Raw genomic sequence first — 1,127,558 nt, 5'->3', positions numbered from 1 at the left:
AAATAGGGAAGGAACTTTATCTATAAGGAAGTGCATACTTCGCTGTTAATGTGAAGCCACAAAATAAAAAAAAAAGAAGTGAACCACAGCGCTGGTAGCGCAGTTTAATAACCTTCGTACAAAACATCGACTCTGAATCATCGACTGAAATTACAGTTAATGTAAACTTTAAATAAGCATCTTTTTTTTTACTAAGTTAATCGTAACTCATTCTAAACTCAAAGTTCATAAAACTGTAATCAATTTATCCATCTGTTTTTTCATCCATTACCGCTTTTTTTTTTTATAACATTACTTTTTCAGCCAGTCTGAAATAAGATCTACAGTGATATATTTTGGAGAGTGTGCTCAAGAACTGTATGATCTAGTTCCCCCCTAGCCTTTTTACCATCGAACCGCGAGGCACCGTAAGGATCTGCATCCCTACGTGGTCGATACAACGCGGACGTGTACGAAGCGCTTCGCATCTTCGTTTCTGATCCGCACCGCTAGGATCTGGAATGCCCTTCCAGCTTCCATTTTCGCCAGTACGTACAAAATATACTAACGGTAATCTAGAGTCTATAAACATAAAAAAAAAACAAGATCGATGTTTCTAATATATTTTTTTATTTTTTTTGCTTAAAAGAGAATGGGGAATATTAACATAGGAAATGAAAATTTTTTAAACGATTCCCTAGATTGCTAACGAATATTTTTTTGTATGATGTGGATAGGGGGTTTTTAATTTTTTTATTAAATCATTTTTATCTATTGTTGATATTTCGACTATTTATCTCACAACTTAAAAAATTACTGTACAAGTCGTCCCGCGTGGCATGGTGCCAAGAACTCTCTCAATCTCTCAGAGGCTATCAACCTCAGTGTAATCGTTCATAAAAAAAGCTTGCATTTATACTTCATGAACCATGGACCGCTAAGGAAATAGAAACAAATATGAATTAATATCTTGTGACGTTAAATGCTGCTTAGAGTATTGTGACACGTGGGCACCGAGTAGTCTTCTCGTCGTATTCTACAGGCAAAGAATGTTTGCTTTATTTTACATATCGCAAAGCACTGCTAGTATTTCAGCCGAGTTGATTTTAAGTCGATGACGTATAAAAGTCATAAACCGTTTCATAGAGTTTATATATAATTAAATAATAATAATAATAATTGCTGTAGATAGTGACTATTATTAATAATTCTAGAACCAGAAACTAAGAGTTAATTTACCAGTAGAAATCTCTAGGAATGGTGTGGAATAGATTTGCGTTGAAAGTTGTTGGTTTTTAGGAAAAAAAAAAGTTAAATTAACTAACAGTACGTCATAGACAGATCGCTTTAGATTTTTTTTATTATATCATAGACAATTATAACGCTTAACTGATACAGAATTATCATTTGCTATTTATTTTTTTACCGAGAAGACCTACTGTTTATAATTTATAATCCTTGAATATAATTATACGTGTATACTTTATTTCAATATAAATGCTAACTATCGATAAATTTAAAAATGGTAATGTACCTTACTCATTATTATTTTTAAGACCAAACTAACAGGGTACAAAATCCTCGTTTATGTAACTGGAAAATTGCTTATTTTACAAAAAAAAATATACTAAAATTTGGATACGCATTAGACTAACGTATTTTTTGAAACACAAATTCCTTTTGGCTTCATACTATTTCTATTTTCTAACCATAAATAGTATAAGAGCCACGGATAAAATTCCCTCTTAATTAATTATTTAGGCTCTTTGACTATTATTACATTTTTTGTAATTAAAAATGAGCTTGATAATTTAATGCCATGCAACTTTGTTACATTGGCGTCTAATTTTAATTGTTATTTTTTATAACCATTTAATTTGTAAAATCATTGAATTCCAAACAGAACCCAACAGGAGCTTATTTTAAGAAATTTCTTATTTTGTAATAATTAAATTATTGTAATTTATATTTATAAATATTATTATAGGAAAAGAAAATTATCGTAAAAAATCATTTAAATGCTGGCAACGCGAACAAACTTAATACATTTTAGTCTATGGTCATGAAACTCTATAGTCTATTGCCCATGTAATCTATGCACAATGCAACAAATGGGCGACAGACCATTTTTCCCTCTTTTGTAAACCTATCCATAAATACTGGTCAATAATTCTATTACATATTTTATATGCAAAATTACTATATTTTTAGCAGTTTATAAAACTAATATTTATAACTATTAGGGGCACTGATCGAAACAAAAATTAAAATCGTCAGTGTTCAGCAATAATTGTATAAACCCCGTTTAAATTAAAGTAAAAATGCTTATTTAATTACATTTTATTGATGTTGAAAATTTATTTAAAATTCTTAATATCTGTTCCACGTAAAAATGGTTAATTTAACGAAAGCAATTCTAAACTTCATATCATAATAATTAATTGTTATAATTAACTTATTAGCATAAGAGAACGTAAGCCTGTTTATAAGACAAGACTTTATTTCTACCGTACTTTTTAAAATAAGATCTGTGTCTAGTAAAGTGTGTTTCATGAAAAGGTTCCGTAGTCTTTCAATACCACACATGTGACTAGTGTACCAATTAAAGTATTTTTAGTCATTCGCTAAGCCGTTTCACTGGCCTTTTTAATAATGTCATAAATAATTTTTGGATTACGCAGTAGTTAGTGTTGTAACTAATACCTTCTACTATTTTTATTTTAAAAACGTAAATGAAGAGTCAATTGGTAATACTGCATATTATATTTGTATAGTTGTAACTACTAATTGTTGAACGTATAAGCTGCACCGCGGTAACAGTTTCTGAATCAAATTGCCTTAATATATATTATTAAACCATTATAAGGTAAACTGAATGACTACAGAACCCTGAACACGGTAGACGCAAACACCAAGTATCGGAAAAAGTTATAGTCGGAAAAATGTAATAGGCCCGTTTTGACATTTGTGCAAGACCATAGAATGTAACTTGGAACGAAACTGAAAGAAACAAAAAAATTAAAATCAATTACATACAGTGTTTTAAAAAATACGTAAATTTTTTTGGGACGTTAAATAATATGAAAGAATATATCGCGAGTATTCTTTTTGCGCTTACTTCATAGTAGCATGCAATTTATAATTGTTGCGAAACGTTCCGAAAACAGTTACGTTCTCAGTCTTTTTTTTTTTTATACTAGAGCTGTAACCATTTTTTTACTGAATATCGAAATTAAATATGGTGTAGTTATCTTTACTGCAAAGAATAAGCTTGGTTCTCAAAATGGGTTCTAAATAATGAGTCTGAGTTGATGTGTCTGACCAAGCGGCACATGACTGAAGCGTCCCCGCGCGCACTGCGCAGTTTTTCGTTCCTCATCTTGTAAAGTTGACTGTGCGCCCGTTTACTATTACGTTAACTATGGCTTTTCTATTTTGGACATTAATTTAAACATAGTGATTTGACTCGATTTTTGTGTTTGTTGTTATATAGTACTAACTCTGTTTCAACATGTTGAAAAGTCGACGTATAATCAACAGCCAGTCACGCGTATTGGTTGTGGAGTTAAAGGAATACTTTGAACGAACGAACACTTTACAATACATAATAATATCAATCAAGTACTGATACAAACTTGAATTGATTTATCGTGAGTATCGAGTACAGAGTCTTATGGTTCCATAACTAGTTACGTCGCGATGACAAATGTCAAAACGGGCCTATTATATTTTTACGACTATAGACAGTTTTCGTCAAAGAGTATACAAACACTACGTTATCTCCACCGACAAAACCCTGATTGTCTAAACTATTTTCTTCCCAAAATTTTACTAAGTAGCCGTCCCACGATCGATTTTTCTGGCCAAAATCTGAAATGTTTTGTATTCTGTCATCCACTACTTGCTACCTCTTTCCATTACCTTGTGGAGACGTACATGTGGTTACGTCAAAATATTATGTTTCTGTATTAGTATTGTAAATTAATTAAATGATTGATTCCAATAACAATATTCATAAAAGGCAACTGTTATGCAGAATTTCGAAATTTTAAACGTTTTTAAGCTTTTCTAGTTGATAAGTATTCTAGTTTAAGTATTGTGTCACACTAAACTGTAACGTTATAGAAGAAAAGGAAATATTGCGTAAGAAAAGAAGTAATAGATAGAGCTCATAGTGACAAGGTTCGATGGACGTTAGCGTTCAAAAGTGATGGACTGGCGGCCCCCATTAAGTGTATGGTCGATATCGAACGATTAGCAAGGAGCCGCTAAATACAGTGCACAGACTCGTTTATATACTGATAGGACTTTTGTGTCCAGCACTAGACGTCATTTGGACGCTAATGACTCGTACCTTCCAAAGTGATAGACTGGCGTGGGCACACTAAATAAAATATAAAGAACTCAACGCGATTTTTTGCTGTCAGACTTCTTTAGATTTACATAGATTTCCAATTTTACTTCACATTATGTATTGATTGTCTTACAAAAATGGAAAGATGGAATATACCTAACTAAAAAGTCTAGCACTTGTCGCTTTCGTAATTCGTAATTCCTCATCATCATCACATCAACCGATAGACGTCCACTGCTGGACATAGGTCTTTTGTAGGGAGTTCCAAGTTCCACGGTTCTTAGCCGCTTGGATCCAGCGGCTACCTGCGACTCGCTTAATGTCGTCTGTCCACCTCGTTGGGGGCCGACCAACGCTGCGCTTACTAGTTCGGGGCTGCCATTCGAGCACCTTGGGACCCCAACGTCCATCCTTTATCTGACCTATGTGCCCGTAATTGTTAATTCGTAATTATCGTCCCAATATTCGCTTTAAAAAGATGAGCTCCGCATCACGCAGTGCTCTCGCTCATTTGTACACTATGAACAAAAATCTAACTCTCAGTTCGGGAGCGAATGGGAAGCATAAGAAAAACTTAGCTTTTGTGTAAAGTTGCGTACGAAATGCTTAAAGCTTAGTAAGACACAATATTTAATGGTCCTATCTTATGAATTATCTTATGTAGTTAATTATTGGCATGTCGATTGGCAGTATAATAAAAACAAATATGAATACTTACTTAATTAGATAATAAAATAAATTAATTTAGTTTGCTAAAAATTGGCCGAATAATCCATGAATTCGTGCCTTCTAATTGTTATGATAGATCAATAATTATTGATTATATGATGCTAAATGATTTTAAATTTACTAAGGTAGAATTTACACAGAAACTTGACGTGCATTCAGGTAGTGCATTATATCTATTGTATAGTAAAAATGTCTTACTGTACACACGGGTACGAAGTGGAACTCTTTTGGTTTATTCGAACATGTTTATAAGCTTGTATGGTATGGTTATTTTAATATAATTACCGTACCTTATTGTGGTCATTAAATGTGTCCATCAGCTCCGGTCCGAGCTCGGGTCTTAGGCTGGATGCTAAGTAGACGAGCAGTACGATGTAAGAAGTTAGAAGTACTTCTATACAGTAAGAAGACTTGCGGCCTCTTTTATGTGAAGCCAGTAAGGTAGTGCGTTTCTCTAGAATGGAAGAACATTTCATGTTTTGGCATCTCAAAGATCCATTTCATGGTCTGTTTCGAACTTGCCACGCAAACCACGCACAAACACATTTTATCCTTTTGATTTACTCACAGAATTAAGAACATACAGACACCGGTTACACTTATAATATTGAAGCATCAAAAACCACTCTGCTTTAGAATGGTTTCTCGAACAACCGGTTAGTCACTCCATACCATTTAGCGGATGAAAGTAATTATTTGGGAATGGAAAAAAGTTTGTGAGCTGCACGAGACGTTTAGTGAAAACGTTTTTGGACAAAATAATGGCTTAATGAGGATTGTGTTTGTTTTTAATTCAATGGATTTACTATTTTCCTTTACCTAAAGAAGTTTCACTTTAAAATTACTGACCCTGAATTAGGTTTACTTTCGATACACCCCAATGAAATCCTTTAATGACAGAGTCTACTCAAGCTACAATAGATACTTTATACATATTTACTTCAGTTTATTACTTCAAGAGTTTATGTAAGTTAAATCACATTTAATATCAATGTCTATACCTACTGTTAAATACTTACTAGTATAATTTAATCAATTTATCAGCATCATTTAGTAGAAAATTAGCGTCCCCTGTCACCATGAGAAAAATATTAAGATACTAAAGTTACGACCCAGGACACACAGATACATGCTCGACGGGCAAGCTTTGATATCTAAAAATGTTGAGCGTGTACCTATAAGTTAATGGGATATACGAAACAGATAATAAAAAATCAGAGAAGCCATTTACAAACAATGCAAAAGAGTATGTAATTATGAACATTTTACAAAGCTTTGAACTTGGACATCTCTTTGGAAGCTATTGAACAACCCACAGATTTAAGAACATACAGAAACACGACTAATATTGAAGCATCGAAAAACCAATCCACTTTAGAGTTGTTCCTCGAACAACCGGTTAGTCACTTCATAACATTTAGTAGATGCCAATGCACAGCATATAATAATGACTCAATGAGGATTCTGTATTTTTTTAATTCTGTGGAATAACCGTAAAAATCTAGCTTTCAATTTTTTTTGATAAAGTGACTAGTAAATCGCTTTTCTTTTGTGTCGATTAAAATTAAACTTCAAACATAAAATAATTTTTATTATATTTTATTTAATTAACATCTTGTAATAAAATCAAACCTATAGCCCAGAGTTTATTTAATTACACTATACTAAAATTTTGTTACTATTTATACATTACCTAAATATCTATAAAATGTTAAAACTAAGTATAACTGTTTCTATTTAAATAATAAACCTAAACTTAGTTTGTTTTATTTGATATTTTATCTTATAATGTGACTGGATAAAAGTTCGGGATCCGTATGACGTTATTGTGTAATGTGTAATAAATTACTGTAAATATTTGTCGCTGTGTCAATACGTCCACGTTACAACCGATAGTAAAACAGTTCTTCATGTTGCTATGTGTTTTATTGTTTACCTAATTACGTAAGTTCGCAAATTAGCGATAAGGCCGCCTTTTGTTTCCTACTAGGTACATTCTTCAAGTGTTTGTTATATTTTTTCGCAGAAGATGGTAGTAGCACAGAGCACACTGCTGCCCGCTCTCAGTTATATTCCCTCAGTCGCCTCGTACATCGTACATCGTACTCGCCCATAGTGGTAGGTCGTATGGTATCTTGTTATGGGGCAGAGCTGCTGATATAGAAACTATATTTATACTACAGAAAAGAGCTGTGCGATCGATATATAAACTTAGATCACGCGAACCCTTTCGTGCCAAATTTAAAGAAATACTTACTTCGAATTTACTTCGAAGAAGACTCTTCGAACAGTGCGTGTTAACTATGGGCCTTATAAGAAGGCTCACAGTCACTCAGCGGGCGATGGAGAGAGCTATGCTTGGAGTATCTCTACGTGATAAAATCAGAAATATGGAGATCCGTAGAAGAACCAGAGTTACCGCTCAACGAGTCGCGAAGCTGAAGTGGCAATGGGCGGGGCACATAGTTCGAAGGAGGGATGGACGTTAGGGTCCCAAGGTGCTGGAATGGCAGCCCGGCACTGGTAAAGGCAGCGTTGGTCAAGCCCCGACGAGGTGGACGGACGACATAAGGCGCGTCGCAGGTAGCTTCTAGATTCAAGCGGCACAAAACCGTGGAATTTGGAACTCCGTACAAAAGACCTATGTCCAGCAGTGGACGTCTATCGGTTGATATGATGGTGATGAGGTATACTTACAGTAGCCTCGCAATATATTTATAATAATACTAGCTGACCCGTGCGCCATCTGTTGGGCTGATTTGTGAATCTAAACCATCCAGGGTGCCACCCAAACGCATACCGAAAAATTCATTCTAATCGGTCCAGCCGTCTAGGAGGAGTTCAGTGACACATACACACGCACAAGAAATATATATATAAAGATAATCTTTATTAAACAAAACATAAGGTATATTATAAACAAAAAGTCGATATAAACAGTCGACTTACTAAAAATTGACATAAATTAGTGATATCTGCATATCGTCTTAGAAAAGTACAGAAATCCTTTGTGGGGATGGGTAAATGCTTTTATAATATGATACCGAATGTAATATTAGATCTACCTTTGCCTAAGTTTAAACAATATATTAAAACACATTTAACCAATCGTGGCTACTTAACGATTGACTGCTTGGAAGCAGGCCACTCCGCTCTCAGCTCTCACCTGGTATTTATAACAACCAGGATGGCTTACCGAACTCTTCAAGATATTGGGGTGGACAACGATCGCTTCCAAAGTGCTGGTGATAAAACTTACTTAACAGTCTTAACCAAACGAAACATCTAAAACTTTTGGCCACACGGAAATTTTAGAGCATAGTAATCCGCAGCTAAAATGCTAAGCTTGATGCAGTATCAACGAGGCAGTTTCATGCGCCCAGGGATCCGCCGGCGGCTAATACGCTCGACCGCAAGGAGCCCCTGGCGGCTCGGGCCGTCCGGACGATTATAAACCACATTTTGTTAATGATGAAGTTGACTTTTGTTTGAACAACTTATGACCATAGACAACTTGAATAATTTTTCTATTCATATGAACAATAAAATGACAAGTGCCAGAAGAAAAATATAAAATAATGCTTGTTTGAATCTGTGTCAGCACGGCATTTATTTCCCACCGAGACGGCGTGTGGAGCTGATGGTTTTCTGGATTTTATAATAAATAAGTACAGTGTTTTGTGTAATGACTAGGTTATTTTATGTTCATAAAGAAACAAGAAAGCTATTTTATTAATTGGATTTGTGAATATCGTTGTATTTTTATCGCTATAAAGGTCAAATACCAGCACCACGTTTTAGCCATTTTCATGCGATTTCGGTGCAAGTTGACGCATTCTTTACGATTTTTATATATAGATTTACAGAAAGTTGAAAACCGTTTGTATATTATTTTGTCGGTTTGTGAATGGGCAGCATTTATCATCCTTTTTTATGGCAGCACTGTTTAGATGTCAATGTCCAAGTCAATTGTCACTGTCAATCAATGTTTACGTTTTCATTTGTCCTATGGAGGGTAGAGGTAAGGAGAGTCATCTTATATGGGAGAAAAGTTGAAAAAGTGTCCAGTTGTTGCGCTAAATAACAGTTCAAAAATCCTCCACAATGGCGCTGGTGGATGCACAGGGTATGGTATGAATGTAGCAATCGTAGATGAATTGAAGTATGCAGAGTTAAATAATTTAATGTCATTATCGACTAAAGTAGTTAATTATTGAGAATTTCAACAACTTACGTTGTACAAAATATTGTGGTAAATATAACCTTACTTCCTTGTATCTCCATACTTCCTTGTTTATTTTTCAAGCCTACTCTAACAATATTTATATTTGGCGCTTCTTTTAAGAGTTACCCTGATGCAAATGTGGCGCCATCCTAATTTAATACATTTTGACGACACTTTTTCATATACACAGATGACTCTCCTTACCTCTACCCTCCATAATTTGTCCAAGTAATGTCAAGTGTCAACTGAATATGTCAACAATCAACATTTATCAAAATTGAGGCAGTAAATAGTAATGTTTTTAAAATTTATTTCGTAGAAAATTAGAGCAAAGAACATTTTTAAGTTATTACTATGTCTAAATCAGTTCACGTTGTAGACGGGGAGGCGTCTGAATCAGATACAGAAGTAGAAGTTGGCAAATCACCGGTAAGTAAATAAAACTCATAAGTTTTTTTTTTTTCTTGAACATCGAATTTATAGTAACTGCATAGTTTGAACCCAAAAAGATTAACTATTCTCCGTTGTGGATAGATCTACTTATTATTAAAGTTTGTATCGTTTAAAGTCCGTTTATTATCTACCTTACGTTAGATGCTGACAATCCGATTTGTTTTCAATTATATAAAAAAAAACCATAGAATTGATCTATTTTTATATAATAAACTAGCGGACCCCAGCGCCATCTGTCGGGCTAATTTGTGAATCTAAACCATCTTGGGTGCCACCCAAACAGACCAAAAAACTTATTCAAATGGGTCCAGCCGTTTAGGAGGAGTTCAGTGACATACACACGCACACAAGAAAGATATATATATATATGAAGATTCAATTAATATACCTTAAAATATTTTTTTACTTTATACTTTATATAAATAGGTGTTACTGCCAGTGTTTAATAAGAAAAAAAATAAACAAGGTTTCGTTTTTTAAAACTCATACTAATACTGTTTTCAGAATATGTCTCCTAGCTCAAAAGCATTTGTGATATCTGGAGAGGCACCTGAATCAGATGATGGTAAACATTTGGTATTTATCATTATAAGACCATTATTTGTCCTGTTGTGGCTGTTGTGGGCTCCCCACAAAATGAGAACGGATTAGGTTACACATCCTACGGAATTATGCCCTACGGAATCTTGTTATGTGGTAAAGCTGCTGATATCGAACGTGAATCCCTCCGTGAGAAGTTCAAAGAAATAGTTCCTTACTGTAGCTTCACAATATGTTTATAATGATATAGTATTTGTAAAACAACATATTAGTCTTTATAAATAAAAAGTGGATATAAACAGTCGACTTACAAGATACTGTCATAAATTAGTGACATCTGCATATCGTCTGCGAAAGGTACAGAAGTCATTTGTAGGATTGAGTATACGCTTTTATAAATACATAATAAATAAATAAATATACTACGGCAATACTCACATCGCCATCTAGATATATAGATAAACACCTAGACACTGAAAAACATTCATGTTCATCACACAAATATTGTCCAGTTTTTGGAATCAAACCCACGGCCTTCGACTCAGAAATCAGAGTCGCTGCCCACTGCGCCAATCGGCCGTCAATTAATAATATGATTCCTAAGGTAATTTTGGACCTACCAATGCATAAGTTTAAAGAATGTGTTAAAACACATTTATTACAGCGAGGTTATTATACAATTGATGAATTATTTAATGATTAGGTTGCTTGGAAGCATCCGGTTCCGCTTTCATCTCTCACAAGATAGAAAAATGAATGTTAAAATGTAAATTGTTGATGTTGGAAAAGAGCAACTGCTGATTTTCCCTTCCAGCTTCTTCTCGGTAGAATCTGCCTTCCGAACCGAATCTTTGCATAGTTCGAGTCCATGTAGGACTGATGTGTATCGATAATGCAGTCGTATTTATATCAAAATACCCACCAACACAATGTCTTGAACATAAGTTTAATTATTTTCCCACTTTATAAAATTTGCGTAACATTTTGTTACGGTTGAGCGTATCACCATAGCTCCCGTACAGATAATAAGCAAACTTTCTAATTTCCAGAGAGCAAGCTCCCATCGCCAGCGAGCGTTGAGCTGGATTCACCGCTGCACACCTCCATGTCCTCGTCACCATCGTCTCCAACGAAGCTGATACACAACTCCCTGCTGCATCAGAAGTTATGTGGGTTAAAGTGCTGAACGCTGTTGAATAAAGTTGAACGAGCTTTAAATAAAGCCAAAAATATCTTTATTCAAGTAGGCCCACCGGTGGAACTTTTGATGCGTACATAAGAATTACACGGTAGTGAGATGATGGCGATAACCACATTCGTAAACTTAAAACTAAAGCGTAAAGGGTTCCAAACGCGTCCTGGTCTAAGCAGAAGCCCACGACAAACTTAGCCGGGTGTTTTTTTTTTGTTATCACCATCTTACAATGGCAATTAAAAATTACTAGACGAGCAACCTGGTTGGAGCAATAATTCACACCCAAGCTTTTTTATCGATTACGTAGTCCTTTTTACTATAATAGGACTTTTCTGTAAGCTTACGTTTAATACAAACTTTGAACTTTATAAGAGACATCTCCGAGATGTCATTGGGTAGATTATTATATAAGTTAAACAGCTCTTGACTGAATAGTTCTTCTTCTTTCCCTGGACTTGTCTCCCTCCTTGATCGGCCGGGACCTTCCATTGTATGTGACTAAATAGTTAATATTTTGTTACTAGAAAAAAAATGAAATGCTTCAAAAATTGGGTGATACAGTCGTAAGATGGTAGCAGGCTAACCTGTGAGGCGTTTGGCAGTTATAATAAACCCTGTTGGGCAGCTACGCGACCTAATACCGGAACACTAAATAGCTTAGCGGTACGTCTTTGTAAAAAGTCACGGCAGAAGCCTCCCCCAAAAAGACATATAAAAGAATTTTATCTATTATATATGATTTTTCGATAACTGTAATTGATATCATTATCGATATCGTGTTCGTAATCGATAATTGTAATCGATGTTGTAATCGATGTTGCAATCTTAATCGTAATCGTAATCGCAGTCGCAATCGTAATCTAAATCAAAATCGTAATTTAAATCGATAATTTAAATTGATGTTATAATCGATATCATAGTCGCAATCGTTATCGCAGTCGCAATCGCAATCTTAATCGAAATCGTAATTTAAATCCATAATTGCAATCGATGTTGTAATCGATATCATAGTCGCAATCGTAATCGCAGTCGCAATCGTAATCTAAATCAAAATCGTAATTTAAATCGATGTTGTAATCGATATCATAGTCGCAATCGCAATCGCAATCATAATAGAAATCGTAATTTCAATCGATAACTGTGATCGATTTTGTAATCGATATCATAGTCGCAGTCGTAATCGCAGTCGCAATCGCAATCTTACTCAAAATCGTAATTTTAGTTGATTATTGTAATCGATATCATAGTCGCAATCGTAATCGCAGTCGCAATCGTAATCTAAATCAAAATCGTAATTTAAATCGATGTTGTAATCGATATGATAGTCGCAATCGCAATCGCAATCATAATCGAAATCGTAATTTCAATCGATAACTGTGATCGATTTTGTAATCGATATCATAGTCGCAGTCGTAATCGAATTCGTAATTTCAATCGATATCTTTGATCGATTTTGTAATCGGTATCATAGTCGCAGTCGTAATCGCAGTCGCAATCGCAATCTTAATCAAAATCGTAATTTTAATTGATTATTGTAATCGATATCATAGTCGCAATCTCAATCATAATCGAAATCGTAATTTCAATCGATAACTGTGATCGATATCATAGTCGCAATCGTAATCGTAATCGCAGTCGCAATCACAATCGTAATCGAAATCGTAATTTAAATCGATGTTGTAAACGATATCATAGTCTCAATCGTAATCGCAATCATAAACGTAATCGTAATTTCAATCGATAACTGTGATCGATATCATAGTCACAATCGTAATCGCAATCGTAATCGCAGTTGCAATCGCAATCTTAATCGAAATCGTAATTTAAATCGATGTTGTAATCGATATCATAGTCGCAATCGTAATCGCAGACGCAATCGCAATCATAATCGAAATCGTGATTTCAATCGATGTTGTAATCGACATCATAGTCGCAATCGTAATCGCAGTCGCAATCGCAATTATAATCGAAATCGTAATTTCAATCGATAATTGTAATCGATTTTGTAATCGATATCAAAGAAGCAATCGTAATCGCAGTCGCAATCGCCATCTTAATCAAAATCGTAATTTTAATTGATTATTGTAATCGATATCATAGTCGCAATCGATATCATAGTCGCAATCGTAATCGCAGTCGCAATCGCAATCATAATCGAAATCGTAATTTCAATCGATAACTGTGATCGATATCATAGTCGCAATCGTAATCGCAATCGTAATCGCAGTCGCAATCACAATCGTAATCGAAATCGTAATTTAAATCGATGTTGTAAACGATATCATAGTCGCAATCGTAATCGCAGTCGCAATCGCAATCTTAATCAAAGTCGTAATTTTAATCGATAATTGCAATCGATGTTGCAATCGATATCATAGTCGCAGTCGATATCGCAGTCGCAATCACATTCTTAATCGAAATCGTACTTTCAATTGATAATTGTAATCGATGTTGTCATCGATATCATAGTCGCAATCATAATCGCAGTCGCAATCGCAATCTTAATCGAAATCGTAATTTAAATCGATTTTGTAATCGATGTCATAGTCGCAATCGCAATAAAAATCGCAATAAATCGATAATTGTTATCGATGTTCTAATTGATATCAGTCACAATCATAATCGCAGTCGCAATCGCAATCTTAATCGAAATCGTAATTTAAATCGATGTTGTAATCGATGTTCTAATTGATATCATAGTGACAATCATAATCGCAGTCGCAATCGCAATCTTAATCGAAATCGTAATTTAAATCGATGTTGTAATCGATGTCATAGCCGCAATCATAATCGCAGTCGCAATCGCAATCTAAATTGAAATCGTAATTTAAATCGATAATTGTAATCGATGTTCTAATCGATATCATAGTCACAATCATAATTGCAGTCGCAATCGTAGTCTTAATCGAAATCGTTATTTAAATCGATAATTTTAATCGATGTTGTATTCGATATCACAATCGATATCATAGTCGCAATCGCAATCTTAATCGAAATCGTTATTACAATCGATAAATGTAATCGATGCTGTATTCGATATCACAATCGATATCATAATCGCAATCGTAATCGCAGTCGCAATCGCAATCATAATCGAAATCGTAATTTCAATCGATAACTGTGATCGATATCATAGTCGCAATCGTAATCGCAATCGTAATCGCAGTCGCAATCACAATCGTAATCGAAATCGTAATTTAAATCGATGTTGTAAACGATATCATAGTCGCAATCGTAATCGCAGTCGCAATCGCAATCTTAATCAAAGTCGTAATTTTAATCGATAATTGCAATCGATGTTGCAATCGATATCATAGTCGCAGTCGATATCGCAGTCGCAATCACAATTTTAATCGAAATCGTACTTTCAATCGATAATTGTAATCGATGTTGTCATCGATATCATAGTCGCAATCATAATCGCAGTCGCAATCGCAATCTTAATCGAAATCGTAATTTAAATTGATTTTGTAATCGATGTCATAGTCGCAATCGCAATAAAAATCGCAATAAATCGATAATTGTTATCGATGTTCTAATTGATATCAGTCACAATCATAATCGCAGTCGCAATCGCAATCTTAATCGAAATCGTAATTTAAATCGATGTTCTAATTGATATCATAGTGACAATCATAATCGCAGTCGCAATCGCAATCTTAATCGAAATCGTAATTTAAATCGATGTTGTAATCGATGTCATAGCCGCAATCATAATCGCAGTCGCAATCGCAATGTAAATTGAAATCGTAATTTAAATCGATAATTGTAATCGATGTTCTAATCGATATCATAGTCACAATCATAATTGCAGTCGCAATCGTAATCTTAATCGAAATCGTTATTTCAATCGATAATTTTAATCGATGTTGTATTCGATATCACAATCGATATCATAGTCGCAATCGCAATCTTAATCGAAATCGTTATTACAATCGATAAATGTAATCGATGTTGTATTCGATATCACAATCGATATCATAATCGCAATCGTAATCGCAGTCGCAATCGCAATCTTAATTGAAATCGTAATTTAAATCGATAATTGTAATCTATGTTCTAATCGATATCATAATCGATATCATAGTCGCAATCATAGTCGCAATCGTAATCGCAGTCGCAATCGCAATCTTATTCGAAATCGTACTTTCAATCGATAATTGTAATCGATTTTGTAATCGATACCATAGTCGCAATCGCAATCTTAATTGTAATCGATGTTCTAATCGATATCATAGTCACAATCATAATCGCCAGGTTGCTTCTTACATAGTCATAAATCACCATCTCACATGGTCATTTATAACTATGTAAGAAGCAACCCGGTTAGAGCAACAATAGTTATCGTTGACGCAGTCCGTAATAATAAAATGGGACTTTTCTATAAGCCTAAGTTGTATTTTTGTATTAAAACTTTGAACTTTGTAAGAAACATCTCCAAGATATCAACTGGTAGTTTATTGTAAAATTGTATACAATTTCCTTTAAATGAATTACTTATTTTATGTAGTCTGCTATATTGCACTGCAAGTTTATTTTTGCTTGTAACTTTTAGATATTGTAGTTTAAATTTTCAAATATATATTGGCTAAAGATATTGATTTATTTGTTTTAGGGGAATGTAATATCTCTCTCCGGGCAACAATAGACGGTCTCGCCAAGCACACCACAGACATATGCGTTGAGAAGCTGACCCATGCTGATAAAACTTTGCTTAGTGTGCAGGTACCCAAAGCATGTATTTACCAATCTAATGCCTTTTTTTCAGCAGTGTCGGAGCGGAGCACGAGAACACACAAAAAGTGTTAAATTCACATTCAAAAATGCTCTATTCATGTAGACCTTATCACAGGCACTTACGAAGCGTTCATACATTTAACATGTTACACTAATGTTAGTGTTGGTGATAACTTCATTCGTTAACTTGAAAGCTAGGAGGGCTCTATAGGTCTCACGGGTTTTGTAAAAAACCGTAATAAACGGAACAAGTTTATATTTTTTTATTCTATATTTATAAACTTTTTTCGTTTATTACGGTTTTTTACAAAACCCGTGAGACCTATTATTTCCTAGGAAAAAAGAAAAGCACTATTTGGTGTATAAATACGAATGTTCCCGTACACGACCTTTGGGAATTTGACGGTTATCCAGGACTAATACTAGCCTATGTTACTCTCTGTTCTTTCAACTGACTCCATGACAAAAATCTAGTTAATTGGTGGCTTGGTTAGGGTGTAACGGAAGAACATACAAATAAACTAACACACTTTCGCAATTATAATATTAGTTAGCGGTGATAGCCCAGTGGGAGGGGAGCTCGACTCCACTTTCGGGGGGCCGAGTTCGAATCCCAGCAAGCACCTCTAACTTGAGCTCTAAGAAGCGCCCGCAACAAACTTAGCCAGGTTTTTTTTTTGTTATTACTACTAAACTAAAGCTTATCTACAGGAAAGCATGCGGGCGACCAACGCTAGCCTATCGTTGGCGCGTGCGCGACTGAAGCAGATCCAAGCGGAGTTGGACAAGGCAAATTGCGCCAACGCTTTGCCCACAGTGAAGATAAAATAGTTAATTGTATACAACGTGTTACCGTATAACGAAATACTGTTGAAGGACGCAATAAGTATATTTCATAAGGAATCGCCCTGTAAAAATATTTAATCGATATCATATTAATTTTTCCATACAAACTAATTCAGAGCATTCTGTGTTTACTTATGACAACCCTATTGAAGTTCAAAGACTGACACGCGCATAGTACGTACGCTACGCGACGCGTGCCTAATTAAGTAACAGTAGTCACTAAATAAAAATTTTAAATCAAAAGAAGCATAGTTTTTTTCCATACAAACTAATTCAAAGCATTCTAAGTGTTTACTTATGACAACCCTATTGAAGATCAAAGACTGACACGTGCATAGTGCGAACGTACGTTAACAGGAGTCACTAGATAAAAATAATAAATCAAAAGAAGCATAGTTATTTTACCATACAAACTAATTCAAAGCATTCTAAGTGTTTACTTATGACAACCCTATTGAAGATCAAAGACTGACACGTGCATAGTGCGAACGTACGTTAACAGGAGTCACTAGATAAAAATAATAAATCAAAAGAAGCATAGTTATTTTACCATACAAACTAATTCAAAGCATTCTAAGTGTTTACTTATGACAACCCTATTGAAGATCAAAGACTGACACGTGCATAGTGCGAACGTACGTTAACAGGAGTCACTAGATAAAAATAATAAATCAAAAGAAGCATAGTTATTTTACCATACAAACTAATTCAAAGCATTCTAAGTGTTTACTTATGACAACCCTATTGAAGATCAAAGACTGACACGTGCATAGTGCGAACGTACGTTAACAGGAGTCACTAGATAAAAATAATAAATCAAAAGAAGCATAGTTATTTTACCATACAAACTAATTCAAAGCATTCTAAGTGTTTACTTATGACAACCCTATTGAAGATCAAAGACTGACACGTGCATAGTGCGAACGTACGTTAACAGGAGTCACTAGATAAAAATAATAAATCATAAGAAGCGTAGTTATTTTACCATACAAACTAATTCAAAGCATTCTAAGTGTTTACTTATGACAACCCTATTGAAGATCAAAGACTGACACGTGCATAGTGCGAACGTACGTTAACAGGAGTCACTAGATAAAAATAATAAATCATAAGAAGCGTAGTTATTTTACCATACAAACTAATTCAAAGCATTCTAAGTGTTTACTTATGACAACCCTATTGAAGGTCAAAGACTGACACGCGCATAGTGCGTACGTACGTTGACAGGAGTCACTAGATAAAAATAATAAATCAAAAGAAGCATAGTGATTTTTCCATACAAACTAATTCAAAGCATTCTAAGTGTTTACTTATGACAACCCTATTGAAGATCAAAGACTGACACGTGCATAGTGCGTACGTTCGGTTTCACAGATAAGTCTCAGAGACAGTAAATAATGTACCTCTAAAGCATCCGAAGTTATATTTCGGTTTTCATTTACACGTTGTATAAGTATATTGTTAAAACTTAATGTATATTTATGAATTAATAATATCGTTTACAGTGTTTTATTTACAACTCGTTTGGTCTAAGGTCCGTATAGTTATATTATAGAATTACTAGCTTGTTGCCCGCGCTATAGGATATTTTTTTTATTCCACTACAGGTCAACCCTCGACTGCAATCTCACCTGCAAGTGATGATGCAGTCTAAGATGGTAGCGGGCTAACCTGTTAGGGATTATGGTAGTCATACCCCCCGATCGGTTTGTACGCGACCTCGCACCGATACACTAAATCGCTTAGCGGGACGTCTTTGTCGGTAGGGTGGTAACTAGCCACGGCCGAAGCCTCCCACCAGACCAGACCAGAGAATATTCGTAAATTTAAAATTCCCTAATTGCCTCTATCGGGAATCGAACCCAGCACCTCTTCTTAAAGATGTATTGAAGATGTTGCTTTATAATGTGATCAAAGATAATAACGATAATGCTGTATCTTTACTTCCCTACTAATATTATAAATGTCAATGTAAGTTTGTTTGTTACGTTTTCACGCAAAAACTACTGAACCGATCCTCATGAAACTTTGTACACATATTCTTGGAAGTGTTAGAAGTAATATAGGATACTTTTTATCCCGTATTTAAGCTCGGTTCCTTTGGGAGAGGGGATGAGTGTTTGACGATTTTACACAATAACTCCGACGAATTATATCCGATTTAAATAATTATTTTTGTACTATAGAGGTTTAATTTTGCCCAAACTGTGGTTGGAGATAGAGGACAGAACTCCTCAGCGGACAGCAGCAAACCCCTCATTTAAGGCTTAGCGACACTGAATCCTTTAAATTTTTTTAAGATCTACAACTTCATTTAATGCCACATCAAAAAACAAAATCAAAAGCAGACGAAGTCGCGGGCAACAGCTAGTAACCCTATAATTGATTATTGTAACTAGACAGAATTTGTAATTCTAAAACACGTTTTTTTTATGAATGTTGTTACAATTGACTGCCGGTTGGCGCAGTAGGCAGCGACGCTGCTTTCTGCGTCTAAGGCCGTGGGTTCCCACAATGGAAAAATGTTTGTCTGATGACCATGAATGTTTTTCAGTGTCTAGGTGTTTATCTGTATATTACACCTACATATTAATATGCATGGAAATATTCATCAGCTATCTTAGTACCCATAACACAAGCTACGCTTACTTTGGGGCTAGAAGGCGATGTGTTGTAGTATATAAAAAAATTAAAAAAAAAACAATTAATTGCTGGCATGTTAGTTAGTTATGTTACTTAGTGAGTATTAGTACTTGACCATTCAATACTAGGATATGTAATAAGGCATTGTCGAGAGAGGTGTGAGAAAACTGTAGCAGTCGCGCTGAGTCTGAACTCCTCATGTCTCCTCCCGTAGGGTGAGAAAGAGACGGCTGCAGTTCAGACCAGCGGCGTGCACTTCATACATGCACAAGAGCACTGCATACCCTAAAATTTTCATATAACTGTCAACGAAGGAGGAGTTTGCCATTTTATGCAATTTTACTTCTTTACGCTTACCCTGCTCCGGATTCCTGTGCACGCCATTGGTCGAGACCTAGATCGCCGATTCGTATACTCCTGTTTTCTCATCCAAAACAGTAGTTGTCTGCCAGAGGCTATGAGTCGATTTGAAGGGTAAGTATAGTCTGTGGTTAAGAATCTTTTTTTTTTAAATAAAACAATAAAATGGAAAAGGTAAATGGTATTTATTTTACAAAGATAAGAAACGAACTTAGCTTAAAACTAATTTGCTAAGTACAATTTAACTTATAGTTATTTATACATCATAATCTCTCGCAAGTGTATCTCGGAACAGAGCTGTATGTGTTATATATAAGTGCGGGCAGCGAGACAAGCAAAAAAAAATATTAACAAATATCGTGCAAGTTTAAAGAACTGTAGTCCCAAATATCTTTTCAATCAGAATAGGTTGATTGCCTATTCTCGTACCGTCGATGCCGAAATTAGTATATGCCTTTTACATCAGTCTTGCAAAGTTTTCTACTAGATGGCGCTCCAGTCGCTGTAGACTGTAGCGTCATCTAGTAGAAAGAATACTAACTCTTCACGAAACTAAATTGATTGAGGTCTCAAACTTAAAATAGTTCTTTATTTTTCATTACGTTTACACGAAAGGAAAGAACTTTTTTTAGACCTATCCTAAGTAGCACCAGTATCTAAGTAAGTTATTTTTTTTTATTCTACTACAAGTTAGCCCTAGACTGCAATATCATCTGTAGTAAGTGATGATGCAATCTAAAATGGTAGCCGGCCTGTAAACCTCGTTTTGCGATAGCGTCGTACCGGGACGCTAAATCGCTAGGCAAGTCTTTGTCGGAACGATGGTAACGGCCGAAGTCTTCCACCCGACCCGAAAAAGCCTTGAATCCGACCCTTCATCTACCCTCGCCATTGCCAAAGTATGTTAACATTCTTTGCCTTGTCACGCTGCAGAAAAAAAAAAAAAAAAACGAATTGTAAGAATTAAAGCGGGAAATACTGACAGATTACAATATTATGTAACGTCATATTGATAAAAGTCAATAATCGATATGAAAATAATACATAATGTACAGAAGAATTGAAAGTTTATTGTTTTTTTTTTAAAGTCTCTTACTAAATTAATGATGTTTGAAAATACTGTGTCAAACTGCCCGTGCGTGTTAATCTTAGGATTTTTTTTTATTTAGTCCACATCAAATTGTTAACATTTGATAATCGTTACTATTACATATATACAATAGAAGCGTTTCCACGCAATATTAAAATTAAATATAATATTATATTGATTGCAATTTAACAGTACTATATTAATTATCTGTAAAAATATTTTCTCAAACGTGCTTGGAAATTAGGTCTAATTTATAATTAGAACATTATTTTGACAACCTCTTCGAGATAAATCGAAATTTGCTGCACTGGCCAAATACCAGTATATGGGAGCAGCGGCCGGTAAAAGTTATACGAAAATCCAAACGTTTAGCGGTCAAATAAATTAGGTAAACTAATAGTAAACTCATATCTATCGAGTAATTCAAAAATGGAACAATCTTTTACGCCGCAACACGGCAACCAAGGAGGCAACTTTTGCAAAACCATAATATCTGTCGTGGTTTAGCGGCCAAATAAACTGCACAGTAAACTCATAACTGTCATAACAATCGATGTTTAAAAATGGAACGATCTTTTATTCAGAAACACGGCACCATGGAGGTTTTATTTAAATTTCGAAGTGGCTTGTAAATGTTTTTGGAAAAAAAATAACTGAACACTTTTACGCGGGAATATTATCGTCGTTCGTTGCTCGTCATTGTGTTTGAAAAGTTATGTATACTTTTACATTGTATTTGACAAAACGAGTTCAAGTGAAGACATTTTTGAGAAAAGTACGATACAAGCATAGAATTGAGATCATACAAAATCCTTATTCAGCCATTATTGTATGCAGTGCATTGTGTCAAAAACAGTGAAAACGCCAGTCTTACTTTACACCCGCGGAATTTTATGGTGAACGTTTAGAACATTAGATGTTAAATAATTACTTTCAACTGTTAATTGCTGTGAAGTGACTAACCGTTTGTTCGAGAAACCATTCCAAAGTGGAGTGGTTTTTGTTCAATATTAGTCGTGTAAGTACACGGTTTCTGGTTTCTGTATGTTCTTTATTCTGTATGCACAAGCCTTGGCCATAACTAGCCATTAATGGACCTACGTAAGTGTGCCTTGGCCCACTTTTACACGTCCGGCCATTAAAGGCTACTATTAAACAATACACCAGTTAAATTTGTGTTTTGGCGGCAATAGGATGTCTTTAAAAACAGTATCTGTAAGTCTTTTGTAAGTTGCAATAAAGATATTAAAAAAAAAAGTTACAAGAATGAAATGGTTAGAACCCGTTGCTCTACGCGGAGTATGTCTGCGCGCCGAAACCCCACCCCCTCATGACGTCATCCAGCCAGCGCCGGAACATGGCGACGCGGGCGTACACCGCGGGGACATCCTTCTGACCGCAGCCAATACCCCACGCCACCAGGCCCGATAACTTGTAGCGGTCGTTACCGATGGGGCAAGCTAACGGGGCCCCGCCGTCGCCCTGGGGACAAATACCATTCACATTATAAAAAAATATATAGTTTTACATGACGGTACAGATTGCCCACCTAGTTTGCTATTTTATGTTACCATAAAAACCTAACATTAATTAACTATATCAAATTAAGAATAACTAAATTAAATGAATATGATTCTTTATTTTAACAAGAATAAAATAAAGAATCAGTAAAAATTTTAATAATTATTTTCATCCTTCCATTCTGTCTCCCCCTTCTGCTCTCCGACAAATACATTTTATTTCTTTCTTTCTTACCTGGCACGTATCTTTGCCCTCCTCCCCCCCTGCGCAGACGAAACTCCGGTGCAACTTGAAGGAGTTCCCCAGCCGCGTCTTGCGCAGAAGGTTGCTGCAGCGGTCAAACGGCACCATGTTCACCTCCACCTTCTTGAGGATCACGGCGTACCGGCCCTGGCGACCTGGGGACAGCAACGCAATTAAACCAGTACAAACAAGGCGTACCGGCCCTGGCGACCTGGGGACAGCAACGCAATTAAACCAGTACAAACAAGGCGTACCGGCCCTGGCGACCTGGGGACAGCAACGCAATTAAACCAGTACAAACAAGGCGTACCGGCCCTGGCGACCTGGGGACAGCAACGCAATTAAACCAGTACAAACAAGGCGTACCGGCCCTGGCGACCTGTGGACAGCAACGCAATTAAACCAGTACAAACACGGCGTACCGGCCTTGGCGACCTGGAGACAGCAGTGCAAACTATTGAACCATTACAAACACGGCGTACCCGCCCTGGCGACCTGGGTACAGCAGATCAAGTTATTAAACCTCTACAAACACGGCGTACCGGCCTTGGCGACCTGGAGACAGCGACGCAATTAAACCAGTACAAACACGGCGTACCGGGCCTGGCGACCTGGAGACAGCGACGCAATTAAACCAGTACAAACACGGCGTACCGGGCCTGGCGACCTGGAGACAGCGACGCAATTAAACCAGTACAAACACGGCATACCGGCCCTGGCGACTTGGAGACAGCGACGCAATTAAACCAGTACAAACACGGCGTACCGGCCCTAACGACCTGGAGACAGCGACGCAATTAAACCAGTACAAACACGGCGTACCGGGCCTGGCGACCTGGAGACAGCGACGCAATTAAACCAGTACGAACACGGCGTACCGGGCCTGGCGACCTGGAGACAGCGACGCAATTAAACCAGTACAAACACGGCGTACCGGGCCTGGCGACCTGGAGACAGCGACGCAATTAAACCAGTACGAACACGGCGTACCGGGCCTGGCGACCTGGAGACAGCGACGCAATAAAACCAGTACAAACACGGCGTACCGGGCCTGGCGACCTGGAGACAGCGACGCAATAAAACCAGTACAAACACGGCGTACCGGGCCTTGCGACCTGGAGACAGCGACGCAATTAAACCAGTACAAACACGGCGTACCCTGGGGACCTGGGGAAATAAACTATACAGTAAGCAGACATAAGAGGCAGACTAAGTCTGTTTTAGAAAGTTGATCTGTAGGGCTGAAATGCCCGTCCCTCGAGATAATTATCTCCACCCGTTACTCTTATTTTTTCCATTGAGATAGAGATAATGGGCAGACATAACTCGCTCGTGGCACGTATTAGTAAACACATAGTGGGGTGACCTCTAGACGGACAACATTATGAAGGTATCTTAAAACGCTGGTATGAGAAAGGCCTACAGGGTCGACAACTTTAGACAGTTAGTTGACTGATTGAACTTCTCGAGCTCATCAGATACATTCTTGCCCGACTTTTTGGCAGCACAGCTATTGTGGATGTTGGTACTTACCAAAGACATTCTTGCCCCACCCGTTGGCGATGCAGCCCCGGTAGTTGTCAAACTCCTCGTCCTGCTCCGGCAGGCACAATGTGCTGATGTGCTGGTCCAGCTCAAAGGGTGACTGAAGGTGCAAGAGGGCCAGATCATTCTTCAAGCTTTTGGGGTTGAAGTCTGGAAATTTCATCCTTACGATAATAATCCACAGCCAAATTAATATAAAAAGCGGTGATAGCTGGGATAGGACTTCGACTTCACACAAATGATGTGACTGCAATAATTTAAACATTAGAAGTAAGGATAGAGCTGTGGAACTGTGGAATGCGCATCCATTGAGCATACGACGATCCAAATCACTGGCGATATTTAAAAGTGCAGTTAAGGCCCATTATATTGTTAACGACTATTAATAGAATGCATATACTTACTCATTTATTGTATGTTATAGTATTTAAATATGCAAGTGTTGTTATTATATATATTAGTTTATTTTTATTTATTAATTATATTATTTAATTTTTATCTTTTTGTGTACACTAGTTTATGTATTAGCATGTAGTTATTCGCATGTATGTATTTTAATATTTGTACCACCAGCAGTCTATTCTCCTCTTCTTTTTTTTTCTAATTCCAAGGTTGCCTGGCAGAGATCGCTATTAAGCGATAAGGCCGCCTTTTGTATTACTACTTCTTTCGATATGTTTCTGTTTTTGTTATATTTTAAATATGTTAATGTTGTGGTATACAAATAAATAGTTTAATAATAATAATAATAAACTTACAGTGCAATATACTAGGTTACATCAAATTCATAATTCGTTTAAAGGAAATGGCATACAATTCTACAATAAACTACCCATTGACATCGTGGCATCTTCAAGATTTCAATGGGTAGCTTCTCTTAAAAAGTTCAAAGTTTGTATTAAACGTAAGCTTATAGAAAAGTCCTATTATAGTATAAAGGACTACGTAATCGATAAAAAAGCTTGGGTGTAAATTGTTGCTCTAACCAAGTTGCTCTTCTGGACCAGGACGCGTTTGGAACCCTCGTAGCTTTAGTTTTAAGTTTACGAATGTGATTATCGCCATCATCTCACTACCGTGTAATTCTCATGTACGCATCAAAAGTGCCACCTATGGGCCTACTTGAATTAAGATATTTTTACTTTGACTTTCGATTGGGCGAGTTCGAATCCCAGCTCGCACCTCTAACTTTTCTAAGTTATGTGCGTTTTTAGCAATTAAAATATCACTTGCTTCAACGGTAAAGGTAAACATCGTGTGGAAACCTGCAAGCCTGAGAGTTCTCCATAATGTTCTCCGAAGGTGTGTAGAGTCCACCAATCCGCACTGACTACGGCCTTAACCCCTTGCCATTGTGGGAGGAGACCCGTGCCCTCTAGTGGGCTGGTAAAGGGTTGATATGATGAAATTGCCGATTGGCGCAGTGGGCAGCGACCCTGCTTTCTGAGCCAAGGCTGTGGGTTCGATTCCCACAACTGGACACTGTTTGTGTGATGGACATGAAAGTTTTTCAGTGTCTGGGTGTTTATCTATCTTAATATATATAAATCTCCTGTCACGATGTTTGTCCGCGATGGACTCCTAAACTACTTAACCGTATTTAAATTAAATTGGCACACTGTGAGTAGTCTGGTCCAACTTAAGAGATAGGATAACTTAGATCTTTAATTATAGTCGCAATTTTATTTTATTGCAAATTATTTGGCTATAATTAATTGACAGTCTATTTGGCTATAATTAATACTACTATATATATCATTTAAGGCTTAGCGATACTGAATACTTTAAAAACAAAATCAAACGCAGCGAAGTCGCGGGCAACAGCTAGTATATTATAAGTATTTACGTAAGTCAAATTCAAAGTCAAAGACAAATATTTCTTTATTCAAATAGGCACATAGATGGCACTTTTGATGCGTACATTACACGTAAAATATGACATAGGAGTGTGTTGATGGCGATAAATGAATTCGTCAACTTAAAACTAAAGCTACGAGGGTTCCAAACGCGCCCTGGTCTAAGAACAAGCCCATAACAAACTTAGACGGTACTTATTTTTTTTTTGTTATCACCATCTCACATTGTCCTTTAAAAACTATTAAAGACGCAACCTGGTTAGAGCAATAATTTACAACCAAGCATTTTTATCGTTGACGTAGTCCTTTATACTATAATAGGACTTTTCTATAAGCTAACGTTTAATACATAGTCAAAGGCGTGTAAAGTCTACCTATCTGACTACAGCCTTAGACGAGAACCGTGCCCTGTAGTGGACCTAGGGTTCCCAGACGAATTGGCGGGATTCTCCCGAATTTTTGTATGTCCTCCCGACTCCCGACAAAGCAAATAATCTCCCGAAAAACAAGTTCGATAATTTTAAGTTCACATTTTCGTCAAACGAAACTTGCAAATAAAATAACACACAAAAAAAAATTACAAATACTTATTATAGCAAGAACAAAAACAATCGGAATCGTTTCTTTTCTTATGTGTCACAAATACCTACTATGTTTTTTTTTTTCTTGTATCTACAGTGCTACGCAAAAATATTTTTGTTTACTTAATATATTATATATAATTAATATTATTAACTTATTTTTTTTATTTCTCCCGACCAAAGCCCTAAAATCCCGAAATATCGGTTATTGCAGGGAGAATCTATCTGGCAACCCTAAGTGGACCTATGAAATGTTTAATGTGCCGAAATATCGGTTATTGATCCAATAACAGGAAGCATCGATCTGGCAACCCTAAGTGGACCTATGAAAAGTTTAAGGTATTTTATGGTATTTTTTACCTTCTCGTACGACGATGCCATCGACAATTCGCTCCTGTGACTTGAAACGTTCCTTGTTAGTCTGTGTGTCCCACTCACCAGCTCGCGCTACCAGAGTGCCAGGTTGGAATCTGTGGAAAAAACCATAAGTGGATTATGTACTTAGTATGGAGGGTAGAGGTAAGGAGAGTAATCTTATATGGGAGAAAAGTTGAAAAAGTGTCCAGTGTATGCGCTAAATAACAGTTCAAAAATCCTCCACAATGGCGCTGGTGGATGCACAGGGTATGGTATGAATGTAGCAATCGTAGATGAATTGAAGTATGCCGAGTTAAAAAATTTAATGTCATTATCGACTAAAGTAGTTAATTATTGAGAATTTCAACAACTTACGTTGTACAAAATATTGTGGTAAATATAACCTTACTTCCTTGTTTATTTTTCAAGCCTACTCTAACAATATTTATATTTGGCGCTTATTTTAAGAGTTACCTTGATGCAAATGTGGCGCCATCCTAATTTAATACATTTTGACGACACTTTTTCATATACACAGATGATCCTCCTTACCTCTACCCTCCATAGTACTTAGCTAAATTCTGCGTTTAGTCGCGAGGATTCCGCTATGATGGAGATAATACTGGCATTTTGGAAGTGAAACTTCTTTATCGACGTGTGGGAGAAATTTATAGCAATGTAATGAAATTGTAACGTTTTTCTGTTACGCGCCATCTTTATTTCTAAGTCACATTGTTCCGTTACGTGCCATATTTATTTCTAGTACGTTCAACACGTGGGTGTGTGATTATGGTTTTTTTCTTTTAAGTCATATATTTAGAGATTTTCCCAAAAATTTTGCCAATTTTTTTTTAAATTGTTGAATTTTTATTCACTATGCTATTAACAATTGATCCATTAGAAGATATTGGAAATAAATAATCCTAATTGATTATGATATTTGCCACTAGCTGGCGTATAAGTCAAGAAGCGTGGAGTATGTGACATATACTTACGACACATCCAAATTATTATTTTGAAATAGCGAAACTACACAGACGTCTGACGCAAGCGTTACTTCCGTCAGAAAAAAAAATCTTAGTTACTCCCTAGTCGCGCCTAAAGAAGTTTTACTTCAAAAAACGTGTGTGTACGTAACAAGATGAAAATCTTTTCAAAAATTTTATCTCACGCCTTATTACGCTGCGTTTGTAGAAAAAACGCCACTATAGTCGTAAAAATGTAATAGGCCCGTTTTGACATTTGTCATCGCGACGTAACTAGTTATGGAACCATAAGACTCTGTACTCGATACTCACGATAAATCAATTTAAGTTTGTATCAGTACTTGATTGATATTATTATGTATTGTAAAGTGTTCGTTCGTTCAAAGTATTCCTTTAACTTCACAACCAATACGCGTGACTGGCTGTTGATTATACGTCCACTTTTCAACATGTTGAAACAGAGTTAGTACTATATAACAACAAACACAAAAATCGAGTCAAATCACTGTTTAAATTAATGTCCAAAATAGAAGAGCCATAGTTAACGTAATAGTAAACAATATATATCAAACTTAAACGAGCGCACAGTCAACTTTACAAGATGAGGAACGAAAAACTGCGCAGTGCGCGCGGGGACGCTTCAGTCATGTGCCGCTTAGTCAGATACATCATCTCAGACTCATTATTTAGAACCCATTTTGAGAACCAAGCTTATTCTTGGCAGTAAAGATAACTACACAATATTTAATTTCGATATTCAGTAAAAAAATGGTTACAGCTCTAGTATAAAAAAAAAAAGACTGAGAACGTAACTGTTTTCGGAACGTTTCGCAACAATTATAAATTGCATGCTACTATGAAGTAAGCGCAAAAAGAATACTCGCGATATATTCTTTCATATTATTTAACGTCCCAAAAAAATTTACGTATTTTTTAAAACACTGTATGTAATTGATTTTTATTTTTTTGTTTCTTTCAGTTTCGTTCCGAGTTACATTCTATGGTCTTGCACAAATGTCAAAACGGGCCTATTAAAATTTGGGATTTTTGTACCATTGAATCAATTAAATCGCCGGAATGAGCCCGCAGACGTTGACAATTGAAAGTGTACACTGTCAAACCTTATAGCTAACTTCAGGGTGGCCGTTTTTTTTGTGACGGTGTGCGCGCGCATCGTTAAAAGTGAGCTGGCAGATGATGTATTCACCTTCGTCCTGTCAAAATCGTGTAACCATGTGCGCGCGCATTGTTACATCGTATAATTTCACTCCCATGATTTTTTCCTAACGCCGCTAAAGATGTATAACTTCAAAAAAAACCCTTATCGACCTTCGAGTTCAGCATAAGATGTTAAGATGCTTGAGTGTCGACCTTGCATCTGTAAGTGTGAACCCGAAGAATTGGACAGATCAAACGAGTCGCAGGGAGCCGCTGGACACAAGACCTTGATATTTGGAACTCGCTACAATAGACCTATGTCCAGCAGTGGACGTACATTTGTTGACATGATTACGATGATAAGATGTCATAACATAACTTTGACGTTCCATAATTAGAACTTTTTGTTTCATAAAATATCAAACGTACGGGAAAGTAAATTCACCACTGTCTTCTTCTTCTTCACTGTCGTCAGAATATTCCTCAGATTCTCCGTCATCGTCTTCGAACCTGTTGAATTGGACTTTCTTCAACTATGGCTATGTCGAAAAACTTTGTGAACATGACATTTTTTTACACGCTTTTTGACGTGACAACGTCTTATAATTCGATGAAGCCGGCTGCACGCACAAAAAAACATGACGTTTGCGGCGTTACCTCGCTCTGAGGCGTTCCATAGGCACAGTCGGCCTTTGCGTTCGACATCTGTCTCTCTCCTACTTGAGTGAGCGATGCGTCCGCGTGGACAGCTTCTATACAATAATACATTTACATGTTTTCGGCTAGGATGAAGTGCAGTGAAAAGTAAATGTGGTGTCAATTGTTTATAGCATCGATAATATCTATCAAACAAATAAAATTAAAATTTTCTTTTGAAAAATGCAACCATTCCACCAGTATTTTCTTACGACGTTGTCACGTTCAACTATTGTCAGTAAGCCGACTTTACAGACAACCAATTTTTATTAGCTTCACCTGTATGTATGTTTGTAACCGCCTCCTTTGGACCCTCTTCATACGGTCTAATTTCGAATACTTCTTCTACATGTTGTCTACAACCAGTACGGTCAGCAGAATAATTATTTTAATATAAGCTTTACACAACAAACAACTACTGACGCAGCTACAATTAAAATGTCGATGGGCCGCCATCTTGGCCTGATTTTCACCAAACATTATTATTATTTTTAATCTATCATTTATTCTTTTTCATTTTTTTTTAAATTCTTAACAATGCTTAAAAATAAAATAAAAAACTTTTAAATATAAAAGGCTTTTGAATGGCCAAGCAACCGGCGCTCAGGGCTCCAGAGTGAGGAACCTCCTCACAATACGCGCCGTTTCAAGGACTGCCTTCTGTTGACCCAACAACCAAGCGAAAGCTTCTTAAGATGTTGGTCGAAGCTTTTCGCGAGAAGACCATTGACTGAAACGACGATCGGAACAACAACGGTCGACTCAACATTCCACATGGTGGTAATCCCGTGAGCAAGGTCCAAGTATTTAGATAATTTTTCCTTTTCAGCTTTCACCAGATTATCGTCATGTGGAATAGTAATGTCAACAATTATTGCACGGCGCACTGATCGATCGACTAGCACTATATCAGGTCTATTAGCTGTAATATACCTGTCAGTGATAATCGTTCGATCCCAGTAGAGCAATGCACTGCTATTTTCAAGAACTGACGCCGGGTCGTACCTATAGTACGGCATCTCTAACTCGATAAGGCCAAACTGAAGAGCAAGTTGTTGACGAACTATCCTGGCTACTTGATTATTATTATTATTTAAATCTTTATTTGTACACCACTATGAAGATAGGAAAATAAAAGAACAATAGAAATACAAAGACAGAAGTAGAATACAAAAGGCGGCCTAACGCTTAGTAGCGATCTCTGCCAGGCAACCTTTGGATTAGGACAAGATGAGCGAGCGTGGACAGTCTATCTATGGTCAATATAGTAAAAGCAAGAAAAAATAAAGGAAACAGATTAAAAATCACCACCAAAATCTGATTTGTTAGTTTTTTTTTTTAATTTACAAGCGTAACTCACTTGCTAGCAATGTGCGCGCCCGTCAGCACAACTTGCGGGTGGATGAGTACGCCGACTCCGGCGTAGCTGCCGTTGGCTGCCAGCAACGCGACAACCCACGGGAATTCCCCGAACTGAGCTTCATTGCCCTGCAGCAAATTTAAAAATAGAAGCTTTTGTTTTATACTCTGCAGACCAGTCTGTGTATTATTTAAACAGATGGTATGCCGCGTTTCTCGTACCTAAGGGACAGGGTCCCTGTACTCTTGACCTTGGTAGTACCTGCGAAATTCAGAAGTTCGGTGTTCGGGAATGCAGCGTTTCACGCAATGGGTTCCGCTGGGTTTTAATGACGACTCTCACAATCGCACCCGCAATTCGATTAAATTACTGGCTAGTTTCCAGAAGGAATGCAAAAAAAACAAATTCAAAATACGTTTATTTCAATACACACACTTTTGAAACTTTAAGTCTGTCTGTTTGTAGTGACTTCCACCGGTTTGGAAGGCAGATTCTACCGAGAAAATACCGACAAGAAACTCAGTTGCTCTTTTACAACATTAACAATTTAAATTTGACATGTTAACATTCAATTTTCAATCTTGTGTGAGATTAGAGCGGAGCCGGATGCTTCCAAGCAACCTTGTCATTAAAAATTCATCAATCGTATAGTAACCTCGCGGTTATAAATGTGTTTTAACATATTCTTTAAACTTATGCATTGGTATGTCCAAAATTACCTTAGAAATCATATTATAAAAGCCACAAACGACTTCTGTACCTTTCGCAGACGATATGCAGATGACACTTATTTATGAATTTCTTGTGAGTCGATTGTTTATATCCAGTTTTTGTATATTAGATTAATATTTCGTCTTACAAATACTATATTATTGTAAAAATATACAGTAAGTATTTTATTTCTTTAAATTTTTCACCATGTCTTCAACTCAACTCGTGTAAGAATGCCCTTCCAGGACATTTCTACGCTTTCCTGATAGTTAGATTATCGCTTACATTGACTCAAGTGATACGGTAGTCCAAGCCATTTGGATCGCTGTACCCGTAGCCGTTCAGGAGCGGAGTATCCGACCACTACAGCGTGGTCTCTTACAGTTGTTCTAGCACGTTGCCTTCAGTGATCTGGAAATCCAGGCCGTAAGGATGCCTGTTCCCATAACACCTCATCTTACTCAAGCAGAACGTCTTTTTAGATATGCTGTACTATCAGATCTTCAACTGAACTTGAGTAAGAACCAGTACAGTTCCACGCTCTACTGATGGTTAGCTTATTACTTATAATGCCTCCAGTGATCTGGGAGTCCAGGATTGCTGTACCCGCAGCATTACAGGAGCACAGCATCCGACTAGAGAATTGGTTCCAGAAGAAACACACGCAACATGGTCTCTTACAGATGGTGTATCACTTATATTGCCTCCAGTATCTTGAAGTCTAGTCCATTAGGCTCTACCCACAGCCCTTCAGCTAGATTGGATACCACACGGGGCCGGGGCTCTATAAGGGCGTAATTGCAGCACCACTCCATGCTCTCTTACAGTTGTCTCTTACGTTGCATCTGGTGGTCTGGAAGTCCTGGCAATAAGAGTTCTTCCCAAAACTCTTCATCTTGCCTTGCAGCTTTGCTACACCGTCAGATCTTCAACTAAACTTGGGTAAGAACCAGTATAGTTCTACGCTCTCGTGATAGTTACTTACGTTGCCTCCTGTGATCTGGAAGTCCAGGCCGTTAGGGTTCCTGTACCCGCAGCCCTTCAGCTTGGTAGGGTCGGGCACCACAGGCGCGGGTTCCGGCAGGACGTCCTTGCAGCATCGCTCCACGCTCTCTTGACAATCGTCGTTAGCGCCGAATCTGGAAAACATTGGATTCCATGGACTAGGGGGGCAACCTCTTTGGAGATGTAGGATCCAAATGGATCAAATAATCGTGCCACATCTGACGGAATCTTAATAACCTTATATTATTTGATGGGATTCTAGCAATTCTAACTATAAAATTACGTTACATATAGTCCCGTGTCCCCGTTATCTATTCTCGCTAACGGGGCGTGCGATTTGAATATAACTTAAAAATGGGTGCAAATGCATCTCGGATAATTCCTTCAGGCGAATACTTGGTATCTACTCTCAGTAGGAGGTACCTAGTTGATTTGTTCGCGTGGAAGAGATAAGGTGGTGATGTCAATGTTTTTTATATTTTTATGTACTTTTGTTTGGTGTAGATATAACAACATTTCATCCAGTCACGACTGCTCTTGTTGCGGAGCCAGACTCCGAGGACGCGCGGCCGAGTGGACAATCGTACTCGCGTGGAAGCCACAGGTGTCACCGTGACTAACTCACCATACGCTCTCATCTCACGTGTGTGGATGTAGATGTAGTAAGAGCTGCTGTTTTGTAAGTAATTCTATTCGGGGTTCCCAGGCAGGGGCCATTTTAGAAATTATAATATCTGAGAAGTTGGATAATTATTACTTCGTTATTAATAATAAGTATTAAAATGCAATGACAAGTTCGGCTTAGCTATTATAACGATCTCGGTCGGCTCATATATAGCTTGCATTCTAGAGATGAATATAGAATATTTTTCAAATTCAAAAATACGGGAACATCGTTGAGGCAACAGTCAGCGCGATTTGTAAATGGTGCAAGGAGCATCTAGCGCAAAACAACACATATCTCGCCCGTTTCCACTTATGTGTTTTGAACCGTTCGGTCTGTTGTTCAGGTTGAAAGGTGGTTTGGCTCAGTGGGCAGCGACCCTGCTTTCTGAGTCCAATGCCGTGGGTTCGATTCCCACAACTGGAAAATGTTTGAATATTTTTCCGTGTCTTGGTGTTTATATGAATATTATGAGTATTTATGTATATTATTCATAAAAATATATACTTTGGGGCTAGATGGGTTAAATATATTTAAAAAAAATGACAAGCACTATATCGTTGTCTATAGTGCTTGCCACGCAGAACAGCAGCGAGCAAATGTCAACTTACCTCCGCGCTTTTAGAGTTGCTATTCCACTAACAGCGTTGAAAAATGAACCTGCTGTACACTACACTCCATTTTTTTTTATCTGCCTAATAACGTAAGCAATCTTTTCATTACTTTTTAGTGTAAAGTATATTTTAAAAACATAATTAAAAACAAACTTAATAAAAAAGAGATTTTCTAAATGTTACTGTGTTTTTATTATTTTAAGAAAAATAGACTACATTACAGTATAAAATAAAAGCAAACTTTTATGTTATTATGTTGTCGTTAACTTTACCTCACGTCCAAGACCCCCCAACCCGTTGTGCTGACGTTATTCTTGAACACGCCATTTAAATCCTTATCGCACAAGTAATACGGAACACATTGGCACTCCTCTCCGTTGCTGTTTGTGAACGTCGCGCCACTCTCTGTAGGCCTCACGGTTATCTGGAATAAAGATGGTGCACCATGAAAAAAGTGTGTGCGTACACGCACACCTTTAAGCGCGATTGAAGTTAAACTTTGATTATTATTTAAATGATGAAAGAGTAAAATGTTCCTGGGACTCCGCTATTTCATTTTATATTCTATTTAAAATTCATTACTATCACTTTTAAGTTTTATAAATATTTTCATTTGGTAAATAGAATAATTGAGAGTAAAAAATTAAAGGTTAGGTCAGCACATGTCAATGTAACCTTGTCATTAAATATTATAGAACGTCGCAATCGTCAGAAAATTTATTAATAACTAGCTTCTGCCCGCGACTTCGTCTGCGTTTGATTTTGTTTTTAGATGTGGCATTAAATCTAATTGTAGTTCTAAAAAAAATTAAAGTATTCTGTTTAGCTAAGCCTTAAATCAGGGGTTTGCTGCTGTCCGCTGAGGAGTTCTTTCCTCTATCTCCAGTTTGGGCAAAATTAAACACATATTATAACTGCTATAGTACAAAAATTATTGTTTAAATCGGTTATAATTTGTCAGAGTTATGGTGTAAGATCGTCAAACACTTTCATCCCCTCTCCCAAAGGAACCAAGCTTATTGTCGGTATAAAAAGTATCCTATATTACTTCTAACACTTCCAAGAATATGTGTACAAAGTTTTCGGAGGACAAACGAACGACGAACAAACTTATATTTACAATATTAGAAGGGATTTATTTATTACAAAAGTAACAAATATACATGTATATTTAATTTCCAAAAAACTTTGAAATTTAAAATATTTTTTGAAACTGTTGAATTTTTATTCACTTTGCTATTCACAATTGATCCGTTTGAAAATATTGGAAATAAATAATCCTAATTGATTATGATATTTGCCACTAGCTGGCGTATAAGTCAAGAAGCGTGGAGCATATGACATATACTTACGACTAATCCAAATTATTATTTTAAATAGCGGAAACTACACAGACGTCTGACGTAATCGTTACTTTCGTCCGAAAAAAGATCTCAGTTACACCCCCAGTCGCGCCTAAAGAAGTTTAAATTTGTATTAAAGAAAAACTGGTATGAATTTATTAAAGCCGCGCTGTTAAAGAATAGATTTATAAAAGGCGGTCGATGTCATCCTATCTCTTATGCATAATCGTTGCACGCGTTGAGCAAAGACGTTGACTTCACAATTAATCATTGTTAAGTACGTGTAACTACGTGTTACGTGTTACGTGTTACATGTAACGTGTAATTGTTAAAACTTAAACTTGTGGACTTAACAATTATTAATTGTATATGTAAAGTACAATTATTAATTGTTAAGTCAATATCTCCTGAGGATGCTCCGGTTTCACAGATTTCACATTATGTCCTTCGGCATTATGTCCCAAGGCATTTTATTATGAGGTAATGCTGCTGATATAGATTCTATTTTCGTCCTGCAGAAGAGGGCTGTTCGTACGATATATAAAACGGGCTCAAGAGAGTCATTAAGGGATAAATTTAAAGAAGTTAAAATAATGACGGTGCATGGTACAGATTTGATAATTTAATTTATATCCATAAAAATATAACAAAACGTAAAAAGAAAAAGGACTGTAACTATATAAATATAAGAAGAAAAAATAAACTCGTTGTGCAGTTTACTAGGCTAAATACAATTGCTCATTCATTTAAGGGCAATTGTATATTATTTATAACAAATTACCGAATGAAATCATTGAGATGTCTTCCAATAAGTTCAGAGTGTATAAGCTTACAGAAAAATCGTATTATAATGTTAAGAATTAGTTAAACGATAAAAAGCTCGGGTGTGAATTGCTCTAACTTCATAGCTTAATATCAATTTACTGTGAGATGGTGATAACAAAAAAAAAATATTTGGCAAAGTTTGTTGTGGGCTCTTAAACCAGGGCGGGTTGGAACCCTCGTAGCTTTAGGTTTAAGTTGGCGAACTAAGTTACCACCATCCTCTTACAATTGTGTAAACATATATGTATGAACGCTGCATAAGTGCCTGTGATAGGCCTACATGAATAAAAAAAAAAATATTTTTAAATTTGAAACGAAACGTGCGTCGAGGGTACATTGCCGAAGATATTTTAGGTGTGGAGTATAAAGATTGAAGAATTTATAAATTACACCATACAGATTATCCTGCTTTTCGCGGAGTGGAGCAAATTCAGCTTAATTTTCATAATATAACATGGATTTCCGCAAAGTAACGCCGGCTTCTATCCATTATCACAATGCCAGGTTGGACAGTGGTAAACATTTTGTCTCTGGTTGCGACACCACGTACTGGTAAAAATAAGTCATAGAGTATACTGGTAAAAAAAGTCATAGAGTATTATAGCAAATTAAGCTTGATTCAAACTTATTAAACCTCGTGGTTTTTGCGTCGGGGGTTAATCATCCATCTTTAAATAACTTACTTCCTCCAGTCTTGGTGGTTGATTGGAAGGGGTAGGTGGAGTGCCGAAGATATCCACCAGCAGTGCAGGGTCCACCGCGTTCTGTAGATGAGCCACCTCCACTGTCAGGAGGAAGAGTAATGGCAACAGCATCTGAAATAATTAATTGAGCATTATTATCTTATACAACGTAAATTAAAACCGATATAATACTTCACAGGTTTTATTTATTTATTTTATTGTACAGGAAAACTTACAGCTAATAACAGAAAATAAAAAATAGAGTGAAGTAATCAAGTATAGCCAATTACAAGTTTTTACAGATAGAGGTACATTATGTACCGTCTCTGAGACTTATCTGTGAAACCGAAACGCTAATATTTTGAGTAGCTACCATAGTTTTTACTAAAATAAATCAGATGCAGCCCTAACATCACATGTAAAATTGATATCAAGTAACACCTGTCACTAATTAGGTACGCGTCGCGTAGCGTAGGCACTATGCACGAGTCGGTCTTTGATCTTAAATAGGGTTGTCAAAAGTGAACACTTAGAATGTTTTTAATTATTTTTTATGGACAAATGAATATGCTTCTTTTGATTTAATATCTTTAAAGAAGAAATAAGAATGGCGGTAGTAGGTACTTCCCCGGATGAGCTCTGTCACAAACATCTCTACTACTACTCAAAGCGGTTACGAGCTAATCTGTTAGGGCTATAACAATGAGTTATGACTGTATTAGTGATACGGTTCGCAGTTCATATAGACTTAAAATCACTGCCTACCCTCTTCTCAATGTTCCAGTGGGAAGACACTGACCCCCAAGACACGGAATATCCTAGTTTCGGGGTCAAGGGTAATTTTAGAACAAACATTGTACTTTTTAGCAAATTAAAACTGTTATTATTATTATTATCTCTACAAAGAAATAAATAATAAATGAACTGTCAAAAAGAAAAAAAAAAAAAAACGGTGGGATCATTCATAATATAGATGCTTTGTGACCGGACCGTCACGTTTTAAAGTGCTGTCTGTGGTACGAGGGCAAACCAATTTCCTAACTCTGAGCGGATACTTAGAACTTCTAAATGGTAAAACGCAATAAGTAATAGTTCAACGCTGGAATCGAACATTACGATCGACGCTTACTCTCGACTATAGATGTTTCACATAAAAAAACACATTTGATACCTAACAACTTTGGCCCGACCTGGGATTCGAATCTAGGACCCCGTAATCGGCACAAACATGCACACCACTAGACCAAAGAGACAGTCTCATATACAATAACTACATAACATCATCCCGATCCCTATCCCTACTCCCTAGAGGGGATGAAAGTGTTTGACGATTTTACACCATAACTCGGACAAATTATAACCGATTTAAATAATTATTTTTGTGCTATAGGAGTTATAATATGTGTTTAATTTTGCCCAAACTGTGGTTGGAGATAGAGGACAGAACTCCTCAGCGGACAGTAGTAAGCCCCAAATTTAAGACTTAGCGATACCGAATACTTTAAATTTCCTTAGAACTACAACTAAATTTAATGCCACATCAAAAACAAAATCAGACGGAGACGAAGTCGCGGGCAACAGCTAGTGTAATATATTTGTATATTTTGCAATGTGAATCCATGACCTCGCAAGGTAGCTTTAATCTTCTTGAAACTGGTTTTCTCGTAATATTTATTATAATTGTGATATCTTATATCTTTAAACGAGCAATATCTTTAAACAGTTAGACGTCTTATATCTTAATATATATAAATCTCCTGTCACGATGTTTGTCCGCGATGGACTCCTAAACTACTTAACCGATTTTAAATTAAATTGGCACACCGTGAGCAGTCTGGTCCAACTTAAGAGATAGGATAGCTTAGATATTTAATTATAGTCGCAATTTTATTTTATTGCAAATTATTTGTCTATAATTAATTGACAGTCACATGTACTCATTTAAGGCTTAGCGATACTGAATACGATAAAAACAAAATCAGACGCAGACGAAGTCGCGGGCAACAGCTCGTTTATTATAAATATTAATTTTAGTTTCTAATTATTATTTCCATAGTTTCATTATTATAATTTTGTCCAAAAATATAACACTTACGTAAAGATATTTATGAAGGTTATATGAGCAATTCTTGTATATATATATAATAATTGGAATCTCGGAATCGGCTCCACCGATTTTCATGAAATTTATTTTTTATTTAATTTTATTTATACTCTTTATTTGTACACCACTCAAACAAAGAAACAAGACAAAAAAAGAACAAACAATTTAGTATATCGGGGGCGATAAATCGATCTAGGATTCATTTATATTGGAATCTAGGAATTTTTATTGGACATACGACTATTTTTTTAAATCGACTTATTCGTCGATGAAGTCGTGCAGGTCCGCTAGTTAATATTAACTGACTTGTCCTGCCTTATATAGTGACGTCAGGCTACGGATTGTGTAGTCTTAGATTCGATCCCAGCGTTGAGCGAACTATTAGTTATTGCATTTTACCATCATGACGGCCGATTGGCGCAGTTTGCAGCGACCCTGCTTTCTGAGTCCAAGGCCGTGGGTTCGATTCCCACAACTGGAAAATGTTTGTGTGATGAGCATGAATGTTTTTCAGTGTCTGGGTGTTTATATATATATATTAAAGTATTTATGTATATTATTCATAAAAATATTCATCAGTCATCTTAGTACCCATAACACAAGCTACGCTTACTTTGGGGCTAGGTGGCGATATGTGTATTGTCGTAGTATATTTATTTAAAAAAAAAAAAAAAAAAATCATGTTAGGTTGCCTTTTTAACAGTTTGAAGTGACAATGTGAGATGGTGATAACAAAAAAAAACAACCGACTAAGTTTGTTGTGAGCTTCTTCTTAGACCAGGGCGCGTTTGGAACCCTCGTAGCTTTAGTTTTAAGTTGAGGAATTTAGTTATCGCCATCAACGCACTTCTATGTTATATTTTACATGTAATGTACGCATCAAAAGTTCCATCTATGTGCCTATTTGAATAAAGAAATATTTGACTTTGACTTAACAGTTTTGATTAGTTTTTCCATTTTCTCAGTATCCACTCGGCCGTCAGGTATATAGGAAATTTGCACTGGACAGAAAACGCAGTAAAGAGTAATATTTGAACTTACATGGATGTTTATTAAAGGTATCGTTATAACTAAATATGGCTTAATGAAATAACGAGCAATAATATTTTTTCGTTACCTTTGCCTCCTTTGAAAGCGTACAATGACAGGTATAAATTAAAAATTTAAAAACCTCCTGCTTAAAGCATAGTGTATATTTTTTACTAGTTCATTTGGTGGCGGCCATCATGAACCGATTTTCGTCAAACGTAGCTAAGAACACTCCCGACAAAAAAAAAATCCGAAATCGGGTCATCCGTTCGGGAAATACGCTGCCACAGACACACTTAAATAAAGAACATATCCCCACATCCGTTTTATTTCTACTATTTCTCAGTAACACCTATAATATTATTTACTTATCTACTAATATCTTTGGAAAACCCCTAATTACATAAGCCGGTATGACTTGATCACGACAGAATAATGTACCTATCATACGAACATATAATATATAAGTATATTATATGTTCCGAGACCGGTGCATGACCTTTGTTTAACCAAGTTTTGGCCGAAAATAAATACATTCGGAGAAATCGCGATTTAAGGAAAATGCCTTATGTATCTTTTATTAAAGATCTGCTGTTCTTTAAGAATAGCTAGTTGTTGCCATTGACTTTGTCCGTATTAACTCAGGTTGTTTAAAAATCCAGCGGGAATTCTTATTCTATTTTATCCTTTAAAATACAAATACAGAAGTATTTGCATTTTTCATTTTTGATTTCTATGCTGTGTACAAAAATGATACTCATTCATTCATGCCCTATGCAAAACTAGCAGTTGCCTGCGACATCGTCTGCGTTTGATGTGGCATTCAATTTAGTTGTAGTTCTTAAAAAATTTAAAGTATTCAGTATCGCTAAGACTTAAATGAGGGGTTTGCTGCTGTCCGCTGAGGAGTTCTGTCCTCTATCTCCAACCACATTCATCAGATCTACACAAAGTTTAAGCATAATTATCTACATATTATATCCTCTATAGTACAATAATAATTATTTAAATCGGTTATAATTTATCGGAGTTATGGTGTAAAATCGTCAAACACTTTCATCCCCTCTCTCAAAGGAATTGAGCTTAATGTCGGAATAAAAAGTATCCTATATTACTTCTAACACTTCCAAGGATATGTGTACAAAGTTTCATGAGGATCGGTTACGTTGTTTTTGCGTGAAAGCGTAACAAACAAACTTACATTTGTGGAATGTAAACACTATATTACATACTAGCTGTTGCCCGCGACTTTGTCTGCGTTTGATTTTGTTTTTTTAATGAGGCATTCAATTAAGTTTTAGGTCTAAAAAAATCGCTAAGCCTTAAATGAGGGGTTTGCTGCTGTCCGCTCAGGAGTTCTGTCCTCTATCTCCAACCACATTCATCAGATCTACACAAAGTTTGGGCAAAATTAAATACATATTATAACCTCAATAGAACAAAAGTAGCCATCCATTGAATTGAATGGTGAAGAATCTTAATAATATCGTCCAACCTCTGATTAGGAGATACAGATAGTGCAACGATCAAAATTTTCATCCCATTTTCCACTGGCCATTGAGCCATACATAAATCACCAAATGCTGAAGCTTGACCCATGAAAGTCAGGAGAAAGAACAGAAAAATCAATTGTGGAAGTTACAATGTTGACAAAATCATTTGAATTATGATATATTCCTACACCTGCTGAATACGAGAGCAGGCTCTCGTATTCAGCCGTTTAAATTTTGCGATGCATTTTAAGTTAGTGATGTTTACTTCACTTTCATTGTACAGTCATGTTTCAGATAGAACTAGAACATTCGAATTTTTAACAATCGAATCATCCAGGTCATCAACATGAGCTCTTAGACTTTGACAATTGAAAGTGAAAAGTGACTAGAAAAATATGGCGCGTAACGAAAAAATGTGACGCGTAACCGAAACATGTTACACTACATTTTTTTCCAACCCCGATAAAGAACAACCCATTCTACGCCTTTATGCTTACCCTGGCCCAATTTCCTTTGCACCCCACGGAGCATACATCGATACTTTGGCTCTCATTATTTTATTAACCTATATTAAGTTATTAGTTGAAACCGGAACGCTTCGTTTTCGAGTAAACCATTGCCATATTTTTACTGAAAAAAAATTAGATACAGCCCCTAGCATCAATGTTTTTAGTGTCTGGGTGTTTATATGTATATTCTAAGTATTTATGTATATTATTCATAAAAATATTCATCAGTCGTCTTAGTACCCATAACACAAGCTAAGCTTACTTTGGAGCTAGATGGCGATGTTTGTATTGTCGAATATTTATTTATTATTATTTCTTTATTAATGAATCACAAAGTTTTATTACCCACTATACTTGCCATGTGACTAATTTGTAGGCGAGTTGATTGGAGAATAACTTGAGGTCATTACATGAACTCAAGTTATTACTACTACTATTACTAATCTACGCACCTACCTACCTATATAAGACAATAGTTTTACAACGTTTTCCTTGTATCGCTCTAGAGAGATAAATTAATAAAAGGAGATTTGTAGGTAAAACTAGCGTATGGAAACGGCTCTGTGAAACCGGTCAAGTGCAAATCGGACTCGCGCTCGAATGGTTCCGTACCATATGTAAAAATAGCACAAAATAAACAAAAATCAAATTTAAAGAGGCGAAATATAATAAAGGCGAAATTTTGTAAGTCTGACTGTATGTTACTTTTTGACCCCTCAATTTAGAAAGAAAGAAAATACATTTAATCATGTTAAGTGTTACAAACATTAATATAATATACTTAGTAATAATGTCTGTGTGTAACACCAGTTACATTTAATAACACACATTAGCTCAGAATTTGGCATGCATTTTATATGCCGCTGATTTTCTACTGAGACCCGACTTACGATACGGCAGATTAAATAGGCAACAGAAATACATCATCTGTGAAAATTCCAACTGCCTAACTATCACGGTTCATGAGATACAGCCTGGTGACAGGCAGACATACAGATGGATGGACGGAGTCTTAGTATTAGGGTCCCGTTTTACCCTTTTGGCGCGGAACCCTAAAAGGGGGTTTTAAAGTTGTTTGAAATGGTGGCATATTTCTTTTCATACGAGAGAATGTTTTGAATTAGTTTGTATGGAAAAACAAATATGCTTCTTTTAATTTAATATTTTTACAGGGATTCCTTATGAAATATACATATGTACCTTCAACAGTATTTCGTAATTCGGTTACACGTTGTATATATGTATATCTATATATGTGGATTACGTATATTATGACGTTATGTGTGATATACGGGGTTAACTTCCCGCTTTGTCTCGCTCACACTCATTTGGCTTATATGGGGCTTTTATTTTACTGCTCTCTCTCATAGAAATTTCAATGTATTTAGCAGAGACAATCCAGATTATTTAATAATTTAGTATGGAGATCAAATGCCAGATTGCGAGTTGAAGTTGGTGAAGATGACCAGCGAGTGAATTGAAAGAACTTCACGCGTTTTATTATTTGCGTTACAACTAGTTGACACTTGACAGATTAATTATTAATGATTAGTAACTAGCTAGGAGTTTATTATTGTTTTTTTTTTAGTTGAATAGTGAATTTTACTGGTTTGTTTGCTTACAAATTATAGTAAATATTGTTTAATATGAGTTCAAATTGTGTGCTAATTGTTTCTGTGGCGAAACAAAAAATAATTGGCGAACAGGTAATTTTTTTTAATTTTGAAAATTGATTGTTGTCTTTGCATATTTTTTTTCTAATGAAAAGAATGGTTGGAACGCGGCTGGTTTCGACATTATTTACCAGGCATCATAAGAATTAAAGAGAGCTGAACTCAAAGAAACACTTGGGATTTCTATGATTACTTTTTAATTTTGGCAAACATTGCATAGAAACTTCTTTATCATAATTCGCGTGCTGACCTTAATCGTAGTATTTTTCAAAGATTTGTTAATATTGTTTGTCATTTAGCACAACAAGAATGGTGACTTATATAGATCATGACGAGTTAAATTTGACCTTTAGGTAACTGGGCTTGCTCAAATTCAAAACCCTAGGCACGCCACTGTACATACAAAGCAAGAGAGTACAATTTGGTGGCCTTATCGCTACATAGCGATTTCTTCCAGGCAACCAAAGCGTAAAAGGAAAAAACATAGAAAAGAGGTAGGTGGTGAAATAAATAAGATTTAAAATTTCTACGCTTCCCGACTTATAAGCCAGCTAGTGGCAAATATCATAATCAATTAGGATTATTTATTTCAAATATTGTCAAACGGATCAATTGTGAATAGTAAAAGAGTTTAACAGTTTTAAAAAAATATATATACTAAATTGCAAATTGTTTTGAAAATCTCTAAATGAACTTGTTTCTTTATTAATTTTGTAATAAATAAATTATTAATAAATTTTCGGGCGATTGCGACATTCTATAATATTTAATGACAAGGTTATTTTGACATGTGCTGATCTAACCTTCAATTTTCTACTGACTCAATTATTCAACAATTGAAAATATTTCTAAAATGTGAAAGTGATATCTATTGATGAATTTTAAATAGAACATAAAATGAAATTTTCTTTGTTTATTTCAACTGTGTTTTTTTATTGATTTGCCTTGTGTGTATTTAAAGTGTATTTATTTGATTTGATTGAAAAGTTTAGCTAGTAAACGTTTAGAACATTAGAGGTAAAATTACTGGCCACTACTAAATGGTGATACTAACCGCCTGTTCGAGAAACACTACTAAAGTGGAGTGGTTTTTGTATGCTTCAATGTTAGTCGTGTACACGGTTTCTGTGTGTTCTGAATTCTGTGATAGACCTACTTTATAAGCACTTTTAAAACGTAAATTCGCCCGGTTCGTAAGGCAGATTTGCAGAATGACCTCAGAAGCTACTATCATTATGAACCCTTTACAGGACACGGGTCTTCTCTCAGAATGAGAAGGGTTTAGGCCGTTTTCCAACAAAGTCAAAAATATCTTTATTCAAGTAGGCCCATAGGTGGCACTTTTGATGCGTACATAAGAATTACACGGTAGTGAGATGATGGCGATAACCACATTCGTAAACTTAAAACTAAAGCTACGAGGGTTCCAAACGCGCCCTGGTCTAAGAAGCCCCAAACTTAGCCGGGTGTTTTTTTTTGTTATCACCATCTCACAATGTCATTTAAGACACTGGCCCCGTGCAGATTCTCAAGATTCTCACGCTTTTGAGAAAATTATGGAGATCTCTAGAGCACGCAGAACATGATACTTTCTTTCATCGTCAAAGCATGTGTCATTTGAAATCATCATCATCATATCAACCCATTACCGACCCACTACAGGTCTCCCCCCGCAATGAGAAGGGGTTAAGGCCGTAGTCCACCACGTGCCCACCACTGGCCCCGTGCGGATTGGTGGACTCCACAAACATTTGAGAACATTAAATGTAGAACTCTCAGGCATGCGGGTTTCCTTACGATGTTTTCCTTCACCGTTGAAGCAAGTGCTATTTTAATTACTTAAAACGCACATAACTTAGAAAAGTTTGAGGTGCGAACTCGGCCCCTGGGAAGTGAAGTCGAGTTTCTTACCAGGGTATGCATATAGTAGGGAAATTGCATAAATGGCAAAAATCCTCCTCCTACAAGAGTTATAATAAATCAATTTTAGGGTAAACACTGCTTTTGTGCATGTATGAAGTGCACGCCACTGCCACTGTGCTATGACCACTTATTTGTCATTTGAATTGCTTATATTAAATTATAACTTACATAAGTAGGTATCCGGGGCGGAAATACGGGAATGAATTTGTGTGGAGAATCCGGCCTAGGTATACTTTCCTTGGTAGGATTAAAAAATAATGTTTTTACTTGGGAGGTAGAATAAGATATTTCGTGATATTACATTGTTGGATTAAATAAATAGCAGGCATTAATTATTTTCTAATTTGTTCTGGCGAATTAAACTTAATACTGACTTTGTTCCATACAAATAAATGCTTTTAAAATTTAAAGTGTCTTTTAAATATACGGCTAAGGATCTCTCGTGTTTCTTTCAAACTTAAGTACCGCCTTCAGGTAACACGTATTAGAAAAAAAAAACCGTGCATTATTCTACTTACTTTTTTAAGTAAATATGTTTTGAGTTGTTGTCAAGATCAAATTGCTTGCTATTCAAAATTTAAAATAATGTCATAGTAAACCTCTTTACCACAGACAGTCTTAGTTTTGAGTTATTACGGGATAGATACTTTTTATCTTAGCCTCAAAAAATCATGTGCCAGTAATGATTAAGAAATATATGTAACCTTACGGAATGATTAAGTTATAATAATAAATAAATAAATAATAAATAAATATACTACGACAATACACACATCGCCACCTAGCCCCAAAGTAAGCATAGCTTGTGTTATGGGTACTAAGATGACTGATGAATATTTTTATGAATAATATACATAAATACTTAGAATATACATATAAACACCCAGACACTGAAAAACACTCATGCTCATCACACAAACATTTTCCAGTTGTGGGAATCGAACCCACGGCCTTGGGACTCAGAAAGCAGGGTCGCAGCAAACTGCGTCAATCGGCCGTAATGTACATAATTTGGAGATATGCAGTAGATATATATTGCTGAAATGCTAAAGGCTACAGGAACGTATTTCTTTTAGCCAGTACCATAGAAACAACGAATTTGGCCATCCATTTCCAAAATGGTAGAAACTGAAAAGGTAAGGTATATGTGTTGTGTCTTAATTTAAAAACTATCTGATACCTGCGACTGCTTCTGAATAATACATAAAACGCTTATTTTGTCCTTTATTAGCGGACTCATAGGTGATCAATACTTATACGATCGTCCGTCGATACGAGATTTGCGTTTATAAATGCTTCAATCGGTCAGTCAGTATTTTTCCTTGTACGTATCCATACAAAAATAGGTTACCACCTTACATAAAAAGTTCGAATTTCAAATCAGTTGTTCCTACTAGGACGGTATTAATTCGTCGAGACGATTATCTGTTTTACTTTAAACTAAATAAAAAAAGTCTATGATGCGCTCCCAAGGTCGCAATTTTAAAATAATGTATTTTTCCGTAGCAATTCACCTCCATTTAAATCCAAGCTTCGAGATTTAAAATTGACATAGCTCATAACTATTATTTTATTACGGAATAAATTAAGAAACACGATTAACGTCTTCGTAATAATTTGCAGAACCGGTTTTGTATATGACCAAACAAAACACCATTAAAAAAAAACACGTAAACTCACTGACCTTGAGAAAATCCTTTATGTGCAGTCACCTAAGCACTCAATTAAAAAAAATACACGACGATGGTTTATATCGAGTTCATATATTAAAATACAATTTCGTTATTATTTGTCTTTGACTGAGCGCGGGAAACGTGCACGCGTTCGCGCGTTTTTGTCTCGACTATGTAATAAGACCACAGAGTAGTATTTATAGTACACAGATGAGACATAGGTAAATTAATTTTATTTATTAGTACTGGCATATTTTAATTAATTAAAGGAGTGGTTTTATTTACTTTAGCTCGTGACCTGTGGATTAAAAATAAATATTCCTAGTTGATATCGGCTAGAGCTTCCAAGGCCATGTTCGATTCCCACAACTGAAAAAGCTTGCTAGTACTGTAATATTCATTTTAGCAGTGAATGAAATATGTATTTTGTTTTAATTTGTTTTACTGAATTTGAATACATTGTAAAACCCATATCGTTGTTAGTTACAAAAGAAAATAACATAATTATAAAAGTAAATAGCATTATTAACACAAGCTACGTGTTGGAGGACGTGGTTATAGGACTTGGAATAATACTAGTTTTCATTTATTTACTTATTCATTTATTTATTTATTTATTAGTAATCCAAAATCGTTACAAATTATTTTGGTTAAGGGTTTATCTTATTACTAAAATAAGGCCAAATCTATATCTTAATATATATAAATCTCCTGTCACGATGTTTGTCTGCGATGGACTCCTAAACTACTTAACCGATTTTAAATTAAATTGGCACACCGTGAGCAGTCTGGTCCAACTTAAGAGATAGGATAGCTTAGATCTTTAATTATAGTCGCAATTTTATTTTATTGCAAATTATTTGTCTTTAATTAATTGACAGTCACATGATACTACTATACTCATTTAAGGCTTAGCGATACTGAATACTTTAAAAACAAAATCAAACGCAGACGAAGTCGCGGGCAACAGCTAGTTACATATATAAACTGTGACAATAAAGCAACAACATATACAAGACAATCAGTTACGATATTCACAACAGCATGAATGAGTGTGAGTGGGTGTGAGTGTGCGTAAGTGTGTGCGTGTGTTCATAAGTGTGCAAATGTATGTGCTTAGGTGCGTGTGTTGGGTGCTTATGATATTGATTTGACATATAATCGAGACAGAGTTTCCCCCTTCAACTACTTGATACAGAATGAACGCTTTAGATTTTTTTTTTTGCTTTTTCGGAAGGACACTTGCCGATAACCACCGGTTGATACGGCGTCACCGGGGGAGTGGGGCGAGCGCGAAAGCTCGCCATGAGAAGAGCCCCAGGGCTCGACGACTTCGGGGGGAGTATGGGAGACGTCGACCCGAGGGTGCCTCCTGCGAGGACTCGGACCTCGGCTCGGTTCGACGTTAATCTGACTGTAACGCTTGAGAAGGTAATGCTTCTGCTTTTATACGGCTCAGGTACCGTTTACAATGTTGACAACAAAACGAACCAATAATATTTTATTACGATATTAGTTTCCGGTAAGTTATTTCACAAAATATATTGTTATTATTCTATTTGGAACCAAAGTTGTCTCTGCTGGCTTCTGTGAATACTGTTTCTTGCTAGCTGCTATGGCAAAGTCCGTACAACACTGCGGTGCGGCCACTTGCACTTGGTAGGCGAGACCATCTAATTCGTGGCTACTGACACTGAATACTCCGACTACTTACCGCCCGTGATGGGCGAGGCTGTCACCTTGCTGGCTACTCTGGCACCGCCCGTGATCACAACCCCGTCACCACGTGCATCTCTCTGACGTTTATTGACAGATCTGTGTCTGCTGGACACCAGGCACGTTGGTCCTGTTATACAAAGAGCTGGACTAATTTGACTACTAAAAGGATTGGTATATTATGTTGGATTTCTGGAGGATAAAGGAAAGCGTTCATTGCAACATCAAGAGTTTTCTCAAACACACCGCCTTGGTAAGATTTCAAATATTATTGCTCTGTCACAAAGATCTACTTACTACTAAATGCGTTTTGACGTTTATTACGACGTTAACATCAAAGGCGGTGAGTGTAGGCGTGCGTGTGTGCGTTTGTCAGTCTGTCTGTGGCATCATAGCTTCCGATAAGATTAACCGATTTTAATTTAGTTTTCTTTGTTTGAAAGATGAATTACTCTGGAGTGTTCTTAGCTATGTTAGATGAAAATCGATCCAAGATGGCCGACGCCGCAAAATGGCGGATTACATATTTTTTTCACGACTCGCTTAACTTTTGACGGCTGATTGGTGCCGTGGGCATTAACCCTGTTTATATAATATTTATTATAAGTATTTAATAGTCTTATTCATAAAAATATTCATCAGTTATTTTAGTACCCACGCCCAGCTACGCTTTCTTTAGGGCAAGACGTATGTGTGTGTAGTAGTCATATAATAATTTATTTATTTATTTAGTTTGCGTTGTTGTGATAAAGCTGTTCGCCCACAGTGTAATGTCTATAAGAGGGCCTGTCCGCACCGTGACTAGATGCCAAGCGAGCTGCCGAGCGCACTGTCGTAACGACCCGGACTGTCTCAAGCGGTGCTCGGTGTTTTCGCGCCGACTAGCAGAGAGTTAAGAAAAGAAAGAAGCAGAGAGAAAAGAGAAATCACAATTAGAACCACGTGTTGTATATAAACAGTGATTTCATTTTTGGACGGACGAAACCTGCCCGAAGCCCGCCCGCCCGCTTTTCAATTTTTATGTTTGTTGTGGTCTCTGAAACTTGATTTATAAGAACTTTAATATTTTTTTTACTATAGTTTATATACTGGTGTGTGAGAAACCAAAGAGTTCCGAGAGAATACGGGTCTAAAAAATGTTTTATTCAAATGTCTTTGTGTACGATAGGATGTTTAGGGTTATTTTCTTTTAAGTTTTTTTTTTCAGTATTCACGACAACTATTATTAAAAAGTATCAGGAACTAAGATCTAAGCTGCATGCGTCCAGAACAAGCATTACATTTTGATTTGCTCGAAAATGAATGATGAAGTTAGATCATTTTTTGACACCCTTTTTTTCTGGGTAAAAAAACCGCCAGAAGTATTCGTAAAAAATAATCAGGAACTCCTTCACCTACACCAGGTATTGTGTGTGAGCACCTCCAAAACTTCATTACAACGGCAAAACGCCTTTTTTTTTTTTTACGTGAGGAATCCTCATGGATACCAACGCACCCGGGGAGGTGCAATGGTTATGTCTGACTCTTACCGACTAAACCCCACGGTGTTCAAACACTTCGCCTGGTGACTGGGTTACGGGAACGCTTTCGCACACGACCGCGACAACGGCAAAACGCCGTATTAGTTTTTACGATTTGAGGGTAGGCAAGCATATTTAATTCACAGCTATTATGAATGCCTGCCAGGATATTGTCGGCACCAATGTATGCGATACGTCTCTTAGTACAGTAACAAAGTAGTCAGGAAATTTATATAACGAACTCACCGGCATGTTTGAACTTGCTCCGCGACCAAACCAGGAGCACGCACGTCTAACATTCCTAAGTTATGTGCGTTTTTAGCAATTAAAATATCACTTGGTGAAACGGTGAAGGAAAACATCCTGAGGAAACCTGTATAATGCATGCAATAATAGCTGAATGAGGTTTTATAGATATAAATTGCAAATTATATTTTTAAAAATGTTTTCCCGCGAAAACGCTCGCCGTGTCATGGCCGCACTCGTGACGTAATAGACAAATTGGAGCTCTATAGAAAGATGTTCTATAGCTAATCAATTATCTTGAGAAAAAACTTAGCAACTAATTGTTTGAAATCACAAAATACTTGATATACTTACGCAGAGATTTTCGAAGTTCAAGCGGTAGAAAATTATGTTTATATAGACGTGACGTCATAACTTTGAATTCGACGGTTCACCTGTCATGGCGGATTGCTAGATTTTGCAGTTTTATTAAATGAAAATTCCGCTTAAACCACCATTCTCACTTAAATTATAAATAAAAGAAAGTTTTCATAACTTATTAATCATATTTCATTAGATAAACACAATATTTTAGCGATTCTTACTGTCATCATGCGTATCGGAACATTTCGATACCGAAGCCAAAATAATCTTCGACGCCTATGTTTTAGGGGGAAATAAAACGAGATGTATAAATTCATTAAAATATTTATTTTATAATAACAGTGGGCAGCTTAAATTAATAATAATGTTGACTATTTGCTATTTTGTTTGTGAAAAAAAAAACCTGCATCGTGCAATAATGCGCCAATGCTTTTTATAATACAAGTAAATACTTTTTTGGCCTCCGCCAGAGAGGCGACTTCTACCACAACACAACAAAACAAATAGGAATTGAAGACTAGCTATTAAATAAATTTAATGAAATAAAATATGTAATTTGTTAAAATATGTATAAATTTAATTATGTTATGTAGTTTAATTATGTGAATGAATGTAATATGTATTTCTTTATTTTTTGGTAGTAGAATAAATGGCTTTTTTTATTTTTTTATTTATTAAATACTTTTTTGATTGTAAAGCGTTCCCGAAACACAAGCAGTCGCGGTTTTATCCGCACGGACACGTTGGGACACGCTATGGCGACTGACTGTTTTAATGTTAGTACAGTCTTTTAGCGAAATAGTGTAGTTTTACGTTATTTTTTTCACATGCTGGTGTGAAGACGCAGTTTAAAATGATTACGGGGTGACCTTTTAGGAGTTTGGCTGTTATAATAAATCCATACTCATTTTCGATTTTTACGCGACTTCTGTCAGTAGGGTGATAACTAGCAACGCCCGAAGACTCTAACCAGAGAAATGTTAAGTTGGAGTTGAAACGGTATTCGGTCCATAACTGAGCGGAGCACTTTAAGCGGATGGACGGACCGTTTCCGCTTACGCCTCCTAAAGGGGAACGCTACTGTACTGTGATAACGTTAGTACAGTCTTTTAGCGAAATAGTGTAGTTTTCCGTTTTTTTTCTCACATGCTGGTAAGTGAAGACGCAGTTTAAGATGGTTACGGGTTGACCTGTTATAATAAATCTATAGGTACTCCTTATCGATTCGTACGCGACTTTGAAAGGGATAATTGAAAGCTTGGCGGCAGGTCTCTGTCAGTAGGGTGATAACTAGCCACGCTCGAAGCCTCCAAACGAAACAAACCAGAGAAATGTTAAGTAGGATTTGAAACGGTATTGGGTCCATAAATGAGCTGGGCACTTAAGCGGGTAGACGGACCGTTTCCGCTTACGCCTCTGTTTGGGAAACGCTTTAGGCGGATAAACGATTAAACTGGTATCAGATATGCGAGCTTAAAGCATTGGAATTTGAGCTTTAGTTATGTGACATAAAACTTACTTTTCATAAGACAATGCTTCTCGTTGACCACTCGTTACTGACGCATTTTACACTTCAAACAACACTTTATACCACATCATATAACGTTCACATTTCAATGCTTTAATTTCAGTTGAGACTGTATTGAATCGAAATGTTGTAAAATACTACTTATGGTTTCTTTTGTCTAAATTTATGGTATACGAGTGGGCAACATGTTGACCACTCGTATACCATAACCAAATGCGTCGTACACTTGAAACAACACTTTATGCCACATGATATAACGCTCACATTTCAATGCTCTATTTTGAGTTGAGACAATATTAAAATTTATGAGTAAAAATTTATGTGCCAGTAGTAAACGGGCAACATGTTAACCACTCGTAAGCCACGCGTCGTACACCGAGAAAATTTGATATCACATGATATAAAACTCAAACTTCAATACTCTAATTTGAGTTGTGACAGTATTTAATAGAAATGTTGTAAGAAGGCAATAAAAGTCAGTTTCATTATTAAGAAAAATTAAGCTTAATTTTCTATAGTCCGCGGAAAGCAGGAGAATCTGTATGGTGTGATTTATAATTTCTTCTAACCTTATACTCCGCACCAAACAGATCCTCGGCAATGTAGGGTTCGTTTACTTAAAAATGAATGATAATAAAAAAGTGTCTTAACAATTATTCGTAGTAAAGTCAACATCTCCTGAGGATGCTCCGGTTTCGGAGCGAAACGTGCCGAAGATCTGTTTGGTGTGGAGTATGAGGATTGAAGAAATTATAAATTACATCATACAGATTCTCCTGCTTTTCGCGGACTATAGCAAATTAAGCTTATTTTCATAATATATCATGGATTTCCGCAAAGTAACGCCGGCTTCTATCCAATTAGTTTCATTAGTCGGAACTGAGACTTTGCTCTGGGACAATTATAAAACCTTGAACTAAGAGTCGATGCAAGTATAATTTTATGTCTACGCTTTAAACTGTTCGATTTTCTACCAGGACATAAGAAATTACGAGGAGTATTTTGTTTTTCATATACCTAATTATTGCTTGTACTTATAACTATTGTGCGAGCAGAGCCAGGAGAACATGCTTGTATTGTATATTAATCGTTAAGGAATTTAAGATAATGAGTATAGTTTTAAGTTTTTTGTCGCCATCGTCTCTCTACTGTGTACACATTTTGTATGTAATGAACGGCGCATCAAAAGTGCCATCTATGTGCCTATTTCATTAAAGAAATAATTTGACTTTGACTTTGAATAGAAATTTGCAATATTTGGAAAACGGTGATTTTTATAACGAAAGTCTTGTATCGTTCGTTTCCTATATTCAATCTATCTGTAATCTGTAGATAGGTTCCTTAGTAAAATTGTTATTTGTTAAAAAAATGGTATATTTAGTTTTAAACAATAACAACGTTGTTAAGAAATCAATCTGTAGATTACGGATGGATTTTATTCAGGTAGTGGGCATAAATCTATCCGAGCTCCAGAAACTCTAAGCGATATACAAAACTGTTCATCTAATTTAAGCACCTATTTTTAGATTTATTTTCTGCTGCATGAAACGAGCGCAATCGAATGAATTGATATCGCCGCCGCACCGCGCCGCTTACACTTGATATAGGAGTGCTTCTAATACACCAAATTTTTTTTTCAATGAATCATCTTATCAAACCATTATTGGCCCACTACAGGGAACAGTTAACCTCCCAAAGTGAGAAGTGATTAAGGCCGTAGTCCACCGGATTGGTGGACTCCACACGCCTTTGAGCACATTTTATGATTGAATTGAAATCGCCGCCGCATCGTGCCGCTTACACTTGATATAGGAATGCTTCTAATACACCAATTCACTGGGCTATCACCGCTTGAATACTTTGAACACTATGTTATATATAATAACTAGCGTACCCAGCCCGCTTCGCCGGACTAGATTTTGCTTTATTTTATTTAAACAATAAACTTACATCATTCAATTTTTTATTTAAGGCTCATAATTTTTTATTTAAATCATTTATTTCTCTCCGTATTCATTCTCTTCTCGAGCGGGTGAAGATCATTATCTACACTCATGTACACCCAACAATAGAATATCATCATAGTAAATAAAGGTGTATTTGACAGTTAAAAAATAGGAGTGCTCCGATCGTCACCAAACTTTACAGGATTACTCGCCAGGTCAATCCGGAGATTCCCTGAAAGTTTCATTGAAATCGGTCCAGCCGTCTCGGAGCCTATACGGAACATACCCACACACTTTCTCTTTTATATATATAGATATAAAGATATTGTATAATTGGGTTTTTATTTCTAGTTGATCTGATATTATATAATCTAAATGCGGAATAAAATTAACAGATTTTCATTAATGAAACCTGTCGGAAAGTCAAATTTATGCCCTCGGTTAAAAGATTATTTTACGTTTGAGAAACCGGTCCCAGATGAAACGAAAAGCAATTCGATTATATTATTATTTAAAGGATATATTTTAAGTAAATATTATTAAAAGTCTTTATAAGTTATACGGATGATATGATATAGGTCTATGCAAACATGTCAATATGGCCATGAGTGTCACTGATTGTTCTCGGATTATAAGTGTCATGCAACTTCCAAAAGCCCATTTTATTGGTGGACCAAGATGTCCTGCCAAATGGTTAGGGAAATACTGTTGCATATATTCACAGCAACACTTCGCGGGGCATTCATGGACTAGGATAACTTGAGTAGTAGGTGATTGGCGCAGTGGGCAGCGACCCTGCTTTCCGAGTCCAAGGTCGTGTGTTCGATTCCCACAACCGGAAAATGTTTGTGTGATGAACATGAATGGTTTTCAGTGTCTGGGTGTTTATCCTTATAAGTATTTAAAAAAAAAATTCGATAGCTATCTTAGTACCCATAACACAAGCTACGCTTACTTTGGAGCTAGATGGCGATGTGTGTAGTGTCGTAGTATATTTATTATTTATTACTATGGTATTCAAAACTTTTATTCATTCAGATCGACTGATTCTAGTGAGTCCCAATTTGCACTTATATCCTACTAAAAATTCTACTGACCACCTTTTAGTTAGCTCCATCATCAAAACCAGACCAGCAAAAAATAGGGATTCTATTTATAAAAACGTATACAATGGACATGGTAAGATAATACATCGCCTGAAGGAAAAACATAATGCTTGCATTCACGGGCAATATTAAATATTAATCTATAATTATTTATTTATATAACATATATGTGGTAAACATACCAAAAAAAAATAACTGCCACAAATATCATGCCTGTCTGATTTGGGTTCCTTTTTTTGCATGGGACGTGTCATGTGAGCATTCTCCTTTACATTTAAAATGAAGTTTTGTACAAATGAAATATATGAATACTTTTTTATTTTTTCGAGTATTTCGCTTTCTTACATATTATTTTAGTTTATTTGGATGCATAATTTAATAAAGGGATATCTCAAGATTTTTCCTATGAAGTCAACACCTAAAGATTTCAAATAAAAGTAATAAAATTACATCAATAATTGACACATTATTGCAAAACGCTTTTGAAATATAATTAATGCATAACACTTGACTACCAAGCACAGATTAAAAGTGTATTTTTTTACATATTTCATTGCAGTTTTTGTATACTTTATTAACATAAAAATTAAAAAAAAAAAACCTCGAACCTAGTGTTTCGTAAGTTGAACTGAAAAGCTGTGCATTAGAAATTTTTACTTCTTCAAAGAAATTCCAAAAAAAAAAAATTGCGTCCGTTAACCAAAACAAGGACAAAATTAGTTATTAATACTATAGAAACAAGACTGATTCAAATCTACAATTGTAATTGTGACAGCCACAGAATTGGGAACGTCCAGAACCCTCATTCAGCCATTATTGCATTGTGAAGGAAAACATCGCGTGGAAATCTGCACGCCTGAGAGTTCTCCATAACGTTCTCAAAGGCGTGTGATGTCCACCAATCCGCACTTTGCTAGCGTGGTGGGCTACGATCTGAACCCTTGCTGCCCGTGCCCTGTAGTGGGCTTCTAATGAGTTGTTATGACGTCATTGATGGACTGTCAAACACAATTGCCATAGCACAATAGGCCAAATAGTCAAGTGTTATTATAGTGTGTTAGGTTCAAAGATTTTCGTGTAAGAAGTGAAGTAGGGTCGCCTCATAATGTTTCGCTGCGTGCATCGCCCTTAAAGAATGCCTCTCTCCTGGGTATACCTGCAACGAACAAAATTCATAAAATTCTATAAATTTATTTTCGGAAAATTATTTCCTCGATACCTGCAACGAATAAAATTCTTTAAATTCTACAAATTTATTTTCAGAAAATTCTTCCCCTGAGTATAACTGCAACGAATAAAATTTATAAAATCCTATAAATTTATTTCCAGAAAATTCTTCCCCTGAGTATAACTGCAACGAATAATATTTATAAAATCCTATAAATTTATTTCCAGAAAATTCTTCCCCTGAGTATAACTGCAACGAATAAAAATCATAAAATTCCATAGATTTATTTTCAAAGAATTCAAAATTCATAAATATTCCAAGTAGGCCTAGTTTATGAGCCCTTTTGAAAAGTCAAGTCTGTCTGTTTGTAGTGACTCTACCAACGGTTCGGAAGGCAGATTCTATCGAGAAGAGCCGGCAAGAAACTCCTCCTTTTTCAACATCATTTTACAGTTTTATAAATTTAAAATGCATATAAAAAATTTCGGGACCGACAGGATTTGAACCTGCGACTCTCGGGCAATCGCGGCCTGAGCGCTTTCACCAATTAAGCTACGGCTCTCCTACCTTCGATGCCGAAATTAGTATATGTTTCATAAGTGCCTGTAATAAATTCTACATGAATAAAACATTTTTGAATTTGAATTTTTTGAATTTAACATAGTGAGGACTAACCTGAACGCGATGCGGTTTACCCAAACGCACAAGTTCGGAGAGCAACGCCGCGGTATGACAGAAGTGTACGTTTTCATCCGCTAAACCGTGAATTATTAGTAGTCTGCCTTCCCTGTAACAAATGAGCATGGTATTATCAACATTGACCGACACTTTTATGTAGTCAAAGTGCGAAGTGAATAAATGCGGACTATCCACAAGCCTATTTGCGTTATAAAGTAGCAAAGTATCATCATCATCGACAACCCATTAACGACCCGCTCGGGTCACCTCCCACAATGAGAAGGGGTTAAGGCCGTAGTCCACCACGCTGGCCCAGTGCGGATTGGTGGACTTTTGAGAACATGTAGAACTCTCAGGCGTGCAGGTTTCCTCACGATTTTTTCCTTCACCGTTAAAGCAAGTTATATTTGAATTGCTTAAAACGCACGTAACTTAAAAACGTTAGAGGCTGCGATTCGAACTAAGCCCCCCCGAAGGTGAAGTCGAAGTCCAACCCACTGGACACTGGGCTAGCACCGCTTCTAACAAATATTAAAATCAATCGCTAACACTGTCTATAATTCTTTATCTTTTAAGCTATTGCAAAGCTTCTATCGCGGGTCTTGAGCGCGGAGACCGAATCCAGAAATTCCGTAACGAAATTAAACTAACACCCCCCCACTCCGACCGGCACAGCGGTGATACTTTTTAGTTTTACTTTTTTGAAATATCACACTTGTCTCTTTAGTTCAGCAACTCGCCTCTAGGTGGCATTGGTTGTATCGGCGTTACTGCCCATGCGTAATCCCCCTCTTCACCCCGCAATCGTGGTAGCCCACATGCTCGTATTTTTCTTTGGTTAAACAATGCTTAAACAATGCAATATTAATAAACAGAATTTTTGTTTATTCATATTTAAAACACTGTTATTATTTTAAATATGACAGTAATTATAATTGAATAATTTGATAAAAATGCTATGCAATAGCTTTACCGCGGCAGTCCCCGAGTGCCACACGTCTTTTTCCGGCTCTGGCGCTGTTAAAAAACTACCCTTTAGCTTCTAAATTCAAATATAACTCTAATTGTTATTTGACGGCCGAGTGGCGCAGTGGGCAGCGACCCTGCTTTCTGAGTCCAAGGCTGTGGGTTCGATTCCCACAACTGGAAAATGTTTGTGTGATGAACATGAATGTTTTTCAGTGTCTGGGTGTATAATATAAGTATTTTATTCATAAAAAATATTCAGCAGCTATCTTAGTACCCATAACACAAGCTACGCTTACTTTGGGGCTAGATGGCGGTGTGTGTATTGTCGTAGTATATTTATCATTATCATTATCATTTAAGAAAATGTATCAACTTTGACCGACACTTACAGCTCGGTCAAAGTGAGAAATATTACCAAAACTCACTTGTCCGGGAAGAAGGGCGCATGCGCGAGCACGCTCGCCCTGCTGTACGCATGCGGGCCCCAAGCAGGTAGACCCATGTACCGCTCCGTGTACGCGGTGTCGTAGAGTCGCCAGCACGTCACCGGCGCGCCCGCCACGCACACTTTGAAGATGTTGGGTCGAGTCGCTAAACCTAGGAGCGAGAGGTAGCCGCCTGTGAAGGAAAATTTTGAGATTAAAGCTAAACTTCCGATCGTCATCGGCGCAACTTTTATTAGAAATTCAAACAGAACTACATTTATAATTGCGCTATGCCTGTTTTTATCTAAACCTAGGAAACACTTAAATCAAACACCTAATGATTTAGGTGACGCTTATAGAATAAAACCGTTTCACCAACTGACTGCAATCTCATCTAGTATTAAGTGGTGATGCAGTTTAAGAAGGTAGCGGGCTAACCTGTGTGGAAAGGCAATTTTACGGATAAAGGACATGCAACTATTGACCAAATATATGGAGATACACTGTCGATGATAATAATGAATAATGATCTCATTAAAAGGCAGCGCATCTTCCACAAGAAATATAGAGTGCATATAGGACCGAAGGAGACATGGGAGATAGAAGCCGCCAGCGAATATAGCATATTCTGCTATACGGATGGATCTAGGCGAGAATCCACAAAGCTCAGTGGGGCTGGAATCTACAGCAGCACCATTCCAGAAAAGGAACAAACAATTAGTCTACGCAAATATGCAAGTGTCTTCCAAGCCGAGACATATGCCATCATTGCATGTGCCAATAGCTTGTTAGAAACCCCAAATACATGGAACAAAGAAGTTATCATTTACAGTGACAGTCAAGCTGTACTAAAGGCCCTTGGAAGGAAGGATACCACTTCTTCGCTGGTGAAAGAATGTAAAAACACATTAAATTCACTAGCTGAGTTAACAAAAGTGTCCATTGCCTGGGTTCCTGGCCATAAAGGAAATCGGGGCAACGAAAAAGCAGATGAGCTAGCAAGAATGGGCGCAAGCATCCAATTTTACGGGCCTGACCCTTGTTTACCCATTCCATAAAACATCACAAAAAATTCAACGCAATACAGGCAATCGAAATTGTTTCCGAAGTCATTCGACATGAAGAAGACAAAACAACTAATGTCACAGAGCAGAACCAATATAGCACTGGTAGCAGGCATAACCACAGGACATTGCCTGTTAAATAGACACCTAACGGTAATGAGAATTGCAGAAGATCCATCCTGTCCAGAGTGTGGCGAGATGGAAACCAGTTTTCATTTCATAGCTGAGTGCCCCATGTACGCGATGGTAAGATGGGAACTACAAGGTAAGGACAGTTTTAGTGTAGAAGACCTAGCAAACCTCTCTATAGGGGATATCCTGAGGTTCACAAAAGAGACTGGTAGGTTTCAGGGGGCATGCTGCTGGGACACCAGTAAACCTGTGTCTCAACATGGGGAATAGGGTGGAATAGTCCTTACAGAGGACTGATCACCCGTCTGGCAATGGCAGGCGTCCCCTCTACAAATAATAAGAACCTGTTTAGGGAGTATGGTAGTCATACCCCTAATCGGTTTCTACGCGACATCGCATCGGAACTCTGTATCACTTAGCGGCTCATCTTTGTCGGTAGGGTGGTAAATAGCCACGGCAAAGTCTCCTACCAAAAAAAAAGCTCCCTCTGGAGACTTTTGAAGGTTTATTTATTTATTTGCTTTGAATACATTAGAAATGCATCCAACCATTTCTGGCGTGCAACAGTATATTGAAAGAGAGGTACATTCCATGAGTACACTTGATAATTTCTGAAAACTTGAAAACTGTATGTATTCTCACCGTAGCTCCAGCCATGTATGGCGACTCGCTCCATATCGATACAACCGGTCTCTTTCGCCAGCCACTGTAATACTTCTACCTGGTGGAAAAACATTAAACAAAGTATAACACGAACAATATCACACGCAGTGTTATGAAACGTTTGCCATTGAGATAAGGTTCAGTTTAGCTCGCACTGTCTCAGTCTAGGTAAGAATTACAAAAAGTAAAAGATCGCATCTGTAAAAGATTTAATCAGAAACATGTTTATTAATATTCAAAGTCTTTATTACAGTGTGTCGAAATTAGCAAAACTTTATTAGTACGTTTATTAGTACTGGGGGTCTTACCACAATCTTTAAAAGCAGTTTTATTTTAAAATGACCGTTTTTTACCGATTGCTTACATCTTGTCAAAATAATGTGCTGTTTGTTATGGAAAGAGTTCTTTGACAAGAGATCAAAAGAAAAAGCTTAAGATGTTGGTCGAAGCTTTTCGTGAGAAGACCATTGACTGAAACGACGGTCGGAATAAAAACTGTCGACTCAACATTATTACTATGCTGCCGAGTGGTGTAAAAAATCATATGAACATACGACAGTATGTTTAAAAATGCAGTAAAATCTTATTTTTTCATAACCAACATAACATTTTTATATACACATGTATATATATTTTAACATTATAACCTTATTAATAATTAAAATATATATAGACATTTATTTTGTAATGCAGTTATAATAATAAAATGTAATTAATATTGAAATGATTTGCAAACGCTGTGAAAACCTGTAATAAGCTGAACATTCACTTAGCTCACAACGTAAAAACTTGGACGAGAAAAAATTTATTAGCGGTTGGTTTTCCTAAATAAATAAATAAGTCCGCGAACATAAATACCTGGTCATCCAACTCGACCTGGCCCATCTTCCCTTTGATGGCGGCCTCCCACGCCCTGCCTCTGTGCTTCGACCCCCTGGAGTCCACCGAGACCACGTTGAAACCCCTCGCGGCCAGCATATGCATTCGGAGTTGTCGTATACCCTAACAAGTAATTTATTACCTTCTGTGAGACAATAACACAAGCAGTTGGCAAATCAAATGGCAGCACTGCTAAATGGCTACCAACACTTGTAACCTTAACCGGAGTGTGTAGCAAAAAAAAGGAACACTATGCATATATTATCAAAATTAAGCTTAATTTGCTATACTCCGCCAAAAGCAGGAGAATCTGTATGGTGTAATTTATAATTTGTTGTTAGACTGTTTAGAAGCAAGACGTTTTTGTCGCAAGACAATTTTGTAGCAAGACAATTCTGATAGCTTATGAAAACCATGGTAGTGTTTCATCCATAAGGAAGGCTTTTGAACGTTACTTGTTGTTTTTACAGCTAGACAATTTTGTCGTAAGCATATTATTCAGACATTATGTTGTAACTGTTTTCACAAGACCATTTTAAAGCAAGACAAATTTATTTCAACAAAATTTGTAACCTTGTGGCGGTCTCCACATTACATAACTAGATGGCGCTACTAAAATCCTGCATCGCGCTACCGAAGTGTTCACGAAGAATGCCTATATATACAACTTCCAAAAATGAATGTTCGGACCTCGGTCCCCGAGCACGATCACCGCTCGGAGGAAGATCTTCCTATTGTTACGGTCGAGCATATCACGATAGCTCCAGTACAACCTTAACCGGAGTGTGTAGCAAAAAAAAAAAAAGAACACTATGCATATATTATCAAAATTAAGCTTAATTTGCTATACTCCGCGAAAAGAAGGAGAATCTGTGTGGTGTAATTTATAATTTCTTCAATCCTTACACTCCACACCAAACAGATCTTCGGCAATGTACCCTCTACGCACGTTTCGCTCAGAAACCGGAGCATCCTCAGGAGATAAAATGACATTTTCTAAAAATGATCCAGCTAGATCGATTTATCGTCCCCGAAACCCCCTGTATACTAAATTTCATGAAAATCGTTAAAGCCGATTCCGAGATTCCAATTATTTATATACTAGAATTGGTCGTTTAAAGATATAATATAAATAGACAAATGTCGAGAAAAAATACAATTTTTAACACTCATGATATTTTTAAATCTCTTTTTATTGTTCAAACTAATTAAAAAATTGTTTAAAAAAGTTCTGTCTTGGACGTCCGTGTGTCTGTATGCGGATCTCGTATCTTGTGGTCACGATAACGAGCGAAATACTTCACTTATAGTTTTTTTTTTTTGTAGGCTTCAGTGTTTTGAGGAATAGAAGCCTATAACTTTTTACGGTTAAATTAGATGTAGTTTAATTATTATTTACAAATAATCTCAATTTTATTGTAATGAATGAGATTACGAGGCGTGCCCTTTTGGATCTTCCAATTTATTTTAAACTAGATGCGACTTCTTTTTCACGTACATCATCTATACGGACTGGAGGCTAGTTATGAAAATTAATTATTGATTAGTAATTAGTTACCGGGCTAGACAATTTTGTCGCAAGTAATTTTTGTCGCAAGACAATTTTGTCGAAAGAAAATTATGCATACATTTTGTTGTTAGACTGTTTAGAAGCAAGACATTTTAGTCGCAAGACAAATTTGTAGCAAGACAATTCTGATAGCTTATGAAAAACATGGTAAAGTGTAAAAGCCTCTATAAATAATGTTTTAAAACATTACTTGTAAATTTTACAGGTAAAGACAATTTTGTCGTAAGCAAATTATGCATACATTTTGTTGTTAGACTGTTTTGAAGCAAGACGTTTTTATCGCAAGACAATTTTGATAGCTTATGAAAAGCATGGTTATGTGTAAAAGCCTCTATAAATAATGTTTTGAAACATTACTTGTAAGTTTCACAGGGCAAGACAATTTTGTCGTAAGCAAATTATGCTTACATTTTGTTGTTAGACTGTTTAGAAGCATACGTTTTTGTCGCAAGACAATTTTGTAGCAAGACAATTCTGATAGCTTATGAAAACCATGGTAGTGTCATCCATAAGGAATGCTTTTGAACGTTACTTGTTGTTTTTACAGCTAGACAATTTTGTCGTAAGCATATTATTCAGACATTATGTTGTAACTGTTGTCACAAGACAATTTTAAAGCAAGACAATTTTGTTTCAAGATAATACAGTAAATACACTAATGTAAGTCAATTTTGTAGCACGACAGTCGCGTCGCAATACCTTGTAGCTGTTAGTAACTGTCTGCACCTCCGGCCCGCCATACACATGCAGTACGGTGGGGCGTCGCCCAGCGCCTGCGCACCGCCATAGCGTACAGTACGCCATGAGACCGCACGACAGTCGCGTCGACAGGATCTGAGGTGGTGGCACGTCTACGCCGCTCAGGGAACGTTCTGGAACGAAGTAACTGTAATTAGCGTTTCAATAGTATGTTTATGACGTCATCGCTAATTTAACACTGCGGCTGTGACTACCAAACACGCAAAAAATCGTCGTCGTCACTCATCAATCATCATCAATCATCATCAACCATCATCAATCATTGTCAATCATTGTCAATAGATATTATTCGTAAAGTTAGTAAGGAAAGATCGATAGATGTTTGTTACTCTGTCACGCAAGAACGATTGAACGGATTTTAATAAGAACCATTACTTTAACAATATAAATATTAGAAGCAAAAATAAACTCGTTGTGCAGTTTACTAGGCTACACAAAATTGCAAATTCATTCAAGGGCAATTGTTTATTATTTTATAACAAATTACCAAATGAAATCTTTGAGATATCTCTCAATAAGTTCAAAGTTTATATAAAACGTAAGCTTACAGAAAAATCCTAAACGATAAAAAAGCTTCATAGCTTAATATAAATTTACTGGAAGATGGTGATAACAAAAAAATAATTTTTATTTAAATAAATAAGTTTGTTGTGGGCTCTTCTTAGACCAGGGCGCGTTTGGAACCCTCGTAGCTTTAGATTTAAGTTGGCGAACGAAGTTATCACCATCCCGTTACAATTATGTAAACAAATATGTATGAACGCTTCATAAGTGCCTGTGATAGGCCTACATGAATAAATAAATTTTGAATTTGAACCTTACAGTGAAATAGGTTCATACAAATAAGCCGGGCGGCTCGCGGCATTTTTCTTGCTTTTAGCATTTCTATACCCGACGTAACTTATAAACGATAGGTCCAATTTGTATACTTTAAAAAGGAATTTGCAGGTACATTTACAACTATTTACTTGGATAGGGATTGATGTGATGAGCGGAATATCAACATCTTCCGATTGTACCCGTGTTTTGATTGACAAATTATAACAAAAACCGGTTATTGTGACTTAATCATAACAGTAAGACATATTGTCTCGCTGAATTTTTCATAGATAATAATGATTACTTTAAACATGCTATTGTAGTACATTATGTGTATTTATCATTAAACATTTTTGCAGCGCACGCCAGTAAAACTCCAAGTGACATCTTTAGCAAACATATTTCGGGCAATTTACACAAAACCATTATAAAATATACACTAAAAACTTCCGCATTAGTAATTAGAGAAAACCGTATGAAAATACCGTTTTGGTAGATTTTCAGTTTTCCCGACAGACTTTGTTTTATTAATATTATTTTCTCTGTTTAGTAAATTAGTCTTCTAAGTTGAATGTGTGTTTTCTTTCTTTCTTTTCTTTTATATCAATCAATCAATTAGTTTTTCTATTCGTTTGTTTTTTTTTAGTAGCACTAGGGATTTTTGCATTGACTTGCAATGACAGCAATTTTTTTTTTATTATTAGGTACTAGTTAAACAGTTAACATTATCTGTCATAGTCAGTGTTACTTGTATCTGCCTATCGCCCTATTGCTCCTTACAAGTGGATTACATATTCACCCCAGTTTTCTTTTCGTTTAGATTTAAGATCTATTGTTGTAATATTTAATTGTTTTATGTCACAAATAAATTTAAAAAAAAAAAATGCTGCTGCAAAAATGAGCAGCACATGTATTTTAATGGTGGTAAAATGTGTGGTTTTTGTTCGTGGAATACATTAGTATTTACCCCTCACAAGTAATGAAACTTCGCTGTCGTCGTCGCCGTCGCACGACCTGCTGTCCCACGAGCCGTTGAACGAGCGCGTGTCCGACGTCTCTGGAACACACGGAAGGTGCTAAGCACTTCTATTTTTTATGTTATGTGTCTTTTTGTGCGGGAGTGCGTGCGTACCTGTGTGCTTGCGTACGTGCGTGCATGCGTGTGAACGGATGAACTGATTTGGATGGTTAGATGGATGGATGTGTGGATGGTTGGATGGATGGATTGATTGATTGATTGATTGATTGATGGATCGATGGATGGATGGATGGATGGATGGATGGATTGATTGATGGATCGATGGATTGAGTAACCTGTTATAAGTTGTTACCTGAACACGCCCTTTCGACTAGGCTCCCGTGAGGTAGCAGCACCGTACTGGGTCCGTGGGTGACTCGGTACACCCGTGTGTTCGGTACGCTGCTGATGTTTGATGACGTAATAACCGCCATAGAGCATTCCTGGGGAAACAAACTAGTTAAGAGACCAAACCGACAGGTTATTACTAGTAAAACTTTATGAATATGCAAAAAAAATCTTGATAACAAAACCGACTTTGTTAAGAAACCGATTAGGTACCACACTCCCTAACAGGTAAGCCCGCTACCATTTTAGACTGCATCATCACTTACCAACAGGTGAGATTGCAGTTTAGGGCTAACTTGTAGAGGAATAAAGAAAAAAAAATCGGCCATACTCCCTAACAGGTTAGCCCGCTACCATCTTGACATACCACCAGGTGAGATTGCAATCAAGGAGTACATTGAAGTAAAATAAAAAAAAAACATTTTACCTACTATTAAAAGTCAGCTAATTAATGAAGTTTAATTCTCCTTTGTTATAAATAAACATACATATAAAAAATATACATACATTTCGATAAAATCACATATGAAAAAGTGGTCCCCCTTTAAGATTCTAAAAAAAAGTCCGCGACACATGTCTATCTTTTAAGGTTGACTTATACGCGGACGGAGTCGCGTGGAACCGCTAGTATACCTCATCCATATCCACGGTATGGGAGTGTCCCACCGTCGAAAGGAGTGTCACTTGGTGCGGCCTCGGTGGGTTGAACGGCGCTACGTACAGATGGCGCTCCAGGGGCGTCTCCCGGAGCCCTACGAAGTAAACTAGGCCTCTGGATTCGTCCACCTAAGGAAGAAGATTAAATTAAAAAAAAAAAAAAACTACGACAATACACACATCGCCATCTAGCCCCAAAGCGTAGCTTGATGGGTATTGAGATGACTGATAAATATTTTTCTTAAGAATATTATACATATAAACACCCAGACACTGAAAAACATTAATGTTCATCGCACAAACGTTTTCAAGTACTGGGAATCGAACCCACGGCCTTTGACTCAGATAGCAGGGTCCGCTGCCCACTGCGCCAATCGGACTTCAATTTTGAAACATTGTCATAAAGTGCACTATAGTCGTAAAAAAGTAACAGGCCCGTTTTGACATTTGTCATCGCGACGTAACTAGTTATGGACCATAACCATAAGACTCGGTACTCGATACTCACGATAAATCAATTTAAGTTTGTATCAGTACTTGATTGATATTATTATGTATTGTAAAGTGTTCGTTCGTTCAAAGTATTCCTTTAACTTCACAACCAATACGCGTGACTGGCTGTTGATTATACGTCCACTTTTCAACATGTTGAAACAGAGTTCGTACTATATAACAACAAACACAAAAATCGAGTCAAATCACTATGTTTAAATCAATGTCCAAATTAGAAGAGCCAAAGTTAACGTAATAGTAAACAGTATATATCAAACTTAAACGAGCGCACAGTCAACTTTACAAGATGGGGAACGAAAAACTGCGCAGTGCGCGCGGGGACGCTTCAGTCATGTGCGGCTTGGTCAGATAAATCAACTCAGACTCATTATTTAGAACCCAGTGTCGTCTATTCAAAATTTTATTTCCGGCTTTGAGAACCAAGCTCATTCTTTGCAGTAAAGATTACTACACAATATTTAATTTCGATATTCAGTAAAAAAAATTAGTTACAACTCTAGAATACAAAAAATAATGAGAACGTAACTGTTTTCGAAACGTTTCGCAACGTGTAAAGTAAGCGCAAAAAGAATACTCGCGATATATTCTTTCATATTATTTAACGTTCAAAAAGAATTTACGTATTTTTTAAAACACTGTATGTAATTCATATAGTATTATAGTACCTACCTGCCTACCTACTACCAATTTTAAACTTCCGATGTATCTACCTAATTATATTGAGGGAATTTTATTTATATGGAATTCAAATTCAAAATTCAAATTCAAAATTCATTTATTTCAAGTAGGCCTAATATAAGCACTTTTGAAACGTCAAGTATGCATGTTTGTGTGACTCTACCACCGGTTCGGAAAGCAGATTCTACCGAGAAGAGCCGGCAAGAAACTCAGTAGTTGCTCTTTTCCAACATCAACATTTACAATCATTTTGCTATCTTGCGGGAGATGAGAGCGAGGCTGGCTGCTTCCATTCTACCTTGTCATTGAGGAATTCATCAAATGTATAGTAACCTCGCTGTACTAGATGCGTTTTTACACATTTTTTAAATGTATGCATTGGTAGGTCAAGAATTTCCTTAGGAATCATGTTGTAAAAGCGTATACTCAACCCCACAAAGGAGTTCTGCACCTTTCGCAGACGATATGCAGATATCACTAATTTATGACCGTTTCTGGTAAGTCGATTGTTAATTTCAGCTTTTGATTTATAAAGAGTAATATTTTGCCTCACAAAGACTATATTATTATAAATGTATTGCGAAGCTACTGTAAGAATACCTATTTCTTTAAATTTTTCACGAAGCGATTCGCGTGATCCAAGTTTATATATTGATCGTACGGCTCTTTTCTGTAGTAAGTAAGTTTAGAATATCTTGATTGCTGTAGTAGGTAGGTGGGTGTTAATTAATTTCTTTAGATGTTACCTTTTGTCGACGGCACGGTGGTGTACGGTAAAATTCGTAAGAATTTATGATTACACCATAATAGTTTTAAGTCTACTTGTGAATTTTGGTTAATAAATTATTATTATTATTATTATTATTATAATTGATTTTTATTTTATCGTTTCTTTCAGCTTTTATTTATTTATTTATTTATTCGTAATCAACAGCGTTACAATAAAAATATATTTATAAATACTTTTACTTAAATCTAAGGCCTACGATCAAAAAAATAGCCGGCCCAAATTGGGCTAAAGTAGCAAAGGATAGAGAAAAATGGACATCGTTGAAGGAGGCCTTTACCCAATCTGGGGTTCTTGTAATAAACTAACATTCATAATAATAAATATTAAGTAAACGAAAAATAAAATACTAACTTTAAACTATCTTAGGTATGTCAATGTAAGTTACAGGAAATAAAAGGCTTTTTTATTTTATTTTATTTTTATAAATCTAAGGCCACAAAGATTACATAAACATAGCATTTTGAAATAGTCTCGGATTTAACATAAAAATAATTAAGTATTTTGAATTAACAAATATTTAAAAGAGTTAATAACATAAAAGTGTGAACACAAGACGTAAAGAAACAAAGAAAACTATTAAGGCTACTCTAATAATAATTTATTTCTATTTTGTTCCGAGTTACATTCTATGGTCTTGCACAAATGTCAAAACGGGCTTATTACATTTTTACGACTATAAATTCCGAACCTGCAATATCACCATCGTCATCGTCATATCAACCCACTACGGGGCACGGGTCTCCTGCACAGACAACTACCCCGTTTTAAGGTAATTCTGGACCTACCAATGCATAAGTTTAAAGAATGTGTTAAAACACATTTATTACAGCGAGGTTATTATACAATTGATGAATTTCTTAATGACAAGGTTGCTTGGATACATCCGGCTCCGCTTTCAGCTCTCACAAGATAGAAAAATGAATTTTAAAATGTAAAATGTAATATGTTGATATTGGAAAAGAGCAAATGCTGAGTTTCTTGCCGGCTTCTTCTCGGTAGAATGTGCCTTCAGAACCGGTGGTAGAGTCACTACACACAGACAGACTTGACGTTTCAAGAGTGCTTATATTAGGCCTACTTGAAATAAATGAATTTTGATTTTTTTTGAATTTTACCCATCGGGGTATGGTGGTGGTACATTTATTTGACCAATACCACAATTAAATTTTCTTACTCACATCCTGGGGTAGCTGGAAGATATCTCTTAAAGAAATAAACTTTCCTCTGTACACTTCATGTATCTTATGTTCACAATCACAATTTATGGTACATCCCTACTCTTCTAATATTATAAATGTCAATGTAAGTTTGTTTGTTACGCTTTCAAGCAAAAACTAACGTAACCGATCCTCATGAAACTTTGTACACATATTCTTGGTAGTGTTAGAAGTAATATAGGATACTTTTTATCCCGACATTAAGCTCGGTTCCTTTGGGAGAGGGGATGAAAGTGTTTGACGATTTTACACCATAACTCCGACAAATTATAACCGATTTAAATAATTATTTTTGTACTATAGAGGTTATAATATGTTTTTAATTTTGCCCAAACTGTGCTTGGAGATAGAGGACAGAACTCCTCAGCGGACAGCAGCAAAAACCCTCATTTAAGGCTTAGCGATACTGAATACTTTAATTTTTTTATAACTACACCTAAATTGAATGCCACATAAAAAAACAAAATCAAACGCAGACGACGTCGCGGGCAACAGCTGGTAAATAATAAATAAATAAATATGCGTCAGGCATTATAAATATATTAAAAAAAAAAAAAAACTTACCCAAATCTTCCTTCCCATGACCTCCCACTCTCCCGTTGTGATTGCTTCTTTACTTACTATACTGGGACCTATCGCGTTGGACTCGTCTTCCGTTAACATATCTATTAAGGCTGTGGAAAATAACATAATTCATCAAAATTTCCGAACCGGCGGTAGAGTCACTACAAACATACATACATACATGACGTTTCAAAAGTGCTCATAAAGTAAGCCTACTTGAAATAAATGAATTTTGAATTTTGTTTTTTTTTTTAAATCGATTTTTTTTTTTAAATAATACATCTTTTGGCGCGTTAGGGAGAAATGATAAGAGTAAATTTTTGCGACGCGCGCACACCGTCACGAAAAACCGACACCCTGAATTTAGCTATAAGGTTTAACACTACACTTTCAGTGATACTTTTTTTGGCGCGTTAGGGAAAAATGATCAGAGTAAATTTTAACGATGCGCGCGCACACCGTCACGAAAAACCGACACCCTGAAGTTAGCTATAATCAAACTTTAGTTTTTCAAAAAAAGTTTTGACGCTGTCAAATAGTGTGTACTTTCATGTCAAATTGTCAAAGTCTGCGGTCTCATTCTAAAATCTCAAATTTGAATGCGAGTTAAACTTGATTGTACGATAATTTATTTATTATTTATTTATTTCCAACTTACGACTAGTTTACAGGAATTTCCTCATGCACTAGCGTAGATACTGATGCCTACCTACACACTAAACTTTATCAGAGTAGCAAATGCACCACAAAGCAACCTTTGCGAGTTCAGTCAGAGTACAACAAAACAGATCCGTTCTCTCAGCTATGTCGTTTAGGGTGCGAATCGCGCGTGTCAGCGGCGCCTTGTTGAGCAAGTTGGTTTGTCCGCGCGGCACCGCCAGCAGTATAGTAATGAGATAACTAGATAATGCGTTATAATAAAACTTTAATTGTATTGAATACTAAATCTATTAATATATAAATAAATACTAAATACTAATTACTAAATACTAAAATATTATAAATACTAGAAAAAAGCACACTAACATTTTTCAGGCTTTTTCAAGAAACTTTAGAATAAGGCGAAAGATAAAATTTTATCTTGTCACTACTCCAATTAAGTCTAACTTTTAACGCGCGTGCATAATTACACACACTTTTTTTTTTTTTTTAAATATCACCCGGGGGAAGTTATAATGCAGTCTTAGATGGTTTGGGGCTAACCAGTTAGAGGTATGGCAGTTGTTTAAAACCAATAAAACTCCAGCAGGCCGATTCTGTATCTCAATTGACACCAAGTTGTCACCAAATAACCTGTTTAATCGATGTTTTACAACTTGGTTTATCATCATCGTCATCACATCAAACCATTAACGGCCCACTACAGGGCACGGGTCTCCTCCCACAATGAGAAGGGGTTAAGGCCGTAGTCCACCACGCTGGCCCAATGCGGAGTGGTGGACTCCGCACACCTTTGATAACATTATGAGATCTCAGGCATGCAGGTTTCCTGACGATGTTTTCCGTCACCCTTGAAGCAAGTGACATTTTAATTGCTTTTAACGCACATCATTCGAAAGAAGGTAAAAAATTTGAATGAAGGTATAAAGGTGAAAGTGTAGCCTGAGTTACAAGGTAGCATTATAGTAAAACGTAGAATGTTGAAGGAATAAAGGTGAAAGTGTAGCCTGAGTTACAAGGTAGCATTATAGTAAAACGTAGAATGTTGAAGGAATAAAGGTGAAAGTGTAGCCTGAGTTACAAGGTAGCATTATAGTAAAACGTAGAATATTGAAGGTATAAAGGTGAAAGTGTAGCCTGAGTTACAAGGTAGCATTATAGTAAAACGTAGAATATTGAAGGTATAAAGGTGAAAGTGTAGCCTGAGTTACAAGGTAGCATTATAGTAAAACGTAGAATATTGAAGGTATAAAGGTGAAAGTGTAGCCTGAGTTACAAGGTAGCATTATAGTAAAACGTAGAATATTGAAGGTATAAAGGTGAAAGTGTAGCCTGAGTTACAAGGTAGCATTATAGTAAAACGTAGAATGTATGCAAAAAGGTAGAATAGTAAAAAGTAATAAGGTAGCTAAGGTTGCTTAAAAGAGCAAGAAGAGCTACAAAGCGATAAGGCCGCCTTTTGTATACTTCTTCTGCCTGTGTTTCCTTTTATTCTTCTTCTGTATTTTTATTTGTATGCAAATAAAGAGTACAAATAAAATAAATAAATGAATAAGAAGTTAAAAATGTAGAACGAAGGTGAAAATTTAGAATGAAGGTAAGAAGATAGAATGAAGGTAGAAGGATAAAATGAAGGTTAAATGGTAGCACTCACATTCCGCTCTCTTCCCGGGCACAGAGCATGTTACGAGGTACAGATGTAGGTGGCCAGTCTCCTCGGACGCCCATATGAACTTGACGGTACCGGGGGAGGAAGGTAGAAAATGGAGGATATCGTGCACGTTCACCCAGGCGTCGGACGCTGTCTCCGTTATCAGAACTTGGATTTGCTGAAAAAGAGATAGATAGATAGATAAATTGACGGCCGATTGGCGCAGTTTGCAGCGACCCTGCTTTCTGAGTCCAAGGCCGTGGGTTCGATTCCCACAACTGGAAAATGTTTGTGCGATGAGCATGAATGTTTCTCAGTGTCTGGGTGTTTATATGTATATTGCTATTATTTATGTATATTATTCATAAAAATATTCAACAGTCATCTTAGTACCCATAACACAAGCTACGCTTACTTTGGGGCTAGATGGCGATGTGTGTATTGTCGTAGTATATTTATTTATTTATTTATTTAAATTCTTTATTGCACACAAAAGATAACATATATTGTAAACATAAATACTAGTGTATGGAATATTTGTAACGTTTTAAGTTTAACAGTGAAAGTATGCACGTATGCAATTTACCGGTCGATGCAGGATTCTCCTATTTGGGGTACCAAGCTCCTGGCTCCATAGGTCTCATCGGCGGTTTCAAGTATAGATGCTGGCAGCGATAGTCGAAGATAGTGGATGATAAGAAAGTGTTGAAGTCCCGAATTAACAACGACGTGCGCGCCGCGTTGTACGTTAGCGAGAATAGTCCGAAAGCGAATGACATTTGAAAGTTGATAGTTAGGTGGCGCTAGCGAACGTTTGGAATCGTGACATTTACACACACACCCACACAGACAGACACACACACACACCCACACAGACAGACACACACACACACACACACAAATACCAACACTCCCACACACGCAAAAACTCCCCTACACGAACGCACACACACGCCCACACGAACGCGCACACACCCACACGAACACACGCACACACGCATGAACACGTGCGCGCCGCGCCGCGTTTACGTCAGCGAGAATAGTCCGAAAGCGAATGACATTTGAAAGTTGATAGTTAGGTGGTGCTAGCGAACGTTTGGAATCGTGACATTTACATTCCTTTTCAGTGTTAGATAATAAGATGGAAAATAATAAATCAATATAAATAAAATAAAGATAAAGTATTTAGGCTGCATTTTGGAAACGTTTGATATACGGAACAACTAGTAAAATAAAAATGCGCAAAGAGATGAGTCAATGCTAAAAAAATTTACTCGGACGGGCTGAAAATAAAGAAGAAACAATAGGATCCACAGGCAAAACAAATCTCAGTCACCATCGAGTCAGCATTTCAGACTGATTCACCTTTCAAGCAAAAATAAACAATATCAATATCGGTTCGGACGCTACGCTACGTTGCCACCAGTGACGTGCACCTCATACATGCACCAAAGCACTGCATACCCTAAAATTTAAATGTAGCCCGTATAAGAGGAGGATTTTTTCCATTTTATGCAATTTTCCTGCTGTATGCACACCCTGGTATGAAACCCAGTGCACGCCACTGATTGCCACAGACCGATACACACACAGACACACACACACACTTATACACACACACCGCCACACACACATACAGACAGACACACACACCCATACGCAAACAGACACACGCACACCTACACACACATATATACCAACACTCCCACACACGCACACAAAAACTCCCCCACACGAACGCACCCACACGTCCACACGAACGCGCACACACCCACACGAACGCACACAGACACACTTACACGAACGCACACAAGCGCCCACTCAAACGCACGCACGCACGCCCTCACTAACACCCCGTCGTTATTGCTTCAGCGGTTGAAAACAATCAATATGCAATAAATAACTGGGAAATCATACTCGAAATTTTCGCTCAAACAGCGTCAACCATTCAGTTAGAAATATGGTCAAGAATAACATGTCGTTTTTGCGCTTTGAAGAACAACGAAGATTATGAATAGTCAAGACTCAAGAGTTATTTCAATCTCATTCATCCTGAGGCGTAGGTTTTAAGCCGCATATGCCTGTTATTACTTAACAATTATTCATTGTTAAGTCAACATCTCCTGAGGATGCTCCGGTTTTTGAATAATTGTTAAGTCAGTAATAATTTATTTCATTGTAAATTGGAGTATAAGGATTGAAGAAATTATAAATTACACCACACAGATTCTCCTGCTTTTCGCGGAGTATAGCAAATTAAGCTTAATTTTGATAATATATCACGGATTTCCGCAAAGTAACGCCTGCTTCTATCCAATGCTTTACGAATGCTCTAGTTTATGGTACCGACCTGAGTATTATTCACGCACACCGGCTCCTGGGTGTCTGCGGGGTTCATGTCCGCGGGCGCGTTGTCGTAGCTCGCGCGGGAGCTGAACTCGCTCACGGGCACCAACGCGAGCTCAAGATGCTGTTGCTTCCGGTCCAGCATCTGAACCCACACGCTGGACAACAAAAAAGCATTCTTTACTTTAAGTAAGCGACCTTCCTCGCTGTGTTTCGAGTCGTAATTCAGAAATTACGCAGTGACAACCAGCTGTGTTTACATCGAAATTAGGATCGCATTACTATAGCCTAAGTAGAAAGTTGTGTGAGTATCGACTAAAAATTTCGCAGTGACAACCACAACACCTGATGTGCTACATTGAAAATTGGATAACAAAAAAACATTCTTTACATTAAGTCGCCTACTTAATGTAAATCATGTTTGAAGAAAAAAACCTTCCTCGCTGTGTTTTAAGTCGTAATTAAAAAATTACGCAGTGACAACCAGCTGTGATAACATTGAAAATAGGACCATTTTACTATGGTCTAAAGTAGAAACTTGTGTGAATGCAGACTCAAAAATTACGCAGTGACAACCACAACACCAGCTGTGTTATTGAAAAAAATATCTTATTACTATTGTCTAAAATAGAAAGTTGTGTGTAAATATACCGATGTTGTGTGTGTCATGTGAATGTCTTTAGTTTGAGCCTATTTAAAAAAAAAAACTGGAAGTAGGAAGAATCATTTTATTATCTTTTCTAAATCACTGTAGGATAGATTCCTAAGCCAATGTTTAATAGCACTTCTACATTTATGGACAGTTGAAGGATATATATTTAAAGTAAAATTAATTTTGTTATATAGGGTACAGCTAGCATTGTGCAAGTAATATAAGCTTACTATTGACTGCAAGGCGTCCAGCCAACCCTGGCCAAATACTCCAGCCATGGGAAGGTCTCCTTGAGCGACTGGCGCAGGTCGTACCACCGGATATCCGTTACCTCCATGGAGTCGCTGCTTGAATCTGAAACTGCGGAATAGTACATTATGCCATATGTTTGGCTTCTTGCGCTCACGACCCAAGTCTACTACTTCGTAGATGATTTCTTCCAATATGACAAAAAACAACTGTGACATATGTATTTTATTTAGACATTGAACACGAATTTTCAATTTAATGTTTCTGATTTTTTTTTTTAATTTTTTTTTTACTCTCTATCATTTATTATTTTTCTTTTTTTTTAAATTATTAACAATGCTTAAAATAAATTAAAAAACACTATATTATAACACTATATTTTACTCTTATTTTTCTATCATTTATTATTTTTCTTTTTTTTTTTTAAATTATTAACAATGCTTAAAAATAAATTAAAAAACACTATTAAAAATTTATAAAAAAAACTTCCACCCTCCGCTTGCGGGGCTTTTGAATACCCAAGCATCCGGTGGTCAGGGCTCCAGAGTGAGGTACCTCCTCAAAATACGCGCCGTTTCAAGGACTACTGCCTTCTGTATCCGACCCTTGATCCAACGGTCGACTCAACACTCCACATGGCGGTAATCTCGTGAGCAAGGTCCAAGTATTTAGATACTTTTTCCTTTTCAGCTTTCACCAGATTATCGTCATGTGGAATAGTTATGTCAACAATTATTGCACGTCGCACTGATCGATCGACTAGCACTATATCAGGTCTTAGCTGTAATATACCTGTCAGTGATAATCGTTCGATCCCAGTAGAGCAATGCACTGCTATTTTCAAGAACTGACGCCGGGTCGTACCTATTTATTATTATTACCGCTATTGTGTGTACTGTATTAAAATTGTATCTTTTTTAAAATTGATTCTATGCGTTCATTGCAACCAATGGTTTGTACATTTGCACGCCAGCTAATAGCAATACACTGTGATTTCGTAATTGATATTAAAATGGCATCTATGTAAACGTGTGTATTATGCAAATAAAGAACTATCTATCTACTATTGCAGTTATATCCAAGTGGTTGACCAACGACAATAAGTTTTTTTTCCTAACTTACAATTGACGTTATATACAACGTGTAACCGAATTACGAAATAATGTTGTAGTATGCACAAGTATATTTCATAAGAAAAATATTAAATCAAAAGGAACATATTTATTTGAATTAAAAACATTCTAAGTGTTTACTTGTTGACCGACACGCGCATAATACCTACGCGACGCGACACGTACTTATGTACGCGTCGTAAAATATTCATCAGGCATCTTAGTGCCCATAACATAAGCTACGCTTACTTTGGGACTAGATGGCGATGTGTGTATTGTCTAAGTATATTAAGACGAAAGTAAATGGGAGGTTATACCTATTAAGCCAACAAGAGGGACATGTTTTGGTGGTTTTTAGTTTGGGTATGCCCCTTTAGAGGGGGTAGTTCCAAATAACCTCCGTCCTGCCCAAGAATCGGAAGTAGCAATAAAGCTACGCTAAAAACACGCCAAAAAAAACGTTTGTGTACTTATGTACACGCCGTAGAAGTTATACTTCTTTGGCGTTACAAGATAGAAATCTTTTCAAAAAGTTTTCTTGCGCCACATTCAATGAATTCACTCTGAATTAGCCCGTAGACTTTGACTATTGAAAGTGTACGCTGTCAAATCTTTTGACTATAGCTAACTTCAGGGTGTCGGTTTTTCGTGACCTTGTGCGCGCGCAACGCACAAATTTACTCGTATCAAAGTTCCTCGCTTCGGCTTCTTCTCGGTGGTATCTGCCTTCCGAACCGGTGGTACAGTCACTACACACAGACAGGCTTGAAGTTTCAAAAGTGCTTATATTAGGCCTACTTGTAAAAAAAAAAAATTAGAATTTTGTAAAATTTTATTATTTCGAATTTTTAATTTTTTGAATTTTGGATTTTCGAATTAAGAATTTTTTTACATTTGAATTTTTTGAATTTGGAATTTTTTGAATTTTGAAGTTTTAGTTTAAAAAAAAAAGGTTATACCTATTCGTTCTGAGTTGCCCTCCTGGTAGTAATCCAGCACGGTAGTGGGCGTGGCTTTCTGTAGCCTGAACGTCACCATTTTGAGTATCGACTTCGCGTTCGGAGTACCGGCCCGGGGAAACCTGACATGAATTTTCATTTAAAGGAAATAGTATACAATTTTACAATGAATTACCAGTTGATATCTTGGAGATGTCTCTGAAAAAGTTCAAAGTTTGTATTAAACGTAAGCCTACAGAAAACTCCTGTTATTAAGGACTACGTCAACGATAAAATTGCTTGGGTGTAAATTATTGATCTAACCAGGTTGCTTCTTTAATAGTTTTTAAATGTCAATGTGAGATGGTGATAAAAAAAATAAACCAACCGGCCAAGTTTTTTGTGGGCTTTTTCTTAGGCCAGGGCGCGTCTGGAACCCTCGTAGCTTTAGTTTTAAGTGGACGAATTTAGTTATAGCATATCATATTTTATATGTAATGTACGCATCAAAAGTGCCATCTATGTGCCTATTTGAATAAAGAAATATTTGACTTTGACTTTGACCAAGAATATCAGATCACTGCAGCGGCCAGCAAAAGAGGCATTGACCGTACCTGTAAACAGCGGCGTGCATAGAGGGTATGCACAGGGTATGCAGATGATATAAAATGAAGAAAATCTCCAGTACGAGTTATAAAAAACTTAAGGATATGCATTATAAAAGTTAAGGATAGGCATTGTAAGAGTTATAAAAAGCCTACCCTTAAGTATTTATAACTCGTACTGGGGATTTTCTTCATTTTATATCATCTGCATACCCTGTGCATACCCTCTATGCACGCGACTGCCTGTAAATAAGGGCCCAGGTCTAAGCCCAAGGACACATTAGACCTTAATGGTCTTATGTGTCCTTGGGCTAGACCTGGGCCCTGCCTAGTTTTGGCTAAGAATTATACCTATCTAGAATATCTATCTACATATATATACTCCTCCTAGACGGCTGAACCGATTTGAATGAATTTTTCGGTATGCGTTCGGGTGGCACCCTGGATGGTTTAGATTCACAAATCAGCCCGACAGATGGCGCTGGGGTCGGCTAGTATACTTATAATATAAAGATAAACACCCAGACACTGAAAAACATTCATGTTCATCAAACATTTTCCAGGTGTGGGAATCGAACCCACGGCCTTGGACTCAGAACGCAGGGTCGCTGCCCACTGCGCCACTCGGCCTTTGATCCTAACTTTTCTAGTATAGGAAAGTTTTATTATACTAATAGCGACCCTAATAACGATTTTATAAAAGTAGAATTAAAATAAAATAAAAAGTCAGATCTTTCATCTTTCTAAAATTCATTAACATTGTAAAAACATTGTTCGAGTAGGTAGTCAAACAGTTTTTTTTCTTAAATTTAGGTACAGATAATCCTTTTATATCGTCTGAGAGTTTTTTTGTATACACACACCGACATATTTAACGGAACACAAAAAAAAAGGTTTGATATCAGTATCATATAAGGTTGCTGGCTGGTTTATACGTCATTTAATTTAAAAACAAATATTTTCAAATTAAGAAAACAATGAACATCACATTTTATGCAATTGTTTTAATTTTATTCAAATACACTTTATCTGGAGCGAAATTCGAGTATTTCTTCCTTCTGAGTTTGATTTAAAATTTCATTGAAATATAGGAGTTTGGTCCATGCGAGTTGGCTTAGCTCAATAGATTTTAAGCAAACCGCCAGTAAACCAGTGACATACTACTAATTTATTTATTTATTTATTCATAAGACACACCAGCAAATAATTGTAACTAAATTCATAAAAGGAAAAAAAAAATTTTAGAATTACAAATTCTCTCTAGTGCCTTTAAAATCAATTACAGGTGTATACGGTATTATCGCTGTTATCTCCGGTCACATTATAAAAAAATAAAAACTAAAATAAGTAGTAGTAGTAGTTTAACTAAAAAAATTATAAAAATAAATAATTTAAATATGAATTAAGCTATTAAAACAGATTGATAAGTAATATTAAATTAAAATTAAAATTCATAATAAAGATATTATATATTTATATTTAGTAATTATTTTTTAGTAATAAATGAAAGGAGAAATTCAAGAAACTCAGGCAATAAACTGGCACAAAAATATAAAATCATTCTTCCTCTCTTACTCTCCATCTGCTCTCTTACTCTTTCTTACTCTTACCTAAATTCTTCAACTTCCCCGCTGGAGCTCTGTGAAGAAGGGAAGCTGAATATTTTCACTTCGCTCTCGTCCACCTCCTCGTAGACTATCCTAAATACGTCATCTGAAAAAAAAAAAAAATTGAACAGAAAAATATTCATATTAGCACATTACCGGCCCACTACAGGCCACGTGACTCCCTTCCACAATGAGAAGGGGTTAAGGTCGTATATTATCCACAATGAGAATGAATGACGTGACGTCATAACTTGGAATTCGACGTTTCACCTGTCATGGCGGATCGCTAGATTTTGAAGTTTTATATATATTGAAAATAAACACCAATCTCACATCAAATACGAGTATAAATAAAAATACTTTTTTACATAATACATTAATGATATATCATTAGATTCTTTGTAGTTTAAAAGAATTATACTAACCACGCCCTTCAGACTGGGCCCCAGGGCCCATTTTACTAAATTTCTATTACACGCGTAACTATACCTCTGTACCCCTAACGTGTGAAATAGAAATTAGTAAATGCTATGCACAATGTCACTCAATCTCGTTCTTCACTCGAAAAAAGGTCATACGGCCTGCAAAGTTTTCACTTGAGAAAATGACAAAAGTCAAAAAAGTTATCTTTTTTTTTCAACTCATAAATATTACCCAAGGACTTCGATAAGGCACGAACGAACTTACGAAGGCGGCTATCAGATTGGCGTTATTTTCATGGCACAAGGTCATGTTCTTTTTTTTTTTTTACTACAAGTTAGCCCTGGACTGCAAACTCTCCTGGTGGTAAATGACGATGCCGGAACCGGACCGGAACACTAAATCGCTTAGCGGTACGTCTTTAAAGGGTGGTAACTAGCCACGGCCGGAACCTCCCACCAGACAGACATGTTCATCAGGTAGCTCATAAGATCTCACCGTCACACTTGGGCTGCCACCAAATGCCGGTGTACCGGGAGAATTCCTCCTGAGTGACGTAGCAGGGCACTCCCGCTTGGCGAGGATCGTCCGCTAATCTGTAACAAAACATTTAACGGAAATACGAAATAATTTTGGGTGGAAACATAAGTAACATAAGTATATTTCACAAGGATTCACTCAGTATAAATATTTAAAACAAAAAACATAAATATTTTTCCATACAAACGAATTCAAAAAATTGTAAGTGTTTACTTATGACAGCTTTATTGAAGGTAAAAGACCGTCTTACGCTAAGCGTCGCGTACCTAATAAAGAGTCACATGATTTTTATTTTGCATGTGATGTTAGGACTGTATCTCATTTCTTTCATTAAACCTATCAAAAACTATTAGGTTTTCGGTTTCACAGAGACAGTACATAATACACCTCTAAAGCCTGTGAAGTATTATTTCGGTTTTCATTTACACGTTGTATATTATAAGTGTTAACGTATCTTCATAAAAAAAAAATCATCAGCTATCTTATTAACCACACAAGCTACGCTTACTTTGGGACTAGATGACTTTGTGTGTATTGTCATAGTTTGTATATTTATTTAGTTATTTTAAACATGTACATACCGCTCGTCGCGCCCTTTGCAAGCGTATGTGAGTCTGGCAGGCCTCCGCAGAGTGTCCCCCGCGAGCCACACGTCCCCCCGGGCCGCGTGCGCTACCAGCGAGGGCAGTGATGGGCACATGGCGGGCGTCAGCGGAGCACCCCAGCCCGTGCTGAGGGACCGGGGCACCAAGGGCGGTGACTGAAACAATCATGGGCAGCTATTGATAAAATGCCCCAGCATTTAGGCCGATTTGCGCACTGTGCAACACCCTGGTTTCTAAATCGAAGGCCGTGGGTTTGATTCCCACAACTGGAAAATGTTTGTGTGATGAACACGATAATTTTTCAGTGTCTGGGTATTTATCTGTATATTTATATTACACCGGCAACCACACCTTACAGACCGGAACACAGTAATGCTACTCGGTGGCAGAAATAAGCAAGGCGGTAGTGCGTGTGTATTGTTGTAGAAAAAAAAAGGTCTGTCACGAAAAGTAGTCGGACAATACTACATTGTATTGTCCGGCTACATTTGTAGACCAGGTCGCCTTTGGAACCCAAGCCACAATGCTTACATCTCGAAATAATATCCAAATAATATACTTCTAATGTCAAACCAGGGTGTAAAATTTTCCCTGTAGCCATGCTTTGGCAGGTTGACAAGTAAATGTTATCCCTCGGGATCGTGGGATAAGAACGTTGCCTCCTTCCTATGTTAAGTAGAAGCATAAAGCAGAAAGCAATTAGAAGAAGCCAGCAAGAAACTCAGCAGTTTCTCTTCAATCAGTAACTTATAATCAGTAAATATTTATTTTTATTCAATGCAAAAAGTTTGTTTCTTTTGTGAGAAATCTTGGCCCTCAATTTGGGCCCCCCAAACTAAATTATACAGGGCCCCTCGAAGGCACGCTTCTACATTGCACAGTGAGCAGCGGGTCGCTTCAACTGCGCCTATTGGCCGTAGAATAAAGAATATTTGAATACTTGATTGTAGCTTACCTGATTAGGGCCCTCCTCCGCCACAAAGAGCGAGGAAGCGCATGGGAACAGCACGCGCCCCGTCTTCGGGTGCAGTTCATACGACGCTATGCCCCAAGCTGCGACCCTCTGGCGTTCCCATAGCAGCTGCTCTTCCCGGGACCACTTTCCTGATGACACACCCAATGCTACGTTCGATTCGATGAGGGGCTTCCAATCTAATCTGCAGAAAGAATAGTAATTACGCATAGTCACAAATGATGACTTACGGATCCCAAACGAGGTTGCTTACTATGGGCTTCATAAGAAGGCTCAGAATCACTCAGCCGGTGATGGAGAGAGCAATATTGGGAGTATCTCTACATGATCAATTCAGGAATGAGGAGATCCCAGAGTTACCAACATAGCTCAGCGAGTCCCAAAGCTGAAGTGGAAATAGGGCACATAGCTCGGAGAACCGATGGACATTGGGGTTACGAGGTGCTGGAATGGTGACCCCCACAGGTCAGGTCACACAGCCCCCAACAAGGTGGGCAGACAACATCAAACAAGTTGCTGGGAGCCGCTGGAAGCAAGCGGCCAAGGACTGTGGAAAGACCTATGTACTTCAATCGGTTGAAGTGATGATGGTGAAGAACACATTTTTTCATTTAACAAATATTCCACAGTTAGACATAGACATATTTGAAGTATTTACAATGACTTGAAAGTTTATCATACAAAAACACTTTGAATTGCAAATAGTTTTCTTTATAAATTATTTATTTATACAAAGTCACAAGTTTTTCTGTCATATTTCAGCAAATTCTTGATGCGAAACAATTCACAAATGTGCATTGATTGATTCCTTTAAAAATAATTGATAAAATTTATTCTTGAATTTATTCTTATTTATTTATTCTTAAAATCCTTAAACTAGTTTTAGCAAGGGATTGTAACTAGCAAACCAGTTGCTGATTGTTTATTACTAAAATTCATAACTAATTACAGATTAAATAAACTGACTCATTGGCGTAAATCCAAAATCATAAGATTATATATGAATTTTTGATAATGTATTAAAATCTTATTCTCATCTCACATTTCATTTAATATATTATTTTTGAGTAATATAATTTAATACAGTCAAAATCTGTTATAACGACATCGAAGGGACTACTCATATTCAGTCGTAAAAACCGATAGTTGTAACAACCGGTGACAGGTATTAATAGGAAAGACAATACATGTATGTAATACGCGATTTTTCTTTGATATTGATTTGTTTTCTTTTTTGCGACATGTAACAATTTTCACAGTTAACTCATCAATATATTTTAGTGCGTCTTGTGTAAAGATAAGTAACGAACAGACTTAAGAGGTATGACGAAGCGGGCCTTGAGGCTAGGGCATGCATGTGCTTTGTTTCTAAGAATTATAAAAGACCCTAAACTTTGTTTACTTTTACGATAATAGCCATTGACCATTATACTGTGCCAGATGTGGATACTGTTACCTATTCGAATTGTTTACAATACAGCTGAACCGGTCGTTCTATAGATATAATTTTCCGAAAACATTAACCGAATGTGGTCGCTTAATGCGGTATGTCGTAGTAAACAATGTCGTAAATACCAATGTTTTCCGATAAGGCGGTCATATCATATTCAGCCAGGACCTTTGATTTTGGTCAATTTAACCTGTATGTTGTTCTAAACGATGTCGCCATAAACGGTTTTGACTGTATTTGTATTGGTAGTTGTCTTTAGTTACAAATATTGTTTTATATATATTATATATATTTATTTAAGTGTTAATATATTTATTCTATGGGTATATGTATATGTGCACCACCAAACTATTTTCTGTATTTGTTTTCTTCCCCTGCCTGGAAGAAATCACTATGAAGGGCTAGGATAAGGCGGCCAAATTGAATACTTTGTATTTTTCTTTTTTATGTACAATTTGTGGTGTCCAATAAAAGTATATTCATTCATTCATTCATTCATCTTAGATATTTTAATGAACCCTACCTTGAATTACTAGGTTGCTGTGATGGCGTAACGTCGGTGTAGAGGAGCGTGATCTCCCACCCGTTCTGGGGAGTTCTCAAGAAGTACACCCTCGTTTTTCCATTCCCGAGCTTTCTGAACGAAATTGCCATTGGTACCATAGTCGACAAAGAAGATAATTCCTTTCGTAAATCGTGCACAGCCTGACGGACCTCTGCCCAGCTGTATTTTTTGGGCGCGCGGTCATATTCACCAGCGGCAGCCCCATCACCGTCTTCCCTGAGCTCCATTTTTACGGTTTCCATACAAAATTTCGCTTCAACAATGCAATTTCATGACCGCCTCAGCCTCAAATACACTCGACAAAAAAAAACGATTTCAATACCTATACGTATGTTATACTTGATTAATATATTTTAACTACTTTCATTGTTACATGTATAATTCAGGTCGCATTATAATAAACTAATTACGTGATATAAAAATGAATAATTGCCTAAAAATCCTAAAATCTAGCCAACACACTGATTTTTGACTTTTGCCAAATGGCCACAGATGTTGTGAAATTTCCGCCCATTTCTGTCAGTGTCGCAGGTTTCAATAAAGTGTCAAACTAATGTCAAACACAGCTGTTACTGTCAAATAAATTAATTTGATTGCTTATCTGTATCAAAGGTAGCGTAGACTTGCGATGTTTTGGTGACTTGTATTATCTAAAAAAATTATACAATATTAACTAATGTCCTCATCTTGAGGCGAATAATATTTATTATAATTGGCTCACATTTAGGTTTGCAATAAATGTGTTAAACCAATAAAACTCGGTAGCCAAATTGTGAAATTTGCGACACTTAAATCGTTTGTCTATAAAATCAAATATACCGGATGTGACAACATTTTAAAATCAAAAATACTGCAGTTCCGGCAACAATTGCCGCCGGACTGTCAACCGAGAAAAACATGTCGCTGTCTTCATAATACACGGGATTTCTTATTTTCTTTTCATCGCATACCGTTTTTAAAATGGCACCAGTGTCTTGTGTGTTACGGACTTGTGGGATATTATTATATTTAATATTTCAAGTGAATGCAGCGGAAAGTTTCACTGTGGAACCATGGATAGTATCTTTAAAAGTGGAGGCGAAATCATGTATAGATGTTAGGTGTAAATACTTGTTATTAGTGAACGGCAGTGAGTTTTTAGGCCATTATTCTTGGAAACTAACATCTTCAGACGGTGTTAGGGGTAGTAGTTGTGATAATATATATTCGGATTACGAGTTAAGTGAGGTAGAAACTGCGCAGTTGTATACGCGAGTTCGACTCGCAGTGCCGAATTTCGTTGATAAAATCTACTTTTGTTTACGGCATAGTGAAAAGAAACATACTCCAGTTGGTGGAACGTGGGTTCATCAAGGAGGTGATTTATTTTTGCAGCCAAAAACCGATGCGTGGGAAGCTGTGAACGGGGACAAAAAGTAAGTATTTTGTTGCGTGCTTATACACTGTTTATGTCAATTAATGGCTCGTATATGATTAATTCTTTTGCAATTTCGTAATCATTTTTATTTCATTAGGAATTCTTAGATAATGTTAGTCACATTTATCTATGAAGGTAAGCAGTGAAGTAAATTAAGAGTCAATACAACAGTACCAACTAAGATGTATATTATAATATAATAATTAAAAAAATTATACTTTTCGCAATCCAATTATTGGATTATAAGCTTAATTAATGGAGAGCTTGAATGCTGTTTCAGTAAGGTGAATGGTTATTTTAGACAATTAAAATAATTCCACACACCTTGTTGATCCTACTGCCTGCCAACTACCTTAGTTGTGTAGTGGTAAGCATGCTCAGACAACAGATCACAAGCCCTGGATTCTATTCCCAGGTTTAGTAAAAGTGAAGCTTATCAAAATTAAGCTTAATTTGCTATACTCCGCGAAAAGCAGGAGAATCTGTGTGGTGTAATTTATAATTTCTTCAATCCTTATACCCCACACCAAACAGATCCTCGGCAATATACCCTCTACGCACGTTTCGCTCCGAAACCGGAGCATCATCAGGAGATGTTGACTTTACAATGAATAATTGTTAAGACTTGTTGTTGTTGTTGACTTAACAATTATTCTTCTTAGGGTTCTTCAGGGTTCTTAGTTCTAGACTCCCAGCATGCACCCGTAATTGTAGAAAATCTAAGTTTAGTGAAGCCAATAACTTCCCAACTTAAGGAAGTTAATAATTATAAATGTGAAAGTGTGGATGTTTGTTAATCAATCACGTATAAACGGCTGAACGGATTTGGATGATGTTTTGCATGCAGCTTTTGACATGGGAAAGAACATATGAAATGCGCGTGCAGACAGCTTTGTTATAATCCCCGCGCCAATAAAAAACCTAAATCCATGCGAACGAAGTCTCTAGTAAGTGATAGTTACAACTTAATAATAAATCCTTATGAAAAAGTATCTAAATATTTGGACCTTGCTCGAGAAATTACCGCCATGTGGAATGTTGAGTCGAGCCGTTATTGTCCCGATCGTCGTTTCAGTCAATGGTCATCTCGCGAAAAGCTTCGACCAACATCTTAAGAAGCTTTCGCTTGGTTGTTGGATCAAGGGTCGGATACAGAAGGCAGTAGTCCTTGAAATGGTGCATATTGTGAGGAGGTTCCTCACTTTGGAGCCCTGACCGCCGGTTGCTTGGGCATTCAAAAGCCCCGCAAGCGGAGGGTGGATGTTTCTTTTATAAATTTTTAATAGTGCTTTTTTATTTTTTTTAAGCATTGTTAAGAATTTAAAAAAAAAATGAAAAAGTATAAATGATAAACAATAAAATCTTTATTACACACCAAAAGGAAATATAAAATATTAGCGGTACCGCGCGACTTCGCCCGCGTTGAAGTCAACCTTAAAAAATAGACATACCTACTAAGTAATATCTAAGTAATATCGATTTTGCATGTCGTAGGTTAAAGTCAAGGCGTAAACCTCCCTTTGCGTGGGCTAGATGGAAGACAAGGTATTCGGCAAATAACTTTATCTCGTGCGTGCAGTTCTTTTAACAACAAATATTGTTACTATTACATTTTTCATGTCAAAATTGGCACGTTTAGAAAATTTATTATGACAAAATAAGTACTATAGCTTTAAAATTTTTGTTTTTAATTTTTGTTTTAATTGCATTATTATTGATATTAATCAAATTGCTTGAGGTACTTACTCCTAAGCAATTGTCGTTAATGTTATCGTGTTATATGTATCACCAAGTTGTGGAAACTTTATTGGTCTATGTGATACAAAAATACGGCATTACTTTTATGTATAATTATACTGTTTGTTTCCCTTGAAAAGCTAATAAAAAAAAATAATAAAATACTCTGTCGCGGACTTTCTTTTAGAACTTTTTAACGGGACAACTTTATCATATATGATTTTATCGAAAACAATCGTTTACGTGGCGCAACGGAAGCTCTCTATGCGGAAAAAAAACCCCGATATAGAAAGATGGTTCATTGGTGTTATGCTCCTATTGGTCTCAGCGATGATATATAGTCTATAGCCTACCTCGATAGATGGAAGTTATCCGACCCAATTATTTTTTTTCAAATCAGACCAGTATCTGAGATCATCGCGTTCAAGTAAACAAACAAACAAACTCTTCAGCTTTATCGTATAAGATATGAACCTAGATTGCCTCTGCAGATTTATTACAGGAGTTGCTCGCTCGCAATCGATGAGCCGTTTTCGTTTATCCAACTTTGTACCGTCAAAGTAAAATGGAAGTAATGTCATTCGTCTCAAAGTCGTAAATCGTTTACTTTTAATTTTTGTTTTACAACCCAGTTTTGCGGAAAGCCCGAGCTAAATAATTGTAAGCAAACTTTATCTTTAAAATAATTCAAATAAGATCTATGTTACTCCTTTGTTCAAGTATTTTTATACCCTAAAGCATTTTATACTGATGCGTTGAAAACAAATATATATACAACCTGTAACGGAATCGCGAAATACCGTTGAAGGATGTATTCAATTAGTATATTTCATAAGGAGTTACCAGAAGAAGCATATTTATTTTTCCGTACAAACTAATTCAAAACATTCTGAGTGTTAACTTATGACTACACTATTGAAGATAAAAGACCGAAACGAAAGTGCCTGGAGTCACTTAATTTTACCAAACTTTACAGGATTACTCGCCAGGTCAATCCGGAGATTCCCTGAAAGTTTCATTGAAATCGGTCCAGCCGTTTCGGAGCCTATACGGAACATACCCACACACTTTCTCTTTTTAAACGGTTTTATTTAGCTCACCCCGTTTGTTTTATTTATTATTCTTGGGTCAAATTTAGTAATTCAAATTTCACCCTCTTCCTGTCAACCGATTAATCTGAAATTTTGTATAAACTTTGGATTTTGGTGACAATACAATTATGTTTGTTCATTATCATTATAAATTCAAGATGGCCGCCGCTACAAAATGGCGGATAATTTATGTCTTATTAATCCCATCAATATGGGTATCAAATGAAAGGGCTCAACAAGCAGAATACAATATACTATAAAAAATTTAAATACAAGATGGCGGCCGCTACAAAATGGCGGATAACGTAGGTTTTATCGATCCCATCAATATGGGTATCAAATGAAAGGTCTTAACAAGTAGAATACAATTTACTATGCAAAATTGAAATCTAAGATGGCCGCCGCTACCAAATGGCTGATAACAATTTTTTATCAATCCCACCAATATGGGCATCAAATAAAAGGGCTTGACAAGAAGAATACAGTGCACTATACAACCTCAATATTTAAGATGGCGCAGCCACCAAATGGCGTATAATAATAAGATTTAATTTAAATCTTTGAAATTGAATCTGTAATTTAGGTATCTGATTAATCCAGCCTGAATCCACCACCCAAGTCAAGATTTTGTATCGTGTTGAGGACTGTGTGGCGTTAGGGTGGCTAAAAATGATACGTCGTTAGCGGTACACCACCCAAGTTAAGGTGAAAGGTTAAAACGCGCCGAGAACTGCATGGCATTAGGGTGGATAAAAATGATATGTCGTTAGCGTTTTCCCCTCAAGACTCAGGCGCGTCTTGTTGTACATAGCCTTGCCCCTTTATTGGACCTCTGGGGGGTCGACCGTTTAAATGTCCATTACTCGTGGGAACTAAAAACTAGAAAATAAAAATAGGTAAAAAAACTTTTTAAGTTAAACGGTTTTATGTTAAACATACATTGCAATGTTTAAGATAAATGTACTAAAAACCAAAAAATAATAAAATTGATACAGTCGTGGGAATTATAAACATATGCATAGACTAGACTAAAATAAAACCGTGGGGCACGTCAATTGTCTACAATCGTTGATTAAAATGTTTGTTTTGTAATGTTACACTATAATTAGGCAGTTGTTCAACCGACAACGATGGACGTGTGATAAGTAGGGCTAGAATGTGGAAACAAGCTAGCAAGCTCGATTATAAGCGAGTTTTAGGGTTTCATAGTGGTAAGCGAGTAGCACTTTTATCATATGTTTTGTCGATTAAAGAAAAACTACGAGCAGTGAAACGATTCCTCGCCAGCCAGCAGTGTGAATGTCCAACGATAAACTAGTTGAAACATCTCTTTTATTTACATGGAGTGTATAACTATTGGAATTTCCATGAGCAAGAAAAAAGTAAGTAATTTCCTCACCGTCTGCGGGCCAACTGCCTATTTTAACGACGAATTAAACGATTCTTCTATCGCACATTAAGTCGATAATTTGTAGACAATTGACGTGCCCCACGGTTTTATTTTAGTCTAGTCTATGCATATGTTTATAATTCCCACGACTGTATCTATTTTATTATTTTTTGGTTTTTAGTACATTTATCTTAAACATTGCAATGTATGTTTAACATAAAACCGTTTAACTTAAAAAGTTTTTTTTACCTATTTTTATATATATATAGATTGAAACAAAAGTATAACATATTTTGTAGGTTCCTCGCACCCTCACTCCTTATAGACGACAGGTTACTGCACGTTCCTCTTAAATGCCACTTAAATCCCTATCCCTACTCCCTACTAATATTATAAATGTCAACGTAGGTTAGGTTAGGTTAGGTTTTTAGAACTACAACTAAATTGGACGCTATGTCAAAAAACAAAATCAAACGCAGACGAAGTCGCGGGCAACAGCTAGTACTAAATTAAAACGACAGAAACTGACAGAAATCAGATAGGTACAGCCCTAACGGCTAAAAACGATAGCAAGGGTTAACCCAAAACCGATTAGCGTTTCGGTTACACAGATAAGTCTCAGAGACAGTAAATAATGTACCTAAAGCCTCTGAAGTATTATTTCGATTTTAATTATGGAGGGTAGAGGTAAGGAGAGTCATCTGTGTATATGAAAAAGTGTCATCAAAATGTATTAAATTAGGATGGCGCCACATTTGCATCAGGGTAACTCTTAAAAGAAGCGCCAAATATAAATATTGTTAGAGTAGGCTTGAAAAATAAACAAGGAAGTATGGAGATACAAGGAAGTAAGGTTATATTTACCACAATATTTTGTACAACGTAAGTTGTTGAAATTCTCAATAATTAACTACTTTAGTCGATAATGACATTAAATTTTTTAACTCTGCATACTTCAATTCATCTACGATTGCTACATTCATACCATACCCTGTGCATCCACCAGCGCCATTGTGGAGGATTTTTGAACTGTTATTTAGCGCAACAACTGGACACTTTTTCAACTTTTCTCCCATATAAGATGACTCTCCTTACCTCTACCCTCCATAATTTTAATTTACACGTTGTATATTCTTTGCGCAGTCCTATATTATCTGTCTAAGCTATGTATGACCTGCAGATAACGGGAGAGTGCCATTAGCCCTTCATTGCTTGCTATCTTATCATAACTTTCCCCCCCCTATTAATAGCGTTGACCATACTAAAATATATGATAATTATGTCCCGATAAGTCACTAATTGTTTTTAGTATACTTAGATGAATCAAAATTCAAATTAAAAATTCAAAAAATTTAATAATAAAACAAATGGGGAGGGGGTGGGTCGAGTCAATTCTCATCTAATCTAACGTTGGAGAAGGGGGGGTCTCGGCAAATATCACGCAATTTTTTTCCTGATAAAACAAATAAATTATACTATTTTGGTCCATTGGTCTGTTCACAATAAAAATCCAACGTGGTAAAGTAGGAAACCCACATTTTGAAATATCTCACGAGATATTGGGGAGGAGGGGGTTGAATAAAATCTCACGACATCTCACCAGGGGAGGAGGGAGGGACAGAAAACTTAAAAAAACACCTCACGTAATTTATGGACGCCTAAGGCCTAATATAAGCGTCGAGTTTTGAAACGTCATTGTAGTTACTCTACCACCGGTTCGGAAGGCAGTTTTAACCGAGAAGAAGCCGGCAAGAAACTCAGCAGTTAATAAACAGAATACATACAATAACCAAGCCAAAACCAAAAACAAAAACTCTTATTTAAACCACAAATTTGTAACGTGAAACGCTCATATACGGGACAGCCTGTATATATTTCATTTGCGTGCTTCTTCGAACTACGCAATGTGTTTTGATACTGTTTAAGTTGCAATATGCCCTACCCACAATATGTCTTCTCGCATACCTACATTGCGAGCATGATGACTGTTGTTGCGTTTTATTTTAGTATTTAAGTAGCACCTAATCTAGCACATAGCTCGGAGAATCGACGGACGTTGGGGTCTTATGGTGCTCGAATGGCGACCCCGCACCGGTAAGCGCAGCGTAGGTCGGCCCCAAACAGGTGGACAGATGACATCAGGCGAGTAGCTGGGAGCCGCTGGAGGCAAGCGGCCCAGGACCGTGTATTGTGTAACTCCCTACAAAAGACCTATGTCCAGCAGTGGACGTCGATTGGATGATGATGATGAATCTGTCATTTGAGAGGAACGTGCAGTACTCTGACGAGTCGACACTGCTTAAGGTTGCGAGGCACCAGTGGCGTGCAGTTCATAGATGCACAAAAGCACTGCATACCCTAAAATTGATATATAACTCGTATAAAAAGGGGTTTTTTGCTGTTTATGCAATTTTCCTGCTGTATGCATACCCTGTATGAAATAAATAATAAGTGAGTTAACAAAACTACAATATAATTTCCTTATATTTTATTGTTTTGTGGGCTACATAGTATATTTAGTTTATTTGTATCACTCATGCGGGGAAAGTAGTATCTTGACGCTCGCTGTTGCGGTTGAAAAAGAACCGTTTGCCCATTTTAAAATTTGAGTGCGACAAGTTTTAAACCACAACAGCGAGCGTCAAGATACTACTTTCCCCGCATGAGTAATACAAAATAGTATGTGCAACAAGTGCGACATCGATTACCCACTCAAGCGAGTGACCGCACTCGCTTCTCTCGTGCGTTCACTTGCGACAACTTGTCGCACTAGTTGCACAATATACTATTTACACATTTTCATATTTAAGTTGATGGTATACATACATATCTACCGGAAAGTTCTGTCCGTTTTAGAATGAAACAAAGGAATACATTTTTTAATACTTTATTGGATAATATAATTGTCATCATTATTTATGACTTCTTGCCAGCGTGATGGCAATTTTTATATGCCATTTTTATAAAATGTCTTATCCCGAGAGGCCAAAAATTGGACCAGTGCTTGTCTGATATCTTCTTCGTTCTTGAATTGTTTGCCCCGCAAGAAATTTTGTAAGGACAGAAACTAGGCAGATGATGCTAGGTCCGAGTAGCATGTTTTAGATTTCAGAATTTCCTCTAGCATGACCTTGACAGTATCGTCGTCGAACAAAGATGGTCGCCCAGAGCGTGGCTTATCAGAAAGATCGAAATCGCCTACATGAAATTTTTCGTATCCGAAACCATCTATCTGCATGTTCTATCATAAACTGTACCTTCACGAAACACTTTCAATAAATTTATATACGCTTCTGTAGCATCTCTTCTTCGTTCCCCTCTAATTCGTCCAAAATACAGTGGCGTAAATGAACTTTGTCGGTAGCCATGGGTACACGATCGCGTCTCACTAAATACTAACAAGATCTTAGTTTTAGTTCATCTGCGACGAAAATGTGCATACATTGTTAGCGATCAAAAGAGAGAGCCAAACATGTGTCACAAGAATATGCGCATACTTGTTGAAACTGATTGTAACCAGAGCGGACAGAACTTTCCAGTAGACCTATTATATATATAAACACTTAAATTTTTTTACACACCATATTTATATAAAAATCTTCACACATTACATTCATACTAACTCACATTCCTGGAAAAGCAAACAGCTCCTACAGGATAACATCGCTGTTTTTTCCGCATTTGTCTTCCAAAATCGTAGGCGTGGATAGACGTAGTTGAAGTTGAGTAGGTGGCGCTGCAATTAGGTTCTCGGTTTTTTTAAGATATTAAAACCGATAGTAACCGATGTAATGCAGACGAAGTAGCGCGGGTCAGCTAGTTTATTATATGTTATAAACATTTGCGTATATTAGTTTATGTATTAGTATTTAGTTATTCGTATGTATGTATTTTATATTCTGTACCTGTGCGTTCTCCACGTTTCTATTCTAAGGTTGCCTGGCAGAGATCGCTACTAAGCGATAAGGCCGCCTTTTGTATTCTGCTTCTATTTTATGTTTCTGTTTTCTTGTATAATTATTTTACTACATGCTGTGTAGAAATAAAGTGTAATAATTTTAGTCTATTTAAGGCAAAGGTGACTGACTGACTGACTGCCTGGGTCTGGGGACTGTTCTATCAACGCACAGCTCAAACTTGACGGATCGGGCTGAAATTTTGCACACAGATAGTTATTACAACGTAGGCATCCGCTTATAAAGGATTTCTGAAAATTCCAACCCTAAGAGGGTTAAATGGGGTATGCTTAGTTTGTATAAAATCCTTGATCTACCAATTTATTTTTCAAGTTACATCAATGAAACTTTGATTTTAGGCTTTTGATTGAAAATAAAGAAATACGTGTTTCACAATTTTTTTGAAAATTCCAACTACAAAGGCATCAAATAGGGGATCATACTATAAAAGTCATATAAATGAAAGTTTCTGATTTTTTAATTAATTTACTTTAATATTTTTCGATGTAACTATTTTCTGTATTTGTTTTCTTCGCCATTGGTTGCCTGGAAGAAATCGCTATGAAGCGATAAGACCGCCAAATCGTATACGTTGTTTCGTTATACTTTTCTTTTTTTATGTAGGTACTTTTTTTATCGTGCAATAAAAGTATATTCATTCATTCATTTTTCTATTAGCAGCAAGACTTTTTTTTTAATTTACCAAATCCAAAATTTAACTTAACGTGCGCGAAGCCGCGGGTAAAAGCAAGTAATAATGCTTTTGAATGTGGAACTCCCTGCAACACACTCTATTGTTGACGGCCGAGTGGCGCTGTGGGCAGTGACCCTGCTTTCCGAGTCCAAGGCCGTGGGTTCGATTCCCACAACTGGAGAGTGTTTGTGTGATGAACATGAATGTTTTTCAGTGTCTGGGTGTTTATCTGTATATTATAAGTATTTATGTGTATTATATTCATAAAAAAATAATTATCAGCTATCTCAGTACCCATAACACAAGCTACGCTTACTTTGGGGCTAGATGGCGATTTGTGTATTGTCGTAGTATATTTATTTATTTATTTATTTTATTGTTGATACCATTGTTGTTATAAATATTAGGGGTATTTCATTAACCCCAAGCTGTCCACACTCGCTGGGGTTTACTGGGTAGTGTGTCTCTCCATTAATTCCAACATACCCTTCCTCGGAACAGAGCAGAAAAAAATAAGAATATTGAAAGTATTGATTTCGATTTTTCAACTTAAATTTTTTGGTATACCATTGTCTCCATTTCAGCCATCAGTCTGTTTGCTCGTTTCGGTTTTTGTGATTTTTGTCCGCAATCGGGTTTGAAAGTTCAGAAAAGCTTGTAGAGAATTGATTCTGAAATAATACGTAGATACCGTTCACGGCGACACGCAATTTCTATACATATACTTGGTTCTTCATTTTTTACGAGCAAACGCGGCCGATTTGACCTTGCACTAAATTTTATTACGCAACCTAGTTTTTCTCTATCCTATTACTTTCCGAGAACTACCCTATAGTGTGTGTTACTCAGTATTTATATTGAATTAAGTGGTTAGGACATGGCCTTCCTTTCGGGGGACCCGAGCTCGATTCACACGCACGTAAAAGGTTTTTTTTTGGTAAGTTATTTTAATTACTTGAATCTTCTTTGAACCTTTAATAAACTACCAATTGACATCTTGGAGATGTCTCTTAAAAAGTTCAAAGTTTGTATTAAACGTAAGCTTATAGAAAAGTCCTATTATAGTATAAAGGACTACGTAATCGATAAAAAAGCTTGGGTGTAAATTATTGCTCTAACCATGGTTGCTCTTCCAATAATTTAAAATGACATTGTGAGATGGTGATAACAAAAAAAATAAAAAAGTTTAGTTGTAAAGTGTAAGGCTAAGTTTGTTGTGGGCTTCTTCTTAGACCAGGACGCGTTTGGAACCCTCGTAGCTTTAGTTTTAAGTTTACGAATGTGGTTATCGCCATCAACTCACTACCGTGTAATTCTTATGTACGCATCAAAAGTGCCACCTATGGGCCTACTTGAATAAAGATATTTTTGACTTTGACTTTGACTTAACTAATGGGCTATTATTCTTCTGATTGAAGTAATTATAAAACCAAATTAAAAGACATGAAAATAAAACAAGCAACACTCGGTTAAAGTATGTTTGTCAAAATATATTTTATACTAGCTGTTGACCGCGACTTCTTTTGCGTTTGATTTTGTTTTATGATGTGCCATTCAATTTAGTTGTAATTCTAAAAGAAATTAAAGTTTTCAGTATCGCTAAGCCTTAAATGAGGGGTTTGCTGCTGTCCGCTGAGGAGTTCTGTTCTCTATCTCCAACCACAGTTTGGGCAAAATTAAACACATATTATAACCTATATAGTACAAAATTTTTATTCAAATCGGTTAAAATTTGTTGGGGTTATGGTGAAAAATCATCAAACACTTTCAACCCCTCTCCCAAAGGAACCGAGCTTAATGTCGGGATAAAAAGTATCCTATATTACTTCTAACACTCCCAAGAATATGTGTACAAAGTTTCATGAGGATCGGTTTTTGTAGTTTCTGCGTGAAAGCGTAACAAACAAACTTACATTGACATTTATAATATTAAGTAGGGTAAAAACATCATATATGTCAATTAATGACTATAAAATTATAAACACAGACTCGAATTAAATAATAAAGTATTTATGCAAAGTAATTAACTTTAGTATGTCGGCCAGCGTGGTGGCCCCATAGTAAACCACGTGAAGAACCAACTGTTTGCTGTTAATGCAGAGATTCCAGACTGTCTTGTAGTGGAATTTGACCCAGTGTGCTTCCTTTCCAATCCTTGGGCATTGATAAGTTTATATGTATGAGAACCATAACTAGACCAGGGTCGATAATTTTTAAAACCAAAAATAAATAATAGTAGGATGGAACCCATTATTTATTTATTTATTTATTTATTTATTTATTTATTTATTTATTTATTTATTTATTTATTTATTTATTTATAAAAGGAGGGGAATATTATAAAAATGTTCCGAAAAGCTTATAGAGAGTTGCTTGTGAAATAATACGTAGATACCGTATGAGGTTATGTGAAAAAAGTGTTAATACAAAAGTTTTAGATCTTTTTATTAACTACAACTTTTCTATTTGACTTTTTTCGATAGGACTTCGAAATCGAGATGTCCGTTTTTTACCCTTAAAAACTCACCCCCATCCCCTTCCCGACCTCAGATCGCCCGTAAATTATTTTTCCTTTCATTTTTGCACGCCTCATAAGCGAAGCGTTGAGGTTGTACTCTACTCTCGACATTTCAAAAAAAGCAGTTTTCTCGAAACTGAAATTTATTTTTTGTTATTTATATTGCACTTACAGGTTAATTTGAGTACACTAATATCAAGTCAAATAATTTGTCAGGCACATAAAATACATTTCAATAACAATTTTTTTGTTTAACATAGTAAATAATAACATTAAACATAATCTTTTCTGGACGTCCGTGTATGGACGGGTGTATGTGGCATCAAAATTGGTCGAAAAAATTATCGTATCGGAATAATTTTTTTTTAATTATCTAAAGTAACACACGACATAATTTCTTAGTTAATACGAGCGTTCAATTCACTGTCGTTAAATTTCCATGTAATTATTCTAGCTAATATTAATTGTAACTTTCAATGTGCAATCATTATGACATTCCCGTGTCTTGTTTACAAAAAATGAATAATAATTAATATGAAAAAAAAAATTTGTAATGAGCATTGAAAGTTTCATTTAAAAAAAAATCAATTTTATTGTGAAAAAAAATGAGATTATGAGGCGTGCACTTTTGGATTTTCCAAATTTTATAATATTCCCCTCCTTTTATAGTGGGTTGCATCCTACTATTATTTTTTTCACTTTTTATTATTTTCAAAGGCTTCTACCCTGGTCTAAACCGTAATCATGAATCTGTAGCCAGCAGTGATGCCTCTATCACCAAACAAATATAGGTACCAACTGATGGTCTTAGGTCTACAGGTCATGAAGTCCCAGAACATGTCAGGATCTTTCAAATGGGCGGCTGGGTTTCTCTTCTGATTATGAATATAGTATTATGGAACGGAATAATTAAAAACTGAACTAAAAAAAAAACCTACATGAGATATTAATATTAAATACACAAAAAGTTTCAAATTACAATTTCTCTCTAGGCAGCCGTACATGCCCTAATAATTTGTTCCCGCGCCGAAATTTTCCTTCCAGTCGTCTGCGATTATATGGCATAGAGCCAACATTTATTATAATACTAGCTGCTGCCCGCGACTTCGTCTGCGTCTGATTTTGTTTTTTGATGTGGCGTTCAATTTAGATGTAGTTAAAAAAAAAAAAATTAAAGTATTCAGTGTCGCTAAGCGTTAAATGAGGGGTTTGCTGCCGTCCGCTGAGGAGTTCTGTCCTCTATCTCCAACCACATTCACATCTACACAAAGTTTGGGCAAAATAAAACACATATTAAAACCTCTATAGTACAAAAATAATTATTTAAATCGGTTATAATTTGTCGGGAGTTGTGGTGTAAAATCGTCAAACACTTTCATCCCCTCTCCCAAAGGAACCGAGCTTAATGTCGGGATAAAAAAGTAACCTATATTACTTCTAACACTTCCAAGAATATGTGTACAAAGTTTCATGAGGATCGGTTAGGTAGTTTTTGCGTGAAAGTGTAACAAACAAAGTTACATTGACATTTATAATATTAGTAGGGAGTAGGGATACTTCAAGCCGACCCACGTATAAACAGTTCGTACAAATCACTTACGATATTATGAGTTGATGGAGGCCGTTTATTATGCGGGTTTCGGCGACCTTCGTCCACCCTAGGGAGTACAGTTTCTTTCGTTATTGTAAAGGCTTGCACGTGACCTCGTTATATACCGGATCAGAAAATTCATAGGTTGGCAGGTCGGCCCCAATACTTAGCTCGAACGAGTTTGCTCTTCTAATTTATTTTCAAAGACACATAACTTAGAGAGATTCGAACTCGCCAGTAGGCTAGCTATTACAAAAGTCCTATTATAGTATAAAGGACTACGTAATCGATGAAAAAGCTTAGGTGTGAATTACTGCTCTAACCAGGTTGCCCTTCTAATAATTTTAAATGACATTGTGAGATGGTGATAACAAAAAAAAATAACACCCGGCTAAGTTTGTTGTGGGCTTATTCTTAGACGCGTTTGGAACCCTCGTAGCTTTAGTTTTAAGTTTACGAATATGGTTATCGCCATCATGTCACTACCGTGTATTACTCATGTGATGTACGCATCAAAAGTGCCACCTATGGGCCTACTTAAGTAAAGATATTTTTGACTTTGACTTTATGCAGCCACGTTTGTTTTTAAATGTTTATAGACGAGCGCTTGACTGCAATCACGCCTGATGGTAAGAGATGATGCAGCCTAAGGTGGAGCGCGCTTGCCTAGAAGATGCCTATTCACTCTTGATTTGAAGGTATTGGATAGTGTAGGTACTGAGGAAAATGGAAGCTGGAAGGGCATTCCAGATCCTAGCGGTGCGGATCAGAACCGAAGATGCGAAGCGCTTCGTACGCGTCCGCGGTATCAAAAAGTTTACAGGTTATATAGGTCGGCCCCAATATGCACTAAGTATATGTATATGGGCACAAAGATGACTGACGAATATTTTTATGAATAATATACATAAATGGGTGAATAGAATATACACCCAGACACCGAAAAACATTCATGCTCATCACACAAACATTTGGTACCTACCGTATTTTTTCCAAATAAAGTATTTGAATTTAAAACTTCATTTATACCGCCGGTAGATTGGTAATATACAATTTGTATTGAAAATGGAACGTCTCATGGACTCATTCGAACACATTCCATCAAAATATGCAATACGTCCTCCACCTCACCATTCCGCCTCTATGGCGAGACAAAACACTTTTCGGCGATCCTATTATGTGGCAGACATCTATAAAACTCATCATTGCCAGACATCTGGTTAGGAGACGCGAGGGATGTTACGCAAGCGCGTGTACAAACGCAATAAATAGCTCGCTCCATTCATTACTAGCACGTGTGACGCGTGTGTCGGCGCGCCAAATATTTCGCACTACAAAATGGAACCGAACCCCGTTATGCGCTAATCGTTTTTTTTTTTTTTTTGTTTAACGTGATAACGTCTTGCGAATCAATGAAAATCAAGCTTCTTTTGGTATACTCCGCGAAAAGCGGGAGAATCTGTACGGTGTAATTTGTAACTTGTAACTTTATCTTTATACTCCACACCAAACAGATCTACGGCAATGTACTCTATACGTACGACATCAGAGTGCCGAGTGTGAATATAAAGGTTGAAGAAATTATAAATGACCCAAAAATTCAAAAAATTCAAAATTCAAAATTTATTTATTTCAAGTAGGCCTAATATAAGCACTTTTGAAACGTCAAGGCTGTCTGTTTGTAGTGATTCTACCACCGGTTCGGAAGGCAGATTCTACCGAGAAGAAGCCGGCAAGAAACTCAGCAGTTGCTCTTTTCCAACATCAACAATTTACATTTTGCATTTTAACATTCATTTTTCTATCTTGTGTGAGCTGAAAGCGGAGCCGGAAGCTTCCAAGCAACCTTGTCATTAGGACCCAAGGCCGTGGGTTCGATTACCACAACTGGAAATTATTTGTGTGATGAACATGTTTTTTTTTCTGGGTGTTTATCTGTGAATTATAAGTATTTATGGATATTATTCATAAAAATATTAATCAGTCATCTTAGTACCCATAACATAAGCTACGCTTACTTTGGGGCTAGATGGCGACATGTGTATTTTCTTAGTATATTTATTTATTTATTATAAATTTCATCGTACAGATTCAGCTGCTTCACGCGGAGAGTTGAATATCATGGAATTCCGGAAAGTAACGCGTGCTTCTTTTGGATGTCTTATTAGTCGATGAACGCCATATGCACGCACGAAAAATCATGACTCATTGTCACGTTCCGCCTGAACCGGGCGTGCGAGTGGTGCCCTGTGTCCACCAACCTGAGGCGTAGATGTGAAGCCAAATGTGCATGTAATTAAACCGGTCAACGCCCGGCCGATGGAGTACTTCTATCATGTTTATTTCTGCCGCTAAGCAACAGTTTCGCAATGCTGTATCAGAAATGTATGCTGTGTAAGAAATAAGCATAGTAGAAGTACTCCACCCTACTAACCCTGTTAAAAAAGCTCTTTTTTTTTATTTATTTTTTTATTGGATCATTAAACTGGTAACAACCAATGACGTTATCATGAGAATAACATAAATACAAGAAAAAGACAGAGATTGAAACCTTCTAGAAATGACCACAGCATGCTTAATTTAGATAATCTAAAAGCTAATCAAATAAAGCAAAATTTAAAACTTAATACCTGCAATACTATACAATGAATAGTGAAGATATAAAATTCAAACGGAAAATAAATTAATTTAAGTTATGTGAGTAAATGTTTGACATGTTTTTTGAATGAGGTCAAAGAAGTACTAAAAATGTCACAGTTATTTCTGTAAGCATTTAAAAGTGAGCAAATTCGAAAGACACATGTCCTGCCTTGGTCCTCTACTTAAAAGCTCTACTTAAAAGCTTAGATACTACTATTTAAAAGCACTACTACTACTACTACTACTTTAAAGCTCTACGACTACTTAAAAGTTCTACGACTACTTAAAATATCTACGACTACTTAAAAGCTGTACTACTACTTAAAAGCTCTACTACTACTTTACTTGGCACCGAGTTTTAAAATGTAGGAAATATTTATTTCTTGCTTTTTAGTCGTTTCTGTTGTAAGCAAAGCCGTTTTTGCACGCCTCATAAGCGAAGCGTTGAGGTTGTGCTCTACTCTCGACATTTCAAAAAAAGCAGTTTTCTCGAAACTGAAATTGATTTTTTGTTATTTATATTGCACTTACAGGTTAATTTGAGTACACTAATATCAAGTCAAATAATTTGTCAGGCACATAAAATACATTTCAATAACAATTTTTTTGTTTAACATAGTAAATAATATCATTAAACATAATCTTTTCTGGACGTCCGTGTATGGACGGGTGTATGTGGCATCAAAATTGGTCGAAAAAATGATCGTATCGGAATATTTTTTTTTTAATTATCTAAAGTAACACACGACATAATTTCTTAGTTAATATGAGCGTTCAATTCACTGTCGTTAAATTTCCATGTAATTATTCTAGCTAATATTAATTGTAACTTTCAATGTGCAATCATTATGACATTCCCGTGTCGTGTTTACAAAAAATGAATAATAATTAATATGAAAAAAAAAATTGTAATGAGCATTGAGTTTCAGTAAAAAAAAAATTTCAATTTTATTGTGAAAGAAATGAGATTATGAGGCGTGCACTTTTGGATTTTCCAAATTTTCTTCTATTCTTTTATATTGCTGCCATACATGGGACTAACTTGGGAATATTTACCGTTACAGAATATTTTCAAATTGTTACAGAAATATTTTGTTCGTAGGTAAAATTTAAAAAATAAAAATTTAAACCTTATTTTAAACCTCCTTCCTTTTATTTAGAACTTTTGTGGTTATGCTTATGCTAATGCTAATTAAGTAGAAAACTATTTAGTTAACCTTAAAACCTTTAAAATGTTTTTATTTTTATGAAATTTTGTCCACAGATTAGAAACAGATATCCAACAACAGCTCCGAACACACAACGATCTCCAAGAAGCCAGTACAGATTGGACCGATTTATCTCACGACACTGATGTCAATTATCTACCCAATATCCCCAGACCAACTAGAGAAGAAAAAAACGATATAGAAGTCTATTTAAATAATAATTATGTACCACTTAGTCATATTAGCGATTTAAATAACGCAGAACTATTAAATTATAATGAAATACAGAAAATAGAAACGTTGGATCGAAAGAGAAGAGAAATTTCCTGGGAATTTATTGTTAAAAAGTGGAAAAATAAAATAGGAGATAGTAAGATTAACATAAACAATGTACAAGGTAATAATTATGGCACTAATAGAAATAAAGCTCAAGACATTGAATTTGTAACGTTTGATCGAAAGAAACGGGAAATAATAAAAGATTCAAAAGATAGCAAAGACGCCAATGATAATGATCAACTGGGTGATGTGTCAGAAAGTAATGTTAATAATTTTATCTCCAAAAATGTATTAGGTAGTGCACACATAGATAAAATTCTAGATAGAGAAAAACGTGAAATACTAAAAGACATAAAACCTGCAGATGGTAAAGATATAAAAGATAGCGAGAAATTAAGTGATGCTATACAAAAAGATGATAAGAATGATAGAAAAGTCATAGTACCAAATGCACAACTAAGCGATGTAGGGGATCTTGGTGATTTTACCATAGTACGAAATGGGGGAGTTCCAGTTTTAATAGATGGCTTGAGGATCGAGGATTCGGATAAGGAACCTAAGATAATTGAAGATGGTATTCCGAGCGTTTTAGCTGATTCCAATGTGGTACTCAGGTAACTTACAATATTTTTACACAATTACTTGCGCTTGCGCACATAGATCCTGCGCAATATACCGCATCCCATAACAAAAATTACAGAATCGATTCGGATTTATTTCCACAGGTTGTTCGGTGAAGGGCTGACACCCAGGACAGTGATCGCGTTCACCCACGACACGATGGCCTACGGGCAGCCCTGCAAGTTTCTACTCAAAGGAGAATATGTCGTATGTATTTTTACTTTACATGTTGGATGGGAGGGGGTTTACTAAACTTAAATACTTTTGCGAGTGTGCTTAGGAACTTCATAAACTTGTTACTCCAGCACCATTCTTCTACAGAACAGCGAGACGGCGTGAACGGTGGCATCCTTATGTGGTTGACATACAGGCAACACGCACGTAACGCTTTTCATATACGTTTCTGTTGCGGACTGCTAAAGTTTGGAACGCTCTTGCGGCTTCGGTGTTTCCTGATTCATACAACTTGAATGCTTTCAAGGCAAGAGTGAATTAGCATTTTCTGGGCAAGCGTGCCCCGCATCATTGCTTTACATCAGGCATGATAGTTGTCAAGCCTATCAAGTATATACAAAATACAAATGGAATAAAATAATAATAATAACTTTTACTGAACAATCTTGCAAAAACATAATATGATGGTTATCTTAACTGAAAACTTTTTTAAACTTAATTGACACTGGTTTCGAATGTTGTATAGAAGCAGGCGTTAGTTACTTCGCGGAAATCCATGATGTGTTATGAAAATTAAGCTTAATTTGCAATAGTCCGCAAAAAGCAGGAGAATCTACCTGTGCTCCACACCAAAGGAATCTTCGAAAATATGTTGACTTTACAATGAATAATTGTTGACTTAACAACTATTCATTGTAAAGTCAATATCTCCTGAGGATGCTCCGGTTTCGGAGCGAAACGTGCGTAGCGGGTACATTTGCCGAATATTGAAGAAATTATAAATTACACCATACAGATTCTCCTGCTTTTCGCGGACTATAGCAAATTAAGCTTAATTTCATAATATGACACTGGTTTCGTTAATTGACGTGTTTAGAGATTGCAACACGTTTCTATCTCACTGCCGGGCGCGGGTCTCCTGTCACAATGCCGTCAAATGGATTTTGGCCGTTGTCCACCATGTGTCGATCTCCAAGTGTAGATTGCTAGACTTGAGAATTATGAAAATTAAGCTTAATTTGCTATACTACGCGAACGGCAGGAGAATATGTATGGTGTAATTTATAATTTCTTCAATCCTTTAATGAAATTAATTTATACCATACAGATTCTCCTGCTGTTCGCGGAGTATAGCAATTAAGCTTAATTTTCATAATATATTATGGATTTCCACACAGTAACGCCTGCTCCTATCCAATAGACTTGAGAATATTATGGATCACAGAGATCCCCTACAATTTTTCTTTTCAGGCGAAGGAAGGATCTGTGACAGCAACATCGGCGCTTTTCGAAATAACAGCACCGACACCATTAATAGATTCCAAACTGTTCATATGCGCAAAGAACCTGAGGCCGGGAGTTGAAGAACCCGAGAACGACCAGGACAAATATTTGCACCAGGGCACTGAACATTGGAAGATGTTCGCCACGCATACCAAGCTATTGCCTTTGTGGGTGTCGCTGACATTAATTTTGACTTGCCTGACTTTCTCCGCGTTGTTCTCCGGTTTGAATTTGGGTTTAATGTCGCTGGACAGAACTGAGTTGAAGATCATTTCCAACACCGGGACAGAGCAGGAGAGGAGTTATGCGCGTGCCATCATGCCTGTACGAGATCACGGGAACTACTTGCTCTGCAGTATTCTATTAGGTAACCTATATTTACTCTAACCAGATATATTGTTACTTTCAGGGCTTGAAAACTGGTTATTTTTCATATCGGTAAAGGTTTATCTCAAAACATAATGAAAACTTTTGGTTTTTGTTTTAAGAAATCAATAAATTTTATTTAGCAAAATGCCTATAAAAACATTTTGTTTACATAGATTTAACATTAACTTAGTGTCACATATCTGGCCAGTTTGTAACCAAGTTCGCTGAAATGGGCAAATATTTGAGTCTATCTCAAATATTTTCCGTTTAAAGGAATGAAATCTCCTAACCGGTTAGTGACCAGTTTTCTTTTGAGGCCGTTGAGTGGGTTGATTGACCGCACGCGCTTCAGTGTGGGATATCAAACGTATTTGATAGAAGCGCGTTAGGTCGTGCAATATATCCAGTATCATCATCTCCTTAGTTTGATATAACGCTGTTTTATTCTAATTGCAGGAAATGTGGCTGTGAACTCCACGTTCACGATATTGCTGGATGAGTTAACATCTGGATTGTTCGCTGTGATATTTTCGACTCTAGCGATCGTGCTCCTGGGCGAGATTACGCCTCAGGCGATTTGCTCGCGCTACGGACTGATGGTGGGGGCGAAGAGTATAATGATCACCAAGGTGAGTCAATCATCAATCAATCAATCAATCAATCAGACAATCAAAACACTGTGATATTATCGACTCTAGGAAATAGCGCTTCAAGTGATTTGCTCGCGATACTGACTGATGGTGGGAGCGGAGAGCATAATGATCACCAAGGTGAGTCAATCATCAATCAATCAATCAGACAAACAAATCTCTGTGATATTATCGACTCTGAGACAACACGAGCAATTTGCGATATGGACTGATGTTGGGGGCGAAGTTAAATAAACACCTCGATGAGTCGATCATCAATCAATATAATATTAAGCTCTTTTCTGCAATTTATATTGCAGAAAAGAGCTGTACGGTCAATATATAAACTTAAATCACGCGAATCCCTCCGTGAGAAGTTTAAAGAAATAGGCATACTTACTGTAGCTTCACAATATATTTATAACAATATAGTATTTGTAAGACAACATATTAGTCTTTATAAACAAAAAGTGGACATAAACAGTCGACTTACAAGAAATGGTCATAAATTAGTGTCATCTGCATATCGTCTGCGTAAGGTACAGGGATCATTTGTGGGATTGAGTATACGCTTTTATAATATGATTCCTAAGGTGATTTTGGACCTGCCAATGCACAAGTTTAAAGAATTTGTTAAAACACATTTATTAGAGCGAGGTTACTATACAATTGATGAATTTTTTAATGACAAGGTTGCTTGGAAGCATCCGGCACCGCTTTCAGCTCTCACAAGATAGAAAAATGAATGTTAAAATACAAAATGTAAATTGTTGATGTTGGAAAAGAGCAACTGCTGAGTTTCTTGCCGGCTTCTTCTCGGTAGAATCTGCCTTCCGAACCGGTGGTAGAATCACTACAAACAGACAGACTTGACGTTTCAAAAGTGCTTATATTAGGCCTACTTGAAATAAATGAATTTTGAATTTTGAATTTTGAATTTTGAATAAGCCAACGCTGTTATATTTCAGTTTTGACGATCACGCTGTCACGCAGTGGCGTGCACTTCATACATTCGCAAAAGCACTGCTTACGTTAAAATTGATATGTAACTCGTATATGAGGAGGATATTTGCCATTTTATGCAATTTTCCTGCCGTATGCATACCACGGTGACATTACGGTTTTTTACAAATCACGTTGGAACAGTTTGTTATTCTGGTGTAAAAACTCCATCCAAAAAATCAAGTCACTTGGGTTTGGGTTGGTTAATTAGGGCGTGAAACAAGGACAGACAAACAAACACAGACACTTTTTAATTTATAATATTAGTATTGTTTTTAGGCAGTCATGGCGGTGACCGCACCCCTCGCGTTTCCGGTCAGCAAACTGTTGGACTACTTCCTAGGGGAGGAAATCGGCAGCGTTTACAATAGGGAACGACTCAAGGAACTGGTCAAGGTACGTATGCAGACGGACCCGGATCTAGGGGGGGGCGAACCGGGGTAGCTGCCCCGGTCGGCATTTTTAAGGGGGCGCCCGATCCATGTGTTTTAAAATAAAACTTGTTTCACTAATACGACTAACATTATACGCCGCGCTTACTGTCATAAATATTTTACCGCCATGCTTATTTCTGCCGCTAAGCAGTATCGCTGTGTTCCGATCTGAAGTTCCGATCAAGTGGATTAAAACAAAGCGGCAAATTGCAGGACTTGTTCATGCATGCCCTGCAAAGCGTAGAAGTCTAGTTACAACCTTGAATACTGAGAAAGAGTGTTGTCACTTTATGGCGTTCTCCACTAGCTCGCTAGTACACAGTGGCGTGCACTTCATACATGCACAAAATCACTGCCTACCCTATCAGTTTTTGTATCTTCTATAATCTATATATATAAAAGAGAAAGTGTGTGGGTATGTTCCGGATAGGCTCCGAAACGGCTGGACCGATTTCAATGAAACTTTCAGGGAATCTCCGGATTGACATGGTCAGTAATCATGTAAAGTTTGGTGACGATCGGAGCACTCCTATTTTTGAACTGTCAAACTGTCAAATACAGCTTTTATTTACTATGATGATATTCTATTGTTGGGTGTACATGGGTGTAGATAATGATCTTCACCCGCTCGAGAAGAGAATAGAAGAGAATGAATACGGGGAGAAATAAATGATTTTATGAGACTTAAATTAAAAATTTATTGATGTAAGTTTATTGTTTAAATAAAATAAAGGAAAATCTAGCCCGGCGAAGCGGGCTGGGTACGCTAGTAACTCATAAAAGGGAAGGTTTTTTCAATTTTATGCCATCGTCCTTCTTTATGCATACCCTTGTCAAAAACCCTGTGCACGCCACTGCTAGTACTGTGCCAAGTGTGATATTTTCTACCTAACTTAGGTACTTATTCGATCGTGTAAAAGTTATCTACGATATATATGAAATTGATAAAGCGCCATCTAGTTTCAATTTTAAATACTGGAAAACACTGTTGGCTCTAGATGGTGTTCTCTACTAAGTATTTACAGTGCCGAGTGTGCGATTCTCTACCTGCGTTTACTTATTCGATCGTGTGAAAGTTAACTACGATTATTTTGAAATCGAAAAGCGCCATCTAGTTTTAACTTTAAAAACTGGAAAACCCTTGTCACTAGATGGCGTTCTCCACTAGGTATTTACAATGCCAAGTGTGGTTTTTTCTACTTACGTTTACTTATTCGATCGTGTGAAAGTTAACTACGATTCTTATGGAATCGATTTCGATTTCATTGGCATTGTAAACACCTAATTCTAGTACGCGATAATCTAGTGAAAATAAGGTTCCCCGTATTTATTTAGTAACTAGATAGCACTTTTTGATTTCATAAAAATCGGAGTTAACTTTCACACGATCGCATATATATCGAGTAAATGCCTAGTAGACATCTAGTGACAACTGTATTGGAGTATTGTATTTGTATTATGTAGTAAACGTAGGAAGAAAATCTTATACTTGCCACTCAGTTTTGATTGCAGTAAAAGAATCATGCATATAAGTAAGTGCCCACTACAAAATAACATTTTGGCATGCATTCTTTATTAGCGGTTGGCCAGAATATTTTTAGCTAACAAAGCGGTCACAGGTGTCCCACCTCTTCAAGAGACCTGTTTTGACACTGTATGTATGTCTGTAATCATTTTGTTGCATACCACCGAAAGTTGTTAATATGGCATGGCTTCGCGGGAATAATGTTTGTGCCGAGCAATACTTGCTTTTGTACACAATAAATTAAATTTTATTTTATGAGGCATTTTTCATGAGTTTTCATTAATACGTAAGAGAATTTTAAATTATGGGAATTGATTATTTTTATCATAAAACAACCTTCTTATGAAGTTTCATCATCATCGTCATCAACAGCTCAAAAGCGTTCACTGCTGAACATAGGCCTTTCCAAGAGCGCGCCACCACACACGGTCTACCGCCTTTCTCATCCAGCCGCTTCCAGCCATTTTTTGAAGGTCATCTGTCCAGCGGGCTGGAACTCGTCCCACACTGCGCTTACCGATTCGCGGTCTCCACTCCAGAACACGTCTGCCCCAACGGCCATCGGTCCTGCCACATACAGGACCCAGCTACTGCCACTTCAACTTGCTTATCCTTTGCGCTATGTCGGTAACCCTGGTTCTCCTACGGATTTAGTCGTTGCGAATTTCATCCCGAAGAGAGACTCCCAATGAAATTTGTGGATCAGGTCGTCTGTCAGTGTCCACGTCTCCGCTCCATATGTCATTACAGGCGGGACGTACTCGTTGAAGACTTTCGTCTTTGGGCTTCAGTTTACCAAAAATTGCCCAGCGCTACTGAGATTACTGTTTAACAATTAATAGTCTTTGGATTGTCATTTTTAATTGTATCGTTAAATTTCACCTAGCACATGGTAAATATGGCTTCAAACGTCACTATTGTTTGATATTCGTGGTCTCGGTACTGATTAATAACTCGAGAACCCCAATATAGTTGAAAAAGACAGCAAAAGTTAAAGAAGGAAATTATGTTACAATAATCCAAATTTCATAGCTTAGTAATTAGTTTCGGTAACAACGTTGCGACTGTCATTTTACCATCATTTTATTAGTTACTGCCATATTGATTTTTGATTACTGTTACGAATGTTTCTGTACTAATGGCTGCAAGATTAATCTAAATTGACCCAAGTTTTTTGTCTCTGGTACGCCACAAAGGGAAAATGTTATGTATTCAAAGATATGCCAATTCATTGTTAGTAGATTTACGTAAAACCTTTACGTTGAGAGACGTCTCGAGTTATTAATCAAATTTTTTTTTTCTCGATCATCAGCGAAAGGCTATAAAAGTCCACTGCTGGAATAAAGACCTCTTCCAACGAGAGGGTTTGCTTATAATCACCACGTTGGGCAGACGGGTTGGTACGCAGTAGATGGCGTACGTCACCCGCGGAAAGAGAAGCGGTAGTGACAACTTATCTGCCGTCACCACACGGTACAGTCATATTTATCATAAAATACTCTCCGCGATCATAATAGTACGTGTATTATATAAAATGATGAACAAGTTTTTTTTACATCATGAGGCCATAGCCCCCCCTCCCCACATCCTTCCCCCACAGAGAAAAAGAAAAAAATACCGCCTATCTAAATAGTATATTGGTCAACAGTTAACCACAGATGTGAACGACCTCGACAAAGATGAGGTGAACATAATATCTGGGGCGTTGGAGTTGCGGAAGAAGAGTGTGTCCGACGTGATGACCAAACTGGAGGATGTGTTCATGCTGCCCATAACTTCGGTGCTGGACTTCGAGACCATGTCAGAGATCGTGAAATCTGGTGAGTTTTTGAATGTAACAGAAGGTCTCCCTTATTTATAAGTACCAGGGAACTATAATCTCAAAGACATGATGACGAAGCGGGACTGACCTTGACAACTACCAGGAGAACATTATCAATGGATCGTTAGAGTTGCGGCAGAAGAGTGTATCCGACGTGATGACCAAACTAGGGGATGGGTTCATGCTGCCCATAACTTCGGTGCTGGACTTCGAAACCATGTCCGAGATCGTGAAATCTGGTGAGTGTTTTTAGGTAACAGAAAGTCCCCTTAATTTATAAGTACCAGGGAACTATAATCTCAAAGGCATTAAAAGACATGATGACGAAGCGGGACTGACCTTGACAACTACCAGGAGAACATTATCAATGGAGCATTAGAGTTGCGTCAGAAGAGTGTATCCGACGTGATGACCAAACTAGGGGATGGGTTCATGCTGCCCATAACTTCGGTGCTGGACTTCGAGACCATGTCCGAGATCGTAAAATCTGGTGAGTGTTTGTAGGTAACAGAAGGTCTCCTTAATTTACAAGTACCAGGGAACTATAATTTCAAGGGCATTGAAAGACGTGATGACAAAGCGGAACTGACATTGACAACATGATATCGGGGCACGCCGAAATTTTGCTATCAAAGTGTAGTTGAAATTTTTTTTGCGCCTGAAAGCACTTGATTTATACAAGCATTTATTTATTTGTTAGTCAGCAAAACATTTATTTACGTAGTCGGTTTTTTTGATGTGAAACATCTATAGGCGAAGGGTAAACCTGATTTTTGGCGTGGCGAAACAGGCCGTGGCGACGCATCGCCACGCTATAATATGATTGAATTTTTGTATTTCATATGTAACAATAAAAATGAATATTAATTTTGTAATAACAGTCATTATTAACCGACAAAAAGGAGTGGTTATCCATTTGGTTGTATTTTTTTTTGGAACAAATGCTTTATTTCATTATACAATATCTGCAATAACTTACATGTTTCACATCTGCCTCCCGTGACGGCTCACACGTCTTTTTTGTTATAAATGCTTTTAAAAACATTTATAACAAAAACCGAAGATATAATTTTTTTTATCTACCCTCGCTTTTCTTTGAAGTGGGACAATTCAAAGACGAAAAATTTATTTTGTGCACTCGGGCATAATCTCCTATTTTCCGTCGTGAAAACTTCCCAGATACATGTTTTAATTTCTATCGTCGTTTAAACACAGTCTGCCTTCTATGTGGCTTTAACTTTAAAATGTCACTGCCATAAATATAGAATACTAATTCGGTAGGCTGGAGCCCTTCCAACGCTGCTAAAACGTAAACTATTTCGGTATATCACGGGTTAAGTTTTAACTCTGTACATCGACTGCAAAGTTTAAACTGCCCGACCAGTATAAAATTCAAAAATTCAAAGAAATGCCCATGGGTAGTAATAATCTCTAAAATCCGACTTGTGTCACAAGTTCATGATGTCAATGAATCACCTTTTTAATTTTGACGATGATTCTTGCTTATCGAAACAAAAAATTGTAATCATACAGATTTTTTTATACCTAAGTTTTTATTTTTTATCTGTAATATATAGATTTAGCAGTAAATAATTCTAGCAATATAATCCAATTGAATCGATATTTGAATTCATAAAAAAAAAAAAAAAAATTTATAGAATAAGGTTTAATTGATTTAGATCTAGAAGCGTTCATACATATATGTTACCATTGGATAGAAGCAGGCGTTACTTTGCGGGAATCCATGATATATTATCAAATTAAGCTTAATTTGCTATACTCCGCGAATATATATTTTTTGCGGAGTATAGCAAATTAAGCTTAATTTGATAATATATGTTACCATTAATGTTAAGTGATGGTGATAACTACTCACGCCCTTGAGAACATTACAACTTGGTTCAACTTTACCATTTATATCTGCAAGTGATATATATACACTATGGGCCTCATAAGAAGGCTCAGAGTCTCTCAACGGGCGATGGAGAGAGCTAAATATATATATTATAAGAACCAGAGTTACCGTATAGTATACTTAAGTGTCAATGGGCCGGGCACATAGTTCGGAGAAACGATGGACGTAGGTGTCCCAACGTGCTGGATTGGCAGCCCCACAGTGGTAAGAATACCGTTGGTCGACCACCAACGATGTGGACAGACGCCCTGTAATGAGCCGGTAATGCGTTGATACAATACAGATATATATATTTACTGTATAATATATATAAAGTAATTATGTACATATGCATAATATAATTATAAAATTCATCAGTTATCTTATTACTCATAACACAAGCTACGCTTACTTTGGGGCTACATGGTGATGTGTGAGACATGGTCGCTAACTATGGGCCTCATAAGAAGGCTCAGAGTCACTCAGCGGGCGATGGAGAGAGCTACGCTAGGAGTATCTCTACGTGATCAAATCAGAAATGAGGAGATCCGTAGAAGAACTAGAATTACCGACATAGCTCAGCGAGTCGCGAAGCTGAAGTGGCAATGGGCGGGGCACATAGCTCGGAGAACCGATAGACGTTGGAGTCTTAAGGTGCTGGAATGGCGACGCCGCACTGGTAAACGTAGCGTAGGTCGGCCCCCAACAAGGTGGACAGATGACATCAGGCGAGTCGCTGGGAGCCGCTGGAGGCAAGCGGCCCAGGACCGTGTATTGTGGAACTCCCTACAAAAGACCTATGTCCAGCAGTGGACGTCGATTGGTTGACATGATTATGATATAAATGAATTTTGTATTTTTAATTCACGTCCTAAAAGCAACTAAACGGATTATTTACCGCAGGAAACACCGCGAGGCGCGGCTAGTTGTAATATAAATCACAAAAATAGTTTACGCGACGGCAAGACGCCCTTGGACCGATTCCAAGAACATTTTACATGTATTTAGAGATTCGGCGTGAAACCGGATCACTCGGGAAGCTGTGTGATATGATAGCGTTAGCACTTGTCATCTTATCACTGATTGATAGTTGTAGTTATATGTCATCTACGTGTAAATATGTCATATAAATGAAATCCGAAATATCTCTTTACAGGCTTTAAAAGGCTTTACAGTAAATAACGTACCTAACGTTATGTCTGTCTCCAATTGAAGCCTAATAGTTTTTGAGTAATCCACTGCCAGAGTTTTTACTGAAATAAATTAAATATAGCCCTAGGAGCGCGTTCACATGGAACGTCCGTTTAAACGTATATGTTATCAGCGTATGTAGTTGTACGAGCGAGTTCACACAGAATACAGTATTCCGGATCTAGTATTTTTTTTATTTATTTATATCTCCGAAATATACAAAAAAAAATAGGTATTACATTTAAAAGGTGTAAAACATAAACTCTAAAAGAGTTTTACCGTTACACCCTGCGCCGCAAACATTGGTGTTGAATACGACACGCTAAATTCTAAAATTACATTTACGCTACTAACTAATGAGAATTAACTTATGCCAAATGGCGTTAAATAATAAGTACTTAACAAAAAATTGCAGCTTTATTTGGTAGAAATATAAGTACTTAGATAAAAAAAATTATAAGGAGAGTGCATACAATTTGTATAACAGTGCAATATAATAGGTTACATAAAATTCATAATTCGTTTAAAGGAAATTGCATACAAGTCTACAATAAACTACCAATTGTCATCTTGGAGATGTCTCTTAAAAAGTTCAAAGTTTGTATTAAACGTAAGCTTATAGTATAAAGGACTACGTAAACGATAAAAAAGCTTGGGTGTAAATTATTGCTCTAACCAGGTTGCTCATCTAATAATTTAAAATGACATTGTGAGATGGTGATAACAAAAAAAAAACACCCGGCTAAGTTTGTTGTGGGCTTCTTCTTAGACCAGGACGCGTTTGGAACCCTCGTAGCTTTAGTTTTAAGTTTACGAATGTGGTTATCGCCATCATCTCACTACCGTGTGGTTCTTATGTACGCATCAAAAGTGCCACCTGAGGGCCTACTTGAATAAAGATATTTTTGACCTTGACTTTGACTATACGCAGCAAGACTTTACAGTATACAGGTGGTTTCTTTTTTGATTAATATTTTGATTCCTAAGGTAATGAACTGCTTTGGTGATCATTTATAATTCTTATGCGTTATGAGTATTTCGTACGGTTAAGTTGGTGATAATATTCTTTTAGTTTGTTTTTTATATTTTTATGTAATACGAATAAGTGCACGCGGTAATCATGTTAGTACTTACATGTAGTAAGCAAAAAAAAAAGAAAAAGCTATGGTAGATATAAAATTTTATATCTTCGGTATTTATATACATGTTTCTACATGTCTTAGTAAACTATCCGACAAAATAAGCAGCAGTCCATTTTACAGGTCAGTTTAAACGTATATATTATTAGCGTATGGAGTTGTATGAGCCAGTTTACGGACATGACAGTATTCCGGATCCAGGGATAACTGCTATACTGATAAGTTTTATTGGTGCGCGGGGTGCGGTGTGCTGCTGTGTGCCATTTACAACGTCCATCCCCGTAGAAAGTAGACGATACACTGAAGAACGAAAATCCAGTACCGTCGGATCTGTTAAAATCGGTCCTGAAAATTCTGTGCGAATATCCTCCAGTAGCGACCAGTAAAAACGGTCCAGCTAATGCTGTGTGTGAGCATGACTGTTTTTCAGTGTCTGGGTGTTTAAATATATATTCTAAAGTATTTATGTATATTATTCATAAAAATATTCATCAGTCGCACAAACACAAGCTACGCTTACTTTGGGGCTAGGTGGGTGGTAGGTATTGTCCTAGTATATTTATTTATTTATAAAAAAAAAAAAAAATTATCACCACCAATAGCGACGGATCAGTTAAAATGGTTCCTGTAAAATCGGATGTTCTATGTGAACGAGCCCTTACATCGCGTCGCGTAGCGTAGGTACTTAGCGCGAGTCTGTCTTATATCTTCAGTAGAGTTGTCATATGTAAACACTTATTTATAATAAGTAGGAGGTCCCGAGTTCGATTCCCGGCGGCCATTTGGGAATTTAAAATTTCTGAATTTTCTCTGGTCTGGTCTGGTCGGAGGCTTTGGCCGTGGCTAGTAACCACCCTACCGACACAGACGTGCCGCTAAGCGATTTAGTGTTCCGGTGCGATGGCGCGTGGAAACCGATTAGGGGTATGACTACCATGCTCCCAAACAGGTGAGCCCGCTACCATCTTAGACTGCATCGTCACTGGTACCTGGTGGGAAACCAGGTGAAATTCCAGTCAAGGGCTAACTTGTAGTGCAAAAAAAAAACTTTCGAGGGAAAACCTAATAGTTTTGAGTATATCACTGCCATAGTTTAACTGCAAGAAATCAGATACAGCCCTAACATCACATGCAATATCAGATACAGCCCTAACATCACATGCAAAATCAGATACAGCCCTAACATCACATGCAATATCAGATACAGCCCTATCATCACATGCAATATCAGATACAGCCCTAACATCACATGCAATATCAGATACAGCCTTAACATCACATGCAAAATCAGATACATCCCTAACATCACATGCAATATCAGATAAAGCCCTATCATCACATGCAATATCAGATACAGCCCTAACATCACATTCAAAATCAGATACAGCCCTAACATCACATGCAATATCAGATACAGCCTTAAAATCACATGCAAACCCAGATACAGCCCTAACATCCCATGCAAAATCAGATACAGCCCTAACATCACATGCAATATCAGATACAGCCCTAACATCACATGCAAAATCAGATACAGCCCTAACAGCACATGCAAAATCAGATACAGCCCTAACATCACATGCAAAACCAACTACAGCCTTAACATCACATGCAAAACCATCGCTATATTTATGAGTGAACTCACGAATATAGCGATTTAGATTTTATCATATACACTATAGTTATATATATTATTAAAATTTACATAACATGCTGCATTGTCATATTAGGATAACTTTTTCCTGTAATGACAAAAATGTAAGATGGGAATAAATAAATAAACATCACATGCAATATCAGATACAGCCCTATCATCACATGCAAAATTAATATCCTATAAATATACCCTGTAGTGGGCCGGTAATGTGTTGATATGATGATGATGAAATGAATATAATAAAAAAAATATCAATAAAGTTTAGAAATCAAAATAGGTGGAGTGTTTAAAGAGAATAGGTAACAAATAAACAATAAAATAAATAAATAAATATACTACAACAATAAAAAAAAAACAAAATTCATTTATTTCAAGTAGGCCTAATATAAGCACGTCAAGTCTGTCTGTGTGTAGTGACTCTATCACCGGTTCGGAAGGCATATTCTACCGAGAAGAAGCCTGCAAGAAACTCGGCAGTTGCTCTTTACACACATCGCCATCTAGCCCAAAAGTAAGCGTAGCTTGTGTTATGGGTACTAAGATGACTGATGAATATTTTTGTGAATCATATATATAAATACTTATAAAATACAGATAAACACCCAGACACTGAAAAACATTAGTGTTCATCACAGAAACATTTTCTAGTAGTGGAAATCGAACTTACGGCCTTTAACTCAGAAAGAAAGGCTCGCTGCCCACTGCGGCGATCGGCCGTCAAATCAAATCAATCAAATATTTTATTTCAAAGTTTAGGTTTACAGTTAGGTACCTAACCTAACTGTACACTTTCTGAATATCATACAAATCTGTCATTATTTCAAATTTTAATATTTTTTATTAGTACATGTATTGGTTCAAACATTTGTAAATTAAGCTTTTAAAAAAAACAATGTTACGATGTTACAAAAATAATACATTACCAAAGTTTATTATTATTAAAATAAATTACCGAGTAAATTATACAAAAATCCTATATCTTTAAACGAGCAATTCTTGTATATATATAATTGGAATCTCGGAATCGGCGACGAGGTTCGTTCTACGAGGAAGTTAAGATCTTGAAGGTCACAAATCCTCCTTCTTCAACGGATCATTTACGGTTCAGGCTATTAAAATATGGAACGCCTTGCCGTTAGATATCCGTGAGGCACAATCGATTGGGACTTTCAAGAAACTAGTGAAGGATCATTATTTGTCTCTATCAGCCGAACATCGCTGTAGCGGATCATTTTAAGTGTGTAATTTTAATTATCTATGTCATCATCATCGTCATCATAGCGCGTCGCAGGTAGCCGTTGGATCCAAGCGGCTCAGAATCGTGGAACTTGGAACTCCCTACAAAAGACCTATGTCCAGCAGTGGACGTCTATCGGTTGATGTGATGATGATGATGATGAATTTTAATTATCTATGTATTTCATATTAATTGAGGATGTTATTTATTATCTATTTATATAGGTATTTATGTTACATATTTTATTTGTATTTATATGTAATATATTTATATATTTGTATAATTTTAAATATTATTTATTGCACCACCTACCTCTTTTCTATGTTTTTTTCCTTTTACGCCATTGGTTGCCTGGAAGAAATCGCTATGTAGCGATAAGGCCACCAAATTGTACTCTCTTGATATGTATTTATATCTCTGTAACTACTTTTTTTCTTTGGTGTACAATAAAAGTGTATACATTCATTCATCGGCTCCAACGATTTTCATGAAATTTAGTGTACAGGGGGCGATAAATCGATCTGGCTAGGATTCATTTATATTGGAATCTCGGGAAAAAAACGGCATAAAATATCCTTTTTGAGAGATTCTGATGCGTGCGATGCGTGGACGGTAAACGTTACGCCAAACGACGGAAGTATGAAGTATATCGGAATCGTCGTTACTTTTAAGTTCTATAAAACAGTCCGCGACAACATACGAATATTTTTTTAAGTCGGCTCATTCGCGGACGAAGTCGCGCGGGATCGCTATTCAAATCTAGCTATTAAAACATTTTTAGAAATACCAACTATGTAGATACTTTTCCATTTAGAAATGTGTTTGCTTCTTCTTAGACCACGGCGCGTTTGGAACCCTCGTACCTTTAGTTTTAAGTTGACGAATTTATTTATCGCCTTTAATAGTTTTAAAATATGACGTAGGAGTGAGTTCAGTGGCGTGCATAGAGGGTATGCACGGGGTATGCAGATGATATAAAATTAAGAAAATCTCCGGTATGAGTTATAAATACTGAAGGGTAGACTTTTTATAACTCATACAAAGCCTATCCTTAAGTTTTTTATAACTCCTACTGGAGATTTTCTTCATTTTGTATAATTTGCATACCCTGTGCATACCCTACCCTCTATGCACGCCACTGAGTGAGTTGATTCACTCCTATGTCATATTTTACATGTGATGTACACATCAAAGTGCCATCTATGTGCCTATTTTAATAAAGAAATATTTGACTTTGACTTTGACTTTTAAAAATAGCAGCCATCACACATATATAATCACATATATAATCCTTTACGGTGTGGTAACCTTTTTTACATAGACCCTCCTTTACATGATGAAGTTTTGTTGGCAACAAACATACGCAATGAAAATTGCTAAAATTAATGAAGATCGTTGTGACGTAACGAAACGTGACAAACGATGTTTTCGGACGCGAAGCTATTTTTCCGTGCAAATAAATTGCTTCATTTTCAGTTTGCAGCTAAATAGACAATTTAGCGGTTAGTCATAGTGTTACAGTGTTATGTAAACACTAACGTAAGACTAATGGCCGTTTTTACTAAACCTAGGAAACTTCTAAATCGAATGCCTTATGATTTGGCTGATCCTTACAGTAATAAAAGCGTTTCACGAACTCTTAGATGATGACTGTCGAAGTTAGGCGCCATTTTAAGTTACGACAGTGATTCGGCGGTGCGTAACGCTTAGGGAACTCTTAGACTAGTATCAGTATAAGAGGTGACAGATGAAAAAAAATACATATGTACTTATGTACACGCGTTAGAAGTTTATTTATTTATTTATTAGGGTTCACAAACAACAACACAGTATCACATTACACAATGGTATACAAAGTACAAATAATTACTCACTGAGGCGTCAACTGCGTAAACCACATATTACAAGAAAAATTTGTTAAGTGGGCTTATTCAAAATGTAATAAAACATTATTTTTGCGAAAATTTCTACAAAAATAGAAACAAAAAAAATGTTGAAAGTTATACTTCTTTAGCAACAAGATAAAAATCTTTTAAAAAAATGTATTATTCGTACAAATATTTATCAGTCATCTTAGAACCCATAAACACAAGCTTCGCTTAGTTACTTTGGGGAAAGGTCGCGATGTGTATATTGTTATAGTAAATTTATTATTTATTTATTTATTTACTATGCGCGTGTCGGTCTTTTATCTTGAATAGGGTTGTCATAAGTAAACACTTAGAATGTTTTGAATTTCTTTGTATGGAAAAATAAATATGCTTCGGTTGGTTTATTATTTTTACAGAGTGATTCCTTATTAAATATACTTATGCACCAAAGTAGAAGTCAAATATACTTGATACTTTAATTACTCCTTTGAAGCGTACATTACATGTAAAATATGACATAGGAGTGAATTGATGGCGATAACTAAATTCGTCAATTTAAAACTAAAGCTACGAGTGTTCCAAACGCGCCCTGGTCTAAGAAGAATCTCACAACATACTAAGCCGATTGTTTTTTTGTTATAACCATCTCACATTGTCATTTAAAACAATTTAAAAACAAACCTGGTTAGAGCAATAATTTACACCGAAGCATTTTTATCGTTGACGTAGTCCGTTATACTGTAATTTGACTTCTCTACAAGCTTATCTTTTTACAAACTTTCCACCATTCAACAGTATTTCGTCATTCGGTTACACGTTGTTATCGTGTGAATCGGTACGGTGCAATTTCTAAATTTATCAATATTTATATTCCACGCGAAACAGATCATCCGAAATGTACTCGTACGCACGTTTCGTTCGGACACCGGAACATCCTAAGAGATTATGACGTTACAATGAATCATTGCTAAGTTCATGGCAACGTTGTATATCACAAAATGCGTGCTGTCCAAAGACCACTCCTTTCTAGCTGCAGATATCCTACTAATTTATCTGTCGTATGGAAAAATTGCTTTTAATGTGCCAATGTTGTTTATTTTATTCAATGTTTCGCCAGGCTACTCCCGTATCCCGGTGTACGAGGGCACCCGCACCAACATAGTGACGGTGCTGTTCATCAAGGATTTGGCCTTCGTGGACCCAGACGACAACACCCCCCTCCGCACCCTCTGCCAGTACTACCAGAACCCGTGCAACTTCGTGTTCGAGGACGTCACTCTTGATGTCATGTTCAAGCAGTTCAAAGAAGGTGAGAGCGCTATACAGAAACTCCCGCCCTCCTTACCTACACTCGAAGCCTTATAACCGATTTAAATAATTATTTTGTCCTATAGAGGTTATAATATGTGTTTAATTTTGCCTAGATCTTGGTGTAGATCTCATGAATGCGGTTGGAGATACAGACAGAACTCCTCAGCGGACGGCAGCAAACCCCTCGTTTAAGGCTTAGCGATACTGAATACTTAAATTTTTTTTAGTTCTACAACTGAATTGAATGCCACAGCTAGTATTTTATATTTAAGGAAATCCTGTATTCTCCTGTGACAGGTCACAAGGGGCATATGGCGTTCGTGCACCGTATCAACAACGAAGGAGAAGGCGACCCATTCTACGAGACCATCGGCCTGGTCACCCTCGAGGACGTCATTGAAGAAATGATACAGGCGGAGATCATCGACGAGACGGACGTGTTCAGTGAGTCAAAATTAAAAGTCATTCGTTTATTTCAAGCAGGCCCAATGCAGGATAATTTTGACGTGAAAACGTCTTATATTTACAAGTCAACGTCTTATTCTATGGAGCCGGCTGCACGCACGAAGAAACATGACTCATGCGGCGTTCTTCTTCTTTTTCTGCTTGCGGCTCATGTTCGCCTGGTCCCTGGTGTCACGTCGACCGGCTACGATCTATTGCGACGCCGCTGTCTAGATCTCCGAGCAAGCGTTGGTCGCCGCCAAGAACAGGCGAACCTGAGCCGCAAGCAGAAGAGTATAAAAGAAAATTGCTCAATTGTATTTATGCGTACAAACAAATGTAACTTAATCAATTCAATTGACCTTCAAATAACTAGTGAAGGATCATTATTTGTCTCTATCAGCCGAACATCGCTGAAGCGGATCATTTTAAGTGTATAATTTTAATTATCTATGTATTTCATATAAATTGAGGATGTTATTTGTTATCTATTTATATAGGTATTTATGTTATATATCTTAATATATATAAATCTCCTGTCACGATGTTGGTCCGCGATGGACTCCTAAGCTACTTAACCGATTTTAAATTAAATTGGCACATCGTGAGCAGTCTGGTCTTAAGAGATAGGATAGCTTAGGTCTTTAATTATAGTCGCAATTTTATTTTATTGCAAATTATTTGTCTATAATTAATTGACAGTCACAATTATCTGTTAGTTCCAAAAGATTCTAACAGATGTCGATACTTTTCGACTGGATTGAGTAAGTGATCAATAGATGGCACTGCTATGGTAAACCAACAAACGTGTCATATAAGCTAGCTAGCTAGCTAGCTATCCCTATCCCTACTTAATATTAGAAATGTGAATGTAAGTTTGTTTGTTACGCTTTCACGCAAAAGCTACTTAACCGATCCTCATGAAACTTTGTACACATATTCTTGGAAGTGTTAGAAGTAATATAAACGTAATACTTTTTACCCGACATTAAGCTCGGTTTCTTTGAGAGAGGGGATGCCAGTGTTTGACGATTTTACACCATAACTCCGACAAATTATGACCGATTTTAATAATTATTTTTGTACTAAGTATAGAGGTTATAATATGTGTAATTTTGCCCAAACTTTGTGTAGATCTGAATGTGGGTGGAGATAGACGTCAGAACTCCTCAGCGGACAGCAGCAAACCTCTCATTTATAACTTAGCGATACTGAATACTATACATTTTTTAGAACTACAACTAAATTGTATGCCACAACAAAAAACAAAATTCAACGCAGACGAAGTCGCGGGCAATAGCTAGTATTATATATATATATATATATATTATAGTTATATTTAGATATATATATAATATATATATATTTTATTTATATATTTGTATAATTTTAAAAATTATTTATTGCACCACCTACCTCTTTTCTATGTTTTTTCCTTTTACGCCATTGGTTGCCTGGAAGAAATCGCTATGTAGCGATAAGGCCACCAAATTGTACTCTCTTGATATGTATTTATATCTCTGTAACTACTTTTTTTCTTTGGTGTACAATAAAAGTGTATTCATTCATTCATTCATTCATTCAATCAGGTTTTTCTTATGACGTTGTCACGTTCAACTATCGTCAGTACTATCACGGGTCATCAGATGATCAAGACAAAAAGTGATCTTTCACAAGATTTTTAAAGATTATAGTAACGTACTAGTGATTAAATTATCAAATTTCCAAAAACACCTTGTACATTTGTATGGTTACCAACCGGTATGGTATCTTTCCTCCGCAGTGGACAACCGGTCGAAACGTCGTCGCAACCGACCGCAGCACAAGTTGCAAGATTTCGCGGCGTTCGCCGAACGTCACGAGAATCAGCGCATACACATCTCGCCGCAACTCACGCTCGCCACATTCCAGTTCCTCAGCACCAGTGAGTATATTCACTAACTTACTGTATAACAAACTGTTATATCATTCATATGTGAAAAGTTTGTATAACTTGTAAATAATACGTCACATGCTTTAGAGGTACATTATATACTGTCTCTGAGGCTTATCTGTGAAACCGAAACGCTTGTAGTTCTTGAGTAAACCATTGCCATAGTTTTTACTGAAAGCAATCAGATACAGCCCTAACATCACGTGCAAAATTAAAATCATGTGACTCCTATCACTTTATTAGGTACGCCGCGCGTAGCGTAGGTACTATGCGCGTGTCGGTCTTTTATCTTCAATAGGGTTGTCACAAGTAAAAACTTATAGTGTTTTGAGTTAGTTTGTATGGGAAAATAAATATACTTCTTTCGATTTAATATGTTCACAGGGCGATTCCTTATGAAGTATACTTGTGCAATCTTCAACAGTATTTCGTAATTCGGTTTCACGTTGTATAACTGCTTGTAATGTCCTCGTAACCATATAAAACGTTTATATAGTAGATCGAAACTGCAACGTTTCCTACTAGATGACGCTACAGTCGCTATAAGACTGATTTTAACACATATACTAATTTTCGGCAGCGACAATAGGAGAGCCGTAGCTTAATTGGTGAAAGCGCTCAGGCCGCGATTGCCCGAGAGTCGCAGTTTCAAATCCTGTCGGTTCCGAAAATTTTTAAATGCATTTTTAATTTATAAAAATTGATAATTCCTCCAAGTGTGGGTAAAAACACTAATAAAAATATAAAAAAGCAATGTGTCATCTCTTGTTTTAAACGTGTCTCATTGTAATATGGACCTTTGAAAAAGTAGATCGAAACTGCAACGTTTCCTACTAGATGACGCTACAGTCGCTATAAGACTGATGTGACAGGCATATACTAATTTTCGGCAGTGACGGTACGAGAGCCGTAGATTAATTGGTGAAAGAGCTCAGGCCGCGATTGCCAGAGAGTCGCTGGTTAAAATCCTGTCGGTTCCGAAAATTTTTATATGCATTTTAAATTTATAAAAACATATAAAACGTCTTTGTAATTCACACGAAACCTTCTCGCAACCACACAAAAACGTAAAACGAAACGAAGACGAAATTAAAAATTATCCCTTTATTTATTCAAAGGAGATGTAGCCGTGACCGGAATCCAACGTCATCGTAACCACACAAAACCTCTTTGCGACTACACGAATCTTTAACAGAAACATATAAAAAGATCTTCGTAATTACACGAATTGAATGAATGCAGACACTTTAATTGTACACCAAAGAAAAAAAAAGATATAAACATATAGCGAGAGAGTACAATTTGGTGGCCTTATCGCTAAATAGCGATTCCTTCCAGGCAACCAAAGGCGTAAAAAGAAAAAAATATAGAAAAGAGGTAGGTAGTACAATCAATAAGATTTAAACATTACACAAATATATAAACAAAATATATAACTATAATACATACATGTATATATATCATAAACTTAACTTCGCTGAAACCACACAAAACGTAATCGTAGTCAACACAAACACAGACACTAAGCGTCCTCGCAACTAAACAAATTGTAATTCCAACAACGCGAAACGTCTTTCAACGATTTGGATGATACGTACAACCACTCGACACGTCCGCGCAACTACACAAAACGTCATCGAAACAACATAAACGTTCTTGCAACCTAACAAAACGTCATCGCAACCACAGAAAATTTCATTGGACAGAAGCAGGCGTTACTTTGCGGAATTCCATGATATATTATGAAAATTAAGCTTAATTTACTATACTCCGCGTTGTGTAATTTTTAATTTCTTCAATCCTCTTTTTTTTGTATGAAATATTATGAAAATTAAGCTATTTTTGCTATACTCCGCGAACAGCAGGAGAATCTGTATGGTGTAATTTATAATTTCTTCAATCCTTATACTCCACACCAAGCAGATCTTCGGCAATGTACCCTCTACGCACGTTTCGCTCCGAAACCGGAGCATCTTCAGGAGATGTTATTGTAATTCATTGTAAAGTGCATGGCCGAAGATCTGTTTGGTGTGGAGTATAAGGATTGAAGAAATTATAAATTACACCATACAGATTCTCCTGCTATTCGCGGACTATAGCAAATTAAGCTTAATTTTCATAATATTTCATACCTAAAACTTTACCATAATCGTGGTTAAACTATCGATTTTTTTGCAGGCGTGGACGCGTTCAAGCCGGACACTGTCTCGGAGACTGTCCTGCGACGGCTGCTCAGACAAGACGTGATCCAGTACATCAAGCTGAAAGGCAAGACCAAGAGAGAGCCCAGCACGTACGTGTTCCAGCAGGGGAAACCGGTGAGACTGCGTTTTTTTATTTCTACCTTATTATACAAAGAGTGTGGTGTGCTCAGTGTGAGACAGCTGTTTGTTTTAAATGTCATCTTACATCAGCATAAAAAGATACCTTATACAAATATCGAGTAGCCGCAAAAATAAAATTTGTAGCTCGCGTACCCCTAAATTTGTAACTACGCAAGCTACAAATTTAGGGGTACGCAAATTTGCCTTTACAAAACGGTTTTGCTACTTTCTGGGCCCCTACTTGTATGATTAGCTTAACGCAGAACTGTTCATTCATAACTTACCACTCATTCAGTGCAAAAATAAAGTGACATTGCTTGGCCATTCAAAAGCCCCGCAAGCGGAGGGTGGAAGTTTTTTTTTTTTTTTTATAAATTTTTAATAGTGTTTTTTAATTTTTTTTTTAAGCATTGTTAATAATTAAAAAAAAAAAAAAAAAAAAAAAAAGAATAAATGATAGAGAATGTAAAAAGTGACATCATTTTTGCTTAGTAAATCTTACAAACTTACATTTATGTCATTCTTACTTGAACCCTACCCCAATAATTTTATAACACAACACACCCAAAAACACGCGCGCACACACATACGCACGCACACACACACACACACACACTTTACTAACTATTATTTTTATTTCCTTTTTTTCTTTTAATTTACAATTAAAGCTACATAATAGTAATGTCTTAATTTCAATCTGTCTATGTATGTTCCGGGGGCGAGGGCTGGTTATCTTTAACACAGATAAAATCTAGCTAGGGTAGCCAGTTCGTCAACTTATTATATGTGCAATTTTGATGAAAGAAATAAACGATATTATTATTATTGTTATTATTTATTTAACAATCGATGGAACACAAGTTGACAGCCGATTGGCGCAGTTTGCAGCGACCATGCTTTCTGAGTCCAAGGCCGTGTGTTCGATTCCCACTACTGGAAAATGTTTGTGTGATGAGCATGATTGTTTTTCAGTGTCTGGGTGTTTATATGTGATAGCCGAGAAGACGGATTTATTTTGTTGCACTCTGAGTGAACTCACAAATATAGCGATTTGGATTTTATCATATACACTATAGTTATATATATATTATTAAAATTTACATAACATGCTGCATTGTCATATTAGGATAAATTTTTCCTGTAATGACAAAAATGTAAGATGGGAATAAATAAATAAATATTTATATTCTAAGTATTTATGTATATTATTCGTAAAAATATTCATCAGTCATCCTAGTACCCATAACACAAGCTACGCTTACTTTGGGGCTAGATGGCGATGTGTGTATTGTCGTAGTATATTTATTATTATTTCATGGGTCGTTGACCTTCTTCTTTGATGAGGCGACACTAATTTAATGTCTAAATTGACCAAAAATTGTTAGTTAGTTACCCCTTTTTCATTGTCAGGGGAGAGTCGTGCCCTATAGTGGGATGATGTTGATGATGATTCCCCAGGTGGACTACTTCGTGCTCATCCTGGAAGGGCGCGTGGAAGTGACGGTGGGCCGCGAGAACCTGGTCTTCGAAGCCGGACCCTTCACGTACTTTGGATCTCAGGCGCTCACACAAAATGTCGGAGTCGGTAAGTCTTATGAATTAATATAATACAGTAGCCTTAGTACCAATTCGGAGTCGTTTTATTAGTCGTAGTCGTAAAATGTATCTTATTCGCATGGAATTAACACAAACGCACGCTTTTTACAAAACACTTTTTCACAACGTGCAATAAGAATTTGTAATCCGCCATTTTTTGGCGGCGGCCATCTTGGACTTATTTTCATCAAAGGTAATGTAGCTAAGAAGTAAGCTAATGCTTTCGATTTACCTTTGAGCCAAAGAGAAATCAAACACACACACACACAACACTGCCGGGCCGACTGGCGCGGTGGGCAACGATCCTGCTTTCTGAGTCCAAGGCCGTGGGTTCGATTCCCACAACTGGAAAAATGTGAGATTGACCTGTGCTGATCTAACCTTCAATTTTCTACTCTCAATCCCTACTTCCCTACTAATATTATAAATGTGAATGTAAGTTTGTTTGTCACGCTTTCACGCGAAAACTACTAAACCGATCCTCATGAAACTTGTTACACATATTCTTGGAAGTGTTAGAAGTAATATAGGATACTTTTTTATCCCGACATTAAGCTCGGTTCCTTTTGGAGAGGGGATGAGTGTTTGACGATTTTACACCATAACTCCGATAAATTATAACCGATTTAAATAATTATTTTTGTACTATAGAGGTTATATATTTAATGTATTTAATGTTGCCTAAACTTTGTGTAGATCTGATGAATGTGGTTGGAGATAGAGGGCAGAACTCCTCAGCGGACAGCAGCAAACCCCTCATTTAAGGCTTAGCGATACTGAATACTTTCTTTTTTGTCAGAACTAGAACTAAATTGTATGCCACATCCAAAAACAAAATCAAACGCAGACAAAATCGCGGGCAACCGCTAGTTATTCTATATAACTAATGAAAATATTTGTAAAATGTGAAAGTGATATTAATTAATTTTAAATCTCGTATCTATATATATAAAAGAGAAAGTGTGTGGGTATGTTCCGTATAGGTTCAGAAACGGCTGGACCGATTTCAATGAAACTTTCAGGGAATCTCCGGATTGACCTGGCGAGTAATCCTGTAAAGTTTGGTGACGATCGGGGCACTCCTATTTTTGAACTGTCAAACTGTCAAATACAGCTTTTATTTACTATGATGATATTCTATTGTTGGGTGTTCATGGGTGTAGATAATGATCTTCACTTGCTCGAGAAGAGAATAGAAGAGAATGAATACGGAGAGAAATAAATGATTTAATATATTATGAGACCTAAATTAAAAATGTAATGATGTTAGTTTATTGTTTAAATAAAATAAAGCAAAATCTAGCCAGGCGAAGCGGGCTGGGTACGCTAGTATAATATAAAATGAAACAAAAGTAAATTTGGAAAATCCAAAAGTGCACGGACTCATAATGCTCATTTAATTATCAAATATTGAAAAAAGAAAAAAAAAATTAAAACAGCTGTACTAGGAAAGTGATGCACAGGCGCCGCTGATGGAATAAAATGTACATAATATCTATAGATATAGATATATCACCATCCATGTTAATTTTACATGGATATATATAGATATACAGTCTTGCAGTTTTCGTTTTTTATTAATTGCAATTAAACTACACTGAATTAATTAATTATTCGCATTCAGTGACCTACAATCGTCGATTATAATTTATTTTTTTAAATTTAACTTCAATAATGGATTTTTTCACAAGTGAGTGTTTTCGGGTTTCACACATGACGGACAGGAAATTTTTTTTGACCTATTTTGGTGTTTTTTTCCAATTCTATTGCAGTAAATCAATTTTTTAAAAGTATGGAATTAATCTCCATTAATTTATCTCGACAATAGTATGCAAAATATCTTGATTCCGTGAACTAACAAGGCTATAATAATTAAATAGCCGCCGAAATGAGGCGAAAAAAATTTTTCTTCGCATCATGAGTCGTGCAATAGTGAATATTAAATGAAATGGCGGAGTCCCAGGAACATTTCACTCTTTCATCAATAAATAATAATAAAAGGTTTTTTACACTTTTTTTATTTCTACATATAAGAAATTATAAATACGGATTTTCTTGCTTTTCGCGGAGTATAGCGTTAAGCTAATATATAATGTGCTTTTTTCCAGCGGAGTCCCCCACTCCATCGGCGATGGGCTCCCTCCAGAATATTAACATGGAGGCGATGCTGCGACACACCTTCGTGCCGGACTACTCCGTGAGGGCCATCACCGATGTCTACTACCTCACTGTTAAAAGGTGACAGACGACGTCCCGCGAGCGAACTTTCGAATGAAAAACAACACTAGGCTACTTTTAATGTATGGAGGGTAGAGGTAAGGAGAGTCATCTTATATGGGAGAAAAGTTGAAAAAGTGTCCAGTTGTTGCGCTAAATAACAGTTCAAAAATCCTCCACAATGGCGCTGGTGGATGCACAGGGTATGGTATGAATGAAGCAATCGTAGATGAATTGAAGTATGCCGAGTTAAAAAATTAGTGTCATTATCGACTAAAGTAGTTAATTATTGAGAATTTCAACAACTTACGTTGTACAAAATATTGTGGTAAATATAACCTTACTTCCTTGTATCTCCATACTTCCTTGTTTATTTTTCAAGCCTACTCTAACAATATTTATATTTGGCGCTTCTTTTAAGAGTTACCCTGATGCAAATGTGGCGCCATCCTAATTTAATACATTTTGACGACGCTTTTTCATATACACAGATGACTCTCCTTACCTCTACCCTCCATATTTTAAAGGATTGTACGCTACGCGTATACAACCCGTTCTTACCGCTCACTAGAAACTTACTTCATTCCATTATTTTCCTACCATTACTCTAAATCTGGTCTAGACAATAGCAGAGCTTGCGTTACGAGTGTACTGGTTGTAAACGTATGCCACGGCCGATAGTGGCGACGAACTACCGACGCGAATTAATTTTATAAATTTAAAATGCATATAAAAATTTTCGGAACCGACAGGATTTGAACCTGCGACTCTCGGGCATTCGCGGCCTACCCTCTACCTCTGTAGTGGAGCATCCTCAGGAGATGTTGACTATACTATGAATAATTGTTAAGTCAAAATCTCCTTGCTACGGTTTCGGAGCGAAACGTGCGTAGAGGGTACATTGCCGTGGATCTGTTTGGTGTGGAGTATAAGGATTGAAGAAATTATAAATTACACCATACAGAATCTCCTGCTGTTCGCGGAGTATAGTAAACTAACTGTCCCGGCGAACTTCGTACCGCGGATAATTTTTTTTCTTTTTATGAATGTTATATTCTAATAATTAATATCCTATTCCGGTTTAAGAAGAATCCAAAAAATCAAATATCATAAAAATTGGTCCAGCCGTTCTTGAGTTATAAATGGTGTCACTAACACAACTTTCTTTTATATATATATAAAAGAAAGTTGTGTTAAGTTGTGTTAGTTTAGTTTAGTTTAGTTATATTAAGCTTAATTTCCATAAAAAAAATCTTAACCGACTCTTACGAGATAAAGCAACAGAGCAATAGAATCAGCTTAGACCAGAGTTTCTCAAACATTTGCGGACTATAGCAAAAGCTGAATTTTCATTAAAAAATGATAACCGACTCATAGGTGATAAAGCAACAGAGCAATAAAATCAGTTTAGACCAGAGTTTCTCAAACATTCGCGAAGTGTAGCAAATTAATATATCATGGAATTCCGCAAAGTAACGCCTGCTTCTATCTACTTTTTTTTTTTAAATTTTTGTATTCTCCCTCCCTCAGGTCCCTGTACTTGGCGGCTAAAAGGGCGACACTGATGGAAAAGGGCGCCTTATCGAAGGGCGCTACCAACGAGCAATTCGACACCGAGGTCGATAAGGTATGAAGCAATACACGCTACCGGAATTCCGTTTTTACCCTTACCCTTTTTTTTGTTGACGGGGGGGGGGGGGGGGGGGGTGACTCGTCAGCCCAACTTAATTATATGGCTTTGAGGCATTTAGCACAGCTCTGGACTGTCATAGATTAATGATATTAAAGTAACACTTGCTGCTAGCCGCGACTTCGTCCGCTCTTATTTCTCCTTCTCAACGGGTTCCCTGGGCGTCTAACAATGCCAAAAAGAGGGGCATGCCGTGATGGTTGTTAGTTCGGGTATACCCCCTATAGAGGGGGGGGGGAGTCCCACATAACCTCCGTCCTGCCCAAGGGTCGGAGGCAGCAAAGCTTTTCCACCAGGCCAAAAAAAGAAAAGGGTCTCTGTACTTCCGGGAACCCCTGGCCTATCCTATAATATCCTACCTTTCCCAGCCCTTCAGTCCAAGATCAAGCGTAATCCAAGTGCCGTTTAACCTGACTAGATCCAGTACGACGTTAGCCCCTGAAGACGCCGATCTCATAACGGAAAATAAGGTGTATAATATCATTACATACTAGTTGTTGCCCGCGACTTCGCGTGTTAGTTCTCATGTGTATGCCTAAGTTATTCTTTGACCCCCGAACTAAAAATATAAAAAAATAGCTCATCTCTCGCTCTCAGAAAAACGTCAACAACTGTATCCCAAGGGAAGCCAATGCGTTATGTCAGAATATAGTATATCTCTGTGCCGAATTTCATCAGACAGTTTATATATATATAAACGGATATATATATATATATATATATATATATAATATATATATTTAGACGGATCTGTTTGCACAGAGATATACGGTACGGTATATATATATATATATATACAACGTGTAAATGAAACCCGAAATAATACTTCACACGCTTCAGAGGTACATTATGTACTGTCTCGTGAGTCTTATCCGTGAAAACGAAGCGCTAATAGTTTTTGAGTAAACCACTGCCATAGTTTTTACTGAAAGAAATTAGGTACAGCCCTAACCTCACATGCTTTTCAATAGGGTTGTCAGAAGTCAACTAATACGATGCAATAAAAAGCTGATCTGTTCTCGCTCTTTGAAAAACGAAAACAAGGTATAAAAAAGTAGCGTATGTGCTATGCCACATTATAGTATATCTCTGTGCCACATTTCAAACAGATCCGTATATATATATACAACGTGTGAAATAAAACTGAAATAATACTTTACACGTTTTAAAGGTACATTACTTACGTACTGTCTCTGAGACTTATCTGTGAAACCGAAACGCTAATGGATTTAACTGAAAGAAATTTGTTATAGCCCTAAGTAACATTTACTCTATTATAAAGGTACGCGTAGCGTAGGTACTATGCGCGTGTCGGTCTTTTATCTTCAATAGGCTTGTCATAAGTAAATACTTCGAATGTTTTTAATTAGTTTGTATGGAAAAATAAATATGTTTCTTTTGATTTAATATTGTTACAGGGTGATACCTTATGAGATATACTTATGCATTCTTCAATATTATTTCTTATATCTTAATATATATAAATCTCCTGTCACGATGTTTGTCCGCGATGGACTCCTAAACTACTAAACCGATTTTAAATTGAATTGGCACACCGTAAGCAGTATGGTCCAACTTAAGAGATAGGATAGCTTAGATCTTTAATTATAGTCGCAATTTTATTTTATTGCAAATTTTTTGTCTAAAAATAATATGGTATTATATATACTACTATACTCCTTTAAGGCTTAGCGATACTGAATAATTTAAAAGCAAAATCAAACGCAGACGAAGTCGCGGGCAACAGCTAGTATATATATATATATATATATATATAGCCTTCGTCACAGCTAGACTAATCTTGACAAAATTTTGGCATATAATGTATAAAATTACTATTAACAATAGGTATATATCTTATTGTCTTACATTTATAGCTGGAAAAAAGATGTACTACAGAATTGGATACATCCCGAAACAATAAACGATACAAAAGTAATTCAATTGAAATAAGTATATCTAAAAAGAACTCAATAATATCTCGAAATGATACCGGAACATTACCGTCTGCTTCCAAAAGTTTGCCAAATGTTCCAAGCGAATTGGCAAGCACGTCACATTATCTAAGACCTGATTGGCCCAAATTGTCCAAACGTTGGTCCCAAGAAACACTCAAAGCGCCGAGCGATACCGAACTCAACAAACCGAGAAAAAGTTCACTGATAATCGATGTTAATATTAAAACAAACGACGCTAGGAAGATGTCCGATCTAAAATCGGACTTGTCAATCAAAAGTATGACAGATTCTGATAAACCTGCCTCGAGAAGCAAGAAGAATTTCTACGCAAAGACCTACAAAAAGCTGATGAGCGATAGTCAAACTGGGCAATTGGTCGACGAGACGCCCAAGAACTGGGCCAATATTTCTGCGTCAGAATTGAAATATTTGCCGAGCACTTCGAAGAAATACCGTCCCAAGCTGAAGGAATCTGATACAAGTATCAAGCCAAGCAAAGAGAATTCCGCCACTTGCGATGAGGATAAGAATGGCAAGTTATCTTTGGAAATAAGAACTAAGTCTTTCGATTTCCTGTTTTGCTTTATAACCATCACATCCTCTTTTATATATGAGTTAACACAAATTCAAAAATTCTTTATTCATGTAGGCCTATAACAGGCACTTATGAAGCGTTCATATATATATGTTTACATAATGGTATGAGGATGGTGATAACTTCGTTCGCCAACTTAAACCTAAAGCTACGAGGGTTTCAAACGCGCCCTGGTCTAAGAAGAGCCCACAACAAACTTAGACAGTTTTTTTTTGTTATCATCATCTTACATTGTCATTTCAAACTATTGAAGAAGCAATCTGGTTAGAGTAATAATTTACAACCAAGCATTTTTATCGTTGACATAGTCCTTAATACCACAATAGGACTTTTCTATTAGCTTATGTTTAATACGTACACATCAAAAGTGCTATCTATGTGCATATTTGAATAAAGAAATATTCGACTTTGACTTTGAATATTACTAATAGAATTAAAATTGAGTTCAATTTGATCTATCGGTATAGAATATAGGATATAGAATAAATAAGTTATTGTAATTAGTTCAAATAATCAATATCTCTTAACATCTACAGATGGTGCAAGTAAAAAGGCTCAATTTAGAAATGAGAAGTCACTTCTAACCTTTCACGAACCATTCCAACTAAATTTTGGGAATTCATCTCAAGAATTAGTTGATAAAGCCAAAAACAAATTCAAAACTGATCCTAGCACTACAAAAGCCACTAAAAACTTGAATAAACGGCCCATACAATCTAAATCTAACATCGAATGTGCTTGCTACGATAAAGATAATGGTAGCGACAGTATAAAACAAAAAGAATATGACATAAAACCTATAATAGGTAATAGAAAGTCCCATACCAGGGAAAGGAAACAAAAGGACAGTGGTGAAGACGAAGATAAAAGAGAACTTTATAATAATGTTCCTAATTTTATTACAAGATACTATGAAAGTGATATTAAAGGACACGCTAAATATAGAGATGAAAACAGTAACCTAATGAATAAATTTGAACGCAATTCTAGGAATTTCTATAATTCTTGTTTCAATAGACAAAATAGAAACGAAATTGACCGCTATCGACAGCATTATGATGAAACTGATCGTAATAAACGAAATGATGAAACTAACCGTAATCAACGAGACGATGAAACAGAGCTAAGTCAACAACCATTCGATCAAGATAATGGTCATAAACAAAGTTATTATGAAACAACACCGAAATTCAACGATGTTAATAAAGAAAGTGATATCATACAAATTGATCGTAATGATAAAAATCTACCAAATTTCGATGATAAAAGTCACAATAAACATTACATCGCAGATTTTAATCGCAATAGACATAACACTGACATTTATCATAATAATCGACAATATAAAGAGGAAGTCGATCGTAAAGGACGAAATTACAATGTAATTAATAGCGATCGACACAACATCGATGAAGTTAATCGTACTCGACATGATATCGATGCGATTAGTCGATTGAATATGTCCGACGACGCAAGAAGGTTGACTTACTCGGAAGAAATGGTGATGGCACAGTTATCAAAGATAATAAGATTACTAGAGCGGAAAGATGCAACTTGAAACTTATGGGTCTTTTGAATATGCATGAATAAACTTTTATTGTACACCAAAGAAAAAAGCAGTAACAGAGATATAAACATATATACCAACAGAGAGAGAGAGATCGCTAAATAGCGATTCCTTTCAGGCAACCAAAGACGTAAAAGGAAAAAAAAAACCATAGAAAATATATGAATATGTTAGTACTTGTACTCTTCTCATATAAATAGACAGACTAAGCAAAAATACTCTAAAACAGTGGCGTGCATACGGTATGCACTAAGCGGGTAGATAATATAAAGTGATAAAAATCTTCAGTATGAGTAATAAAAAACTTAAGGATTGGCTTTGTAAGGGTTATAAAAAGCCTACCCTTATGTTTTTATAACTCGTACAGGATATTTTCTTCATTTTATATCATCTGCATACCCTGTGCATACCCTCTATGAACGCCACTGATAGAGTACTCCAGTTCTTACCCGCAATTTACGCGATGTCATCTTCCCATCTTTACAATGGCCGGCCGGGTCTTATTTTCCAATCCATTGGAAGCCAGTTGGTATCATCTTTTTTGTGGGTGTTCATACCGTACATTATATTTTTGGACGGCCGGTTGGCGCAGTTTGGAGCGACCCTGCTTTCGGTGTCCAAGGCTGTGGGTTCGATTCCCACTACTGGAAAATGTTTGTGTGATGTGCATGAATGTTTTTTAGTGTCTGGGTGTTTATAATAATAATAATAATAGGAAAATTTTATTAGGCATAGCCCATATACAGTGCACTTAACATTAAAAAAAGTAACATAAAAAAAAGCACAAATTAAATTAAAAATAATAAAATAATATGAATGATAATTAAATACGAAACAAGTATTAAAATAAATATATATGTTGTTTATATGTATGTTCTAAGTATTTATGTATATTATTCATAATAATATTCATCAGTCATCTCAGTACCCATAACACAAGCTACGCTTACTTTGGGGCTAGATGGCGATGTGTCTTCGTATATAAAATAGTATATAAATTATTTATTTATTTATATAAATAGAATTAGATTTATTTTAAATATAGTATCATAAATGTAACATTATGTATTGCGCTGAATAATAATGTTATATTATGTAATTTATTTCCAGCTGCTGGAATCTGTTGACGAAGACATTAGCATCAGCGGTGAACACAAGACTCCTTCGAGACAGGTATCTATACTCTATGACTTTTTTTACCAGTATACTCTATGACTTATTTTTACCGTACCATAGACAAAGCGTGTGCCACTATCCAACCTGGCAGTTTTATATCGTCCGTTAACAATATGATGTCTGTGGCAAGTAAACTTTTTTCCTTTCTTTCTTTTTAAAGAAGATCATATACGATTAGTTTTTTTTTTAATGTTTATAGATTAGCTCTTGACCACAATCTTACCTGATGTATGATTGCCTATGATAAAATAAACTATACAGTAAAATAAATAACACTAAAACTATATATAATAATGTTAACGGCACAGAAAATGAATGTGGAATCATACTTACAGTGTTACGTAATAATTCTTTAGACGACTCTTAGAAATATTATGTGATTTAGCATAACGAAGGAAGAACGAATGAATGAACGATTAAATTCGTTCGATTCACACAACTGGAAAATAATTGTGTAATGAATATTTTACAGTGTCTGGGTGTTTATCTGTATATTAAGAAAGAGAGAAATAAAAATCGTCTTTATTATCACACATTTGTGTAAAATGTTGTGGAGTTATTTTTTTTACGATTTTTTGAGGAATTTCAACATCACCATCTTAAAAAATTTGAAATAAAAAAAAAGAAAAACACTTTTTAGAATTTTTTTTTTTCAACTGAATTCTCATGAGTTGTACTTTTATGCATAAAATAATTATCTTCGTAGCTTCGATGAAAGTTATGAAACTGCTGGTCTAAAGTTAAAAATCTAAGTAATAATTCACGGGACTTAAATTTTTAAAAGAAACGTTTTAAAAATTTTAAAAGTGCGAAAAAACGTTGTCTGCCTCAGTCAACAAACCGAATCATTTACTACACCTTTCCAAATTCCCCTGTCGGTGTACGCCGCACGCGCATTTGTTAGCGCAGCGGCTTCTCCCAAGGCGGGAAGGTACAAAGGCGACCGTATCTAAGCGAATAGACCTTTTAAGACTAACAAAGATGTTATTCTATGTCCGCAGGTGTCACCGAACCCACCAGTGTCCGCGTCTCCGTTGACGCGCGCATCGTTCGCCTCGCGTATGTCGCCGGAACGCAACGGAGACGTTTTCGCCGCGCGAGCCGACGAACAGGAGAAACTGCTTAAACATTAACCGCAGATCGCGCGATCACGCTTGACCGGTCTGAAGTTGGCTCCGTGAGAGATTCGCGTACGTAAAAACAAAATTAAGGGAGTAAAATAATAAAAATCGTCCATCCATCCGGGCCAGTATTACTGTTTAAGCGTTAAAAAAAAAGTCGAATGACACGTTAAAAAAAACAGTTAATATTGGAATTATTTTTTATAAAAACTGATAAAAGAAAATATGGAGTAAAATAATCAAAAGGTAAAATAAACAATAGTTTCGTGAATCGCGTGACGGCATAAGAGAGCGTCATACCGTTCCACGTGACGGCACACGGGTTAGTATTGCTTTTTGCGGATGTACCACGTTATAAAAAGTCGGCTGACACGTGACGCCAAGCAGTGTTATAAAATGTTGATAAAAACAAATAAAGTAAAATAATAACAAAGAATTAAAAGTTTCGTTAATCGCATGACGGCATTAAAAAGCGTCATGCCCTTTTCCGAGACGGGATACGGGTCGATCTTAGTGCAAACACTCGTTTACAATTTTGTGAACTCCTACAAAATAACAAGGTTGTTTGGAAAAAGTATTCATGATTAAATTAACAACTCTAACAAAGTGTAATGACTTGATATTACATTACGCGTGTAAATATATGTCTGAATTATTGATTCAATATTTCAATGCTTTTTCTGTTGCCCTAGTAGTCCGTCCGTATTCGACCTAAAAGTGTAAACACGTCTGGTGTTTTGGTTGTCACCGCGTACTTTCTATAACATTTTGACAACCCTAACTAATTTTGATGACATGATTATTCACTAGTATATATCTTTTTCTGTTGCCCAAGTGATCCGTGACAGCATTCGAACTAAAAATGTAAACAACGCTGAGCTGTTGGTTGTCACTGCGTAATTTTTATAATGATTTTGTATAAACCCGTGTGTTATGGTTGTCAAGTGGTACTTTTATCGTAATAATACTGTAATACGTAGACGTATATCCCCCTTTCCATATCTCCAGTCACTGGCGACTAACTTCACACCGGCCAACTAAGATCGCGCGTACTTATACCATACCAATCTGTATTTGCCCCAGTTTCATTATCAAAAGAATCATCACACTCATTATTATGGTAAAAATATTGATTTCCATTGGCCGATACCCCGTATTGAATCGACCAATGAAACTGCGTCCTTAAACTAGTCAACCAATGGCCGCCCTTCGCCTTTTAACACGCGGCTCCCGTATTTCTGCGTCCTCTAGGACTGCGGTGAATATTCGTTACCTGTAAACGAGGGAAGCGTGCGAAATTAATATTACAATTATTACGTGCTGTAATATAGTTTTTATAATTTTCTGTTTAAATAGTAATTTATTTGCAGCATGCCTTATGTACTTAAAAGAAAGCTTAGGTTGGCCGCATACTGATACTACTAGCCGATTGATTCGATTTCTTGTTCGCTGCAACTGCAAGGCCAGTGTTTATATAATCCTTCGATAATATACTAGACGTGATGTCAAAAAGTGCCCGCAAAAAATAAGTTTTATGAGAAAACCTTTCACTCAGGAATTGGTGTCACCAAATCCAATGTTCGATTTGATTTAAAATTTGTTTCTTTGACGGCCGATTGGTGCAGTAGGCAGCGACCCTGCTTTCTACCGTGGCCGTGGGTTCGATTCCCACAACTGGACAATTTTTGTGTGATGAACATGAATGTTTTTCAGTGTCTGGGTGTTTATCTATATATTATAAGTATTTATGTATATTATTCATAAAAATTATTCATCAGTTATCTTCGTACCCATAACACAAGCTACGCTTACTTTGGGACTAGATGGCGATGTGTGAATTGTCGTAGTATATTTATTTTTTTATATTTAATTAAATTTTCCAAAAGGGTAATAAAAGTGACGAAATATGTTATTTTAAATCTTATTTCAAGTAAAATCCTTGATATTTTAAGTCATATTAAATATTTTTAACCACACAACAGTACCAATACTATAAAATTTATACGCTATCAATTATAGGGTTGTTTTGTGTATCGAAACACTGTAATGACAAAGTAATAAATAACTTATCAGCATTGTGTTAAAGCTCAAATTCGTTGTCACTTCTTTAAGCTATTGCCAGCCAGATATAACTACAACTATTTATAGTACAAACGAAAACCCGGACACTCTTCCTGTTATATTAATTTGTATGCATATTATTGATGGACGGTAAAGTTCACTAGCTAAATGTTAACAATTAGTTTTCACTTGTTTCTACGGTAAACAACTACATCTTGAGAATGCCTCAGGGTTCTAAGTAGCGTTCTCAAGGACCTGTGAATCGGCAGCGTGATGGATTACGCCCTAAACCCTTCTAGTTCAATCAAACAATCAAGTGTGCGTTAATTAATTTTATTAATTCGAAAAATGAATCAAACTATACCAGTGCGGCCAGCCTAAGCATACTTTTTTAGTTTAATGTTGATCGTTTTTCGTCTTTTTTTTTTATTATTGCTATTGCACGATTATTATGATTTTTTTTTATTTGTAAATTATTTAATCGCATGACAGTATCATTTTTTTTTATTTATCTCATGCCATTCAAACAAATGAATCCAATTATATTTAAACTACTATCTAATAAAACTATCTCATGATATATTAAAATTTATTACAAATTGTGGCACGTAAAAAGAGAGGCGATTACGAATATATCTTTTATTTTTGTAACCCCAGGTAAAATTTTCAATTACAGTAATAACGACCTCCATGCATCGGGGTCCACTTTTAACTGTCATTAACGTGTGATAATAATTGTAAGAGCCCACCGACACGATTTGAAGCGGCGTGGTGGGTATGCTCTAAAACCGTCTATATCAAATAGGAGGGCTATGTCCAGCAGTGGGTCGTTTTGATGATACGAACTGCGTGCACACAAGGATGCAAATTTCTACTAGCACTCTTTTTACGTGACACCTATTGAACTCACTATTCCTTAAAAGATTTTTATAAAAAGAATGTAGTATTTTGATACAGTCACATAATAAGGTACTTATACAGAGTGAATCGTAAATAATGGATAATCTCACAGAAATGACGTAAAACCTAGCTTATTGAGTTAAGTCTGTTAAAAGTAATATTAACATTAAATTACAACCTTGTAGTCGGTTAATTATTAAATCCCGAAGAAATTGTTTAAAAAATAAAATACTTTTGTAAACGGGGGAAATGATCGAACCCCCTACCTAGGGGGAGATCTGCTAATGTTGGATTTTTACCCACTAAAATCATCTCGCTACACATTGGGAGGCTCCAGATGCATGTAGAGCTTTTCATTGGAGAAAATAATCATCTACCTCATGTGCCGGGCCACAGCAATTTGTGTTACAGCAGCTTTGTCTAACCCCCTAAAGTAACACAGTGTTTTATCACAGTCAAACTAACAGCATCTTACAAACATAAAAGTTTATTAATATGGGGTGAAGATCTATATTATTTACGACACACGCTGTATATTAGTCAAACCTAGGTAATGTTAGTATATACCACTATAATATAAAAAACCGATTGTATATGACATTTCAAGTGCTAAGAGTATCTATGAGCAGAGTTAGAATTATTACCCCTTTCGTATGCCTGGTTTTTTTTGTTCTGTTAAAGCGACTGGCTCCCCGAATGGAGGCTATTCAAGAAATACATAATACCAGCGAACGAAGAAAACATAGATGCATAAGTATTGCTCAAAAATGGCAAACGAAAACATAGCCTCAGTGGGAGTGGCTTATGAATTGTGCCCCGCATGCAGTTAGTTCGCTAATAACCATGCTGTAAGATTAACTGCCGGCCAATCACGGCAGGTGTCGTGCTGCATTACATACAGTAGAACCAATCATGTATTTTGCGATTCAATTCACGGTGCGTGTCAATGGTGGCATCTCAAACGACAATTTTTAGTAAGAGCGAGATCTATGTTTTTTTGTTCGCAACATAATACTTACAATTATTTTACCGCCTCACAAAAATTACCGAATGGCCCCCTAACTTATTTCATTCTTATAAAATAACCGACCCGATTGTTGTGATAAATTATTGTTGCTCTGCAATAAATATAAGTAAAACAAAAACTGCATTGAATAAATAATTACCGGATTGCCCCCTACTTATTTTGTACTTATAAAATAACCGTCCTCGTATAATTTAATGAACCACTAAAATCCCCTACCATCTAACTTATTTATGTCTTAAAAATATGGCCGTCTAATAAATCCCAGCTCATTTATTCTGGTACCAACAAAATGTACAATCAAAGTCTCGATGGATCATATAAACATATATATGCCTAGTGTAAGAAATATACAAGGAATTAGAAGGAGATGCACTGTTTTCTATAGATGTAACATAGATTGCACGTAAATATAGCTTGTTTATAAAAAACGTTTCGGCGCGATTATATATATTTTATATTTTTTGTGAAAAACCACATTTTATTGATGAAACAGAAACAGAAAAGTGTAGCTTGTGTTATGGGTACTAAGATGCCTGATGAATATTTTGATGTATAATACACCTAAATACTTAGACGGACTCTATAATGTGCCACCTGAGTTACGCTTTATTTCTTTCATTACAGCAAGAATAGTGATTTTTCGGTCTTGCTGACTATAAATTATAATAGTAACCAACTAAGAGTTCCATTAATTTGCACTTGGCATATAAACCTTACTAACAAACAGCAATTAATAGTCGAATCTTCCTATAATAGTCCATGCTGATTTACTCTTAAGCCTAGCATTCGGAATGAGAAGACTGATTTCGAAGTCCGCTGGCCAGACGGACTCTTTTACGGACGGTCTCGATGGTTATAATAGTAGCCAAGTAAGAGTGACACTCAGACACTGAAAAAAATTCATGCTCATCACCCAAAAAAAAAATCGTTTATATAAATACTCTGTAAATAGTAAGACCTGTGAGAGACTAGCTGGTCAGACCACCGACAATATTGTCTTAGTAAAGTTATTTATTTATTTGTTTATCCAGGTCACAAGGGCAGGCATCGGGCATTTTGGTTACCAGTCTTAACAATTCTTGTATTTTTATGCGCAATGAGAGTTCTAGATTATTGAAACATTAAAATTACAACCGAGTAGTTTCTGTATTTTTCGGGTTTCTGCAAAACTACGTTAGAAGGAAAGTAAAAAAAAACAACTACTTTCATCGCAAAACCAACGCCACTTCAAAGTTTTGACGTCCATTTTATCACGACCTGTCAATAAACATAGATGATAAAACATGTATTATCGCGCCAAAACATTTTATTGCAAAGTTAGTTAAATAAAGCCAAAAATATTCTACATATACCTCTACTTTGATTAACCTCACAGTACTACTTTCATTCGTACTACTTAATACTATGATAAATTCTTTTTAATAACTTATTGATCGTTATATTTTGTATCGTGGTTTGGACACACAAGTTTACTTAAAACAAAACTAATTCGGGAATGTATCAAACCGCTCATTAGCCGGTTTCTTGCGCGTGCACACGGAGTCAAAGAAATGAAATAATGCGTGTCTTGATCGTTGCCAGTCGTACTGCTGAGTGCAAGATCGAACGCGAGCGGTCAATCAACTCAGTAAATGCTTACACTTAGTCCAACCGGCTTCCTTTTAACAAAATTATTTAGGAATGCTATATAAAACTGCTCGTAAACCGATTTCTTGCACATGTACACGGTGCCAGAGGAACTTAGAAAGAACACGTGTCCTGCTTGCTCTTCGCAGCGCTAATAAGTGCTAGATCGAACCGTAGCGGTCAATCAACTCAGTCAACGCCCACACTATTCAGGTTAAATAGAATAAAGGTTAAAAGTAAATCGAAGACCACAATACAATTAACTCTGTTCTTGATTTAATTGGTTATACTAAATCTATTTTTTTTTTTAATACTTGGCTTTACGGCTCTGTATTCTTGAACTTTGCGGCGCAAGTAAGATGTTATACTTCTTTTGTGACTAACACAAGAGAAATATAACATCTTACTTGCGTGCACACACGAGTTCTCTTGAATTTTTTTTGAAGTATTAAATACCTTTCAATATTACGTATAAAATGAAATGAAAGATGTATCAAATAAAAAACCATAGCAATGGCCTATGTATTTAAAAATAAAATAAATAGTTGTTAAATAAAGTACAACGACAATAATATACATATAAAAAAACCTAATTTATTTTTATCCTTTTTTTTTCTTTTTTTATATTCTGCTTTATTTTATATATGTAATAATATAGTTTATTGTGACATTTGTATTTAATTAATAAGAAAATAAAACGTTAGGAGTTTTGTTTTAATGTAATTTATAAAGTAAATTATTATAAATGATATGTAAACATAAATAGAATGTGATATACTTAGATCTGTTTTTTATAGAGTAGTTTGCGCATTGGCGATTTTGTTTAATGTTTTTAGATGAAAAAAGTGAGCCTCAATATAACACTCAGTATAAAAAATGTGGTGATGAAGAGACCTACGCTCTAGATATCTCCAAGTTTCAAGTGAGATCCGAATGAGGCACAATTAAAACAAAATTAAACCGCTAATGTGCATGTAGCGTTTTTTGAAACGCAGCGTTTTACCGCTTTTCATTATTTCGTGCACATTTAGAAGGGGCGGGGCACTTAAATTGTCATGTTTAAAAGATTTTAGCTTTTTATTTGTCTTGAATCGTTCGTGGAAATTATTTCCATTGTAATGTTTTTACTGATGTCTACTTAAATTCTTAAATGTTTGTATTTGTACAATACTTTTCTGACATTTGTTCACCGACTTAGTTTAGAGTTGCATTCTGACGACTTAATAAAAAATTCGCGTTGAGTGTGTACAACTGTCGATGTCACATTCTGTATCTGGTTGGAAAAGTCAATAACTCGTCAGCTGATCAAGTAAAATGACACTTAGTGTTTTATTTCAATTGATTAGCATCAAAACTAAAATTTGGTTTCCATCAGCTTTCACCGATCATTCTAAAAAGTGTCTCCTCCATCCCACGTCATATTGGCGAAGTGAGTTGTTTCAATTGGAACAAACGCGAGCCATATAATCGAAATTGTATACATTTTGCTAGATCAAAGCTCACGGGTGTCGTGTTTTAATCCCCCGTATTTATTGTAGGGTGTTTCTTAACACACCTATTTATCTTTCCGCTACTCAGGTGGAGGCGAGCACTACTCAGGTTAAACATGACTTTATTTTAACGGATGTCCCAGCCCGCTCTATGTGTACACAGCCTAACGTACTTAGAAGCATTTATGTTTTATTGTTGTTAAATGTGATTTTATATGGAAATCGAATATTATAATTGTAAGAAAAATGCTGTTTTATTTGATTATAATAAATTATGTTAGCATACATTTGCGTGGTTTTATTTATTTAATAGCATACACTCTTTGTGACGGTAGCTCAGTATACTGTTGTCACGACTCCTCACCCCGCTGATATCGTACGAGGCGATTAAGGGAGTGTAACGGAGAGTGGGCAGCAGGGCTCTGTGCTAATACTACCATCTACTGAGATCACCAACACGTCGGCCCAGCGTGGCGATTGTAGGAAAAATCCAATGGTGGGCTGTTATATGAGGTGGGGAAAAAAGTTGGCATTTTTTTTTAAATTGAAATTCGAATTTCTTCATTAGATTCACTCATCTTCACAGTACGAAAAACAAATAAAAATCGTTTTTCTAATTTGAATTTGGAATTATCTTTAAAACTTTTAATGATACCAAAACCGGCCAGATACAAATTATATGGCCAGAGGGATTTTGTTACAAGTTCATACATACTATAATGCGAAAAGACTTTTTTACATATTTTACATTTTATACCTTTGCGGTGATAGCATAGTGGTTAGGAATCCCGCCTCACTTTCGGGGGTATCAAGTTCGATTCAACACGCGCCTCTAACTACGAAGTTAAGTTCGTTTTGACGTGACAACGTCTTATAATTCGATGGAGCCGGCTGCAAGCACGAAAAAACATGACGTATGCGGCGTTACCTCGCTCTGAGGCGTTCCATTCAAGGCTTGAAGTGCAAGCGAGAGCGCGGAACGAGCGACAAAGAGGCACAGTCGGCCTCCGCGTTCGACATCTGTCTCTCTCCCACTTGAGTGAGCGATGCGTCCGCGTGGACAGCTTCTATACAATAATACATTAACATGTTTTCGGCAAGTATGAAGTGAATGTGGTGTCAATTGTTTATAGCAACGAAAATATCTATCAAACGAATAAAATTAAAATTTTCTTTTGAAAAATGCAACCATTCCATCAGTATTTTCTTACGACGTTGTCACGTTCAACTATCGTCAGTAAGCTGACTTTACAGACAACCATTGTTTTTTTTAATTAAACAATTAAATTTAAAAAGCATTCAGTGGTAGAGCTTTTTATGACAGAGCTCGTCCAGGGAGGTACTATGTTTATTTCTGCCGTTAAGAAGCATTGTTGCAATGCTGTGTTCCGGTCTGGCGTGGTTGCCGGTGTAATTACAGGTACATAAGATTTAACACCTTCGCCTCTAATTGATGGACACAGGGGGGCATGCAAGGAGCACGTCCTGCAAAATGTTGCTCTGGTTTTACATACCATCTAGTGGGCCATATGCTTGGTCAGTTATTTATTTCTAGAAAAAAAAAAAATAATATATAACTACGTGAAAAAACACACGCCTGAAAGTTCCTCATAATATATCTTATTGATTGCACCACCTACCTCTTTTCTATGTTTTTTCCTTTCACGCCTTTGGTTGCCTGGAAGAAATCGCTATGTAGCGATAAGGCCACCAAATTGTACTCTCTTGCTCTGTATTTATATCTCTGTAACAACTTTTTTTCTTTGGTGTACAATAAAAGTGTATTCATTCATTCATTCATTCATTCATAATGTTCTCAACTGAGTATGAAGTCTAGCAATCCACATTTGGCGTGTTTTTTTTTTTTATTTAACACACAAAACAGATCATGACAAAACATAAACATAAGAAAAACAACCAATAAAAATAAAAACTAGCCATTCTCCACCACATGCGTGTGTATATGCAGCCAATAGATGGGACGGACATACGTTCTTGGATATTTTCTTACAAAAAAAAAAAAAACTATTTACATATCATATAAATGAACGTATCGTATAAAACAACGAACGAAGTGTTGGACTACGGCCCTTCTTGTTCTGAGAGGAGACGTTATACACATGACCTGTGTATTTGTGGGGATGAACCGACATCGATTTTATGAAAATTATGCTTTATTTGCCATAGGTACTCCGCGAAAAGCAGGAGAATCTGAATGGTGTAATTTATAATTTCTTCAATCCTTATACTCCACACCAAACGTTTCGCTCCGACACCGGAGCATCAGGAGATCAGGTCACTGTAAAGGCATCAGGATGCCTTCCAGGACAATCCTCAGATGTTTTGTCTTACAATAATTCATGACATTGATTTTATTTTTTTACTTGAAAGGTGTATTAGCCGTAAGTGTTCTTGGTATGGAGGGTAGAGGTAAGGAGAGTCATCTGTGTATATGAAAAAGTGTCGTCAAAATGTATTAAATTAGGATGGCGCCACATTTGCATCAGGGTAACTCTTAAAAGAAGCGCCAAATATAAATATTGTTAGAGTAGGCTTGAAAAATAAACAAGGAAGTATGGAGCTACAAGGAAGTAAGGTTATATTTACCACAATATTTTGTACAACGTAAGTTGTTGAAATTCTCAATAATTAACTACTTTAGTCGATAATGACATTAAATTTTTTAACTCGGCATACTTCAATTCATGTACGATTGCTACATTCATACCATACCCTGTGCATCCACCAGCGCCATTGTGGAGGATTTTTGAACTGTTATTTAGCGCATACACTGGACACTTTTTCAACTTTTCTCCCATATAAGATGACTCTCCTTACCTCTACCCTCCATAGTTCTTGGTTATATTCGAAAAAAATCGGTCCAAGATGGCCGCCACGAAAAAATGGCGAATGACATTATTTTTAAATACCTACAGGTATTAAATAAAAAGGCTTGTCACGTAGTTTATAATCGCTTTATTTTTGAGATATTCGATATAAATTGCACTTATTCCGCTACAAACTTAGTTATAATTATTTACTACTTATTTTCTAATTTCTTCAAAATAGATCCACGTTTGTTTGATTTGTTGATATTTCGACGTCGTGGTATGTACCGTTGAACTATTTTTAAGAAATGTTGATTAACCACGAGAATCTTAGTTTAAACTCTTTAGTTATTTTCTAATATTACTTACAGCTTGTATTAGTATATTATAACGTTTATTACACACAGCCTAATGTTACATATTGTTACAGTAAATTTATAAAGTGGGTAAATAATTAAACTCTGATAAACAACCAATGTTCATGACATTGAGTTCGTGGGTATTACGATATACGACTGCATTATATATATATACACTCCAAGCCTAAATGGACTCGAACGATGCAAAGATACCTCCCGGTGTCTTAGTCGTTAATCAATATTTTAATTATTACAGCCATTGAATTTAGAACATACAGAATCCTCATTTAGCCATTAATGCATGCAGTGCATTGTGTCCAAAAATAGTAAAAACGCCCCGCGCACGCCTCACTTCACACCCGCGGAATGTTGCTAGCTCGCAAACTTTTTCCCATTTTATTGTGAACGTCTAGAACATTAGACGTAAAATAATTACTGTCAACTGTGTGTTCTTAATTCTGTTATTAGATCATCTAATTAATATTAATGAATTTATCAGTGTAGCCTGATCAGGAAAATGAAAAACTAGTTCTGGGGGCGCCACATTTGCATGTCAATACATTTGTCAGAGTAAGTGCATAGAAAAATATAGTTCCATTTTTATCCGCAATATTGAGAAGTTTTTTATATTAGTCACATCTACATATCGTCTGCGAAAGGTGCAGATGTCATTTGTGGGATTGAGTATACGCTTTTATAACATGATTCCTACAGTAATTTTGGACCTACCAATCCATAAGTTTAAAGAATGTGGTAAAACACATTTATTACAGCGAGGTTACTATACAATTGAATACTATGAATTTTTTAATGACAAGGTTGCTTGGAAGCATCCGGCTCTGCTTTCATCTTTCACAAGATAGAAAAATGAATTTTAAAATGTAAAATATAAATTGATGATATTGGAAAAGAGCAACTGCTGGGTTTCTTGTCGGCTTCTTTTCGGTTGAATCTGTCTTCCGAACCGGTGGTAGAGTCACTACAGACAGACCTGAGGTTTCAAAAGTGCTTATATTAGGCCTGCTTGAAATAAATGAATTTTGAATTTGAATAATTACAAGAATAATCCTAGGTATATAAAAAAAAAAAAAAAAATAAGATTCATGAAGAAAATTAAAAAATAACAACATAATAACACATACCACAGATTAAACTACTAACCGTAGGACAAAGAGCACAAACTATACTAAGTTAACACTAACCTATTTTGTTTTCCACGTTTTCGTCTGTCACCAATGATCATTGATAGGTACGTATTTGGTAAAATTTTAAAATAACGTTCATTTAACATTCATTTTTCTATCTTGTGAGAGATGAAAGCGGAGCCGGATGCTTCCAAGTATCCTTGTCATAAAGAAATTCATCAATAGTATAGTAACCTCGCTGTAATAAATATTTTTTAACATATGAATTGGTAAAATTATTGTTAGACTATAAGTACGTATCTATAAACATCTTGTCCCAAAGCAAGCGTCGCTTGTGTTATAGGTACTAAGATGAATGATGAATATTTTAATGAATAATAAACATAAATACCTACCTAATGTTACTTCTATTTATAAAATACACTTAACTTTATTTATATTCATAATTTATTTTTTAATTTAATATCACTAATATTTACGAATAATGAAAATGTTATTTTCATAAATAATGATGCAATGTGATAATCTATATACTCGTATATAAAAGAGAAAGTGTGTGGGTATGTTCCGTATAGGCTCCGAAACTGCTGGACCGATTTCAATGAAACTTTCAGGGAATCTCCGGATTGACCTGGCGAGTAATCCTGTAAAGTTTGGTAACGATCGGAGCACTCCTATTTTTGAACTGTCAAACTGTCAAATACAGCTTTTATTTACTAAGAAGTTTATTGTTTAAATAAAATAAAGCAAAATCTAGCCCGGCGAAGCGGGCTGGGTATGCTAGTGGTTTATAAAAATGTATATGCAAGATTTTCCACCTTAGTCTATTAAAGAGAATACGGTCCTATTTAACAACGATTTATTATGAAACGAATGAACGTCATATAATGACAATGTTAATTTTTCAATTGTCTTCGCGCCGGGCACGTTCCACTAAACAGATTTGCGTTTACGCTCAGAAAGACTTCTCCCAATTGTCCAGACTGTGGTGTAAGGGAAGTTGTTTATCACATTCTGATGGAATGTGTCCGTAGCGAGTTTCAGAATAAAATGTTTGACGATGTTAACATAAGTTTGTCAAATTCTGAGGCCGCGAAATATTTATATAATAGATTTAAGATTAATGTAGGTAGACGTAGAATAAGTTAGTTTGTTACGTAGTAATTGTAGACCCACAAGAGCTCACTTTAGTGACTCGGCTCTTTAAAAGAGATTTAAAAAAAAAGTTATTTTATACAAGTTCTAGTGTTTCATTGCAGAGCGCTGTAAAGCCTGATTTGAGATTTCTTTTTTCTAAATACGTTTACCTATTCAAACGCGTGATAAACAACTGAGTAGTCTTGGGCAGTTAGGTGAACTATGCGAACTAGTTCATTGAAAATCCCGCTCTTAATTATTTTTATATATATTAAAAAAATAAAAAATAAATATTTTATTACATTATTTTTTTTTTTTGTATTTCTTTTAGCGTCCACTTTACTAGACAGTGGCGCTATGTGACCAACCGAGTTATTTAATTTTACTGTGCGCGCCTTATTTCGATATCGATTCTAAAAAACTTCACTATGGTTGAAATTTATCAAATCATATTGAATCATAACAAAAAAAGAACTAATAGAGCGAACTAGTTCATCTTTGGATTATGAACTAAATTGAGCGCTCTCTGTGGTGACCGGTGAGGCCCAAGACTATAACTAAAATATTTTGTATTTTGACAACCAAATGTCAATGTAGGAAACACTATTGTCACTAGATGTCGCTACTAAACTCCTTTTTGTATGGATTGAAAGGACTCGATCTAGTGACAAAACTGTTTACAATTATTGTAACCAGAGGCAGTCTGTAGATACCATACAGATCGTAGTTGAATTTCATGTGATCGGATCTGTACTCGTAGGTAGTTAGTCTCACGTTAAAGTCTATTTTTTCTTACCTGACTTATAACATAAACAATCTTTTTGTTACTCTTTGGTGTAAAGTTTATTTTAAAACTGTTATGAATATAATAAAAACACACTGACTTAAAGAAAATCTATTAATAATTCGCTCATTTTTATTTATTTCACCGCACTTGTTTTCGTATAAGTACTTTTAAAACATACTTTACTCTAAAAAATAATAATTCGATTGTAACGTATTAGTTAGAAAAAAAATTAGTTTATAATATATATATTTTTTAATGAGGGGACGCCTCCAGACGGGTGATCAGTCTTATGTAAGGTCCATCCCACTCTATTCCCGATGTTTGAGCAAAGGAAAAAAAAAATGAGTTTAGACTCTCCAGTGAGTAAGTGAGTAAGCGAATGTTGTGTGAGAGAGAGCGCGATGCGCCGGGAGGGTTGCTAGGGCGGTGTCATGCTGCCGCCATACTCAGGGGATGCGCCACGGCCTGAACAATGAACATACAAACATACATATTGGTGCCAATGAGGAAAATCACTGACAATAATTAATACAGTTTGTTACGTTATTATAAAAATCAAGATAAATTTGCTATACTCCGCGTAAAGCAGGAGTCTTCTAAATTGAATTTAGAACATACAGAATCCTCATTTAGCCATTAATGCATGCAGTGCATTGTGTCTAAAAAAGCAGGAGTATCTGTATGGTTTAATTTATAATTTCTTCAATGCTTATACTCCACACCAAACAGATCTTCGGCAATGTACCCTCTACGCACGTTTCGCTCCGAAACCGGAGCATCCTCACGAGATGTTGACTTTACTTACTCTAATGAATAATTGTTAACAATTATTCATTGTTAAGTCAGATTCTCCTGCTTTTCACGTAGTATAGCAGATTAAGCTTAATTTTCATAATATATTTGATATGATTTCCGCAAAGTATCTGCTTCTATCCAATAAGTAACCGTTGTACCGATTAACCATGTCTTCAGTGTGATGTTATTTATAATTTTCGTTTTGTTTCATAATAATGCCTATTTTCGCTAACAAAAAACGAGGCAATATTTAAAAAAGCCGTCACAAGACACGGAAGACAAATTTTAACAGAATACAGCGCATTTTTTTCTTGTCCTTCACTCAAATTCCAAATTCAAATTCAAATTCATATATTTGCTTTAAACATGACAAAATATTATACATGTTTAGTCGCAGTCTACGCCATGCAAATCTTAAGGATTACATGTATGATAAAAAAAGCTTCGGTATGAATTGCTCTTACTTCATAGCTCAACATTAACCAGACTGTGGGATGGTGATAACAAAAAAAAATTGGCTAAGTTTGTTGTGGGCTCTTCTTAGACCAGGGCGCGTTTGGAACCCTCGTAGCTTTATATTATCGTGGTATGTACCCGTTGAACTATACTTAAGAAATGTTGATTAACCATGAAAATCTTAGTTCTAATCTTTAACTCCTAGATTTAGTTTTAAGTTAATCAAATGCAGTTATCACCATCACTAAGTTAGTGTAACATGTTCAATGTATGAACGCTTCATAAGTGCATGTAATAAGGTCTACATGAATAAAACATTTTCGAATTTGAAATTTGAATTTGAACTCACACTTTCTTACAACACTAACACTTTCTTGTCATTTACCGGTAAATTAAAACCGATATCAAGCCCATCTCTAGAGCCACTTACCTCGACCTCTACCGCGACCCCGACCCCTGCCCCTCCCGCGGCCGCGTCACCTTCGTCCATCACCCAAGCCCACCATGTCTATGAAAAAAACAATAATGTTCAAATTAAAATTATGAGATTATAAACCAATTAATCATCTCATAATTCTAAGCTATTGCATAGCTTCTATCGCGGGCCTTGAGCGTGGACACCGAATCCAGCAGTTCCGTAACGAAAATAACCTAACACCCCCAATCCGAAGGATGTAATGTAAAAGTAGTATATATACACTCAGCGTGATAGATAAGAATGTACACCGAATGACAAATCTGCACCTCAATGTTTATGAAAATACACAAAACAGAGCAAATACAATAACCGAGTGAAATTGTAAGTAACGACCTAGAACAGTCCCCGACCGTCATGTCGGAGGAAAATAGGAAGGAACACATAAAAAAAATATCCGACTGGCATATCGGCGATACTTTTTAGTTTTGCCATCTATCGATGAAAAGCAGAACTATTAATGACGTTTTTGAAATATCACGCTTGTCTTTTTAGTTTAGCAATTCGCCTCTAGGTGGCATTAGTTGTATCGGCGTTACTGCGCATGCGTAATCCCCTTCTTCGCCCCGCAATCGTGGTAGCCCACATGCTCGTATTTTTCTTTGGTTAAACTATGCTGTATAATTTGTGTACAAAGTGTTTTAAATATGACAATAATTATAATTGCATAAGTTGATAAAAAATGCTATGCAATAGCTTTACCGCGGCAGTCCCCGAGTGCCACACGTCTTTTTTATTTACTTGCATGCTTTAAATCCTCTTTATAAGATTCTGAAATGGTTAGCTAATTAAACATTAAAGCACCCAATGTCATAATAACCATCATATCGTCCAAATAGATGACACAATGTTGTACTGAATTGCATAATAAATCCTTTGTTTTTTTTTTCGATCCTTTCTGCGCAAAGGGTTCGAGGTTTCTGCCCAACCTTACTGGTCGATGCGAGGTAGATATTATCTGTGCAAGTTTCAAAAAGAGATCACTGACATTCTCGCGAATTTTTGTACCGTGCTAACTAGCCACTAGACCAGACCGCAGCAAATTCGGAAATCATATATTCCGAAATTGCCTCCACCAGATATCGAATCTCCGGATGAGACAACAACGCTCACTATTGCACCAGAGAGGTTGTCAAAACTAATTGATAGTATTGAAACTGTAGCGGTCTCCACATTACCGAACTAGATGGCGCCACAAAAATCCTGCAACGCGATAGCGAAGTTTTCAAAAAAAAATTGACTATATATACAACTTCCAAAAAATAATGTGATCTGGTGGGAGGTTTCGGCCGTGCCTAGGTAACACCTACCGACAAAGACGTGCCGCTAAGCAATTCCAGTACGATGTCGCGTAGAAACCGTTGAGGGGGATTAGGTTAGAGTGCTACCATTTTAGACTGCAGTCAAGGGCCAACTGGTAGTAGAAAAAAACCGTTACCTATATTGGTGGCAGTCTTCTCCAGGTAGGCCAGAGGTCCCTGGAGGGCGGCGCCCCCGTACCCCCCGCGACCTCCCGCCAGGAACATGCCCTGCGCCAGACTGTTCTGCATCTGTGGCATCACAATAAAATTAGAAATATATGAACTGCTTTCGTGACAAGCTGTAACTTAAAAGCGATTCTTTGTTAATGTCATCACACCTAATCCACTTACCAAGCAGACGACAGACCTGATGGCTAGTAAAAAACCATCGTGTAAAAACAGATCAACAAATGGCAGGGTATATATTGCCAGCCTGTGTCCATCAACCTTAGGCGAAGTTGTTAAGCCTCATGTCTGTAAATACATCCCGCTACCCAACCACCTATAACTTAAGTCACTGAGGGACATATCTTCTAGACTTCTAGCAGTGGCGTGCACTTCATACATGCGCAAAAGCACTGCTTACCCTAAAATTGAATAGGATTTTTGCCATTTTATGCCATTTTCCTGCCTTTTGCATACCCTGCTGCATATCCTACAAGTTAACTCAATTTAAAAAAAACACTAGGCTGCATAATAGACTTTTTTTACTTCATTCTTTCCCATCGGGAAAAGGCAAAGGTGTATCACTGGACAGCCAATAATACACTATCAACAGGTGTAAAAAAAAAACGAACCCGTTGCTAATTAAGGAGTGTTTTCACAAAACGATATCCACATTTTAAACATTATTCTTTTCCATAAACTTTGGAGAGGCGCTTCAAATAAAAAATATGATTTTCATTACAATTGAAATTTAATGATTTAGTATTGATAACTGAAAGTTACTTGATACACACTTCCTCATGTTTAGAAAGAATATCGCACTCCCGCCCCAAACGTCCTTGAGGATCCAGACGATCAAAAACAGACACACACAACGCCTGAACAGCGTCTTCGAAGGCGAAGACGAAGGTTTCAATTTCTGACGTCATCCGAACGGGGGACCTTAAATTTTTCAATAAACTACCGGTTGACATCATGGAGATGTCACCTAAGAAGTTCAAAGTTTGTATTAAACGTCAGCTTATAAAAAACTCCTATTATAGTAAAAAGGACTACGTCAACGATAAAAAAAACTTGGGTTTTGGAAACCTCGTTACTTTAGTTTTAAGTTTACTAACTACTACCGTGTTCAGCTTATACACTTGACTTTGAATTTTACAAAAAGCCCACTCGTCTGAAACGCCAAGACCCTAGCCAGGGCCCAAAATTGCAGTGTGCTTTGTGAAAATACTCCTTAATTTTTTGTTTTGAATTCAATAAATTTATCAATAAAATAAATAAATAAAACTCACCGTTTAAAGCTGTGCAGCTAAAATAATAAACTCTATAAATAAAATGTGCGGGGCAAATAAATAAAACAAAAAATGTAGTACAATAAAACTAAATGTATTCGCAAATCAAAGTTCAAAGAAAATTATAGTAAGTGACAAAAAGCTGTCTTTAAAAAGAAATAGATTCATTAAAAAAAAAGTGCATTAGCTTATTTGAAAAAAATTGAGAAAAAGATAAATAAAACAACTTTGCTGGGAATTGTACTGAGAAAAAAATTTACTTAAAGAAAATAAAACTTATCCTAAAAATACAAAGGTTTTACAACATATTTTATGTATTTAACAGACTAAAAAGCCCCTTTTTGAAACAGCTGTGCCTCAATCCGCAGTTATTTGACGGAAAATCAAAAAAAATAATTATTATACCTATATACAAACTAAGATAAAATAAAAGTCATCGTACAAATACTTATGCCCGTTTTCACTAAAGACAGACAATGCCGAAGTAAGTAAGGCGTTACTTCAAAGAAGATTCCTAGGCATATTGTTACTTTTCACCAATCGATTTTCTCTAGGCATCTCTTTTAAACCTAACTTGTCTATGGTTCTTGCCACGAGGTTTGGCATTTTGTGTTTGTATTATCATTTTTATTCCGCATGGATTTAAAGGTTATTAAAGAAAATCGAATTTATATTTGCTATCTGTCCAAGTATCAGTTTAAGGGTGTCCTAAATATTACATACGGTCGAATCGGTGTCGTAACTTTCAACGGCGCCGAACTTCGTTAGACATCACATAATATGAGTTTGTGAAACGTTTTTCTTTCTGTTGCTATCACCTAAATCTCTAGCCAAAACGATAACGTCTAAAACCTTTATGAATAATATACATAAATAGTTACTAAATACATAAAAACACCCAGAAACTGAAAACATTCATGTTCATGACAAGAAACATTTTGCAATTTGCACAGCCGATTGGCACAGTGCCATTCAGACACGCCGCTATACTGTATATATACGACGTGTAACAGAATTACGAAACAATATTGAAGGATGCACAAGTATACTTCATAAGGAATCACCCTGTAACAATATTAAATCAAAAGAAGTATATTTATTTTTCCATACAAACTAACTCAAAACACTATAAGTTTTTACTTGTGACAACCCTATCGAAGATAAAAGACCGACACGAGCATAGCACCTACGCTACGCGACGCGTACCTAATAAAGTGGCAGGAGTCACAAGATTTTATTTTTGCATGTTATGTTAGGGCTGTATCTGATTTTTTTCAGTAAAAATAGTTTTACTTAAAAAACTATTAGCGTTTCGGTTTCACAGATAAGTCTCAGACAGTACATAATGTACCTCTAAAGTCTATGAAGTATTATTTCGGTTTTCATTTACACGTTGTGTATATAAATATATATATATATATACTTCCCTACTAATATCATAAATGTGAATGTAAGTTTGTTTGTTACGCTTTCACGCAAAAACTACTTCGATCCTCATGAAACTTTGTACACATATTCTTGAAAGTGTTAGAAGTAATATAGGATACTTTTTATCGCGACATTAAGCTCGGTTCCTTAGGGAGAGGGGACGAGTGTTTGATGATCTTACACCATAACTCCGACAAATTAAAACCGATTTAAATCATTATTTTTGTATTATAGAGGTTATAATATGTGTTTAACGACAAATTAGGTGCTATGCTCGTGTCGGTCTTTTATCTTCGATAGGGTTGTCACAAGTAAAAACTTATAGTGTTTTGAGTTAGTTTGTATGGAAAAATAAATATACTTCTTTTGATTTAATATTGTTACAGGGTGATTCCTTATGAAGTATACTTGTGCATCCTTCAATATTGTTTCGTAATTCTGTTACACGTCGTATATATACAGTATAGCGGCGTGTCTGAATGGCACTGTGCCAATCGGCTGTGCAAATTGCAAAATGTTTCTTGTCATGAACATGAATGTTTTCAGTTTCTGGGTGTTTTTATGTATTTAGTAACTATTTATGTATATTATTCATAAAGGTTTTAGACGTTATCGTTTTGGCTAGAGATTTAGGTGATAGCAACAGAAAGAAAAACGTTTCACAAACTCATATTATGTGATGTCTAACGAAGTTCGGCGCCGTTGAAAGTTACGACACCGATTCGACCGTATGTAATATTTAGGACACCCTTAAACTGATACTTGGACAGATAGCAAATATAAATTCGATTTTCTTTAATAACCTTTAAATCCATGCGGAATAAAAATGATAATACAAACACAAAATGCCAAACCTCGTGGCAAGAACCATAGACAAGTTAGGTTTAAAAGAGATGCCTAGAGAAAATCGATTGGTGAAAAGTAACAATATGCCTAGGAATCTTCTTTGAAGTAACGCCTTACTTACTTCGGCATTGTCTGTCTTTAGTGAAAACGGGCATAAGTATTTGTACGATGACTTTTATTTTATCTTAGTTTGTATATAGGTATAATAATTATTTTTTTTGATTTTCCGTCAAATAACTGCGGATTGAGGCACAGCTGTTTCAAAAAGGGGCTTTTTAGTCTGTTAAATACATAAAATATGTTGTAAAACCTTTGTATTTTTAGGATAAGTTTTATTTTCTTTAAGTAAATTTTTTTCTCAGTACAATTCCCAGCAAAGTTGTTTTATTTATCTTTTTCTCAATTTTTTTCAAATAAAAAAACAAAATCGAACGCAGACGAAGTCGCGGGCAACAGCTAGTATATTATATATAATATATATGTAGCTATATATATTTATATATATATAGCTACATATATATATATATATATATATATATATATACTATATACTATATATATATACATATATATATATATACATATATATATATATATATATATATATATATATATATATATGTAGCTCTTATAGTAAAGTCCCCTGTACCCCAGGGTGGCTGGCCCTGGGTTACCGCCGCTGGACGTTCGCGGGGTATGCGGGCGGGAGCGGGGGCCGCGGTACCTGTTGTTGCTGCAGAGCCTGCTGTTGCAGAGCCGCCGCTTGCTGTGCTGCCGCCGCAGCAGCCATTTGCTGCACCTGATTGGATGACATGAGCATCATTTTACAGCTGTTTCTTTTTAAAGTCAAAGTCAAGGTCAAATTTTTCTTTATTCAAATAGGCACATTGATGGCACTTTTGATGCGCACATTACATGTAAAATATGACATAGGAGTGTGTTGATAGCGATAAATAAATTCGTCAACTTAAAACTAAAGCTACGTAGGTTCCAAACGCGTCCTGGTCTAAGAAGAAGCCTACAACAAACTTGGCCGGTTGTTATTTTTTTTTGTTATCACCATCTCACATTGTCATTTAAAAACTATTAAAGAAGCAACATGGTTAGAGCAATAATTTACACCCAAGCATTTTTATCGTTGACGTAGTCCTTAATACTATAATAGGAATTTTCTATAAGCTTACGTTTAAAACAAACTTTGAACTTTTCTTTCCAATTTAACCAATCAGATGGCCCATATGATCGCCATCAACCGATTAGCGGCCAACTACAGGGCATGTATCTGCTCTCAGAATAAGGAGAGGAGTTAAGGACGTAGTCCACCACGCTGGCTAATTGCGGATTGGTGGACTTCACTTGTAAGTCTTCTCATGGCGAGCTCTCGCGCTCCCCCCTCCCCCGGTGACGCCGTAGCAACCCCTCACGTGGTTATCGGAAAGTGACCATCCGAAATCGAATCGACACACCTCAGTCCTACGAGTACATGGACTCGAACGCTGCAAAGATACCTACCTCCCGGTGTCTTGGTCATTCATTACTAGTTTAAGTGAAAGACATTTCTAGTTTCTGGTTATTATGACTTATATGAAGCCCCTTAGAGTATATTCAATTCAATTCTATTCAAATTCAATTCAAATTCAAAATTTCTTTATTCATGTAGGCCTATCACAGGCACTTATGAAGCGTTCATACATATATGTTTACATAATTGTAAGGGGATGGTGGTAAATTCGTTCGCCAACTTAAACCTAAAGCTACGAGGGTTCAAATCGCGCCCTCGTCTAAGAAGAGCCTACAACAAACTTAGCCGGGTACATTTTTTTTGTTATCACCATCTCACGTTAAATTTATATTAAGCTAGAGCAATTCACACCCAAGCTTTTTTATCGTTTAAGTATTCCTTAATGTTAAAATAGGATTTTTCTCTTAATAGGATATACACGTATAAGGTATACACACCGTGAGTGGAGAGTTGAACTCAGTCTTTGGCGCCTGCTGGTGTTGAGGTACCGCCTGTTGGACTCCACACGGCGCCTGCATTGGCGACGCTGCCTGCTGCAACGCCGGCTGAGGGGTCTGCAGCACAGCACAATATTCTTTTAACCCCCGACGCAAAAACGACGGGGTCGTGTAAGTTTGATCGAGTATATGCTCTCATAATATGATTCCCAAGGTAATTTAGGACTTAACAATGCATGTTTAAACAATGTCTTAACACATTTAATAAATCGTGGTTACTGAACGATTGTTGAATTCCTGAACGATAAGGCTGCTTGCTCTCATCTGCCGCAGGATAGAAAATTCTAAAGATTGTAAACTGTAAAATGATGTTGAAAAAGAGCAATCTGCTGAGTTTTTTGCCGGCTCTTCTCGGTAGAATCTGCCTTGCGAACCGGTGGTTGAAACACTACAAACTAGGCCTACTAAAAATAAATGAATTTTGACGTATTTGTCTGTGGCATCATATTTCCCTAACGGCTATACCGATTTTGACTATATTTTTTTTATTTAAAACGTGAATTAGTTGGGAGTGTGCTAAGCTAGGTTTTTCAGAAAATCGGTCCAAGATGGCCGCCGCCACAAAATGGCGTATTAATACGATTTTTCAAATCATTTTATGATTATTTGTCGGGGTTTTTTTTAATTTGTTTCTGACGGCCGATTGGCGCAGTGGTCACCGACCCTGCTTTCTCATTCAACGGTTATTGGGTTCGAATCCCACAGCTGGAAATTGTTTGTGTGATGAACATGAATGTTTTTCAGTGACTAGGTGTTTATCTGTTTATGATAAGTAAAAGAAACCCCATATTTATACCCCATATTTACTGAAGTAAATGAATTAGTAGGCCTAATAAAAGCACTTCTGAAACGTCAAGACTGTCTGTTTATAGTGACTCTACCACCGGTTCGGAAGGCAGATTCTACCGAGAAGAAGCCGGCAAGAAAATAAGAAGAAAGGCAATATCAACAATTTACATTTTAACATTCATTTTACTATTTTGTGAGACATGAAAGCGGAGCCGGATGCTTCCAAGCACCTTGTCATTGAGAAATTCATCAATTGTAGGTATAGTAATATTCTTAAAACTTATGCATTGGCAGGTCCAAAATTACCTTAGGAATCATATTATAAAAGCGTATACTCAATCCCACAAATGACTTCTGTACCTTTCGCAGATGGTATGCAGATGTCACAAATTTATGACCATTTCTTGTAAGTCGACTGTTATAAACAGTCCAATTTTTGTTTATATAGACTAATATGTTGTCTTTTAAATACTATATTATTTTAAATAGATAGTAAATATATTATTATGAATATATTATTGTAAGTATACCTATTTCTTTAAACTTCTCACGGAGGGATTCGCTTCTTTTTGTTCTGGGTTCCTGTCATTTTGAAATCCGACCACAGATTACACATAATTTTGACCAGTCTTAACAAAGATAGGTACCTTTTCACCTTTAACCAAATATACATATATAGGCAGATGTGCTAACATAATTATTTAAATAAATGAATAAATAAATAAACTACGATAATACGCACGTCGCCATCTAGCCCTAAAGTAAGCGTAGCTTGTGTTGAAGATTGTCGATAGCCTAAGTCAATAAGAGATCAACAAATACTGAGTGAAAACCCAGTCACCGACTGATTGGCCGTTTCACTCCGAAACTAATATATTAAGTAGTTAGAAAGTAAGAAATTAGTACATAAATAGATATTAATTTGGTAACTACATAGTTTTACGCAATATAGATTATTTTATTGAGTATAAGATTGATAACAAAATTCAACTTGTAAATGTAAATATCATTGATTATAACACCGTGTTTATAAATAGTCGCAGAATAAGGTTCTTTTTCCTATGTACTAATAACAAGCAGTTCTTACTTTTCCATATGTCACCATACTGTAACTTACAAACTTGTATATTGTCGTCCTGCTCTTAAGTAACTACCTATATCTGTATCACCATATGTTTCTATATTGTCATCTCCTTTTGTATGGCCATCTTTGTCACATGAACTCCAATAAAGATACCGATATGCGCGCGCTTCTGTGAGCATAAAAACCCCGCATCACACGGCAAAATCACGGGGGCATCGCGCCATACCATCGGCGTCCACAGGACATCAGAGGTCTACCACGAGACCTACTAGACCCTTAAACGCTACCTCGCCGCTGGCTGATGGGCGCTTGCCAACTCACATTGGCAAGCTCGACCTCGCTGAGCGGCGGGCGCAAGCCCCACCAAAGAAATGCCAAGTCGCCGCAGCAACGCTGATCGCCGCGTCACAACGCAGGCTTGATCGAGCTGCCGCGACTCTTCCCCTAAACCTGACTCCGCGGACCCAATGGTCCTACCAAGTGACCCGTCTGTAGTAGCAGACGGCGGTGAACACCACCGAAAAGGGCAAACGCCCTGAACGGTTACCCCGAGCCCCAAACCTGGGACTCCGAGGAAGATTCGAGTCAAAATCACACACTTCACTCGCTGACTCTGAAGCGAACGCATCTCCGGTAAAACGACTACACCTTGTTGTTTTATTTTCACTACTGTGGATTGGACTCCTCTACGATCCTCCACAGCTTGTGTTATGCGTAGTAATTTTATTACTGATGAATATTTTTATGAAATCACGTCTTAGTCACCTGCAAGTCTGCGAGCAGGTTCTGCCACTGGCTGATCTTCTCGTAATGCCTCGCCAGTAACTCCTCCTTCCGCTGGAGCTCGCACTTCAGCTCATTGTTGTCTTCCTTTACGAGCAGCTCCGGCTTCATCGCCGACAGCAAGAACCTGTCGTTTTGCGAGGACGGTTAAGCTGGAGATAGGCTGGTCTCCGATCTTATATCTATAATAATATTGTAAAGCTGTGTAGGTGAGAGTTAAGCTATGGGTTTTGCTGTGGCTGTGGCAGTGGAATTAGTTCTGGGTGTAGCGATACGAGTGGCAGAGGTAGTGGGCGCTGGTAGGGCGTAGGAGAAAGCAATGGGAGTGGAAGTGGGTGTGGCTCTTGGTGATGTTGTGGGTGGGGCTGTGGATATGGAAGTTGGCGTGGAAGTAGGCGCTGGTAGGGCGTAGGAGTAAGCACTGGGAGTGGAAGTGGGTGTGGCTGTTGGTGAGATTGTGGGTGGGGCTGTGGGTGCGTAAGTTGGCGTGGAAGTGGGCGCTGGTAGGGCGTAGGAGTAAGCACTTGGAGTGGAAGTGGGTGTTGATGAGGTTGTGGGTGGAACTGTGGGTGGGGCTTTGGGTGTGGTGGTGCGTGGGTTGTTTCTAGTTACCACCCTACCGACAAAGACGTGCCGCTAAGCGATCTAGCGTTCCCTTACTATGTCGCTTAGATACTGATTACAGGTATGGTATGGTATATATTACATTTTATTAATATAACCGCCACACCCGTAACAGGCTAGCCCCAGTGGCGTGCATAGATGGTATGCACAGGGTATAAAATCTCCAGTACGAGTTATAAAATCTAAAGGGTAAACTTTTTTTTTAACTCTTTCAATGCGTATCCTTAAGTTTTTTATAACTCTACTGAATTTTTTTTTCATTTTATATCATCTGCCCACTTAGTGCATACCCTGTGTATACCCTGTATGCACGCCAACAGTTTGAAAAAGTTTGAAAAAGTTTCCGAGCTAGCAACATTCCGCGGGTGTGAAGTGAGACGTGCGCGGGGCGTTTTCACTGTTTTTGGAAGCATGCAATAATGGCTGCCTGAGGGTTCTGAATATTATTAGTTCTGTGGGATAAGTCAACCGTAGTATTTACCTTTTCTGCAAGAAGAACGCCTCCATCTGGCGTGCGAGGTCAATGAACCTCTCCACTTCTACTTTCACCTCCTCTTTCTCCACACATGGCGACGCCTCCTGCTTTGTCAGCACGTTCAAGCAAGCCTGTGGGGAATAGACAATTTTTTCCACTTAACTTCTAGATTTATTTTAATTATTCATTTAGTACCCAGATGGCCAGCGCTTTTTTGATAAATCAAATGAAAATACCAAGCAAATAAAAAATAATCATTTCGGATTTCCCACCTGATCTATTCTAACATTTAACCTCCGTATTCTAACGATATTCATTTCTTGAAAACACAAATAAAACGATGTTTACTAAAAAATAATAGCTAGATAGATTTGAAGCCCCCACACTAGACATACCAATCATTTAATTAAGACATTTCATGAAAATCGTTCTAGCCTTTTTCTAAATTCAGATTATACGTGTAACCGAATTACGAAATACCGTTGAAGTATGCATGAGTATATTTCATAAGGAATCACCCTGTAACAATATTAAATCTAAAGAAGCATATGATAAACGACTAAGACACTGGGAGGTATCTTTGCATCGTTCGAATCCATGTAGGATTGAGGTGCATCGAAATGTCATGAACATTGGTTGTTAATCAAATATAATTTTAATTGTTTTTTGGAAACTACTTATTAATTAAATAATAATTATAAAAAGTTTTGCTAAAAATCCTAATCAATTAAAAAAAATACCTGGCCAATATGAAAAAGTTACCCACTTTATATTAATTATTATTTATAATATTAATTTCTGTAACACATATTTATTTTTCATATAAACTAATTCATAACATTCTAAGTGTTTACTTATGAAAACCCTATTGAAGATAAAAGACCGAAAAGCGCATTGCAACGCGTACCTACTCATATAATAGATTAAGTAAGTAAACCTTAAAAGATCAATGTAGAAATTCATACTATAATAATAATAACAATTCTTTATTTGGTTACTATGACCCATTAACGCTTTAGCAGAAAAATTAAAAAACTTAAAAACATTAATAATCAAAAAGGAATAAAAACAAACACCATGTTGTCACGGACTGTTTTTTAGAATTTTGAAGAGTACCAATTCAGTTTTTACCGTTAACGCATCGACAGCATCGGAATTTCTCAAAAGGGATATTTTCTGCAGTTTTTGCAACATTTCTCATTGAGTTTTTCATTAATGTGGATCCCATCTATTTATTGACCCAAGTTATAATAACTTATCCAGAACATACTACAAATCTTTGCCGCTGCTACTGCCAGAAATCTGTCAAAGGAACCGTTTATATGGGATCCTACAACAAACGCCGCCGAAATCGCGGGCAACAGCCAGTTGAAACTGGTAGGTGGCGCTGCAATTAGTTTTAGGTTTTTTTTTTTTATATTAAGTTGAGATAGCTTATACATTAGAAAGAGAGATCTTGTTGCGTCCATATTTTTTTTCGTTTTGGGTGTACAAAATTATAAAGGTTACAAAATAAATAAGAAATTCTTTCTCTGTTAAATATTCTGTATAAACCTAATATAATGATGGTGTTAAATAAAAAGTCTCATCTCATTACAAATTCCGTGTTTTAATTAATAATACAAAGAAACATACTTATACAATTTTAAAGCTGTTTTGAACAGCAAACAACGAGTCTATGATCATTGCATGACGTTCCAAAAGAACCTGATAAAGGCTTTAAACTCGAAATAACTATATGATTCTGTATTGACTTAATTTAATCACTGTACAACTTTTCTTTTCATCTACATAAATATTCTATTTTTCTCACCTCCCTCAAATGCAAAGGAACTCTTTCATTAATATTAAGTCAAAAACCAGTTTAAAAATTAAAAAAAATAACTACATAGGTACCTACATATCAAAATTTATCATTAAACTTATTTATTTTTAAACACATTTCCCTTTTTTTTTCTTTTACACTTTTAAAATTATGTCGCAATAGGTACTTAGTATTTTAATTTTTTTTTTCAATATTTTTAATTATTATACTTCACACTTAAAAGTAATAAAACCGATCTTTTACGTTAAGAGACAGGTAAGAAATAAATTCGCTACAGTAATAATAATTATAAATGTACTTACACCTTTTTTTGTATTATAAAATACTTGATACAAAATTACAAGGTACACTAGCGACATCTATTGGTTGGTTAAGAAAATCGTATATCTATGTTTTTTATTATAATGAGGACTTCATTACGTCTACCCTTATTATTAATTAAATTTAGCTCTGTTTGTATTATTTAACTAATGGCAAGTTATTTTATTTTTAAACCATATATAATATAATAATAATAATTATAATAAAATCATATAGCCTAAGGTGCCGAGTGCTGCTTAAGAAGGTCGAAAACTTTAAAACTCTTAATAAACTATCTAAAAATTAAATAAATAGCTAAAAAAATCATCCTTGCAATGCTATACAAAGAAAGCAGGTAACTTTTTGAATGAACCGAAAGCGTGAAACTCGCGTCATCGTCACCGAACGCTTTCCATGAGCTATATATGTATACTGTGTGTATGCGTACATTGATTTTGTTTTCACTTCTATCGCCAGTGCCCTAAGAGTCCTAAGACTGCTTTGCGCGTTACCGCGGAATGGTAAAGGCGGTCAACCATTCAGCCAGATAATATATGGTCAAGGACACATCTTTTTTTTTTTCTGTGAAGAGCGCCATAGACAATTATTATAGGGCCGTCCGTCCACACACAGTCAATATAATTGTCAATATTTTTTTATTTTTTAGCAATAATTCTTGCACTCTTCAATGCACAGGCAATATTACCCATCGTTAATATTCTAATTATATTCAATAACATTGAGTTCGAGCCCAAGTTCTTTCTTCCTCATTTAGTAGCACTCAGCAGCTAAAGAAGTTTGCTAATTGTTAAGATAGATTGATTAAACTAGCAGGCAATATGAAAGCTCTTCGCACACCATACCGCCTCAACGGAAACTAGAAACCAACTTCACTTAAATTAGAGCATGAAAAGTGAGCTTAATGTCGTTTTTATAACTAATAATTGATGAACCAAGCAGTTAGCCATATAGCTATAAACAGAGCAACACTTCGTATGGAATGCAATAAACATATACAGCAAAGAGTTCCCCTCTGTCCATCAACCTGAGCCTTGGATGTAGACTTGTTCACGGGTAATCGAAATTTGAGTTGAAACAGTGTTGAGTGGATCGGTGAGCGAAGGCCGTAATAGTGAAGTGAAAAAACCTGACTAAAGATGGGTACATCTTTATTCATTAGATGAAATAAATAAAATCACCCTAATAGACATTTTGGGCCAACATAAATAAGTAACGAAAAACACAAATTTAAAATAAATGACTAATACTATATTTGTTATTTATTTAATTTATACAAATACTAAAATTCTTTCTTACAAATAGCATTTTGTCCTTTCGGTATGATCCGTGAACCGATGGAATAAATTAAAATACCATGTAGGTAAATAAATTGCGAATCGAAAGCACAAAATTAAGAGTGTGTCCACCTAGAGTCACACGGCAAATTCTTCTTGTTCACAAAGATTAGTTATTCCAATAGTGAAAGTATATTTGTGAGACCAATTCTCTGTCATGCATCTTAGTTGTGTTACGTAAACAATATTTTCGTTACATTTTGTATTAAATATTAAAAAAAAGCAACAAAAAATATCTATAAATATTTTATTTGTTTTCATTAATGAACTTGTTTTTTTTCTATTTCAGCATAATAAGACAAGTTAGAAAATATAGAGTATAATAAATTATTCGTTTTTGAAATACATCCCGTCGAGACATAACAAATTCTTTCAGGTGTATATCACACATACCCACAGATAGCTACACGGCTCTGTTGCCCAATTCACTAAACAGCTGTATAATATAATACAAAATATGCGACGAGTTGACAACTGTCGCTATCAAATCGGTCAACGGGGACGATGGTACTACATCAGTGAATTAGACAGCTGGTAGAAAAGCAAGGACGCTGCTTTATGTTTGTAGCTATACGGATCGGAGCTAATATGTGTGCATATCTTACCATATCTACTTATAATTTTACTATATGTTTATGTGGTGTACAATAAAAGTGTATTCATTCATTCATTTATTCATTTATTATTTCATTCATTCATTCATTCATCCATCCATCCATTCATTCGTTCATTCATCTCCGCTACACCATTTGGCATTCATATAATCGGTCACTTTCGTAGACTAGAATTGACCTCGCACACTGCTTAGCTGCCTAGGGCATGACTGAAAGCTAATGCTGAGACAAAGCTAAATTAAGCTTAGTTTAGAATAAAGGATAACATTGTAGTAAAATGATATGCTAGTAATACGATGAGTGAACCTCTCGTTTACATAGAGTTTACATTTCAATGCCGCAATTTAAGTTTAGTCGGTGTTGAGTTATCTCAACATGGACTGGTGTGCGAAGGTCATAAAACGTAGGAACGTGATTTATACAACGGGGGATCATAGCTACTAGATATATTTAGATCGTTATAGTGATTCGTTACAGAGTATTCATATGAGAACGTAAAGTTTCATACTAAGGAACACTGCTAGTTAAATCATCTGTTGTCGGCAATATGGCATTCAGACACTAATATTACTCAAATTGAATCATTGTGTTAAATGTGTTGATTTAAGTGCTCGATGCGTCGGCAACAAGTGATCACATACTGTCAAAAAAATTCAAAAGTTTGCTTTATATCCCATAACAAATAGCACATATTCCGAAGCTTTAATGTCATGAGAATCGGTGTTGAGTCAATATGGTGTGATGCTTTGATTTAAGTTACTGCAGCTGTGGTGATGGCTATAATGCCTCTACTCAAAATAAAGCATTATAATGTAAGCTTTATGTCACGTGTCGTAGAGTGCTGTTTAAAGTGTGCGACGCGTTGTCAGCAAATGGTTACGTCTCGTACTACTGGCACAAGGATATTGTAGTTTTCTTTATTTCACATGACATAAAGCTCATATTCCAATGCTTTAATTTAAGCGGAATCTGTGTTGAGTCGATATGGTGCATTGATATAATTAGTGATGGTTATACTGTACTAACTCTGTTCAAATTAAAGCATTGAAATGTAAGCTTTGTGTAATGTGTCGTAAAGTTTTGTTTCAAATGCGCGACGCGTCGCGTAGGCAACAAGTGGTCTCGTTGTATATTACTGGGAGAAGCATATTGAAAATTTAACTATATGGCAGATAACATAGAGCTAATTTTGCAATGATATAATTTCAGCGGAATCGGTGTTGAGTCTACATGGTGTGCGAAGGCCTTAAACTCGCAATCGAAACCGGTTTCGATTATCCACTCTGTAACGTCCTTCAGGATAAAATGCAATTTTATGCTTGTTTTAAGGCCCAAATTCGACCAAACTTCGACAGCAAACGCTTTTGCCAAAAAGTCTTAAGACATTACGGTATTTGGTTTGACGTCACAGATTTCGATACTCTAAAAGGACATAGGACATACTATGTGGTTTTACCTACCTACATATATAGTAAAACCACAAGCTATATAGGAAGATCCGTCAAGCTTGTATGGCCAACCTAAGAGAACGAAAAAAAGGCAAAAATAGTTTTTAAAAAAAACCAGTATTAAAAAAATTATTTCGTTTTCTTTCGTATTTTTTTCAAATTACAAGGTTTTTATATTATTTACAATCATACATTAAAAACAGAAAGAAAATAATTTTAATTTAATCATGTACCGACGTACTCTTAACCCTCTTATAAATAAAAACTCAGTCAAAATAAAGCTAAAGGTTTTTAAATCTAAATAAAAGTATGGCTGTATTTGATTAAAAACAAATTAAATAGACCTTTTAATTATTATTCTAATTAATCTCAACTTAAAATTATAATTACAAATAATGTGATGAAAACTAAATAATTCTTTTTGTTTAAAAAACAATAATATGCTCAGTCTCTCATACAAGTGGACACAAATGACATCACGCCGCGCAACGCATGTTGAGTTAAATCAAAGCAAAAAAGTTAAATTTAGAAGCTCATAGCTGTAGCGAGATGTTATACATATAACCTTTCAAAATAAATGTCCTATTTAACACACAAACAATTTTTCAAATCTTCCTAGTAGTTCCTGAGATCAGCACGTTCTATCGTTAACCTAAGCCTTTTTACGTCACACAACTGGTCTCCTCAGAGAGGTAGACCCACTACTCTGCTCCATTGCGGGTTGGTGGGTTTCGATGATCAAGAAATCGTAAGACAATTACCGTGATTGCCAGTTACGTTACCTTCCAAAGTGTAGGTTTAGAATCTCTATGTGTGGGGTTTGATGCAGACCAATAGATTAATAGGTATATTTTAGGTCGAATCAACCCTAAAATGTACATTATTGTATATCTCTGAAAAAGTTCTCTCAGCCCTCCAGAATTTGTAAATTCATGTACATCCATGGGTAATATTAAAGCACTACAAAGGTCTTATTTGTATTCCTCTCACCTACCAGTGAAAGCCTGGGGTCTGAGTCTTCTATTGCAATTGAGTCAGTAGACAATCAATGACAAAAAGTACTAAAAGAAAAAAAATATTTTAAAAAGTTGATAACTATTCACTGTAAAAAAACTCACTATTACCAAGCGAAAACTAAAAAACAACATTTCTTGCTGTGGGCACCAAACAAATTTTTTTTTATAGTCAAAATGTCTATTATATATATATTTTTTAATTCTTTATTTACTTGGGAGTCCATAGTTCCTAAGACAAAAATTAATAACAATCATTTCATAGTTCTCTTAGTTTTAAATCAACGAGCATCATAACTGCCTTTGAATAACGGTAAATGGTTTTCTTTGACAATCAATGGTATAGCAGACAGGGCCCAGCAGTGGAGACTGAGGTGGCGTACACTTCATACAATCACACAAGCACTGCCTACCCTGGAATATTTATAAAGCTTGTATAGGAGTAGGATTTTCCCATTTAATGCTATCTTCCTACTTTGTGCCTACCGCAGCCAAAAACCTTGTGCACACCACTGGGTGGGACATAAATAGGCTGAGGATAACAGCTAATATTAGTTTCATGACCAATGAGCTACACAATAAAAGAGCAAGTAAGTAATAGAATATGTGATTTGATTTTACAACATGCATTGTCGGGTTTCCCAAATGTACTTCCAGCATTAGGTGACGCACCTATATTCAAACAGTTGTAAATTTCAAATTAAATTTATTTGTCAACTGTACATCAATAAAAACTCTAACACTCACACATACAAATTGCGGACCATACCTTAATTATTAATTAATTATTTATTTATTTATGAACCTATACCTAATTAAATTAATGTAAATAAAAATCGGTGTTTTGATAAAACAAAATCATTTACACAATATAATTATCACGACTAATGTGCAAAATAATACTAGTTATTTGAAAATACTCAATTTATTTCTGGTAGCTATACCACGGTGACTGATATGGACTTCTGAAATATTGATTTGAGTTCATTTGTCCGTACATTGGTTGCATGTTATGCAAGACTTCTTGGTTAGGGTAGAATTCTGGCCTCCAAGGCATACGTTCAGGGTAATTCATATTGGTGGGGTTTTCGTGAAGCCTCTCTAAATTTTGTGGTGCATATGTCCTGTAATCTAAAGGTGTTTCCAGGAATATACTGTCGTTGTACTGTCCGATCGGTGAAGGTATACTGTTACTATTCTGCGGTGAAACGCTTTGAGGTTCTATATTAGGAGCTACTTTCTTTGGAATCGATTTCCTAGGAGCTTTAGGTGGTGGGGATGGTTCTAAAATTTTTGTCTTTGTCGAACTTGACATGAATTTGTGGAATTCACCTTGAAAAGCATTAGGGTTTTTGTCAATTGGAGGCATAACTGTAGGTACACGTAAATTTGTGTCAACTTGGAGACCAGAATAAGCTTTCGGTGGTGAATATTTTGGGGACTTCTGGGATTTTATCACCTCCGATGAACTAGATGTGACTGTAGAAGGCTTGTGTTCATCCATATGGGCATATAATTTTACTTGCCTAGACATCACCGGTTGTAAGGGCGAGCTGTACTCAAAACCTGTGTTACTCTTTGGCTGTCGAGGTTTCCGTGGTTTTTTCACTTTAAATTCATCTTCGACTTTTTCTTTTTTGATTGCAGGTTGCCGTTTTATAGGTTCCTTCTTTATTCTTTCTTTTTTCGGTTTTTCAATCTTCTCTGCCTCAAATTTTTCTTTTGGTTTACGTTTTTGTTTCTTTTGGTCTTTTTTTACGCCTTGTGTTGCATCTATTATAGTGATGCCTGTAACACATTTTGTTTCAATTTTCTGCAATGGTGAATCATTTAAAGGATCTTCACCAGGAATTGGGATTTGTTCAACTATTACAGCCTCTTCTACATGTGGTGGTGAATCCCAGCTAGAAAGAACTGCTGCCATGTCTTCTAGCTGCGTATTGGATAGAGCTTTTGATTGCATTTTTCTACGAATCTTTTTTGTCTGCGGTAGAGCTTCACTGGTTTCCGCTGGTTCTTTCTTAACACTTTTTTCTTTTAGCTCCTTTTTGATGCTCTCTTTACGTTTTTTCCTTGATTTTGTTGACCTTTTACTAGAAGCAACATAATCTGAATCTCTATCAGAATCTATGTAACCAATATCAGGTAAAGTTGCCTCAGATGGGTCCATTTCGTCTCCTTTCAGCCAAATATCTTCTAGGGCAGCCAATTGATTGTCATCGGGGTCCAGCGGCATCATGGGACGTTTCATTGATGTCATCATATCTAAATCCCCTTCAGCCATCGTCATTTCATCATCATCCATGACATCGTGACCAAGGATTGAAACTGCAATAGCTCCTTCTGATATGCTCTTGCTTGCCATTGCTCTTTTCAGATGCAATGGATGCCGCTTCTTCTTTTTCAAACCTTCCTCTTCTGCTTCTATGAAAGACTCTGGAAGCTCAGTGTTATTTTTATTGCAAAGTATGTCTTGACCTGAAGGATGTGGTGCTGGTACCATTTTCTCAGGCTGTTCTGGGTGGCAGCCTATATCTTGCCCTTTAAGCCATAATTCATAGCGGTCAGGTTGGAACCTCTTAACAAATGTGTCCATGGATATCTTCACCATATCATTGCTGCAGGTACATTGGTTAGCTCTCTTTCCATACTCTACCCATCGTGGTGCGGCAAAGTTTGTTGACTCGGCACAGTTAAAACCATGATTGAAGCCAGCGTGATAACCATATGGGAAGGTTATCATGATCTCCCCAGCTTCCTGAGTGATTTTACTGCACGGTACAGAGTATTGTTTCAATATCTGCGGGGATATAAGAGTCATTTTGTGACGTAGAAAAGCATGGCACGTTTTAGCGGATGTTGGGAAGAAGCCTGCTGCAATTCTCTCAAACCTCTTACCATGTTCAGGTGGAATTGCATACCAGGTTTTCGGATCTCCAAAATGAAGATAGTTTATCGAGTACAGATCCATATCTTCAGTGTGCCAAGCGAACGTGGTCTTCCACATACCGAAATACAGGTAAGCAGTATTCACTCCGTCAATTTCGATACCGTAGTCAGAGTTTACGAAGTCGAGAATCGTGCCGAGATGGTTTATGTTCCACTCCTTAACATCAGGGTCTGTGATGCTGCCGTTCACATCAGCGCCGTATATAGGTGCTACATACGTGACATTTTTCCAGTATTTCCTCTCGAGATCGTCGTAATTAGTGTGTCTGGGCGTGCAGTACTTCGCAGAGTTAGCTAGAACCGCGAACTGTTTCACAGTCATAGCCTTCTTCTGTATATTTATTTGTTGAAACAAACCTTGCTTGCCGGTCACAACTTGGCATATTGGCGAGGGTATCGTGATGTTCAGCTGCTCTAAATCGTAGCCACCCTTCCTCGGCACCCACTCCGGAGGAGGGATCACCTTCGCAAGACCTGCTTTATGTGCTCCCTTCGATTCCATATACTGTACGTATTTGTTAAAATCTTTGAACTCGTCCCACGTAGGGCGGAACGTTTGGATGGATACCCCACTCCCGGATGGTCCAGCATCGTCTCCGATTGACGACATTGTCGATATATTCAACGATCACACTATTTAGAGTCAACAAAGTTTCATCATCGAAACACAAGTTTCACACTAATGTCCACACCACCATATTTCGTGTAACGTATCTTTACTCTTTCACTATTAATTAGTTTAAATAAATGCCGACGCGCGTTTCAATTAAAATTCACCACGATGAAATAATCGTAACGAGAAAACATAATCAGTAAAATGGCCGACATGAATGAGAGATGCGCTTGCAACAGAATCTAGCGATCGAACTCGAAGACGCATAAATGAAATCGGGTCACGTACTCCAAACAGTTCTTGGGAATTCGGCATCAAAAGCTAGATTTAGCTTATGCAGCTTCTACTAGTACGGCAACACCGGCCACGATGTTTAGATCTGTCATGTTGGTATCATTACTTAATTTTGACAGATACACACAAACATAAAATAATACACAAGAGGTTAGGAAATGTTTCAATAATTTGGTATTAAAAGCAAAAATAACTGATGATTTCAGTTTTGCATACCTGAAATGATTCTTCAAATTCTTCAACCAAATTTCCACTGCCATTAGATGGAGTCGCCATCTTGAATGATTATTTTTTATCGATTTTTGTTGTCCTTTCGTTGTTGCTTTTCGTTTGACACTTGCGAATTAAAGTGTACGCACACACATAACACAATAGAAACTTGCAGCTTGCTTATGGCACACATAAATAATACTTAAAGCCGCGCTTGCGTAATCAATAAATTTTCAGGGCTGCCAAACTATATTAAAAAGTAAACACTATTTCTTGTCGCATAGGATCAAAACTTTGTATAAAATAATTATTGATTAACAAACAAACCAACTGAGATGTGCCTTGTAATAGTCGAAAAATTTAAAAATTATTATCAAAAAAAAATGCTATGGCATTCATTAAAATAAAAATCATTTAGTTACAACAAAAATTGCGCATAAAACAACATAGGGATATAAAAAATCTTTTTTTCTTGCATTTCGTTACTATACAATTGTTTATTGAGTAAAAAATTGTTTTAAATATAAATATGAACAAATATTTTTTGAAAAAAAGCTTTTTGGTTTTAATTACATATTTACAATGAAGTATGTAGTATTCTTGTGTTTATTTTCTAATACCGCTTAAGTTAATTATTGAGTAAGACTATTTGATGAACAATTTGTTGAACACTTATTACGTAACTTTGATTTAGGCCTTTGAATTTTCAAAATTTAGTTTTGAAATGCCAGTGTATTTTTTTTTGTTTCACTACAAGCTAGCCCTTGACTGCAATCTCACTAGCTGTAAAGTGATAATGCAGTCAACGAGGGTAACGGGCTAACCTGTTAGGGTATGGCAATTATATCAAACCCCACACCCCTAATCAATTTCTAGTTTTCTACGCAACATCGTCCCGGAACCCTAACGTCTTAGTCGGTAGGGTGGTAACTAACCACGGCCGAAACCTCCCACGAAACAAACCACCAGTTTTGATACGGAGGGAGAGAATGAACTTTTAGAATCGGCTGCGTAGACTCAGTTCGTAGTGAAACGTCCGTATTTACAGCCCTGACATATTATTACTAATACGTCAGCTGTCAGTGACCGAACTAAAAGATTGCAGACTCAATGTTTACATCACGTGACAGAAAACATGCGTACAAAGCAAGCACGCGTCATGTTTGTTTACAAGTTTATCATAAAAAATGCTAAGCACTTTTTGATAAACAAATTGTCGTTAAATAATAAAAACTTAAATTAACATATTTTAAAATGTGGTACACATTTTATAATTCATTATAGTGGTAGAGACGATATTAAACTATCTGGTATGTAATTAAATGGGGGACCTATTGATTACGGATACTAGATAAGGTTATGAGTCTACTATTACATGTGTTAGGCACAAATTAGCTTGTATTGATAGCTACTTAGAATACTCGTCGTTGATGTTCCCTAATCGCAAAAGTACCCTCTAGAAAACCTACACTTTAAATACCGCGTAAGTAGACTTTTTAAATTACGTTTTTTTTTCCTGTAACACCTATTTACCTGTATCAGCAAATAAATAAAATTGAATTAAATTAAGAATCGAGTAGGTAAGTAATTAAATATGTTTTTAGGTACCGCGTAAGTACGCTGCTACGTCTTCTTCTACATCCAGAAAATTAATTTTCTAAATGCATGATAGCTGTAATTCGAAATAACTTGTAATAAGAATATTATGTTGATCTTGAATTAGTGCACTATATTTTAAGTTATCTTCTACCTGTAGTTTTTCACCAAAACATCTTGCGCGGTTCTGGCTCAAACTGATCTGTATCATTAAAGATTAGTAGTTAGAAATGTTAATTATGTTTAATTTTGCATGAATAGTTCTAAACTGGTAAAATATTCACAAAATTACTTACGTGGTTTCTCTTAACAGTTATAAGTAGAACATCACACAACATAACAACAATGTCAGTTACGCGGTGAGGGGTGATCAACGACTCTTTCTGTTAGGAGTATTTGGAATATTTAAACATGTAAACTTGCTAAAAGTATGACGTGAGTTATACTGTCAAACACAGCTGATTAAAGGTGACTGATCGAAATGAAGGTCGCTGAAGTTTACACTTAAAAATAGAATTTCTATTATTGATAACGTAAATTTATTATAATTACACTTAAAAACTTTTGTTTTAATATATCAAATAAAGCCTTAAATATTTAAGAATACTACTAAAATCAGCTAAACTACAATACTCAAAATTGTTCAAGCTGTATTTAAAAAAAATGTTCTACCAACATAACAAAATTAATTATAATCTAATTTTAAAATGGAACAAGTCTTGGTTTAATATTTGTGTATTAATTAATAATACTATAACTCAATAAATATAAATAACCGATATTCATTTGTTTTACAAACTTGACAGAATAATATTAAAGGAACGTATCCTTTAATATTATAGTTTTCGTTCATTTAAGTAAGTTCATTAAGAGGTTAATTATTGTCAGTGAAATGAATTAAAGAGTACCTAGGTTTTTAAAAACAACAATACACTTGAATTTTATTTGCTGTTATCGATCTATTTATTGTTTTCGTAAGTGTTGCGGTTATTGCGGGTGCTTTACTCACCCATGAGAATACAAACACTATTTGTTACCTATGGTATGGTATATATATTATGCCGCACATTCTTGGCATTTGTTACAAACACCAAACAAGGGCCAATCATTGACCACAATCATTCAACACAAATAGGGATGCCGAACCTGCTTAGCGAACGAATATGCTTATATTTTTTTTTTTTTTTTTTTTTTTATACTCTTTATTTGTACACCACTCAAGCAAAGAAACAAGACAAAAAAAGAACAAACACATGAAGAATGAAGCAGGATACAAAAGGCGGCCTTATCGCTAAGTAGCGATCTCTGCCAGGCAACCTTAGGATTAGGAAAACTAAAAAGAAAACAAATAGGTGGGGTACACTATTTAGTACATACATACAAATATCTACATACTAATACATAAACCAGACTACACAAATAAAAAAAAAAAATTAAAAATACTATTGATAAATATAAAAAAAATAAATATACTAATACATATCCTAATATACCATAAATACTTAAATATGAGTTTGAGTAGATAAATAAATAATAATAAATAATAATAGTCGTCTTTACTGAGCGAGATAATGAGCCTTAACAGCATTTTTAAATATGCCCAATGACTTCGACTGTCTTATGATCAATGGGAGTGCATTCCACAATTCAGAAGCTTTGACAGTGAACGAATGCTTATAAAACTTCGTTTTGTGGAACGGCATGCTCAAAGTTTTGACTTTCTTTAGCGGATAGATTTGCAACTTTTTAAGTTATACTAGCCAAAAGTCAACTGCTCATAGCCTTTTAGAAAATGTTGCTTTTCCAGAAGCCGGCGTTAATGGCTCAAGAGTTCCCACGACAGCTATCCATGAGCTTCTTTATTTCTATAATTAAAGGCATGCGGCACGTTTCTATTGGTAGGGCTCTTAATAGCCACGGCTGAAACATCGCACCAGACGAGACCAGAGAAAATTCAGATATTAAAGTTATTATCGTAGTATTATCAGTTAAATTGCGCCTGCCGGGATCGAGCCTGGGATTTTCACTTAAAACCCCACCGCTCACCGCTACGCCAGAGAGGTCGTCAAAACATCGAGAAGTTTAACTTGAGCATATTGAAGTACCATTTCCAAAACAAAATTCACAAGTTACTCAAATTACTATGTGTGCCTATAATGCATATGTTATGACATAGTCCTCAGGTAACGAACATTAAAATATATACATACAAATGAATTGAGAACGTCCCTCCTTTTTTGTAGGCGGTATACAAGTCCGCAGCCTGAAAGCTTACGCGGACTACTGCCTAACAAGCGTTTGGTTACATCGAATTTATGAGTTTGTTAAATACTTTTTGATATGTGCACAAAAACCGTCACCGACGTCGAACACAAACTACAGGCAAACAACCATACGAGTTCGTGTTTGTTGTTTAGTGCTCGCTATTTGCCGTTGTTTGCCAAATGTTGAGGCAACAACGGCAAATAGCGAGCGAGATTTATACCATTTATACCACTAACCTCTATTATAGCATGGCATAATTTAATGGAGGTCAGTGAGTCTAGCGTTGTATCATAGAGGTCAGTGATTACAGCTATTTGCGATTACGACCATTCACAACTCATGAACTCAGTACAGTTTGTCAACTGTCTCGCAGTAACAAGTAACAACTCTGTGGTGAAAAGTGACAACTGACAATGTCAATTGCAAAGATGGCGGTAGCGGCTTAACCTCGTTGTATTGTTTTTACGCATTTTTAATAAATCTTAAAGCGAATATAATATTACTCACATTATTTAGTGATTGTGAATATAAATAAAGCATCAGCATGGCAGACGCGGCTGCCAGACAGCTGCAATACGAGTACAAAGCTGTAAGTTTTTGTATTATAACTTTTGTTGTTATTGTGCAATGTTACTCAACTTATCTTTTAAAATTTTACTTTTTCTTGTTTGGAGGACTATTTAGGTTGCAGGTAACAACTTAAATAGTACTCCAAAACAAGTAGGTTTTGTTTGTTGAACTAACATAATTAAAATTCAGAAATTTTTCATTCGTGTAGATGCATCTATATATGTTATATGCATCTATAAAGCCTAAATTTATATCTATTTATACCTAAATCTTTGCATTATTGTGTAGTTATAACTACATTCAATAACTTTAAACTAAAGCTAGGACGCTTGAAAAGGCGCCCTTATCTAAGAAGAGCATACAACAAACTTAGCTGCTTATTAAATCTCAAAGGTAAAGCATGTGACACTAAATTGTAGATTTTAATTCTGAAGTCTTCGAATTTCTTCATGACTATTTGTTGCCAATTTAATTTTATTACGGCTTGGCTAGTCTGCAATATGTCTGCTGTCTCATGAGAGGAGATCTATGCTCGGTTTGGGCTCGGTGTTCAAGGGTAATGGGTTCAAGATACATTTTACTAATGTATTATTTGTTTTACCTCACCACGCTTCGCTGTGGCACATTGTGATTGAATGGTTGAGAAAAATAGATAAAAACAATCCTTGATGCGTATTATATATCATGCTTTTTGAGTTTTGGAAGCGTACACAAACCATCATAACATTTATATAAAATAAATAAATAAATAAATATACTACGACAATACACACATCGCCACCTAGCCCCAAAGTAAGCGTAGCTTGTGTTATGGGTACTAAGATGACTGATGAATATTTTTATGAATTATATATACATAAATACTTAGAAAATACATATAAACACCCAGACACTGAAAAACACTTAATGCTCATCACACAAACATTTTCCAGTTGTGGGAATCGAACCCACGGCCTTGGACTCAGAAAGCAGGGTCGCTGCCCACTGCGCCAGTCGGCCGTCGACAGCTAGTATATAATAAATTATATAAATATAGATATGTGTTTTATCACTAAAGATGTCCCTCCTACTTCCAGAGGCAACCAGTATTATTTGGAAATTATAGATAGTTGCAATCATTGACTGCAAATCTTACATAGACTCTTCGGCACTTAAAGCATTTTGTGGCCAAGCTTGTCCAGGGAAGTCCCTACTACCCCCATGATTATTTAAGCTGCTAAGCTGCGTTCCAGTCCGTAGGGTGTCTTTTCATAGGATGTTTTCCTTGCATGGCATTCAAAGTGTTCGTCTGTTTATGTAACAAATTATGGTTTTTCACTAACCATTAGGTTACCACAGCTTGGTCCATCATTTATTACTATAAAAAAACCTTTAGGATGTTATCAACACTTATAATTACATAAAATTATATACATAATTTTAACGGCCCCACAATCTCCTCTAGGGCTAAAATTTTTCGAAATCTGATAGTAATTGACCTTAATTTAACAAACATGAAACTTTTATTAAATTTTAAGTCTTCATTTTTTTTCATTAGCACCCCCGTAACCGACTTTATGATTTAAACTTCATTCAATACATTCTTGTTTCTTGTTTCTGTGTCCAAATTTCTTGTCTAAAAGAGTTAAAATTCAAAATTTATTTTTTTATGATTTTTTCTAAGCATTAACGGCCCCGCTATACACTTCGGAGATTTAACACTTATAAAAAAGTTAGCCTATCCATTAAGTCAGTGTATCCTCTACAAGGATGCAAAATTTCAATTCAATCGGATGTATAGTTTAATAGTTTTAAAGGAACAACCGTAAAAAAACTCTATAGATTTATATATTGGTATAGATAAAATATTCAAAATTCATTTATTACAACCAAACCTATATGTATTTTTGTAATTCCAAGGTTGTCTGATTAAAGTGACTACCAATGGAACGCATATTGTACCAAGCCGGCAAGAAATTCAATGGTTGCTCTCTTTCTGTTTTGTGAGAGATGAAAGCAGAGCGGTGTGAAGAAACCTTGTCACAAAGCAATTAGTGAATTGTAAAACTTTGCAGTGATAAGTGTGTTTTAACACATTGTCTAAACATATTCATTTAGGTCCGAAATTACCTTTGGAATCAAGTTATAAAACATATTGTCAACTTCATGAATGGCTGTATATTTCAGAGACAATAATATGCTTATTACATATTTTTAAAAATTGCACTATCCCGTTTCCATAATCATTTTCTTTTTTCATCAAGGGTTGTCTGGGGGAGATCGCTTAAAGCGATAAGACTGCCTTTGCGCATTTTTATTCTTCTTGTGTTTATGTTTTCAATTTATATTATCTTTATCCCTTAATCGTGTGCAATAAAGAATTTATCTATCTGGCTTTTAACTACCTATCTATGCTTGTAGTGACTCTACCTAGATGAAGCCAGCGATTAACTTAGTAATGGCTGTGATACAGCGATTTAATGCGATTGCTGAACAGTATGTGAATTTTGTTGACAGAACTCAAATTTAGTTCTTCAAGCGGATGTGCGGCTCATAGAGCGGCGCGGTCGCGATGAGGCGACTGGGGAGGTACTGTCACTGTCTGGCAAACTGATTGGCACACGTATGGGTGACCGCGCTCAACGGACTAAGCCTGACAAAGCCGAGGAGAGGAAGGCCAAGTGAGTTTACTCCCTAGCTCTTTGAAATACAAAAATCTCCAAAAATCTTAGAACACGTTGTGCAAAATTCAAACTTCATTTATTTAAAGTAGGTCTAATATAAGCACTTTTGAAACGTCAAGTCTGTCTGTTTGTAGTAACTCTACCACCGCTACTCACCGGAAGGCAGATTCTACCGAGAAGAAGCCGGCAAGAAACTCAGCAGTTGCTCTTTTCCAACATCAACAATTTACTTTTTACATTTTAACATTCATTTTTCTATCTTGTGAGAGCTGAAAGCTAGCCGGATGCTTCCAAGTAACTTTGTCATGTGCACTCTACTCACTAATTTCAACACACTTGTTTTCAATATTCCTTATAAAATATACATATACATCCTTCAATATTATTTCGTAAGATAAGATACAGTTTTGACAACTGCCTGTTTTGTATAACTACCCGTGAGTAACAATAGTTGGAAAATTTGTTTTGTTTTTTTTTTTTTATTTCTGTAGAATGAAAATTTACTTTTTTTCCTTCATAGACGCCAAAAGCGCGATGAGGCCTCCTATGAGCTGTCGAAGTCCAAGTCCAGAGTAGCGTGGGCTGACGACACACCAGCCGGTGTGCTGTACCGACCGAGAGCCCAGCACACAAGACATGCTTACGAGTTGCTGCTGGCATTCATGCAGAGCGCACTCGGTGATCAGCCAAGGGACATCCTGTGTGGAGCTTGCGATGAGGTAAGTACATAAAGATGTTATATATTTATATATATTATGTATATATTTATTTAAATTATATATGTATTTGTATCTTTACATTTTGGTATTTATGTATATCTATCAACACTCTTGGCACTATCCCATTCTCTTGCTGTAAGTCCTATCAACAAAGGTTGGCTGTAAGAGATTGCTTGCAGCAATAAGGCCGCCTTTGCATGTCTACATTGTGTACTGTATACTCCTTACTGTTTCTTTTCCTGTATGTTATACGTACAATGAAGTATTTCTTCTTCTTCAAGATGAGTTTTGACATCAACCAAAGGATGTCCACTGCTCGACATATATTTACTCTTTACTCACCTGTCTTTGATTAAACAGTAATCAATGGATTGTTTTTAATATGAGACAAGTAAAAATGGAGTTTTCTCTGCAGCTTGAATGCTGAAATGCATTAAATTTATTTTAATAGCAGTAGCGGTAAAGCTTTTTTTATGACAGAGCATGTCCAGATAGTACTACATCCATGCTTATTTCAGTTCAGAGTTCCAAATTCAAAAATGTTTCATTCATGTAAACCTTATCACAGGCACTTATGAAGCGTTCACACATTTAACATGTTAACACTAATGTTAGATGGTGATAACTGCATTCGTTAAAACTTAAGCTAGGAGGGTTCCAAACGCGCCCTGTTCTAAGAAGAGCCTACAAGGAACTTAGACAGGTATATTTTTGTTATCACCATCTCATATTCACCAGTTAATTTTTAGCCATGAAGTTAGAGCAATTCATACCCAAGATTTTTTTATTATATACTAGCTGTCGCCCGCGACTTTGTCTGCGTTTGATTTTGTTTTAAATAGTTTTAGTTCTAAAAAAATTTAAGAATACCAATTCTTATAAAAAAAAAACTGGTGTAGTTTTTACACGCTTTATATTAGCTTCACTTGTATGTTTGTTTGTAACCGACTTCTTTGGGCGCGATTTTGACCCACTTTAAACGGTCAGATTTCTTTCAAACTTAGTAGACATAACGAGGACCGATGACAATACACTAATCTGAAAAGATTATTCCAATTTTCAATATAAAAAATAAGATTTTTTACTAATTACTACAGCGCCATCTAGACCCAAATGTAAAAAACCTATGGCGTTCGCGTACCTAACAAATTCCACAGAAAACTTTAAGCTACTAGATGGAAGAGGGCGTTAGCTATTACTTTTTAATGGCCTGTTTTAAATAATAATTAGAACTTGCATTTCGAGAGACGGGCACACTGAATAAAAAAAAAAATGGTGGCTTTAATGGTGGATGGGTTACCGATTAATTTTGCTCTAATAAAAATAATAGATCAAGAAAAACTAAAAAAAAATCGCTATTATGAATAAACTAAAAGAAAGAAATTAGTTTAGTTTTTTATACCAAGCGTGTTTTTTTAGTTTGTTTGAACTATTTAATTATTAAAAAGTAATTTTGCAATTCACATAGTAACAATATCTTAAAAGAACTGTCTGATCAGTCTTAGCTCCTTCTTTCACTTACAAAGAATAGTAATCGTTATAGGAAGACACAGAACAAGAACATTTTTTATTTAGTCCTAGCACTGAAGTCCTCATAAATGTGGCAGCACGTGTATGTATTCAGTATCGCTAAGCCTTAAACGAGGGGTTTGCTGCTGACAGCTGAGGAGTTCTGTCCTATATAACTTAATGTCGGGATAAAAAGTTTCCTATATTACTTCTAACATTTCCAAGAATATGTGTACAAAGTTTCATGAGGATCGGTTAAGTAGTTTTTGCGTGAAAGCGCAACAAACAAACTTACATTGACATTTATAATATTAAGTAGGGAAAGGGATTTGTAATCCTTAATATTATAATAGGATTTTTCTATTAGCTTGCGTTATATATAAACTTGAACTTATTGAGATATCCTTTACCTGATAGTCAGTGGCGTGCACTTCGTACATGCACAAAAGCACTGCATACCCTAAAAATTTTGTAATACTCATAAAGGGGAAGGATTTTTCAATTTTATGCCATTTTCCTTCTTTATGCATACCCTGGTTAAAAACCCTGTGCACGCCACTGCTGATAGTGTAATTAGAGGTACATAAAGATTGACACCCTCAGCACGGCTAGAATGGGCTGGAGACAATTATCTCCCCGGGGAAAGGGTAAAAAAATATTTTCTCCCACTGCTGTATTAACTCTCAGAGCACTGGCGCACTAGTGGAAATAGTATCCAAATAATAAATGTGTATTAATAAAGGGGGGGTAAAATTCTTCTATTCCCTGTTTCAGTGATATAGCAGGTGGGCACGTTAATTATACCCCTTGTCAGAGGATATAATCGGGGGATATAATTTTTAACTCCCGCCCGTGATAGCTCTGCAGTGGTAATAATATACAACGTGTAACGTAGAATTAAGAGATAATATTGAAGGATCAATAAAAACATTTCATAAGGTGAAGGTTTCATGCATAAGTATAATTAAAAATATGTGACTCCTGTCACTTTATTAGGTACGCGTCGCGTAGCGTAGGTACTATGCGCGTGTCGGTCTTTTATCTACAATAGGGTTGTCATAAGTATACATTTACAATGTTTTGAATTATTTTGGTAATGGCAAAAGAAAATAAGCATATTTATTTTTCCTATCGGAAGCAATTTGTATTACTCAAATTATTGTTGCACGCCTAATAAGCGAAGCGTTGAGGTGGGTATTACTGTAAGTTTACGTACACCGAGTGATTCTCCAACTTAAAATGTCACTTTTTTTTAATCTTGATTGCTTTTAGAAGTGAATATAAATAGAGAAAAAACACTATTTTTAACACTCATGATATTTTTAAATCTCTTTTATATTATTGAAACTAATTAAAAAATTGCTCAAAAAAGTTCTGTCTTGGACGTCCGTGTGTCTGTATGTGCGGATCCCGTATCTTGTGGTCACGATAACGAGCGAAATACTTCACTTATCTAGTTAGTTTTTTTTTATAGGCTTCAGTATTTTGAGGAACAGAAGCCTATTACTTTTCACGGTACAATTGATTATGTTTATTGTTATTAGGTACACAAAACAGGTAATAACTAAAAGTAGATCCAAATATAAGTAATAACAAGTTTTTTTCTAAGCTACAACCCAAAGTATGTGTACACAACTTGGAATTAAATTAAACAGAAAGTAAAGATAAAATTAAAGTTGAAACAAAAAAGAAACACTTAAAAAATTATATATATATAATTTCCCTAAAGATTATGTGGAATAGTGCTTAATAATTTGATTTTTAAAAATATTTAAAGTAATCATAAATAAATAAATAAATAAATATATTACGACAATAAACACGTCGCCATCTAGGCCCAAAGTAAGCGTAGCTTGTGTTATGGGTACTAAGATGACTGTTGAATATTTTTATAAATAAAATACATAAATACTTAGAATATACATATAAACACCCAGACACTGAAAAATATTCATGCTCATCACACGAACATTTTCCAGTTGTGGGAATCGAACCCACGGCCTTGGACTCAGAAAGCAGGATCGCTGCAAACATCATAATATTGTCATTTGTTAAAAATGAAAATATTATGATTACTTGATACTAAATCATTATAAAGGCGGCGCATGCGAACGATGGCATTGTAAAAGGAAGTATTGTTCTTGTACACACTTAGGGCAAATGGTTTAAATAAATGGTTTAAATTATATGTAGTTTAGGCGTAAATATGAAAACCTGGATAGCAGCTTCATTTTTGTGCCTTTTGGTGTAGAGACTTTGGGACCGTGGGGTCCGGAGGCAAGAGCCCTTTTCAAAGAATTATCGAAAAGGGTTATCGAGTCTACCGGTGATCCTAGAGCGGGCAGTTACCTTGGCCAACGAATTAGTTTGGCCATCCAGAGGGGAAATGCTGCCAGCATCTTAGGAACTGTGCCTCGCTGCGGTGGTTTCGAGGACGTTTTAGATTTTATTTAGTTTTTAAATAGTTTATTTTAGGTTATAGTTCTGTATTAATAAAAAGATAGATAAAAAAAAAAAAAAAAATTAATAACAATAAAAAAAAACGTTTAATTATTATTTACAAATAATCTCAATTTTATTGTAATCAATGAGATTATGAGGCGTGAACTTTTGGATTATCCAACCATTTTTAAATTTACAGGTCCTGGTGGTCCTTAAAAATGACAAACTAAAGGACCCAGAGAGGAAGAAAGAAATAGAAATGCTCCTGGGACCCATCCCCGATGAGAGATTTGCACTGTTAGTCAATTTGGGTAAGTCTATTATTTCAATACATATTAGCCCTTGACAGCCATCTCACCTGGTGTTAAGTTATGTGAGTTAAATATTCCATACAATTTTCATTGTCACAGTAAATATTTTCCCCCGGCCTTGATTGTTTAAAAACAATTTTATGTTTGTTGTCAAGAAAATCTCCAGTACGAGTTATCTTTATATATATATTTCTTGTGTGCGTTTGTATGTCACTGAACTCCTCCTAAACGGCCGGACCGATTGGAATGAATTTTTCGGTATGCGTTTGGGTGGCACCCTGGATGGTTTAGATTCACAAATCAGCCCGACAGATGGCGCTGGGGTCCGCTAGTAAATAATTAAGGCTAACGCTTTCTATAACTTTTACAATGCCTATCCCTAAATTTTTTGTAACTCGTACTGCAGGTTTTCTTCATTTTAATACTTATAAAATACATATAAACAGCCATACACTGAAAAACATTCCTGTTCATAACACAAAGATTTTCCAGTTGTGGGAATCGAACCCACGGCCTTAGACTCAGAAAGCAGGGTCGCTGCCCACTGCGCCAATCGGCCGTCAATAAATAGATTTGCATGGAATGTATTCAAATTTAAATTGACTATTGAATGGCTGCGCAAGTTAAATAAACTACGACTACGACAATACACAAATCGCCACCTAGCCCCAAAACTTGGGAACTTGACGAAAATTAGTCGCGACGCCATGTTACTTTGTTTTTTATAAATTAACGACTCGCTTAAATGACGTGAATAATACTTAAACGTTAAAGTTTGAATGCCGTCGATTGTGAGAACATGTTCAGTGACGATAAAACCACACACTCTAAAAAAAATTGGTTATTCCTAACAAGATAGTGATTGTTGTGATCAAGCATCTTGATTCCATACGAGCCTAACAAGAACATAGATACATCAAATAAGATGATAATGATTGTTTATCATAATGCAATGGACTGGGCAACTGTATTGCTCCTATTATTGTTACTTAACTAAGGCATATTCTTAACTGATTCAATTTACGTACTTGTTTAAGCTAAATAATTAAAAATGATCTAATCATACAAAGAAGTAAATAATAATAGAAACAACGTATTTATTTGTTAGAATCAATGAACATACCTACATTGTTAGCTCAATCTATAATGAACTTGCTGCTATAACTAATCAGCTTTTGTTATGTTTATTATCATAATTGTTATAATTTATATAACGTCAACTAAGAGAAAATCTCTCTTAGTTGGCTTTCTTTTTTTAGAGTGCATAAGACGATTCCCCTCAGCCTCCCCATAGGAAATGACATTCATACTAACCTACTTCTTTCGTTTAACTCGTTTATCTTTTATATATATATTTCTTGTGTGCGTGTGTATGTCACTGAACTCCTCCTAAACGGCTGGACCGATTTGAATGAATTTTTTGGTATGCGTTTGGGTGGCGCCCTGGATGGTTTAGATTCACAAATTAGCCCGACAGATGGCGCTGGGGCCAGCTAGTATTCTATAAATAACTGTTGTTCGCTTCTTCAAAAAATATTCAAAATTCATTTATTTCAACTTGCGGTTTGTTATGGGTACTAAGATGACTGATGAATATTTATATTAATAATATACATAAATACTTAGAATATACATATAATAGGTTTTTAGTTTAATTCGTATGATTCCGTCAACTGAAACAACTTAAATGTTTTGCTCTGCAACAACAAAGATTTATTTTGTTAGTTTTATTACATTACGTTACTATTCAATTTTTAGACAAATAAGTCAAAACACTCCTACCTGGAACGACATTTAAAGTTTATTTCTTAAGTAAATTCACAAATAGTTTTTTGATTTATTCCGTTATATCCGTTATTATAAGTCACGCACAATGACACATCGAAATTGTCTTTTTTTTGACCGCCATATATGTTACTGTTTTATCATAACTTTTGAACTGCTTTGCCGACGGCTTGGAGCGGGGGAAAATTTAAATAATAAGTGAGTTGAGATGTCTCTTATAACCTCCAGTGTCTAATAATGTTATATTATTATATATAAATATGATTGTTTAAGGAATTTAGTGCTAAAGATGACGATGAAATGGCCACGGCATTCTTAATCTCCCAGCAGATCAAATCAGGGAAAATACAGAATCATAAATTCCCAAATTGCAAAATTGGGACACTCTAATATTGAAACTCTAAAGAAATATACTTTCTTTACATACATATAAACACCCAGACACTGAAAAACATTCATGCTCACAAACATTTTCCAGTAGTGGGAATCGAACCCACGGCCTTGGACTCAGAAAGCAGGGTCGCTGCCCACTGCGCCAATCGGGCCGCTAGTTAAACCATTTTTTTCTTCTTAAACAGGTAAAAAGATAACAGACTTCACGATAAGCACCTCCACTGAAGGCAACGCTGAGATCGATGAGACATACGGCATTAACGTGCAGTTTGAAGAGTCGTCCGAGGAAGATGACGAGGATGCATATGGAGAGGTATGTGGTGGTGTTAAGGTTGATTTTCCCCCGCACTATCGTTGCCTATACAGCGTTCAATAGGTATACATTGGGGTAGGCACACTATACGAACTTAGTAAATATTTTAGGGTAGGCAATGCTTTTGTGCATGTATGAAGTGCACGCTACTGCCCATACTATATCGTATTTTACTCTCGTTGCCAATACTCAGCGGCGTGCACTAGGTATTTCACTGGCCTATACGAACTTTGTAAATATTTTAGGGCAGGCAATGCTTTTGTGTATGTATGATGTGCATGCTACTGCCCATACTATATCGTATTTTACTATCGTTGCCAATACTCAGCGGCGTGCACTAGGTACAAACTGGGGTAGGCACAAAAAGGCCTATACGAACTTTGTAAATATTTTAGGGCAGGCAATGCTTTTGTGCATGTATGAAGTGCATGCTACTGCCCATACTATATCGTATTTTACTATCGTTGCCAATACTCAGCGGCGTGCACTAGGTACACTCTGGGGTAGGCACAAAAAGGCCTATACGAACTTCGTAAATATTTTAGGGCAGGCAATGCTTTTGTGCATGTATGAAGTGCACGCTACTGCCCATACTATAACGTATTGTACTCTCGTTGCCAATACTCAGCGGCGTGCACTATGTATTTCACTGGCCTATACGAACTTCGTAAATATTTTAGGGCAGGCAATGCTTTTGTGAATGTATGAAGTGCACGCTACTATATCGTCGCCTTTCATGCTGTAATGCAATTAATTTATTTCAATATCAGAGGTAGTTGAGCTTTTTTGTGACAGAGCTCGTCCGGGGAAGTACTATAGACATGCTCATATACAGTGGCGTGCACTTCATACATGCGCAAAAGCACTGCCTACCCTAAAGTTGATACATAACTCGTATATGAGCAGAATTTTTGTCGTTTTATGCAATTTTCCTGTTGTATGCATACCCTGGTAAGGACCTGGTAAGGAACCCAGTGCACGCCACTGGTTATATAAGGCAGCTCTTGTTGTGCCAAATGACAAACATCAACTCATCTTTGAAAGACTCTACGGTTATGATATTTAAAGCCTTGCTTTTCGGCTTCTATGGTAGTACCGCCACTGACGTGGGCCATTAGCTTGCACCAAATATGACTGCCGACCGATGGACGTTGGGGTCTTAGGGTGCTGGACCGGTAAACGCAGCGTAGGTTGGCCGCCAACGCGTTGGACAGATGACATCAGGCGAGTCGCTGGGAGCCGCTGGAGGCAAGCGACCACGATTTCTGAGTCCAAGGCCGTGGGTTCGATTCCCACTACTGGAAAATGTTTGTATCACACAAAGGACCGTGGATTGTGGAACTAACTACAAAAGACCTTTGTCCAGCAGTGGACGTCCATTGGTTGAAAAGATAATGAAATTCGACGGCCTACTGCCGTAGTGCGCAGCGACCCTGCTCTCTGAGTCCAAGGCCGTGGGTTCGATTCCCACTACTGGAAAATGTTTGTATCACACAAAGGACTGTGGATTGTGGAACTAACTGCAAAAGGCCTATGTCCAGCATTGGACGTCCATTGGTTGAAATTATAATGAAATTTGACGGCCTACTGTCGTAGTGCGCACCGACCCTGCTTTCTGAGTCCAAGGCCGTGGGTTCGATTCCCACTACTGGACAATGTTTTTGTGATGAGCATGAATGTTTTTCAGTGTCTGGGTGTTTATATGTATATTATTAGTATTTATGTATATTATTCTTAAAAATATTCATCAGCTATCTAAGTACACATAACACAAGCTACGCTTACTTTGGGGCTAGATGGCGATGTGTGTATTGTCGTAGTATATTATTTATTTACTATACAACGTGTAAAAAATATGACTTCGTTTGTGACCAGGTTATTATTATTAAACTCTTTATTTGTATACCACAACATTTAAAATATAACAAAAACAGAAACATCGAAAGAAGTAGTAATACAAAAGGCGGCCTTATCGCTTAATAGCGATATCTGCCAGGCAACCTTAGAATTAGGAAAAATAAGAAGAGGAGAATAGACTGCTGGTGGTACAAATATTAAAATACATACATGCAAATAACTACATGCTAATACATAAACTAGTGTGCACAAATAGATAAAAAGTAAATAATATAATAAATAAATAAATATAAAAATAAACTAATATATATAATAACAACACTTACATAATTAAATACATTAACATACAGGTTCGCGAGGAGGAGAAAGAGGAAGGCGACGCATCAGACAATGAGGGTGGAAAAGAGAGTTCCGCAGAGGACAGCGACGGAGAGGGAAAGAAAAACGCCATACACGCCAATGTGAGTGCTACTCCAATGCAAAATTTACATTACATCCTGCTAAGTTTGTTATGGGCTTCTTAGACCAGGGTGCGTTTGGAACCCTCGTAGCTTTAGTTAAGTTTTAAGTTTACGAATGTGGTTATCGCCATCATCTCACTACCGTGTAATTCTCATGTACGCATCAAAAGTGCCACCTATGGGCCTACTTGAATAAAGATATTTTTGACTTTGAATTTGTACCAATAAAAAAATACTATAATAATAATAATAATTCTTTATTTGGTAACACATCTGCTCTTTTATATATAACAGATATAATTAAAAAAAAATAATAATCAAAAAACTTACATGAGATATTAAATATTTGAACAAAACAATAAATTATTTGACTTTGACTTTGAATATTAATAATAGGATTAAAATTTAGTTCAATTTGATCTATCGGTATAGAATAATAGGATATAGAATAAATTAGTTAAAATAATCAATATCTCTTAATATCTACAGATGCCACCAAGTATAGGCCATACTTGAATAAAAATATTTTTGACTTTGACTTTGACTTTGACTCAATTATTTCCAGTGGGCTGTAAACACTTTCAAAACGTCAAGTCTGTGCCTATAAAAAAAAAAACGTGTGTGCACTTATCTACACGCGTTACAAGTTATACTCCTTTGGCGTAACGAATTAAAAATTTAAAATCTTCTAGAAAATTTCATCTTTCGCCTTATTCTAACTTTGTAGAAAAAGGTATTTAATACATTGAAATTTTTATTATAACGCAATATCAGTTAGTTAAATAAAGTTTATTTAAATATAACAAAAAAAATTCTATACTAGCTCCTGCCCGCGACTTCGTCTGAGAGATCGGTATCCAAAATACATGTCCTTTTCCATAGCATTGGTGACATGCATACCAAGTTTCAAAGCTGTCTGCCCGCGGCTTAGCTAGTAAAACAATTTTCAATGTTCCCTCCGGAACTACTCGGGAGAAAAGAATCGGGATAAACAGTAGCCTGCTTTCTGAGTCCAAGGCCGTGGGTTCGACTCCCACAACTGGAAAATTTTTGTTTGATGAACATTAATGTTTTTCAGTGACTGGGTGTTTATATGTATATTATAAGTATTTTATGTATATTACCTATTCATAAATATTCATGTCTTTTTAGTAACCATAACACAAGCTACGCTTACTTTGGGGCTAGATGGCGATGTGTGTATTGTCGTAGTATATTTATTTATATATATAAACATAATACAGTTATGGAATATCTAAAAATAACTGTTTGAATCCAAAGTGTTTACTTATTCTCATTTTAATTTGCATTATTTTGGTTTCAGCTGTCCGAAGAACAGTCTCAAAAGCGTAGAGACACTATCCTACATCCGATGGACATAGATGCATACTGGCTTCAGCGGAGACTCTCAAGGCATTTCCCGGATGCTATGGTTTCACAGGTAAAATTTCTTTTATATTTTTTTTTTATTGAATACTAGGTTGTTTGGAAGCTTTATAAGATCCAATAATTATCCTACTAAAATTTTAAATATGAAAGTGTGGATGTCTGTTACTCAATCACGCCAAGACGGTTTAAAGGATTTGGATAAAATTTGGCACTATGAAAATTATGCTTAATTTACTATACTCCGCGAAAATCAGGAGAATCTGTATTGTGTTATTTATAATTACAAACGAAAGGCGAAAGATAATTTTTCTGTTAAGATTATTATTTTTGTTGTGTGCATAAGTGCACACACGTTTTTTTTTCTTTATTCTCCCTCGCGCAACTAACTTCAAAATTGGAATCTCTCTTCTCGGACACTTGTTTAATCAAACCAACTAAAAACAATTTTTTTTTCTGTTTTACAGGCGAAATCTTCGGAAGTTCTGCGCGCACTGTCCGACGCTGCGGACGACCGGGACCTGGAGAACAGACTAGTCTTGCTGCTGGGATACGACTGCTTCGAGCTAGTCAAAGTGCTCAACAAATATAGATATACCAGTGAGTATCTTTTTTTTCTCTCACTCTCTCTCTCTCTTGTCTATCTCAGATCAGTCTCTGGAATATTATCAGATGTGAGATATTTATTTGTAAATTGGGACATGCAAATCCTCATTTAAACAAATTCATTTATGTAATAACTAAAAAAAACATCAAATTGAACAAAATCAAAATAATCCAAATAGTCGGCTGAATATAATAAAAATGTCATTAATTTTACTGTATGGAATAATAAATTTATAAACATGGAAGGTCAATTGAAAAATAACATATAAATTACATTTATTACCTAAATAAATTATATTTTATTATACAAAAACTCCCTTACCGAGTAATAGCATTTATCAACCAACCAGTCACGTAATTTTGCCTTGCACAGCTCACTGTTTTCCTTCACCGTTAAAAATTTTCACTTGGCAACTCATATAAACTAAATTGTCTATGGTTCTTGCCACAAGCTGTGGTATTTTGTGTTTAAATATAAAAAAAAAATATTCTTTTTTTGTTTAAAGTATTATACTGCACGAAGCTGGCCTCGTCCCAGTCGGAGAGTGAGCGGGCCTCCATACGCGAGGAGATGGCTAAACAGCCGCACCTGCAGAAGATTCTGGCTCAACTGGACACTGGAAAAGGAGAGGACGAGGTATGGAACAAGTTTAATTAAAAAACCCACTGACCTTTCAGTCAGTCAGTTAATGGATAGAAAGTATATGGTTGTTAGTTATCTTCTATAGGTATATATATGTGTTGATTCTAATGAATACCTTCTATGGGCTCCACGAAAACAAGTAGTCTCATTTATTTATTTTTTATTTATCATTTATTTGCAGAAAACATGTCAATTATAGATGTTAAAAAAAAAATTATACAGAACAATGTTTAGCCCATTTAAAGGCATGCAAATCTTAACTTAAAAATAATTAATGACATTCAGAATTAGATTAATTACAATTAATTTCATTAAGGCTATATAATAATAATTATGTTTTCATTTATTTAGCTTAGTTTATTCAGAGATAAATCCGTTAAATGTTCGCACAGCAATAGGTACAGAGTATACACAATCACAGAAGTTAGAAATAGGCAGAAGATGATAAAAATTTGGAAAATCCAAAAGTGCACGACTCATAATGCTCATTTAATTATCAAATATTGAAAAAAAAAAAAAAAAGGAAAAAAAAATATATTTTATACAATACAAATATATTTTAAACAGCTGTACTAGGAAAGTGATGCACAGGCGCCCCTGGTGGAATAAAATGTACATAATATCTATAGATATAGATATATCACCATCCATGTTAATTTTACATTGATAAATATAGATATACAGTCTTGCAGTTTTCGTTTTTTATTAATTGCAATTAAACTACACTGAATTAATTAATCATTCGCATTCAGTGACCTACAATCGTCGATTAGAATTTAAAAAAAAAAATATTTAACCCAAATAATGGATTTTTTCACAAGTTAGAGTATTTTCGGGTTTCACACATGACGGACAGGAAATTTTTTTGACCTATTTTAGTGTTTTTTTCCAATTCTATTGCAGTAAATCAATTTTTAAAAGTATGGAATTAATCTCCATTAAACTATCTCGACAATAGTATGCAAAATATCTTGATTCCGTGAACTAACAAGGTTATAATAATAAAAATAGCCGCCGAAATGAGGCGAAAAAAATTTTTCCTCATTTTCGATCGTAAAGCACTCTCTGATGCTTCGCATCATGAGTCGTGCAACACCATCCTAAATAAGCAGGAGTATAGAGTGACAGTTACAAGCAAAGATGTGCGGTAATAGATGAACGTATGGCAGAGCGATAACGACAAGTGGCAAGCGACACAGGTGTTGCGTGGATTGACAGACTTCTCATGCCTTTGAGAACTCTCAGGCATGCACAGTTCCTCAAGATGTTCTCCTTCACCGTTAAATATTCTCGCCAGGCAACACATATAAGCTTAGTTGTCTATGGTTCTTGCCACAACGTGTGGTATTTTGTGTTTGTATTTTCATTTTAAATTTTTCGTATGGATTTGAGGTTATTACAAAAAACCGAATTTATATTTTTTTCATCTGTCAGTTTACTTACGAGTCTCCTAGAGTTCACGTTCCACCGAATCGGTGTCGTAACTTTACGACGGCGCCTAACGTCGTTGGGCATCGCATAAGAGTTCGTGAAACGTATTTTTTGTCAAGGAAGGTGATTCCTCTATCAAATAGGAGAATCCTAGGTTTAGAGAAAACAGGTATAAGTCTCCTAGAACATGTTACCATCGCTCTGCATGTTGGGCTTTCACTCCCTCTGTACTATAAGAGCTCAGCCCTGCAGATGATCATGAACATGTTAACTGAACGTGGTTTGTGTCCATAGACAATGGAGCAGTCGGAGCAGCCGCGCAAACGTCACAAGGCGGGCCAGGAGCCCACTACCTGGGGTGGAACTGTGGGCGGAGCGCGGAAGGTTCTCCAGCTGGAAGAGTTGGTGTTCGCAGCTGGCGCGCACTTCATGGCCAACAAGCGATGCCAGCTGCCACCTGGAAGCTTCCGAAAACAGCGGAAAGGTATGTGGAGTGTTCTAGAAGATGCAAGAACAGCCCACCAGCTGGGTGGAGCGCGCAAGATGCTGCAGCTAGATGAGTTGGTTTCATGACCAACAAGAGACGCAAGCTGCCGCCTGGGAGCTTCAGAAAGCAGCGGAAAGGTATGTGGAGTGCTCTGGAAGATGCTAGAACGGCCCAGCAGGTCTCCAGCTGGGTTAGAACCTTGGGCGGAGCGAAGGTGCTGCAGCTAGAAACTGCAGTGGAGGAGTTGGTTTCATGGCCTAATAGCGATGCCAGCTGCCACCTAGAAGTTTGCGGAAACAGCGAAAAGGTATGTGTAGTGTCCAGCAGGAGGCCAGCTCGGTTGGAACCTTGGGCAGATCGTCCAAGGTGCTCTAGGTGGAGGAGTTGGTTCATGGCCAACAAGCGATGCCAGCTGCCTCCTGGGAGCTTCGGGAATCAACGCAAAGGTTCGTGGAGTGGATGAGAAGATGCTAGAACTGTCAAGCAGATCGTCACTTAGGTTGAAACCTTAGACGGAGCGGCGACTTACTCCGCGTATAAGTCATCCCTTAAAGATAGTTAAGACCGCTAATTGCTTATAAGGCACAACTTTTAAAAATTTTAGAGGTGCTGCCTATGTTCCTTATGTGCTGTTAAAAGTAAGGTAGAATAATTAACCTTACCTTTAACAGCACATAAGGAACATGGTTACAACAACAATACTTAATTTTCCATTTTAATACCCACTTCGTTATGACTTTACGAACGACTTTAACAGATTGTTTTCTTAGACCAGTGCGCGTTTGGAACCCTCCTAACTTTTGTTTTAGGTCAACGAATGCAGTTATCACCATCACTTACATTAGTGTTATATGTTTAATTTATGAACGCTTCATAAGTGCCTGTGACAAGGTCTACATGAATAAAACATTTTTGAATTTTGAATTTTTCAGGTCTACATGAATAAAACATTTTTGAATTTTGAATTTTTCGAATACTTCCAGGTTACGAAGAAGTCCACGTGCCAGCATTGAAACCCAAACCGTTTGAAGATGACGAAACCTTGGTGGCGATAGAGAAGCTACCCAAATACGTACAGCCAGCCTTTGACGGGTTCAAAACTCTGAATAGGATACAGGTAAGTGAGACCGAAACTGTGAAATACCCTAACACTGTCCTCCGAATTTTTGGAATGACAAACAAAGGCTGCTTGGAAGCATCCGGCTCCACTTTCATCTCTCACAAAAGAGAAAAATAAATGTTAAAATGTTAATTGTTGATTTTGGAAACGAGCAACTGCTTGAGTTTCTTGCCGGCTTCTTGTCGCTAGAATCTGCCTTCCGAGCCGATGGTAGAGTATAGTATACAAACAGATAGACTTAACTTTTCAAAAGTGCTTATATTGGGCCTACTCGGAATAAATGAATTTTGAATTAAAAAGAACATTATTACCAGGTACTTAAAGTTTATAATTGCGAATGTGTTGATGGATACTTAACCATTTGTTTTGCGGACGGTGTTCTGCGTGTTGATTGAAAACGCAACTTATAAAACTTCAAAGTAATTCCGAGACTTCATTCTTCTTGCTTACGATTAACCGAGTAAAGAAAGTTCTAGACTCTGAAGTGGTTTAAAAGAGCCCGAGTCATTCTGCTCTGAGAGCGAAGCGAAGCAACATCTAGTTATTAAAAAAAATAACTTGTTCCAGAGTCGCATATCTAAAGCCGCATTAGAAACGGACGAGAACCTGTTAGTGTGCGCGCCCACCGGCGCTGGTAAGACGAACGTGGCGTTGCTTTGCGTGCTCCGCGAGGTCGGCAAGCACGTGAACGACGACGGCACTGTCAACGTGAACGACTTCAAGATGATCTATGTGGCGCCCATGAGATCGCTGGTGCAGGAGATGGTGAGAATCAGTTTCTTGCTTTTGTTTCTTTTTTTTCTTACCGAACTAGGCTCGAAATTCCGATTAGGTATCCACCAATGCTGCTGACTTAGTCAACTGTCGCGTCAGCCAGCAAAGTTTGTTAAATGGTGTCAGCAGCGTCTAGATTGTATCAAAAGTGCCTTATACGTTCTTATTTAAATAAATATTTATTTGACTTTCATCTCTCAGTTTCGTGTTTTTTTTTCTTAATGAACTTTAGGCACGAAATTATACCTGCAGCGGAATAATATGATGTTTCTTACTTAGTCAACTGTCGCGTCAGCTAGGACAGTTTGTTAAATGGTGTCAGCAGCGTCTAGATCTGTATCGGCCCTAAATATTATGAAAATTAAGCTTAATTTGCTATAGTCCGCGAAAAGCAGGATAATCTGTATGGTGTAATTTATAATTTATAGGAGATGTTGACTTTATTTTTGATTTGTTGATTGTTGGTGCGAAACGTGCGTAGAGGGTACATTGCCGAAGAACTGTTTGGTGTGGAGTATAAGGATTGAAGAAATTATAAATTACACCATACAGATTCTCCTGCTTTTCGCGTGGTATAGACAAAGTAACGCCTGCTTCTATCCAATATCGGCCGTAAAGTTTATCCACTACCCGACGGGTGAGCCATAGTTAAGTTAACATGGTTCGTTAATTATCAGAACTTACTACTATGTACCGATTTTGTATGTAATGAACGCGTCAAAAGTGCCATATATGTGCCTATTTGAATTAAGAAATATATGTGACAGTCAGCGAAGACGTTCTTTAAATGGTGCCAGCAGCGTCTATTTGTACCGGTCCTGAAGTTAATGTCTTTCTTACCAGCAGCCAGCCAGTGAGGTCCTTTAAAAGTTTGATGTGCGTTTAACTACACTGTGTTCAAAGTGCGCTCCCGATCTCTCAACTTTATTTTACACTAGCTGACCCGCGCAACTTTGTCTGCACCAAATCGGTTATTACAGGTTTCAACATCTTAAAAAAAACATAGAAACTTAAAAACATAGAACAGCGCCGCCAGGTCCAGTTTATTTCCAAACTATATTTTACGATTATGTCTTTTATCTCCGACAATATCATTAAAACTAGACAATACATGCTTGATAGTAAATACACTTTCGAATAGAAGAGAATTAATAAAATCGATTCAAATTTAACTTAGCTATGAAGTAAAATTGATAAAAAATTTCATCCCATTTCCCGGAGGAAACTTATTGTTTATCGGGATACGATACGTTGACCCTGAATATTAGCTACCACTATACCGAATTTAATTTAAATCCGATCAGTAGTTTTCACGTGATGCCCGGACAGAAAGACAAACAGACAAAATGAAATAAAAACTTGTTTTGGACTCAGTATCGATTGTAAAACATCCCCCGTTCAACGTTTTTAAAATATATTAAATGTACAGAAATCTTTCAGTTACAGTTTTATTATAAGTATAGATTATGCCAACAGGTAGGCAACTTCAGCAAGCGGCTGTCGGCGTACAACATGAAGGTGTCGGAATTGACAGGTGACCACCAGCTGACAAGAGAACAGATCGACGCGACGCAACTTATCGTCTGCACTCCAGAGAAATGGGACATCATCACAAGGAAAGGTGAGAGTTTTTGAAAGATTACAAAATTATAGGTCGATGCAAATGCAACATAATACCGGCCCAGAGTGGCGTGCACAGGGTTTTTGACCAGGGTATGCACAGAGAAGGCAGATGCCATAAAATGGAACAATCCTTCGCATTAATGAGTTATACAAAAATTTTAGGGTATGCAAAGCTTTTGTGCATGTATGAAGTGCACGCCACTGCCGGCCCATTACAGAGCACGGAAACTCATATGAGAAGTTCCGGTTTCTACACAACCCTAAATGGATATACTGTCTGTTAGTCCGGTCCAGATAATGAAAGTAAGAATGGAGTTGGCGTGTCTGTATCACCTTATATTATCAAAAAGGCCGAGGATAGAACAGGATGGAAGGCTGTAGTAAAAATCGCTACGAATAATAAATAATAATAAATAAATATACTATGACAATACACACATCGCCACCTAGCCCCAAAGTAAGCGTAGCTTGTGTTATGGGTACTAAAACGACTGATGAATATTTTTTTTATGAACAATATGCATAAATACTTAGAGTATACATATAAACACCCATTTACTCTCATCATTTTTCCTAATGCGCCAAAAGAGGTATAACTTTAGAAACATTTCCCATTTGTGGTGTGAAGGTTCCGCTTCATGGTTCATGTGTTGCCCACCAGGTGGCGAGAGGTCGTTCACGAATCTGGTGCGCCTGATCATCATCGACGAGATACATCTACTCCACGACGAGAGGGGACCAGTTCTCGAAGCCCTGGTGGCCAGGACCTTGCGCACTGTTGAACACACGCAAGAACAGGTATTTAAATTTAACTCACTCTGCAGGCCTAGCACAGACAGGAGATAAAAATCACATCCCCCGATTATATCTCCTGACAAGTAATATAAATAAATCCCTATCCCTACTAATATTATTGACGGCCGATTGGCGCAGTTTGCAGCGACCCTGCTTTCTGAGTCCAAGGCCGTGGGTTCGATTCCCACAACTGGAAAATGTTTGTGTGATGAGCATAAGTGTTTTTCAGTGTCTGGGTGTTTATATGTATTTTCTAAGTATTTATTTATATATAATTCCTAAAAATATTCATCAGTCATCTTAGTACCCATAACACAAGCTACGCTTACTTTGGGGCTAGATGGCGATGTGTGTATTGTCGTAGTATATTTATTTATTTATTTATTTATTATAAATGTGAATGTAAGTTTGTTTGTTACGCTTTCACGCAAAAACAACTCAACCGATCCTCATGAAACTTTGTACACATATTCTTGGAAGTGTTAGAAGTAATATAGGATACTTTTTATCCGGATCTTAAGCTCGGTTCCTTTGGGAGAGGGGATGAGTATTTGACGATTTTACACCATAACTCTGACAAATTATAACCGATTTAAATAATTATTTTTGTACTTCAGAGGTTATAATATGTGTTTAATTTTGCCCAAACTGTGGTTGGAGATAGATGCCAGAACTCCTCAGCGGACAGCAGCAAACCCCTAATTTTTTTTTTTAGAGCCACATAGAAAAACAAAATCAAACGCAGACGAAGTCGCGGGCAATAGCTAGCTAGCCATAGCTAGTATAAATATAAATAAACTACGACAATACACACATCTCCATCTAGCCCCAAAGTAAGCGCAGCTTGTGTTATGGCTACTAAGATGACTGATGAATATTTTTATGAATATAATACACATAAATACTTATAACATAAACACCCAAACAATGAAAAACATCAACGCTCATCACACAAACAGTTTTCAGTTGTGGGAATCGAACCCACGGCCTTGGACTCGGAAAGCAGGGTCGCTGCACACTGCGCCAACCGGCTGTAAAATATAATCCTCGTTTAATCCTGCTAAAGCACGGGAAAAGGGAAAAAGAGAAGTTCACCACCGTTTATTAATACACATATTATTTGCACTTGTGCGCCAGTGCTCTGAGAGTTGATAAAGCTGTGTGAGAAGATAAATTTATATCCTTCCCCCGGGAATATAATTGTCTCCTGCCCATGCTAGCCGTGCAGGGGATAAAAATCATATATCAAAAGAAGCATATTTATTCTTCCACACAAACTAATTTAACACATTCTAAGTGTTTACTTACGACAACCCTATTGGAGATAAAAGACCGACACGCGCATAGTACCTACGCTACGCGAAATTTTGCATGTGATTTTAAATTTTTATACTGATCTCTTTCAGTAAAAACTATGGCAGTGGTTTACTCAAAAACTATTAGCGTTTCGGTTTCGCAGATAAGTCTCAGAGGCAACAAATAATGTACAGCGGCGTGCACAGAGGGTATGCACAGGGCGTGCAGATGATACAAAATGAAGAAAATCTCCAGTACGAGTTGCAAAAAACTCAAGGATAGGCATTGTAAGAGTTTTAAAAAGCCTACCCTTAAGTTTTTAAAAACTCGTACTGGAGATTTACTTTATTTTATATCATCTGCATACCCTGTTCATACCCTCTATGCACGCCACTGATAATGTTCCTCTAAAGCCTGCGAAGTATTATTACGGTTTTTATTTACACGTTGTATATTTGCCCTAGGTGCGTTTGGTGGGACTCTCCGCCACGTTGCCGAACTATACAGACGTTGCGGCCTTCCTGAGGGTGAAGCCTGAAAAGGGACTTTTCTACTTTGACAACTCGTTCAGGTAACAGTTACTGTGTACTCTTATTATTATTTCATTGTAATATTTGTTTAATATCTTTATATATATATATATATATATATATATATCCGTGCCGCGAAACTACAGTTTTTTTAACGATCGATGCACCAGTGTCCGTGCCGTCTGCCGAAAGCGAGAAAAACACTCGCTGAAATATGTAATGTATTATTTGTTTTGTTTCTCATTTCTCAACCATTCCATAAAAATGTGCCACAGCGAAGCGTGGCAGGGTACAACTAGTATATATATATATATACGTATATATATATATATATATATATATACGTATATATATATATACAGGGTACAACTAGTATATATACATATTAATACATTACATATTTCAGCGAGTGTTTTTCTCGCTTTCGGCAGACGGCGCGGTCACTGGTGCATCGATCGTTAAAAAAAACTGTAGTTTCGCGGCACGGATATGTGACTGATGCGAAAAATAGATAAAACAATTCTTGATGCGGATTTTATATCATGCTAAAATTTCAGCTGGATCGGTGCAGAACTTTTAGAGTTTTTGAAGCGTACACAAACCAACATAACATTTTTATATATGTATATAGATTTCTTACACGCAGTATATCACTGAACTCCTCCTAGACGAATGGACCGATTTGAATGCATTTTTCGGCATGCATTTGGGTGCGTGCGTGCGGGTCATCTCCAAGCGGCCAATAGGCCGGTCGGGGGTACGGGCCTCGAGGCAACGCCTCCTTACCCGGGTCATATTCGCACGGCAGCTACGCTGCCCTGGTATTTGTTGTTTTAGCCTCTTTGTAGGGGCTAGGGCCCGCCATCATTGGCTTTGGGCCTGTTGGTTTGTCGTGTCCGTGAAATGACCCTTCGTCACTGTCAGCGAAGTCGTCGTCGGCGCGCGCGTGGATTTTATTAATTCCGATGGGCCTCGCGTCATCGATGTCACCATTTGTGCCTCCGCGTTGTCGCGCTGGCGGGGGTGCTTGGTGGAGCTCTCGAGGTAGTGGACGCCCTGTTATAGGTCTGTCCAGCGCTGGGGCTATTCCGTGGAGGTTTTCGCACGAGCCGTAGTCTGCGTGAGCGAACATGCGGAGTGCGATTGTGCGGACGAAAACCTCCATGGTAGGCGTCCTAGTGTCTCGATGGATGACGTCATTTCTGACGTACCTTGGAGCTCCTACAATCAGGCGCAGGCACTTGTTCTGCTGAACCTGTAGCCGGTCTTTTTGGTGGGCCGAGCAGAGGGCAAACCAGGCTGGGGCTGCGTTCGTTAGGCGTGAGCGCATATATGTTCCGTAGAATCTCAGTTTGGTCCTAATTGGCAGTCTGGAACTTAGGACTTGGTGCAACATCGACGCGGCTGCCTGTGCATGGTTCACTGCATGATTGACCACACTCACCATGCTAAATGTCGCGTTCATGTGGCACCCTAGGTAGCGAACTGAGGTCTGCCACGCTATGTCCTGGCCTCGGAGTTGGAGTTGACGCAGTGGCTTCCGCACGTCTTACCCACGTTGACAGCCATCCTCCATCTGTCCAGCCATTCTGGAAGCAGGCTCAGCAGACGTTGCATTCGGTTGATAGCGACGAGTTGGTGAAATGATGACGCAAAATATGCACTGTCATCCGCATAGAGCGACAATATTCGTCTTCCTCCCCATCGCGCAGGTGTCCGGCGAGAGTAGGGATGTCATTTGTATACACCGCGTACAAACACGGTGACAGGCAGCTGCCTTGCGGTACTCCGGCACGTATTGGACGCGGCTGGTATTCAGCGCCCTCTACGGAAACATAGAAGGTTCTAGCTTCCAGGATTGATGCCACTATTCGTACGATTGCGAGTGGCAAGGTTGTTTGGAGGAGCTTCGCCAGAAGGTCGTGATGAAACTTGTATGCTTGAGAGTTCTACATAATGTTCTCAAAGGTGTGTGGAGTCCACCAATCCGCACTGGGCCAGCGTGGTGGACTTGGGCCTAAATCCTTCTCACTGTGAGAAGAGATCCGTAACCTGTAGTTGGACCCGTGATGGGTTGATATGATGATGACGATGATGAAATTAATTATTATTTAAAAACTTAATTATTATGAATATAAAAATATACAATGTGTAACCAAATTACGAAATAATGTTGAAGGATGCATAAGTATATTTCATAAGGAATCAACCTGTAAAATATTATAACAAAAGAAGCATATTTATTTTTCCATACAAACGAACTCGAAATATTCTAAGTGTTTACTTGTGACAACCCTATTGAAGATAAAAGACGGACTCGTGCATAATACCTACGCTACACGACGCGCACGTGATAAAGTGACAGGAGACACTTGATTTTCATTTTGCATGTGATGATAGGGCTGTATCTGATTTCTTTCAGTGAAAACTATGGCAGTGGTTTACTCAAAAACTATTAGCGTTTCAGTTTCACAGATAAGTCTCAGAGACAGTATATAATGTACATCTAAAGCCTGTGAAGTATTATTTCGGTTTTTATTTACACGTTGTATATATATATATATATATATATATATATATTTCTTTCAACCTTATTTATGAGGGATATTGTTAAAGCACTTTAAAGAAAAATGTTTTATTTGTAGGCCGGTCGCCTTAGAGCAGCAGTACATCGGTGTAACGGAGAAGAAAGCGCTCAAGAGATTCCAGGTTATGAACGATATAGTCTACGAAAAGGCGATGGAACATGCTGGAAGGAATCAGGTACAGTCGCGGATAGATGGAATGTTAAAGGAGTGCCCAAAATTCAAAAATTAAAAATTCAATATTCTTGTATTTCAAGTAGGCCTAGTTTATAAGCACTTTTGAAACGTCAAGTCAGTGTTTGTAGTGACTCTACCACCGGTTCAGAAGGCAGATTCCACTGAGAAGAGCCGACAAGAAACTCAACAGATTGGCTCTTAGCTTCACCTATATGTTTGTAACCGACTCCTTTGGATTTGATTTTGACCCTCTTCAAACTGTCTGATTTCGTTCAAACTTTGTAGATATATCGATATCAAATCAATCAAATTAGTGTATTGACATCGGTGTCAATACACTAATTTGATTTGATTATTCCATTTGCAAAATAAGATTATTGTTAATCTATATAATTTTCATTTATGGTCGATAATGCAATAATGATGTTAATTTAAATTTATCTTTAGCAAATTTCTCTAATATTAACGAATTTGAATGGGTTACCAATTAATTTTGCTCTAATAAAAATTAATAGTTTATAAAACTAAAAAAAAATACGCTTCCATAAATCATAATAATAATGGTTATTATTGTAAATGTAACTCTTAGATAGTTGATGGAATATAAATAAATAAATATACTACGACATTACAGACAAGGCCATCTAGCCCCAAAGTAAGCGTAGATTGTGTTATGGTTACTAAGATAACTGATGGTTGGAGAAATCCAAAAAATTCAATATCATAAAAATTGGTCCAGCCTTTCTTGAGTTATAAATAGTGTAACTAACACAACTTTCTTTTATATATATAAATACTTAGCTATACTATAAAGTAACGTTTGTGAGTTTGTGACGTTGTAAATGGGAAATCTCTGGATCTACTGAACCGATTTTCAAAATTATTTCACCAATAGGAAGCTACGTTATTGCAAAGTGTCATAGGCATATTAACCTGTAAACTCAAAAGAACTTTTCGTGGGAGTGAATTAAGATATTTTTGACTTTGAAAGCAGCAGCGTTCTCTGTGCTACTAATACCATCTACAGCACTGTACCATTATATAATTAATATTATGATAGGCTATTAATGAATGATACATTATCACAGATTCTGGTCTTCGTGCATTCGCGTAAAGAAACGGGGAAAACTGCGCGCGCCATTCGAGATATGTGTCTTGAAAAGGATACGCTTGGACAGTTTCTCAGGTGAGATGTCATTATAGTTTAGTTTTCTCCCTGGTGGAAAACGTTCCGTTCCGTGGGTATATCTGTGTGTCTAACATCATTGTGTATCTTGAGTGAAAAATTTCATCAGGGTACATCTTAGAGTCAGAGGTTATCTGGATGTATTTATGGTTCAAACATCTGTGTCTAAGTGACAAATTTCACTAGGGTGCGGCAGTGCATAAGTTTGCCTAGTTGCATCTTTGAGTCAAACATCAGTGACTATCCAAGTGAAAAATTTCATTGTGGTGTGTCAGAGAGCCAGAATTTATCTAGTTGCATCTGTGGGTTAAACATCAGGGTCTTTCTAAGTGATGTATTTCGTCAGGTTGTGTCTGAGTGCCAAAGATTATCTAGTTGGTGCAACTAGATAATCTTTGGTCTGAGTGGCAAAGTTTATCTAGTTGCATCTGTGGGTCAAACATCAGTGTTTATCTAAGTGAAAAATTTCATCGAGGTGTGTCAGAGAGCCAAAGTTTATCTGGGTGTATACAGTGTCAAACGTAGGTGTGTATCTGAATGAAAAATGTCATCAGGTTGTGTCAGAGAGCCAAAGTTAACTTTGCCAGAGCCAAAGTTTATTCGGGTGTATCTTAGTGTCAAACATCAGCGAGTGACAAATTACATCAGGATGTCTGTGTGCCAAAGCTCATCTGTGTATCAAAAATATAGTCTGCATCTTATAATTGATAATTGATTTATTTGATTTGATTTGATTGATTGATGATTAATTATTTTATTAGTATAGATTTAAATTATATACTATGGAAGGGTTACACACCATCTTATTAAATATAATATAATCTTATCATAATTACAGGGAAGGTTCAGCGAGCGTTGAAGTACTCCGAACAGAAGCTGATCAAGTAAAGAATCCGGAGTTGCGTGAACTGCTGCCGTACGGTTTCGCCATACATCACGCGGGGATGAGTCGGGTGGACAGGACTCTAGTCGAAGATTTGTTCGCTGATAGGCATATACAGGTGAGAATTTTATATGGAAAATTAGCTATTCTTCCGCGTTTATTACGATTCTTCACAAATCCGGTTCCGGTTTTTACAGAATTTGTGAAAGACCGTAATAATCGCAAAAGAACGCCGGCAACAGTTAATACTACTGTTCAATAAATAACAATATGGCCATGAGAAAATCTAACAATGGTTTACAAAATATGTAATAGACAAGACTGTACGGGAGCTTTTGTGATGTGCTCGAACGTAACTACAGGAAGATCTTCCTCCAAGCGCATATTCGTGGTATTCGTTCGATCGTGCTAGTTCTTGTTATTAATTCGTTCGTGCTAGTTGGTGAAGTCGATCGTCCTTGTTTGTGGATACTTAACTTGTGCGATGCAGGATTTGGTGGCGCCATCTAGTTAAGCAATGTGTACCTTCACAAACCAATATTATTATCAATATTTTATTGGAGGTTTATTAAATAAAAAAGTACCCTACTTCTTTTTGTGGACCATTTTAGATTTTTCTATTAATTTGTTTTAAATGGCGATTACGATTTTTTTTTCCAGGTGCTGGTATCGACGGCAACTTTAGCATGGGGTGTGAACCTGCCCGCTCACACAGTCATCGTGAAGGGTACGCAGGTTTACAGCCCCGAAAAGGGAAGGTGGAGCGAATTGGGCGCGTTGGACGTGCTACAGATGCTGGGTAGAGCTGGTCGACCGCAGTACGACACTAAGGGAGAAGGTGAGCGATAATAAATCATGAAAAAGAAAAATAATATATGAAGCAATTTTCTACCGGAACAAATCGGTAAATTTTCCATTCGAAAATTATGTATTAAAATCTACTTATATACATTATGTATGTTATATATTTATATATTACGTATGTTTATTGAAATTTTCTATGTTAAGTCAAATTCAAATATTTCTTTATTCAAATAGGCACATAGATGGCACTTTTGATGCGTTATTATATACAAAATGTGTACATAGCAGTGAGTAGTGATGGCGATAACTACAATCGTAAACTTAAAACTAAAGCTACGAGGGTTCCAATCGCGCCCTGGTCTAAGAAGAAGCCCACAACAAACTTAGCCGGGTGTTTCTTTTTGTTATCACCATCTCACATTGTCATTAGAAAATATTTAAGAAGCAACCTGGTTAGAGCAATTGTTTACACCCAAGCTTTTTTATCGTTTACGTAATCCTTTATACTATAATAGGACTTTTCTATAAGCTTTCGCTTAATACAAACTTTGAACTTCACTTTTATTGTAAAATTGTATAAAATTTCCTTTAAATGAATTGCTTATTTTGTGTAGTCTAGTGTACTGCACTGCAAGTTTATTTTTGCTTCTAACGTTCAAATATGTATTTGTATCTATATTCTATATTGGTTATTATTTATATCTATCAAAACTCTTTTCACTATCCCGTTCTCTTGCTCTAAGTCCTGTCTACAAAGGTTGCCTGTAAGAGATCGCTTTGTATGTACATTGTGTACTGTATACTCCTTACTGTTTCTTTTCCTGTATGCTATACGTGCAATAAAGTGTTCCTTCTTCTTCTTCTTCTTGAATGGAGATAACGGAATCTTGTCCTCTCTTCTCCAGGTATCCTCATCACCAACCACTCCGAGCTGCAGTACTACCTGTCGCTGCTGAACCAACAGCTGCCCATCGAGTCCCAACTGGTGAGCAAGTTGCCCGACATGCTCAACGCGGAGATAGTGTTGGGCTCCGTGCAGAGCATTCGTGACGCGGTCACTTGGCTTGGTAACTATATATTTTTTTCAATTCTTAACATTGACTCGACAACGCCCTGGATTAAACTTGACGTTCCTTGCTGGCGTCGCTTGCGAGGTTCCAAGTTCGATTCCTAGCTTGGGAATAAGAGGAGAAACCATTATTTTAAATCCCTCCTCGTGAAATGAAATGTACAACACTGACATACATCTTTGAACTTCACTGTCAGTTTTGATTGGTTTTAAAGGAGAGCACGGGTCTCCTCCCACAATGTGAAGGGGTTAAGGCCGTAGTCCACCACGCTGGCCCAGTGCGGCTCGGTGGACTCCACAAACATTTGAGAACATTATGTAGGCATGCGGTTTTCTTCACGATGTTTACCTTCACCGTTGCAGCAAGTGATATTTTAATTACTCAAAACGCACATTACTTATTAAAGTTAGAGGGGATTCGAACTCGGCACCCCAAAAGTTCGAGCTCCTTTTAACCAATGCGCTATCACCGCTTCAAGTAAATAATATATAATAATAAATATCTATTCTAGTATAAATACATTAATACCGGTATTTTTATAGTTATTATGTAAATATAGTATGGTTCATGAAAGTTTTTTTTGTAACATACTTTATGCACCATCCACTTTCCACCTATTCATCGGCTTCGCACGCTCAGGTTGCATTTAAAAGATCACTTTTAGTGATAAGGCCGCCTTTGCACCCTGGCACTAAAGCCTTTGATTCGGTGGAAACTTGGGCTGTGTTTAGGTCACTGCAGAGATGCCGAATTGACTACCGGTATATCCAAGTGTTGCAGTGTTTGTACAAAAACGCCACTATGTCAGTTCGTATACAGGATCAGACTACGAGACCAATCCAATTGCAGCGAGGCGTGCGACAGGGAGATGTTATCTCCCCGAAACTATTTACCGCTGCGTTGGAGGACGTCTTTAAGCTTCTGGAATGGAACGGACTTGGCATCAACATTAACGGCGAGTACATCACTCAACTTCGGTTTGCCGACGATGTAGTCATAATGGCAGAGACTCTGGGAGACCTAAATACGATGCTCGATGGCCTCAGCAGAGCTTCTCAACAGGTTGGCCTACGAATGAACATGAGCAAGACGAAAATTATGTCTAATGCTCATGTTCCGCTTCAACCAGTAATCGTTGAGAACACTGCACTCGAAATTGTTGACGAATACGTATACCTAGGACACACGATCCAGTTAGGTAGGTCCAATTTCGAGAAGGAGGTGAACCGCCGAATCCAACTCGGATGGGCAGCGTTCGGGAAACTCCGTGCCATCTTTTCGTCAGAAATCCCTCAGTGCCTGAAGACGAAAGTCTTCGAACAGTGCGTGTTGCCAGTGATGACCTATGGCTCTGAAACATGGTCGTTAACTATGGGCCTCATAAGAAGGCTTAGAGTCACTCAGCGGGCGATGGAGAGAGCTATGCTCGGAGTATCTCTACGCGATCGAATCAGAAATGTGGAGATTCGTAGAAAAACCAAAGTTACCGACATAGCTCAACGAGTCGCGAAGCTTAAGTGGCAATGGGCCGGGCACATAGTTCGGAGAAAGGATGGGCGTTGGGGTCCCAAGGTGCTGGAATGGCAGCCCCGTACTGGTAAGCGCAGCGTTGGTCGACCCCCAACGAGGTGGACAGACGACATTAAGCGCGTCGCAGGTAGCCGTTGGATCCAAGCGGCTCAGAATCGTGGAACTTGGAACTCCCTACAAAAGACCTATGTCCAGCAGTGGACGTCTATCGGTTGATGTGATGATGATGATGATGACTAAGTACTATTACAGTTTTCCTTGTGTCTTTCCTATTGTGTTGTTTATATTTAAACATCGCGTAAAAAGTTATTACTTATCTATTAAGTTGGGTATTATGTAAAACATATATTAGAAATATCTATTCTAGTATAAATACATTTATACCGTTATTTTCGTAGTTAGTATGTAAATATAGTATGTATGTTCATGTAAGTTTTTTTTTTTGTAACATACTTTATGCATCCTCCACTTTCCACCTTTTTATCGGCTTCGCACGCTCAGGTTGCCTTTAAAAGACCACTTTTAGTGATAAGGCCGTCTTTGCACCCTGGCACTAAGTACTATTACTGTTTTCCCATTGTGTTGTGTTGCAATAAACTTTTTATGTTCTATTCTATTCTTAAGATGGCAATTAACTCTTTTTCAGGTTACACCTACTTGTACATAAGAATGCTTCGCCAACCTGCGTTGTACGGCGTGTCTCCGGAGAAACTGAAAGACGATAATTTACTGGAGCTACATCGAGCCGATCTGATCCACACAGCCGCGAGCTTGTTGGACAAGTGAGTTGCTTTCTGTACACAAAAAACAAATAATTAATGACTACAAATTTTTATCCTTTCCCGGGGATTTTTTTTATTTATTTGTTTTTTTTTTTTTTTTTTATTCAGTTAGTGCGGTTAACACCAATTACACTATATAATTTATATATAATGTCTTCTGCCCATGCTAGCCGTGCAGAAATGTGTAATCTTTGACATATTCTATTTTATCGTCTTCCACACAAATTGGGGTTTCAGGACCATTTGTCATAACTTCGGTCTTGGTTCTCACAAAAATTTTTATTTCTTTCGCAGGGCTGGACTGATAAAATACGAACGCAAATCCGGCCACTTCCAAGCGACCGAGCTGGGTCGTATCGCCTCGCACTTCTACTGCACCTACGAAACTATGCAGAGCTACAACCAACTGTTGAAGCCGACTCTGGCGGAAATAGAGCTGTTCAGAGTTTTCTCCCTCTCGTCGGAGTTCAAACACATCGCTGTGAGGGACGAGGAGAAATTGGAATTGCACAAATTGATGGAGAGGGTAAGATGTTTATGCATGCAACTCTTACTTTTCTAAGTTATAAGTCGCACTAGGCTAGCGTGGTGGCCTTATTCTTTGTGGGAGGAGACCCGTGCCCTGTAGTGGGCTGACTGTAACATGCCTTTGCATTCTTTTAAATTATAATAAATATTATGCTTTTATTTAAATGTTCGGGTACATCTTTACGTATTTCGGAACGTTTCTCTTATGTCAGTGGTGACAGTGACATGACCAGCTGTGATGAGACGTGACTTTTTCAAACTCAAACTGTTAACCGCTGTACTTATTGAAATAATTCTCTTAACATTCCCATGCTGGCAACTACGGAAGGATAAGAAGTTGCCTTGCCTTTAGACTACCTGTTAGCAGACATACTTACATCTGCGGCTGGCACAGCACTGAAACCTCTGACTGCCTGGAACTTGATGCTGGCCTACCACAAAAGGAGAGTGCGGTACCGAAATACAGTCGAGCTTAGACTGGCGTAGACCTACGCCTTGTATTTCATACTATTACATAGTTTCAAATATACTTGAATCTTTACAATTTTGCCGTTATTCTTTATTTTACCTTTAAGATTGAAGAATAACGTGACACGACACGGGTTAACATGACACGGGTTTGATATCAGTGGCGTGCACTTCATACATGCACAAAAGCACTGCATACCCTAAAATTTTTGTATGACTCATAAATGCGAAGGATTTTTCCATTTTATGGCACCTACCTTCTTTAAGCATACTCGGGTAAAAACCCCTGTCCACGCCACTGGTTGATATGATGAAGTATAAAGATGAATTAAACCTATAAAAATCAGAAGAGGGAAAATGATTGGCGGCCGTTATGTAAATTTTTTTTGTTAGAGGGACCTCTGCAATTTATACTGAAGCCAAAACAGTATTTTTTTTCCTTTTTTGTCTGTCTGTCTTTCTGTCTGCCTGTTTCTTGGCGTTACATTTTTTAAGTAGTTCATACCTTTATTTGCGAAATTTCAAGGGGGGGGGTGTTAGCCAGGTAGAGTAGCTTAGACTATTAGAAGAAGTATAATTACTATTACTTATATCCCAGTGAAACAAGTGGTTTCCACGGGATTTGTAAAAACCCGTGAGGAACGCGGGTATCAGCTAGTTGATTAATAAAAGTAGGATAGACGATCAAGAAGCATTCAAGTCACTTTAAAAGGACTACATCCATCACTTAAGAATTCTTTATCGCACACACAAAAACAAAAGATAAAATACAATAGATAAAATTTTAAAAATAATAAAATCTAGTTTAAGTGTGCAAAGGCATTTTTTTCGCTATAGCGATCTCTCCCAGACAACCTTTGGCGAAAGTTGTTGTAATAAGGAACGGGTTGGTGTGGCAATAAAAAATTATATATATTTATATAAAAATATAACAAACTAAACTACATGTTACGACTGATACGATTGATATTGCTTGCAGCAATAAGGCCGCCTTTGCATGTCTACATTGTGTACTGTATACTCCTTACTGTTTCTTTTCATGTATAGTGTAATAAAGTGTTTCTTCTTCTTCTTCCACGATTTCAAATAAATTGAGGGCCATTATCAGCTATTATTTCTTGTGGTACACCTCTGCGCGAGTGGAAGCTGTCTTTAACCGATAATTTCTGTTCTGTAGGTACCCATACCAATAAAGGAGAGCATAGAAGAACCATCGGCGAAAATCAATGTCCTACTTCAAGCTTACATATCTCAATTGAAACTGGAAGGGTTCGCCCTTATGGCTGACATGGTTTATGTGACCCAGTCAGCTTGTAGGCTGTTGAGGGCTATCTTCGAGATCGTTCTACATAGAGGTAAGGGCTATACAATTTTTGAGAAGTTTTACTTTTCTTCAAACGTGATAAAATTTATAGTCATACTATTACTACGTATAGGCGGTCGATTGGCGCAGTGGGCCCTGCTTTTTGAGTCAAAGGCCGTGGGTTCAATTCCCACAACTGGAAAATGTTTGTGCGATAAACATGAATATTTTAAAATTACGCGTGAGATTTTTCATAAATAAAACTGTTATTTGCTAAAATAAATAAAATAATAACAAAAAAAAACACAATCGACATATTAAAACTGAATTGAGGTTGACGCGTTGACAGTTTAATTTAATAATTAATTAGTTTAATTTAATTGATACTTTTTGAATGCTTAATTTTTCAGCTATTATTTCTGGTCTGAGAAGGCTTCGCCCTTTTTTAAAAATTCAAAAAATTAATTTTTGTTTATTAATATTAATTAATTTTTATTTATTGTTCAAAATATATTTTTTTCTTCTTTTCAAACTTGTTATTTGCTTGTAAAGACCCCGGTTTGTGCCCACATATATCGCCGCATTTGTAATACAAAATAGTATGTGCGACTAGTGCGACGTTGTCGATTACCAACTTGGCAACTGTCAATCGACAACTTGTCGCACTTGTTGCACAATATGCTATTATTTAAATTATCACGATGTAACATGGACCATAATTTTGTATATTATATACAAAGTATACACGGTCTTTCAATCAGAAGGCAGGGTCGCTGCAAACTGCGTCAATTGACCGTCAAATTTAGCTTTCTATCGGTTAGAAAATGGTTTAAATCGGTCCAGAAGTTTGGTAGCACATTCGGTACAAACAAAGTTCGGTAGAGGTTTAGAAGTATGGACAATTATAGACAGAATTTGATCCACAGGTTGGGCGCAACTAGTTGACAAAACTTTGGCGCTCTGCAAGATGGTAGATCGCCGCATGTGGCAGTCGATGTCGCCCCTCAGACAGTTCAAGAAGATGCCGGAAGAGGTAGGATTTTTTTTAAAAAAAAGAAGCCTATTTATTTCTTATTGGATATATTTAGAGGCACTAATGAGGTGGATAAAAGACCGACCGGGCTTAGATAGATAAGGCCTTTACCTTTACCTTTTAAGGCCTTTAGGTAAAGGTAAGAAATGTAAAAAAGGCGACACATTTGGCTAATTTTTCACTTAACAAATAATTATTCATTGTAAAGTCAACATCTCCTGAGGATGCTCCGGAAACGTGCGTAGAGGGTACATTGCCGAGGATCTGTTTGGTGTGGAGTATAAGGATTGAAGAAGTTATAAATTACACCATACAGATCTCCTGCTTTTCGCGGACTATAGCGAATTAAGCTTAATATTCCTAATACCTATTTATTTCCGACCAAAAATGGTACATAGATACAGTCACCGACAAAGAAGTACCGCTAAGCGATTTAGTGTTCCGATATCGCGTAGAAGCTAAAAAACTACCTCATAGAGCAATGTTTTTATTCCGTAAGTTCCGTAAGTTTTTTTTAATTTTGAGTATCCCCAATAAAATCGGTTTCCCTATGTTTTACTTATGTTTTAAAATTCACAAAATTATTGATTTCAAAAAAGATGGATGCGCCAAAACTGGGTGTAACATTATGAATTGTGCTGAAATTGAAGGTTGACATTCAACATGTAAATGAACCGAAATTATGAATTGTGTACTGTGTCCGAAAATTATCTGTAATACGGATAACCTAATTGTTTTGAGTAAACCGCTGCCATAGTTTTAACTGAAACAAATCGGAAGCAGCCCTAACATCACATGCAAAATTAAAATCATGTGACTCCTGTCACTTTATTAGGTACGCGTCGCGTAGCGTAGGGACTATGCGCGTGTCGGTCTTTTATCTTCATAGGGTTGTCATAAGTAAACACGTTGTAAGGAAAAAAAAATATGCTTCTTTTTATTTAATCTTTTTACACGGAGATTCTTTATGAGATATTCTTATGTATCCTTCAATATTATTTCATAATTCTGTTACACGTTGTATATCTTATATCTTTAAACGAGAAATTCTTGTATATATATAATTGGAATCTCGGCTCCAACGATTTTCATGAAATTTAGTAATTAAGTATACAGGGTTTCGGGGGCGATAAATCGATCTAGCTATGATTCATTTTTAGTAAATGACATTTTATTTGTGTTTTCCGGTAATAACCGATTTGGTGCAGACGAAGTTGCACGGGTCAGCTAGTTATACATTAATGTAAGGGGACAGCTACTGCATCCTTTATTTGAATGGCTAATCTCATGACGTTAAGTGGAGTCATTGTCTCTTCTTGATACGTGACCAATGAATGTGAGAATGCGAGCCTATACAGGTAATTTTTTTTATAGTCATAATCGACGGACCGAGCCGAGGGCATGCAAGGAGCACGTCTTGCAACATGCCGCCCTGTGCCCATCAATTTGAGGAGTAGGTTTAAAGTCTCATGTGCCTGTAATTACACCGGCAACCACGTCCTTCAGTCCGGAACACAGAAATGCAACAATGCTGCCAAGCGGCAGAAATAAGCATGGCGATAGTACTTACCCGGACGAGCACTGTCACAAAAATTTACTATTTCTAATTAATGCTATACTAACTTAGCATTAGAAATGCAACAATGCTGCTTAGCAGCAGAAATAAACATGGTGATAGTACTTACCCGGACGAGCACTGTCACAAAAATTTACTATTTCTAATTAATGCTATACTAACTTAGCATTAGAAATGCAACAATGCTGCTTAGCGGCAGAATTAAGCATGGCGATAGTACTTCCCCGGACGAGCTCTGTCACAAAAATCTACTATTACTAAATGCTATACTAACTTAGCATTAGAAATGCAACAATGCTGCTTAGCGGCAGAATTAAGCATGGCGATAGTACTTCCTCGGACGAGCTCTGTCACAAAAATTTACTATTACTAAATGCTATACTAACTTAGCATTAGAAATGCAACAATGCTGCTTAGCGGCAGAAATAAGCATGGCGATGGTACTTCCCCGGACGACCTCTGTCACAAAAATTTACTATTACTAAATGCTATACTGACTTAGCATTAGAAATGCAACAATGCTGCTTAGCGGCAGAAATAAGCATGGCGATAGTACTTCCCCGGACGAGCTCTGTCACAAAAATTTACTATTACTAAATGCTATACTAACTTAGCATTAGAAATGCAACAATGCTGCTTAGCGGCAGAAATAAACATGGTGATAGTACTTCCCCGGACGCGCTCTGTCACAAAAAGCTTTACCACTACCAAACGCTATACTGACTTACCTGCATTAGTTAGACCATGTTCTCTTCACCCGCAGGTGGTAAAAAAGTTAGAGAAGAAGAACTTCCCGTGGGAGAAACTGTACGAACTGGGGCCGAACGAGATCGGCGAGCTGGTCCGAGCACCGAAATTGGGCAAAATGATCCACAAATACGTCCACCAGTTCCCCAAGTTGGAGTTGAGCACGCACATACAACCTGTCACCCGATCCACGCTACGCGTTGAGCTGACTATCACGCCGGACTTCCAATGGGATGATAAGGTAAAGGAGACACTATAAATAAATAATAACAAATAGATAAATATACTAAGACACACATCGCCATCTAGCCCCAAATTAAGCGTTTTTTGTGATGACTGATGAATATTTTTATAAATAACTAGCGGAGCCCAGCGCCATCTGTCGGGCTAATTTGTGAATATAAACCATCCAGGGTGCCACCCAAACGTATACCAAAAAATTCATTCAAATCGGTCCAGCCGTCTAGGAAGAGTTCAGTGACATACACACGCATAAAAGAAATATATACATAAGATATACATAAATACTTGTAATATACAGAAAAATACCCAGACACTGGAAACCATTCTTCATCACACAAACATTTTCCAGCTGTGGGAATCTAACCCACAGCCTTGGATTCAGAAAGCAGGGTCGCTGCCCACGTCGTCAGTCGGTCATCAAATATAAATTCAAATTCAAAAATATTTTATTCAAGTATCCCACCCACAGGCACTTATACATGTTATATGTTAAAATTCGTGTTAGGTTAGGAGGGTTCCATACGCGCCCTAGTCTAAGAGCCCACAGCAAACTTAGCTGGGTTTTTTTTTGTTATCACCATCTCACAGTCGAATTCATATTCAGCTATAGCTTTTAAGTAGTAAGCAACATACCGAAGACTTTTTATCATTCATGTTATGGAATCCTTTATATTGTAATAAGATATTTTATATAAGCTAACGTTTTATATAAACTTTGAACTTATTGAAAGAAAGAAAGAAATAAAGAATTGTTTTATTTGCCTACATAATTGCTTATAAAAATAAAAGTAACAAAAATACGAACAGCAAGCTTGTGGACAAATAGGGTTCCGCCTCAGCGCGAAGCCGGTTTTCAGGGGGACCCTGCGTGATCACAGACTTGTTTCCGACCGCTTCATCCATGCCAAAACCTTAAATCTATACATAATAAAAATATAAATAATAATCTCTTAATAAAGTGCGATAAGGCCGCCAAATTGTGTACGTTGTTTTAAATTATTTAAAAAAATCTGTATGTTTATGTGGTGTACAATAAAAGTGTGTTTATTCAATATGCACTTATTCATACAATTACCTTTGAATGAATTACTATTAATACTGTATTTGAATAGCGCGGGCTCTCTCACCCACTCCCTCGCTCTCTGTCTGTCTCTCTCTCTCTCTCTCTCTCCCTCTCTCCATCTCTCTCTATCTCCCTCTATTCCTCTCTCCATCTCTCTCTTTCTCTGTCTCATAAAAATACAATTCCAATAGGCAGACTTATGTATCATTGTGAGCTATACACTGTTTTCCTTCCTCAGATCCACGGCCAGTCGGAAGCGTTCTGGATCCTGGTGGAAGACGTGGACTCCGAAGTCATCCTTCATCACGAGTACTTCCTGCTCAAACAGAAGTACTGCCGCGACGAGCATCACGTGAAGCTGTTCGTGCCTGTTTTCGAGCCTCTACCCCCACAGTACTTCTTGAGGGTAGTCTCAGACAGGTGAGCCACACATAGGATCCTTCTAGAATATTCTAGAAAGTTATAATAAACAACGTGTAAATGAAAACCGAAATAATACTTCACAGGCTTATTTACTTTATACTGAAAGAAAACCGATCCCTTTACAGATAAATTGATAGATCTTTATTTGCATAATAAACACGTTTACATAGATGTCATTTAAATATCAATTACGAAGTCACAGTGTATTACCATTAGCTGACGTGCAAATATAATAATGTTTGCAATTAACACATAAAAATATGCAATTTTAGAATAATTAGAGTAAAAAAAAAAATTAGCAAAATTCGTGTAATTTGTGTTCAAAGACAAAATAAAACACATAAATAAATAAATAAATAAACAAATATACTACAACAGTACATACATCGCCATCTAGCCCCAAAGTAAGCGTAGCTTGTGTTACGGGTACTAACTAGGATAGCTGATGACTTTCTTTTTTATGAATATAATACACATAAATACTTATAATATACAGAGTCTTCCGTAAGCAGTGCTTTTAAGATTTGCACGCAAGCGAAATTCCTTTACTGGAAACCAGTAAAACTGGCACACATAGGAGCTAAATATTGTGTAAGCACGCACACGATTATATCATTACACAGCAGAACTTCCTAGTGTGCTCGCGCACACTAGTAACAACGTATTCATTCAATCGCTGTGTTTCTATGCAAATTAAATTAAAATTTAATTAAAAAGCAATCAATTAAATTCTATAAACGTTAAATGCTATAAATTCATTATTTCCAAACTGAGTATGTTAAATACTATAAATTCATTATTTACAAACTGAGTATGTTAATAAATACTATAAATTCATTATTTCCAAACTGAGTATGTTAAATGCTTATAAATTCACTGTTATTTCCAGGTGGATAGCTGCTGAGACACAGCTGCCGGTCTCGTTCCGTCACCTCATCTTGCCGGAGAAGAACCTTCCGCCGACGGAACTGCTAGATCTTCAGCCCCTGCCGATATCAGCGCTGCGGAACTCCAAATTCGAGGAGTTGTACGCGGACACCTTCCCCCAGTTCAACCCGGTGCAGACCCAGGTGACTTGAACTAGGCCATCTCTTATATACAGCATTTTTTACAAAAGATTAGTCCTCTGAAAAGATAATTATGGGCACTCAGCTGTTAACTTGCGATCAACGTTCTCGCACTAGGTCCTATCGTCGGAGCGGTAATTCCATAAAATAAAGCATAATAGTAACTTAAAAAATTAAAATTTAAAAACCCATTACTTACCTATATAATGGTATATAGGTACTAGCTGTTGTCCGCGACTTCGTCTGCGTTTGATTTTGTTTTTTGATGTGCCATTCAATATAGTCGTATTCCTAAAAAAATTAAAGTATTCAGTATCGCTGAAGCTTTAAATGAGGGGTTTGCTGCTGTCCGCTGAGGAGTTCGACCTCTATCTCCAACCACATTCATCAGATCTACACTAAGTTTGGGCAACATTAAACACATATTATAACCTCTATAGTACAAAAATAATTATTTAAATCGGTTATAATTTGTCGGAGTTATGGTGTAAAATCGTCAAACACTTTCATCCCCTCTCCCAAAGGAACCGAGCTTAATGTCGAGATAAAAAGTATTTTATATTACTTCTAACACTTCCAAGAATATGTGTACTAAGTTTCAAGAGGATCGGTTAAGCAGTTTTGGCGTGAAAGCGTAACAAACAAACTTACATTGACATTTATAATATTAGTAGGGATAATAAAGATTTTTGTGAAGCTACATTCCAACACGTGGTGTGCCGCCAGGTGTTCAACGCGGTGTACAACTCGGACGACAACGTGTTCGTGGGCGCGCCGTCGGGCTCCGGCAAGTCGGTGGTGGCGGAGCTTGCGCTACTACGGCTGCTGGCGAGCAACGCGGCCGGCCGCGCCGTCTACCTGTTGCCCAAGGACGCGCTCGCGGACATCGTGTTCGCGGACTGGTACCACAAGTTCGGCACCAAGTTCAACCTGAAGGTGAAATTTATAATTGACACTTATTTCAATTTAATTAATCATTTTACATTATAAACATATAAATGTAATATTTCACAAAGCACTCAGGGCTACTGAAGACAGCGCCGCGCCACTCACGCATAAGTAGAAAGTAGAAGGAAAGTTAAAAGGCAGTAAAAAAAAATAAAAGCAATGTAACATAACCATATCACGACCATCGTGAGCTGGCACTTATTCAGAGCAAAAGTCGCATAAAGAAGGTCTCTGACATCATGTCATTAAAAAAAAAAACCTGGAGGTAATTTATTCATTCATTCATTCATCCATCCAGCCATTTATTTATTCTGGCTACCTAATAACTGCCGTTCTTCAATAAAGGAAACACGGTACACGATTTCTTACTATACTTGTCTTTATTACATACTTGTACAACATCTGGTGTCGAACTGACAATACATAAATCGACATGGAGTACCCATGTCGATTTATGTATATTCTTGGAATAACAGAACGATAGCGCGGATCTCAGAGAGTGATCACGCCATCTGTCGACAGAGTAGGTAAACTGTGCGAACACATTTACAATTACTATTTTAAAACTAAACAAGAAATGCAAAAAAACATATTAATGTAATACTTTAGACCCACTTAGAGACTGCCAAAACTTGCGAACAAAAAAACTAGATTGTCAGTTAGGATGAGAGAAAAACGATTAACACGTTGGCTGCTGAAAACACAACGTTTGTGTTTGAAAACTACGTAACGCGTGTGCGGCTCGAACACGCTAGGCGTGTTAAAATAAATGTACCTACAAGGATGCGGCCGAACACGCTGGGCGTGTTTTTCCGGCGTTCTGCGAGTGCGGCAAACACAAACGCTATGTTGTTTAAATATACTGTTAGAGCGGCCTTTACGCAACAAGTGTGTTATACGTTACCGCAAGTACGTTTTATTAAATATTAGTTAAACGTTAACGCAATTACGTTTTATTATATATTAGACAGTATACCTACTTAAAATTCGTTGTTTTGTGAGTTATCTAATCATTATACATGAGTGTTTTTCTTAATAATTCCCATGCCATCGAGAGAATCTACCATCACACGTATAACTAACAAGTTCATATAAAAAACATGTTTTCGACCAAATATTTGCAACAATAGTATAATACCATCGATCACTAAATAATACCCACCTAGATAATTGCATTGTTTTAAAATATTTTATAGGGACGCGAAATAGATATTGATATCGATATAGGATCGTCGTCCTATATTTTAGCATACTCTACAATGTTTTTCTGCAATAAAGGTATCCGCAACATAAGTTTGACGTCTATTTGTATATTTTTTAATATTTGTACGCCTGAGTTCGCCTGTACTATTTTCATTGGTATCGGTATCGTCAATAATTTATTTTATAAATATCGGTTTGCATTCCATTATACCGACAGAATTACAAAACGATGCATCCGCATCCTTATTTTTTCTTATCGTCTTAAATAAACGTTATCGGTGCGGCCAGCGGTACCAATAAACTACTCAGGAATGAGTTACTATTGTTTCGAATTTAAAAGTAAATTTAACAATGGTTCTGTATATTTAATGGAAGGATTATTATATTTAAAATGCATATTATTTTAAAATTTGCTTCTTTGTCGGCAATCCGCATTCGTATGTAAGTAGGTATTTAATACTGTTTTTTTACTTATTTATTTATCATGATTCGTAAATGACATTCACAAGTTACACACAGGTTGACGTTGCCGCGATTTTGAATATAGTAAAATAGTGTACCTACCAGATGTAAAGCCACTATATTTAAAGCTCTTTAGAAAATGATTATTTTTGAAAAAAAGAAAATCTGTGTTGACTACATTAAAGTTTTATTCTATTTTATCCAACAAAAAAATACAAATTGCTATTCAAATGCGACAAGTGTTGGGTTTTCATGTTGTTCAATAAATAAATGAGAAAATACGAGTGATGTAATAACACACCTGTTGCGTAAAGGCCGCATAGCTGTCGCGATAAGTTTAAACACGCCAGGCGTGTGGGGCCGCATGCTCGTAGCGCCTGTTTCGAATACGCTTCACCAGTGCTGAAAACACGCCTAGCGTGTAATCCTGCCGCACTCGTGTACCGTATTTGTTAATGTTAGGCAGCAGTCAACGTGTTAAGAGAGACATGCTATAACATAAAAAAAAACACATAATATGTGCCATCACATCTGTAAATATTTGTATATGTCTTCCAGGTGGTTCAGTTAACAGGCGAGACTGCGACAGATCACAAACTGCTCAACAAAGGACAGATTATCATCACTACAGCTGAGAAGTGGGATGTGCTTTCCAGAAGGTTAGTTATAGATAACATAGTTCCCTTAGTATTATCCACTACAGGTGTCATTCCCAAACAACTTCACCAGTCACTCAGCTTACTCGATTTACCGGAACTCACCTACATATCTCTCCAGAAAGCTGTAATCCTGAACACTTGCAGGATAGTCCGTAAATTCTTACAGGGTAGTGAAGAGCCTACACATCGAACTGGTGAACTCACGAACAATCACAATTGATGTCCAACCACAACCTTCTACACAGACATGACATTTCCCACAAACACAATCCTACACACATACAAACCCACAACCTTAATAATTCACTTAATTAATTATTGAGTAATTAAATAATTTTTTTTTTTTGGTGTGCACTTGACTTAGGTCCGTGCACACGATAATAAAACTGAGATTTCTTTGTTTGACAGGTGGAAAGTCCGCAAGAGCGTGCAGAGTGTATCGCTTTTCATAGTGGACGCGCTACAACTGCTGGGTGGGGAAGAAGGTCCCGTCTTGGAGGTTGTTTGTTCGAGGATGCGGTACATTGCTTCTCAGATTGGTAAGATTCCACGCTACACACCTTTGGAACCCACTGCCAGAACATATTAGACACTGCCGATCGGTGCACTCTTTTAAACACAATGTAAAGGAGCATTATTTATCGTTGGCATAGTATATTTATCACTGTTTACTTATTATAAATATATATATATATACTAGCGGACCCCTGCGCCATCTGTCGGGCTGATTTGTGAATCTAAACCATCCAGGATGCCACCCAAACGCATACTAAAAAAATCATTCAAATCGGTCCAGCCGTTTAGGAGGAGTTCAGTGACATACACACGCACACAAGAAATATATATATAAAGATATATTATTTTTATATAGATTATAAAAACTAGCTGACCCGTGCAACTTCGATGCACCAAATCGGTTATTACCGGAAAACACAAATAAAAGTGAATCCTAGCTAGATCGATTTATCGCCCCCGAAACCCCCTGTATACATAACAAAAAAAAACCGGCTTTGTTGTGGGCTTCTTCTCAGACGCGTTTGAAACCCTTGTAGCATTAGTTTTAAGTTTACGAATGTGGTTATCGCCATCAACTCACTTCTATGTTATATTTTACATGTAATGTACGCATCAAAAGTGCCATCTATAACTTATAATGTTATTTAATTATTTCCAAGGTCGACCGATCCGTATAGTGGCGCTGTCGCTACCGCTGGCGGACGCTCGCGACGTGTGGCAGTGGCTCGGCTGCAATGCGAACTGCGCGTTCAATTTCCACCCGAGCGTGCGGCCGCTACCACTCGAACTGCACGTGCAGGTAAATTTGAAACCGATACAAGCTTTATTTTTTCTTTTTTTTGAAGTTATACTTCTTTTGGCGCGTTAGTGAAAAATGGTGAGAGTAAATTTTTACGATGCGCACGCAAACCGTCACAAAAAACCGACACCATTAAGTTAGCTATATTCATCATTTTAACTTTTCTAAAAAAAGGTTTGAGAGTTAACTTTCAATAATTGAAACAATACGTTTTTTTTCTATTGTTAGTGTCGTTTCCTCTACAAACGTAGAATAACGCGTAAGATACAATTTTTGAAAACATTTTTATCTTGCTACGCCAAAGAAATATAACTTCTAACGCGTGTACATAAGTACTACTTATGTACACACGCGTTTTTTTTTTAAATAACTAAATACTCGTATGCCTTTGGTTGCCTGGAAGAGACCGCTATATAGCGATAAGGTCGCCATATTCTACGTTCTACCTTATTGTGCTATTGTATGTGTCTCTGTGAATTTTCTCTGTGGTATATGTCGGCGATACGCCAGGGTTTTCACGCTCGGTGTCCATTATAATAAAATAACTCACAAAATATCACGTAGTTTATTTTCGCACAATTGCTAGTATAGAACAGAGACGATTTACATAAATTAAACGCTTTTATAGTTTCCTTACAATGGCTAAAACGGATATAGCAAATACAACTTCTTTTGAAACAAACAAATAAAATTAGGTACTGCAAAATATTCCTTAATATTTATAATAAATGTTTAATCAATTTAAATTACTTAAAATGATTAATCATTTATATAATACAGAGATTTGTTCATTTAATTGCAACAAACATTAGTCAGTCTAAAGATGGCGCTGCAGGTCAGATTTAAAATGAATTAAAGAAAGACTTATTGCATAAAATAATAAAGTTTGATACAGAATAATGATATTAATTCTATAAGATATTAATTTGAACATTTTCGCAGTAAATAAAGTAGTTTAACAATAAATGGAACATCAAACATCTTTAAAACATTCAAACAGTCAAAACAGTGTCTATTAAATATCAGGCCCTAATAAGTAGCGGTTTCATGTTTACAAATAACTATTTGAATTTAAATCTGATATATTTCAGATATTTTTATAATAAAATATTCACTTTAACGATAAACTAAAACGTAAATATCAATAGTCGCCAATTATTGCCGACAGGTGGCGATTTGCGCCCATATATACAATAAATGTGTATTCATTCATTCATACTCTACGATAATACACACATCGCTTGTGTGTACACTGTAGAAATAAAAAAACTACTTTCTTCCCAGGGTTTCAACATCTCACACGCAGCGTCGCGTTTAGCAGCAATGACCAAGCCGATCTACAACAGCGTCATTCGCCACGCGGGCTCAAAACCTGCAGTGGTCTTCGTACCTTCCAGGAGACATGCTAGGCTTCTAGCGGCGGACTTGCTTGCCTTAGCCGCCGCTCACGGGAACCCCACGAAGTTCCTGCACGCCAGACCCGACCTGGTGCAGCCGTTCCTGAAGAAGATTCAGGACAAGGTAAGGCATTAAAGTCAAAGTCAATGTCGAATTTTTCTTTCGACGGCCGATTGGCGCAGTGGGCAGCGACCCTGCTTTCTGAGTCCAAGGCCGTGGGTTCGATTCCCACAACTGGAAAATGTTTGTGTGAAGAACATGAATGTTTTTCAGTGTCTGGGTGTATGTATATTATAAGCATTTATGTATATTATTCATAAAAATATTCATCAGTTATCTTAGTACCCGTAACACAAGCTACGCTTACTTTGGGACTAGATGGCGGTGTGTGTATTGTCGTAGTATATTTATTTATTTATTTATTTATTCTTTGTTCAAATAGGCACATAGATTGCACTTTTGATGCGTTGATTATGTACAAAATGTGAACATGAACAACAGTAGTGATGGCGATAACTACAATCGTAAACTTAAAACTAAAGCTAAGAGGGTTCCAAACGCGCCTTGGAGAGAAAAGAGAGGCCCACAACATACTTAGCCGGGTGATTTTTTTTCTAATCACCTCTCACATTGTCATTAGAAAATATTTAAGAAGCAACCTGGTTAGAGCAATTGTTCATCCCAAAGCTTTTTCATCGTTTACGTAATCCTTTATACTATAATAGGACTTCTCTATAAGCTTTCGCTTAATACAAACTTTGAACTTTTTTAGTGACATCCCCAAGATATCAACCGGTAATTTATTGTAAATTTGTATACAATATCGTTTAAATGAATTGCTTATTTTGTGTAGTCTAGTGTACTGCACTGCAAGTTTACATTTTCTTTTAAATTTTGATATATTTTTGTGAACATACATTAAATTTTCAAATATGTATTGGCTATAGACTGTCATTATTTTAACATCTTTAAATTTATCTCTCATTAACTTTCACACCCTGTAAAAATATTAAATTGAAAGAAGCATATTTATTTTTCCATACAAACGAATTCAATTTCAAATTCAAAATATGGTAGTTACTAAACACTTCTAGATGTTATGCTATGTTGTGTTTCACGCATATTTTGTCGTTCACATCGATGTCCAAATATTACGGTAAACTTAAAAGCATATTAAGTATAATGTCAGTATAGGTAATTAGGTATATATATCTAGTCAAATATTTTTGTGCACTAAAAAATCCTGTTAATTGACTGAATAAAAACTGCCCATTCAACTATGTACAAACTTTAAAGGCCTTAAAGACTTTAAAATATGTACCACAAATTGCTCGTATGCATCTTTATTGTGCTCCATTAAAATCACGAATTCAAAACATTCGTAAGTGTTTATTTATGACAACCCTATTGAAGATCAAATACCGACACGCGCATAGTACCAACGCTATGCGATGCGTAACTAATAAAGTGACGATGTTAATGCTGTATCCGATTTATTTCAGGTAAAAATAAGGCAGTGGTTTACTCAAAAACTATTAGGTTTTCGGTTTCACAGATGAGTCTCAGAGACAGTACATAATGTACCTCTATATCATGTGAAGTATTATTTCGGTATTCATTTACACGTTGTTTAATAGAAAAAAATTCAGTAGGTATGAGTTACAAAAACTTAAGGGTGGGCGTCGTACAAATTATAAGAAGCCTACCCTTAAGTATTCATAACTCGTACTGGAGTTTTTCTCTATTTTATATCATCTACCTGCTTAGCCACGCCTATATGGACTGGTAATGATTAGACTATAATACTATGTATAAAAAGGTTGACAATCCAGACACACTTTGAAAATGCTCGTTAACTGTACGAGTGCCTAGTAAAACGGTACGAACTTGCAGGGAAAGATTACCACTATTTTCACTCGATTCGTTACGTACGCACTATGCTCGAAATGCTCCAACATTTCGGCGCTCTCGTTTTTTTAATAATATGATTGCAAATTGACATATTTAATATAAGTTTAGCTAAGTTCCTAAATTATATTCAGACAAATGAACTAATATTTGTAAATGACTTAGTATACGTTTTGGCTAGCTGTAAGTATACTAAGGATATTCTATAAATAAATAAATAATCCAAGGTCACGGATAAAAACTTACCTCCTTTCCTAAACGGTCTCTAGAAGATGATGAACAGATGATTGTCTCTCGCAGATGTTACGTGAGACGCTCGCGGCAGGCGTGGCTTATCTCCACGAGGGGGTCTCCTCGGGAGACCGGCGTGCGGCGCAACAGTTGCTAGAGTCGGGTGCGGCGCAGTTGTGCGTCGTGGCAGCGGAGCTTGCGTTTGCGTTCGCGGCGCACGTCCACACCGTCATCATCGCGGACACGCACGTGTGAGTACCCTTAAGATTTTTTCTTCTTTCTTTTTTTATAGTAATAATTTGCGGACTAATAAGTGGAAAACCCATAGTCTATAAACGGAGCAGCACGTCACAGGGCATGCAGAGAGAAAATTGGAAAAGCCCAATTTGTATCATGTAGACCAATATTTAAAAGTTTAGGAATCTATTTGAACGGCCGATTGGCGCAGTGGGCAGCTAGTCCAAGATCTAGGGTTCGATTCCCACTATTGGAGAATGTTTCTGTAAAGACAGTGTCTGGGTGTTTATCTGTCTATATATATAAAAATGTTATGTTGGTTTGTGTACGCTTCAAAAACTCAAAAAGTTCGGCACCGATCGAGCTGAAATTTTATCATGATCAAGGATTGTTTTTATCTATTTTTTTCATCAGTCGCATATCCGCGACCGGGTAGCTACAGTTTTTTTTAACGATCGATGTACCAGTGACCGCGCCATCTGCCGAAAGCGAGGAAACACTCGCTGACATATGTAATGTATTCTTGGTTTTGTTTCTCATTTCTCAACCATTCCATAAAAATGTGCCACAGCGAAGCGTGGCAGGGTACAACTAGTATTTTATAAGTATGTATGTATATTATTCATAAAATTATGCATCAGTCATCTTAGTACCTATAACACAAGCTACGCTTATTTTGGGGCTAGATGGTGATGTGTGTATTGCCGTAGTATATTGATTTATTTGTTTATATATATTTTAGAATTAGCAACTATTGTTAAACCCAGATCTCTTTAGGAAGGTTACTTATTATCACCAAGGCGCACTCGATGCAAAGACAGATTAATATAAGTGCCATTGTTAGACTGTTGCGTCTAAAATGAGCCCGCGATCAACTGGCAATCTCGCCATGTTTAAATACTCTAGCGCCTAACATGACCTCGCAATAAGTCTCAAACATGCCATTTTTAAACTTTTACGCCTAAAATGTGGTCGCAATCAAGCCATTTTTAGAACCATTTTTAACCTTGGTCTTCTTGGAAACTCTCGCGTATCGCCTCGCAATCAAGTACCAGTTGTTCACATTGTGGAAACTCGCGCCTAAGATGACCTCCCAAAATCATGCCCTAGTCGGACTATTTTGCGAACCCTCACTAAGATGGTATAGCAACTCCTTGGATGAGGTCATCGAAAGCTAGATTTCTAAAGCATCTGTTACTTGACAGCTAGATTTCAAAAGCTCATCTCTCATTCCACAGCTACAACGGCAAACTCCATTGCTACGAGCAGTATCCGATCACAACAGTACTGCAGATGCTGGGGCGAGCGTGCCGACCGCTGGAGGACGAACACGCGGTCGGTGTGCTCATGTGCGCCGCGCATCACAAGACCTTCTTCACCAAGCTCCTCAACGACTGCCTTCCGCTAGAGGTGATGTTACAAACATGCACTCAAACGTACAACCACGCGTGTGTGTTCACGTACAAACGCGTACGCACACATACACTCACACACATACACACAAATGCATATACAGTTCTTCAAACAGCTGCTAAATAACTATGAGCATACGTCCTTATGCATTAAGGTAGCGAACAAAAATACTCATGTATATAAAGCCTTTAACAATACGTATTTTATCACGATATCAGATGGCAGACACACACACATGCGCATACACATACACACGCACTCACGTACACACACACACACACACACACACACACACAATAGCACGCACATTCATACGCATCCACAAACACGCGCACAAACACATACACACGCACACACATACACACTCGCTTACACATACCCACACACACACCCTTACACACACACAAACCTATACACATAGGCACACACAAACACACATATATACACACAACTCGCATACATACACAAACACACATACACGCGTGCACACCTTTATATATTGCATCTGCTTTGTTACTTGCCGGTTCCTACGCGTAGCTGCTCCATTGCAAACCTTAAGAAACGCACACAAATCACCACCAACACCTATTTGCAGCAAACTTTTCATAGACAATTCTCTACAACAGAGTCACTTGGACCACCGCCTGCACGACCACATAAACGCGGAGATAGTGACGAAGACCATAGAGAACAAACAGGACGCCGTCGACTACCTGACCTGGACGTTCCTGTACCGGCGGCTCACGCAAAATCCCAACTACTACAATCTACAGGGTGTTACGCATAGGTGAGTTTATTTATTTATTTGCTAGCTTTTCAAGGGAAACAAACAATACTATTACACACAAAAGTAATGCCGTATTTTTATATCACATAAACCAATGAAGTTTCCACAACTTAGTTATACATATAATACGATAACATTAACCACAATTGCTTCGGAATAAGTACCTACCAAGCGAAAATAATACAAAAAAAAAACAAAAAAATAAATTAAAACAAAAACTTTAAAGCTTATAATACTTATTTTGCCATAATAAATTTCCTAAAAGTGCCAATTTTGACATGAAAAATATCCGTCTCACAATATTTGCTGTTGAAAGCATTGCACGCACGAGATAAAAAGTTACTTGCCGAATACCTTGTCTTCAATCTGGCCCAAGCAAAGGGAGGTTTACGCCTTGCATTTAACCTACGACATGCAAAATCGATATTACTTAGAAGAAGTGGGGAGTCAACTAAATTATGTATTATTTTATATAACAACATTTGATCTCTTAAGAATACCCTGGACAGCCAAGCGCACAAATGTGTCTATCCTGGCGCAGCTAGGAGTTAGTGTTCGACTTTCGTCTATATGTTACCAACGTTTGCTTTCTTATTTCGGGCACATAATGCGGCGGGGGAATGATAGCCTGGAAAAAATTATAGTTACTGGCAACACCGAAGGCAAAAGACCTAGAGGCCGGTCCCCAACAAGATGGGCAGACCAGCTGAAAAAATCAAATTCAGACCGCTTCTATCAAATCGCAAAAATGGCGTCCAACAGAAGTCGATGGAGACAGTTTACCAACGCGAAGTTGAGATCTCACCAGGACCACGATCTTCAGTCATGAAGGAACGACCATAGAGAGAGAGAGATCTCTTAAATCGCGTCTTTTTACTAAATTAATTTCAGTTTCAGAGTTAGTTATAATTTTTTATTTAATTCCACTTAAAGTGGTGGGAAGTTGTGGGAATCGAACCCACGGCCTAGGACTCAGAAAGCAGGGTCGCTTCGCAATCATGTTCATCACACAAACGTTTTCCAATTGTACGCCCGGTGTGTGGGTATACTGTTTTGAATAATTTTCTAGGCCTTGTCAACTGCCTTTCTATGTGTAAACAATAAAAAATAATAATAAATAAATAATAAATAAATAAATATACTACTACAATACACACATCGCCATCTAGCCCCAAAGTAAGCATAGCTTGTGTTATGGGTACTAAGATAACTGATGAATAATTATATGAAATATATAGATAAACACCCAGACACTGAAAAACATTCATGTTCATCACGCAAACATTGTCCAGCTGTGGGAATCGAACCCACGGCCTTGGTTCAGAGAGCAGGGTCGCTGCCCACTGCGCCAATCGGCCGTCTCCAGTACGAGTTATAAATACTTAAGGGTAGGCTTTTTATAACTCTTAAAATGCCTATCCTTAAGTTTTTTTGTAACTTGTAATGAAGATTTTCTTCTTTTTATAGCATCTGAATACACTGTGCATACACTCTATGCACGCCACTGAGATATACCCCTAACAGATAAGTCCGTCACTATCTTAGAATCAAATCATTACCACCAGGGATGACTTGCTTAGTTAAATAAAAGGGCGGCGTGACCTTGAAGCTATTTTTTTTTTTTTTTTTGTCCACAGACACCTGTCAGATCATCTGTCAGAGCTGGTGGAGACGACGCTATCAGACCTGGAGCAGTCCAAGTGCATGGCCATCGAGGATGAGATGGACGTGCAACCGCTCAACCTTGGAATGATCGCCTCCTACTACTACATCAACTATACTACTATAGGTGAGCGGTGTTACTCAATAGGTTTTTTTTGTTTTAATATATACAACGTGTTACAGAATTACGAAATAATATTGAAGGACGCATAAGTATATTTCATAAGGAATCACCCTGTAAAATATTAAATCAACATAAGCATATTTATTTTTCATTACAAACGAATTCAAAGCATTCTAAGTTGTTACATATGACAACCCTATTGAAGATAAAAGACCGACACGCGGAAAAAACCTACGCTACGCGACGCGTAACTTAAAAAAGTGACAGGAGTTACATAATTTTAATTTTGCATGTGATGTTAGGGCTGAATTTGAATTCTTTCAGTAAAAACATTGGCGGTGATATACTCAAAAACTTTTAGATTATCGGTTCAACAGATAAGTCTCAGAGATATTACGTAATGTATCTCTAAATCCTGTGAAGTATTATTTCGGTTTTCATTTACACGTTGTATAGTAAATAAATAATATAATACGACAATACACACATCGCCACCTAGCCCCAATATAAGTGTAGCTTGTGGTACTAAGATGACGAATGAATCTTTTTATTAATAATATACATAAATACTAATCAAAAAAATACCACAATGTCTCGTTTACATTTCAAGCAAGAGAAATTACGTCTATATCTGACGGTATGTAATTGCAGTATTGAATTTATATTTTTTTTTCACAGAACTGTTCAGTCTTTCGCTGACGTCGAAGACCAAGATCCGCGGTCTGCTGGAGATCATATCCTCGGCGGCGGAGTACACCGACCTATGCATCAGGCACCGCGAGGAAAACATCATCAAGGCACTTGCTACAAAGTTAGTAACTAACTTTCAACAATTAATCTATACTGATATTATACAACGTGTAACGGAATTAAGAAAAACTGTTGAAGCTTGCAAAAGTATATTTCATACGGAATCACCCTGTAAAAATATTAAATCAAAAGAAGGCATATTTATTTTTCCATACAAACTATTTTAAAAATTTAAAATCCTCATTAAAAAAAAAATTTACATACGTTTTAAATTTATAAAATTAATAACTCCTCCAAATGTAGGTAAAAACACTAATAAAAATTGTAAAAATTCATACAAACTAATTCAAAACATTCGAAGTTTTTACTTTTGACAACCCTATTGAAGATATAAGACCGTCACGCGCATAGTACCTACGCCACGCGACGCGTACCTAATAAAGTGACAGGAGTCACCTGATTTTAATTTTACATGTGATGTTAGGGCTGTATCAGATTGCTTTCAGTAAAAACTATTACAGTGGTTTACTTAAAAACTATTAGAGTTTCGGTTTCACAGATAAGTCTCAGAGACAGTACATAATGTACCTCTAAAGTGTATGAAGTATCAACAATTATTCTATACTAATATTATACCTACACTTGGAAATATATTTTTATATGCATCTTAAATTTACTTATATTATAGAAAAGCGGTGATAGCCCAGTGTATAGGATTCGACTTGATTTTCGGGGGGGCGAGTTCGTAACCCAGCACGCACGTCTAACCTTTTTAAGTTATGTGCGTTTTTAGCAAATACATATCACTAGTAGTTGTCGGAGCGCGTCCGGGAAAGTACTATCGCCATGCTTACTTCTGCCGCTAAGCAGCATTGTTGCAATGCTGTGTTCCGGTCTGAAGGGCGTGGTTGCCGGTTTAATTAGGGCGGCATGTTGCAGGACAGGTGTGTGAAGTATTGCCCTGATTATAGGCTATAGTTTCCACTATAGCCTTTAATATGGGCAGGGACGGCCGATTGGCGCAGTTGGCAGCGACCCTGCTTTCTGAGTCCAAGGCCGTGGGTTCGATTTTCTATGTATATTATAAGTATTTATGTATTACTAGCTGTACCCTGCTACGCTTCGCTGTGGCTTCACGGATTTCAGCTCGATCGGTGCAGAACTTTTTGAGTTTTTGAAGCGTACACAAACCAACATAACATTTTTATATATGTATTATATATAGGTATTTATATATTATTCATAAAAATATTTATCAGCTTTCTTAGTACCCATAACACAAGCTACGCTTATTTTGGGGCTAGATGGCGATGTGTGCGTTGTCGTAATATATAAATTATATACATAAAAAAAAAAAAGAAACTAACCATCAAGTCGATTGCTTGGTCAGCCAAAAAAAAATCGCCTATTGGACAGCAGTAGATGCACAGTAGCAGTAGTAGTAGCAGTAGCACACTGTTGAGTAGCACAGCGCACGCTGCCGCTCGCTCTCTGTTACATTCCTTTAGTCACCTCGTAGTTCAATATAAATATTCTAAGGCAATACACACATCGCCATCTAATACAAAAGTAAGCGTAGCTCGAGTAAGGGGTACTAAAAAGACTGATGAAAATTTGAAATGAAAAATATACATGAAAACTTATAATGTAACAGATAAACATCCAGACACTGAAAAACAATCATGTTCATACAACCTATACTTTTTGAGCCTCAAATTTTGACAGGATACCCGCGCTACGATGGTAACGATTTTCGCGTCCTTCCAGAGTCCCCCACAAGCCGGCGACCCCCTCCGGCGGCACTGTGAAGTACAACGAGCCGCACGTCAAAGCGCACGTGCTGTTACAGGCGCACCTGTCGAGGATGCAGTTACCGGCTGAGTTGCAGGCCGACACCGCTCTCGTACTAGTCAAGGTGAGCTGATACGAGTGGGAGGGAGACAGAACTACATCTATTCAAAAACACAAATCTATTCCTCGGGAAGCGTACATTTTTCCAGGATAAAAAGAGTAGCCTGTGCAGAAATAAGCTCAAATATAATTTTTTTTTTTTGCGTTGTGAAGAACTTCGTAGATTATAAATCGATAAAGTTTTTTTCAACCTCAATATAAGCACATACATAATCAATCAACCAAATACACTATATTGTACACTAAATACAAAGAATTAAAAAAAAAAACACTATTAAAATAAAGAAGAAAAGGTACAATAGGCGGCCTTATCGCTTAAAAGCGATCTCTACCAGGCAACCTACCAAGTCAAATTGAGTACTTGAAGTTAAGAAGAAGGGTTAGGGTGTACACAAAATAATAATTAAATAACAAACTTAGATTACAAAAATAAATAAAGATAATAAATTAAATATACAAACTTTTCCATCTTACTTACATACGACTCTCCAATCTACAAGCGCTTCATCAAGTTTCAGTTAGGGTTGCCAGGAGTTGGAAATAGAAGCAAGAATTGTAAACGGCTCCTCAGAGAGGACTTTTGAATAAAGAACCATATATGAATTTCTATACGGAATATTCTTTTGTCCGGAAATGTGAGTCTAATTGAAGATTTCAGGTTTTTGTGTTCTGTAGAACAACATGCTGGCAGTATATTCTTCAGAAGAAAGATCATGCTTCCAGCTTTGAGTTTTTTTAATCAAGGAATTGTTTGTAACCTCAAAAATATTGTTTTTCTTCTTTCCAAGAGATCATTTGACAAGCCCACTGTTGAAATATAAATTGATTATGCAATTATAATAAATAAATATACTACGACAATACACACATCGCCATCTAGCCCCAAACTAAGCGCAGCTTGTGTTATGGGTACTAAGATGACTGATGAATACTTTTTTAAAGAATAATATACATAAATACTTATAATATATAGAAAAACACCCAGACACTGAAAAACATTCATGTTCATCACACAAATATTGTCCAGTTGTGGGAATCAAACCCACGGCCTTGGACTCAGAAAGTAGGTTCGCTGCCCACTGCGCCAATCGGCCGTCTAAAATAATAATTATAATATAATTGCATTAAGACTGAAATAATCCCAAATAGTGCCTTCTTTATTTGGGATTTTGGAACTCCCTTCAAAAGATCAACTTATGTCCATCAGTAGACGTCAATCGGTTGATATGATGACGATGACGATGATAAAAGAAGGCACAAAATCTTTTCTCTTCTCCCCTAAACTTTTTTTTTTTTTTTTTATAATAATGTGTTCCTTCCTTTTTTCCTGACTGTTCTAGGTCGGTTACTCAAATATGCTACGTGGATACCATTTTGGTTTTTTTTTTTTTTTTTTATGTAACTTCTACATTGTGCAGAGTCTACAAACGGTTACCTACTATAACTATCTTAACTATTAAGACCTTAGATTAATATTTTTAGTTATCAAATACGTTAAACTTTTTTTTTTATTATTATCTTTTTGTATTCGTTACATATATATATATAGATATATAGTTTTATTTTTTTATCCCCCTCCATTTTCTGTCTTTGTTTAATTACATAGTTATTAGTAGTATATATATTATTAGTATATTAGTGATTAGTAGTATGTACTTAAGTGTGTAAATTTATGTATTGTTTATTTTAATTGCGATTTCCCGTCTCTCATGTTTTGTTGTGTACTATCGGTAAGGTTACCTGGCAGAGATCACTTTTAGTGATAAGGTCGCCTTTTGCTTTTAATTTTTTGTTTAACTATATTTGTAATTTCTCCTTTATTACGCAATAAAGATGTTTAAATAAATAAATAAATAAATAGTTCACTTTGTTGCCTAAACTTTATGTGAATGCTTTTCTTATTTACAGGCTATTCGCCTCATCCAAGCTTGCGTGGACGTGGTCTCCAGCAGTGGTTGGCTATCCCCAGCTGTGGCTGCTATGGAGCTGGCTCAGATGGTCACACAGGCTATGTGGGCCAAGGATTCCTACTTGCGGCAACTGCCTCACTTCACACCGGACCTGGTGCAGCGGTGCTCCGATAAGGTAAACAACTTGGGGGTAACTCTTAATTTTGGTTTTAATGTGAGGATGCTTGCACGCCCTTTGTCTTTTATATTCTATTTTATTTTATCCTCAGACGCCACCATATTTAAACGAGCGATTCAACTTTCTTGGTAGCAATGTTCAATGGTATTTGAGGGCCAAGTATGTTCCTGCCAGTCACTCTATCTATCCGTATGGAAATTCTTTTACAGTCAAGGCGGTTATACTCTGGAATGGATTGCCAAGAGACATAAGACAGTCTAAATCATTAAGCATCTTCAAAAGTCGTTTAAAAGAATATTATTTATCTACGGAGTCATAAACTTATATATTTGCTCTGTATGTATTTGTATATATCTATATATATAAAAGAAAGTCGTGTTAGTTACACTACTTATAACTCAAGAACGGCTGTACCGATATGGCTTAAAATTGGTAGGTGGGTAGTTTAGAGCCAGGAGACGGACATAGGATACTGTTTATTCCGTTCGACAGTCCTTATATATATATCTATATTCTACATCTATAAAACAAAGTCGTGTTAGTTACACCATTTATAGAGAAAGGCTGGACCGATTTTCATTATTTTTGATTTCTTTGATTCCTGTTAATCCGGAATAGGAGAATAAGTATAAAAATACAATTTTTTTTTAAATTTAAAATCAAAACAATTATCTAGCCGTTCATTAGTAACAAAACACAATTGACAGCGCACGTCAAGTTGTCTATACATAATCGTAAAACTGTTGATGTGACCTATAGAGAGATTCCGGAGTAAGATGAGTTTTATGTATTGTACTTTAAAAAGACATTGAGATGTAAAATATACTAAGGCGAAATGAAATTCGCGGGGATAGCTAGTTATATATATTTATATATTATATATATATATATATGTATTATTCTTATATATAGTAGATGTAGTTATTGTTTTAACATATTTTTAAAATTGCACTATCCCGTTACCATACTCCTTTTCTTCTTTCACTAAGGGTTGTCTGGAGGAGATCGCTTAAAGCGATAAGACCGCCTTTGCGCATTTTTATTCTTCTTGTATTTATGTTTTCAATTTATCTCATCTTTATCCCTTAATTGTGTGCAATAAAGAATTTATCTATCTATCTTAGGATATTTTATTAGATATTTTTGTTAACAGATTGAAATTCAAAATTCATTTATTTTAGGCACAGTTTATGAGCGCTTTTGAAACGTCAAGTCAGTCTGTTTGTAGTTACTCTACCACCGGTTCGGAAGGCAGATTCCACCGAGAAGAGCCGGCAAGAAACTCGGCAGATTGCTCGTTTTAAAATTCAAAATTCATTTATTTCAAGTAGGCCTACTATAAGCACTTTTGAAACGTCAAGTCTGTCTGTTTGTAGTTACTCTACCACCGGTTCGGAAGGCAGATTCCACCGAGAAGAGCCGGCAAGAAACTCAGCAGATTGCTCGTTTTAAAATTCAAAATTCAAAATTCATTTATTTCAAGTAGGCCTAATATAAGCACTTTTGAAACGTCAAGTCTTGTATAGAAGCAGGCGTTACTTTGCGGAAATCCATGATATATTATCAAAATTAAGCTTAATTTGCTATACTCCGCGAAAAGCAGGAGAATCTGTGTGGTGTAATTTATAATTTCTTCAATCCTTATACTCCACACCAAACAGATCGTCGGCAATACACCCTCTACGCACGTTTCGCTCCGAAACCGGAGCATCATCAGGAGATGTTGACTTTACAATGATTAATTGTTACTTAACAATTAATCATTGTAAAGTATTGTAAATCATTGTAAATGTGCTCCGGTTTCGGAGCGAAACGTGCGTAGAGGGTGTATTGCCGAGGATCTGTTTGGTGTGGAGTATAAGGATTGAAGAAATTATAAATTACACCATACAGATTCTCCAGTTTTTCGCGGAGTATAGCAAATTAAGCTTAATTTTGATAAACGTCAAGTCTGTCTGTTTGTAGTGATTCTACCACTGGTTCGGAAGGCAGATTCTACCGAGAAGAAGCCGGCAAGAAACTCAGCAGTTGCTCTTTTCCAACATCAACAATTTACATTTTGCATTTTAACATTCATTTTTCTATCTTGTGAGAGCTGAAAGCGGAGCCGGATGCTTCCAAGCAACCTTGTCATTAAAAAAATCATCAATTGTATAGTAACCTCGCTGTAATAAATGTGTTTTAACAAATTCTTTAAACTTGTGCATTGGCAGGTCCAAAATCACCTTAGGAATCATATTATAAAAGCGTATACTCAATCCCACAAATGACCCCTGTACCTTTCGCAGACGATATGCAGATGACACTAATTTATGACCATTTCTTGTAAGTCGACTGTTGATGTCCACTTTTTGTTTATAAAGACTAATATGTTGTCTTACAAATACTATATTGTTATAAATATATTGTGAAGCTACAGTAAGTATGTCTATTTCTTTAAACTTCTCACGGAGGGATTCGCGTGATTTAAGTTTATATATTGACCGTACAGCTCTTTTTTGTGCAATATAAATATAGTTTCTATATCAGCTGCTTTACCCCATAACAAGATTCCATAGGACATAACACTATGAAAGTTCGCAAAATAAACTAGCCTAGCTATTTCAACGTCAGTAATCTGTCTAATTTTTTCAACATCATCTTACAGTTTACAATGTTTTATATCTTGTGAGAGATGAGAGCTGAGCCTGCATCCAGCAGTTCTGTTCTGTTACCTATTAAGAAAGAACGTGAACAGCGGATGGTATATAAACTAAGGTGCAGATATGGCCCAAATTTCGCGGAAATTGGCGTTGCTAAAAGATATAACATAATTTCATGGTAAATTTTACCACATACTTTTAGTTACGGAGTTAGCAAAGTTCGAAGAACAGAAGGTTAGCATATAGCTCATATTGTGGGTTAAGGTTTTAGTTTCGGATTAGCAGAGTTCGAGGAGTTGAAAATCGGTATATAACTCAAATTCTAGGTATTGGTAAAGTAACTGGAACCCTCGTAGCTTTAGGTTTAAGTTGGCGAACGAAGTTATCACCATCCCCTTAGTTATGCAAGAGATATATGCCTGGAAGAGATCGCTATTTAGCGATAAGGCCGCCAAATTGTACGTTCTACCTTATTGTGCTGTTGTATTTGTATCTCTGTAAATTTTCTCTGTGGTGTACAATAAAAGTGTATTCATTCATTCATTCATTCATTATGCAAAAATATATGTATGGACGCATCATAAGTGATAGACCTATATGAATAAAGAAATTTTGAATTTGATAAAACTTTAACCATTTTTGCAGAAGGTGGAGACAGTCTTCGACGTTATGGAACTCGAGGATGGAGCGAGAGCCAAACTTCTGCAGCTGTCACCAACGGAGATGGCCGATGTGGCCAGATTCTGCAACCGATATCCCAACGTTGAACTGACTTATGAGGTAAATATTGAGGAGTTTGCACCTGTTCCAGTATTAGTGCTTTATTCAGCCGCTAAGCAGCAATGGAAGGCACGAGAGCCCCAAAGAGGTGTGGAGGGCACTTTGGAGGGGCGTAGAGGCCGAGGACGACCTATAGTCGTATTTTTAATTAGACGAAGCCAACCGATAGCTAATGTCACTTTGTAAAATAATGTTGCCATATTTTAAGTAATAGTGATGCGTTATGTTTTCTTTCAATCAGATGAATGAACAATGTGTGTAAATAGTTAATCATTTCAAAACTATAGAAGACTATTATTTCTATTTTATAATAATATTGTATAAAAGTGCTCTGATATAAGTTACTAACTACAACCAGTTTTTTGTCGGCTTCTTACAAAACGCGGCGCGGCGACTAGTGCCAATGACTTTCGCAATTATGTAATAAGCGATGTTTTGTTATTTTCATTGCCTACCTATAATTGTTATATTTTATACATCTATAATTTCAACTACATGCTGTATTGAAAATAGGACATTCTTACAACTTTCCTCGCAATGTTTTCCTTACTGTTCAAAACACTCGGTATTCAGTATAGGTAGATACTATAGGAACATAGTCGTCGAAAACTCGTTGGTGTGTACAAAGCACGACTAAAATTCGAACCCCGTAACCGATATCGGCAGTTCGGCACACTAACTATCCACTAGTCAATCGAGGACATTTCATTCATTCAGAAGTTTTTTCAATGATTCACTTTTTCACATCACTATTTTTATTTCATCATAAACTGACGTTTACTGTGTTGTCAACACAGTAAACGTCAGTTGACTTCGTTTAATTAAAAATAAGACTATAGCGGTCGGTGGAGTGATGGAGTTGAGAGGGATATGAGGGTTCTGGGAGTTCGGAGCTGGAGAGAAGCAAATTCTGACCGCCTCGAATGCAGAAATATGCTTTACCAAGCCAAGGCCCACCCAGGGCTGTAGAGCTATGACGATGATGTGTTCCGCAGGATGATTACGTATCTCGCGACTGTCGTGTGCGTATCGCAAGACTGTCGCAAGCTTTTTTCTACATTTATTGCATGGAAAAGTGACGTTTGACAGCGGTGATTGCAAGATTTACGCCTGTCGCGAAATACGATATCATCCTGCCGGTCTGGAGGGTGCGGTTGCCGGAATTACAGGGGAATGAGGCGTAACACCTACGCATCAAATTGTTATACACAGGGTGGCATGTTATAAATAAATAAATAAATAAATATACTACGACAATACACACATCGCCATCTAGCCCCAAAGTAAGCGTAGCTTGTGTTATGGGTACTAAGATGACTGTTGAATAATATACATAAATACTTAGAATAATATATAATATATATATATATTATAGTTATATTTATATATATATATATATATATTTTATTTATATATTTGCATAATTTTAAATCTTATTTATTGCACCACCTACCTCTTTTCTATGTTTTTTCCTTCCACGCCATTGGTTGCCTGGAAGAAATCGCTATGTAGCGATAAGGCCTTAGTAATATTATTTTTATTTATGTAAAATCGCTGGTAGACCCAATAACTTGCTTGCACTGGATTTCTTACCAGTGTGTGCATGAAATGGCAAATATCCTCTTCCTATACTAGCAAAACCCCTAAAATATACCAATGTAAGTGTAGGCAGTGCTTTTGTGTCTGTATGAAGTGCACGCCACTGCGTGTTGCGGGACGTGCTCGTTGCATGCCCTGTGAAGTGTCGCTTTGTTTATCGACAGTGGTTTTCATACAAACGAATTCAAAACATTCTTACTTATGACAACCCTATCGAAGATAAAAGACCGACACGCGCATAGTACCTATGCTACGCGACGCGTACCTTATAAAGTGACAGGAGTCACATGGTTTTAATTTTGCATGTGATGTTGGGGCTGTATCTGATTTATTTCAGTTAAAACTATGACAGGGGCCTGTGAAGTATTATTTCGGTTTTCATTTCCACGTTGTATATTTATCACACAATATATATTTCCAGGTAAAGAACGAGCGCCGACTCCGCGCTGGTAAACCGATCGTCGTTGAAGTGTCGCTGGAAAGAGAAGACGAGATCGTGGGGCCCGTCATTGCGCCATTCTTCCCGCAGGTAAACAACATTTGAAAACCAGTTAAAAGTGCATGTAAAACGTGAGCTAATAGAAAAGTCCTGCTATAATATTCTCTCCTCTAACTTCATAGCTAAAAAAAATTTTTCTCTGTGAGATAGTGATCGCAAAAAAAAAACTAAGCTAAGTTAAGTTTGTTGTGGGCTCTTAGACCAGGGCGCGTTCGTAGCTTATAATAATCGTAACATATATATCGAAGCGGTGATGGTACAGTGGGTCGGAGCTCGACCTTGTTTTTGGGGTGGCCGAGTTCGAATCCCACCTCTAACATTTCTAAGTTATTTGCGTTTTAAGTATTTCAACGGTAAACCGCTTATTTTTTTTTTTTTTTTTTCACAGCGTAAAAATTTTAATTTCAATTTATTCAGCACAATTTATGTATTAAGAAGACCCCCACAACAAACTCAGCCGGGTAAATTTTTTTTTTTCACCACATCACAGTTAATTTATATTAAGCTACATTTTGGAGAGTTATTCGATTTGGTCAAACCATCTCCTTTATACCATCGAACTGCGAGGCACCGAAAGAATCTGCACCGTTACGTGGTTGAAATACCATCAACACGTACGAAGCGTTTTGCTTCTTCCTTTCTGATCCGCACCGCAAAGGCCTGGAATGCCCTCCCATCTTCCGTCTTCCCCGATACCTATAATCTGGGTGCCTTCAAATCAAGAGTGAATAGGCATCTTCTAGGCAAGCGCGCTTCATCTTAGGCTGCATCATCACTTACCATCAGGTGTGATTGCAGTCAAGCACTTGTCTATATATTTAAAAAAAAAAAAAAAGCTATGAAGCTAGAGCAATTCACACCCAAGCTTTTTTATCGTTTAGGTAATCCTTAATATTAGTTTAGATTATTAATAGGATTTTTCTATAAGCTTACGTTTTATCACACAAGACTTCACAACCACGGCAGGAAGTTCGCGAGAATTTAATTTTTAAATCCTTTATTCCAGAAACGCGAGGAGGGCTGGTGGGTGGTGATCGGCGATCCGAAGTCAAATACGCTGCTGTCAATCAAGCGCGTGTCCCTAGGCCGCTCGGCGAAGGTGCGATTGGACTTCGTGTGCGGCGCGCCCGGCCGCCATAACTACACCCTGTACTTCATGTCGGACGCTTACCTCGGCGCCGACCAAGAGTACAAGTTCAACGTGGACGTGGAGGACGCCGCGTCCGAGTCTAGCGATTCGGAATAACTGTGTATATTAATAATTAATAAAACAAAATAAAATAAATGTTTTTCAGTTGTGTTTGTCTCTTCATTGTCTTATATTTGTATCTTCATTGTCTTATGTTTGTATCTTCATTGTCTTGTGTTTGGCTCGTCGTAGCCCTAATGGCTAATCGCAGGCAAAGCTGCATATTAGTGTGCACTAGAGGAGGTCGGGCCATGTCCAATTCAAAACAAATTAGTTTTTTTGTGTTTCATTAAAATTATTGTCATTGATAAACGAGGAGAGCGTTTTGTAGGTCATAATTAGAGGTACTTAATAAATGAGAAGTTCATATTCTGAGTCTGGTAGTGCCGTAGTCCACCATAGATTACTAGAACCCGAAAATCTGGTGACCGTCGTTTTTTCATAGTGTTAACTTCCTCATTGCTTTAAATTGGGCCATTATTCTGTGATAATGCCGGATGTTGTCAAATGGGCTAAGAACTATACTAGTAATAAACATGATGACAGTAACAAAAAAATCATTAAAAAATTTAATTTATCTAATCATACATGATGAATGTTTTATAAAAAGCGTATTGATGTGAAACATCTATAGGCGGAGGGTATACCTGATTTTTGTATTTCGTATGTAACAATCATCATCATCATCATCTCAACCAATTGACGTCCACTGCTGCATAGGTCTTTAGTAGGGAGTTCCACAATGCACGGTCCTGGGCCGCTTGCCTCCAACGGCTCCCAGCTACTCGCCTGATGTCATCTGTCCACCTTGTTTGGGGCCGACCTACGCTGCGTTTACCGGTGCGGGGTCGCCATTCCAGCACCTTAAGACCCCAACGTCCATCGGTTCTCCGAGCTATGTGCCCCGCCCATTGCCACTTCAGCTTTCGCAACTCGCTGAGCTATGTCGGTAACTCTAGTTCTTCTACGGATCTCCTCATTTCTGATTTGATCACGTAGAGATACTCTCTCTCCATCGCCCGCTGAGTGACTCTGAGCCTTCTTATGAGGCCCATAGTTAGCGACCATGTCTCTGATCCGTAAGTCATCACTGGCAACACGCACTGTTCGAAGACTTTAGTTTTCAGGCACTGGGGGATTTTGGACGAGAAGATGTCACGAAGTTTCCCGAACGCTGCCCATCCGAGTTGGATTCGGCGGTTTACCTCTTTCTCGAAATTGGACCTACCTAACTGGATCGTGTGTCCTAGGTATATATACTCGTCTACAATTTCGAGTGCAGAGCTCCCAACAATTATTGGGTGGAGCGGAACATGAGCGTTAGACATAATTTTCGTCTTGCTCATGTTCATACGAAGGCCCACCTGTTGAGAAACTCTGCTGAGGTCATTGAGCATCGCTTCCAGAGTCTCTGCCATTACGACTACATCGTCGGCAAACCGAAGTTGAGTGATCTACTCAACGTTGATGTTGATGCCAAGCCCGTTCCAATCCAGAAGCTTAAAAACGTCCTCCAACGCAGCGGTAAACAGCTTCGGGGAGATAACATCTCCCTGTCGCACTCCTTGCTGCAGTTGGATCGGTTTCGTAGTCTGGTCCTGTATACGGACTGACATAGTGGCGTTTTTATACAAACACTTCAAAACTTCGGTGTACCGGTAGTCAATTCGGCATCTCTGCAGTGACCTTAACACAGCCCAGGTTTCCACCGAATCTAAAGGCTTTCTCATACGTAACAATAATATTTAATATTAATTTTGTAATAACACAGTCATTATTAGCCGACTTACAATAAGAAGTGGTTATCCATTTGGTTGTATTTTTTTTGACGTGACAACGTCTTATAAATTGGTTTGCCGGGTGACACTTCAAGAAACTGCGTTACGCTCCGCTCACGTTATGCGCTCACAATGAGAGCGAGTGAGAGGCACGCGCCCGCCTAAGAGCGAGAGAGACAGACATAAAAAGTGAAAGGCACGCGTCCCTTTGTAGTAAACGCTGTTTCATTGTACGCAAATGTATTGCAAGTTATTGTATGTATATTTGTATATAAATACGTATGTATGTGTAAAGGTAAAAATAAAATTTTGTTAATATGAAATTCAGTGCGAGATTCTTTGTATAAATTAATGTTTTAAATATAATTCTTTGTATAAATAAATGTTTTAAATTGTTACTATTATTTCATCCTTCTTCCTACTATACGAATGAATATTCACATTAAAATTATTTTACCACTCAAAGTCGTTGTCACGTAAAACTTTCGCCCGTATACCGACTTTACAGGCAACCAATTTTTATTTGTGAAACAAATTTGTAATGCTTTATCTTTTTATCATGCAATATCTGGAATAATTTACGGAAAACCATTTCGATGTTTCACATCTGCCAGGCATCCCGTGACGGCTCACACGTTTTTTATTTAGATTCGAAGTGAGATTGGTGTTTATTTTCGATAAATGAAAATGCAAAATCTAGCTATCCGCCATGACAGTTGAAACCCGGAATACAAAATTATGACGTCATCTCTGCGTATATCAAGTATTTTGTGATTTGAAACTGAAAAGTTGCTAAGTTTTATTGTTATCAATACCAAAACCAATAATCTTTAGCTAGGGAACAAAGAATGAGCTCAATTTGAAAATATTCGTTATCTTGCATTTTGTAAGGAATATTACATTAACCGTTCGTAGCGTAAAACTCTCATATACAGGACCTAAAACTGCTACAACCTGACAAAGTTATATTAAGGGTCTGTAAAACAAAGTGATGATATTCTCTTCACAGATTAATTTCTCAGATACACGACCTAGTATCTTTGCTCAGAACTATTAAGCTACCAAAGAGTACTCAAACAAAGCTTCTCCGAACTGTATAGCTACCAAAGAGTACTCAAACATCAAACATAGCATGATTCTGTCTAAGCCTCAGATGATTAATATGTTGGAGCTACTATAGTAGCTAATCTAGGCGTGTAAATACGTACCGTGCGTACGACCAATTACGGAGGAATCTTTCATCTAAAAAAAAGCCTTAGGTATTTTATTTTTCGTTCGCTGATTATATGATTCTCTATAACATCAAATTTTGAAGTATTTAAAAGCTAATCAGCAATGTAGGTGATAATCTTATACTAATATATGAAGCTGAAGTGTTTGTTTGTTAACTTGAACGCGATGATCTCAGGAAATACTGGTCCGATTTGAAAAATTGTTTCAGTGTTGCATAGCACATTTATCGAGAAAGGCTATAGGCTATATATAATCACGCTAAGACCATGAGGAGGATGCACCAATGAAGAATGTTTCAAAACCGGTTTTTTTTTCCTTTTGAGAGCTTCCGCTGCGTAAACGGTCAAAGTTTCGATAAAATCATCTATGACAAATTTGTTTTCCTTTAAAAGTCCAAAAAAAAAATTCAACAATAGCATATATGTACATCTTTTAACACTTAAACGTGGAAGAAGTCGAGAGGGACCGCTAGTGAGAGAATAAAATCCAGGTCAATAATGCAATAACAAATAATAACTATTGTAACAAAATAATAATGCATTAATTAGTTCACATGTCTACTCATTATGCTGACACATAAAACTATAAGTTAGCAAGTTAATTAGCTAATGATTACCTATTTACTCACTAGATACATACTAGCGACCCGACCCGTCTTCCTGCTAATTACAAAATTATTTAGAATTCAAACTGTTGGTAGTGAGGAAAGTTCATTTTAAATGTGTTATTGGCGACTGAACTGAGGTGAATTTTCGTCGCAGATTGCCCGACATTCGACATTCGGGGCGCTCTTATCGTAGAAACTATACCTAAACCATCTAATGTGTTACCAAATAACAATTATTTAAACAAGAAAAACTGTCTAAAATTTATAAACACAAAAATAATAATTACTAATTACAAACTGTCAATCAGTGAACGAGCTCTTTAGAAAAACAACTCATTCTGGAAATAATCTCTTCATAAACGCCTAGGTTTAATAGTTTATAGAATGACCTTGAACGGTCGCCTTTGCACCTCGTTTATTATCTTTAGCACAGAATTAAGAAAATACGGAGTCAATATTGAAGCATCAAAAACCACTCCACTTTCGTAGTGTTTCTCGAACAGGCTTCGTCGTTTCATTTATTTAGCATCTGACAGTAATTATATTACCTCAAATGTTCAAACGTTTACCATAAAATTAGGAAAATGGGATAAGTTTGTGAGCTTGCAACATTCAGCGGGTTTGAAGTGAGACGTGCTCGGGGCTTCTTCTCTGTTTTTGGACACCATGCACAGCGGTCAATCACATCATGCGTTTCGCAGTTGACAGTTATTATTTTACATCTAATTTTTAAACAATTTATTTTTATCAATGTTTTATTCTATTATTTTTAATGCCATAAACAAGAATTGAATTGAATATTTTAAACGTTTACCATAAAATGAAGAAAATGGGATAAGTTTGCGAGCTTGCAACATTCAGCGGGTTTGAAGTGAGACGTGCTCGAGACGTCGTCTCTGTTTTTGGACACTGACACTGCATGCAATGACGGCTAAATGAGGATTCTATATCTTTTATTATTCTGTGAAGTTTGGTTGCAATTTTACTGTATCGATATGACGATAATGTAAGCCGAGGTCAGAGAGGTTGATCTGCCGAGTTAATCGCGTACGTGTCGGTCACAGCGCTATCGTTCACGTACATGAGATAAGGATGTCAGCGCTCATGGCAATCGTAAATAATATCTCGAAATTATTACAATCTCAAGATGCAACTCACACAAGTATGTCTCTATCTTAAGATGATTATACGCGGCAAGATGATGAAAGGATTCAATAAGTACCTACTTAATATTCGCGTCCTTGTTATTTATTTATTTATTGTTATAAGTTACACAAAACAGGTAATAACAAAAAGTAGATCCAAATATAAGTAATAACAAGTTTTGTTCTAAGCTACAACCCATAGTATGAGTTTGACGGCCGCTTGGCGCAGTTTGCAGATACCCTGCTTTCTGAGTCCAAGGCCGTGGGTTCGATTCCCACTACTGGAAAATGTTTGTGATGAGCGTGAATATTTTTCAGTGTCTGGGTGTTTATATGTATATTCTAAGTATTTATGTATATTATTCATTAAAATATTCATCAGTCATCTTAGTACCCATAACACAAGCACAAGTTATTAAATTAAACAAAAAGTGAAGATAAAATAATTTATTATTAGTAACTAGTTATACCCTGCCGGCAACATGTGGAATGTTGAGTCGACCGTTATTGTTCCGATCGTCGTTTCAGTCAAAATGGTCTTCTCGCGAAAAGCTTCGACCAACATCTTAAAAAGCTTTCACTTGGTTGTTGGATCAAGGGTCGGATACAGAAGGCAGTAGTCCTTGAAACGGCGCGTATTGTGAGGAGGTTCCTCACTCTGGAGCCCTGACCGCCGGTTGGTTGGGCATACAAAAGCCCCGCAAGCGGAGGGTGAATGTTTTTTTTATTTTATTTTTAAGCAAATATGATAGAAAAAAAACGGGGTTAAACTCATCCAATTCCCTGTTCCCGTGATTTAGCAGGTGGACACGTTAGTTATATCCCTTGTCAGGCCCGCAGTGGCGTGCACTGGGTTTTTGACCAGGGTATGCATAAAGAAGGAAGGTGCGATAAAATGGAAAAATCCTTCGCATTTATCAGTCATACAAAAAGTTTAGGGTATGCAGTGCTTTTGTGCATGTATGGAGTGCACGCCACTGTGTCAGGGGGATATAATTTTTGTCTCCTGCCCGTGCTAGCCCTGCAGACCGAGCAGGGTTTGGGCGGTCGTCCACCATGCTGGCCAAGTGCAATTTGGTGGACTTCACACGCCTTTGGTGAACTCTCAGGCATGGGCACGCATACAACAAACACTACCTACACCGCTTCCACATCACCACTGACGATAAGTGCCCGTGTGACAACTCCACCAGCCAAACCCTTGAATGAATGAATTTCGGGAATGTCCCCGCTTCGGAAGACTCCGCCTGGACCATGAGTTCCTTCGCAGGCACCTTGGGGTGTCCCCCTATGAGCTGCGCTCTCTGATGCGAAAAAGATCTGCCTTGCGATCTTACACTGACATGGTAAACTCCATCCTGAGTGACCTCAAGCGATTTAACACTACTAGTAGATTTTAAATTTTTAGAAGTGTGTAAATTTTATAGTTTTAGTTTATCTATGTGTATAGGGAGAACAGCCTGGCCGATGTATCAAATCGAAGAAGCAGGGCTGTCCTTTTTTTTTTTTTTTTCAAAAATTGTATTTTATGAAACTGGTAATTACAAGCATATAAAATAAGATAAAGTAAGAAAACTAAATTAATAAAAAACTCTCAGGCATGCGGGCTTCCTCACGATGTTTGCCTGCATCGTGCAAGTGATATTTATTGGCACGAATTAAAAACGCACATAACTCTGAGCTGTTAGAAGTGCGTTCCCGGAATCGAACCGCTCGGCCGTCAACGATGATAGCCTTGGCTATCACCGCAGTGGGCACTGCTTTCTGAGTCCAAGATCGTGGGTTCGACTCCCACAACTGGAAAATGTTTGTGTGATGAACATGAATGTTTTTCAGTGTCTGGGTGTTTATCTGTATATTGTAAGTATTTATGTGTATTATATTCTTAAAAAAATTATTCATCAGCTATCTTAGTACCCATAACACAAGCTACGCTTACTTTGGGGCTAGATGGCGATGTGTGTATTATCGTAGTATATTTATATATATTTATTTATCATCGCGTATGGCATACAATATTATTGTAATAGATTCACTGACCTATTTTTCACCAGAGAGATTTTATGGTAGTAGACCTTTTTGTGACAGAGCTCATCCGGGGAAGAACTATCGCCAGTGGCGTGCACTTCATACATGCAGAAAAGCACTGCATACCCAAATTATTTTATATAAGTCATATTGGAGGGGAAAATTTCCATTTTATGCCATGTACCTGCTTTTTGCATACCCTGGTCAAAAGCCCTGTGAACGCCACTGAATGTCGGAAACCAAAAAACAACAATAGCCCCGTTTATTATTACATATATATTATGTGTATACTATTTCCACACGTGCGCCAGTGCTCTGAGACTTTATACAGCTGTGGGAGAATATAAATTTTTATCCTTTCCCCGGGGATATGATTGTCTCCTGGCCACGCTAGCCGTTCTGAGGAGAAAAGTGCCCTATAGTGGGCCGGTATTTTGTTGATAATATTTATGATGATGACGTAAGATGCATGTTTATGTACGTTTATTTAATCGTTACTTTGCGTAGGTACTTATACGACCCTGCTTTCTGAGTCCAAGGCCGTGGGTTCAAATCCCACAACTGGACAATATTTGTGTGATGAAAATAAATGTTTTTCAGTGTCTGGGTGTTTATCTATATATTATAAGTATTTATGTATATTATTCATAAAAAATATTTATCAGTTGTCTTAGTACCCATAACACAAGCTACGCTTACTTTGGGACTAGATGGCGATGGGTGTATTTATTTATTTATTTTATCAACAACATACAGAAATCGTGTACACTAATATTGAAGCATCCAAAACCTTTCCACTTTAGTAAAGATTTTCTCGAATAGGTAGTGAAGTCACTCCATAAAATTTAGTACTTGTTAGTAATTATTTGACACGATTAATACGGAGATGTGAGTTACGTCTGAGCTGGGTTGAGGTACAAAGCGTAACAAGATCTGCTGGCTCGCAATTGAAGTCGTTTTCGAGTATGGAAACTTGAACATCGGAGTGAAATGGTTCTTATTTCAATAACAAGCGCCTATTTATAAGTATTTGTGCGAAATACAACGAGTTATCTAAAAAGATACCTGGCATCGATGTCTTCCATGACTCACCTACTGCTTTTAGAAAAAAAACTCACCGAACACTTATCGGTGAGTTAAATTTTTTGTTAAATTAAGTTTACACGACGCTTTGTCAATGTTATGTGCACTTAATTCCCCGTTCTACCACAGAATAGCGAGACGCCGTGAGCAGTGGCATCCTTATGTGGTTGATATTCCATCAACACGCAACGTTTTTTATCCACGTTTCTGATACGTGCCGCTAAGATGTTGAACGCCCTCCCGGCAACTGTGTTTCCTGCCACGTATAATTTGAGTACCTTCAAGGCTAGAGTGAATGGCTTTTTCTAGGCAAGCGTGCTCCAACCTAGACCTCATCATTGCTTTCTAACGGGCATGATTGTCGTCAAGCGCTGGCCTATCGTCAACATAAAAAAAAAAAAAAAACTTGTAATTGACGTGCATATCAGTCCATGTTTTTGTGTGTGTGCTATGTTTAAAAACGTGTTATATGCATGTTGTTAGTGCATCTCATTGGCTCAAGTTCGCCTACAATTATTTAGCTCGGGCTTTTGATAGAATGTTTGCAAAACAAAAAGCAGAAGTACATGATTTGCAACTCTAGTATGACTGATATTAGGTCCATTTTAATTTGACGGTACAGTGTTTGATATGTGAAAACGACTCAATTGCGAGCGAAACGATCTTGTACTAAGGCTACGTAGGCACGGATTTTCAAGTATTAATCAGTAACTTCGTTGAAGTACTAATGTCAATCGCATTAGAGTCGCTAATCTTATACTTCTGATTTTTGTTTTATAAACGACAGATCGAATGCCAGAGCTACAGAATTTCAGGCGAAATTGAGCATTAAAACAATGTAAATAAGAACCACTTCAATCCGATGTTCAAGTACCATATTTGAAAACGACTGGTATATTGCGAGCGAGAGTAAATATTGTAAAACATACGCGCCGAGTTCAACATAACGTTCCCGGAAGCGTTTGTAGTACACCAAGTTCACCTTTAAGAACATTATGTAGGTCTCACAGGTATGCAGGTTTCCTAACGATGTTTTCCTTCACCGTTGAACCAAGTGATATTTTAATTACTTAAAACTCACATAACTTAGAAAAATCAATGGTGCTGGGAATCGAATTCGGCCCCCTGAAAGTATAGTTGAGCTAGTACCCAATGCGCTTACATAGGTTAGGTACCAATGGCAAACTGAAATAGGTAATAATTTACACAGAAAATATAAAATTTCAATCTCAGCTCCTATTTAAATCAAAAGCAAATAAAACACTGACACCGGTGGTTAATTAATATTTATTTGAAAATAACTGAAAAATAATAGTAACTAATCTACACTTAAAATAGAATTTTTGAACTTAATTTTTATTTCTTTAACACGCTAACAGCCAGTTACTTTGTATGCAACGGTGTTGCCAGGCTCTAGTTTCTACCACTTTTCTACTATACTGGTAGTTTTTAATCACCATATAAATTAAATTTGACTCCTCCTTTGATCACAGTGTTTTCTACTAAATTGGTAGGTAGGTAGGTATTAATTTGTAAGTCAAAATGGAGAATTTTGAAAATTTATTTTTGAGCATTGTTTAAGCAATTTTTTGTAGGTACTCGTCGAAGAGGAAGAGGGAGATTGAAAGGTCCTTGCCCTCGTTGTTGGTGATGAACTGTTTCAAGTCGGAGGTGTGGCCGGCCAGATCCCTGATGGTCTTGGCGTGGTCTTCAATGAACTCTTCCTCTAGGTACTGTGCGATCTGTTGAAAACATTCATAATTCATAATTTATTTATTGCATAAATGGTCTTATGAGCTAAAAGTTTGGGGCTTACAGTTTGCCATTTCAGGCGTGCAATTCAAGCAGTACTTACATAGCTTACAAACAGTTACATATTAAAAAATAAAATCGTATTGAAGCCATATTCATAAGTCATATTTTAACTAAAACAAAAAATTATATAATTTAAATATTGATGTCAATTGTTATGTAATTTTCTGAATTTATTTTTATTTTTAAATATTTTTTATTTATTTATTCATAGCCAACATTTCATTAACACAGCACTTTTGCTGTGTTAATGAAATCCCTCCTAAAGCGTTCAAGTGTTAAGTCACGCAAACCAAGAGGCAATTTGTTATACATTCTTACGCACATGGCATTACTCCTTTTGAGGTAGGAAGCAGAGTTGGGTTTATGTGTAAGTATTAGTCTGCTAACGTGCCTAGTATTCCTCGGGTTAAGGTTACCTGCTTTGATAAACAGATGGTCATATCGTTTGACACTCATTGATATACACATTATTTTGCTGAGTGTGGTGGTGTTCCGGGTGCCAAAATTGACTAGATTGGTGCCAGGGAAAAAGTTTATCTTTACCTTTCCACCGCGCTAATAATAATCGTTACTTTGTATTTTTTGTGGTAAAAATTCATCATACACTCAATCATCGAGACAACAATTTAAGGAGAGCACTGTCGCCTGTTATACAAGTTTTTACCTAAATCAGGGACAGTAGATTTAAAATTGCACCATTATATATTTATTACATACACACCAATATAAGTACGCATTTGGTTTTAAAATTATTATAATTGCTTTACTTTACTTTACTTGTACTTGTACCTATGATAAAAAATTGGTTGTCTGTAAAGTCGGGTTACTGACGATAGTTGAACGTGACAACGTCGTAAGAAAATACTGATATGGAATGGTTGCAGTTTTCAAAAGAAAATTTAAATTTTATTTGTTTGATAGATACTATCGTTGCTATAAACAATTGACACCACATTTTCACTGCATTTTATCCTTGCCGAAAACATGTAAATGTATTATTGTATAGAAGCTGTCCACGCGAACGCATCGCTCACTCAAGTAGGAGAGAGACAGACGTCGAACGCGGAGGCCGACTGTGCCTCTTTGTCGCTCGTTCCGCGCTCTCGCTTGCACTTCAAGCCTTGAATGGAACGCCTCAGAGCGAGGTAACGCCGCATACGTCATGTTTTTTAGTGCGTGCAGCCGGCTCCATGGAATTATAAGACGTTGTCACGTCAATAAATATTTAAAAAAATAAATATTAAATTGACGGATGCCCACCTAATGGTAAGTGGAAACCATCGCCTTTAAACCCTTCGCAGTGCTTGCAAGAAAAAAGTGACACCCTGTGTCAATCAGCTTGTGTACGATTGAAGTTTTTGTGTATTGTTAACACAAGGTTGGGATGAACGTGATAAGGAAACGAAAAGTAAGCAAGATAGGTGCAGTCGGGAGACCTGGGACATCCAGGGTCAACGGGCTGCCAAATTATCAAATGTCATGGGATCTCACCTCAGGGTCGTGAGTCTTGTGATTGTTTCTGGTGGCCTCCTGGTGGATGAAGAAGGCACGCTCCGCCAGCTCCTTCTGTATGTCGAGAGACCTAGCGAGGGATTCCAGCTCTTGTAGCTCGATGGTGTTGTTCCTTTCTTCAACGGCCTCCTGTGTACTACGGCTGTGGAAGTCCATGGTGCCACCTGGGAAGAATAAACGGTTTATTAGTGTAAAAGTAATTATTTTGCTCTTTGCGTGTGTGTATCTTCAATTTTATACCTTTTAGCAAGTTTTATAAATAAATTTAAGTTCATTTATTTGCATAAAACTTGACAGAATTGTATACATGTTTAATGCAAATCTTAAGTTATGTAGGTATATCGAAAAGGGTTATCGAGTCTTCCGGTGATCCTAGAGCGGGCAGTTACCTTGGCCAACGAATTAGTTTGGCCATCCAAAGGGGCAATGCTGCCAGCATCTCAGGAACTGTGCGTCGCTGCGGTGGTTTCGAGGACGTTTTAGATTTTATTTAGTTTTAAATAGTTTATTTTAGGTTATATTTATAATTAATATTTTTTTTACTACAATTGTTTTTAAGACTTTGTTATATTGTGTAGGTATATTAATTTGTTTATTTACCAACGTTGCTATCTCTACTAATTAACTTAAATTAAGGACTTTGGAGTCAGTAGTTGCTTCACTTCAGATCCATGTTACACCATTTGCCAACATAATGCGTTCCATGTTCGATACTCCCCCTCGTGTCCGCCATTGTGTTTGAAGTATAACGAAAATGAATATTATGGAGGGTAGAGGTAAGGAGAGTCATCTTATATGGGAGAAAAGTTTGAAAAAGTGTCCAGTGTATGCGCTAAATAACAGTTCAAAAATCCTCCACAATGGCGCTGGTGGATGCGCAGGGTATGGTATGAATGTAGCAATCGTAGATGAGTTGAAGTATGCCGAGTTAAAAAATTTAATGTCATTATCGACTAAAGTAGTTAATTATTGAGAATTTCAACAACTTACGTTGTACAAAATATTGTAGTAAATATAAATTCAAATTCAAATTCATTTATTTCAAGTAGGCCTACTTTATAAGCACTTTTGAAACGTCAAGTATGCATGTTTGTGTGACTCTACCACCGGTTCGGAAAGCAGATTCTACCGAGAAGAGCCGGCAAGAAACTCAGTAGTTGCTCTTTTCCAACATCAACATTTACAATCATTTTGCTATCTTGCGGGAGATGAGAGCGAGGCTGGCTGCTTCCATTCTACCTTGTCATTGAGGAATTCATCAAATGTATAGTAACCTCGCTGTACTAGATGCGTTTTTACACATTTTTAAATGTATGCATTGGTAGGTCAAGAATTTCCTTAGGAATCATGTTGTCATGTATAACCCTACTTCCTTGTTTATTTTTCAAGCCTACTCTAACAATATTTATATTTGGCGCTTCTTTTAAGAGTTACCTTGATGCAAATGTGGCGCCATCCTAATTTAATACATTTTGATGACACTTTTTCATATACACAGATGATCCTCCTTACCTCTACCCTCCATAATGAATATATAAAGTGACCAGGGTTAAAATTGTTGTGGGTAGATGAAAAAAAAAAACTTAATAAGTAAAAATAACAAAGACAGATATACCGAGTTATCCAACAGCTATCGAACTGTTCTATGATTCAGCCACAGGTTTTAGGAAAAAACTCACCGAACACTTATCGGTGGGTTACATTTTTTTGTTACTTTGCGGAAATCCATGATATATTATCAAAATTAAGCTTAATTTGGTATACTCCGCGAAAAGCAGGAGAATCTGTGTGGTGTAATTTATAATTTCTTCAATCCTTATACTCCACACCACACAGATCCTCGGCAATACACCCTCTACGCACGTTTCGCTCCGAAACCGGAGCATCATCAGGAGATGTTGACTTTACAATGACTGTTGACTTAACAATTATTCATTGTAAAGTCAACCACTGTGTGGTGTGGAGTATAAGGATTGAAGAAATTATAAATTACACCACACAGATTCTCCTGCTTTTCGCGGAGTATAGCAAATTAAGCTTAATTTTGATAATATTACATTTTTTTTTATAAAATTTAGTTTACATAACTCTTTGTCCATTCTATATGCGCTTGTAAGTTACTTGCATATCAGTCATGTCATAAAAAAAAGTAATATGTATTTTGGGATTGCTGTTAATAAATTAATAAATACAATAAAATCACGCACCTCTCTTAGTGACATGCTTTATAATCTCGACAGTTTTGGCCCAGGAGTCATCTGCTAGTTTCCTGAAAAGCTTGCTGAAGCCGGGTCTGTTTGTCTGATAGTTATTGTAGTACGCGGACGACAGCAGGAACTCGTATGACCTGCGCAGGTGCAAGTTTGCGTACGCCTGCATCTCGTTCGCAACGTTGCCTTGGCGACCGAAGTTGCCATAGACGGCGTTACAGCTAGGCAGCGCTGGTAGGTAGAAATAAAATATTAAATATTAAACCCACAATTACTACACTTCCCTATCCCTACTAATATTATAAATGTGAATGTAAGTTTGTTTGTTACGCTTTCACGCGCAAAACTACTAAACCGACCTTCATGAAACTTTTTATACATATTCTTGCAGGTATTAGAAATAATATATTACATAAGATAAAAATTTGTTTGTGAAAAATCTCTAAATCTCATATATGACTATAGGTGTAGACTATGTAGCAGTACGCTGCCTCCCAAAATTACGCGGGCGAAGCCGCAGGGCACGTTTAGTAATGTATAAAAATAATATTAACTTAAAAATAATATAATAGATTAAATATGAAACAAAATATATAAAATAAATAATTATCATCAAATAAAAATCATAAAAAATTAATAAAAGACAAGAAGGGAGCAGTGAAATATCCCTCATCAGTGATCTTTATTATAAAGATATTATCTGAAAGATAAATTTGGCAAGGCCTTATAAATTCTTTTGCATTGGCTTTGGAACCGTTGTACTCTGTAATGGCTTTCAAGATAAATGAAACGTACTATCACACAAAATCAAGGCATATATCGTCAGGTTGGACATTGCTCGGTCTAATTACAATGAAAACAATATCTTTCTGTCAAGGTAATGGTGTTGAACCCTTACCTAGGCTGCTGGTGGCCCGGCCACATTCCATGGAGACTTCGTTGTAGCACACATCCGCAGCGGCAGACGCAGCCAGGAGGCATGCAAAAGCGATCACAGCCTTCATCGTTCTACAACAATATATATCATTTAGTGCTATAGTCTCATAACTAGTATCAGGGGTCCTGTTGATAGTGTGGTAACTAACTAGCGAACAAAAAAAAGATAAGACAGTAAATATTTTTTTTTAATATATTATTTGAAGTGTTTTTGTGTATATTACAGTAATTTTCTTAAGTGGGTAAATAATCAAACTTTGACAAATGCATTATTAATTACTATTCAATACAAGCTGTTGCCCGCGGCTTCGTCCGCTTTTTTTGGTTTTGTCCCTAAATACCGCGCGAACCGTAATTTTTTTCGGGATGAAAAGTAATTAAATTTTTTAGCCATTTTGGATCAGTAGTTTTGGTGTATTGAATAGTTTGCAAGAAAGTATTTTAAATATGAAATGAAATTATTAAATATGAAATTATATTATTATTAACAAGTTTTCGATAGTTTCATGATAGAATTCTTTATAAATATGGTTGCATTGTCAATACTTCAGTCTTGTGGCAAACTCAGATGATGCAAATATACTAAGCTTACTAACTCAACATTGGAGCAGTTCATAAAACCCGCTCTGCTAAGAAAGGCCTTTACAAACCAGTCAAGATGTTTATAGGCTTATAGGTAAAGATAATGATAATATATCTTCAGTTACGGTAATTAACTAACTTTCAAAAAGGCTTCAAATACATATAAATAAACTCATTAGAACAAATTTGTTAATTTATTCAAGTTCTTTTGATCATAGGTTTTCCACAGTACATGGCAGTTCTTGCCACATAAAGTCACATGAAATCCTAAATAGGGTTTAACTGCATAGTATTATTTCGATTTTGTTTTGGCGACAAACCAGTTGTAGCTACTCTAAAAATACTCTTCGATACTTATAATAATATATAATAATAATACACGCAACAATGGAGAAACATATAATATTATCCTATTGATAGAAACTTTCTGGTCGCACCTAGTTTATAACCTCTGTGATTTTTAAAACTCGGGCAAATTGTTGACGGTAGTTGACAATGGTTAATTTATAAACGCTAAATTACTTTGGTGGCTATTCAAATTTCGAACACTACGTTTTTAAGGTCAATGGATTAATTAATCGACAAAGGACAAGTGACAAACAGCCGCAGTTATGAGAAAAATAAAAATAACTTACCTTAATTTAATGCGATGTTCGAAACAAAATATTCAGAATAGAATTGCAAATGTGATAGATAGCTCCGTCAAAAGTGCAGCCTTTACACACACTGGCGCAGAAGGCGACTTCCAATACGAAGAACCCGATGTAATAAACTCTCCGAAGAGACAAAACAAAGTATATTAGTGCTTTATCACTGCTTTTCCGCGTAGTTTACCGACTGACAGCGACCGAATACAAAGGTACTTTAATTTTATCTCCCCGTGAACTTCGCTACTAAACGCTGTGTGACCAGTTCTTGGAACTAATTTACCGAAAAGTGCACAGGAACAAAGGAAATTAGCATTAAACAAATATTAACGCACCACTCACTTTTTCCTTGTAAGATTGTGTTACAAATTTCAATTTCATACGCGGATGTATTTAAGAATTACCTCTGTTCTTTTGTATGTAAATACCATTAATGTGAGTAAACTTTGATAGCTGGTATAGAAATACGTCTTGCCTCCCTTCACCTCACCCCCTCAATGAGTTGCAAGTGACGTCGTCTAACCTACTCGCACTATCTGATAATGCTGAGGTTTTGTGTTCCAAGGGATTTCGACACAATTTATCACCGGTTCCAAATATTTTTTTTCCTTTATTTAATTATTGGAACCCATCTTATGAGTTGAAGAATGTAAATATCGTACAAAAAATCCTCCGAGGCGTTACAAAAACCCGTTTTGGCCGAAGAAATATTCCATAAAACGCTTGGAACACAAAACCTCGGGGGACTTTTGTACGGGAATCTTCCATCTCATTCTAACATCGTGTGTCATTTTCATTGTGAACCACTTGTCAACACGAGGTGGTATCGTTATCGCTGCGTAGTTCAATATTTTTAATTCAGAACATTCGCTGGTAGCCCTTGTCTTTCGTTATACTTCGTATTGATAGTCGCCTTCTGCGCCAGTGAGTGTAAAGGCTTCTTACAATATCTATCGTCTGTTCGTTGCAGTGCAAACTTGTTTCATCGTCAAAGTATCTGTGATTTTATTTTAGAAAAAGAAAAAAGGAAACATGAAGACCTTTTTGCTAATCATCGCGACCGTTTTGGCTGTCTGCTCATCAGCCTTCGCCACACAATGTAAGTTGTTTTTTTTTCTTTTGCTTTGTGCTTATGATAACAAAGGTTACGGCATGACTTTGATACCTCTACGTACGATAATTTAAAAAAAGCTACCTTTCTCCAAATGAAATAGATTCCGATTTTGATTAAGGCTCCACGTTTATTTATATTGATCTTTATAAAACAAATGAGAGTATTAACTAGAGTATTATTAAGTTCTTACTTACTTCTACCCTCTTTTAGCAGTTTTATTATTTAAAGGTTAAACAACAGTTAATTTAACTTGCCTACACCTATCCTATAATGACGATTATGTTTCTGAAGCATAAAATCAACAATAATAGAATAGCACTGCTTTAAGTGATGGTAGTAGAGGCAGAGAATCACTTTTGTTATGCAAAACATTAGTAACCCATATTCAGTCTAAATCAAAATATTAAGTCATCTAAACATAATCAAAAATTGAATGTTGTTCATACTTTTACCAGATGTGATAAAAGTTGAAACATTTAAACACTAGCAAATTATTATTGGGCTTAGAAGTTTGGTTGGTTTTGCAAGGTGTGAGGATATATAAAGGGTTATCTATGGTAATTAGGGCTTAAATATACATGTAAGTGTAATTGTAATTTTAATTGGAACACGCTGTAAATTTATTTCAATTAGACCTACTTTATAAGCACTTTTAAAACTTCAAGTCAGTTAATCGGTTGGGAAGGCAGATTCTACAGAAAAAAAAAACTGTCATGAAAATTGGCAGGTTGCTCTTTTCCAATATCATATTACAGGACAGTAATAGCATACTTTGTAGCTACCTAATAAATTACTATCTAGAACATAGTGCCAATTCTTAAATAACTGTGTGGTACATACCTAATTGCAAACGAAATAAAACCAATTACACCAGTATTAGTACTTCTAAAAATATATGCAATTTTTCAATGTCAGGTACCTAGTCTTAATTTAATCATAATAATAGCATTTATGAATGTCAGGCAAAGAACTTTTGAAATAACTATTACGATTATTATCAGTATTATCTCTCTCTCTCTCTCTCTCTCTCTCTCGCCCTTTAACTTGATATTCCTTAAAGTTCATTAAGACATGTAGAGTTTTTAGATCCACACATATCCTATCAATATTTTCTATTTATTTATTTGCATCAAGCAACAAGGCCTACCAAAAGTCTTAATATAAAAACTAAAAGATACTAACATAAAAAAAATACTATAAATACATCACAACAATCTAAAAATACCTACCATATATAAATAAATACCAATGAATAAAAACACAAACCTTTAATGGTATTTATTTATTTTTTACTCTTTAATGACTGTTATACACACACCCTAAAGTTCTGGGGCACGTGCAGACTTCCAGTAGACACCCTATTGCATAATATAAGTCATAGTATCATAGTATCAAAGTCTAATTATACCTCAACAATCTAAAAATACATAGCAAATAAAAATAAATACAAATTAAAAAAAACATTAGCCTAAGAAGTTTTTACTTTACTTGCTTATCTATGGCAACCATCTAAAAATATATAGCAAATACAAATATATAAAGATTAAAAAAAGTTTTTACTTTACTTTCTTATCTATGGCAACAGTAACAGCGTTTTTTTGCACTACAAGTTAGGCCCTGACTGCAATCTCACCTACTGTTAGTGATGATGGAGGCTTAGATGATAACGGACTGGACGGTAAAACGAATGCAACAGTAGTTATATTAAACCTGTACCCCTAATTGGTCACTACACAACATCATACCAGTACGCTAACTCAGTTAGAGGCATATCTTTGATGGTAGGATGGTAACTAAACAAAGATGAAGCCTTCCACAAACAAAGCTCTGGGATATATGTGGACTGTGAAGAGGCAGTGGAAACCCATTGCATGTCATCTCTAACGGTTCTGCACCTTATGCATAAACATAGTATAACAGCATATTATGTAGGTAAAAAAAGGCTGCTGTGCTTGGCATACTACAATCCCGATTATTACAACTTGAACTTAAATAGAAGTAAATAAATAAATAAACACATTAAGACAATATACACATCGCCATCTAGCCTCAAAGCAAGAGTAGCTTTTGTTATGGGTACTAAGATAACTGATGAATCTTTTTATGTATCTATATATTATTAGTATAAACACATATACTTATAATATATACATAAAAAGCAACATTGAAAAACAAGTTAATCATGCAAAAAAAATCCAGTTATGGGAATCAAACTGACAGCCTAGGACTCAGACAGCAATTGCCAATCGGCCGTCAAAAAAATTCAACTAGGTAATTCAAATTTCATTTATTTCAAGTAGGCCCAGTTTATAAGCACTTGAAATGCCAAGTCAGTCTGTTTGTAGTGACTCTACTACCGGTTCCGAAGGCAGATACTACCAAGATGAGCCGACAAGAAACTCGGCAGAATGCTTCTTTTCAACAATTTTTTACAGTTTACAAGCTTTAGAATTTTACCATCTTGTGAGAGATGAGCGGAGCGGCCTGCTCCAGAGAATCCTTATTGTTAAGAAATTCACCAATCGTACAGTAACCACTTGATAAAATGTAGTACATGTTTTCGTGGTAGAACTCTTTCGGGAAGTACTTTCGCCATGTCATAACTGCATAATATAAGTTGATGGACACCAGTGGCGTGCATAGACGGTATGCACAGGGTATGCAGTTGATATAAAATGAAGAAAATCTCCAGTACGGGTTATAAAAACTTAAGGGTAAGGATATGTTACTTGAATGCTCTGCATAGTGACTCTGTCTTTAGTTTGTAGACCATCTGCTGGATCCATCAATAATACTTTAAAAAAAAATACTAAATGTAAATTTAAAAAAAATGGAATTCGGTACAACAATCAAGAAGAACAGATTGCCTTTGCAAATCGCATTTTCTGTTCTATGTTTATATTGTTGTATGTGTTAACTTTGTATAAAATGTGTGTGTGTAATAATGTTTCCAAACAAACAAAACATTTATGATACATGGCTCCCAATCTTTATTATCACCACATATGGCTTAAATATTGTCCCAGTTGTAAAGAAATAAAAATTAATGTTGTGATTGGCAAAACAGTGATTTTGATTAAAGTACATGGTGAAGATTACACATTTTAGAGCATAAAAAAAATAAAAAAGCGTGTTTTTTAAACTTTATTTAAACTCTTATTTAATTTCTACTTTCTAGTTTGGTTTATTTATAAAAGCGTGTTTTAAATTTTTTTTAAACTGTTATTTAATCTACTAATTAAAAAAAATTTTAAAAAGGAATATTCTTATTAAATTAGTTTGTTGTCATCGGTTTTCAATATAATATCTATAAAGTTTGAACGTAATCATACTGTTTGAAGAGGGTCAAAACAGGTGAAGCTAATATGAGTTTCCATCGCTGTCGAGTCAACGATGAAGTACCTGGGACTCGTCCTCGACAGCCGATGGAAATTCGAGGAGCACTTTCGGCGCCTGGCCCCCAAACTCATCGGGGCTGCAGGGACGTTGAGTCGGCTCCTCCCTAACTAGGGCGGACCTGGCGTTGGCTGCCGCCGCCTGTACACAGGAGTGGTGCGGTCAATGGCTCTGTATGGAGCACCGATCTGGGCGGACGCTCTTGTCGCCCGCAATAGGACCCTGCTGCGAAGGCCGCAACGGGTCATGGCGGCAAGAGCGGTCAGAGCATACCGCACCATTTCGCATGAGGCGGCCTGCGCGTTGGCAGGGACACCCCCGTGGGACCTGGATGCGGAGGTGTTGGCTTGTGTGTGTGCACGAGCGAAGGGTGGAGGTCCGAATGCGGGGAGAACACCCTTCGCCGGAGAGGGTCACTGGGTGGCGGCGTTTAGCGCAGGCCGAGCTCTTTCGCCAATGGCGAGAGAGGCTCGAGTCACCCGGTGCAGGTCTGTGGACTATTGACGGGATTCGCCCCGTGCTTCAGCAGTGGGTGGAGAGAAGACACGGGGTGATGACCTTCCACCTTGCGCAGGTGCTTTCAGGACACGGGTGTTTCGGAAAGTACCTGTGCAAGATTGCCGGTAGGGAACCTACCGAGGAGTGCCACGGGTGCGGCTGCGCTGTGGACACGGCGCAACATACGCTTGCCGATTGCCCGAGCTGGGCGGAGCAGCGGGCCGCACTCGTGGCGGTAGTGGGACAAGACCTCTCCCTGCAAGCTGTGGTCAGGGCCATGGCCCGCAGTGAGACGTCTTGGGATGCGGTAGTCTCGTTCTGCGAAGACGTGATGACGCAGAAGGAGGCAGCGGAGCGGCTGAGAGAGGATGCCGTGGACTCCCAGCCGATCCGCCGCAGGAGAGTCGGGCGCAGGCGGCTTGCACAAGACCGCCGCCTGCCTCCATAAGGAGGACCTCCGGGCGATAGATGCGGGGACATTTACCGCCCGTGGGAGATAGGTCCTCGTGCTGGAAGGCGCACTCTGTGTTCAAAGTGCGCCTTTGGCGAATGAGGGGGCACGAAATGCCCCCGGAGAAGGGTCCGCTTTAGCGGACGCCGCTGGCTGGGTCGCGGTCGTGTGCGAAAGCGTTCCCGTAACCCAGTCACCAGGCGAAGTGTTTGAACACCGTGGGGTTTAGTCGGTAAGAGTCCGACATAACCATTGCACCTGGTCCGGGTCTGTTGGTATCCATGGGGATTCCCCACGTAAAAAAAAAAAAAAATATAAAGCGTCTAAGAGATAAGACTGCCTTTGGATGCATGCAATTTTTGTATTCTTTTAGTCTGTTCACTACTTTATTTTATAAAGTTATAAAGTTATAAAGTGTTAGTTATTTAATAAAATAAAGTCCGAAAGGGACTACCCCTTATGCGTTGATTACGAAAATTAAAATTACTTTGGCTGGCTCTATACCTTTTAAAATGTATTGAACCCAACGAAGGGTAAAATGCATGGCGATATCAATTTTGACGCTTTAATTCTACGGCAATCGACATCTGTTTAACCGATCGTGAAACATCAAAAAACATTGGCTGACTTTATCTTTTATGTATTTCAGCCAATGGTGGAAGAGTTGTTCCACCAATCAAAAAGCAATGAACCTCTACATTTTTGGCTTACGGTTGAAAAAAGCTTGGGTAACAAACAAACGGGCAGACTTTGCATACAAATCAAAATTTATTTATTTCACGTAGCCCTACATTAAATGCGCTTTTGTATTTATAAAATTGGTACGGATTTTTCGTATAAATTAAGTATGAAGCTATGTTTCTTGGGAAACCCGACAGAAACAAAGCCAATATTATATCCTATAGGTACATCGCTCGCTCGCTCGATGATTCTTATAAAAAAGTATGTAGGTAACAATCCCTTAATCCAGCCACTCGTCGTTTATCTCGGATCGTTTAGAAACACTTTTATCTGTTCTTATCTTGTAATACAATTTAAACATTATTGAAGGGTATTATAAGATATAGATAAAATAGGAAATCTTTTGCATGTGTTGCAAGCGAGCTTTATCTATAATTGGAAACTCAAAGGATTATTAAAAAGTTATATTGCCTAACGAGATAGAGAAATAGGGGTTTAAAGCAGGGCAGGAATCAAGCAGGAAGATCGCATAAAATTGAAAAATTCTCTTTCTATATAAGTTGTATGATTTTTTTGGGTAGGCAGTGTATTTGTGCTTCTATGACGCGCTCACACGATAAGGGGCGGGTGAACCAGGGTCAACGCAGTGTGACATCGTGTGGCAATGGCGGGCGAGTCATGGCTTTGTGACGTCACAAGATTAATGTCAGATTACTAATTTTATCCAAAATCTTCAGATAGCAGATTGAATTTGGTGGTGCTACCCTTAGGTATGCAGGGAATAGTTTAGTCGTAATTTTAAAGTTAAAAAAAACCAAATAATATGATATATTATGAAAATTAAGCTTAATTTGCTGTACTCCGCGAAAAGCAGTAGAATCTTTGTAATGTAATTTATAATTTCTTCAATCCTTATACTCCACACCAAACAGATCTTCGGCAATGTACCTCTACGCTCGTTTCGCTCCGAAACCGGAGCATTTTCAGGAGATGTTGACTTTACAATGAATTATTGTTAAGATTGTAAATTATCATTGTAAAGAAGATCTGTTTGGTGTAGAGGAGTATAAGGATTAAAGAAATTAAAAATTACATCACACAGATTCTCCGGCTTTTCGAGGAGTATAGCAAATTAAGCTTAATTTTCATAATATATGGATTTCCGCAAAGTAACGCCTGCTTCTATCCAATAAATATTATGATCTCAATAATAACCTACTCTGTCACAACAGTTTAAAACGGTTTTATACTTTAAATACCTATTTGTAATTGATGCGATTGGTTTGTTATCTGTTGTAAAACAAGCCTGAAGCGACGTGTTCTAGATAATGACCCAGTCCAGGTCACATGCGTGTTACCCACCATTTTATCTGAACAGTAGGTACTGCGCAAAATCGATGTGCCTATATTGATTTGTGGCTTGCATAACTTTGTTGTGAGAGAATAGAAAATGAGCTGATAAACGATGAATAAACCGATGGGTATGGCCTAACCACCTATTGGGCGGGTTAGGAGAGATAGCATTCAATTTTATAAATTTAAAGTGCATATAAAAAATTTCGGAACAGACACGATTTAAAAATAAATTTTATAAATTCAAATTCAGAAATGCTTTATTAATGTAGACCTTATCACAGGCACTTATGAAGCGTTCATACATTTAACATGTTAACACTAATGTCAGTGATGGTGATAACTGCATTCGTTAACTTTAAACTAAATCTAGGTGGGTTCCAAATGCGCGCTGGTCTAAGAAGAGCCCATTACACAGGTTTTTTTTTTTAAATATATACAGAGATGGCTTTCAATGGCTAACTTTCGGTGGGAGAAAAACACATTAATGCACAAAAATACAAAGAAAAATAAAAATATACTTTTGTATTACTAAAAAGCAAGAAGTATTTTTTTACAACATTTATAAGGTGCCAAGTAAAATGTATAATTCATTTATAATCCACACAAAATTAGAATTGCTAAGGGGCCGTCCATTGTTAACGTGACACTTGATAGGGGGGGGTCTCCCCCCCCCCATGTTTGTTTGGTTTGGCAAATATCACGGAAAGACTAAATGTTATAAAAAATATCACGTGATCAATGGACTGCCTCTAAGTAACTTAGCAATTATTTTCATCTTAAGACGTGCTGTCAGAACGAAATACAACGTTTAAATGAAAACCGAAATATTACTTTACATGCCTTAGAGGTACATTATTTACTGTATCTGAGACTTATTTGTATAACCGTAGCGCTAATAGTTTTTGAGCAAAGCACTGCCGTAGTTTTTCTAGTTTTTTTTTAGGTTCTTCTTAATCGCTATGAAGCGATAAGGCCGGCAAATTGTAGACATTGTTGCACGACTCATGATGCGAAGCATCAGAGAGTGCTTTACGATCTTACGATACGAAAAAAGAAAAAAAAAAATTTAAAACAGCTGTACTAGGAAAGTGATGCACAGGCGCCCCTGGTGGAATAAAATGTACATAATATCTATAGATATAGATATATCACCATCCATGTTAATTTTACATGGATATATACATACAGTCTTGCAGTTTTCGTTTTTTATTAATTGCAATTAAACTACACTGAATTTATTAATCATTCGCATTCAGTGACCTACAATCGTCGATTAAAATTTAAAAAAAAAAACTCAAAGAATGGATTTTTTCACAAGGGTTTCACACATGACGGACAGGAAATTTTTTTGACCTATTTTGGTGTTTTTTTCCAATTCTATTGCAGTAAATCAATTTTTTAAAAGTATGGAATTAATCTCCATTAAATTATCTCGACAATAGTATGCAAAATATCTTGATTCCGTGAACTAACAAGGCTATAATAATAAAAATAGCCGCCGAAATGAGGCGAAAAAAATTTTTCATCATGAGTCGTGCAAAAAACAGCGTAGCTTATGAAATTGACTTATGCATCCTTCAACAGTATTTCGTAATTCAGTTACACGTTCCGTTTTACGCAGGTAACGTGAACCCTGTCACCATCCCGAAGCAATGGATCACTATGTCGCACGGATGCCGTAACGCGGTGCGCAAGCAGGTCCAAATGGAGGTAGCTGCTTCTGTGCAGTACTTAGCTATGGGCGCGCACTTCTCCAAGGACTCTGTGAGTACCTCATCTAATATAGGTATATCAGTGGCGTGCACTCCATACATGCACAAAAGCACCTACCCTAAAATTTATATATAACTGGTATATGATCAGGATTTTTGCCGTTTTATGCAATTTCCCTGCTATACAGCATACCCTGGTAAGAAACCCAGTGCTACGGTAATATTGATTAAGATGTCGATTAAGATATCGATATCGATATAGTTATCGATTACGATATCGATTGTGAAGTTAAGAATACGATATCGATTGTAAAGTTAAGATTACGATATCGATCGTTATATCAATATCGATATCGATATTATCGGTATCGATTACGATATCGATTGTGAAGTTAAGATATCGATTGAGATATCGATATCGATACCGATATATTTATTGAGTACGATATCGATTTTAATATCGATTAAGATTTCGATATCGATATTGTTATCGATTACGATATCGATTGTGACATCGATTTTAATATCGATTAAGATAACGATATCGATTGTGAAGTGAAGATGTCGATTTCGTTTATAATATCCATGTGCCAGCTCGTGCTAACATACCCAGTGCCATTACGCCACTAGGTATGTTAGCAAGAGCTGGCACGAAACTTCATTCGCTTAGATACGGTCGCCTTTGTGTCTTGCCGCCTTGACGTTAGTTACACTATCCACAGGGTATGTTAGTCTTGCCGCCTTGACGTTAGTTACCCTACTTCATTAATAAGTTTTATACGTTCGGTATAAAATTTATTAATGTAGTGGTTTTTTTTTTTTTAAATGTTGAGAACGTAATTGGCTAAACATCTAGTTTAACATGCCTAGAATCGAACTTTTTTTTGAGGTTATACTTCTTTTGGCGCGTTAGGGAAAAATTATGAGAGTAAATTTTTGCGAAGCACACCGTCACGAAAAACCGACACCCTGAAGTTAGCTATAGTCAGGCTTGGTTTTAACGAGATTTATTGAATCCTTTTCTGCTATACAGGTAAATCGTCCAGGATTCGCTAAGATGTTCTTCGACGCCAGCTCCGAAGAGCGCGAACACGCTCTCAAGCTCATTGAGTACCTGCTGATGAGGGGAGAGCTCACCACCAACGTCACCTCCTTGATCACCATCAGGGTAAGAGGAATGGAATGTCTCTACCTATAATATCGTTATAAAGAGTCTATAGAAAGAAAGACATTTAAGATTTGCACAAATAATTGCTTTCAATTGTATACAAAAACATAACTAACGAAAAAAGCAAATTGTTAACAATTATTCATTGTAAAGTCAACATCTGAGGATACTCCGGTTTCGGAGCGAAACGTGCGTAGAGAAAAAACAATTATAGTATAAGAAGAATACCTCAGCGACAGTAATATAGCTTAATTTTCATAAAATACTAGCGTACCCAGCCCGCTTCGCCGGGCTAGATTTTGCTTTATTTTATTTAAACAATAAACTTACATCATTACATTTTTAATTTAAGTCTCATAATATATTAAATCATTTATTTCTATCGGTATTCATTCTCTTCTATTCTCTTCTCGAGCGGGTGAAGATCACTATCTACACCCATGTACACCAAACAATAGAATATCATCATAGTAAATAAAAGCTGTATTTGACAGTTTGACAGTTCAAAAATAGGAGTGCTCCGTAAGTCACCAAACTTTACAAGATTACTCGCCAGGTCAATCCGGTGATTCCCTGAAAGTTTCATTGAAATCGGTCCAGCCGTTTCGGAGCCTATACGGAACATACCCACACACTTTCTCTTTTATATATATAGATAGACGAACAGTAGGAATGTGGACAAATAGGGACGTCATTGCTTTCCATCATACACTAAAGCCTTCAAACGCAAGCCTATTTTAAAATACTTATTACCAGGTGCGAAATGAAAGTTGTTCCGAGATCATTACACAAATAGTCTTCTTCTTCTTCTGGGCAGTTTCCGCACGTAAGCGCTTCGCTTGTTGTACGTGAAATTTCCCAGTGTTGCTCGCTACTCCAGCCATCCAAGCTCGTTCCAGAATCCCAGCATGCCGCCCAGGTTGCTGAGGATTTCTGGGATAGTGGCTGATGATCCCAGGTAGATCTCGCGTTGCTCTGTCACGCCCGTGCACTCCAGCATCACGTGCGTAGGTGTTTCATTCTTCTCCATGCATGCTCTGCAAAGAGGACTGTCGGTGACACCTATAATGGAAAGATGTCTGTTTAAGGAGCTATGTCCTGTTATGATTCCCACCACCTTCCTAAGTTTGCTTCTATCCAGGCGGAGTAGTTTGTTAGTTAGTTGTTGGTTTAGGTTAGGGAAAGCTATTTTGGTTTGTTTACAATCTTTTGCATTGGCCCAAAGTTGGGAATGCACCCTTTGTGTTTGTTCATGTAGCCATGTTTTGTACTCACTGAACGGAATCGGTACGATCGGTTCTGGTCCTACTACCTTCAGTGTTGTGGCTTGGCGAGCTAGTGAGTCTGCCGCTTCGTTGCCTGGGTTCCCGTCATGCCCTTATAACAATAGTCTTATACAACGTGTAAATGAAAACCGAAATAATACTTCACAGGCTTTAGAGGTACATTATTTACTGTCCTTGAGACTTATCTGTGAAACCGAAAACCTAATAGATTTTGAGTAAAACACTGCCATAGTTTTTACGGAAAGAAATCACATACAGCTATTTAATATAATAATTTTTAATATACTTTGACAATACACACATCGCAATCTAGCCCCAAAGTAAGCGTAGCTTGTGTTATGGGTACTAAGATGACTGATGAATATTTTTATGAATATAATACACAAATACTTATAATATACATATAAACACCCAGACACTGAAAAACATTCATGTTCATCACACAAACACTCTCCAGTTGTGGGAATCGAACCCACGGCCTTAGACTCAGAAAGCAGGGTCGCTGCCCACTGCGCCACTCGGCCGTCGAATCTCGTAGTCTAGCTATTACATATCTCATGCAAAATTAAAATCATGTAACTTCGGTCTAAGTGCGCATCGCGTAGCGTAGGTACTTTGCGCGTGTCGGTCATTTATCTTCATAGGGTTGTCATAAACAAACATTTAGAATGCTTTCGTTTGTATGGAAAAATAAAAATGCTTCTTTTGATTTAATATTTATACAGGGTGAGTCCTTATGAAATATACTTACGCATCCTTCAATATTATTTCGTAATTCTGTTACACGTTGTATATAAATATACTAGACGATTCGGCAGACGTCGTCGACGCAACAGCAATTCCTATTTCGGGAGTTGTTTGCTTTTTAATTGTAACGGTGTAGGAAACCTGCATGTCCGAGAGTCTATAACCTTCTCAAAGGTAATCGACCAGAGTGATGGACTGCGGCCAAAACTCTCTTCATTCTGAGACCCTGTAGTGGGTCGATATTGATAATGATGACGATGCCATAATTTTCGTAATTGAATCCTTCGAATGTTTTTTTTTTTTTTTTTGCAGCCCCCAGAACACAAATTCTGGGCATCTGGCCAGGCAGCGCTCGAAGAGGCCCTGAAAATGGAGACCGAAGTAACCAAAGCCATCAGAAATGTCATCATCAAGTGCGAACAAGATCGTGAGGATAACGACAACAATGATTATCACGTGAGCATTTTTTTTGCCGCCATTTTTTTTAAATGTATTCTCTGTTAGCAATTCAAGAAGTTTGTTCGTTCGTTTTGCTACGTGACGCGTTACGGCCGCCAGTTTGTCTGGCATATGTCCCTTTTTCTCACGCATACGGTAGGCAAGCTCGTCCTCTCACTCTAACCCACAGCTATATTTTATAATTAATTAAAGAGTTTATTTATAAACAACCTTCCCTTACATTATCATTTTAAAATACATAAATTTTAGTAATAACTGGCTATGCTCAAGTTAAAAAAAAAACTGTATAAATGGTTCAACTTAGATTAGTTTTAGTTATCACTTATGTCTGGTGGATCGAGACGCACACGTATTTTTTTAAATATAGCGCGTATACGAGCAAGTCTAAGAATACAGAGCAAACAAGCGCGCAAACAAGAGCAAACAATTTGGGGTAAAAGTTTTGTATGATGCTCTATAACGTCAGAGTAAAAAGGAATTAATATCCTTGGTTTAAAGTTCAAATTTCTTCTACAGTGCTGTTGGCAATTAAGAAAAATCGCTACAAAGGTTTTGTTAACTTGATGTTTCACATAATAATCACGTCACAAATAGACTAGGTTTTTTTCATATTTTTAATCTGTTCCAATTTTTAATTTGACAGCTTGTCGACTACCTGACCGGCGACTTCCTTGAAGAACAATACAAGGGGCAACGCGACATTGCTGGCAAGGCCTCCACGCTCAAGAAGATGATGGACCGTCATGCCGCCTTGGGAGAGTTCATCTTCGACAAGAAACTCCTTGGCATGGACATCTAAGCCGAAAGCCCAGAGTCCAAGCATTAATAATTTAGTATGAAAACGAATACGTCACTTTTGTTATTATCGCTTTAAAAATAAATCATTCTTTTTTCAAATAGATTTTCTTTATTTTACATAGAACTGGGTAAAATCCAGATATGTAAATCCAGTCATTAAAAAAAACCAAATAGAAGAAGGTTTCTGAAATAGATGTTTTTGTGAGTAATTTTGCAGTACAAATCTTGCACATTTTATTTTATTTTTATCACTATAATTACAAAAGTCAATAGTAGTTTAGGCCTTGTCTAGAAGTTATGTAAAAATGTAGTATAGTTATAAGTATATTTAAATAAAACATTAATAATTTTTTCTCCTTTGTATTTTTTATTAACTATTTTGGTAAAAAAATATGTCAATTTACCCGCCGTTTTTCTTAATTTTTTTTATCCTTTCAATGAGGATATGAACATGTAATGTAAACCTTTTTTGGAAATAATAAAATCATACCTGCGTCACAATTTGCGTATTATTTTAAAAACCAAAAACTGTCTATTACTAAGGATTTTTCCTGTAATAATGGTTTGTCCCCCATACCAAGTAACAACCCGCAGCTGTTTTGAATCTTCTTCTTCTTTTACTTTTTTTGGCTTTTAGGTGTGCCGAATCGGCACGTTGTATTTTGCCAATGTCCCGTATACTTGGAAGATCCACAAAGGTTATCGACAACAAATAAACATTATATAAATATAGCCCTATACTTTTTATCTTGGTATTCCAAAATAAATCGTTCGTAATAGAGTATGGGTCTTTGGATAGTGTTATAATTCAAAGATTTTTTTTATTATAAATCATAACAGGATATATTTAGAGCTAAATTTTGTTAGATTGAATATATTAACATACAAATTCTCAATAGCGACTAAAAACTAACATAGAAAACTTTGGACATTTATTGGACGGGGAATATTGGGAGGAAGGACGTCGTAAAGCTTATGAAGGAGTTATGACTAGTATGTTAGTAAGTATATAATGTATTTTAAGTAATTAATGTACTTAAATACAGTATATACTTAAGTACATTATATACTTATTTACATTATTTAATTAAGTACATTATATACTTAAAGATATCGGATACTTACATTATATACTTAAGTTCATTATTTACTTAAATACATAATTAACTTATTTACTTTAGTACATTATTTACTCATTTATATTATAAACTTACATACATTATATACTTATTAACATTATATACTTACTTACATTATATACTTAAGTACATTATTTATTTAGGTACATTATATAATTAAATACATTATTGACTTATGTACATTATATACTTATTTACATTATATACTTAAATACATTATATACTTAAATACATTATATACTTATTTACATTATATACTTAAGTACATTATATACTTAAAGATATCATATACTTACATTATATACTTAAGTTCATTATTTACTTATGTACATTATATACTTATGTACATAATATACTTACATTATTTACTTAAATACATAATTAACTTATCTACTTTAGTACATTATTTACTCATTTATATTATAAACTTACATACATTATATACTTAAGTACATTATTTACTTAAATACATTATTAAATAACATACATAATTTACTTATTTACATTATTTTTTAAAAAACATTATTTATTTACTTACTTAAGTACATTATATACTTATTAACATTATATACTTACTTACATTATATACTTAAGTACATTATTTACTTAAATACATTATATACTTAAGTACATTATATACTTAAGGTCATTATTTACTCTTTTATATTATAAACTTACATACATTATATACCTAAGTACATTATTTACTTATAAACATTATTTAATAAAAAACATAATTTACTTATTTACCTTATTTTCTAAAAAACATTATTTATTTATTTACTGAAGTACATTATATACTTATTAACATTATATACTTAAGTACATTATTTACTTATTTACATTATATACTTAAGTACATTATTTATTTAAGTACATTATATAATTAAATATATTATTTACTTATGTACATTATTAACTTATTTATATTATATACTTACATACATTATATACTTAGGTACATTATTTACTCATTTACATTATATACTTATTTACATTATATACTTAAATACATTGTATACTTAAATACATTATATACTTACTTACATTATATACTTAAGTACATTATTTACTTAAGTATTTATATACTTAAAGATATTAGATACTTACATACATTATTTACCTAAGTAAATTATATACTTACACTATATACTTAAGTACATTATATACTTAAATACATTACATACTTAAGTACATTATATACTTATTTACATTATATACTTAAGTACATTATTTAATAAAATACATAATTTACTTATTTACCTTATTTTTTTAAAAACATTATTTATTTCAAGTCAAGTCAAGTCAAATATTTCTTTATTCAAATAGGCACATAGATGGCACTTTTGATGCGTTATTATATACAAAATGTGTACATTGCAGAGAGTAGTGATGGCGATAACTACAATCGTAAACTTAAAACTAAAGCTACGAGGGTTCCAATCGCGCCCTGGTCTAAGAAGAAGCCCACAACAAACTTAGCCGGGTGTTCTTTTTGTAATCACCATCTCACATTGTCATAAGAAAATATTTAAGAAGCAACCTGGTTAGAGCAATTGTTTACACCCAAGCTTTTTTATCGTTTACGTAATCCTTTATACTATAATAGGACTTTTCTATAAGCTTTCGCTTAATACAAACTTTGAACTTCTTTAGTGACATCCCCAAGATATCAACCGGTAATTTATTGTAAAATTGTATACAATTTCCTTTAAATGAATTGCTTATTTTGTGTAGTCTAGTGTACTGCACTGCAAGTTTACTTTTGCTTCTAACGTTCAAATTATTGCAGTCACATTTTCTTTTAAATTTTGATATATTTTTGTGAACATACATTAAATTTTCAAATATGTATTGGCTATAGTGTCATTATTTTAACATCTTTAAATGTATCTTTCAATGACTCTCTCGGACCCATTTTATAGATCGCACGAACAGCCTTCTTCTGCAGCACGAAAATAGTGCCAATATCAGCAGCATTACCCCATAATAAAATTCCATATGACATAATGCTGTGAAAGTAACTAAAATAGACTAGCCTAGCAGTTTCTATATCTGTCAGGTGGCGTATCTTCTTTACTGCATAGGCAGCAGAACTAAGCCTGTTCGATAAATTATTTACATGAGGGCCCCATTGTAGTCTAGCATCTAACGTTATTCCTAGAAATACTGTTGTATCCACCGAATTCAATTCCTCATTATTAAGTAGTATAGTGGTTTTTACATGTTTAACGTTATATATTAAATAAAACTAAGTGAATTTTATGCACTTAGTTTTATTTTCATTTAAAACCAAATTATTAGCTTCAAACCATTGTACTACTTTAGCGAGATAGTTGTTTACATCGTCTAAAGCTAATTCACGTCTCTTAATTTTGAACATAAGTGATGTATCATCAGCAAACAATACTATCCCGTGATTGTTCTTAACAAGGTAAGGCAGGTCATTAATGTAAATAAGGAATAGAAAAGGTCCTAATATAGAACCCTGTGGAACACCAATTTTCACAAATGACCCATTAGACCGCTTTCCATTAACGTCTACCATTTGCACCCTATCACGCAAGTAGTAACTAATCAAGTCGAGAGCTACACCCTGAATTCCCTAGTGGTGTAGTTTTCTGACTAACGTTTCATGTACAACACAATCAAACGCCTAAGACAAATGACAGAACACACCAAGTGCATCACGTGACTCCTCCCAAGCTTCAAATATATTATCTATTAGCTCAACACCAGCGTCGATAGTTGAGCGACCCCGTGTAAAACCAAATTGTTTAACGTGGAGTAAATCATACTTATGAAAATAGGAATGTAACTGATTTAAAATAAGTTTTTCAAAAATTTTACTGAAAGTGGGCAGTACTGATATTGGTCTGAAGTTAGTGGGGTCAGAAGTACTACCCGATTTAAACAAAGGAACTATTTAACTATGTTTCATTAAGTCAGGAAACACACCACAATCTATACAGTTATTAAATATTAACGCTAAATCGGGTGCAACGATATCAATTAGTGATTTAAGAACGTCAACGGAAATGCCCCACAAGTCATTTGTTCTTTTTATTATTTAATAATTTAAAGGCTTTAATAACGTCAGAGCCACTAACATGGCTGAATTTAAAAGCGTTTTTACACTCAGGCACGTTATTCTTCAATAGAGAGAAGATAGTGGAGATAGGAATGTTAGTAAAAAAGATTTCAAAAGCAGTAGCCACCTCGAAATCAGATGATAAGTCTTTATTATCTACATTGAGTTTAAAGTTATAATGCCGCGGTGGTACTCTTCCCGTCTCCTCATTAATTATTTTCCAAGTAGTATTGATTAGGTTATTGCTATTTTTTATTTTATTCTGTATGTATCGGGACTTTTCCAAGAAGCAATCGCGTTTAAAACTCCTGGAACACAATTTAACACAATCTCTAAACTCAGGATCAGTATTGTATTGACGTTCTGCACAAAGCTCGTACATTTTTTGCCTACTCTTATGCAGTTCAATTGATGCCCACTCACTAAAAACTAAAGCATCAGTCACCACAACCGACTTACTAGTGAATATAGAATTAAATAGTCGTTGAAACGTGTTGAAAAAACAGCTGTACATCTCATTAGGACTTGTCCCCGATTGTAAGAACGGGAGGTCTTTGACGAGGCTAGTTCTCATTTTCTCTATGCGGTTTGATGTCAATGGTACAAAAGTAATGTTATGTTTGGAGACATTTTTCTTCACATTTTCAAATTGAATAAATTGACCGCAATGAACAGAATCTAATTTATTAATTATGTGTTTACTTATTGGAATTATATTCGTAAAAATGTTATCCAAACATTTATTTACTTAAGTACATTATATAATTAAGTACATTATTTACTTATTTACATTATATACTAAAGTACATTATTTATCTAAGAACATTATATAATTAAATACATTATTTACTAATGTACATTATTAACTAATTTATATTATATACTTACATACATAATTTACATATGTGCATTATTTACTTAAATACTTTATTTACTTAAGTACATTATATAATTAAATACATTATTAACTTAAGTACATTATATAATTACTTACATTAATGTACTTTAGTATATGTACATTATAAAATAATAAAGTAATATACTTAAGTATATTATATACTTAAGTACATTATATACTTAAGTATATTATATACTTAAGTACATTATATACTTTGGTACATTATATACTTATGTACATTATATACTTAAGTACATTATATACTTACTTACATTATTTACTTAAGTACATTATATACTTCGGTACATTATATACTTATTTACATTATATACTTAAATACATTATAAACTTAAGTACATTATATACTTAAATACATTACATACTTAAGTACATTATTTACTTAAGTACATAATATACTTAATTAAGTACATTATTTACTTAAGTACATTATATGCTTAAGTACATTATTTACTTAAGTACATTATATACTTTAGTACATTATATACTTAAGTACATTATATACTTAAGTACATTATTTACTAAAGTACATTATATACTTATTTACATTATATACTTAAGTACTTTATATACTTAAGTACATTATTTACTTAATTACATTATATACTTACTAACATTATATACTTATTTAGATTATATACTTTAGTACATTATATACTTTGGTACATTATATACTTATGTACATTATATACCTAAGTACATTATTTACTTAAGTACATTATATACTTATGTACATTATATACTTAAGTACATTATATACTTACTTACATTATATACTTAAGTACATTATATACTTATTTACATTATATACTTAAGTACATTATTTACTTAAGTACATTGTATACTTAAGTACATCATATACTTATTTACATTATATACTTAAGTACATTATATACTTTGGTACATTATATACTTAAGTACATTATATACTTAATAAAATTATATACTTAAATACATAATAAACTTAAGTACATTATATACTTCAATAATTTACATACTAAAGTACATTATATACTTAAGTACATTATATACTTGAATACATTATATACTTATTTACATTATATACTTAAGTACATTATATACTTTGGTACATTATATACTTATGTACATTATATACCTAAGTACATTATATACTTAAGTACATTATTTACTTAATAACATTATATACTTACTTACATTATTTACTTATTTAGATTATATACTTAAGTACATTATTTACTAAAGTACATTATATACTTATTTACATTATATACTTAAGTACTTTATATACTTAAGTACATTATTTACTTAATTACATTATAAACTTACTAACATTATATACTTAAATACATTACATACTTAAGTACATTATTTACTTAAGTACATAATATACTTAATTAAGTACATTATTTACTTAAGTACATTATATGCTTAAGTACATTATTTACTAAAGTACATTATATACTTATTTACATTATATACTTAAGTACTTTATATACTTAAGTACATTATTTACTTAATTACATTATATACTTACTAACATTATATACTTATTTAGATTATATACTTTAGTACATTATATACTTTGGTACATTATATACTTATGTACATTATATACTTAAGTACATTATTTACTTAAGTACATTATATACTTATGTACATTATATACTTTGGTACATTATATACTTAAATACATTATATACTTAAGTACATTATTTACTTAAGTACATTGTATACTTAAGTACATTATATACTTATTTACATTATATACTTAAGTACATTATTTACTGAAGTACATTATTTACTTAAGTACATTATTTACTTAATTACATTATATACTTAAGTACATTATATACTAATGAACATTATATACTTATTTACATTATATACTTAAGTACATTATATACTTATTTACATTATATACTTAAGTACATTATATACTTAACAACATTATTTACTTAAGTACATTATATACTTATTTACATTATATACTTAAGTACATTATATACTTAAGTACATTATTTACTTAAGTACATTATTTACTTAATTACATTATATACTTAAGTACATTAAATACTTAAGAACATTATAAACTTATTTACATTATATACTTAAGTACATTATATACTTAAGTACATTATATACTTATGTACATTACTAGCTTTTGCCCGCGGCTTCGCTCACGTTAAGTTTTATTTTTGATTTGTTAAATTTACTACAAAGGGTTAAAAAAAGGTCTTGCTGCTTATAGAAAAATATGAACGGAAATTACTTAGAAAATCAGAAACTTTCATATAAATTTTGATCCCCTATGAAATACGTATTTCTTTATTATAAATCGAAAACCTAAAATCCAAGTTTAATTGATGTAGCTTGAAAAATAAATTGATAAATGAAGAATTTTTGATTTTGATGGAATTTAAAAAAATCCTTTCCTAGCGGACGCCTACGTTGTAATAACTATCTGCGTGCAAAATTTCAGCCCAATCCGTCAAGTGGTTCGAGCTGTGTGTTGATAGATCAGTCAATCAGTCAGTCAGTCAGTGACCTTTGCCTTTTATATATTTTGATAATATACAAGTTATCAGCTGCTCAATAAATATTTTACGCAAAAAGGGTAGGTTAGGTATACTTTCGAAAAATTGTGCAGTTATGCTGAAAATGCGTTTGGTGAAAATAATTGGTCATATACAATTACCAATCAAGTAATCGGTGAGTACTAAAGCAAAAATGATAACTTTTAGTTTTTTAATCGATGAAGTGCGTTTGAAATAAAAAAAAATATTTTCTTAGATTACGTTGACGAAACAGAGACAACTATTGCAATATCCTGTACAACCAATAGCTTGGGCATGGTAATTATTAATGATATTATCACTCGCGTTTAGATGTAATTAATGTTTTAAAAGATAAAATTTAATTTAAAAAAAAAATTAGGGATTTTTCATAAAATAAACTTCTTTCTAAAAATATAAGATAAAATTAAATTTATATTTAAAAAAAATGAATTAAAATAAAACGATAATTGTAAATAAGAAATGTGAATAATAAATGATTAAATGTAGATTAAAATTGTAGCTATATTTAATTAAAAATCGATTAAAATAATTTCTCAGCTTGAAATGACAGCTTAATTTATGTTATTTTTATTTATAAATAATAAAGACAAAAACAGGTTATATTGATAAAAAAAAAATCTATTTCAGTTTCATACTCTATATTTAATAATTTGGCAGAAGCCACGGGTGCATTAAAGCGTCTTTCATGCTCATTCGAAGGTTTTTTATCTGCTCTAATAATGACCCTGAAATCACTTCTAATGCAGATTTAAAATCTATAATCAAACAATTATTTTCATGAAGCATAATCCGTAATTTAGTAATAATTTCCCGGTTAGTTGTCGTACTGAACATGCATCGTCGGTCAATCTCTTTTTCTACATTGTCCATGAAATAAATTTGCAAAAATTGGGGATTTTCTTCAGGTACTGGGAGAAGTGAACCAATTTGATGGTATACTTGTCCTTGCACTTTAAATGTGGGCATAAAATGATTATATTTTACAATATTTGTTGCTCCAAACGATGTCATTTGAAAACAGGAGTTGTATTTTCTAATATGCTGAAGAAAATGTTTAGACTCCTTAGTAGTTCCAGATACGTAGGTAAGAAGAGGTTCTGGTGGTTCAACAAGTGGTGGTAAATGAACTTTTCCGTTGGAGCAACACAAACCGGCAGTTTCTTTTTGAAACTTCTTAGCGCGACAATGCGGACATACTACATTCATTGAACCAATGACCACATCGGGATGGATCTTGTAATCATATTTTTTATCGTAATTAAAGGCTGCTTTATTAAGATCGGTTTTAGTTCTTAACTGATTTTGTCTTAATCTTTGATCATCCAAACGTTGAGCTCGTTCGTCAGGTTTTTCGGCAGCTCTTGATGAAGACGCTCTTGATCGTAGGTCTGTAACTCGAACAACACGTTCACTATCTGTTTCATTAGCTCTCAAAGACGAAGCTCGAAGTCTGTTTGATTTTAACCTTTTTTTTTTGTTGCGGTGTTTCTGTAGTTCTTCTGGTTGCCTGTTGCTTCGTATTTCTCTTTGATCTTCCGATATTTGATTTTTTCCGTGGCATTGTAAATAATATTATTTGTGTAGCACCTGTTTTATCTATTTACATAAATAATTAATTAGTTAATCCTTTTCTATTTACAATTTAAATTAACTATTTATTATTATTAAAGTCTTGAGTATACTTACTAATTAAGAGTATTATTGACTTTCATTAAATTTCACTTACAATTAAAATTACAAATCAATTTTTTTTAGTACATGATCATGTTATTTTAAAATAATAATTATAAGTTATTTTTTATTTTATTGCTTTATTTTTATTTTCAATAACAAATGATATATTTGAAGTTAGCTGATTTGCTTTTTAAATAAATTATATTTTTTTGTTTTGTAAAGAAGGTTAGTTATTTCTTTTATTTTCTTATTTAATATAAGTTGTAAAATAACTCATTGAATTTTATGAGAAAACATTTTATTGCATTCATTGCCGCATATAAAATTGAGTTACATCAATGGACATAGCATGTTCGTGTTCTTCGTGGAAAAATACATGGTCATACCAATTTTTATGACAATCTGTTGAACGGGGCGGAAGTCTATACTTGACAGCGCCGCCTGGTGGGGAGTTACATCAATGGACATAGCATGTTCGTTTTCTCCGTGGAAAAATACATGGTCATACCAATTTTTATGACAATCGGTTGAACGGGGCGGAAGTCGATACTTGACAGCGCCGCCTGGTGGGGAGTTACATCAATGGACATAGCATGTTCGTTTTCTCCGTGGAAAAATACAAGGTCATACCAATTTTCATGACAATCGGTTGAACGGGGCGGAAGTCGATACTTGACAGCGCCGCCTGGTGGGGAGTTACATCAATGGGCATAGCATATAAACCTTCTCCGTGAAAAAATACATAAGCATACCAATTTTCATAATGATCGGTCAAATAGTTTCTGAGTTTATCGATGACATATATACAAACATCCTCTTTTATATATATAAGAATATACTTAAGTACATTATTTACTTAAGTACATTATTAACTTAATTACATTATATACTTACTTACATTATAAACTTAAGTACATTATATACTTAAGTACATAATATACTTTAATTACATACTTTAGTACATTATATACTTATTTACATTATAAACTTAAGTACAATAGATACTTACTTACATTATATGCTTAAGTACATTATTTACTTAAGTACATTATATACTTAAGTATATTATATTAATTACTTAAGTATATTATACTTAGGTACATTATTTACTAAAGTACATTATATACTTATTTACATTATATACTTAAGTACATTATATACTTATTTACATTACATACTTAAGTACATTATATACTTATTTAGATTATATACTTTAGTACATTATTTACTTAAGTACATCATATACTTAAGTACATTATATACTTAAGTACATTATTTACATTATATACTTAAATACATTACATAATTACTTTTTTTTATATACTTAAGAACATTATATACTTAATTACATTATATACTTAAGTACTTTATATACTTAAGAACATTATATACTTATTTACATTATATACTTTTTTACATTATATATTTAAGTACATTATATACTTATGTACATTATATACTTAAGTACATTATATACTTACTTACATTATATACTTAATTAGATTATATACTTAAGTACATTATTTACTTAATTACATTATAAACTTACTTACATTATATACTTATTTAGATTATATACTTTAGTACATTATAAACTAAAGTACATTATATACTTTGGTACATTATATACTTATGTACATTATATACTTAAGTACATTATTTACTTATTTACATTATATACTTAAGTACTTTATATACTTAAGTACATTATATACTTAAATACATTGTATACTTATTTACATTATATACTTTAGTACATTATTTACTTATTTACATTATATACTTAAGTACATTATTTACTTAATTACATTATATACTTAAGTACATTATATACTTATGTACATTATATTCTTAAGTACATTATATACTTAATAACATTATATACTTACTTACATTATATACTTATTTAGATTATATACTTTAGTACATTATATACTTAAGTACATTATATACTTTGGTACATTATATACTTATGTACATTATATACTTAAGTACATTATATACTTACTTACATTATATACTTAAGTACATTGTATACTTATTTACATTATATACTTTAGTACATTATTTACTTAAGTACATTATATACTTATTTACATTATATACTTAAGTACATTATTTACTTAAGTACATTATTTACTTAATTACATTATACACTTAAGTACATTATATACTTGAATACATTATATACTTATTTACATTATATACTTAAGTACATTATTTACTTAAGTACATTGTATACTTAAGTACATTATATACTTTGGTACATTATATACTTATGTACATTATATACTTAAGTACATTATATACTTACTTACATTATATACTTAAGTACATTGTATACTTATTTACATTATATACTTTAGTACATTATTTACTTAAGTACATTATATACTTATTTACATTATATACTTAAGTACATTATTTACTTAAGTACATTAGTTACTTAATTACATTATATACTTAAGTACATTATTTACTTAAGTACATTATTTACTTAATTACATTATATACTTACTTACATTATATACTTAAGTACATTATATACTTATTTACATTATATACTTAAGTACATTATTTACTTAAGTACATTATTTATTTAATTACATTATATACTTAAGTACATTATTTACTTAAGTACATTATTTACTTAATTACATTATATACTTACTTACATTATATACTTAAGTACATTATATACTTATTTACATTATATACTTAAATACATTATAAACTTAAGTACATTATATACTTCAATACATTACATACTTAAGTACATATTATACTTAAGTACAATATATACTTACTTACATTATATACTTACTAATAATATACTTAAGTACATTATTTACTTAAGTACATTATATTCTTTAGTACATTATATACTTAAGTACATTATATGCTTAAGTACATTATTTACTTAAGTACATTATATACTTTAGTACATTATATACTTAAGTACATTATTTACTTAAGTACATTATTTACTTAATTACATTATATACTTAAGTACATTATATACTTATTTACATTATATACTTAAGTACATTATTTACTTAAGTACATTGTATACTTAACTACATTATATACTTTGGTACATTATATACTTATGTACATTATATACTTAAGTACATTATATACTTACTTACATTATATACTTAAGTACATTGTATACTTATTTACATTATATACTTTAGTACATTATTTACTTAAGTACATTATATACTTAAGTACATTATTTACTTAAGTACATTATTTACTTAATTACATTATATACTTAAGTACATTATTTACTTAAGTACATTATTTACTTAAGTACATTATTTACTTAATTACATTATATACTTACTTACATTATATACTTAAGTACATTATATACTTATTTACATTATACACTTAAATACATTATAAACTTAAGTACATTATATACTTCAATACATTAATTACTTAAGTACATATTATACTTAAGTACAATATATACTTACTTACATTATATACTTACTAATAATATACTGAAGTACATTATTTACTTAAGTACATTATATACTTTAGTACATTATATACTTAAGTACATTATATGCTTAAGTACATTATTTACTTAAGTACATTATATACTTATGTACATTATATACTTAAGTACATTATATACTTACTTACATTATATACTTAAGTACATTGTATACTTATTTACATTATATACTTTAGTACATTATTTACTTAAGTACATTATATACTTATTTACATTATATACTTAAGTACATTATTTACTTAAGTACATTATTTACTTAATTACATTATATACTTAAGTACATTATATACTTGAATACATTATATACTTATTTACATTATATACTTAAGTACATTATAAACTTAAGTACATTTTATATTTTTTTACATTATATACTTACATACATTATAAACTTAAGTACATTATTTACATTATATACTTAAATACATTACATACTTACTTACATTATATACTTAAATACATTATATACTTATTTACATTATATACTTAAGTACATTATATACTTTGGTACATTATATACTTATGTACATTATATACTTAAGTACATTATATACTTATTTACATTATATAATTATTTCAAAAAAATTCAAAATTCAAAATTCATTTATTTCAAGTAGGCCTAATACAAGCACTTTTGAAACGTCAAGTCTGTCCGTGTGTAGTGACTCTACCACCGGTTCGGAAGGCAGATTCTACCGAGAAGAAGCCGGCAAGAAACTCAGCAGTTGCTCTTTTCCAACATCAAAAATTTACATTTTACATTTTAACATTCATTTTCTATCTTGTGGGAGATGAAAGTGGGGGCGGATGCTTCCAAGCAACCTTGTCATTAAGAAACTCATCAATTGTATAATAACCTCGCTGTAATAAATGTGTTTTAGCACATTCTTTAAACTTATGCATTGGTAGGTCCAAAATTACTTTAGGAATCATATTATAAAAGCGTATACTGAATCCCACAAATGACTTCTGCACCTTTCGCAGACGATACGCAGATGTCACTAATTTATGACCATTTCTTGTAAGTCGACTGTTTATATCCACTTTTTGTTTATAATGACTAATATGTTGTCTTTTTTTTTTTTTTTTTTTTTATTAACGATAGGCCAGCGTTTGACGACAATCATGCCCGTTAGAAAGCAATGATGAGGTCTAGGTTGGAGCACGCTTGCCTAGAAAAAGCCTATTCACTCTAGCCTTGAAGGTACTTAAATTATACGTGGCAGGAAACACAGTTACCGGGAGGGCGTTCCACATCTTAGCGGCACGTATCAGAAACGTGGATAAAAAACGTTTCGTGCGTGTTGATGGGATATCAACCACATAAGGATGCCACCGCTCTCGGCGTCTCGCTGTTCTGTGGTAAAACGGGGAAGGGGGAGCAAGATTGTGAAGTTCCTGAGCACACTCACCGAAATATATCCGGTAAAAAACCGATAAACAGGCAACATTGCGTCGGTGCTGGAGACTATGTAGTTTCGCCTGCGTTAACGAATTGTCGCCTATAATTCTCCTGGCGCGACGATCCACCGAATCCAAAGCTTCAAGTTGGTACTTGGCAGAGCCACCCCACAGGTGACTACAGTACTCCATGCAGGTTCGCACTTGAGCCTGGTACAGTGCGAGGCGTTGACCTGGCGTGAAGTACCGCCTAACCTTATTGAGGATACCAAGTTTTTTAGCTGCCACTTTGGCTTTGGACTCGATGCATTTGCCAAAATTGAGATTGGATGAGATGTTGACACCCAAGAGCTCAATATGGTCGCTAATTGGAACGGATACACCCCGGAAAGTGGGAGCCAAGGGGAAAGGGCTCTTTTTTGCGGAAAATAAACACGACTGCGTCTTGGCAGCATTGAACTTAACCAAATTGGCGTCACCCCAATCAGACACCTCTTTTAGAGTCAAGTTAATACGCTCCACCAAGGACTCTCTATGCTCAAGGATAACATTAGCACTGGCCCTAGGGCTGGACAAGTACCTCTCCGTAACGGTGCTGTCATCAGCGTACCCAAAAAGATTGGGATTCAAAAGATCGTTGATGTGCAGCAGAAAGAGAGTAGCGGAGAGGACAGATCCCTGAGGAACACCGGCATTGACAGCCATGAGGTCAGAAGAGTGGCCATCAACAACCACTCGAAAAGACCGTTCCCTCAAAAAATCAGATATCCAGCTGCAAAGGCCAGCAGGTATTCCGTAAGCAGAAAGCTTACTGAGAAGGCCGCCGTGCCAGACCCGATCAAAAGCCTTGGAGATATCCAGAGAGACAGCAAGTGCCTCACCGTGTTTCTCAATGGCTTCGCCCCTATACAAATACTATATTGTTATAAATATATTGTGAGGCTACCGTAAGTATACCAATTTCTTTAAATTTTTCCCGGAGGGATTCACGTGATTTAAGTTTATATATTGACCGTACAGCTCTTTTCTGCAATATGAATATAGTTTCAATATCAGCAGCTTTGCCCCATAATAAGATCCCGTAAGACATCACACTATGAAAGTACGCGAAGTAAACAAGTCTTGCTGTTTCTACGTCAGTAATCTGTCTAATTTTCCTGACGGCGTAGGCAAGGCCGAGCTTAGTTTACCTGCTAGTGTATCTATATGGGTACCCCACTGAAGCTTATAATCCAAGGTCATGCCCAGAAAAACTGTGGAATCTTCCATTTTTAGTGATTCTCCATTTATTATTATATTTTTATTAACTTTCTTTACATTTGGTAAAATAAATTCCACACACTTAGTTTTTTTTGCATTTTAAAGTAAATTATTGACAGTAAACCAGTGCGACACATGCGAAATAGCACGGCTTACATCGTCAGAGTTGTCTCTACCTCTATCAGTTTTAAAAATTAGAGATGTATCATCTGCAAACAGTACAATGTCACAGGTTTCACTGACATGGTGTGGTAGATCATTTATATACACCAAAAATAGAAAGGGACCCAAGATTGAACCCTGTGGGACACCCATTGACGTAGCCGACCCCTGCGACTTAATGTCTTTTATGCAAACCCTTTGGGTTCTGTCACTGAGATAAGAGGCAACCAAATTTAGTGCAACGTTTTTGATACCATAATGGGCTAGTTTAAGAAGCAAGGTTTTATGATCAACACAATCGAATGCTTTGGATAGATCACAAAAAACACCAATGGCATTCTGCGAACGTTCCCAGGCATCGTACACATGTTTTAAAAGTTAAGCGCCTGCATCCGTGGTGCTACGAACTTTAGTAAAACCGTACTGCTCCGGATGTAGTAAGTTATTTACATTGAAATGATTCAAAAGTTGATTTAATATAATTTTTTCAAAGACCTTACTAAGAGCTGGTAAGATTGAAATGGGTCTGTAATTGTTAATGTCGTTTTTATTGCCAGATTTAAATAGAGGTATAAGTTTACTATGTTTCATCAAATTTGGAAAAGTACCTCTATCAACACATTCATTAAAAAGTATGGCTAAGTAAGGGGCAATAACGTCTATAATGTTAGATATTACCATTACAGACATACCCCATAAATCACCGGTTTTTTTCTGTTTCAACAACTTAAAATTCTTTATTATATCATATGCAGATATATGTTTAAAATTAAATAAAACGTTGCACTCATTAACGTTGTTCCTAAATAAACTCGGAGCTGCAGTAGGTGAAGAATTAAGTGAATCAGTCAACAAAATAGGAACACTCTGAAAAAAGTTTTCAAAGGTACTTGCAACCTCACTGTCAGCGGTAACTTTATTATCATTAATAATTAATTCAAAGTTTACGTTGCGAGATTTAGCTTTCCCAGTTTCATTATTAACAATTTTCCAGGTTGTTTGTACTTTGTTATCCGATTTTATTATTTGATCCTTAAAGTATAGCGACTTAGCATGAAAGCAAACGTTCTTAAACGTTTTAAAGTACATTTTTACGTGTTTAAGGAAAGCTGGAGTATGGTTATATTGTTTTTCACTACAGAGCTCATACAAATTATCTCTACTTTTGTATATGCCAATAGTTGCCCAATCGCTAAACTTTATTTTTTTATTGAAATCTATATGTTTGAAATTGAATATTTTGTTAAATTCATTTTCTATAATATTAAAGAGCGTACCATAAATGCTGTCAGGATGACCGTTCTTAAAGACAAGGGCAGGAATTTTGGATGATATTTCACCTTTGAATCGCGTCAATTTGCTCTTAGTTATCGGCCTACACTTGACGATATGTTCATCTTTGTTTATATTATTCAAAACAGTAATTTGTTGGCCACAATGATCTGATCTTAAGTTGGTTATTATCGATTTACCTAAGATATCACAGTTGAGAAAAATATTATCTTAACATGATGCTGAGGTTGCTGTGATTCTAGTAGGTTCACTAAAAGCATAATTTAAATTAAAACATTTAAATAAGTTTAGCAACCTAATCGTTTATTTACATTATATACTTATTTACATTATATATTTAAGTACAATATTTACTTAAGTACATTATTTACTTAATTACATTATATACTTACTTACATTATATACTTATTTACATTATATACTTAAGTACGTTATTTACTTAATTACATTATATACTTAAGTACATCATATACTTCAATTACATACTTAAGTACATTATATACTTAAGTACAAAATATACTTACCTACATTATATACTTACTAATAATATACTTAAGTACATTATATACTTTAGTACATTATATACTTAAGTACATTATATGCTTAAGTACATTATTTACTTAAGTACATTATATACTTTAGTACATTATAAACTTAAGTACATTATTTACATTATATACTCAAATACATTACATACTTACTTACATTATATAATTAAATACATTATATACTTATTTACATTATATACTTAAGTACATTATATACTTTGGTACATTATATACTTATGTACATTATATACTTAAGTACATTATATACTTTGGTACATTATATACTTATGTACATTATATACTTGTTTAGATTATATACTTTAGTACATTATTTACTCAAGTACATTATATACTTAAGTACATTATTTACTAAAGTACATTATATACTTATTTACATTATATACTTAAGTACATTATTTACTTATTTACATTATATACTTAAGTACTTTATATACTTAAGTACATTATATACTTATGTACATTATATACTTAAGTACATTACATACTTAAGTACATTATATACTTTGGTACATTATATACTTATGTACATTATATACTTGTTTAGATTATATACTTTAGTACATTATTTACTTAAGTACATTATATACTTAAGTACATTATTTACTAAAGTACATTATATACTTATTTACATTATATACTTAAGTACATTATTTACTTAATTACATTATATACTTACTTACATTATATACTTAATTAGATTATATACTTAAGTACATTATTTACTTTGGTACATTATATACTTATGTACATTATATACTTGTTTAGATTATATACTTTAGTACATTATTTACTAAAGTACATTATATACTTATTTAGATTATATACTTATGTACATTATATACTTAAATACATTATTTACTTATTTACATTATATACTTAAGTACTTTATATACTTAAGTACATTATATACTTTGGTACATTATATACTTATGTACATTATATACTTGTTTAGATTATATACTTAAGTACATTATTTACTAAAGTACATTATATACTTATTTAGATTATATACTTATGTACATTATATACTTAAGTACATTATTTACTTATTTACATTATATACTTAAGTACTTTATATACTTAAGTACATTATATACTTATGTACATTATATACTTAAGTACATTATTTACTTAATTACATTATATACTTAAGTACATTATATACTTCAATTACATACTTAAGTACATTATATACTTAAGTACAATATATACTTACCTACATTATATACTTACTAATAATATACTTAAGTACATTATATACTTTAGTACATTATATACTTAAGTACATTATATGCTTAAGTACATTATTTACTTAAGTACATTATATACTTTAGTACATTATATACTTAAGTACATTATATACTTAAGTACATTATTTACTAAAGTACATTATATACTTATTTACATTATATACTTAAGTACATTATATACTTTGGTACATTATATACTTATGTACATAATATACTTGTTTAGATTATATACTTAAGTACATTATTTACTAAAGTACATTATATACTTATTTACATTATATACTTAAGTACATTATATACTTAAGTAAATTATTTACTAAAGTACATTATATACTTATTTACATTATATACTTAAGTACATTATTTACTTAATTACATTATATACTTACTTACATTATATACTTAATTAGATTATATACTTAAGTACATTATTTACTTAATTACATTATATACTTACTTACATTATATACTTATTTAGATTATATACTTAAGTACATTATTTACTTAAGTACATTATTTACTTATTTACATTATTTACTTATTTACATTATATACTTAAGTACTTTATATACTTAAGTACATTATATACTTATGTACATTATATACTTATGTACATTATATACTTAAGTACATTACATACTTAAGTACATTATATACTTTGGTACATTATATACTTATGTACATTATATACTTGTTTATATTATATACTTTAGTACATTAATTACTTAAGTACATTATATACTTAAGTACATTATTTACTAAAGTACATTATATACTTATTTACATTATATACTTAAGAACATTATTTACTTAATTACATTATATACTTACTTACATTATATACTTAATTAGATTATATACTTAAGTACATTATTTACTTTGGTACAATATATACTTATGTACATTATATACTTGTTTAGATTATATACTTTAGTACATTATTTACTTAAGTACATTATATACTTAAGTACATTATATACTTTGGTACATTATATACTTATGTACATAATATACTTGTTTAGATTATATACTTTAGTACATTATTTACTTAAGTACATTATATATTTAAGTACATTATTTACTAAAGTACATTATATACTTATTTAGATTATATACTTATGTACATTATAAACTTAAGTACATTATTTACATTATATACTTAAGTACTTTATATACTTAAGTACATTATATGCTTATGTACATTATATACTTAAGTACATTATATACTTAAGTACATTATATACTTTGGTACATTATATACTTATGTACATTATTTACTTAAGTACATTATATACTTAAGTACATTATAAACTTAAGTACATTATATACTTAAATACATTACATACTTAAGTACATTATTTACTTAAGCGCATAATATACATAAGTACATTATTTACTTAAGTACATTATATACTTAATTACATTATATACTTACTTACATTATATACTTATTTAGATTATATACTTATGTACATTATATACTTAAGTACATTATTTACTTAAGTACATTATTTACTTATTTACATTATATACTTAAGTACTTTATATACTTAAGTACATTATATACTTATGTACATTATATACTTAAGTACATTACATACTTAAGTACATTATATACTTTGGTACATTATATACTTATGTACATTATATACTTGTTTAGATTATATACTTTAGTACATTATTTACTTAAGTACATTATATACTTAAGTACATTATTTACTAAAGTACATTATATACTTATTTACATTATATACTTAAGTACATTATTTACTTAATTACATTATATACTTACTTACATTATATACTTAATTAGATTACATACTTAAGTACATTATTTACTTTGGTACAATATATACTTATGTACATTATATACTTGTTTAGATTATATACTTTAGTACATTATTTACTTAAGTACATTATATACTTAAGTACATTATATACTTTGGTACATTATATACATTATATACTTGTTTAGATTATATACTTTAGTACATTATTTACTTAAGTACATTATATACTTAAGTAAATTATTTACTAAAGTACATTATATACTTATTTAGATTATGTACTTATATACATTATATACTTAAGTACATTATTTACTTATTTACATTATATACTTAAGTACATTATATACTTAAGTACATTATATACTTCAATTACATACTTAAGTACATTATATACTTACTAATAATATACTTAAGTACATTATATACTTTAGTACATTATTTACTTAAGTACATTATATACTTTGGTACATTATATACTTATGTACATTATATACTTGTTTAGATTATATACTTTAGTACATTATTTACTTAAGTACATTATATACTTAAATACATTATTTACTAAAGTACATTATATACTTATTTAGATTATATACTTGTTTAGATTATATACTTTAGTACATTATTTACTTAAGTACATTATATACTTAAGTACATTATTTACTAAAGTACATTATATACTTATTAAGATTATATACTTATGTACATTATATACTTATGTACATTATATACTTAAGTACATTATTTACTTAAGTACATTATATACTTATTTACATTATATACTTATTAACATTATATACTTACATACATTATATACTTATTTACATTATATACTTATTTACATTATTTACTTATTTACATTATATACTTAAGTACTTTATATACTTAAGTACATTATATACTTATGTACATTATATACTTAAGTACATTATTTACTTAATTACATTATATACTTAAGTACATTATATACTTAAGTACAATATATACTTACCTACATTATATACTTACTAATAATATACTTAAGTACATTATATACTTTAGTACATTATATACTTAAGTACATTATATGCTTAAGTACATTATTTACTTAAGTACATTATTTACTTATTTACATTATATACTTAAGTACTTTATATACTTAAGTACATTACATACTTAAGTACATTATATACTTTGGTACATTATATACTTGTTTAGATTATATACTTTAGTACATTATTTACTTAAGTACATTATATACTTAAGTACATTATATACTTTGGTACATTATATACATTATATACTTGTTTAGATTATATACTTTAGTACATTATTTACTTAAGTACATTATATACTTAAGTAAATTATTTACTAAAGTACATTATATACTTATTTAGATTATGTACTTATATACATTATATACTTAAGTACATTATTTACTTATTTACATTATATACTTAAGTACATTATATACTTCAATTACATACTTAAGTACATTATATACTTACTAATAATATACTTAAGTACATTATATACTTTAGTACATTATTTACTTAAGTACATTATATACTTTGGTACATTATATACTTATGTACATTATATACTTGTTTAGATTATATACTTTAGTACATTATTTACTTAAGTACATTATATACTTAAATACATTATTTACTAAAGTACATTATATACTTATTTAGATTATATACTTGTTTAGATTATATACTTTAGTACATTATTTACTTAAGTACATTATATACTTAAGTACATTATTTACTAAAGTACATTATATACTTATTAAGATTATATACTTATGTACATTATATACTTATGTACATTGTATACTTAAGTACATTATTTACTTAAGTACATTATATACTTATTTACATTATATACTTATTTACATTATATACTTACATACATTATATACTTATTTACATTATATACTTATTTACATTATTTACTTATTTACATTATATACTTAAGTACTTTATATACTTAAGTACATTATATACTTATGTACATTATATACTTAAGTACATTATTTACTTAATTACATTATATACTTAAGTACATTATATACTTAAGTACAATATATACTTACCTACATTATATACTTACTAATAATATACTTAAGTACATTATATACTTTAGTACATTATATACTTAAGTACATTATATGCTTAAGTACATTATTTACTTAAGTACATTATTTACTTATTTACATTATATACTTAAGTACTTTATATACTTAAGGACATTATATACTTATGTACATTATATACTTAAGTACATTACATACTTAAGTACATTATATACTTTGGTACATTATATACTTATGTACATTATATACTTGTTTAGATTATATACTTTAGTACATTATTTACTTAAGTACATTATATACTTAAGTACATTATTTACTAAAGTACATTATATACTTATTTACATTATATACTTAAGTACATTATTTACTTAATTACATTATATACTTACTTACATTATATACTTAATTAGATTATATACTTAAGTACATTATTTACTTTGGTACATTATATACTTATGTACATTATATACTTGTTTAGATTATATACTTTAGTACATTATTTACTTAAGTACATTATATACTTAAGTACATTATATACTTTGGTACATTATATACTTATGTACATTATATACTTGTTTAGATTATATAATTTAGTACATTATTTACTTAAGTACATTATATACTTAAGTACATTATTTACTAAAGTACATTATATACTTATTTAGATTATATACTTATGTACATTATATACTTAAGTACATTATTTACTTATTTACATTATTTACTTATTTACATTATATTCTTAAGTACATTATATACTTATGTACATTATATACTTAAGTACATTATATACTTAAGTACATTATATACTTTGGTACATTATATACTTATGTACATTATTTACTTAAGTACATTATATACTAAAGTACATTATAAACTTAAGTACATTATATACTTAAATACATTACATACTTAAGTACATTATTTACTTAAGCGCATAATATACATATGTACATTATTTACTTAAGTACATTATATACTTAATTACATTATTTACTTAAGTACATTATATACTTAATTACATTATTTACTTAAGTACATTATATACTTAATTACATTATATACTTACTTACATTATATACTTATTTAGATTATATACTTATGTACATTATATACTTAAGTACATTATTTACTTAAGTACATTATTTACTTATTTACATTATATACTTAAGTACTTTATATACTTAAGTACATTATATACTTATGTACATTATATACTTAAGTACATTACATACTTAAGTACATTATATACTTTGGTACATTATATACTTATGTACATTATATACTTGTTTAGATTATATACTTTAGTACATTATTTACTTAAGTACATTATATACTTAAGTACATTATTTACTAAAGTACATTATATACTTATTTACATTATATACTTAAGTACATTATTTACTTAATTACATTATATACTTACTTACATTATAGACTTAATTCGATTATATACTTAAGTACATTATTTACTTTGGTACATTATATACTTGTTTAGATTATATACTTTAGTACATTATTTACTTAAGTACATTATATACTTAAGTACATTATTTACTAAAGTACATTATATACTTATTTAGATTATATACTTATGTACATTATATACTTAAGTACATTATTTACTTATTTACATTATATACTTAAGTACTTTATATACTTAAGTACATTATATACTTATGTACATTATATACTTAAGTACATTATATACTTAAGTACATTATATACTTTGGTACATTATATACTTATGTACATTATTTACTTAAGTACATTATATACTTAAGTACATTATAAACTTAAGTACATTATATACTTAAATACATAACATACTTAAGTACATTATTTACTTAAGCGCATAATATACATAAGTACATTATTTACTTAAGTACATTATATACTTATTTACATTATTTACTTAAGTACATTATATACTTACTTACATTATATACTTAATTAGATTATATACTTAAGTACATTATTTACTTAATTACATTATATACTTACTTACATTATATACTTATTTAGATTATATACTTATGTACATTATATACTTAAGTACATTATTTACTTAAGTACATTATTTACTTATTTACATTATATACTTAAGTACTTTATATACTTAAGTACATTATATACTTATTTACATTACATACTTAAGTACATTGTATACTTATTTACATTATATACTTAAGTACATTATATACTTAAGTACATTATAAACTTAAGTACATTTTATGTTTTTTTACATTATATACATACATACATTATAAACTTAAGTACATTATTTACATTATATACTTAAATACATTATATACTTATTTACATTATATACTTAAGTACATTATATACTTTGGTACATTATATACTTATGTACATTATATACTTAAGTACATTATATACTTTGGTACATTATATACTTATGTACATTATATACTTGTTTAGATTATATACTTTAGTTCATTATTTACTTAAGTACATTATATACTTAAGTTTATTATTTACTAAAGTACATTATATACTTATTTACATTATATACTTAAGTACATTATTTACTTATTTACATTATATACTTAAGTACTTTATATACTTAAGTACATTATTTACTTATTTACATTATATACTTAAGTACTTTATATACTTAAGTACATTATATACTTATGTACATTATATACTTAAGTACATTACATACTTAAGTACATTATATACTTTGGTACATTATATACTTATGTACATTATATACTTGTTTAGATTATATACTTTAGTACATTATTTACTTAAGTACATTATATACTTAAGTACATTATTTACTTAAGTACATTATATACTTAAGTACATTATTTACTTAATTACATTATATACTTACTTACATTATAGACTTAATTAGATTATATACTTTAGTACATTATTTACTTAAGTACATTATATACTTTGGTACATTATATACTTATGTACATTATATACTTGTTTAGATTATATACTTTAGTACATTATTTACTTAAGTACATTATATACTTTGGTACATTATATACTTATGTACATTATATACTTGTTTAGATTATATACTTTAGTACATTATTTACTTAAGTACATTATATACTTAAATACATTATTTACTAAAGTACATTATATACTTATTTAGATTATATACTTATGTACATTATATACTTAAGTACATTATTTACTTAAGTACATTATATACTTAAGTACATTATATACTTTGGTACATTATATACTTATGTACATTATATACTTGTTTAGATTATATACTTTAGTACATTATTTACTTAAGTACATTATATACTTAAGTACATTATTTACTAAAGTACATTATATACTTATTTAGATTATATACTTATGTACATTATATACTTAAGTACATTATTTACTTAAGTACATTATATACTTATTTACATTATATACTTATTTACATTATATACTTACATACATTATATACTTATTTACATTATATACTTATTTACATTATTTACTTATTTACATTATATACTTAAGTACTTTATATACTTAAGTACATTATATACTTATGTACATTATATACTTAAGTACATTATTTACTTAATTACATTATATACTTAAGTACATTATATACTTCAATTACATACTTAAGTACATTATATACTTAAGTACAATATATACTTACTAATAATATACTTAAGTACATTATATACTTTAGTACATTATTTACTTAAGTACATTATATACTTTGGTACATTATATACTTATGTACATTATATACTTATGTACATTATATACTTGTTTAGATTATATACTTTAGTACATTATTTACTTAAGTACATTATATACTTAAATACATTATTTACTAAAGTACATTATATACTTATTTAGATTATATACTTATGTACATTATATACTTAAGTACATTATTTACTTAAGTACATTATATACTTATTTACATTATATACTTTAGTACATTATTTACTTAAGTACATTATATACTTAAGTACATTATATACTTTGGTACATTATATACTTATGTACATTATATACTTGTTTAGATTATATACTTTAGTACATTATTTACTTAAGTACATTATATACTTAAGTACATTATTTACTAAAGTACATTATATACTTATTTACATTATATACTTAAGTACATTATATACTTAAGTAAATTATTTACTAAAGTACATTATATACTTATTTACATTATATACTTAAGTACATTATATACTTATTTACATTATATACTTAAGTACATTAAATACTTATTTACATTATATACTTACTTAGATTTTTTACTTTAGTACATTATTTACTTCAGTACATTATATACTTATTTACATTATATACTTAAGTACATTATTTACTTAAGTACATTATATACTTATTTACATTATATACTTAAGTACATTATATATTTAAGTACATTATTTACTAAAGTACATTATATACTTATTTACATTATATACTTACTTACATTATATACTTAAGTACATTATATACTTGTTTAGATTATATACTTTAGTACATTATTTACTTAAGTACATTATATACTTAAGTACATTATTTACTAAAGTACATTATATACTTATTTAGATTATATACTTATGTACATTATATACTTAAGTACATTATTTACTTAAGTACATTGTATACTTATTTACATTATATACTTATTTACATTATATACTTACATACATTATATACTTATTTACATTATATACTTATTTACATTATTTACTTATTTACATTATATACTTAAGTACTTTATATACTTAAGTACATTATATACTTATGTACATTATATACTTAAGTACATTATTTACTTAATTACATTATATACTTAAGTACATTATATACTTCAATTACATACTTAAGTACATTATATACTTAAGTACAATATATACTTACCTACATTATATACTTACTAATAATATACTTAAGTACATTATATACTTTAGTACATTATATACTTAAGTACATTATATGCTTAAGTACATTATTTACTTAAGTACATTATGTACATTATATACTTTAGTACATTATATACTTTAGTACATTATATACTTAAGTACATTATATACTTAAGTACATTATTTACTAAAGTACATTATATACTTTGGTACATTATATACTTATGTAGTATTATATACTTATTCCAAGGTGGCTAACCCGAGGATTAAACGAGTAGTCCGCAAATAGGGCTTCTTAAGCATTTTTTCATTTTTTTTTTTATTTTTTCTCTCTCTCCAGTGTGCTGTTTGACCGAGAATGTATAATTTTACGGTAACTATTTTTCATTTCACTGCAGATTTATGCTTTAAAATTGTTATTGTGAATTTTGTTTTGTTGACAACTGACTGACACCGACAGGCGTTTTATTTTATTTATTTTTTTCTTTATTCTTTCTCTTAGGGAACGGCAAAGGTATATCACCATACAGCCGGGTCTTCAGTGTTTGTTTTATATACAACTCGGATTTTGGAATTTGACATTAGACAGTTCGTTCGGAAACTCTATAGATCTTTTATTACTAGAGCACAGTCTATTGAGGCCTACAGCACTCTGGTCAGAAAATATTTTATATCCGTTAGTTTTATTGAGTTACTATTGTTTTGTTCTTTTTTTTTTTGTTACTTTCTGTGTAATTGTTTTTTTTCTGTTGTTTTCCATTATTTATTTTACAGCTGGCGGATTGGGAAAATTAGTTCGTATATAGTTTTAAAAGACACGTTGTCGTTGTTATTATAATATACATATATATATATTTTTTTAATATATATATATATATATTTTTTTTTTTTTTATTATTAAATTTTAATTTATTTTATTAGGTTTATATTGATTATATTAATACTTATTATTTTATTATGTCGTCTGATAGTCTAAATAGTGATCTTTTTCTGTCTATGTCTTCTAGTTCCAATAGTTTCCACAGTACATCTTTCCTTCCTCTTAATGTCTCCCTTGATTCTTATTTCTCAGATTGTCTGAAAACATTTAATGTTGTTCACATTAATGCACAAAGCATCCCGGCTCATTTTCCTGATATGCTTGCGTCTTTTGAATCCCGTAATTTGCATGCTATCTTGGTGTCTGAATCTTGGCTTAAAACTTCTTTACCTTCATCAGCCTTCTCTTTACCAGGTTTTCGACTAATTCGGAATGACCGTGTTGGCAGGGGAGGGGGTGGAGTTGCGATCTACTTGCGATCCTATATTCCTTTCTCTGTTGTTAGTTCGTCTTCTCAACCCCCTCTTCCTGATGCGGCTGAGCACTTACTGGTGGAAGTTCTCCTATCTCATACTAAAATCCTTCTTGGTGTATTCTATTGCCCTCCATCTATTTCCAATTACTTTCACTCTTTTGAAACCCTGTTAGAAAAAGTAATCCCCTCGTACAGCCATTCAATTATTATGGGAGACTTTAATACATGCTTACTTAAAGATGATTATCGTTCCAGGAATCTTCTGGCTACGATAGAATCCTGTAGTCTTTCGCTACTCCCCCTTGCTGCTACACATTATTCTCCCGGCTGTACTACCTCTCTTCTTGACTTAATTATAGTTTCTTCTCCAGATTTCGTCAATAAGCATGGTCAATGTCCTGCTGATGCATTTTCCTATCACGATTTGATTTATCTCTCCTATAATATACGTCCTCCTAAATCGAAAGCGAGAATTCTTCTGCGGCGTAACTTTGGAGGGATTGATAAGAGTCTTCTATGTGATGATGCCAGACATTTAGATTGGGCGGCTATCATGAATGTGGATTCCGTTGATCGCAAGGTCGAAATATTCAACACGCTGATTACACAGCTCTATGATAAGCATGCTCCGGTAAGACCAATTAAATTTAAGCACTTGCCAGCTCCGTGGTTATCAGAGGAGATTAAAATTCTAATGCATAAGAAGAACACGGCAAAATTTAATTATAAAATTAATGATTCCGATGCTAACCGTATAAAGTATCATAGGGCACGAAATCGCTGTAATACATTGTGTAGAGATGCCCAACGTCGCCACATCCATAAGTCAGTCGAGAACGGTGATACCGCTAAGACTTGGAAATTTCTTGAGTCACTTGGAGTTGGTAAATCATCCCCTAAGACTTCTATCAACATTGATATTGAACTCCTTAATAAACATTTCTCTACTTCTGATACAATTGATAGTGTCAATAAGGAGCGTACTCTTAGTATTCTTTCTTCGTCATCAACTCCAGACTTTTTATCTTTTACCTTCAAGACTTTCACTGAATGTGATGTTAAGAAGAGCATATTGTCCATCGCCTCGAATGCAGTCGGTACTGATAGCGTCAGCCGTAATATGATCGTTCCCATTCTTGATGTTGTTTCCCCTTTTCTTACCCATATTCTCAACTATTCCATCTTGACTAGCAAATTTCCTGAAGCTTGGAAGAATGCACAAGTCACCCCTCTGCCTAAAAAGGCCAATCCTGTTTCTTTCTCTGATTTCCGTCCCATTTCTATTTTACCGTTCCTTTCTAAAGTTCTTGAGAAGCTAGTTTACGAACAATTCCATCTTTTCCTTAATAAAAACTTACTTCTCAGTCCCTTGCAATCCGGCTTTCGTGCTGGTCATAGTACAGTTACAGCGCTAGTAAAAGTAACTGATGATATTCGGTGGGCGATGGATAATAAGGAACTCACAGTACTGATACTGCTAGACTTCAGTAATGCCTTTAACTCAGTTGATTATGATATCTTGTTGAGTATCCTGCGCTCCATTAACATATCTCCATCGGTGATAGATTGGTTTCGGAGTTACCTGTTTGGTCGTCGGCAACGCATTCGGATTGAGGAGACCTCTTCATCCTGGTGTGATGTTGCGGCCGGGGTACCTCAGGGCGGCGTGTTATCTCCCTTACTCTTTGCTATTTTTATTAATTCAATTTCCAAACGTATCTCTTCTCTCTATCACATGTATGCAGATGATATCCAAATCTATCGTCATTCAACCCTTGATAACCTTGGTTCTACTGTTGCTGCTATTAACACCGATCTTAATGAAATTTTTGAGTGGAGCAGGCAGTATGGACTTAAGGTTAATCCAGCAAAATCTCAGGCTATTATTATTGGAAGCCCTGGTATGCGGTCAAGGGTTGATTGGGGAAATCTACCTAGTGTTGATTTTAATGGTGTCATAATTCCGTTTTGTGCCTCTGTAAAGGACCTTGGCTTGCATCTTGATAAAGAGTTATCGTGGTCTGTGCAAGTCAGGGATTTGAGTAGAAGGACTTTTGGCACTTTTAGGTCGCTGTGCCGTCTGCGATCCATTCTTCCAATCCCGACTAAAGTTATGTTAGCACATTCTCTTTTTCTCTCTATTCTCGACTATGCGGACGCAAGCTATCTTAATTTGTCCGAGGACTATCTTAACAAACTTGAGCGTCTTTAAAATCTAGCTATTCGGTTCATATTTGGATTACGCAAATATGACCATGTATCTGAATTTCGTCAGAAGCTTAAGTGGCTCCCTATCCGCCGTCGCCGGGATCTTCATGTACTTTCACTTCTGTACTGTGTGTTATTTAATCCTAAGACTCCTTCTTATCTTAAGGAGAAGTTTAAATTTCTTGGAGTGCAGTCGGAACTTAGATCGAGTCGTGCGCTGACTTTGAGCATGCCGTTCCACAAAACGAAGTTTTATAAGCATTCGTTCACTGTCAAAGCTACTGAATTGTGGAATGCACTCCCATTGATCATAAGACAGTCGAAGTCATTGGGCATATTTAAAAATGCTGTTAAGGCTCATTATCTCGCTCAGTAAAGACGACTATTATTATTTATTATTATTTATTTATCTACTCAAACTCATATTTAAGTATTTATGGTATAATAGGATATGTATTAGTATATTTATTTTTTTTATATTTATCAATAGTATTTTTAATTTTTTTTTTTATTTGTGTAGTCTGGTTTATGTATTAGTATGTAGATATTTGTATGTATGTACTAAATAGTGTACCCCACCTATTTGTTTTCTTTTTAGTTTTCCTAATCCTAAGGTTGCCTGGCAGAGATCGCTACTTAGCGATAAGGCCGCCTTTTGTATCCTGCTTCATTCTTCATGTGTTTGTTCTTTTTTTGTCTTGTTTCTTTGCTTGAGTGGTGTACAAATAAAGAGTATAAATAAATAAAAAAATACTTGTTTAGATTATATACTTTAGTACATTATTTACTTAAGTACATTATATACTTAAGTACATTATTTACTAAAGTACATTATATACTTATTTACATTATATACTTAAGTACATTATTTACTTAATTACATTATATACTTACTTACATTATAGACTTCATTAGATTATATACTTAAGTACATTATTTACTTTGGTACATTATATACTTATGTACATTATATACTTGTTTAGATTATATACTTAAGTACATTATATGCTTAAGTACATTATTTACTTAAGTACATTATATACTTTAGTACATTATATACTTTAGTACATTATATACTTAAGTACATTATATACTTAAGTACATTATTTACTAAAGTACATTATATACTTATTTACATTATATACTTAAGTACATTATATACTTTGGTACATTATATACTTATGTACATTATATACTTGTTTAGATTATATACTTTAGTACATTATTTACTTAAGTACATTATATACTTAAGTACATTATTTACTAAAGTACATTATATACTTATTTACATTATATACTTAAGTACATTATATACTTAAGTAAATTATTTACTAAAGTACATTATATACTTATTTACATTATATACTTAAGTACATTATTTACTTAATTACATTATATACTTACTTACAATATATACTTAAGTACATTATATACTTATTTAGATTATATACTTAAGTACATTATTTACTTAAGTACATTATATACTTATTTACATTATATACTTATTTACATTATATACTTAAGTACATTATTTACTTAAGTACATTATATACTTATTTACATTATATACTTAAGTACATTAAATACTTATTTACATTATATACTTACTTAGATTTTTTACTTTAGTACATTATTTACTTCAGTACATTATATACTTATTTACATTATATACTTAAGTACATTATTTACTTAAGTACATTATATACTTATTTACATTATATACTTAAGTACATTATATATTTAAGTACATTATTTACTAAAGTACATTATATACTTATTTACATTATATACTTACTTACATTATATACTTAAGTACATTATAAACTTAAGTACATTATGTACTTAAATACATTACATACTTAAGTACATTATTTACTTAAGTGCATAATATACTTAAGTACATTACATACTTAAGTACATTATATACTTTGGTACATTATATACTTATGTACATTATATACTTGTTTAGATTATATACTTTAGTACATTATTTACTTAAGTACATTATATACTTAAGTACATTATTTACTAAAGTACATTATATACTTATTTACATTATATACTTAAGTACATTATTTACTTAATTACATTATATACTTACTTACATTATAGACTTAATTAGATTATATACTTAAGTACATTATTTACTTTGGTACATTATATACTTATGTACATTATATACTTGTTTAGATTATATACTTTAGTACATTATTTACTTAAGTACATTATATACTTAAGTACATTATTTACTAAAGTACATTATATACTTATTTACATTATATACTTAAGTACATTATTTACTTAATTACATTATATACTTACTTACATTATAGACTTCATTAGATTATATACTTAAGTACATTATTTACTTTGGTACATTATATACTTATGTACATTATATACTTGTTTAGATTATATACTTTAGTACATTATTTACTTAAGTACATTATATACTTTGGTACATTATATACTTATGTACATTATATACTTGTTTAGATTATATACTTTAGTACATTATTTACTTAAGTACATTATATACTTAAGTACATTATTTACTAAAGTACATTATATACTTATTTAGATTATATACTTATGTACATTATATACTTAAGTACATTATTTACTTATTTACATTATATACTTAAGTACTTTATATACTTAAGTACATTATATACTTATGTACATTATATACTTAAGTACATTATATACTTAAGTACATTATATACTTTGGTACATTATATACTTAAGTACATTATATACTTAAGTACATTATAAACTTAAGTACTGTATGCGCCAAGTTATATTAAGTTATTTAAGATTTTTATTTCGAATGAGTGGACTGTATTTTTTGCGGTAAATTGGTGTACAAAAGAAAGATACAAGGAATCAGAGCACAAGGAAGACAGCACTTACTTGACCTTATTTTTCATGGGTAGGAGCACGCCGTCCGTTGATCCAAATATTCCTCACGAAGTCCTCTCTTCTCGAACACCACCACTTATGTTATATTTCGGCACACACATAAATATAGGAATTATGCTTAAAAGGATCTCATTGAAACTTCTAAGGTATATTATGATATTTTATGGCTTATTTTCAGGCAGCCAGTAAACTCGTATTGCCCGTTACTTTTCGCAATCGGAAAGCAAGTCGTCCGCAAACGTCTTAATCGTTTGCTTCCGTTAATTTAAGTGACAGCTCTGCGTTCTAGTGTTTTTGAGGCGTATGAGGGCGCCAGTCTCTTCACGGAGAATCGTTCAGTGCTGTTTTAGGTTGGATATGGGAGAATAGGAACACCAATGAAATTTTAAATTATTATTTAAGACTTAATTATAACTTGGCGCAACCATCCACCCGCCCTTAAAGGGTCACCTTTAAGAAAAGCTCTCATAAGGTATGAGGTAGAATTGCCTCTTTTAAGAACGCGTATTGCGCATGGGCGTATTTCATATAAGTATGTGTATATTTACGAAAGTATATTAAAAAATATTAATTATTTGTAGAATTATTATAAAAGAGAATAAAGTCTTAACGTATGAGCTACTTAGTACTAAATTATGAAACTATAATTGTTACGCTTATTGCGTCGGAAGAGGGCATAAGCGAACGACCGGACGGACGTAAGTTCTCCCGGAAATTTTAACGGTCGCTACGCGTATGACGCCGTCTTTCGAGGGATGCACTTTCTCTACTACTGCTAGAGGCCAAGCCAGAGGCGGTACGTTGTCATTTATAACTACGACGACAGTTCCCGGCGTAATAGGTACGGAAGGCGTATTCCATTTCAAACGAACTTGCAATCCGTGCAAATATTCCATCCTCCAACGATTCCAAAACGATTGGACCATTTTATCTATTAACGAGTACCTGTCAACCAAGTTAATTTTGTCTGGATTGACATCAGGCGCAGGCAAGGAGAATAGAGGCGCAGTATGTAGGAAGTGACTTGGAGTAAGAGCCGAAGGTTCGGCAGGGTCAGAGCTTAGTATTGTTAGCGGACGCGAATTGAGAAGACATTCGACCTGAATGAGCACAGTGCAAAGTTCCTCATAAGAAAGGAGCTGTTGCCCTATGACCTTGAACAGGATCGTCTTAGTCACCTTGATCATACTTTCCCATGAACCTCCAAAGTGTGGGGAATTGGGACAGATGAATTTCCAAGTTATGCGATTTTCAGCGCATTCCTGCTCTAGCTTCGGGTAATATTCTTCTCTTAGAAATTTATAGAGGTCCCGAAGGTAAGAAGCAGCACCCTGGAAGTTTTTAGCATTGTCGCTATGCAGCACCTGAACAGGACCACGACGTGATAGGAATCTTTTAAACCCGGCGAGGAAACTGGGGGTGCTGAGTGAGGTAGCAACCTCAATGTGCGTAGATCTCGTAGTGAGACACGTGAACAGCACAATATAAGCTTTCTCGCTGTGTACGCCACGGCGGCGTACAGGAACGTATGGTATAGGACCTGCATAATCGCAGCCGGTGAAACTAAAGGCTTTCAACGCTGGACGTGTACGTATATCAGGAAGATCCGCCATCAGCGGAATGGTTGGACGCGGTTTAAATCTAAAGCAAGTATTGCACATATGTACTCTTTGCCTGACAATACGGCGTGCCGACAGAATCCAGTACCTCTGACGAAGCAGGGCCATTAGGAGTTCGGGTCCAGCATGTAAATGTTTAATGTGGTAATAATCAATGATTATATTTACCACGTGGCCATTGCGAGGCAATATAACCGGATGTATTTTTTCAAAGCTAAGTCCAGAGTTGGCGAGACGACCGCCAACGCGGATAAGTCCATCATCAATAAATGGTCTTAGGCGATTAAATGCCGGTGAACATGTTTTATTATTTTTAATAAGAGAATATTCTTCAGCAAAATGCTGATTTTGCAGAGCGCGAAGCATTCTATTCTCTGCGAAATTTAAGTCGTCAGCGGTAACTGCACTAGTGCCGCGACGAGGCAGTAATTTAGCAAATCTACAAATGTATACAATTATACGTAGAAGTTTGCTCCACGAAGAAAAACGGAGAGCAAGCTCGTGTAAGTCGTTCGGGAGTATAGGTTTACACACAGTGTGTATAAGAACCTTCTTCTCGGGTACGTCTTCAATAGACTCTCCCTCTAGAGTTTTGAGTGGCCACTGAGACGGATGCATTGATGCCCATGGTGGACCATGCAGCCACAGAGGGTGTGAGAGAAGCTTCTCAGGAGTTACACCTCTCGATAGAATATCAGCAGAGTTCTCAGTGCCAGGGCAATGATAAAAGTTGTCTGGTGAGATATTCTCAGTTATCTGTACAACGCGATTCGCGACAAAAGTCTGCCATCTATGCGGTGAACTTTTTATCCAATATAGGGCGACTTTGGAATCGAGAAATGCATATGTAGCCTTGATTGGGATACGCTCAGAGTAAGTGTCATGTACTGTACGAAGCAATTTCGACAGTAGGACGCCACCTAATAGTTCGAGACGAGCAATTGAATGAGGTTTCGTCGGCGAAACTTTACTTTTCGCACAAGCAAGACGCACAGTGTTACCAGTAGGGGAGCTAACGTGTAAATAAACGACAGCACCATAGGCTGCGAGACTAGCATCTGATAGTCCCAGGAGAGTGACCTCACAGTCTGTTGTCACGCCCACATGACGCGGTATGTGTAGCTTATTTAGAGCTGGCAACTCATCGCAAAACTGTCTCCACATCTTAATGATGTGTGGTGGAGCTACAGTGTCCCAATCAAGATTTAATTGCCAAAGCATTTTAATTAATATTTTGGCATACACGACTGTGGGAGCAACGAAGCCCATTATGTCCCACAGACGGGCAACAGTCGACAAGATGGAGCGCTTAGTGCATGTCACATCGTCGGGCACAGAAATTTTAAAATAGAAAGCGTCATTTCCAGTATACCAATGCAGACCAAGTATTTTATGGTGCATGGTTTTGTCAAACTCCACTTCAGTCGGAAGTTTGTGGGACGCAGGAAGGTTATCTAAGACCTCGCGAGAATTGCTGTTCCACTTAACTAATTCCCACTGTGCACCCTTAAAAAGATCGATCATCTGCAGCGACACAGTGACTGCCTCTAGTTCGCTGGGAAGCGAGAAAGCTACGTCATCCATATAAAGCGCGGGTAGCACAATGCTATTCGCTCGTGGATATTTTGCGCCGTCGTCATTCACCAGCTGTCTTACCGTGCGCAGTGCATGGAAGGGACTGGAAGTGAGACCGAAACAGACTCGATTGAACTGGTATAGCACAAGAGGGTCTTGTGGATTAAAGCGGTATAAGAAGCATTGATAGCGACGATCAGCTTCGCGCATAACGATTTGTAGAAACTGTTCTCGGCAGTCGGCTGTCATTGCCACTGCATGCAGACGAAAATTCAAAATTATTTTAAAAAGATCTCCCTGTAAATTTTGACCGGAATGTAGCAGATGGTTCAGTGCCTTTCCAGAACTAGAACGACAAGAAGCATCGACGACTAATCTCAGTCTCGTCGAGAGTTTGTCTTCACGTAAAATCCCCGTGTGTGGCATCACGTAAATCGGAACAGGATCTTTAGAATCATATGAAGGCGCGGGAGAAATATAATCTTTCGCGAGATAACCTTTTATGACGTCATCATATGCCGACCTCAATTTATTCGAAGCTTCAAGCTTTCTTTCGAGGCAGATGAAACGTTTCTTAGCTATGTCCAAAGAATTTCCTAGGGAATATAGATCCTCTTTAAATGGCAGGCCGACAACGTATCTGCCCGTATCGGGATCTCGGACAGTAGTCGAAGTGTAGAAGTCTTCGCATTCATTATCATCAGGATTCTGAATGGAAGCGGAAGGAAGTTCTTCAAGTTCCCAGAAACGCTTGACTAAAGAGTCAATAGCAGGAGGCTCTTGAACGAAACAACATGTCAAGGCCGTATGAGTATTTATAGTAGGTATCGTAGGCGCATTGCCCATGAACACCAGACCTAACACCGTGCGCAATGCAACGGGCACCGACGGGTCGCGACGTGACGTATGGACGTCGTCGGGGAGAAGCAAATGTGGAAATAGGGAAGCTCCTATTAAAGCATCAATTTTATCAGGTACGCCGTAACTCGCATCGGCAAGCGGAATACCTTTAAGGTGTGATAGGACTGCCGTATCTATCACAGCCGTAGGTAATTTGTCTGTCACTTTATCAACAACAAGTGGCGAGATATTAAAACTAACGTTATCATCAAAACGCGAATAAAACGTCAAGTCAACCGAGCTGGATTGTACAACCTTCTCAATTCCACCGAACCCCTTCACGATAGTACGTTCTGTGAATTTAGTTTGCAAACCCAAGCGATCACAACATTCTTTTGAGAGGAAATCGGCCTGCGAAGCAGAATCCAACAATATACGTATAACTTGCCGTTCACCATTACAGTCGTAAACAGCAACTTGTGCGGTAGCCAATAAGACAGTAGTTCGCTTGTCTTCGACACGATTCATTAAATTGCTATTATACACCTGCGTAGCGCTTGTAGACGGGCTTACGCGCGTAGCGCACAGTGCTACGTCGGCGCGATCATCCGCTACGGGCGATGACGCGGTAACGGTAGGTGCGTTCGGTGGCGGCATGACGGTATTCAACTGAGGCGCGCGGGAATGTTCCTCGCGCTGGTCAAAGTGCAGCCTTTTGTTATGTTTCTGACCACACGAACAGTGCGGGGAGACTTCACATTGCCCGACTTTATGTTTTATAGACAGGCAGTTCACACAGGCATTCTTCTCCTTGACGCACTTAAAACGTTCTTGAGGAGTTAATAATTTATTAAAGTCAACACATTTATATAAATGCGCATGTGTTATATTTCTACATAGACACTTGGACGTAGGCTTATCAACCGTGCTTATATAGGCCTGATACTTCGGCGCATTGCCAGAAGTCCCGTTATTCAAATGTTTTATATTTTTATTATGACGCGTATTGGAAGGGTTTGTGACATTCGTATTCGTACGCTCAAACACCTTCGCGCGTGTTGTGATAAATTCCACAAAGTCGTCGAAAGTAGGTATATTCTTGCCGCATTTAATTTCAAACGCGCGTACACTCTCAGTATCGACCCTTTGTGTAGCTATATGTAGTATGATAAGATCAGCTAGGTTCTCTAACTTTAGGTTTTTTAAAGCGCTTACTGCGCCAGCGAACCGGTCTATGAAATCTTCAAAGTTAGTCGCAGAGGGAGTCTGAAAACCCTTATAGCGAAATAATTCATGTAGGTACGCGGAAGTCAACATACGTTTATCATCGAACCTATTGACGAGTGTTTGTAAAATGAGCTGATAATTCTCAGCACACGGAGAAATTCCAGCGATTGCGCTTTTTGCCTTCCCTGTCAGCTTCGGTAACAGATAAAATAGCTTTTCTGCATCTGTGAGTGATGGATTATTATCTACTACTGACTTAAAGGTCGTATAAAACATCTGAAAAGATTTAATGTCACCATCGAATTCTAATATCGATATGGGAGCTAGCTTCGGCTTGGCTTTTAGCAGCGCGGAGGTCGCATTATGTATTTCTGGTGTCGTATTTAAAGTTGAGCATTTTGTATGAGTTCGTTTGACCCTATTATACAAAGTCTCAAAAGCATACAGACTTTTGTAATCAGGTTTTGCATCTGAATTTAAGTTTAATAAACGTGTATTATAATCGTCTACAATAGACTCGAACTTTAAACGCAATGAATCAATTTGTGAAGATTCGTCTAGAAAATGTTCTCTTTTTTCAACGTTCGTATGAACATCGGGTTCACGAGATAAGTCAAAGACATTTTGCATGATACCGAATATAGCTTCACGTTTAGCAATTAAGATAGACAGTTTAGTATCCTGAATCTCCTTATCACTTTCGCTAGTTTTAGAATCTACTTTAGGAGGCATTTTACTAAAGTGTAAGTGAGACAATTATCTAACGATCACGAAATACCTATATTTTTATGTGAGTATGATAGGTTAATAGCCAATCATATACTGGTAAATTAAGTAGGTCGCGCGGAGTGCGGATAATATGCGCAAGCGCGCTTCGTTCGATATTACGCGTGGTCGGGTTATATCGAATGTTCGATCGACCAGAGGTTCGTATAGACAAATCTCGACCTTATATGCTAGGTCTTACGACTCTTGAGTAAATGTTTCACAACCGAAGGTACTACAATAATTAATAATTGCAAGTTTTAAGATTTGTTTTAATTGTTAATTCAATTTAAATACACTAATATTTATCGAAATATACATAAATATGTGTAGATAATTAGTATGTCTAACTGGGGAAATAGCTAGCTCAATGCTATAATGCCGCTTATGCCAGTATTACGACAAAGAAAATAGATGACGCAATGACCTATTTTATTTAAAATTATATTATTTCAATTATTAGAGCCTATAGAAGTATTCTAACAAGGAAACTAATGCTTCAATACGTTAATATGAAGGAAATGCTGTAAATATCCGTCTCGACGGAACCAAATAAATATGTATGCGCCAAGTTATATTAAGTTATTTAAGATTTTTATTTCGAATGAGTGGACTGTATTTTTTGCGGTAAATTGGTGTACAAAAGAAAGATACAAGGAATCAGAGCACAAGGAAGACAGCACTTACTTGACCTTATTTTTCATGGGTAGGAGCACGCCGTCCGTTGATCCAAATATTCCTCACGAAGTCCTCTCTTCTCGAACACCACCACTTATGTTATATTTCGGCACACACATAAATATAGGAATTATGCTTAAAAGGATCTCATTGAAACTTCTAAGGTATATTATGATATTTTATGGCTTATTTTCAGGCAGCCAGTAAACTCGTATTGCCCGTTACTTTTCGCAATCGGAAAGCAAGTCGTCCGCAAACGTCTTAATCGTTTGCTTCCGTTAATTTAAGTGACAGCTCTGCGTTCTAGTGTTTTTGAGGCGTATGAGGGCGCCAGTCTCTTCACGGAGAATCGTTCAGTGCTGTTTTAGGTTGGATATGGGAGAATAGGAACACCAATGAAATTTTAAATTATTATTTAAGACTTAATTATAACTTGGCGCAACCAAGTACATTATATACTTAAATACATTACATACTTAAGTACATTATTTACTTAAGCGCATAATATACATAAGTACATTATTTACTTAAGTACATTATATACTTAATTACATTATTTACTTAAGTACATTATATACTTAATTACATTATATACTTACTTACATTATATACTTAAGTACTTTATATACTTAAGTACATTATATACTTATGTACATTACATACTTAAGTACATTACATACTTAAGTACATTATATACTTTGGTACATTATATACTTATGTACATTATATACTTGTTTAGATTACATACTTTAGTACATTATTTACTTAAGTACATTATATACTTAAGTACATTATTTACTAAAGTACATTATATACTTATTTACATTATATACTTAAGTACATTATTTACTTAATTACATTATATACTTACTTACATTATATACTTAAGTACTTTATATACTTAAGTACATTATATACTTAAGTACATTACATACTTAAGTACATTATATACTTTGGTACATTATATACTTATGTACATTATATACTTGTTTAGATTATATACTTTAGTACATTATTTACTTAAGTACATTACATACTTAAGTACATTATTTACTAAAGTACATTATATACTTATTTACATTATATACTTAAGTACATTATTTACTTAATTACATTATATACTTACTTACATTATAGACTTAATTAGATTATATACTTAAGTACATTATTTACTTTGGTACATTATATACTTATGTACATTATATACTTGTTTAGATTATATACTTTAGTACATTATTTACTTAAGTACATTATATACTTTGGTACATTATATACTTATGTACATTATATACTTGTTTAGATTATATACTTTAGTACATTATTTACTTAAGTACATTATTTACTAAAGTACATTATATACTTATTTACATTATATACTTATGTACATTATATACTTATGTACATTATATACTTAAGTACATTATATACTTATGTACATTATATACTTAAGTACATTATTTACTTATTTACATTATATACTTAAGTACTTTATATACTTAAGTACATTATATACTTATGTACATTATATACTTAAGTACATTATATACTTTGGTACATTATATACTTATGTACATTATTTACTTAAGTACATTATATACTTAAGTACATTATAAACTTAAGTACATTATATACTTAAATACATTACATACTTAAGTACATTATTTACTTAAGCGCATAATATACATAAGTACATTATTTACTTAAGTACATTATATACTTAATTACATTAATTACTTAAGTACATTATATACTTATTTACATTATATACTTAAGTACATTATATACTTTGGTACATTATATACTTATGTACATTATATACTTAAGTACATTATATACTTACTTACAATATATACTTAAGTACATTATATACTTATTTAGATTATATACTTAAGTACATTATATACTTATTTACATTATATACTTATTTATATTATATACTTAAGTACATTATTTACTTAAGTACATTATTTACTTATTTACATTATATACTTAAGTACATTAAATACTTATTTACATTATATACTTACTTAGATTATTTACTTTAGTACATTATTTACTTCAGTACATTATATACTTATTTACATTATATACTTAAGTACATTATATATTTAAGTACATTATTTACTAAAGTACATTATATACTTATTTACATTATATACTTACTTACATTATATACTTAAGTACATTATAAACTTAAGTACATTATATACTTAAATACATTACATACTTAAGTACATTATTTACTTAAGTGCATAATATACTTAAGTACATTATTTACTTAAGTACATTATATACTTAAGTACATTATTTACTTAAGTACATAATATACTTAAGTACATTATTTACTTAAGTACATTATATACTTATTGACATTATATACTTATTTACATTATATACTTACATACATTATATACTTACTTACATTATATACTTAAGTACATTAAATACTTATTTACATTATATACTTAAGTACATTATTTACTTAAGTACATTATATACTTATTTACATTATATACTTAAGTACATTATATATTTAAGTACATTATTTACTAAAGTACATTATATACTTATTTACATTATATACTTACTTACATTATATACTTAAGTACATTATAAACTTAAGTACATTATATACTTAAATACATTACATACTTAAGTACATTATTTACTTAAGTGCATAATATACTTAAGTACATTATTTACTTAAGTACATTATATACTTATTTAGATTATATACTTATGTACATTATATACTTAAGTACATTATTTACTTATTTACATTATATACTTAAGTACTTTATATACTTAAGTACATTATATACTTATGTACATTATATACTTAAGTACATTACATACTTAAGTACATTATATACTTTGGTACATTATATACTTAAGTACATTATATACTTGTTTAGATTATATACTTTAGTACATTATTTACTTAAGTACATTACATACTTACGTACATTATTTACTAAAGTACATTATATACTTATTTACATTATATACTTAAGTACATTATTTACTTAATTACATTATATACTTACTTACATTATAGACTTAATTAGATTATATACTTAAGTACATTATTTACTTTGGTACATTATATACTTATGTACATTATATACTTGTTTAGATTATATACTTTAGTACATTATTTACTTAAGTACATTATATACTTTGGTACATTATATACTTATGTACATTATATACTTGTTTAGATTATATACTTTAGTACATTATTTACTTAAGTACATTATTTACTAAAGTACATTATATACTTATTTACATTATATACTTATGTACATTATATACTTATGTACATTATATACTTAAGTACATTATATACTTATGTACATTATATACTTAAGTACATTATTTACTTATTTACATTATATACTTAAGTACTTTATATACTTAAGTACATTATATACTTATGTACATTATATACTTAAGTACATTATATACTTTGGTACATTATATACTTATGTACATTATTTACTTAAGTACATTATATACTTAAGTACATTATAAACTTAAGTACATTATATACTTAAATACATTACATACTTAAGTACATTATTTACTTAAGCGCATAATATACATAAGTACATTATTTACTTAAGTACATTATATACTTAATTACATTAATTACTTAAGTACATTATATACTTATTTACATTATATACTTAAGTACATTATATACTTTGGTACATTATATACTTATGTACATTATATACTTAAGTACATTATATACTTACTTACAATATATACTTAAGTACATTATATACTTATTTAGATTATATACTTAAGTACATTATTTACTTAAGTACATTATATACTTATTTACATTATATACTTATTTATATTATATACTTAAGTACATTATTTACTTAAGTACATTATTTACTTAAGTACATTATTTACTTATTTACATTATATACTTAAGTACATTAAATACTTATTTACATTATATACTTACTTAGATTATTTACTTTAGTACATTATTTACTTCAGTACATTATATACTTATTTACATTATATACTTAAGTACATTATATATTTAAGTACATTATTTACTAAAGTACATTATATACTTATTTACATTATATACTTACTTACATTATATACTTAAGTACATTATAAACTTAAGTACATTATATACTTAAATACATTACATACTTAAGTACATTATTTACTTAAGTGCATAATATACTTAAGTACATTATTTACTTAAGTACATTATATACTTAAGTACATTATTTACTTAAGTACATAATATACTTAAGTACATTATATACTTATTGACATTATATACTTATTTACATTATATACTTACATACATTATATACTTACTTACATTATATACTTAAGTACATTAAATACTTATTTACATTATATACTTAAGTACATTATTTACTTAAGTACATTATATACTTATTTACATTATATACTTAAGTACATTATATATTTAAGTACATTATTTACTAAAGTACATTATATACTTATTTACATTATATACTTACTTACATTATATACTTAAGTACATTATAAACTTAAGTACATTATATACTTAAATACATTACATACTTAAGTACATTATTTACTTAAGTGCATAATATACTTAAGTACATTATTAACTTAAGTACATTATATACTTATTTAGATTATATACTTATGTACATTATATACTTAAGTACATTATTTACTTATTTACATTATATACTTAAGTACTTTATATACTTAAGTACATTATATACTTATGTACATTATATACTTAAGTACATTATATACTTAAGTACATTATATACTTTGGTACATTATATACTTATGTACATTATATACTAAAGTACATTATATACTTGTTTAGATTATATACTTTAGTACATTATTTACTTAAGTACATTATATACTTAAGTACATTATTTACTAAAGTACATTATATACTTAATTACATTATTTACTTAAGTACATTATATACTTATTTACATTATATACTTAAGTACATTATATACTTTGGTACATTATATACTTATGTACATTATATACTTAAGTACATTATATACTTACTTACAATATATACTTAAGTACATTATATACTTATTTAGATTATATACTTAAGTACATTATTTACTTAAGTACATTATATACTTATTTACATTATATACTTATTTACATTATATACTTAAGTACTTTATATACTTAAGTACATTATATACTTATGTACATTATATACTTAAGTACATTATATACTTTGGTACATTATATACTTATGTACATTATTTACTTAAGTACATTATATACTTAAGTACATTATAAACTTAAGTACATTATATACTTAAATACATTACATACTTAAGTACATTATTTACTTAAGCGCATAATATACATAAGTACATTATTTACTTAAGTACATTATATACTTAATTACATTAATTACTTAAGTACATTATATACTTATTTACATTATATACTTAAGTACATTATATACTTTGGTACATTATATACTTATGTACATTATATACTTAAGTACATTATATACTTACTTACAATATATACTTAAGTACATTATATACTTATTTAGATTATATACTTAAGTACATTATTTACTTAAGTACATTATATACTTATTTACATTATATACTTATTTATATTATATACTTAAGTACATTATTTACTTAAGTACATTATTTACTTAAGTACATTATTTACTTATTTACATTATATACTTAAGTACATTAAATACTTATTTACATTATATACTTACTTAGATTATTTACTTTAGTACATTATTTACTTCAGTACATTATATACTTATTTACATTATATACTTAAGTACATTATATATTTAAGTACATTATTTACTAAAGTACATTATATACTTATTTACATTATATACTTACTTACATTATATACTTAAGTACATTATAAACTTAAGTACATTATATACTTAAATACATTACATACTTAAGTACATTATTTACTTAAGTGCATAATATACTTAAGTACATTATTTACTTAAGTACATTATATACTTAAGTACATTATTTACTTAAGTACATAATATACTTAAGTACATTATTTACTTAAGTACATTATATACTTATTGACATTATATACTTATTTACATTATATACTTACATACATTATATACTTACTTACATTATATACATAAGTACATTAAATACTTATTTACATTATATACTTAAGTACATTATTTACTTAAGTACATTATATACTTATTTACATTATATACTTAAGTACATTATATATTTAAGTACATTATTTACTAAAGTACATTATATACTTATTTACATTATATACTTACTTACATTATATACTTAAGTACATTATAAACTTAAGTACATTATATACTTAAATACATTACATACTTAAGTACATTATTTACTTAAGTGCATAATATACTTAAGTACATTATTAACTTAAGTACATTATATACTTATTTAGATTATATACTTATGTACATTATATACTTAAGTACATTATTTACTTATTTACATTATATACTTAAGTACTTTATATACTTAAGTACATTATATACTTATGTACATTATATACTTAAGTACATTATATACTTAAGTACATTATATACTTTGGTACATTATATACTTTGGTACATTATATACTTATGTACATTATATACTAAAGTACATTATATACTTGTTTAGATTATATACTTTAGTACATTATTTACTTAAGTACATTATATACTTAAGTACATTATTTACTAAAGTACATTATATACTTAATTACATTATTTACTTAAGTACATTATATACTTATTTACATTATATACTTAAGTACATTATATACTTTGGTACATTATATACTTATGTACATTATATACTTAAGTACATTATATACTTACTTACAATATATACTTAAGTACATTATATACTTATTTAGATTATATACTTAAGTACATTATTTACTTAAGTACATTATATACTTATTTACATTATATACTTATTTACATTATATACTTAAGTACATTATTTACTTAAGTACATTATATACTTATTTACATTATATACTTAAGTACATTAAATACTTATTTACATTATATACTTACTTAGATTATTTACTTTAGTACATTATTTACTTCAGTACATTATATACTTATTTACATTATATACTTAAGTACATTATTTACTTAAGTACATTATATACTTATTTACATTATATACTTAAGTACATTATATATTTAAGTACATTATTTACTAAAGTACATTATATACTTATTTACATTATATACTTACTTACATTATATACTTAAGTACATTATAAACTTAAGTACATTATATTCTTAAATACATTACATACTTAAGTACATTATTTACTTAAGTGCATAATATACTTAAGTACATTATTTACTTAAGTACATTATATACTTAAGTACATTATTTACTTAAGTACATAATATACTTAAGTACATTATTTACTTAAGTACATTATATACTTATTTACATTATATACTTATTTACATTATATACTTACATACATTATATACTTACTTACATTATATACTTAAGTACATTAAATACTTATTTACATTATAAACTTACTTAGATTATTTACTTTAGTACATTATTTACTTCAGTACATTATATACTTATTTACATTATATACTTAAGTACATTATTTACTTAAGTACATTATATACTTATTTACATTATATACTTACATACATTATATACTTACTTACATTATATACTTAAGAACATTATTTACTTATTTACATTATATACTTTAATACATTACATACTTACTTACATTATATACTACATTATATACTTAAGTACATTATATACTTCAGTACATTATAAACTTAAGTACATTATTTACATTATATACTTAAATACATTACATACTTACTTACATTATATAATTAAATACATTACATACTTACTTACATTATATACTTAAGTACATTATATACTTAAGTACATTATTTACTTAAGTACATTATATACTTAAGTACATTATTTACTTAAGTACATTATATACTTATTTACATGATATACTTAAGTACATTATATACTTTGGTACATTATATACTTTTATGTACATTTTATACTTAAGTACATTATATACTTTAGTGCATTATTTACTTAAGTACATTATATACTTATTTAGATTATATACTTTAGTACTTTATTTACTTAAGTACATTATATACTTATTTACATTACATACTTAAGTACATTGTATACTTATTTACATTATATACTTAAGTACATTATATACTTAAGTACATTATATACTTAAATACATTACATACTTACTTACATTATATAATTAAATACATTATATACTTATTTACATTATATACTTAAGTACATTATATACTTTGGTACATTATATACTTATGTACATTATATACTTAAGTACATTATATATTTACTTACATTATATACTTATTTACATTATATACTTAAGTACATTATTTACTTAAGTACATTATATACTTTGGTACATTATATACTTAAGTACATTATTTACTTAAGTACATTATATACTTATTTACATTATATACTTAAGTACATTATATACTTTGGTATATTATATACTTAAGTTCATTATTTACTTAAGTACATTATATACTTATTTGCATTATATACTTAAGTACATTATATACTTTGGTACATTATATACTTATGTACATTATACACTTAAGTACATTATATACTTACTTCCAATATATACTTAAGTACATTATATACTTATTTAGATTATATACTTTAGTACATTATTTACTTAAGTACATTATATACTTATTTACATTATATACTTATGTACATTATATACTTAAGTACATTATATACTTACTTAGATTATATACTTTAGTACATTATTTACTTCAGTACATTATATACTTATTTACATTATATACTTATTTACATTATATACTTACATACATTATATACTTACTTACATTATATACTTAAGTACATTAGATACTTATTTACATTATATACTTACTTAGATTATATACTTTAGTACATTATTTACTTCAGTACATTATATACTTAAGTATATTATATACTTATTTACATTATATACTTAAGAACATTATATACTTATTCACATTATATACTTTAATACATTACATACTTACATTATATACTGAAGTACATTATTTACTTAAGCACATTATATACCTAAGTACGTTATATACTTAAGTACATTATATACTTAATTACATTAATTACTTAAGTACATTATATACTTATTTACATTATATACTTAAGTACATTATATACTTTGGTACATTATATACTTATGTACATTATATACTTAAGTACATTATATACTTACTTACAATATATACTTAAGTACATTATATACTTATTTAGATTATATACTTAAGTACATTATTTACTTAAGTACATTATATACTTATTTACATTATATACTTATTTATATTATATACTTAAGTACATTATTTACTTAAGTACATTATTTACTTAAGTACATTATTTACTTATTTACATTATATACTTAAGTACATTAAATACTTATTTACATTATATACTTACTTAGATTATTTACTTTAGTACATTATTTACTTCAGTACATTATATACTTATTTACATTATATACTTAAGTACATTATATATTTAAGTACATTATTTACTAAAGTACATTATATACTTATTTACATTATATACTTACTTACATTATATACTTAAGTACATTATAAACTTAAGTACATTATATACTTAAATACATTACATACTTAAGTACATTATTTACTTAAGTGCATAATATACTTAAGTACATTATTTACTTAAGTACATTATATACTTAAGTACATTATTTACTTAAGTACATAATATACTTAAGTACATTATTTACTTAAGTACATTATATACTTATTGACATTATATACTTATTTACATTATATACTTACATACATTATATACTTACTTACATTATATACATAAGTACATTAAATACTTATTTACATTATATACTTAAGTACATTATTTACTTAAGTACATTATATACTTATTTACATTATATACTTAAGTACATTATATATTTAAGTACATTATTTACTAAAGTACATTATATACTTATTTACATTATATACTTACTTACATTATATACTTAAGAACATTATAAACTTAAGTACATTATATACTTAAATACATTACATACTTAAGTACATTATTTACTTAAGTGCATAATATACTTAAGTACATTATTAACTTAAGTACATTATATACTTATTTAGATTATATACTTATGTACATTATATACTTAAGTACATTATTTACTTATTTACATTATATACTTAAGTACTTTATATACTTAAGTACATTATATACTTATGTACATTATATACTTAAGTACATTATATACTTAAGTACATTATATACTTTGGTACATTATATACTTTGGTACATTATATACTTATGTACATTATATACTAAAGTACATTATATACTTGTTTAGATTATATACTTTAGTACATTATTTACTTAAGTACATTATATACTTAAGTACATTATTTACTAAAGTACATTATATACTTAATTACATTATTTACTTAAGTACATTATATACTTATTTACATTATATACTTAAGTACATTATATACTTTGGTACATTATATACTTATGTACATTATATACTTAAGTACATTATATACTTACTTACAATATATACTTAAGTACATTATATACTTATTTAGATTATATACTTAAGTACATTATTTACTTAAGTACATTATATACTTATTTACATTATATACTTATTTACATTATATACTTAAGTACATTATTTACTTAAGTACATTATATACTTATTTACATTATATACTTAAGTACATTAAATACTTATTTACATTTTATACTTACTTAGATTATTTACTTTAGTACATTATTTACTTCAGTACATTATATACTTATTTACATTATATACTTAAGTACATTATTTACTTAAGTACATTATATACTTATTTACATTATATACTTAAGTACATTATATATTTAAGTACATTATTTACTAAAGTACATTATATACTTATTTACATTATATACTTACTTACATTATATACTTAAGTACATTATAAACTTAAGTACATTATATTCTTAAATACATTACATACTTAAGTACATTATTTACTTAAGTGCATAATATACTTAAGTACATTATTTACTTAAGTACATTATATACTTAAGTACATTATTTACTTAAGTACATAATATACTTAAGTACATTATTTACTTAAGTACATTATATACTTATTTACATTATATACTTATTTACATTATATACTTACATACATTATATACTTATTTACATTATATACTTACATACATTATATACTTACTTACATTATATACTTAAGTACATTAAATACTTATTTACATTATAAACTTACTTAGATTATTTACTTTAGTACATTATTTACTTCAGTACATTATATACTTATTTACATTATATACTTAAGTACATTATTTACTTAAGTACATTATATACTTATTTACATTATATACTTACATACATTATATACTTACTTACATTATATACTTAAGAACATTATTTACTTATTTACATTATATACTTTAATACATTACATACTTACTTACATTATATACTACATTATATACTTAAGTACATTATATACTTCAGTACATTATAAACTTAAGTACATTATTTACATTATATACTTAAATACATTACATACTTACTTACATTATATAATTAAATACATTACATACTTACTTACATTATATACTTAAGTACATTATATACTTAAGTACATTATTTACTTAAGTACATTATATACTTAAGTACATTATTTACTTAAGTACATTATATACTTATTTACATGATATACTTAAGTACATTATATACTTTGGTACATTATATACTTTTATGTACATTTTATACTTAAGTACATTATATACTTTAGTGCATTATTTACTTAAGTACATTATATACTTATTTAGATTATATACTTTAGTACTTTATTTACTTAAGTACATTATATACTTATTTACATTACATACTTAAGTACATTGTATACTTATTTACATTATATACTTAAGTACATTATATACTTAAGTACATTATATACTTAAATACATTACATACTTACTTACATTATATAATTAAATACATTATATACTTATTTACATTATATACTTAAGTACATTATATACTTTGGTACATTATATACTTATGTACATTATATACTTAAGTACATTATATATTTACTTACATTATATACTTATTTACATTATATACTTAAGTACATTATTTACTTAAGTACATTATATACTTTGGTACATTATATACTTAAGTACATTATTTACTTAAGTACATTATATACTTATTTACATTATATACTTAAGTACATTATATACTTTGGTATATTATATACTTAAGTTCATTATTTACTTAAGTACATTATATACTTATTTGCATTATATACTTAAGTACATTATATACTTTGGTACATTATATACTTATGTACATTATACACTTAAGTACATTATATACTTACTTCCAATATATACTTAAGTACATTATATACTTATTTAGATTATATACTTTAGTACATTATTTACTTAAGTACATTATATACTTATTTACATTATATACTTATGTACATTATATACTTAAGTACATTATATACTTACTTAGATTATATACTTTAGTACATTATTTACTTCAGTACATTATATACTTATTTACATTATATACTTATTTACATTATATACTTACATACATTATATACTTACTTACATTATATACTTAAGTACATTAGATACTTATTTACATTATATACTTACTTAGATTATATACTTTAGTACATTATTTACTTCAGTACATTATATACTTAAGTATATTATATACTTATTTACATTATATACTTAAGAACATTATATACTTATTCACATTATATACTTTAATACATTACATACTTACATTATATACTGAAGTACATTATTTACTTAAGCACATTATATACCTAAGTACGTTATATACTTAAGTACATTATATGCTTTAGTACATTATTTACTTAAGAACATTATATACTTATTTACATTATATACTTACTTACATTATATACTTAAGTACATTATAAACTTAAGTACATTATATACTTAAATACATTACATACTTAAGTACATTATTTACTTAAGTGCATAATATACTTAAGTACATTATTTACTTAAGTACATTATATACTTAAGTACATTATTTACTTAAGTACATAATATACTTAAGTACATTATTTACTTAAGTACATTATATACTTATTTACATTATATACTTATTTACATTATATACTTACATACATTATATACTTACTTACATTATATACTTAAGTACATTAAATACTTATTTACATTATATACTTACTTAGATTATTTACTTTAGTACATTATTTACTTCAGTACATTATATACTTATTTACATTATATACTTAAGTACATTATTTACTTAAGTACATTATATACTTATTTACATTATATACTTACATACATTATATACTTACTTACATTATATACTTAAGAACATTATTTACTTATTTACATTATATACTTTAATACATTACATACTTACTTACATTATATACTACATTATATACTTAAGTACATTATATACTTCAGTACATTATAAACTTAAGTAAATTGTTTGGTTTTTTACATTATATACTTACATACATTATAAACTTAAGTACATTATTTACATTATATACTTAAATACATTACATACTTACTTACATTATATAATTAAATACATTACATACTTACTTACATTATATACTTAAGTACATTATATACTTAAGTACATTATTTACTTAAGTACATTATATACTTTAGTACATTATTTACTTAAGTACATTATATACTTATTTACATGATATACTTAAGTACATTATATACTTTGGTACATTATATACTTTTATGTACATTTTATACTTAAGTACATTATATACTTTAGTGCATTATTTACTTAAGTACATTATATACTTATTTAGATTATATACTTTAGTACTTTATTTACTTAAGTACATTATATACTTATTTACATTACATACTTAAGTACATTGTATACTTATTTACATTATATACTTAAGTACATTATATACTTAAGTACATTATATACTTAAATACATTACATACTTACTTACATTATATAATTAAATACATTATATACTTATTTACATTATATACTTAAGTACATTATATACTTTGGTACATTATATACTTATGTACATTATATACTTAAGTACATTATATACTTACTTACATTATATACTTATTTACATTATATACTTAAGTACATTATTTACTTAAGTACATTATATACTTTGGTACATTATATACTTAAGTACATTATTTACTTAAGTACATTATATACTTATTTACATTATATACTTAAGTACATTATATACTTTGGTATATTATATACTTAAGTACATTATATACTTATTTGCATTATAAACTTAAGTACATTATATACTTTGGTACATTATATACTTATGTACATTATACACTTAAGTACATTATATACTTACTTACAATATATACTTAAGTACATTATATACTTACTTAGATTATATACTTTAGTACATTATTTACTTCAGTACATTATATACTTATTTACATTATATACTTATTTACATTATATACTTACATACATTATATACTTACTTACATTATATACTTAAGTACATTAGATACTTATTTACATTATATACTTACTTAGATTATATACTTCAGTACATTATATACTTAAGTATATTATATACTTATTTACATTATATACTTATTTTCATTATTTACTTAATTACATTATATACTTAAGAACATTATATACTTATTCACATTATATACTTTAATACATTACATACTTACATTATATACTGAAGTACATTATTTACTTAAGCACATTATATACCTAAGTACGTTATATACTTAAGTACATTATATGCTTTCGACATTATTTACTTAAGTACATTATATACTTAAGTACATTATATACTGAAATACATTATATACTCAAGTACATTCTATACTTTAGTACATTAAATACTTATTTACATTATATACTTAAGTACATTATATACTTATTTACATTATATACTTAAGTACAATATTTACTTAAGCACATTATATGCCTAAGTACGTTATATACTTAAGTACATTATATGCTTTAGTACATTATTTACTTAAGTACATTATATACTTAAGTACATTAAATACTGAAATACATTATATATTTAAGTACATTTTATACTTTAGTACATTAAATACTTTAGTACATTAAATACTTATTTACATTATATACTTAAGTACATTATATACTTATTTACATTATATACTTAAGTACAATATTTACTTAAGTACATTATTTACCGTAAGTATATAATGTACTTAAGTATGTAATGTATTTAAGTATATAATGTAAATAAGTGTATAATGTACTTAAGTATATAATGTTAATAAGTATATAATGTACTTAAGTAAATAATGTACTTAAGTATATAATGTAAGTAAGTAAATAATGTACTTAAGTATACAATGTAAGTAAGTATAAAATGTACTTAAGTATATTATGTAAATAAGTATATAATGTACCAAAGTATATAATGTACTTAAGTATATAATGTAAATTAGTAAATAATGTATTTATGTAAATAATTAACTTAAGTAAATAATGTACTTAAGTATATTAAAAAAAAGTTTCATATATATATAACTTGAATCTCGGAATTGGCTCCAACGATTTTCATGAAATTCAGTATACAGGGGGTTTCGGGGGCGATAAATCGATCGAGCTAGGATTCATTTATATTGGAATCTCGGGCAAAAACTGCAAAAAATATCCTTTTTGAGAAATTCTGATGCGTGAGATGCGTGAACGGTAAACGTTACGCCAAACGACGGAAGTATGAAGTAAGTAAGTAAGTATATCGGAATTGTCGGAATTATTATTTCTTTAAAGTTCTTAAAACAGTCCGCGACAACATACGAAAATTTTCTTAAGTCGGCTCGGACGAAGTCTCGCGGGTCCGCTAGTTTTACTTAAGGGTACTAAATTATATTAAAATTACTTTAATTTTGTACACGCTCTGATATTGTTAAGCAAATGTGTTGATATGAAGTTTTCTAAACACACGATTAAGTACATTTATAGAAAGTTTTGTACAATTGCCTTCATTTGTTGTACATTTAACCGGTACAGTTTCAATCGATTTGGAGATCATCCACAAGCCATTCTGATACAATAACTTAACCTATAAATAATAATCTATGTATAACATCTTTATCTATATAGGTCACAACGAAAAAAAATGTTATTCTTGATTGATATCTATGAATTTCTTCTCAGCTTTATGCGATTACGTAAAGTTATGTCCAAGAAAATAATTACAAGTTACCCCTAAAAAAAATTGAAATGTTTTCTAGCCCAAAAATAAGCGTAGCTTGTGTTATGGGTACTAAGATAACTGATGAATATTTTTATGAATAACATACATAAATTCTTAAAATATACATATAATATAAACACACTGAAAAACATTCATGCTCATCAAACAGACATTTTACAGTAGTGGGAATCGAACCCACGGCCTTGGGCTCAGAAAGCAGGATCGCTGCAAACTGCGCCGATCGGCCGTCAATTATTTTGCCTATAATGTTCAAATCGTTTACCATCAAAAAGGGAAAATTGTAAGTGTGTGAACTAGCAACATTTCGCGGGTATGACTATGAAGTAAATATACTACGTCGCTGCAAACTGCGCCAATCGGCCGTCAATTATGGCTAAATGAGGGTTCTGCGTTAAATTAAGTTCATATATTCTTAATTATTACCATTTTGGGAAGAAATAAAAATTATGAAGACAACTAAATAAGTATATTTGTTGGTTTTCAATTTCTATTGATTAAGTACTAATTTTTACCAATATTTTCTCCGAGGTTGTTAAAAAAACACTTCTATTGAATCATAAAATTTATTTTGTTATATATATAGCCTTTAGATTGCATACAAAATTGCAAAAAACAATTATTGCAAATTGCTACATTTACTACATACAAACAGCAAGGCTAGCATGGGCAGCAGATACAAATTATATCCCCCGATTATTAACGTGTCCATCTGCTAAATCACGGGAACATGGAATAGGAGAAGTTTACCCCGGTTTATTATTACACATATATTATTTGGATATTATTTCCACTTGTGCGCCAGTGCTCTGAGAGTTGATAAAGCTGTGGGAGAAGATAAATTTACATCCTTTCCCCGGGGATATAACTGTCTCCTGCCCATGCTAGCCGTGCTGGAGAGTAATAACAGCCTCACCAGGGGGTAAAGCCAGGGTAAAAGTTACCAGGAACGCCATAGATCTCCTCGACATTCGGGACAGGGAGACGTCAACTCTAAGGGAGTCTTCTGTGAGGCAACGACCTTCATACAGGATGAAGGTCACAGTCGCACGATAAGTTCGTGCGACTGTGACCTTGAATAAGACCCCACGTCCGGATGACATCAGAAATCTGGGATCTCGTGTTCGCCTGCAAAGATCTTGTGCAGACATGGAACCAGTCTTTGTATCTAACTTGCTTAGCATTGTCAGCCATCAAATCAATAGTTCTGTGTACTTCACCAAGGCCACTTTAGCTTCCAACTCTATATGTCAAGAATTGCTATCTCAATATCCCACTTCTGATGTGATCACGTAGAGATAGATACTTTATCTGTCTATCGCCTTTTCGGTCATTCAGTCAATACTACGTGATTTATTAAGGACAGTTTAGCTTTGGTACTCAACATGTACTGATGCGGAATTCTTCAAATTTTCTCTCCTCTCTCTTTCTTCTTATTCCATTTTAGGTTTTATCATACTTTATGTATCTATCGCCTTTTCGGTCATGTCAATCGTACTAGGTGATACTTCAAGGCCATTACAGCATCGAAACTAGACATTATGCTGTAGGGAATTCGGCTACCTTTAAGGATACCGTCTTGTCACAAGAGATACTTTATCTATTCATCGCCTTTTTGGACATTCAGTCAATGGTACTACGTGATTCACCAAGTCACCTAAGGCATCGGAACTTGATAAGCTGTAAGGAATTCTGTTACTTTCAAGGACATATCTGATTTGATCGCTTGGAGATACTATATCTATCTACCGTCTTTCGGTCATTCAGTCAATACTACGTGATTAACCAAGGCAAATATAGCTTCGAAAATCTAAATGTGAGGAATTCTGCTACGTTAAGGATTCCGATTCTGATTAGATCACGTAGAGATACTTTATCTATCTATCGCTTTGAGTGTATGGGCTTTTTTGGCATACTTCCGGACCATATGTCCGATTTGTCTTCTCCACATAAACTCTTCATAGTTCAACGCATCCAGCTCAAAGACAATAGAGTTAAGGCAGACTATATTCGGCGTGGTGAGTCTTGATGTGACCTTTAAGACTGCATTTCTGCACGAAAGTTTGCCCGCAAACAGCACACGCGAATCTCCTGTCATTGTTATGAATCCGCATATGTTCTTTTAGAGTTTTCTTCCGCGCGTACGACTTCTTGCAAACGGAACACTCGAAGATCCTTTCCCCATTGTGTTTAACCATGTGCACCTTCAGTTCAACGTTGGTGAAACACTTGTAGGCGCATAACTGGCACTGGAAATCCCTCTCTTCCAAATGATCCCTTTTCATATGCCTCGAAAGCGTATACCTTCTCTCGAAAGCCTTATCGCACACGTTACATTTGTATCTCAATGGAGCAACACCGTGGATTTCGACTAGATGCTTCTGGCGTCTGAAATACTCAGTGAATCTTTCAGGACATTTTGGACATTTGAAGCGTTTAACCATTTTGTGGACGGTATCTACGTGGTTTTTATGTTTCTGCTGTGTCGTGTACACTTTCTTGCATATGTCACATGGGAAGGTGCCGCCAATATGCATGCTTTTAATGTGGACTTTCAAACGGTATTTTGTGACGAAGCCCGTACCGCACTGGCTGCAAACGCAGTTCCTGTAATGCACGTTCATATGCCGTTCTATCGAACCGAACGTTTCGAAGTTAAAACCGCAAACTTGGCACTCGTAAACGTTATTAGTGGACAGTTTGAAAGGTATCACCCGATCAGGATATTCTGCGTGAAACTTCTTGTTGTGCATCTTCGTCAGATGGGATTTCAGCTCGTTTATATTCTGCATCGACTCGTAACACAGGGAACAGTTCAAATCTGTTATATCGACATAAACGATCAGGCATTCGGCGCCGTATGTGCCGAGAACTTTCTTGATTTCCGACTTCTGGTGGCTTTTCTGTTGGTGATCTCTTAGCTTGTCCAAATTCTCGAATATGTTCCTGCAATAGAAGCACGGGAAGCCGGACTTGTTCCTGCTTTTGAACGGGGTGACGTTGGAATGTTCTAGAATTATCGATGCGTTTTGAATGTGCGCTACCTTCTCCGTGATGTAGATCTTCACGCCAGAACCTCTCTCCTGCTCTTCCTGGAGCAACGCCTCTATTGTTTTTGGTACGATCAGTTTACCTGAAACAGGTGACGTCGTTAATAAACCTATACAATGAGTAAGTAACTAGCACAACAACTTAGCCCGCTATCTCACCCGTATGGAAGCGGGCTAACCTGTTAGTGGTATGGAAGTTATTGTTAAACCCTACTTTTAGCAGTAGTTGAGCTTTTTATGACAGAGCTCGTCCGGGGAAGTACCTACTATCGCCATGCTTATTTCTGCCGCTAAGCAGCACTAAGCAGCATAAGCGGAACACAGCATTGTTGCAATGCTGTGTTCCGCAGGGTGATTACGTATCTCGCGACAGGCTTAAATCTTGCAATCTTGCGTCACTTTTATATATTTATTGTATGGAAAAGTGACGTTAAACAGCAGCGATTGCCAGAATTACGTCTGTCAGTTGCCAGTCTGACAGGCGTGGTTGCAGGTACATGAAGCTTAACACCTACGCCTCAAACTGATGGACACAGGGCGGAATGTAGCAGGGCGTGCTCCTTGCATGCCCTGTGAAGTTTTTCTCTGTTTATAGGCGACGGGTTTCCACTTACGTTTCATGTGGGCCATCTGCTCGGTCGATCAACTATTACTATTAAAAAAAATCTATTACCCTAATCGGTTTCTACGCGATGTATGGTATGGTTGTAACTAGCCCCGGCAGCCAAATTTGAGGAGGGTAAAGTCGTCGTCGTTCCCACGCATCTAGAGTTATTGATTACGTCACAAAGCTTTCCCAAAGGCATGATTCCTGTCAAAAACTACAAGCATCCATCCGCAACAAAATAAGAAGTGAATACCTCGTAACATATCCAAATGTGCGGCGTAACCTTGTAGCGGCGTGGAATACAGACTCATCCTAGTGGGCAGTCTGAACGTGCTGTGCCGAAACCTCTTCAAGAATTCTGCCTCTCGATCGATATCTTCCTCATCTCCCTCAAAATGTTGCGGCTCTGTTTGGATACATGATTTTTTTGTTATACTTCTTTTGGCGCGACGGAGAAAAATTATGAGAGTGATTTTTTACGATGCGCGCACACACCGACACCTGAATTCTACATCATAAAGTTAGTTCTAGGTGTCATAACTGGTGACATAAATCGCTAATTATGTTCTAGTTGTACATTCTAGTATTTTTATATTTAGAACACGTGTTTCGTAACAGTACAAACAGTGTGAATAAATAAAAATTATTACGTTAATAAAAGCTTTTTTATTTAAATAAAATCTTTTTGATTAACTTTAATATTTATCGTTAATCAATCAGTTTTTTTTTCCATACGCCAAAGGAGTATAAATTCCAAGGCGTGTACATAGGTACACACACTCTTTTTTTTATTCCACTACAAGTTAGCCCATTACTGCATTCTCACCTGCAGGGCTGGCACGGGCGGGAGATAAAGGAATATAATTAACGTGACCACCTGCTGAATCACTGGAACTGGTTTATTAATTAATACACATATATGATTTGGATATTATTTCCACTTGTGCGCCAGTGCTCTGGGAGTTGATAAATGAAATGAAATGAAATTTATTCGCTGAATATGAGCTTACATAGAGTCTTTTTATAATATAACATTCCTCCACATTCAACTATTAAGCATGCGAAATGTAAAATGCACAACAAGAACAATCATTACACATTTCTGCATAATCTTGTTGAGCAAGCATTGAAAGTTATTTATTAAATTATACAGGTAATATCAATGTTATCATAATAATGTCAAAATAATATCATTTTTAATCGAAGCCAGATACATATATGTATAGAAACATTTTGTACACAGCCAATGCGCCAGATTTTTCTTAAAAAAACGCGTAGGTTGATTTTTTAGACTTGCATCTAATTTATTGTATATTTTAACGCACATAGCAAACGGGAAATTCGCGGTTTGTTTTAATTTATATTTATTGTTGCACAGCCGAATTTTATTCCTCGTTTTAAAATGTTTAAAAATACTCCAGGTGGCGATGAACGAAGACTGATATTTCGTAGATATACAGACAAGGCAGAGTAAGGAGATTGTGTTTTTGAAATATTGGCCTACAGGAATCCGTTGGGTCTATAAGAAATATGCTTCTAATACACTTTTTTAGCAAAGCTGTGGGAGAAGATAAGTTTATATCCTTTCACCAGGGATATTGTCCTGCCCATGCTAGCCGAACTGGTGGTAAGAGATGATGCAGTCTAAGATGATAGCGTGCTGAAGCAAATCAAAAACAAATTGAAACGTTATTACATTCAGGGTACGTGCAAAAACTACTAGGCGGAAATTCATCCAGACCATTCCTACAAATTCCATTAATTATCACTATAGAAATATTTCTTTTGTTTTTTTTTTTTCCTTACATTATACATTAATTAATATATAATAATCAATATATATTTGTGCAACCCTCACAAGCGCAAAAATCTTCCATAATGAAGATTAGCGTAATGTAATTGAGATCTAAACAACCATGTATTTTTTATTTATAATAAACAGATTTAAATTTTAGTTTTTTTTTTTTTTTTTTGCTAATCGCTTAGCGGCACGTCTTTGTCGGTAGGATGGTTACTAGCCACGGCCAAAGCATTCCACCAGACCAGAGAAAATTCAGAAATTATAAATTCCTAAATGCCCATGCGAACCCGGGGCTCAAATTCACAGCGCTCACCGTTGCGCCAGGGATGGCTTCAATGTTGGCACTCATCAAAAAGTTGATTATTTATCATAATTTATCGTGCCAATGTTATATATGTTTAATGTTATAATGTTATACATTATAAATAAAGATTATAAAAAAAACTCATGTTTTTGCACGACTCATGATGCGAAACATCAGTGAGTGCTTTACGATCGAAACATTTTTTTCGCCTCATTTCGGCGGCTATTTTTATTATTATAGCCTTTTTAGTTCACGGAATCAAGATATTTTGCATACTATTGTCGAGATAATTTAATGGGGATTAATTCCATACTTTTAAAAAATTGATTTACTGCAATAGAATTGGAAAAAACACCAAAATAGGTCAAAAAAATTTCCTGTCCGTCATGTGTGAAACCCGAAAACACTCTAACTTGTGAAAAAATCCATTATTTAAGTAAAATTTTTTTTTTTTTAATTCTAATCGACGATTGTAGGTCACTGAATGCGAATGATTAATTAATTCAGTGTAGTTTAATTGCAATTAATAAAAAACGAAAACTGCAAGACCGTATATCTATATATATCCATGTAAAATTAACATGGATGGTGATATATCTATATCTATAGATATTATGTACATTTTATTCCACCAGGGGCGCCTGTGCATCACTTTCCTAGTACAGCTGTTTTAAATATTTTTTTATTTTTTTTATTTTGCACGACTCATGTGTTTTTTTTTCGTTATTTATTGACAAATAATTGGATAGCTATTTTATTAATGCGTCGTGCACTTTTGGATTTTCCAAATTTTCTTAAATTGCGAAGGTTTTAATTTCATGCTGTAAGTGCCCAGTTATTATTTCATGCGTGTTGATGTTTCCGTCAAGTTGGTAACTGGATACTATTACAATAGGTGTGATGACAGTAACAAAGAATCGCTGATACGATGAGATTAATTCCATACTTTTAAAAAATTTATTTTCACTAACTGCGAAATCTAGCGATCCGCCATGACAGTTGAAACGCCAAATTTATGACGTCACTACTATACGTAATTAATTACTAAACGTAATTTTGCACCGCTCGAACTTCAAACAATCAGTTGCTAAGTTTTTTGTTATCAATACCGTTATTAATAATGCTTTAGTACGGCCACGACACCCGGCGAGCGTTTTCGCGAAAAATTTGCAATTCATATCTGCCTAGACGGCCGACTGGCGCAGTGGGCAGCGACCCTGCTTTCTGAGTCCTAGGCCGTGGGTTCGATTCCCACAACTGGGAAAATGTTTTTGTGATGAACATGATTGTTTTTCAGTGTCTGGGTGTTTATCTATATATTATATGTATTATTTTCATAAAAATATTCAACAGCTATCTTAGTACCCATAACACAAGCTACGCTTACTTTGGGGCTAGATGGCGATGTGTGTATTGTCGTAGTATTTATTTAATTATTTATATCAACAACCTCACACAAAAAATATGTCAAACATGTACTTATATAGCCTAAATTTATTTATTTATTTTCCGTTTTACTTTTTTATCATCCCTTTTCTTTGTACAGGTATTAAGGTTTTAAACTTTACTTTGTAAGTTGATGAGCTTTTAGCTTTTAGATTATTTTATTTATAAGCATGCTGTGATCATTTCTAGATGGTGTCTATCTGTCTTTCTCTTTTATTTATGCTATTCTCATTATAATGTAATTTATTGTTACCAGTTTGATGATCCAATAAAATAAAAACCTTTAATTTCTGCAAAAATTTGATATTTATTGAATGCATTAGACACTTTCGAAAACCTTAGAGCGGTTCACCATCAGTTGTAAACTTATCTCAAATGTATCGAGATGACAGCTACCAGTTAGTAATTGCCAGAAAACTTACTGAATCGTTGGATTCATGTAATTTCCTGACAGTTCGATATCTGCTCTCCTAGTCTAACTTGTGGAATAATTAACTACATAGTTAATGTGTTTATCGCGGAGTTATCTTTTCCTTTCAATAGCATTATTTTTTTTATAGACGAGCGCTGGACTGCAATCACACCTGATGGTATGTGATGATGCAGCTTAAGGAGCGCGCTTGTCTAGAAGATGCCTTTTCACTCTTGATTTGAAGGTACTCATATTGTAGGTAATGGAAGCTGGAAAGGCATTCCAGATCCTAGCGGTGCAAATTAGATACGAAGATGCAAAGCGCTTCGTACGCGTCCGCGGTATATCGACCACGTAGGGATGCAGATCCTTACGGTGCCTCGCGGTTCGATGGTAAAAAGGCTAGGGGGGAAGTAGATCAAATAGTTCTTGAGCACACTCTCCTAAATATATCTTCTTATATATAAAAGAGAAAGTGTGTGAGTATGTACCGTATAGGCTCCGAAACGGCTGGACCGATTTCAATGAAACAAAGTAATCCTGTAAAGTTTGGTGACGATCGGAGCACTCCTATTTTTGAACTGTCAAACTGTCAAATACAGCTTTTATTTACTATGATGATATTCTATTGTTGGGTGTACATGGGTGTAGATAATGATCTTCACCCGCTCGAGAAGAGAATAGAAAATAATGAATACGGAGAGAAATAAATGAAAATGAATTAATATATTACGAGACTTAAATAAAAAATTTAATGATGTTAATTTATTGTTTTTATAAAATAAAGCAAAATCTAGCCCGGCGAAGCGGGCTGGGTACGCTAGTATCTTATAGAATACCGAAAGGCGGGTAACCTTGCAACTCTGAAGTTTTTTATTGGCTGGGTCACCGATGAGCCTTCTAGCATGGCGATCCACTGAATCCAAGGCAACAGTTAAACAGTACAAGCTTAACTTTCTCGAAGGGCTATCGACTCACCATTTTCATCCGCTTCTTCGTACGAAGTATAGTCACAGTCTATGATATTCTCCGCTGGCTCCAATTTAACCGCTTGCGGCTCCACCTTGATCTCGAGACCATGGAGGTCGCCCACTGGGAATTGGATCAAATAAAAAATACTTTAAAGCACACGAAAACCATATCCTCACTAATATTAAAACTGCAAAAGTGTCTTGGTTTGTTTGTCCTTCCGTCACGCCCCCAATAAACGACCAATAAACATGATTTTTTGGTATAGAGTCAGTTGAAAAGACGGAGAGTAACCGAGGCTACTTTTTGTCCCAGCAAAACGAACGGTTCCCATTTGATTTGTAAAAATAAAATGTAATAAACGCGTTCAACAGCTAGTACAAAACCAAAAACAAAGCACAAGTAATTATTATTTGTGTTACATCCTAGATTGCATCATTACCACCAGTAGCTTTAGTACAGGAATTGCACTCTTGCAATCGAGGTGTATTTGTCGAGTACGGAAATACTTGAACATCGGTGTAAAATGGATCTTATTATCAGTAATTGAAAATTCAAATTTGCCTACAATTCTTTAGCTCAGGCTTTTGTAAAACAAAAAAAATCACTAAAATATTGTATTTATGTGATGATATAAAGCGGTTATATCGCATTGGGTATGAGGTCGACTTCACTTTCAGGGGGCCGAGTTCCCTCTAACTCTTTTTAAGTTATGCGCGTTTTAAGAATTTAAAATATCAATTGCTTCAACGGTGAAGGAAAACATCGTGAGTAAACCTGCATGCCTGAGTGTTCTACATAATGTTCTCGAATGTGTGTGGAGTCTACCAATCCGGTCTGGGCCAGCGCGGTGGTGAACTACAGTCTTAACCCCTTCTCATCGTGGCCTTGAGGACCCACCAGTGCTCTGTAGTGGGCCAGTAAGGGGTTTATGTGATGATATGATTAACGTATTATGAATAACGAATTTTTATTTTTATTCTAAGTTAGATTGGTATTTATTGCAAACTCTAGCGACCCGCCATTACAGTTTAAACGCCGATTTCAAAATTATGACGTCACTTCTATATAAATATAATTTTTTTTTTTTAAATATAATGAACAATTTATATTAACCTTTATTTTCCACAAAAATAAGATAATTTTAGGATATAGTAGATACTTCCGAGCATCATAGGTGATAGGGTGGTATTTCTTAAATAGTCCTTATGCCTATTCTTGCACTAAGGTTACAGGTAAAGTAGCAGATGCATTGGCTAACTTAAAATAAAGTACCATTAATAAAAACTGTATCCTTCTCGTTGAGCGTGGCCAATAACTGCTGCTCCGTGTTGACAACCATTGTGCGAAAGTCATTGGCTTCCCGTAAGCGTTGCACGCAGGATGCACATATAAGTGTGCTCAGTATGTTATTAGTGGACAGCTAGAAGCAGACAAAATTTTAAAATCAACAAATAACGTCAACTCTTCTATTACTGCCAGTTTTAGTTGTTTACAGATTAATTTCAGATTTGGATAATCCATACTATTATTATAAATGCAAAAGTAACTCTGTCTGTCTGTTTGCATGTTTTTGTTACCTTTTCACAACAACTGTTGAGCGGGAACTAAGGTTGGCAAGGACACAGATTATATCCTGGTGATGGACATAGGCCATCTTTTATCCCAAACAATAATCTTGAAATGAATGAAATAGGGGAGGAAAGTTTGAAAGTCCTATGTTTTTGAAGTTAGACATGTGGAAATTGGCATTTAGTTAATCAGTTTTAAATAATAATATTATAAAACAGCTGTTGCCCGCTGCTTCGGATGCAGTTTTTTGGTTTACCATAAATCCTATGGGAACCATACATTTTCCCAGGATAAAGAGCAGCCTATGTGGTAATCCAGGGTATAATCCATCTCCATTCCAAAATTCAGTCAAATTTGTTTTGTAGTTTTTGCATGAAAGTTTAACAAACATCCATCCATCCATTCATCGTTACAAACTTTCACATTTATAATATTAGGAGGATTATTTGGGAAAATTCCCCCCTGGAGGTTAGTAAAATAGGATGCAAGTCCTATGTTTTCGAGGTTTGCAACCTCTTTTCATCTTGAGGCAGTGGCTATTCATGTCGCTAAGTCCCAGTTTCAATGGCCGCATATTAAAGATACAACAGAAAACTTATTATAGCAACCAGGAGAAAACGCAAAGACATATTAAACTCGGACATCGGAGACTTACTAAATAGACTATGTGTACTGGTGCCAATGCTTTTATTCACAAATCCTTAAACTAAATTTATATTTTTTATAATTGACAGATTTATGTACAACAAATATTACTTTTAGTCATAAATAGAAGAGTAATACACCAGTGATTATATGGTGTAAGGAAGAATATTGAAGAAGGAGGCTGGCAGACAATTATAATAACTTACATATAAATTAAAGCATTCCATAAATATATCAATGTAAACTTCTCGCGAGCCGTTCACATAGTATTCCTTCATAATATCTTTATGGTGACCGTTTAGTAAGCAAAATCGGCATTGTCCGTAAAGCGTGTTTTTTTTCTTATCCATTTTAATAATATTTAAGTTTTTGTTGATTGTTTTTATCTCGGATCTTCATCTGAAATATTGACAAGAAAAAATACTACAAAACACCAAATCACAGACAAATTATCTACTGACAGTTGACACACAAATTGGTTGTTGATCTGTGGCAATCTACAGTTTACCAAGAAAATAGTGCTCGGTAATCGAACGCGATAAAAGAATCGAAACAGTAGAGAAAATTCTGTTTTACACAATGCACTGTGTTTTTATCATAAATAGGGCAGGCCTAAAAATATTGCTGTCCTTCACAAAGAACGATGGCTTTAAATCTGTTAAATTAAATTAGTTTCAATCCTTTTGTGCACTGCACAATCTGAACCAGTTCCTATTCAAAAGTAGTACCATAAACCATAAATATAGCTCGGAACATTGAATTAAAACTGACAACCAATTCATTGATTTGATTTATTCCATGCTAGTATCACATTTTATTTCTTACAATAACAATATTACGTATTTTTATCCAACAAATCAACATAAGCACAATCTATCAAATCTTCCTCTTTTACACCGAGTTTATTTTGCAAATCTCTAGCTATATCTTGACCATCTTCTAAGCTCTGTTCTGGTCGTAGTACTACTTCCAACTCCATGAAGTTACCAAGGTTTTGAACTTTGTCTATGTGTATTCTTGTTTGACCAACCATGTACAGTCTTCTGTAAATAAAAGTAAAAAAAAATATCTTTATTTTAAGAGAAACGTTTTGTTACTTTATTAATTTATAACATTGGTGTGGCATTGCTTTATAGCTCTTAGGCCTGCCGTAACCACAGCCTGGTTTAGCTGCAGTCACTGTAAACTGCTTAAACTTTGGCTCTGATGTTTTTTAATATTATATATTGGGCAAAATGAGTAGATATCAGCCAATTGGAAGGGTTTTAATTGTTTTTCAACTGCTTGGAAGTTAAATATTTATCCTAGTAAAAAAATATAAATATTTGTCATTGTAAAGCTGACCTTGCCTGTTATGACTACATTAAACAATTAACAATAAAATCAGCTCAGGTTTCGTATTGCTGACGGCGATTTGGCAGTTGATTTTTTTGACACAGGAGACCTTCCTGTGTATAGTGAGCACAACATTATAACATTTTTGCAAATTACTTTTTTACACACAATGATTTGTGTTAACTCTTCTTTACGTAGTCTGTAAACCCTACCACTAGAGTGTTGGAAATTGTCATAGATCCGAATCGAATATTGACGTTTTTCGAATTTAAACATCTAATTTGGGTAAAATTATGTTGAAAATTAACAAAAAATTCTCGAAATTGTTCATGGTGGTGGTTTAAAGCACACCCACCCCCTTCTATCTTCCTCGTTCCCGTTCCGATTCGCCGCGGCAGCATAAGGAAATCAATACAAAAAAAATATCAAATCAGAACTTGTTTTCTGGTTCTGGTTCATTTCTTACCGCTCTTTAACAACTCGACCACGTGTCCCGCAGCACTTTTTCAGAATATCATCCAAATATTTTGACTTATCTCTATCATTGACAGAAAATTGAAACAAATCGTAATCGCACAGCTTCGGGCCTTCTTCATCATCACGATCATACCTATAATTGTGAATATAAATAATTTATTTATTGTGATTAATGTGTAGCAAAGTAGAAAGAGTTTAATTTCAAAAACTGCCTAGTTTGTATAGTGTATGGAGGGTAGAGGTAGTATAGTGGTTAGCATGTTCAGTGACGTAGTGACTACTACAGATCACGTAACGTCACTTTTTGTTTCGTTATTGTATGCAAAAGTCACGTTTGACAGCAGTGTTCGCGAGATTTACGCCTGTCACAAGCCTGTCATGAGAGACGTTATCACCCTTTCCTTATTTCACCTACCGGCGTTTAAACCAATTTTATGTTATTTGGATTTAGAATTTACTGTAAAACTTACGAAATTCAAGTTAAAAGTTCAAACTGCAGGAGTTTTTACCTCACGAGAGTTGCCGAGTCGTCTGCGTAGACCCTCATCTTCAATCGGCCTTTGTTTACTTTGTAAAACGTGTCATCTTGTTGGATTAAAGTTGGTGGAGAACCACTCAATTGCTGGGCAATCTTACAAATTGCATCAATATCATTCACTTTGGCTTTAATTTCAACGTTACGCATTTTTAAGTATTTAGCAAATTAGTCAATGCTTACCCCTTTCCACAATAAAAAAAAAATAGAAAATGAAACTCACACGACACATTAACCAACGATGAACCAATGAAATTTGAACACAGATAAATGCCCGAAATAAAGAATATGTTATAATGTTGGTAGCACCATAATAATGTCAAACCTAGCAATACGCAAAGATGATCTGAAATTTTGTAACATTAAGATTTTCAATGTAAACAGAGACTCTGTAAACTTTACAAGTACTCGATTTAATAGATTCCAACAAAATTACTGCACTACCTAAAAACTGTCAAAATCGGGAATTAAAAGTTTGTTGTTGTTTGGGTTTTTTCGATCCAAATTTATTAATTAAAATCATGGACATGGCGAATATTTCTAGTTGGGTTTTGAAGCCAGATGTCTGCCGGTGCTGTTTATCCGGAAGTGGGACCTGGGACCTAACGGCTGCTTATATAACAGATGCTGGCACGAAGGAAGTTTTCGCTAACATACTTCAGCATTGTTTTGGGGTTTCCGTGAGTATTGTCTAGATAACTTTTGTAGTTGACCAGTTTTTTCTTGTGACTTATTCCGCGTTTACTCATTTAGTTTTTTTTCTTATAATTATCTGATCTACAATAAATTTTGGCTGTTAGTATAACCTATCCAGTACAAAAAAAAATATTTAAACCATTCAATGTTTGACGGAGTTATGGTGTGAAATCGTCGATGAAAGTTCATTGCCTCTCCCAAAGGAAGTGAGCTGAATTTCAAGTTAAAAGGCACCCTATGTCCTACCTCATATAGTATTAACTGAAATTGTGCAAAGTTTCAATTGAATTCATTCTATAGTTTCTGTGTGATCCATGATGAAGACGGACAAAAATGAAGAAAATATCAGTTTTGGCTTCAGCATTAATTATATAGTGCCCTGCAGATTTTTTTTTTTTATTATAAGTATAAATAATACATACTGTAAAAGAATTATCAAAAGAAAGAAGTTTTAATGAATTTAGATGACTGGTGAATAATGATGTTCTTCGTAAAACTCCTTCTCCTTTATCATTGCCTAATTAATAAGGTAAAATCAGTATACTATTAATGGCAAAGATAGCATCAAATTTATTATGTAAACATTCTTCTTTTTGCTCTTATTTATTAACTTTTTAGTTTAGTTATAGTCAACATTTTAGTTATACAAAAATAGTTACCAACAAAGTAAAAGTAAGGACATTACATATTATGTTTGTGCAAGAACTGACAACTGTATTCCTAATACGTATTTATTTGTGATATTTAAATAAACTTCATATAACTAGATGATTAAACTTTCAATGTATTAAATAATCTTTTTCTATTATTTGATGAATAAATTTTTTGAAAGTTTTGTCATCTTGTTATGCCAAAGAAGCATAACTTCTAACGCGTGTACATAAGTAGACACACGTTTTTTTTATTTACCTATAGATATTCATGAAATAAACGATTATTTTTTAGCTTTCATATATAAATGAAGTGGACGCCAGTCGCCTGGTCTGCGATTTGTGTGTAAACCAACTTCGTGGTGCATCAAGTTTTCATGACCAAGTTGTCCGTGCCGATAAGTCGTTTTCACAATATTGGACTGTCAAGAAAGGTAATTTATAGAAAGATATTATAAATTTCCTCACAACAGAATATATTTTCATGTGTAAAGAAGCCAACTACTAGATTTAACGAAGAAGTTAGCTTGGGACAAATTGTGTGTATTTTATAATTTTCAGACAAAGATCTAAATATTAGAGAAAATGTAGATGACGCATATGTGAAAGAAAGCATCAGAGATAATTTGTATGATGGTAAGTGTTTATTACTAGTTATTTCTTGCAACTTTTTACGAGATTTTCAATGCAAAATTTTGCCTGGATTAGTTTTGTCTCGAAGCTGAAATGTTAGCAAAGGTTTGTTAATCCCCCAGTCAAGTCAGTCTGTTTGTTGTGACTCTACCACCGGTTCGGAAGGCAGATTACATCGCAAAGAGCCGGCAAGAAACTCAGCAGATTGCTCTTTTTCAACATAATTTTACAGTTTACAATCTTTAGTATTTTTTATCCTGTGAGAGACGAGAGCGGAGTGGTCTGCTTCCAAGCAGCCTTCGTAAAGTAACCACGATTTATAAAATTTGTTTTAAAACATTGTTTGAGCAGTGGTTGTTTGTTGAAGTGGTGATAGCACAGTGGGTAGGAGCTGGACTTCACTCTCGGGGCCGAGTTCGAATCCCAGCACACACCTCTAACTTTCCTAAGTTACATGCGTTTCTAAGAAATTAAAATATCACTTGTTTCAACGGTGAAGGAAAACATCGTGAGGAAACCTGCATGCCTGAGAGTTCTCCACAATGTTTATTTATTTATTTATTATTTATGTACCATAAATTGTGATTGTGAACATAAGATACATGAAGTGTACAAAGGAAAAAATGTTTTCGAAGAGATCGTGGAGTCCACCAATCCGCACTGGACCAGCGTGGACTTTTCCCCTTCTCATTGTGGGAGGCCACTCGTGCCCTACACTGGGCCGGTTTTTGACTTTGACTTTGATGATGATGAATTGAAATATTACGAGATTTAATGGTGAAGGAAACCCGTATGCATAATTTTTTTTTTAATATACAACGACAATACACCAGCTTTGCCAGAATGTTACTTTTGTAACATTTTACGTTACTTTTGACCCTTTCATGTGACCGCTATGTTATGCGACTGAGAATTTAACTTTTGTATTACTCTTAGGACTTATATTTAAATGTTTTTCACAAAAACGGAAATCATCGGACATTTGTCATTGACCGCACTTGACTTCGTCATTCATCCACTCGCGTGTATTTCTAAATCTCTTATCCTACTTACTCAGACGAGCCAGCGTCTTTTGGCGTTTTGGTTGTCAGTGCAATTAAGGTTTTTTTTTTTGGGAATTGGAAATCAAAAGGAAATTTCCCCCCCTTTCTCAATACTCTTTTTGGCTTTTGTGTAATAGAGTGCCATATTTATAGTTTTATTGTCGTTTACCATATCAAATAAAGTGATGTTAGTTTTCAGATGTCATATGTTTTTTGTTGACGGCCAATTGGCGCAGTGGGCGATTCCCAAGCTGGAAAATGTTTGTGTGATGAACAGGAATACGCTGCGGGGTCGCCATTCCAACACCTTAAGACCCCAACGTCTATCGGTTCTCCGAGCTATGTGGCCTGCCCATTAACACTTCAGCTTACTAGCTACTCGCTGAGCTATGTCGGCAACACTAGTTCTTCTACGGATCTCCTCATTTCTGATTTGATCACGTCGAGATACTTCAAGCATAGCTCTCTCTCCATCGCCCGCTGAGTTACTCTGAGCCTGATGATGCCCATAGTTAGCGATCACGTCTCAGATCCGTAAGTCATCACTGGCAACACGCACTGTTCGAAGATTTGACTGTAGATAGTCAAATAACTGGCAACACTGCAATAGAGACTTCGCCATCTAAAGTGAAACAATAACATCCTATTTTTGCCTGCAGATATAGACGGTTCATCCAGCCCACCATCAAGATCCGGTAAGAAGAATCTGAAAGAGAGAGACAAAATCAATTTGGAAGAAAAAAAGCCGAGAAGGAAAGATAACAATATGACTGCATATGATTCTGACACGCCCATAGCTACACTGAGTTCTAGTTCTATGGTTGAAGATGACGTCGACAAAAAGCAGGAAGTCAAGGAAAATAGCCTTAAAATGAATGAAGGTAAAGTCCAAATTAATGTAATACCCACAGAATTAGGAACATATAGAATATGTAACCTATGCTCTATGCCAGGCTACAATCTCTATGCTAAATTTCATCCAGTTACAGCCGGCGTGATTAAGTTACAAACATCCATCCGAAACTTCCCATTTATAATATTAGTATTTATTAGAATAAATTTGCACGTAAAGCATTAGTCATTATATTAAAAATATATGATTTAAATAATGTTATTGCCAAAACTTGGTTGTCCTCATGAGACACAATAAGCGGTGGGACTTCACCTCTATCTTTTCTAAGTTATGTGCGATTGAAGCAATTAAAATATCTCTAGCTTAAACGGTAAAGGAACTCATCGTGAGGAAACCTGCAAACCTGAGAATTCCTCCATAATGTTCTCAAAGATTGAAGTCCACCAATCCGCACTGGGCCAGCGTGGTGGAATACGACGTTAACCCCCTCTCATTGTAGGAGGAGACTCGTGCCCTGAATTGACACAAAATAGTGTCACATTAAGTCGTGAACAATATTGGAATAATTAGACTAGGAATTAAGTGTCTGCTTTAATAGTGACAATAGAATAGGCCTACTTCAAGTCAATTATATTAAATAGAAAAGTAGTCTTTCAGAATTAAATTCTTAAATAATTTTTCAGATTTTTCTTTGCAGATCATAGTGCAGTAAAGCTTAAAAATAATACCAAACAAGTTTCCGAACGAAGACGTGTAATCTTAACTTGCGGCATTGTTCTTGTAGAAACCACCGCTTGCCCATTCCGCCATCACAAAAGCTGGTTCCGATGCTTTTTCTGTACCGAAGATTTCATGGATATCGATTTATTGAGGAGTCATTATACCCAATCGCACCTAGATGTTGAAGCCGAAATAAAAAAAATAAAACGCTACCCGCGTTCCCTCCAAATCGAAATTTCGAATGTAGAATGCCGTCACTGTCATACAATTTTGACAGATGTCGAACAAATGGCACGGCATTTCGTCGAGAAACACGATAAAATTATATACAAGGAATGCATAGCCGATTACAAAGTTAACTCAAGCCCTTACGTGTGTCATTTGTGTAAAAAAGAGTTTCACGTGTTCAGGACGCTAACCACACATTTGAATGAGCACTACGCGAATTGCATTTGCGATGTCTGTGGTAAATCGTTCATTAATTCCAAACGTTTGATAGTTCACAAAAGAACTCATGAGAACGGCACGTACCCTTGTACAGCGTGCGGAAAAGTGCTCAAAACCAAAACATCACAGTCGAATCATATGGAGAGCGCGCATTCAAAACGCGTTATAAAATGTCAGATATGTTTTAAACCGATGAAACATTATAACGACCGGATCAAACATATGTCCGAGGTGCATGACATAACGCATAAATTCAAATGTCCATTCTGTGATCGGGTTTACAACATAAAACATTACCTAGCGACGCATGTAAGGCAAACTCACGGGCATAAAAATAAAAAGTGTAAAGTATGCAGTATGGCGTTCATCACTAATCATAGTTTAAAAAAACATATGTCGAAGCATACTGGAGAAAGGCCCTATAATTGTACTGTTTGTAGTAAATCGTATGCAAGGAGCTACACCCTACGGGAGCATATGAGGGCACATGAAAATGATAAAAGGTTAACAAGTTGTCAATAAGCAAATTCCTCGATTAAAAAAGAATTCTAGATTACTCCTTGGAAATTTCTTAACCTGCCTATAAAAGTCTCATCAGATTCGGTCCAGCCGTTCCTAAGATTCGTCCCGACAAGGGTACGAACTCAATTTTTCTCGCACAGATTAATAATGACGATTATCTTATGAATTGAATGAGAGCCAGTTATTTTGTAATCACAGCTATTTATGCTTAACTCATTTATTTGTTTAAAAATAAAACTGTTTAGTACATCAGGTATTTTTATTAGAGGTAATCGTAGAAATAGAAATAGAAAATATTTATTAGATTAGGTTTGACAGGAGCGACTGAATAGGCTGTACGGTCAATGATCTTTGCGTCCTGGGGCGAAGGTATGGAGGGTAGAGGTAAGGAGAGTCATCTTATATGAGAGAAAAGTTGAAAAAGTGTCCAGTTGTTGCGCTAAATAACAGTTCAAAAATCCTTCACAATGGCGCTGGTGGATGCACAGGGTATGGTATGAATGTAGCAATCGTAGATGAATTGAAGTATGCCGAGTTAAAAAATTTAATGTCATTATCGACTAAAGTAGTTAATTATTGAGAATTTCAACAACTTACGTTGTACAAAATATTGTGGTAAATATAACCTTACTTCCTTGTTTATTTTTCAAGCCTACTCTAACAATATTTATATTTGGCGCTTCTTTTAAGAGTTACCCTGATGATAATGTGGCGCCATCCTAATTTAATACATTTTGACGACACTTTTTCGTCGAAGGGGACAAATCCACTGACCTATATTATAACAGGTCAGTGGGACAAACCAAAGAACAACAACATTGATTATTTCGGGGGCTTTATAGAAGTTGACTAATGATAAAATTATGCAAAGAGAGATGATTTTACTTTGCACAGCACACATCGACTAATGTGCTCAAAGTTGCCATTTGACTGATATGATAACAAATCATCTACTCTCTCACAGATATTTCTGTTCTGATAGATAGATAGAAGAAATAAGTTAGAATCGTTAAAAAATATTTCAGAGCAAGCACTATTCATCCATATTTATTTGTCTGTGGTAGGTGGTTCTGATTGTGTCACTCAAATGTCAAATTTGTGTGTCAATAAAATATTTTTGGGATGTTTTGTTTTGCAAAAGTTTAAACAATTGGTAAATAATGAATGAAAACGAATACAAGACGAATTATGGTGAATGCAGGTGTTGTTTTTCAATGGGCAACCACAGACATCTGATGGAAGAGTACGAGTGGAACGGAACAAGAGAAGTTTATTTTCAAATATTTTTGGAGTGTTTTAATATGTTCGTAAGTAAAATTATTCAGGTAATTAACCTAATAATTGTATCTGTACATCATTTTAAAAACAATGCGAGGTCGTTGAATTGATACTTAATCTAATTATAGATTTCTTTTGATTTTTATTTAAAAAAATCAAAGGTTTAATTATTTGATCAATTAAATATTTGGGACACGAAAAATAAAGTAGCATAGAAAATGAAATTTCATTTATTTAAGAATGAAGCTACTAGTTATAGTTTTTCAATTATTTTATTAATATAAAAGTATTTTCTCCTATTCATTTATTTTTGGCTTGGTAGTTTATTTGCTTGGGTACAATTTAGTGTCTACAAATAATTTTTTCTGACTGTTATGTAAATAACAATAAAAAAAAAATTGAAATGATGTCTAACTAATATTATAAATACAAAAGTGTGTTTGTTTGTTAGTCCTTCGTTCACATTCTAACTAAGCAACCAATCACCATGAATTTTGGCATAGAGTAAGCTAAATCAACAAAGAGTAATATAGGCTACTTTATATCTCAAAAGATGGTTCCCACAGGATATTAAAGAAAACCTTAATAAAGTTGCACAAAGCAACATCTAGTCGCTGATATTTTTATTTGAATAAGGAATAATGTCTGAACTGTTAGACATAATTATAAGCTTACCATGGATTACGAAGAACCTTATTTACATAAATTTCAGTTACGCACGAACACTGATAAAAGTAACCTGATATGCACATCCTGTGTGCTGAGGTTACGTGATGCTGCCAGTTTCAAGAAGATGGTGCTGGACGCTGAGCGCAGCCTTGTGAGCTGTGAGATCAAAAAAGAAGTTACTAACACTGGTAAGATAATTATTTTTTAATAGATATACCCAGTAGTTTCAGCCAGCTGCTATACATTGGTGCACACATTGTAGAATTATTTAATATAGACTTTATTTTACATCAATAATCAAATCAAATCAAAAATACTTTATTGCACACAAGAAAAAAATAAATAAAAGAGACAAAAACAACAAAGGTACAATTAAATTTGTGTAACAAAGGCGGCCTTATCACTTATAGTGATTTCTTCCAGGCAACCATTTTGAGGAATTGGCTCACATATGAATCCTTATAGGCTATAGCGGTGCGCAAAACTCTAAGAATATACATACATATTAATAATAACAAAAATTACAAAAACAGTACATATATAAAATAAAATAAAATACTATATGGTGAAATAAATAATACTAAAATAATATATATAATAATGTTATCGGTACAGAAAGTAAATGTGGAATATAATAATCATACTTACAGTGTTAAATAATAATTCTTTAGACGAGTCTTAAAAATACTGTGTGATTTAGGGTAACGAATGTCACGTGGAAGATCATTTCACAATTTAACTGCCTTGATAGTAAATTACTCTGCTAATAATGCGCTACCCAATTAAAAAAGTAACAGTCCAGAAATATCTTTATTCAAGTAGACCCACACATGGCATTTCTGAAGCATATATTAAATAAAAAATATTGTGTACCTGGTAGTAAGATGATGGTAATGGAGAGCACAAAAGATCCTGGAGGGTGTGCATACGCTGAAGCGGGCCTCATTACAAGATGTTGGTGATAACTAATATTTGTAAACTTAAAGCTGAAGCTACTAGTAGTTAAGCAACTCCTGCTCAACCTGAGATAGGCAATTGTAAAAATGAGCCATGCATGTATGTGTTAGAATGTGTTAGAATATAGTCAGAGATGTCTGTAGTAAATTTGAGTATGGCATCTCTATTCAGTTGTGTAAATAATATTACATGAAGATTTAAAATACGAATGTATTTTAAATGGAAGCAAACTAATAGACAAATCAGTAATGTGTTCTATAATTGCGTTTAAAGATTTTTTTTATGGAATTGCCATCCTTTATTTATTTCCTAAGCAGGAAAGCTACACCTTTTATATTAAGTATTATTTTCCTGACAACTTTGATGTGAGAACTGTATATCTCTTACCTCTCTAGTCTTTACCCTAAGGGCCCTTTTAACATTTGCATAGCACATAGCAACAAAAATGCCTTTGTCTCAGATAGTACCGAGAACTCCCAAGCTTACACACAAATGTCCAGCTTTTGGGTACACAAGTAAGTTGGATATCTTCATGAAATAATAGAACTGTATTAGTATAAATAAATAATAGAACTAAACTGTACTAAGTTGAATAACAATTTTTCTACTAGCAACCTCTGTCCCAGTATCTAGGTGCTACCACCTGCTATAGCATTTCTTTTTGTTTGTAACACAGTTTCGCAAATGATTGTTGGTTTTGGATGTTCCAGATCCAATTGGCTTAAAATCGGCGACGATTCTTGAAGTGGATATAAAATGTGAACCAAATGAGAACTTTGAATCAAGTGACGCTGAGCAGAACTATGTGAACTCTGGTGACGACACTATGTCAGATGGTAAAGCAGGTATCAGGATTTATTTATAATTTTTGAAGTGAAACTTCTTTAGAATCGTTGTGATTTCAAACCGAATGCAACTGAAAAAACAACAGGTAAGATACACAAATACAAAAACATGTGTTTAATGCAAGTGTTTACGCCTGCGTATTAGAAAGTTTTAGTATAAGTGTGTTGATTGTTGATGAATTTTTAATTTGTGTATTTTCATCTCCGTGATAAATTAATTTTAAAATTATGCCAAAAACTAAAATAAAAAAAAACCGCACACGCACCACACTACAGAGATATATTGTATTGATTTGTGTTATAATAATTATTGAAGGAAAATTAGAACCGTTGTGATTTGAAATTCGATATAACACAATGTGACGCAATCAAGAAAGATACAAATTTATAGACAACACATGTATGGCAATGAGATAGAATACGTCACTCATTTTGTTTCGTATTTAATTTTATAATATCTAGATAAAGAAACAAACGCAGAAATGTATAGGACAGAGTGAGATTTTTAACTATTCTAGTTACCATGGAAACTAAATCTAATAGTTCTGATCATCTACATCCATCCCAATCTCTTGTAGGGTACTTTTCAGAAGTTAATAAATGCACAGGTTTTTTTTTTTTTTTTTAGTAATAGTTGATGGCTAGAAAAGCTACGAGGGTTCCAAACGCGTCCTGGTCTAAGAAGAAACCCACAACAAACTTAGCGGGGTGTTTTTTTTTGTTATCACCATCTCACAATGTCATTTTAAATTATTAGAAGAGCAAACTGGTTAGAGCAATAATTGACACCAAGCTGTTTTATCGATTACATAGTCCTTTATACTATAATAGGACTTTTCTATAAGCTTACGTTTAATACAAACTTTGAACTTTGCTTTGACCTGTTGCTAAGTTGTGCCACACTGTGTCCATCAACCTAAGCCATAAGTGTTGAGCCTCATGTCAGGACCTGTTTAGTAGTTTTTGCTTGAAAGCGTAACAAACAAACTTACATTGGCATTTATAATATTAGTTACTTAATTAACTTTTATTAATATTACATAATAAAATTTAAAAGAATTATGTCCTTATAAATTAGTTAATAATAAATAATATCTTTAGTGCACTTCAGATATTTATCTAACTTGTATTATAATATCAACAATCTATTCATTACTTTTTAGTGTAGACCATGTTCTAAAACTATTTTTAAAATGATCTTTACACTAAAATGTAATTTAAATATTGTTTTCATAAAGACTTGAGAAAAAATAGTGTATAATAATTAAAAAAATAATTTACGCATTATTATTATTATTATTATTATAGACTAAACAGCTTCTTTTTGATATTTGTCCAGTCTAAACTGATTCAGTGATACTGCAGTCACTACATTTTCAGGCAAGCCATTCCACATTAGTATAACTTATTTGCCATAAGCTGCTTGGAAGGATTAGACAATGCCTGCTGAATTCTAAGCTTTGAGACCATAACCTCTTAATCTGGGGATACTCTTTGTTTGAAAATATTTCCTCAAAATTTTGAATGTTGTAATACTCTTTCAAATTAAATATTTTAATTCATACTACTTATTTTGTCCACAGCTAAAGAAGAAGAATATAAAGAGGCAATACTGGCAACATTCTGCAAAATTAAAAACAACAACAGATCAGAGAAACTAGCATATATTTACAATGCTACTGTTATTATAGAAAACTCGAATGTCACACCGTTCAAACCTAAATACCAGACAGGATTTCCGTGTTTCTACTGTCCAATCATATTTGAAGACATATCCAAAATGAGGGAACATCAACTAAAGCACACCAAAACTGAACTAAAGATGATATTACGCACGCAGGGCGCTGAAAAGTTTATTGTCTATGTTGACGTCACAGACTTGAAATGTACAATATGCAATGTTGAAATCCCAAATTTAACAGAACTAAAAACGCATTTGATCAGAAAACACAATAAGAAAATGCAGGATTACCCAGACAGAGTAATTCCTTTTAAATTAACCCCAAAAACTTTTGAATGTCAAGTTTGTAAATGCAATTTTGAGACTTTTGGATCAATAGAACGACATATGAATGTCCATTACAGAAATTATATTTGTGAAGAATGTGGTACAGGCTACGCAACTAAGAGTCGTTTGAAGGCTCATTCTAAACAGCATATCGGAGGTAGTTTCCAATGTGAGACATGTAAAAAAGTCTATACAACACCTATGAAGTTAAAAAATCACGTTGACGTTGTACACAAAATGGTCAAAAGGTTCAAGTGTACAAAATGTGATGAACGGTTCACAGAGTATTTTAAAAGACAAAAACACATGGTGGAAAAACATGGCTTAGCGAAACTTGAGTACAAATGTAATGTGTGTGACAAGACATTTGACAGACGATACATTTTGTCAACACACATGAAACGTGATCACTTAGAACAAAGGGATTACCAGTGCGAAATGTGTTCATACACATGTTTTACTAGAAACGAACTAAAATTTCACATGATAAAACATAATGGTGAACGCATTTTTGAATGCTCGGTATGTAAAAAGTCATATGCAAGAAAGAAAACTCTCCGCGAGCATATGCGAATACATACCAATGACAGACGTTATGTTTGCAAAGTGTGTGGACAGGCATTTGTGCAGAACTGCAGTTTGAAAGGTCATATTAAGACACACCACTCTGAATTGCAAGTGTAATAGCTTTTATTTATTGCTATTAAGAGTTAGTGCAGTTTATACTTAAATGTTACTTTTTTATTTGTTTCATGTGGGTGAGAGTAAAGGAATTGTTATATAGTGATTTCTGTTTAAAGTGTGTTATTTTTCATAAAAACGTTATGTACTTCTAAAGTTGCAAGAGAAAATCCTATTGGAAAATTGAATTGTGGGTATTAATTTATGTTATTTAGTTTTGTAAATTACTTTCTCTGTATATTATTGACATTAGTAAGCTTTATTATTAATATTAAATTATATAGTTAATAACACGTTCTTTCCTTTTTCCTACCCCTACGATAAATAGATAATGCGCTTGGCACTCGTGTTGCAGTTAATAGGTTTAGCATTAAAATACTAGTTGATAATTTATCCGTTCCGAACAGCCAAAGAATGGTCGAAAATTTAATAAACCGTAAAACATCAGTTTCATCATATCCCTCGAGCTCGAATTAACAAATATTTATGAGAAAGCACTATCTTAGTGATGTGAATGTCCTGTGCGAAGTAAAATATAATATTGATATTTATACTTATGTGTTTTGTATTCAGTAGAGGTCAAAATTTGTCATTTGTTTCTGATAGATTTTCACGTCTGTGGAAACATGAAATTTTGGTTTAAAAGAGGAGAACCCAAAGCCTTAAAGTAAATTTTAAGAAAAAGTTCATGTCCGACGTCAGTTGTCAAGTTAGTGTCAAAAATAAGTAGGTTGGACGGTACCTAGGTTGTCAATTTTTGTTTTTGTTTTGCAATTTTACACAGACCCGAATAAAAAATCGCATCAATTTTTAAACAGCGATGAATGAAAACGATGATAAAATGAAATATGGTGAATGCAGGTGTTGCTTTACGATGGGTAACCATCGGGATCTGATGAAAGAGTACGAGTTTAACGGCATCCGAGAAGTGTACTATAAAATATTTCTGGAGTGCTTCAATGTATTCGTAAGTATTAATTTGATTTTCTTTAGAAACAAAATGAAAGAGTTCGTAGGTGTGTGAAGCTTTTTATCGATAACTAACTTTATTTTTCCGAGATACAAAGTCACCGCGCCGGTTCTTTAAAGCTATAGCAAAAAATCCCTTTGAACCCGCATTCCGTTGCTGCGTGAAAGGGTAATTGCTAAGCTGGTTTACCTAAGCTTAACTTAACAAATCGCACGATTTTTTTTACAGAAAAAGTATTTTTTTATTGACACCCATATAACCAAAATTATCTGGCTGATGCATTTTAAGTTTATCACATCCTGGCAAATACTTGTATCCTCTAATTAACGACGTTGGGTTTTGACAGTCGAATTTATGAAAACACTTAAATCATGTATTTCCTTGTATTTCACTGTTTTATTTGTGAACCTAATAATTAATAGCAATTTCTGTGATAGTGACTGCGCTCCGAGTTGAGCTTCTACCCAATGGGGTAGGAGCTAGGATGCAGGTTTTTTTCACAGCAAATTATATTTTTATTACTTAAAACGCACATAACTTTGAAAAGTTAGAGGTGCGTGCTGGGATTTTAACTCTGCCCCCCGAAAGGTTATGCTATCACCGCTTTTATTGATGATGACGCATTTATATTATAGTTATGCACAAAGATGAATAACAACAACCTCATATGCACGTCCTGCGTTCTGAGGTTGAGAGATGCGACCAGCTTCAAGAAAATGGTGATGGATGCTGAACGGAGCTTGTCAAACTGTAACGTGAAACATGAAGAAGCTGTTATTGGTAAGATTATTTTTTAATGGCGTTTACTTTTTTTATTTTTTAACTAGGTGTGCCCGCAGCTTCGCCCGCTTAATTTTGGGAGGCAGCATACTGCTTCACAGTCTACACCTATAGTCATATATGAGATTTTTTCACAATTTTTTTTTATCTTACATAATTTTTTTTTCAATAAAGAGTATACTATGTTATTTCTAATACCTCCAAGATAATATATCTATAAAAAGTTTCATGAAGATCGGTTTAGTAGTTTTCGTGTGAAAGCGTAACAAACTTACATTCATAATATTACTAGGGATAATTTTAATAAATAAATATACTACGACAATACACATATCGCCATCTAGCCCCAAAGTAAGCGTAGCTTGTGTTATGGGTAATAAGGTGACCGATGAACATTTTTATGAATAAAATAAATAAATATTTATAGCAAAAATATAAACACCCAGACACTGATAAACATTCATGTTCATCACACAAACATTTTCGAACCCACGGCCTTGGACTCAGAAAGCAGGGTAACTGACCACAGTGCCGATCGGCCGTCAACTAGCAACTCGTCCAGGCTCTTTGGACGTCAGGCTCACTGTTATAAATTATTTATCGGGGACTTATCTAGTCTACTAACAAAAGAACTCCAGAAGGCTTTATTATGTTACTAGCTGTTGCCCGCGACTTCGTCTGCGTTTGATTTTGTTTTTGGTGTGGCATTCAATTTGGTTGTAGTTCTAAAAAAATTTAATGTATTCAGTATCGCTAAGCCTTAAATTAGGGTTTTCTGGTTTCCGCTGAGGAGTTCTGTCCTCTATCTCCAACCACATTCATCAGATCAACACAAAGTTTGGGCAAAATTAAACACATATTATAACCTCAATAGTACAAAAATAATTATTTAAATCGGTTATAATTTGTCGGAGTTATGGTGTAAAATCGTCAAATACTTTCATCCCCTCTCCCAAAGGAACCGAGCTTAATGTCGGAATAAAATGTATCCTTTATTACTTCTAACACTTCCAAGAATATGCGTACAAAGTTTCATGATGATCGGTTAAGTAGCTATTGCGTGAAAGCGTAACAAACAAACTTACATTGACATTTATAATATTAGTAGGGATAAGACTAGCGGAACCGGCAGAAGTCACCCTGCCCGGTAAAGCAGCGCCACCTACCCGGTCAAATTTTATTTTCAATTCATCCAGGCACCTACTGAAATACACACAAAAAATTTCATCAAAATCGGTCCAGCTGCGTAAAAGGAATTTGGTGACAAACATACAGAATATTGGTTTCGTTTTGAGTATTTTTCTCACCGGTCAACCTTCCCTGGACATCCACGAATATTTCAAGACCTATATTAGCCATATCGGCCCAGCCGTTCTCGAGTTTTAGTGAGACTAACGAACAGCATTTCATTTTTATATATATAGATTAAATTAGAATTCAATTCAAAATTTCTTTATTCATGTAGGCCTATCGCAGGCATTTATGAAGCGTTCGTACATATGTTTACATAATTGTAAGGGGATGGTGACAACTTTGTTCGCCAACTTAAACCTAAAGCTACGAGGGTTCCAATTACATAGTTCTACTTGGCACTTTTGGCACTTGATATGTAAGCAGTGGCGTGCACTTCATACATGCACAAAAGCAATGCATACCCTAACATTTTCATATAACTGGCAACGGAGGAGCATTCTGTTTTACTTCTTAATGCTTACCCTGGTGAAAATTCCTGTACACGCCACTGTATGTAAGGTGTTGGAGGATAAGACCGTGTTTAGAACAGTTTTTCATTTTATAAATTTAAAAAGCATATAAAAATTTTCGGAACCTACAGGATTTGAACCCGCTACTCTCTGGCAATCGCGGCCTGAGCGCTTTTTTCCAATTAAGCTACGGCTCTCCTACCATCGATGCCGAAATTAGTATATGCCTTTCACATCAGTCTTATAGCGACTGTAGCGCCATCTAGTAGGAAACGTTGCAGTTTCGATCTACGTTTTCCAGGTCCATATTACAATGAGACACGTTTGGAGGAATTATCAATTTTATACATTTGAAAAGCATATAAAAATGTGTAAAAACTAGTGTTTCATTTTTACAGAATCCACAAACCCCTCATCGTCATTGCTCGAAGTGGAGATAAAATTTGAACAAAAGGACTTCAATACTGAATCTAACAATTTAGAGAGTGATAGGAACTTTGAAGACGACTCTATGTCAGAAGAGGAAGACCGTGGTAATTATGAATTTATTATACTATCCTCTGCACAGAATTTGGAACAAACAGAACCCGTGTAAACGACTAATATTGAAGCATCAAAAACCACTCCACTTTAGTAGTGTTTTACGAACAGATGGCTAGTCACTGAATACCATTTAGCAATTGACAGTAATTAGTCTAACTCTAATGTTCTAAACGTTCATCACCCACTTTCAGTGGCGTGCATAGAGGGTATGCAAAGGGTATGCAGATGACATAAAATAAAGAAAATCTCTTGTACGAGTTATAAAAAACTTAAGGATAGGCATTGTAAGAGTCAAATAAAAAGTCAAATATTTCTTTATTCAAAAATAGGCACATAGATGGCACTTTTGATGCGTACATTACATGTAAAATATGACATAGGAGTGAGTTGATGGCGATAAATAAATTCGTCAACTTTTAAACTAAAGCTACGAGGGTTCCAAACGCGCCCTGGTCTAAAAAGAAGCCCACAACAAACTTAGCCGGTTGTTAGTTTTTTTCGTTATCACCATCTCACATTGTCGTTTAAAAACTATTATATAACTCGTAGTAAAGATTTTCTTCATTTTATATCATCTGCATACCCTGTGCATATCCTCTTATCCACTGCCCACTTTAGTAGTGTTTCACGAACAGATGGTTAGACACTTCATACAATTTAGCAATTGACAGTACATAATTATTTTACTTCTAATGTTCTAAATGTTTACCATAAAATAGGAAAAAGTTTGTGAGCTAGCAACATTCTGAGGGTGGGCGGGGTTTAAAGGTGTTGGACACAATGCACTGCATACAATAATGGCTGAATGAGGGTTCTGTATGTTTTTAATTCTGTGATCATGTGTGTATGAAACTTTCCTTAGCAGTAAATATGATTATTATGATTTTTTTTAATCAAACCAGTATATCCCATAAAAATATTTAACGTCACTCTGTCACATTTAACGCCCTTTCAGTTTTATTTTTATTTGAATAAAAAAATTGCAGAATGTGGAGCATCGTCGCAAGGTTGCATTCTTTTCGGTATTCTTAAGATATTTTTCGGAGAGTTTGCTCAAGAAATGTTTAATCTGGTTCCCCCCTCATCTCTTTACCATCTTCATTTCTGATTGGCACCGCAAGAATCTAGAATGCCCTTCTAGTTTTCTCCAGTACCTACAATATGAGTACCTTCAAATTAAGGGTGAATAGGCATCTTCCTGGCAAGCGTGCTCCACTTTCGGCTGCATCATCACTTACTATCAGGTGTGATTGCAGGCAAGCGTTTATACTGTATTGTTTAAGTAGTATATACTTAAAAAAGCCTACTTGAAATAGAACTGTTTTAAATAAGTCCAAAAAGTTCTTGTATGGACCTGAACATTTACCATAGGTACATTTTTTTTTTTTATTTACCATACACAGCACATTTTAAATTTTTTTTCTATTATATTCAAAAAATTAGCCATATATATAGTTGTAGTCAATGTAGAAACCTTTCCAGTACCTTTCCAATTTAAATTTGAAAATAATTCTTTTATTGTCCACAGATATACTAGAAGAATCCACAGACTCCAAAGCACTACCGACATCATGCCAAATAAAAAAAAAAAATAGGTTAGAGAAACTAGCATACATTCACAATAGTACAGTCATCATAGAGAACTCAAACGTCACTCCGTTCAAACCCAAATACCAGAAGGGTTTCCCATGTTTCTACTGCACAATGGTATTCCAAGATTTATCAAAAATGAGGGTACATCAACAAAAGCATACGAAAACTGAACTCAAGACTGTATTATATACACAAGGAGCTGAGGCATTTATAGTCTATGTTGATATCACAGACTTAAAATGTACATTATGCAATGAAGAAATTCCAAATTTGACGGAGCTTAAATCACATTTGACCAAAAAACACAACAAGAAAATTCAAGATTACCCCGACAGAGTTGTCCCTTTTAAATTGACAACAAACGTTTTCGAATGTCAAATTTGTAAATGTGTGTTTGAAACGTTCGGTGCGATGGACCGCCATATGAACGTTCATTTCAGGAATTATGTGTGCAAGGAATGCGGTACAGGTTTTGTGACCAAAAGTCGTTTCAAGAAACATTCCCAACAGCATAACGAGGGCAGCTACCAATGTGAGACATGCAAGAAAATCTACACCACCCCCTTAAAGCTGAAATACCACATTGACAATGTTCACAGAATGGTTAAAAGGCACAAGTGTACGAAGTGCGATGAACGCTTTACAGAATATTTTCAACGACAGAAGCATATGGAAGATGCACATGGTGTGGCCAAGCTCGAGTATAAATGCAATGTATGCGACAAGATATTTGACAGGAAAACCAGAGTGTCCATGCATATGAAAAGGTACCATTTGGAGCAAAGGGATTATCAATGCGAGATGTGCTCGTACACATGTTTCACAAAAGCTGCATTAAAAATTCACATGATAAAACATAACGGGGAGCGGATATACGAGTGCTCTGTTTGTAAAAAATCATATGCGAGAAAGAGAACGCTGCTCGAGCATATGCGGATACATAATAATGATAGACGCTATGCATGCAAGGTGTGCGGGCAGACTTTTGTACAGAATTGCAGTTTGAAAGGTCATATAAAAACGCACCATCCTGAATTTCATATGCAATAAAGTTATAGTTTAATTTACTACTTATTAAATATTTATTACATTACTATGCTTTGCGGTTTAACAAAATTGAGCAAACCTGCAAAAATATTTTTGAGGTTATACTTTAGGAAAAAATCATGCGAGTGAAATTATACGATGTAATGATAATGCGCGCGCACATGGTAACACGATTTTAACAGCATGAAGGTAGTCGCGAAACCGAGTGAGAGGGGTATATAGTCCGGCAGCTCACTCTTTACGGTGCGCGCGCACACAGTCGCAAAAAATACTACGCCCTGAAGTTAGCTCTAGTCGTCATTTTAGTTTTCAAAAAAAGTGACAGTGTACACTTTCAATTCTCAAAATCAGCGGGACCATTCCGGTGATCTAATTGATTCAATTGTACAAAAATCTCAAATTTTCCGTTAACGAGATAACTAGATAATGCGTTATAATAAAACTCTCAATGTATTAAATACCTTTTTTCTATTATTAGTGTCGTTTTCTCTACAAACGTTGAATAAGGCTTAGGAAAAATTTTTTGAAAAGATTTTTATCTTGTCACGCCAAAGAAGTGTAACCTCTAACGCGTGTACATAAGTACGCACACGTTTTTTTGTATAGTACCGGGAGTTCGGATTATGGTCTAACATTTTTTTTAATTCTACTATAAGTGATTATCTAAGATAATGGGCTAACCTGATAGGGGTATGGAAGTTATATTAAACCCTCCTATTCGGTTTCTACTGGGCATCGTACCGGAACGCTAAATCGCTTAGCGGCACGTCTTTACCGCTGCGCCAGGAAGATCGTCGAAAGATTACAAAAAAATCGATATTATATACCGAAGTAGTTTGTACACTACGGTCTATCTATAACCATGCACATTATCTTACCGATAAAGATGGCGCAAGGAATATTTCTTGGACCATTGAATTGGAATCAATTAAAAAAATATCATCTCTTTTTTTGAATTACAATTGTGGTATTTGAGCTAGATTATACTCAAAAATGATTACATGCAAGTTATGCCACTACTCGATACTAGATGGCTCTGACTTTAAGAGAGAAATGGTAATGAGATTAAATATCGATTACAAGCATTTGACTTAGGATTTATTTATTTATTTGTGCTTTCTAGTCTTAGAGATAAAAGAGTTATAGTTTTTATGTACAGCTATTTTATAAGTGATATTTAAGTAGGTAAAATTTTATTAAACCATTTATATTTAAATACTCTTGTATTATTTTTACTTCTCATAAAAAAAAATTGAGTATTGGGAAATTGGAATTATATATAATGTTAATGTTAGTTTATATTCTGAGAATATTGCATATAATTTATTTAATAATTAATGAACCAACGAAAAATATATTTTTCTAGGGAAATAATAATTACAAACTAAATATAATATTTACAATAAATATAAGCCGTCTAACTGTCCACTTACGGGCATGGTTCCCAAAATGCTGGCGCTATTGCCCCTTTGAATTGCTAGAATTAGCCGTGGGGCTATGTCCTTTTACTTATATTTTAAACTTTATCAACAGTGTTCCCATATGCAACATCCAGGGCCGCGCCGGTGAACGAAACCTATAAAGCGTCTCTTTTATCACGTATCATCATGAATGAATTTTATTTTTATAATTTGTTATTTAAAAGGCACACTGCGCCTATTGTACCGACTTACTTATCGATACTCCAATACAACGAATATGTTGTGTAAGTGTATCAAAATAATTTTTCGCTGGAGGCGCCCCTGTGGTCTAAGCGACTGTGTGTGCAGTAAAATTGGCAGAAATATAAGCAGAAATATAGGCAGAAAAATTGGTTGCACGATAGATGCGTGACAAGACACCGAACGCTTAGGCCGATCGTGCTTATCTATGGCTCGTTCCACACTCTCGCCTGCACGATCGGCTCAGGCGTAACGTGTCATGCTTTTTCTTGCGTGCAGCCGGCGTATATATAAGACGTTATTACGTTAGACAATAAATTATTATTCGAGAGATTGAAGTTCATCTATTGTCTAATAGCTGGCGCTACTAATATATTATTCATTAACTTAGGCAAAAAGGTGTTAGTGTTAAAGGGCTTAGTGTTTACACTAGGTTATTCGCCTTGTCCGATTAATAGCATCGATTCGACCGATTATCAATTATAATCATTAATTTAAAAAGACTAAAACCTAAAGCCAAAAAAAAATGTCTTCTACGTCAAAAACATCATTAATCTGTGCATGCCAAAAAAAAAAAACAAAACAGAAAACACAGTAAAAAATCAAAACAAATTACACAAATGTTTTCATGAACATACGAAATAACGATTGTAAATTAAAATGGCAAATAATATAACTAATGCTTACGATGGTAAATGCAGGTTTTGTTTATCTAACGGCAAGCATAGAGACATAATGAAAGAATACAATTCGAATGGTGTTCGCGAAGTTTATCACGAGTTGTTTCAGGAATGTTTTAATTTATATGTAAGTAAACCCGTAAATGGCGTTATAAACTAGTGTTTTCTTCTCCCAGACACAGGAAACTTCTGTCATACCAAACGAATAAAATACTTAGGTCCTCTCCTCAAACTATTGGCTAAAGTCCCAAGTACAAGACTCTTCTGTAATATGAAAGGAATGTATAATTTGGATCCTTCACGCAGCTCTAGTGTGCGCTGGCGGATAGCTTAATCAGTAGCAATGTCAAATATTTCAAGGATTCTATGCTTGAAATATTCGACAATTATTTTCTCCTTGATTGCTTATTTTGTGATTTGTAGGTTGAAAGCGGGTAGGAGCTCGACTTCATTTTCGGGGGTCGAGTTTGAAAGCACCTCCCACTTTTCTGAGTTAAGTAGTTGCTGCAGAGTGCTTTTTTTAAGTAATTAAAATATCACTTGCTTCAACGGTGAAGGAAAAAATCGTGTGGAAAGTTCTATAATGACATATAATGTTCTCAAATGAGTGTGGAGTCCACCAATCCACACTGGTCCAGCGTGGTGTACTACAGCCTTAACCCCTCCTCATTGTGGGAGGTGACCGGTGCCCTGGAGTGGGCTGGTAATGGGTTGATAATGATATCATGATGAATAATTGACAAAACAACAGACAGAGCAACACTTCACGGGGCATGTAAGGAGCACATCCTGCAATGAGCCGTCCCTGTGTCCATCAACCTAAGGCATAGGTGTTACACCCCATGTGCCTGCAATTACACCAGCAACCACACCCTTCTAACTGGAACACAGCATTGCAACAATGCTGCTTGCCAGCAGTAATAGCCATGGCGTACTTCCCAGAAGGAGTTCCGTCGCAAAAACCTCTACTGCCACTAAAACAATTGTTGTGGTTAGAATATTTGACTTAATGTGTAAAGCAGTCTGTCCCAATAATAATCATTAGCTTGATATAATCATCATAATTCATTTATTTCAAGTAGGCCTAATATAAGCACTTTTGAAACTTCAAGTCTGTGTGTAGTGACTACCACCGGTTCGGAAGGCAGATTCTACCGAGAAGAAGCCAGCAAGAAACTCAGCAGTTGCTCTTTTCCAATATCACCAATTTACATTTTACATTTTAAAATTAATTTTTCTCTCTTGCTAGAGATGAAAGCGGAGCCGGGTGCTTCCAAGCAACCTTGTCATTAAGAAATTCATCAATTGTATAGTAACCTCGTGAACAAATGTGTTTTCACACATTCTTTAAATTTATGCATTGGTAGGTCCAAAATTACTTTAGGAATCATGTTATAAAAGCATATACTCAGTCCCACAAATGACTTCTGCACCTTTCGCATGTGATAAATTGAAGCATTAAACAAAATGTACTCTGTAGTGTATCGAAAACTTAGTCATCCTCTTATCCTAGAGTCATTACCTTGGAGGTTCGTAACTAGTCATTAAAATTGTATATGTAAAAGTAAAATAATGTAAAAGTCGTGAGAAAAAAATTGGTAGGATATTCAGTATTTTCAGTAACATCTTTATGCTCTAGGATATTGATTTGTTTACAATTTTCCTTATTCAAATTTGCCCAGAGAGTGAGTCACAGGTTTCCTATGCAGACCAGACCATCTCTCATGTCTATTGAAAGTGTCCTTTATACAAGTTTTTTATGTCTTGCATATGAGTTGCAAGTGTATATTATGCGAGTTTGGTATGTTTTGTATGTGAGTTGCATTATGTATCTCATGCAAATTGGAAGAGTACTCTAAGTGAGTCGAAACTGTCTATAATGCTTTTATGCAAGTTCTGTATGTCACGTATGTGAGTTGCATGTGTCTTTTATGTGAGTTTGGTATGTATGAATGCTTTATGTCTAGCATACCGTATGCTGGTTGATTTTATGCTAGTCTTGTATGTCTCGCATGCGAGTTGAAAGTGTTTTTTTTGCGAGTTCTGTACGCCTCGCATGTCAGTTACAAGTGTCTTAGATGCGAGTTTCGTATGTCCAGCATGTGAGATTCAGGTTTCTTTTATGCTAGTCTTGTTTGGCTTGCATGCGAGTTGAAAATGTCCTTTGTGCGAGTTCTGTATGTCGCGCACACGAGTTAAAGTGTCCTTTGTGCGAGTTCTATACGTCTCGCTTATCAGTTGCAAGTGCCTTATATGCGAGTTTCGTATGTCCCGGATGTAAGATTCTGATGTCTTTTATGTCTCGCATGCGAGTTGAAAGTCTCATTCATGCGAGTTTTTTATGTCTCGCATGCGAGTTGAAAATGTCTTTTATGCGAGTTCTGTATGTCGCGCATATCAGTTGCAATTGTCTTATACCGAACATAGAATAATATTATAAATTCGGTTATTCGGTGAAACCACTGTTTGGCTTACTTTTTGTTATCTTTCAGATATGCATAAATTCACCCAGAAATTCCCTCATATGCACCGGTTGCGTGCAGAGTTTACATGACGCGTGCAGCTTCCGTACGATGGTTGTGGCGTCTGAGAAACAACTGACGAACACGCTGGACGAAAAAGAGACGTTATTTGTCAACAGTAAGCTGACGCAATCCTTTTACATTCACAAAAAATAAATATTTGTGTGCATTTTGAATTAATGAAATTGATAATACCAATATTGTGGAAACACTAATAAAAATTATAAAGATTACGTTTCATAGATATTTTTCTTTTTTTATAGATCTTTAAATCTCACATCTCTTCAGTTTTCTACGCACAATTATTAAAATCTCGTCCGCATTACGAAAGGTTAGACTGGTAGAAAATGCCTCCAGCACGCCTACCGTGAGCAGGTGACAATTATTTCCCAGGGAAAAGCTTGATCAATTTTCTTCTCACACAGCTTTATATCAACTCTCAGAGCACTGACGCACAAGTGGAAGTTATATCCAAATAATGCATAATGTATATCCCCTGGCAGGGGATATAATCGAGGGATATAATTTTGGTCTCCTGCCTGTCCTAGCTGGGATTAAATTCCGCCTATGTAATTTACTTTTTAACAGTGTATTGAAGAATTAAAACAAGCAAACAAACTTTTAGTGGTATGCCTTAGACGGCCGACTGTCGCAGTGGGCAGTGACTCTGCTTTCTTTGTTCAAGGCCGTGGGTTCGATTCACATAGCTGGAAAAATGATTGTGTGATGAACATTTATGTTTTTCAGTGTCTGACTGTTTATTTATTATTCCTGATACTAGTGCGTTCAACCAAACGATTTATTCAGCTATATAATATTAGTGTATTGCGGTTGTCTACTGCCTTTCTATGTGCAATAAAATTATTTTTTATTATTCTATTATATATTCTGTTCCCCTATAAATAGGGCAACGATTCGCAGGAACGCGTCCTGGAACGTGCCGCGTTGTGTCCATAAACCTGAGTCGTAGGTTAAGCCTCATCCACCGGCAACCATGCCCTTCAGACCGGAACACAACATTGCAACAATGCGTCTTAGGGGCAGAAATAACAATGACGATAGTACCTTCGACCTTCCCGGACGAACAGCCAATAAGGCTTTACGAAAATTCGAAATTAAATTTATTATATTGTGTTCTATCAAACAAGACATTTGACACACTTTCATAATATTACTACCTTAAAAGAGATTCTTTTGCGTCTAAATTATTATATTACTTGCAGTGGGAGAAGCACGTGATATGGATGTACATGTAAAAGAAGAATTTGATGAAAACGATCTTGCAGAAAACAACTTTGAAGTTAAAGATGAACCAAATGATATGTGCACTGATGATAAAAGCACAGATGAATACGGTAATTCACGAGCTATTTAAAATAAAACGAAAATATAAAAAAAAAAAATAATAATATATTGCGAGTAGGTAATATAAACACTTAGAAAGTATATCGGTTTGTAATTTGTAGTGACTCCAACGCCGGTTTGGAAGGCAGATTCTAAAGAGAAGAAGCCGGCAAGAAACTCAGCAGTTGCTCTTTTCCAACATCGTTTTACAATTTAACAACCATTTTTCTGTCTTAATATTAATTAACTATGGGATGGTGATAATAAAAAAATAACTGGCTTTGTTGGTTGTGGGTCCTTCCAAGATAAGGGCGTGTTTGGAACCCTCCTAGCTTTAATTTTATGTTAACAAATGTAATTACATAACCATGTAGGTTTCAACACATGGTTTTATTTTTTAGATATATTTGAGACTTTGTCAGAAAGTGAAGATGATATAGTCGAGGGAGAAGCGGAGCTGCTGGGGCGATTTTCGCCCGATATTTTAAAACCATTACCCACCAAACAGACGCTGAGAAATAATCAATTTTTCAAGGAACTGGAAATTTTGAAAGGTAAAGCTAATACTCCATTACGACTATATTCTTCTATATTTTAACTAAAATATCATTTAGGTTATTATTATAAGTTAAAAATAGCATTCGCTTCTTTCTAAACGTTATTTGAGTCAGTATCATATATTATGAATATGTTTGGTCCTGAAAGATCTCCTTGGAGGCACCCTTTAAAATATTTTTCTGGTTTAAATATTTAATCTTGAAAATCTATCTCGCAGTCAAAATGAGAATTCTTATCTTCCTAAAGAACACTTTAAGTTATTAGGCGTAACTTGCACCAAATTTTTCGTTATGAATTTTAGAGAGTAACATATATCAGTCGCCAGTACTTTAATTACATAATAATACAGTAACAAACACAATTTCATAAACAATTTTTAAACTTTGAGTTTTGGAGTTTTTTTAAAAAAATAATTATCTATTCACAGATAAAGTAATAACAGCGCATTCAATAAAATCTTTAATAGAACCAGCACCCAAAAGTGAACCATCCAAAATATACATAACAGAGAAAGTGGCTCACGTTGTCAACGTGTCAACGATTCTAGAGCATTCAAACCTAACAGCTTTCAAGACAAAGAGGCGAGCTGGATATCCATGCTTCTACTGCAGTCGGATTTGCGACAGCTTCGACCAACTGCACGACCATCAAATGCACGAGAAATGCAGAAGAAACATCAAGAAAATACTCGACAAGATACCCGCGGAGAGTTTAGTGGTCTACGTCCACATAACAGAGATAAAATGCACGATATGCGATCAAACCATAACAAATCTAAACGAACTGAAGCTACATCTTAACCGGATACACAAGAAGAAACTCTACGCTGAATTCGGTGATAGGATTATACCGTTTAAGCTGACGAAACTGAACCAGTACGAGTGCTTCAACTGTGGCTTCAATTTCGAGACATTTGGGGCTATCGAGCGGCACATGAACACCCATTATAGGAACTACGTTTGCGACCAATGCGGAGCCGGCTACGTCACAAAGAACCGTCTGAAAGTGCACCTGAAATACTCGCACGTACGCGGAAACTTCCCGTGCGACGTCTGCAAGAAAACCTTTTACACGCAATACAAATACAAGTCGCACGTCGACGCTGTGCATAAGATGGTCAAGAAGAACAAATGCCCGAAGTGTCCCGAAAGGTTTTCGGACTATTTCGACCGCCACAAACACATGGTGGACGCCCATGGGGACCCACCATTGAGATATCGGTGCAATGTGTGCGATTCCTTGTTCAAACGCCGCTACGCTCTGTCCTGTCACATGAAACGCCGCCATTTGGATGTCAAAGACATCGAGTGCGGTTTGTGTTCTTACAAGTGCTACACCGGTACCGAGCTAAAAGCTCACATGGTTAAACACAACGGTGAGAGGACTTACGTGTGTGTTATTTGCAAGAAGTCTTACGCCAGAAAGAAGACATTGAAGGAGCATGCGCGTATACACAATAATGACAAGAGGTTTGTCTGTGTGGTGTGCGGACAGGCATTTGTGCAGAACTGCAGTCTGAAGGGCCACATGAAATCACATCACATCGATTATATGAATAAGAGAAGCTAATCGCGACATTTGAAGTAATACAGCTTTTGTGACAGAACTCTTGCGGTGAACTACTGCCATTGACATTTCAAGTAGTAGACCTTTTTGAGACGAAACTCTTCCGGCGAACTCTTGCCATTGCCATTTTAAGTGCCTAGTAGAACTTTTTGTGACGGAACTCTTCCGTGGAACTACTGCCATTGACATTTTAAGTAGTAGAACTTTTTGTGTCGGAACTCTTCCGGGGAACTACTGCCATTGACATTTTAAGTAGTAGAACTTTTTGTGTCGGAACTCTTCCGGGGAACTACTGCCATTGACATTTTAAGTAGTAGAACTTTTTGTGTCGGAACTCTTCCGGGGAACTACTGACATTGACATTTTAAGTAGTAGAACTTTTTGTGTCGGAACTCTTCCGGGGAACTACTGCCATTGACATTTTAAGTAGTAGAACTTTTTGTGACGGAACTCTTCCGTGGAACTACTGCCATTGACATTTTAAGTAGTAGATCTTTTTGTGACGGAACTCTTCCGTGGAACTACTGCCATTGACATTTTAAGTAGTATAACTTTTTGTGACGAAACTCTTCCGGGCAACTACTGCCATTGATCTTTAAATTATAAAATTTTTGTGACGAAACTCTTCCGGGGGAACTAATAACAAGCATTGATGTTTTCCTGTCTGTAGGGTGTTATTGTAACCTACGGGCCATAGAATCAAGAACATACAGAAACCTTGTACACAAACTAAATCGAAGCACCAAAAATCACTCTTTTACAAATAATGAAATAAAATATATATGAATGAACGCTTCATAAGTGCCTGTCATTTGTCTTCCGATTGGCGCTGTGGGCAGCGACCCTGCTTTCTGGGTCTAAAGCCGTGGGTTCGATTCCCACAACTTGAAAATGTTTGTGTGATAAACATGAATGTTTTTCAGTGTTTGGGTGTTTATCTGTATATTATAAGTTTTTATGGTTATTATTCATAAAAATATTCATCAGTCATCTCAGTACCCATAACACAAGCTACGTTTACTTTTAAGCTAGATGGCGGTTGTTCTAAACGTTTACCATACAATGGGTAAATGGGAAAAAGTTAGTGAGCTAGCAACATTCGCGGGTGTGAAGTGAGACGTGCGCGGGGCGTTTTCACTGTTTTTGGAAAAATTGCACTGCACGCAATAATGGCTGGAAGAGGGTTCTGTATGATCTTAATTCTGAGTTACAGGCACACTTGGATGGTTATTACTGGCCGCTTATTGCAATGCTGTGTTCCGGTGTGAGACTTTGGTTATTACTGGCCGCTTATTGCAATGCTGTGTTCCGGTGTGAGACTTAACACCTACGCCTTAGGTTGATGGACACAGGGCGACACTCAAGTGTTGCTGTGTTTATTAGCGATGGTTGTCCACTTACCATCAGGTAAACATTCTACTTGGTCCATCAATCAATAATTATTAAAAAAAAAAATGAGTGTGTGTACCTACTTATGTACACGCGTTAGAAGTTATACTTCTTTGGTGTACGGAAAAAAAATAACTAAAATGCAGTAGTGTTAGCGATAAATATTGAAATTATTCAAAAAGTTTTCATTTAAATATATTCACACTGTTCGTACTGTTACGAAAAACGTGTTCTAAATTTATAAATACTAGAATATACAACTTGAACGTAGTTATCGATTTTCATGCGAACTAACTTTACGATGTAGAATTCAGGTGTCGGTGTGCGCGCGCATCGTAAAAATTCACTCTCATCGTTTTTCTCCATCGCGCCAAAAGAAGTATAACTTCAATAAAACTCAAAGCAGACCGCCAGGCTTAGTACAAGTTATCTCGCTCGCAATCTAAGAGTCGTTTTCTCTTATCAAACTATACCGTCACAGTAAAATCGGCCTAATATAAATAATAAATATACTAAGACAATGCGCACATCGCCATCTAACCCCAAAGTAAGCGTAGCTTGTGTTATGGGTACTAAGGTGAATATTGTTATGATATATTCATCAGTCATCTAAGTACCCATAACACAAGCCAATATAACTAGTTTTAGAGTCGCAAGTAGAGACCCCTAGCTGAAGGGTTGCAGGCAAATTTGAACTTTAATACATTGTGAATGACATTTATTTTACTGTGATGAAGTTTCGATACTCGAAAACGACTCCTGGATAGCGCGCGAGCAAAATTCCGAACTAAGGGTACTGTTAAACAACTTGAAACACCTTACTCTATTATTTATACTGTAATCAATGAGGTAAAGAAATAAATAAAAAATAAAATCATCTTAATTTCTTTTATTTAATTATAAATCGACAATAATACAATTTGTAATACTACAAGTGCTAAATTGTGAAAATTTGATCACATGAATGTGAATGAATGAATGAATGAATACACTTTTAAAGTTTTATTCTACACCACACAAAGAAAATTCACAAAATAGAGCGTTAACACGTTGGCTGCTTAAAACACAACGTTTGTGTTTTAAAACTACGTAACGCGTGTGCGAATGGAACACGCTAGGCGTGTTAAAATAAATGTACCTACAAGGATGCGGCCGAACGCGCTGGGCGTGTTTTTCCGGCGTTCTGCGAGTGCGGCAAACACAAACGCTGTGTTGTTTAAATATACTGTTAGAGCGGCCTTTACGCAACAAGTGTGTTATACGTTACCGCAAGTACCTGCGTTTTATTAAATACTAGTTAAGTTAGAAGGTACAGTTTGGCGGCCTTATCGCTATATAGCGATCTCTTCCAGGCAACCAAAGGCGAAGAAGAAAATACTATAGAAGCTTCGTAGGTGGACAACATATATACAACGTGTAACAGAATTACGAAATAATATTGTAGGATACATAAGTATATTTCATAAGGAAGCACCCTGTTAAAATATTAAATTAAAAGAAGCATATTTATTTCCATACAAACGAATCCAGAACATTCTTTTACTTATGACAACCCTATTGAAGATAAAAGACCGACACGCGCATAGTACCTACGCTATGCGACGCGTACCTAATAAAGTGACAGTATTAAATTTAGCATGTGATGTTAGGGCTGTATCTGATTTATTTCAGTAAAAATTTTTACTTTACTCAAAACCTATTAGGTTTCCGATTTCACAGTTCAGTCTCAGAGACAGTACATAATGTACCTCAAAAGCCTGTGAAGTATTATTTACACGCTGTACATATGTTATATGTTTATTTATATGTTAATAATGTGCTTAAAATATTAAAAAAAATTAAATATTATCTCCATTTTTTTTTTATTGTCTTGCTTTAGCATAGGGCTCCCCAAGGTCTTCCATGCTTCGCGATCATGTTTTCCTTATCCATAGACGTCCTGCTCTCGCTCTTAAGTCTTCTTCTCATCTTCGGAATGATCTTCCCTTTTTTCTCTTACCGTCTCTAGGATACCACTCTGTTATATCTATGACCCACTTTTTTTTTTTTTGCTAAAGCAAGACAATCGTGCGACACTGGTCTTGATAAGTAAATACTCAGTAAGATAAGATTGTTGGAAAGAGATAACCGCAAGAGGTAATTATGTCTACCATTTTCTCGTCCTATTTTTCCGAGATAAGTCAAATAAATAGTATTTGTAGACATAATTATCTCGTTGCGCGCGTAGCAGTGATGCACGACGAATATGGACAGGAGACATTTTCCCCACCCAATGACAGAATGTTGCGTCTGCCACAGTTTTATCTACTCTCTGAGCATGTGAATGGTTGGATATATATATATATATATATATATAATCTACACTTAATATCTTAATAACATACCTATTACTAATACTAAATGGAGGTAAACTTCTCGTATTCCCTTAGCAGAACGGGTAGCTTAGCCAGCAAAAAAAAAAGGTTTACAAAGGTTATATCCTCATACGAAGGAAAAATTGTTTATGTACCTACTTAATTAAAATTAAGAAAAAATATAAAAACTATATTATTTTCATCATGAATTAAAAGGTTTTTTTATAATTGATAAAAAACTGCCAAAAGGACGGAAACAGGGAATAAGACAAGTTTATCCACGACGGATTATGGCAAGAAGAAAATACAGATTGGTTTAGTGCAGTACTCATACACAAATATTGGATAAAAACTGGCGTTACTTAGCGGAATTCTATTATACACCTACCTACAACGAACATTAAGCTTAAATTCCTATATCCCGCGAGAACCAAGATCTGTACGGTATAATTTAAATTTTCTTCAATCTTACACTGCACACCCAGTAGCGTGCACTTCATACAGGCACAAAAGCAATGCCTACCCCAATTTTTTTTTTTGTAAAACTCACAAATGCGAATGTTCCATTTTATGGCATCTTCCTTCCATATTTATATCCTGGTCAAAAACCCTGCACGCCACTGTCCGCATCCAACAGATCTTCCGCAATTCATGCGTGGGTATAACATATACTGCCATACCCAGTGGCGTGCATACAGGGTATGCACAGGGTATGTAAATTATATAAAATGAAGAAAACAAACAGTACGAGTTATAAAAAACTTAAGGATATGCATTATAAAAGTTAAGCATAGGCATTGTAAGAGTTATAAAAAGCCTACCCTTAAGTATTTATAACTCGTACTGGAGATTTTCTTCATTTTATATCATATGCATACCCTGTACATACCCTCTTCCTCCTCCTCCCCTCCTATGTTAGCCCGCTTCCATCTTAGACTGCATCAACATTTACCACGAGATAGCAGTCAAGCTAATTTGTCATCATCATCACCAGCCATTATACATCCACTGCTGGACAACATTATACACTCTCAGGCATGCAGCTTTCCTCGCGATGTTTTCCTTCACCGCTCTAAGATATTTAAGTTGCTTGAATTAAAAAAAAAATAACTTGTGTGTACTTATGTACTCGCTTTGAGGTTATAATTCTTTGGCGTGACAAGATAAAAAATCTTTTCATTTTGAAAGGCCTTAAAGGACTTGAATCCATGGCCGTAAAGTAAGATAAATTATAAAAAAAAAAAATCTTTTCAAAAATTTCATCTTTCGCCATATTCTACGTTAAAGTAGAAAAAAACTACACTAACAATAGAAAAAAAACGTATTTTAAATATATTCAAAGATTTATTATAACGCATTATCTAGTTAGCTCATTGTCAGACCACCAATTTTCACTGAACATTATAATTTGAGATTTTTGTACGATTTAATCAAATAAATCACCGGAATGACTGCCGCCCTCAGACTTAGACAATTGAAAGTGCATCTAACCTTTTTTGGAAAAACTGATGTCGGTTTTTTGTGACGGTGTGAGTAATAATTTACTCTCATAATTTTTCACAAACGCGCCAAAAGAAGTATAACTTCAAAAAAATCGCACACAATTCAAATATTGTATAGAAGCAGGCGTTACTTTGCGGAAATCCATGATATATTATCAAAATTAAGCTTAATTTGCTATACTCCGCGAAAAGCAGGAGAATCTGTGTGGTGTAATTTATAATTTCTTCAATCCTTATACCCCACACCACACAGATCCTCGGCAATACACACACTACGCACGTTTCGCTCTGAAACCGGAGCATCATCAGGAGATGTTGACTTTACAATGAATAATTGTTAATCTTAACTGCTTTTCGCGGAGTATAGCAAATTAAGCTTAATTTTGATAATAGCACACAATTCAATTGAAAATTTTGTGTGTGCCGGGGCTCGAACTCGAGTCTAAACGAAAGGATAGCCGAAGCCTTAGCAACTAGGCTATCACCGCTTATGGACATATGCCTCTATAATGCAGTGCCAAGTTTTTCTACTCCCAGCCTTCTGCATCCAAGGAACGCCGGCAACTATGCAAATAATTATTTTAGATTTCACGGATCTTATAAAAAAAGAAAACCTGATACTATATTGTTTAGACTTAAGATTTTTAGGAAATAAACATTATTATAACATAATATTATAAATATAACTTTCCAGTAGTCGTCGCACCATTTCGTCAGGGGCGCCCTACACTTGGCTAGAGTCGCCCGTCGGTCATTCGACAAACGTGACAAGCCCACCACTTCAGCTTGCTAGCTAAGATTCGCCTTTACTTTGGTTCTTTCCGAACTTTATTCCTCAAAGAAATTCAAAGCATATCTTTATAGCAAGCGGCTTAAACGTCGCCGTCAGTGTCAGACTTGAGGTTTAAAGCTGACTAACTTGTATTGAAATTTAAAAAAAATCAACACACTATTTGTCTGATGGAAAGAGCAACATCTCCGCAAGGATGCGGATACCAGAATAATATCATGTATTTTGGCCTCAAATAGGTTTACTGACTTTGTGATTAAAACTTTGATTTTTAATGAAATAGCCGTCAAGAGCGTAGTTGCACTGGTATTTAAAAAAAACCCGACCAAGTGCGACTTGGACTCTGTTATCTATAAAAACGGTAAAAAAAAATCACGTTTGTTAAGTTTGAGCTATGGAGGGTAGAGGTAAGGAGAGTCATCTGTGTAAATGAAAAAGTGTCGTCAAAATGTATTAAATTAGGATGGCGCCACATTTGCATCAGGGTAACTCTTAAAAGAAGCGCCAAATATAAATATTGTTAGAGTAGGCTTGAAAAATAAACAAGGGAGTATGGAATACAAGGAAGTAAGGTTATATTTACCACAATATTTTGTACAACGTAAGTTGTTGAAATTCTCAATAATTAACTACTTTAGTTGATAATGACATTAAATTTTTTAACTCGGCATACTTCAATTCATCTACGATTGCTACATTCATACTATACCCTGTGCATCCACCAGCGCCATTGTGGAGGATTTTTGAACTGTTATTTAGCGCATACACTGGACACTTTTTCAACTTTTCTCCCATATAAGATGACTCTCCTTACCTCTACCCTCCATAGTTTGAGCCTACCATTTGTTTTATTTTAATTGAACTATTTATTTTCAAAGTGAATATACCTATAAATTTACTGTGAATATCTATAGCGTTAAAGCGGAGAGCAGAGTGTTCGTAGAAGGGTCGCGTTATATCCTTTGGGTACTCAAACCTTAAAAAGCAAAACCCTCGTGTTTTTGAACATAATAATTGCTTTGACTCTACTCTTTGTAACTTAAATCTAATTGAAAAATAGAATATGATATATGGAGGTCAGAAGGACTTGCGAACAACTAAAAATAATGTGCAAAATCTTGCGAGGAGACGTCGTTGCTCCAGATCTAAAAAACTAACTGTGTTTTATAAGTGCCCCAAAAGACGAGAATATTCCTTCACCGAAAAAAAAAATTGTTTGTGGTCCCTTCTTGTAACACTGTTGCACGAACACGAAGCATGGCGTCTCTCAACGTGCTCTGGGACAACAATGCTCAATTGGCTTCCATGACGGGTGCACCGCATTGTTACGTGAATTGTTGCGGTACTCTGAGAATATTGAATGACCTTTATTTCAATATTAACAGAGCAACACTACACTACACTATATTAATATCATGTCTTTTGTAATGTTTAAATGTCATCTTTCATTCATTTGTGTTATATAGTTAACCATAAATTATGTAGTTCCATCTATTCAGTGTAAGTGGCCCTGCCATACAAAATCTTGAAGGTCAATGAGTCTAGCCCTGCGATTACTAACCCGCCTGCCGCTATTATATTCGATTTAACTAACTTCCTCGTTATGCTTCTTCCGCATATGATTCTGCCAATTGAGTTTCTGGACAAAAGCCTTCTCGCATCGATTGCATTTAAACGATCGATCGTCCATGTGAGCACGCATATGTTTCTTCAGAATTTTACTCCACGCGAAAGTTTTCTTGCACACCTCGCATTCAAAATTTCTTATCCCAGTGTGCGTCACCATGTGACTTTTTAAATAAATTTTATTGAAGAACGTCTTTTCGCATTCGTTACACTTGTAATGGCGTTCCATCAAATGATCTCTCTTGACATGCGTAGTCAACAGAGGTTGGCTTTTGAAAGTCCGGTCACAGACTGAACATCTGAGTTCGTTCAGAATGACGCCGGGAACGGTTTTTAGGTGTTCGGTCTTATGTGCGTATGACTTGAACGTTTTCTTACAGAAGCCACATCTGCTTGCGTGGTTCGACTTAACGTGGACCATGTATTCGTGGGCCCGTCTGCTCCTGTAAGTTTTGAAGCTCTTTTCGCACAAGCCGCATTTGAAAACTCCGGTTTTATGGCATTGTATGTGCGCGCTTAGCATCCTTTCTGTGATGAAAGCAGCGTTGCAGACATCGCAAATGTAGTTGGGGAAATGAGTATTCATATGCTCACGGAGAAGTTTGACCTTGTGGAAGGCGATCGCGCAAATGGCACAGACTTGCAATGGGTTATCGCTATCGAATACGAATGGTATTATGTGGTTGTTTATATCCCTGTGGATAAATTTGCCGTGATTCTCCAAATGCTCGAACAAATTGTCCCAAGATTCGACTCGATTATTACAAATTTTGCATAATAAGCCAGTTATATCTAGTTTTACAATGTAAGAGCGTAAACGTTCTTGTTTACACAGGCTTAAGAATTCATCGGTGGTATGAGTTGTTAATTTGTGCTCCTTTAAATCTTTAGGGTGGAAAAATTTTTGTGTGCATAATAAGCAGTCGTATCCGGTGTCGGTACATTTTCCGAAAGGCGTTGCGTTTGTATTCTCCAAAACCACAAGGATATTATCATGATGTTTTTCTTTTTCCATCTTGTGAAGTCTTATAACTCCTAAATTAGCTGAAGAATCTGCTTCTACCTTTGCTTGGTCTATTGCTTTATTATCGCTTTCTTTGTCGTTATCTTCGTCTTGCGTCATTAGTTTCTCTTCAATTTTGTCTCTATGTAATAATCTCTCGTGTATCTTTTTGCTCTTGCACGTATAGAATCTTTTATCGCAATAATCACACTGGAACGTACCAAAATTATGGCTTGCTTCATGCGAAGCTAGCAATCCCAAAGTAATAAAACCAGTGTCGCAGAATTTACAAACATAATTTTTGAAGTGGATATTCAGATGTTCGCGTAAATTTTTAAATTTGCAAAAAACCTCTGAGCAAATCGCACATTCATGTTTTTCGGTATTGAATCTGAATGGTATAATTCTGCTGCCCATATCCGTGTATATCTTTTTGCCATGACCCTCCAGGTGCTCAAACAATCCTTGGGGGGTACTTATTCCTTCATTACAGATGTTGCAAACTAAGTCTGTTACATCCAACTTCATTAGATAGTACCGCAAATTTTTTCTTTTACAAATTTCTTTAATTTCACTTTCATTATGGTCATTGAGTGTGTGTGCTTTCAACTCTTTTGGATTTAAGTACTGGTTCTTGCAAAAGCAACAAGCAAATGCAATATCACTGTGTCTTTGGAAAGGTGTTGCATTCGTGTTTTGTAATATGACTATGATATTGTTTTTGTGTTTTTCCATTTCTGACGTAATGGTTTTATTTTGATTAGAATTATTATCTTCCATTGTGTGACTTGTGCCAGTGAGGACTCCTTCATCTGAAAATAAGTTATTTGTTTAAGTTAAATAATCTTTCTTAACTTTATTCTTAGGTTTATCCATCTAGTATATTTTTTTATTTCTCTACAAGTTAGCCCTTGACTGCAATCTCACCTGGTGGTAAGTGATGATGCAGTCTCAGATGTAAGCGGGCCAACCTGTTAGGGAGTTTGGTAGTTATACCCCTAATCGGTTTCTACGCGACGTCGCACCGGACCTCTAAAACGCTTAGCGACACGTCTTAGTTGGTAGGGTGGTAACTAGCCACGGCCAAAGCCTCCCACTAGACAGTAACCTATAAGAGTTAACTTTGCCTAACTAACAAAATGTTTTAATGACATCGTTTTGAGCTAAGAAATTATATTATCTGTTTCTCTTTATTTCAAGCGTGCATATAACCAGTTACATCCGTAAATACAATTGCCAATTTATTCATGGGAGCTGACGTGTACATTAATAAGGGTACAGGTCCGAGAAAACTACCTTGTGGGACTCCAAATTCTCTTTCCTATAAAATTTATAAGCCGTGGATAGATACAACCATTCCTACTCCCTTTTTATATTCATTTCGGTCACATTTGCTTAAAGATTTTTTGTTTTTCTCATAATCTGATTATGTTTATGATATAATTATATTTTTGATTTGATATTTCTTATGGGCGATTCCTTATGAAATATACTTACGCATCTATAAAAAATTGAAGCTTAAGCTAAGCTTAGCTCGTGGGTGTAGTATCTTACACTTATATATCAAGCTGTAGAGTTTGTTTGTTTGTTTACTTGAACGTGATTATCTCAGGAACTGCTGGTCCTATATGAAAAATTATTTCAGTGTTGGATAGCCCATTTACCGAGGAAGACTAAAGGCTTTATATCATCACGCTTAGACCAATAGGAGCAAAGCACCAATGCAGAATGTTTCAAAATCTAGGTATTTTTCCTTTTGAGAGCTTTCGCTGCGTGCGCTGCGTAAACGGTTAAAGTTTCGATAAAATCATGTCTGACAAGCTGTTTCCCTTTAAAGGTTATAAAAAAAAGTCCGTAACAGCATATGTCTGTCTTTTAAGGTTTACTTATACGCGGACGAAGTCGTAAGGTACTGAGGGGCTTCAGAGTATTGATGGGGCTTCTGCAGCGCATCAAAAATATTTGCGGGACTTTTGTGCAATAAACAGGAAAAACTTTGCGATAGATTAAAAACAGTTATAGATATTGCAATAATTAAATTTTGTGTAAAAAAATATATATATAACAATAAGGTTTAATAATGCTTGGCTACGCAAAAAGAGTAAAAGAAACTACAGAATACCAGAGACAATAATTTATTTATTATTTTTACTAAATACACATCTGAAACATATAGGTATTATTATGGACAAACTTAATGTAATTCTTAGAGTATATTTCATAATTATTTACTTACGAACTAGTCAATTGTATTAATTTAATTATGCTATGTATGTGTCAGGAAGCAAAAAGTTCAATAGACAGCGACAGAATGAAATACCATCGACGTGTTAAAACTAGAGCAATATTAACTACGCAGAGTTATTTAAATCTATGTCATTATTTAATGCTATTTCAAAATAGGCAAGTAGCGCACATCCTTCGTACTCGGCGGTCGGAGCCCGACTGACGTTCACTAAAGTATAGTAAGTATGATCTACCCTCGCCATAAAATACCTACTATAGGTAAATAGAAAAATGATTGTAGAATTTTTTTACGGTTTCAGACATCGTTGCGAGTTCCTTACCACTTATTGATAAACGAGGTGTAGCGTTGGATTATTTCCGCAGTTTATTGCCACGTTCTGACATTTTTAAGAGCCGTCGGGTGACTCAACCAAAGAATAAGGAATATTAAGGAAGGCCCTAAGAAACTACAATCATTAAGCGAGTGAATTAGCCATTAACTACTGTCAACTGCTAAATGGTGTGAAGTAACTAACCGGCTGTTCGAGAAACACTTCTAAAGTGGAAAGGTTCTTTATGATTCAAGTTCTTGTTCTATATGTTCCTAATTCTGAGATTTCACTACACTGAAGACACCAAATCTCTGTGTTTCGACCGCAAATGGCCCTTCAAACTACAATTCTGTATGAACGCCAGACCGCAGTGCTCGCATTTGAAACGGCGATCGTCCTCGTGTATCCGCATGTGTTCCCTTAAAGTCTTCTTCCGCGCGTACGACTTCAAACAAACATCGCACTGGAAATCCCTGACGCCCGTATGCTTCAACATGTGGTTCTTAAGACACCTGCTCCCGTAAGACGTATAATCGCATAGCTGGCATTCGAACGGCCGCTCTTTCAAGTGATCCCGCCTCGTGTGAACTCTCAAAGCGTTCGCTGTCAGGTACACTTTGCCGCACAATTTACATTTGATCTCCTTAAGGCGTACGCCATGTTCGCTAGATATATGCTTCTCTTTATTCCTGTGGGTCTTGAACTTCTTGTTGCAATACCCGCATTTGCTCAGCATCTGCGAGTGTATGTGCACGGATGACTCGTGGGACTTCTTCTTGCCCATCGTATCGAAGACCTTCTCGCAGAACTTGCAAGTGAAAACGCCTTTCTTGTGAACTTGGAAGTGTATTTGGAACGATCTTTCGTTTATGAAGCCGGCGCCGCAGACATCGCAAACTCTGTTTCTGTAGTGCTTGTTCATATGTTCAGCGAGCTTCTTGAATTTGTTGAATTCCGCTTTACAAATTGTGCAGCGCAATTCGTCGCCTTCGAAATTGAAAGGCATTATATGATTGTTTATGTCCAAATGTATATCTAGGTTGTGCTCTTTTAGATGACGCATCATATCGTCTAGATTATCTATTTTTATCTTGCATTCGTTGCATTGTAAATTCGTTATATCGAGCTTCACGTGATAATCGTTCAGTGATTTGTCTCTCATAACGTTCGGTATTTCGGATTGGTGTGTTTGTCTTGTGTGCTCTTTTAGTTCGGCCGGTTTTAAGTAGAACTTCTTACAGAAGCAACATCCGTACCCAATGTCTTTCTGTGAACGTATGGGCGTAGCGTTCGTGTGATTGAACAGGGTCGTTATGTTATCCATATGCTTGCTCCTTTCAATTTTCTTGGCGTTGTTTGTACTTGCATTCTCGGGATCTGTTGAGAAAGGACAATTTTTTGAGTTTTTGGTGTTTACTTCCTTGGCTTTAACTTTATTATTTTTAGTGGTATGTCACGTTTTACTCTTTAGAGAGATCGTAGGTTTATGAAATAAGATCAGTTCCATGAATATTCTAACAGTATTCATCTCGTCGTTTATTAGGGCTTATCGTCTCCTGAGGATGCCCAGGCGTCGGAGCGTAACGAGCGAAGTGTTTTAGTAATGTGCTCTACATTGTGGAAGATCTTGTGTGGAGTGGATAGAGCTTGAAAAAATTCTTAAAACTTTAATTTAATTTTAACGCTAACACCGTACAGATTTTCCTGTTTTCGCGGATTATATCAAAGAATTCCGCAACACCTACTTCTATTAAATATTTAAAATATGAGGAATGCATACACATTTGTTATTGACCGGAGAGAAAAACTGTTAAATAAGTAAGTTGGAAAGTATAATCCTTTTCGCTTCATAGCAAGATAAGTGTATTTGGGAAATGAATTGATTGTATTTGAAATTTGTATCGAATGCGATCAGCTTTTGGATATGAAAATATAGCACTAAAATACATTAAAATAAATTTTATTGTGTAGATAGTCATAAAAAAATATAACAACAAAAACAAATGAATAGAAAAACATACAAAGAAGAAAGTAACGATAGAATCTATAATGTAGTAATGACAGATAGAATCGAATGTATTTAGAAATTCTGGTGATAGTGACCTTCGGCGTTATGCTTAGCCTGTGTACCATGCTTTGCGTTTCATATGATCTTTTCTAGTATGTTTTCTCAAAGCTTCCAGCGACGAGCAAGATTTATAGCATATCTGACAATTGATTTTACGAAACCTTCTACCGTGCACGCTCGCCATATGCTGTTCTTTATTGCGCTGCAATTTAAATTGTTTCTCGCAATAATCACAATTCTTAAGCGTCCGCGAATATACTTCAACCGCTGTCTTTATGTCGGCAGTATGGATATTTATTTCACTGTCCTCACGATTATAATCGCGTTTTGAATGCGAAACTAAATGTTCCCGATACGAAGTCTCGTTTATGAATCCAATTGCGCATTTCTCGCATACATAATTCCTATAATGGAAATGCATGTGTTCAGCAAGTTTATGGAACTCTCTAAATTCTTGTTGACAATTTGTGATAACACACTTCAGTACGTTGCCTTTGAAGTTGAACGGCATCAAATGGTTTTCAATATCCATATGCACGTCTTTGTTGTGGTCTCTGAGATGTCGCATCATGTCCTCTAAACTTGGCGTGCTGTATAAAACTTTGAGATTGCATAAATTACATCGCAATCCAGTTATATCAAGATTGACAACGTAATCGCTTAATGTTTTGCCGTCCATAACGTTATCGAAGTCTGCTGAGTGGAGAAATTTGGTATGCTTTTTTAGTTCTTTGGGGTTTCCGTAAAAGTTTTCGCAGAAATAACAGCCGTAGCCAATACTCTCGTCGTGAGTTCCTATAGGAGTTGCGTTTGTGTGCTTCAAGATTGTGGTAACATTGTCCAGGTGTTTTGATGTTTGTTTGCTCTTTTCATTATTTCTTTTTTGTCTCTGGTTATCTATAAAGAAAGTATAAATTAAGAACACAAGCACACGATAAATTTTGAAAAAAAAAAAACACAAAAATAATGTTTTTTGTATTGCTTAATTTTTATCCATCAAATTTTAGTTAGTTATACGCTTGAACAACACTACACAATGACTTTGTTCTTAGTTGAAATATTTGTTATATGTATTTTTCTGCTAATAAGCGTTTATAAGATCGTAGGTAATATTGTATTAAAAACGTATTATTGCACACAAATCAACGTGGAATAAACTAAATAAAAAATATTAAGAAAATTCACATCTACCTACATATTATAATATTTTCATGAGTTTACTCACAAAATATCCAACAGTATTTTTTTTTTGTCGTTAAGTTACAAGTGTATTTAAAAAAAACTCGAGTCGCACTAATATTCAACAACACATTTATCTGAGTGAATATATGTATATAAGATATACATGCATCAAAAATTAAGGACTCGTGTAAGACACAATCAAACGCATTCTATAAATCTTTATGGAATTTTTATAGAAATTCTAGATATAACAGATATAATTCCAATGTTTTTTATACGTATCTTATATACTAATATGGCTTCGTTTTAAGTGTAGATGAAATTCGAAAATATTCAAAATTCATTAATTTCAAGTAGGCACAGTTTATAAGCACTTTTGAAAACTTAAACGTCTGTTCTTAGTTACTCTACCACCGGTTCGAAGGGCAGATTCCACAAAGAAGAGCCAGCAAGGAACTCAGCAGATTGCTCTTTTTCAATTTATATAGCAGAAGCGTTTTTTTTTGTTTGTTTACTCGAACGTGATGATATCAGCAATCAGGTCTAATTTGAAAAATTCTTTCAGTGTTAGATATAAATATCGATGAAGGCTATAATATAATATCATCACGCTAGGACCAATATGAGCATAGCACCAATGAAGAATGTTTCAAAATCGGGGCTTTTTACTCTTTTTAGAGCTTCCGCTGCGTAAACGGTTAGTTTCGATAAAATCGTGTAAGACAAAGTTGTTCCGCTTTAAAAGTTCTAAAGAAAAGTATGCAACAGTTGCCAGTTGTTGCCAGTTGCCATAGTAATCCGTGACATAAAATGTAAATGTGTTCCTTCGAATGTCAAATGACTCATAACCGAAAAAGATATATCTGTGTCTAACTATTACCCGTAAAGTAAAGGCAGTTAATATTTAAATTACTGACGTCCAATTCGCTAATTTTCCGAACCTTTGCCAATGGGTAGTCTGCATAAACGTATAACTTGCCAGTGACAGCTGTACACTCACGTTGACAGGTCTCCTCTAGTTAGCAACTGTCAGACTAATAAAGATGGTATTGATAATAGAATGATTGAAAATAATTGGAAAACGCATCAAAATGACAACGATAATAAAATATTGTTTTCAGTTTTTTAATGTGTATATCATCTCAATAATTGTGAGGTACTCTAAGACACTCAATAAAAATATTAGTAGACCTAGTCTACTTTTATCATTTCCCATTTTCCAAGTATAAAATTAAGATTGATGAAGCTATTTTTATACCCTTAATGGAATATTATTCCGAAAATTTTTGGTTAAATGTCTATCATGTGAAAAACAGTTTACTTTTACCGTGGTTTCATAAAACCACACAACCCTTCTTTTAATAAAATCTTTTCGCCCAAATTTGGTGAAAGTATCAGTAAAAAATTTCTAAGAATTCGAAATCTTAATCTGTGAAAATAAAATAAAGCTATATTTCTGCTTCTTTAATTTAATTATCTTTCCAAAAACCAAACAAAACAGTAATAATCTAAGTGAAAACAATGCAATTATTTTGTTAAAAGACAGTAAATTCAAAAAAATCTAAATTCATTTATTTCAAGTAGGCCTAATTAGGCTCATAATTATGAGCACTTTTGGAAAGTCAAGTCGGTCTGTTTGCAGTGACTTGTACCACCGGTTCTGAAGGTAGATTCCACCGAGAAGAACCTAGCTGGCTCTTCTCGGTTGAATCTCGGATTCGGAAGTTTCGGTGGTCGAAACTCAGCAGATTGCTCTTTTTCAACATCATTTCACAGTTTCCAATCTATAGAATTTTCTATCTTGTGAGAGATAAGAGCGGAACCTGCTGTTAAACACTCTTTACGAAATTCATCAATCGTATAGTAACCACGATTTATTAAATGTGTTTTAACACAATGTTCAAATTATGCATTGGTAGGTCCTGAGGATCTTTTTGTATAGCAGTTATTTTAAGGTAGTTATGCCATTCATTAAGGTGATATAAGCGGTGATAGCGCATTGGGTAGGAGCTGGACTTCACTTTCAGAGGGCTGAGTTCGAAAGTTAGTGCCCCTCTAACTTTTCTAAGTTATGTGCGTTTTAAATCTATTAAAATATCATTTGCTTCAACGGTGAAGGAAAACATCATGAGGAAACCTGCATACCTGAGAGTTCTCGATAATGTACTCAAAGGTGTGTAGAGTCCACAAATCCGCATTTGGCCAGCTAAAACACGGGAACCAGGAATAGGAAGAGTTAAACCCTGTTTATTATTGCACATATATTGTTTGGATATTATATCCACTAGTGCGCCAGTGCTGTGAGAGTTGATAAAGCTGTAGGAGAAGATAAATTTTCATCCTTTTCCCGGGTAGATAATTATCTCTGTGCAGGGATAAAGAAAAAGATGGCCTAAGTTAATCTCCGTCCTTTCAACTAATTCTATTCCAAAAATAAAGTTCATTGAAGTAGAAAAAGAAGAAACACTTTATTGCACGTATAACATACAGGGAAAGAAACAGTAAGGATTATACAGTAATCAATGTAGACATGCAAAGACGGCCTTATTGCAAGCAATCTCAGGCAACCTTTTGATTGATTGCTCAGTCGTTGCTCAGCTCAAGGCGCTAAGCAACGACAAACGAACACAATTTCGCATTTATAATATTAAAGTAAGGGTCATAATCGTTTTGTATAGTTTATATGTTTCGTAACATAAATTCTATCGCTTTAAAACCTTCCCTTCGTCGTGTAAACGATTATGGTTGCGCAGCTCATACTTCCTCCCAAAATATTTGTTGCAAATCGCACATGGGTACTGTTTGTTGCCCGTGTGCGTAATCAAATGATTCTTCAGCTCGTTCAGTCGAAAGTACTTGTTGTTGCAATACTGGCACTCGTACTTTCTCTCCATTAAATGGTCGCGTTTTGTGTGCACCCTCAACGATTCCATGCTGGAGCAACCTTTACCACAAATTTTACATTTCACATCTCTCACGCGGACGTTATGAACGCTCGATATATGCTTCATCTTCTTGCTGGAATTTGTGAATCTCTCACCACAGTAGCTGCATTTGCACCTAAGGCTATTGGTGTGCACTCCAGATTCGTGAGTTTTCTTCCTGGAGTAAGTGTCGAACTCTTTCTTACAGAACGCACAGGGGAAAACTCCTTTTTTATGTATCCTGTAATGAACGACGAAAGATTTCTCATTGATGAATCCGGCAGCGCAAACATCGCAGACGTGATTTCTGTAATGGCTGTGCATGTGGAGAAAAACTCTGCGGAACGTGTTAAAATCTATCTTGCAAATGGCGCACTTCAATTCGTCGTTCTCGAAAATAAACGGCACGATGTGGTTGTCTATATCAACGTGGATAGTTTTTTTATGACTTTTAAGATGTTCCATCATTTCGGTCAGATCAGTTACGTGAAGAGTGCAAAGGTTGCATTTTAGACCTGTTATATCCAGTTTGACGATGTAATCGGACAATTTTTTGCCCCTCATAATGGTGTCCGAAACTCTTTGGTGTTTCGTTATATTATGCTTTTTAAGCTCAGCAGGTTCTCTGTAAAACTCAGCGCAAAAACAGCATCCGTATCTCGAATCTCTTTCGCAACGTATTGGTGTGGCATTCGTATTTTGTAAGATAGTTGTTATGTTATCCAAATGTTTGTTTCTTTCCTCTTTAATTGCTTTGAATGAATTTGTGTCTTTTGCGGGTAATTTTACTTTCACTTCCCCTCGGCCTATAAACAAAGGATACACATTTGATTATCCAGTGAAGTAAATTTATTGGTTTCTTTAAATCTCCAACGTGAAATTGAAGTAAATTTATTGATTTCTTTAAATCTCCAACATAAAATTGAAGTAAACTTATTAGTTTCTTTAAATCTCCAACGTGAAATTGAAGTAAACTTATTAGTTTCTTTAAATCTCCAACGTGAAATTTAGGAGTTCCAAACGTATAAAACTTTCAATTGCGATGACAAAAAATTTAAAAGAGACCCAATTTATGGATTTAGATCTTTACTAAAGAGTGTGATATGGTAATGAAAGAGATATAAAATGCTAAAGACAATTCCTTTATTTAAATAAATGCTTACAATAGAGTAAGAGAAAACAACATATAAGAATGCGAAGCGTACAAAATAATGCTTCATCGAATAATATATTTTATAAGTAATGAGGTATTGATTGCAATAATTCATCGATTTGTGTTACTACATTTCGACTCTGAAGTTAAGACGGAGTAAACTACTGTTAATATCCATGTTTCGACCGTAAATGTTTATTGAGACTACACTTTTGTATAAACGCCAGATCACAGTGCTCGCATTTGAAACGTCTGTCGTCGGCGTGGATTCGTATGTGCTCACGCAGAGTTGATTTCTTTCCGTACGACTTCAAACAAATATCACATTTGTAATCTCTTATACCAGTGTGCTTGACCGTATGTTCTCTCAACTCTTGAGCCCCGAAGAATCTGTATTCGCAGACTTTGCATTCGAAACGCCTCTCCTTCAAATGATCTCTCTTCATATGTATCCTCAAAGAATTCGCTGTCAGGCAAACCTTATCGCACACTTGGCATTTTATCTCACGCAAGTTCACTCCGTGCTCACTAGCTATATGTTTTTCCTTCCGCCAGTGCGTGCTGAAATGTTCATTGCAGTATCCACACCTGTATGTTTTATGTGCGTGCACGTGTATTGCCATTTCGTGTGATCTTTGCTTCCGTTTAGTGTCGAAAACCTTCTGGCACTGCTGACAAGGGAAGTAACCCTTGCTGTGACCGTGATAGTGCACAGTAAAAGTGCTGCGGTTGATGAAACCGGCGCCGCAAATATCACAGACGCAATTTCTGTAATGTCGGTTCATGTGCTCGAGTAGTTTCTTGAATTTGTTAAACATTACGTTACAGTACGCACATGTCAGATCGCCGCCTTCGAAGTTAAATGGCATTAAGTGGTTGTTTATATCTAAATGCATCGGTTTGTCGTGCTCTTTCAGATGTGTTAAAGCTTCGTCCAAAGTTTTTAGTTCCGCTACGCATATGCTACATCTGAGTTTCGTTATATCTAGTTTGACCAAATAATCGCCCAGACGTTTGCCATCCATGAATCTAGTCTTCATTTCAGTACCATGGCATTCTATCGTGTGTTCTTTGAGCTGGCTAGGTTCTTGATATACATCTGTGCAAAAACAGCAAGCGTAACCAAAGTCGTTCTTACACCGTATTGGGGTTGCGTTCGTGTAAGTGAACATTGTGTATATGTTGTCGCCGTGCTTTCTCATTTCCTCTTGTTTAACCTTATTTGGTGAACTTCTTTTCGCTCTCTTTGCCTCTGTCTCTTCTTTTTTTATTCCTATAAAGAAAGGAAATTTTGAGTCTATGCCCACTTTCATATGGTGGATCTAATTCGGACACCAAATAAAAAATGTTAAAAGCTTGTGAAGCTGTAAGAGAATGGGGTTCTTCTATGATTTCTTTTTTTATTCCTATAAAGAAAGGAAATTTTGAGTCTATGCTCTCTTTCATATAGAGGACCTCATTCGGAGACCAAATAAAAAAATGTTAAAAGCTTATGTAGCTGTAAGAGAATGGGGTTCTTCTATGATTTCTTTTTTTATTCCTATAAAGAAAGGACATTTTGAGTCTATACGCACTTTCATATGGTGGACCTTGTTCGGAGATCAAATAAAAAATGTGACAAGCTTATGTTACTGTGAGAGAATGGTGTTCTTCTTTGATTTCTTTTTTACTTCTATAAAGAGAGGAAATTTTGAGTCTAAGCCCACTTTCATATTGAGGACCTTATTCGGAGACCAAATTAAACAATGTTAAAAGCTTATGTGGCTGTAAGAGAATGGGGTTCTTCTTTGATTATCGAGAGCCTTAAAACTTCCAAAAACAAATGCTTTTGTGAAAAAGTCTTGATATATAAAGAAGAAATAGCGACAGCTTCTTGACCACCTTGCCAAGTCATCAATTGTTAGATAGACGATAAATTGACACACAAGTTCTGACAGCACTTTAGAGCATTGTGTTGAGCATTGGTGTCGCTTTAAGGTGCTTAATAGAAAAAGGTCAAGGACAATGCTGAGATGGATGGAAATTGGATGGATTTCTCCTTTATATTTTGTTATTTATGCCAGTTATTGGTGCTTATTCCGTTGTACACAAATCCCCAAAACCAAATTGACAGGTTTTAAAATGGTGTGATCCTTTACCAAAAAGAACATAATAAAAGGGACGTCAGTACATTTATCCCTGTCAATTTCGTTTAAGTAACATTTTATTATTACATTTATTATCACTTTAGTTTTAATACTAAATTGACATCTGTCATTTTATTTTAAATTACTATATTGAGACCTGTCAATTTAGCTCAAGTCACTACATTAAGATCTGGAAATCCTGATTAAATTGAGAGACTTTTCTGTCTAAATGTAGTGACAACCTTTTTATTATATTAATTGTAAAAAAGGATAGCACTATTTTAAGACCTGTCAATTTAGTTTAGAGATACGCTTGCAACGTTATCGGCATCATTGTCTCGGCTCCTTAAGAGAATTTCAATAAATATACGGTGTTTATTTTTTTTTGCACATTTAAGAAAATTAATAATTTATTAATGTTCCCAACTTATTTTACAATACGAGTATGCTGCTTTATATGTTATAACTATATTTTTTTAATAACATATATATGTATATATATCTATATAGATAGGTATCTTTTTTTGCTCGAATTTCTCGATTTCAGTGTGATCTAATAGAGTTATTAAAACCGAGTCGATAGTTTTGTCTTCATCATATCGACCCATTACCGACCCTCTACAGGGCACGGGTATCCTTCCACATTGAGAAGGGGCTAAGGCCGTAGTCTGTCACGCTTGCACAGTGCGGATTGGCGAACTCCACATACCTTGGAGAAAATTATGTAGAACTCTCTGGCATGCAAGTTTCCTCACAATGTTTTCCTTCACCGTCGAAGCAAGTGATTTTTATAGTTACTTAAAACGCACATAACTTTAAAAGTTATGAGGTGCGTGCTGGGATTCGAACTCGGCCCCCCGAAAGTGAAGTCGGGCTCCTACTCACTGCGTTATCACCGCTTCAGATTTGTCTTAACTAATGATAATGAAAAACTATATGCATAATATTAACATAATATATTATTATTAATGAAACTTTATAATTATATATTATACTAGTTGTACCCTGCCACGCTTCGCTGTGGCACATTTTTATGGAATGGTTGAGAAATGAGAAACAAAACCAAGAATACATTACATATGTAAGCGAGTGTTTTTCTCGCTTTCGCGGTCGCGGATATGTGACTAATGCAAAAATTAGATAAAAACAATCCTTGATGCGAATTGTATATCAGGCTAAAATTTCAGCTGGATCGGTGCAGAACTTTCTGAGTTTTTGCAGCGTACACAAACCAACATAACATTTTTTTATATATATATAGATATTATAAACAAAACAATAAAATATCTCTTTTTGTACTACAATTAAAACGACATTAACTCCTTAATTATAAATTAATTTCTAAGAATAAAGGCTGATTTGGCACGCATATACCTGTGCCAAAATGTATGTATGAAATTACTGTTTATCTAAAAAGGAAAAAGCACGTAGGCAATCGCATACTCATTTAATTATTATATATATTTTATTATCATCATCACGACCCATTATCGGCCCACTCCAGGGTAAGTCTCCGATCACAATGAGAAGAGGTTGAGGCCGTAGTCCACCACGCTGGCCCAGTGCGGATCGGTGGACATCACACACCTATGAGAATGTAGCGACACATATGTGCGCGTGGAGTGCATTTTGCTGATTACAACAAAATGTATTGCACGACGACACACCGCCAGGGAGTCCGCCCGTTCTCGCCACCATTGGCAGTCGTGTCAAATAAACAATACCAGTGCTATGACGTGTTTCATTTAGACACCCAGATAGGACATTGGTAAAAGAACATTATTTAGAACTCTCAGGCATGCGTGTTTCCTCACGATGTTTTCCTTCACCGTTGAAGCAAGTGATATTATAATTGCTTAAAACCAAAATTTCTCAGAAAAGTTAAAGGTTCGTGCACCATATTCGAACTCGGACCCCCGAAGGTGATGTCTGAGTCTTAACCACTGGGCTATCTCGCAGTACCTACTTAATTATAGCTAAATTGATAAGCCTTAAAGAAGGCTGATTTCCTTCTATTTCGTAGTTTAGTCAATCTTTAGTAAGCTGTATAAGTATGATCGACGAGTCAAGTGATATAACACGTACTGTCGCACACCGACGAAACCAAAAGTAAAATTAAGAAGAAAAAAAAAAGAATTAAATAAAAATGCTAAATAAACTAAAAAGTAAAAAAATAATGTTGGTATGAATAGAATAGTTATTATATTTCTCTATGGTCATAAATTGTTTTTTAATATTGTTTCTCAGGTGACTGCGCCATTACTGTTGCGGTTGTCAGTTGAGTTGTCAAATACGTGTTCTAAATATAAAAATACTATAATATACAACTTCAACATATTTATGTCACCTAGAACTAACTTTACGATGTAGAATTCAGGTGTCGGTGTGCGCGCGCATCGTAAAAATTCACTCTCATAATTTTTCTCCATCGCGCCAAAAATTCTACAACATTTTAAAGTCGGTACCAAATAAAATGTAAAAAAAAATCATAGTTAAAAAAACAAAAAGAAAACCAGAAATAAAGTTCACGCTTGATATTGTATATTTGGGATGGTCACATCTCCAGGTGCAAAGATAATAGATGGACTACAATTCTAACGAAATGGGATGGGTAAGACCAGGCTGTAAAAGGAATGTTGGCAGACCTAAGAAAAATCGCTGGGACGGAGTGGATGAAAGCTGCCCAAGACAGAAATGTGTGAAAAGATATGGAGCAGACTTTCACCCATCCTATGGGATCCATCCAACATAAGGACGAAAATACTAACACAACTTAAGAATTTATTGAAAATCAAAGTAACCAATTACTAACACAAGTAGTTTGTAAGGATTTAAACTTTTTTTGTAAATTTAGATGTATTAAATAAAGCTTTATTATTATTATAATGTATATTTGGAAGAACAAATTGATTTTACGAGTTGAATTCAAAATCCCGAATGTATCGAAGTTCCGGATTAAGATTTTTTTGACATCTCGTCCGGGGAAATACTAACGCCATGCTTACTTCTGCCGCCCAGACGAGCTGTCACAAAAAGCTGCATTACTACTATGGAGGGTAGAGGTAAGGAGAGTCATCTTATATGGGAGAAAAGTTGAAAAAGTGTCCAGTTGTTGCGCTAAATAACAGTTCAAAAATCCTCCACAATGGCGCTGGTGGATGCGCAGGGTATGGTATGAATGTAGCAATCGTAGATGAATTGAAGTATGCCGAGTTAAAAAATTTCATGTCATTATCGACTAAAGTAGTTAATTATTGAGAATTTCAACAACTTACGTTGTACAAAATATTGTGGTAAATATAACCTTACTTCCTTGTATCTCCATACTTCCTTGTTTATTTTTCAAGCCTACTCTAACAATATTTATATTTGGCGCTTCTTTTAAGAGTTACCCTGATGCAAATGTGGCGCCATCCTAATTTAATACATTTTGACGACACTTTTTCATATACACAGATGACTCTCCTTACCTCTACCCTCCATAATTACTACTAAAGACGTACGCGTCACTGATCATTTAACACAGAGTATACGCTCCAGATTAAACCTGCTCGCCATGTTTAGCACGCATGTGCCCGCGCCAACTGCACTTCTGCACAAACGCCTGCCCGCAGTAAACGCATTTAAAACGCCTGTCGTCCGCATGTATACGCATGTGCTCGCGCAACGTATTCCGCCTGCCGTACGACTTGAGGCAGACCTCGCATTGGAATATCCTATCCCCAGTATGCTTCACCATGTGTTTCCTGACATCGCTCTGCCTAAAGAACATCATGTCGCACACGCCGCATTTGTGTCGACGCTCCATCAAGTGGTCTCTTTTGGTGTGGTCCCTCAAAGCTCTTTGGGTGACGAAGGTTTTGTCGCACGCCAGACAGTTGAAGCTGACAGATCGCACACCGTGAACTCTTACCAAATGCTCCTCCTTCTTCGAGAATCTGTTAAACTTCTCGTTGCAATACCCACATTTGTTCAACATGTTCCGGTGAATGTGGACAAGTCTCTCGTGGGCTTTTTTCTTGCGACGCGTGTCGTAGGTCTTGGAACAGTAGTCGCACTTGTAGTAGCCCACCTCGTGACCTTTTATGTGGTTCAAAAGGATAGTCCTAGTAACGAAGCCGGCGCTGCAGTAATCGCAAATGAAATTCCTGAAATGCGCACTCATATGCTCCTGGAGGACTTTGAATTTGTTGAATAACGTGAAACATATTACGCAGCGGAGTTCTTCGCCGTGAAATTTGAAGGGCACGATGTAGTTCTTTATGTCCTTATGTATAACCTTTCCGTGGTCTTCTGTTAGATGGTCTATTAGACTTTCTATAGTGTCTAAATCGCGGAGGCATTCGGAACATTGCAATGACGTGATATCCAATTTAACCAATGATGAAGCTCCATATTTGCCTTTAATGAGACCGCATCTGGTTTTTGCGTCGTGCGCTTTTAAGTTGTGTTGCTTGAGGTCAGACGCATGGGGGTATTCCTCGCTGCAGTAACAGCATTTGTACCCGATGCCGCCTCGGCAGCGTATTGGCGTTGCGTTGGAGCAATCAATGAGAACGCCCAAGTTGCTCCCGAAATTGAGGAGTTCGGGGAACATTCTGTTATGGAAGTCACTAATTTCGACAACAGTTTCATCGGTCTCTTTGTGATTCTTTGTTTTTGTCTCACTGGTTTTGGCGCGGGTGCCTCGCCGTCCTACAAATAAACAGGACAGATTATTGTTTTTTTTTCTCTTTTTGCTCTTCCTTATTTACATGTTACTAGGCTGGCTGGTGTGCGTGCGAAGGTTATATACGTTTTATAAAAACCAGTTTTGTTCTCCACTTTTGTTTTACTGAGACTTTATCTAGTTTATATATTGGCATACATTTTTGGATATTCTTTTTGTAGTGATTTTACTCTTGAATAATAAATCCATAGAGCATATAGGACTTCTTGTTTTCTGTAAAGGTTTACGTTGTCGATGGTCAAGTAATGAGTTACATAATTGAATATTCGATATAACTCTGTTAAATATAAGGAATTTATCAGTGACGAAATACATTTTCACTAACGCATTGCACTGACGCCTATATTTTTTTGAAACTCTGTATTTATATGTCAGGTGTCGGATGTAAAATAAAATAACGATAAATATGAACAAAACCTTTATTTTTTTGAACATAAACCGATTGATTGTTACATTTAATCAACTTTAAATATTCTAGAACAAAAGTAATCAAAATACAATGCTAGTAAATACACATTTGTCGTCTGTAAAGTTCAGTTTGTTTTGAACGTAAGCGTATAGAAAAGTCCTATTACAGTACGTATAAACGACAACGTAAGTTTAACTCTTATTACAGTATAAGGGACTATGTTAGCGATAAAAAAGCTTGGGTGTGAATTATTGATCTAACTAGGTTGCTCTTCTAATGGTTTTAAATTACAATGTGAAATGGTGATAACAAAAAACAACAGACTAAGTTTGTTGTGGGCTTCTTCTTCAGGGCGTGTTGGAACCCACATAGCTTAAGTTTTAAGTTTACGAATATGGCTATTGCCATTGATCTCACTACCGTGTTCACACTTTTCATGTAATATACGCATCAAAAGTGCCATCTATGGGCCTACTTGAATAAAGATATTTTTGACTTTGACTTATGCGCTATTCGCCATGTTACGCCATGTAATACAATTCTTTACTTTTTACTTGTTTAAAATTTAAACATTGATTTTATTACTTATTGGTCAATAATAAGTTTTATGAAAGTAAAAAGGTATAATAAATAATAAATAAATAAATATACTACGACAATACACTCATCGCCATCTAGCCCCAAAGTAAGCGTAGCTTGTGTTATGGGTACTAAGATGACTGATGAATATTTTTTAATATATATATATTTTTTTATTGTTTAGTCGCGAGGATTCAGTGACGACGAAGAAAATAGGGCTGGCTGAAAACCAGTGCTGCGCTTTTTAGTACCTATGCAGTTATACTTTTTTTATACTTTAACAAATTTATGACACAAATGTAACATTTTACACAGTGTGACAATAAATTGTAAAATTTTTCTTCTTTTTTTTGTATACATAAATACTTATAATATACAGATAAACACCCAGACACTAAACATTCATGTTCATGACACAAACATTTTCCAGTTGTGGGAATCGAACCCATGGCCTCGGACTCAGAAAGCAGGGTCGCTGCACACTGCGTTAGTCGGCCGTCTACGAACGTAAAAAAATATCTATTTATTTTTTATGTACATTTATAAGGAAAGAATGCGTGACAATTCACACATTATATCGTGCGAAAGGTTTAGCACGACATCGGCTGCTTTTTACGACTCTTATTCTTTGGCGCGGATTGACGACCTCCCTGGCGCACTGCATACCCTAAAATTTATATATAACTCGTATAAGGCGTGCCGCTAAGCAATTTAACGTTTGGGTACAATTTCGCGTAGAAAACGATAATAACTGCCATAATCCACAGGTTAGCCCGCCATCTTGGACTGCATCACCACATTAATCAAGGGCTAAAATGAACTGGAATTTAAAACAAAACTACTGGTAGTTTTCGTAGCGGATATGGTATTGTAACCTTAGAACACGCTCGCAATTTGCTCGCTCGCAATCGAGCATTAAACTCTGGATCGTCAAAGTAAAATAGTCTTAAAGTCGCTCATTTTATAGTCGCACTTCGGACTTCTGTTTTACAAGCGTTCTGCCAAAAGCTCGAGCTAAAGAACTGTTGGCATTTTTGAACTTTAACGCTGTACAAATGAGATCCATTTTACTCAGATATTTAAGTATTTCCGTACTAGATAAGGACACCTCGATTGTGAGCGAGCCTCAAATCTGCTCTAACATTACTTTTATCTGAGTGGTCGATTAATGACAATAATTAATGGACAGCTCCAGAACGCGATGTGTCCGACATAACACGCAGCAACGTAACAGCGCTCAAACTTTTCGCTCGTGCTTAGCGAGCATGTGCCCACGCCAACTGCACTTCTGGACGAATCCCCTCCCGCATTGGTCGCAAGTGTAACGCCTGTCGTCCGCGTGTATACGCAAGTGCTGTCCCAGAGTTGTCTTCCTGCCGAAGCTCTTCCTACAGATGTCGCATTGAAAACTCTTCTCGCCGGTATGTTTCAGCATATGCGCCTTAAGTATCGTCGGCGTGAAGAAACTCGATTCGCATTCACTGCATTTGTACGGACGCAGGACTAAATGGTAGCATTCGACGTGTGTTTTCAGAGCGGCTGGACTGAAGTATTTCTTCTCGCATGCGTTGCACTCGTACGTCGGCCGTGCAACTCCGTGGACTTCGGACTCGTGCCTCCTCTTCTGCACCACATCGAGAAACTTCTCGTCGCAGTGCAGGCATTTGTTGCGCTTCTTTTTTCCCATATGCATGTATCTCTCGTGCTGTTTCTGGCGAAGGGATGTCGTGAACACGTCGGGGCAGTGCCGGCAAGGGAACTTCCCGGTTTGGTGGGTCAAACCGTGCGTTTGCAGCGACCTCTTATTTATGAAACCCCGGCCGCATATCTGGCACTCGTAGTTCGTGTAATGCTTCAAATGTATATGGTTGTTTAATAGTTTGAAAGTTGGAAACACTATCTCGCACACAACGCACTTTTGCGACTTCCCGTTAAATTTGAATGGCACTAAGTGGTCCTTTGAATCTCTATGTATAACGGCGTCGTGCTCTAAGCTTAGGTGTTCGAATGCACTCTCCAGTGTTGGTAGACCTTCGCCGCAGATTTCACAGATCAGATCTGTCACGTCGAGTTTAACGCTTCTGTCTGAGATAACTTTGACCGACATCGCGTCCGCGCCTAAAGCTTTTAAATGATGAAAGATTGTGTGCTCTTTCAAATCAGCTGGAAAATCATATTCTTTGTCACAGAAATAGCAAATGTATCCTTTCCTGACGTCTTTAAAAGGAGTAGCGTTTGTATATTTGGTAAGATTGTCTAAATTATCCTGTCGCTTTTTCACGTTAGACTCGACTCTTATGCGCGGACCATCTCTTTTTTTCTTTTCAGATTTTTTAGGTAGTACTAGCGGCATAACTGAAAAAAAAAACAAATAGAATAGGAGGATGATATTTAAGTGAAAAATATGATTTCCTAAAAGCAATCCTTCTAAATTTGATCTACAGTAAAATAGAAGTTTTATATATGCAATTGCAAAAAATAACAAATGATCTTGAAACTATTCATTTTACGAATGGAACTTCAAGGTCATTTAGAAAATGCCTGATATTAAAGCTATTTTGTGTTTAAAACGATATTCAAGGTTATGGAAACTCAGACTATTTAGGAGTCGTTCAGAAAGCTCTAGATTCGTTAGTCGAAAAAAGAGACATATCTTCGCTGTGAATGTTTAGTTTTGTATTTTATCATAGCGTTTCTGGAAAAAGAGATCAGTTGCCGAATTGCAGTTCAAAATGATAATGGAGGGTTCCCACTACGAAAGGGATGACTTCCCAGCTTTGGAACTATTAGTGTTTGAAATATATCTACGATTACTTGGACGGATCAGAGGTTTTTTTTTAAACGATGTTACTAACGGGCTACGGCTTTGCTTTGAAACATCCGATCGGATGTATGAAGTGAGAAATCGCCGTGCATGTAAAAGTGGAAGTAAATTTTTAAAGAAATAGAATTAACAATAAAAAAATGAGATACTTACCATCTATTCATATTGTTCCAATATATTCACTTCTATAAACATTCAAATAGTACAAATTTATGTTATTTTAAATCAAAACACTAAACATATCCTATAAACAAGTAAGAACTGACAAGATGGTAAATATAAACTTATGTCACTTCTAAATCTTAAAAAAAGCTGTTTAGAAGTCACATAGGTACAACAAGTCAGTAAAACTATTATAACAGAAATCCCAAACATGTAAGTTAAACTGTTAAGCACTTATGGTTTTTTTTTTGACCACTTCCCCGTTGCATACCGCTTCCACCCACTCTCATCTCTCAAAATATAGAAAAAAACATAACTTTGTTAAACTGTAAAAGTTATGTATTAACGGAAATGAGTGTAAACATACGAAGGAGGTCTTTCCAAACCTAAACACACGACTAACAACCAAACTACTAAAACTAAGTCGGAAAAAACTAAGTACGGTAGTAGTAGTAAGCATGATAACAGGGCATTGCTCGCTAAACAAACACCTTTTAATTTTAGGTATAATCGACAGTCCTCTGTGCGTGCATGGAGGCAGATGAAACATCGACTCAAGAACTGATCCAATGTAGAGTAGCAGAACAACGCACAGCACACCTTGGCTCCCCAGCATCACTCCCTGAAGCACTTGGCGACCTGGGCGGCCTGCTAAGCTTCTGGAGTGAGCTTGGCTAGCTAGAGTGACCCAGCGGGGAGCCGTACCAGTGGCACTACGTACAACGGGAGAACCTCCCGTTGTACGTAGTGCCACTGGCACTGGACGGCCAACCGAGTACGGAGACAAGCCCAGGGAGAGAAGAAGAAGAAGAAAAAGAAACTGTAAAATGATGTTGAAAAAGAGCAATCTACTGAGTTTCTTTCCGGCTCTGCTCGGTAGAATCTGCCTTCCGAACACAAGCGGAGCTAAAGTTAATACAAGCCGAACCCTCTTGGACTCAGAAAACAGGGTAGCTGCACACTGCGCCAGTAGGCCGTCAAAGTATAAAACGAAAGCTTTTAATATTTTCAAAAACGATTTTTACGCTCAAAATTTATTGAAGTGATAGTTTACATAATATGACATGTAAAACAAAATAGAGTGAAATTTATTTCTAGGCGTTAGTCTCGCACAACGCTTGTTTTATAAAACAAATTACGAAATAGTGTTGAAGGATGCATAAGTGTATTTCATAAAGAATCACCCTGAAGAAAATATGAAATCAGAAGAAGCATATTTATTTTTCCATACAAACTTATTCAAAACATTCTAAGTGTTTACTTATGACAACCCTATTGAAGATAAAAGACCGACACGCGCATAGTTGCTGCCATATGCGACGCGTACCTAATTTTCCATGTGAGAAAAAACGATGGCAGTGGTTTACTTAAAAACTATTAGCTTTTCGGTTTCACAGATAAGTCTCAGAGGCAGTAAATAATGTACCTCTAAAGCGTGTGGGGCAATATTTCGGTTTTCATTTAAACTTTGTATAAGGGGGCGTTCATAAAATACGTCAGATGTTTAAGGGAGGGAGGGGGTCGAGTCAAATCTCATCTTATCTTACGATGGCGAGAGGGGGGGTCTCAAAAATATTACGCTATTTTTCTTTCCTGCTTGAAACAAAAAAAAAGTATACTATTTTGGTCCATTGGTCTTTTTAAAATAACAATCCAACATGTTAACGTAAAAAACCCACATTTTGAAAAACCTCACGTGTAATTGGGGGATGGGGTTGAATAAAATCTCACGACATCTGACCAGGGGGGGAGGGAGGGAGTCACAGAAAATTAAAAAAAAACACCTCACGTTATTTATGGACGCCCTCTAATGCATTATGTATTGTATTGTAGACGGCAGATCAGAATACAGTTTCCACCACCCATTCTTCTCCCGCTGGTGTCGTACGATGCGACTAAGGAAATATAACGGAGAATGGGCAGCAGCCTCCTCAGTGCTACTACTACCACATACTGCGTACACCCTTCCGTTGAGAGAGAGGCCTTTAGTCCAGCATGACATGATTTTGAGACCTGAGAAAAAGTAAAAAAAAAAAAAGGCACTCACTCGCCAGTGCCTGTCTGATGGTCGTCCTGGGGACACGGTAGACGATCGAGGCTTTGGTCTGCGAGAGTTTTCCGCTCTTCACAGCTTCTATGCACTTCTTGAAGTCATCCTCGGTGTAACGTCTACCACTCTTTGGCTGTATAGTTGATTCTTGTTTCACATCAGGCTCGTTTGAGGTTTCCCTCTCAACTTTGATTTCTGGAATAGATTTTTTATATGCTTGGAGTATCGCTACGTGATCAAATCAAAAATGAGGAGTTCTGTAGAGCGAAGCTAAAGTGGCAATGGGCACATAGCTAAAGTGGCAATGGGCACATAGCACCGATGGACGTTGGGGTCCCAACTTCCCAAGGTGCTGAAATGGCGACCTCGCACCGGTGAACGCAGCAGACCCCCGACGAGGTGAACCAAGTAACACAAGTTCGCGAAGCTAGTGGCAATAGACGTAGCACACAGCTCGAAGAACCGATGCACGTTTGGGTCCCAAGTTGATGGAATGGCGACCTCGCACTGGTAAACGCAGCGTTGACAGACCCTCGACGAGGTGGACGGATGACATCAAGCGAGGGTCGCCGCTGTCACATTTCATTTCACGGTTGACATGATGACGATGATGAAAATAACTACTGCCTACGTTTTTTAAGTCTTTTTTTTTTTAGAAATCCTGTGGGAACAATTTGTTGTCCTTGGATAAAACTCCCTCAAGACTCTCTGTCTTTTCAACTAACTCTATACCAAAAATCAAATCGGTTGGTTGCTTAGTTAGAACGAAATAGAAAGGACAAACCAACAAACATATTGATAATAAGTTAGGATTGACAGACTAAGCAGCACGCCTTTAGCCTTAGAATATGATATGCTCCCTCGCAATCGAGGTAACGTTTTGAGTATAAAACTAATCCAAGTAAAATGGACTCTATATAAATATACTACGACAATACTCACATCGCCATCTAGCCCCAAAGTAAGCGTAGCTTGTGTTATGGGCACTAAGATAGCTGTTAAATATTTTTATGAATGTAATACACATAAATAATCTTAACATACAGATAAACACCCAGACACTGAAAATAATAATGTTCATCACACAAACATTGTCCAGTTGTGGGAAACGAACCCACGACCTAGGACTAAGAAAGCAGGGTCGCCGCCCGCTGCGCCAGTCGACCGTCGAAAAAAATTACGTAAAAGAATAATCTGAAGAGATTTAAGGCTTTGAAGAAAAACTAGATAATGTGATTTAACACATAAGAGATAAAATAAGAATTTTTAAGGTCCGAAAAACGTTTAAATAAACAAGTTTTTAAAATGTTTGACGACGGTGCTCGACTTATGTTATTGCATCCCACAGTTTGATTGCAGTAACCGTAAAAAAATCTGAACATAACTTCGAGTTATGTTTAGGAAAGGCAAGTATATCTGCATGAAAGGGACGTTGTGTATAACCTTGTGAGCTTAGTAGATTAAAAAACTCTTGAAGGTATTTTGGAGAATTCGTATCATTAACAATCCGTTCACATTTATAGTAGAAGTAAGATTCTACTTAATAATGTCAATTGTCAGATTGTTTTGCACTCTAGTGTATCACCATTGAAACACAAAAAACCAATTCAGGTTGTCTTATACTAGACTCTATTGCACGGCATTAAGGTTCAATTTAGATTGATCGTATGAAGTTTAGGCATATATTAGGGCTCTTGAAGTAGTGCAACTTCTGTAAGAAATTCTTACATCTATTAAGTGTTTACTTAAAGTCCATCAATATTTCCCCGTCCAATAACTTACCTACAATGTTCTTAGCTTTTTCATTATCCTCGTCTTCAAGGTATTCTATGCTCAGATATTCAGTCTCAATCTCTGCATCCGACTCCTCTTCCTCTTTCACATTCTTACTGGCTTCTGGAAATCAGTGGATGCTTTAAACACAGTGACTTTTTATCCTTGTTAAACAGTGACCCAGTTAATCTATCCAATGTCTACTATTTATTAGTAAAAAAATAAACATTAGGAAAAGAGTTTGGTAAATAAGAAACACCCCATATCGAGAACCATCGGCGCGGTGCGACGGCGGTATCAATTCAACCAATTGCGCTCTTTCATTAGTGTTTTTTGATATTAAGTTTAATTTGAATTAACAGGTTATTATGACTTCAGAATGCTTGGGTCTTCATTAGCGATTTAATTGCGACTGCTTACCTTACTAATTACATGGATCTTAGAAATATGTTATATATATATATATTTTTTTTTAATAAATAACATAGGTATAAATAAAATACATAATCCTATATAAAACGATTAGAAAAAACGTCCTAATAGGTAATTATTTTTGACCAGTAGCTTCCAATTTTGTAAACCCAAATATGAGATTAATATTATAATTTTTTACCACTGGTGTATGAAACTTGTTTGAATATTGCTTATATATACTGTAGAACAAATAGACTAAATGGCCTGTCAATGTTCGACGATAGAAATATTTATATACTGTAGAATAAAAATAAAGTAGGAAATCTGTGACACAAAAATTCAAAATTAATTTATTTCAAGTAGGCCTGACATAAGCACTTTTGAAAAGTCAAGTATGCCTGTTTATAGTGACTCTACCACCGGTTCGGAAGGCCGTTTCTACCGAGAAGAAGCGGGCAAAACTCGGCAGTTGCTCTTTTCCACATCATTTTACTATTAAACAATCATTGTTCTATCTTGTGTGAGTTCAAAGCGCTTCCGAACAATCAACGCTACCAAATTAAAAAAAAAACCATAAAAGAGGCCACATTATAATGGGTTTTACGCAACCTAACTTTAGATATTTGTAACGAACTTTAGAAATTATAATTATAGTAATTCATTATTCAATCATTAGTAATGCAATCTTACTTAATAGAATAACTAAACACTGAACTGAACTGATTTTTAATACATTTTTATAAGTCAAATCTAGCTGTGCCCGCAGCTGCGTCTGTGTGAATCTCTGATTCATCATGTAGTCATAACATACAAACTTTGTCTGGCATGCAATCTTTCTTTGCACTAAGTTAAAAGTCAAAAGTCAAAAATTTCTTTATTCAAGTTGGCCCATAGGTAGCACTTTGGATGAGTACATTACATGAGAATTACAAGGTAATGAGATGATGATGGCGATACCCATATTCGTAAACTTAAAACTAAAGCTACAGCCGGGTGTTTTTTTTTGTTATCACGATCTCACATTGTCATTTAAAATTATTAGAATAACAACCTGGTTAGAGCAATATTTCACAGCAAGCAGTCAACTGCTTAACAAGGATTGCGGTATAAAGTTGGTGCAGTGGTTGAGCTATCATACATCATGGGTACAAAGCAAGTCACATTTCCTCATTATAATATTAGTGTTGTCTGTTGATTAAAAAAGGCAACTAAGTTAATAATAAGCCAGTACAGAAATGTACATCCAACTTAGAATCTTCAACTTTTTTTGATATCTTTATATAATAATTATACATGCCATCAAAATCTTTACCATTTTTAAAGTTTTCCTTTAGTATCTGATCAGATTTAAGGATCTCCTTCTTGAAGCTTACAGCATCACGGAGACGGACCACACAGTTGTCACAAATAAACTCTGTCTCTTCAAAACGCTGCTCCCACTAAAAAAAAGTTAGTTGCAGAAGTCTGTTGCCATAGGATAGAAGTTCTGAATTTTTTATACAAGGGGAGCAAATGGTACTATCTTTATTAACCCATTACATAATGGCCTAGTGGTAAGCATGCTCATCTACATATCACAAGGTCCTGGGTTTGAAACCTGGGTCAGACCAAAAATTTTTTGTGTACTTCCCGTTAAAGAATTTGTTGTACCACCCTGCAGGGCTAGCAAAGGCAGGAGATAAAAAACCATCCCCCGATTATATCACCCAGCCACACGATAAAGTGCAGGAACATGGAATACGACAAGTTTACCCCCGTTTATTATTACAAATGTATTATTTAGATACTATTTCCACTTGTGCACCAATGTTCTGAGAGTTGATAAAGCTGTGGGAGTAGATACATTTTTATCTTAACCCGGTGAGATAATGTCTCCTGCCCATACTAAATGTGCTGACAGGGGATATAATTAATGTGCCCACCTGCTTAAGGGTGGGAACTTGGAATATATAAATAAATACACTACGACAATACACACATTGCCATCTAGTCCCAAAGTAAGTAAGCTTGTGTTATGGGTACTAAGATAACTGATGAATAATTTATATGAATTATATACATAAATACTTATAAAATATAGATAAACACCCAGACACTTCAGTGTCTCATGTTCATCACACAAATATTGTCCAGTTGTGGACTCAGAAAGCAGGGTCACTGCCCACTGCACAATCGGCCGTCAATAGGTGAAGTTTACCCCCATTCATTATTACAAATATATTTTTTGGCGCCAGTGCTCTGAGAGTTGATAAAGCTGTGGGAGACGATAAATTTTTATCATTTCCCTGGGGAGATGATTGTCTCCTACTCATGCTAGCCGTGCTGGAGTTAGGAAATTGGCTGTCAACCCCGTGAGAGAACACATTGAGCCGTCGTACCCAGTTATTATCACTTGTTATGATAGTCGTTAAAGTCTAACAACACGCATTTGAGCGGTATGGTGGATCTATGCTCTTAAACAGTCTCTCTTGTCAGAGGCTTATGCCAAGCAGTAAACCGTTAATAGGCTGCGGATAATAATATCAGCTCACTACGAGGCACGGGTCTCCACTCGGAATGAGAAGAGTTTTGGCCGTCATTACACTACGTTGGCCTAGAGCGAATTGGTAAGCTTCGCACGCCAACATTATGGAGAACTCTTAAGTATGTTTTTTATTATAAGCCTGGATACTCACTGGCAATCCGAAGCATTCATTTAACATTTCGCCATAAACTTCTCTCTCGTCGTCATTGAAGTACTCAGTCCACAAATCCTTTAGATCAATCTCTTCTAAACAGCATCTGCATAGCCTCCTGGGGCCACGCTTTTTAATTTTCCCCATATTAATTACTTTGCCATTAAAATTAGATAGTAAATACGATTTAATGCATTATTTCAGGATATCTTAGAAGATGAAAGTTGGTTGAAAGTAGAAAACAAAGCGCAGCGGCGTCCACAGACACTTAGTGTCGACACAGAATAACATTTAAATACTTTAATCTGTATTTGGGACTAGGGTGGCGCTGAGTGCTAACAACAGGCTTCGAGCTTCGGGCTAATATTTTCAAAGATCGATGTTTTCTTTATCGATATTTTTTACAGATTTTTTTTTTAAATTAACTGACATACCTACCTATGATATGGAATGATACTGTATTGTATAGCATCGCATATTTTTATTTATCATTCATATATATAATATTATTTATATGTAACAGACAAAAATGATTACTATGGGTAATCCTTTCCTATCGATCTTTTTCTTTTTAAGATATAAAATTACGTAGTGAGTACAATAATTTGATTCATCTCTCAAGGTTCATTCTGCTTTTGCAATGTAATCGCACAAAACTGGATTTGTTACATGGTTACGTAACATTACAAATCTTTGAATTTCTTGGCTTTTCTCTTCTATAACATGCATATATAGCATATTTGTAATCCTTCCTTTTGAATCACTCCATCTATTGCTGAAAACTGCATAAAAATTGGTTGGGAACTAACCCAACCAATTTTATATATATAATAGTTTATAGTTTAACAGGATATCAATTTGATATTTTTCTGTTCGATTGTAATTGTAAATGCAATAGTGTTATCTATGTTCGCTTACAAATATATTCAGAACTACATTATTAAGAACTTATTTATTTATATTATACAGAAAACGTGTACTCAACTAATATTAAAGTAACAAAAACTAGTCCGCTTTAATAGTGTTTATCGAACAGGCGGTTAGTCACTACATTCCATTTAGCAGTTGACAGTTATTATTTTACCTCTAATGTTCTAAAGTTTACCATAAAATGGGAAAAATTTGTGAGATGGCAACATTTCGCGGGTGTGAAGTATAACGTGTTGTACCTACCGTACCTTTTTCACTGTTTTGGACACGCATTATTGCATCCAGTCATTAATGCACTGCATGCAATAATGACTGGATGAGGATGCTGTATGATCTTAATTGTGTTTTTAGAACTTATTCACCCACATTTGACGGCAGATTGGCGCAGTTTGCAGCAACCCTGCTTTCTGAGCCCAAGGCCGTGGGTTCGATTCCCACAACTGGAATATGTTTGTGTGATGAGCATGAATGTTTTTGAGTGTCTGGGTGTTTATATGTATGTTCTAAGTATTTATGCATATTATTCATAAAAATATTCATCAGTCGTCTTAGTGCCCATAACACTAGCTTACTTTGGGGCTAGATGGCGGTGTGTGTATTGTCGAAGTATATTTATAATTATTATTAATTTATGCTACTATAGCAGGTATCAATGGTACCTACCATTGATACCTGCTATAGTAGCGCTTTGTTTTATGGGAGGTCGCCGGTTCGATCCTGGCTGTGACAATTTGGGATTAGCTACCACCCTACAGACAAAAAACGGACGCCATTCGTCCGAAACCGATTAGGGATTACGATGGGTTGCAATATATCAGCTTTTGCCTTTTTTTGTGGTAAAAAACTAATATATGGTATAGGTTTCCAATCAACAATTTCAGTATCAATGTTTCAGTAGTTTTTTCGTTTCTTCGCTTTCGCATTTATAATATTAGTAGGATTTTTTTTATATTACATATGTAAAAGAATAAAACAAGCATTTTCAATTTTTACATTGTATATTATTAAAAAATAAATGTCAAGAAATATTTTACACAATTATGTTAAACCAAATAACCACTAAATGATAAAAATTTAACCAAGCATAACTTAGAAATTCTACACGTACCTACATGAAACACTTTCGTGACACTTTTGTGAGAAAGAATTACAAAATGGAATATAAATATTTTTTTTGTAAACATATATGGATGCAAAACACGGGCTGGGGTAAATCTATCTTGATCAAAAGCATTATGTTCAACAATTGTGATGACCTTTCTAGCGCAGTGGTCACCTTTGTTCTATTTGACTATTTAGGAATTTATATTTTCTTTATTTTCAGGCCTTAAAGAACTTGGATCCAAGGCCATAAAAAAAAATATATTATTTCAGCATTTCCTCTGTAGGCCGATTGTATATCTCAGGTGAAAATGTAGCCAGCCATTGCGAAAAGTTGCCACCAAATAACCTGCTAAATACATAAGTTTCCAACGCCAGCTTAATTTTAGCAATGTTTGTTACAATTTAATTTGAACAATAACAAAAAAAGCTGAATTCCTTTCAACTCAGTTGGTAGATGAAATTACGCAATTTATAATAGTTTGGCCGTTATTAAATGGCAAGTTTCTGTAGTGGCTTGCTAAATTTGTTGTCAACTCAGATACAGAATAGCCCTGGTGGTCTGACGGCTGCGGCCCTGCCTAGTTACCACCCTACCGACAAAGATGTGTCGCCAAGCGTTATAGCGTTGCGGTACAATGTCGAGTAGATACAATTTGGAGTGCTATATCTAAACAGGTTAGCCCGCTGCCATCTTAGACTGCATCTCTTCCATTTGAGATTGCAGTTTCAGGTTTTAGTAGAATTAAAAAAATATATGGTAATATGTATTTTATCTGGATAAAAAACTGCAGTGACATCTAATAGGAAGCATTGAAGATCTGGTTTTAAGATGATATGACCCCTCAGGATACGGTCGATGGATCTGTAATCAGGCTTATAGACTAATGGGCAGTAATTTTATTAAAAAATATTCAATTCACATAAAACCTACATCTAAGTAAATCTTAATATATATAAATCTCCTGTCACGATGTTTGTCGCGATGGACTCCTAAACTACTTAACCGATTTTTAATTAAATTGGCACACCGTGAGCAGTCTGCTCCAACTTTAGAGATAGGATAGCTTAGATCTTTAATTATAGTCGCAATTTTATTTTATTGCAAATTATTTGTCTTTAATTAATTGACAGTCACATGTTATACATATATATACTACTATACTCATTTAAAGGCTTAACGATTCTGAATACTTTAAAAACAAAATCAAACGCAGACGAAGTCGCGGGCAACAGCTAGTAAAATTATAGAAATACATTACAAAAATCAATTCAAGAAAAAAAAAAAGCAAAATTATTGGCCGCCACAACATACAAAATTTCACCATCATTTGGTGAGAGGTAAAAGACCTCTGGAGGGTATACATCGTGTAACAGAATTACGAAATACTGATGGGTGCATATCAGTATATTTCGCAAGGATATTAAATCATATTTATTTTCCCATGCAAACATGACAACCCTAATGACGGTAAAACACTGACACGCGCATAGTACCACGCAACGCGTACCTAATAAAGTGACAGGAGTCACTTGATTTTACTTTTGCATGTGATATTAGGGCTGTATCTGATTTCTTTCAGTAAAACTATTGCAATAGTTTACTCAAAAACTATTGCCATTTCAGATTCACAGATAAGTCTCAGAGACAGTAAATAATGTACCTCAAAGCCTCTGAAGTATTATTTCGGTTTTCATTTACACTTTGTATAATCCACATTCCTTGAATGGAGTGGGTGAAAGCAGCACAAGACAGAAAGGTACGGAAAAATATGGAGGAGGCCTTCACCCATCCTATAGGTACCATTTTATATAAGAACTAACACAAAGTTGAGAATTTATTTAAAAATCACACAAACCAATAGTTTACACAAGTAGTTTGTAAGGATTATTTTAAATTTTTTCAAAACAAATGAAGCTTCATTCTTAATATTGATGATGTAATAAGAGAAAATAATTACAATTAGCAAAAGTTGTTTCAAAAAACATTTAATAAACTATTTTTAATGATAATTTAAATAACATTACAATTTACAGTGTAACCTTAATATAACAACTTCCTAGATATAGCATTAACAAATTCTTCGTTATCAATACCCTTGTCCATAAGACTCAATGCAATACATATGTTTACATTGGGAACATTTTTTGGGATTGTTGTATACAGTCAAGTATATATACATTTAAGAAGGTATAATGTTGGATAGGTATTTTTTTTACTTTGTTGTATAATAAAGTAAAATTTATATTTTTTTTGTATATTTATTACCTGGATAGCAGCTTCATTTTTGTGCCTTTTGGAGTAGAGACTTTGGGACCGTGGGGTCCGGAGGCAAGAGCCCTTTTCAAAGAATTATCGAAAAGGGTTATCGAGTCTACCGGTGATCCTAGAGCGGGCAGTTACCTTGGCCAACGAATTAGTATGGCCATCCAAAGGGGCAATGCTGCCAGCATCTTAGAAACTGTTCCTCGCTGCGGTGGTTTTGAGGTCGTTTTAGATTTTATTTAGTTTTAAATAGTTTATTTTAGGTTATATTTATATTTTAAATAAACAATATTTTTTATTTATAATAAATAAATATACTACGACACTAAACACATCGCCATCTAGCCCCAAAGTAAGCGTAGCTTGTGTTATGGGTACTAGGATGACAGATGAATATTTTTATGAATAATATACATAAATACTTAGAATATACATATAAACACCCAGACACTGGAAAACATTCGTGCTCATCACACAAACATTTACCTGTAGTGGGAATCGAACCCACGGCCTTGGACTCAGAAACCAGGGTCGCCGCCCACTGCGCCAATCGGCCGTCAATTGAGTGGGTAAGTTAAAATATTGTACAACAAAGTCAGTTCGAGTCAAGCTTACTAGCTTATACAGTTTAATTTATGTATCTAGACAAATTAGGGTACAACTTGTTATAGTAAATTTTCGACTATCAAAAAAAGTGTGAAAAAACTAACGAATTTTGTCAACCCAAAAACAATGTTGAGGTGAATAATTTTACTTCATTATATCAAATTTTAGGCCAACCTTAATTCAAAATTCAAAATTTATTTATAAGCACTTTTGAAACGTCAAGTATGTCTGTTTGTAGTGACTCCGCCACAATCTCGACTACATTATAAGAAATCTTGATATCCCTACTAATATTATAAATGTCAATGTAAGTTTGTTTGCTACGCTTTCACGCAAAAACTACTAAACCGATCATCATGAAACTCTGTACACATATTCTTGGAAGTGTTAGAAGTAATATAGGATATTTTTATCCCGACATTAAGCTCGGTTCCTTTCGGAGAGAAGATGAAAGCGTTTGACGTATTTTAAACCATAACTTCGACACATTATAACAGATTTAAATATTTTTTTTGTACTATAGAGGTTATAATATGTGTTTCATTTTTCCCAAACTTTGTTTAGATCTGATGAATGTGGTTGGAGATAGAGGACAGAACTCCTCAGCGGACATCAGCAAACCCCTCATTTAAGGCTTAGCGATACTGAATACTATAATTTTTTTTAGAACTACAACTAAATTGAATGCCACATCCAAAAACAAAATCAAACGCAGACGAATTCGCCGGCAATAGCTAGAAATGAATATATCAAGGTTGCACTGTATAATGTTTACTTACACAAAGTAAACAGTATTTTTTAGGTCATAAATTCTAAAATTCATGTTCCAACTTCTAATGATTATTTTCATGATTATCCAAAATGTGTTTCTTTAGAGCCTGCATTCTTGAAAAACTTTCTCCGCACTCACCGCACACAAACTTCCTCTCCCGGGTGTGCGTTACCAGGTGACTCTTCAGTTCGTACTGCATCAGAAACATTTTGGGGCAGAACTGGCATTTGTATTTCTTCTCGCCGTGGTGACGCTTGCGCATGTGAGCCAGGAAATAGGCCCTCCACGTGAACACTTTGCCACACAGTTCACATGTGTACGTCTTCACCTTGTCCGCGTGTTTCTCACAAACGTGCGCGTGCCGTTGCAATGGCCCTATAAACTTCTCCGGGCAGTACAAACATTTCGTGGTGCACTTCGGCTCGTGCACCAAAGAGTAATGCTTCGACACATACTTCTCCAAACTGAACACCTTATCGCACATCTTGCATGGAAAACAGCCAGTTTTGTGCACGAGCAAATGTTTCTCCAGTCTGCTAGTGGACAGGAATGTGTCACCGCAAGCATAGCAGATGTGATTGCTGTAGTGCAGATTCATATGTGCATCGAGTAGAGCGAAGTTGTTGAACGCCTTGTTACACAAGACACATTTTAGGTCTGATGTCAACGGGTACGGTATAACTTTGGTGTAGGCCTCATCGAATCCAACTTTATGCTTTTCGGCGAAATGCACGAACATTTCATTCCAATCGGGCAATCTTACGTAGCATTCTGTGCAGTGCAAGCGGTGCACATCCATCTTTATAACTTCATTCGACCATTGAGGCTTCATATAATGTTCGATGCCGTCGATTCTTTCATCACAGTGTACGGTGTTGGTGTGTTGTCGCAGATCGTCTGGCTCTTCAAAGATTTGGCCATCGGTGGAGCAATAGAAACAATAGTATCTATTTGCTTTCGTTTTGAACGGTATAGCATTGGTGTATTTGAGGATTTTTTGTATGTCTTCAATCAGATTGTAGTGCTTCTCGTTCAACGCTTCTTTGGCTTTGTTAACTGTAAATTATAGATTAGGAAAATTTGTTAAGATGCAGCATGTTAATATGTAAGAACAGGTAAGTACAACTCTAATTGTATGGGACTCGAAGCGATTTTTCTAAAATTCAGTAAGAATGGGGCGATAAATTCCGTCGAAGCAAGTGATGTTTTAATTTCTTAAAACGCACAGAACTTAAAAAAGTTAGAGGTGCGTGCTGGGATTCGAACTCGCCCACCCCGTAAGTTGAACCGAAGCCCTACTCAATGATCTTTCACCGCTTCTATTATATAATAGTAATCTCATGCCATAATTTCTTAGAAACCAGAAATTACTATTAAACACCACCTCAACAAAAAAAATCGTTAAAACTAATGCACGCCTTGTTAAAAAATATCCGCAGGGTGATTACGTATCTCACAACACGCTTCTTGCAATTTTTGGTATCGAACGTATCTTTAGTTTTTTTTTTTGTATGCTCTAAGTAAGCAACCAATCAGATTGATTTTTTAAGTTGTACTTCTTTTGGAGCGTTAGGGAAAAATGGTGAGAGTAATTTTTTACGATGCGCGCTCACACCGTCACAAAAAACCGACACCATGAAGTTAGCTACAGTCATCATTTAAGTTTTTCTAAAAAAAGGTTTGACAGTACGTTTTTTCTATTGATAGTGTCGTTTATTCTACAAACGTAGAATAAGGCGAAAGACAAAATTTTTTGTAAAGATTTTTATCTTGTTACGCCAAAGAAGCTATAACTTGTAACGCGTTACGCGTGTACATAAGTACACACACGTTTTGATTTCAATGCACTAAATAAGCAACCAATCAAATTGATTTTTGTTTTTTTTTGTATCCACTAATCAATTTGTTTTTTTTTTTTGCTTTTTTTGTATGCACTAAGCAACAATTCAACTTTATTTCTTGCATAGAGCCAGTTTAAGAGACGTCGAGTAGCATAGGCGTCCAACGAAAACAACGGTCCCCAAGGGATGGTTGGGTGAACCTGGAACTCACCCCCCTTTTTCTCCGATTCCGCTTCGTGGAACTTGGCAAGCACCGTGGCCACTGGCACCCCGTAGTTCGAGCTGGCCTCTGCGCAGGTCAGCTCACCGCTGCAGACCTTCCTAACAGCTTCTAGCAGGTTGCTTCTTGAATACTGTTTGTATGTTTTATTCCTTTCGCTCTTCTTTTTCTTCGGAGGGTATTTCCGTTTGCGTGGCTCCGGCGACGACGCTTGTGAACTCGAAGGTATTTCTATCGAGTGATATAATATGTTTAGTAAAATTAAATAAAGAAATATGGAATTGACAACGTGTAACCGAATTACGAAATGCTGTTGAAGGGTGCATACGTACATTTCATAAGGAATCTATATATATAAAAGAGAAGGTGGGTATGTTCCGTATAGGCTCCGGAACAGCTGGACTGATTTCAATGAAACTTTCAGGGATTGACCTGGCGAGTAATCCTGTAAAGTTTGGTGACGATAGGAGCACCCCTATTTTTGAACTGTCAAACTGTCAAATACAGCTTTTATTTACTATGATGATATTCTATTGGGTGTACATGGGTGTAGATAATGATCTTCATCCGCTCGAGAAGAGAATAGAAGAGAATGAATACGGAGAGAAATAAATGATTTAATATATTATGAGACTTAAATTAAAAATTTAATGATGTAAGTTAATTGTTTAAATAAAATAAAGCAAAATCTAGCCCGGCGAAGCGGGCTGGGTACGCTAGTGACCCTATAAAAATATATATTTTTCCATACATATTAATTCTAAACATTTTAAGTGTTCACTTGTGACAACCCTATTGAAGATAAAAGATCGGCAGGCGCATAGTACCTACGCTACGCGACGAGTACCTAATAAAGTGACAGGAGTCACTTGATTTTGACTTTGCATGTGATATTAGGGCTGTATCTGATTTATTTTAGTAAAAACTATGGCAGTGGTTTACTCAAAAACTATTAGGTTTTCGGTTTCGATACACCGGCACTGAGATAAATCTCAGAGCAAGTAAATAATGGGCTTCTAAGCATGTGAAGTAATATTTTGGTTTTTTATTTACACTTTGTATAAAACGTAACGTTATAGAAAAATCTTATTTGAATATTAAGGATTACTTAATTGATAAAAAAGCTTGGTTATGAATGCTCTTACCTCATAGGTGAATGTTAATTACCTGTGAGATGGTGATAACAAAAAAAATACTACTACCATCTACTGCGAATACCAGCCCGTCTGCCCCGCGTTGTTATTATGGGCAAACCAGTTGGGGGAGGCATTTTTGCACGTTTTCACTAAACCTTGGAAACGGTTAAATCGGATGCCTTATGATTTGGATGATGCGTAGAGAAAAAACACGTTTCACCAACTCTTAGATGATGACTTACGTCGTTAGGCGCAATCTCAACTTTTGACACAGATTCGGCGGCGCGTAATGTTTACGGAACTCGTAAAATTGACAGATAAAAATAACGTTTTTTTTTTTTAACTTTAAAAAACGAAAAATGAATACTTTGATAATACAAACATATTATTCCACACCTTGTGAGTTATTTATTTTCGCTTTTAACGTTCAAATTATTGCAGTCACATTTTCTCTGAGACTTTGATACTATATATTTTGGGAACATATATTACATTTTCAAATATGTATTTATATACTGCGACAACGCACACATCGCCACCTAGCCCCAAAGTAAGCGTAGCTTGTGTTATGGGTACTCAGATGACTGATGAATATTTTTATGATTAATATACATAAATACTTATAATATATAAACACCCAGACACAGAAAAACATTCATGCTCATCACACAAACATTTTCCAGTTGTGGGAATCGTACCCACGGCCCTGGACTCCGACAGCAGCCAACTGCGCCGATGCGACTGTCATTATTTTAACACATAGAGTATTAGTAATAATAAAAAGTGTAAGAACCTTCTGGAACATATTCATCTTCGTCAAGGTACTCCACGGGAATGTCACGTTCCTCCTCCTTTATTACTTCAAAATAAACACCTGCACGGAAACAATAGTATTATAGTAATTGTCATAGGGCGAAATCAAAAAAAAAAAACATAAAAAAAAAAAATTAATCATCCATGTAAATGAATAGGTGAATGAATGAATATACTTTTATTGAACACAACAAAAATTACTTACATAAACAGAAAATAATTCTAATAAAAAATAACCTACTTTTTTATACAACTAAAAAGCAAGAAATAATAACTCAAATCGCTATAGCTGTCACTATAATATTTCCCCCAATTTCTCCAGAATCCGTTCAGGGGATCACGACCTGATGACAACGTATACCGTCTCAAACAGAAAAATTTTTTTTTTCAAATCGGTTTATAAATGACAGAGTTCTGAGCTGACAAACATAAAAAAAACAGAATTGAGAACCTCCGTCTTTTTTGTAAGTAGGTTAAAAAGCAACAACAAAACAATCTAATCTCTTCTATTCTCTACTAGCGTACCCAGCCCGATTCGCCGGGCCAGATTTTGCTTTATTTTATATAAACAATAAACTTACATAATTGAATTTTTAATTTAAGTCTCATGATATATTAAATCATTTATTTCTCTCCGTATTCATTCTCTTCTATTCTCTTCTCGAGCGGGTGAAGATCATTATATACACCCATGTACACCCAACAATAGAATATCATCATAGTAAATAAAAGCTGTATTTGACAGTTTGACATTTAAAAAATATGAGTGCTCCGATCGTCACCAAACTTTACAGGATTACTCGCCAGGTCAATCCCCAGATTCCCTGAAAGTGTCATTGAAATCGGTCCAGCCGTTTCGGAGCCTATACGGAACATACCCACACACTTTCTCTTTTATATTTATATAGAAGAAGATAAATAGATAGATGGTACGGAATTATTATTTTTATTATTTTATTACCGGTGGTAGATTCACTACAAACATACATACTTGACGTTTCAAAAGTGCTTATATTAGGCCTACCTGAAATAAATGAATTTTGAATTTATTTTTTATTAACTTTAGGCGCATGACGACAATCATGCCTTTTAGAAAGCAACGATGAAGCGCTGGCCTATCGTTAATATAAAAATAAAAAAACCTTCCCGGCCAACTACATAGCACGGGTCTCCTCCATCAAAGATAACGGTTTAAGCCGTATTCTGGCCAGCACGATTGCCTTTTAAAAGCCTATTCACTCTTGCCTTGAAGGCACTCAAGTCATACGTTGCAGGAAACACAGTTGCCGGGAGGGCATTCCACGTCCTAGCGTTACGTATCAGAAACGTGGTTAAAAAACGTTTCGTGCGTGTTGATGGAATATCAACCACATCAAGATGCCACCGCCCACGGCGTCTCGCTGTTCTGTGGTAGAAAGGGGACGGAGGTACAAGATTGAGAAGTTCCTGAGCACACTCACCGAAGTATATCCGGTATATTTTGTAAATTACAAGAAGTACAAAATACAAAAAAAAACCCTGGTATATTTTGTAAAAGTTGTATTTTGTAAAACTAGTCTAAAACAATTCTGGATGGTTACTTGAAATATACTTATATCATAAATATCTACTGTAGTACGAGTATATATAAATTTATATCGGTATTTTTTAGTTAATATGTAAATGTAGTTTATTTTATTTTTTTGTAACATACTTTATGCACCATCCACTTTTCACTTTTTTATCGGCTTCGTACGTTCTTTTAGTGATAAGGCCGCCTTTGCACTCTAGCACTAAGTACTATTACTGTTTTCCTTGTGCCTTTCCTATTGTGTTGTATATACTTAAAAGTTAATACTTATCGATGTAATTTGGTATTATGTAAGTTTATAATAGCAAAAAAATATATATTTTAAATATCTATTCTAGTATAAATACATTTATACAGGTATTTTTGTAGTTATTATGTAAAAATAGTATGTATGTTCATGAAAGTTTTTTTTTGTAACTTTGCACCATCCACTTTCCACCTTTTCATCGGCTTCGCACGCTCAGGTTGCCTTTAAAAGATCACTTTTAGTGGTAAGGCCGTTTTTGCACCCTGGCACTAAGTACTATTACTGTTTTCCTTGTATTTTTCCTATAATGTTTGTTGTGTTGCAATAAAGTTTTTCTATTCTATTCTTTCTGCGTAATACAAACTGAATGAAATGTCTTACCTTCAGATGCATATTCGTTGTCGTCAAGATACTCCGCAGGTTCTTCGATCTCCTTCTTAACATGAACACCTGCAAGTGAACAATCTGGTAAAGCAACAATTCACACTTTGCCAGCGTGGTGGACAACATCCTGACCCTACCTATTCAGCACAAGTTGTATGGGCAGGAGACAATTTTACCCGGGGAAAGAATAAAGTTTTATATTCTCCCACAGATTTATTAACTCTCTGAGCATTATGAAAATTAAGCTTAATTTGCTATACTCCGCGAAAAGCAGGAGAATCTGTATAGTGCAATTTATTATTCCTACAACTCCTCACCAAACAGATCTTCGGCAATAATAAATAAATATACTACGACAATACACACATCGCCATCTGGCCCCAAAGTAAGCGTAGCTTGTGTTGTGGGTACTAAGATGACTGATGAATAATATACGTAAATACTTATAATATATAGATAAGCACCCAGACACTGAAAAACATTCATGTTCATCACACAAACATCGTCCGGTTGTGGGAATTGAACCCACGGCCTTGGCTCAGAAAGCTGGGTCGCTGCCCACTGCGCCAATCGGCCGTCAAACTGCAACTGGCAATGAACTTTCTACGCACGTTTCGCTCTGAAACCTGGAGCATCCTCGGGAGATTTAACTACTGAAATTACACTATACAGTTTCTCCTACTTTTCGCGGTGTATAGCAAATTAAGCTTAATTTTCATAATATATCATGGAATTCAGCAAAGTAACGCCTGCTTCTATCTAATCTCTGAGCATTGCCAGACGGGTGGAAATAATATTCACAATTCACATAATATATAAAAAAAACATGCAGCCCCGTCTTTGGGTTTTCACTTTGATAGTAGTGAAGAAGCTGTATGTATATAATAAAACACATATATTGTTTTTATACACAAACAGCTCATCAGAAGCGTGCAGTGAGGATGAAGAGAGTTTTGGGCTTGTTCTCCACCCAAAAGTACGTATACCGAGTATACACAGTATATAAATATACAGGGTTCAATAAAAAATAACAGAAAGCTCTTGGCCAAGTAGTTCCCATAATTAAAACTAACAACTTTTCTTCTACGACTCCTTAAAATTGAGTATTAAATCTATATATATAAAAGAGGATGTTTGTATATATGTCATCGATAAACTCAGAAACTATTTGACCGATCATTATGAAAATTGGTATGCTTATGTATTTTTTCACGGAGAAGGTTTATATGCTATGCCCATTGATGTAACTCCCCACCAGGCGGCGCTGTCAAGTATCGACTTCCGCCCCGTTCAACCGATTGTCATAAAAATTGGTATGACCATGTATTTTTCCACGGAGAAAACGAACATGCTATGTCCATTGATGTAACTCCCCACCAGGCAGCGCTGTCAAGTATCGACTTCCGCCCCGTTCAACCGATTGTCATAAAAATTGGTATGACCATGTATTTTTCCACGGAGAAAACGAACATGCTATGTCCATTGATGAAACTCCCCACCAGGCGGCGCTGTCAAGTATCGACTTCCGCCCCGTTCAACCGATTGTCATAAAAATTGGTATGACCATGTATTTTTCCTCGGAGAAAACGAACATGCTATGTCCATTGATGTAATTCCCCACCAGGCGGCGCTGTCAAGTATCGACTTCCGCCCCGTTCAACCGATTGTCATAAAAATTGGTATGACCATGTATTTTTCCACGGAGAATGTAAATATGATATATATAGATTCTTGGAAGTGTTAGAAGTAATATAGGATACTTTTTATCCCGTCATTAAGCTCGGTTCCTTTGGGAGAGGGGATGAGTGTTTGACGATTTAACATCATAACTCCGACAAATTAGAACCGATTTAAATAATTATTTTGTACTATACAGGTATATGTGTTTAATTGTGTGCCCAAACTGTGGTTGGAGATAGACGACAGAACTCCTCAGCGGACAGCAGCAATTTAATGCCACATCAAAAAACAAACGCAGACGAAGTCGCGGGCAACAGCTAGTTATTTCATACAAAAAAATTAATACATCATGTTACTTCTATGGTGACATTACACTGTGAAACCAAATACATGTGATTAGACAATGTAGCATAGGTAATGTAGCGAGCTTGCTGGCGTCAGCGGTTTCGCCGAAAGGCTTGTAGGAACGTTTGTTACCGGCGTCAGACAGTTTTCCTTCGCCCGCCGCTCATTCTAGTCAACCTTGGACGTTGGTTTAATTTTAAGTTATTAAATATTTAAAGTCACTGTTGTAGCCTTATTTAAACTACAGTAACCTTGATAGGGAACACGCTATGCGAAGAATCGTGGAGGTTTATATAGACCAGAGCCCCCACAGCTAACTTTGTTGTGGGCTGGGTAGATCAGAGCACGCTTAGAATCCACCAGTTTAATTTTAAGTAAAAACATGTTATTGTCCTGGAACCTAAAACCTAATTATAATGGAAATATTTATGGCTCAATGCTTTATAAATACTAGGAATAATAAAAAGTGCCTGTGATAGGCCTACATGAATAAAATGGTTTCATATTAGAATTGTGAGAGTAGTTGAAGATTGTTTGGAGCGGACCCATGAATCAGAAAGAATCTGGCAAGATATCCATTATTATTTTGCCAGATGGTTACCTTCTTCAAGTATCTCCTGTGTTGCTATAATTTCCCGTCTGAAGTCGATAGCGTCCCTCAATCGTGATATGCACAATTCACAAATCAACTCTGAAGCTGTAGTTTGCCACTGTAACAAAGAAATTCCCTTTATTATCTCTATTGCACAACCAGAAAACTCTTAAAAAGTGGTGGTGGCTTAATGCCAAAGCATTTTCTACCAAGTAAAAATCTGGATATTATTTTCTTTGATTATAGCAGATTATAAGGCTACAAATGAGCTTATAGAAAAGTCCAATTATAGTAAAAAGGACTATGTAATTGATAAAAAATCTTCAGTGTGAATTAGATAATATAGATATATTGCTCTTCTATACATTTACAATGACAATGTTAAATGGTGATAACAAATAAGAACACCCGGCTAAGTTTGTTGTGGGCATCTTCCAAACCAGGGGGCGTTTGGAACCCTCGTGGCTTTTGTTTTAAGTTTATGTATATGGTTATCGCAATGGAGTAGCGTAGTAGAGTAGTAGAACAACGCACAGCACAACTTGGCTCCCCAGCAACAAACCATGAAGCACTCAGTGACCTGGACGGCCTGCTGAGCTTCTGGAGTGTTCCAGCGTGGAGCCACATCAGTGACCACAATACAATGAATGGTTTCAAGATGATGGAAGATGGCTATCACAGTCATCTCACAACAATGTGCACAGTTCACAAGTGACTTTGACTTAGAATGTCACACATATCTACAAGCATAATCAATGCTTTCAAAAACTATCAGAAATATCTAGAAGTTTTTGTAACTGCAGGATCACTGAATCAGTCCAAGTAGACTAACATCGGAACAGAATGCACAAGAATTAATATCAGTTAAAAGCTACTATAAATCTTTGTTGAGTATATAAACATAGATTTTTAGGTTACTTATGGATTTACAAGCACCCAACCACCTAGTTAAAAAACTTGATCATGAAGTGAGCTGTATTAAATAAATTTAAAAGAATAGTTAATTATTTCTTCCGAAATGTTTATTTTTAAATTACGTACCGATAGGCTAAAACATTCGTTTAGCATTTCCCCATAGTTCTCCCCATTCCCTTCAAATTCGTGTTCAGCCCATAAAGTTTTCAACTCTGTCTCACTTAAACAGCACTTGCATTTATCAAAACCTTCTGCAACAACAATTTCCACGTAACTCATCGTTCTTTTGTTTATTTACAAGCAGTTTAAGTGAACTGTTTCGATATAATTTTTCTCAAAATTAGAAAATTCCGACTTGGCAACGAGGCTTTTTCATATGACAGACCCTTTCAATCCCAGATAAATGACATTTTCAACAATTTTCAAAGTTGACACTTGAGATTTTTTTTTAAATAGTGATGTCCATATATTATGTTTTAAATTAATCAAATGAAACAAAATATTGTTGTAGAAATCGATCACTGCATTGGCTACGATACCACACATGAGAATTAATTATCTACAAAATCCACGTAGGTTTTAATAAATACACCTATTTAGTTTTCTTTTGTAGCATCCTTGTTTCTTCGGTTATTCGTCTATGTCAATTTATACTTCAAATAAGGTGACAATTTGTGCTACTCGTTATCAGATGGCGTTTATTCAATATTATCTACCTACCTCATCTGTAAGCAATGCATCATTCAATCACAGAGCTCTCTTGAGACATGTTATGCGAACAATGACCATACCAAAGTTCCTCTACTAACTAAATTCCATTGCCATTGGGTTATTTATCGGGGGGCACGGTTGTGGCCTGCCAAGTCGAGCGCGCAGCAAACACTACCATACCATCCCTTAATGGATCAATTTCACCGCATTTTCAAGCAATTTTCTATCGTCAATGGGTAGCGGTTCTGGAAACAAATTGGTGCAATGGTGTCATGGAGCACCTGGTTTTGTACCCTTGTGTTCCCTTCAACAGCCAAGTCACACAACATTTACTATAAAAATAAAAAATCGCTGTAAGGAACCTTAGACTTGGCACTAGCAAAGTCTCGATGGAACTGCTTATACTTGCAGACAAAGTAGATTTCATTACTTTTTAGATATAAACAAGCAGTTCCATCGAGACTTTGCTAGTTTTTTACAGAATATTTGTGGTGGGATTCTATTTACTAATAGATGGCGCTAACGTTGAGTTATTTTATGTTCATAAAGCAACAAGAAAGCTATTTTATCAATTGGATTTGTGAATTTCGTTGTATTTTTATCGCTATAAAGGTCAAATACCGACACCACGTTTTAGCCATTTTCATGCGATTTCGGTGCAGGTTGACGCTTTCTTTACGATTTTTATATATTTCATTGTAGACTTATACTTCTATAAATAAGATAAATTATTTAGGAAGCCAATGCCGTTTACAGAATCATGAAAGGTGGGATGGATATTTTTTTATTCGCATTTCCCCAAAAAGGGTCGTAAATGTAAAATTTTAAAAAAAGAACGGCTTCCAAATTGGAACTGTTTGAAACTGACATTTAGATTTTTGAGGATGGATTCAGAGTATGGAGGGTAGAGGTAAGGAGAGTCATCTGTGTATATGAAAAAGTGTCGTCAAAATGTATTAAATTAGGATGGCGCCACATTTGCATCAGGGTAACTCTTAAAAGAAGCGCCAAATATAAATATTGTTAGAGTAGGCTTGAAAAATAAACAAGGAAGTACGGAGATACAAGGAAGTAAGGTTATATTTACCACAATATTTTGTACAACGTAAGTTGTTGAAATTCTCAATAATTAACTACTTTAGTCGATAATGACATTAAATTTTTTAACTCGGCATACTTCAATTCATCTACGATTGCTACATTCATACCATACCCTGTGCATCCACCAGCGCCATTGTGGAGGATTTTTGAACTGTTATTTAGCGCATACACTGGACACTTTTTCAACTTTTCTCCCATATAAGATGACTCTCCTTACCTCTACCCTCCATAATTCAGAGGTTAAAGAATGGGAAGACATTACCTATTGTTTGTGGCACACGTTGTATCCATAGCAATATGCAGTCTGTGGTATAGAGACTGACATTTGTTGTGGCTTTGGGGGAGTAGCTTTGGAGACTCTGTTTCTGTCTCATTTCTGTAGCTGTTTGGGTTGTGAAATGTGAATTTTGTGGGAGCTTGGGAAGCTGTGAGTTGTGACGGGCTGGAATGGAATGTCGAGATTTCAGTTTAGTACTCAAGCGAAGTTTAAAAAGATGAATTCATATTTAATTCACACAATTATCCCCAGCGGGCATCGCTTGTGGCATTTATTGAAGATTTGATCCTAGAAGAAGTTTGTTTGTGAAGTCCGATATGGCTCTAATAAAGAATAACGGGCCTATAATAGACCCAGCGCTTTGTAGATGCTGCAGGGCTATCAAGAAGTGCAGGCTTCTTACTGCTGAGTATATCTGGATGGAGCAGAAAGAGGTCTACGCCGATATGATAATGGATTGCTTTGGTATACTCGTAAGTTGTCGCTGTTCACCTTTTAGTGCCTTTTTGATTGTCTTGGTGCTGCTACACAGCAATAAAATATTTGTAAACATCTGTTAGTTGTCATAACACTAATATTATTAAGGCAAAAGTTTATAGTAAACATACCCATGTTTTTTAATCCTTCATGCTGGAACTACTGAACCAATTTGACTGAAATTTCGAAAGTAAATACATTACTCACTGGATGAACACACTGGCTACTTTTGACATTGGAAAAATCCAGGTTTCCTGTGCACTATGTGAAAAAAAACTACCTCCAGATTTTATTTAAACTTGGTGCACCTGCTGTGTTACTGCAATTAATAAGTGAATATACCTAATTACGATTAATGAAATACATTTTTAGTAATGACATGTGAACAGCAGTTTAAACAGCTGTGAATTATAAAATTAGTGTAGTAACAAGCTGTACAGTTTTATTTTGTTAGAATTTGTTACATGTTCTGAACATTCGCAACTCTGATTAATAATATTTTAAAATACTAAAAAAATATTTATTACTGACAAAAATGTTAAGAAGAAAATATTTTTGTCCTTAATTAGATTAATTACAGTCAATTTTAGCTGTGAAGTAAGGACCTGGGCTGCTTTATGATCTAACAGCCCTAAGATATGATTAGTTTGATTTTGCACCATTTATATTACAATTTCATAATCATCATTATCAACCTATAAATAAATAAATAATAAATATACTACGACAATGCACACATTGCCATCTAGCCCCAAAGTAAGCGTAGCTTGTGTTATGGGTACTGAGATAGCCGATATATTCATCAGCTATCTCAGTAGTCTCATACAAATAAATACTTATAATATACAGATAAACACCCAGACACTGAAAAACATTAATGTTCATCACACAACACTCTCCAGTTGTGGGAATCGAACCCACAGCCTTGGACTCAGAAAGCAGGGTTGCTGCCCACTGCACCACTCGGCCGTCGGCCGTATGACTGGCTAAAGTCAACATCTCCTGCGGATGCTCCGGTTTCGTATACTACCGAAGATCTGTTTGGTGTGGAGTATAAGGATTGAAGAAATTATAAATTACACCACACAGATTCTCCTGCTTTCAAAAATTGTATCCCCTGACAAGGAATATAATTGCCCACCTGCTAAATCACTGGAACATGGAATAGGAGAAGTTTACCCCCGTTTATTAATCCACATATATTTGGATATTATTTCCACTTGTGCTCTGAGAGTTGATAAAGCTGTGGGAGAAGATAATTTTATATCCTTTTCCCGGGGACAAAACTGTCTCTTGCCCGTGCTCTCTGGCACTCCGCAGTGGATTGATAATAATGCTGATGGCGGAACTACAAAGTATCATGATGGTTCTTTGATCTGGCAGCTCTCGCATGTGGACGATGAAGCCAAGGACAGCGGCGTGTGCGCAACTTGCGTTGTGCGGCTAAGGGACGCGTGCGCCTTCCGCCACCAGGTGCTGCAGTGCGAGGACATGTTCCTAAGCGCTAAACTGGAGGATAAAGATGGTATCAATTGTTTTTTCTTTTTTCTGGATAATATATCTTTATATATATATTTCTTGTGTGCGTGTGTATGTACTGAACTCCTCCTAAACGGCCGGACCGATTTGAATGAATTTTTCGGTATGCGTTTGGGTGGCACCCTGGATGGTTTAGATTCACAAATCAGCCCGACAGATGGCGCTGGGATCCGCTAGTATATATATATATACTAGCTGTTGCCCGCGACTTCGTCTGCGTTTGATTTTGTTTTTTGATGTGGCATTCAATTGGCATTCAAGTATTCAGCATCGCTAAGCCTTAAATGAGGGGTTTGCTGCTGTCCGCTGAGGAGTTCTGTCCTCTATCTCCAACCACATTCATCAGATCTGCACAAAGTTTTGGCAAAATTAAACACATATTATAACCTCTATAGTACAAAAATAATAATTTAAATCGGTTATAATTTGTCGGAGTTATGGTGTAAAGTCGTCAAGCAATTTCATACCCTCCCCCAAAGGAACCAAGCTTAATGTTGGAATAAAAAGTATCCTATATTACTTCTAATACTTCCAAGAATATGTGTACAAAGTTTCATGAGGATCGGTTAAGTAGTTTTTGCGTGAAAGCGTAACAAACAAACTTACATTGACATTTATAATATTAGTAGGGATATATAAATCTTATTTTATTTGTCTATATTAGTTATTAGTACCTAGTACTTAATGTGTGTCGTGTGTAAATTTATATATTGTTTATTGTAAATGCGATTTCCCGTCTCTAATGTATTAATTGTGTACTATAGTTAAGGTTACCTAGCAGAGATCACTTTTAGTGATAAGGTCGCCTTTTGCTTTTAATTTATTTTTTCAAGTATATTTGTAATTTCTCCTTTACTACGCATTAAAGATGTTTAAATAAATAAATAAATAATATTTTATGGACCAAGCAGTTAGCCAACACACCATCGCCGATAAACAGAGCAACAATTCGCAGGGCATGCAACGCTGCAAAGTGTTGCCCTGTATCCATCATTTTTTGATTAAAATAAATATTTTTATTTGGAAAATACGTAATAAATATATTACGGCAATACACACATCGCAATCTTGCCCCGAAGAAAGCGTTAGCTTGTGTTTTGGGTACTAAGATGACTGATGAATAATATACATAAATACTTATAATTTGCATATAAAACACCCAGACACTGAAAATCATTCATGTTTTCGCAAACATTTTCCAGTTGTGGGAGTCGAACCCACGGTCTTGGACATAGAAAGCAGGGCCGCTGCCCACTGCGCCAATCGGCCGTCAAAATAATGGCTGAATGAGAGTTCTTTTTCTTCTTAATTCTATAGTTCTACCAAATTATATATATAATACACACATATAATACATATATATTTTATTCCGTCGTTTTTCCTAACATCTAAGGTTGTCTGGAAGAGATCGCTTTAGTGATAAGACCGCCTTTGCACGCTCTATTTTATATTCTAAGTTTCTTCTGTATATGTTTTTACTTTGTATAACATGTGTGAGTGTGCAATAAAGATTTCAAACAAACAAATTAAACTTAAAACTGTTTTTTTTTCTGTGGAAATTAACGAAATAGATGCTTTTAAAGTCGCCAGTAGGTATTTTTAAATATACGCGTCTCTAAAACGTGTTTCCCTTAAGTTTTTTTTTTATAGTGACAGACAGTGGGAAGTGACTTTGTTCAATACTATGTAAAAACTTGGAACATCGTCGCAAGGTCGCCTTTTTACCATCGAACCGCGAGGCACCGTAAGGATCTGCATCCCTACGTGGTCGATATACCGCGAACGCGTCCGAAGCGCTTCGCATATTCCTTTCTGATCCGCACTACTAGAATCTGGAATGCTATTCCATATTCCATTTTCCCTAGTTCCCACAATTATGAGTACCTTCAAATCAAGAGTGAATAGGCATCATCAAGGCAAGAGGTCGTCTATAAACATGAAAAAAGAAATGTTGCGATTTTGCTTGCCTAGATGAAAAAAGTACATACATAGATAGATAGACGATAGAAGTCTTTATTGCCTAAATTAAAAATGAAAACAAGAAATACCAAAACCAATAAAAATATATATGTATATATCAGTGGCGTGCCGAGGGTTTTGAGTTTGAGCAAGCCCAGTTAAAGCCTAAGTTAAGCCCAGTAAATTTAACTCGTCATGATCTCTAAGTCACCATTCTTGTTGTGCTAAATGACAAACAATATCAACAAATCTTTGAAAAATACTACGATTAAGGTCAGCACGCGAATTATGATAAAGACGTTTCTATGCAATGTTTGCCAAAATTAAAAAGTAATCGTAGAAATCCCAAGTGTTTCTTTGAGTTCTGCTCTCTTTAATTCTTTACCAAAACCAATAAAAATATATATGTATATATATAAGATGTGCAAAGGCGGTCTTATCGCTTTAAGCGATCCCCTCCAGACAACCCTTTATGTTAGAGAATTAGGTTAGGGAAAACGGCATAAAGTATTCACATATCTGTTACTATTTCAGAAGCTAAGAAGGTTGCTGAGATCGAATTGAAAACGGAGCCAAAGGATGACGTCAGCGATCATAACTCTACAGGTCACGAAGAACACAACGAGATTATACCCGTTCAATACACTGCCCCCCCGCCGAAAGGTATAATAATAATATTTCTCTAACCAGGTTGCTCTTTTAATAATTTTAATGAAAATTTGAGATGGTGATAAAAAAAAAAACACCCGGCTAAGTTCGTTGTGGGCTTCTTCTTAGACCAGGACGCGTTTGGAACCCTTGTAGCTTTAGTTTTAAGTTTACGAATGTGCGTACCGCCATCATCTCACTAACGTGTAATTCTTATGTAATGTACGCATCAAAAGTGCCACCTATGGCACCTACTTGAATAAAGATATTTTCGACTTTGACTTTGAATATAAAAACTAGTACAAGTTTTAGTTAGCTACTAATAGGAAAACATAACGTGTGTGCACGCGTTAGAAGTTATACTTCTTTGGCGTAACAGGATAAAAAGCCGCGGCCAGACAGCTTTGAAATCTGGTATACATGTCACCTGTGCTATGAAGAAGGACGTGTACTTTCTATACCGATCAGTGGCGTGCATAGCCCTTGGACCCAGGGTATGCACAAGGTGTTCAGCACAAACATAAAGTAAAATTTAGATTTTAGATATGTCGGTTTATAATCAAATTACTTTACGAAAGTTACATCTTTGATTGATTTAATACTATCGTGTATCTACTGCTCATTGAATAAAAGTACATACCCTGATTTACGTCACAAAATTATAACACACCATTCGGCAGCATTTTCTAAGCACACTGATGATAATATTTTTTTCCAACATATCATGTTTTTAGCGTCTTTATGAAAATTATTAAGATCACAATATCCTTTATCATTCCACACTTTACGTATATTGGACAATAAAACAAAATGAAAGCAAAATAATCGATTGGTGTGCACAAAGCCGCTTAGCCAAGAATAGTTTTCGTAATATTTATTATTAAACATACGTGTTACTTTATCACCTTTTTTTTTGGGATATTTGTGACATTGGTACACACCTTCCTTTGCGAATGATTTCTAATTTTACGATATAGGGATAGAAATTAAAGTTTTCTCTAAGTACTTTTTCCAAGCACACTGAACCCAAACAAAGGCCGCACGAATATGCTGTCATTATAAAATGAATGAATAAACTATAACTTAACCTTAACACATTAAACTATCACTACTCAAACTTTTATAAGTTACTGAATTTATGCACTTGAACCGTTTATTTATCACCAACGCCATAGAGCATTGTTCGAAGGTAAACAATAATGGCGATTGAATATGCCAATGAAAATATTGCAATCGAAATTAGTCAAAATATGTTTTTAATTTTTTTGTAAGTATAGGTTTGAACGCTATTTTACGTTGATATGTAAACAATATTTATTGTTAACTTTCTCACTTTCCAATGATTCCTGAAAAACGTAAACTATTCATTCGTCATAATTAAGACAGCGTTTGATTTCATAACTCATTTTTAAAACGAAAGACTAATTTGATAATATTAGTTTCTTAATTTTGTTAAAAGACACTGTAAAGTATTTACACTTGTTAATGATTTTTTTATTTCCAAAAAAGAATAATGACAGTATACAACAATAACAAACCAAGCAAATCATTTTATTCATAAAAAAATCAAACACGTAATTGATTATCCACTTCCGTAAGCAGTGCTTATAGAAACCTACACTTAGAGAATTTATGAATGAAACTGTTCACACAAGACCGATGCTAATCTTGTAAGTACAAGCGCACGATTATAACATTACACGACACACACTACTAACTTGCACGCACACATCTAGCAGAACGATTCGTTCTTTGGGCGTGATTATTTTATTTGATATTTCTATGCAACAGTAGATGGCGTCATATGTCGAGTGATTAATAATAATTGATTTACCCTGCAATCGATAACATGAGATTTAAATAATAATATAAGTATTTTTACGTGTTTTAAAAGGTAAATGTTTAGCATTTACGGTTAGAAATTAAAATACGAAGTAGAAGATTTTATTTTGTACACTATACCTACGCCTCGCGCGCGCTCGTGCGACAGCGCACGAGCGCGCGCGAGGCGTAGGTATAGCGACAATTGACCTAGAAGTTTGGCCGCTCATTACTAGATGGCGCTTTTATATATTTTTTACTTAGTGTTTTTTTAATTACAAAACTTTAATGGTCCTATCTGAAGGCTCTTTAAGACCCTGAGGGTAGGGTATGCACTGCTTATTTGCATATATGCAATGCACCCCACTGATACCGATCTCTCAAATAGTTCCCGTAATAAGATTGAAAATTGTTAACGAGCGAAGCTGTATACCCAATTCCGAATTCAGAAGCGAGTTACAAATACATAATAAAAATAAAATAGCCTTTATTGCAGAAAACAGATTATGAAATGTCTCTTGTTTCTGTGCGTTTTCTGACGCCATTGAACTCTGTCTCTTGCGACTCTGTCCAACGAGCTCCCAATGTTTTTTGGAACTTGGATGTCATGCTCGCATCTCCGTGGTTGTCATCCTCTTTTTCGTTCACCAGAAATATTAATCTTCTTCTCTCGTCACATTAGCAGATGTCAAACCAAAAGACGAAGAGGAGAAAATACAAATAGAGACAGAAGAAAAAGATATTCCGAAGGAGATGGACCTGGATCACGATGACGTCGACGATATGGACTATCAAGACAACGGGCTCAACGACTACTCCTCGTCAGACTCCGACAAGCCCATCAAGAAGAAGGTCAGGGCGAAGAAGATGAAGACAAAGAGCAGCGGGACGAAGAAGAAGGTTGGCAAGAAGAAAGGCGCTAAGTTAAAAAAGAAGAGCAAAAATAAAGGTTGGTAGAAAATTTTGATTAAGTTATGATAAAAAAGGATACCTACTAAATTTTCTTATTATATATTATACAATCTATCTATCTTGTAATGAGGCCCGCTTCAGCGGGTGCACTTCGACCCTCCAGGATCTTTTGTGCTCGCCCCGTCCTTGTATCCCCTCACCCTAAATAGCTTCAAATATCCACTTTAAGAGTTTGATTGAAGCTTTTAGGTTGGAGGCACAGTAATCCTCTGGTTGTGGATAAGCCACTCCCAAGAGGTCCAACCGCTTTCTAGCCAATCCGTCGCATTCACAAAGTAAATGCTCCATGGACTCGCCGTCCTCGTTGCAGGCCCTACATGTAGGGTCATCAATTATGCCCATTTTGAGCAGCATGGACCCTGTGCCGAAGTGTCCTGTTATGGCCGCTATGGCGTATCTTGCCTGTCTCCTACTCAGTCTAGGATATCTATATTATAAAAAGTGTAAATGAAAACCGTAATAATACTTCACAGGCTTTAGAGGTACATTATGTACTGTCTTTGAGACTTAACTGTGAAATCGGAAACCTAATAGTTTTTGAGTAAATCACTGCCATAGTTTTTACTGTAAGAAATCAGATGCAGCCCTGACATCACATGCAACATCACTTTATTAGATACGAGACCTTTCTGAGTCCAAGGACGCGGGTTCGCCTCCGACATGAATTTTTTTCAGTATCCCAGATACTGATAATATACTACTAACATAAATATTAATATGTATGTTATAAGTATTTATGTATATTATTCATTAATAAATATTCACAGTCATCTTAGTACCCATAACACAAGCTACGCTTAATTTGGGACTAGATGGCGATGTGTGTATTGTCGTAGTATATTTATTTATTTACTATGCGCGTGTTGGTCTTTTATCTTCAATAGGGTTGTCATCGGTAAACAATTAGAATGATTTTAATTCGTTGGTATGAAAAAATATATATATGCTTCTTTTTATTTAATATTTTTACAGAATGATTCCTTATGAAATATTCTTATGTTATTACACACTTGTCAATATTATTGCACGCCTCATAAGCGAAGCGTTGAGGTTGTGCTCTACTCTCGACATTTCAAAAAAAGCAGTTTTCTCGAAACTGAAATTGATTTTTTGTTATTTATATTGCACTTACAGGTTAATTTGAGTACACTAATATCAAGTCAAATAATTTGTCAGGCACATAAAATACATTTCAATAACAATTTTTTTGTTTAACATAGTAAATAATAACATTAAACATAATCTTTTCTGGACGTCCGTGTATGGACGGGTGTATGTGGCATCAAAATTGGTCGAAAAAATGATCGTATCAGAATATTTTTTTTTTAATTATCTAAAGTAACACACGACATAATTTCTTAGTTAATATGAGCGTTCAATTACTGTCGTTAAATTTCCATGTAATTATTCTAGCTAATATTAATTGTAACTTTCAAAGTGCAATCATTATGACATTCCCGTGTCTTGTTTACAAAAAATGAATAATAATTAATATGAAAAAAAAAAATTGTAATGAGCATTGAAAGTTTCAGTTACGAAAATTTCAATTTTATTGTGAAAAAAATGAGATTATGAGGCGTGCACTTTTGGATTTTCCAAATTTTTTCGTAATTCTGTTACACGTTGTATATATTTTAGGACTATTTTAGATTGTTTTTTTTTTTTAATTTGTTTCGCACTCAGTTATCCTCTGGCATAAACTATAATGATGACCTTCTTTATGCGACTCTCGCTCTGAATTGGTGCCAGCTCACGAGTGTCGTGATATGGTGATGCAATTTTTTTTCTTTGTGTATTCTTGTAAAAAATACTCAGGTGTAGTTTTTAAAAATAAATTTTCAATTTAGTATTTCTCTAAAAAGAGCTGTTTCGTTTAGATGTAGTCCTTAAATTTTTTTAAACTCGCGATAATTTGTACATGAAATGTCCGATTGGAATGAATTCACAAGTATTTTACTGCTATAAAAATACCAATGACGTTAAAACTATTTATTTGAATAAGAGTAGATACTGCCATATTTATATAATCCACTTTTGTTTCTAACGGCGATCTAAAAAAAAATTTGAACATGAAATTTTGCTACTTTACATTATTGCAATTTTCTAAAGGGTCTCCAATTTCTTTTAAATAAATTATAGTCTATGTCACTTCGTGATAGTTTACCTTCCTTAGTACGAAGAAATGGTTAAAATCCTATGCCTATTGGGCACAAAGAAGTAAACGAAAAAATCGTTCCTCTTAATATTACTATCGCAAAATAATTAGTAACATTTAGCATGCGCATGATATATGCGAATTTGAGTGCTAATGAATGTGTGTGATATGTGCTAATGAATTAAGCAATGCTGTGTGACATATCCTTATAAATAAACGTATGTATGAGATGCTAAATTCTCCATTAGTTTATAAGTTAGCTCTCCTGCTAGGCCATTCGGATGAATTAAGTTATTAAAGAAAAGTATCTCCATTTGGTGTGTGTATTTATGATGCAGCGTATTATGCCATATATTAAGGCTTAACTCACTAGCGCGCAAATCCGTCTGACAATGCACGGGAATCGCTACTGCTTTGTATATAATAGACGAATTTTCATTTCATACATTTATTTATGACTAGCGGACCCCCGCGACTTCGTCCGCGTATGAGTCAATCGAGAAGCTAAAATATATCTGATGATTGTATATCATCATCATCATCATCATCTCAACCAATTGACGTCCACTGCTGGACATAGATCTTTTGTAGGGAGTTCCACAATGCACGGTCCTGGGCCGCTTGCCTCCAACGGCTCCCAGCTACTCGCCTGATGTCATCTGTCCACCTCGTTTGGGGCCGACCTACGCTGCGTTTACCGGTGCGGGGTCGCCATTCCAGCACCTTAAGACCCCAACGTCCATCGGTTCTCCGAGCTATGTGCCCCGCCCATTACCACTTCAGCTTCGCAACTCGCTGAGCTATGTCGGTAACTCTAGTTCTTCTACGGATCTCCTCATTTCTGATTTGATCACGTAGAGACACTCCTAACATAGCTCTCTCCATCGCCCGCTGAGTGACTCTGAGCCTTCTTATGAGGCCCATAGTTAGCGACTATGTCTCTGATCCGTAAGTCATCACTGGCAACACGCACTGTTCGAAGACTTTAGTCTTCAGGCACTGGGGGATTTTGGACGAGAAGATGTCACGAAGTTTCCCGAACGCTGCCCATCCGAGTTGGATTCGGCGGTTTACCTCTTTCTCGAAATTGGACCTACCTAACTGGATCGTGTGTCCTAGGTATATATACTCGTCTACAATTTCGAGTGCAGAGCTCCCAACAATTATTGGGTGGAGCGGAACATGAGCGTTAGACATAATTTTCGTCTTGCTCATGTTCATACGAAGGCCCACCTGTTGAGAAACTCTGCTGAGGTCATTGAGCATCGCATTAAGGTCTTCCAGAGTCTCTGCCATTATGACTACATCGTCGGCAAACCGAAGTTGAGTGATGTACTCGCCGTTAATGTTGATGCCAAGCCCGTTCCAATCCAGAAGCTTAAAAACGTCCTCCAACGCAGCGGTAAACAGCTTCGGGGAGATAACATCGACATTGACGGCCGATTGGCGCAGTGAGCAGCGACCCTGCTTTCTGAGACCTAGGCCGTGGGTTCGATTCCCACAACTGGAAAATGTTTGTGTGATGAGCATGAATGTTTTTCAGTGTCTGGGTGTTTATATGTATATTCTAAGTATATATGTATGTTATTCATAAAATTATTCATCAGTCATCTTAGTACCTATAACACAAGCTACGCTTACTTTGAGGCTAGATGGCGGTGTGTGTATTGTCGTAGTTTATATATATTATGTATACTCCTTACTGTTTCGTTTCCTGTATGTTATATGTGCAATAATATGTGCAATAATATTGTCGTAATATATTTATTTATTATTTATTTAACATCTCCCTGTCGCACTCCTCGCTGCAGTTGGATCGGTTTCGTAGTCTGGTCCTGTATACGGACTGACATAGTGGCGTTTTTGTACAAACACTTCAAAACTTCGATGTACCGGTAGTCAATTCGGCATCTCTGCAGTGACCTTAACACAGCCCAGGTTTCCACCGAATCAAAGGCTTTCTCATAGTCCACAAACGCTAAGCAAAGTGGCCGGTTATACTCTTGAGTCTTCTGTATAACCTGCCGCAGCGTATGTATGTGGTCTATGGTACTGAAGCCCTTTCGGAAACCGGCTTGTTCAGGAGGCTGGAAGTCGTCGAACCTATTCGCGAGACGATTCGTAATGACTCTTGAGAACAACTTGTAGACATGGCTCAACAGCGAGATAGGTCTGTAGTTCTTCAGCAAGGTATTATCACCTTTTTTGAAGAACAGAACAACCACGCTCCTGTGCCATGCCTCTGGCGTTGTGCCTTGATGAATGACGGAATTGAACAACCGCTGAAGGACTTTAAGTATCGGTTTTCCACCCGCTTTCAGGAGTTCTGCTGTGATTCCGTCATCACCCGGTGCCTTGTTGTTCTTAAGTTGATAGTATATACTACATTATAATAATCGTGGGTAGCTATGTACCTACTGTTATTTTACGTGGTATTTCAGTTGATACATACAAACATACATCCATCCTCAAAACTTTCTCATTTTTATTATTAGTAGGATTACCATCCTTCGATCGCTGTCCCATATGCCTTGCGACTAACAGTTATTTGTGAAGAGTTACGAGTATGTTCTTTATCTCCGACAATATTTATCAGATCCTTATTAAAATAAAACCGTAGATAGTATACACTTCACTTTCAAATAAAAAAAGAATTATTAAAATCGGTTCAAATTTAAAGGAGCTATGAAGTAAAATTGATAAAAAATTTCATCCCATTTCCCGGAGGAAACCTATTGTATATCGGGATAAAAAGTAGCCTATATGTTGACCCGGAATATCAACTACCACCATACCAAGTTTTATTTGAATCCGTTCAGTAGTTTTTACGTGATGCCCGGACGGACAGACGGACAAAAATTAAACAAAAATCTGTTTTGGACTCAGTATCGAATATAAAGCATCGCCCGATCAAAATTTTCTAAATATATTAAAAGTACAGAAATCTTCCAGTTACAGTTTTATTATAAGTATAGATACTGCATACGCCATCGTAAGCGGAAGCGTTGATAGCCCAGTGGCTAAGTTATGTTAAGTCTGCATGCCTGAGATTGGTCCGTAATGTTCTCAAAGGTGTTTGAAGTCCACCAATCCGCACTGGGCCAGCGTGGTGTGTTGTGTGAGGAGACCCGCAGGGTGATTACGTATCTCGCGACAGACGTAAGTCTTGCAATCACTGCTGTCAAACGTCACTTTTGTTTATCTATTGTATGGAAAAGTGACGTTTGACAGCAGTGATTGCTATATTTACGTCTGTCGCATTGCTGTCGAGAGATACGTAATCACCCTGCTGTGCCCTCTAGTGGGCCGGTATTCGGTTGATAATATGATGATATGCCATCTTCTTCACTGGGCCATTTTCCGAATGTAAAAGTCCTTGTCGTATAAAGCATATGTCATACATAATTAGCACTCAAATTCGCATGCGAATTGAATATACTCGGTAACTTTTAATAAGTTTGTATCTATCGTTTAATCATTTATATGCCATGTTACATTCTATTAAATTATATGCTTGTTTCAGAGTCATCAATTGACGAGGATCTAAAAATAAAGAAACCACCTTTAGAAAAGAAAAATACCCACGACCGTGACCTAGATTGCATGTCTGAAGAAAATCTCCTCACCATCATACAATACTCTTATGTGTGTCCGTTTAAGAACAGAAGGAATAACTACTACTGCTTCTACTGTAAAGACTACTATCCTAAACCCGAGGATTTGAGGGAACACACATTATCTCACGACACAAAACCGTTCCAACTTTTAATGGGCTACAAGAAAATGCCTAAACTCGATATAACGAGGATAGATTGTCGGCTGTGTCCAATGAAAATCAATGACCTGGAATTATTCAAGCATCACATAGACAAAGTACACAATAAGAAAATTTACTTCGAAGCCCAGGACAAGATGCTTCTTTACAGATTAACGTGGAACGATTTAGTGTGTGTAATGTGCAGTGGTGTTTACGAAGACTTCAATACATTAAACACACATATGGTCGAGCATTTCAGCAATTATACATGCGATGTATGCGGTTTGTGTTTCCTAGAAAAGCCGAGGTTGGACGCACATCTTAAGAGGCATAAGGACGACGAGAGACACACGTGTGAGGTTTGCGGCAAAGTGTTCAAATCGAACCATTACAAGGATATGCATGTGGATATAGTGCACAAGAAGAAAGCTATAATACGTTGCCCCAGGTGTGACGAGTGTTTTATGTCGTACGCATTAAAAAATAAGCATCTGACCGAGGCGCACGGTCAGAAACGTACATATCCGTGCAATTTGTGTGACAAAGTGTATAACAGACAGAAGACATTAACCGAGCATCAACGCAGGAATCACCAGAAGGTACTGAAGCACCAGTGTGAATATTGCGATCAGAGATTCTATCTACCCTCCAGGTTAAAGGAACACATAGCCACCCATACCGGGGAGAGAAACTTTAGGTGTGAACATTGTGACAAGAGCTATCCGAGGCTCAAGTCTTTACAGTATCACATACGGACCCATACGAATGACAGACGTTACAGATGCCATATATGCGGGCAGGCGTTCATACAGAATGCGAGTTTGAAATCACATATAAAGAGCCATCATCCCGAGTGTGATATTGATGGGTGCTATTTTTGATGCTAATACCTACACCACTGGAGTTGTGAATGTAGATGAATGCTAATCTGATGCGAGGAGTGCCGTGACTTGTTCACATCGCTTCCTGCAACTCAGATGGTAATATTCAATGCCTTAAATACACTGATATGTGATCATAGCATGCTATCTCTTAATATGCTGATTAATTTTACATAATTAGTTTAAATCGGTTGTCGCGCTACTTAACATCTGCGGGATTTCTGCACAACTAAATAGCCCGGCTCAAGAAATTATAAAATCCACTTGACATTAAAAGTTAACTTTTTTTTAGGACTTATTACAGAAATTTAAAAAATTCACAGTTTTCAAAAGTTAATAATGTTCTTATATAGAGCGCTAGCTTTTATCCGCGGCTTCGCTCGCGTTTTAATTTGAAAAACTTTGCCAGGAGGAATAGGACACCGATCATGAGTACAGAACAGTGCACTATTTCAGTACACTTGTGTTAAACAATGTTGTGACCGTGTCTTTCCACAAGAAACGCATTGTTCCGGTATAAAAGTAGCATATGACACTCTCCGGCCAATAAACAATGTCTATGTAAAAAAATCACATAAATCTGTTGCTACTTTATTGATGGACAAACGAATACACTTTCGCATTTATAATATTAGTATGGGTTACATAAGAGATTATTAATGAAAACAAAATTCTATGTATGATACCACTATGAGCATCACGGACAAAGAGTTATTTACTGAATGTTTTTTTTCCCACAAAGTTGTATCCGGTATAGGTCATAAAATGCAATTAAGCATTCATATAACTTAGCAGTTTTGTAATATTATTTGCTACGTTAAATTTCGCATGCTAAATTTCATGTGAAAAATATTTAATTTAAAAATTTCAGCCTTCACTTTGAGACTAAATCACATTTTTTTACTTCGGTTTATACAATATTTCTTTATTTATTATTAGCTGTTGCCCGCGACTTCGTCCGCTTTTGTTTTTGTTTTTCGAAAGACATGTGCCTCATAAAAGTGGCAGCACTTTATGTATTTAGGATAGCTAAGCCTGGTGTAAAATCGTCAAACACTTTCGTCGCCTCTCCCGAGAGAACTGAGCTTAATTTCGAGATAAAAAGCATCCTATATTACTTTTAATACCTTGAGGAATATGTGTACAATGTTTCGTGATGATCGGTTTAGTAGTTTTTGCGTGAAAGTTTAACAAACAAACTTACATTCACATTTATAATATTAAGTAGGGATAACAAGCATTTATTAGACTCGGATGTTGAAACAAAATTATATGCATTTATAAAGGATATATGCCGCTTTGGTTGGCTAGCATGTCCAAAAAAAATTGGTTGTCTGTAAAGTCGGCTTACTGACGATAGTTGAACGTGACAACGTCGTAAGAAAATACTGATGGAATGGTTGCATTTTTCAAAAGAAAATTTTAATTTTATTCTTTGATAGATATTATCGTTGCTATAAACAATTGACGCCACATTCACTTTTCACTGCACGTCATCCTTGCCGAAAACATGTAAATGTATTATTATATAGAAGCTGTCCCCGCGGACGCATCGCTCACTCAAGTAGGAGAGAGACAGATGTCCAACGCGGAGGCCGACTGTGCCTCTTTGTCGCTCGTTCCGCGCTCTCGCTTGCACTTCAAGCCTTGAATGGAACGCCTCAGAGCGAGGTAACGCCGCATACGTCATGTTTTTTCGTTCCATCGAATTATAAGACGTTGTCACGTCAAAACGGGTCAAGATGTCCTGGTTTCTGGTCAAGTCTGGCGAAGATTGCGAATTGTTTGATATTGGGTGTTACGAAATTTAGCATTGGCCTTGCTTTTTAGAGCATAGTCTGTGTTGTGAAGAAATTAATTTGATCTCACGGGAAATACGGAATCCTTTACATACAAAATCGTGGACAACTGTACAAAGATTTATTACTTATGAAATTATATTACCTTTAGTATTTTTTTTTCGAACACCCTGTTGGCGCCGCGTTATGCGTTGTGAGTTTAACTTGCAGGTTTCAGGTTCGATCTCTGGCAGGGGCATTTTAGGAATTTATAATTTCTGGATTTTATCGCCCTAACGACAGAGACGTGCCCCTAAAGGATTTAGCGTTCCGGCACGATGTCGCCTAGAAACCAGAAAAACTTCAGAAATTATGGATCGGTTATCGAACCCGGACCTCCTATTTAAATTTTTTGACGGCTGATTGGCGCAGTGGGCAGCGACCCTGCTTTCTGAGTCCAAGGCCGTGGGTTCGATTCCCACAACTGGACATTATTTGTGTGACGATCATGAATGTTTTTCAGTGTCTGGGTATTTATTTATGTATTATAAGTATTTATTTATATTATTCATAAAAAATATTCATCAGTTATCTTAGTACCCATAACACAAGCTACGCTTACTTTGGGGCTAGATGGCGATGTGTGTATTGTCGTAGTATATTTACTATTATTATTATTATTTAAATTCACAGCGCTTACCGTTGCGCCAGGGAGGTCGGTAAAACTGATAGCCGTACACCGTAAAATTTACTGGATACTGAAACTCGTCTGGAACTGGACGCTGGACAAAAATAGCATACATTTATGCTGGTAGCATAAATAATTCCTATATGTATATTCCATACAGGCCATCCGCTGAAAACTTGGACGCGTATGGCCTGCTTTAAATATCTGACACGGGTTGTATATTCCTAGGAATGTAAAATGTAAATTGTTAATGTTGGAAAAGAGCAACTGCTGAGTTTCTTGCCAGCTTCTTCTCGGTAGAATCTGGCTTCCGAACCGGTGGTAGAGTCACTACACACATACAGACTTGAAGTTTCAAAAGTGCTTATATTAGGCCTACTTGAAATAAATGAATTTTGAATTTTTTGAATTTTGAATTTACCAGACCAGAAGAAATGTATGCTATTTTTGTGCTCAGTTTCGATAATTTTGTTTGCAGTATATCTACAGGCTGACAACAACAACAAACAGACCAACACACTTTCGCATTTATTTATTATTAATTTTAAATTGGCAGATGCCTTATTAAGAAGGCTAGATGTCTAGATGACTCAGACAAGTAATAGACCATTTAAATTGACTTATTTATTTTATTAATTCCCAATAGTAAATTCAATTTATTTTAATTCGCGTTTTTAAATTTTGACTAAGCAAACTTTAAGCAATACTCAAAGCATTACACTATTGTAGGAAAATAGCATAGAATCAAACAGATGAACAAGGTGGATATATTTTGTATTAAAAATTAAATATAATAGTATTATTTTCATTTTATTCATAATTTTTTAAGTTGAAATTTTTACAACAATAAAATATCATCACAAATAGATATTCAATAATATAATCTAAGATTATTTTAAATTATTAATTTTTTAATAAAAGTATATTGTGATAAGTTGTTGTTTTATTTTCAGTTCGATTATTTTATCATGAACCACGCATCTTTAAGCGGAATTGTTTCTAAGTTTTCTTTTCATAAACGCCGCCGTATTAGTTACAGAACGAATAGAAGACATTTGGTCTACTCACGAACAGATGGCGTTGATGTTGTTATGAAATACCATAGAGGAACATCCCAAATAAGCTTTTTTAAACAAAGAGTAATGTTTTTGCTTTATAAATTTAGCTCTTCGGAGTAGTCATTGAAGAATCCACCAATAACCCTAAACGTCAAAACAAAATATCCAATTTGACAAATTTCTACAATTACCTATGTTTTCTATTGACAAACAAACATTTTGAAGGCGATAATTTCGCATTGACCTATATCAATATAGTTCAAAACTATATTATTATGTGAAAGTGATTTCATAACACGATACATTGATAAATAAACAACGCGCCCTTTTAAATAATATGTCCGTGAATAAAAACAAAGGCCCGGTTATTAACCCAGCGTTATGTCGATGCTGCCACTCAATAAAGAAATGCCGCCTTCTTACCGCAGAATATGAGTTTAACGGATGCAAGGAGGTGTATGCTGATATGTTTATGGACATTTTTGGTCTTCTTGTAAGTAAGATGCTGAGCCTTCAACCGTATAGTATAGAATACCTTTCTTAGGATACCGTAGTCATCAAGGAAGCCTCATAGCATCGCCATGTCTGTCTTGCGAGAAACTTTTCTTTTTCCAGAAAAGATACTTCCCATATGTTCAACTTTCTTCTTGTATATCTTTTGGTTTGGAGTGTTCTCATATGTTACTAAGTCAGCTTTAAAAGTAAGCGTGTTAGTTTACTTACGGTTCAGACAACTTCACAAGAAGGCTCCGTGTATCTCAATATAAATATAAATATTAAATAAATATACTACGACAAAACACACATCACCATCTAGCCCCAATTTAAGCGTAGCTTGTGTTATGGGTACTAAGATGACTGATGAATATTTTTTATAAATAATATACATAAATACTTAGAATATACATATAAACACCCAGACACTGAAAAACATTCATGTTCATCGCACAAACATTTTTCAGTAGTCAAAAAAATTCAAAATTAATTTATTTCAAGTAGGCCTAATACAAGCACTTTTGAAACGTCAAGTCTGTCCGTGTGTAGTGACTCTACCACCGGTTCGGAAGGCAGATTCTACCGAGAAGAAGCCGGCAAGAAACTCAGCAGTTGCTCTTTTCCAACATCAAAAATTTACATTTTATATTTTAACATTCATTTTTCTATCTTGTGAGAGATGAAAGCGGAGCCGGATGCTGCCAAGCAACCTTGTCATTAAGAAACTCATCAATTGTATAATAACCTCGCTGTAATAAATGTGTTTTAACACATTCTTTAAACTTATGGATTGGTAGGTCCAAAATTACCTTAGGAATCATATTATAAAAGCGTATACTCAATCCCACAAATGACTTCTGCACCTTTCGCAGACGATATGCAGATGTCACCAATTTATGACCATTTCTTGTAAGTCGACTGTTTATATCCACTTTTTGTTTATAAAGACTAATATGTTGTCTTACAAATACTATATTGTTATAAATATATTGTGAGTAGTGGGAATCGAACCCACAGCCTTGGACTCAGAAAGCAGGGTCGCTGCAAACTGCACCATTCTGCCGTCCAACAATATGATGTAATAAGGAGTGAGGAGATGTGTGAAGATCCAGAATTTCTGGTGCACCTCAACAGTCGCAAAGCTAGTTAAAGGCAGTTATGGTAGACCCCCAATGAGATTGATGAACTGACACCAAACAAGTTGCGGAAGGATGTTGCAGCTAAGCAGCATAAGTCTGTGTTTTCGGAACTCCTTAAAATCCTTTCCTTTTGGTTTGATTACACCAAAATATACGAATTTTACTTGCCTTATATGAGTTTTATTAGACTAATGTTATTTAAAAATCCTGTTTATAGTTTTCCTACGATAAAAACTAGCCTATGTTACTCTCTGTCCTTCTAAGTAACTCCATGCTAACAATCAAGTTGATTGTATTCTTATTTAGAAAAAGGGACAAAACACAGACACACTATGAATAATATACAATTTAGTATAACACAAATGAATACAGCTTAATTAAACTAATTGATAAATGTTTCTTTTTCAGTTACCACATCTAGACGGTGACAGTATGGATTGCTGCATCTGTGCAACATGCGTCAGCCGACTCAGAGAAGCCAGCGAGTTCAGGAAGCAAGTGCTGCAGTCTGAACAGTTGTTTTTAGATTCACGTCTCAAGGGTAAGGATGCTAACTAACGAGCCATTATTATAAACCCATCACTGCTTACTCGAGAAGAAGAAGAAGAAGAAGAAGAATAGATTTATTAACCTGACGATCTTTAATACTGACTAATTATCCTGATACCTAATATATATTTCTACTAATACTAATTAGAATCCTGAAATTGTGTATTTGTAATAGTTATAACTTATAAGGGTCAAACGGTTTGTTATTGCTATGCAGGACCTCATGACTATGTGAAGGCATGGATGCAAAAAAAATAAATAAACACTTTATTGCACATATAACATACAGGAAACGAAACAGTAAGGAGTATACATAATATATATAAACTACGACAATACACACATCGCCATCTAGTCCCAAAGTAAGCGTAGCTTGTGTTATGGGTACTAAGATAACTGATGAGTAATTTTTGTGAATAATAAAGAAATAAATAAATAAATATACTACGACAATACACACATCGCAATCTAGCCCCAAAGTAAGCGTAGCTTGTGTTATTGGTACTAAGATAACTGAATGAATATTTTTATAAATAATATACATAAATACTTATAATATATAGATAAACACCCAGACACTGAAAAACATTAATGTTCATCACACAAATATTGTCCTCTAGTGGGAATCGAACCCACGGCTTTGGACTCAGAAAGCAGGGTCGCTGCCCACTGCACCAATCGGCCGTCAAACACTACACAATGTAGACATGCAAAGGCGGCCTTATTGCTGCAAGCAATCTCTTAGAGGCAGCCTTTGTAGATAGGACTTACAGCAACCAATTGGCGCAGTGGGCAGTGACCCTGCTTTCTGAGATCAAGGCTGTGGGTTCGATTCCCACAAATGCATAACATTTGTGTGATGAATATGAATGTTTTCCAGTGGCTGAGTGTTTATCTATATACTATAAGTATTTATGTATATTATTCATAAAAATTACTCATCAGTTATCTTAGTACTAGTACTACTAGTAGCTACGCTTACTTTGGGACGAGATGGCGATGTGTGTATTGTCATAGTATATTTATTTTATATACAAATACATATATAATTTAAATAAATATACGTAATATATAAATATAAAATATACATCCCTGCCAATATTATAAATGTCAATGTAAGTTTGTTTGTTACGCTTTCACGCAAAAACTACTTAACCGATCCTCATGAAACTTTGTACACATATTCTTGGAAGTGTTAGAAGTAATATAGGATACTTTTTATCCCGACATTAAGCTCGGTTCCTTAGGGAGAGAGTATGAAAGCGTTTGACGATTTAAAGCCATAACTCCGACAAATTATAAACTATTTAAATAATTATTTTTGTACTATAGTAGTTATAATATGTGTTTAATTTTGCCCAAACTTTGTGTAGATCTGAATGTGGTGGGTGATAGTGGACAGAACTCCACAGCGGACAGCAGCAAACCCCTCATTTAAGGCTTAGCGATACTGAAATACTTTAATTTTTTTTTGCACTACAACTAAATTGAATGCCACACCAAAAAACAAAATCAATAGCAGACGAAGTCGCGGGCACAACTAGGAATATATATAAATACGAGAGTCTCGATTCTCCTTAGATAATGAGAAGGGTTAAGGCTGTAATCCATTACTCTCTACCTCTCGATTCACGATATTCCTTTCAAACAAGTGATATTTAATTTGTTAATGCACGTAACTCCGAACAGTTGAAGGAGTCCAAACTGTGCTGGGGTCTAAACTACTAGGGTACCAATTGCTAATCATTTTTATATATTACTAGCGTACCCAGCCCGCTTCGCCGGGCCATATTTTGCTTTATTTTATTTAAACAATAAACTTACATCATTAAATTTTTAATTTAAGTCTCATAATATATTAAATCATTTATTTCTCTCCGTATTAATTCTCTTCTATTCGCTTCTCGAGCGGGTGAACATCATTATCTACACCCATGTACACCCAACAATAGAATATCATCATAGTAAATAAAAGCTGTATTTGACAGTTTGACAGTTCAAAAATAGGAGTGCTCCGATCGTCACCAAACTTTACAAGATTACTCGCCAGGTCAATCCGGAGATTCCCTGAAAGTTCCATAGAAATCGGTCCAGCCGTTTCGGAGCCTATTCGGAACATACCCACACACTTTCTCTTTTAAATATATAGATTTTATATAAAATTAGTAACGTGCCATGTTACATTACAAAATTCTGTTGCTTCCAGAGAACGACAAGAATGTTATGCTGGAAATCAAGATAGAACCAACCTGCGACTTAGATACCCGTGACAATAGTGACCACTCGGCCGACCACCATGATAGTAAGTTGGACAATAGTTTACATTGTTTTATTTAAATTATGCCTCCTTGCCGTGCCTAGTAGTAAAATATATCCCTACTAATATTATAAATGTCAATGTAAGTTTGTTTGTTACGCTTTCACGCAAAAACTACTAAACCGATCCTCATGAAACTTTGTACACATATTCTTGGAAGTGTTAGAAGTAATATAGCATACTTTTTATCCCGAAACTAAGCTCGGTTCCCTTGGGTGAGGAGATGAAAGTGTTTTATACCATAACTACGACAAATTAGGGCAACAGCTAGTAAATATATAAATATATGGCTATGGTTTTATAAGTGGGAAGTCCCAGGTAAAATTCCTTACAAATTCTGAATTTTCTATTGGATAGAAGCAGGCGTTACTTTGCGGAAATCCATAATATATTATGAAAATTAAGCTTAATTTGCTATACTCCGCGAACAACAGGAGAATCTGTGTGGTGTAATTTATAATTTCTTCAATCCTTATACTCCACACCAAACAGATCCTCGGCAGTGTATCCTGACGCACGTTTCGCTCTGAAACCAGAGTATCTTCAGTAGGTGTAGACATAACAATGAATAATTGTTAACAATTTGGATTGAAGAAATTATGAATTACACCAGATTAAGGCTCAGAGTCACTCAGCGATGGAGAGAGCTATGCTCGGAGTATCTCTACGCGATCGAATCAAAAATGTGGAGATTCGTAGAAGAACCAGAGTTACCGATATAGCTCAACGAGTCGCGAAGTTAAAGTGGCAATGGGCTGGGCACATAGTTCGGAGAAAGGATGGACGTTGGGGTCCCAAGGTGCTGGAATGGCAGCCCCGAACTGGTAAGCGCAGCGTTGGTCGGCCCCCAACGAGGTGGACAGACGACATTAAGCGCGTCGCAGGTAGCCGCTGGATCCAAGCGGCTCAGAACCGTGGAACTTGGAACTCCCTACAAAAGACCTATGTCCAGCAGTGGACGTCTTTCGGTTGATGTGATGATAAATTACACCATACTGATTCTCCTGCTGTTCGCGTAGTATTAAGCTTAATTTTAATAATATCTGAATTTTCTCTCGTCTGCACAGCTAGCATGGGCATGAGACAATTATCTCCACGGGGAAAGTATAAAAATTTATCTGACGGCCGATTGGCGCAGTTTGCAGCGACCCTGCTTTCTGAGCCCAAGGCCTTGGGTTCGATTCCCACTACTGAAAAGTGTTTGTGTGATGAGCATGAATGTATTTCAGTGTCTGGGTGTTTATATGTATTTTCTAAGTATTTATGTATATTATTCATAAAAAAAATTATCAGGCATCTTAGTACCCATAACACAAGCTCCGCTTACTTTGGGGCTAGATGGCGATGTGTGTATTGTCGTAGTATATTTATTTATTTATTTTATTTATTTATTATCTTCTCCCACAGCTTTATTAACTCTCAGTGAACGGGCACACAAGTGTAAATAATATCCAAATAATATAATATGTGTAATATTAAACTGGGGTAAACTCCTCCAATTCCGTGTTCCCATTCTTTAGCAGGTGGACCCGTTAATTGTCAGGGGATATAATTTTTATCTCCTGCCTGTGATAGCCCTGATAGTGGGTGGCTACACTACCGACAAAGACTTGTCGTCAAAGATTTAACGTTCCTATACGTGGTTTCATCCATATGTGTTATCAAGCCAACTCGCAGGAAACATTTTTAAACAAATTCAAAATAAAAACAGATGTATTTGGGTTCTTGTTTATTTTATTATTATTACATTTTTTTTCTACGATTTTTTTACAATATTTTACCGTTATCTCTCTTCAGTTTCAGATTCAGAAACCGATACAAAAAAGCCCCATATAAAGGAACCTATAGCAGTAAATAATTCTAAGGTGAAGTCATTGAAAAGAACCAGAAATGGTCACAAAGTGGACGGAAAGCAATTATGTACAGCTGGCAAGATACAACGGTTGCATAATAAAATGGAGAAATTATTAAAACCCGGTAAGAATGAATGACAATAATAAAATAACTTTTAATTGTTAACTTCCAAATACGAAATATCTATATTTATTATTTTAAAAATTTCGAAAATCCAAAAGTGCACGCCTCATAATCTCATTTTATTCACAATAAAATTGAATTTTTTTAACTGAAACTTTCAATGCTCATTACAATTTTTTTTTTTCATATTAATTATTATTAATTTTTTGTAAACAAGACACGGGAATGTCATAATGATTGCACATTGAAAGTTACAATTAATATTAGCTAGAATAATTACATGGAAATTTAACGACAGTGAATTGAACGCTCATATTAACTAAGAAATTATGTCGTGTGTTACTTTAGATAATTAAAAAAAAATTATTCCGATACGATAATTTTTTCGACCAATTTTGATGCCACATACACCCGTCCATACACGGACGTCCAGAAAAGATTATGTTTAATGTTATTATTTACTATGTTAAACAAAAAAATTGTTATTGAAATGTATTTTATGTGCCTGACAAATTATTTGACTTGATATTAGTGTACTCAAATTAACCTGTAAGTGTAATATAAATAACAAAAAATCAATTTCAGTTTCGAGAAAACTGCTTTTTTTTAAATGTCGAGAGTAGAGCACAACCTCAACGCTTCGCTTATGAGGCGTGCAATAATAAGACTTAAAAAAATATACTTCATTAGAAAGCCAAATTGTCTAGAAGTAACGTTTTTTCTACATTCTCTATAGTTTCTACAGTAATAAAAAGATTTCAGACTGAAATAATAGTGTAAATAAAGGGAGAGAGAAAAAGCATGATATGCTATAAGAAAACAATTTAAAAACTAAAAGAAGTGTTGTTTCGTCATTATTAGTCATAGAATTTTAATCAAAATTTTACCTCCAAGGGAATGGCTTTTCTTTAGTAGAAAAAACTTCTTGGGTAGAAAAAAAAAATTGGTTGTCTGTAAAGTCGGCTTACTGACGATATTTGAACGTGACAACGTCGTAAGAAAATACTGATGGAATGGTTGCATTTTTCAAAAGAAAATTTTAATTTTATTTGTTTGATAGATATTATCGTTGCTATAAACAATTGACACCACATTCACTTTTCACGGCACGTCATCCTCGCAGAAAACATGTAAATGTATTATTGTATAGAAGCTGTCCACGCGGACGCATTGCTCACTCAAGTAGGAGAGAGACAGAGGTCGAACGCGGAGGCCGACTGTGCCTCTTTGTCGCTCGTTTCGCGCTCTCGCTTGCACTTCAAGCCTTGAATAGAACGCCTCAGAGCGGGGTAACGCCGCATACGTCATGTTTTTTCGTGCGTGCAGCCGGCTCCATCGAATTATAAGACGTTGTCACGTCAAAAAATAAAAGTTTGGGTGGGGCGTTTATGCATACAAGTTACAACATGTAAATTAAAACTGAAATAATACTTCAGAGGCTCTAGAGATACATTATTTACTGCCTCTGAGACTTATCTGTGAAACTGAACTGCTAATAGTTTTTGAGTAAACCATTGCCATAGTTTTAATGTAAGAAATAAAATACAGCCCTAACATATCATGCAAAATTAAAATCATGTATCTCCTGTAACTTTAGTAGGTACGCGTCGCATAGTATACGTACTATGCACGTGTCGGTCTTTTACTTTAGATAGGGTTGCCATAAGTGAACACTTAGAATGTTTTGAATTCGTAATATTTTAACAGGGTGATTCCTTATGAAAAATACTTATGCATCCTAAAATATTATTTTGTTATTCTGTTACACGTTGTATAGTTACACTCGGTACCTTACTCATAAAAAATTCAAAAATTCATAATAAAAATTCGCTTATTTCGAGTAGGCCTAATATAAGCACTTTTGAAACGTCAAGTCTGTCTGTGTGTACTCTAGAACCCGTTCGGAAAGCAGATTCTACCGAGAAGAAGCCGGCAAGAAACTAAGCAGTATCTCTTTTCCAATATCATAGACGTAAACTTCCCATGCGGATCATATACTAAATAGCGGTGGTAGAGTCACTCACTACAAACAGACAGACTTGACATATCAAAAGTGCTTATATTAGGCCTACTTGAAACAAATGAATTTTGAATTCTTGAATTTGAATTTAGCATTACAGTGTCTAACAACAATTTATTCTTTCAGAAACACCGGCTGAGAAAACTCAACCGGAAAAGCTAAGCGTACCCATCGACCAAAATCGCATGGCTTTAATCAACACAGTTATAATAGTGACATATTCCTACGTCTGTCCTTTCTTCAATCGAATAAGCTTCTACTACTGCTTCTATTGCAAGGACCAATTCACCAGCCCCGTTGAACTGAGAGAGCATACGTTATCTCACGACTCAAAACTATTCGAGAACACGATAGAACATAACAAAATACCAATTGTGGACATCACGAGAATCGATTGCAGACTGTGCCAAGAGAAAATCGACGATGTCGACACATTCAAAAAACATATAACCTCCAAACACCAGAAGATTTTGTATCCGGTGACAAATGAGTTTTTAAAATTCAAACTGACCGCAAACAATTTGACGTGCACCGAATGCGACGCCGTGTTCGCGTTCTTCGATTCCCTAAAGAAGCATATGATAGAACATTTTGGTACCCACACGTGCGACGAGTGCGGCGCTAGGTTCATAGAACTATCGCTGTTGCGCTCGCACATAAAAAAGACGCACAATAAAGTCGATGCGAACTACCCATGTGAGATATGCGGCAAGAATCTAAAGTCCAAATACAGTATGGGACTGCACGTTGCGACAGTGCACGAGAAAAAGCCGACGATAAATTGCTATAAATGCGACGCCGCGTTCCTTTCATATGCATTACGGAATCGGCACTTGATCGAGGTGCACGGGGACAAGAGAACGTTTCCTTGCAAGTTGTGCGATAAGGTGTACAATCGACGGAAAACTCTGATGGAGCACCACAGACGCAGCCATTTGAAAGTTTTCAACCATCAGTGCGAGCTATGCGCCCAGACGTTCTACTTGCCTTCAAGTTTGCAGGAACATATGGCGATTCACAGAGGCGAGAGGAATTTTAAATGCGAACAGTGTGATAAGAGCTACCCGGGTCTGAAATCTCTACAGTGTCATATGAGGTCGCACAAACGATAGTAATTTTTGTATCATCGCAAAGGGTACTTAATTGTACTTAACAGAGTCGATTTTTTGTAGTACTAGAGTTTTTTTGTGACAGAACTTCTCCGGGGAAGACCTATCAACAATAAACATGCTTATTTCTGCCGTTAAGCGGCATTGTTGGATTGCTGTGTTCCTGTCTGAAGGGCATGGTTGCCGGAGTAATAAGGCACATACGGCTTAACAAGTATGACTCAAATTGATGTGGCAACAACATGATTCCTAAGGAAATTCTTGACCTACCAATGCATACATTTAAAAAATGTGTAAAAACGCATCTAGTACAGCGAGGTTACTATACATTTGATGAATTCCTCAATGACAAGGTAGAATGGAAGCAGCCAGCCTCGCTCTCATCTCCCGCAAGATAGCAAAATGATTGTAAATGTTGATGTCGGAAAAGAGCAACTACTGAGTTTCTTGCCGGCTCTTCTCGGTAGAATCTGCTTTCCGAACCGGTGGTAGAGTCACTACAAATATACATACTTAACGTTTCAAAAGTGCTTATAAAGTAGGCCTACTTGAAATAAATGAATTTGAATTTGAATTTGATGGACACGCTCCAGTGTCATGTTACAGACATGCTCCTTGCATGCTCTTTGAAGTTCAGCGTTTAGAGGCGATAGTTTTCCACTTAACATCAGGTAGGCCATATGCAATTATTACTATAATAATTAAAAAAAAGATTAATCTTGTGAACATCGTTTGTGAGGTAACTACCTACTCTAACAACTACGCGTTAAGTTAATACCTAGACTATGATAGTGCGATGGAAACTTAACCTTAACACGATGTCGTACAGCTCATAATAACTTAACAATCTGCATAACGGGCAAAGGTTGCTCAACAGAACAGACTTTAGTAATTTTACCTCGTTTATGATAGTGTGAGTTAAATTCAAGCTAAAACCCATGTCTTCTGGCAAATACTACACTAATAATCTGGATAGCGGACAAACGCGTACAGATATTACGTCAATATTGATATTAACAATTATTTTGCAATTATTGTTAAAGTAGCAATAGTTTCATATTTTTACACAAATGTTTCGCTTCAATGATGTATCGTTGACAAAAATTGTTATAAATGAGTAATTGTGGTTGAGATTGTAGATTAATTTATTTATTTAGTTTTAAAGAAATGTTACAAATGTACAATTAGTTCATATGTAAATAAACAAAACTGAATCGTTTAATGTATTATCTGATTATTACACCTTCATTTAGCCTTGGAGTTGTTTATTTACAACGTGTGTGTAAATCATTATGATTATGATACAAAAAGCTTAAGGTGAGTAATAAGCGAGAAAAATTATTAAATGGGTTTTTTTAGCTTTAGTTCTTGAATTAAAAGTACTTCGGTACGTAAATTAATGGTGGATGCTAAATTAAATTTTGCCGTAACCGATACGTACGTACGTATCGCTTAAGGCAAAACCTGGTATAAAATAATAAGTATTTCAGTATAATATTATACTTATACTTTTATTATATAGTAAAACAGTTTTGATATAGGTATGGAGGGTAGAGGTAGATATAGGTTTAATAAATTAATTATGGAGGGTAGACGTAAGGAGAGTCATCTTATATGGGAGAAAAGTTGAAAAAGTGTCCAGTGTATGCGCTAAATAACAGTTCAAAAATCCTCCACAATGGCGCTGGTGGGTGCACAGGGTATGGTATGAATGTAGCAATCGTAGATGAATTGAAGTATGCCGAGTTAAAAATTTAATGTCATTATCGACTAAAGTAGTTAATTATTGAGAATTTCAACAACTTACGTTGTACAAAATATTGTGGTAAATATAACCTTACTTCCTTGTTTATTTTTCAAGCCTACTCTAACAATAATTATATTTGGCGCTTCTTTTAAGAGTTACCCTGATGCAAATGTGGCGCCATCCTAATTTAATACATTTTGACGACACTTTTTCATATACACAGATGAGTCTCCTTACCTCTACCCTCCATAGTATGGAGTATGGAGGGTAGAGGTAAGGAGAGTCATCTTATATGGGAGAAAAGTAAAAAAGTGTCCAGTTGTTGCGCTAAATAACGCGCGTAAATAAATAACTTACGTGCAAGTAATTTATATGTAAATAAAAACTTATTATATTAGTATACTTTTGTTTATTTAGTGTGTGTATCTAAATGAAGGTGTAATAATCAGATAATACATTAAACGATTCAGTTTTGTTTATTTACATATGAACTAATTGTACATTTGTAACATTTCTTTAAAACTAAATAAATAAATTAAGCTACAATCTCAACCGCAATTACTCCTTTATAACAATTTTTGTCAACGATACATCATTGAAGCGAAACATTTGTGTAAAAATATGAAACTATTGCTACTTTAACAATAATTGCAAAATAATTGTTAATATCAGTATTGACGTAATATCTGTACGCGTTTGTCCGCTATCCAGATTATTAGTGTAGTATTTGCCAGAAGACATGGGTTTTAGGTTGAATTTAACTCACACTATCATAAACGAGGTAAAATTACTAAAGTCTGTTCTGTTGAGCAACCTTTGCCCGTTATGCAGATTGTTAAGTTATTATGAGCTGTACGTCATTGTGTTAAGGTTAAGTTTCCATCGCACTATCATAGTCTAGGTATTAACTTAACGCGTAGTTGTTAGAGTAGGCCAACAACCATGCCCTTCAGACAGGAACACAGCAATGCAACAATGCTGGTTAACGGCAGAAATAAGCATGTTTATTGTTTATAGGTCTTCCCCGGAGAAGTTCTGAGTTACATAGAAAAGAGTGATTGAGATTATTGCTTAATTTATTTATTTCGTTTTTAAGTAATGTAATAACGTGCAAGTAATTTATATGTAAATAAAAACTTATTATATTAGTATACTTTTGTTTATTTAGAATGTGTACGGTTAAAAACATAATTTCCTGAGTAATAAGCGGTAAAACTCTGCTCTGCGTCAACATTATTTTTGAAGTTCGAAAATTGATTAATTACAAATTATTTAAGTTCAGACCATTTAAGATTTAATGAGTAGTTTATCTTATGATTCACAAAATACTCTTAAATTTCGGATTTTAATCTACATACGTATTTCAGGGCAGTTTTTCAATATATAATACATTCTATTCAATAACAGATGGCGCTGACATTAATACAATGGAGATACAAATAGGATTAAAATACGTGGTTAAGTGGATGGTATAAATGATGATACAAAGTCGTGGTAGTAAATTATTTTCTGTGATCTTTATCTAGGGCGGATCACTTTAGAAAATTTGTAATTTTTGTATATAATCTGTGTAGTAAAATTAAAAGCTTGATGTCGAACTGGTTTTTTTGTGCTCTCTGCTCTCTGTTTCATGCTGAGGCTGGATGTCACAAATATATAGATATCATTTTGACATTTGATAAAACTAAAATTTAAAGGCGAAGAAGAGTTTTATTTGTGTGTTCAGTATGTAAATGTGAATGTTATAATATGTGGAAGTAGTTAATAACAACAATTTGGTTAAATAAAAATGGCCAGTATTAATTCAAAGAAAAACAGGGGGCCCATAGTAGACCCCGCTTTGTGCAGATGCTGCCATTCCATAAAGAAATGTCGCCTCCTCACCTCGGAGTACGAATTCATGGACTCCAAGGAGGTGTACTCTGTCATGTTAATAGACGTTTTTGGTCTCCTCGTAAGTTATACTTTTAAATATTTAAAAAGTTAGCTAAGAGATCATGCAGTTAATGATTGTAGCGGGCTATACTGTTTTGGTTATGGGAGATATTTACCTTATACTAAGCAGTATCGGCTAGCCTTATTACGAACTAAGAACTTCGATACTGCCGTAACATGTACTGAATGACTGAAAAATGCTGTACCGGTAAAGCATTCTGTAATAGTGTTGGGTTATAAGGTAGGACGATTTGAAAAAGAGTTTGTAAGAGTAGCCTCATGTACTGAGCCATTACATTGTACCACTTCAAATGAGGCAAATCCGGCGAGGCGTTGTGAAGCTCGGCAGTACATTTGACGTTACTAGTATAAGTGTAACATTTGATAATATGGCAGTCAAATTAATATGACAAATATTAATATACTAGTATCGTAAAGTAATATAAAACATATGAAAAAGTATTGTTTGTTGGTGATTAAACAAATATATTTTTAAATCATATAGGTATATACAGTGTGTCCCTGGATAAAGTGTACAAAGAAAATGGGTGAATCTACACCATTTTGGAAATTTCTTAGTAATTAATATCAAATTTTTAAAACTCACATTTATCATTTATCTCACAATTGCACTTTATTAATAAAAACTAAAAAAAGAGCAACTGTTGAGTTTCTTGCCAACTTCTTTGTTGTGCCTTCTGAGTCTCTAAAAACAAGAGTCTGAGAAATAAATATATTTAGTTCGACCTGTTACATTGACTCTGTATTACAGCTATCACATCTAGATGGTGACAATACTGACTGCTGTATATGCGCTACATGCGTGAGTCGTCTAAGAGAAGCCAGTGCCTTTAGGAAACAGGTTCTGCAGTCTGAGCAGATGTTTTTGGAGGCACGCCACGGTAAGGATCGACTGGTGGTAGCAGCAAATCTGATAAAGTGTGCTGTAGGTTTCAATTATTTATGAATCCTTACAATGACTCTTGCTTATATAAGTATAGTTTTTTTCAGTGTTTATATCACATTACCCTACTTAGTAACCTTTCAATCACAATAAGGGTCCGTACTGGAAACCAGCGTGCAAGTATTTCCTTTAAACAGCAACACAGAGCTGAGTAGGTCACCCTTATACTGCATGTGCCCAATTCTACTTTAATTAGTACTAAGCGTCGTCATCATCAAATCAACCCATTGTAGGCCCACTATACAACACAGGTCACCTCCAACAGTGAGAACGGTTCAGGCAGTAGTCCACTCTGGCCCAGTGTGGATTGGAGGAGTTTACACACCATTGAGAAAATTACGGAGAACTCTTGTTTCCTAATGATGTTTTTGATGTTTTTCATCACTGTTGAAGTGAGTGAATAATCAAAATATTCTTATTATAATTATAACTTATAAAAGTTACAAGTAGGATTCAAACTCTCCCCTCCCCGAAAGTAAAGGCGAAGTCCTAACCACGGGGCTATCTCTTTTTTTCTATCTATCTGTCAAACTGTCAACTACAGCTTTTATTTACTATGATGATATTCCATTGTTGGGTGTACAAGATAAAGATCTTCACCCGCTCGAGAACAGAATGAATGCGGAGAGAAATAAATTAAATTAAAAATTTAATGATGTAAGTTTATTGTTTAAATAAAATAAAGCAAAAATGTAGTCCGGCGAAGCGGGCTGGATACGCTAGTTTCTTAAAAAAAAAAAAGGGAAATAAAATTAGTAAACGTAAAATCCTGCCATTTTAGATATACATGTAATTAGTATGTAGAATCTTGTTATATATTGAAAAATATTGCATATTTCTAGTAGTTATTATTTATTATATTGTACCTGTGAGTGATTTGCATCCTTACGTGTCAACCAGTTAACTGTAATTAAATGTTTTTTCCCATTGAAAAGAAACAAAGACGGCCGATTGGACCATGCTGTCTGTGTCCAAGGCCGTGGGTTCGATTCCCACAACTGGAATATGTTTGCGTGATGAACATAAATGTTTTTCAGTGTCTGTTTATATGTATATTATAAGTATTTACGTATTCATAAAAATATCAGTCATCTTAGTACCCATAACACAAGCTACGCTTACTTTGGGGCTAGATGGCGATGTGTGTATCGTCGCAGTATATTTATTTATTTATAATATCTTTTTAGTTTCAGATTCAGAAACCGATACAGAAAAGCCCCTCGTAACCAAAGCTACAGCTGTGATTAGTACAAATTTTAAGTCATTGAAAAGAACCAGAAATATTCACATATCGGATAAGAAGCAACCAAGTATAGCCAGCAAAATTCAACGGCTGCAGAAAAGTATAATTTTAAATACTATTTATTGCATCACCTACCTCTTTTCTATGTTTTTTGCTTTTACGCCATTGGTTGCCTGGAAGAAATCGCTATGTAGCGATAAGGCCACCAAATTGTACTCTCTTGCTCTGTATTTATATCTCTGTAACTACTTTTTTCTTTGGTGTACAATAAAAGTGTATTCATTCATTCATTCATAATAATAGGATTAAAAAAAAAAAAAATAATAATAACAAGCTAACGATAATATTTACAAAAAAATTTAGGTTTGGGAAAAAGTTTCTTCGCATTTTTTAAGAAAATTCAAAACATTTTTTAATATAGTTTATTTACAACTAGGTAATGCGTTACAATAAAATATGCGTTATATTAAATACCTTATTTCTAGTAATAGTGTAGTTTTTTTAAAAACATAGAAAAAGGATTAGATTAAATTTTGTTACGCCAAAGAAGTATAACTCCTAACGCATGTACATAATTACACACACTTTTTTTATTTAGATGCATTAAGAGACATACACTCGTTATGTTACTCATGGACGTAAACTCCCCACGCGGCATATATCTATATATATATATATATATATATATATATATATATATATAGATATATGCCGCGTATCTATATATATATAAATGTTATGTTGGTTTGTGTACGCTTCAAAAGCTCAAAAAGTTCTGCACCGATCAAGCTGAAATTGTAGCATGATATATAATGCGCATCGAGGGTTTTTTTTATCTATTTTCTCAACCATTCGATCACAATGTGCCACAGCGAAGAGTGGCAGGGTACAGCTAGTATCCTACTTCTTACTAATATTATAAATGTCTATGTGAGTTTGTTTTTTTTTACGCTTTCACGCAAAAACTACTTAACCGATCCTCATGAAACTTTGTACACATATTCTTGGAAGTGTTAGAAGTAATATAGGATACTTTTTATCCCGACATTAAGCTCGGTTCCTTTGGGAGAGGGGATGAAAGTGTTTGACGATTTTACACCATAACCCCGACAAATTATAACCGATTTAAATTATTATTTTTGTACTAAGTATAGAGGTTATAATATGTGTTTAATTTTGCCCAAACTTTGTGTAGATCTGAATGTGGTGGGTGATAGTGGACAGAACTCCTCAGCGGACAGCAGCAAGCCCCTCATTTAAGGCTTAGCGATACTGAATGCTTTAATTTTTACAACTACATTAAATGCCACATCAAAAAACAAAATCAAACGCAGACGAAGTCGCGGGCAACAGCTAGTATATATATATACACAGGCATAATATGTTTAATAGCAATAAGATACGACTGACAACAGCTGACAGTATTTAAAAATTAATTATTCTTTCAGAACCACCGGCAGACCGAACTCAACTGAAAACTCCAAAAGCGACCCTCGAGCAAAACCGCATGGCATTGATCAACACAGTTAAAATAGTCACATACTCCTACGTCTGTCCGTTTTACAATAAAATAAGCTTCTACTACTGCTTCTATTGCATGGACCAATTCACCAGCCCCGTTGAACTGAGAGAGCATACGTTAAAGCACGAGCCAAAATTATTCAAGCAAATGATGGAACATAAAAAAAAACCCAAAGTAGACATCACAAGAATCGATTGCAGACTGTGCGAAGAGAAAATCGACGATGTCGACACATTCAAAAAACATATAACGTCCGAACACAAGAAAATTTTGTATCCGGTGACAAATGAATTTTTAAAATTCAGACTCACAGCTGGCAATATGAATTGTACTGAATGCGACGAGGCGTTCTCTTTGTTCGATTCCCTAAATAAGCATATGTTGGAGCATTTTGTCACTCACACGTGTGACGAGTGCGGTGCCAAATTTATTGAGCTCTCATTACTACGCTCGCACATAAGAAATACGCACAAAAAAGTCGACGCGGTTTACCCATGTGAGATATGCGGCAAGAATCTAAAGTCCAAATACAGTAGGGGACTGCACGTTGCGACAGTGCACGAGAAAAAGCCGACGATAAATTGCTATAAATGCGACGCCGCGTTCCTTTCACACGCATTACGGAATCGGCACTTGATCGAGGTGCACGGGGACAAGAGAACGTTTCCTTGCAAGTTGTGCGATAAGGTTTACAATCGACGGAAAACTATGATGGAGCACCACAGACGCAGCCATTTGAAAGTTTTCAACCATCAGTGCGAGCTATGCGCTCAGATGTTCTACGTGCCATCTGCTTTGAAGGAACATATGGCGATACATAGAGGCGAGAGGAATTTCAAATGCGATGAATGCGGTAAGAGCTACCCGGGTCTGAAATCTCTGCAGTGCCATAAGAAATCGCACAAACGAAAGTTGGTTCGAAGATCATGTTGATTGGATCATAGCAAAGAATAGTTATAGCTGTAGTCCACCACGCTGGCCCCTTGCGGATTGGTGGACTCTACACACATTTGAGAACATTATGGAGAACCCTCAGGCATGCAGGTTCCCTCACCGCTCAATTTGTTGTCGTGATATTTTAATTACATAAAACGCACATAACTTAGGAAATTCGAATCTGGACCGGCGAAAGTTATGTCGAAGTGCTACCCACTGGGATTTCACCGCCTCGTACTTGTACAGATTTACTTCGGAAACACAGTTTATGAGATAACTAGCTACTTTAACAGCAATGCTATATATAGGTTAGTACCTAGACTATTATGGTGCGATCAAAATTCAACCTAAACACCACAGCTTAGAACTTATAATACAGGTACTCTGAATACTGGACAAAGATTACTTAGGAAAGCAGAAGAAAAGAGTGATTGAAATTATTGCTTAATTTATTTATTTCGTTTTTAAGTAATGTAATAACGTGCAAGTAATTTATATGTAAATAAAAACTTATTATATTAGTATACTTTTGTTTATTTAGAATGTGTACGGTTAAAAACATCATTTCCTGAGTAAGCGGTAAAACTCTGCTCTGCGTCAACATTATTTTTGACGTTCGAAAATTGATTAATTACAAATTATTTAAGTTCAGACCATTTAAGATTTAATGGGTAGTTTATCTTATGATTCACAAAATACTCTTAAATTTCGGATTTTAATCTACATACGTATTTTAGGGCAGTTTTTCAATATATAATACATTCTATTCAATAACAGATGGCGCTGACATTAATACAATGGAGATACAAATAGGAATAAAATACGTGGTTAAGTGGATGGTACAAATGATGATACAAAGTCGTGGTAGTAAATTATTTTCTGTGATCTTTATCTAGGGCTGATCACTTTAGAATATTTGTAATTGCACGCCTCATAAGCGAAGCGTTGAGGTTGTGCTCTACTCTCGACATTTCAAAAAAAGCAGTTTTCTCGAAACTGAAATTGATTTTTTGTTATTTATATTGCACTTACAGGTTAATTTGAGTACACTAATATCAAGTCAAATAATTTGTCAGGCACATAAAATACATTTCAATAACAATTTTTTTGTTTAACATAGTAAATAATAACATTAAACATAATCTTTTCTGGACGTCCGTGTATGGACGGGTGTATGTGGCATCAAAATTGGTCGAAAAAATGATCGTATCGGAATAATTTTTTAGTTAATATGAGCGTTCAATTCACTGTCGTTAAATTTCCATGTAATTATTCTAGCTAATATTAATTGTAACTTTCAATGTGCAATCATTATGACATTCCCGTGTCTTGTTTACAAAAAATGAATAATAATTAATATGAAAAAAAAAAATTTGTAATGAGCATTGAAAGTTTCAGTTAAAAAAAATTCAATTTTATTGTGAAAAAAATGAGATTATGAGGCGTGCACTTCTTCTCTTCTTTTTGGTTTATTGGTTCTGCGCGCTGAGCGATTGAACCATAGTCAATTGCTTATTCTGTGGTCAAGTGTTGTTCTTATTTATAATTTTTTTTTTTAAACGAGGAATCTTTTTACATTGAAAAAAAAACTAAGTTTTTTATAAAAAGGAAACGGAATTTCGAAAAGAATTAATAGGATCAGGAAAGGATTAAATAGTATAATAATATGGATTTAATAATAATATAATTTAATAATATGGAATACTTAAACTAGCTACTTATTTACAACTTAATATCATACAATAGGATAAATGAGGAAAAAAGTTTATATATACATGGTTCATTAATGAGGCGTGCACTTTTGGATTTTCCAAATTTTTTTGTATATAATCTGTGTAGTACAATTAAAAGCTTGATTCAATTCAATTCAATTCTTGTTTATGTTAAAAGCTTGATGTCGAACTGGTTTTTTGTGCTCTATGCTCTCTGTTTCATGCTGAGGCTGGATGTCACAAATAAATAGATATCATTTTGACATTTGATAAAACTAAAATTTAAAGGCGAAGAAGAGTTTTATTTGTGTGTTCAGTATGTAAATGTGAATGTTATAATATGTGGAAGTAGTTAATAACAACAATTTGGTTAAATAAAAATGGCCAGTATTAATTCAAAGAAAAACAGGGGGCCCATAGTAGACCCCGCTTTGTGCAGATGCTGCCATTCCATAAAGAAATGTCGCCTCCTCACCTCGGAGTACGAATTCATGGACTCCAAGGAGGTGTACTCTGACATGTTTATGGACGTTTTTGGTCTCCTCGTAAGTTATACTTTTAAATATTTAAAAAGTTAGCTAAGAGATGATGCAGTTAATGATTGTAGCGGGCTATACTGTTTTGGTTATGGGAGATATTTACCTTATACTAAGCAGTATCGGCTAGCCTTATTACGTACTAAGAACTTCGATACTGCAGTAACATGTACTGAATGACTGAAAAATGCTGTACCGGTAAAGCATTCTGTAATAGTGTTGGGTTATAAGGTAGGACGATTTGAAAAAGAGTTTGTAAGAGTAGCCTCATGTACTGAGCCATTACATTGTACCACTTCAAATGAGGCAAATCCGGCGAGGCGTTGTGAAGCTTGGCAGTACATTTGACGTTACTAGTATAAGTGTAACATTTGATAATATGGCAGTCAAATTAATATGACAAATATTAATATACTAGTATCGTAAAGTAATATAAAACATATGAAAAAGTATTGTTTGTAGGTGATTAAACAAATATATTTTTAAATCATATAGGTATATACAGTGTGTCCCTGGATAAAGTGTACAAAGAAAATGGGTGAATCTACACCATTTTGGAAATTTCTTAGTAATTAATATCAAATTTTTAAAACTCACATTTATCATTTATCTCACAATTGCACTTTATTAATAAAAACCAAAAAAAGAGCAACTGTTGAGTTTCTTGCCAACTTCTTTGTTGTGCCTTCTGAGTCTTTTTTTAGTCTCTAAAAACAAGAGTCTGAGAAATAAATATATTTAGTTACATTGACTCTGTATTACAGCTATCACATCTAGATGGTGACAATACTGACTGCTGTATATGCGCTACATGTGTGAGTCGTCTAAGAGAAGCCAGTGCCTTTAGGAAACAGGTTCTGCAGTCTGAGCAGATGTTTTTGGAGGCACGCCACGGTAAGGATCGACTGGTGGTAGCAGCAAATCTGATAAAGTGTGCTGTAGGCTTATATAAGTATAGTTTTTTCAGTGTTTATATCACATTACCCTACTTAGTTACCTTTTGATCACAATAAGGGTCCGTACTGGAAACCAGCGAGCAAGTATTTCCTTTAAACAGTAACACAGAGCTGAGTAGGTCACCCTTATACTGCATGTGCCCAATTCTACTTTAATTAGTACTAAGCGTCGTCATCATCACATCAACCCATTGAAGGCCCACTATACGACACAGGTCACCTCCAACAGTGAGAATGGTTCAGGCAGTAGTCCACTCTGGCCCAGTGTGGATTGGAGGAGTTTACACACCATTGAGAAAATTACGGAGAACTCTTGTTTCCTAATGATGTTTTTGATGTTTTTCATCACCGTTGCGAGTGAATAATCAAAATATTCTAATTATAATTATAACTTATAAAAGTTACAAGTAGGATTCAAACTCTCCCCTCCCCGAAAGTAAAGGCGAAGTCCTAACCACGGGGCTATCTCTTTTTTTCTCTTTTTTTCATTCTTTTTTTTTTCTTTTTTTTTTTTGGCCCATAGATCGCACTTATCAATCGTCTCAAGTGTTTGCCCATCCGACTTCGCAGGAATTTACATTTACATTCTGTTCTCTACTGTGTATTGTTTCATCCTTCCACTCCACTTCTCCGCACGGAAGCTGATCCTAAAGGTGCCTTCTCATATTCAGGCTGTTGAGCTTTTGAATGCCTTGCCTTTGGCTATTAGAGAGGCAAAATCTGTCCAAATTTTTAAAAAACTTCTGAAAGATCACTTTTTGTCTCAATCAACAGATGATCCGGGATAGGTCACTGCTCCCTTCTTCTCTTTTTTTCATTTTTTATTATTTATTGTTGAGGATACTTGTTTATTTTATTTATTTTGAGTCATAATTAATATATTATATATTTTTTAAGTAAATATCATTTTAAATTTATTTAATTACCTTTACAAATATTGTTTTTTATATATTCTATGTATATATTTAAGTAATGAAATATTTATTTTATTGGTATATGTATATATGCACCACCTCATTATTTTCTGTACCTGTTTTTTATCTTCATAATGGGTTGCCTGGAAGAAATCGCTACGAAGCGATAAGACCGCAAAATTGTATACGTTGTTTTGTTATACTTTTTTTTTTTTTTTTTCTATGTACCTTTTGTGGTGTGCAATAAAAGTATATTCATTCATTCATTACATCAGTAGGTGGTGAAATGATGGGGTAAAATAATTGTAAATACTTTTCAGTATTAGTATCAAACAATTATTTAATTAATTTTTTAATTCCAGAAAGCAATAAGAATGTTAAGCTAGAAGTTAAAGATGAGGAAGCTTGCGATTCTGATTGCAATGACAATGTTGATGATTCGCTTGGTCATCAAGAGGGTGAGTTGACTATATTATCCATATCCCTACTAATATTATAAATGTGAATGTAAGTTCGTTTGTTACGCTTTCACGCAAAAACTACTAAACGGATCATCACGAAACTTTGTAAACATATTCCTGAAGGTATTAGAAGTAATATAGGATGCTTTTTATCCCGAAGTAAAGCTCAGTTCTTCTGGGAGAGGGGACGAATGTGTTTGACGATTTTACTCCATAACGCCGTCAAGTGATAACCGATTTAAATAATTACTTTTGTACTTTAGAGGTTCTAATATATTAATTTCGAATGTGATTGGAGATAGAGCACAGAACTCCTCAGCGGACGGCAGCAAACCTTAATACTTAATCCTTAGGCTTAGCGATACTGAATAATTTTTTTTTAGAACTACAACTAAATTGAATGCCACATCAAAAAACGGGGGGATTACCGGGGGGGGGGGGGGGGGTATATATGTTTTAAAATATGGATCGTAACGAACCTTTTATTATTATATATAACATTACTAGCTTCTGCCCGCGACTTCGTCTGCTTGGAGTTCAGAAGTTACATTTATATTTATAATATTAGTCATCACGATATCTCTGGAACCATAAGGCGTCGAGACTTGAAATTTGGTAGGAATATTCCTTTCGCCGAGTGAAGGTCAGCTAAGAACGGATTTTACGAAATTCTCACTATCACTATCACCGTGATAGTGATAGTGAGAATATCACTATCAACACAATTACAATCACGATCACGATCATAATCAATCCCAATCACAATCACAGTCACTATATGATGCGGCTTTTTTTTTTAATAAATAGAGTGATCGAAGAGACAGGTTTATATTTATGCCACGCGAAGCGGGCGGATAACAGCTAGTAAACATATAAAATTATTTTAAACCCATACTCACTCCTAATCGGTTTCTATGCACATTGGATCCCCACCAGACCGGACCGGAGAAAACTCAGAAAATATAAATTCCCGAATGACCCATCCCGGGGCTTTTATTTTCGACGACTCGTGTCCGTCCCGAATCGACACGTTGTAAGGTCCCACCCAATTATTAATTGTAAAGTCAACATCTCCTGAGGATGCTCCGGTTTCGGAGCGCAACGTGCGTAGAGGGTACATTGCCGAGGATCTATTTGTTGTGGAGTAATGAAGATTTAAAATGACATTGTGAGATGGCGATAACAAAAAAAAAAAACACCCGGCTAAGTTTGTTGTGGGCTTCTTCTTAGACCGGGACGCGTTTGGAACCCTCGTAGCTTTAGTTTTAAGTTTACGAATGTGGTTATCGCCATCATCTCACTACCGTGTAATTCTTATGTACGCATCAAAAGTGCCACCTGTGGGCCTACTTGAATAAAGATATTTTTGACTTTGACTTTGATTGAAAAAACAGCATACACATTCTCCTGCTTTTCGCGGAGTATAGCAAATTAAGCTTATCTTTCTATCCACTATTTCATATGTATAAGAAAAAGGTTTAATGGTTTTGTGGGGTACTCCATCTACATACAGTGTTTGCAGATTCAATAATGGATACACAAATCGACAAAACTGAGATCACAGATCTGAGCAACGCGGACCAGAAGTCTTACAAAAGAACACGGAACAGTCAAAAGACTAATGTCAAAGAGCGTCTGAGAACTGGCAAAATACAAAGGCTGCATAGGAAACTGGATAAATTATTAGAGCCAGGTAAGTTTTCTACCTCATCAGAAATGAGGAGATCCGTAGAAGAACTAGAGTTACCGACATAGCTCAGCGAGTTGCGAAGCTGAAGTGGCAATGGGCGGGGCACATAGCTCGGAGAACCGATGGACGTTGTTGGGGTCTTAAGGTGCTGGAATGGCGACCCCGCACCGGTAAACGCAGCGTAGGTCGGCCCCAAACGAGGTGGACAGATGACATCAGGCGAGTAGCTGGGAGCCGTTGGAGGCAAGCGGCCCAGGACCGTGCATTGTGGAACTCCCTACAAAAGACCTATGTCCAGCAGTGGACGTCAATTGGTTGAGATGATGATGATGATGAAGTTTTCTACTCGGTTTTGTCTTTGAGCCTTCACTGGGACTGCTTCGACTCCATCTTGTTGTGTGAATCTAAGCGGCCTTAGAAATTTCGTGTACACGTCAATTTGTCGCCGCGATCGAGACTGGGCACTCGAATTTTAACAAAACATTCGTAACGGTTAATGACTTTCGTAATTTTTAAACTACATAGCCTCTTAGCCTCTAAAACAGCTATTGTTAGACGGCCGACTGGCGCAGTGGGCAGCGACCCTGCTTTCTGAGTCCAAGGCCGTGGGTTCGATTCCCACAACTGGAAAATGTTTGTGTGATGAGCATTAAGTGTTTTTCAGTGTCTGGGTGTTTATATGTATTTTCTAAGTATTTATGTATATATAATTCATAAAAATATTCATCAGTCATCTTAGTACCCATAACACAAGCTACGCTTACTTTGGGGCTAGGTGGCGATGTGTGTATTGTCGTAGTATATTTATTTATTTATTTATTGTACGTTGTTGTAAAAAATACAAACGTTTGACTATCTAGTATACTATATAGTGGGAAGGCCAGTGGGAGGCTTCGTTTGGCGACGAGTGTCTTTTCAAGTGTCTTGCTAATAAGACTTCTATGGGTGGGACGTATTAATAACAACGTGTAAATCAAAATAATACTTCACGGGCTTTACAGGTACATTATGTACTGTATCCGAGAATTATCTGCGAAACCGGAACGCTAATAGTTTTTGAGTAATCCACTGCCATAGATTTTACTTAAAGAAATCCGACACAGCCCTAACATCACATGCGAAATTAAAAACAAGTGACTCCTGTCACTTTATTAGGTACTCGTCGCGGGGCGTAGGTACTATGCGCGTGTCGGTCTTTTATCTTCAATAGGGTTGTCATAAGTAAACACTTGTAGTACTGTACAACAAGTGTTTACTTATGAAAAATAAATATGATTCTTTTGATTTAATATTTTTAGAAGGTATGAAATATACACCCGTGGGCATAGACATCTGTATTCTGTATATATGTTATTACTACGTAATATAAAATTAGAACTCTTAAATTTCTTACTAATTTTGAAATCATTGAAGATATTGCTGGGAATGAGAAAGTTGCTAAAAATCTCAATCAAAAGCTAAATTGTTAAAGCTAAAAAAAAAAAAAAAAAGAAATTGTAACATATTTTATTATATTATTTGTCAACTAAACCCTTTCATAATAAGATTTTACTTGACTGAGCAAACAAACTTCAAGATTTTTTTTCTTGAAATTTTATATTTGCTTACAAAATTGCTTTAAGATCAAAAATTTTGGTTTAAGAACTATATACTTTTTTGTTGCTGCAACAAATGCGCTTTGAGTTCTTTCTTTAAATAGCGGAACAGTTTTGTCTATGTCTATGTCACAACTTTTCAGAACTACCCGCAGAGAAACCACAAGCGAAAAAGCAAGCAGAATCCATGGACCAAAACCGCATGGCCCTTAGCAATACCGTCACTATAGTAAACTACTCATACGTCTGTCCTTTCCTCAACCGAATCAGTTTCTACTACTGCTACTATTGCAGGGACCAATTCACAAATCCCACTGAACTTAGAGAACACACCCTAACGCACGCGCCGGCTGACCTATTCGAGGGTTCCATAGAGAACAAGAAAATACCGAAAATCGATATCACCAGAATCGATTGCAGACTGTGCCCGGAGAAGATTCACGATCTCGACACGTTCAAGAGCCATATAACAGCGCAGCACGGAAAGTTTCTACACCCATTAACCAACGAATTCTTGAAATTCAAGTTGACCTTGAACAATTTGACATGCACCGAATGCAATGCAGTGTTCCCTTATTTCGACTCGTTAAAGAAGCACATGGTGGACCACTTCGGCACGTTCACGTGCGACGTATGCGGCGCTTGCTTCCTGGAACATCAGTCATTGCGCACGCACATAAAGAGCCACAGCAAAATCGACGCTAACTTCCCCTGCGAGATATGCGGGAAGAATCTGAAGTCGAAATACAGTATGGGATTGCACGTTGCAACTGTGCATGAGAAAATACCGACTATAAACTGCTATAAATGCGACGCCGCGTTCCTTTCTTACGCACTACGGAATCGGCACTTGATTGAGGTGCACGGGGACAAGAGAACGTTTCCTTGCAAGTTGTGCGATAAGGTTTACAATCGTCGGAAAACGTTAATCGAGCACCACAGACGAAATCATCTCAAAATCTTCAACCATCAATGCGATCTGTGTGACCAGAGGTTCTACCTGCCTTCCAGGTTGAAAGAACACATGGCAACTCACACTGGTGAAAGGAACTTCCGTTGCGAGTTCTGCGACAAGAGTTATCCTCGACTCCAGTCTTTGCAGGAGCATGTGAGGTCTCACAATAACGGAAGGAGGTATAAATGTGATATATGCAGTTCTGGTTTCACGCAGAGCAGCAGTCTGAAGAGTCATATGAAAAGTCACCATAATGTATTCGATATGGATGCGAGTTTTAATAATTAACACAGTTTTTGTTTATACAAGATGGGAAAGATTGCAGGTGTCACTTTGCGGAATCCCATGATGTACAATGAAACTGATATACAAAGAACATACGCACACTCGACGAAAATTACTATGAACAGTGGGGAATCGTACTACTTATTTATTTTGAGTTTAATAAATAAATATAACAAAAAAAAATCCAGCGTTTAATGAACTCAAAAACCATAACAGACTTTTAAATTGCCGCGTAAACGGTCTCATCAAACCACGTGACGTCATCTGTGTGTAAATAAAGCGATCGAGTGAACAGATTGCGTTTTAAAATGTTCTTAATAATGGAAATGGATCAAAAATCATATCGGTGGTGCTTAATACCGCATTTTACAAAAACTAATGTTATTACTACAAATAAAATGTTAATTATTGCTCCACGAAATAAGAAAATGAACTAGCCAATATGAAATAGCGAAGGCATGTTTGCATTTTCTCCAATTTACTTTTGTCAAAAAAAAAAACCTTATTTTATTTAGATAAAACGCTGACAAACACTTCTTGTTATGCAGGAATAACTAATTATTTAAACTTAGGTACTATATGTACCTATTTTATCCTTTCCACTTTTATTCAAATAAAAAGAAAGTAATCGTGGAACGAACGCTGACAAACATTTCTTGATAATGCAGGAATAATTAATTATTTTAACGTAGGTACGGGATGAACCTATTTTAATTTATAATAGTAAAAGTATTCATAATGTAAAATATAAACAATTGTACGTAAAATTGTAAAATTAAAAATTAAATTATTAGTAAAATACTTTATGTTTTATTATTTTTTTTCTGTTTATATATAGCTAAAATCCTAATAACTTGATCGACATGGATGGGTCTTTTGTGGTGTTTTTCACACTTATCGGTCTTTTGCAGTTCTGTAATGATTACAAAACTGCAAGTCACTGCAAGACACAGCAGCGAATCAGATAACAGAACTGCAAGTCAAATTCATCTACTTCTTTCATCACTACAGGGCACGGCAAGGTGATTACATATCTCGCGACGGATTTGCGACAGGCGTAAATCTGGCAATCACTGCTGTCAAACGTCACTTTTGTTTATTTATTGTATGCAAAAGTGACGTTTGACAGCAGTGATTGCAAGATATACGCCTGTCGCAAACCTGTCGCGAGATACGTAATCACCCTGCGGGTCTTCTCCCGCCATGAGAAGGGGATAAGGTACACCACGCTGGCCCACATACCTTTGAGAACATTATGTAGAACTCTCAGGCATGCAGGTTTCCTCACGATGTTTTCGTTCACCGTCGAAGCAAGAGTTATATTTTTAATTACTTAAAACGCGTATAACTTAGAGGTGCTTGCTGGAACCCGAAAGTGAACTCGAATCCTACCCGCTTCACCGCTTCAGTTAAGTTAAATAAGTCATCATCATCTTTTAAATTATTAACCTACAATTACTAAAGTAATAAATAAATAATAAATAAAATAAATATACTACTACAATACACACATCGCCACCTAGCCCCAAAGTAAGCATAGCTTGTGTTATGGGTACTAAGATGACTGATGAATAAAAATATATGAATAATATACATAAATACTTAGAATATACATATAAACACCCAGACACTGAAAAACATTCATGCTCATCACACAAACATTTTCCAGTTGTGGGAATCGAACCCACGGCCTTGGACTCAGAAAGCAGGGTCGCTGCAAACTGCGCCAATCGGCCGTCAAATAAAAGAAAAGTCTGGAATTAAAAAAACACACACAATAAGTTCTACTCGAGTTGCTTCGTATTCATCTCGGCGACTAGCTTTAACCGTAGATTACAATAATCGATTTAAGTAATTAAAGTAGTAAAATAAGCGGTTAACATTTATGGTAAAATTAGATATTATTTAAATCCACTGAATGTAAATTAAAAGAACTATTATTTAGTAATACGATTAGATTATTTAAGAATTACCATTAAGTAAAGAATCTCCAATGGCGTGGCGGTCGTGTACTTTCACACTCGATAGCTCACAAAGAGTTCTCGACCGAGAATTTGACATAAATGGTCCACTCTGGCCTAATGTCAGTCATCCCCTAGACCTATACGAGCGGGAGTCCCTCAGGGCTCCGCGCTCTCCCCACTTCTGTACGCGCTCTTCACGAGCGACATTCCGCGCGACCTACCGGCGACGGTCAAACTGGCCCAATTCACCGACGATACCGCTCTCTTTGCGACCGATCCCAAAAAGAGCAACATAGCAAGTCGACTCCAAAAGGCGCTCCACCTGCTGGGCAAGTGGTTCCGCCTCTGGAGGATCGAAGTTAACCCCGAGAAGAGCGCAGCGGTGCTCTTCACGGGCAAACCGAGAGGCCGCTTCACGGTAAACCCCGCAGAGGTCACCCTCTACGGGCGTCCCATACCCTGGCAAGACAAGGCCAAATACCTGGGAGTAACGTTCGATCATAGAATGAGCTTCACCGCACACATTCGCAAGGCCCGCAACAAGGCTGCGTATGTGATGGGTCGCCTCTATCCGATGATTTGCCGCAAAAGCAAATTATCCCTCCGTCACAAGGTCACCTTGTATAAAACGTGCATACGTCCCATTATGACATACGCCAGCGTCGTATTCGCCCATCGCCCTCACAGCTCCTACAGGAGCTTTCAAGTCCTGCAGAACAAGTTTATGCGTATGACCACGGACAGTCCGTGGTTCATGCGCAACGTAGATCTCCACCGAGACCTCGATCTTCCCACCATACATGCCCAGTACATGAAATCATTATCAAAGACCTACTTTGAAAATGCAGTCCGACACCCCAACCCCCGTCCACTTATACCCCCGTCCCCGACGTCGAGCCAAAGCGGCGACGTCCGAAGCATGTCCTTGACGACCCCGACGATAAAATAACTACCGACAACGTGTCCCAACAACACACACACACGCAACATACACAGCGTCTTCGCCAGCGAAGACGAGGGCCCCGATTTCTGACGTCGTCCGGACTTGGATCCTTACCACGGTCACGGGGGTGATCGGACTAAACAATGATTAGTTCAAAAGTCCACCAACAGTCAGATTAACGTCGAACCGAGCCGAGGTCCGAGTGCTCGCAGGAGGCCCCCTCGGGTCGACGTCTCTCACTCTCCCCCCGATGTCGTCGAGCCCTGGGGCTCTTCTCATGGCGAGCTTTCGCGCTCACCCCACTCCCCCAGTGACGCCGTAGCAACCCCTCAGGTGGTTATCGGCAAGTGTCCTTCCAAAAAAGCAAAAAAAAAGCATGTCAGTCAGTCGACCCGGCGCATTGAGACTAGAAACAATACCAGCTACCACTATTACAAATTTTATTTAAATCCGTTCAGTAGTTTTCACGTGATGCGCCAACAGACAGACAGACGGGACAAAAATCAAATAAAAATCTGATTTGGAACCCAGTATCGATTATAAAGCATACCCCGATCAAAATTTTCAAAATATATTAAATGTACAGAAATCTTCCAGTTACAGTTTTGTTATAAGTATAGAAAGATGTGGTCTATCGGCCGCGAGTACGTCTTCTCGCGCATCTTGCACTTTTACTTTGTTTCAAGGGTATGCGTCCCATTTTGACGGCCGATTGGCGCAGTGGGCAGCGACCCTGCTTTCTGAGTTCAAGGCCGTGGGTTCGATTCCCACATCTAGACAATGTTTGGGTGATGAACATGAATGTTTTTCAGTGCCTGGGTGTTTATCTATATGTAATAAGTATTTATGTGGGTATATTATTCATCTTAGTACGCATAACACAAGCTACTTTGGGACTTGATGGCGATGCGTGTATATTTATATTTTTATTTATTTTACAGCAGGCAGCAGAAGCCTGTTTTAAAATGGGATGGAGAGTCAGTTTTGTGCACATCGCAATTCACATGCCGACGCGTACCCTTTAAATATAGATTCAACCAAGACTTCTAGAACTTAGTAATTTTTTAAGATTTACCAACTATAGTCGTTTGCTATTTTGTAATGTATACAGAGTTTGAAGTGAAGGATTAAAAAAACGTGAAATTGTAAAAAAAGGGACCGGCTGCAAATATTGGTACTCACATGTAGATTAATCATCTTCATTCTTCATTAAGCTTCTTTATTATCAGCATCAATACAAACATATGGAGGTCTACTCCTGCACACTACAATGGTACTTGTAGCGAATACCATTCCTGCTTCTTTAACAGTTGACTTGCTGTTCAGTAATAATTACAGAACTGCAAGTCGGATTACAGAGTTGCAAGTCAAATTACAGACTCGCAAGTTACCTTAAATTATTACAGAAAGTGTAGAAAAATTCACATACATTTAATATAAGGGTTTTTAGGCGCGGGTAGCTACTCTCACACACCTTATACTTGGAGTTCCGATCGAACGTGTGCGTTGGGGTGTGGTTGAAACAAAACTGATTCATCATTTACAGCTGGCTCTATCATAACTCGATGGAATCGATGAATATAAACAAATTAGGTCATTTGTAAATATTAAGCAACTCGTCTTTTGCAGGATTGCAATGTATAAAAACTACAATTCAAGTATGAAAGTACGTTAGATTGTAAAAAAAACCGACACTAGACATGTGGTTGTATCATACAATTCATCAATTAGTTTTATTATAGCATCATCATCAATACAAATGATGGGCTCTACTGCTGGACGTACGCATCTAGTAGTGATTACTAGTCCTGTTTCTTTAACAGTTGACTTGCAGTTCAGTAATAATTACAGAACTGCAAGTCGGATTACAGAGTTGCAAGTTACCTTAAATTATTAAAGAAAAGTCTAGAAAAAATCACACACATTTATTATATTAAAATTAGCTATATTCGGGATGCTGCGTTTTCATATGGCCCTTCAGACTGCAGTTTTGTATGAAGGCCTGCCCGCAGATGTGGCAGCGGTACCGTCGGTCGTTGGTGTGTATCCGGAGGTGATCTTTTAGTGTCTTCAGGCGCGGGTAGGTCTTCTCGCACACCTTGCACTTGTAGTTCCGCTCGCCGGTGTGCGTCGGCATGTGATTGGTGAGCGCGAACCGGGTGAAGAACTTCTGGCCGCAACACTGGCATTCGTATCTGAAAAGTTAATATCATAGTATGCGAGAAGAATCAACCTGGATGTTGAACGGAAAAATGCAATTTAGCGTAACGCGATTGATACTAATTTACTGAATTATTATTTAAAACATATGATAGGTCACTGTTATGAAACATAAACTAATATGTGTTTAAACGGCACGGTGTGTACATAAATCGCGACAGGCTTGCGTCAGGTGTAAATATTGCAACTTTAGTATTTTTTTGTATGCAAAAGTGACGTACGGGTGTAGAGTGTACCCCGCCATCGACAATCATTGGAGGGGTATCACTGACTTATATTACTAAAAAAAAAAACTGACAGATCCCCGTCCAGTGACAGGTCCTGTCAGTTTGTGTTTAAACTGATTAACGCCATCCCTCTACGATGTTCTCCCAGCCCGAATTCCTCGTCCTCGAAATGTTCAATGTCTGTCAATGTCTGATTTTAGTCCATATTGTAGATTTTTATAGAAATGTATTAAGTGTAATAATATGAAGTTATAACTATATATGTAAATACCATATACTTAGTTACTAGTTATCCAGCCAGTTGGCCAGCTTTCGATGTTTCTCGCACACCTTTTCGCACAGGTCGCCCGCCACCAGGTACTGAAGCTTCTGCGGGTACTTCCTAACTCCCTAAACGCCTCACCTGTATCCCTTTGAGTGCTCCTTCGGCCAATGGATATCAAACTTGCGTTAAGTCTCGCACAGATTACAAGAGACCCACATGGGTGTCTCCACCAGGTACTTCAGCTTCTGCGGGTACGTTCTAACTCCTCAAACGCCTCACCTGTAATCCTTCAAGTGCTCCTTCAGATAACGGATGACCAGCTTGCGTTGAGTCTCGCACATCTCGCACAGGTCGCCACCAGACACTCAAGCTTCTGCGGATACGTCCTAACTCCTTAAATTTCTCACCTATAATCCTGTAACTGCTCCTTCCGCTAATGGATGGTAAGCTTACGATGAGTCTTTTCGCACAGACTGCACGAGAACCACATGGGTGCCTCCACCAGGTACTTCAGCTTCTGCGGTTACGTCCTAACTCCTTGAACGCCTCATCTGTATCCCTTTGAGTGCTCCTTCAGCCAACGGATGTCAAATTTACGTTGAGTCTCGCACAGATTACATGAGACCAACATGGGTGTCACCACCAGCTACTTCAGCTTCTGCGGGTACTTCCTAACTCCTCGAACGCCTCACCTGTAATCCTTCAAATGCTCCTTCCGTCGGTGGATGGTGAGCTTTCGTCGCGTCTCGCACACCTTCTCGCACAGATTGCACGGGAACGACATGGGCGCCTCCCCGTGCACCTCGACCAGGTGTTTGAGCTTCTGCGGGTACGTCATCAGCCGCACGTCGCACTTCGGGCAGTACACCCGGCCTGCGCATTCGGAGAGTTCCAAACCCATGGATATTTTATAAACATAGGGTATGCCGATGATATAAAATGAAGAAAATCACCAGAGTTATAAAAAACTTAAGGATAGGCATTGTAAGAGTTATAAAAAGGCTACCCTCAAGTATTTATAATGGAGATTTTCTTCATCTTATATCATCTGCATACCCTCTATGCACGCCACTGTTTATAAATTAAAAATGCATATGAAAATTTTGGGGACCGACAAGATGTAATAAAAGCAATGTCATCTCTTGTTTTAAATGTGTCTCATTGTAATATGGACCTTTGAAAAATTAGATCGAAACTCCAATGTTTCTTACTAGATGGCGCTACAGTCGCTATAATACTGATGTAAAAGGCATATACTAATTTCGGCATCGACGGTAAAAGAGCCGTAGCTTTATTGGCAAAAGCGCTCAGGCCGCGATTGCCAAGGAGTCGCTGGTTCAAATCCTGTCGGTTCCGAATATTTTTATATGTGCTAGCCTCATAATCTCATTTTTCACAAAAAAAAAAGTACCTTAAACTTTTCACCACATGCGGGCGCTGGAGCGAGCCATCTATTTTTTTTTTATTTATTATAAATAATTGATTTTTAAAAATATCGAATATGTTTAAACATATGTTTTTTCTTAATATATATATATGATAATAGATATATATAATACTAGCTGTTGCCCGCGACTTCGTCTGCGTTTGATTTTGTTTTTTGATGTGGCATAAAATTTAGTTGTAGATCTAAAAAAACAGTATCGCTAAGCCTTAATTAAATGAGGGGTTTACTGCTGTCCGCTGAGGAGTTCTGTCCTCTATCTCCAACCACAATTTGGGCAAAATTAAACACATATTATAACCTCTATATTACAAAAATAATTATTTAAATCGTTTATGATTTGTCGGAGTTATGGTGTAAAATCGTCAAACACTCATCCCCTCTCCCAAAGGAACCGAGCTTAATGTCGGGATAAAAAGTATCCTATATTACTTCTAACACTTCCAAGAATATGTGTACAAAGTTTCATGAGGATCGGTTTAGTAGTTTTTGCGTGAAAGCGTAACAAACTAACTTACATTGACATTTATAATATTAGTAAGAAAAATACAATAATTTTTAGTTTCGAAAAGTCCTTCAGTTTCATATAGTGGGAGTGGAGCAAATGAACGAAATATTATAATATTTATGATTATGAAATGTAGAAAGGAAGTAAATATTTATTTATTCTTTAAAATAATTGTTTTATAAATATAAACTATTTAAAACTAAATGAAATCTAAAACGTCCTCGAAACCACCGCAGCGAGGCACAGTTCCCAAGATGCTGGCAGCATTGCCCCTTTGGATGGCCAAACTAATTCGTTGGCCAACTGCCCGCTCTAGGATCACCGGTAGACTCGATAACCCTTTTCGATAATTCTTTGAAAAGGGCTCTTGCCTCCGGACCCCACGGTCCCAAAGTCTCTACTCCAAAATGCACAAAAATGAAGCTGCTATCAGGTTTTCATATTTACGCCTCTTGGCCTGCTCGGCCTTGGTAGTAGCCGCACCAACCATTGACGAGGTGGCCTGGATGTGTAAGCGAAACCAAATATTTAAACACACAGCTACACAGTTGACGGCCGATTGGCGCAGTTCGCAGCGGCCCTGCTTTCTGAGCCCAAGGCCGTGGGTTCGTTTCCCACTAATGGAAAATGTTTGTGTGATGAGCATGAATGTTTTTCAGTGTCTGGGTGTTTATATGTATTTCCTAAGTATTTATGTATACAATTCATAAAAATATTCATCAGCCATCTTAGTACCCATAACACAAGCTACGCTTACTTTGGGGCTAGATGGCGATGTGTGTATTGTCGTAAATTTATTTATTTACAGCATTGAAAGATACCAAATGTGAACTCACCTCTCTTTTTATGGACTCTGTCAACGTGCAATTCTTTGTTGTATTGAGCCTTGAACACCTTCCCGCACACCTCACAAGGAAAGTCACCTTTCTCGTGTCTCTGTTGATGCATAAAAAACCTGCTGCGGTCCAGGAACCCTAGCCCGCACGTTTCACAAACAAAGTTACTATAATGCTCGTTCATATGTTTGTTAAGTGCGTGGAAATAAGCGAACACTAGATCACACATCGTGCACTGGAAGTAGTCTTTCGTTAAACGGAACGGCAGTATCAAATCTCTGTTGTTGAAATAGTATTTCTTCTTGTGCACACTGGTGATATGCTTCTTGAAGTCTTCCAGATTGTTTATTGTGCTGGCACAGAGTCTGCAGTCTATCCGTGTCAGGTCAAGTTTCAACATGTTCTTATGGTCGGTCACTTTGAACTTCTTCGGGTGGTGGGCCTTCAATGTGTGGTCCCTCAACAGTTGAGGGTCCGAGAAGTTCTCCCCGCAGTAGAAGCATAGGAGGTGGTTGTGACGGCACTTGAAGGGGCATACGTAGGAGAACTCAACTATGGTGAGTATGTTTGTCTCTGTTATGTAAGTCGGGTCTCTCTCTCGCATACGTTGCTGCAGCTTCGACATCGGGATCTCTGGGCAAGTGAAAAATAAATAAATACTAGCCGTTGCCCGCGACTGCGTTTGTTTTTTGATGTGGCATTAAATTTAGTTGTAGTCCTAAAAAAAAATTTATCGCTAAGCCTTAAATGAGGGGTTTGCTGCAGTACGCTGACGAGTTTCGTCCTCTATCTCCGACCACAGTTTGGGCAAAATTAAACAAATATACCTCTATAGTACAAAAATAATTATTTAAATCGGTTATAATTTGTCGTAGTTATGGTGTTAAATCGTCAAACACTTTCATACCCACTCCCAAAGGAACCGAGACTAATGTCGGGATGAAAAGTATCCTATATTACTTCTAACACTTCCAAGAATATGTGTACAAAGTTTCATGAGGATCGGTTAAGTAGTTTTTGAGTGAAAGCATAACAAACAAACATACATTGACATTTATAATATTAGTAAGTAAAGTATACGGATAGGGATACTACGACACGAAAGTAAGCAAAAAATTCAAAATTCATTTATTTCAAGTAGACCTAGTTTATAAGCACTTTTAAAAAGTCAATTCAGTCTGTATGTAGTGACTCTAACACCGGTTCGGAAGGCAGATTCCACTGAGAAGAGCCGGCAAGTAACTCAGCCGATTTCTCTTTTCCAACATCATTTTAAAGTTTAACAATCTTTAGAATTTTTCTGTTTCGTGTGAGATGAGAGCGGAATGGCCTGCTTCCAAGCAGCCTTGTCGTTAAGCGTAGTTTGTTTGTGGGTACTAAGATAGTTGATGAATATTTTTATGAATACAATACGGCCGATTGGCGCAGTTTTCAGCCACCCTGCTTTCTGAGCCCAAGGCCGTGGGTTCAATTCCCACAACTGGAAAATGTGTGTGTGATGAGCATGAATGTTTTTCAGTGTCTAGGTGTTTATATGTTTATTCTAAGTATTTATTTATAAAAATATTCGTCAGTCATTTCAGTACCCATAACAAAAGCTACGCTTACTTTGGGACTAGATGGCGATGTGTGTATTGTCGTAGTATATTTATAATTATTTATATGAGTACTCATAATATACAGATAAACACCCAGACACTGAAAAAACATTCACGTTCATCACACAAACATTTTCCAGTTGTGGGAATCGAACCCACGGCCTTGGGTTCAAAAACAGGGACACAGCACACTGCGCCAACCGGCTCTCAAAAATGACTATACAACGTGTAAATGAAAACCGAAATAATACTGCAGAGGATTTAGAGGTAAATTTTTTACTGTCTCCGAGACTTATCTCAGAAACCGAAACGCGAATAGTTTATGAGTAAACCATTGCCATCGTTTTTACTGAAATAAATCAGATACAGCCCTAACATTGCATGCAAAATTAAAATCATATGACTCCTGACACTTTATTAGGAACGCGTCGCGTAGCGTAGGTACTATGCGCGTGTCGGTCTTTTATCTTCAATAGGGTTGTCGTAAGTAAACACTTAGAATGCTTTGAATTAGTTTGTATGGTAAAATAACTATGCTTCTTTTGATTTATTATTTTTATCTAGTGACTCCTGTCAACGTACGTACGCACTATGCGCGTGTCAGTCTTTGATCTTCAATAGGGTTGTCATAAGTAAACACTTAGAATGCTTTGAATTAGTTTGTATGGAAAAATCACTATGCTTCTTTTGATTTATTATTTTTATCTAGTGACTCCTGTCAACGTACGTACGCACTATGCGCGTGTCAGTCTTTGATCTTCAATAGGGTTGTCATAAGTAAACACTTAGAATGCTTTGAATTAGTTTGTATGGAAAAATCACTATGCTTCTTTTGATTTATTATTTTTATCTAGTGACTCCTGTCAACGTACGTACGCACTATGCGCGTGTCAGTCTTTGATCTTCAATAGGGTTGTCATAAGTAAACACTTAGAATGCTTTGAATTAGTTTGTATGGAAAAATCACTATGCTTCTTTTGATTTATTATTTTTATCTAGTGACTCCTGTCAACGTACGTACGTACTATGCGCGTGTCAGTCATTGAACTTCAATAGGGTTGTCATAAGTAAACACTTAGAATGCTTTGAATTAGTTTGTATGGAAAAATCACTATGCTTCTTTTGATTTATTATTTTTATCTAGTGACTCCTGTCAACGTACGTACGTACTATGCGCGTGTCAGTCATTGAACTTCAATAGGGTTGTCATAAGTAAACACTTAGAATGCTTTGAATTAGTTTGTATGTTAAAATAAATATGCTTCTTTTGATTTAAAGAATGACATTAATATTGATAAAGAAACAAACACATAAATGTACTAGCTGTTGCCCGCGACTTCGTCTGCGTTTGATTTTTTTTTTAAAGTATTCAGTATCGCTAAGCCTTAAATGAGTATAGTTGTATATACATATAACATGTGACTGTAAATTAATTATAGACAAATAATTTGCAATAAAATAAAATTGTGACTTTACTTAAAGATCTAAGCTATCCTATCTCTTAAGTTGGACCAGACTGCTCGCGGTGTGCCAATTTAATTTAAAATCGGTTCAGTAGTTTAGGAGTCCATCGCGGACAAACATCGTGACAGGAGATTTATATATATTAAGATAGGACAGAGTGAGATAGAAAACATTATACATTTTTTACCTATTCCATCTCATTCTCTCGCCGGCTGAATCCTACACATTTTTGTATTTGTGTCTCTTATCGTTTTTTTCCGTTGCATCCGGTGTAAAATCACAACGATACTTCCCCGGACGAGCTCTGTCACATAAAGCGCCATTTACGACTATGACGATCAAACTACCGACAATGTGTCCCAATAGCACACAAACACACAACCACAACAGCGTCTTCACCGGCGAAGACGATGGCCCCGATTTCTGACGTCATCCGGACGTGGATCCTTACCACGTACGGGGGCGTTCGGACTAAACAATGATTAGTCCAAAAGTCCACCAACACTCAGATTAACGTCGAACCGAGTCGAGGTCCGAGCCCTCGCAGGAGGCACCCTCGGGTCGACGTCTCCCACCCTCCCCCCCGATGTCGTCGAGCACTGGGGCTCTTCTCATGGCGAGCTCTCGCGCTCTCCCCACTCCCCCGGTGACGCCGTAGCAACCCCTCAGGTGGTTATCGGCAAGTGTCCTTCCGAAATAAAGCTCCAACTACTCAACTTACTTGGTTTCTCAATGAGTGTCCGCGGTGGGAGGGCGTTGTCTGGCCGGAGCCTCTTGGGCCGCTCCGTTAGGAGAACCTGTAGCGGGATGTCATCGTTCGAGTCGTACGCAGCCACTGCGGGCTTCGTTTCACCTGATCGAGGCAACTGTTTGAATATCGTGCCCACAGTTTTCTTCATTAGAATTATGTGTCGGGGATAAAAAATTAAAACCTACGCTAAAAAAGTGCTAGACTGTGAGATGGTGATAACAAAAAAAAACTTGGCGGAAAAGACCAGGCCAGTGGCGTGCATAGAGGGTATGCGCAGGGTATGCAGATGATATAAAATGAAGAAATTCTCCAGTACGAGTTATAAATACTTAAGGATAGGCAATTTAAGAGATATAAAAAGCCTACCCTCAAGTATTTATAACTTTTACTGAAGGTTTTTCTTCATCTTATATCATCTGCATACCCTCTATGCACGCCACTGACCAGGGCGCGTTTGGAACCCTCCAAAATTTAGTTTTAAGTTAACGAACACAGTTATCACCATCACTAACATTAGTGTAACATGTTAAATGTATGAACGCTTCATAAGTGCCTGTAATCTTATATCTTCAAACGAGCAATTCTTGTATATACATATATATATAACGTAATTGGAATCCCGGAGTCGGCTCCAACGATTTTCATAAAATTTAGTATACAGGGAACCCCCTGCAACGGATAAATCGATCTAGCTAGGATAAATTTTTAGAAAATGTCATTTTATTTGTGTTTTCCGGTAACAAACGATTTGATGCAGACGAAGTTGCACGGATCAGCTAGTAAGGTTTACATGAATAAAACATTTTTGAAATTTATGAATTAACACTCAATTTTTGACTTCTTTGGTTTGAAAACTTTAGATTTACACCATGTTTACTCACAGTTTGTATGATTGACATCTTCGAGTGTGTCCCTGATTGGTGAGGCTTCGGGCAGGTCATCAGGGTGACCGTCATCGTGTGCACCCCCGTGCTCATCCTCAAGCACGTCTTCCAATACATCCTGCGGCTCCACTTTAACCTCCACCTCTATTCTATTATCCGTTGCCAACTGTTCATCAGTCTCTGTTGACATTGAAAGAAATTTGATATCTATATAAGTCAAAGTCAAAGTAAAAAATATCTTTATTCAAGTATAGGCCATAAGTGGCACTTATGATGCGTACATAAGAATTACACGGTAGTGAGATGATGGTGATAACCACATTCGTAAACTTAAAACTAAAGCTACGAGGGTTCCAAACGCTTTTTTTTTTTTTGTTATCACATCTCACAATGTCATTTTAAATTATTAGAAGAGCAACCTGGTTAGAGCAATAATTTACACCCAAGCTTTTTTATCGATTACGTAGTCATTCGTACTATAATAGGACTTTTCTATAAGCTTACGTTTAATACAAACTTTGAACTTTTTAAGAGACATCTCCAAGATGTCAATTGGTAGTTTGTAAAGAACTTGTAAAGAACTCTTTTCTCGAGTTCATACTCGTATATGGAACCTTTTCTGAAAGTCACCAATCTTTTTTAAATGTTACTTATCACAATAAAAAACATTCATATATCGAACTTTTTCTGAAAGTCACCAATGTTTTTTTCGATATATGAACTCGAGAAAAGAGTTCTTTACATACTCGTATATACTTATAAAAGAAAGTTGTGTTAGTTGCACCATTTATAACTCAAGAACGGGTGGACCAATTTTTATGATATTTGATTTTTTGGATTTCTCTTAGACCGGAATAGGATACTAAGTATTAAAATATAACATTCATAAAAACATAAAAAAAAATATCCGCTGTACGAAGTTCGCCGGGACAGCTAGTAATATTTAAAACGTAGACAGTCATAAATACTTATTAATTAAACATTTAAAAACTAGAAAATAGAATATAGTAAGGATGTGTGTGTGTGTGTGTGTGTGCATCGTATAATCCTTCCAAGCACTTTATCAGCAATAGAATTATACAAATGTGGAATGCCTTGCCTAAAGATGTAGTGACTGCAGAATCACTGAATCAGTTTAAGAATAGACTGGATAAACATCAAAAAGACAAGAGCACAAGAAATGATATAGACGCATCAGCGAAAGCTGCTTAGTCTATTATATAATAATAATAATGTATATATGTGTAAATGAAAACCTATATAATACTTCACAGGTTTTATAGGTACATTATGTACTGTCTCTGAGACTTATCTGTGAAACCGAAAACCTAACAGTTTTTGATTAAACACTGCCATAGTTTTTACTTTAAGAAATCAGGTAGGTACTATGCGCGTGTCGGTATTTATCTTCAATAGGGTTGTCATACGTAAACATTTAGAATGTTTTGAACAGAAAAATAAATATGCTTCTTTTTTATTTAATCAAATTAAATATTTTTACAGGCTGTGGAACTTGCTAGGTTTCTGGAATGAGCTTGGCTGGCTGGACTGACCTTGTGGTGACCGAAACCAGTGCCAGTACGTACAATGGAATGGTACCAATGGCCCAGTGCGGAGACAAGCCCAGGAGAAGAAAAGAAGATCCCATCTTAGTGATATTTAATGTACTTATTTAACTCTGACTTATGGAGGTCAACCACAGCAATAATATATAACAATAATAAATATACTACGACAATACACACATAGCCCCAGAGTAAGCGTAGCTTGTGTTATGGGTACTAAGATACCTGATGAATATTTTTATGAATTATATACATAAATACTTAGAAAATATATATAAACACCCAGACACTGAAAAACATTCATACAGTTCTTCACACAAACATTTTTCAGTAGTGGGAATCGAACCCACGACCTTGGGCTCAGAAAGCAGGTTCGCTGCAAACTGCGCCAATCAGCCGTCAGATATATCTTTGAACCAGTCCACAATGTGAGCGGACAATCCAACATGGAACAATTTTTTTTAACATACCTAGGTCGGTGAGACCATTAGTAAAAGAAGAGAAGGTAGTAACTAGACCAACAAACCTTTATGATCATTTTCATACATCTTCACCTGCAAGAAGGCTGCCTCACATTTCAACACCTGCATCTTGAATGCCAGAGCCTCGCGTAAACGTTGCACACAGGTCGCACATACTAGCTTTTCTGATAACTTTCCATCTAGGTGGGATAACTGGAAATACAAATCTTTAGAAACAAATATAATTGATTTGAAATAACTGCCTCTTACTAGAGCTCTGATAGCTCTTACGGTAAGACTTCCAGAGTGACCAACTTTTTTGAGTTTAAATTAATAATAGCATTCGCTTAAACGGTGAAGCAAAGCAAAATGTCACAACATTTACCTTGGGGGCTCCAGGTAAGCATAGCTTGTGTAATGGGCACTAAGACAGCTCATGAATATGTTATGAATATAATACACATAAACACCCAGACACTGGAAAACAATCACGTTCAATACACAAACATTTTCCAGTAGTGGGACCAACACAGCCTTAAACTCAGAAAGCAGGGTCGCTGCCAACTGCTCCAATCAGCTGCCAATGAAGCAGTATGGGCTGCAGCATCTTGGGCTACTGATACCATCACCAACCAGTCCGCCCAACATGGTGATTGTTGGCAACCCCTCCCATTTAGAGAGGCTTTTAGTACGGCAGGATGTTTTATGGGGAATAGGTTGCAAAGGACCTTACAGAGGACTGATCACCCGTCAGGTGTCCCGATTACATATATATGTGGAATGTTATTAATAAAATTGTTAAGTATTGGGTTTTTTTTGAACAAGAAATTCTCAGTCGTCATCATCATCATATAAAGCCATTACCTGCCCCCTACAGGCCACGGGTCTGCTCCCACAATGAAAAGGGGTTTAGGCACTGGACCAGAACATTATAGAGAACTCTCAGGTATGCAGGTTTCCTCACGACGTTTTCCTTCACCGTTGAAGCAAGTGATATTTTAATTGCTTAAAACGCACATAAATTAGAAAAGTTAGAGGTGTTGCGATTCGGACTTGCCTGCCCGAGAGTGGATTCGTAATACTAGCCACTGGCCTATCACCGCAGCATAAAAAATTTACGTGGTTTCAACCATACGTCGTATATACATTGAAGCTTCATCAGAACATTCAATCAACCTCTGCACAGCGTCTTCGCCAGCGAAGACGAGGTCCCAGATCTAATGTCATCCGGAAGAGGGCTCGCACCACATTCTCGGAAGCGTGCGGACTAATCACCGTCCGTAACCCTTTCACTCCATTCGTCGCCTGAGCCGAGGTTCGGCCTCACATGAGGCGCCCTCAGGCCGACGATCCCTTCGCTTCTTCGAGCCCTAGGGTTCAAACTCTTCCTGGCAGAGCCCCATTCCAAGGCTCGCCAATAAGGCCGCGTTACGCTGTTAGAATCATTTGGGTTAATCAGCTACACACAATCCGAAAAAAAAAAACTTATCTCCAAACAGAATTTGCGATCATTCTCCAGCTCACGCTATCAAATGCAGTTTTTACGAAGACATACAGTTGGTAACTCAGTTGAAGAGCTACTGAATGTAGCACCTGTTCTCAATAAACCTTGTTTGTAACTTGAATGTGTGAACTTGAAACTTACAAGAAGACCGTAACAGTCCATCATCATGTCCGAATAGATTTCTTTCTGGCCCAAACTATCGTATTCAACATTTAATAAACGGCATTTTTTTATCGTACCGCAACATCGGCACACACCTGGATCGAAGATAGGACCTTTTCCTTTTTTAACGCTCATTTTTATTCATTCGTAATGTGTCGTGTACATTTATTGTAATTTTCGATACAACTTTTAGTTTACAAGAATTAAAAACATGAACACAGACGTATGAAAATATATTTTGAGTTTTTGACACTGAGGTCGGAAACGTTCGTAATTGTCTGTGGAGGTAGTTGTTTTTGTACTCTGCTCTGCTAATAAAGCCTAATCCTCATAGGCAGCAAAGTTCATATCCATGGCAATCGCAATTAGTTGTAGCTACTCGATAGTAGATGGCGCTGATAATGTTATCCCGTTCAGTTACCTTTTACGGCTAAATGATTGCCCTGACCCCCCGTTTGTGGCTTTCGAGTTACAAGTATGGTAGTGAACATATCCAACTTTTTCTTATTTTTTTTATTACGCTACAAGTTATCCCTTGACTGCAATCTCGCATTATAAGATGGTAGCGGGCTAACCTGTTAACGAGTATGGTAGTCATACCCCTAATCGGCTTCTACGCAACATCGCACCGGAACACTAGATTACTTAGCGGTACGTGTTTTTCAGTAGGGTGTTAACTAACCACGGCCAAAGCCTCCCACTAGACGAGACCAGAGAAAATTCAGAAGTTATAAATTCCCAAATTGCACTTACAAAGAAATGAACCCGAGACCTCCTGCTTAAATTCACAGCGCTTACCATTGCGTCAGCGAGGTCGTCAATCTACCTTTCAACTTCAGTCAATGTCGATTCTCGTCGTTAGAACTAAGTTAAGAACATTAAAATAACTATTTAAAGCTCAAATAAAGTGCGAAAAAGAAAATTGTACAATTATTTTTAGTTATGTTGTTTATTTCATAGCGGGTTACAATTATAATACATTTAAATAAGTTTTAAGTATGTGCAGTCAACCTACATATCCTGGAATAAATAATAGTTGTCGCTTAAACAATCTTTTTTGTTTTTATTTACAACTAGCGTACCCAGACCGCTTCGCCGGGCTAGATTTTGCTTTATTTTATTTAAACAATAAACTTACATCATTAAATTTTTAATTTAAGTCTCATAATATATTAAATCATTTATTTCTCTCCGTATACATTCTCTTCTATTCTCTTCTCGAGCGGATGAAGATAATTATCTACACCCATGTACACCCAACAATAGAATATCATCAGAGTAAATAAAAGCTGTATTTGACAGTTTGACAGTTCAAAAATAGGGGAGCTCCGAACGTCACCAAACTTTACAGGATTACTCTCCAGGTCAATCCGGAGATTCCCTGAAAGTTTCATTGAAATCGGTCCAGCCGTTTCGGAGCCTATACGGAACATACCCACACACTTTCTCTTTTATATATATAGAAGATAGATAGATTTCAAAGTTATTTTACAATCTCCTTTATTCCTGATAATTCTCATCCAAATCCATACCTTGGTGCTGTCTTTTGATGTGATTTTTCAAGTTGACATTCTGCGTGAACGATGCACTGCACAAACCGCATTTATATTTCTTGTCAGAGCTGTGAGACTGCATGTGTACTTTCAAGCCACGCAGCCTCGGATAACTCTTCCCACAATATTCACACCTGAAATTCCTCTCACCCGTATGACTTGCCATATGTTCTTTCAGCCTCGAGGGTAGATAGAATCTTTTCTCACACAAATCGCACTGATGCTTTAGTATTTTTAAGTGATAACGTCTGTTGTGTTCCCGTAGAGATTTCCTACTGTCATAAGCACGGTCACATTGCTCGCATTGGAATCTACGTTCCTCACCGTGCACTTCTATCATATGTCTGTAACGCAATGTGTATGAGAAGAAAACTTCATCGCACTTGTTACATTGGTACGCTGCCTCTTTCTTGTGAGCCCTAGCTATATGCATATACCTCGTGTATTTTGACTTGAAGCTTTTCCCGCACTCCTTACATGTGAATGTTTCATCAACACGTTGGTGAGTCTTTTGATGGAGGGCCAGCATTCTCTCTTCGAAGTAATGTGCACCGCACACATCACATATGCAAGTACCAAAATGCTCGGCTGTATGCTTCTTCAATGCATGAAAGAATCCAAAAGTACTGTTGCATTCTGTGCATGACAACGTACCGGATGTCAATTTGAATTTGAGATAATCGTCTGAATCGTTGTGCAAGGCCTTACCGTGGATGGTTATATGATTTTTGAATTGTTCTAAATCATTGATTGGCTCCGGACACAGTCTGCAGTCTATCCTGTATACATCGATTTGAACTTTCTTGTTATTCTGACCGTTTGTTAGAACATCTTTGAAGCCTCTGGGATCATGTGTCATGGAATGATCCCGTAGTTTATTGGGATCTGTGAACACTTGTCTGCAGTATACACAGAAGTAGTCGCTGAAGGATGTATCGAAGGGGCATGCGTAGGAATTCTCAATAATGGTCAGTATATTGTGGAGTCGTTTTGTGTTTTCTGTTTTGTAGCCATTTTGTTTTTGAGGATAGCTCGCTTCTTGATATGCTGTAATGTTATATATACATAGTTAGTATTGCAGGTTGCAAGGATATTTGGCAAAACTTCCGACAAATTCCACAGAAAATATTAAGCTACTAGATGGTAGAGGGCGTTAGCTGTTACTTTTTAATGGCCTGTTTTAAATAATACCCGCGTAGGGACTGTTATGGTAGTTACGTCTTAATATAGATTCCTGAGCGGGTAATGGGGCTCTTACCGTACACATTAATAATTTGGAAAAAAATTACAGTTACTTAGAGTTATCACGGAATTGATAGTAGATTAGATCAAATAACAGTTTAAAATCAACCAAACTAAAAAGTAGAAAATAAATAATAGTTTAAAAAAAACTAAAAAACACGCTTTTTATAGAAAACCGAACTAAAAATAGAAAATAATTAAGAATAGTGTTAAAAATTTCAATAAATATAAATTAATAATAGAGTGAATAAAAAAAATATATTTTATTTTAAAAAAAGCGTAGTTATTGTTTTATTTATTAAGTCCATATGCTCGGAGAGTTGACAAAATTGTAGGATATGATACTCTTTATTTGGATACCGCAACATTAAAATATACAAAATATAATAAAACAGAAACATAAAGAGAGAAGTAGAATACGAGAGGCGGACTTATCGCTTAATAGCGATCTCTGCCAGACATCCTTTGAATCAGGAAAAAAAAGAGGAAAATATACTGCTGGTGGTACAAAATTATAAAATATATACACGCGAATAACTACATACTAAAACATAAACTAGTATACACAAATAGATCCACATAATATCGGTCGTCATAATATATATAATAACAGCACTTACATATTTAAATACTTTAACATATAGTAAATAAGTATTTACATGCTATTAATTTAGTAATAATTTATTTAAGTTTTTTTCTTTGCCTAGGGAAAAAAATGTCTCTGCCATTCTGTAAAAAAAATAACAAATACAACTTACTAAATTCGTTCTGTTCCATTAGTTTCTCATCTGGGACAAGATATAGCATTTCTGTGTCATCAGCTGAGTCTTCTTTGTTTATTTTTTTCGATTTTCCTTTCTTGCCACTTTTTAATTTTTGCCTCAGTGATTTCCTTTTTGGCTTTTTCGCCGGTACCAATGCATCCTCTTCTAAGTCTTGACAAAAAAAAAAAAAAAATTTGCAAAAAAGAAAAAAATTGGCGGCAAAGATTTTTCCTGATCAAAATGTATGTTAAAGCAGACTTAAAAAAAAAAATGCATTCCTTCTCTAAATAATGTTGAAGGATACCACGTGACATTGGCGAAGTAAATCGTACCCAATTGGTACAAACGCAAGCCATAAAAAAAAAAAAAAAAAAAAAAAAAAAAATGTTGAAGGATGCTGATAAGTATATTTCATAAGGAATCAAAAAAATAAAAAATATCAAATCAAAAGAAGTATATTTATTTTTCCATTCGACGAATTCGAAACTTAGTGTTTACTTATGACAATCATATTGAAGATAAAATACCAACAGCGCCTACGCTACGCAAAACTAACAAAGTGACAGGGGTCACACGACTTTAATTTTACAAGTGATGTTAGGGCTGTATCTTATTTCTTTTTGTAAAAATATGGCAGTGTTTTACTTAAAAACTATTAGGTTTTAGGTTTTTAAGATAAGCCTCAGAAACATCACACGATGTAATTCTAAAGCCTGTGAACTATTATTTCGGTTTTCACGTTTTTTTCAAATTTCCCACACGTTGTATAAAATAAACGTGTGGGAAATTTCTTATCCTCCGGCCTCGCAATTCTCGTAAAAACGGTTACAAAGTTTTTGTTTCACTTTTGTTTTTTCACTGCGGATATTTTAATATGTCATACATGAACCAAATTTATGAACGTATATTTTTTATTTTTATGTTTTACTAAACGATACGGAAATTAACGGTAACAAAAGATTAGTCTCCGGAAAAGATAATTATGGGCACCCTACAATAGCTCTCAGCTTGCGATCAACGTTCTCGCACTCGGTCCTATCGTCGCAGCGGTAATTCCATAAAATAAAGCATAATAATAACTTAAATAACTAAAATTGAAAAACCCATTACTTACATATGCATGCACCTAGAACGAGTAGCCATGATTTGCTTATTTTATGCTCGGAAAAGGTAAAAAAAAAAAAAGTTTTTTTTTGTGGAAATATGATCTACAAGCTGTTGCCCGCGACTTAGTCTGCTTTTAATTTTGTTTTTTGATGTGGCAATAAATTTAGTTGTAGATCTAAGAAAAATTAAAGTATTCTGTATGGCCAAGCCTTAAATGAGGGGTTTGCTGCTGTCCGCTGAGGAGTTCTGTCCTCTATCTCCAACCACAGTTTGGGCGGAATTAAACCTCTATAGTACAAAAATAATTATTTAAATCGGTTATATTCCCTCTCAAAAGAACCGAGCTTAATATAGGGATAAAAAGTATCCAATATCACTTCTAACAATTTCAAGAATATGTGTATATAGCTTCATGAGGATCGGTTAAGTCGTTTTTGCGTGAAAGCGTAACAAACTAACTTACTTTGACATTTATAATAATAGTAGGGATAGGGATAACTGATTCGGAACCACCAAGAAATAAAATCCGTCGAGGTTTCAAAATCATCCTGTATAGAAAAAAAAAGGGAAACTCAAGGTGTCCGAAGGTTTCTTAAGGGGTCTTAAAAACGTGGACGAAGTCGCGGGCAGCTAGTACGTGTCGAATTCATAAAAACACCATACCATCAATATTTTCAGTAGCGTCATCATAGTCCAGGCACGATAGCTCCGTGTTGCCATTTATTATTTCCTCTTTCACTTTTATCTCTTCTTTTATTTCACAGCAGGACTCTCCTGAAACGACCGACTGTATGAAGTATTGTGTATTATTTTTACGGTTACGTTGATCTAGAATTTAGCATGTTCGAATAGCGATCACATGGTTCAAGACGCGACCTATAGATTAGCAGGATATCATTTTAAACTTCATCTTCACTTACCACCAGGTGAGAATGCGCTGTCTGGGTCGGGTGTTGCTTTATGTGGTGTGGCTGTATGGGGTGTGGCCGTATAGGGTATGGCTGTACGGTGTGATGCTTTATGGGGTGTGACTGTATTGGGTGCTGCTTTATGGGGTGTGGCTGTATGGGGTATGGCTGTACGGTGTGATGCTTTATGGGGTGTGGCCGTATGGGGTGTGGCTGTATGGGGTGCTGCTTTATGAGATGTGGCCGTATGGGGTGTGACTGTATGGGGTATGGCTGTACGGTGTGATGATTTATGGGGTGTGGCCGGATAGGATGTGACTGTATGGGGTATGGCTGTACGGTGTGATGCTTTATGGGGTGTGTCCGTATGGGGTGTTGCTTTAAGGGGTGTGGTCGTATGGGGTGTGGCCGTATGGGATGTGGCTGTCCGGGGTGTGGCTTTAAGGAGTGTGGATGTATGTGGTGTGGCTTTGTGCAGATGTGGCTGTATGGGTCGTACCTGGGTGCCGGTGTGGCTGTGTGCGGGTGCGGTTTTGTTGGGCGTGGCTGTAGCTGAAAAGGGTTGCGGTTATGTGCGGGTTGGGTGTGTTATCTGTTATTGATGCCAGCTACTTGTTATCAATAATCGGGTTAGCTAACCGCCAGACCAATGAGGAAAATAGCAGCTGTTTCCAAAATTAAGGTTACCATCTCCATGTATCTTGGTCCTCAGCAGTGTCTCTTCACACTGTAGCACCTGCCGCCGGAAGCTCGCAGCCTCGCGCAGGCGACACACGCACGTAGCACATATCAACCGCTCTGCCTCCTCACCGTCCAAGTGTGACAGCTGAAACAAGTTCAACTTTATATTGTTTTTTTTTTGAAAGAAAAATCGTATTTATTGTCACACATTCGTGTCATAAAATGGTTAAAGTATAAAAAAAAAAGTGTGACAAAGGAGCTGGCTCAGTATAGCTGCAAACTAAAACGCGCAGCACTGGTTTTCAGCCAGCACCATTATCTTCGTCTTCACTGAATCCTCGCTACTAAACAATAACAAAATAATCATAAAAAAAAGACAATAACATAGAATATAATATATAAACAAACAAAAGATATTTTTATATGAAATCTCTTTTGCGATAAGTTACACTTGTGCACATCCTGCCCTTTTGATCTGTAATACTAAATAAATAACATTAATGTTAAGAGTGGTTTTAAATGCGATCAGCAGCATTACATGCCCTACAAAGTTTGGAGGCAGCAAGTCATAGGCCTTTTTTAATGACAAGGCATTATTATACAACATGTAACAGAATAACGAAATACTGTTGTAGGGTGCATAAGTACACCGGCCATCGCTGCTGGCGGTGCCAAACGGGCGCACCAAGCTACTGAAGGAGGCGCCACTGACGCACGCACTCCGTACCCTCAATGTGATAGCCGAGAAGACGGATTTATTTTGTTGCACTCTGAGTGAACTCACAGAAGACAGATTTATTTTGTTGCACTCTGAATGCACTCACAAATATAGCGTAAATAAATAAATAAATATTTCATAAAGAATCACCTTGTAAAAATATTAAATCAAAAGAAGCATGTATATTTTTTCCGTACCTACAAACTATGACGGGTAGAGGTAAGGAGAGTCATCTTATATGGGAGAAAAGTTGAAAAAGTGTCCAGTTGTTGCGCTAAATAACAGTTCAAAAATCCTCCACAATGGCGCTGGTGGGTGCACAGGGTATGGTATGAATGTAGCAATCGTAGATGAATTGAAGTATGCCGAGTTAAAAAATTTAATGTCATTATCGACTAAAGTAGTTAATTATTGAGAATTTCAACAACTTACGTTATACAAAATATTGTGGTAAATATAACCTTACTTCCTAGTATCTCCATACTTCCTTGTTTATTTTTCAAGCCTACTCTAACAATATTTATATTTGGCGCTTCTTTAAAGAGTTACCCTGATGCAAATGTGGCGCCATCCTAATTTAATACATTTTGACGACACTTTTTCATATACACAGATGACTCTCCTTACCTCTACCCTCCATACTACAAACTAATTCAAAACATTTATGACAACCCTATTGAAGATAAAAGACCGACACGCGCTTAGTACCTACGCTACGCGACGCGTACCTAGTAAAGTGACAGGAGTCACATGATTTTAATTTTGCACGTGATGTTAGGGCTGTATCTGATTTCTTACAGTAAAAACTATGGCAATGGTTTACTCGAAAACTATTAGCGTTTCGTTCTCACAGAACAGTCTCAGTGACAGTAAATAATGTACTTCTAAAGCCTGTGTAGTAATATTTCGGTTGTCATTTACACATTGTAGACGGCCGATTGGCGCAGATTGCAGCGACCAAATTTGGAAAATGTTTGAGTGATGAACATGAATGTATTTCAGTGTCTGGGTGTTTATATGTATATTCTGAGTATTTATGTATATTATTTATAAAAAATATTCATCAGTCATCTTAGTACCCATAACACAAGCTACGCTTACATCGGGGCTAGATGGTGATGAGTGAATTGTCGTAGTATATTTATTTCTTATTTATTGTATATCAGTTGCTAAAGGAGAACTAAGTTTTAGTAAGTTTCAATTGGATCATAGAATATTACTAGATAAATTCCATTGAACGTTATGGTGAATAATTATATGACAGAAAGGCATATAATATATCAGAGGATTGCAACTAATAATCACTGTACCGTGGGTGGGTTTAGGACTAGGGTTTATTTTGAACATCCCTATGACAGTGGATAAGACCCACAGAAACCTTACATCAGAAACTAGTAAAGTATAAAAAAAGGAAAGCATATTCCTCAGGATTAAGAACATACAGTGTTTCTTTGCTCTAACCAGGTTGCTTCTTTAATAGTTTTAAATGACAATGTGAGATGGTGATTACAAAAAAAAAACAACTGGCTAAGTTTGTTGTGGGCTTCTTCTAAGACCAGGGCGCGTTTGGAACCCTCTTAGCTTTAGTTTTAAGTTTTGTTTATATATTTTGTTGAATTTAGTTATCGCCATCAACTCACTTCTATGTCATATTTTACATGTAATGTACGTATCAAAAGTGCCATCTATGTGTTTGTTTGTTTGAAGTCTTCATTGCACACACACATTTTATACAAATTAAACACAAATACAGAAGAAACATACAAAAAAAAGAGAATTTGCAAAGGCGGTCTTACCACTAAAGCAATCTCTTCCAGACAACCTTTGACGTTAGGAAAAAATGAAGGAATTGGTTAGTACAGCAAATTAAGTTTAAAAATATATTTTATATATATACAAAATAATTACAATAAACTACTTACTCGTAAATTCTAATACTACACACATATTATACATAATATATATAAGTATATACATATTTATTCAGTATACTACATACTATAATATTACATAGATAAGAAATGGTTCTCCAAACGCTTCTTGAATAAATTTAGAGATTAAGCCTGACATATGTCAGCAGGCAGGGAATTCCAGAGTCTGACACAATTAACTGTTAAAGAGTTACGATAGTATTTTATGCAACTGAATGAATCTATGTGCCTATTTGAATAAATAAATATTTGACTTTGACTTTGAACAGGCAGTTATTTTTATTTATTAATTTATTAAAGGAACAAGCTTGTTCACTATACATATAAAAAAAAGATTACAAATATTTTCTTTGTAATTAGTGTAATGACTAGCAACTTAAAGGTGCACACAGCATTTACTACAAATTACTGATATTAACACTACAAAGTATAATAAATATACAAAAAGTTAAACAAAAATAATATTACAATAAGATAAACTAAAAATAATGTTCTAAATGTTTAGTGTAAAATGGGAAAGTTTGCGAGCTAGCAACATTATGTGGGTGTGAAGTGGGAAGTCCATGAGGCATTTCCACTGCTTTTGGACACAATGCACTGAATGAATGAATGTTCTGTATGCTCTTAATTCAGTGCTTATCTTAGTCGAGATCTCTTTGAGTCAACCTAAACTAGAAAACTTTACATATCTTTCTCAAGCAATACTGGTGGCCATTATAGTAGGCCTGGAGGCAAAATACCATTAGATACTCTTAAGTTTCACTATTGGGCTGTGACAGATAATGAAGTAGTGTTTTAACCTCTTCTAGACTTTCCACATAAAACTATCTGTATTCAAAATCTTTTACATCTTTACCTATTTAGTCAAAGTGCTCCCTATGCCTGACTCTTCGCATAAAACTATCTGTATTCAAAATCTTTTACATCTTTACCTATTTAGTGCTCCCTATGCCTATACTGTGCATAAATGTCCCTGCACAGCTTAAGAGCCTGCAAGATATATCTTTAAGTGCATTTAAGAACTTGTAATTTCTTACTATATTATGTACATTTATATAGCAATAAAATACTGGATAATAAAATAATTTTGTTTATAGGACGTCATATAATCGTCACTTGACACACAATTAAGATACTGACCAGTAAACCGAAACAATCCATGAACATATCGGAGTAAGTTTCTTTTTGATCATTCCACGTATATTCAACGTTTAGGAGACGGCATTTTTTAATTGCACCACAACATCTGCACAGTCCTGGGTCAAATATGGGTCCTTTGCGTGTATTTACGCTCATAATTAATAATTCTTATTCATGAATTCTCTCAAAGTTGTAAATAGTAAAGTATGTGAAGATTTTTGTCGGCTATGTAAACATTGGAAACACAGATGACAGTTTTTTTTTACAACCACAGACAAATAACCTTCGTCAGTAGGACTCATCCGCACTAATAATATTTTAAGTATTTTGTATTTTTTGCTACTCACCACTAGATGTCAGTCTTAAAATATTTTTAAAACGATATATATAACAAATCGGATCTCTCTTTCCTCTCAAATATCCTTAATAGAGTCCCATTATCATTGAGCATATAAATATTTATATTTTATAAGTAATGAGTGATCATATTTTTATCTATCACTTGTTGTACCCTACCACGCTTCGCGATGGCACATTTTTACGGAATGGTTGAGAATTGAGAAACAAAACAAAGAATATATTAAATATGTCAGCGAGTGTTTTTCACGCTTTCGGCCGATGGCGCGATAACTGGTACATCAATCGTTAAAAAAAACTGTGGTTTCACGGTCGCAGATATGTGACTGATGCAAAAAATAGATAAAAACAATCCTTGATGCGGATTATATATCATGCTAAAATTTCAGCTCGATCGGTGCAGAACTTTTTGAGTTTTTGAAGCGTACACAACAAACATAACATTTTTATATATATAACATTAGTAGTTTTCAGTGCACAAACTAGGTTGCGTTATTGCAATTTTCTTAAGGATCTTTAATTTAAATAAAAAAAAATTTAAGCTACAAATTTTGTAGGCAGAAGGTAGTTTCAGGGTGTATTCGGTACATAAAACCAAACAAAAAATCTTTCCTCTTTTTATTCTTTCATTAGTATAAAATAGATAAATGTATAAGGAGTTGTACAGACTTGAAGAGTAAAAAAAAACATACTGTTATTGCGAAACAATGTATTTATTTCTTATTAAGTCTTTTTACGTAGTCACTCCTTGACAATTATTATCACTGTTGTCTACGGTCTGATGGTGTCTTTTAATATGGTTCTTCAAGCACACATTTTGACTATATGACGCATTACACATTGCACACTGAAATTTTTTCACCGCACTATGAGATTGTATGTGAACCTTCAATGCCTTCATTCTCGGATAACTCTTCCCGCAATGTTCGCAACGGAAATTCCTCTCACCTGTATGACTGTACATATGTTCTTTCAAAAACGCAGGTGAACAGAATCTCTTCTCGCAAACGGGGCATCCGTGCTTCAAAATTTTCAAATGCACACGTCTATTATGCTGCACCAACTGTTTCCTGTTACTGTAAACTTTGTCACAATTTTTACATTTGTATAAGAACTCCTCATTATGCACTTTCACCATATGCCTATGTCTCAACGTGTTTGAGAAGAAGTTTTCATCGCATAAATTACAAAAATATAGCGACTCTTTAGTATGCACCCTAGCAACGTGTACATTCAAATTGTATTTGCTCCTGAACGTTTTGCCGCATTGTGTACAAGTGAAGCTTGCCTCTGTTGGTTTGTGGCTTTTTAAGTGAGCCTTGAGATTTCTGTCCTCGAAGTAATGCATTCCGCATATATCACATACACACGTACCAAAATGATCAGCCATATGTAGTTTTAACGAATGCAGATCCGGAAAAACCATCTCGCATTCCATACACTTTAAGTTAGTGCCTGTTAAAACAAACATTAATATTATGAAATCATCATTGCTGTCAGATGCTTTTGCGTACAACTTCTTCCCGTGGGCTTTAGCGATGTGCACTTTGAATGTATCAAAGTCGTTGATTTTTTGGTCACATAAACGGCAATCTATTTTATATAAATCAATATAACATTTGTTATTTCTCTGTCTTATATTTCTAAGTATCTCCTTGTACGCTTTTGGATTGTGATTCAACGTATGTTCTCGAAGTTTCTCGGGGTCAATGAACTTCCTTGTACAGTATATACAGTGGTATGTGTTATAAATTGCACGAAAGGGACAGGCAAAAGAGTTCTCCACAATTGTCAGAGCGTTGTGGAAAGATCGTTCCCTGACAACGTTTGATTTGATGAAGTTATTTATGATTGTCTGTATGCCATCCGGTGGTTTGATTTTATCTGAAAATTATAATTTAAAATATTAAACACACATTTAGAGAATTATAGGGGTTATTATAGTCTATGGTTCCTTAATTGTCCTAAAAAATTTTTGTTTGTGGGGTTTAGTGGTAAGTTTTTTTTTGTTTTTTTTAAATAGTTGCAATCAGTCTTGAGTTATTGGCAATTGCAGAAGAAGGAGCCATCGCTCGACCGTCCGTCAATTGTCGAGCACGTCAGCTCGTTTTAGGCATTTCACATGTCGCTTAGCGGCACGTCTTTGCCGGTAGGGCGGTAACTAGCCACGGCCGAAGCCACCAGACCAGACCAGAGCAAATTTCGGAAAAAAAAATTCTCAAATCTCCCCTGCCGGGAGTCGAACCCGGGACCTCCTTCCAAAAATCACAGCTCTCACCATTGCGCCACGGAGGTCGACTAAGATCTTACTATGGAGGGTAGAGGTAAGGAGGATCATCTGTGTATATGAAAAAGTGTCGTCAAAATGTATTAAATTAGGATGGCGCCACATTTGCATCAGGGTAACTCTTAAAAGAAGCGCCAAACCAAATATTGTTAGAGTAGGCTTGAAAAACAAACAAGGAAGTAAGGTTATATTTACCACAATATTTTGTACAACGTAAGTTGTTGAAATTCTCAATAATTAACTACTTTAGTCGATAATGACATTAAATTTTTTAACTCGGCATACTTCAATTCATGTACGATTGCTACATTCATACCATACCCTGTGCATCCACCAGCGCCATTGTGGAGGATTTTTGAACTGTTATTTAGCGCATACACTGGACACTTTTTCAACTTTTCTCCCATATAAGATGACTCTCCTTACCTCTACCCTCCATAGATCTTACACAGCATTATTACTTACCATAGAGTAAGATTGCAGTCAAGTCTAATAAAATTATATACAGTAGCGTGCACAGTTTCTTTGACCAGGGTATTCATAAAGAAGGTAAATGGCATAAAAGGTAAAGTCCTTCGCCTTTTTGATACAAAAACTTTAGGGTAGGCAGTGCTTTTGTGCATGTATGAAGTGCACGCCAATCAATATATATATGTATATATATATATATATATTTAGGTGCGGCTGCTTCCAGTGCCGAGCAGGCCAAGAGGCGTAAATATGAAAACCTGGATAGCAGCTTCATTTTTGTGCCTTTTGGAGTAGAGACTTTGGGACCGTGGGGTCCGGAGGCAAGAGCCCTTTTCAAAGAATTATCGAAAAGGGTTATCGAGTCTACCGGTGATCCTAGAGCGGGCAGTTACCTTGGCCAACGGATTAGTTTGGCCATCCAAAGGGGCAATGCTGCCAGCATCTTAGGAACTGTGCCTCGCTGCGGTGGTTTCGAGGACGTTTTAGATTCTATTTAGTTTTTAAATAGTTTATTTTAGGTTATATTTATAATTAGCATAATGAATTCCAGTTTAACATACGAAATATAATATATTCAATTATTTATATATGTATAATATATATATATATTATAAGCATAATATATATATATATTATACATATATATTACGGCGGCAGGGTCGCACCGATTGGCGCGACCCTGCTTTCTAAGCCCAAGGTCGTGGGTTCGATTCCCACAACTGGAAAGTGTTTGCGTGATGAGCATGAATGTTTTTCAGTGTCTGGGTATCTATCTGTATATTATATGTATTTATGTGTATTATATTCATAAATCATTTAACAGCTGTCTCAGTACCCATAACACAAGCTACAATAATATTCTAATGTTACTTTGGGGCTAGATGGCGATGTGTGTATTGTCATAGTATATTTATTTAAATTTATTTATTTATAAAAGTAAGTTCAGAGCAAGAAAAAGAGATCTCACCTGGCATTTTCTGAATGTCCGTCTGTTTAATATCTGATCTATTGAATTTATTTCCGTTTGGAGTTATTGCTTTCAAAGATATTGACCTTCTCTCTCGTACAATTAAATTTGTTTCCACACTCGTGGACTCCATTTGAATTGTGTCTGAATCATAAAATAATTTACTATTTCATTTATTTTACATGTTCTCAGTACTGCTGGTACTGAATAATTGTTAAGTGAATCTAAAGAAAGTAAGAGTAAATTTTAACAATTATTCGTTGTAAAGTCAACATCTCCTGAGGATGCTCCGGTTTCGGAGCGAAACGTGCGTAGAGGGTACATTGCCGAGGATCTGTTTGGTGTGGAGTATAAGGATTGAAGAAATTATAAATAACACCATACAGATTCTCCTGCTGTTCGCGGAGTATAGCAAATTAAGCTTAATTTTCATAATAAGTTTCTATGACATTAAAGACTCGCATTTTGGAGATGTCTCTTAAAAAGTTCAAAGTTTGTATTAAACGTAAGCTTATAGAAAAGTCCTATAGTCGTAAAAATGTAATAGGCCCGTTTTGACATTTGTGCAAGACCATAGAATGTAACTTGGAACGAAACTGAAAGAAACAAAAAAATATAAATCAATTACATACAGTGTTTTAAAAAATACGTAAATTTTTTTGGGACGTTAAATAATACGAAAGAATATATCGCGAGTATTCTTTTTGCGCTTACTTCATAGTAGCATGCAATTTATAATTGTTGCGAAACGTTCCGAAAACAGTTACGTTCTGTCTTTTTTTTTTTTTATACTAGAGCTGTAACCCTTTTTTTAGTGAATATCGAAATTATATATTGTGTAGTTATTTTTACTGCAACGAATGAGCTTGGTTCTCAAAATGGGTTCTAAATAATGAGTCTGAGTTGATGTATCTGACCAAGCGGCACATGACTGAAGCGTCCCCGCGCGCACTGCGCAGTTTTTCGTTCCTCATCTTGTAAAGTTGACTGTGCGCTCGTTTAAGTTTGATATATATTGTTTACTTTTACGTTAACTATGGCTCTTCTATTTTGGACATTAATTTAAACATAGTGATTTGACTCGATTTTTGTGTTTGTTTTTATATAGTACTAACTCTGTTTCAACATGTTGAAAAGTGGACGTATAATCAACAGCCAGTCACGCGTATTGGTTGTGAAGTTAAAGGAATACTTTGAACGAACGAACACTTTACAATACATAATAATATCAATCCAGTACTGATACAAACTTGAATTAATTTATCGTGAGTATCGAGTACAGAGTCTTATGGTTCCATAACTAGTTACGTCGCGATGACAAATGTCAAAACGGGCCTATTATATTTTTACGACTATAGTATAGTATTAAGGACTACGTAATCGATAAAAAATCTTGGGTGTAAATTATTGCTCTAACCATGTTGCTCTTCTAATAATTTAAAATGACATTGTGATATGGTGATAACAAAAAAAAAAACTTGGCTAAGTTTGTTGTGGGCTTCATCTTAGACCAGAGCGCGATTGGAACCCTCGTAGCTTTAGTTTTAAGTTTACGATTGTAGTTATCGCCATCACTACTCACTGCTATGTACACATTTTGTATATAATAACGCATCAAAAGTGCCATCTATGTGCCTATTTGAATAAAGAAATATTTGACTTTGACTTTGACTTAGATCTCACCTGGAATTTCCATCGCTTTAACATTTGATCCATTTCTGTTACTTTTCTTAAAGTTTATTTCTTTTAAAGATATTGATCTCTCCTTTGATACAATTAAATTAGGCTCCTCATTTGTGGACTCCATTTGTAGGGATTCTGAATCTGGAATGTTTTTATTTTTAATTATTTTAAATGCAAAGCGGTACGACTCAAGACTTCACTTTTGGTAGGACGAGTTCAAATCCCAGCACACACCTCTGCCAGTTATTATTTCTTTGGTATTACTGTTTATTTCTTTGGTTTATTACGGATCAGAGACATGGTCGCTAACTATGGGCCTCATAAGAAGGCTCAGAGTCACTCAGCGGGCGATGGAGAGAGCTATGTTAGGAGTGTCTCTACGTGATCAAATCAGAAATGAGGAGATCCGTAGAAGAACTAGAGTTACCGACATAGCTCAGCGAGTTGCGAAGCTGAAGTGGTAATGGGCGGGGCACATAGCTCGGAGAACCGATGGACGTTGTTGGGGTCTTAAGGTGCTGGAATGGCGACCCCGCACCGGTAAACGCAGCGTAGGTCGGCCCGAAACGAGATGGACAGATGACATCAGGCGAGTAGCTGGGAGCCGTTGGAGGCAAGCGGCCCAGGACCGTGCATTGTGGAACTCCCTACAAAAGACCTATGTCCAGCCGTGGACGTCAATTGGTTGAGATGATGATGATGATGATGATGATGATGATGATGATGATGATGATGATGATGATGATGATGATGATGATGATGATCAATCTATCTATCTGTCTCTAACTTTTGAGCGATTAAAATATCACTTGCTAGCAGTGGCGTGCATAGAGGGTATGCACAGGGTATGCAGATGACATTAAAATGACGAAAATCTCCAGTACGAGTTATAAACAATTAAGGGAAGGCTTTTAATAACTCTTACAAAGCCTATCCCTAAGTTTTTTTTAAGTCGTACTGGAGATTTTCTTGATTTTATATCATCTACATACCCTGTGCATACCCTCTATGCACGCCACTGCTTGCTAGAACGGTGAAGGAAAACATTGTGATTGTCTAGATAACAAACATAAAAAAATAAAATAAAAAATATTTCTCTTTTTTTTTTTTAGCAAAAAAACGACTTGGTTAATACATTTTTGTACAAGTTTTCAGAGTTCGAATCCCAGCACGCACCTCTTACTTTTCTGAGTTATGTGCGTTTTAAGTAATTAAAATATCACTTGGTTCAACGGTGAAGGAAAACATTGTGAGGAAACCTGCATACCTGAGAATTCTCCGTAATGTTCTCAAAGGTATGTTAAGCCCACCAATCTGCACTGGGCCAGCGTTGTGGACTACAGCGTTAACCCCTTCTCATTGTGGGAGGAGTCCCATGCCCTGTATAGGGCCAGTAATGGTTTGATATGATGATGAGGATGATATTAAATGCATTCATTATTATATGACGGCCGATTGGCGCAGCGGGCAGCGACCCTTCTTTCTGGGTAGGTTCGATTCCCACAACTGGAAAATGTTTGTGTGATGAACATGAATGTTTTTCAGTGTCTGGGTGTTTATCTGTATATTATAAGTATTTATGTATATTATTCATAAAAATATTCACCAGTCAACTCAGTAACCATAACACAAGCTACGCTTACTTTGGGACTAGATGGCGGTGTGTATATTCGTAGTATATTTATTTATTATTTTATACATGACATTCTAATGTAACATAGTAAGACACATTCATGGAGTTGTCATGCAGTATTTTAGGTCAAGTTTTAGTTTGTTAGTTTGCAACACTCTTATGTATGTATTCTATAGATACCTACCATTGCATTCATTGTCTGATATTCGTGTATCTTCGTCATCAACTTTGTCATCAACAATGAATTCTTCCTCAGTTTTAATAGAAATCTCCTCTTGTTTTATTTCATTGAATTTCACATCTGAAAATTATTTATTTTCAATTAGTACCTACTTAAAAAATGAACTTATTATGTCCTACAGTTATTCTAATAATAATATGTTACATTTTAGTGATTGTCTCATTTTGGTTACAATAACTGAATTTATATAGGAGTATGATCTTTCAGTTATAACAAGTGTGTGTTATACTGCCCTTCATGTAGTTTCTACCTTGGTGTAGTTTAATGTAAAAATATAACAAATTTTGAAAAGAATGTGGACTGTAACAATATTAACATTAGAAGTAATAATAATTAAATAGTTCAAACAAACTAAAAAAAAACACGCTTGGTATAAAAAACTAAACTTATTTCTTTATTCATAATAGCGATTTTTTTCAATTTTTCTTGATCGAATACACGTCATTGAATACGAAAACCAAAATGAAAACGTCATCGTATGCGAAAATAAAAACGAAAACGTGATCGAATACGAAAACGAAAACGAAAACGTCATTGAATACGAAAACGACAACGTCATCTTATACGAAAACCATAACGAAAACGTCATCGTATGCGAAAATAAAAACAAAAACGTGATCGAATACGATAACGAAAACATCATCGAATACGAAAACGAAAACGTTATCATATACGAAAACCAAAACGTAAACGTCATCGTAAACAAAAATGAAAATAAAAACGTTATCGTATACAAAAACGTCATCGTATGCGAAAATAAAAACGAAAACGTGATCGAATACGAAAACGAAAACGTTATCGTATACGAAAACGACAACGTAATCGTATACGAAAACTTCTTCGTATGCGAAAATAAAAACGAAAACGTCATCGTATACGTAAACGAAAACGAAAACGTCATCGAATACGAAAACCAAAACGAAAACGTCATCGTATGCGAAAATAAAAACGAAAACTACATCGTATACGTATACGAAAACGTAAACGTCATCGTAAACAAAAATGAAAATAAAAACGTTATCGTATACAAAAACGTCATCGTATGCGAAAATAAAAACGAAAACGTGATCGAATACGAAAACGAAAACATCATCGAATACGAAAACGAAAACGTTATCGTATACGAAAACGAAAACGTAATCGTATACGAAAACGTCATCGAATACGAAAACAAAAACGTCATCGAATACGAGAAACAAAACGAAAACGTCATCGAATACGAGAAACAAAACGAAAACGTCATCGTATGCGAAAATAAAAACGAAAACGTCATCGTATACGTAAACGAAAACGAAAATGAAAACGTTATCGTATACGAAAACGTCTTCGTATGCGAAAATAAAAACGAAAACGTTATCGTATACGAAAACGTCATCGAAAACGAAAACGTCATTGAATTCGAAAACCGAAACGAAAACATCATCGAATACGAAAACGAAAACGTCATCGTATACGTAAACGAAAACGAAAACGTCATCGTATACAAAAACGTACAAAAACGAAAACGTCATCGTCTACGTAAACAAAAACTAAAATAAAAACGTTATCTTTTCAGATTAGTGATTATAATAATCTTTTCAGATTAGTGTATTGTCATCGGTCCTCGATATGTCTACAAAGTTTGAAAGAAATCTGACTGTTTAAAGTGGGTCAAAATCGCGCCCAAAGAAGTCGGTTACAAACAAACATACAAACATACAGGTGAAGCTAATAAAAAGCGTGTAAAAATAAACTTGTAGTACAGTTTACTAGGCTGCATAAAAATAGTAATTCATTTAAGGGTAAATGTATATTTTTTTTATAACAAATTACCAGATGAAATCCTTGGGATGTCTCACAATAAGTTCACTGTTCAAAGTTTATATAAAACGTAAGCTTGTAGAAAAATCCTAAAATAATATTAAGGATAACATGTATGATAAAAAAGCTTGGGTATAAATTGCTCTTACTTCATAACTCAACATTAACTAAGACTGTGAGATGGTGATAACAAAAAAAAACCTGGCTAAGTTTGTTATGGCCTCTTCTTAGACCAGGGCACGTTCGGAAACCTCCTAGCTTTAGTTCCATGACTAACATTAGTGTAACATGTTAAATGTATGAACTCTTCATAATTGCCTGTAATAAGGTCTACATGAATAAAACATTTTTGAATTTGAATTTGTATACCACCATTTGTGTAGTTTTGTACACTGATGTTCTTGTAGTTGTAAGTATATTAACCTTGATGTAGTTTTATGTTTACAGCCCTTCATGTAATTGTATTTATATCGCTTTTAATGTAGTGGTAAGAAAATTAAACTTGATGTATTTTTGTATACTGACTTTCATGTATTTGTAAGTATATTAACCTTGATGTAGTAGTATGTTTAATGCCCTTCATGTAATTGTATTTACACTGCTCTCATGTAGTGGTAAGAAAATTAAACTTGATGTATTTTTGTATCTCTAAGCTACAACCCAAAGTATGTGTACACAACTTGGAATTAAATTAAACAGAAAGTAAAGATAAAATTAAAGTTGAAACAAAAAAGTAACACTTAAAAAATAATATATATATGATTTCCCTAATGATTATGTGGAATCGTGCTTAATAATTTGATTTTTAAAAATATTTATCCTTTTGTTACAAATGTCAATATAACAATGTAGTTTTGTATACTGACATTCATGTAGTTGTAAGTATATTAACCTAGGTGTAGTTTTATGTATACTGCCCTACATGTAGTTGAATGATACCCATGCATGTATACATTACCTTCGTGTATTTTTATGTAAGACGAGAGTAGCCTCTCCTCATTTTCCAGTACTTGTTGACGGAACAGATTGGCGTCCCTAAGTCTTGTGACACACGTGGCACATATGAGACGTGCTGTATCCTCCTCCTCTAAATGTGATAGCTGATAAACAACATAAGAAGTTTAATACCAGGAAAAAAGGAACAAGAGTTGAGTAGGATTTTTTCTAAGTTTTACATTGTAATATATATGTTACCTTCTTTCATTTGTAATAAGCATGTTTTAAGACATGCATTGAGGTTTTATGCAAACATTTTTTATGTCTTTATGTCTTGCATCTGAATGCAAATAGTAGCAGAGCTCTTTGTGACTGAGCTCTGATGCAGAAGAAAAAGCCTCAAAAATGATAATAACAAGTTAATGACCATCAACTTGTTGGAGCAGTGTGATGGATGAGGCCAGTGGCTTGCATAGGGTCTACATGGCATAAAATGGAAAAAATTCCCCTCCAATATAAGCTATTAAAATAAATTGGGTAGGCAGTGCTTTTGTGAGTGTATAAAGTGCACCCCACTGGCTGTGCCCAGCGGTGGGTATTCAATGTGGAAGCCTCCCCAGTTCCATAAAATGTTTTAAATTTATGCCAAAGGCCTACTTGTCATTATTTCAAAATATGTCTTCTTGCTTATTGCTTCTAGTACTACGGTAAAAAAATGCACTGTCAAACCTTATAGCTAACTTCAGGGTGTCGGTTTTTTGTGACGGTGTACGTGCATTGTATAAATTTACTCTCATCATTTTTCCCTAACGCGCCAGCCAAATTATAACTTCAAAACTTTTAAAAGTATGTTTGAATACTGTTTCTTTACTATAAAAATATGTCTCTTAATTAGGAGGCCTATAAAGTTATTTGTAGATTTTTTCTCTAACAAGAACAATAATTATGACGGGCGATTGGCGCAGTGGGCAGCGACCCTGCTTTCCGAGTCTGCTTTCTAGTGGCTTCTATTTCCTGGACAATATTTGTGTGATGAACATAAATGTTTTTCAGTGTCTGGGTGTTTCTGTATATATTATAAGTATTTATGTATACTATTAAAAAAAATATTTATCGTCAGTTATCTTAGTACCCGTAAAACAAGCTACGCTTACTTTGCGACTAGATGGCGTTGTGTATTTTCGTAGTATATTTATTTATTATTTATTATTATATATTTAATTAGGAAAACTGACCATCAAACCGAAGCAGTCGACGAACATCTCCGAATAGACCTCTTTCCGACCCTGCCAAAAGTACTCTACGTTCAGGATCCTACATCTCTTCAAAGAACCACAGCATCTACATAAACCTGGATTCACGATGGGACCCTTGCCTTGGATTATGCTGCTCATTGCCTTCAATTTTTCTTACATTCGAGAACTTCCGTAAGAAATCTCTTTAGAGATAAGTTTTCCTTGTGCACATCCTGTCCTTCTTATGCTAATTTTTAAATTTTTAGTACTAAATAAATAAATAACTTCACCTCCCTTAATTTGATGGAACCAATTCCAGTTTCTATTTAGTTTAATTGTCAGAAAATAATTTACTATTATTCTCTGACACTTACGACACAAACACAGGACCCAAACCACAGACACAAACGAGAAAGCGTAGACAGAGAATTAAAAAGGCTAAAATAAATATATGGGAAATGTGTTTATGCATCCCCTTCAGAAATAGCGCAACGTTTCTGGAGGGGTATTTGGGACTCACCGGCAAAAGGCAGTCAGATACCCACTCAATCCCAGTCGCCGTCACCGCCGCCAAGACCCGCGACGGCCCCCCGGCCCGCTCCGATACGCAAGCGGAGCAAGCCCCGCCGCCCGCAGCTCCAGCTTTTTTATACTTTTGTGAAGGATTTATTATTTCAATATATTGTTAAAAATAACATTTATCAGTACACGTCAGAAAAGCCAATTTGCATTAGATAGAAGCAGGCGTCAACTTATCTGATGTCTTTTTTTATATTTATTTATTTATTTATTTATTTATTTATATTCTTATTCTAACACTATCCTTACAGAATACTTAAACCTAATGCGATAGTGTAGCCTTTTTTTTTTTTTTTTACATAATCTTAACATTATAATATTACCTATTCGGGTAACAAATAACCCACATTGCGATCCTCGTCAATTCACTCAGAGCGCAACAATACAAATCACATTGCTCTGATATGACATTGAGGATGCGGAGGGCGCGCGTCATTGGTGCCTCTTTTAATAAGTTTGTCCGCCCAATCGGTACTTCCAGCAGTGTCGGCCGTCTGAAGTCTATTAGTCTGAAGAGTCGAAGAGTTGATCTGTAAAAAGGTTAAATTTCTAATTCGAAAAAAAAATACAACAATATATTAAAAATTTAACCGAGTGGGCTTATGAAAGTATTGTACCCTCTAAGCACGTTTCGCTCCTTAAAAACAATTGTGAATTCAACATCTCCTGGAGTCCTGAGGATGCTCCGGTTTGGGAGCGAACCGTGCGTAGAGGGTGCACCATCGATGATGCATGGTGTGGAGTATAAAGATTATAAAATTAAAAAATTACACCAAACAGATTCTCCTGCTTTTCGCTGAAAATGTCATGGAATTCCGCAAAGTAATGTTATACCCCAACATAATTTCACATTCCCGTCCCGAAAATGAAATCGTGGTTGCAAAGTGTGGTTAAGCTTTTTTGGTAAAAGTAATTCAAGTGTTTTCAAACACTTTCCAGGTTTTAGTATACATTTGTCTATGACATGATGTATTCTAGAATTCTTGTATGTAATCTGTGTGTATTTGTGAAATCGACTCAGATGCGGACGCTTGTCGCTCGCCGCTTGATAAATTTTAATTTTACTGTGTTTCGCTATGATTACAAGAAAAGTGTTCATTTGCGGCCTATGACCCCCATTTAATGTTACTTAAGCTTTAAAATAATATGTGATAGTTATAATTAGTGTAAAAACGAGTGCTAAAACAGAAATGGCAGCGAAAACTTCGGAATGGCGTCCCGGTCCGACTGTATGTCGATGTTGCCTCTCGGAAGGCTGTTACAAGGACATTTCAACTGAATATTTCTGGATGGGCAAGCGGGAAGTGTACTCCGAGATGTTATCAGAGACTTTGGATTTAACTGTGAGTATTTTTCACGGTGTAATATTTAGTTCCTTTACACACTATCGCAATCTGGCGTCCATTTTCTACCAATTTTTTTGGGTGTATAAACCGGCCAAATAGTGTTGGTATGGCTGTTGTATTATCCCAGGAAGAGTTCGGGTGTCTCTTTGTTTTGGTTGTTTTATAAAATCAATACAGCCTTTATGTGTACGAAGCCTGTTTTGTAACTTTTTAATAAAACCTTGATCTTTGGTAAAGCATTATTGCAAAACGTCTACTAGGTACTGATTCAACAATTGATAATACTCGGTATGGTAGACTACTTTTTCGATCGTCACAAGTTCGATTCTCGGCTAGAGCTTTTTTTTTTTTAAATTTTTTCGGAATTTAGATAATTTACCAATTTATGACTTTGGCACCATTAAGGATGTCAGCATATCACATTATTATAATTACTAATACATTATTATATTTAATGATGGAATAATATCTGCATCAATAACAATTATTTTAAATTAGGGATTATATAGAACTGCCATACTAAATTGTAGGGCAATTATTATTTTTATTCACACTGACCCAATAGTAGTGCCCACTTGTGGGAAGCTGCGTTGTGAGAGGTGAGGAGTGGTGAAAGCATTGACGGCAGAAATGTTACACTATATTTGTTAACCCTTACAAGTTCAATGCAAATGTAAAGTGTAAAAACGAAAGTAGCTTAACTTTCGTTTTTACACTCAAATAAATTAAATTTTGAGTACAAAAAAAATGTGAGTGCTACTAGTACATTGTTTTTATGTAGCATATAGTTAAAATCGATCCAGTAGGTCTAGAGCCTATTTGGTACACACAAACGTAATTTTTGTTAAATATTAGTATAGTTAAAGAAGATTTCCTCAAAGTGCAGGTAATAAAAGTATTAAAAAAACAGAAACAGTGCCATCTCTAGTATGAAGTGTCTTATGTCTCTTTATAATTGGACTTGGAACTGCATGTTGTCTACTAGGTAACCGTAGCAGACATTTAAAGGCTGAGTGAAAAATGCATGTCTAAATTGCAGTAATGGCAAACAAGAAGTACTGTGTCTAAATTGGCAAGTGACTTTGACCCTAATAGCTTATATATGAGAGTTCAAATACCTTTGGTTCTAAATATTTTATTGGCATTTTGAAAGTTAAGAGACGTCATAAAATTTGTCCAATGTTAATTATATTACAGGCTTTTGACTTGCCTTTTTTATCAGCCCCACTGATCATCACTTTTTTTTTAATATTATAAAACAAAATCACTTTGTTTGTAGATATTTTATAAGCTATGCAATTGATTTTAATGCTGTTTTCAGCAATATATAGATTGGTTCATGAGGAAGGTTTATATTCAGTTAACATGCATAATATAATGGTAAAGAACAGCATAATAATACAAATATTTGTAATGTGATTTGAACAAACATATTTTTATGTGCTTTGCAAACACAGGCTATACATAACAAGTTTTATTAATAAATATAATAAATAAATTCTATTGTATTTATTCTATTATATGTGTACCTATAATATGAAGTATATATTTATTACTTTATTATTATTTTGTATACATCCTAATCCTTCTTCTTAATTTTATGCCCATAGGTAGGTTGCCTGGTAGAGACCACATTTGACTATCTATCTATTGTATCTCAACAACAAATATTGTGCATCAATTGTGGTTTTCATAGCTTTGTGTATTGTGTACAATAAAGTGTGTTTTGATGTATTCTTGTTCAGAGTTGTAATAATAATCATTCCTCACAGATATCATACTCCAAGTCGGGAGGACCGAACAGCCAGAGTCGTCTAATATGCGAGCCATGCATCGCTAGGCTGCGCGACGCTTCTGACTTCAAGCGCCAAGTCCAAGAGTGCGAGAAGACCTTTGTACAGTGCCTCGACCCTGCCACCGCACTAAATGACCTACAAGGTACGTTCTTTTACAACTTTGCTTTATACAATGTTTTATTGAACAATAAACAAATATTATTATTATTTACTATCATTTATTATTTTTCTTTTTTTTTTTTTAAATTATTAACAATGCTTAAGAATAAATTAAAAAACACTATTAAAAATTTACAAAAAAAAAACTTCCACCCTCCGCTTGCGGGGCTTTTGAATGCCCAAGCAACCGGTGGTCAGGGCTCCAGAGTGAGGAACCTCCTCACAATACGCGCCGTTTCAAGGACTACTGCCTTCTGTATCCGACCCTTGATCCAACAACCAAGCGAAAGCTTCTTGAGATGTTGGTCGAAGCTTTTCGCGAGAAGACCATTGACTGAAACGACGATCGGAACAACAACGGTCGACTCAACACTCCACATGGCGGTAATCTCGTGAGCAAGGTCCAAGTATTTAGATACTTTTTCCTTTTCAGCTTTCACCAGATTATCGTCATGTGGAATAGTTATGTCAACAATTATTGCACGGCGCACTGATCGATCGACTAGCACTATATCAGGTCTATTAGCTGTAATATACCTGTCAGTGATAATCGTTCGATCCCAGTAGAGCAATGCACTGCTATTTTCAAGAACTGACGCCGGGTCGTATCTATAGTAAGGCATCTCAAAATCGATAAGGCCAAACCGAAGAGCAAGTTGTTGATGAACTATCCTGGCTACTTGATTATGTCTGTGCAAGTATTCGCCGTTAGCAAGATGGGAACACCCGGAAACTATATGCCTGAGGGACTCCCCAGGACGATGACACGCTCGACATATGTCTAGAGTGCCATCTTTCATAATGTGTTTCCGGTAGTTTCTCGTCTTGATGACTTCGTCCATAATTGCACAGACAAAACCCTCGGTTTCCCCAAATAGGTCACCGAACTGTAACCAGGATACAGATGCGATTTGATCTACATCTGGTCCCGACAGGGCCTTGTAGAATCTGCCATGCAACTCCTTACTCTTCCATACCGCCACACGATCTGAGTTGCTAAGTACTTTTGGCGCCAGTTCTCTTTGCCAAGGAATAGTGGAGTAAGACCCTTATCTACTGCAACGACATCCTTACACATACCCACATTCATTATTATATTATTATTAAATGAAAACCGAAATAATACTTCACAGCCTTTGTGAAACCCAAAACCTAATAGTTTTTGAGTAAACCTCTGCCATCGTTTTTACTAAAGGAAATCACATCACATGCAAAATTAATGTTAATCGTATCACTTTATCAGGTACGCGTTGCGTACCGTAGGTGCTATGCTCGTGGCGGTCTTTTATCTTCAATAGGGTTGTCATAGTGTAATAATACACTAAGAATGTTTTGAATTTGTTTGTATGGATAGTTTGTAGGGAGTTGAGACGGTTCCCCGCGCCTTGTAACTGCAACTCTGCAATCTGTCTCGAGACATTGGGTCGTTTTTCTGTTGGTTAAGGTATTTCTTTTTGGGTCGATAATGAGGATTGTAACATAATGATAAATTTGCAGTAAGCCTAGAACTGGACAAGGAGGTGAAGGTGGAATTGGTTATGAAGGAGGAGAAGCGTCTGAGCGATGACGACTTTGACGACGCGCCCGATTTCGGCGATGACGACGACTATGATGACCGTGAGTAAAAGTTTTACATTTGGGGTTTTAGCGTTGGAAGTTTTAGCTTATGGGTTTTAGCTTTGAAGTTTTAGTTTTAAGTTTTTTAGCTTTAGGATTTTAGGGGCTTAGCATTAGGATATTGGTTTCTGGATCAATTTTTTTATACTTTACAACAAGTTAGACCAGTCAAGAGTGCAATCTTATCTCGTCACGCAGATTAAGATGGTGGCGGAAGTGGCGTGCATAGAGGGTATGTACAGGGTATGCAGATGATATAAAATGAAGAAATCTCCAGTACGAGTTATAAATACTTAAGGGTAGGCTTTTTATAACTAATACAATGCCTATACATTAGGGTGGCGCAAAAAAAACGACTATTTTTTTTTTTTGAGTCTCGGATGAAAAAATGTTAGTTTTTGATGTTTTAAGAGCCCCCTCCAAAGGACAGCTCAAAAAAAAATTTTTAAGAGGTCACTCCAAATTTTTTTAAATTTCGAAAATCATCGAAAATCGTTTTTTTTTTTTTTTTAATTTTTTTTCTCGTTACGGTATAATTTTATAGACCAAAAAAAAATAAGTTTCTGAAAGTTTCAGTTAAAAATTTTAATTTTGAAAGGTCGCTCATAATTTTTTTTAATTTATTAGTAAATGACTTTAGATTTTTTCGAGTGACCTTTTAATATTAAAATTAAAATTCCGGCCATTTTTTTTCCTTTATTTAGTACAATAATCTATAAAAATACACCACGAGATGAACTAAAAAATCAAGGATAACAAAAAAAACACAATTTTTTTTCTAATTTTATCATTTTATTTAATCAACTACAACATTTTAACAGTATTTTAATGAACTTTGTTATTAATTCTGAAACTAAATTTTAAATTATAACCGATTTTAACTTTATTTAGATCGATATCATATATTATTTATTATTTATTATTTATATATATATAAATAATTACAAACAAAGTTCATTAAAATACTGTTAAAATGTTGTAGTTAGTCTACTATACATAAGTTTTTTATAACTCGTACTGGTGATTTTCTTCATGTTATACCCTGTGCATACCCTATATGCACGCCACTGGGTGGCGGGTAGTTAGTGCGTATGGTAGTTTGGTTAAACCAATACTACTAATATGTTTCTACGCGAAATGATGTAGCATTACTAGACACACATAATTAAAAACATACAGAATCCTCATTCAGCAATTATTGTATGCAGTGAATTGTGTCCAAAAACAGTGAAAACGCTCCGCACACGTCTCATTTTACGCCCGCGGAATGTTGCTAGCTCACAAAGTTTTTGGCATTTTCCCGTAAAAGAGTTACTGTCAACTGCTAAATGGTATGAAGCGACGATGACGATGATGCGGTCTCTGTATATTCTTAATTATGTGGCTATTTTGGACCGTAGCCTAGTATCTTCAACATCAGACCAGAGAATAATTCGAAAATTATAAAATTCAAATTCAAAATTTCTTTATTCATGTAGGCCTGTCACAGGCATTTATGCAGCGTTCATACATATATGTTTACCATAATTGTAAGGGTACGGTGATAACTTTGTTCGCCAACTTAAACCTAAAGCCACAGTACATTTTTTTTGTTATCACCGTCTCACAGTAAATCTTATATCTTTGAACGAGCAATTCTTATCTTAATATATATAAATCTCCTGTCACGATGTTTGTCCGCGATGGACTCCTAAACTACTTAACCGATTTTAAATTAAATTGGCACACCGTGAGCAGTCTGGTCCAACTTAAGAGATAGGATAGCTTAGATCTTTAATTATAGTCGCAATTTTATTTTATTGCAAATTATTTGTCTATAATTAATTGACAGTCACATGTTATATATATATACTACTATACTCATTTAAGGCTTAGCGATACTGAATACTTTAAAAACAAAATCTAACGCAGACGAAGTCGCGGGCAACAGCTAGTATATATATATATAATTGGAATCTCGGAATCGGCTCCAACGATTTTCATGAAATTTAGTATACAGGGGGTTTCGGGGGCGATAAATCGATCTAACTAGGATTCATTTTTAGAAAATGTCATTTTATTTGTGTTTTCCGGTAATAACCGATTTGGTGCAACGAAATTGAATGGGTCAGCAAGTTTATATTAAGCTACGAAGCTAGAGCAATTCACACCCTTTTTTATCGTTTAAGTAATCCTTAATATTATAATAGGATTTTTCTGTAAGCTTACCTTTCATATAAACTTTGAACTTCTTGAGAGACGTCTCAGTAATTTGTTATGAAATAATATACAATTGCCCTTAAATGAATTTGCAATTTTGTGTAGCCTAGTAAACTGCACAACGAGTTTATTTCTGCTTCCAATATTAATATTGTTACAGTCCATTTTCTTTTTAAATTTTGTTATATTTATATGGAGATAAATTAAATTATCAAATATATTCCCAACTTGTCTCCGCTGGCGATCAACCCGTCTGCCCAGCGTGGTGATTATTTGCAAAACCCTTCCGCTGGGAGGGGCATTTAGTCGTTCAGTGTTCTGTTATGAGCTTTTTATGATGTAGCATGTAACTAATGCATAGTTTCCATTCCAGTTGACGACCAGCCATTGACTAAACTAGCGAGTAAAATACCCAAAAAGGAGGAAGTCGATGTGCTCGATTTACTCGACAACGCGAAAATAACTGAGAAGAGGAAATCCTCGTCGAAAATTAAGTCGCAGCCGTCCAAAAAGGCGAAAACCAAGCAGATCGCCAGCTCGAGCAAGGAGAAACCGGAGCCGAAGAAGAAAAAAGGTAGGCATCTAGCCCTTAATATATCTACGTCGGTAAAGGTGTTGCTGTGAATTTTTTTTTAATCCAGAAAACCACCAATCCAGTTTTTAGGTGTGGTTTTTTTGGTGTGATTTCGGGAAAAATTAATATATTTTGTTTTTAATTAAGGGTGGTAGAGCCCTTTATAGATTATTGAAATTAATACACTTTACAGCACTTACGACGCTTATCCAATGTGAGGTTCAGAAACTATTAATTTATATCAGATCTAAAGTGCTTCGTAGTGAAAAAAATGTATATTCACCATGTTCCTGACTTAATTAGGTTATGTACTCGATGAAGTAAAATTTTCATGACTGACAAAAAAATGACAATTTTATCCCAAACAAAAATTTGAATTCTCAGTTATTTATTAATATTTTGGATGAAATTAAAACAATATGTATTTATATATATATATAAAGGTACCCCTAATTATTTTAAATGTTGAATATTTATTGTTTAGGTAACTAAAAATTATAAAAGAGAGTGGCCATTTTTTTGTTATCACCGTCTCAAAAGTAAAAAAATATTGAACAATGTATTTTAATATAATTCACAGCAATACTCTTTGTCGACGATAAATTGTTAGTTTTTCTGCTGTTGGCTTTCTACACACACACACACACGCACATTCACACACACAAAACTTGAAGAAGTTGACTAAGATATTTATTTGCAAAGATCTAAGAACATACAGAAACCGTGTACACGACTAATAATGAAGCATCAAAAACCACTCCACTTTAGAATGGCTTCTCTTACAAACGGATAGTCACTTCCTACCATTTATCAGTTGAAAGTTATTATTTCATGAAATGGAAAAATGAGAAAAAATTTGTGAGCTGGCTGTTTTCACTATTTTTGGACACAATGCACTGCATACAGTAATTGCTGAATTAGGATTCTGTAGGTTCTTAGTTATGTGTTTATTTGAATTTATGATAAATAATAATAATAAAATAGGTTAAACATTATATTCACTAACCTGTGAATAAATAAGAAACAACATTTAAGGGCCTTTACTTCGGGTCTTTAAATAAAATAATTGCTTGTTAAAACAAATTCTTACACAACGTGTAAATGAAAACCGAAACAGTAAAAGGCTATAAAGATACTTTATGACTTATCTGTGAAACCGAAAACGTAATAGTTTTTTAGTAAACCACTGCCATAGTTTTCACAGATACAGCCCTAACATCACATGCAAAATTAAAATCATTTGTCATCTGTCATTTGTCGTCGTGTAGCGTAGGTACTACGCGCGTGTCGGTCTTTTATCTTCAATAGGGTTGTCATAGAAAGTTTTGAATTCGTTTGTATAGAAAAATAAATATGTTTTTTTTTTATTTTCTTGTTTGATGTTTCTTATGATTGGTGATTCCTTATGAAATATACTTACGCACCCTTCAACATTATTTTGTAATTCAGTGACACGTTGTATAATATGACGACGCGTAGAAAAAAATAAAAAACCGGCCGGTAATGGGTTGTTGTGATTAATGGCCGACTAAAATCTAAATTACTAAAAGCCTTGAGTTTTCAAAAATATAGGAAAAGGTAAAAAAAATCAGCAGTGAATATTTTCGTCTTCTCAACCTTAGTTTTCATTGTCACATATCATCAACTTAACGATTTCGCATGACATTAAAAAAACAACAATATCCTAACGATCTTTAAATCCAATCTATTTGCAAACAATAAGAAACTTTTTAAACTGTGGCACAGCACAAAAGCTAACAACACTTTGATGAAATGCATGTTTTGGTATAGTTTTAAGCATGGACACGTCTCAGCGCAAACGTTGTAAGTGTTTTTTTATTATCATTTAAGGAGTATTAAAATATATATATATCACCCCATTAAAAAAAAAAAAATCTTACTAGTGTCTGCTTGGACCTAACATTTTTAAAGTTTTATTCTCTTTCGCAAAGTTTAGGTTAAGTTTAGGATGAACTAATGAAATTTTCGAAAAATTACGTAAAAATAGGTCTTGAGATATTCATGGCTCGATCGTTTTTAACTTAATGGGTAAGACATCTTTTAAGTTTTCGGAGTTATGTGCGCTTTAAACAGTGGAAATAAACATCGGGAGTATGTACAATATGCCTATACTATCTGTAGTGTTTTCAAGGATGTGTGAAGTCCAATCCTGACAGCCACTGTGGTGGACTAGGGCCTGAACAAGGTTCCGGTAGACCGATGGCGTATAGTGAGATGGTATTGATTTTATAATGATGAAGAGGAACGAGTGAATAGTTGTGATGATGAGAAATCATAGAACAAAAAAAGAAGAAATCATCATCAGAATCATCATTGACATTTAAAGACATTGGTTACACCATCTAGGCAACTTTGTCGTGCACAGGGTTTTGGAAAATGATCTGAAATTAAAAAAAGATTTTAACGTTTGATCTTTTTGAATTATGAGAAATTATTGGCAACTTTGTCGTGCACAGGGTTTTGGAATATGATCTGAAATTAAAAGATTTTAACGTTTGATCTTTTTGAATTATGAGAAATTATGTATCAAAAAAGACGACAAATATTATCGATGAACCATCAAAAGACATTGGTACACCATCTTGGCAACTTATCGTGCACAGGGTTTTGGAATATGATCTGAAATTAAAAAAAGATTTTAACGTTTGATCTTTTTGAATTATGAGAAATTAAATATCAAAAAAGGAAGACAAATATTATCGACGTACCATCTAAAGACATTGTTCACTATCCAGGTAAAATTTGTCGTGCACAGAGTTTTGGAATGTGATCTGATACTAAAAAAATATATTAACGTTTGACCTTTTTTAATTATTAGAAATTATAGAACAAAAAAGGAGACAAACATTAACGTTATACCATTTAAAGACATTGTTACTCTATCCAGGTAACTTTGTCGTGCACAGGGTTTTGGAATTTGATCTGAAATTAAAAAAATATCTTTGACCTTTTTAATTATTAAAAATTATAGAACAAAAAAAGGAGACATATATTAACGTTAAACTATCTAAAGACATTGTTACTCTGTCTAGGTAACTTTGTCATGCACAGGGTTTTGGAATATGATCTGAAACTAAAAAAAGATATTAACGTTTGATCTTTTTAAATTATGAGAAATTATATATCAAAAAAGGAAGACAAATATTATCGATGAACCATCAAAAGACATTGGTACACCATCTAGGCAACTTTGTCGTCCATAGGGTTTTGGAATTTGATCTGAAATTAAAATAAGATCTTTGACCTTTTTAATTATTAAAAATGATAGAACATAAAAGAAGACAAATATTATCGATACTACATACATTGGTACACTATATAGGCAACACAGGGTTATGAAATATGATCTAAAATTAAAAAATATATTGACTTTTGATCTTTTTAAATTCGACCCAAGTGAAACTAACTTACTTGTTAATATATTCGTGATACGGAATGATCGGACATAAAAAGAAGGCAGAATCGATGAGCCATCTAAACACACAACACAATGGTATACCATACAGATTAAACTTTTGTACGGGTGGGCGTTACGCATACAACTATCGGATTGAACTGATGGTTCATATATGAACGAGGGTTCAACAGAAACATTGAAAAATCCTTCTCCAATAAAAGATTTTGGAAGTGAAATCGGAAATTGAGATGCAATTGTAAGCTAACATGGGCTTAAAGAATTTGGAGGAATAACTAAACGGTCGCCGGTTGAAATACCAAACAAAAGCGAGTTGTGTTAAAATCAAGAGATGGACCACTGGACGTTAATAGGAGACGACGATTATCATAGATGAATTGATTACAATATATATTGATACAAATAAAAAAAAACAAAAACTAAGTTGGATTAAACTAAGAAATAAAGACGAACAACAAAAAATCTGGATCCTAAATGATGAGATGGAATACGCGGAGGAGTGTATACAAGTGAAAAAGAGATCATTTTCGAAACTGTTAATTGTTCTAATTTACAAGAAGAATGTAAAAGAGTTATTACATTGTGGATTTTTAAGTGCAATAAAGTCGAATCGTTTGTTTTTAGAGTGAATTCTTTCTTATTGTCTCATAGAGAAGTAGAAAAAAAACGCGGTATTTTCTTTATGAATGTCATTTGTATTTGATTACAATAATAAACTAGTGAATGTTTGAAAATGGTTTTTTTTAATTTCCCCATATACCCATTATTAAAAATGTAGGATCAGATCAATTTGTCTAATAAACATTAAAATTACCTCATGTCTACAAGTAAGACATTGTGTATTCGAATAACATTGCTTTACTTTACTTATGTTCTGTGATTTCATAAATTACATTTTGCGAGCTGTGTCTATGCTTTAATTATAAATTTGGTGGACGAATTGAGTTTATCTATTTTGTACATAAGTTTTAATGTTATTTGAAGAAGCGTAAAATAAACCAGTGGATTGTCAAATTTAATCTCTTGAGTAGTTAAATTTGATTTTTCCAATTAAAAAGAAATAATATTCGTCCATAAAATTTTGTAATAATATAATATGTCATATTTCAATTAATTACGAATCGAAATTGTTTCGCCCGATTATTTCAAAGAGAAATTTACTGTATTCACCATTCCACAATTTCGCTTGGTAATTTTCCCTAATAAATAGCGCATAAGTTGGTATCATTAGATTTTGAATTACATCGATAAATATTTTCAGCCAAGATAAATGCATATTTAATACTTTAAAACTATTTATTGCACTGCAATCCGTTTTTTTATATCGCGATTCGTGATATTATTTATAACAAAAAATAGAGTTGTATATTTAAGATCCTCAAGGTCGAATATACACAAACCTACTATTACGGCCATCTTAGATATAGAGTGGCTGTCAAATGTCCTTGGCGTCAAATAAAACATACGGTCCTCTTAAACCTTGCTTTTAAGTACTCGGGGTCAATAGTTAAGGGCGGTATTAAAATCTTTCCTCGTGTCTTGTCCCGGAACTAGCTTCGCGCTGAGTTTTGAAAAAATGGGTCTTTAATCAGGGGAAAGGAGAACGTTGATTTTCTTCTATTTTCAAAGAATTTATATAAAATGATTAATGTAAATCGCCGCAAACACGTTGGAAATATACAAAGAATGTATCCAAAACCAAAAATACACCAAAAATATGGAATGTCTCTGTAGTCGGTATAGCGGTCCTTTTTTTGTTTTAGAGGAGTGGTCCGACCCAGCGCGGGAAAACGCCGGTACGATCATAAAATGTACGACCGCCTACCCCTTCCGGGTGAACGATAAGTGCATAGTCTGCGTCTACTGCCAGGAACTCTACGAGGACCCTGACATGTTCAGGAAGCATATGGATGTGGAACATGAACAGTTCAACGAGAAAGTAGCGTTCTACAACCTCCCCAAACTAGAATTCATAAAAGCAGATCTCACTAATCTGACTTGCAGACTATGCATGCAGCAGTTCGAAACCCTTGAAATTATCGCGGACCACCTGAAAATTATACACGGACAAGCTATAGACTTAAACGCGAGACTCGGTGTCATGCCTTACGTTCTACGCAAAGACGTCTTCAATTGCGTCGTATGCGGAAAGAGTTGCCCATCTCTCTTCCACCTGAATCGCCACACAATAACTCATTTCCTGAGCTACGTATGCCATTTTTGCGGCAAAAGTTACGTTGCGACGACTGGCTTGTTGCGCCACGTTCGTTCCAAACACCAAGAGTACAAAGTCTCCTGTCGGAGATGTGGCAAAGTCTTCCCCAACATGGAAGCCAAAGAGAAGCACAGGAGAACTGAGAAGTCCTGCATGCCGTACTGCTGCTCAAAATGTCCGGAGAGGTTCCACGATTGGAAGATCAGGAAACGCCACATGGAAACGGAGCACGGTCAGACCAAGCGCATAGACCGCTGTGCCGACTGCAATATAACCTTCAGTAAAGGCAGCGCATACTACCAACATTTCAAATTGAAGCACTCGAAGGACTGTGTGGTTTGCAAACATTGCGGCATGAAATTCATTTGTCGTTCCCGATATAAACGTCATTTATCCACGCATGTCAGTTACAGCGCGTAAAAATAATTATACCCCAAGACTGCTTGTCGAGGGTTATAACAAAATAAGCTCATCGTTGAACGCATAATGCGTTTTAGAATATAATTATACAATTCGAGATTCGGTTCGAACAAGATTTGCACATTGCTAATATTTACTAACGTGCTTTACAGTTTATATAAATAGTAAAATTTTATGTAAGTTTGTTTCTTTGAGACGAAACACTTATGGCTAGTAATGATTCTAGCAGCAATAATTTCGTCTGGCTGTGTTAACTAAATATAAAAAAGTAATCAAAAACCATTATTGCGGTCTCTAAACGCCATATTGACTTTTGATAACTGTGTACTTTGTCGCTTGATTACAAATGGATAGGCCTAGTAATAGCATAAAAATAATTTTAAGGTTAGGTTCAAGGTCACATAAAAGATTTAAGTAATTTCTACTTTTTGTTATCTGATGTTGGTTTACTAATAAGAGTAATGTCGTCTGAAATTCTATGAAGCTTCGCTGAAGTCTTTATGTTTAGAATTAATATTTAAAGTAAGTGTTACTAAAATCATGAACACAAATATTATTTTGTCGCTTACACCACAAAATGTATTTTTTCGACCTTTTAAACATAAATGTACGTTTAATTAATTTTATGATTTAAGATAAATAAAGTGGAAATAATATGAGGTAAAAATATAAGCTATATGTCGTTGACGCATTGTGATCGATGGCCATCGTTATCGGCTAGATTAATACTACTCCTGCTAAAATGGAATTCTGGCGCATTATTTACGAACTGAGTGAGTGCTACGGGGAACTTTCGTGACTAAAAACCATTGAAAATAAAATGTATTAAAAAATCACAGATGGCTTTATTTCTTCTAAAAACCGATTATAAACAGCTTCGTCTTTCTTTAATATATTCGCTTCGTATCCGATTCGATAAGACCACCCTGTGCATCATACTATACTAAACCTAATATTTGACAGGCCACCCAGCCCTTAAACAAACTAAGTCATCTGATAAGTTACATATAGTGAATGGAGCTTTATTTCTCTTTGTTCTAGTTGTGGATTGGTTAATCACGGCGCGTCACAACGCTAAGGTAGTTTTGAAATGCACGACAATGTATCCGTTTAGGATACCCAGTAATACCATGGTATGCGTGTACTGCTGCGAGCAAATCGAGGACCCGGCCGATTACCGGCAGCACATGAAGGAGGAGCACAAAACCTTCAACGTGGATACCGCGTTCGCCCACACACCGAATAACTACACGGAGTTCCTGAAAGTGGACTGTAGCGAGCTGGCGTGCAGGATCTGCGACCAGCCGTACGACAACATACCCCTGATCGCTCGACACATTGCCGAGGATCACGGCAAAGACGTGAACCTGGACGTCGAGGTGGGCATGCAGATGTTCAAGCTCGGCCCGGAGAAATGGGTGTGCGCGCTGTGCGGTATCAAACTGCCGAGCATCCGCGAGCTGAGCCGGCACACGAGTTGCCACTACCACAAGTACACTTGCGAGACCTGCGGCAAGTCCTACATCAACAAGGAGAACCTGCAGCGCCATATACAGTACGTGCACAGCGATTACAAGCTCTGCATTAAGTGCAAGAGGAACTTTGTGTCGGTGCAGGAGCGTCGCAAGCACGTCGTCGACTCTCCCAAATGCTGGCCGTTCTGTTGCCCGCAATGCGGACAGAGGTTCCTGACCAGACGGATCAAGAGCGACCACATGAAAGACGCCCACGGCCAGAGCCCGAAGACTCACACTTGCCCGGATTGCGGGAAAGTTTTCGACAAGTGGCACCACTATAGAGCACATTTCATACTGTCTCATACGAACGACACGTTCGCATGCTCCTTTTGTAACCTCAAGTTTGACACCAAACGCAATCTCGCGGAGCATGTGGTCATACACACGAAAGAGAAGTCGTTCCCTTGTACGGTTTGCTCCAAAACGTTCTCGAGGAAGAAGAATCTATCGCAGCACAGTTGGGTGCACAGCGAGTATAAGCGTTTCGAATGCAACCTCTGCAACAGGCAGTTCAACCAGCGAGTCAGCTGGAAGACTCACATGAAACACTACCACCCTGAGTTGGTTAACTTTTGACCTAATGATTCGCGGAAGAGAAAAGATTGTGATACAGCACTAGATTATACTGAATCTTTTGGACGGATTAATAAAGTAAACTTAAGTGTAAAGATAGGAAATTAACGTATCTATAGCTTTTTTGGCTTCCAATCTTGAAAATAATACGTAGGTTTTATTCATTTATAAATAAGTTCTTTCGAATCATCACACTCTTGCCAATTAACTAATTATAACTTATTTTATAGGTTCTATTTGGTGTTCTTCAATTCTCATACTACTACTCATATTTTCTCTAATCTTAGTTTTGATAGTAAGGTACTTTTCATTTTCTTAATAATATTTTATACCTGGTACGGAATTGTATCGTTTTATCGTGGTCTCCTCGTTTGGTAAATACTAGATAGTTTTTATCTTGATATTAGTACGTGTTTTTCTAATATTCACAAAGTAAAACCAGATGATTGCTACAAAAGGAAAGCCATAGAGAAGGAAGATAGCAAGATGAGGGATAATTAACTAATCCAATATAAAACATAAACTGAATCCGTAACAAACACAACTAATCAAAACTCATTTAGTAATAAAAAATAAAAACTATCGCCCCGAAATACGTACGCTGGAAGAGGAATTGCGGAGTAACAATAATTTGGTTTGGAAACGAACAACTGAATGACCCAGGGCATTTCTTTTTGTTCTAGACAAAAGTGATGCGTATTACATGGCGCGGCGCAACGCGGAGTATATCGTGAAATTAACCACAGCGTACCCATTCAGGCTTCCAGAAGATTCCATGGTTTGTGTGTACTGCGGCGAGAGTTACGATGACCCCTTGATGTACAGAAAGCACATGGACGAAGAGCACCAGACGTTCAATGTGCGAATGGCTTTCGTGCACTGTCACGAGGGCTTCATCAAAGTGGACTGTACGGATCTACAGTGTCGGCTGTGCGCCGAACCGTTCGAAACGCTGGACGACGTAGCGCAACATCTGTACCATAAACACGAACAACCGGTCGACCTCTCGTTCGAACTCGGCATGCAACCGTTCAAACTAGGGAAGGACAAGTTAGTCTGCGCTATCTGTAAAGCGAAGTCCCTCTGCCTCAGACAGTTGAGTCGGCACACGCAATCCCACTTCTTAAAATACACGTGCGAGGCTTGCGGTAAATCTTACGCTACGATTACAACCTTGAAACATCACATAGCTTACTCCCACACGGGGCAGGAGAGAATTTGTAGGAAGTGCAAAAAGACTTTTAACTCTTTAACGGAGAAAAGGGATCACTTGAGCGCCTCGAAGAGGTGTTGGTCGCACTTGTGCCACATTTGCGGGGAGAGATTCTTAAGTTGGACAATAAAACAGACCCACTTGTCCGAGGTGCACGGCGCTCCGAAAAGGACATACGTTTGTCCGGAATGCGGCGAAGTATTCCCCGATAGGAAAAAGTATCGCGTACATTTTAAAATTTTGCACACAGACGATAACTTCATTTGCACATGCTGCGGACTCAAATTCGATACGAAACGAAACTTAGAGAACCACAGAGTGATTCATACGAAGGAAAAATTGTTCCCATGTCCGGTGTGCTCGAAATCTTTTCCGAGGAAGAAGAATCTCGTTCAACACATGTGGATACACAGCGAGCTAAAGAGATTTAGTTGTACATTATGCAATAAGCAATTTAATCAGAGGGTCAGCTGGAAAACGCATATGAAGTCTTACCATCCAGATTTGGCAGATTTTCAGGGTATGCAGAATAATAAGGCCAAAATGGTTCTCACTGTTTTGAAGAATGATCAGTAGAAAGAATGTTGATGTTTATAGGATCTGTTGCGCAGTTACTTTATTGGTGTGTCTTATGTCGATAAAGACATTTACAGAACGAAATAACAAGTCTTCCAATAGTTATTAGTTTCATCACAACTTCTATCTTGAATACTTAACTTGAAAATGGCTATGGTACGTGTGCTCCGAATGCGTTATGTTCATGGTATGAAATAAACCAATATAACCATTTATTATCTACTATAAATTAATAAGTCATAATAATTTTAGGAGCACATGGAGCAATATTGAACGGAAGAAATATTTTCTTTAAAATCTGTTATGTTCATATTTGACAGTGAATTGGTACACGCACGATGTGTCTATCTTGACAATAGGTGTCATTCAAATTAGACAGATATTGGTGATTAATTCGGAAATCACTAAGTAATCATTCGAATACCAATTTATTATTGCCGAAATAATTTTAGGTAAATCGCACAAAAGAAAAAAAACTGTGTTAATTTCTACGTACTCATGTTCGGGCGTTTTAATACTATTAACAAACATTACTTTGCTAAAGTCATTCTGTCGCACAGTGTAGGTTAAAACTAATTAATCGATCGCGAAATCGTGAATGATTATCACATTGCGATTATCGCAATACTAAGTGGCCCGAATATTGCGTATTTCAATGGTGGAAATGGTGGTGTCATCCAAGCAGAAAGTTGTGCGTTTATAACCTGTTTTCTTTTTACGACAGTTGAACCCCCAAAATTACTGTAATATGTCCTTGATATCCTATGCTCGGCCACATAACGCCATAGATAAAAGACGAACACAAAAACGTAACCCCTTTCCTGTTCGTCTTATCTAGGTGTGAAAAAAAAGATTTTAATGTACTGAAGAATTTTGCTAACTCTATCCTATCATTGCGACTAGATACGTTCTTAAAAGGCTTGTCAGATTACTAAAAAAAAATCGAAATTGCTCAGTGCGGGCATTACGTCACAATATCGCCGGGGTTCCAACGGGGAATTACCTATATCAGTACCTTAATTATGATCTTCAACTTTGGGTAGAAGATCCTACTGATCTCTACTCAAAGTTATAGAGTTGTAAGTATAACTGAGTTTGATGTAAATGTGTTCTCTTCCCAACTCTACCTCAGCTGGCCGCTTCTCTTGCTTTCCCTTCACCCTAAAGTGCCATTTGCCCCTCCAGCTCATGATTTTGGAAAGTTTCATTAACTCCAGAAAAACTCTAAAAGTAATGTGTGTTAATATATTAGGGGCTTGTATCACTATTTTTTGTTATTGTTCGGCCTTTGAAATTAATGCGTTCCTGACTGGTTCTTATCGTATGCAAGATATAACTTTGATGTGGCGTTGAATTTACGATATTATATCTTACTATTTTTGATTTGAATCATTTTTTTTTTAAATATATCAACTTACACAAAATGTCATAATTTAGCGCTTATTTCAATATTGACTTTAATAATTAATACTTGAGGGCTTCTTTAAGAAATCTCTTTTGAGATAACTTGTCCTTGTTCACTTCTTGTCCTTTTTCATGATAATTTGAAACTTTGCTATTAAATAAGAAACATGGCATGGTTATAATAACATATATAATTTTTAATTATTATCATAAATTAGTATAGGGGGCGTCCATAAATAACGTGAAGTGTTTTTTTGTAATTTTCTGTCCCACCCTCCCCTCCTGGTGAGATGTCGTGAGATTTTATGAAACCCCTTAAACATCTCACGTATTTTACGAATACCCCCATATAATTATTTCAAATAACAATAAATATTAAAATTTTGCGCTAAATTTAATGATTGAATAATTACAAAATTTTATCGTTTAGAATGCATTGTTTCATCGCCCGGACTGTAAATGTATATTTTTATGTTTTAACTCAAATATTATTTTGAATTTTATTGGAAATCATAGACATTAGGTTTGTATTTTGAACTTATGTAAAAACAATCATTGGCAGTTACAATTGTGTTTAGTTTTATTTTTATTGGCTTATTTGCCCGCATAGGGCGAACTGTGTAGGGTTTATACTAAATTTTCTTTATACGACGCATAATGCGAATGGCGATTACGCGTATCCGTCTATTTATCGGTTCTTTAGCACACATCAAAGGAGACAAATACACCGAATATGTGCATAAACTGCCCACACTTGGATCACTCATGAAATCACTTGCAGCGATAACATTCGGTACTTTCATGATTCGCAAAAATCGCACTCATTTGGCATATTGGGCATAACCGTACAAGTGTGGATGCAATGTGGATAGGCAATTTTGTTGTTCGAACATGAAATATTTTTGCGTGGTCGCTTAACGAAATGAGCATAACGCAATGAAGAAACCATCCACCATAAGAAATTCTTAAAATATAAGATAACCTTATGCGTTGTTGCACCGCGTGTGGAGACGTCCTAGGGCCATAGATAATTACTTATACATAGATCACTGACATTGTATAGATAAGATATTAATTTAGATTTCGTTAAATGTTACGATGCTATGAAATTGTTTCCGTTACATAGTTTTTACGATTGTGCAGGATAAAATAGTTATTATTTAGTGATAAAATAAACAATTTTTAATCTATTGGATGATTTTTAATAATATATACCCTCTATTTGTTAAAATACATGCCGTGAAAAAAAACAATGCAATTCACAATAGAAAAAAAGCGACTTTCCGGAATGTTAGTCAGCTTATTCAGCAAATAAAGCTCAGTTGCATACTCGATTACTATTATGTTGCCGAGCTATATACTTAGTTCAACCCACTGGAAGTTCCTACTTTTTCACCAAACTAACATTTAGGTTATTGGGTAGTGAATCCTTCGTGAACACAACATGTTTTTACAAGGAATATATAGGGGCTGCGATCAAGTTTTCAGCCTAGATCGAGCATTGGATGTTAAAAAACTGGCACGTAGACGTATTGCTGAAGAGTTCTTTACCAGAAAACTGACCAAAGGCATTTCTGTCTGTTCTAGACGCGATACGTCCGTTATCCCTCGCCAGACGCAATGCCGAAGTCATGGTGACATATACGACCGCCTACCCCTTCAGATTGCCAGAGACGTCACTTATGTGCGTATACTGCTGCGAGTCTTACGCCGACTCCGCCAAGTTCCGACAGCATATGGTCTCGGAGCACGATACCTTCAAAGTGGAAACAGCTTTCGCCCACTGTCCATACGAAGGGTACCTCAAAACTGACTGCACTGATCTCCGATGTAGAACGTGTGGAGGGAAGTTCACAAAAATCGAGGACGCCGCGAAACATTTGAACGATGCCCACGACAGAAAAATCAATTTCGATTTTCATTTGGGTATTCAGCCGTTCAAATTCGAGGGCGAGAAGCTCTTGTGCGGGATCTGCGACAGGAATTTCCCTTGCCTCCGACAACTCAGTCGGCATATGTCAACACACTATCAGAACTTCACCTGTGCGGAGTGCGGGAAGTCCTACACTACGAACGGATCCCTCCAGCAGCATATGAGGTTCACTCATATACCCGATGAGAGAATTTGCAGAAGGTGCAAGCAGACGTTTAGTTCCTTGGAGGCAAAGCGAGAGCATGCGGAGAACTCGCCCAAATGTTGGCCTTACCAGTGCGTCCAATGCGCGCAAAGGTTCATAAAATGGTCGGCTAAGGAGAAGCATTTGACAACAGTGCACGGCCAAGCGACTCGAACTCACTCGTGCCCGGAGTGCAACCAAGTTTTCACATCGAGGAATTCCTACAGAGTCCATTTTGCTACAATGCACGCGGGAGTGAACTTCGTTTGTTCGTGGTGCGGCAGGAAGTTCGGCACGAAGCGTCACCTAGAGCAGCATACAGTTGTACATACGGGAATAAAACTATTCGACTGTACCGTCTGCTCTAAGTCATTTCCGCGTAAAGCTAATTTGGCGCAACACATGTGGATACACAGCGACTACAAGCGTTTCGAATGCAACATGTGCAATAAACAGTTTAACCAGCGCGTCAGTTACAAATCGCACATGAAGGCACATCATCCCGAAATACAAAACTATTGAAATAAACTTTAATATACTCTAAGTATTGTGTTTTGCAGATTTAATGATCGTATTGTTAGGTATGATTTGCTATCGAATGAAAAGTTCAAACCTGTAAAAATGCCTGTGTAAGCTATATAGATTTGAACAACAAAAGTTATGCTTATGAGTAGATGTATGCACACAAGCAGGAGAAAAGTTAAAATGTTTAAAATCATTGTGATCAATCATTGATGCAAAAATATATGTTCTTATCACTAACTTAAATTTCGGACGGTCCTTATCGGGAGTATTCGTTGCGAGAGTGGTTTTTCGAAAACAAAACAGTTTTGTGAGTACGAATAGGGGAATTACAAAGTGTTCGTAAACAAAGATTTTGTTCGCGCGAAATGGCTTCGCGTGTCAAACGCTCGCGCAACGATTTGCCAAGCGAATTCTCCTGATAAATTCCATCCTTTACATCCCTTCATTAATAACTATGCGGAGCCCAAATTAGTTGAAGAAAAGCAAACAACAGTGAGTATTGTTTGCTTTTCTTCAATGAACGTTGCTTAGCAAGGAATGGTGAGTGTTGACAGTGAGTCACTGTCACCACTCACCGTTGCGAAATGGTTTTGCTGATAATAGTCTGCTGGCCTTGCCATTGGTCCGGGCAGTGCAATAATGCGGGTCGCATATTAAACAACACAGATTTATCTTGTTATTGGGGATATATCTATAGCAAACCGTAACGCCTGCTTCTGTCAAACACCAATTTAAATACCGACATAAACGAATGAAATTATTGATTACGTAATAATTAACAACATCTTGCCATAGTATAAGTGCCAACCATAAAAAAAAAATCTTTTTACTATCACTATAATTATCAGTATGAATAAGATGCGTTCCAAGGAGTATTTAGTCAACAACGGATTTTTTTCTTTTCTAGCCACGGAACCGGTCAGTAGCATAGAGAAGGCGAAACGCAATGCAGAAATTGTGTTGCAATACTCGACCGCGTATCCCTTCAGAGTGCGCGGCAAAGAAATGCTCTGCGTCTACTGCCAGGAAGAGTTCACGGATCCAAACGATTATCGGAACCATATAGACGAGTGCCACAAATCGTTCACAGTTAACGCTGCGTTTGCGCATTGCGTGAAAGCGAAAGAATATTTAAAAGTAGATATAACCAACCTCAGATGCAGGGTTTGTTCCACGCCGTGTGATACTTTGGAAAACATGGCCGCACATATACGTGATGTACATGGTGTCTCCCAAATCAATATGGATTGCGAAATCAGGATGCATCCATATCGTTTGTTCAGCGAGAAATGGGTTTGCGCGCTATGCGATAAGAATTTCGCAACACTTACACAACTCTGCAGGCATACGACCTCCCACTATCAGAAGTTCGGTTGCGATGTCTGCGGGCGCAAATATTTGACTAGTGAGGCTTTGAAATATCACACTCGATGCAGTCATTCCGGAACTCATATGTGTAGGAAGTGCTGGACCGACTTCCCGACGTTGGAGTTGAAGAGGGAACATGTCAGAATTTCGGTGGCCTGCTGGCCTTTTTGTTGCACCATATGCGGAGAACGGTTTGTTTCGGGGGAAAGGAGACAGTCTCATCTTGTCGAGGTACATGGGCAAGAGAAGAAGGTCTACGAGTGTCCAGACTGCGATCAAATCTACAAATCCCGCAGGCCCTTCTACAATCACTACACTCTTGTCCACAGCGACAACAGCTACAAATGCACGTATTGCGTCCTTAAATTCAGCACGAAAAAGCAAATGGAGGAGCACAGATTCAGTCACACCGGCAAGAAACCCTTCCATTGCAATGTGTGCTCGAAAACGTTCTCGAGGAGGAAAAATTTGCAACAGCACATATGGATCCATTCCGAAACGAAACGTTTTATTTGCGCGGTTTGCGACAAGCAGTTCGCTCAAAATGTCAGCCTCAAGTGCCATCTCAGGTCTTATCACCCTGAGATAGTGTCTTCTGATCCATTTTAGTTAATCGTACTGTGGTTAACTATTTAAGGCGGAAACAAAGTGACGGATATGCCGATAAGTCGCTGATAAGTATGCGTATTGGTTTGCGACGCCTTGCGGATTTTTTATATAAGAATGCTTAATATAAGATAACACGCTTGCAACTAACTTCCCTTATCGAAACATTATATATTATGTCTGAAAAACCTATGTCTTTACTTAATAAAGTCGCAAATTCTATACCACAGATTTTTATGTTTCATACGTTTGCCAGAAACAGTAGCAGATCGATATAAACTTTGATGCAATGGGGCATATGGGCATATGTGCTATTTTACTATAACGTTCTCGCGTTTAGATTTTTTAAGAACGACTATGATTGCTAGTGTACTTAATCGAATGGTATTAAGGTGTTGGCAAAAACATTCTTTTGGGCCAAATTTCTTAACTCTTCTTCTTGACTCAAGGTTACGTCTGATAGTTTTAAAAGTACATGTATTATCCAGAAATCAGTGGCATCCGGTCATTTGTTTCCGCATTTATTTCTTTTGTCCCGAAACGCCTTTAACGATGCATTTTCTCGATTAATGTTTTAAGTCTCTTTTCTATATCATTATTTTAAAGTGAAAATAGACGGTATTTTTTGTAAAGTATCATGTGACGAAATTCTTCATTTCTAACTAATCTATGGGCTATTGTGCATTAAGATATAGCCACGCAGTTTGATATTATATAGTGATGTAGATTTTATAAGAGGACAAAGTTACTAAAAATATACATTTAAATAGTAGGTTTAAAACATCGTTGCCACCACGATACTAGAATATAAGCGATATTATAGACTTACATTAAAATCTCACCAATTAAAGAAATCGTAAATGTCATTTTTTCTTTTAATAGGTACCAAATTAAGTGGGTACTTGACAATAATTTATGAATCATGTTTTGATTTTCTTCTTTTACATGAAAAATTTTACTACTGAATACACTTTTATTGTATACCACAAAAAGTTCACAAAACTAAAAAACATAACAATACAGTGTGAAGATTTGGTGGCTAGAAGATAATAATCTTAGCAATTTATTCCTGACAACGTTCTGACTCCATGAACAAACTTTAATAGTTATGACTAGTAATACTCGGGGACTTTGAAATATTATTTCATGACTGCAAAAGAACCTTATTTATCCATCATATTTAACCCATTACTATCAAAAACTAAGATTTCTTCTCAAAAGCGTTCCAGGAGTATTGAGTCAACAAGGGATTTTTTTCTTTTCTAGCCACGGAACCGGTCAGTAGCATACAGAAGGCGAAACGCAATGCGGAACTTGTGTTGCAATACTCGACCGTGTATCCCTTCAGAATTCGCGGCAAAGACATGCTCTGCGTTTACTGTCACGAAGAGTTCACAGATCCAAATGTCTATCGGAATCATATGGGCGAGTATCACAAAACGTTCACAGTTTCCACCGCATTTGCACATTGCGGCAGCGGGAAAGAGTATTTAAAAGTAGATCTAACTAACCTTAGATGCAGAATATGCGACACCCCCTGTGATAAATTGGAAGAGATCGCCGCACATATTCGCGATACACACGATGTCTCTCATTTCGATACAGAATGTGACATCGGAATGCATCCATACCGTTTGAATAGCGATAAATGGGTATGCGCTCTATGCGATAAGAAATTTGCATCGCTTATCCAGTTATGCAGGCACACGACCTCCCATTACCAAAAGTACACTTGCGACGTTTGCGGACGTATGTATTTGACGATTGAGGCGTTGAGATACCATACCCGCTGCAATCATACTGGACGCCATGTGTGTAGAAAGTGCTGGTCTGATTTCCCTACACTGGAAATGAAAAAGGAGCATATTAAAATTTCAAAATCCTGCTGGCCGTTTTGCTGTACCACGTGCGGGGAACGCTTTGTTTCTGGGGAGAGGAGACAGGCGCATCTCACCGAGGTGCATGGGCAAACAAGAAGGTCTTACGAATGTCCGGATTGCAATCAAACCTTCAAAAATCGGAAACCCTTTTATAATCACTACACTTTGGTCCATAGCAACAGTAGCTACAAATGCCCGTGTTGCGATCTCAAGTTTAGTTCAAAGAAACAAATGGAAAGACACAGATTCAGTCACACTTAAAAGAAACCTTTCCGCCTCCATCTTTGCTTGAAATGTTATCGCGAGCAAAAAAATATTTAACTGTACATTATGATCGGATGTGAAACTACAAAAACCTACAAAAACTAGGTTTACGTTTTAGGGAAAACAGGTTCTTAGTAAAAAAATAAATGAGTTCAAATTTCAAAACCCTAACATCCAGGGTTTCGGAAAGTTTCTTGCGTTCTTAAAATTGCATTAGTAGCTTTGCTACAAAGAGCACACTATTCTTGAAGGCTATGTATGGTCTTCTAAATTCGATTAATCCGTATTGTCGTGAAGCTTGATTGCCCCGACATTTACGTGGTGATAAATACATGGGTTTCGGTGTGTTTTTTCGACCTACGTTCTCGGAAGCCCTTTCGTAATACATTTCTGTTACCCTCATTCTTGAGTATTCTATTTTGGATTATTTGCGTGATCAGGGTATTACTTGTTTTGACTCCAAGAGCAATAAAAGCTGTTTTTGTGTCAACAAATAGGGTGTGCCGACCTGCGGCGTTATTGTTTTATTTATTGATATATGGAAAAGTTTTATTGATCGTCTTTAAATTATTCCGCATTCAAAAATAACTTGACGAGAAATAACGGGTATATCTGGTATCAGAGCAGTTTTTTTTTACAAACAAGAAGAACATCTGTCTCTCTCGGAGTTCTTGGCACCCTTAAGTCTTGATGACTTTTCGGGGCGCTGTACAATCCTCTTTTATCTTTGGTGAGGCTAAAACCCAGTATAACCATTGGGTACATCTATGACTTAAAATCGTTTAAATACACGGCCATGTTGAATACAAAATTAATACTTAAATCTCACATTACGATGTCGTTATACTTAACAATATATCAGCAGGCTCTAACAAAGCAATTACATTTTATCATCATTATGTTACTTTTCATAAACTAATATAAAATCCATCACATACGTTCCAGGAGAAATTAGTCAACAAGGGATTTTTTTCTTTTCTAGCCACGGAACCGGTCAGTAGCATACAGAAGGCGAAACGCAATGCGGAACTTGTGTTGCAATACTCAACTGTGTATCCCTTCAGAGTGCGCGGCAAAGATATGCTCTGCGTCTACTGTCACGAAGAGTTCACGGATCCGGGTGTTTATCGGAACCATATGGACGAGTATCACAAAACGTTCACAGTTTCCACCGCATTTGCACATTGCGGGGGTGGGAAAGAATATTTGAAAGTAGATCTATCAAACCTCAAATGTAGACTATGTTCCACTCCATGTCTTAATTTAGAGGAGATTGCCACACATATTCGTGACACACACGGAGTTTCCCAAATCAATACAGATAGCGAAATCAGAATGCATCCATACCGTTTGAATAACGAGAAATGGGCCTGTGCTCTGTGCGATAAGAAATTTGCATCGCTCATAAAACTGTGCAGACATACCACCTCCCACTATCAGAAGTTCACGTGCGACGTCTGCGGACGCATGTATTTGACGAATGAGGCGTTGAAGTACCATAATCGGTGTAGTCATGCCGGAAGTAATGTGTGCAGAAAGTGCTGGACCGACTTCCCGACATTGGAAATGAAGAGAGAACATATTAAAGTATCTAAATCCTGCTGGCCGTTCTGTTGTGTCACGTGCGGGGAACGATTTGTTTCTTGGGAGAAGAGGCAGGACCATCTCTCAGAGGTGCACGGGCGCGAAAAACGGGTGTACGGTTGTCCAGACTGCGATCAAACTTTCAACTGCAGGAAACCTTTCTACAATCACTACACCCTGATGCACAGCGACAATAGCTACAAATGCCCGTGTTGTGAACTCAAGTTCAGTACGAGGAAACAAATGGAGGAACACAGATATGGCCACACGGGAGAGAAACCTTTTCAATGCAACGTATGCTTGAAAACGTTTTCCAGAAGGAAAAATTTGCAACAGCACATGTGGATCCATAGTGAAATGAAACGTTTTGTTTGTATCGTTTGCGAGAAGCAGTTCGCTCAAAAAGTCAGCCTCACCGGCCACTTGAAATCCCATCATCCAGAGATAACATTTAAAAATTGAAACACGATTTTAACTTTATTATTCTTAGTTGTTGGCTTGCGTTATTTTAAATAAATGTTGAAAAAGATTCCGAGAGCGTTTTACTCGTTAATTGAAATGCCCTGAATGGTATTTGTAACTTGTAGGCTGGTGCATATTGGTTTTGAAATTGACCAATTTCTTTTTTGTTTTTAGGGTGCACATTGGAAATTCGTGGGCGTAGGGAGAATGAGAGTGAGAAAAAGAAAATTATACTCGTATATCAGACGCCACAGCGGCGTAACGCTGAACTTATACTCAGACATTCAACCGCCTATCCCTTTAAGACGCGATTTAGTCAGATACTATGCGCCTTCTGCCTCGATGAATATAACACACTCGCCAATCTGCGTTATCATATGAAAACCGACCATGTCGATACAGATTTCAAAAACGTTTTCTATAGAACGAAGGATAATTTAATCAAAGTGGACATAACTGATTTGAAATGTAACATATGCCAACAGGATATACAAGATGTTGATACTTTGATGGGTCATTTGTCCAGAGAGCATAATAAGCCGGTTAGGTACAATGCACGGTTCGGCGTTCTGCCTTACAAACAGAACTCTATCGATCATTGGGTGTGCGTGTACTGTCAGAAGACATATCTAGAGTTTACACAGTTTAAGCGACATATAGCTACGCATTTCATGAATTTCAGTTGCGATAAATGCGGTACGACTTTTATTTCCGAGCACGCGTTGCGGGATCATCGACGACAGGTGAAATGTTTTAGGACTGCGTACAAACCTCGTAACGGCAGAGTGATGAGGCCACGAACTAACGCTGAAATCATTCTTCAGTGTTCTACGGCTTGTCCCTTTAGGACTTGGAAGAGTAATTTCAACTGCGTATTCTGTAGGGTTCAATCCAGCGATCCAAGTAACCTACGAGCCCATATGGTATCAAGACACGAGAATTATGATGTGCAGGCCGCATTTTATAAAAAGCTTGGTAAAGAATTTCTCAAAATAGACATTACAGATCTCCAGTGCAAATTATGCTTCATGCCGATTGAGAATTTCGAAAACTTAACGTACCATTTGAAGAACGACCACCAACAGCCCATAAATTGTGATGCACAGTTAGGTGTTCTGCCGTTCAGGCTGAACGATGGTTCAATATGGAAATGTACGATGTGTCCAAACGAATTCAAAGATTTCATTTCACTAAAAAAGCACACTTCAGAGCATTTCCAAAACTACGTTTGCGATACTTGCGGCGAGGGTTTCATAACAGAATCTGCTATGATTGCTCACACCAAGATACCTCATGAGAACAAGTATAACTGTAGTCGATGTGTAGCCACGTTCTCGACGCTCGAAGAACGTAATGTACATGTAAAAACTCAACACACGTCCACACCTTACATGTGTGTGTACTGCAAAGAAAAACCGCGATTCGCCAACTGGGAACTAAGGAAGAGACATTTAATGGAAGTGCACAATTATAAAACTGGCGCAGATAAATATGAATGTACAACGTGCCAAAAGACTTTCAAAACTAGGTCAGGGAAATACAACCACATGGCGAGGACGCATAGGATAAAAAAGGACACGGAACTAAATTACCCCTGCCACAGTTGCCCGAAAGCTTTCACCACTCAATTGTTTCTGGATAAGCATGTTGCGAAAAAACATTTCGATGTCTGATACGGTTAAATAATGATCCAAAATAAAAAACTACTCTTCTATGACGCTTGTAATTATTGACTTCGAGTGTGCATATTAGATAAGACGTAACAAGAATCGCTACTTGTAAGAAAGGATGCATTGGAATAACAATAATGATATGCTTCTTTCTTTTTTAGGACCTACAAAGGATAGCGAGGAACTCAAAGAAAAAGAAAGAAAACAAAAAATGAGGTTATTCGAAAGGTCCGTTAAGCAGAACCCTCTACGACAAAATGCTGTACTAGTTCTCAAATATTCGACGGCTATACCGTTTAAGACCCGTTTCAATAGAATCCTCTGTTCTTACTGCTATATAGAATTTGAGAATATTGAAACATTGAGAGATCATATGAAAACTAAACATGCAAAGGTCGACCACAATAGCGCTTTTTACAAAGTAGTGGATGACCTGAAAATTGATATAAGCAACTTCAAATGTAACCTATGTATGCAAGATGTAGACAGTGTAGAAATATTTATGACTCATTTATTACGCGATCACGGTAAAGCAGTGAACTTTGAAATACCTTTTGGTGTGTTGCCTTATCGACAGAACGATGCCGGCGAATGGATGTGCTTGTATTGCAAGAAAAAGTTTGAAGGATTCTCAGAAATGAATGGACATTTGAGAAGTCATGCTACAATATTTACTTGCGATCAGTGTAGCGCCACCTTCCTGTCTTACCACGGACTCAAACAGCATGAGCGTGGTTTCCGGTGTGACAAATCTGGGTATAAACCACGATACGGTCTAGCTTTGAGGCAAAGGCTTAACACAGAAATCATCTTGCAATGTTCCACGGCCTGGCCGTTTAGGACTTGGGGCCAGAACTTTAACTGTTCTCTTTGTCGCGTCCAAGCGAATGATCCTGGTGGATTACGTGCACACATGGCATGCCGTCACGCGAATTTCGACATCAAGCTTGTGTTCAGCAGAAAGCTACGTAAGGAATACCTTAAATTGGATCTTACCGATTTAAAATGTAAACTTTGCTTCATGGGCATAGAATCTCTGGACGATCTTTTGTCCCATTTAAAAAACGTCCATAAACAACCGATCGACGATGACGTTGAGCTGTCTGGGGTTATGCCCTTCAAACTGAAGGATGGATCGAGTTGGCATTGTGCCATATGTAAAAGTCAGTTCTCCGATTTCTTATCCCTAAACAAGCATACCGTTGAACATTTTCAGAAGTACGTTTGCGACACTTGTGGCGAGGGTTTTATCACTGAAGCGGCGCTAAGGGCTCACGCAAAGATACCTCACGATAATAAGCACAACTGCCGTAGATGCAAAGCGACGTTTCAGACTTTGGAGGAGAGGAATATACATATGAAAACCCAGCATCCCATGCCTTACTTGTGCGCGTATTGTAAAGAGCGGCCATTGCCAAGGTTCGCATCTTGGGAGTTACGAAGGCGCCATCTAATCGAGGTGCATAATTTACGGCCTGGAGCGGAAATGTACGAGTGTACTACGTGCCATATGATGTTCAAGTCGCGATCCCAAAAGTATCACCACAATGTGAAGGTGCACCGTACTAAGAAAGAGGCAGATTCTGCGTTCTCGTGCGAACATTGCGCGAGGGGATTCGCAACTAAACTATCTCTCGATAAACATATAGCGAAGAAACATTTCCACGTTTGATGTTACTCATTCCTTCAATCATTGATTTATTTTGTTCCTTTAATCTTGATTAGCAGCCCTTGTGTGCGTACATTTCGATGTCCTATCTTCAAATATTAATAAACTATGAAGCCAAAAATTAAAAAAAGAAAAAGTATTGAATTTGGTTACTACATACATACACAAACCCAGAATGGGTTGAATACGTTCAGTTATTAGGATAACAAACGCAGTAGATCTAAATATAATATGTGCAAATATGAATTATTCTGCAATTGTTAAATGTTTTATAGTATTTTTACCAAATAAAGCTCTTTTTTGTATTTCAATTCTAATCGTTATTTTATCACTCGATGGACTTCCATTGCTGAACATAGGGCTTTCGGAGGGACTTACCTACCACTGTGGGTCCCCAACTGCCAATACTATGTTTTCGGCCCAATGCCACTTCCGCTTCATTACTTGTTGATTTATGTCAGGAACTCTAGTTGACTTCGGATCTCCTCATTACCGGTGATCGTACCGTGTTGATCCTCCCTCATTGGATCACGAGAGATACTCCAAGGATTACTATACTCTCGTAACCGCTGAGTGACTAAGCTTTGTAATGTGGCATATAGTTAGCGAAAATGTTTCGAAGTCATAATCATCACTCGCAACAAAAACTGTTCAAAGACTTTTTTTCTTCAGCCACTGACGATATTGGACAAAAATATTATACGCACCCGACATACCGAAATCATCTGTTTAACTAATGATTTCGGTATGTCGTGTGCGTTATGTTTCTACAAAAAGCTACAGTGTTGCAAACCTAATAGGTTTGCAACACTGTAGCTTTTTGTAGAAACATTCTTCGATTGTTTTAACTTGATCATCTTAGTCTTACGGTTATGTTAACTAGTTATCGCTAGGTTCAGACCCGTAATTTAAGTTGTAAAGATTCCGTAAATTAGTACTATTGGTTTTTGAATTTAACTTTTTGGGTATTTCAGAAGAAAAGTAGTGAGAAAAGCAATTGTTGCTCGGCTGGGATTGTACTTTTTAAAGTTACAATCATTTATCGTGCCGAGAAGTATTTAGCGTGATCTCATAAATATCTATCCATTACGTAAAACATCGAATGATACTATTATTAAGAAAAAACATGAGTAGAAGAAATATTTGCTTTTCCTTGCTCGAAGGGTCCCCCTAATATCGAAACGCTGTAACTTCAAACAGTAAAATTAACTTTGCTCGTTTTGGACTCAATAATTGTGTACTACTGATTGATTTTCTTAAGTTTCGCTTAGAGCCATGTTAACGAAAAAGAGCGTTAAAATAAGGCAGATTTGTTCCATACTTCTTTTACTTTATACTGTTTTATACCCGAAAACAATGCTATTGCGAGCGTACTGTACTAAAAAATAATGACATGACACCACTATAATTTTCAAGAACTGTAAATATCTAGAAAATAAATAAATTAAACATGCTATAAAAATTATGTATCCTCTTAGATTAAGGTATTTCCATACAATTTAAATGCATTATTTAGTACCTACTTTAAGTATGTAGCTATAAAATAATTTAATAAATCTATTTAAATTATTTATGGGTTTCATTTTTATCTTTAATGTAGGAGATGAAATATAGACTAGCACAAGAAGTTATTGTGACGGTTATACCACAGATTACGGGACGAACTTTAAATTCTGTGGGTTACAGATTAAAAAGTGTATAGGTACGTAAAATATTCCTTTATGAATAAGAGCTATCAAATGCATACTTTATAAAAGTTAAATAAGGCGTTCTAAAATCTACTCCAAATAAGATGGAAGGTGACACGAATTGTTTGAATGAAATAAGTGGAAGAATTGACAAAAGTTTTCTGTTTTTAGGAGTACGCGCTCAAACAGAAAACGAGAACTCTGTTATAATTGAGAGCACAGAAAATTTACATTTAGGTGAAACGTTTAAAATTGAAAAACGTCGGTATCAAAGAAGCGCGAGGGCCGAATCGAGGTTTGTTACCAAGAAAAACGCAAGCGCATTACTGGAATGTTGGTCTATTTGCCCATTTAGATGGAAAAGGAACAGGTTCAAATGTGCATATTGCGAGGAAAACTTTACTGATTGCACAAAATTGAGGACCCATGTCAGGCTGTGCTCCACCCAACACAGCATCAAAGACATATACAGCAAGTTTAAAGAAATGACTCTAATAAATGTAGATATCACTGAAGCCTCGTGCAGAATTTGTGATTTACCATATGGTGAAGTGAATGAAATGCGTCACCACGCCGCCGAACATGGCTATGAGATTGATACTTCACATCCGGATGGTGTCCTGCCATTTTATTTGGACAAAGAGTCTTGGAGATGCGTTATATGCCATGAGATATTCAACAACTTCTTAAAACTCTACGAACACATGAATACTCACTACCAGCATTATATATGCGCGACTTGCGGCAAAGGGTACATGACAGCGCCTCGCCTGAGGAAGCATTCGGAAGTTCATATAACAGGGACCTTTCCGTGTGATAAATGCAAAAGAGTCTTTACAATGAGAGCAGCAAGAGATTACCACAAAAGTCACGCCCACGCTAAAGGACCTCGATATGAATGCCCGCAATGTAATATGAGATTCGGTGGCTATTACGAAAGAATGAATCATTTAAACGAAGCACACAGAGAGAAAGAAGTTGCTTATAAGTGTGCTCATTGCGAGCTATCTTTCAAAACAAGCGGAAAACGTGCCACTCACGTGAAATCCATACATTTCCCCCAGCAACGTAACTTTGCTTGTCCATTCTGCAAATGGTTCTTCAAAACTGGCTACGAGTTGAAAAGGCACATAGTCCGGCATACAGGGGAGAGAAATTTTTGTTGTACGCTTTGCGGGAAGACGTTCCCAAGGAACAGAGCGTTGAGAAAGCACTTGAAAACGCACGAGGATCTGAATTGTAAATGGTGCGGTGTAATGTTTAGCCAGAAGGCATTGCTGGTGGATCATTTCCGAATAAATCATCCAGACATCAGTGATTTCATGCTAACTGGCTTGGAGAAAATCTAGTGCTAGAATGAATACTATATAATAATGTGTTTGTATTTTACTATTTAATAAAATTATTGAAATTTTCCCGAAACATTATTTTTATAAAACTATCGAAATATGCATGGCTTGGGGTTTTGGGTAATGGTCTAGAAATCTAGTAACAAAAGTAATGTTTTGTTTATAGGTTCCGCAAATGCGAATTCGGGAGATGTAGTGGTAGAAGTTAAACGTTTTAGGAAGTTAAAGGATGTGGTTTGCGCAAGACAAATGCGTCGGAGACGTCGTGCCAACAATGAACTACCCGAAGAATCAGAGAAACGCATAGACAAAACAATGATGCGCAAAAACGCGATGACTATACTCGAATGTTCTACAGCGTGGGCCTTTCGTTGGTTTCAAAGCGCATTTTACTGCTCCTATTGTGATTTGAAATTTGTAGAGCCTTTATTTTTGCGTGATCACGTACATTCTCTCCATTTAAAGGATATCCCAACGAAAAGAATATTCTTAAAACTAACCGAAAATAATATGGTCAAAGTAGATGTTACAAGCTTGCAATGTAGATTGTGTAAAAGTTTTATGGAGAATATTGATGTTTTAAAAAATCACTTGATTTCAGAGCATGGGAAACCTTTCCATGCTGATTTTAAAGACGGCGTTCTTCCTTTTAAACTCGAAGCAGATAGATTTAAGTGTCAATACTGTCCATTATATTTCGCGAGTTTTGCCAAAATAAATAAACATATGAACACCCACTACCAAAACTATGTTTGCGACGCATGCGGGAAAGCTTTCGCTTCTAAATCGCGTTTTAGGACTCACGTCCAATCGCACGAGGTTGGTAGCTTTCCTTGCGGTGAATGTGGGGAAATTTTAGAAACTAGGGCAGCTAGGATGTGCCATAGACTAAGAGCCCACAAAAAAGGTATTCGATATACTTGCCCAAGATGTCCTGAGGTCTTCACGACCTATTACGCGAGAGCAAAACACTTAGTCGATGGGCATGATCAACAGAAAAGACACTATGAGTGTTCCGCCTGTGGCAAGTTGTTCGAGACTAGCTGCAAGCGTGCTGCACACGTACGTATCACTCATAAGCCTGTAGAGAAGAGATACGACTGTCCAAATTGCTCGCGGTATTTTTTAAGCAAAGCCAAACTAAAAAAGCACGTTATGAAACACGAGAATGTCCAACACACCGAAGCAAGTTACTCCAACGATTAAGGAACTGCTATAAAGTTGTCAATCTTTTTATTTCTAGGACCGGATGACGAGGATAGAAGAACAATAGCGATTAAATGGAAAAAGAAACCACGTATAATAGGTGAAAAGGCTAACGCTGCCCTAATTCTAGAATGTTCAAACGCTGTTGCGTTTAGGTGGATGCGTGGAAAGTTTATGTGCGCTTACTGCCCCAAGTTATGCGCAGATCTCAACGAAGTGCGATCCCATACAAAAATTCATGATAAACTAGATATTGTTGAAAAACCAACCGCTCGTAACTCCATCCCTTTTAAAGTGGACGTTACAAATTTGAAGTGTCGCTTATGCAATAGTAACGTTAATAATTTAAATGGTCTTAAAGATCACCTACATGAGGCACATGAAATAGAGTTCAATGCAGATTCCGGTGATGGTGTGACACCTTTCATCTTAACCGGATCCGAGTATAGATGCGTTATTTGTCATGTCATTTTTGAAGCTTGTTGGAATTTACTGACTCATATGAATGTGCATTACCAAAGTTACATTTGCCATGCATGTGGGAAGGGCTATTCAGCGAAACACAAGCTACGTACGCACCAGAAGGAACACGAATCAGGCGAATTCAAGTGTCCCAAATGTGATTTAGTTTTTAAGAATCGAGTACTAAAGAATAGACATGTTGCTCTAACCCATGGACGAAAGAAAAGGTATCGTTGTCCGATATGCGACGTGTATTTGGATTCTTGTCACTCCCGGTCAATACACCTTGCTAAGGTACACGATCAGAAACGAGAGTATAAATGTAATCTGTGTCCAGCTATTTTCGGTACTGGAGCAAGCCGCTATTCTCACTTAAGGCGTGTTCACAATACTAGTATGAAAATGGGTGTCTAATTTGTTTTTTAAACAAAATGTTTAATTCTCTCATTAATCAAGTTTATCTACCGTCAAATAGGGTACATTTTCTAGTCACAAATGTCTTCAACTGAACTAAAGTATTTAAAATTCTATAAACATCACAGAAAATAAAACCCATATTTTTCGGTGACTCAATCAGCACTAAACATGACGATGAAATTTATGTAAAGTATATTGTATATAAGAAAGAATTTTAGTTTATATTAGAAATAAACACATTAATCGTAAATAGATTTCGTATTATTTAAACTTCTCTAATAAAATGACTGGAGATAAAAGTAAGCTTTTTGACTATACAAGCACACAAGTGAATAGGTAAATATTCAATTCCTCAATAAATTTGCATTTTTTGTTTTTACATATCAAAATAGTCTTTTGAAAGTCGTTTCTTTTTTGTTTTTAGGGACGGTCAAGAAATATGTATGGAAACGGCGACGGAGGGTGTATAACGATCATAGACATAATGCCGCAATTATTATAGAGCACTCTAATGTATGCCCCTTCCGATGGAAACGCGGTGCGTTCGCTTGTTCCCACTGTCCAAGGACATTCGGACATTTCGACGATGTTTACAATCATACGCAAGAACATCCTGACCGATTAGATGCTATGCACTACGCTCGACCTTACGACACTGTCAAAGTAGAAGTAACTGATCTAAAATGTGCTATTTGCTACGCTAAAATGAACGATTTGATCCACCTAAAGGACCATCTGTTAAATATTCACCAACAGCCCATAGCCAAAGATTTGGACATAGGAGTGACTCCGTTCATTTTGCGAAACAAAGAAATGCTTTGCGCTCATTGCTCGAAGCGTTTCTCTCTATTTTCCAAGCTAAACAGTCACATGAACGAGCACTATCCGAATAACATTTGCTTCCACTGTGGAAAATCCTTCACCGCTGCCCATAGATTAAAAGCGCATCAACTTACCCACGAATCCAATGAACAAGCTCATAAATGTACTAAATGCGACGAGGTTTTTGAGACACGTGTCTTGAGAAACTATCACATTAACACAAAACACGCTCCAGCCAATCGTTACAGATGCCCGTACTGCAATCTATCGTTTAAGCGCTATTCGGACCGGTCGCGACATCTAAAAGAGTTTCACAACCAAAATGTGGAATATCCCTGTCATTTGTGCCCAGCAGTTTTCGCCCTATCTGACCAAAGAACTAAACATATAAGAAACGTACATATAAAGCATAAGCAGTTCCAGTGCGACTGTTGTCCAAGCAAGTTTGTCACGGCAGGCCAGTTAAAAAGCCATATGATCAAACATACAGACTTACGGGAGTTCCAATGCAGTGTTTGCAAGAAGAGCTACGCGAGGTCCAGGACATTGAAAGAGCATATGAGAATACATAACAATGACAGGAGATTTGTGTGCGAATATTGTAATAACTCTTTCATCCAAAAGTGCAGCCTCAAAAGCCATTTGAAGACGCACCATCCTAATGCTGAAGTTTCTAAGATATCGATCGAATAATTTATTCTGTATCTTTACATGTCCTTAATAAAAAAATATTTGGAATATTGCATTCTCTTATTCTATTTCCTGTATACCGCCTTCTTTATTAATATGTAAAGATCGCTGTTAATAAAATGAACTATTCCTTTCAAGATATTTTTCTGGATATCATAGGAAATTAATGGTTATAGGCTGATTAAAACAAAATCAAGAAAGCTTTACTTAGAAGACTTATAAATGAAGTATAGTTATCCATATTACCCTATTTTAAACACATATGTTATTTCGTTACATGGATTGGAAATTGCAAGGAGACCCTATATCGGTTGTTTTTCTATTTTTAGGAAGGAAATCAGCAGTCGTTGAAATAAAACAGGAAACGGAAATAATTACTGAGAACAATGCTCTGCTGGGTGTTGTGAAACCTATAGAAATTGATCAAAGGGCAGAGGGTAATGCCCGACGAGCGGCATTTAGGAAGAATATAAAGATAATCATGACCTCGAGCACTGCCTGCCCATTTAAGTACAGGAAAGGCACTTACCTATGTTTCTTTTGTAAAAGTACGTTTCTGGAACCGGAAAAGCTAAGAGAGCACACGCGGGCAACACATGTAGATTTAATGTTCAAACTCAAAAAATATGAGCCACTGAAAATAGATTTTGCAACGACGACTTGCCGCTTGTGCGGAATACAAATAAACGATTATTCAACGTTGAAAGCTCATTTGAATGATCATGGGAAGGAGCTGGATGACACATACGGAGAATCCGTGTTGCCGTACAAGTTGAGCCGAGACGAGCACTGCTGCCAGATGTGCGGTAAGCGATACGAAATGTTCCTGAGCCTCCACAAACACATGAACGACCACTACGAGCATTTTATTTGCGAAACGTGCGGCAAAGCTTTTGTGACTATGCAGCGGATGTTGAACCATTCCCGTACGCACGAGCGCAGGGATTTCCCCTGCAAGCGTTGCGGGGAGACTCTGACGTCATACGCTAGTCTGTACGCTCACACAGCGAAGGTCCACCGTTTAAACAAGAGATACAAATGTCCGATTTGTGATGAAAAGTTTGCGTCGTACAAATATAGAATGAAGCATCTGAATACGGTTCATGGGGAAAAAACTGCGCTATTCCCTTGCCCGTCGTGTCCAAAAGTGTTCGACCTCTGTAGTCGTCGCACCGCCCATATACGATCTCATCATTTGCAAGAGAGAAACCACAGTTGCTCAGTTTGCGGAATGAAGTTCTTCAGTAATTACGAGTTACAAGAACATAGTATTAAGCACGCAGGTGCTAGAATATATCAGTGTGACGTGTGCAAGAAATCCTACGCCAGACTAAAGACTTTGCGTGAACACATGAGGATCCATAATAATGATAGAAGATTCGTTTGTCCAGTATGTGGACAGTCTTTCATTCAGAAGTGCAGTTTGAAACAGCATGTGAGAGTACATCATCCGATACAAGTTAAGGCAGATGTATTTTGAGAGTCGAATGATCCTGGAATTATGGAATCTAGTATAATAATCCTTGTTATTTAATTCCTGTAATTGGCGCTTGAAGTGGTACCCAAATACCTATATGTATTTATGCAATGTGATTTTATTAATTTTTAATCTACGTACAACATTCCTTCGAATATTTTCATTAAAGAGACAAAAAGTTCTACTCACTTTTTATTCGTATTTTTATTACATTTTCTTCGAAAGTGAAATTATCATAAACTCCAACTCCTTTATTAACTTTCTTATTTCTTACTGGTGCACTGCCACGAAGATATTCTTATAATTATTATTTTCTTATAAGTACTTCTTAAAAATCACAATCTAGCTGAACTTGATGGTTTGGACATTGATGGACTTAAAATAACCACTAAATACGCAATTAAAAAAGCATTTTTTTAATGACTACTACAAGCTTAGGAAACGTTTCTATGTGTTGATACTATGTTTATATTAAGTAAGAAGCTCTCTGGACAGACACTATTGCTGAAGGCTTGAAAAAAACATTTAGCATTTTTTTAAGATTAGCGTTATCAAATAGAAAAACGCTGCGGGAGATCTTTCCTTAGTAGGGCTGTATCTTTTCGTATTATTGTTGTACATAAATTGGTTGCCAAATAAAAGTGTCAAATATATCGATGCCACTGATAGAACCAGAAATGGGTGATAAGAGTTTAGGAGATGAAATCAATCACACGGTCAAGTGATTATTGCATGTACGTACATTGTAAGGAGTTTACGCTCATGAACGTGTATTTGTCATTTTAGGTCAAATTGAGGACGATAATGGCGTAGAGACTTTAAAAATGGATATATGCGCAGAAAACGAAAGAAAGCTAAATGAGTCTACAAAAGTCAAGAAGCGGAATGTCGCCGTACTGCTAGAAAACACAGGGATTTGTCCATTTAGATGGATGAAGAATTTGTTTATATGCATTTACTGCGACAGACAGTTTACTGATCCGGCGCTTTTAAGACATCACAATTTAGAGCACGATAGGCAAACGTCAGCACAAATAAAAGCAGCTTTACCTAAGCTGAAAAAATACGAATTAGTTAAGGTTGATATATCAGATTTGACTTGCAAACTGTGTGCCAAAGAAGCTAATAACTTTGAGGATCTAAAGCAACATTTGATAGACAAGCATAACTTTAGCGGTGATCTCAAAATAGAAGATGGTGTACTTCCATTTAAAATAAGTAAAAACGATTTCCCATGCGTAATTTGTGATGAGAAATTCGATGAGTATAAGACACTTAATCATCACATGAACGTGCATTATCAAAATTTTATTTGTGAGCAGTGCGGCACAGGTTTCATAACACCAGATCGTTTGCGGACTCACGCGTTTTCTCACGAAACTGGGACATTCCCTTGCGAAGGCTGTGATAAGGTTTTTCGGTCAATGAATGCAAAGAACGAGCACCACGCATCTGTCCATAAAAAAGTGAAGCGACACAGATGTCCTTATTGCCCAGATATGTTCAGGAATTACTTTCAAAGGAACAAACACATATCAAACATTCACGGCATGAAATTGAAAGAATTTAAATGTTCCGTGTGCCCCAGAGTCTTTACAACTAGTGGGAAATTAGGGTTTCATGTCCAAACGGTTCATTTGAAGATTAAACGGCATGCTTGTGAAGTGTGTGAATGGAAATTTTACTCCAAAACAGAATTGAAAGATCACATGGTTAGACATGGTGGAGAGCGAAAATTTAAATGTAGTATATGCGCTAAAGCATATGCTAGAAAGTATACGTTGAGAGAACATATGCGGATACATCAGAACGATAGGCGGTTTGTGTGCACAATATGTGGAGGATCGTTCGTGCAGAAATGCACATTGAAACACCACGTCAGAGTCAACCATCCGTCAGTTAAGACCGATGAATTCGAAACTCTTGTTTCTTGAGTATATCGTATAAATAACGTATTCTGTCGTATATTAATAAACTTATAAACACTTTTAATACTTGGCAAGTATATAAGTTATACTTCTCCACATAAAATAGTATCCGATTCTTTAACTAGAAATAATAAATTACTGATAATGATTAATTAATAAGATTTAATAAACACCTACACGATGGGGACTCGGAAATTATAAATACAAGTTTCTTATAGTAGATGGAGGTGGGACTAATATGCACATAACTGTTACACCTAATTCTCTGCATGTACGTCGTAGTGGGAAAAAGTACAAACATTTGTTTTTGTTTTTAGGCACGGACTCTTTACCGACGGATAGACCGACGCCAGCTAAACGAATAGTTCCTCTATTTCAAGTGGCCTACGATCGGAGCCTTTGTAAACCTTTGGGAACTGTGACTGCCTTCAGAAAGTTAAGACTAAAAGACCGGATCAACACACCATCTCCTCTTACAATGAGAGATTATACGCCATCGCGGAGTCCATCGCCAGTGTCTATTACTCAAAGGAATCCATCTCCTGTGGAAGTTCCACGAACCGTGAAAGTTTTAGCAGCCAAAAAGCACTCAGATTATCGACAGAACGCTTTAACGGTTTTTGAATTCTCCACAGTTTATCCATTTGTGTATGGAAATAACAAATTCAAATGTTTCGTTTGCGCTGAACCTTTTTTAGAAACATTACTTTTAAGGCAACATATGAATGAAACCCATACGTTTGCACCTCTGAAACGTTTAGTTAACAATAGAAGGGAAAACGTCCTCAAAGTAGATGTGGGTGAGCTAGAATGCAAACTATGCTCAGTGAAGCCCAAAGACTTATTACAGCTTAAGTATCATCTAAAAGAAGATCACCAGAAACCTATAGACCCCGATTTACAAGACAATATGATACCGTTTAAATTAGAGGAAGAAGATGGTGCATATAAGTGTGTTATATGTGAAGGAGTGTTTATAAAAGTTCGGATTTTAGTTATACACATGAGCGTGCATTTCAGTAATTACAGCTGTGAGATTTGTGGATCAGGATTCATGACATTGCGGTTGTTGAAGAAGCATCTAGAAGTGCATGAGACCGGGAATTTCCCATGCGACAGATGTAACAAAGTGTTTAGCACCACCTATAAAAGGGCTTTACATGTTCGAGGCGTGCATCTAAAACAGTATCCACGACGATGTCCGATTTGTCCAGAGAGGTTCAATTCGAACTACAGACGAACTATTCATCTCCAAAATGTTCACAATCAGTCCACAAGGGTCCATAAATGTGAGACCTGTGGTCGCGGTTTCAATCTAAAATACCATTTGATATGTCACAATAGATCTGTTCATTTACAGGAAAGGAATCATCAATGCAAAGTTTGTTTACAGCGTTTTTGTAATAAGGAAACACTCAAACGGCATATGGTGATTCATACGGGGGAAAAGAATCATAAATGCGATTTGTGCGGGATGGCTTTCTTGCGACGGAAGAATTTAAAAGACCATTTGCGTCTTCACGATGTAGTTTAATTTCAAAAACAATATGAACAACTATAATCACAATTAATTAATCACAAAAATGATCCTCATTATTATTTAACGAAAACGTAGTACTTATCATTTCTAATGTAGTGTAATTAATATTAAATTAAATTCTATTTATCTATGCGGTCTCTCTAATTATGTGTATAATGTTCTGATAATAACTCGAATGTACATTAATTTTATTCACACATTTGACGTGCAAGATTTATGCACGTGGTTGTAATTTAATGTAGTTGTAGTGTAACCTGAAGCTATTTTTAAATGAATAAATAAAATTTTTATGTTAAAAGTTGTTATAAATTTTTATGATTAATTAACCCCATTGTATAAATTATTTTATAGATTTATTTTACTTTACATTTTCTGTGTGCAAGTTATGAATACAAAACTAGATAACACAATAATTATTACTACTAAAACAACTACAGTAATTGCAGTCATAATACACAGTTAATTATTCTTTTTTAGGCGTCATCATAGAGACTGATTCATCGATAGTCATAAAGGATGATGATGGAAGTGAGATCAAACTCAAACTACTCAAGAAACCCATTAAAATTGAAGATCTAATATGTGAATACGAAGATAAAAAGGAAACACCAAATCAAGACTTGATTTTAAACGATATAGGCGGGATGAAACGAAAAAAGTTCAAAAAACGTAATGTAACTGGATCAGTGAAACATAATATAGAAAAAATTAACGCTGTTTCGTATTTAAAAGAACCATTGGCCCTTGATGAGATGGTATTAGGTCAAAAATGTAACATTAAAGCAGTGACTTGTAATGTTAATATAAATAACGTAACTTTACGAAAATCCCCAAGAAGAAGGACTTCAGATTTAGAAAATCAAATATGGAAACAAAACGCATTGACTCTGTTCGAATTTTCTTACGTTTATCCTTTTATCCATGCGTGCAATAAATATAAATGTTTCATCTGTACCAAAGTGTTTCTGGATACATCTCATCTAAGAGAACACTCATTAAAGGATCATTGTGTAAAAGATTATAGAAATGAATTAAACAACAGGGTACGGGATAAAATTTTAAAAGTAGATGTAACTTTGCTACAATGCAGAATTTGTCAAAGCATATCGCCCAATCTTCACACATTAAAGAGCCACTTAAAAGGTCATAATAAGAAGATCGAACCTGATTTCAAGGACAACATGATTCCCTTCAAATTACGAGACGATGATTTCCAATGCCAGATATGCGATGAAACTTTTCTTAAACTCCGTTTATTAATAATACATATGAGCAAACACTTCAATAACTATAGCTGTGAAACTTGTGGTGCGGTTTTTGTGTCTTTACATCTCCTTAGACGACATTTACAAACACATAAAGTGGGAAATTTTCCTTGCGAAGTATGCGATAAGGTATTCAGTAACTCGGCGAAACGAACAATGCATATGAGAGGAGTGCATCTTAAACAGTGTCCCAGGACTTGCCCAATTTGTCCCGAGAGATTTAACTCGAATTACCAAAGAACGAAACACTTGCGAATTGTCCATAACCAAACCTCGGGGCTGTTTAAATGCGAAACCTGTGCAAGGGAGTACGACTTGAAATATCAGCTACTTATACACATAAGATCTGTACACATGCAAGAGAGGAATCAAGAATGTGGGATCTGCCATTCAAGGTTCTTCTCAAAGTACTGTTTATCAAGGCACATGATGATACATACAGGAGAGAAGAATTTTAAGTGCGAGGTCTGTGGGAAAGCTTACGCAAGGAGGAAGAATTTAAAGGAGCATATGAAGTCTCACGAGATCGGCCAAGTGTGCTCCGTGTGCTGTCTGGACTGCGGGGATCATGCTTCGTTGGTCGTACATTTGAGTCGTTCACATGGACTAGCGTAACTACTTTACCTGTATTAATTAAAAACTCACTATCTTTTTCCCATTTTGACATACCTAAACATTTTTCTGTATAAAAGCTTAACTAAGTAGTATAATAGGTTCGTGAACACGTCCTCATTAATTTCTGAACCAGAAGGCACTGCATAGGTCAGTATTGTGTACGTAGTTTCTGCACGGATATGTACTCGTAGAGAGTGGAGTTTAGGAGGCAGGAGTAAAAGAAATAACTTTTGTTTACAGTGTTTCCGGGCACACAGCGACCGACGCCACGCACCAGTATATGGCAAATGACGATATATGAACGGTTAAACGCCGCGACATTCTTAGAGCATACCACAGTCAAGCCATTCTTTTATCAGCAAGCGAATTTCAAATGCTTTTACTGCTCTGAAATCTTCCCAGAAATCCATTCAGTGTTGCAGCATACGGCCCTACATCCAGTGCCTGACAGATCTACTTTACTAAAACAGTATTTGAGAAAAGGCAAACGCGTTATTAAAGTTGATATTTCTGTCCTAAAATGCAGGGTTTGTGATCAAAGGTTTTCCGACCTGGATGATATCAGAAAACATTTAGTCGTTCTCCACAGTCAAGAGTTTAATACAGCGGGGAATGGTTTGATGGCTTACGATTTAAGCATGACCAAAGGCCTTCTTTCCTGCCACAAATGTGGGAAGACTTTCAACTCATTCTTCCTCCTCAACAGACATATGAACGTCCATTTCAACGTAGTATGCGAGACTTGTGGCCTTGGATTCATATCTCACCAACGTTTGATCAACCATCGCATAGTGCACCAGAACGGTGTACACAAATGCGACAGATGCCAGGAAGTGTTCCCCACGAAACTAAAATTGAGATATCATTTATTCAAGAAGCACGAAGAACCCAATTCTAAAAAGAGTAAGCCATTGAAATGTCCTCATTGCTTGGAGAGATTTTCGGAGCATTATAAAAAGATGACGCACTTGAAGGAGGCGCATGGGATCACCTTTACTTTTGATTGCCAAGTTTGTAAAGCTGTGTACCCTACTCGGCGGGCTTTGACGGAGCACACGACTAAACAGCACACGCAGACGATACAGTGTAAAGTTTGTGGGAAATGTTTTGGGACGAAATCTTTGTTGAAGATGCATTCGCGGGGACACACAGGGGAGAGGAATTTCTATTGCACGGTATGTCACAAGGCGTATATGCATGAGAGGACGTTAAGGGAGCACATGAGAGTACACGGACCAGTTTGGAAGTACACGTGTGCTGAATGCGGGAACGGGTTTCACAATCGTAACGATTATAACAAGCATGTTAAGCAATGGCATCCCCAGTGGCAGTTCAGGACTATTGTAAAGAACTTTGGATCTGGGGTAACAAGTTAGGTTAAGAATTAGTTCAGAGTGCTAAGTATGAGATATTATTGCTATTGGATCGCGTGATAGGTAACTAGGATTTGAGCGCCATCTAGTTACAATACTAGGAAACAAATCTACACTAGATCGCACCCTTTCACATTCCATTCCATACAATTCCTAGCTAACTTCGTTCGAATAGGAAAATCTAACACCAGGCACTCATGTAGGCAATAGTGCAGCTACAGTTCATTCGTTCCATTTTAAAGATGCACGTGCTTGTATGTAGCAATCAATAATAAAACTCTTAGGATTAGTGAAAAACTGTGATACAGGTCTCTATCTGTTTAATTTAAGCATGCTTAATTTTAATTTTCTTATTTCCATAACGATAATAAATGTATGACTTTTCTGTCGTAATCTTTCATTTAAAAATTTGTTCCCCACCCTTTAAATTATGACCAGCTTTTGCTCTTGCTATTTTCACGTAAGATTCGGTTGAGACGATTTTTTTGTTGTCGAAGCGTCATATGCTTTTGAATTAGTAAGTTTAGGGCCCTTTTAGCAAATTGAGAATTTCTTTAACCATTATTAAATTCAATATTATTTGCCAGTAAAGTGCCCAGTTCGATGTAACCATATCCATATTACGCGTTTTGAAAGATTTGGGACCGTTAGCAGTGAAATGCTTTGCTTGATTGCTTCTGAAATTAAATTATATTTACTTTGCCAAATATGGAGTTTAGGATATAAAGTTCCAACATATTCTGCTGATACTTAAACATACCAAAATGTAAACATTAAATTATATTAATAATAATAAATAAAAATAATGTTCTCACATTTATAGCGTCATATTAAATCATTGTATTATTTATTACATTGCAATTCTAAGTTTTAATGTGAAATAAATTCAATAAAAATAATTTTTTTACTAAGATGTCGAAATTAACCATTAACGACAGGTATTTCATGATACCCTTAACAGCTAAGGTATTCTGCGATGGTATAAAATAGTTTATAACATAATCACAATAAGAGCTTCCTTTTAAAGGTTTTCAAGGGTATTTTTTTTGCATTTATTTCAAGGTTATAAATTTGGCTGCAGTGCTATTTTGGGTTGATTTAGTTTTTGAATTGGGTAAGGTCACTATCACTATTGGTATACGTAGGAAATTACTTTCATAGAAAGACAAATGCCTCCCTATGGGATTTCCTTGATCTCTTTAGGTCACTATAATTAGGAAACTAGAAGTGAGCAAATTAAAGTATAATTTGCTCACTTCTAGTTTCATCATTAAATTACAACTTTGAAAGGTATCTTCTGTGGGTAAACGATTAAATTTCTAGTTGGAATTTACCCATAAATTAATACCTGTTGAACTTCGTACCATCTCAAATTGATAGTTAAGAATTATTATCAAACAACCTACCTATAGTCAAATGACAGGCCCACCAAAGCACCATCTATTGAAAGGATTCAGGAGTATAAATTTTCAAGAAAAAATATTTGCGTAGCTAGCAAATATTTTTTCTTACCAACCCTGCCGTGATAGCGCATTGGGCAGTTCTTACCATTCGGGGGGCCCAGTTCGAATCCCAACACCTCTAACTTTTCTGAGCTATGTGTGTTTTAATGAATTAAAATAACACTTGCTTCAACGGTGAAGGAAAACATCGTGAGGAAACCAGCATGCCTGAGATTTTCACATTATGTTCTTAAAGGTATGTGGAGTCCACCAATCCGCACTAGGCCAGCTTGGTGGACTACAGCCTTAACGCCTTCTCATTGTGGGAAGATACCGGTGCTCTGTAGTAGGCCGGTAATGAGTTGATGTGATGATGACACCAACCTTATCACCCTGTAGCCAATGTCTTAGCTATATCGTTAAGACTATCTGAATTTAATCTTTCTTCCACAGGCTGTAGATCGACGAGTATATGGCAACTGACGGTAGCTGAAAGGAACAACGCGGCAACATTCATTCAATTCACTACAGTGAAGCCGTTCATCTTTATGGGCTGGAGTTTTAAATGTTTTTACTGTGAAAAATATTTCTCCGATGCGCCCAGTTTATTAGATCACACATCCAAACACGAGATATTAAATCGAGATTTGATCTTAGACAAATACGTTTCGAGAGGTAAACGTACTTTGCAAGTTGATATATCAAATCTGGTGTGTCGATTATGTGATCAGGCGTATCCAAACCTCGATGCAGTACGTAGTCATTTGACGCACCAACATCACAAACTATTTCGGCCAGCAAGTAACGGGATGACGGAATACAATATGGTCGCTAAAAACGATTATTTTGTATGTCATATTTGCAGTAAAGAATTCCCTTCATTCTCACTTCTAAATTCACACATGAACTCTCATTTCGGTAAGGTTGTTTGCGAGAATTGCGGTGCTGCGTTCCTCAACCAGCATATGTTGCTGAAGCATCGAGAGAAGCATTTGCATACAAAACACAACTGTCAGCAATGCGATAAGGTATTCGTCAAAAAGAGTCAATTGAAGTATCACTCCGAAGTTGTGCACAAAGGAAAAGGGAAAGTGAAAATGAAGAAATGCAATTTATGCCAACAAACGTTTAAAGAGCATTACGGTAAAATGGTACACATGAGGGTAGTACACGGAGTTTTTAGCAGCTTTCAATGTCACATGTGCAAGACGAACTTCAATTCGAGACGAACGTTAACCGAGCACACAACTAGATACCACACGGAGAAGTTTAAATGCGAATTGTGTTCTAAATGCTTTAGCATAGATTCCAAATTGAAACAACATATGCGTGGGCACACTGGAGAAAGGAACTTTGTGTGTCGGATATGTAAGAATGCTTACATGCATAGCATGACCTTGCGGAAACATATGAAAACTCATGAACCAGTTTTTAAATTCACCTGCTCAGAATGCATGACAGGCTTTGATAATGAGAATGATTATTCGAAACATGTGAAGGAGTGGCATACGTTTGATGAAGTTGAAGATTGAAGACAAATAAATCAGTATGACGAATATATTCATTTACATTTTGTTACATAACCTCGTGGTTAAAAGATTCTTAAAAAAAGATTTTAAAAAGACTGCGTTTATTAGAGTAGTTTTAGCAAATGATCATTCATTTGTTATTATAGTTTCCTTGCAATCAGAAGAAACAACTGAAGATTAGGTTGTCAATTATAAATAAATTCTATTCCACATCAATTTATTGACATCTTATCTTGTATCTTATTTAAATTTAAAGTTATCAATAGTTTTAGTGTGTTAATTAAAAAAAATATTCTATTACAGTGTCATCTACAGAACTTCCTACAAGTAGTAAGTGGTCCATGACTTTGGCGGAAAGAAAAAATGCAGCTCTCCTCTTAGAATACACTACCGTCACACCGTTTACGTACCTTATATACCCAAGTTCATTTAAATGTCTTTTCTGCGAAAAAAAGTACTCGGAACTGCAAACATTATTAGACCATTCCAGAAAACATGAAGTGCCGGAACATGATATGATTTTGAAGCACATTTTAAAGAAAGGCAAAAAGAAAATTAAGGTTGACATCTCGATTTTAGAATGTAGGTTATGCCACGAATCTTTTACAAGTTTGGAATGTGTTCAGTCACATTTAGTGGATGTTCACGATAAGATATTCACAATGGCAGGCAATGGCATGGTTGCATTTAACCTAGAAACTATGAATGAACGCTTCACTTGCCACATTTGCTCGAGCACTTTTCAGAGTTTCTTCCTACTGAATACCCATATCAGTGTTCATTACAGCAATGCAGTATGCGACACTTGTGGCAAAGGATTCCTATCTTACCCTCGATTGGTGACACATATTGAGAGCCATAAGAACGGAACGTATCCATGTAAGAAATGCAAAATGACCTTCCCAAGCATCTCAAAATTAAAATATCACACAGCCAAAATCCACGGAACGTTGGGGAAGACAAAATTGTCCAAATGCCACAAATGTTTGGTAAGATTCGAACACCATTACGAGAAGGTGAAGCACTTGAAAGAAGTCCACGGTATATCCTTCACTTACACTTGTGATACTTGCAATTCGATCTTCAAAACCCGCTATGCCCTAAGCATGCACGTGATAAAATACCACACGCAGAATATTATCTGTGAGATATGCAAGAAAACATTTTCGGAGCGTTGTCACTTGAGGAAGCACATGCCGTTACATACTCAAGAAAGGAACTACGTGTGCCCAGCGTGCAAAAAGTGCTACAGATACGAAAGGACGTTAAAACATCACTTGAAAAGTAAACATAGCCCGGATTTTAGGTTTACATGTGCGATATGTTGGACTGGATTTACGAATAGGATTGACTATAAGATACATAGGGCAACCCACACGTAGCTTTTTATTTATATAAAATAATCATAGCTTGGTAATCCTTTATAAAGTAAAGATGACCTTGATAACATAATCAGTAGTTTGAGATGTGCTTATGCTGTAAAACTACGAACTAAGATACAATATATGCCGTTGCTGTAAGAAAAGGACAGGAACTAAGTAACTGTCCTATTCTATCGCACAAGAAAAATCATCAAAGTTTTCCTATTTCGTCTCATATGAGATATTTATGTTGATTCATTTATGATATTGATCTGCTTTACAAATTCTTTTTTTAAATGTAGTTATAACTGTGATTCTTGATTAAATAGGATTTAAGTAGTTGTGTTTTTTAAATATCCTGTTAGGTTGGTCGAAAAATTGTTACAAAAATACAATAAATTGGTTAATTCAAACAGATTTTATTTATCTCTTTGCGTAGTATTGCTCTTTGCATTCGACCGGTTGTAATTCCTTTTATAAAATAACTTCCGGACGATGTCATTAAAACCTCTTTCTTCTTTTTTCTTCTTTCAAGTCAACAAATGCTATATCTATTTTATTTTAATTTATTTATTTAATTTTATAAGTATTATTCTGTACCATGAAACTATGTAGGTATAAACAATTCTGATAAGCTTCAGTGAATCCCATGTATTTTGTTACAGTAGTATAAATGAACCTCTTAAGATAATGACCATGATTCAATTTCAGTATGCAACGTTGAAATTAGCAATTTTTATTGCACTTTAGAAGTCATCGATTAGGTAGGTACATCATATTTTTCTTTTAAGTGTTCTCTACAATACTCAGTTATGTCTACTTATATTTTTTCTATTATAGATTTTTAACCAAAATTGTTATTCCTGAGTTAGGAATCCTAACTAAAAATCAGGGCTTGTTTTCCAAGATGCGTCCTAGCGAAAGGTTTATGAAAGGTTTTTCGTGTCGGAATTGTACAATAACGGGGATATCTACTTGAGACAGAAAGATAGATCCGTTCAAGTAAATTACGCACTTTATTTTAATGTATATTATTTTATACAAAAAACACATGTCAAGGACGTTACGTCTGTCGCTTAGAGATAACATTTTATACTCGGCCAGTCTATGGCTGTAAGGCTGTCTTATGTGATATACAAGTTGCATGGAATGATAATGTCTAATAAAAGCACGATGTATACTCTCAACACGCTGAGAATGGATGTTAATTAAAGGATTCGAGATTACATCTGAAAACTCGAGACAGAACCATTTTTGTATTTCTGGAGAACCCATTTGAGTTACGTTTAATGAAGCCGGCTTTTTTTAAGAATGTTGTTTATGTGCGATTTAAAAGAAATTTTACTGTCAATAGTTACTCCAAAATCTCTTATTTCTCGCAACTCTTGTAGTTCATCATTGCTATCTCTCTAATCGTGTAAAGTGAACAACAATTTAATCAGAAATAACAAATCCTTTTTTTTGCTGTGAGGAACTACATAGATTCTTGCACTTTAAAAGGATGTTTACAGCTGCACCACTAGTACTGATAGAAAACAGTGTCACTAGTTTTTGGTTACATAAAATAAAGTTGACAGTGTGATTGAAATTACTGAACTTCCTATGTTTCAATTTGAAGTTTACAATAATATCACTGAAAAAACAGTTGTTTTAGATCCTGTATATCACAAAACATCTAATGGACAAGAATCTGTTGAAGGTTTTAAAAATAATCTGCTAGAAGAAGTTGCTGAAGAGCTGAAAAATTGTCAAGAAAATTGCGGTGAACGAGGTAAGGGCAGTATACTTAAAAACCAAGTCTCACGTGGATTTTGTATCAATTAAATGTAGAAGAACAGAGTGATAAATGCGGACCTAAAGTATAAGTATCTGTCTGTATGATGACGCCGCTAAAGCAATCGTTGTGTTGATGGATGGATTGAGGGATTTGCCGAAGATGGGGTCATAAAATACAAAATTCAAAATTCATTTATTTCAAGTAGGCCTAATATAAGCACTTTTGAAACGTCAAGTCTGTCTGTGTGTAGTGACTCTACACCGGTTCGGAAGGCAGATTCTACCGAGAAGAAGCCGGCAAGAAACTCAGCAGTTGCTCTTTTCCAACATTAACAATTTACATTTTACATCTCAAAATTCATTTTTCTTTCTTGTGAGAGATGAAAGCGGAGCCGGATGTTTCCAAGCAACCTTGTCATTAAGAAATTCATCAATTGTATAATAACCTCGCTGTAATAAATGTTTTTTAACACATTCTTTAAACTTATGCATTGGTAAGTCCAAAATTACCTTAGGAATCATATTATAAAAGCGTATACTCAATCCCACAAATGACTTCTGCACCTTACGCAGACGATATGCAGATGACACTAATTTATGACCATTTCTTGTAAGTCGACTGTTTATGTCCACTTTTTGTTTATAAAGACTAATATGTTGTCTTACAAATACTATATTGTTATAAATATATTGTGAAGCTACAGTAAGTATGCCTATTTCTTTAAACTTCTCACGGAGGGATTCGCGTGATTTAAGTTTATATATTGACCGTACAGCTCTTTTCTGCAATATAAATATAGTTTCGATATCAGCTGCTTTACCCCATAACAAGATCCCGTAAGACTATGAAAGTACGCAAAGTAAACAAGTCTTGCTGTTTCTACGTCAGTGACCTGACGGCGTAGGCAGCCGAGCTTAGTTTACCTGCTAGTGTATCTATATGGGTACCCCACTGAAGCTTGCAATCTAAGGTCATGCTCAGAAAAACTGTGGAATCTTCCATTTTTAGTGATTCTCAATTTTTTATTATATTTTTATTAACTTTCTTTACATTAGGTAAAATAAATTCCACACACTTCGTTTTTTTTGCATTTTAAATTATTGAGAGTAAACCAGTGCGACACATGCGACATAGCACGGCTTACATCGTCAGAGTTATCTCTACCTCTATCAGTTTTAAAAATTAGAGGTGTATCATCTGCAAACAGTACAATGTCACAGGTCTCACTGACATGGTGTGGTAGATCATTTATATACACCAAAAATAGGAAGGAACCCAAAATTGAACCCTGTGGGACACCCATTGACTTAGCCGACCCCTGCGACTTATTATGCAAACCCTTTGGGTTCTGTCACTGAGATAAGAGGCAACCAAATTTAGTGCAACGTTTTTGATACCATAGTGGGCTAGTTTAAGAAGCAAGGTTTTATGATCAACACAATCGAATGCTTTGCATAGATCACAAAAAACACCAATGGCATTCTGCGAACGTTCCCAGGCATCGTACACATGTTTTAAAAGTTTAGCGCCTGCATCCGTAGTTCTACGACCTTTAGTAAAACCGTACTGCTCCGGATGTAGTAAGTTATTTACATAAGCGGCTTAAAACTGAAATTGGTTAAATTTACAACTTAGAATTCTGTTCATATTTAGTGGACTTCTATAAGTTGCTATTTTTGTTATTATTATCAGCATAATTAATCGTTTCAGAGTCATAGACCTTCTTTATCACAAGAGGTATTGAGAGGTATCGGTCACCATTTACGGTTTCTTCATAAGTTTATATGCACACATTCGAATTTCTTCGAGATGTTTTGGACCAAATCGTGATTCTTTCTTCAATCGATAGAGAAAGCTTTCGTGATAAACACACATACAGCCGGGCAGTCGCTATTCTCTAATTTCTAATGTTTTCATAAAATTTTAAAAGACTTGTATAAATTGATATCTTTAACAGAATTTCTGTAACTTCTAGGTCAAACTGAAAAAGACTGGTCGAAAATAACAGAGAGGCGTGGAGCAGGACCCATTCTCCGCGAGAACTCTTTAAAGCTCATAGAGAACTCCACAATGTTTGTCTTTCAATGGAACAAGAGCAGATACACTTGCTTCTGCTGCAAAGAGCCTTTTATATACATCAGCTCATTGAGAGACCACATGTTAGAACATAGCTTGCAAACTATCGAAAAGAAAATTATAAATCAGCGGAACAAGCTACTTAAAGTAGAGATTTCGTTGTTAAAATGCAAGATGTGTGATAAACAGATAACCAGTCTCGAGGAATTACGGCAGCACCTACAGAATATCCACGAAATAAAAGTGGGAGATGGTCAGGATCTGTTAGTGGCCTACAAAATACAATCGGAAGGATTGCAGTGTCAAATGTGTGCGGAGACTTTTAGTAATTTCAGACTATTAAGCATACACGTAAACCGTCATTACAAGAATCATATTTGCGACGTTTGCGGCACCAGTTTTGCCAACTTAGTCTTTTTGAACTTGCATAAGACGCGGTCTCACAAAACAATCCGATGTGAGGAATGCAATTTAAACTTTCCAAGTCGTTCCGAGAAGAGACACCATGATACAATCGAGCATGACGTGAAGTTTGTGCGGAAGCAGCGGTTTCCGTGTCCTTATTGCCACGAACGGTTCTTCCAAGAGAACTTCAAGGTGCAGCATTTGGTTGAGAAGCACGGATTGGTTCGGCCCGAGCACAAATGTCCGTTGTGTTTCAAGGAGTTCATAACGCGGAGTTTGCTGAACAATCACGTTAAAAATGTGCATAAGAAAGAGAGGAAGCACGAATGCGATGTATGCCACAACGCTTTTTACACTAAATCGGATGTACTGAGACACAGGGTAACTCATACGGGTGAGAAAAAGTTCTCTTGCTCTCTTTGCCACAGTGCTTTCGCTACAAAGGATTCTTTGCGCAGGCATATGAAAAGAAACGCTTGTAGATCATAAGTCTACAGCGTTCAGATGGGTGTATCCGATTCTAAAGTATTGCCAGCTTAAGCTGGCAATACCTTAGAATCTGTCTGTCAGTATGGATCTGGTTAACCATTACGACGCAATGCAAAAACGCATGACGCAAGAGTTTGGCGGTTGAGCGCGCTATCGTCGAGAACTACTGATTCGAATTGGAAAATCTTTGTGAGTTGTATAGTCCATATATCGAGGAAGGCTATAAGGCTTCATAACCTCACACTACGATCAATAGGAGCGGATCATCAATGAAAAATGTTTCAAAAAAGGGTACAAATTAATTATTGAGAACCTACGATGTGTGCGATGCATAAATGGCCAAAGGTCAAAATAAGGTATGACGGAATTATACCCCTTTAAAAGTCCGCAGTCCGTACCATCCGTCCGTGATTTATACGCCGAAGTCGTAAGGGACAAATTGTATACGTTCTTTTGTTATACTTTTCTTTATGTACTTTTTGTGGTGTGCAATAAAAGTATATTCATTCATTCATTCATTGATTGTAAAGAATAAAAACTTGACATGTAATGTTGGATATTAGTTCAACTGTCCTTTTTTTACTCACAATAGCGATAAATTAGTTTGAGTAACTTGGGAGTCCAGCTTATTAACTGTCGTGTAATTTTTTTTTTTCAAAACAGCCATGCCTCAAACCTGTAGTAATCAATAATTTAGCAAACGTTACCCGTAATATGAGACGAAAAGTCATGTAGGTTCAGGATTCATTCAGCCAGAGATTTTAGGTAGGCAAGCTTTTTCGAAAGAAAAAGAAAATGGCGGTAAGCCAAGGTATTTATATTTATATTGTTTCTTGTTTTTTTTTTAACTCGTGTAGAATGAAAACGCACCTTTGAATGAAAACTGAAATAAAATATTTAATTTTTTAATTTTTACATGGTTTCATTTACCCTCGACCACTAAAAAACTAATTTCAACCTTGAAGAAAAAAATAAGTTAATAAATTCATTTGGTAGGTAAACGTACCAAATACCGTCCGAGTCTAAAATTGTCGTTTTTTTTTTTTTTTTTAATTGTCGGTTTTGACAATATGTTGCTATTCTATAAATTACGAAGAGTTAACAGACTTGCAAACTTAGACGCTTAGTTGGATAAGCAATGTTAACCAATGATATCAGGACGGGAATTTTGGCCATTAACGTGCTCTCCAGCACATTATGTGGGGTTTTATAATTAAATCTGCCAACCCTGATTAGAGCAGCGCGTTGGAACTAAGCTCTTCATTATTCTCAAAGTCAAAGTCAAAGTGAAATATTTCTTTATTCAAATAGACACAAAGATGGCAATTTTGGTGCGTACATTAGGTACATGTAAAATATGACGCAGAAGTGAGTTGATGGCGATAGAATAGAATAGAATAGAATTTGTTTATTTACCAGAACAACACAAACAGACTTACATACGGAGTAACTTAAAAATTTTGTACTTAATTATTAATAGCTTAAGTCTATGATGTGTCGTGCCAATAAAAAGGTTCTGACTCAACTTAATGCTCCGGATACTAATGTACCCACAACGCTGGTATTCTGTCAGTACCTATTTAGTTGAGGGAAGTCCAGTTATGAAATGACATATAAAAACAATAAATATATATATATATATATATATATATAAACGATAAGTTAATTCGTCATCTTAAAACTAAAGCTACGAGCGTTCCAGAGTTACAAGCTCTCTCTGAGGTATGATACTTATATTACCAATCGGACATTAAACGCGCAGATGTTTATGACAACTTTTGTTCTTTCCAGATGTCCATTCAGAAACATCGGACAAACCGAAGCATTTCAAAATCAAGGAGGAGATCAGAGAAGACTCGGTTAAACTATTAAAATATTCAAACATATGCCTATTCAAATCGCTAAAAACAAAATACCAGTGTTACTTTTGCAAACTGGCTTACATCAAAATATGTGACCTTCGTGAACACTGCAAAAGTCATTTGGAGGCAAAAAATGATGAATTCGACATAAACTTACCAGGGAATGTATACCAAAATGCTGATATATCATCTTTAAAGTGCAAATTGTGTTCAAAAAAATGCAGCGGATTGCCAAACTTGACGAGTCATTTGATAGAAATGCACGGAATCCAATTTTCCTCACAAGAACACATGTTTGTCCCCTACAGACTAGAGGATGGCTTCAAATGTGTTATATGCGGAGAAAATTACAACGCTTTCGTCCCTCTATCCACACATATGAACACACACTCGACTAATCACGTATGCGAAACGTGCGGTATGTCATTCTACAACAGTTTAAACCTCCGTACCCATAGAGATTACAAACACAAGCATAGATTAAAAAAATGCACGCTTTGCAACGAAAAGTTTAGCAAAAACTATGCGAAATTGAAGCATATGAAAACTGTACACAACATAGGTTCTTACAAGCGATACTGCGTGGTTTGCGGAAAGACATTTCAGCACTCTTACATGCTCGAAGTGCATAAAGTAGAAGAGCATGGAGCAAAGCGGCCGATATCGAACTGTTCACAATGCGATAAAACCTTCACAACGCCGCAGAATTTGAGAATTCACATACGTTCCGTTCACGTGAGGGAACGTAATTTTATATGCGACAAGTGTGGAATGACGTTTTTCACTAAAACAGACCAAGTGAGGCATAAAAAACGTCACGAGGACGTTAAGTCTTACTCGTGTAGCAAATGCGAGGCGAGGTTTAAGTCGAAAGACTCTTGGATGCGTCACCAGAGAAATAAACATTTGGTTGATTGTTGAAATTTTATATGCGACAAGTGTCGAATGGCGTTTTTCACCAAAACTGGTCAGGTTAGGCATAAAAAACGTCGCGAGGACGTTAAGTCTTACTCGTTTAGTAAATGCGAGGCGAGGTTCAAGTCGAAAGACTCTTGGATGCGTCACCAGAGAAATAAACATTTGGTTGATTGTTGAAATTTTATATGCGACAGGCGATTTTCACTAAAACTGTGTGTTGAGTGCGAGATTTTTCGTCTATTCGATCGCGTAAAATTTAACTATGATTCCTGGTCCCTAGGTGGCGCTCTTTCGACGCCATACAAATCATAGTTAACTTTTACGCGTTCGAATAGATAAAAAATCTCACACTCAGCACACTGATCAAGTAAGGCATAGAAAACGTCACGAGGACGTTAAATCTTACTCCTGTAGTAAATGGGAAGCGAGGTTTAAGTCGAAAGACTCTTGGATGCGTCACCAGAGAAATAAACATTTGGTTGATTGTTGCAATTGTGTTGTTAATAAACCTAGGTCAGACGGCCGAATTATAATTAATGCTTTAACTCACATGGACATCTTTATTAGTTATCTTTATTAGGGTACTTTATTTAGTGTCCGCTTGGTTGCTCAACAACTGTTGGCGACGCTACGGCCGGTTGCCCGATTTACTAACTTTACTAACTATTTAAAAAATGTGTGAGCTGTCACGGGACGCCTGGCATTGTGAAACAGTATTGCGTACTGAAAAGATAAAGCATTACAAATTTGTGCCATAAAATAGTGACTGTTAATTACATTTTTATTAAAAAACAAATTAAAATGACATTGCGACAACTCAACTTCGTATCGTACATATATATTCCATCATATATGGTGGCGACGCGTAAAAAATTTAAAAAAATTATCGATTAAGTACTTCTAATGAATCTTTTTCTATACATAATCGATAAAAAAAAGTACTGAAAAATGTTCATGATTCAGATTTGACATACAGGCAGGCTATATGTCAAATTTTCACAGCAGTTTTTGTATGTATTGTTTCGTTTAAATCTCATATCTCGTGTATTTTCTATTAGGCAATTGAGTGTAGCTAATTGTTTATAATAATGAGCAAAGCTTTCGAGGATGATATGAAACTGTATGCGGAATGTCGACACATTAAACGGGGTAAACCAGACGTTCGTGTCACAGAAGGTAATTTGTATAGTATTGCGTCAAACGCGTGGAATCCGCTACATACGCGCTTAAGTATCATCATCATCAAGTCAGTAGTTTTGTGATTTTAAATAAATAAATAAATATACAACGACAATAAACACATGGCCATCTAGCCCCAAAGTAAGCGTAGCTTGTGTTATGGGTTCTGAGATGGCTGATGAACATTTTTATGAATAATATACTAAAAGAGTACACATGGGTTATCATCGTATAAGCATTTACATTTACTATCACCAAACCTTACATTAGAACAAAACCTTTACATTCTTTGGAAAGTCTATCTCATATTCCTCGCTTGTCCAATAATTCTGCTCTGTCACTCTTTTTCGTCTGACAAGCATATTTCTTGCCTGCCAGACGTCCGTTCCGCAAAAAGTATTTAACCTCACGACCCTCTGATCTCAAATCCTTGTTTTTCATGATGGCGCTTCGGTGGCATTCGTAAAACTTCGCTATAGTTGTCACGTGGCGCCACCGTTTCCGTTCGGAACAGCGGCAACCAGAAGTGCGACAACAATAATATACTTACATAAATACATAAATAACATAAATCCGTTCCGTCCGTCTCCTCTCAGAATGGGAAAGGTTATAGCCATAGTCCACCACGCTGGCCAAGTGCCGAGTGGTGGACTTCACTCGCCTCTGAGAACGTTATGGAGAACATGCATGCAGGTGCTTTAGACGAACTCCCTGGCGCAGCGGCTGGAATTTAAGTAGGAGCGCTGTGAATTTAAGTAGGAGGTCCCGGTTCGATTCCCAGCAGAGGCAATTTAGGAATTTATAATTTCTAAATTTTCTCTGGTCTGGTTACCACCCTACCGACAAAGGAGTGCCGTTAATTTTTAATTTTATTTATTAAGGCCCAAACAGTATACTTAATACTCAAAATTAGTACAAAGAAAATAACACATACACCAATTAAGTAGCCGCTAATAAATCTAACGAAAAAAAATTGACAGCAAACTTATAACTTAATTATGAAACTTTAGAATATGTATAAAACACATATTATTCACAGATAATGTAAATAAGGGAAGACCGTTATTAACAATATCCATCAAAGTGGATATGTGAAAACATAAGTAGTACTTTTACGTAGAACAATGTTAGAAGTTAGAATTTAGAATAAAGATGTTTTTTTAACTGAGCAAGAGTAAGATTAAATAAATCTAAATCCGAGAAATTATTATTATAGCTTTGAGTAGCTCTATAAATATAACTATTAAGAGCGTATTTTGATCTGACTAAGGGCAAATAAAATGGAGGGGATTTTCGCCTAGATATAATATTTTTTGGACAAACAAAACCAATTCTACTAATTAGTTTTGGAGTATCAATTTCATTCCTTAAAATTTAAGCGTTTTAGTGTTACGCTGCGATGTCGCGTAGAAACCTTAGGGGTACGATTACCATACTCCCTAACAGGTTAGCCCGCTACCATCTTAGACTGCATCATCTCTTACCACCTGGTGAGATTGCAGTCAAGGGCTAAATTGTAGTGGGATGTTTCTTGAATGTCCTTTCGAACGTAAAAGCTTTGAAAACAGTTTAATAGTCATTTTAGTTTAGACTTTTAAATTATTTTTAATATTTCGTAAAAAGTTAAAATAATTAAATGCGATCCAAGCCAAAAACATCTTAAAGAGTAACCTAACGATATTTGAGTTATATACATACAAGCCTTTATCAGAAAAAATCCTAGACTAATAAGACAAGAATCTCCTGCTTTAGTTATTATTTACTCTAGAAACTTCCGTTCAGTTATTCGAAAGTGCTCTGTTACATCTACATTTTCATACTTTCAAGTTTTGTAAATGTTTATTCGTTGTCAAATGGCATCGTTTCTTTATATTTTCGCGCCTTTTCGCTCATATCTCGAAACTTGGTTTTGTAGTTAACGCTAGCTAACTACGCTACGCTAGCGCACTAGCTTTAGGACGTCGTAATAGTAAAAAAACGTTACCCCTCGATGTTACCTTCTCTGTTAAAGCATGTTACATTCGAAATGCTTTAATTAAAAACGCACATAACTCCGAAAAGTTACGAGGTACGCGCCGGGAACTCAGTCCCCTTTAAAGGAGGCCGAATGTCTACCTAACCACGAGGCCTTTACCGCTTCAATAAATAAATCATTATCATCATATCGACCCATTACCGGGTCTCTACAGAGCACAGGGTCAAAATGAGAAGGGGTTAGGGCCGTAGTCCACCACGCTGGCCCAGTGCGGATTGGTGGACTCCACACACCTTTGAGAACATTATGTAAAACACTCAGGCATGCAGGCTTCCTCACGATGTTTTCCTTCACCGTTGAAGCAAGTTATATTTTAATTACTTAAAACGCACATAACTTAGAAAAGTTTGAGGTGCGTGCTACGTCTACTGCACTATCACGGCGTACATAAATACCTACTACACCAAAATCGGCGTGAGTGTTGATTATTAGATAGAAGCAGGCGTTACTTTGCGGAAATCCATAATATATTATGAAAATTAAGCTTAATTTGCTATATGTACTCCGAGAATCTGTATGGTGTAATTTATAATTTCTTCAATCCGTATACTCCACACCAAACAGATCCTCGGCAATGTAGGGTACATTTTGGTGTGGAGTATACGGATTGAAGAAATTATAAATTACACCATACAGATTCTCGGAGTATAGCAAATTAAGTTTAATTTTCATAAAACAAGCATACTGTACGCAGTGGCGTGCATAGCCCTTGGACCCAGGGTATGCACAAGGTGTTCAGCACAAACATAAAGTAAAATTTATATTTTAGATATGTCGGTTTATATTCAAATTACTTTACGAAAGTTATATTTTTGATTGATTTAATACTATCGTCTATCTACTGCTAATTGAATAAAAGTACATACCCTGATTTACGTCACAAAATTATGACACACCATTCGGCAGCATTTTCTAAGCACACTGAAGATGATAATATTTTTTTCCAACATGTTTTTAGCGTCTTGATGAAAATTATTAATATCACAATATCCTTTATCATTTCAAACTTTACGTATATTGGACAATAAAACAAAAGGAAAGCAAAATAATCGATTGGTGTGTACAAAGCCGCTTAGTCAAGAATACCTAGTTTTCGTAAAATTTATTATTACACATACGTTTTACTTTATCACCTATTTTTGTGGATATTTGTAACATTGGTACACACCTTCCTTTGCGAATGATTTCTAATTTTACGATAAAGGGATAGAAATTAAAGTTTTCTCTAAGTACTTTTTCCAGGCACACTGAACCCAAACAAAGACCGCACGAATATGCTTTCATTATAAAATGAATGAATAAACTATAAAATAACGTTAACACATTAAACTATCACTACTCAAACTTTTATAAGTTGCTGTATTTATGCACGTTAACCTTTTATTTATCACCAACGCCATAGAGCATTGTTCGAAGGTAAACAATAATGGCGATTGAATATGCTAATGATAATATTGCAATCGAATTTAGTCAAAATATGTCTTTAATTTTTTTGTAAGTAAGGGTACGAACGCTATTTTATTTTTATATGTCAACAATAAATATAAACAATAATTATTGTTAACTTTCTCACTTTCCAATAATTCCTGGAATACTTTTCATAAAAAAATCAAACACGTAATTGATTATCCACTTCCGTAAGCAGTGCTTATAGACACCTATACATAGAGAATTTATGAATGAAACTGTTCACACAAGACCGATGCTAATCTTGTAAGTACAAGCGCACGATTATAACATTACACGACACACACTACTAACTTGCACGCACACATCTAGCAGAACGATTCTTTCTTTGGGCGTGCTTATTTTATTTGATATTTCTATGCAACAGTAGATGGCGTCATATGTCGAGTGATTCATAATAATTGATTTACCCTGCAATCGATAACATGAGATTTAAATGATAATATAGGTATTTTTACGTGTTTTAAAAGATAATGTTTAGCATTTACGGTTAAAAATTAAAATACGAAGTAGAAAATTTTATTTTATAAGCTATACCTACTCCTCGCGCGCGCTGGTTGCGCTGTCGCCTGTCTAGCGACAATTGACCTAGAAGTTTGGCCGCTCATTACTAGATGGCGCTTTCATATATTTTTTACTTAGTGTTTTTTTAATTACAAAACTTTAATGGTCCTATCTGAAGGTTCTTTAAGACCCTGAGGGTAGGGTATGCACTGCTTATTTGCATATATGCAATGCACGCCACTGACTGTACGATTCAAACTTAAATGCGTCTGCGTGAAGTTAGCGGACGTGCGCTGTTAACACCCCGCTACACCGGACACCCAAAATGTGTGTGGTGCGCAACGTCGAGCGCAAACTTCAGGAGCGCATTTACGTTTGAATCGTACTGTACGGTTGGTAGAATTTTAAAATGTGGCTCTGTTCTAAATCAGTATTTTATGAGTTGGCGACAAAAGTAATGGGAAACCTGGCTTAGTTGGTTGTGTGCTTCTTTCTTCGGTTTGCTTGAAAACCTACGAGGTTTATTTTATAGTTTACCAACGTAGTTTTCTATATTTCTAGGCTGCCATCTAAATTCAGTAGAGTTTTTGTTACAGAGCCACGATATTTATTTCTACCGCCAAAAATTGCTGTGTTTCGGTACTTGATCGCGCACTTCGGTATACTGTAACTTTTTTAATACTTGTAGAAATAGCAAAGGAAATCGGCCGCAACTATAGGACCTTGCCCGCGTTCGAGAAAGGCCTTTTTGATTACGTATACACGAATCATTACTCTTTGGAGCGTAACGATTTGCTTCGCTGCCGGTGGGTGGAGTACAAGAGAAACGTCGAGAAACGCGTTTTCGCACCCTTCCAGTTTCCTTGTAGCCGGTACGTGGTAATAGGTATACTTAATTCATCAAAATTCATCATCATTCATCATCAAGTAAAATTTAAAAAAAAAAAACAGGTACCCCGACCGATTTCGTCAATATTGTATAGAAGCAGGCGTTACTTTGCGGAAATCCATGATATATTATCAAAATTAAGCTTAATTTGCTATACTCCGCGAAAAGCAGGAGAATCTGTATGGTGTAATTTTAATTTAAAATTTGTAATTTATAACGCACCAAATCGTTTTAATATCTTAAAAAAACCTAAAAACCTACCAGGTCCAGTTTTATTTCCAAACTATGTTATTTGCGGCCCGTCGTCGCCGTACGTGTTATTCGTTACCCGTCGCAACTTCTAAGCGATAGGCTCAATTTGAATAATTAAAAATGAATTTGCAGGTATATAATCAAACTTAATATTTATATTATTTTATTTCTTAAGCATTTATAATGTTAGTATGATGGTACACATGCATTCGATCGCTGTCCCATATGCATTGCGACTTGCTGTAATCTGTGAAGAGTTATGTCCTTTATCTCCGACAATATTTATCAGATCTCCATTCAAATTAGACAATAAATGCTTAATAGTAAACACTTTCAAATAAAAAAAGTATTATTAAAATCGGTTCAAATTTGCGGAGCTATGAAGTAAAATTGATAAAAAATTTCATCCCGTTTCCCGCGGGAAACTTATTGTTTATCGGGTTAAAAAGTATCCTATATGTTGACCCGGAATATCAGTTACCGTTAAGCCAAATTTTATTTAAATCCGTTCAGTAGTTTTCACGTGATGCCTGGACAGACAGACAAAAATTAAATAAAAATCTGTATTGGACTCAGTATCGATTCATAAAGCATCCTCCGATCAAAATTTTCAAAATATATTAAATGTACAGAAATCTTCAAGTTAAAGTTTTATTATAAGTATAGATTAAGTATTTCTAAATAATATATAAATATAATATTACATAGCACCACAACCTAATGGTCTAGATAAAAAAATAAAATAAAAAATATTTCTCTTTTTTTTTAGCAAAAAAACGACTTGGTTAATACATTTTTATACAAGTTTTCAGAGTTCGAACCCCAGCACGCACCTCTTTCTTTTCTGAGTTATGTGCGTTTTAATTAAAATATCACTTGGTTCAACGGTGAAGGAAAACATCGCGAGGAAACCTGCATGCCTGAGAGTTCTCCGTAACTTTCTCAAAGGCTTGTGTAGCGTATGTGCTTTGAGGAACTCCCTGGCGCAACGTGAATTTAAATGGGAGGTCCCGGGTTCCAATCCCAGCCGGGGTAATTAGAAAATTTATAAATTCTCAATTTTCTCTGGCCTGGTGGGAGGCTTCGGCCGCGGCTTGTTACCAGCCTACCGACAAAGGCGTCCCGCTAAGCGATTTAGTGTTCCGGTACTATGTCGCGTAGAAACCGATTAGTATGTCTACCATACTCCCTAACAGGTTAGCCCGCTACCATCTTGCTGCATCAGCATTTACCACCAGGTGAGACCATGGATAAGTTGAGTGACGCTTTTCGACTAGAGTTTAGTACGAACGCCGCGCCTCCAAGAATAATAAATAAATAAATATACTACTAACGACATCACACACATCGCCATCTAGCCCCAAAGTAAGCGTAGCTTGTTTTATGGGTACTAAGGTGACTGATGAATATTTTAATGAATAATATACACAGCTAAATCGGTTATTACCGGAAATCACGAATAAAATGTCATTTTCTAAAAATGAATCCTAGCTAGAACGATTCATCGCCCCCGAAACCCTGTATACTACATTTCATGAAAATGTTGGAGCCGATTCCGAGATTCCAATTATATATATACAAGAGTTGCTCGTTTAAAGATATAACTTAGATTAAAAGTTCAGAGCACAACATTCATCACTTTTCCACCTGCTGATATTAAAAGTTGATTCAGCCTAGTTTATATTACTTTGTACTGAAGAAACCTTTAATCAATTGAAGTCCTTCTAGGGATTTACATTTCCACAATGGCTGTATACGATTCCTGCCGTCCGAATCGCCATATCGATTGCCCGAATATAGGATGAAGCTGAAACCGGGCCCGGGCGTCGACTTCCGCGGACAGATGCCGATCCCTCAGGAGCTGTTGATGAAGCGCGGGAAATCGGAAAAGGAAGATGGCGGCATAGTGAGGAAAGTTAAACAAGATTGAAATCCCGATTAAAGAAATTAAATAATACAATAATCTATTATCCAAATGTGTATTTTTTTGCTTCCAAACCTCTTAGATTAATATGAAACCGTCAAAGTGAAAACCGTTACTTTATTCATATAGGCCCGTAGGTGGAATTTTAGATGCGTACATTACATGAAAATTACACGGTTGTGAGAGGATGGCGAAAACCATATTCGTAAACTTAAAACTGAAGCTATGAAGGTTCCAAACGCGTTCTGGTCTAAGAAGAAGCTCACAACAAACTTAGCCGGGTGTTTTTTTTTGTTATCACCATCTCACATTGTCATTTAAAATAATTAGAAGAGCAACCGAGTTAGAGCAATAATTCACACCCAAGCTTTTTTATCGATTACGTTGTCCTTTATACTATAGTAGGTCATTTCTGTAAGCTTACGTTTAAAACAAACTTTGAATTTTTTAAGAGACATCTCCAAGATGTCAATGGGTAGTTTATTGTAGAATTGTATGCAATTTCCTTTAAACGAATTATGAATTTTATGTAACCTAGTATATTACAGTGTAAGTTTAATCTTACTTCTAATGTAGAAATGGTTTTATAAACATACTTTAAATTTTCAAATGTGTACTGACTATAACCTTTAAATTTATCTCTCAATAAAGTTAATATTTACGACTTGGATGCTGATGGTTGATCAGATAGGCTCAAATTAGGTGTCGATATTTTTATGTATGGATGCCAAATAAAGCGAGGTATTTTTAAACAATATTTTACTTGCCGGCGACCAAATCTACATGCACAATAATAAAAAGGAAAATTATATTTTTAAACTTTTTTCTTTCTGTAAATAGTAATAATAGTTTTTTAATGCACATATTTTATCGAGAAGTAGCTGGGATGTATGAAACTTTCTGATGGCCGACTATATTGGGCTAAATTTTTTTAAGCAAGTTATGAGAATAATCGTAGTTCTAGTGATTTTAATTCTGATGAACTATAGGCTCAAATCAGGGGTCGATATTTTAATGTATGGATGCTAGATAAAGTGGGGTGTTTTAAAATATTTTTTTTTACTTGCCAGCGACGGTCACAATAATAAAAGAAAAAAATATTTTTTTAAACTTTTTATTTTCTGTAAAATTTAATAATAGTTTTTTATTGCACATTATACAAATCCATTTAAGATTTGATCATAGAGGTTGCCATTAAATACCTAAACATAATAGCATAATTGTGAATGTTTAAATTAAGTTCGCTTTATATTGGGTTTTAATATTAAATATGTTTTAAACAGACTGCGTATGAAAATAATTTTAGTAATGGCAACGTCTATTACATAAACGAGGCTCATTTTTGTATGGAGTTGGAATAAACTGCGCAATTAAAGAAAAAAAAAAAAAACGTATGTGTACTTTAACTGGCGTGAGAAGTTATACTTCTTTGGCGTGACAAGATAAAAATCTTTTGAAATTTTATCTTTAGTCTTAATTTACGTTTGCAGAAAAAACGACACTAACAATAGAAAAAAGGTATTGTTTGAATTATTGAAAGTCAACTGTCAAACCTTTTTTAGGAAAACTAAAATGTTGCCTGTAGCTAACTTCATGGTGTCGGTTTTTTGTGACGGTGTGCGCGCGCATCGTAATAATTTACTCTCACCATTTGTCCCTAACGCGCCAAAAGAAGTATAACTTCAAAAATAGCTTTATTTTCAAAAAGATTAAACAATCAATTGCTAGTCTCCAATCTAGGTAGCCTGTATCGTGGAGACCATGAATGACTTCTTATTTTATGAATAGATTTATAAAAGGCAACCGATGTCGTGCTTTCTCTTTCGCACAGTATACATGTGTTTTATAAACCTATTTTTTATTGGCGCTAAATATTTGTAGGTATAACAAAACCTACATAAGAGAATCCGCCATTTTGACTTTAGTTAAAATTTGTTGTTTCGGTTTCTAATAGTTGCTGCCACAGTAAATAAATTTTATGAAGTCTTCCATCGATTCAAATATTTGGCATTGGTCGTAGGATAGAAATAAAGTCAAAAAGGCGGACCCCATTGTAACGTATACATAAACAAAAATGAGCCGACCCCTCTACAGATCCACAAATAAAACGTAGAACACATTTTCAAATTCAGATTTAAAAGTAAGAAACATTATACAAATAAACAATAACTTATAATAATACTTTTGTATAATTTCAGATTTAAAGTCTTTGCGGTTATTTTCACGCGCAGTCGACATAATACATTGTGACGTTTGTTTTAAAGGATTTTTTTTAATAACCTTCCTTAATTTGTTGCACTAAATAATTTTCTATATCCCGCTTTCTGTTGGCGACGCGAGTGTGCGTCATCACTCATATGCATATATTTGAAGATGTCTCAATTGGGAGATTATTTGGAAGATATTTTTTTATACCACAACAAGTTAGCCCTTGACTGCAATCTCACCTGGTGGTAAGTGATGACGCAGTCTAAGATGATAGCGGGCTAACCTGTTAGGGAGTATGGTAGTCATACCCCTAATCGGTTTCTACGAAACATCGCACCGGAACGCTAAATCGCTTAGCGGCACGTCTTTGTCTGTAGGGTGGTAACCAGACCAGACCAGACAAGAGAAAATTCTGAAATAATTCACAAACTGCCGCTGCCTAAATCGAATCCGGGACCTCCTACTTAAATTCACAGCGCTCACCGTTGCGCCGTCAAAATCTCTCATTTGAGAATATATTTTAGAAGATCTCTCATTTGGGAGCATCTTTTGGAAGATCCTACTTAGGGAGCATACTCCGAAGAATTCTCACTTAAGAGCATATTTGGAAGATCACTGATTCAGAGGCAAAATGTTGGAATCCTCATTTGAGGACAATTTCAAGCCTTCTGTGTTGTTTTAAGTATAAAAACTAATAAATAACTCCTTATTTTTTTCTATTAATCGCGTATTAAAGCTAATTCAGCTAATTCATGGATTTGTATTACGTAAACGCCTGCTGTATTAATGTCTCAAGGTATCCTAAATCGAATGCAAAGGCTGAGGGATTCTCTCGTCCACCAAATCCACTTTCCTATCGTGCACCTTCAAATGTCCTTTCAGCGTGCACTTCTGGGTGAAAGCCCGCCCGCAGACCGGACAGACAAACCTCTTATCGTTTGTATGTATCCTCATGTGCTCCCTCAAAGTTTTCTTCCTCTGGTACGACTTATTGCATATATTACACGCGTGTATACGTTCACCGTCATGCTTTATCATGTGCATTTTGAGGGAATTGCGCGTGTAGAACGCGAGATCGCATTTGCTGCATTTGTGGTTTCTCTCGTTCAAATGGTCGCGCCTCACGTGACTCGACAGGTGCCCCGGAGTTATATAACTCTGGGTGCACGCTTTGCACTTGTACCTCTTCAACTCCTCGTTATGTACTTCAGCTAGATGCTTCTGTCGCGCGTAGAACGAGGTGAGCGATATATTGCATCGCTTGCAAGCGTATCTAATGCCAGATTTATGCTCCTTCGACACGTGGTTCTCTCTTTTTGTCACCCTGTCGAAAACCGCGTCGCAGTATCTGCAGGGGAAATCGCCTATTTCGTGGGTACGCATGTGGCCCCGTAACCTGGCTTTCGAGGCGAATGCTTTGCCGCAGCTGTCGCATATGTGATTCGGGTAATGCACGTTCATATGGGTGTTTAGACTGACGAAGTTCAGGAAGGTCTTCTTGCATATCGGGCAATCTAGCTGGTCCTTCTCGAGTTTGAATGGCAGATTGTTCCATCTAGAACTTGAGTTAACACACGATGTTATATGACGTTTCAAGGTGTCGTAATCGGGTATCTCCGTCTTGCATATTTTACAGCGCAACTTCTGACAGGACTTGTAAAACGTTTGCAGGTTCGAGGAAAGCATCTTTTTGAACGCCAGCGATATGTTTGATATGTTATGCTCCATTATGTGGGTTTTTATGTCGTCCAGAATGGCGGACTTCTCGGGGCATATCGCGCATGAATATATCTGATTCTTGTTTATTTTGAACGGGAACAGGCCGGATTGTAGCATCTTTTCCGTGTCGCTCAAGTCCGCCTGCCTTTTGGTTGAGTATGAGACTTTCTTTTTCGATGTGGACAAAGTCTTCTTTCGGGTTTTCTGTCTGGTCCGTGGCCGGTACTCGTCCAACTCCTTCTTTATTATGAGATCGTTGAGAACTGAAAGAGGCCTTATCTTTATTTAAATTAAATTTCGACCGCCGATTGGCGCAGTGGGCAGCGACCCTACTTTCTAAGTCCAAGGCCGTGGGGCTAGATTCCCACAATTGGTAAATGTTTGTGTGATAGACATGAATGTTTTTCAGTGTCTGGATATTTATATGTATTATATAACTACTAGCTATTGCCCGCGACTTCGTCTGCTTATGATTTTGTTTTTTTTATGTGGAATTAAATTTACATGTAGTTCTAAAAAAAATTAATATATTCAGTATCGCTAAGCCCTAAATGAGGGTTTTGCTGCTGTCCATTGAGGAGTTCTGTCCTTTATCTCCAACCACAGTTTGGGAAAAATTAAACACATATTATAACCTCTATAGTGCAAAAATAATTATTTAAATCGGTTATAATTTGTCGGAGTTATGGTGTAAAATCGTCAAACACTTTCATCCCCTCTCCCAAAGGAACAGAGCTTAATGTGGGGATAAAAAGTATCCTATATTACTTCTAACACTTCCAAGAATATGTGTACAAAGTTTCATTAGGATCGGTTGAGTAACTTTTGCGTGAAAGCGAAACCAACTCACATTGACATTTATAATTTTAGTAGGGATTTTCCATCAGCTATATTAGTAGCCATAACACAAGCTTCGCTTACTCTATAAACAACATGCTTATTTCTGCCGCTAAGCAGCATTATTACAATACTGTGTTCCGGTCTGAAGGGCGTGGATGCCGGTGTAATAGGCACAAAGCGGCATATTGCGACGAGCTCCTTGCATGCCCAGCGAAGCGTTGTTTTGTTTGGCGATGGTTTTCCACTTACCATCAGGTGTGCCATATGCTTGGTCCGTGAGTAAAAACAAAAAAAAAACCAAAGAATAGTTTTTTTTTTTTTGCATATTTTTTTATTATTTCTAGCTGTGCCCTTCGGTTTCATCCGAGTAAACTACGGAACGCAGCGTACAGCTACACAATCAACAACCTTCCTCGAGAAATAAATAAATAAAATAAATATACTACGACAATAAACACTACTAAGACGACTGCTGTATATTTTATAAATACTTATAGAATACAGATAAACATACTGACACTGAAATTTTCATCACACAATCATTTGTCAGTTGTGGGAATCGTACCCACGGTTTGGGGTCACTGCCCACTGCGCCAATCGGCCGTCGAAATTAGTTATTACAATCGTGAAAATAAATTTTAAAGAATCTTCAGTCGTTTATTAGGTATTTCAAGGATGAGAAATATCAAAAATAAAATCTAAAATAAAATGTATGATATAATTCTCCAATAGGGAGGAAATATCTAAAATAAAATTATACGCACTTGTGTGGTCGTCGAAATCACTGTCGTCCAAAGACTCTTGTTTGACATTTGAAAATACTAATCGTTCATTATCTGTAAAAAAATATATAAATACGTATTGACGTGACAACGTCTTATAAATTGGTTTGCCGGGTGACACTTCAAGAAACTGCGTTACGCTCCGCTCACGTTATGCGCTCACAATGAGAGCGAGTGAGAGGCACGCGTCCCTTCCACTCTGGCATGGTTAGCCCGCCTAAGAGCGAGAGAGACAGACATAAAAAGTGAAAGGCACGCGTCCCTTTGTAGTATACGCTGTTTCATTGTACGCAAATGTATTGCAAGTTATGGTATGTATATTTGTATATAAATACGTATGTATGTGTAAAGGTAAAAATAAAATTTTGTTAATATGAAATTCAGTGCGAGATTCTTTGTATAAATTAATGTTTTAAATATAATTCTTTGTATAAATAAATGTTTTAAATTGTTACTATTATTTCATCCTTCTTCCTACTATACGAATGAATATTCACATTAAAATTATTTTACCACTCAAAGTCGTTGTCACGTAAAACTTTCGCCCGTATACCGACTTTACAGGCAACCAATTTTTATAATAATTATTAATGTTCTCCTTATCCTGAGATATTATAAAACAAAGTCACCCTCCGTGTCTGTAAGGGCGCGTAAAACTAAAAAAAATACCGATCGGATTTTCATAAAGTTTTTACTATTGGACGGAGTGACTCATGAGGAAGGTTTTAGTGTACCTATAAATTCATTGTCTCTCGGCTGAAATAATTAAATATACTAACACTTGGTTTTCAAACATCTCCGAAATAATTAAACAGACCTTTACTGGCGTGTTTCGCGATAACAGCTATCAACTAAGATATCGATTTTAGGAATCGATTATGCTTTGGATTTTTATATCGATTATAGTAATCTGTTATCATAGTTATAGTTATTTATAATATATAGTTATCGATTATCACATAGATATCGATTTGGATATCGATTATAGTTATCGATTAAAATAACAATTAAAATATCGATTAGTTTTAGCGATTACGATATCGATTATATACCGATTTATATACCGTTTATCGATATCGATTTGGATGTCGATTATAGTTATCGATTACAGTTGTCGATTTTGATATCGATTACAGTTATCGATTATGATATCGATTATTGTATCGATTTAAAAATGGATTTTGATATCGATTACAGTTATCGATTAGTCATCGATTACAGTTGTCGATTACAGTTATCGATTAATAATATTAATATCGTAATCGATTTCTTAATTGCTATTATAATCGATATCGATATCTTAACTTCACAAAAGATATAGTAATCAATAACTATATCAGTATCGATATCGATATCGATATTTAGATCGATATCTTAATCGATATTATAATCGATATCGTAATCGATAACTATATCGATATCGTAATCGATAACTATATCGTCGTATATATATCGATGATGATATCGATTTTTGTTTGTGTTGTTCACCGCGTGTTTGCATACGACGAATTTGTGAGGAGCAATGAATCAGTCGTTGCGGCGCAGCGTGCATTCAGACAACGCTTCAACATTGAACGTCATGGTGCTATTCCTAATCGGAAAACCGTTATGAGGTGGGTCAATGCTTTTAGAACAACTGGAAACATTATGAAAAAAAAACCACCGGGCCCCACTCGTACTGCTACAACTCCAGAGTATGTGGAGAGGGTGAGAGCAGCTGTTGTTCAGAGTCCAGGACGTTCGGTGCGCAAACAAGCTCAGGCCCTACGGATTGATCGTTCCTCTGTTCGTCGTATCATCAAACGTGAGTTGAAATTCCATCCTTACAAGTTGGCTATTGTTCAGCAACTGAAACCTACTGATTACCGTCAGCGTTCGGAATTTGCATTAGACATGTTGACTTTATTCGAGGTGAATGACGACATGGTGCTTTTGATGAGTGATGAAGCACACTTTCACCTCAACGGTTATGTGAATAGGCAGAACTGCCGTTATTATGCTGCAGAGAACCCTCAAGGTCTGCACGAACGACCATTGCATAGCCCCAAAGTGACCGTTTGGTGTGCAGTTTCAAAATCATTTATCATTGGTCCCTTCTTCTTTGAAGAACAAGGAAACACTGTGACAGTCACTAGTGCCCGTTACATTGACATGATTAACAACTTCTTGGGACCCGAGCTGCGCAGAAGAAGGGCACTTGTCAATCATTTGGATATTTGGTTTCAACAAGATGGAACCACCTCACACTGCCACTGTTACAATGAACGTCTTACGCGAAATGTTTCCTGGCCGCCTCGTATCACGTTTTGGGGATGTGCTGTGGCCTCCAAGGTCACCTGACTTGACGGTTTGTGACTTTTTCCTCTAGGGGTACCTCAAGTCACGAGTTTATGAATCAAAACCACGAACTTTGGACGAAATTAAGAATGCAATAAGAGAAAACATCGCATCAATTGATGAACCATTGTTGAAGCGCGTTCACGATAACTTCATGGATCGACTTGCTTCATGCTATGAACAAGATGGACACCATATGCGCGATGTAATTTTTAAAACTTGAAATTGCAGATACAGTGTAAACTCTTTATAACGAAACTCGAGGGACTGAGCATTTTTTGTCGTTATAGAGAGTTATCGTTATATGGAGTGAACAAAAAAAACAAGACAGCAACAGTGGATTGACTTAGTTCAAAACGCCTTCCAACGTCACTTTTCTTTTCTCCCTTTTCAATCGCACGTATCACACAAATTTTTTCGTCAACACTAATCGCTTTCCGTTTACTGGCCATGTTAACAGTTTCAAAGTAGGTTTACGACTGATAATACGATAGGTACCCAGTATGCTTGGTCGAAGACCATCACTTCCGAGAAAACAATGCGTCATACTGCACGTGTACAAGGCAATTAAGGATAACAAAAGCTAGACCGACCTCGGATGTTTCGGAGCTTCAAAGTCTTTTGTTACCTGATAACATAACATAAACAATAATACCGATAATAATATTTACTGTCTATAAATATGAACACATTTCTTCGTAATAGAGAATGGCGTATCGCTATAAAGAGTGTTTCAATATGTGAGTTTTAACGCAAACCAACCAACTTGGGCTCACTCCAACGTTATAGGGAGTTTATCGTTATAAAGGATAACGTTATAAAGAGTTTACACTGTATTTCTAAACCAAAAAATGTAAATAAAATTATTGTACTCCTAAAATATCCATATTTATGCCTTTTTGTTATTGGCCCTATTCCCGTGACCCACCCTGTAGATTACAGTTATCATTTTTTTATCGATTATAATAGCGATTTTGAAAACGATTACAGTTATCGATTGCGATTATCGATTATGTATCAAAATCAATATCATAATCGATATCATAATCGATAACTCTAATAGATATCAAATTCGACAACTGTAATCGATAACTATAATCGATGACTAATCGATAACTGTAATCGATATCAAAATCGATAACTATATTCGATTTAAAAAATCGATATTATAGTAGATAACTGTAATCGATATTATAATCGATATCATAATTGACATCGAAATCAATATTAATAATCGATATCATAATCGACATCCAAATCAATATTAATAATAGAAGTTCAAAGTTTTAATACAAACTTTGAACTTCTTTAGTGACATCCCCAATAGCGATTTTGAAAACGATTACAGTTATCGATTGCGATTATCGATTATGTATCAAAATCAATATCATAATCGATATCATAATCGATAACTCTAATAGATATCAAATTCGACAACTGTAATCGATAACTATAATCGATGACTAATCGATAACTGTAATCGATATCAAAATCGATAACTATATTCGATTTAAAAAATCGATATTATAGTAGATAACTGTAATCGATATTATAATCGATATCATAATTGACATCCAAATCAATATTAATAATCGATATCATAATCGACATCCAAATCAATATTAATAATAGAAGTTCAAAGTTTTAATACAAACTTTGAACTTCTTTAGTGACATCCCCAAGATATCAACCGGTAATATATTGTAAAATTGTATACAATTTCCTTTAAATGATTGCTTATTTTGTGTAGTCTAGTGTACTGCACTGCAAGTTTATTTTTGCTTCTAACGTTCAAATTATTGCAGTCACATTTTCTTTTAAATTTTGATATATTTTTGTGAACATACATTAAATTTTCAAATATGTACTGGCTATAGAGTGTCATTATTTTAACATCTTTAAATTTATCTTTCAATGACTCTCTCGGACCCATTTTATAGATCGTACGAACAGCCTTCTTCTGCAGCACGAAAATAGTGCCAATATCAGCAGCATTACCCCATAGTAAAATTCCATAATCGTAATCTATAACTGTAATCGTTATAAAAATCGCTATTATAATCGATAACTGTAATCGATATCATAATCGATATCAAAATCAATATCGATATTCGGTATAAAAATCGATATATAATCGATATCTATAATAATCGATATAGTAATCGATATCATAATCGATATTATAATCGATATCGTAATCGATAACTAAATCAGTATCGATATCAGAATCGATAAATAATCGACATTAAAATCGTTTTTTATAACGATACAAAAATCGATATCATAATCGATAACTGTAATCGATATCAAAATCAACAACTGTAATCGATAACTATAATCGAGAATTGTAATCGATATCTAAATCGATAACTATAATCGATATTAAAATCGATATTATAATCGATAACTGTAATCAATATTATAACCGATATCATAATCGACACCATAATCGATATCAAAATCGATATACAAATCGATATTATAATAGATAACTGTAATCGAAATTATAATCGAAAAAAAAAAACGATTCAAAAATCGATAACAGTAATCAATATCATAATCGATATCAGATTCAATAAATAATCGATTTTTATAACGAAACAAAAATCGATATCATAATCGATAACTGTAATCGATATCAAAATCGATAAATAATCGATAATAAAATCGATTTTTATAACGATACAAAAATTGATATCATAATCGATAACTGTAATCGAGATCAAAATCGACAACTGTAATCGATAACTATAATCGAGAACTGTAATCGATATCTAAATCGATAACTATAATCGATATAAAAATCGATATTATAATCGATAACTGTAATCAATATTATAACCGATATCATAATCGACACCATAATCGGTATAAAAATCGATACATAATCGATAACTGTAATCGATATTCAAATCGAAAAAAAAAACGATAACTATAATCGATATAAAAATCGATAACAGTAATCAATATCATAATCGATATCAGATTCGATAAATAATCGATATCATAATCGATTTTTATAACGATACAAAAATCGATATCATAAATTGATAACTGTAATCCATATCAAAATCGATAAATAATCTATATTAAAATCGATTTTTATAACGATACAAAAATTGACATCATAATCGATAACTGTAATCGATATCAAAATCGACAACTGTAATCGATAACTATAATCGAGAACTGTAATAGATATCTAAATAATCGATATAAAAATCGATATTATAATCGATAACTGTAATCAATATTATAACCGATATCATAATCGACACCATAATCGGTATAAAAATCGATACATAATCGATAATCGTAATCGATAACTATAATCGATATAAAAATCGATATTATAATCGATAACTGTAATCGATATCAAAATCAACAACTGTTATCCATAACTATAATCGAGAACTGTAATCGATATCTAAATCGATAACTATAATCGATAACTTTAATCAATATTATAACCGATATCATAATCGACACCATAATCGGTATAAAAATCGATACCTAATCGATAATCGTAATCGATAACTGTAATCGATATTATAATCGAAAAAAAAATCGATAACTATAATCGATATAAAAATCGATAACAGTAATCAATATCATAATCGATATCAGAGTCGATAAATAATCGATATCATAATCGATTTTTATAACGAAACAAAAATCGATAACTGTAATCGATATCAAAATCGATTAATAATCGATATTAAAATCGATTTTTATAACGATACAAAAATTGATATCATAATCGATATCAAAATCAATATGAATATTATCGATAAATCTTTATATAGAACTACTGAACTACTGAACTCCTGAACGGCTGGACCGATTTGAGTGAATTTTTGGTATGCGTTTGGGTGGCACCCTGGATGGTTTAGATTCACAAATCAACCCGACAGATTACGCTGGGGTCCGCTAAAATCGTTTTTTATAACGATACAAAAATCGATATCATAATCGAGAACTGTAATCGATATCTAAATCGATAACTATAATCGATATAAAAATCGATATTATAATCGATATTATAATCGATATTATAATCGATAACTGTAATCAATATTATAACAGATATCATAATCGACACCATAATCGGTATAAAAATCGATACATAATCGATAATCGTAATCGATAACTGTAATCGATATCAAAATCGATAACTATATTCGATTTAAAAAATCGATATTATAGTAGATAACTGTAATCGATATTATAATCGATAAAATAATCGATATCATAATTGACATCCAAATCAATATTAATAATCGATATCATAATCGACATCCAAATCAATATTAATAATAGAAGTTCAAAGTTTTAATACAAACTTTGAACTTCTTTAGTGACATCCCCAAGATATCAACCGGTAATATATTGTAAAATTGTATACAATTTCCTTTAAATGATTGCTTATTTTGTGTAGTCTAGTGTACTGCACTGCAAGTTTATTTTTGCTTCTAACGTTCAAATTATTGCAGTCACATTTTCTTTTAAATTTTGATATATTTTTGTGAACATACATTAAATTTTCAAATATGTACTGGCTATAGAGTGTGATTATTTTAACATCTTTAAATTTATCTTTCAATGACTCTCTCGGACCCATTTTATAGATCGTACGAACAGCCTTCTTCTGCAGCACGAAAATAGTGCCAATATCAGCAGCATTACCCCATAGTAAAATTCCATAATCGTAATCTATAACTGTAATCGTTATCAAAATCGCTATTATAATCGAGAACTGTAATAGATATCTAAATAATCGATATAAAAATCGATATTATAATCGATAACTGTAATCAATATTATAACCGATATCATAATCGACACCATAATCGGTATAAAAATCGATACATAATCGATAATGTAATCGATAACTATAATCGATATAAAAATCGATATTATAATCGATAACTGTAATCGATATCAAAATCAACAACTGTTATCCATAACTATAATCGAGAACTGTAATCGATATCTAAATCGATAACTATAATCGATAACTGTAATCAATATTATAACCGATATCATAATCGACACCATAATCGGTATAAAAATCGATACCTAATCGATAATCGTAATCGATAACTGTAATCGATATTATAATCGAAAAAAAAATCGATAACTATAATCGATATAAAAATCGATAACAGTAATCAATATCATAATCGATATCAGAGTCGATAAATAATCGATATCATAATCGATTTTTATAACGAAACAAAAATCGATATCATAATCGATAACTGTAATCGATATCAAAATCGATAAATTATCGATATTAAAATCGATTTTTATAACGATACAAAAATTGATATCATAATCGATATCAAAATCAATATGAATATTATCGATAAATCTTTATATAGAACTACTGAACTACTGAACTCCTGAACGGCTGGACCGATTTGAGTGAATTTTTGGTGGACAACTGTAATCGATAACTATAATCGAGAACTGTAATCGATATCTAAATCGATAACTATAATCGATATAAAAATCGATATTATAATCGATAACTGTAATCAATATTATAACCGATAAAAAATCGATATTAAAATCGATAATTATAATCGATATAAAAATCGATAATCGTAATCTATAACTGTAATCGCTATAAAAATCGCTATTATAATCGATAAAATAATCGATATCATATTCGATACCATAATCGGTATATCGGATATTGTACGAATTATGAATTTTATGTAACCTAGTAACTAGTATTAAGTAAGTTTATTCTTACTTTATGTTTAAATTATTGCAGACACATTTATTCTTAAATTTTATAGATGTTCCGATTATGATATATTTAAGATAAACTTAGATAAACCTAAAGATTTGGAATTACTTGATATCTATAATAGAAATTTCCTCACCTGAATCGTTGTCGACATAATTGTCTTTAGACAGACCGATCGCTGACGCCAATTCTTTTTTCACATCTCGTAAAGATCTATTTCTGGTATCTGAAATCGCAGAAAAAAGCTTGAATTTCTAACCTGTGATAATTTTCTTACGTTTATTTTTAATACACATAAGTAAAAACAAAATATAATCATAATTTAAAAAGTACATTAAAATTAAATTATAAAATATGATGAAAACTTTTTATACTTTGTAAAAAATTAAGTTTTAAAAAAATGGGCTTAAATATTTATATTCATTTTAATATGTATTTTAAATATATTTGATGTAGCAGTCTCACATTACAGAACTAGATGAATAAACTTTAATTTCTAACCTGTGATAATTTTCTTACGTTTATTTTTAATAGGTACACATAAGTAAAAACATAATGTATTATCAAAATTTAAAAAGTACTTTATTAAAATTAAAGTAAAAAATATTTTTATTCATTTTAATAAATATTTTATATATATTTGATGTAGCAGTCTCCACATTACAGAACTAGATGGCGCCAAAAAAATCCTGCATCGCGCTAGCGTTCACGAAGCCTATATATACAACTTCCAAAAATGAACGTTCGGACCTCGGTCCTCGAGCACGATCACCCGCTCGGAGGAAGATCTTCCTATTGTTTCGGTCGAGCGTATAACCATAGCTCCTGTACATATGATATTACCTTCAAGTTAAGGTAAGACGCCTATCACTAAGTTTAATATCGTTAGCGCTTCATCATATTCACCAGTAGCGTGCAAAGGATCTTCGGCCTGGTATGCGTAAAGCAGGACCATGACATTTAATGGAAAAATTCCCCACCAATACGAGTTATATAAAATAATTTGGATAGGCAGTGCTTATGTGCATGTATGAAGTGCACGCCACTGATATCAACCCATTACCGGCCCACTACCGGTACGGGTCTTCTCCCACAATGAATAAATAATAATAAATAAATATACTACGACAATACACACACCGCCATCTAGCCCCAAAGTAAGCGTAGCTTGTGTTATGGGGACTAAGACAACTGATGAATATTTTTATGATTAATATACATAAATACTTAGAATATACATATAAACACCCAGACACTGACAAACATTCATGCTCATCACACAAACATTTTCCAGTTGTGGGAATCGAACCCACGGCCCTGGACGCAGGGTTGCTGCAAACTGCGCCAATCGGCTGTCAAAGAGGGAGGAATGAGAAGGGGTTAAGGCCGTAGTCCACCACACTGGCCCAGTGGGGATTGGTGGGCTACATGGAGAACATTATGGAGAACTTTCAGGCATGCACCTTTCCTCACTGCTGAAGCAAGCGACATTTTAATCGCTTAAAACTTATAATTTGTATGTACATAAAATATGGTCTTTTCATGAAATAAAGCCATTGTTAACCTCCCGGGGTGGCTCCCGGTAGGTTAGCAATGGCAACGACAGTAAGCTGTGGCGTTCACTGGGGTTTCCTACCAAGGTATGTATAAAGCAGGAAAATTGCATAAATCGGCAGAAATCCTCCTCTTATAAATTCAAAATTCAAAATTCATTTATTTCAAGTAGGCCTAATACAAGCACTTTTGAAACGTCAAGTCTGTCCGTGTGTAGTGACTCTACCACCGGTTCGGAAGGCAGATTCTACCGAGAAGAAGCCGGCAAGAAACTCAGCAGTTGCTCTTAGAAGTTTATAAAGTTAGAAGTTAGAAGTAATATAGGATACTTTTTTATCCCGACATTAAGCTCTGTTCTTTTAGGAGAGGGGATGAGTGTTGAACGATTTTACACCATAACTCCGACAAATCATAACCGATTTTAATAATTATCTTTGTACTATAGAGGTTATAATATGTGTTTAATTTTGCCCAAACTGTGGTTGGAGATAGAACCCAGAACTCCTCAGAGGACAGCAGCAAACCCCTCATTTAAGGCTTAGCGATACTGAATACTTTATTATTTTTAGATCTACAACTAAATTTAATGCCACATCAAAAACAAAATCAAACGCAGACGAAGTCGCGGGCAGCAGCTAGTTAATAAATAAATCATAATTACCATGAATTTTTGTATCAGACGCTGCCTCGACTTTAACACAATTGTGTATTTGCTGTTCTGCTTCTGAAATTAAAAAAAGAAGGTTTCATTATTCATTAAAACTGGGTGCATGCCTTTTCTCTACCGTTCATACCGCTTTGGTCCCCGGTTTGGTTGGTTTTTTGAAGTTATACTTATTTTGGCGCGTTTGGGAAAAATGGTGAGAGTAAATTTTTACAATGCGCGCGCACCGTCACAAAAAACCGACACCATGAAGCCTGTAGAAGCTATAGTCAACATTTTAGTTTTTCTAAAAAAGTTTTGACAGTTGACTTTCAATAATTCAGACAATACCTTTTATCTAATGTTAGTGTAGTTTTTTCTACAAAGGTAGAATAAGGCGAAAGATTTTTATCTTGTTACGCTAAAGAAGTATAACTTACGTGTACATAAGTACGCACACTTTTTAACCGGAGAAATACAATGCTGCCAAATCAAAAATATTTCAAGTCATTTGACATTCGATTGGCGCAGTGGGCAGCGACCCTGCTTTCTGAGCCGAAGGCTGTGAGTTCGATTCCCACAGTAAAATGTTTTTCAGTGTCTGGGTGTTTATGTATATTTGTCATTGCTCAGTTGTCTTAACACCCATAACACAGGCTAAATAAATAAATAAATATACTAAATAAATAAATATACTACGACAATACACACATCGTCATCTAGCCCCAAAGTAAGCGTAGCTTGTGTTGTGGGTACTGAGATAGCTGATGAATATTTTTTTATGAATATAATTCACATAAATACTTATTATATACAGATAAACACCCAGACACTGAAAAACATTTCACATATTCATCACACAAACATTTTCCAGTTGTGGGAATCGAACCTACGACCTTGGACTCAGAAAGCAGGGTCGCTGCCCACTGCGACATTCGGCCGACACAAGCTACGCTTACTTTGAGGCTAGATGGCGATGTGTGTATTGTTGTGGTATTTTTTTTTTAGTGATCAATGATAACTTACTTTTAAATTGAATGGTTTCCTCCAAAGTTTTCAGTGATACTTCCACCTGCTCTTTAAACTCTAGACAACTCTCCAACTGTTTAATACACATGTGGCATATTAGTCTTTTTGTATCATCTAAATCTAATGCAGCCATCTGCAACAACAGATATCCATATTAAAATTCACCAGTACCGGCCTTCTACAGGGAATGTGTTGGAGACACGTTCCCATTCTCAGAATGAGAATAGGAAGAACTCTCGCGTGTAGGTTTACTCGCAATATTTCCTTCAAAATTATAGCAAGTGATATTTAATTGCATAAATTTAGAACGCGCATAACTCCGAAATGTTTGAGGTGCGTACTAGAGATCGAACTTGGTCTGCCCAAAATGGGTCAAGTTCAAATAACAAGGCTATCACGGCATATCTATACTAATATTAATTCGAAAATAAATATGTCGGTCTGTTACCTATTCGCACGAAAAACAAAGAACAGATTTTGATGAAAATTTATGTATATGCGATGAAAACTTTGTGATGTTTTTAATGGATTTAACATTTACGAGTTACTAAATTATATAATTGATCAAAGAGTAATCAAGCGGTTACTTACATCAATGGAAAAGCATTTAAGCAACATATCAGTATAAGATTCTGTCTTATTTTCTGTGATTTGTTTGATTAGCATACTCTTTACGACGCCTTCTACGAGACACAAACTGCAAGTGCCGAATATAGGCAGAGATTCCACCATTATCGCGGAGTCCATCTTGAAAAACTTACTATCTAACTTAAGTTTAATTAGTAATAAACATAACTTTACATTAATAAAATTAACTAGAAAAAGAAAACACAAAACACCGAGAAGAAAATTCCATTTTGAATTTGACGTAAGTTTGACGTTGACATTGACGGAACAATTCTTTTTCTTTATTATTTCGTAGGGAGAAGGCAACGGCATATCACCGTACAGCCATGTCGTTAGTGCTATTTTATTGGATTGCAAGGCATAAAGGTAATTCAAATGTCTTCCATTGTTGATGTAATATCTTCTTATATATTTTGTAAGTATCTATGTTTTTATAGCTATTGAATAGTGCGCGGGATAATCTTTGGTGGTTATAAATCTCTGTTATATTGTCAGTCAATGGAAAAAAGGCAAAAACTCCCAAAGCAAAAAGCGAAGGGGGTTCCTTTTTTATTTATTCGTTAAACTCTCTTATACTTACCAGTAGGCAAAAGAAGACAAAGTTATACCACCGTACCGCTATGTCTTCAGTGTTTGATAATCAGGTCCTATAAAGCCATCATTAGTAGGCAAGCAAAAGTGTTTTGTTCGTTATCACAATAGATTCTATACATACATAATATCTATTTTTCCCTCAGATTTTTCCTATTTATAATCCATCATACTGATCTGTCTAAAGTTTAATACCTACAACTATTGTCTTTGACGTCTATGGAGATTTTATTATTCTAATGGATGATAAAAAAAAATGCCCCGCTACCAAAAACAATATGGCTGATGCACGCTATTGTAAAAATAACGCGAAAGTTTTAATTTTTGTTAGAAATAAGTGATTACTTTATTGTTTTTAAGTTATATTTAGTGTTACAATGGCGACAAAAACTTGGAAAATAGAAAAGGACCTTTGTCGGTGCTGTCACGCCGAAGGCACTTTCGACAACTTGGCCGAACCGCGTACGTTTTTGGAAAAAGAAGAAGTTTATTCAGATATGCTTAGAGAATGCCTCGATCTTGACGTGAGTATAAATGCACAGGTTAATTATTTAACTTTATATATGATATGTTTCTTAAGGCCGGTATATTATCCCAATAACCGGTACACTTAGGCTTTCGACAGTTCACAACATAAGATTCTTATTATTGGTTGAGGCAGAGTGGATATTTGTATTGGTAGGATTTCATATGTGGCTCTAGTTGAGGTGCTCTATCGAGATCCAGCAGTATTCTAAATCTAATAAATGTTGTTTGTTTTCACTTAGGTAGATATTTGCTTAGTACAACGCTACCGAAAATACTAAACAACTTTATTTGAATGGAACTTCTGTATCCGATTACTATGAAAATCAATACAGTTAATTTACTCTTATGAATGTAGTTTATAAAAATTATGTCAACAATTTGACTTTTGAAATTTTGAATTTATAATAATACTAGATGTTTCCAAGAAGTTTGTTTGTTATTGCGGAAATTTTTATGTGTGCTTGTGTTAGTCACTGATCCCTGAACCACTTGGCCCAACATTATGTCGGGGCTCACGAAAAGCCATAAACAAGAATGGAATTAAGTAAGAATGAAATTCCTAAGAAAATACTTGACCTACCAATGCATACATTTAAAAAATGTGTAAAAACGCATCTAGTACAGTGAGGTTATTATACATTTGATGAATTCCTCAATGACAAGGTAGATTGGAAGCAACCAGCCTCGCGCTCATCTCCCGCAAGATAGTAAAATGATTGTAAATGTTGATGTTGGAAAAGAGCAACTACTGAATTTCTTGCCGGCTCTTCTTGGTAGAATCTGCTTTCCAAACCGGTGCTAGTCACTACAAGCATACATACTTGACGTTTCAAAAATGCTTATAAAGTAGGCCTACTTGAAATAAATGAATTTGAATTTGGAATTGAATTAAGCAGTAAAATATGTTGATCTCTTGCTCTGTGAAGAACAGTAACAAATCTATATCCCATAGGAATTGTGATACTCAGGCTTAGGTTTCGTCTGGTCCCTGGTATCACATTCATCGGTTACAATCTATTGTGAAGCGTCTGAGCTATCTGTCAACATCATGATCATATCAACCCATGATTGGGCCACTACAGGACCTCCATCAACCAACAATGAGAATGGGTTTAGGTCATAGTCCACCTTTCTGGCCCAGCTGGCCCAATTGGTGGACTCCACACACCTTTGAGAACATTATGTGAACTCTCAGGCATGCAGGTTTCCTCTCGATGTTTTGCTCCACTTCATATTTTAGTCCACCACGCTGGTCCAGTGCAGATTGGTGGACTTCACATGCCTTTGAAAACATAATGGAGAACTCTCAGGCATGCAGGTTTCCTCAAGATGTTTTCCTTCAACGTTGAAGCAAGTAATGTTTTAGCATTTATAACACGCATAATTTAAATAAATAAATAAAATAAATAAATATACTACGACAATACACACATCGCCATCTAGCCCCAAAGTAAGCGTAGCTTGTGTTATGGGTACTAAGATGACTGATGAATAATTATATGAATAACATACATAAATACTTATAATATATAGATAAACACCCAGACACTGAAAAACATTCATGTTCATCACACAAACATTGTCCAGTTGTGGGAATCGAACCCACGGCCTTGGCTCAGAAAGCAGGGTCGCTGCCCACTGCGCCAATCGGCCGTCAAATTTTGATGTGTGATTCAACCTCAGGACCCAAAAAGCTAAGTCTTAAGTCTTACCCACTGCGCTATCACCACTTTCGGTAATCCTCATGTGCCTGTAATAACAATGGCAACCACACTCTTCAGACCGGAATGCAGAAATGCTCCTTGTCTGCAGAAATATTTATAAATAATAAATGTGGGAGTAGTTTGTTTCTGTGCAAGCTCTGTTACAAAAAGCTCTACTTCTACTGCTACTAGAAACTTTTCATAGTGGGAGAAGACCCGTGCTTTGGCCATAGTGGGCTGGTAATGGGATGATATGATTGATCAGGCTTAGCACCTATTCCTGTGGTTGATGGACACAGGTTGCTACTTCGAAGGATCTATTCCTTGCATGCCGTTTACGACTTACCATCTGACAATTATTCATAAAAAAAAGGAGAGGGTACCACCTACATATATGTACGTATATATACTATATTTTATATATAATTACGTTGTTTATTGAAAATCAAAATAACCAATCACAAACACAGTAAGGATTGAAAATTGAAAATTTAGATGGAATAAATAAAGCTTTATTATTATTATTATTATTATTATATTATATGTATATATTTTTTTATGGGTATATGTGTACATGCACCACCTAACTATTGTCTGTACCTGTTTATGTTTATTATCTTTGCCATTGGTTGCCTGGAAGATAATGCTATGAAGCGATAAGGCCCCCCAATTGTATACGTTGTTTTGTTATACTTTTCTTTTCTTATCTATGTACTTTTTATGGTGTGCAATAAAAGTATATTTATTTAGTTCATTCATTCATTCATCATATATCAGACATTAAGGTGGAGTGTCATTACTAAACTTTATTAATATCGGCACAGATACCCCCAGTCCCTGGCGAGCTATGCGCAATAACATACTCAATATGCAATGCGTGCATAACACGGCTGAGGGATGCGTGCAACTTCAAGAAGCAAGTACAAGACTGTGAGCAGAGGTTTATGACGCTATACTACAAGAACGCTATACAAGGTACGTTGAAAGTTCAGACAATAAATTTCAGTAGTACTGGTAAGAATAACAAAGTATGTAAAATGCTTTAACATGCCATGGTTCACCAATGAAAAGTTGCGTGTACACGTTTGGTTATGGACATCAACAAGGTTTTGAGTGTTTTTTTTTTATTCCACTGGGCCATCCATAAAGTACGTCACACGTTAATGGGGAGGGAGGGTATCACCGAAGTGTGACATCGTGTGACAAGGGGCATGGGGGGGTCAATACTTTTGTGACGTCACAAGTTAAAATTTAAAATACTAAAACGCAAAGTTTGGATGTGAATTAAAAATTTTGATTGTATTAGAGTATTATTTAATAAAAATAAGTAAAAAATGAAAATAGCTGTTTTCTCTCTATTATTTTTAAATACATACATAAATTTAAAAAATGTGTGACGTCACATCAGGAGGGGGGGGGGGGGGGGTTCAAAAGTTCTAAAATTCGTGTGACGTACTTTATGGATGGCCCCATTAAGGTTAGCCCTTGCCTGCAATCTTACCTGGTAGTAAGTAAGTGTAAGTGGTAAGTGATGATGCAGTCTAAGATGGTAGGGGGATAACCTGTTTAGGAGTATCTTAGTCATACCCCCTAATCAGTTTGTACACTAAATCGCTTAGCGGCACGTCTTTGTCGGTAGGGTGGTAACTAGCCACGGCTAAAAGCACCAAACCTGACCGGTGAAAATTCAGTAAAAATAAATTCCCAAACTGCTTCTGCCGGGAATCGCACCCGGGACCTCCTACTTCAATTCACAGTGTACATCATTGCAACAGGGAGGTCGTCAAAAGTATCATCCAAGTCCCACAGCATTTCAACCTATTTCTTTAAATGGCTGGCAGATATTCAGTTTGAATTAATTACAATAAATAAATATATATACTACAATAATACGCACTTAGCCATCTAGCCCCAAAGTAGGCGCAGCTTGTGTTATAGGTACTATGATGACTGATGAATATTCTTATGAATATAATACACATAAATACGTATAATATACAGATAAACACCCAGACACTGAGAAACATTCATGTTCATCACACAAACATCTCCAGTTGTGGGAATCGAACCCACGGCCTTGGACGCAGAAAGCAGGGTCGATGCCCACTGCGCCAACTGGCCGTCAAAATATATACTACGACAATACACCCATCATGGCCATCTAGCCCCAAAGTAAGCGTAGCGTGTGTTATGGGTACTAAGGTGACTGAACTTTTTATGAATAATTTATATAAAATCTTCAGATTTGACATTTTCCAGTAGTGGGAATCCTAACCTTCGAACACAGAAAGCACGGTCGCTGCCCACTACGCCAATTTTGCAGTCAATAAAAATAAATTCCACGCTTTGACAATATTGTATATACAACGTGTAACGGAATTACGAAATACTGTTGAAGAGTGCATAAATATATTTTATAAGGAGAAAAATATTAAATTAAAATATTTGTTTTTCCATACAAACTACTTGTGTGTTTACTTATGACAACCCTATTGAAGATAAAAGACCGACACGCGCATAGTACCTTTAATACGCGACGTGTACATAATAAAGTGATTTTACTATTGTATGTGATGTTAGGGCTGTATCTGACTTTTTACAGTGAAAACTATGGAACTCGAAAAACTATTAGCGTTTCGTTTTCACAGATAAGTCTCAGAGACAGTAAATAATGTACCTCTAAAACCTCTGAAGTATTATTTCGCTTTTCATTTACACGTTGGTTGAAGTATTTGTTAGCGTACTGTTGTCTTTTGTAACAATGAAGTGCACACTGCTGTGTGTGACTAACAGATCTGTCCTTATAACGAACTTATTATTTTGTTTTCAGGTCTCAACACAGAAACTGTTGTGAAAGAAGAACTTGAAGTGTCCATAGATGACAACCATTCGGATGATGATATAGAAACCATAGGTAATCTATCTATACTTATAATAAAACTAACTGGAAGGTTTCTGTACATTTAATATATTTTGAATCTTTTTACTGGGGTTCGGTTTATACTGAGTCCAAAACAGATTTTAGGTTGACTAGTAGAGAATGCTTAAGCATTAAGTTCGCCTTTTGTACATTGTATTTTTTACTGCGCAATAAAGTTAACGAAAAAAAAGAACGTATCCACCCCTAAGTAAACTGCCAGACCGAAAAAAATGTTTGATTTGCCTCGTAGGGGGCACGGGTCAGACCGCCCTTGTTATTCCTATTTGTCCCCCTTAGGAGACAGTGCAGGGGGGCAGATAGGAATAATCCATATTAACGTGAGCTGCTAATAAAATGAATTGTCTTATTCCAGTTTTAAAGAAGGAGGAAGACGACGACGACGACAGCTTTATGGACAGAGACGATGACGACGGTATGTTAAAACTTTAGAATGACATAAGACAATAGTAGAAAAAGTAGTTGTGCAGTATGGCGACAGCAGATCTGAAAATTAAAAAAAAAAATCAAAAAATATTTATAACGTTTCTTACAGTTGAAAAGTAATAAATCGAAATTGGGGTCATCTTAGTACAGTTACTAAGATGGGGGGGTCCGGGTCGAATCCCAGCACGCACCTCTTAACTTTTCTAAGTTTACAAATAAAATATCACTTGCTTCAACGGTGAAGGGAAATATGGTGAGGACACCTGCGTGCCTGAGTGTTCCACATAATGTTCTCAGAGGTGTGTGGAGTCCACCAGTCCGCACTGAGCCAGCGTGGTGGACTACGGCCTTAACACCTTCTCATTGTGGGAGGACACCCGTGCCCTGTAGTGGGCTGGTAGTGGGCTGGTAGTGGGCCGGTAGTGGGTTGATATGATGATGATTGTTATGATGAGTCTTAATGTGGCATGCCATTTTTAGTTAATACTTGGAGGAATTATCAATTTTATAAATTTTAAAATGCATATAAAAATTTTCGGAACCGACAGGATTTGAACCTGCGACTCTCGGGCAATCGCGGCCTGAGCGCTTTCACCAATTAAGCTACGGCTCTCCTATCAACGATGTCGAAATTAGTATATGCCTTTCACATCAGTCTTATAGCGACTGTAGCGCCATCTAGTAGGAAACGTTGTAGTTTCGATCTACTTTTTCAAAGGTCCATATTCAATGAGACACGTTTGAAACAAGAGATGACACATTGCTTTTTTTTGTATTTTTATAATTTTTATTAGTGTTTTTACCTGCACTAGGAGGAATTAAGGAATTATCAATTTTATAAAATTTAAAATGCATATTAGGCCAGGAGGGTTACAGGTTGGGATGGGAAAGTCTTGACGTAACTTAGATAACCATTGAAATCGCTGGCGAATCGTATAAGTATTGCATTTCTCGGGGTGCTCCAGCTTGAAAAGGTGTGCTAATTGCATAAACAACGAAAAACTGAAAAAAAATGCAAAAATCGCGTTTTTTTCCGGAAACAATCGCGTATATCTCGATAAATATGCATTTTAGAGAAAAAATGTATACTTATAAATTTGTTCGTTATGAAATTTCCTATAAGATAGAGTTGGTCCGATATCCATAAATTTGCAATTCTCGCTGCAAAATGCTCGAAAGTGCGAAAAAAGTAGGTCAAAAACAAGGTCATTTTAAATTGTTTATTGAACAATGAAAAAATTCTTCAATCACGCTATAAATTTCAAGAAAAGTACTTGGTTCCAATACAAATCGAACGCCGTAAGAGCGGTTACGATCGGGCTGATAGTTTTTGCATAATTCTATTGTTAATTAAGCTACCTTGAAAAAAAGACCTTTTTTAAAATTTTGTGCCAGGCTCAAAGTTATGAATCTTTTTTTGCGCCCCCGCTTTCACACCTTCTTGGACCCTTAAACTATCATACGCAATTGTTATCTTAACCATTTTTCAATTTTTAACAACTTTTTGAGCGGTTTTAAAAAGTTGAAAATTTTTGGCTTTTAAATAAATAAGCCTGTGAAGCGGGATTTGCGAGTGTGAAAAAATCGAAAGGTAGGGAAAAATAGTACTCGGAGAGACGCTTCTTTTAAAAAAAAAATCATCCAATTTGGTCCGTTAGATGTTGAGATATTACATTCCAAAGTTGGGAAGGGTTTGCGGCGTAACGGTTAATGATGTAACAATAAATTTTATACCAATCGATAGGTTTTTCCGAGATCTTTTCCTATGTGCTTTAAAAAATGACATAGGATGTGTGCATCACGCGCAAAAATTAGCATAAACATAATGTAGTGCGCGCTCGGAGGCGCGCTCGGGCCGGAAGTAGGAGGGGTGGGGATAGAGTGCGAAACTTGAAACGGGCGCTTCAAAATCGGCGCGCTCGCTTCAGGGTGACTTATCTCGGCTTCTACTGCACCGATTTTGACCATTTTTTTTTTAAACTGGGGTACAAGAAGGAGATAAATTCAATTTTCGTAGTTGCGTTTATCAATTTTTATAAATAAACAATCTGTATTCGATTTTCATAAACATGCATTTTTAAATGTTGCTAAAAATTAATGCTAATCGTGATATCATTATTGGGCACACATTGTACCTTGTAAAATAGTATTAAATTGAAAAATTTATGCGGAATAATGATATAAATTAATTTTATTGTTATTGAATTACTATAATACATTGAATAACAGAAGATAAGGTATAAATAATTGTAAAATATTGACATTTCCATTACATTTACATAAACTATAGTATTTATTTATTAAAAAATTGATTTATTACGTTAATTTTTGTTTTTTACACGGAATTTCGTCGTTGCTGTCTTCGTTGTCGGAAACGCAATCTTCATCTAACATATTTCTTTCTACATCGAATTGAACATCATTTTCCCTCTCATCGACATCGCTGCTATCTTCTATATCTATATTATCTAATACATTTTTTTCGCAATTTTTACATGTTTGACCGTGGCATCCTGCGCAATAATCGGAACATTGTAATCCGTGTTTGACACAGCTGCAAGATTTTGTGCAGCCTTTAGTACATTTACAACTGATGTCCCGAAGTATATTGTCAGGGACTAGTAAGTCAGTTGTATATGTTGGTTGTAATTTATTATCTCTAACACTCCAACCCCACTGTGTCGGGTCTAACGAATTACCGAGCCATTGTTGCACTTGATAGTATGCCCTGAACGTATGTTGCTTTGCAGCTAATTCAGTTGGCGGAAGCATAGCTAAGTTAAAAGCTTTCTTCGTAGAGCTACTTTTAAAACATAAATATCTAAGTTCATTTAATTGTAAATTACAAGATTTCGTACCGCCATACATAGCTGCAATGATTTTTTTGCCAGCGTTTTCAATTTCTTCTGCAGTTGCATTTGTTTTATTAAAAATTAAAGCTTCTTCATTTAAGCTTGTATTTTTTTCTAATAATTTTATAATTTTAGCTTTGCCTTGTTTAAAAAAAGCAGATGTAGTATCACATCCAGTGAACGCGTGAATAAAAGCTACCAGATTTTTTACATTTTCGCCGATAAAAGATGTAGAATTGTAAAGCCTTTCAGCTGTTTTTCCTCTACTTGGTTTTAAAAAGTAAATTTTCTTATCTTCAGCTGCTCGTTGTGAAAAAATAACTAAAACATCTATATCTTCAGCTACAATAATAGCTGGCTTTTCGTCGGTTGCAACATTTATAGCGGTTTCAACAATTACAGTGTCAGCGTCTTCTCCAGCTTGTTTAGTGTGAAATCCCGCGGCTTCCAATTTTTCTCGTAAATATAAAATAAATCGATTTTTGTTGCGATCATTCGATAAAAACTTTTCTTGCGATGTTGTTGCGGTCATGGATAAATCAAATTGTATTTCTGCGCATAAATTTCTAGCCTGTCGACGTAATCGTTCTGCACCTTTTGTACTACTTTTTAAATTTTCAGGGTAACCATCAAATATAATAAAGCTATTAGCGGCGAAATATTTAGTTACATAAGTTACATATCGATCAAGAATAACTTCAAAAGTTTCTTTTTGTGGCCACACAACCTTATGCAACAAAAATCCTCCATCAATTACATGACAAGAATTATCTAACGATGGCTCGTCGTACATTGGTTGAAAATGATCGTACAATTTCGATTTCTCGGTTTTACGCATTATACCATTGTCAAACATAGAAAGTGGATAAGGCGCCAATTCATATGCAAAACAATCTTTCAACTCGGTTGTTCCCTCCATTGCTATACTAATTCTTTGAAATATTAATGCAGGGTTGATAATAACATTTTCATTTTTTAATTTAATAGAATGAATAGCTTGAAGAGGCATTACTCGATTTTTTCGTTGGAATTTAAGCGCGTTAAAATTATTTCCGACAATACTATTCATCATTTTTAACCCGATTTCCAGATCATTGTGACAGTTAATATTTTCATTGCCTTTAACGCCTGAGCTAAGTGAAATAATTGCATCAGAGACTACGAAGGGATCATACGAAGTGAAAAATTGTAACATTAAGTCTAATGCGCGATTGTCTTCTTGAATTCGTGAAGGTCTAGCATCAACGTGTTGCTCTGAAGTAATAAAAGCTACATTACAAAATGATTGCATTGAATTGGAAACATCGATGAGGAACGGCATTGTCAATACCCATTTTGCAAGAACTGAATCAGTTATTCCTCGACCGTGCGTAAGCCCACCGCTGGTTTTCATTGAACGCATCAAAACTTGTTCGATAGACATATCAGACCAAATACCGCTCCAAAATTTATCTGATCTTCTAATAGTGAAATAACCCTTTGTTGTAAAATTTTCATATTCTAGTGGATCCATTTTTTCTTCGAGTTCATACATGTCTTGCAAATACAGTTGACAAGATTTCGCGTACAGATAATGTCCACTGGCATGGAAAAATGGCAACATTTTTCGAATGCTTTCGAGGTGTAAATTCCAATTACCCATTCTTTCAGCCTGAATAAACTGTTTCATAACTGTTACCATGTCATAGTACTGCAGCCATAATTTCGCAGTCGGGCCACGCTGTTTCAATTCTTCAACATGTCTTAAAAATTTATTATAAATATTCAAAAAATGTTCGTCGTCAATGCTCGTTAAAGTACTATTTTCTAAAGTCAATTTATCAAGGAGAAGTGAGTTTTCATCATTTGTTAAATCAAAAGAAGATAACATTATTTTTCCTAACGCCAAATGAGCCAAAATATTCCCTCTGACAGATCTTGAATAAGCGTGACCGTTTAAAATTTTGTCAACAGAATTTTCGGCAAAAATTGTACAAAAAAGCTCTTTAAGACCGCTTCCATCCATAATAAATCCAATAGTTCCCATAAACGACATTAAAAGATGAAATCCACCTAATCTAACAATTACTGAAGTTAACTCGTGCTTACAACATTCTATTATTTCTCGAGCTTTGTAATACAATGGTTGATCGAAAGTGACAAAGCAATGCTTTTGGTCTATTTCACTACTTTTTAAGCGAGCCTGATTCAAAACAGTATAAATAGTATCATAATTACTCGGCTGTGCATTGACAAACGGTAAAAAAAGTATTCTGCTTTTTGCATAACTCAAGTGGTTGGTAATAGATTCCATATAGCCGTTCCACCCCAGAAAATCTGTCGAATATTCATGCTTGCCGAAGAGCCATAGAAAATCAGTTTTAGATAATTTTATGTCAAGTGATACAGGGCGTATTTTATGTAAATCTTGAACAATGATATTTTCCATTCCAGAGCGAGTAGGTTTATGAAATATTTCTAAATCAATTTTACCGAATCTTCCAATTTCTTGAGAAGGTGTTCGTAAAGATAATCTATTAATAAACTTATTTGATGTCACTGAAGTATGCGGAGTCACGATTTGAATGCCGCCCATTGCGTGAAAAGTGTTGCGCCCATCAATAGTATTGACATTGTGGTCTGCATTATCAAAAACAAATTGAGTATACGCATTATTATAAACATTTTGTTGTGGATGAGCTAATAAAGAACTTTCAAAAAGTTGAGTTTCGTCGTAAGAGCAACAAAATCCTAAAGAATTCAAAATTCGTATAAGATCTTTGGATCCATACTTTTTGTTAAGCATGCTGCCTAAAGCAACCTGAATACAAGATATAAAAGATCTTGGACGAGTAGCTGCTATGATACAGTGAGCAATAGAAGTTACTTTAGTTTGATAATTTGAATCGGAAGTTTTGTTCTTGAGGATTATTTCGTCCAATAATACTTTTAAAGTTTCTGGTATATCGGAGTCCGCTTTTTCGAGAAAACAGTCTGGGGCAGGATACTGATTAGTATCATAAAATTTTGAGCGCATATCTTCTAGTATTATTTTTGCAGCTGTTTGAACTACTCTAAGACGCTCTAATTTTTCGTCACGGTTTTTGTTTTTATACCAATTTTCAGTTAAAATTTTACCACACGTGTTAGTGAATGATATAATAGGCCCTTCTTTAGAAGAATGTATGACAATCTCATCGCCAAATGTTTTAGTTAATTTTTTTTTCAAATATTGCATATCGGGCCACGTTTCCCCGTCGAAATTGGCAAGTATCGCTTTTAAACTAAATTGACATTCCATTTTTTTGGAAAGAATGTACTCACAAACAAATTTGGCAGCTTTAGATGCGTCTGTATCTAGACCTTGAGATGACTCTCTTCTTGTTATAAATAAATTTTTGTTGCACGCGTCATGATATCTTGCGCCGACAGCCGTTAAATCTCTGATACTACTTATTCTGTTAATAACTTCGATGCACATTCTATTGGAAGATTTTTTAAAATTTTCTATAAGATTGTCTCTAGTCGCATTTGTATGCACTAATCGATCAATTTTTCGCCTATTTGCAGGGTATTTTTTTTGTTTTTCAATAAAATCATCGGACGCATCTTCTCCGCATATGAAACACAGACTAGCAAAATTGAAACTTTCCGTAGAACGCGTGTCGTGCAAACTTTCATTCAAATGTCCTAATCTACGTAAGTAAGCTGCGATTTTAGTTTCATTAGTATAATTTTTTGAACAATTCTCGTGTATAGTTATAGAATTAAACTTTCTTAATGTTAAATATTTGTTATCCTGTCTTCTCAAACTTGCTTGAATGTAATTCTTCATGCCTTCCTTTGGAATCGTTCGTAAATTTTCATTCAAAATCTCGTCGCAGATAATGCAAATTTTATCCTCTTGCTCCATTGTTAAAATCTAAATGTTGCGATAAATTCGGTTAAGTAAATATGTGACTGTGTATGTAACGTAACTTAAATTATGTACTTACAGATTTTTAAATTTTCACTTGAAGAATTTACACTCAATACAATGTTGGATACTTTTCGGCTTCAAAACTCCTTACAGAACTCGATGTTGCACTATTGGGCACACTTTGAAAACTGACGACCTTCTTCGAATTTTTCTCTGCTCGGCCGTCCTCGGCTTGCTACCTGCGATCCTTTTGAAAAGAACCCCTAACGGTTCCTGCTGCCTATGTATACAAAGAGACTCGACAGCGGCAGCTCACACAGAAACACACACAATTATACACTTTGATTTGAAATATATATTTGTTTGTAGTTGTAGCCACAATAATACCTCGGCAACCGTTTAGTTGTTGCTTCGATGGATACTGCTTCCAAACTGACTTACGTATCGACGTATACGATATTTATACCACTGTCAGGGTAAGGCTAATTCAGGTGGCGAGGGGTGGGACAGGGGTGGGACAGGGGTGGGCCTAATGAGGGCCTGTCTAGACACCTCGAGACACTGTCCGTCTAAAGTCCATGTAGACACCTGGAGACTGTCTAGACACCGCATAATTTACTTTAATCTTGTGTCTTGGTGCATGGTTAATAGCTAAGATAATAAATTAAGGGATAAGGTCATTTAAAAGCAATTACGATTTACAATGCCAAAGGCAGGCACAAACTTGTACAGATTATCCGACGTGAGTAGATATTAGCGTAGACAGGAGAATAGTAGCAAACAATAAAAAAGTTTAAGCATGAAATTTTTCAATTTAATACTATTTTACAAGGTACAATGTGTGCCCAATAATGATATCACGATTAGCATTAATTTTTAGCAACATTTAAAAATGCATGTTTATGAAAATCGAATACAGATTGTTTATTTATAAAAATTGATAAACGCAACTACGAAAATTGAATTTATCTCCTTCTTGTACCCCAGTTTAAAAAAAAAATGGTCAAAATCGGTGCAGTAGAAGCCGAGATAAGTCACCCTGAAGCGAGCGCGCCGATTTTGAAGCGCCCGTTTCAAGTTTCGCACTCTATCCCCACCCCTCCTACTTCCGGCCCGAGCGCGCCTCCGAGCGCGCACTACATTATGTTTATGCTAATTTTTGCGCGTGATGCACACATCCTATGTCATTTTTTAAAGCACATAGGAAAAGATCTCGGAAAAACGTATCGATTGGTATAAAATTTATTGTTACATCATTAACCGTTACGCCGCAAACCCTTCCCAACTTTGGAATGTAATATCTCAACATCTAACGGACCAAATTGGATGATTTTTTTTTAAAAGAAGCGTCTCTCCGAGTACTATTTTTCCCTACCTTTCGATTTTTTCACACTCGCAAATCCCGCTTCAGAGGCTTATTTATTTAAAAGCCAAAAATTTTCAACTTTTTAAAACCGCTCAAAAAGTTGTTAAAAATTGAAAAATGGTTAAGATAACAATTGCGTATGATAGTTTAAGGGTCCAAGAAGGTGTGAAAGCGGGGGCGCAAAAAAAGATTCATAACTTTGAGCCTGGCACAAAATTTTAAAAAAGGTCTTTTTTTCAAGGTAGCTTAATTAACAATAGAATTATGCAAAAACTATCAGCCCGATCGTAACCGCTCTTACGGCGTTCGATTTGTATTGGAACCAAGTACTTTTCTTGAAATTTATAGCGTGATTGAAGAATTTTTTCATTGTTCAATAAACAATTTAAAATGACCTTGTTTTTGACCTACTTTTTTCGCACTTTCGAGCATTTTGCAGCGAGAATTGCAAATTTATGGATATCGGACCAACTCTATCTTATAGGAAATTTCATAACGAACAAATTTATAAGTATACATTTTTTCTCTAAAATGCATATTTATCGAGATATACGCGATTGTTTCCGGAAAAAAACGCGATTTTTGCATTTTTTTCAGTTTTTCGTTGTTTATGCAATTAGCACACCTTTTCAAGCTGGAGCACCCCGAGAAATGCAATACTTATACGATTCGCCAGCGATTTCAATGGTTATCTAAGTTACGTCAAGACTTTCCCATATCTGAAAGATTTTCCCGTAATTCTCCTGGCCTATATAAAAAATTTCGTTTTTTAAATGCATTTTAAAATTTATAAAATATACTTCTTTGTTTTGCAGATGACATGAGTGAAGACTTCGCAATTACAAAAAAACCGACGACAAGCATGAAGACACGGTCGAAACCCAAAGCGAAACCGAAAGCGCCGCCTGTGAAGAAAGAAAAACCCCAGCCACAGCCAAAAAAGAAAGCGGAACCGAAACCGGTGAAGGAGAAAAAAGGTAGGTGTCTCTTACATTTTGCGGCCCGTTTGGGATTATCTGTGGACCCGGGTATACTTTTTGTAGTATAAACTTAAATCATTATTATTTTTAAAAAAAATCGTGTTTTTTTTTTTTTAGGAAAGATTTATTTGAGAATTATCGTATATACAAGCATTATATAAAGTAAAAAGTCAAATATTTCTTTATTCAAATATGCACATAGATGAGATTTTTTGTATTAGAAACTTAAATAATTATACTTTTAAAAATAATTGAGTGTTTTTTTTTTTTTAGGAATGACTCCCATTTGAGAATTATCGAATATATAACCATTATGTAAAGTCAAAGTCAAAGTCAAATATTTCTTTATTCAAATAGGCACATAGATTAGACTTTTTGTAGTATAAACTTAAATCATTATTATGTTAAAAAATTATCGAGAAGTTTTTTTTTTTAGGAATGACTCCTATTTGAGACTTATCAAATATATAACCATTGAATTTACATTACATGTAAAATATGACATAGAAGTGAATTGATAATTATATAATATGAAGCAACCGATATAGCGATACAAATGTCTATGTCAGTAAATATATAATTTTATTAATATTAAAATTATTGTACCAATAAATAATATAAATTACCAATTTCTATATGTATTTCAATATTGTTAAACAACCAATCGAACAGTCTACATTTTTATTAAATAAATTAATTGCAGTCATTTTTATAAATGTAGGGAGTCAACAGGTCCAAAGTGCTGAAGGCCGGACTTAAATATACCTGTTTTCTTTATTTTTTATTGTAAAGCATATGCTTTACAATAAAGGCAATGCTTTGCTACCTATACGAGTACACGTTACTGTGACTAGCTTGAAATTCTTTGAGAAATCTATATAAAAGTTAATTGTGATATATCTCGATTTTAGTTTTAGTAAATATTTTTTAATGTTTTCAATGTTTTATGCCAGTCGTCGATGTTTGGTGAAAGTTAGGGTGCTACAGTATTAGTTTCAGAAGTTCTATAGTCTATGGTTTATAATTAATCTGTGGTTTGAATTCTAGGTTTATGGGACCTTTTAAACTCTCCACAATTTTAACTTCCGTAACTAGTATCTGTGTACACATTTTATATTTAAGATTTAAAAAAAAAATATTCTATATAATAGGATATTACACTCGCGTCTTAATGTTAAATAAAAACTGATTTGAAGAAACTCGAGTAGGGATATGTATACAACGTGTAAATGAAAACCGAAATAATACTTCACAGGCTTTAGAGGTTTACATTATGTGCTGTCTCTGAGACTTATCTGTGCAACAGAAGCGCTAATAGTTTTGAGTAACCCACTGCCATAGTTTTTACTGAAAGTATGGAGGGTAGAGGTAAGGAGAGTCATCTTATATGGGAGAAAAGTTGAAAAAGTGTCCAGTTGTATGCGCTAAATAACAGTTCAAAAATCCTCCACAATGGCGCTGGTGGATGCACAGGGTATGGTATGAATGTAGCAATCGTAGATGAATTGAAGTATGCCGAGTTAAAAAATTTAATGTCATTATCGACTAAAGTAGTTAATTATTGAGAATTTCAACAACTTACGTTGTACAAAATATTGTGGTAAATATAACCTTACTTCCTTGTGTCTCCATACTTCCTTGTTTATTTTTCAAGCCTACTCTAACAATATTTATATTTGGCGCTTCTTTTAAGAGTAACCCTGATGCAAATGTGGCGCCATCCTAATTTAATACATTTTGACGACACTTTTTCATATACACAGATGACTCTCCTTACCTCTACCCTCCATAACTGAAAGTAATCAGTCCTAACATCACATGCAAAATTTAAATCATTATTAGGTAAGCGTCGCGAAGCGTAGGTACTATGCTCGTGTCGGTCTTTTATCGTCATAAAAAAAGAGAACAAAGGTATAAGTCATTTAAATTTGTGTAAAAAAGGCGGCCTTATCACTTATAGTGATTTCTTCCAGGCAACCATTATGAGGAATTGACTCACATGTGAATCCTTATAGCGGTGCGCAAAACTCTAAGAATATACATACATATTTCACAAACATCACATATATAAAATAAACTATACGGTAAAATAAATAATACTAAAACTATATATAATAACTAGCGGACCCCAGCGCCATCTGTCGGGCTGATTTGTGAATCTAAACCATCCAGGGTGCCACCCAAACGCATACCAAAAAAATCATTCAAATCGGTCCAGCCGTTTGGGAGGAGTTCAGTGACATACACACGCACACAAAAAATATGTATATAAGATGTTACAGAAAGTAAATGTGGAATATAATAATCATACTTAAAGTGTTAGATAATAATTCTTTAGACGACTCTTAAAAATATTTTGTGATTTAGCGTAATAGGGGTTTTCATAACTAAATAAGTAAACACTTTGGTTGAAGTCGTTTGTGTGAAAAAATAAATATTGATCTTATATTTTGGAAGTTGATTCCATATGAAATATACTAACGCACCTTTGAACAGTATTATCGACAGTAGACGACCGAGTGGCGCAGTGAGCAGCGACCCTGCTTTCTGAGTCCAAGGTCGTGGGTTCGATTCCCACAACTGAAAAATGTTTGTGTGATGAACATAAATGTTTTTGAGTGTCTGGGTGTTTATCTGTATTTTATAAGTATTTATGTGTATTATATTCATAAAAAAAAAATATATTCATCAGCTGTCTTAGTACCCATAACATAAGTTACGCTTACTTTGGGGCTAGATGGCGATGTGTGTATTATCGTAGTATATTTATTTATTATACTTATATAATATACTTGTATATGCACCTTTGTAATTCGGTTACACGTTGTATATAAAACTCTTTTATTTATTTATGTATTCTTAACTCACGACTAGCATTACAGGGTTTACCCTAATTCACTAGCGCGGACTATAATATCTTATCACTTACCAATCAGGTGAGATTGCAGTCACAGGCTGACTTGTAGTGAAATAAAAAAAAAAAATCGGATTGTGAAAGTGTAATATCCTATTAATGTGTGTGTGTTACCTTGAGGACATGTATCTTACAGCGTGAATCCTTATAATAACTCAAAACCTAGTGATCACGGGTTCAAATCCCGGATTAAAAAAAAAAAACTCTAATCTGGTTCTAATAGGAGTTATACCTCAAGTACTATCTATGTTCGTAACTATGAGGTACATAAAAAAGCGATATACCGGGTTCGAATCCTGGATGGCTAAATTTAGCAGGATGCCTTTCAAAAATCTATTAGCTATAACTACGGTTCAATAGAACTGCCCCTGCGAACGCCCTAATTCGATATGACTAAAGTCTTGTCATTCCGAAATGTGACGTCAATTGTTGTAATATATGACGTCACAAATTACCAACTAGTTGCGATATCAATGTCATAAAAAGTCAGGGTAATAATCAGTGAGTTTCTTTCAGCTAAGTTGTTAGGTAATAGAACGCCGATTAGAGTAATGGATTATAAAATTTAAAAACTTGCACTCCATTTTAGACTTTATTTTCATCAAAATAAGAGCTTTTCGCCAAGAAACTACTAATTTATACTAAGGTTTGGAACAGCGCCATCTAGTGGAATACGATAGATACTAGATCCCCAATTAATGTCCTAATGCTTTCAAAGGAGAGACGGAAGTAGAGTTTTGACCCATCAAGTTAATCCAATGCGTGATGGCGGGTTATAGCGAATAGAGTATGCGTGTTGTTAAAAGGCTCTAGCGAATAATAGTAACGAATAGTTTAAGTCAAATAGAAATTTCCATTCGCACAAACTTACTTGAAACAGAAATGTATGAGGAAGTTATTTATTTTATATAGTTTGTACGTTTACTTATTCTACCAAGTGAACTTAATAACGATTTGTATATTGTCGAAGTAGCGCTATCTCGTTAAAATATTGTGAAACCAGTACGGTCACTAGATGTCGCTCTATGAATTTGCTTTTTAACGTAGTTTAAAGATTCTTCATTAAGATGAAGGTTTGTATCGCGATTGTTGACGCATTCTTCCCGTTTTTATATTTATATTGAATGAAAAATCACACCTTCATAAAGACAAATAATTTACAAAATCAAAGCCGTTTTAATTCAAAATTCATTACTTCAAGTAGGCCAAGTTTATAAGCACTATTGAAACGTCAACTCAGTAGATTTGTACCAGTGTACAGAACCATGATGGGAGTTTTGGATTTTTTAATACGCATTTCTCTGAAAAGTGACGTAAATGTAAAAAAATTAAGAAAATGTGGGTAGGTAGACATATTACAACAATTTATTGTAAATATTAATTTTAATTTGAAATTATTATTTCCCTAGAAAAATATATTTTTCGTTGGTTCATTATTAAATAAATAAACATAAAAAAAACGAGCAACTTATAATTGGTTAAATACATAATCCATTCCACGCGAGAATCTACATGAGGTTAGAAAGTTAGACCTTGTAGTGTTTATGTGTTTTGGAAATTTCTATTCGATCTACATACTAGACGTGTTAGGTGCGGTTTATACAAGCGTTAAGGAGCGCCACTGTTACGATATTAACGTAATATTTCACATGGTTTATGATGAGACCTCTTGCCGCTTCTATATACCGCGCCTCAAACCAAACATCGGGGACAACATTGAACGTGAAAACAAACAAAAATGAACAAAGGGTCCACAGATTTTAACAATGGGTTTATATATATAATAAGACGTTACATACAAATGAATTCGTTATTAGAATTTAGAAATCAGGTCTCGCCAATCTTTTCTCTAGCGCATTTAGTATTTATACTTTTTATTGTATTGGTCTTTTGATTAAAAAATAAAAGGTTTGGTTATGGTTTTCGAATCAGAAGGATGTACTCTCGACTTGACGTTTTAGTTTCATATATATAGGTTAAAGTGTTTTTTAATGTGTATATGCAAAGTAGAAAATTAACGAATATTTCTATCAAGGTATTAAATATTTAAAGTCATTGTTGTAGCCTCATTTAATCTCCAGTAACCTCGATGGGGAACACCGCGTTATGCGACTAGCCGTGAACTCGACAGTTATTAAAAAGAATATCATCGAAATAGGTTTTATTTGAAACGGTAAAGGAAAAACATCGTGAGGAAAACTGCATGCCTGAGAGTTCTCTATAGTGTTTTCAAAGGCGCGTGGAGTCCACCAATCCGCACTGGGCCAGCGTGGTGGACTACGGCCTAAACCATTTTCATGTGTGGGAGACCAGTGCCATGCGGTGGACCTATAATGGGTTGATATGATGAGGTTTTATTTGATATTAGTTGTTGTCAGCGTTCGCGAGGAAATTTCGATGTGTATGCCGCGCCTTTCTTTATTCTGTGATCATTGATTTACTACTGTGCAAAAAAAACTCGATTTTTGCATTGTTTAAAACGGTAACTTATGTGTCCCACGGGCAGTGGCGTGCATAGAGGGGTATGCACAGGGTATGCAGATGATATAAAATGAAGAAAATCCCCAGTACGAGTTGTAAATACTTAAGAGTAGGCTTTTTATAACTCTAATAATTCCTATCCTTAAGTATTTACAGACGGCCGATTGGCGCAGTTTTCTGCGACCCTGCTTTCTGAGACCAAGGCCGTGGGTTCGATACCCACTACTGGAAAATGTTTGTGCGATGAGCACGAATGTTTCTCAGTGTCTGGGTGTTTATATGTATATTCTAAGTATTTGTGTATATTATTTATAAAAAATATTCATCAGTCATCTTAGTACCCATAACACGAGCTACGCTCAAATTGGGGCTAGATGGCGATGTGTGTATTGTCTTAGTATATTTATTTATTTATTTATAATCCGTACTGGAGATTTACTTCATTTTATATCATCTGCATACCCTGTGCGTACCCTCTAGGCACGCCGCTGGCCACGGGTATCGTTTATTTTCCGCGATGTAAAGTGATACCTACGTGCTATCCCATGCTAGAAAAAATGCGGCTTTCAAGAGATTTTTCATCAAGGTGGACTTAATCACGATCACAGTTTCATCAAAATGGGCTGAATGGTTTTATTAGATAAAAAAGATATGTAATTTTAGCTTACGTTATACGGCAGACTTCTTTTTTGTTTGTGATGCAGTCTTAAGATGATAGCGGGCTTACGTGTTAGCGATCTATTAACGTCGAACTGCTGGAAAGAGGCCTCGACATACGGAGACGGTTATTAGATCACACACCCACCAAGCTGCTCAAATGTGGATTGGTGGGCTTTAACGACTGTTATCATATGTGATAAAAACCAGGACTAATGTGCTCTCCAAGACACGATAGGAATGGCAAATCGTTGTCTACGCGGCATCGTACCGAAACGCTAAATCGCATGGTGGCACGTCTCTATCTAGCGACACTAACGACGTGGTACTTAAGTATCCACGGCCAAAGCCAGAAAAACAGATTAGTGTCACAAGTTTGTAACAATAACCAGTACGGACGGCTTAACCTGCTCTCTGAGGTAAGGATGTGAGATATAAAGAAAATACTCACATAATATTCACCATGTTAAAGTCTCAGAGCACAGATCCTCCACGCTGTTATCCCTTAGAGCACGGATCCTCCACGCTGTTATCCCTTGACTGCAATCTCAAGTTGTGGTAAGTGATGATGCAGTCTAAGATGGTAGCGGGCTAACCTGTTAGGGGGTATGGCAGTCACACCCCTAATCTGTCTCAACGCGACATCGCACCGGAACACTAAATCGCTTGTCGTTCGGGAGGTAACTAGCCACGGCCAAAGTCTCCGACCCGACCAGACCGAAGAAAATTATAAATTCCCAAATTGCCAATAGCCGGGAATCGAATCCGGGACCTCCTACTCAAATTCACAGCGCTCACCGTTGCGCCAGTTACTTGTTACCGTACTTAAATGCTGCTGCCATTTTCGGCCCGACACGGAAATCGATCCCAGGATCTCGATAGGCGCAGCCGATTTGAATTCCGATTAAAATGATTAAACAGACGTTTGTGATATTTTTCGGGATCGACGTCTCAAATCCACTGACATAAGGACATATGTGAATGGCAGTAAACCTATTCGCTCTATCTCCACCATAGGTAGCTTAACACAGATCACCGTTGATCAGAGTTTGTTTAGTCAGTCGAGAGTTATTCCTTAACTGTTATATATTGTCACGTGTTGAACACGTACGCGTACGATTTGTGTGTAACGTCGTATTCTTAAAAATTACCTATGCAGTTTTGTGTTTGTATTGTATGCCATTTTAGATTTTAAGGTGTATACTTTTATATAGCCCGAAGAGACATACTGTTCGACGATTGGACCCAGTACTAACGCCATTTTGCCTTGAACTATGCTTTATTTTAAGGTAGGCCTTTATAAATCTTGAATACATAGCAACTACTGACCTTAAATGCTATCTACACTATATTATTTATGAAATTAACGTGCTTTGTGAAGTGAAATTTGTTGGACCGTTTTATATTGAATGCGTGATATTAATTGGACCGTTTTATACCGTCCGTTTATCGTTTTAAGTGAATTTACTAGCAAGAAAGTTTTACGCACGAATTGTGATAAAATAACCGTACTATATAAAAAAGGTAAAGGAAATACACTGTAATTTTCGTAATTTAAGCTTTAAATATCTTTTTTCTTCAGGTAGGACTTTAAAAATCTTGAGGAAATATATTATAACAATTGAATCTAACTTTTAGGTACAGTTATGATATCAGAGTGTTAAAGAAAATATAACGGTTACAATTGTGATTTCTTAACTAAAGACTGTTTTATACCGTCCGTTTATCGTTTTAAGTGAATTTACTAGCAAGAAAGTTTTACGCAAGAATTGTGATAAAATAACCGTACTATATTAAAAAAAAAAGGTAAATGAGATACACTGTTTTATTCGTCATTTAATCTTTAACTATATTTTTTCTTAAGGTAGACCTTTAAACCTCTTCAGGAAATATGAATAACAATTGAATCTTAACTTCTGCGTACAGTTATTATTTCAGAGTATTAAAGAAAATATAGGTAACGGTTGAAATGGTGATTTCTTAACTAAGGACTGTTTCATACCGTCCGTTTATCGTTTTAAGTGAAGTTAATAGCAAGAACGATTTACGCACGAATTGTGCTAAAATAAACGTACTATATAAAAAAGGTACAGGAAATACACTGTATTTTTCGTAATTTAAGCTTTAAATATCTTTTTTCTTCAGGCAGGACTTTAAAAATCTTGAGGAAATATAGAATAACAATTGAATCTAACTTCTACGTACAGTTATGATTTCAGAGTGTTAAAGAAAATATAACGCTTAGAATGGTGATTTCTTAACCAATGTTTAAATATATTTTTGTTAAGTTAGGCCTTTATAAATCTCTAATACATAACAAACTAGTGAACTTAAATGCTACCTGCACATTATGTTATTTTAGAATTCAACTTATTTTATTGAGTGAAATTTTTGAATTATTGGAGCGTTTTATACCGTCCGTTTAACTTTTTAAGTGAAGTTACTAGCAAGAACGTTTTACGCACGAATTGTGCTAAAATAACCGTACTATATAAAAAAGGTAAAGGAAATACACTGTATTTTTCATAAATTAAGCTTTTACTATGTTTTTTCTTACGGTAGGCCTTAAACATCTTCAGGAAATATGAATCGTACTTTTACATTACTTTAGAATTAAACGTATGAATTTTTGAAAAATTGGACCGTTTTATATCGACCGTTTATTGTTTTAACCGAAAATACTAGAAAGAACGTTTTACCCACGAATTGTGCTAAAATAATTTTAAAAAGGTACAGAAAATACACTGTACTTTTCATAATTTAAGCTTTTAACTATATTTTTCTTAAGGTCTTACTTCTCTACGTACAGGTATAATTTCAGAGTGTTAAAGATAATAACTGTTGGAATGGTGATTTCTGACTGATGTTTAACAATATTTTTGTTGCCGGGGCCCACTTTAGCTGTCGTCGTCAAAAATGATATCTAATTAAATAATAATTGATACTGACATTATTTGAAAATATGAAAATAATATGATTCCTAAGGTAATTTTGGACCTACCAATGCATAAGTTTAAAGAATGTGTTAAAACACATTTATTACAGCGAGGTACATACAATTGATGAATTTCTTAATGACAAGGTTGCTTGGAAGCATCCGGCTCCGCTTTCATCTCTCACAAGATAGAAAAATTAATTTTGAAATGTAAAATGTAAATTTTTGATGTTGGAAAAGAGCAACTGCTGAGATTCTTGCCGGCTTCTTCTCGGTAGAATCTGCCTTCCGAACCGGTAGTAGAGTCACTAAACACAGACAGACTTGACGTTTCAAAAGTGCTTATATTAGGCCTACTTGAAATAAATGAATTTTGAATTTTTGAATTTAAAACTGGTCCCTTTTTTATTTGACATTAATTAGACCGTATATATTTATTTTAAATGGTACGACTTTTTTTTGCATTTTGTGCTAAAATGAACTACATATGTATCTTAAAGGAGTATGATTTATAAAACTCTAATGGGTGGGTTTTAGTTCGGACTATTTAAAAAAAAAATATATACTAAAATAATACACACATCGCACCAAAGTAAGCGTAGCTTTTGTTATGGATACTAATAAATATTTGAATGAATAAAAATATTTATCATCTGTATACTATATATACAGATAAACACCCACTGAAAAGCTTTTATGTTTATCACACTAACTTTATCCAGTTGTGGGAATCGAACCCACAGCTTTCGACTCAAAAAGCAGGGTCGCTGCAAACAGCGCCTATCAATCAATACGGCCGTCAAATACTGTTTTAGATTAGGAATGTTTTTATTACGCGAAATTTATTAGACCGTCAAATGAAATTTCATATAAAATTCCTACTAAGAACGACTTGTAAGTATTTTCTTCTACAGTGAACTGTTTAAGTTAGAAAATTACATATTGTGATACTGCAATGGTTGGAGCGATGTTATCATAATTTTATAAACATCGCTATGTTACATATATAGATAACTAGCAGACCGTCGTAGTAGTCGCGTATATGTGTCCGCGATCATTCGCGGACTGTTTTTGAGAACTTTAAAGATACAACTATTCCGGCAATTACGATATGCCTACTACATACTTCCGTCGTTTGGCGTAACGTTTACCGTTCACTCATCGCACGCGTCAGAATCTCTTAAAAAGGATAATATATAAATGAATCCTAGTTAGATCGATTTATCGCCCCCGAAACCCCATGTATACTAAATTTCATGAAAATCGTTGGAACCGATTCCGAGATTCCAATTATATATATCTATATATATATATTGAAAATGGTCTTCGTTTGAGGCTCAATCACGCCTAAACCACTGATCGTATCGACATGAAACTACCACCAATCGATGCGAAATTTTTCCTAGATGGTTTATGGCTATCTATTTTTTGAATTCCAACATTCCTTCATTTTTTTTATTGCTGTTTTACTTTTATGAACATTTATCCCGCTAATAAAAACAAAAGATAAGCATTTTCTCTTGATTCTTTTGTTTTCATGGATTTCAACAGAGTGTATTAAACGGATTATGGTTTTTTACATTCAGCTAAGAATCTACTCACGGTAGTGGAGAACGGCTGGACCAATTGGGCTTTTTTTTATCTTCAGGATTGTCAGGAGAAAGTTTTGTATGTAAGAAAATTTTAAAAAAGCGCGATAAAAAGTTAAAAATTTCGATGATAATCGAAGAATTCCCATCTATATAGTCACTCACCACGAAATCTCGGGAACCATAGTCCATAAGACTTAGAAACGTGAAACTTGGTAGGAATATTACTTTTGCTATGTAGAGGTCAGCTATGAATAGATTTTAAGAAATTCATTCCCCAAAGGGGATTGCGGGGGCGTTAACAATGAACAATTCCCGTTTTTAAACTATAGCTCCTATACACTTCAAATTTGGTAGGAATCTTCTGTAAGAGGTGTAGAAATAGGCTATGAACGAATTTTACGATAGCTCACCCCACAGGGGGTTGCGGGGGTGGGTATTAACAATTAATATTTTTAATTTTCCAGCTAAAGCTCCTACAAGCTCCAAATTTTGTAGGAATTTTCTATAAGTGATGTAAAAATGATTTATGAACAAATTTTACGATATCCCACCCCAAAGAAGATTGCGGGGGCGTTAACAATAAAAATTCTGAATTTCCAAGCGATAGCTCCTATAGACTCCAAATTTAGTGAGAGTATTCTATATGTAATATAAAAATGATCTTCGAGCGGATTTTACAATGAATCACCTCCAATAAGGTTCGCGGGGGTGAGTGTTAACAATAAAAAATTTCAATTTCGAAATATATCTTCTAAAAATTCTAAATATCTTCTTCTTTCTAAATCTTTTATTATTCACATAAAGAACATCTCAAAATGGATTTTAATAAAGTCTACTTCCGACAGGAATTGCGGGGGTGGGTGTTAAAATCTAAAAATTTTATTTCTAACCTGTAACTTCTACAGACTCCAAATTTGGTGGGGATCTTCGTGTATGTAGGGATATTCGTGTATTTCCTTACAACAATCGTCTTTTTGGCAGCGGAGAAAAAGTCATTGAGAGGTTTCAAAAACTTAACTTTACATGTAGCTATCCAATCAACGGACTAAGAATTTTACATTCATTTTACTTTTGCAGACTACATAACCGACGAATTCTTTTATTGCGGGATCGCGGAAATGTAACAGATTAAAATGAATGCATTTTCCAAGCACATGAGATGTGGAAAAGAAATTTAGTTACTTATTCCAATAGAATTCATAAAAAACATGCACAATTAATTTTCTATAAAAAATTGATGTCACGGAGAAAATTTTAGTTAACAGAAAATTCGTCGCACTTGAACCTAGACAGATTTCAACTTCACATATGAGACTTGCAATGACTTTAACTTAAACTTTCAATGCTCATTTCAAATTTTTTTCTTCATGTCAATTATTATTAATTTTTGGAAGAAAGGCACGGAAATGTTATAATGATTGCACATTGAAAGTTACAATGAATATTAGTGAGAAAAATCACCTGGATGAAAGATACAGGCTAAATCGATGGAATTTGGAATTTGAGTAAGTCTAAACAATATCGATGCTTACAGTTCTATCCGCGGGGCCTATTTATGTTCATACAAAAATAAAAAAAAGGAGAATAATAAAAATATGAAAAAAATAAATAAAAATGAAACATAAAATGTAATTTATTTCCTTTTTCAATTCGCCCAGCGAAGCGGGCTGGAAACGGCTAGTAATATATATATATACAAGAATTGCTCGTTTGAAGGTATAAGATATATGTAATATCGCGATGTTTTTGCTAACGTGTAGGCCTTTCAAACATGAACTAATATATCCTAAGCCCGAGTTTATATGGATATGAAAATTTAGTTAATACTTTATTTTTGTTAAGGTGGGCCACTAAAAGATGAAAGAAAAAAATAATAGCTATTTATCTAATTTTATTTTTAAACGTTAACGGGACGGCATATCCACTACGCCTCTTCCCACGAAATCGCTCTACGCTGCGCCTGATCTCTACTGTAATTTCATTATCACAGTAGAGATCAGGCGATGGAGAGAGCTACGCTTGAAGTATCTCTACGTGATCAAATCAGAAATGAGGAGATCCGTAGGAGAACTTTAGTTACTGACATAGCTCAGCGAGTCGTGAAGCAGACGTGGCAATGGGCAGGGCACATAACTAGAAGAACCGATGGACTTTTGGTTCTTAAGGTGCTGGAACGGCGAGCCCGCACCGGTAAACGCAGCGTAGGTCGGCCCCCAACGCGGTGGACAGATGACATCAGGCGAGTCGCTGGGAGCCGCTGGAGGCAAGCTGCCCAGGACCGTGGATTGTGGAACTCCAGACCTATGTCCAGCAGTGGACGTCCATTGGTTGAAATGATGTTGCTGATATAATATAATATGTCTTACTATACTACACCTACGATGAAAATAATGAAACATTACGGCAGTGCTCTTTCTTCTCAATTACTGTTATATAATTTTGAGTAATAATAATAATAAATATACCACGACAATACACACATCGCCATCTAGCCCCAAAGTAAGCGTAGCTTGTGTTATGGGTACTAAGATGACTGATGTATATTTTTATTAATAATATACATAAATACTAAAATTTACATATAAACACCCAGACACTGAAAAAACATTCATGTTCATCACACAAACACATTTTACCCGGCTAAGTTTGTTGTGGGCTCTAAGAGCAGGGCAAGGTTGGAACCCTCGTAGCTTTAGGTATAAGTTGGCGAACGAAGTTATCACCATCCCCTTACAATTATGTAAACATATATGGATGAACGCTTCATAAGAGCCTGTGATAGGCCTACATGAATAAAGAAATTTTGAATTTGAATTTGAATTCAAACATTTTCTAGTTGTGGGAATCGAACCCACGGCTTGTCTGTCTGTCTGTCCGGGCATCACGTGAAAACTTCTGAACGGATTTAAGTAAAATTTGGTATAGTGGTAGCTGATATTCCGGGTTATATAGGATATAGGATACTTTTAATTCCGATAAACAATAAGTTTCCTACGGCAAATGGGATGGAAATTTTTATCAATTTTACTTCATAGCTCCGTTAAATTTATACGATTACGATTTGAATAATTCGTAAAGAATTTTTAAAATTAGAAAGTGTATACTATCAAGCATTGTCTAATTTTAATGAAGATCTGATAACTATTGTCGGAGATAAAGGACATAACTCCTCACAGATAACAGCAAGTCGCGAGGCATATGGGACAACTGGCAAATGCATGCTTATCATCCCACTAATATTATAAATAGGAAAGTTTTTGAGGATGGCTGTATGTATGGATATGTATAGTTTGGAAATAAAACTAGACCTGGTAGATGGCGCTGCAATTAGTTTCTAGGGGTTTTTAAGTCATAAAACCTGTAACTAATATCATTTGGTGCAGACGAAGCTGCGCGGGTCAGCTAGTATTATTTACTAGCGGTCCCTTGCGACTTTATCCGCGTATAAGTCAACATTAAAAGATAAACATATGCTGTCGCGGAATTTCTTAGAGTTTTTAAAGGGGAACGACATTGTTATACATGATTTTATCGAATCTTTAACAGTTTGTGCAGCGCACGCAGCGGTAGCTCTAAAGGAAAAAAAAACACCGGATTTTGAAATATTCTTCATTGATGCTATGCTTTTATTGGCCTTAGCGTGTTGCTATATACCAAATAATTATTTCCTAAGCTGATGTCTACGAATTGCTTAAAAAACAAGACCCAAAACAATGGATTTTCATACTTTCTCCTTTTAATTTTATGGCAGTAATGACGCCGATTCTGCTACTTTTTCAGAAAAGCATGACGCTACTTTCCGAGCAGGTGTAGTATAAAAGTATTTTTCTGTCTTCAGGCGGGAAACGGGTGAAAAGCTTTTTACTCAAACGCGACGACTACAGAAAGGAAGGCGAACATCTCATGTGCGGGCACTGCGACAAATCGTACACGGTAAAGAGCTCGCTTACGGACCACATACGTAAAAAACATTACAAAATACCTTTTTTCTCGTGCCAAATGTGCCCTGAGCAGTTCATGACGGAGCCACCCCTAACGGTACACAAACTCGAGCTGCACAACGTCGACGAACGGTACCACTGTAACGCCTGCAAGAAGATCTTCAACTCGAAGCAATACCTCTACAAGCATATCAAAAGCTTCCACATGTTAGGAGCGCATCGGAAATGCTCTCTATGCGAATACGAAACATACAGCTTGGCGAATATGAAGAAGCATATGTTCCGGCATAAGACAGAGCGGGATTACAAATGCAGGTTCTGCAAGAAGACCTTCGTGAGACGGGGGACGATGCTATTGCACGAACGTATCCATACGGGTGACAAGAGGAAGGTTTGCCAGGTATGTGGCCAAGCGTTCGTGCAGAAGGCCAGTCTAAACTATCACATGAACAAATTCCATCCAGAAGTTAACTACTAGGATCTACAGATGTAGGAACGATGATCTTGTATGAACGTATCCATACGGGTGACAAGAGAAAGGTTTGTCAAACATGTGGCCAAGCGTTCGTGCGGAAGGCCAGTCTAAACTACCACGTGAACAAATTCCATGCAGAAGTTAATTACTAGGATCTACAGATGTAGGGACGATGCTCATGCTAACGTATCCATACGGGTGACAAGAGGAAGGGATACCAGATTTTTGGCCAAGCGTTCCTGCAGAAAGCCAGTCTAAACTACCACATGAACAAATTCCATGCAGAAGTTAATTACTAGGATCTACAGATGTAGGGACGATGCTCATGCTAACGTATCCATACGGGTGACAAGAGGAAGGGATACCAGATTTTTGGCCAAGCGTTCCTGCAGAAGGCCAGTCTAAACTACCACATGAACAAATTCCATCCAGAAGTTAACCACTAATATCTACTGATGTAGGGACGATGATCTTGCATGAACGTATCCATACGGGTGACAAGACGAAGGGATGCCAGTTTTTCAGCCAAGTTTTTGTGAAGAAGGCCAGTCTAAACTACCGCATGACTAAGTTCCATCTAGATGTTAACTACTAGGATCTGCAAATGTAGGGACGATGCTCTTAAAGAATATGTCGATGTGAGTGACAAGAGGAAGGTTTGCCAGATATGTGACCCAGCGTTAGTGCAAAAGGCCAGTCGGAACTACCACATGACCAAATTCCATCCAGAATTTAAACTATTTATTATTATTTACATTTTTTTTTTTTTTTTTTTTATAAAATACAATTTCCCAGGAGAATCGAACCAAACTTTTGAATCGTTGATTCGAACAAAACGCACCAAAGATTACACGTTCATTTAACATACGCTACATGCAGATAATGGGCGATGATTCCGAATAAATAAAATAAAATAAATATACTACGACAATACACACATCGCCACCTAGCCCCGAAATAAGCGTAGCTTGTGTTATGGGTACTAAGATGACTGATGAATATTTTTATGATTAATATACATAAATACTTAGAATATACACATATACAGCCAGACACTGAAAAACATTCATGCTCATCACACAAACATTTTCCAGTTGTGGGAATCGAACCCACGGCACTCGGAAAGCAGGGTCGCTGCAAACTGCGCCAATCGACCGTCGAAATATGATTTATTAACTTGATTTAGGCGACAAAGAAAAAGGCTTGTTTATATAAATAAATGTAACCTTTGTACTTCCGCACGAACGTATACACACACGTGACAAAAGGAAGTTATGGTGACAAAGCGTTCGTGCAGACGGCCAGTGAAAACTACCTCATGACAATATGCCATGCTGAACTAGAATATACATTTTAGTAACTTAGAAGTAGAAGAGTTTTTTTGCGACAGAGCTCGTCAGGCGAAGTACTGCCGCTATGTTTATTTCTGTCGCCACTGCTTGGCGGCATTGCTGTTTTCCGGTTTCTGCTGCTGTAATAATCGCACGCGAGGCTTAACGCCTGCTTTAGGTTGAAACCCAGGGCGGCATTTTGTATAAGTATCGGCACGAAAGCCTAGCGGTGAACGTTATTGCGTAGAAGTCGAAAATTAGGTATCATGCGGGAGTAAGAGGGTCGCGGGGAGGGTGTGCGTATAGTTCGCAGGCGCTTATTGGCTCTCCAGTCGTATTCCGTCTTCCGTACCGATACGACACCCCGCGCACTTCCAGTGTACAGTCGCGTTCTGAATTGTATTGTTATTACTGTTAATTTTGTGTATGTTTTTAGTTTTTCTATTCCCCATAAACTTGTTAAAAATTATAGCCTAGATAACAAGAAATCTTTGGAACTTGAAACTCTTAAACTATAATAATTACAAACACATATACTCACAGTCAAATATGCATTTACACTACACACAAACACACACATTACAATTAAATATAACATTTTCATTGGATAATAATCATTACTTTATGGCTATTTACTATTTATTAATAAAAGTAATGATTGTATTGCCTGCGCGACAGTACCATGCGCCGCTATCCCACCCACGTTTCGTTCAGCGCTAGACTTACTTGCCGCGACTTTTCCATGTTTATAGGCGATGGAGTCGTTATTTACTGGTGGCCAAGTAAAAGATTATGTCAAGTTCGTGGCGAAGCGTTCGTTTATAAGGCTTAAAACTACAAAATGACCAAATATTATTCCAAAGTGAAATGTTAAAGAATATATTTTATTATGGCATGTTTGCCTTTGCACAAACATTTAACTTATTAAAATGCACTTTAATATAAACATTAGTTTTGTACTGTAGTGTAACCTTCGCGCTCCATATCGACTCGACCGAACGGGTCGATTTCATATCATAATTCAATAACTTTTAAACTAAAATGCACAATTTTTATAATTTTTTATTAGCGTTTTTACCTACACTTGGAGGACTTATCAATTTTATAAATTTTAAATTGCATATAAAAATGTTTGCATCCGACAGGATTTGAACCTGCTAATCTCTGGCAATCGCGGCCTGAGCGCTTTCTCCATTTAAGCTACGGCTCTCTAAAATCGCACACTAGTCGTAGGTACAACTCCTGTAGGTTACGAAAAAAATTATAAAGCTTATAAAAAAACAATGTGTCATCTCTTGTTTCAAAACGTGTCTCATTGTAATATGGACAAAGTAGATCGAAACTGTAACGTTTCCTACTAGATGACGCTACGGTCGCTATAAGACTGATGTGAAAGGCATATACTAATTTCGGCATCGACGGTAGGAGAGCCGTAGCTTAAATGGAGAAAGCGCTCAGGCCGCGATTGTAAGAGAGTCGCAGGTTCAAATCCTGTCGGTTCCGAATTTTTTTATATACATTATAAAATTTATAATATTAAAATGCACAAACTTAAGAGATGCAAGCCGGGTTTCGAACTCCCGCCACTGGCCGAAACCTGTGCACAGAATTTTTGACCAGGGTATGCACAAAAAAGGAAGATGGCATAAAATTTAAAAATCCTTCCCCTTAACACATATAATGCCTTGTCAGCCACATATGGCTGACATTTTCCAAACCAATTGGGCCGTGTCAGCCATATGTGGCTGACGGAATATGCTTGTTTTGAAAGCACGATTTTTCGTCGTCAGCCACGTTTTTTATGTTAAACTATATGTAGTATGGTTGACAAGGCCTAGTAAATTATAACTGTAATGATGGCATTGACACTTTTACTTACATTTTGAGAAATATCAAGTTTGTAAGTGGAAGTTTCGAAAACAAAAGAGTGATTACAAAAATAGTTGGTTTTTGCAAATAAAATTTATAGGTAAATGTTTTAATTGCTTTTATTTATATTTAAGTTGGCATTGGCAAAATAACTCAAACATATCTATGGTTTAAATTGAAACAGCTGATACAATAGTGTGGCTCATTCGGGCAGTCTTCGCAGTATGTTACCACTCTTTTGGTTTTATTTCGAGCATGAACTCTTCCAAATTGGGCACAGTTTTCTTTATAACACCTAACACAATATTTACGACAGGCAGAGGCCAATCCTTGCCTTTTCTTCAATTCATGCTTTACTCGCCTAGGTCTAGAGGAGGCACTAGTTTCCGGGACTCCTGTATGCACGAGGTAGTCAACCAACGCGGTTCTAAACTGGACGACAGAGAGCTTCTTCTTGGTTGTTAATTTATATAAAATATATGAATTTACAATCGCTGTATTCAATAATAACTCCATCGCCAATCTTTTGGGCCATTTCGTTGTCTTCCGAAGAGGGGTTGTGTAAGAGGACATTTGGTCTGACAGATCAACCGCTGATTTTGCATGATTATAATCTACCACAATCTTCGGTTTAATTTTTTCTTTTCCTTTTTTAGTTATTCTTCTGAAACTTACGGAGTGCTTAGTAGACAGCAGCAGTACATCCCGCTTGTCTTTCCATTTCATAATTGTTATTCCGTCGTCATTTTCTTGAGCTGAGAATTCTCCTGTCTTCAGTTTTGTTTGGACAACTGTTTGAGGTAAACCTCGTCTGTTTTTTCTAAGTGTGCCTATGAGATGAGTTTGTCCCGCTAGTAGTTTTCGTGCCAGATCCAAACTGGTATACCAATTATCTGTGCAAACCGTATGTCCTTTATTTAGATAATCGTCACACAAGGCAAGGACAACATTAGTCGGAGTAGTATTGACATTTTCATAATTTTTGCCAGCATAAACTTGCACTTTTACAGTGTATCCTGGGTTTGAGCACAGCTTAAAAAGTTTTATCCCATATTTGTGTCGCTTATTTTTATTGTATTGCCTAAAAATAACGCGGCCACGAAATGGGATTAGACTTTCGTCAACACACATTTCTTGATTAGGTGTATAATGACATTTAAAATTAGCATTTAGCATATCTAATAAGTGTCTAACTTTAAACAATCGGTCCTCCTTATTGTGATTTATTTCATTATTGGCAAAGTGCAACATCCTCAAAATGAGTTCAAATCGATTTCGGCTCATAATGGACTTGACAAATTTCTGTTCAAAACATTTGTTAGTGCTCCAGTACAAAGATAGTTGAGGTAGTTTCACTATCCCCATCCAAATTAAAATGCCAAAGAACCGTTTAATTTCATGGCAATTTGTTGGCATCCATTTCTGCATTCGGTATGATTTTGTTGCACTTTTGTTCAAGGTTTGTAAAGCAAAGCGATTTGTTTCTTCGGCTATGTACTCGAATATACTGTCAGGTACTAGCAATGAATAAAATTCTGCTGGTTTAGCTGAACTCATGCTGGATCGCAATGAAAATGGCTTAAGCCCAGGACATTCAGTATATGGAATAATACTTGGTTGCTTACCCAACGGATTGAACCATACTTCAGTATTTCGTGAGGTTGGTAACACGGGAATCTGATCATCTTCACTGTCGGATAAAATCTGGCGTCGATGATGATTTTTGGTCCGTGCGATTGATACTGTATCATCGAGATCAACGTCAAATACTTGTGTAGCATCACTATTTGATAATGTGTTACATTCTTGATTATACACTGTTAAATCTAATTGCGATAGTTCGTAGTCCAAATCATCATCAAAATCTTCCATTTTTTGTTGAAAATCACAAATCAGTAACTAATAACTTGCTAAATCACTAACTGAACAACTATTTACTGCAGTCTCCTTCGATGCACAGCGACAAATGACGCGCGGGGGGCAAACACAGGCTGCTAAACAATCAAAATGGCGCCGGCGGCGGCGAGCGACGCGTTTGTTTCGCGCGCTTTTGAAATCATATGGCTGACAAAATGGCTGACGCGGCCCCATTGAGAATTTTATTACAGTGGCGCCGCGTCAGCCATATATGGCAGCCACCATTATTTATTTATTTATTTCACTATTACATTATGTAAAATGTAACGAAAATAGTGAATTAAGACATTCCTCACATTCCATGACCGTATTTTACAAAAAAAAAAATACAGTTAGTTCATTTGTTAGTACGGCATTATATGTGTTAACGAGTTATACAAAATTTTTAGGGTAAGTAGTGCTTTTGTGCATGTATGAAGTGCACGCCATTGCTCCCGCCCCCCTCAAAGTGAATTCGAAGTCCTAACCACTAGGCTATCACCACTGCTATCACCTCCTACCATGGTAGGCAGTGCTTTTGTGCATTTACGAAGTGCACAATTCGCAGTCGCACTGCACTCAGTTTGTATTGGGCATCAGGGTACCTCAATAGAACCCAGCAGTTGTTTATAATTGTAAGTGATATATAAAGTCGCCGTCGACATAAAATGTCATTTAGTTTAGTGTAGAATAAGTATTTATTATAATCGATATTAAGGTATATTTTATAATTTAATACCAACCGTAATGTTTAATCTATATATATTAAAGAGAAATGAGAGTGTGGGTATGTTCCGTATAGGCTCCGAAACGGCTGGACCGATTTCAATGAAACTTTCAGGGAATCTCCGGATTGACCTGGCGAGTAATCCTGTAAAGTTTGGTGACGATCGGAGCACTCCTGTTTTTGAACTGTCTAACTGTCAAATACAGCTTTTTTTTACTATGATGATATTCTATTGTTGGGTGTACATGGTGTAGATAATGATCTTCACCCGCTCGAGACGAGAATAGAAGAGAATGAATACGGAAAGAAATGAAAGATTTAATATATTATGAGACTTAAATTAAAATTTAATGATAATTTTATTGTTTAAATAAAATAAAGCAAAATCGAGCCTGGCGAAGCGGGCTGGGTACGCTAGTACTAAATGTATTTGAAGATCGTGACAGGTTTGAATTCAGTACGCAGTTTAATATAAAGTTTATTTAACACTTTGAGGAAATATCATAATACGTAAACTTGAATAACATACTAATATTTGAACCTCACTGAGGAAATCGCTGCTGTCTATTAAACCTCTAAAAGTATCAAAAAAATCTCATTAAAGTTATTTCATGTATCTGTGAATGTGTGTGGAAATAAAGATGTTTTTTTTTTCTATATATTGTTTTATTAAAAACAACAATACTTATCTACCGCGCATTGGTACTTTTTCTCCACGATTCAGTTTTTTAAGGTGTGAACCTACTTACATTACTACATAAAACCTCCAGCAATATGATTTCCGAGGGCCTGGACGTCTTAAATGAAACAAAAATATAGTATATATCTTTAGCGTCACTAGTTTCACGCGCTTTATATAATAAATAAATAGCATAAAACCTTAAATGAACGGGACAAATACAACGTGTTAATGAAAACCGAAATATTACTTCACATGCTTAGTAGATTATTTTACTGTCTCCAAGGCTTATCTGTAAAACAGGAAGGTTTTGAGTAACCTGTCTCCAGTCCCCAGACATCATTCGCTCTCGCTCGCTCTTGTCTTCCGCTCTAATTTTATTCACCTTACGTTCCGTTTCCACATTTACATATTGCGTGTCACATATACCATATTGAAATATTAACTGCGTTTTAGTTTTTGTCATTATCTGGGCAAAAGGGATATTATTTAAAATCTAAATGTGAAAATTGAACACGGGCATTACAGTCGGTAAAATAACATGTTTAATAGGATTCGTAAAAACTATCTACTACGATTCAAATTCTATTTTATTAAATGTTTTGTGTAATCTGCCCATGTCCACTTTTAAAATGACTGTATCGGGGTATGACCTTGACTTATTTAATAAATAGCAACTATGAAACTCGCCTGACAGACTGAACCGAATTACCGTCTCAATGTTGGGTACAGGGCTCCTATTTAATAAGAGAATGAGAAGGAGACTATGTCTACTACGAGAAGAGAACTTTAAAAGATAATTCTTTATCTATATAACTGTCTCCGACACTTTTCCGTCAGAAATGTAATTAAGTCTCACCGGTAAATTTTGGAAGGGATATAACTTTGAGCCTTAATCCTAACCCAAAGCGAGGACTCGCATGTTCGTGTCCCAGTTCAAAAGTAATCATATGCCGCGGACTTCGAAAATTAATAATCATAGTCGGATAAAAAGTGCTCGAAGAAAGAAGACAGTTGTCAACGAGGAAGTAAAAAGTATTTTTTTGTCTTCAGGCGGCAAACCGGCGGCCAAACGGCAAATCGTATTCAGCCTCAAGCCCGATGATTACAGGACGAAAGACACGAAAATCATCTGCAGTCACTGCGAGAGGCCATACGATAAAATGGAGTCCCTAAGGTTCCACGTGAAATGCAAACACTACCGGATACCAAAACACGTGTGCAAGATATGCGGAAAGCACTTCATGACAAGCGCCCCCTTCACCATTCACAAGCTCGAAGAGCACAATCAGGACGACAGGATCCACTGTAACGCCTGCAAGAAGATCTTCAACACTAAAGTCCAGTTGAAAAAACATATCAACAATTTTCACATGCTAGGAGAGAAGTTTAAGTGTCAGATGTGCGACTACGAGTCCTTTAGCTTCGAAGGCTTGTACAAGCATCGCTACGTGCATAAGACGGAGAAGGATTACAAATGCAAGTTCTGCAGGAAGGCTTTCGTTAGGAAGACCACTTTGGATCTGCACGAGAGAATACACACGGGCGATCGGCGGAAGGTGTGCAAAGTGTGTAACCAAGCGTTCGTACAGAAGGCCAGTCTGAATTATCACATGAACAAGTACCATCCAGAAGTTAAATACTAGCGTTAAACAAATAAATACATCCACTCACAATTCACAGCTTTTACGCAAAGAACCGCCGCTCTCGTAGGAGAAAGAGAAATAGACTACAAGACATATATAAGACAAGCTAACTATTAAATATCATATGCATTATCATATCAGGGTCACTTATGTCAGCACGGCTAGCATAGGAAGGAGAAAATTATATCCCTTGGCAAGGGATAAAATTAACGTGTCCACTCCTTCTCCTATTTAGAGAAACAGGGAATAGGAGAAATTTACGGCCCTTTATTAAGGTATATTTAGGTATATTATTTCCACTTGCACGCCAAAACTCGGAGAGTTGATAAAGCTGCGGGAGAAGATACAATTGTAGTGTGTCTTTCACCGCCAGAAAAAATGGTCTTCTACACATGCTAGACGTGCATGGAAAGAGCAAATAAACAATCGTTAGTCCATTATTTATTCCATTGCCTTTGTATTTAAAGAACTAAATTGTGATAGCGGATTCATTCTTCTTAATTTTAGGTTTATATTCAGGAACTGTATCAGGTCCGATTAGTGAGTTCCTTGTGTGAGCTTTGACTGGGGTGATTGACTGCTCTGTTGTCGCAACTAGGTCTGAACCATTGAGATAAATTGCTCGAACTTACAGCATATTAGCTCCTGTCAATGCTTGTTGTGCGGGTAAGAGAAAGTTAATAATCGTATATCTAATAAGTAAATTGTGATAGCGGATTATTTTTTCTAAAAGTTAGGTTAATATTGGGGATCTGTATTAGGTTTAGTTAGTGAGTTTTTGACTCTGTCGATTGACCGCTCTATTGTGACCGCAACTAGGTCTCACAACAGAACTAGTTTCAGTGAGAAAAATTGCTTTAAGAGTAAATTGACTTATTGTGTTACTCTTATACCCATGTTCACGCTATGGCTGGCAAACGGAAGTACATCATTACTGGTAGTGCTAGGTGATTTTTGATGACGTTAGTGAGTTTTTTGCGTGAGCGTTGACTGGGTTGACTGATCGCTCTGTTGTGACCGCAACTAGGTCTCACAACCAGTGGCGTGCACTTCATACATGCACAAAAGCTCTGCATACCCTAAAATGTTTGTAATACTCATGAATGCGAAGGATTATTCCATTTTATGGCATCTGCCTTCTTTATGGTCAAAAACCCTGTGCACGCCACTGCTCACACCAGAACTAGTTTCAGTGAGAAAATTTGCATAAAGAGTAGCTCGACCTTGTGTGTTACTCTTATACCCATTTTCACGCAAAGGATGGCTAACCGAAGCAAATAATTACTGCCAGTAATACTGCCATACTTTATTTTGATGTCTGCGTTACTGGCTGATCACAAATTGTACAAACATTTTTATATTTAAGAATTGAGTAATCGTTAACTATATTTAAGGTAAACAAAACAATTCTGCTTCACTTATCTGTATTTTTCGGAGAAACGTCTTGCGAGAAAACTCATCGGCATCGAGGCAAAATTGAACAAACTTCATAAATAGGCACGTATTGGCATTCCACAAGATGCATTTCGCATTTCGTAGAGTGTGCTCAGAGACTATATTTCTTACTACTATACCACTTGGTCATTCAATCGCCGCAAGCCAGCATTGCAGCAATGCTGGTTTATTTGGAAATATGTGGCTCGCCTGACGAAACGTACGTGATTTTTCTTTGGGCCTTCAAAAGCCGATGCACACAAGTAAAGCCTAATTATCTCCTAATTTAAAAATGTTTATAGGTGCTATTTTTATTGTTTGTTGGCTATCATATTATTATAGGTTACTTAGGTTTAAATTTATTAGTATAAAGGGCGGATTTTTAAATCGTGAAAATAATCTTTGACATAGTCGAATGAGCGCCGACTCCTACTTTTTAGTGTAAATTTTTAGCAATATAAAACTTAAAAACAATAATAAAAACACAATGTCCTAAAGATGGGTGATATAATTAAATAAATTCATTCTTTTCAGTTCTTATTTACATCGAGCTAAAGCTCAAATTAGCCTACTATTCTCTAGTTGAGGTTATGCACTGAATATTTGTCAATTAAATTCAGAAGTACGGGATTTGCGTGTCTAAAACCAATTTTGCCAATTTTACCTTGACAGCATCGAGTTATACCTCGATTGCGTACGAACAAATATTGTACTATGTTGATCATTAGCGCAGCTTCTTTCTTATATTAGATTTGTGCTGCGCATTTATAGCTCACGGTGCCTTTGTTTTTTTATTATTTTTTTGTTTTTTTTTTAATCCTTCCTTTGGGAATACCTCCGAGAAGCGCAGTGGGTATATCGGCATCTTACCAACTAAAACTTTAGGTTGTTGGGACTCTTTGCCTGGTGGCTGGGACAGGGGAAAGTTCTCGTATACATCCCTGCAATATACCTCTATAAGGATTGAAGAAGTTATAAATGACACCATACAGATTCTCCTGCTTTTCGCGGAGTATACCAAGTTATGCTTTACTCCGCTTTTATCATGGAATTCCGCAAAGTAATGCCTGCTTCTATCCAATATGTAATTATTTTTCATCTAATGTTCTAAACGTTAACTATAAAATGGTATACTGAGGAAAAGTTGGTGGGCCGAGGGTGTAAAGCGTGACGTAAGCGGTGCGTTTTCACTGCATACAATAATGGCTGAATGAGGATTGTATAGGTTCTAAATTCTTTGGTTTTGGGATAAAAATAGTCGTATGTCTCAACTAACTCTTTCCCAAAAGTCAACTGCTGCTAAGTTAGGGCGTAAAGGAAGGACAAACTTACTCTCGCATTTATAATATAAGTTGGGATTTCTCTTAACGGAGTATTAGTGTTACTTTTTTATACAAACATTCTTGCAAATCTATATTGTTAATCGTAAATATAATATTTTTGTGGTCGGTGCATTATTTGCTTTTTATATTGTTACGTATGTTATTCTCCGTCCTTTCGACTAACTCTTTCCCAAAAATCAAGTTGAACGGCTGCTAAGTTGGGGCGTAAAGGAAGGACAAACAAACATACAAACACATTCTACCATTTATTATGAAAGTAAGGATTTCTCTAAATATAATACATATTAGTATTAGTGTTACTTTTTAAACAAACAATCTTGAAAATCTATATTGTTAACTGTAAATATCATATTACTATGGTCGGTGCATTATTTGCTTTTTGAAATTGTTATTTAGGTGAGCACAATTAGTTTATTTAATAAGAATGCAATAAAAGCGCCAAGTATCGGTGCGCAATATAATAAAATATTGATTAGATTTGTAACTAGAAGTTATTTGTAAATGAATTTATTTTGTACGAATAAACTGAGTTATTTTGAAAACTGTCTCCTTTATGACCTCAGTCATATTTATGCCTCCGAGTACAAAAATAATTATTTAAATCTGTTATAATTTGTCGGAGTAATATGGTGTTTTAAATCGTCAAACACTTTAATCCCATCTCCCAAAGGAACCGAGCTTGATGTCGGGATAAAAAGTATCCTTTGTTAAGTTGTTTTTGCGTGAAAGCGTAACAAACAAACTTACATTGACATTTATAATATTAGTAGGGATTAGTAGGGATTTCAGCAAAGAAACGCCTGCTTCTTATAATAAACAAATTTATAATATTATTAAGGTTTAGGAAAGACATGAATGATTATGAAGATCAACACCGCATTATAACACGAGCGAAGACGGAGATGGAGAGAGAGAGAGAGAGCGAGAGAGAGAGAAAAAAAAAATGGAAATAAAAGATATATATTTTTTTGTCTTCAGGCGATATAAAGAAGACCTTGAGCGTAATCCAACCGGGAGATTTTAAGCGCGACGGCGACAGCTTCATTTGCAGCCACTGCGACAAGGCTTACGATAAAAAGACCTCTCTAAGGTTCCACATACGCACGCACCACTACAGCGCCTACGAATGCCCGCATTGCGAGCTCAAGTTCAAGAGGATAACACCATTCACCGTCCACAAACTTAAAGCCCACGACGTGGACGATCGCGTGAACTGCAACGCATGTAAAGGGAAATTCAACTCGCAGCTCACTCTGAAGAAGCACATACGAGTCTTCCATATGCTGGGGACCAAGTACTACTGCAAGCTGTGCGACTACGAGAGCTACGATCGCGAGGGGCTGTACAAGCATAAGTTCAAACATAAGACGGTAAAGGATTACCACTGTAGGTTCTGCAAGAAGTCCTTCATTAGGCGGACCAATTTGAATTTGCACGAGAAGATTCACACTGATGAGCGGAGCAAGGTGTGCAAGATGTGCGGCCAGGCGTTTGTTCAGAAGGCCAGTCTGAACTATCACATGAATAAATACCACCCGGAAGTTGATTTTTAGGCTGCCAACCGTGTCCTAGACCAGAATCGTAGCATTAGTTTTAAGTTTACGAATGTGGTTATCGCCATCTTCTCACTAACGTGTAATTCTTATGTACGCATCAAAAGTGCCACATATGGGGATAATTGAATAAAGATATTTTTGACTTTGACTTTTGACTTTTGACTTTGACTTTTGACTTTTGACTTTGACTTTTGACTTTTGACTTTGAATGCCTATTTTGTATCTCGGTGTATATCAAGTTTAAAAATATTTTATTCATGGGGACCTTATTACAGGCACTTATGAAGCGTTCATACATTTAACATGTTACACTAATGTTAGTGATGGTGATAACTCCATTCGTTAACTTTCATTCGTTAGGAGGGTTCCAAACGCGCCCTAGTCTAAGAAGAGCCCACAACAAACTTAGCCAGGTTTTTTTTTTTGTTATCACCATCTCGCCTATCAAATAACATTACAAACTATATAATAACATAATCCACGATTCATACATTTTCAATCCAAAAGTGAATCTGCCTGCCAAGAAAAATAATATGCAGTCTTTTTTTAAAACTAGTCCTACTAAAGATTTTTTTTTACGACACCAAACATTTGTTGTTCGGGTCTCTTTTCGTTTTAAATAACTACTTGATAATCGACTTATCAGGCTAGCTAACTCCACCCCTAAGGTGTGATATAGGAGTTGAAAGTTTGGTATTAAAGTCTTATGTTTTTGAACTAAGAGACATCAAATAAGGAAGAACAGACTGACACAGTTTCGCATTTATAATATTAATAGGTACGATATTAGTTTATGCCGGTCCGTGAGTTATTGATTTTACATTGTCATGTAGGCATAATTTGTTATACCTAAAATTAATGCATTAAGCGCATGTAAATATTCATATATTATAAGTTATTTGAAATGAATAATAAATAAATTAAGTTATTTTAAAAATTTACTTTTATTATTATTTTCATCACTATCGTCAACACCATTAACACTTCGACTGATTGACGTCCACTGCTGGATATAGAGAGTTCTTGTAGGGAGTTCCAAAATCCATGGTCTCGCAGGGGGGGGGCTATCTCGCGACAGGCTTGTGGCAGGCGTAAATCTTGCAATCAATTGTACTCTCTTGATATGTATTTATATCTCTGTAACTACTTTTTTTCTTTGGTGTACAATAAAAGTGCATTCATTCATTCATTCATTCATTCATCATTCATTCATTCCTTCATTCATTCATTCACTGCTGTCAAACGTCACTTTTCCATACAATAAATAAACAAAAGTGTCGCAATACCTGTCGCGAGATACGTAATCACCCTGCAAGGCGGCTTGTTTCCCGCGGGTATGGCAGCGACCAACGCTGCGTTAACTGGTGCGGGGGTCGCCATTCCAGCACCTTGGGAGCCAAACGAACAAATTCAAATTCCAATTACAACGTATAACGTTCAGTTTAATATTTATTATTTAATCGCTTATTATTAGGTGACCCGCTTGCTCGTTTTGCTGCTATTGATAAGCAGAAATATAGATTTAAATCTATACTTGTCTGTTATAATTTTTAATAGTAAACAAAAAAAAACAGAAACTTTATTGTTTTGGGATAAAAATAGCTTAAATGTTAACCCGGAGTTTCAGTTATAAGTATAATAAATTCCACTTAAACCCGTTCATCAGTTTATTTGTAATGCGCTAACTGACAGACAGGCAGGTAAAAATTAAAAAAAAAAAACCTGTTTGTGTTCTCTATTGATATTTATGGTCTGGTAAATTTGTCAAAAATATTATAAAAAAATGAGTGGGCTGTATAATCAGTTTCGCCAAGTCAAAATTTGGTGAAGTTCTGGTGAATATTCTTTACCAGGAATGCTATATAAATTTCCTGAAATGTTTGACTGCCGATTGCCGCTGTGGGCAGCGACCCTGCTTTCTGAGTCCAAGGCCGTGGATTCGATTCCCACAACTGGAAAATGTTTGTATGATGAACATGAACGTTTTTCAGTGTCTGGGTGTTTATGTGTATATTATAAGTATTTATGTATATTATTCATAAAAATATTCGTCAGTCATCTTAGTAGCCATTACACAATTAATTAATGGTGGTGTATTAAACACCCTATTTCATTCTCAAAGGGGTATAATTTCAAAATATCCTTCCTTACACCCTCTAAAATGCATGTCTCTAGGATTAGCGGTTTGAGCTGTACGTTGATTTTTTCGTCGTATTTATCCCACCTAGGGTAGAATTTCCGAAAACTGTTGTACATATATTTCTTTATTTTATTTTAAGACGCAAAATACAAAGTTTCATGGCTGTAACTTGAAAAATGATAATAATAATAATAATTATAAACAGTTATTTATTCAATATATATAAATATATATAATTCAAAGTCCTGACTGACTGACAATCAAGGCACATCCTAAACCGCTGGGGTTAGAAACCTGGAATTAGGACAGATTTCTGTTATGACGTAACCGCGCACTAAGAACGGAATAAATAACTGTTTATAATTATTATTATTATTATCATTTTTCAAGTTACATCCATGAAACTTTGATTTATGGTTTTGGATTAAAAATAAAGCAATAAGTATTTCACAAATTTGACGAATTAAAACTCCTTAGACATCAAATAGGGAATGAATATTTGAAAATGTCAGATTTTTCAAGTAATTTACGTTCAAATTTCTTTTTGCATTAGCAGCAAGACGTTTTTTCAAACCGTTGTTGTTAAAATTTACCAAATCGAAGAGTGGAAAAATTGACGTGAGTGAAGCCGCGGGCAAAAGCTAGTAAATAATTAAGATGCAAATAAGAAATACTGTGGAATCACGAATTTCTTTTATTTCTTCAGGTGATTCCGTTATGGGTAAGTTGAAAGTTGATGCTCTCAGCAATTTTAGAAGTGAAGGAGGCAAAGCTGTTTGCAACCACTGCGATAAGAAATTTATTTCCGGTAGAGGGATACGCGACCACTTGCAGACACATTGTCCCTACTGCGAGCTGCATTTCCGCCATGCAATTCAATTCTCGCTCCACAAGTTACAAGTCCACAACGTCGACGACAGACTGTGCGATGCGTGCGATGCAAAGTTCAACTCGAAAAGGGCCTTCGCAAGACACAAAGACGCGTTCCACATGTTGGGAAAGAAATATTTCTGCCAAAAATGCGATTACGAGACCTGCAACGCGAATTCCCTGTACAGGCACAGATTTATGCATAAGACTGAGAAAAACTTCCACTGTGGGTTCCGTAAGAAGTCCTTTTTGAGGAAAAATAATTTAACGAGGGCGAGAAGATTCACACGAATCAGCGCAATAAAGTATGCAAGACATGCGGACAGGCGTTCGTGCAGAAGGCCAGTTTGAACTATCACATGAAGAAACACCATCCAAAAGTTCATTTCTAGTTGAGTAACGTGTTTTTTAACTTGATAGGTTTTCCCGTTTTTCTTGCAAACAATAGGAAGATCTTCCTCCGAGCGGGTGATCGTGCTCAGGGACCGAGGTCCGAACATTCAATTTTGGAAGTTGTATATATAGGTTTTCTTTATGAACACTTCGCTAGCGCGATGCAGGATTTTTGTGACGCCATCTAGTTCTGTGACCGCTACAGTGTCATTTCTCGGTGATTAAGTTGTCTCCTGCCCATGCTAGCTCTGTTGTAGTCTATTATAAAATTATATAGGGGAGTGCACTGGATATCTATAGTACGAGTTTTTACTCAGTTTAGGTTCCAGTGATTCAACCATACTAAGCTATGATTTCTGTCACAATTTAATAATCGTGTGAATAAATGATTTTATTATTATTATTTATTATTATAGATGACCGTGTAAAGTACTTCTGAGTTTAATATAGTAAATGGTTTTTTCGGCCACCTCAAAGTTGTTAGTGAAACTAAATTCTAGTTCGGTAACAATGTTATCGTTTTCGGTGCACCAAAATTTTAAAAAATCTAACTAAACCTTTAACAATTAACGACGATAAGTAAAACCTGACCATGCCATATTGCGGATAAAAATGGAACTCTTTTTTGGTGAGGGTTTGATGCAAATGTGCTATCCCAAGAACAGGTGATTTATTTTCCTAGTCAGTTACTTCTGCTAAGCTTTCTGGTGGCTAAGATCATTTGAAATTCTTTAGCCCGCTTCACTTTTTGCGATAATGCGTCAAAAAATAACAAAGCATCAGAATCTGCTATTGATGAAATGCTAGAAAAATTACTGAGCTCTTCAGTAAAGTGGAAACATATAAAGAACTTTTGTGCTGAAACATGATTATGATTGTGATGAAATATGACGCCTAAATAATATTTAATATGTGAGAGCCTTGCTGGCTTATAACGTTTTCAAAAATACCACCGGAATCCTATTTCTTTTGCGTCGTGAAATTCTGTCACGCCCGCTATACTTTTACTTGATTTGTAAGCAATAAGTATATTATTATGATCGATAGAACTTTCACTTCTCTTGGTCACACACCACACCATATAGATTATTATAAGTCAAAAACTGAATAAAGTAAGAAAAATAACGATAAGGATCATTACAATACGTATACGCAGAGGATAAGATGGGACGTAAATTAGTATTTTTTGTCTTCAGGTGATTGTAATCGGAAACAATTGAGAATCATTCAACCCAGCAATTGTAGAAGAGAGGGTGACAAACTCATCTGCAACCATTGCGACAAGATATATAAGAGCAGGCAAGGGGTACGGAATCACCTGAGGACAAACCACATTTACCGGTACGACTGCCCACACTGCGAGCTCCACTTCGCTGATACATCCCCGTTAATAATCCACAAGCTAGAGGTCCACAATGTAGACGATAGAATACGCTGCGACGCGTGCGACGGAAAGTTCAACTCGCGACGGGCGTTTGACAACCATAAACTAGTGTTTCACATGCTGGGGAAAAAGTATTTCTGCAATCTGTGTCCATACGAGACGTACAATAAAGATTGCCTGTCCCGACACAGAGTGAAACATAAGACGATAAAGAACTACCACTGTAAGTTCTGTAAGAAGTCCTTCCTTAGAAAGACTAATTTGAATCTTCACGAAAAGATCCACACGAATGAGCGCACGAAAGTGTGCAAGATATGCGAACAGTCGTTCGTGCAAAAGGCCAGTCTTAACTATCACATGAAGAAACATCATCCCGAAGTTAAATTCTAGATGAGCAACTTATTAAACTCCCTTCCCAGCTTTCGTTTTTCGCTCCGTTCCTTGTTTTTGTTATTCCAACAGAGTGCCAATTGTGAGGTTTTCTACCTCTGTTTACTTATTCGATCAGGTGTGAGTAAACTACGGTTTATACGGTATCGAAGGAACGCCATCTAGTGACGATACTGTTTCCCAGTTATTTAACTAGCTGAAACTCCTTTGATACCATATAAATTGTTGTTAACGTTTTCATATTGGATAGAAGCAGGCGTTACTTTGCGGAATTCCGAAAAATAAGCTTAATTTGCCGTACTCCGCGAAAAGCAGGAGAGTGTATGGTGTAGAAAGTTACTATGTAAATATATATATATATATATACAATAAACATATACTTCGTATTCGTTTTTATAAAGTAGCAAGGAAAATACCAGTAACTTTCTAAATTTGATTTAGCACCGACTTAAAAATATTGTAGAAAATATTTATTTCTTGCTTTTTAGTTGTCTAATAAAGTCGGTTCTTTTTTGTCAAAAATTTTTTTTCCACGGTCTGACGGTGGCCTTCGCCTATAAACAATGCGCTTCAACTCAAACTCATTGAAGGACAGGAATGAATTTTCTTCGTGACCATATTTCTGCAACGATGTTGTGTGTGACATTTTCGGTTGCATTTTCATTAACAGTGATCTGCTATCAAATCACAAAAAGCATACCAATGCATATTTTGGCGTACAAAAGAAGGTCTTTTCGCCAATATTTGTATTGGTTAAAATATCTTATAAGTATTTTTGCGGAAATGTATGTCGTGTTAACTTTTATATGATTTTACTTACTTTTTAAAATTGTATATATATTACAAAGCTTATGAACAAATCGCTCAATGAATAAATAAATAAATTTTTCATCGCTAACGGCGCAGCTGTCGGACCGAACGTAATAATAATAAATAAACCATATCCGCATCACCCAAGTAATACATTTTGGTATCCTATAAATAAAATTCGGTGGCAAAAACTTTTAATGTATTTAAACATACTCGTATATCGATTAACGGTCTGGTTTCTTTTTTCTTTTTTTCGTGTTTCTGCGCAATCTTAACGAGACAATCTCGCTTGTAAGTAAACCGCGGCCTTCATATAATTCATATTTAATGAAGTTAAAATAATAACGGTGCATACTCAGTACATATTTGAAAATTTAATTTATGTCCATAAAAATATAACCAAGTATTGGTTAAAATTATTATACATTTATCTTTTTTATTAAAGAGTGAGTAACCTAAAGAATGAGTATTATTTTTGAAACTTTCTTACACTCTTAACTTAGCACAGGTATTAGGTATATACTGATTATGACTATTAAATGAAAAAAACAATTGAACAGTTGCATGCTTTTATTTGCCAGTCACTCAGCGGGAGATGGAGAGAGCTATGCCAGGAGTATCTCTACGTGATCAAATCAGAAATGAGGAGATCCGTAGAAGAACTAGAGTTACCGACATAGCTCAGCGAGTCGCGAAACTGAAGTGGCAATGGGCAGGGCACATAGCTCGAAGAACCGATGACGTTGGGGTCTTATGGTGTTGGAATGGCGTCCCCGCACCGGTTAGCGCAGCGTAGGTCGGGCCCCGACGTGATGGGCAGATGACATCAGGCGAGTCGCTGGGAGCCGCTGGAGTCAAGCGGCCCAGGACCGTGTATTGTGGAACTCCCTACAAAAGACCTATGTCCAGCAGTGGACGTGGACGTGGTTGAAATGATGATGATGCTTAATTAATTTACATACTGTTCAATGTATATTTTTAATTTTTTTCTTAACAAAGTTATTCTATTAAAATATGTTCCGTTCCTACCAAGCAGGGCCTAATGCAACATAACGTCGGTGTAGTTGTTGTGGTATATAAGTTAAAGTGTGCCAGAAAACACTGTAAAACTTTTCCGACGTTACGTTCACGTGGTGCGTCATAATAAATGTATTACGATATCTACAGTTACGAGGGGAATTCATGCAAAAGGCATTTTCCTTGGTACTGTGCGGTGTGCTTTAAAACTCAGCCAGTAATTGGTATGTAATTTCATTAAAAATTTTCTTTGTTATGCATTGTGAAGTATCTTTTCTCGTAATATTGATATATTAAATGATTATAATATAACTGTATATACTAATGTGACAATAAATGTATAAGTAATCTTTATTTTAATAAATATTGCATTGACTGGCCTTGTTTTAATTTTAACAGTATGGCAACTTCTGGTATCAACATAATAACCTATTACAATCTGTTGAGCTGTTTGTCCTTACTTAGTTCAGTCTTTTATCTCGGATAACGGGAGTGATATTCCTGGATAAAAAGTGTTTTGTTTATTTATAACACAGTTAGGAAAATAAAGGACGAATAGAGAGCCTTATCGCTTAAAAGCGATCTCTGCCAGGCAACCTAAGGATTAGGACAACAAGAGCGAGAACAAATAGGTGTTGTAAGATTATTATAAACCTACATTCAAATAACTACATACGAATACATGAACAAAATATAAGTATTCTATTTCCTTATTCATCTCCTATATCCGTCAAAATTTAGTTATCTTTTAAGTATTTTTGCGGAAATGTATCTATGTTGTGTTTACTTTTATATGATTTTACTTACACAGTGCATGCTCGAAAATCTATACTTATAATAAGACTGTAACTAGAAGATTTCTGTACATTTAATATATTTTGAAAAATTTCATCCGGGGATGCTTTATAATCTATACTGAGTGCAAAACAGATTTTTATTTAATTTTTGTCTGCCTGGCTGTCTGTCCGGGCATCACGTGAAAACTACTGAACGGATTTAAATAAAATTTGGTATAGTGGTAGCTGGTATATCGGGTCACCATATAGGATACTTTTTATCCCGATAAAAAATATGTTTCCTCCGGGAAACGGGATGAATTTTATTATCAATTTTACTTCATAGCCCCGTTAGATTTGAACCGATTTTAATAATTCCGTTTTTATTGGAAAGTTTATACTATTAAGCATGTTTTGACTAATTTTAATGAAGATCTGATGAGAGATAACTCTTCAAAAATAACAGTAAGTCGCAAGGCATATGGGACAACAACGAATGCATGTGTACCATCCTACTAATATTACAAATGCGAAAGTTTGTGAAGATAGATGTTTGTATGTATGTATCAAGTAAACTAATGAGAACTTACTAACTCTGTATACCAAGTATAATAATAGTATGTACGTAGCTAGCCACGATGATTATGTCAGCGTCAGATCTATTCTAGCTTCTCGATTGACTCATACGCGGACGAAGTCGCGAGAGTCCGCTAGTTTTATATATATTACAAAGCCTATGAAAAAATCGCTTCATGAATAAATAAATAAATTTTTCATCGATATGAAAAATTTATTCATCGGACCGAACGTAATAATAATAAACCTTCTTTATTCCGCATCACCCAAGTAATACATTTTGGTATCCTATAAATAAAATTCGGTGGCAAAATGTTTTAAAGTATTTAAACATACACGTATATCGATTAATTGTCTGGTTTCTTTTTTCTGGTGCTTCTTAACAAGACAATCTCGCTTTTAAGTAAACCGTGGCCTTCATATCATTCATATTTAAAGAAGTTAAAATAATGACGGTGCATAGTCAGTACATATTTGAAAATTTAATTTATGTCTATAAAAATATAACGAAATTTAAAAAGAAAATTGACTGTAACAATATTGATATTAGAAGGAAAAATAAACTCGTTGTGCAGTTTACTAGGCTACACGAAATTGCAAATTCATTCAAGGGCAACTGTATATTATTTTATAACAAATTACCGAATGAAATCTTTGAGATGTCTCTCAATAAGTTCAAAGTTTATATAAAACGAAAGCTTACAGAAAATCCTATTATAATATTAAGGATTACTTGAACGATAAAAAAGTTTGGGTGTGAATTGCTCTAGCTTCAAAGCTTGATATAAATAAACTGTGAGATGGTGATAACACAAAAAAAAATTACCCGGCTAAGTTTCTGTGGGCTCTTCTTAGATCAGGGCGCGTTTGGAACCCTCGTAGCTTTAGGTTTAAGTTGGCGAATGAAGTAATCACCATCCCCTTACAATTATGTAAACATATATGTATGAACGCGTCATAAGTGCCTGTGATAGGCCTACATAGGAATAAAGAAATTTTGAATTTGTATTTATCATGTTATTTGGATGTGTCTTAATAAGATACTGTAAAGGACAAGGGTAGGTTTAGGAGGTAATTAAAAAAGCTTTCTATGCAGTAAGCGACACCTTAATAAGGTTAATACTATATAGTGTTCCATTCCATGTTACAGTTTGGTAAAACCCGTCGTGCGGAAATTCAACTCTCGCTTGGTTGGTTTGTTTTTTTTTTACCAGCCATCCTTCCATGATATTTCTTAAATAAAAATCAGTTTATTTTCATTACTTAAAGTGCTCTTACATTGAATTATTATATATATTCTCTCTTTCTTTCTTAATCCAGAGCTTACGGGATTGGAACGCTCGCAAATTGAAGTCATTTCAGAGTACCAAATCGTACCGAACGTCAGAGTAAAATGGCACTTATTGCATATCGTTTTAAAGCTCTAATTTGTCTGCATATCTTTTGTCAGTTAAATCTGTAGTTCACAGTTTGCAATTCTAAAATGAATCTCATTTAATTATGGCAGTAGAATGATACGCGTAATCGACGTTAGCAAGCGTGCAAATCTTATATCTGTGAACTTTAATTCCCCTTTGGCCCGCGAAGTCGAGACGTAGTTTCGCGTACAACGTATAGGGAATTTACCATGGTTTGGCATTTAGAAATTTTCATTCTTCATTAACACAGAAGTTATTTATGTTACCAATGATGTTACCAAATTGTTAAACCTCTTTACAAGTCGGCACTCTGGTGCTGAACTGGGCGAGGTGAAAACGAGAGTTGATAACACTATTCTTTTCTTGATATTTACAGAATCTGAATAATATAGTAGTGACTAAGAAAAACTGAGCGATTAAGAAACATTAAAATACTATGGAGTCATGAAGACGGGATAAATGAGTATTTTTTGTCTTCAGGTGATTGTAGTAAGAAAAAGTCGGGACTTGTACAGCCTGGCGACTTTAAGAGGGACGGCGACAAAATCGTCTGCACCCGCTGCGACAAGACGTATAAAACAATGGAGGGTCTACGCAATCACGTGATCACAATCCACAACCGGCCGTACGTCTGCCCGTACTGTGACCTCCGGTTCGGTGACACACCTCCTTTGATAATCCACAAGTTGGAAGCCCACGACATCGACGATAGAATTAGCTGCAATGCGTGCGACGGCAAGTTCAACTCGCAGAGGGCTGTTACCAAACACATTAAAGTTTACCACATGATGGGGAAAAAACTGTTCTGCGAACTGTGCGAATACGAGACCTACAACAGGCATTGCCTATCGAGACATAGCTTTAAGCATAAGACCATTAAGGACTACCACTGTAGGTTCTGTAAAAAGTCCTTTCTGAGGCGGCGGAATTTGGTCCTTCACGAGAAGATACACATGAACGAGCGGACTAAAGTGTGCCAGATATGCAAGCAGGCGTTCGTGCAAAAGGCCAGTCTGAACTATCACATGATGAGGCATCACCCAGAAGCTAACTTCTAGATGTGTCAAATAAGAATGCCTACATGCGTCTCGGTTGCCGAAATTTTTTCGTAGATATGTTTAATCTTGATCTTCTTGATCTATCGAGGAGACCAAAGGTTAGGATCCTGGTTTTTACCGAGCTGCGTAAAATAGCTTCCGAGCAGAGATCCTTACTCTTTAGCATTTTGGATATGGATAAAACCTTTAAAATAGACACACACGGTGATTTTATTACTTCGGCAGAACTTATAATCTATCAAATCTTCTAATCTGTTGGGGATGGTGGGCAGTATACAAATATATTCAGTTAACCAAATAACAAAATCCCCTTGAGTTTTTGATAAATAAAAAAATTAAAACTTCTGATCCAATTTAGTGCCAACCTCTTTGAATGATCGGGTACATGTCATACAACGACGACGCCGCACCGTGCCCATCGCAGTAAAGATGGGATGTTTCTTACTGCACCGAGGTTTTATTATCAGGTGACATCGCCTGCATTTTATAAATCTATTCTTTATTAACGCGGTTTATACATGTAGAAACTAATGCAATAAATGTTTGTTTTAGTAACTCTGGTTTTGATTTTAGCATACGCTAAACCGTAGGTGTATCTTTTATCTTTTGATACTGAGATAATAGGTGTTGCCTGTCCCCATATATGCTTCGTCGAAATTTCACTGTTAAAAGATCTAGAATAGTGTCTCCATTCGTCATATCCATGTCGTTTGAAAGGTTAATTTTCTAGAGCTGGTGTGTTACATATGTGGCGGATACGGTCATACGCACTTGCATGTTATTAAAATTAGGTTAACAGGAAACACGTTAATTTAACCCCTTCTGGATAAATTATTAACAAGCTCAAAAATAAAACTCCCAAAATTTGTACCTAATATATATCATATCAAAAGTGCTCGTAAGTCATGCCTCTTCTCTTCTGCTGCGAGTATTTAGTTTTAACATCAACCGCATTAAAGATAAACTTCTCATATTTTTTTTCAATTTGAGACGCATTGTTGAAACATTAGCTTGAGAATGACCAGCTGTTGCCCGCGCCTTCGTACGCGGTTTTTCGGTTTTTCATGAATCCTGCGGGAACGGTACATTTTCCCGCAATAAAAAGCACATATGTGCTAATCCAGGTTATAATCTATCTTTATCCCAAAATAAAAGTAAAGTGAGCTAATCGCCTCGTACGACGACCGCCGGAGGAGTGGTGTTTACAACTGTATTTTGATCTGAACTCAAAAAATGGTTAAAATAAGAACTTTTATACTGATAATGATTTTTTTACTACAAAATGAAATTTGTTGCATTATTTGTATGATGCGTAAATTTTGCACATGTATGGCAATACACTGTAACGTAATACCAGTGGCGTTAATAGGGTTTTGAATTTGAGCAAGCCCATTTACCTATAGGACAAATTTAACTCGTCATGATCTCTATGTTACCATTTTTGTTGTGCTAAATGACAAACAATATCAACAAACCTTTGAAAAACACTACGTTTAAGGTCAGCACGCGAATTATGATTGGAAATTTCGATTGATAATTGGTTGGATAAAGAATTTCTATGCGCTGTTTGCCAAAATTAAAAAAGTAATCGTAGAACACCAAGTGTTTCTGAGGGTTCTGCTCTCTTTAATTTTTATGATGCCTGGTAATTTATCTCATAACCAGCAACGTTCCAACCATTCTTTTCATTAGAAAAAAAATATGCAATACCAACAAACAATTTATTAGCATGGGAGCATCAAATAGAGTTCTAGAAGATCCATTAGGATGTCTTTTATGGGCTTAGTATGAGAAATACACAAGTCTGACGTAGGTTTCGGTGAAGCTGTATATTTTTTAAGAAATTATAAAAATTTACCTGTTGATCGCCAATTATTTTTTGATTGCGCCACAGAAACAATTTGCACACATTTAGAGCTCATATTTAACAATATTTACTTTAATTTATAAGAAAACAAACCAGTAAAATACTATTCAACTCAAAAAAACAATAATAAACTTCTAACTAAGTAGTTACTAATCAATAATCTGTCGAGTGTCAACTAGTTGTAACACAAATAATAACACGCGTGAAGTTGTTTCAATTCGCTCGCTGGTCATCTTCACCAACTTCAACTCGCAATCTGGCATTTGATCTCCATACTAAATTATTAAATAATCTAGATTGTCTCTGCTAAATACATTGAAATTTCTATGAGAGAGAGCAGTAAAATAAAAGCCCCATATAAGCAAATGAGTGTGAGCGAGACAAAGCGGGACCTCCGATCGCGTACGAAGACACGCGAAGAGCGCGATAGTGATAGTTCGGCGGCCGCGCCGATCGGCTGGTTGCTACCACAGAGTCTACCTGCCAGAGTAACGTAGTGCTTGCAGTAACGTAGACAAAGAGTATACATTATTGAGCAAAAGTTAAAACATTGTATTTATATCCTCACTGCTATCAAGTTTTAATTATTTTGTTAATTTGAAGGAGATATTTATAGTAACGTAAGCCCGGCTTTTCGGCTTGTATGGTAGTACCGCCACTGCGTAATACCATATTAACGTTAGCCAAAAATCCTTTATTTCAACCGTTGCGGTTGCAGACTACCGATCTTGTAATAATACTTGCGCACCAAATAACATAAACGATGAGAAATTTACTCCGAAGACAACGTGCAATGTATTTGACACAATATGTCCGCAAATAAAGTCAAAAAATGAAATAAGTCCCTGTCCTGTACATTTTGCTGTCTTTAAATTGGCTGTCGTCACGTTTTCTACCTCAAAGCAGTAGTAACACCAAGTTTCTTTTCTAGGTGCGATCTATTACACGATCGCCAACGACACATACACTTGCAACGTATGCGAGAAACCCTACGCCTCCCAACCGCTGGTCTCGCAACACTATCGGTTCGTGCATCTAAAGAGACGCCCGAAACTGCGCAAGTGTCCGCATTGCCCGTTAAAAATACCCGCTCACCAGCGAAGGAGGCACCTGGAAGAGAAACACAGTATAGTGGCACCCACTTGCGGTATATGCGACAGAAAGTTCCGTTACCCGTGCGAACTGGTGCAGCACCAGAAAAAAGTCCATTTAGGCGAGAGGACGGTAGTTTGCGACGTTTGCGATAAGCGATTTTTCGATAACATAAGTTTGAGGTTGCATAAGTCTACGCATTCTGTGGAGAGAAGGTACTTAAAAGAGTTAAATTGAATCACGTAAATCGACAGTTGCAAAGTGAAATGATTTATATACCAAAACATTCGCTTTTCAGCTGTAGTTGTATTTTATTACGTGGCAAAAAATAAAGCAATATTGCTATTTGGTAGAAGATATTTCTAATTAACGATTGTGTCATGATTTTTAATAACTTAAGATTGTCTACATACCTTTTTAGTCCGATCCCACTTCTGAGATAAAATTAAAACACCTTCTCCAACACCATTATATATATATTTTAGTTCACTTTACACACAAGCTAAAATTAATACAGTACAAAACTCTTCAACACCACCACTCCGTTCCGAATTCGAATCAAAATGCCTCTAAAAATTAGGACGCCGCTTCGAACATCGCGTTCTCCGCTCGGTCTCTAAAATACCGAACAGACAACGCGAACTCAGATGAAATCCTTTTATTATTAAAAGTCAATATAAAAATCTTTTTAATCAAACTACTTACTTAATTATTTCAAAATAACAATAACATTTTAATATATTTGTAATCAGACAAACTCAATAATATATTTAAAATCATGAAAATTGCTAACACATAAATTCAGTTAACTTTTTTACTTTTCACCGGTCGGAATTGCAAATTCTTTCTAATGGAAATAAGAGTTAAAAGAAGCAATACTTCGCGAAAACTCGACACGGCAATAAACGTGTCGTCTTATGATTTGTACTGTTAGGGAGTGTGGTATTCATAACCCTGATCGGTTTGTACGCGAAATCGCACCGAAACACTAAATCGCTAGCAAGCTAGCATAGCGGCACGTCGTTGTCGGTAGGGTAATAATAAACAATTATATCATCTGCCTACTCGGTATTTAGTCTGATCGAACACTGTTCAGACAAATTGTGTGAGTTAGTGGTGACGGCGGATCAGAATACAGTGGTCACAACCTCCTCTTTCCGCGGGTGTCGTACACGGCTATAGACGGAATATAATTCAACTCCCTGATGGTCAGACGGACTTGCGACCATCTAAAAAATTCCATCCATTCTCCATTTAAAAAATAATGTCCCAAATCTTACGAGAAGATGTCGATGCTCCAGATCTTCGACTGTGTTGTATACGTGTCCTAAAAGACCTTCGTCCAAGAAAAAACAAATTATTCGTTGTCCCTTCCTGTAACACTGTTCCACGAAGCATTACGCCTATACCGCGTTCATTGTCGTCATTTAACGCGCTCTTGGACAGCAATGCTCAATGGGATCTATTCCATGACGGGTGGACAGCATTGTTCCGTGAATTGTTGAGATACTCTGAGAATATTGAATGACTTTAACTGCAATATTCGCAGAGTATCACAGTACACTATATTAATATGATGTCTTTTATAATGTCCAATGTCATCTTTCATTGATTTGTCTTATCATCATCATCAAATCAACCGACTGACGTCCAATGCTGGACGTCTTTTGTAGGGCGCTCCAAACTCCACGATTCTGGGCTGTTTGTTTCCAGGGGATCTCCGCGACTCGTTAGATGTCGTGTCCACCTGGATGGGGGTCAACCAACGCTGCGCTCAGCGGTGCGGGGTTGCCACTTTAACATCTTGATTCCCCAATACCATTGTCCCAAAGGACAATTTGTCTTATAGTTATCCAAAAATTATGTAGGTCTATCTTAGTTAGTGTAATGGCCCTGTCGTACTATAACAAGATGTAAAATAAATAAATATATAATGGAGAACGGGAAGCGACGTCCTATGTGCTACTACTAGCGTCTTCTGAGATCACCACCCCGTCTACCCAGCGATTTTGGGCAAATTATCCCGTTGGGAGAGGTCTGTGGTCCAGAAGTGGACCTTTTGATTCTTGATGAATATTGTAATAAGGGGTCTTACTCTCCGCTAAAAGGTTTGCTTGTGACGTCTGCGAGCGGCAGTTTCGATGGGAGAACAATCTGAAGGAGCACCTGAGGATACACAGTGGGGACAGAAGATTTGCTTGCATGGTCTGCGGCAAGGCGTTCGTGCAAAAGAGCACGCTCAAAAAGCATGAATTGACACATTTGAACCTGAAACTACACTCCGTTGCAAAAAAAACGTAAGGTTTCATAACGTCTATACTAGTATTATAAAGCTAAAGAGTTTGTTTGGTTGAACGTGCTTATCTGATTAACAACTGGTTCGAGTTGGAAAAATCTTTTGTGTTATATATAGGCAAATTGTATGCGTTGTTTTGTTATTTCTTTTTCTATGTACATTTTGTGGTGTGCAATAAAAGCATATTTATTAATTCATTCATTCATTCAATCATTTAATCTTTCATTCATTCATTCATAGTCCATTTATCGAAGAATGCTTTGGCTAAATTACTTCACAATACGACCAACATGAATGAATCATCAATGAAAAACGTTGCAAAAATGGGAAAAATTATTCTTTTTGAGACCTTCCAATGCATCCTTCAAATACAATACTAATACAATAATTAGAGTAAAAAATTATTAAAAAATGGAACCGAGCTTAATGTCGGGATAAAAAATTGGTTGCCTGTAAAGTCGGTATACGGGCGAAAGTTTTACGTGACAACGACTTTGAGTGGTAAAATAATTTTAATGTGAATATTCATTCGTATAGTAGGAAGAAGGATGAAATAATAGTAACAATTTAAAACATTTATTTATACAAAGAATTATGTTTAAAACATTAATTTATACAAAGAATCTCGCACTGAATTTCATATTAACAAAATTTTATTTTTACCTTTACACATACATACGTATTTATATACAAATATACATACAATAACTTGCAATACATTAGCGTACAATGAAACAGCGTTTACTACAAAGGGACGCGTGCCTTTCACTTTTTATGTCTGTCTCTCTCGATCTTAGGCGGGCTAACCATGTCCGAGTGGAAGGGACGCGTGCCTCTCACTCGCTCTCATTGTGAGCGCATAACGTGAGCGGAGCGTAACGCAGTTTCTTGAAGTGTCACCCGGCAAACCAATTTATAAGACGTTGTCACGTCAAAACAAAACAGGATTCATTGAAAATTCGCATTCAATGTCAAAATAAAAAAACAAATGTCACAGTTGTTTTTTGTCAAATTGGAATAAATCATCTACGGAGTTCTAAACGTCCTTTACGTGCAAGCGAAGCAAAGCGACGCAAACCTTGACTTGAAACACCGTATAAATGTGGGTATTATCATGGACCTGGATAGATTTGATTACATTTCTACTCATCTCCTTGCATTCTCTTAAAAAATCTAATCCACGCCTTAAAGTTCGTAATGAACACATGTACAATAACACCGATTTAATTTAACATGGTATTGTCTGTATACCTTGCCTGCATCTTACTCAGTTTAATGAATGGCTGTACCTAATAGAGTTTAATAGAGCAATTTATGATTATGTCTCCAACAAGAAATAGTACCAGAAATGAAAACACGAAAATTTTGTTTTAGGCAAGGAACGTAAGATCGACCGGAGCTTTGACGAGTTTTTCACCATTACCGAAGATGGGGACGGAACGGAACTATTCGCGTGCAAACTATGCACCAACGTCTTCAAGAAACGAGACTTGTTCAAACAGCATTACAGGCATGTCCACCTCAAGATGCGCCCGAAGCTGATCGGGTGCTACTACTGTAAGGAGAAGGTCGCTGCGCACATGCGTGCCCACCACCTGGAAGTGGTCCACGGGGTCCCAGCGCCATCATGCGGCGCGTGCGGAAAAAAGTTCGCCTATCCCTTCCAAGTTCTGAAGCACCAGAAAACCTACCACATGGGGGAGAGGAAGTACGACTGCAACATTTGTGACAAAACTTTCGCTTCGCGGGGCAATCTGGCGCAGCATGTGATCAAGCATTCGAACGACAGGCCTTTCAGGTGTGATCTGTGCGAGGAAACCTTTAAATGGAAGAAGCATTTGAGGAGACACATGCAGATACATAGCCAGAAGCGGAATTAGCCGGTGCGGTTATTCCAATGGTGCAAGCAGCGTTTTGCACGAGCCAGCCCTAAACAGTCACGCGATGCCTTTAGCCGTTAATCGGCTGGTTTCAGGAGCCTTTCACAGTGGTGCTTAGGTTATGACTCAAATTTTAGCTAAAGAATTTGCAATTTTTTGGGATCTCTAGGAGTCGTTGATTTCATTTATTAAAATGTATATTTTTATTATACTGTTTTCACCAACAATTGCAGGAAATTTCAGTTCAAATTATTTATATAGTATTTTTTTAATTTTAATTTTTTTTTTTGTAAATTACTACGTAAAACGCTACGCAAATCGAGAATAGAGAAATTTATTACCAAATGTTTGAAAGCGGACAACTTTTTCAGTCAGAAATATGGTCAAGAATAACACCTTTCAGCTGTGAAGAACTACATAGATTATTAATAGTATACATACATTTTCAACCTTATTTAGCAGCACTCTGCACCTTAACTTTAAACCACATAATATAGCATTAGGCACACAGTGCAGCTGCAAGCAAAATTACAACCTTCCGTCGCCCTGTTTTGTTAGATATCTCATTAATGGGATTTGCGAAGTGAATCTTCTACTGTTGAGTTTTATACAATATATTAATTTAATTACAGTTTTAATTAATTAAATTTCGAAAGTGCATATAAACTAGAACTACTTGAAATAAATGAATTTTTAATTTAGATTTTTTTAATTTTAAATAACGTAGTGTGCCGTCTCCTTACGAACACTGCTTGCATTAGAACATTAATAAATTTCAATTTTAAAGACTTTATGTAATTTGACGTTCTTCTAAACCATGTTTATTATGTCCTTCTAAATCCTAATGTTTGAGCCATGCATCATTCAACGTCCCGCACGTTGATAAATGAAGTAGTTTTTGATTTCGATTACATTTTCAAAATATTCAAATTTTCTTCTTTTAACGGATTTTTGATTAGGGTAGACTGGGTACAGTTCAAACATTCTAGCGTCGTCCATAGCATTGGGAATGGTTAAGCAAGTGATGTCGGAAGTATATTAAACAAATGACTGTATATCTGTCTTCTAATTGGCAATGTTATTTGTGATCGCGAGATATTCGCTTTGTTTCAGTCGTTCCCAGTTTCCCCTTCTTCTAGAGCCTTCCCTTTTATCTGCAGTGCAGTGCTGTACAGTACGATCTTTGTCCAAGATTCCCAATATAACTACGTTTGTTCAACCAAATCTCGAACGCTTCCAGTTTCTTGGACATACCTTTTTCAGCGTCCATGCTTCTTGACCTTAAACAATTTAATGAGGTAAAATAGTATACTTTATTATTCAATTGATCCATTGGTATGAATTCCTTTACGATTTCACCTTTGTCAGCGTTTATGCTTCTTAGCCTTAAACGATTTAATGAAGTAAAATAGTATACTTTATAATTCAACTGATCCAGTGGTATGAATTGGGTTAATGCGGACTAATTGAAAAATTCTCTCTGGTCTTGGATGGCTGCACGGCTAGTCACCACGTTATCAACAAGACGTGCCGCCAAGTGATTTAGCGTTCTGCTACTATGCCGTGTAGATACACGGGTATATTAGGTTTTGGGTAAGGCAGTAATAATATATAACTCATACCGGTTTTATCTTGGAGATGTCTCTTAAAAAGTTCAAAGTTTGTATTAAACGTAAGCTCATAGACAACTCCTATTATAGTATAAAGGACTGCGTAATCGATAAAAAAGCTTGGGTGGGAATTATTGCTCTAACCAGGTTGCTCTTCTAATCATTTTAAATGACATTGTGAGATGGTGATAGCAAAAAAAAACACCCGGCTAAGTTTGTTGTGGGCTTCTTAGACCAGGACGCGTTTGGAACCGTCGTAGCTTTAGTTTTAAGTTTACGAATGTGGTTATCGCCGGCATCTCACTACCCTGTAATTCTCATGTACGCATCAAAAGGGACACCTATCGGCCTACTTGAAAAAAGATATTTTTGACTTTGACTTATTACTGCCTTACCTTATTTTATACTAGTTTATCGCAGGTGATATTGCAGTCGAGGCTTAATTTGCAGTGATGAAAAAGAAAAGATTTTTTTTTATACTCTTTATTTGTACACCACTCAGAAAAACGAGAAAAAAAAAGAACAAACACAAGAATAATGGATAAAAAAGGCGGCCTTATCGCTAAGTAGCGATCTCTGCCAGGCAACCTTAGGATTGGGAAAACTAAAAAGAAGAACGAATAGGTGGGGTACACTGTTCAGTACATACATACGAATATCTACATTACTAGCTGACCCGTGAAACTTCGTCTGCACTAAATCTGTTATTACCGGAAAACACGAATAAAATTACATTTTCTAAAAATGAATCGATTCCTAGCTATATCGATTTATCGGCCCCGGAACCCCCTGTATACTAAATTTCATGAAAATGAAAATCGTTGGAGCCGATTCCGAGATTCCAATTATATATATATACAAGAATTGCTCTTTTAAAGATATAAGATAAGATATTCAATTTATAGCCATGACATAAAATTGTGAGCTATATATCATGTGACACAAAGTGTAGTTTTATACGTGGCCGACACGTAGGTGACACGTAGTCTACCCGTCTGCACAAACCGCCTGCAAATAAAAATATTGAATATGTTTAATGCCACTTAACATAATGCTCGTATTGATGTATTCATTGTAACGGTTATTTGTTCTATATGTTCTGAGAAGGCTGTGCATTTAACATTTAGTTAATTACACTGAAATAAATAATTGATACCTGAAACATACTGCTCTTTCAGTCATTTGAGATAGTCCAAAAAATACCTTATCCACCAATGCCAGATTTCTTAACTTATTAGACCACGCGCAACTTGCTACACTACTATATATAACGAATCGAAAGAGCGCCATCTAGTGAAAATAATGTTTCCCAGTATTGTAACTAGATGGCGCTCTAATTCAGTGTCAAAAGTTCTATGCTATTAATTTTTAATTCACTTAAGTTCCGCAAGGAGCGCTGGTTGTAGTAGAACTGCGGCGGGATTTGAGTCTTAAAAACAGATTGATAAGTTAAATTTTACTATACGATTTTATCGGAACGCCAAAGACAAAGTAAAACGAACTTAAAGTTGAGTGTCACAAGTTATGTGCATCGTTCGACCACTCGCAACTTGCTACACTACTTACTGTATATTATATATCGAATCGAAATAGCGACATCTAGTGACAATAATGTCGATTTTTATTTCACTTAAGTTCCGCAAAGAGCGCTGATTGTAGTAGAATTGTGGCGGGATTTGAGCCCTAAATACAAGTCGTTTAGTTAAATTTTACGAATTTACTCGTTGCGGTGATTGCCCAGTTGGTCGAGCTCGACTTCACTTTGAAGGGGGCTGAGTTCGAATCCCAGCACGTACCTCTAACTTTTCTGAGTTATGTGCGTTTTAAGTAATTAAAATATAACTTGCTTGAAAGGTTAAGGAAAACACCGCAAGGGAACGTACATTCCTGAGAGTTCTCGATAATGTTCTCAAAGGTGTGTGCTGTCCACCAATCCGCACTGGGCCAGCGTGGTGGACTACTGCCTTAACCCCTTCTCAATGTGGGATTAGACCCGTGCCCTTTAGTGGGCCGATAATGGGTTGATATGATGATACGATTTTATCGGAACACAAAAGACAAAGAAAAACGTTAATTGTTTTAGTGCTACAAGTTCTGTGCTACTTATTTTTAATTCACTTTAGTTCCGCCAGGAGCGCTAATTGTATAACTGCGGGATGATTTGAGTCTTAAAAACAAGCCAATAAAGTTAATTTTACTTTGATGGTTAAAAATTTAAAAAAAAGCGTAGTACACACATAGTTTACAGATTTGCTTAATTGAGCATTACTATGAACTATTCAAGCTACGATTGTGCGAGTTTATTCATAAGTATTTAACTGAAATAGTAGTCGGTATATTTTATATGTCCACATAAGTTTTATTTAGGAAGTAATATGGAGATAAAAGTTGCTTATTCCTTAAAACTTCCGCTTGAATAATAATAATTTTTCTTTATTGTGGTAAAAACCCAAAAGCACAAAAAGTAAATATTTAAACATTACACAATAAACGTTAATAATTATGCAAAATTAAGAATAAATAAATAAATAATTCCGATCCTGGATGTTCCTGCATAAGAAGATAATTATAAATATTCAGTTATATTACGAATTTCTAGAGTAAGTACTTTATTTTATTGAGGTAATTATAACATCTTTGTGAGAATTAATGAAACCGATTTCATTACGTTCGGTTAGGTACCATGTACCACTAATGGAAAATTGATTGACTATCTAAATTGACTACAATATTACTATCTACAATATTTTAGTGATAATAACTGGGCACCACTTGTTTGAGGGTGATCCAACGCCAAATATTTAACTGTGCGTCGTTACCGTAAAATTAGTTGCGACAAGAATTATATGTATCTATATTTCCAACCATATAATAAAAGTTCACAGTAAGTTGTCTTTTCTAGGCCATAAATACGACGAGTTCACACTAACTGTCGCTGAGGACAAAACGAAAACTCTCACCTGCAAAGTTTGCGGCAAAGCGTTCAAGAACTACGTCAACTTCTCACAGCACTACCGCAGGGTGCATCTGGAAATACGCCCGAAGTTGCGCGCTTGCAATCTTTGCGACGTCAAAGTACCCAACTACATGCGCGCCTTCCACAAGGAGGAAAAGCATGGCGTTCCAGCACCAACTTGTGCCGCGTGCGGGAAGAAGTTCGCCTTCCCGTTCCAAGTCCTGCGACACCAGAAGTTCCACCACATGGGGGAGTCGAAGCACCGCTGCGACTCGTGCAACTTGTCCTTCATCGACAGCTACGGTTTTAGCCGGCACATGCTGAAGCATAAGCCGGATAAGCCCCACAAATGCGACATATGCGGAAAGTGCTTTCGTTGGAAGAACAATCTGAAGACGCACGTCTTGATACACGGCAACGTGAGGCGGCATGTGTGCCAAGTTTGCCAGGAGGCGTTCGTGCAGTGGACCAGTCTTCAATATCACATGGCCAAGAAGCATCCCAATGTCCCGACAGGAGGAAAAAAGGAGTTAGGCTCAATTCAGAGGCTACGGAATCAGTTGGCACATGTTTGAAGCACTTTAAGTGTGATGTCTGTGAAAAGTGTTGTGGGTGGTCCTTTAAATGGCAGGGGGAATGTGGGAATTATTAATGTCTGGATTTTCTCGGAACTTATCTGGTGGGAGTTAAAAGTTTAGCAGGCTACCTATAGCTAGGCGATGTAAGACTGAAACTTACTACCAGGTTTGATTGCTGTGGAAATCGCAGATAGAATTTCAATTAATTTATTGGCGTATTTTTAGCTAGATTAAGGTTTTTGGTGCAATAAAGATAACAAATGTAATACGAGTCTAGTCTTAGTCTTTATATTCTGCGCGGCGATGGCTATGCAAGGCTTAAAGTCCCAGTAACTTTTGTTGGTACCCACGTAGCTTTAGTCAAGGTCATTAAACATTTTAAACTATGATTTTCGTGGTTAATCAACATTTCTTAAATATAGTTCAACGGGTACATACCACGATAACCTGTTGCATGGATCGTGGTCACTACGGGAGTCCCGTCGTGACCACTTCACTCAACTCAACTTCAACAAAAACCAATACATGGGTCGAAACATCCAAAAATATTATCGGGGTATGTTCCCGTTTAACTATATTTAAGAAATGTTAGTCAAAAACATTTTCAAATGGGCCTATGTAATAACAGCACATGGGTCATGATGGATTATGTTCTACTTTAAAACCTGAAATGATTACAGAACGCTTTGTTGCCATAAATTTGTAAATAAAAAAAGAAGCAAATATATCTTATTAATATATCAGGGGCCTATGTAATAACAGCACATGGGTCATGATGGATTATGTTCTACTTTAAAACCTGAAATGATTACAGAACGCTTTGTTGCCATAAATTTGTAAATAAAAAAAGAAGCAAATATATCTTATTAATATATCAGGCCAGAAAAAAGTATGTTATTATCAGTAAGATATAAACCGATGGACGTCACTTGCTGTACATAGTTCTACTGTACCCTAAGTTAACCTAAGTGAGCATTTTAAGTACAAGAAGAAGTGCAAACAATTAATTAACAATATTACAATCGAGAAAAAAAAACACCAAAATATTATTAAAGCGACAATAGAAATACATATCGAGTGAAAACATCAATTAGCTATTATGGTTTATGAAATACAGCCCGCGGATAGCATAGGCTTAATAAAAGGATAGGGGTAAAAAAAAATTTGAATGGTGACATATTTTTAAAATGTTTCACTTAACACTGCAAAGACTCTGTTGAAGCAAAACGTGCATAGAGTACACCACATTTTACTTGGCACCGACTTTAAAATGATGGAGATCGGCAGGGTGATTACGTATCTCGCGACAGCAATGCGACAGGCGTAAATCTTGCAATCACTGCTGTCAATCGTCCCTTTTCCATAGAATAAATAAACAAAAGTAACGTTGCGGGTTTTAATGGTCAACAAATTTTTGTACACTTTTTGTGGTTAGGCTTGCAATCATCTAAGTTTAAACCGAAAAATGTCAACTCCTCACCACGTATTAAAAAATATTTCTGTTCCCGAACCTAGCGTTAATGGTTGAGGAGTTCTGCCGCACTTCAGCATCAGCAGATTTATTGTGACGAGCCTAAATTGCTTACGAACAACATACCATAATAGAATCGTAACCCGCGTGATACTCATTATTGTATAATTCCGGTGGCCATCTGTGGTCTTCATCACCAGTTTAACATGACTAAATGATGCTTTTCGAAAGCAAATGCTCAAGTTACTTTACTGAAATCGCTATAGATGTCTGTAGTAACTAATGTATTTATAATGTAATAACAGTGTGTAGATATCGGCTCGACAATCTCACTGGTCCACGTCTTCACTGTCCGGAGATCGGAACTCGACTGCCTCGACAGTCGTTCCGCCCTTCCCCACTCGACTTTGCGTGGTGTGTAGATGCGAGACGACAGGTGTCTTAAATGTGTGTGTTAGTAGAGTGTAAGTTTGTATGCGTTATTTGCCTGTATGCTACATCCCTCCTTTATTATATTTTTTTTTTTTTTTTTTTATTAAAATACATTATATAATATTAAACCCCCATTTTAGTTGTTCAAACAATTTTAATTATACCTGTGCAAATCATTAGGCATTACATTTATAAATCAAAAATAACTAAATCAATTTTCATTAAAATCACATGTATCTTGCTGATTAAGAATCTTATTTATAATCAATTAAATAATTACTTTCCATTACTCAGAATCGATTTCGGTACTACCCATTTTATCCGTGTCACTTGTCTCAACTGCCTTCCACTGTCCTTCCACTCGTTTTAAATGTAAAATATTTCGCCTTACCACTTGGCCCGTTGTATCATTGCGAACTTCCACATCTCCATTTTTGTTCGACTCGACTGTATGGAATAGCTACAGGTTTTACTTGGTCTATCACATGTTGAACATAGTCTACACCCACTAGTGGAGGATCATCGGATGACTTGCAAAGTCGCGATAGTGGGTCGGCTATATTATTTTTACCAGGGCTATATTTGATGTTAAATCTATAACACTGCAGTCTCAGTACCCATCTTTCGATACGGGCACAAGGCTTGGACTTGGGGCCAAATATTGTCTCTAGGGGTTTGTGATCCGTCACCAGGTCAAAGTCTTTTCCGTAAAGGAACATATTAAAGTGTTCGATGGCCCAGACCAGTGCCAGTGCCTCTTTTTCGGTTTGACAATACCGACGTTCACATTCAGTTAGTGTCTTATTCCCATAGGCTATAATCCTAGAACCTTCATCATTGGTTTGAATTAGTACTGCTCCCAGTCCAACAGGGCTCGCATCTGCAATAACTGTGGTTTTATCTTTAGGATTATAATAACCCAGACATGATATGTCAACAAGAGAAGCTTTTAATTTATTAAAAGCAGCTTGTCGAGCTTCATTCCACGACCCTGTAATGTCGGAATTTCTTCCTGCTTTCTGCCGAAGTAACTCTTTAAGAGGCTCTGTGGTCGTTGCTAAGTGAGGGATCCATTTTCCGACAAAATTTACTAACCCCAGAAAGCTTTGTAATTCAGATATGGTCGCAGGTGCTCTAAAGTTTTTGATAGCAGATAAGTATTTGTCTAGAGGTCTAACCCCACTTTCTGAAAGTTCGTGTCCTAAGAATTTGACTACTCTAGCTCGGTAAATGCATTTTTCTTTATTTAAAACGACATTATAGCTATCCAATACTTTTAAAACTTTTTCTAACCTGTCGTCGTGTTCCATCTTATCCTTCCCGAATACTAGAATGTCATCTATAAAGTTGATCACCCCGTCACACCCTAAAAGAATCCTCTCCAACGTCTTTTGGAAGATTTCTGGCGCACAGGTGATGCCAAACATCATTCTTTTGAAGCGGAACAATCCTTTGCCAGTTATAAACGTAGTTATAGGTCTCGAGTCAGGGTGAAGCTCAATATGATGGAAAGCGTCTTGTATATCCAGTTTGGTGAATAATTTTGCTTCTCTCATCTTGGGCAGCAGTTGGTCCATAGTTGGAAGTGGGTGGTTTTCTCGTTTAATGGCCACGTTTGCGCGACGCATGTCCACACATAATCGAACTTCACCGTTGTCCTTTAGTACAGGTACGATCGGTGAAACCCAATTGGAAGGACCTTTGACCTCCTCAATTATGTCCTTCTGCAGCAATTCCTTAATCTTGTCCTCGACCTTGACTTCAAGAGGAATGGGTATTCGGCGATAAGGTTGTGCAACTGGTTTTATTGATTTGTCAATTGGGATCTCCACGAGCACGTCTTTAAATTTAGGAAAGGCTTTCCATTCCACATTATTAACAGCTGTTGGTATATTGATTTGTAGAACTCCTAATGAGGTTGCTGTTATTTTGCCCAGCAAATTACGGGTACCCCCGGAGATCACATAAAAAGTAGCTTGGTCCAATCTTTTCCCTAGTTTTATATCCGCATCAAAAGCTCCCAGTAATTTCAATGGAGTTCCACTACCATATGCAACAAACTTCTTTTGCGGGTTCTTGTTTTGGTTAGTAACTTTTGAGTTGCTCCGTTTCATAAATTGCCATGCCCTGTCCGTGATTAAATTATGATTGCAGCCAGAGTCTATTAACATGTTTACTTCCGTACCGCCTATTTCACACGATACTGTAGGACCCGTGTTTACATTGAAGATGTAGTCGAATTGTTTGCTTGTAGAAGCTACATTAGCAGTTTCTTCAATGTTATTGGTTCGTTTGAATTTTTTCAAATCCTTATTATGAGTTTCTTCCTCTCGATCCGATTTTCTCTTCTGTCCGTCCCTGGTTCGGCACTGTCTTTGAAAATGGCCTATAATTCCACATTTATGACAACTCTTAGTCTTGGCAGGGCATTTTGAATCGCGAGCAAAATGGTTCGTGCTCCCACATCGACTACAAGCTGCACGTTTCCTTATATCCTGGTTCCTCTCTCTTCTTGTAATAATCTTGTTTACCTCCTGACTTTCTAATTTCTTGCCTCCAAAATTTCCTAATTGTCTTTCTATAACTTCTAATGCGTTAGCCTCTGAAATAATATCATCCAAAGTCATTTTGTCGCCAGTCTTCAAGATTTTTTTCCTAAGGTCATCCGACGAACATTTTTCTGTTATTTGTTCCATTATATGTTCTTCTATATTTGTAAACTGACATTTTGTTGCCTGATGTCTTAATCTTATTAGAAATTTTTCAAATTTCTCCTGTGGTTCTTGCTTAATAAGTCGAAATAGGTGCCGCTCGAATCCTTTGCTTTGTTTAGGAGCAAAGTACTCATCTAATTTTTGAATTGCAATTTCGAATACCTTTCCGTCGTTAGTATTGCCTGGCGTTACATTCGCTCCGGGTATATTATAGAAAACCTCTTGTAATTCCACGCCCCCGAAATGAAGTAAGCATGCTCTTTTCTTCACTTCTGTGTCAATGCCAGCTGCTACTAAATATATGTATAAACTGCGTTTCCACCGTTCCCACCTAACTGCAACAGACCCTATTTCGCCTTCACATTCGAATTTGTCAAGTGTAAACATTGCCATTTTGTTTGTTGCCTGTAAACAACGAAACATCTACTATTACGCAATTTAATGCAATAAGTTTCCTCGCAATTTAACATCTCGTATCGCAATTAAATGCTACCTAAATTCGCAATTTAATGCCAACTAATTTCACAATTTAATGCATTACATATCGCAATTTAATGCTAGATCACTCACTATTGAGTATCAAATCAGTCACATTTTGTGTACTTAATTCCTTGTACCTAAATATGTTTTAGTCGATATAAATTCACAATACCAAGTAACAAAGGTAACTTGTGCTACAGGGTTTAATACCTAATTAGTATATAACTGCACTAAAGGTAGAAACAACCATTTGAATCAATGCCGATACTCGTATTCCGTATGCTTAGTTAAAGTTATAGAATATAGGTTGTTTACGAGTTAGCCGTCGAGCGTTAAAATTACACTAACAAAAAAAAACAAGTAGGTAACATTCCTCAGCAGTCGTAATAAACAAAGTACGAAAGTTAAGTAAAGTTGAGTTAACTCATAATCTTGTAGATAAACCTTAGTGATATTATGTAATTTATTAATCGTATGCAATAATATTATATGATAAATTTGATTTTTGGACTTTATTGATCATAGTATTTCAATCTAACAATGTAATATTTTTACAGCCGAATGAATGTGACCTGTTTCCTCCCTTTTATTTTATTTTATTTTTATGATATCAAAAGTACTTACCGTTTCTTTCTCCTCGTCGCCAAAATGTAGTAACTAATGTATTTATAATGTAATAACAGTGTGTAGATATCGGCTCGACAATCTCACTGGTCCACGTCTTCACTGTCCGGAGATCGGAACTCGACTGCCTCGACAGTCGTTCCGCCCTTCCCCACTCGACTTTGCGTGGTGTGTAGATGCGAGACGACAGGTGTCTTAAATGTGTGTGTTAGTAGAGTGTAAGTTTGTATGCGTTATTTGCCTGTATGCTACAATGTCCCTATTATATTTGAAGAGTTTTCTCGATTACTCCAAGATCCCTCGAACAAATATTCACCCAATATGAAATGAAACAAACCGAACAAAATATAACCATCAAAATCGGTTCATAATTGGCGAAGTAATCGTGTAACATATATCAAAAAAAAACATTCAGTTAAATAGAGAACCTTCTCCCTTTCTTTAAGGCGTTGAAAAGCTACAAAACTGGGTCTTGATAAATACATTTTTCGTTGTGTCTTTTCTAGGCGTTGACTTCATCGAAACCGTCGACGGGGATGGTATCAAAAAGTTCACCTGCAATGTTTGCAACAAAGCCTTCAAGGAGAAAAGACTTGTTTCGCAACACTACAACTTCGTGCATCTTAAAAAGAGGCCTAAAGCACGCAGGTGTCACCTTTGTAACGTGAAACTAGCCGTTAGCATGTACGCATTCCACATGGAAACCCACGGTATACCAGCGCCATCTTGCGGCGCGTGCGAGAAAAAGTTCGCATTCCCCTGGCAATTGGTTAGGCATCAAAAATTCTTCCATTTAGGTGAATCTAAGTTCCAATGTGAATTCTGCGATAAATTGTTTCTGGACAGCCCGTCACTGAAGAAACATATGGCAAAACATAAGCCGGACAGGCCGTTTAAATGTGATGAATGCGAAAAGGGTTTCAAGTTGAGAAAAACTTTGCGGACACATGTCACTATGGTGCACGGCAAAGTGAGGCCCCACGTGTGCCCCGTGTATAATAATTATTCGAATAAAGAAGTTATATACTCAGTAAATTCTTAATGACATTCATCACCCGCTAGATAGAAAAATGTTGATGTTGGAAAAGGGCCACTACTGAGTTTCTTACAGGCTTACTGAGCTTCTTGTTTCATACTATTTCATCATGATCATCACTTCAACCGATTGAAGTCCACTGCTGGACATAGGTCTTTTGTAGAGAGTTCCAAAATCCACGGTCCTGGGCCGCTTGTTTCCAGCGGCTCCCAGCGACTCGTTTGATGTCGTCTGTCCACCTCGTCGGGGGCCGACCAACACTGCGTTTACCTGTGCGGGGTCGCCATTCCAACACCTTGGAACCCCAACGTCCATCGGTTCTCCGAGCTATGTGCCCCGCCCATTTCCACTTCAACTTAGCAAGTCGCTGAGCTATGTCGGTAACTCCTCATTTCTGATTAGATCACGTAGAGATACTCCCAACATTGCTCTTTCCGTCGCCCGCTGAGTGATTCTAAGCCTTCTTATGAGGCCCATAGTATATATAACTAGCTGTTGCCCGCGACTTTGTCTGCGTTTGTTTTTGTTTTTCGAAAGACATGTGGCATTCAATTTAGGTGTAACTCTGAATTTTTTAAGTTGTGTATTCTTATATAAAAAAATTAAGTATTTAAAATCGGCTATAATTTGTCGGAGTTATGGTGTAATATCGTCAATTACTTTCGTCTCCTCTCCCAAAAGAACTGAGCTTAATTTCGGGATAAAAAGCATCCTATATTACTTCTTATACCTTCAGGAATATGTGTACACAGTTTCATGAGGATCGGTTAAGTAGTTTTTGCGTGAAAGCGTAACAAACAAACTTACATTGACATTTATAATAATAGTAGGGATATTGACTTTGAGCAGCACATTCCGACAAGATTTTCTCGATCGCAATCATAGAGTTGTTTATCAAACTCGGTATAGTCAAAGTAAAATGAACGTAATTTCATCCGGGTTAGAGTAGCAAAACCCGAACTTCTTTTTTTTTTTTTTTTTTTTAAACGTGTAACAGTAAATAAATCCTGTGGAATAATATTTCGGTTCTCATTTACACGTTGTATAGTTGGCATTATTTAAGCGCCTATATTTTTTACACTGACTGTCGGATTTTACTTTTGTTTTGTTTTTACTGTTTGTGGTAATTTTTAGCGTATTGTTAATATTAATAATAATCATTTTTTTGCAAGAATGTTTGTACAATATCAAGATGTTAGTAAAAAATACAGTCGAGGGCATCACATTCTACTAAATTATTAGCGTGCAAATTTGGTTCATAAATTGTTGGATAATAAATGCTGTGAATATGTTTGAGTGTTTTATTTTGCTTCGTTATTTGTCCTAGTTAATAGATATTATTTAGATCAAGCGGTGATAGCGTACTCGCCCCCCGAAAGAGAAGTCGAAGTCCGAGTTTGAATCCTCTAACACCTCTAACTTTTAAGTTCTCTTTTTAAGATCACTGCTGTCAAACGTCAGTCGTCACTCGTCACTCGTCCGCGAAGCACGCAATTATTCGCCAATGTATTCAGACTCAGTTATTGTTAGCACGTGCCAAAATAGTGGGAAAAAACTAAACACTGACTTTGATTGAACGATCAACAGCTCCCTATATCTATATTTATAAAACAAAGTCGCGTTGCAAGTTACAAATGGTGTAACTACCTTCGTAATTTATAACATGAGAACGGATGGACCGATTTTCATTATTTTTGATTTGTTTGATCTCCGGAATCCGGATCGTCCGGAATAGGATAATCAACATCATAATCACGTCAATCGATAGACGTCCACTGCTAGACATAGGACTAGGACTTTTGTAGGGAGTTCCAAGTTCCAAGGTTCTGTGCCGCTTGGATCCAGCGGCTACCTGCGACGCGCTTAATGTCGTTCGCCACCTCGTTGGACTGGTGCCGGACGTTGAACCTCGTCCGGAATAGGATAATGAGTATTGAAATTCAATTTTTTTTTTTTTTATAATATAAAATCAAAACAATTATCTAGCCGTGCATTAGTAACAAAACACGACTGACAGCGCACTTCATATTGTCGATACCTAATTTGAAATACCATCACGTGGTTGAAATACCAACAACACGTACGAAGCGTTTTGATTCTTCCTTTCTGATCCGCAACGCAAAGGCCTGGAATGCCCTCCCATCTTCCGTCTTCCCCGATACTTATAATCTGGGTACCTTCAAATCAAGAGTGAATAGGCATCTTCTAGGCAAGCTTTTAGCTCACCGAACACTTATCGGTGAGTTAAATTTTGTGTTAATTTTTTTGTCAAATTAAGTTTACATGTCGCTTTGTCAATGCTTTGTGCACTTGTCATTGACGTGCATATCAGTCCATGTTTTTGTGTTTGTGCTATGTTTAAAAAACGTAATATGCATGTTGTTAGTGCTCTTAAATAAATAAATAAATGAATAAAGACATTGAGATGTAAACTATATTAAGGCGTAATGATATTCGCGAGACCAGTTAGTTATTCAATAAAAATTGATGCTATAAAAACTGCAAGTTCAAAATATTTTAATATGTACCTAATTGAAATCAATTATATCGCGCGAGCGTAGGCCGCGTGAGGCCGAATGTTTTTCTTAATTTTATAGAATAGACACAACGTGTCCACTTTTAATTCCAATTTCCTTTCAAAAAGTTCACAGTAAATATATTTTTCGTTGTGTCTTTTCTAGGCCAAGCCTTATACGAAGACTTCACGAAAACCGTTGACGGCGACGGTATGAAAACTTTCACCTGCAACGTTTGCGACAAAACGTTCAAGAAACGGCAACTTTTCGCGCAGCACTTCAAACAAGTGCATCTCAAACAGCGGCCAAAGCTGCGAGGTTGCCATCTCTGCGACGTTAAAGTCCCCACTCACATGCGCGCGTTTCACATGGAGGAGCACGGCCTACCGGCGCCATTTTGTGCAGCGTGCGGGAAGAAGTTCGCCCAAAAGTCCCAGGTGTTGCGACACCAAAAATTCTACCACATGGGCGAATCCAAGTACCGCTGCGAGCCGTGCGATTTGTCTTTCATACACAACTATGCGCTGCGGCGGCACATGGCGAAACATAAGCCCGACAAACCGTTTAAATGTAACGTGTGCGACAAATCGTTTAGGTGGAAGAAAAATTTGCACACCCACGTCATGATACACGGCAACGTGAGGCCGCATGTGTGCAAAGTGTGCGATGAGGCGTTTGTGCAAACGAGCAGCCTTAAATACCATATGAGTAAGAGGCATCCAAATATTGATTAGAGTCGAGCACTGCAAGAGTAACAATACTAAAGAGTGAAAGAATTGCATTTATCAAGTATTATAAAGCGGTGATAGCGCATTGGGTAAGCGCTCGAGTTCATTTTCGAGGGGCCGAGTTCGAATCCCAGCACGCACCTCTAACTTTTCTAAGTTATAGGCGTTTTAAATAATTAAAATATCACTTGCTTCAACGGTGAACGGAAACATCGTGAGGAAACCTGCATGCCTGAGAGTTCTACATAATGTTCTGAAAGGTGTGTGGAGTCCACCAATCCGCACTGGGCCAGCATGGTGGACGGCCTACGGCCTTAACCCCTTCTCATTGTTCTCTGTAGGTGGCCGGTAATGGGTCGATGTGATGATAAATGCGCCAGGCGGGAGTTAAATGTTGAAATAGAAGTGTAACATGACGTTTTATGTTTTAGATTCCGTGTTCACTACAGTGACACGTTACACAATTGCACGACTCATGATGCGAAGCATCAGAGAGTGCTTTATGATCGCCACGGAATCAAGATATTTTGCATACTATTGTCGAGATAATTTAATGGAGATTAATTCCATACTTTTAAAAAATTGATTTACTGCAATAGAATTGGAAAAAAACACCAAAATAGGTCAAAAAATTTTCCTGTCCGTCATGTGTGAAACCCGAAAACACTCTAACCTGTGAAAAAATCCATTATTTGAGTTAAATTTTTTTTAAAAAAAATCTAATCGACGATTGTAGGTCACTGAATGCGAATGATTAATTAATTCAGTGTAGTTTAATTGCAATTAATAAAAAACGAAAACTGCAAGACTATATCTATATATATCCATGTAAAATTAACATGGTTGGTGATATCTATAGATATTATGTACATTTTATTCCACCAGGGGCGCCTGTGCATCACTTTCCTACTAATATAGTTTTAAAATTTTTTTTTTTTCTTTTTTTTTTTTTCAATATTTGATTTTCCAATTTTTTTTTTAAATATAAGCATAATATAAAATGAAAAATGTTTATTTGGTAAAGACGGAAACGTTATTATTCGTCCGCTGTACCATAATTCTTTAGTTGTAAATCAAGAGCAATTGTTTGCAGCCAACAGCGAGCGCGACATAAAAGTTACCTTTTGAAATAATAATAATAAAAATGATATACTACGACAATACACACATCGCCACCTAGCTCCAAAGTAAGCGTAGCTTGTGTTATGATCAGTCATCCTGGTACCAATAACGCAAGGTACGCTGGCTTTGGTGCTAGATGGAGATGTGTGTATTGTCGTTATATATTTATTTATTCTTTTTTTTATTATTTATTGATGATGTTCTTCCAATTCCTCTTTGTTAATACATTTTTTTAGGCTCTACCGATTTCAAATGAGCATACATTAAGATGAACGCAAGTAACTTCTGGGGTTATGAAGAAGAAATACTTTATTGCACACAAACATTAAAAAATAACATAAAATGTAAAAAAAATAAAAGTACAAAAATTGAAGGCATGCAAAGGTGGCCTTATTGCTTCAAGCAATCTGTAACAGACAACGTCTGACAGAAATAACATCTGCAAGAGAGCGGGATAGTGCAATTCTATTACGTAAATAGACATACGTAAACATATAATAAAATATATAAATAAAGAAAAAAATTACTTAAAATATATATTTACTGAGCAAAATACAAATAATACGCATTAATAACGATATTTGTTATTGTTATTAATTTACGTCCCTCAAGATATACTATATAGATTACACTATACAGATTCTCCTGCTATTCGCGGAGTATACCAACCGCATAATATTGTATAATTATTTAAAAAAAGTTTAATTACGGTTATACTGAAATGTGAGTCATTAATTTAACTTTTTAATATAAATATGGATTTTTTTTCTTTTTAACCTCTTTGAAGCGCTTCCATTATAGATATTTTCCCAAAATTGCTATATTTTACTTCATAAATTATTATACTATAAGGAACTCGTTATAGAAAAGTAATTTTTCGTTATATTTAAGTTAGTTATACTATAATATTATTGTCAATTTTTTGAAACTGTTATAGTTATAGTCGTTAAAATGTAATAGGCCCGTTTTGACATTTGTCATCGCGACGTAACTAGTTATGGAACCATAAGACTCTGTACTCGATACTCACGATAAATCAATTCAAGTTTGTATCAGTACTTGATTGATATTATTATGTATTGTAAAGTGTTCGTTCGTTCAAAGTATTCCCTTAACTTCACAACCAATACGCGTGACTGGCTGTTGATTATACGTCCACTTTTCAACATGTTGAAACAGAGTTAGTACTATATAACAACAAACACAAAAATCGAGTCAAATCACTATGTTTAAATTAATGTCCAAAATAGAAGAGCCATATTTAACGTAATAGTAATAGTAAACAATATAAATGTATATCAAACTCAAACGAGCGCACAGTCAACTTTACAAGATGAGGAACGAAAAACTTCGCAGTGCGCGCGGGGACGCTTCAGTCATGTGCAGATACATCATCTCAGACTCATTATTTAGAACCCATTTTGAGAACCAAGCTCATTCTTTGCAGTAAAGATAACTACACAATATTTAATTTCGATATTCAGTAAAAAAATGGTTACAGCTCTAGTATAAAAAAAAAAAGACTGAGAACGTAACTGTTTTCGGAACGTTTCGGAACAATTATAAATTGCATGCTACTATGAAGTAAGCGCAAAAAGAATACTCGCGATATAATCTTTCATATTATTTAACGTCCCAAAAAAATTTACGTATTTTTTAAAACACTGTATGTAATTGATTTTTATTTTTTTGTTTCTTTCAGTTTCGTTCCAAGTTACATTCTATGGTCTTGCACAAATGTCAAAACGGGCCTATTACATTTTTACGACTATAGTAAATTTATTTTATTTTTTTTTTCCAATTTTTTTGGTAGTTATGTATCTTAGCTAGGGGCAAATATAAGCGGAAAATCCCAAGCCCTAATCTTCAATATCTAGTCCTATTGAAAGATTGAAAATCGTTGATCTTTCATACAAAATGAACCATAGCGGTTGCTATTGTAAAACAGTTCGCTTTAACCTTTTAATATTAGGGAAGTATATGTGTTATCATTATGTTAATTTTTTTTTGTTGTTTTACGTTGGCAGTATTAAATTGACACCCGAGATCTCAAACGTTGAAATATGCACCCGCGACAAGTGATTGTCAAATTATAAAAGATAAATCCGTGTTGTTTTCGTGTTTTTGTTCGGATCAAGAAATAGGGAAAAGTGAATGTTTCGTCCCATATTTATAAAATATCCCATAACTTATCGGCTCGTCCGTTATAGCCCAAAAATTTAAGGCGAAACATAGACTAAAGATTGAAAGATTCATGGCAAGTCATTCGACAAAAAGTGCCTGTGCGCCACCATTGTTGCATCATTGTTGCATTATGGGACACACACTGTCTGCGATCAATGCTGTCCTAGAAGCTAAGCATGATCTCGGGTGTGTTTGCTGATGAATGGATAAAGATCATTCGCATGTGCCTGGAGTTTTGTGAGAACTCGGTGTAAATGTAGATCAATAAAATATTTTAATTTGTTTCTGAACCGGATAATGAACGGTTTCCTCGTACGACCGTGTACTGGGTTGATTGAACGCACGTAGCCGCGCGGCGCTGCGAGGAAAGGTGTCCACCTTTCCTCGCAGCGCCGCGCGGCTACGTTCTTTAAAAGTGACGAACGTACAAGAAATCGATTAAAGAGCGGTTTAAATGATTAAGAACGTTGCCAAATAATTAGTTTGATCAGGTGTTTAACTAAATGAAAGTAATGTTGAGATGTCATTTTTCTTAGTAAATTTTTAGAAAATAGTAAAATTTCCGTAACATATATTTCGTTGTTAACTTTGTAGATTTCTTAAATTCATGTTTTAATAAAAATATATCTCTAAAATATTTTGTTTTTTGAATACCTAAAGATTTTACCTATTATGACAAAATCGGTTGGTTTAACCTTCAAAATTATGGTCAATAAGTACGAAATCAGTTTCAAACTCTTGGCTCAACTCTTTCATGCGAATATTCCGATTGATTTGTCCTTAGCCTTTTAACGCGATCAAAAAAAAGACAGTGATTGTTGGGGAAAGTAATAAATATCTTGTTAATTAGCATAACGTGAAGATAAGGTGGTCATTAAATAAAATGAATGATAATTCAAAACTAATTGTTTTATTTAACCAAGCTATCCTTGGTTATATGTATAGGCTTATCGTAATGAACCTTAAATTTTTAAAGTATTTCTTTTGAAAATATTTTCTTATTATCAAATTAAAAATAATCTTCTACATTTCTAAAAGTGCATTTTATAAATAGTAGTGCGAAATTAGCACAGCACTGTCGATTAGCTTGGAGAAGGCACTAAGGAGATTGGTCAGTAAAAAAGTATGAATTCTCCAAATCCGTACTGTAGTAGAAACTCTTAAAATAATTTAAGTACACTGATCATTGTTCTTAGAAACTAAATGAAGCATGAATACACGACAAATAGTACTTAAAATAGAAATCCAATATAAAAAAGATCATAGCTAATGTTACAGTAATTTTATAAATTGGGGATATTTAAAATTTTGATAACTATAACTTGATATAACCTGAATATTTTATTAAATTTATTAGCATTTAAACAAATGTGCTGGTAATTTTTATATAATAATCAATAAATAGTTTTCAAGGAATAACAAAAAATATATTTGATTCATGACATTTTGGTATTTTGATGTAAATACGAGTGCATTTTCGAAACACTTCAGTGCTGTATGGGCTCGAACGATGCCGGTGTCATAGAAGTTATCACTATGAATTTAATCATAAAAAATTAAGGGACGGGGGAATTTAAGAAGGGAGGGTATAGAAATAGATTAAAAAGGCGATATTAAATATTGTATGGGTAATATTCGTTGTCTTTTCTAGGCAAAACCGTTTACGACGACTACACTGAAACTGTTGACGGAGACGCAGACGGTACCAAATCCCTCACCTGCAACTCTTGCAGCAAAATCTTCAGGAAGTATAGCTATTTCGCGCAGCACTATCGCCAAGTGCATCTTAGACAGCGCCCGAAATTACGCAGCTGCAATCTATGCGATGTGAAAGTTCCCGATCACATGCGCGCCTTCCATATGGACGAAAAGCATGGGTTACCAGCCCCATATTGCGCCGCGTGCGGAAAAAAATTCGCTTTCCCCTTCCAGGTTTTGCGCCACCAAAAGTTCCACCACATGGGGGAGTCGGAGCACCGTTGTGAGCTTTGCAAAGTTGCTTGCGTAAATCGCAGTAAGCTTGTGGAGCACAAGAGAACACACGAGCCCGATTACAGGCCGTTTAGATGTGAAATATGCAATAAAACCTTTAGATGGCAGAAGAATTTGAAAACTCATATGATGATACATACGAACAGTAAGCCCCATGTTTGCAAACACTGCAGCGAGGCGTTCGTGCAGTACACCAGTCTGCGATATCACGTGCGGAGGAGGCATCCTGAGTGCGTTTGAAGCATAAGTCATAAGTCAAAAATGCATTTCGATTGATCGAATGTCGAATTCCAACATCAGAAGTAGATCGGAAGACATGCTCTTGCCTTTGTCGATATCAATTCTTAATCATTTTAGTCTAACGAGACAGTTTGTCTTAGAGAGGTCCGTGTGTCGTCTAACAATTTCAGGCAATAAAATTATTTTGTTACACTTAGAAGTTTATTATTTGAAATCATTTGCCACTGTTTTGACAGCCGTTCCACAGTCGTTTTGGCAGCGACCCTGCATTCTGAGGCCGAGTACCCATAACACAAGCTACACTTACTTTGGGGCTAGATGGTGATGTGTGTATAGTCGAGGTATATTTACTAAAAATAAAATTACAAAAATTATATACACTTAATCTAACCTTACATTATAAGGCTGTGAAGTAATTTCCATTTAATACCAATAATTTAAATAACAAAGTTTATTTTTCGTTACGTTGAAATTGAATAACTTCAATCGTGCTCCAAATAGGTATTCTGTCTCTTTTTCCCTAGGCAGAACTAGATCCTTGTCTCCAGTCCTAAATTCAGTTTTATACCGCGTCCTTCCAGCAGGTACCTTTGAGCGATTTATACCCGTTTTCAATAACGACGAATTAGGCAATGCATAAATTAGTAACGCCTAATCTAAGGAAATTCCTAGGCACCAATTTTTAATACGTATAAGTACATTATATACTTATTTACATTATATACTTAAGTACATTATATACTTAAGTACATTATATACTTAAGTACATTATATACTTAAGTACATTATATACTTAAATACATTATATACTTAAGGACATTATTTACTTATTTATATTATATACTAACGCTTTTTAGCTATAGACATCTTCTAAATCATTAGGATGCCTAGGTTTGTTTAAAATGGGCATTAATGTTTTCTAGCCACTTATCAACCTCCATAGGACCTCCCTAGCTGCGGTCCTCGTTCATTACCGCAAATCTAGTTCTGCGTGACGCATTATTTCTAATGTTATCATGGAAAATATTTAAAAAAACATTTTAAATTTTATTTTTTATAATTTATACCTTTTATTTCTCCTGTTATATTCTACAAACATTTCTCGAAAATAAGCAGATTTGTTGCTTGAGGTAAAAACTCAGGCTAAAAACTCAGCATCTTCAGTATCTTGACGTCCGAAAGCTGAGCAAAAGCTTTCTCTTTATTTGAGACATGGATTTAGGATTCATACCCAGCTAACTTCTATAATGCGGGTATGCGGATAATAAATGGGACAGACATTTACCTATCCCCGAACTGGTGCTAAGAATTTTTGACAAAAGGACTGAAACGAAACAATATCTAGGTCCGTAATGGAATATGATCACTAGACTAATAAGGCGGTTTAAGAAAACCAATCTATCTATCTATATATATAAAAGAGAAAGTGTGTGGGTATGTTCCGTATAGGCTCCGAAACGGCTGGACCGATTTCAATGAAACTTTCAGGGAATCTCCGGATTGACCTGGCGAGTAATCCTGAGTTTGGTGACGATCGGAGCACTCCTATTTTTGAACTGTCAAACTGTCAAATACAGCTTTTATTTACTATGATGATATTCAATTGTTGGGTGTACATGGGTGTAGATAATGATCTTCACTCGCTCGAGAAGATAATAGAAGAGAATGAATACGGAGAGAAATAAATGATTGAATATATTATGAGACCTAAATTAAAACTTTAATAATGTAAGTTTATTGTTTAAATAAAATAAAGCAAAATCTAGCCCGGCGAAGCAGGCTGGGTACGCTAGTTATAAATAAAACATAGCATAGACAAGCGAACCCAAAAAAAAGTAACTTCTGTCGCAGACAACTTATAATAGCCATTGCTTCTAAAGGAGTGCACAGTAAATAAATACGTTGTGTCTTTTCTAGGCCCAGTGTTATACGACGACTTCACGGGCACATTCGACGAGGCAGGTGGGAAAACTTTCACCTGCAACGCTTGCGGCAAAGTGTTCGGGAAGCGCGGTAATTTCTCGCAGCACTATCGCCAAGTGCATCTGAAACAGCGGCCCAAGTTGCGCGGCTGTCGCTTCTGCGACGTCAAGGTCTCCCCGAATTTGCGCGCTTTCCACATGGAGAAGCATGGGTTACCAGCGCCGTCTTGTGGAGTTTGCGGGAAGAAGTTCGCCCGCCCTTCGGAGGTGCTGAGCCACCAGAGGTTCTACCATATGGGGGAAGCTAACTATCGATGTGAACCTTGCGATATCGGGTTTATGAAAAACTCCGGTCTGCAACGACACATGGCGAAGCACAAGTCAGATAAGCCGTTCAAATGTGAACTGTGCCATAAGTCTTACAAGTGGCGGAATAACTTGAGGACGCACATCATGGTGCACACGAATGTGAGGCCATATGTCTGTAAGGTGTGCGACAAGGCTTTCATACAATCGAGCAACTTGAAATATCACATGACCACGAAGCATCCCAACGATGATTAATACGGACGCGATCCTGATACAATAAAGTTCTTTCAAATACAAAACTTCTTTATTCAATTTCTATACCTAATGAGTGACTATCCTCATCATACAGAGCTCCGATGAAACCTAGACGGTTTCATCATTCATGATAGCAAGCAATCCTGCAGGGTCAGGGTCCCAAATAGCCTCGATTATATGACACGACGCTGTCCAGACGCTGTCTACATTTACCACAATGTCTCTTATTTATAGTCTGTTATTACAGAATTTTGATGCATTTATGCATAAAGGTTAGCGTGTTAGACTGTCTATTGCGTGATCAATTCTTAGGTAGGTATTGGATTTTTCTGTTAAGTTATAATCCGTAGCACCTACCGTCCGTGCAAAGTTAAAGCGTGCGTGAATCTGCCTTAAGAAGAAGTCCCTAACTCAGTCGGACGTAATAGCTAACTTTTTCAAAAAGAGTTGTTATGAAATCTTAAAGAAAATTGTTACTAAGGGTACCATCGTCGCAATTATTATCGTGTGCTGTTTACTTTGAAGGTGCGCCGAATACTATTAGTGTACGCCAGCTACTTTTCAGGTACGCCAACTACCTTAGAATGCCCGCATTCTGCACTAATGTGTACTTCAAATATTAAATTCTCAGTAGCCGAATGTGATAGCTTTTACAAAAACAGTTGTTATGAAATCTTAAAGAAATATATTGGATAGAAGCAGGCGTTACTTTGCGAAAATCCATTATATATCATGAAAATTAAGCCTAATTTGCTATAGGTACTCCGCGAAAAGCAGGATAATCTGTATGGTGGCTTAACAATTCATTATAACGTCAGGAGCGAAACGTGCGTAGAGAGGGTACATTGCCGAAGATCTGTTTTGTGTAGAGTATAGGGTTTTTTTTTCTTTATTCATTTTATTTTATTAAACTATGGAAATAATAATTACAAACTAAAATTAATATTTATAATAAATATAAGCCGTCTAACTGTTCACTTATGGGCATGGTACCCAAAATGCTGGCGCTATTGCCCCTTAGTATAGCTAGACTTAGCCGTTGGGCTAAACAAGCGCCAGCTCTTGGGTCACCAGACGTAATGATCAATTTTTGTGACACTATGTCAATAAAATTAAGTAGGCAATTTAAAATTTAGTATAAGGATTGAAGAAATTATAAATTACACCATACAATTCCTCTGCTGCTGCAGAGTATAGCAAATTAGGCTTAATTTTCATGATATTTAAAGAAATATGTTACTAAGTGCACCAGAGTTGCTGTCTACTTTTGAGGTACGCCAACTACTTTAGAATTTTCGCTTCCTGCCCTTATGTATATTCAGCTCAACGACGTTACAATTCGTCATGTCTTTCGCGTGTTCACCTCAAGTTCTCCTTATTGACCCTAGCCCTTTTATTTTACGAAATGCCTTAACAATGACCGCACGTCACTAAGCCATAAACAGCTAAATATGTAACGTAAGTTGCATAAAAAAAACTTAGTATCTCGGAAATGAAATACCAAAATATGTCATGAGACCAAAAAATATGTTTCAGTAAATAAATTGTCCGTTGTGTCTTTTCTAGGCCAACTGTTATACAAGGACTTCAAGGAAACCGTCGCCGAGGACGGTCAGAAAGCTATCCAATGCAATGTTTGCGAGAGGGTGTTCAAGAAGCGCGGCAATTTTGCGCAGCACTATCGCCAAGTTCATCTGAAACAGCGGCCAAAATTGCGGGGCTGCCATCTTTGCGACCCAAAAGTGCCAGACTGGATGCGCGCCTTCCACATGGAGGACAAGCACGGTCTACCCGCGCCATCTTGTGGCGCGTGCGGCAAAAAGTTCGCCTTCCCCTGGAAAGTTCTGCGCCACCAGAAATTCCACCACATGGGCGAGTCCCAGTTCCGCTGCGAACTGTGCGATATGTCGTTCATATCGCGCTGGAAACTCGAAGATCACCAGAAGAAACACAAGCCCAACTACAGGCCTTTCAAGTGCGATGTGTGCGAGAAATCGTTTAGATGGCCGAACAATTTGAAAACTCATATGAATATACATTCGAACATAAGGCCTCATGTGTGCAAACATTGCGGTGGGGCATTCTCTCAGCACTCCAGTTTGAATTACCACCTGAAGTCCGTGCACCCAGAGACCGTTTAAATTTAATGTCTCAAGTTTATTCAATTTACACAATAGGCTCGTAATAATATATAACCCCCTGTTCAATACTTGAACAATAAAACATTTAAGTATCGATCCAGTTACTAAGCTTTGTTCATAGTCATCCCAGTTGGTGTAAAGATCTATGGCGTTTTATTACTTTACTTATTTTGTTTTATGTTATCTCTCTCTTGTCTACGGCAATAAAAAAGTAATGTAGCAAAAATATTGTTTGTTGTTACAATTAAAAATAAACGGTTGTGAATTGTGAATTTGGCTCTCTAAGTTATTGCAATATATCCACAACCTAACACCCTCGTCTTTCAATATAGTGAACATTATTCTACTAGTCAAGCTTTTCATTTGCTATCCACATTAAGGGAGCGAAAAAAAAGTTATTCGTCATTTTTGGTGGCCGCCATTTTGGACCGATTTTCATCAGAGATCTAAGCTAAACACACACACACATACACACACACACACACACACACACACACACACACACGCTCACATGCAGACACATCAAACTTAAAACACCGGGGCTAAAAATGAAAACTTGAATATCACGTACATTCGCTTTTCCCAATAAGCTTATAGACAATACAACTGGCGGCCGTGTGGAGAAGAGACATTGGAAATTTGCCACCAAATGACCTGTTAAATCCATATTTTGCATTCTGAAAACTAAGTTTCCCACTGAGTTCATTATTCAGTTTATAATAATGTTTTGGGTGTTGTATGATGGTAACTTTCACAGTGCTTATCTAAGTTTGTTGTCAAAATACTAACTCAATAATCAATCAGACAGTGAAATCTGTATTTGGGATAAAATGATTCAGATACGGAAGGTGTCCTAGAATTTAATCGTTATAAATATTTAAAAAAAAAGTCATTTGCTAGCCAACATTCTTTTACCGAATACAAACACAATTGTTCAGTAGGTATTTGCAATAGTATGTTAGAAATTCAGAGCATATTTTAGAGAAATTTTATAGGGTTTATTTATTTTGGATTATATATATATATATATATATATATACTAGCGGCCCCGCGCGGCTTCGTCCGCGAATGAGTCAACTTCAAAAAGTAGTCGTATGCTGTCGCGGACTGTTTTATAGAACTTTAAAGAAACAATTCCGTTATACTTACTACATATTTCCGACGTTTGGCGTAACGTTTACCGTTCACGCATCGCACGCATCGGAATCTCTAAAAAAGGATATTTTTTGCAGTTTTTGCAACATTATTCATTAATGATGGTAGCCATTGGTTGTAGCGTGATGTTTTATAGCCTTAATTAATGCTACTAATGCAAAATAAAATTGAAATCGAAACAGCATTTTCTGAGATTAGCGCATTTAACCAAACAAACTCAAAAGCTTGATAATATTTCAACTATGCCCATCTAAAAAAACCACGTCAATCTAAAACTCCGTTGCGCGGAATTTGAAAGACAAATGCGGAAAAAAGCGATGTTATCCTCTAGGAGCTGTTGGCTTTTCCGGGATAAACAGAAGCCTATGAGCTATTCCAGGATGGTACGCATGCATTCGATCGTTGTCCCATATGCCTTGCGACGTGCTGTTATGTCTTTTATCTCCTATATATAAAATAAGACACTACGTACAAAATAAAAAAGAATTATTTGAATTGCTTCAAATTTAACGGAGTTATGAAGTAAAATTGATAAAAAATTTCATCCCATTTCCCGGAGGAAACTTACTGTTTATCGGGATAAAAAGGATCCTATATGTTGACCCGGAAATCAGCAACAACTATACAAAATTTTATTTAAATCCGTCCAGTAGTTTTCACGTGATGCCCGGACAGACAAACAGACAGACAGACAAATATTCAATAAAAATCTGTTTTGGACTCAGTGTCGATTATAAAGCATCCCCCGGTCAAAATTTTCAAAATATATTAAATGTACAGGAATCTTCCAGTTACAGTTGTATTTTAAGATATATATATATTATTTTGTATTATATTACATTTTTTCTCAATCTAAATTAAGAATGCTCTAATCTGTTTTAGTTTGGTAAAATAGTTAATTATAGATTTAAATAAATCAAAGGAGCTAGTGTAATATTTCGACATAAACGACTCTTTCTTTTTTGCTTAAATGGTCACTTTTTTGCCCGTATTATAAATAGCATAAAAACTTCATCCGTTGTGGTTGTAGTCTTAACAAAACAAATTTTGCAAATTCATGTTTCGTATTCCATATTAATCATATAGTTTGAAATTAATGCCTAATTAAACAGAATAGATAAAAAGAGCAGGTAATCAATTCGAACCGTTTGTTTTGTTATATCAAATTAATAATTTTTTTTTATTGTTCATCACGAAAAGTATGTAAAACAGAAAAGCATAACAAAACAGCTTATAGAATTTAGGAGCCTCATCGCTTCATAGCGATCTCTTCCAATCAATTATATAATACATAAAGTATAATTTAAATAAATTATCAACTTATAACAACCCGGGGGTCGGGAATCAAAAGGTTTATGCTATTCTCCGTTCTTTTAACTAAGCAAAGAATCAAGTTGATTCTATTGTTAAGACGAGTCGTTGCTTAGTTAAGACGCAAAGCAAAGACAAACAAACAAACTCACTTTCGCATTTGTAATATTAGTAACGATTATTATTCACTTAGTTACTAACTATTTAATAATTACACTTTGCAGTTAAAAAGTTTTTATAGTTTAACGGAAAATTATTGTAATATTTTGTACATTATTGGTAGAATGAAATTTATCATCAAAATTAGGCCTTTTTACTCCCATATCAATCTTTCTTCTACAACCAGAGTTTTTTAGTTATATTCATCAGTATCATCTTCATCATCAACCCATTTCTGGTCAACTACAGTGCACTGTTCTCCTCCAGAGTTATAAGGATTTAGGTCGTAGTTTGCTACGCTTCCCTAGTGCGGATTGGACTTAATAGAAAACTCTCAGGCATGCACGTTTGTTCTATTTTTATGTATCTGTTTCCTTGTATTTATCTTTCTCTTCATGTGTAAAAATAAAGAGTAATAATAATGCAGTCTCGCAATCGATGAGATGTATGCGAGTATTAAACTCTGCATCGTCAAAGTAAAATTGACCTCATGGCACTCGTTTTAAAGTCGCAAATCCTGTACTTCTGAATTTTGTTGTACAAACTCTGTCAGAAGCCCTTGCTAAAGAATTTAAGGCATTTTTTTTAATCCACTACAAGTTAGCGCTTGACTGTAATCTCACCTGGTGGTAAGTGATGATGTAGTCTAAGATGGTAGCGGGCTAACCTGTTTGGGAGTATGGTAGTCATATCCCTAATCGGTTTTTACGCGACATCGCACCGAAACTTAAATTTGAGCTTTGGCTCAATGAAAGTAAGATCCTATTTCCCCCGATGTATATCCAAGAATTTCCGTACTCGAAAACGACTCCTCGATTGAACACGAGCAAATTTTTTACTAAGGCTATAGATTTCCTTCCTGATGACAGGCTTTTGCCGTGGTAAGTTAGCCTACCGCCAAAGACGTGTCTCAGAAACAGAGGGCTTAATATAACTACCATACCATTAACAGGTTAGCACGCTACCATTTGAGATGGCATCAACACTTTCTACCAGGCAGATGCAGTCAAGGTTGAACTGGAAGATATCGTTTACAATAGTCTTTACATACCAATGTTTGAGAAAATGTATTCACTGTTGCCCGCGTTATCTGTCCGCATTTATTAAGAGTTTTACAAATTCCGTTTGTTTTAATGGTATAAAAAATATACTATGTTACTCTCCATCCTTTTAACTCACTCTATGCCAAATATTAAATTAATCGGCTGCTCAGTTAGAAGATAAACACACAGATAAACGCATTCATAGTGATTCAAAATATAAGTTCGTTTAAGTATTTGTGACGAATTAGTGCGTCTTCAATAAGAAATTCATCATCATCATCTTCAACACCGGTCTACTGTAGCGTAAAAATCTCCCAGCAATGAAGATGGGTTTAGGTTAAAGTCAACCAAGTGGTGGCAGATTGGTGGACTTCACACGCCTTTGAAAATATTTTGGACAACTCCCAGGAATGCAGGATACCTGCATTCCTGGGAGTTGTCACGATGCTCACGATGCTCTCCTACACCGTTAAAGCAAGTGATATTTAAAGGCTCAAAACGAATATAACTTAAAAAGGCAAAGGTGCGTGCCGGAGTTTGAATTTTGGTCCTCGAAAAGGAAACCGAAGTACTAACCAATATAAAATACGACAGCTTCGCAATAAAGTGTATGTATCCATCTAAGTCGGTTATATATATACTTGTTTGATTCCTATGCACATATCATTTCAATATGATAAGTATAGATGCATAAACATCAAACTTGACATTCCGTTATGTCTTTTCTAGGCGAGGATAGTGCGTCTACCTTCACGCTGACCATAGACGGAGAAGGTTCCAGAAGTTACTCCTGCAACATATGCCACAAAGTTTACAAGAAGCGTAACTTCATCGCGCAGCATTATAACCACGTGCATCTCAAACTGCGTCCCAAGTTACGTAGCTGCCATCTCTGCAACGTCAAAGTTCCGGGATACATGCGCGCGTTCCACATGGAAGAACACGGTTTACCGGCGCCATCTTGCGGCGCGTGCGGCAAAAAGTTCGCATACCCATTCCAGGTGTTGCAACACCAGAAATTCTACCACATGGGAGAAACTGAGCACCGCTGCGAACCATGCAATTTGAAGTTCAAGCATAAACACCAGTTGAATGCACACATGGCGAAGCATTTAACTGAAAAGAGGTTTAAATGCGAGCTCTGCGATAAGACTTTCAAGTGGCGAAGCGGTCTGAAAACACATTTGTTGATACACAATAACGTGAGACGCCATGTTTGTCACGTCTGCCAGGACTCTTTCGTTCAGAAAAGCAGTTTGTCGTACCACCTGATGAAGAAACACCCCGAGTCTGTTTAACCCTTTATTTTGATTATATTTATGTTTTCCCCACATGTTATAATATATGTAGTTGTGTAACTGGAATACATTGGATTAATTGTGATTGCATTTTTGTTTTATTTGCTTAACCTACCATTAAAAAAATCAGCAACATCATGCTGTATTTGGGACATATACATCATGATGACCCGAAATATACATGTAACATAACATATAATCTTTACGGACCGCATATCAAAAACATCGAATATAAATGGAAATATATTGTACTGCGAAAATTTATTATCGTTGGCAGTTCTGCACTCGTTATAGTAGACGAGTCTATATATTTATTTTATTAATTTATTTATTACACACACTGTTAAATTTATATTCTTCGCATCCTGAAACTCACATGAGTTTTTTTGGACACTGCTACAATCATCTAATATCTAATGAGTTAAAATAATACATAATATCATTAAACTTTAAAAAAAAATCAATACAGTAAACAGCAGGTATCAGATGAGGGCGCGTTTTCAACCCTCCTAGCTTTGGTTTTAAGTTAACGAATCCAGTTATCACCATCACTAACATTAGTGTAACATGTTAAATATATGAACGCTTCATGTCTAAGGTCGCCTGTGATAAGGTCTACATGAATAAAACATTTTTGAATTTTATCATACTAATTAATCCAATGTAGGTAATTAATCTAATATAGCTATAGCGTCGCTCAGTAGGTATCAGCGACTGGTTTGGCGTTGACCCGAATGCGTACTTTATACAGGTGTTGCAATATTACTACGTTTAAAGATTTTATGTTAGGTTTATTTCATGGTAATATTTTTTTAGGAATGCGTTTTACGTTACTCTCTTACACTGAGTCTCTCAACCTCTCCGGTAGTTCATTTATTAATCTAGGTAGCATATACTTTGTTGTGTTTGGTTTGTGGTGTTGTATGACATTCCGTTATATGAAGCCGTGATAGCCCAGTGGGTGGGACTTCGACTTCACTTTCAGGAGGGAGTTTGAATCCCAGCATGTACCTGTGACTTTTCTAAGTTATGTGCGTACTAAGCCATTAAAATGTCACTTGCTTCAATGGTGAAGGAAAACATCGTGGGGAAACCTGCATACCTAAGAGTTCTCCATAATTTACCAAAACTATAAGAAAGGATAAGATGACATGACTTTTCTAAATCGTTACGTCAACACAGTCACCATTGTAATCAGCGATATTTTCATCTGAAACATGTATGTTATTTCTGGAACTACCCTGTGCAATACTTGTTTCCCTATCGCAGAGGGTCGGCCATTCGAATCTCTGTTATCATAAATTCTCAAGCTTGAATATTAATTTTTTACTCTTTATTTGTACATCACAAAGAAAGAATAGAGAGAAACACAACGACGGGAGTAAAATACAAAAGGCAGCCGTATCGCTTGGAAGCGATCTCTGGCAGGCAACCTTAGGATTATCAAAAAAAAAACATCTAACTATTTTAACTTCTAAATACTTTTTGTCGCAGGATAAAAAAAGCTTGACATTCCGTTATATCTTTTCTAGGCGAGGATAGTGCGTCTACCTTCACACTGACCATAGACGGAGAAGGTTCCAGAAGTTACTCCTGCAACATTTGCCTCAAAGTTTACAAGAAGCGTAACTTCATCACCCAGCATTACAACCACGTGCATCTCAAACTGCGTCCCAAGTTACGTAGCTGCCATCTCTGCAACGTCAAAGTTCCGGGATACATGCGCGCGTTCCACATGGAAGAACACGGTTTACCGGCGCCATCTTGCGGCGCGTGCGGCAAAAAGTTCGCATACCCATTCCAGGTGTTGCAACACCAGAAATTCTACCACATGGGAGAATCCAACTACCGTTGCGAAGAATGCAATTTGAAGTTCAAACGTTGCTCCGAATTAGCTAAGCACCAGTTCAAGCATTCGTCTGAGAAGAGGTTTAAATGCGAGCTCTGCGATAAGACGTTTAAATGGAAGAGCGGTTTGAGAACTCATTTGTTGATACACAATAACGTGAGACGCCATATTTGTCGCATTTGTCAGGACTCGTTCGTCCAGAGGAGCAGTTTGACATACCACTTGACGAAGAAGCACCCTGAATGTGTTTAACAACTTAAACTGAGTTGCGGACCATCGATGTCTTGATCATCGTCGTACAGTAGCCAGGTGGTCAGTGTTTAGTGGATATATTTTGGAGAGTGTGCTGGAAGTATTTGCTATGTTACCGCAAGTTTTTTTACCGCAAGGTTTTTCATCAAAGTCTCAAAAACTTACACTTCTGATGGATCTTCAGCATATTACCATCGTTTTCTCATAAGCCCCTTGGAAGTTTTGAAGCCCTTTCGGGTTCCTTTTCCCCGTTTCTTACAAATTTCTTACATTAAAAAAAAATAAGTGTCCTACCTTCTAGGAAAGCGCGTTACATCTTAGGCAACGTGTTAGTGGTCAAGCGTGAGCCTATCAAGAAAAAAATAACTGTTTTATTGTTATGCAAATTTTATTGTTACAATTAATTGTCTAAGTAGAATACATTTCATTTGATTTAATTTTTACTGCATTTTTATTTCCTTTCGAGGTTTCGTTTTATAATGCGGGATTAATTACTCCATATTTTGTAACTCGTAAAACGCGTTCCAAAAATAAAATAGAGAATGGAGCGTTTAACTTGTGTAAGCGTTGACTGGGTTGATTGACCTCGCGTTTTTGATCTCGACGCGTGCAGACTTTGCACGCCACACGCGTTATCATTTAAAGTATAAAAGTTTTTAACTTCTAACCATTTTTTGAGTTTAGGAACTAATCGTGTCATTGGAACTACTTTTATGTTAGTAGGTATTTTATTGAAAATTCTAATGCACATTTTTTCTGAACATCTTTCTATGTAATTGTAATATCGCTGGGCAGTGAAACAACGTTGACCTATCGTTGTATCTTTTCTAGGCGAAGATAGCTTCACGCTGACCGTTGGCGGGGACGGCACAAAAACTTACACCTGCAACCTATGCGAGAGCTCCTACAAGAAACGAAGCTGTTTCACGCAGCACTACAAACACGTGCATCTGAAACTGCGTCCCAAATTGCGCGGCTGCCATCTCTGCGACGTCAAAGTCCCCGGTTACATGCGCGCGTTCCACATGGAGGAACACGGTCTGCCGGCGCCATCTTGCGGCGCGTGCGGCAAGAAGTTCGCGTACCCCTGGCAAGTGCTGCAGCACCAGAAATTCCACCACATGGGCGAGGCGAAGTACCGCTGCGAGCCGTGCAACTTGACGTTCATGCGGGGCGGCGATTACAACCGCCATCAGAACAAGCACATGGATGTGAAGATGTTTAAATGCGAGCTGTGCGGCAAAGCTTTCAAATGGGGGAAGGGTTTGAAGACCCACATGATGATTCACAATAACATTCGACGCCATGTTTGCATCGTTTGCCGCGAGTCGTTCGTTCAGTCGAGCAGTTTGAAATACCACATGGTCAAGAGACACCCTGAAACTATTTAGCAACCGTATTAACGTAGATCATCAGATCGACGACTCATTACCGCAACTACAGCACGGCCAGCGTTGGCAGGAGACAATTATCTCCCCGGGGAAAGGATAAAAATTCATCTTCTCCCACAGCTTTATTAACTGTCAGAGCACTGGGGCACAAGTGGAAATAATATCCAATTAATATATGTGTAATAATAAACAGGGGTAAACTTCTCCTATTCTGTGTTCCCGTGCTTTAGCAGTTGGACACAGTGGCGTGCACTGGGTTTCTTACGTCTACAGCGGGAAAATGGCATAAAACGGCAAAAATCCTCCTAACACCAGTTGTATATAAATTTTAGGGTAGACAGTGCTTTTCCGCATGTACGAAGTGCACGCCACTGGATGGACACGTTAATTATATCTCTTGTCAGAGGATATAATCTTTGTCTCCGGCCTGTGCTAGCCCTGCAGAGCACGGGTCTCCTCCCAAAATGTGAAGTGCTCAGGCCGTAGTCAACCGAGCTGGCGCACTCCACACGCCTTTGAGAACATTGTGGAGAACTCTCAGGAATGTTGGTGTCCTCAATATGTATTACTTCACCGTTAAAGCAAGTCTTAAGTCTGTGTTTTTTTTGCCTTTACTTTGCTGGGTTGCCTGGCAGAGATAGCTTTTTAGCGATAAGGCCGCCCATTGTACCTGTGTTTTATTGTGTTGTTTTTGTTTATAATTTAATTTCTGTTCGGTGTACAATAAAGTGTATTTTCATTTCATTTCATTTCAAGCGATATTTTAATTATTCAAAACTATTTGAACTCGGCTCGGAAGTGAAGCCGAAGGCCTAGCAACTGGGCTATCACAGCTAAAAATAAATTGTAGGCACATATTTTTTTTTTTATATTAGGTATATTTGGTTTACCAACAGCTTTAAATTTCAAAAAACAATTTAATTTAGCTTATACATACTGTATGAAGACAAAATGTAAATCTACTTACAGGTAAACACCGCATGCAATAAATAGTGTTAAACTAGCTTACAACGACACAAGCAAGATGGAAGTGTGTACAGTGAAGGAAGGAAAAAAATTAAATCAAATTATTATACTTTGCTTAAAGCTAATTCGATTGATCTCCGGAATTCGGTCAGAGAACCACATATGAAGAAAAGGTTAAATCAAGTAGAGGTGTGACGTTCAAGTCAAGGTATCTTGATGCAGTCTAAGATGGTAGCGGGCTAAACAGACAGCAGTGGCGTGCACTTCATACATGCACAAAAGCACTGCATACCCTAACATTGATATATAACTCGTATAGGAGGAGAATTTTTGCCGATTTATGCAATTTTCCTGGTGTATGCATAACCTGGTAAGAAACCCAGTGCACGCCACTGACGGATAGGGAGTATGCCAGTCAGTGGCGTGCACAGGGTTTTTGACCAGGGTATGCATAAAGAAGGACGATGCCTTCGCATTTATCAGTTGTACAAAAATTTAAGGGTAGGCAGTGCTTTTGTGCATGTATGAATTGCACGGTACTGATGCCGATTATATTTAAACCAATCGGCTTCTGAGCGGCGTCGTACCGGAACGCTAAATCTTTGTCGGTAGGGTGGTAACGAAGCCTCCCACCAGACAGCTAAAATAAATTTAAAATCAAAGATAAAAAAAAGTATTTGTACACAATTAATTATGGATATAAAAGAAAATTAACTTGTATAACAAATCCCATATTCATATCTTACAACGTTTAATCGTTTTACTATCTCTAATTACAACATAGCATATTATAAACTCAAACATCAATCTATCTGGACTTATACCACACTTTTTAAATTAACTACAAAGAGATAACTTCTTTAACCTTTTCTTGACACCTCTTTTCCGCCATTTTATATGACCTTTCTTTTTGATCTGGGTTCCTGTCATTTTGAATTCTTACTCCAACTACTACTCCAACTTATACCGACCACAGATTATGCATTATTTCGACCAGTCTGAACAAAGATACCTTTTCATCTTTAACCAAACATCAATCTATCTGGACTTATACCACACTTTTTAAATTAACTACAAAGAGATATCTTCTTTAACCTTTTCTTGACACCTCTTTTCCGCCATTTTATATGACCTTTCTTTTTGATCTGGGTTCCTGTCATTTTGAATTCTTACTCCAACTACTACTCCAACTTATACCGACCACAGATTATGCATTATTTCGACCAGTCTGAACAAAGATACCTTTTATCTCTAACCAAACATCGATCTATCTGGACTTATAGCACACTTTTTTAATTAACTACAAAGAGATAGCTTCTTTAACCTTTTCTTGACACCTCTTTTCCGCCATTTTATATGACCTTTCTTTTTGATCTGGGTTCCTGTCATTTTGAATTCCTACTCCAACTACTACTCCAACTTATACCGACCACAGATTATGCATTATTTCGACCAGTCTGAACAAAGATACCTTTCTATCTTTAACCAAACATCAATCTATCTGGACTTATACCACACTTTTTAAATTAACTACAAAGAGATATCTTCTTTAACCTTTTCTTGACACCTCTTTCCCGGCATTTTATATGACCTTTCTTAGTGATCTAGGTACCTGTCATTTTGAATTCCTAATCCAACTTATATCGACCACAGATTACACATTATTTCGGCAACTCTGAACAAAGGTACCTTTTTATCTTTAAGCAAATGTACATACAAATGCAAATTTGCTAACATTTGTATTTCATAATTTCATTAATTGTTTTCCTTGAATACATTCTAGTTACCAAAAATTGCAATTCGTTTTATTTTTTAAACTGGCTACATTAACTCACATATCTGCGCCATTATAATGATAATTAAAAAATAATAATAAAAATACTCAATACTAACAATATAAATGCGAAAGTCTGTTTGTTTGTATGTAATTTCTTCACGCCCTAACTAAGAAACGAGTTAATTTGATTTTTGGTATAGCGTTAGTTGAAAAAAAGAAAACATAGGCTAGATTTTTTTATAGGAAATAATAATAGTAAATATACTACGACAATACACACATCGCCATCTAGCCCGAAAGTAAGCGTAGCTTGTGTTATGGGTACTGAGATAGCTGATGAATATTTTTTTATGAATATAATACACAATACTTATAATATACAGATAAACACCCAGACACTGAAAAACATTCATGTTCATCACACAAACGTTTTCCTGTTGTGGGAATCGAACCCACGACCTTGGACTCAGAAAGCAGGGTCGCTGCCCACTGCGCCACTCGGCCGTCAAAATGAAACAGTTCCCACGGGATTTGTAAAAAAACGTAACAAACGCTAAGAAAATACGCGAGCGATAGCTAATGGTTGATAAATTAAAATACAAAAATTAAACGTGGTAATGTGTTTGATGATTTTTTATGCATTTAATGTATGTTTTACGGATAATTAAAAAGAAAAAATTTGCGTTCCGCACTCCTTCTCTATATTACTATATTATTAACAATGAGTCTAGGAAATTCGACACAGAATAGTTGCACAAAGTGTTTGCTACACGTATTTATATACAACGTGTAAATGAAAGACCGAAATGATACACCGGCTTTAGAGGTACATTGTAAGTCTCAGAGATGTACTATCTCTGTGATGTGAAACCGAAAACCTAATAGTTTTGTGTAAACCACTGGCATAGTTTTCACTGTAAGAAATCAGATACAGCCCTAACATCACATGCAAAATTAAAACCATGTGACTCTTGTCACTTTATTAGGTACGCACCGCTTAGCGTACGTACTATGCGCGTGTCGGTATTTTATCTTCAAATGGGTTGTCATAAGCAAACACTCATAAGAAGGCTCAGAGTCACTCAGCGGGCGATGGAGAGAGCTATGCTCGGAGTGTCTCTACGCGATCGAATCAGAAATGTGGAGATTCTTAGAAGAACCAGAGTTACCGACATAGCTCAACGAGTCGCGAAGCTGAAGTGGCAATGGGCTGGGCACATAGTTCGGAGAAAGGATGGACGTTGGGGTCCCAAGGTGCTGGAATGGCAGCCCCGAACTGGTAAGCGCAGCGTTGGTCGGCCCCCAACGAGGTGGACAGACGACATTAAGCGCGTCGCAGGTAGTCGCTGGATCCAAGCGGCTCAGAACCGTGGAACTTGGAACTCCAAAGTCAAAGTCAAAGTCAAAGTCAAAAATATCTTTATTCAAGTCGGCCCACAGGTGGCACTTTTGATGCGTACATAAGAACCACACGGTAGTGAGATGATGGCGATAACCACATTCGTAAACTTAAAACTAAAGCTACGAGGGTTCCAAACGCGTCCTGGTCTAAGAAGAAGCCCACAACAAACTTAGCCGGGTGTTTTTTTTTTTGTTATCACCATCTCACAATGTCATTTTAAATTATTAGAACAACCTGGTTAGAGCAATAATTTACACCCAAGCTTTTTTATCGTTTACGTAGTCCTTTATACTATAATAGGACTTTTCTATAAGCTTACGTTTAATACAAACTTTGAACTTTTTAAGAGACATCTCCCTACAAAAGACCTATGTCCAGCAGTGGACGTCTATCGATTGATATGATGACGATGATGAAGTGAACACTTAGAATGTTTCGAATTCGTTTGTATGAAAAATAAATATGCTTCTTTTAATTTAATATTTTTACAGTGCGATTCCTTATGTTATATACTTATGCATACTTCAACATTATTTCTGTTACACGTTGTACAGAATATAGAAGATATATTTGATATAAAACAAATGTTTAAATTGAATTTCAGTTAATTCACTCCCCGTTATATCTTTTCTAGGCGAAATAGTAGAGGACTTCACGCTTACAATAGAAGCCGGAATCAAAACGTACACATGCAAGGTTTGCGATAAAGGTTTCGGCCAGAGGAAGCTTTTCTACCAGCATTATACGCACGTGCACCTCAAATTGCGGCCGAAACTGCGCAGATGTCACCTCTGTGACGTCAAAGTCCTCAAGCACATGCGCGCTTTCCACATGGAGGACTGTCACGGGCAGCCGGCGCCTTTTTGTGGGCCGTGCGGCGAGAGGTTCGCTTACCCCTGGCAGGTTCTAGAACACCAGAAGTCCTATCACATGGGGGAGTTCCGCTGCGATGTTTGCGGTATGAAGTTTAAGAGGCGGAGCGACTACAATCGTCACCAGGCGAAGCACACGGACGTCAAACAGTTCAAATGCGAATTCTGCGAGAAAGCTTTCAAATGGCGCAGCGGGCTACGGAGACATATGCTACTCCATGACGATTTATAAATATAGATACAACATGTAAATAAAAACCGTAATAATACTTCGGAGGCTTTAGATATACATTATTTACTGTCCTTATTTGTGAAACCGTTTGTGTCCCTGACTTATTTGTGAAACCGAAACGCTAACTTTTGATTAAACCATTGTCATAGTTTTTACTGAGAGATGCAGCCCTAACGTCACAGGCGAAAGTAAGAATAAGTGACTCCTGCCACTTTGTTACGTACGCGTCGCTCCATAGGGTTGTCAAAGGTAAACACTAAGAATGTTTTGAAATAGTTTGTATGAAAAAATAAATATACTTCTTTGGATTTTATATTTCTACAGGTCGATTCCTTATGAAATACACTTATGCACCCTTTAACATTATTCCGTAATTCCGTTACACGTTGTATATTACGACAGAGTACACATCGCCATCTAGCCTCAAAGTTAGCGTAGCTTGTGTTATGGGTACTAAAATAACTGATGAATGTTTATGAATGATATACATAAAAACTTATATTATACATAAACACCCAGACACTGTTAAACATTCATGTTCATCACACAAACATTTTGTTCGGGAGTGAAGTCGATCCTACCCATTGGGCTATCACCATTTCCTGGGCTACAACCTCTATTACAACTTAGAATCCTATACTAATATATAAAGCTAAAGAGTTTGTTTGTCTTTTTTTGCTTGAACGCGATGATCTCAGGAACAACTGGTCCGATTTGAGAAATTCTTTCAGTGTTGGATAGTCTATTAATCGAGGAATGCGATGATAGGAAAAAGGAGCGTAGCACCAATGAAGAATATTTTAAAATCGGGAGTTTTATTTCCTTTTGGGAGCTTCCGCTGCGTGCGCTACGTTAACGGTTAAAGTTTCGTTAAAATCATGTAGCTATGACCAGTGGCGTGCACTCGGCTTCTTACCAGGGTATGCAGCAGCAGGAAAATTGCATAAAACGACAAAAATACTCCTCTTATACCAGTTATATTTATATAAATTTTAGGGTAGGCAGTGCTTTTGTGCTTGTATAAAGTGCACGCCACTGCTTATGTCAAAGATGTTCCCTTTTAAGAGTCACATAGTTGTGTCCCTTTAAAAGTTCTAAAAAAAAAGACCGCGTCAGCATATGTCTTATCTTTTAAGGTCGCCTTATACGCGGACGAAGTTGCGAGGGAACGCTAGTAGTATAATAGAGATCGGTGATTCTGATCTACCGTCACAACACAACACCGTTGCATATCTATACTTATAATAAAACTGTAACTGGAAGATTTCTGTACATTTAATATATTTTGAAAATTTTGACCGGGGGATGCTTTATAATCGATACTGAGTCCAAAACAGATTTTTATTTAATTTTTGTCTGTCTGTCTGTCTGTCTGGTCCGGACATCACGTGAAAACTACTGAACGGATTCAAATAAAACTTGGTATAGTGGTAGTAGATATTCCGGGTCAACATATAGGCTACTTTTTATTCCGATAAACAATAATTTTCCTACGGGAAATGGGATGAAAATTTTTATCAATTTTACTTCGTAGCTCCGTTAAATTTGAACCGATTTTAATAATTATTTTTTTATTTGAAAGTGTATACTATCAAGCTAGTAGTGTCTCATTTTAATGAAGATCTGATAAATGTTGTCGGAGGTAAAGAACAAAACTCATCACAAATAACTGTTAGTCGCAAGGCATATGGGACAACGATCGAAGGACGGTAATCCTACTAATATTTAAAATGCGAAAGTTTGTGAGGATGGATGTATGTATGAATGAATGTATCAACTGAAATACCACGTAAAATACACGTAGCTACCCACGACGATTATGATGTTAGCATCAGATATATTCTAGCTTCCCGATTGACTCATACGCGGACGAAGTCGCGGGGGTCCGCTAGTTCTGAAATAAGACACGTTTTTAACAATGTATTTATTATCTCGCTTATATTGCTTACTGAGTTTGACCCAATCCTCCGTCTTTAAACCACCAAACGTAAGTTTAAGTTGTATATATAGGTATATATGCAAATATATATATTTATTTATATGCACCACCTACTTCTGATCTTGAGCTGTGTTTTACGCCTTTGGTTGCCTGGAAGAGATCGCTATGTAGCGATAAGTCCGCCAAATTGTAAACTTTTATAAAAGAATATTTACTATATGTTTATGTGGTGTACAATAAAAGTGTATTCATTCATTCGTTCATTCATTCATTCATTTTAATTTAACACTATAGTACCTAATATTTTTAATTAATTTGCAATTTCGTTTTAATTTTTACTAAAATATTCTGTAATGTTCTAATAATGATTATGACGCTTTATTAAATAAAGTATATATGTTAATTCTAATATTGCTGTTTTATTTATTTTTCACTTGCGGTTTATGCATCCTTTTTTTCCGGATTAAAACATGTGTGCAGCAAAAAAAAATGCGTTTCTAGCAATTCCGAGTTCTATATTTTATTCCGACTGGAAGCTAGTACTACTGGTCAAAAATAGTCCAACGAAAACGTAGCCTCGGTGGGAGTGGATTATGAAGTGTGACCCGCATGCGTTAAGCTAGTCACAATGCTGGCAGATTAACTGCCGGCAAATCACAGCTGGTCCCGTACTGCATGACGTACAGTAGAACCAATCATGTTTTTGCAGTTCTATTCATATTGCGTGCGCATATAGAGTGATTCGTAGCAATTTCGAATGACAATCTGTTAGAAAGGGTGATTTCTATCTCTTTTTTTGTTAGCTGGGTTCGCTTTGTAGCGCTATTTAAACAAAATTTTATCGTTTCAGAAGTCTGTTTTTTTTGTTTACAAAAAATTCTCAAAAGTTTTAGTTAATTGTCCCTTATATCTTTTCTAGATGATGTGAACGAGGAATACGCGCTAACCGTAGAAGCGGACGGCACGCAAACCTTCACTTGCAGAGTTTGCGATAAAAGCTTCAACCAAAGAAAATATGTTCACCAGCACCACAGACAAGTGCACCTAAAACTCCGCCCGAAGCTGCGGGGTTGTCATCTATGCGACGTCAAAGTTCCCACGCACCAAAGAACCTACCATATGGAGGAGGTGCACGGTCTGCCGGCGCCATCTTGCGGCGCGTGCGGCAAACGGTTCGCATTTCCCTGGCTAGTGTTGCGACACCAAAAATTCCACCACATGGGGGAATCAAAGTACCGTTGCGAGCCTTGCAATTTGACGTTTATCGGACGGAGCAAATACATGCATCACCAGACGAAGCATGCGGACGTGAAGGCGTTTAAATGCGCGATCTGCGATAAGGAATTCAAATGGCGGAGCGGTTTGAAAACTCATATGCTGATACACAATAACATACGACGCCATGTTTGCAAGATTTGCCAGGATGCTTTCGTACAGCAGAGCAGTTTGAAATATCACGTGTTGAAGAAACACCCTGAAATGGTGTAAAGCGAGGGCAAGACCGCCGCGTCAATCTTACGTCACAAAGGTCCCATAGGCCTGATTGAAATAATATATGATGTGGTCCTCAATGAATAAGGTATATTAAGGAACGTTCCTAAGATTCCTAGCGCAGTCTCGACACTCGCGCGCTTTATCAGACGCGTCCACTCTCGCCTAAGCTCGTGTAACTAACGCGTCGGTGTATTGCGTGTACAAATTATGTTTGTGTATTGATGTGAATTTTATATTATTAATATAACAATTAGATATAGTAAAATGTATATTATATATTCACAAACAGAACAGATACTTATATCGCAGTGATAGCCTAGTGGCGTTTTAAGCTATTAAAATCTCACATACTTCAACGGTGAAGGAAAACAACGTGAGGACACCTGCATGCCTGAGAGTTCTCCATACTGTTCTCTAAGGTGTGGTGGAGTCCACTAATCCGCACTGGGCCAGCGTGGTGGACTACGGCCTTAACCCTTCCCTGTTATGGGCCGGTAATCGGTTGATATATTGCCAGAGTAGGTACATTAAACCTCATCACGTCATGTTTTGTTGAAATTGTGTATTTCATTGTTAAGCAGTTTTTAGTTTTATTTTGGTTTATCACCTTTTTTTAAAGCGTATGTCGCCATCTTAGTATACACTTCATACAAGGTAGGCACGGTTTTTGGGTTCTTCATTAGTCATTGAGACTACTTTCTGTGTAAAACTTCTGCTCTTTTGCTATTCTGCTAGCCTGGTATGTTTAGAATCTAGTATTAAGACAATCTAGTATTTGGAAAACCTAGTGTTATGATAATCTGGGATGTTCAGAATCTGGTATTATCTCAAACGCGCGCTTTTTTGTGATGGTAGTTTTTTGGCACTGGACGCACGAGGACGCAAGTTTGACGCAGCCTGTTTGGTCTCACCTTAAAAGGGATTATAGTTCTGATATTAGTGAAACATAAGATATGCCTATACTCCCCATTTTGGAGAAGAACGCTATCTGGCTAAAGGTTTCTTAAAATATGTTAATTATGAATCGAGGTATTTCAATAATGGATGTTTGTTATTGAAAGCTTATGATTTTATCAGTTAAGCTCAGCGAAAGAAAAAAACATAGAAGTCGCCCGTTCTAACAAACTTGTAATTGAAATGGGTACCAGTCATTCGATATGCGCACGCACTATGAATTGACACTTGAATACATGATTGGTTCTAATGTACGTCATGCAGCACGGGAACAGCTGTGATTGGCCGGCAGTTAATCTGCCAGCATTGTGACTAGCAAACTCATGCGAAGCACACTTCAAGTAACCTTCTTATAGTAATTATACGTTTTAAATGCAACTCTTAAATTACATAAACTTTGCGTATTGATCGAAGTATTCTTAAATAAAAGAACTAATAAAACTGTTGTCCCTTCAGTTATCACTAAAACGGCCTTTGCTACTAAACAATTGAAAAAACAATCCAGTCTTTTATATAACAGAATTAATAAAGCAAAAGTCAAAGACAAAAATATCTTTATGCAAGTTGGCCCGGCCCTTAGGTGGCACTTTTGATGCATACATTACATGAGAATTACACGTTAGTGAGATGATGGCGATAACCATATTCGTAAACTTCAAACTAAAGCTACGAAGGTTCCAAACGAGTCCTGGTCTAAGAAGAAGAAGTGTTTTTTTTTGTTATCACCATCTCACATTGCCATTTAAAATTATTTGAAGAGCAACCTGGCTAGAGCAATAATTCGCAAACCAGTTTTTTTATCGCTTACGTAGACCTTTCTACTATAATATAACTTTTCTATAAGCTTACGTTAAATACAAACTTTGAACTTTGTAAGAGTATCAATAAACTATCCAATAACATCTACATGATGTCATTGGGTAGTTTATTGTATCATTTAATATATACCAATGAAAGACTGTAAAACTAAAATTACTTAATGGTTACAATTACTGACTTATGAAAAAACTCCGTTTGCAACTTCTAAAATAAGTGTTACTTGTTAAACATTTTATACTCAATTAACAATAAGGTTTATTACATAAGTAATAATCAGTCTAACACACACACACACGCTTGTTTTGTTTGCATGTCAAAAAATAAATTAATGTATTCTATAAATAAATTGAAATAAAAATGTGTCATGTAAGGAAAGAGCGATATCTTCTGGCACAGGCCTTATATGCTGAGTTATATGTTATATGTGTACAAATAAATTTTCATTTCATTCATAAGCCTTTCCCACCGAGTGTATGTTTTCGTTGCGCTATTTTTTAGCGGTTGTTCTATGTTTTATACGTTCGTTGTATTATATTGAAATAAAGATGTTTGTAATATTTTTCATACTTTTTTTTTTTACAATAACTGATCTTAAGTACAAGGAAGTTAAGTCCTTTAACCTTTCAATAGTGATCCTCAGCCCACTGCATACCTACATTGTGGGGTTATAAGTGACAAGTCCCGCGTTCGATCCCTGGAATTTGGAATTCATAATTTCTGAATTATCTTGTCTCGTCTTTTGCGAGACGTGAGACAAAGACTTATGATTTTTTTTTCTTGACTGATACACCACAGCGTTTGAAAGCTATATTTTATCAGTTACTCGTACGATCTCGTGGTCCTTGTTCCCCTGTTGTCCTCGTACCTTAAATAAAATTGAACTTTATAGCAAATATTCTGGCGTTTTAGGGTGAGCAGAGGTGATAGGAGTGACCAATTTTTGACCAATAATTTTTTTTTATTAAATCAAATAAACATGATGCTTTTAAGGATTTTTTTTTTTGCCATAAATCAAAAAATAAACAATTCATTCTATTATTATGTTCACATTCATTTTATTATTAAGTTTTGCTTAAAAAATTCATTCCCATGTTAATCTTAAGTGAATAAAAAAAATGCGATCAGGACAATCTTAATATTAATATTAAGTACTCATCTTTACACAGAATTTGTTTTACACCCAAAATAAACTTATGAGCCTGTTTGGGAAAAAAATTTTTTTTTTTGGATCACCCTAAATTGTGCTTAACACAATAAATCACCTTGGCAGAAGATTAAGTTAAGATGATTATTAATAAGCTTCGTGGTTGTTGATTGGTGGTGATAATCGTTAAAACCCACCAACCCGTTTAGAAGCACCGTCGTGGGTATACGCTCTTAAACCGACTCTTCTATGACAGAGTTTAACTGTGCCTGGCAGTGGGACTTTAATAGGATGGTGATAATTTTGATGATGATTGAAAATAAAATGAGTAACAGACAAAAAACACTTAATTTGAAAAATCTTTAAACGAAATATGTCAGCCAAAACCGAGGGGCATATATATAACAAAGTGTCATTAAAAGGTGTAATAAAATTGGTTATATCAAATAATTAGACATCCAATGATGTCAGGATTTTTGCATAGCACACAGTATCGTGGAATCGAGGTTTTAGTTTTTATTTAGTACTGTCAATCGAAACTATTAGTTTTTGAGTAAACCACTGCCATAGTTTTGAAATCATATATAAATTGAAATCATATATAAATTGAAATCATGTGACTCGTCTCACTTTACCAGGTATGCGTCGCGTAGCGTAGGTACTATGCGCGTGTCAGGGTTTTATCTTCAATAGGGTTGTCATAAGTAAATACTTGGAATGTTTTGAATGCGTTTGTATGGAAAAAATAAATATGCTTCTTTTAATTTCATATTTCTACAGGGTGATTCCTTGTGAAATATACTTATCCATCCTTCGACATTATTTGTTAATTCGGTTACACGTTGTATATATTACAAATGTATCTTCTATCTCTTTCTAGGCGAGAATAAACCCCTGATCTTCACACTAACGAAAAACGAGGACGGCACGCAAAGGTACAACTGCAACGTTTGCGATAAGCACTTCAAGAGGCGTGACCTGGTCAGCCAGCATCACAAGATGGTGCACCTGAGGATACGCCCGCAACTCCGCAGCTGTCACATATGCAAAGCAAAAGTGCGCACGCGCAAGCGAGCCTCCCACATGGAGCTGGAGCACGGTATACCCGCACCTATATGCGGTGCATGTGGCAGGAAGTTTGCGTTCCCCTCAGAAGTGATCCGGCATCAGAAACTCTACCATATGGGCGAGAGGAACTACAAATGCGAAGTGTGCAATTTCAAATGCAAGTCCATCAACCATTTGGGCACGCATAAGATGACACACGCCCCGGAGAGGCCGTTCAAGTGCGAAATCTGCAAGAAGACATTCAAATGGAAGAATGGGTTGGGACGACATATGATGATACATTTAAACGTGAGGCCTCACGTCTGCGGCGTTTGCCAGGAGGCCTTCGTTCAGAAGACAAGTTTGCAATACCATATAACAAGAAGACATCCTGAGTTAGTTTAACCATTCCGCATGATAACTCGCCTAAAAAAGTAACTGCCCATCATAAATCGCCTGAAAAAGCCTGGTTGGTCAATATTTTTAATACTTTCCTATAAAGGTGAACAGGCTCGAAAACGCTGACTCCAAGGAAGGCCCAATCTTTGTCCCGATCCGAGTAACGAATTAAGGACCTGAACTGATCTGTTACTAATCATGCTATGCAATGAATTGGATAATTATAAAGCGAATTTGTAATTTACATGTCGTTTTCAATTACATTTATAAAAATCAATATTGACATTTTTATTTTCGACTTTCCTTCCCAAAATGGTCTCCAAAAATCCGGATATTCCAATCAACTTTCGCATGTTAATGTTGGCAAAACTCGAAAAGTAGTCAGTGGGTTGACTTGTATTTTTTGCACAATGTTGTTTAAATCAGTGTTTTTTATACTATTATGAAAATTAAGCTTAATTTGCTAAACCATACATTATCCTGCTGTTCGCGGAGTATAGCAAATTAAGCTTTATTTTCATAATATATTATGGATAGTAATATCCAAAGTAACGCCTGCTTCTATCCAGTTAACGTTCGCTAGGCACGCGTTTTGTATGGCGAGGCATTTAGCAATGCGTCTCAAGCAGGGATGCAGAAAGGGCCATAATAGAGAATATTAAAAAAAAAAAAATTATTTGCTACTATGACCCATCTGCACTATTACATAACAGAATAATTAAAAACTATACTAAATCAAAAAAACTTACATTAAATATTTATATGCAATATACAAAAAGTTACAAATTAGAATTTCTGCGTCCAGGCAGCCCTGCGTGGAGTTTAATATACAGCTTGTAAATCGGAGAGTCGTATCGATTTATTAATGCTTTCAGAATGCAGTTATTGCTTACCCACGTTCTGTTCGTCAAGGATGCTATTCGTTTTCTTCTGATGGCAAAAAAGTCATCAGTATGAGCCCTCGCGAACATTTCTGATGCACTACAATAACGGGGTAAGCCCAGCCGCATTGTCAAACCATCATATTTATATAGACTTCTATATACAATATTATATCTTTATATATATATATTTCTTGTGTGCGTGTGTATGTCACTGAACTCCTCCTGAACGGCTGGACCGATTTGAATGAATTTTTTGGTATGCGTTTGGGTGGCACCCTGGATGGTTTAGATTCACAAATTAGCCCGACAGACGGCGCTCGGGTCCGCTAGTATTTATATAGATTTCGATACATCAATATTATCGGTAACCATTGACAATAAAAATGGTCAACTATTTTCAACACTAGATTTTTTAACGACAGTTTTCCATATTCAATCTACTTATCTGTAATTAGTTGATCAGTGGCTTAGCAAAGCTGTTTTTGTTATAAATTGTATGGATATAATAACAACTTGCTAATGCTAAGTAATCAATCTGTAGATTACGGATAGATAGAATATGGAAAGCGGATATAAATCGATGTCCAATGTCCATCGTCCATATACCTACATCGAAGGCGATTTCGGAGATCAATCTGTTGGCAATCTGGCAAGTTTCTACCTGAAGTTTCCTTGCGTAAGTCGAGCAATCACGTGCAGAGTTTCCTGCTATACAATTTACATATCGTATTCCTGGAATAGAAAATTCAGAGACGCTTGCAACTCATTGCACAGATAGAGTCAACTACTTGCACAAGTTTTGGGGCCTGTTACTAGAACGAGCTCTCTGTTAACACAAGTCCCGTTGAGAATGAGGCGTAGTAATAGCCGTAACTGATTGCTTGTATGTACAGTGTGGTTTTTCTAAATTTTTAAGCGAGGAATTGCAGCGATTTGCATGCAATCGATCGCTGCGATTGCCCGTTTATGAGGCTCTTAAACAGTCGTCGAACCGCGCTCTCGACTAAAACACACATATATACTAATAAATTTCCAAAGACGCATACTGAGTTATCCACAGTCATTTAAAAAGTTGGGGTAGAAGCTGTGCAATTATGTACATCTCAAGGATGCGAGCTTTATATATACAAATCATACTGACTCGGAAACGGTAACTTGCTTTTTCTGTATACAAATTGGTAATCTGTCTCCAGGGATCAAATAGTCGTTGAGCCAATTTACAACAACATCGGGGAAGGTTGAGCCAAACATAATATATTTTTGTAATCAACTCAACTACTACCGTTTCACGTTACCATAATAGGTAATGTGAAACTGTAGTAGGTATGTGTAGGTAGGATATACAGTGGCAGCCGTGTCACTACATATATTTTTATGACAGTTCTTTCTCTAAGAGTGTCCCAGGGAAGGTATGTGGGAAAAAGTCTTTCAGTATGAATGAATAAATAAATATACTACGACAATACACACATCGCCATCTAGCACCAAAGTAAGCGTAGCTTGTGTTATGGGCACTAAGATGACTGATAAAAATTTTAATAAATAACATAAATACGTATAATAAAACGCAGACAATCAAAAACATTCATGTTTATCACACAAACATTTTCCAGTTGTGGGAATCGAACCCACGGCCTTGGACTCATAAAGCAGGGTCGCTGCCCACTGCGCCGGTCGGACGTCATAGTATATCATAATATTAAAAAAAAAAATTTTAAAAAGGTGAATTTCAATTTCAATGAATTTCTTCGTAAACGTTAAAATATTTTTTTTTATAAACCATAAAAATTCATATTATGTGGATATGCAATATTGTGTGTGTGTTTATATTTGTAACGAGTGTAAACTCGTAACATTATTAAATATTAAAGCTACTTTTTTGTCTTCGATTACAGAAAATCGTTTTTTACATTGCGTCATATTTTTCTATTTCTAGGTACTGTTATATACGGCGACTTCACCCGCATCCGCGAGGCCGACGGCTCCGAGAGCTTCGCTTGTAACGTCTGCAAGAACGTCTACAAGAAGAGGACATCCTTCACGCAGCACTACAAACACGTGCACCTGAAGCAACGCCCGAAGTTGCGGGGTTGCCATCTCTGCGACGTGAAAGTCCCCGGGCACATGCGAGCGTTCCACATGGAAACCCACGGGCTGCCGGCGCCATCTTGCGGCGCGTGCGGAAAGAAATTCGCGTTCCCCTGGCAAGTGTTGCAACACCAAAAATTCTTCCACATGGGCGAGAAGCAGTTCCGTTGCGAGATATGCAATTTGAATTTCGAATATAAAAGGCAGCTGGACCACCACAGCATAAAGCATACTCCGCTGAAGCCGTTCAAATGCGACGTCTGTGACAAGTGCTTCCGGTGGAGGAACAATCTCAAGAAGCATATGATGATCCACCTGAACATCAGGCCTCACGTGTGCAAGCACTGCCAAGAAGCCTTCGTTCAGAGCAGCAGTTTGAACTATCATATCAAGACGAAACACCCCGAGTTGGAATAAACGCGTAAACGTACCCACAGAAAGTGTTATTACAAATTTGATGTACACGTCAAGCTTGACGTCTCAAAACGCATGTACAAATAAACATTTAGATTGACATTGAAAATAACCGCTCTGATATAAGACCTGGAGTATTCGAGGTAGATCGTACCAGCATATAACATTCTCGTCCGCACACTTAGAAAGTGTTATTTCAAATTTAATATTTACGTCAAGTTTGACGTCTCAAAACGCATGAAAATAACGGCAGGTAACGGATAAGGCTTGGAGTATTCGAGGTAGATCGTAGCAGCACGATGCAGTCTGTGACTAGCTTGAGTTACGGTACCATTTTTGGGCACTTGCGATAAAAAGTTCGCATATCTCTGCAAAGTGTTCCAACAATAAAAATCTTTGTCTATTCTAGACAGATCTTCACAGCATAAACATTCACCCATAAAGACGTCAGAGCAAAGCCAGAAATCGTTTGTAGTTTTACTTTTAATTTGCCAATATGTAAAAGTCCAGATTTTAAATCTCATCTAAAATAAAGGCTACTGACACATATTACCACAAGCCACAATAATTTGCTATATCATCATGTAGCTCAAAAAGTTAATTTGAGTTTAATAAGAATATAATGGGCCAATGGGCCTCATAAGAAGGCCCAGAGTCACTCAGCGGGCGATGGAGATCAAATCAGAAATGAAGAGATCCGTAGGAGAACTAGAGTTACCGACATAGCTCAGCGGCATAGAGTCGCGAAGCTGAAGTGGCGATGGGCGGGACACATAGCTCGGAGAAAGTATGGACGTTGGGGTCCTGGAATGGCAGCCTCGACCCCCAACGAGGTGGATAGACGACATTAAGCGAGTCGCAGGTAGCCACTGGATCCAAGCGGCACAAAACCGTGGAATCTGGAACTCCAAACAAAATCCCTATGTCCAGCAGTGGACGTCTATCGGTTGACATAAAGATGATGATGATGGTGAAGGATATAATTAAAGTTAATTCGGCTTCAGACTACTAGGTTTTTGACGTAAAAACTATCGAAATTCTATGTGGCAATCATAACACGAAACTTTTATAAGGTGTTTAGATTTTTTTGTGAGAATAGGTCCCACATAATCACACATCAAAATAACAAATACTCCGTCATGCAAAATGCTTTGATGTGTGATTATGTGGGACCTATTCTTACAGATTTTTTTGTAAGAATAGGTCCCACATAACACATCAAAGCATTTTTATTAGTTTCGATTCAGACTTGTATGCAACAAGTGTTTGAGAAAATGTTTAAATTTCTAAAATGGTGACATAGAACCGTGTTATTTTTTTTATGATGTAGAATTATAGCTGCCGAGTACAGCTGGGTGAGCGAGGGTGTAAAGACTCTTACGATACCTCACACAGCCAATATGTTCGGGCTTTTGGATTTATGATGGAACAAATAAACTGCATACGTACATGAACCCTGAAATTTTCTGGGTTAAAGAATAATTAAATGAAAGTCGTATAAAACACTCTTATAAATCTTAAAATTTCGTTAACCTTGGGTGAACTAATTGAAAAACAAAAGAGAATTATGCTATATAATGAAAAAAATAAACTAGTTTTAAAATTACATTTGTTCTTAATTACGTTTTATCATATTTTGATTTAAGAAATTAATACACATTTGATTAAATTTTTCCTAAGCCGATTTGTTGAACTCCATGTAATAAATAGTTAGGTTTAGTTGTTTTATAAATAAATGAATTGCCTACAATAATTCAACACGAGTTTTTTTTTATTATTTTATTATCCTCGTACCAAGAATGTGTTTGTATTTTGCACTCTGAGTGAACTCACAAGCGAGCGAAAGCGATTTTGACTATATCATATACGTTATAGTTGAACGACGTGTAACAGAATTACGAAATAATATTTATTTATTTATTTAAACTTTATTTGTACATCACTCAGAAAAACGAGAAAAAAAAAGAAGAAACACATGAAGAATGAGATGAAGAATGAGAGAGAAGTAGGATACAAAAGGCCAGGCCTTATCGCTAAGTAGCGATCTCTGCCAGGCAACCTTAGGATTAGGAAAACTAAAAAGAAAAACGAATAGGCGGGGTTCATTGTTTAGTACATGCATACGAATATCTACATACTAATACATAAACCAGACAACACAAATACAACAATACTATTGGTAAATATAAAAAATAAATATACGAATATTGTAGGATGCATAAGTAAGTATACTGTATATTTCATAAAGAAGCTTTAATTTTATAAATTTTGTCCGTACAAGCTAATTCAAAACATTCTAAGTGCTTACTTATGGCAAGCCTATTGAAGATAAAAGACCAACACGCGCGTAGTACCTACGCTACCCGACGCGTACCTTATAAAGTGACTAGAGTCACATGATTTTAATTTTGCATGTGATGTTAAAATTATGGCCGCGGTTTACTCTAAAACTATTAGGTTTTCGGTTTCACGGATAAGTCTCAGAGACAGCACTTAATGTACCTCTAAAGACTGTGAAGTATTATTTTGGTTTTCATTTACACCTTGTATAATTCTCAACATGGTTTCCTTATCCTAAAGTTGCCTAGCAGAGACCGCTACTAAGCCATAAGACCGCCTTTTTACTACCTTGTCTGTTTTTTTTCACGCCTCATAAGCGAAGCGTTGAGGTGCGTATTACTGTCAGTTTACGCACACCGAGTTATTGTCCAACTTAAAATGTCACTTTTTTATTCTTTATTGCTTTTTTTATAAGTGAATATAAATAGACAAACGTTGAGAAAAAACACTATTTTTAACACTCATGATATTTTTAAATCTCTTTTTATTATTTAAACTAATTAAAAAAATGTTTAAAAAAGTTCTGTCTTGTACGTCCGTGTGTCTGTACGTGCGGATCCCGTATCTTGTGGTCACGATAACGAGCGAAATACTTCACTTATTGAGTTGGGTTTTTTTATTATAGGCTTCAGTATTTTGAGTAATAGAAGCATATTAGTTTTCACGGTATAATTAGATGTGTAAACAATTTTATGTGACGGAGCAAAAGGGACGGGGCGACGGAATTATAAGACACGTTTGAAGAAAAAAAGTTATATTTAGAGTTTACTTAGCATTACTTGACAGTCGAGAACAGTGTCCCTGGCTAACGTCCCACGCAGTAGAAGCACGTCCTGTAGGTTTGACTAGTAAGGTTCCCGACTACAGCGTCCGGCAGATACCACTACGGATTTTCGGATGGACACACGCCGCTAATCACCTGAGAGGTTGCTACGGCGTCACCGGGGGAGTGGGGCGAGCGCGATAGCTCGCCATGAGAAGAGCCCCAAGTCTCGACGACATCGGGTTGTCCGCGGCACCGTCTTGTACTAGTGGGAAAAAATCTCTTTAGCGCGATTTAAATTTCACGCAACTACAACTTACGCCATCTAGTGTTAGCGGGTCAATATTGCGTTTTATTTTAATGTCACAGATGTAGTTTAATTATTATTTACAAATAATCTCAATTTTATTGTAATGAATGAGATTACGAGGCGTGCACTTTTGGATTTTCCAACTATTTTATTCTTCTTCTGTTTTTTTTTAACACGTAGTGTGCAAATAAAGAGTATAAATAAATTAATAAAGCTGAAGAGAACGCGTTGAACTACTGGTCCGATTTGAAAAATGTTTTCACTGTTGGTTAGCCCATTTATCGAGGAAGGCTATAAGTATATGATAACGCTAAGACCAATAGAAGCATAGCACCAATGAAGAATGTTTTTAAAACGGGATTTTAGTTTTCTTTTTAGAGATTACGCTGCGGGCGCTGCGTAAGCGGTTAAAGTTTCGATAGAATCGTGAATGACAAAGTTATTCTTTTTAAAAGTTCAAAAAAATACTAATATTATTAATGTCAATGTAAGTTTGTTTGTTACGCTTTCACGCAAAAACTACTTAACCGATCCTCATGAAACTTTGTACACATATTCTTGGAAGTGTTAGAAGTAATATAGGATACTTTTTATCCCGACATTAAGCTCGTTCCCTTTGGGAGAGCGGTTGAAAGTGTTTGATGATTTTACACCATAACTCCGACAAATTATAACCTATTTAAATAATTATTATTGTACTATAGAGGTTTTATATAGCTGTTGCCCGCGACTTCGTCTGCGTTTGATTTTGTTTTTTGATGTGGCATTTAATAAAATTTGATGTGGGTTTTAGATCTAAAAAAAATAAAGTATTCAGTAATGCTAAGCCTTAAATGAGAATCTTGCTGCTGTCCGCTGATGAGTTCTGTCCCCTATCTCCAACCAGAGTAAGGGCAAAATTAAACACATATTATAACCTCTATATTACAAAAATAATTATTTAAATCGGTTATAATTTTTCGGAGTTATGGAGTAAAATCGTCAAAAACACGTCCCCTCTCCCGAAGGAACCGAGCTTAATGTCGGGATAAAAAGTATCCTATATTACATCTAACACTTCCAAGAATATGTGTACAAAGATTCATGAGGATCGGTTAAGTAGTTTTTGCGTGAAAGCGTAACAAACAAACTTACATTGACATTTATAATATTAGTAGGGATAGGGAAGTAGGCATCCTTCAATATTATTTCGTAATTCTGTTAAACGTTGTATATTAGTATATGATACGAAAGTGTAGTGTTGTTGTTGACTGCAGTAATGTAATGCAAATATTTGATATCATTCCACGGTGTTTCAGGCAAGTACGCGGAGGCTTACACACTGCGCAAGCTGGCGGACGGCAGCTCGCAGTTCGCGTGCAAGCACTGCGCGGGCGTGTTCCGCACCAACAACTGCTTTACTCAGCATTATAAGCAGGTTCATCTAAAGGAGCGGCCGCGCCTGCGAGCATGTCACTTGTGTGACGTCAAAGTGCCCGGTATGTATACTATTATTAAATCAATACAAACATCGCCATCTAGCCCCAAAGTAAGCGTAGCTTGTGTTATGGGTACTAAGATTTTTATGAATCATAATCAAAATTCATCCTAGCTAGATCGATTTATCGCCCGCGAAACCTCCGTAAACTAAATTTCATGAAATCGTTGGGGCCGATTCCGAGATTCCACTTATATAAATACAAGAATTTCTCGTTTAAAGATATAAGATAATATGATACTATTGTAGTTGAATTGGGAGCGTAGTGTTGTGTCAGCATAAACGTCTGCAAGCCGACCTTCTATTTGAGGGAGTAGATTGTATGGATAAATTCGCTAGCACTTCACAAACTCTCGCCAGTGGCTCCTAGGTTGTACACTCAGCGGCCACACCCCAGTAAACCACGTCGGCTCGTGGGCTAAACCTGGTTGAAGAGGCCTTATGCGTTAGGTCAATCAGCGGTTACCTCCCGCAACATCAGTGGCGGTACTACCATACAAGCCGAAATGCTGGGCTTGCTTTACAATAAATACCTCTTTTAAATTTTTTCTCGACTATTCCGAAATGAAATTTACAAAATAATTAACACTTAATAGCAATGAGGATATAAACACAATGTTTTAACTTTTGCTCAACGAGTATACTCTTTGTCTACGTTACTGTAAGCACTACGTTGCACACGTACGATTTCACTCACAAAAATTTCAATGTATCTAGCAGAGACAATCTAGATTATTACCAGGCTGGGTTATGACATTAAATTACTAGGCATCATAAAAATTAAAGAGAACAAGAATACACAGAAACAATTGGAGTTCTGTGATTCCTTTTTTGATTTTGGCAAACAGCGCATAGAAACTTCTTTATCCAACCTAAAATCAATCGAAATTTCCAATCTTAATTCGCGTGCTGACCTTAATCGTAGTGTTTTTCAAAGATTTGTTGATATTGTTTATCTCATTTAGCACAACAAGAATGGTGACTTAGAGATCATGACGAGTTAAATTTGTCCTTTAGGTGACTGGGCTTGCTCAAATTAAAAACGTTTCCCTTGTAACTTAAATAGGAAAAAAACAGATAAAATAGTATATATATTTCTGTCTCATTCTCTCGCCGGCTGAATCCTACACATTTTTGCATTTGTGTCTCTTTTACCTTTCGTTTTTTCCGTTGCATCCGGTTTGTAATCATAACGATTCTAAATCCTTCTCCCAAGTGGAGGGTTTGTCCTTAATCACCACTTTGGGCAGACGGTTACACCGAAACCGGAGCATCCTCAGGAGCTGTTGACTACAATGAATAATAGTTAACATCACATGCAAAATCCCCGAGTATATTATTTTCCGGGGATATAATTGTCTCCTGCCGATGCTACGGGGATGGTGACAACCGTATTCTGGTCTGCCGTCACCTCACGGTCTAACATATTTGTTTCCGATTTCTTTGCAGGTTACATGCGCGCGTTCCACATGGAACAGCACGGGCTCCCAGCGCCCACCTGCGGCTCGTGCGGCAAGAAGTTCGCGTACCCCCACCAGGTGCTGCGCCACCAGAAGATCTACCACATGGGTGAGAAGAATTTCCCCTGCAACACTTGCCACCTCAAATTCGCCTCTAATCACGCTCTTAAATACCACGAGAGGACGCATTCGTCTCACAAACCGTTCGGCTGCGAGTACTGTAAGAAGTGCTTCAGGTGGAAGAAGAGTCTGAAAACCCATGTCATGATACATCTGGGCGTTAAGAACCACCAGTGCAGTATTTGCAAGGCTGCGTTCGTACAGCAGAGCAGTCTAAAGTATCACATTACCAAGAAACATCCCGGTGAACATTGAACTTCTGGTGACCTTGACTCTCGCCTACAAGTATCGCCACATCGCCATCTAGTCCCAAAGTAAGCGTAGCTAGTGTTATGGGCACTAAGATAACTGATGAATAATTTATATGAATAATATACATATATAAGTATTTACTTATAGTCAGTGGCGTGCATAGAGGGTACGCACAGGGTGTGCAGATTATTTAAAATGAAGAAAAACTACAGTACAAGTTATAAAAAACTTAAGAATGGGCGTTGTAAGAGTTACAAATACTTAAGAGTAGGCTTTCTATGACTCTTACTGGGTATTTTCTACATTTTATGACACTAAGTTTTAGATTTGTTTTGGTTTTATTTTTGTACATAGGTTATTTTACGTTATTTTTTTTTTAATTGTATGAATAAAATGTTTATGTTTAAATATTAAATTAAAAAGCATCTCTATGTATATTCGTTTTATTTCATACCTACCATTATAAATAAACATAAAAAGAGACGGGAAATCGCGATTAAATATAATTAAGTGTCGTGTAGTGGCAGCAGATCAAGAAGTCAAAGGCAAATATTTCGTTATTCAAATAGCCACTTTTGATGTGTACATAACATGTAAAATATAACATAGAAGTGAGGTGATGGGGATAACTACACTCGTCAACTTAAAACTAAAGCTACAAGGGTCCCAAACGCGCCCTGGTCTAAGAAGAAGTCCACAACAAACTAAGCCGGTTGTTTTTTTTTTGCTATCACCATCTCACATTGTCACTTAAAACTATTAAAGGGGCAACCTGGTTAGAGCAATAATAAATAAAATAAATAAAATAATAAAATAGTTCATTTTTCCAAATTTTTACAGTTTTATCAAGATTGCACGTTTGGAACCTTCCTTTAGATGCAGCCGTACAACACCTGTATCAGAAGACTCCGCTCTTCCATAACAATATCCGTTATATGAGTAATAGAAATAAGTTTCATTTAAATAATAATATAACACTATAAATTTAGCAATAATTTACACCCAATTTAGCAATTTTTATCGTTGACGTAGTCCTTAATACTATAATAGGACCTTTCTATAAGCTTACGTTTAACAGAAACTTTGAACTATTTCAGAGACATCTCCAAGATATCAACTGGTAGTTTATTGTAAAATTGTATACAATTATTCCTAATCCTTCCTTCCTATCCTTTAAATGAGAAGATACATCTATCACCGCTTCTGTTCCCGCGGATGTCGTACGAGGCGATTTAGAGAATACCTACTTTAGGGGGGGAATGCGTTGTGAGTTATGATCTTCCGATGATGTTTAGGTTTGCTTTAAATGTTAAACACACTTGTAGTTCAGAATCACTTTACTACGATATTTACAATATTAGAGTCGATAATAAACACAATAACATTCGTTTTACATTGAGCGACACGACTGGTGGTCGAATCCAATAGCGAACTGCCGGCCGGCGGTTAGTGTACCGACTACCCAGGGCTCTGAAGAAAATGCCGCCCTATGACTTAAATTTTATTTTAATACTTTCAATATCTTATTTTTTAAGAATTAGAATAACTAATTGATTGCAGGAAATTTATTCTGTATTTGTAATGGAGGTAGTAGGTAGTATTTATAATATAATTAGGCCGTAATTCATGACGTTGTTCTACTAATAAACCATTCTGCGATAGTCCGTCGTTTTATTAAGTACATTAAACAATCGATAATATCGGAAAAAATAGATATCACAATCGATATAACAATCGATTACTAAATCGATATCGTAATCGATATTGTAATCGATATCACAATCGATATTCGAATCGATATCCATATCGATATCGTAATCGATTAGTCAATCGATATTCTAGTCGATATCACAATCGATATCGTAATCGATAACAATATCGATACCAAAATAAATATCTTAATCGATATAGTAATCGAAATAAAAATCGATATCAAAATCGATATCTTAATCGATATCTTAATCGATATCGTAATCGATATTCTAATCGACATAACAATTGATAACTATATCGATATCATGATCCATAATTGTAATCGATAAGTAAAAATAATCTCTCAATAAGTTCAAAGTTTATATAAAACGTAAGCTTACAGAAAAATCCTATTATAACATTAAGGATTATTTAAACGATAAAAAAGCTTGGGTGTGTATTGCTCTAGCTTCATAGCTTAATTTAATTTTACTGGAAGACGGTGATAACAAAAAAATAAATTTACCTGGCTAAGTTTGTTGTGGGCTCTTCTTAGACCAGGGCGCGTTTGGAACCATCGTAGCTTTAGATTTAAGTTGGCGAACGAAGTTGTCACCATCCCGTTACAATTATGTAAACAAATATGTATGAACGCTTCATAAGTGCCTACATGAATAAAGAAATTTTGAATTTGAATTTGAATTTATAATCGATGTCGTCATCGATCCATTATTCGATCACTATATCGACATCAAAATCGATATCAAAATCGATGTCTTAATCGATATTATAATCGATATAACAATCGATATCGGAACCGATAACTATATCGATATCATGATCCATAATTGTAATCGATATCACAATCGACATTCTAATCGAAATTACAATCGATATCGTAATCGATCACTAAATCGGTATCAATATCGACATCCTAATCGATGAGACTATCGATATAACAATCGATATCGTAATCAATAACTACGAGTATATCGATATCATGATCCATAATTGTAATCGATATCACAATCGATATTCTAATCGAAATTACAATCGATATCGTAATCCATCACTAAATCGGTAACCATATCGACATAGTAATCGATGAGACAATCGATATCGTAATCGATAACAATATAGATATCAATAGCGATATTGTAATCGATATCAAATCGATATTCTAATTGATACGACAATCGTTTTCTTAATCGATATTCTAATCGATATTACAATATCGGTATCCATATCGACATCGTAATCGATCACTAAATCGGTATCCATATCGACATCCTAATCGATGAGACTATCGATATAACAATCGATATCGTAATCAATAACTACGAGTATATCGATATCATGATCCATAATTGTAATCGATATCACAATCGATATTCTAATCGATATAACAATCGATATCGTAATCGATAACTATATCGATATCAAAATCGATATCTTAATCGATGAGACAATCGATATCGTAATCGATAACAATATAGATATCAATAGTGATATTGTAATCGATATCACAATCGATATTCTAATCGATATAACAATCGATATCGTAATCAACATTCTAATTGATACGACAATCGATATCTTAATCGATATTCTAATCGATATTACAATATCGGTATCCATATCGACATCGTAATCGATCACTAAATCGGTATCCATATCGACATCCTAATCGATGAGACTATCGATATAACAATCGATATCGTAATCAATAACTACGAGTATATCGATATCATGATCCATAATTGTAATCGATATCACAATCGATATTCTAATCGAAATTACAATCGATATCGTAATCCATCACTAACTCGGTAACCATATCGACATAGTAATCGATGAGACAATCGATATCGAAATCGATAACAATATAAATATCAATAGCGATATTGGAATCGATATCACAATCGATATTCTAATCGAAATTACAATCGATATCGTAATCCATCACTAACTCGGTAACCATATCGACATAGTAATCGATGAGACAATCGATATCGAAATCGATAACAATATAGATATCAATAGCGATATTGTAATCGATATCACAATCGATATTCTAATCGATATAACAATCGATATCGTAATCGATAACTATATTGATAACAAAATCGATATCTTAATCGATATTGTAATCGATATCACAGTCGATATTCTAATCGACATAACAATCGATAACTATATCGATATCGAAATCGATATCAAAATCGATATCACAATCAACATTCTAATTGATACGACAATCGATATCTTAATCGATATTCTAATCGATATTACAATCGACATCGTAATCGATCACTAAATCGGTATCCATATCGACATCCTAATCGATATAACAATCGATATCGTAATCAATAACTATATCGATATAAAAATCGATATCGTAATCAATAACTATATCGATATCAAAATCGATATGTCAATCGATATTATAATCGATATCGTAAACGATAACTATATCGATATCATAATCGATATCACAAATGATATCGTAATCAATAACTACGAGTATATCGATATCATGATCCATAATTGTAATCGATATCACAATCGATATTCTAATCGAAATTACAATCGATATCGTAATCCATCACTAAATCGGTAACCATATCGACATAGTAATCGATGAGACAATCGATATCGTAATCGATAACAATATAGATATCAATAGCGATATCGTAATCAATAACTATATCGATATCAAAATCGATATGTCAATCGATATTATAATCGATATCGTAAACGATAACTATATCGATATCATAATCGATATCACAATCGATATCGTAATCGATATCCATATCGACATCGCAATCGATTAGACAATCGATATCGTAATCGATAACTATATCGATATCAAAATTGATATCTTAATCAATAACTATATCGATATCAAAATCGATATGTCAATCGATATTATAATCGATATCGTAAACGATAACTATATCGATATCATAATCGATATCACAATCGATATCTTAATCAATAACTATATCGATATCAAAATCGATATGTCAATCGATATTATAATCGATATCGTAAACGATAACTATATCGATATCATAATCGATATCACAATCGATATCGTAATCGATATCCATATCGACATCGCATTCGATTAGACAATCGATATTCTAATCGATATAACAATCGATATCGGAACCGGTAACTATATCGATATCATGATCCGTAATTGTAATCGATCACTAAATCGGTATCCATATCGACATCGTAATCGATCACTAAATCGGTATCCATATCGACATCCTAATCGATATTGTTATCGATATCTTAATCGATATTATAATTTGATATTGATCAATATCGATTTTGTTATCGATATAGTTATCGATTACGATATCGATTGTGATATCGATTGTAATATCGATTGAGATATCGATTTTTATATCGATTTCGTGCTCGATCACGATATCGATTTTTATATCGATTACAATATCGATTAAGATATTGATTTGATATCAAATAATATATCGATTCATATATCGATTAGAATATCGATTTTGATATCGATAGTTAAATCGATTGTCTAATCGATCACGATGTCGATATGGATATCGATTACGATATCGATTGTGATATCGATTCAGTGATCGATCACGATATCGATTTTATTACCGATTAGAATATCGATTACGATATCGTATCGATATTCTAATCGACATAACAATCGATATTCTAATTGACATAACAATAGATATCGTAATCGATATAAAAATAGATATCCGAATCGAAATTCTAATCGGTAATAAAATCGATATCGTGATCGATCACTAAATCGATATCACAATCGATATCGTAATCGATATCCATATCGACATCGTGATCGAATTGATAATCTTTTGTTTGATTGGTACATTTAAATTGATATGTTTGTTTATCTGTATTCATGTAAGGTAATGTTATTAGATTGTTTTGGAGCCTTTTCCTTATTTATATGTAATTACTAGCGTACCCAGCCAGCTTAGCCGGGCTAGATTTTGCTTTATTTTATTTAAACAATAAACTTACATCATTAAATTTTTAATTTAAGCCTCATAATATATTAAATCATTTATTTCTCTCCGTATTCATTCTCTTCTTTTCTCTTCTCGAGCGGGTGAAAATCATTATCTACACCCATGTACACCCAACAATAGAATATCATCATAGTAAATAAAAGCTGTATTTGACAATTTGACAGTTCAAAAATAGGAGTGCTACGATCGTCACCAAACTTTACAGGATTACACGCCAGGTCAATCCGGAGATTTCCTGAAAGTTTCATTGAAATCGGTCCAGCCGTTTCGGATCCTATACGGAACATACCCGCATACTTTATCTTTTTTTTATATATAGATTATATTATTAAAAGCATTACAAATTTGTTTCCTAAAATAATGACCGTTTATTACATTTTTATTAAAAACAAAATATAATTAAAAAAAATATATATTTAAGAATTTATTTGAAATTGCTACAGCTCAATTAGGTGTGTAGTACATACATTCCATCATATAACGCGGCGATGCGTCGCCCCGGCCGGTATCTCCACGCCAAAAATAAGGTCTGGCCAATAGATGTTTCACATCTAAAAAACTTAAAAAGAGCCGTTGCTGATTTTCTTGCTTGCGACTCTTCTCAGTTGAATATCCACTTCGAACCGATAGAAAAAAAATTAAACCAAAAGAGCCTTTATGGTATTTGTTTCAAAAACAAAATTGTGTGTAAGTTTTCAGCATCCAGCACCATGTTGTATCATAAGGTACCCTGCCCTAAACAACATTACCATGCTTCGAACGCACATGGCTGAGTAAACTGCATTTTTGGACAAACGCCTGGCCACAATGCTCGCATCGAAATCTACGATCATTCGCGTGTATCCTCATATGTTCCCTTAGAGTATTCTTCCTAGCATACGCCTTCAAACATATGTCACATTTGAATTGCCTTAATCCAGAATGCTTTGCCATATGATGCTTCAGTCTCGAGGCACTGAAAAACAGCATTTCGCACTCCTGACATTTGTGCTTTCTTTCCAGCAAATGGTCTTTCTTTATATGAATCGTCAACATTCTCTGATCTTTAAACGATCTGCCGCAAGCGTTACATTTCTGAGTGGTTTCCGGCGCCCCATGGACTTTCACCATATGATTGACTTTTTGCCAGTAATCCAGAAATCTCTCTTTGCAAATCAAACATTTATTCCTCTTTATGAAACCTAAATGCACTCCTTTCTGATGATAGCGTAACTTTTCTTTAGATCCGAACACTTTGTCGCAATCTTTGCATTTAAATTCTGCGGATTTATGTCTCCTTACATGGCGTGCGTATAGACGATCTGTTACGAATCCCCTACCACAGACAGGGCATATGTAGTTGCTGAAATGTACGTTCATATGCTCAAGCAAATGTTTGAAATTCTGAAACTCCTTGCAACATTCGGCGCATACCAATTTTTCCGTATCAAATTTAAAAGGTACTATTGCACTTTTCAAATCTTCATAAACTTCTTTATTATGTTCAGTTTGAATATGATCAACGAGTTCTTGCAGTTTATTCAAGCTTCTATTACAGATTGTGCATTTCAAATCTGTTATGTCTAATTTAACGAAATACTCGAACAGTCTACCGTTTATAGCTTTGAGTAAATCTTTTATTTTGTGTTCGTGCAAAAAGTGCTCCTTAAGTCTCTGTGGTTCGGTAAATTGTGATGCGCAGAATTGGCAGCCGTAACCCAGAGCGTCTTTGTTTCTTATTGGATTTGAGTTTGAATAAAGAAGTATAGTTTTAAGGTTATGCTGATTCTTTTTTGATTCTGATTGGTTATTTTGGAGTGGTCGTCTGTTCCTCTCTGGCAATGAACTTACCTCACTCGCGGCAATGGATCGCGTCCCTAGAAATAAATAAGTAAGAATTTAAGTTTCATCAATATAATGTAAGGTTTATTTATAAACATTTTTTTAAAACCTAAATGCACTCAATTGAAGTGAAAAAAAAAATAACCGGACACTTTTTCTGCAAGTTCTTAGTTGTAATGCATTTATACAAGGCATATTATTGATCGAAGAGTTTTTTGAGACAATAATTGGTTGCACACCAACAAAAACATGCATTATAATTTCTATACGATTGTAAAATTGTTATTCAATTTGAATTGCAGTTGTACCAAAAATCAATTACTTTATTATGGCTAAAGAGCGTCTTTGCCAGGCATCTAAAATGCAGAGTATTAAGCAAATTGGTGTACATTACATAGAATTAAAAACATACAGAATCCACATTCAGCCATTACTGCATGTAATGCAAAGTGAGAAAAAATAGTGAAAACGTTTTGCGCACGTGTAACTTCAAACCAAAGGAACGTTGCTAGCTCACAAACTTTTTTTCATTTTTCCCATTTTATGATTTATTCATAAATAATTACATTCAACTGCTAAATGCAGTGACCTATCCCCTGTAATATGTAGTGAACTTATAGCCTGTTCGAGAAACACTTCTAAAGCGGAGTCGTTCTTGATGCTTCGATATTAGTCGTGTACAAAAAAAAAATCATAATCCATTCACAATCCATTGCCACTGCAGTTTCGCGACTCGCTGAGCTATGTCGGTAACTCTAGTTCTCCTACGGATCTCCTCATTTCTGATTTGATCAAGTAGAGATACTCCTAGCATAGCTCTCTCCATCGCCAGCTGAGTGACTCTGAGCCTTCTTATGAGGCCCGTAGTTAGCGACAACGTCTCAGATCCGTAAGTTATCACTGGCAACACGCACTGTTCGGAGACTTTAGTCTTCAGGCACTGAGGTATTTTGGACGATAAGATGTCACGAAGTTTCCCGAATGCTGCCCATCCGAGTTGGATTCGGCGGTTCACTTCTTTCTCGAAATTGGACCTACCTAACAGAGTTACCTTACATGAATACAGATAATTAAACAAACATATCAATTTAAATGTACAATTCAAACAAATGATTATTTTCAAAACATGCATCTCGTATCCTCCGAAAACCCTGTAACTCGATACCCATATCGTGGAGTTGCATAACAGGTAAGAAATTAATTAATTAATTGTTCCGCCATCTTTGGGAGTCCATATTGAATTTAGAATGATGCCACTTAGCTATTATGCAGTGCCAAACAAAACACACGTGAATGCAAAATTTTAACTTCATCAATCAGGGATGAAATTCAAGTTAACCAAAGACTTTTCTTACAAAGAGTGTTATTGTTACTGCAAACTTTTTATTAGCTTCACCTGTATGTTTGTAACAGACTCTTTTGGACTTGATTTTGACCCTCTTCGAACGGTCTGATTTCGTTCAAATTTTTTTTTAAATACTTTAAATACTGGACTAGATTTTATAATTCAAAATTCAAAATTCATTTATTTCAAGTAGGCCTAATATAAGCACTTTTGAAACGTCAAGTCTGTCTGTTTGTAGTGACTCTACCACCGGTTCGAGAAGAAGCCGGCAAGAAACTCAGCAGTTGCTCTTTTCCAACATCAACAATTTACATTTTGCATTTTAACATTCATTTTTCTATCTTGTGAGAGCTGAAAGCGGAGCCGGATGCTTCCAAGCAACCTTGTCATTAATACACAGATATAAATAAATAAATAAATAAATATACTACGACAATACACACGATTCCCGGCATGTAGAATTAGGAAATTTGTAATTTCTGAATTTTCTCTGGCATGCATAACTAGCATGGACAGGGGAAAGGTTAGAAATGTATCTTCTCCCACAGCTTTTTTTAAATAAATAAATAAATATTTATTTATTTATTTATTTATTAGCTTTTCAAGGGAAACAAACAGTATAATTATACATAAAAGTAATGCCGTATTTTTGTATCACATAGACCAAAGAAGTTTCCACAACTTGGTTATACATATAACACGATAACATTAACCACAATTGTTTAGGAGTAAGTACCTAGCAAGCAATTATTATACAAAAAAAAGAAAAAATAATAATAATGTAAGTAAAACAAAAGTGAAAAACAAAAACTATAAAGCTATAGTACTTATTTTGTCAAAATAAATTTTCTAAACGTGCCAATTTTGACATGAAAAATGTCCGTCTCACAATATTTGTTGTTAAAATAAATAAATAATTAAATATACTACAACAATACACACACCGCCATCTAGCCCCAAAGTAAGCGTAGCTTGTGTTATGGGTGCTAAGATGACTAATGGATATTTTTTAAATGAATAATATACATAAATACTGATAAAATACATATAAACACCCAGACACTGAAAAACATTCCTGTTCATCACACATTTTCCAGTTGTGGGAATCGAACCCACGGCATTTGACTCAGAAAGCAGGGTTGCTGCCCACTGCGCCAATCGGCCGTCGGCTTTATCAACTCTCAGAGCGCACAAGTGAAAAAAATATCCAAATAATATATGTGATAATAAACGGGTGTAAACTTCTCCTATTCTGTGTTCCCGTGCTTTAGCAGGTGGACACAGTGGCGTGCACTGGGTTTCTTACAAGTGTGCGTACAGCGGGAAAATGGCATAAAACGCCTAAAATCCTCCTAACGTATATAAATTTTAGGGTAGACAGTGCTTTTCCGCATGTATGAAGTGCACGCCACTGGATGGACACGTTAATTATATCTCTTGTCAGGCGATATAATCGGGGGATATAATTTTTATCTCCTGGTTTAACTACTGGCGATTTAGCGTTCCGGTACGATTTCACGTAGTAACCGGTTAGGAGTTTGGGATTAATACTGCCATACTCCCTAACAGATTAGCCCGCTACCATCTTAGACTGCATCATCACTTACCACCAGGTGAGATTGCAGTCTAGCACTACTTAATTCTAACCGCCATCTGAACATTTTTGATTGGGTTTATTATTAATTTCAGGCGTTAGGCCACCCACACACAGTCAATATTATTACCAATATTAATGTTGACAATATTTTACCAATACTTTAATTATGTAATTCACACACAATGGAAACAGGCAAAATAATTGGTGTAGCAAGATCTATTGTTTCTCCAATACACACAAAATGAAAACAAACCATATTGTTGGTTTAGCAAGCAAGCAACCTTTGCTATCTAGGGTAGTCTATAGTCACCATATTATAACTCATAATAGGTCACAATACAGCAATATTTGTGGAACAATGATCAAGTCATTAATCTATAGGAGGTTGTTAATTCAATAAGTTTGAACGATGCCAATAAAACACACTTTTTATTCTTCGTAACAATTTGCCATATGCAAAATATTGTCGATAACATTGTCGTGTGTGCGGGCAGCCTTAGACTGCATCACTTACCACCGTGTGAGATAGCCGTCAAGGCTACAACTAGTAGGATAAATAAGAAAAAAGCATTCAGCTGAATAAATAGTTTAATTGATGAATCAATAAAAAATAAGTTATTTTATTCTAATAACCATTCACTAAAAGAAAAAGAACGGTGGATTCTACGTCGTAAAGAAACATGCTCCTAATTCCGATCCTAACCTAATACCACAAGCATGTGTGGTGTAAGGTTAGGATCGGAATATGCAGTGCTCTGAAAAAAACGATCGCATATATCATGTTTTCTCTTCCAAATAAGTCACAATAACACATTTTATGTACAAACAAATAAAAAGGTTCGATCGTTTTTAAGGCATTATTGAAATTTAAAAAAAAACATAAAAATGTATGTAGATACATAATGGAAATACAAAATATAAAGTATAGTTCTTTTTTTAATCTATCGTTCTTATATTGTATATTAATTTGTATATTATTATTTTATGCGTTTTTAAAAGGGCCTAAATATAAAGTTGCCTGAAACAATAAATATTAATAATTATAAAAAAATTATCATGAAGCAATCCTTAATAATCACGCGAGCGTTAACTCGCCATCAAACTGTGTAAGCATTCTGGAGAGAAATAAGTTTATGTAACATTTGTGAATCTTTTTTTTAAATAAAATTAAAAAAAACATTGCATAAAAAATGAAGATAAACCTTACCCTTTACAGTTAGTATAATTGTGTGTCAAAAATTGAGGTGGTAATGAGAAATTTATATTACGGGACGCGTAGTCATCTCATTGTATCAAATCACGAGTACTGACAGTGGAATCTTTACGAAATTGCACAAAAAACATTGTAGCGCCACTATTCCGTTCTTTTTCATTTAGTTACAGGTTTTACATAAGCTTACATACCTATCTTAGTGTACAATGACAAATTCGATTACTAGAGATATATGGTAGTTTCTACAGCTGTGATTATATAACCCTCATTTTATCTTAAATAGTACGGCGCCATTTGGAACGGCATCCGCATAAAAAGCTACAGATAAAAGCAAAGCGAATGACGATTACGCGGTGACAACCACTGGATACGATAATAAGTTAAAAATAAAGCCAATAACACACCTAGGCACAAAAAAGATTTCCTGGAAAGCCTTTGCCCGAATCTGGGATGATCTTAATTTTATAATATTACGAATAATAATAATAAGTAGAAATAAGTTGAGAAATAAAAAAAAAAAGGTAAATAATAAGTAGATAAAAAATTACCTATTTATAAATAGGATAACCACTACTAAATAAAATAAAAAATGCCAATAACTCTGCTTAAAGCTAAGATGGCAAGAGCGTAAAATCAATAGGTACTAGGAAAGCATAGGTTTTAGGAACTAAATCTAGGTTAGGAAGGAAATTCCTTGATTCCCGTACTCCTGACAACCTGGGTACTCGAAGAAGACTCACACCCTACATCTATATATAATGGTATGAAAGTCAATACGCCAAGAAGAGTTAAAGAAAAGTTTACAGAGAAGCAGATAGATTCGAAGCCAAGCAAGTCTGTAACGCTTTGCGCCGCGCGACGTAGTTTTTTCTGCTGGGCTAAAGACCTTTTCCAAGGTATTTGCCCATAATCACCACGCTTTGCAGACAGATTGGTGATCGCAGTAGATTCTAGCAGAAACATGTGGCTGCCCAGTCCCCATTGTACTCCCTAAGTCGCCGTACCTTGTACAACAACCGCAGAAAGCGTAGGGCTGGTGACAACTCTATGCTGATCTGAACGTGAAGAAACGAGGAATGACTCGATAAATAAAAACGGCCAAGCCGTGGCTTGTCTTTTAAACTTACGTAAACCACTGGCTTCGTATAAACCGTGCTGAAGTATTTGGCAAAGAGGCGATATCTTGATGACCGTACTCCCGATCAGCCTGACTGCACGAAGAAGACACACAAACTTACGCACACATGCTCACAACCTAAATGCTTATACCATGCTGTATTTGAATATGATTCCTTAAACTGCATTTCTGCACGAAGCTCTGCCCACAATAATCGCAAACGAACCTACGATCATTCTCGTGAATTTTCATATGTTCGACAAGAGTATCCTTTCTTCGGTACGACTTCAAACAAACGTCACATTGGTACTCTCTTACTCCAGTATGCTTCGTCATATGCATCTTCAGCTTAGCTGAATCGACAAAAGACAATTCGCACAGATTGCATTTAAAATTTCGCACTAAATGGTGATCGTGTTTTATATGAACCGTCAACCGCTTTTGGTATTTATAAACTCTATCGCATAAATGGCATTTCAATTTCAGTTCCGGCGCTCCATGGGCTTTGACCATGTGACGAAGCTTGTGCGAGTGATATGCAAACCTTTCGTTGCAAATGTTGCACTTATTTCTTTTATTCTTTCCTAAATGCACTGTTCTTAGATGATTTCCCAACTTTTCTTTATCGCCAAACACTTTGTCGCAAATTTCACATTTCAGTTCCTTGGCCATATGTCTTCTTGCGTGTCGCGTGAACAGACGGCTTGTTATGAATCCTTTTCCGCACACAGAGCATTCGTAGTTTTTGAAATGTACCTGCATATGTTCAAGTAAAAGCTTGAAATTCGTGAACTCCTTGCAACATTCCACGCATAAAAATTTATCCGTATCAAATTTAAAAGGTACGATCTTTGTTTTGTAATTATTATATACTTCAACATTGTGCTCAGCTTTGATATGATCTATAAAGTGTTCCAGTTTACTAACATTCAGGTCGCAATGAGTACATTTCAAATCAGTTATGTCTAGTTTCATTGTGTTTTCAAAAGACTTTTTATTTAAAAACTTTATTATTTCTGATACTTTATGTTTTTTTAAGCAATGTTTTTTGAGGATACTCGCTTCTGAAAATTGTTTTGTGCAGAATTCGCATCCGTATCCGCGGTCATCTTTGTTTCTTATCAGATTTGAATTCGAATACGATAATATTTTTATGAGATTGTGATTGTCCTTCTTATTTACTGGTAATTTTTGACATAGTTCTGTATCTATTTGTTTTTTTTTCTTTCTGGGAGCACGTAAACCGTAATGTACATTTTTCACATGAGCTCGTAACGTTCCTTTGGTTCTAAGAACTTTGTCGCAAATATAACACGTTAATTGGTTTGTTTTATGCCTTCTAACATGTTGTGCATGCAGACGTCCTGTTACGAATCCTTTGCCACACACTTCGCATATACAGTTGTCGTAATGCTGATTCATATGTTCCACTAAATTTTTGAATTTGGGAAACTCCTTAGAGCATAAGACGCATAGTAATTTATCAGTATCAAATCTAAAAGGTACGATTCCACTATTAAAATCTCTATAAAATTCAATATTATGATCAGCTTTTATATGCTCAACAAAGTCTTCCAGTTCATTAAGATTGGTATCACAAAGTGTACATTGTAAATCAGTAATGTCTACTTTAATCATGGCATCAAATAATTTGGCATTTATATGTTCAACTACATCTAAAACGAAGTGCTCTTTTAAAAAATGATCTTTAAGATTCTTCGGAGTCGGATACTGTTTTGTGCAAAACTGGCAGCTGTACCCAAGGTCATCTTTGTTTCTTATTAGATTTGAATTCGAATAAAGTAATATTATTGTGATATTGTGAAGGTCCTTTTTGTTTTCTGATAGGTTCTGTCGTAGTTTTTTTTCCTTCCGTGGCATTGGTCTAAAGAATTTTGTTTTATTAGACATCCCACCAAAACCATGTACTCTACCTAAATGAACACGTAACTTATCTTTTGTTGTAAATGCTTTTTGACAAACATCACATTTAAAATCTTGGGGATCATGACTTTTAAGATGTTGCATAAACATGCGGTCGCTCACGAATCCTCTCCCACATACAGCGCATACGCAATTGTTAAAATGTGTTTGCATATGGTGCACTAATATGTTGAAATTCCGTACTTCCTTACAACATTCGACACACACAAATTTATCTGTATCAAATTTAAAAGGTGCGATTACAGTTTTGAAATTTTTGTGAACTTCAATATGATGATCAGCATTAATATGATCAAGAAAGTCTTCGAGTTTATCAAGACTTTGGTTACAAAGTGTACATTTTAAATCAGTTATGTCTACTTTAATCATAAGATTAAATAGTGTTGTATATCTTGCAAGTTTTATTATATCTAAGATTTTGTGTTCTAGTAAAAAATGTTCCTTAAGATGTTTCGCTTCCGGAAAATATTTCGTGCAAAACTGGCAGCTGTAACCGATGCCATCTTTGTATTTTATTATACTTGAATTCGAATAAAGTAAAATCATTTTAAGATTATGGTGGTTCTTCTTCTTGTTTTCTAATATCGTTTCTTTTATGTTTTTATCCATATCGGAACTCATTTTTGTCTTAGAGAGGTCCGTTTCGCTGTTTTCCAGAGTTTCTGCTTGTATTTCTCCAGCCATATCTGAGCTTACTTGTTGCTCATGGTAAATATTATTCTCGTTTTCCAATATTTCTTCTTGTATTTCTCCATCCATATCTAAGCTTACTTGTTGCTCATGATAAATATTATTCTCGTTTTCCAATATTTCTTCTTGTATTTCTCCAGCCATATCTGAGCTTACTCGTTGCTCATGGTAAATATTATTCTCGTTTTCCAACATTTCTTCCTGCATTTCTTCATCTATATCTGAGCTAACTTGTTGCTCGTGGTAAATATTAGTCTCGTTTTCCAATATTTCTTCTTGTATTTCTCCATCCATATCTGAGCTGTCGTCTTCCAATATTTTTTCTTGTATCTGCTCATCTTCATCTTGCATAGAGCTAACGTTTTTCTTCTTAGAAGATCGCGTAGCTAAAATGAAAATAAATTGAAATTATAATTGAATTTAAACACTAACCAAGGTCTCAATTATAAATAGAATTGAATTTAAGCGTTAATCAATGTCTAAATTGTTTTTCTGTCTGATAGGACGTTTCTACCGTTGCTAGTTACCACCCTTCCGACAAAGACGTGCAGCTAAGCGTCTGCGCGTTCCGGTAAATGTAGCGTAGAAACCGATTAGGGGTATGGTTTTAATGTATCTGCCACCCCCTAACAGGTTAGCCCGTTACCATCTTAGGCTGCATTCTCACTAAGTTGAGATTGCAGTCAGGGGCGAACTTGTAGTGGAATAAAAAAAAAATTGATCCAATTGCCGAAATTAGTATATGCCTTTTATATCAGTCTAATAGCGACTGCAGCGCCTTTTAGTAGGCAAAATTTCAGTTTCAATTTGATTTTCGTTACGAAAGCCGTAGCTTAGTGGAAAACCGCCCAAAATTTCGGTTCGGTTCGGCTTTCGCTTCGGTTGTAAAATTCATAAAATTCACACGATAGTGTTTTATTTCACACCAAATGCTAACCCCTGCAATGCGGTGATAACCCACCACGCAGCTGTTATGAACTTTTTGAGTATTTAAAATATCACTTGCTGCAAACATCGTGGAGATACCTGCATGCCTGAGAGTTTTCCATAATGTTCTCAAAGGAGTGTGAAATCCACCAATCCGCACTAGGACTTCGACCTAAACGCTTCTTATTGTGGGAGGAGACCCGTGCCCTGCAGTGGTTTTTTTTAATCCACTACTAGTTAGCCCTTGACTGGAATCTCACCTGGTGGTAAGTGATGATGCAGTCTAAGATGGTAGCGGGCTAACCTATTACGGGTTATGGTTAGTCACACCCCTAAACGGTTTATCCGCGACATCGCACCGGAACACTAAATCGCTTAGCAGCACGTCTTTGCCGGTAGGGTGGTAACTAGCCATAGCCAAACCCTCCCACTATGCCAGACCAGAGAGAATTCAGAAACTATAAATTCCCAAATTGCCCCTACCAGAAATCGAACCCTACTACCTCCTACTTCAATTATTGAAGTGCAGCATTTGCGCCAGGGAAGTCGTCGTGGGCCGGAAATGGGTTGGTACGATGAAAACTTACCCCTGACACGAGTGGACGGCGCACCGTGCATCGCGCGCTTGTGATTCTTCAAAGTGGAATTCTGGACAAACGCTTTGTCGCACTGATCGCATTTAAACCTGCGATCGTCTGCGTGGCTACGCTTGTGCTCCCTCAAAATGTTCTGCGTGCCGTACGACTTCAAGCAAACGTCGCATTTGTAAATTCTCGCACCAGTATGCTTCACCATATGCCGCTTCAGCGTAGAGGAACTGTAAAAGTCCAGGTCGCACTGGTCGCACTCGTACTTCCTCTCCAAATTGTGATCTTTCTTTATGTGAGTCGTCAGTCGCCTCTGGTCTGTGTAGCTCATATCGCATAAATGGCATTTCAAGAGAACTACAGGTGCCCCGTGTGCTTCGACCATATGGTTGACTTTGTGCGCGTAGTCCTCGAACCTTTCGTCGCAGACACCGCATTTGTTCCTTTTATAAAAACCCAGATGCACTCTTCTCTGGTGGTTTGTTAACTTCTCTTGATTCCCATACACTTTGTCGCAATATTTGCAAGTGAATTCCTCGGTCTTGTGCCTTCTCACGTGGTGTTTATTTAGATTAGCAGTTAGGAATGCTTTACCACAGATCGGGCATATGAAGTTGCTGAAATGCACATTCATGTGTTGCAGTAAGCGTTTGAAATTAGGAAACTCCTTAAAGCATTCGATGCACGTTAACTTTTCTGTGTCAAATTTAAATGAAACGATTGCGCTTTTCAGTTTTCTGTACACTCCTATGTCGTGTGCCGCTTTAATATGATCGAAAAAATCTCTCAGTGTATCAAGATTTTTGTTGCAGACGGTGCATTTTAAATCGGTTATATCTAATTTTACGGCAAAGTCAAATAGATTGCGAGTTATACCTCTGACTAACTCTTTGAGCCTGTGTTCTCTTAAAAAGTGCTCTTTAAGTAGTTTCGGTTCTGGAAAATACTCTGGGCAAAACTGGCAGCAATAACCAAGGACAGTTTTGTTTTTTATAAGATTTGAATTGGAATAAAGCAATATTGTTCTTAGATTATGCTGGTTCTTCTTAGTTTCTGATAAATTGACTGGTTTCTTCGCTCGCGACTGTGCACTATCTTTCTTTTTGGTGGCACGCTTATGCAATCTTTGCAAATGCTTACGTAAGCTGTCTTTAACTGCAAACACTTTGTCGCAATCGTTGCATTGAAATATCTCAGTTGTATGCATTTTTGAGTGTTTCTCATATTGAAGCTCTGCTACAAATCCTTTACCACACACCGGGCATATGTAGTTGTTGTAATGGACATTCATATGTTCTAGTAATGTTTTGAAAGATGGAAACTCTTTACGACATTCGACGCATACCTGTTTATTTGTATCAAATTTAAAAGGTATGATAACACTCTTGATATCTTTATAAACTTCTTTATTATGTTCAGCTTTTACGTGATCAATAAATTCATCCAGTTTCGCCAGACTTTTATCACAAATTGTACATTTTAAATTGGTTATATCTAGTTTCATTACAAACTTTAAAGGTTTGCTATCTAAACTTTTTACTATTTCTCTAATTTTGTGTTTTTGTAAATTATGCTCTTTGAGATTTTTTGCCTGGGGGTGCGCCTCGGTGCAAAACTGGCATCCGTAGCCACCACTGACTTTGTTTCTTATAAGATTTGAATTCGAATGACGTAATATAATTTTGAGATTATGCTCGTTCTTCTTAAAGTCCGATAAATCAGATTGTGCTCGTTTCATCTTCGTATAAGCTCGGGTGTTACCTAAAAAAAAAAGGTAAGAATTATTAATTATATTAAAAGATCCATTAGAAATAGCTTAGCAGGGTTAATTTTTGACATAGAAGGGTTAATTTTTGACATTTAAGTACAGAATATTGGCTAGCCTAACTGTTAAGGTATGTATAAGAAGATTTGATTTTAGAAAGCAGCTATATATTTTTTATTCCGTTTTAAAATTGCATTCAAAGATTTAAATGTTATATACTACATAATCATATATTTCATATAATGTTACGTTGTCCCAATGTTGTTAGCTTGTAATAAAGTTAAAAAAAATAAAACTTACTTTTATTGTGACTGTACGGTGATATACGTTTGCCTTTTCCCTACGGGAAAGAATAAAAAAGAAATACTTTTGGTGTAACAGGTTTATGGAAATTCTGTATAATACCGCATTAAATGTTTTTGGCTTGTGAAATGAGATAAAAATTTGATATATTATCATCACACTTGTTCGTAACGGGAACCTTATTATATCGACGTAAGGCTCGTAACCTAAGATATTAGACACGCGTGTTTTATTTAAAATTACCGTACCTACTTGTGCTTTATTTATGACTTTATTTATGACAGTGACGCATGCAGCGCGGTCAATGGCGCACGCGTCGTAATTATACCTATTTCGATACGATTACATTGAACCACATTAAAAGTTTAGTTATCCCTTTTAAAATCATATCTCAACTTATGACTAATATAAGTGTGTACTAGTGATTCGGAAAATACGTGATCAGGTGTACTATACTTGCTTTAAAAAGGATAAAAGATAATTAAGTAAATAACATACGTCTTTAATTAATATGGCGTCATCGTCGGCTCGTGTACCCGCTCGTAAACAAAGTGAGTCGTATAACATTACGCAGCGTAACAAAAATACAAATAAGTTTTGCAATACACCTTTGTCTGGCTCTTCTATGGAGAAATCAATTGAGAGCCCTACAACTGTTAGTCCTGATGAGAATAAAGCTAGCTCGCCTCAGGATTTAAGGGATGTTATCAGAGAGGAAATGTTGAATCTAAGGAGGGATCTAGAGATTAGCTTCAAGCAAATGATAAATGTTGAGCTCAAAAGTATTAGGCAGGAGGTGCAGGAGATTAAAAATTCCATAACATTTGTTGATAATAAGTATGAGGAAATAAAGGAATGCATGAAGAACTACGAAGGTAAATTTGCAATAATGAACTCATTAAAAGGTGACGTTGACCTAATTAAATCGTCCCTAATAAAACATACGCATGAAAATAATGTAAGGGATCAATGGACAAGACGTTCCAATGTCGAAGTCTGTGGCATTCCGGAGAAATCTGGAGAAAACTTAATAGGTATTTTGGAAGTCATAACAAAACATGCAAAATTTCCTTTCAAGCCATGCGACATAGACTTTATTACCCGGGTGGCCCCTATGAACAAGGTGAATAAGAAGCCTAAGCCAATTATTATACGGTTTTTATCACGCTATAATAAGGATGAGTTTTTGAGCAGAGTGAGACAACATGGAAGTTTAAAGGCGTGTGACTTAGGCTTTACGGGTGTGCAATCTTCAATTTTCTTTAACGATCATTTGACAAGTGCAAATAAGGGGTTATTACACCAGGCTAAAAATAAGTGTAAGGAATACAATTATCGCTTTGTTTGGGTTAAAAACTGTAGTGTTATGGTGCGTAAATCCGAATCTAGTCCCGTTCTTCACATTAACACTGAGGCAGATTTATTCAAAATAAAATGAGTGCCATCTTTGTTTATAATGTTATAATATTTAGTTTAGTCACTTTTATTAAAATCAGAGATAATTGTCACATTTTTGCCCATTTAGGTATTATCAAGTTAACATACCCAATAATATTTATGTATTTGAGTCATTGTATTAGTAGAATAGTTACTCTCTTCTACCAATTCTACCTAATTAGTGTTATGGATCATATACATTTCATGACTTTGTTGTTTTTAAAAGAAATTATTAGAGAGTATATTTATATAAGTTGTTTGCTGTTTCTAAAGAGTCACAAAGTTACTCTAAATATTATTTTTTCCAGACCTAGTACAAGAAATTACAAAGATTTAAGTCTTTTCTTAGGTTTAAAGAATATTTTTAGGTTTTTATTCTCATTAGTGCTTGAAGGGTGTTTTATTTATTTCCATGGAGTTTATTTAATGTTTTTAGTTTTTATAAGATATTTCTATATGTTTTGGAATGTCAAGTCCATTTTGTTACTTTTGGTATTTGAAATTATAAAAATTGTATGTCATGAAGAACGTGTACTTTATTACTATATAAGTTTGAGACTTACTATGAAAAATGTCCGAAGATCTTTAATTATTCGGTTGTTACAGTGTTTTTCCGAATGTTTTTGTTGTTCGCTGATTACCTTGAAAGTTCTATATATCCACTGTCTATTAACTTTAAAGAGTTGGGCGCAGGCCTGGTTCAAGGGTGCTAGGGTAATGGGTTCTGAGCCCGCCATTCTGCGTCAAGTCAGTTTTGTGGTAAATAATAGTTTAAGTATAAAGTTTTATCTCATTATGTGTAGGTTAGTTCATTTATTTACAATTTACTTATCATGTAAATTCTTTATTAAAATTAATCATAATTTGTGTATTCTGCGACACAATTATATTCATACGTCAGTTTCATCTAACGACAACTTGGCGCATGTCATAGTAGTTGTTTGCGAGTTATTTTGTATGTATTATACTTATACCATTAAAATACGCGTCTGATTTGAAAATTTACTATCAAAACGTTCGCGGGCTACGTACGAAGACAAATAATCTTTTTAGAAGTGTATTAAATTGTGATTATGATATTATATGTCTGACGGAAACCTGGCTGCTCCCGAGTATTTTTGATCTCGAATTGTTTGACAACAGATACAGTGTATATCGTTGTGACCGTAACTATGTACTGAGGGGGGACAAAATGGGTGGCGGTGTTTTAATAGCAGTTAATCGTGAACTCAAAGTTAAGTACTCAACTACCATCCCATCGCCCGACTCAGTGGCTGACAATATTTGTGTTTCAGTTACCTTTAAAAGCCGACATATACAAACTTGGAACTTTTATTGTTGCTATTTTCCTCCATGTCGTGCTCACAGGGACTTGTTGTTAAATTTGTATGAACGAATGACGGATTTGACTTTGGCTAGTCCTGATGATTATTATATTGTATTTGGGGACTTCAACATACCTAATGCTACTTGGGTGAGCAATGTGCATCCACACGTGTCTCTCCAGGGTGACTTTTCATCGGACTTAGTCAACGAGCTTTCAAATTTTCTTGCTTTTAATAATTTTCAGCAATACAATGGAATAAATAATTCCAACAATCGTATTTTGGATCTAGTAATGTCGAATATTCAGTGTAAAATCATCTCATCTTCGGCGCCACTGGTGCCTGAGGATGCACATCATCCGGCTTTCGAGGTTATCCTGGCTAGTACAAGCGGAAAGTCACTTGGACCCCGGCAAAATAAGATAAGAATATTTAAGACTGCAGATTATGACGAAATAAATAAAGCTTTGTCGGTGTTTGATTGGGAAAGTTATTTACTTTCTGATGATATTGAAGTTTCGGTTGAGAGATTTTATATTAAATTAAATGAAGTTATTGAGAGATTTGTCCCTTGTAAGTCTTTTAATTGTAAAGCTAAATATCCAATATGGTATAACCGAGCATTGGTTAAGATAATCCGTGAAAAACAAAAATTTCACCGTAAGTGGAAAATCTACAACCAGTATTGTGATATACTAAGGGACAGGCAGAAGATTATGGAAACTGAGTGTTATAACAAGTTTATTGAGAGTGCAGAGTATAAGATGGGCATAAATAGCAAATACTTTTGGTCATACGTTAAATCTAAACGTAAATCTAATGACCTACCGGACTCGATGTACATTGGTGATGTTAGAGCCTCTGATGGTGAGACAATTTGTGAATTGTTTAATAGTTATTTTAATTCGGTTTTTGACAAAAATAAGGACTCCCCAGTTAGTTACAGATACTCAGTCTTTAACTTCGTTCACTTCAATATTTGTTAATTCTGTTTCCTTCAGTGTGCCCCTAGTAGCTTCGTATTTAAAAAAATTAGATATTAGTAAGGGAGCAGGACCCGATTGTATTCCTCCTATATTTTTGAAAAGTTGTTGCTATCAGCTGGCGTATCCCTTAGTATTATTATTTAGACAGTCCTTAGGGCAGGGCAAAATGCCTATGGTATGGAAAAAGTCATTTATTACTCCTATCTTCAAATGTGGTAACAAGCACAATATTAGTAATTATCGTCCTATTTCAAAGTTGAGTACTATTCCCAAATTATTCGAGAAAATTATATATGATACCCTTTTTCGTATTATTCGACCAATTATTATACAGGAACAACATGGGTTCGTTACACGGAAGTCTACAGAAAGCAATCTCTGTGAATTCCTCGACTATGTCTACAGAGCCATGGATGCCGGGGTTCAGGTTGATGCTGTGTATACCGACTATTCTAAAGCATTTGATAAAATATCGCATGAAATTCTCATACAGAAGGTCGATAAAATTGGTATACATGGTGACCGGTTACGATGGCTTGCATCTTACCTTAGGGATCGTACCCAGGCTGTAGCTATAAAAGGATACTGTTCCTCATTCCTGCCAGTCTCCTCTGGTGTCCCTCAAGGCTCACATCTTGGTCCGTTGCTATTCAACATCTTTATCAATGACGTTATTTCTTGTTTTAAAAATTCAAAGGTTTTGCTTTTTGCAGATGACATGAAAATTTATAGGTCTATCAATACACTTCATGATTGTAAACTCCTACAAGAAGATCTTTTTAGAGTAAATACGTATTGTAAAGTCAACCTTCTTGATATTAATGTCAAGAAGTGTAATGTTATTACTTTTACCAGAAAGAAAAATCATATAATTAGTGATTATTACCTAAGCAATAGCTTGCTTGTTAGAGTGGATGAGCTGCGTGACCTGGGTGTACAACTTGATAGCAAGCTCTTGTTCAGGTCGCACATAAATATAATTACTAATAGGGCATTTGGAATGCTTGGTTTAATCATGCGTGTTACTAAGGATTTTAAGAAGACGTCAACTCTGGTTCTTTTATTTAATGCCTTAATACGTTCTATTCTTGAATACTGTTCAGCATGCTGGAATCCGCAGTATAACGTGTACATTGATGCAATTGAAAGGATTTATAATAAATTTCTGCGTTATATTAAACGTCGTAATTTGTTATGTGATCACAGTATATCTGCAACTGAAATTAATTTAGAAAAAAGACGCGATTTAAGAGATCAAATGTTGTTATATAAAATAATACATAATTTAGTTGACTCCCCACTTCTTCTAAGTAATATCGATTTTGCATGTCGTAGGTTAAATGCAAGGCGTAAACCTCCCTTTGCGTGGGCTAGATGGAAGACAAGGTATTCGGCAAATAACTTTTTATCTCGTGCGTGCAATGCTTTTAACAACAAATATTGTGAGGCGGACATTTTTCATGTCAAAATTGGCACGTTTAGAAAATTTATTTTGACAAAATAAGTACTATAGCTTTAAAGTTTTTGTTTTTCATTTTTGTTTTACTTACATTATTATTATTTTTTATTTTTTTTGTATAATAATTGCTTACTAGGTACTTACTCCTAAGCAACTGTGGTTAATGTTATCGTGTTATATGTATAACCAAGTTGTGGAAACTTTATTGGTCTATGTGATACAAAAATACGGCATTACTTTTATGTATAATTTTACTGTTTGTTTCCCTTGAAAAGCTAATAAATAAATAAATAAATAGACACGCGTGTTTTATTTAAAATTACCGTACCTACTTGTGCTTTATTTATGACTAGCGGACCCGCGCGACTTCGTCCGCGTGTGAGTCGACTTTAAAAAATAGTCATATGTTGTCGCAGATTGTTTTATAGAACTTTAAAGCAACAACAATTTCGACAATTCCGATATATTTACTACATATTTCTGTCGTTTGGCGTAACGTTTACCGTTCACGCATCGCACGCATCGGAATCTCTCAAAAAGGATATTTTTTGCAGTTTTTGCAACATTTCTCATCAATGATAGTAGCCATTTGTCGTAGCGTGATGTTATATAGCCATAATTGTTACTACCAAGTTGCGCGGATTTTGAAAGACAAAAAATTGCGATTATATCCTGTAGAAGCTGTTTGCTTTTCCGGGATAAAAAGAAGCTTATGAGCTATTCCAGACTATATTGAAATAAAAAGAGATAAAAAAAATTTTATTTATATGTTAATATTATTCTGAAATCGTCACTAATATGTTCAATAACGGACCAATTTAAATGTTGTTGACTTCAACAAAAATAAAACTCACATTTTGAGTTGTTGTTGTATTAAATATTTAATATAAGTATTTAAATATTTAGAGCATTGCCTTAATTATTACGAAATATCTACTAACTGGTTCGTATGGTGGCCTGGCTAGCATGTGTAACTTCGTATCATGAAGTCCTAAGTTCGAATCCCGGGTCGGCCCAAAAGTTGTTAGGAAGCGGTGATAGTCCAGTAGGACTTCGGCTTTACTTTCGGGGGGCAGAGTTCGAATCCCAGCACGCCTCTAAATTAAATTAATATTTCACTTCAACGGTGTAGGAAAAACATCGTGAGGAACATGTCTGAGAATCCGCCATTTTCTCAAAGGTGGCCTTTTGTATTCTACATCTATTTTTATGTTTCTTTTTTTCTTGTATAATTCAAAGTCAAAGTCAAAAATATCTTTATTCAAGTAGGCCCACAGGTGGCACTTTTGATGCGTACATAAGAACCACACGGTAGTGAGATGATGGCGATAATCACATTCGTAAACTTAAAACTAAAGCTACGAGGGTTCCAAACGCGTCCTGGTCTAAGAAGAAGCCCACAACAAACTTAGCCGGGTGTTTTTTTTTTTTGTTATCACCATCTCACAATGTCATTTTAAATAGTTAGAAGAGCAACCTGGTTAGAGCAATAATTTACACCCAAGCTTTTTTATCGTTTACGTAGTCCTTTATACTATAATAGGACTTTTCTATAAGCTTACGTTTAATACAAACTTTGAACTTTTTAAGAGACATCCCCAAGATGACAATTGGTAGTTTATTGTAGAATTGTATGCAATTTCCTTTAAACGAATTATGAATTTTATGTAACCTAGTATATTGCACTGTAAGTTTATTCTTACTTCTAATGTTTAAATTATTGCAGTCACATTTTTTCTTAAATTTAGAAATGTTTTTATGAACGTTATTCTTCATATGGTGTATAAAGACTAGTAAATAATAATTATAATAAAAAGGCGTGTGAAGTCCACCAATCCGCACTGGGCCAGCGTGGTGGACTGCGGCCTGTACCCTTCTCAACGTGGGAGGAGACCCGTGCTCTGAAGTGGGCCGATAATGGATTGATATGATGATATGTTTTATTGTTAAAGAAGTTTCTGTACCAGTCCGGAGCACGTTATGCCGTCGGTCGCTGTTATTATCACTAACAAGCGAAAATAGTCCTTAAGCCCACCAACCCACATTGGGGCAGCGTGGTGGGTCTATGCTCTAAAAATGATGTTTTTTTTTTGGTCTTGTCTTTTGTATTGAGTTTTTCTGATTAGAAACTGTCATTAACAGCCCAGCGATATAGAATGTTTTGAATTATTTTGTATGGAAAAATAAACATGGTTTTTTTTATTTAATTTTTTTACAGGGTAGTCACCCTGTAAAAAAATTAAATGAAAAATCCTTATGCATCCTTCAACAGAATTTCGTAATTCGGTTGACGAATTTAGTTATCGCCACCAACTCACTTCTATGTCATATTTTACATGTAATCAAAAGTGCCATCTATGTGCCTATTTGAATAAAGATATATTTGACTTTGACTTAGACAGACTAGGAGGTACGATTCAAAAAACTTTACGTTTGTTATCTGATTTATTGAGGTATGTGTATACTACGCAGCGTCACGTAATATACGCGGGCGAAGCCGCAGGGCGCATCTAGTTGTAAATATTTTAATTTAATTTGTGACGTAGAAATAAGCAGAGATCGCTGTAACGATAAGACCGCCTTTTCACGACAAATAGGTTTTTAACTTCATTTTCTGTTTCCTTTTGATGTCAAGAATCTATAGGCGGAGGGTAAACCTGATTGTTCACGCCACGATATATGATTGAATTTTTGTATTTCGTATTTACTAATAAAAATGAATATTAATATTGTAATAAACAGTCATTATTAACAAACTTACAGAAATGAGCAGTTATAAATAAATAAATAATTTATATACAACGACAACGCACACATCGCGATCTTGCCCCAAAGTAAGCGTAGCTTGTGTTATGGGTACTGAGATGACTGATGAATATTTTTATGAATAATATACATAAATACTTATACTATAAATACCCAGACACTGAAAAACATTCATGCTCATCACACAAACATTGTCCAGTTGTGGGAATCGAACCCACGGACTTGGACTCAGAAAGGGTCGCTGCAAACGGCGCCAATCGGCCGTCCAATGATTCGATTATGAATTCGGTCGTATTTCTTTTTCATTTTTGGAACAAATTTAGATTGCTTTATCTTTTCATAATGCAATATCAGATTCCTGTCTTCGGTTCATAAAACTTATAAAAAACAACTCCGATGTTTCGCATCTGTCAGGCGTCCCGTGACGGAAACACATTTTTTTCATCATAATGTCTATTTTATGAGTGCAATAAAGCATTCTAACAAACATCACGAAATACACTTTCACACTTTATTATATGTATATATATATTCCCCCTCATTTATTGATTTAAATTTTTTATAGTCTGTTTTTTTTCAGAGTCCCGAACAGCGAATCCCGATCCTCCCGATCCCGATACTCCTTAAGAATCGATTTTCATATATAAGGCGCACGGTATGAGAAAAATGTGAGGAGTAAAATCTACTGATGAATGCCCTCGTTACCTTTTCACTTTGCGACGTTGCACGCCCGGCAACTGTGATGCGCAAACATGCAACGTCGCTTTCGGTTAAATAAATTTTATTTTCTTATTTAAGTTACTTAGGATACCGAATATTATCTAGGTAAAGAAACAAACACATAAATATATGGGACAGAGTGAGATAGAAAACATTATACATTTTTTTTCCTATTCTTGTTACCATCGAAACTAAATAATAAACATTACATTTATCCTAATAGTTCTGATACTCTACATCCACCTCAATCTCCCGTAGGCTAATTTTAAGAAGTTACACATCCGCCGTGTGTGAATAAATTGCACAGGATTTTTAATTTACCCTTTCGTATGGTATTCATCTTTATTTATTTATTATTACTTCCATTGCACGACATGAGTCTTCGAATGGACTGTCAGAGATCGCTGATTGTCGTAAACCTTCTCGCACACATTACATTTCAGCACTAATGGCTTAACTCCGTGAACTTTAACTTCGTGGTCATTCTTCTTGGTGTAATCCTTGAACTTCTCGCCACAGTACCCGCATTTATTCCTTCTGTTCCCGTACACATGGATCGCCCTTTCGTGTTCCATTTTACCGACTCTTGAATTGAAAACTTTGGCGCAAACTTTGCACGGGTAACTGCCTTTCTCGTGTCTGTGGCAATGCGCCGTGAGAGTCTTCCTCTTTACGAATCCCGCGCCGCAAACTTCGCACACATGGTTCCTAAAATGAACATTCATATGCTCCATCAGAAGTTTAAAATGATTGAACTCCGTCATACAGACAGCGCAGCGTAGAACGTCGTTGAATTTAAAAGGCACTACGTGTTTTACGAAGTTCGTATGCATAAATTTATCATGTTTAACCTCTAAATGTTTCACTAAATCCTCGATACTTTGTAATTTCAAGCCGCACGCACATTTTAGATCGGTTATATCTAGTTTTACGTATAAATCGTTAAACGGCACACCGTTCATGAAGTTCGCCTTGGATCTTTCATCGTGGTCTTTGATCGTGTGCTTTTTCAGGTCGCTCGGTTCTGGGAACTGGTCGGCGCAGAAACAGCAAGCGTAACCCTTGCCAGCCTTGCTACGTATAGGTGTCGCGTTTGTATTCAGAAAAATCTCCTTCATATTATCACGCAGCTCGTCCCGTTTTAACTTCTTTGTGACGACGAGTTTTACGTTTGGCGGTGATGGCGCCGCAACTAAAGTGATGGTAGATTTCCTAGACCGCGGTACGTCTTTATCGATCGATATTTTCTTAATCACCGTACCTAAATGAAAAAAAAAAGTTTTTTTTAGTTTTACAAAGTAGCAGAGACGCCGCGGGGGAACTAAGGCTACTAGATATAGAAATGGTTTATGTCAAGAATGATAACTGGAAAATTCTATTCCAATTACAATAATCACTATACCGACCGATACATAGATTTGTTTGCACACAATTATAAAAGGAAAAGAAGATACGAAATGTGAAATTAGCAACAAGATAAAAATTCGCATAGGCGATCTTATCGCTATTATAAACGATCTCCTGCAAACACTTTAACAAATAAATATTTTCTACAACATTTTTAAGTTGGTGCCAAATAAATTGTAAAATTAGTGAACATATACTATGTATACAGTTCATATCGACGTACAGTTATATGAACTGTATACATAGTTTATATATACAGTTCAACCGCCGAGTGGCGCAGTTTGCAGCGACCCTGCTTTCTGAGCCCAAGGCCGTGGGTACGATTCCCACTACTGGAAAATGTTTGTGTGATGAGCATGAATGTTTTTCAGTGTCTGGGTGTTTATATTCATACTAGCGCACCCAACGCGCTACGCGGGGCTAGACTTTGCTTTATTTTAATTAAACAATAAACTTACATCATTAAATTTTTAATTTAAGTCTCATAATATATTCAATCATTTCTCTCCGTATTCATTCTCTTCTATTCTCTTCTCGAGCGGGTGAAGATCATTATCTACACCCATGTAAACCCAACAATAGAATATCATCATAGTAAATAAAAGCTGTATTTGACAGTTCAAAAACAGGAGTGCTCCGATCGTCACCAAACTTAACAGTATTATTCGCCAGGTCAATCTGGAGATTCCCTGAAAGTTTCATTGAAATCGGTCCAGCCGTTTCGGAGCCTATACGGAACATACCCACACACTTTCTCTTTTATATATATAGAAGATAGATGCTAAGTATTTATGTATATTATTCGTAATAATATTCATCAGTCATCTTAGTACCCATAACACAAGTTACGCTTACTTTGGGGCTAGATAACGATGTGTGTATTGTCGTAGTATATTTATTTATTATTTATTTATAGAATAGTATACATACTCTATCTGTACTTGCTAATTTTACATTTTACTTGGCACCAACTTAAAAATGATATAGAATTTATTTATTTCTTGCTTTTCAGTTGTTTAACAAAGTCAACATTTTTATAAAAAAAAAACATCTGCTATTTTCTAAGTAACCAAATGTCAAATGCTCATAACCCGACCAATATATTGCTTTTCCCGATGCCGGAGTTTTAATGGTGGAGTTCTCCCAGCACTTCACCGTCACCTTTTTTATTGTGACGAGCATAAATCGCAACCCGTGTAATACTTATTTTATTCTATCATTTATTGATTTTCATTTTTTTTTTAATTCTGAACAATGCTTACAAAAAAAAAAAACGGTATATAATTTATAAGAAAAAAAAAAAAAAAAACATGCTCCGCTTGCGGGGCTTTTGAATGCCCAATCAACCGGCGGCCAGGACTAAGGTTTCAAGGACTACTGCCTTCTGTATCCGACCCTTGATCCAACAACCAAGCGAAAGCTTCTTAAGATGTTGGTCGAAGCTTTTCGCGAGAAGACCATTGACTGAAACGACGATCGGAACAACTACTACTATACTCGGATACTTATTATTATTATTATTATATAGTTCTGTTAATGGTCTTGATCATCATTTCCACCTGGAGACCATATGGTGTTTGTCGAAAACAGATGCACAAGTTCCTTTGAAAAATACTCAATTTGCTATATTTCAAGAATTACCTCGATTTCTCATGGATCTCTCCAATAAATGTTCCCCAAATAAAAAGGGGACCGCCTCTGCATGGCTAGCATGGGCAGGAGACAATTATCTCCCCGGGGAAAGGATAAAAATTTATCTTCTCCTACAGCTTTATCAACTCTCAGAGCACTGGCGCACAAGTGGAAATAATATCGATAGTATATAATTTCTCCTGCCTGTGAGGTACGACGTACCAAAAAAAGAATCATCAAAATCGGTTAATTATTGGCTGTGCAATTAAGTAAGAAACATACAAAAAAAAACATACAGTCGAATTGAGAAAATAAAACAAAATCATTTACAATGTTGTTAAGATATCAAAATTCTTTAATAATATTTACAAATGACGATTATAGTGCTATCTAGTACCTAATTTAAATATACTTTATTTTAGTTTGAGATAATTAAATTGATTTATATTATGAATCAATCATTGTCGTTTACATTAAAATTAACTTTCAATAGTTTACATTGATACTCTACTGGTAACTACTCTGTAATGAAACAGCGCGCGGACTCGCACGCTCGCAGCCGTTCGGTTCGCACAGTGTAATTTCACTATACAGAAATTACATGATTTTTTTTTGTATGAAATAAATTATTACCGAATTTTCAAAAGTCGTAGAACTAAAGTTGTTAGTTTTAATGTTAGGAACTACAAGGGCCAGAGCTTTTTGGTAATTTTATTTCACCCTGTATAAAAATGCATAAAAACATTTCGGAAGCGGAAGAATTTTACTCCGTATCCCTCCGGCAATCGCGGCCAGAGTGCTTTACGAACCACGGTTCCCGCTAAAATAGTTATAGTATACCATTTTATAAGTCTTAAAGCGAGTGTGGTCTAGTAGGAAACATTGCTTTGTCAATCTACTTTTCAAAGGTCCAAATTACAATACAGTAGACACTTCAACCAAGAGATGGAGAACTAATACAAACTTTGAGAAAAAATATAAAGTTAGAATGCCTATGCAAAAATCTGAATCGACTGGATTCAAACGAAAATGTGGGAGAGATGTGGGATCGGATACTGCTGATTTCGAAAATTGTATATGCATTTAAAATTTAACCTTTTGTGACATAAACTTTTTACTACGCTGTGGAAATATACGTTTACCCTACGGTTGACCTGTAGCCTGTGTACAAGATTTAAATATCGGAGTAAAATGGGTCTTGTTTCTATTATGCTAAAGCTCCAATTTTCCTTCTTTAGCTCGGGCTTTTGTCATAACGTTATTAAAACAAAAATCAGAAGTACAGTGTTTACTACCCTAAATCAAGCGACAAAAGGTCTATTTTACTTTGATGATACAGAGTTTAATACTCGAAAGGCCGAACGGAATCTAGTTCGCTAGCGAGAAAGCAAATATGTACGCGTTTCACGTTAGAAAAGTAATAAAAGTGACAGAATATCTTATTTAAAGTTCTATTCAATATTTTTCAACACTCAACAAATTACAACCAATAACAACCATTAAAAAAATATGTACAATTCTCACACGGCATTCAAGTCAAACTTCTGAAAAGAAAACCAGAGAAATAGAATATCAGAAAGATATCCAATATTGTATTACATATTATTCAGTTTCCATGATAACTAAAACAAAATGTGTAATGTACTCTATCTCATTCTCTCGCCAAATTAATCCTACACATTTATGTTTGTGTTTTTTTCTTTATCGTGACGAATTTAAGTTTCATCGAGCTTTAAATCACAACATTTCTAAAGCAGTTTCATTTTCTGCTAGATTTTGTATGGCACTTCATAATATCTAGAGCGTACTAGATTGCTAGATTTCCCGCTCTACGAGTGTACTCTTCGGACATGCTCCCTCAGAGTTTTCTGTCTGCCGTACGACTTAAAACATGTTTCACATCTGAAATCTCTTGTACCAGTATGCCTGACCATGTGACTCTCCAATTCCTTCTTTGTATAAAACTCCATTTCACAATGTGAGCATTTATGGTACCTCTGCATCAAATGGACCCTTGTGGTGTGCAATCTCCACGCATGTTTGGTCTCAAAACTCTTATCGCAAGCCTGACATTTAATAGATGGTCCTTTAATCCCATGTACCTTCGACAAATGCTCGTACTTCTTCCACACTTCTTTGAACCTCTCCGTGCAGTATCCGCATTTATGAGGCAGTTTCTGCCCTGAATGTTTTGATCTGTCGTGTAGCCTTTTCTTGCGTGCCGTGTCAAAGGTTCTCGTGCATTCCGAACAGTTGAAGTTCCCAGTTTTATGAGCATCTCCATGCCGCAAAAGTATGTTTTTGTTGACGAAGCCAGCGTCGCAAACTGTGCATACATAATTCCTATAATGTACGTTCATATGTTCTTGTAAGGCTTTGAAAGAGTTAAAAATATTCCAGCACATGAAACAACTGAGCGGATCTTTGCCAAATTTGAATGGTAAGATATGATTACTGAGTTCCGTGAATAGATTTTTCTTGTGAACACTATTTAAATGATCAGTTATTGATTCAATGGTATCAATGTTTTGACCGCAGAGGTTGCATTTGAAATTTGTTATATCTAGTTTCACGAAGTATCCGTGCATGTCTTTTCCTTTCATGAATTTAGATTTCTCTTCGTCAGTGTGTAGCTGTATTGTATGCCTTTTCAGATCTGCAGGATCTGGAAACTGTTCCTTACAAAAACAGCAAGCATAACCTATACCTCCACGGCATCTTATTGGTGTTGCATTAGTATGTAACAATATTTCTTTGATATTGTTCTGATGCTTCTCCGCCTCTTTCCGTTTATCACTTAGCCCGTCTTTATTGATAACGATCTGAATAGTTTTGCTTTTACTGACATTGATTTCCTCTTTCGCTCGAGACGGTTCCTCAAGTTTTGATATCGGTCTTCTAGATTCGCGGAGTTTACCTATAACAAATTTCGTATATCATCATCATCATCATATCAACCGAGTATCGTCCTCTGCTGGACGTAAGGTCTTTTGTATGGAGTTCCAAATACACTTGTGCCACTTGTGTTTAGCTGCGGCTCCCTGAGACTCGTTTGAATATTTTAATAAATTTATTATAAAAAAATATTAAAATACATAATTGGAATAACAAAGTATCAATCTACTTAAAACAAGACCGCCTTAAAAGAATTAATTCAATAGTTATTATTTTGCAATGAATTTATTGGATATCTTTAAGATATTTGTTAGGTGTTTTATGACACATTTTAACTATGCTCACATTTTATATCCATCATATTCATAAGTGGTCTTTTTAAGAGAGATTTATTTCTAACCATAAATTCTCTTAAACTGATGTATTTCCATTTCATGAGTTTAATTTAATTTGATTGGATAGAATAAGAAAGTACAAATAAGTAAATGCACTTGATCAAAAAAATCTTGTATCATTGGGTTACGAGAATATAGTTTGTTTAATGAAACAACAGTTTTTTGTAAGGTCTTATAATATAATCACTTAAATATAATTATTATAAAGTTATTATTTAAGTCACGATTTACTTAATTACTTAAATATCTATGTTACAAAGCTAGGCTTCCCTAAGGTAAATTAAGTTAAGTAATTTTTGTTACTGGTTACGTCAACTAAGTATGAGGTTAGGAATAACGCAGCACTAATTTAATAGCCCCAAGGATACGAGTTTGACGTGTTTTTTTTGTGAATATACTACAACAAGGCAAACATCGTATCATCATCATCGTAAGCGTAACTTACTTTGGGGCTAGATGACGATTTTACGATGGCTGATTTCACCTACCTCTTAAAACTCTCTTTATCGCACCTTAATCAGCTTCACCCATATACAACCTGTAACCGAATTACGAAATAATGTTGACGGATTCATAAGAAATCACCCTGTAAAATCAAAAGAAGTATATTTATTTATCCGTACTCTCTATCTCTGTAGTCGGTCCCTCATGACTGAGGATCGTGATCACTGGTATGGCGAGTAATCTTGTCATACAAGATCTCTCTCCATCGGGTCCTGTGTTTGGCCATTTGTATTGCGTTATAGAAGGTACGGGCACCAGTTTCTCTCAGTTGATCTGACCATCGGGTTGGAGTTCTGCCACGGGGACGTTTGCCTTCTACATTTCTAACCACTATCAACTTTCAATGCTCTCGTTTCCGCGTCGTGTGATATGTCCAAAATAACTAAGGATGCTCTGAAGGCAGATGGTAGAAAGACGTGTTTTAATTTTGAGTTGTGAAAGAATTGATACATTTGTACGCTGGGCAGTCCACGGTATGCGTAGCATTCGCCTCCAGCACCACATTTCGAACGCATCAATTCGCTATCTTTCTCTAGCGCGAACAGTCCAAGTTTCTACGCCATAAAGTAAAATAGGAAAGATTAGTGCTTGTACCAGTCGCAATTTGGTTCTATTCGTTATGCTACGATTCTTCCAGATATTTGTTAACCTAAGCATTGCATCCTTAGCTATCCATGCAATCAAATTCAAAACATTCGAAGTGTTTACTTATGACAACCCTATTGAAGATAAAAGACCGACATGCGCATAGTACCTACGTTATGTGACGCGTACCTAATAAGGTGACAGGAATCACATGATTTTAATTTTGCATGTGACGTTAGCGCTGTATCTGATTTCTTTCTGTAAAAACTTTGGCAGTGGTTTATTTATGTTTTCGGTTTCACAGATAAGTCTCAGAGAAATGTCATAATGTACCTCCAAAGCCTGTAAAGTATTATTTCGGTTTTCATTTACACGTTGAATATAGAATCATATCTAGCATACTCTAAAGAGTTGGGTCAAGACCAACTATTACAACTAATAATATTGTGAAATAGTAAACTTCTTTATACTTAGAGCGCATATTGCTACCCAAAAATTTAGACCCGGACTAACCCTAGTTATTTTTAAGAGTTGGAATACGACCAGCACAGTACAGACACAGTTTCCCTGACCGATTTCGGCCACGGTGGTTTATATTCAGAAAAATTTTAACGCGAGAAATATTATAGTGCAGAAATAGTGCACAAATGTGTGCGCAAACGCAGGTGCACTGTCTGTCTGAAACGACCGAAAAGGGATGGGACGATGAAGGTGCAGTAACGACAGCTTAACGTGCTTTCCGAGGCAATTTCCAGGCAGGCAGGCAGAATTTCTTGATTGAAAATCCCTCGAGACCTACTTTCAAACATGCTTACTATACGAGGCAGTTTTTTTACGACAAATTATCCCGTGAAAGAGGCTATACTTCTATCTTCATTCGCTAAAACTCATCTAGTGTTAATGACTATTTTTCTCGCCTCCGCATGAATCGACGACAAAAAGCTAAACCTCCTCTCCGTGTTTAGAGCGCATGTGACTACGCCAGCTGCATTTCTGGACGAACCCTTGTCCACAGTGAGCACACTCGAACCTGCGGTCGTCCGCGTGAATCCTCATGTGTTGTCTCAGGGTACTCTTTCTTCCATACGACTTGAAACACACGTCACACCTGAACTGCCGTAAACCAGTATGCTTCGCCATGTGATTCTCCAATTCGTGCTTGGTATAGAATTCCATATCACAATGTGCACATTTATGATCTTTCTGCAATAAATGGATTCTGGCTGTGTGCACTCTCCACTCGTGCTTGGTTTTGAAACCTTTGTTGCAGACTTGGCAGTTTATCATAGGTTTTTCTATACCGTGCACTTTCGACAAATGCTCAGACTTCTGCGCAAACTCTTTAAACCTCTCTGAACAATATCCACATTTATTACGTAGTTTCGGTTCTGCGTGTTTGGTCCTTTCGTGCAATGTTTTCTTACGTGCGGTGTCAAAAGTTTTCGAGCATTTGATACAGGTAAACTCGCCTGTTTTATGGCATTCCTCATGTCTCGACAGAATGTGTTTATTAACGAACCCAGCGTCACAAACTTCACATATGTAATTTCTAAAATGAACATTCATGTGCTCCTGCAAAGCTTTAAAAGTGTTGAAAATATTTAAACACACACAACATTTGAGGGTGTCTTTGCTGAATTTGAACGGAAAGATGTGACTGTTCAGTTTCGTAAAAACATTTTTATTGTGTATTTTTTTCAAGTGATCTAACATAGCTTCAATATTATCAATGTTTTGATCACATAATTTGCATTTGAAATCTGTTATGTCTAGCTTTACGAAATACCCATGCAAAGTGTTGCGTGCACCTTCCATAAAATTTGATTTGTCTTCGTCTGTGTGTAATTGTATTGTATGCTTTTTCAGATCGGCAGGGTCTGGGAATTGTTCTTTACAGAAACAGCATGTATAGCCTATACCTTTATGGCAACGAATTGGCGTTCCATTAGTATTCAACAGTATTTCTTTGATATTACTCTGATGTTTTTTTAGTTCATTTTGCTTTTCACGGATTTCCTTCTTATTGATGACTATTTGTATATTTATTTCCTTTTTCACCGGAGATTGGGCTTCGACTTTGATTTTCTTCTTTGTAGCTTTAGTCTTACCCTTGACAGACTCGTCGTGGCTTTGGTCTGGATGTTCCGGTTCAATTTTGATAATCAAGTTTCCAGTTTCGAGAACATCACCTACAACAAATATCAGAATTTTTTTCACTGCTTCCGTATATGTGATGATATAATACAAATTAACTCATCGCGTATGTCTGTGTTTTAACATATAGATATTGAAATACTATCGATAGAACGGTTACTGTCACTGCTGTACATGTATTAAAATTAAACATTAGGCTATCGGTGCGAAACCGCAAAATTGCTAGTTTTTAAAAAGTGCATTTACTCACTGAAATAATTAAAATGAAGTGATGCTACACTTTATTCAACACAGAAAAAAAGCAGACAAACGTGTAACAGGATAAGGAAATCCGGTGCTCATTGAAATAACAGTAGTATTTTAAATATTTATTATATGCGTAGGATAACATAATAAAATACAATGAAAATTACTATTATTCTCTAATTGTTAATATAAGTTGCATACACAAACATACACACATTGCCATGAATGATTATCGATTCGTAAATTTTTCGTTTTGTTATTTCTTGTTAAAAACAAATAAAAATTTGTATTTTTCTCATCTCCGCGTAGAGCATGAATGGGAGAAAGAAGCTAAACCTCTTCTCCATGTTTAGCCCGCATATGACTACGCCAGCTGCATTTCTGGACGAAACCTTGCCCACAGTGTGCACACTCGAACCTACGGTCGTCCGCATGAATCCTCATGTGTTCTCTCAAAGTGCTCTTCCTTCCATACGCCTTGAAGCACACTTCACACCTGAATTGACGCGAGCCTGTATGCTTGGTCATATGATTCTCTAATTCATGCTTAGTATAAAACTCCATATCACAAAGTGTACATTTATTATCTTTTTGCATTAAATGAATCCTAGCAGTGTGCACCCTCCACTCATGTTTGGTTTTGAAACTCTTGTTGCAAACTTGACAGTTTATAGTCGGCTTTTCTACACCATGGACTTTCGACAAGTGCTCGTGTTTCTGTGCAAACTCTTTAAACCTCTCTGCGCAATACCCGCATTTATGAGGCAGTTTCAATTCTTCATGTTTCATCTTCACATGTAATCTTTTTTTACGTGCTGTATCAAATGTTTTCGAGCATTTGACACAGGTGAATTCACCTGTCTTATGACATTCTTCGTGTCTTGATAAAATATCTTTATTTACGAATCCTGAGTCACAAACTTCACACACATAATTCCTGCAATGAACATTCATATGTTCCTGCAAGGCTTTAAAAGTGCTGAAGACATTTGAACACACACAACATCTGAGGGTGTCTTTGCTAAATTTGAAGGGGAAAACGTGGTTTTTCATTTTCGTATAAATATTTTTACTGTGTATGTTCTTTAAGTGATCATGCATAGCTTCAATATTCTCAATGCTTTGATCACATACTTTGCATTTCAAATCTGTTACGTCCAGTTTAACGAAATATCCATGCAATCTTTTACCTTTCATGAAATTTGATTTTTCTTCGTCAGTATGTGCATGAATTGTATGAGATTTTAAATCGGCCGGGTCTGGGAACTGTTCTTTACAAAAACAGCAACTATAACCTATTCCTTTATGGCATCGAATTGGTGTTGCATTAGTATTTAACAGAATTTCTTTGATGTTATTCTGATGTTTTTTTACTTCATTCTGTGTTTCAAGGGATGCTTTGTTATTATAAACTATCTCTATTTTGATTTCTTTTTTAACTTTATCATTTTTCATTGGAGATCGCTCTTGAACTTTGATCGTCTTCTTAGAGGCTTTAGCCTTGATTGACTGGTTGTGGTCGTCACCTGGGCATTCTTGTTCAGTTTTGATTATCAATCTTCCAGATTCAACGAGACCACCTACAACAAATATCACATAATTTTTCACTGCTTGCGTTTAAATAAAGTTATCACTTATTAATTTAGATAGCCCGCGGCGTTCGTCAAAAGGTGATAATCGAATTAAATAAAGTTAATCATCAAAAAGAAGGCCTACAGGTTTTTTGGACCCTCTCAAACATACTAACAGTATTAATTGTAGACCTTTAATTTTAGTTTAACTTAGATTTATGGTAGATGATTGCATTTCGTTTAATTTTTGTAGGTCTTTAAAATAAGAGTCTCAAGAAATACTTTCTGTTTTTTTTTTAAATGTTATACGAGCCACTACGGAAAGAAGCGGTCCGGAACCGTGGGTTTTGGAGCTCACTACAAGAGACATATGTCCAGTGGACTTCAATAGGTTGAAGTGATGATGATGTTATACGATGCGATTAATTAAAAATATAACCATGTCTATGTAATAGGAAATATAAGAAATCATGTTTTATTTGTTTTACTAATGAACTTAGAAAAAGAAAAAGAGTTTAATAAAACTTCAGTAGTATTTTAAACGTTTATACTAAGGTATTTTATTTAATTGCTTAATTAAATCTCTACATCGACTCAGCTCAAATCTAAGCATTGAATTGTGAGTTTTATGTCATGCGATAAAGCTGTTGTCTGAGGTGTATGATTCCTCGCCAATTATGACTGGTCACTTGGACTGACACAAAAATATTAAAAATTAAGCATATGAAGCTTATGCGACAATAACATAAAGCCAATATTCCAACGCTTTAATTTCAGCCAAGTCGGCGATGAGTCAATAAATGATATGGTGGCGAGAGCCATAAAAGAATAAAATAAAATAATATTTCTTTACATCTCTGTCCCGTACAAATGTACTGATATCACGCTCTATCGATTGCTTATTAGTTTACTACGAACTATAATTTAATTTATCTATAGTTTTTATATTAGCCACATCTACTAAAAGAAGCTAAACCTCTTCCCCATGTTTCGACCGCATATGACTACGCCAGCTGCATTTCTGGACGAATGCTTGTCCGCAGTGAGTGCAGGCGAATCTGCGATCATCCGCGTGAATCCTCATATGTTCTCTCAAAGTGTTCTTTCTGCCATATGCCTTGAAACACACATCACATCGGAATTGACGCAAACCGGTATGCTTCGCCATGTGACGCTGCAAACTACTCGTGCTGAAAAATCTCATTTCACATTCCGCACATTTATGTTTCCTCTCCAACAAATGGTCCTTCTTAGTGTGTCGTGATAATGCCCTCTGGTTTTGGAACGTTCGATCACACGCTTGGCATTTTATATTTACGGGTGGCGCTCCGTGCATCTTTACCATGTGATCAATTTTCTTCCAATAATCTAAGAATCGTTCATTGCAAATTAGGCATTTATTCCGTTTGCTTAAACCCAAATGCGTACGTTTTTGATGCTCTCTCAAATTAGCTTTACTGCCAAAAATTTTCCCACAATCATCGCATTTGTGCTCTCCATTTTTGTGTCTACTCACGTGAGTACCTAAGAGACGCTCAGTCATAAACCCTCTACCACAAACCGGACATATATAATTTCCAAAATGTGAGTTCATATGCTCTTGCAACAGTTTAAAGTTGAGATATTCCGCGGAACAGACTGCACATCGCAATTCTGGTGTATCAAATTTAAATGGAACAATAGCGGTCTTAATGTCGAGATATATTTCTTTTCCGTGTTCATTTTTAAGATGAGCCATTAAATCTTCCAGTTTCGGTATATCTTTGCTGCACAGAGCACAATTTAAGAACGTGATATCCAATTTCACTACGTGTTCAAATAATTTTGCAGCCACAACTTTTATAAGTCTATCGTTGTTGTGTTCATCTAGAAAATGTTTCTTTAGATTAGTAGGCATAGGGAACTGGTCGGGACAAAACGCACATCCATAACCTAGGCTGTCTTTACATCTTATTGGGTTAGCGTTGGAATTCAATAAAATAGTTCTGAGATTGTGTTGATTTTTCTTCGCTTCGGACATAAACATATCTTTGCCCTTACTCTTAACGATCTTCAGCTCGACGACGCGAGGTTTTGTTATCCCTCTTTCGATTTTAATTGTTCTCGTACCTATAAAGAGAAACTTTTATTAGAGATCTGGCAGGCTCATGTGATTTTCTGGTTAGGTACGCCAAAGCATAATGGTAGGTTGCTGTGTTTTTCTGCGGACTATTTGTCGTGGTTCGACTAAAAGTTATTGCCACTTTAGCTATTATGAACACTTACTGCCTTATAAGCACTATATACTCAATTTCTGGACCGCAAAAATTTGGAAACGAAATTAATATTAGTTGGATTTGTGAATTGTTTTCTTCGTGAGTTAATAAAAATAAAATATTGATAAATAAAGAACTCCCAAAATCAAAACCACCCTTCTTCCAATAAAATAGATTATTAAACACAATAAGTAGACACGGTAGACGACTTTGCTGGCAAGGCAAAACCATTTGTGAGCGTTAAAGTTTGGAAAACTATGGAACGACAAGATGGTTATTTGGTTGGTTATTTTGATTAAAACGCATATCATGTTAATATGTAAAACAATACATATTAGGTATTTATTGCATCCTAAAATAATTCACTCCCCGGCCAGGGCACAATATATACAACAGGTAATCAAATTAAGACAATACGCAGGTATAACACCTTCCAACCTTTCCACAGATCAGCACATGTTAATGATTATTAAATGGTAGATTCCACATATTAAGAGAAAACATAATATGATAAAAAAATCCTTTATATATTCGTAGCATTCAGGACATTATCACCATGTTTAGCACTAATATGGCACTTCAACGCTAAATGTTTGTCAAACGACTGGCAACAATCAACGCATTTGAATCTCCGCTCTTCGGGATGTAGCCTCCTTATGTGCTCCTTCAAAGTCTTTAACCTTCCATAAGATTTAAAACACATCTCGCATCTATATTCCCTAGTTCCTGTATGTTTTACCATATGATCGGTTAGTTCCCGCTTGGAGAAGAAATCCATTTCGCATCTAGTACATTTATGCTGGCGCTGCATCAAGTGATACTTCTTCGTGTGTAGCAACCAAGTCTGCTGAGTGGCAAACGTTCTATCACACGCTTTACATTTTATCAACGGTCCGACAACTCCATGGACCTTAGCGAGATGTTCTATTTTGTGGCAATTCTCTTTGAACCGCTCATCACAGTAACCACATTTATGAGGTTTGTTCAACCCATCGTGAATTTTCCGCTGATGCAATTTTTTCTTCCGCAACGTATCGAACACTTCCGTGCATTGCTCACAAGCAAACACACCAATTTTGTGACCTTCATTATGGCACAATAAAAGATGTCTGTTAACGAATCCAGCATCACAGACTTTACAAAGATAATTCCTATAGTGTGTGTGCATATGTTCTTGTAAGGCTTTAAACCGATTGAAGACATTGTGGCACATGAAACATCTAAGGTATTCTGTATCAAATTTGAATGGTAATATGTGGTTCGGTATATCCGTGCTTATGTTTCTGTTATGTATATCTTTAAGGTGATCCATAATTTGTTCTAGAGTCTCAATTTCCTTACTGCAAAGCTTGCATTGTAGAGCTGTGATATCTACTTTGACTAAATAGCCATACATGTCCTTCCCTTTCATAAAAGTGGACTTCGATTCGTCATCGTGTTGTTCTATTGTGTGTTTCTTCAAGTCACCAGGATCAGGGAATTGGTCTTTGCAGAAGCAACAAGCGTAGCCTATTCCACCTCGGCAACGTATGGGCGTTGCGTTCGAGCATTGAATTATCTCTCGGATATTCGTCCGATGCTTGTCTAACTGTTCCCCCTGTCTCACTTTAGGCGTAATAGCCTCTTTTTTCTCAGTTTTGTCTAGTGAATCTTTTTTTGATTTCTTGTGTGTAGTTTTACGTGGAACACCTACAACGAAAAGCATTGTTTTAATTAATTTGTAACCTCCGTCATACTTCTTGATAAGGCTATTGAATTTTTTATATGTATGTTGTTAGTTTACACACCTCGGCAGAACTTTACAAGGCACTTCGAACATGTGAAGGACTTTCAGATAACTTGTAGAGGTAAATCTATGGATTAAAAATAAGTTAAAAATCGCATTTAATTAATAAAAAGAGAGCAAACGAGAGGACGATTTCTGCTCAAGAACATCTCCAGCACCAGAGTAGCTACCAATGCATTGCCGAATTTTAGAAATAGATTTTTAAGGTGTAACCTTGTGTAACTACTGATTTATAGAATACTAGGCGCCAAGATTATGAAGACAAAATTAGTTTCTTAAAGTAGTGTGAATTAGTATAAATCAGAAAACATAGCAGGTTATTGAAATGTAAAAAACTCCTCAAGACAATCTTCAGTATAAAGACGATAGATCCTACAGGTTTGTAATGTGCTGCTCCATTACCGGATAGAATTTTAGGATGCAATGTTCCAATTTGAAATATTATTTTTTGTAGCTAAGAAAGCAGGTTGGGTAAGGTTAGGTTCTTGAAAAAGTTTATATAGTAATAAATTATGGACAATGGACAATGCACATGGCCCACCTGATGGTAACTGGTAACGCCTTTTTTTTGGCTTTTTTATAATATATTATATATATATAATTAGTATACGGCTTTTACATCAGTCTTATAGCGACTGCAGCGCCATCTAGTAGGAAACATTGCAGTTTCGTTTCGTTTACGTTTGAAACATGATATATTTGATGACACTGCTTTTTTATATCCTGTCGGTTCCGAAAACTTTTATATGAATTTAAAATTTATAAGATTTAGATGGTATCAAAACAGCGCCATATAGTTACAGTACGGTTTCCCAGTAATTCCAGTATTAAAACTAGATGGCGCTCCTTCGATACCTCTGCTCCTTTGAGTGCCATGTGTGAGATTTTCTAACAATATATACAGTTAAAAATACATATACATGTATGTTTTTATAACTGTATATGTATTTATACAATTGCTGATCTTGAGTACAAGGTAAGCACCTTTAACCTTTCAAAAGTAATCATCAGCCAACTATGCTACTTTTATTTTATGGATTGTAATTAACTTTCAAGCGGTGATAGCCTAGTGGGAAGGAACTCGACTTCACTGTCGGGGGGTCGAGCTCGAATCCCAGCACGCACCTCTAACTTTTGCTAAGCTGTGTGCGTTTTTTTTAAGTTATTAAAATAGCACAAAGAACCCTATGTAATTCTTTAGCCCATAAACTACCACCTTGATAACTTAAATCCGCTGCTACGTTGCTGCGTGGAAGAAAAAGAAGACAACAAACAAACACTCGATCAAATTTTAATATTGCCTACACATACTTTAAATTGTATAGTTTAACTGATTAAGGGAATTGATATAGCACGATGAAATGTCACCATGTAAAAGCATTTTTTTCTAAGGTGTCTCAGAATGTAAACGTATGTATATAAATGTTGATAAAATAAATAAAAAAAAAACAAAATAAAACAGACATTTTCTTTTTCTAGGTGTATTTTTATTTTCTTAACAATTTTAAATAATATCCATTATAAAACAGGTAAGAAATGGAAAATCCGTCTCAATGAAAAATCAGCTTAGCACGGCCATTTGCAAAGGGTGTTCATATTATGCAGGTTTTCATTACGTTAACGCCGTTTACCACACTCCACGCTAGATGGCGCCATGCGGACAATAGTGACAAGTCATCTTTTTTTAAGTGACACTTGACATCAACGGTATACGGTATTATGTGTTCACGGAACAGACTGTAATTCAGCATTCATCATTACCACCCCATTAGTTGCCAACTACATGACACGAATCTCATCTCAGAATGAGAAGAGTTTAGACCATATTTCACCACGCTGACCAAATGCAGATTGGTACAATTTACACGCCTTTGGGAACGTAATGGTGAACTCTCAAGATGTTTTCACTCAACTTTGAGGCAGATGATATTTAACTGCAGAAAATGTACAAAACTCCGAAAATAAATTCGACAAATAAATTCAGTCCTCCCAAAAATAAAGCTGACGACATAGCGACTAGGTAATCGCCGCTTTTTTACTGTTATTATAAAATTAAGGGCTCTGATTTAGTAAAAAGAGTAAGACAGAAAGTTAATGCTCTATTTATCTAGTAGTCTAATCAGACGAGTAACATGAACCGCGGAGACAAACCTACGTTCTTTGCGACATAGCGTGCGATGAATAAAGAAGTTCGAGCACGAGTGACTGGCGCACGCAGAACGCAAGCTTGAACGACGCTTAAAACGCAGTTTGATCAGACATGGTTTTGCTTTTATTCAATAGTTAAATCTTGTACTAGGAGTAAGAACGTTCTCAACAGGCTTTTTCAATAAACACTAAGGTTAACGAAATTATTTGAAAAGTTAAGATTGCGTGGTTTGTAATTGTGTTTATTTTATAAGGAGTGCGTTACTTATAGTACTAAAACGAATCTATAAATTTACTATGCATTTATTTGGGATGTATTTTAAATATCTCTCATTTCAATTTTGTCCGTGTTAAAATAAATCTAATGGAGAATTATTTAAATGCCATGCCGAGATGACTTGATTCACAGATCAGACCAAAATTAGCCATGATACTTGCTGAGTTTTTCGTTTGAAAAAGTTAAAGTCATCTTAGTAAGAATTTTATTAAGTTCTCAAAATGCCCTGATACGCATCGAAGTAATGTTGAAGTAATACGCACACATGCAAGTTATAATCAAAACTAATCCATCGAATTCCATCTCACACCTGTTCTCCGTGTTTAGAACGCATGTGTCCACGCCAACTGCACTTCTGTACGAAAGCCTGACCACAAATCTCGCATTTAAACCTACGATCGTCCATGTGTATACGCATATGCTCATTTAGGGTCCACTTCCTCACGTACGTCTTGAGGCATACACCGCACTGGTGTTTCTTGATTCCCGTATGCGTGATCATATGAGCTCGCAATTCCGTTGAGGAGAAGAAACCTTTACCACATTCGGTACACTTGTGAGTTCTCTCCACCAAGTGATGTCTCTTCATGTGGATGTTCAAGGCGTTCTGGTGCACGAACATCTTTCCGCAAGCGTGGCATTTCCTCGCGAAAGACGACACGCCGTGTTCTTTCTCTAAATGCCTGTCTTTCTGTCGGTTGTTCTTGAAAAGGGCGTTGCATAAGCGGCATTTGTTCACGAGCATTCCCAGCTCATGATACTGCCTTTCGTGAGCGCGTTGCCTGCTGTACGTTGGAAATGTTTTCGGGCACTGGCCACAGTTGAACGTGCCAGTGTTATGAGCCGCTTTATGATGGTACAGCTTCCTCTGGTTTATGAAGCCGGAGTCACAAACTTCGCATACAAAGTTCCGGTAATGTACGTTCATATGTTCCATCAACGTCTTAAACTTGTTGAACGTGTTCTTGCATATGTAACACTGTAGACTTTCGGTGCTGAATTTGAATGGCAATATTTGGTGCCTTATATCGCTATGGATGTGCTTTTCGTGTGCGTTATGCAAATGTTCGATCAGTGCTTCGATAGTGTCAATGCTTTTATGGCATATGGTGCACAGGAGGTCTGTTATGTCTAATTTGACGCAAAGCATGCTCAAAACTTTCGGTACTAAAGGTTCAATGTTAAGCGTGTCGAGCAATGGTGTGTGCGTTTCTAAATTATGTTTTTTGAGATCAGCTGGGATAAAATGTGTTTCTTCACAGAAGACGCAGTTATAGCCACTGTCTGTGTGACCCTGTATCGGTGTAGCGTTAGAACTTTTAAGTATAGTTATTATGTTTTCTCGGTGCTTTTTTACGTCCATTTGATAATCCGATGGCTTTTTAACTGGGACCAGCTTTATTTTGGTTTTTTTCTTCAAGTCTTCAACTTTAATCCTTACACTTGGGTGCTCTGATTTGGCGACTGTTTTACCTACAAAGAAAATTCGATATTTATTTCGGTCCCATTATTTATTAAAAGAAAAGATTTGCTGTTTTTCCAACATTCGCAAATCAATGAGATTTAGAATGATTGATACAATAACAACAATTTATTGATTATAGTAAAAAAACGACCACAAAATATAATATAATCTATTTATTTTTTTAAAAAAGCAATAATATACAATAAACATTTTAATTTTAATAACATTTTAAATATTATGTTTTAAACACATCTAAAGCTGTTCCCCGTGTTTGGATCGCATATGACCACGCCAACTACACTTTTGCACGAACGCTTGTCCGCAAAGATCGCATTTAAACCGACGATCGTCCATATGTATCCTCATATGTTCACGCAAAGTTTTCAAGCGGCCATACGACTTATGACAAACTTCACACTCGAACTTCCTCAATCCCGTATGCTTCACCGAATGACTGTTCAGTTCCGCTGATGAAAAGAATGACATATCACATTCCAAGCACTTAAACCGTTTGTCCATCAAGTGCAATCTCCTCAAATGCACTGTATACTCCTTCTGATTACTAAAAGACTTCTCGCAAGCTTTGCATTGCAATGTCATCGAATGTATACCGTGCACTTCACTTAAATGCTTCTCTTTCTTACGATAGTCCTTGAACTTTTCATCACAGTACCCGCATTTGTTTATAGCTGAGTGGGTATGTATGCACTTTTCGTGAGATCGTTTCTTTCTGAATGTATCGAAACTTTTGGGGCAGTAGTCACAGTTGAAGGTGCCAAGTTTGTGGCTTTCCGCGTGCTGTGCTAGGATAACACGACTAACAAAACCAGCGTCGCACACATCACAAACATAATTCCTGTAATGTACATTCATATGCTCTAAGAGCGACTTAAATTTATGATAAACGTTCAGACATATAAAACATTGCAGCATTTCTGTTTCAAACTTAAAAGGTAAAACTTGATGTTGTATATCAGTGAACAGTTCTTTATTGTGAACGTTTTTCAAATGATCTATAACTTCTTCAAGAGTATTTATGTCCGAATCACAAATGGTGCACTTGAGTGCTGTTATATCAAGTTTTACATGAAACTTGTACATGTCTTTTCCTTTCATAAAGTTGAGTTTGGTCTTTTCGTCGTGGTATTCTATTGTGTGCTTTTTCAAATCTGCTGGATCTGGGAATTGATCGGTACAAAAACAGCATGCGTAGCCGATACCGCCTCGGCAGCGTATAGGTGTTGCGTTAGTGTTCAATAATATCTCTCTCATGTTAAAGCGATGTTTCTGTAATTCTCCGCCCTTTTTATTCATTCTTTCTGGTTCTTTCGTTCGACATCTCTCGCTTTTATTTTTTTTGGCTGATTCTCCAATAATTATTTCAAATGTTTTGTGACGTCGTGAACCTATAAAGAAAAGGACAGATTATTTTTTTATATCACTTCCCACTTTCTCTCTTTGCTTCGTTACCGTAGTAAAAATATTATGGAATACCATTCACATGGGCTGTGGAGGAGTCATATTAGTCTTCGTTCGTCCATGTTATAAGTAATAAGAAACCATTTTTAACAAAGATTTATTATATGTTAAAACATCCCTTTAACAATTTCATATGTATTGTATTAAAAATTAATTTATTTTATCGGGTCATTACAATTTAAATGTTTTAAGGAGAAAGTAATATTAAGCATAATTCTATTATAACATTGTTGGTATGTAAAAAAACCAACAAAAAAAGTGTACAAATAAAGTCTCTTTAAAGTAGAAATTACAATAACTTAAGAAACAAAAAACTTTTAGGTAAAACATCGTTAAAGACTTTTCAGTTCGACAGAAAGAAGAAGAAATAAAAAAGGAAACTATAAAAATAACATGACTTACGGATAAAAAAACAACGCACAACAACCAGTGTGCCTAGAAACAACATTCTTAGAAGGCCAATTAGAATTTATCAAATTCCCAGAAATGAAAAACAAGGGGATAACAAGTCTCTAGCCTATTATTATTTTTTCATTAAAATATAAAACTTATGTTTACTAGACAATTCCAATCTTCAATTTTTTCAAATCTTCTTTTTTGTCAATTAATTTTTTCAAAAGTCGGACAGTTGACGTCTTATACAAAAAAAATGTAAAATATTATGATGTCAACTTTCCTTTGCAATTGGTATATCAAGTCCCTTTATAGTAATCAGATTCAAATTTACGTATATCAATTATTTTAATTCAAAAAAACATAGTCAGTCCGTCTATTTAGAAATGCTAATCTCATGAAGTATTTTATTTAATCCATCCAATCCAAAATTGTACATTTAAAACTACCCACTACGTAGTATATTACTATTAGATAGAGTATATCTAGGCGACGTTTATTATTAACTTATAAATATTTAAGGCAATCCTGGGCAATTCTAGATTATAGTTGATAATAAATCTTTTGTCTCAATCTGTTTAAACTTTAAGCCCGTGTTTAGTTAACATATGCCGTCGCCAGCTGCATTTCTGTACAAACGCCATGCTACAGTGTTCACATTTGAATCGACGATCGTTATTATGAATCCGCATATGCTCACGCAAAGTATGCTGCCTTCCGTATCGTTTTAAACAAATTTTGCACTGAAAACTGCGAGTCTTCGTATGTTTAACCATGTGCTCCGATAAATCATTGTTCCCATAGAACTTCATGTCACACTCTGAACAACTATATCGACTCTCCATTAAATGGTGGCGTTTAATGTGTTTCCTCAATGAGTCCTTATTGCAAAAACTTTTCTCGCAAGCTTGACAGTTGACGGGTTCCAGTCCGATCCCGTGGACGCTCTTCAAGTGTTCAGCTTTAGTTCTGTAACCAGGAAACTTCTGATTGCAATAACCACATTTGTTAAGCAAGTATCCGTGGACATGAACTATGCGTACGTGCGAATTCTTCTTCTGTATGTTATCAAAAAGTTTTTCGCAATGTTCGCATTTGAACTCTCCTAAATTATGACGTTTATCGTGGTTCAGCAATGACCTTCGGTTGAAAAATCCCGTACCGCACAGATCGCATACGAAGTTACTAATATGTTTGTGCATGTGCTCAAAAAGCATTTTGAATTTCGTGTACGAGTTTGAACAGACGAAGCATTTTAGGTCATCGCTATCAAATTTAAATGGCACAATGTGGTTTTTAACATCAGTATATATTTTTCTTTTGTGCTCATCTTTTAAATGTGTGATCAAGTCGTTCAAGTTATTTATAGGTTCATAACATATTTTACATCGTAATCCGGTAATGTCTACTTTGACGTGGTATTTCTTTAAGTCTCTCTTTTTAAGAAATGAAGCATTTTTATCGTCTGCACCTTTATGGGTTTCTATGGTGTGCTCCTTTAAACGAGCTGGATCTGGATATTGGTCAGTACAATAGCAACACATGTAACCAATATCGCTTTTGCCGTGAATAGGAGTTGCGTTGGACCCTTCAAGGATTTCTTTTATATTGTTATGATGCTTAGAAAGTTCTTTAATGGGTTTAAGTTTTATCTTTTTGTTTTTAACACTAGATTTTTTTTCTTCTTCTATATCTTGTGTATCATCATTTATATCAAGTTCGGATAGTCTAGTTGTACTGGCTTTAATTTTATTTGAAATGTCTTCTTTATATTCTTTATCGGAGATATTACCTAAAATGAGAAATTGAAATTACTGAATTTTACACTAAACCTATAAACTTACAAGGCCTAATTATTAGCTGATCGCGCAGGTTAAATTAGAATGCGAAAATAATTGTCATGAAATATTAGCATATGAAAACAAAAAAAAATATTTTTACCTAAATACATTATAGAGCTCTGGTAAAGTTCCTCCTTGTGTTAATTTTTTACTAGCTGTGCACTATGGTTTCACCCTCGTACACGTAACTAAAGGATATAAAGTATAAAAGTATATAAGGCCACGCGGATGATTTACTAAGTTATAGACACCTCCTCAACTTTCCATCTCCTATACTATACGACCTAAAACCATGTGCTCCGATAAATCATTGTATTATACGACCTAATAGTATGCTGTTAACGGCTACGTTTCTCTACTTAAAATTGTCACCAGATGGCAAATTAATATTGCATGTTTTAAAATGGATACGATTGAAAATCACAATTTTTATTTTTTAATGTAGAATGCTGCATTTAGCTTATTTATAAGAGATAGGTGTATGACTAAGCGAACATCTTAAAAAATCTACTTAAGACTAGTGTTTTTGTAAAACATAACATTTTTGTATGTCTTGGCATTAAGACACGCGCACGCGGAATAAACTACCATTATTGCTGCCTGAAATCTTATTACTATTAAGATTAAATATAGCCCATGCTTCCAGGTGGTGAAATAATTATTAAAATCGATCCAGTGGTTTCTTTTTTTCGATTCCAAAAAAACTGACATACACATCGTACTTTTTCATTCATAAAACAAGTAAAGACACATAGTTTATAAACTGGTCATAAAAGGGCACAAGCAGGCGTTTCTTATCTTTGTTGTTGTTTGGCGTTTCATTGGTGAAACTCAAACCAATGAATATATATCGATAACTTCATCGGAGCAAGCAATACGTTTGCGGGTATATTTTAAGCATTTTAAATAAATTATGAGGTTTTTGTTTTGTTTCTTTTAATGTAAAAAAGGCCCTATGAGTGATTTAATCAAACCAGGTTGTATTTGCTGAATCATAATTTTGTATTTGTATTTCTGTTACATTAAACTTCTCGAAAACAATCCAAATTTTATTGTCAATGTTCACCAGCTTCAGTGTCTGATTCCATGATAATTAAATATTGTGGTGATTCGCTTATCGTATTTCGACGTTCTTTCGTGTGCACTCTCATGTGTTGGTTCAGTATAAACCTCCTTGCGAAAGACTTCCCACAAACATCGCAATGGAAGTCACGCTGACCTGTATGTCTCAGCATGTGCCTCTTCATATCCTTGCGAGCGAAAAATTTCATTTCGCACACGTCACATTTCACATCCTTTTCCATAAAATGGACCTTCCTCATATGGTTTCTCAAAGCTGTTTGCTTCTTGAATATCTTGTTGCAAACTTCGCATTTCAATTCTGCCATCTTCACGCCATGCATTTTAAACAAATGCTCATTTTTCTTGTGGTAGTCAGTGAACAACTCGTCACAGTACCGGCATTTTCGTGATAGAGAGGATTTTCTATGTACCACGTTCACATGACCCTGTTTCTTGACGCGCGTGTCGAAAATTTTGGGACAAAAATCACACTTGAAGGAACCTATTTTATGTATTCTTGTATGGCATCGTAAAATGTCTCGGTTGACGAAGCCAGCGCCGCACACATTGCATTCGTAATTTCTGTAATGATTATTCATGTGCTCGGTCAAGTTTCTAAATGTCGAACATTTGGTTGGACACATGGCACATGTCAGATCGTCACCTTCAAATTTAAAAGGGATCATATGGTTTTTTATGTCCGTGTATATTTTACGCTGATGAATATCTATTAAATGCTCCATGAGTTGTTCTATAGTAGACATATCGCTTTGGCAAATTGCACATTGTAAAGATGTTATGTCTAGTTTAACAGTGTAAATTCTCAGACTCTGAATGAACTCTTTAAGGGCTTCCTCAGTGTGTTCTAGTATTGTATGCATTTTTAAGTCTGCCGCTACAGGATATTGGTCTGTACAGAAGCAACACGTGTAGCCCTGGTCACGTCGATGTCTAATTGGTGTTGCATTAGAGTTCACCAATACTTCTAATAAATTCTTTCTATGCTTTTCAACTTCTTGTATGCATATGGCATCTAAATCCCTTTTGATACTCTTTTTCTTTGTGCTTTTGCAAATTTTTGCGTCACCTATGCTTGATTCTTGTAAATTATGAAGGATTGCGTCCGCTTTGTCTCCAGTAAAGATGGTTATTTGCTGATTGGTACCTATAAAGAAAAGTTACTTTTGAATTTTTGTGTTTGTAGCTTATTCTGAAACTTCTCTCGTAGTAAGTATCACTGTGACCTTTGTCCTTTGTCTTTTCTCATGGTAAGAGATCTAAACTTAATATTAAAAACGGTAAAGATTTTTTTTGTCTGTTCATACAAAATAGGCTTCGAAAGTACTGGACCGATTTTAACCATTTCTATCACGAGGTAACATAGCAACAAAATTGCAGTAATGTTACCCGAAGTGGCAAAATTTGGCCTATAAAATTCATAACTTTTCGTGCGCTGAGAAAACTATTGATGATGCATAAAAAGTATGAAGTACTACTACTACTACAAACTATCATAGTCAATAGCAGCTTTTGTTTACCCCCATTAATTATTACACATATATTATTTGGATATTATTTTCAACTGTGCGTAACTGCTCCAAGAGTTGATAAAGCTGTGGGAGAAGATATGTTTTTATCCTTTCCCTGGGAAAATTATATCCCCTGATAAGGGATATAATTAACGTGTCCACCTGCTACAGCACGGAAATTTGGATTAGGTGAAGTTTACCCCCGTTTATTATTTATTTCAAATGTATTATTTGGACATTTTTTCCACTTGTTCAGTGCTCTGAGAGTTGATAAAGCTGTGAGAGAAGATACGTTATAATTGTCTCCTGCCCATGCTAACCGTGCCCGGGGTCCGGTGGGTCAGCAGTGATCCTCTGCCCATATAGCAGTTAAATACTTCTTCATTTATTCCAATTGGACATTAAATTAAGAAGCTATCGCAAGTTTAAAAATTTAGGACTAAAGCTAAACAGTATATTTATTTTTAGAGATAGATACTTAATGGAAAAGTTCTTTTTAAAAACTACACTCTATTTTAAAAGCATCTGTAGAACTACACCATAATCGAATGCCCATGCCCAAATAAATGGTTCTTGCGGAATGTTTTAAAAACACGAACGAAGTGGATTTCATAAAAGAACGAGTAAGATTCATATATAAATTTAATTGATAATTGAGAAATAAGTATCTCTTATCTCGTATCTTAGTAAAATTGTTTATTATCCAAAAAAGTAATTTTAACAACCTCCTTGGCCCAAAAGTGATCGATCTGATTTTATAAGTGGGAGGTCTAGGGGCTCGAATCTATCTAATTTTCAATGTAATGTAACTGCTACTCCCTAACAGTTTAGCCCGCTATCATCTAAGACTACTAACAACTTATCACCAGGTGCCATTAAAAGTCAGTCAGTCAGGCAGTCAGTCAGTCATGTGCAGTCAAGGACTAATCATGTAGTGAAAATAATGCTTTACATAATGGTTCAGATCTAAGATTTATTGTTATTGCGATGATGGTAGTCAGTTTATATAACCAAGCTCATTTCAGTATTATTCTTATACGTCTTATATTATGTTTGACAACGAAAGAATAAAAACAAACTTTGTAATGCAATTATCATATTCTTATTTTATTGTAGGTTTTTTCCGTAACAATAAGTAACTAGTAATAAATGCTAGTTTCTCTACAAAAGCTAACGGTTTTTGCGTGGATAAGAAAAATTACCTCACTAGATGGCACCTTCATTTATAAAGCGTCGCAAAAAAAAATGTTTCGCTCTTATATTTATGCAATATTCATTGCTCTATCGTCTATATCACCGTGTATAGATCGCATGTGACCACGCAAACTGCACTTCTGTACAAAACCTCGTCCGCACTGTAGACACGTGAACCGCCTATCGTTCGTATGTATACGCATGTGCTCCCGCAAAACGCATTTCCTGCCAAACCACTTCAAGCAAACATCACATTGGAAATCCTTCTTGCCCGTGTGCTTCAGCATATGGTATTTCAACTGCGCTCCGGTAAAGAAGTTCATTTCGCACTCCGTGCATTGATAATGCCTTTCCATCAGGTGATATTTCTTCCGGTGTATCCGTAACGAGTTTTGGCTTGTGAATGTTTTGTCGCAGGCCAAACATTTCCGAATAACTGGCGACATACCATGCATTGTTATCATATGCTGATCTTTCATTTGGCTGCTCTTGAATCTCTCTTTACAAACGCCGCATTTATTTGGCAAGTTCATATATTTGTGTACTGAGTTCATGTGCGTTGTTCTCCTTTGGTGCGTAGCGAAGACTTTGTTGCACTTGCCACATTCGAAGGAACCTGTTTTGTGAGAACCTTTGTGATTTAACATCGCCCTTCGATTAATGCAACCGTAGTCACAGATTTCACAGACGTAATTTCTATAATGGGTATGCATGTGTTCTAGGAGGATCTTGTACTTGTTAAACACGAGGAGACAAATGGCACATTGGAGTTCTTCACCGCCAAATTTAAACGGAATGATCTGATTCTTTACATCCGTATAGATAAGCTTTTTGTGCTCGTTCTGCAAATGTTCAAACAATCCTTCTAACGTGTCGATGCTTTCGTCACATAATTTACATTTCAAATGCGTAATATCTAGCTTTAGTAAATAAGCACTAGAGGTTTGTTTCTTCATGAATTCACGCCTATCGTGGCCATTATTGTGTTTTATTAATGCATGAGTTTTTAAATCAGCTGGATTTGTGTAGTTTTCCGTACAAAAGCAACATGTATAGGCATACCCGTCGTGACTACGTATAGGTGTTGCGGTCGAATATCCTAACACGACTTCGAAATTATTGTAATGCTTGTTTTTTTCGGGAATTGCGGCAGCGGGATATTTAATAGTTTCAGATGTATCTTTTAATAAACTAATGTCAGCTATTTTAACTGTATGTGATATAGGTTTTTTAGACATAGCTATTTTCTTCTTAACTTTATCATTATGACTCTTCTCCGCAACGTCGCTTATTTCCCTTTTGTAGTTCAACTGACGATTACCTACAAAACAAAACGATATAATTACTTTCGTCAACGTTCACTTTTCAGTTTCAATAGAAAATTCTTCTTCATCATTTAACGTAAAGATTTAAATAATTTATTTCATACCACTCAGAGCTTTCGGATTTTTGGTCGGAAATATATGTAGTGTTAAAAAACAATGCAATAGGTATGCTGTTACCATAGCTGAAATCGACCAGGAAATTTAGTAAAAGAACGGAGATTTTTGTGTTGAACTCCCAATCTGTGATCTCCCAAAATGCGATCATGAGATCTAAGTATTTTTTTAATTGTACCAGCTGTTAACGGTAAGTGGGAAACCATCGTCTATAAACAGGGCAAGACTTTGCAGGGCACGCAAGTTACACATTCTACAAAGTGCTCCCCCGTGTACATCAACCAAATGCGTAGTTTGCTCATTTGCCTGTAAATAAACTAACAACGACGCTCATAAGCAACGTTGCTTGGCGCAGAAATCAGCATTGCGGTAGAGGAGCTCCTTCACAAAAAGTAAGTTTTAACATCTAATATAAGTCGCAACAGTATGTCTAGAAGATGCTTATTCACTCTTGTTTTGAAAGAACCTACTTAAGTTAGTTCAAATTATTGTAATAGAGGTGATCCACATATTGCATTTCTAGTCGCAAACGAATATACGAATTGTTTCATATGAATTATGTAACTAATGTAATCTACCGCATAGATGCACGATGTACTCTGATTTAATGACAACCTTAAATTCCCTCTATTGAGATCACCTAGTCAAGAATGTTTTATCAATTAGGATATCTCTTGTAGTTTAGGGAGACTATGCTTGAATACCGGTATAGTAATGTTTACACCTCTATCTTGTACCTAGAGATAATCCAGAGATTATCGAAGGTTTAGGGTGTAGTATATGTGAGAGTTATCGTAACAAAAATTATTAAACAGTTTTTTTATTGAACCATTATATTATTGTACCAGAAAAAAAAATCACCAGGCGAGTCTAAAATACAGAAAAGATCTTAGTTATATATCAAGTCAAATTCGCCTTACTCTGAAAGGATTTTCTCGCAATATTTTTTCATTATTGAGTGTTAATCTCAGATGGCATAGAGCGTGCTTATATTAAAAATAATGTTTAAACATGAGCTATTCTGTAATACATTGTCTCTAATTTTATTGGATCAATTATCAAAACTATCTTTTGCATAATGGTGTTAGCGAATAATATCTTATGTATTATTATAGGTTTGTTTTGTAGTCAAAATTGCGAACGTATAGCGTTTACAATTTTGACTATGATAATAATAATATTAATATTTTGAAATGTAGAAGCATTGCACTGTCGATCATTCATTTTGTAACAAGTATTTGAAGAAGAAAACTCTACCCGAATATAGAAAAAAAAACCCGAGTATTAAAGTAAACCTAAGTCTATCTCCACGTTTTCCAACAATAGCTAAGCATCAGCAGTTTTCCCAACGTATGTCAAAGGATTATCGTCTATCTCCCCATGTACAGAACGCATGTGTCCCCGCCAGCTGCACTTCTGTACGAAACCCCGGCCGCACTGCAAGCACGTGAACCTGCGATCGTTCGTATGAATCCTCATGTGCTCAGTCAGGACCGTCTTCCTGGTGAACCACTTCGAGCAAACGTCACATTGGAAATCTTTCCTGCCAGTGTGCTTCAACATGTGATTTTTCAACTGGTCCCCGCCAAAGAACGTCTTCTCGCATTCCGTGCATTGGTGATTCCTTTCCAGTAGGTGATACTTCTTTGTGTGTATCCGTAACGCCTGCTGGCTCGTGAAGGTTTTGTCGCAAGCCAAACACTTGCGGATCACTGGTGTCATGCCGTGCACCGTTATCATGTGCTGGTCCTTCAGTGGACTGCTCTTAAATCTCTCCATACATATCTTGCATTTGCTCGGAAAACTCATGTACTTGTGTATGGCATTCATGTGCGCTATTCGCCTCATGTGGGTAGGGAAAACTTTCTTGCACTTGCTACATTCGAAGGTACCCGTCTTGTGAGATCCTTTGTGATTTAACATAGCCCTTCGACTGATGAACCCACAGTCGCAAATGTCACATACGTAGTTTCTGTAATGTATATGCATGTGCTCTAACAGGACTTTGTATTTGCTGAAGACAAGCGGACAAATTGCACATTTAAGTTCTTTTCCGTGAAATTTAAATGGAATTATTTGTTTCTTTACATCCATGTAGACCTGTTTTTTGTGCTCGTTTTGCAAATGCTCAAATAATCCGTCTATTGTTTCAATGCTTTCGTCGCATACTCTACATTTCAATAGCGTTATGTCAAGCTTCAGTAAAAAAGCATCGGGTCGTTGTTTCTTCATGAACTCCAGTTTATCAGCGCTGTTATTGTGAGTCATCAACGTATGTGTTTTTAAATCCTCTGGGTTTACATAGTGATCTGTACAAAAGCAACACGTGTATCCAAATCCGTCGTGGCTACGAATCGGTGTAGCATTAGAACATGCTAGTACAACTTCGAGATTATTACAATGTTTATTTTTCTCGGTTATTGGAGCAGGAGTTTTAATCTTTTCAGATAAACTTTTAACATCAGTTATGGTAATGTTAGGTATTTTAACTACAGAAGCATTCGAACTTTCAAACACCTTGATTTTATCATTAAGATGAGTTTTCTTGCTATCGTCTGTTCGTTCACTTTTGATGATGAACTGATGATGATTACCTACAAAACAAAATGATATAATTACTTTCGTCAACTTTCATCAACGAACAGTTTTAAAAAATTGTTTTTAAAGCTTAACAGCTCTACGATTTTAGGTTTATACTCAAACTAGAATATTGCTTAAAAGTTATATTATAGTTGTCATTTATTTCCAAAAAAGAAAAACCTACAATATTTTACTGGAATTATAAGAGTGGCAGTGGTATCTTGCAAAGGCCAATCAAGTCCTAGATGAATGTGCCAGATGGAATTTTAGTGCAGCAAAAGTGTTAGTTAATTTAAATTGTTAGGAAGTTTCAAGGAAGTTTCTTTTTTCTATTCAATGCGTATTTTTTGACCTACCTGCTAATAAGTGGAAAACCATCGCTTATAAACAGGGCAAACCTTCGCAGGGCATGCAAAGAACACGCCCTATGAACTGCTGTCCTGTTACCATCAGCTTGAGGCGTGGGTGTTATGCCTAAAGTGCCTGTAATTACACCGGCAACAAAGCATGCTTGGCGGCCGGAATAAGCATGGCTTCCACGGACGAGCTCTGTCACAAAAAGCCCTACAACTAGAACTGCGTATGAGCGCACAGCTCGCCGTAAAATGGCTTTCTAGGATCAAGCAGGATTGGTAATGTATAGAAACCTTCTTCAATTAAGTTGTTTCATTCGCTGGTGATGTATCGTAGATGGGGAGGCTCGTGAGTTTGTTAATAGGCATAATTATATCAACCAGCGGATATCTAGTGCTGGATAAGTATTATTTATTGATTCACATATGATGTTGTCTGAAGCCTTTGGCCGTGGCTAGTTACCGTCAACATTGTTACTGACAAAGACGTGCCGCTAAGCGATTTAGAGTTCTGGTGCGATGTCGCATGGAAACCAATTAGGGGTATGACTACCATACTCCTAACAGATTAGCCCGCTACCGTCTTATACTATCATCACATACCACCAGGTAAGATTACGCTGACTTTGAGCATGCCGTTTCATAAAACTAAGTTTTATAAGCATTCATTCATTGTTCAAGCTACTGAACTGTGGAATGCACAATAAACATACGACAGTCAAGGTCACTAGACATATTTAAAAATGCTGTTAAAGCCCATTATCTTGAGCAATAAAGACGACAGTGCTTAACTCTTACTCATATTTAAGTATGTTTTAGTATATATTAGTTTATTATTTTTTATATTTATTATTATTTGTATTTTATGTGTATAATCTTGATAAGTATTAGTGTGTAATTGTTCGTAAGTATGTATATAATAATAATAATACACCCCACCAATCGGTTTACCTTGGTTTTCCTAATCCTAAGGTTGCCTGGAAGAGATCGCTACTAAGCGATAAGGCCGCCCTTTGTATCCTACTTTTTAAGTTTATTTTTGTTGAGTCCATTGTTTTTTTTCCTGTTGTGGTGTACAAATAAAGTCTATAAATAAATAAATAAATAAGATTGCAGTCAAGGGCTAACTTGTAGTTGAATAAAAAAAAAACTTCAAAAGGTTTGTGCTCCTTATGTACTCGTACGTACTCGTACTCTTATGCGACTCGTGCTTGACGTTGTCTATTCACTTATCAATTTAGGGTTCGTCTATATTAAGTAAGACAACTATGTGAATGATTCTGAGTACTTCATTTGCATTTCTGAACGAAATGAGGTCTTCATTTCGTTTTTGATCTTATAGAAATATTCCGAGCATTGCCCTTTTACTATATTTCGAGGACAAAGTCAGCACTGGCAAGACGCACTTTGGCTTGCAGCCGCTAGGGGATAAAGTATTCATAATAAATAAGGCTCATACGTGATTGAGCTTAAGCATTTAGCGAGTTCTTTGAGTCGGCGAAACGTATATACGTACGTCATCACTAACATTAGGGGTACACCAGGGGTGCATATTATCTCCTATATCTTTTAATATCTATAACATTGCGATTTGTTTGTTTTAGACAATGGATTATATTAATAAACGACTTAGCAGCGGAGTAGTTAATCAGCATTTCGTGACACCTCCAATTGAAAGCACATTTCTTATGTCAGAGTATTAAAATGGAACTTGACTATGTCGACGTTATGCGACGTTTATTAATATAGCTCAGAATGATCGTGGTTCAAATCGAGGTTCGTGGTATGACTAGAGTAAAACTAGAATTATTTACAAATAAGTTTTTATTTAAGACTTTCATTTAATATAATAGTTGCTACATAATTAAATACAAATTTATTTGACTATTACAGTTCATAATTATAACGATCATAAAAACCATTGTTACTAAACCGACTTCAAGAATACATAATACTTGATACAACAAAGAAAAATAATCAGTCCTTTTATGGTGTCTTTTATTTTTAAATACTCCATTGTCATTATGACTATGGTAGCATAAAGTCGGAACAATGATGCAGTGTTTTGTCACACTTCAAATCACAGCATCTTCAAAGCGTGAAAACTATTCTTAACGTTATGCCACTGGCTTAGAAATAGTCACGGCTGTGCAAATAAATTTGGTGCAGGACCATTTTCAAACAAATGTAGCATATTCTTAGCTATGAACTTAGTTGTGTTGCGTAGAATTTTTTGTTTGTTTTACATTATATAATTGACCTACTTGTGATTTTAAATGAAAATATTATTCCCACAATGAGGCCGTAGTCCACCACGCTGGCCCAGTGCGGATTGTTAGAACACTCACGCATGCAGGTTTCTTAACGATGTTTTCCTTCACCGTTAAAGCAAGTGATATTTTAATGACTTAAAACGCACATAACTTAGAAAAGATAGAGGTGTGTGCTTGGATTCGAACTCGGCCCCTGAAAGTGAAGTCGAGCTCCTGCCCACTGGGCTATCACCGCTTATTCCCTTTTTACTACTATAGTATTATTTATAAATATGAATTAAATTCAAATGTGGGAATTATGGAAATGACACAGTATTTCATTACTTAAAGTAATTAACATTGATAATTAAAACCTTCAAGACATTTCAAAAAGTTTTTTCAAAGTTTTAATAATTTTTATTCATTTATTTTTATTCGTTTATTTTTATTTAATACACTTTATTGTACGTCCGGAGGCACGAGCTCTTTTTAATGAATTGGCCAACGCATTAGTTTGGCCATCCAAAGGGGCGATGCTGTCAGCATCTTAGGAACCGTGCCTCGCTGCGGTAGTTTCGAAGACGTTTTAAATTTTATTTAGTTTTACATAGTTTACTTTACGTTATATTTATAAAACAAATGTGAAATAAATAAATAAATCAATTTTGCTTTATTGTACACCAAAACATAATAAAAACTTTAACAAGAATAAAAATTAACAAATATTAGGCAGGCAACATAACACAGCAATAATTTGAATTTAATTGAAATTAGGAATTAATTCGAATGGTTATATCCGGAGTTAACTGTCACTATTAATGTTACAATATTTTAATGTGTTTTTACGTAAACTTGAACGAAATATCAAAAAAAAAATTAATAATATTATTGTTTCGGACATTAGACAGCATCTAGACAGATATCTATGTACGATCAGTAGCCGTTATTATTTACTTAATTTTTGTTTCCTTATTAAATTTAGTTTTTAGTTATCTATTATAATTTTCATTTTAATAACTGCCGTTCGGGTTTCTGTACTAAAAATGTAAAAAGTACCGATTTTTTTTTTTATATAAAGTTGGTTTAATTATGGCAATAAAATGTTTAAAAGTCAACGACCCATTGGTTATTATATAAAAAAAAAAAAACATTAAATTTTAAGGACTGCAGAGAAAAGAGAAAATACAAAACGATAGAATAACTGTGTTTCCACAATAAGTACCTTCTTTGTTTGTTATTAATTTCCTACATGAACATTTACGAGTAAGTATATTAAATACTAACTATTGTTCTGCGCAGTGACTTCATATAACCTCAAAATAATTAACCAATTCATATAACCTCACGAATGTCTGTGAAGCGAAATCACAAGATTTTTTCCATTCAAAAAGTGAATTTACAATGTAATGTAATAATGCGTACAAATGCACACACTCCGCTATAATACGCATCGCTAGTCGGGCGCATTAACTCACGAGCATGTCGAGGTCATCGGTGATGCAAACCCCTACCGAAATGCACACATTCCGCTATAACACGCATAGCTAGTCGAGCGCATTACCTCACGAGCATATCGAGGTCATCGGTGATGCAAAACCGTAAGTACTACCCCTACCGCAAAATTGCTTAACGCGGCTACAGAGAAAACGTCTTCGTAACTTCAATAAATATTCACAGGTACAAAAATCATATTTTATATATGATTTTTTAAAGGGAATAAAATTAAATTAATTTTTTAACTCAGGTTTTTATCCCTGTGCACTTAACGAGTACACCACATCTTTTTTCCTTGACTTATACCGAAAGTATTTACGTCGTAGACAATGCCTTATCAGCTTTCAAACCATGCACCGTACGCATGTGACCACGCCAACTGCATTTCTGAACGAATCCCCTTCCGCACTCCAAACAGGTGAAACGACGATCGTTTGCATGAATCCGCATATGCTCGCGCAAAACTGTTTTCCTTGTGAACCACTTCAAGCAAACGTCGCATTGGAAATCCTTCCTGCCCGTGTGCTTCACCATGTGGTTCTTCAACTGGCCGTTGGTGAAGAAGTTCATTTCGCACTCCTTGCATTGGTAATGCCTTTCCATCAGGTGATAATTTTTTCTGTGTATCCGTAAGGAATTTTGGCTTGTGAAGATTTTGTCACAGGCTAAGCATGTTAAAGACATCGGCGTCTTTCCGTGCACTTTGATCATGTGTCGATCCTTCAGGCGGATGCTTTTAAATCTCTCATTGCAGACACCGCATCTGTGGGGCATGTTCATAAATTTGTGGACTGCGTTAAGATGCGTTCTTCTCCTTTGGGGGTTCTCAAATACTTTGTCGCACTGACTGCATTCGTAGGTGCCTGTTTTATGTGATTCTTTGTGATTTAACATCGCCCTGCGAGTACTGAAACCATAATTACAAATATCACAGACGTAGTTTCTGTAATGCGTATGCATGTGCTCTAAAAGGATTTTGTATTTGGTGAATACATTCGGACAAATAGCACATTGCAGTTGATCTCCTCCAAATCTAAAGGGAATTATATGATTCTTTACATCCGTAAATAGAATCTTTTTGTGTTCTTCTTGCAAATGGTTGAACAATCCTTCTACCGTGTCTATGGTACTTTCGTCACATAGTGTGCATTTTAATAGTGTAATATCGAGCTTCAGTAAGAAAGCAGAGGGTCGTTGTTTCTTCATGAACTCACTTACATCGGAACTGTTGTTATGTGTCATCATTGTATGAGTTTTTAGATCGGCTGGCTTTACATAGCTCTCGTTACAGAAGCAACACGTATATGCGAATCCATCTTGGCTACGAATCGGCGTTGCGTTCGAACTCCCCAAAATAACTTCTAAATTCGTACAATGCTTGTGTTTTTCAGAAATCGGAGGGTCCCCCTTCTCACCCTTTTTATTCGGTATTTTTTTAGGCGTTTTTTTAACTAAAACTGTTTTTACTATTGTGTTTGGAGCGGTTCTACTAATACAATCAGATAATCCTTTTACGACAGTGACATTTGGTAATGCAGTTATGGCAGTTTTATTTCTTGGTATTGTGACCATTGCAGTTCTATTTTTTGTGGGCATTCTTTTGATAGTTCCTGATAAACCCTTCATTATGGTTATGTTAGGCATTTTAGATATAGCAGTTACAATATCAGGTACTGGCGCGGGTCTTTTAATCTTTACAGAAAGCCTTTTGACTGTTGCGTTAGGTATTTGGACTATAGCGTTTTTATTATCTTTACGCATAATCATTTTCTTCACATCACCGTAAATAGGAATCTTCTTTATATCTCCGCTCATTTTACCTTTGATGGCCAACTGTTGATGGGGACCTATAAAGAAAACGTATTTTTGAATTTGTATGTTTGTTGGTCTCTTTTTAGTAGTATTTTAGTGACTTTCCAGATACTTGTTGGTATAAAACAGACCTATTATTAGCAAATACAGCCCCAGTCATAGCTTCCGCTTAAAGAAAATTTATATAAATGAATCTTGCGATAACACGAACCAACGATGCGATAAAATAAGTAATTTATAAAGAAGGCCAGACTAAAAATAAGCATTAATTTATTTTAATTTCAATTGTTTGCTGCCATAACCAAGAACGTGTGGTAGTTCTGAATTCGATATTTTTATTTTAAGATAATATAAGTCCTAATTTTAATGATGTTTTATTTAGCCCATGGGGTATTAAAGACAAGAGGTGGGGTACAAGAGTTTTTCATCATAATGAATGTTCTCTTACTTATTGTGCAATAAGTACTTTAAGAAATGAAGGTTGTTCAAAAACTGCTTTTTTGCAACAGCAAATGGTTATGATCCTAAATAAAATTTAAACAATCATACAAAACGTAAACGTATAAAAGTTATTTCAGGTCATTACAAGGTTATTATATTATGAATTATATGAAAGCTGATATATAGGATATTTAAAAGAATGACCATTTCTCTAGATCGAAGAGCATTGGTAATTATTACAAGTGGTGCCTTAAATTCTTTTGCAGCTAGTCTTCAAAGCTTGAGTACACCTTTAAGTAAAATGTAAAACACATTTCCAAGTAGTACCTACTATATTTTCGTAGTATCAACCCAAAAAGCCTCTCAATCTCTCACCTTATAACTTATTAATGTCCTCCTACCAGTAATAATTATAGTTATTTATACTCAATTCTAAAATGCTTCTACCGTCTATGTCTACGTGAAAAATAAAACATTGCACGAAATAATGGCCTAGGGCACTTGAACACTCCTTTTATTATCAAAACTTTGCTTAATAACAATAGATTATTATTTCCCACCTATGCCAAAGTCATTGCTCTATCATCTAACTCTCCGTGTACGGTACGCATGTGACCGCGCCAACTGCATTTCTGCACGAACCCTCGTCCGCACTGCAAACATGTGAACCGGCGATCGTTCGTGTGGATACGCATGTGCTCGGTCAAAACGCATTTCCTGCCGAACCACTTCAAGCAAACGTCACATTGGAAATCCTTCTTGCCCGTGTGCTTCAACATATGGTTTTTCAACTGCGTTCCGGTAAAGAATTTCATATCGCACTCCGTGCATTGGAAATTTCTCTCCATCAGGTGATATTTCTTCGTGTGTATCCGCAAGGCTTGCTGGTTCGCAAAGCTTTTGTCGCACGCTAAGCATTTCCGAATCACTGGCGACATTCCATGCACGTTAATCATATGCTGGTCCTTTAAAGGTCCACTTTTAAATCTCTCCTTGCAGATCCCGCATTTACTTGGCAAACTCATGAACGTGTGAACTGCATTCATATGCGTTCTCCTCCTCTGAGGGTTTTCGAAAACTTTATCGCATTTGCTACATTTGAAGGACCCTTTTGTATGCGACTCTTTATGGGACAGCATCGCTCTTCGGCTAATGAATCCGTAGTCGCAAACATCGCAGATGTAATTTCTGAAATGTGAATGCATGTGTTCCAGAAGAATTTTGTATTTATTAAATACGAGAGGACAAATGGCACATTGAAGTTCTTCACCGCCAAATTTGAATGGAATTATCTGATTCTTTACAGCAGTGTACAGAAATTTCTTGTGTTCGTTTTGCAAATGGTCAAATAATGCGTCTACTGTGTCAATTCTTTCTTCGCATACTGTGCATTTCATTAGGGTAATATCAAGCTTCAGCAAGAAAGCATCAGGTCGTTGTTTCTTCATAAACTCTCGTATGTCGTGACTGTTGTTGTGGGTTGTCAATGTGTGCGTTTTCAAATCAGCTGGATGCACATAGATATTGTTACAAAAGCAACAGGTATAGGCGAATCCGTCATGGCTTCGAATTGGCGTTGCATTCGAATGTGCTATAAAAACTTCTAAATTAGAACGATGTCTATGTTTATCGGAAATAGGAGCGCGATTCTCCGCACTATTTTTAACTAATGTTATATCTGGCATTTTAGTTATAGTGGTTTTATTTATGGTTATTGTAGGTTTTCTATTATTTTTAGATACAACCCCCACTTGTGTGTCAGACATTTTAGCTATACCGGTGCAATTTGGTGGTGACCTTTTAATAGGTTTAGATAATCCTTTTACTATTGTTATATTAGGCATTTTAGCTATAGCGGTTATAATTTCTGGGATTGGAGGAGATCTTTTTGTCTTTTCAGTTAGGCATTTTACAAAAGTTATATGAGGTATTTTATCAGTACTGTTTATTTCTGAAGATTGATATAATTCCTTGTCTCTATCATTAATTCGACTCTTCGCATCGTCGGCTATTTCGCTTTTGATGATCAACTGATGATGAGCACCTATAAAGAAAATGTACTTTTGAATTTTTATGTTTGATGATGCTTTTTCGAAAACATCTCTTGATGTATTATTGTGGTTAAGATCTTTGTATTACTCAGTTGGAGGCAGTATTACAAAATATGTACATGATTATTTTTTGACAGAAAACAATATTAAATCATTCTCAATCCATCATTGTCATCAATTTACGTGTGTATCTTTATTATTGTTTATTTTATGAGTGCAAACGACTCACTTTGATCTCACTCAATTTTGCGAGTATTATTTTTAATAAAGAACAGTTAGTATGTATTATTATGGTTATAAATAAAACACTTAATCAGTTACTGATTGACTGGTGTATAATCATTATTTATTAACAATCTATATTTTAAACAACTAATGCTATTGAATAATAAATTATTTATGATGTTCAGACGTATTATTATAAAACTTAATACATAAGTTACATTTTTAAAATGTATTTCTTATGTTAATTTTACTCATTTGAGCACATCACTCTAAACCGTAATGTATTTAGAAGTTTTTACTAATAATATTTTCCTGTTATCTTTCAATTTGACCTTTTTAAAACCCTTAATTGGTGACATAAACGCCTATATCAGTTATCAGGTCTTTAAGTTAATAAATATTATAAAGAAGATGACTAACATCAACTAAATTCAATTCGCTATCGGTATATTGTAAACAGCAATTATGTGTCTCTTAATTAAATCGTAGACATTGCCTGATCGTCCAACTCTCCATGTACAGAACGCATGTGACCTCGCCAGCTACACTTCTGTATAAATCCACGTCCACACTGCAAACATGTGAACCGTCTATCGTTCGTGTGGATTCGCATGTGTGTAGTCAAAACTGTTTTCCTTGAAAACCACTTGTAGCAGAAGTCACATTGGAAATCTTTCTTGCCCGTGTGCTTCAGCATGTGTATCTGCAACTGCGCTCCGGTAAAGAAGTTCTTTTCGCACTCCGTGCATTGATGATTCCTCTCCATCAGGTGATATTTCTTCGTGTGTATCCGCAAGGAATGTTGGTTCGTGAAGGTTTTGTCACACGCGAGACACTTGCGAATTACCGGCGACATTCCATGCACGTTGATCATATGCTGGTCCTTCATCGGGGTGCTCTTGAACCTTTCATTGCATACCCCGCATTTATTCGGTCTGTTCTTAAATTTATGGACAGCATTCATATGCGTTCTCCTCCTAAGGATGTTGTCGAAGACTTTATCGCACTTGCTGCATTCGAAGGAGCCCTTTTTATGGGATTCTTTATGGTTGATCATAGCCCTGCGACTAATGAATCCACCGTCGCAAACTTCACACACATAATTTCTGTAATGCGTATGCATATGTTCTAGGAGGACTTTGTATTTGTTGAAGAGAAGCGGACACATTGCACACTGGAGTTCCTCCCCTCCAAATTTAAATGGTATAATTTGATTCTTCACATCCGTATAGAGAAGCTTCTTATGCTCGTTTTGCAAATGGTCAAATAATCCGTCAACTGTGTCAATGCTATCATCACATACTTTACACTTCAATTGGGTTATATCAAGCTTGAGTAAGAAAGCAGAGGGTCGTTGCTTTTGCATAAAATCGCGTATATCATTACTGTTATTGTGTGTCATTAATGTATGCGTTTTTAAATCTCTTGGGTTTACAAAGTTATTCGAACAGAAGCAACACATATAGGCGAATCCGTCATGGTTCCGAATAGGTGTTGCATTCGAATATGCTAATAAAACTTCCAAATTTTTATAATGCCTGTGCTTTTCGGTAACCGGTGCAGGCTTCTTCTCTGCCTTTTTATACGGTCCTTTAACTATCGTTATGTTTGGCATTTGAGATAAAGCCGTTACAATTTCAGGGATTGGAGCGGGTCTTTTATTCTTTTCAGGAACCCCTTTCACAAAAACTATGTTAGGTGTTTTGCCTAGAGCGGTTTTTTTCCCTTCAGACTTAACTATTTTCTTGGCTTTATCATTGGTATGTTTCTTCTTATCATCGTTACTTATTTCCCTTTTGATGATCGACTGATGATGGAAACCTATAAAGAAAACGCATTTTTGAATTTGTATCTATGATGCTCTTTCTTAACTTCTCACTACGCCAATTGGACCACTTGGAAAACCAGGAGATATAATTTAACGTAAAAATGTTTTTATTCTGAACCATATCAGTTTTATTCCTGAAAACCCGAGCAATACTATTAAGTGATTTCATTATAGTATAGTAGTGTGATGTTGTTGAGTGATATCAAATAATAAATATTTTATCTGGGTGGTAATAAAACCACCTAATTAATAAAATGTATCAACCAAAGTCTCAATAAATAATAAATAAAACCTTTGCTTAATATTTTTTTTAATTCATGACAGAAACCATCCGCTGCAGATTCATGACAGAAACCATCCGCAGCAATCTATTTGTGGATTATAAGCTTACTAGCGACGCTTCGCGCGGGTATAAATTAGAAAAAAAAAAGATCTAATTAAAATAGATTCTGGCGTTTAGGTGTTGGTGGAAAGCAGGAAAACGCGTCTTTTTACTATGTAGTAGCCTTTTTAAATTATAAAGAGAAGAATAATCTAAGAAACTTTGGTGAAGCCATCGAGGTCGATTCAACCATATTTTTTTTGACTACTATTTTAACTCACAAAATTTAGTTACGGCCAGCCAGACCGCGTATAACATAAATCAATTAGCCAGAAATAAACTGAACCGATTTTGATAAAAGTCAGTTGTGGAATATTCGCATTTTAAAATGTACCAGAATATGGTAGAAGCGATGATAGCTTTTGGGACATGAGTTCAGCCTCCCGATCCCATAATATGGGAGCTAAGTTTCATTACCAACACGTACCTATCAGCGCCAATAGCTTATCAGAATTATGCGCGTTTCTATATTCAATTTAGGAAGGAAATAAAATAATATCACTAAAACATCGCGAGGAAACCTGCATGCCTGAGAGTCCCCCACATTGTTCTCAAAGGCGTGTGAAGTCTTCCAATCCACATTTGGCCAGCGTTGTGGACTACGGGCTAAACCCTGCTCATTATATGGGGACAATTGTGCCCCCATATACTGAGCAGTATTGTGAAGAAGCCGGTAATAGATTGTTGATGATGACGATGAGAGGAATATGTCGTCTAACTGTGAGTTGGAAGAAGAGTTGGTTTTTTTAGAAGAAAATGTTAGGTATGTATCTTGTACAAACAACATTAAAGTATATTTTATCGAATTTGATTTATGTTCAGTATTAATATATTAAAAAGATCGCTATAAATTAATCGCCCGTGCTTTCGCACGGATTCATTATTTTCTAGATTTTTTTTTTCTTAAATATTTAATTTCACTGATAGATATAGATAAAATAACTTACACCGTCTCAAGGATGCTATGTATCGCTGTGCAAATTTTTTTTCGAGATCGCTTTATTCCTTAGAGCCTATTTCACCACCTTGAGGTAAGCTTCGGATAGCTTATTTACAACTTTTGCCTTTTTCACCTGACATGTGTCACTTATCATAGGAGGTGCTAAAACAGGCCCGACTCCCCTAAAACTTTCGCCTGTTTATATCTATTAGTTCATAAAACGACGACGAGGAATTATATAATCGTATTGGTCGCATCGATCTACCATTAACACGTTGACTGCTGCCTAACATTAACAAATACGGTACACGAGTGCGGCAGGATTACACGCTAGGCGTGTTTTCAGCACTGGTGAAGCGTATTCGAAACAGGCGCTACGAGCATGCGGCCCCACACGCCTGGCGTGTTTAAACTTATCGCGACAGCTATGCGGCCTTTACGCAACAGGTGTGTTATTACATCACTCGTATTTTCTCATTTATTTATTGAACAACATGAAAACCCAACACTTGTCGCATTTGAATAGCAATTTGTATTTTTTTGTTGGATAAAATAGAATAAAACTTTAATGTAGTCAACACAGATTTTCTTTTTTTCAAAAATAATCATTTTCTAAAGAGCTTTAAATATAGTGGCTTTACATCTGGTAGGTACACTATTTTACTATATTCAAAATCGCGGCAACGTCAACCTGTGTGTAACTTGTGAATGTCATTTACGAATCATGATAAATAAATAAGTAAAAAAACAGTATTAAATACCTATTACATACGAATGCGGATTGCCGACAAAGAAGCAAATTTTAAAATAATATGCATTTTAAATATAATAATCCTTCCAGTAAATATACAGAACCATTGTTAAATTTACTTTTAAATTCGAAACAATAGTAACTCATTCCTGAGTAGTTTATTGGTACCGCTGGCCGCACCGATAACGTTTATTTAAGACGATAAGAAAAAATAAGGATGCGGATGCATCGTTTTGTAATTCTGTCGGTATAATGGAATGCAAACCGACATTTATAAAATAAATTATTGACGATACCCGATACCAATGAAAATAGTGCAGGCGAACTCAGGCGTACAAATATTAAAAAATATACAAATAGACGTCAAACTTATGTTGCGGATACCTTTGTTGCAGAAAAACATTGTAGAGTATGCTAAAATATAGGACGACGATCCTAGGACGATAGAAACAATGCAATTATCTAGGTGGATATTATTTAGTGATCGATGGTATTTTGCGTTAACGTTTAACTAATATTTAATAAAACGTACTTGCGGTAACGTATAACACACTTGTTGCGTAAAGGCCGCTCTAACAGTATATTTAAACAACACAGCGTTTGTGTTTGCCGCACTCGCAGAACGCCGGAAAAACACGCCCAGCGTGTTCGGCTGCATCCTTGTAGGTACATTTATTTTAACACGCCTAGCGTGTTTGAGCCGCACACGCGTTACGTAGTTTTAAAACACAAACGTTGTGTTTCAGCAGCCAACGTGTTAATGTAATGAATATAGAATGAGTCAACTTCAAATTTGTCATATTCTATTTGTATACTCTTTGAGAGTACCAGGACGCAATCAATGCTGAACCAATCTGTCGCACCGAACACATTCATTGCTCAGCCAGACGAGAGTTAACTCTCTTTGATCTCAGTACACATACAAGTATACCCAATAGCAAAATATTACAGCATGTTTTCCGCATCATACGTTGCGTTATCATCTATTTCCCCGTGAACGCATGTGACCGCGCCAACTGCACTTTTGCACGAAACCTCGTTCACAATGCAAACATGTAAACCGCCGGTCGTTGGTATGTATCGCATGTGTTTGCGCAATACAGACTTCCTTGTGAACCATTTCGAACATACGTCACATTGGAAATCTTTCCTGCCCGTGTGCTTCAACATATGGTTTTTAAACTGCGATCGCGTAAAGAAGCTCTTTTCGCACTCAGTGCACGGGTGATTCCTTTCTTGTAGGTGGAACTTCTTCGTGTGCATCCATGGAAAGTTGGTTCAAAATGTTCTGTCGCAAGCTGAACACTTACGAATCACAGGCGACATTCCATGCGCGGTAGCCATGTGTTGATCTTTCGTTCGGGTGCTTTTAAATCTCTGATTGCATACGCCGCTTTTGGTGGGCATATTCATAAATTTGTGGACAAGTTTAACATGATTCCTCTGTAACGTTTCGAAGACTTTGTTGCATGTATCACATTCGAAAGTGCCTGTTTCATGAATGTCCCTGTATTCGTACATCGCCTTCCGATTCATAAAAGCGACGTCGCAAACCTCACACACATGGTTCCTGTAATGCGTATGCATGAGCTCTAAAAGGATTTTGTATTTGTGGAAGACAAGAGGGCATATGGCACATTGCAGTTCCTCACCGCCAAATTTTATTGGAATGATCTCGTTCTTCACAGCCGTGAAGATAAGCCTTCTGTGCACGTTCTGCAAATGGCTTAACAATGCGTCTGCTGTGTCGAGGTTTTCGTCAAATTCTGTACATTTCAATTGCGTTATATCGAGCTTCATTAAGAAAGCGTCGGGCCGTTGTTTCTTCAAGTACTCTTGTATATCGCGGTCATTATTGTGAGTCATCAATGTGTTAGATTTCAAATCGGCTGGATATACATAGCGATCACTACAAAAGCAACACGTATAGGCGAATCCATCATGGCTTCGAATAGGCGTCGCAGTCGAAGATTTCAAAAAAGCTTCTATGTTTGCGCAGTGCATGTTTCTACCGTTAAGTGGAACTTGTCTCTCCTTTTTGACAAAAGTTATTACTATATCAGGCTTAACTACAGTTTTAGTTTTAGCAATTCCACCAGATCTCTTTACTGGTTTAGATTTTCTTTAAGCTACAGTTATGTTAGATATTTCAAGTATAGCGGTTTTATTTCCTTCCGTTTTAACTAGGTATTTGATTATATAATTTTTATGATTTTCTACAGTGAATTCGAATGACTTTTCCCGATCTTTTATAATATTTTTAAACTTAAATTGCTGCATCAACCCGTTCCTTCGTTTTTTCCAAACATCAAAGGTTGTCTGGAAGAGATCGTTTTAGTGATAAGAGAGAAGATTTTCTAAGTTTCTTCTGTGTGTTTAATTTGTATAGATTGTATATATATACATATATATATATATATATTTGTATTTTACTATGTAGCATAAACGTTTATCATATCCTTATTAAGGAAATAGGAATAAAGGATTCTAATTAATCGTGTTTAATGATGATTTTACAGAAAAACTTGTTTTCACTTGCCGCTGTCCACGAATAAACATAAACAGTTATCAAGTCAATGAAGTGTATTAACCACAAAAATTAACAGCATCATTATACGTAAGAACATACTATTTTACAAATCTATGCCGTAGAAATTCTCTTATCATCTATCTCCCCATGTACAGAACGCATGTGTCCCCGCCAGCTGCATTTCTGCACGAACCCCCGTCCGCACTGTAAACACGTGAACCTGCGATCGTTCGTATGAATCCGCATGTGCTCAGTCAGAACCGTCTTCCTGGTGAACCATTTTAAGCAAACGTCACATTGGAAATCTTTCCTTCCAGTGTGCTTCAGCATGTGATGTTTCAACTGCTCCCCCTTAAAGAAGTTCATTTCGCACTCTGTGCATTGGTAGTTTCTTTCCAGTAGGTGATATTTTTTCGTGTGTATCCGTAAGGCATTCTGATTTGTAAATGTTTTGTCACACGCCAGACACTTGCGTATTACGGGCGACATTCCGTGCACGTTGATCATGTGCTGGTCTTTCATTGGACTGCTTTTGAATCTCTCATTACAGACATTGCATTTGTTAGGCATGTTCATAAATTTGTGTACCGCATTAATATGCGTTCTCCTCCTTTGATGGGTCGCGAAGACTTTATTACATTTGCTACATTCGAAGGAGCCAGTTTTATGCGACTCCTTGTGGGATAACATCGCCCTCCGATTTATAAATCCGCAGTCGCAAGTTTCACAGACGTAGTTTCTGTAATGCGTATGCATGTGTTCTAAGAGGATTTTGTATTTGTTGAACATAAGAGGGCAAATGGCGCATTGAAGCTCTTCGCCTCCAAACTTGAAGGGAATGATTTGATTCTTTACATCCGTATAGATGAGCTGCTTGTGTTCGTTTTGCAAATGGTCAAACAATCCTTCAACTGTGTCGATGCTTTTGTCACATAATTTACATTTTAATTGAGTTATATCAAGTTTAAGTATATAACCACTCGAGGTTTGTTTTTTCATGAATTTACTTCTATCTTCGGTATTACTATGTATCGTCAATGTATGATTTTTTAAATCGGAGGGATTTACAAAGTTATCTGTGCAGAAGCAACACATATAGGTGAACCCATCATGACTACGAATTGGCGTTGCATTTGAATTTGCTAGTATAACTTCTAAATTAGAACAATGTTTTTGTTTTTCTGATATTGGAGCAGGTTTTTCAATCTTTTTTATAGTTATGTTAGGCATTTTTGATAAAGCGGTTATATTTTTAGGAATCTTAGCTGGTCTTTTGACCTTCTTAGAAATCCCTTCCGCTTTTGATTTATTTAGTTTAGCTATAGTTACTTTATCATCGGAACTGGAAGTAGCTCTTTTTATTGTTTCAGACAGGCCTTTCAGTATAGTTGTATTGGGCATTTTAACGATAGCGGCTTTATTTTCTGGTATAAGAGTGACTCCTTTTATCAGTTCAGTTAGTCCTTTCAAGATAGTTGTCTTTGGCATTTTAACTATATCGGTTTTATTTTCTTTACACTTAACTTTCCTGACTTTACTAGTACGAATCTTCTTCGCATCGTCGGTTATTTCACTTTTGATGGTCAACTGCGGATTACCTACAAAACAAAACGATATAATTACTTTCGTCGACATTTATTAATATCTCAACACTAAATTTTCTTATTCTTTTACAAACAGGTTACTTATATACTTCTTTGCGTTCCATGAATAATGAAACAGATACATTGGTGGCTAGAAAATATGCTTAATTAAATTAATTTATGTCGAGTTGTTAATCATAAAGTTACTTTATTACTTATAGTAACTCATGTTCAAACACATTATACCACATAAGCACACTAAAACCCGAATCGGTATGTGTTGCACGTACACATTTGTGTACAAATTGGATAACATTTTGTTTTAAGTCGGTTTTTTTATCCTTTTGTTAATGTCTCTGTTTGTAGTTAGGATCTATCATAACATAAGCACGGCACCGACACCTTTACACGTGTGCATTCCGAGTACAAAAAAGTTGGCATAAACTTTATATAAGCAATAGGTGTACTTAATTTTCTTTTAGCAACGTTGCTGTAGATATGACAGCGTATCTGCTCTTTGAAAAATTTGTATGAGTGACATTGACGACGATTCAATTCGCGACCTAGAAGAATGTATATAAGATAGATTGTGTTTATATACTCAAATGCCGATATAAATAAAATAGGCATGATCTTAAAGGGCATCCTAAGACTACAGAAATATGCAGATTTGATTTTTAGCCTAATGAACAGGCATGAGGAGATGTGCAGGGTGAAAAGTCTACAGCCGTTAAAGGTCACCGAAGAAATGGAAACTTTGCATGTGAAAAAGACCAAAAGATTCCCGTGAGATTATTTCGCTGCGGTCCGGTGTACCCTGGAGGTGGAATGCGATGGTTCATATAAAACATAAGTGGTATTTATTCAGATGATTTTATTTCTTATTTTTATGACTAATAAACAACTGTATATTTTAACGATAAGGTCAAAACAAGGTGTTCAACCTGTAACAGAGGTTGCGTTTATATTTAAGATCAATCACCAGATGCATCCGTTCCAGCAAGTCTTTTGACTGCCGTGCTACCGACTGAACGCATTGGTTCGGAACGAAGAATGCTAGACGAATAAACGTTCTTATTTGTCGACCTCCCCGTGTATTGCACGCATGTGACCGCGCAAACTGCACTTTTGCACAAACGCCCGCCCACAGTGTTCGCATTTGAATCGCCTGTCGTCCGCGTGTATACGCATATGCTCCCGCAACGTATACATCCTCCCGAAAGCCTTCAGGCACACGTTGCATTGAAAATCCTTCTTTCCCGTGTGTTTCAACATGTGAATCTTCAATTGGAACCGATTGTAGAAGCTCATGCTGCATTCGGTGCATCGGTACTGTCGCTCCATCAAATGGTCTCTTTTGTTGTGGATTCTCAACGCGTTCTGGCTTGTGAACGTTCTCTCGCAAGCCATACATTTCCTTATCACCGGCGGTACGTTATGCACTTTCGTCATATGTCGATCTCTTTTATGATTAGTGTTAAATCGTTCCTCACAGTATCTACACTTGCTGCGTAAATTCTTATTCTTGTGCACCGAATATTCATGTAGCCTTTTCTTCTCGATACTTTTGAATACTTTTGGACATTCGTCGCACTTGAACGCACCCGTTTTGTGAGAGATCATGTGTCTGGATAAAATTTTACGATTAATGCACCCAGCGTTGCATATATCGCATACGTAGTTCCTGTAATGAGTGTTCATATGTTCCTGCAATCCTTTGAATTTACCAAAAGCAATACCGCATATAACGCACTTAAGCTGGTCGTCATCAAATTTGAAAGGCACTATATAATTTACCACTTCCATGTACATTATCTTTTTATGTACATTCTGCAGATGGTCGAAGAGTTCCTTAAGTGTTTTCATACCAAAGTCGCATAGTTTACATTTTAGCGCTGTGATATCAACTTTGAGGATAAAACCGTACGGGGATTGCTTCTTCATATAAAGATGTCTGTCTACTGAATCGTGAGAATTTAAGGTGTGTTCCTTTAGATCGGCTGGATCGGGATATTGGTTCGTGCAGAAACAGCAAACGTACCCGCTGCCTATATGATACCGTATAGGTGTCGCATTAGAATTTTCTAGCACGACCTTGAAATTATTATCGTGTTTCAGGAGATCCCGCATAGGAACATCGCTATTCTCTTTTGGTTTCTTCTTAGCGGTAAGTTTTAAATTATTGTCAATTGGCACAAACTCGATTTTAAATTGGTTTATATCTTTCTGCTTTCTATTTTTCGTTACCGTACTCTTGTCCAATTTGATAGATATCTCTCTTTTCGCTAACTGACGACCACCTACAAACAAAAGGAATGATTACTGTTTTTACGTATTCCATTTACTTTTAAACAATAAATTTTAATTTACAGATTGAGTATTCCAATTGTATGCAGGTGTCATCATTTATGTCCAATTCTTGATTGTAAGATCCTGAATTTTAAGTATCACGACATTATATTAAAATCGCTTAGCAAGCCTCGCCCCTGTGCTAATCTTTTAGTTATTATGTATCTTTTCGCCAAAGAACTCTGTGCCTTTTTGATGCATTTGAAAAAAGTAACATACGTAAATCCAAAAGAAACCCAAAAACTTATTTATATGATTTTATAAAAACATTATTATTTTGTAGAATCAAGAAAACCTAAAAATACTTCTTATTTATTGAGTTTCTTTCTCTCTAATTATATACCTAATAAAAAAATTATTTAAAAATTTGGACTGCAAATTTAAAGTACTTTAAATGAGCGGTATTCGTATTGCGTTGATGCAATTTTAAGTAACAAATGATGTTATTGCTTTTTAACCATTTATCTACACACTATTTTTGACTAACCGCTCCAAGGAACCCAGGAATATACCATGATAGCTTCATGTTTGTTTACACGTAGGTTGTGTTATAATAAAAGTTCAATTTTAACGTGTTCATAAACGATCAACGTTAAGTGAAAATTCTCATCGGATTCACAAATTGTCATCCTAGTCAAAAAATTCTCTTTCCGAGTCCAATGATTATTAATTTTCATGTTTTTAAGAATTCATAACTATATAATAGAAGAATAAAGTGTAAAAAAGCCAACTGTGAAAACTGCTTTCGAGAGGTCTTTATGAAATCAAATAAAATTACAGTCATGTTTATTGCTAGTTTATTAATAAAAAGTAACGAAAACCAATTTCCTAACTGAAAACAGAACCGCGTGAACGCCTATCAACGAAACAAAGTTGCCGTTAGTTAGTACAAACGGCAACTTTGTTTCGTCACAGCAAATTCACTTGCGGAATCGCCTAAACTCAACACTCCTGACCATGTTTTGCACGCATATGCCCACGCCAACTGCACTTTTGCACGAACGTCTGCCCGCAATATTCACACTTAAACCGCCTATCGTCCCGGTGTATACGCATGTGATCACGCAAAGTGCTTTTCCTGCCGTAACGCTTCAAGCAAACATCGCACTGGAAGTCCCTCCTTCCAGTGTGCTTCAACATATGGTCCTTCAGACAATTTGATTGGAAGAAGCTCTTGTCGCACACAGTACATTGGTGCCGTCTTTCTAGCAAATGGTCCCTCTGGATGTGCACCCTAAACGCTTTCCTCGTGGCGAAAATGCGATCGCAGGCGCTGCACTTTTGCGTTTTTTGCACTTGGTGCACTTCTAGCATGTGCTTCATCTTCTGATTGTAATCTTTGAACATCTCGTTGCACAGTCTGCACTTGTTTCTGTATCTGACCGGTTTGTGGGCGAATTTGATATGAAACTTCATCTTAGTCAATGTGCTGAACACTTCCGGGCACACGTTACACTTGAACGTGCCTTCTTTATGCTGATCCTGATGTACCAGCAACCTTTTACGGTTAACGAATCCAGCATCACAGTCATCGCAAACATAGTTTCTCGAATGTGTGTTCATATGTTCTAATAGTAGTTTGAATTTGTTGAATTGATTTGAACATATGCAACACTGTAAATTTTCCGTTCCAAATTTGAACGGTATCAAATTATTTTTGATGTCTGTGAATAGTCTTTTGTTGTGTAAATCTTTGAGATGATTCACTAAAGAGTCGATATTAATGATTCTCTGTTGGCAAACTTTACAGTGTAAATCGGTGATATCGACTTTGACATAAAAGGCGTTGAGGTCCCTTCGTTTAGTGAAGCTAGATTCCTCTATGCCTTTATGGTTGTCTATAGTATGCTTCTTCAAATCTGCTGGGTCTTTGTACACGTGTTCACAGTAACAGCATGAATAACCCATATCGGTTTGCGTACGTATGGGCGTTGCGTTCGACCACGTGAGTATCTCTCGAACATTGATCAAATGTTTGGACAACAGTTGGCCGCTTTGTCGTATTTCCTTCTTGGCTGTATCACTCTCATTTTTCACTTTCACTTTCGTCATAACGACTGGTTTACCTACAAAGAAAATTGGGAAATTTTAACTTTGTACTCGTTACTCTTTGAACTATAATTTTTATTGTTGCTGTTTTTTTTTTGCAAGCTCACGTTTTCTTATGAACGTCAGAATCCGAACGAGATCTGTTTGCAATTATTGTTCTGACTTTGGTTTTTTATTTTCGTCGACAAGTTTTTCTGCGATCTCAATTGGGCTCGATCCTCTTATTATCGATTTATATTTAGACATTTTAAAAAAAACACACTGTTAACTAAAATATATCTATTTGTATTATGTAATACTTAATAATATCATAAGTTTTGTTTTTGCCACACGCTAGTAGAAAACGCTTTAAAAGCACGCCTTTTGTAAACAGTTGTTTTAGGGTTGTACAATTAAGTTTTAAAAACCTTTTAGTGATGTGGACGCCTTTGCACCCTACCCTTCTGTTTTTCCTATTGTGTTTTGCTGCAATTAAGTGTTTTTTTTATTCTATTCTTTTATACCTTCTATTCGTAAAGTTAAAATTGGTGGTTCAATACAGATACTGAATTTATTGTCCGCATTTAAAATTTAAACTCCGCAGTGATTAGTAAAAAATTTGTCCGCTTGCAAACGTTTATAGTTATTGTCAAGTATGAACAAGTCCACAGAAAAAAATAACTTTTAGTTGCTAAGCATTTAATTTTGTTTTTCGTTTTTATCCGCTATCGAGCTTAAATGAAATGCTTATTCTTTTGTAATAAACGTTAGAGAATTAGAAATTCTAAAGATATATTAGACTCATAGATTCGGTAAAAGCTGTTTTTTTTTTTTTGTATTATACATCGTGTAACGGAATTATGAAATACTGTCGAAGGATGCATAAGTATATTTCATAAGGAACCACCCTGTAAAAATATCAAATCAAACGAAGCATATTTATTTTTACATTTAAACCAATTCAAAACAACATGCCTCTTAGTCATATGTAAACTCATTCACAACAGTATTTACTTATGACAATTGACAACCCTATTGAAGATAAAAGACCGACACGTGCAGAGTACGCACACTACGCGACGGGTACCTAATAAAGTGACAGGAGTGACTTGGTTTTACTTTTGCATGTGATGTTGGGCTGTATGTGATATATTTCAGTAAATATTATGGCGATGGGCAAAAACAATAAGCGTTTCGGTTTCAAAGACGAGTCTCAGAGACAGGAAATAATGTACCTCTGAAGCCTCACAAGTATTATTTCGACTTTCATTTTCACGTTGTATATAAAGAAGGGTTTGGTACAGAGCTACTTCTCGAATTCGGGTTATATGGAATAAAATAAATCAAATATGTACGGAATATTAATTTTAATAACTAAATTTTTATTTATGAGATAGTTACAATATTTTCATTAGTTTTAAGTAAAATGTTTTATAGCTATAAGTACCTAATTAAAAGAATGTCTTCTTGACTATAAAGCAACTAATCATTGCTTGACGCTAATAATTGTGGGCTATTCATTAAAAGTTGCTTAAAACTAAACACAACTTTAAGTAAACAATAGTTTAAGTAAACAAATGTTTAAGTAAACAATAGTTTAAGTAAACAGTAGCTTAAGTAAACAATAGTTTAAGTAAACAATAGTTTCAGTAAACAATAGTTTAAGTAAACAAAAGTTTAAGTAAACGAAAGTTTTATTAAACAAAAGTTTAACTAAACAGCTGGCACCATTAAGGTTGAACATACACAAAAACGAATACAGGCCGCCGGTATTTGTTTGCTCCTAATCAGCGGTCGGTTTCGACTATCGACACTGTAACGACAAAGTAAAATAGAATTTATGTGTATGATGCTATAGCTCAAATTCGCCCACTCCTCTTTCTAAATTCCTCTCTGCTCTTTGCTAAACTAATAACAGGATTACTGAATTTAAGACTATTTAATCGATGGCATTAGGTACATTTTGCTTTGACGTTATAGTGTTTCTATACTCGAACGCGACTATACTATTGCGAGAATGTAAAACTTATAACTAAGCGTACAGGCAACAGCCGCCGCCATCCAATTTGTATCGTCAGTCTACCTAAAGTTTATAAGAGTGCGGGCTGGCTAAGCTGTTAGCCAGCCCGCCAAACCCAAACGTTTGCGCAGAACCTTTATCTTTACCCAATGTAAATTGATACGTGACTAGCGGAAACAAGATATGTCCTGTCCATTACACGTTAGCCTTTTTCTTAAGTCGAACAGTTCTGACAGTCGTCCAAGATTGCGTCCAGCTTGCGACCAAGAATTTGATTTTTCGGATGGGTAGCTTAGAAACTAACCACCTTAAGGGTTATAACAACGTTCACAGAGGGGATGAGCTGGGTGGCCTTGAGAAGATCCCTAATGCTCGACGAAATCAGGGAGTGACGTCGACACGAGTGTGCCTCCTGCGAGGACTTCGACCTCAGCTCAGATCGACGTTTCTGAGTGGGCTTTTGGCTAGTCCAAAAGCCAGGGCTGCCCAACCTGGGCGCCGCAGAAAGTACCGAGGTACGTCTACTTCAGAATATTGAACAAAAATAATTAGTGCAGCGATGTTTTGTAGAATTTGTAGAAATCACTGAGAGCTCAGCCATCGCATTTATGAGCAAGTTTTATAAAGTTTATTTATAAATTTTAAATTTTATGTGCCTATTTGCCTGTTAAACTAGTATCCACCTATGAATTTCAACAAGCTAGGTTACACTACATTGGCGCTATGATAAATTTCTAAATTTGTAAGTGCACCGCGAGTTCAAAAAGGTTGAGAACCCCTGGACGGAAGCGACGTGGAAAAAACCACGTCCCGATTAAGTCAGAAAACGGTACCCTCATCATAACAGTAACAAAGAAACGCTTTAATATTAAACTAATGATATATATGATTCATGTACCATGAAAAGGTATTTCTTTTATATTCAACACCGAATGCCTTCACGTCCATATAAACATAATTTTGTACCGGTTAAACTTGAAAAATCTCTGCATTTTTTATTTTGTGTATTCTATTGCTTCATACTATCTATCGGTTGTTCAGTTTTGTGTTGCCAATACAAAAATCTGTAGCATCTGTTGCTATGGAATAAAGATTTACTAAGGCGGATAGCTCTAATTTGCCAATGACGTCACGAGTGCAGCCATGACACCCGGCGAGCTATTTCGGGGGGTTTCAAAAAAAATATATAATTCTTAGTTTTACAACAACGCTTTTAATTTCTGCAAGAATAAGGCATATTTGTATAACGTATATACTTCCGTACATCATAATTATGGCAGTTTTAGGGATTATTACTAAGACTCCGCAACACAACCGTCTGCTTGAAACAAATAATTAAATTATAATACAATTAATATTTAATCCCATAGAACAAACTTGATTCTATATGGTGATTCTATAGATAATGGTTTTGAAAACCCTCGTGCTTGCGAGGCCGACTCGCCATTGGGCTTTTTTTTTTTTTTTAATAAGTCGTTCCTATTGGAGAACATTGTGGATAGTTATTCGAACCTCTGAGCAATTCTTGTGAGTGAACGCTCGCTGGACGTAAACATGTACGCGGCTTTACTCAAAGGAATATCTTTAACAGTCTTAAAACAATAATACTTAACATAACTATAAAAGTTATACTGCACTCCACGTAGCCGTTACGATAACAATAATTCTGGAATACATCATCAGGAGTAGATTTTGCGACAAAGTGTAATACTTTAAACTATGTCATAATAAAACTTAACATAGGTTTTTTTACAAATCCCTTCCCTGTTATCCCGCAGGGCTAGCACGGGCAGGAGATAAAAATGTTATCCCCCGACACGGGATATAATTATATATATATATATATGTATATATATTATAACTCATATTTAAGTATTTATGGTATGTTAAAATATGGTATTAGTATATTTATTTTTTATATCTCTCAATAGTATTATTGTATTTGTGTAGTCTGGTTTATGTATTAGTATGTAGATTTGTATGTATGTGCTAAATAGTGTACCCCACCTATTGGTTTTTCTTTTTAGTTTCCCTAATCCTAAGGTTGCCTGGCAGAGATCGCTACTTAGCGATAAGGCCCTCTTTTGTATCCTGCTTCATTCTTCATGTGTTTGTTCTTTTTTTTGTCTCGTTTTTCTGAGTGGTGTACAAATGAAGGGTATAAATAAATAATTAACACCAAACACCCCCCCCCCCCCCCCCCCCCCCCGGTTGACATGGAACCAACATGGAATAAGAGAAGTTAACCCCCGTTTATTCAATAATATTAACAAATAATTAACAAATATATTATTAGGATATTATTTCCACTTGAGTTGATAAAGCTGTGGCAGAAGATACATTTTTATCCTTTCCCCGGGGAGATATTTGTCTCCATGAGCAGGAGAGCTGGCCGTGCTGGGATAAAAGAAAAGTCCTATGTTACTCTCCAAACTCCAACTCTATGCTCAAAAATCAGGTTGATCGATTGCTCAGTTAGGGTATGAAGGTTGGACAAACAAACAAACACAATTTCGCATTAATAATATTAGTTAAGATATTATGGAATATACGTAAGGAATATTATGACATAATTTTATATTTTTGTTATAGTGTGTTTACCTACACTTTGAGGAAACAACAACAAAACATATATAATTAAATTATTACAAAAAAATATAAAATTTTGAATGCTTATGGTAATTTAAAAACCATCAAGGTGGTTTTCATTATGTTAAATCCTAAAACATTAATACTCAATAGTATGGATTATTTTTCAAGGTCACATACATACTTTTTTGACAGAGTAACCAAAAAAGAGTTACGGATCATGCAGCTTCAGTCAAAAATAAACCTAGTTAGCCTAAGACGTCAAAAAAAAATCGTACATACAAATGCTTTGTAAGTATATGCACGATGCCATCTATCGAATCATTTTATAAGTAGATTTATTTTTATTCTTTATTCCTATTTAATTCTTATAATCGATTCTTATTAATATATTTTGTTGTTTAACTATTGGATATGGTGGAATTGTACAAAAGTTAGAATTTTTAAAAATAACGTCATTTTGGATAATTTAAAAATCTTAGCTTTTGATGGGCCTTGAAATCGTCGATCGTCGCACAATCCGAATAATACATTGCTTTCCAATGACATTTAAGTAAAAATATACACCTCAATTTGCTCTTATGTATAAAAAAGCGGATGATTTTATTATCTGCTGGGGACTATATATTTTCATATTTGAATTTAAAAGGTTTGCTTTGCCCAAATTCAAATTTCTGCAAGTAAACTCTCAGGGATTACGTTTGTTATCCAAATATATTTGTTTTGAAAACCACAAGAATGGGAGAAAAATCCATATCGTTTATAATAAATCAAGTTGCGATAATCTTGTGGATATTTTTCATGTGCACCTTCCAAGTCCACTTCTGGACAAAGCTGGACGAGCAGAATTCGCATTTAAACTGCCTTATGTTATCGTGTATATTCATGTGGTTCCGAAGCGTGTACTTCCTCGAGTATGCCTTATGGCAAACGTCGCATTTGTACTCCCTTATCGAGGAATGTTTCTCCAGATGCTTCTCCAGGTCCGACTGCAAGGAGAACTTCTGGTCGCAGTGGTCGCATTTGTGCTTTAACTCCGTATGGCTTCTCTTATTATGGTTGTACCAACGCGACCTTGTGTTGAACGTCCTCTTGCAGTAGTCGCATTTGATGGACAGAGGTTCAACTCCATGCACCTGGACCATGTGAGAACGTTTCTGGGCGTAACTGGCGAATCTCGCCTCGCAGTGAGGGCACTTGTTCCGTTTGGCAAGTCCATCGTTGTGCACAAATTTCTCGTGGTCTAACCTCTTGCGGTTCGTACTGTAAATTTTTGGGCATTGAGTGCACTTGAACTCGCCGGTCCTATGTTTAAGAGCGTGCCTATTGAGCAACTGTTTATTAACGTAAGTGGCGTTGCAAATGTCGCAAACATAATTAGTGTAGTGTATATTCATGTGCTCCTGGACGTGTTTAAAATGCTCGAACACTTTCGGACAGTAGAGACAGTGGAATTTGCTCTCGACGTATTTGAAAGGCAGAATGTGATTCGGGATATCGGTGTGTATAGCTTTTTTATGATCGGTAGCTAAATGCTCCATCAAATCTTCGAGGCTATCGATCTTGTTGTAGCATATGAGACAGTATAAATTTGTTATGTCCAGTTTGACGAGGAAATTTCTCGAAGTGTATCCCTCCATGCAGGAGGATTTGTCTATTTCATCGTGGTCTTCGAGAACGTGTTCTTTCAAATCGGGTACTTGCGGATATAGTTTTGGGCAGAGCATGCATACGTATCCGGTACCGTCGTAGTGTCGTATGGGTGTTGCAGTGGAGTGCAACATTATAGTTCTAATGTTCTTCAAATGCTTCACCAGTTCAGCGGCACCGTCTGATTTAGACGTTTTATCGGACATATATCTCTTTTTAATAACCGGTATAGGTTTAACGCGTGTTTGGCTGGAGCCTTGACCTACATTTGCTGTGAGATTCTCTGGTTTCTTTTCTACTGGTCCCGGTTCTTTCGGATCATATTCTATGGTTATACGGTCCTCTTCGTTATCTGAGGCCGGTTCTTGTTTCACTACTACTTCTAATTTCAGGTTGCTCTTGCCACCTACAAAGAAAAGTAGTAGGTTAAATATCTCAACTCACATGAACCGTCTGTGTTTTGTTATATCATATATTAACAGTATGATAGGACATCCATGATCAAATATTGACATCGAGGCCCATAAATCTTATGTGGCCGGCTTTAATAACAAATTTCATTTAGGTATTTTGTACGGGTTTTAATTACTTAACAGGTGTTTAGATGATTTCAACCTTTAGCTTTTAACGAAGTAGTTTTGCAACGTTCCGTATAAGAGTAAATTGTTTTGTAAATGTTTAAACATTCTTGGTATTTATCAAGTATTTATGGATCAATCTCCTCTGACTGAAGGTTATTATTATCTTCATGATCAGCCCATATCCTACTGCCAAGAACCCTCCTGTCTCCCACAACTGTTAACTTTATTTATAGAGAGGCTTACGCATAAAGACAATCATAACCAACGTAACGTAAAGCAAGGTCAAAGTTGGGAAAATTAAGTATTACTTAAACGATAAAAATCTTGAATATGAATAGCTCTAACTTCATGGCTAAATGTTAAATGACTGTGAGGTGAGGTGGTGATAACAAAAAAAATACCCAGCTAAGTTTGTTGTGAGCTCTTTTCTAAGACCGGGCCACGTTTGGAACCCTGTTAGCTTTAGGTTTTGCAAACGAATTTATCACCTCACAATTATGTAAACATATAGATATGTATGAATGCTTCATATATGTTCTGTGATAGGCACACATGAAAAAAGAATTTATGAATTTGGTTTCAAAACCCTTTATAAATTCACCAGCGATCGTCTAGCAAATAGTAATAGTCTAGTTCGACTACGGGTTACGAGGGCCTGGGTTTGTTTGTAGCAAAATTTTACCATAAATTAATTTCAGATAATTCGCGGTGTTTAGCCATGTGCCTCGGAGAGCACGCTATGAGTCCCGGTTTGTTATCAATAATATGTAGTTATAAGCGTTGAAGCCACACCCACATTTGTAGCGTTGTAGGTCTATACTCTAAAACTATTTCCTATGGGAGTGAATGCTTACACTGAATGTATAATGACGAATGAGATGTCTTTCAAAAAGTTCAAAGTTTGTATTAAACGTAAGCTTATAGAAAAGTTTTACTACAGTATAAAGGACTACGTAATCGATAAAAAAGCTTGGGTGTCAATCATTGCTCTAAACAGGTTGCTCTTCTTAAAATTTTAAATGTCAATGCGAGATGGTGAAAACAAAAAAAAAAACACCCGGCTAAGTTTGTTGTGGGCTTCTTCTTAGACCAGGACGCGTTTAGAACCCTCGTAGCTTTAGTTTTAAGTTTACGAATATGGTAATCGCCATCATCTCAGTACCGTGTAATTCTCATGTACGCATCAAAAGTGTCACCTATGGGCCTATTTGAATAAAGATATTTTTGACTTTGACTTTGATATTGAGTAAACACCAAGGTCAACCTCTAAATCAGACCGCGAAACACAAATTCTGAAGAGACAATGACACAGAAACGTTCATTATAGTTATTACATTATTATACTATAAATTTAGCTCTTACAATTAAAACCAATGATGAGATCAGTAAGTAATAAAAAATTATCTATAACACTCGTACAGGACATAAGTTTACTCTATTAAGCTAAACTACTTTTATGCTACTATATAAAGGAAAGGGGTGACAAACTTATGGCACGTATATCACTTGATAAAATAATTATTTTTGTGCTTATGTGAAAGTTCCTTTTCATATTAATTTTTATTGTATAAAAAAACTTTCTTGTTTACTTCTGATTATAGGATCTTTATAAAAAAAATGTGGTGGGGAAAACGACGAGGCCAAAAGCGACGAAACGCACCACTGACTTTTCGGAGTTATGTGCGCTATTTCAATATCACTTGCTTTTACGGTGTAGGAAAACTTCAAGAGGAAACCTGCATGCCTGAGAGTTCTCGTAATGTTCGCAACAACATGTTAAGTCTACCAATCCGCACTTGGCCAACGTGGTGCACCCGGTACCCGGCCCATAGTTGGTTGATATGTGATATGTTGATAACTCTTGGCCAAATACCAACCTTGGTTAGACCAAACTATTTAGAAATCACGAATTCCCAAAATACCGGGGATCAAGCCCGTGAACTTACTAAGTTTTAAGACCACCAGATATGGTCAAAAACTAAATATAAATAAACCTATTCAAGTGTCGCTCCTACCAAATAAAAGAGAACCACTCATAAATCGGATAAGAAACCACAGAGAAATCATTGTATAAAGTTTAAAACAAAACTTGAAAAGCTGATCCTTTTTAAAGAGTCTGTTAAAATTATCCTACAGTTCGCCACCCCTGCATACAATACAAACGCAATGACTGCCCCTCGGTCAGCGATGTACGATATGATTTATACGTGCTCATTTTCATTAAAATTATGTTTGCGAATCTTATATGTTGTTTTCCTAGCACCAAAAATGGTAGGTAGGAGAAGAGATGTACTGAACAGCATACATTTCACAGAGAAAACAATATGACTTGAACAAAACGTGAGTACAGACGGTCTTTAGCGTAACGAGACATTACCCCCGCTTAGCGTAACGGACAAAACACAAATTTTTGATGAGGTTACTAAAATATTTTTATGGGTAATGTACATTTGAATTGAAATTTAACAATGCCTTGTTAAATTATAATTTAACACAACACCATTAAATTTCGCAGAATTAACGCAGAATTTATTTTTGTCGGTTACCTCCTTTAAGCTGCAGACAGAAACGGCTTGAATTGTCGAATCTGTTGCCGTGCGCATAAAAAAAGCTCAATACAATCAGAAAGTAGAATATTTGCATACCTATCTTTAAATAAATCCTATTTTCATTAAAACAAATGCAAACCAATACTGACAAATGTTTATAATCTGACTCATACTAAGTTTAACTGCTTATCTTCGCTCTGGCACATGTCTCTCTCGCACATCCTTGACGAAAGGCAGTCTGAATCTAAACAGGAAACTCACATCTAAAGTCGAAAGAAAACTACGTAGATTTGTTATGCTTATTCTGCATATGGAACTTCACGCTAAACTTCTGGCTGAAGGTGCGTTCACACAACTCGCACTTGTATCTTTTTGCAATTTTCGCGTGCCTCTTCAAATGCTCTCGCAACGTGTGCTTCCTCACGTACGCCTTCTGGCATATGTCGCATATATACTCCTGGGGCGGCACATAATGTTTCAACTTGTGCTTCTCTAACTCCACCTCCGTGTAGAAGCTTAGATGGCATTCCGAGCAGGGATAAGCGCATTCCATGTGAACACGTCGCGTATGGTATCTTAATCTGGCACGCGTGCCGAATATCTCATCGCAAACATCACATTTCACCAGCAGAGGTTCAGCTCCGTGCTCTTCCGCCATATGGGAACGTTTCTGCGCGTAGTTGGTAAACTTCTCCTGGCAATAGGGGCACTTCTTCCTCTTATAATCACCAACGTGGACAAACTTCTCGTGGTTTAGTTTCTTGCGGTTCGTGTCGAAAATTTTCGGGCACAGACTGCACTTGAAATCGCCCTTCTTGTGTCTGTTCGCGTGGTTCTGCAACGTACGCTTGTTGACGAAGGACGCGTTGCACGTAGTGCAGAAGTAGTTCTGGTAGTGAACACTCATATGCTCCGCCACCAACTTGAAATGCTCGAAATTCCTCTCGCACTGTACGCAATTGAAACCATTCCCGACAAAACGGAACGGCAGGATGTGATTCGGGATATCAGTGTGCAATTCTTTGCCGTGCACCGATTTAAGGTGATCGAATAACTCATCGAAGCTCTCAATATAAGTATGGCAGATTAGACAGCAAAGATTCGTTATGTCTAGTCTAACAACATAAGAGGTTAATCTATGCCCTTCCATAAAAGAAGACTTGTCGATTTCATCGTGTTCGTCTAGCACGTGTGCTTTCAACTCCGACGGTACTGGATAAGTCTCTGGACACAAAGCGCATATATAGTTTGCGCCATCGTGATACCTTATGGGAGTTGCGTTAGTGTGCAACAATATCGTACTTATATTTCTCAGGTGCTTTTCCATTTCAATCTTTTGTTCCTTTCTCGCTTTCTTTTCTAAAGCTTTCTTTTCAAGTAGTTGATCATTGTCCACTGGTTCTATTTTAATTTGCACCGTATTTCTCTCGTCGTTTTCGGTGTCAGAGATCGGTTCCGATTTGATACTGATCTCAATGAAACTCTTTTCTGTCTCGACACCTACAAAGAAAAGCACTAAATTAAAATTCTCAACTTGAGCATTGGTTTTAATTTGATCATTCACTATAGCTACCGGTGTTTTGGTATGGAACATTGCGTACATGCTTGCTTATTTATTGGTTTAATTTAATTGCACAAATATTTGAAAACCGACGTTTAAAACTTAAAGAACAAAAAAATTAAAGCTACGAATAATAAAATCCTATAACATTGTCATCATTTAACACGCAATTTAGCAGAAACATGATTGTTTTAATCTTAATACTATTTTATTTTGGCATTTTAGTTTTTTTTTTGTGGATTTTTGGTGACAAACTAGTGTACGTTCGGAAACCATAAAACTATACTTTTAACTGAAGAATATAATCATTTTTAAAAGAGGACGTTTCAAAAGATTGCCTAAACAGGCCTATAACAGGAACGTTTATTTAGGATAACGCAAATGGCAAGTCCCTCAGGAATCCTACAATTCATTATAAATAAAAAATTCGCAATACAGCTCGATTATTTATTACACAAATCGCATTCAATAATAACTGACAACATCAAAATCGATACTAACGCTACACTTCTAATCAAATCACTTAGATTCATTTTGAGCCATAATAGTATTTTTGGATATGCCATGATTCTTTTTCATATGTTTCCTTCTACTATTCTGGGTGGCATACGCCTTTCCGCAGACGTCGCATTTGAATTTCCTCTCATTTGTGTGGGTGGCCATGTAATGCCCGAGCATGTGACGTTTTATAAAGAACCCCATGCTACACACAGAACACTCATATGGCCGTTCCTTCAAATGCACGCTCCGTATGTGCAGCATCAAATTCGACTTCAAGTTGAACTTCTTATCGCATTTATCACACTTGATGCCTTCAACTTTGTGCACCTGCATCATGTGTCTCGTTTTCTGGTAGTAGTTTTTGAATCTCGCTTTGCATATTTGGCATACGCTGTCGCCGGCGATGCCTTTATGTTCAGTGTTGACGTGGGCTTTTTTCTTCGACTCCGCCGCGAAAATCATGCCACAGTGTTTACAAGTGAAGCTCGATTTCTTCTTTCCGTGAGTCGTTTCGTGCCTGTTGAGACGAAAGCTGTTCACGAATCCCGCGCCGCATATCGTGCATATGAAATTTCTGTAGTGCACATTCATGTGCTGCATCAATAGTTTCATGTTATGAAATACCTCGGTGCATAGGCAGCATTTTATTTGCTGCTCGTTGGTTAATTTGAACGGTTGGAAATAGTCTGTTATGCCTAAATAATACTTCTTATCGTGTTCCTTGACTAGATGTTCGCCGAGTATGCTTATGCTGTCCATGGGATGGTCGCAGATAATGCATTTTAAATCGACTATGTCTAAAAAGGCTACAAAGCTGCTCATTCCTGAGCCGATTTTGTATGTCGGTTTTTCTTTAGCGTGGTCGTAGTGCGTATGCTGTCTTAGTAGGTTAGGGTCGGGGTAAGTTTTAAAGCAATAGGCGCAGACGTATCCCGCGTCATTTCTATCCTTGAAGGGGGTTGCATTAGAAAATTTAAGGAGGGTAGTTAGATTGTGCCACTGTTTCTGCATCTCTGGGGGATGCTTTTCGCGGTATACTAGATTATCGTACGCGTCGGACTCAGCCGGCCCGGTTTCGTCTGTGACGGCCGCTTTTCTTTTTTTTCGGGCTCCGATGAGGCCTATAAAAGAAAAATAACCAGTGACACGCCTTTCTGTGGGACATTCAAACGTTTTCAATCTTACTTCTTCCGTTAAATCAATCAACTAGACATTATTATTGTGGCAATTTTTACTCACAACAGATTGCGCTCATTAGGCGTAAAATAATTAATAAAGCGTGAGGAATTTTTCATTTCACAAGATTGCGCTGTTCTTCAAAAGTAAATAAGGGCGAAGTCAATCGTCTACTAGACAATATTGCTGTAACAAATTTTGTACAGCAATGTCTGTCTGACTCAGTCAGTACAACAGATGGCGCTCATTGCGCGTAAAAATAAATTAATGTAACGTGAGTAACTTTTCAGTTCAAAGATGGCGCTGTTCTACAAAGTATATAAATAAGCGAGAATCAATCGTCTACTAAACAATAATGTTGTGGCAATTTTGCTTAGTCAGTTCAACAGATGGCGCTCATTGCGCGTAATTATTAATGAATATAGCGTGAGTAACTTTTAAGTTCACGAGAACTGTTTGTTGAGTGACTGTTTTTTCAAAAGTAAAGTCGGCGCGAAAACAATCAGCTACTAGATAATAATGTTGTATTGCAATTGTTGTAGACTGTTCAACAGATGGCGCTGCCATTGCGCGTAAATTGTTTAGCGTATAGCGAATTATGTCTTTTTGTTATATAAGATGGCGCTGTTTCTTTTAAAAGGTATTGCTAACTGTAAATTATTTCATTCCATTTCAGAAGTTATCTCTTTTCCTTCTATTGTTATAATACTTTCATTATTATCTTACTATCTAACATAAAGTTATTAAGTATATGTCTTTTTATTTAGAAAACTACGTTATTTTACGTCATATGGAAAACTTTGGCTTAAACGTGAACTCGTTACTAGAATATGGATTTTTGGGTTTTTCTGGTTTCAAAGGTTAAATTGAATAAGCCTACATTTTAGATAGGTCTAGTATACCATTTTCATTGGCCGCATTTTTATATTTACAAAAAAAAACAGCAATTTACGGTACAGTTCTTTATTTAAAAAACAACAAAATGATCAGTAAAAATAGTTTTAAAATAAACACAAAATGCAAATGTAATCTTTCGAATATTGGTCCAAAGTCTGCAGCAGACAAATCTCTTATCTAAATGGACAGGTCTAAAAATAAAGATAACTGTACAAAAGGATAGCGCTACTTTTAAAACAATGTTAAAATATAGTACTACTTTTAGAAATGTCTATTTAGTTTAGTTATTTAGGTGCAACAGGATTCGTACTAATATAGACAAAATGTTCGTCATTATTAAAAGTTTCAATTTCAATACATTATACAACGTTCACACATAGGTTAAAGTAAAAAAAAAATTTGTTACATTTTCTTTTTTTAAAGAAGCCTTTATTAAAATAAGATTTTTTGAGATGTGATAAAATTACTGCACAAGTCGATGATGAGAAGTTATCTTTTGCACTGTTTACATTAGTGTATCTTGGCAAGTGGTAAAATACAAGGATGTTATTAATTCCCATACCCGTGGGACCGGTCAACTTCTATTGGATAAAAATAAAACAGTTTTAAGGCAGTATCCGCTACCCTTTTACATACTGGCAGTACCCGCATTTATGAAGCTTGCTAATGTGTTTTTTTTTTTTTTCATTAAAATAGTTTATGGGTCTGACAATGAGATAAATTTGCCTTTATCCCGGAAAAATAAACGATTGTATCAAAGTCAATTATTCATTCAATAATTGGTCACGTGATATAAAGCGCACCATTCAATTATTTAACTCCAAAGTAAATCGGCGTGGAGAGTGCAAAATACAAGCGTACACAGATTACAAGCGCGTAGTGTTATTTCTATTGCATTCGTCTTGGCTATTTCCGGAAAATTCGAATTCGAATTCAAAACGAGTCTATCAAAGTCAAAGACTTCCCACTCATTCGTTCAATCCTGTGACTTTAGTTTTTTTAGTCCAATCGGCGTTGAGCGTGCAAAGTACTCAAGGGTACACCGAAAACACAAGCGCGTAATGTTATTTCTATTCCATTCGACTTGTCAATTTAGATACAAAATAAGCGATTCACGGAAACTGATTCCTAACTTTCTCGGCCAACGCTTTCTTCTTATTTTCCGTTGCGATTTGTTTGAGCGTCATCTCCCTGTCGTCTATCAAGTGTTTAACGTCATCAAACTCTTTGAATATGTCAAGGTCATCTTGATGAAGTTTCACATGGCTCTTCAGACTGCTCTTCTGCATGAAGGTCTTCTTGCAGACCTCGCATTGGAACCTCTTGTCGTCCTCGTGCAGCTTCATATGCTCTCTTAAAGTCCGCATCCTCGAGAATGCCTTTCCGCAGACGTCGCATGAGCAATTCTCGCCACCAGTATGCCGGGTCATGTGGTCGACGAGACCTCGCTTCGAGAAGAACTTCGCGTTGCATTTGTCGCACAGGAAACTCCTCTGCTGCAAATGGTGATGCCTTATATGCCTGTTGAGCTCGAACTTCTTCTTGTAGCTCTTGTTGCATGCGTTGCAGGGGTAGACCACCGGGGCCTCGTTGTGGACTTTCACCAAATGCTCGCTGCGATCGTAATAACTGACGAAGATCTCCGGACAGTGGGGGCATTTGTTCCTCAGCCACCCACCCGTGTGGACACCCTTTTCGTGGTTGCGCTTCTTCGTGAGCGATGTGTAGGATTTATCACAGAAGTCGCACGGGAAATTACCCTGGTAATGTGTCTTCCCGTGTTTCCTTAGTGCCGCTATTGTGATGTAGCCCGCACCGCATTTCTTGCAGCAGTAGTTCCTGTAATGACTGCTCATATGGTGGTAGAGGTTCTTAAAAGAGATGTGGACAACTGAGCAAATAACGCACGTGAAGTTCTGCCCGTTCTCCAGCCGGAACGGCAGGATTATGTCCTTTATGTTCTTGTTTATGGTTTTATTGTGGTCGTTAACTAAATGCTCTTTGAGTTCGTTGAGATCTTTCATCGTATAATCGCAGATGTTGCAGCACAGATCGGTGATGTCTATTTTTATTGGATTATAGCTCAATTTATAGTCTAGCATTGTGTTGATTTTGTCTTTTTCGGTTTGCTGAGCCGTATGTGATCGCAGTTCGTCGATAGTTTGAAAGTATTTCGCGCAGTAGAGGCAGGAGAAACCCCTCATGGTCTTGTCTCTAAAAGGGCTCGCGTTGGAGAACTGAAGGATTGACGTGAGGTTCACCCTGTGCTCAATTCGCTCGGGTGTTGCGCTTACGTCCGATTTCTTTTTCTTTTTCTTTCTCTTCGGCTCGCCGTCCGTTCCTATAACAGAAACGAGCACATCTGTATTATCTTCGTCCATTCGCGTGTGTTTAATTTCTGTTATATTATCTTCTCGGACGGTCGAGCTCGGTTTTTCGGGGGTTTTTTTTTGCTTTTGGGTTTAATTAGTTTTGTTTATGTGTCCGTTGTTTTAGTAGTCGTTGGTTTTAAATAAAACGCTGTAAATAATTGTTCACTTTTTATCATTTATTCAATAAGCACTGCCAAAGTCATCATCATATCAACCCATTGGTGGACGCCACAAGTCTTTGAGAATATTATGGAGAACTCTCAGGCCTGCAGGTTTCCTCACGATGTTTTCCTTCACCGTTGAAGTGATATTTTAATCGCTTAAAACGCACAAAAGTTAGCGGTGCGTGCTGTGATTCAAACACGGTCCCTCGAAAGTGAAACCGAAGCCCTTATCGCTTTCACCGCTTCGCACTTAGCACTGTACAAAATATTTATCCACTTAAAATTAAAGCAGTCACAAAACAATCAATATATGAAACATTTTATATATGAAGATAGATTGTTGTAAAACGACAGCTACAACTATAAGATATGAAATGCAATGCTTTCTGATTGGCTGTCACCATTCCGTTATTGGCTAAAATGTGAAAATTAAACGATTTTAACAAAAAGAACAATAAATGGTAATATGATAAATAGGTTACGCAATTGATGTCCAAATCTACGTTACCATTTGTTCAGAGTTACAAACATCTAATATTATAAGATTTTCTCTCGATATACAAGGTTAAATAAAAAAAATACAGAAAGCTTTGGGCAATGTACAATCATTGTCCTATACAGTTCCTAATACCAACAACTTTTGTTTTAAGACTTTCCAAAATTATAAATCATGTTAAGTCTGTACAGACATTACACTGTGAAACTAAATGTATGTGATTCGACAAAGTAGACTACAACGACAACCGCACTGTAGATCCTTGGTTTGCGCACTGTTGCTGATGTTATATAACAGAGTAGAAACAAGTAGAGTATCTCTGTTAAATATTTAATATTTCACAAACAAAAAGACGTAGAACAAAAGTTGTTTGTTTCAATATAAACAACTATACGTCAAGAGCTTTCTCGTATTTTTTATTAAACCCTGTATAATTTAATCGATAATATGAAGGGATTAACAGTAACAGTTTATAGTTATATAATTCATAGCTTGAAGACTATAAATATTAATGTTATTATATTCCTAATCGTCGCGCTGAGATGCCACAAAGTATGTACGTAAATACAATAGTTAAGATAAAAACACGAAGATCATTGTTTTGCCATTAGCCAAAACCAAAACAAGTATGTCTCAAAGTTACAAGAATACTCGCTGTACCGACTTCATGTAACATTTGATAACAGCGAGAGGAAAAAGATAAGAACATAAAACATTACATTTAATTTATAGGGGATCCTCTCAGAGCTGAACAAAGGCGATTAAGTTTTAAAAAAACAAGTCCTGTATACTACTTACTCTTTCTTATAAATGTTGACTTTGCAATAAATAATTGTAAACAATTAACATTCATTGTAAAGTCAACATCTCCTATAAGAAAGAGTAGTTAGAGTAGGAGGAGAGTAGTAAGAGGAGTATAAGGATTGGAGAAATTAAAAATTACACCATACAGATTCTCCCGCTTTTCTCGAAGTATAACAAATTAAGCTTAATTTTCAGAATTATGTGTTACTACTATCTGATGTTTTACCGGAAAAGAATACGAAACTATACGGGAGTCCATCTGCAAAAATTCTCATCCTAAATAAGACAAGGTATAAGATAAGAAATTATTGCGACGCAGCGGATTCATAAAATAATAAGTCTTCTGCCGAGATCTATAGAGCATATTTTACCTTGGCTGAGCTTTTGTTTAGAGTTAAAAAGACACAAATTCAGACACATAATTTTGTATCGTTTCAACTGCTTCTCAGCTAATGAGCTAATAAATGTTAATAAACTATGTACCCGTCCTCAACCGACTGAAGGGAAATATTATTCCTAATTCTCAACAAAATTAATGGACTAATATCGAGGGACTTCATTGATTAGTTTTTTAATATTTAAATTTTTTTTTTTTGGATAAATACAATACCATCCAAATTTCAGGACATACGAAATGTAACACAACAGATCCTACATCCTTATAATTGTGTGATTTAAAAAAAACAGTCTACTATTTCTGGTGGCATAAATGAGGGTAATATTAAAGTTTTCGTATAGTGTACCGCAAAACTGCACTTACCTTCCATAACTTCCTAACTTCAGTAAATAGCAAAACGTTTCCGCTGTCTTCTTCGACTCAACTCATTCCTCTTCGTAACTCTTTCTCTATCTTCATAAAACACTTTGTGTACTTCCATAATATCTTGTTGTTTTTTTTTATATATAAAAATTTCGTTCGTTGTGTTATCGGAATATCGCATTTGTTATTTAATTTATATTATTGTATATTTCGTTGTTATTGTCTATTAGTTTGCGGAGAAATCTTTGGAATTGTTGTCGGAGTAGAGTAAAGCAAGTAAATGTTCGTAAACAAAGGCGAACGAAAATAATGAATACAAAAGAACACTGTTGGTATTTGTGTCCATGTTGAGTTGTTTTGATCCTAATAGTTTTAGTTTTCTTAAGCTTAAAGGAAAATCCTACTTATGTACACGAGATAAGAGTTTCTATACGAATTACTCCGCACGTAAGTTTTAAGCGACACTATCAAGGTGTGATAACAAAAATAATAACTGAGATCATCGTCATCTCCTTTGCTTAGTCGTACCATATTGGCGCGCGACGAGATAATTATGTTTAACCATTTTCTCGTCAAAATCGAACGAGAAAATGGTAGACATATTTTTTTCAAGACTTTAAAGCTACGCTTTGAATCCTCCTAGCTTTAATTTCAAGATGACGAATATCGTTATCACCATCACAACCATTTGGGAATATAACTTTTGAGTTTTGGTTCAAATACAAACGTCGCTTGTCACACCCCTATAGAGTTATTTTACGGGTTGGACGTAAAACGTTGGTAGAAAATTAGAGAAGGATTAGTATGCTTTGACAGTTAAATTGACACTTTTCTAACAAATAATTGACAGTATTACAAGATTATAGACGAAAAAAAATTCATCGAATAACTAGGGAAAGTTAAATAGTTTTTTTTTTTTTATATTAACCTTCGAGAGGTTTAATTGTTTTTTTTTTATCGCTATTGCTTCACGCATTAAGCCTGTGGAATCTTCTCGTACATAATACAGCTAAGAACCAATATACGATAAAAAGACATTATACGTGTAGAATTCCTACGTTCTTAAAACTAATTTTCATTACGCATTTTCTGTAATGTAAACTAGTCTTAAGGAGATCCTACACATATAAAGTTTTTTTTTTAATCGTATATTTGTTCTTAGCTGTATTATGTACGAAAAGATTTATGTACATTGCCTACCAGGGTAAAAACCTTATGCACGCCACTATCCAAGAGGGGTTTAATATTCCTTACTTCTTTTTAAGGAATTATAAATAAGTTAAGAGCGGTTCCCCGCGCTTCTGTCGGCTCACAATTTCCTATAAACAGATACCTATACAAACTAGTTATTAAACAATCAACAAATGAAAGCAAAAATGCATTCAAAATCAGTTCAGCAGTTTATGCCGTGATCAAGATATAATGTACATACTAACATCTCCGTTAAGTTTCACATCACACCTCTTGGATGTTTTGATGCTCGTACCGTAACGTTAAGTCGCGTTACGGTACGACTGACTCTTCAAGGTTGGTAGGTTGGCAGTACCTGCTAAGCCGATGTGGTACTTGTGACGAAAAAATTGATGCACATTTTTCCTAAACTAAAATGCTTACAAACTTAAAAAATACGCAATGACACAACCAGCACATTTGAGGTCAAATCCTATTATAGTATAAAAGAATACGTAAACGATAAAAAAGCTTGGGTGTGAACTATAGCTCTAACCAGGTCGCTTCTTAATTATTTTCAAATGAAAGAAACCCCGGCTAAGTTTGTTGTGGGCTTTATCTTAGAGCAGGGCGAGAACCCTCGTAGCTTTAGTTTTAAGTTTACGAATGTAGTTATCGCCATCACTACATTACACACTTGTATGTAATAAACGCATCAAAAGTGCCATCTATGTGCCTAATTTAATAAAGAAATATTTGAATTTAGCCATTTAAACAGCCGCTAAACTTTTTTAGGTTAGATTCTCCCGATATTTTCGATGAATTAATAAAAACTTCTAAACACCGGGACACCAAGTCTTTCCTGTCCTATGACCATTGTGTGACAGCGGTCGATCAATGACAAAAAGTACAAATAAAAAAAAAATCAGTTTAATATCTATAGACAATCTATATTATACAGATGCGAAAATACGTCAGTGCTGAACCGATATTGATGATATTTTGCATTTTACGAGCCGTATCAGAATACTTGACAAAATACCTGGTGCACTCTAAAAATAGAAAGCCAACTAAGAGAGATTTTCTCTTAGTTGACGTTATATAAATTATAACAATTATGATAATAAACATAACAAAAGCTGATTAGTTATAGCAGCAAGTTCATTATAGATTGAGCTAACAATGTAGGTATGTTCATTGATTCTAACAAATAAATACGTTGTTTCTATTATTATTTACTTCTTTGTATGATTAGATCATTTTTAATTATTTAGCTTAAACAAGTACGTAAATTGAATCAGTTAAGAATATGCCTTAGTTAAGTAACAATAATAGGAGCAATACAGTTGCCCAGTCCATTGAATTATGATAAACAATCATTATCATCTTATTTGATGTATCTATGTTCTTGTTAGGCTCGTATGGAATCAAGATGCTTGATCGCAACAATCACTATCTTGTTAGGAATAACCAATTTTTTTTAGAGTGTGGGTCTTGCGGGGGAACGGTTTCAATTCCTATAAGTTATGTGTTCCCGGGAACACAAAACTTAGAGAAGCTAAGAGTTGCTTCTCTAAGTTATGTGCGTTTGTAGCATTTAAATAGTTGGAAAATCCAAAATTGCACGCCTCATAATCTCATTCATTGCAATAAAATTGAGAGTATTCGTAAATAATAATTAAACTACATTTTTGTGCCTTTTGGAGTAGAGACTTTGGGACCGTGGGGTCCGGAGGCAAGAGCCCTTTTCAAAGAATTATCGAAAAGGGTTATCGAGTCTACCGGTGATCCTAGAGCGGGCAGTTACCTTGGCCAACGGATTAGTTTGGCCATCCAAAGGGGCAATGCTGCCAGCATCTTAGGAACTGTGCCTCGCTGCGGTGGTTTCGAGGACGTTTTAGTATTTATTTAGTTTCAAATAGTTTATTTTAGGTTATATTTATATTTTAAAGAAAAAAATATGTATCATTATAAATAAATAATGGTAACTACATCTAATAATACCGTGAAAAGTAATATGCTTCTGTTCCTCAAAATACTGAAGCCTATAAAAAAAACGAACTCGATAAGTGAAGTATTTCGCTCGTTATCGTGACCACAGGATACGGGATCCGCACATACAGACACACGGACGCCCAAGACAGAACTTTTTTTAAACAATTCTTTGATTAGTTTAAATAATAAAATGAGATTTTAAAATATCATGAGTGTTGAAAATTGTTTTTTCTCAACATTTGTCTATTTATATTCACGTATAAGAGCAATAAAGAATAAAAAAAGTGACACTTCAAGTTGGAGAATCACTCGGTGTGCGTAAACTGTCAGTAATACCCACCTCAAAGCTTCGCTTCGCTTATGAGGCGTGAAATATCACTTGTTTGTTTGTTTGTTTTAAGTCTTTATTGCACACACACATTAAACACAAATACAGAAGAAACTTAACAAAAACAAAATAGAGCGTGCAAAGGCGGTCTTAAAGCGATCTCTTCCAGACAACCTTTGACTTGCTTTAACGGTGAAGGAAAACATCGTAAGGAAACTTGCATGAGAGTTCTCCATAACGTTCTGCGGGCGTGAGAAGTCTACTTGGCCAGCCTGGTGGACTCCGGCCTAATGCCTTCTCATTCTGAGACCCGTGTTCTGCAGTGGGCCAGTAACGGGTTGGATTACCAATGGCTCATTGGCGTGCATAGAGGGGTATGCACAGGATATGCAGATGATATAAAATGAAGATAATCTGCAGTAAGAGTTTAAAAAAAAAAACCTAAGAATAGGCATTGTGAGAGTTATAAAAAGCCTACCCTCAAGTATTTATAACTCTTTTTGGACATTCTCTTCATTTTATATAGACGGCCGATTGGCGCTGTTTGCAGCGACCCTTTCGATTCGATTCCCACAACTGGAAAATGCTTGTGCGATGAGCATGAATGTTTTTCAGTGTCTGGGTGTTTATATGTATATTCAAAGTATTTGTGTATGTTATTCATAAAAATATTCATCAGTCATCTTAGTACCCATAACACAAGTTACGCTTACTTTGGGGCTAGATTACGATGTGTGTATTGTAGTATATTTATTTATATTATATCATCCGAGTACCCTCTATGCACGCCGCTGCGATCGCTTTATGATCTTTTTCTTTATTAGTACTCTTTATCACTAACAGCCTTACTGACAATATATTTATATTGACATTGACTTTTTATTGGTGTTAGCATTATTATTAGTGTTTCTCACTTTTCAATTTTTGTACCCTAATTTATAAAAAAAAAAAAAATGCATATTGTTCGCGTAGTTCATAAATATAATGAGAATAGTAATGTAATTATTAATTAGTTTAAGTGGATTTGTCCGTACTGATTAATTGAAAATAAATAAATAACAGTCAACAATAACAATAAAGTTTAATTTGCAATAATATGCAAAAACCAGACATATTTGCACGGTGTTTTTTTTATAGTTTCTTAAATCATAAAGGGTATGGCCATTTTTATTGAAACAGTGAGTGCTTTGCGCACGTTTGGTACAGTTGTCTTAGCAATTTTGAATTGTAAAGTCTACATCATCGAGTAAATATAACTTGCTTCAACGGTGAAGGAATACAGACAGCGTCATTTTTTTTTTCAAACAGAGAGTGCTGTGCGTACGTTTGGTATAGATGTCTTAGCAATTTTGCATTGTTAAGACATTTTGAATTGTAAAGTCAACATCAATCAGGTAAATATAACTTGCTTCAACGGTGAAGGAATACATCGTGAGGAAACTTGCATCCAATAATCCTGTTCCCAATAAATTTCTCAAAGGCGTGTCAAGACTACCAATCCATTCAATGCCAGGGTGGTAGAGCTACGTCTGAAACCCTTCTCATTCTGAGAGGAGAAATGAGTCGGTAATGGGTTGACCACGAAGTCAACATCTCCTGATGACCAGTGTCAGAGTGCCTGGTGAGTGCATTTGGCAAGATCTGTGTTGCGTGAGGTACGGTGACGTGAACTTCATACATGCACAAAAGCACTGCCTACCGTTTTATGCATACCCTGGTAAGAAACCCAATGCACGCCACTGGTGGTGTATAAAGATTTGAGAAATTATAAAACTGCCACCGTGCAGATTTGCCTGGTTTGCGCGGAACATAGCAAATTAAGCTATATATTCGTTGTTATATCATAGAACTGCGTCAAGTAATAGGTACCTGCTTCCATCAGTTAAATTTATTTATGACTATCCGTTGAACGTCCAATAGAATATACGTCGTGTTAAATAGCTTCGTTTAATTAGAAACTAATGTAGGTAAGCTTGCATTGTTTAAAATAATAATAAGATATACTCTATAATTTTGTAATACCATCTCCTGGAAAAGACACGTAAAGACACTTAAAAATAAACAGGTTGTATATTTGAAATGCCGTGGAAAAGCTGACGTAATTATTTTAACAAATTTAAATAAATGTAATTGGCTTTTTCGACCGTTCTGATTAATAATAATAAATAAAATAAAATAAATATATAATACAATACTCGATATTAGTATTTTTTCTAATCTAAATATATAAAAGAGAAATCCACTGACTCACTGACTAATCTAAACACGAAATCTAAGGAACTATACAGCCTACAAACTTGAAATTTTAACAGTAGATTCCTTCTAGGATGTAGGTTACAGCTAAGAAATTGTTATGAGAAGTTACGATAGGAGTTGGAAATTTATATGAAAGTTTTTGTTTTTGCAGAAATGCTAGTTATAAATATGAGAATTAAAATGTGATTTTTTTTTTATATTTAAAGATGCATAAATAATAACAATAATATTTCCTACTACCGACCTATGGCAAATAATGTCCAATTTAAAAACGACATGTAATTTTATATTAGTGTGGTGTTTTGTTTTTGCAATATGTTTCCTTGCCTATTATCTGCATATCATTGTAACAAAGTAACCTAAACTTTAATGAGTAAAATAAACTATACTTTACACGGAGACTATTTTACTTCAGTACACTACTAAAAATTTAACTTAAATCAGAAGTTTGTTGTAAAAAAAGCATCCTATACCGAGTTTAAGCAGTGTGCAATCTTCTAAAGACCATTTTACCAGTAAAATTATCACAAGCCAAAGCCTAGAGATTCCTATTCCTACAATCGATTTTCACTCGTCAACTCAGATAATCTAACTTGTCTATGGCTCTTACCACAAGGTGCGGTATTTTGTGTTTGCATTCTCATTGTCATTTGTCGTATGGATTTAGGGTTATAAAAAAAAGAAATTTAAGGTAATAAAAAAAAGTTGTCACCTAAGAGTTGGTGAAACTTTTTTTTCTCCTATAACCAAAGCCTAAATCGTACGATTTAGGCGATGCCTTGGTTAAGTAAAAACGGCATAACTCATCATAACGTTCTCAAAGGTTTGTTTGAAGTCTACCAATCCGCACTCGGCCCGAGGGGTGGACTACGTCTTTCTATATTCTGATACTTTTAGGGTAGGCAGTGCTTTTGTGCATGCATTTTTTTTTTCTATATTAATAGCGGGCAAACGAGTAAGTGGGTAACCTGATGATAAGTGATCACCGCCGCCCATAAACATCTGCAGCACCAGAGGAGCCACCGATGCGTTGCCGGCTTTTAAGGCATTTGTTTATCCGCCCCTTGAATAACCCTAGATTGTATTTTTGAGGAAACACATCAGATGGGAGATTGTTCCATAATTTGCAAGTACGCGGTAGAAATTATCTGGTATTTCGAACAGTAGAAGAATACCAGGCATCCAGATGATGAGGGTGGAATTTATTTCTAGGGCGTGAGGTGCGGTCAGAGAACAGGGAAGGAGGTATCAACGCAAACAACTCTTCGGAACACTCTCAATGAAGTGCACGCCACTAGTGGAAACTAAGGTAGGGATCTTGAAGTAATTTGTTTTGACAACAAGTTTTCTTTTGTGTTGCTAATGTATAAGTATTTGTTGGCTCGCAGTTCTGGTGAATAATAATATATAAAACAACAAAATATTTAAATGTGCTTACGTAGCTTTTCCACAAATTTTCAAAGTGAACTATTGGTGTTGCGTTCATGATAGATCTATAATACCTCTACTAGGTCTACATATATATGTAACTAATATAATTTCATTTGAGCAAATATCAACGTGTGAACCTATCTTCGAACAAAGCTCTGCAACTTTTGTTTGACTAGAATTTAATATAAGATAAAGTCATCATCAAATCATACAAGTTAGTGAAAGGATAATGGAGTTTTAGGGCATGGTAAACGGTACGGGCTTTATAATGATATATATATATAGTTTAAACATATACACATATGTTTCTGCATTAGGTGGGGGGTTATCAATGCTGTAAATGAGCTACCTGTAATTAGAAATGATTACATACCACAATATTTGTTTGAAATTGACAATACATATTTGCAAGTGGCCGTAGATTGAAGGTATCATTGGATCCATATGATTGGAGTCGAGATACTATCTAACTTCAGTCATAAAAGAGACATTTTTTAGATGTTTCCACTGTACCATCCGTAAGTGTACAATGGTGCAAGATTTCTTTTTTCCAAACACTCTATCAGCAGACAGTACGTTGTCCACCAATGTCCTTGCATTCCAGGGTTATAAACCTTCCAAGTTTGGTGCAAGCCTGGTCATTAGCTGACCACAATCTAAGATGGTTGACCAGCCAAGGTCTTCCAACCATTATTCTCTGTGCAGACGTAAGTACCATGTAACAGTCAACCTTCTAGTATTTCTGTTTTCTTTAATCCAAGGTTATACACCTTCCAAGTTTGATGGTAACTCTACTTTTAAGGCTCGAGAAACAAATGTGGTCATTAGGTAACCATAATCTCTCATAGGTAAATAGGTAAGTTTTTGAAGAACTTCACTCCAAACATAAGAAATTAAAACGGTGACCGTTGTAAGAAGCATTTAGCATTCCAGTTGGTAGCTATTTTTGTTTTAAAGTAAACTCTGCTACAACTTCTTTAGCAACTCACTGTCATTGAGTTTGGTGAAAGAATGGATTACTATTTTTCCTGCTTGGCCTGGTCAAAAATTTCACTGTTTTTACTATAACATTCCATGGTCCTCGCATTGGCTATTCTCAGCAAACCCTTTTTATATTATCAGGGCAATGTTCTATAGCATCTGTATAAGAGAGTGTTGAGGCAAGGGATTTTTCCATTCTTCCTGCATACAGGCTGGGTTGGCCTGGACAAAAATCGACTGCTTCTATTGTAACACCACATATTACCTCTTCATTGGATGTTTGCAACTCACCGTTTATAAATTATCAGGGTCATATGCCATACCTATGATTATCCCGAACCCGTTGAAACTTTGTTGAAGTAAGGCCAATTTCAAATATTTATCATGGTAAGTAAACATTATTATGTGTTTTAACCAGGAGAACTTAAGTCTTAAATCATTTAAACCTCCCACAGTACCCCTACTGTGGGTGAGACTTGGTGAGTACTCGGAGACCTGGGTGGTCTGCAGTGGCTAACATACAGAATGTGCACAAAGTCTCAGAGAGAGAAAAAAAAAACTCTAGTAAGAGTCATAAAAACCTTTAGGGTAGGCTTTATGGTTTTTATAACACATACTGAAGATTTTCTTGCTCTCTATGCACGCCACTGGTGGTCTGCTAAGCTTCTGGAGTGAGCTGGATTTACCTAGCGGGCAGACGTACCAGCGGCACTACGTACAACCAAACAAGTACGGAGACAAGCCCACAAACAGACAAAAAAAATGGAAGGCCTAGGCTAAGTATCCTCGTGAACGCAATACCAAAGTCACTAGGTAAAATAAACTATCCACTTACGTTTAGCTGATGGTTCTCCGACGGACGTTTTAGCCTTCTTGGCCTTCGACGTTGACGCTTTGGACGCCGCTTGACGCTTTTTGGGCCTGTCCTCAACTTTCTCCACTTTTATTGGTACTTCGTATTCTGAAAAATGTAAAATTTTTTCTTTATTATTATTGAAGTGATAACTACTTTAGGCGCGTTTAGCACAATCTTTCACCGCACGCTTCCTATGAGTATACAGAGTTACATATTAAATACCAGAAAGCTCTCTGCCTTATAGTTCCAAACATTATAAACTAACAAATTGTGTTCTGCGACTTTTCAAGATTCAGTATTAATTTATTTCATACAAAAAAATTAAGAAATCATATATTATGAAAATGAAGCTTAATTTCCTATACTCCGCGAAAAGTAAGAAAATCTGTATGGTGTAATTTATAATTTCTTCAATCTTTTTACCCTTCACCAAACAGATCTTCGACAAAGCACGTTTCGCTCCGAAACCGGAGCATCCACAGGAGATGTTGACTTTACAATGAATAAATTTTATAACAACTATGTAGAAATTATAAATTACACCATACAGATTCTCCTACTTTTCGCGGAGTACTAAAAATTAAGCTTAATTTTCATACTATATATCATGGAATTCCGCAAAGTAACGCTTGCTTCCATCCAATATTTAATTAATGATGTTATTTCTTTAAAGTTACATTACACTGAAACCACATACAAGTTATTCGGCAACTTCGCGTAGTCGGGTCAGTGACCGCACTATCCAGTTGTGATTCGCACGCAGAGTAATGAACAGTAGAGCATGCTAATGCTATGTAAAGTGCTGAAGAAAAAAGTCTTAGAACAAAAGTAGTTAGTCTTATATATACATGTAGTACTATTACTGTTTTCCTTGTGTTTTTCCTAATGTGTTGTGTTGCAATAAAGTTTTTTTTTTCATTCTATTCTATTATTCTTTTTTTTTTTTTTTTAATTAAATATCTCAAGCCTTATTTCACCTGAGACTAAGAACTAAATTTTAGTACTAATTTACTCATTTATGTAAATATCAGGTGATGGCAGATCCGAATACAGTTCAAACCCCCCCCGCGCGGTTTCTGTACAGGGCGAAGGGAATATTATGGAGACCAGGAAGCAATATCATCTGTGCTACTACTACCTTGCTAACTAATTTTTTTTACACAATATTTTTGATTCATTCGTTTTTCTTCTCTTAGTAATCTATATTGCTTTAATTTTTTTTTTAGCTGTTTACAGCAGCCTTATGTACCCAGCGATTTCCATGCTATTTATACACAATTGTATACACATGCCAAATAGTGCTATAGTTTATATTACAGTAAGCAGATGATTGTCAGTTTTGCGAAATAAAAAAAAATCTACTGCAATCATATGAACAAACCTTCCCATTCAGTGGGAGTTTAGTCCAGCAGTGGACCGTTATAGGCAATTGACTATAGTAAATATAAAAGTGTTCATGTTTGTCTATACAGGTATTGTTGTAGAATAAGGTTTGTTTATGCTGCCAGATACATCTCGTATAAACAGTGATTTTTTATTTTGTCAATTGTTCAATGAAAAGAAAAAAATCTGTAGGCTAAGTAAGTACTATATTCTGTTGAATTATACAGATTATCAAATGCAAGATAAGTCAGCGATAGATGTTCAGCATAAAAATTTAAAAAATTAGTTATAGAATCACACCAAATTTCATAAATGCTGTAAATTTTTGTGTGACACTACTGGAAAGTGTTTGTGTTTGTGTTTGTGTGCATGAGTGTTTTTCAGTGTCTGGGTGTTTATATGCATAGGATAAGTATTTATATGTATTAACCTTAAAATCAATCATCTTAGTATACCCATGTCCCATAACACAACTACGCTTTCTTTGGGGCTAGATGGCGATGTGTATATCTATATTGTATGTATGTAATTTGCCTTGTTAATTGGGGTGACTTTTCAGTTTATAAAAAATTTATTTATTTCAAGTAGGCCTAGTTTATAAGCACTTTTGAAATGTCAAGTCAGTCTGCTTGTAGTGACTCTACCACCGGTTCGGAAGGCAGATTCAACTGAGAAGAATCGGCAAGAAACTCAGCAGATTGCACTTTTCTAACATCATGTTATAGTTTAACAATCATTGTAATTTTTTGTTTTGTGTCTGTTTTGTGAGAGATGAAAGCGGAGTGGCTTGCTTCCAAGCAGCCAGTAAACTACTAAGTACTTGTTTTATGGCCATGAACAGTTAACACTCGTGGCGACTCGTGACATTGTGTTGCATGTTTCTGTCCTCCAACTCACCCTGACTGGAGAAATCATCCGCTGACAGATTCGAGTCATCATCATCAAACCGCGTCACCTCCATTTTGATAGAGTCAGCTGGAAATAAGACAAAATATTACAACGCTTATTCTAACAAACAAACATTGCTATACGAAGGTTATATTTTTAAATTTTAAAAAAGACTCTTTCAGAGCACTCTTGGGGAAGGTAATACAATATTATAAACATATACAATATACTTACTAGAAGTATATTTTGTACTCTCTAGTATTAGTTCAACAGTAAAGGAAAACATCTTTGGCGACCTCTCTGGCGCAACGGTGAGCGCTTTGAATTTAAGTAGGTCCCGGGTTTGATTCCCGGCAATTCATAATTTCTAAATTTCCTCCGGTCTGGACTGGTGGGAGGCTTTGGCCGTGGCTAGTAACCACCCTACCGACAAAGACGTGCCGCTAAGCGATTTAGTGTTTCGGTGCGATGTCACTTAGAAACCGATTTGGGGTATGACCACTGTACTCCCTAACTGGCTAGCCCACATCCTAGACTACATCATCACCTACCATTAGGTGAGATCGCAGTCAAGGGCTAACTTGCAGTACATAAAATCACTTGCTTCAACGGTGAAGGAAAACATCGTGAGGACACCTGCATGCGTGAGAGTTCTACATAATGTTCTGATAGGTGTGTTGAGTCCACCAACCCGCACTGGACCAGTGTGGTTGACTACAGCCTAAACCCCTTGTGGGCCGGTAACGGGTCGATGTGATGATGACGATGACAACATATTAAAAGTCAATGTCAAACTCAAAAATATCTTTATTCAAGTAGGCCCATAGGTGGCACTTTTGATGCGTACATGAGAATTACACGGTAGTGAGATGATGGCGATAACCACATCCGTAAACTAGAAACTAAAGCTACGATGGTTCCTAACGCGTCCTGGATTAAGAAGAAGCCCACAGCAAACTTAGCCGGGTGTTTTTTTTTGTTATCACCATCTCACATTGTCATTTAAAACTATAAGAAGAGCAACCTGGTTAGAGCAATAATTCACACCCAAGCTTTTTTATCGATTGCATAGTACTTTGTACTATAATAGGACTTTTCTATAAGCTTATGTTTAATACAAACATTGAACTCAAACTTTTTAAGAGACATCTCCAAGATGTCAAGTTTCCATTTCCTTACCTTTGAATGTACCTTCCTCTATTTTCTTCTTAAATTTCTCTTCAGTCTTCTGGACTTGTTGTTTGAAGTTGCAGGCATTGCGCAGTTGAGTGATGCACACCTCGCATACACCTCCATTGTTGATCTCTTCTGATATTGACAGCTAGTAAGAAAAAAAAAACAATTTTTAACTATGACAATGACATAGTCCAACTTGTCCACATTCAAATATTTACCATTATGGTTAAGCTTTTTTGTTTAGTGAATGGATGCCTAGCTGTAGACTATCCAAGACATTTTAAAAGAAAATGAAAAAATTTACCCCAAAGGAGTTGTGAAATGGGTTCCCCGGGCGTCTAACAAAGCCAATGAGAGGGGCATGCCGCTGTGGTTTTAAGTTTGGAAATACCCCCTTTTGATGTGGGAGAACCACATAACCACTGCCCTGCCCAAGGGTCGCTCGCAGGTAGCTTAGCTTAAATTTATTTATTTGTTTCCAACTTACAACTAGTTTACAGGAATTTCCTCATGCACTAGCGTAGATACTGATGCCTACCTACACACTAAACTTTATCAGAGTAGCAAATGCACCACAAAGCAATCTTTGTGAGTTAATAAAAGCTTTTAAATAAAGCATTTCCACCACAAGAAAAAAAAAAAGCAAGAAGCAGTCATAGAAAAATATTCCATTGTGCCAACCCTACAATGTTAGATAAGGACAACAATAAGAAGACACTCAACCGTGTGTGCATAGAGAGTATGCACACTGCACAGGGTATGCAGATGATATAAAATGAAAAAAATCTGCAGTACGAGTAACAAAAAACTTAAGGATAGGCATTGTAAGGGTTATAAAAATCCTACCCTTAAGTATTTATAACTCATACAGCATGGCTAGCATGGGCAGGAGTCAATTATATCTCCAGGGTAAAACATTATCTTCTCTCACAGCTTTATTAACTCTCAAGAGCACTGGCGCACAAGTGGGAATAATATCCAAATTTCCCGTACTTTAGGAGGTGGACACGTATATTATATATTTCTTGTCAGGGGATATAATCAGGGGATATATTTTTATCTCCTGCCCGTGCTAGCCCTGCTGGGGATTTCTTTATCATCTGCATACCCTGTGCATACCCTCTATGCAAGCCACTCAACCCAGAAGAGAAACTATGTATATCAATTGGGTGCTAATTCTCAATGTGGGCCAACTCTCCAGCAATAAATTATAAATATAGTTTGCACTATACAAAATTAATCAAATACAAAAAAATTTCAAGAATTGTTTTATTCATAATTGTTATATTATCACAAGCACTTATGAAGCGTTCATACATTTAACATGTCACTTATGTTAAGTGGTGGTGATAACTGCATTCATAACCTAAAAACTAAAGCTAGGAGGGTTCCAAAAGCGCCCTGGTCTAAAAGCCCACAATAAACTTAGCCAGGTTTTTTTTTTGTTATCACAATCTCACAGTTGAGTTAATCTTTAGCTATTAAGTTAGAGCAGAGATACCTAAGCTTTTTTACCATACATGTAACCCTTAATATAAAATCATATACAATACATACATAATTATGATTTACTAATTTTATGCATTTTTACTTCTAATATTAATATTGTTAGAGTCCACTTTCTCCTTAAATTTTGTTATATTTTTATGTACATAAATATTATTAATATGTGTTTTCTAATTGGAAGTATACTTTTGATGTACATAAATTAAATTTTCAAAAATGTATTGATTATGCACTGTCATAATTTTAGCTTCTTAAAATTTATCATCTATAATATATTCATTTTGGCATGTGTGGTGCGAGAGTTGTAGCTTAGTTAGCAAAACATTCAGGCTATAATTTATGGAGAGATGTCAGTTCGAATACATCCCAACCCAAAAAAATTAATAAGTATTACACTAGGTGCTGTCTAGTATATAGTTGGTAAGCAATTTATGCTCGTCACAATAAAGGAGCTGATTGTAAAGTGCCAGGACAACTCTCGAACCATTCCAACCAACCATCGGGGTAAGCAAAATTTTTTAGAAGGTTATGAGCAGTTGCCTACCCACTAAGTGAAGAACCAACTTCATAAAACGAAACAAACGAAATTTAAGAAATTCTGAACCAACAGGATTTAATCATTTGTAACTACCAATTCCAAAAAAGAATTTTATTTTATTTTTTGTTTAATTTTATAATTTTGAGATATCCTCCAACACTTTTGACACAAGTGTTTTTATTAACCTTTTATTGATGCCAAATCTAGCTAGATCATATAAATCATTAAAATTTGATTGGCGCAGTGGGCAGAGAACCTGCTTTCTGAGTCCAAGTCTGGGTTCCATCCCAAGGCTGAAAAATGTATGTGTGATGAACATGAATGTTTATTTATTTACTATGTTTTTCAGTGTCTGGGTTATTTATCTCAATTTTATAAGTATTTTTGTATTTTATTCATAAAATCAGTCATCTTAGTACCCATAACACAAGCAAGGCTCAAGTAATTTCGGGGCTAGATGGCGATGTGTGTATTATACACACTTATCAATCTTTAATTTTATCTCATTTTATATTTTTCTCTAGGTATTTTAGTGTTTGTCCACCATATTGGATTTCATACACATACCGACAAATTTTTATATTTAATCACTATTTATCGAGAAGGTAAGGCTAAAAGTTTAATCGAGACTCAAATCTTTAAAGCTTCCTTTTACTATACTACGCTTTATGTAGGTACCTAAATAATCTGCAAGGTAAAAAGACGTCGGCGTTTTGTACTTTCAGTGCTGTACTTTTTGATGTATATGACAAAGCAGACATATAGTTTTAGAATATCAGAGTAAAACAATGCTAAATGGTAAACTTACAGTTATATCAAAGCAATCCTTCAACATATTGGCGTAAATTTCTTCTACACCCATCCATTGGTAAGGAACTTGGAAGTCTTTAAAAGTGCCTTCCGTGGCACAACACCGGCACATACCATCACTTAAAACACCCTCCATTATGTCTAAATACACTAGCTTAACATTAAAACTTATTAATTAGTTAAATAATGGGAATAAACCAAGAAAGAAGCAATCGACGCTACACGATCGAAGCTCCGCCATTTTATAAAGGAAAGGAAAGCGGTAACAAAACGTTCAGAAACTTGTAAAAATCAATAAATACAAAATCAAGTCCTTTGTTTACTAAAAAATATTGCAGTTTTACTTTGGTTTTGAAGTGTTTCTAACATGAGAGGTACGAAACTAAAAAATTGTACAAGAACCTTCCACGCTCTATATTTACAGTTTGTCACGGCTCTTAGTTTCTATCAGTTAATTATTTTATCTTCCCCCGAAGGACTTATAACTGCTTAAATTTCCGAACGAATTTTGAGAGTCCATAGACTACAGGGCAGTCTACCAGAGTTGGATTTCGTATAATTGTACAATTTTACTTGTAGCATATTTTCGTTATGATTAGTAGTAGTAGTAGTAAAGTATCGCAAAAGATAATGTTTTAGTTCATGCTGCGGAATTATTCACTTCCACGATAGACTCACTTTGCCAGCCCGCAGATATGCCAATCCCGATTGAGAAAGAATATCTTTTTGTTGATTCCTTCTATAATTATAAGCTATACAATAGTTGTTTCAGCCCAAATCTTGGCGTTGTTTTTTGTCAAGTTGATAAAAAACAATATTTATCAATATTTTCATTATTTCCGAATCAAGGTCCTCATATTTTTGTTTCATTCAAAATTATATTCTTTTGAATAATATAAAATAAAAGCTATAATACGTTTCATAGACAATTATATAAAGAGCCCGTAAATCCAACGCTGATAATGAATCTGTCAAAATTCAAAACAAAAAAAATCAAGTTGTCAATGTCACAAAGAACTAGAAATTCTTGTAGGAGATTTTTCACAGTAATTAATTTAGAATTTAATAAATATAGTGTTAATACGAAGTTACGCTTATGAATTCTAATGCCTTATGCCGGTGCTGCCTGGCACGGCCACCGGACAAGGATCTGAGGTCGCTTTACTCGTGTGAACGACTGAACAAAGCTGAAGTGTATGGGGACATGCTAAAGGAATGTTTCGAAATTCATGTATGTAAATAAGAATTATAATATAAACTGCTGGACGTCCCCTGCTGAACAGAGGACTTTTATAGAGGTTTCTAGTTTTTACGGTCTGGTGCGGTTTGCGATCAGTGGCACCCTTTATTTTTCTACAGTAATAATTGATGGACCAGACCCGTCCCCGGATCACAGCTATGCCTGTCTTCCATTTAGCAGAACAGCAAGTCTGCATTCACTGGTGCGGTATCCCCATTCAAGCACCTTCAGACCACAGTGTCCATCAGCATATTTAACAAATTCAGGCTAAAGACGTCTCAAAATTCGGTATCGAAACACCAATACTTCTCAGAATAAAATAGAACAGGGTTAACTTTTGGCGAGGCTTAAAAATGGCAAAATCATTTTTGGTATAAAATCTTTTTGCCTAATGAAGTAAAGCCTATGGGCCTCATAAGAAGGCTTAGAGTCACTCAGCAGGCGATGGAGAAATGTGGAGATTCGTAGAAGAACCAAAGTTACCAACATAGCTCAACGAGTCGCAAAGCTTAAGTGGCAATGGGCCGGGCACATAGTTCGGAGAAAGGATGGACATTGGGGTCCCAAGGTGCTGGAATGGCAGCCCCGTACTGGTAAGCGCAGCGTTGGTCGACCCCCAACAAGGTGGACAGACGACATTAAGCGTGTCCCAGGTAGCCGTTGGATCCAAGCAGCTCAGAATCGTGGAACTTGGAACTCCCTACAAAAGACCTATGTCCAGCAGTGGACGTCTATCGGTTGATGTGATGAATGAAGTAAAAGAAATTCTTGACCAACTGACGGACACAGCAGAGTTTAAAATACAGTGTTTTTTTATTTTATTCCATTGTAATTTAGCTATTGACTGCAAATACACCTTGCAACTGATTGCGATCTGCAACAGTCTTTCCTTATATTGGAGAAAATTGTGATAGGACTTGGAATAATACTAGTTTTCACTTATTACATTTGACATTTAATCAAGCAGTTTCCCCTCTACAATAATTACTTGATACAGCATGAATGCTTGAGAAGAATGCTTCTACTTTTATACGGCTCATGTACCATTTACAATGTTGACAACAAAATAAGCCAATAATAATATTTTACAATATTAGTTTCCGGTAAGTTATTTCACAAAATATATTGTTATTATTCTATTTGGAAAATATTTAATATTTAGTAATAATAATAATAATCATTTATTTGCAAAAAACATGTGGAATTATAGATGTTAAAAAAATTATACAGAACAATGTTTAGCCCATTTAAAGGCATGCAAATCTTAACTTAAAAATAATAATTAAAATTCAGAATTAGATAAATTTCAATTAATTTAATTTAGGCCTTAACTTCTTAAGTACCAGGAAAGTACTCATCTACGGAATAATAACATTTTTCAATAAGATATTGTTTCAATTTGTGTTTCAGCTTATATTTATTTAATTAGTTATGTTTTAGTTTATTTAGCTTAGTTTATTTTGTTAATGAACAAATTCATTATTAAATAAATTAATTAGTAAAATTCAACACAATTCATAAAAAATATATAAAATGTAAATTTAATGTAATATATTCAGTATTAATTTAGATAAGTATTATTACGAATTATAAATTGCAAAATAGTACTATTAAAGCCATTCTATACTAATGATTCTTGTAGTGACGTCACAACATGTTTATAGTGTAGCATGAGGTATCTGCCACGTGGGCAACTGCTAACACTTAATTTACTGTGCAGTAAGTGATTAAAGTTGCTGTGGTTGGCCCTTTGCACGAGTGCACCAGGCTTTCGGCCAGCCGAGAGAAGTGGTGTATGCTCGTAGGCTGTGTAACATCTGCCCTCAAAGACGCTACATGATGACCACCACCACACCACACTCTGTCAAGAGTGTAACGACAAAGAAGAAGAGAAGTGGTTAAAGTACTTAATCGCTTACTGCACAGTAAATTAAGTGTTGTGTACTATAAGTCTGTGATAAAGGAATATAATTAGAAGGTTTTTCTTATTTATAAATATAACAAATACTATAAAATTAATTTCAGTTTTCGCTGGAGGGCTGCGACAGTGATAATGGTATATGTGAGGTGTGTGTCGCGAGGCTGCGTGATGCCTGGGACTTCAAGCGCCAGGTGATGCAGTGCCAAGAGGAGTTCAAGCTGAAGTTGATGGAGCTTGCAGTTGATGGCAAGGGTATGTTTTTATTCCACTGCAGGCTAACCCTTGACTGCAATGTCACCGATAATGCAGCCTAAGATGTAAGCAGTCTATCCTGTTATCAGTGGCGTGAATAGAGGGTATGCACAGGGCATACAGATCATATAAAATGGAGAATATCTCTAGTATGAGTTATAAATAAAAGTTGTTAATCTCTTTATTTTGTATATAGGTATCCAACCAACCTGAAATAAAATGATGTTATTTTAATTTTTAGAAATACTTAAAGTGTCTATCCTCGAGTTTTTTTAAAACTCGTTCTGGAGATTTTCTTCCCTCTATGTACGCCGCTGCCCTGCTGGCCCAGAGCGGATTGGTGGACTCCACACACCTTTGAGAACATTATCGAGAACTCTCAGACATGCAGGTTTCCTCACGATGTTTTTCCTTAGCGTTAAAGCGAGTGATATTTTGTTTAGTTGTAACGCACATAACTTAGAAAAGTTAGAGGTGCGTGCTGGGATTCGAAATCGAAAAGTGAAGTCGAGCTTCAACTATAATAGTACAAAAAAGAGTTACGCCCGCTTTTTTAACGCTTAGATCTTTTACGTTTAGTTCGCAACAGATCTGTGTATATCTCTATATTATAAATATGCATCAGTCATCTCAGTACCCATAACACAAGCTACGCTTACTTTGGGGCTAGATGGCGATGGTAATGCCCATAATATATGTATTTATTTGTATAAACCACCCTTTAACAGGTATTAATTTCTGTTTCCAGATGAATTACCCAAAATCAAAGAAGAATACTCGGATGACGACGAGAATGGTATTTATTTTTTAGGTAAGGACTGCGTTCATTATAATTTAATAATAAATATATTGTTCTAAGTATTTCAATAAATCCTATAGGTTAAGCGGGTATTGTGCTATCTCGCTCTTACGTATGACGGCGTCCCGGTCACACACTGGAGCCTGTGAAGCGCGAACCATAGTGCATAGATTGTAAAATCAAATCTCTCCAAAACTTGATTTTTTGCCTCGCGAAGTGGGAAAAGTAAAGTGTCAAACTAAGGGCTGCCTTAGTTTTGGGCGCCCCTAAAACTTAGCTACATTCAGGATTTTAGGTGCAACACCCTAGCTACGCTCGGGACTTACTCGGTTTAACGGCCGACTGGCGCAGTGGGTAGCGACCCTACTTTCCTTTTCCAAGGCTGTGGGTTCTGGAAAATGTTTGTATGATGAACATGAATGTTTGTCAGTTTCTGGGTCTTTATCTGTGCTTTATAAGTATTTATGTGTATTATATTCATAAAAATATTCACCAGCTATCTTAGTACCCATAACACAAGCTACTATTACTTTGGGGTTGGGTGGCGATGTGTGTATTGCACGCCTCATAAGCGAAGCGTTGAGTTGGGTATTACTGTCAGTTTACGCACACCGAGTGATTCTCCAACTTGAAGTGTCACTTTTCTTATTCTTTATTGCTCTTATAAGTGAATATAAATAGACAAATGTTGAGAAAAAACACTATTTTTAATACTGCTGATATTTTTAAATCTCTTTTTATTCAAATTCAAATTCAAAATTCATTTATTTCAAGTAGGCCTAATATAAGCACTTTTGAAACGTCAAGTCTGTCTGTTTGTAGTGATTCTACCACCGGTTTGGAAGGCAGATTCTACCGAGAAGAAGCCGGCAAGAAACTCAGCAGTTGCTCTTTTCCAACATCAACAATTTACATTTTGCATTTTAACATTCATTTTTCTATCTTGTGAGAGCTGAAAGCGGAGCCGGATGCTTCCAAGCAACCTTGTCATTAAAAAATTCATCAATTGTATAGTAACCTCGCTGTAATAAATGTGTTTTAACAAATTCTTTAAACTTGTGCATTGGCAGGTCCAAAATCACCTTAGGAATCATATTATAAAAGCGTATACTCAATCCCACAAATGATCCCTGTACCTTACGCAGACGATATGCAGATGACACTAATTTATGACCATTTCTTGTAAGTCGACTGTTTATGTCCACTTTTTGTTTATAAAGACTAATATGTTGTCTTACAAATACTATATTGTTATAAATATATTGTGAAGCTATAAAGTATGCCTATTTCTTTAAACTTCTCACGGAGGGATTCGCGTGATTTAAGTTTATATATTGACCGTACAGCTCTTTTCTGCAATATAAATATAGTTTCGATATCAGCTGCTTTACCCCATAACAAGATTCCATAGGACATAACACTATGAAAGTACGCAAAATAAACTAGCCTAGCTATTTCAACGTCAGTAATCTGTCTAATTTTTCTGACTGCGTAGGCACCCCACTGTAGCTTATTATCCAAGGTCACGCCCAGAAAAACTGTGGAAGTCTCTATTTTTAGTGATTCACCATTTATCATTATATTTTTATCAATTTTCTTTACATTTGGTAAGATAAATTCGACACACTTTGTTTTTTTTGCATTTAAAAGTAAGTTGTTAACTGTAAACCAGTGCGACACATTCGACATAACACGGTTTACTTCGTCAGAGTTATCTTTACTCCTATCAGTCTTAAAAATTAGAGATGTATCATCTGCAAACAATACAATGTCGCATGTTCCACTGACATGGTACGGTAGATCATTTATATACACTAAAAATAGAAAAGGACCCAAAATCGAGCCTTGTGGGACACCCATTGAGGTATTTGAACCCTGAGACTTTGCATCATTTATGCAAACTCTTTGGGGTCTATTGCTGAGATAAGAGGCAACCAAATTTAGTGCAACGTTTTGGATACCATAGTGGCTTAGCTTAAGAAGCAAGGTTTTATGATCAACACAATCGCAAGCTTTAGATAGATCACAAAAAACACCCATGGCGTTCTGTGAACATTCCCAGGCATCATAAACATGTTTTATAAGTTTAGCGCCTGCGTCCGTTGTGCTACGACCTTTAGTAAAGCCAATATTATTAGTATTATTCAAACTAATGGTTTAAAAAGTTCTGTCTTCGACGTCCGTGTGTCTGTATGTGCGGATCCCGTATCCTGTGGTCACGAACGAGCGAAATACTTCACTTATCGAGTTGGTTTTATTTTTATAGGCTTCAGCATTTTGAGGAACAGAAGCCTATTACTTTTCACGGTATTATTAGATGTAGTTTAATTATTATTTACAAATAATCTCAATTTTATTGTAATGAATGAGATTATGAGGCGTGCACTTTTGGATTATCCAACTATTGTCGAAGTATATTTATTTATTTACTTACTATATACTCCCTGGTTTGCTCGGGATCTATCCCGGCGCCCGTAACGTAAAATATTGCTTTACTCCTACAGAACCGAACTTTCTCTTACAGAACCGAAGGAGGAACTTTCGGACTTTGAAGATCTTAAAGATAAGGATAAGTTGGCAGAATTCCTCGGCCTTGATGACGTTCCACTCAAGAGAAGAGAAAAGAAGAGAACCAGCAAGAAACGGCTGCTTCTCGATAAGAAGATTGGTAAGTGACAGCCATCATCGTCATATCATCCGATGGACGTCCACTGCTGGACATAGGTCTTTTGTAGTTCCAAATTCCTAGGTTCTGTGCGCTTAATGTCGTCTGTCCACCGCGTTGGGGGCCGACCAACGCTGCGTTTACCGGTGGGGGGCTGCCATTCCAGCACCTAGGGAACCCAACGTCCATCCTTTCTCCGAACTGTAAATGAATAAATAAATATACTACGACAATACACACATCGCCACCTAGCCCCAAAGTAAGCGTAGCTTGTGCGACCCTGTTTTTAGAGTCCAAGGCCGTGGGTTCGATTCCCACAAGTGGAAAATGTTTGTGTGATGAGCATGAATGTTTTTCAGTGTCTGGGTGTTTATTTATTTATTTATTAAGAGCACTAACAACATGCATATTACACGTTTTTTAAACATAGCACACACACACAAAAACATGGACCGATATGCACGTCAATGACAAGTGCACAGAGCATTGACAAAGCGACATGTAAACTTAATTTGACAAAAAAATTTAAACAAAATTTAACTTACCGATGAGTGTTCGGTGAGCTTTTTTCTAAAAGCTGTGGGTGAGTCATGGAAGATATCGATGCCAGATAACTCGTTGTATTCCGCACAAATACGTTTAATTCAAAAAATTCAAAATTTATTTATTTCAAGTATGCCTAATGCAAGCACTTTTGAAACGTCAAGTCTGTCTGTGTGTAGTGACTCTACCACCGGTTCGGAAGGCAGATTCTAACGAGAAGAAGCCGGCAAGAAACTCAGCAGTTGCTCTTTTCCAACATCAATAATTTACATTTTACATTTTAACATTCATTTTTCTATCTTGTGAGAGATGAAAGCGGAGCCGGATGCTTCCAAGCAACCTTGACATTAAGAAACTCATCAATTGTATAATAACCTCGCTGTAATAAATGTGTTTTAACACATTCTTTAAACTTATGCATTGATAATGCAATGGTAATACGTTTATATGTATATTATAAGGAGTGGCGTGCACTGAGTTTCTTACCAGGGTATGCATACAGCAGGGAAATTACATAAAATCGAAAAAAATCCTCCTCTTATACGGGCTATATTTAAATTTTAGAGTATGTAGTGCTTTAGTGCATGTATGAAGTGCACGCCACTGATTATAAGTATTATATTATAAGCATCCGTAATCTCAGTACCCATAACATAAGCCACACTTACTTTGGGGCTAGGTGGCGATGTGTGCGTTGTCGTAGTATATAAATTATTTATTAAAAATGATTATTATTTTATTCTTCTAGTAATGTGACACATGACGAAGAAAACACATCTTTTCATTTTCTTTTTTTAATACTAATAATTGACGCAGCCAAGCAAATGGCCTATCTAAAGTATAAGTCTATGTTAAATTGCACTATCCCGTTTCCATAATCATTTTCTTCTTTCATTATGGGCTGTCTGGAGGAGGTCGCTTAAAGCGATAAGACCGCCTTTGCGCATTTTTATTTTTCTTGTATTTATGTTTTCAATATACTATATTATCTTCATCCCTTAATTGAGTGCAATAAAGAATTTATCCATCCATCCATCCATCCACCTACCCATCCATCCATCCATCCATCCACCCATCCATCCATACAAAATAAATCAATCAATCCAACCATCCATCCATCCATCCATCCATCCATCCATCCATCCTTAGCGGCAGAAATAAGCATGGCGTTAGTACTTACCCGGACGAGCTTTGTCAAAAAAAAAATCTACTATTACTGCCTTTATTTCTTTCCAGACCGAAAGTCGAAGAACCATATCAAGCCTACAATAAAACTATCCCTAAGGACTTTATCCCAAATCGAGAAACTCAGCGTGCCCAATATAAGATTCATTAGCGACAATCAAAAGCATAGTAACAACGTGCAGAACCTATTGAAATACTCCAACTGTACGCCGTTCTCCAATAAAACATTAGCGGGAATCGTTTGCGCGTACTGCAAAGAAACGTATCCCACTCCTGAAGAATTGAGACTGCACACGAACGACAAACACAAGAAGGAGGACCTAAACTTCAATAAGCGTCTCGACAAAAGCAATTTATCGATAAAAATGGACATAAACGATCTTAAGTGCGCACTGTGCGAACAAAATTTCGACGTAATATCGAATCTGAAGAAACATCTCACTAAAGACCACGACGTCAAATTCTATCCGGACATTAACGATTACATAATGGAGTTCAAGTTAACGAGCACAGAAATACTGAACTGCGCGCTATGCCACTCCACTTTTGAGACTTTCAAAATGCTTTTGCAACACATGAACGGCCATTATCGGAATTATATATGCGATGTTTGCGACTTGGGTTTCATAAACAAGCACAGATTAAAAAACCACCAGAGGACGCACGAGACGGGCAACTTCAAATGCGCGTTCTGCGAAAAGGTGTTCAGCACACGCGTCAGGAAGGTCTGCCACGAGAAATACACGCATAACACAAACGCCAGATACACCACGAACTGTCCTCACTGCGATCAATCTTTCACCAGCTACTACCAAAGGAATCGGCATATGTTCAAAGAGCACAACATCGCCGCAGCGACGTACAGATGCAATATATGCGATAAATCCTTCATACTAAAATCCAAATTGACATCGCATATAAAAAAAGTCCACCTTATGGAGAGAAACCATATATGCGCGGAGTGCGGGCAAGGCTTCTTCATAAAGCAGTCTCTAGACGAGCATATGATAAAGCATAACGGGGAGAGGGTGTTCAAATGCACGGTGTGCAGTAAAGCGTACGCGCGGAAGAAAACATTGCGGGAGCATATGCGGATACACAATAACGACCGCAGGTTTAAATGCGGCGCGTGCGGACTCGCGTTTGTGCAGAAGTGCAGTTTGAAGAGCCATATGCTGTCGAACCATGGGCTCACACTGGCGGAGTATGAGAACGCTAAAAGCGAGCTGAATAGCCCGTAGGAGTTTACAAATGTGCCGTTAACCGCAAAAGTTTGGCTGCCACCGAAACCGAGATATTTGAATCCTTTAACGGTAACTTAACTGTGACTTAACGGTAACTTAACGGTGAATTAACGGTAACTTAACGGTGACTTAACCGTAACCGAGAGATTTGAATGCTTTGACGAAAAAATAACGGTTGCCGTTGACAAAAGTAGTTACTTATCCCTTAAAACTGGGAATTTGAAGTTGAAACAGAAAGATTTGAATCCTTTAACAGCTAGGTAACGGTTGCCGTTGACAGAACTTGTTGCTTTTCCGTTGGAACCGGGAGTTTTGAAGTTGAAATCTAGATTTGAATTCTTTAACAGCTAGGTAACGGTTGCCGTTGACGAAAGTCGTTGTTTATCTGTTAAATCCTTTAACAGCTAGTTAATGGTAGTGGCCATTGCAACCGGTAGTTTGGAAGTTACGTTGCCCACTCGTTCACACCGCGTTGCTATGACACTAGTCGTGACCTCGTTGACAACTCTTTAACGACGTATTGTCAAAAGACGTGTGGTCGTTGCCGAGCTGTAGACTGGTTTAGAACACGTTATCTGCTCTCTAGAAAACGACGTGTTGACGGTGTCTTGTCAACGGCTGTCATTTGCTTCCAATGAAAAATCAACAGTATGTACATATAAATAGTAGCAATGAATAAATTAATTAGGTACTAATCCATAAGGAAATGTCACAAAAATACGGTTGTCGAGTTTTTTTTAATGTTTTTATTGTTTCAAAGTTTATATATTTTTTGACAGCTGTCAATTTGTAAAATGGTCGTGCATTAACACAGGAATTACTGTTTGGTAACTCGCTCTTATGTAACCCATAAAGTTATTTGTTGTTGCAATAAAAAAAAATTATAATAAATTTTATTTTCAATAAGGTAACACTGAAAATGGCTGTGTAGTAAAAATATTATATTTTATGAAAATTAAACTAAATTTGCTATGCTTCGCGAACAGCAGGAGAATCTGCATGGTGTGATTTATAATTTCTTCAATCCGTATACTCCACACCAAACAGATCCAGGTTGAAAATAAGTTTTAAGAGTGTGGATGGCACTCTTAAAACTTATGGCAAATAAAAAAAAAAAATTTAAGTGTCACTGCAAATTTTAAAAAAAATCCAAAAACGTCAAATATATACGTTTAATATATATTTCTTGTGTGCGTGTGTCACTGAACTCATCCTGAACGGCTGGACCGATTTGAATGAATTTTTCTATATGCGTTTGGGTGGCACCCTGGATGGTTTATATTCACAAATCAGCCCGACAGATGGTGCTGGGGTTCGCTAGTTAATATATATAAATCTCCTGTCACGATGTTTGTCCGCGATGGACTCCTAAACTACTTAACCGATTTTAAATTAAATTGGCACACCGTGAGCAGTCCAGTCGAACTTAAGAGATAGGATAGCTTAGATATTTCATTATAGTCGCAATTTTATTTTATTGCAAATTATTTGTCTATAATTAATTGACAGTCACATGTACTCATTTAAGGCTTAACGATACTGAATACGATAAAAACAAAATCAAACGCAGACGAAGTCGCGGGTAACAGCTAGTATCCTATAAATATATATATATATATATATATATATATATATTACGACTATTTTTTTTTCCGAGTCTCGTACCTAAATATGTTAGCTTCTAATGTTCTAAGAGTCCCCTCCAGAAGGCAAGTAAAAAAAAAAAATAAGTGACTCAAAACCTAAAAATTAAATATATTTGTTTATAAATATATACTTCCAAAATCGTCAAATATATCTTTATATATATATATATATTTCTTGTGTGCGTGTGTATGTCACTGAACTCCTCCTAGACGGCTGGACCGATTTGAATGAATTTTTCTGTATGCGTTTGGGTGGCACCCTGGATGGTTTAGATGCACAAATCAGCCCGACAGATGGCGCTGGGGTCAGCTAGTATGTTTATATATATATACTGAATATAACGAAAAAAAAAATATCGCCTTATAATGTTCTAAAAGCTAAAAAAATAATTTCCGTCTGCTATACGAGCCAATTACCAAACAGTATTAAATAAGAGGCGTATATTTTAAGCACGAGCCGTAGCGATGTTGTTAACGTATAGAATTTATTATGTGTTTTTTTATTGTTCATTATATACTTCCGGAAAGTGATGCTTTTAAGCAATAATTAATGTAAATAGTAGACTGTATATTTATTAAGTTTTCAATTATTATTATTATATACAAATAAAACAAATATATTATTGTACTTAACGGAATTTCTAATTAAAATTTTAGAATAGCTGACATAAAAATATTTTTGTTTTTTTTTTATTCATCTAAAAAGATGCTTCTAACTGCACCATCACCTGATAGTAAGTGACAAAGTCAAAGTCAAAGTCAAAAATATCTTTATTCGAGTACATAAGAATTACACCGTAGTGTGATGATGGCGATAACCACATTCGTAAACTTAAAACTAAAGCTACGAGGGTTCCAAACGCGACCTGGTCTAAGAAGAAGCCCACAAAAAACTTAGCCGGATGTTTTTTTTGTTATCACCATCTCACAATGTCATTTAAAATTATTAGAAGAGCAACCTGGTTAGAGCAATAATTCACACCCAAGCTTTTTTATCGATTACGTAGTCCTTTATACTATAATAGGACTTTTCTATAAGCTTACGTTTAATACAAACTTTGAACTTTTTAAGAGACATCTCCAAGATGTCAATGAGTAGTTTATTGTAGAATTGTATGCAATTTACTTTAGACTTAATATGAATTTTATGCTACCTAGTATATTGCACTGTAAGTTTATTCTTACTTCTAATGTAAGATTTCGAAATTTAAGAATTGAATTCTTAAATTTAGAAATGTTTTTACTATACACTGTCATGCATGACGACGCATTATATGAAAATTTCTACGTCATTGTGTGTTTCTAGCTCTTTAACTTCGCAATTTTTGAAATTTTGAATGCATACAGATTATATCCTGGATTCTTATAAGCCACTTGCCCCGAAAAAAACCATGGAAAACTGAATTTCAATTCGATGATTTATTTTGTCTGGTAGCAGGCTTCGGCCGTGGCTGGTTACCAACCTATCGACATAGAATTGCCACCAATGACTAAGAGAAAAAGCGTTCCGGTACGATGCCACGTAGAAACAGATTACGGGCTCATAATAACTGCCATACTCAATAACAGGTTAGCCCGCTCCTATATTAGACTGCATTATCACTTATCAGATGAGATTGCAGTCAAGGGCTAACTTGTAATGGAATTTAAAAAAAAACTAGCTATAATTTTCCAAAGCAAACTTCCTTGAAACTAGATTTATATACTTATAATTGCAATAATGTACAGACTAATTTAACGCGGGTAAAAATAATTAACTGAGCTATGAAGTAAAATTGATAATAATTGTTATCCCATTTCCTGGAGGAAACTTATTGTTTATCGGGATAAAAAGTATCCTATATGTTGACCCGGAATACCAGCCACCACTATGCCAAATTTTATTTAAATCCGTTCAGTACTTTTCACGTGATGCCCGGACCAGACAGACAGACAATAATTAAATAAAAATCTTTTTTGGACTCTGTATCGATTATAAAGTATACCCCCATGGTCAAAATTTTCAAAATATATTAAATGTACAGAATATCAGCTACCACTCTATCAAATTTTATTTAAATCCGTTCAGTAGTTTTCACGTGATGCCCGGACAGACAGACAGACAGACAAAAATTTAAAATAATCTGTTTTGGACTCAGTATCGATTATAAAGCATCCCCCGGTCAAAACTTTCAAAATATATTATATAAATAATAAATATCTCATATATTATATAAATATATTGCATTTCAGCTTGCAGACACCATAGTAAGTTATTTGCGCTTTAGAATTTAACATATCACATGCTTTAACGGTAATTTTTTGAAGTACAGAAGGAGCGCTTCGCGGTGAACCTCTGTACTTTCTACGGCGCCCAGGTTGGGAAGCCATTTTTTTCATGGGGAAATCCTCATGAATACCATCGCACCACGCCTCCTACGTTGGTTATGTCGGACTCGTATCAACTAAAACCCCAGTGTTCCAACCAGTCGCCTGGGAGCTGGGCCACGGGAACGCTTTCCCACACAACCGCGTCAAGCCCTTTTTTTTTTTTTTTTCGTGGGTAAATCCTCATGGATACCACTACACAACGGGGAGGTGCAGTGGTTATGCCGAAAATGTCATCGAAAACGAAAATGAAAACGTTATCGTATACGAAAACGTCTTCGTAAGCGAAAATAAAAACGAAAACGTGATCGAATACGAAAACGAAAACATCATCGAATACGAAAACGAAAACGTTATCGTATACGAAAACGAAAATGTTATCGTATACGAAAACGTCATCGAATACGAAAACGAAAACGAAAACGTCATTAAATACGAAAACGAAAACGTCATCGTATACGAAAACCAGAACGAAAACGTGATCGAATACGAAAACCAAAACGAAAACGTCGTCATCGTATGCGAAAATAAAAACGTAAACGTCATCGTATACGAAAACCATAACGAAAACGTTATCGTATACGAAAACGAAAAACGTTACCGTATACGAAAACGTCGTCGAATACGAAAACGGAAACGAAAACGTCATTGAATACGAAAACGAAAACGTCATCGTATACGAAATCCAAAACGAAAACGTGATCGAATACGAAAACCAAAACGAAAACGTCATCGTATGCGAAAATAAAAACGTAAACGTCATCGTATACGTATACGAAAACGTAAACGTCATCGTTAAACAAAAACGAAAATAAAAACGTTATCGTATACGAAAACGTCATCGTATGCGAAAATAAACACGAAAACATGATCGAATACGAAAACGAAAACGTTATCGTATACGAAAACGAAAACGTTATCGTATACGAAAAAATCATCGAATACGAAAACGAAAACGTCATCGAATACGAGAAACAAAACGAAAACGTCATCGTATGCGAAAATTAAAACGAAAACGTCATCGTATACGTAAACTAAAACGAAAATGAAAACGTTATCGTATACAAAAACGTCATCGTATGCGAAAATAAAAACGAAAACGTGATCGAATACGAAAACGAAAACATCATCGAATACGAAAACGAAAACGTTATCGTATACGAAAACGTCATCGAATACGATAACAAAAACGTCATCGAATACGAGAAACAAAACGAAAACGTCATCGTATACGTAAACGAAAACGAAAATGAAAACGTTATCGTATACGAAAACGTCTTCGTATGCGAAAATAAAAACGAAAACGAAAACGTCATTGAATTCGAAAACCGAAACGAAAACATCATCGAATACGAAAACGAAAACGTGATCGAATACGAAAACTAAAACATCATCGAATACGCAAAACGTTATCGTATACGAAAACGTCATCGTAAGCAAAAATAAAAACGAAAACGTGATCGAATACGAAAACGAAAACATCATACGAAAACGAAAACGTTATCGTCTACGTAAACGAAAACCAAAAAGAAAACGTGATCGAATACGAAAACGAAAACGTCAACGTATACGAAAACAAAAACGTTATCGTATACGAAAACGAAAACGTCAATGTCTACGTAAACGAAAACGAAAAAGAAAACGTGATCGAATACGAACACGAAAACGTCATCGAATACGAGATACAAAACGAAAATGTCATTAAATACGAAAACGAAAACGTTATCGTATACGAAAACCAAAACGAAAACGTCATCGTATGTGAAAATAAAAACGAAAACGTCATCGTATACGTAAACGTTTTCGTTTTGGTTTTCGATGATGTTTTTGTTTTTATATTCGGACAAGATGACGTTTTCGTTTTGGTTTTCGTATTCGATGACGTTTTCGTATACGATAACGTTTTCATTTTCGTTTTCGTTTACGTAGATGACGACGTCTTCGTTTTTATTATCGCATACGATGACGTTATCGTTTGGTTTTCGTTAACGAAAACGTGATTGAATACGAAAACGAAAACATCATCGAATACGAAAAGGTCATCGTATACGTATATGAAAACGTAAACTTCATCGTATACAAAAACGAAAACGCCATCGTCTACGTAAACGAAAACGAAAATAAAAACGTCATCGTAAGCGAAAATAAAAACGAAAACGATAACGAAAACATCATCGAATACGAAAACGAAAACGTTATTGTATACGAAAACACAAAACGTTATCGTATACGAGAACGTCGTCGAATACGAAAACGAAAACGAAAACGTCATTGAATACGAAAACGAAAACGTCATCGTATGCGAAAATAAAAACGAAAACGTCATCAAATACGTATACGAAAACGAAAATGAAAACGTTATCGTATACAAAAACGTCATCGTATGCGAAAATAAAAACGAAAACGTGATCGAATACGAAAACGAAATCATCATCGAATACGATAACGAAAATGAAAACGTAATCGTATACGAAAACGTCATCGAATATGAAAACAAAAACGTCATCGAGTACGAGAAACAAAACGAAAACGTCATCGTATACGTAAACGAAAACGAAAATGAAAACGTTATCGTATACGAAAACGTCATCGTATGCGAAAATAAAAACGAAAACGTGATCGAAATCGAAAACGAAAACGTCATCGAATACGAAAATAAAAACGAAAACTTCATCGAAAACCAAAACGAAAACGTCATTGAATACGAAAACGAAAACGTCATCGTATGCGAAAATAAAAACGAAAACGTCATTGAATACGAAAACGAAAACGTCATCGTATGCGAAAATAAAAAAGAAAACGTCATCGTATACGTAAACGAAAACGAAAATGAAAACGTTATCGTATACGAAAACGTCATCGTATGCGAAAATAAAAACGAAAACGTGATCGAATACGAAAACGAAAACGTCATCGAATACGAAAATAAAAACGAAAACTTCATCGAAAACCAAAACGAAAACGTCATCGAATACGAAAACGAAAACGTCATCATATGCGAAAATAAAAACGAAAACGTCATCGTCTACGTATACGAAAACGCAAACGTCATCATATGCGAAAATAAAAACGAAAACGTCATCGAAAACAAAAACGAAAATAAAAACGTTATCGTATACGAGATCGTCATCGTATGCGAAAATAAAAACAAAAACGTCATCGTATACGTAAACGAAAACGAAAATGAAAACGTCATTGAATACGAAAATGAAAACGTCATCGAATACGAAAACGTCATCGAATATGAAAACAAAAACGTCATCGAGTACGAGAAACAAAACGAAAACGTCATCGTATACGTAAACGAAAACGAAAATGAAAACGTTATCGTATACGAAAACGTCATCGTATGCGAAAATAAAAACGAAAACGTGATCGAAATCGAAAACGAAAACGTCATCGAATACGAAAATAAAAACGAAAACTTCATCGAAAACCAAAACGAAAACGTCATTGAATACGAAAACGAAAACGTCATCGTATGCGAAAATAAAAACGAAAACGTCATTGAATACGAAAACGAAAACGTCATCGTATGCGAAAATAAAAAAGAAAACGTCATCGTATACGTAAACGAAAACGAAAATGAAAACGTTATCGTATACGAAAACGTCATCGTATGCGAAAATAAAAACGAAAACGTGATCGAATACGAAAACGAAAACGTCATCGAATACGAAAATAAAAACGAAAACTTCATCGAAAACCAAAACGAAAACGTCATCGAATACGAAAACGAAAACGTCATCATATGCGAAAATAAAAACGAAAACGTCATCGTCTACGTATACGAAAACGCAAACGTCATCATATGCGAAAATAAAAACGAAAACGTCATCGAAAACAAAAACGAAAATAAAAACGTTATCGTATACGAGATCGTCATCGTATGCGAAAATAAAAACAAAAACGTCATCGTATACGTAAACGAAAACGAAAATGAAAACGTCATTGAATACGAAAATGAAAACGTCATCGAATACGAAAACGAAAACGTTATCGTATACGAAAACGAAAACGTAATCGTATACGAAAACGTCATCGAAAACGAAAACGATAACGTCATTGAATTCGAAAACCGAAACGATAACATCATCGAATACGAAAACGAACACGTTATCGTATACGAAAACGAAAACGTCATCGTATACGTAAACGAAAACGAAAACGTCATCGTATACGAGAAACAAAACGAAAACGTCATCGAATACGAAAATAAAAACGAAAACGTCATCGTCTACGTAAACGAAACGAAAATAAAAACGTTATCGTATACAAAAACGAAAACGTGATTAATTACGAAAACGAAAACATCATCGAATACGAGAACGAAAACGTTTTCGTATACGAAAACGAAAACGTAATCGTATACGAAAACGTCATCGAATACGAAAACAAAAACGTCATCGAATACGAGAAAAAAAACGAAAACGTCATCGAATACGAGAAGAAAACGTTATCGTATACGAAAACAAAAATGAAAACATCATCGAATACGAAAACAAAAACGTTATCGTATACGATAACGAAAACGTCATCGAATACGAGAAAACAAAACGTAAACGTCATCGTCTACGTAAACAAAAACGAAAATAAAAACGTTATCGTATACAAAAACGTCATCGTATGCGAAAATAAAATCAAAAACGTCATCGTCTACGTAAACGAAAACGAAAATGAAAACGTTATCGTATACGAAAACGTCATCGTATGCGAAAATAAAAACGAAAACGTGATCGAATACGAAAACGAAAACGTCATCGAATACGAAAATAAAAACGAAAACTTCATCGAAAACCAAAACGAAAACGTCATTGAATACGAAAACGAAAACGTCATCGTATGCGAAAATAAAAACGAAAACGTCATTGAATACGAAAACGAAAACGTCATCGTATGCGAAAATAAAAAAGAAAACGTCATCGTATACGTAAACGAAAACGAAAATGAAAACGTTATCGTATACGAAAACGTCATCGTATGCGAAAATAAAAACGAAAACGTGATCGAATACGAAAACGAAAACGTCATCGAATACGAAAATAAAAACGAAAACTTCATCGAAAACCAAAACGAAAACGTTATCGTAAACGGAAACGAAAACGTAATCGTATACGAAAACGTCATCGAAAACGAAAACGATAACGTCAGTGAATTCGAAAACCGAAACGATAACATCATCGAATACGAAAACGAACACGTTATCGTATACGAAAACGAAAACGTCATCGTATACGTACACGAAAACGAAAACGTCATCGTATACGAGAAACAAAACGAAAAAGTCATCGAATACGTATACAAAAACGTCATCGTATGCAAAAATAAAAACGAAAACGTGATTGAATACGAAAACGAAAACATCATCGAATACGAGAACGAAAACGTTTTCGTATACGACAACGTAATCGTATACGAAAACGTGATCGTATACGTGAACGAAAACGAAAATGTCATCGAATACGAGAAACAAAACAAAAACGTCATCGAATACGAGAAACAAAACGAAAACGTTATCGAATACGAAAACGAAAACATCATCGAATACGAAAACGAAAACGTCATCAAATACGGGAAACAAAACGAAAACGTCATCGTCTACGTATACGAAAACGCAAACGTTATCATTTGCGAAAATAAAAACGAAAACGTCATCGTCTACGTTAACGAAAAAGAAAATAAAAACGTTATCGTATACAAAAACGTCATCGTATGCGAAAATAAAAACGAAAACGTGATTGAATACGAAAACGAAAACATCATCGAATACGAGAACGAAAACGTTTTCGTATACGAAAACGTAATCGTATACGAAAACGTCATCGAATACGAAAACGAAAACGAAAACGTCATTGAATACGAAAACGAAAACGTCATCGTATGCGAAAATAAAAACGAAAACGTCATCGTATACGTATACGAAAACGAAAATGAAAACGTTATCGTATACAAAAACGTCATCGTATGCGAAAATAAAAACGAAAACGTGATCGAATACGAAAACGAAAACATCATCGAATACAATAACAAAACGAAAACGTAATCGTATACGAAAACGTCATCGAATACGAAAACAAAAACGTCATCGAGTACGAGAAACAAAACGAAAACGTCATCGTATACGTAAACGAAAACGAAAATGAAAACGTAATCGTATACGAAAACGTAATCGTATGCGAAAATAAAAACGAAAACGTGATCGAATACGAAAACGAAAACGTCATCGAATACGAAAATAAAAACGAAAACTTCATCGAAAACCAAAACGAAAACGTCATCATATGCGAAAATAAAAACGAAAACGTCATCGTCGTCATATACGAAAACGCAAACGTCATCATATGCGAAAATCAAAACGAAAACGTCATCGTATACGTATACGAAAACGTAAACGTCATCGTAAACAAAAACGAAAATAAAAACGTTATCGTATACGAAAACGTCATCGTATGCGAAAATTAAAACTAAAACATGATCGAATACGAAAACGAAAACGTTATCGTATACGAAAAAATCATCGAATACGAAAACGAAAACGAAAACGACATCGAATACGAGAAACAAAACGAGAACGTCATCGTATGCGAAAATAAAAACAAAAACGTCATCGTATACGTAAACGAAAACGAAAATGAAAACGTCATTGAATACGAAAACGAAAACGTCATCGAATACGAAAACGTTATCGTATACGAAAACGTTATCGTATACGAAAACGAAAACGTAATCGTATACGAAAACGTCATCGAAAACGAAAACGAAAACGTCATTGAATTCGAAAACCGAAACGAAAACATCATCGAATACGAAAACGAACACGTTATCGTATACGAAAACGAAAACGTCATCGTATACGTGAACGAAAACGAAAATGTCATCGAATACGAGAAACAAAACGAAAACGTCATCGAATACGAGAAACAAAACGAAAACGTTATCGAATACGAAAACGAAAACATCATCGAATACGAAAACGAAAACGTCATCAAATACGAGAAACAAAACGAAAACGTCATCGTCTACGTATACGAAAACGCAAACGTTATCATTTGCGAAAATAAAAACGAAAACGTCATCGTCTACGTAAACGAAAAAGAAAATAAAAACGTTATCGTATACAAAAACGTCATCGTATGCGAAAATAAAAACGAAAACGTGATTGAATACGAAAACGAAAACATCATCGAATACGAGAACGAAAACGTTTTCGTATACGAAAACGTAATCGTATACGAAAACGTGATCGTATACGTGAACGAAAACGAAAATGTCATCGAATACGAGAAACAAAACAAAAACGTCATCGAATACGAGAAACAAAACGAAAACGTTATCGAATACGAAAACGAAAACATCATCGAATACGAAAACGAAAACGTCATCAAATACGGGAAACAAAACGAAAACGTCATCGTCTACGTATACGAAAACGCAAACGTTATCATTTGCGAAAATAAAAACGAAAACGTCATCGTCTACGTTAACGAAAAAGAAAATAAAAACGTTATCGTATACAAAAACGTCATCGTATGCGAAAATAAAAACGAAAACGTGATTGAATACGAAAACGAAAACATCATCGAATACGAGAACGAAAACGTTTTCGTATACGAAAACGTAATCGTATACGAAAACGTCATCGAATACGAAAACGAAAACGAAAACGTCATCGTATGCGAAAATAAAAACGAAAACGTCATCGTATACGTATACGAAAACGAAAATGAAAACGTTATCGTATACAAAAACGTCATCGTATGCGAAAATAAAAACGAAAACGTGATCGAATACGAAAACGAAAACATCATCGAATACAATAACAAAACGAAAACGTAATCGTATACGAAAACGTCATCGAATACGAAAACAAAAACGTCATCGAGTACGAGAAACAAAACGAAAACGTCATCGTATACGTAAACGAAAACGAAAATGAAAACGTAATCGTATACGAAAACGTAATCGTATGCGAAAATAAAAACGAAAACGTGATCGAATACGAAAACGAAAACGTCATCGAATACGAAAATAAAAACGAAAACTTCATCGAAAACCAAAACGAAAACGTCATCATATGCGAAAATAAAAACGAAAACGTCATCGTCGTCATATACGAAAACGCAAACGTCATCATATGCGAAAATCAAAACGAAAACGTCATCGTATACGTATACGAAAACGTAAACGTCATCGTAAACAAAAACGAAAATAAAAACGTTATCGTATACGAAAACGTCATCGTATGCGAAAATAAAAACTAAAACATGATCGAATACGAAAACGAAAACGTTATCGTATACGAAAAAATCATCGAATACGAAAACGAAAACGAAAACGACATCGAATACGAGAAACAAAACGAGAACGTCATCGTATGCGAAAATAAAAACGAAAACGTCATCGTATACGTAAACGAAAACGAAAATGAAAACGTAATCGTATACGAAAACGTAATCGTATGCGAAAATAAAAACGAAAACGTGATCGAATACGAAAACGAAAACGTCATCGAATACGAAAATAAAAACGAAAACTTCATCGAAATCCAAAACGAAAACGTCATCATATGCGAAAATAAAAACTAAAACATGATCGAATACGAAAACGAAAACGTTATCGTATACGAAAAAATCATCGAATACGAAAACGAAAACGAAAACGACATCGAATACGAGAAACAAAACGAGAACGTCATCGTATGCGAAAATAAAAACGAAAACGTCATCGTATACGTAAACGAAAACGAAAATGAAAACGTAATCGTATACGAAAACGTAATCGTATGCGAAAATAAAAACGAAAACGTGATCGAATACGAAAACGAAAACGTCATCGAATACGAAAATAAAAACGAAAACTTCATCGAAAACCAAAACGAAAACGTCATCATATGCGAAAATAAAAACGAAAACGTCATTGTCGTCATATACGAAAACGCAAACGTCATCATATGCGAAAATCAAAACGAAAACGTCATCGTATACGTATACGAAAACGTAAACGTCATCGTAAACAAAAACGAAAATAAAAACGTTATCGTATACGAAAACGTCATCGTATGCGAAAATAATAACTAAAACATGATCGAATACGAAAACGAAAACGTTATCGTATACGAAAAAATCATCGAATACGAAAACGAAAACGAAAACGACATCGAATACGAGAAACAAAACGAGAACGTCATCGTATGCGAAAATAAAAACAAAAACGTCATCGTATACGTAAACGAAAACGAAAATGAAAACGTCATTGAATACGAAAACGAAAACGTCATCGAATACGAAAACGAAAACGTCATCGAAAACGAAAACGAAAACGTCATTGAATTCAAAAACCGAAACGAAAACATCATCGAATACGAAAACGAACACGTTATCGTATACGAAAACGAAAACGTCATCGTATACGTGAACGAAAACGAAAACGTCATCGAATACGAGAAACAAAACGAAAACATCATCGAATACGAGAAACAAAACGAAAACGTTATCGAATACGAAAACGAAAACGTCATCGAATACGAAAACGATAACGTCATCAAATACGAGAAACAAAACGAAAACGTCATCGTCTACGTATACGAAATCGCAAACGTTATCATTTGCGAAAATAAAAACGAAAACGTCGTCGTCTACGTAAACGAAAAAGAAAATAAAAACGTAATCGTATACAAAAACGTCATCGTATGCGTAAATAAAAACGAAAACGTGATTGAATACGAAAACGAAAACATCATCGAATACGAGAACGAAAACGTTTTCGTATACGAAAACGTAATCGTATACGAAAACGTCATCGAATACGAAAACGAAAACGAAAACGTCATTGAATACGAAAACGAAAACGTCATCGTATGCGAAAATAAAAACGAAAACGTCATCGTATACGTATACGAAAACGAAAATGAAAACGTTATCGTATACAAAAACGTCATCGTATGCGAAAATAAAAACGAAAACGTGATCGAATACGAAAACGAAAACATCATCGAATACGATAATGAAAACGAAAACGTAATCGTATACGAAAACGTCATCGAATACGAAAACAAAAACGTCATCGAGTACGAGAAACAAAACGAAAACGTCATCGTATACGTAAACGAAAACGAAAATGAAAACGTTATCGTATACGAAAACGTCATCGTATACGAAAATAAAAACGAAAACGTGATCGAATACGAAAACGAAAACGTCATCGAATACGAAAATAAAAACGAAAACTTCATCGAAAACCAAAACGAAAACGTCATTGAATACGAAAACGAAAACGTCATCGTATGCGAAAATAAAAACGAAAACGTCATTGAATACGAAAACGAAAACGTCATCGTATGCGAAAATAAAAAAGAAAACGTCATCGTATACGTAAACGAAAACGAAAATGAAAACGTTATCGTATACGAAAACGTCATCGTATGCGAAAATAAAAACGAAAACGTGATCGAATACGAAAACGAAAACGTCATCGAATACGAAAATAAAAACGAAAACTTCATCGAAAACCAAAACGAAAACGTCATCGAATACGAAAACGAAAACGTCATCATATGCGAAAATAAAAACGAAAACGTCATCGTCTACGTATACGAAAACGCAAACGTCATCATATGCGAAAATAAAAACGAAAACGTCATCGAAAACAAAAACGAAAATAAAAACGTTATCGTATACGAGATCGTCATCGTATGCGAAAATAAAAACAAAAACGTCATCGTATACGTAAACGAAAACGAAAATGAAAACGTCATTGAATACGAAAATGAAAACGTCATCGAATACGAAAACGAAAACGTTATCGTATACGAAAACGAAAACGTAATCGTATACGAAAACGTCATCGAAAACGAAAACGATAACGTCATTGAATTCGAAAACCGAAACGATAACATCATCGAATACGAAAACGAACACGTTATCGTATACGAAAACGAAAACGTCATCGTATACGTAAACGAAAACGAAAACGTCATCGTATACGAGAAACAAAACGAAAACGTCATCGAATACGAAAATAAAAACGAAAACGTCATCGTCTACGTAAACGAAACGAAAATAAAAACGTTATCGTATACAAAAACGAAAACGTGATTAATTACGAAAACGAAAACATCATCGAATACGAGAACGAAAACGTTTTCGTATACGAAAACGAAAACGTAATCGTATACGAAAACGTCATCGAATACGAAAACAAAAACGTCATCGAATACGAGAAAAAAAACGAAAACGTCATCGAATACGAGAAGAAAACGTTATCGTATACGAAAACAAAAATGAAAACATCATCGAATACGAAAACAAAAACGTTATCGTATACGATAACGAAAACGTCATCGAATACGAGAAAACAAAACGTAAACGTCATCGTCTACGTAAACAAAAACGAAAATAAAAACGTTATCGTATACAAAAACGTCATCGTATGCGAAAATAAAATCAAAAACGTCATCGTCTACGTAAACGAAAACGAAAATGAAAACGTTATCGTATACGAAAACGTCATCGTATGCGAAAATAAAAACGAAAACGTGATCGAATACGAAAACGAAAACGTCATCGAATACGAAAATAAAAACGAAAACTTCATCGAAAACCAAAACGAAAACGTCATTGAATACGAAAACGAAAACGTCATCGTATGCGAAAATAAAAACGAAAACGTCATTGAATACGAAAACGAAAACGTCATCGTATGCGAAAATATAAAAGAAAACGTCATCGTATACGTAAACGAAAACGAAAATGAAAACGTTATCGTATACGAAAACGTCATCGTATGCGAAAATAAAAACGAAAACGTGATCGAATACGAAAACGAAAACGTCATCGAATACGAAAATAAAAACGAAAACTTCATCGAAAACCAAAACGAAAACGTCATCGAATACGAAAACGAAAACGTTATCGTAAACGGAAACGAAAACGTAATCGTATACGAAAACGTCATCGAAAACGAAAACGATAACGTCAGTGAATTCGAAAACCGAAACGATAACATCATCGAATACGAAAACGAACACGTTATCGTATACGAAAACGAAAACGTCATCGTATACGTACACGAAAACGAAAACGTCATCGTATACGAGAAACAAAACGAAAAAGTCATCGAATACGTATACAAAAACGTCATCGTATGCAAAAATAAAAACGAAAACGTGATTGAATACGAAAACGAAAACATCATCGAATACGAGAACGAAAACGTTTTCGTATACGACAACGTAATCGTATACGAAAACGTGATCGTATACGTGAACGAAAACGAAAATGTCATCGAATACGAGAAACAAAACAAAAACGTCATCGAATACGAGAAACAAAACGAAAACGTTATCGAATACGAAAACGAAAACATCATCGAATACGAAAACGAAAACGTCATCAAATACGGGAAACAAAACGAAAACGTCATCGTCTACGTATACGAAAACGCAAACGTTATCATTTGCGAAAATAAAAACGAAAACGTCATCGTCTACGTTAACGAAAAAGAAAATAAAAACGTTATCGTATACAAAAACGTCATCGTATGCGAAAATAAAAACGAAAACGTGATCGAATACGAAAACGAAAACGTCATCGAATACGAAAATAAAAACGAAAACTTCATCGAAAACCAAAACGAAAACGTCATTGAATACGAAAACGAAAACGTCATCGTATGCGAAAATAAAAACGAAAACGTCATTGAATACGAAAACGAAAACGTCATCGTATGCGAAAATAAAAAAGAAAACGTCATCGTATACGTAAACGAAAACGAAAATGAAAACGTTATCGTATACGAAAACGTCATCGTATGCGAAAATAAAAACGAAAACGTGATCGAATACGAAAACGAAAACGTCATCGAATACGAAAATAAAAACGAAAACTTCATCGAAAACCAAAACGAAAACGTCATCGAATACGAAAACGAAAACGTTATCGTAAACGGAAACGAAAACGTAATCGTATACGAAAACGTCATCGAAAACGAAAACGATAACGTCAGTGAATTCGAAAACCGAAACGATAACATCATCGAATACGAAAACGAACACGTTATCGTATACGAAAACGAAAACGTCATCGTATACGTACACGAAAACGAAAACGTCATCGTATACGAGAAACAAAACGAAAAAGTCATCGAATACGTATACAAAAACGTCATCGTATGCGAAAATAAAAACGAAAACGTGATTGAATACGAAAACGAAAACATCATCGAATACGAGAACGAAAACGTTTTCGTATACGACAACGTAATCGTATACGAAAACGTGATCGTATACGTGAACGAAAACGAAAATGTCATCGAATACGAGAAACAAAACAAAAACGTCATCGAATACGAGAAACAAAACGAAAACGTTATCGAATACGAAAACGAAAACATCATCGAATACGAAAACGAAAACGTCATCAAATACGGGAAACAAAACGAAAACGTCATCGTCTACGTATACGAAAACGCAAACGTTATCATTTGCGAAAATAAAAACGAAAACGTCATCGTCTACGTTAACGAAAAAGAAAATAAAAACGTTATCGTATACAAAAACGTCATCGTATGCGAAAATAAAAACGAAAACGTGATTGAATACGAAAACGAAAACATCATCGAATACGAGAACGAAAACGTTTTCGTATACGAAAACGTAATCGTATACGAAAACGTCATCGAATACGAAAACGAAAACGAAAACGTCATTGAATACGAAAACGAAAACGTCATCGTATGCGAAAATAAAAACGAAAACGTCATCGTATACGTATACGAAAACGAAAATGAAAACGTTATCGTATACAAAAACGTCATCGTATGCGAAAATAAAAACGAAAACGTGATCGAATACGAAAACGAAAACATCATCGAATACAATAACAAAACGAAAACGTAATCGTATACGAAAACGTCATCGAATACGAAAACAAAAACGTCATCGAGTACGAGAAACAAAACGAAAACGTCATCGTATACGTAAACGAAAACGAAAATGAAAACGTAATCGTATACGAAAACGTAATCGTATGCGAAAATAAAAACGAAAACGTGATCGAATACGAAAACGAAAACGTCATCGAATACGAAAATAAAAACGAAAACTTCATCGAAAACCAAAACGAAAACGTCATCATATGCGAAAATAAAAACGAAAACGTCATCGTCGTCATATACGAAAACGCAAACGTCATCATATGCGAAAATCAAAACGAAAACGTCATCGTATACGTATACGAAAACGTAAACGTCATCGTAAACAAAAACGAAAATAAAAACGTTATCGTATACGAAAACGTCATCGTATGCGAAAATTAAAACTAAAACATGATCGAATACGAAAACGAAAACGTTATCGTATACGAAAAAATCATCGAATACGAAAACGAAAACGAAAACGACATCGAATACGAGAAACAAAACGAGAACGTCATCGTATGCGAAAATAAAAACAAAAACGTCATCGTATACGTAAACGAAAACGAAAATGAAAACGTCATTGAATACGAAAACGAAAACGTCATCGAATACGAAAACGTTATCGTATACGAAAACGTTATCGTATACGAAAACGAAAACGTAATCGTATACGAAAACGTCATCGAAAACGAAAACGAAAACGTCATTGAATTCGAAAACCGAAACGAAAACATCATCGAATACGAAAACTAACACGTTATCGTATACGAAAACGAAAACGTCATCGTATACGTGAACGAAAACGAAAATGTCATCGAATACGAGAAACAAAACGAAAACGTCATCGAATACGAGAAACAAAACGAAAACGTTATCGAATACGAAAACGAAAACATCATCGAATACGAAAACGAAAACGTCATCAAATACGAGAAACAAAACGAAAACGTCATCGTCTACGTATACGAAAACGCAAACGTTATCATTTGCGAAAATAAAAACGAAAACGTCATCGTCTACGTAAACGAAAAAGAAAATAAAAACGTTATCGTATACAAAAACGTCATCGTATGCGAAAATAAAAACGAAAACGTGATTGAATACGAAAACGAAAACATCATCGAATACGAGAACGAAAACGTTTTCGTATACGAAAACGTAATCGTATACGAAAACGTGATCGTATACGTGAACGAAAACGAAAATGTCATCGAATACGAGAAACAAAACAAAAACGTCATCGAATACGAGAAACAAAACGAAAACGTTATCGAATACGAAAACGAAAACATCATCGAATACGAAAACGAAAACGTCATCAAATACGGGAAACAAAACGAAAACGTCATCGTCTACGTATACGAAAACGCAAACGTTATCATTTGCGAAAATAAAAACGAAAACGTCATCGTCTACGTTAACGAAAAAGAAAATAAAAACGTTATCGTATACAAAAACGTCATCGTATGCGAAAATAAAAACGAAAACGTGATTGAATACGAAAACGAAAACATCATCGAATACGAGAACGAAAACGTTTTCGTATACGAAAACGTAATCGTATACGAAAACGTCATCGAATACGAAAACGAAAACGAAAACGTCATCGTATGCGAAAATAAAAACGAAAACGTCATCGTATACGTATACGAAAACGAAAATGAAAACGTTATCGTATACAAAAACGTCATCGTATGCGAAAATAAAAACGAAAACGTGATCGAATACGAAAACGAAAACATCATCGAATACAATAACAAAACGAAAACGTAATCGTATACGAAAACGTCATCGAATACGAAAACAAAAACGTCATCGAGTACGAGAAACAAAACGAAAACGTCATCGTATACGTAAACGAAAACGAAAATGAAAACGTAATCGTATACGAAAACGTAATCGTATGCGAAAATAAAAACGAAAACGTGATCGAATACGAAAACGAAAACGTCATCGAATACGAAAATAAAAACGAAAACTTCATCGAAAACCAAAACGAAAACGTCATCATATGCGAAAATAAAAACGAAAACGTCATCGTCGTCATATACGAAAACGCAAACGTCATCATATGCGAAAATCAAAACGAAAACGTCATCGTATACGTATACGAAAACGTAAACGTCATCGTAAACAAAAACGAAAATAAAAACGTTATCGTATACGAAAACGTCATCGTATGCGAAAATTAAAACTAAAACATGATCGAATACGAAAACGAAAACGTTATCGTATACGAAAAAATCATCGAATACGAAAACGAAAACGAAAACGACATCGAATACGAGAAACAAAACGAGAACGTCATCGTATGCGAAAATAAAAACAAAAACGTCATCGTATACGTAAACGAAAACGAAAATGAAAACGTCATTGAATACGAAAACGAAAACGTCATCGAATACGAAAACGTTATCGTATACGAAAACGTTATCGTATACGAAAACGAAAACGTAATCGTATACGAAAACGTCATCGAAAACGAAAACGAAAACGTCATTGAATTCGAAAACCGAAACGAAAACATCATCGAATACGAAAACTAACACGTTATCGTATACGAAAACGAAAACGTCATCGTATACGTGAACGAAAACGAAAATGTCATCGAATACGAGAAACAAAACGAAAACGTCATCGAATACGAGAAACAAAACGAAAACGTTATCGAATACGAAAACGAAAACATCATCGAATACGAAAACGAAAACGTCATCAAATACGAGAAACAAAACGAAAACGTCATCGTCTACGTATACGAAAACGCAAACGTTATCATTTGCGAAAATAAAAACGAAAACGTCATCGTCTACGTAAACGAAAAAGAAAATAAAAACGTTATCGTATACAAAAACGTCATCGTATGCGAAAATAAAAACGAAAACGTGATTGAATACGAAAACGAAAACATCATCGAATACGAGAACGAAAACGTTTTCGTATACGAAAACGTAATCGTATACGAAAACGTGATCGTATACGTGAACGAAAACGAAAATGTCATCGAATACGAGAAACAAAACAAAAACGTCATCGAATACGAGAAACAAAACGAAAACGTTATCGAATACGAAAACGAAAACATCATCGAATACGAAAACGAAAACGTCATCAAATACGGGAAACAAAACGAAAACGTCATCGTCTACGTATACGAAAACGCAAACGTTATCATTTGCGAAAATAAAAACGAAAACGTCATCGTCTACGTTAACGAAAAAGAAAATAAAAACGTTATCGTATACAAAAACGTCATCGTATGCGAAAATAAAAACGAAAACGTGATTGAATACGAAAACGAAAACATCATCGAATACGAGAACGAAAACGTTTTCGTATACGAAAACGTAATCGTATACGAAAACGTCATCGAATACGAAAACGAAAACGAAAACGTCATTGAATACGAAAACGAAAACGTCATCGTATGCGAAAATAAAAACGAAAACGTCATCGTATACGTATACGAAAACGAAAATGAAAACGTTATCGTATACAAAAACGTCATCGTATGCGAAAATAAAAACGAAAACGTGATCGAATACGAAAACGAAAACGTCATCGAATACGAAAATAAAAACGTCATCGAGTACGAGAAACAAAACGAAAACGTCATCGTATACGTAAACGAAAACGAAAATGAAAACGTAATCGTATACGAAAACGTAATCGTATGCGAAAATAAAAACGAAAACGTGATCGAATACGAAAACGAAAACGTCATCGAATACGAAAATAAAAACGAAAACTTCATCGAAAACCAAAACGAAAACGTCATCATATGCGAAAATAAAAACGAAAACGTCATCGTCGTCATATACGAAAACGCAAACGTCATCATATGCGAAAATCAAAACGAAAACGTCATCGTATACGTATACGAAAACGTAAACGTCATCGTAAACAAAAACGAAAATAAAAACGTTATCGTATACGAAAACGTCATCGTATGCGAAATTAAAAACTAAAACATGATCGAATACGAAAACGAAAACGTTATCGTATACGAAAAAATCATCGAATACGAAAACGAAAACGAAAACGACATCGAATACGAGAAACAAAACGAGAACGTCATCGTATGCGAAAATAAAAACGAAAACGTCATCGTATACGTAAACGAAAACGAAAATGAAAACGTAATCGTATACGAAAACGTAATCGTATGCGAAAATAAAAACGAAAACGTGATCGAATACGAAAACGAAAACGTCATCGAATACGAAAATAAAAACGAAAACTTCATCGAAATCCAAAACGAAAACGTCATCATATGCGAAAATAAAAACTAAAACATGATCGAATACGAAAACGAAAACGTTATCGTATACGAAAAAATCATCGAATACGAAAACGAAAACGAAAACGACATCGAATACGAGAAACAAAACGAGAACGTCATCGTATGCGAAAATAAAAACGAAAACGTCATCGTATACGTAAACGAAAACGAAAATGAAAACGTAATCGTATACGAAAACGTAATCGTATGCGAAAATAAAAACGAAAACGTGATCGAATACGAAAACGAAAACGTCATCGAATACGAAAATAAAAACGAAAACTTCATCGAAAACCAAAACGAAAACGTCATCATATGCGAAAATAAAAACGAAAACGTCATCGTCGTCATATACGAAAACGCAAACGTCATCATATGCGAAAATCAAAACGAAAACGTCATCGTATACGTATACGAAAACGTAAACGTCATCGTAAACAAAAACGAAAATAAAACCGTTATCGTATACGAAAACGTCATCGTATGCGAAAATAATAACTAAAACATGATCGAATACGAAAACGAAAACGTTATCGTATACGAAAAAATCATCGAATACGAAAACGAAAACGAAAACGACATCGAATACGAGAAACAAAACGAGAACGTCATCGTATGCGAAAATAAAAACAAAAACGTCATCGTATACGTAAACGAAAACGAAAATGAAAACGTCATTGAATACGAAAACGAAAATGTCATCGAATACGAAAACGAAAACGTCATCGAAAACGAAAACGAAAACGTCATTGAATTCAAAAACCGAAACGAAAACATCATCGAATACGAAAACGAACACGTTATCGTATACGAAAACGAAAACGTCATCGTATACGTGAACGAAAACGAAAACATCATCGAATACGAGAAACAAAACGAAAACGTTATCGAATACGAAAACGAAAACGTCATCGAATACGAAAACGATAACGTCATCAAATACGAGAAACAAAACGAAAACGTCATCGTCTACGTATACGAAATCGCAAACGTTATCATTTGCGAAAATAAAAACGAAAACGTCGTCGTCTACGTAAACGAAAAAGAAAATAAAAACGTAATCGTATACAAAAACGTCATCGTATGCGTAAATAAAAACGAAAACGTGATTGAATACGAAAACGAAAACATCATCGAATACGAGAACGAAAACGTTTTCGTATACGAAAACGTAATCGTATACGAAAACGTCATCGAATACGAAAACGAAAACGAAAACGTCATTGAATACGAAAACGAAAACGTCATCGTATGCGAAAATAAAAACGAAAACGTCATCGTATACGTATACGAAAACGAAAATGAAAACGTTATCGTATACAAAAACGTCATCGTATGCGAAAATAAAAACGAAAACGTGATCGAATACGAAAACGAAAACATCATCGAATACGATAACGAAAACGAAAACGTAATCGTATACGAAAACGTCATCGAATACGAAAACAAAAACGTCATCGAGTACGAGAAACAAAACGAAAACGTCATCGTATACGTAAACGAAAACGAAAATGAAAACGTTATCGTATACGAAAACGTCATCGTATGCGAAAATAAAAACGAAAACGTGATCGAATACGAAAACGAAAACGTCATCGAATACGAAAATAAAAACGAAAACTTCATCGAAAACCAAAACAAAAACGTCATCGTATGCGAAAATAAAAACGAAAACGTCATCGTCTACGTATACGAAAACGCAAACGTCATCATTTGCGAAAATAAAAACGAAAACGTCATCGTCTACGTAAACGAAAAAGAAAATAAAAACGTTATCGTATACAAAAACGTCATCGTATGCGAAAATAAAAACGAAAACGTGATTGAATACGAAAACGAAAACATCATCGAATACGAGAACGAAAACGTTTTCGTATACGAAAACGAAAACGTAATCGTATACGAAAACGTCATCGAATACGAAAACAAAAACGTCATCGAATACGAAAACAAAAACGTCATCGAATACGAGAAAAAAAACGAAAACGTCATCGAATACGAGAAACAAAACATAAACGTCATCATATGCGAAAATAAAACCGAAAACGTCATCGAATACGTAAAAGAAAACGAAAATGAAAACGTAATCGTATACGAAAACGTCTTCGTATGCGAAAATAAAAACGAAAACGTGATCGAATACGAAAACGAAAACGTTATCGTATACGAAAACGAAAACGTTATCGTATACGAAAACGAAAACGTTATCGTATACGAAAACGAAAACAAAAACGAAAACGTTATCGTATACGAAAACAAAAACGAAAACATCATCGAATACGAAAACGAAAACGTTATCGTGTACGAAAACGAAAACGTCATCGTATACGTAAACGAAAACGAAAACGTCATCGAATACGAGAAAACAAAACGTAAACGTCATCGTCTACGTAAACAAAAACGAAAATAAAAACATTATCGTATACAAAAACGTCATCGTATGCGAAAATAAAATCGAAAACTTCATCGTCTACGTAAACTTTAACTAAAATAAAAACGTTATCGTATACGAAAACGTCATCGTATGCGAAAATAAAAACGAAAACATCATCGAATACGTAAACGAAAACGAAAACGTCATCGAATACGAGAAACAAAACGAAAACGTCATCGAATACGAGAAACAAAACAAAAACGTCATCGTATGCGAAAATAAAAACGAAAACGTCATCGTATACGTATACGAAAACGTAAACGTCATCGTATACAAAAACGAAAACGAAAACGTTATCGTATACGAAAACGAAAACGTTATCGTATACGAAAACGAAAACGTTATCGTATACAAAAACGAAAACAAAAACGAAAACGTTATCGTATACGAAAACAAAAACGAAAACATCATCGAATACGAAAACGAAAACGTTATCGTGTACGAAAACGAAAACGTCATCGTATACGTAAACGAAAACGGAAACGTCATCGAATACGAGAAAACAAAACGTAAACGTCATCGTCTACGTAAACAAAAACGAAAATAAAAACATTATCGTATACAAAAACGTCATCGTATGCGAAAATAAAATCGAAAACTTCATCGTCTACGTAAACTTTAACTAAAATAAAAACGTTATCGTATACGAAAACGTCATCGTATGCGAAAATAAAAACGAAAACATCATCGAATACGTAAACGAAAACGAAAACGTCATCGAATACGAGAAACAAAACGAAAACGTCATCGAATACGAGAAACAAAACAAAAACGTCATCGTATGCGAAAATAAAAACGAAAACGTCATCGTATACGTATACGAAAACGTAAACGTCATCGTATACAAAAACGAAAACGAAAATTAAAACGAAAACATCATCGAATACGAAAACGAAAACGTTATCGTATACGAAAACGAAAACGTAATCGTATACGAAAACGTCATCGAATACGAAAACAAAAACTTCATTGAATACGAGAAACAAAACGAAAACGTCATCGAATACGAGAAACAAAACGAAAACGTCATCGTATGCGAAAATAAAACGAAAACGTCATCGTATACGTAAACGAAAACGAAAATGAAAACTTTATCGTATACGAAAACGTCTTCGTATGCGAAAATAAAAACGAAAACGTGATCGAATACGAAAACGAAAACGAAAACGTTATCGTATACGAAAACGAAAACGTCATCGTATACGTAAACGAAAACGAAAACGTCATCGAATACGAGAAACAAAACGAAAACGTCATCGTCTACGTATACGAAAACGCAAACGTCATATGCGAAAATAATAACGAAAACGTCATCGTCTACGTAAACGAAAACGAAAATAAAAACGTTATCGTATGCAAAAACGTCATCGTATGCGAAAATAAAAACGAAAACGTGATCTAATACGAAAACGAAAACATCATCGAATACGAAAACGAAAACGTAATCGTATACGAAAACGTCATCGAGTACGAAAACAAAAACGTCATCGAATACGAGAAACGAAAATGAAAACGTTATCGTATACGAAAACGTCTTCGTATGCGAAAATAAAAACGAAAACGTGATCGAATACGAAAACGAAAACGTTATCGTATACGAAAACCAAAACGTCATCGAATACGAGAAACGAAAATGAAAACGTTATCGTATACGAAAACGTCATCATATGCGAAAATAAAAACGAAAACGTCATCGTATACGTAAACGAAAACGAAAATGAAAACGTTATCGTATACGAAAACGTCCTCGTATGCGAAAATAAAAACGAAAACGTAATCGTATACGAAAACGAAAACGCTATCGTATACGAAAACGAAAACGTTATCGTATACGAAAACGAAAACGTTATCGTATACGAAAACGTCATCGAAAACGAAAACGAAAACGAAAACGAAAACGTCATTGAATTCAAAAACCGAAACGAAAACATCATCGAATACGAAAACGAACACGTTATCGTATACGAAAACGAAAACGTCATCGTATACGTGAACGAAAACGAAAACGTCATCGAATACGAGAAACAAAACGAAAACATCATCGAATACGAGAAACAAAACGAAAACGTTATCGAATACGAAAACGAAAACGTCATCGAATACGAAAACGATAACGTCATCAAATACGAGAAACAAAACGAAAACGTCATCGTCTACGTATACGAAATCGCAAACGTTATCATTTGCGAAAATAAAAACGAAAACGTCGTCGTCTACGTAAACGAAAAAGAAAATAAAAACGTAATCGTATACAAAAACGTCATCGTATGCGTAAATAAAAACGAAAACGTGATTGAATACGAAAACGAAAACATTATCGAATACGAGAACGAAAACGTTTTCGTATACGAAAACGTAATCGTATACGAAAACGTCATCGAATACGAAAACGAAAACGAAAACGTCATTGAATACGAAAACGAAAACGTCATCGTATGCGAAAATAAAAACGAAAACGTCATCGAATACGATAACGAAAACGAAAACGTAATCGTATACGAAAACGTCATCGAATACGAAAACAAAAACGTCATCGAGTACGAGAAACAAAACGAAAACGTCATCGTATACGTAAACGAAAACGAAAATGAAAACGTTATCGTATTCGAAAACGTCATCGTATGCGAAAATAAAAACGAAATACGAAAACGAAAACGTCATCGAATACGAAAATAAAAACGAAAACTTCATCGAAAACCAAAACGAAAACGTCATCAAATGCGAAAATAAAAACGAAAACGTCATCGTCTACGTATACGAAAACGCAAACGTCATCATTTGCGAAAATAAAAACGAAAACGTCATCGTCTACGTAAACGAAAAAGAAAATAAAAACGTTATCGTATACAAAAACGTCATCGTATGCGAAAATAAAAACGAAAACGTGATTGAATACGAAAACGAAAACATCATCGAATACGAGAACGAAAACGTTTTCGTATACGAAAACGAAAACGTAATCGTATACGAAAACGTCATCGAATACGAAAACAAAAACGTCATCGAATACGAGAAAAAAAACGAAAACGTCATCGAATACGAGAAACAAAACATAAACGTCATCATATGCGAATATAAAACCGAAAACGTCATCGTATACGTAAAAGAAAACGAAAATGAAAACGTAATCGTATACGAAAACGTCTTCGTATGCGAAAATAAAAACGAAAACGTGATCGAATACGAAAACGAAAACGTTATCGTATACGAAAAAATCATCGAATACGAAAACGAAAACGAAAACGACATCGAATACGAGAAACAAAACGAGAACGTCATCGTATGCGAAAATAAAAACAAAAACGTCATCGTATACGTAAACGAAAACGAAAATGAAAACGTCATTGAATACGAAAACGAAAACGTCATCGAATACGAAAACGAAAATTTTATCGTATACGAAAACGAAAACGTAATCGTATACGAAAACGTCATCGAAAACGTAATCGTATACGAAAACGTCATCGAAAACGAAAACTAAAACGTCATTGAATTCGAAAACCGAAACGAAAACATCATCGAATACGAAAACGAACACGTTATCGTATACGAAAACGAAAACGTCATCGTATGCGTATACGAAAACGTAAATGTCATCGTAAACAAAAACGAAAAAAAAAACGTTATCGTATACGAAAACGTCATCGTATGCGAAAATAAAAACGAAAACGTGATTGAATACGAAAACGAAAACATCATCGAATACGAGAACGAAAACGTTTTCGTATACGAAAACGTAATCGTATACGAAAACGTCATCGAATACGAAAACGAAAACGAAAACGTCATTGAATACGAAAACGAAAACGTCATCGTATGCGAAAATAAAAACGAAAACGTCATCGTATACGTATACGAAAACGAAAATGAAAACGTTATCGTATACAAAAACGTCATCGTATGCGAAAATAAAAACGAAAACGTGATCGAATACGAAAACGAAAACATCATCGAATACAATAACAAAACGAAAACGTAATCGTATACGAAAACGTCATCGAATACGAAAACAAAAACGTCATCGAATACGAGAAACAAAACGAAAACGTCATCGTATACGTAAACGAAAACGAAAATGAAAACGTTATCGTATACGAAAACGTAATCGTATGCGAAAATAAAAACAAAAACGTGATCGAATACGAAAACGAAAACGTCATCGAATACGAAAATAAAAACGAAAACTTCATCGAAAACCAAAACGAAAACGTCATCATATGCGAAAATAAAAACGAAAACGTCATCGTCGTCATATACGAAAACGCAAACGTCATCATATGCGAAAATCAAAACGAAAACGTCATCGTATACGTATACGAAAACGTAAACGTCATCGTAAACAAAAACGAAAATAAAAACGTTATCGTATACGAAAACGTCATCGTGTGCGAAAATAAAAACTAAAACATGATCGAATACGAAAACGAAAACGTTATCGTATACGAAAAAATCATCGAATACGAAAACGAAAACGAAAACGACATCGAATACGAAAACGAAACCGTTATCGTATACGAAAACGAAAACGTAATCGTATACGAAAACGAAAACGTCATCGTATACGTGAACGAAAACGTCATCGAATACGAAAACGAAAACGTCATCAAATACGAGAAACAAAACGAAAACGTCATCGTCTACGTATACGAAAACGCAAACGTTATCATTTGCGAAAATAAAAACGAAAACGTCATCGTCTACGTAAACGAAAAAGAAAATAAGAACGTTATCGTATACAAAAACGTCATCGTATGCGAAAATAAAAACGAAAACGTGATTGAATACGAAAACGAAAACATCATCGAATACGAGAACGAAAACGTTTTCGTATACGAAAACGTAATCGTATACGAAAACGTCATCGAATACGAAAACGAAAACGAAAACGTCATTGAATACGAAAACGAAAACGTCATCGTATGCGAAAATAAAAACGAAAACGTCATCGTATACGTATACGAAAACGAAAATGAAAACGTTATCGTATACAAAAACGTCATCGTATGCGAAAATAAAAACAAAAACGTGATCGAATACGAAAACGAAAACATCATCGAATACAATAACAAAACGAAAACGTAATCGTATACGAAAACGTCATCAAATACGAAAACAAAAACGTCATCGAGTACGAGAAACAAAACGAAAACGTCATCGTATACGTAAACGAAAACGAAAATGAAAACGTTATCGTATACGAAAACGTAATCGTATGCGAAAATAAAAACGAAAACGTGATCGAATACGAAAACGAAAACGTCATCATATGATGACGTAAACGTCATCGTAAACAAAAACGAAAATAAAAACGTTATCGTATACGAAAACGTCATCGTGTGCGAAAATAAAAACTAAAACATGATCGAATACGAAAACGAAAACGTTATCGTATACGAAAAAATCATCGAATACGAAAACGAAAACGACATCGAATACGAAAAACAAAACGAGAACGTCATCGTATGCGAAAATAAAAACAAAAACGTCATCGTATACGTAAACGAAAACGAAAATGAAAACGTCATTGAATACGAAAACGAAAACGTCATCGAATACGAAAACGAAAACGTTATCGTATACGAAAACGAAAACGTAATCGTATACGAAAACGTCATCGAAAACGAAAACGAAAACGTCATTGAATTCGAAAACCGAAACGAAAACATCATCGAATACGAAAACGAAAACGTCATCGAATACGAAAACGAAAACGTCATCAAATACGAGAAACAAAACGAAAACGTCATCGTCTACGTATACGAAAACGCAAACGTTATCATTTGCGAAAATAAAAACGAAAACGTCATAGTCTCATCATCATCATCATCACATCAACCGATAGACGTCCACTGCTGGACATAGGTCTTTTGTAGGGAGTTCCAAGTTCCACGATTCTGAGCCGCTTGGATCCAACGGCTACCTGCGACGCGCTTAATGTCGTCTGTCCACCTCGTTGGGGGTCGACCAACGCTGCGCTTACCAGTACGGGGCTGCCATTCCAGCACCTTGGGACCCCAACGTCCATCCTTTCTCCGAACTATGTGCCCGGCCCATTGCCACTTAAGCTTCGCGACTCGTTGAGCTATGTCGGTAACTTTGGTTCTTCTACGAATCTCCACATTTCTGATTCGATCGCGTAGAGATACTCCGAGCATAGCTCTCTCCATCGCCCGCTGAGTGACTCTAAGCCTTCTTATGAGGCCCATAGTTAACGACCATGTTTCAGAGCCATAGGTCATCACTGGCAACACGCACTGTTCGAAGACTTTCGTCTTCAGGCACTGAGGGATTTCTGACGAAAAGATGGCACGGAGTTTCCCGAACGCTGCCCATCCGAGTTGGATTCGGCGGTTCACCTCCTTCTCGAAATTGGACCTACCTAACTGGATCGTGTGTCCTAGGTATACGTATTCGTCAACAATTTCGAGTGCAGTGTTCTCAACGATTACTGGTTGAAGCGGAACATGAGCATTAGACATAATCTTCGTCTTGCTCATGTTCATTCGTAGGCCAACCTGTTGAGAAGCTCTGCTGAGGCCATCGAGCATCGTATTTAGGTCTCCCAGAGTCTCTGCCATTATGACTACATCGTCGGCAAACCGAAGTTGAGTGATGTACTCGCCGTTAATGTTGATGCCAAGTCCGTTCCATTCCAGAAGCTTAAAGACGTCCTCCAACGCAGCGGTAAATAGTTTCGGGGAGATAACATCTCCCTGTCGCACGCCTCGCTGCAATTGGATTGGTCTCGTAGTCTGATCCTGTATACGAACTGACATAGTGGCGTTTTTGTACAAACACTGCAACACTTGGATATACCGGTAGTCAATTCGGCATCTCTGCAGTGACCTAAACACAGCCCAAGTTTCCACCGAATCAAAGGCTTTTTCATAGTCCACAAACGCTAAGCAAAGTGGCCGGTTATACTCTTCAGTCTTCTGTATAACCTGCCGCAGCGTATGAATGTGGTCTATGGTACTAAAGCCCTTACGGAAACCGGCTTGTTCGGGAGGCTGGAAGTCATCAAACCTACGAGCGAGACGATTCGTAATGACTCTCGAAAACAGCTTGTAGATATGACTCAGCAGCGAGATGGGTCTGTAATTCTTCAACAAGGTATTATCACCTTTTTTGAAGAACAGAACCACCACACTCCTGTGCCATGCCTCTGGCGTTGTGCCTTGGTGAATAACGGAATCAAACAATCGCTGAAGGACTTTCAGTATCGGTTTTCCACCTGCCTTCAGGAGTTCTGCCGTTATTCCGTCATCACCCGGCGCCTTGCCATTTTTAAGCTGCTTGAGAGCCACACTAATCTCGTATAGGCTGACGTCTGGGATATCTTCGGTATAGTGTCGAGTTAATTTGGCTCTAGGATCCTTAGCCAAATCTTCAACAGGCGTCTGTACTGTGGTGTACAACTGTCCATAAAAGTTCTCAACCTCACCCAAGATCTCAGGTTTGGAAGAGACAAGACTACCATTATTGGTCTTCAGTCGCATCAACTGGCTCTGACCGATAGACAGATCTCTAGCGAACACTTTAGAGCCTCTGTTTTGCTCGATGGCATTTTTAATACGCTCTGTATTGAAGTGCCGCATATCACGAGTCTGTGATTTAGAGATCTGCCTATTAATCCGCCGGTAAGCGGACGCGTCTGCTATAGACTGTAGTCTCATCTCTTGCCTCTCCGTCATAAGCTTGAGTGTATTGGTTGAGAACCTATTGGCCTTGTTTCTACGGTGGGCCTTGTAGAATTTGGACCCGACTGTTTGGACAGTTTCCACCAGCCTGTTGTTCAAATCGTCTACAGTGTCGCAATCTGCTAGGCAACCGAACCGGTTCTGTAGTTCTAGTTGAAAGCTCTCGGGGTTTTGAATATAGGCACGAGTAGGCCGGAGTGTAGACTTCACCAGTCTGACTCTTTCAAGTTGAACGTTTATACTCAATGTGCCTCTTACCATACGGTGATCACTTCCGGTTTTAACCCTGTTGATCACAGAGACATCATTGAATACATGCCGTTTGGTCGACATGATGAAGTCGATCTCGTTTCTCGTGGAACCATCGGGGCTTATCCAGGTCCATTTCCTGTGTGGCCGCTTCTTGAAGAAGGAGTTCATCATATAAAGGCCCTCCTTCTCCATGAAGTCAGCCAACATTTGACCCCTGTGGTTCCGTTGCCCATACCCAAATTGCCCCACCCTCAACTCTGAACCAGTTCGCTCGCCAAGCTTCGCGTTGAAATCCCCCATCACAATATTGTAGTAGGTGTTCGAGGCATGCATGGCTTTTGAAATGTCCTCATACAAAACCTCTACATCCTCGTCTGGGTGTGCCGAAGTCGGCGCGTATACCTGTATGACCTTCAACGAATACCGTTTGGTAATTCTGAGTATAAGGTATGCTACCCTGCTCGACACACTTTCGACTTTTACAACATTGTTGACGAGAGACTTGTGGACGATAAACCCGACACCACCCTGTGACTGTTGGTCACCCTCCCGGTAGTAAATCAAGTTGCCGGATTCCAAGATTATCGAGTCCTCCCCCTCTCGCCGGACTTCAGACAATCCTATAATATCCCAGCGCAACTTGTTCACCACTTCTTCCAGCTCAATCACCTTTCCATCGGTCCTCAACGTGCGTGCGTTGTATGTTGCCAGGTCAAATCGTCGGGGTTGGCAGCGGAATCTCTGCCGGAGATTCTTAACACCCCTTGCCCCGCCGTTACCATAACCGCTGCCAGAGCCAGGAATAGCGGGGCCGCCGGGAACTAGGGGCTGTGGTTTTTTTCTCCTTCCCATTAAAGATATGCCCGATAATGACCACGCTGGGCAGGCGGGTTGGTCATCGCAGGGCTAGACTGATCGCCCCGGCGTCGCTGCTGCCCGACACCGGTCTGTGCCATTTGTTCAGCCTAGCCAATTCGAAGTGGTTATACCGCCACTTGTCGGTCGCCAGAGCCTCGTCGGTTAAACAGCAGGGTGCACCACGTGCAGGTGAGGTTGGCAATTTGGGAGGCTGACTGGTACTAGCCACACCCACTTACACCCCTATAGTCTACGGAAACGAAAAAGAAAATAAAAACGTTATCGTATACAAAAACGTCATCGTATGCGAAAATAAAAACTAAAACATGATCGAATACGAAAACGAAAACGTTATCGTATACGAAAAAATCATCGAATACGAAAACGAAAACGAAAACGACATCGAATACGTGAACGAAAACGAAAACGTCATCGAATACGAGAAACAAAAACGAAAACATCATCGAATTCGAAAACGAAAACGTTATCGTGTACGAAAACGAAAACGTCATCGTATACGTAAACGAAAACGAAAACGTCATCGAATACGAGAAAACAAAACGTAAACGTCATCGTCTACGTAAACAAAAACGAAAATAAAAACATTATCGTATACAAAAACGTCATCGTATGCGAAAATAAAATCGAAAACTTCATCGTCTACGTAAACTTTAACTAAAATAAAAACGTTATCGTATACGAAAATGTCATCGTATGCGAAAATAAAAACGAAAACGTCATCGTCTACGTAAACGAAAACGAAAATAAAAACGTTATATCGTATACGAAAACGTCATCGTATGCGAAAATAAAAACGAAAACGTGATCGTATACGAAAACGAAAACGTCATCGAATACGAAAATAAAAACGAAAACTTCATCGAAAACCAAAACGAAAACGAAAACGTCATCGTATGCGAAAATAAAAACGAAAACGTCATCATATACGTATACGAAAACGTAAACGTCATCGTATACAAAAACGAAAACGAAAATTAAAACGAAAACATCATCGAATACGAAAACGAAAACGTTATCGTATACGAAAACGAAAACGTAATCGTATACGAAAACGTCATCGAATACGAAAACAAAAACTTCATCGAATACGAGAAACAAAACGAAAACGTCATCGAATACGAGAAACAAAACGAAAACGTCATCGTATGCGAAAATAAAAACGAAAACGTCATCGTATACGTAAACGAAAACGAAAATGAAAACTTTATCGTATACGAAAACGTCTTCGTATGCGAAAATAAAAACGAAAACGTGATCGAATACGAAAACGAAAACGAAAACGTTATCGTATACGAAAACGAAAACGTCATCGTATACGTAAACGAAAACGAAAACGTCATCGAATACGAGAAACAAAACGAAAACGTCATCGAATACGAGAAACAAAACGAAAACATCATTGTATGCGAAAATAAAAACGAAAACGTCATCGTATACGTATACGAAAACGTAAACGTCATCGTATACAAAAACTAAAACGTCATCGTCTACGTAAACAAAACTTAAATAAAAACGTTATCGTATACGAAAACGTCATCGTATACGTAAACGAAAACGAAAATGAAAACGTTATCGTATACGAAAACGTCATCGTATGCGAAAATAAAAACGAAAACGTGATCGTATACGAAAACGAAAACGTCATCGAATACGAAAATAAAAACGAAAACTTCATCGAAAACCAAAACGAAAACGTCATCGAATACGAAAACGAAAACGAAAACGTCATCATATGCGAAAATAAAAGCGAAAACATCATCGAATACGAAAACGAAAACGTCATCGTATACAAAAACGAAAACGTCATCGTCTACGTAAACAAAACTTAAATAAAAACGTCATCGTATGCGAAAATAAAAACGAAAACGTGATCGTATACGAAAACGAAAACTTCATCGAATACGAGAAACAAAACGAAAACGTCATCGTCTACGTATACGAAAACGCAAACGTCATCATATGCGAAAATAAAAACGAAAACGTTATCGTATACGAAAACGATAACGTTATCGTATAAGAAAAAATCATCGAATACGAAAACGAAAACGTCATCGAATACGAAAAACAAAACGAAAACGTCATCGTATGCGAAAATAAAAACGAAAACTACATCGTATACGTATACGAAAACGTTAACGTCATCGTATACGAAAACGTCTTCGTATGCGAAAATAAAAACGAAAACGTGATCGAATACGAAAACGAAAACGAAAACGTTATCGTATACGAAAACGAAAACGTCATCGTATACGTAAACGAAAACGAAAACGTCATCGAATACGAGAAACAAAACGAAAACGTCATCGAATACGAGAAACAAAACGAAAACGTCATTGTATGCGAAAATAAAAACGAAAACGTCATCGTATACGTATACGAAAACGTAAACGTCATCGTATACAAAAACGAAAACGTCATCGTCTACGTAAACAAAACTTAAATAAAAACGTTATCGTATACGAAAACGTCATCGTATACGTAAACGAAAACGAAAATGAAAACGTTATCGTATACGAAAACGTCATCGTATGCGAAAATAAAAACGAAAACGTGATCGTATACGAAAACGAAAACGTCATCGAATACGAAAATAAAAACGAAAACTTCATCGAAAACCAAAACGAAAACGTCATCGAATACGAAAAACAAAACGAAAACGTCATCGTATGCGAATATAAAAACGAAAACTACATCGTATACGTATACGAAAACGTTAACGTCATCGTAAAGAAAAACGAAAATAAAAACGTTCTCGTATACGAAAACGTAATCGTTTGCGAAAATAAAAACTAAAACATGATCGAATACGAAAACGAAAACGTTATCGTATACGAAAACGATAACGTTATCGTATAAGAAAAAATCATCGAATACGAAAACGAAAACGTCATCGAATACGAGAAACAAAACGAAAACGTCATCGTATTCGAAAATAAAAAAGAAAACGTCATCGTATACGTAAACGAAAACGAAAATGAAAACGTTATCGTATACGAAAACGTCATCGTATGCGAAAATATAAACGAAAACTTGATCGTATACGAAAACGAAAATGTCATCGAATACGAAAATAAAAACGAAAACTTCATCGAAAACCAAAACGAAAACGTCATCGAATACGAAAACGAAAACGAAAACGTCATCATATGCGAAAATAAAAGCGAAAACATCATCAAATACGAAAACGAAAACGTCATCGAATACGAAAACGAAAACTTCATCGAATACGAGAAACAAAACGAAAACGTCATCGTCTACGTATACGAAAACGCAAACGTCATCATATGCGAAAATAAAAACGAAAACGTTATCGTATACGAAAACGATAACGTTATCGTATAAGAAAAAATCATCGAATACGAAAACGAAAACGTCATCGAATACGAAAAACAAAACGAAAACGTCATCGTATGCGAAAATAAAAACGAAAACTACATCGTATACGTATACGAAAACGTTAACATCATCGTAAAGAAAAACGAAAATAAAAACGTTCTCGTATACGAAAAGGTAATCGTATGCGAAAATAAAAACTAAAACATGATCGAATACGAAAACGAAAACGTTATCGTATACGAAAACGATAACGTCATCGTCTACGTATACGAAAACGCAAACGTCATCATATGCGAAAATAAAAACGAAAACGTTATCGTCTACGTAAACGAAAACATCATCGAATACGAAAACGAAAACGTAATCGTATACGAAAACGTCATCGAATACGAGAAACGAAAATGAAAACGTTATCGTATACGAAAACGTCTTCGTATGCGAAAATAAAAACGAAAACGTGATCGAAAACGAAAACGAAAACGTCATTGAATTCGAAAACCAAAACGTAAACGTCATCGTATACAAAAACGAAAACGTCATCGTCTACGTAAACAAAAACTAAAATAAAAACGTTATCGTATACGAAAACGTCATCATATGCGAAAATAAAAACGAAAACATGATCGAATACGAAAACGAAAACGTTATCGTATACGAAAAAATCATCGAATACGAAAACTAAAACGTCATCGAATACGAGAAACAAACGAAAACGTCATCGTATGCGAAAATAAAAACGAAAACGTCATCGTATACGTAAACGAAAACTAAAATGTAAACGTTATCGTATACGAAAACGTCATCGTATGCGAAAATAAAAACGAAAACGTGATCGAATACGAAAACGAAAACGTCATCGAATACGAAAATAAAAACGAAAACTTCATCGAAAACCAAAACGAAAACGTCATCGAATACGAAAACGAAAACGTCATCATATGCGAAAATAAAAACGAAAACATCATCGAATACGAAAACGAAAACGTCATCGAATACGAAAACGAAAACGTCATCGAATACGAGAAACAAAACAAAAACGTCATCGTCATCGAATACGAAAACGAAAACGTCATCGAATACGAGAAACAAAACGAAAACGTCATCGTCTACGTATACGAAAACGCAAACGTCATCATATGCGAAAATAAAATCGAAAACGTCATCGTCTACGTAAACGAAAACGAAAATAAAAACGTTATCGTAAACGAAAACGTCATCGAATACGAAAACCAAAACGAAAACGTCTCCGTTTCCGAATATATTAACGAAAACGTCATCGAAAACCAATACGAAAACGTCATCATCTACGTATAACGTCATAAAAACGTCGTAAGCGATAATAAAAACGAAAACATCATACGAAAACGAAAACGTTATCTTATACGAAAACGAAAACGTTATCGTCTACGTAAACGAAAACCAAAAAGAAAACGTGATAGAATACGAAAACGAAAACGTCATCGTATACGAAAACGAAAACGTTATCGTATACGATGACGTTTTCTTTTTTTTTTCAGTCGCGAAATTTGTCGGCATTGAAGGCGGGCCAGCGTACGCCCGCGTAGTGGAGCCCCCGGACTGGGTCCTAGACTACTGGCACCCGCTGGAGAAGGCCCAGTACCCGGAGTACTTCTGCCTGCGCGAAGTGCGCCAGTGCGAATACATAAAGCACTGGAATGACGGCACTTTGATGTGAAGTTGCTTTATAAAGCCCGGCATTTTTAAAGAATGCGTTACAAAAATATAAAACCTTACGTGTCGTGTTCGAATGAACTTTTTGAAGTTTTTTTTTAACACTTGATAGACTTGCGCTTGACAACTAACATGCCTGATGTAAAGCAATGATTCGGTCTAAGTTGGGGCGCGCTTGCTTAGAAAATGCCTAATCACTCTTGCCTTTAAGACATTCAAGTTGTATGAAAGAGGAAACACCGAAGCCGGAAGAGCGTTCCAAACGGTATCAGAAACGTAGATGAAAAGCGCTTGGCTCGTTCTTATGTCAACCACATAAGGATGCCACTGTTCACGGCGTCTCGCTGTTCTGTGGAAGAATGATGCCGGAGGAACAAGGTTATGATGATGGTTCCTGAGCACACTCGCCAAAGTATATCCTGTAAAAAACCGCCAGGCAGGCAACATTACGTCGGTGCTGTAAGCTGTGTGGTTTCGCCTGAACAAGGGATTCGTTGCCGATGATTCTTCTGGCGCGACGATCAACCAAGAGTTTCGTTGAATTTACATTAAAATTTTATTAATGTTTGAATGCCTTATTAACAATTATTATCATTGAAATATATATCACTAGATCATTCCTATTGCAATAAACGAGATAAGTTTTAAAAATAAAAACAAATGATTTTGAAAATAAATAAAGAGTTTTGTTCTACGATTAAAACAGTATTGCTTGAATATATATGATGTCGCCCTTATTTCAGAATTATAATACTTATCTATTTGTTAAGTAGTTTATGAATACAGTATAAAAAAACTGCCAGTCAGGATGCAGGAAATGTGAAAAAATAATGGATATTCAAAAATTTTAATAATCCCAAATATTTAGATGATGAACTACCTATTTGTTTTATTTTATTGAATCGGTGATAGCGCTTTGGGTGGGAGCTCGACTTACCTCTCGGGGGGCCGAGTTCGAATCCCAGCACCTCTAACTTTTCTAAGTTATGTGCGTTTTAAGTGATTGAAAACATCACTGGATTCGACGGTGTCAATTATCGAAAAGGGTTATCGAGTCTACCGGTGATCCTAGAGCGGGCAGTTACCTTGGCCAACGAATTAGTTTGGCCATCCAGAGGGGAAATGCTGCCAGCATCTTAGGAACTGTGCCTCGCTGCGGTGGTTTCGAGGACGTTTTAGATTTTATTTAGTTTTTAAATAGTATATTTTAGGTTATAGTTATGTATTAATAAAAATTATAAATAAATTGTAAATAAAAAAAAATTTAGATGATGAACAGCTACTAGATATTTTTAAAAAAAAAACAATAAATTTGGTCCTTATGAAATTCTATACTTTGTTTTTTTTAGTAGTGATCTATCGATATTTTTCCTGGAACTTAATCACGAACGCATTCTTTCAACGGTAGTACTGTACCTGTCAAACAATAATTGCATTATTATTTAGTCGTAAATATATTTTAACAATAAATATATACCTACATGCAATTATGTCTCTTTATTTTATTTATTTTCTTTTTTCCAATACAAGTTAGCCCTTCACTTCAGTCTCACTGCAAATAACTGATGATGCGGTCTAAAACGGTAACGGGATCACCAGTTAGGGGTGTATTAGCTATATTAAACCCATACCCCTTTCGTGACATCGTACTGGAACGCTAAATCGTTTAGCGGCACGTCCATTTCGGTAAACAAACAAACCACAGACTAAATTATTTTTAACACAATTGTTTTAAACATACTCTAGTAGTACAAAGAATTCTTTGCGAAGAAGTTTCTCCGGAAAAGTAGTAATACAAGGCATTAGTACTTTTTCATTGTCTTATTTGTAGTAGTTACAAGGACATGAGACTTACCACACTACGCCTCAGGTAGCTTCTAAGACGACGGCGTAAAAAGCTGGAATCTTTTATATATATGCAAGAGAAGTATGTGGGTATGTTCCGTATAGGCACCGAAACGGCTGGACCGAATTCAATGAAACTTTCAGGGAATCTCCGGATTGACCTGGCGAGTAATCCTGTAAAGTTTGGTGACGATCGGAGTACTCCCTATTTTTGTCAAACTGTCAAATACAACATTTATTTACTATGATGATATTCTATTGTTGGGTCAGGGTGTACGAGAAGAGAATAGAAGCGAATGAATACGGAGAGAAATAAATGATTTAAGCACTTACGCGGTATAGGGCGATGTTAGTTAGGCTGCGTGTGTATCCACGATGTATTATTGCTAACATTTTGTTACTATTGTAATAAAGAATTTATTTATACACTGAACCTATTTGTTTTATTTTATTGAATCGGTGATAGCGCTTTGGGTGGGAGCTCAACTTACCTCTCGGGGGGCCGAGTTCGAATCCCAGCGCGCACCTCTAACTTTTCTAAGTAATGTGCGTTTTAAGTGATTGAAAATATCACTGGCTTCGACGGTGAAGGAAAAGTTTTGTGGGGAAATCTCCTCTCGCCTGAGAGTTCTACATTCCCAAAAGTATCTGGAGTCCACCAATCCGATCTGGGCCAGCGTGGTGGACTCTAACAGGACGCCACTCCAGGTGAGATTGCAGTCAAGCGCCAACTTGTGGTGGAATAAAAATAAAGAAAGAAATATTTAAAAAATCATTAAAATTGGTTCAGTAGACGGAAACATGGAAAGTAGCAGTGGAGTTTTTTGTGACAGAGCTCGTCCGGGGAATCACTGTTGCTGTGCTCATGTAATTTCTGCCGCGAAGAATTGCTGTTCTCGTCGGAAGAGGGTGGTTGCCGCTGTCATTACATTGTTATCGATCAACTTGAGGGCGGCACTTTGCAGGTGTTCCTTGCATGCCACTATACTACTAAAAATAAAAAGGCGGCACGTCACGTCTTTGTCGGTAGGATGGTAACAAGCCACGGCCGAAGTCTCCCGCCAGACCAGACCAGAGAAAATTCAGAAATATAAACCCGAATTATAAAAAAAAAATTAAAATAGTTTATTTGGGTAAATAAAATTACTGTAAACGCTAATGGCTGGAGCCTTCTTTAAAGGGTAGTATTACTACCCCTGTGTCAGAAGACACCGCTCTTCCATAACAATAAATAAACATAAAAACGCCCTTGTCGGGAATCAAACCCGGGAGCTTCAACTTAAATTCACACCGCTCACCTCTGTGAATTTAGTAGAAGGCAGCCCATTACTATAAAAAAAAAAAAAAGACGTCAAATTAGAGCCTAGAAGAAATGAGAAATAAAAAAGACAACACGATAATCAATTAATAAAAACTTTATTGATATTACAAATTTAAAAAAATGAAGCGGGTACTTAAAATTAAAAAAATAAATATAATAACTTAAAAGTTAACAATTAATAATTAACATTAAATAAAATATATTACTATTAATACAACTATCTAGATATTGAGAAGCGACGGCGTCACTTTGCGGCATTACATGATGAGGAGCGTGGTGGGTATCACTACGCTGAAACGCCAATGCGGGATGGTGGGCTAAAACTAAAGTGCACCGTACAGATTTGATTTGAGTTCATAGCAAAACTATCTAGTATTAATACAGAATATTTAAACTAGTTATATTATTTAAATAAATACATTAATATCATTCATAGTCTACTAAAGTCCCACTGCTGGGCACAATGGAAGATAAATGCAAAGTGAGTTTGAATGAATGAATGAATGAATGAATACACTTTTATTGTACACCAAAGAAAAAAAAGTAGTTACAAAGATATAAATACATATAAAGAGAGTACAATTTGGTGGCCTTATCGCTACATAGCGATTTCTTCCAGGCAACCAATGACGTAAAAGGAAAAAACATAAAAAAGAGGTAGGTGGTGCAATAAATAAGATTTAAAATTATACAAATATATAAATAAAATATATATATATATAAATTTAACTATAATATATATATATATATAAATATTTATAATAGTTTGATATCTTTTCCAGATTTCAAGCAGCAACGGAGCAACAGAGCTATGTGATGGTTCGTATGTGGACAGTTTACCTGTGAAAATTCTGTGTTAGATCCAAATACACAGACAAACAATAACAATTTTCACATTTTTAATATAAGCAGTTTTTTCGGTATTGCTTTTTACTTCACACAATAATATGTGATATATGTGTAATATGGCATGAATGCCTTTTATATATCAATTCTTTAATGGCGTGGCCTATACTTATTGCATTTAAAGACAAAGTTCAACTGTTCAACTGAAATTTGAATTTTGTTGGAATATAAATTTATCATTATTGTTGAACAATAATACGCTGTTAACATAATACATTGTTAAATAATAATGATAAAATTATATTCCTAAGTTCATCAAAAAACGTTCAGCCATAATTTAATACACATATAACATTTTAACAGTATGTGCCACAGTACAAAGAATCATAGTGAGCCATTGCTCCATTGATACAAAAAATAAGCACAAACATACACTTTCAATGTTTACGTCTCAGTTCAGGACTTCGAAGTGATATTACTTGCAGCTATGCAAATACCATGGTGCGATAACAGATGACTTTTCAAACTGCACTTTTGCACAAACGATGTACCGCACACTTCACACTTAAACCGCCTGTCGTTATTGTGTATACGCATATGTTCCCGCAGCGTGTACTTCCTGGCGTAGGATTTGTGGCAAACTTCACACGAGTACTTCCTTTCCCCAGTGTGCTTCACCATGTGAGCTTTCAAAGCTTTGTTGCTGAAAAACTTGTGCCCGCACTCCGTACACTGACAGTTACGTTCCATCAAATGGTTCTTCTTTATGTGATACATTAATAAAGATTTTAATATGTAACCCTTGTTGCATACGTTACATTTGTATTGCGCTTCAGAATTGTGTACTTTAACCATGTGTTGATTGCGTTGGTAGTAGGAACGGAATGGGACGTCACAGAATGGACAATTGCTTATGTTCCTCGTCCCCATATGCTTAGTTTTCTCGTGATAATGCTTCTTGGTTTTACTTGAGAATATTTTTTCACATAAATCACACTTGAAGCTACCGTCTTGGTGTGACGCTTGGTGTGCGTTCAAAGATCTTTTAGTTGCAAAGGCATTCTCGCATTTTGTACAGCTGTAATTACAATAATGTTTGTTCATATGTTGCTTTAACATTTTGAATGTTTCATACGTTGATGGACACATAACACAATCAAAAACGTCACCTTTTTTCAATTTAAACTGCATAATGTGGTCTTTTATGTCATTGTAGACAATTTTTTTGTGATTATCAACGAGGTGGTCCTTTAATTTAGTTAAATTGTCCATCTGTGTTAAACATATTGTACATACAAGGTCGGTTATATCCAACTTAACATTGTATTCGGTCATGTCAAATGAGGATTTGAAAGAATAACGTTCTTTTTCATGTTCATTTTGAGTGTGAGACCTTAAGTCTATAGGATCTGGGTATGTGGCGTCACAGTAACCACATATAAAACCTCGTAGGGACTTATTCCTGAACGGTATGACGTTTGAGTATTTTAATATAGTCAGTAAATTATCTCTGTGCTTTCGTTTGTCTATGACGGATTTCCTTTTCCACTCTATTTCTATTGGGTCTCTCATGTTGACATTAATTTTCCTTTGCTTTGGTGCTTTGTTGATGTTCGGTAGTATGCCTGAATCTGAAATAATATTGTATAAAAGTTAGAAAGTACCGTGGTTGCCGGTGAAATTACAGGCACGTGAGGCTAACACCTACTTTGCAGGTCAGTGGCGTGCACTTCATATGTGCACAAAAGCGTTGCCTACCCTAACTTTTCATATAACTGGGTTTTGGCATTGTATGCCATTTTTATTTCTTCTAGGTTGGTGGTGGACCTGTTCCGTTCATGCCTGGCAAGGTGTTGCTATGTTTTTAGCAATGGTTGTCAACTTACGTTAAGGTGTCTGTCTATCCAGGAGGTTATCTGTTAGATCCATCAATTATGAATACAGAAAATAAAAAAAATATTAGCAACGAATCACTATCTACAGAGATACTTTTGCATCCTACGTAACTATATTTCAATATGTTCTAGAGACATAAGGTTTATTTTTTTGTTTGTTTCAATTCTTTATTACACAATCACATACAAAATAAACATGTAAACATGCCACTGGGGCTTTATGCCCGGGGAAATAATAATATGTAGTTTTGTATGAAGACGATTTGATGGAAAAGTTACTGAATTGGGAAACTGATTTAACAAATCTGTACTTACTCATAGCCAATTTAGTGACAAAATTAGCAATTTTTCGATGGTTCTCTTCTGATTTTTTTTGGCTTCTAGATCTCGTTTTCCGCCGCGGCACCTCTATCTCTGGCGGCGAGTCTGTGTTGTCCAACGATGGTGGTTCTTCTTTGACTGCAAAATAAAAGAAAAATTGAGATGCCTAGAACCCACGGCCACAAAACCGATTACTTTTTAATTTTATAGTTAGGCTATGATTGCAAGCTAACCTAGCTAAGGTGGTAAAATTTATTGTATTCGTAGCATTTATGAGAATCTATTCTTAGGATGATGCAAGATTATTATTATTGGAGTATGCTTTCCAAGTCTGGAGTCCCTGTTTTGTTAAGGATATAGAAATGCTTGAAAAGGCTCAGAGACGAGAGCCACTAAACTGCCAAGAGTATTGAGAAATCTTTCATATGAGCAAAGGCTTGCAAACCTGGGAATCAGCACCCTCAAAAGTAGGCGAGAAAGAGGCGATCTCATTGAAACTTATAAAATACTAGCTGTTGCCCGCGACTTCGTCTGCGTTTGATTTTGTTTTTTTAAAGCATTCAGTATAGCTAAGCCTTAAATTAGTATAGTAGTATTATATATATATAACATGTGACTGTCAATTAATTATAGAAAAATAATTTGCAATAAAATAAAATTGCGACTATAATTAAAAATCTAAACTATCCTATCTCTTAAGTTGGAACAGACTGCTCACGGTGTGCCAATATAATTTAAAATCGGTTAAGTAGTTTAGGAGTCCATCGCGGACAAACATCGTGACAAGAGATTTATATATATTAAGATTAAATATTACAACATTCCAAATTTTGAGGAAATATTTTCATAAAAGAGTAACCCCAGATTAAGGGGCTATGGTCTCAAACTTGAATATCAGCAGGCATCGTCTAATCCATCCAAGCACTTTATCAGCAATAGAGTTATACAAATGTGGAATGCCTTGCCTGAAGATGTAGTGACTGCAGAATCACTGAATCAGTTTAAGAATAGACTGGATAAATATCAAAAAGAAAAAGAGCGCAAGAAATGATATAGACGCATCAGCGAAAGCTGCTTAGTCTATTATATAGTAAAAATTATATAGTAAGCCAAGTTCGAATCCCAGCACCACCATCTTTTCTAAGTTATATGTGTTATAAGTAATTAAAATATCACTTGCTTCAAAGGTGAAGGAAAACATCCTGAGGAAACCTGCATGCCTGAGAGCTCTACATAATGTTCTCAAAGGTGCGTGGAGTCCACCAATTTTCACTGGGCCAGCGTGGTGGAGTATGGTCTTTACCCCATCTCATTGTGGGAGGAGACAGGTGCCCTGTGTGTCAGTAATGGGTTGATATGATGATGGTTGCCCATTTTGTCTTGTCATAGAATTAAAAAAAACTCACTGGTGTCAACGAAGTAATCTGAGTCGTGATCAGACTCACTCGGATCTGGTTCCATCTTGACAATTGGTTTTTCATCTGAAAAAAAATATATTTGTGAGAAAATGGAATATATTTATGTAATATGAATAGTTTTTTTGATTAACAGGTGGCGGTGACACTGAGGGACCATAAGACAAACAAATGGCTTAAACATGATGCAATGATAATAAATCCAGTATGGCAATTATGGCAGATAAAATTAAGCAACAATACAAAATGTAGATATAATGTAGATACTTATTATATAATGTATTAAGAAACCTTAAACACCACTCAAATCAGGTTATATATACCTTTTTCTTCAGAGGCCTGCGTCTTGAATAAAACAGGCTGATCTTCACAACAGAGCCTCTCCAAAAATGCCTGCTCAGCTTTGAGGACTTGACGCTTAAAGTAGAATGAATCCTGAAGATTCTTCACGCAGATATCGCAAATACCATTGCTTTGCATACTGGGCCTTAGCTGCAAAATGTGACAAAAACATCATTGTTAAGGTGGAACGTTATTTGGGAATAGTATTTTCATTATGGCGCCTAAAATATACAACAAGTTGCCAGCGTCACTAGCCAACAGAAACATCTTTAAAATCTACAAGATTTATCTTGTAGATTTTAAAGATAAGATAAAAAAATTACTTATTGGGAAATGTTATTACACCATCCAAGAATATTTAACACACACAATATTATAGGTTTGACATTTACAGTGATTATAATTTGACATGAATTGATTGGATATTTGTAATTTTGTATCGATATCAGTCTTAAATTTTATTCTTATTTTAATAATGTGGATTGACTTAGAATAGTATTATTATAGTAAGTAGGAATTAGTGTACGATAATATATATTTTTTGCATGCCATCTAAGGCGGATTGTTTGGCCCCCCTATATTTTGTGTACCTACCAACCATGTAAAACCAATCTGCAAATAAACAATTTGAATTTGAAATTTGAATTTGGAGTTGGGATCAAAATTTGAAATCATTTTTATCAATATCATCATTTTCAACATCATCATAGTCATCATTATTTACTCATTACTAGCCGATGCAGTGCAGCGTGCAGCTAGTTTCACCACTGCCTAAACCCTCCTCATTCTGATAGACCTTTGCCGTTTGGTGGAAGTGTAATGGGTTGATAAAAAAAAGAGGCCTAACCAGACCTCAACAAATTGAAATTCAAATTCAAAATTTCTTTATTCACGTAGGCCTATCACAGGCACTTATGAAGCGTTCATACATATTTGTTTACATAATTGTAAGGGGATGGTGATAACTTCGTTCGCCAACTTAAATCTAAAGCTACGAGGGTTCCAAACGCGCCCTGGTCTAAGAAGAGCCCACAACAAACTTAGCGGGGTAAATTTTTTTTTTTGTTATTCCCATCTTCCAGTAAATTTATATTAAGCTATAAAGCTAGAGCAACTCACACCCAAGCTTTTTTATCGTTTAAATAATTCTTAATATTATAATAGGATTTTTCTGTAAGCTTACGTTTTATATAAACTTTGAACTTATTGAGAGACATCTCAAAGATTTCATTTGGTAATTTGTTATAAAATAATCCCACAATTAACAACAAAATTACTGCAACTAAATCGGTTTAAACTAAGGACAGTTGTAGGTATGATAACAGGACACTGCCCACAAAACAAACACCTTTCCATTGCAGGTATAACTGACAGTCCTCTATGCAGAGCATGCATGGAGACAAAAGAAACACTGATTCACGTAATGCTCCAATGCAATGGAGTAGCAGAACAACGCGCAGCACACCTAGGGTCCTCAGCAACACTCCATGAAGCACTCGGCGACCTGGGCGGCCTGCTAAGCTTCTGGAGTGAGCTGGGCTGGCTGGAGTGATCCAGCGGGGAACTACATCAGTGGCCATACGTACAACGTTACGGTCCCAGAGCAACCAATAGCGGAAAAGGCCCAGGAAGAAGAAGAAGAATGGGTTGATAAAATGAATTGATGGACGGTAACTGAAAACCAATCGCCTATACAAAAACAAAATTACAGTATTACATAAAATTCATAATTCGTTCATAGGAAATTGCATACAATTCTACAATAAACTACCCATTGACATCTTGGAGATGTCTCTTAGAAAGTTTAAAGTTTGTTTTAAACGTAAGCTTATAGAAAAGTCCTATTATAGTATAAAGGACTATGTAATCGATAAAAAAGCTTGGGTGTGAACTATTGCTAATAATTTTAAATGACATTGTGAGATGGTGATAACAAAAAAAAACACCCAGCTAAGTTTGTTGTGGGCTTCTTCTTAGACCAGGACATGTTTGGAACCCTCGTAGCTTTAGTTTTAAGTTTACGAATGTGGTTATCGCCATCATCTCACTAACGTGTAATTCTTATGTAAGCATCAAAAGTGCCACCTATGAATAAAGCCTACCTACTTGAATAAAGATATTTTTGACTAGTTTGTATATAACAGGAAAATTTTGCATGCAAAGGACTCATCCTGCAAAGCGCAGCACTGTGTTGATCAATATGAGGCGTGGGTGCCTTACATTTATTTTAGGAATCGTTTTAATGTTTGAATCTGTCGGTCCAACGATCCCATTGATAAAGTGGTGATGGTAGTATAAAAAGTTCACGAATCCGGAATCTATGAAAAGTGTAACTAAGGCCTAGCGAAGCTGTCAAGCATTAGCTTAATATGTTATACCTAACTGCGAAATTGTTTATTTTGGTTGTTCTTCCTCGCAGCAACGGAGCAATGGATCAACTTTGTTGTTGGAAAATACCGAAATGTACTGATTTTAACATTTTGATAGCAGGCGATTTTTTTGACTCAAAAAATCACGTTTCTTTTAAATATTATACTTACAACAATACTAAAGCATTCCTGCAACATTTCCGAGTATATTTCCTTTTTTTCACACCAGCTGTAGCTTGTATTCAAATCACTGGTGGCTCCTTGGGCTAAGCAGCAACGACAAAGTCTATTTGTATCCATTCTTTAAGTTATTTAAACTAATAATTAACATTAAAGTTATAAAAAAACATTCCGGATTTCAATCTCAACTTTTTATTACCATCATCACAGATAAATAACCTGTAAGGAACTGAGCAGTCTACACATTTGTTAACTGCCCCAGACAAACTACGAAATTAAAACACGTTAAAATAGCACTCTCTGTGCCACAACTAGTCTGTGCAAGTTCTGACAATCCTGTTTTATTTTTGTTAACTTACCGCTCTAGATTCTCGGCTTTGGTGATTTCCGGTATTTTTTTTTTACTTTCATGTTTCTTAATGTTCTAGGCAAAAAATTAAAAAAAGGTCCTCTCAATAGTAAATTTTTCTTATATAAATATACAAATATTTATAAACAAAAAATAAATGTGTTTTGCCATCTTAATGTAACGAAACCAATATTAAGTTGCGATTTCGATTTGCCTAAGAAAACAAAATGGCGTTCATCAAGCGAAATCGACGCTGAGCGTTGTTTCGATTTTAAAACAAAAATAAAAGCATTCATTTTTATTCAAATGTGTTAAAAGTGTGATACAAACATGGAGTTTGACGATATTGTGGTAAAAGAGACCCCGGGTCTGTGCCGGTGCTGCCTGTCCGAGGGGTGTTACAAAGATTTGAGCACCGAATACACTTGGATGGACGACCAAGAAATATACGCCGATATGCTGTTAGAATGCTTTGATATTAGTGTAAGTAATGAATGAAAGTTATTGAAATTCGTTTATAATCTCTCTTCATTCATAAAAGAGCTCAATGCTATCTTACAGGTATAACTTTGAAGCGGGTTAGGTTTAGTTTATAGGCTTTATTATGTTTCGTTTATCGAGATACTATACAGATTTGATTCCTACTTCCTACTAATATTATACATGCGAGAGTTGGTAAGAATGGATGTTTGTTAATACTTTAGAGATAGATAGATACCCCGGATTGACACAGGCTGCTTTGTATCCCGGGAAAATGTACGGTTCCCGCTGGATCCAATAAAAACCAAAAAACCGCGTACGAAGCGGTCACACAGCTACACTGTGACCGCTTCGTACGATCGACGAATTTATAACAGCTAGTTACAAATTAATTGATATTAAACTAAAATCACATCAAACTTCTTAATTTTTCCAGTAATGGTAAAAGATTTTCAGTATGTAGGATTGTTCTTAACATTTGAGAGTGTTGTAGAGGGCCTTAGCTCTGAGACCTGAGCCCTTAAAGAGGACTAGTAAAAGGTTGATGATGATGGATTATTATCAACAGATCTCCCAACACATGGAGGGGCCGAATGGGCCAAACAGACTGATTTGTGAGGTTTGCATCACACGGCTGCGGGATGCATGTAATTTTAAAAAGCAGGTTCAGGAGTCGGAGAAGAAGTTTGTGGATATGGTGGGGCGAGGAGAATTTAGGACTAGAGGTATGCAATGGAAACAAAATTAAGGATGATTTAAGCTAGACAGTGGCATATATACAAACATTTAATGTGAAGCTGTTTATGCTACTCTGTATGGAGCGTTTGAGGCTCAGTCAATAAAATTTGGAGTTTCATATAAAACATCAGAATTTTTCTATTCATGTCTTGACCATATCTCGTACAAGGCATGGCTTGTCGTCTTAGCGTAAATCATCATTGAAATTTCACCCTATTTGTGTAAAACTTGCAAAACAAAGCTTTTTGCTACTAAATAACTTAATGTTATGTAATAAAATTAAAAGAAACTTATAAATTTCATTGCCAGAGAGTGGCAAGTTCAAATCCAGTTAGTTCCTCAATTTTTTATATGCGTTTTAAATTTATATACTTTAAAGAACTTGTTGACGTTTTTTTTAATGAAAATTTAGGTATGGGTGGCCGAATTATGGTATTTTCTATGACCAGACACTATATTCTATTTTATCACCCATATTATCTACTTAAAAGCAATGTCTACATTCTAGTGCACATTTTTTATGTTACAGTTTTATAACTTGCCTTAAAGGATTGCGTACAATTCTAAACATATTCTAAGTATTTATGTGTATTATGTGTAAATTTCTGTATATTTAGCTTGTGTTCAGGCTGCTAAGATGTACACAGCCACAAGCTATGCTTACTTCGGTGATGGCAATGGGTATTGTCATAGTATATTTATTTATTAAAAAATATATATATATGTACTTGTGCAAAATAAGTAAGTGTTAACTTACAGGTGAAATAGAAACTAATGTGGAAAAAAAAACTCATCAATAAACCTACTACACAAACTTCTACAAAGTAAAAATTAAAATTTATTTGTACTCATATTTTTAAGTCATTTGATTTTTATTGTCTGTTGTTACTGTTTAATTTCAAAATATTTGGGGTCTTAAATAAACGTTTTCTCTCTATCTGCAATCAGTAGTTTGAATTTCGAAAAAAGAAAGCACATTGCATTCCTATTGAATCTCTTTAAATTATTTTTGAGAAAAAGGGTTCTAAATTGAAAACTTCCAAAATTAGTTTATTTCAAGTAATGAAACTGAAATGTCTGTTAGTATAGTCGTAAAAATGTAATAGGCCCGTTTTGACATTTGTCATCGCGACGTAACTAGTTATGGAACCATAAGACTCTGTACTCGATACTCACGATAAATCAATTTAAGTTTGTATCAGTACTTGATTGATATTATTATGTATTGTAAAGTGTTCGTTCGTTCAAAGTATTCCTTTAACTTCACAAACAATACGCGTGACTGGCTGTTGATTATACGTCCACTTTTCAACATGTTGAAACAGAGTTAGTACTATATAACAACAAACACAAAAATCGAGTCAAATCACTGTTTAAATTAATGTCCAAAATAGAAGAGCCATAGTTAACGTAATAGTAAACAATATATATCAAACTTAAACGAGCGCACAGTCAACTTTACAAGATGAGGAACGAAAAACTGCGCAGTGCGCGCGGGGACGCTTCAGTCATATGCCGCTTAGTCAGATACATCATCTCAGACTCATTATTTAGAGCCCATTTTGAGAACCAAGCTTATTCTTTGCAGTAAAGATAACTACACAATATTTAATTTCGATATTCAGTAAAAAAATGGTTACAGCTCTAGTATAAAAAAAAAAAAGACTGAGAACGTAACTGTTTTCGGAACGTTTCGCAACAATTATAAATTGCATGCTACTATGAAGTAAGCGCAAAAAGAATACTCGCGATATATTCTTTCATATTATTTAACGTCCCAAAAAAATTTACGTATTTTTTAAAACACTGTATGTAATTGATTTTTATTTTTTTGTTTCTTTCAGTTTCATTCCAAGTTACATTCTATGGTCTTGCACAAATGTCAAAACGGGCCTATTACATTTTTCCGACTATAGTGCCTACCACTTGTTTGTTGAAAGGCAAGTTTTACCAAGAAAAAGCTGGCAAGAAACTTAGCAGTTGCTCTTTTTAAATATCATAATTTTTACAATAATTATTGTAATTTGCTTTCAAGCAGGGTTGCTTGAAAGCTGTATAGTATATACAGTGTATAGTAAAAATTATTTTTTTGAAAGCAAGTTAAACCTAATTGCAGCATCAGTATATCCAGAGCCGAAAGCAGAAATTACACTAGAAATGCAACCGATTGAGGAAGCTGAGGTCGAGTACCTGGAGGATGATATGGATTATGATGGTAAGATTTGTACATTTCATCGTCATTGCATCCCATAGGCTTGTCTATCATGGAACAGACATGCTCTCGTGGGAAAAAATCCTACACACTGTTTAGTTGAAAGCTTTAATGAATATAATACTTGTAGAAACATTGTAGACATTTATGTATGATGTAATATTGTTAAAGGGTCAAGTAATTCCGGATTATCCATAAACCGGAATTACTTACTAAGTTAGAATTTATTGTACCCTAACAATATTCTACACTTACCTTTAACTAAAAACTAAGAACGGATTTAATTATTTTATTATCTGTGTTTCTCGCCTTCTTAATTCTGTTTATAATGACCCTGATATTCACTTATTTTATGGTATATGTTGCAACCTAATATATAAACGGTTGCATTTTTGGTATAGTTTGCTGCATTTTACCAGGCCACTTGTTTACTATCTGTGAAAACCTGTTATTAGTTTTAAATCAACCGCTTTAATTACCTTTACCCACAGACAAACGGCCCAATGTCTCATGACAGATTGCGAGTTGCAGCTATAAAATTTAAAGTTGTCAGTTTTCCAATAAAAGTAGAAATAAAATATTATCACAGAGTGGTCTAGCAAAGCACTTTTGTAATGTCAGGCTTGTGTAAGACCCTTTTTTTGTTTCTGTCCACCTCTCCGGATTGTACAACTGTAACCGGCAAGAGTTTTCATTTTATTTTCACTACAAGTTGTTCTTTGAGTGCAATCTCACTTGATAGTAAGTGCAGATGCAGGATAAGATGGTAAGCAGGCTAACCTGTCAGGGAGTATGGTATTCATACTCCTAGTTGGTTTCTACCTGACATCGCACCGGAACACTAAATCTCTTAGCTGCTCGTCTTTGTCGGTAGTGTGGTAACTAGCCACGGCCAAAGCCTCCCACCGAGACCACACCGGAGTTAATTCAGAAATTATCAATTCTATAAATGCCCCTGTCGGGAATCAAAGTTAAATTCACAGAACTCAACGATGCGCCAGGGAATTGCCAGTTTGGGAATTAGTAATTTATAAATTTTCTCTAGTCTGTCAGGTAGGAAGCTTTTTATCACCCTGCTGATAAAAAGGTGTCACCGTGCGTTCAGTGGCGTGCACAGGGTTTTTGACCAGGGTATGCATAAAGAAGGAAGATGGCATAAAATTAAAAAATCCTTCCCCTTTATGAGTTATACAAAATTTTTAGGGTATGCAGTGCTTTTGTGCATGTATGAAGTGCACGCCACTGCGAGCGTTTGAGCGTTCCAATATGATGCTGCATAGAAAGCGATTAGGTGCAAGTGCCGTTCCACTAACAGTCAGCTATCATCATAGACTGCATCATAACCTACCACCATGAGAATAATTTCATTTAATTCATTTCATTTTATTCATTTCATTTCATTTCTTTTCATTCATTCAATTTCATTCATTTCTTTTCATTCATTTCATTCATTTAATTACATGCATTTCATTTCATTAATTTCAATTCATGAAAAAGGTAATGGTGTTGTAGTGAAATAAAAATCTAAATAAGACTGCTGTTGGTTCAACTTTGTTGATAAGTATGTATAGAAATTGTCTGTAACAAATAGTTGCTCAGATTTGTGGGTAATATTAAAAATAATATGGTTTCAGATGGTAATAGAGATGAACCAGAAGCAACTGTATCAGAAGACATAACGGTAACAGCACTACCCGTTAAGGCAAAAAGAGGTCGCCCCAAAAAGTTGTTGGTCAAACCAGAGAAGAAAAAACCCAAAGTAGAGGAAAAACCCAAAACTAGGATTGCTAAAGGTAGGTTTTATATTATATTATTTTATATTAACCCCTAGCACAAGTTTGGACAGTTCGAAATAGATTAAAATAATAAGAAACTAAATAAAGCAACCAACTTCAGTTTCAGACTCTAACTCAAGACACTCACTCAACTCTTTAAAAAAAGAAAGTTATAAGTTGTTACTTGATTTGAGAGAGTTCAACAAAAATATTCTCAATGGCTATATAAAGTTTGAAGATTATTTTCGATTTCATGGAATCATTCATGAATAATTCTAAATTCCTTTCATATTAACACTCTCACTGCCAGCAATATATAGCATTGTTCCAGTTCAGTAAGCCACGGAGTCCGCCTGCGGGTCCCAACGTATCCGCTGCGGTAGGCCGTCACTCAAAATGAAAAAATATTGCAGCAGGCCGTGGGGTCCGCCGGCGTCTAGTAAAGAATGCTTTTAGCACGCCGTGGGATCCGCTGTGACCCCCTAAATTCAAATAGATATTTGTACTACTGGCCTGCTAATAACGAAAAAATATGGCTAACATTGGCTTGCGCATATAGTGAGCTACATGTTGAAAAAAAAATCAAGTCAATCGGAGCAATAATTACATTTCTGTGTGGCGGGGAAAAAATAAAAAAATAAAACATTAAATTGACAAACCTTTATTGTTGTAGCACAAAAAGAGGAAACAACATGCATTTTGAAAAAAAAAAATACTATTTGCTATGCTTATTGGCAAAACAAGACGCGCAAACACTGGGCTTCGTTGGGCAAGTGAGGCATACAGTACTTGTTTTTTTTGTAAGTTTCTTCGCCTCTACGCTTGATTTGCCTTCTTGACGTAAACTTTCGTAGCAGTGTATACACTTACGACGTATTAATCGATTGCGATGGTCAGTCAATGGGTTCTTTCCGAACTCATGTTTAGTTACGACAGGGTCGGTAGCACGGCGCTGCTGTAAATCCATCAACTGTATACATAGGTTCTCACGAAATTTCGTTATTGTATAAGTTTTAGTTGTAAGTCTTTTACGAGACTTGTATATCAAGTAGGCATTTACGACAGACGTAGTTAGCAGTAATTCAATTCCCAGTTTTTGAAACCAACGTACATTTCTTCTTAAAGGATTACAGTAACTGCCCATCTGATCAGAAAAGTCTATTGCACTTTTGTATTTGTTGTATTCGGCAATTACTGATGGTTTCAAAGCAGTTTTTCGCCTATTTCGCTTGCTCCGGACTGTTACGAATCCAACTGAATGTTTTGTTGATAACGCGAGGACGTCTCTCTTGTCTTTCCACTTTAAAACCAAAATTCCGTCATCATTTTCTTTTGCTATCATCTCACCTTTATGCAACTTTGTGGAAATAATATCTTTCGGCAACCCTCTTCGATTTTTTCGAACTGTGCCAAGCAAATGCGTAGACCGGTTTAAAAGGGACTTTGCTAAGTCTACGCTTGTATAAAAATTATCGGTTACAATACTTCGGCCCGCATCTAAGTATTTCTCGCTCAGATTCATAACCACATCTTTTGACAAATTTTGGCCAGGCGTCGTTTTCTTACCTTCATATACAATCAGATCATGTACATAACCATTTTCATCACATATTTTGAACAGTTTTATCCCATATTTGTGCTTCTTCCCAGGGATATATTGCATGAAAACAATCCTGCCACGGAAGGCAACCATTGTCTCATCCACTGTTAGATATTCTCCAGGTGTGTTATAGTTCTGAAATTTTTTGGTTATCAAGTCAACCAGACGTTTTACTCGGATAAGTCTGCCAGCATTAGATGACAAATAAAAATATGTATCCTCAAAGTGCCAGCACCGCAGCAGCAATTCAAAGCGATTTCGGCTCATTACTGAACCAGCTACGGGATTTTTGTATAATATATTCTTACTCCAGTAATCAGATATCTTAGGCAGTTTTTTTATACCCATCCATATCAGCAGACCAAGGAATTTTTTAATTTCATTTTGATCACAATCCTTCCAATCTACTAGTCTACTTGATCGTCTCAAAACTTTAAGTATCATAGTTTTATTCGCATAACAGTTAGTCATGGTCACCATCAGGTTAATTATTTCGTCGTCCACAAACAAACTATAATAATCCAGTTCGGTCTTACACGTGTCGGGAATATTTTTTATACCAGATGTAAAAGCTAAAGGGAATTGTTTTTGACGAGAGCCAGTTGGTATACTCCATTGACCACTACTGTCTACCGATTGTTGTACGGGGCGGTCCCTTTGAGTTTGATGTAAACTCTGCGCAGTGACATCTTCATCGGTGCTTTCGCTATCGGAGTATCCATCACTATCGGTACTACAAGTAGATTCCGATGAAGGCACGTAATCAGGATCATAGTCCGAGTCGTCCGACATGTTTTACATACTCTAAAACAATATTCTTCACAAAAAAATTAACTCTAATCCCGAAAGTTGTGAAAGCGCGGGAAAACGACGCACACAGCGAGCCAAGGGGGCGGCCGGCGGTCAACTAACAATTACTTTAGCTGGCGTCACAATGAAATTCTAGAAAATTACAAGCGGCGTGACAGACAAAATCTTTTGGGGACGGCCGGCGACCCCCACGGCCTGCTGGTTAATTTTTCTTTAAAATAAGACCGGCCCTTTGCACTCGAAAACTTGGGGCCCGCCAGCGGATCCCACGGCAGTGAGAGTGTTAAATACTAAACTTAACTTAAATTTTAACGGTTAATACTACATTGTTGTCGATTCTTGTATTTGCTTTGGCCGTAGATGTATTGACGAACTCGATGTACATTTTCGCTTACTCGAAAAGTATAAATCTCGTGCTAGGGGTTCATGCGAGTCTGCAATGAAGATTCTTACTTTATTCTTGCTCGTTTTGTAACAAACAAATAAATAACTAACTACTGAATCCAACTGGTCCATCTTGGACGTTCCAGTATATGTATAGTGACTATCGCCTGATGAGTTTCATTGGTCTCTAGTTTTCTTGCGGAAGTCCCTGATTCCAGACTCCAGTGCATGGAATTAGCCGGGAACTCCCTCAAGCAGAATAATGGTCACTGTGTTTTTAACTGTTTATTTGAATTAATCTTCATTGCACGCTTGCTTTATAATACTATCCCATAGATTACAAAGTTTGCTGTTTTTTTCCATTTTAATAGTTAAGGGACCCTATATGACCTTGGTGAATGTAATTTTTGTCTATTTATAAAAATCTTTTTATGGTTAAAGTTACTATCACTAATAATTTCTCCGATAATTTTCGACGGCCGATTGGCGTAGTTTGCAGCGACCCTGCTTTCTGAGCCCGAGGCCGTGGGTTCGATTCCCACTACTGGAAAATGTTTGTGTGATGAGCATGAATGTTTTTCAGTGTCTGGGTGTTTATATGTATATTCTAAGTATTTATGTATATTATTCATAATAATATTCATCAGTCATCTCAGTACCCATAACACAAGCTACGCTTACTTTGGGGCTAGATGGCGATGTGTGTATTGTCATAGTATATTTATTATTTCTCGGGTTTGACTAATAGAGTTCCATGGAATTTTATTATCTAAAAATTAATCATTAAGTTTCTGAATTTATTCAACGTTGCCTAAACATATGCTTATTATATTAGGGTATTTGATAACATATTTAGACGATCAAGGCAAGTCTAAGTTAAACTAGCTACGATATAATAAGCAACCAAGTTCAGTCACACATTGGTACCTAACTGACTTTGTTTAACTACTCTTAAAATATTTTATATAAAATAGGCATCTAATGTTACATAAATAAAAATAAAAATAAAAATAACATTATAAAAAAAGTACTCACAAGACCAGTTTACACCAACTAGTGTTCTGTACTGTAGACTAAGAGAAATTTATCAATACAGGATATTAGTTTTTAATATAATAATATTGAAATAAAAAAAATTAATGCGATGTGTATTCGTATCCCACTTCTGAAATCGGAATTCTGCTTATACCAAAGTTATTTATCATGTCAAACAAAAGGCCTGAAACTAATTTTGAAAAACTGCCCTATGATGTTCGGATCTACTTTATCCAAAAAATATCTTTTTTGTGCAGAAATTAAAGGTTTTGTTGATAAGTTTAGACTTAAAATTATAATTTTAAGAATTTTTTTTCGCGAAAACGCTCGCTCGCTCGGGTGACTTGTGACGGTGCTTTCAGTCTTTGTCGATGTGACTTCATAATTTTTATTTCGGCGTTTCATGGTGAATTGTTGGGTTTTGCAATTTTATTTATTAAAATAAAAAACAATCTTATATGGAATATAAATTAAAATACGTTTTTCATACGAATCCGATATAATTAAATACACTATTTTAGAGATTCTTTGTTATTCTTTGTCATCACGCCTGTTCATTATTTAAGTATTATTTTATTATACATAGGTTATTTCAACCGTATCCAAGAAACACACAATAATGTTGGTAAAACTTGAACAAAATGCTTTCTGCACAATGAGATGAGCTCTTTCAAAGACAAAGAGGTAACGGTCTGACTTCATTTTACACGATGTAGTGATATTTACATAGAAATTTGATTTTTAGGTCAAAGTCGCCAAGAAAAGGCAACAGAGGCGCTGAGTAAGTCCTCACAGACCCAAATGTCAGCGACAAAACGAAACCGTCTAATGAAAAAGAACGCCATAATCGTTCTAGAATCTTCCACGGTGATACCGTTCAAATGGCATCGCCATAACTACTTATGCTTCTTCTGCCATCGGACTTTCAAAACCTTACAGCCGTTAAAAGAACACACCAGAAACGATCACAAAGCTTCCAGTATCAAATCTGCTGTATCGTACCTCAAAAGAGACGAAAAAGTTAAAATTGACGTTTCAAAAGTTATCTGTCGAATTTGCAATGCAAACTTTGAGGATACAAACACAATTATAGAACATCTTAAAACGCAACATGATATACAATTTAATGACGACAGTGACTTCGGTATTATACCTTACATACTAAACGACGATGGCTACCAATGCGCTTTATGTAAAAAAGAATTTGAATACTTCATTAAACTAAATCAACATATGAACGAACATTATGGGAATTATGTGTGCGAATTGTGCGGTAAATCGTTTCTGAGCCAAGACAGGTTGCGTTGTCACACCCTTAGCCACGGATCGGGTTTCCACTGTAAACTATGCGCTGAGACTTTCGACTCTCTAACCCAAAAATCAAATCACGAACTGACTGTCCATGATAAAAAACGTTTGATAAAATGTTTCTTCTGTCCGGAACTGTTCCAAAATTATGTTCTGCGTAAAAAGCATCACAATCAAAGTCACAATGTCGAAACGGATGTTGCCAATAATTGTCCAGTTTGCAGCAAGTCGTTTCACATAAAGAGCAAAATGTGGGCGCATATGAAAGAAGTGCATGTCAGGGAGAAGAATTTCGCGTGTGCGTTGTGCGATCAGAGATTCTTCTCCAAAACGCAGGTCCAGAAGCACATGATCAAACACGTGGGAGAGAAGATACACCACTGCGAGGTTTGCAAGAAATCCTACGCTAGGAAACAGACTTTGCGGGATCACATGCGTATACACAGAGATGATAGGCGATTTGTATGCTCTGTTTGCAGTCAGGGTTTTGTGCAGAGCAACAGTTTGCAATTGCATATGAGGGTGAATCACCCTGATTCTGTCGCATAACTTTAGTATGCAATTTTTTTTTTTTTTCATAAATACCAAATGCATATTATGAAAATTAAGCTTAATTTGCTATACTGCGTGAAAAGCAGGAGAATCTGTGTGTCACGTTTCGCTGTAACTTAGCTTAGCTTTAAGTTTACTTAACAATTATTCATTGTAAAGTCAACAGTGAATAATTGAGGATGCTCCGGTTTCGGAGCGAAACTTGCGTAGAGGGTACATTGCAATCCTTGCATAAGGATTGAAGAAGTTATATATAACATCACACAGATTCTCCTGCTTCTCGCGGAGTATAGCAAATTAAGCTTAATTTTCATAATATATCAAGGATTTCCACAAAGTAACGCCTGCTTCTATCAAATATATAAAATGCGTATAATTTTTTTCGGAACCGACAGGATTTGAACCTGCGATTGAGCCTGCGCGTTTTAATCAATAAGCTACGGCTCTATATATAAATTGTTTTTTTTTTATAACAAACTAACTACTCAGTAACGTCTTCAAATAAAGTATTTTTATTTTTGCCAAGAAAAATTAATAAATAACTCTGAAAACTTACTTAAAAAACTTAGTAAGAGGTAACTATGACATTTTTTTCCATCGAGAAAATTTTACTGAATCGCGTAAAATAGACCTTAGAAGCATGACTTTAAATGTACCCTTAAAACTATTAATGTAACATCAAATTTTTGTGCTAGATATCTATTTTTTTTTTGTTATTTGTATAATACAACATGCATTCACACACGAAACGTTTTTTATCCACGTTTCTGATACGTGCCGCTAAGATGTGGAACGCCCTCCCGGCAACTGTGTTTCCTGCCACGTATAATTTGAGTACCTTCAAGGCTAGAGTGAATAGGCTTTTTCTAGGCAAGCGTGCTCCAACCTAGACCTCATCATTGCTTTCTAACGGGCATGATTGTCGTCAAACGCTGGCCTATCGATAATAAAAAAAAAATACAAATTTTGATATTTCCGAGGGTACATTTATAGTTGCAAATATATTTTCAGATGTTAAACCGCGGAAAACTAAAGGCTGCGAATCGTCCTCCATGCGTAGGCGGAATAACCTACAGTTGTTATTTAATAACACCACGATAATACCGTTCAAATGGCGAGGAAGATATCTGTGCTTTTATTGCAGCAAAGACATATCGGAGTATAGTGAACTAAAGAAACACACAAAGTCACACGGGCACTGCTCTACTATGGACCATTCGCTAAAAGTCCTCAAGGGAGGCCAGAATATGGAAATTAAAATCGACATATCCGAAATTACTTGCGAGATTTGCAATGAAGAATTCTCTAATTTCGATGACGTTCTCAATCATTTATTGTTCAAGCATAAATTGGAATATGATAGAGATGTCGAAATGGCTTTAGAGGAGTATAGACTAGTCGATCTCGGGTGTTTAGTGTGCGATGAGAAATTTACATATTTCGGTTACCTAGTTTCCCACGTCAATAGTAATCATCCGAAAAATTGTCTTATCTGTGACAAGTGCGATCAGAAGTTCAATAAGAAGCGGGATCTGTTTTCGCACATAAAAAACTATCATAGAGAAGGTGGGTACGTGTGTGACGTGTGCCCGCAAAGTTTCAGCTCCCTAAACATTCTAAGGAAGCATCGGACAAACAGACATCTGACTAGATGCAGCGTTTGTTTTCTAAGACTACCCTCAGCTGTGTTAAAACAGAAGCACATGGAAATTGAACATCCGGACGACGGTTCGTTGCAATGCGATATATGTTACAAGGATTTCCACACGAAACAGGGACTAAAAATGCATTTACGCAAATGCAAGGGTGATATTTTCGAAATTGGCGTCAAGAAAGACGAATACGGAATGGATCTAGATAATGATTACGAGGGCACTAAAAGACCAAGCGTTAAACAAATTCGCGAGAATATAGTCATAGTAATAAACATGTCAACGGCGATACCATTCAACTTCTACAAGAATAAGTTCAACTGCTTCTACTGTTCCCAAGATTTCCCCGATTCGGACTCGATGAGGGAGCACACTTTAAACCAGCACCCCGTCTGTGATGTGAAGGAGAAATGCATTCGGAAATGCCGTGAATCGGTTGCGTGCGTTAAAATTGATATCTCTACGTTAGCTTGCAAAGTGTGCTTCGAATCAATGAGCGATTTGGACAATCTATTAGATCACCTGATTACAAAGCATCAGGCGAATTACGACAAATCTATAACGACATGCCTCCAGCCGTACAAACTGATAAAAGATCACATGGCATGCCCGAATTGTCCCAGCGAGGTGTTCCGATTTTTCGGGACTTTACTGAAGCATATGAATAACGAGCACACGAACAACAATATAATATGCGTTTATTGCGGTCAGACTTTCAGGCGGGACCAAAATTTAAGGGTACACATATGGAGGCATCACAGGGACGGCCGGTTTAAGTGCTCGATTTGCAACGCCGAATGCAATATACCCTCGCGTTTGTACATGCATATGGCAAAAGCACATGGTGTTAAGGCGGCGAAATGCCCAAAGTGCCCAGAAAGTTTCGCCACTCAATATTTACGACAAAAACACTTAATAGAAGCTCACGATTCTGGGCATAAGTGTTCTTATTGCGGAAAGTTATTTACAAGAAATTCGTTTATGAGAGATCATATAAGGCGGACTCATTTGAAGGAGAAAAATGTCGAATGTTCGATATGTAGCATGAAGTTCTTTAATAATATACTTTTGCGACGCCACATGGTGAAACATAGCGGTGAAAAGAATTTCCACTGCGATATGTGCGGCGAGAGGTTTTATTGGCGCAAAAGTTTGCGCACGCACATGTCTAGGCATAATAAACAGATCAGCCCGATGTAAATTGACGTATTATTTCATGATGATATATTTATGAGTTTCCTTTCTTACCAAAGACTATTGTAATATAGAAATAGATATAAAAACAGTTTTATTCAGAACGAAGAACCTATAACCTATAGCACATGAGTAATCATTGAATAATATATATCCTATACTTAAAAAATACATTCCTATATAAAATAATACGTATCGTAATAAATCTTAATTAGTGTTCATTTGCAATTCACGTTAAAACCAATACATACTAAAATCTTTTTAAGCCACATTACTCTTATCCTTTGTTATCTCTAATGTTTTTTGTGATAGAATACTTCAAATATATAGTCCATCGCTGATTTCAAATAAATAAAAAAGTTTTAATCTGACCGTACAGTTTAGAAATTTGTTTTCAGATTGTAAAATGCAATCCGTCTCGCCCGGACTTTCGGCGACGCAGCGTCAAAATCTACAAAAATTCTTTATCAACACGAGTGTCATACCTTTCGAATTTAATAATGGACTATGTTGTTTCTTCTGTGGCAAACACATTATCCAGTACGACGATTTGAAAAAGCATACAAAATCCCACGATTCTTCAACTATCGAAAAGTTTTTCCAAGAATTAACTCCTGTGATGATTAACCTTGATGTCTCGGAAGTGAATTGCGATATCTGTGAATTAACTTTTGAGGAATTCGGTAGTTTGATTGACCACGTAAAATCTTCCCACGATCTAACAGACCTAACTACCTACGTCGATATTAGAAAGTTTAGTTTGATCGATATACGCTGTGTAGAATGCGATAAGCGATTTATTAATTATTCAGTTTTACAACGTCATATACACGAAATGCATGAAGTGCTAGCACCTAGCAACAACGTTATTTACTCAACAGCAAATTATGAAATTAGAAAAAAGTTAAAAACTAAAGCAAATAAACACAGTTTGAATAATAAAAAGAAGTACAGTCTAGATTGTCCGAAATGTTCTAAAATATTAACGTCTAAATTGGGTTATCAATTGCATTTAACTAAATGTGGCCTTAAAAAAGAACCTAATGTTGTTTCTGTAAGAAATACCACCCCACTTAAAGTTCGTCAGAATATTTCATCCATCATAAGCATGTCGACAGCTATACCGTTTAAATTTTTCAAAAATCACTTTCGATGCTTTTATTGCTCGAAAGATTTCGCCGACTTCGAAGTCCTAAAAGATCACACTGTTACCGATCATTCAGATTTTGACTACGAATCCAAGGTTATGAAAAAGATTAAAGGCAAAGAAGTGACAGTTAAAATTGACATACTTAATCTCACGTGCAAATTATGTTTGGAGAATCTCGTAGATTTAAGCGATTTAATAAATCATTTAACATCGAATCACGGAGCGATATATGATACGTCGATAGAATGTCTTCAACCTTTTAGGATTCTTAAAGATGACATTCGATGTCCTCTCTGCCCAGATGCCGTTTTTAGATACTTTAAGAAACTTCTCGAGCACATGAACGAAATTCATTCCGATAATAACATAGTTTGCGCTCACTGCGGCCTCACTTTTAGGGGGCATCCCAATTATCGAGCACACATGTCGCGCTACCATAGAACTAGGGCGTGCAAATGTCCCGACTGTAATATGGAGTTTTGGAACTTAGAGAAATTAGCGCGACACCGGGCGAACGTCCACGGCACAAAGAAATTCAACTGTCCGCAGTGCATTGAAAAATTTGTCACAAATTACATGATGAGACGGCATCAAATAGTTGTACACGGTTTTGGACATAAATGCCAGTATTGCAATAAACTATTCACACGGAATTCGCATATGAAGAATCACGTGAGACGGTTGCATTTGAAAGAGAAGAATGTGGAATGCAACGTTTGCAAGGAAAAGTTTTTCGATAGAGCCCTCTTAAATGTACATATGGTGAAGCACATTGGCGAAAGGAATTACCATTGCGATGTATGTGGTAAAAAGTTTTTGTGGAAGAAAAATTTGAGAGGACACATGGCTTCCCACGAGCGAAATAGTTGAGAAAGGAAAGTTGCTCTGAAATAAGAATATCTCGATATTAGGAATTAGGTAAAATGTAAATGTACCCTCAACGATGTAAAATAAAAGTAAAGAATCAAGCGACATAAGATATTATAAATTGTTTACTTAAGACCGGAAAGGGTACATTTTACATTGAAAAAAATTTCTTTTCAGATTTTAACGGACCTCCAAAGAAGCTAAGTTCTAATACGCTGAGGCGGAGGAATCTGATGATACTATTCAACAATACAACAATAATTCCTTTCAAATGCCGTGGTAAATGTAGATGTTTTTATTGCGGGGAAGAAATACCTATTTACGATGAACTTAGAAAGCATACGGAAGCCCACGGCCCATGTTCAGAAAATGATCGCTCAATAAAACTGATTAAAACAGACGACGCTGAAGTGAAAATAGATGTATCAGATCTAACTTGCGTATTATGCAATGAGACGTTTAACAATTTAGACGAAATCGTAGCACATTTGATGAACAAACATAAACTTCCGTACGATAAAAATGTTAAGCTACTTGTGATGACGTATAGATTAATAGATTTGCAGTGTTTACTGTGTAAGCAAAAGTTTTTACAAGTCAGCGAACTAGTGATACATGTAAATTTGAAACACCCCAGTCAAAGTCTAGATTGTAATGTATGCCATCAGACGTTTATTAGGAAAGGTTACTTGGATGCCCACATGAGGTTAAAGCACAAAAAAGACCACAAATGTCTGAAGTGCCCAAATAAGTTCGCGTCTCATGCAGAATTACAAGAGCACAAAAGTAAAGCACACGTGGCTGTTTGCAATATTTGCTTTACAAGATTTTCTACGCAAAAAAAGAGACTGATGCATATGAAAACTGAACATTCCGGCGATAAGCTTAAATGTGGATTCTGTCTTAAATCGATGAATACTCAGCTAGGTTTTCTTCGACACGCAGCTAAATGTACGGATAAAAGAATTGATGAAAGTAACACCGAGATATTGTTTAATGAAGATGTTGATAAGAAGCCAGCCGTAATCCAGATTAGGAAAAACATAGCATGTCTAATCAACATGTCGACAGCAATACCGTTTAAGTATTTTATGAGTAGGTTCAGATGTTTCTATTGCCCTAAAAATTTTACCAATTGTCTAGATCTGCGAGAACATACTGTTAATCAACATCCAGTTTGCCATACCAACTTCAAATGTATGAGGCTGCGCAACAGACATGAAGGATGTGTTAAAATCGATATTTCAGTTCTATCCTGTAAAGTGTGCTACGAAAATTATTCTAATCTGGAAACCCTTATAGAACATCTAATACAAGAACATCGAGCCCAATACGATAAAACTGTAGATAGCAATATACAACCTTATAAATTAATCAAGGATAACTACCCTTGTCCCATTTGCACTGAAGTGTACACGCATTTCAGTACTTTATTAAAACACGTTGGTCAAACTCATACCGACAATAAAAACATTTGCGTGCACTGTGGAAAGTCATTTAGGAATTTACCGAATCTGCGCGTTCATATATCTAACCATCATAAAACATCGGGTAGTTTTAAATGTGAAACATGCTGCTTAGAATTCCCCTCGAATAAGTATTTGCAGACACATATGGGTAGGGCTCACGGTATAAAAGTTTTCGATTGCCCAGAGTGTAGGGAAAAATTTACATCAAACTACGCCACGCAGAGGCATATGATAAATATGCACAGTTCCGGTCACAAATGTATTCACTGCAACAAATTATTCACATCCAATTGCTTTATGATTGATCACGTTAAAAGGACGCATTTGAAGGAGAAAAATGTCGAATGTCAAATATGTTGCGAAAGATTTTTCGATTCGCAACGTTTGAAAACACACATGGTCAAACATAATGGGGAAAGAAAATTTCATTGCGATATTTGTGGGAAGAAATTTCTGTGGAAGAAGAATTTGAGAGGACACATGTCCTTGCATATTAAGAGCTCCATCCATGATATTCCGATTGATTTATGTTAAGAAGTTCAACAAAATTGAACCAATAGTTTACAGTTTAATAAAATATGAAGAACAAAAGATATTGGTGTTAAAATCAATGAAATCAAAAATAATAAAGATCTCAAGTGGGTGAAAGGATTCGTTAAGACTTGTAGATTCCAAATGATCTGAAAAAAAATATTTAACACCAGTTTGGATACATTTGAAACATGAGAACTTCTCTTTACAGGTGTATGTAACAAACCAGTGAAGAAATGTAGCGCCAATAAACTTAGACGAACAAATCTTCAGACGTTATTCAACAATACATCCATTATTCCATTCAAATGGCGCGGGAAGTACATATGTTTTTACTGTGGAGAAGGTCTTAAAGAACACGATGAATTAAAACGACATACAAAAAAACATGGTATATGTTTAGATGGCGACCATGCCCTCAGACTAGTAAAAGCAGCAGATGTCGAAGTTAAGATTGATGTATCGGAAATAATTTGTAATCTGTGCTATGAAGAGTTACCAACATTTGACAATATAATTGATCATTTGATGATAAAGCATAATCTGCCATACGACAGAGATGTAAAGTTGAAGATAGCACCCTATAAACTGTCAGATTTAACGTGCCTTTCATGTGATCAAAAATTTAATTATCTAAGCAAACTGATTAACCATGTAAACGTTGATCACCCGAATGATTGTCTAGTTTGCATTGAATGTAAGCAGAAGTTCAATAAAAAAAGAGACCTAGACGCTCATTTCCGGACTAAGCACAGGAATCAGCATTTATGCTCGAAGTGTTATTTAACTTTTTCAACGAACTCCGAACTTTTGAGTCACAAGAGCAATGCCCATCCATTTCTTTGCAACATTTGCTTTAAACCTTTTTTAACGCTTCAAAAACGTCTGCAACACATTGAAACGAGTCACCTAGACGCAATTCTTAAATGTGGTTTTTGTTCTAAATCTAGTAGCTCGAAAGGTTTTCTAGAACACGCTGCTATATGCAACGTAAATGTCAAGAATGAAATAATTGTACCTGATGACGATAACAAGCCTTCAGTTAAGCAAATAAGGGTTAACATAGCGTGTATCCTGAACATGTCGACAGCTGTACCGTTCAAGTATTTCATGAGTAGATTCAGATGTTTCTATTGCCCCAAAGATTTTACAGAGTGTGACGATCTTAAACAACACACAATAATCGAACATCCACTGTGTGATACTAAACTGAAATCTATGAAACTCCGAAACAGACGTGACGGCGGTATCAAAGTGGACACGTCATCATTATCTTGTAAAATATGCTTCGAAAGTTTAGATGACTTGAATACTTTGATAGATCATCTGATTTGTAAGCATAAAATAAATTACGATAGGTCTACGACTGTAAATCTGCAATCTTACAAACTAGCTAAAGAAAATTTTCCTTGTCCTTTCTGTGTGGAAGTGTTTAGGTATTTTAGCACGTTACTAAATCACGTAGGCAAACGGCATACGGACAATAAAAACATTTGCGTACATTGCGGCTTAGCGTTTAGGAATTTACCGAATTTGCGAGCGCATAATGCTCGTCACCACAAAGTCGCCAACTTCAAATGTACACTTTGCGATCTGCAGTTCACGTCTAATAACTATCTGCAAACACATTTAGGTCGCGTGCATAAGAACAAGATTGTAGACTGCCAGGAATGTGTAGAGAAATTCACGTCAGTTTATGAGATGCAGAGGCATAAGATTGACGCTCACAGCACGGGTCATAAATGCACTTATTGCCAAAAATTGTTCACTAGAAACTCGTTCATGGTCAATCACATAAGACGGACGCATTTGAAGGAGAAGAACGTTCAGTGCTCGATTTGCCATGATAAATTTTTCGACTCTCAACGCTTGAAGGGACATATGGTTAAACACTACGGAGAGCGGAATTTCCACTGTGATTTGTGCGGGAAAAGGTTTCTGTGGAAGAAAAATTTGAAAGGGCACATGGCGTCTCATATTAAAAATACCCAATACCACAAAAATTTGGGAGGGTAGTGTGCGAAGTGCAGGGATTTATTTGTGTGTCTAAGATTGCAGTTGTTCCTACTTTTATAAGTTTAAACATTCTGTGATATTTACAATTTTTCGAGATTAACATCTGGTTGTATCACCGCGTGCGATCGTTGTATGTCAAATATCAACTTAAGATTTCGGGAAAAAGAGAGGGGAGTTTCTTCGGCGCTCGGCGATAACAGATGGAAGTTACAAATAACGAATTACGCTTGCAAGAGCGCCATGTAAATTTTCTAAAGGAGGATTCTGAAGCGAGCAAAATTTATTTACAGATGAAGGGCCGCACGAGACCTGCACATCTGTGCGGAGAAGGAAAAATTTGCAAACACTGTTCAACAACAGCACGATAATGCCATTCAAATGGCGCGGAAAGTATCTCTGCTTTTATTGCGGCATGAGTTACGTCGAATACCCCGAGTTTAGGAAGCACACAAAAACACACGGGCTGTGCAGTACCAGCGATCAGTCCCTAAAACTCATCAAGGGTAATCACATTGAACTCAAGATCGACATATCGGAAATCGCGTGCGAAATATGCTACGAACCTTTCGGGAGTTTCAACGAAATAATCGACCATTTGATAGGCAAACACGATTTGGAATACGACAAATCCATAGATATACCATTCCAGGGGTACAGGTTGGTCGATTGCCGTTGCTGTTTATGTGACCAAGAGTTTACATACTTTGGAAATTTAATAATGCACACGAACATTGCGCACCCTAAAAATAGTTTCATTTGCGATAATTGTGGCTTAACGTTCAACAAGAAGAGAGATTTGGCTGTGCATTTAAGGAATTATCACAGGGAAGGTGGCCATCGTTGCGAAGAATGCTCCGAAGTCTTCCCCACACGTGTGCTCTTAAGTAACCATAAAAACAATTTCCACTTCCGGAGATGCAAGCTGTGCGTCGCTTGTTTTCCGTCGTACACGTTACTGCAGAAACATATAGATTGCGATCATCCAGATGACGGCAGGCAAAAGTTATGTCTCTATTGTGCCAAGCAATGCAAGACTATAGCAAGTTTGAAACATCACCTTAGAAAGTGCAAGATGAAAAACGCCAAAGCTAACACACCTGCGTTTCCAGAGGAGACCTTGCAACCGAAGAAGAAAAGGGACATAACACAGATTAGAAAGAACATTCAATGCATTCTGAATATGTCGACAGCGATACCTTTTCGATTTTTTTCCAGATTCTCATGCTTCCATTGCTCCAAAAATTTCGTTGAATTCGATGAACTTAAGACACATGTAGTGGCTGAACATCCGATATGCGATTTAAAAGATAAAAGCATGAAGAAATGCAAAGGCGAAAGGATAACAGTGAAAATTGACATTTCGGCACTATCCTGCAAAGTGTGCTTTGAGCCAATAGACAATCTGGAAGATTTAATAGACCATTTGATTTCCAAACATAACGCGTCATACGACAAATCCATTACAGAATGTTTCGATCCGTTCAAAATTATCAAAGACAATATACCGTGTAACATATGCCCGAAAGTTTTTAGATACTTCAGCACGCTTTTAAGGCATATAAACTCCGAGCATAGCAACAATAATAAGATATGCGATTATTGCGGGCGGAGTTTTAAGAACGTCGCCAATTTGAACGTTCATATCACATACGCCCATACAGGGGCCTGCGAATGTGAGATATGCGGTGCTAAGTATAAAAACCAATGGTGCTTGGGAAGGCATAACGCCAAATGTCACAACGCTAAAGATTTCCAATGCACGAAATGCTCTGAACGCTTCCAATCGCAATACCACAAACAGAAACATATGATAAAGGCCCACGAAATCGGACATAAATGCACTTATTGTGGCAAAATGTTCACGAGAAACTCCTTCATGAAAGATCACATAAGGAGGACGCATTTGAAGGAAAAAAATGTACCTTGTTCCGTCTGCAATGAGAAATTCTTCGACAACTATCTTCTGAGATTGCATATGGTGAAACATAAGGGGGAGAGGAATTTCAGTTGTGAGGTATGCGGGAAAGCTTTCCTGAGACGAAGCAATTTGAATTCTCATAAAGAGATGCATAAGAAATATGGGCATGTTTGAAAATGCAATTGAATGAAGAAAACTTTCTCGAGGTAAACATAGGGAGAACTGGGGCCTACAAGACAGATAGGATTCTAGCGATTTATAGATTATTATTGTTATATGAGCGTATAACAATAATAATCTATAAATCGCTAGAATTCGCCATTCAATAAAACTAAAACATATTTGATCTCTTTAATTATACAAAAAAGTATTATTAAATAAATGTCAAGATATAAGAACCCGTAATTGTCTTTCGCGACGCGATCTCTTTATTATGAAGCATTTTTTTTTAATTTGGAGCCTATTAGCCGATGCGAGGCTATTTCGACTTATTTGGAAGTAAATCGACACTGGCCGTATTATAGATGGCACTATACTCTCTTTAACTTTATCTTTTTCTTGACCTTGAGATTAAATATTTGGACGATTTGTCTCCCAAAACGAATCGTTGCTCGAAAATTCTTTAAATTAGTCCTGACGGTGTAAAATATATATTTTTCTGTTCTGTTTCTAGAATCTGCGTGTTTTTTTTTATCATAATGAATGAAGTTGTCGAAATTGTTAATATTGCCCAATCCTTCTGAAATATAGTAATTATGTTGTAAATAAAATATAGAAAGTGAATTGGGAAAAAGATTAGTGCACCTAAGAATAGAATGTAACAGGTCCTTAAGAGGAACTCTATGATGGCTAAGTTACCTATCAACACTTGACCACTCTTGATTCTGATTTGCCTGACCAACTTTGTTCACATTTAAGATATATTAATTACTTCTGCTGTTGCAAATCGACAAATCAGACTTTTGCCGAAAAGCAATAAATAATAATGTTATGGAAACGTGACTTGTAAAATGAACAGTATTTGTACTTATATTATACTTGCCAGTTTTTTTTATACTTTATTTTTACTCGTCATTTTAATGTTAATCAATATTTTAAAATGTAATCGTGTTTAGGTATAAGGTTAAAATAAATTATATATTTAAACACTACTTGATTCTTTAATTCCTAGATTACTAAATTTTTTTTTTTTTAAATAATTGCCCTGAAAATTGCAGTTCATAAGAATTTAGATTACTTGTTTATTAGATTTTAAAATAGCCAAGCCATTTTTATGCAACAATGCGGACACATGAGAGTGTGAATCGAGGAAGAATCTATATTTGAATGTTTGTTAAAGCCAGCCAATAGAAAGCTTTTCTGATATCGTAGAACATAGTTCATCAATTTCTATATTAAATATGACAAAAATCCATAGCAAAGTAATGTTAAGACACATTACTAAAACTTGAGGACTAAAGAATTTACAGCAAAAGAAGAAAGAAATAATCATATTTCCTGCACTGCACAACTTAAAAAAACTATAAAGAAATCTAAACAAAGCAAACCATAATACTAACCCACGTTACATAAAAGGCAAAAAGAAATATGATACTGATTTAGTAAAAGCAAAATTTCTTTGCAGGTGCGAAATTGTGCACAATGGAGGACAGATATAAGAAAACAGAGACGGTGCGTAAACTCATACTAAAACGACGAAACGTTGAGTACGTACTCGAGTACAGTAACGTCACGCCGTTTATGTGGTACAAGGGAAAGTACAGGTGCTTTTATTGCGCCGAACCCATGAAGGACCCGGTGGCTCTGAGAGAGCATACGGCCATGATGCACCAATACGCCAATTTAGAACTTGTTGTTTTCGACAGAACAAAAAATAATAGGAATAGAGATGCCGCTGTCAAAATTGATGTTACCGATATATCCTGTAAACTATGTCCTCAGGCAGTGAATTCTTTAGAACAATTAATCAATCACTTGATCATAGCTCACGATGCGGAATACGATGTGAGCGTCCCGAACTGCCTTCTACCTTTTAAACTTAACAAAGATCATCCATCCTGTCCCATTTGCAATATCAAATTCGTTTTCTTTGAATACCTACTCCGTCACGCCAATAAGCATCATTTAGCTCATGATTACATTTGCGATGTGTGCGGCACCAGTTTTCAAGGAGAGAATCATTTGAAAATGCACAATAGATACTACCACAGGGAAGGTGGATATACGTGTGAGCATTGCGGCGTAAATCTGGCGACGCTATCCAAAAAAACGCTACACGAGAAAAATGTACACATGATAAATTTATCAACGTGTCCCCATTGCCCGGAGACCTTTAAAAGTCCGTACTTCAAGAAGCTTCATTTGGCAAACGTGCATGGAGTTGAAGAATTGAAAATCAAATGTCCATATTGCCCCAAAATTTTCCCTCAAGAGAGTATTATGTCCCGTCACATGAGACGGGTGCATTTGAGGGAGAAAAATGTGGAATGTCAAGTTTGTGGGGACAAGTTCTTTGGACCTTACGACGTTAAACTGCACATGCTAAAACACAATGGGGATAAAAAGTTCATATGCTCGGTATGTGGGAAAAAGTTCTCGAAAAAGAGCAATTTAAATTCACACTTTCTGACGCACACTGGTCAGAAGAAGTACATTTGTAGTGTTTGTGGAAAGGAGTTTGCCCATCGGCCGAATCTCAGGATACATTTTAGGACTCGGCATCCTCAATACGTTACTGCGCAAGGCATGAGAGTTCCGGTTGATATAGATGAAGGGGAATTGGTGGAAATAAGTAGACTAGAGCTCGAAACGGAGCTTGAATCAGTAGAGGAAACTGTTTAGTAACATCATGTACATTTGACAAAGACATATGTCCTTTTTGGGAAATGCTGCGCAGCCTTTTGGTAAAGATGCAGCGATTAATTTTTGAGCTAAATGACAGATAAGAAAATGCTTAGATAATTTGGAATACTTAACAGAATATTCCGAGATTGTCTTATATTATTTTAAGTGCCATTTATAAATCATATTGGTATTATTTAAAAATTGTAGATATTAAAATGTAAATTATTAAATGCTAATTATGTATTCATTAAAAATATTAAGTTGTGTTTTTATTATTTCTTCTTTAAATATCCTAAACGACATGAGAAATTAAAAACATCAATCGCGTAACCTAAAATTTAAAATCTATCGGGTAGCTGTAAAATAACATTCCGAGCCCTAAAAACTTGTTGAGAAAAACGTAAACGTTGGAATAATCTCTTTCCAGGAATTACAACCAAGAAAGAATACCACGAATCGTATCTGGAACGTCTGGCCACTATTCGCAGAAATATTATGATCCTGCTGCATTATGGAAACGTCGTACCATTTAATTGGAACACACGCGGATACAGATGCTTCTATTGCGGCAAAGAAATGAAAGACTGTGATTTGCTTAAAGAACACACGATTGTAAGCCATAAGGTGATAGACTTAGAAACGTTTATACCACAGCGTATAATATCAAAAGATGTGCCAGTTAAAATTGACATCACACAATTAGGTTGTATAGTTTGTGATATACCTCTAGCTAGCATCGAAGATTTGATAGCACATGTAGTTGGTATACATGGAGAAGAGTACGATAATTCCGCTGGCGTGTGCGTTTTCCCGTTCCACCTCCACAAAGAAATTCTCCAGTGCGTGCTATGCGAGGAGAAATACGACAATTTCACATCACTGATGGGTCACATGTACAAAAAACACATGGAGCAGGCGTGTATATGCCAGATATGTGGCCAAAGCTACATAGACCAAGTGCGTTTGAAACGGCACATAAGCAACAGCCACGTTGGTCATCGCTGCAAGTTTTGCGGCAGAATATTCGACGCGTTCCACCATCTTGAAAAGCACAAAGAGATAATTCACGGAATTCAAAAATCCGTCGAATGCAGTTTGTGCAGTACGACATTTGTAAATCAATATCAGCTAAAAGTACACATGGGGAAAGTCCACAACGTTGAGAAATACAGACTGAAATGCGAGCACTGCCCCAAAATTTGCACAACGAAAGGCGCTATGATGTTGCACGTGCAATCTTTACATTCAGACGCTAGATTCGAGTGCGATATATGCGATTACAAAACTGGAATTAAATGGATGATAAAACTCCACAAGCGCAAACATTTCGGCGAGAAGAACTATGTGTGTAGCATTTGCGATAAACGTTTTGGCAGGTCGAGCAATTTGAGGGCGCATATGAAAGTACACACTGGTAATTTCGGACGGGTTTGTCGCTGGTGCCGACAAGGGTTTATAGATTTGCTAAATTTGGAGAAGCATGAAAAAGAATTCCATTTTTACAACCAGTACGCTTAGTGTATTTCTGTTCTCGCAATCTTAGCGTCGTTAACGAGTATGTAAATAATGTAACGTCAAGGTAAAATGGACTAATTAAATCATTCCATTTTTATAACTAACAGCCTTGCTAGCTCACAATCGAGGAGTCGTTTTCGAGTATTACACAAATTTAAACTGACACTCTTATTACCGTCGCAATTCCTGTACTTATGACTTTTTTTTTGTTTTACAAACGTTCTATCAATAGCCCAAGCTTAAGAATTGTAGGCAAACTTGAGCTTCACATCAATACAAATAAGATCCATTTTACTCCGATGTTCAAGTATTGCCATACTCGAAAACAACTCCTCGATTGCAAGCGAGCAAATCTTGTACTAAGGCTACAGGCTACTGTATACTTAGTGTAAAATTTGCATTCTCGTAATCGTAGAGTCTTTAACGAGCATCGAACTTAATAAGTTTCTTAGTTCTTTAATAGCCTAAAGTCCACTGCTGGATTAAAGGCCTCTCCGAATAGGCCGCTTAGCCCGTAATCACCACGCCGGACGCTGCTACCCATTCTCTGCTTTAAATAACTTCCTAAGATACCAATGAGTTAATTAATAAGTAGAATATATTGAAAGATATTTAAAAACCAAATGAAATTTTTAGATTTATGATTAAACAATTACATAAGACAGATTTACGGTGAAGAATGTGTCGTACTTTGATCTCAGTTTTTTTTTATATAATTTTTTATGGATATTCCAATCGCCAAATAATCCTAAATCCGAGAAAAAAAATTGTCATTTTCAACAGGATCCTGTCGAAATTTCTCGGTTAGGTTGTCAATCTCTGTCGATTGGAAAATCTGCCTTTAGAATTAACTTTTTTTAAGTTTAGATAAACTTTGGCCAAGGTTTTTGGTTCTTATCTTATGCAATTTATATTTGATTTTGATGTTTCTGACAATGAAATAAAACAGATTTAATATGAATAAACTTATCATTTCCGCCGTTGAAATAATGCGATCCTGTGAGGTATTGAATGGATGATGTAACTTAGAAGTTGCGTTACTCACGATAATAGTACATTTCGAAACAAGTGTGGAAAGAATGTAATTTCTTCACGAGTCTTGGTTTGTTGACCCAAGCCGAAGTTGGCAATGATAATTACCGCATGTCCATTAAAAGAAGTTTTTTAATACATTTGCGAAAACAACGAATGGATGGAAATAATTGAAAAAACAGTTAATTTTGTAGACACGTATGTTATATTTAACATTACAGTTTAAACATATTAAATTCAATTCAATGAATTAATAGTTACTATTAAGATTATTTTTTAAAATTAATAACACCCTTCATGCATTTGAATGTAATATACAGGAAAACAAAACTCACTAGTGTAGAAACGAATAACTTTCCGCGCCCTAAACAGACGTTGAAAAGTCTACTTTTTGAGTAGACGTATTAAATAATAATAATAATAAAATCATTTATTCACACGATTATTAAATTGTGACAGAAATCATAGCTTAGTACTATGTATGGTTGAATCACTGGTACCTAAACTGAGTAAAAACTCGTACTATAGATATCAGTGCACTCCCCTATATAATTTTTGATACAACAACATAAGACTACGACAAGTATATTTTATTTTGGATATAGATTTAACATGCAACATGCAAAAATATTAAAGAAAAATAAATAAAATGTTTATTTTTGGAGATTGGGTAATGAAATGGTGATTTAAATGTGTATGAGTGTGTGCATGAGTGTATGTGTGTGTGTGTGTGTGAACGTATGTGCGTGCGTGTAGGTGCTGCGTGCGTGTTCGTGAGGCAAATAAAGTGTATGTGTGTGTGGGTGGATGTGTGGGGGAAGTGTCATGGATTTATGTAGTACAAGGTACATGTGAGATAATGTCATTTTTGAATGGATAGTAGATTCTCTGTGCTATCATAATCCAGCGCAAGAAGCCAGTCATGGACCTGCTTTTTACATCTATAGGATGATAGTGAGTGAATGGAAATAATTTTATTGGCCTTATTGTATATGATGCTACCAACGAAACAGAAAAATTTTTGTGAAAAGGAAGTGCAGAATTTGGGAATATTACATAAGCTGTTTTTGCGACGTTTATCTTTAAATTTCATAATTGACTCCTGATTAATGAATTTGTGTTGTTTTAAAATTATTTTTAAAAGAAAAAGCTGTCTTACAGTAAGTACCCCACTTTCCTTATACAAAGATGAAGTAGGATATCTGTAAGGAAGAAAGGAGCTAACTTTTAGAACAGCTCTTTGAGCCCGTTCCAAGTTAAGAAGACGCGTCTTCGCTGCACCTCCCCAAGAATCGATGCAATAAGTCAAAAGTGACTCACATAAAGTGTGGTACAGCATTTTCATCGTCTTTTTGTCAGCCACGTGACGAATATTTTTAAAAATGGCAATGAGTTTACGGATACGATTAACTAGTATGTGAATATGATTATCGAAGGAGAGTTGATTGTCAATCACTATTCCCAAATATTTAATACTATCAGATCTTTCTAAACAGGTACATTCACATGCGTTGCGTACTTTAGAGTTAAGACATAAAACCGAATGTGCTCGAATACTAAAATTTACTAAAGATGGTTGTCCAGATCGTAAAATTGAAAATGTTAAATATTTAGTTTTCTCCGCATTAAAGCTTAAAAGATTCTTCTGTAGCCAAGTCATAACCAAGTTAAAGCCTTGCTGGGCATTGTGAAATACATCATCCCAGCTCTTACCCCAAAATAACAGTGTAGTATCATCTGCAAATGTGATAATTCTACCATTAGTCATTTGGAGATTGCAGAGTTGGTTAATATAAATAAGAAAGAGCGTCGGACCCAATATGCTCCCCTGCGGAACTCCATGCTCAACTGATAGAGGTGGACTAATGTGCTCACCGATTCTTACGCACTGTGTTCTATCTTTTAAGTAATCCTGGAACAGCATCAGCTGAAGACCACGAATTCCCAGCTGTTCCAGTTTCTTCAAAAGAAGAGGTATGGACACAGTGTCGAAAGCCTTGGCGAGGTCCAGAAATATGGCTATACACTTCATTCCATTATCTAAGTTTGACACAATACAGTTGGTAAGGTCAGCTACTGCATCAGAAGTGGATTTTGCTTTGCGAAAACCGTATTGATTGGTTGAGAGTAAATTATTAAGTTCTAAATATTTTATCAATCTATTATTAATCAATCGCTCTAAAATTTTTGAAAAGTAACTACAGACCAATATCGATATTACCTTATCGATATTGGTCTGTAGTTACTTATAACTTTCCTGTCCCCTTTTTTATATACGGGGATTATTACCGATTTCTTAAATAATAAAGGAAACTGGCCACTTGAGAAAGCTAAGTTACAGATATGGCACAGCAAAATTGAAAATATTTCCTTGCTCTGCTTCATTACTGTCGAAGATATGTTATCAAGACCAGAAGAACCAGTATTTTTAAGAGAATTTATTAATCTTACTATTTCTTCGTGATCTGTTTCAAATAAGACAAAGGAAGATGCAGGCGTTAAGAGACATTGAGGCTGTGTGTGTAATACGACATCGTCCGAGCCTGAAGGACACAACTCTATACAATCTACAATATTCTTTCCCATACCAACAAAAAACTCATTCACCTCCGATACTGCTTGTATAGGGCAACGCGAAATAGACAACAACTCCCAAGCTTCCGAATTTTTAGTCTTTAGGTTTGTTATATTATTTATAACATCCCATGTTTTCTTCAAGTTAATTTTGCTAGCTTTCTCTAACTCGGTTCGATCATACTGATGTTTTAATTTTCTGAGTAAGTTGGTACAAAAATTTCTATATCTACGATAAATAATTTTTATAGAATCATCATTTGGATTTTTTCTTAAATGTATATGTAATTTATCTCGATGTTTTAAGCATCTCAATATACCAGGTGTAACCCATGGCTTACGCGGACTTTTACGATGTAATGTTCTGCTAAGCACAGTATTATTTTCAACGATATTTGAAACTACATGTATAAGAAGATCAGTAGCGTCATTACAATTAACAATGTCGAGCAAAGGCTGAAAATTAGTGTCCCGAAGATCGCTTTTTATGGCTGAATAATTTATTTTTCTAAGCATTTTATGTTTAATTAGTGCCTCTTTAGATGTACGCAAATTTATTGATATCAGAACGGTATTATGGTCTGTCAAGCTATTGGCAATTACAAGGGTAGTCGAAGATAATGATGATCTACACAGGACGTGGTCTAAACAATTGTTATATCGAGTTGGGAATGAATGTGAAGGAAGTAGTCCATGCGTTGAAATAATATTTAGGTAATTATGGGCGTTTGAATCAATACTGTTCAGCTTAATATCTATATTTATGTCGCCTATTAAGATAACGTTCTTACTTTTGTGTAATGCGCTAAGCGTAAGATCTAACGATTCTAAAAAACCATTTAAGTTTCGAAATGAAGGTGGTCTGTAAATGGACACTATAGAAATATTATTTACTGTGGTAATCAAACAATTAGCTTCGCAGAACTGGCGTTCATGTGTTTTCGACGGCATTGTATTTTTAATGAAAATAACTATACCATCATTCTGATTGTAGCAGTACTTCGTTGAGAATGAATAATAGTCAGCAATTTGCGGTATGAAATGACAACTTCGCAGCCAACACTCTGTTAGTACAATAACATCAGGTTTAATAGAAATTCGGTCAATAAGTATTAAAAAGTCATTAATGTTATGTTGAATACTGCGAATATTTTGTGTTAAAATTGTCAGGTTAGTGTTTGTTTCTGTCATGTAAGTAATACAATTTTCTGGTTCGCACAAAAATGATTGGTGTAAATTTATATTATCTAAATTATTTATTATGTGACTTATGTTATCCATGAATTGAGTATAGTAACAATTATTATGATACAGCCCAACAAAGAACCATGACATATTATTATAGCATGATAACTATGTATTCCAATATTTTGTAAATGTAATGTATTTTGTAAATGTTTTGTAATCATGTTTGTATATAATATTAAATGTATAAAAATGTAGTGAATGAAAAAAAAAAAAAAACACAAAGTAGGTAGTTTTAAAAGACTTCGTTGCAACTCGTAAACAGCGCCTGCGCGCCACCGTTAATATTAGAACGATTTCAAGCCATCCTTGTAATTGTAACTTAATATTAATGTGTAATGTTCTGATTTTGTACTTATACTTATACTTTTCCTTATAAATATGTAATAAAAGATTTAAGAGTTTTACCCATGTTAACAATAGAACCAAAAATAAACAGTAACTCACTAATAAATATGCTAAAATTGTAAAAGATAAACATTCAAAAATAAAAATATAAAACAAATTCCAACAGAAGTGAACTAGTCACTTTTCATTAATATTCTTCTTGATAATATCACTCAGACGTTCTTCATTTTTTACAAAAATGTACGGAGTGCCTTCTTTTTTACGTAAATAAACATTTCCATTTGTAGTCCAACAGTGGGCAAATTGTGCTGACTTAGCAAAATCTCGTGCCAAAAATAGTAGTCTCTTAGTTTTAGCGGTTAATTGTTCTGATATATAGATAGGCTGCCTTGTGCCTGGAAGTCCCAGGTTCAATGTGTTAAGTTTTTCGGAATATTCGCGGTTAAACTTCTTGGCTGCATTCAGTATGTGATTTTTATATAAGGTATTCGAAAATTCTACAATGATGGTTGAACATTTTGCATCGGATTTTTTACTCGGTAATCTATAAACGTCACGAACTTCCACTTTATTTATTTCTGATTTTGTTATGCATTTTGATAAACTATCTACGTATAAGTATAGCATGTCTTTGGTCTCACGAGATTGCTTCGGAACATTTCTAATTTCAACGCTCGTCTTTATAGTTCTTTTGTCAATATCGTCAATCTTGTCTTCTAGGCGCATCAAATGCAACGATAGATTTTTGCGATCCTTTTCAATACTGCCAATTTTTCCTTGGAGCGATCGAATTTCATCGGACATAAATTTCAGCGATTGCTCAATGTCTTGATTCGACGATTGGATAGCTACATTTTGTTGTTTTACTTCCATAATGTGATTTTCAAGGGTTTCTAATCTTTTATTTTGTTTTTCCATAAAAGTATCCATCATAAATTTTATTTCCGCTCTAAAGTCATTGAGTTGGAATTCAATTTCGTTTGAACGGCGGCGCTTGCGTTGGGTGCGAGGCAGGTGTTGCGAATTTAGCTCCTCTGACACCACATCGGAACGATCAGAATCCGATGCTGCACTTGCGAGTACTTTCCTTATTTGACTTGAAGTAGTTCGCGGCATAGTAGGCTTACTATTATTGAGATACGGTCTGTTTTTACTTGCACAGGTAGTCTATAACTTACTCGGCCTGCCTGGTGCCCTGGTACTTGCAGTTGTATTTAGGAGAGAATCTTTATTTTGACGTTTGATAAACACATAATATGTCACTTTAACTTAGAAGACGATGATAATCTTATATAGTCCTAGTACTTTGGCGAATTATTTACTACATTTTTTGGAAATTTAATAATTGAAATATGAACACAAAATACACGTTTAGAGTGGACGAAAGCCGAGAGGGAAGAGAGATGATAAATATATAAAGGGTTAAATAAAAAATATCAGAAAGCTCTCGGCCTGTAGTTCACAATAAAACTAACAACTTTAGTTCTGAGACTCTTTGTTTAACACTATAGTTTGTGAAATATTAAATGTTCAATATGTTACGGAGATACTCTACATGTAACTACTCTGTAATGTAACATGGGCAACAACGCGCGAGCAGTCTTTGTTTATGTGGCATCTTTAGCATCGAGTATTTCCTAGTTACTCGCAGCTGTTTTGCAGCATAGGGACTGTGGACTTTGTTGACTGTTTCGCTGATCACGGGGGTCGACACCGCCAATTTCCTAACTCCGGGATGGTAATACCTAACAAGTCTTGGCCCGACCTGGGATTCGAATCCGTGACATCGGTATCCGTTGTCAAACATGCTTAAATTATTTAATTCAATAAAGGGTGTCGTATAATCGTAAACGACTGTACCGGGGTTCGGGTAATTTTAACTTAATTTATGCTTACTGTTGTATTCGCACAACCAATAGCGCATAGCAGTGTGGCGTACGATTAGAATCGGCTCACAATAAAATTAGCACCTGAATGAATGAATGAAAACACTTTTATTGTACATCAAAGAGAAAATTATTAAAGATAAAAATACAATAGAGAATTAAGGTAGAAGGTACAATTTGGCGGTCTTATCGCTATATTGAGATCTCTTCCCGGCAACCAAAGGCGTTTGAAATCAAAATTGCCTTTGTCACCATTTCATATTTTGATATGCTATTGCATAACCTAAGAACAATGAATAAAATTCATTGTTTCGAGGCAATAACACTATCTGTAGCGTAACAATGTAACCAGGGGCCATTGCAAGAATCAATTTCAATTGATGGAATTTCAGAGTTCAGTTGGTTAGAAGTTTTGTGGTTAGAGAACTTTATCTGGCTCTATCATGAAGTATGATTGATTCTCTTAGGTGAATTCTCTAACTCGAGAAATATTTCACAACATATATAAACATAAATACTCCGCGTAAAGTTGGAGAATCTGTATGGTGTCATTTATAATTTTTACAATGAATGCAATACAACATAATAAGTTAACAATTATTCATTATGACGTCAACATCTCCTGAGAATGCTCCGTTGTCGGAGCGAAACGTGCGTAGAGGGTACATTTACGAAGATCTGTTTGGTGTGGAGGACAAAGATTGAAGAAATTATAAATTACACCATACAGATTTTCCTGCTATTGCGGAGTATAGCAAGTTAAGCTTAATTTTCATAATAAATATGAATAAATATAAATATACTACGACAATACAGATAACGCCATCTAGCCATGTAGTAAGCGTAGCATGTGTTATGGGTACTAAGATAAGTGATGCATATTTTTATAAATAATATACATAAATAATTATAACTAGTGGACCCGCGCGACTTCGTCCGCGAATGAGCCGACTTAAAAAAAAATCTTACAGAAACAACAATTCCGACATACTTCCGTCGTTTGGCGTTACGTTTACCGTTTACGCATCGCACGCATCAGAATCTCTCAAATGGATATTTTTTGCAGTTTTTGCACGAGATTCCAATATAAATGAAACCTGGCTAGATTGATATATATACAAGAATTGCTCGTTTAAAGATATAAGATATAAACATTTTCCAGTTGTGGGAATCGAACCCACAGCATTGGATTCAGAAAGCAGGGTGAATAATATGTCACTTAATAAAAATTAACTGCTTCTATCCAATATTCAAAACTGGTCGAGAATTGGTGGTTGGCCCAAAAAGCTCTTAATCTAATAAGGACTTTATATAGGCGAAAACCTTTCATTGACGCCTAGGACTCCCTAAGCCCTAAGGAAGCCATGCCACTGAACACTATCAATAAATAAATAAACATACGACAATACACACATCGCCATCTAGCCGCAAAGTCAGCGTAGCTTGTGTTATGGGTACTAAGAAGACTGATGAATAATTATATGAATAATATACCTAAATACGTATAATATATAGGTTAACACCCAGACACTGAAAAACATTCATGTTCATCACACAAACATCCAGTTGTGGCATTGTCCAGTTGTGGGAATCGAACCCACGGCCTTGGCTCAGAAAGCAGGGTCGCTGCCCACTGCGCCAATCGGCCGTCAAATACAGGTTTTATGTAAATCGATTCTCATGTGACCCTTGATAACTCAATACAAATTGATTTGAAGAATTTCCAAAATTTGTCTTGCAATAACATTGATATGTGTCGTAGACAGTAGATGAAAATGACGCTCACTGGCTACCTCTAGATAAAATTTTTCTAAAGGAAGTACTAAAATGCAAGCTTGTTTTACTTGCAGGGGAAGCTAGAGGTGGCCAGAAAGCTGTCAAAGAAGTAGAATCAGATGACGGACTGGATCTAGCCGAGATGATACCGAGACCAGTGCTGACGTCGAAGGACAAGAGGAAAATCATGCGGAACAACGTACTCCAGGTGCTCCTGAAGTCGACGATCATGCCATTCAGATGGCTCAAGAGTTCCTACAGATGTTTCTATTGCTACGAGATCTTCCAAGAGTCTTCGGACTTGAAGAACCATCAACACGTACACATTGGAGACGAGATCAAAGAACAAGCTATGAACAACTATTGGGATCCAGTAGTCTACGTCGATATATCCAATTTATCGTGCAAACTATGCCCCGAAAATGTCACCGATTTGTACGAACTTATAGACCATTTAATAGCGCAACATGGTGTTGTCTATAACAAAGATGTCGGAATTTGTATGGTCGCTTTCAAACTCGATAATTTCACAGTCTACTGTCTCGCTTGCGGGGCAAGCTTCTATACCTTCGGGCCATTGTTGCATCATACAAACAAAGACCATAAGGGCACTTCAGCGATTCTGTGCGACGTTTGCGGGCAGCATTTTAAGGACTCGAACCTTTTGAGGCTACACGTGAAGACAATACACGAGAACATGGGGCTATTGTGTCCGGAGTGCGGCGAAAAGTTTGAGACGCGATCCAAATTGAAGACCCACCAGAAAAACCAGCACGATATAGATAAGAAATATAAATGCTTGGTGTGCTCTTTGACATTCCAGAGCCATTACAAGAGGTCGAGGCACATGGCAACAGAACACAAGAATCGCCAGGAGATCAAATGCTTGCACTGCCCGAAAACCTTCGTATTCCGCAGCATGATGATGACGCATCTAAGAGACACCCATCTGAAAGTCCGCAACCATATCTGCGGGGTTTGCGGCTGGAAAGCATTCAACAGCAACCGTCTAAAGAACCATATGTACAAACACAGTGGGGAGAAGAACTTCAAATGCGAAGCGTGTGACAAAGCGTTCACCACGAGGAAGATTATGCGCGCGCATTTTGCTAGAATGCATAAGTCTGTGCAGCAACCTATAATAACTTACGAGCACACTTATGTGCAACAGTAGCGTTCAGTCTTTATTTAAACTTAAAGGATTTTTTTGGCATATGTACAATAGCTTTTTGTGAGAGAGCTCATAAAGGACCACTGTCATGCTTATTTTGGCCACCGAACAGCTATGGTCTGGTCTGAAGGGCAACGACGTGTTCCTTGCATGTCCTGCGAAGTGTTTCTCTGGTTAGGTATAGGCGATAGTTTTCCATTCACCATAATGGGCTAGCTGCCTTGTCCTTCCTAATAAAACAAGTTTATAAATGTATATACAAAATTTAAAAGGCCTTGAAGTTTCAATTAAGCTAAGGTCTTCCTAACATGGATGCAGAAACTGTTATATGCCCTTGTGACAGTCTTATTGCGACTGTTAACGCCATCTAGTAGGATATATCGCAGTTTCGACTTCCTTGTCATAGCTCCTTAATTAAATGAGACATTTTAACCAAAAGCCGATATCTCGCTGTCTTAAAATAACTTTTTCACACCGATCGCTCGACAATTAAATAAATAGCCTAGTTTTGAAAGGTCAAGTACGTCAATACATTCTATTGGCTTAGCGGGTAAGCAATGTTGTAATGGAGTCCCTAGCAACTTTTATGATTTGAATTAAGAACAGCGCACGGCGTATCTGAATAAAATCTGCTCATTCTTTCTAATATTGCTGTCTCGCTCTAACGTATGAAGCCGTCCCTGTCACTCACCAGAGGCTGTGTAGCGAACCATAGAGTATATATAGACTGTAAAAAAAACCCCTCCAAAACTTTATTTTATTGCCTTACGAGGTGTAAAATTAGAGTATTCATCTTACCTGTCTTCGTTTTGGGCGTCTCTAAAATCCTTCGTTTGCTTGGAATGTATCCCGGCGTAACGTTACGTAAGACATTGTTGCACAATCTACTGTAACATTTCAATTTGCCTGAACTGCTAGGTGCCTAAATTAAAGGAGACTTAAAATAATCAATCATCCCAACATATATAGTATTATTTAGTTTCTCCCAAAGTTTTTATAAATAACTAAGAAAAGCATAATCTAAATTTGCCTTAAGAGGTAATTTTGCCATTTTTTTCCTTCGAAATAATATTATTTACAGATAACTAAAAAAACATACTCCAAATTTTCCATTTTTTCCTTTGCTATAATATTAGTTACTCGTGTACAACAGATGACCATTTAGTCAGAAATATGGTCAAGACTTTTTTTTTATATTTAGCTGTAAAATGTTTCATAGCATTAAAAGTAGTAATAGGTCTCTTCAAATAATAATACGTAGTCCACTTTATCTGTCTGCGATCTACGTTTACCATTCTAGTTTTTAGGCTAGCGTCCGTTCTCACATACATGGCCCGCCCAGCTCTCAACTACATCTAAGATAAAAAAAACATCAAAAAATGTTGTCTAGTCTTTTGGTTTTATTAAAAAAAGTAGCACTTAACTTGCATAGATAACATAGATGTGCACAGATGCTATTTTAAATTCGACACGTAAATATCTCTCTTACTACAATCAATAAATTGTTTCATATAAATCTAAGTTTCTTTACACATATCGGTAAAAAATCACGGAACTTCATAAGAATGTAGTTGGCAATATGGCTATCTTAGCGTACTGCAAGTATATCTTAAATCTACTTAGTAGTCGTTCTCTCTCATACTATAGTTTTTGAATGTATTATAAGACATCTTAAAATTATATCTCTATATATTGAATGTTGCACTATCCCGTTTTCCGTACTAAACATGCTTCATCAACCAAAGGTTGTCTGGAGGTTGCTTCAAGCGATAAGGCCGCCTTTGCGCATATATATTTATTTACCTTTTGTTTTGTTCAATTTGTTTTTTTTCTGTATGTGCAATAAAGACTATCTATATATCTATCTATCTCTTTATATTTCCATTATTTAAAGATGGACATCTCACACTATCAATATAAATAAATTTATTAATTCTAAGCATTAACAATTATTTAGACTAATTGTAAAAATAACATTGTGAATAATCGATTGATAATTAAAATCATTTGTATGCAACACTATTATTTCTCAATACCTATGAATCCAAAAACCCTTTAAAGGAATGGTAGATTTTAAATTGAATAAAAGCTCGAACGAAACCGAAACCTCATTTTTCTAAATGTAACGAGTAGTTAAGAAGATACTAAGGATCTGAACTAACAAACTCTCAAAAAACCCCTATTTGGATAAATGTTAACTATGGATTACCTCCTCACATAGTTGCCGATAATAGTAAAAAATTCATATCATTTGATAACTAAGAATAAACAGATTCAATATGAAGCTAAGAAGAGATTTTGGTTGCAGGCGAAATACTCAACAGACAGCCAAAAAGAACAATGCCCAGTAAAAAGAAAATCGCGAGCCTAACCAAAAAGAAAGAACTAGAAGACAACAACACTAGGACTCTAGACACCATGCGCAAAAATATTATAGAAGTGTTACAGAAATCGACGATAATGCCTTTTAGGTGGTTGAGCAGCTGCTTCAGATGTTTCTACTGTTACGAAATGTTTGATAAACCTCAGGATTTAAAGACACACCAAGAGACCCACAGTCCAAACGATCTAGAGAAGAATTTGAAGAACTATTGCGAACCGCTGGTGCATGTAGACGTTTCGGAAATCAGTTGCAAATTGTGCTACGCGCGCATGGACGACGTGTTCCAACTCGTCGACCATTTGATAATTTTACACGAAATCCCATTCGACAGGGAGATCGGCATCAGTTTGGTGCCGATGAAATTAGACGACGGACCGAAATGTTTCTTCTGTGCAATGGTTATGAAAACTTTCGCGTTGCTACTAACGCATATGAACAAGTTCCATAAGAATTACTTCAAGTCTTCATGTGCTAAATGCGGCAGACAGTTTAAAGGCTACGAGGATTTCTGCCATCACGCGAAGAATCAAATTCTGGACGATTACCAGGAGAAGTGCTCGCAGTGCGGTCTTGTACTAAGTTATGGGGTTCTAAGGACTCACATGAAGGAAGTTCATGGTAGGAGATACAAATGTTTGAGTTGCTTCGAGTTCTTTACCACACACTACAAACGCTCGAACCATATGGCGGATGTTCACAACCGGAGGGACAGAATCAAATGCCCTTACTGCAATAAAACGTTCATTTTCAAAAGCATAATGCAGAGGCACGTGAGAGAGAACCATTTGAAGGTCAAGAATGCGGTTTGCGAAGTTTGCGGGTGGAAAACCTTCGGGAAGCACGAACTTGTTAACCACATGGCGAGGCATACCAACGTTAGGCTGATCAAGTGCCCATCTTGCGATAAATTCTTCAAAACCAGTAGATATATGAAAAAACATTACGCTAAGAATCATGGCCAATAATAAGACACCGGACAACGTTAACGGCTACCGTACTTGTTGGTCAGATTCTGTAAAATAATAGGGCAATATGATGTGCCTTTGTCCATATAACTGGGTGGTGCAAACATGTGCATTGTCACATTTGGCCAAAATGGGCATTATTATTCAGTTTAGCCACAGGCCACGTTTGTCGGTTGGCATACGTGGAGGCTTGGCCAAACTGACAATGAAATAGGGAAATTTAATTCAGCGTATTCTTAAGACACGGCTACCGTACGTAAGGTTCAGAATCTCAAAAGTATAAGAGTAATGAATGAGAGATGTTATACCATGATGAGTTCATAGGCCATCTTTAACAGTTATTGAAAGGGTTCAGGTTCTTAAAATTAAGAGAAAAACGATGTGCCTTGGTCGATGCATTCCGAACATTACAACACCTCATGTCCTAATAACCAAACAGATAATATAACGTTGTACTGAATTTCATAGTAACACTCGTTTGTTTCTTTCTCGATCCCTCCTGCTCAAAGGGTTTTTTCAACAGACAGCCACATTCTTACTGCTCGATGCCTGGTATCCGAAGCCCCGCCATTTTTTTCAATATTTATATGAGTTCAAGTTTTGACAGCACTCCTTTAGATATTTTAATCCCTGCAAAAGACACCTCCAACAAACGACTACCGAAAAATCCAAGAAAGAAATTTTTTATCAATTGGAAAATTTCAAAGGGTAGTAAACCATTTTCGAATCTTTTATAGAGGATTTATTTTATGGGTATACATAACAGTTATTTATGCAACTTTTGTATAATGAGAGGTAATACTAAATTACATACAATTTATCCACACCCATCAAATGAATACTCTAGAAAAAATTTAGAAACAGTTAATATCGAAGAAATATGGCGGGGATTCGAAATCGAGCATATTAATCATTTTACCTGATTAATTTTATGCTCTCATGCAAAACCCACTTCTATTCCGTAGATAGCATCTGTAGCTTAAAATAATCATATAATATATTATAAACGTTGAAAGTATGAAAATTGGTTTTATTTATCCGGTTAAACCAAAAACATAAACCAAAATTATATAAACCCTGGCAAGGGATAATAATAAAAACATGTCCACAGGCCAAAGCAACAGGAAGGTTTACCCCCTTTGGTCGAGTGTCATGAAAGTATTATGTCCAGTTTCACAACGAACAAAAGGATTCTAAGGAAGTTACACTCCTAAAGAATTAAGTAAATGCCAGAAACCTAAAAATAGGTACATTTAAGTGAACATTGGTTTGATCGGCCTCTGTTGCCTAAATTATGTATCCCTGTAAAAAAAGTACACGGCGAAAATTTGGGTTAATCTGATATATAATAATAATCATTTAATTCGGACGTTTACATCCATAGATTGTTAGTATCTTAACCACTAAGTTAGTATTAATTAGTTTAAATAATTAAAAACAATATTCGCCCGATTGCTACATCCGCCCAGTGGCGCAGAATAAGGCAGTCGAACTTGGCAGCAAAACGGTTGACCGTAATGCCGTTTTCGCTGGCTCGTAAACTCTGCAAGAGAGAAGCTCCTTTGTTACGCATTATGGCAAATCGTCGTTCATATGTTTGTGATTTGACATGATGGGATTATTTAAGGGGTTTTAAAAAAAAGCTTTACTTCTCACGTAATCGGCCTCTGACATAAACAATATTTTTAGTTTCAGATCCACAGATCGAGAGCGCGAACGACCGTCACAGGAAATATAATATAACGAAGTTACTCACGACCATCATAGAATGCTCTACAATCATGCCCTTCAGGTGGTGCGCGAACAAATTCATGTGCTTCTACTGTGGATGTCCATTCGTGGACAGTTCCAAACTAAAACAGCACACAAGAGAAGAACACAGTGACGCCAAGTTGAAAAATGTCCTCCGAAACAACCGCTGTAACAGAATCAAACTCGACATATCCGATATATCCTGCAAGTTGTGCCCGAAACCTGTATACAATGTTGACGAGTTCCTCAAACACATTTCTCATGCCCACGACGCGAAAATTGATACCACAGATTTGGAGGACACCTTGTTCTCCTTTAAGCTAAACGATGAGAGTATGAAATGCTTGGATTGCGGTCAGAGCTTCAGATTCTTCGGACCACTTTTAACTCACGTACACAGGTTTCACACTAAAGTTAAAATGTTTTTATGCGATATTTGCGGCCAAGGTTTCGTCGCGAAGGTCAATCTATACAGTCACGTAAGAAACGTCCATTCGAATTACAACTTCAAATGGGATTTGGATGGGAATTGTAAACAGTCCAATAGGATACGCGCAAAAGAAATCAGCTTGAAGTGCCCGAAGTGTCCGGAGATCTTCAGGAGTAACTATCTAAGAAAGCAACATTTAGCTCTGGTGCACGATGTTAAAACCTCTCAGTTTAAATGCGAAGAGTGTTCTAGGATATTTACGGAGAAAAGTCGTCTGGTGGAACACAAATTGCGGACTCATTTGAAGGAGAAAACTTTCGCCTGTGAGATATGCGGTTTCAAGGTCTTCAGCAAGGACTTGCTGAAGCGACACATGGTGAAACACGATGACTCGAGGCCGTTTCAGTGCGACTTTTGCATGAAATCCTTTCAGAGGAAGAAGACGTTGGATATACATCGACGGATACATACCAATGATCGCAGATACGTTTGTAAGGAGTGCAGCAAGGCCTTTGTACAGTGCACAAGTTTGAAATTGCATATGCGAGTGCATCACAACGTGGGGAATACTTAAGAAGAATCTGCGAATGATTTCAAATGACAGTCAAGAGCCAACATGTAGTGAAATAACTAAAAACCTCTAAATACCTGTGGTCCTACTGTATTAGGAGCGAAACAAGCGACCCCTTCACAATAATGGGCAGGAGACAAAAATAATATTCCCGGATAAAATTTACGTCATTATCATCATCGTTTAGACCAATCGACGTCCACTACTGGAAATAGGTCTTTTGTAGGGAGTTCCACAATACACGGTCCTGGGCCGCTTGTCTCGCCTGATGTCATCTGTCCACCTCGTTCGGGGCCGACCTACGCTGCGTTTACCGGTGCGGGGTCGCCATTACAGCACCTTGAGGCCCCAAGGTCCATCGGTTCTCCAAACTATGTGCCCATTACCATTTCAGTTTCGCGACTCGCTAAGCTATGTCAGTAACTCTATTGACTGCCGCTGAGTGACTCTGAGCATTCTTATGAGGCATATAGTTCGCGAGCATGTCTCAGATCCGTAAGTCAGCACTGTTCGAAGACTTTAGTGTTCAGGCACTGAGGGATTTTGGACGAGATGTCACGAAGTTTCCTGAACGCTGCCCATCCGAGTTGGATCCGGCGGTTCACCTCTGTCTCCAATTTCGAGAAATTTACGTGTCCTCATTTATTATTACACGTATATTATTTGGATATAATGCTTGGCGAGTTGATAAAGCTGTGGGAGAAGATACATTACTATTATTTCCCCAGGAAGAAAAATATTTCCTACCCTAGATCTCATCATTGCTTCCAGGCATCATTTTATCAGGCATATAACTTGCTTGCGTATTACATATATTAAAAAACTGGGCATGTTTTAGAAATAATATATATTGTAAATGACTGAACTATAACTTATAAGTATTTTAACAGTATTTCTTTGTTAAGTTTAAAGACAATAATTTTAAGTTTTAAAAATTAAAATCTCATTTTTATTACGATACTTTGTTTTATTAAGTAGGTACCTAAACGCCTGCGTATATTTAAAATATTAAACAATTTAGCATTTATACTAATGAAATAAAAGTTCAAAAAATGAAAACCATACACGCACAAATAATATATAATTTCTGTAGAAATCTAAAACCGGGCTACTTAAAAGCTGAAAACGTGTCGGTGCCTAGGTATATAAGCTAGATCTGTGCACTTAATAGTTCCAGGGGAAGGGAATTTGGGGTCAGAAGCGGTCAGAGTGGGGGATTTGAGTGTTCAATCTTCCACATCCTATGTGGCCCCGGGTATCTTTTAATCTGCAGATTTCCACCCCGTCAATAAAAAAGGTGCCTATATACAACGTGTAAATGAAAACCGAAATAATACTTCATAGGCTTCAGAGGTATTATGTACTGCCTCTGAGACTTATCTGTGAAACTGAAAACCTAATAGTTTTTGAGTAAACCGCTGCCATAGTTTTTACTAAAAGATACTGCCCTAATATCACATGCAAAATTAAAATCATGTGATTCTTGTCACTTTTTTAGGTACGCGTCGCGTAGCGAAGGTGCTATGCGAGTCTTTTATCTTCAATAGGGTTTTATAAAGTTAAAATGCATATAAAAAAATTCGGAACCGACAGGATTTGAACCTGCAACTCTCGGGCAGTCGCGGCCTATGCGTTTTTTCCAATTCAGCTACGGCTCTCCTACCGTCGATGCCGAAAATTAGTATATGTTTAATTTTCGATCAATTATTCCTTGTTATCTTAATATATATAAATCTCCTGTCACGATGTTTGTCCGCGATGGACTCCTAAACTACTGAACCGATTTTAAATTAAATTGGCACACATTGAGCAGTCTGGTCCAACTTAAGAGATAGGATAGCTTAAATCTTTAAGTAAAGTCACAATTTTATTTTAATGCAAATTATTTGTCTATAATTAATTGACAGTCACATGTTATATATATATATGTATATATATATATATATATACAACTATGCTCATTTAAGGCTTAGCGATACTGAATACTTTAAAAACAAAATCAAACGCAGACGAAGTCGCGGGCAACAGCTAGTAAATTATAAAATGTAAGTGCGTTTTATAATTTTCTTAACAATGAAAATCTCTCCTTATTTTGTGTGTTTTTATTCATTTATCGAAATTGGATTTTTTATATTATTAAACGATTTTACACTGAAAGTAATAAAAAGATTGTTTACATAATAAGAATAGTAAGCAAACATGGAGTATACCTAGAGTTTTGACCAGACTGGTAATCAAGGTAAAGAGATAAATGAAACAAAAATTACGATTGTTTATGCTTTTTTTATTTACACCTTACAAAATACTTTAAAGCTAAGCAAATAAATAAATAATGAGTATCCAACAAACCGATAATAACAAAACATTGGGCATAGATAAAAATATAAAACATAGCCATTTTAAAAAAAAGTTTGAATATTGTAAAAGATCGAGAGAAAGTTAAAAGATAGAATAGGCATGATAACTTATTTTGAAAAACTTATTATATCTAATCTATCTATCTAACTTAATATCTTACTTTTGCAGAAATAAAAGGTTCTGTTGATATCAATTGCAAATTATATGTAAAAAAAATTGGAAAATCCAAAAGTGCACGACTCATAATGCTCATTTAATTATCAAATATTGAAAAAAAAAAAAAAAAAGAAAAAAAAAAATTTAAAACAGCTGTACTAGGAAAGTGATGCACAGGCGCCCCTGGTGGAATAAAATGTACATAATATCTATAGATATAGATATATCACCATCCATGTTAACTTTACATGGATAAATATAGATATACAGTCTTGCAGTTTTCGTTTTTTATTAATTGCAATTAAACTACACTGAATTAATTAATCATTCGCATTCAGTGACCTACAATCGTCGATTAGAATTTAAAAAAAAAAATTTAACTCAAATAATGGATTTTTTCACAAGTTAGAGTGTTTTCGGGTTTCACACATGACGGACAGGAAATTTTTTTGACCTATTTTGGTGTTTTTTTCCAATTCTATTGCAGTAAATCAATTTTTTTAAAGTATGGAATTAATCTCCATTAAATTATCTCGACAATAGTATGCAGAATATCTTGATTCCGTGAACTAACAAGGCTATAATAATAAAAATAGCAGCCGAAATGAGGCGAAAAAAATTTTTCGATCGTAAAGCACTCTCTGATGCTTCGCATCATGAGTCGTGCAAAAAATATTTCACGCGAAAACGTTCGCCGGGTCTTTAGTACTATTGAACTACTTGAAACAGGAATTTAATACTGCTAGAATTTCGAAAATCTATAAACTTGTAATATCCCATATTGCATATATCAAGTATTTAGTTATTTCAAACTACTTGTTCAGGTTTGTGTTATCAATACCGAAACTTATTACGAAATAATCTTTAGTATGGATACTATACTTAGTATGGAAGATCTCTAATTTGTCTATGGCATCACGAACGCGGCCATGAAATATTTTATTTAATATAATTTGCAATATATATCAACAAAACATTTAATTTAAAAAAATAAGATATTTTTTGGATAAACCTACAGTAGATAGGTCCAAACGTCTTTGGGGAGTTTTTCAAAATTAGTCAGCATGCCATGCACACTGTAAAATGACATAAAATAACAGCAGTACATTAAACAAAAAAAAAACACTGTTATCTTATGTAGAAAAAAATGACAAAAACACACAAGTTTTTACTGTCGAAACAATTAAGTATTCCACTGTTCCGAGAACACTTCAGTCGATTAAGATAGGTACATCGTTTAATCTATTTAGGTAACTACATGGTTTACGTTATAATCGTATTACGAGTTTTTCATAATCGATTGTTTCCTATACTTCTAATTGTAAAATGGCGTATTTTTTGATATTTTATACAATACAAATAAACAACATCGTTGTTTAAGGTGTTATCAGTCATACAAATATGTCTATGCACATACAAACACTCTCTTAAAAAGCTTTCTTGCTTCGCTGTGGCAGTATCGACTCTTTAGCGTAAGTGAAGAAAGAAAGGAGGCTGTATTTCTTCGCTTTCCGAGAGAGATAATCGCTGACTACGTTCCCGTCGTCTGAAAAGGTAAGAAATATACATATATAACGGGGAGGTCAATTTTTGGTAGGGGAAAACTGGGTGGGTTCGCGTCACGGATAACCTCGACATGCTCGCCACTGGCAACGCGTAGTATAGCGGCCCGTGCACATATGGGGCTGGCTGAAAACCAGTGCTGCGCGTTTTAGTATGCGGCTAAACTAAGCCAGCTCCTTTGTAACACATTTTTTTTTTAATCTTTAACAATTTATGACGCAACTGTAACATTTTACACAAATGTGTGACAATAAAGACGATTTTTCTTTCTTTGTTTGTATATAATTTAAATAATATAATATAATTATAATCTAAATAAATTTATTGGTGTTTTTTTATGCTTCAAATATTAATATACCTATTACGTTATTATTACACGTTTAAATAGCATTTCAATTATTCGGATCTATAGAGGCATTTGTAGGTAAACCTGCTGTATATTATATGTTATAAATTGCAAATTCAAATTCAAATTTCAAATTCATTTATTACAAGTAGACCTTCTTTATAAGCACTTTTGAAACGTTAAGTATGTATATTTGTAGTGACTCTACCACCGGTTCGGAAAGCAGATTCTACCCAGAAGAGCCGGCAAGAAACTCAGTAGTTGCTCTTTTCCAACATCAACATTTACAATCATTTTGCTATCTTGCGGGAGATGAGAGCGAGGCTGGCTGCTTCCATTCTACCTTGTCATTGAGGAATTCATCAAATGTATAGTAACCTCGCTGTACTAGATGCGTTTTTACACATTTTTTAAATGTTTGCATTGGTAGGTCAAGAATTTCCTTAGGAATCATGTTGTAAAAGCGTATACAAACCCCAGAAAGGAGTTCTGCACCTTCCGCAGACGATATGCTAGACGATACTCTATTTATTATAGTATATTATTAACAATCTAAAGATTCCTTAAAATTCATTACTATTCGTATGTAAAAGCACAAAGCAATTTTTTTTCTTTCTTTTTACAATAACAATCCAACGCGTTTACGTAAGAATCCCGCATTTTGAAAAACTCACGTTAGATTGCGGGATGGGAGAGGTTTGATACAATCTCACGACATCTAACCAGGGGGGGGATGGAGGGACAGGAAATTAAAAAAAAACACCTCACGTAATTTATGGACACCGTTAAGTAGATTACCTAATAGGTGCTGCCTTTCTCCCGTTGTGGGAAGCACGTAGTCGTTCGCGGACAGAGACACGAAGAGTGCGAATGGCACGATCCATAGACCAAGAATGAAGTACGCGATCACCTGGAATAAATGTGAAATAAATTCACAATTCAAAGAAACTAAAAAAACACGATTTGTATATAGGACCAAATTAATTAGAAGTAAGTGATTTTTGTTTTTTTTTTAACTATAATTTTTTAGCAAAATTAATCGGTGCCCCATTCACCATAAAATTTGTTAATATTTGAGAAATCGACTAAAGATAAATGGTTGGAAATTAAAATTAACATAATTCCTGTCTAATCCACTTTAGGTGAATATTATGTAAAATAACAAAAATCTTATTTTGAAAATTGAAAAATGGAATAATTCATGATGTTATATGGAATTAGTGTATCGATATATCAACATAGTTTGAACGAAATCAGACCGTTTAAAGAAGGTCAAAATAAAGTCCTAAAGTTACAAACAAAACATACAGATGAAGCTTATAAAAAGATTGTAAAATGGATTATCGTAAAAATAATATTACATTTATATATCACAAATGTCATTTAGAGCACAAATTTTCGGAACATGCTGATATTTGTAGTTGGGATGTTATGGGAATAGATTTGCTCAGATTGCGCTCGAATTAAGCCATTGTAAAGTGCTGAGTTAGTTCATTAAATTATACTACAGATTGTGTTATAAAGACGGTACATACAAAAGGTTATGCGCACACTCGGTGGTGTCCCGAATGGTAATGAGGAACTAGCTAAAGGAGTAGCTGCTGGAAGGTTTTCAATTTTCAATTAAGTAAATACTAAAGAGATAAATACTACATGTGTTGACTTTTATGCACCCACGGAAAATCTTCTTCGTTATGTCTTCGATCCGCATTGCGGAGCACCACGCTGTCCGCCAGAAATGATGGGGTAGAGGGAAGGGTGTGTCAGGGATGAAAAGGGGATGAAAATTACCTCAGAGACGTTGAAGTATACATGGGCGCAGTGCATACTCTGCTGTCCACGCATGTTGATGTAAAGGCAGATCCTCCATAGGGCTTCAATTCAGTCGTGCACGATACTTGAATGAGGGGGCAAGAAGCGGGTTCGTTATGCAGGGGTGAGAAGGGAAGGGGATGGGGATGAAAGAATGAGGCGTGAGGATTGTTCGGGATGTCAGAAAAAAGGGGATGAATTGTAAACTCAGAGTATATAGGGGATGAATTGTATTGCTTAGAAATGATGAAGTATACTTGTCCGAAAAGTTATAGATATTTGTTCTACTAATTAACCTGACTTACATTTTAGTTAAGTTAAGTTTAATTTTGTTTATTATTTTTAAGACATCAATAGATATTAATTATTTTAATCCGATTTAATTCTTTTTGTTTCGTTTTGTCTCCTAATAATTGATTAAGTTAAATTTTAATTTATTGTAAATAATTTATAAGAATGACTTTTTACATTTTAATGCATTCTGTGATAACCTGTAAATAACTGAACATTTACTATGTGACTCATTCCAAAAAAAGGAGCAAGTTTTAATGTATCTACTGTTGGTTGTCCATTATAATGAGTGAGAAGCGGGAGTTAAATTCAAGGGAAGGGGATGGGATAAAGAGGGATGGAGGCTTAGAGCATGACGTATGGAGATAAATGAAGGGATCGTTGTCGTGACAAAGGGGATGAAATTTACCTCAGAGAAGTTGGAGTACACTTGTGTAATGGTGAAGCGTGAGGTTCCCAACTGCTGTCTGCTCGCCCTAGACGCACAAATGTACCGACGAATCGTCCATAGGGTTCAAATTCAGGTGCTTGGTATACAGAAGAGTGGGGAAAGGAGGGGGTTTGTTTTTGCTGTGATGGGGTACTGTTTCAATTGAATGGGATGGGAATACTAGTGTCGGGTATCAAGGCGTGGAGATTATTGAAGGGAACGTTGTCGTGAAAAAAATTACCTCAGAGATGTTGTAGTACATTTGACCGAAGTATCTAAACGCACAGTAGTGATGAAGAGCGAGGTTTCCGACTGCGGCGCAAAATAACATGCTGCTTGCACGCACTACCGGGAATTGTCTCAGCAACAGTAAGTGCAGACCTTGCTGGAGGAAACCCAATGCGTGTAGATGTAACGGGAGGTCCTCGAGCAATAGCAACCCTACGTGGACGGCTGCTGTTATCTAAAACGAAGGGCGAAGGTGGTTTTGTTGAAGCACGAACGCATTTTTATTTAAACAAAAAAAAAAAAAAAACAAAATTAATTTATTTCAAGTAGGCCTAATTAATAAGCACTTATGAAACGTCAAGTCTGTTTGTAGTGACTCTACCACCGGTTCGGAAGGCAGATTCCACTGAGAAGAGCCGGCAAGAAACTCAGCAGATTGCTCTTTTCCAACATAATTTTAAAGTTTAACAATCTTTAGAGTTTTTCTGTTTTGTGAGATGAGAGCGGAGTGGCCAAGCAGCCTTGTCGTTTAGGAATTCATCAATCGTGTAGTAAGTTAGTAACCACGATTTATTAAATGTGTTTTAATATATTGTTTAAACTTCGGTATCATGTTATAAAAGCATATACCCATCCCCACAAAAGATTTCTGTACTTTTTTTACTCCACCACAAGTTAGGTGGTTAACCTTTTGAACGAGCTGCCGTGGTAAATAAGACATTCTAAATCATCAATATTATTTCGTAATTATGTTACACGTAGTAAATATATATACACATATATATGTCTAAGTCTATATGTTATGTATCTATTATATAGTAGTATGTAAAGTATATGTAATGTATATTAATTATTTATTTTTAAATTGAATGTTGCTGCTTGCATTATCCCGTTTTGTACCTAACATGCTTCAACAAGCGAAGGTTGCCTGGAGGAGATCGCTTCAAGCGATAAGGCCGCCTTTGCGCATACATTTATTTACCTTCTGTTTTTTTTTTTACTTACGACTTGTATGTTATTATTATTATTATATTATATTTTGTTTGTATGTTATTATTGTTTTTTTTTCTGTATGTGCATTGAAGACGTGCCATCTATCTATCTTAGCTATTGACTGAAATCAAATTTGATAATGCAGTCATAGATGGTAACGCTGTATATTTAACCCTTACCTCATCGTAACCGAGCTATATCAGACCAGATAAATTCAGAAATTATAAATTATTTTCTGCAGGGGATCGAACCTCGGACCAACCACTTAAAAACACACCGCTCACCGCTGCACAAGGGAGGTCGTCAATGCATCTTGCAGCTTGTTTTAACACACAACTTGACGGCACTGCGATAAATATCCACGCGTTTTTGGCTCTCACGTTTAACATTCGTACGTAAAGTATTTTACTTACACGAATAAATACTGATAATTTTTTTTTATTTTTTTATTTAACTCTTTATTTGTACACCACTATGAAATTAGAAAAATAAAAGAACAATAGACATACAAAGACAGAAGTAGAATACGAAAGGCGGCCTTATCGCTTAGTAGCGATCTCTGCCGGGCAACCTTTGGATTAGGACAAGATGAACAATTTATATATACTATTAATCTATCTATCTATATATATAAAAGAGAAAGTGTGTGGGTATGTTCCGTATAGGCTCCGAAACGGCTGGACCGATTTCAATGAAACTTTCAGGGAATCTCCGGATTGACCTGGCGAGTATTCCTGTAAAGTTTGGTGACGATCGGAGCACTCCTATTTTTCAACTGTCTAACTGTCAAATACAGCTTTTATTTACTATGATGATATTCTATTGTTGGGTGTACATGGGTGTAGGTAATGATCTTCACCCGCTCGAGAAGAGAATATAAGAGAATGAATACGGAGAGAAATAAATGATTTAATATATTATGAGACTTAAATTAAAAATTTAATGATGTAAGTTTATTGTTTAAATAAAATAAAGCAAAATCTAGCCCGGCGAAGCGGGCTGGGTACGCTAGTTTTGTATAAACGAATAAATTCCTTTTCATTCTTTTAAGCTTTCATGAAACGTTGATTTGGACTCAATTAAAATTTCCAGCGTGTACCTCTAACACCGTTTTCGGTGCGTCGTAAGCAATTAAATATCACACGCTTTAACGGTGAAGGGAAAAATCGTGAGGAAACTAACAGTTGAGTATGATAATGTTTTTAAAGTCCATTGATCCATATGGTGGATTCAGTCTAAACAAATCTCATTGTTAGTGGACCCATCCCCAAAAGTGCACCAGTAGTGGATTTAATGCTGATGAAGCTAAATGTTCATTGTCCATCATAGAATTCTGCGAAGTGCTTCAATTCAAAATTCAAAATTCATTTATTTCAAGTAGGCCTAATATAATCACTTTTGAAATGTCAGGTCTGACTGTTTTTAGTGACTCCACCACCGGTTCAGATTGCAGAAACTCAGCAGTTGCTCTTTTCCATCATCTATTTACATTTTAACATTAATTTTTCTGTGAAATGAAAGCGGAGCCGGATGCTTCCAAGCAACCTTTTCATAAAGAAATTCATCAATTGTAACTGTGAGTATATAAAAAGTAACTGTGCTGTATAAATGTGTTTTAACATATTCTTTAAACTTATGCATTGGTAGGTCCAAAATTACCTTAGGAATCTTATTATAAAAGCATATACTCAATCCCACAACAGATTTCCCTTTTGCAGACAATATGCACTAATTTATGACCATTTCTTGTAAGTTGACTGTTTTTAACCAATTTTTTTTTATATATTGACTTATATGTTGTCTTAAAAATACATTATTATTATAAATATATTGTGGAGCTACAGTAAGTATACCTATTTCTTTAAATTTCTCACAGACGGATTCGCATGATTTAAGTTTGTATATTGATAGCAAAAGAGAGCAAAACTTACTATCACCAGCCATGTAATGATGTATTTAGCTGTGACTGTGTACTCCTCCACTAATTCTGCTAAATAGAATAGCCCCGCCGCTGAAAAAAACATTTATACACATAAATAATACATTACATTTAAAAAAAAACCATATTATGTACAACCATATGTATGTATAACCATATATGACGGCCGACTGGCGCAGTTGGCAGCGACCCTGCTTTCTGAGTCCAAGGCCGTGGGTTCGATTCCCACAACTGGAAAATGTTTTTGTGATGAGCATTAAGTGTTTTTCAGTGTCTGGGTGTTTATATGTATTTTCTAAGTATTTATGTATATATAATTCATAAAAATATTCATCAGTCATGTTAGTACCCATAACACAAGCTACGCTTACTTTGGGGCTAGATGGCGATGTGTGTATTGTTGTAGTATATTTATTTATTATTTATTATATTGTGCAACAAAAAACTCTTTTGGTTCTAAATAAAATTAAAAAAAACATGTTTTGGACCAAAAATCCTTGTTTAGTTCTAACTATAAAGCTATTAGTTTTAGAATAGAAGAGAATAGAAAAGAATAAATTTTTATTGCTTCAACTGTGTACATTATTTTTTTTGGTGTTGTAGAAAAGAAAATCTCCCGTGCGAGTTATAAATACTTAAGGGTGGGCTTTTTATAAATTCAAAAAAATTCAAAATTCAACATTCATTTATTTCAAGTATGCCTAATATAAGCACTTTTGAAACGTCAAGTCCGTCTGTGTGTAGTGACTCTACCACCGGTTCGGAAGGCAGATTCTACCAAGAAGAAGCCGGCAAGAAACTCAGCAGTTGCTCTTTTCCAACATTAACAATTTACATTTTACATTTCAATATTAATTTTTTTATCTTGTAAGAGATGAAAGCGGAGCTGGATGCTTCCAAGCAACCTTGTCATTAAGAAATTCATCAATTGTATAATAACCTCGCTGTAATAAATGTGTTTTAACACACTCTTTAAACTTATGCATTGGTAGGTCCAAAATTACCTTAGGAATCATTTTATAAAAGCGTATACTCAGTCCCACAAATGACTTCTGCACCTTTCGCAGACAATATGCAGATGTCACTAATTTATGACCATTTCTTGTAAGTCGACTGTTTATATCCACCTTTTGTTTATAAAGACTAATATGTTGTCTTACAAATACTATATTGTTATAAAATAAATATATTGTGAGGCTACCGTAAGGATACTTATTTCTTTAAATTTTTCACGGAGGGATTCAAGTGATTTAAGTTTATATATTGACTGTACAGCTCTTTTCTGCAATATGAATATAGTTTCAATATCAGGATAATAAGATCCCGTAAGACATCACATTATGCGTGCTGTTTCTACGTCAGTAATCTGTCTAATTTTCCTGACGGCGTAGGCAGCCGAGCTTAGTTTACCTGCTAGTGTATCTATATGGGTACCCCACTGAAGCTTACAATCTAAGGTCATGCCCAGAAAAACAGAAAACTGTGGAATCTTCCATTTTTAGTGATTCTCCATTTATTATTATATTTTTATTAACTTTCTTTACATTTGGTAAAATAAAATCCACACACTTAGTTTTTTTTGCATTTAAAAGTAAATTATTGACAGTTACAATATAACTCTTACAATGCCTATCCTTAAGTTTTTTATAACTCGTACTGGAGATTTTCTCCATTTTATATCATCTGCATACCCTGCACATACCCATTATGCACACCACTGACTGATTGGTAGCCATTTCAAATGACAATTTTTTAGAAAGGGCATCTTCTGTGTTTTTGTTTGTTCACTGAAGCCATCACATGCTATTTTGAACACCAACCCAATTTCATTGATTTTCTTACTTACATTTGCAAAAATTTGTTCAAAATTCAAAAAACAAAGAGAGAGATGAGATCTTTTTCACTGGCCAGCATATCTTTTTGTTCTTATCCCATACTAAGTGCTCCTTGCACTCACTTCTATAAGCCAGCCAGACTCCTGCTATAAGCGTATACTCTTTCATACAATTCATCAATCTTCTTTCTTGGTCTTTCAACATAAATTTCAACATAATCTCCTTCCTTCCTTCAAATACAGAGCTAAATAAATAGGTATCAAATACGCATACAATTATTGTAATTCGTCAAAAGGCATTATGGTCATTGATCTTTGCCTATCCTGAACGGGAGAAATAGTTAAAAAAAAATTATATCCCATGAGCATTAAGGGGTAACTTCTTTCTTACTAGCATGCCGCGTCTGGCAGAATCCAACGACTTTTGTTTCTTTTCGTTTGGGTTAATCTTAACATAAACTTAAATAGAATAATTTATGGCTTTGATTATGGGATGCTAAAGCGTTGACCAAAGGGCGCCGAAAGACTATCGCGCACTACCTTGACCTAGACATTACACCTTTGCATTCTTGGCCTCAACTCTTTCAAGGTAAATTAAAAAATAAAAACAAACATTTATATTTGCGATTTATGAATGAATAACATGGTTACATACCTACAGACATAGTCACGAATACGACTTGGACCACAACGGAAAGTATGGTTAATATATTAAAGAATAACATGTTTAATTCACTTCACTTAATCCACTATTGTTTTGATTTTAAGTGTTTTTTTTTTCTCTCAATTTTTAGGTTATCTTGTTGTCAAATGTCAAATAATCAAAAAAGTCAATGTCATTTAGGTTAGTTCCGAATTACGTTGCATTAACTAAAATATAAATTTTGCATGATTTTCTATCTTAGCGGAATATATTGTGATGACTTGTAAAAATATAAAAAATTATAAATGCTATATATATCTGTAGCGCTGAGCGCATTTTAAGGACGATACCTCATTAGCGCGTTGTGTTTCGTCATCATTATAGCAGATAGCTACACCAGCGTTGCAGCGACGCAACTATATTAACTATTGTTGTTTTTGGACGCAACTTCTCAATTTGGCATGCCATTTGAAATATATTGAAAACTGAGTGAAGCTGAGTTGATCGTTAAAACCTCAAGCGATACCTGTTTTAGACCCTAAGAGTCATCTGCGACTCAAATAAATGCTCAGACTCAACAACCCGAACAGTACTTTACTCAAAATTTGTAGTGTATAGTGACTGATACTATTGAATATTTCCTGAATACGTACTTATATAAATTATAAGGAACGTGAGTTCATTCGGAACGCAACTCTCACGTTCAGAGTTACCATAACCTATGCAATTATTTTCCTTCATTTCAATAATTACTTTTATTCATTATTTTGATGTAAGTGAAGGTGTAAGGAAGAAGGAAGGAAGTTTCATGGTGTAATTGGGAGGCTAGTACCAGTCAGCCTCCCAAAATGCCAACCTCACCACCTCAACCAACGAGGCTCTTGCGACTGACAAGTGGCGGTATAACCACTTCAAATTGGCTAGACTGAATAAATGATTTGCTAACAAATATTAATAGGATCCTATTGAATGCTGCCAAAATCGGGTCATCGGGTTTGGATCTCAAAAATTAGTTGTCAAATTAAAACACATATTAGTACTTAGGTATATTACAGTAATTTATTATGACATTTCAATCTAAGATGATGTCGTAAACCGTCGATTTACTGTACGTAAACCAAGGTTTCGGCGTAAACATCGCCATATTCGTTCTGTGCCCTGCAGCCGTAGTAGCCACTGTCAGATTTCTGCACACCCTTGATGACCAGGTCTGATACAGCTACGTTCCCCTGGGATGACGTATGGGCTTGAAGTCTCTCGGGAAGTTTGTCGCTGTTGAAGCTCCATGCGAGTTTTGCTTCAGGGACCGCTCGCACTTGGCAGGGTATTGTGACGTCTTGGCCTTGTTTGACGATCAATTTTTGGACGGGTTGCTTCACGAATTGCGGTGCACCTGGAAATAAGTTTATTTTAATTGATATTTGCTAAGCAACAATTTGTTTCCTTGTAACAATTTAATAGAAAATTATATATATACAAAATAAAGACTGTCTTAAGATATAAGTTTCAGATAAACATGCCAAAAGATATGTAAAGCATATTGTGTTAAGAATTATCTGAATTCACTAAAGTTTTTACAAAAGTTTATAACAGTTAAAACGCTTCTACGATAAATCCCCAAAGCCTTAATTACAACAATAAAATAGTTAAATGCATTGTTCAAAAATACCCCACAGGTAATTGTGTCTATTATGTCTTTAGAGTATTCCTTATCTTATACTAATATATATAAAGCTGAAGAGATTAAACTACAGATAATAGAGTATCCAACTCAGAGTTAAAGCTGCCTTAGTTTTGGGCACCACTAAAACCTGTGCTACACTCAGGATTTTAGGTCCAACACCCTCGCTACTCTCGGGAGTTACTTGGTTTGACGGCCGACTGTCGCAGTGGGTAACGAGTTAACGACCCTGCTTTCTGATTCCAAAGCTGTCGGTTCGATTCCCACAACTGGAAAATGTTTGTGTGATGACCATGAATGGTTTTCAGTGTCTGGGTGTTAATATGTATATTATAAGTATGTATGTATGTATGTAAAGTAGAGTATTCAACTCAGGGTTAAAGCTGCATTAGTTTAGGGCGTCCGTAAAACCTATGCTACACTCAGGAATTCAGGTGCAACACCCTTGCTACGCTTGGGAGTTACTTGGTTTGAGGGCCGACTGGCTAGTGGGTAGCGACCCTGCTTTCAGAGTCCAAGGCTGTGGGTTCGATTCCCACAACTGGAAAATGTGTGTGTCATGAACATAAATGGTTTCATTGTCTGGGTGTTTATCTGTATATTCTAAGTATAAGTATATTATTCACAAAAATATAGTATCCATAACACAAGCTACGCTTACTTTGGGGCTAGATGGCGATGTGTGTATCGTGTAGTATTTTTATTTATTATTATTTATATTATTGAGACAAATGAAGATTTGAGAGACTGATACGTTGAACAGTAGGTTAAATTAACTCTTAACATTCCAATAATGTAAATACTCACTGACAACTTTGACTTGGAATGTGTGCTTCTGCACTTTTCCGACCTCGTTATCTATAACGCATGAGTAAGAGCCTTCGTCCTCGAGCAAAACTTCTTTGATGATCAACCGCTTGCCGACACTCTTGTTGTACCGCGTGACACGGTCCTTAGAGTTGTTGTTGATGTCGACACCGTCTTTGAACCAGTCGGGATGTCCGAGGGGACTGAAAGAGAGAGGATCTTTAAGTCTTAAGACTCTGTCGAACTTCTGTGTTTCCATTCCTATGGGAGCCTCAAATTAATGAACTTCAATTTTTCAAAGTCTACAGCTGGACGTAGGTCTTTTTTAGGGAGGTCCAAAATCCACGGTCCTGGGCCCCTTGTTTCCAGCGGCTCCGAGATCTTATTTATAGAGAAGCAGGCGTTACTTTGGGGAAATCCATGATATATTATGAAAATTAAGCTTAATTTGCTGTACTCCACGAAGAACAGGAGAATCTTTATGGTGTCATTTATAATTTCTTCAATCCTTATACTCCACACCAAACAGATCTTCGGCAATGTACCCTGTACGCACGTTTCGCTCCGAAACCGGAGCATACCCAGGAGATGTTGATTTTACAATGAATAATTGTTAAGTCTTAAATTATAAATTACACCATACAGATTTTCTTGCTCTTCGTGGAGTATAGCAAATTAAGCTTAATTTTCACAAGCCCCCGCGCTTGCTTGATGTCGTCTGTCCACCGCGTTGGGGGCCGACCAACGCTGCGTTTACCGGTTTGGGGTTGCCATTCCAGCACCTTAAGACCCCAACGTCCATCGGTTCTCCGAGCTATGTGCCCTGCCCATTGCCACTTCAGCTTTGCGACTTGCTGATGCTATCGCTATGTCAGTAACTCCTAGAGATACTCCCAACATTGCTTTCTCCATCGACCGCTGAGTGACTCTGAGCCTTTTTATGAGGCCTACAATTTTTGATTATTATATACTAAAGTTAAATTGCAATTATAAATTCCAATAGCATTGCACCAAGTGAAGAAGAAAGAAAGAAAGAAAAAATATTTTTTACATTGCGCCACACATTACAATATTCACAACACCACACATGTTATGTGTGGCACAACCTAGAACAAAAAGTGCTTGTTTGCTTGTTTTAAAAGCATTATGCAAAAGGGATCCCTTGACGATAACTATATTCAATCGCGCTTCGATGTTTTGAAATTCGCATTAACAACTCTTTTTCAACTCTTATAAACAGTCGACTTACAAGAAATGGTCATAAATTAGTGACATCTGCATATCGTCTGCGAAAGGTGCAGAAGTCATTTGTGGGATTGAGTATACGCTTTTATAATATGATTCCTAAGGTAATTTTGGACCTACCAATCCATAAGTTTAAAGAATGTGTTAAAACACATTTATTACAGCGAGGTTATTATTCAATTGATGAGTTTCTTAATGACAAGGTTGCTTGGAAGCATCCGGCTCTGCTTTCATCTCTCACAAGATAGAAAAATGAATGTTAAAATATAAAATGTAAATTTTTGATGTTGGAAAAGAGCAACTGCTGAGTTTCTTGCCGGCTTCTTCTCGGTAGAATCTGCCTTCCGAACCGGTGGTAGAGTCACTACACACGGACAGACTTGACGTTTCAAAAGTGCTTGTATTAGGCCTACTTGAAATAAATGAATTTTGAATTTTGAATTTCAACATTATTTTACAGTTTACAATCTATTAAATTTTCTATCTTGTGAGAGATGAGAGCGGATCCTGTAAGAAAGCGATATCGCAATCCTTCAAAACGAATAACTCCGTAAAAAAATTAAAGAAATAGGTGTACCAACGGTAGCCTATTGTGAGGCTACCGTCAGTATATTAATAACAATATTGCATTTGTAAGACAAAACATTAGGCTTTATAAACGAAAATTGGATACAAACAACTTTTCTCGAAATGGACATAAGTTAGTGACATCTGCATATCGTAAGACGGAGAGTTACTAAAAGTAAATCGTTATTCAAAAAATAAATTCATGCTCACATTCCTCCATAGATGCAGTACAAATAAACACTCTCGCCGGCTTTCAAAGTGGTGTCCTTGGTCACATATTGCTGGACCATCTCATGGTTTGCTTCCTTGCTGGGTACGACGTCCTCGAGCACGTGTTTGGCCAGAACAACCTCGGAGTCCACAGCTGGTGACTTGCCCACGCAAATGTATTGCATGTTCCCGGTATCTTCCTTCGCAACACTCGATATGTAAAGGTCACCTTCGTCGGAGATTGTGAACCTATAGATAAATAATAACATTGTTTTATAAACTCAAAGTCAAAGTCAAATATTTCTTTAATCAAATAGGCACAGAGATGGCACTTTTGATGCGTACATTACATGTAAAATATGTAATACAAGTTAGTTGATGGCTATAACTAAATTAGTCAACTTAAAACTAAAGGTACGAGGGTTCCCAACGCGTCCTGGTCTAAGAATATGGTTGTTATTTTTTTTTGTGTTATCACCATCTTACATTGTCACTTAAAACTATTATAGAAGCAACCTGGTTAGAGCAATAATTTACACCCAAGCATTTTTATCGTTGACGTAGTCCTTAATACTATAATAGGACTTTTCTATAAGCATACGTTTAAACTTTGAACTTTTTCAGAGACATCTCCAAGATATCAACTGGTAGTGTATTTTAAATTGCATATAATTTCCTTTAAATGACTTACTTATTTTATGTAGTCTAGTATATTGCACTGTTTGTTAACTGTTGTTTTAAAAAATTGTCTTAGTGGAAACCTGTTATTAGTTTTAAGTCAACCGATTTGTTACAATTGCAACCGATTAGCAAAAATAAACTCGTTGTGCAATTTACGTAAGTTAAGTAAACGATAAAAAAGCTAGGGTGTGAATTACTCTAACTTCATAGCTTTATATAAATTTACTGTGAGATGGTGATAACAAAAAGAAAATTACCCGGCTAAGACCTCTTAGACCAGGACGCGTTTGGAACCCTCGTAGCTTCAGTTGGCTTTGAAGTTATCACCATAACTTACAATTATGTAAACATATTATATGTATGAATGCTTCATAAGTGCCTGTGATAGGCCTACATGAATAAAGAAATTTTGAATTTGAATTTGTTATCTACGAGTATATAGTACTCACAACTGTTGGTTTTCAAATTTAAAAAAAAAAATAATATTTGACCAATGATGAACCTGGCATTCAAATATTAATAGTGGGAAATACTGGTCAGGGGAAATTTGGGAATTAATAATATCTGAGGCTATTCAAAAGAAGCTCGACTTCAGTTCTGGGGGTTTCCGACCGAGTTCGAATCCCAGCACGCACCTCTAATTTTGCTGAGTTATGTGCGTTTTAAGTAAATAAAAATATCACTTGCTCCAACGGTGAAGTACATACCATAACAACAGCAAATATGCTTACCTTTCTCCTTTAACATCACCCTTTGACTTCTCAGTTTGCAGAATCCAAGAGATTTCTGGTTTCGGATACGAATTGGGTATCTTGCATTCCAACTTGTAAGTTTTGCCTTCTACTGGTTTATGTTTTTGGACGTTCACGCTCGGGACGTCGATATGGGCGCGTCGCACGTGTACGAGTCTCGAAGTGGCGACCCCTAGAGGAGATTCCGCGTAACATTGGTAAGCACCTTCGTCGTCCTTGCTAGGGTTCTTGAAGATAAGGGTGCCCTCATCACCGCGTTGGTCAACTTTTGTGTTTGAGGTGAGAGGTTTGCCGTCTTTGGTCCATTTGTATCTGTAAAAATTGTGGACTTAAAATTCTAATTCATTTATTTCAAGTAGGCCTTATACTTTTGAAACGTCAAGTATGTCTGTTTGTAGTGACTCTACCACCGGTTGGGAAGGCAGATTCTACAGAAAAGAAGCCGGCAAGAAACTCAGCAGTTGCTCTTTTCCAACATCCTTTAACAATTTAAAAATCATTATATCTTGTGTGAAATGAAAGCGGCTTGCTTCCAGGCAACCTTGTTATCAAGAAATTCATCAATAGTATATAATAACCTCGATGTATTAAATGTGTTTTTTTAAAGAAAATGCAATCAACGCACGACGACGGTCGAGTCAGTTACTAATTTGAAAGAAACTATAAGTATCAAAAATAAACTTCTATCGCAGTTTACTAGGCTGCATTTAATTAGGAATTCATTTAACGGTAATTGCATATAATTTTATAACAAATTACCAGATGATATCCTTTTGATGTCTCTCAATAAGTTCAAAGTTTGTATAAAACGTAAGCAAAAATAGAAAAATCGTATTATGATATTAACGATTACATGTATGATAATAAAGCTTGGGTATGAATTGCTCTAACTTCATAGCTAAATATTAATTCAACTGTAAGATGGTGATAACAAAAAAAAGGCTGGCTAAGTTTGTTGTGGGCTCTTCTTAGACCAGGGCGCGTTTGGAACCCTCCTAGCTTTAGTTTCAAGTTAACGTATGTAGTTATCACCGTCACCTAACATTAGTGGTAACATATTATATGTATGAACGCTTCATAAGTGCCTGTGATAAGGTCTACATGAATAAGACATTTTTGTTTTTGTTTTTAAAGTTTGATTTTATTAAGGGTTCCGTTCCGTAGGTACCTTAAAAGGTAAAAACAGATTTTTTTTTGGTTTTATAGTCTGTAACCTGTATGATTTGTTATGTTTTGTGATGTTTATATGTCTCGTGTTTGTTTTACTCATCGAAACCGTACGTATCCGTTTTTATAACCGGTCAAACAGACCATATAATTTGCTATTTTCAGGAGTAATTGGCAGTAATGTACGCCATCCTAAAAGCGACCAGAGTAAAAAAAGATTCATTAAATTTAGTATGGTATTTCTAATAAAAAAGATTATGCTCACTTGACACCCTCTTCTTTGCCCTCAGTAGCGCACTCAAGCAGCAATTCCTTGTGGTCTGCGAACACCACTTCAGACGGGAGTTGCCTTAATACTGGCAACTTTTCCACGGGCTGAGATGCGCCTGGGAAAAATCTCAGAGTGAACACGACAGAAATAAAAACAATTATTATTTAAAAATAAAAATGTAAACATAAAAAAGCGCCTAATATTTTTTTTATATTTACAAATTTTACAATGTACATGAAAAGTTCCACCATAGTTTATTTATTTATTATTTATGTACCATAAATTGTGAATGAGAATATTTGATACATGAAGTGTAGAAAGGAAAGCTTATCTCTATAAAAGATCTCTTCCAGCTACCTTAGGATGTAAGATGATTTTATTGTGGTATACGTCAAATAAAGGTACAATATACTAAATGATAACTAAAAATAAGCAATAAATCTAAATATTAACAAGATTCTACATACTGATACAGGAAACGATTAAGGTGGGTACCGACATAGTTTTAAACAAAAAGCTATCTAGGTTTTTTAATTAATTTAGACATAAGTAAAAAAGATATGTTGTCTATGGCATGTACTATAGCATTATGTTGATACTAAATTACATTTATTAGATACACGAAAGACAAAAAAGAAACGCTAGCAACGTTAGTTCTGTAAAATTTATGTTTCGTTCAAAAACGTTGTCGACCTACGACAAAATATTTAGTTAAATTTTTATCACTTACATAATAATGCGCACAGAGCGAAGAAAGCACAACTTGTAATTGGAGACATTTTAATCCTGAAAAAAAACACGAAATTTACTAAAATCGTCACCACAATATTAATTTTAAATTTATAACCTAATTTTACTAGTACTTTTTTATTAATATTATTGGATAGTGAAAAGACAAATTTTATTTTTAGTCTAGATGAATTTTACTCCGCAATTTTTTTTTTACTCCGCAGTTTTCAAAACAAATGTTTTTCATTAAATAAAAAAAAAAATCAGGCAAAGGCTGAAAACTATTGAGCCTTTGGAGCTTTTCCGGATTGTTAATAAAATATCGAATTAAATTATTAGGAACTTAAATACGTCGCATTTAAATATTATTTAATATATTCTAGATATTCAGAGCAAATAAAATATTAATTAATTAATATATATTAATTATTATTTATTTTAAACGCACCCACTCGCGTCGCTAAACTGGCGGGAATGTATCCTTCTTAACTGGCGGTCATCTTTTTATAGGGATCGAGTTCTGCTCACCGTATAGGTACTTATTAGGTATATTTCATATGCGCATTAAAAGTGCGATAGGTACAACTTTACATGGTAGGTCTACGTGGTACATCTCTAATAGTAATAAAACAACGTTTAGTCTTTATGTTTGCTGTAACATTTTTGCGAATTTTTTAGCGCTCCTCATACAACTTCCGATAAGTAAGTTTCGCAAACAAAATTTTGTCAACTGCTAATCAAGTCATTGGAGATTTCGCGTATCCGAGAAAAACCAAATTTTACTTTTTATTATATAACAGATGGCCCAGTGGCGTGTACTAAGCGGGCAGATGATATAAAATGAAGAAAGTCCAAGTAATAAAAAAAACGTGTGAGCCGTCACGGGACGCCTGACAGATGTGAAGTTATTGCATATATTGCATAATGAAAAGATAAAACATAACAAATTTGTTCCACAAATAAAAAAAAATACAACCAAATTGATAACCCCTCCTTTTTGTAAGTCGGTTAATAATGACTGTTTTATTACAAAATTAATATTAATTTTTATTGTTACATACAAAAATTCAATCATACAGCGTGGCGATCCGTCGCCACGGCCTGTGTCGCTATCCTAAACATCAGGTTTACCCTCCGCGTAGATGTTTCACATCAAAAACTGATGGGTTAGGGCTATCCCTAACCCATCAGTTTTTGATGTGAAACATAGGCATTGTGATAGTTATAAAAAGCCAACCCTTAAGTTTTTATAACTCCTACTGAAGATTTTCTTCATTTTATAACATTTGCATATACTGTGCATATCCTCTATCCACGCCACTGAGATGGCCCACCTGATGGTAGCCAGTGCCTATAAACAGAGCAATACTTCGCTAGGCATAAAAAAAAACCGTCCTACAAAGTGACGCCCTGTTTGCATTAACCTGTGGCGTAGGCTTTAATCTCTGTGCTTCCAATTACACCAGCAGCCACGCCCTTAAGACAGGAATGCGGCTTGGTGGCAAATAAATATGGCAGTGGTATCAGTGGCGTGCACATCATGCAGGTACAAAAGCACTGCATACCCAAATTATTTTATATAACTCGTATTGGAGGGATTCTTTCCATTTTATGCCATTTACCTGCTTTATGCATACCTTGGTCGAAAACCCTGTGCACGCCACTAATTAGTACTTCATCGGGGGAGTTTTGACATAAAAAGGCAAATTTTACAACATTGGATAGAAGCAGGCTTTTATATTGCGGAATTCCCTGATATATTATGAAAATTAAGCTTAATTTGCTATACTATAGAAAAGCAGGTGAAAATGGTGTTATTTATAATTTCTTCAATCCTTATACTCCACACCAAACAGATCTTCGGTAATGTACCTTCTACGCACGTTTCGCTCCGAAACCGGAGCATCCTCAGGAGATGTTGACTTTACAATGAATACCGCGGAGTAAAAAATTAAGCTTAATTTTCATAAATTAGGAACGTAAGCGAAAATGTGAAACCTTTTTTTTTAAATGATATATATGAATGAATGAATGAATATACTTCTATTGCACACCACACAAAGTACATAAAAAAAGAAAAGTCTAACAAAACAACGTTAACAATTTGGCGGCCTTCTCGCTTCATAGCGATTTCTTTGAGGCAACCAATGGCGAACCTATTTATATTATACGAGCTGTTGCCCGCGACTTCGTCTGCGTTTGATTTAGTTTTTTGATGTGGCATTAAATTTAGTTTTAGTTCTAAAAAAAGTATTCAGTATCACTGAGCCTTAAATGAGGGGTTTGCTGCTGTCCGCTGAGGAGTTCTGTCCTCTATTTCCAGCCACAATTTGGGCTAAATTAAACACATAGTATAACCTCTAAAGTACAAAAATAATTATTTAAATCGGTTATAATTTGTCGGAGTTATGGTTGGTCTAAAATCGTCAAACACTTTCATCCCCTCTCCCAAAGGAACCGAGCTTAATGTCGGGATATATATATTTTTTTTTTTTTGATAAAAAGTATCCTATATTATTTCTAATACCTTCAAGAATATGTGTAAAAAGTTTCATGAAGATTAGAAGAAGAAGTTCAGTAGTTATTGCGTGAAAGCGTAACAAACAAACTTACATTCACATTTATAATATTAGCAGGGATAGGGATTATATACATTCTTAGAGCTTTAAACTCCTGTGAAAAAGTGAGCGACATAATTTGTTCAACGTTTAATTTACAGAATAATATCATATTGCTAACTGGGCTGAAACCCCCGCATTATAAAACCATGGTTGGCTATTTCTCGCGTTCTTCGTCCGAGTTTATTATGGTTCTTTACGAATCCCTTGGAAACATTGTGTTTTCCCGGGATACAAAGTAGCGTATGTAACTCTCCGTTCTTTCAACTATGCCAAAAATCAAGTCTATTGGTTATTCAAGGCGTGAAGTAAGTAAAAACAAATGCAATTTCTCAGTTGTAATATTAGTATGGATTACCGGCCTACTACAGGGCACGCAGTGACGTGCACTCCATACTTTCACAAAGGCTCTTGTATAGGAGGAGGTTATACCCATTTAATGCCAGCTTTTTACTCTGTGCCTACCCCAGACAAAACCCTTGCGCACGCCACTGAAGACACGGGTCTCCTCTTAGAATGAAAAGGGTTTAGGGTAAAGTCCACGCTGGACAAGTTCGGGTTGATTGGACTTGAAAGTAATGGCGCTCTCAAGCATCTTCGTTGAAGCAAGTGATATTTAATTGCTTAAAAGTTATTATATTATAAACTATTTATGAATAGGTACAAAGGTTTTTGTGGTTTCAACAATAATTAATATACAATTAGGAAATACCCTATGTCTTTTAATTATTGGAATATCCAATTGTCAATTGTTTTGAATGTGAATGGCGTGCATGAAAATTAAAGGAATTTCAAACAAACTGTTTTTTAAAATTTTTACCGTGCTCTTTCTTATTTATTAACCAAAAGCCTAAATCCAGTATCGAACTGTAATTCTAAATAAATAAATTCGCTCTTATTTTTATGAACCTAAAATACGTCTATGGTTAACGAATTAAAAAATAGTATGGTTATGCTCAAAAAGGTGAATTCCTATTGGTTTATTTATCGTATCAAAAAAGGCGCGAATATTCAAAAAAAACTCGAAATCCTTACGATGTTAGGGTGTTTTACAGTACCAAGTTCATGATATGACTTTCATACGAATTGTCTTCACGTTTTACCGCCTTAGAGGAAAATTAAAAAAAAAAACATTTCACTATATTTCTTGACTGTAAGCTCAAAGTTTTTAAATTATTATCTAAGTTTAAAAAAAAAGTTTTTCTTTGCGTCTGGTCATATAAAAGATTAAGAAACAAGCAAAGCCGGCTGTCTACATCAAGTTACAAGGTATAGTACCTATGCGTAGGGTTAAGAAGCGACAAGTTTTTTTTTTCCGAACGCCGGCGATTCCCCCGCCCCGACAGGAAAAACTGTTTATTTACTTTTTACGTGAATATAATTAACTTAAGCAAACATGTCAATGTATTTTGAGCATACAAACATTGCTTTTTTAACTTAATAGGATGTATGTGGTATCTTTGCTAAAATCTTTATGTCCGACATTTTCTTTTTAAAATGAGGTTTAGGGATTTTACTATCCAAGCAAGGCATCTTTTTCAGTAACTTGCAAAACAAGTTTTTTACAAGTGAATATAAAATATGTTGATTTCATTGGCGTAGTGGTTAGCGCATTGGCCTTATAAGTGGGAGATCTCAGGTTCGACACCTAGTAGGGCGATTTGATAATTTCCAATTTCAAAATATTTACTGTACTGTTTGTAGTACAGATATATAAGGAAAGGAACAAAAATACTATTATATAAGTTCAAGAGACATTCGTATGTCACATTTGGCGTTTCAATAGTCATTTGCCAGCAGGTATATTTCAATCAAGGGTTAACTTGTAGTGTAAAATAAAAATAAAAAAGATGCCAAAATAGTATCAATCAGTTGGGACTAGTTAAAAAAAACAACTTGGCTATACTGTTTATAATAATACTTATTTGTGTAAAGAAATTTTGCTACCTACGGAACCATCGGTACGCGGATCTCACTCATCCTTGGCAGGCTTCTTGGCATCCTTTTCACGATGTTACTAAACAGCATATCTTCATCCGATCTGTATCAGTGTCGATAAATCTTTTTTTTTTTATTCAAAAGTGTGCATCGGTCGCCGAATTTAAATGCGATGATATTTTATTATAGTATTGGGAATTTTAATGTAGGTAGCTTAGAAACAGTCGACTCCCATCTAATATACTCAAAATATGCGTGCTGAATAAAGTATTAAAATTATAATACGCACTTTAGATAAAATACCCAATTGATGTGGTGACGTACATGACAATTTCTGATTGTACTTAATTAAACAAACAAAAAAAAATTGACACAATAAACCCACTTTGTATAACAACTGAGAAGCAAGAACACAGCGACTCACAGTTACTTCGATTCATTAAATAAATAAATATACTACGACAATACACACATCGCCACCTAGCCCGAAAGTAAGCGTAGCTCGTGTTATGGGTACTAATATGACTGATCAATATTTTTATGAATAATATGCATAAATACTTAGCATATAAACACCCAGACACTGAAAAACATTCATGCTCGTCACACAAACATTTTCCAGTTGTGGGAATCGAACCCACGGCCTTGGACTCAGAAAGCAGGGTCGCTGCAAACTGCGCCAATCGGCCGTCGAATGACAATTCATTCATTTTCCTTTATTCATGAAATTCATTGATGTAGTATGTCCGGTGCCATGTCAAAATTACTAAGTATTTTTATACTTTGTATACATTTCCCTTTTATGTAGTAGCAACCTGTATAGTAATATTCATTTAACTAGGCACCGACTTAAAAACGTTGTGGAACGTATTTCTTGCTTTTTAGTTGTTTTAAAATTTTTTATTAAAAAAATAAAAATTCACGCTTTTTAGTGGATGTGTCTGTATTCTCTGAGAGTCGAAAGAGAGAGTACATTACGGATGACATGTGTGGTGTGGTGCAAAAAGATTTTAGCTCGTTACCTTAAGACTGCATAATAACTTAAAATAACTTTAAATGCTTACATAAACAACTGTGACATTTTCAGTAGTTCCTTGACCTCATTTTAAAAACATATCAAACATGTACTTACATAACTTAATTTTATTTATTTTCCGTTTTACTTTTTTATCATCCCTTTTCTTTGTACAGTATTGCAGGTATTCAGTTTTAAATTTTGCTTTGTTAGTTGACTAGTTTTTAGATTATTTTAATTAAGCATACTGTGGTCATTTCTAGAAGGTTTCAATATGCTGTCTTTCTCTTTTATTTATGTTATACTCATGATAATATAATTGACATGATCGTATATCTTATGTGGTTATATACCTAAACATATACCTAATCTTAATATATAAAAATCTCCTGTCACGATGTTTGTCCGCGATGGACGCCTAAACTACTTAACCGATTTTAAATTAAATTGGCACACCGTGAGCAGTCTGGTCCAACTTAAGAGATAGGATAGCTTAGATCTTTATAGTTGCAATTTTATTTTATTGCAAATTATTTGTCTATAATTAATTGACAGTCACATGTTATAAATATATATATATATATATATACTACTATACTCATTTAAGGCTTAGCGATACTGAATACTTTAAAAACAAAATCAAACGCAGACGAAGTCGCGGGCCACAGCTAGTATACTATATACCTAATATTTAATAACCTTTAAAGCATTAAATTTATTTTAAATGTAATGGAAGAGCGGAGTCTTCTGACACGGGTAGTAATAATACTCTTAAAAGAATACTTTAGCGATATATGGTATCAATGATACCACATTGGTTCTTACCGAAATAAACTATTAAAATTTAAATAATTGATTGTTGCCAGTTTAATGATCTAATAAAATAAAAAGGAAAACGCACCAGCAGGTGGCATTGCAGAAACTTGATCTTTTTTTTTATTCCTCTATCTCACCTGATAGTTAAGTGATGTCAAAGACAAAGTCAAATATTTCTTTATTCAAATATTCAAAACATTTTTTTAATATAGTTTATTTACATTTAACTAGAGTATGTAGGTACCATTTTGTTTGATAACTTTTTGCCATCTTGTAGGTAGGGACATAATACCATTGCTATAGAAATTTTGGGGCTTCTGATCAAAAAACCGCGACAAGTAGGCAGCCCTGTGATGTTAACCTGATACTGCCTAAAGAATTCTAAAGAGACTCATTCATAGATGGCACTTTTTTTTTATAACATGTAAAATATGACATAGAAGTGAGTTGATGGCTATTACGAGAACCTGGCTAACCTGTTACGGAGTATGGTAGTTTTACGCCTAATAGGTTTCTACGCGACATCGCACCGGAACACTAAATCGCTTAGCGGCACGTCTTCATCGGCATGGTGGTAACTAGCCACGGCCAAAGCCTCCCACCAGACAAAAACTTCTTAGGGTGCCGTCTCCTTACGAAGGGTGGCAATCATTAGTGCTAACTCCACCTTGGACGCCGCTGCTCTAAATAATGATTTGGTGCTCTTTCCAAACCATTGTCGTAGGTTTTTGAGCCATGATATTCTTCTTCGGCCAGGCCTTCTTCTGCCTGCCACTTTACCTTGTACGATAAGCTGAAGGAGTTCATACTTTTTGGTTTTCCGCATCACATGACCAAAATATTCTAATTTTCTTTTTTTTATTGTTAAGAGTACCTCTGGAACCCAGTGGCGTGCACTCCATACATGCACAAAAGCACTGCATACAATAAAATTTTTGTGTAACTCATGAAGGGGAAGGATTTTTAAATTTTATGCCATCTTCCTACTTTATGCATACGCTGGTCAAAAACTCTGTGCACGCCACTGCTGGAATCAGACAAAAACTTATAATTCGCAAACATCAGCCTTAGTGTATAACCGCTAACTTGCCTATATTAGGTATTTGATACCGTGCGTTAGGTATCAGTTTCAAGGTGACTCCATTAAAGTAACTGATCAGGTAAACATAACATGTCACAAGATCGCACAAGGAAAATCACTGCGTGATATTATTACCTGCTCAGTTAAATCAATTGTCTTCAATCTTTCCTTATATTTTAAAAGAAACCCCTTATCCATATCTCCCAGCGTTTAATCGTTTTAGTATCGCTTTCAAAGCATAACTCATTATAAACGCAACTCATTATAAATATAAGACTTCTCCTTATCCCCAAATTTTAGTACGCAACGTTTATTTATCGCTACAAATTGTATAGTCGCTCACTTAGTATAAAATTCGCCCAATCTGTAATTCTGTTCGCCCTCTTCGTAAATTTTTCGCTAACATAATTTAATGCTGCTCGGTTACGTACTACAGTACACAGGCCGCCCTTCGTATCGTATTATTTATATTCGTATGTATTTATGTTGTGTCCATTGTTTTTTTTTCTTTTTTTCATGTACAAATTCTTCTTCTCAGTCGGTTCGCTCTTGTCAGAGCGGTCGTGGTCGTCATTTAAGGGTTGTGGCACGCTTAACTATTCGTCGCCACTCCTCTCTGGCAGCTGCCTTTCTAGCACACTCATGTAAGGGGACAGCCACTGCAGCCTTTATTTGGTCAGCCCATCTCATGGGCGATCTTCCGCGTGATCTGGTGCCCTCGATTCTTCCTTGGACAACCAGACGTTCAATGGAGTCGTTGTCTCTTCTGGATACGTGACCAAAGAACGTGAGAATACGAGCCTGTACTATGGAGGATAGACGTTGCGTGATGCCGAGTTCTTCAAGAATGGCCTTATTGGTCCGGAATGCATTCCAAGGTATTCTTAACATTCTTCTCCAGCACCACATCTCAAGAACGTCTATCTTCTTTTTCTCACTCTCCCGCAGGGTCCACGTCTCCGAAGCATAGAGGAATATGGGGAACACAAGCGCTTTAACAAGCCGGATTTTCGTGGCTTTGGTTATGTTACGGTTCCTCCATATTTTCTGCAACTTATCCATAGCGGACCTCGATATCGCCATGCGTCGCTTAATTTCATCTATGCAACCTCCATTGTTCGAGACCAACGCTCCTAAATAGACGTATGATTGGACGACTTCACAGTTTGCTATTTTAGAAACTTCTGGCAAGTTGTTGTTCATGCGGTCGACAATCATAACTTTCGTCTTACTGCGGTTGAATACAGTGTCTTACTAGCACCATATAATCCTTGCTAATATTATAAATGCGTAATTCTGTTAGTTTGTTTGTCCTTCCTTCACAACCTAACTAAGCAAATCAGCTTGAATATTGGCATAGAGTTAGTCAAAAAGGTGCAGAGTTACTCTGCACTTTTATATTTTGATAGCCGGCTGGCGCAGTGGGCAGCGACCCTGCTTTCTAAATCCAGTCCGCGGGTTCGATTCTCACAACTTGGGAAATCGTTGTGTGATGAACATTAATGTTTTACAGTGTCTGGGTGTTTAGTTATACATATATTATAAGTATTTACGTGTATTATATTCATAACACAATGATGTGGCGATATTGTCGTAGTATATACTAGGTTACATAAAATTCATAATTCTTTTAAAGAAAAATGCATACAATTCTACAATAAACTACCCATTGACATCTTGGAGATGTCTCTTAAAAAGTTCAAAGTTTGAATTAAACGTAAGCTTATAGAAAAGTCCTATTATAGTATGAAGGACTACGTAATCGATAAAAAGCTTGGGTGTGAATTATTCCTCTATCCAGGTTTCTTCTAATAATTTAAAATGACAATGTGAGATGGTGTTAACAAAAAAACACCCGGTTTTTTTTCAACAAGTTGTTGTGGGCTTCTTCTTACCGGGACACGCTTAGAACCCTCGTAGCTTAAGTTTTAAGTTTACGAATATGGTTATCACCATCAACTCACTAGCTTGTAATTCTCATGTACGCTTCTAAAGTGCCACCAATATAAAAAGGGCCTACTTGAATAAAGATATTTTTGACTTTGACTTTGACTATATTTATTTATTTATTTTTATATTAGGAAATCGCGGTGATACCGCCGCTTCAGACTAGTATAATAATGTACGCTATATCCAAAGTAAGATTTTTTTAAATATAAATACATATCTATATATATAAAAGAGAAAGTGTGTGGGTATGTTCCGTATAGGCTCCGAAATGGCTGGACCGTTTTTAATGAAACTTTCAGGGAATCTCCGGATTGACCTGGCGATTAATCCCGTAAAGTTTGGAGACGATCGGAGCACTCCTATTTTTCAACTGTCTAACTGACAAATACAGCTTTTATTTACTATGATGATATTCTATTGTTGGGTGTACATGGGTGTAGATAATGATCTTCACCCGCTCGAGAAGAGAATAGAAGAGAATGAATACGGAGAAAATAAATGACTTAATATATTATGAGACTTAAATTAAAAATTTAAGGATGTAAGTTTATACGCTAGTATATTATATTAATTCTTATACACATAGAAACCGACTATTCTAAGCTCGATTTATACTATCCCATTTTGTTGACATGGCATGAAGTAACAAAATCTACCAAGTCCATCCGTAACAGTAGGTTTGTTATCCTGACTAATCAATTATTCATGACACCTGCATACAACTGTGTCATTTTTTTAAGGAAAACGTTTATTTTTTTGTTTATCTTTCCTGTAGGGCTAGCATGCGTTGCACGAGATAGCCGCACGAGATATCTCTACCCGTTACTCGTATTTTTTCTATAGCGAAAGACGAGTTATCTTTACACCGTTCGAGTCTGTACTGAAGTGTATGTTTTTCGATTTTCGGACGGACACTTGGTGATAACCACCTTGGAGGGGTTGCTACGGCTTCACCGGGGGAGTGGGGCGAGCGCGAAACCTCGCCATGAGAAGAGCCCCAGAGCTCGACGACGTCGGGGGAGAAGTGGGAGACGTCGACCCGAGGGTGCCTCCTGCGAGAGCTAATACCTCGACTCGGTTAGACGTTAATCTGAGTGTTGGGGGACTTTTGGACTAGTCATTGCTAAGTCCGAGCGCCCCCGTGACCGTGGTAAGGATCCGGATGACGTCAGAAACTGGGGCCCTCGTCTTCGGCGAAGACGCTGTGTTGGCTGTGTGTGAAGTGAATGGCTAATGCAGTCGAATTTATACTGTGATTCTATAGAACAATTAACTCAACATTCATATTAAGGTTTAACAATAGACAATTGATTTAACTGGGGCCCACATATCAACAATGTCTGCTCTAAGCTGCGTGCGATTCTAGCAAAAATTTATTTTATAAAAAAGAACGTTCGACCTCAGCAGCTATTGCCGCACTTTTAAAACATACGTCTAACAAATTCTAGCGTATAATTTAATTTAATTTAAATTGATTCTTGAAAACTATTTGTTAATTAAATAATAATTATTAACGTATTTGAAAAAATCCTAAATTAATAAGATAAGAGGCCAATATGAATTTATAGTTATCAAAGGTTTAATTATTTGCCAACTTAATAAAATTAATGTAAAACGAGATAATAGGTAGACATAATTTTCTCGCGGTGCACATACTAGTCTGACTGGTGTGAGAAGACGCGCGGTTATTCCCTGCTCTTGGACTGGTCATACTTTGCGTAGGTAAAGTAGGTTTTACTTTATCGTAGCCACGTGGCACACTTTAACTGAGCTAGGTAAATTTGTGCTATGTATTCTATCTTTTTTTTTTTTGCTACCACCGACCCTTGGGCAGGAGGCTATGTGGGACTCCCCCCTCTAAAGGGGGTGTACCCAAACTAATAACCACAACGGCATGTCCATCTTGTTGGCTTTGCAAGACGCCCGGGGAACCCGTTGTACACCTATCGGACGCTTTGTATTCAACTTGAAATTGGAATGAAGTCAGAATTGTCGGAATTCTTTCTTTGAAGTTCTAAAAACAGTCGGCGACAATATACAACTATTTTTTAAAGTTGATTGATACGCGGACGAAGTCGCGACGGCTAGTTAACCATATAGCTGTATCATTTGAATTTATGTACGTTTTAAGTTATTAAATGTCACCTGCTTTAACGCTGAAAGAAAACCTCCGTAAAGTTTTGAAGTCGTGTGAAGACCACCAATCCGCACTTGGCAAGCGAGGTGGTCTTAAACCAAAGATTTTCTCATTGGAAAACCCGTGGGCTATAGTGGGCATTATAGTTTGAGAATGCTGATGGTACTAAGAAAAATTACTTGTGTGAACACTCTCGATACATTTCAAATCGACGTCAAAAATCGTCTAGTATTTATTTATTAAATAACTAGCGTACCCAGCCCGCTTCGCCGGGCTAGATTTTGCTTTATTTTATTTAAACAATAACGTTCATCATTAAATTTTTGATTTAAGTCTCATAATATATTAAATCATTTATTTCTCTCCGTATTCATTCTATTCTATTCTCTTTCTCTTCACCCAAAAATAGAATATCATCATAGCAAATAAAAGCTGTATTTGACAGTTTGACAGTTCAAAAATAGGAGTGCTCCGATCGTCACCAAACTTTACAGGATTTCTCGCCAGGTTAATCCGGAGATTCCCTGAATGTTTCATTGAAATCGGTCCAGCAATTTCGGAGCCTATACGGAACATACCCACACACTTTCTCTTTTATATATATAGGTAGATGTTTATGTATATTAAAGAAAAACGTGTGAGTCGTCACGGGACGCCTGGCAGATGTGAAACATCGAAATTGTTTTCTGTAAGTTATTGCAGATATTGTATAATGAAAAGATAAAGCATAACAAATTTGTTCCACAAATAAAAACAAAATACAACCATATGGATATCCACTCCTTTTTGTAAGTCGGTTAACAATGACTGTCTTATTACAAAATTGATATTCTTTTTTTATTATTACATAAGAAATACAAAAACTCAATCATATAAAAATCAGGTTTACAGATATAGATGTTTCACAGCAAAAAATTATGATGTGTTTTCATTTTTTTTAATATTCAATCAATCAATTTTTTTGTACCTTTAATCTACAAATGTTTGGGATTGTTTGGTTAAGACTTTCTTATCTTTTTATCGGTTAAAAACTGCAAAAACACTTAGCATAAATAAAAGATGAGATGCGATAATATCCTTGAACTCCGTCGTGGTAGCAACATAGTACATCGACCGAATACGCCTTAAATAAAACATAAAATATCGACAACAGGTTATTGCAGAGCGGGTCATTTAACTATAGTCTAGAGATCGGGCGAAAACAACACTTCGAAGCTTCATAATATATTATACCTACTTTTTGTAGGTATAATATATTATGCAGTGGCGCAGGGCGCAGTGGGCAGCGACCCTGCTTTCTGAGTCCAAGGCCGTGGGTTCGATTCCCACAACTGGAAAATGTTTGTGTGATGAGCATTAAGTGTTTTTCAGTGTCTGGGTGTTTATATGTATTTTCTAAGTATTTATGTATATATAATTCATAAAAATATTCATCAGTCATCTTAGTACCCATAACACAAGCTACGCTTACTTTGGGGCTAGGTGGCGATGTGTGTATTGTCGTAGTATATTTATTTATATTATTTATTTATGTTCCCCGCAGTTTCACCCACTTTAATACAGCCAATTTTTTTTTCTCAATGATATCTTGGAGATGTCTCTTAAAACTTTCAGTTTGTATTGTATTAAGCGAGATCTTATAGAAAAGTTCTCTTATAATAATTAAGGATAACGTAAATATAAAAAAGCTTGGGTGTGAATTGTTGCTTCTTAAATATTTTCAAATGATATAAAACAAAACATCACTCTGATGTCACTGGAAAAAATTTTGCTCGCATTAAATTATTATTAAAATATTAGATTTCGGAAATTATTTTGGATACATTTTATTTCGGCTTGATGCCGCCTCCGGAGCGGTGATCGCGATGTCTTCGAATAAATAAATAGATATTATGAGATGGTGATAACAAAAGGAACACCCGTTAAGTTTGCTCCCTTACAATAATTTTATGCCAAAACTAACGTGAAAGATAGTAAGAGAAACCTAGAACTTATCTTTCTTAAAATTTTCATGCCAAAAATAATAGAAACGGGAAGATTACCTAGTAAGATGATGGCGATAACCATATTTGTAAATTTAAAAGTAAAGTTACGAGGGTTCTAAACGCGTCCAACAAGAAGATCACAAAGCCAGCCAGTTGCCAGGTGCGGTTAACCAGGTGTTCATTCTTGTTATCACCATCTCACATTGTCATTTAAAATTGTTAGAAGAGCAACCTGGTTAGAGCAATAATTTACACCCAAGCTTTTTTATCGTTTACGTAGTCCTTTATACTATAACAGGACTTTTCTATAAGACACTTAATACAAACTTTGAACTTTTTAAGAGACGTCTCCAATTATTTAAAATTAAATGCAGTTTCCTTTAAGCGAATTATTAAGTTGCAAGTTATGAGGTCGTTTAACTTTGATGTCCCAGGTCAGTCCGTATATTAAACTAACCACCAAAGGAGATTGCAGTTAAGGACGCAATTACCATTTTGTCGTCCTTTGTCTATAAAATAAGACAGGGCGTGTTTGGAACCTTCATAAGTTTAGTTTACATACGTGTAGTTTCCGTCATCTCACCGCCCTCAGGCTTATAATGCCTCATTGCTGTACACAGGCCTCCTAACTCAAGCGAGAGATGGTTATAAACCCACAGCGCTGTTCCAATACGGGATGGCTGACGGGATGGATGGTGGACGGCAATAAAGGTTGTAAAATATCGATAGGCCTACGAATAACGAAGTTTCGAGTTATAATATATCATATTTAGTTAATTACTTTATTTAATTACGGTCAATAAGGCAGAGTAGGTATATAAGATGTATGCATTTAGTTACTTCTTGCGTAGCTACTATAGTTTTCAGGTAAACAAGCAAAAAGTTGGTATGTTTTAATAATCACTATTTTTAAGTACAGTCAAACCTGGATAAGCGAGAGTTCAAGGGAGCACAATCTCATTCTCGCTTATAGAGGTTTCTCACTAACCCGAGTTTCTCGCTAATGCAGGTACATGGGTAGCGTTTCTCTCTTATAGAGGTACGCAGCAATAACAAGACATATATTCATGCACTATGTAATTTTATTTTATTTAGAACTTATTTACATTTAAAAAAATCCGTAAATTTCGTTTGGGTTTCTGTTTTTGTATTTTGAATGTTTTTCTCTAACTCATAAATTTTGTCGAATATTGCTTGCTCGACTGTCGCTTATAGAGGTATAGATAAGTAGCAGTGAGACTGCTACTTATCCACTTACGGAGGTTCGTGAGGGAAAAACGACTCTCTTACAAAGGTTTCTGTTTCACGCTAATAGAGGTTGGGAGCTTAAAATGACGGGTCCTGGCTATTACTCTCACTTATAGTTTTCTCACTTACCCAGGTTTGACTGTATATCTTTTTATTTAAGAATAATCTATATAACGTTTATCAGCAGCGGCAGACGCGGTACATTTCCAAGGCTAATGCAAATATGATGAGCTCTTTGACACTAAGGGAGGAAAGAAGAGAAAGTCGTGCTGTTATCCCATTTAAAAATAGTGTGTTGCGAGCAAATCCCTCTCCGATGTATCAGTACGAAACAGAATACAAACACAAAAAAAAATCTGAGGACATTATTAATGCATCTACCTGTTTTAATCTGTATCACAGAATATTAATCAACCTCTCATTCTGTCAATTTTACTAGTCTGTGCTGTCAGTGTCAACTGTCAATCATATTAATCTGTGCTGTGCATTCTGCAAACTGACTGGAAATTCTAATAAAAATATTAAAATATATTTCGTAATAACTCGACATTAATGTTAATGGAACACTTGTACTAAAAATAGTTAGCATCCCCGCTTAACCCTCAGTCAGCGGTGTAAAATTATATTTATCTGTGAACCATCTAGTTCAACTACGAACAGAAAAGTAATTGTCTACACAATGTATTATACTTGATTTTATGCTTTCTTTATGAATGAAATACTAACTATTTTCAGTTTATTAAAGTCGAGGATAGAAAAAGGAAACGCTTAGAGGAAAATGTAAATGAACTATTTTGGTTTAAGTATTTTAACGTAAAATAAAATATCAATTGTTATGTAGGTAATCAAATAGGCTTTTGAGGCTTCATTCCTCTTTCTAAGTGGCACTGGTAAAGTGGTCTACGCCCAGTTGGCACAAGGAAAATCTTAATTCAGTTTCGTTTTTTAAAGATGCCTGCTCGGAGAAAGTTAACAGCGAGGCAGTTGAAACTCTTAATAGAGTTTGCGGAAAACCATCGCGATATAGCGATGGGTCGAACCTCTGGGGGGCCCCTTGCTGTACAGGCTACACGGCAGGCTTGGCACACCATAGCCCTCCAGTTAAACGCTGTAGCAGATGGTGTAAAGAAAACACCCTACCAATGGCGCAGAGTAAGTTAATCCATTTATACACTACATATCCGTTATAAACATTAGAAGTAAGAATAAACTTACAGTGCAATATACAAGATTACATAGAATTCATAATTTGTTTAAAGGAATTTGGATACTACAAATTTAAATTATACAATAAACTACCCATTGACATCTCGGACATGTCTCTTAAAAAGTTCAAAGTTTTTATTAAACGTAAGCTCATAGAAAAGTCCTATTATAGTATAAAGGACTATGTAATCGAAAAAAAAGCTTGAGTGTGAATTATTGCTCTAACCAGGTTGCTCTTCTAACAATTTTAAATGACTTCTTAGACCAGGACGTGTTTGGAACCCTTGTAGCTTTAGTTTAAGTTTACAAATATGGTTATTGCCATCATCTCTTTACTGTGTAATTCTCATGTAATGTATGCATCAAAAGTACAACCTATGGGCCTACTTGAATAAAGATATTTTAACTTTTTACCACTGCATCAGAGAGGTAGTCAGTCAGAGAGGAAATAAGGACATACAGTATTAAGTATCAAGGGCGACTAGCGGCACATGTCAACGACTTGGCAAATCAACTGGGAGGAGACGGCAGTCTTCTTTTCTCTCGACTGAAGACAAACAGCATTCCAAATTTAATAAGTTGATATATGAGCTACTAGGGTAAATTCATCAATGGATGATACCCTGAAAAAGAGAAATAAAAATGACCTTAACCCACAAATGAATGGCCCAATGTCACAAGACAGATTACAGCTATTAAAGAAACGAGAAAAAAAAAAAAAAAAAAGAGAGGTAGTCAAAAACCATGCATCTTTGTGCAAAAGTGATGATAGCCCAGTTGCTAAGTATATTATACTTAAAGATTATTCATTGTAAAGTCAACATCTTCTGAGGATGCTCCAGTGACGGACCAAATGTGCATTGAAAGTACATTGCGGAAGATCTGTTTTGTGTGGAGCATAAAGATTAAAGAAACTATATATAACACTGTACAGATTCTCCTGCTTTTTGCGGAGCATAGAAAATTGACCTTAATTTTCTTTGTATGTATTAATGCTATGTTCCATCACTTCTAATTGAATATTAATTTATATCATATACAGTTATCATTATTGAGACAACTGTGAGTAGATCCTACCAGTGTATTAGGTGGAGTAGCCTGAAACTCAATTTTTGTTTTTAAAAGTATTATGTGACCATCCATAACCAAAATGACATGTTTGTAAACTGTTGTTATTAAATAACAAGAAGTTTTCAGTACAACTACATTCAAATTGTAATAAAAACTTGTTATTTTTAATTACTAATTCTATTTCAACAGTACTGGATTGAACTGAAGGCGAAAACCAAAACAAAGGCAGCAGATTCACGGAGACATATTGTGAGGGATTCAAATGGTCCCAATAATAAACTTGTCCCCTTAAATGAGGTGGAGAAGAGGGTCCTAGCACTAGTTGATCCTGTGGCAGTGAAGAAATTGCTTAATGTGTGGATACCTATTGTAGTGAGTATTGTATTATTTATACGTCTATACTAATGTTAGAAATGCAAAAGTTTGGATGGAAGTTTGTTAATCAATCTCGCCAAAACTGCTAAATGTATCTGGATTCAATTTAGATTGGATTGGATTGGAATTTCATTTTGTTGTAAATACTGTCTAAACTGTCCCACCCTCCGTTGCTACCTCCCCCTCCTCTAGTACCCCTCTCCCTTAGCATTACCCCCCTTTCCTTACTGGCATGCCCTCTCCTTGACTACGATCCCCCTACCTTACTACCAGCCTTTAATATAACCCCTTGCCATCATCCCTTCTAAGTATAAAATTATTAATTCCAGAATAGCGCCCACCGGGAATTGAACCTGGCACCTCACACTTATCTTATAAAAGAAATCCATACTCCATACTAATCTTATTAATGCTAAATTGTGTTTGTTTGTTTGCCCTCAACTAAGCAACCAACTGTATCAAAACTTGCACAGTGAAGCATCCTAGTATATAATTTATTTAAAATCATTTTATGGACGGCTGATTGGCGCAGTGGGCAGCGACCCTGCTTTCTGAGTCCAAGGCCGTGGATTGGCCGTGGATTCGGTTCCCACAACTTGAAAATTTTTGTGCGTTGAGCAGGAACATTTTTCAGTGTTTATATGTATTTTATAAGTATCTATGTATATTATTCGTTGGATCCAAGCGGCTCAGAATCGTGGAACTTGGAACTCCCTACAAAAGACCTATGTCCAGCAGTGGACGTCTATCGGTTGATGTGATGATGATGATCTATGTATATTATTCATTAAAAAAAAAAGATTTAGTCATCTTAGCACCCATAATCAATTTACTAGACTACATAAAATTGCTAATTCATTCATTGTATATTATTTTAGAACAAATTACCGAATGAAATCTTTGAGATGTCTCTCAATAAGTTCAAAGTTTATATAAAACGTAAGCTTACAGAAAAATCCTATTACATAGATAAAAAAGCTTGGATGTGAATTGCTCTAGCTTCAATGCTTAATATAAATTTACTGTGAGATGGTGATAACAAAAAAGAAAATTTACCCGGCTAAGTTTGTTGTGGGCTCTTCGACCAGGGCGCGTTTGGAACCCTCGAAGCTTTAGGTTTAATTTGGCGAACGAAGTTATCACCATCCCCTTACAATTATGTAAACATATATGTATGAACGCTTCATAAGTGCCTGTGATAGGCCTACGTGAATAAAGTAATTTTGAATTTGAACAACACAAGCTACGCTTACTTTGGGGCTAGATGGCGATGTGTGTATTGTCGTAGTATATTTATTTATTTTATGAAATATCCCGCAGGCCAAAGCAGAGGTGCCTTCACCAGAGCCATCTGTGGAAGACGAACTGCTGGGCGAGAGTCCAGCTGCAGAGGTGCATATATCCAAGGTGGAGAGACCTCCATCAGTGGATAGCCAGCCAGAGAATGAGGATACGGGTGAAGAAGAGGAGTTGGTTCCTGAGCCAATGGTCTCAACAAGAGAAAACAGTGAGTATGCATTGATAACACGGGTCAACATGAAATTTGACTTTGATTGCAAAGCATTAAATTTCGGTAGTTTAGGTCGTAATAAGACGGAAAAAAAATATATGGCATGAAAAACTATTATAATTGACCACATATAAAACAAAATGCATCAGTGCAAATACGATATTTGCACTTTCGTGACGACATTTTAAGTTATTCTGGGCTTGTAAATAACACCTGATGGTTGTTTATCACTCGGGTGCCATCTAGCGGCACAGTGCAAACGTTAATACCCCACTGTCTGTTTGACGGCCGATTGGCGCAGTTTGCAGCGACCCTGCTTTCTGAGTCAAAAGCCGTGGGTTCGATTCCCACTACTGGAAAATGTTTGTGTGATGAGCATGAATGTTTTTCAGTGTCTGGGTGTTTATATGTATATTCTAAGTATTTATGTATATTATATATAAAAATATTCATCAGTCATCTTAGTACCCATAACACAAGTTACGCTTAAATTGGGGCTAAAGGGCGATGTGTGTATTGTCGTAGTATCTTTATTTATTTATTTATTTACTGTCACCGCGCGGTCTTTTTAAAAATATTAAAATCAATTAAAATTTATGAAAAAATTGAAAAATGAGTATTATTATTATAACTATCACAAAAGCAAACTTTATACCGAACGGTATTTTCTTTTCGTTTTTGTGAATAACTAACTGGAAAATAATAGTATAAACTTTAGGACAAAGAACGAAATTTTTTTTGTAGAGTCGTGTAATCAAGTGTCTTCACTTACACAGTGCAAAACAGACATTTCTGCGAGATATTACACCGTGGTTGATTCCTCGTCTGGTGACAGAAGGGCTGGGCTGGGCATTCCTTGGGAGAAGAATCAGCCTGGCTGTTCAGAGCGGGAATGCAGGCAGCATTCTTAGCAAAAAAAATAATTTAATTATTAGTTTTATTTAATTTTTTACACCATTTATAACTCAAGACTGGACGGCTGGACCAATTTTTATGATATTGGATTTTTTTTGGATTATTCTTAGTCCGGAATAGGATGAAAATTATTAAAATATAGTATTCATAAAAAAATTGTTTGGCGGTACCAAGTTCGCCGGGACAGCTAAAAAAATAAATAAAAAAAAAAGTGCTTCATAATCGGTTCACATTCGGTTATCACTGTAAAATGAACTTATGAAAAGTAGATCGAAACTTCAATTACAGATACAAAACTAATACAATACAATTCAGTCGCCATGACTGATAAAGAAATTTTGGCATCTGCGTTATGAGAAACGTAGCTTTTGCCAGGGAGTCGCAATTTGAAATACTGAAAATATTTTTTTTTTATAAAGTCTGGTAACCAGCGACAAGACCAGGCCAGAAATAATACACAAGTTAAGTTAGCCCAAATTGTTAACACCGGGGATTGTGTTGTTTTTTGTTGTTTTGTTGACTCAGAACCTCCCACATAAGACCTTAAAACAACACTTGGGAGGTCGACAAAAAACTAACTGTTCTTTTAATTCGAACAAAGCGTACGCAGTCGCGTGTCACTGCTTGTTAATAAAGATTTCTTAGCGTCTATACTATTAATATTCATTTTCAGATCTACCTCAGCCAAATTTTCTTGTATATTCGGGCCCCCCGCCGCAACCACCAGTGTACAGGCTCAAGAAACAGAAGCAAGGTTAGTAAATAAAAAAAAAAGGTTCATAAAAGTTGTTTTTATCTGTTTGCTTTAGAAATTTAAAAAAAATAACTTATAGTAAAAATTATAAAGCTAATATACCTAATATAGTGCTAGTCGATCGATCAGCGTGCAATAATTGTTCAAAATTCAAAATTCATTTATTTCAAGTGGGCCTAATATAAGCACTTTTGAAACGTCAAGTCAGTCTGTAGGGATTCTACCACCGGTTCGGAAGGCAGTTTGCACCGAGAAGAAGCCGGCAAGAAACTCAGCAGTTGCTCTTTTCCATCATCAACAATTTACATTTTGACATTCATTTTTCTATCTTGTAACCTTGTCATTATTCCTGATTGTTTGTGACAGTTATGTAAAACCCATACCTGTGATCGGTATCTACGGCATATCAGACGAAACGCTGAATCGCTTCTAGCCATGGACGATACCTCCCATGCAGTGGCGTGCATGAGGTTTCTGACTGGGGTATGCACAAAGTAGGAAGATGGCATCAAATGGGTAAATCGTCCTCCTATACGAGCTTTATTAATATTCCAGTGCTTTTGTGCGTGTATGAAGTGCACGCCACTGCTCCCATGCCAAAGAGAAGTCAGTAAATCGTAAATTACCTGGGGACCTCCCACTTAAAACTACAGTCGAAATTATTAATGCAGTTTCTTTAAAATTCCAGTGCGCATAGATGACAGCGTGCCCCGATGGGCATATAACTTAGAGCGAAGACGCATTGCTGCCGAGGAAAGGCATGCAACGGCATTGGAGGCCCTCGTTGACATCCTTAGCGATATTAGGGATAATATGCGGAGAATTGAACCCCAGTAACCTCCCACTGCTAAGGCAGTCGGTCTTAACCATTTGAAAATAGACCTCCCACCTAAGGACACGGAACAAGGTTGGTAAAAAAAGAGCTCGCAGAAAGGACTGGTGAACATTGGTTTTACCTAAACCATTGAGGACCTCCCATAAAAGTCCACAGTTGATGATGTTCTTCTATTGAGCCTTCCAGTCATAAGGTTGCAGTGGAAGTGGGTATGCAGAATTCAAGGAAGTCCTCACTTGTCTAAGGTGTATGTAGGTTTTCAAGACTGCATTTTTACTTCATCTTGTAAGGTTACAGCGGACACTTGTGTATAAGTCATAGGGTAGCATTGCATATTGGTCTTCAAGAATTCAATATGACCTTCATGAATCTCATCTGGAACCTCCCAATCAACAGCAGTGAAAACAGATATTCAAGCTAACCTCCCACTTATCAGCAGTGAAAACAGATATTCAAGATAACCTCCCACTTTTGACACTAAAACATGTCTTTGGAGGATGTAATCTAGAACCTCCCAGTCATATGGCCACAGTTCACAGGTATTCAATATGACCTCCCACTTGAAAAGATGCACATGGTCTACAAGATTTCAAATAGAAACCTTGTAAGGTCATAGTGTACACTGGTCTTCAGATTTACTCCTGGAACCTCCCACACACTTTGGTCTTCCAGAATTGGATCTTGGTCTTGGCCACAACCCAAACAGCTGTGCCAGGACTTCATTGATTGGTAGTACCTTTAAAGAGAAGTTCCTAGTTAATTTTAGTACAGACATTATGGTAATAAATTATTTTTTGTACTATTTATTGTTTTTTATTAACTCACTTTATATTAGTTAGAACTGTGTATTAATCTACTGGGGTCTTATTTCCATGGCTCAAAGCAAGGTTAGTTAAAAAAAAAAAAAAACTTTTTCAGGATCGAACATCTGGTGGTTATTTTTTTTTTTTTTAAATAACTTAATATACTACGATAATACACACATCGCATAGCTTGTGTTATGGTAACTAAGATTACTGATGATTTTTTTGTTTTGAATATTTTACATAAATACTTATAGTATACAGATAAACACACCATCTCACTTCTACCCTTTCAAATTAAATTAACTAATAAGTAATTTCTTTTTTGCTTCCGAGTCACTTTATTTTGTGTTGTAGGCTTGTACTTTGTATGATGATATAATAATTGATATATTTATATATAATTTGGTTTGTTGGGTTGCCTGACATAGCCGGCTCTTCTCGGTAGAATCTGCTTTCCGAACCGGTGGTAGAGTCACACAAACATGCATACTTGACGTTTCAAAAGTGCTTATAAAGTAGGCCTACTTGAAATAAATGAATTTGAATTTGAATTTGAATTTAGAGATCGCTTTTTAGCGATAGGGCCCATTGTTTCTGTGTTTTATTGTGTTGTTTTTGTTTATAATTTAATTTTTGTTAAATTTTTTATTTATTCTTTAAACTAATTGTTTTATAAATATAACCTAAAATAAACTATTTAAAACTAAATAAAATCTAAAACGTCCTCGAAACCACCGCAGCGAGGCACAGTTCCTAAGATGCTGGCAGCATTGCCCCTTCTTGCATTTCTGTTAGGTGTACAATAAAGTGTATTTTCATTTAACACAGAAACTGGCAAACATTCATAGTCATCACAGAAACATTTTCCATTTGTGGGAATCGAACCCACGGCCTCGGACTCGGAAAGCAGGGTCACTGTCCAATGCGCTAATCCGCTATCAATATTGCAGTCAAAAGCTGACTTAAGAGGAATTAAAAAAAAAAACTATGTACCTGTTTGTATACTATGCTTATGTCCTGTCTTTCCACAGTTTATCAACGAGCATAACTCTAGTGGCATCTATCGTAGGTGATTCTTCATCAAAGTCATCGGGCTGTCCACGGTCCAAATTGTTCATTATTGATTTGGAGTGGACTTCTGGCTCGTACTCAGGTATTGGAACGTCCCATGCATTGGCAATGTTGTGGAGTACAATGCAGGCATTCACCATTTTGCCAGCTGTTAGTGGGTCGTAGTGGAGGTACTTGGGCCCCAAACACTTCCAACGTGCCTTCAGCACACTGATGCAACGTCCAACAGTGCCCCAGACTCGGGCATGCTGTTGGTTGAAATACTCCTCCGGGGTGCAAGGGGCGGCGTCCAGAATGGGTGTCATCATCCATGGACGCTGACGATATTCTGAGTGACCTGTACAGATACGCGACTGACATTTAGGTTTAGGTTTAAAGATATTTATTGCCATAAAAAGACCTAAGTCACTTACATAGGAAACAATCTATCTATCTATATATATCTTAATATATATAAATCTCCTGTCACGATGTTTGTCCGCGATGGACTCCTAAACTACTTAACCGATTTTAAAATAAATTGGCACACCGTGAGCAGTCTGCTCCAACTTAAGAGATAGGATAGCTTAGATCTTTAATTATAGTCGCAATTTTATTTTATTGCAAATTATTTGTCTATAATTAATTGACAGTCACATGTTATATATATGTAGATATATATACTACTATACTCACTTAAGGCTTAGCGATACTGAATACTTTAAAAACAATATCAAACGCAGACGAAGTCGCGGGCAACAGCTAGTATATATATATATAAAAGAGAAAGTGTGTGGGTATGTTCCGTATAGGCTCCGAAACGGCAGGACCGATTTCAATGAAACTTTCAGGGAATCTCCGGATTGACCTGGCGAGTAATCCTGTAAAGTTTGGTGACGATCGGAGAACTCCTATTTTTGAACTGTTTCCTGCTGGGCCGCTGGGCCAGTCGGCCGTCAAATATGGAAGTTCCCAGGTTCGATCCCCGTGAGCGACAATTTGTGTAGCGGTGATAGCCAAGTGGGCAGTGGCGGGCACTTCATACACGCACAAAAGCACTGCCTATCTGGAATATTTATAAAGCTCGTATAAAAGGAGGAATTACCCATTTGATGCCATCTTCCTACTTTGCGCATACTCCAGTCAAAAACCTTATGCACCCTACAGTGGGTAGGACTTCGACTTCACTTTCGGGGGGCCGAGTTCGAATCCCTCCAACATTTCTAAGTTATGTGCGTTTTAAGCAATACAAAAATCACTCGCTTCGACGGTGAAGGAAAAACACCGTGAGGAAACCTGAGTGGTGTGTGGAGTCCACCAATCCGCACTGGGCCAGCGTGGTGGACTACGGCCTTAACTCCTTCTCATTGTGCGAGGAGACCCGTTTCATTAAGAACTAAGATAATTTATTCCTTGTTTCTGGAAGGGATACGTAAATGCATTTCCCGGTGTTATAAAACATCAAACGTATCAATCAGTCAGATATAACAGTTTAGTTCGAAGCCAAATAAAAAAAAAACTCGTATCTATGTTTTTTCCTTCGGTTGCTTGGAAGAAAACAGTATGAAGAGATAAGGCTGCCAAATTGCACCCACTTGCTATAGTACGTTTATATCTATATATATATATATTACTTTACAGACACTGCTGCACTGGTTATGCTATACAACTATATTAAAAATAATTAAAAAACGCACATAGCTCAGAAACAAGTCCGTCATTCGGAGACTACTCTTCAGTGGTCCGATAATAAAAAAAATTGGAAAATCCAAAAGTGCACGACTCATAATGCTCATTTAATTATCAAATATTGAAAAAAAAAAAATTGCAAGACTGTATAATTATATATATCCATGTAAAATTAACATGGATGGTGATATATCTATATCTATAGATATTATGTACATTTTATACCACCAGGGGCGCCTGTGCATCACTTTCCTAGTACAGCTGTTTTTTATTAATTGCAATTAAACTACACTGAATTAATTAATCATTCGCATTCAGTGACCTACAATCGTCGATTAGAATTAAAAAAAAAAGAAAAGTTACTCAAATAATGGATTTTTTCACAAGTTAGAGTGTTTTCGGGTTTCACACATGACGGACAGGAAATTTTTTTGACCTATTTTGGTGTTTTTTTTCCAATTCTATTGTGGTAAGTCAATTTTTTAAAAGTATGGAATTAATCTCCATTAAATTATCTCGACAATAGTATGCAAAATATCTTGATTCCGTGAACTAACAAGGCTATAATAATAAAAATAGCCGCCGAAATGAGGCGAAAAATTTTTTTCGCCTCATTTCGCATCATGTATGGAGGGTAGAGGTAAAGAGGATCATCTGTGTATGTGAAAAAGTGTCGTCAAAATATATTAAATTAGGATGGCGCCACATTCGCATCAGGGTAACTCTTAAAAGAAGCGCCAAATATAAATATTGTTAGAGTAGGCTTGAAAAATAAACAAGGAAGTAAGGTTATATTTACCACAATATTTTGTACAACGTAAGTTGTTGAAATTCTCAATAATTAACTACTTTAGTCGATAATGACATTATATTTTTAACTCGGCATACTTCAATTCATCTACGATTGCTACATTCATACCATACCCTGTGCATCCACCAGCGCCATTGTGGAGGATTTTTGAACTGTTATTTAGCGCATACACTGGACACTTTTTCAACTTTTCTCCCATATAAGATGACTCTCCTTACCTCTACACTCCATAGCATCATGAGTCGTGCAAAAAATTAAAATGCTTTATTAATAAACTATAATGGGTTATTAATGGATAATACATGCCTAGAAACCAACATTCCTCTCTGGAGGCCAAGTTTTCCATTATCTTGTACAGTTTACTCTGTATCAGCACACGAGAATCCGTGGAGTCGCCTCCAAACGATGCGTTCACATGCCGAATGTTCAAGTTCGCATCGCTTATCTGTAACAGAAATCGCTATTTATTTATTCTCATTCTTTTCTAGTATTTATTTATATACATTTTTTCTAATTTTCAACAGTGAAATTATAAAGAAAAATAAAAACACTAAAAAAAAATAAAGAAAAATAATGTGTGTACTTATGTACACGCGTTAGAAGTTGTACTTCTTTGGCGTCATATGTGCACTATTATAGAATTATAAGCTGTATATATGTATATTTTTTTAAAAACCCCAATAATATATAATTTAAAGATTTTAAACTATGGTTTTCATTTTGCCTGCAAAAGCAGGTTTCCCGACGATGTTTTCCTTCACCGTTGAAGCAAGTGATATTTTTAATTACTTGAAACGCACATAACTTAGAAAAGTTAGAGGTGCGTGCTGGGATTCGAACTCGGCCCCCCGATAGTGAAATCGATCTCTTACCCAATGCGCTTCCGTACATATAATATGTTACCACTAATGTTATGTGATGGTGATAACTGCATTCGTTAACTTAAAACTAAAGCAAGGAGAATCCAAAAAAAAACTAGGCCGGTTTGTTTTTGCTATCACCATCTCACAGACCATTTAATATTTAGCCTATGGCCTGAACCCCTCTTACCTTCCAGTAATGCGTGATAATGACCATAGATATTATAGTGTGATGTGATACTCACTATCATAACGTTCAGAAGTCTACCAATCCGAACTTGGCGAGCGTGGTGTACTACGGCCTTAACCTCGCATCCCTTCTAGTAATGCGTGATAATGATGGACTACGCCTTAACCACCGTCCAGTAATGCGTGATAATGATCATAGATAAAGTGTGATGTGACACTCACTATCATAACATTCAGGTGTTTCCCAATACACACTTGGCGAGCGTGGTGTACTACGGCCTTAAACACCCAGTAATGCGTGATAATGATCATAGATATAGTGTGATGTGATACTCACTATCATAGCGTGCAGGAGTCTACCAATCCGCACTTGGCGAGCGTGATGGACTACGCCTTAACCCCCGTTCAGTTATGGGTGATAATGATCATAGATATAGCGTGAAGTGATACTCACTATCATATCGTTCAGAAGTCTACCAATCCGAACTTGGCGAGCGTGGTGTACTACGGCCTTAACCACCGTCCAGTAATGGGTGATAAGGGTCATAGATATAGTGCGATGAGATACTCACTATCATAAAATTCAGGAGTTACCCAATACACACTTGGCGAGCGTGGTGTACTACGGCCTGAACCTCGCTTCCCTTCCAGTAATGCGTGATAATGATCTTAGATATAGTGTGATGTGATACTCACTATCATAACGTTCAGAGAGTAATAACTTCGCTCATTGAAAAACGCTAATTCCTGCTCCGTGGGTCGGAGTATGGCGACATGGGTCCCACTGATGCAGCCGATAACGCCCGGAAATCCATATTCCTTCATAAAGCTGGAAAGGGGTTTTTTTATTCCACTAAAAGTTAGACCTTGACTGCAATCTCACCTGGTGGTAAGTGATGATGCAGTCTATTATGTCGAATACAGTCAGGTGACGAATTTAGTTATCACCATCAACTCACTTCTATGTCATATTTTACATGTAATGTACTAATGACTATTTGAATAAAGAAATATTTGACTTTGAAGATGGTAATAAATAAATAAATATACCAAGACAATACACACATCGCCACCTAGCCCCAAATTGTGCGTAAATTGTGTTATGGGTACCATTATAACTGATAAATATTTTTATGAATAATATACATAAATACTTATTATATACAAATAAACACCCAGATACTGAAAAACATTCGTGTTCATCACACAAACATTTTCCAGTTGTGGGAATCGAACCCACGGCCTTGGACTCAAAAAGCAGGGTCGTTGTCCACTGCGCCACTCGGCCGTATTCTTTGTCTGGCTAGTATTCAATAGCGTTTTTTTTTTTTATATTCTTTGTCTGGTAGTAACTAGCGCTCAGAAACAGATTCGTGATATATTTAAAAGTGCGTTTTTTTTTAATAATAATAATTGACGGACCAAGCAGATGTAGCACCTGATGGTAAGTGGAAACGCATCGCTTTTAAACAGAGCATTACTTCACAGGGCAAGGAGCACGTCCTTTAACATTCTGCCCTGTGTCCATCAATTTGAGGCATAGTTTTTAAGTGCCCGTAATTATGCATCAATAGGTTAGGCCGAACCAAGTTTTGGACAAAAAGATATCATTAAAATTTAAACGAATGTTAAAATGTGAAAAAAAAAAAAAAAAAAATTGAATTGAATGAATTTTGAATTTCAATTTAAATGTAACCATCTATCTATCTTGTAGTGAGGCCCGCTTCAGCGGATGCACTTCGACCCTCCAGGACATTTGTGCTCGCCCCGTCCTTAAATCCCCCTCACCCTAAATAGCTTCAAATATCCACTCTAAGAGTTTGATTGAAGCTTTTAGGTTGGAGGCACAGTAATGCTCTGGTCGTGGATAGGCCACTCCCAAGAGGTCCAACCGCTTTCTGGCCAATCCGTCGCATTCACAAAGCAAATGCTAAATGGACTCGACGTCCTCGTTGCTGGCCCTACACGTAGGGTCATCAATTATGCCCATTTTGAGCAGCATGGACCCTGTGCCAAAGTGTCCTGTTATGGCCGCTATGGCGTATCTTGCTTGTCTCCTACTCAGCCTGTTAATCTTGTTTGGAAAACAAGCTCCAATTGCGCCCAAGAATTTCTTGGAGTGCTTTAGACCTACTAATTTGTCCCATTCTGCCGCGGATTTTTTCTTGGCATATGTCGATAGCGCCATGGTGCAAGCGCTATACATGGTTCAGCGTCGATGAATCTTCATCCAGATCCCTTGCGAGCTAGCTCGTCTGCCAGCTCATTGCCCTGTATTCCTACATGGCCTGGTACCCAGATAAGTCTGATCTAAATATAACCATACTCACTTGTTCATAATAATTTTTCTGTCACCCAGTGACATGGGGAATTTTATATGTTTTAGGATCACTTCCCGAGCATTGAGTGCGTTGATTACATCACGGAGGCTCTTACTGAACGTCGGTTGTGACATACTGTTCAATACAGAATCACCTACCCTGCGTTGATATGATCCGTGGGCGAAGAAGTTTAAAGCTGCCAAGACCTGGAAAATAATGTATGTATATTATCGTTTTTTGTTAACCTGGTTTTATATTTGTATGTGCAATAAAGACTTTTTTCTTCTTCTTCTTCTTAAATGAATAAACAAATCTTTAAAGTGTACTTATCTATATATATAAAAGAGGATGTTTGTATATATGTCATCGATAAACTCAGAAACTATTTGACCGATCATTATGAAAATTGGTATGCTTATGTATTTTTTCACGGAGAAGGTTTATATGCTATGCCCATTGATGTAACTCCCCACCAGGCGGCGCTGTCAAGTATCGACTTCCGCCCCGTTCAACCGATTGTCATAAAAATTGGTATGACCATGTATTTTTCCACGGAGAAAACGAACATGCTATGTCCATTGATGTAACTCCCCACCAGGCGGCGCTGTCAAGTATCGACTTCCGCCCCGTTCAACCGATTGTCATAAAAATTGGTATGACCATGTATTTTTCCACGGAGAAAACGAACATGCTATGTCCATTGATGTAACTCCCCACCAGGCGGCGCTGTCAAGTATCGACTTCCGCCCCGTTCAACCGATTGTCATAAAAATTGGTATGACCATGTATTTTTCCTCGGAGAAAACGAACATGCTATGTCCATTGATGTAACTCCCCACCAGGCGGCGCTGTCAAGTATCGACTTCCGCCCCGTTCAACCGATTGTCATAAAAATTGGTATGACCATGTATTTTTCCTCGGAGAAAACGAACATGCTATGTCCATTGATGTAACTCCCCACCAGGCGGCGCTGTCAAGTATCGACTTCCGCCCCGTTCAACCGATTGTCATAAAAATTGGTATGACCATGTATTTTTCCACGGAGAATGTAAATATGATGTCCATGTTATTAAATATCACCATCATATTCGTAAGTAATAATTTCGATAAACAATACAAATTTAAGTAAGATTAATTATAAGTTACAGTGTAAATAGTTTTATAAAGTAATAATGACATAATAGGTTTTGAGTAAACAACTTCACACTTCTATTAAATATAGAGTATGAAACTGAAATAGATTTTTTTTTATCAATATAACCTGTTTTTGTCTTTATTATTTATAAATAAAAATAACATAAATTAAGCTGTCATTTCAAGCTGAGAAATTATTTTAATCGATTTTTAATTAAATATAGCTACAATTTTAATCTACATTTAATCATTTATTATTCACATTTCTTATTTACAATTATCGTTTTATTTTAATTCATTTTTTTTTAATATATAATATTAATTTTATCTTATATTTTTAGAAAGAAGTTTATTTTATGAAAAATCCCTAATTTTTTTGTTTTAATTAAATTTATCTTTTAAAACATTAATTACATCTAAACGCGAGTGATAATATCAATAATAATTACCATGTCCAAGCTATTGGTTGTACAGGATATTGCAATAGTTGTCTCTGTTTCGTCAACGTAATCTTAGAAAATAATTTTTTTTATTTCAAACGCACTTCATCGATTAAAAAACTAAAAGTTATCATTTTTGCTTTAGTACTCACCGATTACTTGATTGGTAATTGTATATGACCAATTATTTTCACCAAACGCATTATCAGCATAACTGCACAAATTTTCGAAAGTATACCTAACCTACCCTTTTTGCGTAAAATATTTATTGAGCAGCTGATAACTTGTATATTATCAAAATATATAAAAGGTCACTGACTGACTGACTGATTGACTGATCTATCAACACACAGCTCGAACCACTTGACGGATTGGGCTGAAATTTTGCACACAGATAGTTATTACAACGTAGGCGTCCGCTAGGAAAGGATTTTTTTAAATTCCATCAGGGTTAAATATGGGATGAAAGTTTGTAAAAAATTCTTCATTTATCAATTTATTTTTCAAGCTACATCAATTAAACTTTGATTTTAGGTTTTCGATTTATAATAAAGAAATACGTATTTCATAGGGGATCAAAATTTATATGAAAGTTTCTGATTTTCTAAGTAATTTCCGTTCATATTTTTCTATAAGCAGCAAGACCTTTTTTTAACCCTTTGTAGTAAATTTAACAAATCAAAAATAAAACTTAACGTGAGCGAAGCCGCGGGCAAAAGCTAGTCATAAATAAAATAAATAAAGCTTTTATTGCTGATATAAAGTATGTAGAATATGTAAATTTAAATTATTATCACTAACATCTCGCACTTTAGTTTAAAGTAATCAGCGTGTCTCCTGACGCATAGGCCTCCTCCAGGTGTTTCCATGTGTACAGGATCCGAGGTTTCCTTGGTCACGTGTACTTATATACTACTATTAACCAATCCTGCCTGATTCAAAGGGCTTAAAACCCATTTTGGGCAAATGTACTTTAAAATTTATCATTTACATCTATCCAATAGACTACTCAAAGATAAAACTCACTTTTTTGCAAAGCCAAATCTTAAAATACATTTATTCTAAATTCAAAACCAAACAGGGGGTAGCTAAATGAAATGAAAAACAGGGTTGTGTTTTACGTCCCGCAAAACGTGACTTTACAAAACAATAAATGCTATGATTGGTAGCAGCATCAGCATGACTTTTTTATTAAAAATGAGTGATCTATCTAAAAATAAATGGAAGTAGTTAGCGAGAAGGATAATAAGGTAGGTTATTCAGAGAAATATATAAAGATTATAATCATGTCAGCCGATCCCAGAAGAAGATAAATGTGTTTTCAAATTTCTCAAAAGTAAAGAACAAAGAGAGATTTTATATTTGCTGTACTTGATGTACATAAACAGCATGAATATAAAATCTGTAGTTTACTAATAATATACAAAAAACAAGTATGATTAGTTGTTTTTAGACAATGGTGTTCTACACCATCAGGTTCAACTGCTTGGTATGTCGAATATTACTACATAAAAATAACTGTATTGGTTACCTTGATTTCATTGCGAACTGCTGTTTTCCGTTGAATGGGTGGTAGATATACATCTATTTCTTCCAACATCTGTCGGAAACCACACTTGTTTAGGCGGAAGTTCGCAATGAATTCTTTGTCAGACAACTGCATGGGGTCAGTCGTGTCGCGCAAACGGCGCCTCTGTACGCGGAGAACTCTCCGTTTTCTCACTTCCTCGGCATACGCCAATAAGATTGCACGTGCCATAATTATTCTAAGCTAGACAAACCAATAAAAGTGTTATTAATGAAAAGGTTGTAATTAAACCCGCTACCAATCCGCACTGGGCCAGAGTGGTGGCTACGGCCTTAACACCTCATTGTGGGAGGAGACCCGTGCTCTGTAGTGGGCTGGTAATAAGCTGATGTGATGAATTTAACAGATCGAGATCAGATGGCTCGGATCATAGACCAATAATATATATGGCTGGGTTGCACATCTTACTATAATAGTACAGTAAATAGAAAAGATATTCTTACCTAATAACGTTGGTTTTATATAAGCCACTAGCAATCAGTAAACACATATTTGCTAATTTAAAAAAGATTTCGATTTTAGATTAAATTATGGAAGTTTATTAAAATATCGAGCATTCAAAACACTAAAGTTCAAACACAAAACATATGATTTTTTTTCTTTATTCTCTTCCATAGGGAAAAGGCAAAGGTATATAACCGTACAGCCATGTCTTCAGAACAAAACTTTGTTCAAAAATTACACACTTCAAAACAATTTAAACACCACAGATTAAACACAGATCAGTGAAGATATGTCAAATCAATATTTCATGAAAGCAAACGCAACAGGAGAATCTGTACGGTGTAAATTATAATTTCTTTAATCTTTACACTCGACACCAAAAAGATCGTCAGCAATGTACCCTCTACGCACGTTTCGCTCGGACACCGGAGCATCCTCAGGAGATGTTGACTTTACAATGAATAATTGTTAACTTAACAGTTATTCAACGGACACTCGCACCACTTTCATAAAATTGACATACGCTAAAAATAAAACTATTCCAAAAGTTCTTTAATTAAACTTTCGATAAAAACTTATTAATATTTTGTCACAGCATGAAAGAAGATTACGTTCTGTCATAAATTCATAAACTAATTCATTGTTCTTTGTAAACTCACAAGCAGTGGTTAAAAATGTGTATTGCCTATTTAATATTTTTATTAACGCTCCAATCTTCTATCGCTGAAAGGGACAGAACTCCCGTATTTGTGATAGACTACGACAATGTTCTCACCAACCTACCAAATAAAGCGAGCCCATTCATGAAGATGAAGTCATCAGACTTCTCAAACATTATTGAAGTAGCCATAGAGCGGTCTAAAGTTGTCGTATTATTCGTCGAGGAGACCTTTTCCACGGAAGACATAAGTATTAAAGATAAAATCGGCTCCCCCTTCTACCATTTAGATCAAGAGTTGAGGGAGAAAAAAGCTACCTACCTCCCATCTGTGAGCCAAGCGTTTAAGACGCTAAAAAGTCATCTGCAGCCATTAGCGAGTTATGTGTTTTATTTGAGCGATTCGAGTTCCAAACTGCGGATTTACGATAAAAACTTGAGGCACTTTTATATCTATTTTAAAGATGGTGCGAACGAGACGCGGTCGTCCGCGTTGAGGCGTCACGATTTGCTTATGCAGGAAGTATATTTGGTCGTTCGTCAGATCGCTGCCGGCCCAGTGGTGGCGTTTTATACTGGCAAAGTTAACCCGGTTGTTGTGGAAACATTGAAGTTGGTGCCCACCAAAACGGAGAATGTTAGGCCCCATCCAGGAGTCACGATTTTTAGCAGCGGAGCACTTTTTAAATTTATTGGTTAGTTTTTGGTATATAGTGCCAATTCTCTTGTACAGAATCAATGTTTTTGAGTCGGGGGTTAAAAATGTGTTAATTGTTAATCGACCATATAAGAGATCTACTTGGTCAGAGACCCGTGCCGTAAATTGGCTCGGTATCAGGGCTGATAATAGTGGTAAATATAATAGGTACGAGACTACGAGTTTTATATTTTTTTAGGTGTCTACGCGTCGATAGGCTTACGTCGATCCATGTTCAGCCAAATTCCTGTAGTCGCAGAGGAGTCTTGGGACGAGCGTGGACTTACAACTCGAATGACCTACACAGACTTCGAACTGGAATTCTCTTTTGGATTCAAAGAAGACCGTTGGACTATTGGTATTTTACTAGCATAACTAAGAAATATTGAGATATATAAAAGAAGGCTCACGGTTACGCCATATAATGCCGACCTTTACAGCTCATAACAAAACCTTTAATTGAATGTTATATGATATGAAAATTAAGCTTTAATTTGCTATACTCCGCGAGAAGCAAGAGAATCTGTATGGTGTAATTTAAAATTTCTTCAATCCTTATACTCCACACCAAACAGATCTCAGAGTATCTCAACAGTTCAAAGTCAAAAATATCTTTATTCAAGTAGGCCCATAGGTGGCACTTTTGATACGTACATGAGAATTACACGGTAGTGAGATGATGGCGATAACCATATTCGTAAACTTAAAACTAAAGCTACGAGGGTTCCAAACGCGTCCTGGTCTAAGAAGAAGCCCACAAACTGAGCAGGGTGGTGTTTTTTTTTGTTATCACATCTCTCATTGTCATTTAAAATTATCAGAAGAGCGACCTGGTTAGAGCAATAATTCACACCCAAGCTTTTTTATCGATTACGTAGTCCTTCATACTATAATAGGACTTTTCTATAAGCTTACGTTTAATACAAACTGTACTTTATAAGAGACATCTCCAAGATGTCAATGGGTTCATGGCATATTATGGAATTTCCGACAAGTAACGTCTGCTTCGATCCAATATTTAAAAACCTGTAGTGAACGTTCCTTTTGCCATAGACAACGTGGCTCTACTGGAGTGGGGCGAGGAGGTGGGTCGCACGGAAGTACGCGTGGGCGCGCCGTGGAACTGGTCGTATGTTTGCAGCGAACCGCTCGTGCTGGTCAACATGAGGGACGGCAGTGCGGTCACGATCACGCACTACCAAGTGAGCCTCTTATTAAATTTTTTTTAAAAAAATTGGGTAGGCAGTGATTTTGTGCATATATGAAGTGCCCTTTTTATTGTACACACCACACGCTAGGAGCAGTGCCGGCAACTTAACCGTAGAGGTAGGCGTTGAGTCTCATGTAACTGTAATTACACGGCCCTTCAGACCGGAATACAGAAATTAAGATTTGCTTCAGAAATAAGTATATTAATGGTACCTTCCACGATTCTAACCTAATACTAAAAAGCTTAACAAAGATTAATATGATATATAAAATATAATATACTAGCTGTTACCCGCGACTTCGTCTGCGTTTGATTTTGTTTTTTGATGTGGCATTCAATTTAGTTGTAATTCCTAAAAAAAAATAAAGTAAGTATTCAGTATCGCTACGCCTTAAATGAGGGGTTTGCTGCTGTCCGCTGAGGAGTTCTGTCCTCTATCTCCAACCACATTCATTAGATCTACACAAAGTTTAGGCAAAATTAAACACATATTACAACGTCTATAGTACAGAAATAATTATTTAAATCGGTTATAATTTGTTGGAGTTATGGTGTAAAATCGTCAAACACTTTCATCCCCTCTCCCAAAGGAACCGAGCTTATTATCGGGATAAAAAGTATCCTATATTACTTCTAACACTTCCAAGAATATGTGTACAAAGTTTCATGAGGATCAGTTGAGTAGTTTTTGCGTGAAAGCGTAACAAACAAACTTACATTGACATTTATAATATTAGTAGGGATAATAGCGCAATTTATTGTCAATACAGTATTGTTACTAGATCTCGCGGTAAAATAACTAGATGGCCCTCGTTTTATAACATATAGGTAATGTCATATTCGTCGACCTCCCTTGCGCAACGGTGTGCGCTGTGTATTTAAGTAAGAGGTCGCGGGTTCGACTCCCAGTATGGGCGATTTGGGAATTGATAATTTCTGAATTTTCTCTGGTCTGGTGGGAGTCTTTGGCCTCGGCTAGTTACCATCATACCGACAAAGACGGCCGCTAAGCGATTCAGTGTTCCGGTGCGACGTCGCGTAGGAACCGATTAGGGGTATGACTACCATACTCCTTAACTGGTTAGCCCGCTACCATCTTAGACATTGCAGTCGAGGAATAACTTGTAGTGGAATAAAAAAAAAATTAAAAATTAAAAATCTTAGTAAACTTTCGCGCGATGCAATAATTTCTAACTTAGGTAGAAACCTCCCAGTTGGCACCGTGTTGTCTTCCAGATCCAGCCCTTCAATTTCAAGGAATATATCATCGGCCGCCGCAGCAACAGCACAGATCGCACCCGGTGTTTTGGCCCCGCTGTCAACTGCGGGCCGTACTTCAATGCCCACATTCTCGCTGGGCTAATGGTGACGTTCTTCTGTACAGTCATACTGACGTATGGAGTTGTCTCCCTTTACAATATAAATGCGAACAGCATATATGACGATGCGCAGGGTAAGCCGCTAGTGATCGTCGCAGAAGGGGGGCGCTAGGGAGTTTCGGTTGTCACGCTGGCAACATTAGCTTAAATGAGGGTACTTAGGTTTTTAAGATACGTTTAAAAATGGCGCCCAAAATTTTTTTCTCATCTCATTTTGACACCGCGTATTTCTACATTAGCTATTTTTGGACAAGAGGGAGAGCCAATAGGGGGAGCGGGGAGTGGCATTATCCTAGGAAAGGGATAAATATAAAATACTAGCTATTGCCCGCGACTTCGTCTGCGTTTTATTTTGTCCTTTGATGTGGCATCAAATTTAGTTGTAGTTCTAAAAAAAAATAAAGTATTCAGTAAAAGTAAAGAGCCAAGTAAATATTCAGTAAAGAGCCTTAAATGAGGGGTTTGCTGCTGACAGCTGAGGAGTTCTGTCGTCTATCTCCAACCACATTCATCAGATCTACACAAAGTTTGGGCAAAATTAAACACCTCTATAGTACAAAAATAATTATTTAAATCGGTTATAATTTGTCGGAGTTATGGTGTAAAATCGTCAAAAACTTTCATCCACTCTCCCAAACGAACCGAGCTTAATGTCGGGATAAACAGTATAATACTTCTCACACTTCCAAGAATATGTGTACAAAGTTTCATGAGGATCGGTTAAGTAGTTTTTGCGTGAAAGCGTAATAAACAAACTTACATTGACATTTATAATATTAGTAGGGATTAGTAGGGATAAAACGTCGCCGAATTGGGTGGCCATTGGGGTACCTATTACTTAATACTTTAGATGAAATGTAATATGTAGGTGTTTTTTATAAAGCTACGTATTGCGCACAAAAAGTTTAGAATATTTCTTAAGGAAAATTGTTTATTTATAATATCTAATGTCTCCCATCAATCTCTCAAGTGGGTGGAAAACTCCTCGTTAGGATAAGGAAAGATTTGAATGGATTTCGTTAATCCAGTAAACGTAGGTAGGCGAGATTGTGCTAGCTATTAAAAATAGTGACAACATCACTATCGTGACTATTAAACGAATATTTCACGTATTACAGAAAAATGTCGTTGCAAAATTACCTCGTATCCTTGCCGCTATGGCGTTTATAGTCCATCCACTATAACTTGACCCCTATTTTATACAGGACACAAGTTATTGTGAATGGACTGCAAATACATTATTTTATGCATCGCCTTAATGCAAAAATGGCACCCATTGGATATTTTTTTTTTTAATCTTTATTTAAAGAGCTTTGTCGTCAATGCGACTATGCTGCTCTATTGGATATTTTGTTTACTATAACCTCCTAGACAAATTTTACAATAAATATAATAATATTCGTATACCTACAGGGTTAAATAAAAATTCCAAAAAGCTCGTCGGCATGTAGTTATAATTTTTTTTTTATTAAAAGTTTACATTAGTTCTACGACTTTTTTTTAACTCGATAGTTTGTGAAATATTCAATATTCATTATTTTAAATAGATACAACAGCGCGCGAACCACGACTCGTTTGTTCCTGCCAAGTGTTTGGCAACAGGGACATGTATTTGGGTTGTAATGTCACTTTACAGAAATAAAATGCTTTATTATCATTTTTGTGTGAAATAAATTACTACTGAATTTTGAAAGGTCGTAGAACAAAATTTGTTAGTTTTAATGATAAGAACTACAGAAGAACACTGAGGGTTTTCTTGTATTTTTTATTTAACCATATAAGGTTTAAGTACTACTTATTATTAAGAATTTACGTTGTTTTAATTTGTAAGTAATTTGTAAGTTTGCCAATAAATTAGTTAATAATTAATATGTCGTATAATTTTATCTTTATTAAATTTTCTTTTACGCGTATAAAGAAAATTTCTCTATTTATCGTTCTATGGAAACATGAACAAAAAAATAGCATGCGTGTATCTGAAAAATAATATTAAAGGCATTATCGTCTAAGAAAAAAAACATTTTGGTTGTATTGAATATTTTATTGAAATAGAATATTATTTAAAACATTTCGTGTTCAAGTCGGATGAAATTGTCTTTGCGTAGTAATATACATATTTGTTTTTTCACATTATTTTTAGAAATGAACTGCCTATTCTTAATAATTATGAATAAGGAAACTGAAATGTTCGTGTACTGTTTTTGTCGGATAAACACCGATAAAAAGTAGAGACTTTCAGGACATCGTACGCCTAATAGGCTCAAGTTAAAAACCTCAATTATGGAATGTCTCTCCCCCAATTTCAACATAATTTATCTATAGTAAAACTAAACTACTATTAAACTTGGTTTGCAAAGCAAACATTATCATTTGCTGGGACTCTGTAAGTGGGGTATACAATAACTAACTAAAGTCCTGGATTTGGAAAGGTACATGTCGGACATACGCCAACAGTTATTATGCATCGCGCTCACAACCACGTATGCAGAGCCTTTACTAGATAATGAAGCTGAATGTTGTCCTAATGTGTCGGGCATACACCGACAAAGGCCCGATACAGCTATTAGTTTCCTAATCCATTGACAAATAACGTAATAATGTTATAATTGAACATTAACCAATGACTCTGCGTATATTTCACCGTTAGGATTCTCTCCCATGCACCCATAAATACCAGAGTCGTTTTCCTGCAAGTTTTTAATAGTCAAATCGGCAATGGTAGCGTTGCCTTGAACGGAATATTGGATGTGGAGTTTGTCGTTTTGCGCCAGGTTTTGCGTGTTCCGTGACCATGACACTTTTGGTGCGGGTACGCCGGCGATTTGACAGTGAACGGTGATGTCTCCGCCTTTCTGTGCTGTCAGTTTCCGTTCAGGTTGCTTTGTGAACTGTGGGGCACCTGGGGACGAAATAATGAGATCTCTGAGCAAAAGGAAACCGACTTTTATTTGTGTGGAAACGGGAAAAAAAAAAATCCTGTGCAATTTATTCACACACGCCGGACGTGTAACTTCTGAAAAGTAGCCTACGAGAGATTGAGGTGGATGTAGTGTATCAGAACTATTAGGATAAATGTAAGGTTTATTATTTAGTTTCCATGGTAACTAGAATAGGTAAAAAATATAAAATGTTTTCCATCTCACTCTGTCCTATACATTTATGTATTTGTCTCTTTGGTAACTTAAATAGGAAAAAAACAGATAAAATGGTATGTATATTTCCGTCTCATTCAAAGTCAAAGTCAACGTCAAAAATATCTCTATTCAAGTAGGCCCATAGTTGGCACTTTTGATGCGTAGGTACATAAGAATTACACGGTAGTGAGATGATGGCGATAACCACATTCCAACTTAAAACTAAAGCTACGAAGGTTCCAAACGCGTCCTGGTCTAAGAAGAAGCCCACAGCAAACTTAGCCGGGTGTTTTTTTTTTGTTATCACCATCTCACAATGTAATTTAAATTTATTAGAAGAGCGACCTGGTTAGAGCAATAATTCACACCCAAGCTTTTTTATCGATTACCTAGTCCTTTATACTATAATAAGACTTTTCTATCAGCTTACGTTTCATACAAACTTTGAACTTTTTAAGAGAAATCTTCAAGATGTCACTGGGTAGTTTATTGTAGAATTGTATGCAATTTCCTTCAAACAAATTATGAATTTTATGTAACCTAGTATTTTGCACTGTAAGTTTATTCTTACTTCTAGTGTTTAAATTTTTGCAGTCACAAATTCTTTGCCGGCTTCATCCTACACATTTTTGTATTTGTGTCTCTGTCTGTCGTTTTTTCCGTAGCATCCGGTTTGAAATCACAAAGATCCTAAAGAAGTTTCACTTCAAAAAAATTATCAAATTATAAAGTAGGTACCTATAAAATAAAATTTCAAATCGGAAACCCGACTACGCAGAAATTATTTTTTTCACTTAGGACCCGTCCGTGTTCCCAATGATCACGTTATCATAATTTATCAAGTCATTTGTGGGATTGAGTATATGCTTTTATAATACGATTCCCAAGGTAATTTTGGACCTGCCAATGTATAAGTATAAACATTCAAACCCATTTAATAATGTTACTATACGATTGGTGAATTCCTTAACGACAAGTCTGCTTGGAAGCAGCCGCTCTCGTCTCTCACAAGATATTAAATTTAAAACATAGTGAACTGTAAAATAATGTTGAAAAAGAGCAATCTGCTGAGTTTCTTGCCGGCCATTCTCGGTGGAATCTGCCTTCCGAACCGGTGGTAGAGTCACTACAAACAGACTGACTTGACGTTTCGAAAGTGCTTATAAACTGGGCCTACTTGAAATAAATGAATTTTGAATTTCCTTATAATCGAAATAAGTCATTGGGTTTAGAAACAACCCGTCATATTGAAATCAGAATCGGGGCTCAATTTAATGTTGTCTAAATGTACTTTAATCCACGGTTTACTGCAATAACGTACAATATCGTACATTTGCCGTACATTTTTCCTGTATAGTTTCAACCTATTTGGAAATCTTACTTATACCCATTCAATACGAAAAAAAAAGTTAGTGGCACGGTCTATAGGTACTGTACAAGAAAAATTTTGGAAAGTTTGTTTTGGAGATATTTTATGTAGTTCCACCCTCACTTTTCAAATATTAAAACGCGAGGCATAGAGAAGTTTCCAACGCGACATAGTTTTTATACAAGGAGTAGGAAGAGCTTTGCTACCTGTTTTCCAATATGCACTGCAAAGGCCTTTCCGGGAATTTTCTAGGCAAAAGTGTTTCGCCCAAGGCTGTATCTTCGAATACTAAAAGGTTGGAGCTAAGTGTTGGTATGTTGAAAAAAAAATGGTTACTCACTGACAACTGTCAGTCGCATGGTATGTTGCTTCGGTTCGCCAACCTCGTTGTCCACTAGACACATGTAGGTCCCCTGGTCTTCCAGCCACGTGTCCTTGATGAGCAGTCTTTTCCCCGAGGTCCTGTTGTACCGGGTCACGCGATCTTTGGGCGAGTTGTTCACGTTCTTCCCGTCTTTGTACCAGTCCGGGTATGCCAGCGGACTGTTAATGAATATGCCAGCGTACTTTTAATGAATATGCCAGCGGACTTTTAATGAATATGCCAGCGGACTGTTAATGAATATGCCAGCGGACTGTTAATAAATATGCCAGCGGACTTTTAATGAATATGCCAGCGGACTGTTAATGAATGAATTAATGAATACACTTTTATTGTACACCACATAAAATACAGCAAAATTTTATATAACAAGTTCACACAATGCGTACAATTTGGTTTTATCGCTACATAGCAATCTCTTCCGGGCAACCAAACCAGGCGATCTTCCAGATAACCTTATGTTCTTTTTGACATCACATACACAGAGATGACAAACTGAGGGTATGCAGCGGAGGTTTAGAATAGATTTAAAACACTTACGTGCCACCATAGATACAGTATATCATGGTCACAGATCCGACTGTAGCAGTGAAATCGCTGGAGACATACAGCGGGTAAACTCCGTTGTCCTTCGGTCCACTGGCTGGCACGACAGTTTCCAACACATGTTCAGCCAATACCACATCGCTATCAGAAACTTGACTCCTCGCCACACAAACATACTTGAAACTACCACTCGTGTCTTCTTTGGTAACGTTAGTGAAATACAGATCGCCTTCGGGGGACAAAGTTATGCGACGGTCGAGGATGCTTCTAGACGCACTCGGGTCTGTCAATGATTGGTATATCCACACAATTTCGGGTTTTGGATACGAATCTGGGATATCGCATTCCAGTTTGTACATCTTCCCCTCGATTGGTTTATGGTTTCTCATTTCGACTCTAGGTTTGTCTATGTACATTCGTTTTAAATTGACACGTGTGGTGGAAACCCCGTATTTGGATTCGGCGAGGCATTGGTAGAGGGCCTCGTCGTTTTTGGTCGGGTTTTTGAAAATTAGAGTACCTTCGTTTTCACGTTGGACGATGTCGCCATTCTGTGTAAAAGGTTGGCCGTTTTTCAGCCATTTGTAACTGGAAATAAATAATTTCTTCATCATTAGTGTAAAACACGATTTCCTTCACCTAAAAATACTTTAGGTAACTAAAATTGCTAGAAATAAAACGTAGCTTTTGTCGCGTTTGAGTTTGCAAATTCTAAAATTTCAGTCATTCACGCTCCTCAGATAACATCACCACTAGGGCACGGGTCTCCTCCCACAATGACAGGCCGCAGTTAAGGCTGTAGTCCACCACGCTGGCCCAGTGCGGATTGGTGGACTTCACACACCTTTGAGAACATTATGAAGAACTGTCAGGCGTGCATGTTTCCTTCTCCGTTAAAGCAAGTGATATTTTAATTGCTAAAAACGCACATAACTTTATTTAGAGGTGCGTGCCGGGATTCGAACTCGCCCCCTCGAAAGTTAAGTCGAATAACTACTCACTGGGCTATCACCGCTGCCTTATATAAAACTAGCTGTTGCCCGCGACTTCGTCTGCGTTTGATTTTGTATATAAAGTATTCAGTATCGCTAAGCTTTAAATGAGTATATATAGTATATATATATAACATGTGACTGCCAATTAATTATAGACAAATAATTTGAAATAAAATAAAATTGCGACTATAATTAAAGATCTAAGCTATCCTATCTCTTAAGTTGGACCAGACTGCTCACGGTATACCAATTTAATTTTAAATCGGTTAAGTAGTTTAGGAGTCCATCGCGGACAAACATCGTGACAGGAGATTTATATATATTAAGATTATATTTAACTAGCTGTTGCCCGCGACTTCGTCTGCTTTTGATTTTGTTTTTTGATGTGGCATTAAATTTAGTTGTAGTTCTAAAAATAATTAAAGTATTCAGTATCGCTAAGCCTTAAATGAGGGGTTTGCTGCTGTCCGCTGAGGAGTTCTGTCCTCTATCTCCAACAACAGTTCGGGCAAAATTATACACATATTATAACCTCTATAGTACAGAAATAATTCTTTAAATTGGTTATAATTTGACGGAGCTATGGCGTAAAAATCATTATACACTTTCATCCCCTCTCCCAAAGGAACCGAGCTTAATGTCGGGATAAAAAAGTATCCTATATTACTTCTAACACTTCCAAGAATATGTGTACAAAGTTTCATGAGGATCGGTTAAGTAGTTTTTGCGTGAAAGCGTTACAAACAAACTTACATTGACATTTATGATATTAAAGTAGGGATAGGGATAAATAAATAAAATAAATAAATATACTACGACAATACACACATCGCCACCTAGGACCAAAGTACGCGTAGCTTGTGTTATGGGTAGTAAGATGACTGATGAATATTGTTATGAATTATATATACATAAATACTTAGAAAATACATATAAACACCCAGACACTGAAAAACACTTAATGCTCATCACACAAACATTTTCCAGTTGTGGGAATCGAACCTACGGCCTTGGACTCAGAAAGCAGGGTCGCTGTCCACTGCGCCAGTCGGCCGGATAGGGATAAACCTGCATGACAGTTTTTCGTTATTTTATCAAAGGCGTGTGAAGTCTAATAAGTTAGGGGGGTGGACGACGGCCTAAATCCTTCTCATTCTGAGAGCAGACCTCTGGGCCGGTAATGGGTCAAAAATGACTAAATAAAAATGACATACCTCACTCCTCCCGGGTTGCCCTCCGTGACACAGTCGATAGATACTTCCTTGTTGTCTCTAAACAGCACTTCGGATGGCAGCTGTTTCAGCACTGGCGTTTGGTCTACGGGCAGCGATGCGCCTAAATAAATAAAGTATTTAATAAATTTAATTTTCAATATGTAGATACTCCTTAAGAATTATTTTTAACCCAGTTTTCATATCAGCACGTACATTAGTAAACACTTTCATTGTTTCAAACTTTTAAGTTTTTTCACTAATAAAAAAAAAAACATGTCGAAAAGCAAATGTTGGATTTGTATGTAAGAGTCCCACTCTGCCCGTCTTGCTTGTCGTGACACAGTCGATAGACACTTCATTGTTGTCTCTAAACAGCACTTCGGATGGAAGCTGTTTCAGAACTGGCGTTTGGTCTACGGGCAGCGATGCGCCTAAATAAATAAAGTAATAAGTAAATATACTACGACAATACACACATCGTCATCCAGCCCCAAAGTAACACAGCTTGTGTTATGGCCTATGGGTACTAAGATAACTAATGAATATTTTTATGAATACTTTTAAAAATACTTTTAAAAATACAAATAAACACCCAGACACTGAAAAACATTCATGTCCATCACACAATCATTTTGCAGTTGCGGGAAACGAACTCACGGCCTTGGATCAGAAAGCAAGCACCCTGCCCACTGCGCCAATCGGCCAATCTAAATTTAATATTAGAATATCTATTTATTTTATTTTTTTATACACTTTATTTGTACACCACAAATAGGAAAAAAAAAATGGACACAACAAAAATAAACTTAAAAAGTAGGATACAAAGGGCGGCCTTATCGCTTAGTAATATAGAGCACAGTAAAACCAACTGTGCCTTAATTTATGGCATGTTTTTAAAAAAAAAAGCCGTCGCGCCGTTTTCCGTGATTAATATTTTCGCTTTTTGGTCTTTTGTTAATAATTTAAAATGACCAGTTTAAATTGGAAAGTAGTGCGATAGTAGATTTTACTCCGCCTTGAATTATAATCCAGGCACTAATCGCGAGTAAATAAACTACGAGTATTACGACCAAAATCTAGAGAGCAATTCACACAATTACAAATTTACAATTTATAATGCGAAAGCAGCATAAAATGGTCAGTTATTTTCTGAGAATATATTTCAAAGTTTATTCTGTTTTTTTCCTCGCAAGTGCTTATAGAAAAGTCCTATTATAGTATAAAGGACTACTTAATCGATATAAAAGCTTGGGTGTGAACTATTGCTCTAACCAGGTTGCTCTTCTAATAATTTTAAATGACACTGTGAGATGGTGATAACAAAAAAAAAACACCCGGCTAAGTTTGTTGTGGGCTTCTTCTTAGACCAGGACACGTTTGGAACCCTCGTAGCTTTAGTTTTAATCTTACGAATATGGAATATGGTTATCGCCATCATCTCACTACAGTGTAAATCTCATGTACGCATCAAAAGTGCCACCTATGGGCCTACTTGAATAAAGATATTTTTGACTTTGACTTTGACTTTACATTACTTGTTACACTCTCGGCTTTCTTAACGCATTTGCTATTAGCTCACGCGCCCAATACAGCCTTGACTATAAAATGATATGTAACATTACTCGTTGCATAATATACTGTTATGAAAGAACGCGCTGGTAAGTATGCTCTGTTGTAAGTAGTTTAAGACGCCATAAACATGGAATAGTAAGCAAAATCCCAAGGGCTTATAATGCTGTTTTATTTGGAACAGGGGACGTGTTCAAAAACTTTAAAAGTAAGTGGTGTCGACACACCAAAATATAATATAAACATTTTGTTTTATTTAAGAAAATTCCCATAATCAACAAATACGTTGCCAACCTACACACAACAATAATATAAACAAAAAGTATTTTATTAAAAATAAATCCTTTCAGTCAAAAATATGATGACAACTAATACTTACACCAAAACTAAAACATAAACATAACAAAAATATGCTCCCTACACACCTAAATAATATGGTACTTAAAGTAACGTACATAAAATAATTAAGATTTCTTACCTAACACTCCAGTGACAGTCAGCAAAACAAAATTTATGAGTATCATTCTATAATTGGTCACGTATTGCACTGAAAAAAAAAAAACCTTGAATTTACAAAAAGACATAAAAGTTATTTAATTTTCAATAGGTAGATACTCCTTAAGAATTATTTTTAACCCATTTTTCATATCAACACATACATTAGTATACACTTTCATAGTTTCAACCTTTTAAGTTTTTTACACTAATAAAAAAAAGTGTGTGCGCGCGCATCATAAAAATTCACTCTCATAATTTTTCTCCATGCGCCAAAAGAAGTATAACTTAAAAAAAAACATGTCGAAAACAAATGTTCGATTTGTATGTAATAAGAGCTCTTATTTTTTTTCCTCCTGGCTTTCCACAGATTAGCCAATGTCATTAAGTTTAGAGTTATTATTTAATTTCAGTAATAAATATTTAAGAAAAAAACAATTGAAAGTACTTACAGTTGTCTATGTCTATTGATATACCAAATCAATTGGCGGGAAAATTACTTTTAACTGATTTTCGATTCTATTTAAGTTTATATATGGCGAGGTGTGTCATCTTCTAAATAATGATTAAGTATGTTAAAAAGTACCTAAGTACTTATGTGTAATGTTACACTGCAATATAATAATATATAAAATAATAATATAATATAAATTATGAGGTAGTCAGTTTGTCAGGCTGAATATGTCTATTTCTTATAATTGATGCGAATAGTTCGGATAATGATTTATTTCTTGCATTTTTTTTAATCGTTCTTTTACATAAATTAATTCATAATTCGTTTAAAGGAAATTGCATACAATTCTAAAATAACCTACCAATTGACATCGTGGAGATGTCTCTTAAAAAGTTCAAAGTTTGTATTAAACGTAAGCTTATAGAAAAGTCCTATTATAGTATAAAGGACTTTGTAATCGATAAAAAAGCTTGGGTGTAAATTATTGCTTTAACCAGGTTGCTCTTCTAATAATTTAAAATGACATTGTCTGATGGTGACAACAAAAAACACCCGGCTATGTTTGTTGTGGGCTTCTTCTTAGACCAGGACGCGTTTGGAACCCTCGTAGCTTTAGTTTTAAGTTTACGAATGTGGTTATCGCCATCAGCTCACTACCGTGTAATTCTTATGTACGCATCAAAAGTGCCACCTATGGGCCTACCTGAATAAAGATATTATTGACTTGACTTGACTTGACATGACTTGACACCTTCGGTGTAAAAAATCACGAACGAAAATCACGAAAATTTTACGACATAGTGAAACTAGTACGGCATAGTTTTTTTATTGAGCGTGAGCGGTGGCATCCTTAACGTTTTTTATCCACGTTTCTGATACGCACCGCTTCTTAGCGGTGCGGAACTCCCTCCCGGCAACTGTGTTAGGAACCCTACGTGGCAGGAAGCCACGTATAATTTGAGTACCTTCAAGGCTAGAGTGAATAGGCTTTTTCTAGGCAAGCGTGCTCCAACCTAGACCTCATCATTGCTTTCGGGCAGGATTGTCGTCAAGCGCTGGCCTATTGTTAATAAAAAAAAAAACAGTTAAGAAAAGCCATGCGAAGCTCCTATACTCATATTGTTTGCATTTTCCGATATTGTAAAGTACCGGGTCCTAGTACAGACGCGTACATCTGTTTTCACAGACTAAAAGGTAAGAACTTGAGAAGATTCCTCAAACAAGAAAATTCGCGCTGGATTACTAAGAAAACTTGCTCAAATAGTGTTCAAATTCTTATTCAAATATGTTTTACTATAGACCTATCACTGGCACTTATGAAGCGTTATTGTGAAGTGGTGGTCTTAACTCTAGCTCTCTCATACCTATATCCAGTATGGTTTAAGTAGTTATGGCCGTACATATAACTCTTATTTGAAAGTAATATTCAAGCTGCAAAAAACAAATTTAAAAAGTTATCCTTAACAATAACCATAGTGACTATTCCGAAGCTGAACTGTTTAAACAGTGTAAAGTTTTACCAGTGCATGTACAGTTGAAATATTCAATTTTAAAAGAAAACTTTTTCAATAACATATACTGGAACAAAGTACAACATCCTGTATGCACGCGGGCCGTCAGTCGAGGCCGGTTATGCACTTCGGGCGCGTTCAATAGGTATGGCGAGCGCACGAACGTTTACCTAGTTCCTCGCCTTATTAATGAATTACCCACTGATGTACGAGACAATATTAATCCTCGTAATATTAAGAAAAAACTGAAGTCCTTCTTTTTAAGTAACTTATGATCATTTTTATACACAACATGGTAAACTGGCAATAATGTTCTGTAGTTAACGTACCTAGACTTAATTCTCTGTTAGCATATATTACAAACCTGGGTGGTTTTCTGATGCTATTTTTTATTTTTTTTGGAAACTTTATGTAATTAATAAATAAATAAAATAAAAATAAAAACTTATTCGGTTTCGCAACGGAACGCTAAATCGCTTAGCGGCACGTCCTTGCGGGCAAGGTTGTAACTAGCCACCAACCTCACTACCAGAATAGAGAAAATTCAGAAATTGCTTCTGCCAGGTATCGAATCCTGGGAACTAATATTTAAATCTACAGCGCTAACCTTTGCGCCAGGAAGGTCGTCAAATAAAAAATAAATAATAAAAATAAATAAATATACTACGACGATACAAACATCGCCATCTAGCCCCAAAGTAGTAAAGCTTGTGTTATGGGTACTAATGAATATGACAGATGAATATTTTTATGAATACTTTTTTTTATAAATTTAAAATGCATATAAAATAATTCCTCCATGTGTAGGTAAAAACACTACTAAAAAATTAAAAAAGCAATGTGTCATCTCTTGTTTCAAACGTGTCTCATTGTAATATGGACCTTTGAAAAAGTAGATCGAAACTGCAAAGTTTCCTACTAGATGACGCTATAAGACTGATGGAGAGTCGTAGCTTAATTGGAAAAAGCGCTCAGGCCGCGATTGCCCGAGAGTCGCAGGTTCAAATCCTGTCGGTTCCGAATTTTATTTTTTTCCGCATTTTAAATTTATAAAATTGATAATTCCTCCAAGTGTAGGTAAAAACACTACTAAAAAAATTATAAAAATTTATGAATACTTAATACACATAAATAAATAGCAATATACATATAAACCAAGACACCGAAAAACATTCATGCTCATCACTCAAACATTTTCCAGTAGTGGGAATCGAACGGCCTTGGACTCAGAAAGCAGGGTCCATGCAAACTGCGCCAATCGGCCGTCTAAACACACACAGGGTGCAAATGCATATATGTGCTTGACTGTACCCTGTATATGTTATATGCGGTTACATATAGCTATGCCAAGACTTAGTAGCTACGTGATAACCTTCATAGTAAACTCCGTAATCTAGGAAAGCTGTAAACAATAACATAGCTAGTTGATAACAATCGAAATGCATAATAAATATTTTCCGCCATTGCAAATTTAACGCGAGAATTTATTTCAGAATTTTCCTTGTAGAAAAGCGCCCCATTCACATGCGATCTGCACTAAAATCGCAATAACACCATCAAATTCAAATTCAAATTATTTTATTCACGTAGACCTTATTACTTATGAAGCGTTCATACACTTAACATGTTACACTAATGTTAGTGATGGTGATAACTGTGATATTCGTTAACTTCAAACTAAAGCTACGAGGGTTACAAACGCGCCCTGGTCTAAGAAGAGCCCACAACAAACTTAGCCAGGTTTTTTTTTTGTCATCACCATCGCACAGTCTAGTTAATGTTGAGCTATGAAGCAAAAGCAATTCATTCTCAAGCTTTTTTATCATACATAGTTAATATTATCATGGGATTTTTCTATAAGCTTACGTTTTATATAAACTTCGAACTTATTGAGAGACATCTCAAGGATTTCATCTGGTCATTTGTTATAAAAAGATATACAATTACCCTTAAACGAATATGAATGAATACGAATATAAATTCCATGCAGTTTTACATTTCATAAACTGCACTACAAGTTTATTTTTACTTTTAATATTAATATTGTTACAGTCGAATTTTAAAATTTGTCATATTTTTAACAATGAATGAATGAATGAATACACTTTTATTGTACAACAAAGAAAAAAAAAGTAGTTACAAAGATATAAATACATATCAAGAGAGTACAATTTGGTGGCCTTATCGCTACATAGCGATTTCTTCCAGGCAACCAATGGCGTAAAAGGAAAAAACATAGAAAAGAGAATAGAAAAGAGGTAAATAATGATCCTTCACTAGTTCTTTTTATGTACATAAATTAAATTTTCAAGTATTGGTTATGCACGGTCATAATTTTAGCTGCTTTAATATTATCTCTTAAAGACTCTGGGACCCATTTTATATATTGCTCGGACGGCCATCTTCTGCAGTGCAAAATCATCATCAACCCGTTAAAGACCTACAACAGAGCACGGGTCCACGGCTCTTTGAAGATTTTGTATTTCTCGATGAAAATAAGCTTGTGTTAATGTAAAAAATATCTTTTGTTTGTTTATATATTATATTCTATGTTATTGTCATTTTTTATGATTGTTTTGTTATTGTTTAGTCGCGAGGTTTCAGTGACGACGTGGGGCTGGCTGAAAACCAGTGCTGCGCGTTTTAGTTTGCAGCTATACTGAGCCAGCTCCTTTCTCACACATTCTCATTTTTTAGTTTTATACTTTAACAACTTTATTACACAAATGTAACATTTTACACAAATGTGTGACAATAAATACGATTTTTCTTTCTTACTTTCCTCTCAGAATGAGAAGTGTTAAGGCAGCCGTTCACCACGCTGGTCCACTGTGGATTGGTGGACTCCACACGCGTTTGGTGCGTGTAAAGTTAGCGTGAAAATAAATCCGATGTCCTCACCACTATTGCACGCAATCGCTTATGAAAATCGCAGCGATCAAATATAATTCTTTTTTTTTTTTTAACGCAATCCACCACGCCTAGCTGGCCCAATGTGGATTGGTGGACTCCACACGCCTTTTGAGAACATTATAGCGAATTGAGGCATGTAGCAGGGTGATGACATATCTCGCGACAGGTTTGCGACACGCGTAAATCTTGCAATCAATGCTGTCAAACGTCACTATTGTTTTTTTATTGTATGGAAAAGTGACGTTTGACAGCATTGATTGCAAGATTTACGCGTGTCGCAAACCTGTCGCGAGATACGTCATCACCCTGCCGGTTTCCTCCACCGTTTAAAGCACGTGATATTTCAATTACTTAAAATAAAAACGCACATAACTTAGAATATTAATTATTAGTATGTATATATGTTTTGTAGAAGTTTAGTATATATATAGTATTTGTGTATATATTTATAAATATACTAGCGGACCCCAGCGCCGTCTGTCGGGCTTTGTGAATCTAAACCATCCAAGGTGCCACCCAAACGTATACCGAAAAATTCGTTCTAATCGGTTCAGCCGTTTAGGAGGAGTTCAGTGACATACACACGCACACAAAATATATATATATATATACTAGCGGACCCCAGCGCCATCTGTCGGGCTGATTTGTGAATCTAAACCATCCAGGGTGCCACCAAAACGCATAAAAAAAAATCGTTTAAATCGGTCCAGCCGTTTAGGAGGAGTTCAGTGACATACACACGCACACAAGAAATATATATATAAAGATAAGAATTAAATGCACCATTTACCTGTAGTCTTGAGCAGTGTTTTACGTCATCGGTTGCCTAGAAGAGATCGTTATGTAGCGATAAGGCCGCCTTTTTGTTTTATTCCACTACAAGTCAGCCCCTGACTGCAAACTCACCTGGCGGTAAGTGATGATGCAGTCTAAGATGGTAGCGGGCTAACCTGTTAGGGAGTATGGTAGTCATAGCCTTAATCAGTTTTTACGCACTCGTAACGGAACACTAAATTGCATAGCGGCACGTCTTTGTCGGTAGGGTGGTAACTAGCCACGGCCAAAGCCTCCCACCAGACCAGAACAGAGGAAATTCAGACAAAATGCTCCTGCCGGGAATCGAACCCGGGCCCTCCTACTTTAATTCACAGCGCTCACCGTTGTGCCAGGGAGGTTAATTATATTGTATACATCGTGCAAACTAGTTTTTTTTTTTTGTAATTTTTCCTGTATTTTTATGTTGTGTACAAAAGTGTATTCATTCGTTCATTCAAACAAATTAGTGCCGTTAAGCGATTTAGCAATCCCGTACGATGTCGCGTAGAAACCATATTTCCTGTTCTATAACAGACAGCAGGACAGGTTGGCGCAGTGGGCAGCAACCCTGCTTTCTATATCCAAGGCCGTGGGTTCGATTCCCACAACTGTATATTATAAATATTTATGTGTATTATATTCATAAAAATATTCATCAGCTATCTTATTACCCATAACAAAAGCTTCGCTTACTTTGGGGCTAGATTGCGATGTGTGTTTTGTCGTAGTATATTTATTTATTTCTTTAATTAAAATAACTGTCAAACTCCCTAACGGGTTAGCCCGCTACCACTTTAGACTGCATAATCACTTATCAGAGATTTCATTCAAAGGCTAACTTGTAGTGGAATAAATTACTCTCTTATTCGATGACTTAGGTACTCCAGTGTATTTGCACTTACAAACGTGGCAGATTGGTGGAAAGCCACTTTTGAAAAACTGTAGTATTTGTAAGACTCTTCATTCATTCATTGCTCTTTATAAACGAAAAGTGGATAATGGACATAATTTATTTATTTCATTTTATTTTATTTATTTATTTGGTATCTATGACCCACTACGCACTACACTATAACATAAACAGAATAATTAAAAACTAAACTAAATAAAAATAAAACTTACATTAAATAATATGCAATATAAAAAAAAGTTACAAATTAAAATTTCTGCGTCCAGGCAGCCCTACGTAGAGTTTAATATACAACTTGTAAATCGGAGAGTCGTATCGATTTATTAGTGCTTTCAGAATGCAGTTATTGCTTACCCACGTTCTTTTCAACAAGAATGCTATTCGTTTTCTTCTGATGGCAAAAAAGTCATCAGTATGAGCCATCGCGAACATTTCTGATGCACTACAATAACGGGGTAAGCCCAACAGCATTCTGAAACCATCGTTATACTGAACTCGTAGGGCGTTTAGCGATAAGTTAGTGACATCTGCATAAAGTCTGCGAAAGGTCCAGAAGTCTTTTGTGGGATTGAGTAGATATATGGTTTCTAAGGTCATTTTGGGCGTACCAATGCATAGGTTTAAACAATGTATTATTAAAATTAAGCTTAATTTGCTATACTCCGCGAAAAGCAGGAGCATCTGTATGGTGTTTGTATTTATAATTTCTTGTAAAGTCAACATCTCCCGAGGATGGTCCGGTTTCGGAGCGAAACGTGCGTAGAGGGTACATTGCCGAGGATCTGTTTGGTGTGGATTTTACAGATTGAAGAAATTCTAAATTACACCATACAGATTCTCCTGCTGTTCGCTGAGTATAGGAAATTAAGCTTAATTTTCATAATATCTTATAGATTTTCGCCTGCTTCTATCCATGATTTAAAAAATGTGTTAAAACATATTTTATAAATCGTGGTAGTACTTGATGAATTTCTATCTAATTAAATATTGTCTCTGAACAATGCAACACATTGAAAACAAATTGATAATACTTTAAAATTAGAGTAGGATTACGTAATTTTTTTTATCGTTGAAATTTCATATTTTGATGTTTTACCCCAATGGACCCTTGGAAATATGATGTAACTTTTGTATTTTTTTTTTGAAAATCAAACTTTATAGACTATGTACTGTAAAAAACAAATCTAAAAGTAGCGAGATTTTTATACCCGCTTTATACTTCTTGGAAGCGGCCGCTCCGCTCTCATCTCCCATAAAATAGAAAATTCTAGATTGTTAACTGTAAAATGATGTTGAAAAAGAGCAATCTGATGAGTTTCTTGCCGGCCCTTCTCGGTAGAATCTGCCTTCCGTACCGCGGGTAGAGTTACTATAGACAGATTGTCTTGACGTTCCAAAAGTGCTGAAATAAATGAATTTTGAATTTCGATTTTTTTATTATTGCAAGACGACGAATCGCTGCGTGTATGGCGGATATAACCTTTTACAGATTTCACGGTAGTCGGATACGATATCTGAACAGGAATGTTGTAATACCAGCTAAGTGCGTATTCAGTTCGTATACTAAGGGTTCTTTATCACGATGCAATATGTTTGACAAGCAATTTAGCTCATAAAGCCCACCGCAAACCAGAGATGATAATTGTGCCATGTTAAGCAACCGCAAGTCGAAGTGTAATTTATGTAAACAAACCAAAAATCACGATTTGTCAGACTCTTAATGATCAAAACTTGTAATTTTATCACCATTTCCAAGTTAAAAATTAAAACTTTAGTTTCACACCGTTTTCTGAAAGATGACTTAACCACCCAGTATGTATTTTTTTTAAAGCTATTTGTCGTACGTACGTGGTTTGCATGGTATAACTGGTTGAATTGATGACTAGTAAAGGTAAAATGCTCTACCCTGTCTCCGGTGGGCGCTGGTCTTTTCTGATACCGATGTTGATCAATGATCTTCTTCTTCTTTTGCTTTTTTGGCTTTTAGGTGTGCCAAATCAGCACGTTGTAATTGATCAAGGATTATAAAAGTCGCATGTCTCCATAGAGGATACAAAAACTATTCGAAAAGACTAACCGAAATAGATCAGTGAGTATACAAACACTACGAAAGACATATCAAAGATAATATAATCACTACGTGGCTTATATTTAGTATACTACGAGCTTGACCTCTTTAATCTTTTTTATTATTTTTTTTATTTTCTAACGTTGCTGTTTCTGACGCTTTTAAAATTTATTAACTGTTGCCTTGCGTTCTACATTCGCTTGGTTCGCATTTATTTTGGTTAGTAAAAGTCCGTGGAAACCGTTTGTCATACTTGGACTAACTCTATGCCAAAAAAAAAAGACTTTTAGTTGCATATCTAGGGCGGAAATGAAGGAAGGACAAATAATAAAAAATACACTTTCACATTTATAACATTAGTACCTCTATAAACATTAGTAAGGTTTTGGCATAGACAATTTACTGGATATAGACTTATTTATGTAATTTATCCTGTGAAATTAATCATATGATCACCATAGACAATTGTCATTTTCTTTTTCACATGACCCGATGTTTGATTGACATCGCCCATTTCGTCTTTTTATAACAATTTTGGGCTTAAAACTAAGTCTTATTTAGCTAAATTAAATAGTCAACCATAACGTCCACTAGTGATAGTCTTAAAGATGGCTTTTTGCCGTTTAGTGTTAGCTTTTTTAGTGATTTCTATTGCATCTACATACGGTAAGATTCAGGTACCTGTGTACTTATGGGGCGATACGGGCATTTCACGTAACTCAAACCCTTTATGCAGCATCTCTGAATTGGAATTCGATACGATTCTGCAGCAGAAATTGGAAAAAGTCCCGTTCACAGTAGTTTTCTTCGACGAAACATTGTCAGTGGAAGACTTCTCGCTTAAAGACTCTGATGGGGAAACTGTATTTCCTTATTTACATGCTAATATCAATGATGCTACATACTTACCAGCTGTAGAAGATCCTTCGACCGTCCTTAACCGTTTGGCTGATAGCAAAAAAGTAAATCGCGTTAAACTCAATGATGGCGGATTATCAGCAGAGATCAACCCTGAAGGTGTCGAATTATTGTTTATAACGCTAGAAGATGTACAAGAAGGTGAATCCAGGATTGAATTACTCCGCCGCCATAACAATTTCATGGAGGAGGTCATGAGTAAACTTCGTGAGCAGGAGGATAAAGTTGTTGCTATCTACACAGCTCAGAATCCATCTTGGACTGTTTCTGAATCACACAGGAGAATCCGTCGTGATGCTGAAAACGCAGACTTACATAATGTAACATTAGACGGTCTTAAGCTCTACGTTAACAAAGTCGTTATGACTGTAGATACTACAGTGAGTAATTTAACAACGATAGATAGTTCCAGTTCTCAGATAAACGAGAAGCAGAATATGTCAACGACTTTAACCTCCGGTGATAGCAGTCTCACATTGAACTTCCTGTCGAAAGCTGGTTATTGGTTTTTTAGTGAGTATTTTTTTTTCCGCACCTTTAGATTAACTGTATGTAATTATGTAACAATATCCCTGCATGCGAATGAACGAATGAGTAAATGAATCAATACACTTAATTGTATACCACAGAAAAAAAATATAACAGAAAACAAGAATACATTGAGCATGATAAAGGTTACAATTTGTGTTGCCTTATTGCTACATAGCATTCTCTTCCAAGCAACCAAAAGTGTGAAAGAACAGCTATGTAACAAAGGTATTTTTCCACTGTAAAGTATCCTATGTCCACTTACAGGGCAAGCAATACATTTGCAAAATTTTATTTGCAGAAATCCATAATATATTATGAAAATTAAGCTTAATTTTCTATACTCCGCGGACAGCAGGAGAATCTGTATGTGATTATAATTTCTTCAATCTGTATACTCCACACCGAAATAGACCCGCAGCAATATACCCTCTACACACGTTACCTCATCATACACAGGAGCATCCTCAGGAGATGATGACTTTACAATGAATAATTGTTAAGAAGTCAACATTATAAAGTTTATATCTCCTGAGAATGCTCCGGTTTCGCTTAATTTTTATAAGTTCTCCTCAATGTTCTTGAAGGCATGTGAATTCTACCAATCCACACTTTGCCAGTGTGGCAGAAAACAGTCTAAACCTTTCTGAGACAAAACCTTTTCTTGTATTAGGCTATAAATCGGTTCAAGATGATGGCAAAATAATTCCATATATTTTTTAATTTCCAGGCTCAGTGACATATAGACAGGCAGGTAATGAAGTGATCCTCCTACCAGAGTCTGAAGTGTTTGCACCTCTTGGCTTTGCCTATCGCTGCGGACAGAATGTCACATTCAGCAACCGCATAAACCAGACATTGGTTGCGACATTCCAAGATTTGAAGGTAAGTGAAGTTTTTAGCAATTGATAGACCAAGCTGAAGGCCCACCTGAAGATAAGTTGTAATCATCCCTACTCCCTACTAATATTATAAATGTGAATGTAAGTTTGTTTGTTACGCTTTCTCACAAAAACTACTTAACCAATCCTCATGAAACTTTGTACACATATTCTTGGAAGTGTTAGAAGTAATATAGGATACTTTTTATCCCGACATTAAGCTTGGTTCCTTTGGGAGAGGGGATGAAAGTGTTTGACGATTTTACACGATAACTCCGTCAAATGATAACCAATTTAAATAATTACTTTTGTACTTTAGAGGTTATAATGTCTGTTTAATTGTGAATTGTATTTTTTTTTTTTCTGTTTAAACAAATTTTTTTTATTATTATATAAGAATACACAACTTAAAAATTTCAGTAGAATTACAACTAAATTGAATGCCACATGTCTTTCGAAAAACAAACGCAGACGAAGTCGCGGGCAACAGCTAGTAATCTATAAAATGAGCTAGACACATCATATGCAAGTACATCCTAACAAAGTGCCACCTTGTGACCATCAACCTAGAGCATTGGACATAGGTGTTAAGCCTTATTTGTCTGTAATTACACCAGCACACGTCCCCTTCAGACCAGAACACACGCTGCTTTGCGCCAGAAATAATCTTTTTTTTTTATTTTTTTATTTATTTCACGGCCATGGATTCAAGTCCTTTAAGGCCTTTCAAAAGAAATAAGCTTTGTGTTAGTACTTCCCCGAGAAGCTCTGTCACTAAAAAACTCTACTACTATCAACTATTATTAATTTACATAGCAAGACACCCATTACCTATGTGTAATTGTAAAAGAATCAAATTGTTCATTGACTACTGAACTAGTATAAACTGTGTTTCAGTAGTCGGCCTTCATCAATTATACAGGAAAAATTACACAACGAGCAAATAGTGAGAGATTTTAACAAAAGGACATTCAGAATAAAATTTATTATTATAGCATGCAAGTATGTACATGTGCTGCTATGTATATGTAGATATGTATAAGGGGTGTGTAGTATAGTATGTATACATGTTTGACATTTAAAGTATAATTTATAATTGTAACATGCAAGTATATTTATAGTGATGTTATGTATATGCATGAATGAGGGGTGTGGTATTAAATGTATGCAAGAGAGTGAGTCAATATGTGCAAAACTTTATAGATAAATTGCTTTTAGACGGCCGATTGGCGCAGTTTGCAGCGACCCTGCTTTCAGAGTCCAAGGCCGTGGGTTCGATTCCCACTACTGGAAAATGTTTGTGTGATTAGCATGAATGGTTTTCAGTGTCTAGGTGTTTATATGTGTATTCTAAGTATTTATGTATATTATTTATAAAAAATATTCATCACTCATCTTAGCACCTATAACACAAGCTATGCTTAAATTGGGGCTAGATGGCGATGTGTGTATTGTCCTATAGTCGTAAAAATGTAATAGGCCCGTTTTGACATTTGTGCAAGACCATAGAATGTAACTTGGAACGAAACTGAAAGAAACAAAAAAATAAAAATCAATTACATGCAGTGTTTTAAAAAATACGTAAATTTTTTTGGGACGTTAAATAATACGAAAGAATATATCGCGAGTATTCTTTTTGCGCTTACTTCATAGTAGCATGCAATTTATAATTGTTGCGAAACGTTCCGAAAACAGTTACGTTCTCAGTCTTTTTTTTTTTTATACTAGAGCTGTAACCATTTTTTTACTCAAAATGGGTTCTAAATAATGAGTCTGAGTTGATGTATCTGACCAAGCGGCACATGACTGAAGCGTCCCCGCGCGCACTGCGCAGTTTTTCGTTCCTCATCTTGTAAAGTTGACTGTGCGCTCGTTTAAGTTTAATATATATTGTTTACTAATACGTTAACTATGGCTCTTCTATTTCGGACATTAATTTAAACATAGTGATTTGACTCGATTTTTGTGTTTGTATAGTACTAACTCTGTTTAAACATGTTGAAAAGTGGACGTATAATCAATAGCCAGTCACGCGTATTGGTTGTGAAGTTAAAGGAATACTTTGAACGAACGAACACTTTACAATACATAATAATATCAATCCAGTACTGATACAAACTTGAATTGATTTATCGTGAGTATCGAGTACAGAGTCTTATGGTTCCATAACTAGTTACGTCGCGATGACAAATGTCAAAACGGGTCTATTACATTTTTACGACTATAGTATATTTATTTAGTATTTATTTATTTATGCTTTAAGAAGTTCCTCAGTTCGGTCATACAACATTTGTAATGTATAATTTATTTCACTGTTACATTAATAATACTGTAGTAGACACTATAACAATTTTAAAGCATTTTTGTTGTACTTAAATAAAAACTGTCTTAGGCTCCAGTGCTTTGCAAGAATAATTAGTGTGGACTTGTATGGGGTACTGTAATGCGTTTTTCTTTTTATAGTTATAAGACAGACAGATTGACAGACAAAGCTGATTGCTAGTTGTAACTTTCACCTATAAACAGAGCTAGACTTAACACTGTATGCAAGGAAAACATTTTTTTTTTTTTTAATGTTCATCCTTCAAAGTGCTACCTTGCGTTATCAACTTGAAGTATTGAGGCTTAACACCTGTGCCTCTAATTACACAGAACATAGCAATGCTGCTTTTGCGATGAGCTCTGTCACAAAATCTCCTACTACAATGTGCTATAGGTACATCTTCCCCCCTTATTTATAAATGCGGCGTGACTATAGAATAGTTACGCAGTGTCTTGTTTATCTAAGAAGAACTTGTAACTGAACTTGTGGTGTAGGTACTTATAGAGGAAATAAATAAATTAATAAATATACTACGACAATACACACATCGGCATCTAACCCCAAAGTAAGCGTAGCTTGTGTTATGGATGCTAAGATGACTGATTTAAATTGTTTTTATAAATATCTTAATATATATAAATCTCTTGTCACGATGTTTGTCCGCGATGGACTCCTAAACTGCTTAACCGATTTTAAATTAAATTGGCACACCGTGAGCAGTCTGCTCCAACTTAAGAGATAGGATAGTTTAGATTTTTAATTATAGTCGCAATTTTATTTTATTGCAAATTATTTTTCTATAATTAATTGACAGTCACATGTTATATACATATAATACTACTATACTAATTTAAGGCTTAGCGATACTGAATGCTTTAAAAACAAAAACAAACGCAGACGAAGTCGCGGGCAACAGCTAGTACATATATATAAATAATATACATAAATAATTATAATATACATATAATATAAAAATAATGTGGTATGTGTGTTGGAAAAATCAAATTAATTCAAGGTTTATGGATGACTTATATTTAGGCTTGCAGCAGGAAGCAGAATAAAAAGGTGTTAAGACTAATATAAATTTATTAGTCTTAGAGTTACATTATTAATTATTATAATACTAGCTGTTGCCCGCGACTTCGTCTGCGTTTGTTTTTGTTTTTGACGTGACAACCTCTTATAATTCGATGGAGCCGGCTGCACGCACGAATAAACATGACGCATGCGGCGTTACCTCGCTCTGAGGCGTTCCATTCAAGGCTTGAAGTGCAAGCGAGAGCGCGGAACGAGCGACAAAGAGGCACAGTCGGCCTCCGCGTTCGACATCTGTCTCTCTCCTACTTGAGTGAGCGATGCGTCCGCGTGGACAGCTTCTATACAATAATACATTTACATGTTTTCGGCAAGGATGAAGTGCAGTGAAATGTGAATGTGGTCTCAATTGTTTATAGCAACGATAATATCTATCAAACAAATAAAATTAAAATTTTCTTTTGAAAAATGCAACCATTCCATCAGTATTTTCTTACGACGTTGTCACGTTCAACTATCGTCAGTACGTCGACTTTACAGACAACCAATTTTTTGAGATACATGGACATTATATTTAGGTGTATTTGTACTGAAGTTTTTAAATTGTGTATTCTTTTAAAAAAAAAAAATTCTCTTCGCATAAACAATATCTGAAAAGAACTGTCTGACCAGTCTCAGCTGCTCCTATCACTTACAAAAAATAGTAATCGTTATAGGACGAATCGAAATCGCATTGTTAGTTGATTTATATGCTAAAGGTTAACGAAGAACATTTCTATCATTTTTTATATAGTCCTTGTGTAAAATCGTCATACTTTTTCATCACCTCTCCCAAAGGAACGCAGCATAATTACGGTATAAAAAGTATCCTATATTACTTCTGTTACCTCCAAGAATATGTTTCCAAAGTTTCATGATGATCGGTTCAGTAGTTTTTGCGTGAAAGCGTAACAAACAAACTTACATTTACTTTTATAATATTAGCAGGGATTAAAACTAAACTCATTAACTATGCTGGGCCGATTTGTGGCACGAGCTTCCTAGCCTAGGTCTTAGAATTAATTTCCATAGGAAGCGTGGTAAAAAAGGAATCGAATCACAATTCAAAGCTAGCGTCCGGTATTCGCTTCGCCGACGTAACTTGAACATGATGCGATACGGCCGCTTCTTGGTTAGCAGGCATTAGGCATACTATGGCTAACGCGCGGGTATGCCTACGTAACAGATGGTGTAGTGCCAAAATTACATCTATATATACATAAAAGAGAAAGTGTGTGGGTATGTTCCGTATAGGCTCCGAAACGGCTGGACCGATTTCAATGAAACTTTCAGGGAATCTTCGGATTGACCTGGCGAGTAATTCTGTAAGGTTTGGTGACGATCGGAGCACTCCTATTTTTGAACTGTCAAACTGTCAAATACAGCTTTTATTTACTATGATGATATTCTATTGTTGGGTGTACATGGGTGTCAGTGGCGTGCATAGGGTTTTCGGTCAGGGTATGCATAAAAAAAAATAGGTACTGAACATGCTATTTTTATGTTACTGTATAATTTTATTTGTGAGTAGGTACCTAACCTAACATTGTTTGTGATACCCGTGTAGATCTTCTCATCATCTCCTATTTCCAGTAGGTATAGTAAGCTCTGAGACGACCGACTAGCGAGTTTTTTAAATTGTCTGCCATTGCGGCAATTACATTAAATAATGTTTTTTAGTGTAAACAATAAACAAACATAGGTATTATTATAAATAAATAATGAAACAAAACATTGATCACTGCTATTCGCCTGTTTCTGTAAGTCAGTCAGAGCTCTTTTTACGTGCCGCTCCTTGTAGGTGCATTCCTTCCTTTACGAATAATCTCAATTAAACGTTAGTTAAGAATTAGCTCTAAACTTACCTACATTTTCCAAGCACACTGAACCATCAGATCACACGCCGAATATAAGAACTTTCTTACACTAAGAATATTCCTCACAATCATTTACAAACAGTACACTGTCACAAAGGTTAATGTTAACAATAATAATTGTAACTATTTACAAACAACCGTACAGCAAACGAAAAAAACAGTAATTAATTCTAATTCGGTGAATATAAGTTGTTATGACAGAAGGTAAAAGGTAAACAATAATGGCGCTGAGCGATCGCCAGCGATAATGAGAATATCATAGTCAAAATATGTCCGTAATATTTTCTTAGTACACAAATGCTATTAAAAGTTGTCATTTGAAGAATATTACTTCATCAGTTACCAATGGCACCTGGTATACGTTAATAATTTATTTAACATAATTCGGCAACTTTTAATTTGGTTATTTTAATATACTTTTTGAACAAATTAGGTACTTATAAATTTCTAAAGACCTTGAATTAATAAAATTCATTAATAAATTATTTAACTACAAAAAAGAATTATTGCCGTTTAAAACAATAACAAACAAAGCAAATTACTTGTGCTTATAAAAAAACAAAGCATACATTTGGATTTCAAATTTCCGTAAGCAGTGCTTTTAAGATTTGCACACAAGCGAAACCCCTATACTGGAAACCTGGAAAACTCGCACACATAGAAAGAGCCAAATATTGTGTAAGCACGCACGCGATTATATCACTACACACCAGAACTTCCATGTGTGCTGGTGCACACAAGTAACGACAGATGCATTCAATCGCCGTGCTTCTATGGAGACCGCGGCGGCGCGGCGCATTAATTCGAGCGACGAATAAACGATTTGCCCGGCAATGGATACTTAATCGTGAAAACCCCAGCTAATTTTATGAGATTTAAATTATATTTAAAGCGTTACTTTTTATTTAGGGATACTGTTTACAACTCAAAATTAAAATATAGTCGAAATATTATGCAGTTTGTCTATTTTAGTTCTAAACCATGACACGGGACTTGTCCATTGATTTACATAGAAGTCCGGCCGGTTTTAACTAGATGGCGCTTTTATAGTTTTCTATAAATTGTTTAATTTTTTTTCAATCTTTAAATTTTAAGTCGTCCTTATGGTCTGAGAGGCCCTGAGGTCAGGGTATGCACTGCTTATTTGCATCTATGAGATGCACGCCACTGATGGGTGTAGATAATGATCTGCACGCGCTCGAGAAGAGAATAGAAGAGAATGAATGCGGAGAGAAATAAATGATTTAATATATTATGAGACTTAAATTAAAAATTTAATGATGTAAGTTTATTGTTTAAATAAAATAAAGCAAAATCTAGCCCGGCGAAGCGGGCTAGGTACGCTAGTTTAGTATAAAAGTCAATTGACAAAAGAAGCAAAAGCTGCAGAACCTACATTGTGGCACAATTAGGTATCAAACTACTGAAACCCTAGTCCAAAACGTCGACCCTAGCCGAGGCCCCATCTTGTCGACGTCCCCCCTTCCCCCCATGGCGTCGAGGACTTGAGCTCTTCTCATTTTGGGCTTTCGCGCACGCCTCGACCCTCCAGTGCTGCTGTTATAGCCCTTAAGATGGTGATCAGCTACTGTTCTTACGAAAAATAAAACAAAAATAATGAAACGACCGCTCTTAACAATTATGAGCCATTTAACCAATCGATAACAATGTACTATAAAAGTCGATATAAACAGTCGACTAACTAGAAACGGACATAAATTAGTGATATCTGTATATCGTCTGAGAAAAGTACAGAAATCCTTTGTGGGGATGGGTATATGCTTTTATAACATTATACCGAAGGTAATATTAGATCTACCTTTACCAAAGTTTAAACCATATATTAAAACACATTTAACAAATCGGGGTTACTACACGATTGATGAATTCCTTAACGACAAGGCTGCTTGGAAGCAGGCCACTCCGCTCTCATCTCTCACAAAACAGAAAAATTCTAAACATTGTTAAACTTTAAAATGATGTTGGAAAAGAGCAATCTGCTGAGTTTCTTGCCGGCTTTTCACAGTGGAATCTGCCTTCCAAACCGGTGGTAGAATCACTACAAACAGACTGACTTGACGTTTCAAAAGTGCTTATTAATTAGGCCTACTTGAAATAAATGGATTTTTAATTTTGATAGACGGCGCCATTATATTTATTTATTTATTTATTTGGTATCTATGACCCATCAAACTAAAAAATAAACAATATAAAAAAAAAAGTTACAAATTAAAATTTCTGCGTCCAGGCAGCCCTACGTGGAGTTTAATATACAACTTGTAAATTGGAGAGTCGTATCGATTTATAAGTGCTATATTTATTTATAGTGTTATCCTTTATTTTTCAGGTGCAACCATATTTCATGGACACCAGCAACGTAACACTAATTTACGGTGACTCTATCAACTGCGTCGGTTTCTTCTCTGTTCCCATCTGGTCTGGACTGTTTGTGGTCTTCATATTGCTGGCCATCACCTTCTACGGTATTATGATGATGATGGACATCCGCACCATGGACAGATTCGACGATCCCAAGGGCAAAACGATCACCATCAACGCAGGGGAGTAAAACGTTTTGTGCCCAGCTCATTACTACCGAATATTACCGCCGTAATATTAAAATATTACCACCGTAATATTAAAATGTTACCGCCGTAACATTAAAATATTACTGGCGGCAGGTAATATTTTGTATTACACATACCGGCCGTAATGTTAATTATTATATTCCGGCTGTAATATGAAATATTGTATTCGGCCGTAGTGTTAAATATTAAATTCCGGCTGTAATATTATATATTAACATTTGGCCATAATATTAAGTGTTTTGTAGTGGTAAAGTTAAAGGTTATGTGTATCGGTACATTGAGGCTCATGAAATCCTAGAGTCATTAATGATAAAATTGCAATTGTATTACATAGAGTTGTGCAAAATATTATTTGTGTCAGTTGTGGAATATTTATTTTGCGTTCTTATCATTTAATATTATGGCTGCAATATTGCAATATTATTTATGGAATATTCATGTGATTACAAATAACGAGATATAATGTTGAATGCCGGTTTTTTAAACATAAATGGGCTGGTGGTTTTAAATTTTGAAAAACTTATGCACCAAATAAGCTAGCATAGACTATGTCATATATAGCTCAATATATTTGTATAAAAAAAGTTAATTAATGTTACAAAAAAACTGCTTAAATTATAATAAATAAATTTTACAAAAATAAAACTGACTTCAATATAAAAGGTTCTACTAAAAACTTCCTTATTAAAATCTAATAAAATTGTGCTTTCACACATAGGGAAGTAACCTCCTTTTATTGAAATTGGTTAAAAAAAAAACCTAATCATAAGTAACAATCCATAGATAATAGAACAAGCTTCTATAGTTTTATGTACACTGTCTATGGTACCATAAAAATAGTGCAAGAGCCTGTTTGCCGAACATTTTTGATAATTGAAATGTATTTTACTTTATTTTTTATTTATTTAAACGTTTCGACGCTGTTTGATACAACTCTGCCTTTAATCCGTTTTTTGATTATTTTTCGCTCAATTGTATTTATTAAATTATGAATAGACAATAATAATTATGAAAAATGAATGAACGCTTGAATTTAAACGCTTCAAATCCAGAAAAGAGTGCAGGTTTTGTTTTCACTTAGTTTCGGAACACTGTCATTGTCAATAGCCTTTTATGAACGGCACCGCGCAATTTTAATTTAACACAATGAGACAATAAACGTTATAGATGCCCATGATAGTCTATGGCAAATAACTTCATGTGAACGTAAAGTTTTAGATTTTTTATATAGAAACGAAAACCGACTATGTGCCTGTCAGATACGAATGTAGATTAAAATAAGTGTGATTTGTGATTAAATCTAGCCGGTATATACGCCCGGGGTGAGAGAGATATGATTCCGAATCTTTCTTACTTTAGGATACCGTATAATACTGATTGCAGATTACATCACGCGCCGCCAGTAACGTATCATCACGCGCCGCCAGTAACGTATCATGTATTAAAATCCAACAATCAATCCTTATTTCCAATTATTTGCATATAATATTTCAGTAACTTTAAAGGTAATTAAATGTATTACTAAAGTCAATTTAATTAAAGACAAGAAAAAACAAAACACCCATTTAAAACACCTCCAAATCTTAGGAACAAAACAAAAATAAATTAATAATATAATGAATGCAAAAAATAATTGTGGCGTTCTTTATGCCGCGGGCGGCGCGTGTGGCAATGTGCGAACAGCTTAAGGCAGATTGCGTTAAAAAAATAATAATGTACTGTAGTATTATAATAGGGTAGTGTGCTTCCTGAAAAATTAAGATTTTTGTAACTCTATTACATTCTCGTCGAAAAAGCACGTATTTTTTGGCCTCAAAAGGTAAAATATGATTAATATTATAAAATATTCTTTGTTTAAATAGCACTATTCTTGAAAGAAGTTCACGGGTTCTTTTGACGAGAATGTGAAAGATTCAAGAAACATTTTAATGGCCTTATATTTAAAGTCATATTAATGGTTTAGGAGCTAAATATACCTTTCAAGTTGGTACAAGTTTCCATCAGGTGAGATCTAATTCAAGCGCTGACTTGTTATTTGTAAAAAAATGGTCCCTACACTAAACACTGAACAATTAGATCACCAGCTCTTTGACTATAAATTGTGACTTTTTTATTATAAAAAAAACGATTCCAATACGTTCCGAGCTTCAGAAATATAGAAATGGCGTAGTATAAAGAAAAGTATAATCGTATTAAAGAAAATGAGTGCCCTCCAGATTAGTGCCAATCCGATATTTTCATTCCAATATTTCGAATAATAAAAAAAAAAACTGAACAATAATGACGAGTGGGAATGTTGTACTCTAAGATGTTTAAATTAACAAGTGGCCTTCTTATTTAGTTTATGCAAGCGGAGGCTCAAAAGGGCTAGATCTTGAAGCCAGTTTATAAAAAAAAACGGGAGGAGGTTACTTTTGTCTAATTTAATTTCGCTTTCGTACAAAGTATATTTGGTGGCAGAAATAGGACTACAATGTCTTGGGTTTTTCAGTCTTTACCCAAACTATTAAAAGACTTTATCCAGACCTCTAAAATAAATAAAAAAAACAAGACTTGATTTGTTTTGAAAATGGAACATCGAAACTACGTTTTCTTAAAAATAACATTTCTTGTGGAACAATATTTTTTAAATCTGGCTTTACCAGCTTAACCTGCTCTTTTGAGCGAAATTCATAAAATAGAATTAATATATTTCTGAAAAACCCATTTGAATTAAATGCGTATGTTATTGTTATAATATAATAATATTTCAATAATCAATAATTACAGTTACAGGGAGTTAATCCTACTATATAGTTACCAACTACCATATTGGCTTGGCTAATACATTTTTAAATATTTCTGGTAACTGAGAATATGCTGCTAATTTTATTTAAAAGGTTTCGCTCGTTAAATATATAATTTTGAAAAAAGAACTGCCATTAAAATTTATTTTGAAAAAAATCGCCATTTTGTATTTTCAGAACTCCGCTAGTGTAAACTTTAGAATATAAGCGAAAAATATTACAGAAATCATATTATTATTTGTAAATTGAACCAATTGTAAATATTATTTTGAATGTCGATCATTGTACAACATATTTATTTTTACTTATTTTTCTTTGTTGTTTTGATGAAGTATTATCTACTATTAAATTTGTGAGAGCTATAATTTCATTTTGTTTTCATTTTTCCGTGTACATTTAAGTTCCACTATAAATATTTGATAGGTATTTTCCTACCTACTGTTAAAATGTTAAGGAAATAAATGCTTATTACGTATGTTGCAAATTTGTTTTTATTACTGATATTATTTCAATATTTTTATATAGCTTTATTGAAAGCCGCTTAGAATTCAATTCAGGTTTGTTAGGTACTGAGATTATTTTACAGAATCATCAAATAAAATTCTTAGCACGACTCGGGAATCGAATTCGAAATTCTAGGCCAACGAGGCTGAATAGTTTTTATTTTATTTATCAGAAGAAATGCCTAAGAAAAAACAAGAAAAGATTGTAGACAAGAAAACGTTCTATATGAAATATTTGCTGTGATAAAAACCGACTATTTGAAACAAAAAAATATAAGGTTTCTTTAAATTAAAGTTTGGCGGTCAACAATCCAAAAGCTTTGTTTATATCTAGGTAACTCAGTCCGGTCCATTCACTTAATATCGTCCAACTATTTGCGTCTCAGACGTCCTGGAGGTATCTTCTCAACAATTTTACCTTCTAGTACAAGTCTTGGGCAGTAAAGGTCTCCTCTTTGTAGGTGTCCATAGAAACATCAGTTCTAGGTTTTCCCCACTAGTTTAAGTAAATACTTTTTTATGAAATGTGAAACTGTGCCACCTGTTTTGAGCATTTTCCGGTATAAATAAATAATAATAATTAATAAATAAATATACTACGACAATACACACATAGCCATCTAGCCAAAGAAAGCGTAGTTTGTGTTATGGGTACTAAGATGATTCATGAATATTTTTATGAATTATATACATGAATACTTATAATATACAGATAAACACCCAGACACTGAAAAACACATGTGTTTATCACACAAACTTTCCAGTTGTGGGAATCGAACCCACGGCCTTGGACTCAGAAAACAGGGTCGCTGCCCACTGCGCCAGTCAGCCGTCAAATATACCCATATTTCGAATGCTGGAAGTCGAAATAAAATAAAATATTGTAATATATTACATTTGCTGACTTCGTCTGGTGGGAGGCTGCGGTCGTGGCTAGTTACCGTACCGACAAAGACGTGCCGCCAAGCGATATGCCGTTCCGGTACGATGTCGCGTAGGAACCGATTGATGTGCGAGCTTTATATAACTTCTATAACCCTATCAGGTCGGCTGCCATTTTAGACTGCAACATCATTTTACATCAGGTGAATGGACTGCATCATCATTTCACATCAGATGATTAGACTGCACCATTATTTTACGTCAGGTTATTAGAATGCACCATCATTTTACATCAGGTGATTAGACTGCACCATCATTTTACATCAGGTTATTAGAATGCACCATCATTTTACATCAGGTGAATGGACTGCATCATCATTTCACATCAGATGATTAGACTGCACCATTATTTTACGTCAGGTTATTAGAATGCACCATCATTTTACATCAGGTGATTAGACTGCACCATCATTTTACATCAGGTTATTAGAATGCACCATCATTTTACATCAGGTGAATGGACTGCATCATCATTTCACATCAGATGATTAGACTGCACCATTATTTTACGTCAGGTTATTAGAATGCACCATCATTTTACATCAGGTGATTAGACTGCACCATCATTTTACATCAGGTTATTAGAATGCACCATCATTTTACATCAGGTGATTAGACTGCACCATCATTTTACATCAGGTAATTAGACTGCATCAGAATTTTAGATCAGGTGAGATTGCAGTAAGGGCGATATTTCACACGGACAGACATCCGCATACGAAGCTATAGGGGGACCTTTAATGAGGTAAAGGTACAAATGAATCATAATCATACACAATATGTATAACCACACACAAAATAATCAGTCTACAGCACTCACGTCGCTAGCAACCAAAACAACTATAAATAAAATTAACTTCAATTAGCATCTTTTTATTTGATTTAATAAATAAAAAAAAACGAGTTATTAGGTTGTGCTTTTAAACATTAGGTAAGTGAAAAATAGCTTAGTACGTATATTTTGTTCGGTATATAAGCACTATAAATTCAAAAATTCAAAATTCAAAAATGTTTTATTCAGGAAGACTTTATCACAGGCACTTATGAAGCGTTCATACATATAACATGTTACACTAATGTTAGGTGATGGTGATAACTGCATTCGTTAACTCAAAACTAAAGCTAGACAAACTTAGCCAGGTTTTTTTTAGTTGTTATAATCATCTCACAGTCAAGTTAATATTTAGCTACGAAGTTAGAGCAATTCATCTAACTTGTCACAATTTTTTCTAACTTGTCTCATTATAAAAACTATATTTTCATTACTTCTTAAATCCTAGTGCAAATATATTAAAAAAGTGAAAGAATAATTAATATGTTGCAATATATAAAACTAAAAGAGATATTCTAGAATGTATTTTATTATATTTTAATATTTTTTGAACGATAAATATTCCCTCGAAAGTAATTGAATTATAGTTTACGTACTACACTCATACATAAGTAAAACATTTGTGTGCCTACCTATATTTATTTTTTTAATTGAATTTATTTTCATTACATGTTTAATTTTTTTTTTTTAAATATACTACGACAATACACACACCGCCATCTAGCCCCGAAGTAAGCGTAGCTTGTGTTTTGGGTACTAAGATGACTGATGAATAATTTTATGAATAATATACAGAAATAATTGTAATATACACATAAACACCTAGACACTGAAAAACATACATGTTCATCACAGAATCATTTTTGTTGTGGGAATCGCACCGCCTTGGACTCAGAAAGCAGGGTCGCTGCTCACTGCGCCAATCGGCCGTCAAATATTTATAAGGTTTAGGTTTAAATTATCCTCTTTGCAACTTTTATCCCTTATTTGCCTTATAGCACATCCTGCACGGCTAGAAAGGATAACCATTTATCTTCTCCCACAGCTTTATCATCTCTCAGAGCACTGGCGCACGAGTGGAAATAATATCCAAATAATATAAATGTAATATTAAACGGGGTTAAACTTCTCCTATTCCCTTTTTTCTTTTAGCAGGATTACACGTGAATTACCTTCTCCTGTTCTATGTTCCAGTGATTTAGCAGATGGGCAAGTTAATTGGATGCCTTCCCTCCCTTCCATTTAGCAGTTGACAGTAATTACCTCTAATGTACTAAACGTTACCTTAAAATGGGGAAAATTTGATAAAGTCTGTGAGCTAGCAACATTCAGAGGGTGTGAAGTGAGAAATGCGCGGGGCGTTTTCACTGTTTCTAGACACAATGCACTGCATGCAATAACAAGTTACTCTCCAATTTACAAGTTGTATATTAAACTCCACGTAGGGCTGCCTGGACGCAGAAATTTTAATTTGTAATTTTTTTTTTATATTTCATATTAATATTTAATGTAAGTTTTTTTTCTATTTAGTTTAGTTTTTAATTATTCTGTTTATGTTATAGTGTAGTGCGTAGTGATGGGTCATAGATACCAAATAAATAAATTAATAAAAACGGCTGACTGAGGCTTCTGTATATTCTTAATTCTTTGCCCTATATATACATATAAACGTTTTATTTCCTTCTTAGGTAAGGGACCCTCTGAGCGCAGAGCTGGATCAGACTTGCCGGATTTTTTAGTATGTCGTCACAGATTGTCAAACTCGGTATCGTACTACCATTACTGGTGGTGGCGGTCACTGGACAGTCTGCATTCAACGTGGATATATCCAAAATTAATGTACGTACCAAACATTATTTATTATTTATTTTATTCATTAAACTCTTAATTTTGTATATAAACATTAACATATATAAAACTTAATAAAAACAGAAACATATCGAAAGAAGTAGAATACAATAGGCGGCCTTATCTCTTATTAGCGATCTCTGCCAGGCAACCTTTGAATTAGGAAAAAAAGAAGAGTATTCTCCTCTTCTTTTTTTTCCTAATTTAAAGGTGGAGGTGGACTGCTGGTGGTACAAATTTTAAAATACATACATGCGAATAACTACATACTAATACAATTAGTGTACACAAATAGATAAAAAGTACATAATATCTATACTTATAATAAATCTGTAACTGGAAGATGGTAAGTGCGGCTGCTACCAGTGCCGGCCAAGAGGCGTAGATATAAAAACCTGGATAGCAGCTTCATTTCTGTGCCTTTTGGAGTAGAGACTTTGGGACCGTGGGGTTCGGAGGCAAGAGCTCTTTTCAAAGAATTATCGAGTCTACCGGTGATCCTAGAGCGGGCAGTGACCTTGGCCAACGAATTAGTTTGGCCATCCAAAGGGGCAATGCTGCCAGCATCTTAGGAACTGTGCCTCGCTGCGATGGTTTCGAGGACGTTTTAGATTTTATTAAGTTTTAAATAGTTTATTTTATGTTATATTTATAAAACAATTATTTTAAAGAATAAATAAAAAATTACCAAGATTGTTTATAGAAATAACTGTTTTGAACAACGAATTTGGCTAGTAACACTATCTCGTTAGTTATTCCTGCAAAGAGGAATTGTGTGACACTGGAAAATTTCTGTACATTTAATATATTTTGAAAATTTTTATTGAATTTTTGTATGTCTGTCTGTCCGGGCATCACGTGAAAACTACTGAACGGATTTAAATAAAATTTGGTATAGTTGCAGCTGATATTCCGGGTCAACATATAAGATACTTTTTATCCCGATAAACAGTAAGTTTCCTCTGGGAAATGGGATGAAATTTTTTATCAATTTTACTTCATAGCTCCGTTAAATTTGATTCGATTTTAATAATTCTTTTATTATGTGAAAGTGTGTACTATTAAGCATTTATTGTCTAATTTTAATGAAGATCTGATGGGGGGTCAGTGATCAGGGGTGTAAGGGGGAGGCTAGTACCAGTCAGCCTCCCAAAATGCCAACCTCACCTGCACGTGGTGCACCCTGCCGTCTAACCGACGAGGCTCTGGCGACCGACAAGTGGCGGTATAACTACTTCAAATTGGCTAGACTGAATAAATGGCACAGACCGGTGTCGGGCAGCAGCGACGCCGGTGCGATCAGTCTAGCCCTGCGATGACCAACCCGCCTGCCCAGCGTGGTCATTACCGGGCAAATCTTTGTATGAATGGAGAAAAGAAAGCCACAGCCCCTAGTCCCCGGCAGCCCCGCTATTCCTGGCTCTGGCAGCGGTTATGGTAACGGCGGGGCAAGGGGTGTCAAGAATCTCCGGAAGAGATTCCGCTGCCAAACCCGACGACTGGACCTGGCAACGTATAACGCACGCACGTTGAGGACCGATGAGAAGTTAGTCGAGCTGGAAGAAGCAGTGAGCAAGTTGCGCTGGAGTATCATGGGTTTATCTGAAATCCGTAGAGAGGGGGAGGATACGATAATCCTAAAATCCGGCAACTTGTTCTACTACCGGGAGGGCGAACAACAGTCCCAAGGTGGTGTCGGATTCATCGTCCACAAATCCCTTGTCAACAACATTGTTCGAGTCGAAAGCGTGTCGAGCAGGGTAGCGTACCTTGTACTCAGAATAACCAAACGGTATTCCCTGAAGGTTATACAGGTCTACGCACCCACAACTGCGCACTCCGACGAGGAAGTAGAGGCATTGTATGAGGATATTTCGAAAGCCATACATGCCTCGAAAACCTACTACAGTGTTGTGATGGGGGATTTCAACGCGAGGCTGGGCAAGCGAAGCGGTGCAGAGCTGAGAGTGGGGCAATTTGGATATGGGCAACGGAACGAACGGGGCCAAATGCTGGCCGACTTTATGGAGAAGGAGGGCCTCTTTATGATGAACTCCTTTTTCGAAAAGCGGCCGCACAGGAAATGGACCTGGCTGAGCCCCGATGGTTCGACGAGAAATGAGATCGACTTTATCATGTCGACCAAACGGCATATATTCAATGATGTCTCTGTGATCAACAGGGTGAAAACCGGGAGCGATCACCGTATGGTAAGAGGCACATTGAATATAAATGTAAAGCTGGAAAGGGTCAGACTGGTAAAGTCTACGCTCCGGCCTACTCGTGCTCATATCCAAAACCCCGAGAGCTTTCAACTGGAGCTGCAAAACCGGTTTGATTGCCTGGACTGCGATTCTGTGAACGATCTTAACAACAGGCTTGTGGAAACTGTCCATACGGTTGGGTCCAAGTTCTTTAAGACCCACCGTAAACATAGAACCAAAAAGTTCTCAGCCCATACACTCGGGCTTATGGAGAAGAGACAAGAAATGAGACTACAGTCTTCAAAAGATGCGTCTGAATATCGGCGTATTAATAGACAGATCTCGAAGTTGCAGACGAAAGACTTGCGACACTTTAACACTGAGAAAATTAAAGTCGCCATTGAGCGCAACAAAGGCTCGAAAGTGTTCGCAAGAGATCTGTCTATCGGACAGAGCCTGTTGACTCGCCTGAAGACTGACAATGGTAGTCTCATATCTTCTAAACCAGAGATCCTGAGTGAGGTTGAGAAATTCTATGGACAGTTATACACCTCAACACAAAAGCCTGTTGAAAGTTTGGCTAAAGACCCTAGAGCCAAATTGACCCGACACTTCACTGAAGATATCCCGGACGTCAGCCTTTACGAGATTAGTATGGCTCTCAAACAACTTAAGAACAACAAGGCACCGGGTGATGACGGAATCACAGCAGAACTCCTGAAAGCGGGTGGAAAACCGATACTTAAAGTCCTTCAGCGGTTGTTCAATTCCGTCATTCATCAAGGCACAACGCCAGAGGCATGGCACAGGAGCGTGGTTGTTCTGTTCTTCAAAAAAGGTGATAATACCTTGCTGAAGAACTACAGACCTATCTCGCTGTTGAGCCATGTCTACAAGTTGTTCTCAAGAGTCATTACGAATCGTCTCGCGAATAGGTTCGACGACTTCCAGCCTCCTGAACAAGCCGGTTTCCGAAAGGGCTTCAGTACCATAGACCACATACATACGCTGCGGCAGGTTATACAGAAGACTCAAGAGTATAACCGGCCACTTTGCTTAGCGTTTGTGGACTATGAGAAAGCCTTTGATTCGGTGGAAACCTGGGCTGTGTTAAGGTCACTGCAGAGATGCCGAATTGACTACCGGTACATCGAAGTTTTGAAGTGTTTGTACAAAAACGCCACTATGTCAGTCCGTATACAGGACCAGACTACGAAACCGATCCAACTGCAGCGAGGAGTGCGACAGGGAGATGTTATCTCCCCGAAGCTGTTTACCGCTGCGTTGGAGGACGTTTTTAAGCTTCTGGATTGGAACGGGCTTGGCATCAACATTAACGGCGAGTACATCACTCAACTTCGGTTTGCCGACGATGTAGTCATAATGGCAGAGACTCTGGAAGACCTTAATGCGATGCTCAATGACCTCAGCAGAGTTTCTCAACAGGTGGGCCTTCGTATGAACATGAGCAAGACGAAAATTATGTCTAACGCTCATGTTGCGCTCCACCCAATAATTGTTGGGAACTCTGCACTCGAAATTGTAGACGAGTATATATACCTAGGACACACGATCCAGTTAGGTAGGTCCAATTTCGAGAAAGAGGTAAACCGCCGAATCCAACTCGGATGGGCAGCGTTCGGGAAACTTCGTGACATCTTCTCGTCCAAAATCCCCCAGTGCCTGAAGACTAAAGTCTTCGAACAGTGCGTGTTGCCAGTGATGACTTACGGATCAGAGACATGGTCGCTAACTATGGGCCTCATAAGAAGGCTCAGAGTCACTCAGCGGGCGATGGAGAGAGCTATGTTAGGAGTATCTCTACGTGATCAAATCAGAAATGAGGAGATCCGTAGAAGAACTAGAGTTACCGACATAGCTCAGCGAGTTGCGAAGCTGAAGTGGCAATGGGCGGGGCACATAGCTCGGAGAACCGATGGACGTTGGGGTCTTAAGGTGCTGGAATGGCGACCCCGCACCGGTAAACGCAGCGTAGGTCGGCCCCAAACGAGGTGGACAGATGACATCAGGCGAGTAGCTGGGAGCCGTTGGAGGCAAGCGGCCCAGGACCGTGCATTGTGGAACTCCCTACAAAAGACCTATGTCCAGCAGTGGACGTCAATTGGTTGAGATGATGATGATGATGATGATATAACATCACGCTACGACCAATGGCTACCATTATTAATGAGAAATGTTGTAACTGCAAAAAATATCTTTTTTGAGAGCGTGTGGACATACGACTACTTTTGAAGTTGACTGACATTCGCGGTCGCGCGCGTCCGCTAGTAATTAATAAATAAATATAAAAATAAACTAATATATATAATAACAACACGTACATATTTAAATACTTTAACACACAATAAATGAGTAAGTATATACATGCTATCAATAGTCGTTGACAATAAATATAATGGGCCTTAACTGCTTTTTTAAATATCGCCAGTGATTTGGATCGTCGTATGTTCATTGGAAGCGCATTCCACAATTGCACAGCTCGTACGCTAAACGAACGCTTGTAAAATTTTGTCTTATGATAAGGCATACTCAGCGTCAGCGCACCGCACGATCTTAAATCAGATTGCTCACCAAGAAAAGTGAACATTATACTGACATTTTGAAATGACATTCCGTAAAATATTACCAACAATGGAATAGTATAGAAAAACTTTATTGCAACACAGTAAAATAGGAGAATCACAAGGAAAACAGCAATAGTACTTAGTGCTAGAGTGCAAAGGCGGCTTTATCACTAAAAGTGATCTCTTAAAGGCAACTTGAGTAATTTATTTATTTACGTCTTTATTGCGTAGTGTACAATAAATTAAAAATATACATAAAAAAAATTAGAGGCAAAAGGCGACCTTATCACTAAAATGAGTCTCTCCCAATTAACTCTTTGCGCCGACTGGCGCAGTGGGCTGCGATCCTGCTTTCTGTTTCTAGCTTGATCTAGCTCACGAGATTACCGCTGTGTGGCACGTGGAGTCCACTGAAATCATCCCTTTTGTTATATCTGCAAATGGTTTAATCCCAGTTAGCCTAGCACACCATCTTAGGCGACTGGGGTTCCGTGGCAGTTCACTGGCAGCCAAGTTCAAATTGAAATTCAAAATTCAAATTCAAAATTCTACTATTCTATATTCTATTATTTCAAGTAGGCCTAATATAAGCACTTTTGAAACGTCAAGTCTGTATGTGTGTAGTGACTTGTGAAAATTCATTTTTCTATCTTGTGAGAGATGAAAGCGGAGCCGGATGCTTCCAAACAACTTTGTCATGTGAGAGTAAATCTCGAATAATAATAATTCTTTATTTGGTAAGTACGACACATTTACGCTGTAACACAATAATTAAAATCAGTAATAAGACTAATAAGAGATCAAAGAGAGAAGTAATTAGAGATCAAAGAGAGAAGTTAAAGATAATGGTTGGAAATTAAAATGAACATCATACCTGCCTTAGTGATTATAGCTGAAAATTATATAAATTAACAAAAATTTTATTTTAGACCGTTTGAGTAGGGTCAAAATCAAGTCCAAAGGAGTCGGTTACAAACATACCAACAAAGCTAATAAAAATCTTATTTTTTTATCAGAAAATTGTAATAATCTTCTAAATTAGTGTATTGTCATCGGTCCTCGATATGTCTACAAAGTTTGAACGAAATCTGACCGTTTAAAGTGGGTCAAAATAGCGTCCAAAGAAGTCGGTTACAAACATACAAACATACAAGTGAAGATAATATAAAGCGTGTAAAAAAAACTTACATAATATATTAATATTAAACATACAAAATAATTACATATTATTTATTAGAATTATTAGTTTAATTAGGAGTTTTATTAGTTAGGATTTATACGCGATATTAGGCGAAACGTGCATAGACAGTTATGAAAATTAAGCTAATTTTGCTATACTCCGCGAACAGCAGCAGAATCTGTATGGTGTAATTTATAATACTCCACACCAAACAGATCCTCGGCAATGTACCCTCTACGCACGTTTCGCTCCGAAACCGGAGCATCCTCAGGAGATGTTGACTTTACAATGAATAATTGTTAATTGCGAATAATTGTTAACCGCTTCAAACCGATTTTATCTACTTATGAATATTTGGTATGATCTACGTCTCTTATTTAGTTTTGTCATACAAAACTGAAAGGATGAAATTATTTTTGGTATGAAAATTTTATTAATGATAATCTATGTTGCTCTTACTTACTTTTATTTAACTTTATTTTTCCTATTTGTCTTTGAAAATGAACTGTTTCTAATTTCAGAGGGACAGATTTACGAAAATAATTAGCTTTTTAAGACAAATAAACAACAGCGTGATGTCCACACTATTGTTTGATTTTACGAATAAAAATGATTGCTCTAGAGGCATTATCCAGGAAGGAAATATTAGAATCATACATTTGTATGATGACGCCCGCCTATATTATCCTCTAAATACTAAATATAGAAATAAGTTTAAATTGATGTATGATAAAATGATATATTCTACTACTACTAAAAAAAGAAAGATTTACTTTTTTTATTACTATTTTATTGAAAACTAGCGGACCCGCTTGACTTCAAAAAATAGTCGTATGTCGTCGCGGACTGTTCAATGGAACTTTAAAGAAACAACAATTCCGACAATTCCGATATACTTACTACATACTTCAGTCGTTTGGCGTAACGCTTACCGTTCACGCATCGCACGCGTCAGAATCTCTCAAAAAGAATATTTTTTGCAGTTTTGGCAACATTTCTCCATTAATCATATTAGCCATTGGTCGTAGCGTGATGTTACATGCCCATAATTGTTACTACCAATCCAAAAAACAAAATCGACACAGAATTTTCTGATTAACGCGTTCAACCAAACAAAATTTCATAATTATTGTGTATTATTTGTATATTTTTTTCATTATATAATTATATATGTATTTATATTATATTTATATATATATATATGTTTATATATATATATATATATATATATTTATTTTATATGTGTGTTTATTTATTTTCAAATATATATGTATATACACATATATTGCAATTGCACTATCCCGCTCTCTTCCAGCTTTTCCTTCTGCCAGAGGTTGCCTGTAAGAGATTGCTTGCAGCAATAAGGCCGCCTTTGCATGCCTACAATTCTTGTTCTGTTGCTTCTATATTTTATGTTTGTGTGCAATAAAGTATTTCTTCTTCTTCTTCAAAATATCAAAACTTTATAATATTTCAACTATGCCGATCCAAAAAACCACGTCAATCTAAACTCCGCGATTTTGAAAGACATGCGGAAAAAATAGCGATGCTATCCTGTAGAAGTTTGCTTCTCCGGGATAAAAAGAAGCCTATGTGCTATTCCAGACTATATTGTAGGTATCTCTGCCAAATTTTAGCCAAATTGGTTCATTCGTTGTGGCGTTAAAGCGTAACAAACATCCATCGATCTATCCATCCATACATACATCCATCCATCCATACAACTATCCTCACAAACTCACAGCATGCATTCGATCGTTGTCCCATATGCCTTGCGACTTGCTTTTATCTGTAAAGAATTATGTCCTTGATCTCTGACAATATTCATCAGATCCTCATTTAAATTAGACAATACATGACAATAGGTAGTATACACTGTCAAATAAATAAAGAATTATTAAAATTGATGCAAATTTAACGGAGATATGAAGTAAAATTGATAAAAAAAATTATCCCATTTTCCGGAGGAAACTTATTGTTTATCGGGATAAAAAGTATCCTATATGTGGACCCGGGATATCAGCTACCACTATACCAAATTTTATTTAAATCCGTTGAGTAGTTTTCACGCGATGCCCGGAAAGACAGACAAAAATTAAATAAAAATCGGTTTTGGCACAGTATCGACTATAAAGCATCCCCTAAATGTACAGAAATCTTCCAGTTACAGTTTTATTATAAGTATAGATGTTACAGTAAAACTTATAACTAAACTAATTACTTTAAAGGTCATGCTCGCGTTTAAAATCTATATAAATAAAAATTAATGTTTGTTAGTCTGACTAAACCTCGAGTTCCTAAAGCTAGACCGATTTGGCTAGTTTAGGTCTTAAATAGTTATTATTTGTCTACAGTGAGAAGAATACTAATATATCACTTAGTGATAAGGCCGCCTTTGCACCCTAGCACTAAGAACTATTACTGTTTTTCTTGTTTTTCCTATTGTGTTGTGTTGCAATAAAGTTTTTCTATTCCATTTTCAATCCTATGTATATATATATATATATATCATTTTTCTGTACGAGTGTTTGTCAGCGAGCTCCTCCGAAATATTTGGACAGATTTTAATGAAATTTTATGTGTATATTCCAAAGGGCTTTCTTTAAGAATCCAGTATGAACAGTTTATTTACCCGGGTTTAAAATAGTTATGAAATTTCTGTCTCCAGAATGCAAGCTTGGAATTGCTGAGAAGCAGTATAGAGGTAAACTTTTTTTTTTTTAACTATCTAGAAACTTTACCCCTCTGCATTTCCAAAATACAAAGTCACTTTATCCGCGTTTGTATAAGTTTTTACAGGATCTCTAAGGAACAGTTTATTTACCCGGGTTTAAAATTATGCGATGTTTGTCTCCAGGATGCAAGCTCGGAATTGCTGGGAAGCAGTATAGAGGTAATCTTTTTTTTTAACCATCCAGAAACTTTACCCCTCTGCATTTCCAAAATACAAAGTCACTTTATCCGCGTTTGTATAAGTTCTTACAGGTTCTTGTCTAAGGAACAGTTTATTTACCCAGGTTTAAAATTATGCGATGTTTGTCTCCAGGATGCAAGCCCGGATTTGCTGCAAAACGGTGTTATAAACGTAATCTTTTTTTTTTTAACTATGCAGAAATTTTACCCCTCTGGATTCACCCCATTGTTGTAAGCTACATTGGGGTGCCCATATCGAGACACTAGCGGGTAAGCTCAGCTCAGCTGCTTATGCTGTCAGAAAAATTAGACAGTTAACAGATGTTGAAACTGCTAGGCTTGTTTATTTTGCATACTTCCATAGTGTAATGTCGTCGTGGGATCTTGTTATGGGGCAGAGCTGCTGATATAGAAACTATATTTTTTACTACAGAAATGAGCTGTGCGATCGATATATAAACTTGGTTCACGCGAATCCCATCGTACCAAATTTAAAGAAATAGGCATACCTACTTACAGTAGCCTCGCAATATATTTATAATAATATAATCTTTCACAACAAAATTCCATAACGACAAGGCTGCTTGGAAGCAGGCCGATCCGCTCTCATTTCTCACAAAACAGAATAATTCTAAAGATTGTTAAACTTTAAAACGATGTTAATAAATGAGCAATCTGCTGAGTTTCTTGCCGGTTCTTCTCATTGGAATCTGCCTTCCAAACCGGTGGTAGAATCACTACAAACATACTGACTTGACGTTTCTAAAGTGCTTATTAATTAGGCCTACTTGAAATAAATAAATCTTGAATTTGGAATTTTTTTTTGAACAGTTTATTTACCCGGGTTTAAAATTATGAAATGTCTGTCTCCAGGATGCAAGCTCGGATTTGCTGCGAAGCGGTATAAAGGTAACCATTTTTTTTAACTATGCGGAAACTTTGCCCCTCCGCATTTACGGATTACAAATTATCATCATCATATCAACCCATTCACGGCACACTGCAAGGCACAGATCTGCTCCCATAATGAGAAGGGTTTAAGGCCGTAGTCCGTATAATATACAGACAGTGGCGTGCACTAAGTTTTTGACCAGGGTATGCATAAAGCAGGTGCTTGGCATAACATGGTAAAATTACCCTCCAATACGAGTTACATAAAAAAAATAAGGGTATGCATTGCTTTTGCGCAAGTATGAAGTGCACGCCACTGTATACAGATAACTTTTATTTGACGGCCGACTGGCGCAGTGGGCAGCGACCCTGCTTTCTGAGTCCAAGGCCGTGGGTTCAATGTTATTCAGTGTATTTATAAATAAATAATAAATAAATATACTACGACAACACACACATCGCCACCTAGCCCCAAAGAAAGCGTAGCTTGTATTATGGGTACTAAGATGACTGATGAATATTTTAATGAATAATATACATATATACTTATAATATACAGATAAACACCCCAACACGGAATAGCATTCATGTTCATCACACAAACATTTTCCAGCTGTGGGAATCGAAACCGCGGACTCAGAAAGCAGGTTCGCTGCCCACTGCGCCAGTCGGCCGTCAAATAAAAGTTATCTGTATATTATAAGTATTTATGTGTGTAGAGTATTATTTATTAAAGAAAAAAAAAAACAGATCTGAGAATCGAATCGAATTTCTGTCTCCTGCATATACTAGCCGCGTTCAGGACCTTTGTCCTGTGGTGTGTCAATTTATTTATTCAATTACGAGTCCATTAGAATGACATATAGACATAATTATTATATTTAAAAAAAAAATGACAATCTAATGTTTACAATTGAAATGGAACCCTGTGAGGGCGCTGTAACCAGATTGAGAGGCTGTATTGTTGTCAATACTAAATATTCTCATACATAATAATGTAATACATGTTTAAAGTAATCGTGTTTATCTACGTAATAATCCGCGAGGCTATAATGTCCAACTGTTATGGTTAGGTTAGGTTAGGTTAGTTAAGTCACAGTAACTGCTTTTTTATATTTTTTCTTTAAAAACACGGGTATGATCGTTTGTCAATTCCTATCATGATATTAATCCTTATCCAAATAAATAGTTTTATAAATATTAATTTTGATTATATACCTACAAATTCCTTTTTAAATTATTCAAATTGAACCTATCGCTTAGAAGTTGCGACGGGTATAGAAACGCAAAAAGTAAGAAAAATGCAGTGGGCCGCCCGGCCGCGAACATAGTTCGGAAATAAAACTGGACCTGGTAGATAGCGCTGCAATTCGTTTCTAGGTTTTTTAAAGATATTAAAACTTCTAATAACCGATTCGGTGCAGACGAAGTTGCGTGGGTCAGCTAGTTTTATAATAAGCTTTCTCCAGCAAGTAATGTTTTAAGGATTTGGTAAATAAGTTTATACTTTCTTTTTCTTTTATATGTTTCGGGATTTTGTTGTAAATTTTTGTGCACATATGGGGTTTGGGCTTGTGCTGTGCATTTTTAATTTAGATGGCGCTAGGACCAAGTTGTGTTTGCGCATGCGCCGCCATGTATCCTGCATGTCTTGGAGCTTTTAAAAAAGTTCTGGATGTTTTCTTACAAGTTTCTAGTATGTAATTAAATCTCTATTTGTGAGTTATTTTCCACAGGAACCTAAGTTGTGTGAGAACAGAGAGGGGCGTTTAGGTGTTTGTATTAAGAGCTACCTATGCGTTAATGGAATAGTTGTCACAGACGGCGCAGGCTTAATAAAGAAACGGTAAGACTCTTTTTCACGACAGGTATTGTCAGTTAGTCGTGTCGGTGTGTGTGTGTGTGTGTCTGCGCGTGAGTATTTGTGCCTGTGTGTACGGAAAAATTCGTTTGAGTTTATGCTTACACCTTTAAATGAAGAATTTACCTGTGATGTATATTATGTGTAATTATTTAATAAATCAATAAAAAATAATAATAATAATAAGTGTGTGTGGCATGTGTGTACCGATTTTTATTTTGTTCTTCCTTGAAAGTTTAATTTATACTTTATACGCTTTGATTTTTTAAACTTCGTACCGAATTTTCTTGCTCTAAACTTTGTTTTCTGGTTATGTAGACAGCATTATAGAAAACAAAGCCTTGCTTTATGTTTTACGACCTAACAATAGTGTTGCTAATAATACTATTTATGTTTTCAGCGAAGCTTATTATTTCAGCTCAATCTACGGTTGTGGTGAACTCGATCAGGTTTGCTGTCCGTATGACATGGGATCAGACGTTGATTTTGAGGGTAAGAGTTTTTCTTAGTGAAATATTTCTTAATATCGCTCGTAAACACAGCAACGCGTCACAGGAATGCTCCGAGCTTGGGTTAGGAGTCCACCGTTGCGTAGCCTGTGTTGGGGCTCGCAACTACCATTATTTCAATAAAAGATAATGGTACCATAAAGACTTCTTCCTGTACTAATAGGAAGGTGAGATACATAGCGAATCCACTGTGCCGTTTAACGGAGACATGAATGTCTTGAGATGAAGTTGAATATGCTATGATGTATTGAATGATGATGGGATCTAGTGGTTATCTAAATCCTATTTTTATGCCATTTAAGTGAATCTGGTCTTGTGAACACGTTGCTTCTGACGCTCTAAAAGTCTTGAGTTATTATTTATTTATTTATTCCCATCTTACATTTTTGTCATTACAAGAAAAAGTTATCCTAATACGACAATGCAGCATGTTATTTAAATTTTAATAATATATATAACTATAGTGTATATGATAAAATCCAAATCGCTATATTTGTGAGTTCACTCAGAGTGCAACAAAATAAATCCGTCTTCTCGGCTATCACATTGAGGGTACGGAGTGCATATTGGGTACATTATGGGACAACAAGGTTGGGGTCTTAGCCTCTGAATGATTATATGCCAGTATTATTTAAGAACTCAAACTTAAACTCAAAGATAGACGCAGAAACGCAACCATTAAAAATAAAACCAGTTATTGATGTGTTATAGCAGAAGCCAAAAATGGAAATGGGCAGGTTACGTCGCACGTTCCCCTAATAATAAATGGACAAAACGCGCATCTCTATGGAAAGGTCCAAAGGGCATTAGAAAACGGGGTCGACCAAAGGTACGATGGGCAGGTGAATTAGAGAGTGTGTCGAGAACTGGCTTGAAAGAGCGCTAAACAGAGTTGAGTGGCAGAAAATGGAGGAGGCCTTTACCCACAAGGGGTCCTTGGTTTCATAACTCAATTTGTCAATTTTTTATTTTTTTTTATTTAACGTAACAAATTTGCAAAAGCTATATTCTTATCTATTTTTATATATATATATATATATTTTTTATTTATTATTATTTAAGTAATTATGAAACCTTACGGAGTGATCTTTAAGAGGACCCCGATGGTTTAGTTACAAGACGTCAATTACAACCCTTGTCAGGGGATACGATCAGGGCATATAATTTTTGTCTCCCGCTGTTTTGGCTTAACGTGGGGGTTCAGCCTGACTTACTACCAGCGAAAAAATCTGGGTGCGGTGCGCCAAAAGGAGTTTTCTATTCAAAAACTCTCTTTTTATATAAACATGTATTTGTACTAATCAGCTGAAATACATTTTGATTGCAGTAACCACTCCAAAGCTAGAAACCTGGGTCACAGAAAAAGTTACCGGTATTAAACCTTGGCCTATCGCAGCAGATGATCGCAAAAACAAGCAACCGACCGAAAAAACTACAGTGTAAGCTGTTTTCATTTTATTCTACAATTATTTTGATGGCTGATTGGCGCAGTGGGCAGCGATCCTGCTTTGTGAGTCCGAGGCTGTGGGTTCGTCACCTTCACCATCACCATCACAATCATATCACTGTCATAATCATCACTATGACTATTAAAATCACAATCACAATCGCAATCGTAATCGCAATCGCAATCGCAATCGCAATCGCAACTGCAATCGCAATCGCAATCGCAATCGCAATCACAATCGCAAGCGCAATCGCAAGAGCAATCACAATCACAATCTATATATACGAGTATAAGAGATTTTCACCTAAATATTGACTCATCACGATATCTCTGGAACCATAAGGCCAAGAGACTTGAAATTTGGTAGGAATATTCCTTTCGCCGAGTAGAGGTCAGCTAAGAACGGATTTTACGAAATTCTCACTATCACTATCGTCACAGTAACAATCACAATCACAGTCGCAGTCGTAGTCGCAGTCGCTGTCGCAGTCGCAGTCACAGTCGCAGTCGCAGTCGCAGTCGCAGTCGCAGTCGCAGTCTCAGCCGCAGTCGCAGTCGCAGTCGCAATCGCAATCGCAACCGTAAACACAATCACAATCACAATCACAATCTACTTATATATATAAGAGATTTCCACCTATATATTGACTCATCACGATATCTCTGGAACCTTATGGTTGGCCTAGAGACTTGAAATGTGGTAGGAATATTCCTTTCGCCGAGTAGAGGTCAGCTAAGAACGGATTTTACGAAATTCTCACTATCACTATCGTCACAATCATTGTGATTGTCGCAATCGCCATCGCAGTCGCAGTCGAGTCTTGAAACAACGTTTCAAAACTTCTATAGATTTATTACAAGTGCAATGTATCAAATCATACACTGTGCCAATTATAGGGTTAACATCAATCTTATTTTGAAAATTGAAAATGGAATAGGATCATTTGTCCATTTTATTAAAAAAATATTGTGTGTTGTCGTTGGTCCTCATTTCACAAATGGGAGGTTCACAAAGCTTTAACGAAATCAGATAGTTTCAAGAGGGTCCAAATCAAGTCCAAAGGAGTCGGTTACAAACATACAAGCAAACACAAAGTGAAGAAAATATAAAGCGTATATAATAAATTTTCGTTTAATTATGTTTTAGTACTCTGGTTTTAATCTTATCTTGTTTAATTTCAGATACAAAGAAATCGTCGGTCAGGTAAATTTGCATTAAATTGATAAATCACACATCTAAAGATCTTTTGCTTTAACGGTGAAGGAAATAGTTTGGTGGATTATGGCCTAATTCTCTCTTATTCCGGGAGGAGAGTCGTGCTCTTAATATTCTACCTTACCGGCCGGTTATATTCTGAAGCGGTGAAAGCGCATTGGTTAGGATTTCGACTTCACTTTCGGGAGGGCCGAGTTCGAAAACGCACCGTAACTAAAACATCACTTGCTTCAACGGGGAAGGAACATCGTGAGGAAATCTGCATGCCTGAGTTCTGCATAATGTTCTCAAAGGTGTGTGGAGTCCACCAATCCGCACTAGGCTAGCGTGGTGGACTGCCTCCCTAATCCCTTCTCATTGTGGGAGGAGACCCTATTAGGTGTCAACAGTTATAAAAAGCCTAGCCTTCAGTATTTATAACTTGTACTGGAGATTTTCTTCATTTTATATCATCTGCATACCCTGTGCATACCCTCAATGCACGCCACTGGTGGTCAAAGAGCCCGCGTATAGCACAAACGTGTCGATCCTGGAGGTGTTGAAGATCCAGACCCATCTCTCTAGTCTATGTCCACAAAGACAACTCTAGTTTTTTAGACACGTGGCAAGGCAAAGGTCTGATCATATAGATTTCCTTATTATTTTGGTAAACTGCGTCAGGTCTTCGATTCGCCGATACCCCAATGCCTCAAGACGAAAGTCTTAAACGAGTGTGTCCTGCCTGTAATGACATATGGAACCGAGACGTGGACACTGACAGTCAACCTGATCCACAAATTTAAAGTCGCGCAACCCGCTATGGAGCGAGCTATGTTGGGAATCTCTCTTCAGGATAGAATTCGCAACGACGATATCCGTAGAAGAACCAAGGTCACCGATATAGCTCAAAGGATAAGCAAGTTGAAGTGGCAGTGGGCGGGTCATGTCTGTCGTAGGACCGATAGCCGTAGGGGCAAACGTGTTCTAGAGTGGAAACCGCGAATCGGTAAGCGCAGTGCGGGACGACCTCCTACCCGCTGGACAAATGACCTTAAAAAGGTGGCTGGAAGCGGCTGGATGAGAAAGGCGGAGGACCGTGTATGGTGGCGCGCTCTTGGAAAGGCCTATGTTCAGCAGTGGACGCTTGTAGGCTGTTGATTGATATTATTTTGGGCGGCGTTGAGATTGTACCACAAATTGTATTGCACGACGACACACGTGTCCGCCCGTTCTCGCCACCATTGGCAGTCGTGTTTGTGCGCACAATAAACAATACCAGTGCCATGAAGTGTTTCATTTAGACACCCCGATAGGGCATTGGTAAAGTGGTGACCCCGACGTGATGACGACGTATTTCGTCACCCGACGTGATGGTGACCGTGTCGTGAAAAACGTAGGGGTAAAAGATAAAGAGAAGCAAAGGAAGAGTGCGAACCCTTTGGATCGACAGCACAAAACTGGCATAGAAGGCCACAGTCACCAGCCATCAAGTCTAAACAAAGAAGAAGAATCATATCAACCTCACCGGCCCACTACAGGGCTCGTATAAGTTATAAATTGGAAAATCCAAAAGTGCACGACTCATAATGCTCATTTAATTATCAAATATTGAAAAAAAAAAAAAGAAAAAAAAAAAAATAATAATTTTAAAACAGCTGTACTAGGAAAGTGATGCACAGGCGCCCCTGGTGGAATAAAATGTACATAATATCTATAGATATAGATATATCACCATCCATGTTAACTTTACATGGATAAATATAGATATACAGTCTTGCAGTTTTCGTTTTTTATTAATTGCAATTAAACTACACTGAATTAATTAATCATTCGCATTCAGTGACCTACAATCGTCGATTAGAATTTAAAAAAAAAAATTTAACTCAAATAATGGATTTTTTCACAAGTTAGAGTGTTTTCGGGTTTCACACATGACGGACAGGAAATTTTTTTGACCTATTTTGGTGTTTTTTTCCAATTCTATTGCAGTAAATCAATTTTTTAAAAGTATGGAATTAATCTCCATTAAATTATCTCGACAATAGTATGCAAAATATCTTGATTCCGTGAACTAACAAGGCTATAATAATAAAAATAGCCGCCGAAATGAGGCGAAAAAAAATTTTCGATCGTAAAGCACTCTCTGAAGCTTCGCATCATGAGTCGTGCAATACTGAAGGGTAGGCTTTTTATAACTGTTGACACCTAATAGGCCCTAATAACCACCCACCACCCATCACTCTAAATAACCACCTCCCACACAGAAAAGGGTTTAGGCGGTAGTCCACCAAGCTGGCCTAGTGCGGATTGGTGGACTCTCAACGCCTTTGAGAACATTATGGAGAACTCTCAGGCGTGCAGGCGTGTGTGTGCAGGGTTTCAATGTGTTTTCCTTCCCCGTTGAAGCAAGTGATATTTTAAATGCTTAAAACGCACATAACTTGGAAAAGATAGAAGTGCGTGCTGGGATTCGAACTCGGCCCCCCGAAAGCTAAGCCGCAGTCCTTTCCACTAGAAGCATAGGGACATAATAATAATAATTACAGTAATCTATAGCAACCTTTGGTGTCATGCAAATTTAAGAGTTCCCATTTCAGTCTAAAGAAGAAAAGGGAATTGCTGCCACCGCGGAATATGAAACAGATGAGGAAAATGAGATTGAGAACGAAAATGAGACAGAGAAGGAAAATGAGATAGAGAACGAAAATGAGACAGAGAAGGAAAATGAGATAGAGAACGAAAATGAGACAGAGAAGGAAAATGAGACAGAGAACGAAAATGAGATAGAGAGCGAATATGGGATAGACCAAGAAGAAGAGATAGAGGTGGAAGATATACCTCCGTGCGGAGTGCGCCACATTTCGGCGGTATCACCTTGGCTGGTATACATGTAAGTTGCACATTAGTATTTGGTATTTAGTATTTTTATACAACGTGTAATTCATAAGGAATCAACCCGTAAAAATATTAAATCATTAGAAGCATATTTATTTTTCCATACAAACGAATTCAAAACATTTATTAATTTATTTATTTGCACACAAATAAAAATACAGAAGAAGAATAAAAGAAAACACAGACAGAAGAAGTATACAAAAGGCGGCCTTATCGCTTTGTAGCGAACTCGCTTGTCTCTGAACATTGGATAGAAGCAGGCGTTACTTTGCGGACATCCATGATATACGACGGCCGAGTGGCGCAGTGCCGCCTGCTTTCTGAGTCCAAAGCCGTGGGTTCGATTCCCACAACAGGAAAATGTTTGTGTGATGAACATGAATGTTTTTCAGTGTCTGGGTGTTTATCTGAATATTATAAGTATTTATGTATATTATTCATAAAATATTCAAAAGTCATCTTAGTACCCATCACACAAGCTACGCTTACTTTGGGGCTAGATGGCGATGTGTGCTTTGTCGTAGTATATTTAATTGAAAAAATTTATTTAATTATATGTTATGAAAATTAAGCTTAATTTTTTATAGTCCGCGAAAAGCAGGTGTATCGTGTAATTTATAATTTCTTCGATCCTTTTTTTAGACAACAATTATTCATTGTAAAGTCAACATCTCGTGCTAGTAGACGTAGTAAACGTGCGTAGAGGGTACATTGCCGAAGATCTGTTTGAAGAAGAAGAAGAAACACTTTATTGCACGTATACCATACAGGAAAAGAAACAGTAAGGAGTATACAGTACACAATGTAGACATGCAAAGGCGGCCTTATTGCTGCAAGCAATCTCTTACAGGCAACCTTTGTAGATAGGACTTACAGCAAGAGAACGATAGTGCCAAGAGTGTTGATAGATATACATAAGTACCAAAATGTAAAGATACAAATACACATATTTTAAATAAATATACATAATATATAAATAGAATATGTACATAATATATATAAATATATAAAAAACATAATATATATAAGTAGATTTAAACACTGTTAAAAAAAAAAGGAATATAAAGAATCTACTTAAAATTCCATCACTCAAAGTTCAGACGACTCTAAAATATCGGAAGGGAACTACTTCCACGGATTTCAGCAGGCAGATTGTTCCAGAGCATAATTGTTTTAAAGGTGAAAGAATTACTGAAGAACTTCGTTTGGTGTGATATATACAGATTCTCCATACAGATTCTCCTGCTTTTCGCGGACTATAACAAATTAATTTTCATTAATTAATTCAAAACATTGAAGATAAAAGACCGACTCTCTCACAGTATCTACCTACGCTACGCGACGCGTACGTAATAAAGTGACAGGAGTCACTTGATTTTAATTTAGCATGTGATGTTAGGGCAGTACCTACCTATCTGATTTGAAAATAGAAAATAAAAATAGAAAACTCCACTGTTTTTCTAGGAGTGACCTTAGATTGTAAGCTACAGTGGGGTACCCATATAGAAAGCCTAGCGAGTAAACTCAGCTCAGCTGCATATGCAATCAGGAAAATTAGACAGCTTACCGATGTTGAAACAGCTAGGCTTGTTTATTTCGCATACTTTCACAGTATTATGTCCTATCTATCTATCTATAGGGATCTTGCTGTGGGGAAAAGCTGCAGATATTGAAAGTATATTTATACTACCGAAAAGAGCCGTACGATCAATCTATAAACTTGGATCACGCGAATCGCTTCGTGAAAAATTTAAACAAATAGGTATTCTTACAGTAGCTTCGCAATATATTTACGAGTATAATAATATAGTCTCTGTGAGACAAAATGTTACTCTTTATAAACAAAAAGCTGAAATTAACAATCGACTTACCAGAAACGGACATAAATTAGTGATATCTGCATATCGTCTGCGAAAGGTGCAGAACTCCTTTGTGTATACGCTTTTACAACATGATTCCTAAGGAAATTCTTGACCTACCAATGCACATTTAAAAAATGTGTAAAAACGCATCTAGTACAGCGAGCGACTATACATTTGATGAATTCCTCAATGACAAGGAAGAATGGAAGCAGCCAGCCTCGCTCTCATCTCCCGCAAGATAGCAAAATGACTGTAAATGTTGATGTTGGAAAAGAGCAACTACTGAGTTTCTTGCCGGCTCTTCTCGGTAGAATCTACTTTCCGAACCGGTGGTAGAGTCACAACAAACATACATACTTGACGTTTCAAAAGTGCTTATAAAGTAGGCCTACTTGAAATAAATGAATTTGAATTTGAATTTGAATTTGAATTTTCAGTAAAAACTATGGCAGCGGTTTACTCAAAAACTTTTAGGTTTTCGATTTCACAGATAAGTCTCAGAGACAGAACATAATGTACCTCTAAAGGCTGTGAAGTATTATTACGGCTTTCATTTACACATTGTATATCTGCCATAGAATTATTTATTTATTAGGAAGCCAATTACGTGCATGCAACTAAATATCTTTATATTATAGACACATTAAATACTTATTTTATAATGTTGTACACTCCATTTAAAGACGTAGACGTAGCGTTAGCACGATATCCTAAAATACATTCTTTGTTTACAAATTAATTTTGAGAAAAAGATAAACATAACCACTAATAAAAAATAATAGGTACTTTATTATATTATTTTTCACAACACCCTCAAAATCGGCATTAAATAAAAGTGCCTGGCTAGAACAAAAACAAAAATCGGATACAAGATGGCCGACAAATTGGCGGATTACGTATTATTTTGCACAACTCTCTCAATATTGAATGAAAAGGTTTTGTTAGTACAAAACTACTAGATAATATTTTTTTAATTTTTTATCGGGGGTTATTTTAATCTTTAATTTAAATAGTTATTAATTCTTTTAATCACGTACCTACCTACCCACTTGTATTTTTTACTGCCACAGTAAAAAGCTGTTTGTGTGGAGGAAGCATGACAATTCCAAAAGCGACGTGGCTGGCGGCGGCACCCTTATCCACCCCAGTGTTGTGCTGACCGTAGCACATATATGCGACTCCAACCAACAGCTGCAGGTCCTAACCAGCGGAGAAGACAGGCAAACACGGGTTGTTAAACAAGTAGTAATGCATGAACGCTATAAAAGAGGTTAGTATTTCACCATATCTACATTTGACGAATGCAGTGGTGAGGGATTATTCGTATCTGTACCGCTGCTTTGTCCTTTCAGGGGGTCGAATAGGAATAAAAAGGCCGATCTGTCCTCCTGCTCCCGGCGAGAGGACAGATCAAACTAATTCAAATTCAAAAATGTGGCACGGCAAGGCACGTATGGAGCGTTCATACATTTATCATGTTACACTAATGGTATTGCTAGCTTTAGTTTAATGTTGACGAATTTAGTTATCGCCATCAACTGACTGTTATGTCATATTTTACAGTAATGTACCTACGCATCAAAAGTGCCATCTGAATCAAGGTGCCTATTTGAATAACGAAATATTTGACTTTGACTTTGAGTTTAAACTTATTCAGCAGGGTGCAGTACTCTGGCAGGTGGACTGATAAATTTTATCCCTTTTCAGTGGATAAAATCTGGGAAAAAGGATCGCCTATAAACGGGGCAACTGATTGGATTTAACAATGTTATGTTTTCTATTGTACACCTTTTATGTTTGAGGATATATACGTCGTCTATGTATTTGTCGGCTGACAGGCGCAGTGGGCAGCGACCCTGCTTTCTGAGTCCACTGCCGTGGGTTCGATTCCCACAGCTGGAAAATGTTTGTGTGATGAACATGAATTAATATTATTCATAATAAATTATATTCATAATTCATAATATTATTCATATAAATATTCATCACTGTCGTAGTATATTTATTATTACTTATTTATTTATTTATTTATTTATTGATACGTATTTATTTATGTAGTGTATTTATATGTTTTAGTATATTATTTATTTAATCATCTGCCATGCATCTAAAGCTTACACTTTTGGTTTGAAGAGATCGCTATGTAGCGATAAAGCCGCCAAATTGTACCTTGCTTCTTTTGTAAAGGGTAGGGTAAACCTGATTATGGCCTGGCGACGCGACGCGACGTTTCGCCACGCTATAAGATTGAATTTTTGTATTTCGTATTTAATAATAAAAATTAATATTAATGTTGTAGTAAACAGTCATTATTAACCGACTTACAGAAAGGAGAGGTTATAAATAAATAAATAACTTATATACTACGATGTTATGGGTACTGAGATGACTGATGAATATTTTTATGAATAATATACATAAATACTTATAATATACATATAAACACCCAGACACTGAAAAACATGCTCATGCTCATTACATGTGGGAATCGAACCGACGGCCTTGGACTCGGAAAGCAGGGTCGCTGCAAACTGCGCCAATGGGCCGTCGAATGATTCGGTTATGAGAATTCGGTCGCATTTCTTTTTTATTTTCGGAACAAATTTATAATCTTTTATGTTTTCGTAATGCAATATCTGATTCCTGTCGTATTCAGTTCATAAAACTTATAAAAAACAATTTCGATGTTTCGCATCTGTCAGGCGTCCCGTGACGGAAACACATTTTTTTTATTTATATTTACGTTTTCTGTGTTGTGTGATTTTTTTTTCTTTTATTGTCGTGTTGGGAAAGCTTTATGGCTAACTCTAACCTCTGTCCTTTTGGGCAGGACAGAGGTTATGTGGGACTCGTTCACCCAAACGAAAAACCACTACGGCATGCCTCTCTCGTTGGCTTTAGTAGACGTCTTTGGAACATAATACCGGAGGTTATATCAGGTCTACCTTTACCTAAGTTTAAACAGATTTGCACGGTGTACCACGCAAGTAAAGCTTGCATTATTTAGAGCTTACTGCCAATCATTTTACACGTGCAGTCTGTGGACACACTATACGCAGCGATCATACAGCGCCCTGCGAGTTCAGTACAACAATGTGCTGAGGGCGGTGTTGAAGCCACGACGCTGCAGCGCTTCAGAGATGTTTGGGGATGCGCGGGTAGATGATTTCTACGCGATCATCCGCAAGCGTGCTGCGTCAATGATGAGCAGACTCGTGAGCAGCACCAACACCCTCCTCAGTACACTGGCATGCAGGCTGGACAGCTCTCTCTAGGGGTTCTGGGATGGTGTGCACACGCGCTATAGGGGGGGCTCAGTTAGACTATAAGGAAATTTGTGTATAGAATAAAGTTGTTTTTAGTTGTTAAGTACTAACATAGGTTTAACTACATTGTTTTACTAACACGATATGGACAAATGTCCGAAATAAAGATAATTATTATTATTATTTTAGAAATGTTTGTATTCCTCAGCTCTTGGCTGGTTTTAACTGCATTTACGGGCCTTAACCAAGTAAATGCAGCGTGTGGTGTGTTTTTGTGTTAATATTGTATTTTTATGTTAAGCCTACGCTTTCGTCAACCTGCAAAAACTTTCTTACTATTCTACATGTATTTAAAATGGCAGCTTTTTTTATTATTATTATTATTATTAATCAATCGTGGCTACTACGCGATTGATGAATTCCTTAACGACAAGGCTGCTTGGAAGCAGGCCATTCCGCTCTCACGAAACAGAAAAATCCTAAAGATTGTTGAACTATAAAATGATGTTGGAAAAGAACAACCTGCTGTTTCTCGCCGGCTCTTCTCGGTGGAATCTACCTTCAAACAGACTGACTTGACGTTTCAAAAGTGCTTATAAACTAGGCCAACTTGATGGAAATGAATTTTGAATGTGTCCATCAACCTGTCGCGTAGGGGCTCATGTGACTGTGACTACCGGCAACAACGCCCTTCAAACCGGTACACAGCAATGCGGTTGGCAAAAGTACATCCATGGACGAGCTCTGTCATAAAAAGCTATACGATTACAATGTGTTTCAGGGTTTTATAATAATGACATCGCGCTCTTGATTCTGTCGGAGCCCGTAATCCCGTCCCCCCAGATTGCAATGGCGTGCCTGCCGTCCGCGAATACAGCGGCGCCCCAGCAGTGCTGGGCCCACGAGTGGGCAAGCGAACCAAGCCTCGGGAGCACGAAGACCAAAAAGGTATGTCTTCGATTTTAATATCGGGAGAAAAGAAAATTCGCCAACCAACCCGGTAAAGTTAAAATCTTATCTTATCCCGATCTGTTGCTGTAAGTCCTATCTACAAAGGCTGCCTGTAAGAGATTGTTTGCAGCAATAAGGACGCCTTTGCATGTCTACATTGTTTACTGTATACTCCTTAGTGGGCGTCCATAAATTACGTGAGGTGTTTTTTCTGAATGGTGAGATGGCGTGCGATTTTATTCAACCCCCTCCCCCGTCTGGGGGATGGGGTCTCTCATCTCACGTGTGATTTTTCAAAATGTGGGAAAAAAATATTGCTTTGTGCGATTCATACGATTATTTAACCTGTCCATCGTCGAAGAAATCTAAATGTCAGTTTCAATAAGTTTCCACACACCGTCACGGTGGGAAATAAATGGCGCACTGACACAGATTCAAACAAGCATTATTTTATATTTGTAATCAATATTGCTGAGAGTTTAAATTTAAGTGTGATAAAAATTTAACAAAAACATTGCGTGATATGACCTCCCCTCTCTCCAACGTAAGATAAGATGAGATTTGAATCGACCCCCCTCCCTCCCCTAAACATCTCACGTATTTTATGAACGCCCCCTTACTGTTTCTTTTCCTGTATGTTATAGGTATACGTGCAATAAAGTGTTTCTTCTTCTTCACCAAAACACCCGACTAAGTTTGTTGTGGCCTTCTTAGACCCGGCCGCGTTTTATGTTAACGAATACTGCATTCGTTAACATAAAACGTCGTTAACATATCACCATCACCTAACATTAGTGTTAACATGTTAAATGTATGAACGCTTCATAAGTGCCAGTGATAAGGTCTACATGAATAGAACATTTTGGTTTTTTTATTTTTTTATTATTAAATAAATAATTATACTACGACGACAACTTGAGTTTGTTATAATTAAAAAAAAAATTGCTTGGCACTGGGATTAAACCGTTGTTCTTTCCAGGTGCTAGTTCCCGTAGTGAGTCACCAGGAATGCCAGAATAAGTTGCAAAAAAGCAGGAAGAATCCCCGGCGTCCCTGGAAACTACATCCGTCTTTTATGTGCGCCGGCGGAAACCACAACGTGCAGTTCTCCAAGGGCGATGAAGGGTTCCCACTGATATGCCCAAAGCAGGTAAAATATTGATAACGATTTAGGTACCCTGGGAAAGATAGATCTTTGTTTTTTTTTGCATAACACACACGTTTACATAGATGTGATTTAAATATCAATAACGAGGTCCCAGTGTCTTATATTATCTCTGTTATCTATATATTATAAATATTTATGTATATTATTTATATAAAATATTCATCAGTTATCTTAGTACCCATAACACAAGCTACGCTTACTTTGGGACTAGATGGCGATGTGTGTATTGTCGTAGTATATTTATTTAATATATAATTAATAATTGATTCATTTATACGTTATATGACCAGTCTGTATTAACGAGGTTTTTTTTTCTTCTGGCTTGACACAGATTAGCCAATGTCAGGTGTTACCGAGGTATTTACTTAAATTCTAACGTTTTCCTATTATTTGATTTCAGAACCCGGAAGTTCGGCACATGCTCTATGGTATGACATCGCGGGACTTATTCTGTGGAAAACATAGCGACCCAACAGTTTATGTGGATGTAGCCAAATTCCGCGATTGGATTGATGCGAAAATAATGGCGATCCGCCTGACAACAAAAACTTATACCATACGCGATAAAATAATTATAGAATACTATTAATAATTAAAGTGTCCTATACGACTATAATAATATCTATTATTTATATTAATAAACGAAGTGTCCGAATATCGGGCGACTATAATAATATAATTGATTCGTCCGAATATCGGATGCATTCAACTATTTTATTTTGACTAAGTCATAGCTTAAATAAAGATAGGGTTATTTATAGTGTTTCAAGCTATGCCTTATATGCCTTGACTGCAATTCCACCTGTATCATCGCTTACAGGTCATTACTACTGTCAGTGATGATACATTTATTTACAAAATATTTCACTTGTATGTAAACGTGTTTGTACACAAAAAACCTTTTTCCCTGAGTATCAGACTGAGCCATAGATAAGACTGACCTGCTTTTTTCCATCCGACAAAGATTCTGTCAGGCAAAAAACTAAACCTAGTTTTTGCATCATAAGTTAAAGGATAACAATGAGGACTATTCCTCATGTTCAGAAAATTGGCGTTGTTTATTCTGCGGTTCGAAAACACCTTATTACTTTACCGCGGGTGGTAAAATATTCAAAAAGAGAAGAGAAGAGAATTTAATATAATATAAACTAAAGACCAGAAATGAAAAAAATACTTCCGTTTCTAGACTTTCTTTCAGCTACAACAGGACTCCAGAGCCCAAAAAATAGTGTGGCACGTTTCTCGCCAAAGATTAAATAAACAGAACCCGTTCGTAAATTTAAGATAGGTCTTAACTAAAAACTAACAACGAATAGGCTGTATGCCCGTCCTGAAGCCTGTCAAAAAAACAACAAATACTGTATGAAGTAGCGTAGTTTTTAAAATTTTAAAAACGTTTGTATTAGTGTAAGTGTTTGTAAGTAAACCTAATAAATATAATAATAATTTAAAAAAAATAGCGTGATGAAAAACAAGTGAAATCTTCTTCAGAAATATTTTTTTTTATCTCATTATTTTTCCTCACGATCAATATGAAAATAATTATGTTTAACTCGGGGATACAGCCTATTCTCACCCTTATATTATTATAAACAAAACAAGCAAAAGAAGAAGAATATTATTATAAATATAATAATAAATAATTTCATTAAAATATTAATCGGACCAATCTTCTCATGTTAAAAACATTATATTTATATACATTTTAGATTATTTGAAATTAGGGTCTGGTTGCCTATTCCATTATGTTTTAAAAAAATATTAATCTGTAGTAGTATTTTTAGATGTACTTAGTGAATATTTTTGTGTAATCTTTATCCTATAATGTGATGATCTGTGATCTGTGATATCATAATGTCACTTATGTCACTTTCTCGAGTTCTGGTGGTGTTTACATATTTTTTCATTATAGTTTACAATTCCAAAAAATGTGACTCAAAACTATAGGATAACAAAGCGAAATGCTTGTTTATTTAATTACAAATTAAACTATAAAACATTGTATTCAAAATGAAAACAAGAAGTGCACCAGCGGATTTAAACGAGGAATTTAAGTCGGAGTGCTGCAGGATTTGCTTGACACCAAACATCAACATGAATAACATATTTACTATTAAGTTGATAGAAAATATCAAATACTGTACTGGAATAACGGTAAGGTTCTTTTATTTTTTAAATTAAGTGATGCATTATGACACGGCCTTCTTTTATCTAGTTTAAAACATAGTCGCGAGCTTCTGTCTGTTTATCCAATAACTCCTGAACCAAGCTTGACCTCAAAGACGACACCGACATCGAGACAGAACAGAGTGCGTTGTCAGTAAGAGCAATTATGTTGGAAGGTTTGCGCGATGTTTTTAGCTGTTACAGTCACATTGTTCAGAGCCCTAATTTTTACACTTGCGGCCTGTGGGCAAGTTACTCTCGGAAAAGTTACAACGCTACGCGTATGCAGATGTTATAAAATGAAGTAAAAAATTCCAGTGTGAGTTATAAATGCTTGAGTGTGGTCTCTTTATAACTCTTACAAAGCCTATCCTTAAGTTTTTTATAACTCGTACTGGAGATTTTCTTCATTTTATATCATCTGCGTGCCCTGTGCATACCCTCTATGCACGCCACTGTCTGTGGGTACAATATAATAATGCATTCATTGATGAATAATTGTTAAGAAAGAGAATTATTCATTGTAAAGTCAACATCTGAGTATGCTCCGGATCCAGAGCGAAACATGCGTAGATGGTACATTTCCGAAGATCTGTTTTGTGTGGAGTAGAATGTGGATACGGATTGGAGAAATTATAATTACACCATAGAGAGACCTGCTTGTCGCAGAGTATAGCAAATTAAGCTTAATTTTCATAATGCAGCATCAAAATCAATTAGGGGTATGGATTTTATATAACTGCTATAGCCCTAATAGGTTAGCTCGAGGTTTAGCTTCGAAATACAAGCAGTTAGTGGGGATTCTACAAATTGTATTTCTTTACATAAACATTATGATTTGATGTTTGTGAGTAATTATGTTGGTAAAGTGAAGTAATTTACCTATTAGTTCACTAGATAAATTTCATAAGTACTAAAAGCACAAGAAAATTTTAATAATAGATCTAACTTTTCTAAGTTATGTGCGTTTTAAGTAATTAAAATATCACTTGCTTCAATGGTGAAGGAAAACATTGGGAGGAAATCTGCATGCCTCTACCTAAATTTCTCCAAGGTGTCCTAAATTTCTCTAAGGCTGTAGTCCACCAAACCACAATGGGCTAGCGTGGTGGACCTTAACCCCTTCTCATTGTGTAGTGGGCCTCAACTGTAATGGGTTGATGTAATGATGATGACCAGCTTTTATTATTTCTTGTACTTTTTGTCCTGTTGATGTTGTCCAATCTATTGGTCTGTTGAACTGATTCAGTGAAACTGCAGTCGTAACATGCTTAGCCGAGGCATTCCACAGGTGTATACTTTATTTCTCATATAGCCTGCCCAGGGAAAGGATATAATTTTATTTTCTACCACAGCTTTATCAACACTTATCACACTGGCACACAATTGGATATAATATCCAAATATGTCTAATAATAAACCAGGGTAAACTTCTCCTTCTTATGTGGTGCTGGAGGAAAATGCCCCGAATCCCGTGGCACACAGTACCAACGTATCGATTTTGACACCTTTTGATTGACCACCTTTGACTTTGATACAAGAAGGCTATCAACCACCTGTCTTCAAGAGGATTCTCGAGTACTTCGGTCACATTGCCAGAAGAGATGGAGACAATCTGGAAAAGATAGTGGTCACTGGCAAAGTGGAAGGAAAGAGACCTCGAGGACGTAGCCCGATTTGTTGGTCGGATCAAATCCGCACTGCTCTCGACACCAAAGTGCATACTGCTTTAAACGTTGCTCAAAGCAGAGTCAAATAGCTCAAAATCGTCAAAAAAGTTTTAAGTGGAAGGGGTCACGACCCTCAGCAATGAGGAACACGACGTAGAGAGAGAGAGAGAGAAACTTCTCCTATTCCTGGTTCCCGTGATTTAGCAGATGGATCGGAGGATATATTTTTTATCTCCTGCCTGTGCTTAGCCCTGCTGGAAGGATTAGATGATGCCCGTTGAAGCACAAGTTTGAGAGCAAGCCTCTTAAAATAAATAAATAAAAATAGCCTATATTCTCTAAATAAATTTTTGCTTATACACTACTAGTTACTAAATCTATTATTTAATTAAGTTATATTTATTCCTAAAATAATTTGTTTTGTAACACCAGCGCGCTTGGTCAGGCTGTCCTTGGACATAGGCCTCCTCTAGAATTCTCCAGTGTGTCTGGCTATTCTGCGCCATCCTTTTGGCAGGTCATCTTCCCACCTTTTTTGTTGCCGTCCTTTTTTCCTCTTGCCATCTCTAGGGTACCAAGCAAGCAAGCCTTCTTAGTTATTATAAAGTATGTTTACAGTGTGAAGCGGTGATATCCCAGTGGGTAGCTCGACATCACTTTCGTTGGAGCCGAGTTCGAATCCCAGCACGCCACATCCAACTTTTCTAAGTTATGTGCATTGTGCTGAGTGTTCTACATAAATGTTCTCAGATGTGTCCACCGATCCGCACTGGTCTAGCGTGGTGGGCTACGGCCTTAATCCCCTTTTCATTGTTGACAGCCGATTGGCGCAGTGGGCAGCGACCCTGCTTTCCGAGCCAAGGCCGTGGGTTCGATTCCCACAACTGGATAAAGTTTTTGCGATGAACATGAATGTTTTTCAGTGTCTGGGTGTTTATCTATATATTATTAGTATTTATGTATATTATTCATATAATTATTCATCAGTCATCTTAGTACTCATGACACAAGCTATGCTTACTTTGGGGCTAGATGGCGATGTGTGTATTGTCGTAGTATATTTATTTATTTATTTATTGTGTCCTATAGTAGGCCGGTAACGTGTTGATATGACGATGATGTTAACAGTTATTTCGTAATGTTTTTCCAGATAAAAAAAGACAGTAGACTACCCAACAAAATATGTAAAAGTTGCAGAAGCAGTTTAGCAGTGGCGCACAAGTTCAAAACATTGTGCCTTCTCACAGAAAAGATATGTAAGAACCTACCACAGGATGAAATAAAAGGTGAACCGCCCGATGACATTAACATGCCCATGGTTGTTAAGGATGATGGTGATAACCACTTAAATGCGGACAGTGTTGGGCATCACAGATTTAACGAAGGCCATGAATCGAGGGATAAATGTAACGAAAATCAAGACAAAATAGATCATTCAGCAGATAATATGACATCTATGGACCATTTTAATGAAAATCATAATATAAAAGAAGACTGTTTATTGGAAGATGATTTGATTGAGGATGATATAGAAGAAAATAACTTTGGTGATTATGATGATGTAACAAATGATATTATTACTCGGGACAATGGTTTGTACTATTTTTTTTTTTGCGTTCTAAAATCAAAATTTATTATTTTAAATAGGCCTACTTTTTAATTACTCTACCACAGTGGCGTGCACTTCATAAATGCACAAAAACAATGTTTACCCAAAAATTGAAGGAACTCTTGTAGAAGGAAAATGTTTGCCCTTTTTATGCAATTCGAAATTCATTTATTTCAAGTAGGAAAAACACAAGGAAAACAGTAATGGGGTGTTCATAAAATACGTGAGATTTTTAAGGGGGGGAGGTGGTCGAATCAAATCTCATCTAATCTTACGTTGGAGAGAGGGGGGGTCTCGGCAAATATCACGCAATTTTTTTTCTGATCTAAACAAATAAAAAATTATACTATTTTGGTCCATTTAATCTAGATTGTACATGCTTAAGAGTTAATTTTAAATGCAATCCTAATACGATTAAGATCATTCACTAATTCGTTCATGAGAAAATAATTTCATTCATACTTCGACGTTACACATCTACTGATCCATGTTTTTTTCTTTTTACAATAACAATACAACGCGTTTACGTAAGAAACCCACATTTTGAAAAATCTCACGTGAGATTGGGGGATGGGACAGGGGGGTTAAATAAAATCTCACAACATCTCACCAGGGGGTAAGGGAGGGACAGAAAATTAAAAAAAACACCTCACGTAATTTATGGACGCCCCCTAATAGTACTTAGTGCTAAGGTGCAAAGGCGGCCTTATCACTAAAAGTGATCCTTTAAAGGCAACCTGAGCGTGCGAAACCGATAAAAAAGTGGAAAGTGGATAGTGCATAATGTATGTTACAAAAAATAAAATAAACTTAACTGAACATACATACTCTATTTACATAATAACTACAAAAATACCGACTTTAATTTGTATGTACTAGAGTAGATTTTATTAACTTACTAACGTTTTGTCACAATTTCAAAATATGTTAAAAAAAAATACAGTGATTAACGATAAATATTAAAATTAATCAAAAAGATTTGTGTTGCAGTAAAGTTTTTCTATTCTATTCTATTGCTGTCAGTGGGTATTTTTACATGTTACCGAAGTGAAGGCAAATATAAATAATGTTTATAATACTGTCTTTAATGGGTAGTTGAAAAAAAGACGAAATTGCGTTTCTGTGAAAATACAAGAAACAACATTAAAAGCCCTTACCTCAGGTCTTATAATCCAATTTCTTCTTAAAATAAACTCTTAAATATCTTTTTTTAAATGTCACTTATCACTGTAAAAAACTTTAAGGTTCGATATATGAACTCGAGAAAAGAGTTCTTTACATGTAGTTTGTAATAAAGTATTTTTGTTTTTTATTTTATTTTTAATTATTTATTTATTCTGGACTTTTCTTAACAATAATAATAATGTCAGCCCCATAGTTTCCTCTTTACGAAAATTAATAATCACTTCTTCTCTTAACTTAAAATCTAGTTACCTCCCTATGTGGAGCAGCCAGGCTACATTGCCAAATCTCCAAATCATAAACATTAAAATAAATTTTCTGATTTTACAGATTTAACCATTATTAAAAAGGAAGAGGTCACATGTGATTATGAAATTAGCACCGAGGATGTACCTAGTGAATTATTCAATAGTTTAGAAATGAAAAGTAAAATAGTAAAACCAACAAGACAGTGTGAACGAAGGTAAGGTATTTGATTTTTATTCATTTTAGGAATTGGATGTCCCTTTCAAAAAACCAATTTCGAAACGTTTTAGTTTTATTTTGTGAAGAAAAATGTACTTTTAAATTGTCATTTATGTAAATTAATTGTGTTAAATTATTATATTAACTGAATATTATTTAACATAGAAGATCACTTTAATGTCTAAAAATATTTAAATATACTTTGTCCGGTAACATTTGTGCTTGATCGGTTACACGAAATCGGCGATAATGCCTATCGAAGCATTACAAGATACATGCGACCCGTATACGAGACGTACTATACTTGCATAAAAGACGCATACTGCCTGTATACGAGATGTACTATACTCGCATAACAGACACTTGCAACCTGTATACGAGACGTACTAAACATGCATAAAAGACACTTGCAACCTGTATACGAGACGTACTAAACATGCATAAAAGACACTTGCGACCCGTATACGAGACGTACTGTACTTGCATAAAAGACACATACTGCCTGTATACGAGACGTACTATACTTGCATAAAAGACACCTGCGACCCGTATACGTGATGTACTATACTTGCATAAAAGACACCTGCGACCCGTATACGTGATGTACTATACTTGCATAAAAGACACACACTGCCTGTATACGAGACGTACTATACTTGCATAAAAGACACTTGCGACCTGAATACGAGACGTACTATACTTGCATAAAAGACACCTGCGACCCGTATACGTGATGTACTATACTTGCATAAAAGACACCTGCGACCCGTATACGTGATGTACTATACTTGCATAAAAGACACCTGCGACCCGTATACGTGATGTATTATACTTGCATAAAAGACACATACTGCCTGTATACGAGACGCACTAATCTTGCATAAAAGACACTCGCTACCTGTATACAGGACGTACTATACTTGCATAAAAGACACCTGCGACCCGTATACGTGATGTACTATACTTGCATAAAAGACACATACTGCCTTTATACGAGACGTACTATACTTGCATAAAAGACACCTGCGACCCGTATACGTGATGTACTATACTTGCATAAAAGACACCTGCGACCCGTATACGTGATGTACTATACTTGCATAAAAGACACCTGCGACCCGTATACGTGATGTATTATACTTGCATAAAAGACACATACTGCCTGTATACGAGACGCACTAAACTTGCATAAAAGACACTCGCTACCTGTATACAGGACGTACTATACTTGCATAAAAGACACCTGCGACCCGTATACGTGATGTACTATACTTGCATAAAAGACACATACTGCCTTTATACGAGACGTACTATACTTGCATAAAAGACACCTGCGACCCGTATACGTGATGTATTATACTTGCATAAAAGACACATACTGCCTGTATACGAGACGAACTAAACTTGCATAAAAGACACTCGCTACCTGTATACAGGACGTACTATACTTGCATAAAAGACACCTGCGACCCGTATACGTGATGTACTATACTTGCAAAAAAGACACATACTGACTGTATACGAGACGCACTAAACTTGCAAAAAAGACACTCGCTACCTGTATACAGGACGTACTATACTTGCATAAAAGACACCTGCGACCCGTATACGTGATGTACTATACTTGCATAAAAAACACATACTGCCTGTATACGAGACGCACTAAACTTGCATAAAAGACACTCGCTACCTGTATACAGGACGTACTATACTTGCATAAAAGACACCTGCGACCCGTATACGTGATGTACTATACTTGCAAAAAAGACACTCGCTACCTGTATACAGGACCTCCTATACTTGCGACACATTACTTGCGACGCAGAAGACACTTACGACCTGTATGCGAGACGTACTGTACTTGCATAAAAGACACTTGTGACCTGTTCGGGATTGCCTGTGAAAAGGTGATCTAAACAATATTTTATTATTTTATATAACAGAAAGTCCGCGGAGAACTGCACAGAAAACAAGACGGTGAAGACGAAGAAGCGTGGAACTTACAGAAAGAGGGGCTCATTACCAGCGCGCATGAAAAAGTTCAAATTCGTCAAGTTGTTCTGCGAGACGTGTCAGATCAAGTTCACAAGCAAGATCGAGTCGGACAAGCACAGAGAGACAGTTCATAAAGAACCTTGGTCCTTTATGTGTGAGGTTTGATATTGCTGTTTATGTGTGAGGTACGATTTTGTTGTTTTTGTGAATGTGATATTGAAGGTCGTGTGAGGTTTAATTTTGCTGTTTATGTTGGAGGTTTTCTTTATTGCGGTTTGTGGGAGTTTGTATATTGTTTTTTTATGTGAGAGGCTTCATAGATGAGGTTTGCTATTGCTGTTTATGTGTGAGTTTTGATATTGCTGTTTATGTGGGAGGTTTGTATATTGATTTTTATGGGAGAGGCTTCATAGTGTGAGGTGTGGTATTGCTGATAATGTGTGAGTTTTTATATTGCTGTTTATGTGGGAGGTTTATTTATTGTTTTTTAGGGGAGAGGCTTCATAGTGTGAGGTTATCTATTACTGTTTATGTGTGTGTTTTGAATTTGCTGTTTGTGTGTGGTTTATATGGGAGGTTTCATATTACTGTTTGTGTGAGTTCCTACTGTGTGAATCAACAACATGAATATAAATTATTACGAAGAGTAAGAAAAGGATAGCACTATTCGAGCAACCTGTCTTCATTTAGAATTACGTTGATGATTGATTTTGTTCGTTGTTAAAAGGGCCTCCACACATGTCGCGTGTAACGTGAAACGCTCCGTTTCTAGGTGTGCGGAAAGATGTTCGTCCACCGCGGATCGCACTACGCGCACCTCAGGGGCCACTTGCCGCCTACGCATGCGTGCGGCGACTGCGACTACCGAACCCCCAACAAGTATGACCTGGCCAAGCACCTACTAATACACGCCGGTAAGACAGTTGACTGGGTTCATTGACCGCACTCCGATCTCGCAACGCGCGCACAACAGTTCCAACAAGTACGACCTGACTAAGCACCTACTAATACACGCTGGTAAGATAATTTACTAGGTTCATTGACCGCACTTCGATCTTGCAGCACGCGCACTACAGTTCCAACAAGTACGATCTGACTAAATACTTACTAATACACGCCGGTAAGACAGTTGACTGGGTTCATTGACTGCACTCCGATCTCGCAACGCGCGCACAACAGTTCCAACAAGTACGACCTGACTAAGCACCTACTAATACACGCTAGTAAGATAGTTAACTGGGTTCATTGACCGCACTTCGATCTCGCAGCACGCGCACAACAGTTCCAACAAGTACAACCTGACTATGCACCTACTAATACACGCTGGCAAGATAGTTTACTGGGTTCGTTGACCGCACTTCGATCTCGCTCAGAGTTAAATCAAGTACAACCTGGCCGAGCATCTACTCCTTTTTTTTTTGTTTAACACACAAAACAGATCACGACATAATATAAACATAAGAACAACAACCAATAAAAACTAAACAAGACACTCTCCACTAGATGCGTGTATAAATGCAGCCAATAGATATGACGGACTTCCGTTCTAGGATATTTTTCTAAAGAAAAAAACAACTTACATTGCATATCATGTAAGAGAATACAGTGTCAGGTTAAATTATGAAAAGTTATTTTATTTTTTACATTTGTCAATTCAGAGTGCTAAAACTGTGCAGAGATTACTGAATGAAACAGATCTATGATTAAAGATGTCAAGATCGCTGGAGGAAAGCAACTCGTTATAAATGCGGCACTTTCTAACTACGCGATTTATTCATTAGCTTTTCAAGGGAAACAAACAAGTACTATTACACATAAAAGTAATGCCGTAGTTTTATATCACACTAGCGTACCCAGCCCGCATACAGCCCGCATAAACTTACATTATTAAATTTTTAATTTAAGCCTCATAATATATTAAATCATTTATTTCTCTCCGTATTCATTCTCTTCTATTCTCTTCTCGAGCGGGTGAAGATCATTATCTACACCCATGTACACCCAACAATAGAATATCATCATAGTAAATAAAAGCTGTATTTGACAGTTTGACGGTTCAAAAATAAGAGTGCTGCGTTCGTCACCAAACTTTACAGGATTACTCGCCAGGTCAATCCGGAGATGCCCTAAAAGTTTCATTGAAATCGGTCCAGCCGTTTCGGAGCCTATACGCAACATACCCACACACTTTCTCTTTTATATATATACTAGCGGACCCCAGCGCCATCTGTCGGACTGTTTTTTGAATGTAAACCATTCACGGTGCCACCCAAATGCATACCAAAAAATTCATTCAAATCGGTCCAGCCGTTTAGGAGGAGTTCAGTGACATACACACGCACACAGGAAATATATATATAAAGATAGATAAACCAATGAAGTTTCCACTTAGTTATACATATACGATAACATTAACCACAATTGCTTAGGAATAAGTACGTACCAAGCGAAAAATATACAAAAAAAAGAAAAAAAAAATTAATTAAAAAAAAAAGAATAACAAAAACTTTAAAGCCTATAATACTTATTTTGCCATTATAAATTTCCTAGAAGTGCCAATTTTGACATGAAAAATGTCCGTCTTGATGTAGCATTGCACCCACGAGATAAAAAGTTAGTTGTTTTGTTAAAATTTATTTGGTATATAGTGGATTGTAGAAAGAGGTGTTGTTTTTCTATACGTGTTGAATACGTTGTTTTTTTGAGATAAAAAAAAAAATCTTAAACAATAAAGCCCACCATGCCACACTATAGCAGTGTGGCGGGCTCAAAAATCACGCACAAGCAGTGAAGATGCGGGACAGTGGTACCTTGATTTACTGTAGTAACTTGGTTGCAGGCATAAAGAAATGGCAATGCTCAAGGTGCCCCAACAACTACCACACGGTGTCGAACCTGCGCGAACACGAGCGTATGGTACACGAGCGGCTAAAACGCTACGCGTGTAACATCTGCGAGAAGATGTTCTACGACCGGACGCACCTCCAGCGGCACGTCGACTCGCACAACGATATCAAACGGTGCGTTCTCGATCTTATTGTTAAAAGATAAGGTAATGCGCTGTTTGCTCCGAGGTCAACGAACTCGCCGCGGAGTGATAATTTTTTTTTTTATTTTTTTTTTTTTTTATATCTCCACTTTTTTTTTTTTAATTTTTTTTATAATATAAATAAATAAATATACTACGACAATACATACATCGCCATCTTGCCCCAAAGTAAGCGTAGCTTGTGTTATGGGTACTAAGATAGCTGATGAATATTTTTTATGAATAATATACATAAATACTTATATATTTGTATATATAAGTATTTATGTATATTAATATGGGTATGCAGTGCTTTTGTGCATATATGAAGTGCACGCCACTGTCCGCTACCCACTGCACCAATCGGCCGTCGAAAATATGATTATATACTTATGTATTATACTTATATAGTTTGTAATTATTATTTCCATCTATATGTGTTATTATTAATACAAATAGATGGAAATAATAATTACAAACTAAAATTAATATTTATAATAAATATAAGGCCGTCTAACTGTTCACTTATGGGCATGGTACCCAAAATGCTGGTGCTATTGCCCCTTTGTATAGCTAGACTTAACCGTTGGGCTAAATAAGCACCAGCTCTTGGGTCACCAGACGTAAGCACCAATTTTTGTGACACTATGTAAGACCATGGCGCTAGAGTCTCAAACACAAGCGCCGCAAAAACGTAGTAATTACACTACTATTACTATTATTGCTCTCCACTGTTATATATAAAGAAATAAATAAATACACACATCGCCATCTAGCTTGCGTTATGGGTACTGAGATGACAGATGAATATTTTTATGAATAACGAGAATTTTATATATAAGATATACATAAATACTTATAATATACATATAAACCAGCCGGACACTGAAAAACATTCTTGTTCATCGCAGAAACATTTTCCAGTTGTGGGAATCGAACCCACAGCCTTGGACTTGAAAAGCAGGGTCGCTACCCACTACGCCAGTCAGGAGTAACGGTGTATTTTAGGTACAACACCCAAAGCTACGCTCCCGAGAGTAGCGTTGGGTGTTGCACCTAAAATCCTGTGTGCAGCGCAGGTTTTAGGGGTGCCCAAAACTAAAGCAGCTTGAACCCTGACTTGGATACTCTACTTTACATAAACACAAATAATAATAATAATAATAGTGAAATTTATTTGAGAAAATTCTAATTATCGTAATTTAATCTCACGCCCGTGCGCAATATAAATATCTGTGTACAAGATATTATTATTTTTATTATTATTATAACTGCAATAGAAGCTCACATTCTTCCCGTTACGGTTCTATATAGATCAGACAGTGAGCTGACAGACAGACAGACAAGTTGAGGCTCATAGTAAAAGCCTTTTAATAATGTATATGTTTTTGTTTGTTTGAATACTTTATTGCACCTGGCACATTTTAAGAAATTAAATACAATAAAACGCATGAGAAGATTATCTTATTCTTTTTTTTATTTTCAGACACGAATGCGACGTCTGCCACGCTGCCTTCAGCCGCCGATGCCACTGGAAGAAGCACCTTCTGAAACAGCACAGCATCGTGATACCAGCACAGCGTCCAGGTCGAAAGACCAACTTACTGTTAGGAGACACGTCTGTTTCCTTGAATGGACCGTTAGGTAAAGTTAAACCTGGTTGATGTGGGTTGCAACGCTGTTAAAAGCCACGTCACTCCACTAAAAGCCACGCCACGCAACTAAAACCCACGCCACGCCACTAAAAGCCACGCCACGTCAAACCAATGAAAGCCACGCCACGCCACTAATGACCACGCTACTAAGCCATGCCTCAAAACAGTCAAATGCCACGCTTACGCACTACCTATGTCGTCTGTGAAGCCAATTATTTAACACCGTGTTCGACCGTCGATGCCACTGGAAGAAGCACCTTCTAAAACAGCACTGCATCATCATACCGGCGCAGCGTCCACAACAGCCACGTCACGCTACTAAAAGACACGTCACGCCACTAAAAGCCACACCACGCCGATAAAAGCCACGCCACGCCACTAAAAGCCACGCAACGCCTCTATAAGCCACGCCACTCTATTTGATCCGTGCCACGCCACGCTGCTGATGACCACGCTACTAAGCCATGTCACAAAAAAGCCAAACGCAACGCCTATACTCATGTCGTCTGAAGTATTTAACATCATATTTGACCGTCGATGCCGCAGAGAGAAGCACCTAACAGCACAGCATCGTCATATTAGCATAGCGTCCGGGCCATACCAATTTGTTGTAAGGAGATACGTCAGTTCTCTTCAATGAACGTATAAGCAATGTTAAACCTGGTTAACATGGGTTTCCGAACGTAGCTACAATTGTAAAGGGCTACGCCAAGCCACATTTTGCCAAGCCACGCTTTGCCAAGTCAAGCCATTATCAATGCTACTACTTAAGGCCACTCGTCTATTAAAAGCAGCGCCACTACTAGAAGGCCATGCCACTATTAAAGATCTCGCCACTAAAAGCATGCCATGCCACTTGACACACACACACACACTTGACGCTACGCCACCGAGCCATGCCACACAGCGACGATACGCCAGGTTTTATACGGCCATGCCCCTGTGAAGCGATTACATAACAAAGTAGGCGACGCCGCGATGCCACTAGAAGAAGACATTCTGAAACAGCCCCGCTTCGTCATACCAGGTCAGCGTCCAAAGACCAAATTGTGAGCCAACATGTCTGTTTTCTTAAATGTACAGATAGACAAAATTACACCTCGATAATATGTGCGTCATAAGTAACCATCACAAACCACGCCATGCCATGCCACTACGAGTCACGCCACGCCATTCCGAGCCATACCACTTCAACCCAACACATACCAAGAACAACGATTTTTTTAACTAGTTCGCTCCGATGTCGCTTTACCTCTAAGGCGTTTCTGTGACATTTACAAAATGTATACAGTCCTTGACATTGACCTAGGATGTGTAAATATTATATTATACTTATTACAAATAAAATATATATGATAATGTTAAAATACATTAAACAAATTCCTACAGGTATGTGTTTTATTTATTACTAAGATTGGTGTTGATAAAAACTTAAAAGAAATAAATCGATTTTATTGAGTTTTGTTTCATTAATTCATTTTTTTTAATTCTTTATGGAAACTCATTGATTCGTTTTATGTTCCAAATTTAAACTGGACGATTAGAATTGATTTTCTTAGTAATATTTTCGTAATTTTAGGTTCCTTTTTTTTTAATTGAAAGTTCTATTCATAACCAATCTGTATTATGTGATATTCTAGGTCTTTATGTTTTTTGTAATAATTTTGTAGAAATGTAATTTCCGCGCCTGTCTGAGGAAAACAGATAAAATGAGAGGATATATTTTTTATGAAGGTTTACTATTTTCTACCTAATACTTCAAACTAGATAGGTTGGTGATGAAAAGAATGCTTAGAGAAGAAGTTGAGCAATTTTTGTCGACCTCCCTCCCCTGGCTTAGTAGTGAGTGTGATCTTATAAACGGGAGGTTGCGTATTCGATCCAGGGCCTTTTCTCTGGCCACCCTAACAGAGGTGGTGTCAAAAGATCGGTGTGTTTTTTTTTAATACTTGATAGGTTTGCGCTTGGCAACTAACATGCCTGATAAATAAAAAATATACTACGATAATATGAACATCGCCATCTAGCCCCACTGTAAGCGTAGCTTGTGTTATGGGTACTAAGATGACTGATGAATATTTTAATGAATTATATACATAAATACTCATAATATACATATCAGCACCTAGATTCTGAAAAATGTTCACACAAACATTCCAGTTGTGGGAATCGAACTCACGGCGTTGGTCTCAGACGGACTCCAATCGGCCGTCAATAGAAAGCAATGATGCGGTCTAAGTTGGGGCGCGCTTGCACAGATAATGCCTATTCATTCTTGCCTTGATAGCATTCAGGTTGTACGCAGGAAACATCGATGCCGGAAGAGCTGAATCCCTCGCGCCTTGCTGGATGACAAAGCCGAGCACCCTTCCTAAAGTACTGTGAGAAGGTAGTAAAAGCGGCGATAGCGAGAATCAGAACGCGGAAATAAAGATGTTAGTATTTATCATATTATAAGAACACGACTTTTATAAACTAAACTGCCAAACACAGTAAGATAGCAAAAATAAATTAATTATACAATGGAATAAAAAAAAAATAATAAACCAATTTAATAAAACAAAATCTATAATATAAATAAATATTTATTAAACCTATTAATAAAAGTATTGTTATAACATTTAATTTAATTTATATTAATTTATTTATTTTTTGCTTCGGAGTCACTTTTCTTTGTGTTGTTGGCTTGTACTTTGTATGATATAGTAATTGATATATATATTTATTTTTAATTTGATAACTGCTCTGCTCTTGTGTACAACCGAACCCTTAAGTCTGTGTTTTTTTGTTTTTTTCCTTTCCTTGATTGGGTTGCCTGGCAGAGATCGCTTTTTAGCGATAAGACCGCCCATTGTACCTGTTGATTTATTGTGTTGTTTTTGTTTATAATTTAATTTCTGTTAGGTGTACAATAAAGTGTATTTTCATTTCATTTTAATGCTTTTAATATTGTTAAAATTTCATTTTAATTTTTAATGCATAAAAAGAAGAGTTAGACGAAAAATAGCTCCGATCAACACGTCGGAGGAACACAGACACTACGAAATAGTCGGAGTTATTGAAAAAAAAAACCTTAGCGGTGTATCACTACGTGACTACAGTATTCCATGCTGGTTCAGATTTGAGCCGCATATAAACCTATCGAAGGTTTGGGTCTATAATAACAGTCATACTTATAACCGATTAGGTCGGTGGATCGGAACTCACGGCCTTGGACTCAGAAAGCAGGGTCGCTGCCCACTGCGCCAACAGGCTGTCAAATTATAATCTATTGTGTTTTTTATTTTTGTGAAATTTCTCTGTGGTGTATGTAACATTAAAAGTATTCATTCATTGAAAATATTTACTTCGTGTTTTTCGGTTATTATAAAATGAACTAATAACGTGGTTTTCTTTGTTAAAAAAATCAGAACTGAATAAAAAATAAAATAGAAATAATAAATTCCCTTACTGCGCCCCCCGGGAATCGAACATAAAACCGCCCACCTATAATCTCACTTGAAGACCACTGCGCCAATGAGGTCGTCATATTTGTCGTTAGCAATAAACGTATCGCATTATTTAAACTGGTTTGTAATCTGTACTACAGTGGTTGACCGCGGTATTATTCTGATATGTTTTTCTACACCTAAAGTCCGGCCGCTTCATCATTTCAACCGATATACGTCCACTGCTGGATATAGGACACCATTTTCCCATTTTTTTCGCACAGTGCAGACATAGTGCCCGTGTTAGAGGTATCTACGCGACCCTCTAACGCGGGCACTATGTCTGAACTACAGACTTTTTACAGAATCGCTTAAGTTTGTACATATTGTACAAATTAGGAATAAATTAGTATTGTACAGATATGTTGTGCAATTCTTTTGTTTCCGCCCTATTTCGTTAAGACAAAATTTTCAAAAAAAGTATCGATTACTCTGAATTAACTTCTGAGGTTACTCTAGTAATAAATAGATTTGAAACAAACCAAAGGATTTTGTCTTCCATACAATTATGGATCCTTAAACCGGAGACCTTTTATGTAAACTCGACTTCCATACAATTAGCGTTTCTTAAACTCAACTTGTTTATGGACTTTTAATAAGATATATATTTTATGATTTAATTACAAATGTATAGTTTCAGATTTTATACTGTACTTGTAGTATAAGATGCTATTGAAATATATACCTGCTATGAATAATATATATGTACTGCTCTAGGTCAACGGAAAGATTTTACCATTGAGAGTGTCGAAATATTTGTTAATTGCGGCATGAATGGCCGGATTTCCGTTAACTTAGAGGTACGAACACTTCGATTCGTATCACAAAAAGTTCCGTCCGATTTTCGGGTCATTTACACATACATACCGAGGTACGCTAGGAAAATTTTCGAGTTTATTTTGCGATTACAGAATAACACCTATATCATAAAATCTGAACAGTGCTGTCCGATTTTCGGGTCATGTTGGTGATTTACGTATGGCTCAATGCCAAATGGAAAATGGGATGAAAGTTTTGATTGTTGCACTATATATATCTCCTAATCAGAAGTTGGAAGATAATATTACTTTTCTTCACCATTCATTCTTGTCATACATAAGTGGAGGTGCTTCTTTACACTTAAATTTAATTATTTGAATAATAAATAGCCTTTCGTTCAACTTTATCTAATTTAACTTTATATAAACAATTTCTGTAAAGGTGCATATATCATCATCGTCATTAGGTGCCATCTTCATATTGAAGTTTGGAGGTCACCCGGTGGAAAATCCAACGATGTTATGCCATCTTCTTCAATACCGAATAGGTATGTCCGGTCCACTCTCTTATATCGTCGATCCACTTCTTCCTCGGTCCCCCAGCTGCTCTTTTCTCGGTAATTTTCCCTTCAAGGATCAACCTTGACCGAAAAACGCAGACTTACTTTGTATGACGGTTGTTATTAGTTTCCGTTGGCATTTGGCACTTCGTTATACTTGAGTGTTTGAGATGAATTGTCTCCATGATATTTTAAACATTTCTCGTAATGACCACATCTCAAACGCTTGCAACCGTATAGTAGATCATTTTTCGAAAAATAAGGTCATAAAGAAGTTTCACTTACGTGTTTACTAGTACACGCAAACTTTTTTTTTATACTGTTCGTCGCTAAGAAAATCTTCGAGTTTACTATGCGATTACAGAGTAACACCGGTATCATATAAACTAAAAAGTGGTGTCCGATTTTCGGTTCATTTATCAAACTGTGCGTTCGCTTAGAAAACCTTCCGAGTTTCCTATGAGATTACAGAATAACACCGGCTGACCGATGCCTGTTCACTCACACGACCCCGGACCTTGCAAATGAGGAAAATAGCGTCAAAAATTAAACGTTCAGAGCGATCAGATGTGATCCGTCACTCAGTGAGGTAGTTTGTGTCCATAATTGTTATGTTTTAAGGTATTTTAATAATAAATAAAATAGTGTTCGCGCATCGATCGAGGTATGTAGTTATTTTAACATTTTACTATTTAAGTTTCTAAAGTATTTGGATTGTAAGAACTTAAAAACAAATATGTTTCGTTTAAATGTTTGCGCGTCGTTCGAGGTTTGCATTTAAGTGTATTTTTTATGTTTGTAAAGTTCTGGTTCTTGGAATTTATAAAACTATTGTGTTTGTCCAACCGTCGAGGTCTGTAGGATATTTTTAAGTTTGTAAATGTCTAGATTCTAGGAAAATATATGACAGTTTGTGAGTTATAAAGCGTTCAAGGCAAGTGTTTTTGTAATAAACTTTTTTTTTATTTGAAATGTTTCTAGATTCAGGTATCAGATGTACAATTGTTGTTTGCGAAGTAGGTATGTAGGTGTTTAAGATTTATTAAGGTTTACGAGTTCTAGGAAATTATTGAACGTGTTTGTCCGTCCTATTTTGATATTTATTGAAACATTTTTTGAAGTTATACTTCTTCAGAATCGTGATTTAAAACGAAAATGCGTATTTAATTTTCCATGTAAAAAAAAAATCAAAACATTCTCTAACAACCCTATTGGAGATAAAAGACCGACACGAGCATAGTACCTGCGCTACGCGACGCGAACCTGATAAAGTAACAAAATCTAATATTACCTTCGGTATCATGTTATTAAAGCATATACACATCCCCACAAACGATTTCTGTACTTTTCTCAGACGATATGCAGATATCACTAATTTATGTCCGTTTCTTGTAAGTCGATTGTTTATATCGACTTTTTGTTTATAATTACTCCATCATCATCATGTCAACCAATCGACGTCTACTGCTGGACATAGGTCTTTTGTAGGGAGTTCCACAATACACGGTCCTGGGCCGCTTGCCTCAACATTCTCTAACAACCCTATTGGAGATAAAAGACCGACACGCGCATAGTACCTGCGCTACGCGACGCGTACCCGATAGTAACAGTCTAATGATTATAATTTCGAACGTGATTTTGGGGCTGTATCTGATTTATTTCAGGAAAAAGTATGGCAGTGGTTTATTCAAAAACTATTAGGTTTTCGGTTTCACAGATAAGTCTCAGAGACAGTACATCAAGTCTGTGAAGTATTATTTCGGTTTTTATTTACACGTTGTAGATAAATAGATAGTTAGCAACTTTCGTATTATCTTTTAAAAGTAAAAGATACGACCCATATAAACAAATCAGGTTAAATGACTTCACACTTGTGAAGTTTAATAACCTACTTTATATATTATCGTGACCTTTTGATAACTAAAACAGCATATATTTATTTACCGAGAAATTAAATTAAAATACCCACTGCACAGTGGAGTCAATCTTCCGGTGACCTTTTATCTAAAAAGATCCAAGATCGAGACCATAACAACAGGAGACCAAGCTTGATTTGTGTGTGTTTTTTTAATATAATCTGGTATGGTGGGCTTTGGCCGTGGCTGATTACCACATTGCTAGACTTCCGGTTTGATGCCGCGTAGAGACTTATTAGACGTCCGAATTAAATTTAAATTTAAATTCAAAATTCATTTATTTCAAGTAGGCCTAGTTTATAAGCACTTTTGAAACGTCAAGTCAGTCTTTTTGTAGTGACTACCACCGGTTCTGGAGGTAGATTCCACTGAGAAGAACCGGCAAGAAACTGAGCAGATTGCTCTTTTCCAACATCATTTTATAGTTTATCAATCTTTGGAATTTTTCTGTTTTGTGAGGGATGAGAGCGGAGTAGCTCGCTTCCAAGCAGCCTTGGCGTTAAGGAATTCATCAATCGTGTAGTAACCACGATTGGTTAATTGTGTTTTAATATATTTTTAAAACGTAGGTAAAGGCAGATCTAATCTTACCTTCGGTATCATGTTATTAAAGCATATACACATCCCCACAAACGATTTCTGTGCTTTTCTCAAACGATATGCAGATATCACTAATTTATGTCCGTTTCTAGATAGTCGATTGTTTATAGCGACTCTTTGTTTATAACTACTTACTTATGTTTTGTGTTTAATAAAAATTTTATTATTTTAAATATATTGCGAGTAAAGAACTCCTTTGTGGGGTTGAGTAGGTATATGTGTTATAAAATGATTCCGAAGGTAATACTGGAGCTATTTTTTTTTTGTTGACGGGGGGAAAATCTTAAAGATACCCGATTCTCTGCGGGAGAATTCGGGTTGTGTGGGATTTCTAGCCACAAAAACCCCTCGGTAGCCAGCCTCAGTACATATTCTGACCTGAATTATGGACCTACTCGTAGCAATGCATAAGTATAAACAAAGTATTAAAATCCTTCGCAATAAAAGCTGCAACGCTGTGCAATGCACGATATTGCGAATATCGTCAGGGAGTCAAAATCGCTCAAAATCCCTAGCTATTTTCAAAAGCAGTGTAAGGCTATTTGTCATTATAATTATGTTGTTATATATGTGTACATATATATCCATAGTAGATATATATAAATAATTATTATTGTCAAAGTCAAAGTCAGAAATATCATTATTCAAGTAGGCCCATAGGTGGCACTTTTGATGCGTACATAAGAATTACACGGTAGTGTGATAATGGCCATAACCACATTCGTAAACTTAAAACTAAAGCTACGAGGGTTCCAAACGCGTCCTGGTCTATGAAGAAGCCCACAACAAAGTTAGCCGGGTTTTTTTTGTTATCACCATCTCACAATGTCATTTTAAATTTTTAGAAGAGCAACCTGGTTAGAGCAATAATTTACACCCAAGCTTTTTTATCGATTACGTAGTCCTTTATACTTTATGTATATATATATATATATATATATCTTATTTTATTTTTCTCTTTTAATAATTTATTATAGTAGTATAAACTTTAGTGTGTAAATTTATGTATTGTTTATTGTAATTGCGATTTTCCGTCTTACATGTATATTCCTATAGTTAAGGCTACCTGGCAGAGATCACTTTCAGTGATAAGGTCGCCTTTTGCTTCTAATTTTTTTTAAAGTATATTTTTAATTTCTCCTTTAAGCAATAAAGATGTTTAAATAAAATAAAACACTTTTATTACAGCGAGGTTACTATACTGTAAACTATTAAAAAAAATCTTAATAACAAGGCTTGGAATTCAACTCTCCTGACATTTCCCTCAAGATACAAAAATTAAAATGCATGTAAAAAAAATTCGGTAACCACAGGATTCGAACCTGCGACTCTGGCAATCGCGAACTGAGCGCTTTGACTACTAAGCTAAAATTGATATTTCGTCCTAACGTGGATAAACCACTGTTAATAATTGTAAAATTATGATGTAACTGTTGATGTCGGAAGAGAGTTTTACGAAGGGTTTCTTGCCGGATTTTTCTCGGTAGAATCTGCCTTCCGAACCGGTGGTAGCGTCACTACAACAGACAGACTAGGTTTAATCATCACAACAGGGCACGGGTCTCCTGCCACAATAAGAAGGGGTTAGGGCCGTAGTCCACCACGCTGGCCCAGTGCGGATTGGTGGACTCCACACACCTTTGGGATATTATGTATGCATCTGAGGTAAGCAGGTTTCCTCACGATGTTTTATTCATGTAAGCCTATCACAGGCACTTATGCAGCGTTCATACATACATGTTTACATAATTGTAAGGGGATGGTGATAACTTCGTTCGCCAACTTAAACCTAAAGCTACGAATGACGTTTTGATGTAAAGTTTGGTGACGATCGGAGCACTCCTATTTTTGAACTGTCAAACTGTCAAATACAGCTTTTATTTACTATGATGATATTCTATTGTTGGGTGTAGGTACATGGGTGTAGATAATGATCTTCACCCGCTCGAGAAGAGAATAGAACAGAATGAATACGGAGAGAAATAAATGATTTAATATAGGTAAATTAGGATTTAAGTTAAAAATTACGATATAGATATTATAATTACTCATAAATGTTATAAGACTGTTTAAAATGATCTCTTTTGTTCATAACGTTTTGAAATAATTAAAAAAAAATGATTTATCATCGATGATTTTGTTTATTTACCTACTGTAACATCGTGCCCCGAAGCTGTAACAACTAGCCCCAAGTCAGGGGTAAGTTGTTACAATCGACTTAATTGATTAATTGTCCATTGTGAAAAAAATTACGTAAATTTTAATATTTCTCCAATAATATTTTACTAGCTGAATAGACATACTAACGGTAAAAGCAATCAAATGTATCCATTATTTGATAGTTTTTGTGATATTGGTAATTATCTAAAAATTGTAACAACGTGCCCCCCGCTCCCCTATTATGGGACTTAAATAAAAAATTTAATGAAATAAGTTTATTGTTTAAATTAAATAAAGCGAAATCTAGCCCTGCGAAGCGGGCTGGGTACGCTAGTTTGTTATAAAACAAAATAATACACCGTTGAAGCAAGTGGTATTTTTGTTGCTTAAAACGCGCATAACTTAGAAAAGTTAGCGGTGCTGGGATTCGAACACGCCCCTACGAAAGTGAAGTCGAATTCTTACCCCCTGGGCTATCACCGCTGCCAGGTTTAATTGGTCCTTATAAAGTAGGCTATGTTTTTAGTACCGATTACATCACGTAAAGATACTAAGAGCGTAGCTCTCTCCATCGCCTCCCGGGTAACTCGTAATTTACTTATCGTGATAATTAAAACCAATATTATACGCTAATTTTATACACTTAAGGGTCCGTTCACACAGACCGGCTCGGAGAGCATCGGCCTGCTTTTTTCTTTTCACACAGACCGGGTCGTATACGCTTGGAATTGGCCGGAGCGGAGCCGCCAACTATTTCACATCGACCGGCTGGAAGAGATCTGAAAGCGGGTGCGGCTGCGCGAGCGAGAAAGAGCACGCAAGCGGAGCCGGTCGGCTCCTTTTATTACTTCACACGAAGCGCGTTCAGGCATTTTTAATGACAAAAAAGGTGCAAATGCAAAAATAAACTTTACTACAATCACTCAAAACACTGTTTCCAACGTGATAAAAATCTGCTCTCCTCTCCGAGCCGGTCTGTGTGAACGGACCCTTATCCGATAAAGTTTCTTCCTATTGAACGCGTATCTAAAGAAATAGTTGGAAAATCCAAAAGTGCACGCGTCACAATCTCATTCATTATAATAATATTTTTATATATTATATGTATATATTAAAGTAATGAAATATGTATTTTATGGGTATATAAATAATAAATAATAAATAAATAAATAAATATACTACGACAATACACACATCGCCATCTAGCCCCAAAGTAAGCGTAGCTTGTGTTATGAGTACTAAGATGACTGATGAATATGTTGATAAATAATATACGTAAATACATATAAACACCCAGACACTGAAAACATTCATGTTCATCAAACAAACGTTTCCAGTCGTGGGAATCGAACCCACGGCCTTAGACTCAGAAAGCAGGGTCGCTGCCCACTGCGCCAATCGGCCGAAAAATATATATATGCACCACCTAACTTTTTTCTGTAACTGTTTTTTATCTTCGCCATTGGTTGTCTGGAAGAAATCGCTATGTAGCGATAAGGCCGCCAAATTGTATACGTTGTTTTGTTATACTTTTCTTTTTGTTCCATGTACTTTTTGTGGTGTGCAATAAAAGTATATTCATTCATTCAATAAAATTGAGATTATTTGTAAATAATAATTAAACTACTTCTAATTATACCGTGAAAAGTAATCTATTCTATCTATTCCTAAAAATACTGAAGCCTATAAAAAAAACCAACTCGATAAGTGAAGTATTTCGCTCGTTATCGTGACCACAAGATACGGGATCCGCACATACAGACACACGGACGTCCAAGACGGAACTTTTTTTAACAATTTTTTATTTCGTTAAAATAATAAAAAGAGATTTAAAAATATCATGAGTGTTAAAAATAATGTTATTTCTGAACATTTTTCTATTTGTATTCACTTATAAACGCAATAAAGGATAAAAAAAGTGACATTTCAAGTTGGAGAATCACTCGGTGTGCGTAAACTGACAGTAATACCCACCTCAACGCTTCGCTTATGAGGCGCGCAAAATAAGCGCGGAGGGAATTGACGGCCGACTGGCGCAGTGGGCAGCGAACCTGCTTTCTGAGTCCAAGGCCGTGGGTTCGATTCCCACAACTGGAAAATGTTTGTGTGATGAGCATTAAGTGTTTTTCAGTGACTGGGTGTTTATATGTATTTTCTAAGTATTTATGTATATATAATTCATAAAAATATTCATCAGTCATCTTAGTACCCATAACACAAGCTACGCTTACTTTGGGGCTAGGTGGCGATGTGTGTATTGTAGTAGTATATTTATTTATTTAATTATTTTTTTAATAGAATTCATTGACGTACTTAACACAGCCTTATTAGTTAGATTACCTTAGGTGAAAAACCATGGCGTTACATAATTGTGTAACATACAACATAAACATTATTGGGTGATAACTTCGTTCGATAACTTAAACCTAAAGCTACGAGGGTTCCAAAACGCGCGCCGGTCTAATAAAATTAGCCGAATATTTTTTTTGTTATCACCATCTCACAGTTAATTAATATTTAGACACACGGCAGTGAGATGATGGCGGTAACCATATTCGTAAACTTAAAACTAAAGCTACGAGGGTTCCAAACGCGTCCTGGTCTAAGAAAAAGCCCACAACGAACTTAGCGGACTGTTTTTTTTATCACCATCACACATTGTCATTAAAAATTATTATTACTGGCACAGTTTACTATTAGTATTACACTGGCATACATTCATGTTTATCTCACAAATATTTTTGGGATTTCAAGAGTGAGATAAACATGAATGTATGCCAGTGTAATACTAATAGTAAACTGTGCCAGTAATAATAATTTTTAATGACAATGTGTGATGGTGATAAAAAAAACAGTCCGCTAAGTTCGTTGTGGGCTTTTTCTTAGACCAGGACGCGTTTGGAACCCTCGTAGCTTTAGTTTTAAGTTTACGAATATGGTTACCGCCATCATCTCACTGCCGTGTGTCTAAATATTAATTAACTGTGAGATGGTGATAACAAAAAAAATATTCGGCTAATTTTATTAGACCGGCGCGCGTTTTGGAACCCTCGTAGCTTTAGGTTTAAGTTATCGAACGAAGTTATCACCCAATAATGTTTATGTTGTATGTTACACAATTATGTAACGCCATGGTTTTTCACCTAAGGTAATCTAACTAATAAGGCTGTGTTAAGTACGTCAATGAATTCTATTAAAAAAATAATTAAATAAATAAATATACTACGACAATACACACATCGCCACCTAGCCCCAAAGTAAGCGTAGCTTGTGTTATGGGTACTAAGATGACTGATGAATATTTTTATGAATTATATATACATAAATACTTAGAAAATACATATAAACACCCAGTCACTGAAAAACACTTAATGCTCATCACACAAACATTTTCCAGTTGTGGGAATCGAACCCACGGCCTTGGACTCAGAAAGCAGGTTCGCTGCCCACTGCGCCAGTCGGCCGTCAATTCCCTCCGCGCTTATTTTGCGCGCCTCATAAGCGAAGCGTTGAGGTGGGTATTACTGTCAGTTTACGCACACCGAGTGATTCTCCAACTTGAAATGTCACTTTTTTTATCCTTTATTGCGTTTATAAGTGAATACAAATAGAAAAATGTTCAGAAATAACATTATTTTTAACACTCATGATATTTTTAAATCTCTTTTTATTATTTTAACGAAATAAAAAATTGTTAAAAAAAGTTCCGTCTTGGACGTCCGTGTGTCTGTATGTGCGGATCCCGTATCTTGTGGTCACGATAACGAGCGAAATACTTCACTTATCGAGTTGGTTTTTTTTATAGGCTTCAGTATTTTTAGGAATAGATAGAATAGATTACTTTTCACGGTATAATTAGAAGTAGTTTAATTATTATTTACAAATAATCTCAATTTTATAGAAAGAATGAATATACTTTTATTGCACACCACAAAAAGTACATGGAACAAAAAGAAAAGTATAACCAAACAACGTATACAATTTGGCGGCCTTATCGCTACATAGCGATTTCTTCCAGACAACCAATGGCGAAGATAAAAAACAGTTACAGAAAAAAGTTAGGTGGTGCATATATATATTTTTCGGCCGATTGGCGCAGTGGGCAGCGACCCTGCTTTCTGAGTCTAAGGCCGTGGGTTCGATTCCCACGACTGGAAACGTTTGTTTGATGAACATGAATGTTTTCAGTGTCTGGGTGTTTATATGTATTAACGTATATTATTTATCAACATATTCATCAGTCATCTTAGTACTCATAACACAAGCTACGCTTACTTTGGGGCTAGATGGCGATGTGTGTATTGTCGTAGTATATTTATTTATTTATTTATTATTTATTATTTATATACCCATAAAATACATATTTCATTACTTAAATATATACATATAATTTATAAAAATATTATTATAATGAATGAGATTGTGACGCGTGCACTTTTGGATTTTCCAACTATTATTTATTTAGATACGCGTTCAATAGGAAGAAACTTTATCGGATAAGGGTCCGTTCACACAGACCGGCTCGGAGAGGAGAGCAGATTTTTATCACGTTGGAAACAGTGTTTTGAGTGATTGTAGTAAAGTTTATTTTTGCATTTGCACCTTTTTTGTCATTAAAAATGCCTGAACGCGCTTCGTGTGAAGTAATAAAAGGAGCCGACCGGCTCCGCTTGCGTGCTCTTTCTCGCTCGCGCAGCCGCACCCGCTTTCAGATCTCTTCCAGCCGGTCGATGTGAAATAGTTGGCGGCTCCGCTCCGGCCAATTCCAAGCGTATACGACCCGGTCTGTGTGAAAAGAAAAAAGCAGGCCGATGCTCTCCGAGCCGGTCTGTGTGAACGGACCCTTAAGTGTATAAAATTAGCGTATAATATTGGTTTTAATTATCACGATAAGTAAATTACGAGTTACCCGGGAGGCGATGGAGAGAGCTACGCTCTTAGTATCTTTACGTGATGTAATCGGTACTAAAAACATAGCCTACTTTATAAGGACCAATTAAACCTGGCAGCGGTGATAGCCCAGGGGGTAAGAATTCGACTTCACTTTCGTAGGGGCGTGTTCGAATCCCAGCACCGCTAACTTTTCTAAGTTATGCGCGTTTTAAGCAACAAAAATACCACTTGCTTCAACGGTGTATTATTTTGTTTTATAACAAACTAGCGTACCCAGCCCGCTTCGCAGGGCTAGATTTCGCTTTATTTAATTTAAACAATAAACTTATTTCATTAAATTTTTTATTTAAGTCCCATAATAGGGGAGCGGGGGGCACGTTGTTACAATTTTTAGATAATTACCAATATCACAAAAACTATCAAATAATGGATACATTTGATTGCTTTTACCGTTAGTATGTCTATTCAGCTAGTAAAATATTATTGGAGAAATATTAAAATTTACGTAATTTTTTTCACAATGGACAATTAATCAATTAAGTCGATTGTAACAACTTACCCCTGACTTGGGGCTAGTTGTTACAGCTTCGGGGCACGATGTTACAGTAGGTAAATAAACAAAATCATCGATGATAAATCATTTTTTTTTAATTATTTCAAAACGTTATGAACAAAAGAGATCATTTTAAACAGTCTTATAACATTTATGAGTAATTATAATATCTATATCGTAATTTTTAACTCAAATCCTAATTTACCTATATTAAATCATTTATTTCTCTCCGTATTCATTCTGTTCTATTCTCTTCTCGAGCGGGTGAAGATCATTATCTACACCCATGTACCTACACCCAACAATAGAATATCATCATAGTAAATAAAAGCTGTATTTGACAGTTTGACAGTTCAAAAATAGGAGTGCTCCGATCGTCACCAAACTTTACATCAAAACGTCATTCGTAGCTTTAGGTTTAAGTTGGCGAACGAAGTTATCACCATCCCCTTACAATTATGTAAACATGTATGTATGAACGCTGCATAAGTGCCTGTGATAGGCCTACATGAATAAAGTAATTTTGAATTTGAATTTGGTGAAGGAAAACATCGTGAGGAAACCTGCTTACCTCAGATGCATACATAATATCCCAAAGGTGTGTGGAGTCCACCAATCCGCACTGGGCCAGCGTGGTGGACTACGGCCCTAACCCCTTCTTATTGTGGCAGGAGACCCGTGCCCTGTTGTGATGATTAAACCTAGTCTGTCTGTTGTAGTGACGCTACCACCGGTTCGGAAGGCAGATTCTACCGAGAAAAATCCGGCAAGAAACCCTTCGTAAAACTCTCTTCCGACATCAACAGTTACATCATAATTTTACAATTATTAACAGTGGTTTATCCACGTTAGGACGAAATATCAATTTTAGCTTAGTAGTCAAAGCGCTCAGTTCGCGATTGCCAGAGTCGCAGGTCCGAATCCTGTGGTTACCGAATTTTTTTTACATGCATTTTAATTTTTGTATCTTGAGGGAAATGTCAGGAGAGTTGAATTCCAAGCCTTGTTATTAAGATTTTTTTTAATAGTTTACAGTATATTAACCTCGCTGTAATAAAAGTGTTTTATTTTATTTAAACATCTTTATTGCTTAAAGGAGAAATTAAAAATATACTTTAAAAAAAATTAGAAGCAAAAGGCGACCTTATCACTGAAAGTGATCTCTGCCAGGTAGCCTTAACTATAGGAATATACATGTAAGACGGAAAATCGCAATTACAATAAACAATACATAAATTTACACACTAAAGTTTATACTACTATAATAAATTATTAAAAGAGAAAAATAAAATAAGATATATATATATATATATATATACATAAAGTATAAAGGACTACGTAATCGATAAAAAAGCTTGGGTGTAAATTATTGCTCTAACCAGGTTGCTCTTCTAATAATTTAAAATGACATTGTGAGATGGTGATAACAAAAAAAACCCGGCTAACTTTGTTGTGGGCTTCTTCATAGACCAGGACGCGTTTGGAACCCTCGTAGCTTTAGTTTTAAGTTTACGAATGTGGTTATCGCCATCATCACACTACCGTGTAATTCTTATGTACGCATCAAAAGTGCCACCTATGGGCCTACTTGAATAATGATATTTCTGACTTTGACTTTGACAATAATAATTATTTATATATATCTACTATGGATATATATGTACACATATATAACAACATAATTATAATGACAAATAGTGATGCCTTAAACTGCTTTTGAAAATAGCTAGGGATTTTGAGCGATTTTGACTCCCTGACGATATTCGCAATATCGTGCATTGCACAGCGTTGCAGCTTTTATTGCGAAGGATTTTAATACTTTGTTTATACTTATGCATTGCTACGAGTAGGTCCATAATTCAGGTCAGAATATGTACTGAGGCTGGCTACCGAGGGGTTTTTGTGGCTAGAAATCCCACACAACCCGAATTCTCCCGCAGAGAATCGGGTATCTTTAAGATTTTCCCCCCGTCAACAAAAAAAAAATAGCTCCAGTATTACCTTCGGAATCATTTTATAACACATATACCTACTCAACCCCACAAAGGAGTTCTTTACTCGCAATATATTTAAAATAATAAAATCTTTATTAAACACAAAACATAAGTAAGTAGTTATAAACAAAGAGTCGCTATAAACAATCGACTATCTAGAAACGGACATAAATTAGTGATATCTGCATATCGTCTGAGAAAAGCACAGAAATCGTTTGTGGGGATGTGTATATGCTTTAATAACATGATACCGAAGGTAAGATTAGATCTGCCTTTACCTACGTTTTAAAAATATATTAAAACACATTTAACCAATCGTGGTTACTACACGATTGATGAATTCCTTAACGCCAAGGCTGCTTGGAAGCGAGCTACTCCGCTCTCATCTCTCACAAAACAGAAAAAAATATAAAATGATGTTGGAAAAGAGCAATCTGCTCAGTTTCTTGCCGGTTCTTCTCAGTGGAATCTACCTCCAGAACCGGTGGTAGTCACTACAAAAAGACTGACTTGACGTTTCAAAAGTGCTTATAAACTAGGTCTACTTGAAATAAATGAATTTTGAATTTTTTAATTTAAATTTTAATTGGACCTCTTATAAGTTACGCGGCATCAAACCGGAAGTCTTTATCGCTTAGAGGCACGTCCGCGTCTTTGCCAGCAGTGTGTTAATCAGCCACGGCCAAAGCCCACCATACCAGATTATATTAAAAAAACACACACAAATCAAGCTTGGTCTCCTGTTGTTATGGTCTCGATCTTGGATCTTTTTTTCAATTTATTTAAATATTAAAAGATGTCAATTTAAAGCTTGAATTTTCAACGAATTAGTTTGGCCATCCAAAGGGGCAATGCTGCCAGCACCTTAGGAACTGTGCCTCGCTGCGGTGGTTTCGAGGACGTTTTAGATTTTATTTAGTTTTGAAATCGTTTATTTTAGGTTATAGTTATGTATTAATAAAAATTATATTTTAGAGTTACTTATATGAAAATAAAATGATTAATCTATTTAAAGCTTGAATATGTCAAATTAGAACATAAGAATAATTTCGATTAACAATAGGTAATTATAGAATTAGGATTTAATTTCACTCACACTATTATGAATAATTGATAATTTATAATTAAAATATCATGTATCATATTTAAATAGGTCGTCTACGTCATAAAAACAATATAATACAATAAAACGATGGTGTAGCCGCTGAAGCGATGACAGCGCATTGCGTAGGAGCTCGACTTCACTTTCAGAGGGCTGAGTTCGGATCCCAGCACTCGCCTCTAACTTTTCTAAGTTATGCGCGTTTTATGTAATTCAAATATCACTTGCTTTAACGGTGAAGGAAAACATCGTGAGGTAACTTGCATTACTGAGAGTTCTACATAATGTATTATGAAAATTAAGCTTAATTTGCTATACTCCGCGAAAAGCAGGAGAATCTGTATGGTGTAATTTATAATTTCTTCTTCTTTTAAAAATATTTATCCTTTTGTTAAAAATTACAATAATACGATTACTTGATACTAAATCATTATATATTATTATCATATATTAAGTTAGGATATAGCTAGCAAGGTCGTTAATAGGGTTTAAAATTTAGTCAAGGTAGAAACGGTTCAAGGTCGCTATACAACGAAACGTCATTTTATTGCTAATGGGTTCTCATTATTAGCAAATCAAGGCCCTTGAATGCGACGACAGTCTACAACGTGTAGCAGAATTACGAAATAATATTGAATGATTCATAAGTATATTTCATAAGGAATCAATCTGTAAAAATATTAAATCAAGAAAAGCATATTTATTATTCCGTGCAAAAGAATTCAAAACATTATAAGTGTTTACTTATGACAACCCTATCGAAGATAAAATACCGATACGCTACGCTGCGCGACGGGTACATAATAAAGTGGCATGAGTCACATGATTTTAATTTTGCATGTGATGTTAAGGCTGTATCTAATAAATATATTACTACAACAGACAGACAGACAGGCGAAATGTCCATTCGCCTGTATGTCTGGCTGACTTTCCGCAGTCATCCGGCTGTATCTCATATACAGTTTTTTTTAGATAATCGTACGGAAACATTCTTGCGCGAGCCCGACTCGCACTTGGCCGTTTTTTAATTTTATTCTTAGTTTTTTAGAAAAATACTAATTCAGTAAAAATTGCAACTCTATCTGTTACGGTTTATGAGATACAACTCGCTGACGGACAGACAGTGCTAAACTACATTTTTAAAAAAAACATGTTTATTACAATAATTGCTTAAGTAACTTTGTGGTTCGTTTGTATATAGGGAATTCCCTAGCTATGAAGTGACCACAAGTTTATTTTTTATGCCTTTTAATACTTTAAAATAATAAATAAATAAATATCCTACAACAATACACACATCGCCATCTAGCCCCAAAGTAAGTAAGTAAAGAATATTTTTATGAACACACATAAATACTTATAATTTACAGATAAAAACAATCATGTTCATCACACAAACATTTTCCAGTTGTGGGAATCGAAACCACGGCCTAGGACTCAGAAAGCAGGGTCGCTGCCCACTGCGCCAGGCGGCCGTCAAAGTTTTTCTTTTTAATCGTAAAATTTTTAGTTGCATTTTAAAGTTATAAAATCGACACTATGTTATTAAAGAGACTGACAGAAACTATATATATATCTGCACTGCATCATAACTTACCAACAGGTGAGATTGGACCAGGAGGACGATTTTGTCGTATAGGACGTTATAAAATAATAATGAGGCGGACATTTTTCATGTCAAAATTGGCACTTTTAGGAAATTTATTATGGCAAAATAAGTATTATACGAGTAAGCTTTAAAGTTTTTGTTTTTCATTTTTGTTTTAATTTAATTATTTTTTTCTTTTTTTGTATAATTTTCGCTTGGCAGGTACTTATTCCTAAGCAATTGTGGTTAATGTTATCGTATATGTACGAGTATAACTAAGTTGTGGAAACTTCATTGGTTTATGTGATAAAAAAATACGGCATTACTTTTATGTGTAACTAGCTGTTGCCCGCGACTTCGTCTGCGTTTGATTTTGTTTTTTGATGTGGCGTTCAATTTAGATAGTATTTAGTATCGCTTAGCCTTAGATGAGGGGTTTGCTGCCGTCCACTGAGAAGTTCTGTCCTCTATCTCCAACCACAGTTGGGCAAACTTAAACACATATTATAACCTCTATAGTACAAAAATAATTATTTAAATCGGTTATAATTTGTCGGAGTTATCGTGTAAAATAGACAAACACTTTCATTCCCTCTCCCAAAGGAACCGAGCTTATTGTCGGGATAAAAAGTATCCTATATTACTTCCAAGAATATGTGTACCAGGTTTCATGAGGATCGGTTAAGTAGTTTTTGCGTGAAAGCGTAACAAACAATGTAGGATTGGAGTGTATCGATAATGCAGTCGTATTTATATCAAAATACCCACCAACTCAATGCCATGATCATATCTGGCAAATATGAATTTATAGTTATAAAAAGTTTAATTATTTACCCACTTTATGAGTTTACTGTAACACAAGCATTTCATTTGATACTCATATTGATGAAGTTGTGAAGAATATGTAATCCGCCATTTTGTGCGCCGCGGCCATCTTTGACCGATTTTCATACATACAGCTAAGAACACTCCCGACTAATTCACCTGTCAAACAAAAAAACAAAAGCATAATCGCTTCATCCGTTTCGAAAATACGATGCCACAACAGACACACACACGCACTAAGGCACGGCAAACTTATAACTACCCGACGCGACGTGGAATTAAAAAAAAAAACTTTAAAAACCACACATTTTACGAGACATAGATGATACATTCCTTTTTTTTTATTTATATTTATATGTTATTCTACCTACGCTTGAAGGAAATGTCAAAGAAAAAAATATCATTTTAGTAATAAAAGGATTATTAATAAAAAAACGTTTACTAATCAAAATTCATTTATTCATTAAACGTCTATTAAATGGCCATAGATAATAACTAATGACGTAAGCTACAGCCTAATAAGTTGGAAATGCCACGAATTTTATTAGTACAAAATAATAGATAATATTATCTGTATACAAATTATTATTATTATTATTATTTGTATACAAAATAATAGATATTATTTTGGTAGATAGGTAAATACAATATGAACGCCAGAGGTCAGATTTGTTGAATAAGATATTAAATTTGACCGCCCACTTTTACGTTAAGGATTTACTTTGCGCGAAATAAATATCGTAGGAAAACAATAGATTCGTGATTTCATCGATTCTCTTTCTGCTACGTATAAGGACCGCAATTGATTGAACTGATAGCGCCGCCGCACCGCGCCGCTTACTTTCGTTATAAGGTGCTTCTTGTACACCAAATTATTAATGATTGAATGATTAATGATGTTGGAAAAGCGCAATCATCTCCTGATGATGCTCCGGTTTCGGAGCGAAACGTGCGTGGGTAGATTACCGAAGATGTGTTCCGTGCGGAGTTTAAGGGATTGAAGAAATTATAAATTACACCATACAGATTCTCCTGCTTTTCGCGGAGTATAGCAAATTAAGCTTAATTTTCATAATACATTATGTAGAACTCTCAGTAATGCAAGTTACCTCACGATGTTTTCCTTCACCGTTAAAGCAAGTGATATTTGAATTACATAAAACGCGCATAACTTAGAAAAGTTAGAGGCGAGTGCTGGGATCCGAACTCAGCCCTCTGAAAGTGAAGTCGAGCTCCTACGCAATGCGCTGTCATCGCTTCAGCGGCTACACCATCGTTTTATTGTATTATATTGTTTTTATGACGTAGACGACCTATTTAAATATGATACATGATATTTTAATTATAAATTATCAATTATTCATAATAGTGTGAGTGAAATTAAATCCTAATTCTATAATTACCTATTGTTAATCGAAATTATTCTTATGTTCTAATTTGACATATTCAAGCTTTAAATAGATTAATCATTTTATTTTCATATAAGTAACTCTAAAATATAATTTTTATTAATACATAACTATAACCTAAAATAAACGATTTCAAAACTAAATAAAATCTAAAACGTCCTCGAAACCACCGCAGCGAGGCACAGTTCCTAAGGTGCTGGCAGCATTGCCCCTTTGGATGGCCAAACTAATTCGTTGAAAATTCAAGCTTTAAATTGACATCTTTTAATATTTAAATAAATTGCAATAAAAATAATTTAATTCTAAAATAAGAATTAGATTCCGTGATTTGGAATGGCGACCACGCCCGGTAAAAACAGCGTAGGTCGGCTCCAACGAGGTGGACAGATGACGTCAGGCGAGTCGCTGGGAGCCGCTGGAGACAGGCGGCCCAGGACCATGTATTGTGGGACTCCCTACAAAAGACCTATGTCCAGCAGTGGGCGTCGATTGGTTAAAATGATGATATTGAATTAGATTCGGTAAAGAAACAAAAATAATTTCGACAAATTTTATTGCAATGCGCCGCGGCAGGACGTCATGTCTCTTATTTATATACACGAAGCAATAAATAAACATCTTTACTTATAATAAAACTGTAACTGAAAGATTTCTGTACATTTAATAAATTTGGAAAATTTTGACCGGGGGATGCTTTGTAAATAATCGATACTGAGTCCAGAACAGATTTTTATTTCATTTTTGTCTGTCTGTCTGTCTGTCCATCACGTGAAAACTACTGAACGGATTCAAATAAAATTTGGTATAGTGGTAGCTGATATTCCGGGTCAACATATAGGCTACTTTTTATCCCGATAAACAATAAGCTTCTCCCAAGAAATGGGATGGAAATTTTTCTTTTTTTTTTTCTTTTATTAAAGGGTTTGTTCAACACCGAACATGTCACCCTCATTGGTTTACACTTTGTTGTATCTACACTTACTTCTAACTACTCTCTACGCCGCATTGTTACATAAATCATTTTGAGGGATGGAAATTCTTATCAATTTTACTTCATAGCTTCGTTAAATTTGGACCGATTTTAATAACTCTTTTTTTATTTGAAAGTGTATGCTATCAAGCATGTATTGCGTAATTTTAATAAAGATCGGATAAATATTTTCGGAGATAAAGGACATAACTATTCACAGATAACAGCGAGTCGCAAAGCATATGGGACAGCGATCGAATGCATGCGTTCCACCATCCTACTTATATTATAAATGCGAAAGTTTGTGAGTGAGGATGTATGGATGGATGGATTGACATGTTTAAAGTAATCATTATTACCTACAAAAAAGTCTTGGAGACTAAATGCCTAATTGTTAGGACACAATAACCGCTTTTTGTTTTAATTTGTCAATCAAAACACGGGTACAATCTTAAGATGGTGACGTTCCTATCAGATCATAATAAATAATGATTTCTCTTTAAATCATTCAAATTGGACCTATCGTTTAGACTGGATATTACTACGGGTATAGAAATGCTAAAAGATATTAAATCCGATAATAACCGATTTGACGCAGACGAAGCTGCGCGGGTCAGCTTGAAAACAATAAACAATATAAAATTATCAATGAAAGGCGATAACTCCCCATAAACAAACACACTCTCGCATTTATAATATTAGTATGGATAATCTATGAATCTATGGATACGTACAAAGCAGTTTGCTTCCTCGTTTCTAATACACGCAACGAAAAGTCCCTGAAACCTCATCCGATTTCCGTTATCCCCTCCGCCTTAGAATATGAGTTCATTCAAATCTAGAACAAATAGACTATGAGTAACTACGTTCAAATTAAGAACAGACAGACCTCGTCGAAGCAAGCATAACTACCTCTTTGGTGGAGTGCTGAGTCTGTGGTGAGGCGAGGGGTACAAGTCGCGGCAAGTAAGTCTTGCGCTGAACGAAACGTGAAGGGGATAGCTGCGTATGGGTACTGTCGCGCAGGCAATACAATCATTGCTTTAATTAATAGTATTTAGCCATTAATTACTAAAGTAATGATTATTATCCAATGAAAATGATATTATTTAATTGTTATTAATTATTTATTTATTTTTAACAAGTTTATGGGGAATAGAAAAATAAAAGCATAAATGAAAAGAACAACAAAAATTAACAGTAATAACAATACAATTCAGAACGCGACTGTACACTGGAAATGCGCTGGGTGTCTTATCGGTACGGGAGTCGGAATACGACTGGAGAGCCAGTAAGCGCGTGCGAACAATACGCACACCCTCCCCGCGACCCTCTTACTCCCCCATGATACCTTATTTTCGACTTCTGCGCAATAACGGTCACCGCTAGACTTTCGTGCCGCTACTTATAAACACAGAGCAACGCTAAGCAAGGTCATTTCCCTCCGTCACAAGGTAACCTTGTATAAAACGTGCATACGTCCCATTATGTCCGTGGTTCATGCGCAACGTAGATCTCCACCGAGACCTCGATCTTCCCACCATAGCCCAGTACATGAAATCATTATCAAAGACCTACTTTGAAAATGCAGTCCGACACCCCAACCCCCTAGTGGTCGAGGCGTCCACTAATACCCCCGTCCCCGACGTCGAGCCAAAGCGGCGACGTCCGAAGCATGAAATTGACGATAAAATAACTACCGACAACGTGTCCCAACAACACACACACACGCAACATACACAGCGTCTTCGCCGGCGAAGACGAGGGCCCCGATTTCTGACGTCATCCGGACGTGGATCCTTACCACGGTCACGGGGGCGATCGGACTAAACAATGATTAGTCCAAAAGTCCACCAACAGTCAGATTAACGTCGAACAAAGCCGAGGTCCGAGTCCTCGCAGGAGGCACCCTCGGGTCGACGTCTCCCACTTCTCCCCGATGTCGTCGAGCCCTGGGGCTCTTCTCATGGCGAGCTTTCGCGCTCGCCCCACTCCCCCGTTGACGCCGTAGCAACCCCTCAGGTGGCAAGTAGTCAAGGCAAGTGTCCTTCCGAAAAATGAAAATGAATAAGCAAGGTCATGCATGGCGCACGTCCTGCAACGTGCAGCCATGTGCCCATCAACCTAACGCATAGGTGTTAAGCCTCATGAGCCTATAATTACACCGGCAACCACGCCCTTCAGACCGGAACACAGCATTGTAACAATGCTGTTTCGCGTCAGAAACAAACACGGCAGTAGTACTTCCCCATAGTATTTGGGTATTAACCGATCGTCCTCCGTGAGAAGTTCAAAGAAATAGGTATACTTAATTTCAATTTCAATACATATTTGAAAATATACAATAAATATACTACGACAATACACACATCGCCACCTAGCCCCAAAGTAAGCGTAGCTTGTGTTATGGGTACTAAGATGACTGATGAATATTTTTAGGAATTATATATAAATAAATACTTAGAAAATACATATAAACACCCAGACACTGAAAAACACTTATGCTCATCACACAAACATTTTCCAGTTGTGGGAATCGAACCCACGGCCTTGGACTCAGAAAGCAGGGTCGCTGCCCACTGCGCCAGTCGGCCGTCAAAGTATAATTCATTTATTTTTATTTAATTAATTTGGTATCTATGACCCATCATTATAACATAAATAGAATAATTAAACATAAATAGAATAATTAAAAAACTTACATGAAATATTAATATGCAATATAATGTACCTATGTTCACAAAAATATATCAAAATTTAAGAGAAAATGTGACTGCATTGGTTTGAACATTAGAAGCAAAAATAAACTTGCAGCAAAAATATACTGGACTACATAAAATAAGTAATTCATTCAAAGGAAATTGTATACTATTTTACAATAAATTACCAGTTGATATCTTGGAGATGTCTCGGAAAAAGTTCAAAGTTTGTATCAAACGTAAGCTTATAGAAAAGATAGTCAAAGATAAAAAAGGTTGGGTGTAAATTATTGCTCTAACCAGGTTGCTTCTTTAATAGTTTTTAAATGACAATGTGAGATGGTGATAACGAAAAAAAAAATAACAACCGGCTAAGTTTGTTGTGGGCTTCTTCTTAGACCAGGGCGCGTTTGGAACCCTCGTAGCTTTGTGTCATATTTTACATGTAATGTACGCATCAAAAATGCCATCTATGTGCCTATTTGAATAAAGAAATATTTGACTTGGACTTTGAAACTAAGCTTCACAATATATTCATAATAATATAGTATTTTTAAGAAACCAACAATTCCAATTACCCACTTACAATAACCTCCATGGGTAAAGAAAATCAAATTACGTAATATCCAACCTAATTCATCAGTTTCCAAATTCTTTAAGACATGTTATAACAGAGAAAAATATAAAAATCAAACTAAAAGAATATTATCACCAACTCACTCTTACGAAATACTCATAACACATAAGAATTATAAATTATGACCAAAGCAGTTACATTCCGTTCATTACCTTAGGAATCGAAATTTTAATCAAAAAAGAATCAACCTGTATAATGATGCGTATACAGATTGTTTGTACTCTCCTTATACATTTTTTTACCTAAGTACTTCCCACATAAATATAATTGTAGAATTTAGCTTGTTGTATTCACGACCAATGATTGTCGACGGCGCAGTCTGTAACGGTAAAACTCTTATGAGTTTATGTTTTACACCTTTTAAATGTAATACTTTTTTTTTTGTAGTTTTCGATGAAATAAATAAACAAAAAGTGGATATAAACAGTCGGCTTACAAGAAATCGTCATAAATGTCATCTGCGTATCGTTTGCGAAAGGTACAGAAGTCATTTGTGGGATTGAGTATACGCTTTTATAATATGATTCCTAAGGTAATTTTGGACCTACCAATACATAAGTTTAAAGAATGTGTAAAAACGCATCTAGTACAGCAAGGTTACTATACATTTGATGAATTCCTCAATGACAAGGTAGATTAGAAGCAGCCTCGCTCTCATCTCCCGCAAGATAGAAAAATGATTGTAAATGTTGATGTTGGAAAAGAGCAACTACTGAGTTTCTTGCCGGCTCTTCTCGGTAGAATCTGCTTCATTAAACATATTCATTGCAGCGAGGTTACCATTGATGAATTTCTTAATGACAAGGTTGCTTGGAAGCATCCGGTTCCGCTTTCATCTCTCACAAGATAAAAAAATGAATTGTAAAATGAAAATGTAAATTGTTTATGTTGTGAAAGAGCAACTGCTGAGTTTCTTGCCGGCTTCTACTCGGGGTTCTGCCTTCCAAACCGGTGGCAGAGTCACTACAAACAGACAGATTTATATTAGGCCTACTTGAAATAAATGAATTTTGTAGAATACCCGGTTAGTTCCCAAATACAATAAAGCTTCGAATCTTTGGCATTGGTATTTATTTAATGACTTCAATAATAATTAGTGTCTAACCTTGTGCGGCGTTGGATTTTTAATTAATAGACACGATTCTAGGAATATAGGTAAACATTTATGTAATACTAGCTGTTGCCCGCGACTTCGTCTGCGTATGATTTTGTTTTTTTAATGGGGCATTAAATTTAATTGTAGATCTAAAAAAATTTAAAGTATTCGGTATCGCTAAGCCTTAAATGAGGGGTTTGCTGCTGTCCGCTGAGGAGTTCTGTCCTCTATCTCCAACCACAGTTTGGGCAAAATTAAACACATATTATAACCTCTATAGTACAAAAATAATTATTTAAATCGGTTATAATTTGTCGGAGTTATGGTGTTAAATCGTCAAACACTCATCCCAATCTCCCAAAGGAACCGAGCTTAATGTCGGGATAAAAAGTATCCTATATTACTTCTAACACTTCCATGAATATGTGTAAAAAGTTTCATGAGGATTGTTTAAGTAGTTTTTGCTTCAAAGCGTAACAAACAAACTTACATTCACATTTATAATATTAGTAGGGATAGGGATAATGAGTTTGCATAATATAACAAGCAAATGAGTGACTGACATCAGAAGAGGTTTTAGTTTAGTTGTTTACAACTCTGTGTCAGTTTCCGCCAGACAGTTTTGGTATTTTTTTTTTATCTGGTCGCCAACAGGAATATTTTAAATGAAGACATGTACTCTTTGTTTGAAATAAATCCTGTTCGCAACCAGATAAATAAAAAATACCTTGTAGTGTATGTTTATATACATATTCAAAAAATTCTAAATTCATTTTTGCCTTTGCCTGTAGCTGGCCGGTTATGATGATGATGTAGATATAATCCCTATCCCTACTAATATTATAAATGTCAATGTAAGTTTGTTTGTTACGCTTTCACGCAAAAACTACTTAACCGATCCTCATGAAACTTTGTACACATGTTCTTGGAAGTGTTAGAAGTAATATAGAATACTTTTTATCCCGACATTAATTCGATTCGTTTGAGAGAGGCGATGAAAGTGTTTGACAATTTTACGCCGTAACTCCGGCAAATTATAACCGATTTAAATAATTATTTTTGTACTATAGAGGTTATGATATGTGTTTAATTTGCTCGAACTGTGGTTGGAGATAGAGGACAGAACTCCTCAGCGGACAGCAGCAAACCCCTCATGAAAGGCTTAGCGATACTGAATACTTTTTTTAGAACTACAACTAAATTTAATGCCATATCAAAAAACAAAATCAAACGCAGACGAAGTCGCGTGCAACAGCTAGTAACAAATATTATAAGGATTCGATTGTCAACATATTTTCGATTGGTTAAAATTTGATGACTTGGGAGTTGCATGTCATGTATTTTTATCAACGTCATATTTTACGGTCATTGTGTTTGGGAATTTACCTGAGACTTGATTTGTCTGACGTCTATATGTCACAAGGTTAACCACATATTTGCTTAAATAGTGTACCTACAACCAGCCCCGCGCGTCGAACCGAGTCGCGGGCAAAAGCTTGTCATAAAGCCACAGAATTAATAACATACTGAAACCTCATTCAGCCATTATTGTATGTAGTGTATTGTGTCCAAAAACAGTGAAAACGCTCCGCCAACGTCTCGATTCACTAATGTCGTTAGCTCACAAACATTTCCCATTTTCTCCATTTCATGGTAAACGTTTGGAGCATTAAATTCAAATTCAAATTTATTTATTTCACGTAGGCCTACTTTATAAGCACTTTTGAAAAGTCAAGTATGTATGTTTGTAGTGACTCTACCACCGGTTCGGGAAGCAGATTCTACCGAGAAGAGCCGGCAAGAAACTCAGTAGTTGCTCTTTTCCAACATCAACATTTACAACCATTTTTCTATCTTGCGGGAGATGAGAGCGAGGCTGCTTCCAATCTACCTTGTCATTGAGGAATTCATCAAATGTATAGTAACCTCGCTGTACTAGATGCGTTTTTACACATTTTTTAAACGTATATATTGGTAGGTCAAGAATTACCGTAGGAATCATGTTGTAAAAGCGTATACTCAACCCCACAAAGGAGTTCTGCACCTTTCGCAGACGATATGCAGATATGACATTAGGGGTAAAATAAGTACTATCAACTATTAAGTGAAGTGAAGTGACCAACAGCAGGTTCGGGAAGGACTACTAAAGTGGAGTGGTTTTTAATGAATATTTATTAATCATGTACACGGTTTCTGTATGTCATAAATTCTGTGCATAAAGCATGTTATGACGAGGTACCTGGCGGGGAGCGCTGTAGTATTAAGAAGTCCCGGGTTCGAAACCCGGAATGGGCGATGGGGGATTTATAATTACTGAATTTTCTACTACTCACATTTAGTCGTAAAAACCGATAGTTGTAACAACCTGTGACAGGTATTAATAGGAAAGATAATACATGTATGTAATATGCGATTTTTCTTTGATATTGATTTGTTTTATTTTTTGCGACAGTTTACAATTTTCACAGTTAACTCAACAATATGTTTTGGTGCGTCTTGTGTAAAGATAAGTAACAAACTGACTTATGACAAAGCGGGCCTTGAGGCTACGGCCTGCAGGCAACGGCCTGCATGTGATTTGTTTCTAAGAATTATAAAAGACCCTAAACTTTGTTTACTTTTTATGATAAATAGCCATTGACCATTATACTGTGCCAGATGTGGATACTGTTACCTATTCAAATTGTTTACAATACAGCTGAACCGGTTGTTCTACAGATATAATTTTCTGAAAACATTAACCAAATGTGGTTGCTTAATGCGGTATGTCATAGTTAACAATGTCGTAAAAACCAATGTTTTCCGATAAGGCGGTCATATAGCATTCAGCCAGGACCTTTGATTTTGGTCAATTTAACCGGTATGCTGTTCTAAACGATGTAACCATAAACGGTTTTGACTGTATTTATAATAATATTAGGCTACACAAAATTGCAAATTCATTGAAGGGCAATTGTATATTATTTTATAACAAATTACCTTGGGTGTGAGTTGCTCTAGCTTCATAGCCTAATATAAATTTACTGTGAGATGGTGATAACAAAAAAAAAAATTACCCAGCTGAGTTTGTTGTGGGCTCTTAGACCAGTGCACGTTTGGAACCCTCGTAGCTTTAGGTTTAAGTTGGCGAACGAAGTTATCACCATCCCCTTACAATTATGTAAACATGTATATGAACGCTTCATAAGTGCCTGTGATAGGCCTACATGAATAAGGAAATTTTGAATTTGAATTTGATTAGCCCGTTACCATCGTAGACAGAATCATCACCTACCAGGTGAGATTGCAGTCAAAGGCTAACTCGTAATGGGTGTCGTTGCTTGTATATATATACACTACTAGCATGTTGTCTTCATTAGCCTGTTGGCAACCAGATAAATAAAAAATACCAAAACCGGCGGTAACTGACACCGGGTGTTTTTAAGCACTAAGCTAGAACCGCTTCTGATGTCAGTCACTTATATTACTTGTTATATTATACAAATTTATTATTAAGGTAAATTAATTGGATTGGAAAAAAAAATATACAAAACTAGTTTCACATTAATTTATAGCTCAAGCTTGAACGGTTGTAGAATCACACAAATGGGTGGGCCATGACCTTTTCTAAAACGCGGCAAAATACTTTTGCGATAGGTAATATTTTGTGTATACGTAATCTTGACTTCGTTCATTATCAACATCATATCAACCCATGACCGGCCCAATGAACGAATGAATGAATGAATACACTTTAATTGTACACCACAGAGAAAATTTACAGAGATACAAATACAACAGCACAATAAGGTAGAACGTAAGATTTGGCGGCCTTATCGCTAAATAGCGATCTCTTTAGGCGACCAAAGGCGTACAATAAAATGCTATACGAAATAAGTAGGTGGTACAAACATAAGTGAAATATTAGGATTTTAAACAAAATAAACATGTAACACAGAACATATTAAAGATATGTACAAAAATATAATATATATTCCATACATATATACAAACATATAAACATACAAATACTCTTCAATAAATACATAATTAAAAAAAAAAAAAAAGAACCCTCAAAAATATATAGCGTACGAAATAAACAAAATAGAATACAGTGAACATTCCCATCAATGTCCGGCCGATACAGACAAGTAGTGATCCTTCACTTACCCAGGACAGGGAGATCCGTGCCCAATACAGGTAAAAATAAATAAAAAGATAAGAGTGTATTATATTATTAGTGTATTATAGAGTAAAAGTTAGAGGCGCGTGCTGGGATTCGAGCTCAGCCCCCACGAATGTGAAGTCTAGTTCCTACCCCACGCGCTATCACCGCTTTCCCACACATACGACTAACATGAAAGCATCTGATAGACATAGGGTTGCCAGATCGATTCTTCCTGTTATAGGGATCAATAACCGATTTTTCGGGATTCTAGGGCTTTGGTCGGGAGAAATACAAAAATAAGTTAATAATATTAATAATACATAATAATGTATTAAGTAAACAAAACATATTTTTGCATAGCACTGTAGATATAAGAAAAAAAAACATAGTAGGTATTTGTGACACATAAGATAAGAACCGTATGAGCATGTTTATTGTTTTTGTTCTTGCCATAAGTATTTGTCATTTTGTGTGTTGTTTGCAAGTTTCGTTTGACGGAAATGTGAATGAAATTATCGAACTTGTTTTTCGGGAGATTATTTGCTTTGTCGGGAATCGGGAGGACATACAAAAATTCGGGAGAATCTCGCCAATTCCCGAACGTCTGGCAACCCTAAATATAGGGCACGGGTCTCCTTTCAAAATGAGAATGGGTTAAGGCCGTAATGCACCACGCTGGCCCAGTGCGGAATAGTTTAAAATCAAGTCAAAGTAAAAAATATCTTTATTCAAGTAGGCCCATAGTTGGCACTTTTGATGCGTACAATGCATGAGAAGTACACGACAGTGAGATGAAAATAAAGCTACGAGGGTTCCAAACGCGTGCCGGTTTAAGAAGAAGCCCACAAACAACTTAGCCGGGTGTTTTTTTTGCTATCACCATCTCACATTTTCATGTAAAACTATTAGAAGAGCAACCTGGTTAAAGTAATAATTCACACCCAAGCTTTTTCATCGATTACGCAGTCCTTCATACTATAATAGGACTTTTCTGTAGGCTTAAGTTTATTACAAACTTTGAACTTTTTAAGAGGCATCTCTAAATGAATAAATATACTACGACAATACACACACCGCCATCTGGCCCCAAAGTAAGCATAGCTTGTGTTATGGGTACTAAGATATCTGATGAATAATTATATGAATAATATACGAAAATACTTATAATATATAGATAAACACCCAGACACTGAAAAACATTCATGTTCATCACACAAACATTGTCCAGTTGTGGGAATCGAACCCACGGCCTTGGCTCAGAAAGCAGGATCGCTGCCCACTTCGCCAATCGGCCGTCTAAACCGTCTATCTCTAAGATGTCAATGGGTAGTTTATTGTAGTTTACTTCTTAACTAATATTATAAATTAGTTTATAGAACGCAGAATAACATGGGCTACGTTGGTATAATAAACCAACGTTTCCGATGTGATTAGTAAAAAACAGAAATAAAACGTATAATCGTTTATTTCTATTTTTAACAAATAAGAAAATAAAAAAAAATCGCTATTGCATTTTATTTTACATAGTAATTAAAATAATATAATTGCGAAAGTTTGGATGGATGCTTGTTAACTTAATCACGAAGGACTTTCCTAACGGATCGCAGTAGTTTGCAGAAGTAGCACAATGGAAGCTGCTGCCAAAATATTATTTAATAAAAATATTCAACAGCTATCTTATTACCCATAACACAAGCTACGCTTACTTTGGGGATGGCGATGTGTGTATTGTCGTAGTATATTTATTTATTATATTACAGTTATATCATTTATTATTTTTCTTTTTTTTTTTTTAATTATTAACAATGCTTAAAAATAAATTAAAAAACACTATTAAAAATTTATAAAAAATAAAAAACTTCCACCCTCCGCTTGCGGGGCTTTTGAATGCCCAAGCAACCGGCGGTCAGGGCACCAGAGTGAGGAACCTCCTCACAATACGCGCCGTTTCAAGGACTACTGCCTTCTGTATCCGACCCTTGATCCAACAACCAAGCGAAAGCTTCTTAAGATGTTGGTCGAAGCTTTTGAGAGAAGACCATTGACTGAAACGACATTTATTATTATTACTAAATTCGCACATTGCGAATGTACCGTGGCCAGCGCGTAATCAGGCGCTTAAGCGATAAAGCCGTGACCCCGCGCACCTCAATAACCAGAATGTATTTGATGACCTTCGTAGTTACCATGTTGTTTTTCTATAATAAAACTGCGAATCACACTTTATCTGGTCAATATTTAATCGCAAGCTTCTGCCCGCGACTTCGTCTGAAAATCCCGTCGGAACCGGTCGCTTCAACGTGATTACATGATATCTTAATTATTAATTATTGTTAATAACTAGCGTACCCAGCCCGCTTTGCCGGGCTAGATTTTGCTTTATTTTATTTAAACAAAAAACTTACATCATTAAATTTTTAATTTAAGTCTCATAATATATTAAATCATTTATTTCTCTCCGTATTCATTCTCTTCTATTCTCTTCTCGAGCGGGTGAAGATCATTATCTACACCCATGTACACCCAACAATAGAATATCACCATAGTAAATAAAAGCTGTATTTGACAGTTCAAAAACAGGAGTGCTCCGATCGTCACCAAACTTTACAGGATTACTCGCCAGGTCAATCCGGAGATTCCCTGAAAGTTTCATTGAAATCGGTCCAGCCGTTTCGGAGCCTATACGGAACATACCCACACACTTTCTCTTTTATATACATATAGATTCTTATAATATATAGATAAACAACCAGACACTGAAAAACATAGGATAGATAAATATATTATTATTTATTATATTTCTGTAAGTGGCATTAAATCCTAATTCTATAATTAAAGTAAATCGAAATTATTCCTGCTTTTTTTTTTTTATTTATATATAAATTTATATTTGCCAGATATTTTATTAAATAGATTAGGATTTTTACAAATACTGTAATAATTATTAATTAGTTAATAGATAGTTTTCATGAAACATTTAAAAATATATTTAATTAATAATCAATGTTCATGACCTTGAGTTGGTGGGTATTTTGATATAAACACGTGTTAGCGGTTGATCACCTGGCTGATACCTACGCTACGCCATAAACATATTGTGACGTCACTACAAGAATAATTAATAAAGAATTGCTTTAATACTACTATTTTGCTTTATATAATTCGTAATAATTCTTATCTAAATATTTAATGTTTTCCAAATAGAAAAATAACAATATATTTTGTGAAACAACCTACCGGAAACTGATATCGTAAAATATTATTATTGGTTCGTTTTGTTGTCAACATTGTAAACGGTATCTGAGCCGTATAAAAGAAGAAGCATTACCTTCTCAAGCATTCATTCTGTATCTAGTTGTGGGGGGAAACTCTGTTCGATTATATGTCAAATGTAAAAAGTGAGTAGTAGGTATTACTTATCCAAAGTCCTATCCCCAACTTCTCCAACATACGACTGCAATATCGATACACTTCAGTCCCACATCGAACGATGCAAAGATACCTCCCGTTGCCTTAGTCGTTTATCACACCATTTTAACGCGCCAAATAAGTATAACTTCAAAAAGAAAATCGGTCAAATACAGTTATTGATTAATGTGTCGCTGATGGTTTCTTGCAATATATAAACTTGGATCACGCGAATCGCTTCGTGAAAAATTTAAACAAATAGGTATTTTTACAGTAGCTTCGCAATATATTCAAAGTCAAAGATATCTTTATTCAAGTAAATAGGTGGCACTTTTGATGCGTACATAAGAATTACACGGTAGTGAGATGATGGCGATAACCACATTCGTAAACTTAAAACTAAAGCTACGAGGGTTCCAAACGCGTCCTGGTCTAAGAAGAAGCCCACAACAAACTTAGCCGGGTGTTTTTTTTTTTTTGTTATCACCATCTCACAGTGTCATTTTAAATTATTAGAAGAGCAACCTGGTTAGAGCAATAATTTACACCCAAGCTTTTTTATCGTTTACGTAGTCCTTTATACTATAATAGGACTTTTCTATAAGCTTACGTTTAATACAAACTTTGAACTTTTTAAGAGACATCTCCAAGATGTCTATTGGCAGTTTATTGTAGAATTGTATGCAATTTCCTTTAAAAGAATTATGAATTTTATGTAACCTAGTATATTGCACAGTAAGTTTATTCTTACTTCTAATGTTCAAATTATTGCAGTCACTTTTTTCTTAAATTTAGAAATGTTTTTATGAACGTACATTAACTATTTATAATAATACTAGCTGTTGCCTGCGACTTCGTCCGCATTTTGTTTTTTGATGTGGCATTCAATTTAGTTGTAGTTCTAAAAAAAATTAAAGTATTCAGTATCACTAAGCCTTAAATGAGGGGTTTGCTGCTGTCCGCTGAGGAGTTCTGTCCTCCATCTCCAACCACATTCATCAGATCTGCACAAAGTTTGGGCAAAATTAAACACATATTATAACCTCTATAGTACAAAAAGAATTATTTAAATCGGTTATAATTTGTCGTAGTTATGGTGTAAAATCGTCAAACACTTTCATCCCCTCTCCCATAGGAACCGAGCGTAATGTCGGGATTGAAGTATCCTATATTACATCTCATCGAATTGACTACCGGTATATCCAAGTGTTGCAGTGTTTGTACAAAAACGCCACTATGTCAGTTCGTATACAGGATCAGACTACGAGACCAATCCAATTGCAGCGAGGCGTGCGGCAGGGAGATGTTATCTCCCCGAAACTATTTACCGCTGCGTTGGAGGACGTCTTTAAGCTTCTGGAATGGAACGGACTTGGCATCAACATTAACGGCGAGTACATCACTCAACTTCGGTTTGCCGACGATGTAGTCATAATGGCAGAGACTCTGGGAGACCTAAATACGATGCTCGATGGCCTCAGCAGAGCTTCTCAACAGGTTGGCCTACGAATGAACATGAGCAAGACGAAGATTATGTCTAATGCTCATGTTCCGCTTCAACCAGTAATCGTTGAGAACACTGCACTCGAAATTGTTGACGAATACGTATACCTAGGACACACGATCCAGTTAGGTAGGTCCAATTTCGAGAAGGAGGTGAACCGCCGAATCCAACTCGGATGGGCAGCGTTCGGGAAACTCCGTGCCATCTTTTCGTCAGAAATCCCTCAATGCCTGAAGACGAAAGTCTTCGAACAGTGCGTGTTGCCAGTGATGACCTATGGCTCTGAAACATGGTCGTTAACTATGGGCCTCATAAGAAGGCTTAGAGTCACTCAGCGGGCGATGGAGAGAGCTATGCTCGGAGTATCTCTACGCGATCGAATCAGAAATGTGGAGATTCGTAGAAGAACCAAAGTTACCGACATAGCTCAACGAGTCGCGAAGCTTAAGTGGCAATGGGCCGGGCACATAGTTCGGAGAAAGGATGGACGTTGGGGTCCCAAGGTGCTGGAATGGCAGCCCCGTACTGGTAAGCGCAGCGTTGGTCGACCCCCAACGAGGTGGACAGACGACATTAAGCGCGTCGCAGGTAGCCGTTGGATCCAAGCGGCTCAGAATCGTGGAACTTGGAACTCCCTACAAAAGACCTATGTCCAGCAGTGGACGTCTATCGGTTGATGTGATGATGATGATGATGATATTACATCTAACACTTCCAAGAATATGTGTACAAAGTTTCATGAGGATCGGTTAAGTAGTTTTTGCGTAAAAGCGTAACAAACTAACTTACATTGACATTTATGGTATTAGTAAGGATAGTCTTTGTCAGAAAAAAAAATTACTCTGTATAAACAAAAAGCTGAAATTAACAATCGACTTACCAGAAACGGACATAAATTAGTGATAACTGCATATCGTCTGCGAAAGCTGCAGAACTCCTTTGTGGTACTCAACCGAGTATACGCTTTAACAACATGACTCCTAAGGAAATTCTTGACCTACCAATGCATAAATTTAAAAAATGTGTAAAAACGCATCTAGTACAGCGAGGTTACTATACATTTGATGAATTCTTCAATGACAAGATAGATTGGAAGTAGCCAGCCTCGCTCTCATCTCCCGCAAGATAGAAAAATGATTGTAAATGTTGATGTTGGCAAAGAGCAACTACAGAGTTTCTTGCCGGCTCTTCTCGGTAGATTCTACTTCCCGAACCGGTGGTAGAGTCACTACAAATATACATACTTGACGTTTCAAAAGTGCTTATAAAGTAGGCCTACTTGAAATAAATGAATTTGAATTTTTGAATTTGAATTTGCAGATGATCAAGCTTCTACTAACCTTGGGCTTCATAGCCCTGGTCTACACCGCCCCGCAGGCGGACGGTGACCTAGACGCGGTCATCGCCCAGATCTTCGGCAAGCCCAGCTCCACCGCAGCGCCAGCTGTTGACAACAAGAACCTGGCTTCCACCATCGTGCCGCCCATCGTCACCAACTCACAGGGTGAGTAATAGCAGTGGGTTCCAAACGCGTGCCGGTTTAAGAAGAAGCCCACAAACAACTTAGCCGGGTGTTTTTTTTGCTATCACCATCTCACATTTTTATGTAAAACTATTAGAAGAGCAACCTGGTTAAAGTAATAATTCACACCCAAGCTTTTTCATCGATTACGCAGTCCTTCATACTATAATAGGACTTTTCTGTAGGCTTACGTTTATTACAAACTTTGAACTTTTTAAGAGGCATCTCTAAATGAATAAATATACTACGACAATACACACATCGCCACCTAGCCCCAAAGTAAGCGTAGCTTGTGTTATGGGTACTAAGATGACTGATGAATATTTTTATGAATAACTAGCGTACCCAGCCCGCTTCGCCGGGCTAGAAATTATTCAATCAATAAACTTACATCATTAAATTTTTAATTTAAGTCTCATAATATATTAAATCATTTATTTCTCTCCGTATTCATTCTCTTCTATTCTCTTCTCGACTGGGTGAAGATCATTATTTACACCCATGGACACCCAACAATAGAATATCATCATAGTAAATAAAAGCTGTATTTGACAGTTCAAAAATATGAGTGCTCTGATCGTCACCAAACTTTGCAGGATTACTCGCCAGGTCAATCCGGACATTCCCTGAAAGTTTCATTGAAATCGGTCCAGCCGTTCCGGAGCCTATACGGAACATACCCACACGCTTTCTCTTTTATATATATAGATGTGCATAAATAAATAGCAATATACATAATAAACACCCAGACACTGAAAAACATTCATGCTCATCACACAAACATTTTACAGTAGTGGGAATCTAACTTACGGCCTTGGACTCTGAAAGCAGGGTCGCGGAAAACTGGGTATAACCACACCAGACAAAACTTATTTCATCATCATCATCATCATATCAACCGATAAACGTCCACTGCTGGACATAGGTCTTTGGTAGGGAGTTCCAAATTCCACGGTTCTGAGCCGCTTGGATCCAGCGGCTACCTGCGACACGCTTAAAGTCGTCTGTCCACCTCGTTGGGAGTCACCAACGCTGCGCTTACCAGTACGGGGCACCCATTCCAGCACCTTGGGACCCCAACGTCCATCCTTTCTCCAAACTATGTGCCCGCCACATTACCACTTCAGCTTCGCGACTCGTTGAGCTATGTCGGTAACTCTGGTTCTTCTACGAATCTTCACATTTCTGATTCGATCGCGTAGAGATACTCCGAGCATAGCTCTCTCCATCGCCCGCTGAGTGACTCTGAGCCTTCTTATGAGGCCCTATTAATCCCTACTAATATTATAAATGTCAATGTAAGTTTGTTTGTTACGATTTCACGCAAAAACTACGTAACCGATCCTCATGAAACTTTGTACACATATTTTTAGAATACTTTTTATGTATTTAAGCTCAGTTCCTTTGGAAGAGGGGATGAAAGTGTTTGACGATTTCACACCATAACTCCGACAAATTATAACCGATTTAAATAATTATTTTTGTACTACATAGATTATAATATTTGTTTAATTTTGCCCAAACTTTGTGTAGATCTGATGAATGTGGTTGGTTGGAGATAGAGGACAGAACTCCTCAGCGGACAGCAGCAAACCGCTCATTTAAGGCTTAGCGATACTGAATACTTTAATTTTTTTTAGAACTACAACTTGAATGCCAAATCAAAAAAAACATAATGGAACGCAGACGAAGTCGCGGGCAATAGCTAGTAAATAATAAAACTTATTTACTAACTGAAGTTTTCCTATGTTTTAGGCACAAACTCTTCATGTACGACCGAGGAGGGTCTGACGGGTACATGCGTCAACTACTACCTCTGCAACACAGATAACAATGTCATCACTGACGGTGTGGGGCTCATCGACATCAGGTAATTACCCGATTTAATGCCTTCGGAGAAACATCAGAAATATTATTTCTATAGATATCTATGAGAAAAGCCGATGATATTGAATGAACGTTACTTGGCAGGCGTTACTTTGCGGAATTCCATGATATATTATGAAAATCATAGTGAAAATTAGGAGAATCTGTATGGTGCGATTCTCAAAAATTCTGAATGTCTTATTATTTTTTAAAGCCTATAAACAGTCCACTGCCCATAATCACGATATCCGGTAAAAAACATTACCCGATTTAAGGTCTTAGGAGAAACATCACTCTATATCTATGAGAAAAGCCTGTGACATTAGATAGAAGCAGGCGTTACTTTGCGGAATTCCATGATATATTTTGAAAATAAAGCTTAATTTGCTATACTCCGCGAAAATGAGGAGAATCTGTATGGTGTAATTTATAATTTCTTATAATTTTTTAAAGCCTAACATAACAGGAAACATCGGAATTATTATTTCTATACTATTTCTATATCTATGAGAACAGCCATGCCATATGGCATTGGACGGCAGTGTAATTTTTAATATCTTCAATCTTTATGCCAGCTCTAGAATCACGTGCAAAGATTGTTTACGTTATAACTAGTTTTTTTATGATTTTATGAATAAAGTATTTATGATTTTTTTCTTAATGTACTACATTATGTACCTATGTATTTATTAATGATTTTGATTTTGAATTTTTGAATTTTTTTTTTTTTCTAATTTCGAATTTGTATTTGATTTTCAGGGTTGGCGATGGCAAATGTCAGTCGTATTTGGAAGTATGCTGTATACCCCCGGACACCCGGGATCCGTTGAACCCTATCACCCCACGACCGGAAAAACTGCCCCAGGTAAGCCATCCAGGGTTTAACTGTAGGCATCATATTGTTACTGGTGTTGCTTGGGCTTCGATTCCCAATTCAGGGCGGGAATCTTTAGTTACGTCACAGCACCATTTCGGAATTAGGAAATCAATGGTGTCCATTCCCCTGCCTCGGAGAGCATGTGAAGAAGAATGTGTGTGCGTATCATCTACTATAATATTATTATTGTTTATCTACTCAAACTCATATTTAAGTATTTATGGTATATTAAGATATGTATTAGTATATTTATTTTTTTATATTTATCAATAGTATTAAACTATCGAGAATTTGGTATAAAAGTAAAAGAAATACCAAAGTGAACTTGAAGTAATATATTTTCGCTAACACGTGTTACCAATTCGAGGGTAGGAATAGGAATGAATTGAGTCGTCGAATGTACTACTATGAACAAAGATCAACATTCTACTCCCACTTCAATCCTAGACCTACTTACAAAACACAGACAAATTAGCAAAATATGGAATAGGTACACTTTGTAGGTAATGAGCATACGATCACTTTCCTCATAAGCATACATTAACATATTTGTTTAAATAATGTATACCTATAAATCATTATATATTTACATAATAATTATGATGTCTAACATTAGTATTTTTAATTTTCTTTTATTTGTGTAGTCTGGTTTATGTATTAGTATGTAGATATTTGTATGTATGCACTAAATAGTGTACCCCACCTATTTGTTTTCTTTTTAGTTTTCCTAATCCTAAGGTTGCCTGGCAGAGATCGCTACTTAGCGATAACGCCGCCTTTTGTATCCTGCTTCATTCTTCATGTGTTTGTTCTTTTTTTGTCTTGTTTCTTTGTTTGAGTGGTGTACAAATAAAGAGTATAAATAAATAAATAAATATAATATGCGTTTCGACATGCGTTTATACTTACCACTGTATTTACTTCCGAGAAGCCGCACTGTGCCAGCTTAGTGGAACTACGGCCTTTACCGCTTCAAATTGTGGGAGAAGACCCGTGCCCTGTTGTGGGCCGGTTAAAAAGAAAAAGAGTCTCTAAATAGATACTTCTTTAATGTCGTGTAATGTAAAAGTAACTAATAACATTAAGAAACCCCGTAACGCGAAAGCGACGGTAGCGTCGCGCCGGTGTTATGGATACTCAAAATGATTATTTATGATACGAGCCTCTTGTTTTTTATACAACAGCATCTATTAGAAGTTTCCCACGCCTGGGCATACGTGACTGGGCTTCATCTCTCATAGGAATGAGGGAACTAAAGCCTATACGCACCACGCTGCATGCTGGCTTATTCTCTATACACGCGTATTATTTTTTGGTTAAAAAGTTTTATTGGTGCTTAAGAAAAACCCTACAGTACGGCGCGTTGTCCTTGACATAATAAATGTTACGCTACAGCGTACAGGCTGCGGATGGCGCAATCCCAACGGCGTCGGGATGGTCACCACCGGAGACCAGGACAGCGAGGCGAAGTTCGGAGAGTTCCCCTGGATGGTCGCCATTCTTAAGTGAGTACAACTTAAGTGTTTACGTTAGCACGATACGCTTTGTGTGTTTTTGTTACTCTGTCTGTGTAGCCCTAACACCTCATTGAGAATGTCACTCTTTGCACTGTAAGCTCAAAAACTGATCATGTTTCTTTATCATTAAATACTTCATAAAGCCTTTATACAACGTGTAAATGAACACACACTAGCTGTTGCCGGCGACTTCGTCTGCGTTTGATTTTGTTTTTTGATGTGGCATTCAATTTAGTTGTACTTAGTTCTAAAATAATTTATTCAGTATCGCTAAGCCTTCAATGAGAGGTTTGCTGCTGTCCGCTGAGGAGTTCTGTCCTCTAGCTCCAACCACAGTTTGGGCAAAATTAAACACATATTATAACCTCTATAGTACAAAAATAATTATTTAAATCGGTTATAATTTGTCGGAGTTATGGTGTAAAATCGTCAAACACTTTCATGCCCTCTCCCAAAGGAACCGAGCTTAATGTCGGGATAAAAAGTATCCTATATTACTTCTATCACTTCCAAGAATATGTGTACAAAGTTTCATTATGATCGGTTAAGTAGTTTTTGCGTGAAAGCGTAACAAACTAACTTACATTGACATTTATATTAATATAGTTAGTAGGGATAGGGATAGGGATTATTTACTGTCTCTGAGACTTATCTGTGTAGCCGAAACGCTAATAGTTTTTGAGTAAACCACTGCCATAGGTTTTGACTGCAAGAAATCAGATACAGCATGACATCGCATGCAAAATTAAAACGCGTTCTCTTGTCTCTTTATTAAGAACGCGTCGCGTAGCGTAGGTACTATGCGCGAGTCGGTCTTTTAATTTTTAAATATAGTTCGACGGGTACATACAACGATAATATTTTGGATTTGTCGATATTTCGACCCAGTTGCATGCCAAATAATCAATAAAATATTTATATTTTATGTACACTATTATTTATTTATATTTATTGAAATTTTTAACACTATTCTTAATTTAAATTTATTAAAATTTATTTTCTATATTTTAGTTCGGTTTTCTCTAAAAAGCGTGTTTTCTAGTATTTTTTAAACTATTATTTATTTTCTACTTTTTAGTTTGGTTTATTTTAAACTGTTATTTGATCTAATCTACTATCAATTCCGTGATAACTCTAAGTATATGCAATTATTTTCCAAATTATTAATGTGTACGGTAAGAGCCCCATTACCCGGTCAGGAATCAATATTAAGACGTAACTACCATAACAGTCCCTACGCGGGTTTTGCTGAGTGCCCGATCAGAGTGTCTCTCGAAATGCAAGTTCTAATTATTATTTAAAACAACCCATTAAAAAGTAACAGCTAACGCCCTCTACCATCTAGTAGCTTAATGTATTTTGTGAAATATGTTAGGTACGCGAACGCCATCTGTTGGTAACGCCAAAGTTTTTTTACATTTGGGCTAGATGGCGCTGTAGTAATTGTAATTAATAGTTCGAAAAAACTAAAAAAACTTATTGTTTATATTGAAAATTGGAATAATCTTCTCAGATTAGTGTATTGTCATCGATGTCTAAAAATTTTGAAAGAAATCTGACCGCTCAAAGTGGGACAAAATCGAGCTCAAAGGGGTCGGTTACAGACATACATAACATACAGGTGAAGCTAATATAAATTCAAATTCAAAATTCAAATTCAAAATTCAAATTCAAAATTCAAATTCAAAATTCAAATTCAAAATTCAAATTCAAAATTCAAATTCAAAATTCAAATTCAAAATTCAAATTCAAAATTCAAATTCAAAATTCAAATTCAAAATTCAAATTCAAAATTCATTTATTTCAAGTAGGCCTAATACAAGCACTTTTGAAACGTCAAGTCTGTCCGTGTGTAGTGACTCTACCACCGGTTCGGAAGGCAGATTCTACCGAGAAGAAGCCGGCAAGAAACTCAGCAGTTGCTCTTTTCCAATATCAAAAATTTACATTTTATATTTTAACATTCATTTTTCTATCTTGTGAGAGATGAAAGCGGAGCCGGATGCTTCCAAGCAACCTTGTCATTAAGAAACTCATCAGTTGTATAATAACCTCGCTGTAATAAATGTGTTTTAACACATTCTTTAAACTTATCCATTGGTTACTTTAAAGCGTGTAAAAATGCCCAAATCCAAAATATTATCGTGGTATGTACCCGTTGAAACTATATTTAAGAAATGTTGATTAACCACGAAAATGTTAGTTTAAAATCTTTATTTCTACACTTTTACAAATGTAAACCGCAAAAAGAAAAAAAAAATGGACTCTTAAAAAGTAGGGTAGAAAAAGGCGGCCTTATCGCTTAGTAGCGATCTCTTCCAGGCAACCTTAGGATTAGGAAAACCGAGGGAAACAGATTGGTGGCGTGTAGTATTACATACATATCCATACTTATACAGATTAGACATATAATACTATAACATTGTTATAGTATACTATAACATTGTTATAGTATACTATAACATTGTTATAGTATTATGTGTCTGTTACAGCTTTTGTGCATGTATTAAGTGCACGCCATGCATACGATACATATTTAAATATGAGACTTAGAATGTTTTGAATTAGTTTGTATGGAAAAATTAATATGGTTCTTTTGATTAAATATTTTTAAAGGTGTAAGTAAATGAAATGAAATGAAAATACACTTTATTGTACACCTAACAGAAATTAAATTATAAACAAAAACAACACAATAAAACACAGGTGCAATGGGCGGCCTTATCGCTAAAAAGCGATCTCTGCCAGGCAACCCAATCAAGGAAAGGAAAAAACAAAAAAACACAGACTTAAGGGTTAGGTTGTACACAAGAGAAGAGCAGTTAACAAATTAAAAATAAATATATATATCAATTACTATATCATACAAAGTACAAGCCAACAACACAAAGAAAAGTGACTCCGAAGCAAAAAAAAAAAAATAATAACGAATTAGGGTGGCATCAAATGTTTTTTAAGGAGTCTTTTAAAAATCGGTAGTGACTGCGCGCGCCTAATTTGAAAGGGAAGAGAGTTCCATAGCCGAACAGCTTCAACTGAAAAGGATTTAGAATAGAAATAATTTTTAGTATAAGATTATCTTCAGAACGGAGAGAGCGACAGTGAGAATCACTGAGAAACTCAAACCGTTCTTTAAGATATGGAGGAGTAGCTGAATTGAGAAGTATTTCGTAATTGTACAACCAATTGATTTTGGTACAGATAACTAAAAAGTCATTGAGCTACCCGCAGGTAAAGAAATCCAGAAAAAAATGTCTAAGGTTACCAAAGGTTTATTTTGGTGTGTTACGTATCTCGCGAAAGATTTTTAATTTAATTTATTTATAGATATCAATTTATTATTGTATACCGATTACCGATCTATTAAATTGTCTCTCACGATTTTTACTAGTTTTAGAAATACATAACTCTGGCGTAGGTTTCGGTGATGTTATTATCTGTTTTTTCCAAAAAAGTTAAATAATTTCACTCATTAATTTACCATGTAATCGGCGGCCATCTTGGACCGATTTTCATGAAATATAGCTAAGAACACTTCCGAGTCGAGTCCAACTTCCGAACGCAAAAATCAAAAATCTAATCAAAATCGGTCCTGTAGGGATATAATTAACTTTTCCACCTGCTAAATCCCGGCAACATGGAATATGAGAAGTTTACCCCCGTTTATTATTACACATATACTATTTGGATATTATTTCCACTGGTTTGCCAGAGCTCTGAAAGTTGATAAAGCTGTGGGAGAAGATATTTTTTTTATTCTTACCACGGGGATATAATTGTCTCTTGCCCATGTTAGCCGTGCAGACATTTGGGAGCTTCCTTCTTTGTCGTTACACTCTTGGCAGAGTGGTCGTGGTCATCATGAAGCGTCTTTGAGGGCAGATGTCACACGCCCCACGAGTATTCGCCACTTCTCTCGGCTGGCCGAAAGCCTGGTGCACTCGTGCAAAGGGCCATTTGGGAGCTACGGTGCCACAAACAGACACATGTAGCACTGCCGAAGCCTCCAAGCATACTGAACAAATGCTTGCAAGCACACCCATGTCATTTTACCCCTTCATATTAATCTTACATCAAGTACGGACTATATTGATCCTAGGATAGAGCCAGTGAACGACAATGATCCAGAAGGCCAGAAACTCAACGTTTACGTCGGTGGTGGCTCTCTGATCCACCCCAGCGCGGTCCTCACCGCGGCCCACTACGTGTCCGATAAGAAGACCATCAGGGTACGGGCTGGCGAATGGGACACGCAGACCACCAAGGAGCTGTACCCCTATCAGGACAGAGATGTTAGCTCCATCCAAATACACAAGGACTTCAACAAAGGTAACTCACTTTTTGTCGATCTGCCTGCAGGGCTAGCACGGGCGGGAGACAAGTCAAAGTCAAAGTCAAAAATATCTTTATTCACGTAGGCCCATAGGTGGCACTTTTGATGCGTACATAAGAATTACACGGTAGTGAGATGATGGCGATAACCACATTGATAAACTTAAAACTAAAGCTACGAGTGTTCCAAACGCGTCCTGGTCTAAGAAGAAGCCCACAACAAACTTAGCCAGTTTTTTTTTTGTTATCACCATCTCACATGTCATTTAAAATTGTTAGAAGAGCAACCTGGTTAGAGCAATAATTCACACCCAAGCTTTTTTATCGATTACGTAGTCCTTTATACTATAGTAGGACTTTTAATACAAACTTTGAACTTTTTAAGAGATCTCCAAGATGTCAATTGGTAGTTTATTGTAGAATTGTATGCAATTCCCTTCAAACGAATTATGCATTTTATGTAACCTAGTATATTGCACTGTAAGTTTATTCTTACTTCTAATGTTTAAATTATTGCAGTCACATTTTTTCTTAAATTTAGAAATGTTTTTATGAACGTACATCAAATTTTCATATATGTACTGACTATACCCTATCATTATTTCAAAATCTTTAAATTTATCTCTCAATGACTCTCTCGGCCCCATTTTGTAGATCTAACGAACGGCCCTCTTCTGCAGCACGAAAATAGTGCTAATATCAGCAGCCCAAAGTAAAATTCCATATGACATAACTCTGTGAAAGTAACTAAAATATCTAAAATAAAAATTATATCCCCCGATTATATCCTGTAACAAGGGATATCCTTAACGTGCCCACCTGCTAAATCACTGGAACATGGAATAGGAGAATTTTTTCCCCCTTTATTAATACATACGAGTATATATTATTTGGATATTATTTCCACTTGTGCGCCAGTGCTCTGAGAGTTAATAAAGCGGTGGGAGAAGATGGTTGGTGGAGAAGGTTGTCTCCTGCCCCGGGTTCGGTTCCCGGTAGGGAGATTTGCGAATTTTATATATCCGAATTTTCTCTCGTCAGCACGGCTAGCATAGGCAGTAGACAATTATTTTGTCCCCGGGGAAAGGATGTAAATGTATCTCCACAGCTTTATAAACTTTTAGAGCTCTGCACACCAGTGGAAATAATATCCAAGTAATATATGCGTAATAATAAACGGGGGTAAACATCTCATATTCCATGTTCCCGTGTCTCCTGTCTGCGCTAGCCCTGCTGGTCTGGTGGGTGGCTTCGGCCGTGGCTAGTTACCACACTACCGACAAAGACGTGCGCGAGCGATTAAGCGTACCGGCACGATGTCGCGTAGAAACCGATTAGGGGTACGGGTTAAATATAACTGTCATACTCTCTAACAGGTTAGCCCGCTACCAAAATAGACTGCATCATCACTTAACACCAGGTGAGATTGCAGCCGAGGGCTAACTTACAACAACGGTGAAGAAAAAAATAAAAAAGCAGCAGAATGTATTGTGTCGCGGAATGTTGCTAGCTCACAGACTTTCCCATTTTCCCCATTTTATGTTAAACTTTCTAAACTTAAAAAATACCACGGTTTCTGTGTACTCTTAATTCTGTGGCAATAACATGTTACAATGACATACTGATACTTGAACTATAAAATAATACATAACAACTGTAATGTTAATCTAAATGAAGCGGTGGTAGCGCTTTGGGTAGGAGCTCGATGCGCTGGGGCCGAGTTCCCTTTCTAAGTTATGCGCGTTTTCAGTAATAAAAATATCACTTGCCTCAACGGTGATGGAAAACCTGCATGCAGTTCTACGTATTGTTCTCAAAGGTGCGTGGATTCCACCGATCCGCACTGGGCCGGCGTGGTGGACTACGGCCTTAACCCTTTCTCATTGTGGGTGGAGACCCGTGCTCTGTAGTGGGCCGGTAAAGGGTTGATGTGATGATAAACATGTTCAACTTCCCCAGGTAACCTGTTCTACGACATCGCGGTGTTGTTCCTGAACCAGCCGATGGACTTGGCGCCCAACGTTGGTCTGGCCTGCCTGCCTCCCCCCCGCGAGCGTGTACCCGGAGGCACCCGATGCCTCGCCTCCGGCTGGGGCAAGGACAAGTTCGGCAAGGAGGGCCACTACCAGGTCATCCTTAAAAAGGTACAACTGCAGACAGACAGACAGACAGACGACAGACGACAGACAGACGACAGACAGACGACATGCAGACGACAGACAGACGACAGACAGACGACAGACAGACGACAGACAGACGACAGACAGACGACAGACAGACGACAGACAGACGACAGACAGACGACAGACAGACGACAGACAGACGACAGACAGACGACAGACAGACGACAGTCAGACGACAGTCCGACGACAGACAGACAAAGACAGACAAAGACAGACAAAGACAGACAAAGACAGACAAAGACAGACAAAGACAGACAAAGACAGACGACCGACAGACGAAAGACAGATGAAAGACTGACGACAGACTGACGACAGACAGACGACAGCCCGACGAAAGACAGACGAAAGACAGACGACAGACAGACGACAGACAGACGACAGACAGACGACAGACAGACGACAGACAGACGACAGACAGACGACAGACAGACGACAGACAGACGACAGAAAGACAGACGTCTCAAACTTGAATTTCAGCAGGCATCGTCTAATCCTTCCAAGCACTTTATCACCAATAGAGTTATACAAATGTGGAATGCCTTGCCTGAAGATGTAGTGACTGCAGAATCACTAAATCAGTTTAAGAATACACTGGATAAACATCAAAAAGACAAAGAGCGCAAGAAATGATATAGACGGATCTGCGAAAGCTGCTTAGTCTATTATATAATAATAATATATTAAGTAATACCAATAAATTTTAAGACGAATAGATTGAATGAGTAGATAATAGAAATGTAGTGTAATGGCGAAGTGTATTAATTTATTATAGAAAATTAAGTTTCCTATGTAAGTGACTTAGGTATTTTATGGGAATGAATGTCTTTAAACCTAAATCTACTTTTATTTCAGATCGAGGTCCCAGTCGTGGAAAGGAGGAAGTGCGAGAAAGATCTGCGCAAGACGCGTCTAGGGAACTTCTTCGAGCTCCATAGTTCGTTCATGTGCGCAGGAGGTGAACCTGGCAAGGATACCTGCAAAGGAGACGGTGGTTCGCCGTTGGTTTGCCCAATTGAGGTATGTATTGACACAAGGCTCGTTTTAATCCACACGGCTCTTTTAATTCTCGAAATCTCTCAGAAAATGTAGGAGCTTCTATATATTCATACGCTTGGAGAATAGTAAAATAAATTCCTAGGATAATAGTAATGAACATTATTTGAGTACCTAGTTTGAGAAAAGTTATTTTCTAGAAGTCTTTGATCGGCTCATGTTACTGTAATTCTTTTAAAAAATTTACCGTTGCCAAGATAGATTTTGGCTCCAGTATCGACTAGAGGGCTCTCAAAAAAAGTTTTCGCGAAACTGCCGTGGACGTTCCGACCTTAAAACAAATGTCACTTGCCCCTCCAGGACAGAAGACCACGTTTGCTTATTTCTGCCGCTAAGCAGAATTGTGTAATAATGACGTATCTGGCTAACAACCTACGTGAGATTCCGTGCTAGGAATTTACACAGTGAGGAGCTGTATTCACTGTGTAAACTCATTGCATTAAAAATATAATTTCCGACCTAATATATTAATTAACTTAACTTAAACGGCCCGTTAAATTATGAGATGAAATTTAACGGCTAGTTTAACCCATGTTATGTTGTAGACTGAACCAGACCGATACATGCAGAGTGGCATCGTGGCATGGGGCATCGGTTGCGGGGAGAACGGCACCCCTGGTGTCTACGTCGACGTCTCCAACCTTCGCACCTGGATCGATGACAAGATCGCAGGCAAAGGGCTCGACCCTAAAGCCTACTCCTACTGAGACAAATGGAGTTACCCGCAATACTAAATTACAATTTAATAAAACATCGATAGATTCTTCTTCTGTGTTCAATGTGTTATATGTTTGGCCATTCTTAAAGTTATTGTACGATCTGATCAGAATAATGAACTTTGATGGATTCTTCTTCTTTAACGTATTCTTCGTTACTCAATTATCAAGTATCTCGCGTCGGATTTAAGGGCCATTGGGCTGCTGTGCTGATGAAAAATTAACTCTTTGAAATTAAGCTAAAACTGCTAAGTTGAAATTTAGATTTGCCTTTCATCTACAAAATGAGTAAAATACCTGCGTTTTTACTCATTTTGTTATGTCTTTATGTCGTCACTTTTGAAAAATAGCAAATAAGATACGTGTGTGAGATTTTCTACCTACCTATAATATAAAGGTTTATGTGGTATCGTAAGATCACCATCTAGTGACAGTACGGTTTCCCGGTATAGTTACTCGAAACCATATTAATCCTAGTTAACTTTAACGCGATGGAATACCGAATATAGGTCTCTAGGTAGGAAGTATACGTAGGTTGGTAGGTAGTACATTTCGAAACAGCGTCTTACTTAGTATGTATACTTTTTTATAAAATGTGATATCTGTGGTTGTTTCATATATTATCTGTATTTTAACGATATAATAATACTCAATAAATAAACAATAGAATACAGTTCTGTGATGTTTTTTTGTATTCACGAATGAAAATACTTTTTAATGAATGATCTTTCAATGGAATATAAAAAATACGATTAAAAAAAGTCTTGTGTTTTATTTCAAATCCGAATAGGCCTCTAGTTGTTTTAGAATTATAAAAATTATCGTTCAATAAATATTTTTATATAATTTTTGTGTACCGAATAGCAAATTCTGTTACACTGTTTTTTACTTTGCCAAGGGTAAAATCATTCTTGTATTAAATTTGCCCGTTTGCAATCGAGGACAGTTTTCGAGTATGGAATACTTGAAAATCGGAGTAAAATGGATCTTATTTGTATTCCATTAAAGATCAATTTTGCCTACAATTCTTTAGTACGGCTTTTGCAATAACGTTTGTAAAACGAAAATCAAAAGTACAAGATTTGCGACTCTAAAACCATTGTCATAAGGTCCATTTTACTTTGACGTTACAGAGTTTTATACTTGAAATAGACTGTTCGATTGCGAGCTAGCAAATCTTATACTAAGGCTGCAGGATATTATTGTTTAAAAATGAAATCACTGTTTAGATACAACACGTGGTTCTATTTGTGATTTATCTTTTCTCTCTGCTCCTTTATTTTCTTCGCTCTCTGCTAGTCGGCACGTAGACACCTGTCCGAGCACCGCTTGAGACAGTCCGGGTCGTTACGACAGTGTGCTCGGCAGCTCGCTTGGCATCTAGTCACGGTGCGGACGTTGGTGCGAGACAGGCGCTCGTCGAACATTACACTGTGGGCGAACAGCTTTATCTCAACAACGCAAACTATACAAATAAATAAATTATATGACTTTATATTATAATGAATGAATGAATGAAAATGAATGAAAAGTTTAATTGAACATCAACATTACAACTTATTTGTTACACACATTACGTAAAAATATTGTTATAAGTCACAACAGAACATATCGCTAGCGAGTATAATAATAGTAATATCTTTATTGCCAGTATACAAGGTGTAGTATAGTCAATTTAAATTGTGCAATTTACAGTCAGCCACACAATGGCATGCAATGGTTTACATTAAATTCCACCACGTGGTCATTACGAAGAATGCTTTAAACATCATGGAGACAATTCATCAAGTATTACGATGGGGCCAAATGCCAATGAAAACTGATGACAACCGTCATGCTAAGGAAGGTTTCGTTTTTCGGTCACCTACAGAGCGGATCCCTGTACGAGTTTCCAATCTTTATCCTTGAAGGAAAAAATTACCGGGAAAAGAGCACTTGGGAAGAATGAATGAATGCCATTTATTGAAAGTAATCTGAAGTAGCAATCCACACACAACTTTTATACAGATTTTTTTTATTTTTTTTATGTTTATAGACGAGCGCTTGACTGCAATCACACCTGATGGTAAGCGATGATGCAGCCTAAGGTGGAGCGCGCTTGCCTAGAAGATGCCTATTCACTCTTGATTTGAAGGTACTCATATTGTAGGCACTGGGGAAAATGGACGCTGGAAGTGCATTCCAGATCCTAGCGGTGCGGATCAGAAACGAAGATGCGAAGCGCTTCGTACGCGTCCGCGGTATATCGACCACGTTGGGATGCTGCTTTCGCTTTTTTCATAAACTACAACTGTTCTTTTAGAAAACCGAAATTGATTCAGGCGGAATTGAAACTGGGATCTCCCACTCAGAAAACCTTAGCATTCATCATTGCGCAGCTCGTCGAGGACGTGTTCCTATTAGTTTTCGTATTTTTTTTTTTGGAAGGAGACAAAAAGGTATCTATTCGATTCGCTACATCCATTTTCGAGTAAGTGGTCCGGCGATACGGACCGGACATACGGATCTATTCGGAACTGATGAGGCACAACATCGTACGATTTTCCACCGGTTGACCTCCGAATTTCAATTAGAAGACGGCATTCCATGATGATGATGACGTAAGGCATGCTGTGTGCTGATACCCACCTGTCAATGAAGGGCACAGAGGTGCAAGTGGCCGCGTCGCAGTGCAGTACGGGTGGTGCCACAGCAGCCATCAGCGACCCGTCTTCACCCACAACGTATGGGATGTGATCCAGGTATACGTTGTCGAAGAGACACATCCGTTTCATGTACTCCTCGGAATGCGTGAACATCGTAGGTGGTATACCTGTTAGACACGTTAAATGAACACAATACTCATCAAGTAATTCAAGTAGAAGCTATCGAATTGTGGAATGCTCTCCCTATGAACATACGACAGGCAAAATCGCTTGATATGTTTAAAAACGCAGTTAAATCTTAATATCTTGCACAATAAGATGTTTGTTATTTTTTCTTTTATTTTTCAGCTTATAATAAAATAATTGTTTTATAAATATAACCTAAAAAAAACTATTTAAAACTAAATAAAATCTAAAACGTCCTCGAAACCACCGCAGCGAGGCACAGTTCCTAAGATGCTGGCAGCATTGCCCCTTTGGATGTCCAAACTAATTCGTTGGCCAAGGTAACTGCCCGCTCTAGGATCACCGGTAGACTCGATAACCCTTTCCGATAATTCTTTGAAAAGAGCTTTTGCCTCCGGACCCCACGGTCCCAAAGTCTCAACTCCAAAAGGCACAAAAATGAAGCTGCTATCCAGGTTTTCATATTTACGCCTCTTGGCCTGCTCGGCACTGGTAGCAGCCGCATTCACCATTGACGAGGTGGCCTGGATGTGTGATGCAGCTAGGGTATCAACACAAGTTGCATCCCACAGAAGTGACCTTCCAAGCCTCTAAGGTATGAGCGTATTACATATTATTCACATATTATACATAAATATAAATATTTTAATTTGTGTAATTTTTATTTATGCCTTGTCTCTTAAAAAGTTCAAAGTTTGTATTAAACGTAAGCTTATAGAAAAGTCCTATTATAGTATAAAGGACTACGTAAACGATAAAAAAGCTTGGGTGTTGTCACCATCTTAATTCATCATTTAAAATGACATTGTGAGATGGTGATAACAAAAAAAAACAACCGGCTAAGTTTGTTGTGGGCTTCTTCTTAGACCAGGACGCGTTTGGAACCCTCGTAGCTTTAGTTTTAAGTTTACGAATGTGGTTATCGCCATCATCTCACTACCGTGTAATTCTTATGTACGCATCAAAAGTGCCACCTATGGGCCTACTTGAATAAAGATATTTATGACTTTGACTTTGACTTTGATTCCAAAATTTCTCTGTCGTATTCTGTTGTTATCATTAGTTATGGCTTACGTACCGACGGCGTAGTATCTGGTGTTGCACATATGCTCCTGGACAAGCTCGGAGCGGTTGTTGAACCAGCTCACCAGCCACTTGAGGTCTTCAAACTTGGTGATCTCGTCGTTGATCACCTTGCGGGTGAGTCGCAGGTACTCCACGTCTGCTTCTATCACTGACTCGTCTTTATCCTCACCGTAGCTGGAAAGAACATGTGCCGATATGTACTGGTGCAATACATCATCAGGCTACCGTCCCACTGCTGGGTAAGGTCGCTCGCCTTCTCTCCCAAAGGAGTAAGGGTGAGGGTTTTAGAGCATAGACCATGATGCTCTATTGCGTTGATCTATTTTTTCTACTTTGCGGGAGGAGACCTGTGCCCAACAGTGGGGAATGAAGGAAAAAAGGAAGAAACTGTTTTATCTAGAAGAAGCTGTGTTACTACTAAAAATGGTGGACCTTACTTCCTGTATTGCATCTTGAGGATAGCTTCGGACATGTGTATGCGGAAAATCACTCCTGGCCGCAGGTGTGCTTGGTACAAATCCTTTGGCATCTCCACGAACGATGATTCGAAGCCCTGGAAAACCATTTTTGTAACCTTTAGACTGAGTTTTTTGATCGATCATTGATCAAATCTCCGATTATCCTTACCTAGGAATGAGTCCCAACTCATTCCTAGGTATCCCGTAATCAACAGCATTACAATAAAAATTGTTCATAGTTTTAAAAGACAATGTGAGATGGTGATAACAAAAAAAAATAACAACCGGCTAAGTTTGTTGTTGGCTTCTTCTTAGACTAGGGCGCGTTTGGAACCCTCGTAGCTTTAGTTTTAAGTTGACGAATTTAGTTATCGCCATCAACTCACCTATGTCATATTTTACATGTAATGTACGCATCAAAAGTTCCAACTATGTGCCTGTTAGAATAAAGAAATATTTTGACTTTGACTTTGAAATGTATTTATAAATAGTTTTACTTAAATCTAAGGCCACAAAAATTACATAAATATAAGACTTTGAAATAGGTACGGTCTCGGAATTAAAATAAATAGAAATAGGTATTTTGAATAAATAAATATGTAAAAGAGTTAATAACATAAAACGTTCGGACTCTTTGACGTGGTACCCTACTGATTATATAGAAATGGCTCTCATCAGTGCAATCAGTTTTGACCTTACCAAAAAATAATTATAAAAAAAACATTTCCCACAAGAAAGAGAAGGAAATTATAAATTACACCATACAGATTCTCCTTATTTTCAACATTTTCAAGATTTCCGCCTGCCTGCGGCAACCTGCTTCTATCCAATATTCTGCATAATTTTCTCAAAAGCGTGTGGAGTCTACCAATCCGCACTGGGCCAGCGTGGTGGACTACGGCCTCAACCCCTTCTCATTGTGGGAGGAAAATCGTGCTCTGTAGTGGGCCGGTAACCGGTCAAATAAATAAATAAATATACTACAACAATACACACATCGCCATCCAGACCCACAGTAAGCGTAGCTTGTGTTATGGGTACTAAGATAACTGATGAATATTTTTTATGAATAATATACATAAATACTTATAATATATAGATAAACACCCAGACACTGAAAAACATTTATGTTCATCACACAAATATTTTCCAGCTGTGAGAATCGAACCCACGGCCTTGAACTCAGAAAGCTGGGTCGCTGCCCACTGCGCCAATCGGCCGTCATTGGTAATGTTCATGATAGCTGATATATTTACCTTGATCGGTGGCTCGTATAAGTCATAGTCGGACCTTTCGCGTGACCTGCCTTGCTTCTTACGCTTCCGACCTTTGCCCTGCTGCGTCTCTGAGAGGTCTGCCCGCCTCGCTATCGGCACGCTTACGGTGGACGTGTGGTTAAGCTGCAACAGAGAATAAATTCAAATTGTTGGAGTTTACTCCTTAAGAATCGATTTTCATATATAAGGCGCCCGGTATGAGAAAACACTAAGACTAAGAGCCGCTTGGTCCGTGCCTTGATTTTCCCTATATTCATGTACGGAGTTGAAACGTGGACCATCAAAGCAAGAGAAAGGCAAAGGATAGACGCGTTCGAGATGTGGTGTTGGAGGCGCATGTTGAGAATACCCTGGACAGCCAAGCGCACAAATGTGTCTATCCTGGCGCAGCTAGGAGTTCGTGTTCGACTTTCGTCTATATGTTACCAACGTTTGCTTTCCTATTTCGGGCACATAATGCGGCGGGGGAATGATAGCCTGGAAAAAATTATAGTTACGGGCAACACCGAAGGCAAAAGACCTAGAGGCCGGTCCCCAACAAGATGGGCAGACCGGCTGAAAAAATCAGATTCAGACCGCTTCTATCAAATCGCAAAAATGGCCTCCAACAGAAGTCGATGGAGACAGTTTACCAACGCGAAGTTGAGATCTCACCAGGACCACGATTCTTCAGTGATGAAGGAACGACTATAGAGAGAGAGAGATGAGAAAAATGTGAGGAGTAAAATCTACTGATGAATGACCTCGTTACGTTTTTGCATGCCCGGCAACTGTGATGCGCAAACATGCAACGTCGCTTTCGTTTAATTGACTTATTTTTCCTATTTAAGTTACTAAGGAAACCAATTATTATCTAGGGTAAAGAAACAAACATAAATATATGGGACAGAGTGAGATAGAAAACATTATAATTTTTTTTTCCTATTTTTGTTACCATGGAAATAATAAACATTACATTTATGCTAATAGTTCTGATACTCTACATCCACCTCAATCTCCCGTAGGCTACTTTTAAGAAGTTACACTACCGCCGTGTGTGAATAAATTGCACAGGATTTTTAATTTACCCTTTCATATGGTATTAATCTATATTCAGCTAAATAAACTCTTTCTGTGTATGTTTCGACAATCGTACTTAAGAAGTAAACTACAGTCGTGCGTCGGAGCTGACACACGCTTTTTTTTTAAATATTAATTATAATTATTACTTTATTCAAATCAAATATTCTGTATTCATGTCAGCCTATCACAGGCACTTATGAAGCCTTCATACATTTTTTTACATAATTGTAAGCGGGTGATGATGAGTTCGTTCGCCAAGTTAAATCTAAAGCTACGAGGGTTCCAAACGCGCCCTGGTCTAAGAAGAGCCCACATCAAACGTAGCCTTGTAATCTTTTTTGTTATCATCATCATCACAATAAATTAATATTAAGATTTGAAGTTAGAGCAATTCGCACCCAAGCTTTTTTATCGTTTAATGTAATCCTTAACATTATAATAGGATTTTGACGTGACAACGTCTTATAAATTGGTTTGCCGGGTGACACTTTAAGAAACTGCGTTACGCTCCGCTCACGTTATGCGCTCACAATGAGAGCGAGTGAGAGGCACGCGTCCCTTCCACTCGGGTATGGTTAGCCCGCCTAAGAGCGAGAGAGACAGACATAAGAAGTGAAAGGCACGCGTCCCTTTGTAGTAAACGCTGTTTCATTGTACGCAAATGTATTGCAAGTTATTGTATGTATATTTGTATATAAATACGTATGTATGTGTAAAGGTAAAAATAAAATTTTGTTAATATGAAATTCAGTGCGAGATTCTTTGTATAAATTAATGTTTTAAATATAATTCTTTGTATAAATAAATGTTTTAAATTGTTACTATTATTTCATCCTTCTTCCTACTATACGAATGAATATTCACATTAAAATTATTTTACCACTCAAAGTCGTTGTCACGTAAAACTTTCGCCCGTATACCGACTTTACAGGCAACCAATTTTTTTTTCTACGTAAAGTTTTGTTTAGTTTCGTTTTACTGAATACTCCGTTAATTCTCATTCTCATCTTTATTATTAAAGTTATACTTCGTTTGGGGCGGCAAGGAAAAATTAGGAGAGTAAATTTTTACGATGCGCGCGAAGCCCGTAGTAGGTACACCACGCTGGTCCACTGAGGATTGATGGACTCCACACACCTTTGAGAAAATTATGAGGAACTCTCAGGCATGCAGGTTTCCTCACGATGTTTTCCCTCATCGTTAAAGCAATTTCAATTTCAATTTCTTTAGTTACATAGTTGGTGGGTACAATAATATAATAGTGCTACAACCGCCATCGATTTGCATGCAAATTTGATTACTTAAAAACTATGTCTTTACGATTCTCTTTTAATTAAATTCTTATCCAGTATTTAAATCAAATAATAATAATATACAACAAATCTATTAATAAAATATATGGCAAAGTTCTATAAAATGTCACATAAATATTCTTTAATATCATAATATCGCTTTTTAAGTAAAAATTCCTTAATTTTACGCTTAAATATTAAAACGTTCAGGTTTCTGTCCGCCAATGACGCTGGTAGCTTATTATAAACAATAGGTGCCATATTAAAGATACTTTTACCGAAAAATTTTGTGTAATGATGGGTATGACATAGTTTATTCTTTCTTAAATATTAGCAAGTGATATTTTAATAAACCTGAAGGAGTCTCAGTCTATTTCCAATATCGTCTTACCTCTTGATCTGAAGCAGTTGTGGAGGATCGCACTTTGGTGCGTTTTCTACCGTGACCTCGACGACGCTGAAAAAAACAAACAGTAGATATAAGCTTTGCACTCCCGCAATCGTAGTCTCGCTTTCGAGCATCTATTACGTCAAAGTAAAGTAAACTTTGTTCACTAAATGTTAGAGTCGCTAATCCTGCGCTTTGCTGAAAAAGCTACCCAAGAACCAGTCGGCGTACTTGAATTTTAAAACAAAAAATGATAAAGTCAAAAATGATAAAGACATGCAATCGTAATAATCGTATACTTACTTATTTACCGGATTTATCCAGTCTATCGCATTTTCTTAAACAAACTGGTTTAGATTGAGACCGGTTTTGCATGCCCTAATGTGGATTCGAAATGTTAGTAGCTGTGAACCTTACGGGTTTCAACAGCGTCACCGGTGGGTCGGGGCGAGCGCGTAGCGTCGCCTGATGAAGGGTTTTGAGCCCTAGGGCTCGAGGAAAATCGGGGTGACGTCTACCTAGGGGCGTCTCCTGCGAGACTCGGACCTCGGCTTAGGCGGACGTCGGAATTTGGTGGACTGATCGGACGGTGATTAGTCCGTACGTCCCCGTGGCCGTGGGTTGAGTCCACGTCCGGGTGACGTAAGAAATCGGGGACCTCGTCTTCGCCGGCGAAGACGCTGTGTCGTGGTAACTATGTCGTCGGTGTGTAGCCCTAAAGCCCTAGCATAGGGAGCGTTGTCCGTCGTTATGTCGTCGTCGGGGTCGTCAAGGACGTGTCTCGGTCGTCTCCTATTAGGATCGACGTTTGGATTGGGCGTGTATGAACACGCCTTCACCACTAACGGGTTGGGATGAGACTCGGTTCTCTTAAAGTAACTTTTAGAGAGCCGTTTAAAATAACTAGCTATCGTAGGGAGGTCTAGGTCCCTATGAAGGTCAGAGTTGCGCACGAACCACGGGCAGTTGGTGGCCATGCGCATGAATTTGTTTTGCAGCTTTTGCAAGCTGCTAAACGTTCTGTGCGGGAGATGTGCAAACACGGGACTCGCGTAGGTCATTATAGGGCGAATACAGATTTTATACAAGGTGACCTTGTGTCTGAGGGACATTTTACTTTTGCCGCTAATCATGGGGTAGAGACGACTTAGCACAAACGCGGCCTTTTTACGGACCCTGCGAATGTGCGCTGCGAAGCTCATACGCTTATCGAAGGTGACTCCTAGGTACTTGACTTTATCTTGCCAAGGGACGGGGCGCCCGTAGAGGGTTAACTGTTTGCGATTCCATCGGGGATACCTTCTGAAACCAGAGAAGAGCACCGCTGCGCTCTTCTCCGGGTTCACCTCGATCCTCCAACGCTGGAACCAATCGCCTAGGCGGTCGACCGCGTTCTGGAGGCGAGCCCTAATGGTGTTGGGATTAATGTCGGTGGCGTAGACGGCGGTGTCATCCGCGAATTGAGCGATGTGGACTTTATGAAAGTCCTGTGGGATGTCGCTAGTGAAGAGCGCATAGAGCAAAGGGGAGAGCGAGGAGCCCTGAGGGACTCCCGCTCTTATCGGCCTGGCAGTGGATAGCGTACCGTCTATACGGTAACGGAAAGTGCGGTTCGTGAGATAGTTCCTCAACAGGTGCACTAACCTGTTGGGAACTCCTAAATGGTGGAGCTTGTAAAGCAAGCCTTCGTGCCATACTCTGTCGAACGCTTTAGCCACGTCGAAGAATATAGCGCCGGTCGGAATGTAGCTCGTTAGGCTATGGAACCCGTGTAGGACGTGTTCCGTGAATCGGTGCGCCTGATGGACGCAAGAGTGTTTGGCTCTGAAGCCGAATTGCTGGTCGTTGAGGAGCTTTCGCTCCTCTACGACTGCCTTTAATCTATTCAGAATTACCCGCTCAAACACCTTTGCCAGTGAGTTGAGTAGGCTTATGGGGCGATAGCTAGTGGGAAGATTGCGGGGTTTGCCCGGCTTCGGGATACCTATTACGTTTGCTTCTTTCCACGAGTCGGGAAAGTAGCAGTGTGCCAGGAATGTGTTGAAAATAACAACCAGTAGGTTTATTATTTCACCGGGGAGTAATTTGAGCGTTTTGTTGTTGATGGAATCGGGACCGGGGGCTTTTTTACTGTGAAAGCCCTTGATAATCGTATGAACCTCCTCGCAGGTCGTGGGTGGAAGAGGGTCACCATCGGGGGGCAGGGAGAAGAGTGTTTCGAGTTCGCTTTCGACTTCCAACACTTGGGTCCTATCTATTGATATTGTGCTAGGGGAGCATTGTGCTTCTAAACTATCGGCCAAGCACTCGGCCTTATCGATATCGTCAAAGGCGGGCGGTTGGTCGGGTCTAAGTAACGGTGGGGTTGCTGCGACTCTATTACTCTGTGAGAGAGAACGGGCCAGCTTGTAGTACTCTACATGCGATGGCCTGAGCTCTCCCAAAAAGCGGTCCCATTTATCGTCGCGTAGTAACTTGAGGTTATCCAAAAGTTCCCTTTGGGCCTTCCAGAGAAGTCTCCGGTTACGTCTGTTTGGACATTTGTCATGGGCTCTTTGAAGGCGGTTCTTATTAGTGATCAACTGTCTAGCTTCGTCCGGGAGAGGCCTACGGACGGGTCCGATCGGCATTACCCGGGAGGAGATGCTGACAGAGTGACCGATGTGGTTAACCAGGTGCTGTGAGGCAACACGGGCGTCTTCTAATGAATCTATGGTGTCAGGGATTCGAGAGAGATGCTCCGATTCTTTCGACTTTAGATGCTCTGCGAGCGTCTTGTAGTCGATGATCGTTCGGGACGGGGGCGCCTCTGTAGGCAGGGGACCTAGCTGGAGCTGAACGGGACGGTGGTCTGAACATAGTTCGGATAACACTTCCAAAGAGTATACTTCCAGAGCGATATTCTTGAGAAGTGCTATGTCTAGTATGTCCGGTCGGTCGTTGAGTCTGTCGCTGTTAGGGAAGCGGGTCGGACTGTCAGGGGCGACTATAACGAAATTGAATTCGGGTCGCATGAACAGTTTGTCGAGTTTGATACCTCGATTGTTATTTACACTACTGTTCCAGTTAGTGTGTTTGGCATTGAAGTCTCCGGCCAAAATGACCGAGTCTCCTAGGGAGAGGAGTGCGCTAAGATCGCTCTCTAAGAGCGTCTTTGTCGGGGGGTGATACACTGATGCTAGTATGATCGGCGGATGGCCGGTCATACCCACCTGACATACTGAGACTTCCATGTTGGTAAGACTGGGAGGATCGAGGGGAGTGCAGTGAAGAGCCCTTCTGTAGTAAATGGCAGTACCACCAAGCCTACTGGTGGTTCTGTCATTTCGGACTAGATTATAATTAGCGATTCGCGGATCGTTATTGCACGGTTTTAAAAAGGTCTCTTGCACTAAGAGGATATCGGGTTGGTGTCTAACTACAAAATCGCGGACAAGCGCCATTTGATCGATAAGGCCGTTTGCGTTAAAGAAAGTAACGGCCAGGGAATGGGGTTTGAGTCTACCGTTAATTGTACTAGGCATTGTTGATGATTTCTTGGACTCGCCTTATGGTACTAAGTAAGCCTTGATATTTTTCATAGGCTCCTAATAGGTTAATCTTAGCCTCCGCATAGAAGGCTTTGATTTGTTCACCGTCGATTGAGTCGACGATGAACTGAGTTCCCTGCATTGCCGAGGCTCCGACAGGGAGAGAGTTCTGGGGACCGGCGGCGGACTTGGCCGCCGACGTCTGGGAGAGCAGTGAGGCTGCAGACGGGGGGGGCTGACGAGGCCCCGGATGCCTGGGTGGCGGTGGTGAGGGGAGCGTTGTTCGCTCTGTAAAGAGGTCTGTTCCATGCACTGGTAGCTGGTACCGGTGCCGGAACGAAAACCTGTTCGGGCTGAGGCCGAGCTGCGGCGGGTCTACGACCGTTCGAGTGACCCCTTCGCCTGGTCGTCCGAGGTGCCTTCGGGCAGCCGCGATAATTCGCGGGGTGCCCTTGGGTCCTGCAGAGTACGCAGCTAGGGGGCTCTTCGACGGTCCTATCCCGCCGGGAGCAGTCGGAGGTGCCGTGGTCGTCCAGGCACTTTACGCAGCGGGGGCGGGCGAAGCAGTTCCTTGCGGAATGCCCGTAGAGCTGGCAACGATGGCATTGGCCGATCTTGCCGCGGTTGTTTGGCCGTTCGACATTAATGCCGGATAGCCTGCAGACTGTAGACAAGTTGTAAACTTGTTTACCTTCCGGTGTCAATTCGATTATGGCCAGCACCATATCGTAGGGAGCCCTGTTGCGGGCGTTGTACAGCCTGTGTACTTCAAGGACGGGGATTTTCTGGGACAGAAGGTCCTCTTTGATGTGTTCCGTGTTAATCTCCTTGGGAATCCCACGGATGATAACACGGAGAAGTCTCTCCTCTTGGAGAGCGTAGGTGTGATAACCTACTGCTTGCTCTCTGAGGAGAGTGGTTAGCTTCCGATGGTCGTCGGAAGACGGGCATTGCACCTTGATGCCAATGGCCGTGGAGCGGGCGGAGGAGAAACTAATTTCTCGCTCAGTGAGTTTCGGGAGGAGGTTAATCCACGCGAGTTTTTCCCTAATGAAGAGAGGTGGGACTTTTTCCCTAGCGGGTTCCTCCATGGGGGAGTCTTCGGACTCCTCCTCGGGGGTTGCCTGGGAGTTCGTGTCGGGGTTGCGCGCACGTTTGTTCGGTACGGGTGTCGGGACGGGGTCGATGGTGACCTTCTTCGCGGGGTTACCTTTGGATTTAGAGGGTTTTAGTTTCCTCTTCTTGTGGGAGACGGTGGTGAAGCCATCGTCTACCTCAGAAGAGGCTGGGGAGGTCGAATCAAAGGTGGTTAGTTTTGGAGTTTCCTCCACATGCATTAGTTGCCCTGAAGGGGCTGGGGCCGCGGTTAAAACGGGTCGGGCTAGTCGGGGGTCCCGGGGGGACTCCTGCGAGCTAATCAGACTGGGCGTCTGATCGAGGGGGTTAGGGGCGATCTGGAACCCACGCATGTAGTCTGCGTGGTTCCTCTCTAGGTCGGCTAGTAGGGCTGCCAGGTTCAGGTTGAGGATCCTTGCGGGATCCACAACTGCCCCGGGCAGTAAGTAGGGTGGCCTCCCCGCCATTGCAGGGAGGTGAGTACCTAAGGTGTGGCCCTAGGGGCCCTCACCCTTCGGGGGTGAGGGTTGAGTACCTAACGACTTACAACCTTCACTGCACAGCACTGACACAAACACAACCGAAAGTGAACCAACAAAAAGGCCACCAAAACACTGCACTGAAGTGAGAGTCTCAAGCCGCATGTGTGTTGAACAAGTCGATTGGAGCATCGACTGCGTACTCAAAAGTACGCGAGTTCAGGCAACCGTCTGCAACGGATGCCAGAAGCGAAGTGCATGCCCTAATACTAGCAATGGGTGCAATATAAGATTCGCTCGCTCGCAATCGAGGAGTCGTTTACGAGTATTAAACTCCGTATCGTCAAAGTAAAATGGATCCAACGGCACTCGTTTTAGAGTAACAAATCCTCTACTGTTGATTGTCCTTTTACCAAACTTTCTGCCAAACGCCCGAGCTAAAGAAATGTATGTAAGTTTGAGCTTTAACATAATGCAAATAAGATCCATTTTACTCAGATGGTCAAGTATTCCATACCCGATAGAGATTCCTCCATTAGCAAATGGCTACAGATTAGGCGAATAAGTTTTCTATTAGTATGATGATCATTCTAATGTACAACTGTCACTCAGTGAGTGTCTTTTTCCTTTAATTTTTGAAGTAAAACTTCTTTATCAGCGTTGGAAAAAAAATTACCGTCATATTTTTCGGTGACGCGTCACATTTTTCCGTTACGCGCCATCTTTATTTCTAATACATTCAACACGTGGGTGTGATTACGGTATTTTTTTTTCAAATTTAGTTTTTGTTGTAAATATCAGTGAATGTAAATAATTACTAATTTTTAGCGGAAGCGCACTGGGCCAGCGTGGGGGAGACCCGTGTGCTGTAGTGGGCCTATAATGGGTTTCATACTTATGAGCCACTCTTGTAAAAGACGACACATGGGTTATAATAACTAGAATAACTAGATTTGCCAATAAATATGCTCCAGCACTATTTATGGCCTGACGGACGTTGTCCACAGCCAGTTCGGCCAAAAGGGTTCAACCCAACGAAACTCCGATCTGAAATCCTGAGTTTTCCAAGATGGTGCCTCGGTTGCATTCGTAAAACATCGATACAACTATCGTAGTGCCGTTCCTTGGCAAAGAGAACTGGCGCAAGCCCAAAGTACTTAGTAACACAGATCGTGTGGTGGTATGGAAGAAACAGGAGTTGCATGGCGGATTCTACAAGGCCCTGACGGGACCGGATATAAATAAATAAATAAATAAATATACTAAGACAATACACACATCGCCATCTAGCCCCAAAGTAAGCGTAGCTTGTGTTATGGGTACTGACATAGCTGATGAATATTTTTTTATGAATATAATACACATAAATACTAATAATATACAGATTTGGGGAAACCAAGGGTTTTGTCTGTGCAATTATGCGAAATACGAAAAGCTTCGACTCACATCTTGAAAAGCTTTCGATTGGTTGTTGGATCAAGGGTCGGATAAAGAACTCAGTAGTCCTTGAAACAGCGCGTATTGTGAGGAGTTTCCTCACTCTGGAGCCCTGACCGCTGGTTGCTTTGCCGCTTTTAATAGTGTTCTTCTTATTTATATAATTTAGTATTGTTACGAATTAAATAATAGAATAAATAATTATAACAATAAGTTTTATTGACCAAAATTCACGCAGCAACGTACACATAATTTTAAAAAGAAGAGAGAAAACAAACACTTAAGTAGTATGAAAATATATCGGAATAATTAAGTAACGTAACGGAATAAGATGATTTTCCTGTTTGCGAGATTACTCGAGCATATCCTTGGGTTCGGTGATGGAGTCCACAAAGATGACAGAATTGCACTCAGAGGCGTCACACTGCAGCATCGGGGGCACCTCCACTGGTGTCACGGAGTACTCATCGCCAATCACGTACGGGTTCCCATCGATCCACAATGCATCGAAGAGACAGTAGATGTGGACCTTGAAATTACAACAAATCAGTAAACACGTAAGTAAGATGTAAGTTGCAGTCACGTAAGTTGTCCAAGAATATTACTATCTAGGTCAAATTATAAAACTTGGTGGAAAGAACTTCGACAAGGAAGCTGACAGAAGAATTAAGTTGGGCTGCGAAGCTTTTGGTAAACTGCGTCTTCAATTCTACTCCAATGCCTAAACACGAAAGTCCTTAACGAGTGTATCCTGCCTGTAATGACAGATAGAGTGGAGACTTGGACACTGACAGACGACCTGATTCCACAAGTTTAGAGTCGCGCAACGCGCTATGGAGCGAACTATGTTGGGATTTTCTCTTCGGGATAAAATTCGCAACGACGAAATCCGTTGGGAAGCCGAAGCCGTACCCACTAGGCTGTCACCGCGTAAAAGTTACCTTACCTTAATGGTCATGTAGCTGATGAATTTGTATATCCGACCGCCGCATTCACCTAGATGCTCTTTGATACTCTTATCAGTTTTATACATCAGCAGTAGATTATGGAACTTCGTTATTTCATCCATTACCACCTTCTTTATCAGGTTTGTGTAGATGATATCAGCTTCTATGTGCCGCTCCGGGTCCTCATACATCCTCTGTTTTATACGCAATATCGCGTCGGACATTCTCACTCGGAAGATCACTCCGGGGTTCATTGTCTCTGGCAGGATACCTGGTTTCCTTGTTGTGGTGGTGTACTCTAAGACACGGTCTTTAACTGGCTCTGGGTAGAGGTAGTGGTTTGGACGTTCACGGAGTTTCGGTCCGCTGAGGGTATTGAATCGGCGGGCGTTCTGCGGCAGAAATAAGAGTCGTCAAATCCTTCGATTTTATTGGCTGATGAATGAGGTTTAACTGCTTCGATTGAATGATACGTCTTCTGTCACGATTGTCACAGTCACACAATAAACTGATACAAATTTGTAATTTTTATAAACAACAAAATTCCTGTATAAAATGTCTATCCTTTTGTATATGATTGTATATCTTGTTTAGTTTGTATTAAAATTCCTTTTATTGTTATTTGTTAAGTGTATTTTAATTGTAATGGAATAGCGAAGAACTCTGACACGGGGGTATACCTACTACTCTTAAAATAAGACTTCAGCAATATAGGTAAAAACACCATTTTGTTTCTTAGCGAAATAAACTATTTTTAATTTCTATTTAATTTCATTTGTTCCAAATTTAAAGTCCAAACTATTTATATTAAAACTATAAAAAGCGCTCGAATAGGGGATTTGAATATCTTGAAATAATAATTTGAAACAAGTGCCATTTTTATTTTGGTATTTCAGATCTCGCGTTATAGATTCCAAATATTGCAGATATAATTTTTTTCATTCATTATAACATCGCTATATAGCTGCCTTGGTTGCTTGTTTGCTGCTTAGTTTGCAATACTCCGCGAAAAGCAGAAGAATCTGTATGGTGTAACTAAAGATTTTAAACAAAGATTTTCTTAGTTAATCAACATTTCTTAAGTATAGTTCAACGGGTACATACCACATTAATATTTTGGGATTCGTCGATATTTCGACCCAGTTGCATGTATCATGGTCACGAGTCTAAACCCGTTGTACTAGGTACATTTTAGAACTGTATTATTCATAATTTCTTCAATCCTCACACTGCCCACCAAACAGATCTTAGGCAATGTAACCTCTACACACGTTTCGCTCCGAAACCAGTGCATCCTCAGGCGACGTTGAAGTAGGCGTTACTTTGCAGAATGAAAATTAATACTATGCAAATTAAGCTTAATTTTCATGGAATTCCGCAAAGTAACGCCTGCTTCTATCCTACATAGCTCAAGTTAAAAAAAGCTTTAGGTATGCCTTAAACGTACAGTACGATTCAAACTTGAATGCGTCTGGGTGAAGTTAGCAGACGTGCGCTGTTACTTTTCCCGCTACACCGGACACCCAAAATGTGTGTGGTGCGCAACGTCGTGCGCAAACTTCAGGGGCGCATTTACTTTTGTATCGTACGTATGCATTGTTAAAACTTCGTATCGCTATATTTTCAGTATCACATGTTCGAAGTAATAAAAACACAAGTGTGTTTGCTTATACGCGCTGCCTGGAAATACCAGTCAGATTTGATAAAAAATAGACTATTGTTGCCAAGTGGCAGAAACCTCTTTTAAGACGAGCGTCACCATCAGGGTAAGAGATATAAGACCCATTTAGCTACCTTAAAGCCAAAGTGGAGTTATTGGATTGAAAAGTTTTGGCCATGTCAGTTTAACTCCAACTCAAATTTGATTATATTTAGAAATTATTGAATTCAAACAACAGTTCTGAAGTTAGTTTTAAATGCATTTAAATTATTTTTAATAAACGTGAACTTGAAATCAAACATTTCAACAAATTAACAAAACAAAAAAACCGATTACATTATTAATTAAAGAAACCTTATCATCTTGAGTCGAATAAATTAAATCTTATGTTTATACCGATAGAGTTGCAAATCTTTTGGATATTTCGTTAATAGTGCAAAGTTCGTGTTTTAACACTTAGATTTGAAAATGTGACGTCACGAAATTAAGGACCCCTCCCACCCCCCTTTCACGCAACGACACACTTCGTCGACCCCCACCCCCTTAACGTGTGATGTAATAAATGGATGGTGGCATAGACAAAAATAATATCCACTGACAAAGGATAAAATTAACGTGTCCCCTGCCAAAACACACACACACAGGGAATAAGCGAAGCTTACCCCAAGTGGCGTGCACTTCGTACATGCAAAAAAGCAGTGCCTACCCTAAAATATACATGTAACTCGTACTTTTGGCATTTTTTTGCAATCTTCCTACTGTATGCATACCCTGGTAAGAAACCCAGTGCACGCCAATGCTAACCCCATATATCACACGTATGTTATTTGGATATTATTTACAGTTTTACGCTCATGCTCGGAGAGTTGATAAAGCTGTGCTGTTAAAATATTAAATATTTTCAACTTACCTTGGCTTTTCGTTTCACTCTGTTGCTCCCTTCTTCCTCGCGTGCTCCGGTGAGGAAGGCGTCGAACTTCGAGAAGTCATACGGAGACCATGGATCTTCCGTTGATGGTAATGTTTCTTGCGTGTCGCCCTGATTGTTTTGAAAACTTTTTTTATTATTTTGTAATATTAACAGTGAAATGTTCCTTTTATCATCAGATCATAAATCTGTAGATATTATATCATCGATCTTGCGAAATATCATCAATGCACAATCTCTGTATGTCTATGTGTGTGTTTGAGTGTGTTGACTGTGCGCGTGTGTGTGTGTGTGCGCGCGCGCGTGTGTTGACTGTGCGTGTGTGTGTGTGCTGTTTCTATACTGCTTTAATATATTTATTGTGCTACTACCCTACCATCCTATTTTATTAAGATAGGATACTTATTGCTTTCTACTCATATTAAAGAAGCGAAAGTTTGTAAGGAAGGGAAGGTTTGTCGCGGGCAGAAGCTATTATATAAAGCTAAAGAGTTTGTTTGTTTGCTTGAACGCGCTAATTGTTCAAACGCGTTTATTTCAAAATCTACTGGAAGCGAAAAATACTTTCAGTATTGGGTAGCCCATTTATCGAGAAAGGCAAATAATATAGGCTATAATTTATTTTGAAAAAAATTCAAGAAAAATGCAATAATGTAGCCCAAAGTAGCAAAATTTTGCGTGTAAAATTCATCCGTAAAAATTATGTACTTATGTATTACAAAATAGTAAGCCAAGTAGTAAGTAAGTAATGTCTTACTTTATTTATTTTTTATTTTATTTATTTTTATTACACAAACTGCTAAAATTATTATTGTTCGCATCTTGAAACTCACATGAGTTTATTTGGACGCTGCACATTCCTCTAAAATCTAATAAGTTTTAATATATATAATATCATATTTTAACCATTAAAAAGCAATACAGTATTGTTAGGATTTAAATTTGAATAGCATTATAATTTCCACTTCTTTGTTATTTTTTTAATTTAATCTTATTTTTGAACGAGACGATCGGTTGTCATTCTCCGATTGGTTATCGCCGGTAGACGCATAACGGCGGGAACCAATCAAATTGCTTGGATTCTACCTGGACGCTATGAGTTTTGGCGGGAAATTGGGTTTTCTTCTTGGCGGGTTGGATCGTTCTTGTAGAGGGTTATGAAGTGAATTGCGAGGTTGAAAAACGATAAGTTCATATTGTCATAGTTTATAAAGTAAATTAATAAAGTGATATTTGTATAGTATGTTTATTTGCATCTTTTCGTGGCCTTTTCGCTATCCTACTACAGTTCTAATAGTATAGAGCAGGTAGTACGCTAATAAATCCACTGTAGGTAATTCTGTACTGCGAATCATAGCGTCGCTCAGTATGTGCATACGTTAACAGGTGTTCCAATATACTATGCTTAAAGGTTTTAAGTTAGATTTATTTTGTGGTAATATTTGTTTAGAATGCGTTTTACGTTACTCTCCGTTACTGAATTTCTCAACGTTATTTATTGTATACGGGGTAGTTCATTTATTAATTTAGGTAGCATATATATATATAAGTGGTTCTCTTGCCGTAATAATTATTCGCTCCTGAAAGGTTTATTTTTTTTTCGTGTATTCTTCTGGTTATTAATGCCGGCTTATACGTATTATTTTCATTATATTTCACAAAGTTCTCGATGAGTTATTGTAATTTAATTTTTTGTTTTACTGTAAGTGTTTTGCATTGCTTATAAATCCATGTATCGCCGTGTTTGTGTTTTAGTTATAGATTGTGAGGTACAATTTGCAGTTGGTGAAGGCTCCGTGCAAGCAGTCATGATGGTGTGGGCTTTTAGTTTTAACTGTCCCGCGCTTCTTAGATGGCATGAGTGAATGTGAATTAGCTTAGTTTTCTGGGTGTTAATGGATAAGCCATGGTCATGAGACCATTTACATATTATTGTGAAATCTTCCTGTATTTTTTCTAGTGCTTTTTCAGCATTTCTATCTACGGCCAACATGCAGAGGTCGTCTGAATATTGAAAGGTCATACATTTTTTGATAACGTTGTTTATATCATTAAAATATGCTAGGTAGTGTAGGCCTAACACAGATCCCTGAGTTGTTCCTATGGATACCGTAACGAACTATTATATTGATCTAATATAAGTATAAATGAAAGAATGAACGAATGGATGAATGATTAAATGAATGAATGAATGATTGAATGAATACACTTTTATACAGAAAAATTGCAAAATAAAAATGCCATAAATAAGTACCTTTGCGTGTGGATTTTTCTTTGGCGCCATTAAATTCACGGGTTGCTCGTAAATATCATCTTTTAGCTGAAAATGTAATTTTCACTAATTAAGTCTTACCTACAAAAGTCATATCTTGAATAACTTTAAAAAAAACATTTATTGTTAAAAATTGTGTTTTTTTTATTACAACGTCTGCAATTTCATCTGATAGTCAGTGACAATGCAGTCTAATTTTTTATTTTTTATCTCCACTTAATAAATTTAAAATGCATATAATAAAAATTTCCTTAAGCTACGGCACTCCTTCCGTCGATGCCGAAATTAGTATATGTTAAAATGCCTTCTACTTATAGCGATTTCTATGTGCATATTAAATTTATAAAATTAAAATGCATAGATATATAATAATTTCCGGAACAGGATTTGAACCTGCGAAACGAGGCATGAATGAATTCGTTTTTTTTTATAGCGAAAAACTCTGACGAAGTCGCGGGAAACATCTAGTGTTTGTGTAAATTACTTACATTAAGGTAGTTAAAGTCGAAACTCGTTGAGGGATCGCCATTTATGAGAAACACGGAAATTAGCAGCAGCTAAGGAAATAATATTAAATCTATTTAAAAACGGGGCTTAATGTAAGTTTCAGAAGCGATAAATGATAAAAAGCGAAACGAGCAAGCGAGCGCGATTAGCTAGTGAGCGAGCGAATGAATATAGTGATAAAATGGAATGATTGATTCACTACAAACAGACGGATTTGTGTTTCAAAAGTGGAAGGCTTATTTGGTATTTTTTTTTTTTAATTTTCAAAGATAAAAGGCTAAGTTCAAAGTTCAAGACAAAAGTCAAAGAAAACCTATAGATACTAGGAAGTGGGAATTAGGAAATT

At 35.9% G+C, this 1,127,558-nt stretch overlaps 61 protein-coding genes across 102 annotated transcripts; 35 read left to right on the top strand and 26 right to left on the bottom strand.

Moving 5' to 3' along the window:
* Positions 1-9,546: 9,546 nt before the first annotated feature.
* Positions 9,547-18,475, top strand: LOC120635464. Its single transcript, XM_039906489.1, has 5 exons — positions 9,547-9,716; positions 10,245-10,305; positions 11,330-11,449; positions 16,091-16,200; positions 16,924-18,475. Exons 1-5 carry the CDS (start codon positions 9,642-9,644, stop codon positions 17,041-17,043), a joined length of 486 nt encoding a protein of 161 aa, XP_039762423.1. The 5' UTR covers positions 9,547-9,641; the 3' UTR covers positions 17,044-18,475.
* Positions 18,476-22,105: 3,630 nt separating this feature from the next.
* On the bottom strand, positions 22,106-47,861 carry LOC120635299 (phenoloxidase-activating factor 2-like). 2 transcript variants are annotated; one of them, XM_039906267.1, is made up of 10 exons: positions 47,715-47,861; positions 37,300-37,431; positions 34,721-34,872; positions 33,151-33,304; positions 31,455-31,582; positions 29,828-29,908; positions 27,258-27,367; positions 24,449-24,610; positions 22,907-23,070; positions 22,106-22,633 (listed from the first exon to the last, which is right to left on the bottom strand). In XM_039906267.1, exons 2-10 carry the CDS (start codon positions 37,429-37,431, stop codon positions 22,442-22,444), a joined length of 1,275 nt encoding a protein of 424 aa, XP_039762201.1. In that variant the 5' UTR covers positions 47,715-47,861; the 3' UTR covers positions 22,106-22,441. The 2 variants fall into 2 exon arrangements, with proteins under 2 accessions (XP_039762201.1, XP_039762202.1); XM_039906268.1 differs by lacking the exon at positions 29,828-29,908.
* Positions 47,862-57,016: 9,155 nt separating this feature from the next.
* On the bottom strand, positions 57,017-85,893 carry LOC120635285 (dipeptidyl peptidase 9). 2 transcript variants are annotated; one of them, XM_039906252.1, is made up of 19 exons: positions 85,371-85,893; positions 83,380-83,581; positions 82,401-82,579; positions 81,778-81,875; positions 80,863-80,965; positions 78,669-78,790; positions 76,579-76,708; positions 75,701-75,854; positions 73,354-73,528; positions 71,040-71,149; positions 67,254-67,406; positions 66,586-66,715; positions 66,222-66,311; positions 64,376-64,548; positions 62,086-62,229; positions 61,207-61,285; positions 59,369-59,561; positions 57,972-58,083; positions 57,017-57,284 (listed from the first exon to the last, which is right to left on the bottom strand). In XM_039906252.1, exons 1-19 carry the CDS (start codon positions 85,652-85,654, stop codon positions 57,192-57,194), a joined length of 2,724 nt encoding a protein of 907 aa, XP_039762186.1. In that variant the 5' UTR covers positions 85,655-85,893; the 3' UTR covers positions 57,017-57,191. The 2 variants fall into 2 exon arrangements, with proteins under 2 accessions (XP_039762186.1, XP_039762187.1); XM_039906253.1 differs by lacking the exons at positions 57,017-57,284; positions 57,972-58,083 and having other exon boundaries at positions 59,457-59,561; positions 61,207-61,281.
* Positions 85,894-86,293: 400 nt separating this feature from the next.
* On the top strand, positions 86,294-140,340 carry LOC120635249 (metal transporter CNNM4-like). 2 transcript variants are annotated; one of them, XM_039906210.1, is made up of 16 exons: positions 86,294-86,827; positions 103,711-104,547; positions 104,659-104,761; positions 105,980-106,379; positions 106,838-107,010; positions 108,292-108,408; positions 111,620-111,791; positions 121,900-122,091; positions 122,391-122,537; positions 124,321-124,461; positions 126,649-126,788; positions 128,253-128,379; positions 130,499-130,628; positions 132,138-132,234; positions 137,528-137,590; positions 138,595-140,340. In XM_039906210.1, the coding sequence occupies exons 1-16, from the start codon at positions 86,373-86,375 to the stop codon at positions 138,724-138,726; spliced, it is 3,426 nt and encodes a 1,141-aa protein (XP_039762144.1). In that variant the 5' UTR covers positions 86,294-86,372; the 3' UTR covers positions 138,727-140,340. The 2 variants fall into 2 exon arrangements, with proteins under 2 accessions (XP_039762144.1, XP_039762143.1); XM_039906209.1 differs by having other exon boundaries at positions 111,605-111,791.
* A 19,099-nt stretch (positions 140,341-159,439) lies between these two features.
* On the bottom strand, positions 159,440-175,028 carry LOC120635075 (titin-like). Its single transcript, XM_039905985.1, has 5 exons — positions 172,183-175,028; positions 164,613-164,737; positions 163,490-163,634; positions 160,792-160,908; positions 159,440-159,631 (listed from the first exon to the last, which is right to left on the bottom strand). Exons 1-5 carry the CDS (start codon positions 174,718-174,720, stop codon positions 159,503-159,505), a joined length of 3,054 nt encoding a protein of 1,017 aa, XP_039761919.1. The 5' UTR covers positions 174,721-175,028; the 3' UTR covers positions 159,440-159,502.
* Positions 175,029-179,502: 4,474 nt separating this feature from the next.
* Positions 179,503-244,184, top strand: LOC120635097 (putative U5 small nuclear ribonucleoprotein 200 kDa helicase). Its single transcript, XM_039906014.1, has 42 exons — positions 179,503-179,677; positions 182,155-182,318; positions 182,842-183,040; positions 187,191-187,302; positions 189,666-189,793; positions 192,001-192,111; positions 193,436-193,552; positions 193,965-194,097; positions 194,610-194,740; positions 196,472-196,661; positions 197,648-197,781; positions 198,352-198,549; positions 200,035-200,179; positions 200,843-200,979; positions 202,737-202,843; positions 205,448-205,565; positions 206,653-206,750; positions 207,589-207,751; positions 208,294-208,471; positions 209,343-209,504; positions 211,684-211,819; positions 212,114-212,345; positions 213,993-214,170; positions 215,045-215,151; positions 217,491-217,715; positions 219,019-219,200; positions 220,093-220,273; positions 220,997-221,206; positions 223,442-223,542; positions 223,951-224,081; positions 224,718-224,857; positions 226,142-226,378; positions 228,464-228,645; positions 229,870-230,041; positions 230,671-230,831; positions 232,469-232,620; positions 233,296-233,428; positions 235,135-235,282; positions 237,187-237,363; positions 240,654-240,788; positions 242,809-242,916; positions 243,893-244,184. Exons 1-42 carry the CDS (start codon positions 179,633-179,635, stop codon positions 244,130-244,132), a joined length of 6,438 nt encoding a protein of 2,145 aa, XP_039761948.1. The 5' UTR covers positions 179,503-179,632; the 3' UTR covers positions 244,133-244,184.
* A 9,310-nt stretch (positions 244,185-253,494) lies between these two features.
* On the bottom strand, positions 253,495-260,132 carry LOC120635081 (ferritin light chain). 3 transcript variants are annotated; one of them, XM_039905993.1, is made up of 5 exons: positions 259,994-260,132; positions 258,385-258,494; positions 257,484-257,717; positions 255,256-255,440; positions 253,495-253,691 (listed from the first exon to the last, which is right to left on the bottom strand). In XM_039905993.1, exons 2-5 carry the CDS (start codon positions 258,488-258,490, stop codon positions 253,527-253,529), a joined length of 690 nt encoding a protein of 229 aa, XP_039761927.1. In that variant the 5' UTR covers positions 258,491-258,494; positions 259,994-260,132; the 3' UTR covers positions 253,495-253,526. The 3 variants fall into 3 exon arrangements, with proteins under 3 accessions (XP_039761927.1, XP_039761926.1, XP_039761924.1); XM_039905992.1 differs by having other exon boundaries at positions 259,987-260,128; XM_039905990.1 differs by lacking the exon at positions 259,994-260,132 and adding an exon at positions 259,640-259,976.
* Positions 259,744-273,669, top strand: LOC120635082 (ferritin subunit). 2 transcript variants are annotated; one of them, XM_039905995.1, is made up of 6 exons: positions 259,744-259,863; positions 260,666-260,750; positions 268,769-268,911; positions 269,893-270,027; positions 272,373-272,516; positions 273,163-273,669. In XM_039905995.1, exons 2-6 carry the CDS (start codon positions 260,684-260,686, stop codon positions 273,316-273,318), a joined length of 645 nt encoding a protein of 214 aa, XP_039761929.1. In that variant the 5' UTR covers positions 259,744-259,863; positions 260,666-260,683; the 3' UTR covers positions 273,319-273,669. The 2 variants fall into 2 exon arrangements, with proteins under 2 accessions (XP_039761929.1, XP_039761928.1); XM_039905994.1 differs by lacking the exon at positions 259,744-259,863 and having other exon boundaries at positions 260,444-260,750.
* Positions 273,670-308,005: 34,336 nt separating this feature from the next.
* Positions 308,006-313,342, bottom strand: LOC120635164. Its single transcript, XM_039906099.1, has 2 exons — positions 311,734-313,342; positions 308,006-311,607 (listed from the first exon to the last, which is right to left on the bottom strand). The coding sequence occupies exons 1-2, from the start codon at positions 313,340-313,342 to the stop codon at positions 308,006-308,008; spliced, it is 5,211 nt and encodes a 1,736-aa protein (XP_039762033.1).
* Positions 313,343-331,610: 18,268 nt separating this feature from the next.
* LOC120635348 (zinc finger protein 569-like) lies at positions 331,611-341,709 on the bottom strand. Its single transcript, XM_039906330.1, has 5 exons — positions 341,507-341,709; positions 340,359-340,506; positions 339,093-339,206; positions 334,405-334,557; positions 331,611-333,627 (listed from the first exon to the last, which is right to left on the bottom strand). The coding sequence occupies exons 1-5, from the start codon at positions 341,648-341,650 to the stop codon at positions 332,489-332,491; spliced, it is 1,698 nt and encodes a 565-aa protein (XP_039762264.1). The 5' UTR covers positions 341,651-341,709; the 3' UTR covers positions 331,611-332,488.
* A 367-nt stretch (positions 341,710-342,076) lies between these two features.
* LOC120635222 lies at positions 342,077-343,912 on the bottom strand. Its single transcript, XM_039906168.1, has 3 exons — positions 343,622-343,912; positions 343,102-343,245; positions 342,077-342,343 (listed from the first exon to the last, which is right to left on the bottom strand). The coding sequence occupies exons 1-3, from the start codon at positions 343,795-343,797 to the stop codon at positions 342,136-342,138; spliced, it is 528 nt and encodes a 175-aa protein (XP_039762102.1). The 5' UTR covers positions 343,798-343,912; the 3' UTR covers positions 342,077-342,135.
* A 39-nt stretch (positions 343,913-343,951) lies between these two features.
* On the top strand, positions 343,952-349,245 carry LOC120635220 (zinc finger protein 600-like). Its single transcript, XM_039906165.1, has 5 exons — positions 343,952-344,327; positions 345,289-345,427; positions 345,555-345,629; positions 347,329-347,550; positions 348,220-349,245. The coding sequence occupies exons 1-5, from the start codon at positions 344,169-344,171 to the stop codon at positions 349,209-349,211; spliced, it is 1,587 nt and encodes a 528-aa protein (XP_039762099.1). The 5' UTR covers positions 343,952-344,168; the 3' UTR covers positions 349,212-349,245.
* Positions 349,246-350,299: 1,054 nt separating this feature from the next.
* Positions 350,300-355,792, top strand: LOC120635221 (zinc finger protein 226-like). Its single transcript, XM_039906166.1, has 4 exons — positions 350,300-350,518; positions 351,202-351,346; positions 352,826-352,960; positions 354,544-355,792. Exons 1-4 carry the CDS (start codon positions 350,372-350,374, stop codon positions 355,650-355,652), a joined length of 1,536 nt encoding a protein of 511 aa, XP_039762100.1. The 5' UTR covers positions 350,300-350,371; the 3' UTR covers positions 355,653-355,792.
* A 600-nt stretch (positions 355,793-356,392) lies between these two features.
* On the top strand, positions 356,393-362,719 carry LOC120635479 (zinc finger protein 37 homolog). The gene is made up of 4 exons (XM_039906503.1): positions 356,393-356,616; positions 357,255-357,399; positions 359,501-359,635; positions 361,174-362,719. Exons 1-4 carry the CDS (start codon positions 356,470-356,472, stop codon positions 362,286-362,288), a joined length of 1,542 nt encoding a protein of 513 aa, XP_039762437.1. The 5' UTR covers positions 356,393-356,469; the 3' UTR covers positions 362,289-362,719.
* A 1,816-nt stretch (positions 362,720-364,535) lies between these two features.
* LOC120635432 (gastrula zinc finger protein XlCGF26.1-like) lies at positions 364,536-371,432 on the top strand. Of its 4 annotated transcripts, XM_039906456.1 has the most exons (5): positions 364,536-364,753; positions 367,119-367,266; positions 368,372-368,503; positions 368,894-369,046; positions 369,478-371,432. In XM_039906456.1, the coding sequence occupies exons 1-5, from the start codon at positions 364,607-364,609 to the stop codon at positions 370,617-370,619; spliced, it is 1,722 nt and encodes a 573-aa protein (XP_039762390.1). In that variant the 5' UTR covers positions 364,536-364,606; the 3' UTR covers positions 370,620-371,432. The 4 variants fall into 4 exon arrangements, with proteins under 4 accessions (XP_039762390.1, XP_039762393.1, XP_039762392.1 ...); XM_039906459.1 differs by lacking the exons at positions 364,536-364,753; positions 367,119-367,266 and adding an exon at positions 367,426-367,479; XM_039906458.1 differs by lacking the exons at positions 364,536-364,753; positions 367,119-367,266 and adding an exon at positions 367,463-367,523.
* A 6,804-nt stretch (positions 371,433-378,236) lies between these two features.
* On the bottom strand, positions 378,237-380,060 carry LOC120635163 (zinc finger protein 845-like). Its single transcript, XM_039906098.1, has one exon. It carries the CDS (start codon positions 380,058-380,060, stop codon positions 378,237-378,239), a length of 1,824 nt encoding a protein of 607 aa, XP_039762032.1.
* A 1,360-nt stretch (positions 380,061-381,420) lies between these two features.
* Positions 381,421-384,068, bottom strand: LOC120635439 (zinc finger protein 26-like). Its single transcript, XM_039906466.1, has 2 exons — positions 383,942-384,068; positions 381,421-383,215 (listed from the first exon to the last, which is right to left on the bottom strand). The coding sequence occupies exon 2, from the start codon at positions 383,160-383,162 to the stop codon at positions 382,128-382,130; it is 1,035 nt and encodes a 344-aa protein (XP_039762400.1). The 5' UTR covers positions 383,163-383,215; positions 383,942-384,068; the 3' UTR covers positions 381,421-382,127.
* LOC120635162 (zinc finger protein 729-like) lies at positions 383,956-394,774 on the bottom strand. Its single transcript, XM_039906097.1, has 4 exons — positions 394,762-394,774; positions 389,398-390,438; positions 387,880-388,818; positions 383,956-384,803 (listed from the first exon to the last, which is right to left on the bottom strand). Exons 1-4 carry the CDS (start codon positions 394,772-394,774, stop codon positions 383,956-383,958), a joined length of 2,841 nt encoding a protein of 946 aa, XP_039762031.1.
* Positions 394,775-394,832: 58 nt separating this feature from the next.
* Positions 394,833-395,888, bottom strand: LOC120635161 (zinc finger protein 431-like). Its single transcript, XM_039906095.1, has one exon. It carries the CDS (start codon positions 395,886-395,888, stop codon positions 394,833-394,835), a length of 1,056 nt encoding a protein of 351 aa, XP_039762029.1.
* A 1,863-nt stretch (positions 395,889-397,751) lies between these two features.
* LOC120635160 (zinc finger protein 91-like) lies at positions 397,752-422,707 on the bottom strand. Its single transcript, XM_039906094.1, has 11 exons — positions 422,451-422,707; positions 421,419-421,527; positions 418,790-418,858; positions 416,572-416,652; positions 414,634-414,873; positions 412,646-413,637; positions 406,907-407,098; positions 405,544-405,670; positions 403,827-403,940; positions 402,042-402,239; positions 397,752-399,363 (listed from the first exon to the last, which is right to left on the bottom strand). Exons 1-11 carry the CDS (start codon positions 422,601-422,603, stop codon positions 398,246-398,248), a joined length of 3,393 nt encoding a protein of 1,130 aa, XP_039762028.1. The 5' UTR covers positions 422,604-422,707; the 3' UTR covers positions 397,752-398,245.
* A 1,773-nt stretch (positions 422,708-424,480) lies between these two features.
* Positions 424,481-439,419, top strand: LOC120635397 (zinc finger protein 25-like). 2 transcript variants are annotated; one of them, XM_039906406.1, is made up of 5 exons: positions 424,481-424,886; positions 426,274-426,415; positions 428,923-429,051; positions 431,543-431,806; positions 437,508-439,419. In XM_039906406.1, the coding sequence occupies exons 1-5, from the start codon at positions 424,731-424,733 to the stop codon at positions 438,620-438,622; spliced, it is 1,806 nt and encodes a 601-aa protein (XP_039762340.1). In that variant the 5' UTR covers positions 424,481-424,730; the 3' UTR covers positions 438,623-439,419. The 2 variants fall into 2 exon arrangements, with proteins under 2 accessions (XP_039762340.1, XP_039762339.1); XM_039906405.1 differs by having other exon boundaries at positions 431,540-431,806.
* Positions 439,420-442,341: 2,922 nt separating this feature from the next.
* LOC120635325 (zinc finger protein 236-like) lies at positions 442,342-452,051 on the top strand. The gene is made up of 5 exons (XM_039906301.1): positions 442,342-442,639; positions 444,189-444,321; positions 446,536-446,631; positions 448,444-448,623; positions 450,770-452,051. Exons 1-5 carry the CDS (start codon positions 442,484-442,486, stop codon positions 451,753-451,755), a joined length of 1,551 nt encoding a protein of 516 aa, XP_039762235.1. The 5' UTR covers positions 442,342-442,483; the 3' UTR covers positions 451,756-452,051.
* Positions 452,052-455,137: 3,086 nt separating this feature from the next.
* On the top strand, positions 455,138-460,623 carry LOC120635326 (zinc finger protein 107-like). 2 transcript variants are annotated; one of them, XM_039906303.1, is made up of 4 exons: positions 455,138-455,453; positions 456,207-456,336; positions 457,592-457,741; positions 459,090-460,623. In XM_039906303.1, exons 1-4 carry the CDS (start codon positions 455,289-455,291, stop codon positions 460,094-460,096), a joined length of 1,452 nt encoding a protein of 483 aa, XP_039762237.1. In that variant the 5' UTR covers positions 455,138-455,288; the 3' UTR covers positions 460,097-460,623. The 2 variants fall into 2 exon arrangements, with proteins under 2 accessions (XP_039762237.1, XP_039762236.1); XM_039906302.1 differs by having other exon boundaries at positions 457,586-457,741.
* A 1,423-nt stretch (positions 460,624-462,046) lies between these two features.
* LOC120635342 (zinc finger protein 845-like) lies at positions 462,047-469,911 on the top strand. 2 transcript variants are annotated; one of them, XM_039906321.1, is made up of 5 exons: positions 462,047-462,356; positions 463,112-463,241; positions 464,580-464,675; positions 466,201-466,371; positions 468,107-469,911. In XM_039906321.1, exons 1-5 carry the CDS (start codon positions 462,192-462,194, stop codon positions 469,204-469,206), a joined length of 1,662 nt encoding a protein of 553 aa, XP_039762255.1. In that variant the 5' UTR covers positions 462,047-462,191; the 3' UTR covers positions 469,207-469,911. The 2 variants fall into 2 exon arrangements, with proteins under 2 accessions (XP_039762255.1, XP_039762254.1); XM_039906320.1 differs by having other exon boundaries at positions 466,192-466,371.
* Positions 469,912-474,020: 4,109 nt separating this feature from the next.
* LOC120635384 (zinc finger protein 260-like) lies at positions 474,021-486,264 on the bottom strand. Its single transcript, XM_039906390.1, has 7 exons — positions 485,979-486,264; positions 484,399-484,546; positions 482,305-482,487; positions 481,394-481,525; positions 477,611-478,243; positions 475,515-475,695; positions 474,021-474,305 (listed from the first exon to the last, which is right to left on the bottom strand). Exons 1-7 carry the CDS (start codon positions 486,132-486,134, stop codon positions 474,050-474,052), a joined length of 1,689 nt encoding a protein of 562 aa, XP_039762324.1. The 5' UTR covers positions 486,135-486,264; the 3' UTR covers positions 474,021-474,049.
* Positions 486,265-487,412: 1,148 nt separating this feature from the next.
* LOC120635467 (zinc finger protein 25-like) lies at positions 487,413-496,271 on the bottom strand. The gene is made up of 5 exons (XM_039906491.1): positions 496,044-496,271; positions 492,261-492,399; positions 491,329-491,439; positions 489,553-489,729; positions 487,413-488,599 (listed from the first exon to the last, which is right to left on the bottom strand). The coding sequence occupies exons 1-5, from the start codon at positions 496,197-496,199 to the stop codon at positions 487,500-487,502; spliced, it is 1,683 nt and encodes a 560-aa protein (XP_039762425.1). The 5' UTR covers positions 496,200-496,271; the 3' UTR covers positions 487,413-487,499.
* Positions 496,272-497,094: 823 nt separating this feature from the next.
* LOC120635253 (zinc finger protein 2 homolog) lies at positions 497,095-508,053 on the bottom strand. The gene is made up of 6 exons (XM_039906215.1): positions 507,654-508,053; positions 506,441-506,582; positions 503,626-503,742; positions 501,809-501,949; positions 500,126-500,269; positions 497,095-498,284 (listed from the first exon to the last, which is right to left on the bottom strand). Exons 1-6 carry the CDS (start codon positions 507,810-507,812, stop codon positions 497,134-497,136), a joined length of 1,854 nt encoding a protein of 617 aa, XP_039762149.1. The 5' UTR covers positions 507,813-508,053; the 3' UTR covers positions 497,095-497,133.
* Positions 508,054-509,249: 1,196 nt separating this feature from the next.
* LOC120635260 (zinc finger protein 808-like) lies at positions 509,250-529,986 on the top strand. Its single transcript, XM_039906222.1, is given in 8 exon segments — positions 509,250-509,575; positions 511,351-511,516; positions 513,031-513,150; positions 515,723-515,923; positions 521,123-521,608; positions 523,036-524,075; positions 524,695-525,218; positions 528,893-529,986. Coding segments are annotated over 8 exon segments (3,714 nt in total). The 5' UTR covers positions 509,250-509,422; the 3' UTR covers positions 529,917-529,986.
* A 782-nt stretch (positions 529,987-530,768) lies between these two features.
* Positions 530,769-531,896, top strand: LOC120635159 (zinc finger protein OZF-like). Its single transcript, XM_039906093.1, has one exon. It carries the CDS (start codon positions 530,769-530,771, stop codon positions 531,894-531,896), a length of 1,128 nt encoding a protein of 375 aa, XP_039762027.1.
* Positions 531,897-533,723: 1,827 nt separating this feature from the next.
* Positions 533,724-536,250, top strand: LOC120635257 (gastrula zinc finger protein XlCGF26.1-like). Its single transcript, XM_039906219.1, has 2 exons — positions 533,724-533,871; positions 535,020-536,250. Exons 1-2 carry the CDS (start codon positions 533,856-533,858, stop codon positions 536,081-536,083), a joined length of 1,080 nt encoding a protein of 359 aa, XP_039762153.1. The 5' UTR covers positions 533,724-533,855; the 3' UTR covers positions 536,084-536,250.
* Positions 536,251-536,460: 210 nt separating this feature from the next.
* LOC120635158 (zinc finger protein 26-like) lies at positions 536,461-537,756 on the top strand. The gene has a single exon (XM_039906092.1). It carries the CDS (start codon positions 536,461-536,463, stop codon positions 537,754-537,756), a length of 1,296 nt encoding a protein of 431 aa, XP_039762026.1.
* An 8-nt stretch (positions 537,757-537,764) lies between these two features.
* LOC120635261 (zinc finger protein 729-like) lies at positions 537,765-542,583 on the top strand. The gene is made up of 2 exons (XM_039906223.1): positions 537,765-539,212; positions 541,326-542,583. The coding sequence occupies exons 1-2, from the start codon at positions 537,872-537,874 to the stop codon at positions 542,457-542,459; spliced, it is 2,475 nt and encodes an 824-aa protein (XP_039762157.1). The 5' UTR covers positions 537,765-537,871; the 3' UTR covers positions 542,460-542,583.
* Positions 542,584-542,708: 125 nt separating this feature from the next.
* On the top strand, positions 542,709-552,881 carry LOC120635157 (zinc finger protein 91-like). Its single transcript, XM_039906091.1, has 8 exons — positions 542,709-542,829; positions 543,703-543,939; positions 544,969-545,559; positions 546,386-547,477; positions 548,320-548,751; positions 549,779-550,582; positions 551,479-551,756; positions 552,453-552,881. Exons 1-8 carry the CDS (start codon positions 542,709-542,711, stop codon positions 552,879-552,881), a joined length of 3,984 nt encoding a protein of 1,327 aa, XP_039762025.1.
* On the top strand, positions 552,751-554,639 carry LOC120635256 (zinc finger protein 43-like). The gene is made up of 2 exons (XM_039906218.1): positions 552,751-552,877; positions 553,122-554,639. Exon 2 carries the CDS (start codon positions 553,169-553,171, stop codon positions 554,255-554,257), a length of 1,089 nt encoding a protein of 362 aa, XP_039762152.1. The 5' UTR covers positions 552,751-552,877; positions 553,122-553,168; the 3' UTR covers positions 554,258-554,639.
* Positions 554,640-555,166: 527 nt separating this feature from the next.
* On the top strand, positions 555,167-557,228 carry LOC120635156 (zinc finger protein 91-like). Its single transcript, XM_039906090.1, has 2 exons — positions 555,167-555,233; positions 556,150-557,228. Exons 1-2 carry the CDS (start codon positions 555,167-555,169, stop codon positions 557,226-557,228), a joined length of 1,146 nt encoding a protein of 381 aa, XP_039762024.1.
* Positions 557,229-557,408: 180 nt separating this feature from the next.
* Positions 557,409-558,993, top strand: LOC120635258 (zinc finger protein draculin-like). The gene has a single exon (XM_039906220.1). It carries the CDS (start codon positions 557,567-557,569, stop codon positions 558,605-558,607), a length of 1,041 nt encoding a protein of 346 aa, XP_039762154.1. The 5' UTR covers positions 557,409-557,566; the 3' UTR covers positions 558,608-558,993.
* A 1,107-nt stretch (positions 558,994-560,100) lies between these two features.
* On the top strand, positions 560,101-564,222 carry LOC120635255 (zinc finger protein 99-like). The gene is made up of 2 exons (XM_039906217.1): positions 560,101-560,357; positions 562,339-564,222. Exons 1-2 carry the CDS (start codon positions 560,189-560,191, stop codon positions 563,331-563,333), a joined length of 1,164 nt encoding a protein of 387 aa, XP_039762151.1. The 5' UTR covers positions 560,101-560,188; the 3' UTR covers positions 563,334-564,222.
* A 1,231-nt stretch (positions 564,223-565,453) lies between these two features.
* On the top strand, positions 565,454-566,116 carry LOC120635155 (oocyte zinc finger protein XlCOF15-like). The gene has a single exon (XM_039906089.1). It carries the CDS (start codon positions 565,454-565,456, stop codon positions 566,114-566,116), a length of 663 nt encoding a protein of 220 aa, XP_039762023.1.
* Positions 566,117-567,109: 993 nt separating this feature from the next.
* On the top strand, positions 567,110-574,409 carry LOC120635259. The gene is made up of 3 exons (XM_039906221.1): positions 567,110-567,289; positions 571,987-572,170; positions 574,168-574,409. The coding sequence occupies exons 1-3, from the start codon at positions 567,202-567,204 to the stop codon at positions 574,367-574,369; spliced, it is 474 nt and encodes a 157-aa protein (XP_039762155.1). The 5' UTR covers positions 567,110-567,201; the 3' UTR covers positions 574,370-574,409.
* A 2,527-nt stretch (positions 574,410-576,936) lies between these two features.
* On the bottom strand, positions 576,937-592,077 carry LOC120635254 (zinc finger protein 33B-like). Its single transcript, XM_039906216.1, has 6 exons — positions 591,825-592,077; positions 591,231-591,366; positions 590,223-590,285; positions 588,144-588,233; positions 579,895-579,966; positions 576,937-578,553 (listed from the first exon to the last, which is right to left on the bottom strand). Exons 1-6 carry the CDS (start codon positions 591,978-591,980, stop codon positions 577,373-577,375), a joined length of 1,698 nt encoding a protein of 565 aa, XP_039762150.1. The 5' UTR covers positions 591,981-592,077; the 3' UTR covers positions 576,937-577,372.
* A 530-nt stretch (positions 592,078-592,607) lies between these two features.
* Positions 592,608-709,611, top strand: LOC120635493 (zinc finger and SCAN domain-containing protein 31-like). 20 transcript variants are annotated; one of them, XM_039906531.1, is made up of 7 exons: positions 592,614-592,975; positions 595,507-595,657; positions 597,513-597,596; positions 597,976-598,035; positions 606,978-607,139; positions 707,496-707,675; positions 709,124-709,611. In XM_039906531.1, the coding sequence occupies exons 1-7, from the start codon at positions 592,829-592,831 to the stop codon at positions 709,507-709,509; spliced, it is 1,170 nt and encodes a 389-aa protein (XP_039762465.1). In that variant the 5' UTR covers positions 592,614-592,828; the 3' UTR covers positions 709,510-709,611. The 20 variants fall into 20 exon arrangements, 19 of the variants coding, with proteins under 19 accessions (XP_039762450.1, XP_039762463.1, XP_039762453.1 ...); XR_005659288.1 differs by lacking the exons at positions 707,496-707,675; positions 709,124-709,611 and adding exons at positions 621,560-622,202; positions 622,350-622,471 and having other exon boundaries at positions 592,615-592,975; XM_039906516.1 differs by lacking the exons at positions 707,496-707,675; positions 709,124-709,611 and adding an exon at positions 657,098-658,005 and having other exon boundaries at positions 592,608-592,975.
* A 6,374-nt stretch (positions 709,612-715,985) lies between these two features.
* Positions 715,986-717,502, bottom strand: LOC120635154 (zinc finger protein 260-like). Its single transcript, XM_039906087.1, has 2 exons — positions 717,484-717,502; positions 715,986-717,106 (listed from the first exon to the last, which is right to left on the bottom strand). The coding sequence occupies exons 1-2, from the start codon at positions 717,500-717,502 to the stop codon at positions 715,986-715,988; spliced, it is 1,140 nt and encodes a 379-aa protein (XP_039762021.1).
* Positions 717,503-721,804: 4,302 nt separating this feature from the next.
* Positions 721,805-822,824, bottom strand: LOC120635131 (zinc finger protein 91-like). 5 transcript variants are annotated; one of them, XM_039906059.1, is made up of 6 exons: positions 822,545-822,824; positions 819,696-819,837; positions 818,526-818,603; positions 816,225-816,350; positions 726,492-728,252; positions 721,805-725,363 (listed from the first exon to the last, which is right to left on the bottom strand). In XM_039906059.1, exons 1-6 carry the CDS (start codon positions 822,680-822,682, stop codon positions 722,482-722,484), a joined length of 5,127 nt encoding a protein of 1,708 aa, XP_039761993.1. In that variant the 5' UTR covers positions 822,683-822,824; the 3' UTR covers positions 721,805-722,481. The 5 variants fall into 5 exon arrangements, with proteins under 5 accessions (XP_039761993.1, XP_039761994.1, XP_039761997.1 ...); XM_039906063.1 differs by lacking the exons at positions 721,805-725,363; positions 726,492-728,252 and adding exons at positions 795,698-795,773; positions 798,759-799,997 and having other exon boundaries at positions 822,545-822,808; XM_039906060.1 differs by lacking the exons at positions 721,805-725,363; positions 726,492-728,252 and adding an exon at positions 793,416-795,773 and having other exon boundaries at positions 822,545-822,805.
* On the bottom strand, positions 771,813-775,076 carry LOC120635133 (gastrula zinc finger protein XlCGF57.1-like). Its single transcript, XM_039906064.1, has 2 exons — positions 775,002-775,076; positions 771,813-774,035 (listed from the first exon to the last, which is right to left on the bottom strand). The coding sequence occupies exon 2, from the start codon at positions 774,001-774,003 to the stop codon at positions 772,504-772,506; it is 1,500 nt and encodes a 499-aa protein (XP_039761998.1). The 5' UTR covers positions 774,004-774,035; positions 775,002-775,076; the 3' UTR covers positions 771,813-772,503.
* LOC120635134 (zinc finger protein 62 homolog) lies at positions 776,919-782,861 on the bottom strand. 2 transcript variants are annotated; one of them, XM_039906065.1, is made up of 3 exons: positions 781,929-782,861; positions 778,410-778,538; positions 776,919-778,328 (listed from the first exon to the last, which is right to left on the bottom strand). In XM_039906065.1, the coding sequence occupies exons 1-3, from the start codon at positions 782,620-782,622 to the stop codon at positions 777,196-777,198; spliced, it is 1,956 nt and encodes a 651-aa protein (XP_039761999.1). In that variant the 5' UTR covers positions 782,623-782,861; the 3' UTR covers positions 776,919-777,195. The 2 variants fall into 2 exon arrangements, 1 of the variants encoding a protein (XP_039761999.1); XR_005659271.1 differs by lacking the exons at positions 776,919-778,328; positions 781,929-782,861 and adding an exon at positions 779,875-780,132 and having other exon boundaries at positions 778,467-778,538.
* A 738-nt stretch (positions 822,825-823,562) lies between the features above and the next one.
* LOC120635378 (zinc finger imprinted 3-like) lies at positions 823,563-833,382 on the top strand. Its single transcript, XM_039906376.1, has 5 exons — positions 823,563-823,777; positions 825,812-825,959; positions 826,708-826,770; positions 829,283-829,426; positions 831,203-833,382. Exons 1-5 carry the CDS (start codon positions 823,643-823,645, stop codon positions 832,390-832,392), a joined length of 1,680 nt encoding a protein of 559 aa, XP_039762310.1. The 5' UTR covers positions 823,563-823,642; the 3' UTR covers positions 832,393-833,382.
* A 41,415-nt stretch (positions 833,383-874,797) lies between these two features.
* On the bottom strand, positions 874,798-881,626 carry LOC120635065 (zinc finger protein Xfin-like). Its single transcript, XM_039905971.1, has 5 exons — positions 881,423-881,626; positions 878,864-879,032; positions 878,532-878,606; positions 877,120-877,263; positions 874,798-876,540 (listed from the first exon to the last, which is right to left on the bottom strand). Exons 1-5 carry the CDS (start codon positions 881,549-881,551, stop codon positions 875,366-875,368), a joined length of 1,692 nt encoding a protein of 563 aa, XP_039761905.1. The 5' UTR covers positions 881,552-881,626; the 3' UTR covers positions 874,798-875,365.
* Positions 881,627-881,939: 313 nt separating this feature from the next.
* LOC120635066 (zinc finger protein 208-like) lies at positions 881,940-920,162 on the top strand. 2 transcript variants are annotated; one of them, XM_039905973.1, is made up of 6 exons: positions 881,940-882,263; positions 882,829-882,985; positions 885,115-885,213; positions 886,845-887,003; positions 901,844-903,595; positions 905,096-906,331. In XM_039905973.1, exons 1-6 carry the CDS (start codon positions 882,111-882,113, stop codon positions 906,310-906,312), a joined length of 3,537 nt encoding a protein of 1,178 aa, XP_039761907.1. In that variant the 5' UTR covers positions 881,940-882,110; the 3' UTR covers positions 906,313-906,331. The 2 variants fall into 2 exon arrangements, with proteins under 2 accessions (XP_039761907.1, XP_039761906.1); XM_039905972.1 differs by lacking the exons at positions 901,844-903,595; positions 905,096-906,331 and adding an exon at positions 916,766-920,162 and having other exon boundaries at positions 881,947-882,263.
* Positions 906,269-908,091, top strand: LOC120635067 (zinc finger protein 26-like). The gene is made up of 2 exons (XM_039905974.1): positions 906,269-906,374; positions 906,743-908,091. The coding sequence occupies exons 1-2, from the start codon at positions 906,341-906,343 to the stop codon at positions 907,831-907,833; spliced, it is 1,125 nt and encodes a 374-aa protein (XP_039761908.1). The 5' UTR covers positions 906,269-906,340; the 3' UTR covers positions 907,834-908,091.
* Positions 920,163-920,202: 40 nt separating the features above from the next.
* Positions 920,203-923,966, top strand: LOC120635153 (zinc finger protein 91-like). The gene is made up of 2 exons (XM_039906086.1): positions 920,203-921,166; positions 922,906-923,966. Exons 1-2 carry the CDS (start codon positions 920,203-920,205, stop codon positions 923,964-923,966), a joined length of 2,025 nt encoding a protein of 674 aa, XP_039762020.1.
* Positions 923,967-927,099: 3,133 nt separating this feature from the next.
* Positions 927,100-936,704, bottom strand: LOC120635242 (protein TEX261). The gene is made up of 5 exons (XM_039906200.1): positions 936,569-936,704; positions 934,072-934,151; positions 931,161-931,382; positions 929,185-929,296; positions 927,100-928,023 (listed from the first exon to the last, which is right to left on the bottom strand). Exons 1-5 carry the CDS (start codon positions 936,636-936,638, stop codon positions 927,905-927,907), a joined length of 603 nt encoding a protein of 200 aa, XP_039762134.1. The 5' UTR covers positions 936,639-936,704; the 3' UTR covers positions 927,100-927,904.
* An 885-nt stretch (positions 936,705-937,589) lies between these two features.
* LOC120635062 (hemolin-like) lies at positions 937,590-945,184 on the bottom strand. Its single transcript, XM_039905965.1, has 7 exons — positions 945,115-945,184; positions 944,668-944,723; positions 943,932-944,052; positions 942,479-942,811; positions 941,067-941,315; positions 939,045-939,247; positions 937,590-937,949 (listed from the first exon to the last, which is right to left on the bottom strand). The coding sequence occupies exons 2-7, from the start codon at positions 944,714-944,716 to the stop codon at positions 937,660-937,662; spliced, it is 1,245 nt and encodes a 414-aa protein (XP_039761899.1). The 5' UTR covers positions 944,717-944,723; positions 945,115-945,184; the 3' UTR covers positions 937,590-937,659.
* A 14,758-nt stretch (positions 945,185-959,942) lies between these two features.
* Positions 959,943-966,924, top strand: LOC120635064. Of its 3 annotated transcripts, XM_039905970.1 has the most exons (7): positions 959,943-960,118; positions 960,190-960,234; positions 960,406-960,606; positions 961,921-962,103; positions 963,427-963,613; positions 965,205-965,285; positions 965,974-966,924. In XM_039905970.1, exons 3-7 carry the CDS (start codon positions 960,406-960,408, stop codon positions 966,120-966,122), a joined length of 801 nt encoding a protein of 266 aa, XP_039761904.1. In that variant the 5' UTR covers positions 959,943-960,118; positions 960,190-960,234; the 3' UTR covers positions 966,123-966,924. The 3 variants fall into 3 exon arrangements, with proteins under 3 accessions (XP_039761904.1, XP_039761902.1, XP_039761903.1); XM_039905968.1 differs by lacking the exon at positions 960,190-960,234; XM_039905969.1 differs by having other exon boundaries at positions 960,112-960,234.
* LOC120635063 (putative nuclease HARBI1) lies at positions 966,727-977,579 on the bottom strand. Its single transcript, XM_039905966.1, has 7 exons — positions 977,452-977,579; positions 976,952-977,191; positions 973,856-974,052; positions 972,222-972,354; positions 970,783-970,921; positions 967,920-968,334; positions 966,727-966,856 (listed from the first exon to the last, which is right to left on the bottom strand). The coding sequence occupies exons 2-6, from the start codon at positions 977,177-977,179 to the stop codon at positions 967,937-967,939; spliced, it is 1,095 nt and encodes a 364-aa protein (XP_039761900.1). The 5' UTR covers positions 977,180-977,191; positions 977,452-977,579; the 3' UTR covers positions 966,727-966,856; positions 967,920-967,936.
* A 667-nt stretch (positions 977,580-978,246) lies between these two features.
* On the top strand, positions 978,247-981,508 carry LOC120635152. The gene is made up of 4 exons (XM_039906085.1): positions 978,247-978,805; positions 979,007-979,165; positions 979,861-980,009; positions 981,254-981,508. The coding sequence occupies exons 1-4, from the start codon at positions 978,256-978,258 to the stop codon at positions 981,506-981,508; spliced, it is 1,113 nt and encodes a 370-aa protein (XP_039762019.1). The 5' UTR covers positions 978,247-978,255.
* Positions 981,509-983,440: 1,932 nt separating this feature from the next.
* On the bottom strand, positions 983,441-991,674 carry LOC120635061 (hemolin-like). The gene is made up of 6 exons (XM_039905964.1): positions 991,553-991,674; positions 991,084-991,152; positions 989,037-989,157; positions 986,822-987,415; positions 986,240-986,442; positions 983,441-984,295 (listed from the first exon to the last, which is right to left on the bottom strand). The coding sequence occupies exons 2-6, from the start codon at positions 991,127-991,129 to the stop codon at positions 983,997-983,999; spliced, it is 1,263 nt and encodes a 420-aa protein (XP_039761898.1). The 5' UTR covers positions 991,130-991,152; positions 991,553-991,674; the 3' UTR covers positions 983,441-983,996.
* Positions 991,675-1,000,251: 8,577 nt separating this feature from the next.
* LOC120635136 (V-type proton ATPase subunit S1) lies at positions 1,000,252-1,011,369 on the top strand. Its single transcript, XM_039906068.1, has 3 exons — positions 1,000,252-1,001,203; positions 1,001,949-1,002,103; positions 1,009,721-1,011,369. The coding sequence occupies exons 1-3, from the start codon at positions 1,000,381-1,000,383 to the stop codon at positions 1,009,940-1,009,942; spliced, it is 1,200 nt and encodes a 399-aa protein (XP_039762002.1). The 5' UTR covers positions 1,000,252-1,000,380; the 3' UTR covers positions 1,009,943-1,011,369.
* A 5,395-nt stretch (positions 1,011,370-1,016,764) lies between these two features.
* LOC120635151 (serine protease filzig-like) lies at positions 1,016,765-1,042,412 on the top strand. The gene is made up of 12 exons (XM_039906084.1): positions 1,016,765-1,016,863; positions 1,025,510-1,025,734; positions 1,026,628-1,026,663; positions 1,028,382-1,028,491; positions 1,028,907-1,028,998; positions 1,030,343-1,030,454; positions 1,031,645-1,031,666; positions 1,034,255-1,034,547; positions 1,037,485-1,037,684; positions 1,040,462-1,040,628; positions 1,041,611-1,041,781; positions 1,042,200-1,042,412. The coding sequence occupies exons 1-12, from the start codon at positions 1,016,765-1,016,767 to the stop codon at positions 1,042,386-1,042,388; spliced, it is 1,716 nt and encodes a 571-aa protein (XP_039762018.1). The 3' UTR covers positions 1,042,389-1,042,412.
* Positions 1,042,413-1,043,680: 1,268 nt separating this feature from the next.
* LOC120635127 (zinc finger protein 1 homolog) lies at positions 1,043,681-1,056,892 on the top strand. Its single transcript, XM_039906052.1, has 7 exons — positions 1,043,681-1,043,953; positions 1,046,786-1,047,227; positions 1,048,757-1,048,889; positions 1,050,835-1,051,045; positions 1,051,659-1,051,800; positions 1,053,726-1,053,906; positions 1,055,401-1,056,892. The coding sequence occupies exons 1-7, from the start codon at positions 1,043,810-1,043,812 to the stop codon at positions 1,055,576-1,055,578; spliced, it is 1,431 nt and encodes a 476-aa protein (XP_039761986.1). The 5' UTR covers positions 1,043,681-1,043,809; the 3' UTR covers positions 1,055,579-1,056,892.
* A 4,034-nt stretch (positions 1,056,893-1,060,926) lies between these two features.
* Positions 1,060,927-1,106,598, top strand: LOC120635128 (phenoloxidase-activating factor 2). Of its 3 annotated transcripts, none has more exons than XM_039906056.1 (9): positions 1,060,927-1,061,039; positions 1,093,197-1,093,380; positions 1,095,154-1,095,268; positions 1,096,024-1,096,129; positions 1,097,537-1,097,646; positions 1,101,737-1,101,987; positions 1,103,950-1,104,134; positions 1,105,026-1,105,190; positions 1,105,772-1,106,598. In XM_039906056.1, the coding sequence occupies exons 2-9, from the start codon at positions 1,093,197-1,093,199 to the stop codon at positions 1,105,931-1,105,933; spliced, it is 1,278 nt and encodes a 425-aa protein (XP_039761990.1). In that variant the 5' UTR covers positions 1,060,927-1,061,039; the 3' UTR covers positions 1,105,934-1,106,598. The 3 variants fall into 3 exon arrangements, with proteins under 3 accessions (XP_039761990.1, XP_039761987.1, XP_039761988.1); XM_039906053.1 differs by lacking the exon at positions 1,060,927-1,061,039 and adding an exon at positions 1,061,075-1,061,144; XM_039906054.1 differs by lacking the exon at positions 1,060,927-1,061,039 and adding an exon at positions 1,061,075-1,061,144 and having other exon boundaries at positions 1,101,758-1,101,987; positions 1,105,772-1,106,597.
* Positions 1,106,599-1,107,172: 574 nt separating this feature from the next.
* LOC120635130 lies at positions 1,107,173-1,127,246 on the bottom strand. Its single transcript, XM_039906058.1, has 10 exons — positions 1,127,194-1,127,246; positions 1,126,688-1,126,753; positions 1,124,416-1,124,544; positions 1,121,971-1,122,237; positions 1,114,340-1,114,405; positions 1,111,574-1,111,717; positions 1,110,297-1,110,412; positions 1,109,852-1,110,033; positions 1,108,571-1,108,754; positions 1,107,173-1,107,373 (listed from the first exon to the last, which is right to left on the bottom strand). The coding sequence occupies exons 2-10, from the start codon at positions 1,126,715-1,126,717 to the stop codon at positions 1,107,238-1,107,240; spliced, it is 1,254 nt and encodes a 417-aa protein (XP_039761992.1). The 5' UTR covers positions 1,126,718-1,126,753; positions 1,127,194-1,127,246; the 3' UTR covers positions 1,107,173-1,107,237.
* Between the last annotated feature and the right edge of the window lie 312 nt (positions 1,127,247-1,127,558).

The sequence above is a fragment of the Pararge aegeria genome, chromosome 26 (assembly GCF_905163445.1).
Source record: "Pararge aegeria chromosome 26, ilParAegt1.1, whole genome shotgun sequence".
NCBI lineage: Eukaryota > Metazoa > Arthropoda > Insecta > Lepidoptera > Nymphalidae > Pararge > Pararge aegeria.
Note: the sequence above shows the minus strand (reverse complement) of the source record. Positions and strands in the feature narration are given on the sequence as shown.

Coding starts and splice junctions, on each gene's coding strand:
- LOC120635464 (XM_039906489.1), top strand. CDS start 9,642: ATGTCTAAATCAGTTCACGTTGTAGACGGGGAGGCGTCTGAATCAGAT. Junction 10,306..11,329: donor GGCACCTGAATCAGATGATG/GTAAACATTTGG, acceptor TCTAATTTCCAG/AGAGCAAGCTCCCATCGCCA. Junction 16,201..16,923: donor AAACTTTGCTTAGTGTGCAG/GTACCCAAAGCA, acceptor GCTTATCTACAG/GAAAGCATGCGGGCGACCAA.
- LOC120635299 (XM_039906267.1), bottom strand. CDS start 37,431: ATGCTGTTGCCATTACTCTTCCTCCTGACAGTGGAGGTGGCTCATCTA. Junction 29,909..31,454: donor GGCGCGCACATTGCTAGCAA/GTGAGTTACGCT, acceptor CCAATTCAACAG/GTTCGAAGACGATGACGGAG. Junction 23,071..24,448: donor GTGGGGCAAGAATGTCTTTG/GTAAGTACCAAC, acceptor TGCTGTCCCCAG/GTCGCCAGGGCCGGTACGCC.
- LOC120635285 (XM_039906252.1), bottom strand. CDS start 85,654: ATGGAAACCGTAAAAATGGAGCTCAGGGAAGACGGTGATGGGGCTGCC. Junction 81,876..82,400: donor TGCAAAGGGCGCGACGAGCG/GTATGTACATGT, acceptor GTTTTGTTACAG/ATTAGCGGACGATCCTCGCC. Junction 57,285..57,971: donor GTAAACCGCATCGCGTTCAG/GTTAGTCCTCAC, acceptor TGTTCGTTGCAG/GTATACCCAGGAGAGAGGCA.
- LOC120635249 (XM_039906209.1), top strand. CDS start 86,373: ATGGCACCAGTGTCTTGTGTGTTACGGACTTGTGGGATATTATTATAT. Junction 128,380..130,498: donor CACACAAAATGTCGGAGTCG/GTAAGTCTTATG, acceptor GCTTTTTTCCAG/CGGAGTCCCCCACTCCATCG. Junction 130,629..132,137: donor TACTACCTCACTGTTAAAAG/GTGACAGACGAC, acceptor TCCCTCCCTCAG/GTCCCTGTACTTGGCGGCTA.
- LOC120635075 (XM_039905985.1), bottom strand. CDS start 174,720: ATGTCGTCAATCGGAGACGATGCTGGACCATCCGGGAGTGGGGTATCC. Junction 160,909..163,489: donor ACCTGCTCGCAGACTTGCAG/GTGACTAAGACG, acceptor GCTGTGCTGCAG/ACCCCTCAGCCGGCGTTGCA. Junction 159,632..160,791: donor AGTTCAACTCTCCACTCACG/GTGTGTATACCT, acceptor TCATCCAATCAG/GTGCAGCAAATGGCTGCTGC.
- LOC120635097 (XM_039906014.1), top strand. CDS start 179,633: ATGGCAGACGCGGCTGCCAGACAGCTGCAATACGAGTACAAAGCT. Junction 200,180..200,842: donor GGACATCATCACAAGGAAAG/GTGAGAGTTTTT, acceptor GTTGCCCACCAG/GTGGCGAGAGGTCGTTCACG. Junction 214,171..215,044: donor CGAGATCGTTCTACATAGAG/GTAAGGGCTATA, acceptor TTTGATCCACAG/GTTGGGCGCAACTAGTTGAC.
- LOC120635081 (XM_039905993.1), bottom strand. CDS start 258,490: ATGAAGGCTGTGATCGCTTTTGCATGCCTCCTGGCTGCGTCTGCCGCT. Junction 257,718..258,384: donor CCGGGCCACCAGCAGCCTAG/GTAAGGGTTCAA, acceptor TCTACCTACCAG/CGCTGCCTAGCTGTAACGCC. Junction 253,692..255,255: donor ACAAGACTCACGACCCTGAG/GTGAGATCCCAT, acceptor TGTTTTCAACAG/ATCGCACAGTACCTAGAGGA.
- LOC120635082 (XM_039905995.1), top strand. CDS start 260,684: ATGAAGACCTTTTTGCTAATCATCGCGACCGTTTTGGCTGTCTGCTCA. Junction 270,028..272,372: donor CCTCCTTGATCACCATCAGG/GTAAGAGGAATG, acceptor TTTTTTTTGCAG/CCCCCAGAACACAAATTCTG. Junction 272,517..273,162: donor ACGACAACAATGATTATCAC/GTGAGCATTTTT, acceptor TTAATTTGACAG/CTTGTCGACTACCTGACCGG.
- LOC120635164 (XM_039906099.1), bottom strand. CDS start 313,342: ATGCCTCCTAAAGTAGATTCTAAAACTAGCGAAAGTGATAAGGAGATT. Junction 311,608..311,733: donor GCAAACTAAATTCACAGAAC/GTACTATCGTGA, acceptor TTGTTGATAAAG/TGACAGACAAATTACCTACG.
- LOC120635348 (XM_039906330.1), bottom strand. CDS start 341,650: ATGGATAAGAAAAAAAACACGCTTTACGGACAATGCCGATTTTGCTTA. Junction 340,507..341,506: donor TGGAATGCTTTAATTTATAT/GTAAGTTATTAT, acceptor GTCTGCTTCTAG/CTGTCCACTAATAACATACT. Junction 339,207..340,358: donor GGATACAGTTTTTATTAATG/GTACTTTATTTT, acceptor TCCAATTCCCAG/TGGGCGACCTCCATGGTCTC.
- LOC120635222 (XM_039906168.1), bottom strand. CDS start 343,797: ATGCGTAACGTTGAAATTAAAGCCAAAGTGAATGATATTGATGCAATT. Junction 343,246..343,621: donor GACTCGGCAACTCTCGTGAG/GTAAAAACTCCT, acceptor TCACAATTATAG/GTATGATCGTGATGATGAAG. Junction 342,344..343,101: donor GGTCGAGTTGTTAAAGAGCG/GTAAGAAATGAA, acceptor TTTTATTTACAG/AAGACTGTACATGGTTGGTC.
- LOC120635220 (XM_039906165.1), top strand. CDS start 344,169: ATGGACATGGCGAATATTTCTAGTTGGGTTTTGAAGCCAGATGTCTGC. Junction 344,328..345,288: donor AGCATTGTTTTGGGGTTTCC/GTGAGTATTGTC, acceptor ATTATTTTTTAG/CTTTCATATATAAATGAAGT. Junction 345,428..345,554: donor ATATTGGACTGTCAAGAAAG/GTAATTTATAGA, acceptor TATAATTTTCAG/ACAAAGATCTAAATATTAGA.
- LOC120635221 (XM_039906166.1), top strand. CDS start 350,372: ATGAATGAAAACGAATACAAGACGAATTATGGTGAATGCAGGTGTTGT. Junction 350,519..351,201: donor TGGAGTGTTTTAATATGTTC/GTAAGTAAAATT, acceptor CATAAATTTCAG/TTACGCACGAACACTGATAA. Junction 352,961..354,543: donor TATGTCAGATGGTAAAGCAG/GTATCAGGATTT, acceptor TTTTGTCCACAG/CTAAAGAAGAAGAATATAAA.
- LOC120635479 (XM_039906503.1), top strand. CDS start 356,470: ATGAATGAAAACGATGATAAAATGAAATATGGTGAATGCAGGTGTTGC. Junction 356,617..357,254: donor TGGAGTGCTTCAATGTATTC/GTAAGTATTAAT, acceptor TTTATATTATAG/TTATGCACAAAGATGAATAA. Junction 357,400..359,500: donor ACATGAAGAAGCTGTTATTG/GTAAGATTATTT, acceptor TCATTTTTACAG/AATCCACAAACCCCTCATCG.
- LOC120635432 (XM_039906456.1), top strand. CDS start 364,607: ATGGCAAATAATATAACTAATGCTTACGATGGTAAATGCAGGTTTTGT. Junction 368,504..368,893: donor TAAAAGCACAGATGAATACG/GTAATTCACGAG, acceptor TTTATTTTTTAG/ATATATTTGAGACTTTGTCA. Junction 369,047..369,477: donor GGAACTGGAAATTTTGAAAG/GTAAAGCTAATA, acceptor ATCTATTCACAG/ATAAAGTAATAACAGCGCAT.
- LOC120635163 (XM_039906098.1), bottom strand. CDS start 380,060: ATGGAAGATAATAATTCTAATCAAAATAAAACCATTACGTCAGAAATG.
- LOC120635439 (XM_039906466.1), bottom strand. CDS start 383,162: ATGGATAACATAACGACCCTGTTCAATCACACGAACGCTACGCCCATA.
- LOC120635162 (XM_039906097.1), bottom strand. Junction 388,819..389,397: donor ACGTTTCAAATGCGAGCACT/GTGATCTGGCGT, acceptor CTTTGTTTATAG/GCCGAGGGGAAGTGAAAGTA. Junction 384,804..387,879: donor GGGCAACAAACAGTACCCAT/GTGCGATTTGCA, acceptor CTTTCTTTATAG/ATAACCAGAGACAAAAAAGA.
- LOC120635161 (XM_039906095.1), bottom strand. CDS start 395,888: ATGTTCCCCGAACTCCTCAATTTCGGGAGCAACTTGGGCGTTCTCATT.
- LOC120635160 (XM_039906094.1), bottom strand. CDS start 422,603: ATGAGTTACGTGGAAATTGTTGTTGCAGAAGGTTTTGATAAATGCAAG. Junction 418,859..421,418: donor ACAGGAGATACTTGAAGAAG/GTAACCATCTGG, acceptor GTTCACTTGCAG/GTGTTCATGTTAAGAAGGAG. Junction 407,099..412,645: donor ATAATCATGAAAATAATCAT/TAGAAGTTGGAA, acceptor CTGAAATAATGC/ATTAAATCGTATTTACTATC.
- LOC120635397 (XM_039906405.1), top strand. CDS start 424,731: ATGGCTCTAATAAAGAATAACGGGCCTATAATAGACCCAGCGCTTTGT. Junction 424,887..426,273: donor TGGATTGCTTTGGTATACTC/GTAAGTTGTCGC, acceptor TTGATCTGGCAG/CTCTCGCATGTGGACGATGA. Junction 431,807..437,507: donor AAAGAAGAGCAAAAATAAAG/GTTGGTAGAAAA, acceptor TGCTTGTTTCAG/AGTCATCAATTGACGAGGAT.
- LOC120635325 (XM_039906301.1), top strand. CDS start 442,484: ATGTCCGTGAATAAAAACAAAGGCCCGGTTATTAACCCAGCGTTATGT. Junction 444,322..446,535: donor TTTAGATTCACGTCTCAAGG/GTAAGGATGCTA, acceptor TGTTGCTTCCAG/AGAACGACAAGAATGTTATG. Junction 446,632..448,443: donor CTCGGCCGACCACCATGATA/GTAAGTTGGACA, acceptor ATCTCTCTTCAG/TTTCAGATTCAGAAACCGAT.
- LOC120635326 (XM_039906302.1), top strand. CDS start 455,289: ATGGCCAGTATTAATTCAAAGAAAAACAGGGGGCCCATAGTAGACCCC. Junction 455,454..456,206: donor TAGACGTTTTTGGTCTCCTC/GTAAGTTATACT, acceptor TCTGTATTACAG/CTATCACATCTAGATGGTGA. Junction 457,742..459,089: donor AATTCAACGGCTGCAGAAAA/GTATAATTTTAA, acceptor TTATTCTTTCAG/AACCACCGGCAGACCGAACT.
- LOC120635342 (XM_039906320.1), top strand. CDS start 462,192: ATGGCCAGTATTAATTCAAAGAAAAACAGGGGGCCCATAGTAGACCCC. Junction 463,242..464,579: donor GTTTTTGGAGGCACGCCACG/GTAAGGATCGAC, acceptor TTTTAATTCCAG/AAAGCAATAAGAATGTTAAG. Junction 466,372..468,106: donor GGATAAATTATTAGAGCCAG/GTAAGTTTTCTA, acceptor ACAACTTTTCAG/AACTACCCGCAGAGAAACCA.
- LOC120635384 (XM_039906390.1), bottom strand. CDS start 486,134: ATGAGCGTTAAAAAAGGAAAAGGTCCTATCTTCGATCCAGGTGTGTGC. Junction 475,696..477,610: donor CAGAGTCCATAAAAAGAGAG/GTGAGTTCACAT, acceptor CCGAATGCGCAG/GCCGGGTGTACTGCCCGAAG. Junction 474,306..475,514: donor GAGCATTTGAAGGATTACAG/GTGAGGCGTTCG, acceptor TTAACTTTTCAG/ATACGAATGCCAGTGTTGCG.
- LOC120635467 (XM_039906491.1), bottom strand. CDS start 496,199: ATGAGCGTAAATACACGCAAAGGACCCATATTTGACCCAGGACTGTGC. Junction 492,400..496,043: donor TGGATTGTTTCGGTTTACTG/GTCAGTATCTTA, acceptor AACTTGTTTCAG/CTGTCACACTTGGACGGTGA. Junction 488,600..489,552: donor AATGGAACAGAACGAATTTA/GTAAGTTGTATT, acceptor ATAACATTACAG/CATATCAAGAAGCGAGCTAT.
- LOC120635253 (XM_039906215.1), bottom strand. CDS start 507,812: ATGAGCAGCATAATCCAAGGCAAGGGTCCCATCGTGAATCCAGGTTTA. Junction 501,950..503,625: donor ATCAGACAATGAATGCAATG/GTAGGTATCTAT, acceptor AAAACATTCCAG/ATTCAGAATCCCTACAAATG. Junction 498,285..500,125: donor GGACATTCAGAAAATGCCAG/GTGAGATCTCTT, acceptor TATAATTTTCAG/ATAAAATCAAACCACCGGAT.
- LOC120635159 (XM_039906093.1), top strand. CDS start 530,769: ATGAATAAGATGCGTTCCAAGGAGTATTTAGTCAACAACGGATTTTTT.
- LOC120635158 (XM_039906092.1), top strand. CDS start 536,461: ATGAAAACCGACCATGTCGATACAGATTTCAAAAACGTTTTCTATAGA.
- LOC120635261 (XM_039906223.1), top strand. CDS start 537,872: ATGCATTGGAATAACAATAATGATATGCTTCTTTCTTTTTTAGGACCT. Junction 539,213..541,325: donor GAAGGCGCCATCTAATCGAG/GTGCATAATTTA, acceptor GTTATAATTGAG/AGCACAGAAAATTTACATTT.
- LOC120635157 (XM_039906091.1), top strand. CDS start 542,709: ATGCGTCGGAGACGTCGTGCCAACAATGAACTACCCGAAGAATCAGAG. Junction 550,583..551,478: donor GAATTTCCCATGCGACAGAT/GTAACAAAGTGT, acceptor ATTCTTTTTTAG/GCGTCATCATAGAGACTGAT. Junction 551,757..552,452: donor CATTGGCCCTTGATGAGATG/GTATTAGGTCAA, acceptor CATCTTAAACAG/TGTCCCAGGACTTGCCCAAT.
- LOC120635256 (XM_039906218.1), top strand. CDS start 553,169: ATGACGATATATGAACGGTTAAACGCCGCGACATTCTTAGAGCATACC.
- LOC120635156 (XM_039906090.1), top strand. CDS start 555,167: ATGTCGAAATTAACCATTAACGACAGGTATTTCATGATACCCTTAACA. Junction 555,234..556,149: donor AGCTAAGGTATTCTGCGATG/GTATAAAATAGT, acceptor TTTCTTCCACAG/GCTGTAGATCGACGAGTATA.
- LOC120635258 (XM_039906220.1), top strand. CDS start 557,567: ATGACTTTGGCGGAAAGAAAAAATGCAGCTCTCCTCTTAGAATACACT.
- LOC120635255 (XM_039906217.1), top strand. CDS start 560,189: ATGTTTCAATTTGAAGTTTACAATAATATCACTGAAAAAACAGTTGTT. Junction 560,358..562,338: donor AGAAAATTGCGGTGAACGAG/GTAAGGGCAGTA, acceptor TGTAACTTCTAG/GTCAAACTGAAAAAGACTGG.
- LOC120635155 (XM_039906089.1), top strand. CDS start 565,454: ATGCACGGAATCCAATTTTCCTCACAAGAACACATGTTTGTCCCCTAC.
- LOC120635259 (XM_039906221.1), top strand. CDS start 567,202: ATGAGCAAAGCTTTCGAGGATGATATGAAACTGTATGCGGAATGTCGA. Junction 567,290..571,986: donor AGACGTTCGTGTCACAGAAG/GTAATTTGTATA, acceptor TAATACTTGTAG/AAATAGCAAAGGAAATCGGC. Junction 572,171..574,167: donor TTCCAGTTTCCTTGTAGCCG/GTACGTGGTAAT, acceptor AAGTCCTTCTAG/GGATTTACATTTCCACAATG.
- LOC120635254 (XM_039906216.1), bottom strand. CDS start 591,980: ATGGACTCCGCGATAATGGTGGAATCTCTGCCTATATTCGGCACTTGC. Junction 579,967..588,143: donor TTATGTCGACAACGATTCAG/GTGAGGAAATTT, acceptor ATTTTTTTACAG/ATAATGAACGATTAGTATTT. Junction 578,554..579,894: donor TGATTTCGACGACCACACAA/GTGCGTATAATT, acceptor GGCCTCTTTCAG/TTCTCAACGATCTCATAATA.
- LOC120635493 (XM_039906516.1), top strand. CDS start 592,829: ATGGCGACAAAAACTTGGAAAATAGAAAAGGACCTTTGTCGGTGCTGT. Junction 595,658..597,512: donor CTACAAGAACGCTATACAAG/GTACGTTGAAAG, acceptor TTTTGTTTTCAG/GTCTCAACACAGAAACTGTT. Junction 607,140..657,097: donor ACCGGTGAAGGAGAAAAAAG/GTAGGTGTCTCT, acceptor TGTCTTTTCTAG/GCCATAAATACGACGAGTTC.
- LOC120635133 (XM_039906064.1), bottom strand. CDS start 774,003: ATGAGCGGAGATATAAAGAAGATTCCTATTTACGGTGATGTGAAGAAA.
- LOC120635134 (XM_039906065.1), bottom strand. CDS start 782,622: ATGCACTGCGCAAACATAGAAGCTTTTTTGAAATCTTCGACTGCGACG. Junction 778,539..781,928: donor TGGAATGTCGCCTGTGATTC/GTAAGTGTTCAG, acceptor TTTTCTTTATAG/GTTTCCATCATCAGTCGATC. Junction 778,329..778,409: donor TCTAGGCAAAACACCTAACA/TAGTTTTTGTGA, acceptor TATCTCAAATGC/CAAACATAACGATAGTTAAA.
- LOC120635131 (XM_039906059.1), bottom strand. CDS start 822,682: ATGGAGGGTGTTTTAAGTGATGGTATGTGCCGGTGTTGTGCCACGGAA. Junction 818,604..819,695: donor AGAGGAAGGTACATTCAAAG/GTAAGGAAATGG, acceptor TCTTATTTCCAG/CTGACTCTATCAAAATGGAG. Junction 816,351..818,525: donor GGATGATTTCTCCAGTCAGG/GTGAGTTGGAGG, acceptor TACATTTTTCAG/AATACGAAGTACCAATAAAA.
- LOC120635378 (XM_039906376.1), top strand. CDS start 823,643: ATGAATTCTAATGCCTTATGCCGGTGCTGCCTGGCACGGCCACCGGAC. Junction 825,960..826,707: donor GCTTGCAGTTGATGGCAAGG/GTATGTTTTTAT, acceptor TTCTGTTTCCAG/ATGAATTACCCAAAATCAAA. Junction 829,427..831,202: donor GCTTCTCGATAAGAAGATTG/GTAAGTGACAGC, acceptor ATTTCTTTCCAG/ACCGAAAGTCGAAGAACCAT.
- LOC120635065 (XM_039905971.1), bottom strand. CDS start 881,551: ATGGATACAAATAGACTTTGTCGTTGCTGCTTAGCCCAAGGAGCCACC. Junction 879,033..881,422: donor AGGAATGCTTTAGTATTGTT/GTAAGTATAATA, acceptor CACATTTTGCAG/CTAAGGCCCAGTATGCAAAG. Junction 877,264..878,531: donor AGATTACTTCGTTGACACCA/GTGAGTTTTTTT, acceptor TTTATTTTGCAG/TCAAAGAAGAACCACCATCG.
- LOC120635066 (XM_039905973.1), top strand. CDS start 882,111: ATGGAGTTTGACGATATTGTGGTAAAAGAGACCCCGGGTCTGTGCCGG. Junction 882,986..885,114: donor AGGAGAATTTAGGACTAGAG/GTATGCAATGGA, acceptor ACCTAATTGCAG/CATCAGTATATCCAGAGCCG. Junction 887,004..901,843: donor CAAAACTAGGATTGCTAAAG/GTAGGTTTTATA, acceptor ATTTATTTACAG/ATGAAGGGCCGCACGAGACC.
- LOC120635067 (XM_039905974.1), top strand. CDS start 906,341: ATGTCCTTTTTGGGAAATGCTGCGCAGCCTTTTG. Junction 906,375..906,742: donor AAATGCTGCGCAGCCTTTTG/GTAAAGATGCAG, acceptor ATCTCTTTCCAG/GAATTACAACCAAGAAAGAA.
- LOC120635153 (XM_039906086.1), top strand. CDS start 920,203: ATGCCCAGTAAAAAGAAAATCGCGAGCCTAACCAAAAAGAAAGAACTA. Junction 921,167..922,905: donor CGATAAATTCTTCAAAACCA/GTAGATATATGA, acceptor TTTTAGTTTCAG/ATCCACAGATCGAGAGCGCG.
- LOC120635242 (XM_039906200.1), bottom strand. CDS start 936,638: ATGTTATTCTTTAATATATTAACCATACTTTCCGTTGTGGTCCAAGTC. Junction 931,383..934,071: donor TCATTACATGGCTGGTGATA/GTAAGTTTTGCT, acceptor CCTTCGTTTTAG/ATAACAGCAGCCGTCCACGT. Junction 928,024..929,184: donor AGAAAGGCAGCACCTATTAG/GTAATCTACTTA, acceptor TTACCTTTTCAG/ACGACGGGAACGTAGTCAGC.
- LOC120635062 (XM_039905965.1), bottom strand. CDS start 944,716: ATGTCTCCAATTACAAGTTGTGCTTTCTTCGCTCTGTGCGCATTATTA. Junction 942,812..943,931: donor GGCAAAGAAGAGGGTGTCAA/GTGAGCATAATC, acceptor CAATTTTTACAG/ATACAAATGGACCAAAGACG. Junction 937,950..939,044: donor ATTCCAAGTCAAAGTTGTCA/GTGAGTATTTAC, acceptor ACTTATTTCCAG/GTGCACCGCAATTCGTGAAG.
- LOC120635064 (XM_039905968.1), top strand. CDS start 960,406: ATGCCTGCTCGGAGAAAGTTAACAGCGAGGCAGTTGAAACTCTTAATA. Junction 963,614..965,204: donor GGTCTCAACAAGAGAAAACA/GTGAGTATGCAT, acceptor ATTCATTTTCAG/ATCTACCTCAGCCAAATTTT. Junction 965,286..965,973: donor GCTCAAGAAACAGAAGCAAG/GTTAGTAAATAA, acceptor TTAAAATTCCAG/TGCGCATAGATGACAGCGTG.
- LOC120635063 (XM_039905966.1), bottom strand. CDS start 977,179: ATGGCACGTGCAATCTTATTGGCGTATGCCGAGGAAGTGAGAAAACGG. Junction 974,053..976,951: donor CAGTTCGCAATGAAATCAAG/GTAACCAATACA, acceptor ATTATTTTCCAG/GTCTTGGCAGCTTTAAACTT. Junction 968,335..970,782: donor AGAGGAATGTTGGTTTCTAG/GCATGTATTATC, acceptor GTATCTGTACAG/GTCACTCAGAATATCGTCAG.
- LOC120635152 (XM_039906085.1), top strand. CDS start 978,256: ATGAAGATGAAGTCATCAGACTTCTCAAACATTATTGAAGTAGCCATA. Junction 979,166..979,860: donor AGAAGACCGTTGGACTATTG/GTATTTTACTAG, acceptor CTTTTGCCATAG/ACAACGTGGCTCTACTGGAG. Junction 980,010..981,253: donor TCACGATCACGCACTACCAA/GTGAGCCTCTTA, acceptor GTTGTCTTCCAG/ATCCAGCCCTTCAATTTCAA.
- LOC120635061 (XM_039905964.1), bottom strand. CDS start 991,129: ATGATACTCATAAATTTTGTTTTGCTGACTGTCACTGGAGTGTTAG. Junction 989,158..991,083: donor GACTGTCACTGGAGTGTTAG/GTAAGAAATCTT, acceptor TTATTTATTTAG/GCGCATCGCTGCCCGTAGAC. Junction 987,416..989,036: donor GGCAACCCGGGAGGAGTGAG/GTATGTCATTTT, acceptor ATTTATTTCCAG/TTACAAATGGCTGAAAAACG.
- LOC120635136 (XM_039906068.1), top strand. CDS start 1,000,381: ATGGCTTTTTGCCGTTTAGTGTTAGCTTTTTTAGTGATTTCTATTGCA. Junction 1,001,204..1,001,948: donor AGCTGGTTATTGGTTTTTTA/GTGAGTATTTTT, acceptor TTTAATTTCCAG/GCTCAGTGACATATAGACAG. Junction 1,002,104..1,009,720: donor CGACATTCCAAGATTTGAAG/GTAAGTGAAGTT, acceptor TTTATTTTTCAG/GTGCAACCATATTTCATGGA.
- LOC120635151 (XM_039906084.1), top strand. CDS start 1,016,765: ATGTCGTCACAGATTGTCAAACTCGGTATCGTACTACCATTACTGGTG. Junction 1,028,999..1,030,342: donor ATCAGACGTTGATTTTGAGG/GTAAGAGTTTTT, acceptor TTTTGATTGCAG/TAACCACTCCAAAGCTAGAA. Junction 1,031,667..1,034,254: donor ACAAAGAAATCGTCGGTCAG/GTAAATTTGCAT, acceptor TTCCCATTTCAG/TCTAAAGAAGAAAAGGGAAT.
- LOC120635127 (XM_039906052.1), top strand. CDS start 1,043,810: ATGAAAACAAGAAGTGCACCAGCGGATTTAAACGAGGAATTTAAGTCG. Junction 1,047,228..1,048,756: donor TATTATTACTCGGGACAATG/GTTTGTACTATT, acceptor CTGATTTTACAG/ATTTAACCATTATTAAAAAG. Junction 1,048,890..1,050,834: donor ACAAGACAGTGTGAACGAAG/GTAAGGTATTTG, acceptor TTTATATAACAG/AAAGTCCGCGGAGAACTGCA.
- LOC120635128 (XM_039906053.1), top strand. CDS start 1,061,112: ATGTTTCGTTTAAATGTTTGCGCGTCGTTCGAG. Junction 1,101,988..1,103,949: donor ACACAAGGACTTCAACAAAG/GTAACTCACTTT, acceptor CAACTTCCCCAG/GTAACCTGTTCTACGACATC. Junction 1,105,191..1,105,771: donor CGTTGGTTTGCCCAATTGAG/GTATGTATTGAC, acceptor GTTATGTTGTAG/ACTGAACCAGACCGATACAT.
- LOC120635130 (XM_039906058.1), bottom strand. CDS start 1,126,717: ATGGCGCCAAAGAAAAATCCACACGCAAAG. Junction 1,114,406..1,121,970: donor CAAACCTGATAAAGAAGGTG/GTAATGGATGAA, acceptor TGTTTTTTTCAG/CGTCGTCGAGGTCACGGTAG. Junction 1,110,413..1,111,573: donor TATACGAGCCACCGATCAAG/GTAAATATATCA, acceptor ATGGTTTTCCAG/GGCTTCGAATCATCGTTCGT.